The sequence below is a fragment of the Lynx rufus genome, unplaced genomic scaffold (assembly GCF_022079265.1).
Source record: "Lynx rufus isolate CCGP_SWC_20201006 ecotype Redwood Valley unplaced genomic scaffold, mLynRuf1.p SCAF_2, whole genome shotgun sequence".
Classification (NCBI taxonomy): domain Eukaryota; kingdom Metazoa; phylum Chordata; class Mammalia; order Carnivora; family Felidae; genus Lynx; species Lynx rufus.
Window position 1 is genome coordinate 95,511,173 of NW_025814834.1, and position 1,153,433 is coordinate 96,664,605.

Consider the following 1,153,433-nt stretch of genomic DNA (forward strand, 5'->3'; position numbering starts at 1 on the left):
ACTTTGAAGTCCCGGTGGCGTCTCGGGCTGGGAGTCTGGTGGCGTTTGAAAGGGAGAAAAGCCGTACCCTTCTCCAGGCGCACGCCGCAACTTCCACTTTCTTCGTTTTGGTCTGCGCAGTCTCGTAGGCATTTCCCCGAGTTGGAAAAGTGTCCACGACGGAAAGCCTCTGCTTTCGGGCGGCTCTGCGGAGGACGCACCTGGGAAGAGTGCATGAGTAACAGCGCTCCACCTGTGTGTTGTGCTTGAGTGCTTTTTTTCCCCCTATGTTGTCCACAGCCACTTAGACCGTGGGGTTTATTTTTGAGATTTCTGGGCCAAAGGGTATATCCAGTTAGAAAGTGTAAGAGCTGAATTTTTAAACGAGATTTCGGTAGCGTGTTTTTAAACCACGCTGTGATTGAAAACAAAGTAAAAGGAGAAACAGTACAAGGTAACATTTTTGCTTAGTGGTTAAGACTAACAGCACATGTATCAATTGATTAATCTCTTCCGCCTTTGTAAGAGACTACTGCAGTAGAGTTTCTTTCCGCGAATAGATAGGTCTCCGACTCTGAGCCATTGCATATTGGCCTGTGAATAAAATTTATCTTCTAAATTGTAACTATTTGGGGGCACCTGGGTGGCCCAGTCTTTGAGCATTGGGCTCTTGATTTCAGCTCAGGTCATGATCCTGAGGTACTTGAGATGGAGCCTCACCCTGGGCTCTGTGCTGACAGTGTAGAGCCTGCTTGGGATTTTCTCACTCCCTCTGCCTCCTCCCCACTCGCGTGTCCTCTCTTGCTCCCATAAATAAATAAATAACTTTATTTGGCAAAGACTACAGAGAACAGGCAGAAGTATTTCTAAAAAGCAACCGATAATGCTTTTAAGTGAGTTTCTTATTAATGCTCCAGGCCTTTGTCCTCGTTTGGGGGCTTAGCCTATGTGCAGTGTATTGCCATATTTTGGCTTTGGCTGTATCGGTTACATATTCAATATAGAGCTATTGATTTGGTTGCAGTAGGCAGTTTGTAACAGTTGTCTGCGTAACTTTATTTCTTACCTACATTGCTTGCTTCACACCTGTCCCTGCTTAGAGAAGTTCTGGGATAGATTGATTTAAAGCACCATTTATAAGGTGCTTACCCCCAACACTCATTATGATACAAACTTAAACTAAGAATATAAGAGAACTTCTCAACTTGTTGAAGAAAATTTGTAAAAACCCTCCTGTTAGTATCATAATTAATGGTGAGAAACTAGAAGCTTTCCTGCTAAGGCAAAGATGTCCCCTCTCATCACACCTTTCAAAATTGTACTGGAAATCCTTGCTAATACAGTAAGAAAGGTAAGTAAAAAGTGAACAGATTGAGAAGGAAAAAAAATATGTTGAGGGATAGCATACTTTTTTGTAGGAAATTTCAAAGTATTGAAAAAAAATGGAACAAGTGATTATTGCAAGATTTTAAGATACACAGTTATTACCCAGGAGTCATTTGCTTTCCTATATACCAGCAATGTCCAATTGGTATTTGAAATTTAAAACACAATACCATTTATAAAAATTAATAGGTATGAATCTAAAATATGTTACAGGATCTGTGTGTAGAACTGCAAAACTCTAAGGCAATCAAAGAAGATATAAAAAGAATATTTTGGGTTTATGGATTGGAAGACACTATCATTTGATGTCAATTCTTCCCAACTTGATCTATAGATTCAGTGCAATCTCAATCAAAATTTTAGCAAGTTATTTTGTAGGTATCAACAAATTGATTCTGCGGTTTATACAGAAAGGCAAAAGACTATCCAAAACCAGCACAATCTGAAGAAGTTGGACTGACGCTACCTGATCTCAAAGCTACAGTAAGACAGCATATATTGGCAAAAGAATAGATCAATGAAACAGGATAGAGAACCCAGAAATAGACCCACAAAAATGGTCAACTGATTTTTGAAAAAGGAGCAAAAGCAATATAATTGAGAAAGGATAGTCTTTTCAACAAATGATGCTAGAAAAACTGGATATTCGTATGCAAAAAGAAAAAAAAGCTACACACAGACCTCACACTGTTCACAATAATTAATTCTAAATAGATCATATCCCTAAATGTAAAATGCAAAACTATAAAGCTTCTAGAAGATGGCACAAGAGAAGACTAGGTGACCTTTTTTTTGTTTGACAATTGTTTTCACATACAACACCAAAAGCATGATCCATGAAAGAAAAGATTAAGTTGGATTTCACTAGAATTAAAGACCTTTGCTCTGCAAATGACCCCGCAAAGAAAGTAAAAATATGAAAAAATCTGCAAACACGTATCTGATAAAATACTTATATCCAAAATATAAAAGAACTCTTAGAATTCAACAGTAATACATCCCAATTTTTAAAAAATTGAAACATAACATATATCGGTTTTAGGCATAGAATATGTAGATTCAACAATTCTATACATTACTCAGTGCTCACTGCAATATATTTTTTTCATCTGTTACCATATGTTATTGCAATATTATTCACTATATTTCCTATGCTGTACTCTATCTCACTGACTTATTTTATAACTGGAAAATTGTATCTCTTAATCCCCTTTATATATTTCACCCATCCCCCTACCAACCTCCCCTCTGGAAACCACCAGTTTGTTCTCTGTATTTAAGAGTTTTGTTTGTTTTTTTAGATTCCAAATATGAGTGAAATTGTATTTGTCTTAGTCTATTTCACTTAGCATAACACCCTTTATGTCCATCTCTGTTGTTGCAAATGGCAAGGTCTCACTCTTTTTTATGGCTGAGTAATATATCATTGTGTGTGTGTGCACACACACACTTGATGTCTTTATTCATCCATAGATGCGTGATTGGATTGCTTCCATATCTTGGCTATTGTAAATAATGCTGCAATTAACATAGGGGTGCATGTATCTTTTCAAATTAGTGTTTTCATTTTCTTTGGGTAAATACCTAGTAGTGGAATTACTAGATCATGGGGTACTTTTATTTTTAACTTTTTAAAAATGTTTTATTTATTTTTGAAAGAGAGAGAGAGCATGGGCAGGGAGGGAGCGGAGAGAGAGGGAGACACAGAATCTGAAACAGGCTCCAGGTTCTGAGCTGTCAGCAAGGAGCCCGATGCGAGGCTCTAACTCACAAACTGTGAGATCATAACCTGAGCTGAAGTCGGATGCTTACCAACTCAGCCACCCAGGTGCCCCATCTAACTTTTTTTTTTTTTTTTAAGTTTAGCTTGAGAGAGAGGGTGCATGCCAGAGAGCAGGAGAGGGGCAGAGAGAGAGCGAGAGAGACTACCAAGCAGGCTCCTCACTGTCAGCATGGAGCCCTGAAGATCTTGAACTCACAAACCATGAGATCATGACCTGAGCCAAAATCAAGAGTCGGATGCTCAAATGACTGAGCCACCCAGGCACCCTCTATTTTTAGCTTTTTTTTTTAATTTTATTTTTAATTTTTTTAAATTTATGTCCAAATTAGTTAGCATACAGTGCAACAATGATTTCAGCAGTAGATTCCTTAGCGCCCCTTATCCATTTAGCCCATCCCCCCCTCCCACAACCCCTCCAGTAACCCTCAGTTTGTTCTCCAGATTTATGAGTCTCTTCTGTTTTGTCCCCCTCCCTGTTTTTATATTATTTTTGTTTCCCTTTTTTCATCTGTCTTGTCTCTTAAAGTCCTCATATGAGTGAAGTCATATGATTTTTGTCTTTCTCTGACTAATTTCACTTAGCATAATACCCTCCAGTTCCATCCACGTAGTTACAAATGGCAAGATTTCATTCTTTTTGATTGCCGAGTAACACTCCATTTTATGTATATACCACATCTTCTTTATCCATTCATCCATCGATGGACATTTGGGCTCTTTCCATACTTTGGCTATTGTTGATAGTGCGGCTATAAACATGGGGGTGCATGTGTCCCTTTGAAACAGCACACCTGTATCCCTTGGGTAAATGCCTAGTGGTGCAATTTCTGGGTCATAGGGTAGTTCTGTTTTTAGTTTTTTGGGGAACTGCCATACTGTTTTCCAGAGTGGCTGCACCAGCTTGCATTCCCATATTTTTAGCTTTTTGAGGAACCTCTGTACCAGTGTCTGTACCAATTTACATGCCCACCAATACTACATAAGGGTACCTTTTTCTCCACATCCTCACCAACACTTGTTCTTTCTTTTTTTTTTTTTTTAATTATTTTTTATTTTTAGAGAGAGCACATGTGCAAGGAGGGGAGAGGCAGAGAAAGGGAGAGAGAATCCTAAGCAGGCTCTTTGCTGATAGTGCGGAACCTAATGCGGGGCTTGATCTCATGAACCGTGAGATCATGACCTGAGATGAAATAAAAAGTTGGACGCAACAGAGCCATCCAGACACCCCTATTTCTTGTGGTTTTAATTTTAGCCATTATGACAGGTATGAGTTGATGTCTCATTGTGGCTTTGGTTTGCATTTTCTCGATGATTAGTGATGTTGAGCATCTTTTCATGTGTCTGTTGGCCATCTGTCTTTTTTGGAAAAATGACTATTTAGGTCCTTTGCCCATTTTTAATTTTTTTAAATGTTTTTATTTATTCTCGAGACAGAGAGAGACAGAGCATGAGCAGGGGAGGGGCAGAGAGAGAGGGAGACACAGAATCTGAAGCAGGCTCCAGGCTCTGAGCTGTCAACACAGAGCCCAACACGGGGCTTGAACTCACGGACTGAGATCATGACTTGAGCTGAAGTTGGACACTTAACTGATTGAGCCATCCAGGAGCCCCTTAGCATTTAAAAAAAAATGTTTTTAATGTTTTTTCCTTTGGCTATTTTTAATTGGAATTTCATTATTATTATTATATTATTATTATTATTATTATTATTGGTGTAAACTTGTATAAGTTCTTAATTTATTTTGGATATTAACCGCTTATTGGATATATCATTTGCAAATATCTTCATTTTGTTTTTTTGGTGGTTTCCTTCACAATGCAAAAGCTTTTTATTTTGATGTGGTCCCAGTAGTTTATTTTTGCTTTTGTTTCCTCTACCTGAGAAGACATACATACAAAGATGCTGCTGAGATTGATGTCCAAGAGATTAGTGCCTATATTTTCTTCTAGGAGTTTTATGATCTCGGATCTTGAATCCAGTTTGAGTTCACTTTTGTGTCTGGTGTGAGAAAGTTGTCCACTTTCATTCTTTGGCATGTAGCTGTCCAGTTTCCCCAGAACTGTTTATTGAAGAGATTGTCTTTTCCTCATTGTATATTTTTGCCTCATGCCTTGTAAGCATGAGTTTATTTCTGGGTTCTATTCTGTTCCATTGATCTATGTGTCCATTTTTTATACTGTTTTGATTACTACAGCTTTGTAGTATATCTTGAAATTTGGGATTGTGATACCTCCAGCAAGTTCGGCTGCCCATTGCTTGAAAAGCCATTACTCAAGAGCAAATTTTTTCGTTTGTTTTTTAAAAGTTTATTGATTTATTTTGAGAGAGAGAGAGCGCATGTGCATGACCAGGGGAGGAGCAGAGAGAGAGAGGGAGAGAGAGAATCTCAAGCATGCTCCCCACTGTCAATGCAGCTCTGGTCATAGGGCTGGATCCCATGAACTGTGAGATCATTACCTGAGCTGAAATCAAGAGTTGGACACTCAACTGATTGAGCCACTCAGGTGCCACTCAAGAGACAAATTTTGATTAGAAAGGAATTTGAGCTTTAATCTGAAGGCTGGCAACCTGAGGAGAAGGTGAACTCTTGTCCAAAAGCTGACTCCAAGGGGCCTCTGGGTGGCTCAGTTGATTAAGTGTCCAACTTAGGCTCAGGTCATCATCTCGTGGTCAGTGAGATCGAGCCCTGCGTTGGGCTCTGTGTTGACAGTGTGGAGCCTGCTTGGGATTCTCTGTCTTCCTCTCTCTGCCCCTCCCCCACTCACACTCTATCTCTTCCTCTCAAAATTAATAAATAAATCTTTATTTTATTTTTTAAATGTTTATTTTTTGAGAGTGTGCACATGCAAGAGATAGAGATAGATAGAGTGAGAGAAAATCTGAAGCAGGCTTCCGGCTCTGAGCTGTCAGCACAGAGCCTGATACAAGGACCACAAACCATGAGATCGTGACTTAACCAACTCAGCCACCCAAGCATCCCACTAAATAAAACTTTAAATTAAAAAAAACGAAACAAAAGCCAACTCCGAGGTTTCTGCCTGGTGCAGGAGTTTTTAAAGAAGTTTAGGGTGGTTAATCAGCAAACAGTGCAGTGGCCTGCAACCTTTCTTGATTATGTGAAGACTTGATGCTAGCTACAAAAGTTATCTCAGTGTTTGTGGGTTGTGCAACAGAGTCTGGTTCTTGTTTCATGATATGCAGTAGTACTCTGTTCTTTCTGCAGAGAAGGGCTGGGTTTACAGATAACAATGAGAGGTCAGTAAAATCATTTGAGTGGCATAAAAAAAAAAACACTTTGCTAAAAAAATTTTAGGCTAATGAGAAAGCCTAGGTGGCTTCAAACAGAATTGCTGGCTTCTGTGACCTGGGAAAGTTCTGGTCCTTATTCCTCAAGATCAGTGGTCTGCAAATCTCGAAGAAAGTAAATTAGTTCTGTTACAGATCAAGGGACTCAGGTCAGCAAGTAAGGAATGTTTTATCTTGAGGCAAGTTAACACATAAGATCATCTGGAGTGCTGTTACCTTTGATGGGGATTGCATTAAATCTATAGATTGCTTTGGGTAGTATGCACATTTTAACAATGTTGATTCTTCAAATCTATCAGTATGTAATAGCTTTCCTTTTGTTTGTGTCAGTGTTTTGTAGTTTTCACAGTGCAGGTCTTTTACCTCTTGGTTAAGTTTATTCTTGGATATTTTATTTTTTATCAGTTTCTAATAGTTTTTTGGTGGAGTCTTTAGGATTTTCTATATATAAGATCTGCAAATAGTGAGTTTTACTTCTTCCTTACCAATTTGCATGGCTTTTACTTCTTTTTGTTGTCTGAGCTGTGGCTAGGACTTTGAGGACTATGTTGAATAAAAGTAGTGAGAGTGGGTATCCTCTTGATACTGACCTTAGAGGAAATGCTTTCAGTTTTTCACCATTGAGTATGATGTTGGTTGTGGGTTTTTCATATATGGCTCTTACTAGATTGAGGTATGTTTCCTCTAAACCCACTTTGTTGAGAGGAAAACGTCCCACTTTTAAACTGGGTAAAAGATCTGAACACACATCTCACAAAGAAGATATACAGATGGCAAATAAGCATACGAAAAGATTTTCAACATTTTTATGTCATAAGGGTGTTCTTAGTAGTAGTTTATCACTGCAAAAGAGTGGAAGCATGACTGTCCTTGAATTGAATTGCAATGTAATACTGTTCAGCTAGTAAAAGGAAGAAGGCATCCAAGTGTTGAAAGGGAAACAAAACAAAACTGTCAACTAAGAATGCCTGGCAAAGTTGTCCTTCAGAATTGAAAGATAAAGAAATTTCCGGACAAAGACAATCTCAAGGAGCTCCTCACCACTAGACTGGCCTTACACGAAATGTTAAAGGGACTTCTTTAAGCTGAAATTAAAGGGTACTAATTAGTAACAGAAAACATATGAAAATATAAATCTCACCGATAAAGGTAAGTATGTAGTAAAAAATCATAATAATCTAATGTTGCAAAGGTGTTGGGTTAATCACTTCTAAATCTTGTGTGAAGGTTAAAAGAAAAGCATTATTAACTGTAACTATAATAATTTGTTAATGGATACATAAGATAAAAAAATGTAAACTGTGGTATGAAAGACATAAAACGTGGGGGCTGAGTTTAATTGTAGAGCTTTAGAATGCATCCAAACTTAAGTTATCAACGAAGATAGACTGTTATAAAAAGAAGGCAGCTTAAATGTGGAATGGTCACCAAGGTATTCAGTAGAAAAAACAAGCAAGATGCCACTGTCTGGGTAAAATGAACAAAGGAATCTGCACATGTAAGTACTTGTATTGTCCTAGATGATCTCTGCAAGAATATCCAAAAGAACAGTTAAAATGGGTTCCTTTTAGGATAGGTTGAATTTGATCTTTTTGAGCTCTTCTAATATATTCATGTATTGACTTTTCAAAAAAACTTAAAAATTACATGCCAATACTGAACTCTTGGTTTTCTGAACTAATGGAAGGGAAAAGAACTATGAATGAATACAAGGCAAGAGGGTAATTTTGAAAAATTATATTTGGTTTTTAGAATTCAGCCAGAGGTACATGAACCACAGATGTTCATCACCCCCTCCAAGACCAAGTTCATTTTCAGGAGCCCAGATGAGACCACCATAAATGAAGTAAGTAGAATAAGGCTACACTGGTATCACTCTGCTCAATCTCCATAACTATCTTTACACATTTTGCTCAGTATTTTAAATTAAAAGAGCTTCTGGTAAAGGTAAATTATAGACTGGAACTGTTTTCCAGAATAGGTAAGTTCTCATTCAGTTTGAAACCCCTGTTCTTATAGTTTTGCCCCTTTGTCTATTTCCTATCCTCCAACTCTGAACAAGCCTTTCTATCCTTAGAGACTCAGCCCAACTTCTGTGCAGATCTGCTCCAGTTTGAACCCAAATGAATTTTTCTTACTGAAACTTCTATAACTCCTAATATATTGTTTAGTAATTATTCCATGAACATGTGTCTTGCCTCTTTAATTGGACTATAAACTCTCTAGGGATTATGGGATATATTATATATATGTATGTATATATGTGTATATATATGTATGTATATGTGTGTGTGTGTGTGTGTGTACATATCACTTATTTTTTTGGACTCTAAAGCATTCCCAGTCCAGTTGTGGACCAATGGAAGGTGTTAAAAGTGAATGAAAACAGGTTATTTGGGCCCCATTCACATATACTTGCTCAAAGTGGAGAACCTACCTCAGCCCTCCAGGATGAGTCTGGTTTTGGTCTTTCTCCATATAAATCATGAATGACATTTGGTTTTTATTTCTGCCATTAATTTAAAAAGCGCTGGGAAAATCATTTTTGATTTGCACATGAAATAATATATTGCTTTTCAGAATGAAAACAAATTCTGTGACTCATTTTTGTTATGAATAATTTAGAACATTTGTGTATATCCTATTTCTGGATAAAATAGTTCAAAATAAGATTTTAGTAATGCATGTGTGATACATATTTAAAAACAAAAATAAAATATCTTCTTGAATGTTTGTCTTTGTAGTAAATGCAAGTCATTCAAATTGTTTTCTCTCAAGACCCAAAAATGCTAGGGCATTGCCAGCTTTGAGTCTATCCTGCAAAAGAAAAAAAAGTTTTATTTTATTTTATTTTGTTTTGTTTTTGAGGGGGGTGGGGCAGAGAGAGAGAGAGAGAGAGAGGGAGGGAGAATCTTAAGCAGGCTCCACACTCAGCCAGAAGCCCAGTGTGGGCCTCAATCCCATGACCCTGGAATCATGACCTGTGCTGAAGTCAAGAGTGGGATGCTCAACCAACTGAGCCACCCAGGTGCCCCAAGGTTTTTTTTTAAAGCATTATTTAATGGTTGTTTTAAAATACTTATTGAGTGTCTTTATCAGGTTTTTAAAAGATGAATTTCCCAATGTGAGAGAAAAATATTAGCAAGTTAAACAATGAATCTCTTGACCCCTGTTTTGCCCCACTATTTGAAATCTGTTTCAAACTTGGTCATGGGAACAAAGGAGAATTATAAGGGGGGAGAGCTCTCTTAGGAAAAAACGCCTTTCTTTGGAAACCTCTGCAGGACCCTCTAGTGGGTTTCAAGGACTATTTAGAGGCAAATACAGTTGACCCTTCAACAACAGGAGTTTGAACTGTGTAAGTTCACTTACATTTGGATTTTTTTGAATAAATATATTGGAAAAATTTTTTGAGATTTGTGACAATTTGGAAAAACTCGCAAACTGTGTAACCTAAAAGTAGTGAAAAGTTTTTTAAAAAGTTAGGTGTTATTGTAACATTACGGTGCATAATACATGTAATATACAAAATATGTGTCAATTGACTGTGTTATTGGTAAGGCTTGTGGTCAACAGCAGGCTATTTGTAGTTAAGTTTTTGGGGGGGTCAAAGGTTATACATGAATTTCGATGTAGGAGTTAGCATCCCTAACTCAGTGTTGTTCAAACGTCAACTGCATAGAGAAAAGGTACACTGTAGGTCTGTGGGACAGGAGAGCTGGAAACAGTGCCCAGAAATCTTGTAGCCATCCTCCAGTTTCTAGGCATATGTGTTATCTCTTCACATGGCCCTGAATAAAAGGTAAGCTCTTTTGGTGCAAGAAAAGTGACAGATGAAGCACCTCAGAATATGGTACAAGTATGTATATTTATAGATTTCAGATGAGAAAAGGACTCTGAAATTTTTCTTCACTTTCTTCCCAGTTATAGACTCGGTCGGCTCCACAAAGAAACTCCTGTGACTTAAGGGGTAACTTTTGTGATACCCTAATTGATATATGTCCAGCTTGCAAAGGGCAGGCAAGAATGGAAGGAAATGTATGGAGTTGTGTAACATTTGTGGATATTAATGCATTTCAGTGTATCTTAACGGCTTCAGAGTTCTCAAACAGCCTTGGAGAGTGGGTGATTTGAGCAGGGACCTCTTATTCAGGGTTCTTCCTTGATCCACACTTGGACCATTCCCTCTAAAGAAAGCTTTTAGAAGTGACTCCTGCTGCTCTGAGAAACTGTGTGCTTTACCTTTACAAATAGGTTGGTACCAACTACCGTTTGAAGAAGATACATTTTGGCGTGTTGGATTTGGGATTGGGTCCATGTGCTGTAATCCAACGGTTAATATTGCCTTTGGTAAATCACCCAGCATCCAAATCTTGTATTCCTCCTCTGCATCTGCATGCTGGAATGCAACTACCTGTCTACCTCCCAGTGTTGTTATGGTCATCAAATGGGTTTGTTTATTTCATTTAAAAAATGTTTTAGTGAGATTTACCTTCATATGGCTCAAAATTCGAAAGATACAAAATGGATGCTTCCTTTCACTACTGCCACCCAACCAGTACTTTTTCTTCCCAGAGTTATTAGTTTCTTGTCTGTTTTTTCCAAACGTATTTATGCATATATAAGCAAATACTTGTATTTAGGTATATAGGTTTTTTCATAAATGGTTAGTATATTATACACAAATGGAAGTACACAATATGTGTTGTTTTGTACCTTGCTTTTTAAACTTAATATATCTTGGAAATTGATTTTTAATTTTTTTATACATTCCATTGTATGGATATATTATTGTTTAACTATTCCCCTATAGATTCTTTTCAGTCTTTTATTGTAAACAGTGTTACAGTGAGCAGTCTTTTAAGGAATGTCATGAATTTGTGACAGTGTAAAATTTTCATGCAAGAGTTTTTAAAAACTTTGACCTTAAAAGTCATAAGCATGGGGGCGCCTGGGTGGCTCAGTTGGTTAAGTGACTGACTCTTGATTTTGGCTTAGGTCATGATCTTGAACCCATGGTGGGTTCCATGCTAACAGTGCAGAGCCTGCTTGAGATTCTCTCCACTCTGTCTGCCCCTACCCCTGCTCATACTTTCTCTCTCAAAATAAATAAAGAAATATTATCATCATAGCACATAAAATTAAAAAACTAGAGGTATAAAATAATAGTAATTATTATTCCATTAAAGTTTTGTAAGTTCTTTTTTTTTTTTTTTTTAACTTTTTTTGAGAGAGTGAGAGAGCACAAGCAGGGGAGAGGCAGAGAGAGAAGGAGACAGAATCCCACGCAGTCTCCACACTGTCAGTGCAGAGCCAGGTGTGGGGCTTGAACCCACGAACTGTGAGATCATGACCTGAGCCAAAATCAAGAGTCAGATGCTTAACAGATTGAGCCACCCAGGCGCCCCTCCATTAAAGTTTTAATCGGGATACTTAGGATAATTTGATTTCAGTTTAATTTTGGTTACCTTTATAGAAAGTTTTTCATTTTCAATGTTTGTTGCAAAAAGAAAAATAAAAAAAAAAAACCTTACTACATACAGCTTCCTACTTTATTTGTTTATGTTTAAGCTAACTTAAATGTTTATTCTGAGAGAGAGAGTGGATGTGCATGAGTCGGGGAGGGGCAGAGAGAGAGGGAGAGCGAGAATCCCAAGCAGGCTCCACACTGTCAGCATAGAGCCCAATGTGGGGCTCAGACCCACCAAGCGCGAGATCATGAGCTAAGCCAAAATCAAGAGTTAGACACTTAGCCAACTGAGCCACCTAGGCACCATGCTTCCTACTTTAAATAAGTGAATATTTAACAATCCAAGACTTTCAGTGCTTTACGATGGGTAAGTGGCAAAGGGGAGACTTTCTGTAGAAAGCAGTCTGAAGTTTCCCAGTTAATAATTGTCCCTGTCTTCATCTTTGGCCACCCTTGACCCCAGTTGTGATTAATGGTGAGGCCCTTAGGAAGAACTTGTTCTGTTGAGGGGTATTGGTGAGGAAGGGAAGAGGATGACAAAGGAGAGGGGATCTGGGGACACAGCATCTCATTATAAACTCATTTGACTTCATAAGCCTAAAGGGCAGAATAGGCAGTGGCAGCATTATAGCACATTTTAGTATCATTTACCCACCCTAAAAGTCAAATGCCGAAAGAAGAAAATTGTTACTTGAGAGTTCTGGTTCTTTGAGTTCTGTTAATCAAGACTTTAGTCTTAAGATCCAAATAATGGGAATCATTACAATTTTTGAGATTGGTAGATTTGTTACAGAAATATTAAAGGAAAAACTTAGGCATTTTTCCTATTCATCTAACATGTAAACATAAATGTGTTATTGTGATATGCTTCTTGACAGTTTTCTTTCTCTGCTTTATGAATTTAGTTGTACTAGGTTGGCTTTCAGCTTTTTAAAAAAGTAGTTAAAAAAATTTGAATTCCAGTTAGTTAACGTACACTGTTGTATTAGTTTCAGGTGTATAATATAGCGATTCAGTAGTTTTACTTGGTCCTCATCAAGATGTTGTACTCTTAATCCCCTTTACCTGTTTTACCCATCCCCCAACCTACCTCACTGTGGTAACCATCTGTTTGTTCTCTATAGTTAAGAGTCTGTTTTTTGGTTTGTTTCTTTTTTTTCTGCTTTGTTCATTTGTTTTGTTTCTTAAATTCCATATATGACTAAAAATCATATGGTGTTTGTCTTTGACTGACTCATTTCATTTAGCATTATACTCTAACTCCATCCATGTTATTGCAAAAGGCAAGATTTCATTCTTTTTTTATGGCTGAGTAATATAGATATGTGTGTGTGTGTGTACACACACACACACACACATATATAAACCACATCTTCCTTTGCTCTTTAATAGTTTTGCTATTTCCAGTAACAGTTCTAGGAATATTAGGTGTAATGTTTCCCTTGTTCTTTGTTGTCACGTATCAAAGTACATACTCTGAAACCAAAGAATTAGAGCAGGAAAACTCAGGAAGGAGACCATGAAGTAAAAGGCATATACCTTTGTTTCTGCATCAAATTCTTCTATGGACTCTATTAATTTTCCAGGTTCCAGCTCCCCTAGTGGAAAGGGGTAATCAGTTCCCAAAATGACTTTATCCTGAAAAAAATTTTTTATAGAGCATCAAAGAACCTCCTCTAAATACAATTATATTAACTTATTACAAGCACTCCTATGATAAAATAACAAATTCCTTCCAGTTAATAGAAACAAACTGATCTAAAATGTTAAAGATTTAATGAATTCAAAACGTATTCTGACATTTTCTCCAGCAGGTGTCGCTATTGGGTTTCTTAAAGTTGCAAATCAACCTCCATCCTCCCTTTTTAAAATAATATATAATTCTCAAATATAAGAAGCAAGTATTTATTCAATAAAGCATGCTGATATCTTTAGATAAAATAAAGATTCTGTATTTCTTAGAATGACATGTTGCAATTGATCCTATATATATATATACGTATATATATATATATATATATATATATATATATATATATATGGGATATCCCATATCCCATATATATGGGATATATCCCATATATATATCCCATATGTATATATTTTAAAGACTTTATTTTTAAGTAATCTCTACACTCATTGTGGGGCTTGAACTCACAACCCTGAGACCAAGAGTTCCATGCTCCATGGACAGAACTAGCCAGGCACCCCTGGTCCCATGATTTTTGAAAACATACTAGAGTTAGGAGGGAGAAAATAAGAAACAACTGGATAAAAAGTAAAGACAAACAAAAACCAATGCCCAAATAATTCCTATCTCTATAAACTGAACCATTGTCTTTTTTTTTTTAATTTTTTTTTTCAACGTTTATTTTTGGGACAGAGAGAGACAGAGCATGAACGGGGGAGGGGCAGAGAGAGAGGGAGACACAGAATCAGAAACAGGCTCCAGGCTCTGAGCCATCAGCCCAGAGCCTGACGCGGGGCTCGAACTCACGGACTGCGAGATCGTGACCTGGCTGAAGTCGGACGCTTAACCGACTGCGCCACCCAGGCGCCCCTGTCTGTTTTTTTTTTTTTTTTTTTTAATGATGTAGCTTGAATCTCTATTTGATACTTTGTACAACAAAGTACAAAGGCTTGTCCATCTACAAATACATAAAGTGGTATGTCAAGCAATGTGTTAGAATCTGGATTATCCTGGCCAGCAAACAGAAACGTTCTCTGTCTTCAGAGAACTTGTAATTCGGTAAAAAAGAGTGACATTAAATCAATAATGGAAGTCTATGAAAATAAAATAAGAAAAACACATTTTCAACCAGAAATTTTACTTCTAGAAATGTGTTCCACTAATACACTTGTAATGGAAATATATGTGAGAAAATTAATTGCAACATTATTTGTAGCATCAAAAGACTAGCAAACTAAATTATAGCGTATCTAAGAAATAAAGAGGAATGAGGAATACTTACCTATGTTGAAATGGAATAATCACTGAGTTATATTGTAAGGTAGAATGATATTGAAGTTAAATTGTAAAGAGAAAAAAGTCTAGGACAATGTATCTGCTATGCTCATATTTCTGTTTTTAATAAGGAATATATAGATACGCAAATGAATGTTTGTATGTATGCAGTCTATTTAAGGAATTGTACTCAAGAAACAAGTAACATTAGTTGCCTCTGGAAAAGAACATTAGGGTTTGGGGATGGAGCAGATCCCTTCGCCCCCTTTTGGAATGTAATTAGCTTAATACAAATATACCTTTTAAAAATATATAATTCAGTGGGTTTTAATATATTTTTGAATTTGTGTAATCATTTCCATCATCTAATTCCAGAACATTTTTATCATACCAAATTTAATCCCATACCTGTTAGCAGGCACTTTCCATTCCCTCTTTCTTCCCTTCCTAGGGTAAACTAATTTACCCTAGGAATTGCCTGCTCTGGACATTTTATGTAAACAGAATAATGTATTATGTTGCCATCTTTTGTTTAGTGTACTATTTTCAAGGTCATCCATGTTGTAGCCTAAATCAGTACTTCTTTCCTTTTTATGTGGAATAATATTCCATTGTATAGATGTACCATGTTTATCTGCTTACCAGATAATGGACATTGGGTTGTTTCTACTTTTTGGCTATTATGATAATGCTGCTCTGAATACTTTTTAAAAAAATTTTTATTTATTTTGAAAGTGAGAGAAAGCATGAGTGGAGGAGGGGCAGAAAGCGAGCAGGTGAGAGAGAATCCCAAGCAGGCTCTGTGCTGTGTGCAGATTTCATGACTGAGAGATCATGACCTGAATAGAAATCAAGAGCCAGATGCTTAACTGGCCGAACCACCCAGGCACCCCTCCTCTGAACATTTTTGTGCAAGTTTTTACATCAACATGCTTTCATTTCTCCTAGATATACACTTATCAGTGGGGTTGCTGGGTCATGTGGTAAGTCCATGTTTAACATTTTGAGGAGCTACTTTTCACAGTGGATGCAGCATTCTGCATTCTGACCAGGAATGTCTGAGGATTCTAATTTCTCCAAGTCCTCATCAACACTTGCTATTGTCTGTCTTTTTAATTATAGCCATCATAGATATAAAATAATATCTCACTGTGGTTTTAATTTACATTTCTCTAATGAATAATTATCTTGAATATCTTTTCATGTGTTCATTGGTCATTTTATGTCATTGGAGAGATATCTATTCAGAACATTGTGTCTATTCAAGCCCATTTATTTTTTTATAGTTGAGTTGTAAGAGTTTTAAAATATTTTCTGAATGTTAGAGGTTTATCAGATATATATCTACAGATATTTTGTTAATTCTGTGGGTTATCTTTTCATTTTATTAGAAGTATATATGAAGTACAAAAGTTTTTAATTTTGATGAAGTCTAATTTATCTAAAAACTTTGGTTCCTTATGCTTTTGGTGTCGTATTTAAGAAACTGTTGCCTAATCCAAGGTCACAAAGATTTACAACTATATTTTCTTCTAAGTGTTTGTAGTTTTCATTTGTCCATTTAGGTCTCTGATCTATTGGGGTTCATTTTTATGTGGGATATAAATAAGCGGTACAACTTAATTTTTATTTTTGTTTTTTTGCATGTGGATACCCAGTTATTTTCCTGCTATAAGTTGAAAAGACTATTCTTTCCTCATTTAATTCCATTGGCACCTCTGTTCAAAATCAGTTGATCTTTGTGTCTGCCCTATGCTAGTACTACACAGTTTTGACTACTGTAGCTGTGTAAAAAGTTGTGAAATTAGAAGTGTGAGTCCTTCAACTTTGTTCTTCTTTTTACATTGGTTTTGGCTATTTTGGGTCTGTTGCTTTTACATATGAATTTTAGGATCAGCTTGTCAATTCTGCAACAGAAAAAAAAGGCACCTGGATTTTTGATAGGGATTGCATTGAATCTGTAGGTCAATGTGGGGACTATTGCCATTTCACAGTATGGAGTTTTCCAATCAGTGAACATGAGATGTCTTTCTTTTAAGTTTTTATTTAAATTCCAGTTAGTTAACATACAGTGTAATATTAGTTTCAGGTGTCCAGTATAGTGATTTAACATTTCCATGCATCACCCACTGCTCATCACAACAAGTTCACTCTTTAATGAACATGGGATGGCTTTTCATATTTTTTTAATGTTTATTTATTTTTGAGAGAGAGAGAGAAGAGAGAGAGAGAGAGAGTGAGCAGAGGAGAGGCAAAGAGAGAGGGAGACACAGAATCTGAAGCAGGCTCTAGGCTCTGAGCTGTCAGCACAGAACCAGATGTGGGGTTCAAACTCACGAACTGCGAGATCATGACATGAGCCAAAGTCAGTCGCTTAACTGACTGAGCCACCCAGGCACCCTGGAATGTCTTTTCATTTATGTAGGTCTTTAATTTTCTTTAGCAATGTTTTATAGTTTAGTGCCCAAGTCTTGCACTTCTTTAGTTGGATTTATTCCTACGTATTTCATTCTTTTGAATGCTATTATAGATGAAATTTATAATATGGATTATTTTTATGGATTTTTCATTGCTAGTATATAGAAATATGATCAAGTTTTATATATTTATTTTGTTACCTACAGTCTTGCCGAATCTGTTTATTAGCCCTAATGGTTTATTTGTAGATTCTTTAGAATTTTCTTTTTTTTTTTTTAATTTTTTAATGTTTATTTATTTTGGAGAGAGAGAGACAGAGTGTGAGTGGGGAAGGGGCAGAGAGAGAGAGAGAGAGAGAGAGAGGGAGACAAAGAACCAGATGCAGGCTCCAGGCTCCACGCTGTCAGCGCAGAGCCTGACCCAGGACTCAAACTCACCAGCCATGAGATCATGGCCTGAACCAAAGTCAAACGCTCAACTGACTGAGCCACCCAGATGCCCCCCATTTCTTTTTTTAATTTTGTAATATTTATTTATTTTGGGAGAGAGAGAGACAGTGTGTGAGCAGGGGAAGGGCAGAGAGAGAGCATAGGATTTTCTATGTATAAGGTCATGTCATCTGAAATATTTATGCTTCTTCCCTCCCAATCTGGATGCCTTTTATTTATTTTCCTTCCCTAATTTCCCTGGCCAGAATCTCCAGTGCATCATTAAATAGAAGTGGTGAGAGCAGAACCTTTCAGTTCACCATTAAGTGTGTTAATGTTAGTTAGTTGCGGATTTTTTTTTTTTTAATTTTTTTTTCAACGTTTTTATTTATTTTTGGGACAGAGAGAGACAGAGCATGAACGGGGGAGGGGCAGAGAGAGAGGGAGACACAGAATCGGAAACAGGCTCCAGGCTCTGAGCCATCAGCCCAGAGCCTGACGCGGGGCTCGAACTCACGGACGGCGAGATCGTGACCTGGCTGAAGTCGGACGCTTAACCGACTGCACCACCCAGGCGCCCCAGTTGCGGATTTTTAATAGATGCTCTTTATCAGGTTGAGGAAGCTCTCTTCTAGTTGTTGAGTGTTTTTATCATTAAAGGCTGTTGGATCTTGCTTAGTACTTTTCCTGCGTCTATTGAGATGATTTTGTAGTTTTTGTTCTTTATTAATATGCTATTGATTGGTGTGTGTGTGTGTGTGTGTGTGTGTGTGTGTGTCTGTTGAAAAACCTTGTGTTCCTGGGATAAATCCCAGTAGGTCATAGTGTATAATTCTTTTTATCTGTTGCTAGATTGAGTTTAATAAATATCATTGGGGAAATTTGCATCTGTATTCATAAAGGATATTAGCCTGTAGTTTTCTTGTGATTACTTGGTCTGGTTTTGGTATCAGTGTGATGCTGGCTTCATAGAATAAGTTAGGAAGTGTTTCCTTCATTTGTATTTTTTCAAACGATTTGTGATGGATTGAAGTGGTTGTAATTCTTTTTAAATTTTTCGGTAAAATTCACCAGTGAAGCCATCTGGTCCTGGGCTTTTCTTTGTGAGACATTTTAAAATTACGAGTTTAACCTCTTTACTTGTTATGGGTCTGTTCAGATGTCCTTTTTCTTCTTGAGTCAGTTTCTGTCATCTTTCTAGGAATTTCTCCATTTCATTTAGGTTATCTGATTTGTTAGCATATATTTGCTCATAGTTTTTTCCTATAATTCTTTTTATTTCTGTAAGATCTGTAGTAATGGCCTCTCTTTCATGTCCAATTTTAAGGTTATTTTTAAGTCTTTTTTTTTTTTTCAGTTTATTCATTGTTGAGAGAGAGAACAGGGGAGTGTCAGAGAGAGAGTGGAAGAGAGAAAACCCATGCAGGCTTCACTGTCAGTGCAGAGCTTGATGTGGGGCTCGAACTCATGAACTATGAGATCATGACCTGAGCCAAAATCAAGTGTCAGATGCTCAACCGACTGAGCTACGCAAACACCCTCGTTACAGCCTTTCTAGGAGAAGGATCCCATCATTGTCCCCTGTGGGAGGCCGGGCCCCGGTGCCAGGCTGAGACCAGGTCGAGCAACGGCTCCCTGTTGACTCAGCCAACCCGGTGGTTCCCCCTCCCATTCCCCCACTTTCAAGGGCATACAAAAGCCTTGTCAAGGCTGAGAAAGTTAATTCCTGAAGCCTGTGGTCTGCAGGTGTTGGCAGTAATGTTTCCCCCCTTTTTTCTACCCCCGGTCAAATAGAAACAAACATGGGGACTGTGTTTTGCTAGCAATCTATCAACAAGGTCTTGTGACCCGTTCAGAAAGTTCACAAGGTACACAGAACTAAATGTTTTGGCTGGCAGTGATCATGTGAAACCTGTTTATTCTTAGAATGACCTGATCCATAAGAGTCTTACATTATAAAAGATTGTGTACAGCAACAATAAAGCCATCACTTGGGCCATCAGCCCAGGGGACCCTCCTGTTCCCAAACTGTCTTCTCTTCTCTCTTTTTTTCTTACATTCCCCTACCCTCAGGACCCTGATCTCGGTGTTTGTTATGCCGGTCGCGACAGTCCCCATTCAACAGACGAGGAAACAGAGATGAAAACTAACTTGCTTAGAGTTGCACAGCTAGTATGTGGTAGAGCCAGGCTTGTGTCTCCATTTCTTCCACTCAGCTAAGAAGTGGGATAGAAATTATCTCTAGCTCTGAGCCAAAGGCCTGGTACAGAGTAGATGTTTATTGAATTAAATTGGACCACTACTATAATTTTATAACTGATTCCGGTCTCATCCATTTTAATCAATATCTAACAGTGGAGAGAGTGCTGATTTGAATATAAATCTGATCATGCCACATCCCTGCTCAAGCTCTTTCAATAATTTCCTCTTGTCCAGAAGGTGCAACCCAAATTACTTAGCAAGGAACAAAATGCCCCCAGTAAATGTGAGAAAAAAAGTTGTCCCAAATCTAAACTGGGGCAGAGCTTAGTGGCCTGATATGGCTATCTATTCTGCCTGGTGAATAATGAGCATTCTTTTTTTAAAAATTGAGGCATAATTGATGTATAACATTATGTTAGTTTCAGCTGTCTTGCATAATGGTTCGATACTTGCATATATTATGAAAACGATCACCGCAATAAGTTTAGTTAACATTTGTCACCAAACATAGATTAGCATTCTTGGTAAAATACTTGGGTAATTTTTTTTGGTAGACTTTAATGAGTTTAAGAGCTCCTAGGACATACCCTACATTGACTATTAGTCTTCAAACTAGACTAAGAATTGTAACCAATAATGTAAACAGGCTAATTGTCCTTAACTAGATAGTTATCTTCTTTCTTAAAATCCAGTCTAAAAATAACTAACCATCTTTTCCCCTATAAAATATCTCTGCCAGGATTCTTTGAATTGGACTTTTCAGAAAGCCTGTTTTTGAAACATGTTTGAAATAAAACTCTGACATGCATATAATCAATCTGAGAGTGGCTTTGTGTGTTGAAGGAGTGAATACTTGAATGTATGAAAGAGGGAAGTTTGATTGTTACTAGGCCTGAAATATTAAATATATTTTAAGTTTGTTTGTTTGTTTACTTATTTTGAGAGAGAGAGAGAGAGAGCGCAAGCATGAGTGTGGTAGGGGCAGAGAGAGAGAATCCCAAGCAGTCTCCTCACTGCCAGTGCAGAGCCTGATGTGAGCCTCAGACTCACAACCCATGAGATAATGACCTGTGCTGAAATCAAGAATCAGATGTTTGACTGAGCCACCCAGGTGCCCCTTAAATATATTTTGAATATGCTAAATTTGACCTCTTGTAAGAATAAACGACACTTTACCAGAAAAAAAAAACAAAAAGATTTTCCTAGGTTTTATGAATGCATTTACATGAAATAATATGGGAAAGTGTATAAGAAAGTTAGAGGAAGGCCATGATGGACTAACAACTCTATTTCTAGATTCTTGTATTCATTACTGTAAAAAACCAAGCAAATACACCTGCTGATGGAAGCCCTAAAGACCCGAAGTTATGTCTACTCACATCTGTGCCAACAGCTGATCTCCTTCTGCACTGCCTGTTTTATATTCACTGGAGCTTCATTTGTCCTTATTTCTGCTCCTCTTGCTAAAGCTGTTTACAATTCTAAAACACAACATAATTTTAAAAAGTCCCATGCTATATTACATTTGTTAACTACATTACATGAAATTGAAATTTAGAAATTTATTTTGCTTTCTAGTCAAGAATTCTTCCATTTTCAGTATTATGGCCTTCCTGGATACAAATACATTTGGTGGTGGGGGGGGGGGGGTTGTCCCATTTTAATATGGAGAGAGCAAAGAATTTTAAAGCAGAAATAAAAACCACTTCTCTGCATTTTAATCCTTCTTGGTTAGGATACTTCCCTGCTCTCCTAGCTAACTTGATTATGTATGCCTTTTGCCAAACTCCAAACTCATGGCTTGGCAGTATTCAATTATTATTTAGTAGCTATTGATCACAGTTCCTCTCTATAGGAGGTTACCCACTTATGATAATCTGGTTTGTTAATTTTTCATGCCCTTTATCTGTACAACTTTTATTGATACTGTCTGGTAAATTTTCAACCATTACTAACTTGGTAGGAATTTCATAAGGGAGAATGAAGTGGGCATAGAAGAACTGGAAATGAAGTTCTAATTAATGGAATTTCTTGTTCAGAGGAAGAAGAGAGAGTAGCAGGGAAGAGGTGGGAAGAAGAAATTCCTCAGTGTAGCCTGAATGATGAAGGTCACATACTCTATTGCTTAATAGCAACCTCCACGTGATAGATGCTTAATAAATACTTCTTGAGTTAAAAATACTTTTTATATTGCTATTTTTACCACCTGTTATCTCATAACTACAAATTGATTGTGTTTTAGAGGGATTACCTGGAGAATCCTGGTTAAGGAGGCATAAAGTATGGACTTGGATGACTGTTGCCCCATTTCCAAGCTCTTGGGGAAACCCAAGCTCTCATGACATCTCAGGTTCCTAAGTAACATACCAGATTCTGACTTCCCCAAAGCTGGAACCTTCTTCTGTCTTCTTTGGTCTAGGATTCTATTCCCCTGGGATCCACCATGCTCATGAACCAATTTTTAAGGATATCTGTGCTAATGTAACATTTGACAACATCTACATTTTAGAGGACTTTTCTAAAGAGTCTGTAAACCCAAAGGAATAATTCTAATGGTGGGCCTTTTAGTTACCACGGCTGCTTCTTCTGGGATCCTGAAATTATACTGTCTACATAGACAATGGCTTTCTTTATTAGGCAATAGATAATCCTGATTGATTTCTCAGCACCAACACTACCCCAACATACGTTTCCCTCCTGAAAGCTGGTAACACACATTCCCTATGAGGTCAAAAACTTACTGAGAGGATAGTAGTAATGATTAATATTCCTGCCAGGGAAAAGAAATAAACTGCTCACCTGCTGGGATGTACTAACTTCTCACATTTTCAGGGAATGCTGCAAACACTGAAAGATGTGGCTTGCTAAATAAATTCAAACAGTAGAAGAGAGTGCATTTGTCTTCTAGATAAGGAACAATTAGCTATCATCTCATTAGCCTATTCCATTAGTAGCATATGCAGTAAATACAACATAACTCTATTATAATGTAGCTTATTACAAAAATTCTACCTTACCAAGGATTCAGTTTCCCTGAGACATAATTTCCTAGAGGAGGAGCCTGGTTAATTTAATCAATGCAAAGTAAGATTAGCCTTACATCTGCAAAACCATTATACAAACTCAATTAAACAGACATTAACTTAACACCTCCTATTTGTAAAGCACTAGAGTAGGTGATACAAACTGCTGACATTTGTATAGTCTTTTGGCATAGTATTATATCAGCTCCTCGCATCAACTCTGCATGGTTTTATCATTTCCATTTTACATTTGAGGAACCTGAGGGTGAGAGGGATAAATGACTTAATATGAAATGTCACTTGAGCATCAGAGGCAAGGAAGAGGGTGGTGGAATAGGAGGATACTAGGCTTGCCTTATCCCATGAACACAGCTAGATAACTGTTAAATTATACTAAATACCCCAGAAATGGACCTGAAAACTGACAGAACAAACCCCACAATTAAAGGGAAAGAAGAGCCACCCTGAAGAAGATAAGAAGTGAGGAGACGTGGGTTAGGGGAGAAGCAGTTCATGGCTGCTGTGGAGGGGAGGGAGCTGCTGTCATGGAGACGGGAGAGAGAGAGGAGCACACAGGGGAACACACAAAGAGAATGTTACCCCAAAACCATTGGCTTGGAAAATGAGAGGGACTGAATTTTAGTTCAACAACAATCAAGACTTAAAGCCTGGAGTTTTAAAGGTCAGAAGCCTTGGCTGGGATAGAGCTGGGAGAGCACTGTACTGCTCCTGGAGAGAAGTCAGGCAAACAACCCAGGGCAGACAGCATGGAAGCAGTGATCTGAAGAGCTCCAGGGACACACAGAGGGGAGGTTATTTGCTTTTCTTGGAGCACATCCGTGAGAGGCAGTGTTCATGGAGACACCTCTCTGGGAACAAAGGAGCAAGCCCATGCTATTTTCCTCCCTTGCCCCTCAGCATAAGCACAGAGCCATCTGTGGGAAGCAGCACAATGCAGACACTGGCTGCCTAACTTGCTTACACCAAGCCCCACTCCCACACATTCTGGAAGAACCACCCTTCTTAGTCAACGCTTGCCTCAGTCACAACATAGTGGCCCCTCCTTCATAAGACCAGCACAAACTCCAGCCTATACCACATCTCCCAACCAGAGAGTTTTGCATGGCTTCAGTTCTAGTGGAGGTGGTTAACAGATTTCATTTCACAAGCAGGCCAGAGAACACATAGCTAAAACTCGCCACATTCCGGTCAGGGACCAAACACTGCCCACAGCTGGCAAGTAGAACCTCTGCAGATGGCTGGCATGAAGGATAGAGCAGCCATAACACAATAGCAGAGTGCATGTAGCACACACCAGAGACACTCCCTGAAGTGCCAGGCTCTGGGCACTACATGACCTCTTTTTCATAAGCTATTAATTTTAGGAGCAGTAGACATAACTGGCTTTTCTAACAGAGAGGAGGCAGAGACTTACACAAAATGCGAAGATGGAGGAATGTATCACAAATGAAAGAACAAGATAAGGCCACAGCCAGAGATCTAAGTGAAACATATATAAGTAACATGCCTGAAGGACAATTTGAAGCAATGATAATAAGGATACTTACTGGGTTTGAGAAAAGAAGACATTAGTGAGACCCTTACCACAGAGATAAGAGTTAAAAAAGAATCAGAGATCAAGAGAGCAGTAAACGAGATTAGAAACACACTTAACACAGTGAACAGCAGACTGGAAGAAGCAGAGGAACAAATTAATGACCTAGAAGACAAAGTGTTGGGAAGCAATGGAGCTGAACAAAAGAAAGAACTATGCAAAAATGAAAATAGACTTAGGGAACTCAGTGACTCCTTCAAATGTAATAACATTCATATTGTAGGAGTCCCAGAAGAAGAGAGAAAAGGGGGCAGATAATTTATCTGAAGAAATAATAGCTGAAAATTTCCCTAATCTGTGGAAGGAAGCAGACCTTCAGATCCAGAAAGCAGAGAGAACTCCCAATAAAATCAACAAAACCAGGGGCACCTGGGTGGCTCAGTCAGCATCTGACTTCGGCTCAGGTCATGATCTCCCGATTCATGAGTTCAAGCCCTGCATTAGGCTTTCTGCTGTCAGTGCAGAGCCTGCTTCAGATCCTCTGTCTCCTCTCTCTCTCTGTCCCTCCCCTGCTCATGTGTTCACTCTCTCTCTCTCTCTCTCTCTCTCTCTCTCTCAAAAAATAAACATTAAAAAAAAACAACAAAACCAGGCCAACACCGAGACATATAATTAAATTTGCACAATATAGTGATAAAGAAAAATCTGGGGCGCCTGGGTGGCGCAGTCGGTTAAGCGTCCGACTTCAGCCAGGTCACGATCTCGCAGTCCGGGAGTTCGAGCCCCGCATCAGGCTCTGGGCTGATGGCTCAGAGCCTGGAGCCTGTTTCCGATTCTGTGTCTCCCTCTCTCTCTGCCCCTCCCCCGTTCATGCTCTGTCTCTCTCTGTCCCAAAAATAAATAAAAAAAACAAAACAAAACAAAACAAAAAAACGTTGAAAAAAAATAATTACTTTGAGTGTAAATGGACTAAATGCATAGGGTGTCAGAATGGATAAAAAAACATCTATATGCTGCCTTGAGACTCATTTTGGACCTAATGACAACTGCAGATTGAAAGTGAGAGGATGGAGAAACATTTATCATGCAAATGGATGTCAAAGGAAAGCCATAGTACCCATATTTATATTGGAGAAACTAGACTTCAAAACAAAGACTGTAACAAGAGACAAAGAAGGGCATTATAAAATAATGAAAGAGACAATCCAACAAGAAGATAGAACAATTGTAAATACTTATGCACCCAAATATGGGACATGATAATGGGGCCACCAATTATATAAAACAATAACAAACATAAAGGAGCTAATTGATAATAAATAGTAGTGGATTTTAACACACCACTTAAGCCAATGGACAGTTCATCTAAACAGAAAGTCAACACATAAACAATGGCTTTGGATGACACATTGGACAAGATGGACTTATCAGATATATTCAGAATATTCCATCTTTGAACAGCAGAATACATATTCTTTTAAAAAATGTTTCCTTTTTTTTTTTAAGTTTATTTATTTTGAGAGACAGGAAGAGAGAGAAAATCCCAAGCAGCTCCACACTGTCAGTGTTGAGCCTGATGCAGGGCTCGAACTTATAAACTATGAGATCATGACCTGCACCAAAATAAAGAGTCAGACACTTAACTGACTGAGCCACCCAGGTGACCCTGAATACACATTCTTTTCAAGTGCAGGTGGAACATTCTCTAGAATAGATCACATATTAGGTCACAAAACAGGACTCAACAAATACAAAAAGACTGAAGTCATACCATGCATCTTTTCATACAATGCTATGAAACTAGAAGTCAACCCCAAGAAGAAATCTGGAAAAAACACAAATACATGGAGGTAAAACATCATGGTAATAAACAATGGATGGATCAGCTAGGAAATCAAAGAAGAAATTAAGAAATACATGAAACCAAAGAAAATGAAAACATCAAAAGCTTTGGGATGCAGCAAAAGCTGTCCTAAGGTGGAAGTATAGAGTAACACAGGCCTACCTCAAGAAGCAAGAAAAATCTCAAACAACCTAATCTTACACCTAGAGGGGCTAGAAAAAGAACAAAAAATGAATCCTAAAGCCCGCAGAAGGAAAGAAATAATAAAGATTAGAGCAGAAATAAATGAAATAGAAACCTAAAAAAAAGCTATAGAACAGGTCAATGAAACCAGGAGCTGGTTTTTTGAAAAAAAAAAAATCAATAAAATCAATAAACTTCTAACCAGACTTATCAAAAAAAAAAAAAAAAAAAAGAGTGAGTGAGAGAACAAGAGAAAGGACCAAATAAATAAAATCACAAATAAGAGGAGAAATAACAACCAACACCACAGAAATACAAACAATTATAAGAGAATATTATGAAAAAGTATATGCTAACAAACTGGACAACCTAGAAGAAATGGATAAATTCTTAAAAACATATAACTTACCAAAAGTTAAATAGGAAGAAATAGAAAACCTGAACAGACTGATAACCAGCAAAGAAATGGAATCAGTAATCAAAAGACTCTCAAAGAACAAAAGCCCATGGCTAGATGGCTTCAAAGGTGAATTCTACCAAACATTTAAAGAATTAATGCCTATTCTTCTCAAACTATTCCAAAAAAATAGAAAAGGAAGAAAAACTTCCAAATTCATCTTATAAGACCAGCATTACCCTGATACCAAAACCAGATAAGGACTCTGCTAAAAAAGAGAACTATAAGTCAATATTTCTGATGAACATGGATGCAAAAATTCTCAATAAAATATATAGCAAACCATATCAAATAATACATTAAAAAATTTATGCACCCCAATCAAGTGGGATTTATTCCTGGTTGCAAGGGTGGTTCAATATTCACAAATCAATCAATGTGATTCATCACATGAATAAGAGGAAGGAAAAGAACTATATGATCATTTCAATAGATGCAGAAAAAGCATTCGACAAAGTACAACATCCATTTATGATAAAAACCCTCACTCAACAAAGTAGATTTAGAGGGAACACACCTCAACATAGTAAAAGCCATATATGAAAAACCCACACAAGCATCATCCTCAGGATGAAAAACAGAGCTTTTCCTCTTTTGTCAGGAACAGGACAGGAATGTTCACTCTCACCACTTTCATTCAACATAGTACTGGAAGCCCTAGCCTCAGCAATTAAACAACACAAAGAAATAAAAGGAATCCAAATTGGCAAGAAAGAAATAAAACTTTCTCTATTTGCAGATGACATGATACTCTATATAGAGAATCCAAAAGACTCTGCCAAAAAACCACATTAATTCAGTAAAGTCACAGGATACAAAATCAATGTACAGAAATCTGTTGCATTTCTATACACCGATAATGAAGTAGCAGGAAGAGAAATTAAGGAATCAATCTCCTTTACAATTACACCAAAAACAATAAGATACCTAGGAATAAACCTAACCAAAGAGGTGAAAGACCTGTATTCTGAAAACTATAAAAAAAAATGATGAAAGAAATTGAAGATGACACAAAGAAATGGGAAGACATTCCATGCTCATGGATTGGAAGAACAAATATTGTTAAAATGTCTATACTACCCAAAGCAATCTACACATTTAATGCAATTTCTATCAAAATACCAACAACATTTTTCACAGAACTGGTATGAACCATCCTAAAATTTGTATGGAACCACAAAAGACCTTAAATAGCCAAATCAACCTTGAAAAAGAAAAAGCTGGAGGCATCATAATACCAGACTTCAAGTTATATTACAAAGCTAGAGTGATCAGAACAATTTTATGCCAGTACCACAAAAATAGACACATAGATCAATTGAACAGGATAGAAAAACCAGAAATGAACCCACAACTATATGGTCTATTAAAAAGCAGGAAAGAATATCCAGTGGGAAAAAGATAGTCTCTTCAACAAATGGTGTTGGGAAAACTGGACAGCAACATGCAAAAGAATGAAACTGGACCACTTTCTTAAAATCAAACACAAAAATAAGTTAAAAATGGATGAAAGACGTAAATGTGAGACCTGAAACCACAAAAATCCTAGAAGAGAGCACAAGCAGTAACTTCTTTGACATCGACTATAACAACATGTTTCTAGATATATCTCCTGAGGCAAGGGAAACAGAAGCAAAAATAAACTATTGGTACTACATCAAAACGAAAAGCTGCACAGTGAAGTAAACAATTGACAAAACTCAAAGGCAACCTACGGAATGGGAGAAGATATTTGCAAATGATATATCTGAATTATACATAATTATCTGTATCTCTGTTATCTAAAATATTTAATGAACTTATAAAACTCAACACCTCAAAAATGAATAACCCAATTAAAAAATAGGCAGAATATATGAATAGACATTTTTCCAAAGAAGACATTAAGATGGCTAAACAGACACATGAAAATATGCTCAATATCTCTCATCATCAGGGAAATACAAATCAAAACCACAATGAGACATCACCTCACACCTGTCAGAGATTATGTAATTTAAGTCCTCCATTTAGCACAGTGTTTTAGGAATAGTAGGGACTCAATAAGTAGTGTTGGTATATATATATACATATATATACATATATATATGTATACATATATATTAGATATGTATATATACATATCTAAATATTTATTATTCTATTTATTCTTCCCTATTTCTATTTATTTGCTCTTAGGGTATTATGTAAAATTTTGTTTTATCAAAGTAATTCCTATACATAAATAATCAAATATCATTGAAGTATCTTTCTCATTAAAAGCAGTCTTGTGCCTACTTTCCTAACTCTTACCTCCAAAGCAGCCACATTTACTATGTAACTTGCATCTTCTGATAATCACCTTCATTGTTCTCTAATTAGCTTATTCTATTCTCTATTTATTAGCTTTAGAGAGTATTTACTGACTTCTCATTATGACCTTTGAGAATTGCTTTGTTATCCCAACTTCTCCCCTCCATTTCCCAGTAGAATTAGAATTTTCACTTAAACTAGTACATCGTATTTATACTATTACAACCATAAATATTGTTCACTGCTGAGTCAAGTAACTCACAATGATTACCTGCCCTCATATAGGTGTTTGTTTTCTTGGAGTAAATTATTTCCTTTTCTTTCATTTGCTTAATTTTCTATGTACATACAGCTTGTTTGTTCTTTTTTTTTTTTTAACGTTTATTTATTTTTGAGACAGAGAGAGACAGAGCATGAACAGGGGAGGAGCAGAGAGAGGGGGAGACACAGAATCCGAAACAGGCTCCAGGCTCTGAGCTGTCAGCACAGAGCCCGACGCGGGGCTCGAACTCACAGACCGTGAGATCATGACCTGAGCCGAAGTCGGATGCTTAACCGACCGAGCCACCCAGGCGCCCCGGCTTGTTTGTTCTTAATACATCAACAGATCTGTTGAATGCCTGGTAATCATTGTTTCAAACTCAAAAGCCCATGAAATAATCTATCAGTTCCATTTTTTCTGTCGTGGAGACCTCCCTTCACAGGATTCTGTCCTTGTGCTCTAATGTGGACAGGTTGCTCTCTTGTCTAAATGTCATGCTAGGACTTTCCTTAGCATTTTAGTTTGGGGCTTGTTTTTTGAGAGAGTTTGCTAATGTGAATATAACTAGAATGAGGAAGCATTAATATTTTGGATTCAAATTATTAATCTATACTGCTTCTATGTCCTGGATTCACCAGCCAGTGAGGTCACATAAAATGAGGTCACATTTGCTTTTGATGCCCAAGTTATAATGGCTCAAGCCTTCACAGTTTGAATGCAAGATCTGCACACCACTAACTGCAAAGTTCCCGCTGAGTTTTTCTGGGGATCCCTAATAGGACTATGCTCATGTGTGCTCACTAGCTAGTCCATCTGCTGGTCACCACAAGGCATTTGCCATGTTCTTCCTCTTTTGCTGTGACTCCCCGGCAATATGTTTTGCCCCGAATATTGTTTGAAGGTGCTGATAGTATCCCTCATAAAACGGATGTTGTATTTGCCAGGGGCATTTTCTCCTGATGTTACTATTTCCAAGAATGCCAGGGGTACTAGGTTTGATGGGAGATCATCAATGACTCTTTCCCCAAGTCCACGCACTTCCCTACACCCCCTCCTCCACTGCTGTACTGTGGAACTCACAGTCTCTTTCAGTTTTTCCTTTTTGTAATTTCCTCTCTCCAAACCAATAATCATCAGCATTCACAACCCATTCAGTACCCTTTTTGTCAGGAACAACATAAAAGCTAGAAGGTTCAGAAGCACAGCTCAACTATGTAATTTATTACCAAACCAGAATGTTTAACATTTATATTCTAGTGAGTTTCTTAAGCCAGAGAAACAGCTTTAAAGTAAGATAGGTCCCCATTCTGGAGATAGAGAACTTCTTGCAACTTTGAAATGATGGACCTCTTTTTCTGCTAGGAAAGATTTTAAAAACCTTAGAGTCTACTTTCAATCCAAGTACCATATTGAAAATCTTTAAATATGCCCATATTTAAAAAAAATTTTTAATGTTTATTTTGAGAGAGAGAGAGACAGACACAGAGCGTGAGCAGGGGAAGGGCAGAGAAAGAGGGAGACACAGAATCCGAAGCAAGCTCCAGGCTCCAAGCTGTCAGCACTGAGCCTGATGTGGAGCTCGAACCCATGAACTATGAAATCATGATCTGGGCTGAAGTCAGATGCTTAACTGACTGAGCCACCCAGGTGCCCCAAAATATGTCCATATTTTTAAAGAAATCCTCAAAAATTTTTTCCTTAGGAGAATTTGGAAACTGTCTATAGATATTTAGAAATAATATTGAATTGAAATAGTAAATATTTCAGACTTCACTAGTTCAAACTGGACTTTGTCTTAAAAATGATGTTATTTGCTGAATTAGCATTTTCAAAAAATACTTAAAAGTGGAAATGTCACCAACAGAGAGATCTGCAGATGACAACAAAGGAAAGACTTTTTCTTGTGAAGTTTAAAGTAATACATGTTGGTCTTTGGGGCCAAATGAGAGAATTGTTTTCAAAATGAAGGCCATATTATTCCAGAAAGAAATTTAAGATAGTACAGAGACCCTTTATCACCTTCCCCTGCCTCCCTGTGAAGTGTCATTTCCTCCTTCTTTAATGTTCCAATTTTCATTTAGTGGAAGAAGACACTACAATTTACCAAATCAGTAAGAGGCAGAGCCTGGATTTTAACCCAGGTCAATTTGACTTCAAAACTGGTAGCTATTTCCTGCCTACCATATTGTGACATGTCATTTTGGATGGGTACAAAGATGTCCCTAAGGCGCAGGAGTTGTTCTAAGGGAACTACCCAGCTGTGTGGATTATGTGGGATTTCTCTGGCATATATAATGGTTCCCTGGTGATCCACACTCTATGTTGAAGGAGACTCTGGAGAAGATCTTCTGTGCAAGTAAATTTAATTCTAAATCTCACTGTCCCTCCCCTTTCTCCTAATGCCTTTTCTTCCATCCCTTTTTTAGAGAGAGGCCAAGTAACTGGTTGCTGATCCTACACTCTGCTCCCATAAGCCATCCACATGGCAGACCTGACTTACCTTTCCTATGACATCTGTTAACAGTTTAAGTGCCAGAGGATCATGAACCAAGGAGTCTGTGTAAAAGGAACCAAGGTATTTCTTTGGGTTGGTCGGATTGTCCTGGGCACACAGATCTGGGCGCATGTTGAATCCATGGGAAATTCTTCCTACTGTGAAAGGGAAGGCACCACCTGCAAGTAAACCCGTTAGTGAGAGGTTAGTGTCATTGGAAAAGATATTTTTCAATCCTCATATTGTATGCAAAGAGGAGTTACTGTAGTCTATTATTTACAAAGAATGTACTGGAACCTAAATGCTGGGAGATGACCCAAAACAAATGATATGAACTCATCTATGAATTCATGCTCAAGGAATTTATTCTAAAGAAAGAAGACAAGTGTGTGAAGTTATGTGGTCAAGGTTTTCAAATGTAGCATGCTTAAAATAGCAGAATACAGAGGCAACCTATCAGCTGGGAAATATCCAAATAATGATGGCCTATCCATAAATGTACTGCCACGCATGCAACCATCAAAAGTGGTGGTTATGGGGGTATGTGTGTGTGTGCCCAAGAGTCACAAACTCCAGTTCCCATAAGGATCAAGCAGGAAATGTAAATGACTGAAATAGGCCTATTTGTAAATAATGGTGAATGGTAGGGACTCTTGCAAACTGGAGAGCTTATAGTCTGACTAGAGGAATTTAAACAAAATAAAACAAAAGCTATGCCAACCAAACTAACCTTGACTGCAAAAATGGAATTTGGCTCCCAAACCATCATATACTTTATGACTAGAATGATGGCTGCAAGCCTGTTATGGGCTGAATTATGTCCCTCCAAATTAATATGTTGAAGCCCTAACCCCCAATATAACTCTATTTGGACACAGGGCTTTTAAGGAGGTAATTAAGGTTAAATGAAGTCATAAGGTGGGACTTTAATCTGATAGGATTGGTGTTCTTATAAGAAGAGACTCCAGAGATCTTTGTCTCTCTGTGCATGCACAGATTAAATTAAAGGCCATGTGAGGACACAGTGAGTAAGTGGCCTCGTGTAATCCCGGCAGACAGGTCTCACCAGAAACCAACCCCACTGGCACTTTGATCTTGGACTTCTGTCCTCCAGGACTATGAGAAAATAAGGTTCTGTTGTTTAAGCCACCGAGTCTGTGGTATTTTGTTATGGTAGATCAAGCTGAGTAATGCAGATAAGGTCTTACCTCCATGTGCAAAACACACTTTCAGTTTAGGAAATTTCTCGAACACTCCTCCCATGATCATGGAGCAAATGGCTGTGGTGGTCTCTGCTGGCATTCCTGAAAGAGGAAGCAGTCACAGGGCACAGAGCTGGTCACCTCCAGCAAGAAGCTCAGTGATGCTAGTGGTTGGGGAACGTCAGCTTGCTGTGATTGTGACAAACATGAGGTTGCTGCCTCAGCATGGCTTGGTTGTAGACAACCTTTACTTTGGCAAGCAGACCATCTGAAGTTTCCTATGTGCCACTTGCAGGTGGAGTCATTTAATGGCCAACATAGTCAAGGAGCCAGAGGACCTAGCTTTTGTCCTGATTCCTCCAGCTTCACTTTAGGATGTTGTAGGGCAAGCAGAGTACAATGAGTCTGGGTTGAACCCTAATTCTTCCAATCTTCTGCTTCCTGGCCTTTGACAAATTATTTAACACCCCCAGGCCTGTGCTTCTTCACCTGTAAAATGGGGACACTGTTGCCCATCTTGCAAGACTATTATGGAACCTTGCAAATGATAATGTTGAGAAAGTTCCTGGCCACTGGCCAGAGCTTCACATTAGAGGTGTTCAACAAATATTAGTTGCTTCTGTGCTTCAGTTTCTTCATCTGTACAGTGGGTTTGTTCTTGCCACTAGTCCTCAATAAATATCAACTAAAATTATAATTCCTGCCAAATCTTTGCTGCATCTTAGAGATGAGGTTGAAAATAACTGGGTTAAAATGAATTATTTCAAGTGCTTTGTGCTCCTAGAAGTAACTGTTCCATGCTGACCCCTTTACCTCCTCAGAGTTAGTCTGGGTTACATTTCCAGGCTACTGCTTTTCAGACTATGACTAAAAAATCTCTGGGGGAATCCATATGCAAGCCTGTACCTTCTGGGGAAGACTGACTCTCTGGCTGCCAAGTGGGGATTTACTAGATGCTCATCCTGCTCCAAATCTCTCATTGCTCTGTGGACAGAGATACCTCTGGCTCCCTGACCTTTTGGGAATTCTGGAAGCACAATGATTCATATCCACCTGGGAGAAGTTTGTGGGCAGAACTTCCTGAAGGCAGGGAGATGGAGATGGACAGCATCACTTCTTTTTGGTCTTGTGATTCTGCTCTCCATCAATTACTTGGACCATGATTGCATAATCCATTCTCCATACAGGAGCCAAAGTGGAATATTTTCAGTGTCTGTTGCATCATGGCCCTCCCCTGCTGGGAATTGTCTAATCTGCTAATGATCACTTTTCCAGAATTCACAATAGAATTCTGAAATTAGCCTGTTTGTTTGTTTATGGTCTGTATATTTGCTTGTTACCTATTTCTTCTAACCAGAACATAGGCTTCAGAAAGGCAGAGGTTTTTTGTCCATGTCAATATCCAAAGTGCTAGGTACAGGGCCCAGCATGCTGGAGAGGATCAACATATATTTGTTGCATAAATGAATAATGAAATGACTCTTTATGCATATGTTCTCCTCTATTTTTCATGTGGGAGGCTGTAATGTAAATAAGTTTGTGGGACTTGTCAAAGTGTTATGTGAGTTAGGATGAGATTTTTCTTTGGAGCTGGACAGCATTGGTCGCCCTTAGGTTATCTCTTCTTGCTATTGTTGCTCGAGAATTTGGTGGGGGATGGGTAGGAAGCTGCCTTACTAAATACATTGGTCTAAAAAAGAAATCACAGAGGCATAAAATGTCAGAGCAGAAAGATAATCCAGACCAGCTCTCCCATTTTAACATGAGAAATGAGCCTAAGAACGTAAAGTGATTTGCCACATGTTATAGAAATAGAGACTGGCTGGAACTGAAATTCAATTTTCTTAATTTCAATATATGGCTCCATTTAATTCTTCATTGTGGTTCCTTTATAATTACTTGTACTAATTAGGCTGAGGGGAGAATGGATAATGGCTTCCCTAAAGAAAATCCTGGGCTGTTCATCTGGGAACCCCACTATTCATTGGGTTTATAGATGAGCTGCACTTTTTACTTGTGGCCACAGTTACACCTGTCTCCATTTCTTGTTATCAGGGGTAATAAGGAGAAATTGGATAGGCCAAGCAGAGGTCTCTCCTCTTTTCCTCTCCCTTACTCTCATGTGGAACCGTGAATGAATAGTGCAGGAACAAAGAGCAGAAGAGAGAAGCAGATAATAGGAAAATTAAAAGCCTGGGTTATCTCCTCAGATCCTTCGGTGTTGGAAATCCTACTTGTAACTCCAGTGTTCTCATTTGCAAGACCTGATGCTATTATTGGCTCCTTAAAAAAATCTATTAGATAGGCATGGTTAGTTATTTTGGGGACCTTTTTGGGAGTCTGTTTAATGAGGTAGCTTTGGAGCCAGACAGATTTGTGTAAATTCCATTTTCACTTATTAACGACATGACTTGGACAACTTATTTAACCACTGCAAGACTCAGTTTCTCTACCTATAAAATGGTTATTATGATGTCAACATCAAAGAGTTTTGTGTGGATATGACTAAAATTAAATAAGATAATATATACAGCATTTATCTAAAAGCTCAGGAACTCACAATCCTGTTCATTATTCATACTTTCTCTTTTTGACATAGTAGTGTTCCAGAGATAATTGGAAAAAAACTCAAAGGCTTGGTCCTCTTTTCCAGACTCTGAGCTGACACAAACCTACAAGCCAAGGGAGCCAGTATTTGGCCATTCGTCCATCCATCTGCATGTCCCAGGGGTGGACAAATAGGGAACAGTTCAACTTTTCAGCCACCTTTAAAGAAGCAGTGAGAGAGAGAGAAAGTGAGAGTTATTTGGATGAGCCAGCAAATATAGTGGACTATTTTAGGAAAACTATTTTTCTCTGGGTCTATATTGATCTGAGTAAATAGGCTAAAATACTTAAAAAATTTTTAAATATTCATTTAGTTTTGAGAGAGCGAGAGAGAGACAGAGCACGAGCAGGGAAGAGGCAGAGAGACAGGAGACACAGAATCTGAAGCAGGCTCCAGGCTCTGAGCTGTCAGCACAGAGCCCAACACAGTGCTCAAAACCACGAATTGTGAGATCAGGACCTGAGCTGAAGTCAGAAGCTCAACTGATGGAGCCACCCAGGTGCCCCAATAAGTTAAAATATTTTTGAAGTTGTTTCTTGATCTATGTAAAAGAGTCATTGAGAAATTCTGCTCCTGCTTAGAAAATAAAAATGTCACTTAGAATTAATAAGGGGGTTGGTGGATTTACCATTGAGGTTGATGAATTTAATATGTTGTTTGGCAAAACAAGTCACAGGAAGTATCCATCATTCAACTGTTTTGGCTGAGAGCAAAATGCTTAAGGACTGATCCCACACATCAGATGCAGGTGAAATTCTCCCTGCTGGTTCCGACTTGATCCATTCTTTGAAAAGGATTGTTCAGATTGTATCCATACAGTCAGGGCTAGCGTGTTCCCTTATTTCCCCCCACTTAGAAACCTGAGGATGTAGAAAGTGAAGAAGTGATGCATTGGTGGCCAGGGGCTCATGACTGGCCTGGAGCAGGCTGGCCTGACCCAAGCCATCAGCCATTCAGAGCGTGACACCAGATAGAAATTTCCGGGGATCTCTGGGTACTCATGAAGCCTTAGGAGCTAGCTGAGTCCCTGAACAGTCTGTTGAGAATGAGATGACTTTAGAACATCAAGAGCCGTCAGTGCCTCAGCTGGGCAGGTACTGAGATGAATGTCATGGGCAAACCTTCCAGGGCCTTCTGGGAAATGGAAATCCTATCTGGATGGAATGACTTTTGTGCAACAAAATGTTTAGTTTAAAAAAGTTCCCTCAATAGGCATTGAGTATGAGTGCTTAACAAGGTTCAAAACAGATTTTCCTTAGCGCATCTTTCCCAAATAATATTGAGGTGCTGGAGTGATTCATCCTACCTTTGCATATAAATATGTGGGCTAAACGGGCTGATGCAATGCAAACTCTGGGCTTAAGCATTTTTAAAATGAAGAAGCAGGGTGCCTGGATGGCTCGGTTGTTAAGTGTCTGACTCTTGATTTCCGCTCAGGTCATGATCTCACAGTCATGAGATTGAGCCCTGTATTGGGTTCTGTGCTGAGAGCGCAGAGCCTGCTTGGGATTCTCTCTCTTTTCTCTCTCTCTCTCTGTCCCTCCTCTGCTCATGCATGTGTTTTCTCTCCTTCACAATAAATAAATAAACATGAAACAAATAAAAAAATAAAATGGAAAAGCAATTCTTGGACAGTAAGGGATTCTGGAAGTGGTAGGTAAAGAGTAGGTTGGAGAGAAAGGGCTTCTAATTCATCAGGTTCTGAAGGAAGAGAAGCTAATTAGTTTCTGATAATTAGTCTGGGTCATCTTTTTTGGATGGATTGATTTGACAAAGTTACAAAATAATGGTATCTCAGTGAGATTTGACTCCTCATTAGGATGTAACTTTATTCTATGTGACTGTTACAGTACAATTCTATTCAATTCAAATTAGTAAATACTTTTGATCCCTTCTGTATGTGAGGCATTGTAGAGAACACAAAAAGGCACTTAAACTCTCAAAATCATATCTCATATTAATTGAGAACTTGCCATGTGCCAAAGCTGTTATAAGAATTTTACAGTTGTTAACTAGTTTAATCCTTTATAAGATGAGTACTTTTAAAAATTGAAATACAGTTGACACACATGTTACATTACTTTCAGGTGTACAATATGGCAGTGTGACAACTCTGTATGTTATGCTGTGCTCACACAACTCAGCTACCTTCTGTCACCATACAACTCTATTATAATATCGTTGACAATATTCCCTGTGCTGTACCTTTCATCCTCGTGACTTATTCATTCCATAACTGGAAACCTGTACCCCCCCTCCCCTTCACCCAGTTTGCCCATCCCACAGCTTCTTCCCCTCTGTTACTGTTCTTATTTGTTCGTTTGTCTTTTAGATTCCACATAAAAGTGAAATCGTATGGTATTTGTCTTCCTCTGACTTATTTCACTTAGCATAACACCTTCTGGGATGAGCACTGTTATTACTCTCATTTTACAGAGAAAGAAACTAAGGCAAATAGAGGCTAGGTAACTCACTCAGGTCTTACGGCTGATAAATGGGAGAGGCAGGCAATCTGCCACTATCAGTCTGTCTGCCTCATACTTGTAACAAGATCATTTTTGTGCCTGAAAACTGACCTGAGCATGTATGGTTGGGTTCACCCACTAAGAATGGTAGTCTCGGAGATAAAGGGGATGGTTAGACACTTTGGAACTCCAGGATCCCCTTGAAATGACAAAGTCAGCTTGGCTCATGGTAACTCCTCTCATTTGCTTCAGCCATGTGATTGACACAAGTTAGAGACTAGTGAAGCTGCCAAGTCTTGCTAACCAAACAATTGTGCTGCCATCCCCAAGATACCACAAGTCAGCCAGGGCCTGGATGCTCTCCTGAATCCCCCAAGAGACCAGCCCCCAAAACAGCTTATTTAGAATGAGTGATGGGTTGAGCTAGTTATATGGAAAATATCCATTTGGGATGGCAACTGGTAGCTCTTGCTTTTTGAGCTCCTTAGTAATTCATAAACCCAATCCCAGTGAATAATAAAATGACTTGCAGTCGAAGGCTTCTTACATTGTGTTGAAAACAACTTGGATGCACAAGTAAATAATTCCTCTTTCAGAGCCCATTAAAGTTTCTAGAAAACATTTATTGCATCAGTCAGCCACTGCAGCCAGTAATCTCCAGGGAGTTCAATATTTAGAGGAACATTAAATCTTTCAGGTTGTTTAGGAGGCAATTTAATAGGTAACCCCCCACCCTCAACTAGTAGGCAGTGTCCACAGATAACAGACATGGAAAAATTTTTGCATGTAGTCAGAGCTCAATAAATATTAAAGGAATACATAAATGATCAGTGATTACAGTGTCTAATGAGTCCACCTACATCTATTTAATGCATTATTGAAGATTTTCCATTTGCAATGAAAAGAATAGAAAACAATACTGTTATAATTCTAGGAGGGAAGAAATAAAAAAGTGCAATTGAAAGTAGAATTATGCATCTTGATTCCTGATACTAAGAAAAGCAGATTTAGTTGCAGAAAGAACAGCAGGGTGGAGGAAGACTGGTAGAGAGGATCATGGGACTGTGGACACTTTAGGGGGATACTTAAGAGATGAAAATGGCACTGAGTTCCTAAAAGTATACTTTGTAATGCAATATTTCAAATATAGAAAGTTCTAAACAATAGTACCATGAACTTCCATATATACTCACCAGTTTAGTTTCATCAAATGTTAGCATTTTGTGGCTTTGTTTTGTGTTACATATTTTAATTATACATTTTCAAAATATATGGCTTAGAAAGTATCTTAATTGAGGACTGGTTAAATAAATGAAAATATATCCATATGTTGGAATATTATGCAGTTATTTAAAAATCACACATTAAAAGAATTTTGATATATATTGGAAATTCTTGATTATGATATGAAATCACATATGTAGTAGAATTCAGATTTCTTTAAAATATAGATACAAGCAGAAACACACAAGCAAAAAGTCAAATGAAATATATAATAACAGTGGTTATTTACCTTTGGGTAGTGGGATTATGGTTTATTTTTGTTTTTCTCTTTGGGCTTTTCTGTATTTTCCAGAATTTCTTCAAAATCACTTCATAATTTGAAAAAGTATTTTTTTTCTAAAGCAAAATAATTTTTTTTTTTTTGCATGTCACTAGCATGGTCTTTTACACCATGGCTGCGATGAGGGTAATATTTCAGCTTCCAAATGAAAGAGTAGGAAGATAGCATGAGGGATGGAAAGTAAGAGATTTTCCTGAGCCAACTCTGGGCTGATCAGGGAAGCATTTCTACCTGTCCCTCTTCTAGTGGAATGGCCCATTCCTTTTGGGGGACTCTGTCCATGTTTCCTGCTGTGTGTAGCATGTCATCAGGCATCTTTCTCTCCCCCTGCCAGGGGAGTGGCACACTGATATTCTGTCCTCCAGCACCGAGCACAGTGCCTGGCCCAGTTGCACGTTGGCTGAGCGAGCGCTGCATACTCACTGCATAGATGGGGAAGAGTTCCTGCGCGTTCAGGTCCCATTCATTGATGTGGGAGCCAATCTGGACCCCTGGAAAACCCAGCTCCTTCACACAGCGCTCCATTTCCTTGACGGCCAGCTCAGGGGCCTGCATGGGCAATGTCCCCAGACCCACAAACCTCCTGGGGTGCTTTGCAACAGTGGCAGCTAGGTCGTTGTTTAAAAGCTGGCACAGGTCTAGAGTGTCCTGAGGTTTGGCCTGGTAGAAACAGGTAAGGGAGAACCATAATGTTCAAAACCTATACTTCTTTAGATATTTGCTCTGAACAACACCTCCCTTGGGCTGAACCATTTGTCATTCTCTATGGCTTTACCCTTCAACAAGCTGGGGCGCATTCAAATAGGCACTGGCTGCAGGGGACCCTGAAGCAGATCACTGTAAATGCAAAGAAAACTGCTAGTATATTGCTGATTGATTAGAAAATTGAAGCTATCATTGGAAGAGATAGACACAGTTACTGGACCTGCTGTCATTCTGTAGAAGAGATGGAATGAGGATGGGCCACACTCCCCCGCCACCCCAGCTCAGACAAGGGCCTGAAAGGCTGAACACAGAGCACCACAGCTCCTCCAGGCAGGAGGCAAGGCCTGGTGAGTGCCCCACACCACCAGCAGCACACCTCCTTGTCATACCTCATCATGGGACCCCCTCCTGTCCCTGTCTGTGTTCCTCTGCATCCTTCCCATTGGCGGTGACACTCAAGAGTTACCTTAGCAAAATGTTGAATGCAGATGGTTGGCTCTCTGTTCCCCTAACTTTCCCTTCTTTATTGTTCTCTTTCCTTTTAACCTCATCCCACCCCACTGCCAGGAATTTGGTACTCTTTTGAAATTCCAGTGGTCCAGTCAAAATGGTATGCAATCTTATAAGTTTGACCGTATTGAAATCTTAGGGCATTTTTATTTTAAAGAATGAGTCTAATCACAGGAACGGGTAAAGACTAAAACACTAATGCTGGACTATGAGCACAGGTGGGGGGAACTATGTGGGAGCAGGTGCTATTTCCATTACTCCTTAAATCACAACACAAATGAATATTTACTTGGTTGAATGGATACTTAGTGCACCCCCAGCTATGTACAAAAATGACCTTCCACAGGCTTGCGATCATGCCTGAAACTCAGCATGTGAGACTTGATCACTTGGGGAAAGGCATCCAACTGCAGGAATCCCATTTTGAACAGTGTGTTTCCCTGGGAGAGGCAACATATGAGGCCATTATTATCGCTCTCACTCTGTAATCATTGTCGTCTCAGAATAAACTTGCTTGTCATTTACTCATTAAGGCAGTGCAGGAATGAATCATGAGACAGGCAAGTTCTGATGGGATTAAGGTTGAGTCTAGAACTGACCCATTCAGTGGAAATGTAATGTAAGTCACTTACTGACACGTGGCTCCTGGCTACCATTCTGGACCGTGCGGGTCTAGAGCAAGAACATGACTAGGAAAAAGGCTGGGGAAGCGACACTGCAGTGTGAGAAGCTGGGGGTGACTGCTGGTCTCTAAAGAGAAGGGGAATTGGTGTGTGGGGGGGTGATGTCAAGACTTGAGGTATCTGTCTACTCTCTTGTGAGCCTGACATGGGCTTCCATCCACCAAGGAGATGATTTCAGGTTCACACTTACCCAGTAACTAAACATGACAGGAACTGTGGAAAGAGCTTGCACGGTCACCCCTAGACACAGACACAAAGAAAGACAAAGACAATGACATGAATAGTCCAGTCACTCTTCCGGCATTTCCCCAGACCCAGGAAGTCTCCATCTCAATCTCCCCTCCCCTGCTGTTCCTCCCTGTCTCTCTTTTCTCAGGCTCTCTGCCGCAGGCCTCCCTTATCCCTCAGCCCCAAGTCTAGGGGGAGGGATGAAGGCTGGACAAAAATGACATCATTCAAGAAAAAATTAATTTGCCCCATTTGTCAAGAGCTATTTCTACCCTCCTTCCTGTGAAGTTTTATTTAAGCAAGTCATTTTTCCATTAATTCTTTCAGAGCTTTTCATTTTAGTTCATGGGTGACAGTTTCTTAGCCACCTCCCTTTTAATTCATCTCCTAAGGGACTCTGGGTGGAGTCCCACTGTCTGGAATGGAATGCCCAGAATGGGTCTCTGGGTTTGGTCCCAGAATCCAGCAACCAGGATGCCTAAAATCTCTTGTCTTCAAGCTCCTGGAGCTGGGGTATTAGGAGAGATGCTGCCCAACCGAGCTGGTTCCTCCTTCTGCCTTACCCACATCCAACCCACTAGCAAGTCCTGTTAGCTCTACTCCAGTTCCTTTCATTGCCCATCTTTCCCATTTCCTGCTACTACCTGGTCCAAGCCACAGGCGTATGTGGACCACTACAGAAGCTCCAAACTGGTCTCCTACCCTCATTCTTGTTCTCGTACAATTTGTTCTCTATTCGGAAATCAGAATAAGAGGTAAAACTCAGATCAAGTCACTTCCTTGCTTAAAGCTTCCAAGGACTTGGGGCGCCTGGGTGGCGCAGTCGGTTAAGCGTCCGACTTCAGCCAGGTCACGATCTTGCGGTCCGTGAGTTCGAGGCCCGCGTCGGGCTCTGGGCTGATGGCTCAGAGCCTGGAGCCTGTTTCCGATTCTGTGTCTCCCTCTCTCTCTGCCCCTCCCCCGTTCATGCTCTGTCTCTCTCTGTCCCAAAAATAAATAAACGTTGGAAAAAAAAAAAAAAAGCTTCCAAGGACTTTTCATCACACTTAGAGTAAAATCTAGACTTGAACATGGTGTAGGAGGCCCCACACAGTCTCTCCCAGGGCTCCCATTGCTCTTTGTTGGCCTCCTGCCTGTTCTTTGGAGCACTTTACTGTCCTGCTGTTCCACCTGCCTGGAATGCTCTTGTTTTGGCTCATCATAGGATAGGCTCCTTTTCACCTTTAGTTCTTGGTTGAAATGTCAGCTCCTCAGAGAGGTCTTCCCCAACTCCAGCCACTCTCTCACCCATTGTTCCATTCCTTTCCTTTTCTATGCAGTCTGTCACTACTGTGTTTAGTGGCTCACTCTGTGGTTTCCCCTCCTTGAAGGTAAAAACCACGTGAGCCTGTCTATATCTCTAGTGTCCAGAGAGGTATCTGGCATGTAGACCAGACCCAATGAATGAAAGAATAAACCATTATTTAGTGAGGACTAGAGATGACAGTGTTTGATTAGAGAGCACTGTCAAAACATTGTTACAAGATAATATTTACGTTAATTGATTAGTAGAAAACAGATAAGCTCCTTTCAATTGTAAAATCTTTACGTTTTACCTGAATATTTTTGCTTACGTTGCTCTATTTCATTTCTACAGTTTGTGGATTAGGTGTGAGGTCACATGGCTTAAAAGTGGTGGAATGAGGCTCCTGTCCAGCGTTGCTCTTTCCCTATACCCCAGTGGCCATTGCATGTCATAGATCTCATGTTAGCATGGTAAATTGCACAATTTGTGAGTTGGTTGGTTTGGATACATATTCTTTGGTCTCTGGGAGCTGAAAGGGAAAAAAACCAAATCTAATCCAGTTGGAGCTTATATGTTTTAAAACAGGGGTCTTGGACCCTATGACATAGCACGATATTCCCCAAATTTACCTGTTGATTAAAATGGTAAGGGATGTTGTTATAAAAAAAAAGTGCCTAGGCCCTCCTTTGGACATTCTGATTCAGTGGATGGGGCCCAAAAAAGAATTTTAGCAAGCACCACAGGTGATCCTTATCCTGAGAGAGGTTTGGGGAAAGCTTTTGTGGTGGAATGAGGGAAGCGGCCCTAGGTACAATCCTAGCTCTGCCATTTACTAGCTGTGTGATCCTGAGCAAATTACTTAACCTCCTTGCATTCCTTAGGTAATAATAGGTACTGTTGAGGGAGGATTAAATGTGAGCAGGTATGTGCTCACATCCCTCTGACTTCTCTGGGACTTTTAGCTTCCTTCATGTAGAGAGGACTGAGCTCCCACTCCATCCCTCACCAATTCTAACCTTCCTGGGTTGGTTCCAGAACCAGCTTCAAGAAGAATTCAACCTAGTTGAGGGCTTTGGAGACACAAAAATGTCATCTCATTGATATCTTATTTTGGTCTTTCTCAGCTCTGTGTTGGATCTTGTAGTGAAGAGACCCAGCGGCTGCCAGTTACATTTCCCTCCCGGTGAAGATGGCATGGATTTCTGGAATCTTCTATGCTGGGCCTTCATCATTTTATTTTCCTACCTCCATGGAGGTGGTAGGATATAGTTGTTAAGCCTTTGGGTCAGACTGCCTGGGTTCAAATCCTGTTTCTGCTCTCTACAAGCTGTGTGATATTGGACAAATTGCTTAACCTCCATCCCTCAGTTTCTTCATCTATAAAATTGGCATAATAATAGATACTATCTCCTAGTGTTGTTATAGTGAGTTAATTTATAGTGAGTTAATTGAGTTAATACATGGTAGGTGCTGAGAGCTGTGCCTAGCACAAAGTAAATGCTCAGCAAAGGTTAGTCACAATGGTTCTCTCAAGGATAGCCATGGAATTAAACACAAAACAAAAACTGAAGGAAGCACACTTCATCTAAACTGCAGTCATAGGCAGTGGTTCTGACACCAGTTATCTGAGTGTCATTTCCACTAAGTTTTCTTTGAAAGGGTGGGTCCTTGCTCAAGCTTCACATTTAAATTATTTTTTAACATTTTAAATTTATTTTTGGAGATAGAGCACAAGCCAGGAGGGGCAGAGAGAGAGAAGGAAGACACAGAATCTGAAGCAGGCTCCAGGTTCTGAGCTGTCAGCACAGAGCCCAATGCGGGGCTCGAACCCATGGACCGCGAGATCATGACCTGAGCCCAAGTCAGACACTTAACCAACCGATCCATGCAGAGGCCCCTCAAGCTTCACATTTAGAGCAAAACCTTGCTCTTTGCTCTAGGTCTGGGAAGCTTGTTCTGTCTTGCTCCCCTCCCACCCCATGTGGCATATACTCTTGTGTTCTGTGGAATAGTCTACAGAAATGCTTCAGACTTTCTGCAATGTTCAATTTGAATGCCAGTTATTTTTTTTATTTTTTAAACTTTATTTATTTATTTTGAGAGAGAGAGAGAGAGCATATGCGTGTGGGGTGGGGCAGAGAGAGAGAGAGAGAGAAGGAATTCTAAGCAGGCTCTGCACTGTCAGCTTGGAGCCCAGTGTGGGTCTCTAACTCACGAACCTGTGAGATCATGACCTGAGCCAAAACCAACAGTTGGATGCTTACCCAACTGAGTCACCCAAGTGCCCCTGAATGCCATTTAAATATACTTTTAATTGTTTCAAAAATATATGTAAAGCAGTACCTGACCAAAAGTATCCTAGACCAAATTCTTTAAAAAAAAATTTTTTTTAATGTTTATTCATTTTTTGATAGAGAGAGACAGAGCATGAGTGGGGGTGGGGCAGAGAGAGAGGGAGACACAGAATCCGAAGCAGGCTCCAGGCTCCAAATTGATAGCACAAAGCCTGACGTGGGGCTCGAACACACGTGAGATCATGACCTGAGCCGAAGTCAGATGCCCAACTGACTGAGCCACCCAGGTGCCCCTAGACCAAATTCTTAAAAAAAGAATTTTTTTTAAATGTTTATTCCTGAAAGAGAAAGAGAGAGAGAGTGCCTAAAAGCATGAGCAGGGGAGGGGCAGAATGAAAGAGGGACACAGAATTGGAGGCAGGCTCTAGGCTCTGAGCTCTGAGCTGTCAGCACAGAGCCCAGTGCGGGGCTCGAACTCACAAGCCATGAGATCATGACCTGAGCTGAAGTTGGATGCTTAACTTCCATCCAGGCACCCCATCCAGGCGCCCCAATCCTAGAACAAATTCTAACATGTTAGAGACTACCTCCTCATTTGGGGCTGGCAGGTTACTCATTTTGTGCAGACTTTGGAATAAAACATCTTCTGCTGTCTCTGTATATATTTGAAAATCTCATAAATTGGTCTTTGATAAAGAAGCTGCTAATTCTAAACTGCTCTTTCATTTATGTATATGCATTATTTGTTTTCCATTTTAAATCTAGACCACTAATGTCAAATTTTAGGCCTGATGGTGTTGCAGTGGTGAGTTCCCCGTCATAGCACATGGGCACAGCTCTTGCATGTCCAGAAGGCTCAGTGTAGCTTCTTGGAGCATATGTTCCTCAGGTGGCACAGTCAACCAGGTAGTAATAAGTGAAAGCACAACGTGGCCACCATACCTTATTTTAGATAGTCTTTGAAATTCTTTTTTCTTTAAAGTTTATTTATTTTGAGAGAGAGAGAGAGAGAGACTGAGAGAGAGTGGGGGAGGGGCAGAGACAGAGGGAGAGACAGAGAGTCCTAAGCAGGCTCCACGCTGTCAGCATAGAGCCTGACATGCAGCCTGATCTCACTAACTGTGAGACCATGAGCTGATCCAAAATCAAGAGTTGGACACTTAACTGACTGAGCCACCCAGGTGGTCCTGAAATTCTTTTAAATTCTAATTCTAATTTTAAATTATAAATCCTTTATATCTTAAATATAAGATAAGGAAAACCAAGCAGTTCTTAGAAATTGTTAGTGATTCAGCTTTGAAACAAGACGTTCCTAATTCTCCTCTTTCAGAGTTCTGGATTAGTTTCATTGTAGAGTATTCTGAGATTATATGATTAACTTTCTTTTTAACTATTACCCTTCCCACCCCTTATATGTCAATGGGGATGTTCTGTGTACTGTGCACTGAGACAAACCATAGAAAGAAAATGGATTCCCAAGCAATTGGCATCCTTAATCTGTGAATTCTAATTTTTACTGTTTTAGTTGACTTTATAGTAAGTAAAGACATTTGAAGTTAAAAAGTTTAAAGTAATAAAATACCACTTTTATCTTTTTTGATGACATAGCATTCTACTTTAAAATAGGGTATACCTAATAAAAAGAAATTTAAATCCACACTCTAAAAACATTGTAAGTGGAAGGTCCCATCCCTCCCCCAGCAAAGCTGTAATAGGCTGGCCTGTGGTAAAAAGGCAATCAGAAGCTATTTATCACACAAATCACATAAAGTGGTGGTCAACAGATTTTAGACACAGACATTCCTTTTACATTAGATGCAAACATTGGTAGCATTTCTTGTCGTAAGTACCTGTTTGGTCCATTTCTCTAATACGAACTTCTGGATCCCAGCAGTTCTCTTGGACCACTCTGAAGACCCTCCCATCTTTCAGCATCTTTGCTTCCCCCTAGGAGACAAAACTCACATCAGCAAAAGGTGGCCTAAGCTTACTTATTCTTCATTGTATGCTTTGGAACATGGTTCTCCCCTAATGTTTTTAGGGGTTTTTACTTAGTCGTCAAAGAAGTAGAAGTTTGTTCATTTAACAGGCCTCAGCTTTTTATCCTCATGCCTTAATGTTGACTTTGAATCAAAGGGGTGTGCTCTGTGAGTGCCTGTGGCTGGACATAGAGAGAATAAGTTCATGGCCATAGCCCTTTGGGGCTGCATACTGAGGATGGCTGGTCACCTTGCTGATCTGAACTGCTCGCTGCAAGACCTGAGAGGATGGCCCAGTGTCTGGAAAAATCCAGATCCATAACATTTTAGATTTGGAAAGGGCCTCTAAGATAGACATCTAGTCCAACCTTTTTGTTTTATAGAGGAGCAACAGATGGATAGTGACAGTAAATGATTTATCTAACAGAGCAAGTCTCACTGATGTCAACACCTGCAGTAGGAGGCAGGCAATGAAGTGAATCACTTTAGTAGCATGTATGAAATTTGGTGCTGAGCTGCTGGCTTCCACCAGACATCATGTCTGCCTGTATACACCATGTTTAATACTCAGTGCAGGGATCCTCTAAATTGGACTTCCATTTGGTGATCCTTAGAGAAAAGGGAAAGGTCTTATCCAGGTCTTTGATATCAGAGTGATCAGGTACAAATCGCCATTCTACCACTTACTGTGTAGCCTTGAGCAAGTTAAAAAAACACCTCTGAGACTCAGTTTTCTCATCTTTAAAATAGGAATAATAATGTTACTTACCTTGAAGGGATGTTGTAAGCATGGAATGGGTAATCCATATAAGGATTACCATATAAGGTAATCCATATAAGTGGAGTATCTGACACATGTTAAGTGTTGGTTATTGTAAGTATTTGCTATTCATGATGTATGGCTAATTAGGGACTAGACTATCCCCTGATATTCCCCTGCTTTGAGGGCACACTACCTCTGTGGTGCTTCAGGGGCTCAGACTTGCCTTTGGCCCTATACGATTTGGCCTAGTGGGTATGTGGTGATCAAAGGCCTTGTGCTCTGCTTGGTGGAGTCCTCTGCCCTTCTGCTCGTCCTCTTGGCTTGATCATGAGTTGCACACAGGCCTGCCACAGCTTCCTTCTCCATCCTTCTATTCCATGGATAAGACCTTCCCTGCCTCCTACATGGAGAAAGCCAGCTACTTTTTACCTTCACGTGTGGCAGACCGTTCATATTTGGCATGCATAAGTAAGACCTCAGATTCATGTTTCATTTCTTTGTAAAAAATTTTTTTAATGTATATTTATTTTTGAGACAGAGAGAGAGAGACAGAGAGTGAACAGGGGAGGGACCGAAAGAGAGAGGGAGACACAGAATCTGAAATAGGTTCCAGGCTCTGAGCTGTCAGCACAGAACCTGATGTAGGGCTTGAACTCATGAGCTGTGAGATCATGATCTGAGCCAAAGACAGACACTTATCCGACTGAGGCACCGAGGCGACCCTATGTTTTCATTTCTGATGGCTATGGAAAAGGTCAGCAAGCAAGTGACTTGTGTAACTGAGACAGATGTCTACAACTCAGCAGACTTGAGTCTCTGGACATCAGGATTGATTTCAGTTCCCATCCTTTTCTGACCTTGGCAGCATCTGAACAACCTTCCCAGATTGGGGAATCTCCTATGAGAGTCTTGGTGGAGGCAGGTCCCAGACTCCCTTTGATAAAGCCCCAAAGCTCCAATACTTGCTCTCCTTGCCCCAAGCTTGACCAGTCAATGCTTGGGTTTTAATCAAGATCAAGGGATGCAAAAAGACAGGATCAGTGAATTTATTCTCCCAGCGATGCCAGCAGTGGCTACATGCTGTGTCCATTGGCAGTGGTACCAGTGGCAGTGTCCAGTGTCCAGCTAGGAGGCAGCAGTGCCCTAGCCAGGCTAGTCCTGTGGTGTGGCATTGGCTGTGGCATTGGCATTGGCTGTGGCTTCAATCACCTGCACATCTTATGATTGTGGTTCCCTAGGCATGTGTAATTCTTGAGGGGCTTAAAATACTTGCAACTAATTCCTTTTCTGCTTAAACTAACCATTGTTGGTTTTTGTTATTTGCCACCAAGAATCTTGAATGATACTGATTGCACGAAGAGAATATAGGAACACATGTCTTTCCATTTGGTGAAGAAGGGAGGGAAGAGGAATGACAGTAAAAGAAAAAATCAAGAAATAAACTTTTATTTGCCAAATTAGAGGCTTTATGTTTCTTTTACTCCTAAGTAGGGAAGCTTAAACGCCATAAAATAATCAGAATAGCAGAGTGCTGAAGAGCATGTATTCTGACAAACCTGGGTTTAAATTTCATGAAAATACTTACTACAGTAGAATTGGCCAAGTTAGGGAATTTCTGGGCTGAAGCCTCACTTTTTCTATCTGCAAAATGTAGATGATTATATTTGTCATGCTTGTGGCCACCCAGCATCCTTGGAACACTTCTGTGTGTAAGGGAAGTTTATGAGGGAGATTCCCGACTTCACTTTCCCAGCCTCCCTTGTAGTGAGAGTACTAACATGCGTGTAAAAGCCACCTTCTGGTATGGGTGCTGTCTGAGGTATCAGACGTGTCTAGAGCAGAAATGGTAGCACTTTGGTCTCCAGTCTCAGCCTGAGTGTGAGGTTCCTGTCTCTGGCTAGAAGAGGCAGCACTTGCATCTTTGCTGATGCAGCCCCCCCCCGCCCAGGTATGATTGGACATTGTGCATGTTAGCACAGCCTCATGGATTGATCTTTTGTCCTCCCAGGAGGTCTGTGAGCTGCCTTTCCACTTAAGCAAGCTAGAGTGGGTTCTTTTGTTTGCATCTTAGAACACTGAGTGAAACAGGAGATTCAGTAATAGAATGTTTAAAAAAATTTTTTTAATGTTTATTTAGTTTTGAGAGAAAGAGAGAGAGTGTGTGTGCGGGTGAGGGGCAAAGACAGAGGAGACAGAGGATCTGAAGCAGTCTCTGTGCTGACAGCAGAGAACCCAATGCGGAGCTCAAACTCATGAACTGTGAGATCACAACCTGAGCCTTAATTGACTGAGCCACCCAGGTGTCCCAATAGTAGAATGTTTGTAAAGAATTTAGCACCAGGTCAGAGAATATGCTCAATCATTTTGGACCAAATTTTACCATATATTATCAATGGCAAGGGAGGAAGTTGGGTTTTTCTGGGAGATAGATGAGTAAGTTTTGGTTTCAGACAAAGAAGAGCACATTAAAGAAGAAATGAGTCATTTAGTTCAACTCTTGCATCTTATGGATGCAGTGACTTGTCCAAAGTCATACACTAAGTTGGTTTAGGGCGGGGATAAGACCCAAGTTTATGGAGCCATTTTCCACACCACCACACTGATATTGGTAATTGGGGGCTATCTAGTAGGCAAAGGTTAGTTACTATCATTTCCTAAACATTCTGATCTTTTGAGGGGATTGTACTCATTGCATGGCAGGAGAATCAGACTCACTAAACCTCTCTCTCCACATCCTTCCTGTTGGATCCATGGTAAGGCTAATGAATGACAGTAACTGTCAGTAGAACTCTTTCTGTCAAGTTACCACAGAGAAGCGGCTGTGTCCCATAATAGGCTCCCAATTCTCATTGTTTCTTCAGCCAGAATTTTGGGACCTGACAGCCATTGTTAAGAATCAATTCTTGATCCCTCTCACTTTACATTTGGGGACCCAGTGTCTTTTCAGGGCTGCAAATGTGCCTCAGAGGGCAGCACTTGGTGCTGGGGGTAGGACAGAGGAGTCTCTTGGGTTATGCTTTTAACGTTAACATCAGTGTCAACCAAGATCTTAAACTAAACTAATAACCAAATAATTGGAGTAAGCTGCTCTAATCAACCCACAAACAAATTTCATTTTTCTAAACTCTCTAAGGAAAACCAAGTTCTTTTTTTAAAAGCTTCCCAACCAACGATTGCCACCCAGAAAAACCATTTCAAATATACCTCTAATATTTTTAAAGCCAGAACACCATGACATAATAGAAATCATGGTATTGAAGAAGTCAGGAGACCAGGATCCTATGTGTAAACACTTAACCTCCCAGAACCTCAGATACTAACTATAAAATAAGAGTTTAGAGTAAGTGATGTGTAAGGTCTCTTCCCAGGATGGTGTAATATGCTGCTCCAATCCTCCTGCAGGAATAAAAGACCTTTTCTCCCAGCTTCTGGGAGTGTTGCCGACAGCTCTGGGCTATCAGCCCCTATGGGGAGATAGGAAGACTGCCTCAGTTGAGAAGAGTCACCTCCCTCCCTCCAGGTCCTGCTTCATTTCCAGGGCAGCCCACTTCCAATGACTGGTTGACACAGAGTTATAAAGGCCCCTCTCTTTGTCCTCCCGCACCCCCAACTTGGGACAGTTCTGAAGGTTAGCTTTAGAGCTCCAGGTAGGGTTGGCTGAGGCTCCATTGAAACATCACAGCTCAACATTGCCTTCTGTTCTATCCTGCTTCGTTCTCTTCACTTCCCACTGGTGTCCATTGTCCGACACTTCCTGATAAGCCTCCTGCATGCTAATTTCTGTCTCAGAGTCTGATTTCCAGGGACCCTAATCTGTGACACTTCTGGTTTTCACATTCTAATTCTTTTTTTTTAATTAAAAAAATGCTTATTTATTTTTGAAAGAGAGAGAGAGGGAGACACCAGGCTGTCAGCACAGAGCTCAACGTGGGGCTCGAACTCAAGAAACTTGTGACCTGAGCCAAAGTCAGGCGCTTGACTGCTTGAGTCACTCAGGCGCTCTTCACATTCTAATTCTAATACTATCCACAAATAAGTTTCAATATGTCTGGTATTCAAATGACCGTTACTGCATGTGTCATTAAAAGTGTGTGTGTGTGTGTGTGTGTGTGTGTGTGTGTGTGTGTGTGTTTAAGTTTATTTTTTTATTCTTGAGACAGAGAGAGAGAGAGAGAGAGCATGAGCTGGGGAGGGACAGAGACAGAGAGAGGGAGACAGAATCTGAAGCAGGGTGAGCTGTGTGTTCTTTATCCACTTGAGTGGCTTCCTGGCTCCCCAGTGACGGAATGAGAGATAATAGAAAAAATATTTATTGGTCTCTGCCCCTGGTTCCTGGCACAAAGCTCCCGAAACCCTTGTAATTTCTTAAGTAATAAGAACCCTAGGAGCATCTCTTACTTTAACATTTGGTCTTTGAACCCCTGACTTAGGGCTGCTAAAACCCTCATAAATTCCTAAGTGGTAGAGCACCAGGAGCATCTTTTGTTCTATTGATGTGACTCTGAGTAGACTCCTGGATGGCTCCTGGATGGCAGCTGGTCATCAGAAAGACCAAGCCATGATGAGAAGCTTAGAATTTCCAGTCCTCCACCACTTCTAGAAATGGAGTTAATAATTGAACATGTCTACATGAGAAAGCCTCCAAAGAATCCCAATAGCATGGGGTTCTGGGAGCTTCCAGAATGGAGAACACATCCACAGCAGGAGGATGAATGCATCTCAACTCTATAGGGATGGAAGGTCCTGAGCTTGGGACCCAGGTGAAAAACTGGGTAGGTCTTTCTTTCTTTCTTTCCTTCTTTCTTTCTTTCTTTCTTTCTTTCTTTCTTTCTTTCTTTCTTTCTTTTTAATGTTTATTTATTTTGAAATAGAGCATGGGCAGGGGAGGGGCAGAGAGACTGAGAGACAGGATCTGAAGTGGGCTCTGTACTGACAGCAGAGCCCAATGTGGGGCTCAAAATCAAGAACCACAAGATCACAACCTGAGCCAAAGTCACTCAACTGACTGAACCACACAGGTGCTCCAGGTTTTTCTTTATGGGGGAAATAATCTTGAGAGCAGGAACATAATGAGATCACGCAGAATAGTATGTGTGAAAATGCTAAACAGATAGAAATAATGTGTATGTGTGTATGTGCATGTGCATGCATGTCTGTATTGTATTCCCAAGGGCCTGAAAAGCACTCAGTGGATGTTCTTGATGCTTCTGACCCAAGGATTTGTAAAGGACCCCATGCCTACCCTCTGAAATGCCCCCAGGTGTTCTCCTCCCACCGGCTCTGAAAGGAGGTCATACAAACTGACTTGCTACCTATACTTTTATAAATACTCAGCCAAATGACAAATGGTGTGTTTCAGTTGTGAACAAAGCTCGATTCATTCCAAAAGCAATGAAAAACCAAAGGTTAAGAAGACAAACACATGGGGAAGATCAGAGAAATGTTTTGGAAAGATTTTTCAGAGGACAAGAGTCTCCGAGGTAAATCAGTCATGGGGGCTACAAAATATTTGTTCAAAAGAATGTGGGAGAACAGAAAGAAATTTCAACTACCAAATACTGGATTTTCTCATTGCTTAGCCTAATTTCCATATTTATTTACATTTGCAAGTTGTTTTTCCAGTGACTGTAATCCCTGACCACTATAATTATGAAAAATACAGATCCGGTTCTGTTGTGTTTTGATTTGTTTTTGAGAGGGAAGAAGAGTGTTACTGTTTGTTCTATTTAATTGTATCCAATTTTGCTGGAAATATGTAGGTGGTAGATATGAAATGTTTTCGTTCCTGTTTTCTTTAGGAGATTTACTGTTTATGAATCTCTCTTTTTTTTTTTAAAAAAAAATTTTTTTTTCAACGTTTATTTATTTTTGGGACAGAGAGAGACAGAGCATGAACGGGGGAGGGGCAGAGAGAGAGGGAGACACAGAATCGAAAGCAGGCTCCAGGCTCTGAGCCATCAGCCCAGAGCCCGACGCGGGGCTCGAACTCACGGACCGCGAGATCGTGACCTGGCTGAAGTCGGACGCTTAACCGACTGCGCCACCCAGGTGCCCCGTGAATCTCTCTTTTTTTAAAATTTTTTAATGTTTTATTTAGTTTTGACAGAGAGAGAGAGAGAGAGAGAGAGAGAGAGAGAGAGAGACAGAGCATGAGCGGGGGAGGGGCCGAGAAAGAGGGAGGCATAGAATCCGAAACAGGCTCCAGGCTCTGAGCTGTCAGCACAGAGCCTGATGCGGGGCTCGAACTCACAGGCCGCAAGATAATGACCTGAGCCGAAGTCAGACACTCAACCGACTGGGCCACCCAGGCGCCCCTGTTTATGAATCTCTTGACATAAAAACAAAATGAAATGAAAGTCATTCAAATGCAGTACCAAGGTTACAAACTGGACTTCAAAACCAATCACAGACTTCCCAGTCCTGCATTTGGGGCTTCTCAGTAGTCTCGTAATCAGCTCCACCCAGACTGTTCTCTTCCTTAGGCAGATTTGAGGCCAGCTGAGATCATCAGCTCCTGGGGTAGAACTAGCACTTTTAATGGAAGGAGTGTAGCACAGTGTCTAAACCAGCACTTAGTGGGCATTCTTTAATGAAGGTGAAAACGAGCCACCCCAGAGATTCTGATGTTCAAAACTCTTTATTCTCCACTGCCTTCAGGATCAAGTACAAAGGCCTACACCTGTTCTTCAAGACCCCGTCTGATGAGGCTTCTGCCCACCTTTCTGGCTTCTTCACACCCCTTGGCTCCCTAAACTCTGCCTGTCTCTGTTCATTTTCCACAGAGCCATCAAGGTGGTCTTTTTAAGCCATTAAGACCCTCCAGATGGGGCGCCTGGGTGGCGCAGTCGGTTGAGCGTCCGACTTCAGCCAGGTCACGATCTCGCGGTCCGTGAGTTCGAGCCCCGCGTCGGGCTCTGGGCTGATGGCTCAGAGCCTGGAGCCTGTTTCCGATTCTGTGTCTCCCTCTCTCTCTGCCCCTCCCCCGTTCATGCTCTGTCTCTCTCTGTCCCAAAAATAAATAAAAAGCGTTGAAAAAAAAAAATTAAAAAAAAAAAAAGACCCTCCAGAGCATCTGTGCATTGAGAATAAATCCAGACTCTGCAGCATGTCCCCAGCGTCCCTCCATGACCTGGCCCCTGCCTACCTCACCAATCTCATTTTCTATCGTCTCCCTCTTTCACTACATTTCAGCCATATTCCCTTCCTTTCTGTTCCTTGAACACAGCTCTTTCTCATTTGGTGGGCTTTGCAACTGCTATTCCTCATCCAGGGACACTTGCCCAGGCTTTTCCTTCCTGTCTTCTAAGTCTTAGCTGGCTCCCTGAGCAGCCAGCCCAGTGAATCTTCCCCAGTCACTCGCAACCACAGCACTGTTTTTCATTCCATTCTCTGTAGTGATCATATTTGTCATCCCCTAGAATTTGAGCACCATGAGGGCAGCAAGTGTCTCAGACTGGTTCACCAGCATATTCCTGGTGTCTAGACTGGTGGGCCTAACACAAAATAGGAGTCAATATAAATCAGTGAGTAAGTGAATGAATGTCTAAGCCAGTGGTTCTCAGAATCCCCAGAGGCTTGTCAAAACACGGATTGCCATCCTGACCCTCAGAGTCCCTGAGTTGGTAGATCTGGGGTGAGACCCCCAAATTTACATTCCTCCCAAGTTACCTCTGCACATGGTAACTGCGTCCTCCCAGACCACAATTCCTCCAGGGCCTGCTCCCAGGGCCTGTCTATGTCTAGCAGGAAGCTCAGGAATGTTCCCTCTGAGCTCCACCAGAGCAGAAGATGCCTCTGAAAGTGAAGTCAGTCCTGACCTGTGTGCAGGGCTAGACTTCAGCTCACTTTTAGGTGGGCCTCGTTATTTGCAGAATGCTTTGCCCCAGCCCTTCCTCCTCTTGCTTTTCCTCTTACCAAACTCAACCCTTAATAGTGATGGCTTTTTTTCTTCCTTGTCTCCGGTGTTTAATTTCTCCAGCTTGTGCTCAAACTTAAACTGTGCCATTTATTTGGTTGGCCTTAATATAATGTAATAACCTATGGAAGGAGCCCACCTCTCTTCCTTGAGGCAGAGCAATAAATGCTAAAATTGATTCTAGGGCGGAGGGAAAAAAAAAGAAAGAAAAAAAAAAAGATTTCTTAATGGCTTCTCAAATTGCAATTTTAGTTTCCTAAATCCTGCTCTTTGAATTCACCCTCATTTTTCCTAGTCATTTTGAGAAACTCAGTGCTGCTCCCTTGCCTACTACAAAGTCAGTAAGAGGACCTGAGTTGAGCTCCATGGAGGCCTGCCTGCAAGAACATCTCAGGCTCAGGATGTCCCTGGTCCAAGGTACATACACACTTTGGAGAAACTCACCTTGCTGTGATGTTGGAGCTGCACCCAGCCTCCATAGCCGAATCTCTGTGGAGGAGAAGCACAGTCAGGCTGGAGGAACAAAATAAGGATGACTGCAATAAAGGGGTATCCCTGTGGCAGAGGGTCCTGAGCTCCAATCTTTCAGGTTATGACCTTCCCATTTTCTGCCCTGACACCCCATGTATCACTTTTTCGATATTGATATTTAAGTCAATTTACTTTTTTCCCTCAAATATATTTATTCAGGAAGAAAATTGTGTATCATAGAAATGCTAGTTTTATCTAGGTTGCAGTTTTTATTTTTTTTTTATTTTTTATTAAAAAAAATTTTTTTTTAATGTTTATTTATTTTTGAGACAGAGAGAGACAGAGCATGAACAGGGGAGGGTCAGAGAGAGAGGGAGACACAGAATCTAAAACAGGCTCCAGTCTCTGAGCCATCAGCACAGAGCCTGAGGAGAGGCTGAAACTCATGGACTGTGAAATCATGACCTGAGCCGAAGTCGGAGGCTCAACCGACTGAGCCACCCAGGTGCCCCTAGGTTGCAGTTTTTATTTATTTATTTATTTATTTTAACGTTTTATTTATCTTTGAGACAGAGAGAGACAGAGCATGAATGGGGGAGGGGCAGAGAGAGAGGGAGACACAGAATCGGAAGCAGGCTCCAGGCTCTGAGCCATCAGCCCAGAGCCCGATGCGGGGCTCAAACTCACGGACCGCGAGATCGTGACCTGAGCTGAAGTCGGACGCTTAACCGACTGAGCCACCCAGGCGCCCCTAGGTTGCAGTTTTTAAATGAGGATTAACATCAGGGCACCTGGGTGCTTCAGTCAGTTGAGTGTCCAACTTAGGCTCCAGTCATGATCTCGAGGTTCCTGGGTTTGAGCCCTGCGTCAGGCTCTGTGCTGACATCTCAGAGCCTGGAGCCTGCTTCAGGCTCCTTCTCTCTCTGCCCCTCCCCTGCTTGCACACTCTCTCTCTCTCTCTCTCTCTCTCTCTGTCTCTCAAATATAAACATTTTTAAAAAATTAAAAAATAAATACATGAGGATTAACCTTAAAAGATACTTGTTCATGGAATGCCTGGGTGGCTCAGTTGGTTGAACTCTTGATTTCAGCTCAGGTCATGATCTCGGCAGTTGATGGGTTTGAACCCCGCATCGGGCTCTGTGCTGATAGTGTGGAGTCTGCTTGGGATTCTCTCTCTCCCTTTCTCTCTGCCCCCTCCCACTTGTGCTCTCTCTCTTTCTCTCTCTCAAAATAAATGAATAAACTTTTAAAAATCCCCTATTCTAAAACAAACAAATAAATAAAATCTCATTTTGTTCATTCATTCTTCAAACCCTCAAGGAACCCCCACACTTAACCAGCCTTACTAAGGCAGAGAAAATAAAAGGACACTTCCAGCCTGTGTGGAACACAGGCTTGAACATGTGGGGCTGGGCTGGCAAGTATTAAAGGGTAATGGTGTGTGAGACCTGCTGTGGTTGAGTAACACACAAGGTCTTTGGGAGTTGGGAAAAGCACAACTTGGGTTAGGTGGTGTCTAAGGAGGGAGGTTGAAAAGATAGTCTGGGATCATATTGGAGAGTAACTTCCAATGTTCTGTATTTCCATGCTTCAGATGAGTGCCTCTTGATGGAGGAAGAGAAGGTATTGGGCCAGAAACAATGGCGTGAGAAGCTCATCAACACTCTGGTCAGTAGTTATGGGTAGGGAACTTGAACATTAGCTCAACTTCTTGCTTGTTGTAGTTGGATGAGACCAGATAACAGTGGTTGGTTCTTATGCTATGCTACAGGGAAGTTGTCTTCAGGAAGTCAGGTCTTGGCAGGTCCTCTTCCTAGCAGCCCTCTCACCTCCAGACTGAGAGGGGAGGTCTGCCCCTACAGCACAAGGGTGTTTGTATGTCTCTGTGTCTGTGACCAGGGACTGCCAGTCAGATTTAAGATTTGGTCAATTCTGTACCAGCTTTATTCTACCTTGGCATAAGGTCTGTTCTTGAGTTCTAACTCCAAATAATCATATTAGCTCTGAAAGTCTACCTGCCTCCTTCCTAAGTGACAATAGGGGACCTGGAGTAGTAGGGTGGGCATGCAGAAGAAACTATTCACCAGGGGCCTTAGCTTCTCCTCCATACCCAGTTTCTCCTTTGCCTGCACCCCTCCACCCCACTCTCCTCCTTTCATGCATTTGATACCATAGTGCTTCCCCCATTGTCTTCTCCTGGCTAAAGCTGCTGAGAGATGTATATTGGAGGAGGGGGTGGAATAAAGCCTCAACCAGTTACATTTTAGAGTAAACAAACTTTCTCTCAAATTAAAATTTGCCATTGAAATTTTACTTTACTGTAGAAGAAAAGTTTTGTTTTCTTATTTCCTTCTTTCCTTTTCTTCTTTCCTTCTCTGTTCCCTCTTTCCTCAGTCTTTTTCTTACATTTTGTTAATTTGCTAAGGAACTTTAACCCGTAAGCTAGCAGGCTAAAGTATTCGATTGGAGGAAGAACAGAAAGGCAGAGGGAGGCAGAACAAAGGGATCTTGTCACACGTGACAAACCACTTCTATTATCATTGGCTTTGTTGGGGTAACTTAGCATCTCAAAGTCACTGTTTCCTTATGTGTAAAATGAGGCTGATAGCTGTAGCTGTGACATAGGGTTTTATGGGAATTCATTAAGATAAAATTCATAGAAAGCTATTGACTCCAGACCCTGCTTATAGAAAGGGCCTCATCAATGCAAACAGTGATCATGATGGTGGTGACAGTGGCATTGGTGGTGCTGGAGGTGGAAGAGGTGGTGACAAAGGTGGTGATGGCGATGGTTGTGGCGTTTGTAGGGATGGCAGTGGCGGTATTGGCAATGGGAGAGGTTGTGAGGTGGTAGTGGTGATGGTTGTGCTGGTGAGCTTGGCGGTGGTGGGGGTGGCAGATGGACAGCACTGGGGGTAGCATAGTGGTGACAGTCTATTTTATCCTTAGGTGTGTCACCCTGTGTTCCTCCTTCCCCTTTCTTGGGAAGCACAAAATTTGAATACTCTGTGCTTCTCCTAAGCCCCCTGCAAAGGCCTAACCTATTTAGGGCAGCTGCTCCAAGTCCAGGCTCTACATAGTTCCACAGCTGTCATCCTAGGTTGAACCAAGCTTGGGGTCTGAAATTTATGACCTTGAGAGTTGTGATGAGAGCATATGCCTAGAAGCATTTACTGTCTGAAAATGTTTGACTGACAATGACCAGTATCCCATAGGCATTTAAGGGCATGACAATAAAAGACCAAACTAAAAAATTCAAGGGAATTCAGTTCTGTATACAAAAGATGTGTTTCTGAAATTGGTTTGTATGAATCAGAGGTGGATGAACTGAATGGAATTTTTACTGTCTTGGGGACCTCATACTTCCATGAGGTGAATAAGGAACCTCCTGTGTGATAAAAACAGGTATCTATTTCCTCAGAGGGGTTGTTTGAAAGTCAGGCTATGTCTGGGATTTTGACTCCTATAACCTTACAATGATCAAGTGTAATTAAATCATTGCTAATGAAAAAAAAGATGTAAGTATATAATTTTTTTAAAGTAAAGGCCAGAACTTTTGACCCCATTTAAAACTAGGAGAATCTTGGGGCGCCTGGGTGGCGCAGTCGGTTAAGCGTCCGACTTCAGCCAGGTCACGATCTCGCGGTCTGTGAGTTCGAGCCCCGCGTCAGGCTCTGGGCTGATGGCTCAGAGCCTGGAGCCTGCTTTCGATTCTGTGTCTCCCTCTCTCTCTGCCCCTCCCCCGTTCATGCTCTGTCTCTCTGTCCCAAAAATAAATAAACGTTGAAAAAAAAAATTAAAAAAAATAAAAACAACTAGGAGAATCTTTGCAAATCCTACTATTGGGCACATAGTAGGTGGTCCATAAAGTCTTGCTGAAGGAGAAAGCCATGACCTTATCATCATCGTTGTTGCTGTGAATAATCTCATTGTGGATCAACCTGAAACAACATTCACCATGGTTCCTTGGTCCACCATCCTCCTGTTTATGACAGCAGAGAGTGGGTCTCTTGATTCATCAGAAACAATTTAATCAAGAACCTCCTGAATATGCTCTTTCCACCTCAGATAGATTTTGCCCCCTAAGGATCTTAACTGTAAGTCTGAGTAAAGTCATCATTAGCAAGTGAAAATGGAAACATTTCTCAAATCCTAATCCTTTGTAATCATTAGTTAATTATCAATCCAGGAATGTTGATTCTGCTTTTCTGTTTCTTCACTGGAGTAAGAGGCCAAGGTTATTGAGGTGTGTCCATTAATGTTTAATGAGGAAAGGCAAGTTGGAAAACAGATACTAGTTCTTCCAAAGAGGCTTCATCTTCTAAAATAAAACTAGTACTGGCTTCTTTTCATTCTTTTATTGGGAAGTTTGAAAACGTGATGAGAAAAGATCAGAGACTGATGTATTGAAATAATATTTTACCCATTAAGAAACAATTTGAAGACAAAGGAAAATCTACTGTAATTATTGAACTGCCTGAATACCAAGGAAATTGTGCTCTTGCCTAACATCACTTTAATACTCACTTTACTGTGACAATATAGACTGGGAGAGAGGGAGAAGGATACTAGCACTATTTATATGTCTATTTATTTATCTCACTCCTCCCAGTTTGAAAGCATAGAACTGTTTTCTGCTGGTTATTTCATCACTGGCCTACCTGCAATCAAATGAAAACTTCTATCACATGTCAGATCCACTTGCTTGACCTGTGGGTTGAAGTCAGGTTCCAATGACCCTTTGACAAGGCCCTCCATGGGTTTATTGAGTGTGGGGAATTGGGGAACAGTCTGGTGTCGAGAAAGGCACTGGGGGAAAGAGGGACCACCATGGTTCCATATAGCTCTGGGATTCTAGGCTCATTTCTGAGTCTCAGTTACCTGATTGGTCCAGTGAGGTTAATAATATAAATTTTATCTGCAATTCACATGATTTTATTTGAATCAAATATATATATTGCTCCCTGGAAGTATAAGAGTATAATGGTTATTATTACTATCATTATGTCATCAATGTTATTAAGTGTATCAGTTATCTGCTTACAGCATGTGAGACTACTAGCCTGGTTTATTGGGACAAATGCCCCTCCCCTCTTTTGAGGGGACAGGTAGACGTTAAGAAGGGGAAGGGGGAAAAAGAGCCAGCAGCAAGTGTGCTTGGGAAGTCTCCAGGGCACATATTTATGGTTATAGCCTCCCTGAGCTCTGTATCTTTCAGCTTCCTAAGCAGATTTAACATTGCCTTTAGGGCCCTGCATTAGGTGAGGGCACCTAGAAATTATCAGCTTTTGGTGAGAACTTCTTTGCTCAAACTGGAGGCAGGCTTCCAGGTGGGAGGCAGATAACAGGAGGTGGAATTGTGGCACAGGATACTCGGTAGGAAGTTTTCCCCCTTCAGCAAAGAAGTACCTTTTAAGGCTGCTATGGGTCTTCATCACTAATCTTGATGAAGTGGTGTTTACACTTTAATAAAACATGATGAGGACAGTAGCATTCAGAGTAGCAAGTTCCCAAGTAGGCACTTAGACCCCTTCTGGAGGGTCAGTTGGTGCAGTTAGTTTTCACTACCTGCTATAGCAGAAAACCCTTTCAAAGATGGTTCAGCATCATTTGTATTTTTCAGTCTAAAATGTCTACCATCTATCTTACTTAAAATGCCAAAGGACAAAGATATAAGATTAACATTCTCCCAGGAGACAACTAGGAGAAAAAAATAGTTTCACTCGCTTGCACAATAAACCATATTTTAATTAGAGTTTGGGTTAATTCATTTTCCTCCACTTGGGACAAAAAAGATGAAACATTATCAGTGGCATGAAAATACTAGAGAAGGCTGAAGATTGAATAAAACCTGATACTTAGCCTGAATAAAACTCAAGCCAATTGTAAATTTCTTTCATGTTTCCACCTCCTTCTTTTAGTATTCATTCAAAAGTTCTTAATGACAAAAGGAAATTTCCCTCTTTTGAGAAATACAGAGAAAGAGACACTCATTGTACAAAGGCTTCATGTCATTTTCTCTAGGGTTTTTTTGATGTTCCTACTCTCTAGTTCATAACAAGGATTTACAGCTTAAAGAACATCAAAAGGAAAGGTTTCAGACAGTGTCCTAAAATAGACTTTAAAAAAAAATTCCACAAAGCTATGTCTTGGTGCTTCTAAAACTTATTTTAAACATTTTGGAAAGGAGATGTGTTTTAGAAGTCCTGGAAGCCTATCACATTCCATTTTTTAATAGTCTTTTACTTGAAACTGTAACTTTAAATTCTGTAGTTGGCACGTATCTTCCAAGCAGCTGAATATGTGATTTAAATGGAAGTAAAACTGCCTGACTTAAATTGGCCAGAAATTTTAAAGAATGCTTCATTTGAGGGGAAAAGGGGATTTTGAGAAGGCACTTATTTCTTTGATCAGTGTTCTTTCAAAACAAATGTAAAAGTCATTTTTAAAAACTAAGAAATCAGAGATAGCAAATAAGTTTACATCACTCCTAGAGCAGAGAAACTTAACATCTAATTCCCCAAAGAAGAGATAGATCTGTAGTAGAAGCAGTAAGAAACCCTGGAAAAGTTCCAGAAATAATTCAGTAAATTAACCACCATTACCTTTTTTAGATCTGGCCATTCTTTTGGTAGAATATGACTATGGATGTCAATTTTCATCTCCACAGGATCAGAGGAGAAGCACGTAAAGAAGAAAGAAGTTTCGGTATCAAGAGATCTCCATAAAAACCATGGAGTTAATTGATTTACGTTGCCCCTTCTGGCACCAGTCAGTAGGCCTACTTGGCTCTGTCTAGGTCCACTGGAGCTGCCCTATTAAAGTTCAGAATTCTGTTTATTTGTCAACTTGTCTTTGAGTCATCAACTCTTTGGTAATCGGGACTCTGGGTACTAAATTTAAAAATAAAATAAAGGACTGTACTAAACCTCATAAGGTCAAATGTACTGCTGGATGCTTTTTTTTCCAACAGGTCCAAAATTGGCTAATACTTGTTTTTAAATATTTCAATTATTTTCAAGATATACATAGTAAAAAATAAAGTAGGGCATGGTTAAAAATCAAATAGTACAGAGGGTTTTTAAAAAACAATAGATCACTGACTCACTTTTCATTGGTTTCATTTCTCAGAAGCAACCAATTTTAATGCTTTTGCTTTTTGTTCAGCTATTTACCTTTATGTCTTTAAACAATATTGATCAATTGGCTTGTTCATGAAGATTTAGCATGTTGAAAAGTTGTGGGTGAAGTTTCACCTTTACTTTTACCTTTTTATTATTATTTTTAAAAGTTTTATTTGTTTAAGTAATCTCTACACCTAATGTGGGGCTTGAACTCAAGATTGCAAGAGTCGCATGCTGTTCTGACTGAGCCAGCCAGATGTCTCTACCTTTACTGTTAAATCAGAGAAAGAGCCCATCCTTCATACATGTTATTTCTTCCATTGTCTTTTTCTTTCATATGTTCACGCATGCATTTAACATTTATTGAGAACTGCTATGTGCTAAGGATATAAGGTTGAATGAGGTAAAATAATGCACATGTTGTAATAGATGATTGTATGCTGCCTAAGTACAGGGGAAAGAACGAAGTAGCCATTCCCCTGGGAGTTGTCAAAGCAGTTGGGAGAGGGTTTCCACTGGAACAGAAAGTGGGGCTCATGGTCATGCCTCTAAAGAGAACCTAGAACAAAGCAGCCCTTTGTTATTCTATGTTAACCTTTCCTATTCCTGGAAAGCTCGAAATATTCAGGGACCTGGGGTCCCTGGCACAGCCTTGAAACTCCTTTGGGATGCTCCCTTCATTTCAGTCTCCACAGCACAGGGACTAAGTCATGGCCTTCCTACTAGGCTATTCAACTAGATTCCAGATAAACTGTAACAAATACTCTTTTCAACTAGAATCTGGGTAAATTATAACAAGTTAAACTAGATTCTGGATAAATTATAACAAACATTCTTTTCAGTGCTGCTCAGTTTGAAAAAAAAATACAGGAATCCTCAAGATCATTTTTAAAAAGTTCAATGAGCTAAAACTGAGTAAGTGAACCTTAAATCAACCTGGAGGCACATGCTAATACCCAAAGGAAGCACTTTTTGAGCACTATGGCTCAGGCACTGTTCCAAGCATTTTACTCATATCAGTTCATTTATTCCTTGTAACAGTCCTATGAAAGAGGAACTATTATCAATATCCATTTTATAGAAGAGGAAACTGAAGCACAGAGAAGTTAGGTAACTTGTCCATGGTCACACCATAAGTGATAGAGACAGAACTTGAACCCTGGAAGTGTAGAGTCAGAGTTCTAGAACTTTGAGGATAAATATACCACAGATTAATAGGATATTATACCATGAGTTGTACAAAACTGAGACCCTTTGATTAAACTAGAATTCTTGAAGGGGCTAGACCCCTAGCAAATAAATATACTAGAAGTAAAAAATCCACTGGTCAACAAAGGGAGTCTGTAAGGACATCTATTTCCATGATGAGAAAAAAAGGAAGAAAAAGAAGAGAATAACAGTTTTCTTTGAGAATTTCTTTGAGAAGTATTATCCAAACACAGGTACTGAAGGTTTATTTTTATTTTTATTTTTTATGTTTATTCATCTTGAGAGAGAGTGAGAGAGCAAAAGCATAAACCAGGGAGAGGCAGAGGGAGAGGGAGAGGGAGAATCCTGAGCAGGCTCTGGGCTGTCAGTGCAGAGCCTGATGCAGGGCTTAAGCTCACAAACTATGAGATCATGACCTGAGCCAAAATCAAGAGTTGGGTGCTCAACCAAGGCACCCCTGAAGGTTTTAATTAAAGTGGTACCAGGTTGGTAATCCTTGACTACTCTATTTCTACTCATGCCCAGAAAGAGAAAATGAAGATCTTTCCTGAAGGAGAGCATATCAACTTAGTCCCTTCAGTATTGCCACAGAATAAGGCCAAGAATATACTGGCTCATAGTATAAAATTCTATACATGTGAGGAAAAAAGCCACCGTAAGGGAATGTCCACAGAAATAATAAATAATAGATTTAAGCCTCCAAGGACATATATATTGGAATTGTTAAGCATAGGATATGTTTATTATATATGAAATGTTTTTAAAAAAATGAGAGACTATCAAATGATTGACCAAATTTGAAAACGGACAAAATAGGGACACCTTGTGGTTCAGTCAGTTACTCTGACTCTTGATTTCGGCTCAGGTCATGATCTCATGGTTTGTGGGTTCAAGCCCCACATCAGGCTCTGTGCTGCCAGTGCAGAGCCTGCTTGGGATTCTCTCTCTCCCTCTCTCCCTCTCTCTGCCCCTCCCCTGCTCCTGCTCTCTCTCTCTCTCTCTCAAAATAAATACATAAATAAACATTAAAAAAGGGACAAAATAAAACTTCTGTAAATTAAAACATAATAATTTCAGTAAAAAACTCAATGGGTGGATTAAACAGCAAAATAGACATAATTGAATGGAGAATTAATGAACGGGAAAAGAGACTTGTGCAGAGACATGAGGGGACTGAGCATATTTAAGAATATCACAGAGTACAAAGGATAGAGTAAGAAAGTCTAAAAGGAGTCTGACAAAAGTGCTAAAAGAGAGGAGAGAGACGTTGGAGGATGTGGGTTTGGCTTTTGGCTTTGTCCAGCAAGGCTGAGAATGGCAGAAAGGACTCCATGCAAATCAAGAGAGGTGAAAGAGGGGCTAAGGGAAGTCTTCCCAAGCTAGTCACAAGCTCCCGTATTTATTGAGCATACCTTTAGGGAAACAATGAGCAATACAATGGTGGGCTACGTGCCAGTAAGAACGTATAGAAAATGTGCAGAAAAACAAGTTAAGACAGGATAAAATATTCCATGTGATAACATGGCCTAAGGAATTTATGAGTATAGGCAGGACCTAACACGTAGATATATATTACTAGTTAAGCGAAGTGAGTGCCACCTGGAAATACATTAACTAGATAAGCAAAGCATGGCCTCTGTTTTCAGCAAGACCAGAGGCTGTTTTCTGCTGTTTTTGCAATGCATTCCCTATAATCTCCTAACCCAGGACATGTCTACTTGATTTCCCACAGGAGGAGAGATAACACAAGAGATAATAGCTGAGAATTTTCCAGAACTGATGAGCCAACAGATCCAAGAACCAAAAATTATCAAAAACTAATCAAGAAAGATAGAAAGAATTTCATTTCTAGAAACCTTGTAGTGAAACTACAAAACAATAATAATAAAGGTTAGATCCTATGAACTGCTATAGAGAGAATTAACGCCTTAAAAACTCAGCAATTAGACTGACAACCAACTGACAGCCAACTTCTTGCAATGATGGGAACCATAAGACAATAGAAAATATAGTCAAAAGGCTGATATACATGAACTGTCAACCTGGAATCATCTACTTTGTAAAATTTAATTTTAGCGGTGAGGGAGAAATAAAGATATCTTCAGGTTAAAACTGAGTTTGCTATCAACAGACCTTCTCTTAAGGAATTCTGAATGATGTACTTTGGAAGGAGGGAAAAAGACTCTGGCAATATAAGAATAAGTGGGAAGGTGAGAAACTTGTAATCATATAAGTAAATCTAAATAATATTAAATATTTAAAATAATGCCAGTAATAACAATGATAATGTCTTCATTTCAGAGTTCTATTACTTGCAAAAGGTTGTCCAATCATACTTTTGGCTTTCTCTCCAAGGTATGCTTTCCTGCCAGCAAATCTCCTAATTTTAACATCTTTTGCAATATGGATAGGCTGAAAATTTCCTAAATCACCCAGTCCTGATTCCTTTTTTCTTACTAGTTTGTTTTTTGGTTTTTTTGTTTTTGTTTTTGCTTTTTTTTTTTAGAGAAAGAGAGAACGTGAGTGGCAGAGCATGAGAAAATCTTAAGCAGCCTCCATGCTCAGCATGGAACCCAACATAGGGTTTGATCCCACAACCCTGGATCCCACAACCCTGGAATCATGATCTGAGCCAAAGTCAAGAGTCAGATGCTCAACTGAAAGCCATCCAGGTGCCCCTCTTACTAGTTTTTCAATCTGTCTTTTTCTTCTTGCATTTTACCATAAGTACCAAGAAGGAACCAGGTAGAACCTTTAACATGCTTGGAAATTTCCTCAGCCGAATATCTCCTTTATAAATCATAACTTATGAATTCTTATTTCTACACAACTGTAGAACACACAATTGACTTACGTTTTCTGCCACTGTATAACAAGGATCACCTTTTCTTCACTTTCTACGATGCTCCTCATTTCCCTCTGAGCCCTCACCATATTTCTATCAATGATCTATTTATGATGGTTTACATATTATCTTACATAATATAGGCTTTCTCTACCATAGTCCTCATTTCTTTCTGGGATTCACTGGCAGAATCATTTACATTCACATTTCTATTAACAGTCCATTCAAGACAATTTAGGATTTTTTTCTATTGCATACCTCAAATCTCTTCCAGTGTCTACCCCTTACTCAGTTCCAAAGCCACTTTCACATTTTGTTGTATTTGTTACCCTCTTTTTGAAAACTATATCAGTTTTCAGTTGCTGCTGTAACAAAGATTACATCCTTTGTGGTTTAAACCAACACAAATTTATTCTCTTATAGTTTTGGAAGTCAGATGTCTAAAAGGGCTGTGTTCCTGCTGAGGGTTCTAGAAAAGAATCTGTTTCCTTGCTTTATCTGCCTTCTAGACATTGTCTGTATCCTTGGTTCAGATCCCCTCCTCCATCTTCAAAGCCAGCCAGGTAGCATCTTGCAGTCCTTTTCTCAGTTTCTGTCATCACAGTTTTTGACTCTAACCCTTTTATCTCCCTCGTATAAAGATTCATGTGGGCTCTGATGGGTAATCCGGGGTAATCCACTACGGGCTGCCTGCTGTGCGCTCACCTGCATCCCTTGTGACCACGCCTCGCAAAATTGAAGAAATCAAGGAGTTTCTTCTCACAGCCAGGCAAAAGGATGCCAAGTCCGTCAAGATCAAGAGAAATAAGGATAATGTGAAGTTTAAAGTCCGATGCAGAGGACACCTTTACGCTTTGGTCATCACAGACAAAGAGTAGGCAGAGAAACTGAAACAGTCCCTGCCCCCAGGTTTGGCAGTAAAGAAGCTGAAATGAACCCTGCATACTGATTTGAACTGTATTAAAATTTTAAAAATTCTTAAAAAAAAATCACATAATTACATTGGACTCACCCAAATAACCTAGGATGATTTCCCCATCTTAAAATCCTTAACACCATCACATTTTCAAAGTCCTTTTAGCCATATAAAGTAGCATTTTCACAGGTTCTGGGAATAGGACATGGAAACCTTTGAGTGGGGAGCATTATTCAGCCTACCACAATCAGGCATGCTAAAATTTCAAAAGTAACTGCTAAAAGAATATACACAGAGTATACAACTTTCAACCCCATTAAGTGGAAACCGGAATAAGAAAAAAAATCAATTTAAAGACACTTTATTTCTTTAAACATTTTTTTTAATGTTTATTTTTGAGAGAGAGGGAGACAGAGCACAAGTAGGGGAGGGGCAGAGAAAGAGGGAGATACAGAATCTGAAGTAGGCTCCAGGCTCTGAGCTGTCAGCACAGAGCCTGATGTCTGGCTCAAACCCATGAACCGCAAGATCATGACCTGAGCTAAAGTCAGGCGCTTAACTGACTGAGCCATCCAGGTACCTCCCCACAACCCCAAATCAATTTAAAAGAAGGCAATAGAGAGGAAAAAAGAAACAAAGGAAAAGTAGGAAAATAGAAAGCACAAAATAAATTTCAGAAATAACCAAATCCAGCTAAGTGTTGTTTATTAGAAACATATTTAAATTACAAGGATAGAGACAGTTTGAAAGTAAAAAGGAAAGAGAAAATAAGCAAATTCTAACCAAAAGAAAATCATGATAGCCATGTCTGTTATAAATACTTCGCGTTAGTCTAAATCAAAGAGACTACAATACAATACAAAAAGCATTGTTAAGGCAAAGGAGGATCACTATAATAAAAGGCTCAGCTAATACAAAGCCATAATAATTCTAAATTTGGCATACCAGATTGCCTCAAAATATGCAATGCCTACAACATGTATTGCAAATGTATATTTATTTGAAAAATCTTCCAACACATGTCTCTCAATTATTGGTAAGTCAAATAAAAATTATCTACAGGGAGCTGCAGAGAAAGAGCCAATGCTGGGAAGCCACTAAAGAAACTCAAAAGCTTTTCACAAGAGAAAGAGAAAGAGAACATGTTAAGCTCCCGCCTGCCCATAGAACTTGAAGCCATTTTACCACAGGGTCATTTAATTAGCATTTGTCCTGTAGTCCTAACATTTCTTCTCCCTCTCTGCTTTGGTCCTACTGGGGAAGGAGATCAAGCTCAGGGAGGAGGAGAAATGCCTGCCTTCAGGGGGAGAAGCCTAACCTTTCAATGAGGGTTGAAGCGATTATCAGTATATTTCAGTATTTTAACCTTTCCAGCTAAGACTGGGTTTGCAATTTAAAATGATCTTAAGAATGTTCATTACCTAAAAGTGAGTAAGTTGCATAGGTTTTCATCCAGAGGGAGGAGGAAGACTGTTTTCACCAAGCAGTATTAAAGGGAAAGTGGAAATGTAAAAATGATGCATATGTAACGACATCCAGTGAGTCCTGTGTGTTTGGTGTACCTATAACAGAAGAAGAGGGCAGTGCTTTTATTTTTGCTTATAAAGACAGGCAAGCTTTTTGGATAAATGGGCAAGAGGTTGTAGGGTCCTCAAGCAAACACATTTTCATTTCCTTTCATTTCCCACTACGGTACTGAGGAAAGTAACAACAAAAAGGAAAATTGTATAAGATCTCGTCTTCACATTTAAGAAAATGAATTATAAATCAGATGAGCTTTATACTCATTTATATTGGCATTCCTTCGTGGAAAGAGGCAAAAGATCCTTAAATTATTCACTACTGGATTATATACAAATTTAAAAAAATGGCTTAGACTAAGTCTAGGTAACTCCTTTCTCCTGGCCCTAATCTGATGGCTGTGAATCAGCTTAAATACCAAGGTTTGACTCCTGACTACTGCTTATCAGTTGGATGGTCTTGGGGAAGTTACAAGGTCTCTGTCATATAAGGGTGATAACAGAATTGATCTCATAGAGTTATTGTAAGTGTTAACTTGAGTAATATAAAACTACCAGCTATGAATTACACCATGACACCTAATCCAATTATTTTTTAGTTTGCCATATGCAAAGACTGGCAGTAAGTCTGATATTAGTCAATTTGAGGGAGCTTACTCCCCCTTTTCTAGATTATATAAGAACCTTGGGTTTATGTGATCCATTACTATGGGATAGGGGTGTGCCCTCTACTGTGGTCACCATGATTATGTTTCTCCTTGGGCAGGCCTGTGCGTTCCACTTGAAGGTGGGCAGCTCCACTGGTTGAAAGGACCACTCCTCTCCCCCACTCCCCGCCCCCCGCCATCAATAAACCAACAAGTCTTTTTATTCTAATCCCATTGCATCTTCCAACCTTGTTCTCTTCTCTCCAGTCTCACTTTGAGGCTCTCACAATTTCTCTCAGGATTGTTTAATTGCCCACTAATGGTTATGGCTCCAGTCTTGGCCCACTGTTATCCATCCCCAGCACTCTTGACCAGCATGATCTTTCTAAAACACAAAACAATCACTTCTCCTTCAGTGTAACACTTGTCATGGTTTATCACTGCTAAGTCCAAGCATGCATGGGAAACAAAGCCCCTGGGTAATTCTCCACCTCTTCTGTCTCTGTGCTTGGCCACTGTGCCCTGTGTTCCAGCCACAGAAAATATCCGTGCCTCCCTAAATATGAAATATTTCCCTTTTGCTCTTTTTTTACAGCTTCTTTGACCTCTAATGCTTGGAATAACCTTTCCCTGTCCTTCCTGCAAAATGTACATCTATCCATCACTGAACATTTAGCTGAAACATCACCTCCTCTGTGAAGCCTTTCCTGACAATACCCATCTCCAAATGGCAAAAGGGGACTACCTCCTCCTGGAAGAGTTAGCTGGGGGAATGAGTAGGAATGACCCTGACAAAGCTGTGAATGATTTTAAGCTCATCTTCAAGGATACCAGAATCCCCTTCTACTACCTTTTCCCTGGCTTCTAGCTTTTGGCACCGAGAGACCTCTTTATCTCTTTCTCTTCCTTATCAATCTTGCTACTTGGAAAAGAGCTAGTTTCAATCTTTTGCACTTGAGTTTGAATTTGTTTACATCCAAGCACTGTTGAATTAATGAATTTCTGAATAAACATCATGGGGCCAGGGACCATGTTTGTCTTGTCTGTTACATCCCTAGTGAAAAACAGCTGAGAAGGTGCTTGTGATGCTTAATTTTATCTGTCACCTTGGCTAGGCCACAGTCTCTAGATATTTGGTTGAACACTATTCTAGATGTTTCTGTGAAGGTTTTTTTTTGGGGGGGAGTATAGGATTAACATTTGAATGAATAGACTTTGAGAAAAGCAGATCTGCAATATGGATAGGCCTCCTCCACTCATTTGAAGGTCTTAATCTAAAAACTCTGACCTCTCCACATGAAGAGGGAATTCTGCCAGCCTTCAGTTTCTAATTGCAGTGTCAACTCTACCCTGGGTCTCCAACCTGTCAGCTGCCTTACAGATTTGCAGCTTGTCATCCTCCACAATTGCATGAAGTAATTCCTTAAAATAAGTCTTTCTATCTATACATATTTTATTGGTTCTATTTGTCTGGAAACTTTGACTAATATAGTGTTTTATAAATGTTTCATAAATACTCAACAACAAACTAAATAATAAATAAGTAAATAAGCATGAATATGTGGATAAAATATCTTTTTCAGGAACATTTCTATCTAAACCTCATATGAAACTTTTATGTGAAAAAATTAACCTTTACTCAATACCATGCAGCAACAGGTGCCTTTCTTAGTATTTCTGTGAGTGCTGTGGTCCTTTTTGTATTTGGAAGACTAGGTATTCAAGAGTGAAAACAGAAGCCAACTCTTGGATATTGAGTTTTAAAAGCCTTGGTTACCTCCAGTGATTGATAGAAAGATTGAGCCATAAACTTTGGAAATTTAGAGAATCCAGGGTTGAGATCAAATTTCCTTCTGACTAAGTAAAGACCTCCCAGACAAGAAAGAGGGGAGTCAGGAAGGAGAGACAAGTGTTACGGTGGGTCCCTGAGGAGGACATACTTATGTCCTGCCTTCCATGGCCAAGCCTGGGGGTTGAGTGGTAGAAGAAACTCTAGATAGGTCACAGAGATCTTCATCTGTAGTAGAAGGGACCTGTGACTTCATTCCCAAGCATTGCCTAGGAGGATGGCAAAGGTACATGGTTGAAATGTACCCAGACAGAGGCAGCTTCAGAGCCCTTACAGACTAAGGGGGGCCTTGGGTGATGGTTTAGAGTATGGACTATAGCATGACTTATAAAACTTTGTTTCCTTAAGGGGCGTCTGGGTGGCTCAGTTGGCTAAGCATCCGACTTCAACTCAGGTCACGATCTCATGGTTCGTGAGTTCAAGACCTGCATCGGGCTCTGTGCTGACAGCTCAAAGCCTGGAGCCTGCTTCAGATTCTGTGTCTCCCTCTCTCTCTGCTCTTCCCTCACTCATGTTCTCTCTCTCTCTCTCTCTCTCTCTCTTTCTCTCTCAAAAATACATAAACATTTTTTAAAAATTTTAAAAAAGGTTTGTTTCCTTGAACAAATAACTAATTTCCTATGTACTCATCTTCCCATACATAAAATAGGAGATTAACAGATCCTACCTTGGGCTGTTGTAAGAATCAAATGAGGTAAGACATGGAAGGCATATAAAGCAATGCTTAGCACAGAATAAGTGGCACGTAGGGTTAGTCATTGTTTTTCGTAGTATTGTTATCACACAGGCCTGCCAGAATTTAGACAAAACCTCAAAGAAAGTGTGTGAGCAAGAGAAATCCTGACATAATTGAGATTGTTTCTGCCATCTGATGGCATAAAGACCTGTATTAACAGTTGAGAGGTATTACAGAAAATTAGAGATAATTACATTTTATATACATTTGTACAATGAGACACCTGAAATTCTTGCAAGCTCAACTAGGAATTCCAGGTATTATTATATGGTAGGGAGATTTTTGGGGGGGATGTTAGGATTGATAATCCCACCATGTATAAGTCATATTATCAATGAATGTGAGCCACTTGAGGAAACATGGAGCAATGGAGATCAGAGTATAGGTGGAGGGTTCATTTACTGCAGGGGAGGGAGCATGGAGTGTTGAGGACCAGGGAACAGGTGGAGGGTTAACTCAGGGGACAGGAAGTGATGGAGACTAGGAAGAATGTTAGCTTAGGAGAGAAGGGATTGTCTCTCTTTAGAGGGTGAAGGGGAAGATGTGAGGGGACCATGATGTGCTGAACTGAAGGTAATCAACTCTCAAGAGTTACTAGTATCTATGGTCTTTTTGAGTAGGAAGTAAGGTCATCCACTGAGATAGGGTTAGAGACTTAAAAAGAAAGGAAAGAAAGGAATAGTTTTAAAATGGCATTTGAGTTGCTTGCTAGGTAGTGAAGAGCAGCATTGGGGCTACAGTGTAGTTGGATTTTAAGAATGCTTGATGAACAACCATTTGAAAACACACAAAGGAATTTCTAGTCTGGACAAAAATGCAGCTGGGGCTGCTGGGTGGCTCAGGCAGTTAAGCTAAGTGTCAGACTCTTGACTTCAGCTCAGGTCATGATCTCATGGTTTGTGAGTTTGAGCCTTGCATCAGCCTCTGCGCTGACAGCACAGAGCCTGCTTGGGATTCTGTCTCTCTCACTCTCTGCCCCTCCCCTGCTTGCTCTCTCTGTCTCTCAAAATAAATAAAAATAAACTTAAAAAAAAACAGAAGAAAAGACAGCCAAGTTCACATTATGATTCTGTTAGAATAGTGATATTCTGAATAACTTATGTCTACATTTTCAAATATTTTATAGTGAAGTTATAATATTCTGGTTATTGGAAATGTGTATAAAAATATATTTAGGGGCACCTGGGCGTCTCAGTCCATTGAGCATCCGACTTCTGCTCAGGTCATGATTTAAACAGTTCATGGGTTCAAGCCCCACGTCAGACTTGGCACTGACAGCTCAGAGCCTGGAGCCTGCTTCAGATTCTCTGTCTCCCTCTTTCTCTGCCCCTTCCCTGCTCCAGCTCTTTTTCTTTCAAATAAATAAATAAATAAATAAATAAATCAATGTCATAAACTCTGGGTCTGGAGTTCTCTCTTGTCCAGCAAGAGAGCAGATACAGGATTGAAATGTGAGAGAGGCTAATGTCCTGGAGGAGATAAGAACCCCGATTAAGGGTTCTTGCTCCGTTTTTATTAGGATCAGAAGGCTTACAAGCATGATGGACTTGCACAAAGAGACAATAAAATCAGGAACATTAAGTCTTGGGCATGAAAGAAAGGGGGTTTTGAAGATATAAGGTGTTAAGCGTTTGGGTCAATACAAAACCAAGTCCTGGTGCCAGGCAGATGGTTGTTTACTGCAGGCGTGAGGCACCACATCTGTTTATCTTAGCTAGCCTAGGGGACAAGACAGACAGAGCATGCTACCTCAAGGTCAACAAGGCACTTTCTTTTGCTAATTAGCTCCTTTCTGGGCAACTTTGCCCTGCTGAGGTCTATAGCCCTGTTTACCTGTTTACCAATTTTGGTCCTTCGTTCCTGTGAAAGCAGCTTTCTGTAATTGTACTAAGTTGGGTGGCTTTTCTGCCCTGAATACCTAATCTTGTTTACCTAATTTTGGATGCTTCCATCCTGAGATTTCCTATTTCTAGACCTTTGTCCTGTTTACCTAATATGTTTTACCCTATCTTGGAGGAGTACATCCTGTGACTTTCTATTTCTTTACGCCTTGTTAACCCATCAGTGCAAGCTCAGGGAATTCCTAAGCTTATTCCCCACAAATAAACATATATATATATATATATACACACACACACACACACACACATACATACATATATATATTTATTTATATATATATATATATGTATTTATTTAAAAAGAATGTATGAAGTGTCACATTGTCAGTGTTCTCAAAAGTCACTATATCTGGTGTCATCTTTGGCTATGAATAATAATGGTTTGTCTTCTCCAAGCAATTTTCTTTTCTAATGCAGTATACACTTGACAGATATTATATTGTTTTCAGACTACAGCATAGTGCTTTGACAATTCTATATGTTACATAGTGCTCACCACAATAAGAGTAGTTACCATTTGTCACCATACAAAGTTATTACAATGCTATTGATGACATTCAGTAATATTTAATATATAATATACAAGTCAATGTATAATATTATTGACTATACTGTGCCTTTCATCCTCATGATTTATTTATCTTATAACTGGAAGTTTGTATCTCTTAATTCCCTTTACCTATTTTATCATGGGTTAATCTGATATTCTTGTTTCACTATGATAACCTAGATATGATACAGCCTACTTGTTTGTTCCAATGATTGAGTCAGTAATCCCATAGCAATATACATTCTACTCTGATTTCCCCCTGAACTATTTTTTTCAATCAACTGCAGGAACCATGAATTATAATCCAATCCAGGATCTCCTCTGATTACGTTAGCTTTTGCCAGATCAGAATAACCTGATACCATTCTATATTCCTGGAAAGAGCTATGGCTACTGGAACTCAGGAAAATGAATTGCTCACACTAAATGAGCTTTATGGGTGGCAACCTAAAAGCTAGTTGTACACTTGAATTTTATTCATCTTCTTTTTCCCTGCGACTTTGAGTCAGAGATCAGCTCTTGCTCTCTCTCTCTCTCTCTCTAAATCCCTTCACTTGCTATTGCAATAATTGATACTTAATTCAGAAATGAGGTGGTAGGTATTTGCATAACAGGGGATTATGTGCTGTTCACTCATAATAGCAATGGTAGGGTTGTCAATCATTGCACATTCTTACAGTGCTATGGAGGGAGAAGCAAAAATAAATGAATATGAAATCCGTCACCTGAAGTGTGTTTAGAAAAGAATGAATTCCACTCTATACTTACTCAAAACTCTGATGATAGAGAATAATAATATTTATCCCGTGGGGTTAAGTATGGTCTGAACAAAATTAGAGATTCATAATCTTAAACTGCAAATGGTAATCACTTGAGGAACTTTAAAAATACTGATCTGCCTGCCCCCTCCTTCTGTCCCTGTTCCTGTTCCCCCTGTCCAGAGTGGCCTGATTAAATTTAAACTCATAAGCAATGAATAATATTTTTTAGTATAAGTATATCTCAACTATTGCATGGGACACCCTTATACTAAAAAAAATCATTATTTATCCAAAATTCAAATTTCACCATGCATCCTATATTAAAATTTTTTTTTAATGTTTATTCATTTTTGAGAGAGAGAGAGCATGAGCAGGGGAGGGACAGAGAGAGAGAGAGAGAGAGAGAGAGAGAGACAGAATCTGAAGCAGGCTCCAGGCTCCAAGCCATCAGCACAGAGCCTGACGCGGAGCTCAAACCCATGAACTGCGAGATCATGACCTGAGCGGAAGTCTGATGCTTAACTGACTGAGCCACCCAGGCGCCCCCATCCTGTATTTTTAGTTGCTAAATCTGGCAGCTTCCTGCCACTGCATCCCACCCAGATTCAGAATGAACAGTTTAGGTATTTTTTAAAGTTCCTCAGGTGTTTCCAATGTGCACCAAGATTCAGAAACAGTGGCTAAAGCTTCAGAGGTCTCCTCTGTAGACTAACATTGACAGAAACAGGAAAAAAGAAGGATGGGAAATGATTCTTGACAGATCAGTAGAACCTATTGCAACTCCTTTAGAGTGTTCTATTTTGTTGTCCTATATTCTGTATATTATTCTGTGTTTGTTATAACTATGAGGTGTTTGTTATGGCCTATGAGGTGCTGTGGTACAAGAGTTCCACCCAATGGGTTGATGATAATTAAATTAGACCAGATTCTTCCTTTGGGAATTTTATTTTTGGGTACAGAATGTCAGTTTATAGGTAATGGAAGCAGAATCATTCAGGATAGGTAGGTCAGTGGCTCTCAAACTTTAATGAGCTTAGAATATTCTGCAGGGCTTATTAAAAGACAGAATTCCAGGGGTGCCTGGATGGCTCAGTCAGTTAAGTGTCTGACTCTTGGTTTTGGCTCAGGTTATGATCTCATGGTTTGTGGGTTTGAGCCCTACATCGGGCTCTGTGCTGACAGCACGGAGACTGCTTGGGATTCTGTCTCCCTCTCTCTCTGCCCCTCCCCTGCTTGCTCTCTCTCTTTCTCAAAAATAAATAAATAAACATTTAAAAAAAACAGAATTCTGGGCCCCTTCCCCAGAGTTTCTGATTCAGTAGGTCTGGGCTGCAGCCCCCAAATTTGCGTTTCTAACAAGTTTCCAGGTGATGCGGCTACTTTAGATTCAGGGACCACATTTTGAGAATTACTGGGTTAGTTTATGTGGTAGTAACAAACAAATTCCAAATCTCAGGGGATGAAGGAAACAAAGGTTTATTTCTTGTTTGGGCCACATGTTTGTAATAAGTTTTCTGGGTGCCCTGCTCTGTAATGTCAGCCTTCTCATAGAGACCCAGACTGATGGAGCAGCCTCTATCTGGACCATTCTGGCCATGGTGAAGCATTCCCTGGCTCTTAGGTTTTCTCCCAAAAGTGACACGTGTCACTTCTATTCAGTTTTACTGGCTAAAGACAATCATATGGCCACACATAACTTCTAGTGGAACAGATGAATAAAATCTGAGCATTTGCTTAGGAGAGGGAGCCAAAAGATTCGCAGACTGCTTTCTAATGACCACATGAGACTGCCACTAAAAACGACACACAGAAAGAGAATAGCATGCACAGGGTGTGATGCCATCAGAGCCATGAACTGAGGAAACCCCCGTCTGCTTGGTTGGTAGTGGCAGGAGTAATTGGAGATAGAGTGATGTAATGGTTGGCAATGGCCAAAGCTGCTTTTGGTCCTGACCCACATTTAGTTGTTGGATTATGTTCTGGTCACCATGAAATGTGTTAACAGGGCTGTTCCCCCATCTCTATGAGATTCCCAAGATCCTTGTTCCCACATCCACCTGTAAGCTCCTAAAGCCTTCCCCTATGGGATCTAGTCACATTACCAAGTCACCACCAACAGAGGGTATCCCGGCAATTAAAAGTAACTGCAAAGTAATTTGCAACTTATATTGCCCAAACATTATGAAGGGGACACATAGACCAAAATAAGACATCTTAAAATTTCTTTATATGTGTTATTTTCCACAGAAAGCTCCATGCCCCCAATTCTTATCTAGTCCTGGCCTTTGGATTTTTAGTTTTTCTTCTCCTTTCCCTTTACTCTGAGTTGTGCATTACAAATCCCAAAGGTCTGATTTAGCAAAAAGGGTAGGACCAGCCTGAGCAGCCCCAGCAGACTTCTCTGTGGTGGTGGGAGGAGGAAAGTCTAAAGATATGAGTAGGTTAATAATCTGACCCACTGTATGCTAACAACTAACCCCCATAACTTCCTGAGGGTCCTGAGGGACATTCAGTTCTTTGTAATCAACAGAGTCCAAACTTAGATAGGGACTTTCATACCAAGAGTGGATGATTTCTAAGGTAAAAACTGTGTGTGTGGAGCTTAAATATTCTGACAACATTAGCAAGGAAAATGGTAAATTTTCATCATTGCTCAACTGCTTATCTTTTATTTATTTATTTTCCCTAAGTACTGATGCTTATTGTTTGCTAAGTAGAGAGTACAGGTTTAAAATTGATAAGATATGGGAATGCAAGCTTGTGCAGCCACTCTGGAAAACAGTATGGAGATTCCTCAAAAAATTAAAAATAGAACTACCCTACGACCCAGCAATTGCACTACTAGGTATTTATCCAAGGGATAGAGGGGTGTGCTGTTTCGAAGGGACACATGCACCCTCATGTTTATAGCAGCACTATCAACAATAGCCAAAGTATGGAAACAGCCCAAATGGCCATTGATGGATGAATGGATAAAGAAGATGTGGTATACACACACACACACACACACACACACACACACACACACACACAATGGAGTATTACTCAGCAGTCAAAAAGAATGAAATCTTACCATTTGCAACTACGTGGATGTAACTGGAGGGTATTATGCTAAGTGAAATTAGAGAAAGACGAAAATCATATGACTTCACTCATATGAGGACTTTAAGAGACAAAACAGATGAACATAAGGGAAGGGAAACAAAAATAATATAAAAACAGGGAGGGGGACAAAACAGAAGAGACTCATAAATATGGAGAACAAACAGAGGGTTACTGGAGGGGGTGAGGGAGGAGGGATGGGCTAAATGGGTAAGGGGCATTAAGGAATCTACTCCTGAAATCATTGTTGCACTATATGCTAACTAATTTGGATGTAAATTTAAATAAAATTTAAAATAAAATAAAATTGATAAGATAATTTCTTTAAAGTAAGTTATTTGGGTATTTTTTGGGGGTAATTTACTTAAATTTTTTTTTAGTGAAGTATAGTTGACAGACAATGTTACATTACTTTCAGGTGTACAACATGGTGACTTGATAAGTCTGTACATTATGCTGTGCTCACCACAAGTGTGGCTTCCATCTGTCACCATACAACACTGTTAAAATACTATTGACTATATTCCATATATTAGCCCTGTAACTTACTCATTCCATAACTGGAAGCCTGCATCTCTCTCCCCTTCATCTGTTATGCCCCTCTCCCCATCCCTCCCCTCTGGCAACCACCAGTGTGTTCTCTGTGTTTATGGATCTGTTTCTGATTTTTGTTGTTTGTTTTGTTTTTAGATTCCATATATACATGAAATTATATGATATCTGTCTTTCTCTGATTTATTTCACTTAGCATAATACCCTCCAGGTGTGGGAGGCCGGACCCCGGTGCCAGGCTGAGACCGGGTCGAGCAACGGCTCCCTGTTGACTCAGCCAACCCGGTGGTTCCCCCTCCCATTCCCCCACTTGCAAAGGCATACGAAAGCCTTGTCAAGGCTGAGAAATCTAATTCCTGAAGCCTGTGGTCTGTGGGTGTTGGCAGTAATGTTACCCCCCTTTCTACCCCGGGTCAAAGAGAAACAAACATGGGAACTGTGTTTTGCTAGCAATCTATCAACAAGGTCTTGTTGTGACCCGTTTAGAAAGTTCACAAGGTACACAGAACTAAATGTTTTGATTGGCAGTGATCATGTGAAACCTGTTTATTCTTAGAATGGCCTAACCCATAACAGTCTTGATATAAAAGATTGTGTACAGCAACAATAAAGCCGTCACTTGGGCCATCAGCCCAGGGGACCCTCCTGTTCCCAAACTGGCTTCTCTTCTCTTTTTTTTCTTACATCCCCCTACCCTCAGGACCCTGATCTCGGTGTTTGTTGCACCGGTCGCAACATCCAGGTCCATCCATGTTGTTGCAAATGGCAAGATCTCATTATTTTTTATGGCTGAATAGTATTCCACTATATGTATATATCACCTCTCCCTTATCCATTCATCTATTGATGGACACTTACGTGGCTTCCATATCTTGGATGTTGTAAATAATGCTGCAATAAACATAGGGGTGCACATATCTTTTTGAATTAGTGTTTTTGTCTTCTCTGGATAAATACCCAACAGTGGGATTACTGGATCATATGGTAATTCTATTTTTAATTTTTTGAGGAACCTTCATACTGGTTTCCACAGTAGCTGTACCAGTTTACATTCCTACCAACAGTGCATGAGGGTTCCTTTTTATCCATATCCTCTCCAACACTTGTTATTTCTTGTCTTTTTTATTTTAGTCATTATGACAGATAATCTCACTGTCATTACGACAGGTATCTCACTGTGGTTTTGACTTGCGTTTCCTGATGATGAGTGATGTTGAACATATTTTCATGTGTCTGTTGGCCATCTGTATGTCTTCTTTGGAAACATGTGTATTAAGGTCCTCTGCCTGCTTTTTAATTGGATTATTGTTTTCCCAGTGATGAGTTGCATAAGTTCTTTGTATATTTTGGATACTAACTCTTTATCAGATATATCATTTGCAAATATCTTCTCCCATTCAATCGGTTGTCTTTTCATTTTGTTGATAGCTTCTTTTACTGTGCAAAAACATTTTATTTTGATGTAGTTCCAATAGTTTGTTTTTGCCTTTGTTTCCTTTGCCTCAGGAGACATATCTAGAAAAATGTTGCTATAGCTGATATCAGAGAATTTTCTGACTGTGCTCTCCTAGCATTTTTATGGTTTCAGGTCTCGCATTTATTCTTTAATCCATTTTAAGTTTATTTTTGTGTATGGTGTAAGAAAGTGGTCCAGTTTCATTCTTTTGCATGTTGCTGTCGGTTTTCTCAGTACTCTTTATTGAAGAGACTATCTTTTCCTCATTGTATATTCTTGCCTCCTTTGTCGAAGATTAATTGACCATATAAGCATGCGCTTATTTGTGGACTATTTTCTTCTCTTGATCTATGTGTCTATTTTTGTGCCAGTACCATACTGTTTTCATCACTACATATTTGTAGTATATCTTGAAACCTGGGATTGCAATACGTCCAGCTTTGTTCTTCTTTCTCAAGATTGCTTTAGCTATGTGGGAGTCTTTTGTGGTTTCACAGAAATTTTAGTATTATTTGTTCCAGTTCAGTGAAAAGTGCTGTTGATGGTTTGGTGGGGATCACATTGAATCTGTAGATTGCTTTCAGTAGTATAGACATTTTAACAATATAGATTCTTCCAGTTCATCAGCATGGAATATTTTTCCATTTTTTTGTGTCATCTGTAATTCATTTTATCAAAATTGTTTCATTTTTAGAAAACAGATTTCACCTCCTTGGTTAAATTTATTCCTCGGTATTTTATTCTTTTTGGTGCATTTGTAAATGGAACTGTTTTCTTAATTTCTCTTTCTGTTGCTTTGTTATTAGTATATGAAACACAACTGATTTCTGTGTATTAATTTTGTATTTTGCAACTTTGCTGAATTCATTACATCTAACAGTTTTTTTTTTGGTAGAGTGTTTAGAGTTTTCTATGTATAGTATCATGTCATCTGCACATAGTGACAGTTAACTTCTTTACCAATTTGGGTGCCTGTTATTTCTTTTTCTTGTATGATTGCTATTACTAGGACTTCCAGTACTGCGTGAATAAAAGTGGCAAGAGTGGACATCTTGTCTTGTTCCTGGTCTTAGAGGAAATGCTCAATGTTTCTCACTATTGAGTACAATGTTAGTTCTGGGGTTTTCATATATGGCCTTTATTATGTTGAGATATGTTCCCTCTAAACTCACTTTGTTGAAAGTTTTTTTTTTTTATCATGAATGGATGTTATACTTTGTCAAATGCCTTTTCTGCATCTATTCAGATGATCATATGATTTTTATTATTTGCTTTGTTAGTGTGGTTTATCATGTGATTGATTTGCAAATATTGAACTATCCTTACATCCCTGGAATAAGTCCTACTTGATCGTGGTGAATTATCCTTTTGGTGTATTTTTGAATGTGGTTTGCTAATATTTTGAATGTGGTTTGCAGGTATGTTTACCATGGATAGTGGCCTGTTGTGTTTTTTTTTTTTTTTTTTTTTTGTAATGTCTTTGTCTGGTTTTGGTATCAAGGTATTCAGCCTCATAGAATGTATTTGGAAGCTTTCTTCTCCTTTCTGGCTTTTGAAATAGTCTGAAAAGAGGTGCTAATTCTTTAAATGTTTTGTACAATTCACCTGTGCATCCATCTGGTCCTGGACTTTTATTTGTTGGGACATTTTTGTTTTTGTTTTTTTATTACTGATTTGATATTGTTACTAGTATTTGTACTGTTCAGGTTTTCTATTTCTTCCTGATTTAGTTTTGGAAGATTGTGTGTTTCTAGGAATTTATCCATTTCTCCTAGGCTGTCCAGTTTTTTGGCATGTAATTTTTCATAGTAATCTCTTATAACCCTTTGTGTTTCTCTGGTCTTGGCTATTACTTTTCCTTTTTTGTTTCCAATTTTATTTATTTGAGCTCTCATTCTCTTTTTCTTGATGAGTCAATCTAGCTGAAGTTTTATCAATTTTGTTTATCTCTTCAAAAACCAGGTTTCATTGTCTTCATTGGTCTTTTGTATAGTTTTTTTTTTTTTTTTTTAGAAACTGCTCCTCTTTTAAAATAAAGCTTAGACATTTCCAAAACATCACTGCACCAGAGTTTTGAGTCTACTCTAGTTGCTTTTCCCCAATATTTGCTTGTGTAACACATTGATTTACCATGAACCATGTGATTTTTTTCCTCCTCACTCTTTTCTCCTGTTCACTAAGTGATTGATTGAGCTTGAGCCTGTATTTTGTCCACCTCGTAAGATCACTTTTGTGAACACTTATAGGGGCAGGCAGTATTTCTATCGGGCTTGAGAAAGAAGACCACTTTCTCTGGGCCCCATAACCTAGTGGACTTTGGCCCTGCCTGTCCTCTGGCTTCCCTCTCCCCATTGGGTGAGAAGTCTGAGAGGCCATGGACTCATGTAGCCCTTCCTCTAACCATTTAGACCATTGTCTTGGAATTGGAATTCCCAATGGCCCTGAGCCTGCTTCTAGGGTCTATGTGGGCTTTGTCTCTGGGTCCATTTTCCCAAAGACAGAATGTGAATACATACCCCTAGGTCCAAAGGATGGCCTAAGGGTGGCTGTTTGTGGGTGTGTAAATGGAGTTTGGACAAGTAGGCTGGGATTTTGAGGCTGATTCTGGCATGGAGAGGGATATAGGGATGGGAAAAGAGGGAGCACAGTTCATGGGCCAGAGATTGGAGCTCTCTGCAATAGCATTTTTGGGCTCAGAACTTTTAGGAGCCCAAGAATTTTAACTTCAAACATGGCCTTTCACATGGTTCTGCAAGTGTGTTTGTTAAGGTGGGTGGATAGAATATATTCTTTTTGACAGTTTCTTAGCTTGGCTTATAACTTATAATAATGTCATAAATATGGTACACAGATCTCCATTTATATCCTGGCCCCAGACCCCGTAAATTTTAGAGTCTGGTCTGTGGGGCAGGGCAGGTGGAGGACTCAAAAGATTAGCACCCAGATATTGGCCTGGAAGAGTAAGGAAGAACCTGTCAATTTAATCCCATAAAGTAACCACTAAAGATACCAATTTGACCATCTAATTTTACAGATTTACAATGGATTGTTCCCAAATCAAGCTCTCCAAAGCCTCACAGAAAAGCCTGGCCATCCCCTGGTCCCCACTCCCTCAAAAAAAGCCCTCATGCTTCACTTAGCCAACTTGGTTCTCACCTTAGCCCATCAACAACTTGTATGTAAGAAGCTGAGTTGTGATATTGAAAACACTAACACTGGAAATCAATGACATGGTTTCTAGGCACTATAACCTGGTGACCAGGAGCATGAGCTTTGGAGTCAGAGAGACCTAAGCTAGGAGGTCAACTCCTCTGCCCATAAGCTGAGTGACCTCAGGAAGTCTCACCTTCTCTGAGCCTCAGTTTCTTCATCTGTAGTAAATAAGAGTGATCCCTGCCTTGCTGAGGTATTGTAAGGATTTAATGTGAAAGACCTGAAAGAGCCTGGTACACAGCATGCTCGACAAGAGGTAGCTACTGCCAGTACTGCTCTTCTTACTACTGTTATCATTGATTGTGCAGCCTTAGGCCAGTAAGTTACCTAAACTCATTTTAAAATTAATTAGAAAAAAATAGTTGGTGCATTCACATAGTTAAAAAATCAGACAAGGAAAGATGTACATTGAAAAATCTTTCCACCACCCCTATTTCAATCCACCTCATCCCACATGGTTATGTCTTCTATAGGTAAGAACCACTTTTGTTAGCTTTTGGTGTATCCTTTCAATATTTCTTTATTCAAGTGTAAGTAAGTATGTATACATGTTCTGATTTTTTTCCTCTTCATACGCAAAAAATAGCACACTATATGTTTTTTTCACTTAAGAATAAATCTTGGAGATCTTTCCATATCAGTGTATAGAGAGCTTCCTCATTATTTTTCACAGCTGCATAGTATCCCACTGTGAAGTTTATTTCCTTACTTACCTGGAGATAAACAGTTGGATTGTTTACAATATTTTGCTGTAATGAACAATGCTGCTGTGAATGAACTTGAGCATGTGTATCTGTAGCTTTGGGATAAGTGGAGTAAATGCATTGGTAATTTCAATACATAATGCCAAAGTGTCCTCCATGTTGTTATGCCATTTTGTACTCCCTCCAGAATACATGAGTTTTAAGTCATGTGAACTTTTCAATCATTTTTTTCTTTTTAAATAGGGCCAATAATGGTATCCAACTGTATTAATTTCCTGTTGCTGGTATAATAAATCATCACATTTTTTAAATTGAAGTATAGTTGACACACAATGTTACGCATTAGTTTCAGGTGTACAACATAGTGATTTGCCAAGTCTGTACATTTTGCTATGCTTACCACAAGCGTAGCTGCCATCTGTCCCCATACAACACTTTTACAATACCATTGACTGTATTCCCTATGCTGTTACTTTCATTCCCGTGACTCATTCCATAACTGGAAACTTACACTTCCTACTCCCTTTTACCCATTTTGCCCAACCCTCCCACCCTCTGCCCTCTGGCTACTAAAACACCACAAATTTATTATCCAGAGGCCAGAAGTCCAAGATGGGTCTCAGTTGGCTAAAATGGAGGTATTTTCAGGGTTACATTCCTTCTGGAGGTATGGAAGATAACTTGCTTCCCTGCCTTTTTCAACATTTTGAGGTTCCCAAATTTCTTGATTGTGGCCCTGCATCAATCCAACCTCTGCTTCCATTGTCACATCTTCTTCCAATGTCACATCTTCTGACTCTCCTGTCTTCCTCTTAGAGGACCTTTGTGATTACTTTGGGTTACACCCAGATAATCCAGGATGGTTTCCCTATTTCCAGATGATGAACTTAATCACATCTGTAAAGTTGCTTTTGCCATGTAAAGTAACATATTCACAGGTGTTGGGGATGAGGATGTGGACTTCTGTGGAGAGCCATTATTCTGCCTACTGCAACTACCTACTGGGAAGGATGTTGGGAGGGTTGAGATAGAGAAATTACCTGTAGAAAATTATATAGTTTGCTGTTTCCTTTAACATATTCCCAACTAGACTATAATAATAGAAGTGTGTATTTGGTTTAGCTCTTTACTCTGTGTTTAAGCCTGGTACCATTTGGTCACAGAATAGACCTTCTATATAATTGTTTTTTATTTTATATATTTATATTTAAGTTTTAACATATGAAAGAATGAAATTTTTGGAAAAAATATAAAGCATTATGCAAAAAAGCCATTATTATTTTTTTCTCAAAAGTGGATCTGTTATCCCAGTTGGAAAAAAACTTGTCTCATTAGATAGAGAATCGTGGTAAAGACAACTGTGAACTCTTGAGCCATTATTTTGTCAACTTCTGCAAATCAGTAATACAATCTGTTCTTATTCAAAACATATGTTGTATATCTCAATGAAGAAAATGCATCTGCCCATATATAAAAAAAGATTTTCAATTTCAAATTAACATGCAAATAGTGTGTCCCACTTTTTCTAGACTCATGGCACTGAGTCACATGTCCACGGACTAAGGAACAGACTATAATAAAGGTTCAAATACACAAGCAGGGAAGAACTCAGTTTCTGTGCATTGAATGGAAGCAACTATTGCAGGAAAAAATAGAGGTAATGTCACCTTTAAGAAAAACACCATGTGTTCTTATTTGTCTGTTTGGGTCTTCACCATGGTGTTTTATTAATTCTCATCACCTCACACATACAAATATTCTTTCATTATAATGGCAAAAGCTGACCAAGCCTGACTTCCAAATGTCTGAGCTTTCTTGGGGATAGGAAACTATTGCATTTTGATGAAAAAGATGGGCTCTGGGTCAGCAGACCTGGGCTTGAAACCCAGTTCCAATACAAAATGATCTTGAGTAGAGAATATGACTTCCCTAATCCCACCATTTTTTTTTGTCCAGCAAAATGTGGGTAATGATAGCACCTCTCTTACAGAACTGACATAAAGATTAAATGATACAACCTTTATAAAGTACTTTGCATAGTTCCTCAGTAAATGCAAGCTATTGTTGTTATTTTAAATGTTTATTTATTTTGAGAGAGAGACAGAGAGAGAGAGCCAGTGGGAGGGGCGGGGCGGGCAGAGAGACAGAGGGAGAGAGAGAATCCCAAGCAGGCTCTGCACTGTCAACGCAGAGCCCAACGTGGGGCTCAATCCCACAAACTGAGCTGATATCAAGAGTCGGATGCTTAACCAACTGAGCCACCCAGGCGCCACATAACAACTACTGTTGTTATTATCAATCATTTTTACTTTCTGTCAAGAGTAAAACCTGAGGCTTGAAACCATCAGTAACTATAGTACTTGTACATCTCAATGGCCACCATCCCATTTGGAACATCACCTCTGTCCTTCCATTGATCATACCACTTTCTTACTGCCCATCACCCTCTTAGTTTTCAGCTACTTTTTGTCTCAATTCAGATTCCAAATACATACTATACACCTCCCCTTTAAAAGACCCTTAACTTGGGGCACCTGGGTGACTCAGTCAGTTGAGCATCCAACTCTTGATTTTAGTTCAAGTCATGATCCCAGGGTTGTGGGATCATGGGCACTGTCCTGAGTGTGGAGGCTGCTTAAGGTTCTCTCCCTCTTTCTCTCTCTCTCTCTCTCTCAATGAAAAACAATTTATTAAAAAATGTTTTTAATAATAAATGAATAATAAACAAACAAACAAATAAAAGACTCTTAGCTTACCTGGTCTTCTCTGTCTCTCTTGTACCTGCCTGCTAGAATCCTAGCCTCGCTTATATCCAGCAGCTGACAAGAACTGGAGAAAGGTCACACAGCAGTGCACATCAAAACTATTTTGTTAATCTTACCAAAATGTTATTTGCCTTTTTCACTGTGTTGGCATTTGCATTGAAGTGCCGAAGCAATGATGGATAAGACTGCTGATGCCTTAGCTGGAATCAAGGCAATGGCGTGGAACTGTACTAGCAGTGATTGTATTATTACCACTACACACTAGCATTCTAAAGAAAAAGCCAGTTTAACTTAAGAATGTCCTTGATGAGGCAGTAGAAATTATTCATTTCATGAAATCTCAAGTCGTGATTCTGTGTCTTTTTAATACCCTGTGTGGCAAAATAGGATGTTTGCATAAAGAACTTATGCTGCATACTGAAGAATTCATATCTTGAGGAAAGTACTTCAGTGATTATTTGAGTTATGAGCTGAATTAGCCACCTTTTTCATGAAATACCATTTTTACTTAAAAGAATGAGTAGCAGATAAACTGTAGCCATTGAGACTTGGATGGCTGACATTTTCTTGAAAATTGACAAAATGAATCTGTTGTTTTAAGGAAAACAACTAGCAACATCTTTTTTTTTTTTTTTTAACCAATGATAAAATTCTAGCAAGCTTTCCAAAATTCTAATTTTGGAAAACTTCCATCTACATCCATGCAGTTAATAGTTTCCCAATACTTAAAAGAATTTTCTGATGAGATGGATAGTAATATAAATGAATGTGACTTAAAAAAATTTTTTTTAATGTTTATTTATTTTTGAGAGACAGAGTGAGACAGAGCATGAGCTGGGGAGGGGCAGAGAGACAGGGAGACACAGAATCCAAAGCAGGCTCCAGGCTCTGAGCTGTCAGTGCAGAGCCCCACGGGGGGCTCAAATTCACAATCTGTGAGATCATGACCTGAACTGAAGTCAGACGTTGAACCAACTGAGCCACTAAGGCGTCCCTAAATGCATGTGACTTTAAAAATGCTATATAATGAAATGTGTCGGTGTTTGGGAGATCTGCATAATTCAGAGAAACAATATTTTCCCAGTGTTGGAATACATGCATTATAAAATCATTCCAAATGCAAGATAGACCAGTGAATTTTAATCACAAAAAATTCATTGACATGGTTTCAGTTTCCACACTGCAACTAACTTTTACGAAACTACCACTTGTTGGGGTAATTGTTGTGGCTCAGTCAGTTAAGCATCAGACTTGGTTTCGGCTCAGGTCATGATCTCATGGTTTGTGGCATTGAGCCCTGTGTTATGCTCTGCGCTGGTAGCATGGAGCCTGCTTGGAATTTTCTCTCTCCCTTTCTCTCTGCCCCTCCCCTCCTCTCTCTCTCTCTCAAAATAAATAAATAAACAAATAAATAAATAAATAAGCAACAAAAAAAGAAACTACCACTTGTCAAGTTTCAGTCTACTATTGAAGAATATCCAAAATTATCTGAAAAAGCTATTGCAATAGTCTTCTCTTTTCCCACTATATGTGCCCTGATAATCTTCATATCCTTCACCCAGAACTACATATCATAACAAACTGAGTGTGCAAACAGATATAAGAATCCAGGAGTGTTTCACTATGCCACATATTAAGGAGATTTGAAAAATGAAAAGACACTGCCATACTTCTTTCCCTACCACTTTATAATGGCTATTTTTCATAAAATGTTATGTTAACATAGAAATAAAATGTGACTTAAGTATTTAAATTAATATATTAATAACATATATATTAGAGTTAAATTAATAAAATATTAAATATTTTTAAAACATCTTAGTTTCTATACCTGAATAATATAACACTGTATGTTAATTATCCTGGGATTAAAATTTAAAAATCTTAGTTTCAGTTGCTAATATAGTAAATATTCATAGATATAATGCACATAAACAAAAGTAGTTTGGGGCCCTTAACAATTTTTAAGTATGAAAAGAGGTGCTAAGACCAAAATTTTTGAGAACCACTGCAAGACAGGTAATATAACCCTTACCCAGAAAGTCAGAGCAGAGTTAAAGCAATGAAGAGTGGTTGTAGTAAAGGTCATTTTCCTTACTGGTGGCCAGGATTTCAGAGATAAATACATGTAAATAACATGTAGTTAACGGCCCTGGTAACTAAGCAGATAATCAATTTAACCAGAAACCAGCAGGCAAGTAATTGTCTAAATACTCTTGTTCTGATCATCCCTTGATTTTATTACCCTTTTGGGAAAAACCAGATTGGAAATATTAAGGCCAGATCTTCTGCTTTCCATGCCCAGGCTCTAACTCCAGATCACCCAATGAGACCCCAAGGTCTCAGTGGGGTCTGTCCCGATTGAAGTATAGTGGTTGTATTTCTATAGAAAAGGAAGCAGTGAGATTAATGGATATTTAGCTTCAGTAGCAAATGGAATTCAATTGGTGCCTAAACGGTTCAAATGAATATCAAGGTCTTTACATACTTTTGACAGACTGAAATTCCAAATTCTGCCCATCATTGATATTGGTGTGCAGCTTCCCACTATAAACTTACTCCTTCTCAACTTTGATTTGGCACTATCAGTGGTCATCTGACCAATGAGACAGCCCTGCCCTCAAACCAAAGACAGTGATCCAAGGATCCAAGGGTCGAAGGATCCTTTCCTGATTGGTGTGATGGACATTTGTGGTGTTTTCCTATTTAGGATTTTTTCCTCTACCTAACAGCATCAATTCTGTTCTTTTGGTTTCAGTGGGACCAACTACAGCCCTTGGTTCCAGCCTGGATAGTGGTCAAGATGATTGGTAGAGATATGAACATGTGACCTAAATCTGGCCAATCAGATTCAGTCTCAGGTCTTCGTTGCTATGGAGAAGGATGGTGACTATTTGGTCGAATGTAATATTGTAGGTATTTATATTCATTTTGCCACCACTTGGGAAAAACCTGACCCAGAAGCAAACCAACTCTGAGGAAATCAGAGCTGAGAAAGAAAGAGAGAAAAGCAGCGAGTGGGGTGAACAATGGGGAGGGAGAAAGGGAGACAGGGAGAGGAGAGGGAGAGAGAGAAAGAGAAGGAGAGATGGAGAGAAGAAGGGAGGGACTGAGATTTCTGATGACACTTTGTGCATCTGAATCCCGCTGCATTTGAAGAAAAATCTATCCCTGGACTTTTTCTGTGACATGAGTCAATACATTTCTTTTTGTCTTAAGGCACTTCAAGTTGATATGTATCACTTGCTATTGAAACTTGGTTTCTTAAAGAAAAAAAAAAAGGAGAGAGAGAGAGGGAGAGAGAGAGAGAAACTAGGTTTCTTTGGTATGCTAAAATCCTGCTTATTGACTAAAGTTTGGAGCTCCAGGATGACTCTAGTATTCATTCTACTTGCTACCTCTTTTGGCACATTGAAAAAGTGCTAGTTGCTGGGGGTGATGTGGTCTGTGGGGCATCCTGCTGAAACTTGTTGATGAACTGTGTTTGCTTGAAGCAAAGATCTCACACATTTGCTCCCTAAGCAGCCCAGGCCCCTGAACTATAGGTGATGTCGGTTGCCACCAAGTCCCTATATGACTTTGGGGCAATGGTGTATATACTCATAATAATGACAATCATGTAGAATATGGGGTACATAACACAAAATATGGGGTGCATATAATGTAATAATACTTAGACACCACTTACTCATGGGCCAAAAAAATGAACACATTTTATCTTCTATATCAAACAAGGGTCCTGGCAGAAATGGATAGCATTTCAAATTAGAAAATTTGAGAGTCTTTAATTAAGGAACTATTTACAAAGTAGGGAACAGGGAGTAGGGAAGCTACTTGGATAGTGCAGTACTCCAAAGTTGGAAACAGTGGGTATAGCTACTTATTTTAAGCCTGAAGGGATAGAGGAGGGAGTAGTTACCAGAACCCAGAGGCAGAGAGAGAGCTGTGTGGAGCTATGATCTTCAGTGGAGAAGCAGGGAGAGGAGGGAATACTCCATCAGAAGTGAATTTATCCTGAACCTCTTGAAATTGAAGCCTGAAGGCCCCTCATTCACATCGGCCCCTGGGGGCTGATTGCTGCTGAAAGGTGTAGAGTACGCTGTGTGGGGAAGCAAAACCAGCTAGCAAACGGAATGCTGTATAAGCATTTTTGATGAATTGTTTAAAGGGACCTCATATTAAAGGGAAAGTAGTTTATTCTGATTTCTTTTCTCATTCTAAATACATATTCATCCTTATATCTAATTATGTATTTGTAATTCTGTATTTTATTAAAGAGAGCCTCCAAATGATGTAAGTTTTGGGCCCCACTAACCTGGATTTGCCTCAGAATTACTCTTGCCCCATCCTTCCTTGGACCTGAGGAAATTTAAGATGAAAACACATACATCCCTGCCCTCAAAGGACTTAGAGTCTGGGGGGTGGGGGCAGATACAGACAGGTAAATACTGGCAGCCCCCCACAGCCTCCACACAACACTTTCTGTGTCCCATATCACCTCATGCAAGAATTATATATCATGGCCTTATTGTGTTGTCTTGTCAATGTCTGGGTTCTTTGTCTCTCTCCAGTGATCTAAGAACTTCTCAGGCACAGGAAGTGGTGTCTTTGATCACTGTATGCCTCACACCAAGTAGAGAGTAAAAGGGGAATAAATGAATGAATGCAGTTGGAGCCAGTACAGTGTCTTTTTGACATAGGCTAACTTGAGTAATTACTTACAAACAAAACAGTCCTAACAATTCACATTTAGTTCTTTTTATCTGTAGATTTGGTTAAAACTCCTGGTAAAAACGGATGGGAACAAATCTTATAATGATATAATAGCTAACATTTACTGAGCATTTAATGTGTGCCAGGCACTGTTCTAGGAGTTTTAAATACACTCTCTCATTTCATCCTCACAGTAACCTACAAGGGATTATATCCCTGTTTCACAGATGGGTAAACTGAGGCACTTAGTGAGCCCCATTTCCATCAACTCCATGTTCAACACACTTTCGGCTCCTAAGAAAATATTACAAAGACCTTGCCTCCTATTTATGAAGTCACCATTTAAGTGAACTATTGTTATTTTTAAGGGTTCAGAGTGTATTTCTGCTTCCAGATGTGTGTCACTGAGGCCTTGCGAGAGGATAAGAAAGAATGATGGCAGCTACAGCACATGATCACAAAAGAAAAGTCAGTAGTAGGCTGCTACCACATGAAGAGGTCTCTGTGAAGAAGGGAGGTTAGAAGTGTTGGTTTCTGTCTGCAGCGCTAACTAATCAAGGGTAGCATACTACTCTCAGAGATCTAGACTCAAGCAGAAAGAAGCCGGATTAGGAAATAAGGGCGCGTTGCCATGGCAGAGGAAGTGGGGAGTTGGCTCTTATGCTATCTCCTGGCAACCATTTGACAAGGAGCCGCACTTGACTTTGAATAACAGGCAAGGAAGCTACCACTCCAGGATCATTTCAAAGGGAACTTTAATCAAGCTTACCTTGGTACCCTGAGAAAAGCCCAGATTTATTAATAGAGAATAAATACAATGCTTTCTCAGTCAGACTAGTCCTGAAATTAACGGAGGTTTTACTCATGAAGGAGCCTTCCACTTTAGTTTTCTGAAAGCAGTATGTCCCGGGTCCAGGGAAGATTAGTTTTTGTTTGTAAATTCCTCCACCCAGGGGCCAGATCATGGGGGTGATGGAATCTGGGATAACTTCTGGTGCACAGTTGACAACAATTCTGCCTGTGTCCAATAAAGGGAGAAAAACTTCATGTGGAAAGGGGAGTGTTGTATATAGTGACTGGGGTGACCAACTCGTACTGGCTTGCTTGGAATTTCCTGGTGTTAGCACTGAACATGCAAGTCCCAGGGAACTTCTCAGTGTCAAGCAATCTGGAATGGTTGGCCAGGACTGTCTGTGTTTTAAAAGTGAAAGTCTTGCATCCTGGGTGTCTCTTAGGCAGCTCAGCTGCTGTAGCAAAGTACCATAGACTGAGTGGCTTAAACCATAGACACTTGTTTCTGACAGTTCTAGAGGCTGGGGAGTCAAAGATAAAGTTGCCAGGAAGGTTCAGTTCCAGTGAGCACCCTCTTCTCGGCTTATAGACTACCTGCCTTCTTGTTGAGTCCTCTCTTGGTGGAGCACATGAGAGAGTTCAAGATGCCTGATCTCTTATAAGGGCACTAGTCCCTTCACAAAGACCACACCCTCATGACCTCCTCTAAACCTAATTCCCTCTCAGAGGGTTAGGGCTTTGACATATGCCTTTTGGGGTACACAAACATTCAATCCATAGCACCAGGCAAACAGGGACAGTGGTCACCCATGGGTGACCCACCTTCCCCATCTTCAGATTTCTTAGAATAGAGAGCATACAGATGTTAGTTTCACTTTTGAATTTCCAACAGACTCAGCCCACTTTGACTTAACCTCAAATGGACATTTAACTGCTTGCATATAAAATTAAAATCATTGGAGCTAAAAACCTTAAGTTCTTGCTTTATGCCCATTAATATGAAGTGCCAGCAATAAGAAAGCAACAAAGGATCAGAGCTAAAATAAATATCTTGTCCACCCTGTAAACACAGTCTCAAACACACCTGAAGCTTCCTTTGCTCTAAGAAATATCTGTTGATACTCTCACCTCTCATTGAGCATAGAATCTGTGTTCTGTTCTAAAGGACCTAGAACATAGTAAGTGCTCAGTAAATAACTACGAGTAAAGGCATCTGTCATTATATTTGTCTTCGAAGCTATTTCTTGCCTGTGCATCTTTTGCAATCTTATGGAGGTCAGTGGTAGATTCTCAACTCTACCGCCAAGGTGTGTGCCTTCTGGCTTCAATAGTAACTCATAGTGTTGGGTGATGTCAGCTTTAGCAATACCCTTTTCAGCCACTAGGTGGTGCAAGAGAGTGCTAATTACAAGGTGACTAAACCTCTCTCAGACAGATTTTGATTCTAAGAACCCATAGGATAAAGATGTCATAGAGCAGGTTTTCTCAGCCTTGGCTGCACATTGGAATCACTTGAGGAGCTTTAAGAAATCCTCATGCTCTCTGGGTATTGTATGGAAACCAATTTGACAATAAATTTCATACTTAAAAAAAAAGAAAAAAAAAAAGAAATCCCCATGCTCAGCCCCAACCCTGACCAGTTAACTCAGAATCTCTGGATATGGGTCTGAGCATCAGAATTTATAAGAAGCTCACTGGATTAGGGGGCACCTGGGTGGCTCAGTCAATTGTGTCTGACTCTGGATTTCAGCTCAGGTCATGATCTTGCAGTTCGTGAGATGGAGTCCTGTGTTGGGCTCCGGGCTGACAGTTTAGGCACCGAGCTGACAGTGTGGAGCTTAAGATTCTCTCTTTCTCCGCTTCTCTCTTTGCCCTTCCCCGTGTGCTTCCCCAGCCCCCAAATAAAAATAAACTTTAAAAAGAAAAACAAAAAATTTTTCTTTCTTGCCCCCACTCCAGAGATAATCCCCTTGTTGGTATGGTATATATCCATTCAGACTTTCCCATTGTGATTATATTTGTATATGTATTATAAATATAGATTTATTTTTACATAAATGTGATTATGCTATTTATATTGTTTTCAAATTTTGTGGTTTTTTTCTTAGTCATTAAGTCTTCTAGATATTTCCAAACTATCATATCGTATTCTACTTCACTTCTCTTAATTGTTGTTTGGTGTTTCATAAGATGGAAGTTCTATAGTTTATTTCACCATTTCCTTACTCATGGGCACTTAAGGTGTTTCCAGAGTTTTGTTATGATAAAGTCTGTGGTCCTCAACATCAAATTAAATGCTATTCTGTGCCTATGTGCAACTGGTTCTTCTCTGATAGAAACCTAAATGAGACTTGCTGGGTTGAAGAGTATGCACATTAAAAAATTTATAGCAATTGCCAAATTACCCCTCAGAAATCTATTGATTTTACATCTTACCAACAGCTCCCTGTGAGCACCCTGCTCCCTGTCTTCTAAGGGCATTTGCACATGCTGTTCCTTGTACTAAGATGCTTGTTCCTTACTCATCTTTCAGATCTCAGCTCAAATGCTACTAAGCTTTATTTTGGGAAGTCTCCCCTCACTCCCTGTCTGGGTCATGCTCCTGCCTCCTAAGCTGTCAGAACACCAAGTTCTTTTTGTTCAGAGCACTTAGTATGTATCTATACATTAGTAATAGGATTGCCTGATTAATATCTGGCTCCCCGTGCTAGTTTAATTCTCCACTTACCCCTCCCCCAGACCCATTCTTTGTCCTTCTTTTTGCTTTAGAGGTCAACCCCAGGTTCCTTTGTCAGCTTGTTTCCAGTTGGGTTTGGTCAATGGGAAGGCCCTGGCAAGAGATCTGAGAGCTGTCTCCACAGTATATTAGGAGGTGGGGGCTCTGACTGGTATGTCTCCCATTCTAGAAAGCATTCCAGTATGTTAAGTGATATTATTAGAGAAAGAACCTCAAGTTTTGCTTAATAATTAAAAAATCATACACAAACTCTAGGACTTGATTATGAGTCCCAGGTGATAACCTACCATACTCTAGAAGTCCCATGACTGAGAACTCTGAGAATGTTGAGCACCAGGATAAGGTCATGGAATAGGAGCTCCCAAACTGACAGCTGAGTGAACAGCTCTTGCGTACAGATGATACTGGTTATTATTGGCGGTTACATTCTATAAAGTTGTAGCAGGAACTGAACCAGTGCTCTCAGGGGAAATACAGGTTTCGGTTCCTGCGAGCCTCTGATGACAGCATTTTCATCAACTAGTCAATACATAACCTTGTTTAATGTGTGCTTCTTGTTTAAAGACCCTTTATTTAATATATATTGTTGATTCATTAGCCTTGAACTCACAGCCAGCAGCACTGTAACTTATGCCTGAATGAAGCTTATCTAACACATGTGTTTCCTCCATAACATGCATCACAGCATTTTTGCACTTAGGAACAGTAGACAGCTTTTCGGCACTACACTGGGGGCCATTTTAAGCAGCAAAACACCAACAAAAAAACCATAAAAATGAGAAAACTGTGGCACTAAATTGACCAGGGAGATGAACACTTGTTAACAGTATGAGAGCTGAGACAGAAGGCACAGAGCATTGGCCTGTTCAGTGTCAGCTGGTAACATGTGCCCCAGGAGCTGTGCATGTCCACAAATGACTATAAAAATGCTACAAGTATTGATTCTAGGGTTATAAATATATTTTGGTGAGTAGGCAAATTTGCAAATTCAGAATCCCCAAGTAATGAGGATTGACTGTATTTTGTTTGACCAGCATGGTGATTCAAAGAAAAAAAATTGAACTGGAATGATTAGGCTTGCAGAAACGTATTCTTGATCTTGCCACGTTTTCCACTTCCAGTTTATAGCTGACCGCTTCACACATTTCCCTTACGTACCTGGCCAGTGAGGCATCGGAGTCTGGAACTTTCAGTGCGGTTTGCCAAAGATTTGCCTGTCAAGAGAAGGTCTGAGAAACCACCCACTGGGTTATATTTGTCCAAGGGAAATGGGTTAAATGAGACTTGGAGGGGAAGGAAATCACAGGAAACAGGGGTAGCCTAAGGGAGGGGATGGCAGAGATGTTCTTTTGGCTACCCTGGTGGGGTCAGGTTGTGATTCAGATCCTGAACTTCAGTTTTCTCAAGTAACCCACTGTGGAAGGTTCTGCCTGCCACGCTCTGCTCCAGAACTCCCGCCCCTCCTCTACAGGCCATTGAGGTGGGGCCGAAGCCAGGTGACCTTCTTGTTCCACCCTAAGGACATTTCCCTGTAGTTTCAGATGAGTGGTCTGTCCCTGGGCCATCCAAACTGGGGCGGGGGGGGGGGGGGGCGGTGGTGGGGAAGATAATGAGTCAGACAAGTTCCCATTATCTATTCACAGCCATGAGGAGTAAGTTTTCCAAGGACCTGAAATGTATCCTTTGTGCACACAAATTTAAATTTCTAGCCATCTGAAGGGATTTTTTTAAATAAATATTTTGCTTTACCACCAGGGAAAATGATGATATTGTACATAAATGACTATAGCATTACCCTTCATATAATATAGTTTTGCACTGCAGTGATTTTCTTAGGGTGCAGACTCCTATACTGAATACCCCCAGTTATTTTCCTTTTGTAGATCACTTTGTATATCGTTTGTTGGATTTTCAGATCTTTCAGCTGATCAGTGGTTACCATAAGTGATATCAGTATTCTCATGGAGTCCAGAAAACTGTCAGGGTCAGACTTAGCAGGGTAGACCTGAGTTGTTTAAGCCTACAAAAACAGGGGGGAAAAAAGTCTGGAAACCCCAGAGTAGATATTGTAGTAGATCTGCTTGCTGACTCTGAGTTCTAGAGAGTACTGAAGGATTAGTACTTTAGTGGCCCTCCTTGAGTCAGTATGTCCTGTGGTTTGGTCAGGACTTTGGACTCTGAGGCAAAGACCTCTTACTCCTGTTTGCCCTGGTCTAGGCCTCCCTAGGGCAAGACCACTCAGGTTTTTCACACAGTGGTCTTTATAAGCTGATTGACAAACTTTACAACATAGCTTTCATTCAGCATGGGCTCTGTGGCCACTCTTTTCTTCACTACTCACTCACCTTACAGTCTAGCCATTGAGGTTGGTGCCGCTGGACAGAGAGATGGGTTGTTACTGTGTGCAGCTGGTAAACCGTATCCCAGAATTAAGTTCGTTGCTCAGAGGTAGAGAAATTGGCAGGAAAGGAAAACTCAACAGGTGGAAAATTACAGGAGTGGCAGACTTTTCCCTGAGTGGCTAGAGAAGGAAGGCACCAGGAAAGTAACTTCAGAATGCCTGAACCATCGGAAGCAATCTTTTACAACTTTTAATGAGATGTTACTTTGAGGAAAGGAAATTTCCTAGCAGCTCCACAACCAGGATAACAAAGACAATTTTTTTTCTACCTAGAACAGATGTTGGAATTTGACCACGCATCAGTTTCTGGCAACAAGCAAACTCCTCATGGGGAAAAAGTTTCCTCCCTACCTCTGGGGATGGTACCTGTGCCCACCCTCCAGTCACCCAGGCCAGAAGCCAGGGACGCATGACAGACATGTCCTATTCCCTCAATCCCCATGACAGATCTGTCATCAAGTCTATCACTCTGTCCACTAGTATCATGAATATTTGTCAATCCTTTCCACTACCTCATTCCAAGTTGTGGTTTCTGATCTACTCTCCACACTGTCACCAGAAAGACCTTCCTAAAAGTCCAGTAGGCTCATGTCCCCCACCTTGTGCATCACCAATGGGAAGGGCCCAGTTACATCAGCATGGCATGTGCAGCCCTTCTGATTTTGCCGATGGAGCACATGCTAGTTGTTGCTGGGGGGCTCTGCTCCAGACCCCCTAGTTTGCTTGGTAGATCCCTTACAGTTGCTAGAGCTAGATGGATTTGGTTCTGAATTCCAGTTTTCCACCTACTAACTGTGTGACAACAGGAAAATCACTTAACATGCCTGAGACTCACTTTTCTCATCTGTAAAATGGAGTTAATAAGATTTAGCTTCAAAACTCACCAATAATACTGGAAATGGAATAAAGAGAAGTGTGGAAACTGACATTTTATATAATTTTGAGTTGTTGACTTCTTTAGTAAGAATAATTACTTTTACTAATAAAATATTGAGGGGGTGATAAAATAGTCTGGTAGAGGTCCCTTAGTGTGGTGGTTTCTGAGCACAGACTCTGAAGCAAGACCTCCTGGTTTAAATCCAGCCCACCCACTTAGTTGCTGAGTGACTGTGGGAACTGTACTTATTCTCCTGATTTGTAAAATCAGGGTAGCCACAATATTTACCTTGCAGGATTGTTGTAATGATCAAAGGGGTAATGCACATGAAGTATTTGGATAGTGCTGGCATATAAGAAGTGCTACATTGGACTTTGCTGCTACTAGTCATGGATGGTGAAATGCAGCGGTACCTGTCTGGTTTCCTCTGCCCTCCCCACCTATTTCCCAGGCTTGCTGTAAGGATTAAATCAGGTGATATATGAATGGCACCTGGTCCATATTGAGCACAGCGTGCATGCTGAATAAATGCAAATCCCCCTCGCTTCTACTTTCCTGCCTTTTCCGCAGTTTGAGGACCTTTCCTTTGGAAAGGTTTTCCCCATCTCTAGGCTGTCTGTGCCACCCCCTGTGTTTTCCTATATTAGGACGCTTTTCACACCCAGTGTCCTTCTTTGTTCTGCACCAGACTCTAACAACTTTACAGGTAAGGATTATCTTACTTTATCCTTACATTTCTAGCACTTGGCACAGTGCCTGGCAAAGAGTGGGACCTCCATCTATGTTCACTGTACTTGGCATGAATGAATGTGATCTCCACCTTGAAGCAGTTCCTAATGTGTCTAGGGACAAGATACAAATATTTGAAAGCTTAATCCCATCATCAAATGTAAACACCTGTTTTTGGCAAGTTAGTGGGCCCAAGAGGTGGCATAGGGTAGTGACTCAAGCCCTGGGAAAGGGTCAGGAGACCTGTATGGAGCACCCAGGCTGCTGCTGAGTGTCCTGTGAGACTCTGGGACAGCTATCTAACCTCTCCAAGGTGAGGCCCCTTAGCCTAAGAGATGAGGAAACTAATGCCGGGTTGCATGCAAGTGCGGGGTAAACACATTAGTGATTAAGTGTCAGATGTGGGGTAGGGTGTCAGTTCTAGAGAACCTCTGAGAGGAGGAAATCAGCTTTGGCTCGTGTTCTCTCAGGCTTTATGGAAGAGGCAGTGTTTGAACTGAGCTCTGAGAGGGTGGGGAGAAATTAGGCAAGCAGGGATGAAGCTGGAATATTTTAGGCAGGATGATATCTTGAGGAGAAAAAGCTTAAAGGAAATGAAGAGACAGACAGGAAAGAATCAAATTTCTTTATTTTCCATAGTGAAGAATTAAAAGAAAATTCTCATTGGCTGGTGAATGCTGACATTTTATTTTATTTATCAAGCTTTGATGAAAAGCAGGGAAAACACTAACTGGAATCTATAAAAGAAGAGCTGCAGGACAGAGGGGTCTGCTCAGACATGGATAATTCCATGACTCTACATTAATTAATTTCAGTGAAGTTAATTAAAAAATTTTTAAAAATCTTTATTTATTTTTGAGAGAGAGAGAGAGACAGAGCATGGGCAGGGGAGGAACAGAGAGAGAAGGAGACACAGAATCTGAAGCAGGTTCCAGGCTCCAAGCTGTCAGCACAGAGCCCAATGCGGGGCTCAAACCCACGAACTACGAGATCATGACCTGAGCCGAAGTTGGACGCCCAACCGACTGAGCCACCCAGGCGCCCCAGTGAAGTTAATTTTTTTTAAAATAGTGTGCTATTGAGTTTAAGACAATCCAAAAACAGTAGGTGTGAAGATAGGCCAATAACCAACTGTTCTTATTGCTTTGAAGTTTAATTTAGTTGTTTAAATGGATTTTAATCCTCTAAGTCTACAACTCAGTAAAACGTCTTTAAAAAATAAAACGCCAACACTTAGTTGTTTTGTATCCAGCTTTGAAGAGCCAAAAGAGACATAAAAACAATACTTTTCTTATTGCTTAACTGTATTTTCCAATTTTTTTTACAATGTGGTATTTCTTAAAGAGCTTAAGTTCTAAAATAAAAACAAAAGCAAGTTAGAATAACTTAGGAGTTTTTTTGACCCCTCCATCTCCTTCCTCTGGTTCATTTGCCTTCTACACAGCAATAGCCTGAGAGGTAACGATAGAAAGGGATTGTGATTGCAGCTGCATGCGCTCTAGCATCTGTTTGTGCACACCTGTGCACCTTGATGCTGTGGACTTGCATCGTTAACAGGAAAGCTAGAAACCATCGCTTCTTTGGTTGTTAACCTTTGGCCAATGCCAATGACTTATTGAAGACCCTGTTCCTATTGGATGTTGCCCTCTAGTGGAAAATCACAAGGCCATACACATTTGGGACCCCTAACTGGGCACAGTGCAGTTTTCAGACCAGGCTGTCTGCAATGCAAAAGAAATGAACTCCCAGTTTCAAGCTGCTCTGTGAAGCCTGGTTGTGGCGGTAATGGTCCTCCTAAAGATGTCCATGTCCTCATCCCCATAGCCTGTGAATATGTTACTTACATGGCGAAAGGGACTTTGTAGATGTCATTAATTAATTTAAGGATATCGAGATGGGGAGTTAGCCTGGATTATCCAGGTAGACTCAGTGTATCTCAAGGGTTCTTATTAAGAGGGGGACAGCAAGGGTAGAGTCAGGGAAGGAGATGTGAAAATGGAAGCAGACAGAGTGGTCAAGATGCCAAGCTGTTGGCTTTGAAGATGGAGGGAAGGCCATAATTGTAGGTGGCCTCTAGAGGCTGGAAAAGGCAAGAAAACAGATTCTCTTCTAGAGTCTTCAGAAGGACCTTAGGCTTGGTGATACCTCAGTTTTAGCCCTGGGAGAACCATCTTGGGTTCCTGTCCTCCAGAACTGTAAGATAAATGTGTATTGTTTTATGCTGCCAGGTTAGTGGTAGTTTGTTATAGTAGGGGTAAGAAGCTAACACACTGGTCTTGAGGAAAGAAAAAGAGCACCTGTGGGGCACTCTGCTTGGGAGGCCTGAGACCCTGCCCTGGTACTATTGATTTGGTGTGAATCAGCCAGGAAGAATGTGAAACAGATCCTTGAAGATCATCACATTGTGAAAATGAATTGAAAGGAAGGGAAATCTTCTCTCTGGCCCAACAGGGGAGTCAATAAAGGTGGCATCCTTGCAAAAGCAAACTGTGACGAACACCACATTATTACCTGGCTAATCAGAATACAATACAAACTATCCTGGTGACAGGGAACTTGTTTTTTTTTTTTTTTTTTAAAGAAATACTCTTTACCCTAGACGATAGTATGTCACATGTGAATTGTAAAAAAACTTGAAAAATATAGAAAAACAGATCAAAAATCATAACTCAGTCTCTCAGAAAACCACTCCTTTAGCATTTTTCTTCTAACAAGTTTTTGCAGTTGAGATTCTAGAGTGTTAACAATTTTGAATCCTTTCTATTTAATATTATCTCATGATCATTTTCTTCATCGTTATAAATCTCCTGAAAATATTGCTTTTAATGATGACACAGTGCTCAATTAATTTCATGTTCTAAAATGGACTTAATGTTGCTATATTATTGAGTATTTCAACTGTTTGGGGTTTCCGGTACAATGAGTAACAGTGTGGCAAATATTCTTATGTAAAAATCTTTGTCTGAAATTTGAATTATTTCCTTAAAGTATATAGTTGAAAGTGGAATAACTGGTTTAGAGATTGTGGATAATTTCAAGGTCTATGAAACTTTCTGAAATGTTAGTTTCCATCAGGTTTGAACTAATTTCCTCTTATTAGTAATTTATATTGGCTGGGAAACATGCATATAGTCATATCATATCTGTGGCTTTCAAATATTTTTGAAATATTTGTTGACTCACCCCAAAAAACACATTTTGTATCATAACCCAATACACACACACACACACACACACACACACACTGACTCACTGAAACAAAGCTTCCTTTTTTGACATAGATTACATGCGTATGATACTGTTTTTCTATTATCTTCTATTTTTAAAAAAATTTTTTAAATGTTTATTTATTTTTGATAGAGACGGAGACAGAATGCGACTGGGTTAGGGGCAGAGAGAGAGGGAGACACAGAAGCAGAAGCAGGCTCCAGGCTCTGAGCTGTCAGCACAGAGCCTGATGTGGGGCTCCATGTGGGGCTCGAACTCACAAACTGTGAGATCATGACCTGAGCCGAAGTCGGACGCTCAACTGACTGAGCCACCCAGGCACCTCTCTTCTATTTTTTTTAAATGTTGGCTTTGATTCACATGGTGGTTTCAACACCTATGACTGGGTCATGACCCTGTTTGAAAAGCACTGTTTTAGAGCATGGGAGTGGACCCAGCTGAGTGTAATTCATATGTGCATCCAGGAGGATCATAGGAACTACCTCTTCTAAAAATGTCTCAAACCCCAAGTTTCCTGTCACTTCAAGAAACCTGCTTATATGATGAAATGATCATAACACTAGATAAAAACAACATCTGCATGGAGCAGCTGACCAACCTTTCAGAAATCTGAATTTAGCTCTGCCTCAAAACCTAAATGTCATTCCCATTAGTACTACATTTTGGATGTTTGTTAATTATGAAATTCTCACAGGTACATACCTTGTGATTTCTATGCATGGAATAATGGAAGATGAAGTGGCAACAACAGATACTTAAATTTTTTAATTCCGTGAGATTTTGATGTAAGTTGCACCTTTGGTGTTATCAACACTTTTGTGTATCTATGAGCTCTTCTAGCGAGGCTGCAAAAAAAAAAAAAAAAAAAAAGAGAGAGAGAGAGATTTAGATTTCCCAGCTAACGTCTGGGAAAGGCGAATGAATAAGTAGCGGGCTTTTAAAAATAGAGAAAAAGATATAGAAGAAAAACTGTCTCTATTTTTAGATAGACATCAGATTAATTTTCTGGCTTCAGGTCTAAGAAAAATCCCTTCTTATGTGCTAAATGCTACCATTGTGATAAAATACATATTTTCAAAAATCTACCAGCATATGTATCAAAACTGTAGGCCATTCAGTTCTAAATTGTATAAGAGACTTAAATGCCAAACATCATGAAACATAAATGTGTTTCTGATTGCTATTGCCTCTCTTTTTTATCTGGGAAATAAATGGAGAATGCTAGAAGAACGACAACAATGATGAAACACTTGAATGTTCAAGATTGTGAAAAAAATGCCTCAAAAGTTATATTGCCCTTTCCTTATTTTTTTGTGGTAATATACTATACATTCCTTAATTTTTTTCAAGTTTTTATTGTAATCACCTGGTGCTCATTAGAAGTATACTCCTTAATCCGCATCACCCATTTCATCTATCCCCCACACTCTCCCCTCTGGTAACCATGAGTGAAATCATATGGTATTTGTCTTTCTCTGATGTATTTTACTTAGCATTATACTCTCTAGTTCAATTCATGTCATTGGAAATAGCAATATTTCATCCCTTTTTATTGCTGAGTAATATTCCATAGTATGTACATATACTGTACATATATGTATATACTATACATAGTATACACACACACACACACACACACACATTTTCCTTATCCATTCATCAGTTGATGGACACTTGGGCTGCTTCCATATATTGGCTATTGTAGATAATACTGCTATAAACATCAAGGTGCATGTATCCCTTTGAACTAGTGTTTTTGTATCCTTTGGCTAAAAGTCCAGTAAGGCAATGGCTGGATCATAGGGTAGTTCTATTTGTAATTCTTAGAGGACCTCTATACTGTTTTCCATAGTGACTACACCAGTTTGCATTCCCACCAACAGTGTAAGAGGGTCCCCTTTCTCCACATCCTCGTCAACACTTGTTTCTTGTGTTATTGATTTTAGCCCTTCTGACAGGTGTGTGGTGATAATCTCATTGTAGTTTTGATTTGCATTTCCCTGATGATGAGTGTTGTTGAGCACCTTTTCATGTGTCTGTTGGCCATCTGTATGTCTTTGTTGGAGAAATGTCTGTTCATGTCTTCTTCCCATTTTTAAATTGCATTATTTGTTTTTTTGGGTGTTGAGTTTTATAAGTTCTTTTTATATTTTGGATAATAACCCTTTATCAGATATGTCATTTGCAAATATCTTCTCCCTTTCTATAGGTTGCCTTTTTTAAAATTTTTTTTCAACGTTTTATTTATTCTTGGGACAGAGAGAGACAGAGCATGAACGGGGGAGGGGCAGAGAGAGAGGGAGACACAGAATCAGAAACAGGCTCCAGGCTCTGAGCCATCAGCCCAGAGCCCGACGCGGGGCTCGAACTCCCGGACCGCGAGATCGTGACCTGGCTGAAGTCGGACGCCTAACCGACTGCGCCACCAAGGCGCCCCACTATAGGTTGCCTTTTAGTTTTATTGATGGTTTCCTTCGCTGTGCAGAAACTTTTTATTTTGATGTAGTCTCAATAGTTTATTTTTGCTTTTGCTTCCCTTGCCTCAGGGTACCTATATAGAAAAAAGTTGTTAGAGCTGATGTCAGAGAAATTACTGCCTGTGCTTCTTCCAGAGTTTTTATGGCTTTAGGTCTCACGTTTGTGTCCTTAATCTATTTTGAGTTTATTTTTGTGTATGATATAAGAAAGTGGTCCAGTTTCATTCTTTTCCATGTTGCCGTCCAGTTTTACCAACACCATTTGTTGAAGAGACTGTCTTTTCCACATTGGATATTCTTCCCTGCTTTCTCGAAGATTAATTGAGCATTTAATTGCGGGTTCATTTCTGGATTTTCTTTTCTGTTCTGTTGATCTATGCAGCTATTTTTGTGTCAGTATCATAGTGTTTTCATTACTACAGCTTTGTAATATAACTTGAAGTCCAGAATTGTGATGCCTCCAGATTTGCTTTTCTTTTTCAAGATTGCTTTGGCTATTCAGGGACTTCTGTGGTTCCATACAAATTTTATGATTGTTCTAGTTCTATTCATATTTTGATAGGGATTGGATGAAGTGTGTAGATTGCTTTGTAGTATAGACATTTTAACAGTATTTGTTCTTCCAATCCATGAGCATGGAATGCCTTTCTGTTTCTTTGGGTCATCTTCAATTTTTATCATTAATCTTTTGTAGTTTTCAGAGTACACATTTTTTACCTCTTTGGTTAGGTTTATTCCTAAGTGTCTTATTATTTTTGGTGCACTTTTAAATGGGATTGTTTTCTTAATTTCTTTCTGCTGCTTTACTACTGGCATATAGAAATGCAACAGATTTCTGTACATTGATTTCGTATCCTGTGACTTCCTGAATTTATCAGTTCTTGCAGGGTTTTTTTGGTGTCGTCTTTTCGGTTTTCTAAATATTGTATCATGACATCTGCAAATAGTGAAAGTTTTACTTGCTCTTTACTGATTGGATGCCTTTGATTTCTTTTTGTTGTCTGATTGCTGTGGCTAGGACTTCCAGTACTATAGTGAATAACAGTGTTCCTGTTCCTGACTTTTAGGGAAAGGCTCTCAGTTTTTCCCCATTGAGGATAATGTTCACTGTGGGCTTCTTATACATGGCCTTTATTATGTTGAGGTATGTTCACTCTAAACCTACTTTGTTGAGGGTTTCTATCATGAATGGATGCTGTACTTTGTTAAACGCTTTTTCTGCACAAATGAAATGATCTTATACTTCCCCTTATTAATGTGATGTATCACATTGTATCTATGTTCATCAGATGTATTGGCCTCTTGTTCTCTTTTTTAGTGGTGTCATTTCTGATTTTGGTGTCAGGGTAATGTTGGTCTCAAAGAATGAATTTGGAAGTTTTCTTTCCTTTTCTATATTTTGGAAAAGTTTGAGAAGAATAGGTACTAACTTCTTTAAATATTTGGTAGAATTTTCCTGTGCAGCTATCTGGTCCTGCACTTTTGTTTGTTGGGAGTTTTTGATTACTGATTCAATTTCTTTGCTGGTTTTCAGTCTGTTCAAATTTTCTATTTCTTCCTATTACAGTTTTGGTAGCTTATATGTTTCTAGGCATTTACCCACTTCTAGATTGTCCAGTTTGTTGGCATATAGTTTTTCATAATATTCTCTTATAATTGTATTTCTGTGGTATTTGTTGTTATTTTTCCTCTCTCATTTGTGATTTTATTTACTTGGGTCCTTTCTCTTTTTTTCTTGGTAAGTCTGGCTAGGTTTATCAATTTTATTAATTTTTCAAAGAACCAGATCCTTGTTTCATTGATCTGTTTTATTTATTTTTTTTTAGCTTTCTATTTTATTTATTTCTGCTCCAATCTTTATTTTTCCTTCCTTTTGTTAGATGATCTATTGATGTAAGTGGGGTGTTAAAGTCCTCTACTATTATTGTATTATTATTGATTAGTTCCTTTATGTTTGTTATTAATTGTTTTATGTATTTGGGTGCTCCCAAGTTGGATGCATAAATAAATATTAAAATTATTTTATCTTCTTGTTGGATTGTCCCCTTTACTATTATATAGTGTCCTTATTTGTCTTTTGTTACAGTCTTTGTTTTAAAGTCTATTTGGTCCAATATAAGTAAGGCTGCTATGGCTTCTGTTGACATCCATTTGCATGATAAATAGTTCTGGATACCCTCACTTTCAATCTGCAGGTGACTTTAGGTCTAAAATAAGTCTCCTGTAGGCAGTGTATGGATGGGTCTTATTTTTTATCCATTCTGTCACCCTATGTCTTTTGATTGGGGCATTTAGTCCATTTAGATTCAAATAAATTATTGATAGGTATGTATGTATTGTCATTTTATTACTTGTTTTGTAATTGCTTCTGAATATTTTCTCTGATCATTTCTTGTCTTTCTCTATTTTCTTTAACTATATATTGGGATGTCTTTCTCTTTATTCTTTGCATATTTATTGGTGGTTTTGATTTGTGGTTTCCATTAGGTTTGTATATAACCTCTTCTGCATATAGTGGTCTATATTGAGTTGAGAGTCTATTCTTTACTCCTCTCCTCCCCACATTTTAGGTATACAGTGTCATATTTTTCCATCCTTTTATTTTGTGAGTTCCTTGACTGATTTTTTTACAGAAATACTCATTTTTACTGCTTCTGCGTTTCCTACCTTCATACTGCCATTGTTGGTCTTTCCTTCCAAGGAAAGAAGGAAGGAGGAGTCTTTCCGTGAATGGTGCCTCTCTGGGACACACTCCGAGAAGAGCAACTAACATCCCCACGTGGGCCCCAGGCCCTCTTCAGATTGCTGTTTCCACAGCAGCCCCAATATCCTCTGAGCTCTCCCAGAGCCAAGCATGCTGACCTTTAAAACTCCAGGCTTTAAAGCTCCACTGGTTGCAAAAACTCATGAAATTTGGGCCCTCTCCCTTTCCAAGTCAGTTGCTCTGGGGATTGTCTTCTCAGTGCTCTCCTGTGTGCTTGTCTGTCTCCTGCCCTTCTCTGCAACTGCAGCTCCCTCCCCAGCACAGTGGCTGTAGATCCGTTTCTCCCTCAAACCATGTGTCCACACTTCATACCTTCTTTGATGTGGCCTCTTCTCTACCTTTAGTTGTGAAATTTGTTCTTCCAGTCTTCAGATCAATTTCTTGGGTATTCAGGATTATTTGATAGTTATCTCTTGGTATTCATGGGACGAGGCAAGTCTAGGTTCCTCCTGCTCTGCTGCCATCTTTCCCTTTTACCTTTTCCTTATGATTCACTTTTCCTTTAAGGAATCCAAAGCACTTTACAGACATCTTCCTCATTAATACTCACAGTCCTTCAGTGTCTGAAACAGACAAAATAATCTTCTATCCACTGTATAGCACTGTATAGACAGAGAGACTTATGGGAAAGGAAGGACTATGGCCAAAAGAACTGCCCACTTTCACAAGAAGTATGGACAAAAAAACTTATGGTTCTTAATCTAAATCACCATTTTATACATGACCCTGCCTTCAATCACAAGTCCCTCAGGCATAGGAGGTTCTGAGACCAAAGTTAGTTTGTTAAACATTTACATGGCACCACTTATATGCCAGGAGCTATTCGAGGTGCTTTCCAGATATGAACTCAGTATTCATAACAAGTCTATGAGGGTGGTATGATTATTATTTTCATTTTGCTGATGAAGAAACTGAGGCACTGAGATAAAAATGACTTGCCGAAGGTCACAGCTAATAAGTGTCAGAACCAAGGTTTGAATACAACACTTCAGGCTCCATGGTCTTAATTAATACACTCTGTTGCCTCCTGATGAGTAAATGAGTCCTCAGCCTTTCCATTTGAAAGCCAGCCTTCCCCAGGATCTTGAGTTGTCTGACATTTTGGATCATATTTTTGGACATGATGATTTTTGTTGGAGAAAGCATCCAAAAGCCTGTGTGTGTGTGTGTGTGTGTGTGTGTGTGTGTGTGTGTGGTATGTAGATAAAGCAGAGTAGAAGTTTGCCCACCACAACTCAAATTTTTTTTAAAAAGTTACTTTATATCCTGGAACTGAGCCCCTTCTGCTAGAGACTGCCCCTGCCTTTTTTTTAAACCTATGCTAATGAAGACACTTAAAATTGTTCATTATATTGAACTCTGTATTCCAGTTTAAAACTGTCAATTTGGAGTAAATAGTGGATCCTAATTCACATTCTTCCTCAGGGCTCTATCTCCCCTCTCCCTGGATACTTGGAAGCAAAGAGGGGGTCTCTGGGTCTCCCTTGCCTTTCATGAGATGACCCCCAACCTGCAGGGTCTCTGGGGCATCTCTACCCATGATTCTGAGGAGTACTGCGTCCTGGCTGGAATTTTGATGCCACTGATGAAGTTGAGAGCCCCTGCTACAGCCTTTAGTCACAAAATCCTATGATAGGTGGCCTCCTCTTCTTCTTGTCTAGGCTTCCACTGGTCTACCAGTTCTCTTTGCACCCCCACATCCACCATTGGCACTTGTGGGTTCTCCTGGGGCCCTACATGTGGTATGTAGGTTGTGGTCTACTGGGGTCACTAACTGCACTTGAATGAAGCTGCCCCATCACTCCTTGTGAGGCTTCAGATGCAGGGCTGAATTGTCCACTGTGGATCTTCTTTGAATGTCCTGCAGTCTCCTCTGGCACAGAGTTTCTGAAAACATAACACTTGGCTCCTTACACATATTTGGAAGTTTCCACCCCACAAGACAATGGCATTAGCATCTGGACAGGTCAGGACATTAGCATCTGACCTTTTGCTCTTTCTTCCTTTCCCTTTTCAAATGTTGTGCTTTATCTAAGTTATTGCCTTTATGATCCAAGCTTTGCTTCTTGTTATTTAAAGGGAAATTTTCAGAATTTGGAAAAAAAAAACAACACTTTCGTCACTCCACAAAACCTAGCTCTTAAGACTATTATCTTCACTGTGGACTTCAAATTGATTTGAAACTTAAAGCTGAGCTATGATTTCTTTGATTGTCTCTAAAGCAAGGAAGCATTGAAGAACTGCTGAAGCAACAGGTGACAACATGATTTATCAGAAATGATGAATAGTATTCTTTGATGCAAATACCAGTATTAGAGAGTAATGAGATGTCAACTTAAAAATCTTATTTATAGACTGCCTATGGGAGTAGACTGATATGGGTAAATACACCTGAAAGGGCTCATAAAAGAATTACAGTATAAACCACTGCCATGGCATTGTCTGTATCTTTGTTTTCTAGTCTGTCTTCCTCCATCATCAAAAAATTTTTTGTTCTTTCTTTGTTTTAAATCCTTGACTTTCTAGCACATCAGGATTAAGTTGAATTTCCTCTTTGATCTGGGCTTGGCCTAAAGCTTTGGTTTTCTCTGATGCCACCCCTCTCCTCGCATTCCTCTTCCCCCAGTGCATCCTGTACCCCAGCTGTCCCCCCTCAGCCTCCCATAGTCATAACGACAAATCTTGCACATGCTGCCAAACTACTCGAGTGTCTTTCATCCTGGTCATTTGCCCTGGCCACTTGGCTTGTCCTTCAAGACTCGGCTCAAGTGGTATCACCACCAAGGAGATTGTCAACATATTTTCTGAGTTTGATGCATCTCCTCTGAGATTTCTGTGGCCCCACTATTCTCACTGTGTTTTTCAAGCAGTATTTTTATTGTTTTATCAAGCTATTTTTTTTAATCACAGTCTTCCCATAGACACACACACAAGATTATGACTTCCAAAAGGCCATAACTTGTGTTTTCATCTCTGTATCATCAGAATCATAAGATGCTCAAAACTCTTCCATTACTAGAAGAAAGGAAGGGAGGAGAAGAGAATCTAGAGTGCTGCACATCAAGGCTCAGGTGAAATAAGTTTTATCCCTAAAGAGGTTCTACTTATTGGTGCTAACAAATCAACTAGAATGGCAATCCCTGGCTCCTAAAGGCATAGGTTTTTTTTCCTTACTTGATTTGCAACTACTGACATGTTTTATTAACAAGACTATTCATAGCAGGACTGGGTCACAGTCCCCAGCACGGGGCTTGACACATAACAAGAGCACAAAACCTATTTGCTAATGAACTAGTTCAACTTTCCATTTTGTTTTCCTGGACACAGTTGACTAAGGTCAGCTGAGTCCTGTTAACCTGTGGTAGTGAAGTACCCATTTTAAAACCCCATCTAAATTTTCTCTTTCTGTGGGGTGCCTATGCTCCTGAATAGTCATCCCATCAAAATGTTCCCTTGAGGTGAAATGAAAATCCAAGACACCCGCAAATCTCCCAATTGTCTCAGTAATTGTTTTTTGGTACTGTCAACTAGAAGGTTCCCATGACAAGCCTTTGGCAGAATGTTTACCACCCACTCCACTCCTCAACCCTTCCTAGGAATATACATGTAAAATTATTGGAAGCAGTTGATAAGAATTCTTTATAAGTCTAGTAGAGTAAAGGGACTATGTCCCCATTAAACCTTGTAGAAGCCATAGCTTGAATCAAAGCTTCCAGTCTTGGATTGTCTCAGCTGTTTTTTTCCAGGATAGCTTATAACCAAAACCACTGTATGTTTAAAATGATTTATTGTAGGGGCGCCTGGGTGGCTCAGCCGGTTGAGCATCCGACTTCAGCTCAAGTCATGATCTCATGGCTTGTGGGTTAGACCCCCACGTCCAGCTCTCTGCTGATAGCTCAGAGCCTGAAGTCTGCTTCAGATTCTGTGTCTTCCTCTCTCTCTGCCCCTCCCCCATTCACACTCTGTCTCTCCCTCTCTCAAAAATAAATAAACATTAAAAAATTTTTTAAATGATTTATTGTATATAACTATGGTTAATTTCACTGGATGTAACTAATATTTCAGGTTTTTCCAGTACAGTTTTTTTTTTTTCAACGTTTATTTATTTTTGGGACAGAGAGAGACAGAGCATGAACGGGGGAGGGGCAGAGAGAGAGGGAGACACAGAATCGGAAACAGGCTCCAGGCTCTGGGCTGGCCCAGAGCCTGACGCGGGGCTCGAACTCGTGGACCGCCAGATCGTGACCTGGCTGAAGTCGGACGCTTAACCGACTGCGCCACCCAGGCGCCCCTCCAGTACAGTTTTTAAATGTAGGTAGGTATATTTGAAGTTAACATTTGGATCAAACTAAAATGGATCAACTAAAATGGATCAAACTAAAATGGATCAAACCTCAACCAGCTGTACTCTGAAATTTCAGCAGCCTCTTATCAAGAACCTCCTATTTATTTCTGGAAGTCTCTAAAGGGATGTCTCACAAGTGCTTACAAACCTATTTGTCCACTAGTTACCATGCAGCGTCACCGTATTCTTTCTCTCTCTCTCCTTTTTTTGAAGTTTATTTATTTATTTTGAGAGAGAGAGACAGAGAGAGAGAGAGAGACAGAGAGAGAGAGAGACAGAGAGAGAGAGAGAGAGAGACAGAGAGCCAGAGACAGAGAGAGAATCCCAAGCGTAGAGCCTGACAACAGAGGCTTGATTCCATGAACTGTGAGATCATGACCTGAGCGGAAACCAAGAGTTGGACACTTAACCGACTGAGCCACCCAGGTGCCCCGTTCCTTCTCTTTTATCTACCACATTCTGTCATGTTTTGGCTCAATATCCATTGATCTAGAAACTTCCTAAAGTAACCTCACTGCATATTGCCATTGATGATGGTTCTCTATTGCAAACTAACCTAGGGATGGCTATGGGAAATTTCAGTGGACCTCCACAATATTGTTGTAATAAAAACAAACCTCAGACCAAACTCTGCCACCCCCGGAGACATTTATTACACAAACTTTTATTAGCAAGCAACAGGGACCAAAAAGGCCCCTAAAACCTCTTGTGTAATTTCAGTGAAGCTCCAGCTCTCTGCCTTGTAGGTTACTCTGACCACATCCTTACCCAAAAGTTCAATCAAGAAAGTCACTCCAACATTCTAGAGGCTAAATTCAGCTTGGGTTAGAGTTGGCTTTGGCAACCAGACACTCTCTGAAACAATGACTGGATATGATACCAATTAGGCACAATTCTTCCTCAGGGTGCAGGATTCTTACATCTTGATTATGAAAGATGGGAAGTGTCACTGAAATATTTTATCAGCCTGCATATCTTAAATATCATTTTTTTCACTAATGAGAATGTGTTTCTAACCATGAATCATGTTAATTAAAAAGTCACTAAAAAAAGTTGCTAATTTCATCATTGAAAAGCAACTTCTTTTTTAATTGAAATATGATCGACATACAATATCCTATTAAATTCAGAATTCAATATTTTAAAAATTTTTGTTTATTTTCAAAGAGAGAAGAGATAGAGAGCAAGCAGGGGAGGGTCAGAGAGAGAAGAAGAAAGAGAATCCTAAGCAGACCCTGCACTGTCAACACAGAGTCTGATATGGGGCTTGATCCCACAAACCACGAGATCATGACCTGAGCCAAAATCAAGAATTGGATGCTCAACTGACTGAACCACCCAGGCACCCCAGGATTCAATATTTTTACACATTAAGAAATTATCCCCACAATAAATCTAGTTATCATTTGTCACCATACAAAGTTATTATAATGTTATTGACTTATTCTCTATGTTGTACCTTATACCCCCATGAGTTATTTGGTTTATAGTTAGAAGATTATACCTCTTAATCCATTTCTCCTATTTCACTCCCCACAACCTGTCCTGCTCTGATAACCAACATTTTTCCCCCCTGGATCTGTGAGTCAATTTTTGTTTTGTTTTGTTCATTTGTTTGTTTTATTTTTCAGGTTCCACATATAAGTGAAATTGTATGAAATTTGTCTTTCTCTGTCTGACTTAGTCTAATACGCTCTAGGCCTATCCATACTGTCATGAATACCAAGATTTCATTTGGATGTTTTTATGGCTGAGTAATATTCCAGTGTGTGTGTGTGTGTGTATCACATCTTCTTTTTCCATTCATGTATTGGTAGGCACTTAAGTTGCTTCTATTTGTTAGCTATTGTAAATAATGCTTCAGTCAACATAGGGGTGCATGTATCTCTTCAAATTGTTTTCGTTTTTTTTCAAATACATGCCCAGAATTGGAATTGCTGGCTCATATGGTATTTCCATTTTTCATTTTTTGAGTAACCTCTACACTATTTTCAACAGTGGCTGCATGATTTTACATCCCCACCAACAGTGCGTGAGAGTTCTGTTTTCTGCTCATCCTTGTCAACACTTGTTATTTCTTGTCTTTTTTGAGCCTGGTCATTCTGGACAGGTGTGAGATAATGTCTTATTGTGGCTTTGATTTGCATTTCTGCAATGATTTGTGGTGTTGAGCATATTATTAGTGCCTGTTGGCCATCTGTCATTTTTGGAAAAATGTCTATTCAAGTTCATTTTTTAATTGGGTAGTTTTGTGCTTTTTAAATATTTAGTTGTGTAAGTTCTTTACATATTTTGGATATTAACCCCTTATTGGATGTGTAATTTGCAAATATCCTTTCTAATTCAGTAGGTTGCCTTTTTGTTTTGTTGATGGTTTCCCTCCCTGTGCAAAAGCTTTTTAGTTTGATGTAAGTCCATTTGTTTATTTTAACTTTTGTTACTCTCGCCTGAGAAGACTCGTCCAAAAAAAATATCGATAAGACCAATGTCAAAGGGTGCCTGGCTGGCTCAGAAATTAATCATCAGACTTTTGGTTTTGGCTCTGGTTTGTGAGTTCAAGTCCCACATCAGGCTCTGTGTTACAATGCACAGCCTGCTTGGGATTCTCTCTATCCCTCTCTCTCTCTGCCCCTCCCCCACTTGCACTTTCTCTCTCTCTCTCTCTCTCTCTCTCTCTCTCTTTCTCTCTCTCTCTCAAAATAAATAAGTAAACCTAAAAAAGACCAATTTTGGAGTAGCTGGTGGCTCAGTCAGTCCAGCGTCTGACTTTGGCTCAGGTCATGGTCTCGCAGTTCATGAGTTTCCGCCCTGTGTCAGGATCTGTGCTGACAGTTTGGAGCCTGGAACCTGCTTCGTATTCAGTGTCTCCCTCTCTCTGCCTCTCCCCTTCTTTGTGCTCTATCTCTCTCTCTCTCTCTCTCCAAAATAAAAACTTTAAAAAAATAAAAAGACCAATGTCAAAACTTACCGCCTATGTTCTCTTCTAGGAGTTTTATGGTTTCAGGTCTTATGTTCAAGTCTTTAATTCTTTTTGTGCTGATTTTTGTGTATGGTGTAAGATAGGAGTCCAGTTTCATTCTTTTGCATGTGGCTGTCCAGTTTCCCCAACACTACCGATTGAAGTGACTGTCCTTTCTCCATTGTATATTCTTGGCCCCTTTGTTGTGAAGTAATATGCATGGGTTTATTTCTGGGTTCTCTATTCTGTTCTATTGATCTAGGTGTCTGTTTTTGATTAGTATAGCTTTGTAGTATAGTGTGAATTCAGGGAGTGTGATATCTCCAGCTTTGTTCTTTTTTTCTCAAGATTGCTTTGTTCTTCAGGGTCTTTTGAGCTTCCATACAAATTTTAGTATTATTTTTTCTGGTTCTTCAAAAAATGTTGTTAGTGTTTTGATAGGGACTGCATCAAATCTGTGGCTTGCTTTGGGTAATAATGGCATTTTAACAATTTTAATTCTTTCAGTCATGAGAACAGCATATCTTTCCATTCATTTGTGTCTTCTTCAATCTCTTTCCTTAGTGTCTTATAGTTTCCAACATACAATTCTTTCATCTCCTTTATTAAATTTACTCCTAGGTGTTTTATTCTTTTTGATGCAATTGTAAGTGGTATTGTTTTCTTTATTTCTTTTGCTGATGGTTCTTAGTGTATAGAAATGGAACAGATTTCTGTATATTGATTTTGTATCCTGCAATTTTACTGAACTCATTTATTAGTTCTAACAGTTTTTTGATGGAGTCTTTAGAATTTTCTACATATAATATGATGTCATTTGCAAATAGTGACAGTTTTATTTTTTCCTTTCAAATGTGGGTGGCTTTTTAAATTTTTCTTGCCTAATTGCTCTGGCTAGGATTTCCAATATGATGTTGAATTAAAGTGGCAAGAGTGGGCATACTTATCTTTTTCCTGATCTTAGAGAAAAAAGCTTGCAGCTTTTTACCATTGAGTATGATGCTTGCTGTGGGCTTGTCATATATGGCCTTTACTATAGTAAGGTACATTCCCTCAAATTCACTTTGTTGAATTTGTATTGCAAATGGATGTTGAATTTTTCATATGCTTTTTCTGCATCTATTGATGATTATATGATTAAAAAAATTTTTTTAATGTTTATGTTTATTTTTGAAACAGAGAGAAACAGAGCATGAGCAGAGGGGCAGAGAGAGAGGGAGACACAGAATCTGAAGCAGGCTCCAGGCTCTGAGCTGTCAAGCACAGAGCCTGACGTCAGGCTCAAACTCATTAACTGGGTAGATCATGACCTGAGCCGAAGTCAGACACTCAACCGACTGAGCCACCCAGGCGTCCCATGATGATCATATGATTTTTTAAAAACATTTTAAAAAAATTTTTTTGAGAGCTAGAGTGTGAGAGTGGGGAAGGGGCAGAGAGAGAAGGAGACAGAAGATACAAAGTGGGCTCTGCACTGACACCAGAGAACCTGACATGGCTGGAACACACAAGCCGTGAGATCAGGTCATGATCTGAGCTGAAGTTGTACACTTAACTGACTGAGCTACCCAGGAACCCTGATTATATGATCTTTATTGTTTGTTTTGTTAATGTGATATATTATATTGATTGATTCGCAGATGTTGAATCATCCCTGCATTCCTCAAATAAATCCCATTTGATTGTGGTGTATGATCCTTTTAATGGATTGTTGAATTCAGTTTGTTTTGTGGAGGATTTTTACATCTATGTTCATCAGGGATATTGGCCTGTAATTTCCTTCTCTTGTGGTGTCTTTGTCTGATTTTAGTATTAGAATAATGCTGGTTTCTTAAAATGAGTTTGGAAGCATTTCTTCTTTTTCAATTTTTTGAAATAATTTGAGAATAGGTACTAACTTTTAAAAAAATGTTTGGTAAAATTCACCTACAAAGCTGTCATGTCCTGGACTTCTGTTTGTTGGGAATTTTTCAATTACTGATTCAATTTCATTTCTAGTAGTTGGTCTATTCAGATTTTCTATTTCTTCGTGATTCATTCTTATAGAGTTGTATGGTTCTAGGAATTTACTCATTTTTTTCTAGGTTGTTCAATTTGTTAGCTTATTAATATTTGTAATAAATTCTTTTTTTAACCTACTTATTTATTTATTTTGAGAGGAGGGGATGTGCAGAGAGAGGAGAGAGGATCTCAAGCAGGCTCTGCGCTGTCAGTGTTAATTGAGCCTGATGTGGGGCTCAAACTCACAAACCATGAGATCATGACCTAAGCCAAAATCAAGAGTTGGATGCTTAACTGACTGAGCCACCCAGAAGCCCCTTTAGTGAATTCTTATGATGCTTTGTATTTCAAAGGTGTCAGTTGTAACTTCTCTCATTTCTGATTTTATGTGTTTGGGCCTTCTTTTTTTGTTGTTGTTTGGACGAGTCCTGCTAGAGGTTTATTGATTTTGTTTATCTTTGCAAAGAATCAGTTTTTAGTTTCATTGATCTTTTCTATTTTTAAAAGTCTCTAATGTATTTCTGCTCTGATCTTTATTATTTTCTTCCTTCTACTAGCTATAGGCTCTTTTTTTCCTTTTTTCTAAATTTTTAGATGCAAAGCTTGATCATTTATTTGGGATTTTTCTTGTTTGTTGAGATAGGCCTGTATCAATATGAACTTTCCTCTTAGAACTACTTTTGCTGCATTCCACAGATTCTGGAACATTGTGTTTCCAATTTCATTTGTCTCAATGTATTTTTTAATTTCCTCTATGATTTCTTTGTTGAGCTATTGATTGTTTAGTTACATGTTCCTCAGACTCTATGTTTGTGTTTTTCCAGTTTTCTTCTTTTAATTAATTTCTAGTTTTTATTCTTTTGGTTGGAAAAGGTGCTTGATAGGATTTCAGTCTTCTGAATTTATTGAGACTGATTTTGTGGCCTAACGTGATATATCCTGAGGAATGCTCCATATGAACTTGATAAAAATGTGTAGTCTGCAGTTTTTGGATGAAATGTTCTCTTTATATCTATTAAATTCATTTGGTCTAATGTGTCACTTAAGGTCAGTGTTTCCTTATGGATTTTCTGTCTGGATGATCTGTCCATTGATAAAGTCCCCTATTATTATTGAATTGCTGTCAATTTCTCACTTTATGTCTGTTAATATTTGCTTTATATATTTAGGCACTCCTAAATTGGGATTGTAAATATTTATGAATGTTATATCCTCTTCTTGGAATTGACCCCTATGTCATTACATAATTCCCTTTGTCTTTGGGTAATGTCTCTGTTTTAAAGTCTATTTTTGTCTGATATGAATATATTGCTACTCCAGATTTGTTTTTGTTTCCATTTTCATTGAATATCTTTTTCTATTGCTTTACTTTCAATCTATGTGCATCTTTAAATTTTTTTTTAATGTTTATTTATTATTGAGAGAGACAGAGAGAGTGTGAGCAGGGGAGGAGCAGAGAGAGAGGGAGACACAGAGTCCGAAACAGGCTCCAGGCTCTGAGCTGTCAGCACAGAGCCTGACACGGGGTTCAAACCCACAAACCGGGAGATCATGACCTGAGCCAAAGTCGGATGATTAACCGATTGAGCCACCCAGGTGCCCCACATATGATGTAATTATTGAGAGGTATCACCACTTTATTAACTGTTTTCTGCTTGTTTTTTGGTTCTTCTCTGTTCCCTTCTTCTTCTCTTGGTCTCTTCCCTTGTGGTTTGATGGCTTTCTTTGATGTTATGTTTGGGTTTCTTTCTCTTTATTTTCTGAGTGTCTTGTGGGGTTTTGGCTTATGGTTATCATGAAGTTCATATATATTGACCTATATATGTAGCAGTCTGTTTTAAGCTGATGGTTGCATAAGTTCAAATGCTTTCTAAAAGCACTACATCTTTACTCCCCTAACCTTTTGTTTTTCACATCATATTTTATATCTTTTTATTTCATATATCCCTTAACTACTTATTATAGTTGTAATTGATATTACTATTTTCACCTTCACTACCTTTTTAAGTGGGCTGATCCACTGCCTTACTATATATTTGCCTTTTACAAATTAGAATTGTTTCCTTTCATATATTTTCTTATTTCTAGCTATGTCCTTTTCTTTTCTGCTTAAAGAAGATACCTAAGGGGTGCCTGGGTGGCTCAGTTGGTTATGCATCTGCCTTCAGCTCAGGTCATGATCTCATGGTTCATGAGTTTGAGCCCTGCATCGGGCTCTGTTCTGACAGCTCAGAGCCTGAAGCCTGCTTCGGATTCTGTGTGTCCCTCTCTCTGCCCCTCCCCCACTCACACTGTCTCTCTTATTTGCAAAAATAAATAAACATTAAAAAATTTATTTAAAAAACATTAGAAGATATCTTAACATTTCTTGTAAGGCCAGTTTATTGGTGATGAGTCTCTTTAGTTTTTGCTTTCTTGGAAGCTCTTTGTCTCTTTTTCATTTCTTTTTTAAATTTTTTTTCAACGTTTTTTTTTATTTTTTTTATTTTTGGGACAGAGAGAGACAAAGCATGAACGGGGGAGGGGCAGAGAGAGAGGGAGACACAGAATCGGAAACAGGCTCCAGGCTCCGAGCCATCAGCCCAGAGCCTGACGCGGGGCTCGAACTCACGGACCGCGAGATCGTGACCTGGCTGAATTCGGACACTTAACCAACTGCGCCACCCAGGCGCCCCTCTTTTTCATTTCTGAAAGATAATCTGGCAGAGTAGAGTAATCTTGGTTTTAAGTTTTTCCTTTTCAGCATTTTACATATATTTTACCAGTTTATTCTGGCCTGCAAAATTTCTGCTGAAAAATCAGCTGATAGTCTGATGAAGGTTCTTTTGTATGTGACCTTCTTTTTCTCTTGCTGCCTTTAAGATTCTCTATTTTTAATTTTTGCCATTTTAATTATAGCATGTCTTGGTGTGGATCTCTTTTGGTTCATCTTGTTTGTGACTCTGTACTTTCTGGACCTAGATGTCTGTTCCCTTCCCCAGATTAGGGAAATTTTCAGCTGTTTATTTCTTCAAATAAGTTTTCTGCCCCTTTCTTTCTCTTCTCCTTCTGGGACCCCTATAATACAAATGTTATTACACTCGATGGTGTCCCAGAGGTTCCTTAAACTACCCTCATTTTTAAAAATTCCTTTTTCCTTTTGCTGTTCTGATTAGGTAATTGGATAATTTCCACTATTTTGTCTTTAAGATCACTGATCCATTCTTCTGTGTCATCTAATCTGCTGTTGATTCCCTCTAGTGTATTTATTTTTATTTCACTTATTGTATTTTTCAGCTCTGATTGGTTCTTTCTTATATTTTTTAACTATTGATGTTCTCACTATATTGTTCTCCCAACATTGTTCTCCCAACGTTGGTGAGCATCTTTATGACCATTGCTTTGAACTCTTTACAGATAAATTATGTATCTTAATTTCATTGGGTTTTTTCCCCTTGGGTTTTTTTAAATTTAAATTTATTTTTTTTAATATGAAATTTATTGTCAAATTGGTTTCCATACAACACCCAGTGCTCATCCCAACAGGTGCCCTCCTCAATACCCATCACCCAACCTCCCCTCCCTCCCACCCCTCATCAACCCTCAGTTTGTTCTAAGTTTTTAAGAGTTTCTTATGTTTTGGCTCCCTGCCTCTCTAACCTCTTTTTTTTGTTCCTTCCCCTCCCCCATGGTCTTCTGTTAAGTTTCTCAGGATCCCCTGGGGTTTTATCTTGTTCTTTCATGTGGAACACATTCCTTTGTCTCCTCATTTTGTTTGGCTTCCTGTTTTTGTTTCTATGGATTAGGTAGAACAGCTAGTTCTCTTGGTTTTGAAGGAGTGGCAGTGTGTAGGAGCATTCCCTGTGTAGATTGTGTGTACCTGAAAGCTTTGGCTGGATGACTAGAGCTGGAGTGGGTGCAGGCCAGTGGAGTTTCAGTATATGTAGTGTTGGGGCCTTGTTGACAGGATGACAGGAGCTAGAACAGGCTTAGGCTAGGGTGTACTATGTTAGGGCTACCTTGGCAGAATTGCTGGAACTAAAGCATGTGTGGGCAATGGCACCCCAGGGTATGCTTTGCTGGGACCAACTGGGCAGGTAAGCAGGTAAGCTGTTGGGGCATGTGTAGTTCAGGGAGTCTTGGAGTGCTTCACACCAGGGCCATCCTGATGGGATGGCTTGAGCTAGGGTGGGCATGTGATGGAGGGGCTGTCGCAGATCTTGCAATGCTGGCGCTACATGGGACAGCTGTAGCTGAATTGGGCATGGATGGAGGTGGGAGGAGTCCTGGGGTATGCCATGCCTGGGCCATCATGACAGGATGGTTGGAGCTGGTGTAGGTGTGATCCAGGAGTTCCTAATGTGCTCCACACCAGGGAAGCCCGGAGGGATAGCTGGAGCTGGAGTAAGAATGTGATAGGGTGGGGGTCCCAGAGTTTGCCATCCTGGACCACCTTGACAGGATGGCTGGAGCTGAAGGTGGCAAAGGCTGGGGTGGGAGGGGTTCTAGGGTACCATCCTGGGTCACCTTGGTTGGGCATAGGCCAGGAGAGTTCTGATGTATGTTGCATTGAGGCTGCTTTGGCAGGATGGTTGGGGTTGGGGAAGGCCAGGCAGGGGGGCTTAGGGTATGCCATGCCCAGGCTACCTTGAGGGACTAGCTGGTATATGCTAGGGGCTTGAAGCTCACTGGGGTGGCCTGAGCAGGCCAGCTAGGGTGCCTGGGCCTAGTCCTATTCACACTATCAAGATGAGGGGGAAATGTAAAAAATGGTTCTCACTGGCATTTCTGACCTTGGAGAGAGTTCCAGCATTTTCCTGCCCATTTCTGTCACTTATGGTCTAGTTGTCTTTTAAAATGCTATTTTGGGGCACCTGGGTATTTCAGTCCATTAAGCGTCCAGCTCTTGATTTTGGCGAAGTAATGATCTCAGTTTGTGAGATTGAGCCCCGTGTCGGGCTCTGTGCTGACAGTGCAGAGCCTGGTTGGGATTCTTTCTCCCTCTCTGCCCCCTCCCTGCCTCCGCTCTCTCTCTCTCTCTCTTTCAAAATTAATAAATAAACATTAAAAATGCTAATTTTTTTTTAACTTTTCTGTTGTGTCCCAGGGTGGGTGAGTCTACATGCAGGCCCCTCAGTGATATCCCTTCTTACTGCAGGTAACCATGTCAGGGGTGGGATTCTTGTTTTTACTGTGTTTCAGTCTCTCATACCTTTGTCTGTGTGGTCTCTCTGTCATTTGTTGTTCAGAAGCTGTTCATTCAGCCCACAGGTCTTCTTCAGGAGTAATTGCTCTGTATGTAGGTGTGGATTTGGTGTGTTCATAGAAGGTGAGGTCAGGGTCTTTCTATGCTGCCAACTTGAACTATATGGAGGCAGTTGGAGGAAGAGCCAGTCACTCTTGGGAGCATGTTCCCTTCTTTTGTGAAAACAATTTCTGACATTTACTATTCTAACAATTGAAGCATTGATGGAAATACTGATTTAAGAAGCACTTGTTGTGGTCCTTCTGACAGAACTGATCATCCTTAGAACACATATTCTTGGTTTGGACAGCTGACAGGCTTAGAGATGATGCTTGAACTAACTAGCACGTGTATAATTACATCTAGTCTATGATGAAATATTTATTATTTTATTTTTATTTTTATGGTTTTTTTAATGAACATAATTTATTGTCAAATTGGCTTACATACAACACCCAGTGCTCATCCCAACAAGTGCCCTCCTCAATGCCCTATGATGAAATATTTAAAGCTATTTATTTATTTATTTATTTATTTATTTATTTTTTCAACGTTTATTTGTTTTTGGGACAGAGAGAGACAGAGCATGAACGGGGGAGGGGCAGAGAGAGAGGGAGACACAGAATCGGAAACAGGCTCCAGGCTCCGAGCCATCAGCCCAGAGCCCGACGAGGGGCTCGAACTCACGGACCGCGAGATCGTGACCTGGCTGAAGTCGGACGCTTAACGACTGCGCCACCCAGGTGCCCCTATTTAAAGCTATTTAAAGAAACATTAGCATGTTCCTGAAGTTATCAAGAACATCCCTTTCAAGGATCTCTCTTCTGCTATTGCTAAATTCCCTACTTCTGGACTTCTAGAACATTCTTGGGTAAAATATGGACATAGATCCTCTTTCCTGTTCTATGACCTCTATGCCACACTTAGTTACTGGCCTTGAAACAATATTTCCCATTAGGCTACCACTAGCCCTTATAGTCTTTTTGTGAAGATTAGAAAAACATGCCCCTTCCTCCAGGTGGATGCAGCCTGTGTCAAGGCACTTGACTCAGTGAACAGAGTGGGCTAGACTTTTGTGCCCATTCACTCCTTTGGTCAGGTGGAGGGAGAGTCTTGACCATTCAAGTGTAGACTCCCATAAAACCTCTCACCAAAAAAGCCCATTTTCCCTTTATCCTCAGCTTCTCATCTTTTATAAATGATTGTCAAAGTGTATCTCATCTTAAAGCACACACATACACACACCCTAATACAATGTAGAAAAGTAACTGTTCATCTCCGCAGGAGCAAACGTTCAGGCAAAGGCGAGCACTAGTTTATAGACAGACAAGAAAGATTTTGCTTTCTCTCCCTCACTGTGGCCTCAATTTCCCTTAACCCCTCAAAAAGCAAACTAGAAAATTCAGAGAGAGACAATTAAGCCTTGCAACTATTTATATGACTAAAATTTATGTGATTAAAAATTGACCTCAAGTCATATATCAGTTAGGATTCTTTTGGTAGCAATGAATAGAGAATCCAAAATGGCTACAACTGTAAGGAAAATGTTTTATCTTACTTAGCAAGAAGTCCTGAGATAGGGCAACTGCTGGGCTTATTAGTACAGTGACTCAAAGAATGTCAAAGCCCCAGATTCTTTCCATCTTCCAACTTTGCAGTCCTCATCATATCTGCTTATCACCCTCCCTGTCGCAAAATGACTGCCATGCTTCCAGGCTTCACACACACATGTGACAATGTCTGGCAGAATAAGAACTTTTTGTTTAATGCGCTGTTTTGTTTAATCAGTGAATAAAATTCTTTCCTGAATCCTCTCTCCCCTTTAGCACATTTCCCTTCCATCTCTTTGCCACAACTGTGTTTCCAGGTGACACCCAAACCAGTGACTTGTGTGAGAAATGGATCCACCAAGACTGGCCTTGGACGCAACCTCTATTCACCGCTGGAGCTGAGATAGGAAGAATGAAGGGTTTTTGTGCAAGTGCACAAGTGTGTGAGACACATGTGTTTGAGGAAGTGAATGGAGTTCAGGACAACTGGTAGGGAGCATGTAAAGGAAGGATGCAGGGGCATAGCCTGCCAAGTTGAGGAGTTGGCCTTTGTCTTACCTGTCACACCCTACTCATTTAATACTCATTTGTATGAATTATCTTACAACTAGATCTTTACTTCAAATCAAAATTGTTGGGGCGCCTGGGTGGCGCAGTCGGTTAAGCGTCCGACTTCAGCCAGGTCACGATCTCACGGTCCGTGAGTTCGAGCCCCGCGTCAGGCTCTGGGCTGATGGCTCAGAGCCTGGAGCCTGTTTCCGATGCTGTGTCTCCCTCTCTCTCTGCCCCTCCCCCGTTCATGCTCTGTATCTCTCTGTCCCAAAAATAAAATAAACGTTGAAAAAAAAAATCAAAATTGTTTTTTATTCACCACTGCTGTCCTCTGTGTGTCTTCTAACGATGCCTAAGTAGGAAAGGATGAGATCGCTTATCTCATGCTTTTCCATCTGTGAGGTGTCGGCGAGATTATCTGAGGAAACGATTCATACTAGCAGGGCTCAGGCATTTCTCTCAAGACCCACATGCACAATTATTCTGACAACCTCACCTGGACTAGAGCAGCAGTTCTAATCCTAGGACATCCCTCAGACCACAGGACAGGAACTTCTTTTCTATATGAAGGCCACCCCCACGCCTCCCTCCTATTGACTTTTGCTGTTGAGGCAACTTTGGAGAGCATCTATATACTCCCCCAAAGAAAGTTACTCACATTCTCCCAAATTGAATGTCTTGCCCCAGGTCATTTTTATTTTGAACCCTTTTTAGGCCCTGAACTGTGACTTTGAGTCTTTGCACTTCATATCACATCTATTTTAGTATTGACTGCAAATGTCGAGGTAATGACGTGTGATTCCTTTTCTGGAGCACCATTGGAGATGCTAAAGGAGAAGTGTGTCACCAGATGACCTTCTAAGGTCTCCAAAAGGAACATACAGAGGGGGAATCTATATCTACAAGGCTGGCCTCAGTGAAGGGGAGGGAAGGTATGTTTGCTGTCACCATATAAGAGCCAGGGGCTTTACAGACATCTTATTTAGTCTTGCCCCACAGACATAAAAGGTGGGTATTATCATCCCCATTTTTCAGGTGTGGACACTGAGTCAGAGAGAGACTGAGTAACTTGTTCAAGGTGGGGTTTGAGCACAGTTGTGTTGCCTCTACAATTTATGCTTGTACAAGTGCAACATGCTGGGCTCTTGGCAGGGGTGAGTGACAGTTAATGTCCTAAAGTTGCTGTGATAAGAGAGGAAAACTCTGACTGTGGGGCTCCAGTGGTCGTGGCACAGTTTTGCCTTGTCCTGGTGGTAGCAGCTGGGAGGATGGGGCGGGGAGTATGTGAGGGGGTGCAGGAGGTGGAGCTAACAGATTTTGCTCCACACCCTTTGTTCCTTTTGCCATTCAGTATTTGGAACAGATGCTCCCCAGGGACTCTCTTTGGGCCTCACATTTTCAAAGAAATTCAGGAGAAAGGCAGGCAGGCCATTAGTTCTGAGCGTCATACCAGGTCTGAAATAGAAAGGTGACAGTTCCCGTCTGAATTAGATGTTCTGGGAGCTGAAAAGACAAAATGAATTCCCAAGGGTTTTTTCCCCCCTGTTGTCTGAGACAATTCTCTTTCCACTGTGAAACCACTGCTCAATAACCTTTCCTGAACCTCACAGTTTGGGTAAAGAAATAAATTTCCTGCTGCCACAGAAACAGCCTCTGACTTACTCAACTATGATGTAGGGTAGGAGCTCCGTGGTGGTGAGGCATATTATATAAAAGACAGTCATACCAGCCCAGTGTTCATTTATGTATTTATCACCAGGTGCCAGGGGTGCATGTGAGGAAACCAGGCTCCCTTGTCTACTCAACAGATGGCAGGGCTGAGTGGCCGTATACCATAGGATGAGGCACTGGCCATCCTGCAAAATGAAGCATCCTGGGTAGAAAGCCTGCATTTGGGATGGTGATGACAATTTCATGGATGGATATTCACCAGGTGAGCTTCCCAAGGGGCCCTTCATTTCCTTTTTCATATTTCTTTACAAGGTAAACAAAACAAAACACCTAAATCAATGAATCCCTTTTGGGCATTTTGTAACATGCAAAAATGTATATTTTACATGGGCAAGAGTCCGAAAGGGAGATATGTCAAATGGTTAATAGCGATTATTTATAGTAAGTGGGATTATAGGTCTTTTGCATTTTTGACATTTATTATCTGGCTTTCAGTCTATAAACTGAACATGAAATACTTTCCTATTAAAAAAGAGAAATTAGTTCTTTTATAAATGGAAGAATAAGGAATAATAGTCAGTCTCTACCTCATATCACCAATGCAGAAGGGCAGGAGCAAGGGGATCTGGGGTCAAGCTTTGGCTTAGCCAACAGATGGCCTGTTGTTCAAACTCATGTTCTTAAATGCCATTTCTCTGACGCCCATTTTCATCTGTGATTGGCCCTCTTTTCTGAATTTGAGATTTGAATTTACAGCTACCCATTCAGCAACTCCACTTCGACATCCGATAGAATCTCCAAATTCACATTTCCAAAACTGAGCTAATAATCCCCCTCAAGTCCACTACTCTTGAAAACCTGCTTCTCTAATAATGGCAGTACCATCCTTCCAACTGCTCAGGCCAAAATCCTTAGATCAGTCTTGACTTACCAATTTCTCTCACATCCTACAAACAATCTGTCTGTAAATCTGGCTAGCATATATGTCACATCCTGTCATATCATAAAAGCAAATCACTTCTCTTCACCTCCACCGGTAGTGCCATGAACACAATACCAACTGTCTGATGCCCAGATTCCCACAGTAGTCTCCTGGGCTCCTCACTTGCCTTTGAACAGAATTTTAGTTAAGACGGATCCTGTCACTATTTTGGGGTGCCTGGGTGGCTCAATTGGTTGAGCCTCTGACTCTTGATTTCAGCTCAGTTCATGGGATTGAGGCCCACATGGGGCTCTGTGCTGACAGATTCTCTCTCTCTCCCACTCTCTCTTCCCGTCCTCCACTCATGAACGCATGCTCTCTCTCTCTCAAAATAAATAAATAAACATTTTGAAAAGATGGATTTTTTTTACTGTTTCTGCTCAAATTCCTCTAGAAGCTCTCACTCCAAGTAAAAGGCAGGCTCACAGTGGGCTGGAAGACCCTGCACCATGTGCCCCCTTGTGACTCTCTAGCCTCTTCTCCTAACATCTCCCTTACCTTCTCCAGCCACATGTATCACCTTCTCCATGAACATGGCAGATGCACTCTAGCCACAGGGTCTTTGCATCTGCTGTCTCTTCTACCTGGAACACTCTTCCTGCAGATGACTGCATAGCCTCTCCCTCACCTCCTCTACATCTTCTCACCAATATCTTTTTCCCAGGGAGGGCTTCCTAGTTTAAAAATGCCCCCTCCCCCAGTCCCAACTATCCTTTTCCTACTCTCTCTCTCTCTCTCTCTCTCTCAAAAGCACCAGTCACCATCTAACGTTATTTATTTTACTTGTATTGCTTCTATATCTCCCCTGACCCCAGTGAAACGTGAACTCCATGAGGCAGGAATTGTGTATCTTGTTTTCATTGCTGTATCCTCAGTGGACAGCAGCTCACAGAAGGAACTTGTGGTAGGTAGAACAAGGGCCCCCAAAGATGTCTAAGTGCTAATCTCCAAAACCTGGGAATATGTTACTTTACCTGGCCTTTTGCCCTTTGGGCGTGGTGATGTGATTAAGGGTTTTGAGATCAGGAAATTGTCCTGGATTATCTGGATTAACATAATCATGAGGGACGTCATAAGCAAGGGAACAGGAGGGCAAAGTCAGAGAAGGAGGTCCAATGAGGGAAGCAGAGGCTGGAATGATGCAGTTGCTAGAAAGGTCCATGAGCCAAGGAATGTGAGCAGCCTCTTGAAGCTGGGTAAAGCCAGGAAATAGATCCTCCTCTAGATGCTCCAGAAGGAATACAGACCTGGCACTGGGTTTTAGATTTCTGATCACAAGAAATATGAGAATAAATCTGTGTTGTTGTCAGCCAATGAGTTTGTGGTAATTTGCTAGGCAGCAATAGGAACCTATTATGGCACTCAAAAACATCCGTTGAGGAAATGTGTGAATGGGCTGGGTTTCCTTTTCTTTGTGGAATGGAAGGCTTGGACTTAGTTAATGATCTCTCAGGCTGTACTTTAAAACATATTTTGTTTGTTTAACTGAAAATGAATGAATGTGCTTGGGAAACAATTTAAATACTCTGAATAAAGTGTAAGAACAATAAGTCTCCTATACCCCAAACTTGTAGTCCTTGGTCTCTCTCCCCAGATGCAAACACTGTAACCACTTTCTTATACATGCTTCCAGAGATTCCATGAATACAGATATCATTTCCCCCTTTGTCCACAAATTACAGTATATTACACACACTGCTTTGCCCACTGCTTTTCCACTAAAGAATATAGTGAAGATTGTTCCATATCTACATACATAAAACTCCCTTATTCTTTTCCAGAGCTGCATAATGTTTCATTCCCTGACGTGGGTGCACCGCAGTCTATTTAACCAGTTTCCCTAGTGATTGTAGGTTAGTTGTGTCTAGTCTTTGCTCCTATAGTCTTTGAATATACATCTTTACACACATGCATAGCTATAAAGGATGAACTTTTAGAAGTGGAACGCAGTATCAAGGGATGGGTGCCCATTTTATTCTGGTATCACCAAGTGCCTTTCCAAAGAGGATGTTCCCCTTCACACTGACATTGTAGGGGTCTCTGCTTTTTCATGGCCTTACTAAAACTTTATTACTAAACTTAAAAAAAAATCTTTATCAAGCTAATAGGTGAAAAATGATACTGTGATGTTTTATGCAAGGTTGACCATCTTTTATGTGGTCATGAGCCCTTTGTGTGTGTGTATAGTTTATTTTTGAGAGAGAGGGAGAGCATGTGCTTGAGAGAGCATGTGGGGAAGGGGCATAAAGAGAGGGAGAAAGAACCCCAAACATGGGGCTTGATTTCGTGAACCGTGAGCTGAAATCAAGAGTTGGATGCTGGTTGGTGCCCCAGTATTTATATTTACGTGAATTTCCTATTCATGGTTCTGCTCATCTTCTACTGGTTCATTGAACTCTTAAAATTTTAATTTAGAAGGCATATATATATTAAGGAAGTTAGCCTCCTGACATTTATTATACAGGTGTTTTTTTCAGGCTGTGGTTTGTCTGTTTTTGCTTTGCTCATGATATTTGTCATGTAGAAAAATTTTAATTTTATCAAGTCAAATACATCAGTGATTTTTTTCTATGGCTTCTGGGTTTTGCATATTGCTTGGAAGTATACTCTCCATTCCTATAGTGTAAAATATTCTCATAGTCTCTCACACTTTATTCTAATACTTTTATAGGTTTTATCTTTAATGTCATATCTAGATTTACCTGGAACTTATTAGGTGTAGGGATCAGATGAAGGATTCAGTTCTTTTCTCCCCCAAAGCTGGCAACCTAGTTGTCCCGATACCATTTAATGAAGGCGTTGTTGTCCTCATTGGTTTGAAGTGCCATCTTTACCCATTAACAAATTTTCATAAACATTTGTGTCTATTTCTGGGCTCTTTTCTATTGAATTGAGCTGCCTGTTGAATCACAGGTCACTACCCAGGTAATTCTATTAATTATTGTGGCTTTGATAGTGCATTTTTAAAATATATATCTTTTCAGGGGCTTCTGGGTGGCTCAGTCAGTTAAGCAACGACTCTTGGTTTCATCATGATCTTGTGGCTTGTGAATTTGAGCCCTGCATCAGGCTCTGTGCTGACAGTGTGGAGCCTGCTTGGGATTCTTTCTCTCTCCTTTTCTCTTCCCCTCCCCCACTCATGTGCTCTGTCTCTCTCTCTCTCTCTCTCTCTCTCTCTCAAAATGAATAAATTAAAAAAATATATTTTTTAATGTTTATTTTGAGAGAGAGAAAGAGAGAGAGGGAGCATGGAAGGGGTCGGGGGCAGAGAGGGAGGGAGAGAAAGAATCCCAAGCAGGCTCTGAGCTGACAGGGTGGAGCCCCATGCGGGGCTCAATCTCATGATTCTAGAGATCATGACCTGGGCCGAAATTAAGAGTCAGACACTTCACAGATTGAACCACCCAGAAGCCCCTGATAGTGCATTTTAATGCATAGGTTTTGTCTCCTCTGATTTCTCTTGTTTTTCAGAAAATTTCTGGTTATTCCAGTATGTTTATTTTTCCATATGAACTTTAGAATCAGCTGGTTATATTCCCAAAAAAGCCCTTGTGACATTTTCATTGGGAAAACATTCTATTTATAGATTAATTTATGGTGCACTGATACATTTACAATGTCTAATATTCTTTAAAAATCAGTCCAAATGCTGTTTTTATCATAGAAATAATACAGGTTCATTGTAAAAAAGTTCTGGCAATTCTATAATGTATGAAGTAGAGTATGGAAGTTCCATTTCTCCTCCAGCCCCTCACTTCAATCTTTCCCCTAGAGGTAACCACTGTTAGTGATGAGGTGTTCATCCTAGAAGGTGTTTTTTAATAAGTACATTTGTAGTCATGCATATACATACACATTTTAACCTGTGTATATTCTGTTATAAAGCTATATCTCATTTGACATAACACATATCGTTTATAATCCACTTTTTAAAATCAATTCTGTATCATGAATATATCAGTCATATACTATGTTAATACTTGTGGATCTACCATATCCTTTTAAAGGTCACATTCTCCCCCAGACGAATGTTTGCATTGTTTCCACCTTTTTAAAATTACAGACAATGCTACAGTGAACAGCTTTGAGCATTATTTTTGCACCTTTGTGCAGGTATTTCAACCAGATATATTCCTAGAAATAGATCTGCTGGGTCAAAGTCTAGAGGTCCTTTCCGTGGTGAAGTGTTATGACTTAGGAATGACCACTCCATCAAAGGAAGACTTGTCTGAGAATGTGCCCTTCCCTAACACGACCCTCCCCCAAGCCCAAATGGTGGCACTGCCAGCAGTGTGGAATTTGGAATTCCTAGGGGAGCTCTCAGTCCCTTTACAAATGCATATGGGTCCAGTGCCTGATTCAGTGAATGAAGCTAACAAGGGTGTATAGAGTTTTGCAACTAACAATAGTGTATAGAGGTTTGGTCCCACTGATGAGGCTAGCTCTGAACTCTCACCACTTGTTGGACTGACAAGCAAGGTGAGAGCCTCAGAGATGGATGGTGGTAGGGAGAGGTGTTCCTGGTCTACTGAACTGTAACCTGGAATACATTTTCCCACAGAAAGGTTATAATTAGTAATAGTGGGAGATGACATTGAAGGCTTAATACAACATTAGTTCATGACTTCACAGACTCTGAAGAATAAATGGGTTTTGACAGACTGCTGGCTGGAGAATCAAACCATTGTAAACTGTAGTTCCAATAGGAATATACTTCCTGTGTCTAGACAACTTAACGAGTTTTGCAAACATTTGTCAATTAGAGGCTGTGCATAGAAGACAGTTCTCCAGTCTTGACTGCTCCCCACCACTGTATTTCCCAGCCTTCTCTTCTTTCTCTTGGGTGATCCCAGATCTCCAGTTCTTGTATTGGTGCCAGAATAGATCTGTGATCCCTAGAACGTTCCTTGTGGTTTAGTTACATCCTTTTACTTGTCTTTAGTCCGCTCTCCCTTCTCTTCCAAACCCTCATTAATTTCCTTAAGCCCTTCACACAACCCCAGTTCTCTCATAGTTGGATGGCTTTATCTCCTACATGACCAAAAAAATGGCTTACATCAGGGAAGAACTGCCCTAATTTCCTCCCTCCCACTTTACCCCTGTCCAGTCTCAAAGGATGAACACTCTAATTAAGGCCATCCTATGCTCTCTATCCCCGCCCTGTCTTCTTCTTCATCAGTTATTACATAACTGGACCATCTTACATAAATGGACCACTGCATTGCACAACTGTAGGGGGTGCCAATCACATGCAATGCAATGCAATGCAAATTATGCCACCCAGAGTTGGCAGTGGACAGTGCTTATCTGAAAGTCCTACTTCCCTACATCCCCTTCTTCTCAGTCTGCCATTAACAACAATCTCCCTTCTCTCTGTGCCCCTATTTACCACCCATTATCTTTTTCTCTTTTCTTAAAAGAATTATTTGCACTCATCTCCACTTCCTTCCTCTTTTCACCCTCCCTTGTGCTTCAGTTCATTTATTCTTTCCATCTAGATTTATTAAATACCTATTAAATGTCAAGTGCCATCCTAGATGCCCAGACTCCAGTAGCAAGTAAAAAAAATAAGGCCTCTCACATTTGTAAAGCTCACAGAATATGAGAAAGAAAAACAGATAATAATAAGTCACATTTAAAAAGTACAGAGTTTCAAACAGAGATGGGTTTTATGTCCACATAAATGGAGGCAACGTGTGAGAGTCTTATGTATAGCAAGGGAGATGATGTGCTATCCCTGCTAAGCAAAATATTTGTTTTGCAAAAGATACACTCTGGAAATGCTCTATTTCCTAGGACTGACTAAGCGTAGGAATTTCTCACCCTGGAGCAGGTTAGTGGGAGAGACATTTGAAGGTAGCCCAACCTTTTGACATCTCTTGGAACTATTTGCTTGAACATCTATAGGTCAAATTATTCTGGTACAGGGTTAGACCAGGAGTGGGGAGAGAGAACATTCCAATTACAGCCCCCCCACCAAGCTCTCTGAGTCCAGTAAAATAATGAGTGGCTTGATTTCTGAGGCCTCTGATGAGAACATGCTCATTTGAGGGAAGGATCTACCTTAACTCCTGAAAACAGGCCAAATGGAGTCAATCAAGCTCCAGACATAAGCGCAGTCAAATGAAGGGGATGCCCTGAAGGCAGATGAGTGAGGATGCCAGTGACTTCCTATGAGTTTCATTGGGTATTATGATGGCATCTGACAACTGTCTCCACAATGCTGAGGGGGGAACCTGGCTCCTACGGGGGCGACATTCAGGAAGGCCCCACTGAGAAGGGTGAGGAGTGCAGCTGTGTTCAGATCAGGATCCAGTACCAGCTGTGGCAGAGGATAAATGCTAGCATACTTGTTTAAACCCATGCCATTCCAGTGGTGTAGAGTTCAAATGAAACTAGGGGTGGGGCAGAAGCAAGAGCCTGTCCACTCTGGCTCTACAGACAGACAGGTGGCTTCACAGCCTTGTGTTGACCGTTTCTGGCTGCATGTCCTCAAGTGAGTTGTTTCTGTTTAAGAATGCTTTGGTTTCCATGTAACAGGATTCTCAGCTAGCCTGGCTTAATTCAGAAGGACATTATGGTTTACTTGAGAAGAAGCTCAGAGGTAGGCAGTACCAGGCTCAATGAGACCACTGAGGACCAAACTTTTCTCATCCTTTCCTTCATCCATCCCCAGGCACATCCCATCCCCCCACTTCATGACTGTCACAAGACTGACAAAGCTGTCAGCCACACCTCCTCTCCTGATAATATCCAAAGCATGAAGCAACAGGGACACGGCATAAAGGGCTTTCTCTTCCCTCATCAGGGAGAAAACACCTTCCCATGAATTCCCAGCAGACTTTCCCTTATATGTCTTGTGTCCATGTCTGTAGCAATCATGAATAAAGTGGAGTATGGTTACCCAAACTGGCTTTGACTAATTCTGACTCGCTGATTCACTGTGAACTGGGCTCATTGTCACTGCTCAACAAAATCAGGCTCTGGTAACAAGGAGGCAAGGGAGAATGGTCCTGGGTGGGCAGCCATCAATGTCTGAGTCTCCTTCAAAGGGGGAGAATAGTACCTGCCTCATTAGGTTGCTATGAGGATGAAATAAAATAACAAAAGTAGATCACCTGGGCCATAGTGAGCTCAGTTTACTCCCTTCTCTAAGTTAGACCAGACTCTTAGTACTAACCGGGACCTCAGAGGTTAGCTAGCCAATGCCTCCTATTTTGGGTCACAGAGCAAGTGGGTGCTAGAGCCAGACACAGGGAAGAGATGACAGTGGTTTAGAAAATAGTGGGGGAGAAAGGTCAGACTAGGAATATAGCATGAAGGTTTCACCAACAGGATTTGCTGATGGCATAGGCATATAGGTGTGAGAAACCCAAATCAGGATGCTTCAGGGTTTTTAGATGTTGCTGAGATGGGAAACCTGGAGCGGGGGTGGTGACGGTTAGAATTACCATGGCTAAAATGGGAAGAAAGAAGTATGAAGTTTTCAAACATTCTTTTTTTTTAATTTAAGTTTTTATTTTAAAGGAATCTCTACCCCCAACGTGGGGCTCAAACCCACAACCCTGAGATCAAGAGTTGCACACTTCACTGACCAACCCAGCCAGGTGCCCCTCAAATATTCTTACCTTCAAATTCTTCATTTTACAGGTTTAGGAATACTTTATGTCATATAGAACAATGGGAAATGTCTAATCCATAGATATAAAAGATGTCTAGAGATTTCCATGCAATTTAGCTTCTTACAAATTTCCCGGGACTCTGCTACCTAATGTTTATATCTGATCAATCTTTTTTTTTTAAGTTTATTTATTTATCTTGAGAGAGAGAGAAAGAGCAGGCACATACATGTGTGCATCAGTGAGGAAGGGGCAGAAAGGATCCCAAGCAGGCTCTCTGCATTGCCAGCATGGAGACCAATGCGGGGCTTGAACGCACAAACCATGAGATCATGACCTGAGCTGAAACCAAGAGTTGGATGCTTACTTGACTGAGCCACCCAGGTGCCCCACATCTGATCAATCTTTTTTTTAAAAAAAAAATTTAATGTTTATTTTATTTTTGAGAAAGAGAGAGAGAAAGAGAGAGAAAAAGAGAGAGCAGGGGAGGGGCAGAGAAGAAGGGAGGCACAGAATCTGAAGCAGGCTCCAGGCTCTGAGCTGTCAGCCCAGAGCCCAAGTGCAGGGCTAGAACTCATGAACAGCGAGGTCATGACCTGAGCCAAAGTTGGCGCTTAACCGACTGAGCCACCCAGGTACCCCTTGATCAATCTTTTAAAAAGTCACATTGAAGTTTAAAAGTAGTCTTTGCTTGGGGCGCCTGGCTCAATCGGTTAAGTGTCTAACTTTGGCTCAGGTCATGATCTCGCTGTTCATGAGTTCTAGCCTCACACTTGGGGCTATGCTGACAGCTCAGAGCCTGGAGCCTGCTTCAGATTCTGTACTTCCCTGTCTATCTCTGCCCATCCCCTGCTTGCACTCTCTCTCTCTCTCTCTCTCTCTCTCAAAAATAAATAAACATTAAAAAATAAATAAATAAAAATAGTCTCTTTGTGAAGTGAACATGCCCTCTCTTTGACTCACTCCACTTGATACAAACAAAGGATGAAAATCAACCCATCTTTGCCTTTCTGTAGACCCTGGAGACTTCTGGGAAATGTCTTTAAAATCTACATCTCCTGTTCCCCATAAAATGGTAGTTTTTCTTAATTTAGGGGACACCAAAAGCAGGGTTTCAAATGCAACCCAGAGAGGTTGGTTTCGCTTACCTGCTCAAAAGCACACCTTCAAATACTGGTTCTTCAGCAGCCAGACAAGATGTGGTCCTTATCAAATTGAGTAGATGCACCCTCTGAAGTACTGGCCAGATACCCAGCCATAAAAAAGTGTCCTTAATCACCCTGGCCATAGAGTGGTAGCCATGGGTGGGGTCATGGGAGTCAAGGAAAAGATAAATCAGCAAAAAAATTTTGATAATTCTTAATGATCACTTAGATCAATGGTCCTGAGCCTTGGCTATAATTGGAATCAACTTGGGGGATCTTCCAAGAATACTGGGTTCCACTACCCAGAAATTATGATGTAATCACTTGGGATGTGGCCAGGGCACCAATAATTTTCAACTCTCCCCCAGTGATTCTAGCATGCAGCCAGGATTAAGCACAGGCTTTGTTCCATTTTCCCTTTATAGATAAACTCATTGTGTCCCAGAACTACAATAAGACCACATGGCTCATTAGATTCTATATGAGGATTCAAAGTCAGGTTTTATAAATCTTCTGTCAGTGGTTTTAAGAAAAGGAAAGCATTGCCAGAGAGAAAAGAGGGGAAGACCAATTTAAAGGGTTGGTGGAAATGCTTGTAAATTCACTGAATTCTAAATAGTGTATTGTGGTTCATCCAGGAGTTGTGTTTGGATCACATTAAAATGTTCCCTAGTGAGAGGGCATGGCATGGGGAACTGTAGACACCAGCTCTGCTCACCCTTTCTCTTCCAAAGCCATGCCCTCCCATGGGAGTGGTGCTCCCCACTCTGGGTGAAGAGAACATAAGTGTGAAAGAACAGAGTTTACAGAGAATGCTGGGCTTTTGATCTTGGTGTTTTTAGGGCTAAAGAAATGTGAATGAGAACAGAACACCCATGCTCATGACACTGAAGAGACACTAGACAACTTTATAGGAACCAATTAACAGGAGTCAAGCATTGTAACATTTTATGTCTGGAGGTTCAAGATGGTGATGTAGGAAGATCCTGCACTCACCTCCTCCCATGGATACAGTAAGTCTATGGCTACATATGGAACAATTTCTTCATTAAAAAACCTAAAGGCGGGCTGAGTAAAGACTATAGGTAGGGCAAACAGGAAGAAAACCATACTGAAGCAGGTAGGAGAGAGTAGGACATAATATCACATAAACCCCACCCTCCACTGCAGCAATGCACAACCAGGAGAAAACTCAGAGATTCTCCCCAAGGAGAAAAGGGTCTAAACTCCACATAGGATACCTCTACCTTCAGGACATGTACCTGAAAGACAAGCCTCCCAAACATCTAACTTTGAAAACCAATGGGGCTCATGTCCCAAGACCCACAAGATTATGATTATGAGAAATGGCTCTTAAAGGGCTCAAGAACTCAGACTTAGCTGCCCCATGGCCCAGCTGAGAGGTGGTCAATCATGCCCACAATTTGTGAAGTGAAGGAGGCCACCATGCTTATATTAAAGTGCTAGCCTGAGGGGTAGACATCTTTTAAAAACCTACACCTAGGAGCCTGCTGGAATACTCTTTAGGGTTGGAGTCTGGTGGGCACATCTTTGAGCTCTCCCTTTGCTGTGCTCCAGAGCATGGGTATCTCCTGGAAGGGAGCTCTTTCATGTGTCTGGTGACCCAATCTTTGTGGCTTCCACCCAGAGGATGCCTCTTGACCACCTGGCTCTGGAGGCCAGGGTAACTTACTTTTCAGGTCCTATGGGACTGTAATAATCAGTGTCACCTAGAAAGGAGCTTGTACCCTGTCTGGCACCGATTTTTGTAGCTGCTACTAGGGGATATCTCTGTATCACCTGGCCAGTGCAGCTTATGCTTGTGGGTCCCACAGGACTGTAACCAATGGAGAAAGACTTCTTAAATAGCTACCATCCCAGGGCACACCAAAAAGCAATATACCCAAGAACTTAGTCTTTCTGTGAAAGATGACTATTAGCTCATTATCATGGCTGTGGCTTGAGAGGTATGCCCCCTATTTAAAACACATCTATGAGCTAATCATCACCCTTTCCAGACCCCACAAGGATGGAAACTGTATGCTCTCCCTCTACTGTGCTCCAGAACACTAGTGTCTTCTGGAGGGGATCTTTACATGTGGCTGGTGCCCTGATATTTGCAGCTGCCACCCAAGGGATGCCCCTTGGTTGCCTTGATCTGGTGGTGAGGGGGGCTTGCATTCCTGAGTCCCACAGGACTATGGCAATCAGAGAGACAGTTCTTGGAAAAACTGTATAGATGGCAGACTGAGGCACACCTCCCCTTCCAGTTTTCTGTGAAGGAAACCACTTGGCTTGTCTAGGAGCTTTGGCTTGAAGGGCAGGCTTCCGGTTTAGCACACATTTAGTGGGCAATGGGGTTGCACTCAGGGAATGTAGAATGTGGATGTCAATTTGGTGCTTGCCCTCTGTCTTGCTCCAGCTTTCTAGTATCTCCCAGAAAAGAGCTTATACACTCTTCTGAAGCTTCAATTTTTGTGACTGCCACTCAGGGAATACATTCAGGTGACCTGGCCAGCAGGGCTTATGCTTGCAGTCCCATAGGACTATATATATTTGTATACTTAAAAAAATATTTTTAGTGTTTATTTCTGAGAGACAGAGAGAGACAGAGCACAAGTACGGGAGGGGCACAGAGAGAGAGAGGGAGACACAGAATCTGAAGCAGGCTCCAGGCTCTGAGCTGTCTGTACAGAGCCTGACGCAGGGCTCGAACCCATGAATCATGGGATCATGACCTGAGCCGAAGTCAGTCACTTAACCGACTGAGCCACCCAGGTGCCCCTATACTTGCATACTTTTAAAAGGTGCTGCTTGAGGGTCTGGCTTCCCAATAGCATGAATCTAGGTGCTAAGATCCTCCCCTTAGGGACAGGGACAGGGACAGGGACAGGTCTTGGTATATCCTCAACTACTGGGAGTCATTAAAACATAATAGACTGCTTGGACATGCACATAGATTGGAGAGATGACGAAGACCTGGGGCAGGGTTGAACGGCAAGATTCATCTGCTACACAAGGCCACCCCTTCAAGACTGAGAGAGGTAGTTGTTTCATCTACTGTATAGTACCAATACAGAGAGTCAAACAAAATGAAGAAACAGAAGAATATGTTCCAAATGAAAGAACAAGATAAAACCACAGGAAAAAAAAAAAACCTTAATGAAGGAGAGATAAGTAATTTACTTGGCAAAAAGTTCAAAGTGCTTGCCATAAAGATCTCACCAAACTGGGGAGTAGAATGGATAAACACAATGAGAATTTCAGTGAAGAGATGGAGAATAGAATAAAATACCAAATAGAATCCAGAGAGTTGAAGAACACAATAACTGAACTAAAAAGTAGTCTAGAGGGTTCCACAGCAGCCTGGATGAAGTGGAAGAAAGGATCAGTCAACTCAAGAACACCTAATCAGAACAGCAAAAAGAAAATAAGAATGAAAAAAGTGAAGGTAGCTTCAGTTGCTTATGGGACAACATTGAACAGACTAACACTCACATTATAGGGCTCCTAGAAGGAGAAGAGAGAGAAAGGAACAGAAATTTTGTTTTAAGAAATAATGACTGAAAATTTCCCTAACTTGGAGAAGAAAACAGATATCCAGATTCAGGAGGCACAGAGAGTTCCACATAAGATGAACCCAAAGAGACCCACACTGGGGCACATTATAATTAAAATGTCAAAAGTTAAAGACAAGGAGAAACTCTTAAAGGCAGCAAGAGAAAAATAGCTTATTACATACAAAAGAACTGCCATAAGACTATCAGCAGATTTTTCACCAAAAACGTTGCAGGCCAGGAGTGACATGAGATATTCAAAGTGCTTAGAGAAAAAAAGTTCCAAGAATACTCTACCCAGAAAATTTATCATTCAGAATTGAAGGAAAAATGTTTTCCAGACAAGCAAATGCTAAAGTAGTTCATCACTACTGAATTGGTTTTTCAAGAAATGTTAAAGGGACACCTTTAAGCTGAACAGAAAAGGCACTAATTGGTAACTTGAAATATATTGAAGACTAAATCTCGCTGGAAAGGTAAATATATAGCAAAGGTAGTGTTAGTCACTCATATAGCTAGTATGGAGTTTAAAAGACAAGAGTAGTAAAAGTTAGAATAAGATCAAACTTAAGTTATTATCAACTTAAAATAGACTATTATAGTTATAAGTGGTGATATGTAAGCCTCATCATAACCACAAAGCAAAAAACCTATAGTAAAAACACAAAAGATAAAGGAATATAAGCATACCACTAACAAAAATCATCAAACTACAAAGGAAGAGAGCAAGATAAAGAGAAAGGAACAGAGAAGAGCTACAAAAATAGCCAGTAAATAATTACCAAAATGGCAATACACACATAACTATTAACAATTACTTTATGTGTAGATGGACTAAATTCTCCAGTCAAAAGACATGGAGTGGCTGAATGGATAAAAAAGAGAAAGACCCATCTGTATGCTGCCTATGAGAGACTCACTTCAGGTGTTAAGATCCACACACTTAAAGTGAAGAGATGGAAAAAGATATTTCATGAAAATGGAAACCAAAAGAAAGCTGGAGTAGACTTTAAAACACAGGCTGTAATAAGAGACAAAGATGGGCATTACATAATGATAAAGGTGTCAGTCCAGCAAGAGAATATAACATTTGTAAATATTTATGTATCCAACATAGGATAACCTAAATATAGAAAACAAATATTAACAGACATAAAGGGAGAAATTGAGAGAAATACAATAATATTAGGGGATTTTAATACTTCACATGCATCAATGTCATCTAGACATAAATCAATGAGGAAACATTTATATTAAAATATACATTAACCAGATGGACTTAGTAGGTATATACAGTACATTCCATCCAAAAGCAACAGAATACACATTCTTCTCAAGTGCACTCAGAACGTACTCCAGGATAGATCACATGTTAGGCCACAAAACAAGTCTCAATAAATTTAAGAGGACTGAAACTGTATTAACCATCTTTTCTGACCACAATGGTATCCAACTAGAAATTAATTGCATGAAGAAAACTGTAAAATTCATAAATATATGGAGATTAAACAACATACTCCTGACCAACCAATGAATCAAATCAAAAGAGAAAACAAAAAATATCTTGAGACAAAGGAAAATGGAAATATAACAAAATGTGTGGAATGCAGCAAAAGCAATTCCAAGAGGGAGGTTTATAGCAATACATGCCTACTCCAAGAACAAGAAAAGTCCCAAACAACCTAACTCTATACCTAAGGGAACTAGAAAAAGAAGAACACAGAAAGCCCAAAGTTAGTATAAGGAAGGAAATAACAAATATTAGAGCAAAAATAAATGAAATAGAGACTAAAAAGACAATAGAGAAGATCAGTGAAACTAAGAGCTGGTTTTTTGAAAAGATAAACAAAATTGACAAGCCTTTAACTAGACTCACCAAGAAAAAAAAGAGAACTCAAATAAATAAAATCAGAAATGAAAGAGAAGTTACAACCTGATACCACGAAATACAAAGGATCATGAGACTACTATGAACAATTATATGCCAACAAATTGGACAATCTAGAAGAAATGGATATATTCCTAGAGACATATAACCTACCAAGATTTAATCATAACAAAATAGAAAATCTGAACAGACCAATCACTAGTGAGAAGATTGAATCAGTGATCAAAAACTTCCCAGCCAAAGTCCAGGACCAGATGGCTTCACTTGTGAATCCTACCAAACATTCAAAGAAGTATTAATACTTATCCTTCTCAAACTCTTGTGAGAAATAAAAGGGAGGGCACTCTTTTGAATTCATTTTATGAACCCAAAATTACCCTGGCCACAGACAAGGGGGCCACAAGAAAAGAAAATTACAGGTCAATATTCCTGATGAATATAGATGCAAAAATCCTCCACAAAATATTAGCAAAATGAATTTAATAATCCATTAAAAGGGTCATACACCATGATCAAGTGGGATTTATTTCATGAATGCAAGAATGGATTCAACATCCAAAATCAATGAATATGATACACCACATTAACAAAATGAAGGATAAAAAGTCATATGATCACTTCAATAGATGCAGAAAAAGCTTTTGACAAATTTCAACATTCATTTATGATAAAAACTCTCAAAGTGGATGTAGAGAGAGCATACTTTAATGTAATAAAAGCCATATATGACAAGCCCAGAGCAAACAGCATACTCAGTCTTGAAAAGCTGAGGACATTTCCTCTAAGATCAACAAAACAAGGATGCCCACTTTCACCACTTCTATTTAACGTGGTATTGGTAGTCCTAGCCAGAGCAGTTAGTGGGGGAAAGGCATCCAAATTAGAAAGGAAGAAGTAAAAGTGTCACTATTTGGAAATCACATGATATTATATAAAGAAAACCCTAAAGACTCTATCAAAAAAACCTTTTAGAAATAATAATTTGGTAAAATTGCAGGAAACAAAATCAATATACAGAAACCTGTTGCATTTCTCTCCACTAATAAGCAACTATCAGAAAGAGAAATAAAGAAAACAATCCCATTTGTAATTGCATCGAAAATAATAAAGCACCTAGGGATAAATTTAACCAAGGAGGTGAAAGACCTGTATATTGAAAACTACAAGACACTAAGGAAAGAAATTGAAGAAGCCCCAAATAAACAGATATGACATAGGTATGCTATATATAACATATATAAAACAAACAGAACAATAAATTAAAATAATGTCTGTAACAGAGTAGTTTACAAATCTTGCAGCACTTCTGAATCATCTGAGGGAATTTGCAAAAATGCAGATAACATGACACGATCTTTAGCAATTGTGATTTGGTAGAATCGGACCGCAGGATCTGCACTTAAACAAAAAGTGCTTTCTCCCAGCATCCCATCTCTCCACTCACATACAGGCTAAAGCCCTCAGCATTGGGTGCTGGGGATCCATCAGAATTTAACTGCAAAATATAACACAACTATCATTACAGCACAATTCCTCTCTACCCTTCTCTTTCCTCATTGAATGTTTAAATCATGAGCAGTCTTGTCAACTCTATGAGGCCAATGTGTCTAGAATCCCACCAGTTCTTATCATATCTGCTGCTACTGTGCTGGTTTAAGCCACGATCCCCTTCAACTTGGACCAATGCAACAGACTGCTAACTGATCGTTCTTTTACTCTGATCCTCTGCAGTCTTATGCTGAAATACACCACATTTTGATGATCTCTTCACTAGTTAATAGACATTTTGATTATTTTCAGTTTTTAGCTGTTATGAGTAATACTATAAAAATAATACCATACACAAAAAAATTACAGGTCTTCATGTGGACATGTTTTCATTTATTTTAGGTAAATATCTAGGAGTAGAATTCTGGTTGTATGATGAGTACATTATTAGCTTTTATGAAACCGCCAAAATATTTTCCAAAGTGACTGTGCTATCCGACATTCCCACTTGCGGTGTATGAGCGTTCCAGTTTCTGCATATCTTTGCCAACACTTGATATTGTCAATCTTTTTGACAGCTCTAGTAGGTATCTAGTGATATCTCTTTTTAGTTTTTTTCCCCAAGTTTTTAGTTAAATTTCAGTTAGTTAACATATAGTGTAATATTAGTTTCAGGTATAGAATTTAGTGATTCAACACTTACGTACAACACTTGGTGCTTATCACAACAAGTGCCCTCCTTAATCTCCATGTTCTCTATAGTTAAGAGTCTGTTTCTTGGTTTGCCTCTCTTCCCCAGCCCACCCCCCACCCACATTCATTTGTTTTGTTTGTTAAGTTCCACACATGAGTGAAATCCTATGGTATTTGTCGTTCTCTGACTGACTTATTTCACTTAGCATAATACACTCTAGCTCCATTCATGTCATTGCAAATGGTAAGATTTCATTCTTTTTGATAGTTGAGTAATATTCCATTGTATATATATACCACTTCTTTATCCATTTATCAGTCGATGAACACTTGGTCTGTTTCCATAATTTGGCTGTCGTAAATAATGCTGCTATAAACATTGGAGTGCAATTTTGAATCAATATTTTCATATCCTTTGGGTAAATACCAGGTAGTACAATTGCTGAGTGATGGGGTGGTGCTATTTTTAACTTGTTGAGGAACTTCCATACTATTTCCCAGATTGGCTGCACCAGTTTGCTCATTTTAGTTTTAATTTGCATTTCTTTAATGACTTGGGATGTTCAGCATATTTTCATGTGCTTATTAGCTATTCAAATATCCTTTTTTAGTGAAATGTTTATTCATATCCTTTGTTCATTTTAAAGTTGGATTGTTTGTCATTGAATTTATTAATTGAAGTGGTTTGGGTTTGTTTGTTGGTATGTTTGTTTTTTGATAGGTCCCTTAGGATTGTCTGCATAAGAATCATGTCATTTGTAAATAAAGACAGTTTTACTTTGTCCTTTCCAATCTGGGTGTGTTTTCTTTCTTTTTGTTGCCTCATTGCAGTGGCTAGAACCTCTAGTAGAGTGGTAAATGAGAGGGGTGAGAGGGAACATTCTTGCCTTATTCCTGGTCTCAAAGGTAAACCAAGCAATTTCATATCAAGTATGAAGTTAGTTGCAGGTTTTTTACAGATATTCTTTTTCAGATTGAGGAAGTCCTATCAATTTTATTGAAAGTTGTTTTGTTTTTTTTTTTTTTTTTACCATGAATGGGTGTTGCATTTTGTCAAATGCATTTTTTTTTTACAAGATTAGTGATTTAATAGTCTCAATATTGGACTTAGACCATGAGTGGAGCTAGGAGAGGGAGTTCTGGAAGGTTGCTGCTGAAGGGTCAAAGTCATTAATGATATGCTGCTAGATTCAGACTGCTAATATTTTGTTAAGGATTTTTGCATCTGTATTTTTGTAGATATTATGAAGTCTGTCTGGCTTTGTTGTTAGGATAATACCAGCCTTATAGAATAAATTGAGAAGCGTTCCTGTGTCCTTAATTTTCTGAAAGATAAAGTAGTATGGTATTGTTACTTCTTTAAAAATTTTATGAATTATCTGGGTGAACTTTTAAAAGCTTATGTCAGATTATATATCTCTTTAGCTTAAAATCCTTCTATTGCTTTCTATCCCATTTACTTTTTTTAAAGTTTATTTCTTTATTTTGGGAGAGAGAGCATGAGTGCATGTATGCACATGCATGAGTTGGGAAGGGGCAGAGAGAGAGAGAGAGAGAGAGAGAGAGAATCCCAAGCAGGCTCCACCCTGTCAGAGTGGAGCTGGACACAGGGCTCGAACCCATGAACCATGAGATCATGACCTGAGCCAAAACCAAGAGTTGGGTGCTTAACCCAGTGAGCTACCCAGGAGCCCCTCTATCCCATTTTGATTAAGATCCAAACTTCTCATTTTGCGTACAAAAATCCTACAGGTCTCTTCTCTGTACTATTCCAAACTCATCTCTTATCTGTCCACCATGGTCTCCACTGGACTTGCACCATCTCAGTCTTTTGTGTGTCCCTCAAACATATGGTCCTTGCTCTGACTGTGCCCAATCCACTTGTACTTCTGGGCCTTTGCAGTAGCTGCTTCCTCTGCCTGCCTGTAGGTTGCCCAGGACATTTTGTCATTGGCGCCATCCCGTTTTTCACATCTCAGCCTGAAGCTCCCCTCCTTTCTAAAGAAGTGGCCGACTAAAGTATCTATCCCATCACTCTATCACATCACACTATTTTAATTCTCTGCAGAACAGTTAACCATGCCCTGGTGTGTTTCTTGTTTATTTACTATCTCTTTTCACTTGAATGGAAGCTCCTTAAGAGCAGGAACCTTCTGTTTTTTCTTGCCAATGTCTTCCCACTACCAGAGACGGTGCTGATACATAGTAGGTGATCAGGAATACTGGTTACACACATTAACATCAATAACAACAATAATTGCTGTTCATTGTGACCAGGCACTGATTTAAAAGCACTGATTTAAGAACCAGCGATTGAAGTGTTTACAAATATCATTGAATTTAATTCTCTGTAATAACCCTAAATGCAGATATTATCTCCCCCTATTAACCGAGAAGGAAATGAAACTCAGAGAGGCTAAACGATATGTTTATGGCCGTGTAGCTGTTAGAGCGCAAAGCCAGGGCACGCCCTGGGTTTGTCAGATGGTAGAGCCCATGCTAATCTGTACCTGGACATACATCCTCTTTGGCTATAGGCAGGAAGAGCTGATCCACGAAATTACGGGGAGTGACCTGGGGCTGACACATCTTTGTGGAAGGCAGGGGCGAGGCCTCTGTGTTGTGAACAGCGATCCATGCGGACCCGAGGAGTGGCTGCACAGGCTCCCGGACTCCACACCAGCTTGATGCATTGCAGACATCTTCAGAGCGCACTCAGGCTGGGTTTTCACATCCCTTTTTCTGAAGCTGGATTCGCTCTCTTAAACACAGTTGGCTTCATCTCTTACATGATGCAAATTCTTATTCCTATCTTTGTGAGACCAGTCAGTGTCCACATGACCTTCACATGTCTGTGAGCTAAAGTGCTGGCTATTTTAGATAGTCCAGCCACAGAAGCTAATAATAACTAAGAATCACTTGAGAGCTTCCTCTTCTCCAAGCACTGCCCCAAGAGCTTCTGAGAGGTGATGTCATGTCATTCTCACAACAGCCCCAGGAAGCAGCTCTGGTGATTAGCCCATTTTGTGGATTACAACTCTGAGACTCAAAGGGGTTAAATTGCATACCCTGAATCACAGAACTCGTTGACGGCAGGGCTGGCACAGGATATGAAGCTAGGTTTGTCTAGATTCCTACCATCTGTTCATGCCTATGTTGGGTGGTGTGGGGCAGAGAATCATGCATTATTTTGATGTTTACTATTACTTTTGCATAACAGGGATAAAATAATAATGATGATGATGATAGCTCCCAGCATTGGGATGGGTACTTTAATAGGGGATGCTGTCAGGGCACACCAGATACCCTTTACTTTGCTCTATGCCCTGCCTCCAGCAGCTTTGAGTTTGGGCGGCTCCCGGCTCTCATACGCTTCCTTCTGAGCTCCAGACTGCTTAGAAATGACTGCTTTCCCTCTGGAGGTGACCTTCAGCCAATGACTGACAGATCTGGGGTGCAAAAGCCTGGTCCCTTGTCTCAAGGCAGGATAACTCTGTGGTGCCATTGGTGCTACTGAGCCCCCTGTGGGATCAAGATGAAGTTAGAATTCAGTGAACCTGCATCATTCTTGGCTGCTTCCTTCCTTCTCCTCCTGAGGGCACTCATACCAGGAATCCCCATCTCAGATCTTGCTTCTGTAGAATCTTGGGCAAACCTGAGGAGTCCAGAACTACCATCTGCATGTTACAGAGGGAGAATATGAAGCTGGAGGTACCGTCTCCACTTTTAAAGACACTCCATCTCATTTCTGGAGGTGTGACATCACCCCGGGCTCCCTGCTCACCAGGGAGTGCTTTCCTCAGCTTCCCTTTTTGAATCCACTGCCTTTGAAAGCTAAGAGGAGTAATTTTACCTTCACAGCCTCTACACCCTCTGCACTCACTCTCTCTCATCCTCATTCTCTCCCTGGCTTCTGTGTTATTCTTTCTCACCATCCACCATGGACCATGGCTATGAGACACACATAGACAAGCTAGGGGCTAAGGTAGCCATGGATTGTGGCTGCTGAGCCTGGACTTTCTCTTGTCTCACTGATAGCACACCTTGCCCCCCTACTTCAGTCACAGTGTGGGCAGGTGACCCAGGCTGGACCAGTGAACCATCCTCTGCTGGTTGCAGAGGTTGGTTCACAAATGAGTACATGCCTGAGCCAGGCCAATCGGAGCCCTTCTTTGGGACTATTTTGTAGACACCAAGGAGAAAGATAGCCTTCTGCCTTTGAGATGCTGGAAAGACTTAAATCTGAGGCTGTCAGCAGTCATCTTCCCTGATGCATGGAAAAAGCCCTTACGAGGTCATGGAGAAAAGCTAACACCCAGGTACAAAAAGCACCAAGAGGTAGAGAAAAATCTTGACCACACCGAAGCAGTTGTAGGTCTCTCACACTTGATGTACCCTTTCCTTCCTGCTTACACAAGCCAGGGTGAGACTTCCATTGAGTTCAGTTTGTGGCACCTGAAAAAGTTATGACCAACAGAGAACACAGCTAGATGCCACTTCCAGGTGCAAGAATTCTTGGGAACAGTCTAGATTTACCCCAGCAGCTCAGAGGGTGCGGATTAGGACCAGAAATAAGGTCTCCTACAACAGGTCCTGTTCTTTTTATTCCAACCCCCCAGCTTTTACAGGGAGATAGTTACCAAACCTTGCACCTGGTAGTGAATGGCCAGGATGTGAATCAGCTGGAAGGGCCCTCTGAGTTGAGGAATCTGATCCAGTCAGAATCCCCTAGGCAGAACCGTCTGTCTCAGCTCTTTTCGGCAGTGAAAGATCTGGAAATGAAGTTGGAAGAAGGGGCTAATACTCAGGGTGAGGCTGGGAGTTCTTCTTTTTTAATGTTTATTTATTTTGAGAGAGTGCATGCAGGTGGGGGAGGGGCAGAGAGAGAGAGTGAGAGCGAGGGGGAGAGAGAGAGAGAGAGAAAGAGAGGGAGAACCCCAAGCAGGCTCTGCACTGTCAGCCTGATGTGGGACTTGATGTCAAGAAATGTGAGATCATGACTTGAGTTGAAATCAAAAGTCAGATGCTTAACCGACTGAGCCACCCAGGCGTCCCGAGGCTGGGAGTTCTGACCAGAGTTTGTGCAGGTGGGATCTAGCCACAGCTCTGGTGGTGGGTGAAGCAGGAAGTGCTAGTCAGTTTCTCTCTCTGTCCTCCTGCATCACATGGCCTGCATTTTCTGTGCCCATACTCATCCCTGCATTGAAGTCTCTTCTCAAGAGAGGATTGGGTATCAGTCAACTACACCTTCATGTGAATTTAGAATGTTGCATGCTTTTCTCCAGGAGAATATGGAAGCTAGGTGTATATTTGGATAATAAAACAGGACTTTAAGAGACTTTAAAGACTTTAGGGAGTAATGATTATAAGAGATATTTCTTGATGGAGTGGAAAAAACCATCCTTCCAGAACCTCTTGTTTATGTATATGAAGATATCTCTGGCTAAAAGTGCTGTGGAGGCTTTATTCCCTTCCTGGAAGTACAAGTACGTGATCATGGGTGCCTTTTGGAGACTCTGTCTTCCCTGAAGTTGCTAACTAATGCTAGTGGACTGATTTTGCATGCTGCCTTGGATTGAGTTGCTCCTGAGGCCAACTCTGAGACAAGAATTCAGATACAAGTAATTTATTTGGGAAGTAATCTTAAGAAGTGCTGATAGTGGGGTAGGAAAGTGAGGCAGAGAAGGGTAACAAATTTGGGATGTGTTATCAAGTCAGTTACCCCAGTGTGTAACTGAACCTCAGTCCACCTGGAGAACTCTGAATGAATGAATGAATGAATGAACATATGCATGAATGATGGTAATTGCCAATGTGAGTGGTTTGAGGTAAATCAAGGAAAGGGGCTGAGTCCCATGCCTGGATCAGCACAGAATGAGGGACAGCAAGGAACCCAGAGAAAAGAGCTGCCACATGGGTTGAGATGCAGTAAAATCAGGAGTTCAATGGTGGCAGGAGCTCAGAGGATGTCAGGGAGAGGTGACCTTGAAAAGACACAGTAGGGGTGTTAGCCCAATCTATAGAGCTCAATAACTCACAGAATGTAGGATGGGGGCTGGATCTAGTTTTACTTAATCTTGAATGACAGAGAGGCCACTGTTGATACCCAGGTGGTAAATAAACAGAAGCAGCTGAGAGACCTCTGCCCTAGGCCTGGCTCTTTCTTCCTGGTGTTAACTTAAGCAAATATCTTTACTCTATGGGGTAGGTTGAAAATGGCCCCCAGTGATGTCCATATCCTAAACTCCAGAACCTGTGATGTTACTTTATAAGGCAAAAGGGACTTTGCTGCTGTGATTAAACTAAGAATCTTGAGATAAGGAGATCATTTCAGAGTATTTAGGTGGTAATCACAAAGGTCCTTGTAAGAGGTAGGCAGGAGGATCAAAGAGAGAAGAAGGTGATGTGACCACGGAAGCAGAGAGATGGGAGTGATGCGGCCAGAATTCAAGGAGAGCTGGCACCTGTAGAAGCTGGAAGAGGCAAGGAATGGATTCTCCTGCCAGCCCTACTGACACCTTGATTTTAGCCCTGTAAGACTCATCTCTGACTTCTGACCCCGTGCTGTGTGAGAAGACATTTGTATTTCTTTAAGCCACCCTGTCTGTGATTATTTGTTATGGCAGCAATAGCAAAATAATGTTCCCCACTATGCCTCAAAGTTCCTCATCTATATAGGGGGGACTTGGCCAAACTTAGGTGATGTCTGAGGCCTCCTCTAACTCTCATTCTCATATTTGCATTTTACAGTTATTATCTTGGCTTTCCTTTGGGCTAGATAGAATACGTGTCCATGTCTCTTTTGGACATTAAGAAATCAAGGTCCAGTGAGATATAATGAGGACACATTGCTGTGGCAGAGATGAACTAGAGAACCCAGTCACGTGTCTCTTTGTTCTCATTAGATTAAAAAGTCATAGAAGAGGTCCTTCTTGCCTGTATTTTGTGTGGATATACAACAATCTGAGCCTATTTCAGTGGTGTTAGTATCAGGAGATGAGAGCTCAAGGTCAGACTCAGAGAGGACTTGAAAGTCAGAGTCAAGGTGATGAGCAATATAGCTCATGGTGATGAATTACAACCAATTCTCAAGTTTATAAACAGCTACAAAGCACTCACGAGGTTGTGTCACCCAGGATTACTATTTTGGAATTAAAGTAACATCAGGACATTTTTTCACCTATTAGGGGGCTTTTCATCAGAAGATCTTAAGGTGTATTTCTACCACTGAGTACTTAAAAATTTCAGTCTCTGCGTGAGGAAAAGGGGAAGAATACATCACAGAGGAGAGAAAAGAACATATTTTCAACCCTTATCTGTGGGTTCACGGAGAATTGGGTTCTAAAAGCCTGCACAGTACTGAGGAGGAGTACACTGAGTACTTTCAATAGGATGATTGTTGTTAAGTCACTCTTGTTTTCCCATTAAACCAAAAAATATTTATTACATTTACCTAATACCAGGCACCATTCTAGGCACTTTGGAGGCATCAGTGAACAAAATAGGCAAAAGCCCTTGTTTGTATGGGCCACACATTCTAAACATATTTGATGAAGGGTGGCATTATGGATAGGTCGCTTGGATACAATGTGACCAATGAGAGAAGCTCTGAAGGCTGTAGAATTGGGGGACTGCCCCAGGGCCATTCATGGGAATGGAATCACTTTGTCAGCTTGAGTCTTGGGTGGCTATTCCTCCTTCCCACCCACCTAGCTGCATCTCCTTTCGGTGGATGTCCATGTGGCCCAGCAGGAAGGGCTGGAACTCACAGAGCCAGATTCTTGGTTCCAGTTCTGTCAGCCACCCCCAGCTTTGTGACCCTGGAAAAGTCACTTTCAAACTCCCTGAGCTCCTGTTTCCAATGGAGATGATAATGATTACTTTGTATTGCTGTTGTGAGTGTTAAAGACTGGAAAGTGCCTAGTCCAGATTAGCTATGATTCTATGACCTGTTCTCATTCCTAGTTCTCGGCTGGATGAGCCCCAGTGCAGACACTTTTTAAAGTAGGTGTGGGACACAGCAGTAAAGAGGAGTGTTGGGACTGTGGAAGCCAAGCCCATGTGTGGATGGTCATGACAGCAGGCACTTGGCAGTGGGCACAGCGGGAGAGGGCAGGGAAGCCACTGAGTCATTCATTCACTTATTCAACAAATGTTCACCAAGCCCTTCTGCATAAACACACACTGTTTGGGACCCAGAGATGCTAAGAGGAAAGAAGGGGAAGTCAGGTGAGACAGACATGCAGCAGTGACAATACAGAGAGGTCATGAGTGCTCTGAGAGAGGCGTGCACTGGTGGGCTTCTAGGAAAGCAGTGGCTCGTCTCCTCACCTGGGCATGGGGAGGGCATCAGAGAAGTTTGCCCAGACCATGCCACCACAGAACTGAAGGCATTAGTCAGGGAGAAGGGCGTTTCAGGCAGGGGGAAAGCAAGAGTGATGACGGAAGTGTGAGGGAGCTTGGGGACTTGGGGGAGCCCAGGGGGGATATATAAAGGTGCAGAGACCCTCAGAGGCCCAACACAGAGGGCCTTGGATATCAGGCTTAGGAGGCTGTGTACACCAACCTGAAGTAATGAGTTGTTGATGCATTTGTAGCTGGGGAAAGACATGACTAACTCATGTTTTAGAACTGTAATTCTGACTGCATCAGGGAGTGTGAGTGGGGTGGGGAGAGCAGGAGAGCTGGAAGCCCAGTGAGACATTAGGGAGGCTCTTGCTCTTGCTCAAGTCTGGTGACTATGAGGATGGCCTGGCTTTAGGGAACATGGCAGTGGGGCTGCACCAGCGGTTCCCTCTTTGGCTACACGTAGGAATCACCTGGAAAACTTAAAGAAATACCAATATCCAGGCCCCAACCCAGGTTAATTAACTCAGAGTCTCTTGGAAGGGCTTGGGCATGAGTTTTAGAAAGCTCCCCAGGTGACTCTAATGTGTGGTCAGCATGGAAGACGACTGAGTCAGAGAGACAGGAAGGAGGAAGTATCGCCGATGGGGTTTCTCAGAATTACCCAGGAGTGTTTATTTAAAGTGCAGGTTCCCCAGGCCCATTACCGCACTAGTGATTCTGAATCTCTGGAGCCCTGGTCTGCGTAGCTGAATTCTCAAAGCAGTGATTCTTAGCTCTCCAAGACTGGAAAACCACTGCTCTGTAGGAATGATGAAAGAGGTAATGAGCAGAACCAGGGAGGAGCAGGGCTACAGAGACCATCCATCAGGATGGATTAGGATCCCCCCTAATGACCTCATTTTACCCTAATCACCTCTTTAAAGGTCAGATCTACAAACACAATCACATTCTGAGGTACTGGGGGTTAGAAAGGGTCAGAGCTGGAAAGGGATAATAGGGCAGACAGGTTTTGACACCCACAAGAAAAGAGAGCACATAAATGGAGTCTTTCTATCAAGGACAGGATGAGAGAACACAGGCCTGAACAGACGAGGGGGATTTTAGACTAGATATCAGAAAGGAGCGTGCAAAGACTAGAACCCTCATTCAGAGACTGAATCAACTCTCTGTCAAGGAGATGGATAAAAGGGACAAGAGTTATGATGAAAACTAGAAAAATATTACGGAGGGGAGAAAATAAAGAATTGTGCTCATGGTTGAATGCAATGGGAAGGTTGCTTCATGAACGTTCTTTGAGTCACATATTTTGTATTACAGCTCCAAATTGCTCCCAGGAGGCTTTCTAGCTAAGTTTCTGGGTGTTTGAATGAATTCCAGGGTGAAGGCAAGGGAACAGCTGGGTGGCCGCTGCGCTTCATTTCAATCCTCTGATTCCATCAATTTCAGGTTTCTCCTTGGCCAAATAACATTTCCACATCTCCAAATCTGAATTCTGTTTCTGCAACTAGCTTTTATTTCCTTTCAATCTAAAGCAATAATGAAATATTTACTACCCCCTTGACAGAGGAAGTATAGTATGTGTATGCATATATATATATATATATGCATGTGTGTGTGTGAGTGTGTATACACATATATATTAAACAAAATGGTAAAAGGAAAGGGAATCATTCTTTGGATAATGACCAATAGAAATGTCCTTACCTAACTTTTAGAGAATATTCTGTCCTCTTGTGTTCATGAATTTTAGGGTATAATAAAATCATTTGAAAATATCTTTTTCAAAAATTATATTGTCTGTTTAAGATGTTCAGAAAGAAATGATCATCATAGAATTTTTGTAGGAGAAATGTTTACTTTTTTTAAACTTTATTTTGAGAGAGACAGAGAGAGAGTGCACATGCATGAGTGGGGGAAGGGCAGAGAGCGAGAGGGAGAGAGAGAATCCCAAGCAGTCTCCATGGTCTCATCACAGAGGCCAACGCACTGGGCTCGATCTCACAAATGGTGAGTCATGACCTGAGTTGAAATCAAGAGTCAAAAACTTAACCAACTGAGCCCCCCAGGTGCTCCCAAGGCTGAGAGTTCTGATCAGAGTTTGTGTATCTAGCCACAGTGCTGGCTCTCCATGAACTGAGCCACCCAGGTGCCCCTGTAAGAGAAATATTTAAAACACCTTAAATGTTTGTCAGGGGAATGGTTACATAGATTATTATTTACCCATATGATGGAAGACTCTACAATTTTAAAAGCCAAGGTAGATTTATATGTAAATAAAATTGCAGAATAGTGTGAATTACAGGATAACGTGATCTAATTTTAGTTAAAACTTGAATCTATCGATCTATCTATGTTTAGACAAAAAAAAAAAAAGTCTCAAAGAATATTCACTGTAGTGAATAAAATGGTGGCCTTCCCAGCATCCATTCCAACCATAGCCTATTGTGTAGTAGCTATTTACTCACTTTGGGTAGAAATGACTCCATGCCCAACTCCAGAGGTTGGCCCTGTTCAAGAAGTAAATAGGATAATTCCTGCCACACAGATCGATTCAGGAATGGGAACTGATTTAATCAATACATGGCATTCCCCAAGCCTCAATAGTTGGTTCATAAATCAGCACATGGCCATATTTGGTCCAATCAGAATGAAAACTAGGATGTTCACTCCATGGTTGTTGAGTTTCTCTCTCTCTTCTCTCTTTCCTTTCCCTCACTACTTCCCTCTGATGAAGCATGTGTCCCTGTTGGCAGTTATGTTTCAATCATGAAGGGAGATAGGCATAGGATGAAGCTGGTATCTTGGAAGGCAGAGCAAGGAGATAGAAACCGAGTCTTTGGTGACATATTTTTATGGCTGAAAACAAATCCTAAAGCCTCCCTACCTCTGGACTTTCAGAATAACTTTACATTTCAAAATGAAATGGTGGATATGGCATTATTTGTAGCAGCAAAACATTGCAAACAACCTAAATATTCATTCATTCAGAAAATGATTAAATAAATTATGAGTCAATATGTTATACTATTGTTCTATCCATTTTGAGTAGAATTATCTCTTTTTTTTAGTCTTTATTTTTCAGAGAGAGAGACAGTGTGAGCAGGGGAGGAAGAGAGATGGAGACACAGAATCCGAAACAGGCTCCAGGCTCCGAGCTATCAGCACAGAGCCTGACGCAGGGCTTGAACTCACAAACTATGAGATCACGACCTGAGCTGAAGTCGGCCACTTAACCAACTGAGGCATCCAGGTGCCCCTAGAATTATCTCTTATTTGTTAAATAGTCTTCACTGATACATGCACCAAACCGTTATAAGTGTTAAACCTTGGGAATGGGGTATTTGTACATGTATGTATTTGGCCAGAGGGTTAATGTGGGGAAATTCTTGCTAACTCTTTCTACATTTTTGCGCTTCTGTTTAGTTTCAAATTTTTACCATGAACATATTTTACTTTTTTTGGTATATAAAACATAAAAATGCATAAACTTTTCACAAAATAGTTTTGTATCAAAGCAATGTTGGGATTGTTTCAGTCTACCCTTGATGTGGGGGTTCAGTGATTGAATGGGACAGTAGGGGAGCTTTTGGGTGACTGATAGTATTCTGTTTATTGAAGTGGTTCCATGTTCACTTTGTGAAAATTGAGCTTTAACCTTAAGATTTGTGTACTCTTCTACATGTATGTGAAACCTCAACAAAATATTTACATAAAATAGTGCAGGCTTTGGGAAGAGGAACCACCAAGTTTAAAACCATGTAATCTCAACAGCATCTGCCATTGAGAGCTAGATGGGAGGGGTTGTCAGCCGTCTTTAAGAGGGTGGTACAAATTATATATTTTTTTCCTGTCTAGTTCTCCCATTTTAGCAATTTAAAAAGGTAGAACATGGATTTCTCTTTCTTTTCCTGTTGATGCAGGGGCATTGGAGGGAGATGAAATTTTTGGGAACTGCCTCATTGGCTGGCTGTGAAATCAATCACAAACAATCTGGTCAACTCAGTTATCTAAGGCATGATATGGCAGTAACTAAGAGTTTATTTTTTTTTAAGTTTATTTATCTATTTTGAGAGAGACTGAGACAGCCCAAGTTGGGGAGAGCAGAGAGAGAGGGAGAGAGAAAGAGAATCCTAAGCAGGCTCTGTGTTGCCAACACAGAGCCCAACATGGAGCTTACGAAACTTCAAGATCATGACCTGAGCTGAAACCAAGAGTTGGACACTTGAACTGATTGAGTCATCCAGGTGCCCCAAGAGTTATTTCATGTATTCATTCAACACTCCCCATGCCTCTTTAACTCTCTGCATGCATGGTGATAAATGCCTGAAATACTAGGATAAATATACTGTGTTCTTGCCTTGAGAAATTTCCCATAAGGCAGAAAGAAGTTGATATATAAACACATTTAGAGAAATAAAGTGTTATTAGGATATAAATAGTAGGAGAGAAGCAGAGAGACCAATCAGAACCCCTTAGTAGATAGATATATCAGCAAAGACTTGTAAAGAACTCAACTCTTGAAAGACCAGAAGGTACTGGGGTGTACCTGCATTAGGCTGGGGTTGAGAGAGAGCCCACAAGATACTTCCAGGAAGAGGTAATAGCAAGGGCAGAAGCATAGAGGCATAAATGAATTATCCAGGAAAACTTGGGGAGCTAAAGAAAATTTGCCCATTTGGAGAGATAGGGGCTAGAAGGAAGGGGAGAGGTCAGTACAGTAGGAGAGAGAGGTGACAGGATATAGGTTCCCTACTAACCCGAAAGATTTAAGGCTTCACTCCTGAAGAATGAAGAGCAGCATGGCTAAAGTGATTTCTGGATGAAAGCACTGTCACTGGAGTGTGGAGGATGCTGGGGGAGCTGGACCAGAGGAAGACAGACTGGCCAGGAGATGACTGCCATAATACAGGCGAGAGTGCGTGGGTTCTGCCATAAAATAATAGCAACATAGTTGAGAGGTGGGATGATATAACAGGGGTGTTGAGAAGGTAGAATCAACAGAAGTTACTCACCTGCTGCTTGGAAGGGATGAGGAAGAGTGAAGAGGAAGTATTGCTAGGATTCTGTCCCAAAATGACAGGGTGGATGGTGCTGCAATTTGCTAGTACTGGGAGATCGAAGATGCACATGTTTGGCGGGGGAAAGATAATGAATTCTGCTTTTGGACACGTTGAATTAGGGGGGCTTACTCAGTTGGAGAATGTCAGGGACAGTTGGATTCATGGGTCCACGGTGCTGAAAAGGTCAGAAGGGTAGGAGGAGAATCAGGGGAGAGTAGATACCATAACTTTATTTTTCACATGAGCAAAGAAAATATAACAGTATTTTAAAGCTTATATAACTCCCTTTCCCCCTATCAGGTTCAGCTAACTTTATTCTTCTTAATGCTCCACTACTCTTCATATCTTTGACATTCCATTGAGCTGAGTGAGATGACTCATTAGCCCTGCACATGCAGTCTCCCCTAGCAACCTCTGACTGGGTTCTGTACAAACTGCTTTAGCCAGGGAAGACCTCGCCCTCGCAATTTATGTGGCTGTTCTGGATAGAATTTCTTATCAACACTTTTATTGTAAAATAAAACATGGACACTGAAAACCACACCAATCAAATGTGTGGCTTAATAAATTATTATAGAGTAAATGCTGCCCAAGTCAAGAACTAGGAGCAGGCACCCAGAAGCCCTTTCAACATGCCCCAACCCAATCCCAATCCCCTTCTTCCCCCAGGAGTAACCATTTTGTGGATTTGTGCATTTATACAAAGTTTTAGCTAATGTTCTCACGGAATATTCATGCTCACCATTGGCCTTTCCTGGAATGCTCTCCCAGCCCTGCAAACCACTGTTATCACTCACCCCCACGACACATTTCCAGTTACCCTTTTCTATGTGTTGAATGCCCACTGTTTATGTTGAGCATTGAGAAATTCAGAAGAGGAGTATTATCTTAGAACCTGCTCACTCTCTGTATTGTATATCATGAGTTACTTATATTTTATGCGATTTTTCCTTTTTGTTAATTTTGCCCCCACATTCCCCCCTTCTCGACAATATTGGAGTTTCTTTCAAAGTAGAAATGCTAGTGCATGCCAGACCCTTGCCATCCAGAGGGTGGTCTGTGCACCAGCAACACTGGTGTCACCTGGGAGATTGTTAGAAATGCAGAAAATCACGCCCTACCCCAGACCTACTTAGCTGAAATCTGCTTTTTACCAAGATCCCCAGGTGGTTCTTGTGCACATTCAAGTGGAGAAGCACTGTCTTTGAGCAGTGCTTTCTCACCCTTGGCTGCACAATGGAATCACCTTCCTGTGGGCTTGTGGGGGTGGGGTGGGGTGGGGTGGGGTGAGGGAGTTCCTTCCAAAACCTTCCTGGCCATGGTGGCTGCCAACCAGAAAAAGCGGGCCATCACCGCCTTGGTGATATTCTCCATCGTGGTTCTGGCTGTCCTCACCATCACATGTGTGCTGACGCACTGCTACCAGGTCCGGAAACACTGTGAGTGGTGCTGGGCCCCATCTGCCAGCATGTGAAGCCCAGCGCCCCCCTGAAGGGAAGGATTGCTTGCTGCCACTCAGCGGTCTGAAGAGCCCAGAGGATTTGGGCCAGGCGGACTTTGGCAGTCGGGATCCTACAATGAGGGCTGGATGTGCCAGGGAAGCCCGACAGCCTGATTCAACTGGGCAGGGGATTGGTTTGGGCAGCAGGATATTTAGAAGCATCCCAGTAAGGTGACCCACTGAGGGAGTTTCCCAGGACTCAGATTTTTCAGTGCTAAAACCAGGAATTATCCCCTACAAAGCAGGACAAATTGGTGATTGTAACATGCAGACTGAGTGGAGTCACACTTGGAGAAAGCACATGGCTAAGGTGGGCGGGGTGCAGGACTGTACCATCCTGTTTAGAATGTGAGTCCCTTTAAGGCGGAACTAGCACTTGACAATTCTTTTGTATGTCTTAATATTACAATATTTTGCACACCAAGCCTCTTCATAATGCTTCCTACTGATACGGTGTTTCTCCAAATGTTCCATACTAATGCCCTCATTTATAATTTTTGTATGGGGAAGGTAGTTTATAGTTTAACAGTCACACCTACAGGCAAGCATACATACAGACACTTCTCACTTTCCAAGAAAACATCTTAGGGTCCTTCTATACAAATGCTGTTCTGGGTTGACTCTGACACTCAGTTTAGATACTCTGTCACTGGGCAGTTTACTGTAAGGCGCAGTAAGTAGCTCTAAATGTCATGTTCGTTTCTCCAAGACTTCAAAAAGGTGAATAATATGTTTGTAGTTGGGTTTCCAAAGTCTACATGCAAACGAAATAAAAACAGTATACTTTAATTTAAAATATGATGTAGGGTAATCAGGTATAGAAGCCATCCTCTTGGTCATCTTTGGATTCTTCCATAGTGGCCTTGTAGCACAGTGGTTAGGGGCACTTTCCTCCGAGCTCCACTGCTGGGTCCGCTGGCAATGGTATGTAACCTGAGCTTCAGTTTCCTTATCTTCAACATGGGGATGCTGCTAATACCTGCTTTATAGGGTTGTGGTGACTAAGTGGACTCTTGGAGAATTTTAGGACTCATGACCCTCAGCAGGTGGCTCCAGCAAGATTAACTGTGACTTCCGTGCCAGCTGAGGCCCTTCCTGTCTCATTGGTTTCCTTCAGCTTCTTGGCTTTTCTTCTCTGTGTGTATTTCTAGGATTAGGGATCTAAAGACATTTACTGAAATTACAAAAAAGAATAGATAAGAATAAAAAAGAAGCCATCACTCAACTTCTCATCTTTCAACAGTCAAGTTATATGTCTATAAGCTCTTACCCAAATGTGCCTTTCCCAAATGTCCTGGTGGAAGCCTGGTGATTTGAAAATTTGAGATTTCACAAAATTTGTAAAATTTCTTAAATCCTTAAAGATACTAAGAATACATTCTGGTAAAAGCCAGTGGAAGAGGCTTAATATTACAAATATTAGTTTAATTCTTGTCCTGTTCTATCTTTCTTGCCATTGTTGGTGAACATTTCTCTTTGGATGACCGTATTAGAGTTTCCAAGTACCTCATACACTTTGTTTTTCCATGGTCTCTCTTCTGTAATGGGCATTCATAGTTCAAGTTTAGGATGTCTACCTTCTAGACTCAAGCCTTCCGATCTCCCTCTATCCCCTTGCCACTTTACCTTTTTTTTTTTTAAGTAGAATTTATTTTTTAGGACAGTTTTAGATTTGCAGAAAAATTGAGAGGATGGTACAGAGACTTCCTATACATGCTGCACCCAGCTTCCCCTATTGTTGACATCTTACATTAGTATGATAAATTTGCTACAACTAACGAACCATAATTGATATATCATTACTAACTAAAGCCCATGCTTTAGTTAGATACTCCTGGTTTTTACTTAATGTTTTTTCCTGTTCTGGGATCCTTTCCAGAATACCGTGTTACATTTAATTGTGTCTTCTTAGGCTCCTCTTGGCTGTGATACTTAGGGCTCCCTTTTGAGAACGGTTATTTTGTATTATTCACTAGGTGGTCAAGAAATGGATTTCATAGCTAACACTTACACGCTCAAACATCAATATAATGACATAATCATAACAAAGGAGGGTTAAAAATAAAGCCAAAAAAGTCTAATATGTATTTGCTTTTATAGATGCTTAGTCAGAATTGCTTCACAAGTCAAAGGGAAGTAGTGAGGTATTTGCACCTACTTATAATTTAAGACAAGACTCTGGAATATTATTGACACCTTTTTTTGACATTTTGAAATAAGAACTAAACAAAAATATTCATGTACACACATGGAATTACTGGGCCCGTGTGGCAGTTATACATTCGACTGGCACAGATGTATTGATTGCTGACTCAGAGGCCATGAGTGGAACTGGCTTCAGTGTCCTGCTTTTCCAAAACAGTGAGCAAAGTGCGATTTTCCCTGGACGTGTACAGTTGCATTTACAGAAAATTCAGTGTGGTGCAAAATATTTTGTGTTTATATGTAAAACAGAGTTAGGATTCTAATGTAATTAGAAGCACATTTTAACGAACCCAAATGTCCAGCCTGACATATAAAAGCCATGTGGGACACTAATAATCTTCATTGTGCTGCAACGTTCTGTGCAAGGCAGGACCCCAGTATCCCTGACCCTCCTCTACTAAATGCCACAGCCTAGCTCTGCCCCTTATTGGGGTAACAAATTAAAGCACCTGCAAGTTTCCAAAATATCCCCTAGGGGGCGGTACCACTGTGGGCTGTGGTTCTAGAGTTTAAACAGGAGACTTACCTTGATTTCTTCCTTTGTAAAGGATAGTAGTAGTTGAGTAACGGAGACAATGCACGTAAAACACTTAGCAAGGTGCCTGAAACGCGGTGTCCTCCAAGAATGTAAGCTAATATTATCTCCCAATCAGTAGAGATTGGGGGAACACTGTGTCCTTGGCATCCAGGTAGATGTGGGTGGGTGAGTGGAAACGAGGATCAGACAAGCACCACATTTCCTGCCTCACACTTGAAATAAGCAGTGAATTATTAAACAGTTATAGTTCACAAAAAGGAGCACCCAGGGGGAGCTGGAGTCAGAGAAATCTTTCCGGAGGAGACAAGAATGGCTTAGTGAACTAGGGCAGCTGGAACTTGAAGGAAAATATATTTATTCCATGAATAATAAATAACTCCTAGATTCTTACTTCTCAAAGTGTGGTCTTCAGATCAGCAACTCAGCAGCACCTGGAGGTTTGCAAGGAATCTCAGCCTCCATCCTAAACCAACTGTTAGAATCTGCCTTTTAACACGAAGCCCGGGTATGCACCTGCATATTCACATTTCAGAGGTGCTGAAGTAGAGAATCAATTGAGGAACCAGAAGAAAGAACAATGCTACATGCTCCTTTGAGAGAACACAAACCTTGTGGGGGGAGGGGGGAGAGAGAGAGCGCGAGAGAGCGCGAGCAAGCGAGCGAGCGAGCGAGCGAGCAGGGGTGTGTGCATGCATGCAGGGGCAGAGCTACAGTCCACATTGTAGAGGGTGGTAAGGTAATGAGAATTACAATGTGGTCCCCGAACAATCTACACCAGGATATGTATGTGTGTATGTGTGTGTGATATGCAAACGAAGATTCCTAGCCAGACCCCAGAATCCATTAAGTCAGAATCTTGAGGAGCTGTACAGAATTAGCATTTAAACAAATAAATAACTTCCCAAGTGATTCTTAGAATGGGAAAGGAGCTTAAAAAATACCCAAGCTAAGATCCCAGACCAGACCAATTTCATCACCTATGATCTCAGATTTCCAGCAGCAGCAGCAGAGCCCTGCGTATTTTTGTTCTTAAAGTCTCCTCTCCGTGATTCTACTGTTTGAGAGCCACTGACAAGAGGGATCAAGTGGGGATAACCTAGAGGGAAAAAGTCTAGGTGAGCACGAGCAACGAACGAGGTGGGGGAAGGTGTCTGCAGTATCTGAAGGCTTGTCTGTCTCCAGGACAGGACCAGGACTGGTGGGTATAAGTATTCATGGTTTTTTAAATCCAAGCAGTGATTTTCCTTCTTTTCATTTTTTCTTACTTCCCTTGCTCCCTCTTTCCCTATCAAGAAAGGACATTTGAAATGACCTAGTCCAACCCTTTCAGTCTGTAAAGAAATTAGTGGTTAAAAAGGTAAAGTGAGTAGGGGCGCCTGGGTGCCTCAGTAGGTTAAGGCTCCGACTTTGGCTCAAGTCATGATCCAGCTGTTGGTGAGTTCGAGCCCAGGGTCTGGCCCTGTGCTGAGGGCTCAGAGCCTGGAGCCTGCTTCAGATTCTGTTTCCCTCTCTCTCTGCCCAATCCCCGCTAGCGCTCGGTCTCTCTCTCTCTCTCTCTCAAAAATAAATAAACATTAAAAAAAAAGTTAAAAAAGGTAAAGTGAGTTGGCCAAGGTCAGCTAAGATTTTCTCACCCCAACCCGACAACACAAAGTAAAACGAGACATTCTTCCCGTTTCTAGTGTCCAATGCACCACAAAGACATTTAAATTCCACTCTGATTTCGGTTGTAGGCAAAATGAAAATGAGAAAGGAAACTGGTTACTCTTCAAAAAAGCGTGCTTCTTCAAAAAAGTAGGCAGGCTTTAAGTGAGGAACTGGCATTTTAAGGGACTCATTAAATTTGAAGTCTGATGTTCATCTACAGATGAAATCTAGACTCTGGAGTTTTGATGTTGATACCGTTCAATTCAAGCTTAATCTAATAAACGGCCGGTCCCCAACAGCTCCCCGCTCCCCGCCCCCTGCCCCCTGCACCTCCCGGAGCTCCAAGAGAGCTGGCGTGGGCCTTGGCGTGGGCAAGGTGGTTGCCTCGTTGGGCAGACTAGCCCGACCGCTCGAGGGTGCGGGCTCCGCGCGGTCGGCTGCTCCAGGACAGTCGGGGGAGGCTTCTTGCAGGAGGGAGGCTTCCGTCCGAGTCTTGAAGAAATGGCAAGATTTGGATACCGCGAGAGGAAATAGCGAGCTGGCAGGGGACTAGCCAGGACAAAGGCCCAGGGATAGTCGCAGTGGGGGAGCCTTGGCATCGAAATATCTTCTAGAGCTCGAGTGGTTCCAAGGTTGCCCGGTTCCCTTAAGTAGCTGGAGAGAAAAATTGGGAGGGCAATCAAAGCTCCTTAGAGGAAAGCCAGAGCCCGGAGGGCTTGGCGGCAGGTGAATCTCGTTTTCCCGCGATGGGCGGTGATGATGGTAACCCAGGTGGAGACCCTGCACAGCCTCGGAAGCTAGTGCAGCTCAGGAGGAGAAAGGACGTCAAATTAGGGCGCTGCCCGCTCTCCTGCGCGAATGCGGCCGCCACCTTCCCGGACGGCTGGGGAACCGGGTCCGAGCGCGTCCCCTCCGGGCACCATCCCGCGGCGCGGGTGGGGCCGGTCTCCCGTCACACCCTCGTCAGCCCCCCTCCTCCCCCCCTCCCAGCAGTTCCCGCGAGCCTCCGGGCGCCGGGCTCGGCAGGATCCCTCCCTCCTCACCGGCCTCGGGGCTCGGGCTCGGGCGCCGGGGCCTTGGGGCGGGTCCCTGCAGCCCGCACCTGCCCCCGTGGGCGGAGCGCGGCGGCGACGCGCTGCCCCAGCCTCTGCCACCCGCCGCGCTAGCCGCGCGGCTCTCCAACACCCCCGCCCCGCCTGCTGCCGGCGCACCTCCGCTCCTCGGCGCCCGTCCTCCCTCCGCTAGCGGTCGGTCCGTCCCTCTGCCGGTCCTGAGCCGCGGCGCCTCGCACTTCTGACTCGAGTCCCCGCCGCCTCGCGCCATGGAGCCGGCCGCGGGCAGCGAGCGCCGCAGCCCCCCGGGCCCCGCGGTCCCAGCGCCGCCCCGGGGCCACGAGCCCTCGGCCGCCGCCCCCGGCCCGGGCCCGCAGAACTACCCAGCGCGAGAGCCGCCCAAGCCCGATGAGGAGCGGCAGCTGCGGATCAGCGAGAGCGGCCAATTCAGCGACGGGCTGGAGGATCGAGGTGAGCGCACGCCGGCACGGCCCCTTTCTCCCGGCCGGCCGGCGAGGCGAGGCGAGGCGCGGAGCCTCTGCTCCGGGCGCGCCTCTCCCGACTCGCAGGTTGGCGGGGCGCGGTGCTCGGCGCCTCGGGGCGCTCGGGGGCGCGGGGCCGGGACTTCCCCGCGAGGGCGCGGGGCGCGACAGCCCCACCTCCCGGGGCCGGCGCCGCCCGGGCAGCCGCTCCTTCTCCGGAGCCCCAGAACCGGGCAGCCTCCGGGCCGACCTCGCGCGGGCCCGTGCTCTCCTCTCGGCCAGCCCGCTGGAAAAGTTTGCGGGGGGCGTTTTTTTGCTTGTGGAGCCCCGTGCTCCTGGGGGACTGCGGGCCCGGCTCAGCTCGGAGGGTCCTCAGCTCGGTGCATCCTCCTTCCAAGCCCCCTTCGACCCCCGGCGGCTCCCCGGGAGAACTTCCGTCTGCGGGGTTAGCCTCGGGGAGCTGGTCCATAGAGCCTAGCTGGATGCCCTGGCGAGGCAAGTCCGGCGGCCCCCGGCCCTCACTCACAGGGGATCCAGTTTACCACGGGTCGCTGCCCCGGTGATGGGAGCAGAGGACCGGGGCACTTGTGCTTGGACCACCAACTTCCTCTGGATGGATGCCACTGAAACCTGGTGCTTTCTGGAGCGCACGTCCCCAGCCCCTCCTGAGACACTGGCCTGGAATCCCGAGAACGTCCCTTTCCTGGGAGGCCAACCTTAACTTCCCGACACACAGCCGATGCCCCCTTTGAGTTGCCCGCACGAAACCGGAGAGACTCCGTTGTTCATTCCCGTGCCTCTTCTCCTCCATCCCTCTTTCCCTCCCTGCTTCGTTTCCTTTCCGCCTGGAGGGAGCCGTTTTCTTGGCCACGTCTATATTCTCTGCTTCTTAATCCAAATTCAGCTCGGCCCCCTCAAAAAAGACTCAGTGCTTGGGCTAAAACCGGTTAGTGGCCGAAGCGGCATTCTTGCAGCCAGGCCCTTTTCAGGGGGAGCCGGCTCATCGCCACTCCACCCCCTTTTCTTGGAAGCCTCTTATTTTGTTGGCTGTGGCGGATTTTTATATTTTCGTCTTAGCAGGTTTTCCGTCCTATTCTTAGTATCTCCTGTACATTTTTATTCCGGTTTAGTGTTCGGATGCACGATCTTTTTCCTCTTAGAAATTTTAAACTGTGGCATGTGAGATAGAATGACATGGAAACAGCAATCCCAGAGAACCGGCCGGGATTGCTCCGGGAGAGCTGGGGCTGTTCCAGTCATAACGTGTGTTGCGGTTCCTCTCCCCCCTGTTCCGAGACAACTAGTTACTGTGACAGAGCCGAAGGTGGGTGACATCACCAGCACCCGACAAAACCCATCGGTTTTATTATGGGGCACGTTACTTACCTTTCCCTCTCTGCAACTAATATTGTAGGATTTAAACATTTTGTGTGGAAGAGCAACAGAAGAAGTCTGGGCTGAGCTTATTTTTGTTGCATTGCAGGTCATTTGTAAAAGCTGGCCTATTTCTCCCCACCCCACAAAACGGCAGGAGGAGAAAAAAGTGCCAGGGCGAGTTAATATTTAGCATCATTTTGTAGCTCGTGCTCAAGTGTAACAAGCCCTTGTGAATTAAATCTTAGGGTTCTTTTTCACTGGTCAAGTGAATTTCATTTTCCATTATATTATAGCATGAAAGCATTCACTGTTTATAAACTGTCACTGTGTGAAAGCACTGTATATCACACACAGCCTCTCTGTTAGGATAGACCCTGTCCTCCAAAGAACCCAGTGCCGTGTGGCATTGAAAGCTGAAAGTCAGTGTGACATTCTTTTGTTTGACCTATTGCTGACAGGAAAGAGTTAATGATGGATGAATCATTTTTATTAAATAGACCAAGTTACCTGGGGAGGCTTATTGTAATTTTTTGTGTTTGTGTTATTTTTTTCTTAAGGGGCTGCATCTTTCCCATATCGATTTTTGTATCCCTTGGGAACAGTTCGATTGCAGCTACCTTTTCCCTAATGGTGAGAGGGTTCGGGGAGGAGGAAGCCGAAGCACTCGCCTGCTGTGCATCTCTCCATCATGCCTGGCTTGCTTTTTTCTAGGCCTAAATATCTATAGGGTGTGTGTGGGGGGGGAGGGGGTGGGTACCCTGGACATGTTACCTGTATTTGTCCTTGTCCTAACTTCCTTTGGAGCTATTAGACCTGGTTTCAGACTGTGTCTAACTCCCATCAAAAGCTTGCTTTGTTAGCCAGTATTTTAGGACTTTAGAGGTATTTTCCCCTTAGAAGTGATGTGGGCTGCTTCCCAGAAACCCAGCTAGCTGATAGTGCAGTGCCATTTGGTTGAGCCTTGCAGTCAGGGAGCAAGAGTTCTGTGGTCTAAGACTTATAGGGGTTAGACACCCCACAAATAGGCTAAGTTTATCTTGGGATTTCCACCCCCATTCTTTTAATATCCACTCTTCTTAACACAAGTATTTTCCCTTCATTCTGCTCCAAATCCTAAGTAGGCTTAGAGTGTTACATCCTTCTGCATTTCTTACTACCTTTCTATATAATAAAAATTCCCCATTTTTCCAGAAAATCCAAGTGTGACTATTATGAGAAAGCAATTGGGACTAATTCATACTAGCATGGAAATGACTAATGGCTTCAACCTAACCACATATATTTGCATTTCCCTCTCAAATCCTAAGTTATCAGTCTTTCATTCATACAATGCTTACGCTTACTAATGTCAGGCCCAGATTACAAATATATGGAATCCGAGTGAGATTGGAGATCTGCATGTGGAGGCCAACTATGTTTAGCAAGGGACATAGCCCTGCATGCAATAAGCGGCCTGCCTTAGCTTCTCTAGGCTGGGCTGCCTTTTACTTGTGAAGCACAGCGTCCTGAAAACTTTAGGAATCCTCCTCACTGCTTGTGAGTTCGCGTGCAGCCAGTGTGGGGGCAGAGGTAGAGGCACCTGTATGTAGACAGGTCATTAATGGGTCTTTCTAGGTCATCATACTCCCCTTGGAGGAGGAGAAGTTTTTCCATTCTACGGGGAAAACCAGTAGGAGGAGATGATAAACAAAGGTTGGAAATGGGGAAGTACCTGCCTTCTTGGACAGTCTTCGCATTACAATTATTCCAATTTTTATTTTTTTATTAAAATGTTTTTTAATGTTAATTTTTTTATTTTTGAGAGACAGAGTACGAGTGTGTGTGTGGGGGGAACAGAGAGAGAGAGAGAGAGAGAGACAGACAGACACAAAATCTGAAGCAGGCTCCAGGCGCTGAGCTCTCAGCACAGAGCCCCATATGGGGCTCAGACCCACGGGCTGCAGGCTCATGACCTGAACTGAAGTCAGTTGCTTAACCAACTGAGCCACCCAGGCACCCCTAATTTTTAAAATGGAAAATCTCTCGTGGGGGACACACACAGGATCAGATCTGGGGAAGGATCTCCAGTCCTGCTGCTTTGAGGACTCAGGTGCCCTCTTAGGGCAGTGCAGCCCACGTGCGCCGACCCCTGAGACTCCTTGAGCAGAGTGCTGACTCCTTCAGCAGAGTGCTGGTTCGCTGTGGGGTGAAGCATGTGGCAGGTGTGTGTGGTCAGGACCAGTCCTATTGTTGCAAACAGCTGGCTTTGGAAGGAAAAATAAATGTTATACGGCAGAATGGAAAACCCAGATCATTGTCCTTTATCTTAGAAAATTAAATCCTCTAAAAGGAACCTTGTTTTTACCCCCAGTGGATAAGCCTCTTAAGATTGTTGGTGTCAGAATACATAGCAAATGAACTGCTTATTTGAGTCAGTACGTGAGTGTTACAGCTTCACTTCTCCTCAAAATGTCCAGAATGAAAGGAAAATTTTTATGTCCTTCTGGAAAAGGAAAATAAATGATTGGGAGGCTGTAGGACTCGCTTGATCTAGGTTGACTAGAACAGGAGACTGGGGTGATTGTCGTTGAAAATTAGAATAAGGTGTTGTATGGTAGCTAGGGGAAAAGTAGACAAAGGGAGAAAAATAGACAAGGGATTTTAATTTGAAATCATTTGTACCTAAGGCAGAATTTGAGAAGAGAGGTTTTTTCTTTTTTCATTCAAGTACATGTATTAAAGAAGGTTTGGGGAGATTTTTACAGTGAGGTAATAGAGATGTGTTTATATCTACCTTTTGCAACCTCTTCTACCTTTTGCTCTGATGTAAATCTACAGGTTTTGATTATTTAAAAATCTCTGGGCTGTAGGCTGGGTTCATTGGGCGGTCTCCTTGACATTTCCTCTTGCTTTGTTTAAGGACTTGTTCAAGGTGCTTGAGTCTGGGTAGTAAATGGAATTGAGAAGTTTTAACAGGGTCTTTGTTGTAATTTTTGAAGAGGGTGCAGTATTCAGGAGCCAGAAGCTGAGTGTGGCGCCCCACTGGTCAAATGGGATGATGTCTTTTACGTGGTGTGCCAGGTGTGATCTGTTGCATGCCATGAGACACTGTACAAATGGGTGCCTAAGCTTTGACCACCTCTTTCTTCATTGTTTGGAGCTGGTAGGATGAAGCTTCACCTCTGAAAGGTGTATTGTGGGCTATTCAGCCAGAGATGTTGTTCTAAGCTCCTATTGATACGGAATGTGTCACTGAATTTGGTTCTTCATGCAACTAAGAGATGCCATATACGATCTATTTCCAAAGAAGAAGAAAAAGTATAAATCAGGATCATGCTCAAGATGTTTTAGTCCTCAACCCAAGGCAAATGAAGCTTGAGCCTTGCCTCTTAAGACATCATGAATTTCTGTTGGTGTCAAGGACCCTCAACATTGAAAGCATCGGAGACAAAATCAAATCTTTCTTACACATGGCCTGCCCAGAAAGTGACCTCCAGTTTTAGCTTTCTTTAATAATCTGAAAGTTGTTTGACATAGCTTTGGTACAAAGCAATACATACTATAGAGCAGAAAAAGAAGAGAAGAAAACATGGCCTATAATGTAGGCCTGATGACTGTTGTTGGTTGTGATCAAAGAGAAATCCTCCTTCTCTTCCTGTTAATTGTTGAAGGAAGCAATGAAGGTATTTGGGGTCCGTGACTCTTTGGGAAAAGTTTCTTTACCGAGTTGGGGCGAGTTGGGGCGGTGCTGGTGGATCAATGCAAATCAATGCCTACAGCTGAGAGCCTGAATGCCCAGTTGAATGTGGACTAATTGTGCTGTTTTCTTAACTGAAGGGCCTTGTTAGGGCAACACTTACATAGCTGAGTTAATATGAGGGCAGGGATGACCGATATGGTGAGTGGGTCTGTGGGCTCCTTCTAAAGTGTACAAGTGCTGTCACACTGCAAGAATCCATGTCCCGTATTGCTAGAGCCTATGATTTTTCAAGAGATGCCAGAGAGCCTGATTTCCATGTGAACTCTCCTAATTGTTAAAACACAGCGTGGGCCAAACAAAACACATCTTGGCCCACAGGCTGTCAGTTTGCAATCCTTGGATAAGAAAGTGTAGCTCTGGCTGTGGGTTTCTTAATAAGGAAATGTCTAACTTCCTTTTCTCCTTGTTTTTGTCAGGCTTACTAGAAAGCAGCACTCGACTCAAACCTCACGAAGCCCAGAACTACCGAAAGAAGGCGTTGTGGGTCTCCTGGTTCTCCATTATTGTCACCCTGGCCCTGGCGGTGGCTGCCTTTAGTAAGTAGCCCGAGTCCTGCTGATCGATCCGTGCTGCTGTTGTGTGTTTTATTCTCTGACTCCTGTGGGATGTGCTTTTGCTTTTAGTTGACTATTATTGACGAGTAAATTTTTGTAGATGGTAAGAGAGTCAGGGTACTTATAAATTAGTAAAATGGCTTCTGTGCGGAGGGAAGAGGTGGTTAAGAAGAAATGGAGAGGGACACTGGGAGCCTTGGCTCTCATCAGTATGCCGGTTTGTGGCAGTGAATTCTGGCTGCCAGCTTGAATAGGGAAAATACTCTCTTGGTGGATGCCTTCAGCTTGGGCTGACATGTGACAAATCTATATCCTTGAGATTTGTATTTTGAGCCTAATGCAACCAGATGAGTACAATATTACAGTACATCCTCTCTCTGCCCCTTATATCTGTGTAAGGTTTGGATGAAAATCATGTGCACATTTTAATGAAAGAGAAATGGAGGTCCTTTGTCAAGTTTTCACTGGCAATGCAAGCAAAAACATTTATTACGATCAAGAAAAACTAAGATAATTGAACACTTTCTGCTTATGGATAATCTACTTTCTGTCTGTGGATAATCCTGTTTGGGTGTTAGGAAGCCCTCTGACATGCATTTTCTCAGCTAACATTTGCAGCCTGAAGAAATGCGCATGTGCTATTAATTCTTATTAATTGTGCAGTGGTTTATAAGCTTAAGCAATGACATTAAGCTTCATCTCAACCTTGGTAGAAACCACCATGTTTTTTAATGCTGGGGTGAGAGGAATGTACTTTGTGCATTTTGTGATTAATTCATTACCTTAACAGGAAGATCTATATTCTTAGTGATAAGTGTCATGCAAGATGTCTCATGTGACATTCCTCAGTGGGAGAAGAAAGGGCTGTGTCTGCTGGAAGGGCTGTGTCTGCTCTGTGTGTGTTTAAAATTCTATTCTGCACAGATTGGCTGCTGGAAGTTGGTGTTGGCTCCCAAGAGGCAATATTAGAATTTGACCAAATGCTCCCTGCAAAACTAGGCATATATTACTTGACGCAATTTATATTGGAAACACTGTACCTTATCTTGGCTCTAGAAAAAGCCAAACATTTAGAAGCAGAGGGTAATGCATTTCAGAGTATAAACATTTACAGTGAGCCAGAAATCTAATCAAGAGAAATTCTGATTCCTGAAAATAGCTCTTCCTTCCTTCCTCTTGCCTCCTTTTTTTTTTTTTTTTTTTTTTTTTCAAATGCTAAAGCAAGAATAACAAGTCCCTTTGAGGTCCCTGGAGGGTAATTTGGTTGTGGTGGCTGGTGGTGGGTTCTGGATCCACACCATCATTTACATATGTAAAGAAAGAGATGGTAGGAGGGGTGGTGATTTCCCAATAGAATAATAGTTATTCAGACTTGTCCATGTGCCTAATAGAGCTGTTTTGATTTTATCATATGGGTGTTTGAATGGGGACGTGACTGTGAAGAAATACTGAACGAGCCTTTCCTTTGGGAGAATACTACATTTGATATCCTTAATCTCATAACCAGGAAAAACTATGAGGAAATTCTGGTTTCATATGTCATGCCTGATCAGTTGGGTTATCTTGAAAATTTTGTTCCATTTCCTTGAATAGGAAGAGACTGTTGCATAATGCATATGGAATTAGAATGTTGCTTTTGAAAAGGGTTTTCTTTTTTTTCTAAAACGATTTTAACTCTTTAGCAAGTATTTCATTTAAATCCTCTAAATTCTTGCCTATAAAATGTTGGCATTGGCCTATCATATCATGATCTGTGTTAATTTCTGTAATACATTCAGTTTATTCCCAAGTTGGTTTCAAGTTAAATGAAAAAATGTAGGAGTTCTATTTTTCCCCACTTTAACTATGAAGAGTAGCTTTATTGTGTGTGTGTGTGCGTGTGCACGCACGTGTGCATTTATATTTCATATTTTATTTTTATTTATTTATTTATCTTTCTTAACATTTATTTATTATTAAGAGAAAGATACAGACAAAGCATGAGCATGGGAGGGGCAGAGAGAGGAGGAGACACAAAATCTGAAGCAGGCTCCAGGCTCTGAGCTGTCAGCACAGATCCGGACGCAGGGCTCGAACCCACAAACCGCGAGATCATGACCTGAGTCAAAGTCGGACACCCAACCAACTGAGCCACCCAGGAGCCCCTATAGTTCATATTTTAAAGCTTTGTGCTCCTCTCTGGTTGTATTGTTTAGGGTTGTTCCTTTTACCCTTTAGGTTCCTAAATGTATTTGTAATATTAAATATTTAAAACACTTTTTAAAGCAACATTTACATGTTGGTAGACTTAAAAAAATTTCATTTATTTATTTATTTTTTTCTTTTGAGAGCACACAAGAGAGAGTGCATTCACGTGAGCAGGAGAGGGGCAGAAAGAGGGAGACACAGAATCCGAAGCAGGATTATTTATTTTGAGAGCACACAAGCAGGTGAAGGGCTGAGAAGGAGAGACAGAGAAGCCCAAGCGGTCTCTGCACTGTTAGCTGGGAGCCTGTTGCAGGGCTTGAACTCTCAAACCATGAGATCCTGACCTGAGTTGAAGTCGGACACCCAACTGACTGAGCCCTCCAGGTGCCCCATTATATTAAAAAAAAAAATTGTCACAAGAACGCTGATCCCCTCCCCACTCTTATTTTCCAGGGAGGCTGTTGACAGAGATGTGGGATGAAATGGGGTAGGTTAGCTTGGTGAACTCCTGCGTTATCCAACGAAATGGTTAGGTTGGACCAGTTAGTCTTTATATTTATTTATTTATTTATTTATTATTTTTTTAATGTTTACTTATTTTTGAGAGTGAGACAGAGTGTAAGCTGGGGAGGAGCAGAGAGAGAGGGAGACACATAATCCCAAGCAGGCTCCAGGCTCTGAACTGTAGGCACAGAGCCCGATACGGGGCTCGAACTCACTCACTGCGAGATCATGACCTGAGTTGAAGTCAGATGTTTAACCAACTGAGCCACCCAGGTGCCCCTATTGAACAGTTAGGCTTTTTAAAGAGAATTGCTGTTGAATAACTAACTACCTGTGATGCTTTGAGATGGCAGAGAAGTCTTTGCATTTGTGTGTGTGTGTGTGTGTGTGTGTGTGTGTGTGTGTGTGTGTGTGTGTGTTGACAGGGGCTGATAATCATGGCAATGAGAAGAAGGCTAGTAATCATTATGTCTTGCCACTCTGGGAGAAGGAGGAACATCCATCCTTGTATGGAATCAGTACGCAAGATTGTTGAATGAATGACCTGAGAGAGATTTAAAAAAAAACAAAACACTTTTCTTTCTTTCTTTTTTTTAATTAAAAAAAATTTTTTAAATTTATTTTTGAGAGACAGAGACAAAGCATGAGCTGGGAGGCAGAGAGAGAGGGAGACACAGAATCCGAAGCAGGCCCCAGGCTCCGAGCTGTCAGCACAGAGCCTGACGCAGGGCCTGAACCCACGAAACATGAGATCATGACCTGAGCCGAAGTCGGACGCCCAACTGAGTGGGCCACCCAGGCGCCCCATTTTCTTTTTGTTTTTAAAATCAGGTGGAAGGAAAATATTTATTAGAAAAAGACAAATGTGATCTAAAGGTTTATTTAAATACCAGGTTTAGATCTCATTTATTTTACAAACTGTTGACATGTTTTTGGGACAGTCCGTTCCTCATCATGGCCATTCTCTTGCTAAGGGCAGTGTCTTGGAGTGGCATCTACCATAGTCACTTGGAATTCCCATCTTGATCTCCTTACCTGCCATTTTCTATTTTATCCTGGATGCTGATTTTTGCTAAGCATCTTCTAAAGAAATGCTCTTGTCTTTTTTGTGTTTGGAAGTGATGATGGATTGTGTAAGTTTTAGGGATGCTTCTTTTCTCAGCCTGTTGGAAAGGTTCATATCTTTTACATAGGATGTACATTGCAAATAAAGACCCTTCACCTCCTGTTAAGCTTCCAGGTACTCAGGTATGCTGGTATGCTGTGTTTTCTCAGGTTAGTAATTCCTGAAAGACTAGCTTTGGTCAGCATTACCAAGTTATATCTGTGATAAATCAGTTGTGTACGTAACTATGGTTGACATTCTCATGTCTGATATAGCTTGAAAAATTAAGTGAGCTTTCAAAGTTTGTGACTTGAAAGTGTCTTGAAAAGAATGTGTGCTTTGAAAGGGATATGGATCATTTGTGATAATACTTCGTAATAAAGAGATTTTGGACCCGTTAAAAATGCCGATATAAGACCAGATGGTAATACATCTTGAATATTGCAGAAAGAGCCCTAGTTTGGTTTTAAAATTGGTTCTGTTTATAATCGGTAGGCAGCACGGAAAATGCCAATCGTGTTAGGGACAAAATGAAAAAAGTCTATTTTAATAGTAAGGCTAGAAAGAGAACAGAAGTTGTGTTTCAAAACTCAGGGTTTTGACATCATTGATGTCTTTGTCGGAATGATTTAGGAAGATGCATTCTGACTCTTTTTTGAGGTTTGAATGAGTGCAAGTTAATTTTGAGTCACTCAATACACGTTCTGTGGGGAATGAAGATATATTTGAAACATTCTCAGGGGAAAAACTTTCCTAAGATACCTAGCTCCATTAAATAAAAAAAAGTACTCCAAACTAAGATCCCAGAAAAAGCTCACTCAAAAATTTAGTGAATCAATAGATTTAAGAATTAGAAAAAATTTTTTGAAAGGGATGGTTTTCTTTTTATATGTGGGGATTTAGAAAAGAATGTATCTGATTTTAGTGTGAACTCTTGTCCCTTAAAAGTGATTGGATAAATGGACTTACTTCTCTTTATTTGTAAATTGTGAGGCCTCGAGTGGATTACACACGTCTTCTATAAACCCAGCAAAGCAGGTCTGAGAATTTTCTTAGTTAATCTCAATCTGTCATTTGACATATTGTGAGATGGGGAAGGCATGACACCCTCCAGTGGTTTCTGAGAGTAACATCTGAATAGTGACAGTGGCCTGCAAGGTCAGGCCTGACCTGGCCTTTGCCCCCCTTTCTCAGACAGCCCAACCTTTCCTTAGGACTGGAGAGCATGTCTTTGAGGCAAGCTCATCTTCCCACCGATCTCTACGTGGTTGACCCCTCAAAGAAGCCTCACCAGGCACACAGACTGGACCCATCCCCCACAGGCATGTGATCCATCACACTGTGTATTTTCCTCATTGCAGTTTTTCTCATTGTGCCCCACCTCCGTTAGATAATGTCATATGTGAGGCCCAAGTCTTTTGTGCCATGTCCTGTAAACACGCACTTCACATTCTGCTTGAAGAATGATCTTTTGTGTAGCTTGTTGATCTTTTTATTGATAAAAACAGTATATGCACATGATAAAAGTTCCTGAGACCAAAGACACAGAGTGCAAATCTCTGTCCCATCCTAAATTCTTTCTTCCCCAGATCCTGCTGCTTGTGGACTAGCTTTGTTGCCAGTGCCTCATATCTTCTTCAAGAATATGTGTGAGTTTATAAGCCTAGAGACACCCAGCTTATGGTTGCTACTTATGTTAGATAGGGTGTCTTATCCCTGCTGGTCTTAGAGTTAGCACGGGCCTCTTCACAGGCTGCTGTTTTCACAGTTTAGTTGAAGTGGATTTGATGTGGAGAACCTTCAGGAACAACTTCCCAACCACCGTCTGGCTGCCACTTCTGAGGCGGGTGACGTGGTGAGGGGGATGTGGGCAGGAAGCTTGTGAGCCACATCCTGGGGGTGTTCAGTGGGATAACTTGCTCCTGTCAGTGTGCCGGGTGAATGATAACTACGGGTGCTTCTGAGAGGTGGAAGCCAGGAGGGGAGAACAGGCCGAAGTGCGGAAATGTGGTGGGGAACCTCATCCTGACAAAGCTCCCTGCCCCCAGGTTCCTCCCTCATACCCTCAGGGCCATATCGTCAAGGATTCTCTGAGGGCACTAGCTCACTGAGGGCACATGGAATATGGAGTGGCATTTTAGTCAGATCCCTTTGCCTTGCTTTCCATGAGGCCCCCGGTGGTCTTGACCCTCCCTCCTGGCTGGACTCCTCTTCTCGTCTCCCATCTTCCTGCCACTCCAGCCCACAAATGTTCTTTCTTTTTTTTTTTTTTTATTTTTTTTTTATTTTTTTTTTATTTTTTTTTTTCAACGTTTATTTATTTTTGGGACAGAGAGAGACAGAGCATGAACGGGGGAGGGGCAGAGAGAGAGGGAGACACAGAATTGGAAGCAGGCTCCAGGCTCTGAGCTGTCAGCCCAGAGCCTGACGCGGGGCTCGAACTCCCGGACCGCGAGATCGTGACCTGGCTGAAGTCGGACGCTTAACCGACTGCGCCACCCAGGCGCCCCCCACAAATGTTCTTGTAGTACCCCAAACCTTGTGTCCTGCCCTTGGCCCCAACACCATGCACCCTCAGATGCTCTTTGTTCTTGACCCCACCCTTTGTTTCCTAGTTAAATTTTAAATTGTGATCAAAGATCACCTCTTCCAGGAAGCCTTCCCTTGCCCTCCATGCTGATTTAAATTATCTTTGGTTCCTGTAGCCCATTGGACACCTGTCAGTCAGAAACTTGACATAATACTTGAAACATTGAATTACTGCTCTTTGCACACTCCTCAAAGGTAGGGGCCCTGTCTTCTCCAGTCTGTATTCTTAGCCCCTGATACAGTTCATACTCAGATATCTGGTGACCTGCACTAATTTTTGATCTCTCCCTGCTGAGGCCTCCATGGCTGCAGCAGGTTCAGGATGTATGTTTGCAGGTAAAGATCCCAGAAAAAGGAATAGTGACTTTTTCAAGTGAATGAAAATAGGGGGAAACTGCAACTTCGTAAATAGTTGGGATGCCAGAGCCCCTTGTCTCCCCCTCTTCCTCCCCCCACCCTCCGCTTCTTCTTGGATAGAAGGGTCCAGGGTTCTATGGAAAGGGCCTCCTTTGCTGCTGTTCGGAGAGTACATCTTCCCCAGATGACGTACTCGTAGCTGCTGTTTCTACCTGCATGTTCTGCCCCCCTTTCTCTCTGTGTGCTGCATACAGCATTTAATTAAAAACGTGTCCAGAGTCATCAGCACAGGGGTGTCCTCGTCACACAGCCGTGGCAGTGGCCCGGGAGCTGGGTGGTGAGCCCCAGCTGGACTCCTCTCAATAGGCCCAGCAGGTCCTTGCCTCTCCTTGCTTGAGCCCTGGGCACAAATTTTCCCTGTGGGAAATTTGTGAGGGCTTTCCCTACTGCCTCTCAGTCACTTTTGAGTCATCTTGGTTGGCCAGTTGGAGAGGAAGGGGTTTTTCGGGTCTGCTTGTATTCCAGGGCTGTGATTTCATCCTCTGGGAGTTGTCTCTTGAAGGTGAATTTCGGTGTAGCTGCTCCTGGACAAGAGGTTATTTTCTGGTACTCTGTTCCCAGGGGTCAAAGTGTAGGCATAGTGAGATTTGGAAATGATTGATGAAGCCAGAGGGAGGCAGAGAACCTCTGTCCCCAGGAAAGGAAGCTGTTCCTCACTTGACACCATCTTCCATACCCAACTGCCCATCCTTCTTCCCAGCTAGTGAATGTGTTCATCCAGTCCTTACTGAGTACCTGTTGGCAAAGCACAGTCTGCTGTGCCAGGTGACACAGAGGACGTTGGGAAGTGGGACAGTCCTTCAGGCCCCTGGAAGAGCTCAGGTCTCCTGGGAAGATGAGTCTTATAGTTGTCAGGGCAAATGATAGGGCAGTGGGGTAGGATAGATAAACTGGAACCTGCTCATCCTCCTCTGTTAGACACATAGAATACTCAAGAAAAGACATCACTGATCTGTTAGAGGCAGGACAGTCTCCAGCCCCCAGGAGCCCTCTGCTGCCCACAAAGGATGAGTTGAAAATCAGAGCTATTGATACAGAATATGGGATATTCCCTGGGGTGAGAATTCGTGAAGATTGCAGGGCTCAGTAGGAGGGGCTTGGGTTGTGATGTCCATACAGGGCTGAAACGTAGTGGCAGAAGTTTTTTGGGGATGCTTTAACAAAGCATTACACACAAAGAGGCTTATACAACAGGCATTTATTTTCTTTCAGTGCTGGAGGCTGGAGTCCACGATCAGGGTGTCGGCACTGTTGGTTTCTCCTAGGGCTTCTCCCCTTGGCTTGTAGAGGGTGGTCTCCCCACTGTGTCTTCACCTGATCTTCCCTTTGTGTGTATCTATGTCCTAATTTCCTGTTCATAAAAGGACACTGTTGGATTAGGGCTCACCCTGGTGACCTCATTTTAACTTCATTCACTCTTTAATGACCCCATATCTAAACACAGTCACATTCTGAGGTATTGGGGGTTAGGTCTTCAACATATGAAATTGGTGGGGGGTTGGGGGAAGCCACAATTCAGTCCATAACAATGGCCTTGGCCAGCACCAGACAGGTGGAAGAAACTAAGTTCTCAGAATAAAGTAAGTACACTAGAGGACTTGACCTTCAGTAAAAGGGTGGACCACAATAAACCTATCCACCACCAAGACAATGAGGAAGGTTGTCTGTCGCAGCATAGCTCTGTGTGGAGTGAGGGTAGGGGAGCCTTCCACTAGAATTTATAACCATGAGACTGACTTCATCTATATTTGTGTTTGGAGTTTTCATAGATCAATATACTAGGAAATAGACTCTGAGATTTACTGCAGGAAGTGCATTAAATTGCCAGTGCTGGAGGGGTGCGGGGCTGGAGGAGGTTGTCAGGAATAATACATGAAAGGGAGCAAGGGCAGCAGGATTGGGCAGAGTGAGAATTTGAACTTCAGTGCTGTTGCCTTGTAGTTTTTCCCCAGAGGGACTTAGGAGCTGGGATGGCCCTGCAGTTGTCCAACTGAGCAAGAAGGCCAGACGAGTGTGGAGGGGCTGCCCCAGGGAGAGGTATAACCTTGGGAGAAGTGTAACACCGGGAGAGGCAGTTTCTTTCTGTAGAGAGTATAGGGCAGTTCAGGAGAAGGATGCAGCTATGGGCCATCAGCAGCCCTCACCTCTGGCAACCAGGAGAACTGAGTGCCCAGATCTTGAGGGAGGATCCGAGAGATACACCATGGCATCCACTATAAGAGTTTATACTACCCACTTAGCCTAAGAACTCTCAAGCTGAGATACAACATGGATGTGGTCTGAGGTTGGAAATGCTCTGGAGTGTCTGAAAGAAGCATATGGAGAGCCTCAACTAAGGCCCAGCAGTGTCTCATGGATGAAGCTCTACCGAAGATGAACTCACAATCTAACATTGATTAGCTCCTGGAGAAAAGGTCCATAGGACTGAGAAACATTCAAGCAGCATGATTAGAACTTAAATTCGAGATAAGAGAATTACTGACAAATTCTCTCTCCCCTGTCTTCCTCTCGCCAACCATTTTACTTCTTCTAATGGATTCTTTTATTTACGTATACAGTTGATCCTTGAACAGCATGGGTTTGAACTGCATGGGTCCACTTTTATGCAGATTTTTAAACATAAATACAGTACTGTAAGTGCATTTTCTCTTCTTTATGAGTTTTTAAATAACATTTTTTCTCTAGCTTATTTTATTAGAAGATGACAATATAAAATACATATAACATACAAAATACGTGTTTTTGTTAGTGGTAAAGCTTCTGGTCCACAGTAGGCTATTAGTAGTTAAATTTGGGGGGAATCAAAAGTTATATCTGGATTTTTGACTATACGGTGGGTCAGTGCCCCAACCACTGAGTTGTCCCAGGGTCAACTGTATATGTATAAATAACAGGCTTCGTGATTGTGTGTGTGTCTTTAGCCATTATTTGTTGACTTCTCACCATGAAAGATAATTTACTCTTATACCCTCTTCCTGGCCCCATACAAACATGCTGACTTCTGAGTTTTTATCCTTGCATAATAGCCATACTTGGCATTATTATGACTATATAAATCCTGCTCACAGAGACATATGGTGAAGAACGATTACTTCTTGCCTGCCCTATTTTTTATTCTCTCTGATTTTAATATCTGTTTTGTTTATTCCTGTGTTTGCTTTTCTCTGAATCTGTTTCTTATTGAAGTTGAACTCAGCATTTCTCTTCCAACCTCAACTTCCTTGTGGCATTTTCAGATGCATAGATAATTCTATCAGCCTCTTCTTGAAGAAATCCCTCAGAGCCGATTGACATTCTCGGATTCGTTCTGGTTGCCCTTTTGATTTGGTGCATAGCTGTGCCCTGGGATCACCTGCGATTCACCACCTCTTGGGGTATTCCCTTTATTTCTCTCCTCTGTTGAATTTCCTGTCTCCTGGATGCCATGTTTTTCTCTTCTCTGGTTGGTATAAACCCATTTGGAGGAAACGCAACTTCTCCTAGCTCCCTGGGAAAGTGGCATGCAGGGGGTGAAGCTTTCAAGCCTGAAATGTTGTTAATATATCTTGACACTTGATTGATGGCTAAATAGAAACTTCTCATTAGGAAACAGTGTTCCTTAAGAGTTTTGAAGATTTTGCTCCATTCTATTCTTTTTCTTGGTGTTGGTATTAAAGTCCTAAACTAGCAAAAATCCTAATCCTTTGCATGAGACTCATTGTGGTGGGGTCTTTTTCAACCAGGTACCCCCTACTTTTGTTTTCTATTTGCTCTACTTCTGGGAAATTGACTCAACTTTATGTTCCTACCTTTCTATTGAACTTGTCATTGCTACTGTCAAGTTTTGCTTTAAATTGTCTGAGTGTTCCTTTTAAAAGTCATCCAACTCTTATTGATCTTTCTAATAGATCTTATCTTTTTGAGAAACTATTAGTGATAGTTAAAAAAAAACATCTTTTTTGTTTCTTGTCTTCTCCCAAGATTCCTGTCCCCCCCCCCCACTTCTGCCTTGGGTTCATCATTCATGTTAGGGGAGGGATCCTGTGAGAGGTGATCTTTGATACTTTGCTCATAGTGACAGTGAGTGTTAAACTGACCAGAGCTCCAAGCTTGTGCTGGCTTTTACTGTAGAGACACAGACTGTTTCATTGGAGTTTCTGGTTTAACATTTCTAGATCTGTCCCCTTGGGTTGCACATGTTCCCCAGAGGAGGGCCTTCTGATCTGGCTGGAGTTTGAGCACCTGACTGCCTGAATTCTGGAAGCTGAGTTGAGGAGGAAGATTTTGATCTCTCAGTATTCTACTTGGAATTCTTAACTTTGCTATTTTCAGTTTGGTTTTCCCACCTTGAGCTGAGCCTGGTGTCCCTGACACCGGAGGCTGTTGTACCTCATCCAGAAGATAAACCTCCAGTCATCTGATGGCAGAGTTTGGGGTGGGGGCAGGGTATTGCCTTTTGGTGCAGAACTGGGGAGGGAATCCAGAGAACTGCTTGTCCACCAGGCCTTGTACCAAACACACTATTTTCAGTCTTGTCTTTGTTACATCTTGCTACCAGTTTTCTGTTTCCTGGTGTCCTGAGGTGTAAATTGGGTTGCCTTTTTGCTTTCGCAGGGCTGTCTTAGGAATTTGCTTTCTGGAGTCTGTTAAATAAATTACTACTTGCCCATATGTTTTCTACCTTCTAAAAATAGTTCTTGTTGCCTCCTCTATCTTCTTTTTCTAATGAGTTTTCTTAAAAAAAAAAATCCCTCTACTCTTAGTTTAGCGGGTATTTTAGAGGAAGCAAAAGTAAACGTGAGGAACTATGCTGCCACATTTCTCTGGAAATGTTAAACAGAGCAATTTGTAATGAAATATATAGTAAGTGAATCAGAAACCATTGAGACATAGTTAGTGAACCAAAATATAGTCTGAGGAACTTACCCAGAATATAGCACAAAGTGATACTTCCCTTTCATATTTTCTATTCAAGAGACGTGGAAGATAGGAAAAGTTCCAATGGAAACAAGTAAGAATTCTGATAGCAAAGAAGAGAGGAAATAGAGACTAGTGTTTTTACGAGTGTCGGAGACTGGGAATTGATGGGAGGGATGGAGTACTTCTCAAACCATTGGAGGGAAAAATAAATGAGGAAACAGACTTTCTTCTATAGACAGCTGAAGTGAAAAAAATGGCACAAAAAAAGGAAAACAAAATGTAGAAATCAACCCAAACATTTCAGTAATTAAAAAAGTATAAATGGAGGGGCCCCTGTATGGCTCATTCGGTTGAGCATCTGACTCTTGATTTTAGCTCAGGTCATGATCTCGTGATCCGTGGGATTGAACCCCATGTCAGGCTTTGCACTGACAGCATGGAACCTGTTTGGGATTCTCTCTTTCTCCCTCTTTCTGCTCCTACCCCACTTGCATTCTCTTTCTCTCTCTCTCTCTCTCTCAAAAAAATAAAAAATAAAAAAAAAAGTATACGCGGATTAAATCCATCAGGTTAAAATAAGACATAGATTGGATTTTAAAAATCTATGGCTCTACTGTTAATAGGAGACAAATTAAAAACAGAAGGTCACAGAATGGCTTAACTAGAGGGACAGAAAAAGATCTATCTGGCAAATACCAATAGAATCAAGTTGGTGTAAAAAAAATCAAGTTAGCATAGCTATATTAATCAGGGAAAATAGACTTAAAGACAAAAACATTATTAGGCATTAAAGGGTGTAACTATATAAACAAAAGGGTCAATCCATCGTGGAGAGAAAACATTTGTGAGTTTGTATACATCAGAAACACTCCAAGGCACCTAACTGAAAATTGGTGGAGTTACAGGTAGAAACGAACAAATCATAATCATAATGGTAGCCTTTATTGTAGATCTTCTAGTAGTCAGTAAATGAAAGATAAAAAATTAGCCAAGACATTAAAGATTTAATTTTTTATTTTGAGAGAAAGGGAAGGTGCGAGTAAGGGGCAGTGAGACAGAGAATCCCATAAGGGACAGAGAGAAACTGAGAGAAGTGGGGCTCACCCAGGGCTTGTGCTTTTACCTGACACGGGGCTAGTGTTCACGTGATGCACAGCTGGAGCTCACCTGATGTGGGACTTGAACTCACAAACTGTGAGATCATGACCTGAGCTGAAGTCAGATCCTTAATGACTGAACCCACCCAGGCACCCGAAGATTTGACTTACATAACTGAACATTTTTCAAACATTTTTGACTGCTGTCCTTAGTGAGATAAGCATATGTGGCCTCGTATAAATGAACTTACGTGTATATATACTACATGTCATCATATGTAAGGCTTTTTTTTTTTTTTTAAGTTTATTTAGTTTGAGAGAAAGACAGCACAGGCCCAGGAGGGAAAGAGAGAGGGAGGAGAAAGAGAGAATTCCAGGCAGTCTCCTCACTGTCAGCTCAGAGCCCGACTTGGGGCTCGAACCCATGAACTGTCAGATCAAAATCTGAGCTGAAACCAAGAGTCCGACATTTAACACACTGAGCCACCTAGGCATCCCCCCGCTTTATTTTAAAGTTTATTTGTTTTGAGTCAGCAATAGAGAGAGAGAGAGAGAGAGAGAGAGAGAGAGAGAGAGAGCGTGAGCGAGCGCATGCAGGGGAGGGGCAGAGAGAGGGAGAGAGAGAATATCCCAAGCAGGTTCCTCACTGTCTGTACAGAGCCCGATGCAGGGCTTGAATTCACAAACTGTGAGATCATGATCTGAGCTGAAATCAGGAGTCCGATGCTTAACCAACTGAGCCACTCAGGTGCCCTTATGTGTAAGCTTTTGATTATAATATGCAACATGATTTTTTGTGCTACTAGGAAATTTTTAAAAAGTGCGGCCATTGAGCTATATCATGTAATTCATTGTGTGAGTGACCTGATGTCAGATATATTAAAATTAGGAAAGAAAAGTGATGTGCGCTATGATCATTTCTCTTTTCCCTCATTTAAAAAAGTGCTAGTCACAACCTATTTGATTGATCTTATGCCCCACTAGTGAGTTTTAACGTTTAGTTTAAAAAGCCCTGGTCCGGGGCGCCTGGGTGGCTCAGTCGGTTAAGCGTCTGACTGCAGCTCAGGTCATGATCTCGCGGATCTCGCGGTCTGTGAGTTCAAGCCCCGCGTCGGGCTCTGTGCTGACTGCTCAGAGCCTGGAGCCTGTTTCAGATTCTGTGTCTCCCTCTCTCTCTGACCCTCCCCGGTTCATGCTCTGTCTCTCTCTGTCTCAAAAATAAACGTTAAAAAAAAAAAATTAAAAAAAAAAAAAAAAAGCCCTGGTCCAATAGGTCAATATAGAAGCATGCATTCTACAGTATGTTTTAACGTCATGTAACATGTATAAAAGGTGACCACTTCCATAGTGAGAAAGAAAGGTTCATCAAATTACTAAGATGGGTATTTTATAGATTGTATTCTCTGCCTACAATGCAATGATCATTTGAAATCAAATATAGCTAAAATACCCCTATAGATTATGATTTATGTTGGGAAATTGAACACATTTCTGAGCATTTCAAGGAGAAAAGTTTTATTAAATATTAAAAAGTACTTTGAACTTAAAGTAAGAAACTGAAATTGGTGAACAAAACTGCCTAAAACAGAGGCTAGGAAACAGAAAAACAATCATCCGCAGTAAGTGGAAAAAAAAGAAAATAATGCATTTAAAAGTACAAACTAATGAAAGAAAATGATAACAGTAGAATCCACAAAACTAAAAGCTAATCAAGAATAATAAAACATGCTGAACTCTGGTAAGATTGATCACAGAAGAATAGCAATGAATAAAAAGTAATGAGAAAAAAGAATTTAGAAAATGAGACTATTGTTATATGTTTTATGTCTATAACTTTGAAAGTTGAGGTGAAATGCAGAGTGTCATAGAATAATAATCTGCCAAGATGTCTCAAGGAAAAAAATGCCCAAGTACACCTGATTTAAATTTAAACAGTTACTGTAGGCCAGTGGTTTTGCATCCCCTTCCATTCCCGTTCCATTCTGTCAATATCAGGACACATTTTTGATCATCACAACTTGGAGTAGAGATACTCCTGACATCTGGTTGGCAGAGGCTGGGGTTGCTGCTACAAATCCTATAATATACAGGACAGGCCCCCATGACAAAGAATTATCTGGCCTCAAATGTCAGTAGTGCCGAGGTTGAGAAGCTGATCTAGGCTAACATGTTTTTTTTTTTTTTATTGGTGCTTTTATGAATATTCTAGCGTCAGATAATCCTAACCTCATGTACTCTGTTCCTACAGCAAAAGAAGGAAAGCTTCTATATCATTCTGAGATTAGTACTAACTTGATACCCAAACCAAAGACCATAGGGAAGAATTTATAGATCAGTATCCCTCATGAATACAGATGCAAACATCTTAAGATATTAGCAAACCGAATCTCTTCATGTTTATGTAACGAAATAATAAATAACCATCAATAGCAATGCTGTTTATTTTAGGAATGCAAGAATGGTGTAATTGAAGTATTACATTATTCACCATGATTGTAAGCGAAGAGGAAAAATATACAATTAGTAAGTATACAAAATGCATTTGATAGAATTCAAGGCAAGATAAAAACTTGAAGCAAACTAAGAAGGGGGAATTGTTTGAATGTGATAAAGAATTTCTAACCTAAAACAACAACAATTGTTAAGTGGTAAATATTAGAAGCAGCCCCTTAAAATCTGGAATGAAGATAAGAATGCCTGCTATTACCAGTTACTCTCAACATTATTCTCGATGCCCTAGCCAGTATAGAAAAGAAGTAAAAGTATATAGAATGGAGAGGGAAGAAAAGTAACCACTACTCATGGAATTATAGTCTATGTAGAAAAGCCAAGGGAGCCTGCAGACACTACTAGAAGAAATAAGAAACTTTAGCAAGGCTAGTGTGGATGGATAGAAGTTTAATATACAAAAATCAATTGTGTTCTTCTATAATGGCAACACAGAAGTAGAACTTTGAACTGTCATAAGAAACTATTCCTTAAAAAAAATTTTTTTTAATGATTATTCATTTTTTGAGAGAGCATGCAAGAGCGAGTGGGGGAGGGGCAGAGAGAGAGGGAGACAGACTCTGAAGCAGGCTCCAGGCTCTGAGCTGTCAGCACAGAGCCGGACAGGAGGCTCCAAACCAATAACTGTGAGATCATGACCTAAGTCAAAGTTGGACGCTTAACCGACTGAGACACCCCAGTGCTCCTGTCCTTTTTTTAATGTTAAAATTTTCTTTTAGTGTTTATTCATTTTTTGAGGTGGGGGGAGGGGCAGAGGGAGAGAGGGAGACACAGACATAAGGAACTATTTCCTAGAGTTAAAAACCAAACAGAATCTAATATATGTACAACTCCTTAGTGGAGAAAACTTGTCAAAACTTTAAAAACTAGGGCAGATTGTGATATTTTTTAGGGACCAAGGAAGTTGGTTCCAATAGACCAATGAAGTCGAATAGGGAGTTCAGAAATAGTACCACACATACATGGGAATTCGATATGTGAGAGAGGCATCATTGCTCATCACACATTAGGGAGCACAGTGATGATACTGGGACAATTGATGGTGTAGAAAACCTGAAGATCTCTCGCATGGTACCCAAATATAAATTCCAGGTGGATTAAAAGACTTAACCTGAGAAGCAAGAATTTGAAACTTTTTTTTTTCCAATATATGAAGTTTATTGTCAAATTGGTTTCCATACAACACCCAGTGCTCATCCCAAAAGGTGCCCTCCTCAATACCCATCACCCACCCTCCCCTCTCCCACCCCCCCATCAACCCTCAGTTTGTTCTCAGTTTTTAAGAGTCTCTTATGCTTTCGCTCTCTCCCACTCTAACCTCTTTTTTTTTTTCCTTCCCCTCCCCCATGGGTTTCTGTTAAGTTTCTCAGGATCCACATAAGAGTGAAACCATATGGTATCTGTCTTTCTTTGTATGGCTTATTTCACTTAGCATAACACTCTCCAGTTCCATCCATGTTGCTACAAAGGGCCATATTTCATTCTTTCTCATTGCCACGTAGTACTCCATTGTGTATATAAACCACAATTTTTTTAATCCATTCATCAGTTGATGGACATTTAGGCTCTTTCCATAATTTGGCTATTGTTGAGAGTGCTGCTATAAACATTGGGGTACAAGTGCCCCTATGCATCAGTACTCCTGTATCCCTTGGGTAAATTCCTAGCAGTGCTACTGCTGGGTCATAGGGTAAGTCTATTTTTAATTTTTTGAGGAACCTCCACACTGTTTTCCAGAGTGGCTGCACCAATTTGCACTCCCCCCAACAGTGCAAGAGGGTTCCTGTTTCTCCACATCCTCTCCAGCATCTATAGTCTCCTGATATGTTCATTTTGGCCACTCTGACTGGTGTGAGGTGATATCTGAGTGTGGTTTTGATTTGTATTTCCCTGATGAGGAGCGACGTTGAGCATCTTTTCATGTGCCTGTTGGCCATCTGGATGTCTTCTTTAGAGAAGTGTCTATTCATGTTTTCTGCCCATTTCTTCACTGGGTTATTTGTTTTTCGGGTAAGAATTTGAAACTTTTAGATGAAAATGGGAGAATATCCCTATGACCTGGACATAAAGATTTTTAGAATTTAAGACACAGAAAGCACAAACATTAACAAATTTAACTATAGCCTAAATAAATAAATAAACAAACTATAGCAAGTTTATGCAAATTTAACACAGTGGTAGATTTCACATCAGTAAAGAGACATCCATAAAGTAAACATCATTCAGTTTAACTGCAAGCAGACTAAGAACACTGGGCATGAGAAAAACCACATAAAACAAAAGATGACCTTCTGACTGGGGGAAGATATTTATAAACATGTAACTTTTATATGTGTTTCAGGAGGTGCGTGGACTATTGATAGCACTTTTGTTTGAAACAGCAAAAAACTGGGAGGGAGACAGATGTCAATTAACAGGGCATTTGATAAACAAACTGCAGTGTCTTAGTGTCTTCATATAGTGTCTTAATATAGTTGGTCTACGTATAAAATTTTCTGCTTTATCAGACCCAATGTACCCTTTTTAAAACTAATATTTTATGCCCATTTTTCTATCTTATAATTCCTTAAAAAATTTTTTTAATTTTTTTTGAGAGAGAGAGAGAGAGGCAGAGTGTGAGCGGGAGAGGGGCAGAGAGGGGGACACAGAATCTGAAGCAGGCTCCAGGCTCTGAGCTGTCAGCACAGAGCCTGATGCAGGGCTCGAACCCATGAACCGTGAGATCATGACCTGAGCCGAAGTGAGACGCTTAACTGATTGAGCCACCCAGGCACCCCACTTCTAATTAATTCTTATCAATACGTACCCTTTATAAAAGTAGGTATTCTATCCTAAATGCAATATAGTAGAGACATCAAAGGAAGGTAATTGTGAAGAAAATCGTGTATTTTTGAATCTATAAATATTTGTTTTGATGTTAATAGATACCACCAAGTATGTAGTTGCTTACATGTGCATATAATGAGAAAGTTGGACTCTAAGAAAAGACTCATGTATATTGTGACCTTTTTTTTTTTTGTATGACATTTGAAATAAGGGCTAAATAGGTGTACTGGTTATACATGTGTAGTATCATCATGAATGTGACTGCTGTGAGAACAGATTGATACAAGTTTTTAGTATTATGTGTTGAGTACCTGGAATGCAGTTGCCATTGGTGACATTGGTCAATTGGTTCATCACTCTCTGTAAAGGCCTGAGTAAAACCAAATACACTCTGCTCTTGACTTACACTCCAGTTACTTTCCTGGACAGAATCAGTATACGCTGATGAACAAACTCTCCCTATACAAACTCTCCTAAATAGAGTTGAGTTCTAGACTTAGATATTTTTTCACCTAAATGTGTATCTTGTGGGTTTTCTGAAAGCCTGTGGGACTAGAGAAAATTCTTCATAGTGGAGGACTCTTGAATATTTTAGGATACTAAGATCCCTGGCTCCCACCCACCTGCTAAATACAGTGATCACCCCAGTCCAGTGACAGTCCTACAGATTTCCAACATGCCCCTTAGGCCGCAGTACTGCCCTATTGAGAACTGATGAACAAGAATCTCTAACTCAGGGTGCGGGTGGGGGTGGGGGATCTGAAAGACAATGTTGAGGGATAAAAAAATTGCAAGACTCAATCAATTATGTAATCTTAACGAACACAACATATTGCTTGTGGATACATAAGTAGAGAATAACATCCATCATAGGAATGATAAGCTAAACTTAGGATGGTGAATGTCTTGGGGTGGGCAAGACAAGGGAGCAAGGAAGGATATGCAGAAGGCTACAACCATAGCTGTGATGTCTGTAAAAAAAAAAAAACAACAAAACCAGCAAACCTCCAGCCACTTCTGGAACAAATGTATAAAGTGTTAGCATTTGTCACAACTGGGTGGAGAATATGCTCGTGTTGGTTCTCATCTTTTTTATATCATTATATGCTGAAAACACCTTACAGAATAATCTGGAGACAACAAAGCAAAAGAATGAGTAAGACAAAGGTCAAAAGGTCAAATAAATGGTTACCATGTATCTAAAGCTTTATGGGATTCCTTTTGTTCTCCCCATCCCAACAGTTTTGGCTGCTGTCTGTTAATTCCTTGCTATGAATCTGTAACCTTTTCTCACACACCCCTGTTTCCCACAGCATTTAATTTGAAATAATAACCTTTTACTCAGAGTCTGTATCCATAAGGCTATCAGTGAACCTATTCTTTTCATGTACTCTTTCCAGTGCTTTCCCCTCCTTTAAAACAGTGTATAGCATCTATGTTGTCAGATCATACAGATCTTATGTACTCTACTGTTTTCCTTATAACCATCATTTAGTTTTAGTTCTATGGGTTAACATATTTTTAATAGTCACTGCCTTTCTTATAGTGATGCTTCATTTCAGCTCTTTATCCCCTGGATTCCTCAGGGAGAATTCATGGGAACAATATTTCTTTTTTTTTTTTTTTTTTTTTTAAATTTTTTTTTTCAACATTTATTTATTTTTGGGACAGAGAGAGACAGAGCATGAACGGGGGAGGGGCAGAGAGAGAGGGAGACACAGAATCGGAAACAGGCTCCAGGCTCTGAGCCATCAGCCCAGAGCCCGACGCGGGGCTCGAACTCACGGACCACGAGATCGTGACCTGGCTGAAGTCGGACACTTAACCGACTGCGCCACCCAGGCGCCCCGGGAACAATATTTCTTGAGCTTCTTGCATGTTTATAATTTTTTTTTTTTCTGTGGCATTTATATTGAAAGGACATGTTGGTAATGTAAAATGCTTGGTTCACATTTTCTCCCCTAAATATCTTAGGTATAATACACCGTTGCCTTGTGCTTTAAGCATTGCTATCAATGTTTGCTGACAGTCTGATCTTTTTTCTCTTAAAAGTGACTTGATCTTTTTCTTGGATGCCCAAATAATTACCTTTTTTTCTTTTCTTCTTCTGTTTTTAATGTCTGAGAGTTTTACCAAACTGTGTCTTGGTGATGACTATTTCTCTGACTTTTCCTAAGTATAGGGTGTAGTTGCTTGTCTTTCTGTTTCGGAAAAGTTTTATTGCTTGCTTTATGATTTTTAGAATTTGGTTCTCTTGCTTTGGTTTTACATCTTAGGAATTTCTGGTATATGTATGTTGGATCTTCCTTATCTGTCATCTATATCTGTTCATTTCCCTCAAATCTTTCATTTCTTTTTGAGTGTAAAGATTTTTCTCCTTTCCATCTTTAGCTCTTTAAAAGTAGTACTGTTCTTGCTTCTCTGTTTTTTCTAGTGTTCTGTTTATTGCTGAAATGGGTTTTAAGCCTTTCTGAGTTCTCGTATCTTTTTTCCCCACACGTGCTTTATTTCTCTAATCACACGTATCTGAAATTTAAATTCAGATTTATGTGTACATTTCCATCCATGTATCATTTTCATTTCTTTTTGCTTGTTTTAAGAAACTATGAGTTTGCATCAGTGTTGTAAGCATGTTTTTTCTTGGTGTGTGCTAATCACATATCGGGACATTTTCCTGCTTTTGTATTTATTTGTATAATATCTGAGTTTGAAACTTCTTCTGTTAGTCCTATTAAGGAGAAATGAGTCTTGTACTTTTACAAGAAGAGTTAAGTCTGGAGAACTTTCTGAGCATCATGGCCCTAGAACTCTTCTCTTTCCTTTTTTCACAGAGTAATGAAAAAATATGGCCTCCCCTGTTGGTTCTGCCTTATGTTCGTTGATTTTGCTCCTTTTCCTCATTTTCCATTATGATTCAGCTTTCCTTTGCTCTTGTTGTCTCTGGCCTATTCAATTTGGATTCTACTTGTAGTAATTTCTTCTCAGTGAGGGGATTTGTTCCAAAAGGGAGCTTTGACTTGTTAATTCAGAGCGTGCAGACAGCGTCTGCACCATCGGACTTTGCTGCTGTTCCTGTGGACTTCACTACAAATTGGAGCTTGTAAAATTTTCATTCATCTTTGGCTACCTTTCTTAGATTGACCTATTCATTCCAGTAATTATCTATTGATTTTGGGGTTCTTTCCTTCCTCTGCTGCTTTTTGATCATTGCCGATAGTATATAGGTCAGTGTTCATATTTTATGTCTTGTGGCAAGCCTTTCACTTAAATGTTATAGATTTTTGAGGTTTTTGTTTTGCTTTGTTTTAAAGTAGGCTTCACCCCCAGCATGGAGCCTGAGAGAAAGGCTTCTTCCCCCTTCCTCATGACCCTGAGATCAAGACGTAAGCTGAGATCAAGAGTTGGTGGGTTAACTGAGCCACCTAGGTACCCCGAGGTTTTGTTTTTTCTATCCTAGTTTCTCTAATGTTTTAAAATTTTTTTTTCCAATGTTTATTTATTTTTGGGGCAGAGAGAGGCAGAGCATGAACGGGGGAGGGGCAGAGAGAGAGAGGGAGACACAGAATCGGAAACGGGCTCCAGGCTCTGAGCCATCAGCCCAGAGCCTGACGCGGGGCTCGAACTCACGGACCGCGAGATCGTGACCTGGCTGAAGTCGGACGCTTAACCAACTGCGCCACCCAGGCGCCCCTCTCTAATGTTTTTAGCAGGGTACTTGGGGAGATTTAAAAAGACCATTCACCACCATTTCTATCTTTACAGAAAATCTTGGGTTTTGTCTTTCCTACGTAGGTACCTTTTCCAGGATGACTTTATTTATCCAGGGAGTTTCCTGGCATTCCTGTTAACTGCAATTAGAAACACTGTAGCATTTTTAGATGACAAGTGAACTTGGTTTATCAGTGGTGAAGTACGTTTTCAAAACGGAGACTTCTTGCTATTTTTTTTTTTTTAAAGAGTATGTACATATGTAGTCATTGTGTGACAGTTTGGATCTGATGCCAGGTTGTTAATTAGTGCAAATGAGGAGATATGGTATCAGAACTGAACAGATGTTTATCGTGGAGCTATTGATGTACCAGTCTCTTGAAAGCAGAAGCTTAGACTTTACATGACCCATAAAGAGAGCAATCTTAGGGAATGATTTTTAAATGACAAGAGGTGGCTATATTTTGTTCTGAGCAAGGAGAGGTGCAATTTATCTCTGGTGAAAATAAGAATAATTTCTTAGTTGTAAATAAATCTCATTACCTTTATTTTTTTTACTTTTTTAAAGTTTACTTATTTATTTTGAGAAAGGGTGCAAGTCCTGGAGGGGCAGAGAGAGAGAGAGAATCACAAGCAGGCTCTGCACTGCTAGTGCAGAGCCCAATGGGGGGTCGAACCCACGAACCGTGAGATCACAACCTGAGTTGAATGAAGTTGGATGGTCAACTGACTGAGCCACCCAGGCTCCCCAATCTCATTACCTTTAAATGGCAAAGTCACCATGCTAATGGCATTTGTCCTCCAGTTGTCCAATGCTGTGATTGTCATAGGGCAGTGGGAAAATTGCTTCTTTCCAGATACCAGCATGTCTAAATCATCATCACTGAGATTCTTAACTCTGTTCAGGTAAATTCTAAGAGTCCTTGAATACTTCTTTGGTTTGAATACTTCTAGTCATGCAAATTCTAGTAATTTCCTGAGACGCAGTTTATGTTATCCAGTCCTAAGTTAGAATATTTTTTAATTGTCAGCAGAAGAACTGCTTCTTAGTAATTATTATTTTTTTTTTAGCTAACACTTACCAAGCACATGCATGTCAGGCACCGTGCTAAGTACTTTATGTGTGTGATTATACTTAAGTCTCTCAGTGCTCTGAGATAGCATTTTCGTCTCCACTTTGTGGATGGAAACTTTAAGGCTTAGCAGAGTCATGGAACTCTGTGGAGGTCCCATAGCTAGTAAGAGGTAGAGACTGGATCCACATCTTGATCTACCTGACAGTCTGTGCTCTGAACCACAGGATGGTTCTCACTTTTCATGAGGCAGATCTTGGGTGTGTTTACCCTTCCCTCTTGTCACCTCTTCTAAAACCTCAGCATCTCGGATTCCTCAGTTTTTTCCACGTGAGATGGTTTTTGGAGACTACCCTCTTGGCCAACAGTGTCTGGACCTAGAGGTGTCCTGTTTAAAGTGATCCTCAGAGGTGAATACTGTCCTGTGTTATGTACTCAACATGGAATGTTTTATCAGCCATTACCTCTGAAGTGCAGAAGTCACACAAAGTCACATGAACATGGGGAAAGTTGGCATTTGTTTTAGACGCCTCATGCTGGAGGCTCTGGTTCAATTTTTGTCACCTAAAATGTTGGAGTTAAAATTTATTTTTTAATTTTTAATTTTTTTTTTTTTACATTTTGTTCTTCAGGCAGGGTTCATACCAATAACTGCTGATGCTCATGGTTTTTTGATGATTTGAGAAAAATAGCTGGTTTTGGTGGCAATGATGAGGGCGAGGCCAAGCCAGGGCAGGGGGTGGCTTCAGTTGTTGATACTGAGTTGAGGTCCTGCTGGTACTTGGAGAAGAAACATCTGGTGGCCATTTGGAAACCTGTTCCTGGAGACTGAGATAGGTAGGGCAGAGAGAGAGACAGTGGGGGTGTTGTGCTTTAGAGAAGTGGGGTGGGTAAGACAGTGGTGTAGGATCATGCTGAGAGACAAGGTGCCAGGAATTGAATTGTGTAGCCAAAAATGCATATGTTGAAGCCCTACCCCCCAACGTGATGGTACTTGAGAATGGGACATTTGGGAGGTAATTAGGTTTCCATGAGGTCATGAGGGTGGGGCCCTCATGATGGGATCAGTGTCCTTAAAAAAAGACGAAGCGGGGCGCCTGGGTGGCGCAGTCGGTTAAGCGTCCGACTTCAGCCAGGTCACGATCTCGCGGTCCGTGAGTTCGAGCCCCGCGTCAGGCTCTGGGCTGATGGCTCAGAGCCTGGAGCCTGTTTCCGATTCTGTGTCTCCCTCTCTCTCTGCCCCTCCCCCGTTCATGCTCTGTCTCTCTCTGTCCCAAAAATAAATAAACGTTCAAAAAAAAGAAAATTAAAAAAATAAAAATAAAAAAAGACGAAGAGGCACCAGAGAGCATTTTCTCTTTTTTTCTCTCCCTGCCTGCACATACCAAGGAAAGGCCATGTGAGGACTCCGGATGTTGACAGTCTACAACTTAGAGAGCCTTCACCATAACCCAACCATGTTGGTGCCTTGATTTTGGATTTTCAGTGACCAGATGGTGGGAAATAAATTCTTCTTGTTTAAGCCGCCAGCCTGTGGTGTTGCTTATGACAGCGTGAGCTAAGCCAGGAGGGGATAGGGTAGAAGACAGAATTTGGAGAATGACTGACCCCTTTTGGGAAGACAACAAGGAACTAGCAGAAGACTCAGAGATCAGAACAGTTGGGGTGGAATGTATTAGCTTCCTGTGGCTGTGGTAACAAACTGGGGCAGGGGACTTGAAACAACGAGAGTGTATTCTCTCTGAGTTCTGGAGGCCAGAAGTCCAAAATCAGTACCAGTGGTTGAAGTCGGTGATCAACAGGGCAGTGCTCCTCCAGACACTCTAGGAAAGAACCTGTTCGTTGCCCCTTCTGGTTTTTGTTGGCTTCTTCACTCCATTCTTCAGGCATTTCCAAATCTCTCTGCTCTCTCTTCACATCACCTTCTCCTCTGTGTGTGTCCAGTCTCCCTGTGTCTCTCTTTTATAGGGACACTTCTGATGGCATTTAGGACTCACCCGGGTAATCCAGGATTATTTCTTCGTCTAAGGTTCTTCATTTACTCACATCTGCGGAGACTACCCTCCCTCCCCCTGCCAACTTTTTTTCCCTATTTAAGGTAATATTCACAGGCTCCAGGCAACAGGATGCAGATATCTTTCAGGGACCATTTTTCAGCCTACCACAGGGAATAAAAACTGTACAGGGATATGGGTGCTGAATAAAACACTTGAAGAAGTAAAAGTGTGTCCAGCAGCATGATGGGCTGCGTGGGGTCAAGCTTGAGGAGTCTGTCCAGTACCTTTGGTGTTGAGGAAGTCACTAGTGACTTTGCAGACAACATAATGTCAGAGTGCTAAGGCAGGAGAGCAGGCTGCCAGGAGATAGGAGTGGGCCCTGGAGAAGGAGAGGCACTGTCAGCACAGTGTTACCTGTTGGAGAAACTTGAGGATGCCTCAAGGTGGTGTAAAAAGGGTGTGGGTGTGTGGGTGTTGTTTATGTTAAAATTTTTCTTGGTGACCCAGCAACTGACATCCATTTTCTCTTCTGAAGTTCAGAGCCAGTTGAGAGAAGGATAGAGAGAAGTCAGACAGACGGAGAGCAAACTATCAGTTGCATTGCTGATAAACCCAGGTTGGAGAATGGGGCTTTCGATGGAGTCTCAACAACTTCTTTGCATTTGGTGCCTAACCTAGACAGATGTAGTGACTTGATTGCTGCCTGCTCCAGGGAGGCACACTGCCTCTCCACACTGCCCTGGAATGAAGGTGCTGACTCCGAGGCTTTTCCGCCGGAGGCCAGCTGCAGAGGGCCGAGGAGGGGGCGCTACTCTGCCTTTTCGTGACACTCACCAGGCGTTTGAGTTGCTCTCCTGTTCTCCCGGAAGTCTCACCCTGCTCTGGGTCCCTGCTGCCCTCTGTATTGACCACCACCTGATGTGTCCCCCTTGGTTATCAGCGTGTCTCCCCCTGAACCCCCCCATTGCACTGTGAGCATCTCAACAGCAGTTCTCTGTTCCCTTGGCCAGCACCTCGGATGCTGTCTGTCTGGAGGAGGGTAGACGGGCAGTCAGAGGTTGCTGAATAAATTAGTGAGTAAGGTGTCTCAGAATTGTTATTAGGGCTCTATCTTTATTTTAGTAGTGTGTTTGGGTTTCATTGGCATTTGCGTTTTGCTAGTATTTGGCTTTACACTGGTGGGAACAGCCACAACTTTGAATGTTCACGGTCTGATTAGACAGTGGTGGGAACAGCCACAATTTTGATTGTTCAGGGTCTGATTAGGTAGCCTGGAGAACAGCAGAGTAAAGAGAGCCAAGGTCAGGAAGTTTTTAATTGTACTGAGCTGAAGTCAAAGGGAAGCATTGTGTTTTCTGATAGTTGGTTCAGGGCTCTGAAGAATTTAGTGGTTTCTCCTCTGATGAAATTAAATCCACCCTTCAACTTGATTAGTGACTTTTCTCTTGTATGAATTGCTGATGTAGCTAAAGTTTGATAAATCAGTGGTTATTTAGTTCACATAAAAGCAAAGGGCAGTGTGAACTGTTTTCTTGGGCTGTACATGCAGTTCTTGGGAGAGACTTTTGAGGGGGGCTTATACTTGCTTGGTCATTTGTTTGAAATAAAGTCCACATGTAACTTTACAGTGTGTGTGTGTGTGTGTGTATGTTTGTGTGTGTTGTTGTTGTTGTTGTTGTTGTTGTTGTTGTTGAAGTTAGGAAGCCAGAGTATTTGGTCAGAAAACCTCAAGCTATTAATTTTTCAGACCGCATCATTCATATGTGCCATAGAAAGAGGAAGGGCAAACATTCTCCTGCCTCTTTCTTCTAGTCCTGGAGCAGGGTGCCCCCCATTCCCCAAAAGCCTCTGGGTCCATGTTCCCCTGAGTTGTGACAGGTCTCTTGGGAGAGACAGCTTGGAGGGGATGTTACAGCACTGATCACTTTGGGGTGTGCTGGATGAACTGTGTGTCTAGAGCAGTGCCCTCTAATAGAAATAAAATAGAATGAAGCCACAAATGTGAGCCATATATGTAATTATAATTTGTCCTGGTGCTACCTTACACAAAGTAAAAAGGAAACAGGTGAAATTCGTTTTATAGATCTTTTTTTTTTATTTGCCCCAACATATCCAGAATAGTATCTCAGTATTTAGTAATAAAGCATAAGAATTATTAAAGAGAAGGGCACTTGGGTGGCTCAGTCCGTTGAGCATCCAACTTCGGCTCAGGTCATGATCTCGAGGTCCATGAGTTCGAGCCCTGCATCGGGCTCTGTGCTGACAGCTCAGGGCCTGGAGCCTGCTTGGGATTCTGTGTCTCCCTCTCTCTCTGCCCCTCCACTGCTCTCTCTCTCTCGCTCTCTCTCTCTCTCTCTCTCTCTCTCTCAAGAATAAACAAACATTAAAAGAAATTAAAAAGAATTATGGATGAGATGTTTTGTTTTCATGCTAAATCTTGGAAATCCAATGTGTGTTTTACACCTGAAGCACGTTTCAGTGTGGAGTAGCCATGGTTCGTGTGGTCAGTAGTTCCATGTGGCTAGTGGTTACCATGTTGGACTTCATGGTTCTAGAGAGTGTGCGTATTTGTGTCCTGGGAGGAAGATGCTCCATTGCTCAGTATTATGACATATGTGAGTAGGATCAAACTTTGATGAAAACTGAGGGTCATTTTTTCCATTTCTGCCAGATGTCTTTTGTTTCCCTGGAAATACGTAAAGAAGAGCGTGTATAAATGTGTCTATTGGAGACACAGTGATGGCTGATGGGAGGCCGAAAATTATTTTCTACCTAAATGCCCAAGTGAAATGTGGCTGATTATTCTTACCTGTTTAAGCAAATTTTGAGGATTAACATCTACATCTAGTAGAGATTTGTATGAAGAGGAAATTTGTAGGGGCTATGGATTTTTTACCTTCTCCTTGGTCACTGGCTAATTGCTAGCTTTTCATGGTGTGTTCTGTACACCCACTGTGATGACGCTTTTGTTTTGTTTTATTTTCTGTCTGCCAGCCTCTGAACCCCTCTCTCCTTTTTGAGGACACTCACCATTTGTGTGTTGGTGAGAGGGAAGGCAGGGCTCTGGGAAGTTGGAAGAAACTTGTGTTCCCAGGATGCTTGCAGCTAGGGCTAAGGCACATAAGTGAAGCCATCTCAATATGGAAATTCCCACTTGGGGTTTTGGGTGTGGCAGGAGTGCCTTGTAAGAGTCCCTCCAGCTTTGGGGACGACTGCAGCACCCCGGGCTCCATGGCGGAGAGAGCAGCCCAGCCGGGAGTCAGGTACTTGGGGCTGAGCAACCATTGGAGGCTTTGCAACCCACACTCTCCACGATGTTGTCAGCACTTGGCCTCCCTCAGTTTCCCCCAGCTTCGAGAGCTAGTTTTGTCAATCTTTGCATCAGTTCTCTGAACTCTGAACTCCTTCCAGGGCAAGCCCCTTCTCTGTTTGTTAACCAGAGTTGGTGGATGGTGTTGGCAGTCTAGATTGAAGCTTCTTGAGTTTGGGAATCATTTGAATACTTCCTTGGACCACCTCATTGTACTTGGCACACAGTTTGGTGTTTCATTATTTGGCTGATAAATTAGGTTCTGCTTTTTGCCAAAGATCCATTTTTTCTGATGAAAATAACATGGGATACATAAATGTTGATCGTGGCATGTGTGATTTATAAAGACCTGACCTCCCCTTGTAATAGCTTTACTTAAATGTCAGCTGGGTCACGCATCTCACAGTTAGATGTCATGTAAGAATGAGTATGGCCACCTCTGCTGGTTGTACTTCATCGCAGCCACCCTGTGTCCTTCATAGAGAGGTCTCTCGTTTTCAGAGTTTGCATAATGTTATCAGAATTGGTTTTTTTTTAATGTTTTTATTTTTGAGAGAGAGAGAGAGACAGAGCACAACTGGGGGAGGGGCAGAGAGAGAGGAAGACACAGAATCTGAAGCAGTTCCAGGCTCCGAGCTGTCAGCACAGAGCCCGAACATTGTCGGAATTGTATTTGAAGGTTAAGTTTACTTATCATAATGATGCATGTTGATGATTTCAGTCAAATAGTGCTAAAGTTGATAACAAAAAACCTGTTCCCTTTGTGTCCCCTTCCCTCCTGTCATTTCACACAGCTACTTCTTACACCAGAGGCCACCACTTCTCAATGGTTCTTTGTGCTTTTGTATAAACCCTGTGTTTCTAAAGGTCATCACTTTTTGGCATTTCTACTAACTTATTTTCGTAGGTAGAGATTTTAAGTCTCTTCCCTGTTGGGAGATAATTCTTCCTGGGTCTCTCATGTAACTCCTTTGTTTCAGATTTTCTTTTCAAAGATACTTTTATAGTGACCAGCCTTGGAAGGTAGATACAGTATCTCCTCCAGAGCAGAGGGCCGGCTGGTTTACAGCCTCGGAAGGCAGAGATGATGTCTCACGCCAGAGCAAAAGCAGGCCTGCCTACTGCCCATGATGAAAGACTCAGCTTCTCTAAACGTGGGGTTCCTCTCCTGTAACACAGCCCACTGTGTGTTCAGGTATCACCAGGACCTCGGTGCATGGCCAGGGGGAACGGGGACCTGGGGAATCAAGGCAAACATGTCATCCCCTGGCTGCTGCTATTGCTGTGAGTAATACATTGTCCTTTGTCTCTGACCCAAATCTCATGCCTTCTGCCAGGATCTGTGAAGCTGGCAAGCTAACTTGTTCGCTTGGAGTCAGGGAAAATCTTAGACCTTTCATGCTTTTTCATTTCCACATCCCCAATTTTCCCAGTTAGGTCTTTGGGTTACATCTGTATCAGGTATATTTATAATTTTGACTATATACAAGCTGTACACTGAGGAGCTGAGTAGCATGCTCTGATTATATCTCCTTTTCTGTAGTTCTTTTGTTGCTCCTGAAGTCATTAGTTGCCTCTTAAAAATATTCATGTGAGGGGCACCTGGGTGGCTTGGTGGGTTAAGCGTCCGACTTCGGCTCAGGTCATGATCTCACGGTCATGAGTTCGAGCTCCGCGTTGGGCTCTGTGCTGACAGCTCAGAGCCTGGAGCCTATTTCAGATTCTGTGTCTCCCTCTCTCTCTGACCCTCCCCCATCATGCTCTGTCTCTCTCTGTCTCAAAAATAAATAAACGTTAAAAAAAAATTAAAAAAAATATTCATGTGATGATTTTTCTTGAACTTCTAGTCAAGTCTTCCCTTACTCTCTAACAACTTGTTAATATGTAAAAAAAAACAACGCATGGCTAAAGTGTCAGATCTTCCTTTGTACTGGAGACCTACTTCTCGGAGCAGTAACTGTCCCCCACTATGTCCTGAGTTTGGAGCTGTACACCTGCTTTTGCTGAGCCTGGTGGCAGGGTCCCAACCCCCATTCACAACCTCTTCTCCGTTCTTCTATCTGCTTCAGAGACTGGATAAGGTATATTTCCTATTTTCCAGCTTCCTGTGCCATCGACGGTAGGTGTGCAAGTTTTCTGGCAATGACACATGAGCAGAGGTTTGTCATTATGGTGCTGGGTTCAGGGAAAGTTTTTGCTTTTCTGATATATAAAAAAAAAAAAAAAAGAACAGGGGGCGCCTGGGTGGCTCAGTCGGTTAAGCGGCCAACTTCGGCTCAGGTCATGATCTCGCGGTCCGTGAGTTCGAGCCCCGCGTCGGGCTCTGTGCTGACAGCTCAGAGCCTGGAGCCTGTTTCAAATTCTGTGTCTCCCTCTCTCTGACCCTCCCCCGTTCATGCTCTGTCTCTCTCTGTCTCAAAAATAAATAAACGTTAAAAAGAAAATTAAAAAAAAATGAAGCTTATAAAAAAAAAAAAAAAAGAACAGGAAGGACCCATATAGTATTCCTTTTCTACTGGCTTCATTGTAGGCATAGTACCTGGCAGGCGTTTCTTTGATCATGTGTGACGGGTCCACAGAATGGCAGAGCCTTGTGCTGAAGCCATACCTAAAGCCAGTCTTGCTTTAGACTTTTCCTCTTTGTGACACGAGTCAGTCAATACATTTCCATTTTGCTGAGGCCCGTTTGGTTTGGGTTTTCCACTTCTTGTGCTGAAAAAGTCCAAATGAATATGAAACCTGGTTGCCTTCCCTGAATAGGTAACAAAGAGCATGATTATGTTCCAAGAATCTCTAAGGTGATCGTTTCAGAAACCAGGTTTAATGATACGTGATTGATTTGTAGACAGAGAATCTTTTCCTTGTTTTGACTGTGTTTCCTTCTACATGTTCCTTTCGTAATAGTTTTGTAGTGATTGCATGAAATGCTGATGGAGATGCGTGGTGTGTAGAGGCCATGGTGGGGGGATTCGGATCTAATTAAGCTCCTACCACACCTTACAGTGACTTTTCTGGGAAACTCCTTACTTTGTAACTCATATAGGTGTAATATGATGCCAAATTCTGCTTTTGTACTCATAAATAATTCATTTCCATAATTTGATATTCCTAGCCTTCTGAACTGCTATTTTTAGCAAAGAGCAAATTGTTCCGCCCCAAATTGCTCATGATAGAAACTTAGAGTTACTGATTGGGTTGTTGGTTGTTTTCTATCTATGCATAGATCTTCCTGGATTAGGAATTCTTGTGTTACTCAAGAGGTAACACATCCTTGGAAGACTTGTTTAGAGGGAGAAAGTCCTGAGGCCTGGGGTTATGGTGGAAGTCTAGGGCAGCTCAATGGGACTTCTGGAAACAGTTATTTTTGAGGATCAGACATCTCGGAGATGTGATGACTGATTTTAGGAGCCGGCTCAGCCAGGATCTTTTTTTTTTTTTTTTTTAATTTTTACATTTATTTATTTTTGAGAGACAGAGAGGGACAGAGCACAAATGAGGGGGCAGAGGGAGAGGGAGACACAGAATCAGAAGCAGGCTCCAGGATCTGAGCTGTCAGCACAGAGCCCGATGTGGGGCTCGCACCCACGAGAACTGCGAGATCATGACCTGAGCCAAAGTCGGACGCTTAACCGACTGAGCCACCCAGGTACCCCTCAGCCAGGATCTTTAAACGTGATACCATGTGTGACCCCTCACTAGGCACACCTTCAGCTAACTTGCCAGCTGAATCTCCAAGGGCAGATTTGGAGAAGCAGACCTGGCTTTATTTTAGTTCTAACACCAACATGGTGAGGCCATGAAGGCTGAGAGCTAGGTTGGAGGGTGTGGGAATTGTTGGAGCGTCTGGCTTTGTGTGGACTTTGTTCTTGGGAGCTGATGCATTCTTGGCTCTTAGGATGTCTCTCTGTGTTTCCAGAACACTGGGGTTGTAGGGCTCCATCTGTTTCTGTGCCCTTTCATTTGGTACCCCTGGAGTCCAGCCCCACCAGCTTGTGGCTCCACCATACTCAGGGGTTTCCCTCAGGAGAAAACCCCCTTCCCATGGTCCCTGGCCTTGGGAGAATCTTCCACCCATCCCCAGGCTCTGAGCCTTTGCTCATGCTCAGTGTCAGAATTACTTACGTTTCCCCTGCACTCGTGCTCTTAAAGCACTGCTACTCAGGGTTTTAGTTGGTGTTCATTTCATTTTGGCTGGTGGGTGATAGTTGGATATGTCTGTAACCCTCATAAGAGAAGCCCCTTAATGGTAAGATAGATGTTGACAAATTTTTTCAAGTGCTGGTTGATAGAAGTTACTCAGTTCAACATTTGTTAAGAGAGTGAATGAATGGGGCAGGGGAGGTGTATAGTTTGTGGTAAAGACCAAGTACTGCTTGTTCTCTCTGTGGCCTTGGACAACTTACTGAACTTTTCTATAGGTTTCGCTTGCCTCATCTGTAAAGCTAGAGAACAGTACTGACCCCAGGGCTATGGTGAGTACTGGGGCCAATGTATGCCACTGCTTAGGTTGTTACAGTACAAACAAGCAGCCACAATTGTCATCAGTCAATGTTAATAAATTGCCTGTTTGGGGCGCCTGGGTGGCGCAGTCGGTTAAGCGTCCGACTTCAGCCAGGTCACGATCTCGTGGTCCGTGAGTTCGAGCCCCGCGTCAGGCTCTGGGCTGATGGCTCGGAGCCTGGAGCCTGTTTCCGATTCTGCGTCTCCCTCTCTCTCTGCCCCTCCCCCGTTCATGCTCTGTCTCTCTCTGTCCCAAAAATAAATAAACGTTGGAAAAAAAAAATTAAAAAAAAAAAAAGAGTGCTCCCCAGAAAGTGTCACCTACCTATTCCTCCAGATATTTAAAAAAAAATAAAAAATAAAAAAAAAAATAAATTGCCTGTTTTGCTGCTTTGGATTCAAATGATCTGATCCCCTTTAGAGACCAGTAGAAGCTGAGGGCATAGAGATACCTGGGTGGTGTAGTCGGTTAAGCAACCAACTTTGGATCTTGGCTCAGGTCATGAACACATGGGGCTCTGCCCTGATGCACGGAGCCTGCTTGAGATGCTGTCTCTCCTTCTCTCTGCCCTTCCCCTGTTTGTGTGCTCTGTGCTCTGTCTCTGTCACTCTCAAAATAAATAACAACAAAAAAGGGGGGTGTGTGGGTGTCTCAGACAGTTAGGCTTCTGACTTCGGCTCAGGGCATGATCTCATGGTCGTGGGTTCAGGTCCTGTGTTGGGCTCTGTGCTGACAGCTTGAGGCCTGGAGCCTGCTTCAGATTCTGTCTCTCTCTCTCTCTCTCTCTCTCTCTGCTCCTCTTCCTGCTCATACTCTGTATCTCTCTCTTTCAAAAAAATAAATAAACATAAAAAAAAAAAAAGAAACTAAGGGCATAGTGTTAAATAAGTGTTTGTCCTGTGTTTCCCACTGGTGGGGATCTTAGTGTTGACACATCAGGTTTAGGGAATTGCTGAAGCAAGTCATTCTAGTGCCCTCATTGTCCTTCACCTGTCACTGGCCGTATTTGTTTTCATAGCAAAATCTGATAAGCTCCCCCACCTCTCTCCCCACCCCCACATGTCTACCAAACACCTGCCTTTAAGCAGAGGCTGTGTGGGGGACACAGGAGTCATTAAGACCTGCCACCTGCCATTCAGCATGCCCGGAAATGAGCATGACTTATTACAGGTTTAATGAATACATTTGCAGAACCTTTACTACACAGAAATTTAGGTTCTCGTGTCAGGTGAGTCAGACTTTGAAATCGCCATGTTGTTTACTCTATTAGAAAGTTATTTTAATCGTTTATAGCTTAACAGATGCATTTGTTTAAAAAATTTTTAACATTTATTTATTTTTGAAAGACAGAGCATGAGCAGGGGAGGGGCAGAGAGAGAGGGAGACACAGAACCTGAAGGAGGCTCTGGACTCTGAGCTGTCAGCACAGAGCCTGATGCCGGGCTCGAACTCACAAACCGTGAGATCATGACCTGAGCCGAAGTTGGATGCTTTACCACTGAGCCACCCAGGCACCCCAGATACATTTGGTTTTAGATTAAGGAGTTGGATGCAGTGGAGCGAGTATGAAACCGGAGGCCCCAGCTCTGACAGCTCTGAGGTTCAGGGATTGTAGATCCTGGAGCTGTGGCTTCCATATTCTTTTGCAAGGTATGAGGTTGAAGGACTCTATCAAGTATGCTCCAGCTTTAACAGCCGGTGGTTCTGCGAGTCTGGGCCCACATTCTCCCTGATTTTCTTTCCATATGTCTCTTATAAAGGGATGGGCCCCATTTGCCTTGGTTTACTGTGGATGATGCTGAGGCACAAAATGCTAACTGAGACACAGTTTTGGCCCCCAAAATAAATGAGGCTTGATATGGTGCGTGTTCTTGGCCTCCACAGACATAAAGACACATTTTCATTTTTGTAAAGTGATAAAGAAAATAAAAAATTGCAGGAAGGTCCTCTTTCCCCAGCCTTTCTTAACCTCAGTTGTGCAAGAGAAGTAAGTCCCAATGCCCTAGAGTGTTGTATGCAATGAATTCACTGTTTCATGCATCTAGAATTGGAGTAGCCACGCACCATGAATCAGGGAGCTGAGAAAACTCACTGCAATCATTTTCTGTGGTCTGTGGCTCAGATGAGGACTCCTGGTTGAGAAGGGCTTGTAAGGCTAAGTGGTATCCTTTGGGTTCATTGCATACAGATTCTGTATTTTTTCCTCAGACATCTCTTAAATAGGTATGTAATGAAAAAAAGTTGTTTGTCATGTGTAATGTGCATCCCCGTCTCTTCACGCCATTATTTAAAAAAAAAAAAAAATCCCTTTGTGTCTGAGTTCCAAATTTACACTTAGGAAAATATGCCTTCTATGAGGGTGCTTTTGGACATAGGAAAACTAACTTGTTCATATAAGGACATCAGGATCTTTTGTTACTGGAGGAAAAAGGTGCTTATTGGTGACCTGTCCATTCTGCAGACCCTGACGGAGGTCTCTGCATGCCTGGGACCAGGGTGTTGTCCTGGGGCAGGCAGGCAGGGATGATGTGTAAACCCCAGAGTATACCCTGTGCTGCGGCGATGCTCTGCTAGGGGAAGGCATGATGCCTGAGCCCAGTTATGGAAGCTGAAGAGTGGGACTTCCAGACTTCATTCCTGTTAGGGTTGGGGTGGGGGGGGGGGAGAGGGGAGAGAGAGAGAGAGAGAGAGAGAGAGAGAGCGCGTGCATGTGTGTTGGGATAGGGTTCCTCAAAAGCCTTGTGCCTTTGGGGAATGGCAGGAGGGTAGATCAGTTTGGGAGGGGCACAGGGTCGGGTCTGTGCAAGAGGAGGTAGGAGAAGCTAAGCAGGAGGAGGCTGGGGGCAGGGGATGCAGGGCTGCGTAGCTGAGGTTCTCGTTCGGAGCAGGTGTGCCATGGTTGGTGAGTTGAGAGCGTGGCCCGAGCCGGTCCAGTGGCGTGGAGCAGGGTGCCACGCCAGCAGGCTGTGGCCGATATTTTCGTGCAGAAGAACCACCTTGGATACGAGTCCCATGTGAATTGCGTGGAGATGGGCGAGGGACTGAGGAAATTCCAGTAGCTGTTAAGGTGCCCTTAAACTGCCCCAGCATCTCAGGCAGTTGATCGAAGTGGTGATGGAGCTGGGAGAAGGTATGCTTTTACTACTCCATTTCCCTCCCAGATTATCAAACGTGCCTGTTTCACTGTGTTGCATTCCAGTAGTCCACAGTGGTTGTAGCCGTAATAACTATAAAGCGAATCTTTATTGAGCACGTAATGTGTGCCATGCGGTGTTCTGAGTCCTCCACGTATTTCTGTGTGATTCTCACAGCAACTATGATGAAACACAAGCATGGAGAGGTTAACAATATGTGCAACACACTGCAGCCCACACATGGTGGCGTGGATTCAAACCCAGGCCCGGGACGGTGGTCATTGGACATCTCCATGCACCAGGGAGAAGCCGTGCCTGCCTGCAGCCTTCTCTGACTCTCCTTGCGAAGAGATTGGCCTTCACGAGGCTGATAGGAAGCTTGCACTGCGATCTGGTCCCTGACCAGCATTTGAGAATACAGCACTGGAAGGGAATATCCAGATTTGGTGATTTATGTAATGAAAAAGTGAAGGATTTGCAGGAGGTAGATGTTTGGCTAAATTTGATCAGTGGCTTTTTATTTTATCTATTTATGTATTTATCTATTTATTAAAAAAAAGTTTTTTAAATGTTTATTTATTTTTGAGAGAGCATGGGCAGGGGAGGGGTAGAGATAGAGGGAGACACAGAATCAGAAGCAGGCACCAGGCTCTGAGCTGTCATCACAGAGCCTGATGCAGGGCTTGAACTCATGAACCATGAGATCATGACCTGAGCCAAAGTTGGACCCTTAACCGACTGAGCCACCCAGGTACCCTGACCAGTGACTTTTTAAAGGCTAGTTGGGGGCGCCTGGGTGGCGCAGTCGGTTAAGCGTCCGACTTCAGCCAGGTCACGATCTCGCGGTCCGCGAGTTCGAGCCCCGCGTCAGGCTCTGGGCTGATGGCTCAGAGCCTGGAGCCTGTTTCCGATTCTGTGTCTCCCTCTCTCTCTGCCCCTCCCCTGTTCATGCTCTGTCTCTCTCTGTCCCAAAAATAAATAAATGTTGAAAAAAAAAATTTTTAAAGGCTAGTTGGGTTTCTTCTTGGTGTGTTAAATCCCTCTTTGATTTAGTCTTCTTATTTAATCCTTTCACCTATCCCTTGAGGGTAAATGTCCATTTAAAATGAAGACTCTGTTGGGGCGCCTGGGTGGCGCAGTCGGTTACGCGTCCGACTTCAGCCAGGTCACGATCTCGCGGTCCGCGAGTTCGAGCCCCGCGTCAGGCTCTGGGCTGATGGCTCAGAGCCTGGAGCCTGTTTCCGATTCTGTGTCTCCCTCTCTCTCTGCCCCTCCCCTGTTCATGCTCTGTCTCTCTCTGTCCCAAAAATAAATAAATGTTGAAAAAAAAAATTAAAAAATAAAATGAAGACTCCGTGAAAAGACAACAGGATTGAATTATTTAGAAAATGATTAAAAATTCTTTTAAGGCCTCATTTTAAATGGTTTATTCCAGAAAGTTTTGTAGGAAACCTGATTTTCTCATGAAACTGTTTCCGAGGTTAAGAGACTTCTTAACAGTTCCGAAGTGTTGCCTCAGCAATGTCCCTTTTGCAGCCATTGTGCCCTAGGGCACAGAACCACATAACCTGAGGTATTTCCTGCATGTTTTGTGGTTTGTTGGTTGCTTTGTATTTTTGTAGGAATTGGTGATAAAGGAACGTGTCAGAATAGGTTTATTCTGGCAGGCACAGGGTGGCGTGGTTAGGGGAACGGGAAACAGATGTGGTTGCGGAAGGACACAGCAGGCTAGTAGGGGCAGGGGCAGTGAGGGCCCTGTGGCTGAGCCCCTCACCTCTGCATCAGTCAGTTGTGGGGTGGTGGTGGGAGCTGGGGAGCAGTATCCAGAGTTAGGAAGCTTGTTTCTAGCCAGGACACCCCTTACTATGTCTGTGACCTTGTGCAATCTACTGAGTCTCTCAGAGCCTCTTTAATCATTTGTAGAATGTGGAAGTGATAATCACCGTTGGTCCTTTCCAACATAGGTGTACGAATCAAATAAAATGCTTTCGAAAGCCCCGATAAGTTCCAGAACCAGTTTGTGCTTCAGGTTGTGCTCTTCGTTTGAACCCAGAGCACTGTGTCGTTCACTCTCACTCTGGGTGAAATTGTTCTTTGCAAATGTGAATTCTCACAGGGGCCAGGCGGGTATGGAACTAAGAGAAGTGGGTGGGGTGGGTGATGGCACACACCTGTCACCTACGTGAAATGCCTGTCTTGCCCGAAGTGAGGAAAACCTCTGCTAAGGTTAGGATATGTGACCTGAAGTGAGTGAACTTGTCCAAAAGCTGATGGAACAGATAAATGCGGTCAGACAACATACACCAACTGTTAAGGCTGGCGGTCAGTGGGTACCTACCAGGATGACTGGCTGGTAAAACAGCAGAGTGGCTTGGTAATCGGCCACTGCCCCAAGCCTCCTGCCTCCACCCTTGCATCCACCCCCACTTCTTCAATCCTTGGGTCATACCAAAAACCTGGCAGCCCGAAGGGCTGATGCCTGGGAGTGGGCCCCTGGGGCCTACCCCAGCCAGGGAGCAGATGCTGTCCCTTACGGCTGATGGGGGCCAGAGCTCTGCTAGTTGTTAAATATTCTGATTGTGACCCCTGTGTGCAAATCCATTATTATCATGTACATAGATGGATCTTGGAAAGTTTTTTTTTCTTTAACCCGGTGAAAGACAGTAGCAGCAGTTGAATTAACAGTTGTTCACAAATACAGTACCCTCATTAAATGTGGCTTATCTACTTGAAGTTCAAGTAGAACAAAACAACTCAATAAAAAATCATTTTGAAGCAATTAAAACCCAATAAGTTGCAAGGATTAATTTATTTAGCAGACATTTATTGATCACCTGCTTTGTGCTTGGAAAAATAATAACTTCTCTAAAACGGTTACCATTGGATTGCCTAACATGAATATGCCAGGCTTATGGTGCATGTGGCCCAGTGAATCTGCTGGGGTTCCTGTTGTACAGGTTCAGGGATGAGAAGGAACTTTGCAGGGTGACACATTTTGGGAGGAGCAAAGCCTGGGTTTGAACCCAGATGTGAAGGTTCCAGACCCGCCGCTCTAACTTCGATACCCTTTAGCCTCTCTCCTGCTAGATGACATGAAGGAAAAGTTGTTAAGATAGAGACACCCTTGTCCCTTCCCATAGGATCTCATTCTAGTGAGAAGGATCTTGATAGAAAAATGAATAGTCCCCATACGCCATGTTACTTACCAAAAGACAAGACTCTTTTTCCTTTCTTTTTTTTTCCCTCCAGAGCCACTGGTAACCCATAAAATCTAAGAACATACCCAGATCAACAAATTCATGTGCTGACCTGAGTGGGCATGCCTTTTGCACTGTTTTGACCTTGAGCCTCACAAGACGTTTGCTCATTCTAGAGCATGAAGATTCCTCCCTGCTCTGGTGTAGTTCTCGGATGTGACCTTCAGAGCTTCTGAGGGCCTGTCTCAGCTCTCTTTACCTGTGGGTGTTGGCTAGTAGACCGGGGAAGCAGATGTGTTAAAAATGATTTTAAGTTAGCTCAGTGCAGTTCTTGAAAATGTGCATTCTGGAACTTGAACAGTAGAATCACTTAGCTAGGATCCAGCTGCTTTCCTGGGACCAGAAAGAAACCCTGATAGTGCAGGTCAGGGTGGGGCAGGAGGGCCCTCACTCGTTTGCTGCATCTGGTTGTAGGCAGGTTTCCTGGAAGGTGGAGGAACTTTTCACAGCTGGAGTGCTCGCCTTGCTGTCCAACTACGTGGAGTGACCTCATTCATTCAGCCCCATGTGTCCAGCGATATTGGAGGAACAGCTGTCCATTATTACATTATGAGTGGGTGATATATGGGTGTGTTTCTTAGAAAGATAAAGCTTACTTAGGTATTTATTGCAAAGTAATATTATAAAAATAACACTCATTTTGAAGAAAACTGAGAAAATAATTTGCCACTCTCTTGTTTCCCAGGGATAGTCATTTTACTATTTTTGGTTCATCCCTATGACTTTCTTTAAAAAAAATTTTTTTTAGTGTATGTTTATTTTTGAGAGAGAGAGAGAGAGAGAGAGAGAGACAGAGCATGAGCAGGGGAGGGGCAGAGAGAGGGAGACAGACCCGAAACAGGCTCCAGGCTTTCAGCTGTCAGCACAGAGCCTGACACGGGGCTTGAACTCACAAACAGCAAGATCATGACCAGAGCTGAAGTCGGATGCTTAACCATCCCTGAGCCACCCAGGCGCCCCCATCCCCATGACTTTCTTAATCCATTTTCAGAAACATAGCTGTGGTCGTGTTATAAATAGAGTTTGGTATTCTGGTTTTGGGTGACTTTCTATAAAAAGACTTTTCAGAGACTGAAACTATCTCCCTTTCCCCCAAATACAAAATTTGCCCTTTGCTTACAAAAGTAATAATGGATGGTATAGTTAAAAAAAAAAAAAAAGGTGGTTTGTTTCAAAAGGCGTCTTTATTTTCAGTCTTCCCTGTGCCTTATCCTGCTTTGATTTTGCAGTAAGCCTTTGCCTGTAGTGTGTCTCTTACAAGGAGTGGCATTTTGTTCTGAGGGAGGTTTGTGGCAAGATCAGCAGCTAACACCCTTAAAAATAGCTCCACGTGGTGGTCCACCGGGGCCACACCCAGCCTCTACAGCCTCTGTCTGGATGTGGGATCCTGGAACATCTTCAAAGCTGTCATTCTGTTTGCAAGGTCAAAGCCACAGTGTTTGTGGGAGGAAGCTGGCAGAGCAAGATCACCAGAAGTGGACCTGCTTTGATTTTGGAGCATCACACATCACCCTAATGGGGTGTGACCTTTTAATACTTTTTATCTCTTTCTCCTAGGCACCCGTGTCTGGTTAAAATACCTTCTTCAGAGAACTGTGGGAGACCAGTTGCTGACAGAAACGTGAATGTGTCACATTCTCTTGGATTTTTCCCCACTCTACTTTTGGTGTTTTATCAGTTGGTTCTACAAGATAACAGTGAGGGTGGTTATTTTTCATGACCACTGCCTCATACAGTACCAATTAAGTATGGTCTGTTCACCTCAAATATATGTATGATACGATATGATTCCACGTACGTGAAATATACAGAAGAGGCAAATATGTGGAGTTAGAAGGTAGATGAATGGTTGCCTTTGGCTGGGGGTGTTGGGGGACAGTGAGAGGTGACCCTCAAAGGTAAGGAGCTTTTGGGGTGATGGAAAATGTCCTAAAATTAAATGTAATGGCTGTACAGCTCTGAATATACTAAAAACTATTGAATTATACATTTTAAGTCAGTGAATATGGTGTGTAAATTATGTTTCAATAAACTGAAAAAAATATGAATTATGTATGTCTACTGCAGTACTAAACAATGCAGTTAATACATAACCCATTGGAAGGACATGTCCCTTAAAGAGAGAATTCCTTATGCATAACAATGCATCTAGTTGTGAGAGATTTACATTTCTTTTTTCTTTTTATTAATTTTTAAAAAATGTTCATTTATTTTTGAGAGACAGGGAGAGAGTACAAGCAGGGGAGGGACAGAGAACAAGGGAGACACAGAATCTGAAGCAGGCTCTAAGCTCCGAGCTGTCAGGACAGAGCCCAAGGTGGGTCTTGAACCCGTGAACTACAAGATCATGACCTGAGCCAAAGTCAGCCGCTGAACTGAAGGAGCACCAGGTGCCCCTGTTTATTTGAAGCATAAGTAGAGAGCTACTCAGTGGAGTTGGCTGGCTTGTGAAAGGCAACTGTTAAATTTTCAGGATTTTTGTAAACTGGTGACATCAGGTTGATAGCTTGAAAACAGCAGCTCTGTGGACTGTCTGCTGGTAAGTGGTGATTGCGTTGGCATGGTCTCTTGCTTTTGAGAAAGAAGACAATTTGATTTCCCAGATCCTGAGAGCAGATATTTTCATGAGCATCATTCTCTCACTTAGAGGCTGCCCTACCTGCTGTGAGCTCTCCGTGAAATTTGTAACTGGAACTTGTGAAGGCGTAGAATCCACTTTGTTTGTTATTCATCTTCTTTAATTAATTCAATCTGATTTAGGCTTATATACCTAAAAGTCATTTTTTTTCCAGACAGGAAATAGCTGAATTATTCATATTTTTCCCATTATGAACCGTGCATATTGGTCCCTTGAGAAATCAGTGCAATATATCTTACTGCTGTTCCTATGTGTGAGTTTGTCAACAGCTCTCAGTGAGATTAGTAATTAGACAGCCAGCCACACTGGAAACTGTGCAGATAATAGAGGGTTTGGGGAAATCTCAGGTGATACAGGCAGCCAAAGTTTAAATCCAGATAGAATTCTCTGCACACCTACATGGTTCAGATTTTTTTCAATGGTTATTTTTTTTATTAAGAGTAGCAGGATGATATGTTTCATAAATTTTACTAAAATTTGTATGACTTTTTTCTTTGTGCAACGACCAAAATGAAATTTTGACATGAAATTTTTCTGAGAGTCTTTTCTTCAAATGGAAATGTATTCATGTATTTATTTTTGATAATGCATATTATAATTTTTTTAATGTTTATTTCTGAGAGAGAGAGAGAGAGAGAGAGGGAGAGAGAGAGAGACTGAGTGTGAGCAGGGGAGGGGCAGAGACAGAGGGAGACACAGAATCTGAAGCAGGTTCCAGGCTCTGAGCTGTCAGCACAGAGCCTGACACGGGGCTTGAACTCACGGACTGTGAAATCATGACCTGAGCCGAAGTCAGACGCTTAACTGACTGAGCCACCCAGGCACTCCTGATAATACATATTATAAAATACAGTTAGCACATGGAAAGTAAAAGCTGATGCTTAATCCTGTCCTCAGAGATGAAGAAGAGATACTTTTGAATGAATTGTGATGATCCCTGTGATGTGTAGTGTATTAAGTGAAAAAGGCAGATTAGAGAACATTGTACACAGTATCATGTGATTGTGCAGAAAGTATACCCCCAAATATGGAAGAATTTCTGCCCTTGACAAAAGTGTGTGTAAGCGTGTGTGTGTTCATATGCACATGCACATAAATAAGCAAATAGAGCAATCTTTTCCTTCCTCATAGATGTGAAGTACTTCATTATATGTAGGGACCATAATATATTTAACCAGGCTCCTATGGATGGATGCTGAGAATATCACAGCTTTAGAATTCTAACATTATGTAACTAGAATACACAACAACATTGGTTTGTATAGTAGTTTGTATTAGTTTGCAATTGCTGCTGTAACAAATGACCACAAATGTGGTGGCTTAGGAATACAAAGTTACTATCTTAAATTTCTGGAGGTCAGCGGTTCCAAACCTGCTTCAGTGGGCTAAAATCAAGTTGTTGACAGGACTGTGTTCCTTCTGGTGGCCCTGGGGAGAATGTTTTCTTGCCTTTTCCAGTTTTTACTGGCTGTCTAGATTTCTTTTCTTTCTTTTTTTAAACATTAAAAAAAATTTTTTTAATGTTTATTTTTGAGACAGAGAGAGACAGAGCATGAACAGGGGAGAGTCAGAGAGAGAGGGAGACACAGAATCTGAAGCAGGCTCCAGGCTCTGAGCTGTCAGCACAGAGCCCGACGTAGGGCTCGAACCCATGGACCGTGAGATCATGACCTGAGCCGAAGTTGGACACTTAACCGACTGAACTACCCAGGTGCCCCTAAACATTTTTTAAAAATGTTTATTTTTGAGAGATACAGAGCGTGAGCAGTGGAGGGGCAGAGAGAGAGAGAGAGAAAGAGAGAGAATGAATGAATGAATGAATGAATGAATGAATGAATGAATGAATGAATCTGAGTCAGGCTCCAGGCTCTGAGCTGTCAGCACAGAGTCCAATGCAAGGCTCAAACCCATGATCCACAAAATCATTACCTGAGCTGAAGTCGGACACTTAACCGACTGAGCCACCCAGGTGCTCTTCTGGTGGCTGTCTAGATTTCTTGACTTGGGGCCTGCATCCAGCCTGCAATCCCATCACTGCAATCTGCTTGCAATGTGATCCCTTTCGATGACTCTCCTACCTCCCTGTTTGCCTAGTGGGGACTCCTGTGATGACCCTGGGCCCAAGTGAATTATCCAGGATAATCTCCCCATTTGAAGATCCTTCGTTTAATCACATCTACAAGATCCACTAAGGCCACTAAGGTAACATCCTCTCAGGTTCTGGAGTTTAGGGCATCATCTTTGAGGGGCTTGATTCTGTCAACCACAAAATTTAAGACAAACTGCTAGCTTAGAGTAAGCTTGCTTATTTTCTAGCACCCATTTCCATGTCTGAACTCTTGGTCCTAGGGAGACAGAAATTAATGGTGTAGTTTTTTGCTTTTCAGCAGGTTTCAGAGCTTTGAAAGGAGAAGGGGACTCATGAAAGAATGGGGGATGCTAGAGGGTCATTCTAGTACAAGGCAAAAAAGAGCTAGAAATGAAGGTAGTGGGTAGTTGGAGGCAGACCAAGTGCTTGTGTGAGCTCATGCGTGCATTTTCCCGTGGAGAGGGTCTATGATGTTTATCAGATTTGCAGTGGGGTCTGTGAACGCAGAGTTCAATGCCACAGCTGTGGTCGATGAAACCTCAAAGGACTTTACTTAGGGAAATGACATGATTAAATTTGCATTTTGGAAAACCAGCCTGGGGTGGAAGAGGGGAGAGGCTGAGACATCCTTAAGAGATCCCTGCAGTGGAGTCAGGGATGATGAGGTTGGACAGGTGACGGAACAGAGCAGCAGTACTGGTCTGCAGGAGATAAGGGAGGTAGAACTGACAGAACTTCAATGACATTGACCGAGGAGGGTGGAGTTGTGGGCGAATGAAGGCCCTGTTCATGGCCTTAGGGAATATAGGATGATGATCAGGAGTGGGGGTCATTGTGGGGTGAGAGAGAGATGATAAATTGAATTTTGTGTATGTTCATGTCATATGGGCTATAGGACATCCACATGGAGGTGAGTAGTATATAATAAAAAGGCATAGAGATTTCTAGAATATACAGGTATAGATATTCCTGAACTGTATTTCTGTATTTTAAATTCTTCCTACTGATACCCATCACTTTGCCCCTCTACAGTAGCATTTAACCTTTAAAATGAGCAGGACCTAGGTTAGGAATTTAAAAAAAATGTTTATTCATTTATTTTGAGAGAGAGAGAGAGAGAGCGCACGAGTGAGCATGAGTGGAGGAGGGGCAGAGAGAGAGACAGAGGGAGAGGGAGAGAATTCCAAGCAGGGATTCTTCGCATTGATAGTACAGAGCCTGATCCCATGAACCTCGAGACCATGACCTGAGCTGATCATGACCAGATTCACACATTCAGCTAACAGCCACCCAGGTGCCCCAGGAAGTTTTTTCAGACAGTAGCCACAGCTAACAAATTTTGTGTGCTTTTGTAATTTGGTTTTGTACTTTTCACAAACCAAATTTCATTTTATCCTTAGAGCAGTCATGTGAAGGGTGGTGCTGGGTGAACTGTAACTGCCTTGTGACAGTAATGATAATAAATAATGATTATAGATAATATATATTGAGCATTTACCATGCCAAAATAGGTTCTGAGATTATCATTATTTATTAGCTTGATTCATTCTCACAATAGCCCTATAAGATAGTTCATTATCCCATTGTGCAGATGAGGCAGTGAAGGTTCAGAGTGGGCTTGAGTAACTTGCCCTAAGTCACACAGTTAGTGAGGTATGGAGCTAGGCTTTGAACTCAGAGAATCAATGTGACTACTAAAGCCTGTGTGAGGCCCATCAGTGGTGGGGCTCAGGCTGTATTCATGATTATCAGCCCATTTCCTGTGCCCCTTCTACTCTGCCATGCTGTCTCTCCAAGGAAGTGAGAGTTAAGTGAGCTATGTGGGGAAAGGTAACAACATTTCTGTTAGATAGCCAGTTCTGGGGAGAAGAGACCTCTGGGAGAGGGTGGGAGGGGAGTGTCAGCAAGGAGCAGAGAGCAGCCACATTCCTGGGGTCTGCAGCATGAGGGAGGGGGTCTCAGTCACCAGCTATGGGCAGAGGGGTTGATTTGGAGCTTTAGCCCAGGGTGGTCAGTCAGTGTTCTCAGGTTTAGGCTGGGGAGAGAGAGATGTCAGGCACAAGGGAGGGAGTGCAGCTCTTTGGGTATCTGTGACTGGATCCAAAATAGTTTTGGAAGAATTGGTGATAGATCCTAGGACCAGGAGTCAGGGAGGGTTGGGTCTCTTTGCTACTTGGGCTGGCCTCAGACAGTGTCTGGGCTCTTGGGAATCAACTTAAGTTTCTCTGGCCCTGTTTTATTGGCTTTGCTAGTTGTGAGGATTCTGAACAGCAGGTGGGACTTGGAGCCTTTGGGAATCTGAGCGCTGTGGGTCTGATGCCAGTCTTTGCATTATTTGCTATTGCCCTTTGTTATGGGTCCACAGACTGCTGGTGAGGAAGGATGGGGACACCATCTCAGTCAAAGGGCTGCACACAGGGCTTGACAAGACAGAAATCATCCCCAGAGGGAAGCCTTTGCAAATAATGTGGTGTTCAGAGGGAAGATCTTTCACAGGACAAGGCACTGAGTTCCTAGATTTGTGTCAAGATGCATAAACTATTAGGAAGAAGGGATCAGTGATGGAAAGAAAAAAAGGAACCATTCTGTTTTGTTTTCTCCCCTTCCTCTATGTTAATCTGTTCTGTTCCTTCAGTTCCACATATGGGTAACATATGGTATTTGTCCTTCTCTGACTGACTTATTTCACTTAGCACAATGCATTCTGACTCTGTCCACACCATTGCAAATAGCAAGATTTCATTCTTTTTCATGGCTAAGTAATATTCCACTGTATATATAGACCACATCTTCTTGATCCATTCATCCATTGATGGACATGTGGGCTATTTCCATAATTTGGCTGTTGTTGATAGTGCTGCTATTAACATTGGGGTTCTTGTGGCTCTTTGAATCTGTATTTTTGTATCCTTTGGGTAAATACCTAGTAGTGCAATTGCTGGGTTGTAGGGTAGTTCTATTTTTTAACTTTCTGAGGAACCTCCATACTGTTCTCTGGAGTGGCTGTACCAGTTTGCCTTCCCACCAACAGTGTAAGAGGGTTCCTCTTTCTCCACATCCTCACCAACATCTGTCTTTTCTTGTGTTGTTAATTTTAGCCATTCTGACCGGTGTGAGGTGGTGTCTCATTGTGGTTTTGATTTGTATTTACCTGATGATGAGTGATGTTGAACATCTTTTCATGTGTCTGTTAGCCATCTGGATGTCTTCTCTGGAGAAATATCTATTTATGTCTTCTGCCCATTAGAGACTCTTAATCATAGAGAACAAACTGAGGATTGATGGAAAGAGGTGGATGGGGGGTGGGCTAAAATGGCTGACGGGTATTAAAGGAAGGCTTTTGTTAGGATGAGCACTGGGTGTTACATGTAAGTGATGAGTCACTAAATTCTACTCCTGAAACCATTATTACACCATGTGTTGACTAACTAGAATTTAAATAAAAACTTGAAACAAACAAAAAAAAAGGGAAGAAAAGAATCAGAATCTCACAGACAGATATTTTGTTAATGCAAGCACTTAGGTGGTGTTGGTTTCAAAGTCCTTTAAAATCGGGGACTTTAATGTCAAGTAATTGACTCTTTATGGAAAGGTTTCCAGTTACAAATAGGGAGCAGGTGATCTCAGATTCCAGCCAAACTCAGTTAAAAGGGCTTTGGTTTTCTGAAATGGAACCTCCCTACTCCCATGACACACCCCTTTCTCTTCCCAGCTTTGGCCTCAGCTCATTTTAATAATAAGCCTTTCTTCCCCTTACATGTCATTTGCCATTGTTATCCACAGCCATTGGATTCCAGCAACTGTAGCCGATTCAGTGAATGTCACCAGTCCTGTTCTGTTGTTCTTTATTAATAAGTGAGCCTTGGTTTTTAGAAGTCTGCTCCATCAGTGTGGTGTCACGGGAGAAGAAGGGTGGTGTAAGGGCAAGAATATTCAAGAGGCAGTGGGAAGGTCCAAATTTTGCCCAGCTCTACCCTTCCCCCCACTCCTCCCTGGCTCTGGGTCGCCCTTGGGAAACACCGTAGGGTCATATGCTTTTAGCTACGGGGATTGCCTAACTCCAGTTGGAGATGCTTCAAGGTCTATCAAGAAATCTTGAAAGAGGTATTGTGAAATTCTCAACATGTTGAAGTAAAAATTTAAACACTTAGGTATGAAGATAGAAGTGCCATTATTTTACTAGGAGATTGAGTTGTGAAATGAAACACTGACAAGATGTTCTAAACCTACCACAGAGGAGGTAAATTGCCATCTTGGGAAAAGGGGCCATGTCTTCTAAAGGTCCTGTGTTCCAGTCACTGTGGCTGCATAAAAGCATAGTGGCTTAAAAACAATTCACAAGGTTTCTGTGGGTCAGGAATTTGGGAGCAGCTCAGCTGGTTTTAGCCCAGGGTCCTTGGTGAGGCTGTATTCAGAGAATTGCTAGGGTTTGGGTCATCTTGAAGCCTTCTTTACTCACATGTTGAGGGTCTGGTCAGGGAACCCTTGAAAAACAGGGAGCTGGAACAAACGGGGCTCCTTGGACATCTCTCTCCATCCTTTCATTGTCTGTCTGTGTCTTCTCTCTAGCATGGTGGCTTCAGGGTCACCAGACTTCATCTGTGTTGGCTCAAGACTCTAAAGGTATGTGTCCCAAGAGAGAACCAGGTGTAAGCTGATTTGCCCTGGACGCCCCTGCTTCAAAAGTTGTGCTGCATCTCTTTTGCATTCTTTTGGTTGAAGGAGTTACAAAGATCTGCCCAACTTCCAGGGAGGAGATTTAGACCCACCTGTCAATGAGGAGTGTCAGGGTTACATTGTGGGATGTCCACACAGAAGGGGAAAGAAAGTGGTGTAGCCGTCTTTGGAGACTACAATCTGCCACACCCTAGGATAGGGAATTTTGTTCAAAGCTGACTTACTAAAGCTGACGGGCTTTGGGACAGTAGTATTAGAGTCTTCTTTAGTTGCTTCCCTTTGGAGGCGGTCAGAAGCTAGAGCAAGAAGAAAAGGACATGGAGGTGGCCAGAGCTTATGACTCTTGACACTTCTTTGCCCGGTGATTGGAGGACAGAGCTAGACTTTGGAAGTCCCTAGTGGCCATTGACCAAGCAAAGACTTTCTGAAGGGAAGAAGCAGCTTAGAACACAGGAACAGCCTTCAAAAGGGGTTAGTATTAGCTCTGGGGAGGGACTTTTGGTCCTTACAGTGCCAATATATCCTGAAAGTGATCAAAAGACTTTTCATTCATTGCCACCATCCCGTTCTTCAGAAGTGAGGGAGAGTAGCCTGAGGCTCTGCTCTCACAGGATACTGCTGTGGTTAGGAAGTGGCCACGGGTGCCCTGGCCTCTTGTTTGATTCCCTCCTTGGTCATGGTCTCTTTGATGTAGAACACCCTGGAGGTTGTGAGCCAGTGTGTTTCTCGGTGTAAGAGTTTCTTTAGGAAATGTAGTTCGGTAAGTGAAGTGGAGAAATGGCAGTAGGTGGTAGATTTTGGTCTTGCCTGTGTGAAGCAGACATGGGCTCATCCTGCCTCCAAAGGAAAATGATGTATACATTTAACCCCCTTTGTAGGCTATTTTGTGGTTGGCTTCTTTGGGGATCAGTCATTTCTTTGAAACAAATTAACTATGTACTTACCAGGTGGTAAGACCACATTATGATGTGAAAAAGAGAAAGGGCTCCTGAAGGCCCATATTTTACAACTATGTTCTTTAATCCTAGTGAAAGAGGAACCAGAAATGGCCAAAAGGACTCCCCCCAAATGAGTGAGGATCTGCTCTCTGGGCTTTGAGGACTTGAATTTTGGGTCTGAGTATTTGGAAGAATGTTAATGGCAATGAGCAAGAGATGGGGCTCTGTAGACCCCATCTCTACATTCTCTTCCCCCCTGAATTATGTGGCCAAGAGGAAGACGTGTCCAATAGTGAACACAGATGGAAACTCTGGGCTTGTTCCAGGAGAGGGTTGTGTGCTGACTGGGGATGGGTGGTACTATGGCCATGGCTTACAGGTTTGATGGGCTATTGTGGGGAATAAGCTTAGGAATTCCCTGAGCTTAGTCCCCAAGTTCCCCACTTTGAAGCTTATTCCCACAGGCTATTCTTTTTGGTTCAGGTTTTTCATTTTTTGTGCTTACTAGTTTTGTTTCTCCTGCCAGTTGCTACTTTTGGGCCACGTCTTTCTTTGGTTGTGGAGGTTTGGTTCCTCCTCCCTTCTGAGTCTCTCAGCCTCATTGCTTTTATAGATAGAGAAAATGAAGCCTGGAAGGGCTGCGTCCACAGCCCAAACCTTCCAGCAGCTACTCCAGAGCTTTGTCCATTAGAACAGCCTACATTCTTCCAACTCTGTGGTCCAAAAATTTGCTAGAAGAAAACTTTGTAGATGTCACTGGATGTGTTTGGGACATATTGGTGGATTTAGACCACTGGATAGGTTTTTCTTCCCATCTCAGGAGATGTAATGATTAACTGTACATAGTGTGACTCATTAAACAAAGAATACTCTAACACTGTAGCTGAACAAGTGTTACCTTCCAAGTAGCCACTTTGGGAAATGTCACACAATGTTATCTTTGCTTAAAATATATTTTAAACTTTTGCAGATACCTTAAGAAGCTATTAAATGTTTGAATTAGTTGAAATACAGGTTCAGTTGCTGTAAGAGATGCCAGGTAGTTGTGGCTTAAACCTGTAGCCTGGCCTTAAGCACTCTGAGGTTGCTATGATAGCTCCATGATATCAAAGACACTGTTTCCTTTCTTTTTGCTCTGTTTACTCATGGACATGTTGATCATGTCCATGTGGTTAGAAGAGGTTTCCACATTTCACATTCCATGGCTACCACATCCACATGCATACCTGTTTGAAGGGAAACAGGGGAGCAGAAGGATTATCCTTTTCTGTTTCAGAAACACCTGGAAGATGTGGTTCTCCCTCAGATCTCATTGGCCAAAACTTCTTCACATGGCCATCCCCAACTGCAGGGAAAGCTGGAAATGAAATCCTTCTTGATACCATGTGCCCAGCTAAAAACTGGAGTTGTTACTGTAAAAGAAGGAGGCAATAAATATCTGAGGATAACCAACAGTCTCTGTCCCAATATTATTTTTGATGATTCTCAGAAGGAGCACATCATTGGGTGTGGGTTTGACTTTTGAGTATCATTTGGCCCTTTGAGCCAAGTCTGATGAATAAGGATGTTCCAGCACTGGTTGTGCTCCTCCTAGTATAAACAAGGGACAATCATCAGTGATGAATGGCTTTTTCTAGCGTGGCTCATATACTGATTCTGAGAGGTACAATATCACCGAGGGGTGTTGGTGATATTCAGAAGAGTGGCAGCTTTGACAGAAGACCGCATCCCAGGATGACGTCTCTGAGGGAGAACGCTCAGAGGTGTGAGTCCTGGTTAACAGTTAACTTTTACTAGGTACTTACTTACTGTATGGTAGACATCCTTTGTTACATAGGCTATCTCATTTAATCCACATAAAATCCTTATGTGGGAGGCTAATGCTATTTTAATCTCCTTTTCATAGATTAGGAACTGGAATAAGTTGCCCAAGGTTACAAAATGAGGAAGTGGTGGAATAGGGTTTTAAACCCAGGCACACTGGCCCCAGAGTTCCTGTTCTTAGTCTTGAGTGAAACTCTCCCCACTGGACAGTAAAACTTTGTAGTAGTGTTCACCTCCTTGTTCCAGAACAGTAATAGCCCAACTTTTATCATCCCTTGCCCCGTAACCTGGCAGGAGCACAGAGGACTCCTTGCTGAAGACGGTCAATGCATCATGGCTGTGCTGAAGGTGGAGACCAGGAAAACTCTTTCAGGGCAGCAGAAGAGGTGTAGGTGAAAGCAGAAACAAGAGTGGATTTTGAAGAAGTAGTTTAGTAAGTTTGGAAGTATATAGTCTATGTGGGAGTGGGTATGGGTGAGGAGTGAGAAATTAGGCTTCAGAGACTAGGTCCCGTGACAGAAAAAAACTTAATGTCTGATAATTTATAGATGATCCAGTGAGATCTCAGAGGAAGCTACTCATTAATTTTTGTCAATAAAGGCACCTCATCAAGGAGAAGGCTTCTGTTGATCAGAGCAGGGCATATGTGTTCAGCTACTTTAAGTAAAATAATAATATTAGTAGCAGATGTTTGGTGAGTGCTTTCTATGAACCAGGCAGAACATAAACACATCATCTCACTTAATGCTGTCTATAGGGCTTTGAGGCTGGCAGTGTTCTTCCCAAGTTGTAGACGCAGAAACTGGGGCACAGGGAGGTTATGAGACTGGCCAGACCACAGGACCAGAGAATGGCAGAGCCAGGTTTTGAACTCAGTTCTGTAACCACTTCGCTGTGCTCTTTCCTGCTCAAGGAGTTAAAGAGAAGGGAAGGAGCTGGTGTGGTGTGTACTCTCCTTGTAGTGTGCTGTTTAGAATTGTCATCAGATCTTCCAGGGTGCTGTTTCCACAGACCTTGATCTTCCAAGTGGCATTAGATATGGTCAGGGATAGATGGAGTGCAGGGTTCCCAAAGTGTGAACCCCAGCCAGCAGTTCATCACTGGCTGAATTAGTTTCCTGTAACTGCTGTTATCAGTATCAAAACTTAGTGGCTTCAGTTGTATTTTCTTACAGTTCTGAAGGCCAGGAGTCTGAGCCGGTTCTGAGGGTGCTAAAATCAAGGTAGCAAGGCTGGCTCCTTCTGGAAGCTCCAGTAGAGAGTCCATTCTTGACTCTCCAGCGTCTGGTGGCTGCCAGACTTCTTTGGCTTGAGACTGCCTTATGGCAGTCTCTGTTCCTGGTTGTCACATTGCCTTCTCATCTGTCATTGAACCTTCTTCTGCTTGCCTTTCATTAGGGCCCTTGAGATTGTATTTATGACCACCAGAGAATCTGGAGTAATCTCCCCAACTCAGGATGCTTAACTGAACCACATCAGCAAGGTAACAAATATGGGTTCCAGGGATAAGGACCTAGATATCTTTGGGGGGGCATTATGCAGCTTGCCACACCTGGGAATTTGTTAGAAACATAAATTCTTACACCCCACCCCAGATTACTGAATCTAGAAACTCTAGGTATGGGGCCAACAATCTGAGTTTTAATGAGCCCCTTAGATCACACTGTGGATGCTGAAGTTGGCATTGAGCCCACGCAGCTCAGCTTTTACTTGGAAACTGTCCACTGAGTCATGGGCTGAGAAATGGTAGTTAAAGCTTTGTGCATCTTGTGTTGTCCTTGATTCATTTCTCCTCAAGGATATAAAGTGGTAACAAGAACCAGGATGCATTAGCCATGATGAGAACCTGTCTTTGCTGCTCACAAGGAAAGCTAGTCTGAAAACTCCAGACCTGGTTTTGGGAAGGCATAAGGGCACATGGGTCTAGATGAAAATGCCACGGGACAGGTGGGGGAAGAGAAGATCTATGGAACAAAAATGGGAGAGATGACATTGTTTGGTCCTTCAGACAAGACCATGCCTGCAGGGTCACTGAAGGTCAGCAGATGGTCCAGGTTGGGAGTGCACCTGTTGGGGTGGCCTTGAGGTAGGAATTCCTCACTGGTAGCTTCCAGAGCATTGCGTGGTGGAAAGGGCGAGAATCAGATGTTGAGAGTCCTAGTGTTGTCACCTACTAGCTGGGCATCCTAGACATGTTGCCTAACGTCCCAGCACCCCCCCACCCCCCACCTCCAGCCGTGGGATGGAGGTGATTCCTGCCTTGCAAGGTGGGGGAGGGTGTGTGCAGAGCATTCAGTGTCTGTGCCAAACAGAAGGAAGATCGGCACGTTGCTCCTGGTGATGCTTCAAACTGAGGCTGCAGCAGGGACATCAGGCTGAAAGGGCTCATGGTGCACTAATTTAGAGCACTTGACCACAGCTTCTAAGATGTTTCTCTCCAGATCCATCCCAGAACATAATGCAGTACTGGTCTGAAGAGCCAAAGCCAGAGCCTCCCATAGGGGTTTATTAGCTTTGAATTTTTAGGAAGTAGCAAGAAGTTAATGAGGAATTTTGAATTTGATGAGCTTCTGGGACCTCTGCTGAATTCTGTCCTGCATGTTTGCCTCACTAACCAGACCAAGAATCTTGGGGGCCACCCAGCAGGCTTTGGAATATTAGGACTAACACATTTCTAAGTAACGGAAACCAGCCTGAGCTATCTTAGGTGAAAATCAGGGCTTAATCGTAAAGCTTGTTCCTATAAGAAGAGGATCTAGAAGCTCAGAGCCAGAACCCTAGACCCCTTCAGGCCCTGGAAAGCTCTGGCCATCATCTCCCACCTCTCTCAGGGCTCTGCACTGGGCTTCCTTCACTCTCCAGGCCACAGGGTGAAGTATGGCTGCCTACGAGAGAGGGTCAGTCACACCAAAAGATGAAACAGTCCTGCAGATGTGGTTTGGGGTTTCCAGTCCAGAGAGTCTGACTGGCCCACCGTCGGTGGCTGGTTTGAGCTGTGGTGTCAGCGGTGGCTGGGAGGATACTGTCACCACCAGGCACCTACTGGAGTGGGCTTGGTGCATGCTGGTTCCCAGAGAAAGGAGGGTTTTCTCAGCTGGGCAGACAGCCCCAGGGTCTGCCAGGCCTGGCACAGAGAAACCGTAATTCGGTTATTATGTATAAAGTGTCACTGAAGGTCTTGGAAAGCTTCTCGTTCTCCCTCACTCCTGACAAGGCCGTGATCTGTTAAGTCTTGGTGCATTTCAGGTCAGCAAGGCTAAGAGATTACAACAAAGAAATTATGCCCTTTCTCCCTTCGTTTTTTTTCTTTCCTAGGAAATAAATATAAAGGGGAGAATGATGACTCATCTCTCAAATCCCAGAGTGAATCAGTATTAACATTTTAGTCATATTTGTAGCTGGTCTTTTTTTCTGTATGCATACAGGAATTGAAATTAGATGAAAAATTATCTCATGAACAGAACATTACAGATAAATCTAAAGTTTTTGATTACCATTTCCGTTTTGGCCTTGTCTCCTCCATATCTAAAGATATCCACTTTTATGAGTTTGGCATTTATCTTTCTTGTACTTTTATTAAACCTTTCCTTACATCTTTGTATATGAAGAGCTCACATCCTAGCCAGTTCAAATACCCATGTTAAAGAAGGAGGAACTATATAATATGATGCACAGTGGTTCCAAGAGTGGAGATTGAATGGATGAAAAGTAATAAACCCAAGAATACTTTTTTGAAATACCTGAACATTTTATTTCCAACTCTGAGGTCCATTAAAAACAACAACAACAACCCTTTTTAAAAATCATGTAATTCTCCAAAACATGTATCCCCGCACCCCCTAAAACTGGGGATCCTAGCTGGCAAAATAGTTTTTCAAGAGTGTGTAAGTGTGTGAATTGTGCACACATTTGCTTAATGTCTGAATGAAAAAAGTTAAATTTGTTGTGTAGAATTTAAATGGGTTATGTATTATAAACGACTCCCTGAGGGCATCATAAGCCTCTTGAAACTTTACAAATGTTGCTGTGTCCCACCTGAAAGATTCAGGAGCCATAACATTGAACCTTGTTTGGATTTGGTTGCATGAACTTCATCTAGATCTGCTGTAAAAAACCCTTAGGAATGATGCTGTGTGCCTGCCTGCGTGAAGTCATTGTTAGGGAAGAGGAATCTGGTGGCAGATTTTATTCACCGGCCTAATGAAGTAAGTTCTGTGAATAAGCACATGGTGAAAATGATCCATTTGTACGTGAAGGTCTTTTTAACAAGGTCTTTTTTTAAATTTCTGAACTGTCAGTAAAAAACTACTCTCTCTCTTTTTTAAAGCGAGTGGGCAGTTGTTTTAGAGATCTCCAGCAATACCCCTGGGGATGCCTGTGCCCACTTGGTTCAACTGTTCTAAGTGCAAAGCTAGTGAGAGTCTGACTTAGATTTCTCTGATGGACTGGTTTCTCTTGCTTGTCTCTGTCATGAACTGGCTCCACAGTAGACCTCAGGCCTGGCTTTCTAATGCTGGCTATGTGTTAGCAGGTAGGCCCCTTTGGAAGACCAGGCAAATCAGTACGCCTACAGAGAGACATCATATAGCATGCACTGCTGATTTGGGCATTAGGAAGATAATTGCTTTTTAAATAAAAACAATTACTTTCAAAATCATCTTTGAGATTTTGATATTACCTCCCTCCCCCCCTTTTTTTTTTTTACCTCTGCATCCAGTCTGTCTGTGGATTCTGTTAGCAGTTGTCCAAAACGTGTCCTTCATCCACCCATTCCTTGCCATCTCTGCTGCTTCAGGCCACTGTCATCTCTTGACTGAACATTCCCGTGACCTCCCACAAGCCCTGTTTCCAGTCCCTTCCAAGCTGGCTTCCCCCTCCCCTGCCGTAATAGCTAGATCATCTCTTTGAATTATAAATGAAATCTTCCTACTCTGTTCCTTTATCATCTTTCAGTGGTCCACCATTGCCCTTAAACAAAAATCTAAACTTTTCACCATGGTTAGTGGTCTGACCCCTGCCAGCCCTCTGGGCCGATAGGAGCATTTGGCCTCACTCATTCCCCTCCAACTGCAGTCACCTTCCGTTCCGTCCCTGCACCCGACCCCTCCCATGTGCTCAGATCACTCATTCATGTCTTGACTCTGGTATCTCCTCTGCAGAGAGGACTGTCTTGACCCACATCTAAAGTAGCACCTCCCTGCCCATATTATTCGATTAAATCACCTTGTTCTGTTTCTTCATAAACTTGATATTATGTGAAGTTTTTTTTTTTTTTCCTTTGTCGACTTAACTATTTGTTTCCCTTTGCTTGAATGTAAGCTCCCTGAGAACAGTGGCAGGGACTTGTCTTTCTCTTGCACCTCAAAGCTTAGAACAAATAGAAGGCGCTTGGCAAATATTTGTGGAGTAAATAAGCCAACATGCCAGCAGGAGATGGTGTGTCCCTGCTGAGAAGCAAGTGAGTTCGCTGCCGTCTCCAGCTATTTATGAAGTGTCTTGGATAGTGGCATCCTAAGAGCTGCTTCAGAGTCACCCCATGCTATAGTCTGAGAGTCATTATAGAGTGCATGCTCAGTATGGGGGTCGGTGGGGGGGGGTGGTCTCAGTTGTCTTCCGGGATCTTCAGACTTCAAAGCCTGTTATCCCCATTCTTTCTGAAGTATTTTGAGTTTCTTTGCAAGCCCAAGTGTCATAAAAACATGAAGGATTTTTATATTATCTCCTGCTTTGGACTGGGCACTTCGCTTTTCCTCCATTAGCATGATAGTTGTTTTGCTCATACTAATACTCAAAACAAGACCAGGATGTTTGTTCTGGAAACTTACTAACAATACATAATTTTTCGGGGTGCCTGGTGGCTCAGTTGGTTAAGCATCTGACTTCAGCTCAGGTTATGATCTCACGGTTGGTGAGTTTGAGCCCCACATCAGGCTGTCTATTGTCAGCACAAAACCTGCTTTGGATCTTCTGTACCCTTTTCTCCGCCTCTCCCCTGCTCTCTCCCTCCCTCTCTCTCTCTCTCAAAAACAAACATTAAAAATCTTAAAAAAAAAAAAAAATAGGGTGCCTGGATGGCTTAGTTGGTTAAGCATCTGGCTCTTGGTTTCGGCTCAGGTCATGATCTCATAGTTTATGACTTTGAGCCCCACATCAAGCTCTGTGCTGTCAGTGTGGAGCCTGCTTGGGATTCTCTTGCTCCCTCTCTCTCTCTGCCCCTCCCCGCTCACACGCCATCTTTCTCTCTCTCTCTCTCTCTCAAAATAAATAAACTTAAAAAAATCTTAAATATATATGTATAATTTTTCCATTTTATACACTGACTACCTTTCAGCATAATGCCACCATGAGAACTAACCCTTTAAACCAAACTGCACAAAGGCCCTTTCGCATGTTGCTTTTGTCCTTGGAAGCAAACAGAATCCTGAATTGAACACTAGATTTTTGTGACCTTAGAGCTGTTAAGTTGTGAGAGTGAACATTGCTGAATTTTTTCTTAGCTGCTTTTCTCCTGCAAGTTCTGCTGATCTTTGGCGGGTGTTGCCTTGTGCCTTCACAGGCTTTCACTCACACATCTCAGAAGTTCTCTGACTTTTCTGGGAGTCTGCAGGTGAATGGCTGTGCCCAGCCTGCCACTGAATGATGAAATAGTTGATTCTCAATCCTGCATGTTAGAGCAACTGCAAAAACGGACTTTTATTTAGAAATACACCTTTGAAGCTTGTTTTCTATCATCATCTGTAATATCACTGCTTCAGCATTACTATTTTAATTTTTTGTTGATTTCAGTTTGATAGTTGAATATACAATTGGCCTTTTTTTGAAGTTGAAAGTACTTAAGTTGTTAATATATATATGATAGAGCAGGGAATAAAGTTAAAAATTTAAGTTTTGGGGCACATTTTTAAAGTGTTAATGATTTGATGTAATTCTAACTTGTTGACGCACATACACATACATAATAAGATATGGTAGAGTGTAGTTTTTTCTTTTTTTAATTAATTTTTTTAAATGTTTATTAATTTTTTTTTTAATTTTTTTTTCAACGTTTTTATTTATTTTTGGGACAGAGAGAGACAGAGCATGAACGGGGGAGGGGCAGAGAGAGAGGGAGACACAGAATCAGAAACAGGCTCCAGGCTCTGAGCCATCCGCCCAGAGCCTGACGCAGGGCTCGAACTCACGGACCGCGAGATCGTGACCTGGCTGAAGTCGGACGCTTAACCGACTGCGCCACCCAGGCGCCCCAAAATGTTTATTAATTTTTGAGAGAGAGAGAACAGGGAGGAGCAGAGAGATAGGGAGACAGAATCAGAAGCAGGCTCAGGCTCCGAGCTGTCAGCACAGAGCCTGATGTGGGCCTCGAATTCACAAGCTGCGAGATCATGACCTGAGCTGAAGGTGGACGCTCAACCGACTGAGCCACCCAGGTGCCCCGAGTGTAATTTTTTCTATACAAAAATATGGTCATGTTGTACATATTGCCCTAACACCCTCCTTTTCTCTCTCAAAAATATACTGTGGACATCTTTGCATGCCAAAACACACAGACCTGCTGTGTTCTTTATCATGGCTTTATGTTCTATGGATGTACCTTATGTTATTTTACCCATTTCAATACTGGTTGACATTTAAGTGTTTTCAAATCTTGAGTTGTTAAAATACGCATTCATATTTTTTTTAAGTTTATTTATTTAGAGCACGCATGCGCATGAGCAGGGGAGGGGCAGAGAGAGAGAGAATCCCAAGCAGGCTCTGCACTGGCAGCACAGAACCCCACGTGGGGCTCAAACTCACAAACCTGAGCCAAAATCAGGTGTCAGATATTTAACCGACTGAACCACCCAGGCACCCCTATTCATTCATGTTTTAATGGAATTTCAGTGTACTTGCAGGTTTTTAGCAATTATAAACATTTATTCACGTTTCTGTTTGTTATTAAGATTACAGTTTTTAGCCCTAAAGTCCCTAAACATTGCCCAATTGTTATGCTCCTAATCCCACCTTTTTATTAGTATAGAGAATGCCTCAATGGGTTACATTGCACTATTGTTTGCAGAGGATTGTAAACATTTCCAGTGCAGCTAGCACTTTGAGGATGCATTGGTCACGTGTGCTGGTTCTGAGCACTGGGGCATGAGAGGGTAAAGAGTGAGAATGAGTATCTGTGTTCTGCTAAGCAGGAGGATCCCTTAAGTTTTGTTTGGTTATTAATTGAGAAAGAATGTTTCAAGTATTTCCTTGCATTTCTGTTAATTTTACATACGTTTTGTTCATTTATTTCTTGAAGTTTTGACTTCTTTATGAGATTGAAAATTTTATGCATTATAGATGTCAGGCTTTGTTATATTTTATGTAAATAGTTTCTTCAACCCTTTTGCCTTGTATTTTGTTGCACACACTTTTTTACTTTGATACATTCAAAAATGTTAAAGTTTTCTTTTGATATGCCATGGGACAGAGAATTATGTCTTGAGAATTCTGCCATTCAACTCTGCCATTCAATTCTGACATGTCAGTTCTGATACTCATTTTTTCTATTTTGTCTTTTCCTACTACAAATAAATGGATATATAGCAATTCCTTAGTCGTCAAAATGATTCTTCAGCATCGTGGAAGTTTTTGCCATGAGCCATCAACTCTTGTACCTGAGGAAGTGTTTACTAATGGTTGAAGTGCATCATGTATGTCCCATATTGGCAAGGGCTAAAAAGATATGAGAAATATTACAATTTAATACTATTGGCAGGAAGCAAATTCTTAGCACCACGAATCTTGCTACCCATTTCAGAAAGCCTATTATAATTAGAAGTGATAATACTTACACAGATTGACAACTTATGAGTTTGTGTGGAGTTGTTGTCTTTTGCTTTTATGTCTTCGAGCATGCGATTCAAATAGAAATGTAAATATAATAATTTGTGGTTGTTGCCAGCTTGATGGTATTCTTCTTCATATCCATAATAGGAGTCTTGTCTACTCCTCAGCAAGGTTTTCTGAGTACTCAAAACTGGTGGTGGGTGATGTGTCTTTCATCTGTTAGCTATTAACATCTGTGGGGCATAGAGAACATAAATTCCTCTATCAGTTGTGCCAGGAGACTCAGTCTACAGTCTCTACAATTTACATTGAACTTGACTGCCTAATGTACAGTCAAATACAGATGGAATGAGGGTCTAGAGGGTCTATGAGTGCTTGGGAATTATTGAAGAGAATCCTCTGTAGGTTATTTTAGATGTGGGTAGGACACTGAAAAATCATTAGATTCTAGCTCCTTTTGAGAGGTGTGGGCTGCTGTTAAAATTGCATAACAAGACAGACTATTCTTTTTATGACTTTCTTTGGGGCATAAATGCTTCCTCAGTTTTTAATGCTTCATAGACATTTTGGTTAATGAGTTAATGAATAATATGAACTCCATTTGAGCTGGAAGGGAATGTGGAGGATATTGCCATGGAGAAGTTGGATGACTTGGCCAAGAACACATAACTGATTAATGGCAGATTAATCCAGTGTTTTTCTCTGCCTTCTCAAGACGAAACCTCACACTTTGGTGCTTTGTTTCTTTTTCTTCTCTCTCTCTTTTTTTAAATTAAGTTTTGAAATGTTTATTTATTTATTTATTTATTTATTTATTTTTAATTTTTTTTTCAACGTTTATTTATTTTTGACAGAGAGAGACAGCAAGCAGGGGAGGGGCAGAGAGAGAGGGAGACACAGAATCTCAAGCAGGCTGCAGGCTCTGAGCTGTCAGTCCAGAGCCTGACCCAGGGCGCAACCCACGAACCGTGAGATCATGACCTAAGCTGAAGATGGATACTTAACCAACTGAGCCACCCAGACGCCCCTGAAACTTTACTTTCTAAATTAACATAGAGTAACGGGCCCTTGGTGGTTCAGGCAGTTAAGCATCCCACTTCGACTCAGGTCGTGATGTCATGGTTTGTGAGTTCGAGCTCTCTGTTGGGCTCTGTACTGACAGTGTGGAGCCTGCTTGGAATTCTCTCTCCCTTTCCCACTCACTCTCTCTCCCTGTCTTTCTGCCCCTCCCCCACTCACTCGTGAACTCTCTCTCAAAATAAATAAATAAAAACTGACAAAACCCAGAGAGTAAAATTGACTTTGTTTTTTGATGTATATAGTACTGTGACTTTTAGTACATGTTTGAGTTTGTGTAACTATCACTTATAATTAGGATGCAGAATAGTTTCAATACCTCCCTCAAAATCCCTTTGTACCAACTCCCCACACCTATACCCTAGCAATCACCAGTTTGTGTCTCTTAGTTTTGTCTTTTTGAGCATGTCCTACAATAGCATCGTACACCATGTAACCTTTTGACACTGGTTTCTTTCACTCAGCTTAGTAAATAATTTTTATAAATAATTTTATAATATAAAATAATTATAAATAAGTAATTTGATAAATAATCTACTTTTATTATATGATTGCATTTATCTGTGAAATATTCTTCTTTCATAATTTTCTGACTCCTGATTACGGCATTTTATTTCCACTCAAAGAATTCCCTTTAACATTTCTTGTAAGGCTGATTTAGTGGTCATGAATTCCTTTAACTTTTCTTTGTCTGGAAAACTCCTTCTCCTTCTCTTTTGAATGATAGTCTTGCTGAATAGAGTAATCTTGGTTGCAGTTTTTTTTTCCTTTCAGCACTTTGAGTATATCATGTCAGTCTCTTCTGGTTTGCAAAGTTTCTGTTGAAAAGTCAGCTGATAGCTCTAAGGGGGTCTCCCTTGCATGTAACTGTTTACTTTTGCTGTTTTTAAAATTTTCTCTGTATCACTACTTTATGCCATTTTTTGTTATTTGTCTTTGTGGGCCTTCTTGGGTTGATTTTGTTGGAGGATGTCTGTGCCTCATGGTTCTAGATTTCTGTTTCCTTCCCAGATTTGGGAAGTTTGCAGCTATTATTTCCTCAAATAAATTTTCTGTCCCCTTTTTTCTGTCTTCTCCTTCTAGGAAATCTGTAATGCCAATGTTACTACATTTGATGGTGTTGCTGAGTTCTCTTAATGTATTCAAATTTTTTATTCATTTTTTTCTTGTTCAGCTCAATTGTTTTCCATTACTCCATCTTCCAGCTTACAGATCCATTCTTCTGCTTCCTCTAGTCTACTACTCATTCCCTCTAGTGTATTTTTTATTTCAGTTATTGAATTCTTCATATGACTGGTTCCTTTTTGTTAAAGTTCTCACTGAGGTCTTCCACTCTTTTCTCAAGTCCAGTGACTATCTTTATGACCATTAATTTGAATTCTTTATCAGGCATATTGCTTACCTCCATTTCACTTAGCTCTTTGTGATTTCATTTTGTTCTTTCATTTGAGACGTAATCCTCTGTCTCCTCATTTTGACTAACTCTCTTTTTATGTTTCTATGTTTTAGGAAAGTCAGCTACCTCTCTTGATCTTGAAGGTAGTGGCCTTATAAGGAAGAGGTCCTATGGTACCCTGCAATGCAATGCCCCCTGTTCATCAGAACCAGGTGCTTAAGGGGTGTTTCCTATGTGGGCTGTGTGCACTTTACTGTCGTGGCTGAGCTACATTTGCCTACAGTCCAGTTGGCTGTAATGGCCCACTTTGCCTATTGTACGCTCACTGGGCAGAGTTTGGTCTCTCTGCTGTTAGAGGGTCTGCCTAGGGCTACTGCAGGCTTATGGTTGGGCAGTGTCACCAGTTAGACCATATGACTGTTCTTAGTCTATCTGCTAGGGCTGCTGTCACACCAAACTGCAGGGTGCTCTCCCTGTGAGGCCCCCTGAGAGGTTACATATATGTATAATAAAAGTAATAGATTAATCACTTATAAAACCAGCATGAAGGTTAAAGCACACAAGCAATAAAATCAGTCTACAAAATATGTAAAAATCAGTCAAGAGATTCACAAAATAAAATGATGAAAGGGGTGCATAGGTGACTCAGTCAGTTAAGTGTCCTACTCTTGATTTCAACTCATGTCATGATCTCATGGTTCATGGGAGTGAGCCCTGTGTTAGGCTTTGTGCTGACAGCATGGAGCCTGCTTGGTATTCTTCCCACCCACCCCCCAACCCCAGATCCTCCCTCACTCATGCACATGCTCCCTCTCTCAAAATAAATAAAACAAAAAATAAAAACAAGATATAAAACATGACTCAAATACATAATAGATACGTGTGGTCAGGGGGAGTAAAAATTTAGTGCTTTTAGAATGGGTTTGAACTTAAATGGCTATCAATATAAACTGGTATATGTGTAAGATGTTGCATATGAACCTAATGGTAACCATAAATTAAAAACCTATAATCAATACATAAAAAATAGAGAAAGGAATCCAAGCATAATACTAAAGAAAGCCATCAAACCACAAAGAGCAGAAGAAAAGATTAGAGAACTATAAAAGCAGCCATACAAGAAGTAACAAAATGGCAGTAAGTACATACCTGTCAATAATTACTTCAAATGTAAAGGGACTAAATGCTCCAATCAATTTCTTCCTTTATGTCTGTGACTGAATGGAAAGAAATGGAAGACCCATCTATATGCTGTCTATAAGAGATTCATTTCAGACCTAAAGACGCCTGCAGATTGAAAGTGAAGGGATAGAAAAACATTTATCTCACAAATGGAAGGGAAAAGAAAGCTAGGGTAACAATACTTATATAGGACAAAATAGACTTTGAAACAAAGACTACAACAAGAGACAAAGAAGGACGCTACATAATGATAAAGGGGACAATCTCACAAAAGGATATAATAGTTATAAATATCTATGTATGCAACATGGGACCACCTAAATACATAAAGCAACTATTAATGGATATAAAGGAAGAAACTGATACTAATACAACAATAGTAGGGGATCTTTACACCCCATTTACATCAATGGGTAGGTCATCCAGACAGAAAATCAGCAAAGAAACAGTCTTTGAATGACACATTAGTCTAGATAGACCTAACATATATTCAGAACATTCCATCCAAAAACAGTAGATTAGATTTTCTACTTAGGTGCACAGAGAACATTCTTCAGAACAGATCACATATTAGGCCACAAATCAAGCCTCAGTAAATTCAAAAGATTGAAATCATATCATGCATCTTTGCCAAGCACAATGGTATGCAAGTAAAAACCAGTCACAAGAAAAAATGTAAGAACACAATCTGGCAAGAATACATGGAAGCTAAGTAATGTGCTACTAAACAATGAATAGGTTAACCAAGAAATCAAAGAGGAAATAAAAAAATACATGGAGACAGATGACAATGAAAACACAATGGTCTAAAATCTTTGGGATGCAGCAAAAGCTATTCTAAGAGGGAAGTTTATAGCAATACAAGGCTACCTCAAGAAACAAGAAAAATCTCAAATAATCTAACCTTATAGCTAAAGGAACTAAAAAAGAAAAACAAGACATGCTTCGGGTAACATTTATTTTAAATTAAAATACTGTTGTTGTCTTCAGCCTAAGTCCCAATGCATGCTAGTTCATTGTGTTGGAATACAAAGAATGAAGGAGTAGCTTCACTGGCATGTACCTTGTCTTGGCTGCTAATTCAGTTCTATGACATTGGACCTGCCTCTTGGCCATTCTGGGCTTTAGTTTTCTCATCTGTAAAGTGGATATGGATAATGACCCTTTTCAGGTAGAGCAGCAGTACCAGGGGGTGGTTTTGCTCCCCTAGAGGACATTTGGCAATGTCTGGAGACATTTTTGTCTCTACCCAGGGCTGCAGCTAAATACTCTCATTACACAGGGTAACCCTCACAACAAAGCAATAGCATTGAGGTTGAAAAATCTTAAAGTAGAGCAGAGAGTGACTCAAAGTCTTATTTTAATTAATTGAATGAGCATTATAAACCTGCTATTTTAATTTTAATTTAATAGGAGACATTTCTTTTTCAAGAGGTGTACTAAGATGCAAAATTGTTTTCATTTTCGTAGTGTTTAAGCTAATGGGGATAATTAACATCATTATGGAGGCTTAAAATGTGTGTAATATAAAATAATACCCACCTTCATCACATCGGGTCAGTAATTCTCCGGGTTTCTCTCTCATTATTAGAACATTTGAAAGAATTTGTGGGGAGGAAGTTCAAAAGAAATGGAAACCATGTGTAAGTGGGCTGAACACGCATGGGCTTTAAATAACCAGAAGAAATAAAAGTGAAACTTTTTTTTCCCCCTTAATCCCCTAAGTACCATGTTTAAAGGTATTATCTGGGGAAGTTCCTGAAGGCCTGATGAGGGTGCAGTCTGGGAAGCTGGAAGGTGGGAATATTTGCCATTCCTTGGGACCTGCAAATGTACCTAGTTGAGTGGTACTTTACAGTTTAGAGGGTTTGTTTTGTTAAAAACACCAAAGAAAATAAAGAAAAAAACAAAAGAAAGCTTGTTTCCTCCAGGCACAGTGCTTGTTCCTTTAGGATGCTGACAACCTAGTCTGCTCCCCTTGCCAATGGCAGACACCAAGGGGGATTACCTTTCACCATGTAAGGGTTTGGGGCAAAGTGGGCAAACAAGATCATATATTTGTCCTTCCTCCCTTCTTCCAGTCTTTTCCCCACAGGTGAGCTTTGGAATGCCACCAGGAGCAAAAAGAGAAAAGCATAATTTAATTTATGGAGGATCACTCTTTTGGAATGAGCTCAGTCCACTGAAGGCAGTCCATAATGCTGTTAGGGGTCCAGGCCCTCTACCTTTCGCTTCTCTAGCCTTAACGTATGGGAGTTTTATTGTCATGCTCATAGGATAGTTGTTTTACCTCCATGCATGGCAGCCCTAGCCCTGGCAGAAGGTCAGAGCATGTACAACTGGCATCTCATGGGCTGGTTCTGATTTGTGTGGCCACCTCTAGTTGCAAGGGAGGCTGGGAATCAGGCAGCCTAACCTGGCATATTGCTGTCCCATCAGAACTGGAGTTCGTGGGTGCCTGGGTGGCTCAGTCACTAAATATCTGACTTTAGTTCAGGTCATAGTCTTATGGTTCCTGAGTTTGAGCCCTGCTTCAGGTGAACTCGTGCCCCGTTTCAGGTGAGCCCTGCTTTTCTCTCTCTCTCTCTCTCTCTCTTGTCCTAGCTCACTTGTGCCCTCCCTCTGTCTCTCTCTGCTGTCTCAAAAAAAAAAAAAAAAAAAAAGTTCTCGGAGTGCCTGGGTGGCTCAGTCTCTAGAGTGTCCAATTCATGCTTTGGTTCAGGTCATGATCCCAGCGTTGTTGGATCAAGTTGATCCGTGTGTGTTGCGCTCTGTGCTGAGTGTGGAGCCTGCTTGGGATTCTCTCTTTCACTCTCCCTCTGCCCCCTCCCCAACTCGTGTGCTCTCTAAGAAAAAAAAAAAGAAAAAGAAAAACTGTGTTAAAGACTGTAAAGAACAGGAGCTCTCATGGCAAGAGATAAAGGAAAATGGATCTTGGGGAGGCACTAGGAGTGTCTGCCCATTGATGTTCTCGCCCATCATCCAGCAGACCCAGGCAGGGATTGCAAACTCATTCCTTTGTTGGCCTTGGAGAAATCAGGAAAAATTTTTTTTTCCCTGTGTTTCTCTGCTACTTTTTTGTTTCGCTGGCTGGACCGAAAGTGGTTGTCTTATATCAGGATTCCTTTTTGTTACCAGAAAAACTTTAAAACTGTCTTTTGTTGTGTGCAGCATCATTGCACTATTTGAGTTCTCTACCAGGACTAAAATTTTAACTCCCCTCTTTGGGGCATCAATCTAGCTAAAAGGCCTTTGAAGGCTGCTCCAGTGAGAGAGGCTATATAATGGGGGCACTTTTTAATTCAGAGGAGCAAGAAAACCCCCTTCTACTGTCATGTTGGTTAAGTGTGAGGTGAGATGTTTTTTGAGAGAAGGATGACCCAGCTGTACAGGTTACCTATGTTTCTGGAATTTTCTACTCATGAACGGGTGGCAGTTTTGTGGAAACTGTAAGTGGTGACGGCCACATAGGTATAGGCTTAAGTGCTGTGTCTGTAAGGTGTGTGTATACATGCCTGCCCACATTTTATTGTTCTTTATTATTTGCTGTGAGTACTGAACAAGCTATGTTTATTTTGACCCTTCTCACCTGCCTGTGAAGTTAGAACCTCTCTGTGCACCTTCATTTATCTCCATCCACCCCCAGCAAAGATCTGGTAAGTCTGTTTTGGGTCTGCTTTTTCCTTTTTATTGGGACATCCTTCTCTATGACTGGAAGAGAGGCTCTGGGCTGCCTTTTCATCCATTCCTTTTAGGCTCGCTCTTGTACTTGGTTGCTGATTTTCTTTTTTAAACCAATTTCTCTTTTTCTCAAGTGTTTGACACTTAGCTGAGTGAGGCTGTCAAAATGTTTTACTTCTATCATTAGCATACTGTGTCTTAGCTCTGCATTGTGTGTGTTTGTGGTGGTTTTTGTTTAATCTGCTGAGCCACGCATTAACAGCCAGAACTCCCCCCTCCTCTCACACATCTCCACACAGATCACAGATAGAAAAAAATTAGTCTCAAAAAGCATTCTAGACATTTCACAGTGCCGAAGAGAACAGGCTGCGTGCTTCAGACTGGAGGTGGTATGTCTTCTCAGGGAGGGTTGCCATGGTGACTGTGTGACAGCTAACTCAACCTGGAGGGGGGGAGGGGTAGAGGGGCCAGGCTGTCAGACCCCTGTTTGGTCCCACAGAAATGTCTTACTTCTTACTTCACTCTCGGGATTAGTGTGTGACTCTCTAAGAACACAATGGAAGTGCCTGTGTGGAGGTGGCTTTGTTGGCTGGGCCCTTATGTATGTTATTTGCTGGTGCTGTTCTGTCACATTCCAGTATCAGGTGTTTTCCCTTTCTTTCTGCATCTCTTATTCTCTGCACAGTGCTACATTGGAGATGAGGGACTTAATAAAGGACATTCAGGTAGAGCTGGACATCACTGATTAGAAAATGCTAGAAATAAAAAGAGTATTATTTAGAGGTCTTTTTTTTTTTTTGGTGTTTCTGGAAATAAGCTATGACTTGGCAATAGGCTAGTTGTGTGGCAGGGGCATTAGGAGTGATGAAACTTTCCATTTCTTAGGTACCTACCATGTTCTAGAAACTTATTATGTGCTGCCTAATTTGATCTTCATAGTAATTTCAAAGGTGTGTTGTTAAGATTCTCATTTTACACATGAAAAAAATTAGGATCAGGGAAGTTAGGTAACTTGCCTAAGATCACACAGCTACTACGTAACAGAAGTTCTAACTAACACCCATGCTGTTACTCAGTCATGCCCTGTGAACAGTCTTTTTTTTTTTTTTTTTTTTTAATTTATTTTTGGGACAGAGAGAGACAGAGCATGAACGGGGGAGGGGCAGAGAGAGAGGGAGACACAGAATCGGAAACAAGCCCCAGGCTCCGAGCCATCAGCCCAGAGCCCGACGCGGGGCTCGAACTCACGGACCGCGAGATCGTGACCTGGCTGATGTCGGACGCTTAACCGACTGCGCCACCCAGGCGCCCCTGAACAGTCTTGATAGACGGCAGGCATGTAGCATGCATGTTGCACCAATGAGAATGCATCACTACTGACGAGGTCCTCGGAGGACCTGTGAATATTGATATTGAGGCACAGTTCAACATATCCTCAGATTAGAAAAGTGGATCATCAGTGTTAGATATAGATCTTCCCATTAGTTTATACCTCTATCTGGAATGCCTGGTCAGCACCCATCAGTTTGTCCACCCAATGCTGTCTTCACAAACAGCAGATGTCAACCTTGAGCCAGCCCTCTTGAATTGACAAGTTCTGAATTGGTGTTCTGTTTATTAATAAGGCTGTTACCCCTGTGTGAAACTTGTGCAAATAACTCTGATTAATATAGTAATGAAGTTTTACTGCAGAACTTGACAGAGCAATACTGAAATTTATTTAGAAAAATATGCAGGGGTGCCTGGGTGGCTCAGTCAGTTAAGAGTCCAACTTTGGCTCAGGTCATGATCTCGCGGTTCATGGGTTCGAGCCCTACATCGGGCTCTGTGCTGACAGCTCAGAGCCTGGAGCCTGCTTTGGATTCTGTGTCTCCCTCTCTGCCCCTCCCCCATTTGCACTTGGTTAGTCTCCCTCAAAAATAAATAAACATTGAGACAAATTTAAAAAAAAAGAAAAAGAAATATGCAAAAATAACCCACAATTTGGACAGAGATTGGTAAGGAAGGACAAGTATAATCAGAATCACAGTGAAGTTGAGGGCATTAAAATAAAACACAGTGGTGTAAGGTGTGATCACTGAAAGAGAACACCAAAACAGGCCTGTGCCAATGTGTCAATAAAACTGGGCATATGATAGGCAGATCTCATAACCTATAAATAATTATTATAACATTAATATGTGCTTATGCATCAAAAACAATACATATGAATGTTCAAAGAAGTCCTATCTTCCTGTAATCTTACCCCCAACAAGAAACTGTTACTGATATTTTTTGAGGTATATTACAAATATACCTAGAGATATGTACACATGTTGAAAGAGAGGCAGCATGGGCTATTCATTAAAAATGTTGCCCCTGATGTAAGACAGCTTGATTTCAAATCCTGGATGTATTACCTTGGATGTGTTATTTAATCTCTGTGTGCCTCAGTTTTTCTCATCTTTGAAGTGATGATGATAGCAGTACATACAGGATCATTGTGAGGATCAAATGGAGTAATAATATATATAAAACACTTGTATAAAGCCTGGTGCACATCACGAACGTTCAATAAATGTTAGCTTTTTTTAAAGTTTATTTTTAGCGAGAGAGAGAGCGAGAGCGAGAGAGCATGAACATGAGCAGGGGAGACAGAGAGAGAGAGGGAGGGAAACCCAAGCAGAGCCTAATGTGAGGCTCAAACTCATGAACCTGGAGATCATGATCTGAGCCGAAATCAGGAGTCCAATGCTTAACTGACAGAGCCACCCAGGCACCCCAATAAATTTTAGCTTTAAAAAATGCCAGGCCTGGGGTGCCTGGGTGGCTCAGTCAGCTAAGTATCAGACTCTTGATTTCGGCTCAGGTCATGATCTCAAGGTTTGTGGGATAAAGCCTCATATCAGGCTCTGTGCTGAGAGTGCAGAGCCTGCTTGGGATTCATTCATTCATTCATTCTCTGTCTCTCTCTCTCAAAATAAATCAACATTAAGAAAAATAAACATGTCAGGCCATACGGAATTAACTGGTCATTTAACAACATACTGTAGGCATCTACGGTGAGTGTATACTTACCCACATATATCTCTTCCATTCCTTTTAATGGTTGTGTATTATTGCATTGTATCAGTTTATTGAAATTCTTGTTGTAGTGTGGTCTCCAAGACCACCCTTAGCCTTGATGGTTTGCTAGGACGACTCGAAAGACTCAAAAGCTGTTATATATATATACGTAGTGATGGTTTATTACAGTGACATGACACAATTTCCAGTCAGCAAAGGGAAAAGGCACATGGTGCATGGGGTGAATTAGGAGAAACCAGGCGCAAGCTTCCAGTTGTCCTCCCAGTGTAGTTGCATGGATGCGTTAAAGTCTCCCAGCAATGGTGTGTGATAATATACACCAAGTGTTGCCATGTAGGGAAGCTCACCAAGCCTTGGTGTCCAGGATTTTTATTGAGAGCCATTATGTAGGTATGTGGTGCCTGTGTGACTGGCCTCAGCACATCACTCTCCAGCCCTTCAGAAAAAAAAAAATGGTGTCAGCCGCATATCATATTGTTAGCATAAACCGTCTGATGAAACCAGTATTGCATGGCTCACAGCCTCAGGCATACAGAAGCAATCTTAATCAGGAAGAATATTCTAAGAGTTCAGAGCTCCCAGAGCTAGCCAAGAGCCATTCCTGAGATAATTCTTTCTTGGGAATCTGCAGAGTTTGATGAATCCAGATTTGGTGATTAACCAGCACAAGTAGGCATTTAGAACATTTATAGTAATTTGCTAGTGTTGTTTGTAAATAATACTAAAGAGGTAGCTGCACGCACATTGTCTTATAAATTCCTGTGAGAGTTTTTGTGGTTAAAAGTGAATACAATTTAAATTCTAGGGTCAAAGAGCCAATTAAATTCAACTTTTGATAATTTTATAATATTGTCCCTAAGAAGGTTGCTCTCACACTCCCACCAAGAAAATCGGGGTTGATATTGCCCCACATCCTCTCCAATGTTATTTATATATTATAGATCTTTATGCTCTTTTCTAGTCTGATAGTGACATCATGTAAATTTAATTTGTGATTCATTGTAGTTAGGGCATTTTAGGTGCATTTTTTTTAATGTGTACTGGCCATTTTGATAGCTTTTTTGAATTTAAGTGGCATTTGAGTTAGAAGAATGGAAAGGTATAATACATAAGTATTGGGGCAGTTGCAAATTTCTTTGAAAGAAAAAGGTTTATATTTTTCCCCATTTCCCCACCCCCCCCCCACTCCTGGACATTTCCAATGAGTTACTTTTTCTATAAGGGACCAGGTAGTAAATACTTGAGGCTTTGTGGGCCAAACTATCTCTGTTGCACATCCCTCTTTGTCCCCTCACAAACAACTCATAGGCCATAAAAAATAAGTAACACAGAAAGTTTGCTGATCCTTCATTTAAATAACTTAATGTAAAAAATAAGTCCTTCTGTTTTTACATGGTTTTTATCTGATTTTAATATGAGAATATTTTTGTGTTAAAACTCAAATATGCGACGTTTGCTGCTTGCAGTTCAGCGTTCGGTTACACTCCAGTTTAGGCTTATAAACAATAAAGGAAGTCAACATAAGGGAAAATACATACTAAAGGGAAAAGCCTGACAATCAAACAAATTTTTTTTATGAGGATTCAACTATTTAGTCCTAAACTTCCATATGTATCATATGGAAGATAATGCAAAAAGAAAATGAAGAACTGGATATTTGAAGAATATGCCTGTAAGAGATGAACCCAACAACAGAAATTTATTTCCCACAGCTCTGGAGGCTGAAAGTCTGACATGAGAGTGCCAGCATGGTTGGGTTCTGGTAGACCCTCTTTCTGGTTGGGGATAGCCAACTTCTCATTGAGCCTTCACATGGCAGAGAATAGTGAGGTGGAGCAAGCTTTTGTATCTCTTCTCATAAGGGCACTGATTCCATTCAAGCCCTCGTGACTTAATTAGCCCCAAAGGCTCCACCCCTTAATACTACCATCTCATGGTAGGTTAGGATTTCAACATATGAATTTTGGGGGGACACAGACATGCATTCTTTTTTATGGTATCTATTTTGGCATTATTGAGAATAGCAAAAATTTTAGAAACAACCTAACCAAAACAATAAGAGAATATCGGACTTATTTACAAAATGGATTACTAAACGTGCGTTAAAATCAATATTCCTGAGGGGCGCCTGGGTGGCGCAGTCGGTTAAGCGTCCGACTTCAGCCAGGTCACGATCTCGCAGTCCGTGAGTTCGAGCCCCGCGTCAGGCTCTGGGCTGACGGCTCGGAGCCTGGAGCCTGTTTCCGATTCTGTGTCTCCCTCTCTCTCTGCCCCTCCCCCGTTCATGCTCTGTTTCTCTCTGTCCCAAAAATAAATAAACGTTAAAAAAAAAAAATTAAAAAAAAAAATCAATATTCCTGAAGAATGTTTCAATACTAAAGTGTGTTGGGTAGAATAATGGCTCCCATAGATGTCCATGTATCCTCCCTAGCACCTGTAAATAAGTTACCTTACATGGCAAAATGAACTTTGCAGAACTGGGTGTGATTAAGTTCAGAATATTGAGATGGGAAGATTATTCTGGATTTTCTGGGTGGCTCTAATGGAATCACAGAGCTCCTGAGAAGGAGAGAAGAGGGTCAAGGTCAGAGCAGGCAATTTAATGATGGAAGCAGAGGTCAGAGTGATGTGGGGTCGTGAGACAAGGAATGCAGGTAGCCTTTAGAAGCTGGAAAAGGCAAGAAAATAGACTGTAGGGTCTCTGAATGGAATTCAGCTCTGTCAACTCCTTGATTTTTGCTCAGTGAGACTGATTATGAACTTCTGATCTCAGGTATTGTCAAATAATAAATTTGTGCTGCTTTAAGCTACTCAGCCTGTGGTTATTTGTTACAGCAGCAGTAGGAAACCAGTACACTAGGGAAAAGCTCACAGGCTGGAAATGGGTCTGGCAGGCAGGATGTCATCACAGGAGATGATTGGTGGGCTGAGGTGCTCCCCCTTGCAACAGACTCGTGGATAAGCTGTTGACCCTGTCTGCCAAAAGTAGAAGCTTGCTGGATTAGAAAAGCTCAGGCTTAATTTTGTCCTATGTCATAGTCCCTTTCTTGTTGCTGTTCAGGAATGATCTATGAAAGGATCTTTTTTTTCAATAGGTAATATTTTCAGCTATTCAGGACCTAATTTGGGTTTTGAGGCTAAAGTTAGTATCAGCAAGGCGACATCTCACAGAAGAGTCAGAGCCACTCTCCAGGTATCCCTGCTTCCAACTTCCTGATATCCCCAAATCCTCATTTCCCCATAGTGACTCTGGGAACTGCATGTGATGTGTAATCACGAACCCACCACTCTCCCACTGAAGGGAAATGTGTCTGTGTGGCGTTGTTCCATTAAGAGATGGCTCTGTGTAGGCAGAAAAAAGGCTGGTGACTGATTCTAGGTGGGGGTGGTGGTGGTTAGGGGTGATTTCTATTTTCTTGTCGATGCTCCTTTGTTGAGTCTACTTCTGACAATGAATGTGTATTGATTTCTTTAAATATAGCAGTACTTTTTTTTTTAAAGGAAGAGAAACTTCTAGGTACACTTGATGCTGCTTTCTATGTAACTCTACTACCTGACTGTAGTTTTAAGCACTCTTAGTGTTAGCAGGTATTTATTTTAAGACTTAGATTTATATCAAAGAAGTGGTAGATGGTGGTGCCTGGGGATTCTTGTTTCTGATCATTGATGAAATAACCTATAGACCAGAGATTGTCTGCTGTCTTCATTCAGTGATTTCCTTACTATAATGTCTTGATGTTGATTAAGAAACTCTAGTTGTGGAGTGAGATGTTTGTATGTGTGCACTGGCAAGAGCAAGCAGTTCTGTTACTGTCTGCTGTCTTTGGTCTTGGATGATTTTTGTGTTGTATAAGTGACACCTGGAATTATGGAAGGAGCACTAAACTCAGTCAGAAGGCCAGAGTTCTTGCTCTAGCCTGTTGCTAAGAGCACCTTGTAAAACTCAGTTCACCCCTTTTGGCCTTTTAATAACGTAGGGGAATTTGGATGTTGTGAACTTTGTGGTCCTTTCCATGTCTAATGTTCTAGAATTCTTAATTGAATCTAGTCCTCAGGTATGAGTGCTACTTGGCAAAGTGTAAATGGAGGTTATAGATAAATTTAAGTGCAGTCCTGGGTATGTAGACTTAGTTGGTGGCTTTCATCAGACTTTGTGATCTGCATTGGTATGGAGGAAGAAATACACGAAGCCAGTGTGGATGAGAACATGAAGTTTCTATTCCTTTATATTCTCTTTTGCACCACCATCAGAAATCTTCAGGAGAGAGAGAGAACAGGAGGGGAGGGAAGAATTGGAGCAGTCCACTGAAAATCTTTCTTAAGAACTTGGTGGCACTTGGGTCTGAGGTTAGGGAACATTTCTTGGTCATTTGTGTGTTTTAGATACCACCTCTGTTCTTCTGCCTTCCTCTTTTCTACTTGTGGTGGGCAAAGGAGATTTGTTTAATACTAAAATAAGGGCCTGCCCTTTGCTTCCAGACAATCAGTGCCTCGTTCAGCAAGTAGCCTGATAGTTTCTCAGGACTTGAGGGAACTACTTAATATAATGAAAATCAATGCACACCACAACTTAAATGGTCTTATCTGTGCTGCATTTGTAGTTTTCTTCTAGTACTTTTTAAAAAATGTTTTACTTATTTTTGAGATGGGGGTGGGCAGAGAGAGGGAGACAGAATGCAAAACAGGTTCCATGCTATTAAGTGCAAAGTGCGAGATGGGGCTCAAACTCACAAACCGTGAGATCATGACCTGAGCCGAAATCGGACGCTCAACTGGATGAGCCACCCACTGCCTCTCCTAGTACTTTCTACTGGGAATTTGCTTTTAAGTCAGTGGGATAAGCAGTAACCACTATCATTTGCCCCAGTAAGCATATCAGACTATCAGTCTTGGTGCCTTTTGCACTCTGAAGCCAGATGCTTCACTGCGACTCACTTTTACCCATCTGTTGGTGATGCAAAGACATAGCCTTTGCTGTAATTTAGCAAAATGATCTTCTTGGCATGTTCCATCACACAATTAGCACCTTCCCTGTAAGGAAGTGAAGCCATTGATTCTCTGCTGTGGAAGTGACAGCGGCAATGTGGGGATGGAAAACAAACATATTTGCCATACCATCCACGCTATGATTTTTATTGAAGTACAATTTACATATGAAATTTGCCAGTTGTAAAATTTATAAAGTGATGTAACCGTGATCTGGTTATAAAACATTTTATCACCCCACAAAAGTTCCCTCATGTCATTTGGGTTCATTACTTGCCCCCAGACCCAAGGAATCACAGGTCTGCTTTCTGTCTCTCTAGTGTTGCCTTTTCTGCAACTTTCATATCACTGGAACCATGCAGTGTGAATGTTTTGTGTTTTGCTTCTTTCATCTACCATAATGTCTTTGAGTTTCATGTTGTAGCAAGTGCTGGTAGCTAATTCTTTTAAATAAATTGACATATAATTGACATAACTATTGCGTAAGAAATATAATTGACATTTTGTGTATCAAAACATGCTGATTTGATATATACACATGGATAGATGTGGCAATATGATTACTGTCATAGTGTTAGCTAACACCTCAATCACATCCCATAGTTATTATTTCTTTTTTATGCTGAGAATGGTTACAGTCTAGTCTCTTAGCAACTTAGAAGTCTGTAGCACAATATTGTCTGTAATTCCCCTGCTGTGCGTTAGACCTCCAGGACTTATTTATCTACTTGTTGCAAGTTTGTATCTTGAAAACTACATTTAAAAAAATGTTTATTTACTTATTTTCGTGAGAGTGAAACAGAGAGAGCAGGAGACAGAGAATCCCAAGGAGGCTTCACACTGGGCTTGAACTCACAAAGTATGAGATCAGGACCTGAACCAAAATCCAGAGTCAGACGCTTGACTGAACTGCCCAGGTTCCCCTCAAGTTTGTATCCTTAAACAGCATTTCTCCTACTCCCCCGTTACCTAGTCCCTGGGAACCACACTTCTACTCTCTGTTTTTACTTATTTGGCTTTTTTTAGATTCTGCATGTTAATGATATCTTAAAGTATTTGTCTTTCACCATCTGACTCATCTCACTTAGCACAATGTGCTCCAACCATGTTGTCCCATTTAAATGTCAGGATTTCCTTCTCATCGCTGAATTATATTCCATTGTATGTATGTACCACATCTTCTTCAACTATTAATCCATTGATGGACAATTAGTTTTTTTTCCATATTTTGGTTATTGTGAATAATGCTCCAATAAACAGAGGAGTGCATGTATCTTTTTGATACATTTGTGTGTGTGTGTGTGTGTGTGTGTGTGTGTGTAGTGTATTTTTGAGTGAGAGAAAGAGTGCACAAGCAGGGGAGGGGCAGAGAGAGAGGGAGAGGGAGAATCACAAGCAGGCTCTGCACCATCAGCCCAGAGCCTGATGCAAGGCTCCAGCCCACAAACTATGAGATCATGACCTGAGCCAAAATCCAGACTCAGAAGCTTAACTGACTGAGCCACAAAGGTGTCCCTATCTTTAATTATTTGAGGAACCTCTATACTGTTTTCCATAGTGGCTCACCTGATTTACTTTCCCATGAACAGTGCACTAGGGTCCTCTTTTCCCCACATCCTCACCAACAGTTGTTATGTCTTGTCTTCTAACAGGAATGAGGTGATATCTCATTGTGATTTTGATTTATATTTTTCTGATGGTTAATGATGTTGAGCATATTTTCATTTATCTGTTGGCTTTTTGGATGTCTCTGGAAAAGCATCTATATAGTTCCTCTACCCATTTTTAAAATTGGTATTTGTTGCTGTTGAGTTGTAGGAGTTCCTTGTATATTTTGGGTATTAACCCCTTATTCCCTATTTGTTCTGCATATATATTCTTCCCTCCTCATTTTGTTAATTGTTTCTTTTGCTGTGCAGAAGCTTTTTAGTGTTATGTAGTTGATTTTTGCTTTTGTTGCCTGTGCTTTGTATCTAAAAAATCATTGCTAAGACCAATGTCAAGGAGCTTCTTCCCTATGTTTTCTTCTAGGAGTTTTATGGTATCAGGGCTTATATCTAAGTCTTTAATCCATTTTAAGTTAATTTTTGTGACTGGTGTAAGACAGGTGTCTGGTTTCATTTCTCTGCATGTGGCTGCCCAGTTTTCCCAGCACCGTTTGTTGAAGAGACTTACCTTTCTCCATGGAGTGTTCTTGGCTCCCTTGCCCCACATTAGTTGACTGTATGTGGGGGGTAGTGTGTTCTTTCTAATGATTGACAAGTATTCCATTGTATGAGTACACTACATTTTATTTATTCATTCAGTGAATGGACATTCAGATTGCTTCTAGCTCAGGGCTTTTATGAATAATGTGGCTGTGGATATTTCCATACAAGGCTTTGCATGGATATATGTTTTCATTTCTTTTGTGTATATACTGAGGAATAGAATTGCTGGGTTATATGGTAACTTTTATGTTTAACCTTTTAGGATACTGTCAAACTGGTTTCCAAAGTGGCTGTAGCATTTTACGTCCCCACCAGTAATGTATGAGAGTTCCAGTTTTCCTAAATCTTATGCCTTCACTTATTACTGTTTTTCTTTTGATTATGGCCATTCTAATGGGTATGTAGCAGCATCTCATTGTTTTTTAATTTGTATTTTCCCTATGACTCATGTTGCTGAGCATAGTTTCATGTGCTTATTAGCCATTTGTATGTTTTCTTTGGTAGATGTCTATTCCAATTATTTGCCTGCTTTTTATTTATTTTTTTTTAATTTTTTTCCCAACGTTTATTTATTTTTGGGACAGAGAGAGACAGAGCATGAACGGGGGAGGGGCAGAGAGAGAGGGAGACACAGAATCGGAAACAGGCTCCAGGCTCTGAGCCATCAGTCTAGAGCCCGACGCAGGGCTCGAACTCACGGACCGTGAGATCGTGACCTGGCTGAAGTCGGACGCTTAACCGACTGCGCCACCCAGGCGCCCCTGCCTGCTTTTTAAAAAAATAGATGTGTATTTATTTTTTTAAAGTTTATTTATTTATTTAGAGAGAAAGAGAGCACAAGCAAGGGAGGGCCAGAGAGAGGGAGAGACAGAATTCCAAGCAGGCTCTGCACTGACAGCCCAGAACCTGATATGGGGCTCAAACCCCATGACTGTGAGACCATGACTTGAGCCGAAACTGAGTCGGATGCTTAACTGACTGAGCTACCCAGAACCCCCATTTGCTTGTTGTTTAATTGAGTTGTTTGACTTATTGAATGATATGAGATACATATACATGTATATATATTTTTTCTAGATACAGGTCACTTATCACAAAAATGATTTACAAGATTTTTCCCAGTATTGGCTAATCTTTTCATTTTCTTAATGTTATCTGTTTAAAAAAATGTTTATTTATTTTTTTTGAGACAGAAAGAGAGAGTGTGAGCATGCGCATGAGAGAGGAAGAGACAGAATTCCCAGTGCAGAGCCTGCCGTGGGGCTTGATCTCACCACTGGTGAGATCATGATCTGAGCCAAAATCAAGAGTCAGATGCTTATCCAACTGAGCCACTCAGGGGCCACTTAATGACTTTGAAGCACAGATTTTAATTTTTATCATGTCCAATTTATCAACTTTTTCTTTTGTGGATTCTGCTTTTGGTGTCATATCTAAAAAACCTTGACACTTAGTCTGAGGTCACTTAGATTTTCTCCTATGTTTCCTTTCACAAGATTTATAGTTTTGGCTCTCACATTTAGGTTTATTATCCATTTTAGTTAATTTTTGTATACGGTATGAAAAAAAGGTCTGAGTTCATTTTTCTGCTTTTGCATTTCGATATTTAGTTTTCCCTGTGATGTTTGTTGATAAAGATTAGTATTTCCTTTATCAAATTGCATTGGCACTTTTGTCAAAAATTAATGTACCATAAATGTAAGGTTTGTTTTTCCTAGATGCTCAATTCTGTTTCAATTAATTTTTTTAATCAAAATATATTTATTTATTTTTTTCAGGAATAGAATTTAGTGATTCATCACTTACATATAACCCCCAGTGCTCATCATAATAAGTGTCCTCCTTACTGCCCCTCATCCCTTTAGTACTTCCCCCCCACCTAACACCCTATAAGCAATCCTCAGTGTGTTCTCTGTATTTAGGAGTCTCTTATGGTTTGCCTCCCTATTTTTATATTATTTTTGCTTCCCTTCCCTTATGTTCATCTGTTTTGTATCTTACACTTCACATATGAATAAAATCCTTTGTCTTTCTCTGACATATTTTGCTTAGCATAATACACTCTAGTTCCATCCACACCATTGCAAATGGCAAGATTTCATTCTTTTCGATTGCTGAGTAACACTCCATTGTATGTATATACCACATCTTCTTTATCCATTCATCATCGATGGACACTTGAGCTCATTCCATACTTTGGCTATTATTGATAGTGCTGCTATAAACATTGGAGTGCGTGTGTCCCTTTGAAACAGCACACCTGTATCCCTTGGATAAATACCTAGTAGTGCAATTGCTGGGTTGTAGGGTAGTTCTATTTTTAATTTTTTGAGGAGCCTCCATACTGTTTTCCAGAGTGGCTGTACCAGTTTGCATTCCCATCAGCAGTCCAAAAGGGGTCCCTTTTCTCTGCATCCTTGCCAACATCTGTTGTTGCCTGAGTTGTTAATTTTAGCCATTGTGACAGGTGTGAGGTGGTATCTCATCGTGGTTTTGATTTGTATTTCCCTGATGATGAGTGACGTTGAGCATTTTTTCATGTGTCTGTTAGCTATCTGGATATCTTCTTTGGAAAAGTGTCAATTCATGTCTTCTGCCCATTTCTTCACTGGATTATTTGTGTTTTAAGTATTGAGTGTGATAAGTTCTTTATCAGTTTTGGATACTAACCCTTTACCTGATACGTCATTTGCATATATCTTCTCCCATTTTGTCAGTTGCCTTTTAGTTTTGCTAATTGTTTCATTTGCTGTGCGGAAGCACTTTATCTTGATGAGGTCTGTCTTTATGTCAGTACCGCATTGTTTTGATTGCTGTAGTTTATCCTGCTGAAATAAGGTAATGTAGTCTTTCAACTTTGTTCTTTTAAACAATTGTTTAGACTTTTGTAGGTCCTTTTTATTTCTATATAAACTTTATAATCAGCTTGTCCATTTCTTAAAAAAATGGCTTGGATTTTAATAATGTTTATAAAATAAAAATAATATTTAATAAAAAAAATAATGTTTGTACTAGATCTATAGATCAATTTTTGGACAACTGCCATCTTGATATTACCAGCTGCCACCATGGAATATCTCTCCTCTTATTGAAATCTTTACTTTTGGTAAAACTTGTAGTTTCTAGTGTACAAGTCTTGAAATTCTTTGGTTAATTTTGTTCTTTTTTTTTTAAGCTCTTTTGAGTGAGAATAGTTTTTTAATGTCATTTTCAGATTGTTCACTATTAGAATACAGGATATAGAAATACAGTAGTTTCCCCCCCGCCCCCTATCCCCACCACCACAGGGAATATGTTCTAAGACCAACAGTGGATTCCTGGAATTATAGATGATACTGAGATATATATATATATATATATATATATATATATATATATATATATATATGCCATGTTTTCTTCTGTACATACATGTCTGTAATAAGGCTTAATTTATAAATTAGGCACAGTAAGAGATTAACTTCTTATTGTTTAATTTATAATAAAACAACAATTATAACAATATACTATAATAAAAACTGATGTGAATGTGGTCTCTCTTTTACAATATCTTCTTGTACTGTACTCTTTTTTGTGTGATGATGTGAGATAATGTAGCAGGATTCTCACACAGAGAGTCTTGACCCCGGTGCTGGGGATATGATGACTCATGAGACAAAGGTCAGAAAGAGGCAGTACTGTGGGGATGGGCTTTTTAGGGAGACCCAAGCCCAGTTTGCTCCCTCTGGTGGCCGCAAAGCTACTGCTTTTCGGTCATTGTGGTTGCAGGGCTGCTGGATGTTAAGGCTACTGTGGAGCCGGAGAGAGAAGGATGGGAGTAAGCTGAGTTAAGATGCCCTGAGCCAACTATACTTTCTGAGGTTCAACATATTAATAAATTGTAAATGCTGATTGAAGTATTCTAAGTCTTTGGTTAATACCCAGACTTCTTAAGAAGTTGATTTTGACCATTTTTTTTTTTTTTTGATAATATTGTTGGTCCTTTTTAACCTAGATCTTTGGTCCATCATTCTGCAAGTCCCACACAGACAGTTTCTGTTAAATATCTGGCTTATCTTTCAGTCAGCATACCCCAATAAGAATTACAACTTCAGGCTAGGATAGGTGGGCTTTTCATATTACTCACCGGGCATGGAACCCCCCTGGGGTCCAAATCAAGTCAGCCCCTTCCTAGCAGCAGAGCTACTGGTTTTTGTAGCTAGCTCTGCCTTTGTGTAACTGTTCTGTTTATTGAGCTGGGCTTGGGGGTGATGGTAGCTCTAGGCAAGAGTCTAACAGACTCCCACTCAATATATTGTATGTCTTTTGGTTGATTTCCAGAGACCTAAAATTATTGGGTTTTTTTTTTTTTGACAGTTTTATCTACTTACAGTGTTGTATTTTAGAGAAAGGATTTAGTGACCTCTTCCCTCCTTCATTGCCTGCAGTCTTGCCTATGATTTAAAATGTCTGGAATATGTGGAGCATTTGAAAACAGCTTGGTGGAGGATATGTTAGTGCTTAGTAGAAGAAAAACAAGTTTATAATGAACATGGATGTGACATTCTCAGTTAAATACTTTATTATCATTTAGTAAGGTGAACTCAGACTGAGTCTACTGATCTAGGTTGATGGGATCCTGCATCATGATTATTCTGCTGTTGTAGTATACCTCTTGTTTAGAGAAATAAAGAAAAATATTTTTGTGCTCATCTTTCTCTGTGATAATCCATAAAGATAGGACAGTTAATGGAAGTTATATAAGAGAAACTAAAATACTATTAAAACTGGGCTTGGTTAATTTGTTACAGACATTAATACTGGAATATTCAAGCCTGCTATACTTTGAGCTTCACTGGAATTTACAGAAGAAAATACAGTTTATAATCCAACTTAACAATGCCCTTTCAATCATATAATTAATACTGTTTTAGTCATTTCTTGGTTGGTCATTGAAGATTACTGTGAGCTTTAAAAGTCTCAGGTATTACACTAATCACCTAACACATGCAATATTATTTTAAAAAAATTTTAATGTTTGTTTACTTTTGGGAGAAAGAGAGAGAGAGAGAGAGAGAGCAAGAAGGGGAGGGGCAGAGAGAGAGAGAGAGGGAGACAAAGAATCCGAAGCAAGCTTCAGGCTCTGAGCTGTCAGCACAGAGCCTGATGCGGGGCTTGAACCCATGAACTGTGAGATTATGACCTGAGCCGAAGTCAGATGCTTAACTGACTGAGACACCCAGGCACCCCCATGCAATATTATTTTAAATTCCTAAGACCAGTGCTCATTCTTCAATGCGCTATTCCATTTTTGACAGAGATACCAAAGGTCATTTTTCAAAAAGGCAAAATTATTTTATTTGCAAAGTTAAAATATAGGCTATATACTATTAAGCTGAATCCTTCAGGTTGTAAAAACATTATACACAATAACCAGGAGTGCAAGGTTAGTTTAACATCTGGAAATCAATTAATGCAATACCACATATTAATAGAATATGACAAAAAACAATAATCTGAGTTGACAGAGAAAAAGCATTTTACAAAGTTTACCCTTTCTGGATCAAAACACTCCACAAACTAGCAGTAAAGGGAACTTTCTCAGTCTGATAAAGAATGTCTATGAAAATCAAGCAGCTAATATCATATTTAATGGTGAAACATTGGATACTTTCCCCCTAAGATCAGGATATCTTCTCTTGCCATTTCTATTCAATATCATGGTGAAAGTTTTAGTCAGGATGATTAGGGGGGAAAAAAAGAAACAAAATATGTGTGTGTGTGTGTATGTATGTGTATATATGTGTGTGTGTGTGTGTGTGTGTGTGTGTGTGTATATATGTATATATATAAAATAGGAAAGGAAGAAATAAAAGTATCTCTACTTGCAGGTCACATAGTATATTGTATTTGGAAAATACTAAGAATCTACTAAAAAGCTATTAGAACTAATAAATGAGTTTAGCAAGGTTGTAGGATACAAACAAGATAAATATACAAAATCAAGTATATTTGTATCAGTAATGATGAAAGTTTGGAAATGAAGTTAAGAAAACAATTCCATTTATAGTATCAAAAAGAATAGGGGTGTCTGGGTGGCTCAGTCAGTTAATTGTCCAACTTTGGCTCAGGTCATGATCTCATGGCTTGTGATTTCGCACTTCATGTCAGACTCTGTGCTGACATCTCAGAGCCTGGAGCCTGTTTGAGATTCTGTGTCTCCCTCCCTCTGCCTCTCCCCCATTTGCTCTATGTTTCTCTTTCTTTATCAAAAATGAGTAAACATTAACAACAAAAAAAGAATAAAATACTTAGGAATAAATTTAACAAACAAGTGCACACTTGATCTTACAAGTACAAACCACTGATGAAAGAAAATAAAACACAAATAAATGGAACTACCTCCCATGTTTGTGGATTTGAAAACTTAATATTTTTAAGATGGCATTACTTCTTAAATAGATCTATAGATTTAATGCAATCCCTATTGGAATTTCAGCTTCTTATTTTGCAGGAATTGACAGGCTCATCCTGAAATTCATATGGAAATGCAAGGGACATGGAATTGATAAAATGGTCTTGAAAGGAAGAAAGTTATTGGACTAACCCTTAATTCCAAGACTTACTAGAAAACTACAGTAATCAAGGCAGTGTGATATTGGCATAAGGGTAGATACATATGGAACAGAACTGAGAAATAGACCAGCAAGTTGTGAAGACAGTTCAATGAGGGAAAGAATAGACTTTTCAACAAATGGTTTTGGAACAACTGGATATCCACCTGAGAAATAGTGGATTGATGCTGGACCTCCTTAATCACACCATACACAAAAATTACCTCCAAATCGTAGACTTTAACGTAAGAGCTAAAATTACAAAACTGTTAGAAAAAAAATACAGTTAAGTCTTTGTGACCATGGGTTAGGGAAATCCTTCATAGATATGACTACAAAAGCACAAGGGACAAAATTAAAAGTAGATAAATTAAACTTTATTAAAATTAGAACTTTTTTGCCATCAATAAAGTGACAAGATAAATAATGGGAGAAAATATTTGTAAATCGTGTCTCTGATAAGGCAATAGTATCCAGGATACATAAAGAGCTCTTACAAGTGAAGGGAAAAAAAATAATTTAAAAAGAGGCAAAGGGGGCACCTGGGTGGCTTGGTCAGTTGAGCGTCTGACTCTTGATTTGGGCTCAGGTCTTGACCTCATGGTCCTTGAGCTTTTGCCCCACATGGGGCTGTGCACTGAGAGCACAAAGCCTGCGTGGGATTCTTTCTCTCTCCTTCCCCACCCCTCCATCTCTCTCTCGCTTGCATGTGTGTTTGCTCTTTTTCTCTCTCTAAATAAATAAATAAATAAATAAATAAATAAATAAATAGAAGAGTCAAAGAACATGAATAGACATTTTCCTCAAAGATGATATACAAATGTTCAAAAAAGAACCATGAAAAGTTGTTCATCATTAGTTATTAGGGAAATGGAAATCAAAGCTACAATGAGATAATACTTCACATTCACCAAGATGGCCATAATTAATAAGAAAGACAATAACAAATGTTGGCAAAGATGTGGAGAAATTGGAATCTGCTGGTGGGAATGTATCGTGGTGCAACTGCTTGGAAAACAGTTTGGCAATTGCAGTACGATCCAGCAATTACACTTCTAGGTGTATACCCAAGAGAAATGGAAACACACATTCACTACAAAAACTTGAATGATCTCAGTAGCATGTTCATAAAAGCTAATAAGTAGAAATGATGCAAATGTTGATCATCCAATGAATGGATAAATAAAATGTGCTGTATGTATATAATGGGATATTATTTGGCATTAAAAAGGAATGGAGTACTGGTATAGGCAACAACATGGCTGAAACTTGAAAACATTATGCCAAGTGAAAGACCATATGTTGTATGATGTCATTTATATGAAATGGAATATATACAGAAAGTTCATTTGTAGATTAGGATGGTGGGCTTGGGAAGAATGGGGCATGACTTAATGGGTACAGGGTTTCTTTTTAGGGTGATGAAAATCTTCTAATGTTGATTGTGGTAATGGTTGCAAAATTTTTTTTGGTACACTAAAAACTACTGAAACACACTGTTAAAATAAGTGAATTATGCTATATGAATAATAACTCAATAAAGCTATTAAAAACAGCTTTATTTCTCATGGGAATTCCATAGGGGTCATTTATTCTTGAATTTATCAAAACATGTCTTTCCATATTAATTGTTTTATTGTCTTCTCTGTTCATGAATTGTTAGGTTTTCACTGGGCTTCTAGTGAAGGAGATTATATTTAGTGCAAGGCAGTGCATCATCTTCTAGAACTTTTTATTGTTGCATATTCCCTGAGGGGTTTTGAGAGACATAGAACAATGTTTACTTATTATCAGCTTATTATTTTAACATACTGATTACCATCAACATTTCTAACTAATTGCTGGGAATCATGCAAAAGCCCTTGAGATACATATCCTCATTTAGTCATTTTGAAAATTCTATGAAGAAGGTGGCATATCCATTTTTCAGTTAAGGCACTTGAGTCTTGGATATGAAGCAGTTCTAGATTACAATTGCTGAGGGAAATGCTAAAACTAGCACTTAGTTTTCGTTGATGTTAGTGATTTTGTATCGTTCCTTGAGCTACATTGTGCCTTAAGTGATATAAGGATTCAGTATATTTTCTGTTCGTACCAGGTGGGCCAATGTTTTTGGGCAAACTTCTGGGTTCACTTATGAACCTGTCATTATGGCTATTGTTTGGATTACTTTTCTGCAAGTGCCCATTGTTTATACCTGTTCACTCCAGTATGATGCTGTGCTGTTTGCTCTCTGCTCTTGTAGTCGGATGTGAGGTCTGCAGGTGGTTTCTGGTGGGTCAGCGTCTCTTTCTGAAAAGTCTTGGTGTAAACTCAAAGTGCGAAGAGTCCACTGTGGCAGGTCTCCTTCGACTTACAAAAAATGTGTTAAATGGGTTGAGTCCAGCACTATTTTCAGGAAAATAATGGGATGTATATTGGCCTGTCTTTAATCTTTTGCTTTTCACTCCCTGAAATGCCCTTCCTTTTTATTATCCCAACTCCACCCTAGTAAACGCCTCTCAGTATTTCAAGACTTAGTCGATTGTCTGTATCTCTGTGGAATCATACTTACCAATCCCCGCTCCCCTAGATAAATACAATGCACTGACTCTTATGGCTGCACTGTACTCCATAGAAATAGCTGTCATGGTGCCTTTAACACTTCATTATACTTTTTGTTTGTTTGTTTAGATACTTGTCTCTTCTCTCTAGCCTGTGCATCTCGATGATTCATAGGGAGTGTATTTCTCTGTTTTATTAATTTTTGCATCACTAGTACTGTGCCTGGGGACCTACTAGATTTTCAGTAAAAGTTTGAATGGGTGTGAAAATTGGGTGAGGCCCAAGTATAGGTAAGTGATCATGATTTTTGCCATTCTGAGATATTTTGTTTGCTGTTCGGTGGAAATCATAGGTTTGTTTGTTTGTATGTTTTAAATGTTTATTTACTTTGAGAGTGAGAGCGAGAGCACACACACATTCATGCCTGAGAGCAAGGGAGGGGCAGAGGAAGGGAAAGAGAGAATCTCAAGCAGGTTCCTTGCTCTCAGTGTAGAGCCCAATGTGGGGCTTGTTCTCATAAATGGTGACATCATGACCTGAGCTGAAATCAAGAGTCAGATGCTTAACTGACTGAACCACCCAGGTGCCCCTGTTTGTTTTTTAATGGAGATAAATAGTGACTGACTTTTGGCCACAGGTAGATTTTTTGGGTAATAGTCCTTAAATTTTGTGCTAGTTATGCAGACACCACTGACCTGCCTCTTTCATAAGACAGTTTGGCAGTAGAAATTACTGTCTTGGTAAAGAAGCTCTTTGGATTTAAGGATTCTTCATAATCTTTACTCTCCTCCCACTGATGCCCTAAGGCTGTGGTTTTCATTCGTGACTATTCATTGCCCGTACCAGGGGAGCTTAAAAAAATACTCTTGGGCCTCTCCCCCAGACAAACTGCATTAGGATTTCTGGGGGGAGACCCAGGGATGGATCTCTCATAAAACTTCCCAGGTGACTGAGGTGCAGGCACGGTTGAGACTCAAACCTTGCATGCATCCTGGAGATCTTTTAAACGTGGTGCTGCCAACACATGGGTGAACTTTTGGATGCAGATACCTTCTTTGGGCAGAAAAATTAAAGCATCAAATTCATAGGCAATGCTAATGCTAAGTGGGAATTCATTTGAAATATACGTCCGTGGGTCTCTGTCCATGATTCTGGGATCGATCAAAAACTCAGGTGGAGCCCAGCAGTCTGTTTTCATAAGCACTGTGGGTGACTGATGGTCCCAGAGGAAGAAGGGGAGAGTCCTTATCCCAGGGACAGTTAAGAGTTACAGCTGTCACGTGCCAGGTAGGACCTGGCCTATGCTGAAATCATGGGTGTGGGCATGCTTGTGGGCTTGTGTGTGCATGTATGTGTTGTGTGCATGTGCATGCACATGTGGTCTCACCTGGAGTCCTGAGGAGTGTTATATGGCATGTATGTGTATATGTATGTGTGTGTGTGTGTATATATATATATATATGTGTGTGTGTGTGTGTGTGTGTGTATATATATATATATATATATATATATATATATATCAGAGAAGGGACAGAAATTCTACTAGTGGTTTCCAGAAGATGCCACAGTAGTCACCTCACCTTACCCTGGGAAGAAGGCCGGAAGATCCCTTCTTTATGGACTTCTTTTACTAGAACATCCAGGAGTTCATGGGTCACATTTACTTACCATCTTAAATGACTTTACTAAAATCTTTGGTGCTCTTCAGTTCAAATGTAGCCTTTATGGCCACATCCACACTATTTTAGTAAAATGAAATTCTAGCATCTTTTAAAATAGCATTTAGAGCCTTTGAACTTGAACTAATTTAGGGGAGAGTCTAGTAACCAACAGGAAGAAGCCTTGTTAAAAGGTAATATCTGGCGGCACCTGGGTGGCGCAATCATTTGAGACTTTGGATCTCAGCGTTCGTGAGTTCAAGCCCTGCGTCAGGGTCTGTGCTGACAGCTCAGAGCCTGGAGCCTGCTTGGGATTCTGTGTCTCCCTCTATCTCTGCCTCTCCCTCTCCCCCGCTCATACTCTGTCTCTCTCTTTCTCAAAAATAAATAAACATTAAAAAAAAGTTTTTAAAAAGGTAACATCTGCACATGCTTCTTGAAGATTTCTTGGGTGATCTCTTCCTGCAGAAAGAGATAAGGGGGCGATGATCTGTGGTTGGTTAGGGGCCTGGGCAAGAAAATTAAGAGTCATGAGAACCTCTGAGTTTGTAATTCAGGGGGTCAGAAGGGTAATGGTATTGCTGATCCAGCTGACTGTAGATGGGACAGCATGTTCTGTAGCCAAGATAAATCTGTGTTGAAATACAGTTTTATGTTTACAGTGCCCATGTACCATGCATTAGGGTTCTCCAGAGAAACAGAACGAATAGGATATGCATACATATATATATATATATATATATATATATATATATATATATATGTGTGTGTGTGTGTGTGTGTGTATGTGTGTGTGTATGTATGTATACACACACATACAAGGTTTGTTTTCAGGAATTGGCTCTTATAGTTATGAAAACTGGGACTTCCCCTGATCCCATGATCTGCCGTCTGCAAGCTGGAAGCCCAGGAAAGCAAATGGTATAGTTCAGTCTGAGTCTGAAGGCCTGAGAATGAGAGGAGTCATTGGGATAAGTCTCCATGTAAGGGCAAGAAAAGGCATTGTCCCAGCTCTATAGTCAGGCAGAGATGCAAGTTCTCCTTTTCTCTGCCTTTTTGTTCTTTTCATCCAACCCCTCAATGAATTGGATGATGTCCACCTACTTTGGGGACAGCAATCTTCTTTACTCAGTCTACTGATTCAAATGCTAATCTCATCCAGAAATGTCCTTACAGACACGCCTAGAAATAATATTAGCCAAATATGTGATCACCTTGTGACCCAGTAAAGTTGATACATAGAATTAACTGTCACACCCTGTCAGACAGATGTGTTCAAATAGGGGTTATAGCCCAAGAGATAGGTAAGGACTATAGATAAGGTGGAAAACTCTTGACTGTACAAGAGGGAATTGAAGCTTTCAGAGCAAGTAGGATCCCCAGGAGAAAGTATGTTAGCCATCCCAGGGATAGGCAGGACAAAAAATGGAATGGCCAATAAGACAAGCAGAAAACCAGGGAAGGACTTGGTTCTAGAAGCCTAAGGAAGACAGTTTTAACCAGGAAAAGATGAAATAATGTAGACATATTGAGTAGGATAAAGGTTTAATGAGTGTCCTTTGTCCTCAGAAATAAGGAGATCTTCATTCATGCTTTTCTGGGCAGTTTCAAGAGAGGCATAAAACCTCAGTGATGTTGGTCCTTTCCACTTTAAGTATCTGCTCCATAGAGATGTCTACTGCATTAGTCAGGGCAATTCAAGCCAGCTGCTTTAATAACAACCCTGGAAATCTCAGGGCTTAACCAAATGAACTCCTGGTTCCTTGCTCATACCATGTCCTGTGTGGGCAGCCCTCCTGGACAGCAGTCCTCCCAGAAGTGACTTGGGAATCTGAGAGCCTTTTATCTTAGGATGCTGCCATCTTTGATTGATTAGATTGATTGAGACAGAGTGAGCAGGAGAGGGGCAGATGGAGAGAGAGAGAGAGAGAGACAGACAGACAGACAGACCCAAGCAGGCTCTGCACCTGCACTGATCTCACAAACAGTGAGACCATGACCTGAGCCAAAATCAAGAGTCAGATGCTCAGCTGACTGAGCCACCCAGGTGCCCCTGATGCTACCATTAAAAATGAGCTCACTGCAGGGACCCCTGGGTGGCTCAGTCAGTTGGGCATCTGACTTGAGCTCGGGTCATGATCTCATGGTTTGTGGATTCAAACCCTGCATCATGCTCTGTGCTGACATCTCAGAGCCTGGAGCCTGTTTCAGATCCTGTGTCTCCATCTCTCTCTGCCCCTCCCCCACTCATGCTCTGTCTCTCTCTCTCAAAAATAAACATTAAAAAAAAAAAAAAGAGCTCACTGCAGTTGCTGTGGAAGGGGCAAGACGAAGCACAGACCAGCATGCATGCAGGGGGTGTATGGCCAGGTCTGGAAGCAGCATAATTAACTTCCACTCACATCCTGTTGACCAGAACTACATCACATGATCTCAACGTAATTGTACAGGAAAGCCAAGACTAAGAAACAGAATTGGTGAGCATTTAACTCTTCTCTGCCAAAATACCAAAGGCATACCTACAGTCCTCCCCTCTCTCTCCAGTTATTGAGTCCACATGTCTAATTTCTTAGTGGACATTTCAGACTCAACTCGCTCGAATTAGATCTTAACTCCCTAGCTCCATCTAAAGTAGAAATTGCTAGGGGCGCGCCTGGGTGGCTCAGTCGGTTAAGCGTCTGACTTTGGCTCAGGTCATGATCTCACAGTCCGTGAGTTCGAGCCCCGCATTGGGCTCTGTGCTGACAGCTCAGAGCCTGGAGCCTGTTTCCGATTCTGTGTCTCCCTCTCTCTCTGACCCTCCCCTGTTCATGCTCTCTCTCTGTCTCAAAAATAAATAAACATTAAAAAAAAGATAAAGTAGAGATTGCTTTCAGCTTCTGGTAACAGATTTTAATTTTCTCCTTCAGGGAGTAGTCCAAGAGGTACATTTTTATCTCCAACCTTTGTTCAAGCTGTCCCCTCTTTCTGGAATGCTTTTCCCCCAGGTCTTTATCTCCCTGCACTTATGTCTTTGATGAAACCTCATTTTCATGGTGAAGAAGGGCTTGTCCCCTGTGTTCAGCACCCAACCCCACTAAGAATTGCTGATCCTCCTTCACTGCCCCACCTCTTTCTCCATATCTCCTACTACTTTTGGATGTACAATATCGTTACTTGTTAGGCTTATTTGTTTATTAGCTATTGTCCCAGAATATCAGCCCAGGGCAGGGATGTTTGTTTTATTTCCTGATCAACTGTCTTGAACAGTGTCTGGCCTAGAGTAGTCACTCTATAATTTTTGTTGAGTGAACTGAATTTGAAGCACTTAGACCAGAAAATCTTGGAGCCAGTTGAGGACGTAGGAGGACAGGAAGAATATGGTTGGCGGTCGAGTCAACAGAGTTGTCTTTGCAGTTAGCTGCCTTGGCATCTGTTCCTCGGCACATTCCTCGTTGAGTGACTGCAACACCGTTGGGTTGTTTTCTGCCTCACTGGTCTTCTTGCCCCCAGGACTCCAGCCTGGCCTTCTCTGGTACCTGTTGGACATGTAGCCAGACAGGTGTTCCTGTGGTGCTCCCCTGATCCCATGACCATGTGCTGTATGAACCAGCTCTGTGCATGGTCTGGTTTGAGGTGGGGAGGAGGGCTGGCTTCCATGTTCATGTGGAATACGTTTAGGTTGAGGCACTCTCTTGTCTCCACAGACATTTTCTAGAGTCTGTGATGCCTTCATATGGTGCCTATGAAGTATTTTAGTTTCTCTAAAAATCAATAGAAAATGTTTAGGTCAAAGAAAATGTTTTAATACATGATATTACAGTACTTACCTATACAGTGGTAAAATACACTGTGTAATTAATGTGTTTGCTATGTAATTTATATGTAATTGCTGGACAAAGGGGCAAAAGTGCCCAGAGCACACAAAAATCATAATGTAGCCCTGGTTATGAACTTGCCTGGGGTCAGAATCTGGTGGACTTGGGTCTAAAATTGTCTTCAAGTTCTTGGGGAAAATGTAGCCCCTTTCACGGATGAGGGAACTGGGGACTGAGAGGCTGTGCTTGGTTGAAAACCATATTGGTGAGCTGTTAATGTCATATTCAGTTCTTTTGAGCCACTGGCTAATGCTTCTTGGAAAAACCTTCCAAAGAAGTAGCTTAGATGAGTGTTGTCTCTAAGTGTATTTCATTTATTTTAATTATTCAGAAGTTGCTTATTGATGCTGCATCCCCTAGTCATTTGTAAAGAGGTCACCTGTCAGTGGCTGTGTTCATTCCATTCTGTCGTTCTGTGAGGCACACAATTTACTGTGTTGCTAATCAGCCAAGTCTGAAAGGGAGGGAGGGACTTATTAGGTAAGCCGTTAAGACTCAGAAAGGGGTTAAGACCTCCTTTACAGATTTTTGTGTTTAAAGTGAAGATGTATCTGGAGGCATCTGGTACTTAGTAGGCCCTCAGGTATTATATATTCCCTTTCTTTTAAACATTTTTTTAAAACATTTATTCATTTTTGAGAGACAGACAGTGTGTGAGTGAGGGAGGGGCAGAGAGAGAGAGGGAGACACGGAATCGGAAGCAGGCTCCAGGCTCTGAGCTGTCAGCACAGAGCCTGATACGGAGCTTGAACTCATGGACCCCGAGATCATGACCTGAACTGAAGTTGGATGCTTAACCGACTGAGCCACACAGTCGCCCCTATGTATTCCCTTCCTTTCCTTCCACTAGATAGCATTTTGAGTCCTCTGCACACATTATACTTTTTGCCATTGTTTGCTCATTACACTCTTGGATCAGAGACAGCTGAAGAATTAGACCATTAAATAATTAAGACAGATAAAAACCATATTCACCTTCATTATCTGTGAGGGTCTTTTCCAATTTCTTGTATGATTTTGCTTATCCAGACCTTATTTCACCTAGCAAATATTACAGTTGTGCATAATTCTCGTTCATTCAGTTATAAAGTCATTCATTCAGCAAAGATCAGTGGATTGCCTTTTATGTGGCTGGTGTTTTTCTAGGGTATATAGAAGTGAACAGAGCAGGCAAACCCAGCTCTTAAGGAGCTTGGTTTACATTTGGGGCAACACTAGACTTATTTAGACAGAATTTTCTGTTTTGAGATACTTGATAGCTCTGGATGTGTGTGGGATGTGTACATATCAACATACCTACACACAGTGGAAGCCTCTTTACCAGAGGTGATTAGGAATAGGTGTTGGGTTTATTAAAAAGTAGGGTAAAGCTGGGGACATACATGTCTTTACTGTCATATTTTTACTTTATATGTATAAAATTTACACGTCTATACCTACAACATGTAGACCCTTTCTTTGAATATAGATACAGTGGCCGGAGTTCTGAATTCAACTTGTTATAAGCCGTATCTAGAACATACTGCCTCTGATTTCCATTTGCTTGCAGTTTAAGCAGAATGAGTAAGTACATACTTGTCATCTGAGCCCAGAATTACACATTTTTAATGATTTCCCCCCAATCTTTTAAAGTTATTTTGCCACACCTGGTAAACCTGGTATGAGGTCAACTGTTTTTCCACAAAATAGTTTCAGTGAGTCTTTTTAAGTGTTAAGTCTAATTTCTAAAATCTATTTCTTTTTTTTTTTTAATTTGAGAGAAAGAGGGCATGAGCAGGGGAGGGGCAGAGAGAGGGAGGGAGACAGAAAGAGAGAGGAGAGAGGAGTGAGAATCTTAAGCAGGTTCCACAGTTAGCACAGAGCCCAACACAGGGCTCAATCCCATGACCCCAGGATCATGACCTGAGTTGAAATCAAGAGTTGGATACTCAACTTACTGAGCTACCTAGGTACCCCTAAAAACTACTATTTCTTTTTGCTTTATGAATAGCAATTTACCTAATATTTGTGCAGCAAAGGATAGTCATTAAAAACATTGGCTGTGGATGGGGTGCCTGGGTGGATCAGTCGGTTAAGCATCTGACTTCAGCCCAGGTCATGATCCCATGGTTTGTGAGTTCGAGCCCCGTGTCAGGCTCTGTGTTGACAGCTCGGAGCCTGGAGCCTGCTTCAGATTCTGTGTCTCCCTCTCTCTCTGCCCCTCCCTAGCTCACGCTTGCACAGATCTCTCTCTCTCTCTCTCTCTGTCAGAAATAAATAAACTTAAATAATTTAAAAAAAAAAAAAAAAGCATTGGCTGTGGAGCCGGACTCTCTGAGCTTTGCTACTTTTAGCTTAAACTCGGGCTATGGCCTCAGATTTTTTTATTGGTAAAATAGGCCTAATGATCAGACATACCTCATAGGACTGCTGTGAGAATTATAACCATCAATATAAATAAAGTCCTTAGAACAATGGTACTACTAGTACATGTTAGCTATCATTGTTACTATAAATATTTAGTATTATGTACTTGTACTAACAAATACAATGGCAGAAGCAGGTTTGAGAACAGATGACATGATTTCTTGGCTAAAAACTCAAGATGTAAAACTGAAACAGCGTCCAGACAGGGTAGCCTAGATAGGTCAGTATTCTGGAGTGGCCGCTACTCTGGCAAGTGCTCAAGTGGAGGTCAGTTAAGAGAGGTTTTCCTCTTTATATAATTGATCATCCACTTGTACATACTGGAATTCAGAACATGCATGAAGCTGCCTGGAAATATATTTTCCATCTTTTTTGTTGTTGTTCATTGAAACTCATTACCTCGCTCCTTTGCCGCAACTTCTCCTTGCCATTCTGAGAGAGAGTGAGAGCACAGGAGTGTGCACAAGTGAGCGACCTTGACCCCATGCTGCATGTTGCATTGTAGAGTCCATATTCTGCAGATTCCATGGGATGCAGAGGATTTGCCAGCATGCTTGTGTGTGTGCTCCATGAAATAGTATTTACTTGCTGATCATCTAAACTAGTAGATGGTAACGGATCTAAATTAACAAACTCAGCAAGCAGGATTTCTGCCAATGGGTGCGCCTCCCGGATTTACAGTTCTGCTACATCCTGGCTCTCAGGGAACGGGAGAGTAACTTTTTGTGTCACATATGTCTTTGTTTTTATCCTGCTGTGTGTGTGAGAGGGCACTGTGACAGGCAGCATATAAATAGCTAGCTTCCATTTTTATTTTTAGTGGTAATGATTTAAAAAAAATGGAATCTCTTATTTAATAAGTTATGGGATGTAATTACCACTTCTGCAGAAATCAGGCAGCATCACACTCATTAAAAATCTCGGTAATGTTAAGGTCCACATATAATGGAAGAAAATAAACCTGGTGACAAAATAGACAACCTTTAGGCTACCTTAATGTCCAGCATGTCCCCCCTCTCCCTCCTTTTTCTTCAATCCCCCCCCCCCACCTCTCTCCTTCCTTCATTTCTTGCAAATTGGAATGAGGAAGATTAAAAGTGTGTCTGGAGTGAGCTAGATGGCACATGCTTTTAGTTGCTGGGTAGCATGGGGGAAGCTCTTCCCAGCACTCCCATTGTTGTACTTATAACTGGACTTTTTTTCTTTCATCTTTGTTTAAGAAGTTACCCCTGACCTTCAAATTCTCCACCTAGAGAACCTGAACACTTCATTAGATGACCCTCCTGTTTGTCTCCAGTGTTGGTTTCCACACTTCCCCCTGGAAGGAATGCTCCAGAAAGACTGCATGGCAGCTGAGCAACCTTTGTAGGGGTTAATCGCTACAAGGCAGCCAGCATCTTCCTGAGTTAAACCTCTGCATGTAAAAAAATCCTAGATTCAGAGTCATGTTCAATTTTTTATGAATCAAGCTTTTAGGCACTAGAAACTATTAACCCTGCAGTAGTGCATGTTCTGAACTGCCTAGACCCAGACTGATTGATTTGGAGAAGCAATCGCAGTCAGTTCTGGGCTTGGCTTACCTTCCACCCCTCCCCTCCTTTCCTGCCCCCTCCATCCTGCACATCCTGCCCTTCTCAGCACCTGAATTTCAACAAGGATGTTGAACAGAGTAGTTTCTGAGGATATCTCTTTCAAATAGAATAGCACTGGGTATGTGCCTTCTGAAGAGCCTGGTGGTGACCAGTCCTGCTCAGATCCTGGGAGATGTTCATGGTGGGGGAGTGGGACCTGTCAGCTTGAGCAGCTCTTTTCCCAGTCAGACCCAGGGGGATGGTGTGGTGTTGGTCTGGTTTTATTGTCAGCTCTCAGGCTCTGTGTTACAGAAAGGGGGTTCCTAATGAAATCTGAAACGAATGCGTTTAGAATCACAGTGGAATTTTGAGGGAATTTGCATGTTTTCTGAGAAGCTGAGAGTGTCTGTTGGTCTCTTCTTCATATGTCTTAATTCTGCCCTCAGTTTTAAAGCCAGCCCAAGAGCTCATCCATCTTCGTTGCTGGGTCGTGCCAGCTCACATGGATTTCTCCCTTCTCTGAGCTCACAGGAGCTTAATCTCTCCCACACAACCCAGGTATCGATCACTTACTGTCTTGTCTTCCTAAAAGCTTCATATTTTGTATTCCCAATGAAACAGAAGCTCCTGGAGCCTGAGGATGCTATGTAACTTGGGGAAAAAGCCGGGCAGAGCATGATAATTATGACACTGCTTTTCTCTCATATATATGTATATGTATATATACATATTCTCTCGTATATATGTATATGTATATGTGTATATATATGTATATATGTGTGTATATATATGTATGTATGTATATATATATATGTATGTATATATATGTGTATATATATATATATATATATATATATATATATATAATCAGAATGACTGCCTTATATGTGCACATTTATGGGCTGTGAAGGCTGCAGAAAAACTTCAAATGGTTGTTGCTCCTAAAAGCCAAATGGGAGGTAGCAACATATTGTAAGTGGTGGCATTTGACCAGTGGTGGGAGTCCCTGAATGTCAGACTATGGAATTTGAGCTTTGTTTGGCAGAGCTATGAACGTTTGTAAATGGAAGTGGTGTGATACGAATCTGGTTTTAGGCAGATTTCTGTGGGAGCACTGGGCAAGAACTGGGAGAAACCAGATCAGCGGTGTATTGTTAAGAGTAGTCACAGTAGCTCAGATGGCAAGTGACAGTGATCAGGCTGAGTTGAGGGCTCTGAGAGTGAGTGGGCTGGGTGGGAAGTTTCATGGAGGGGACACAAGTGAGAACAAGAGGTGAGACACACACCAGCTGGTTTGGCTACTGAATGTGTGACCTTGGGCAAGTTACTTAACCTTTCTGAACCTCCACTAGATCCTTGTCTGAAAATGGGGACTTCATATTACTGGTTTGGGTGTAGGTTGTCAATACTCTTAGAAAAAATAAGAATCATAGGCTTGGACTGGATGGTAGGAGAAGGCCTGGAAGATGATGGGAAGTTTAAGTCTAAGTGACAAATAAAAGCAAGTCTATTTGTCCTTAAACCCCAATCGTACAGCTGTTGCATTATAGTGTGGTTGTTGATTTTCTGCCTCTCTTAGGTTTCTGGAGGGTTAAGGTGTGTCTTAATCATATATTTGCATTGCCAGTGCAGTGTACACAGTAGGCACTCAGAGAGGGCTAAATGGACCATTTTCCCCTAAGCATTGCTTTCTCTTTGATTCTTGCCTTCTCTTGTCCCCCTTTCAGTGCCTGGATCCTGTGTATTCTGTGTATCAGAGCTCATCCACATCCCTGATGTCTTTATGCTGCCTCTCAGTTTTGCATATCATGACCTTGTGCATGCACTGTTGTGATAGCCTCATAATTACACTCCCTGCCTTTTGCCTTGGTCTCATCCAGTCCATCCTAGGGGTTACTGGATAATGGGGTAAACTTTTGAAAGCACATCTTGTATTCCCTGTGACATTAAACGGCCCCTGTTACCTGCTAAATACAGCCCATCCTGTTCTTGAGGACCCTTGATGAACCCCACACTTCAGTCTGCTTCTCTGCCCTCCACTGGGAATGGAGTCTCCTCTACAAAGTTTTGCATATCTCTCTCATATTTTGCAATATTTGCTGATTGCCACCCTTCATTATTGGCTGGTATGTCACCTGTTCCATGCAGCCCTTCTTGATTCAGCCATCATCAAGTGATAAATCATATGGCCCTTTGTATACTTTGATAGAAAACTTTACATTGTGATACATTTGCTTTATTGAGTGAGTTTCTAGGCATTCAGGTCCATGTGTATATTCTGGGGTATACACATAAGTAGGTTCTCCTCTACCCTATTTACATATGGCCTTTGCACACAGTAGGCATTTAATGACTGTCTGAATGGAAGATTATCCTTCTGAGAGGAGCTGTGGTGTTGCCTTGGTTGATGGCATGTGCTAGTTGAGTGTCATCTCCCTACACCCTGGGATGGCCTTGTCTTCCTTCTCAGATGCAGCGCCTATCCATTTTCATCTGATTTAGGAGCTGTAGAGTGGACCCCAAGGTGATAATTGTCTTCTTTGTTTGGCTTTGCTTCTCTGGCCAAATGATGATGTGACGAGATGTGACTGGCATAATTTAGATATGGTGGCAGATGTCTCTTTTGCAGGATCACAGTTATTCCCCGCCCCCCGCCCCCCTTTCTTGTTCTCTGACTCACTCTTTTCTCTTGGAGTTGTCAGAGAAAGGAAATTCCATTGACAAGTTACCAACTTTCTAGCCTGTGGCTGGACTGTTTGTCCAGGTTCCTCTTGAGCTCTGTATGTGGTAGGTGTTTTGGAAAGACAACAGTCCTCATATTTACCTGGTGAATTCTTTGTTCCAGAAGTGTTCATGTAGGGCCCAAAGGGAAGTGGACTTTGGCTTAGGGAAATATTACAAGCGGGATACAAATCTACATGACGTTGAAGGCATTCACATCCAATTTTTTTTCTGGGCTTCTGTAATGTGTTATTTGGATGTGGTGATTCACAGAGACTGTACAGGACAGAATGATTTTTCATGTAACACAAGAGAATACTATGAGTCGATTTCCTTCTGAAAATAAATTAAATGTACACGCTCTGTAGTAATTGGATTTGGAGTGCATCCCTTCTTGTTATGTGTTTGAATACCTCTTCATCAGTCAGTGCCTAGGAGGTCTCTGGAGCCTTCCAGGTTTTTGATATCATGTGGCGAAACTGAATTTGTTACCAAAGAAAGGAGTCCAACCAGCCAGAAACCCTGACGTAGCATTTAGGGCTCTTTGGTTAAGGAACTACTTTCTTATTTAAGATTTTAGTACTCCAGAATTAGAATAGTGAGGAAACAGAGTTCCTCGGTGCCCTTGCTGTGTGATTAGCCTGCGTGTTCTGGTTTCTTCTGTGTCTGCAGTGGCCTTTGGCACAAACATCTACACCTGGACATGTGGGAAGGCTGGTATCAGGGACTGAGAGTTATGCAGAGGTTCAGTTTGCTGTACATAGTACCCTTAACCCAGCTTCCTGCATGATGGTGGGGGGCAGGGTACTTTGGTTCAAGGTCAAGGGTAGATCTTTTTGGATTCTGTTTTTAGGACTTTAAAGGCCATAGTTTTTCAGGTCTCTGGGACTAGATAATAAATCAGAATTGCCCTTTCTTAGACCCCAGTTTTCCCACCTTTTTTATTTTGCCCAGATCTCATGAGAAAGGAAGTGCCACTTTGTCTACTGTTTCTAGGTGTGGAAAGGAGAAAAGGATCCTTTTGAATTTTTCTGGTGGATTAAATGACCAAATATAGGTGATTCTTGACTTAAGATGGCTTGCTCTATTAACCCCTGCCAGTATATTACATTTCTGTGGTTAATTACATAAAGCCTTCAGGAATAGCCAGCACTGGTACTTATGGCCCTCTCATGGTGGGCTTCGAGTTCTGTTGGGGTGGCTCACCAATCCAATTGGTAGAAGCCTACTAGACTCCGTCAACAGCTGTTGTGGGTTGAATTGTGTCTCCCCAGGTTCATGTGTTGAAGTCCCAACCCCCATTACTGCACAGTGTGACCTTATTTGGAAATAGGATTGTGCAGATGTAATTGGTTAAGATGAGGTCATACTGGAGTAGGCTGGACCCATGATCCGATGTGACTGGTGTCCTTCTCAAAAGAAGAAATTTGGACACAGACACACATACGGTGAAACGCAGGATGAAGATGAAGGCAGAGAATTGGGGTGATAGAACAGAAGCCAAAGAAAGACGAAGAGAGCCAGCAGACCCCATAAACTAGGAGAGAGGCATGGAGCCCTTTCCCTCTTGTAGCCCTCAGAAGGAACCACCCCTGCTGACGCCTTGATCTCAGATGTCCAGCCACCACAATGGTGAGACAATATATTTCTATTGTTTAAGCCGCCTAGTCTGTGGTGCTTTGTCACGGCAGCCCTAGCCGACTAATACAAGCTTGGCTGAGATTAAGGGATTCCCAAAGAAAAGCAAGTTGCCCTGGAAACAGCCCTTTCTGTAACAAGTATCATCCAAAGACTTTGAATGGCATTTATGTACTTGGACTCAACTGTAAACTTGTTACAACCGACGACCCAAATTTTGAACACTGTGTAGAGGTCCTTAGAGCCTCGCTCGCTCTTCATTACAGACTTCATTGAGCTCTTATTTCAAAAAGCATGTGTGCAAAAATCCTCCCTGGGAGGAACATTTATGATAAGGCTTTGATACTAAAATTTTGGCTTTATTTATATTTAATAAAAAGGCAGCTAGCTCTTCCTTTCTTTTCATGGTTACTTTGCCTTAATAAAATATCCCAGTTTTGTCTTACATTTATGTGAAATAATAATAGCTAACTCTTACTGAGCATCACTTATGCTGGGTACCATTCTAAGCACTTTACTGCATTAACTCATTTGCTCCTTATTACATCAGTGCTCTAAGAGGAAATAGAGGAGAACAGAGAGAGTAAGTAATTCGCCCAAAGTCACCCAGCTAGAAAGTGGAGATGAGATTATATGGGCTTTTCAGATGATTCAATTTGCAGCCATTACCTGGGAAGTGATTAGGTTTAGAGAATGAGGCTGTGAACTCTTTATACTCCTATTTCTAGAAGTAGAAATTGAATGTATACATTTAATAAACACCTCTACATGTGATGTGGTTATGATAGAATGAAAATGTCTGCAGGCAGAGCATGGAGGCTTGGGGACTGTCTCTAAAGTTCCTAGCCAAAGATCATTGAAGTGTCCTGGAACTGTCTTGGCCGTGAAGCTCTGTGAGGTAGTGAGCTGATCTCACCATGTGCAGTGGGGGTCCAGCTCTGGGCCTTGAACCGGGTTCTACAGCCTACCTGCTCTTTGCTTCTGGACAAATCACAGCTGACGGTGGGCCTCAGCTTCCATAAGTTTACGTGCCAGGTGCATTGCTCAGGCATGTTGTTGATAGTTCCACATTGTAGATAATTTGGACAAACTGTCACATATGAATCCAGTACAAGTTCTGCCCATACTTCCTTTTTTTCGTTAGCAAGAATATGGGTCTTCATCCTGTGTTTTTGGACTTTTATTTTTTTACAAGCAGTTTCAGACAGGTCTTCTAAAATGAAATGGTGTTCAAACTCCTGGTTGGGGTTACTTTGCCTTTCAAATAAATGTTGAGGTTTGAAACCAAGTTTCTGGGAGGGATTTTCTACCTGGGATTTTCACATGGGCAACAGTGAGGTGGTTGTACAGATCACCTGGCAACCTTTCTAAACACTCTCTGGGTGTTTGTTGCATGACTTTGTGGGAGCTCCATGAATACACGCTTTTGTGGATGTTGCTTTGAATACCATGGCTGGGCAGTGGGTTGAGGTGATGCCCTTCTCTGATCCAGCCCTTTCTTGGCAGTGTGATATGTTTGTTATTCATTTCAGGAGTTTGTGTTGTTTCTAAGCTCTGCTCCTGGCAACAGTTGAGAAACTTTACATGGTATTACTTAGGGCATCCAAAAATGTGATTTCATCCTAGAAGAGTGAGGGCTGTTAGTGATGTGTTTGCTGTCTTGTTTCCCCCTGCCTTTTTTTTTTAATTTGAGAGAGAGAGAGAGAGAGAGAGAGAAAGAAAGAGAGAGAGCGAGCACATGCAAGCTGGGGACAGGGGCAGAGGGGGAGAGAGGAGAATAGAGAGAAAGCAGAGTGACAGCAACGGAGAGAGAGAATCATAAGCAGGCACCACACTCAGCACGGATCCCATGACCCTGGAATCATGATCTGTGCTGAATTAAGAGTCGGACATTCAACCAAGTGAGCCACCCAGGCACCCTCTTCTCCGTGGAATTTTGAGTAAGAGGCTTCATTAGCCCTGGGTTTAGCTTGATTGATTTTTCCCCCTTTAATCTATAGGAACCTCTTAGCAGATTTTTGTCTTCTGAAAGTTTTATCACATGCATGACAAATATTAGAATCCAGAGGTACGCCTGAGGAGAGCTGATGAGTTAAAGTTTGCATGCCAGTAGGTGTTTACTGTGTGCTGTGAATGCTTTGCCTGTGTCAATACCTTCAGTACACAGCAACTCCATCAGTTAGAGATTATTATTTCCCTTTTGCAGGTAGAGAAACCAATGCATAAAGATATTAAAGAAATATCTTTACGTGCTTATCGAGGGTGGGATGAGGATCCAAGTATAGGCAGCTGGCTCACAAAGCTGGCCCTCTAAGTAACTGCTATGCCAATACTAATGTTCTTTAGAAGCTCCAAGTTCTCTCTTTTCCACAGGAGTGAGCAAAAATGAGTATATCATTTTCTCCAAGGAACCATTACACAGAGATTCCTTCCCAAATGGAGAAGTGTGTTTTGGTGCCATTTTTAGTGGAAGTGGAAGTAGAGATGTCTTAGGAAGCCTTTGGTGTATGTTCCAGCAGGTGGATTCTTTTCCACTGCTTCCAGCTAAGAGAGTACTTAGGCCTCTTGAGTCCCAGAAGCAGTTTTTCTGCCCCTGCTTCCCCTCTTCTCAAGGTGGAGTTTGCCCCTAATCACTCCCACCTGACAAAGCTCCATCACCTCCTCTTCTTCAGCCGCCAGTGACTTAATGTTGCCATAAAAGAAGACATGAGTTGGATTTTCTTCCTCCTTCCAGCATTTCTTATGACTAATTGATAGGATGCAAGTCATTGTGCACCAAGACCAGCTTGTGGGTTAGGCTTTCTGATTAGTCCAAGTGCATACATTTGCAAAATTTAGACATGCCTTTGCAAAACTTACCCTTGCCTGCCCCAACTTCTGCCCCCTTTTTAGTTCCTTTCTGTCTCAGCAGGCAGCTTTCTATAGCATACAGCTGTCTTTCCCCACTTTTTGAAATGATCACCCTTTGTAGGAAACCCATTGAAAGCTTCCTCAAATTCTTGTATTTCTTGTGCTCTGTCACGACCCTCTGCTGTTTGGGGTGTGCGTGTGTCTGTGTCTGTGTAAACCTGAGAAGTTCTGATAGAAGTATCTCTTGATATTTCCACTAAAACTCAGGGTTGCAGAGATACCCCTCAAGCTTCATGACATCTTTAGGAAGGACAAAGTCCTCAAATGCAGGTAGTCATATGACAAGCCACTGAATATTTGAAACAGAGAACCAGTGGTCCAAAGGTAGGAGGGATAGTTGCCTTTTTGATTCTACTGCTTCATGTAAAGTTGGAATTCTTTATGGCCAACATGGAATAATCAGTTACATGTGCTGATGTGTATAATAGGAAAGGATGAGGAAACTAAAAGTAAAATATTTCTTCATGACCTTCATAAAAAGCTCTTCCCACCTCCAAAGAATGTTTTAAGCTCCTGTAGGGAAGGGATTGTTGGAGGATGGGATTGGGGAGGATCAGATGGTAGCTGCTATCTTATATTTGGGTGAAAATGGACCCAGTTCTGAAATGAATGTGAATGTTGACATTCACTTTTCCTCACCAAAGTGGAGAATTTCAGAGATTTTCTGAAAGAGGCAAGTATGACATGTTGTTGAGGCTATTTGCATGTAGACACTTACAAAGAGAGTGTGAAAACTGTTTCTGTGATATGTATTTCCTAGTTATTTTTTAAGAAGTAATTGACTTTTTAAAAGGTTTTTTAAAAGTTTATTTATTTTGAGAGAGGGAAAGAGAAGGGGCAGAGAGAGAGAGAGAGAGAGACCTTAGGCACAGGAGGGGCAGAGAGAGAATCCCAAGCAGGTTCCCCTCTGTCAGAGCAGAGCCAGATGGGAGGCTCGATCTCACAAACCGTGAGATCATGACCTGAGTGAAACTAAGAGTTGGACGCTTAACCAACTGAGCCACCCAGGCACCCTGGAAGTAATTGATTTTAATGGGAAGAAGACTGTTGAGTTATTTTTCAAGTAGCTATGTTTGGTGATAGAAGCTTGGTTTAAAAAAACAAAAGGAAGATGAGGGCCAACTGAGATGGTGTCTCAGGATGCTATGACACATTCTGGACTCAGTGCTCTTGTCTACCTGATTTGCCTCATGTGTCTCTGACCCTTATTGCAGACTTCTCCCTGGCACCAGCATCAGTAATGGTCAGGAGGTTTGTCTTCTTTACGGGATCTCGGAACTGAATTGAGCCTTGGTGGTCATCTCATGAAACCCCTCCTGGGGAGGGAAGTTGACCACAGCTGGACTGAGCCAGATCCACCATCTACTTCTTGCCTCTGTCCCAGGGTTGTGTGGTGACTTATAAAAGCATTGATCTTGGGCCCAGTTCCAGATTAATTTCTTCTGTTCCCAAAACTGACATCCTTTGCACAATGAATGAATGAATTATTGAATGATATTATGTATATATTATTATATATTTTGGAGCGAAGCTGGTGAGCCCTGAACAAGGATTTTATTTTACTCTTCTTTTGCAAAAAGAACACATTGTAGCATTACATTGTATGTTCTATCAACCTGCTTAATTGGGCTTGACAGTTAAGTTTTGGTTCTTAAACAGTTTTATAACCCTCCTAATTAAAATCCAGAGTATGGTGTTATGTCTCTTAAATTGATGGCTGTGACTTGTGGGGTTGATAGAGACTAATTAATTTTCGACCCTGAATGAATTCTCTTTTCACCTTTGTTTCCTTCCCTGTAAAAAGTCCTTGAGGTCTAGGGAGGAGCTTTTAATATGCCACGAAAATGCATCTTCTCAATTTAAGAAAATTCCTTTACTACTGAGTAATTGGACACATATAATACTTCTGCTGTTTACTGAAGTTCTTGATTAAACCCTGGGGTTGAGATTTCTTTTAGGTACCAAATCTTCTGGCTTAATAGTTAATCTTTGATACATATGGTATTTCTTGTTTCTTGTTATTTTATTTTACTTTATTTTATGACTAGATTTCCCAATTTGGTATCTTGAGATCTTTCATGTCATATGTAATAAATCATTACTATTTTTTATAGGATTAAAAAAAAATTTTAATGTTTATTTCAGAGAGAGAGAGCAAGTGGGGGGGGGAGCAGAGAGAGAGGGAGACACAGGGAGCCAAAGCAGGCTCCAGGCTCCGAGCCGGCAGCACAGAGCCCGACGCAGGGCTCGAACTCTCGAACGGTGAGATCATGACCTGACCTGAAGTCAGATGCTTAACCAACTGAACCACCCAGGAGCCCCAAGAAATCATTACTATTGACCAAGGGCCAAAAATTTGTTTCTTTAGCAAGAAGTACTTGAGAAAGAAATTAGCAAGAAATACTCATGCAGTAAGAGGTAAGTGGTTCACTGTGTGACTCATACTCCTTCTAATTTTCACAAGTTCTCAAGTCATTATATCACTTTGCAGATAAGAAAGCTGAGGTTTGGGGACATTGAATGATTTGTCCTGTCGCATGGCTGATACAGGGTCGTGACTGGATTCAAATCCACGAGTGTCTGTCTCAAGGCCGTGTGCAGCCAACCTGACCACGCTATTCCTGAAAGAGTATTTGCCCTTCCCATTGGGTCCCTCTTAAAGGGGAGATTAGGGGGTAAAGGGATGAATGTGATTCAGCGATGACAGCAGGAATATTGAGAACTCAGATGAATCCAGAACTTTGTAATTCAGTGGCTGTCCATTTTTCTTAACCCCTCAAAAAGTACTTTGTGGAAGAAACTTCAGATTTACTTGCAAAGAAAATATCCTGGAGGAATCATCCTGAAAAATTACCAGAGGTAATTATAGGGTCTGAGTCTTGTAGGTAAATAGGTTTATGGTGGAGTGGTTTTAAGTCCATTTTATATTATAGTATGAGCAAAACAAATGGAGTTTTGAAAAAGAATTCTGTGTCCATATTGTATGTGTTTTGGAAAAACTGGAAAACTTAGTGATAGTTCTTGCATTGAAAGCTCTTATGGGACTAGTTGCCCCTTGAATGGACCTGAGTTGAGCTGGGAGCTGTGGGGAAGCTGTCACAGGGCAGCTGAGGTTGCTGTAGTAAAGTGGGGTGGGGGTGATACACCAGACCCCCCTCTAGTTCTAGGAGGGTTTGATGCCATCCTACTGTTTGGGGTTCCTTCCAAGCACTGTATCTGCTGGAGACGTCTATCCCTTCTTTTGATCTCCTGTTAGAATAATTGAACCATTTTATTTCCTTTTCTGATTGTCTATTTAAATACTGGATGGGTTCAGGATAGAGGTTTGTATCTCTGTGGTGGGGAATTTGGGGATGGAAGAAGCTCTTGGGGAATAGAGCACTCAGTCTCTTTTTACCCCTCTCTTTCTTTAGAACACGGTAGGCTCCACTTGCCTGAGCTGTCGAGAAATTATTGCTTTGTATGTGCACATTCACACAGACTTAGTTATTTATAATCCACTTAGGCTGTGAGGTTTTACATGATCAGAATTACCATGTCCAGGCTGTGTTTCAGATTACTGGGACAAGATAGATGGAGAGTAGTCACAGCTGCATATTAATATTATTTTGGATGTGTACACTATTTTTTATATTAGCTCTACCATGGGAAAGTGTTGTCTGATGCCTTTTGCAATTCATTATCAAATTAATCTTCTCCAAATGGATGCACACGACATTACACATGCAAAATCTAGCCACGTGGTAAATGCTTCACAACTCGTGTGTGTAGCAAGATGTAAATATAATTGGTGGATATGAATGTCACCCATTACATTTCTGGTTCCAGAAAGGCTGTACCAGTGCAGTGGAGCCATGAACATAACCAAAACGTCTGCTCTTCCCTGAGGTGGGTGAGTCTGGGTTCTCCTCTTTGGCTTTGATGAGAGTAATCGTTTTTGAAATGGGCAAATCCACAACCCAAAATAGTGTGAGAAAAATCTATATGTGGACTTTGCTTTTTCTAGCTAAATCCTGTGATCAAGACTTTAAATGGAAGACTGCCAAAATAGTGCACATCTCATCTGAAAACTATCCTTTCTCTTCCTCTTACTTTGAAATTATGAGACAAATATAACTGTATTATCAAAGGTAGGAACATTGGAGAGGTAAAAGAGTCAGTCAGCCATAACTTCCCCTTGTTTAGGACAGAAGTAAATACCCTGTGGGCACAGCTGCTCACAGTGACAGGTGGGGGAGAGCTGGGGAAATGACTCCCAGCTGGTGTGGGTGTGGCCTGAGTACCTTGGGGACACCTGGAGGAGATAGCAGGGAGTAGGGAGAGTGGTCCAGACACTTCCCTATACTCTCTCAGTCTGGGCTCTGAGCCTCTGGCATATATGGTAACTTTTTTCTGGGGTATCACCCCTTGCAGAGATCCAGTTCCTGCTGGCTCTGGGGACACTGTCTCCTCCCCTTGTCACTCCAGCCCTAGTGTGGAACTGCTTCTGACTCACTGGGTCCAGTTTTGACCTTTAACCCTACAAGGTAAAGTCTCTTCTTTTGTGGCATCTAGGGTGACTTCTGTTCCCTGCCAGGACCTTGGTTAATAGAGGGGACTTTTGGGGGAAGGAAAGGACCATCTAGAAGAGAGATGATGTGATTCCCATAAAGAACATAGGTTTTGGCTCTTGAGAGAAGTTGATTTAGAGTTGATGCTTATCTCTCTCTCTGTGTGCGGGGTGGGGGGGTATGTGTGGGTGTGTTACAGTGTGTAGTGTATATATGTGCGTGTATGTGACCTGTATATGTCTATCTAAAATGCTAAAAAAAAAATGGCAGCTGCCTTCAGTTCAGGAAATACCTATTGGATGCTGTTTTGTGTCAGCCTCTTTGCTTAGCACTGGGGCAAGCTTGGAGGAGGGGTCTGCAAATAAGAATAAGGTAGTTGTGGACCCTAGTAGTGTGGATGGGATGGCTGAAGGGATTTACAAGTTTTAGAAATAGCTGGCTGTGCAGCATTTCAGCAGGGAGCACATATTAGTGTCTTTGTTTAACGATACTTCAGTTGAGGGGATTTTAAGGGGTTCTTCCTACCTCTCATCTTGAGGCAGCGTTTATAGCAGGGGAAGGAAGGAAGGACCCCATGTGCATCGGAAGCATGGAGGTGGACCTGTCTGCAAGCGCACAGTTGCCCTTTCTGTTGGGGACTTGAAACGTTTGCAGATGCATTAGATTTTCAGAAGGTTTGTCCCCTGCAGGCCCTAAACCCTCAGCTTTGTAAGCCGAGTGGTTCAGGAGAGGCTAGGCCATTATCTGCCTCTCCTGCTGGTTTGTGTGGGAGACCTTTCTCTCCTAAAAAGAAAATCTTGGCCTCTGAAAGGCATTCAGCTTGATTGGTAAGGAGTCCTGCTGGGCCATTTGTTCAAGGTTAAAATTCTTACTTCCACTTAATGGGTAGCCTTTTATATTGAGAAAGCCTACCTTGCAAGCTAAAATTAGGCTCATCTGGGATCAAGCCCTTAAACTAGGGTTGCAGCTTTCCCAAAAACATGACTTCAAAAGGCCTTATCGGCATTTTTGATATCCTGATTTAGGGCTTAGTGAGAAATATTTCAGTAACAGGCTCGTGGATGACTAAAACCACTTCATAGACTTTCACAGCCAGGTCATAATCCCCTACCTAATACTTCATGACTTTCTCCTTCAGATCACCAAGAGATCTCAAAATCCTCATATCCCCTCTATTCTCACTTTGTGTCCCTCTGCCCCCCTCAACTGACCAGTCAAGTGTCCTTTCCTCAGGGGCTTATCCACTCGTGGACGCTGTTGATCAACCTCTGAAAACCCTTCCCTCAACCACTAAGGTACTAAACCTTCCAGCTCTCATTTGTCCACTCACATGGTTCCTTTTGTTTTCTCCCTGACTCTTCCATCTTTGCTCACCTCTTAAGCGTAGGCGTTGCCCAAGGTCCTTCTTCATTCTTTTTGACATGGAGAACTATCCCTCCATGTCTCTGGACCTGACTCTTGGGGGGCAAGTCCCAGGACCCTCCCTAAGCTTAGTGATTGTCCTGAGGCTCAGCACTAGTTGGAAGCCTGTCTCCCCAAAACTTGCCTTGTTTTAACATAGGATGTTCTCTTCTGCTTACCTGGTGAAATCCTACCCAACTGGAAATAGAACTAGGCTCCCTGGTGAAATCTTCTCTGTTCCCTCCCAGCCAAACTAGACAGACCAGCAAATTTATTGTGTCTTCCTAGGGGTTGAGCAATGGCCAACCTCTTGAGGCGAGAGAGTGTTATTGCAGGAATGTGACACATGGGTGGCATGGCATGAAATAATCCCATGAATCCTGCCTGTGTGTCTGTCTCCCCCAGCAAATATGAGCTGAGGGGCAGGGATTGTTGTGTTCACTTCAGCCCTGCAACCCTGCCCACACCGCAGGCCCTCGGTAATGAGTGTGTAGAGCTAAAATGAAGGCAGGTGTGAGCATGACCCGGGAAATTGTCTGACAAGGGAGGGGGCAGTTTCTTAGTCTTGCCTCCTGGATGAACAGAGGCAGGAATGGTAGGGATTGAGGGTGGGGGACCTCTGACTGTGGTTGAGGTGGATTTATTTCCAGATTGCTTTAACCAGGTCCCATTTTGTAGGTGAAAAATCAAGGCCAAGCATCTTTTTTTTTTTTAAGTTTATTTTGAGAGGGAGAGAGGGAGAGCGAGCAAGCACAAGCAAGGGAGAGGCAGAGAGTGAGAGAGTCACGGAGCCTGACATGGGACTCGATTCCATGAACTGTGAGATCATGGCCTGAGCTGAAATCAAGAGTCGGATGCTTAACTGACTGAGCCACCCAGGTCCCCCTAGGGCAAGCATCTTTGTAAAGTTATCCCCAAATATCTGTACTTGTGCTTTGTGATCATTTCCTTCTTGATTCTTCTCACTCACGCCATGCTGAAAAAAAGTCCAAGGGCAAGTAGGTGATTTTCCCTCCCCCACCCTCCATCTGGCCCCTCATTCTGCATGCTCAGGAACCCTATGTTGCCCCTTTTTCTCCCCACATTCCCACATGTTTGGGCTGCCTTTCTTGGCAAGTGGTTCCTGCCTCTTTGTCTCTACTATGCACTCTAATTGCTGTGAGGTACCTTTGAGCGTATTAGAAAAATAAAAGTCTTTCCTGAGTGTGGATATGCTTCTCTCATCAGGGTGCTCAGCTTGGCTGGCCCACTGGCCTGGGTTTCTGCTCTCAGTGACAGGAAGCCCTTGGGCAGTGAACAGCCTGCACAGCTGTATGTGGGGCTTTGTATCACATGTAGCCATCATGCAATCAGCTGGGAAACCTGCAAGCATATCAGCTCCCAGTAATGAGTTTACCCTCCCATTTGGTTTTCAGATAATTTCTTCATCTAAATAGGTGTTTTCTGGGTGCAAATTAGTTTTTTTTATATTTTTTTATTATTTTATTTTATTTTATTTTTTATTTTTTAAATTTTTTTCTGGGAGCAAATTTGAAGAACAACAAAAGTCCTTGGCAGGTAGTAAATAATTCTGGAGAAGGTGATATTTGAACACACCTCCCCCGGTCTCTGGTACAGCCTGCACTGGCTGTGTTTTGCTGTCTTCATGCTTGGCTGTTTTTCTTTTTCTGTAAACATACCATGTACAGATCTTATTTATCTTTATTGTATTCACCTACTCGGTTTCCTGAGTTACCAGGATCTGCTGCTTTTTTACTGTTTGGCAATATGGGTTTTATTTCTCAATCCTAATTGCTCCCTTGGTTTACCAGTGTTTTCATAGTGGTTTTGAAAATTTTACTCGAAACCCTTAGAAATGTAATTAAAGATACAAACTGCTGTGCGGTAGCTAGAGGCTCTGGCCTGAAGGCTGTGTAATGGTTGCTGGCTGTCTCAGCAAGCTCTGCTCTGTGGGTCCCTCTCCAGGTTTACAGAGGGTCCTTCAGTCCCTGGGAGCTCTAATAATAGAGGCAGATCTGCACCTGCTGTCCCAAGAATAATGACCAAATTCCAGCCAAAAGGCATTGGAGGTTTTGCAGAATGAAGGGACACGAGCCTTAAAGCACTGAATTAAACAAACTAAAACTCTGTCTAAAATTTATGTCATCTGGACTCCTCCGGTTAATTGAATTATGCCTTTAATGCTATTTTATCGTTTGAATTGAATTTACCTTTATCCTCGTATTCGACACTTAAAACAGCACAAAAATATCAGAATTAATTTATCCAGATACTGTCGAGAACTGTGAATTGGCCTTTATCTCTTGAAAGCTGGGCTTCACAACCTTGGTACTTTGGATACTTGGGGCTAGATCATTTTTGTGGAGGGGGTTTTCCTGTGCATTATAGGGTGTTGAGTGACAGTCCTGGCCTCTACTCACAAGATGCCTGGAGTATCTGCCCCCTTCCTCAGCTGTGACGACAAACAGTGGTCCCCAGAGGTTGCTAAATGTCCCCCGGGGGGCCAACATGCCCCCAGTTGAGAAGCAGTGGGTTTACACTTTTCTCATACAGCTTGAATGTCACTGTCTAGACTGAGTTCCTTCAATCCATCAGTTTTTAAATTTGACCTGTATTTCATACTAGACTATGGAAACATCCTCATCATTTTGGTTTTCCCAGTTGGTAGATTGCACACAATAAGAATCTGTGCTGAAGAGAAATGACTGGTCTTGATGTGCCTTTATGGCTGGCTGTCTTTTTGTGGTATGCAATGATAATGTGCATGGAAGCCTAAAATCTCTGTTTCCTCTGACCATGTAAATAAGCCCCATATTGTTCTCTCCTGTATACATGCACAGCTTGCTCAGCAGGTCCACAGAGTGTGGAAGGCCCCTTGATGGTCAACCCAGTGGCTTCATCTGTGGGTCATAGATGTCTCCGGCATGTTGAATCTTTGCAGATTCAGCACTGTGTTTTACATCTGGGTAATTGTGAATATTTAAAAGGGAATGCATACAAATAGCATGTAAATGTCCTATGAAGTCTCCTCCAGTATAGCATTTTTATTAGCTCTCTTATATGAAGAATATTGGCTTTTTACGGAACTGTAGACACTTCCCTGCACAGGTCATGAGCAGGAACACATTTCCGATCATTATGCACTTAGGGGCCTGTAATAAGCACGTGGTCTTCTGCGCTCCGAGCTTGGACTGATAGGACAGCAAGACGCACTAGGAGGGCACGTGACTTAACGTCAGGAGAGCAGTACTGTGGCACGTGTTGATGCAGTCTCCGTCAAGTTGTTTCCCTGTCTGGAGCCCAGTGCTTTTTCTGTTAAATAGAGATATAGTACTAGATAGACCACCTCTGAGGACTCTTCTAGCTTAAGTGAAAATGTATGATTTTAATTAAAGTGATAATGAGCTTGGAGTTTTCAAATTAAATTGAGTCAGAAAGGTGTCTTTTTCTAAGAGGAAGGATAGTGGTAGGAGCTTAAATGTTATATTTATTCCATCAGTGAAACTTTCAACCGATGGATGTAATTAATGTTGCCATGGAGAATTTGTGGACTGAGAATCACAGCTGCCTTTGTGTCTTCTTCATTTACAGCCTTAGAAGCGAACTTCACTGGAAAATATGTGTGCATGTGTCTGGAAGCTGAGGGTGAGGGTGGCCGTATTTTCCCCTCTCTGCAAATTCGGAGACCTGGGTGCTAGTTTTAGCTGTGCTATGTGATTTTGGGCAAGCCACTCCATGTCTCAGGGCTCAGCTGTCACCCTAATGTGAGGAATTGGGCTTTGGTCTTGTGCAGAAAAGGTGTGCACATAGCACATGTGCCTGTTTGTCCTTAGAAAAGCCTGCTTGCAAGGTTTGTCTTTGGGTGGCATGTTGGGCACCTGGCAAATAAACACTTTTCTACACTGATTTTAAACTTTCTCTCAGCGGTAAGAGTGGCTCACTGAGCCTGAACGTTCTGTGCAAGCAGTGTAGTTTATGCTGAACACCTGTGTGCCTTCTGGGACTCTGGAATTTTGGTATGTGCTAGACAGAAGGTTCTTACGTGGTGAGCCCCTGAGAAAATCCCTGGGTGCTGACTCTAACAAGCTTTCCTGGTAGACGACACTTTGCACGTGTTGTCACAACTTGGTGGGGGAATTAAACACACCCTTCCTGAATTCTCTGGGAGAGGCCTCTTGGAATCTTCTGCCTTGTCTTCTCTGCATTTTACTTCATGCACTTTTTCCCTCCCCTGATTTGGCTTTGTATCCTTTTGCTGTAATAAATCTCAGCCATGGGTAGAATTACATGTTGAATCCTGTGAGCCCTTCTGGTGGATCACCAAACCTGGGGTCTTGAGGACCTCTGGTAAAAATATTCTAAAACTCTCTAAAAATCTATAAAGTAGAATTCTTGGGATTTTTTTTTTTCCTGAATAAAAATTACTTCCGTATCTTAGGCTTTATTCCCCCTCTTACCTTGGTAGTGAGACAAGGTCATGGTAGAGAGTGAGCTGGCAGAAATCCCCCTGTTCTGTGGTCAAGCCATAGCTTGGTTGGCCATTAGAAGTGTGCTTTCGACTGTAAGAAAATAAATACAAGTGAGAAAAGGTCAGTGCAAAGTGAGACGGTAACCAGGCAATATCATTTTAGCCATTATCCTATTAGTTCTATATTTTACCCATTGTGTGTCCTTCTATGTTGTTGAATTGAATATAATTGGAGTCTTAAGACTGAGGCTATTTATAATTTGAGGGGAGCTTATTGTTTGAAGAAATCCTCCTGTGAATTGATTCCTAATTTATCTTTGAAGTGAAGCCAAATTGAGTGGGGGAGGAGTGTGAGCCTTAGCATTGAGTGATCTGATTGAAAGAGGCGTACGTATGTTGTAGCAGTCAAGAGTGTTCCAGACACAGACAATAGAAAGCCCTCTTATTAGTTTAAGCAAAATAAAGGAGAACATATTACAGAATGCATTTGGCTGGATCCATGGCCTCAAGTGATATTGTCAGAATTCTGTTTGTTTCCTTCTTTCCTGCCTCCTTCCTTTTCTGTCCTCTCACCTTTCTTCTGTGTCAGCTCTTCATTCTCAGGCCAGCTCTCCAATATGTGGTGGCCTTGCATTGTCCCTGAAGGCAAGGTACCCCTCCTGGGAAGGAAAGGAGTCCAAAAAAGAAAAGAGGATTTCTTTTACCAAAAGAAAAAAGAAAGCAGAATGAGCAAAAACAGCTATCTAGTGTATATGTCTGTGTGGATCCCAGGAAAAGTTTCCATGGTATCCACAAAGTTGAGTGTTGTGGGTCCCATTGATTGGTGGTAGCTGATGGACATCTTTGAGGACCATCTCTGAGTATGGAACCAGAATATGGCCTTACTTTGCTGATGGGCAGTAACTGTATCAGAGGCTTGATCTGGGCTAGGGACTGGGGATGCGATTGTGGTTAGAGCACTAGTCCTACCTACAAAGGATGGTATGCAGTGTGAAGACCATCCCCCTTATTGATATGGATAGGAAGTCTTCATTTATATAAGTGTTTTTCAAGTGTTCTTTTTAAATGAATCCATGCAGTTAAATTAAAAAAAATTTTTTTTAACGTTTATTTATTTTTGAGACAGAGAGAGACAGAGCATGAATGGGGGAGGGTCAGAGAGAGGGAGACACAGAATCTGAAACAGGCTCTAGGCTCTGAGCTGTCAGCACAGAGCCCGACGCGGGGCTCGAACTCTCGGACCGTGAGATCATGACCTGAGCCGAAGTTGGCCGCTTAACCGACTGAGCCACCCAGGCGCCCCAACCATGCAGTTAAATTTTGACAGATCCCCCTTTTTAAAAATTTAAATTTAAGTTAGTTAACATATAGTGTAGTTTTGGTTTCAGGAGTAGAATTTAGTGATTCATCACTTACATGTAATACCCCGCGCTCATCCCAACAAGTGCCTTCCTTAATGCACGTCACCCATTTAGCCCATCCCTCCCCACCTCTCCTCCAGCAACCCTCAGTTTGTTCTCTGTGTTTAAGAGTCCCTTATGGTTTGCCTCCCTCTCTGTTTTTATCTTATTTTTCCTTCCTTTCCCCTATGTTCATCTGTTGTGTTTCTCAAATTCCACATATGATTGAAATCATAAGATATTTTTCTTTCTCTGACTGCCTTATTTCATTTAGCATAATACCCTCCAGTTCCATCCACCTTGTTGGAAATGGCAGGATTTCATTCTTTTTGATTGCCAGTATTCCACTGTATATGACACACCATCTTTATCCATTCATCAGTTGATGGACATTTGGGCTCTTTCCATACTTTGGCTATTGTTGATAGCACTGCTATAAACGTTGGGTCCATGTGCTCCTTCAAATCAGCATTTTTGTATCCTTTGGATAAATACCTAGTAGTGCAATTGCTGGGTCATAAGGTAGCTCTATTCTTAATTCTTTGAAGAATGTCCATACTGTGCCATCCATACAGCCTAAGCGGCTGCACCAGTTTGCATTGCCACCAACAGTGTAAGAGGGTTCCCCTTGCTCTACATCCTAACCAACATCTATTGTTTCCTGTGTGGTTAATTTTAGCCATTGTGACAGGTGCTAGGTGATATCTCATCATGGTTTTGATTTGTATTTCCCTGATGATGAGTGATGTTGAGCATCTTTTTTCATGTGTCTGTTAGCCATCTGGAGGTCTTCTTTGGAAAAGTGTTATTTATGGAGAGACCTCTAATTTTTAACAGAGGTGAGAAGGAAGTTGCTCTGATTGAAATGAGGGTGTGTGTGTGTGTGTGTGTGTGTGTGTGTGTGTGTGTGTCAGAGAGAGAGAGAGAGAGAGAGAGAGAGAGAGAGAGAGAGAGAAGAAATCACTGTGTGATCCCTCAGGGCTTAAACCTATAGTGTTCTGAGAAATTATTTTGAAGAACTCTGTGTTGGATGGGCCAACCATGCCAGAGAGTATTGAAATGTTTACTTCACTGTCCTGATGCCTAGTTATGAATTATTTGTCAGCACTGAGTAGAAATAAAGTTGATCCTATCCAGGGAAGAATTATTGTCATAGGATCAAGAAAAATCTTGATTTCTTACTCTTATGTTCTTTTGGGGGCATCAGCACTGATTCATCTTTGATTTATAGCTCAGTCTCACTGGGAGATTGTCCCCATTCATGTAAAATGCCAAAAACACAGCTTTCCATCTATAACATCCTATCAGAGCTCAGTTCAGGTTATTTGTATCAGGGTAACTAGCTGCTCTATGGGTCTTTGGCTTAGTGACATCGTGGTGTCTCTGTAAATCACTTTAGAGGGCTGTATCTTCCATGTTTCTTCATGTGACTCATCCCTAGCCTTCTCTTGTGAAGTTGTATTGATTGTATGATGGATCTGATGATGTCTTTATTTGCTGTTGTATATTCTTCTCCCTTCAGAATGCTCACATGGCACCTGTTATGGCTAATGCATTTGTTGACTTAGAACCTAGCCTTAAAATTTCTTTGCTTTTGTTCTTGTTTCTATCATTTTGTAGGCCATAACAACTCATGCTCAAGGTTAATGAAAGCTGGTGATACTTTATTGGAATGTAACAGACCTTGGTTATCCCAAAATACATCAGTTAACACAAGCTTTCCTATTTGTTGAGTAAATTACCGTATTCTATAACAAATCTTATTTGGGTCTAGTTTTATTATTTTAAGTGATGAGAATGCTAAGGTTTTGCAATTAACTACTTCAGGTATGACAGCAGTGTTTAAAAAAGAGAACCTAGAAGTTTTCAGGCCCTAACAAATGAGGCAGTGTAGTTGAGTACCTGACCCACAAAACCAGTGCAAGATAAGTTTCCTGACCTTTGTGTCTACCCAGTGAATGTCCAGGACAGTTGTGTCTTCGAGAATATTCACATTTGTTCCTCCTCCTCTTGATTCTCCATTAGTGTCATACTCAGCTGGAAAGAAAACAGTTTGCTGCAAATGGAGAAAGGTGCTATTTGGGGGGCTTTGATTTTGGGAGATCTCTTATTTTATTTTGTGGGTGTTGACAAATAGTAGATATATTTGATCTCTCACTGGAGAGCAGGCCCAGGTAGTCTAAAATGCCAGTCACTGCTCAAATCTCTATCTGCACAAGTCCTTTTTTGGCTAAATCCAGTTTAAGTCCAAGACAGCAAGCAACCACATAATAACTCATCCACAGCGGCCATGTCACAAGGCATTAGGCTTCTTTCTTTGGTTGTGGCACATGAACCTCTATCTCCACTTTGGGAATACATGAAGGCACATGCACAGAGTAAGAAAACCAAAGCACACAAAAGGATATGCAGTGGAATGAAGGCGTTCTTCCCACCTCCACTGCCAGTCACTCCTGAGGCGATCACCATCCACAGGCTGTTACATAACTTCTCTGACATTTTTTTTTTTAATTTTTTTTTTTTCAACGTTTATTTATTTTTGGGACAGAGAGAGACAGAGCATGAACGGGGGAGGGGCAGAGAGAGAGGGAGACACAGAATCGGAAACAGGCTCCAGGCTCTGAGCCATCAGCCCAGAGCCCGACGCGGGGCTCGAACTCACGGACCGCAAGATCGTGACCTGGCTGAAGTCGGACGCTTAACCTACTGCGCCACCCAGGCGCCCCAACTTCTCTGACATTTTATCTGCATACGTGTGTTCTTAATTATGTGTATACACACACACACACACACACTTTAATAATCACTCTATTAATTGACTTCCTTTCATCACTCATTACATTCTGCATCATTACAAATCTTTTGAAAAGCTTATGGTATCATTACATAGTATGAATGTACAATGACTTATTAAATTACTCTCTTATGAATGGCTATGTGGTTAATGATTTGCCGTTATGCGTTTGTAATAAACACTTTTGTGTGTATTCTTTCTGCACCTGTGCCAGTACAAGTACAGAATACATTTCTCAAAGTAGAACTGCTGGGTTCGCTGGATTTGTGTTATAAATTTTGCTAAACATTTCCAAGTGTCCCTCCAAAGAGGTTTTCCCATTGGCACCGCAGGAGGGAATTTGTATCCCCATACCCTCACCAACACTTGGCACTTAAAAAAGTTCTTTTATTCTTGCCATTCTGACAGATGAAATAAAACTGATGTTTTCTTTTATCCAATTTTGCCATCTTAAGTTTATTGGCTGTTTAAAGTCTTTTTGTGAAATTGCTAGCTCTTATCCTTTAGGCTCTTGGGGTATTTTTATTTTATTTTATTTTATTTTATTTTATTTTATTTTATTTTATTTTATTTATTTTATTTTATTTTATTTTATTTTATTTTATTCTATTCTATTCTATTCTATTCTATTCTATTCTAATTTAATTTAATTTTTTGAAAAAAAGAGAGAGTGTGTGTACATGAACGGGAGAAGGGCAAAGAGAGAATGTTAAGTAGGTTCTATGTTGGGCACGGAGCCCAACATGGGGATCCAACTCAGAACTGTGAGATCATGACCTGAGCTGAAATCAAGAGTTGGCCACTCAACTAACTGAGCCACCCAGCACCCCCTCTTGCTTTTTTTAAATGCTGATTTGTAAGTGTTCCTTTCTTAAGAACTAAAGTATAATACACGTACAGAAGAATGCACAGATCAAAATGAGAGTTTGATGAATTTTCACAAAATGAATGTACCTGTGTAATGACCACTCACACTTACTCATCTTTTTACTTGAGAAGACCTTCTTCTGTCCCCTACCACTCACTACTCCCTATGCCAGAGGTAATCACATCTTGAATTCTACCACCATACGTTGCTTTGCCTGTTTTTTGAATGTTATACAAACAGAACCATAAATAGATCATCTGCTCAGTGAATGCTTTATTTTCCTTCCTTTCCCCTTGTCATTATTTGTCGGGATTCATACATGTAATTACAAGTAGCTGTATTTCATTTATTGTCACAATTGTCTACTATTCCATAGGATGAATATACCACCAGTTTATCCATTCTACGGTTGAACATTTGGATTGTTTCCAGTTTTGACAATTAGGAAATGTGCTGTGTGAACTATGCTGCTGTGAATGGTTTTGTAAGTGTCTTTTCATATCCATATATATATATTTCTTTTGGGTATATATCTAGGAGTGGAATGGCTGCATCGTAGAGTGTGATAATTTTTTATAGATACTGGCAGCCAGTTTTCTAAAGCATTCATACCAATTTACATTTCCACCAGCAGTTTTTAAGAGTTCCAGTTGGAACACATCCTTGCTAGCATTTGAAATGGTCAGCCATTTTTCTTCTGTAGGGGTATCTCTTTGTGATTTTAATTTTCTTTTCCCTGGTTGCTAACGAAGTTGAGTATATTTTCATGTGTTTATTTTTTTCATAAGAAGCCTGTTAAATCTTTTGCCCATTTTCCTTTTGGTTTGTTTTTCTTTTATTGATTTGTAAGGCTTCTTTACAATGGATACAGTCCATTGTTAGTTACTAGTATGTAAATATCTTCTTCCACTCTTTGGCTTGCTGTTTTGCTCTTTTAATGGGATCTTATAATGTAGTTTAATTTACTGATCTTTCCCTTTATGATTAATGTGTTTATGTCCTGTTTAAGAAATCTTGTCCTTCCCCCAAAGTTATGAAAATGTTCTCCTGTGTTATGAAATACATGTCTCAAATAGATATCTACTGTATTATTTTGTACTTATCATATATACCCACAGAACGTCTCCAGTTGTTTTTTGTGTATGGTGAGGTAGAGTCAATGTCTCAGTACCATTTGTTGAAAAGACCTTTCTTATCCCCAGTATACTTCAGCAGTGCCTTTGTTATAAATCAAGTGACCACATATATGTGGGTCTTATTTTGTTCTGTGGTCTTTTGGTTTATCCTTTTGCCAATACTGCTCTGTCTCAATTAGCAGAAGATTTTGAAATAAATCTTGATATCTGGTCGTGACTGTCTTCCAGGTTTTTTGGTTGTTGAGTATTATCTTAGCTATTCTTGACTCTTCAAGTTCCACTTAAACTTGAGAATCATCTTATTCTCTCACAAAAAACGTGCTAGGAGTTTGGTTGCTAATATCGAATTTTGTAGTCTATGAACATTGTATATCCCTCCATATATTTAGTCTTCCTTAACTTCTGTCTGTAATGTTTTATTATTTTTCTAGGCAGAGGTATTACACCATTTTCATTAGTTTCTCTCTAGATATTTGACTTTTTCTGTTCATTTTTTTTCTTTTCTTTTTTTTTTAAACGTTTATTTATTTTTGAGACAGAGAGAGACAGAGCATGAGCAGGGGAGGGGCAGAGAGAGAGGGAGACACATAATCGGAATCAGGCCCCAGGCTCTGAGCCATCAGCCCAGAGCCCGACGCGGGGCTTGAACTCACGGACAGCGAGATCGTGACCTGAGCGGAAGTCGGACGCTCAACCGACTGAGCCACCCAGGTGCCCCTGACTTTTTCTGTTCAAAATAGTATCTTTTTAGACTTGCATTTTCTCACTGTTGGTGACTAATATAGAAATAACTGGTTCTTGTGTGTTGATTTAGTGCCTGGTGGTTTTATGTATGCTGAATGCACATCTTAATCCTCTTTGCTTCTCTGATTCTGTCTGCCAGTTTGCCAGTACCTCACTGTTCAAAAACTGGGGCTTTATGGAGAGGTGGGCATGAAAGGAGCAGCATGCAGTTTTAATTTGAGTATCTTTTCCCAGGGTGCTTTACCTCTAATCTTGATAATCTACCTTGACAAGCATCTTGCTTCCTTGTGAGCAAGAGAAGACTGCGTGGTCTGCTGTGCAACCTCTGCTCTTCTCTTTGAAAATGCCATTGGTTTTCCAGCTGCTTGATACTTACACCAGTGGCTGTCTGAGCCCTTACTCCTTTAGTTTCACTTCCCTTTCTCTCTAGTGTGTGGATTATGGGGAAAAGGTTAAGGAGTGGCTCTGGATCAGGAGCCCCATCTAGTTACAACCAAACTTGTTATGCCTGTAAGTGGTAATTGTTTGGGCTATAGATAAGCTATAGCATCAAATTGTGGAAAACTCTGAGCTCTGCCTAAGATTAGATTCAGGTATATTATCAGCTCTCAACATCTTCCTCAGTATAATGTAAATTTTAATGTATTTGTAGATTTTCTTTGTAATTCGGGCTTCAAGGTTGACCATTGGCTAGTTTCTTTGATCATTATATTTTTTCTCTAGCATTCCATGCTTTGGTGGGTTTTGTAGAGGAGAGCGGTAGGAAGGGAGGAGACAGAAGGTCTTTATTCTATCAGGTTTGACTTTTTTTCTCCAAGTGATAATGCTGATGATCTTCTAATGGCTTTGATTTAGTGCCATTGAGTAAATATTTATTCAGCACCATTTCATTAAGCCAAATTTTTGAAGTCTTATTTAGTGTACTCCTTTTCCCCATAATATGTTCTCTTTTTTTTTTTTTAATTTCTTTAGTAACTCTTTAAACCAAAGGGGTCCATTGTGTGGTTTTATGTGTCAGATGAAGGGCCGTCTTAGTGATCCTACAAGGATGACCTTAAGTGACAACATCTATGCTATTGCTAGCTCTCATTGCCCAGGACATTAGCTTTTGGTTCTGGTATGAATTAATCATTGCATGTTAAATAAAAACCAGACATTACTATTAGGTTTAGGGATTACTCAAGCATTTTTTTTTTTTAGTAAGAAATTACTATTTTTAAAAAATGCTAATTTGTTTTGAGGGGGAGAGAGAAAGACAGACAGTGTGAGCGAACGCATGTGCATGAGTGGTGGGGAGAGGCAGAGAGGGGAGAGAGAATCCCAAGCAAGTTCTGTGCTGTCAGTGTGCAGCCGGACATGGGGCTTGATCTCACAGACTTTGAGATCATGACCTGAGCTGAAGTCAAGAGTCAGATGCTTAAGTGATTGAGCCACCTAGGTACCCTGCTCAGTAAACAATTATTGAGCACCAACTAGGTACTAGTGCTTTCACAGGCCCTGGGTATAGAGAGTTGAATACTATATAACCCCTGACTTAGGTTTTCATAAGCTGGTTGGGGAAGACAAGGATCATTTCTGTGTGGTACAAGATGAGGGCAGTAGAAGTGGGAGCCTTGGGTGGCAGAGGAGGAGTCCTGGGCCAAGTTAGATTCATTCTTCTACATGTTGGTGTCCAGTTTTCCAAGCACCATTTGCTAAAGAGACTGTCTTTTTTTCCACTGGATACTGTTTCCTGCTTTGTCAAAGATTAGTTGGCCATACATTTGTGGGTCCAATTTGGGTTCTTTATTCTATTCCATTGGTCTATGTGTCTGTTTTTGTGCCAGTACCATACACTCTTGATGATTACGGCTTTGTGGTAGAGGCTTAAGTCTGGGATTGTGATGCCTCCTGTTTTGGTTTTCTTCTTCAGTATTATTTTGGCTATTTGGGGTCTTTTGTGTTTCCACACAAATTTTAGGATTGTGTGTTCTAGCTTTGAGAAGAATGCTAGTGCAATTTTGATTGGCAATGCATTGAATGTGTAGATTGCTTTGGGTACTATTGACATTTTAACAATATTTGTGCTTCTAATCCATGAGCAAGGGATACAGGAGTGCTGATGCATAGGGACACATGTACACCTAAGTTTATAGCAGCACTTTCAGCAATAGTCAAATTATGGAAAGAGCCTAAATGTCCATCAACTGATGAATGGATAAAGAAGATGTGGTTTATATATACAATGGAATACTACTTGGCAATGAGAAAGAATAAAATCGTGCTATTCGCAGCAATGTGGATGGAACTGGAGGGTGTCATGCTAAGTGAAATAAGTCAGTCAGAGAAAGACAGATGGCATGCTTTTTCAGTCATATGTGGATCTTGAGAAACTTAACAGAAGACCATGGGGGAAGGGAGGGGGAAAAATAGTTACAAACAGGGAGGAAGGGTGGCAAACCATAAGAGACTCTTGAAGAGAACAAATGGAGGGTTGATGGGGGGTGGGGGAGAGGGGAAAGTGGGTGATGGGCATTGAGGAGGGCACTCGTTGGGATGAGCACTGGGGGTGTTGTATGGAAGCCAATTTGACAATTACATTAAAAAATAAAAAAAAAATTAAAAATAAATAATGGGCTGTGAGTGAGCATTCAGGCTTGCATTTCCCAGCAACTGCACTCAGAACAGAAGGCTAGAGAAGACCCAACTGTGAGGGTTCTGTTTTGTAAAAATTTCCCCATCTCTGTTTTCTATTGAATGAATGCTTTATTTACTAGGTGAAAATAGCAGTGTTCTGTGATGAAGGGCTAGTTAGTGCATTCAGAGGCATATTTCATCAAATCGTTCAGCAAGTCACCACGATATCCCCAGCTCATCGCAACAGTAGGCAGCATGTAGTAGATACTCAGTAAACATTTGTTTGTTAAATGAAAGAATAATTGGTGAACTCAGGCTGTCCGTGTTGGTCTGGACAGGGTGGGTCGCAGGACAAGGTCTGAGTGTAGTCTGAGGATGCCCAAGCACACCCAGTGCTCACAGGCAACAGACTACTTTCTTGAAAGCCATGCTGGGATCACAGGGAACCACAGCACAGAGAGGAGTCAAATCACATGTAGTGGAAAATATGTAATTGACATTCAACAAGAACCCTGCTCCTATTATTTGTTCTGGTCAGTGAGGTCTTTGGAGTCCGTGTTCCAACGAGTGAGGGAAGATGGTTCACTTGATTGAAGATAGTCCATAAATATTCATAAAAGTTAGGTAGCCAGGGCTTCAAGCAGCTTTCCCTCCTCTTCATTCCCTCTTCTTTGTAGAAGAAGCAAAGTGAAGGTGTGTGTGGTTGAGAAAACCAGCATGGCTCTTGGTTTTTTGTACCTGAGCTGGTGCCTCCTGTGTGTGTGGTACTTCTGAGAACCTGTCTAAACTAGGTGTCTTCTGTTGAGTGGCGGTTGTCCTGCCTACATTCTGGTAACACTGACTCTAGTTCTGGAATGGGGGTCAGGTGTGTTTCATGTTACGCTAACTGAAGCAGGGTGAATATATTGTGTGTGTCGGAGGCAGTCAGGGTGCCCTGCTCTCCTTGGGGGGAAGACTCTCCTTGGGCTGTTTTCATTCTAATTTTTTTCATTTGTACTATTCTGTGCTAGTTCTTAGCTTTCTGGTTTTAGGGCTGTTCTTGCCCTTCCCATAGTCCTAGGTCTTTGCTATTTGCAAATGCTCCAAGTTCTCCTTGAAAGAATGGTCCTTATAGAGGCCAGTTTCTCCATTGTGCCCCATAAAGTGCTAACTGTCAATCCAATTGCTGATGGAATGGCTGCCTGGTAACACAGATGGGCCTCAATGTATTGAATCTGTGTTCCTGTCCGCCTTCTCTCTGAAGACTCAGTTCACAGCAAGCTGGAGCTAAGGAGAAGTTGTTGTTTCAATCAGTCAATCAATCAAGGAATCAATCTGAATGCTTTCATGTGTTTACGCACTGATATAGGTATGTAGGAGACATCAGGAAACAAAGCAGAAAAGCTTATGGACTTTGTAGTGCTTACATTCTAATGGGTCAAGGGGGGCATAATGGTATGCAATATTTATGAATAAGAAATCAGATAGTGGGGTAGAAGATAATATGTGCTCTGGTTAAAGAAAATGTAGAGCAAGATCAGGGGGAACTAAGATGTGGGAACTGGGGCAGGCTTCAATATTAAATAGGGGGGCCAGGACAGGCCCAGGTGAGCTTTGGCCAGAGACCTGAAGGAATGGAGTGGGCCATTTGCATCCTGGGGTAGGAATGCTCTCTGCTAGAGCCCAGACCTGGCAGGAGGCCAGTGAGGAGGCCCCTGGGCTAGAAAGCAGTGAGCTGGTGTGGCTGTTGGGGGGGGGGGGGGGAGGTCAGTGCATGGGGATTTTGGCCTTTACATGGAGTACAACAAGCAGAACCACTCTGGCTGCATGTCATGGATGCAGGGGCAGAGGTACAGGCAGGGGGGATGGCTAGGAGAATATGAGGAGTCTAGGCAAGACATTTTTGCCGTTGCCCCCTCTTACAAACCTGAATGCAAATGTATCTTTCATTGTAAAGTGGCCCAGGCCACTATTAAATGACACTTGGACCTCCACAGCACTAGCACAAAGGCAATATTCTCCAACCTCTTCAAATCCTCTCTTGCTGTGGGTTATAGATGGTCTTGTGGGTATGTAATTGGGAGAGGGAACATCTGGCCACTTTCTATACATGACCACATACCTCTAGGTCATGTCAAAGAGAGAAGGAGAGTCTCACGGTTATCCCTGGGGTCTTGGCAAGGCTTTGCTTGTCTACAGGCTGACAGAGCCCAGGAACATAGGGGGAAGTGTCCATAGCAGGCCTGGGACTAACTAATGGGTCTCCATTCTGGGGAAGCTCTACAAAAATGATAAAGGCTTTAGAACCTAGTCCATGGTAGAGCTTGTTGTAAATTCCTACTGTAATTTACAGTAGGAAACACCAGAGGCTACTGTCCAAGCAGCACAATGACTGGCAGGCATTTTGCTGAGGACTGCAGATATGGAGATGATTCTACTGTCCTTTCCCTTAAGCTGCTCGTGGGCTGCATCTAAAGTCCCATAATCAAGCCTGCTGGGTCAGCTAGATAGCAGAGGTGGCCAGGCAGGTAAGGGAGGCCACCTGGGTCTGATGCTGTGGGAGAGGCAGGTGACCAAGAGCACATGCCCTGTCCAGCAATGCCCTCGCTGGGAGAAAGGGATAGATCACCCACACTGGCTGATCTCAGGTTTTCCAGAGAAGCCAAAAATCCAGGTCTTCTTCTTCTTTGTTTTAATTGGTGAAGTCTCCTGATTTAATTTTTTTTAAGGTTTATTTATTTTTGAGATAGAGAGATGGAGTACAAGTGGGAGAGGGGCAGAGAGAGAGGGAGACACAGAATCTGAAGCAGGCTCCAGGCTCCAAGCTGTCAGCACAGAACCCAATGTGGGGCTCGAACCCACAGACAGTGAGATCATGACCTGAGCTAAAGTTGGACCCCCAACCAACTGAGCCACTCAGGCGCCCCATGAAGTCTCCTGATTTTAAAATGGCAGTAGCCAACTCTAATATTTGAAGAGTACTATATAGGTCAAACAAAAACTTTCAAATTTCATCCTCAGGTGGCCCTTTTGCCAACTCTGGTCTAAACAGATAAAATACAAAGTCAAGTTGCTATGCTGCGACTGAGGAGGAGTAGTCTAATGGGCAAAGCAGTTTTGAGTTTTCAAACCACTTCTCCCTCTTTTCCGCCAGTGATAACTGAATTCAGCATCCTATCGCAGATGACTGTAGTCTAATCTGTGCATGAGAGAGTCTGGAAGTTATTGGACGCTCTGTGGAAGTGAGTTGGAACGTAGATCAGTTAATTTTGACTCCTCTCAGCTCCACCTCTTCTGCCGTCTAGGCAGTAGCAAGCACGATGAAGGTGGTGATGGAAAGAATTCTCAAGTTGGGTTAATTATGAAGCTGTGGGTGAGGCGGTTGCCAGGTGTCTGAGTGACAGAGATGGTTTAATTAAAGTGGGATTGATTTATTAGCGCTTTACTGGCCACATAATTTAGCAACTCGGAGGTGTTACGGGGCCTGGGGTATTGCTAAAGAGTGCTAAGGCTCAAGATAATTATTGCCTTACTTAGGAGAGAATGACAGATGGGACCTCATTGTTGCCGTAAATCTAGCCTGCAATGGAAATGGCATTCTTTGTGTAACGTTGTTGAGGGGCTCTCTGGCTCAGACCACAGTTGCCTTGCTGGTGCTCCCACCTCTCTGTGCATTTCCAAGGCACTTTGAACCTCCACACCCCTCTCTCAAGCTTGGGGCTTATTCAACTGCGTGATTTGCATTTGGCTTTGCCCTAACAATGGGTTGTCTGGGTCTGCTCCGTTTCCCAGCTGTCTTTCTGTTTGAATTTTGAGTTTTCAGTCTGATGGACTTTCTGGCCCATGTGTGACTTAGTCGAGGAAGGTCTTTAACCAGACCTGTATAAATATTTATTTAAGACTTCTGTTGTCTGTGTGCTTCTGGGAGTGTAGCTGTTATTACCCCTTCGACACAGAAATGAAAGTAGAGTGTAGGACAAGAGAAAACCTGGGAGACAGGAGGTTCCATGGACAGAGAGGGACATTTTACTTATGTGCCACACCCTGGCTCACCTGACCCTGATGTGTGCTTCTGCAAACTCTCGGGGGCATTAGCAGTCCACTCAGGTAGGTGATTTAGCTCAGAGAAATGGATTTCAGAAACTGAGCTGTAATGAAGACATGTATGATAGTACGTTTTCCTGTTAGCCAGAAGCCCTGCAGCCTGCCCCCCAGTGTACATCATAAATCTGATTTCTGCTCTTCTGTTTTAGATCTTTGGCTATATTGTTAGGCGTTGGGTAATTTCCCCCCCCCCAATAAAATGGATTTCCTTTTTCTAATTTGAATGGCCATGTATGATGGTTGTAGAAAAATGTGGAAAATACAAAAAAAAATTGATAGGAAAGAAATCCATTCAAATATCCCCACCCACCAAAGACTGACCACTATCACCATTTGAGCTTTTTTTTTCTAGTTGTTTGCAATGCATCTTAAAAACATGGTTGTACTGTAAAGCTAGTTATACACATGTATTACCCTTTTCTACCTCATATTTTTGCTCAAACAATAAGGAAATCTATTATTTCACATAACTTTCCTCCACTCCTTCTTGCATCAGGCAAAACAGCCTCACACATATCAGACATTCTATTTCAGGGCCTTTGCACTGACCCTTCTTGTTATCTGGAAGGTTCTTCTTCTAGGTGATTGCATAGCTCACTCCCTCACCTCCTCCACGTCTTTGCTCAAATGTCATCTTTGCAGTGAAGCCTCTTCCGACCTCCCCATTAAGTTTTCACCTGTGCTAGCCAGATGCCTCCTGACATAGGCCCATCCTTTTTCATGGCACCCAGTGTTGATGACACCTATCATGCCACCTATGTGTTTATTATCAATATCATTATTCTAACTAATGTGCTCATAGAAGCATTAACTAAATGTACTTTTTGTCAACATTTTGAAATACCTTACATGTAGCTTAATTTTTTAATGGACTGTACTTTAATCATCACCCTGTTACTGGACTTTTAAATTGCATCCAGTGTTTTGATCTTATAAATTACATAAACCTATGATGAACCTTTTGTGTATAAAGTGTTTTTCCATATCTTTTTTTAAAATATGTTTTTATTTTTGAGAGAGAGAGGAAGAGAGTGCACGAGTTGGGGAGGGGCAAAGAGAGAGGGAGACACAGAATATGAAGTAGGCTCCAGGCTCTCCACTGTCAGTACAGAGCCCAATGTGGGGCTTGAACTTGTGAACCACGAGATCATGACCTGAGCTGAAGTCGGATGCTTAACCGACTGAACCACCCAGGGACCCCATAACGTGTTTTTCCATTTCTTAGTCATTAACAGAGATTCTTGGACATGGGATTACTGAACAAGGTAAATTGTATTCAGACTCATGGCTGCAAGTGGTACAAACTCAACTCAAGCTGGCTCAAGCAAATTAAAGGAAATTACCAGCTGACATATTTGAAAAATACAGGGGTAGACTTCAGTTGGGGCTGATTCCAGAGGTTCAGTGCATGTTATCAGGGATCTGATATCCTTCATATCTGCTTTCCTTTGTGTTGGCTTCATTCTAAGTCAGCTTCTCCCCATTTAGGACAAAATTGCTACCTGTTGCCCCTGTTTTCGTGCTGCCAACTATACAGTCCCATATTGGAAAGACATCCCCTTCCCAGTATTTTTGGCACAAACTCTGGACAGGTTCTCGCTGGCTCACATTGAATTGTGCCCCTCTTGAATCTTTACCTTTGGCTGTGGGACAAGGGTATATGAGAGTGGAGCTGATGATGTCATCCAACACAAACCACACACACTGAGGATAAGGATGTAGCTCTCCCCAGGGGAGACTCAGGGTGCTCTTACCTCAATGGGGAATGGATGTGGGGAAGGTCCCAAAACTATAGATTTTCATTTTACTTAGGAACATTTTAGGAACTTTGTGCCTTCATAGGGGAGGAAAAAAAGGCACGGAAAATGAAGGGAGTCCAGTCACATCCTAAGCATGCGTGTTTGGATGTGCGAGGCCAGCCCAATCAGATGGTGGTCTACTGCTGCTCTCTCCAGGGAAAGGGAGGCAGGAGTGAAGGGGGAAACACAGGCCTCGGCTCCCTGGGGAATGAGGCTCCAGTGGCCTGTGATTGCATGCCTCGTCGGCTGTTGGCGGCCACTGGCTCCCAGAGTGCATGTTTAAATTATGAGCAGTGGAGACAAGTTCTAAATGTGAGGAGCAGAAGTGTTCTGGAAAATTTCCCTAGGGTGTTCTGATAGCAATGCTCTCCGGATGAATTTAGAGGCTCCTGACAGTAGGGCACTCCATTCCAGAGCAGCAGTGGTGTTTGTCATGCAGGCCCCGCACTGCCAGCTGACAGCCTCAGCAGCTTCTGTGGCCCTTGCCTTGACCCAGAGCAATCTTCGTAAGAGAGCTCTGCTTCACGGCAGCCCCACTGCCTTCTCTCTGTGCCTCTTGCCAGCTGGCAGCATAATTTTGAGGTCGAAAGGGTCCTTATCTGTCATCCACTGTTGATTGTGCACCTACCTTCAAGGTATTGCTAGACTTTTGTTGGACCTGTGGTGGCTTTCAGCTACCCTCAGCTAAGTATGATTGTGGCTCCGGGGGCACCTGCTTTGTAATCCCTACCTTGGTGGTCAGTCATCTTGGCTTTGGTCTGCTGTTCTCCAAGTGGGAACTGCCCACAAAGGGAAGCTGTCAGAGCCAAGGCCCTGTGGAGGGCCCCTCAGTGTACCCCAGATTCCCCACACAATTTAGCATTATCTCCCTTTGCAGCTTATCAGGGAGATCAGATGGAGCCAATTTATAAGTAAATGATACATATTAGTCCTTCCCTTCTGTGAAGGACTCTGGTTAACCTGGAGCTCTTAGTCAAACTTTCCTTGGTGCACGGAGGATAGAATAATAGAATAATATTAATATTCGACTTGTGCTCTAAGTTATTCATCCCCTGGGCAGGCTTGAAGTACTCACCCAGTCAGAACTTTCCATATGATTCTGAGAAGGTTTGAAATCATAGACACTGACTCCAGCTGAATCAGGGAAACCCCTCATCAAGGGCCATCTCCTTTGTGGGATTCCAGAGTCTCTAAGGTAAAGTTCCTTTAGTTTGTCAACATAATCAACTGGCTGTACACCTCTTTGAAATCTGTAATCCACTGTGTAAATGTGTGGTCTTACTGAATAGCTGATTAAAGCTTTTTACAGTAACCAGTAACAGTTTACCTCTTGGGAAAGCAGGCAGTCTTCTGGGATGGCAAATGTGGTACTTTATCCATTGTGCCCTCCATTCCATGGTGCCCAGGGCAGACAGTGATGGGTGGGGACAGTGCGGGAGCTCTTCTTTATCTGCTGTGTATATTGAGCATCTGGGCAAGATGTTAGTAGGAGCTAAAAAGGTTTCCACTGCTGATGAACAAGTAATCCACAAAAAGCACAGAGCCAAGATACTGTAAAAACAGGCTGTAAAGTAAACAAAACAAAACAAAACAAAACAACAACAACCCAATACTTGTTTCTGTGAAATTTTATGAAGCTTAACAAGTTACCGAGAACTTGGTGCAAGTCAGGCTTAGCGTCCTCTAGTGTATCTTGGTGCTCAGTGCAATTCCTCAAGGGATCTCCTGCTGTATTTGCTCATGTCAATGTGGCCTGTGAGTTGAGTTCTTTGGGAAGAGCCAGAGCCCCTTTGCATCACCACGGCTGTGTTGCCCACAAAAGCTACACCCCATCACTGCTCACAGCTGGCTCTTCCCTTCTCCTTATGCCCAGGAACAATGCAGGGATAATGACGCAGCTCATTGCAAGAGCCAGAGATGGTTGGGAATTGATTGAATTGCATTGGTCTTACACAGCCTGAGGGCTGGAGTGTAGCTGACTCCCTGGAAGGGCTTGGAAATGTGAAGAAGCCAGTGGTTCTCTTGCCCCAGAATTGTATTTACCCTATGCTTGTCTCTCCACTCCTTGGTGTTTATAGCAAACGATGGCCAACTCCACTTCTGTGTTCTTAGGTTTCAATTCTCACAACATTAATCAATCATCTAGATTCTCTCTTGGTCTCAATTCTTAATTCACAGAAAATGAAGTATGCTTGGTTCACATTGGGTCAGATGACCCCATAAAAGCTGGGGGCAGGGGCACAAAGCACAATATGGCTGTCCAGGGCCCATTCCTGGATGTTATGGGGAAGACAGAGAATGGGGCCATGTGGTGAGCTGAGTTGGGGCTCAAAGGGTATGGACCTCCATGCCCCACACCTACGCCTCACTTACTCCATGAGTCAATGTTTTTCATACCTGTGCCTGGGACAATCTACTTCAAACCTTTGCTGACCCACTGGGTAGGGTTTTATTCTTTGTTGGAGGGTGGACATATGCTTGATAATATGGCTTTAAGTCAAACTGAGAACAACAGTCTTTGAAGCTGGACATGGGCACAGAACAGATCACAGAATTAGACACACCACTCAGTTGACTTTCCCCCCAAAAAGGTAGATAGATTTTTGAACATGGAGAAATGTCCTTATTACAACTTGTAGACATCTCTTATTTGTAGACGTCTCTTATTTAAGATCATTTGCTATGGTTTTTCCAAACTGTTTTCTTGACGCCTACAATGGATTTTCAGCTCTGATGGGAAAGAGATTTCTCTGAACTGTGTTAGCAGTGGCATGTGTGTGTAGATACCTCAACTAATTACCTGATGATGGGAACATTGTGGATGGTGGCACTTTTACCCTGGCAGTTTCATGTGGTTCCCAGCTCTCTGTTCCCAAGTGCTAAAGTCTCAAAGTCTCAGCAGCCATTTGATTGACAGGTGCTTGGGCATTTTCATTCTGAAGCCAGCCCTTTGGTGCTAGAGGACTGTTGCCAGTGGAGTCCACAATCTTTTCATCTTCACTTTACTTTTTTCAGTTCATAGGGTTGACAAGTACAGTTAATTTTTAACTTAATGCTCTTGGAACTTTTCCACTGATGTTTAAAAGGCCCTATCAACTATATTAATATACTCATAAATGAGAGAAAATATCCATGAGGTCTTAAAATATGCTGAATAATATTTTCTTTCTTTTTAGCTGTCTCCGTTATGAGGTACAGCGCCTCTGCTTTTGGGTTTGCAGTAAGTAACCTGAAATGTACTTTTATGAAGTTTTGCACGTTTTTCCTGAGCCCACAAATCTCACTCTGGGCTGGCAGTTCAGAGGGTGGTTAGCTGAAGAGAGCTTAGCGTGACAAACCTTTTATGGAAATAGCTTCTATAAAAAAAAAACCAACTACAATTTTGAAGGAAACAACAATGATACTCTACACGTCTCCAGAACAGATGAGGGGACCTCATTTTCCACACCTGGTTGAGAGGATGGTTTTAGCCTGTTTTTCTCCCTCAAGGTTGTAGGTTTGAAAGTGGGTACATACTGGAGTGAAGCATTTACTGGTACAGGCAGAGGTGTTGGGGTTAGGATTGGGGCTGCTGGCACTAGACAAGTCAGTCTGTAGCCCCATTAGGAGTAACCTGGGTCCTGAACCTGTTTCCTGATGGGAATTGGTCAGAGAAAACAGGTCTCAGATGTTTTATAGGCTAGGCATGTTGCAAGCTTGGGTGTAGTTTCCCCACATTCCTTCAAGACAGTGCTAGTGCTTGGAGTTTTCCAGCTGAAAAGTGAGATGTGGTGCAGTGACTCATCTGGAGAGCTCCAACATCCTCCTATGTAGCTTTAGGGTTTCCTGTACCTGAGGGCATGTGTTCCTGTTCCCAAACCCACTTCTGCCCTTTGATGTGAGAACTTAAAGTTTTGGAGGTTGTAGATTGTTTTCAGAATCTTTTGAAAGGTATGGACAGTCTCTCCAAAAAAATGCCCCCCCCACACCCACCCCTCCCTTTTATCCCCTTTCTTCTGTCTCTGTCCCTCACACGTTCACTCATTCATTCAAACAAGAGCATTGAATTTTGTATACAATTCTGAAATGTTAGATTTCCCAGAATCCTTGGGGTATCTCACCCTGAACCTTACTCTCAGTCTCACCCTTGAACCTTATGTAGAACAATCGCATCGAGAGCCGGAAACATAGAATCCTTATCCTGAATCTTTTACTTGGGATGTAGGGGAAAGTGCTGCAATTATTTGTCTGCTGGGGGATATGGGTCAGAACAGTACAACTCTCCCCATATCTCCCTGTATCTCCAGAGCGCTAGAAGCTGGGGCCCAGGAAGCAGAGCCCACTGCACCACAGAGTGTGCTTTCTCAGTCCGTGGGAGCAGTGGGAGGTCTGAGGAGAAGCTATGGCACTGCCACCAGGCCGGCATGTTGGGTGACCTCAGCTCCATATTCCCAGGACCCAACATGAGGATGATGAGTAGCTTATATCATGATGATGTGAAGCTTCTTTGCTCTGAGATCACTGGCTCAGATTCCAAGCCTTTGTGTCTTGTGTCTTCACCGTCATGCCTTTTTCACGCTGGAAAACACTAATGCCATGTCTCCTTCTCCTAGTTTGATGCCATCCTCGACGTCCTGTCATCGGCGATTGTCCTGTGGCGTTACAGCAATGCTGCCGCTGTACACTCTGCCCATAGGGAGTACATGTAAGTGGATTTTTATCTTGTCCCAGGCTGCCGAACCCTTGCAAAGGAAGGCCATGTAATTAGGCTGTCAGCATAACTCACCTTGCAACTTTGGTTCCAGGGATGAGAATGAGGACCCAAGTTTACTTTGAGCGTGCCTGCTGTGATATCAGCCGTATGATAGGCACCTTCTGGGATGGTCACAGAGATGGGACATCCTTTTATAATTCTCCCTGTCCTCTGCTCTAGAGTCTGGAGTGAATGTATGCTCATTTGTCTGTCCTTCTGTCCATCTATCCATCGATCTACCTATGCTTCAATCCATCCATTCTTCCATCCTCTTTCTCTATGTGTTTTTGGAATCTTTGTTCTCTGGAATTTTCATGCTTTTTTTTTCTTTATAAGTAAGATGACTTTTCCACTGTAATTTATGGGAGATATCTTGAGGGTGTTCTAGATTACCCTACTGGTCTTACATTCCTCTATTAGAGGGTGTGGCTTCTCCCAGTCTCTACATCCTGTGCGTGATGGTTTTGTCTTTGAGGAATTTGAGTTTGTGACCATAAAACACATCTTTTCCAACTTGCATCTCTTTATTCCATTTTAAATCTCCAGGCTGATAGCACAGGTTCCAGAGTTAGATATCTTGGCTTTGAATCTTAGCTTACCACTTGCTAGCTCTGTGACCATAGGAAGTTGCTAACTGTTCTATGCCTTGTTTCCTCATCTAGAAAAGCAGAAAAACAACAATAACTCCTTCACAGAGATATTGTATATATTATATATGTATAATATAATGTAATATATGTTATATATATATTAGAACAGTGTGTATATGTGTATATGTATGTATATATAATGTCTGTATATATCTCTATATATAATAGATATATATCTTATATCAATTATATATATAGATATATATCTTATATCTATCTATCTATATATATATATATAGATAGATAGATAGATATCTTATATCTATATATATAAGTTTGGCATGTAGTTCAGGAAACCTTAGCTGCCATCTTTATTATTAGGTAATTATTAAGGGGGCTCCCCTGAGACTGAGCCACCACTAGTCATTTACCCCACCTCTGTACTTTTGGAAAATTTAATACAAATGAGTAAATGTTATCCACAGTGTGATTTGTGTGGTGCCCAGACAGAAGGTTCTCTTGATGAGGATGCTGTGTCATACTTAAATGTATGAATGTTGAGATACAAACGTTAGGTGTTAGGGGACTCTGGTAGTAATATATCTAGGGTTGCATATGCCAAATGGAAAGCTTTTGAAAGATGATGCTATAGCTGATTCACAAATGAGAACGCATTTTATTTCATTGTTGGCTTTAGGTAGAGCATAGAAACTTCTTTTAAGTATTACATATTTATTTAAATGTACATTAGCTCTTTTAACAAATATGAAGTATCGAATGTGTGATGCCCCAGATGATATTGTTCAGGATAAAGTTGATTTTTTTGAGTCAACTTATGGTTGAAAAACTTAAGAGAACAATTGTAGTAAATTGATTTTGTGAAATTTCAAATTATGGTACTATAATGATCAAAGTTGAATTAACAGTGGTCCAGCCAAAGGAGCAGCCAATGCAACAACCCAAGTGGTTGCTGGCTATGATTTGAGGAATACAGTGAGAACAATCTAGAAATATGCTCACGTTTTAAGAGTTAGTCCTGTCTCTCTCCGAGGATGATATGTTCTTTGGTTCTATAGTTGTACTGTCTGGTGCAACAGCTGCTGGTGGCTATTCTGGCACTTAGGTGTAGCTGGTCTGAACTAAGAGGTGTTGTAAGTATAAAATACACACTACATCCCAAAGACTTAGTAAAAAAAATTAAACATTTTATTCATAACTTTAAAAATATTGATTATATGTTGATATAAGAATATTTTGGATATGGGGCTCCTGGCTGCCTCAGTTGGTAGAGCGTTCAACTCTTGAGCTTGGGGTGGAGGGGCGGGTGTGAGTTCAGGTTCCATGTTGGGTGTAGAGGTTACTTAAAAGTTAAAAATTAAAAAAAATTTTTTTTTTTTTAAATTTTTTTTTTCAACGTTTTTAATTTATTTTTGGGACAGAGAGAGACAGAGCATGAACGGGGGAGGGGCAGAGAGAGAGGGAGACACAGAATCGGAAACAGGCTCCAGGCTCCGAGCCATCAGCCCAGAGCCTGATGCGGGGCTGGAACTCACGGACCGCGAGATCGTGACCTGGCTGAAGTCGGACGCTTAACCGACTGCGCCACCCAGGCGCCCCTAAAAAAAATTTTTTTTAATGATGTTTATTTATTTTTGAGAGAGACAGAGCACAAGCAGGGGAGGGGCAGAGAGAGAGGGAGACACAGAATCTGAAATAGGCTGTAGGTTCTGACCTGTCAGCACAGAGCTGGATGCGGACCTTGAACCCATGAACTGTGAGAGCATGGCCTGAGCCGAAGTTGGATGCTCAACTGACTGAGCCACGCAGGCGCCCCCAAATCTTTTTTTTTTTAAAGAATATTTTGGATATATTGGATTAAACTATTATAATTAATTTTACTTGCTTCTGTTTCTTTTTTCTAATGTGGCTTTTAAAAAATTTTAATTACTTATGTGGCTTATATTATAATTCTTTTGGGCCTTGACCTCAAAAGAGAAAGCTCTTCCCTCTCTGTCTTTTCTTACTTTAGAAATAATAATCCAGAATTTGATTTGCGATTCCAGAAGGAATTGAGTTCAGTGTTACTCAATTTCTCTCTTCTAATTTGCTCTTTTAAATCTGATTTCCTTTATGCTGAAATGAGTTTCTTACGTATTAGTCACAAATCTACAAATTATTGTAGCTTTTCCATAGAGTCAGGATCTCTTTGAGCATTTGCCAGGTGGCCTTGAGTTTTCCAAGATGAAAAGACTGATGACAAGAAATGTGTTTTGGTTTTCAGTGATTGCAAAATAGGTACCATTACAAAAATGTATATCTCTCATGATACCCCAAAGGCAAAAATTCCGAGTAGTTGCTTTGATAATTCCCAGATGATAGTTCATGCAATGATGCCAGTGAATTTATTTGGAGATTCTTAAATGTAGGGATTAAAACAATATCCCACAATCCATTGTATTGTTGGCTTTAGTTTAAAGTTTTAATCTCTGCCTCATCCCATGTAAATTAAAAATTCATGGAATCACTGCCAGATGAGAAACTGATGTTTGCGTATTAATGGGCATGAATGAATTATGAGAGGCATAGCTAGAAAAACCACTGGTTTTCAGTTGCTGGAGGATAATAAATGAGGAAATACCCAACTGGTCCTTAGTTAATTCCTCTAATTTGTCCTACTTTGACTCTAAGCTTCAGAGAGAATCTTGAGCTTGGAATTGCCAGTACAAGGAGCAGTGGGACCTTTGTCAGCCTTGCTGCCTGATACTGTGTGTGCTGGCTGGGTGCTTGATGCCCAGCGGAAGAGAGGATGCCTTTAGCATCACCATAGGGTGTAGCCTTCAATCGTTTTGTTTTGCACTTCTTTTTTATTGTGGTAAAAAACACTACCACTGGATTTACCATCTTAAACATTTTAAGTGTATGGTTTAGTAGTATTAAATATATTCATTTTACGGTTGTGAGCTCCTTCATCATGCAAAGCTGAAGCTTCATACTTACTAAACAGCTTCCCTTTTCCCTCTCCCCCAGCCCTTTGCAGCCATAATTCTACTTTGTTTCTATGCATTTGATTACTGTAGGTACCTCACATAAGTACAATCATAAGCTATTTGTTTTGTGACTGGCTTCTTTCACTAAATGTAATGGCCATGGCAAGATTAACAAATGGCCCTCATGGTTGAGAAATCTTACTTAGGTAGACAGTCCTAGGTGTGGGGCACTGATCTGAGAATGAGATGCTCAAACCCAGCATTTCACAGGCGGTTTGCCTACTGGTGTGAATTTAGGCTGGGAATGGGTGGCTGATGTCAGGCAAGAACAAAAGGTCAGGGACGTATGTTCCACCAGGTGTTGGCCAGATGCTCCATCTGGGATTGAAGCAATGGTTGCAGAGTTGGGGAGGAGATGAAGGCGGTAAGGCAGGTGTTGTTTCCATCAGCTGGGAAAGGAGAGGGACCAGGTGGTTGGGGCTAATGGCAAGGAGGCATCCTGGGTGGTTTAGCCTGAGACTGACTGGGAGCATGGAAGGGAAAAAGCCGGAGGACTGGTTTGTAATTCACCGTGAGGCACATAGGCTGCGAGTATGTGGATGAGAGAGAACACACTGCCTCTGCTTCCAAGGTGGGGGAGGCAGCTTCCTCAGGGAGCAACCAGGTTTTTCTTAGGCCAGCTGGTGAGAGCAAGAGTCGGAAAAGAGTCTGAGGATGTGGAGAGTGGGATAGGATGAACGTGTTTTGGGGAAGGAAGGGTGCAGGGCCACACAGGGGGACACAGAGGAGCGTGGCTAGAAGAGTAGGGTGGTGACGGTTGTCCTGGTGACAGTAGATTGCTCTGAGGCCACTAAAAGAATGAAGCACTATGTGTACATGTGCATTGTGATGTCCAAGTGTCATTAAGTGAAGAAAGCATAGAGCAAAACAGCGTTTAGGGTCTCTTCTCATTTGTTTTAACAAAAGAGGTTTGCATCCACACACACTGTTTAGGCATATAAAAAAAAATCTCTACAAGGATATAAAGGAGACTGGCAGCAAGATCTCCTCAGGGAGGGGGACTGGGGACAGAAGAAAGAGAGGAGATGCTCTTTATATCCTTTAGACCAGAGCTGTCCAGCAGAAGTCTCTACAATAACGGACATGTTCTATAGCTGCACTGTGCAGTATCATCAAGCCATTGACCATTTGCTATGTGGCTACATTTTTAACTTTATTTAATTTAAATTAATTGAACCATAAATAGTCACATGTGGCTGGTGGCTGCTGTATTGGACAGTACCTCTTTAGGTAGCTTGATCATTTTTAATCCATTTTTTTATTAAAAATTTTTTTTTAACTTTTAAAATTTACTTTGAGAGGGACAGAGAGACTGCGTGCAAGCTGGGAAGGGACAGAGAGAGGGAGAGAGGGAATCCCAATCCTGATAGTGCAGAGCTCAATGCAGGGCTCAAATTCATGAATATCATGACCTGAGCCGAAATCAAGAGTCAGATGCTTAACCGACTGAGCCAACCAGGCGCCCCTAATCCATTTTTTAAAAACAAAGTTGTTACTAAATCAAAGTCCAGGGGACTTGGAAATGAGAGAAAGGTAGGGGAGGAAGGAGGTGCTGGAGGAGGTGGGTGTGGGAGAAATTAGTGTAGGAGGAACCTGGCATGGCCAAATGACACAGGGCATTTCGCGCCTGTCTCAGCCATTGTCAGCCTTGTGTACTATGTAAGGCCGTAGGAAGTACAGCTTCCTGCTGCCATCAGCTGTGGAGGGCCATCAGGATGCTTGCCATGGAAGGTACAGCTTGACGCTCATTGGAGGCCTCTGACATTTTGCATGATTTCAACACAGGTGGGAGGCCCGTGAACACTCCCCAGTCCCAGCTGTCTCCTTGGGCCATTCGTCAGCTTGCTGAGATGGAGAGGTGGAGGCAGATGGGAGGCTGTTCACCTTTACAGGCTTGAACTTCTGCAACACTGAGGCAAAAACACAACCTGGGAGGCTATTCACTTGTTCCAAATGTACCTCCACATGGCATGATGCTCAGCAGCATATTGGAAAGCAAATTTGAGAGCTCTGGGGTAGATATTCTTAGAGAGGCATAAATCCTGGTGAGTCTCTTCATGTGAAATAAATGGGGCACGCCGGTTCTCACCCATGCAGGGTCCTTGCTCTGTCTTCCCCCCCGCCCCCAATCTGCTGAGCCAAATGCCTTGGCCTGAAAACTACCAGTCGACAGGATAGCTTTTGATGACTGGTTTCAGCAACATTCTTGCTGCTTTTGGAAACAGCTCTGGAAACTGAAAAAGAAAAGAAACTGATTCAGTCAAGAAATAGCATATCGGCAATTTGCTTTTGGTGTCTGATCTAAGAGGACTGCAAAGGCCAGGAGTTATACCAGGAACATAGTGAAGTAGTACCGTGCCTCCCTCCCCCTCTTTGCACAGAGCATTCGGTCTGTGCCTAAATCAGCGGCTTTGGGAGAGTGAACCATCTTTCCTCCACACTTTTCTAGTGCTCTTAACATTACCAAGCTCTTGAGTGTATTTTGAGTTAAAATACACTCAGGAGCAGAACGTGAACTGGAAGAATAAATAATTTCAGAGAGTCCCTCAACAGCTGATGAGAGCCAGTGTAGAAGGTAGAGAGCCTTGATAGTGGGACCTGAGCTCACATGCCTTGACCAGTTTGGATTTAGTCTTGCCTGAAGGCAAAGAGAGTTGCCATGGGAAGTTCCACAGTCGTGGGAAGTTCTCTGAAACCTGCCATGACACAGGCATGATATTAATGGGTTGTGGTGCTGTGGGCAGGATGTGTTAGAGAAAGAAGTGTAGGCTTCCTTAGTCTACTATGGGTAGAAATGTGTCCCCCAAAAGATACTGAAATCCTAATCCCCACTGCTACAGAATGTGACGTTTTGGGAAATAGGGTCTTTGCAGATACAACTAAGTGAGATGAGGTCCTAATCCCATTTGACTGGAGTCCTTATAGGAAGAGGAGAAGATACACCAAGACAGAAGCACATGTGACAGCAGGGGCAGTGTTCAGAGTCCTGTATCTACAAGCCAAGGAACTCCAAGGATGGTTGGCAAACGCCAGTAGCTCAAGGAAGCAAGGAGGGATTCTGCCCTACAGGTTTCAGAGGGAGCGTGGGCCCACTGCCAACACCTTGATTTTGAACTTCCAGCTTCCAGAACTGTGAGAGAGTAAATTTCTTTTATTTAAGCCCCTAAGTTTGTGGTGCTTGGTTACAGCAGCCACTGGAAAACTGCTGCTGTCCCCGAGAAGAGTCTTCTATCAGACCTGCACTCAACTGCTCTGTGACCTTGAGTGACGCACGAATTTTTCGAAACCTCAGTTACCTCCTCTGTGAAAGGGGGTGGGCTGTGACAACTACCAAATGGTGTTGTGGTGAAGATAAGACACGATACTGAATGTGACATGAGTATGTGCTCAAAAAATGTTAGATCACTTATTTTCCATCCTTGGAGTTTTGAAAATGTTTTTTCAATAGTCATACTGGGATACTTTGAAATTACACTTTTGTTTTAATTTCCTTTGAACAGTATAGAACAAAGGACTGCAAGGAAAAAAAATCTAAAAACCCAGACATATACTCGCATATTGAGAAAGTTGCTTTTGACCTAGGGACATGGGGTAATAGTGTAGTGAGGTAAAAAAAAAAAAGATTATTATTGCTTGATTTCCTGATTTCATTTCTTTTTTTTTTTTTTAATTTTTTTTTTCAACGTTTATTTATTTTCGGGACAGAGAGAGACAGAGCATGAACGGGGGAGGGGCAGAGAGAGAGGGAGACACAGAATCGGAAACAGGCTCCAGGCTCTGAGCCATCAGCCCAGAGCCTGACGTGGGGCTCGAACCCACGGGCCGCGAGATCGTGACCTGGCTGAAGTCGAACGCTTAACCGACTGCGCCACCCAGGCGCCCCGCCTGATTTCATTTCTTCATCCCACCCCTAAAACAAATCTCATCTGTGTGGAGCACAACAAAGTAATATATGATTTTTGTAAAAAGTTAAGGTGATTCATACAGGTACAAAGGACATAGCAATTGTCAGAGAGCCTTCCAGGGAGAACCATAGCTAAAGTTTAGTTGTGTATTGTGTTGGTGTGTGCGCATACATCTTTTTTTTTTCCTACATACATAGAGATAATCTATATATACCCTTATGCAAACTGGTTTTTCTCTACTTACCACCATGTTTTGGACATTTTCCCATCTTTGGATAAATAGAGGTATGTTATTTTTTGAAAGCTATTCAGTATTCTGTGCATGGATTTAACATATTTTGTTAAGTACTTTTCTACTGAAGATGCAGGTTGTTTCCAGCTTCTTGGGGCTAGAAGCAACCTGAAATAACTGTCCTTACACGTTCGTATTGTAATGCTTGTCTTCTTATTTCTTGAGGATAAATTACTAGAAGTCTGGGTCGAAGAATATGCTTATAGTTCTGATGCCCAGTGTGAAACTGTTCTCCAAGTAGGTCATACGAATTTACATTTGCACCAGTATGGGTGAGGATGTCTGTTGACTCACCTTTACCAGCACTAAGTGTTACCATTCTTTTTGAGCTGAGCTACTTGTCCAGGTGAGAAATCGAATTCTCCACGTTAAGGTGCACATGTTTAGTTATCAGGCTGAGCATATTCTCAGATTTGTTTTGGCATTTGTATTTCTTTTGGGAACTGGGTTGCCAGAATTTCAGATGGGAATGAGGATCCTTTTGTTTCCTTTTTGAACCATTTCCCAGACACAGGCTATAGAACTTAGGTGACAAAGAAAGTACAACTTAATAACTGATCAGATCCTTCCTGCCTTGCCCCTCCCAACCCCACCCCCACCATATTCTTTTTTTGCAGTGCCATGGTTTTTTTTTTTCTTTCACAGATCTAAATACCTGCATTAATTTATGTATTGGTATATTTGTTGAGTGTCTATTGCCCTCAGAAGACTTTAAGCTCACAAGGGCAAGGGTATTCCTTAAGTGTCTTAATCTTTTAACCTTCTTCCACCTGGCATTTACTAGTTGCTCATTTAAAGAGATGCAGAATGAAAGATTGAATCATGGGAGCTCTTCATCTTATGTAAAGTTTCAATAACTTTTATTAAGATGGTAAGTATTTATTCAACACCTCCTGTGTGTTGGGTATCATGCTGGGCTTTGCGTTAGGCAGAGGTATTATTTGACACCTGGTAGAGAAGGGAAATAGTGTTTCTGAAGGCTCATGGCTGGTAATGGATACAACTGGGGTTTGAACCTACCTTCTGCTTGCTCTGAAATTTCCTTGTAATCATTATGCAACACTGCCTCTTCAAATGATCGTTTGTGTGTCTTTGTTTTACCAGTTTTTCATTCCAGCTCCTTCCCCCGCCCTGCCCCCCAACCCTTCCTCCTGGAAATGCCCTTTCTTAGCAATTTGCTGCAAGCCAGATTTAATTGTAAGGGAGAAGAAAAGTGGTACGGATGCAGAAGGATTAAGAGCTATAAAAAAATACAACTGAAAATTCAGTCCTGGGCTTGGGTTCTAACTCTGGTAGGTAGGGAAATGGTTGGCTGCTGGCCAGACATAGATAAACTGCTAGGGCAGTCTAGGGGCAGGATGCCATGCCCAGGAGCAGCTGTCGTGTCTTGGTCCCTTGGCAAATGGCTGCTGTGACAAGTACCATGGCCCTCCTGTGTCTCAAAGGTCTTAGAAATGAAGATCATTTGTCTTAGCTGCAGCCTGGACTTCTTGCATGCTCTTTGAAGCTTTGGTTCTTATTTTCACGCCAAGTTGGCAGCTGCGTAGGGCCTACTGGATCCTGGGCCAAGGGCTCTGTGGGTTTGTTATGAAGGAGCAGGAACACACCTTTGTCCGTGGCTGTGGCCTCTCCTTTGGCACCCACTGTTGGAACAAGGCATTTGTTGAGTGGAGAGGGTTCCATCCCCAAGGACACCAGGGCCCAACACTGTGAATGGGCCCGGCCCCTTCACCTGAGGATGGTCACTGTTTGGAAACCTGAGCCTGGAAGTCACCATATTTGTCATTTCTCCATCTTCCACTCTGGTCCCTGTGCTTTGTGGTGAACAGATTTAATTCAGGAACCTTCCTTGAAGTGGGGAGGTTTAAGATAGACAGGTGAGAAAGGGGTCATTCTCTTTTTGTGACCACTTTTGGTGGTGGGAGATTTCGGCAGGCTCTTTGCCTTCTCTCAGTGGTCCTATTTTCAGAGGACAGGTCTGTGGACTTGGTTTCTCCATAGTCATCTTTGAAGTTTCAGGGTCAGAGTTTTTCAGGGCACATTTCTTCTCCCTTTGGTCTCCAGATCTTTTCCTGTGTGTTAGCTGTTGAACATTATAATTCAATTTAACTGTGTGTAGTACCACTGACTACTGATGAACACCAACTCTTGGTGCTGGTTATGGCTTGATGACTACTTTCTTCTTTATTACAGCTTGCATTTTCTGAAAAATATTTTATAAGGTACATATGCTATTTTTGTAATCCTATCAAAGATACTTTTTCCTTTTGGGGGAATATAAAAAGCAAGCCAGTCTGGGAACAAGGAATAAAACTCTCACTCATCTCCTTGATGTTTATGCTGCCTTCCTTTGATTATCCTACTGGGTGCTATTGTACTCAACATCAGCACCACCGGGTGCTTTTACATATGATTACTCCTCTTCTGAAGGGACCTGCCACAGTGTATGCAGCCTTCCTTGGGCAAGGATGTCTATGAAATGATGGAATTTTTCATATGGAATTTTCCATTTTCATGGAATTATGGTGATTTTTTTCTCCCCATCTCCTGCCTTTCTCTAAATAGTTGCACCCTTTGAGTTTTTAGTCATCTGGGTTTTACCAGCATCTCCCTGTATCAGGATTCAGCCTACTCATATCACTAAGTAGAAGGCATCTACAGGAATATTTGAGTTGTTTGGTTTTTTTTAGTTTGTTTGTTTTTTGCCTACCTCATAAAATTGTTAGGAGAAACAAATGAGATAATATAAGTAAGTTGCCTGGCACAGCATTTGACAAATAGTAGGTATCTCATAAACGGGGGTTATTTTTAATAGTAGATTGGCCAGGAAAAATAGAGATAAGGGTGTTTTGATTTTAAATGTTTATTTAGTTATTTTGAGAGGGGGGGAGGGGCAGAGGGAGGGAGAGAAAGAATCTTAAGCAGGCTCTCTACTCAGTGTAGAACCTGATGCAGGACTTGATCTCATGACCCTGGGATCATGATCTGAACCAAAATTAAGAGACACTCAACCGACTGAGCAACCCAGGCGCCCCTAGCCATGTTTTTTAAAAATAACTTTATTAAAATATAATTCACACAGCCTGCAACTCATGCATTTAAAGTGTATAAGTCAATGGTTTTTAATATTCATAGCATTGATCAAAACATTTTCATTGCCATGAAAAGAAGCCCCACTCCTTTTAGCTTCCTCTACTTCCAACTTGCCTTTCCCCTGCTCCTAGTCCTAGGCAATCACTAATCTTTTGGTCTGTATAGTTTAGCCTAATCCTGAGCTTTCACATAAGTGGATTTATACGCTCTGTGGTCCTTCGTGGCTCCACATGTTTTCTTCCTTCCCTTAGTCTTTCACTTTGCATAATGTTTCCAGCCTTCCTCCACTTTGTAGCATGTATCAGTATTTTCTTTCTTTTTATTGTTATATCATATTCCATTATATGGATGTCCCACATTTGGTTTATCCATTCATCAGTTGATGGACATTTATTTGGGTTGTTTCATTTTGGCTATTATGAATAATGCTGCTGTAAACATTTGTATACATGTGTTTGTATGGAAATAATGTTCTTATTTCTTTTGGCTTTGTACTTAAAAGTGAAACTTGCTGGGCTATATCATAACTCTATATCTAACATTTGAAGAATTGTCAAACTTTTCCAAAGTAGCTGCATCATTTTAAATTGCCATCAGCAGTGTATGAGGGTTCCAATTTCTCCACATCCTCATCGGCACTTGTTATTATCTGCTTTTTTAATTCTAGCCATCCTGGTGGGTATGAGTGGTGTCTTATCGTGGTTTTGATTTATACTTGAAGGTTCTTATGCATTTGAAAAGTCACCATACTTTCCCCCTGTTTGTTTCTTCCTCTTGATGCCATAGAACCTTTAGAAGCTATGTTACCCCTGCCAGTAAAGTAGTTTGTCTGGAAGAAGTTTCCTTCAAGAGGCCCACCACCCTATTGATAATGTCCTCTGGCCTCCTTATGGCTCTGCAGAGTCTGGCTTATGGCCTTATAGACTGAGTTTTGGTTTTAATGACACAAATACAGGAGACTCAGATTAATTAGGCTCATAGAACTGATGTATAAAAACAGGATGCCAATTTATTAGTGGATGTGTAGTATGGTCATCATAAGAATCTTGTCTGGATATCCATGTGGTTTTCTTAATTTTTCTCCCTGTTGGGAGAAATACTATCAGCATCTGCTGGCAATGGAAGATTCCTTTTCCTTTTCCTTTTCCTTTTCCTTTTCCTTTTCCTTTTCCTTTTCCTTTTCTTTTTCCTTTTCTATTGCATATTTTCAGAGTGCCTGTAGGCCCTAAACATATAGCTGTGGGTTTTATGGTCTGGTAGGGAGTCAAGGGGTTTTTGTGGAATTTTTGTTCTGATCTGATAGGTTTTGATCTAGAAGTTAAACTTTTAGGCCAGTCTTAACCATTGATTTTCTTGCCATGGTTTGGGGACTGTGCTAAGTACTTTCTCTGATTTGTCTCATTTAATCCTCAGAACAGTCCTATGAGGTACAGGTATCACTACCCCAATTATATAGATGAGGAAATGGATATGGAGAGGTACAGTGACTTGCCCAGAGTTGTAGAGCTGGGATTAATGCTGGTGATTTGCACCAAGCCCTGCTGGACTCCAAAGCCTGGTGCTGCCTTCATTTCGGGGCAGTACTGTGTTTGTCCTGCTCAGGTGAGAAGCCCCATGGATTCCCTGTGTGCTGATGACAGGTGTGACCGTGGGCTCAGAAGTAAGAAGACTTAGCAGAAAATAGCTGTGAATAGCCCCAAACTTTAGCCCCAACTTGAGAGGCAAAAAAAAAAAAAAAAAAAAAAAAAAAAAAAAAAAAATCTGTGTTTTAAGTCTATTTCTGCTACACATAGTGTAACTATCCTTTGCTTTCATTTCCTTATCTGTTATGTTAATATTAAGATTACTGTCTTAACTGCCCAGCAGGAGATATCAGAAAAGAACCAAAAAGAACATGTTTTGAAGGATTGAAAAAGGTGTGTATACACACATACAGATATCTATGGTATATAGTAAATAAATATTAAATTTTGTGTATAAAAGTAATATACTTCTTTTTTGAATTAAAATTTTTTTTTTTTATTTTTGAGAGAGAGAGAGAGAGAGAGAGAGTGAGAGAGAGAGAGAGACAAAGCATGAGCAGGGGAGGGGCAGAGAGAGAGGGAGACACAGGATCCGAAACAGGCTCCAGGCTCTGAGCTGTCAGCACAGAGCCAGATGCGGACCTTGAACCCATGAACTGCAAGACCATGACCTGAGCCAAAGTTGGATGCTCAACAGACTGAGCCACCCAGGCACCCCAAAAGTAATATATTTCTTAAATGCAATTAAATTAATAAACTTAAATTCTTTAAATTTTAAAAAATTTTATTGTAGTAAAAACTCCTAATGTAAGATCCACCCTAAGGGAATGTTTAAGTGTGTATATACAACATTATTACTAGGGGCACAGTGTGGTCTAGCTGACTTCTAGAACTCGTTCATCTTGTACGACTGAAAATTTATGCCTTTTGGTAGGGCAGCTCCCTGTTTATCCCTTCCTTTTAACTTCTTAAACACAGGTCACCAGAGGGGAAGATCCCCAAGAGGACTTGAGTATTGGGCAGGAAGGCTGCTCTAAGTTTTAAACGGGAGGGTTAAACTCCCGTCCTCCGTAGCCTTCCTAGGGCGACAGGGAGGCCAGGTGTCTCTATTTGCTCTTGTGTTTGTTGCTACAATGTGATTGTTTAGTGTGAGTCTTAGCACCCAACAGGATTTGTTCCTTGGCATTTTCAGCCAAGAAATCTTTGTCTTTTTCTGTGCATGCATTTTCAATGAGAAAACCTATGCAAAAGATAGGTCAGTGGCATGGAAGTACCCTAAAAACAAGCGATACACTGACCTTACCTGCTCTTAAAGTTTGGATTCTCCCTCTCTCCCAAAATGACTAAGAGATCATGGGAACACCAGGTTATCACAGGTGAAATTCTTCCAGAATATTAAGGTACATGCTGGCATCTGAAATTGAGTATCCTTAAAAAATAGCAGTGATATGAAGAATTGTTTGGTAAGTCCTGTCTGAGAGAACAGATGGAAGTTTGAAAAAATGACATATTTAGGCCCCTGTATCTCAATACCCTCCTTTACCCGTTTTTTGAGCAAGCTATTTTGCTGGCTCCAGTTAAGACCAACCTGGCTAAACACCTTCCTCAAGGTTCATTTGGTCATTTGGATTGACAACTCAGGAAAGGTGGTCATGGAGAAACTTGCTTTCCTGCCTTTCCCAAGCATAGTAAGGATTCACGGATAAATAAATCTTGATGGACTTCCCGGAATCTCAACTTCATCCTGATTTTGAATTCTCCAGGTAATCTGCATTTCTGAGTGGGGAATGATGATCTAGGCATCCAGTTTGTGGTCATGTAGCTGTTCTGTCAAGGTGGTGTCCATTTTGTTTCATATGTGAGAAGGTGAAATGTATTTTGAAAAGGTCCAGTTGTGCTGATCAGATTCCTATCAGGAGATGCATTATCTAACACCCAACAACGAGTTGCTGAGAGCCCACAATGTGCCGGTACTTCCTGAGGTACCAGGAAACAAGAAATCCACCAGGTCCCGCTCTCATGGGCCTGAAAGGAGAGGATGGACAGTAATGTAATTGCAGAGACAAGTGAGAGCTGTGAAGAAAATCTTCCAGGCAAATGTAACCGGGATTATGGGGAGGGGTCCTCTGAAGCCAGGTGTCAAGGAAGGTCCTTGAACTGATACTTCAGATGGTGTGAAGAAGCCTGGAGAAAAGGTATCCCTGGGCAGTCGGGTTGGCAAAACAAAGGCTTAAGGGTGGGATCCCGCTTGGTGTGTCTGGAGGGTTGAAAAAATAGGTTCCTGTAGCTGGACTCAGTTAGTGAGGGAGATGATGCTTTGAGGCGGCCAGGGCTTGGGGACCCTCGGGAGGGATCTTGATTATATGAACAGTGGGAAGCCATGGGCAAGTCATTAAGCTGGGGGTGAAGTGATCTGATTATGTAATTAATGTCAGAGAGCTCAGGTGGTTGGTCACAAGGGAATTCTGCCATTCTTGTTCATATATGAGGCCCTATGTCATTTCTTTAAAAAATGAAAATATTGTTATTCATGTCACTGACTGTGGTACATATTTGTAGAACAATACGTTTAAATTAACAAAATTTAAAGTGAACGTTTTCTCTCTTTCATACTTACCCTCATCCTTTCCTCCCTCCCCCATGAAATATAATCACAATGAACAGTTTGATGTGTGTGCTTCCAGAATATTTTGTGTGTAAATAAAATATGGTACACACCCATATGCTTTATATACATACACGACTAAGTGTAAATGACAATAGGGTTGTCTTTGTCGACAGTGCTTTTGCAACATGCTTTTTTCCTCCTAATACAAAACCAAGGACATTTAAAAATTTCCTGCCTGTATATCTCACTCATTCTTTGTAATGGCCTCATGGAATTCTGCTGTTGGCTGTACCATAATTTATTTTGCAGTGTCGTATTAGGAGATCTGAGTTGTTTCAGCTTTGGCTGTTTTATTTTTTTATTTTTTTATTTTTTTTAAATTTTTTTTTCAATATATGAAATTTATTGTCAAATTGGTTTCCATACAACACCCAGTGCTCATCCCAAAAGGTGCCCTCCTCAAGCTTTGGCTGTTTTAAGCTGTGTTGCTGTTACTGCTTCTGCTTGAATCTATGCACACCTCTTTGTGTGTTCCTCTAGGCCCTGTGTTTGAAATATGGGGTACTTTTTTCAGTAATGAGAGAAAACTAAACTGTGAGTTTAACAATCCCCTGGTGCATCCTAGCCCAATCTGTATTCCGAATGAGGGTGAAGGCTGGTCTGTTGGCAAGAACGTGCCTTACACAGGAGACCTGTCGGTCCCCAAGTATGGTGGGGTTGTTGTTTGCCACTGATCTGTAATCTTGGTTATTCATGGGGTGGGTGGTCACTGTGATTGGAAATGCCGCCAGCCACAAATGGACGGGAGAAGGAGGAACACATGCAGGGAAGGGTAGGCTCACCTCTTTTATATGCACGTCAAGCCAGCACTATTCCCCAAGCCCCTGTCACTGTGTGGGCACAGCTGCAGGTCTGTATGAGATTGCTTTCCCGAATATCATGAGTAACTAAAGCCCGGGACAGGCTTACAAACAATAGGCTATGCAAAGCTGGGTCTGCCCTTTGCATAATTAACCTGCGACTCTGTGTTTCCAGCAACGTGATTGTTGGAGGCAGTGGCAAGCATGGTCAGGACCAAATACACATTTCCTTATTATTGAATTGATGCTTTGCAAATATCATATCTTATTAAAAGCAAAGGAGCTGTGGGAGGAGGGTTTGTCTGATGAAAGGTTTGGGAGAAAGAAATGACTTGAGAGTTATTTTCTGCATGTGTTGTTACGCCTGATCTCTGTGGCAGTCCAAGAAGTCTGGCCTTATTGAAAGGTTTGGGGAGGAATTGCACAGTGCTTGAGACTAGCTGTGTGTTGTTTGGACCTGAGGTTCAGGTCTACCTCACCATACTGTGGTCAATCTCTGTCCACTGCTTCTTTCTACCTGTTCCAGGGCAGGGGAGGTAGGCACCTCCATGAGATACTATTTGGGGATAGGTTTAGCATATAAGCCAACATATGTATCCCCTGTTTTAAAGGAGGAATTTTGATGGCAAAGCAGAATAAATGTAAACCTCCTTACTCCCTCTTCTGCATCAAAACCAGATTATGATAGAAGCTGATAAAAGTTGGAGTTCAGGCTGGAAAGAATCAAGGCATAGTTGAGGAAATATAGAAAAGAATGTAAATCAGTTTCTTTTTGCACTTTAAGCTTTAAAATATTTGATTGACTCATTTCAGAGGAAGTGTGTGTGTGTTGGGAAAATTTTATTGTGAGAGAAAATCTATTTGCACATTAGCTACTTTCCAGAAATAATTACTTTGATTTATTCCACTCCCCTCCCATCCCAGTGGGGGGCCCAGGTTATTAGATTTTGTTCCAAAGACGGCATATGTTATTGAGTTAAAAGCCTTAAACTAGTAATTCAGGGCTTTTTTCTGAATGCATAAGAATGATTTGTGTAGATTTATTGAGGAAGACTTTTTGGGGCATTTCACTGGACCCATTACATGTTGGGAACTCCATTTTTTTCCTCCTAACTGCCTCTTTAAAGAGTAAAGTCATAGGGTGTCCATGGTGAAGTTATTCCTTGGGCATCTAAAGAAATGGGAACTTCTGTAAGATGAACTTGAAAGGAGAAGGAGACTGCCCCTCCTTCAGCCCCCTACATATTTCTTACTTTTGGTTTCAGACTCAAATGAGGATATGGGGCTTCCTAACCTGCATGATTATAATTTTCCTGTGAAGGCCTGGACTAGTCTCTAAATTGGATGTGGCGTTGGGGCCCTCAGGTGCTCTGTTTCCCTCGCCCTGTGTAGAAACTCTCCCTGTTGGGGCACCTTGGTGGTTTAGTCCTATAAGTATCTGATTCTTGACTTAGGCTCAGGTCATGATCTCATATTTCATGAGTTTGAGCCCCACATTGGGCTCCACACCGACAGTGAGGAGCCTGCTTGGGATTGTCTCTCTTCCCCTCCATGGCTCATGCTGTCTTTCTGTCTCAAAATAAATAAACTTAAAAAAAAAAGAAAAAGAAACCCTCCCTGTTGCATTGCTGTTACAACCTGAGTGCTGGCCCATCAGCCCTCACTTGGAAACCCGAAACATTCTTTTTTATGATTTTTGAAAACCAAGTAGAAAAAAAAAAATCTGAGTAACAGTTAATGATTTTACATTAATGCATATTCATTATTTAAATTTTTTTAAATCTTTATTTATTTTTGAGAAAGAGACAGAGCGTGAGCAGGAGAGGAGCAGAGAAAGAGGGAGACACAGAATCCGAAGCAGGCTCCAGGCCCTGAGCTGTCAGCACAGAGCCCGACATGGGGCTTAAACCCATGAACCGTGAGATCATGACCTGAGCCAAAGTCGGACACTCAACTGACTGGGTCACCCAGGTGCCCCTAACATTTTTTTTAATGTTTATTTTTGAGAAGAGAGAGATGGAGTGTGAGCAGTGGAGCGGCAGAGAGAGAGGGAGACACAGAATCTGAAGCAGGCTCCAGGCTGTGAGCTGTCAGACAGAGCCAGACATGGGGCTCGAACTTACAAACCATGAGATCATGACCTGAGCTGAAATCAGATGCTTAATTGAATGAGCTACTCAGGTGCCCCTTTATTCATTATTTTAAAATTGGAAAATCTCAAAGTATACAAATCAGAATCACCTCTCATCCCACTACCCAGAGACAGTGGTTAATTCTCTTTCCATTTTGGCATTGAGGAGGGCACCTGTTGGGATGAGCAGTGGGTGTTGTATGGAAACCAATTTGACAATAAATTGTATTTAATATAAAAATATAAAATAAAATAAAAAGGAAAAAACAAAACAAAAATTAAAAAAAATCTTTCCATCTCTTTAATGCATGTGCACAGGTTTAAGTGCATTTTTACAAAATTGAGTTAATATTAATATTAAGTGTTTTGTTGTACATCCTACATTTTCCTCACTTAACTTTCTAGAGTATGAGCATCTCTGTCATAAAGAATCTTAATAGACTTCACTTTAAGTGTTTCTTAATATTGCATCTTCTGGATGCACCATTATTAATCATTCTCCTTTCGTTAAATACTTGTTTTTCTTCATTATAATACAGCAAGGAAGAGCCTTGTACATTCTTGCATGTGTCTGATTACTTTTTAGGAAGAAAATTCATTGAGATGGGATTGCTAGTCAGAGTTGTGATCCATATTATTAAATTATTCTGAGAAGTTTATGGCAATTTATATTCCATCTAATAAGTGGCTATTTTCATTAAAAATTTGTTTGAAGAGGCAAAGTGATGTCCATTACAACTCTGTTTACTTGTTAAAATAATTTTTTAATGACACTAGAGGCCTCACTCCAAATTGATTGTGTGTAACTAATCAAAATTTCTGGAAATGTTGTGTTAAATTAAGAGTTTAGTTCACCTAACTGTACCCTCATTTCTCTGTCTTGTTCATGAGAATGTTATGATAAACTTTTGACAGATGGCTTCATAAAATCAAAGTGTACAAGCTAAGGCAATATCCTGGTTTACTAGGGTAGTAAAGCCATCTATAAAGGAAACTAAGTTAGGCCAGTGTGATTTATTCTTGGTGAACCTTGGTTACTTTGATGAAATCTTTTCATTTTGGAATGTTTGTAATAAATCTAATAAATCTGCTGAATTAAGTCATCTAAGTGTTTGAAGTCAAGTTCTTATTAATCTTTAATTTCTAAGATCTACTTAAAAATATGGAAACCCATTTCCAGACTTGAAGAATTGTTTCTTCCTTGCGCTGATTCCTTTTCAAAGACTCCTGACAGATTCTCTTCAATAACATTGAATGATCTTTTGTATTTGGGTTAATGGGTTTTGGGACCTGGATCTTGTTAGAGACCAGGGGCTTCTACACAAGTCTGTCCTGTTGCACTTCTGTGTCCTCTTCAGCAGTTTTATTTTCTGTCCCTTGACTGGTTGGAAGGCCAGGAGAAAGAAATGAAGAGGAAGTGGTACTTTTTTGGCTTTTCTTTGTCTTCTAACATGGACCATTTGTCTTGAGTTGCAGCCTACCTGAGAATTTTGCTCTGAATGGCACTTGAAAAGATTTCCTGCTTTTGCCTTAAATATCAAAAAGATGTTTTTCAAAGCTCAGCCTATTTTGGACCTATGTCTAACATAGACTTTTACACTATTCTTTTGATTGTGACTCTAAGTTGACTGAGTATTTTCTTAAATCTCACTTAATCTGAGTTTCCCCCACTGTCATGATGATTTATTTCTGAGCATCCTTTCTTTCAGTCTTGACATTTTTCAAGCTGGTGTTCTTGGTTTCAACTGGGACCAGAATGAGTCCCGAGGTTAGGAGAGGTAACAGTGGTGATCTTGCCCAGGACACTGGAAGAGCAGGAACAGGAAGGCCTATCAGAGGGTGGTCTCATTGCCACATACTTCTCTGGAAATTATAAAGCCTTTATACTTTGAAAACTTCCTTTCATACATGCTCCTCCCCTTCACCCCCTAGCCTTAAGCTATAATAGAGTAGGATTTGTGACTCTGGGACTTTTTTTGGCAAATATCCTTTGCAAGTGTTAATAATTTGCTGTTTCTCTCTGGAGCATTTTCTCTGACTTTTCTGAAGCCTTCTGAAGTGTCTTGACATGCTTTTGAAAGTTCTTTCCCCTTCGTTTTTTCCTTCCTCCTCCTTCCCTCCCTCCTGTCTATCTCTGTCTTTCTGTATAGTACATGTATATATATACATACACAGTTGCTCACACACATATAAACATGTACACACATATGTAGACATACACTTGCACATGTGTGCATACCTGTATAGAGATTTGTGGAGGAACCAGGGGAAGTGAGAGTGAAGGAACAGAGGTGAAGTGATGAAGAATTAATTACCAAGAAGGTGAGATTTTTCCTAGTTATGGCCAATAAAGATAGTGGCTGACTTAGGATCTTTTTGACTTTATAATGGTGGGGAAGCAGTACTCACTGAATAGAAACCATACTTTGAATTGTGAATTTGGACCTTTTCTAGGGCTAGTGATATGCACTATAGTGCTCTCTCATGATGCTGGGCAGTGGCAGCTTCCAGTCAGCCACATGATCATGAGAACAAGCACCCGATATAGTCAAAACCACCCCGTACTCTCAGAGCCATTCTGATTTTCACATTCAGTACGTTATTCAGTAAATTACATGTACAGCATTCAGTAAGTTACATGAGATAGTCAACACTTTACTATAAAATGGGCTTTACATTAGATGTTTTTGCCCTGATGTAGGCTAATGTAAGTGTTGTCAGCATTCTTAAAGTAGGCTATGATGTTCAGTAGGTTAGATGTATTAAATGCATTTTCCACTTAAGATATTTTTGACTTATAATGGGTTAACAGGACATACCCCATCATAAGTCAAGGAAGATCTGTAGTCATGTCTGAAAAATAGTCTATGATTGGAAAGGAGGTGAGGAACACAGGCGATAGAGTTGCTTGCTAGAAAACTAGTTATTCGCCACTGCTTAGTTTTGAGGTGAGAATTTTTATAGGATGTAACGTAGTTCAGGGGTCAGGGCTTAGACAATGGATGATGGGAGATTTCGTTTGTGTCTACCAGTATACCCACTGCACCTTGCTGTCTCATAGTGATATTTTATATAAGCTTTTATTATTAGCTTTCCCAGTGAAAGTTTGATTGGGGTTGGTAAAAGACAAGGCATGGAAGATGAGTCTTAACCATGTCCTTCTTAAAATAAATTATAATGGCCCAATTAGGACAAAGCCAGACATAGAGTTTTAGAAACGGTAACATTTGGAATTGATTTCCTAAAGGACCTATTAGCCCACTGCATTGCTGGAGTGTTTTCACTGCCATGTCCAAAGTAATGTTAGCTCTGGTTTTAGGTACAGCAATTTTATTAACTGCATAAAGGCTGATGTCAGGCAGTTGATTTGTCTAACATAGTCGTACAGTAGGTCTTAATAAAGCTTCTCTCTGAGAGATGGTTGACATGGATAATTTACTTAAAATCTTTTACAAAGTTGGTGGTTTTATGAAATTCTATCGTTAGGCTAAATGATCCCTGAAGTGTCCCTTTTTCTTTGATTAAACCACAGAAAAATGCCTTTCTTTCTCCCTACTGGCATCAGAAAAGATAGTGTTAAATGTGAAGAGTGAAAGTAGCCATGGTTTTTGACCAGTTGTAGGGTGAGCATATCTAGCTTTGAAACAGCTATGAAAGTTTTATGCCCAGGCCTGTGGTTGGCACCAGAGGCAGTCACACCCAGGGGATATCCCAGACCTGGTCCAAACTATTTCTCCAGCTTTCTCTCTTCAGAAATCCTTTTCTATAGCCTGGCAGATGAATTTGTTGTGCTATATGCAGGCCTGTGGCATTCCTATCTTCTTCTTCTCATGAAGTTCTCCTTCCTGTTGGCTCTTCACTCCACTTACTTTAACCTTAGTGCCCTGAGAGAGACACCCCCCTCCGGAAAGCTTTTCTGGATTCCACACCTGGTCTTCTGGTCTGGAAGGCTGATTGGATGAGATGCCCCATGAAGTCCAAACAGGTGCTAGGGCAGGCTCTCTGTAGTGTTTTGCACGTGGTGCCCATCTTCCTTTCTGGTATGTTGGGCAGGAGTAGGGGGCAAATTTGGTTTCAGTGAGTCTCTAAATATAGGCTTAGAGGTCAAAGCTCCTTTGAGTGGTTCCAAACTGTGTACACTTGCACCTTTAACCCAGAGGTCAGTCTGAAAAACACACCATCTGTTCTATTGGGCACACCTTCATACAATATTTACGGGGTCACAACAAAGGAAACTAAAGCCCTCATAATGCTCCTCATTGACTGATTTTATGATGAGTGGAAGAACACAGTGATATAATTCAAAATGATCAGTAACTGCTAGGTGCCTGGGAACATATTATTTGGTGCAGTGCTGCTCAGACTCAGGGCCCCAGAATCCCATGAGGACTTGTCAGAGCACACACTGTTGGCCCCACCCCAGAGTGTCTGATCAGGAGGGATGGAATAAAGCCAAGAATTTGCATTTCTAACTAGTTACCAGGTGGTGCTGGTGTTGCTTGTCCAGGGACCACACTTTGAGTAGCAGTAACGTAATTTTTTGAAGACCATGGTTCTTACATTTGCTACATATTAGAATCATCTGAGGAGCTTTTAAAATGCTTGATGCTTATCAGGCTATCCCGGTAATTCCAGTGAGCAGGCAACTTGGAGAACCATTGTTCTGAGTGTGTATCAAATTTTAATGACTTACATATCACTCTGGGAGGTTGAAATGCAGATTCTGGTTCAGGGGATCTGGATAAGGACTTGAGAGTCTAATGAGCTCCCAAGTGATGTCAATATTTTTGGTCTATGAGCCACACTGGGTTATGAAGCTCTAAAATACTGGAGTAGAACAGCATGTGTCAACCTCAGCTCTATTGACATGTTGAGCTGGATAATTATTTGCTGTAGAGATGTCCTATGCATCACTGGCCTCTACTCACTAGATACTACTTGGACCTTCCACCTGCTTGTGACAACCAAGTATGTCTCCAGACAGTGCCAAATGTCTCCCAGGGGTGATGGTGGGATAGATATCTCCCCTGGGTGAAAATCAATGGAGGTACATGACTTATTGAGGCTGGACTCAAGAGTCCTTCCCCACTTCTTCACATTTCTCTGTTAATGGAAGTTTTATTCCTTTGATCATGGGAAGAACTACTTATTCATACTGATCCTAAGTGCCTGGAAGAGACTGGAGTAATTCAAACCAAGACGAGTTACATATCTGCTCCTTTGCCTAAGGCAGAGGAAGGTGGCAGGATAGTGATGAAATAGTAGATGCCTGGGAAGTTGAAAGGTTTGAGATGGGGCACAGAAGTGCCCTAGTAGTTTTCTGAATAATGGGTTTTGAAAGACGTTAGTGATAGCTTTATTTCTAAGTGAGATTTTGCTTGTCCCCATTGCAGTGATCTCTGAGTTAAAAAAAAAAAAATTGAATGCCACACCTCAGCTCCTTTCTGTTAAATAAAGTTTTTGGCATGTGACCTTTTAACAAGTCCATGAATAATTCTCTTAATTGACTGACTGGTGATGTTTTTATTCTGTGATGTAGCAGTTCAGTGACAGTGCACACAATCCAGCCCCCACCTCCACACCCACCGACAAGCTATTAAGTCAGTGAAGGGTGCAAATTGCTGATGTCTTTCATGATTTTGAGCTGGAAACCTTTTTACACAAAGCATGTTAATGGTTAATAAAATTACTGTGTACACATGTGTCAGTCTTTATCCACAGACCCTAATTCTCTAATTTGGCTGAACCACCTCTGGCATTAATGGGGAGATTGAATGTTGAGTTGTGATTACCCAGGGCCTCATTATATAAGCTCTGTGAGGGGCAGTGTCATTCTTTTCCATCTGTCAGGAAGCCAATGGGCTGGTAATTAGGAAGGCAATGGGCATTGCAAGGGCTGCTCAGAGCCACATGGCATTTCTCTTTCAACATGTATGGAATCTGATCTTTCATTCCCCTTTGTTTAAAAAAAAGCAATGGCAGGTTACTTTAATTCAAAATTATTGGGCAGAGAAATTAGAGCAAAATAGGGTACTTATAGCAGTAGGGCAAATTGTAATGAGCCTTAGATAAGCCAGTAGAATATTATGGTGGGAATAATAAATGACTCTCCTTTTTATTGTTCCCATAATCATTCGTCCCATGTGGCTGGCAACCTGTCCCTACAAGACTGCTTCTGTTGTTGGCAAAATAACAGTCCCAGTTGATAAAGTCTCTGTTAGATCTGAGGCCCCCACACAGGCACAGTGGATTATTTATAAATGCACCCCCACTGTAAGACTTTTGGGGGGCAAATTATCCAATCCATGGACCCACAAAGCCCCAACATGCTGGCCCTTCAGACACTGTTAGTGCCAGAATAGTTTAAGAGACCAACCTGCGTGGTGACACTCTTTTCTTTTCGTTGGAGCTAGCTTCCCCAAATAAAGGGGTGCAAATTCAGATATTTTCTTCTCTCTGATCATTTGAGCCAACATCTTTTTTTGTTTTGTTTTGTTTTGTCTTCAGGGGATTTGGGTGTTGGGCTTATCAGCAGAATCGGACTCTGCCTCTTGTAGGAAAAAAACCCCGGTAACCAGCCCCAGTAAGATGCTCAAACAAAGGCCATCAAAGGACAGTGTCTGGTTCTCAGAAATTTTTCTCTCTTCCACAGATCCAGGGTGGGGCCATGGTGTGCAAGGTATAATATGTGCTTCAGATCATGCTTTGGAGAAACAGAGATGTGGAGCAAGATGACAAGCACACTGCTTGGTGACTGTAGGATGCTAGGTGGCCATGGTATGGGCTTCTGGTGATACATATGGAGGAGGTCCACAGCCCAGCTTGGCAGGCTTAAACACGCTCCTTAAATCCTTTGAACCTTGGTTTCCTCAACTGCTCCAGGCGGTCGATAATATCTGTCTTAAGGGACAGTTGTGAGGAGTGAATGGGGTAGTGTAGACAAAGCCTCTCCCCAGTGCCCGCCACTTAGTAGGTGTTCTTCATCATGCAGGGCTGGAACTCACTGGTCTAAAGGAACAGCTCTGTCATCTGACATGTCTCCAGTGTTGGAATTACCGGTGAGCTCTTCCTACATGAAGTTTATGTTTACCCGTTGTGCACAGAGGTTATGGTGGTTTTGTGTGAACTCATCAGTGCTCTTTCAAAACTATTCTTCATCAGTCCAACATGTGTTACCCAATTTGGTTCTCGTGGCTCTGTGAGTTGGCCCCCATTGATGAAATGGGGAACCTGGTATCCATTCTCTGGGCACCCCCAAAAGGATCCTACACTCTAAAAAGGGCATAGAGTAAGATTCATATGCTGGCATGTCATGGGCATGGTTGGCATGATTAACATTTTGGACCAGATAATTCTTTGTTGTGTGGGGCTATCCTGTGTATATTAGGATGCTTATCAGCATCCCTGGGCTCTAGCCACTAGATGCCAGTAGCACCCCTATCCCAAGTTAATTCAGTAGAAAATGTTTCCGAACATTGCTGATGTCCTCTTATCCACTGGGGAACAGAATCACTCTGGTTGAGAACCACTAACTTGCTGATGCCTTAGAACAAAAGTTCTCTGGCCTCTTGCTTCATAAAATACCTGGAGAGCTTTGTAAAAAATAAACACAAGCAGGGCGCCTGGGTGGCTCAGTTCGTTAAGTGTCCAACTTCGGCTCAGGTCATGAACTTGTGTTTCATGAGTTCGAGCCCCGTGGGCTCTGTGCTGACAGCTCAGAACCTGGAACCTGCTTCAGATTCTGTGTTTCCCTCTTTCTCTGCCCTTCCCCTGCTCACATTCTGTCTCTCTCTTTCTTTCTCAAAATTAAATAAAGATTAAAATAAACAAACAAACAAACAAACACAAAAAAATGAAAAATAACAACGCCTGCCTAGGCCCTACTACAGACTATAGTGTCAGAAATATCAAGGTGGAGTCCAGAGTCTGAATTTTTAAAGGGCCCACAGCTGATTCTGATGAGCAGTCAGTTGGGGACCAGAGGCTTCCTGTCATGGTTCTTTTGCCAGAGGCTCTGGGTAGACCTGCTTGTTACAGTTGTCTTCTGCATGTAAGTTTACTATCTGCCCTACTGGCCCACGGGGTGAGTAATGGGAAAGTGAGGTTGTTGAGGAAGAGGCATTTTGGACTTCAGAGGGTGAGCTGTGGGCCCTCTATCACAGATACATGGGAGTATGGGCCAGGAACATGAGAGGAGTTGGCGTTTGGATCACTTACATCCTGTGCATGATCCAAATAGCTCCTTTTTTATGCCTTAAACCCTGTGCCAGGCACTGTGCTAAATAAGCTCTATTCATGAGTTAACTCACAACATTCCTACCGCCATCCCATTACACAGACAACAAGAGAGTGGCAGAAAGAGAAGTTAAATAAGCTCTCCTAAGGTCTCGATTGCCACTAAGTGCTGACACTGCAGTGTGGCCAGACACCAGTTCTGGAGCCCGCACTTTGAGCACTGCTCTGCTGCCTCGGATGGCTCAGCTGAGCTTTCATGGTTGCTGCCAATAATCAGGGCATTACGATGGATGTCACAGAAATTGTGTATGATAATTCCTGATGGGAGGTGTCCACATCCTTAATTAACGAGTTGACAATTCAGTCATTTTTAGGACATTGACCTAGTTCTTTTTGGGGGGGAATGTATGGCTGTGTTAACTACAGAGTGACAGGTTGTCTTTTTAAAACGATTCCTTCCTCTCTTCTTCTCTAAGGTGGTAGTGTGTACAGTTAGATAAATTATAACAAGGTTTCTTCCCTCTGTCATTCTGCATCCTGCCTGCCCCCTCCCCCCCGCCTGTTGGCATAAGAGTTTGGTTTTCAGATGAGTATGTCGATGGTGGACTGGTCATGTGACCTGTCTTTGCCTCTACTTTGTGTTAAAAATGTGGCCCTGAATGCATTTGGCATGTAGTTATGTAGTTATGCATACCCGCCTCTCCCTGTAGTCGCCCATCACAGTGGACATTCATGTGTTTTAGAGATTGCTCACATCACTTTCCTTTTCTGACTCTCTGAGCTTTTCCAGATGACAGAGCCCTCAGGCTCTCCCCGCCATTTTGGACAGTGCCAGCCATCAGGAGGACTGGGGGCCAGACTCTCAGTGTTCATCTGGCCACAGGAAGCCCATATCTCTTTCTGCCTCCTTGCCCCTTGTAATGATTTGAAGGGTGAAAGTCTCACTTTTTTAAAAAAAAATTTTTAACGTTTATTATTGAGAGACAGAGACAGAGCGTGAGTAGGGGAGGGGTAGAGAGAGAGGGAGACACAGAATCTGAAATAGGCTCCAGGCTCTGAGCTGTCGGCACAGAGCCTGCCGCGGTGCTCGAACTCACAAACTGCGAGATCAGGACCTGAGCCGAAGTTGGTCACTTAACCGGCTGAGCCACCCAGGCGCCCCTGAAAGTCTCACTTCTATTGGTTCTCCAATCCCGTTTATTTGCCTTGCTCTTAGATCTGTGAGTTTCTTGTAAGATAACAGGGAATTATAAATTCCTATGACGGTTGTGCCCAATTGGTTGGAGACTTGAGTCTGGGTGAATGACCCAGTTCTGAGAGCCGTGGACAGATTTAATCTGCAAAAACAGGAGAATGTTGAAGCTGCTGTCCTGGATCCACATTTGGTTTGCTCATGTGGATGTTGGTGGTCAGACTCTGAGTTTGTCCTTCATGGTCTTTTTTTTTTAAGAGTGTGATTGGGGGAGAGGGGCAGAAGGAGAGTGAGAGAGAATCTTAAGCCGGCTCCATGCTCAGTGCAGAGCCCAAAGCAGGGCTTGATCCTTTGAACCTGGGATCATGACTTGAGCTGAAATCAAGAGTCAGATGTTCAACTGACTGAGCCACCCAGGCACCCCTGTCTTTCAAATTCTTTCCAAGGACCTGGCTGCAAGTAGTTGATGGGGCAGTGATTCTGAGAGTGATCCCAGGAAGCAGGATCCTAGGAGAGGGAAGGGAGGAGAGGGGAGAGGGAAATAGACAGGAAGAGAGACAAAGACTGAAGATGTGCTATTGTGGTGGCTTCTGTAGTGGGGGCTTAATGCCACCAGCCTCTGAGAAGTATACCTCATGGCATCCTGGGCTGGGACTCTGTTGCAGAACATGGAGTCACCCACTGGGTTGACAATTGCAGTCTGAACTGGCCCAGGGGATGTTGTGTGACTTCAAAACCGTCTGCTATACCTCCCAGCCCCCTGCGATATTTCAGGTGATCCCCAGGGGGTAAAAATATCTGGCCCCAAGTTTACTTTGACATGTCTTTGTATTTATTTAGCACTATGGCAGGTTATGTTTAAATTCCTTAATTTCTGCAGTCCTAAGATAGGCAGAATGATAATGGATGTGTAAACACTAACGTTTATCTCTTAAGATGGTGTGATGGGTGGTGATTTTAGCTTGTGCTACTGATTTAGGGACCAAATCAATGGCCTATGTAAACTCAGTTCTGTGTATTAAAGAGAAGACTTAGCCTTTCGCGAATCTAGTAAGAGATAGCAATGTAGCTTAAAGTTCCAGAATTTTTAGGAACTAGCTCTTTGAGGCAAAGGCTTTAGGATTAATCATTCCTGTGCTTTTCCTAAGTTATAATAGAGTGAGGGTAGAGTATATTGATATTCAAACAATTTAAAATCATTTTTCTGTTTAGAAAACCAGTTTCCCAACTCAGTGGATGAATAACATTTTCTTTTAAAATACTCTCTTTTTGTATTATCTATTTTTTCTCTCTTACTCTGAGAAATGTCAGCCCTTCAAAATAGTAGAGCGTATAGGTCACAAGGAAGTTGCAGAAATAAGTAAGATTCAGCCAAAAACATGGTGGATCTTTTTTGCCATCTGACAGCTCTGTAGTAATATATTAAAGGAAGCCCATAATTCACACATTGCTCAGTGTGAAACTTGTATTTTCTTTTTCTTCTAGCTTGCCAGTAGGTAAATGATACCTACTGTTCACTTATATTTTGGTTATGCAAATAAATCTGTGCCTCAAACCTATTGATTTAAAATAAAAATCTTTAGTGAGCCAGAATTCCCATTGCTACATTTAGACTAGAATTTGAGAGTGTCAGGACCTTGATGATTAAGTCAAAGTTGCTCATTTTCAAAGGAGGAGACCGAGGTCTAGAGAAGTTGGACTATTTTCTTATTCTTCCCTAAATTAAAGGCAGTGATAGATCTAGAACTCAGAACTCCTAAGCCCCACCCCAACTCAGTGAGTCCAGCAATCCAACAGTTTGGACATAAACTCTGTGCAACAATTTGTATGTTCAAATTGATAAAGATAAAGAAAATTCCAACTTATCTGTGTTTCAAGGCTCACATTTGGATTTGAGTCCAATTCAGCTGTTGACTAGCCTTACAATCCTGGTCAGGCCCGGACTTTTCTGAGGCCTTTCTCCGCTCTTGCCTGGAATCCCCTTCTCTCGGCCTAACTTGTCAGAAGCATCACTGATGAGAAGTCCACAAGTCTGTGAAAGTTCTCTGGAAGTCACAGACTCTTGCCCACATGCCAGGGCATGTCTGCCTCGAGGAATTCATATCCATATAGCACTTGGTCCTAAGATTCTCTCTCGGATAGGGCATGCTAAGTGATAGGTTTTACCAGAAGTCCCAGGACTGGAAGAAAATGCTATAGGATTAAATTAGAAATGTTTTCTTTACCTACATATTACCAATGTTCAATATTATCTTACTGACATGTGGCATTTTATTCATCATCTTACTTACGTTCACAATTTTCGGAGGGAAGTAGTGTTTTTTGTTTTTGTTATTTTATCATTCCTTTCTTACTTATAATTGAAAAATTCCGTGTCTTGGAAGAGGAAACATGAACAGTTGAGCTTGAATAGAAGCTTACTATACTGTCCCCACAACTGTGCTGTAACTGACCCAAGAGCACAGCTTCCACCTGTGCCGCCACCCTGTGCAGGACACACAGGAGATGCTCCGTTAAAACCTGATTAATTTGCACCAAGTTTGAAACTTGATAGTGAGCAGCATTTGATGTCTTATGAGGATACGATAAAAGGAAATGTTAAAAGTGAGGTAGCTGGAGAAGGCATTTTTAGAAACTTTCTTTGCATTATAAAAGTAGGACATACAGAAAAGTAAAAGAGAAAGAAGTCTATCTTCTCCCTCTTTGTTACTTTTTAGTGTATTTTCTGCCAAAAATTTTCCCCTAGTTTAGGTTAGGCTTATTTGTATTATGTATTTAAAAAAATTTTTTTTTTTTATTTTTTTTTATTTTTTTTTTTATTTTTTTTTTTTTTTATAAAAAAATTTTTTTTTTCAACGTTTATTTATTTTTGGGACAGAGAGAGACAGAGCATGAACGGGGGAGGGGCAGAGAGAGAGGGAGACACAGAATCGGAAACAGGCTCCAGGCTCCGAGCCATCCGCCCAGAGCCCGACGCGGGGCTCGAACTCACGGACCGCGAGATCGTGACCTGGCTGAAGTCGGACGCCCAACCGACTGCGCCACCCAGGCGCCCCTAAAAAAATTTTTTTAATGTTTATTTTTGAGAGAGACAGAGTGTGAACAGTGGAGGAGCAGAGAGAGAGGGAGACACAGACTCCGAAGCAGGATCCAGGCTCTGAGCTGTGTCAGCACAGAGCCCGATGCGAGGCTTGAACCCACGAACTGCGAGATCATGACCTGAGCTGATGTTGGACACTCAACTGACTGAGTCATCCAGGCACCTCTGTATTATATATTTCTAATTTGTATATATGAAATTTTATATCCTGACTTCTCAGTTAATATTTTATCATTTGGACACTTTGTTATCGTCAAAAGCACTCTTAAATAGCACTTAATGGTCTCCTGAATTAGTGTATCACAGTAACTTCAATATTCCTTTTGTGGCACATTTAACTTCTCCACTTTTCAACGTAAATAATGCTGCTATGAACATTCTTCTCCAAAAAGCTTTTTCTTTAGGGATAGATTCCCAGGAGTGGATCAAAGGGAGTGTACAGTTTAACCCAATTACTTTAAATACCACAATCAAGTAGGCTAGGAACACTGGAGAATATGTTACTGAGCAAATGATAAGAGTATTTTTTAGGGATGAAGAGAAAGAAAAGATTCAATTAACCAAATCCTGCTGATAAGCATGTGTCCTGAAGGTGCATGTGTCCTGAAGCTTTTCAGGTCCCAGAGAGACAGGACAGGAGGGTTGGTGCCTGGTGCCTCCTGGGTGGTCCAGGGGTCATAAGGAGGCTTCTGTTCTTGTATATATTTTTTTGATTCAGTAAAAATAATCATTCAAGGAGTGGTTTTTGTACATATCTGTGACAATGGGATTGCCTGCTTTTCAGGGTGGACTAAACCTTGAGTGGACTCCTGCCTGCAGAAACAAAGCTGCCATCGGACAGGTGTTCTCTCACGGCTTTTAACTGGCAGCCATGTGCTCCGGTCCAGGGGCTGCTTTTTTGAGATAGCTTTTTGCTGCTGCTGCTGCTGCTGCTGCTGCTGCTACCACCGTAAGACTTTTCCAGGAACTTCCTATCTGTCAGTTTTGCTGCAGTAACATACAACTTCCAGATCTCAGTGACTTACTTAAACCACGCACGTGAATTTCTCCATCATTTCCCACTTAAGCCAAGTTTTGATGATAGCCCCGTTCATACGAATGGAGTTTGTATTTCAAGTCTTGGGCTGGGGAAATAACTCCTTTTGGAGGATTTCTGTGCTTATTTCACAGGACAGAAGTAAGGCCAAACCAGCCATGCAGAGCTTCTGCTCAGGTGTGGTGTATGGCATCCCTACTCACATTCGATTGGCCAACGCAAGTCCCCCGTCCAAGACTGACAGTGGGTGGGATGCACAGTTCCCCTGCACAGAGTTGCTGAGAAGCACGTGGCAAGAGAAGGAATGTGGAGGATCAAGTTGTTATGAACAGTGATGCAATCTGCCACAGGCCTCCTGGGAACTGACCTCCCCAGTTTCTTCTGACATGCATTCATCCTCTTGTCCACTGCCGTGCAGAACCTGGCTCTCAGCATGAACTACCTTTGCCCTAGTGCAAGGAAGTCTCCAGAAGCAAAGGATTTACTAACCTAGTATGTGGCCTTCCCAATATTCCCTTGTCATTTTCCCATCAACAGGTGGTATCTCTCTCTCTTCCCTTTAATTTCAGCGGGTCTGTGACTCACTTGTAACCTGCGGAACACTCTGGAACGATGCTGCATGACTTCCAAGGAAGGCCTGGCAGCTTCTACCTGATTCTCAAGGAACACTTGCTTTGGGGGAGTTGGCCATTCTATAGGAAGCCTGACTACCTGGAGAGACATTGGTTAACCCCTCTGGTTGAGTCCCAGCTGAGCTTGACCTTCCGGTCATCCCTACAGTGGGATGAAGCATCTCTGTTTTTCCTTCCTTGTTATCATTTATCATGGATTCAGAGTCCATGGAAGAATATCTGATCAGGCCAAGCTTGGGTTGGGTGGCTTGGTTCAAGGCAGGCTGTAGTGGCTATCAGTTCCCCCTTTGAGAACAGTGGGGATGACAAGGAGGATTGAGGCCTGCTACCACTGAAAGGGGAATGGATGTGGAGCAGAGAAGCCCCAGCAGATGTTCCTAAGAGGTGCTGCCCACATCAGCTGTTGAAAATGCAAATCTAGGGGCACCTGGGTGGCTCAGTTGGTTAAGCCTCTGACTTTGGCTCAGGTCATGATCTCACAGTTAATGAGTTCCAGCTCTGCATTGGGCTGTGTGCTGACAGCTCAGAGCCTGGATCCTGCTTCAGATTCTGTGTCTCCCTCTCTCTCTGCCCCTCCCCTGCTCACACGCTGTGTCTCTCTATCTCAAAAATAAATAAACATTAAAAAAAAAAGAAAATGCAATTCTAATCCTCTTACTCCATCATTTTCAAAGTGGTCAGAGGCTCTGCATGGTTTTCATAAGAAAGATATACACCTTAGCTTAGTACATGATGTTCTTCACTGTTGACCCTTGTCTACCTCTCTGCCTGGCTTCCTGGCCAGGATCCCTTTTGGAGAATTCACTCCAGTCTTACTCAAGCACTGTGATTCTTAAAAAATGGTCGTGTCCACTTTCAAGGATATAAATACAATCTTTTGACTCCAGTTTATGTCCCCAGTTGAACTTTTCTCCAAAACTAAACTTTTATCTCCATCTGCTTTCTCAGCACCTCCACTTGGCTGCCTAGCAGACATCCCAAACATAGTGTGTCCCAAACTGAACTCCTGATCCCCCTCTCCCGCCACCCCTCAAAGAAACCTGCCTCTCTTGTGGTCTTCCCTAGCTCAGGAAGTGGTATCGCCATCCTTCAAGGTCACAAACCTCCAATCATTGAATCTTATTTATTTCAGGCTACATGTCAGCAAAACTTGTCAACTGTACCCTCAGAATATATCCCTGATCAGACCAAAATCTGAAATCAGAAGATATCCAGTGGCTCACCCCTTGCACGTTGCATTCGTGGTCCAGAACCCATTGGTTGCCCCTCTGTGGCCTGTGTCACTGCGGCAGCATTCTGACTGTCCTCCCTGGTTGTCTTTGGCAGGCAGCAGTGATCCTGTTAGAACATGTGACATCCCAGCGTCTCCAAGTCACAGCTTCCAGTGGCTTCCTATCTTTATAAAGGCCTAGATCCTTTGAGTAGATCTAAGAGTTTACATGACCCCTACCCTCTGACCTCACTTTCATCCTTTTCCCCCTCCCTCGCTCCTCTTTAGCCCACCAGCTGCCTTGGTGTTCTTCCATCATGGCATGCAGTCTTCTGCCTCAGACCCTTGCTCTTCCTTCTGCCTGGAAGCTTCTTCCCCCTGTATCTGCATGACTCCCTCCCTAGAGCAGTGCCTGTGGCACAAAGTAGGTTTGTCATGAAAGCATGCTGAACAAGTGAATTCTAATACACCTTTGCACATACTTTCCCTTTTCCAACCTAGCTGTTTTGGGTTGTTTCAAAGTCACCTCCAATCTCAACTTCTCTAGAAGATTCCTGTGTGGTTTAAATTTTTTTGTTTTACATTTATTTTTGAGAGACAGAGAGAGAGAGACAGAGCAAGTGGGGAAGGGTCAGAGAGAGAAGGAGACACAGAATCTGAAGCAGGCTCCAGGCTCTGAACTGTCAGCACAGAACCCGATGCAGGGCTTGAATTCGCAAACCGTGAGATCATGACCTGAGCTGAAGTTGGACACTTAACCAACTGAGCCACCCAGGTGCCCCTAGAAGATTCCTGTGTGGTTTAGATACCCTCTTTCTCTACTCTTTGAGGAAAAGGACTCTTGTGTCATTGTATCTAGTACATGGCAGGCTTTTTGGCATCTGGTAGACCGTCAGGAAATAACCTTAGTCTCAAGATTGATGCGGTGTTTTTTTTTTTTTTTTAATTTTAATAGGTGGTACCTGCACATTGTTTTAAAAAAACACAAAAAGCATGATACGGTATGAAGGGAAAAGCAAGCCTCTCCTTCTCCCTCTGTTCTCTGCAGAGGCTATTATCATGTACTATGCATAGACAAAATTGAAATTGATACAGATAACTGAGCTGACACTGAAAAAAATTTTTTCCTGAAAATTCCTAAATGGTTCACTTCGAATAACCGGTTTGCCTAAGTAGTGATTTCTGGATATTCTTATTCTCCTGAGAAACAAAGGTTCATCCTGAAAATTCTTTTCAAATCTTTCTAAAAACCACCAGTCCCCTTCTTTCTTCACTAGGTGGCAAATAGTGAACTATCAGCAAACGTGCCTTGGATCTCACAGGAACTGCCCCTCCCCGCCTTCACTTTTGCCCTCTGCTAGCATCATTTCTTTTGAGGTTCACTGAAGTTACCTTCCCTTTGGTCTTCCTGCTTCCACTGGCCTGTTCCCAGCAGAGTGGCCATAGCCACCCTGTTTAAACGGAAATCATTTCTCTGATCAATCCTTTGTTGGTTTCCCATCCCACCTGGAGTAAAGGCCCACGTTCTCGGTATGACCTTGAGGCCCTGAGCGGATGCTGCGTTCCAGCCATGCTGTCCTCCTAGCTCTTCACTGAATAAGCTGAGTTCCCTTCTGTGCACAAGCCCTTGCCCTCTGTTCCCCCTGCCCAGAGTGTTCTTCCCAGGTAGTTAGCTGCATAGCTTACTCTCCTATCTTCTAGGTCTTCGGCTGAGTGTCTTATCATCAGAGAGAACACTCTTGGGGTGCTTGGCTGGCTTGAGTGGGTAGAGCAGGTGATGCTTGATCTCGGGATTGCGAGTTCGAGCCCCACCTTGGGTGTAGGGATTACTTAAAAATAAAATCTTAAAAAAAAATAATACTCTCCTCATTTTCCTCCTCTATGTTGTTTATGTTTCTGTACAGCATATGCTCATTTGTTTACCTTCTCATTGTCTGACTCTCCCTGGGTAAGCTCTGGGAGAGCAAGTGTTTATTCACTTTGTTGTTTGTGGCTGAATCCTTGCATCAGAACACAGTAGGTGTCAAATCAGTATTGATGGGTTCAAAGAGCCTGGGTCCTGGGTCTAGACATGCATTTCCCTTGTAGTGTATATTGGAAGTAGAGGTGTTAGGTAGGGTTTGTCCACTCTTAGGATGGCTGTTCCCTTTTTATTTTCTCTCCTTCCTTCTCTCCACACCACAGAAACAACAATGTGAGACCTGGGGGCCCCAGGAAAATGGCCCTGGGAGGCCAGCCTTAAGAGATGCCTCTTTGACTAAGCTCATCTGGCTGTCTGGGTATTCCTCCTCAAGCTTAGCAAGTCCCAAACTAGACTCCCTGCCAGCTCCCCACTTCAGCCTCATGATGCCTGCTCATCAATGGGCACCACTTCTCTTTCAGCCAGTCTCAAAATCGAGGTTGTCCTGGTGTCCACTGTCCATATCTAGTCAGTTCCCAAGTTTGATCAATTTAGGTTCCTTAGTGTCTTTCCTTGTTGATCCCTCTCAGCTGTCCTGGCCCCCTGGTAGGGAGTCATCACTTTGTGTTCATGGCCACTAGCACTGTCTCCCAGCTGATCCCCTCTTAGTTTCCCTTCAACCCTGTCAAACCCCACCCCCAGTCAGAGGGTCTTTATAAAGCTCTGATGACAGACACCATGGGTCTTCCTTGCTTAAAATCCTCCAGTGACTTCCTGTCATTACTCAGACATGTGTGTTTCACCTTGATCATCTTTGTCCTATCTGCATACCACCTATGCTGTTATTTACTGAATATTTATCTAAATATAATCTTAATTTTTCCCAATAGAGTCTTTGAAGGCATGGGATGATAACCAAGTTTTTTCCTTCTGTATGTTGAAATACATAACTATTAAATACGACACTCTGGTCCATGTAACCATCTAAGAGCCATTGTATGTGCCATGGATTTTGCATCTGCCATCTTGAGGGGACTTTCAGGACACAGAAGGACATTTTTCATGTGGTCCTCGCATGGCTGCTCTCCTTAGGCAAATGCTCTAGGAATAGCATCTTCACTTTTTTTTAAATCAAAACATTTTTTAAAAATTAAAGTACAGTTGACAGACAATTATTAGTTTCAGGTGTACAATGCAGTGATATGACAATTATACACATTACAAAATGCTCACTATGGTTAAGTGTGGTTATCATCTGTTGCCACACAAAGTTATTAAAATATTATTGACTATATTCCCTATGGTGTATTTTTCATTCCCTGTGACTTTTTTATTTTATACAGTATTGGGAAGTTTATACCTCTTAGTCCCCTTTGCCTATTTCATCCATGCCCTTCCCCCTGGCCCTCAACAGCCTCTACCAGTTCACTGTACTTATGGATCTGTTTCTGCTTTTTTGTTTTTAGATTCCACATGTAAGTGAAAGCATATGTTACTTGCCTTAGAGTGACTCATTTCACTTAGCATTATACCCTCTAGGTCCATATGTGTTGTTGCAAATTGCAAGATTTCATTCTTTTTTAATTTTTTAAATATTTATTTAATTTTTGAGAGAGAAAGCATGAGCAGGGGAGGGGCAGAGAGAGGGAGAACAGAGGATCTGAAGCAGACTCTGTTCTGTCAGCAGCAAGTTTCATGTGGAGCTCGAACCCGCAAACCAAGATCATGACCTGCACTGAAGATGGAGGCTCAACTGATTGAGCCATCTGGGTGCCCTGAGTTCATTCTTTTGTTTATGACTAATACTCCATTGTGTGTCTCTCTCTGTGTATGTTTGTCTGTGCGTGTATGTATATGTATGTGTGTATATCTATAGATCTATATCTATCACATCTTATTTTTTTAAATTTTTGTTTAATGTTTTTATTTATTTTTGAGACAGAGAGAGACATAGCATGAGCAGGGGAGAGGCAGAGAGAGAGGGAGACACAAAATCTGAAACAGGCTCCAGGCTCTGAGCTGTCAGTACAGAGCCCAACGCAGGGCTCGAACTCATGGACTGTGAGATCATGACCTAAGCCGAAGTTGGACGCTCAACCGACTGAGCCACCCAGGCGCCCCAATATCACATCTTATTTATCCTTTCAGTTGTTGTTAGGTATTCAGGTGCTTCTATTCCATATCTTGCATAATGTAAGTAAACATAGGGGTGCATATATCTTTTAAAATTAGTATTTCCATTTTCTTTGGTAAATACCTAGAGGTGGAATTGCTGGATCATATGGTATCTCTATTTTTAATTTTTTGATGAAACCCCCATACCGTTTTCCACAGTGGCTGCACCAGTTTACATTGTCACCAACAGTGTACAAGAATTCTTTTTTCTTCATATCCTCACCAACTCTTGTTTTCTGTTGTCTTTTTGATACTAGCCATTCTGACAAGTATGAAGTGATAGCTCACTGTGGTTTTGATATGCATTTCCCTGATAGTTAGTGATGTTGAGCATCTTTTCACATGTCTGTTGGCCATCTATAGGTCTTCTTTGGAAAAATAATCTATTCAGTTCCTCTGCCCATTTTTATTTGGAGTATGGTTTTTTTTTGGTATAGAGTTGTGTAAGTTCTTTGTGTATTTTGAATAACAGCCCCTTATTGGATATATCATTTGCAAATATCTTCTCCTATTCAATAGATTCCCCTTTTGTTGATGGTTTCCCTCACTGTGCAAAAGATTTTTGGGTTTGATGTAGTCCCACTTATTTTTGGTTTTGTTTCTCCTGCTTGAGGAAACAGATCCAGAAAAATATTACTAAGGCCGATGTTCCAGAGTTTACTGCTTGTGTTTTCATTTAGTGATTTTATGGTTTCAGGTCTTACATTTAGGTCTTTAATTTATTTTGATTTTATTTTTGTGTATGATGTAAGAAAGTAGTCCAGTTTCAGTCTTTCTCATTTAGCCATCCAGTTTCCCCAACACCATCTATCAAAAGAGACTTTCTTTTTCCCCATTGTGTATTTTTACCTCCTTTGTTGTAGGTTAATTTGACCATATAAACATAGATTTATTTCTGGGCTTTCTGTTCTTTTCCACTGATCTGTGTGTCTAATTTTGTGCCAGTACCATATTCTTTCGATTGCTACAGCTTTGTAGTATATTTTGAAATCCGGGATTGTGATACCTCCATCTTTTTTCTTCTTTCTAAAGATTGTTTGGCTATTTGAGGTGTTTGTGGTTTGATAACAAATTTTAGGATTATGTGTTCTAACTCTCTTAAAAAAGCTATCACCATTTTGATAGGGATTGCATTGAATCTGTAGATTGCTTTTGGAAGTATGGGCATTTTAATAGTATTGTTCCGATTCATGACCATGGTATATCTTTCCATTTATTTATCTTGTTTTAATTTCTTTCATCATTGTCATATGGTTCTCAGAATACAGGTCTTTCACCTCCTTGGTTAAATTTATTCCTAGCTGTTTTATTCTTTTTTGATGCAACTGTAAATGGGATTTTTTTCTTAATTTCTCTTTCTGCCACCTCATTATTAGTGTATAGAAATGCAACTGGGGTGCCTGAGTGGCTCAATCAGTTAAGTGTCCAACTTCAGCTCAAGTCATGATGTCACGGTTTGAGCCCCGCGTTGGGCTCTGTACTGATAGCTCAGAGCCTGGAGCCTACTTCGGATTCTGTGTCTTTCTCTCTCTCTGTCCCGCTCCTGCTCATAATCTGCCTGTCTCTCAGAAATAAACATTGGGACACCTGGGTGGCTCAGTTGGTTAAGCACTGAACTTTGGCTCAGGTCATGATCTCATGGTTCTTGGGTTTGCGCCCCACATTGGGCTCTGTGCTGACAGCTTGGAGCTTGGAGCCTGCTTTGGTTTCTGTGTCTCCCTCTCTCTCTCTCCCTCCCACACTTGTACTCTGTGTCTCTCTCTGTCTCTCAAAAATAAATAAATGTTAAAGAAAATAAACATTAAAAAACGTTTTTAAAAAATGCAACATATTTCTCTATTAATTTTGTATCCTACAACTTTACTGAACTCATTTCTAAGAGGTTTTGTTTGTTTTCTGGTGGAGTCTTTTAGGATTTCTTTATATAATATCGTGTGATCTGCAAATAATGATAGTTTCATTTTTCTTACCAGTTTGGATGCCTTTTATTTCTTGTCTGATTGCTATGGATAGGACTTCTAGTACTATGTCGAATAAAAGTTGTGAGAATGGGCATCCTTGTCTTGCTTCTGATCTTAGAGGAAATGCTTTCAGCATTTCACCATTGAGTATGTTAGCTGTAGGTTTGTTATATGTGGCTTTTATCATGTTGTGGTATATTCCCTCTAAATCCACTTTATTGAATGTTTTTATCATGAATGGATATTGCATCTTGTCAGATGCTTTTTCTATATCTATTGAGATAGTCATATGATTTTTATCCTTCACTTTCTTAATGTGGTATACCATACTGATTGATTTGTGTATACTGAATCACACTTGCATTCCTAGAATAAATCTCACTTGGTCATGGTGAATAATCCTTTTAATGCGTTGTGGAATTCAGTTTGCTAATATGTTGTTGAGGATTTTTGCATGTATGTTCATCAGAGATATTGACCTATAACTATTTATTTATTTATTTATTTATTTATTTATTTATTTATTTATTTATTGTGTCTTTATCTGGTTTTGTTATCAGGGCAATGCTGACCTTGTAGAATGAATTTGAAAGCACTTCTTCCTCTTCTATTTTTTGGAATAGTTTGAGAAGGATAAGTATTAACTCTTCTTTTTTCACCCCTACTTCTTCAAAGCCTCTGTTCCTAATTCTTTTTTTTAAATTTTACTAAGTTTTTAATTTTAATTTCAGTATAGTTAACATACAGTGTTACATTAGTTTCAGGTGTACAAGCTATTAACTCTTCTTTAAATGTTTGGTAGCATTCACTTAGGAAGCCATCTGGTCCTGGACTTTTGTTTGTTGGGAATTTTTGATTACTGATTCAATTTTGTTATTAGTAATTCATCTGTTTATGTTTTATGTGTCTTCATGAATCTAATTTGCAAGATTGTATGTTTCTAGGAATTTATCCATTTCTTCTGGTTGTCCAATTTATTGGCCTATATTTTTTCATAGTATTGTATATAATCTTTTGTATCTCTGTAGTTTGGATTTTGAGTTCTCTTTGATTTCTGATTTTATTTATTTGAATCTTTTTTTTTTCTTTCTTTTTTTAAATTTATTTTTGAGGCAGAGAGTGTGAGAGTGGGGTAGGGGCAGAGAGAGGAAGACAGAGGATCCAAAGTGGACCCTGCGCTGACAGCAGAGAGCCTGACACGAGACTCAAATTAATACACCACGAGATCATGACCTGAGCCGAAGTTGGACACTCAACTGACTGAGCCATCCCAGCACCCCTTCTTTCTCTTTTTCTTTTCTTTTCTTTTTAATGTTTATTTATTTTTGAGACAGAGAGAGACAGAACATGAGCAGGGAAGGGGCAGAGAGAGAGGGAGACACAGAATCTGAAGCAGGCTCCAGGCTCTGAGCTGTCAGCACACAGCCCTACACGGGGATTGAACTCACAAACTGTGAGATCATGACCTGAGCCAAAGTCGGACGCTTAACTGACTGAGCCACCCAGGTGCCCCTCTTTTTTTCTTGATGAATCTGGCTAAAGGTTTATCAATTTTGTTTATCTTTTCAAATAACTAGCTCTTAGTTTCATTTATTACTTTTTTTTTTAGTTTTTATTTCTTTTATTTCCATTCTGATCTTTATTATTTCCTTCTTTTTACTAACTTTGGGCTTTTCTAGTTTCTTTAGGTATAAAGTTCAATTGTTTATTTGAGACTTTTCTTGTTTTTTGGGGTAGGTCTGTATTGTTATAAACTTTCCTCTTAGAACTGCTTTTGCTGTGTCCCAAAGATTTTGAACCATTGTGTTTCTATTTTCAGTTGTCTCTGGGTGTACTTTAAATTTCCCTTTTGATTTCTTTGTTGACCCATTGGTTTCTTGGTAGCATGTTTAGCCTCCTATGTTTGTGGTTTTCTCCACTTGTTTTCTTGTAATTGATTTCTAGTTTTATAACGTTTTGGCCAGAAAAGATGCTTGATATGATTTCAGTTTTCCTTAATTTATTGAGACTTGTTTTGTGGCCTAACATGTGACCTGTCCTGAATAGGGGCATGAACATATCCATGTGCAGCATCTCCACTTTTCCCTGAAGCAGGGCCCCATAGGGCTATGTCTTCACACTTTTGCTCATTAAGTCCACTCTGCATTGAGTGTCCTCCCTAGCCTTCCATTTTTTCCTGCTTGATGATTCTTGTCCATTCTTCTAGACCCAGCTCAAATGTCTCACTGCAGAGCCACCCTTCCTTCCCACTCTGTCCCCAGGTTGTATTTCACCACCTTACTCCATTTGTTCATTTTGTTCCTTGCCCATTTTCACATTCATAAGTAATGACTTCCTTTGATGATTTTCCTACATTTGTGCTCTCCGGTGGCTGTGAATAGATGACATTTTCCTTAGCCTCAGGACTTGGCATGTAGACCTTAAAATGTGAACGACTGAAGTACAAATCCCCTTCTAAAATGCAGTTACCTCTGGTGGAACAGTAGCTATAGCTGCGATTGGCTGACATTAGATGAGAACAAGAGTGAGACTTGGCATGTAAACCTGGGGAGTTGGAGGGCTTTACTGGATAGAGAAATGATGCATTCGTTTGTGGAGGATACTAAAGGCATGATGCATCTTTGCAAAATTTCCTACAGCGGACCCTGCTAGCCCACATAAATTTACCTGATCCTGATAAGTAGCTTCTGGGCTTGCCTTCCTCCCTTCCTCCCTTCCTTTCATCAAGAAAATATAGAGGATGGATGGATGGATGGATAGATATAAAGAGAATATATACAGACAGCATGCATATATACATACATTGATGAACCTCTGTATTTTCAGTGCAGCCTTTAGAGATGTACTACCTGATGTGGTAGTCACTAACCATATGTGGCCATTTAAATTGTAATTAATAGAAAGTAATTGAAATGAAAATTTCATTTCTTCAGTTATTCTAGCAACATTTGAAGCACTCAATAGACACATATGGCTAGTGCAGAATAGAACACTCCACCATCAGAGAAAATTCTACTGGACTGCGTTGCTATAGAATCTAATTCTTTTATAAATCCCTTGTGTTGACTTTTGTCCCTAACATTGAAGCTAGGAAAAAAAGTCCTGTGTAAATGAGATTTTACTTGGGTGGGTTCTAGTCAGCTTGTATATTCATACGGATATGAACAAAGGGTTGTTTGTTGAGGGAGGTGGTTATGTGTGAGTTGGTGGTTACATGCTGAGGCTGATCTTACAGGGGAAGGTAAGGACCATTTGCCTAGAGAGCTCTGGTTTGAGGGAACATTCCTCATCCAAGCCACTTCCCTTCACATCACAACCTATTCACAGTGCAGCAAATGTATGGAAGGTAGAGAAGAGAGATGAGAATGTGGGTAGGAAAGGAGATGGGGTCTAGAATTTTAGGAGAATCAAGGGTAAGAGGAAGATGGTGATCTTGAGGCAAATGTTTGGCATAGCCATTATAGAGAATGAGAAATGGCTGATAAGCATTCATTGCTCACTTTCTCCTTCCCTTTATCCTGCCTCTAAATGGACTTTGTGGCTTTATTTAAAATGGAAGAATACATGGAGTGAGAGAGGACCTAGAATAAAATAACACAGATATTGTGCCTCTCTAAGTACTTGTGTGTATGCTCATCACTTGACAGTCTTTTATTTTTCATTACTTTAAATTTGAATGATGGCCCAGATTGCAAGTGCTTTGGGCACCAGGGTGAAAGATGATAAATAAAACATTGACACTTTAAGCTGTGGACTGAACTGATTAATTACCAGGGCTACTGTGTTTTAGGGCTTTTGTAAATTAGGGGATGACTAGACAAAACTTCTTCCGTTCGGCTGTTTGGGTCTCATGGAAAATGACTTAGAATTGGTATAAGACTTATGCTTTATTAATGTGAACCACAGACCTTCAAACCAACAATTGATAAGGGACAAGACTTTCAACCTGACATCTTTTTGGATGTGAGGGTATCTGTCAGTAGGTTTTGCCGTTATGATTTCAGAGGCAAGAAAATGAATGCTTACTGCAAGGTTATTCATAGAATTACAGTGCCGTGCACAGTGAGCAGTTTGTCGCCTTTAGCAGAAGAAAAAGAGATGGCCAGTGGCTTTAATCATTTCTCTAGATTTTACTCATCTTCTTTCAGACATTAAATGTGTCATGGGTAAGACTAATACAGACTCTGTCTTGACTGTGCATCAGAAACACCAGAAGGGCTTAAAACACAGATCACTGGATGCCATCCCCAGAGTTTCTGATTCAGCAGATCTGGGGTGGACTCAAGAATTTGCTGTCCTAACAAGTTTCCAGGTGATGCTGGTGCTGCTGATCTGTAGACCACTCTTTGACACCCAGTGGTCCTGGTTAAATTCAACTTCAGTATGTGTTCATTTGGGGAATTATGTTGATGGGCACAATGCCTTTGCCTCTTTCTGAATCATTATGTTTTTCACCTCTGGGGTTTGGGCAGGAGGGAGAAGGAATCTGTGTTCATTCCAGTGACCTGGCTGCCCAGTGCTATCAGGCCCATGGACACATTGCCCTTTACTTGCCAGGCCAGCCTCTCCAGGTAAAGGCCAGGATGTGCTGATGGGGCAGTTACCCACCATTGCTCCCCCTTCTGCCTCCTCCCAAAGCAGGAAGCAGCATACACTTGCAGAAAGAAGCAGCCATATAGTGTTGGCTCCTGACCCAAATCTTCCCTGCATCCTGGAGGCCACTGCTCCCCCAGGGTAGTGGAGTTGTGAGGATGTGACATAGATGCCAAGAACCTTCTAGTGGCCAGGTGGTTGACTGGGGCTGGCCTCTGGGAGGGAGTCAGGAGACTGGGTTGTATTTGAGTGGACTTCAAACTCCTTGGGTGATACTGGGCAAGCCCCCTAATCCTTGACTTTCCCATTTTGACCACTTGTGTTTATGAAACACACTTCTTTCCTTCTCAGACTGAAAAATAGCAGAATAACAGAAACTCAGATCTGGTGAGTGGACTCCAGGGAATTTATGAGCTGATGTGCAGAACTCTGAGTGCCTGAGGACAAAGCTGCTATGTAAACACAATATATTATTAATAAAATGTTAAAAAATAGCATCACACTCTCTGCTGATAATAGCTGGTTTAGGCTGTGAGAGCAACTTTGACACGCAAGCTCCTAGCACTGTTTAAGGAAGGGTGACTGTGGTTTTTGAATTTGCAACACATTTAAAACAGGATTAATATAGGGCTTTAAAACATTTTTAAGTGTATTCACAGGTATGTTTGTGTAGAAAATATGATTATACTTTGGTAAAATTCAACATTAATAAACCAAACCATCAATTTCTTTTGATTTTCATTACATTTCAGAGTGGGTTTACAATGTGGGCTATTCCATAAGCATTTTGGCTAAGGTATTAAGAGTGTCTTTCCCCTTCACGTATGTGTAAGTAGTTGATGTCCCTTAAACTCCGTGTGGGAACACTTAGAAATCAGTTCCTGATTACTTAATCGGTTAGTGACTACATCCATTCTACAGATGCATATGGGGCACCTGCTATGTGCTCCTGTAGACACTGAGCTATAAAAATATGGTTCTTGGAAAAACAGAATATGACATCGGAAGATGGCAGCTTAGGAGGATGCTGGGCTCACCGCGTCCTGTGGATCACTTAGATTCCACCCACACCTGCCTAAATAACCCAGAAGACCACCAGAAGACTAGCAGAACAGATTCTCCAGAGCCAAGCGTAGACGAGAGGCCCACAGAAGAGGGTAGGAAGGGCGGAGAGGCGGTGCGCGCTGCACGGACTGGCGGGAGGGAGCCGGGGTGGAGGGGCAGCCCGCAGGCAAAGCAGAGCCCTGAATCTGGCTTGCAAAAGTGGAGGGGCCGGAGGGAGTGTGTTCTGACAGCAAGCGGGACTTAACATCTGGAAGGTTATAAGTTAACAGCTCTGTTCAGAGAGCCGGTGGGCTGGAGGACACTGAGACAGAGAGTTATGAGCCCTGGACAACAGTGCGCAGCTTGGCTGGGAACAAAGGTGCTCGCCAGCACCATCTCCCTCTCCCATCCCCCAGCCAAAATCCCAAAGGGAACCAGTTCCTGTCAGGGAACTTGCTTGCACCTTGCAAACACCCAACGCTGTGCTTCTGCGGAGCCATCCCTCTGGCGGGTCTGACTCCCTCCTGGTGCTGCAGGGCCCCTCCCAAAGCAGATCTCCGAAGGAAAAGCGAGCTGAGCCTGCCCCTCCCAACCCGGTGCGCCTTGCCGATCCACCCCAGCTAATACGCCAGATCCCCAGCACCACAAGCCTGGCAGCGTGCAAGTAGCCCAGACGGGCCACCCCACCCCACAGTGAATCCCGCCCCTAGGAGAGGGGAAGACAAGGCACACACCAGTCTGAGTGTGGCCCCAGCGGTGGGCTGGGGGCAGACATCAGGTCTGACTGCAGCCCCGCCCACCAACGCAAGTTATTCAAGACAGCACAGGGGAAGTGCCCTGCAGTTCTGCACTACTCCAGGGACTATCCAAAATGACGAAATGGAAGAATTCCCCTCAAAAAAACCTCTAGGAAATAACGACAGCTAACAAACTGATCAAAAACGATTTAAACAATATAACAGAAAGTGAATTTAGAATAATAGTCATAAAATTAATCACTGGGCTTGGAAACAGTATAAAGGACAGCAGAGAATCTATTGCTACAGAGATCAAGGGACTAAGGAACAGCCAGGAGGAGCTAAAAAATGCTATTAATGAGCTGCAAAATAAAATGGAGATGACCACAGCTCGGATTGAGGAGGCAGAGGAGAGAATAGGTGAACTAGAAGATAAAATTATGGAAAAAGAAGAAGCTGAGAAAAAGAGAGATAAAAAAAAAAAATCCAGGAGTATGAGGGGAAAATTAGAGAACTAAGTGATGCACTAAAGAGAAATAATATACGCATAATTGGTATTCCAGAGGAGGAAGAGACAGGGAAAGGTGCTGAAGGGGTACTTGAAGAAATAATAGCTGAGAACTTCCCTGATCTGGGGAAGGAAAAAGGCATTGAAATCCAAGAGGCACAGAGAACTCCCTTCAGACATAACTTGAATTGATCTTCTGCACAACATATCATAGTGAAACTGGGAAAATACAAAGATAAAGAGAAAATTCTGAAAGCAGCTAGGGATAAACGTGCTCTAATATATAAGGGAGACAAATAAGACTAGTGACGGATCTCTCTACTGAAACTTGGCAGGCCAGAATGGAATGGCAGGAAATCTTCAATGTGATGAACAGAAAAAATATGTAGCCGAGAATCCTCTATCCAGCAAATCTGTCATTGGGATAGAAGGAACATACTTAAACATCATAAAAGCCATTTATGAAAAGTCCATGGCTAATATCATCCTCAATGGGGAAAAACTGAGAGCTTTCCAGGAACACGACAGGGATGTCCACTCTCACCGCTGTTGTTTAACACAGTGTTGGAAGTGCTATCATCAGCAATCAGACAACAAAAGGAAATCAAAGGCATCAAAATTGGCAAAGATGAAGTCAAGCTTTCACTTTTTGCAGATGACATATTATACATGGAAAATCTGATAGACTCCACCAAAAGTCTGCTAGAACTGATACATGAATTCAGCAAAGTTGCAGGATACAAAATCAATGTACAGAAATCAGTTGCATTCTTATACACTAATACTGAAGCAACAGAAAGACAAATAAAGAAACTGATCCCATTCACAATCGCACGAAGAAACATAAAATACCTAGGAATAAATCTAACCAAAGATGTAAAAGATCTGTATGCTGAGAACTATAGAAAGCTTATGAAGGAAATTGAAGAAGATATAAAGAAATGGAAAAACATTCCGTGCTCATGGATTGGAAGAATAAATATTGTTAAAATGTCAATACTACCCAAAGCTATCTACACATTCAAGGCAATCCCAATCAAAATTGCACCAGCATTCTTCTCGAAGCTAGAACAAGCAATCCTAAAATTCATATGGAACCACTAAAGGCCCCAAATAGCCAAAGTAATTTTGAAGAAGACGACCAAAGCAGGAGGCATCACAATCCCAGACTTTAGCCTCTACTACAAAGCTGTCCTCATCAAGACAGCATGGTATTGGCACAAAAACAGACACATAGACCAATGGAATAGAATAGAAACCCCAGAATTAGATCCACAAAAGTATGGCCAACTCATCTTTGACAAAGCAGGAAAGAATATCCAATGGAAAAAAGACAATCTCTTTAACAAATGGTGCTGGCAGAACTGGACAGCAACATGCAGAAGAATGACTCTAGACCACTTTCTTACACCATTCACAAAAATAAACTCAAAATGGATAAAGGACCTGAATGTGAGACAGGAAACCATCAAAACCCTAGAGGAGAAAGCAGGAAAAGACCTCTCTGCCCTCAGCCACAGCAATTTCTTACTTGACACATCCCCAAAGGCAAGGGAATTAAAAGCAAAAATGAACTATTGGGACCTCATGAAGATAAAAAGCTTCTGCACAGCAAAGGAAACAATCAACAAAACTAAAAGGCAACCAACGGAATGGGAAAAGATATTTACAAATGACATATCGGACAAAGGGCTAGTATCCAAATCTATAAAGAGCTCACCAAACTCCACACCCAAAAAACAAATAATCCAGTGAAGAAATGGGCAGAAAACATGAATAGACACTTCTGTAAAGAAGACATCCAGATGGCCAACAGGCACATGAAAAGATGCTCAATGTCGCTCCTCATCAGGGAAATACAAATCAAAACCACACTCAGATACCACCTCACGCCAGTCAGAGTGGCTAAAATGAACAAATCAGAAGACTATAGATGCTGGAGAGGATGTGGAGAAATGGGAACCCTCTTGCACTGTTGGTGGGAATGCAAACTGGTGCAGCCACTCTGGAAAACAGTGTGGAGGTTCCTCAGAAAATTAAAAATAGACCTACCCTATGACCCAGCAGTAGCACTGCTAGGAATTTACCCAAGGGATACAGGAGTACTGATGCATAGGGGCACTTGTACCCCAATGTTTATAGCAGCACTCTCAACAATAGCCAAATTGTGGAAACAGCCTAAGTGTCCATCAACTGATGAATGGATGAAGAAATTGTGGTTTATATACACAGTGGAATACTACGTGGCAATGAGAAAGAATGAAATATGGCCCTTTGTAGCAACGTGGATGGAACTGGAGAGTGTTATGCTAAGTGAAATAAGCCATACAGAGAAAGACAGATACCATATGTTTTCACTCTTTTGTGGATTCTGAGAAACTTAACAGAAAACCATGGCGGGGGGGGGGGGAAAGGAAAAAAAAAAGAGGTTAGAGTGGGAGAGAGCGAAAGCATAAGAGACTCTTAAAAACTGAGAACAAATTGAGGGTTGATGGGGGGTGGGAGGCGGGGAGGGTAGGTGATGGGTATTGAAGAGGGCATCTTTTGGGATGAGCATTGGGTGGTGTATGGAAACCAATTTGACAATAAATTTCATATATTAAAAAAAAATAAAAATATGGTTTTTGCCCTTAGGGGATTTGTAGTGTAATTTTGATTAAAGATATATAAGCAAGATATTATGTAAGGCGACCATCACATCCTTTACATCTTGTCTCCTTAAGAAATGTAAACAAAATTCAAATCCACTTTTTTGTGCATTGCAGTCATGTGTCTGCAGTCATCTGGAGAAAATAGGTTCCTGTAGCATTACTGTTGGCTGTCAGCTAGAAGCTCAGACATTTGTTTCTTCTCCCACCCCCTACTCCAGAGAAGTATGGAGATGAAAACTTCCTGAAGATGTTGTAAGAAACTGTCTGTAGAAGTTCTAGCACCCAAGTGGTGGCTGGCCTATTTGTGCCTCAGGGAGAGAAAGCTGCTCAGTAAAAAGATACACTACACATCCCTTAGGGATCATTAGACCTGTTCCCTCCTCACCTGGGATGACAGCTCCCTCCTTGCCTTCTGTCCAGGGAGTTGTGGTTTTCTACACCACAGTGGAAGCTCCCTAAGGACAGGGCCTCTCCTGGGTTTAAGTGCAGGACTCTCAGCCCCAGTGCATGTGGGAATTACTAGGGAGCTTTCAAAAAAACGTAGATGTCTGGGTTCACCCCCAGAGATTCTGGTACAGTTGGAGTGGTCTCTGAGCAGCTGTTGAAAAAACAAACAAATAAACAAACAAACAAACCATCCCAGACAAGTACAGCATGCCCTTGGGTTGAGAAGCACTGAGTTGGTGGTTAAATTTATCTGAAAGGGTGAATCACAGAGAGTCTCTCTTGTAGACACTCAGGAATTTTTTTGAATGGAGAAAAGCACATCACAAAATTTATATCGGAGGCCTACCCTGACTTTAGGCTCTTTTCCTATAATGGGACTGCTCACAGTCTTTGCAGAGAGGAGTGGTTATTTCAAGTGCTGGTCACAGCTGGCCTATAGCAGTCTTCCCTGTGGGCATAGCTAGGTCTCAGGGGCCAGAGCATTGGGGGCATTGATTCCCCGAGCCCTGGGAATCGTTGGTCTTGCTCCACTATCGTGTCACTAAAGACCCTCTATTAAATGGGCCTCATTCCCTCACGATATCTCTCTTGGCTGCAGCCTCTTTTGCCCCATAGTCCTGCCAGGACTGGTTTACCAGCTCCAGGCTCAATGCCTCAAATCAGTGTTCTTCCCTCCTGCCACTGCATCAGTGAATACTTATTGCCTGAAGTATCTTTTCTCTATCTTGAGCATGTGTTCTCTCCTCCAGGCTCATTATGAGGATGTATGGCACCGGGGGCAGCTCACCCATTTGATTCATAGGGCCAGATCCTCTTTTGCTCGAGTCTGTACCAGGATCCCCAACCCATTCATTGCTTTTCCTACAATCTCTATATTTTGTGTTTTGCACCAGTCTGCAATGATCCCTTCTTCCTGTCTGTGTTTTTGAAAGACTAAAACCTACAACTAGAGTGTGCATTAGAAGCCTACTGAGTGAGCTCCAAGCAACCTTGTTTACCTGCTTATTTCTGACTTTTAGGTTTTGGGGACCATGTCTGTCCACAGGCTCATTAGGATTCTAAGCAAGTGTTACTTCAATGTTAGGTGGGCAATTTGAGGCCGTTCTGTTAATTCAGAGAAGGGACTCTAAGATGGACGAAGAAAAACGGTTTTATTTGATAGCTCAGGGGAAAGGGTTGAGGAGGCTGCCAAGTGATGGAGGCATCAGGTTGGGATAGAAATGATTTAAGGCTAACTGTAGTCATTCACTTTTTCCTCTTTTTTTCGTTTTCATTTCATGTTTTGACTCTTGTATTACTATCATGTCCTCCTGTTTACTTTCCATTTTCATCTTTGTTTCTCTTGCAAGTTGTTGTGTCTGATTTGCCAGAGAGAGCTCCTATGTCCTGAGCCCTCACAGACTTCTTACCAGCCCCCACCCCATTCCCCTGGCTGTACATCCTCTGGTTTTCCCCTTGACCTCATCCCTAACTTGCTCCTGCCTCCTCCTGTGGTGCTTTGGTTGATCTCATCCTGCCTTCTCTCCTCTCCTCTCCTTTTTAAAGAGTTCTACTCCCCTTTGGCATAAACACTCTATATTTTGTTGTTACTAATAATTCTTCTTTTTTATCTTTGGGAAAATACAATAGTGTCTGTCATGCCACATCAGAAAGAGATAGCCAGAGTAGACTTTGCCTTTGTTTAAGCCAACATCGATGGGTTATTTTTTGATGCTCATTTCATCTTCAGGTGGGAAATTTTATTCCCATTTTACAGGTGAGGATATAAAGACTAAAAGAAGTTCAGTAGGTTAGCCAAGAGCAAGCATGGTAAATGGTAAAACTTGGGATGTCTCATGCCAGAGCCTTCACTCTGCTGTTAAACACCGAACCTTCCAGCTGGAAGAGGACCGACGTGTTGTGTTGCTGGGCCTGAGGGATGGATTTAATGGTCTTGAAGTTCCTCCCATGTTGGCACTCATGGGATGCTCTGCGATTATGTAGGATAGTGAGCCCTTTTTCCATGGGGTTGATTTTGCTGATAACACTCTAAATTATATTCTCCTAGAGATGATTCAGTATCAATTCTGAGACTATGGACAGTCATGGTGGGAGTGTGGCAAGTTATGGTTGGGTACCAGTGCCTTTTGTGTTGTGTTATTGCATGAATCAGCAGAGTGGACTTCTCACAGTTAAGATTCTCGATGTTTTGTTTCTTTACAGAGCCTGTGTCATCTTGGGGGTGATCTTCCTTCTGTCATCCATATGCATAGTGGTCAAAGCCATCCATGACCTCTCAACTAGGCTGCTCCCAGAAGTGGTAAGGTCCTTCTTCCTTAACAATTTTTCCTGGAGGTACCAGCCTCCTATGTTACCTCTTACAAAGGATTTACTGGGGAAAGTTGGGCAGGTGGAGAGAGAATAAACAATGTTTTAGGAGTGTAGAAGAATTCATTGAAGAATGTGAATGATTTGGCAGAGAGAAGCCCTGGGCAAGACAAAAAAAAACTTCACATAGTTGAGGTGGTTCTGGGTTCTGTGTCTCTCTCCTTAGATTTTTTGACCATTTTTAGAGCAATACGTCTTTTATGTAGGAAGAAATGGGATGATGCTTGTATAGCAGAGTGATCCAATCTGTGCCCTTTGTCTATTCAGTGGTTATTGTAATAAGAATTATTTTTCTCTTTTGCATCTCACACAAATCCATTCACATTGGATTTTTCTGGCGCAACTGACATTTGGATGCAGAAACTGGAGGATGCAATTTCATATTAAAGTCTCTTTGCTTTGTTCTTTGGGTGAGAGTCATTACCTGCAGTCTGATTCTCGCCCCCCTCTCTTAGTAATGCTGAAAAAAAAATCTTTTATAGTCTCCTATCGGGTTATCTTCATAGAGAGCAGCTGGCTTACTTACCAAGAGACGAATATGCTGCCATTACAGTGATTCTCTCTTTAAAAGTCACATAGTGATTTAAATGCAAAAATATGGGCTTTTCTCTTAAGATGGAGTTTGATTTGAGTTTGGCTACATGCACCATCTTAGACAAGGCCTAAATTCTTAGAACTTTCGTTTCACTTTTAGAAAAATATAGGTTAATTCTTTCTGGAGTGAGGTATTGCTTGTGTTTATGGGGAGGATTAAAATGAATGGGGCATCTCACTGCATTTAGGAGAGAAATGACACTGGCTGCCTGAACTTGCTACCCCCCTCCCACAACTGAAAGTGAGATCAGAGCCATCCTTCGGTAACTCACCAGGATCTTCACTGTTATTTGTTGTTGTCACAGGGGCCAGAAGCTTGTTCTTTAATATCTCAGCAATGGCAGAGGAAAGATGGATACCCGCCCATGGCTTTCAGGCTGTGTTGGGAGCAGAGCTAGCTGACGGGAATATTCCTATTTACTCCTCTGTGTTCTTAGTCTCACGATTGATTGTATTCCCTAACTCTGATCTCCCCGTGGGCTGGCATCCTGGACTTTTCCATCCTTTTTCTCCATCAAACTTGCTATCCTATGTTCCGTTCTGTCAGAACCCGGACATTAGGTAAAATTTACAGCTGAAAGCATTAAGTATGATTAGTTAAGATGTCTGTCAGATAACATCTTTGCGTTTTACAGGGGATGGAAATATGCCTCCACTCTAATGTTTATTGGTGAGAATTTTCAGCACTAAGCTAGTTGAGACATTCATTTATTTAGGCATTAACCATTAATTTGAAGCTGGGCTAACTTGATAAGGAATGGGTAGCTGTGCTCAGGGACCTTTGCAAGGACCCTCCTTGTCTTTCTCTTGCTAGTGGAACTCTCTTTACCTGGCAACAGTCTCATATCATGTAGTGAAAATACTCCTAAGGGAAGAAGGTCACCAACTGAAACTACACACCAAGATATAAATGTCTGATGCCCTGTCCCATGTGGGCTTCAGAGAGGGCAAAGAGGTCCATGATTTTGCACAAGACTGGACCTGTCCTTGGAGAAGTCACACCCACTGCATCTTTTATCAGTTCTGGTGTGGGATTTAAGAATCAGACTCATTTATGGGCATCTCATCAGAACTCTAAGAAAAGAATAAGGTGGTTTTATTGTTTTGTTTTACGAGTTCAGCATTATGGAAAGATAACAGAGGCAGCAAGAAGGCCTTCTTGTCATCAGCTGAGTGGCACATGGTGGGGTGGGGGGCCAGGTGGTAGGTGACACTGTTTCAGTCCCAAGTCTTTGGGTTCCCACTTACTGCTCTGGAAGTTTGGGGAAGCCAGCAGGCCATGGCCAGACCCCTGACCCCTGGCCTGCAGTAATTCAGCATGAGTATTTGTCTACATCTGAATTAGGAGGTGTAATCAGATGCTCACAGAAGCCAGTCCTGAACGCAGGAGAAGCTCTAGTGTAACCAGTGGTCCATGGGGACAAAAGTGTGCCTGGAGGAAAGGCCTGCCCTCTAGCGGTGCTGTGCAGATTTGCTGTGCAGGTGTGTGGCCCCGGGGATGTCAAGCCTTCCAAGTCTTCCAGACAGTGGAAGCCTGTGTTTAATGTGAAATAAATGGACAACTCATTAAATGTTTTTGAAAACCCTGGTTGGGAGTGGGTGGACAATTTCATGAAGGCCAAATAAAGTATGCCTGTGGCGGTTGAAACCAGGAAACTGGTCTTCAGGGCCATGATGTCATGAATTTAGGTCCAAGTTACAGCCTCATCCTTGCCCTCAACTGCATATCTGCCTTTTTTTCCCTTAGGGTGGTGGGGGGGAGGGAGGGAGAGGGCACAAGTGAATGAGGGGCAGAGAGAGGGGTGGGAGAGAGAGAAGTGGCACTCACCCGAAGCGGGGTTCCAGTTCACCCGAAGCAGGCCTCGAGCTCACCTGGTGCAGGGCTTGAACTCACAGACCATGAGATCATGACCTGAGCTGAAGTCAGATGATTGACTGAGCCACCCAGGCACCCCAGAACAGCCTTTTAAAAAAAAATTAGGGGCATCTGGGTGGTTCAGTCAGTTGAGTGTCTGACTTTGACTCAGGTCATGATCTCACAGTTTGTAGGTTTGAGCCCCACATGGGACTCTGTGCTGACACTCTGTGTCTCCCTCTCTCTGCCCATGCCCTGTTCATGCTCTGTCTCTCAAAAATGAATACACATTAAAAAAATTGAATTCCAGTGTAGTTAATATACCGTGTTAGTTTCAGGTGTACAATGTAGTAATTTAATAATCCTATACATTTCTCAGTGCTCATCATAAGTGTATTCTTTAATCCCTTTCTCATTTCATCCATTCCCCCACCCACCTCCCTTCTGGTAACCATGAATGTGTTCTCTATAGTTAAGAGTCTGTTTTTGGGTTTGTCTCTTCTTTTGTCTCTTTTTTTCCCTTTTTCCATTTGTTTTGTTTCTTAAATTCCACATATGAGTGAAATCATACGGTATTTGTCTTTCTCGTACTGGCTTATTTCACTTAGCATTATGCTCTCTAGCTCCATCCATGTTGTTGCAAATGACAAGACTTCATTCTTTTCTATGGATAAATAATATTCCATTGTATATATATACCACATCTTCTCTATCCATTCATCTATTAAAATTTTTTTAATGCTTTTATTTATTTTTTTGAGAGAGAGCACGCACGAGCGAGCACAAGCAGGTGAGGGGAAGAGAGAGAGGGAGACACAGAATTAGAAGCAGGCTCCAGGCTCTGAGCTGTCAGTACAGAGCCCAACATGGGGCTTGAACTAGTGAACCGCGAGATCATGACCTGAGCTGAAGTCGGACGCTTAACTGACTGAGCCACCCAGGCACCCCTGTATCCATTCATCTATTGATGGACACTTGGAGGAAATCTTCTGCGCTGTGGGTAGAAATGCAAACTGGTGCAGCCCCTGATGAAAAGAGTATGGAGGTTCCTCAAAATATTAAAAAAAAAATACCCTACTATGCAGTAATAACACTGCTGGGTTTTTACCCGAAGAATACAAAAACACTCATCCGAATGGATATATGTACCCCTCTGTTTATTGTAGCATTATTTATAATAGCCAATCAATGGAAGCAGAACTACCTTTTTAGGTGTGATTTCTATCAGGTTGTTTTGACTGTGGGTTTGTCAGAAGCAGCATTTTCCCTACCCCAGGCCTGATCCCTGGTGGCTATTTTTCTTTCTTTCTTTTTTTTCCTAATGTTTATTTATTTTTTGAGAGAGATACATATACACATGTGTGTGCATACATGTGTGTGTGTGCATACATGTATATGTGCACAGAAGAGGGGCAGAGGGGGACAGAGAGAGAGAATCTTTTTTTTTTTAATATAACTTATTGTCAACTAACATACAGTGTGTACGGTGTGCTCTTGGCTTCAAGAGTAGGTTCCCATGATTCATCGCTTCCATACAACACCCAGTACTCATCCCAACAAGTGCCCTCCTCATTGCCCATCACCCATTTCCCCCTCTCCTCCACTTCCCTCAATTTGTTCTCTGTATTTGTCTCTTTTGGTTTGCCTCCCTCTCTGTTTGAAACTATTTTTCCCCTCCTTCCCTTCCCCCTTGGTCTTCTGTTAAGTTTCTCAAATTCGACCCTGAGTGACAACATATGATACCTGTCTTGCTCTGACTGACTTATTTCACTTAGCATAGTACCCTCCTGCTCCATACACATTGTTACAAATGGCAAGATTTCATTCTTTCTCATTGCCAAGTATTATTCCATTCTATATATAAACCTCATCTTCTTTAGTTGCTGGACTTAAGTTATTTAGTTGATGGACATTTGGGTTCTTTCCATAACTTGGCTATTGTTGATAGTACTGCTATAAACATTGGGGTACATGTGCCCCTACGAATCAGCACTCCTGTATCCTTTGGATAAATTTCTAGTAGTGCGACTGCCAGGTTGTAGGGTAATTCTATTTTTAACTCTTTGAGGAACCTCCACACTGTTTTCCAGAGCAGCTGCACCAGTTTGCATTCCCACCAACCATGCACGAAGGTTCCCGTTTCTCCACATCCTTGCCAACATCTGTTGTTTCCTGAGTTGTTAATTTTAGCCACTCTGACCAGTGTGAGGTGGTATCTCAGTGTGGTTTTGAATTGTATTTCCATGATGATGAGTGCTATTGAGCATCTTTTCATGTGTCTGTTGGCCATCAGGATGTCTTCTTTGGAAAAGTGTCCATTCATGTCTTCTGACCATTTCTTCATTAGATTGTTTTTCAGGTGTTGAGATTGTAAGTTCTTTATAGATTTTGGATACTAACCCTTTATCCGATATGTCATTTGCAAATATCTTCTCTCATTCTGCTGGTTGCCTTTTAGTTTTGTTGATTGTTTCCTTTGCAGTGTAGAAGGTTTTTATCTTGATGAGGTCCCAGTAGTTCATTTTTGCTTTTATTTCCCTTGCCTTCAGAGACATGTCAGGTAAGAAGTTGCTGCAGCTTAGGTCAAAGAGGTTGTTGCCTGCTTTCTACTCTAGGTTTTTGGTGGTTTCCTGTCTCACATTTAAGTCTTTCATCCATTTTGAGTTTATTTTTGTGTATGGTGTAAGAGAGTGGTCCAGTTTCATTCTTCTGCATGTTGCTGTCCAGTTCTCCCAGCACAATTTGCTAAAGAGACTGTCTTTATTCCATTGGATATTCTTTTTTTGCTTTGTCAAAGATTAGTTGGCCATGCATTTGTGGTCCAATACTGAGTATTCTATTCCATTGGTATATGTGTCTGTTTTTGTACCAATACCATACTGTCTTGATGATTACATCTTTGTAGTAGAGGCTAAATTCTGGGATTGTGATGCCTCCTGCTTTCGTTTTCTTTTTCAACATTACTTTGGCTGTTTGGGGTCTTTTGTATTTCCATACAAATTTTAGGATTGTTTGTTCCAGCTCTGAGAAGAATGCTGGTGCAATTTTTATTGGGATTGCATTGAATGTGTAGATTGCTTTGGGTAGTATTAACAATATTTATTCTTCCAATCCATGAACATGGAATGTTTTTTCCATTTCTTTGTGCCTTCTTCAATTTCTTTTGTAAGTTTTCTGTAGTTTTCAGCATATAGATCTTTTACATCTTTGGTTAGGTTTATTCCTAGGCATTTTATGGTTCGTGGTGCAGTTATAAGTGAGGTCGCTTTCTTGACTTCTCTTTCTGTTCATTATAGGTGTGTAGAAATGCAACAAATTTCTGTACATTGATTTTGTACCCTGCGACTTTGGTGATCATATATCAGTTCTAGCAGTTGTTTGGTAGAGGCCATGTAGAGTATGTCATCTGCAAAAAGTGAAAGTTTGATTTCTTCTTTGCTAGTTTGGATGCCTTTTATTTCATTTTGTTGTCTGAATGCTGATGCTAGGACTTCCAACGCTGTGTTAAACAACAGTGGTGAGAGTGGACACCCCTGTCATGTTCCTGATCCCAGGGAAACCTCTCAGTTTTTGCCCATTGAGGATATTAGCTGTGGGCCTTTCATATATGATTTTTATATGATTTTTACCATACGTTCCTTCTATCCCGACTTTCCTGAGAGTTTTTATTTAGAAAGGATGCTGTATTTTGTCAAAGACTTTTTCTGCATCTATTGACAGGATCATATGGTTCTTATCCTTTCTTCTATTAATGTGATGTATCACATTGATTGATTTGCGAATATTGAATCAGCCCTGCAGCCCACAAATGAATCCCACTTGATCATGGTGAATAATTCTTTTAATATACTGTTGAATTTGATTTGCTAGTATCTTGTTGAGAATTTTTGCATCTGTGTTCATCAGGGATATTGGCCTATAATTCTCCTTTTTTTGTGGGGTCTCTGTCTGGTTTGGGAATCAAGGTAATGCTGGCTTTATAGATTGAGTCCAGAAGCTTTCCTTCCATTTCTGTTTTTTGGAACAGCTTGAGAAGGATAGGTATTAACTCTGCTTTAAATGTCTGGTAGAATTACCCTGGGAAGCCATCTGGCCCAGGACTCTTATTTATTTGGAGATTTTTGGTAACTGATTCAATTTCTTCACTAGTTATGGGTCTTTTCAGATTTTCTATTTCTTCCCATTTGAGTTTTGGTAGTGTGTGGATGTTTAGGAATTTGTCCATTTCTTCTAGGTTGTCCAGCTTGTTGGCATATAATTTTTCATAGTATCCTCTAATAATTGTTTATATTTCTGTGGTGTAGGTTGTGAGCTCTCCTCTTTCATTTCATGATTTAGCTATTTGGGTTCTGTCTATTTTCTTTTTGAGAAGTCTGGCTAGGGGTGTATCAATTTTGTTTATTCTTTCAAAAAACCAGCTGTTAGATCCATTGATGGGTTACACTGGTGTTTGTTTTTGTTTTTTGGATTCTATATTGTTTATTTCTGCTCTAATCTTTATTATTTCTCTTCTTCTGCTGGCTTTGGGGTTTCTTTGCTGTTCTTCTTCTAGTTCCTTTATGTGTGTGGTTAGGTTTTGTATTTGGTATTTTTCTTGTTTCTTGAGATAGGCCTGGATTGCAATGTATTTTACTCTTTAGACTGCCTTTGTTGCATCCCACCGAGTTTGGACTGTTCTGTTTTCATTTTCATTTGCTTCCATATATTTTTTAATTGCTTCATTAATTACCTGGTTGACATATTCATTCTTTAGTAGGATGTTCTCTAACCTCCATGCATTTGGAGGCTTTCCAAATTTTTCCTTGTGGTTGATTTCAAGTTTCATAGGATTGTGACCTGAAAATATGCACGATATTATCTCAATTCTTTTATATTTATTGAGGGCTGTTTGTGATCCAGTATATGATCTGTCTAGGAGAATATTCCATGTGCACTCAAGAAGAATGTGTATTCTGCTGCTTTTGGATGAAAAGTTCTGAATATATCTGTCAAGTCCATCTGGTTTAGTGTATCATCAAGGCCATTGTTTCCTTGTTGATTTTTCTGGCTAGATGATCTGTCCGTTGTTGTAAGTGGGGCATTAAAGTCCCCTGCAGTTACCATATTCTTAAATTTTTTTTTTCTTTTTTTTTTTCTTTTTTTTTTCAACGTTTATTTATTTTGGGACAGAGAGAGACAGAGCATGAATGGGGGAGGGGCAGAGAGAGAGGGAGACACAGAATCGGAAACAGGCTCCAGGCTCCGAGCCATCAGCCCAGAGCCTGACGCGGGGCTCGAACTCACGGACCGCGAGATCGTGACCTGGCTGAAGTCGGACGCTTAACCGACTGCGCCACCCAGGCGCCCCACCATATTCTTATCAATAAGATTGCTTATATTTGTGATTACTTGATTTATATTTTTGGGTGTTCCAAATTGGATGCATAAACATTTACAATTGTTAGCTCTTCTTGATGGTTAGATCCCCAATTATATCATCATGACCTTCGTCTCTTGTTACAGTGTTTAGTTTAAAATTTAGTTTATCTGATGTAAGTATGGCTACTCCAGCTTTCTTTTGAGTTCCAGTAGCATGATAGATAGTTCTCCATTCCCTCACTTTAAATCTGAGGGTGTCCTCAGGTCTAAAATGCTTTCAACAATGTCTAAGTCAAGGAAAGAGCCCAAATATCCATCAAAAGATGAATGGATAAAGAAGATGTGGTTTGTATATAGAATGGAATACTACTTGGAAATGAGAAAATGAAATCCTGCCATTTGCAACAATGTGGATGGAGCTGGAGGGTATTATGCTAAGTGAAATAAGCCAGTCAGTGAAAGACAGATATTATATGTTTTCACTCATGTGTGTAACTTGAGAAACTTAACAGAAGACCTTGGGAGAAGGGAAGGGGGAAACATAGCTTCAAACACAGAAGGAGGCAAACCCATAAGAGACTCTTAAACACTGAGAGCAAACTGAGGGTTAATGGCGGGGACAGGGGAGAGGGGGAAAATGGGTGATGGGCATTGAGGAGGGTACTTGCTGGGATGAGCACTGGCTGTTGTATGTAAGCGATAAATCACGGGAATCTACCCCCAAAACCAAGAGCACACTGTACACACTGTCTGTTAGCCAATTTGACAATAAATTATGTTTAAAAAAAACTGTAAATGTAAAATGAAAATGTAAAATGTAAAAAGAAAACAGAAAAAAAATGAGTCTCTTGTAGACAGCATATAATGGATCTTAATTTTTTATCCATTCTGATACCCTATGTCTTTTTATAGGGGCATTTAGTCCATTTCCTTTCGGAGTTATTATTGAAAGTTATGGATTTAGTGTCATTGTGTTATCTGTAGGTTTTACACTTGTGGTGATATCTCTGGTCCTTTGTAATCTTTGCAGCATTCCACTCACACAGTCCCCTTTAGGATCTCCTGCAGGGCTGGTTTAGTGGTCATGAACTCCTTCAGTTTTTGTTTGTCTGGGAAAGCCTTTATCTCTCCTTCTATTCTGAATGACAGCCTTGTGGATAAAGGATTCTTGGCTGCATATTTTTCCTATTCAGTGCATTGAATGTGTCCTGCCACTTCCTACTGGCCTGCCAAGTTTGAGTGGACAGGTCTGCTACTACCCTTATGTAGTAAGGTAATACTCTTGTAGGTTAAGGCCCATTTGTCTCTAGCTGCTTCAGAATTCTCTCTTTATCTCTGTATTTTGCCAGTTTCACTATGACATGCCGTGGTGAAGACCTATTTTTGTTGAGTCTGAAGGGAGTTCTGTGTGCCTCCTGGATTTGGATGTCTGCTTCCTCCCCCAGATTAGGGAAGTTCTCAGCTATAATTTGTTCAAGTAAACCTTCTGCCCCTGTCTCTCTCTCTCTTTCTCTCTCTTTCTCTCTCTCTTTCTCTCTCTCTCTCTCTCCCTCCCTCTCGCTCTCTCTCCCCCTCTCTCCCTCTCCCTCCCTCCCCTTTCCCCCACCTCTCTCTTTCTCATCTTAAGCAGGCTCCATGCTCAGTGCAGAGCCTGACCCATGACTCAGTCCAACCACCATGGGACTATGACCTGATCCAAAATCGAGAGTCGGACAGTCAACCAACTGAGCCACCCAGGCACATCAATGACTTTCTTTTTAATGTAGCTGCACAATTCTCAGAGTGAGAATAATTGCAAGAATGTGTAAGCTTTGACTAAGAAAGCTATGCAATTAAGAATTTCCCAACTATGAAGTGTAGTGACTGAACTGTGGCTGTGTCTCTGGGCCCTTGGCGTCGTGCTGGAGAAGCCAGACCAGTGGGCTCTCCAGGGGCCCCAGCACAGGAATCTGTGCCTTCTAGTGCAAGGGCTTCATGACTAAATGGTGCAGTCTGTCCTGCACAACCTGCACATGACCACATAGGATCCTTAATGAAACAGATTCCAAAATAACCTTCTCAGACACTCTATCTGAACTGTGCTTCTAGAAGTCAGGAGAATGGGCAGTGCCTCAAGTGTAGTGGTTGCCTTGTGTCTTCGGGTTGCTTTGAAAAGAACATCACCTTCTTACCGTTTTTACCCCCAGCATGCCCTGCTTATGTTGAGAAGGGACAGGTGGTGTGTTTCTCCTTTTTGGTAGACGTGGGGGCTCTGAAGTTGAAGTGATCTCCTTGAGGTGGTCAGCGGCAGAGCCTAGGCTTGAACCTTTGTCTCCTAGTTCATAGCTGTCTTGGCTGCTGGTACTCTGGGGCTACTATGGTCCTGTTGTTCTTTGGCTTTTCAGGTCTGGCCCTCCTGAGCTCTTGTACTGAGAGGGGCTTCTGCTAGGGCTGTCTTGGAAGGGGAGGTCCAGGCCCCCAGCAAGTCCCATCTCTAGCCTTTCTGGCTACTCCTGCTACCTCCACTCCTTACCATTCTCTGTCCAGATTATTTGCCTCTTGAAAACCCCATAGGCAGGTGAGCCAAGAAGCAATGCAGAATGCTGTGGGACAAGTATGGAATGAGGGAGCCATGGGATGCATGGAACCACATGGAAGGAAGCGCTTTAGGGGAGCTGCTTAGCATGGCAGAAGGTATGTGGGTGTGGCAGGCTGACCTGTTGGAGGTGTGGGCCCCTCTTGGCCTGTCCTTACCCGTGAGACCAGTTGCTTAGCCTCCCTGACCCTTTCTCATTTGTAAACTGGAGATAATACTCATGTCAGAGGTTTAGGATAAGATCAAATGAGCCATTTATTTAAAACAACAGTCATTAGAAGACAGTGCTACTGTTGAGGCTGCTGCTCCCAACATTCTGATTTTTGGTGTTTCCGAATCACTGATCAAAGTCACCCTGAGTTGTGACCTGAGATAACCACAGACTTGGTCCCTCAGTCTCCTGGCTGGCTGGAGCTGGTGGTGTTTTCTCTGAGATTAGGGGGCCATAGCTAATCTTGGGCCAGTCTTTGGGAGAACACTCAACACATTGTGGGAAGACCTGGCCTCCAAGCCTTCCTCCCAACTGATCAGATTTGTGACTGTTAGTAAATCATGTCTCTTCTATGAGCAAGACTCTCATCTGTGTAGATGGGCGTCAGGTCACCTACTCCACCAGAAAGAAATGTTACAATGAATGTGAAAATGCTCTCTAAGCTGTTGTGCTTCACAAAAGAAAGAGTGTATCTTGGTTCTGATTCTAAGGCCATAGCAGTCCCATCCTTGCTCATGAGCTTCTCAGTGTCCTGTTTAGTTGGACTGGCTCATTGCTTCTTCTGCCTGTAGTGGACCAAGACTTCTTCACCCTGAGCTCCTAGCTATTGTCTGGGTCCAGTCTCCTTAAGTGGTCATGTGGCAGTAATAGTGATTACAATTGTAATTAAAATAGATACAGATTGGTGATAAATAATATATGGCTATGTGTTGATAATAATAATCATACCATTTGAATGTCTGCTAGTCCCCAGACCTTCTGTCTAGGCACTGAGGATTCAAAGTCAAGTAGCACTAGTGGCTAGAGTTTTTTCATTGCTCTGCAAAGCCCTTGACTTCTTATAGGAGCTGGATTTTGCTCCCAGGGAATTCACAGTTGGAGAAAGCCCCATCTACTGATACATTCAGTTTATGGTGATAAGGGTTGCGATAGAAACAATCATGTGAGAATACAGTGAATGCTTCCATATTAAGCCTAGAGGTGGAGGAGGTGTGTTGGGGCTTTCTTGGAGGAGCAGACCCTCCATATAACATCTGAGGAAGAGTGGGAATTGGCAAGGTGGGCTTTTGCAGAGAAGGGGGTAGGGTGAAGTCTAGGAGGAGCAGGCTGTTATAGGCATAGCAGTGGCAGCAGGAGCCTGTGTTCATGTTTCTCCCCCACCCCCCTCTGTCTCTTCTCTGTTTCCTTTGTGCACCAGTGTCTCTGGGTAGGAGGAAGGAATTGAGAGAGAAAAATGCAAAGAAGGAGGAGGCAAAGGAAGAAGGGAAAAATAACTTTGTGTTATAAGTCAGAAATGTTTGCTTAGCATAATTTTGATTCTTCCTTTAGTAGCAAGGTTGTCCTTCAAGTCTCCCTTGACTATCTGTCTACTAAGTTCTTGTCTCAGATGCCAGCTTACCCACCAGAACAAAGGAACTTCTAGCAATGAAAGTGAACCCCTTTCAGCTGCTCATTTTCTTGCTCTGTTTCATCTCCAGTCCTTGCTGAATGTGAAGGCAGCCCCTGGCATAGTGGCCATCTTCTTGCATTGGTGTATCTGTTCAACAAGTATCTCCCACACTTGAAGGTTGGGCTGGCTCTGCAGAAGGTCCGTGGTGTTCCCGCAGGAGCCGCAGGTGGGATTCCACTCTTAGGAGCAAAACCAGAGATAAACCTCTCGTAAAGGACATTTCAGGATTGTACTTGCAAGGTTACAGCCAAGAACGTGCCCAAGGATTTTCCTACTTGTGGAAGTGACTGATTCTTGAATTCATAGGCTTTTGATTTGTAGGATTTGATACTGTTCCCAGCTCAGGTTGTGTAATGCTGTAGGCTCCTCCTTGTGCAGTAATCTGTACTGACTGTGAAGTGTTTAGCATTCAGCACTGCACTATAGCTTGGCTTGGTAGGAGTTATTTCTAGGCTCTTAAGCTGCAATTACTATGCTCTCAGAGAGTCTCTACCTTATGCAGAGGGTGGAGACAAGTTGACAAGTCTCCTTCCCACACCTCTGTTGTCAGTTTCCTTTCTTCCTACCCTTCCTCTCAGGACCTCTCCCCTTCCCACACTTAACCCTTTGAGCTCCCTCCTTGCCCACCTCCTTGGAAATCTCATTTCTACCCTCATTCCTTCTCTTTCTGGCCTCTTTAGTCACTCCCTGCCTTCTTACCCAGGCATTTTCTCTCTAGCCCTTTTTCCCCCCACCTCCCTTCAGCCTGTGCTGTTCTTGAAAGTGCTTTATCTGAAAACACTCACCCCTCCCTTCCCATTCTTCTTGTCACCTCAGTTTCAAACCCTGCCTCCCCTCAGCCTGCACTTGGCATCTTACAAGCCCATTTGTTATGGTGTCCTTTTTGAGAAAAAAAAAAACCCTGTTGGACAGAAGGAAATGAGGAAGAAAGGTGGGGCAAGCATAAAGGTTTGGGGCCAGGTAAGTGGCTTCACAGAGGTGCTGCCCACCAGTCAGCTTGCCAGCCTCAGGTTGCCTGAGGCAAGTGCCTCATTTGTGGGAGTGAGTTTTTAACGGTTCCTTCAGCTGTGAGTGAGTACTCTGGGGCAGTGTAGTCTTGTGGCTAAGGATGTGGGAACTAAAGTCAGGGACATAGGTCCCAACTCTGCCACCTTTTAACTAGAACTATCTGGGCAGGTTGTTTAGCCTTTCTCTGCCTCAGTTTCTTTCTTTATTTTTTAATGTTTATTTATTTTTGAGAGAGAATCAACGGGGGAGGGGCAAAGAGAGGAGAACAGAGGATTTGAAGCAGGCTCTGTGCTGACAGCAGAGAGCCCGATATGGGGCTTGAACTCACGAACTGTGAGATCATGACCTGAGCTGAAGTTGGATGCTTAACCGACTGAGCCACCCATTCATCCCTGTTTCTTTGTTTTTAAAATAGAATTAATAATGGTACTCTCTTTGTAAGACTGTTAAGAAAACAAAAAGATGTAGGTAATGTACTTAGCATATAACTATTGAATAAATGTTGGCTGATACTGCTGTTGGACCAGAGAAGAAGTTTCTAAGGAAGCTGGTGGACCTTTAGTTCTATAATTTCTGGATCTGCCATCAGCAATAGACAGATCATCTTCAGTATGACATGCTCTCAAGCATAACTCTGATTTGTATTATCTCATACTTAAAACACACACACACACACACACACACACACACACACACACACACACACACATTCAAGGTCTTTGAGATCCCCTCTGCCAATATCTCCTCAGCACTGCAAAAAGAAAGGCAGAAATTTGTGGTGTCAGACATCACTATTGTCCCAGGCTTGTTACCTCAAACAGAATAATTCCATTACCTCAGCAAGACTGACCTCTTCATTCATCATATAGCCAGGGGCCTACAGACTTCTACACAGAAGAAACTAAGCACGGATGAAAGCAGATTCTTATTGGCTTGAATGAGTTCAAGGAGAATAAAGAGTCCAAAAATAGATCCACACATATCTGGTTAACTGGTTTTCGACAAAGGTGTTAAGGCAATTCAATGGAGGAAAGGAAAGTTTTGTCAGTAAATGTTTCTGGAGCAACTAGGTAGCCATATGGACAAAAATGGACACCAGCCTTTATATAGAAATTAACTCAAAATGGATCATAATCCTCAATGTAAAATCTAAAACTCCAAAGCTTCCAAAAGAAAACAAAGGAGGACATCTTTGCAGTCTTGGGACAGGCAAGTTTCTTAGGTATGGCATGAAGAGCATGAACCATTAAAATAAAAAAAAAATTGAAAATTGGAATTTATCAAAATAAAAAACCTTGGCTCTTCCAAGATGCCATTAAGAAAATGACCAGACAGCATAGATAACACCCATGTATATCAGACAAAAGACTTCTATCCGGAATATATAAAGAAGAGCTGATGATAATAAGATCAACAACCCAGTAAGGGAATCCTCCCTTCCATTTCGTCTTTCTCCATAAAGTCTTTATGTCCGGTAGTGAAAGTTTGTTCTCCATAAGGACTTTATACATTTTTATTAAGATTATTCCTTGATATTTTGTGAGCTTTGTTGCTATTTTAAGGGTTAATACTTCTTTCACTTCTATATTATTACTGAATTAACACTAATGATATTTGGATATTGATCTTGTTAACCTATAACCTTGCTAGGTTTTGTTTTGTTTTATCAGTTGATTATTTTGGATGTTTTATTTGAACAACAGCTCCTCTCTCCTTTCCAATTCTAATATTTCTCTTTTTTTCTTATTTATTAGCCAAGGTCTTCAATACAATATTAAATAGTTTGCTGCTGATTTTGGAGTGACTATTCAATTTCTTGTTTGCTAAGAGTACTTTTTTTTTTTAAATCACAAATAGATGCTGAATTTTGAGTGCGATTTCTGTATGTACTGAGATAATTATTTTCCATTAAGAGGTTAATATTTTTAATTAATCAATATTCTAATATTGAGGCATCCTTGAATTCTTGAGACAAACCCTATTCATCCAGAAAGTATTATTCTTTTAATTCATTGCTCATTTTTGCTTACTATTTCATTTAGGATTTTTTCATCTTTGCTCATAAGTGACATTAGTCTAAAGACCCTGTCCTTGTGTACCACATATAATGAGTTCTGTAGCTTTTCTGTTCTTTTTCTGTGCTTTGGAGTACTGGTTATACTGTAGAAATTATTTGTTCCTTAAGTTTTAGTAGAACTTACCTGCCAAGTGGAGCCTATTGCCTTTTGGAGAGGCAGTAAAGTACATCCTCTGTTAAGATAGTGATTTCTAGAGCCAGACTGCCTCTGTGCATTAGCTGTGAGACGTGGACAAGTTATCTCACTGCTTTGGCTCCAGTTTTCTCCTCTGTAAAATATGTATAATAAACACAATATTAGTACCTATCCCATAGAGTTGTAAGAATCAGCCCAGTTAATTCATGTAAAAAGCATTTTAAAAAGTATTCAGCACTTTGTTCTATTATTATTATCACCACTATTCCTGATTTTTTTCCCCCTGCTGCCTCAAACATTTTTATAGTTTATAGTTTTGGAACAATTTTCAAAATTCATTTTTCTAGAAAATTCCCCATTTTATCTAAGCTTTCAAATTTATTGCATTGAATTTGCTCATATTATTTGCAAAAGATTTTTTTAAAAACCTTAAATCCATCTGTACTTATGTGTCTTATTTTATTGCTAATGTTTATTTGTGCTGTTGCTTTTTGTTTTTTAAGCCAGCTTACCAAAAGTTTATTCATCTTTTTAGAAAACCTGCATTTGATTTCATGGATCACGCTGATTTGCTTTCTACTTCATTAAGCTCTCATCTTTAGTAGTTCCTGCTATTTTGTTCACACTTGGTTTTTGGGGGCGGGTAAGTAAGTTTTATGTTTTTTATTTTTCCTTTTTAATTTTTGCTGTTGGCGTTTCATTTTCCCCCGTTTTGTTTTCAGACTAAGAGAGGGACAAAATAGACATTTATGGAAGGTGCAGCAAAAACACTTTGCACAGAAGTGTGTTCTGCACATTGTATCTTTTAGGTGCTGGGCAAGTTTTAGATTCTGACCTCACCTACACTCTGCCAGATAAGGACCTCTGATGGACCCCTGATATATATATTATATATTACATATTACATATTATATATTATGCATTATGCATTATGTATTATATATTATGTATTATATAATATGTATATTAAAGCTTTTGTTTCTTTTTGAGAGACAGCGAGGGTAGGAGAGGGGCAGAGAGAGAGAGAATCCCAAGCAGGCTCAGTGCTGTTAATGTAGAGCCTGATGTGGGACTCGAACTCACAAACCACAAGATAACGACCTGAGCCAAAATCAAGAATCAGATGCTTAACCGATTGAGCCACCCAGGTGTCCTGAAGGCCTGATATTTATACATGTGAAAAACAATTCAGATTCTCTGGTGACTGAACCACAGTGAGAGCTCTTAGGGTAACTGAATAACAGAGCAGGGCAGGAGTGTAAGTGTGTTACCCAGTGTGATGTCAGGTTTCCGTGTTGAACATCGTGTACAGCTGCTAGGCTGTAGTCTCCAGTTATTCAGTCAAACACTACTCAGGTGTTGCTGGGAAGGAATTTCATGGAAGTGATTAATGTCTGTAATCAGTTGACTTTAAGTAAAGGAGATGATCCTCAGTAATCTGGGTGGGCTTGATGCAGTCAGTTGAAAGACTTTAAGAGCAGAGAGGAGGCTTCCCTGAGGAAGAAGCAACTCTTCCTGTGGAGAGCAGCTTCAGCTGGTGCCTGTGTTCCAGCCTGCCCTTCTGGCCAGTTGGCCCCCTGGATCTTGGACTTGCCTTGCCTGTCCCCACAGTCATACAAGTCATCTCCTTGCAGTACATCTCTTAATATGGGTACCCTGCTGGTTCTCTTTCTCTGACTAATATACTCACAAATTACTGCCCTGAAGTATTTTCTTTATATTGAGTTTTGATTTTTATCCAAGTAGTGCATGTTTATAATTTAAATTACCATTTATTCTACAAGAGTCATTAAAAAAAATCACCCCCTTTCTAGAAGCAGCCATTTATAACTTTCAATCTCCACTTCTCTAAGCAGCATGCATATGTTGCTACTTTTTGCTTTGTCATTTACAGGCATGCTTTCTTGACTTCTTACTCTGGTGGGCTCTTTAAGCATCCCTCATTACCTCCCAGTGTATTTGCATTGGCATTTTGATTAGATCAACACTCCATATTATTATGAGGATTGTAAATATTATTTGTAGTTGAGCCTACCTGGCTTTACTTTTTTCTTTTATTTTTTTCTTTCTTGCATTACACTGTGTGTTCCCTGATGCTAGCAAATGACATGTAATATAAATTACACACACACACACATATGTGCACATTCTAGGTCAGCTCCACAGTTGTTATCTTGGGATCTCATTCACTGTAATCCTGGGTTGTAGCTTACTGGATCCCATGTTGTTGTCTTTCATGGCATGCTCCACTGTTGGGGAGGAGCTTATCCTTAAGTAGCTTTCTAAGAACAGATAGAAGGAAGGCAACATTTTTTGAGACTTAAAATGTCTGAAACTGTTGCTGTTCTAGCCTCACACTATTTGGTAGGTTCCCTGGATGGAAGTGAGTTTCTGAAGCTCCACTGTCTTCTAGTATTTCTAGTGTTGCTTTTTAGAAATTTAATGCTATTTAATAACCTGCTTTTGTTGTTGTTTTTGTTGTTTAAAGCCCTTTGGTCCCTCTAGAAGGCAAGATCTTCCATTCGTCCTCAGTGTTCTGGCTTTCCCAAAGGCTGACTACCTGATTATATTTAAGAAAAATGTATTTATGATTGTATGGGGGTGAGACTTCTCAAATATGATCTTAATGCTAGAGCGGGAGATTTTAACCTAGTTGTTGGGTTCATGGATGGTATTTAGAGGATCCATGAACTTCGGTTGGGAAGAAATCATGTCTTCTTTTGCATTTACCCTTTATCTGAAATTTAGCCTTTTCTTCCATCATAAAATTAGGCAATAAACCACAGCTGTTAATATTAGAGTCCTTGTAACTTTGTCACCAATGAAAATCAGATCTTGTTTGTCTAAGACTAGTTTTGGCAGATATCTCAAAATATTTTTTGTGCTTATCACAAGATAACTGTTCTTAATTGATCTGCTTTTATATTTTGCGATTTAATACATTAATTTAGAAGCACCTATTAAAGCACAGTTTTTTATATCTTACTAGATGTATGCTACTATAATTTGTTTCTAAGTCTACATATTTTATTATTTTATTCTATGCACTTGAAGTCATTTTCTCTATTCTGTGGGTTACTCAACTTTGTGGGGTAGTAGGTAAATTACCTTAACATCTCTTTTCAATGCAGTAATAACCCCTGCCTCCAGCGGAACCTGGCGTGCCCAGTGTGAAGAGCCTTTGTTTTGCTCTCTGCATTGCATATGCTTTATTGGCTGTTGGGGAACTGTACCAACACACTCAGCAGTGGGGGAGGGGGCCCAGGCCTCTTAGGGACATTGTCAGTTAATCTCACCCCCCCACCCCCGCCTTTTAGTCCTACCTCTTTCACTGCTGTTGCAGTAACACCTAGTGGCATTGATTCCTGAGCTTTCAGGAGTTCTGATATGTTCTCGCCCTTACCGCCTACTCTAAGATTCCACCATTTTTTGCACCTTCTGGCAGGTACAACTCTTTTGTCTACTTTCCCAACTGACATAGTTTTGTGGCTATTGTCCTTGGGGTTTATGCTTAAAAAAAAAAAAAGAAAAGAAAAAAAGAAAAAAGAAAAGAAAAATCCCTGTGCTTCCATTTAGTAGTTCTTGGAAAACCTGTATGTTTGTGACTATTTCAGTATCTTCAGGTGGAATCTCTTCTGATTTTTAAGGCATTGTCAATGTTCTTAGCATTGTGAATTGTTTGCTCTTTTCCTTTTATTTCATCAACCTTGAAAGTCAGGGCCATCAGGCAACTTTAGAGGAAGACTGTCCTATATATCTACGTGTAGTAGAATTTAGGTCAGACAGCTAGGGGTTTGAATATCTTCTGTATTACTGACCAGCTGTGTGACGCGACCCTAGGCGGGTTACTTAGCCTTTTTGTTTGTAGTCATAATTTCTACATAGCAGGAATCTTGAAATGTTTATGTTTAAAATGAGATTAAATTGTCTATTAAGGCTTTGGAAAAAAGCCTTGTCTGTAATGGGCATTAATAGTAGTATGGCTTGCATTGTTAGGATTGTTACATAAGGAAATCTCTAGTTTGATATAGGGGATTGGCATGTTATTCATACCAACAAAGGTAGGTAGAAAAGCAGGCAGCCAGAAGATCGTGCTTCCTTTGTGAAACAGAGCTGTTCAAACGCAGCAGTAGCTCTGTGTCATGAGGGTTTAGCTGACGCGTTTTCATGCTTTGTTCAGGTTTTAGGGACCCCCAGAGGGATCACTTCCTTTAAATGTCCCATGGTTACAGGGGGAGAAAGTGTGTGATTGCCTCCAGAATGGCTCATCTCCAATTCTGTGGCAGTCAGCGTTCAGGGGTTAGGATGCTTGCTCCCCGTGAGCCTGGCTTTCCTATCTTACATCAGAAAACAGCAATCAGACTGCCGCCTCGTGTGACAGAAGCCAGGCTGCCTCTTGGCATGGCAGCCAAGCACTTGAAAGTGCCCCCCTTGTCCCTGACGCTGTCACAGTGCCTCGGCTGACGCCATCTTGTCCTCCTCTGAAGCACCTCGTGACCCTGGCAGTGTCAGCTCTGTGGTGCCCATGGAGCTGGGCATCTGTTCCCTTCACACGACTGCAGGTCCTCCACTGTCAGGTTGGCCAGTCTGGCCAGAAATCCCAAGGGACTGGGATCCCAAGCCCCACCAGTGGCCCAGGTCCAGTGGCTGCACAACCTTTGTTTGCATGAGTGTGTGAACACCAACTCTTGACCGCCTGACATCAAAGTGGTCTGATGCTAATTTAAAAATTGTGAAGTCATTTAATGTGAATCGTGGCAATTTGTCAATATAATTTAATAACCGGGGGGAAATTGAGGGCTCATGCTTGGTGTAATTTCCTCCACATCTGCCATTTTTCTCATTGGCTGGGGAAGGGGGGTGTGATGAAAAGATCTGAGGATGAGAGTGACTTTTAATTTCACCTGGGGCCATAAATCGATACACATTTATTATTCAGCCAGCACTAGCATTTCCCTGGATAATTCTGTAACACATGTAGTGTCAGGATGATTTGAAATTTGTCCTCATTAGGAAAGCAAAGGACGCCTTTTTTTTTGCAAGCATAAGCAAGCGAGCCTCCCTATCCCCCCACGTGCTGTCACACATCTTATGAAAAGGGAAAGTGTTGTTCTTGGGGGAAAGGGTGAGTTGGATTTTCAGACACAGCCCCTGTCTGGTGTTAGTGGCCACAGTTCACTGTGACCTCAAATTGCGACTGCTGATGTCAACAATGATGAGGAATAAGCTTAAAGTAGGAGGTGACAAGTGAAACTGCAAAAAAAAAAAAAAATCATTTGTACGAAAGGTTTTCCTGTGAGCAGCACCATGAATAAAATTGCTTTGAGATGAGGCTGTATGGAAAGATGGGGGTGGTTGCAGGAAGGATGCAGAAACTCAGTGCTTTGGTGTTAGAAACTGCCTGTGGCTGCTGATCAGCCAGAGACACGGGTTGTCCATTTTATGTGATGGTGTGAATCAGTCACAAGAGGACTATGGCTGGCAGGTGTTCGCTTACCTCTGTTTTGGGGCAAGGGTTACTGGTGGGAGTGATGGGCAGTGTGGTAGCGTGTCTTGCTGCAGTGACAAAATATCATAGATGGGGTGATTTGACCAGTAAACCTTTATTTCTCCCAACTCTGGATGCAGGCAAGTCTGAGATTGAGCTGCCAGCAGATGTGGTGTCTGGTGAGAGGCACTCTTCCTGGCTTACAGATGGCTGCCTTTTTTTTTAAATGTTTTATTTATTTTTGAGAGAGAGACAGAGTGCGAGTGGGGGAGGGGCAGAGAAAAAGGGAGACACAGAATCTGAAGCAGGCTCTAGGCTCTGAGCTGTCAGCATAGACCTGACACGGGGCTTGAACTCGCAAACTGTGAGATTATGATCTGAGCTAAAATCGGACACTTAGCTGACTGAGCCACCCAAGTACCCCTGGCTTTTTTTTTTAAAGTTTATTTTATTTATTTTGGGGGGGGGGGATGAGGGAAGAGAGAGGAGGGGCAGAGAGAGGGAGAGAGAATCTCAAGCAGGCTTTGCACTCTCAGTGTGTAGTCCAATGAGGGGCTTGAACTCATGAACCATGAGATCGTGACCTGAGCCGAAGTTGGAAGCTGAACCGACTGGGCCCCCTAGGTGCCCTCAGATGGCTCCCTTCTTACTGTTGTCCTCACATGACAGAGAGTGAGATCCTTGTGAGGACACTAATCCCATTCGTGAGGACGCCACCCTCTTGACCCAGTTACCTCCTAAAGGCCCCACTCCTCAATGCCATCACAGTGTGGATTAGGGCTACAACAGATGATTTGGGGTGGGGGGAGGGGGACACGTCCCTAGCAGGAAGAGCAGGTGGAGTTGTGTGAGCCTAGCAAGTCAAAGGGGTTAGAAGGTTTCCCTGAGACAGCCTGACAGCCAAGACCTTGGTCAATGACTAGGCTGGACTTTTTAGAGGCTGCTGGGAGAGATTGTTCTAGCAGCTTGTCCACTGGAGTTCATTTCACCCTGGTATTTTGACCTGTAGGTACAGCTACCGACAGCAGGTGGTCTCCTGTGTTAGGTGTGGGGACCAGACCCCACCAGCTTCCTTCCTGTTTCTTCACCTGTTCCGTACATTGTCAACCCCCCATCTCCTTAGGGAAGCTGACTAGAAAAACCTGGTGTCAACAGGAGGTGTTTAGATTGAATTATAAAAAAGCCTTTCATGTGGAGGGCTGTGAAACTAATCACTAGAGTAAGACACAATGACAATACAGAACACACTTGGTGCCTGCAGCACATGGCTACATCTCAACCACATTATATTGACAAGAAAGAAGCCAGACAGAACAATACATACAGTGTGGTTTCTTGTATGTAAAATCCAGAAAATAGACGAAATTACTCTCAGGTGATTGTAGTCAGAAAGTGGTCGCAGGGGGTGGAGAAAGGGACACATAGGAATCTTCTATGGTAATGGAAATGTTCTATATTTTGTTTTGTGAGTGGTTAAATGGGTGTTACTATTGACATAATGCGTCAAATCAAATGTCTAAAAGCTGCGCCTTTTATTGTATGTTAATTACACCTCAATAAAAAGGTATATCATATTTAAAACAAACAAAACTAATCCCTAGATGCCCCTTTGAGGCTGGGTGTTAGTCAGCTGTGATGAATGTTAGCTCTGTGTTTGTTTGCTGAACTCAAGGCTGATTGCCTTGCCTAACTGCTTCCTTTGACCATTTGCCAGGTCGTAATGTTTATCGGCACCTCTCCTGCACTTGTCTCGACCACCTCCTAGCCTAGCTTTATCCCAGTTCAGAGACAATAACCTGCTTGTTTCCAAATCAGTACTATCCAAGAAAGCTTTCTGTGATGATGGAAATGTTCTAAATCTGCACTCTCCAACATGATAACCAAGAGCCATATGTGGCTACTGAGCATTTGAAATGTGGCTAGTCAAATGAGGAACTGAGTTTTCACTTTTGTTACTTATAAATTTAAATGGCCACACATATGTTTAAATGTGAAAAATACTATTTTTAAAAAAAAGATCAGGGGATGGGGAGGGATCACCTCACTGAGCAGGTGATATTTGAGCACAAGTATGATGCAAGTGAGGGAATGAGGGAGCGCAGCGTGAGCGAAAGTCCTGAGGTAGGAGCATGTTCCATGTGCTAGAGAAGAAGGGCAGAGACTGGAGCAAAGTGAGAAAAGGGGAGAGTGGTAAAGGTGAGGGCAGAGGAGTCTGCTTCATCCACTTGGTTTGGTTCAGTTTGGCTGGCTGGGAAGAGGTGGAAAAGATCTTCCTCTTATCAGTGCACATCAGGTCGTGGTGGCTCTCATCTGCCAGGTCAGCAGGCAGTGTAAGGCAGTGCAGGGTCCCTGTGTTCTCCTAGAGAAGAGCTACCCAAAGTCCAGATCCGGCAGACCAAGTTCTCCTGAGCTAATATGTGATAACTATCACACATCTGACAAAGGTCCTCCCCCAGATCAGGATTTATTGCCTCCCCTAATTGCCTTTGAATCCTAAAACTAATCCTGTGGCTTTCACCACATTCCAACCTGGGCTTAGAGAATTAGAAGGGGTTTGGTAGTGTCAGGCTGCCCCAGGAGAGGTGGAGCATGGCTGGGAACACTGAGCTCTGCTACTATTTCTCTGATGTCTTTGGGGGGAATCACCTGCTCTTTCCTAGCCTCAGTTTTCCCATCTGCAGCCCAGATCAGATGGTCTTTAAGTCCTCTTCCAGCTTTAATGCTCTTTCATTTTAAGAGTATGTTATACTGTGTGCTCTCCCTTGTCGGGTGGTGGTCCAGATTTGGGGGGTTGGCTGTGGTGATGCTGGGGTGTGTCTCAATGACTCAGTCTCTTAGATAAGATGGGATTAGTCTTGGTGTAGACTAATGAGTGGGGTGGAAAGCTTTTTGTATCACTGAAGTCTGTCAGATTCTTGGAATTCATCCTGAAGAGATTTATTCCATTGAGTTAAAGCATTGCTTTTCACATTTGGACATCAAGGAAGTAGGAAAATTACAGAGGCATTACTAGCTCTTGGAAAAACTATCTATTTATTTATTCTAATAGGCCGATGGACTATTGGCCTTTGTCACATGTGGTCTGAAAGACAGAGTCTGTGTTGAAAGCAGGCTAAGGTAGCTTCTGCTAAGCTGTCCTGAAGTTTGGGTTGGGAGATCATGGGCAAGAGGAGCTCAGCAACCATGGTGATGGGCATGGGGAGTGTTCTTGCCATCAAGCCTCTATGTCCCACAGTCCTGGCTGGCAGGGAACAGAGGGATATGTTCAGGTCCATCCCATGTCTGTCTGATATCTTGGAGCGTGAGTGTGAGGGTCAGGCCTTCCAGAATTTCAGCCTTGTTCTCACCGACATCCTGCTTCCCTCCAACAGTCCAGGTAAACAGCTGGTGCTCAAGAACACTCCCTGGGTGGTACATCTTCCCACTCCAAGGTACATCCCAGCATCCTGTTTGACCATTAGAGAACCAGTCAGCCTAGCCTCTTTATGCATCCCCTCCACCCCCAAAATGCCTTTCCTAAGTTAGGTTTTTAACACCACGCTCTTGGCTTTCCCTGAGGGTTAAGATGCAGTAGCTATGTGGATAAACATTTCTGTGTCTTCCATAAAATGGCTTGTAAAAGACTGCTGAGTATGATTTTGACATCCCTCTGTATACTACAGTATGTTTTTAAGAATTTTTAATTGAATGGGAGCGCCTGGGTGGCTCAGTCGGTTAAGCACCCGACTTCAGGTCATGATCTCACGGTCCGTGAGTTCTAGCCCCATGTTGGGCTCTGTGCTGTCAGTTCCGAGCCTGGAGCCTGCTTCAGATTCTGCGTCTCCCTCTCTCTCTGCCCCTCCCCTGCTCACGCTCTGTCTCTCTCTATCAAAAAATGAATAAACGTTAAAAAAATTTTTTAAATTTTTAATTGAAGTGTACTCCGTATATAATAATTTCAGGTGTACAAAATAGTGATTCAACAATTAAATATATTACAAATGCTCATCACAGTAAGTGTAGTTACCATCTGTCACCATACAAAATTATTACGATATTAGTGACTATATTCCATATGCTGGTCTTTTCATTCTTATGACTTATTTATTTTATAACTGGAAGTTTGTACCTCTTAATCCCCTTTACCTATTTGGCCCATTTCTCCCCATCCCTCTTCCCGCTGGCAGCCACCAATTTGTTTTCTGTATTTATGAATTGGTTTCTTTTTGTTATTGTTGGTTTGATCATTTATTTTGTAGATTTCACATGTAAGTGAAATCATATAGTATTTGTATTTCTTTGCCTTATTTCACTTAACATAATGCCCCCCTCTACGTTCATCTGTATAGTTGCAAATGGAACAATTTCATTATTTTTTATGGTTGAGTAATATTCCATTATATTCCAGTATATATACCACCTTCTTTGGCCACCCGTCTGTTGATGGACATTTGTGTTGCTTCCATACCTTGGCTATTGTAAATCGTGCTGAAATAAACATGGGGAGCATGTCTCTTTTTAAGTTAGTGTTTTTGTTTTCTTTGGGTAAATGCCCAGTAGTAGAAGTACTCGATCATATGGTAGTTCTATTTTTCATCTGGGGTGGGGGGGAACTTCTGTACTATTTTCCATGGTGGCTGCACCAGTTTACATTCCCACCAACAGTGCATGAGGATTCTTTTTCTTTACATCCTCACCTGCATTTACTTTCTTGTGGTTTTGAAACTAGTCATTCTGATTGGTCTGGGGTCATATCACAAAAACTTTTTCTTACATTGGAGTAGACACTGAGGTAGATGAGAAAGGATCTCTCCTCTTAGTGAGCTTGTAGGAGGGAGAGACATTGTCGGAAGTAAGTGCAAGGCCGTGTCACGGGACCCATGTGAACCTGGTCCAGAGGGAGGGGCGTGGAGTACAAGTGTTAGTTCTTAGAATGTGAGTTGTCAGGAAACACTTACTAGAGGAGGAAACACTTGAGATAAGTCTATAAAAAGGAGTGTTGACTCATTCAGACAGTGCAAATACATCATTCGGAAATTCATGAGACTGGAAGTCAGACCCTTTGGGCCCATGTTCTACTACTGACCTCTCTAAGCCTCTGATTTAATCTTCATAATAACTGTGCTTTGATCTCTGTCTTTAGACTCACATTATGATAATGAACATTATGTACATTATGATAATCTTCATAAGCTAAATTATGTAAATATTAGTAAGGATCACCTAAAAGGATCCCTGAGATAAATTGCTTTTTAATTTTTTTAATGTTTAAAATTTGTTTAAAGTTTATTTATTTATTTTGAGAGAGACATGGCATGAGCACAGGAGGAGCAGAGAGAAAGAGGGGGAGAGAGAATCCCAAGCAGGCTCCACACTGTCAGTGCAGATCCTGATGCAGGGCTTGAACTCATGAAACTGTGAGATTATGACCCGAGCCGAAATCAAGTCAGATGATCAAGAGACTGAGCCACCCAGATGCCCTGATGAATTGCTTTTTAAAAAAATATAGTTGTATTGAAATATAATGTACATACAGTAAAATTCACCCATAGGATTTGATGGGTTTTGATGCATATAAGTCACAGAACTACCAACACCATGAAAATATAGAATATTTTTGCCATTCCAAAAGTTCCATTATGCATTTCTGAGGTTATTAATTACCCCCCTCTCCTTAACCATTGAACTGCTTTCTGTCAGCATAGTTTTCCTTTTCTAGAATGTGATAGAAGTGAAATAATAAATTTAGTCCCTCATGCCTGCTTTCTTTCACTTAGCATAATGCTTTTGCAGTGCAGCCATGTTCTTGCTGAATGTGTTAGTTCACTGCTGACTAGTATGCCATTGTAGGCACACATCCCAGTTTATCCATTCACCAGTTGTTGGACATCTGAGTTGCTTTCAGTTTTTTGACACTACGAAAATAGTAGCTAAGGACACTGGTGTACAGGCTTTTGTGTGGACATAAGCTTTTGTTTCTCTTGGTAAATACCAATGAATTTCTGAGTCCTATGGTAAGTCTCCATTTATAAGGAAGGAATGGCCAGTCTGTTTATACAAAGTGATATATATTCCTACCAGCAGCATATGAGAATTCCATTCACCCCACATCTTCACCATTGAGGGTATTACCTCTTTTTAATTTTACTGCTTCTAATGCGTGTGTATGTAGTCATATCTCAGTGCTTTCAATTTACATTTCCGCGTTGACTGATGATCTTGGCTATCTTTTCATGTGCTTATTGGCTAGTCATATATCTTGTTTGATGAAATGTTTATCCATATCTTTTGCTCGTTTAAGAAAAAACTGAGTCATCTGTTTTCTTAGGGAGTTGTAGAAATTCTTAATATATTCTGGATACAAGTCCTTTAACAAATATGTTTGCAAATATTTTTTCCTTCATTTTCTCAATAGTGTCTTTCAAGCAGCAAAAGTTGTTAATATTTTTGGTTAGGTAAAAATATCTCAGTATAGATTTGGTTTTGTTGCTTTTAGGAGTAAGTTTAAGTGTCTTTCATGGGTTTAAAATTAATTGTTGTTTCTAATTGTCCTTTGCCCACTTTTCTTTTAGTTTTTTGGGCTTTTTTTTTAGAGATTTCTAAGAACTGTTTATATATTAGGGAGGTTAACCCTTTGTGATAATATTTTTTTCCTACTGTGTATTTGTATATAACATATCCCCTGCATATGTTTTACTTTTTATGTAGTAAAGTATATCAATTTTTTGTAGCTTTGAGATGGTTATAAAAGGCTTGCAGCATGACAAGGTCATAAAGAGGCTTGCCAGCATGGACATAATCCAGGTATCATTTACCTTTAATATATTTTTGTCCATGGCTTCTGAGTGAGTAGCTATTTTTTTTTTAACCTTTTTGCCCTGATCTTCTATTAATTAAATAAAGATTCAGCTGTGAGAAACCATGGGGCCCACTGCCTTTAACAGTGAAAACTGAATACCTAACCAGGAGAAGGCTATCACCCTGTTTAACAGAGTCCACAGTTCAGTAAAACATGAGAGAGATTGACGAGACCATAGAGGAGACACTCTGGTACATGTTACAGCTGGGAACAAATCCAGGTCCCGCCATTAGCTGAGTGACCCTGAGCAAGTCATTTAGCCTCTGTGCATCTGTTTCTCCACGTCAGATTCCCACGTGGCTGGGCTATGAGAATTAAATGCGACATGACTGGTATGGCTATGCTTTGAAAGAAGTCAGTGGCGGCACATACCTGCGCGGGTTGCAGTTTCTCATCATTAGCCATATCTGCTCTGGCTTCCTGACCTTTGGGAAGGAATCCTCTCAGAAACTCCTTTTTATATACATTCAGGACTTTCTCAGTCAGCGTGGGAGATGCTGTAACAAAATACCATAGATTTGGGGGCTTGAACAACAGGAATTTATTTCTCATGATTTCGGAGCCTGGAACTCCAAGGTCAAGGTGCCAACAGGAGCAGAGTTTGGTGAGGGATCTCTCCTTAGATGACAAACAGCTTGCCTTCTCACAAGGGGCTCACCTGGCCCTTCCTCAGGGCATGCAGGTAGAGCAAGAGAGATGTCCTCCTCTTTTTAGAAGGGGACAGATCCCATCATGAGGTCCTCATTTTCATGGCCTCATCTAACTCTAATTACCTCCCAAAGGTCTAATCTCACAACCATTGCATTGAAGTTAGGGGCTCAACATACACATTTTGGGGGAACACAGTCCATAACAGGGACTGATGTGTCAAGCAGACTGATGACTACTTCTCTGTGACATTATGTGGAGAGAGGAGAGCCAGGTGGGCTTGGGTGGGGAAATTACAGAGGATTTCTAGGATGTTGAAAGCTGGTTTTGGGAAAGGGAGGTTGGCAGGTCTATGCTAGCCTAGGTCCTAGGGTTTACTTTTTTCTGAGGCAGAGCAGTGCAGCAGTGGTGAACAAATCTCCTAGTTCTGGAGGAGGCTTTGAGATGGCCACAGTCTCTGTTCTCCCAGACTTTAGGAAAGCGGTTTTTCCTTCAGAGCTGATCCTGGAAGCAGAGGGTGGTTGGTAGAAATAATCCACGGACAGGAAAAGCCTGAGTTTTACATATTGGCTTCTCCGCATTTAAATATAGCATTTACTCTGTGACAGCATTAGTTTGCAGTCTCCTTGGAAGCTTCCCGGGTGTAATCTGAAACCGTCCCCCATAAGTGGAGGGCAGAGACAAACCAAAGAGAGACAGCCCACTCCAGATAGGTAGGTGGCAGGTGTGATAAGCAAGGGGACTTAAAAGGCTTGTCTTGGGCGGCTGCAAGACGAGTAATTTCTGCTTGCCAGAATCTTAAAAGTTTATATAGAGGTTATAACTGCATTCAGTCACATACGTTGTCCAGACAGCATCAACACCACATTTCTGTCTCAAGGCTGTATCCCTGGAGCACCTTTTAGGAATGGGAGGGTGGGGTGGCGGAGACAAGTGGAACTCACATTCCAAGGACAGAGGAAGGGGTGGGGAACCTCCAAGTGTTCAGGTCCAGTTTACAGGCCAGCTGGTGGTCATGTGTTCTTGATGACCTCCTCCAACATTTCAGCCCTCATGACCGGCTTTTACAATCTTACATGCCCCTGTTCCACCATTCTCTCTGATTGGTCAAGCAAGGGGGCCCATTGGCTTGGAAGTGGCTCATTTGGCAGCTATTTGGCAGATGTCACAGCAACCATGCAGGCATGTGCAAGAGAAAAAACAAGTAAGACAGTGATTCCCATAATCAGGTGACAGCTTTTTCCACCAAGAGCCCCATGATTCAAACAATTTAGTAAGTCCCCTAGGCTGGGGATCACATCACTCGGTATTCACTTGTACCATCATGTGATTTAATAAAGATGACACACTAGCAGACTCATCAGATACGAACAGAGAACCTTCTGTTCAGATAATCGTGCAGTAATAATGTCCAAGGCTATCCAATTTTGGAGGATAGCTTTCTCATTACTGACATTTCAATAAGGACAGGACTTTTGGCTATCATTTAAGGATTGCTGGGTGGCTATAACCTATCCCCAGGCCAGTAGAAGGAACAAAGATGGCAGTCAAATGATTGTACCAGTGGGAAAGAAAAAAATGCCCACCTAGCTTTGAGGATGGGGAGGTTGGCAGCTTTAGAAACTTGACCTGGTGGTGTATGCCCTATGTGTTTGCTGGGGGATGCAGCACTGTCAGGTATGAGGATGATGGATTGGGGGTGAGATGTGACACACCAGACCCCCATCTTTGCCCCTCTTTCAGTGGTGCATGCATCAGGGCAACAGGATCTTGGTGGAGATTAATTCCACCTTACCCCAGGGTTTGAAGTAACTCACCCGCCTTGGCAGACATCCCACTGCAAATTCCAGTAGGTAACTCCTTTTCCCTGACGTGAGAGGGCTTGGTGTTCTCTCGGTGTTGATCCACAGTGAGAGTCAGGGCAGTGGCTCTTTACGGCAGCTTCCATACCTTTATGGTATTGGGGGCCTCGGCAGGGGTCCCTGGTCTGGCATATGGCGTTACAGACCCTCCTGATTGCTCATTTAAATGTATTAAGACCTGAGACAGTACTTTAGTCCACCCGGTTGCGGTGGTTTTACTTGTTAGTAATTTAGTCTGCTGCTTTAATACTCTCTTTTCCTTTATACCAACCCTGCTACTTATGGGTTATAGGGGAGGTGGAACCTGCATTCAGTGTCATGTTCTTTTGCCTGGTCTTGCTTGTTATGACGTTTGAAATGTGACCCCTCCTGATCACTGTCTGTTCAACAAGGGTGTCCATACATGGTACTTAGCTTTTTAAATCCCCTAAAGGGGCAGTCTGATTTGCACAGTGACATGGGAAGGCTTAGGGCAGGTTCAGTGTCTGCCCAAACCAGGGCATATTTAGAACCCTCACTCAGAGGGAGGGGACCCGTTTAATCAATTTGCCACCCTCACCGGTTGAGAGCTGTGGTAGTTGGCCTTGGACTCCTTTGGCAGTTGCCTTGGGTGTTTAGAATACACATGACACGCTGTTACAGCAATATCCAAGTCACTGTGTTTCAAGTGTCGTTTGGCATCCTTGGCAATATGCCATCTCATGACATTGTGTTGGCCACTCTCTATGTACCCAGTGTTCTTTTGGTATCTATTGAAGGGTCCATTTCTGGGGCTCGTTCTGGGATAGGGCATCAGCTTCTTTTTTTTTTTCTTTTTTTAAAATTTTTTAGGGCATCAGCTTCTTGATTGTCAGAGGTATCCAATGCCTTATTAGCCAGGATGTAGAAAATAGCAAGGACTGCCTAGGGCTCTTGCAGGCAGACCTAATGCCCCTCCATACATACTGATCCCACAAGGGTCTACTTATGATTCATCCATCCCTTGGTTTCTCACTGTCTAAGCCATAGGTTAATTTCTTTAGGACAGCCCAACTGTCAGTGCCAAGGGTTAATAGCTAGGTTTCACAGATAGCTCTGGGCAGCCAAGTGGCTGTTGCAGTTGATTCCTTCTGGAGAGGCTCCATCTGGAGGAATGCTATACACAGTGCTAGGAGCAATTGCTCTGTGGGGGTATATCAGGGATTGTCCCCTTCCAGATCTGGGACCCAAAATCCTAGGGGCACTTTCTCCTTTGTTGTCTCTGCCACATGTTGTTGTATGACTCATACCTTCTGGAGTCATAGACACATCTTACTCAAATGGTAGCTCTCGATGGGAGATGCCCAGAGCTTTCATCTGTGTCATTAATATCCTTGCCTTCTCAAACATGACCTGCTGCTCTAATCTCCAGTCCCATATGTGCCCTTTCTTTACCAGGTGGCATGAGAGAGAGGGGCACTGTGCCAGGTGGGGAATATAAATCATCTAAAAACTCCAGATCCCTACCAAGGCTTGTATCTTTTTCACACTCCTAGGGGATGAACAGGCTGGTGTCTTATCAGTCATAGCTTCTGAGACAATGAGAATCTTACTTGACCAAACAACTCCTTGAGCCTTATTGCGGCACCTTGGCCTTGAGTTTTCTGTGGGTTCACTGCCCATTTTCCCCCTTGCAGATACTCCAGCGAAGCCTGCACAGTGCCTGCAGCAAAGGCAGTCTTCACATGTTAACGTTAGATCATCAGTGTCATGGGCCTGTTTTACCGATAGGGGGAAAGGAGACACAGGGACAGGTCTTAAGTTACCATCCCATGACATATTGTGGGGCTATGTGGGTAGCCTTGAGGGAGTACTTGAAAAGTTCATTATTGTCCCTTCCACATGAGGGAAAATGGATCTTAGTTATCGGAAACTGTTACTAGTCAGAATCTTTTCTATGAATCTCCTTGACGATGAAGTACTTTTGCAGGAACACTTTTTGTCAAAGCATCAGAATAAAATCTGAAAATGACAAAAGAATTAAAAATGTCCAAGGTTAAAGATTTGAAGAGAATTCATTAAAACATAATTAAGAGAATGTGGTTATTTTTATGACATACATTTTGAAATTATGACTGACAGTGTTTTACCAGGACGTACCAGATTTTTAGAAATTTCAAACAAATATGCCTAAAGGAAGTTTAGCAGCATTCATATTTGACAATGCTTCCCAAGAAATTTAACATACCAAATAAGCCTAATTAGTTCAACATCTTCCTTTCATAAGGAGAACATACATCTTTTTTTTTTTTATAAAATTTATTGTCAAATTGGTTTCCATACAACACCCAGTGCTCATCCAAACAGGTGCCCTCCTCAATGCCCATCACCCACTTTCCCCTCCCCGTTTCCCCCCATCAACCCTCAGTTTGTTCTCAGTATTTAAGAGTCTCTTATGGTTTGCCTCCTTCCCTCTCTGTAACTGTTTGTTTCCTCCTTTCCCTCCCCTCCTGGTCTTCTGTTGAGTTTCTCAGGATTTACATAGGTGTGAAAACATGGTATCTGTCTTTCTTTGCCTGACTTATTTCACTTAGCATAACACTCTCCAGTTCCATCCACATTGCTACAAATGGCCAGATTTCATTCAAGAACATGTATCTTTTGAAATATTCTGGGGACCCTCTGGAATATTCCAAAGTTTTTTCATAGTTAAGATTTCATTGAGAATTTGATTTTGGGGAAGCTTGTAAAAAATACCCAAAGGTTTAAAAACACTTGATTAAATACGATCACAGGTCACGGTGAAATAATATTTAGTTATCTATTTAACCAAAGTGACAAAGACTTCAAAGGCAAATACAGAAAGTTACACAGTTGTAAAAAACACACTCCCTTTTTGTCAGAAACGCAGTTTTGTTAAGTAATCAAAGACATGATAGAGATAACATGAAGCACAGTAAATTATTTTGACAAAACAATCTTTTTTTTTTTTTTCCTGGATAGATTACTTAAAAGGTAAATAAAAACTTCATAATCTCATCAAAAGAAGACCAATAGTGCAAGAAAACTGTCCTTTTAGCAGTTGAAAGAAAACTATGTATTAGTTTTATGTTATTTCGTTCTATGTTATTTAGTTCATGTTTGTTATTAAAGCTTATTTTTCTTGAAGCCAATTAAATAGGGCTCCTTTACAGAATAATTTTGTCAGTACCCTCTGGAGGTATAAAAACAACACACACACATAACATAGATCCATAGACATACATAAACATACAGATATAAATAGAGACCCCATCACTTTCATTCTGAAACCTGATGGAGGCTGATGACTAGATTTGGGACAAAGAAATTCCTCTAGCAGTCTGTACTTAAAAATCCTCTTTCCCCCTTTTCCTCCTCAGTTTCTGTGAGGATTCTTGTGGTTATCTCCTGGGGTGCTTACATTTCAAAGGCAAGATAAGATTTACAACTTAAAGGGACTGAGAAAGAATGCATGTTTTCTCCTAGGAGTGTTTTAATTGCCATTTAAAATTTTCCTTTGTATTAAAGGGTGATGGCATGGGGCTCTTTGGTCTGTTTCCTCACCAGTTACCACCACATCCTCCTCTTCATTCTCCTCACTTTACCAGAGATTCCACCGCTTAGCATCCTAACAAGGCTTTGTCACAAGAGCCTTGATCTTCACTCAAGGTCCTTGCACCCTTCTAGCTTTGCCAAAGGGCATACTAAGGTCTCTGGCTGTTTATCCTGCTCTCCCACCTTGTTGGCCAGCCCTGAAGCCAGCAGAATATCGGACCACTGCATGTCCTTCTCTAACCTCAGCTGTTCCTCCAACTCCAACCTGAACTCCAGCCTCTAGTTGGGCATCAGTGTCCAGCCGAACTGCCCACGGTCGAGGCCAGCACACTGTGGCACCGTTTGTTTCTCTTTGCTCGGTGTCTTTTGTGCGGTTCCTCAGATGAGTGCATTGAAACAACTGGTATTTCTGGGCCACCTCCGCTCTCACATAGTGGTCCACAAGCATCTAATATATGGGCCATCTCTCCCCACATAGAAGTTGATGGCCAATTTAGGATTTACCCTGCAGATGCCTCATTCCTGGCTGGCTCACCAGCTGTTAGTTCACAAGCTCCTCAGGGCTTCCCAGGTGTAATCTGAAACTGGCCCCCATGCATTGAGGGCAGGGAGAGATAGAAGAAAGAGGAAGACCACTTCAGATTGGTAGGTGGCAGGTTTTATTAGCAAGTGAACTTACATATGAGGCTTGTCTTGGGTGGCCACAAGATAAGCAGATCTCCATAAACCTGTACACCAGATCTCAAACGTTTATATATAGAGGTTTTAACTGGGTTCAGACACATACCCCATCCAGACAGCCCCAACACCACATTTCTGTTTCAAGGCTGTATCCTTGGGACAGCTTCTGGCAGTGGGGAAGGCAAGTGACTCACATTCTAAGGACAGAGTGGGGGCTGGGGAGCTTCCAGTTGCCCGGTCCAGCTTGCAGGTCACCTGGCAGTACGTCTTCTTGATGACCTTCTTCAGCAGCCAGGCACCGTTTTAAGCACTTTGAAGCATCCTTCTGAAGTAGTATTTCGGGTTCAATCGGAGAACTGGAACCACTCTGAATAGTACAGAATAGGGTTTTATTGCAGGGATGAGACTTTGCAGGGTGGTTGGGGGCTGCAGAAAAAGCATCTGTCAGGCTGTTGTCCTTGAAGTCAGCAGGGCTGCCTGGAAGGAAGGAAATGTGGGTGTAGAGCAAAGCAGAGCAAGGACAACTGGTACTGGAAGATGGACTGGAACTGCATTTGACCCCTACTGGCCTAGCCTCAGAGACATGGGTGATCTGTAGCAGAAACTTTGACAAGCCACTGTGGGTCCCACTAATAGTTTTTCCTCTATTTATTTACATTTCATTGTGCATACTTTTTTTCTGGGTAACAAGTTCCCTACGTTTCTTTTACAGCAATGCTTAGCATAGTTTGGGGCTCGTCATTAGCACTTAGTGTGGCTGTTTGGTGGAATCAGTTACTGCATGGATAATGTGCTTGGGCCCTTTAACACCAATTGCTACCTTTTATTGCACATTATCTGCTACCCCATGGAAGAGAGAATTGAGATTTGAGAGTTCGGGCTTGTTTCCCCAGTAAGCAGTGGAGTCCAGATTTGAGCAAAGGTCTGCTGGTGCATCACTGCCCTTCAGCCAAGGCCCTGTTCAGCAGTGAGCCCCCTGGGCTTAGCAGACCCAGGAGAGGACTGCCAAAGCCATAGTGGCTCTTCTAAAGATGCACCTGGGGGGGCACCCCAGCTCTTTGGGACTCAGATGGGGTGAATGCAGACTTTCTCTCCTTCTGGGAATTTAGAGATGAGGGCTTTGTCAACAGAGAGATTGAATGGAATCAGAAAGGCTTCAGATATGAGGAGAACAAAGTGAGAATTCAGCCTCTGAATTTGGGGTCTCAGTGTGCTTGACTGTGTCATTCTCACAACTTAGGCTTTCTGAAGCCTGTCAGCAGCTGGGTCTACGTTGATATGTGATTCCTTAATCACAGTTGCATTATGTCCTGTGGGTGCCAACACCCATGATTAGAATGAGTCCCTGCACAAAGGGTGATGGGATTTGGAGATCCTTGCCCCACCCTTATCCTCATCCCCTGTTGACCCTGCTTTGTCACCTCATCCACAGCAGGGACTTGGGATCTGCCAAGAGGCTAAGTTTGATAATTTGAGGAGGTAAAATAATAATAATTCAGTGAGGTGATTATTTTAAAGAAATTTAAAATTTGAAATAACTTTAGATATATAGAAGAGTCACAAAGATATTACAGAGAGTTCCTGTATACCCTTCATCCAGCCTCCCTGGAGGTTAATATCTCACATAGATTACTAGGGCATATTTGCCCAAACTATGATATTACCGAAACTGTTAACAAAATTCCAGGCTCCATTCCATTTTCCCCAGCTTTTCCACTTAATATCCTTTTTCTTTTCAGGGATCCCATCCAGGATGCCATGTTGGATTTAGTCCTCCTTCTCTCCCTAGTCTCCAATTAGTTTCTCTCGGTTGTTCTTTGTCTTTCAAGACCTTGACATGTGTGAAGAGTAGTGGTCAGGCATTTTGTAGACTGTCCCTCAGTTTGTTTGGTGTTTTTCAAGATTCAGCTGAGGTTATGGATTTTTGGGTAGAACACTAAGACGTGTTCTCATCATGTCACATCAGGAAGTACATGGTATTGGCATAACTTATTAATGGGTTTATTAATGCCAGGCTTCTCCACTGAAAGGTTACTATTTTCCCCTTTTCATGCCCTATTTGTTAGATACCCATCATGAGCCCAGCCCACACTCAGGGAGGAGGGAATTAAGCTGCACCTCCCAGAAGTATTCACAAAGGATCTGGGCACCTAAGTTAAAATCAACCACTGTCGATTAGTATTGTGGGGGAGATGCTTTCATGCCTTGCAGATATCATGTTTCCAGGGAGGTGACTTTTCAAATGACTTTATTTAGTTTCAAAACTGGGAAAACAGGCTGTCTTCCTTCTTCCCAGCTTTCTGTTGCTAGGTTAGTGAATTTAGATAATAAGATGCTTAAGGAATCCTATTTCTTTGTGTATATGTAATGCTTTATCACATTTCTGCTGGAAGTTGCATTTTAATATTGGAGAGAGTCTGGAGGCTGAGTCTCATGGCAGTGACGCATGGGAGCTCCAGGCTGAGGAGCTCGGTGGACCGTAATGTCATGAGATAGTGGTGCCTGCCTTTGTGTGTGTGACTCATTCATTTGCTTGCAAAGCGAAGGTAAAAACTTATAGGAAGTGCTAAGATAACGTCAATAGCAGACTATATTTTTAGATGCCTTTTCCCCACCTTGACGGCTATATTTGAGCTTCTAATTGCATTGTGTGAATGTAAGGCTAAAACATGGTTCTAGGTAGCTTCAGCCATAATTGACCCTGTGGCCAATTCAGTCGGCTCTGTGTTGAAGTGTTCTTAGTCCAGTAGTGTACTTACATGTTTCCCTATTCTCCAGCTGCTTTTTGAATTATTTGTGAAAAACCCCACATAGCACATGCTGATTTTCGCATTTTGACCAATTCTGTTATTGATCAGTGATTGCCAAACACTTTGGCAGAATAGCATGAAGGGGAATATCCTGAAGGAAAAGAAATACTTAATGTCTAAGGAAATATAAATCTGGATTGTTTTTGATCATCTTTTCCAATTCCCAGTGACACAGGTAACTGAGGTATGAGAATAAGCAACATACTCCCACCTGGTGGCAGCATACTCACCTGATTATTTGTTCTGGGAACAAAGCTGATCTTTAAGGCAAGTGGTTTGCAGATAATCTGCTTTAGCAGGAGGTGAACTGTTGAAATCTGGAACTTTTCTCTTCTAGGATGACTTCCTATTCAGCGTCTCCATTTTAAGTGGGATCCTTTGCAGCATCTTGGCTGTGTTGAAGTTTATGCTGGGGAAGGTTCTGACCAGCAGAGCACTCATAACAGATGGTGAGTAAGGCCAGTGTACCTGATTTCTTGGGGCTGAGCTCCCAGTGAGGGAAGATACTATTCAGTTGCTTGGCCTGTACAAGAGCTCAACAATTTGGAATCTATTCCTCACCATCCTCCCCTCCCCAGGCTGTTTAATGACTCTCAGAGTTCCCATGTTAGGGCAGATATCTGGTACCCTGGGAATTTAATAAACTTCATGAGTCACCTCCACTCGGACTTCTTAACAGGGTAGATTGGGGCTTGCCAGTCTGTGGTGTTTGTTAAAAATACAGATTCCAGAGCCAGACCCCTGGAAGTCATAATTACACCAGCGCCCCAGCCCGTTCAATGCACACTGAGATTTGGTGCTGCCTCCATGGCCAGTCCAAGGGGCCAGGATCCCACGTCACACCAGGGAAGATGGACCCTGTCGTGTCTAGCGCTCCTACATGACATTTTGACCACCAGCTTTCCAGTCTTTCTCAAGTGCCACTTCCTTCAGGGCCTGGTGTTTGCTTCTGGACTTGGAATGTGCCACCTTTCTCCTAGGCTGCGGAGGCCGTTTGCCCATATGAAACCCAAGCTTTTTAAGCAGTAAAAGCGGTTTAAAATAGCAGAAGGATCAGCGACTGGCACTGAGCCCTCCTCTTTGCTGTTCTGTGTTCAGCAATGTGAGGGACGCTGTGTGTGCAACCCAGGTGGCCCAACCTGGCTTCTCAAGCTCCCAGGTGAATCCCAGGGCAGGCTGGGGGCGGGCAGGATTTGGCCCACATCAGGCCCTGTGTTTGCTGTTAGAACATGATGCTGCAGTAGCAAGGGACCACCTGGGTTTTACAGAGTTCTTTTGTGCCTGGTACTGCGCTAAGTGCCACGGTAGCTGTGGAAACTACCTCCTAACACAGGATCAGAATCACCTCTTTCAGATTTCTGTCCCATTGTTGTGAAGGGTCCTGGCTCCCAGAAGTGGAGTTGCAAATTAGTAACCTCTCTGAGATACATGAATTGCTTTCTCCCAGAGCCGGATCTGAAGAACTTGTGGTTCAGTCACATGAGAATGTCTGAGGCCACAGCCTGGACCAGTCTTCTGAGGTCTCTGTCACCCACTAAGACACTGTGGCTTTATAGGCAGTTTGCATTAAGCTGAGCCTAGTATATGGTCCCATAAGACTCTGGCCCATATGGGTGTCCTTCTCTCTCTGGGGGCACACCCAGAATCTGAGCAGTAGTGGTCTTTCTCTGTGATCTTTGTGGTCTGGTGTTTTGTAACCTGAGAAAGAAAATGCCTTGTGTAGACACAGAGTCTTTCTCTACTCCGGGATGAACAGCACAGGGTGTGCTTGGCTGAGAGCTAAAGGCTGTATGGGCATCAGGCAGGGGTTTGGGTGTGGGTTCTCCAGCCACCTTTGAGATTCCTTTATGTTGCTCTGAGGGACACCACTCTGACAGGGCCCTGTAGGCCCAAACAGGGCAGAGGCCTGACTGGACCTGGCTGGACCCTGGCTTCTCCAGTGGCGGTTCTGTGCCTCCTTCTCTGTGTCTCTTTACCTGGAAAATGAGGGGCAAAGGAGGCAGATGTGGGGCAGGCTGGGCCGGTCAGCACAGCTTTCCAGGCTCCCAGTGGTACGTCCTCACCTGGGGCTCTTCTTCCAGTCTTGAGCTGGGCCCCTAAGTCACAAAGCCCCCTGGCTTGCAGAGCATCAGCATTTTATCTGTTTACTTGACTGCAGTGGAGACACAGGCAGTGTTTCCCCAGAAGCCTGAGTGTGGACCCAGCAGTCAGACCCGCCCTCCCACCCCCACCCCCCACCATGATCCTGGAGCTTGACCCCTTCTTCTCAGAATAAGGGGCCCTCTGCCTTGAGTGATAGTTTTACTTAAAGTTAGATATTCCAGATACTGAGTTTCTGTTTAGGCTTCATTGTCCTTCTAAACTCCCACCATTTTATAAGGTGTATCAAGAAGACCACAATGATAAGTATGTTGTTTTTTTTTAAGTTTATTTTTATTTATTTTGCAAGCAAGCAGGGGAAGGGCAGAGAAAGAATCCCAAGCAGACTCTGCACTGTCAGCACAGAGCCCAATGAGGTGCTCGAACTCAGGAACCATGAGACCATAACCTGAGCCGGAAGCAGGAGTCAGATGCTTAACCAACTGAGCCACCCAGGTGCCCCCATAAGTATGTTTTTTAAAATTTTCACTTCTGACTCTTTAATTTTTACACACAAAACCAACTACACACAAGCAGTCTTGCACCAGGGAGGGGTCATGGCAAAGAGAAGTGGACAGTTTGAGTGATAACTGTTCCACCAACAGGTAGAAGTTGGGGGGGGCATTCCTGGGCAGAGGGGATGGTATGGGGAGAGAGCCTGGGGTACCTGAAGGGTGCAGGGGGAAGGGGCACAGGGCAGATCCTGCAGGACCTCAGATCCACAGTAGGATTCTGGATGTTTTGTTAAATATTTATCAGAGGAGGTGACATGATGCATGTTTTCTAAAGAGCCCTCTGGCTGTCAGGGTGGAGGACAGAGTGAAGGGAAGGAGATCTGCAGCAGGGAGAAGTCTCTGGGGGAGCCAAGGGGGTGGCAGCAGCTGGGGACGGAGGAGGGCAGAGGGCTGGAGGATGGGGGGAATTGAAATGGTGATAGTATTTGTAAAATGGGCTGGGCTCCGAGTTGACTTGTCCATGGGGTTGATGAGAGACACACACACAGAAGGACAGAGAGCACTGTTGCAAAGTGCAGAGTGGCCAGTTCCCCATCCCAGGCCTGTTACCCATAAGTGGCCCCTGGGGGGTCCGCGAGCTCTACAGTCCCTTGCTTGGTGGGAGCACCAGCCGACTGTGCAGCAGTAATTACAGCCTCCTGCTAACTGGATCATCTGGGGTCCCAGTTTTGCTCATTCATTGATTAGCAGATCTTAGGGAACTGTGTGTAACTATCTCCTTTCTGTTCTTCCATCCCTTTGGGAGGCAGGGGCAGAGTGGGGTTCAGGAGCCATGCCTATCTTTACTGTCAGGGGCTTTTCCGAGGGGCTGGTTCTGGAGGGCATCCTTTGTGGCTGCCTGGGAGTGCCCCTCCCATGGTCTGGCCAAAAGCTGGGGGCAAGCCCGGAGCTTCTCTCCCAAGTTCTGGTGCAGGAAGGGTGGGCAGGCCTCCTTTGTCACCTGGAGTGGTGGCCCTTCCCACGTTGGAGCTGTGTGTGAACTGGGTCGGGCTGACTCCACCAGATCCTTTGTTGCTGGGTTGTGTCCTTACAGCCAGAGAGCGGATCTTTAGGAAAAGGGGGACAACAGAGTATGGGCAAATTCTGGAATTTCCCACTCTTGCCACACAGTGCAATAAATCTTATTTGGTTTTCTTGCTTTGAATATTCAGTCAACATGAGATTGTTCCTGTCAGCACTAGGCTGAAGTTGGCTTTGTGTTATTTAAGGGGGCGCCTGGGTGGCTCAGTTGGTTAAGTGTCCAACTTCAGCTCAGGTCATGATCTCACAGTTTGTGGGTTCGATCCCTGTATCAGGCTCTGTGCTGATAGCTCAGAGCCTGGAGCCTGCTTCAGAATCTGTGTCTCCCTCTCTCTCAAAATAAACATTAAGGTAGAATGACTTTGTGCAGCAAGTTAATAGTACAAATCAAACAGAGGAAGATTGTGGAAAGGTGCCTGGGGGAGGTTCCGAGCTAGGGGCCAGCAGGTACAGATGGAAACCTGAGTTGGGCCTGGGCCAACTGTCCTCATCCCCTCAAGATCTAGAACACCAAGAGGCTATGATGGCTTTCAAACACATGAAAAACTTTAATTAGAATTTTCTGCATAAAATTAATGTGTTTAATTATGCAGATTCTTACCTAGTCATTAAGGTCAGAGCTTCTTAATATTTTTTTAAAGATAGAGACAGCGAGCAGGGGAGTGGCAGAGGGAGAGGGAGACACAGAACCTAAAGCAGGCTCTGAGCTGTCAGCACAGAGTCCGACGTGGGGCTCAAACTCATGAACCATGCCTGAGCTGAAGTCAGACACTCAACCGACTAAGCCACCCAGCTGCCCCAGAGCCTCTACTTAAAGCCTCTGATGTTATTTTGCATTCTTAATGTGATAATAGCACTTACGCTTCACAACAGCTCTGGTTTTAACCAAGGGGTCAGGAACAAGCTGTGAGCCTGGGTGGGGGGACCCAGCAGTGAGTGACCACCGGGCCTTGTGTGCTGCATGCACCTGGCCAGCATTACTGTGAGCTCTGGATTCATGTGAAATGATTGGCTGCAAAGGCTCTCAATTCAGAAGGATGTGGCAGGGCAAAGAGGGGATTGTCCCTTAGTCCCTGGTGCTTGTCCCAGTGTTCTTGCGCAGGCTTACGGAGGTGGGGCTGAACTGCGTCAGGCTCCGCCCTAAGCAAAGGTGAGCAGAGCCAAGCAAGTCGGAAGCTGCTCCCAGAAGGTGTAAGTGAGGGGAGACTCAGTGAATTCACTAGCTGTGTACTAGCTGCTTGCGTGGGTTGGGCCCCCCGCAGAGCAAGGTGACTTGGTGGAGCTGAGCGGACACCTAGTGGCTGACTGGGGGACTCTCACTGTTCTCTGCATCTTCTCTGAGCTCGACCTGCTTCTCTGAGGGCTCCAGGGGCTCACCTGTGCCCCTGATAAAGATGGAGCGGGGAGCAAATGAATCCAGTGTGCCCTGGGGCAGTGGTCAGCTCCTCCCTGTCTCCCCCTTTCTTCTAGCCACCCTGAAACAAAATTCCCCCAACTTTGAGAAAGCCCAAGATGTTAACTGCAGCCCAGGTAGCCCGTGTCCTTGTATTAAAAAGGACAGGAAGATTCAAGGGACAGCTGGAAGCAAGAGGGTCAATGCGTGCTTCTCATAATAGGAAGGGGAAATGGGATCTTGATGGATCAGTGGACAGGAAGGAAATTCTGCTTCTCCGGACCTGCTGTTTGCCTACTTCGCGAGGGGTGGAGGCACCACTGAGGATGTGACTGCAGAGGGCAACATCATGGGCTAACCAAAGAGGGAGGGAGGGCCCGGGTGCTCCACACGCCAGGGCCCGGGATGGACTCAGCTGGCACAAAGCTTCCCACTGCCGTGACAAAGGGCTACAGGTGGGCTGTGATGCTTTTAAAACATAGGGTTTAGAAGTGTCTGCTACAGGCGCTGCATGGACAGTGGAGATGGAAAGGATGGTGAGCCCATTTCTTCATGGTCTAGAGGTAGGTGAGCACAGAGAAGCCATAGATAACAACCACACTGGGGCCACACTGACGTGGGGAAGCCAGGAGGCAAAATGGGGTGGGGCCTGCTCTCTCTAGGGCACCTAGAGGTAGCTCTTGGGCTGGCTGGCCATCAGAGGAGACCTCTGGTGAAGGGTGGAGGTGCTCACTGTGGGTGGCAGGCAGGGATGGCCTGGCTAGACATGGGAGTGCAGGCAGAGCCCTCCCTAGCTCCAGGCTCCCAGCAAGTCCTGGCCTCTGTGTCCTCATAGTTCCCTGGCCTGGCCTTTGGAGGATGTGGCCCCCGGATGGGAGGAAGGTGGAGGTGTTTGCCTTTTCCAGTCCCCATCACCTTTATTCAGGTGAAATTGAGTTGGCATCATTCTCCAGGCATGACCCTTGAGCAAGCTTGGAAGGGAGTGGGGAAGCTGAGTCTCCAGGGAGCCTCTGACTATCCCTCTGCCTTGCGGGAACAAAATCTCTGCCTGAGCTCCCAACCTCCCCTCTCAGGTGGGGAGCGAGGGCGTCTCTCCAGCACTCTAACCACAGGCCCTGCCTTGGATGTCTTCCTCTCTCAGGACAGCTGAGTCCAGCTGCTGCTAAGTAGGAGCCCTCTTGGCACAGCCCAGGCCATGTTCCATGCCTTCCTACCCTCCTCTCCTCCATCTATTAACTCATTAATTAATGCAGTAATCACTTCAGCCTCTGTTCTTGGACTTGGAATATATCAAGAGAGAAAACCCCTGTCCTTAAGCTTATGTCTGTAACAAGAAAAACAGTACAAATACCGTCTTCGGAAGGGAAGAGCTCTGCAGAAGGATGATAACAGCACAAATGAGAAAGTAGGAGAGGAGGGATGGGTACGGAGGAATCACTTTCAGGCACTGAGAGTTCAGGCTGGGAAGGAGGCAGCATGAGACACCCCAGAAAGAGGGGTACAGGCTGACGGTGATGAGTCTAGAGGCTCTGGGGGATGCCAGGGTTAGCTGATGCAGGTGTTAGTGTGGTTGGAGCACAACGCACTGGGAGGTCCGTGTGTGTGATGGGGGATTGGTGGCTGGGGTTGCTCATGTCAGCCTTGCAGAGTTTGGATGCTATTCAGAATTGGGCAGCTTTTCGATTGGAGGCCTTCAGCTGCTATGTGGGGAGGAGGGAAGCAGGGAAGATGCTGAAAGGCTATTGCAGGGGTGCAGTCAAAGGGCAGGTGTGCAGGGGTGGTGAGAGGTAGACTTTGGGAGGTAACAGCTGGAAAGAATCACTTGACTGGTCAGACTTGATATTTTGGGTGTGAGCGATGTTAAGGACGGGTCCTAGATTTTTGGACTAGGTGGATGGTGGCACCATATACAGAGAAGGTAGCAAGAGGGCCAGGTGTTTGGGTGCAAAAATTGAGATTTTCGCTTCAACCATATTCAGTTGGAGATGCTTAGGGGTGGGTTTCCAGCTCAGCAGAAGGTCAGAACAAAGAGAGCATGTGGGGAGGACACAGGCAGAGGAGGGGTTCCCACAACTGCACCGGGGAAAGGGGCGCCCCCAGGGGAGAGGAGAAGGATCCAGCAGCAGGATGGGGAAGGGATGGGTGGAGGGCAGAGAGGAGAGCCAGCCCTGTGAAGCAGAGCACAGGTTATGATCCCTGGCAGGTGGCAGCCTGGTCACTGATGACCTCGCCACGGTGGAGCCGGAGGAGGAAGGGTGACTGGAGCAGGAGCCGTGGCAGGGAGACAGCTCTTCCAGGAGTTGTGTGAAGGGCAGTAGAGCTGAGGTTGTGGTGGAGGTGGCATGGGATTCAGGAAGGAGTCTGAGAAGGGGGATGTGAGGTTTCTCCCAGGAAGGATGCTTCAGGAGCGGGGACAGAGATGAAGTTGGCTCTATGCAGGGACAGCAGCTGCGGACAGTGGGTGGTGGGTTGGTGTTGGGAAAATGATGTAGTGTTGTCTGGACCAACGTGCTCTAAGCAGTCCGTGGTCATGGCAGCAGCAGAGAGCTGGAGTGGGGAGAAGGCAGACTTGAGGGGAGAGAGGGAGGGTCCCATGCAGTGACCATCATTCCTTGCCCGCTAGGTCCAGCTGTTCCCATCACTGGGGAGTGGCCTGCCCAAGTCCACTCCCTGGGTCCTGAGAAAGGGGTTGGATGTAGGCGTTGCTCAGCTCCTCTCTCCCCTGCTCTTTATCTAGAACCTCTCTCCACATGTATGGCCCCCTGTGTATGCACATGAGGTGGTTCAGTCCCGATCTTCGTGCTTGAACCTGATGCCAACGCTTTTGAGTTGAGCAGGTGGAGCTGTCCCAGACACGCAGGGGCGCCTGTTGTGGGGGAGGTGCGTGGGCCTAGAGCTTCTCTCGGGGTTACTGTCAGGCTGAGACAGGTGTGACCCCCGGCGGCCACTCCAAGCTGTTCATTCCCATGTGGCTTTTGAAAATTCACAGGTCAAATGAAGTGGGGATCAAATGAGGCACCATCTGTGAAAGGAGACTCTGGTCAGTATCTGTTAGCGCCAGTTCTGTTTTGATTGCCATCTCTGCAACCCTGTCACAAATTCTAGACTTTGCATTTCCTTTCTTGGAGAGTGAAAATCCCCAGCTGATGTGAGGCTCTGGAGGGAAAGGACATGGGTTCAGGTAGAGTCCCAGCCCTGCCTTTCTCAATCTGTGTAACCTTCGGTCAACGGGTTGAACCTCACTCTGTTCAGCTTAGCTCTCTCGCTGGTTAAGTGGGATAAAAATCTGACTTGATACGATGCAGAAGATTCCAGGTTGGTCTTTGGTCCAGCAGACATTTGAGCCACCAAGGATTTGAGTGTCTCCTGTGTGCAGATGCTGTCTTGGACCCTACAAGTTCAACAGGGATAGAAGCCCCTGCTCCTCCTGAGGTCTGCATTCTCATGTGTGGGACAGTGACGACAAACGTGTCACATGGGCCGCGGTGCCTGGCGGGGCCTGGACACTTGCCAAGGCACCATGTGGGTGTCTGAGGTGGTGGCTGTCACTCTCGAGTGCTTCTGGGCAACGTTCCTTGCGGCACATGCTCCGGGATGTGGAGGCACGACTGGCCTTTGGGTGGTTTCATTGGTGGCTAAGAAAGTTTACTTGGCACTGCTGTCAGCCTCTCTTTGCTGTCTCTCCAGGGTTTAACTCCCTTGTGGGTGGCGTGATGGGCTTCTCCATCCTTCTGAGCGCGGAGGTGTTCAAGCATAACGCGGCCGTCTGGTACCTGGACGGCAGCATAGGTGTCCTCATCGGCCTCACCATATTTGCCTACGGGGTCAAGTAAGTTCTCCTTTTGTCTTTGCTTTCCCAGTGGCCAGGAGTGCCATATTTTTCACTCCTGACAGTCACCCCTTGCACCTGTGACACTCCTGAGCCTGGGAGAGATTAGGTGACTGGAAAAGCCCCCAGCAGGGGTCAGAGGTTTTTGTGGCTGGCACAGAAAGGAGCCAAGGGCTTTTAGGAGTTAAAGCCTAGGCCACTTGTCAGAGGCTTACTTCTATCTGTGGTCTTGAGAGCTTGCTCCATGGTCTTCCTCTTCACTCTTTGTGCTTGAGGATGTGTGTCCTTCCCTTTCTCTGTAATGACACACTGGGTAAGCACCTCCTGCTTCTGTGGAATGCTTAGGGGGCAGGGCCCAGCAGCATCACCCGGACAGACCCCACCTAAGGAAACTTTTTACAAAAGGGACTTGTCAGTGCAAAAGGACCACTTGTGAGGATAAACCCACCCTAAGTCCTCTCATTGAAGAAATGCTGCCCAGCCATCACTGACTCGGTGTTCACACATCCAGGCTAGAGCCGGGCTTTTAGAGAACGGTTTCTAAAAGGTGTTGTGTTTCTAATTGTTGACACACTTCCTGGCTCCCGTGAGGATAGCTATAATAAAGATGGGCCGTAAGCGTTGGCCAAGATGAGGAGACACTAGAGCATCACCCATTGCTGGTTTCAATGTCAAACAGGAGTCGTTCCCGCAAATGTTCAGCATCGGAGTTCCCACTTCTTGCTGTCTACTCTGGAGCCATGAAAACACGCAGTGACTTGCACATCAACCATCACAGCAAAGTTATTGATAGTAGGCACAACCCAAAAGTCTGTGAGTGGATGAGTATGGTAGAGCCGCACGGTATTCCTCAGCCCCAGAAAGAACGAAGTATTGCCCCACGCCAAAACATGGAGGAACCTCAAAGACATGGTGTCAGCAGCCAGTCACGGAAGGCCACGTTATGTGATCATGTATGTGATTCCACACATACGAAATGTCCAGAATAGGTCCAAGCATAAAGACCAAGAGTACATGAGCAGGTTCCAGAGGAGGGGACCACCGGGGCCTGACTGCAGGGGCGCTGGGGCGATAGAAATGTTCTGGAATTCGACAGTGGCTAATTAGGGTTTGTGCAATCTATGAATATACCAAAACACACTGAATTGCTTATAAAAAGGTTGAATGTTACTGTATGTGATTTATAGCTTTAAAAAAGCCTTCTGTTTGCTTCCCCAAGTGCTTAAGCTCCAGGGCTGTTGGGATGACCTGCGTGTTTGCTTTTTGCAGACTCCTCATTGACATGGTGCCCAGGGTGAGGCAGACCCGCCACTACGAGATGTTTGAGTGACAGCGGCCAGCGGGGCCAGAGCGGGCTGCTCGGCATCCGCAGGAAGACAGTCAAGAGGACCAGGTTTCCACGCAGGCAGATGGTGCCAATATCCAATATTTAACTGAACGTCCAGTTACTTTTTAGGAGGTTTTTGTGTTCCTGGGAACAAGGTCTGCCCAGCTGGTCGGTCCACACCGCTCCCCCTTGCTCCACTGCCCCTGTCAAATATGTTAGGACAACACGCACAGGGGTGAGGACAGGCTTCCCCACCTCCAGAGAGAACTGACCTTTTTTACTTCCTGGAGTAAAAATGTTTTTGTGGGTAGGATACAATCTCTACGTGGCAGAAAGCTCCTCTGTGGTGCTTGAAGCCTGATCTGGATAGCACCTGCCCAGACCCACCTCCACTTCCAGACTCTCGTATCTCCTGGCAGATTTTAAGGGAAGACCGTACCTTCTGTCCCTCACCCCTTTACATACCCAGAACCATCAGTATAGATCACTTCCTAATTTCTATCAAGGTATTTCATTAGTTTCATACTGTTTTACTAATCCCCAATCTAAACAGAGTTCAAAAGGAGACCATTCTATTTTTAAAAGTACTTAGTGATACACGTATGAGCTTTGCATGGTTGAACTAAGCACATGACCCTTTCTTGTACATTCAGAACCTGAACATACATGTAAAAACAGGATCCATTTTTGAGAGATGTGAAACTACAGTTTATTTGTAATAAATAATTATATAATCTATCCATTTATGCATATATCTATATGCTGTGTTAAGTGGTAATGGTACATTACAGTCTGTTAGAGATGGCTTGCCCCTCTGTAAGGAACAAGATGTTCTCCGTTGATGTAACGTTAGGTATACATTCTGTAAAAATGTTCCCCCGACACACAACATTCTGTACCTCTGGCACTGCAGCTTGTCCAAGCAACAGTGTCTGACCAATAAAGACCTTTACCTGTTTTGTATGGTACGGGGAGGTTATCTTGGAGCGTCACCGTGTTGGGTAGGTACTCCGGTGTGAAGGATGATGTGGAGGTGGTGAGTGGGGAGACCCTGAAGGACGGTCCTAATGGGCTCTGCAGACCCTGTGAGGTAGGGTGGTTGCACATGCATGTGGGCGTGCCTGGGACTGCCGGGTTCTGCTCCCCAGCCCTCACCCCTGCCCGCCATGCCCCATCTCCCATGGGGCTGTCTCAGGCCGGCTGAGGGGAGGTGGTTCGTTCTGAGGGGTCACTGACCTTGAGTCAATCTGACGCTTCCCGCGTAGCTTCCCTCCTCCAACAGCATTTTGAGGAGGTTCTATGGGATGTTAAAATGTCACATGGGAAAAAGGGTTGACTGTATGAGTGGGTCTGGGAAATGCAAGATTCGATAGGTTTCTTTTTTGCACGTTTTCTCGCCGTAGCTCATCTACATTGTGGAAGCTCAGGGAGGGGAAGCTATGATGTAGTACCCCCCCCAAACTTAAGCATTCAAGTTTTTGCTGGCACTCTTGGGGACCTGAGTCCCATAGATGCATGATGAGAACGGCATGGTGTCTGCGTTCCAGGCAGTAGCCAGGAATACCGCCGGCTGCAGAAAGGCTGGCCGTGACCTTTGTTGTTTCCAGGGCATCTCAAAAAGAAAACAAAACCCACGAATCCTCTTGCCAATTCTGTTCCCTTGTAGGTGAATGTAAAGCAGGGGGCGTGCTCTGACATCAGTATTGGGGGATGTGATAGAACACTCCATAGTAAAACCGTTCCCTCCCCACCCCTTAAACATACCTTCTCATTAGCATTTTCCACAGGGTGTTTGCAGATGGTGGGATGTCCTCAGTCACAGCTGGATTTGTTCCATCGGTGACCCTGCACCCCCCACCACCGACCCCCAAAAACCACTGCCACCTGTCACACAACAAAAGTTTATTGAAAAATAAAGTTCTCCCTAGTTTTCTCTACAACAGTGGAAAACAAAGCAGTGTTCTCTATGCCGGTACAGTACACTTGGACAGCAACACCTTATTTGTAGAATCCTGCACTACGTCACCCCAGAAGTGAACAGTAAAAAATGGTACCAGGAGCTGTTTGGGGACACAGACGCAAACGGCCGTTAGCTTAAGGACATCAAGGTTATGACAGCAACTACAGTAGAAGGGGTATCACCATCTCCTTTGGCATCGATTATCCTGCTCTTGTCCTGTTAATACTTGGGCATGACAGCAAAATGCTTCCCAGGTCTGTCCCACCTTGGCATTGGAGGAGGTGGTGGACTCTGCTAAGTTCCCATCCTCCGATGCCAGCAAGGCTTTCAAGGCCCGTGGCACTGCCCACCTGAGTGCCCGCTACCACCCCTGCCACCCCCCCCCCCCCAGACATGGGCCCCCCCACCACAGGAGCACACAGCTGCCCTTTGCTGTGCCTCAACACACGGGGAGGGTGGGAATGGTCCTAAGGCGCCAAAGAATCTGGGGTAAAGGGAACGATGCTTTTAAGAAGGTAAATTCCAATCTTATACCCAAAGATGTACAGGACTGCTGATTCAGTAAAGCATCCAAAGGAACCTAGAAAAACCCTACACTCCAGCAAATTCCTCCATATTCCCAATTGCAGTCTATCCAGAATAGTGCCAAGAAAGACAAAACTCTAATAAATCAAGGAAGAGAGACTAAAAACCCAATAAAACAAAAAGCAAACTGACAGAGGTGTATTGGGAAAACACCACTGAAACGCAGTAGCCCTCAGGAGTGATTCTAACCCCCCCTCCCCCGCCACCCCTTCACGCCCCATGACTCCATTTTTGGTCAGTCTTGGGGGTCCCCAGGCTGAGCTGGCCTGGAGGGGAGGTGAGTCTTCTCGGGGACTAGGGCCAGAACAAACACATGGCAGCTAACCAGCCCAGGGTCTGATCCCTGTGGGTTGGACTGTGGAGGAGCCACCCTGGCCGGCAGGGAACAGCAAAGGGACTTCCTGGGGGATGAGAACGTGTTCAATTGGTCATTCCTTTCTCCGTAAATAACACAGAAAGTCTTTATTATTTCATTTCAGAGGAATGTAGTTAAGCTTGATTTAAGGGGTAGAGTCTGTTAGAGAACTTTTTAATTTCTAGCTCAAAAAGTTCTGCAGAGAAGAACCCTGGAATGGTCCAGAAGACACCAGAGGGGTGAAGTCCAGCATGTGGGTCACCCTTCTCATCTCCAGTTTACACATTCCTACAGCCTAGTTTCATCTGGGGCTGAAGTCAGGCATAGTTGCAAATCAGTGCATTCACTAACATTTCAACCAGCAGGACGGGCACGCAAGGGGCTTGGATAACCTATACCAGTAATTCCTACCACATTCCATCAACTGGGAATAGTATTTTCCTGTAGGTATTAGTTCCTTATTTCTCAAATTTTATGAAATGCTAATAACAATACTTAACATTTACGAGGGCTTACTACGTGCCAGACACTGCTAAACACTGAATCCTCACAAAAACCCTAGGTGCTACAAAAGCTAGGGTAATTTTTTTCTGCCTCTGAAACTGTACAGCTAATTTGGCCTTTTGCTATAAAAACTTGAGTTTCCGGTTTTTGTTGAAGCCAACAAGAATGAAAGGAACTCACCCTCGGCTTTAGGAAATTCCCACCTTCCTAAAGAAGTCTGGATCTACTTATGTCCATCCATCTCTTGCCCTTGGGGGGCGCGCTGCAGCCCTACGGGATGGATGGGATTAGAACGAAGCCAATATGGAAAATAAAATACTTTCAAATAAATAAAGCAATCCAGGCTTGGAACAGTAACACAACAGAGCCTGTCGTTAACAAAATAGACTTTTTTTTTTTTTAATCAAGGATTGGGGGTCATGGAAGAGGCTAGTACTGTCCCAATTATATACACAATCTAGGTAAACCATCTTGGAGAAATGGGGTGGCCTCCCTCAGTCTGGTCTAAAAAGCACAAATGCACCTGTACATAGCATACGGTTTCATCACCTTTACTAAACCCTGTGTTCCCTAAGGAAACAAAAAGGGTGCCTATTCTTTTCCCTTTATGATGATCAGAAAAAGTGTTTTGGGGCTAGTGCTGCTCATGAACTCAGACCTCACCCAGGGCATGGCTGGCAGGCAGCACGGGCCCACTAGCACACTGGCAACCAGCTGTCCTCGGAGCCAAAGACCCGGAGCGGCCAGGGAGGCACAGACTGGTCTGGAGGAAGCCAGTCCTTCTCCTGAGGGTTCCTGTGGCCTCGTACGGGTGTGTGGGCATTTATGCTGTGGCCCAGGGGGCTTGGAGGGCATTTCTGGAGCCCAGCCTGCGCATCTGCAGTGATAGAAGGATGTGTCTTCTAAGCTGGAGGAGTCTGTGATCTTTCTTAAATGGTACCCAGATTCTAAAAACCAATCCCAAAGAAAAGTGAAAAGGCACATCAAAAGTGAAAACAATAAATATCAAAGAAACAGATTTCTAATATTTCGAAACATAGAGCAAACACACACAAAAAAAGCCAACTAAAGCAGTGACAAAAACCCAATCCAGGCAAAAATGCAAAAAGTATCTCCATTTGTACATGTGCAAATCAAACTATATACATGAGATACATGAGGTGTTTACTGGCATTAAAGTAAGTGTGTTTCCCCTTTCAGGAGTTTTACTTCTCAAAGTGTTTATGTTTCAAAGGAAAGCTTTCTCTCTTTTAATAAATTAGATAAATTTCCCTCATTTTTTTTTTTTTTTAAGAATTTAGGATAACATTGCGGGGTGGGGGGGGGGGGGGTGGGGAGCAGGAAGCCAAATTTCACTTAGAAAAAAAAAATACAAAAACTTACAGACCAGGCAAGGTGTGCCTAGGACACAGGAAGACACTGATCCTGACTCGGGATTTCTGTCCCTGTGGAAATCATCAATTAAAAATGGGTTTAGGGTTCCATTCAGTTTGGCAGTAGCAGAACCACCAAAGGCTCCCAGCTCCTACTCTGAGAAGCACCCTTCTCTCCCAGGGCAGCCAGGGACCGTGCCCCTTTCACACAGTGCAGATGGAGATGCCCTCTCCAATTTCCTCCTGTGGGTCACAGACCAGACTTGGGCCACACTTCTGGTGGCCTGGGAGCTGCTGTACATTTGGGTGTTGCCGCCTCTGTTCATAAAGCCCTGGACAGCTGGGGTATGGGTTTGCCCGGGAAGCAGCAGCTCCCACCTGCAGAACTCTTCTTACTTCCGGCCACTACTGGGCTGGGGGGTGGGCAGCTGGGATCTTCAAGTGCAGGAAATAAAGTGCTCTGCTGGACTGCTTGACCTGAGTCCTGATACAGAGGAGAGGAATGGGGAGGTGGAGAGGCCCTGAGCTCAGCAAACGGGACAGCCATAAATCCCTGCAGCTTTTGGAATACCATGCAGGCACAGCATCTTTCTGGGAATGTTGCCTTCCAACTTCCTTGTTTTCTGAGTCCCTGTGCCTATTTAAACAGCTCTGCAAAATGGGTTAATCTGGCTGAGCTAGAGAAATCGGTCTCAGCCCATAGGCTCCCCCTGCTGGTCCAATGCCTGCATGATATCTTCACTTTTGGAAGCTCCCACAAAAGCCCAGGAGAGGGCGGCACTGGCCCAGGAATTGCAGCCCTGGGAACTCAAGCAAATTCCTACAACCTAGGGTGAAACCAAGAGACCCATTCCTAGGGAAGAGCTGCTCCTAACAACACAGAAGGCCGTTGCTTCTCTCACAGCAGGCATTGCCCTTGCAAAACTTCAGGAACACACACACACGTATGCACGCACACTCACAGACACACACACACACACACACTCACACCCTATAACCAAGACTCCCTTTGGACTTATACCCTTGCTGCTGGGCCCAGGTAGAGGCTGTTCTCTGCTAGTTCCTGAGGGGCCCCTGCACCGATGCTCAGGGCAGAGGTCTCCCTATCAGAAGTCTGTCACACGTGCTCGGGCCGCCTGAGAGGTGGGGAAGACCCTGGCTGCTCCGCCTCACCCCCTTCACTCTCTGGGATCAGAGGTACAATTCAGACCCACCGATAGACTAAGAAAAGAAAGGCTGGCTGTGCATTTGATATTACTTCTGCACTAGGGAAGAATCGAGAAGCAGGCACAATCTAACTTCCGCTACCTAAAGGCTCCACCTGCCGTGTGATCCTCGTGATTTAGCTCACTTCCCGAAGGCCCACCCAGCCATCGGCCCTGCCGAACAGTTCTGTCTGGCCAAGGCTGGGCTGGCTGTCTCAGATGGCAGGGAGTGGGCTAGGAAGCACAGGACTGCTGTGGGAGGTGGGGAGCACGGTGCTAGGTGACCAAGGCACTCAAAACCACCAGTGAGGGCTAGATGGATGACACCACAGCTCATAACTGGGATGTTCTGTAAGAGGGAGAAAAGGACTCATTGTTATCAGCATGGAGATGCCAGGGGCTTCACAGGAAACACACACACTTCTAGCCGGAGCACTGAAACAGTGCTGGGTGGGGGCGGGGAACTCACACCAAGGCAGAGACTGGGGACTCCAGGGTTTGGAAGAGGCATCCAATGACTGACGGGGCCAACCTGCCAACTCAGAATATGCCCCTCAGAATAGTCATGCCTTGAGGAAGAGCCAGCATCAGACTCCAACCCCATGCAAGACACACACACCCACACCCAAGGGTGAGCGGCCAGCACTGCCCACCACATTCGTCCTGGCCTGCCCTATTCCCCTGGCCAACATCAGGTCCACTGAGAGCCTCATTTCTGGGACGTCGGTGACATGAGACATGAGAAGGACTAGACACCAGTGCATGTGTCTGGAGCACAGCTCTGGTGGTGGAACTGGTTCTCAGGGGCCAGCTTCACGGGTGTCCACACCCCAGCTCAGATAAGCCTCTTTAGGGGTAAATAAGCATGACCTTTAGTCCCCCTTTTGTACTTTACACCTTCCAGTGGCATTTAAGGGAGGGTAGATTTACCACAAAGTAGCAAATGTCAATTCCTCAGTCGTGTTCTTTCTTTCCCAAAGAGATCCTCATCAGAAATTAGGGCCAAGGGGTGTGTGTGTGTGTGTGTGTGATGGGCAAGTGGGAGGGTCAAGGAAAGGAGCTCTCACTGCAAAGCAGCCCCATCTTTGGTCCCTGGCTGGGCTCTCAGAACAACACAGGCACGTCCCCTCACCCAGGAGGTGCACGTCTTCTAGCTGCCATCTGTCAAGCACACACAAGATTTTCTTTTGTTCTGCCACCATCCACTTTGAGGAGCCAGATCCCCGCAGCTGCCCTCAAGCGAGCCACCAGCCCCACAGTGCACCCTGTCTCCCTCCTGCTTCCTTCCGGAAGCAGACGGGAATAATAATACAGTGAAGGTGGACAGTAAACAGTGGGAAATCAAAGAAACAAGACATGTGATCAATCCCTCTTTGCCCTCCCCTGTTCCCCCTCCCACCCACCCAAATAAATAAGTTAATGGGTTTAGGAATGTTCCCGTATCAAGTTCTTTCCGACAAGCTCCATTCCTCCTCTGGTTCTGTTTTAAATGCATCTTGAGACTCTCCTTCTACCTCGGAGCAGCCTCATAGACACAGTCTCCTCAAGAAATAAAAAATGAAGTTGTGCCAGCGAGAAGCCAGGCTCCCCACTTGACATCTGCTCTTGTTTCACTTTGGGGAAAACTCTGCCATGGTGCTCTGACCGCAGAAGGAGCAATACCAAATTGAAACCTTCCACCATCAAGTTCAGGCTCTGGCAAGAGTCCCTGAATGACGTCTGCCCCCTGGCCCTGCCCCGATGGTGTTGGGGCCACCGTTTCCCCAGCAGAGTGCGTGTGGGGCCGAGTCAGTGGCCGCTATAGACAGTCTTTACAGAGAGCCACCTGGCCCTTGATGAAGTCCCGGCAGGGGCAGACCCTCTGGTGCCTGGGGTGGGCGCCCGCACAGCTGAACAGCAGGAGGTCACCTTGAAACACACAGTGCTTGTTCTTGGGGTCGAAGGAGGGCACCAAGATGTCCTTGGCCAGCTCTGAGCTTTGGCAGATCACCTCATATCTGGAGAGGAAGAGAAAGGCATGAGGGTTGGAGATGCGGGCACTGTCCTAGTCATTGGCACCTCCATCCCACTTCAGGTGTGGGGAGCGCGCTTGGTTCATCTGCTGTAGAAAGGACAGGGTAGCTACCCTCTGACCTAGCAATTCCCCCACCACTAGGAATCCAGGCTGGACAAAGGTGTGTGTGTGTGTGTGTGTGTGTGTGTGTGTGTGTGTGTGAATGTGTATTCAAGGCTACTTACAGAAGCACTGTCTGTAATGTAACCTGAGGAAGGTTAAGTAACAGAATGAGATGGAGACTGGGATCAGCTTGTGCTTAAAAAGGTAAGAGGGCTACACCCTAAAGCCTTAACAATGGTTACTTCAGAGGACTGAGACTGGGGCAAAGATGGACATTATTTAATTATTTCCAAAAACGATGTTTAATGTTTTTATTGATGGTTTAAAAAAATTCATGGGACATGGCTTTAGTCTTCCACTGGAGGGCAATCAGATGGTCTCCCAGGGGAGGGTGCTGTCCCAGGGCATCAATTCACTGGACCTCCACAGTCACCTTGGTGTGTGGCAATAGCAGCCTCCCTCCTGCCCACTTCTGAGACATGAGCGCCTGAGGCTTCTGGACATGTGGAGCATGAGTCCGAATCCAAGCCCTGACTGCAAACCCTTGTGGCTTTGCTTCCTCGGGTTGGGGATAACCAACCGTGTTGGCCTGTTACCTCAAAGAAGAGCTGCATCCTTTTTCTTCTGGCCTGAGGTACACCGGTCCCACCCACACGGTCTCCCCCTTGAACAAGGAGGCCTCAGCAGGCGCCCAGCACCGTGTCCTATATGCCAGGTGGGGACTAGTTCAGAGAAGAAAGTATAGGGGGGCCAGACAGATCTGAGTATGAGTCCTGAATTTATCCCTTATGAGCTGTGAGACCATGGAGAAATGACCAAGCCTCTCTGTGTAGAGGGGGGACAAATAATCCTTAACTCACAGGGGAGATGCAGAAATTAAATTAGTGCTTCCAGAGCACTGGGCAGAGGGTAGCTCTGGGTTAAGTATTTAATAAACAGCAGCCGTTATCATTACTACAACCACCGCCACTGTCACCATGATCACCCTGGCCTGGCAGACACTGGCTCTGTCACCTGCCTCCCTTGCCGGAGGGTGTGAATTTACACACAGGCCAACCATCTCTGTTCTGCTTTGTTCACATAAATCTTGATTCTTGCTGGCAAGATGGGGACCCAGATGGGGCACTCTAGGCTTCCTGCTGCCTCTGGGAAGCTTCCAAATGTCAGGGGAAAAGCATCGTACTCACTGTTATTCCTGCCCCCTCTCGTCTTCCTCCAGCTGATAAACTGTCTGGCCCGTGCCTGCCCTTGCCAATGTGAACTGGGCAATTCCCAGCACATCTGCTGGGGCTTCTGAAGAGTTCTCTGGGGGGCGCCTGGGTGGCTCAGTCGGTTGAGCGGCCGACTTCGGCTCAGGTCATGATCTCGCGGTCAGTGAGTTCAAGCCCCGCGTCGGGCTCTGTGCTGACATCTCAGAGCCTGGAGCCTGCTTCCGATTCTGTGTCTCCCTCTCTCTCTGACCCTCCCCCGTTCATGCTCTGTCTCTCTCTGTCTCAAAAATAAATAAACATTAAAAAAAAAAATTAAGAGTTCTCTGGGCCTGCCTGCCTGGTCCCTGGTGCTCAGGAGGGCTTCACCCACTGTCATGTTGTTCCTGTAGTCACCAGGGAGCTCTGTGACTTCTCTAAATGCCCTAACACCTCTGGTCTTGGTGTACCAGCTGGGGGGTGTGGGTGCCCAGACAGTGACGGCACAGACAGGAAGTGGGGATTTATGGATTTCCTTGAGAAAAAGGGAGTCAGAGATTTGGGGCTATCAGGTCCTTCTCACAGGACCCCTCCACTGGCCTACGCACAGAAAGGGTTCTCCAAAACTCAACTGCGCATTAGAAATGTCCAGATGGAATGTAGCTTTAGAATACAGATTTATGCTTAGGTTATTTCTTTATTTAGGTGAATTCTAGCAGCTGCTAAGTCTTAGCTCCAGCCATCTGCCTAGTAGATGCTGACCCGAGTTGGAAATCTCTACAACCAGTCTGAGACCCCACGGGAGGGGTATAATTGGGAGAAGCCATGAAGAAAGCCTCCTGGCTCCTGCCCCCGGTCACCTAACTCAGACCCTAGGCACATGCTCCTGGGATGTGAGCACACACGTGTGCCTGTTCTGTGAACACGTCTCAGCTGAGGCTGCAGCAGAAGCGGCCTGCCTGGGGATGGGGTCCAAATACCACCACACAATGCTCAAGCAGCTGGTATTCCCCAGAACTCCATGTGACCTGCCACGAGGCAGCTCCCTGAGGGTTCGGCTAATATGGGGCCCCACACACTTGTGGATGCCATCCAACCGCCTGGCCCCCAGGGAGCTTTCCCTTCTATTAGCATGTAGGCCCCTGTCCCACAGCACTGGGCAGGCAGGAAGAGCACTCCACCATCCTTGCTGAATTAGTTGCTAGAGTGCATCTGGAAACCAGCCTCCATGCCCCAGCAGTCCTCACTCCTCACCGGTGGATCCCCTGCCTTTTCAGAGCATGTGTGTTGTTTCAGTTTTCCTGTTCCTGTGATGTCTGTCTGTCTCTGTCTCTGTCTCTGTCTCTGTCTCTGTCTCTGTCTCTCACACACACACACACACACACACACACACACACACACACACTCCCTCTCTCTCTCTCTCTCTCTCTCTCACTCAGAGGCCCTTAGCACACTGTTTCCTCTCTGTAGGACCCTGTGGTGATGACCTCTCCCCAAATGGCCTCTTACAGGATGGCAGTGGGATTCTGAGGCCCATCAGCTCTTGCTTTACATTTTATAGCTCTTGACCAAGAATAAAAAGGCAAAGCCCCAACTTTGGGGATAGAAACAACCCATTCCTCCTGACATACAGACACACACAGGGTGAAGGGATGCAAACAGGGTCCCATCTGCTGGTCTCTTCCCCGCTCCTGAGTTCCTCCCCTCTCTCACCCCCCTCCCCCTGCCTATTCCAACCCTGAATCCACCAAGTCCCCCAAACTCACTTGTGAACACTCGGACTCAGGCACCAAAATAGGTAGCAAACTTACAAATGAGGTGTCCCATGAACACATGCTCCTGTTTATGGAACTGAGGTCCTCCCTACAGGGCCACACCAGCATGGACTTTGGTTCTAGCTGGGGCCTCTGCCTCTGGACCCCCGCCCCTGGTCTGTCTGTGTCAGGTCAGGCCACACCTGAATCATGCATGTTCTGTGCACAAGACTTTGTGGTCGCCTCTCCAGCACTTACGACAGGCTCTGCATGAACAGGAGCTCCAGCATCAGCTCTCTGATTCCCCCTGATTCAAGACAAGAGCACAGAACATTCCAAAGGCCTTGATCTATGTGATATGAGGATAGATGGACCTTCAAGGTCACGGACACCCAAAGACTAAAAGGAGATTACGCTCAGACCAGGCCCCAAGTTGGAGAAGAAAAAGTAGCATGGGCTTGTGGGAGCCACTCATTGCTAATCGGCCATGAATATGGATGAGCCAGGATTGTGTCATAGTGAGGAGGTACTCAGTAGACCACCAGATAGCTGGGGTTCTACAACATTATCGGTATTTACAAGTGCAGGAACAAGGTATTCAATAGGGCTCTTACATTCAGAGAATTTCACGCAGCTTTATTGCAAAACTAGCATTCACTGCAGCCTCCTTGGGAGAAAACCCACGTAGCTATAATGGGGTTTGGGAGAGGGTTGTTAAGCAATCCCATGGCACAGGGCCTGGCCATGGGACAGCCCCACAAGGCCTTCCACTCTAATGGGCTCTGCATGGTATGGGGAGGTGCAGAGGAAGGCTGGGGAGGCGACTGGTTTTCTGGTCTCAGCGTGGCAGCCTCAAGCCTGCTCCACTGCCCAAGGCTCTTTGGATAAAGGGGCTGTTCTGCTCTGTCTTGGGCACCAGCTACACATTATCTCACCCTCACACAGGATACCCCCATTTTACAGGTAAGAAAATGGGTGGAGCAGAGGAAATTAACCCATTGGCTCTCCTTCCTGTCCCTCCACTGGATCTAGACCTTTGTCCCAGAGACAGGCCTGCTGTGTGGGGCTCTGTCCTATCTGAACCAGGTCGTGATCATCATACATAGGTGGGAGCCAGGATTCCTGCCTGGCCGGGAATCAAGGACCATGCAGTAGAGGAGTCTCACTTGGGTTCCATTCCCAGGATGCAGCTCCTTATGTTTCCTCTTCCAGAGGTGGAGACAAGGAATGTACACGGACAGCTCTGTATGCACACTCCCTAGTCTATCCCCAGCGAAACCACACTTCCAATATAACCAGAGAGAGATACTCAGGGTTCTCAAAAAGCAACCTTGCTACAGAAGTTATCTGCAAAAGGAGCCAATAGGAAGCCCCTCCTGGAACCCGAGAATTCAGGATACGTACTTTGGAAATGGAAGCTTCTAGTACCATGAGTCTTTCCTTAAATATCAGACCACCACCCCCCCGTCACAAAGTTTCACTGGTCGCGGAGTAGGGTGCCACACTGCCTCTCTTCTGGCATTTGTTTTGATAGTGGAATCAAGGTAGCCTCTGAACTCGGCCTTCACATAAAAAGAATGGTAAAAAAAAATAGCATGCTCCACATCCTTGCTTGAGAGCTTTCTTGCAGGTGAGATGCTACAGGCCAAACTCTCTAAGAAGGGTTTTATACCACATTTGAGAATAAGAAGACATACACACAGGACCAGGCCAGCTCAGACCTCTGTACACAGACAACCACAGTGGCCAACCGCTGTAATAGGGCAGGAAGCCAGAATGGGAGACAGGCAAGCCATGGGCAGTGAGTGCACTATTCCTGAAACATCCTGCTCGAGACTGGACGGTACCACTGGATGGTACCACGGCTCTCCTCAGTACCTAGGGTTGGGACATAGCAAGTCTCTTAAGGGAAAGTGCTTAATCAGGGAAACTAAGGGGGGAGGGGGAGTGGCTAGGTAATTAAGTAATATGTGGCCCAGGGTGGGTGTAATAGAAATTGGGAGCACAGATTTAGCACGGACAGAGGTCATGACTCAGAGGCCAGAAGAATCCTCATGTAGAAATTTGGGATCTGCAAATGCCAAAATCAAAATGCCAAGCAAAGGGAAATGAATGGGATCACTAAAAGTAATGCAGGCAAGAGGAGAAAAAACTCAAGCGATACAGAAGGCCTCTTCTGGGCACAGCTCTGGCCTGTGCTGCACCCGCCTCCCTGCCAAGGGGCTGGGAAGTCAGGCCTGCTCAGGCCCCTGTAATGTACCGAATTCCAAGGGTGTTGCAATCAAGTGCAAAAGGGGATGGGAGCCACAGCAGGGGAATGTGGCAAGGGATGTGCCGTGGGCAGTTCTAAGCCAGCTCCTTACGCTGATTTTTCATTCCTCTCGGGCTTCACGCTTCAGCATGGACCATGAACTGCCACCTGCACGGATCAAGCTCTGCAGACCTGGCTTCTGCCAGGGGAGCCCAGGGGCAGGACCCTCCATGTTTGTGGTTCTGCGCCCATCTCCATTCCCACAGATCTTGGGTGTAACATGAGCCAAATGAACACATCCCACAATATCCAATTCCAAACACCGTGTTATTTATGCAAATACAACACCCCCATATGGATTCCAAATATATCAGCATGCCAGGTGATCTCATTTAACACCAGAACTGCTGGCCTAACGTTCTGTGGGGCAGGGCGGGGAGGGGGACCGTGCTGCCACCTGCTCCCCAAACCCTATCCCTCTCGGCACAATGGCAGCCCGGAGGTGAGCTGGAGTCTGGGCTGGCCCTCCCCACCCCTGCACTTACTTCAGCATGTCTTTGTCCTTGTTGAGATGCTGGAAGAAGGAAGGTTCGCAGATGAGCTGGTTCTCCTGGCACACCTGTTTGCAGGACTGTCCGGGCTCGGCGAGCTTCACCTGCAGGGCACTGAGGGGCGGCCACATCACCTGCCCATGGCAGAAATCCTAAAATGACAATGAAACCATCAGTCCAGGGACCAAGGACTCAGGTGGGGATGCCTGTCACGCCAAGCTGCCCACACAAGGTGAAGCATACCGCCGAGAGAGCAGCGAAGGCCAGGAGGTGGGAGCCACACACACTTGGGTTGCAACTGGGCTCAGCCGGAACGCATCCTTAGGCCAGGCCTTTACCTCTCTCTACCCACCAGCTGCCTGAGCCACAAAGGGGGACAACAGTATCTCCCACGCAGGGCTTGAGGATGAATGGGAGCACAAGGCATGTACACAGCATCGTGCCTGCCAGTAGCTGCTGTTAATCCTCATCGTTCCCATCCATCCACCATGAGAAGTCACTGCCCCTGAAGGTGTACCTCTGGGCCCACCTTCACCAGCTGTTCTGTTCTGGCTCTGATTCCCAAGGCTTTGACCGTGTCTACCTAATTTGGCAGTTACCTCATATGAGTGCTAGTTCAGACTTCATGAAGAAAGGGAGCGTGCATGTGTGGCTGAGAGAGCCTACTGTGGGGCCACGGCCTTTGTGGCGCTCAGGGCTCGTTAGGTGACAATAATAACGGGGCACAAATGTCACAGCTAGAGAAATAGTCAGAAGATGTAGGATAGGACGTGAAGGGACCTGCCCCCCCAACTCCCTCCCCTCCGGCCCCCCCCCCTCCCCCCACAGAGAGGCACCTGCAGCATAGAAGCTACAGTGGGTATGCAGAATGAGGCAGGGCCAGTCATTCTGGGATCTAGAGGGAGTGCAGGAATCTAGCGTGTCCCAGGAAGTCACAGTGTGGGTAGAGGGATGTGACGTGGGTGGGAGGGCCACTGTGTGGCACGATCGGGTGCCCTGGGTGACGAGCAGACCAGGAGGAGCTGGAGAAAGGGCTGATGAGGAGCAGGAAGCTCTCTGTGACCTGGAACCCCAGGCTTGCACTTGGGCTGTGCTGAGGCAACCCTGAACAGGTACCAGTGGTGGGAACTCATGCATGTCTGGCTCCCAGAGCTTGCTTGGCTTGCACAGTGTAGTTGGAAATCTTGGGAAACTGCGGAGTCCCTGGGCTGTCCAGGCTGCAGAAGGTGGCGTCTGGGCAGGACACCTGAGCAGCCACGTGTGCTTAACTTGTTCTTGGGGCAGACTAGCTCTCGGGAGTACTCAGAGGGGTTCAGGACCCTGGGCTCTGAATTCCACTGATAGGAATGCACCCTACAGACATACGGGGACACATGGGGTTCAAAGAAACCCACACAGGGTATCACAGCGGCACTGCCAGAGTAGAAGCAAAAGACTACAGCTAACTGTTTAAACACAAACTATACTCCAAAATGCAACAGATTCCCATGTCCTGACATGCAGACCTCTTCAGGACATACTAAGGGCTGAAAGAAGCAGGGTGAAGGCTGGTGTACAGGGTGTCTCCATTTGTGTCAAGCAGTGGGGGAGGAGCTGGAAAGGTTCTTCCAAACACTCATCAGCTCCTTACAAGAATCTGTCTGGTGTGGGTGGTGCTGAGAAGGGAACTAAGTAACATGGTCTGGAGTGGTAAGGAAATTTACTTTTCAGTGTACGTCCTCCTGGAATATTTTGTGTCCTCATGTTTCCTTTCCTTGCTCTGTGTACATACATGAGCTGATTTGTAATCTCAGGACCCTGGGCTCCCAGAACTGGCACCAGCAGAGGAAATGTTTCATACCCCCCCGGCCCCTGGGCTGGTCACTTGGAGCATTGCAGGCAGGGCCTGCCACTGTCCTGTCCCTTAGCAATGAAGTGGGTGCAGCCCCAGGGAGTGGGCCGGAGCTACACCCAGGAGGGCCCTTTTGTACTGCTTGCATTTTTTTTTAAGTTTGGGCTTGTACGACTTTTAGTGAGCCAAAGAAAACAGAAAAGAGCAAAGGGGACACTCCCCAGGCCCTGCAGGCAGCCAGTTCTGAGGGTACATCCTGACTCATTAGGAAAGTGAAGATGATGACACTGAGACTTCTTAAGGCTCCTGCTTCTCTTCGCCTCCTCCCTGAAAGACGTGATACTGTTACATGGTGAGAAAGTTGACTGGCAGGTAGTGAGTAGTCAGTGCTGGGTTCTATTCTAGTTTCCTCAAATCAGTGACACAGACCCCAACAAGTAGGGCAAACCCACTGTGGCCCTCCATATCACACAATTCTATCATGAGGGGACTGGACTGCTGGAGGCTGAGTGAGTTTGGTGGCTAACGAAGACAAATCCTTTACTGCATGTGGTTGAGACACCTTGAACACCGAATCACATCAGCTGAAGACAGAAGATTCCAGAGAGCCTAACAATGCAGAGATGACAGAAATACACTGGATTGTTTAGAGATATTAGGATCCAGGCTAACCTGCTGAAAGTGATGCATGGTGGGAGGGGGAGCAGAGTGTCTGGGCTTACCACAGACAGCGCAGTAAGCAGACCCTACTTGACTCCTCAGATTCACGATGATCTTGAACACAATCCATGTGCCTGCTAAGCCATGGGCAGCACAATAACTGGGTGACTGCACAGACCCACGGCACCCCACAGAAGATCACTGTTCACTGGTGGCTGTCCCTCCCTTCCCTGGGAGCATATGGAAATTCATGGCTGGCCTTTGGTACTCTGTCCATCCAATGAAGATGGCTGTCACCAAACAGGAAGAAGGAAAGCACGTGATGATCACTGGAGTTACTGGTCAGCACTGAGTAGGTGCACAGATATTTGGAAAACGTTAAGTGTTGCTTTTTGGCTCTTTTTCTGGCTCACTAATGCAAGCAACTTTGCTTATGATTCTTTACAAGCCATCTTAGAACTTCTACAGCCTTTAAATATTATAATAAAGAGATTTTAAATCCAACACCAAAGCCTGCTGTGTGACTAGACAGGATGGACAAACACACAGGAAATCAAATCAGATTATACTGTCTATACTAGGAGCCAAGTGAGAATTTTTCTTCGCTTCCAGAATTTAGCTTGGCCCAACCCTGGATTAGGCTGGGGAACTGGAAACCCAAGAGAGCTAATGGCTCAAATTCTGGCTTTTATACCTTGTAAGAAAACACAGAATGTCTTTTCTCAGATGACACCTACAGGCAGTTAGAGTGGAGGGTAGTATCCCTACACTTGTTGAGTCTGGTGGACTCTTTTTTTTCTTTTTTAAAGTTATTTATTTATTTTGAGAGAGAGAGAAAGAGCGCAAGCAGGGGAGAGGCAGAGACAGATGGCGAGAGAGAGAGAGAGAGAGAGAGAGAGAGAGAGAGAGAGAGAGAGAATCCCAAGTAGGCTCCACATTGCCAATGCAGAGCCGGATGTGGGGCCTAAACCCATGAACTGTGTGAGGCCTGAGCAGAAATCAAGAGCTGGACACTTAGCTGACTGAGCCGCCTACACATCCCTGAATCTGGTAGACTCTTTTTTTTTTTTTTTTTTCAACGTTTTTTTTTTATTTATTTTTGGGACAGAGAGAGACAGAGCATGAACGGGGGAGGGGCAGAGAGAGAGGGAGACACAGAATCGGAAACAGGCTCCAGGATCCGAGCCATCAGCCCAGAGCCTGACGCGGGGCTCGAACTCACGGACCGCGAGATCGTGACCTGGCTGAAGTCGGACGCTTAACCGACTGCGCCACCCAGGCGCCCCTCTGGTAGACTCTTAAGACACTGTTTCTCATTAGTTCTCAGCCTTGTGAAGAATGTGAAGCAGTCCAAGGAGTAAAACCAGAACAAGCAGAAATACTCTGTCTGCTGTGTTAGGCCAGGAGGTGATGTGCCAAGGAAAGTGCTTCGACTTAAGAGAGAGCAGATGTGAGCTGTGCCCCCGTTCTGGCTCGGGCAGGTTACCCGCTCTGCTCCTGCCTGCACTGCTTGTCCGCGGAGCGATGCTGACAGACTGTAAGGGACAGAGGTGACAGAAGGCTGGCCAACAGCCAGGTGCTGCACTGACACTCATCTCCTGACTCTTGCCCCTCCACGGAGGGGTCGCCTCTGCCCTGTACAGGGGTTGGGGGCACAGCAGCGCTGGCGTCTGCGGAAGCCAGGGCGGCCCTGGATACGTGGAGCCCAGCACATCCTATGAAGGGCAGGTTGGCACTGTGAGGTCTGCGTGAAGGGATGTGCCCTCAAAGCTATGCTGCAGGGTGGACCTGCCCCATTTGCTCATTTCTTAGTCAACCACTCTAGCCGGCCTCTTCCAGGCTCCCTTCAACAGGCAAGCTGAGCTCAAGAGCACGTGAACTTTTGAGCCCCAGTCATGCTTGCTTAATGGCTCATGGGGGCTGCTCTGGGGGCCAGTAGGATAAAAATTAGTAAAAATAGCAGCGGGACCTTTTGAAGGTTTGGTGAGCCATCTGGAAACTCTGAAGATGTCCTGGTAAGCATGACACCAGGTGAGGCAGGAGGGAGTGTGGGGACCAGGGTTACGATTCTGGCCACCAGGTACGGTACACCCACAGATGGCCCTCGAGCTCTCTGCCTGCTTTCACAGCTACAATGGAGAAAATATCATTTGTCCTTCAGTCCTTATATAGTTCCGGTGAGATAAAATGAGGGGACTCTCAAGAAGGCACCTAGAGATGGTAGAGATAATATTGCAAGGTAGAACATTATTTGCTACCAGATCCAGAGGTAAATGTTGAATAGGACAGGACAGGACAATTCACCTGTGAAAGCCACCTCTTTGCCCAGGTGCCTGCAGAGCACAACCAAACTGGCAGCCCGGTAACAGGTCTCGCCTCACCTCTGAGTGCAAGCCCTCACTGTTTCCTCCAACCTTGGAACAGGCAAATATGTCAATGCCGACCTGCCTCGTCTTCTGGCTGGAAGCACTCATTCTCTCTTACCCATTCACAGATGCATCCAGTCAACAAAACACTTGCTAAGAAGCAGGAAAGCCCACGGGTTCAGAACTCTGGACTGTCTGGGTTTGAATCTTAGCTCCTCCATTTATTAGCTAAGTAATCTTGGCTAGTTGCATAATCTTTCTCTGCCTCAGTTTCCACAACTTTAAGATAAAGTATCATTTGGTACCTCACAGAGCTGCAGAGGGGATTCAATTAACTACACAGTAGTCCTCCATCCCCCCACAAACCTACTGCCATTTGCAGTTTCCTGTGGTCAACCATAGTCCCAAAGCTGATGATCCTCTGAGGGTTTGTCAGAAGGTCAACAGTAAGCCTGATGCTACCTCACAGTGCCTGAGTGATTCACCTACTTGGATCTCCTGACATAGGTGTTTCATCATCTCATAGCATCACAGGAAGGGTGAACACGAGACAATAAGCTGTTCTGAGAGAAACCACATTCACCTAACTTTTATGACGCTATATTGTTAAAACTGTTTTATTATTGCTGTGAATCTCTTTCTGTGCCGATATATAAACTAAACTTTATCATAGGTATGTGTGCACAGGAAAAAACATATTATATATATTTGATACTACCCGAGGTTTTCAGGCATCCACTGGGGGTCTTGGAACACATACCCCGCAGATCAGGGGTAGCTACTATAATGTTTAAGTGTTCAGAAAAGTGCCTGATACAAATACTGCCATCTACAGGTTGGCTCTTACTATTACTCTCTGTGCAAGTGACTTTTCTAGGCCCTTGGGTACTGGTGACTCAGAAAAAAGGAATGAAACCCCTGCCTCCTTATAGTCAATGAGAAAGACAGAAATATATATATATATATATATATATATATATATATATATATATACACATACACACATATATATCATATATATGTATATATGTATATATATGTGTGTATACATATATATGTACATGCATACATTATAAATACATGTATACATACATTTATATATACACACACATACACACGTATATATATATATATGTTCAAAGGTGGTAAGGGCTCTAGGAAAGAATGAGTGAGGAAAAACGGATTAAGATTTGTTAGGGGAGAGGGTGTCTAGATAAGGCACCACTGACAAAGGGGACATTTCAGAAAAGTCTCAAGGAGTAAAGGAATAAGCCCTGCAAGCATGTGGGAAGAACATTCCAGGCAGAGGCAAACCAAGATCACAGGCTGTGACAAGGGAGTGCTTAGCAGGTTTCCAGGGGACCACAGAGTTACACGTAGTAGGAGCAGAGTGTGTGTGTGTGTGTGTTGGGGGACAAAAGCAGCAGGAGATGGGGTCCAGGAGGTCCGAGGGAATCACCCCACACAGCTTTGGCTTTTCCTTAAGAGTAAGATGAAAGCCACTGGAAAGTTCTGGGCAGGAGTGAGAGGATGTGCTTTGCTCAGACAAGACAGCAAGAGCAGGAGCAGAGGCAGGATAGAGAGGCTGGGCTTGGACTGACCCAGGCATTGGAGTTCAAACACACCTCTGTGAAACCTTCATATCATGTGGTGGCTTTGAAGGTTCTCATTCATCCATTCTAAACTTCACCAAAACCTATTCAAATCTATGCTGGGTGCTGGAAACATGAACATACGTGAAACACAGTCTCTAGGCTCAAAGCCTCAGCGCACAGTCTGGCAAGAGAGGCCAACATTTAAAGAATTACAGAAGAGTAGAAAGTAGAGGTCCAAACAGGATGTAAAGGCCACCTAGAGGAGGTAAATGACTAACTCTCAGGGGATGGCAAGTGTGGTGGTGGGAGCACTCAGTCAAGGGTCCCAGGAAATAGAGATTTCTGGGTTGGGTTTTGTAGGCTGAACAGGAGGAAGTACCATAAACATGGTGCTTTGCAGATAACTGGTGCTCAATAAAGAGCTGTTGAACTGAAATGAATGGTTTTGTCCTCCTGAGGCTTTGAGAGTAGAAGGAGAAACGGACAATATCTTCCTAACTCAGAGCGGCTTTATACAGCCAGAATGAGACACAGTCGTTTCCAATCTGGTTAATAAGCCCATTTCGAACACAGAACACTTGCATTCCTCTCTAACAACTATTCCAACCAGCTACCAAATTCCCTTAAATCTGCATGACTATTCTGAAATTTTCCTGCAGTGACTCTAATAAGGAAGGTTTACTGTCAACAAATTTATGAGAAAAAGCAATGTTTGAATGAGTGAAGACAACTTACTGTGGAAAAGAAGTAAGGGTGCTTGCCTTTGCAGTGAAGGCTTAGTCCAAGCATGGAGAAAAAGTGACTCCCAGAAATAGCCAAAGAGCTAGAGAAGATGATGGAATGCTGCCTCTCTGCCCCTCCCCCATGAAGTGGAGGGGCCTGCCTGTTCCTCTCTCTCCTTGTTTGTGATAGGATCTCCTCCACAAGCCCTCTAGCCCCATCCATCCTGGCCAAACCATTACTACATCCATGACAGATTAGGTCCAAGTGGATTTCTGTAAAAATTCGCTGTGTGAAGCCAAGAAGATGGGTTCAGATTCAGGTCTGGGGGCAGGATCTAGAGGAATTAAGGCCAGGAATTTGTGGCAGGGGGAGGGAAAGGGACAGGTTTTAGGCCTTGAAATTGGGGTCTGGGCCAAATTCGGCCAGCTCTCAGAAAGGTAAGGATCACATTTGTTATTTAGGTTATAGCTGGGAGATACAGGGTCTGGCACAAAAACGGTGTTTAATAAAGACTGGATTAAAGACTTCTGTTACCCATTGGTACCCAGCATTCTTGACCTGTGCTGTCCTCAAAAGAGTCAATTTTGTCCACAGGTGGTCCCTGGACTGATTCTTAGCAGTGGGCGTGGATGTGTGTCTCCACAGGTACAACAGAAGGTGGGTGTGATGCTGAAGTGTAGCGACTGGTCTCCATGGATGACCTCTACGCGTGCAAATCAACGAGCCAACAAGCTCACTCTTAAAGGAGTTAGACACAGATGTCCCACATCCTCTACTTATCTTGTATTGAGACACTACCCGGGAGAAAGGAAAATGTGCATCCGCATGCATGTGACTGTTCATAGCCACACTCTTCACATTAGCCACAGGAAATAACACACATGTCCGTCAACTGGTGAATGGATAAACAGTGATGTATCCATACAGTGGAACACTATTCGGCAATAAATAAAAGAATGAAGCACTGCTACACGACTCTGCATCAACCTCACAAACATTATGATGAGTCAAAGAAGCCAGCTGTCTCTAGAAAAGGCAAATCTACAGAGACAGAACACAGACCAGTGTGTCACTGGGAGCTGGGGCGAGGACTGACTGCAAAGAGGCACAGAGGCAAAGAGCTTTTTGGGGTGATGGGAATGTTGTAAAACTAGATGGTGGTGGTAAGTGCACACCTCTATCAATGTGATTAAAAAATCATTGAATTGTATCCTTTCACAGAGAAGTTTATGATCTGTAACTTACATGTCAATGAAGCTGTTTAAAAAGCATACCTCAGTTGGGTGCTGGGTTTCTGCAGCAGCAAGTAGCTGAGGCTTTCTGAGAACCTGCTCTGTGTCAGGCATTGTTCTCAGCCCTACATGATTCCTCCATCCACCTTATGGGGTAGGTAGTGTTATCCCCACTGCACAGAAGCAGCAATAGGACAGGGAGGTTAGGAACTCGCCCAAGGCTACAGAGAGTGGGGCAAGAGCCAGACTCCAGGCTCCAGCGCTTAATCATTACTCAGTCTCTCTGAGATGGAGAATGGCTAGGCAAACAGCAACCATCCATTTTTCCAAAGAGCAAACATTCCCCAAATTAAAGGCAACCCTCTCCCCTCTTTAGTTCCTTTTCATCTTTCCCTGCATCCTCTGTCCACCATTCCTTGCTACCCTGGACTATTCAGATTCACTACCAGGCTTGTCTCTGCATCTAGAACACTCCCCAGGGAGGTTTAAGATGGTCCCCGATAAGCCATATTTCCCAGGAGCTGAAGCTGATTTCACAGTGACTCTTGGGAATTAACTCATTTTTCCCTCTGTATCTTCAGAATGCTTTTCCCATGAATTATACAGCTCTTTAATATGAGCATAGTCATTCTGTGTATTTACAGGGTCTTTACAGGAAGTAGAAAACAAGACTGAGGAACAAATGCATGGTTTTCAGAAATCAACCTGAACATTGCCGTTCCTTCCGAAGGACCCGCTCTATACTCTCTGGCCTGAGGCAAATACCTAAATCCTTCCCAAGAAATGCGTAATGAGAGCCTTAACAGGCCTGGATGCTCAGGTTAGCGAAGAAAAATGCTCTTGGTTTTAGATTACAAGGGATTTTTGCCTTGCCACCACCCTCTGGCTTTTCCCCCATGGCTAGAGAGAGCACCTCTTGAAGAGATCTGCTTTAGAAGAGCACGCAACCCAAATCAACATTTCCAGTCCAGTAAAGCAGGGGTGGTGTGTAGAGGGGGACATTAGGAGAAAAAAGCAAGTGGTTTTCCTCAAGTCAGGACTCTTTCCCACTGGGTGAGTGAGCCCAGGGTTGGCTGGGTATGAGGTAGGTTTCCAGCTGTCAACCGCTCACGGTACATTGAAGCCTGGGGCTTTCTCAGTTGCGGTCAATTGGCTTCCTCTGGCTCTTGCTGCCTTGTGTGAGCATGACGGACAACCTTGAAAAGGTTCTGAGATAAAAGCTTCCCTGTTCCCCTCGCAGATCACACAGAAGACTCTGAAGGCAGAGATCAGCCTAATTAGGGCTGCAGCACTACTACAGTTCGAGGGACCAGAAGCTTGGGCGGCCAGCACCTCTTCAGAGCTTGAGGCTTTCCTGTTCACACCAGCAACACCCCTCTCTCCAGTCTCACTGCTCTTTGATAATATTCTCGCTGCAGAAATAACAAACACTCTAAAATCCTGAGGCCTGGAGATATTTGTCAGAGGTAGAAGACCCAACCTGTGAGTCAATGGGGTCTTGACTTCCCATCTCCACTCTGAAGTTGGGGCAACATTACGGCTTCAACAAAACTCTCCCATAGAGGCTTGGGATGAACTTGAAACAGGTTTCCTGAGGGATTGTGGGCAGCACTGAAAGAATGTTTAGTAGGAAATGCCCCAAACCAAGATTCCTATAAGGATTTTCCTAAAATACCAATGTGACAGTCCCCCTGCCCTCATCCTCTTGTGCCAGAATCAAATCTGCATTCTTCAGCTGAACCTGAGTGTCGTCTTACTATGTGTTTCCTCCTCCAGCCTGTCCAACCTCACCTCTCTTCAGTCACAGCTAAACTTCTGAAAATTCACCACAATTTCTCTTTTATTCCCCAGGCGCCTTTGCACAGTGACCTGCAGAGTCCTCCCTGTACCCATCGCCCCTCCCCAACCCCAGTTTGCCGTCAGGACTCCTCTCCTGCAAAATGCTTCTGGATAGACTCTCCCCATCTCTCCCCCTGAGTGATGTGATCCCTAAGCATCCCAGTTACATGGTGGCATTGCCTATGGACTTGACCAGCGTCTCTGTGAGACCCAAAGCTACCTGAGGATGGGAATTCGTCCCTTGACATCTTCCCTGCCTCCCAGCACAGTCCAGAGGGAACTCCAGCTGACAACCATTCACCCAGTGGATGGGTGAATCAACAACAGCAGGCAAAAAAGAGGCCTTTGGATTTCTGCGAACTGCAGAGCTCTGCACAAGTCTGGGCCAAGGAGCTAGAGTGAAAGCAGTTGTATTAGCGTGTATTCCAAATCCTAAGGTCCAAGATGAGCTTCTTAGCTCCTGGGACACAGGAATAAAAAGCATAAGCACGTGCACATGCTCTCTTTCATTTATTCTTTCCTTCCAATGGGTGTTACTGTGCCCCTACTGTGTGCTGGGTGGGGCACTTCGGACATAGAGGTGAATGGACCAGGTGTGCTCCTGCATTATGTAGCATTTAGCAAGGCCAATGTGGGGAATACCAGCTTCCTGTGTGAAGGGAAAGCTAGTAATAGATTTACAGAGAACAGCCCACATGAGAACTTTTAAGGACTGGCTGAGATTCAACGGTCTTCAAGCCTCCAAATGAACTTGATAAAGAGTCTTTTTATACGTGGTGGTGAATAACCATCTTCCCTGGGAGGAAGTGGAGACAGGAAAGGAGGAAGTGGTTTCAGAAGCTGCTGCAGGGATTCTAGTAAAATCTCTGCTTGATTCCTGTAATGGTGGTAAGAGCTGTGATAGCTTAAAACTCTTTGCCAGGGGAGAACCCACTGCTCCTCTCTGCACCTTCGGGAAGGGCCAGCAGCTGGCTCCGTGAGGTAAAAGAAGATGGTAAGAAAAGCTCCAGGGCATCTGCCACCACAGACCTGGGCTCAGACCAAACCAGCAACAAACTTGGAGCCCACAACTGCAGATCTTGGTCCCCATTATGCAGACAGCAGTTATTCCTACCACCTCCCAGGATATTGCGAGGATTAAATGAGACGGTGTGCCCGTGACATGTTTGGTACTCACGGCATGACATCTGTAGGTAAATGGCTTTTCCAGTTTAGGATGCTGATGTCGTCATTCTTTTTTTTTTTTTTAATTTTTTTTAATGTTTATTTATTTTTGAGAGAGAGAGACAGACAGACAGAGTGTGAGCAGGGGAGGTGCAGAGAGAGAGGGGGACACAGAATCTGAAGCAGGCTCCAGGCTCTGAGCTGTCAGCACAGAGCCCGACGTAGGGCTCGAACCCACAAACTATGGGATCATGACCTGAGCTAAAGTCAGACACTCAAGGGACTGAGCCACCCAGGTGCTCCTGATGTGGTCATTCTTAATGGAGGCATTATATAAAGATTGAATGAGGGGTGCTTGAGTGGCTCAGTTGGTTAAGCATCTGACTTTGGCTCCTGTCATGATGTCATCATTTGTGGGTTCAAGCTCCACATCGGGCTCTGTGCTGACAGTGTGGAGCCTGGAGCCTGTTTTGGATTCTGTGTCTCCTCGCTCTCTCTCTCTCTGCCCCTCCTTCACTCATGCTCTCTCTCAAAAATAAATAAACATTAAAAAAAAATTTAAAGACTGAATAAGATGATGATTCAGATGCTTAGCTCTTGGGGTGAAGTCCAATGAGTTGTATCGTATTGCATTATATTGTATCACAATATAATTATAGACTATGATAGGATATATAGCACCATATTATGTAAGCAACAGTACTAGTTTGCATGTATGGAGCACTATGTGCTAGCTGTGTTCTAACCACTTCGTGCCTACAAATTCTATTATTGTCCTTATTCTATAGGAGAGGAAACTAAGACCCAGAAAGGTGAGTAACGTGTCCAAGTCATACAATCAAACAGTTGTGGGGGCTGCAGAGCATGCCCTCTGGCCACTAACAAGCACCCAGAACAGCACACATGCCACCCTGGAGCCTGTGCCTCCTGCTCTCCCCCTCCAACAGCAGCATCCAGTGCATCACCTCAAACCTTTCCTTGGAAACCCACCCTGGAACTCCAGTCTATGCCTACTTACACTTTCAACAAGCCATTTCTATTTTAGCCTGCACAGTCCCCATCCCCTATTGTGTAAAGATCTCTTTATCGCTCCAAGACATTCTGCTTTGCCCTTGAAGAGGAGACCCCCATTTCTGAAATGTGGTCAAGGAGTTCATACTGCTCTGCCCACAGGGGTTCTGAATCTATTTGTAGCTCTGAGCTGCTTTTGAAGACTAAGGAATTGAGATTTTATAGAAGGATGCCAATGGTGCTCTTGGCCTTTACTGCCCCGAGCACAAGCCACAGTGTGCAAGCTCTGTTGGGGGTGATGGGACTCATGGAACCCTCCCCCTACTTTAGAACCGAAGCCCTCCTTTGATCTGTTTTAGATACTTAGGTTTTGTGTAAAGTTTCATTTGAAAAGGGGTCGTGTTTTAAAAGATGTTTGAAAACCACTGAAAAGTCCTAACATATTTGGAATTTTTGAACATGTATTAAGGGAATGCTTAGAACCCCCTGGTTTTAATCCTTGCCTTTTTTAGGGTAATAAATGAAGATCTAGCAAGATCAGAAAACCATTTCTCTCTCTCCCTCATCACCCAAGTCTTTGTGATGCCCCTCAGAACCCATTCTGGGCACAAGTCTGATAGTTATGGAGGTCTTCACCTTGATCATCCAGTCTCTCCCATCCTAAGTTTCCGTTATGACTTTCTACCATCATAAAAAACATTCTTAACCCAAGGACAGGCTAAGTCCCCTGCATGACCATGACAGTGTGTGCTTCAAATTTTCACCAAGCATTTATCCAGCTTCTGGAGTCTTCCAAAGCAGGAAAATAACCACAGAAACATGGTGAGCTCTTAGCTATTCATGAGAGCTCCCTGGGGTCATGGGCCAAAAGAACATCTGAAGAGCCTTACCTGTTTTTCAATGAAAGCATTGATTCTCTGCAACATCCCCTCACATGTGAATTCATATGGCATGTATGGCTCAATCTGTGGAAACAGAACATGGTATCATGAAAGAGGAGGACACAGAACCTAGGACACTTACCCAATCCTCCCCTGATTCACTCACACTCAGGTGCCTCATGAGGGGATAAGACTATGAACTTAGATGTCAACAGCCCTGGGTTTACAACCTCACTCTGCTCCACACTAGCTGTGGGACCCTGACCAAATTACCTACCATCTCTGAGCTTCAGGTTCTTCATGTGTAAAATGGTGATAAGAAAAATCTACCTCTTTTAAGCTGAAGGTTATATAAATAAAAAAAAAAAGAAGAGTAAAGTGCTTAGTTCAGGGTCTAGAACACAGTAGGCATTCAAGAAAAGGTGGAGCGTATCATTTGTTAGAAGTAAAAGCCCCACAGGGCAGGCTCCATGGCTGCTGGGCTGTCTTTGTATCCCAGTGTTGAGCTGGGCGGCACACGTAGGAATTCAGCAAACACCTGTTGAATACATGAATGCTCAATGGTGTAAGAAAAGCACATGATGGTTACTTTAAGGACCCATTATGGTGACTAAGGCATTGGTCTGCATTAGCAGGTGAGGTGAGCACATACGTAAAGAACTTGTGGGGCAGAAAGAGTAATTAAGTGCCGCCAAGGGTTCAGCCACAGGTCTTGGGAGGCCAGAAGGTCAAAGCAGACTTCTGCTTATGCTGGGCTTTTAAAGCCATTTATGATTCTAGCAAGCCAAAATGGGGAAGGCATTTCAGGTAGAGCAAGTAGTGGGTTAGACATTCAAGAAGAACAGCAGGTGGGTAGAGCTTGGGATCAGGAAGGCTGGTGAAACAAGGCTGGGAAGAGGTTCACTGCATTTCCACAAAAGGATTTTTCTTTTCTTTTAATTTTCTTTTCTTTTTTCTTTCCTTTTTTCTTTTCTTTCTTTCTTTCTTTCTTTCTTTCTTTCTTTCTTTCTTTCTTTCTTTCAAGAGAGGGAGAGGGAGGGAGAGAGAGAGAGAGAGGGAGGGAGGGAGAGAGGGAGACAGAGGGAGAGACGGAGAGGGAGACAGAACGCATGTAACAAGTGCAGGAGGGGTGGAGGGAAACAGAGAGAAAATCCCAAGAGGGCTCCACACCTAGCTCAGAGTCTGATGTGGGGCTCGATCTCACCACTGAGAGATCATGACCTGCAATCAAGGGCTGGATGCTCTACTGACTGAGCCACCCAGGCAACCCTTCCACAAAGGGATTTTTATACTAAGGAGCCTAAGCTTTATTTGATGGTATATACCAGAATTATACACTGTCAACTTCACCATTAAAGCCCTGCTCCTAACAATTGCCTTCTTATGAATTTGAGCATCTTACCAGATTCTGGGATATCCCAGAAGGTGCTTCTCTGGGGTTGGGGAGACAATATGATCAATATACTGACACCTGGGAAAGGGGAAGAATGTAGGTTTTATCTCTGCTGCGCAGTATAATATGCCAACGTTACAAGGCTTGTGTTTTGGGGGCAGCCAGCAAACATCACCAACTGAAATGGAAATTTCACTTGGCACAAAATCACTAGCAATCTAGTCTGTTACAGCTTCAGAGAACCCAACAGTACTTGCCAGCAACGGGATGGAGGGCCACCTTCACTATCTCCCACTTAGGTCTATCTACACTTGCTTATCTCAAATTTATAGGGTGGAGAACTGGATAAAACACTTAAGAGTTGAAGCCTGAGTAAAACGGAACAGTTGACAGAGAAGACATCCTTCCACGGGCAGCCAAACAGCTGGTATCAAGGCACTTTTTCCCCTTTTGTGTGTGTGTTGATTCACACATTATTTGTGAAATCTTCTTTAACCATGACTGTTAATTTCATATCTTCACATCAGCAATCATAAAATCACACAGGTTTTATCTCAGCCTTTCCTGCCCACAACCATCCAGATAGAGCTAAAAGAGGCTGAGCCATAAGTATTATACTATCAAGGCAGAGCTATTCTGCAGGAACACAGGTCATTTTGTTCCTTAATAGATCACCTCAAAAGAGCTCAAAATACCTAGAAAACTGACTTCCATGTTGCAAGCCTGCCACTTCTCATCTCAAGCTTTTACACTTGCTCTGCCCTCTCTGACCCAGATATAGACCTTCATAGCCCTTTCTTTTAAAGGATATTTATTTACTCAATTTATGAGTGGTTCTAGAAGCTTTCTATGACTGGCCTACAGCTATGTCTCCTCTTAAAGGCTCACAGAAGGAATGGAAAGAAACTACAGCAGAAGACTTGGCATTTCAAGCTCATTTATATGGTGACAAGTTGAATTTCTAGAGTGAAATAAACATGAGTGGCCATCTGCCATGACATCAACAGATCCAATTATGTGATGGGAAACAGGCTGAATACTCTGGGGCCATTCCTACAACTTATTCCAAAGGTCATTTATTAGAAATAGAAGTGAATTAATTCAAAGGGCTCAATGCAATAAATACAGAAAAATGGCTCTTTCTGTATCCTCCTACAAATCTAACCCAATTTAACCAAAGGGATGCTGACTCATTAATTGCTTTGTGGCCCATTCACTATTTTAAATAATATGAAGCCAAATAATTTTCCTCTACAGGAAAAGCAAAGCAAAAAAAAAAAAAAAAGTGGGTAATTGTATTCTTAAACCAGCCCTACCAGTGAGTTCCATTAGCCATCCTGCTGTGGACAGGAACAGGGAGGGCCCTCTGTGTGGGAAAGTTCTCCAGACTCCTGGCTTTTGATATAAAGAACACTGCTAAGCCTTTGATGTGGGAGCTATTGTGTGGATTTGAGTAGGGGGCGTGTGATAATTTTCTGCATGATAATCCTTCAGCAAGTCAAGGCCTCCTTGGGGAATAGAATGTAAGGGAATGCTCAGTCCACATCCCTACTTGGAGAAACCCAAGTAGGGCCAGTTGTGGAGAAACAGGGGAAGTGTTCTTGGCCATCCTGCTTTGTGGGAAAAGGACTGCTTTTCATATGGCCACAGGATGGATGCCTGCAGGCTGCACTGTGTAGTTCCTGCTACAAACTTCCCAATAACTTCCCACCTTCTCCTTCCTTTTTTCCTCTTTACTTCCCTTCTTCTGAGATGTACTGTCTCTTTAGTACCCACTCATTAAGTCAGAGTACAGTTCCTACTGGGAAATGCTCTCAGAGATCAGCTGACCCCACCATGGTCCCACCTGACAGACGCAGGTTGGCATCACTCAATGAGAGATGGTCTCAGAAGGTACCAGAAGACCAGGAGTTGAGTCCTAATGATCTCCTCTATCTACTAACTTTAGGATTTTACACCAGACATATTCTGCAATTTCTGTTGATGATTTCAAATGGCAACTAGGTCATGCCATTCCCCTGCTCAAAACTTCCCATCATACTTAAAATAAAGCTCAGAATCCTTGTCATGGCCTGTTTTAAAGGCCCTACACGTTCTGCCTCCAAGGGATCTTTTTATGGTCTCCATTACTTCTGATGAGAAATTGGTGGTCTTTCATATTTTTATCTCCCTAAATGTAATACATTTTCCTCTGGCTGCTTTCACATTTTTTCTCTGGCTGCTTTCAGGATTTTTTCCCCTAACTTTTTGTTTTCTGCAGTTTGGCAACGATGTATACTTAAGTGTTTTTCTTAAAATTTATCCTGCTTGGGGTTCATAGAGCTCCCAGGGTCTGCAGGGTGATGTCATTCATTAATTCTTAGCCATTATCTTTTCAAGTATTTCTTCTGGCCATTCTCTCCTCCTTCTGCGATCCCAATTACACATAAACTGGGCTGTCTGAAATTGTCCTACAGGTTTCATATGTTCTTTTTAAATTTCATTCTCCCCACCCCACCCCCTTTTTGTTTCAATTTGCATAGTTTCTATTGATAAGTCTATTGAATAGTTCACTGGTAGTTTCCTCTGCTGATAAGACCACTGAAAGAGTTGTTCATTTCTGATGTATTTTTCAGTTCTAGCATTTTTTCCTTTGGCTTTGAGAAAAAGTTTCCATCTTTCTGCTGAAATTCCCCATCTGCTCACATATACTGTCCACCTTTTTTAACAAATCTTTTAATACTTTATCTTAGCACTTCTAAGTTGCTTTTGAATAAATTCCAACATCTGGGTCATCTCTAGGTGGGTCATGCTACCTTGACTTTTTGAATGTCATGAAATTTAAAGTCTTGTAATTAAATACGAGAAAGCTTGGCACTAAATTTCTGACCCATTTCTAACAAGCATAAGGATTTTTGTGGCAATAAGTTTTTGTATTAATTTCATTACTGACTTCAGCCTTCATTTAAAAGATATTTATTTACTCAACTTACTTAGTTATCCTTCCCTTTACTTCATTCCATGTTTCTTCTCCTTTTTAAATTTTATATTATCTTAACACACTAGTCAAAAAGACCTAGGTTTCAATCCAGGTGTTTTACTACTTACTAGCTATGTGATCTGGGATAAATTACTTAATTTCTTTATTTCTTTATTGTTTAAAATTTTTTTTAATGTTTATTTATTTTTGAGAGAGAGAGAAAGAGAGAGAGACAGAGTGTGAGTGGGGGAGGGGCAGAGAGAGAGGGAGACACACAATCTGAAGCAGGCTTCAGGCTCTGAGCTGTCAGCACAGAGCCCAGTGTGGGGCTTTAACCCACCAACCATGAGATCATGACCTGAGTCAAAGTTGGATGCTTAACCTGACTGAACCACCCAGATGCCCATAGTTAATTTTTTTTTCATAGTTATTTTTTTTAAACCTCAATCTTTTCATCTGTACAAGAATTAAGTGAGATTAAATGAGACTAGGCTCATATAGATATAGATAGATTCTAGATGTGTAGAAGGTTCTCTCTACATAAGAGCTACTATTATAATTACTCTTTTTTTTTTCCCTTATGTGATCTTAAATAGTTTTTGGAATAAGATGGAAAAAGATTGATCAGTGTTTTAAAATGTAGAGCACCAGAGGTTCCATGGGGTGAAGTAGGAATGATCAAGTACAACTCCGTGTGCCTCATTCTCTGTGCTTTGTATCAGGCATTCCCATTTGGTGGACAAAAGGGATCTAGTACCTAAAAAGTTTGTACACAATGATCCAATATTTTCTGCCTTTATATTAGCTTTTAAATTACTCATCTTCAAGGGCATGTGCACTTAAGCAAGTGCTGTGGGTTGAATTATGTCCCTCAGAAAGATAATGCTGAATTCCAAACTCCCAGGAGCTGTAAACGTGACCATATTTGAGAATATGGTCTTTGCATAGGTAACCAAGTTAAGATGAGGTCGTACTGAATTAGAGTGGGCCCTAGTCCAGTATGACCAATGTCCTTCCAAGAATGGGAAAGTCAGGCGCGCACACACACACACAGATTGAGGTGCTATAGCTGCAAGTTAAGGAGTGCCTGGGGCCACCAGAAGGTGGGAGAGGCAAGGAAGAACTCCCCCACTATAGGCTTTGTTTGGAGGGAACATGACCTTGCTGACATCTTAATTTTGGATGTCTAGCCTCTAGAACTGTGAGAGAATAAATTTCTGTTGTTAAAGCCACCAAGTTTGTGGTTCTTTCCTATGGTAGCCCTAAGAAGCTAATCCTCTGAGGGACTCAGGGACTCAAGAAAGAAAGAAAGAACCATCGATCTCCACAGGAATGACTCCCTGGTGGTGGAGCCATGGATGTGTGGCAGATATTCTGAGGTAGCCGAGTGGGGGCACACTCCACTCAACCTCTTCCCCTTTATTCACACTGCGCCTTGGACCCATGCCCATCTGGGTCCACTTCTCGGTTTAGCTTTGCAAATTCCTACTCATCCTAAAAGACTTAACTCAGTGCTGCATTTTCCTGAAACTTCCCCCTACTTCTGCTTCTTGATCTTTTGCATATTATTTTTGGCACTGAACATAGTCTGCAAACACCTATTCCTCTCTCTCTTAATCCACAGGGTAAATCACTATACTGGGTACAGAGTACAGCAGTGAGAGAGAATTCCTGTCCTCATGTTGCTGACAGTCTAGCGCAAATCCAGACTGTTGGTAACAAAAATAAGATGATTATATATGTATTAGTAATAGTGACTTAGTAATGTCAACTAAACACTTATTATGTGGTAGATGGTATGCTTAAGGGCTTTACATTATCTCACTGAATCCTTACCAATACCTATATAGTAGGTAATACAAGCCTACTTAGAGATGAAGAAACTAAGGCTCAGAGATTAAGTAACTGCCCTAGGGGATGCTACAAGTAGGTGGTAGAGCTGGAACCTCAACTCAAGCGTTCCAGCCTGTCTTCAGTACAGCCATGTCTATATGCTTCTCTGTGACAGAGTGTAAGCAGTGTCTGGAAGGAGGAGTCCAGATAGCAGGGTGCACCCGAAGAGCGTCCAAGGCAGTCTAGGGGTTGTGAGAGGCTAATTTGGCCCATTGCTACTGGGTGGTGAGCTTCTACAGGCAGGGAGCTAGCCTCAATTGTCTACAGAAGTGAGTGTCCCCTATAGGGACTCCAGGGGTGCTCTGCATATGGTAGGTACTTAATTGGGGGCACCTGGGTGGTTCAGTCAGTTAAGCTTCTGACTCTTGGTTTCTTTTTTTTTTTTTTTAATTTTTTTTTTTTTTTCAACGTTTATTTATTTTTGGGACAGAGAGTGACAGAGCATGAACGGGGGAGGGGCAGAGAGAGAGGGAGACACAGAATCGGAAACAGGCTCCAGGCTCTGAGCCATCAGCCCAGAGCCCGACGCGGGGCTCGAACTCCCGGACCGCGAGATCGTGACCTGGCTGAAGTCGGACGCTTAACCGACTGCGCCACCCAGGCGCCCCACTGACTCTTGGTTTCAGTTCAGGTCATGATCTCATGGTTGGTAAGATCCAACCCGGCATCGGGCTGAACAAGGAGCTTGCTTGGGATTCTCTCTCCCTCCCCCTTTCTCTCTGCTCCTCCCTGACTTGCATATACACATGTGCTCTTTCTCTCTCTCAAAATAAAAAAATAAACTTAAACAAAAAGATGTGTAGGTTAAAAAAACCAAATAAATAAATGTTATATAAAAACACTTCCCAGTATTTCCTTAATAGTTCCTATCATTCTTACTTTTTGTAGGGGAGCATGTTTGTGTTTTCCAATCTCGGTGAGAAGTACACAAGTAGGCACTAAAACAAGTGTAATTCAAACTCCTACTACTGTATCTGGGACCCAGCAGTCATGCCAAAAGGGTCTGTAGAATCCACACTGGAGTACCAGCTCTGCTCCTGTCTGCCAGAGCACTCATGAACCCTCCCCCGGCCACATCCTACACCATGGCCCTTTTCTCATCCCAGAGGGAAGCTGGCGAGGAAAACTTCTAATTACTCAACCAGAGGGACTGTGAGGCCCACACATTTCAGTTCACAGTACAGATGGGGGAAAATGGAATAAAAGAGACAACCTTTTGACTTAAAATTGCTTTCACGGCATCCTCCACTTCCTCCTGATTGCTGAGGTCAACCGTCCAAACATGGGGCCGGCCAATGAACACTTCAGCATACGGATGCTGGGATGTCAGCTGGAAAAGAAAGAGCACCTCAGTCTCACAGATACTTTTTGTTTCTTCCACCTTCTGTGCTAGATGAAGTGTTATGCTTTTTATGGCATTGTGCTTGCATAGGTAACAAGACATTTTTGTCCTTCCGTGATGATCAAAACCTCCTGAGGACCTATAAGTGGAGACCAACAAAACTGTCAGAGCTCCACAGCTTGAATCCCACTTGGAAAAAGGTCAAAACCAGGGAACACGGCAGTTGGTACAGGTGGCTTCAACCCCCAAAGTCACACCAAGATCTAATGAACATTTCACTCTTGGTCACAACCCAGCCCTGAAAATCACCTAGATCAAACTAGTATCTGTTATAAAACACCAATTGGGACAGGTAAGCATAAATAAATTACAATACAGTCAAAAGCTTTAAAGTCATAGGAGGGCGAGTAATTGTATATATGAAATGTGACAGAAAGAAATAAGGCTACAGAAACACAGAGAATTTTGACTTGCTTTCAGGAGTGATCATTAGCATAACACTGGACCCTCAATACTTCTAAAGATAATATGGATTCAGCAAAGTTCTAAATTCAGAGGTTTTATTTTAAGAACAAAGGTGGCCAAAGAAACCCAGTATGAAAGCTGGTGATTCTCAGTTCTTGAAGAGTCCATTCGTTGACAGCTAAATTTACCCCTCCAACTGCCTTCCACCTTTTTCTTGTATCCTTTCAGGCAGTGGTGAAGGGAGCTTTCTGGACATTTGTGAGAGCATTCTCAGCTTGCACAAATACTGGGGGTGCTACCCTTGATCTGTGAATCCATGGGTGAGGACCAGGGAGTGTAGATGATGCCTCACTATGGGTTACAGTCCGGCCAAAGGCAGGCCATCCACTTCCCGTACAGCTTCCATGTGCCCTGCTGGCTTTCATGTGGGTTCACAGAATCTAACTCTTTGGCACGGTTTTAATATAGATTGAATTTCCCAGGAACATAATTACCATGTAAATCAAGGGATGTTTGTACTCTGTTTTCGTTGGAACTTCACCAATAAGCTGTTACCAACTTTGGAAAAACTAGGGCAGTAAAGTCAATGTCACTCAGATTACCTGAGTCTCCATTACAACATACCCAAAACCAGTCTGTGTTTGTAGCTCTCACATAAACGGCAATTACATATATACTTATGTATGTATAGACACTTTTTAACTTGGCTTCTCCTTTATAATATCACTTATAAGCAAAAAGGGCTAATCATGTTCAGCTGTATGTTTTATTCTTCTCAGACACAAACTTACTCATTCTAAGGAGGGATGAGACATGTTTTCTACTATAGTTCTTGGGAATGGTATACTTCTTAACTACTTACAGACTGAAATATGTATTTCCTTATTGTGAATGATTTTCCTTTATATTAGAGTTAATGGAATCATTCTTTTTTGAAATTACATAAGTAGGCAGGGCATATTATTTATTAATTTTGTTTCAGGACACAAGAGTGGATGTTATAATATATTTGTAGTAGAAACAGGTGCTGGGTCTGGTAGGGACCAGGTGCTGGGTCTCTTTCTTTCTTCCGTCTCTGGTATCCTCAGAGGATGGGGTGATTTAACTGGCCTCTCTCCATCTCACTCCTAGCCGCCATTCTTCGTATCCCACCTCACCACTTGTGTGCCCACACTACTTAGGGCAGGGAACTCAGAATATAGGTCACCAGGCCTCAGCCCCCAGCCGTCAGCAGCATCCTCTCAAGAAAAGCATGATTCTGAAGAGAAGATATCCTAGACTCTGCTCCTGCCTCCTCTGTCAGAATCATGCCCCTTGCTGGCCTGTTACGTTCCCCTTTCTTCTGACCTGTACCCTCTTCTTTTGCTCAGCCACATGGTCAGTGATAGAACCTACAAGATGACCGTGGCCTCATAGGCCTGGAAGCACCCATTTTTCTTTTCTTCCCTCAGCTCACATTTTAGATTCAACACCTATCAATGAAGCCCCTGGCTGGCCCAGGCACTGTGCTAATCACCTGCATCTGCATAATTTACCAGGTTTCCGGGGTATCAATGAGGATTTTGAGATTTACAGCGGTTTACAATTCTGCAAGACCACAGTGCCAGGAAGGAGCAGAGCAAATTCAAATCTAGATCCTTCAACAACGTATTAGCTTTTGACAGAAAGGAAGATGACAAAATTAAAGTATTTATTGGGTTCTTAAGCAAAGACCACATGAAGCTCAAAGTAAGCTCCAGGCTTTTAATCTGCTCTTACAACTTGCCAACCTGAAAAAAACACCTCAGGACTGAATTTATGCCTGAATTAGACCTTTCCTGAAGATGAGCAAAACGTCACACCATTTTGCTTGGTGGCCTTGAGAACAAACTGATGACTTCTTCCAATGGAATCAGGGTAAATTAAAGTTGCTGTCAATGTCCCTATGCAGCCATTTACATATTGGCAGTCTCTCGCCCCCTCCCCTTGATAAGGTCCCTGTTTTTTTTTTTTTTTCCCAAGGTTGCTCCAAGCACTTGGAAAATACAAAATGCCGAGGCTTTATTATTTTATTCATTTACATTTATTGAGAGTTACTTAATTTTATGAGTAAGGCGTTTTGTGATTCATTATTCCCCTCTGAATGTTATGCTCCTCCCCATTAATTTATTGAGAACCGTCTGATCTGAGCTACATCAATCAGTAAATTTACTGGAGTATAGTTTGTAAAAGTAATGAAAATCTTATTAAATATGAGACATTACTTCAGAGCGGCTATTAAATTTCTAAGGAGAACATGAGTTCTCTTTATGGAAAAAAATCCTGAAGCCAGAGAATTTCTAATGGTTTACAAAATGTCCAAATAATGATTAAGAACCTACTAATGTGTTTCCCAGTATAAAGATAAAAATCCAATTTATATCACATTGAAAGTATGGCTTGAACCAACAACATTACTTAAGGTGTTATGGAACTTTTTCCCTCGAGTGTACATCGTAGTTTTAAAAATTGATCCAATGTAAAAGACAAAAATAAAATGAAACTCTCATTTAGAAACTTAGACTTTTTTTCTCTTCAAAGCAAAGGAGGGACATATATGCAATTTATATGGATTGATTTATACGGATCAATTTTTGCTTAACTGGAAAGACTAGCAAGGGAGCCAAAAAATTGCTTTGTAATTATGTCTACTTGGGTTAAAATTTTTCCATTTGCAGAGTAAAAAAAAACAAAAATAATAATTTCTAGAGATTTTTGACCCTTCAACATCTATAGAACTCTCGATAGCTCTCTCCCTGTGAAAAGTAGCTTTGGCCAGGGGGTTTTTGTGGCTTTTGTGGGCTGAAAGAGCAGAGTGGGTGGCCCACCAGGCCTTGAGGTCAACTTCACTGAGTCCTCCCAAAACTGTGTGATGTTGCTGGCTCCCAGCCTGCTCTCTGCACTGTCTCTAGCAGAGAAGGAGACAGACATCGGATGGAACCTGCCCTCCTGCATAAAGCAAAGTGACCTTCTTGGGATTTCCCCGCAGCTCATCAACATTCATGCGTCTTTTTTTTTTTTTTTTTTTTAAATTTTTTTTTTTTTTTTCAACGTTTATTTATTTTTGGAACAGAGAGAGACAGAGCATGAACGGGGGAGGGTCAGAGAGAGAGGGAGACACAGAATCGGAAACAGGCTCCAGGCTCTGAGCCATCAGCCCAGAGCCCGACGCGGGGCTCGAACTCCCGGACCGCGAGATCGTGACCTGGCTGAAGTCGGACGCCCAACCGACTGCGCCACCCAGGCGCCCCAACATTCATGCGTCTTAAGCGTGAAACCCCCTTTCCTCCTTTGCCTTTATAGCACAGTTCCTGCACCACCTCCTTTTCAGTTAACCCAGCACACTCTCCACTTGGCAGAACTCCCAGGAGACACCCTCTCAGTGACTGACTTAGCTGTTTCTTTCCATATCAAAATTTGAGCTCCTGGAAAACAGGAAATGGGTCTTGATAAATTTCCCCAATGCAGCAACTAGTACCATGGACCCTGTGGGGACACAACGAGCATCTGTCAACTGACCTTCTGTATCCCGGCTCTCCTGCGGAAGCCCAGGACTGATGGAGTCATCTGTGTGAAGTCACTTGCTGAGCAATGGCTGAGGATCCCAGAGAGCCATTCTAACTCGAGTCTCATTTACGTACTGGTGGAATTATCTAAAGGGATGGGAGGGACCAAGCGCCTGGTGGGGGCAGCTCTTACGCCTATTCTCTTTAAGCCATGAAAAATCAAAGCCCTTCACGATCTCAATGAAAAGCAAATTACTAAATGATGACAACTGATAGGAAATGATGAACATTCGTTCTTCAATAATTTTATACTGGCTGCTCTGATCTATGTGACATTACATCATTCACTGGGAAACAGATTGTGCTTGAGTGTCCTAAATTTTTTTCAGGAAAAAATACTCATTTTGTACCAAAGAGTCATCAAAATCTTTAGAATCACCAATAACAAAAAGGTGCCAGTTGTCAATATAGTCGTAAAGATGCTTTTGATTTATCACTGTCCAAAGGCTCATATATAGAAACAGCAGTAAAAAGAGACAGGTTTCTTTGCTGCTCATGTATTCAAAAAAAAATCACAATGAGGGAAAAAGAAAATCACTACAGAACCACCAGAATAACTGTTGTAGGCAAGACCAACCAACATATTGTAAAAATAAATGGGCAAAAGGTTGAAGAAAACCAGAATATTTGCATACTTTCAAAATATTTTTTCCATTATAGAGAGAACCAGTAACTTCATAGTAAAGACACCTAGCAGACCCTACCTTAACCAAGAGATCAAGGTTAACACCATCAGGAATGAGACATATTGGTATCACACACCTCCTGATATGATACACTGAGAAGACCACATCACTTCTGTGATATTCTTGCCAAAAATGCGTCATCTCAAACTAACCATGAGACAACATCAGTCAAATCCAAAGGGAGCAACAGTATACAAAAAGCCCAACGAGTACTCTTTCAAAGTGTTAAAACTGAATGACAATTAAGTTACTGAACAATTGTCCAGATTGGAAGAGGTTAGGAGCCGCGGCAATTAAATGCAACGTAGGTCCTGGATTGGATCCCAGAAGAGCAAAGGGATATTAGTGGAAAAAATGGTGAAGTCCAAATCGAGTTTGTAGTTTAGGTAACACTGGTTAATGTCTTAGCTTTGATTACCATAGTTTTGTAATGTGTTGCCATTAGGGGAAGCTGGATGAAGGATATACCCAAACTCTGTACTATTTTTGAAACTTTTCCATAAGACTAAAATTATTTCAAAACAAAAAGTAAATTCCAACAATTCCACTTGTAGGTATATGCCCCAAAGAATTAAAAGAACCTCGGCAGATACCTGTACACAAATGTTCGCAGCAGCATTATTCACAACAGACAAAAAGTGTAAACAACCCAAGTGTTCATTAACAGATGAACAGACAAATAATTAAATGTGGTATATCTACACAATGGAATATCATCTGGCCGCTAAAAGGAATGGTATTCTGACACATGCTATGAACTCTAAAAACCTTAAGCTAAGTGAAACAAGCCAGTCACAAGAGAACAAATACTATATGATTTCACTTGGTAAGTTTAGAGAGACAGAAAATAGAAGAGAAGTTACCAGGGGCTGTGGGGAGGGGAGAATGGGGAGTTGTGCTTAATGAACACAGTTTCTGTTTAGAATGATGAGTAAGTTCTGCAGGTAGGTGGTGGCAATGCTGCACAAGACTTTGAACATACTTAACACGAGTGAACTGTACACTTAAAATGGTTAAAATGCTAAGTTTTAAATTATGTATGTTTAATCCCCAAAAAAGGGGAAAAAGAAACAAAATTACAAATAATTATTACAAGGTGGGCAGAAGAACTTCAGAGATTTCTTACACTTAAATTAAAATGTGGGCATGATTTATCAGCCCAAATTTTCTTTTTTTTTTTTTTTAATTTTTTCACATCTATTTATTTTTGAGAGAGAGAGAGAGAGAGCACGAGCAGGGGAAGGGCGGGGAGAGAGAGAGACAGAGAGAGAGAGAGAGAGTGAAAACATGAATCCGAAGAAAGCTCCAGCCTCTGAGCTGTCAGCACAGACTCCCAGGCAGGGCTTGAAACCATGAATCATGAGATCATGACCTGAGCTGAAGTTATCAGCCTAAGTTTTCTATCCCAAACTCCAAAGGTTCCAGAGAAGTCAGTTACATCTCTGTCAGTTACAGAGATTCCTAGATTGAGATGTTCTCACTGCCGCGGAACATCTTCTTGAATCTTTCCAAGAATCAGCTCTTCAGTGCCAGGTTGAACGCTCCTGGTCTGTGCCCTGGCCCCTCCCACAACACCTGGCACACAGGTGTGCAGTAGGTATTGCTGAGAAATGACTTCCCCAACAGGAACAACTCCTCAATGTGAAGAATTCAAATTTATTTTATTAGCAGAAGGAAAAGCAAGTATGCAAGACGACACACACACAGTTAACCCTTTTCAGAGGTTGTGTGGGCAACAGGTTCTTTTTGAGGATAATCTGTAGATCGCAAAAACCTATGGATCTCTTCCTCCATCCCCTTTGGGACTGTCACCCTGACTGACAGGGAGGGTCAGAAAAGAGAACTCTCAAAATAATCAGCTCGGTGAATTGGTAAGATCTCTGATCAAAAACAATAAGCATGGAAAATGCATTTCATGTTCTTTCTTTTTTTTTTTGGTGTGTGTGGTGGGGGAGGTGTCAGAAGAATCTACCCGGAAAGGTTTAAAAGTAGCAGAAGTGAAAAACGCATGCTTTAATAACAGCGCTGCTGGGGTGCCTGGGTGGCTCAGTCGGTTAAACGTCTGACTTCGGCTCAGGTCACCATCTCATGGTTCACGGGTTCAAGCCCTGCACCTTTGTACTGACAGCTCAGAGCCTGAATCCTGCTTTGGATTCTTTGTCTCCTTCTCTCTCTACCCCTCTCCCGATCACGCTCTGTTTCCTTCTCTCAAAAATAAGTAAACATATAAAAAAATTTAAAAATCTTAAAAAAAATAATAGTGCTGCTATATTGCATCTATGTCATGGGTTTCCACCTGTGTCGTCCCCCAGTAGAAAGCCCCAAATGACAGGGGAAATCCAAGGACTCTAGCTCATAGAGGTTTCCTCCTCGTGAGCAGCCCACAAAGCCACAGAAATAATAAGAAAATCAATCTTACGGTTTCTTGCACACACCTGTTTCTGACTAGATACAGAAACACCCAGCTTGATAACTCACATGCTCTAAATGACTTGTTTATTGCCCCAAATCGAATCCAACTGCCTTCAGTGGTGATTCATCACCCACTATGGATTTTCAAGAGGATCTCTGAAAGCAATTCAAATAAGGCTTCTGCAAACAGTTCAAGCATCAGAACGGTGCCTCCTGATGGTGGCCTAAAATACCAGGCACATGACTTCAGTCTCTCAAGGTTGACAGTTAAGGACTCCACTGCCCACCCTTTATTCCCCACAGCCTATCGTGGGAGCTGGTTCTTCAAAAATACACATTAGCCAGTTGATTTCTTTATTCAAAAAATTCTAAACATTCAGAAAGTCAGAGCTCAGTTACTTAGAAGGCTGGAGATGTCTGCGTGCCTTAGGAGAGGGCTGAGGCAGAGTGGAAAGATGCCACAGTTCACAGAGGGACAGAATTGGATGCAAGTCCTGGCTGTGCCACCACCAAGTTAGGAGACAGCATCGGCCATTCCTCCCTGAGCCCCTGCCCATCCTCCGCCTCCTCCTTCCATCCAACTATGTCCAGTGAGGTTGATGATACCAACAGCCCAACGTTAGGGGATCTGAATGGGCTCCTAGCACTCAGTAAGTAGCTGGTATTCATATTGTTGAAAGTAGAATGATTGTTTTGATAGATGCTTACCTCTCTCAGTGTTGGCTTGCCAATGAAAAAGTCTGTGTTTTTGCTGCTTTTGGGTGGGCTGAACTTGGGATTCAGAAAAGCACATCCATTTGCGATGGCCTCCAGGGGAGCTGGGCCCTCATAAGGGAACCCGAGTCCAACAAACAACTGTAACACAGAAAAGCACACCACATATAAACACATCAGTCAGGACTGGCGTCCCTGGCTCACAGGGGGCTCTTCTGTGCTTCATTCCCATGTGGAAGGCCCAGAGACTCTGGAAGGTTCCCAGACCCTGGGCGGGGATGGGGGGTAGTGGTGGTGAAGAGAAGGCAGCTCACATCAGGAACTGCAAAACAGTACCAGAGTCCTTTACAGGATCATGAAGCTGCTCAGCTCATTATGTTCTCCTCCTTTGTAAAAACAAAAACAAAAACAAAAAAAACAAAAACAAAAGTGAAGAAATACGCGTGGAGGGGGCTGCGGGGGAGGTGGGCGGTTGAGGAGGTACGGAGGTGGGGGTATTAAAAGAATAAAAAACAACAACAAAAACCAAGACCCAACAATAATCTTTCTGTAACTCACCAGGAGACATGACTGGAAAAACACTTGCTTAACTAAACAGAAGGTTTCTTCATTGAAGCAAAGGAACAACAGGCCCTTTCAGTGATGCTGGGTGGAGGGACAGAAAGGTCACTTGGTGGTTTGATTACAGTTCAAACGGAGCTGCTTTAAAATGATGGTAGGTCAGTAAACACAGGTTTTCATAATGGGGTTTTCACTGGGGGACACCAACAACTTTGTTTTTATCTCCCCCCTCAGTCGAGGGGAGAGGGTGCTGAGTGGCTAAATGGGCAGCCAGCAGTCTGCTTTCCCAATGGCAGACAATAGATGGCGGCAAAAACACACTCTTCAAGTCCTCGCGCAAACTAGCTCAGAGCTGCTGGGACAAAGGGGCCTTGCTGCAGCTCCCTGGCAATGGTTCCTGGGTCCAAAAATGAAACGGCATCTCAGGGAAATGCCTCACTGCATCTCCCCCTCTCGGGACCTTTTACACTGCTGGAGGGCTGTAAGCTATCGACGGCAGGGTCCAAGTCTGGGCTTGGTGAGATTTGAGATCTCCCTACCACACCAAGGAGCCAATGCTGAGATCACTCCAGCCTCCAAGGGCATATCAATCGCCAAAGGATAACTGGGCCCCAGGGTATCGTTCCTTCTGCCATCACTGAGGAACACCCACACAGCCAGGCCCCCCCGAGAGGGAAGGATATTGGTGAACTGGATATATCGCATGCCTGATTCTCCTTTCCTGGGGCCCTCTCCCCAACAATTCTATCTTTTGCAGCTGCTAAAATCAACTGTTACTTAGAATGGTTCTGTCTGGGGAGACTGGAGTCCAAGCTGCCAGGTTCCCTGGGCACCACTGAGAGATGCAGAAAGTATGTGCTGGGCACTCAATTCCAGGACTGAACACTGAGCTGGCACCTGCTGGGCATACAGGAGAATCACGGAGCCCCCACAGGAGTTTTTCTGGGACAAGAAACAAAATCCCAGGTTTTGTGGCTAGACTCCCTATCCTATGACTGTATGGTTTTTTGCACGAAACGGGGTAGTTAACTTTTTTTTTTTTTTGCTTGTTTTATCCTTTTGTTTCTTGTAAACCTTGACATGAACAAATATACCATCAGGGACATCCACTGGGTAAACTGGGGAGAGAGGCTCTGAGTGGCCAGCAGAGCTCCCACTATTGGCTGGGGGCATTTCCCCTTGGGCAGATCCACTGGAGACATGGGGGTGAGGAACACTTTGTTAGCAGGAGCCTGGAAGATAGAGGATTTAAGGGGCATTTCCACCACCATCTGGAGGCCCTTTTTCTGGATGTTCTTTATTCTTACTAAGTAGCTGAAAGGAGTGAGATTATCAAAGAGAACTTAAGCATACAGGGTGTGGCCTGAGCATGTGGCTCAGGGGTGGGAACGGGGGGCGGACGCCTGACAGCAGCAGGAGAAATGGAAGGCAAGAGTGGGAAGGACTAGTCCCAAGAGATCACAGCTTTGTTAAATATGAAGAATCCAGGGTTACCATCCTTCAGGCTTTTGAGCTCTGTGATCTGCTCCCTATCAGAATTTGGGAAAGATCTCCCCAGGGGAAAGATGACCTCTCTCAGGTGGTGGTTGGGTACAGGAAAGCACAGGGTTTCCAGATCCTTTTGACTCTGAGAAGAAAGGTGCTGGAACATGCAGACAGGGGTCTCTGTGGGTTTAGCCAGAGACCTGAGCCTACAGTGAGTCCTGACCTCTGAAAATCAGGGCCTGCCATAAAGTGCTGATACCTTCATCAACTCTAAATTGCAAAGAACTTTGGAGGAAATGCAGGAAGCACAATGATTGTCTATTTAAATAGAAAATCCTGGGAAAAAAATGTAATTAGCTCCTTCAGACCAATCTGAACCCATTAATTAAAAGGATTTGAAGCTGTTGTTTAATGGACTTGAATGTGACCTAGGTTTAATGATATCTGAATAAATTTGCACCATCTTTGTTGCCGTGCTGGCATCAAAATATCTCAGGACACATAAAGTAAACATTTTGAGCTAACTCTCCAAAGCCTCACAATTTTAGAATGAAGCTTAAGCAAATACCATACAATTTCTTGGCAACGAGTTTTCTCGTCACACTAATTAGGATTGCAGGAAATGCAAGACTTGGAAACACCAAAGTAACAGTTCTTTGTCACTTCTGTCAATAAGCAATTTTTTCTTGCTTCCCGTGTACTCATTACCTGTGACGTTATAATGGAGCAGATGTATTAAGGTCAAATAACACACTTGAGGTTTGAATCACAAAAGCATAGGCAGAGAGAGTTCATCACCACCAAAGAACATCCCGTAAACTTCTGAATGCCATGGCCTTGCCACACTGGTGCCTTTACCACAGTAAATTTCCTTTCCCCTAGTCCCCAGCTTCCATTGTGCTCCCTACAGATATCTTTAGCATGGGGGCAACAGACACACCATTAAGAATGCATTCAAGCACAGAGGCTTAACTTTTCAGGAAGAAACTGGGCATATTTTATTTATACTTCATCTGGCCTGCAGAAGCCCAGAATCTAATGAGGATATTCCAGATGACAGAACATCTTCACGGCTGCAACTCTGTCCCATCCGTAAGCATTTTTTTTTTTTTTTACATTTTTTAATGTTTACTTTTTTACATTTGAGATAGAGACAGAGAGACAGAGAGATCAAGCAGGGGAGGGGCAGAGAGAGAGAAGGAGACAGAATCTGAAGCAGGCTCCAGGCTCTGAGCTGTCAGCACAGAGCCCGACACAGGGCTCAACTCACGAGCCATGAGATCGTGACCTGAGTTGAAGTTGGACGCTCAATCGACTGAGCCGCCCAGGTGCCCTCAATAAGCAGTTCTAAATCCAGGGATTAAATGCTCTGAAATTAAGTTTTTGAAGTACTATTAAAAGAGAATGGATGGAGCACCACAGATTTTATTCACAGCATAGGATTGGGACATTCCTACATGTTGACAAACGGTTCAGTAAAACCACTCAGTCTTATTACTCTGTGTGAAAGGAGAAACAATTGTTTTAAACCCTTAACTGGAGTAGTTAACATGGACTCCTTTCAACACGGATAAAGGTGGCTCACAGGAAGACTCTACATGGGTTTAGCCAGTTTCCAGTCACTCTTGATGGGGAACAGCAGGATAATCCAAAATAGAAGACACACTCTCAACATAAGCTTTTCTGACTAGTTTGAACTAGCTAAATTGGCGGAGTGGCTCGGGAGGGAGTTTGAGCAACGAATCAATCTCAGCTTATCCAATAAACTGAATATTGGCCCAGTGATCGGGACAATGCGGTAACTAACTGTACGGGGTCTAACTGCAGACCAAAGTTCAAATCCTGACCAGCTCACTTCCTAGTTCTGTAACTGAGGGAAAGCGTTACCTGCCACTTCCTATAGATTATCGGAGGTCCATTTATAACATTCTCTCCAGCTATGGGACTGGAGTCAAGGTCACGCAAGCTCTCTACACTGTTCATTCATATGTAAAATGGTGAAAATAATAGTTACTTCACGGGCAGGTGTGAGGCTTAAATGAGGTATTTCATGCACATGATGTATTTCAAGGTTTGGAACTGAAGTAAACGTTCACTGAACAGTAGTCCAAATTCAAAACCAGATTCAACTTCATGCAGCTGCATGTACATGACCTTGTATTGTTTAGCTGGGGTTTAGGTGTGCCCGAGTTGTGGTTGTGGGTTTTACACAATGTTCAGCACTGCATGCGTATTTACGAATTCTCACTGTTTCATAAAGTAGCTGGACTTTTTAGAAAAAAAGGGAGAGACGGCCATTAGAAGAGGAAGCAGACATGGTTTACAGTGACTGCCTCATGGAAAGGCCAGTCCCATGAGCATGTATGACTGCTAAGCCTTACTTGTTTATTCTTCATATAATGATTGGAAATCCCCGGATTTTTGGTAATAGGTATACATTTTATATCTTTAAAAAGAATCCATACAATGGCTGATTGTGGAGGAAATGTATTCTCCTGAGAGGTTATGCCTTCAAGTGGCCTGAAGGGTCCTTTTCTGGACATGTGTCTTCTCTTTTGTACTTGATGATGAAGAAACAGAACAGTGGCCAAAATCTCTTCCATACAGGTTTGGTTACACCCTCTCATGGGCTGCCCAAGCCGCTAACCTAAACTACAAGAAGATTCTCTTGTGAAGAGGTAGAAAGGCAAAGGAGACAAGACAATGATATGTGTCAAGTATGTTTAAGTGCCCAAAGTTTGTCAGAGTCAGCTGCTATGTCAGAGGCTATTTCCTGGAGACCAGCTCACTGGGTAGACACCCAGATTATCCTTGTTTTCTAAAGGTAGCCTTTCAGAAATAAAACAAAACACAACCAAACACAAACCACAATATCAAACCCAAAAGTTCATACACTTCAGTCATTTGGAAACCCCAGTTCATAATCCAATGTGCTACAATTCACTATACATGCACTGACTTGGAGATGGAGATGATGGGGGGGGGGTAAGCAAATATTTGGGTAAATTGATAACTGTGGATGTTGGCCATTTTCCACCATGACAGCATGAAATGTTTACCATTAGAAGGTGTGAGGCAGCACAACAGGCCTATTCACGTCACATTAAGGATGGGCTCTCATAGTACTGAGCACAGAGGACTTTCACGATAAGAGATAATTCATGGAGAAGGCACAGGTGAGGGTGAGAGAAAATGGCTGTCACTGCCATAATAAATCCCCACGGTCATGTGCACCATGATGACACAGATGCGCTGTGTTAAAATGTGGCTGATAATCAGTTCCTGTCCTCCAGGAGCAGGCTCATCCTCTTATATGAGTGGCTTCACAAGTCACAGTGCAACATTTTACACAACTAAATGGTTGAGCCTGCTTATAATATCCCAGAAGTTCTACATCGGTATTACTATTTTTTATTATTACTACCTCTACCTGTGCACTTTTTGCATTGCTATAGTCCCCAGTTTCCGTGCTGGTCTCCTCTACCATGCCTGTACACTCGTCTTGGGCAAAACTCCTTAGTCATCCCTGTAGCAAGAATGCCTGGAATGAGGCCTGGAATGTATTCAGTAGGGAAAATGAGCAAAAGAATAAATACTAATAGATGAGATCTTTCCAGCAGTCATGTGTCTTCATGAGGATGAAGAGATGTTGAATGTTTTCGTGTGTATTTGAGTGTGTGGATGCACTTTTGTCCTTGAAGTCAGAGCAAGTACTGAATCATCTCGCTACAACTGTGCAATTGTACATACATACATAGATGGGAGGAAGAGGGAGAGAGGATTACATGTGTATACAAAATGTTTTCCCCATCTGGCTGGAATAGGAATAACCTTAGATACTGGCCATAAGATGAAGCCTCCTTGACTGTCTGAGGGTGAATATTTCAGCATCTGAGACAGAATGTGGACTGCTCTGTCGGTAAGTAAGCCCTTGGGCTCTCCCTCACAGGCGACACCTGTGTGATGTGTAGGCAATACCACGGAGAGGCAGGCGTGCAGTGTCAGAAGGACAGCGTCGCTTGCTGTGGAAGTCTTGGAGATTTAGGTGCGTGATTCATGAGCAAAGCAAGAACTCAGTTTTTCAGGCATGGTCCCAAGATCCCAGATGGCTAATGGATTTCATCTTGACTCTTTCTTTCATTCTTTATATAATTATCTGAAAGCCTTCTACAAGCTAGGCACTGTTCTAGACATTGAAGATGTACTTATAAACAGAACAAGCAAAGCCCCTCTGCCATCATGGAACTGCATGAGAGTCTGGTTCCAGGGGTGGTAGCCCTGGATTCTTGAGAGACTGGACAACTATATCCAAGCTCATGGGAAAAGTCATGGTTGATGGGGGTGGGGGAGGTGGGTGCCAGAGCTGGGGATGGGATGCAAAAGGGACAGCATATACTGCATATCCTCCAATCCTGCCCAGGCTTCTAAGTGAGTTCCACAGCTAAGCTGATGAGCTGATAGATTAGGGAAACAGGTCATGACCCACCCAAGTGCTGGAGGGTGAATGGCCAGAGGTCTGGGTACCAAGGGTAACACCACAGACAGCAGTGGCTTTCCCTGCTTGTTTGCCACAGCCAGAATTTGCTCTCGGCTTTTACTGTAGAAAAATACGTTCTCTTGCGGCTCACTCCAAATGTGCCTCCAATCTAATACAGGATAGGAATGCTCCATGCTATCAGGAGCTTCCCATGCTAAGACTGGGGAGGAGGTGGACATGAAGAGGCTAAAATTAGGGAGAAGAAAGAAATCACATCAAAAGCGATGAGGACTTACCCCAAAATAAAAACATGCCACCCTGTGCTGGCTTCAACTGCACTCCCGGAGTCTGCTGGACTGAAAGCCTTGTCTATAGTCTGCTGATAAATAATTAATGCATCCAAATTTATATGCCTGTTAGAAGAGTCTTTTAGATTCAACAACTCCCTGGCTCTTTTAGCCCCTTTTTAGTGTCACACCAAATTCCTCCATCTTCATAGGCTCCCGGCAGCCGGACTCTGCTGATGACACATGGGCCCCTGTGGCATGCCAGGGCTAAATACTGCTGAGCAAAGGGTTTCCTGGGCCTGGGTGCAGGGCTTCAAAGACGTCTCATAAAGAAAAATAATAAGTGAGGAGCTGATTAAACATCAGTCAGTTCAGCCCGTCTCCAAACCTGAAGCAGCACCAGACTCGCTTTCCTCTCCAGTGAGCCCGAGGAGCGTGTGAATCCCATTCGTTCTACCGACATTTACTTCTCTGTGTCTCCAGTTCTCCACTTTCAACGTGGATTGGAATAAATCGCTTTTAAATTGCTCAGAGACACAGAGGAAGGAGTTAGAGGCAGAAAGGGTTATAAATGCAAAGCCTGACTGGTCTTTAGTGTCATTATTTCAAAGCCCAAGATCCATTCATTTTAGTGCCTGCTGCTGTGTTCTGGGTATAAGGGGAGTCTCGGCGACACAGCGCCTCATTTCCATCATATTTGCCAACTGTTTTAGCCATAATTCCACTCGGAGGGCTTTAATATATTCTAGTCAGACGAACAGGCAATACAAAATGGGATCAGTGACATCCTGTGAAGGCACCCGTTTTTCAAGGATAAATATATGCCCCTCACACTCAAAATTCGGTCTGCAGTCCTTGGCTGTTAGGCAGTCTCTGACATCACGGCCCGGATATTCCAAGCCTCTTCTCTTTTCCTCCCTAGGATATCAGCGGCCTCTGCTTCGGCCTATTCCCCATTCTCTGACAGGGTAAATGGATGGTAGGTAAGTCAGGGTTCTTTTAAAACTTCCAAGGCTGAGTAAGACATTCACGAGGCTGGGTTAATAGGAGTGCGCGAGACAGTAATGACACGCTGTTGAGAGCCAGCGTTGCCAAATGTAATTTTAAAGAGGCTCGAGCTTTCTCCACCAGCTGATGTGGGGAGAAGTAAAATGAGGCAAATGGCAAAAATAGCATTGCCACTAAAGGGCCCGGACATCCTCACGATTCTAAAATGTCATCCTGAGACAGAAAAAGAACAGAAAGCCAAGAGTGCAAAGTGGGGAACACACTTCACTCCGGGGTTGCCACACACGGGCATCAGACTACAGATGACCTTGTAAGGAAATGAAATCTTAATAAATACAAACCAGATCTTTGGCCAAGGAGATAAATAATTCATCCATCTATTTTATTCATGGCACCACACAAATGACTTAGAGATAGAAAGGATCAAATGCAGTTACATATGGAGAAACTGAGGCAGGAGGGAGATGCTTATTCTGTTGGGAAGGGAGTGTCCAATAAATGTTCTCCAGTTTGGGTGTTTATTCAGGAGGATGGTGCCTTGAGGGCCTAACAGACCTTTAATTTGCAATAAAAAAAAAAAAAAAATCATGTGTAAGGGTCACCCCGCCCAGGCAAAGTCAGTGACTGTGAGCAAGCCAAATGCTCTAGCCTACTTTCTGCTGTTTAAAATGAAGTTAACAGTACCTTCCCCATCTACGGCTTTGTTTGTGAGAATCAAACAAGGCAGCATATGTGAATATGCTCTCCCAAATCCAAGTATCATAAAATGATAAAAAGTCGCTATTAAGCCACAGAGCCTCTCACCCACTCAGCCTCCCTGCTACCTTAAAAATGAAAACACAGCCAGTCAGGGCCCAGAACTGAGAAAATCACTGTTGGTAATAAGCTGTCCTATGCTTCAAGGCAGGGCTCACACTGGCTTTCTTACTCTTACATCCTTTGCACTAGGTCTGGCCCTTTAAGGACAAACTCTGGTTTATTTGCAAGTCCCTAACATAATTTGGTACTTTCATGGCAGAATTACAGGCACCGGTTCAAAACAACGCATTCAGCATGTCATTAAAATAGACCTCGCTCAGTGGCTCCCCCCGCTGCCTGCATCATGGTGTCTGAAGCTGCCTACACCCTGGGGTCTATGCTTGGGACAACCAGCCCCTCAGCTCCTTACCAAAAGTTACCTTCCACTATTTCCCAGCATTAGAGCAGCTGGGTTGCTTTGTGGCTCTCTCCTGAATGTGTCATCTCTGTCTCCACCACTTGACTCTCCTTCTTGTGTGTCCTGGGTATCACCTGCCCCCCACCCGCCAATTGTTCATCTCCCACATCTTTCACAGTGTCTTCCCTGCTCCCAGAGCCTGAAGGGACTCTTCCCCCATCTGAACTTCTTCAGGGTCCAGTACAAATCTGTGAATGAAGAGGTGCAAGAAAAGCCACTTGGTGGCCCGATTCCTTGAGCAATGTTGATTAAAGAGGTAGGGGAGCTGAGCACCCCAGGCTTGCTGTGAAAGCTGCTTCTTTATTGCAAGGTCTGACCCTCAAGACAGGACCTTACCTTTTCTGTTTGCCACTGTATCCCCAGCCCCTCGCTTGACGCCTGGCACGGAGTAGGTCCTGGGTAAGCAGGCTTTCAAATGTAGCAACCTCTTTCCACAATTCACGAACTTTTAAGCTATAGCTGATCTAGAAAACCACTGCCCAGAAATGACTTCGTAAGTTACTACAGCATTGAAAAGACAGCACGAGAGATTCTGATCCCGTTTTCAACACCAACAGAAACAACCAGTAAACATCACTGATGGATGTTTTAAAAATTCCTATAAACCTACCTTGGTTTCTCGGAGAAGAAACTGTAGGTCCCGCCCACTTAGGATGCCATGGTTTTTCACATAACTGGGAATATTCTTCGTGCTGGAGCCATAAACGGTCGCATGAACTTCCATGTACGTGTGAATAATGTCCAAGTAGATTTTCTTATTCTAAAGAGGGGACACAAGGGGAAGGCATTTTTTTCTTTCATCCTTTTAACAACCTGTCTCATAGCTGGAGGCCACAGAGATGGAGTTCTTCATATGGAAATTGTGGGAATTTGGCAATCTGACCCCCAATATTTCTTTTAAAAGTGATATGCCTGGATTTTGAGGGCAAACATAGTCATATTGCTGCTGTACAATTCTGTAAGGAAGAACAGAAAATATAGCAGTATATTACTGAATACCAATGATAGCTCAAGGCCAACTTTTTTTTTTATCTTTTTAAAGTTTATTTATTTTGAGAGGGGGAAAGAGAGAGAGAGAGAGAGAGCGAGCATGAGTGGGGATGTGCAGAGAGAGGGAGAGAGAATCTTAGCAGGCTCCATGCTGTCAGTGCCTGATGCAGGATTCGAACCCGCAAACTGTGAGATCATGACCTGAGTTGAAACCAAGAATTGGAGGCTTAGCCAACTGAGCCACCCAGGTGCCTCTCAAGGCCAAGAATTTTAAAGTATTATCCTCACTTTGTAAATTATTAGGGACCCAACACTTTGCATTTGGCTCCTCTGCCTTACGGAGGAGGATGTTTGGGGAAGGAAAGCCCAGCGAAGGCAGTCAGTTGGGCTGAAATATTTAGCTGGAGATGCTAAGCTGTCCCTGAGGAATGCAAACATCCCCAGCTCTTGCCAGCATTTCTAGTTATGATTAACGCGTCTTGTCAGAACTGGATCCCACCTACTTCGGATTGGGGGGAAGATGAGAGTTTCCCACAATATACATTGATTGGCTCAGTAGCTGGAGAGATCATGAGAATAGCCAGGTAGACAAAAATGTAAAAAAGACTAAATGTACACTTTGATGAACCCTGAAACATTCAAAAGTAGTTTTATTTTTATTAGAAGCAAAACAAAACCTCTTTTCTGTACTGAATTTCGAGGCACATTTTCTAAATCAAAACCACCTGTGAGGCAGAAGTGACTTTCCCTTCCTCTTCACATTTCCGTGTGACTAAGAAGCACAGGCTGGATTTGGTAGGTTGCTTTTTTTTTTTTTTTAATTTGAAAAATTCAAGTTCTGTAATGTTTTCCAGTTGTATAAAAGTGGGACAAGTTTTTTTTCCCCCATTCTAAGCCCGTTTTCACACACTCCAGGAAAATGTATTAATAGCCAGTTTTATGAGTAAAGACTGCAAGGGATGTAGGCATGTGGCATCAGCAGCCACAGAGCTTGGAGACAGGCAAGGGGCTCTCATGGGGGGAGGGCAGCAGCACGTTTCTGCCTCCTCACAAAGTTCTGAGCTGGATTCAGGGTCTGCCCTCTGCCAGGCACTGCCCTGGTAGAGAAGATCACAAAGGATGCTCAATTTTGTGAGACGCATGTCTCAAACCCCATTATCAAAAGTCTTCATGGCTGGAAAAACAAGTCTAGTTCCCATTCTCCATTTTATGCACCAAGATGATTTTGTTCAGAATCAACCAAGTCCATGCCTGCCCCCTAATGTACAAAGAAAATGAACACGTGGACTGAAAGTTTAATTTTCATGCCATGTTTAGTATGGCTGGAAGATACTAAATTTATCACTTCAGAGATGTACACCCTTGAATTAATGCAGAGGTGACTAGAAACAGTTTTATAAACTATGGCTTCCTATTTGTAGGCTGAAACAAATTTAAGATCACCTCGCTGATATAAATTACTTTGAGGGGTTCTATCATACAGTTCTTGTGCCACATGTACCTGGTAAATCCTGTCCCCACAAAACCCCTTCTCAGGGATCCCAACCTCATCCACAGCCCCTGGTAGGTGGGGACGAAATCTGGTGGCCCTGCCCCCTGACACTGCTGACCAGCCCAGGGTGGGGTGTGCCTGACCCAAGGGGGACCCATCTCTAGGCTAGGCAGGAGCCTGGGCAGTGTGGCCAGGCTCAGGAGGAGAAGCTGAGCCAATAGGAGCCTCTCTCAGGAGCTCAGAGTCTTGTACACAGAGAGATCACTGCCAGATGGCTGTGGGCTATAGAGCCAAAAGGTCACTCAGTGCTGGAATCTGGGTAATTATGATCCAGATACAAGTTCTGAGGAAGCCAGCTGCCAGTTTTGGGGGGTGGAAGTAGAAAGAGAACCAGATGAGAGCTGAAAGGAGGAAAGGGGAAGACTGAGCCAGACAGTTGGTAATAATAGGGACCTAGACATCACCCCTCTAAGCATGACACAGAGAGAGAGCAAGAAAGGGATAGGAGGAGGAAAGGAGATGATAAGATAGAGTGAGAAAAGAAAACAGAGAGACCCAGAAGAGAGAAAACCCGGTCCCACTCCATCCACAGCTGTTCCCTATCCTAAATTTCCCAGATCTTTCTGGATTCTTCCAGTAATAATAACAGCAGCTGCCCAAATGTTTCCCCACCCCACAATTTGCTTGAGCTACTCTGGGTGGATTCTTATCATCCAAAAGGAGGCCGGTCAGGACATCTTGCTGGGCTTTTGTTCAGGGATTGGGCAGGCCAGGCCTCTCTCCTTTAAGCAAAAAGAGACATTTCCTTGTGAAAAGCCAGCTGCTAACTAGTGAAGATAGACCAAAGGCCCATGAACTAGGTCTGGCCAGCGGGTGACAAAGAAGAGTGAATGGCCCACTTGGTTCCTGTCCTGGAGAATCCTCACTGCAGACAGACACTCGCAAGACTGGGATTCCTGGACCGAATGCCTGGGGAGTGAACAATATATAGGATACAACACATGTATCACCATCAATCCCAGAAGAGGTTGGGCCTCCTTGAAACACAACAAGGGGGCAAGCTCAGAAGCATGTGCAGGGGCTAATAATAAAGTCTGTGAATTTATTAACATTAAGGCCGGGTCAAATCAGAAAGGAGAAATTACCTTCAGAGAGGTAATTTCAGGAATGAGAACAAAATCAAACAGGTTATCAGAGGAAAACAAATGTTTCCAACAGAACTCTAAGCTTGGAAGCTGACCTGACAGCTAGGTGATTCACCTCAGGCCTCTTGTTGCCGCCTGTCAAGAGTTGCGCAGAAATGTGCTGAGGGTGAATCACGCCATGGGCTCCAGGTAAAGGTGCAGGGGAGCCGCTCACACACACCGCTCACTGCCTACTCTACTTTCTCACTCAGTCGGTGCTCATGCTACCGACGCTGCCCTGTGCATTCAGACAGGACAGAAGCTACACTGTGAGATGCGGTGGGGGATCGTGGGGCCTGCTATGCTGAAGAGCATCCCAGAAGGACAGGGCCACTAGTTTCCTGGGAGGTGAGCCAGGGACAATGAGAATACAGAAGGGAGCAGGGCAAATAAAACTCCCCTCTTTCTCTCTTCTGCAGACTATACCAAAGTAGAGTTCTTCCCTGCAAACCTTCCAGGAGCGCAGAGCGCCCAGGGACCACGCTGCAATGTCTGTTCAGCAGGAGCCAACATGGCTGTCCGCTCCATCTTGTCACCATGAGCTTCTCCTGGCCTCGCTTCCCTCCTCCTCCACTCCTACAGCCTCTGGCCTTGCACCTCCTTCCCCAGTAAGGAATAATACTTGCATCTGCCTCAGGCCTTTTTTCTAGAGGCCCTGGGCTAAGACCTTAAGCCCCTAACCCTTCAATTTACTGTCCTCAGGGCTAGTTTCCAAAAATGAAGATTTAGTTCCCCTATATGAAGTTTTCAAAGGCTCTTCATGGCAGTGAAAGATCAGCTTCTCAGCTATGCACACAGGCCCTTCACAATGTGGGCTTCTCCAAGCTTTCTAGCTTCATCTCCTGTTATTTCTTTTCCTTTGTGTCAGGTCTACCTACGTTTGGCTCAGTCTTTGCTCCCAAACCTCTTCTGCTCTCCTGCATACATATCACCTGCCACTGCCTCGGCCTGAAACCCCCTTTCTTCTGGCCTCCTTTTCTCTCCTGGACTCCTCCCCATTCATCCTCTGCAAGATGCCAATCCCTGGGCTCACCCAGGTGAAGTTAGCTGCCACCTCCTCTGTGTCTTTAGTACTATTAAATTAATGAAACAAGGAGGCCATTAGACTGAGGTGGCTCGAATGCCACGGTGGCCTACATAAGCTGAGCTGGCAAATGCCTCAAGGTTATGAAATAAAAACGCTGGAGACAACCAATCACAAACAGCCAACAAGGCTGTAAGCCATAGCCAATGAGATAATTTCCTTTCTCTGCTTCGCACCTCCTCTACGTAAGTCTTTCCCCAGCTACTGTCAGGGAAGTGCTCCTAACTGCATCAGGTTTAGAGCTGCCTGACTTTGATTTTTCTTCCAATAAACTCTTAACCTTTTTAATGTGCCTCAGTTTATCTTTTTAACAGTCACTTCCTGCTTGGCCTCTTTGGGCTGCTTTATCATTGTCTTCCCACCCAACAGGACTGTGAACTTCTCAAGGGCAGACACTGAAGACTCAGTGTGCAGGGGCCTGGCACAGAGCAGGAGCTCAGGAAGCAAGTACTGGCTGTATGAGAACACAGAGAGGACACACCGAGCACAATATTATTAATGGATCTCAGACTTAACTCTGCCACTGGGTCCTGCCCACCTTCCCACCCTGCCTCAGAAGCCAGATTCTTCTTTCTGCAACAAAACCTTCTCCCAGCAAATGAGCTTAAGGTCCATGACTTTACCTAAGGGTGTATTTTAATGAAAATAAAATGAGAGGTACAAACCACACAAGCTGTATTTTAGAGACGAGCTGTCTTCCTTATAACCTAGCTCTCTCAGGAGTTTTGAGGTAGAAAGACAGGAGGGAGGAAGAGACGGAGACATTAAATAAAATAAAATAAAATAAAATAAAATAAAATAAAATAAAATAAAATAAAATAAAAACACAGAACCCTACACCTCATCAGCCTGTTCTGAAGTCTAAAATTCAACAAGGATGAACAATTCTTTTATTCCAAGATTAGAAGTTCTAAAATGCAAATCTGTGAATTTCAGCAGTGAAGTAGGAACAATTTGCATTATAGAATAATTAGATGTTACAGTCCTTGGCTCATTTATTGCAAGTAACCACCCAAGGTTAAGGTGTGTATTGGGTGTGTGTGTTGGGGAGGGGTGGTCCTTGCTAAGTCTCAGTCAGGCCTCCTAGAAGTCTGGAAGTCTCTGGGAAGCTAAGATTCTACAAACCTACCACCCTTGACCCCTTCTCTCTAAATCCTTACCTTTCCAGGAGAAAGGATGATGTTTAATAATTATAGTGGGAATAATAAGGGGAACCTTGCACTCTTGTCTCCAGCCTGGACTGTGGCCCACCTACGAGCCCATGGGCAAAACAAAAAGAAGGGAATTTTCTTCCTTTCACTGTGCCAGGCTCACACTTATTCTTGACTGGACCTCACGTGGCATAAATTACAACTCATCCAGGGCAATGGGCGAGTAGTTGCATGTAAGCTGCACTCTGTAAGTATGATACCAGTGGTTCTAGAATCTACCTACCTCAGAGTTTTGGGTGGAGAGGATAAAGAATGGATGTGGAATGAGAGAAAGGGAAGACTATATTCACCAGTCCTTGACTTACTCTCTACTGTCTGGTTAGGTGAACATTTTGGTGTTTGGCCTAAAGAGGTGCTGAAATTTCGGAGATTTCTCAGAAGAAATTTAGACTTCTGTGGCTGAATGGGTAATGTGCAAAGAGCCATCAGCCCTGTTTTTGCTGACGGAACGAGGAATATGGGATAATATCATTTCCCAATTATATTAGACACCTTTTATATGTGCTGAGCTAGAATTGGGAATACAATGTACATGAAAGCTGTTTAAATATACACCTTTATTTAAAAATATATAGTGCTCACACTACCCCCACACCATAAAAAGGGACAAGCTAGAAATGAGTCCCAAGATGGCTAAAGCCTTCGCCTCCCAGCCCAACTGGAACCCAAGCCCGCCCCACCCCCGGACCTTTCTGTCTGAACCCAATGATTTGCTGGCACACTTCCCCATTTTCCCAGCACTTTCAGGTTTCAGGGATCTCTGCCTCAGCACGAGAGCTTTCTGCAATTTAACAAATGCCTCTTAAAGGGCTCTGGGGACCTGCCAGCCAGTTTGTGAAAACAATCAACTCTCCTTTCTACTATGGGAAGGGCAGGAGGTCTTCAAATTGTAAAGCTGGCTTCCCTCACATCCCCTCCCCCCATGCAAATGCAGTCACTAAGGGATAATGATGCCCCTTACTCTGCTCTGATTGCTAAGGCCAAGAGCAACAAAGCCCACCAGCTATGCTACTGTGCTCAGAAAACAGGCTGATGGGTTGAAAACAGACCCTGCCACCCCTCCAGGTGTCATAATGGAGGGAAAAGAAAACCAAGAGGCAGCCTTGGCAAAACTGAACTTGCATTTTTTTTTTTTTTTTTTTTTTTTTTTTTTTTTTTTTTATAGAGCGTGCATGGGGTCAGTGAATTGGAGACTGAACGGAGGTGACCCAGGAGTCTCATCCACTGCTGACAGAGTGGAGGAGATGCGGTCCTGGTGGGTTTAGACCAGAGCCCAACAACCAGATGTGGTCTAAAAGCAGAGGACAAGTGGCCACTTGGTGGGACTGTCCTGTGTGTCTTCAGGGAAGGATTCAAAGAATTACGTTCACACCGGTAGGCGGTGTAACAGGTGTGAACCTGGGCCTTCTCCTGCCAATTAAGTTGAGGTCCCAAAGGCCAGCAACCAAACAACAGGTACCAAGTACTCAAAGTACCACCACCCTGAAGGGGAGGAGGGAGGTCATCCCTGGGAAGCTGTTGGCTGGTTTCCCTTCTCTACCTAAGCAGGTGAGCAAGGTTCTAGAGGACCACTCAGAGAGCCTCACATGCATCCCTGGGCACTTCTGGGGTACACAGATTAGTGCCAGACCCAAGCTTTGAAACGCCTCATGGTTGGGGCCTGGAGCTGGGAGGATGCCCTCCAGGAGGAGTCAGCAATGGCCAGAGCTCCCAGGGTTTCTCAAAGGAATGGAAAATGGTTTCCTTTGGTGCAGGTGTGGACCACACAGAATGGTGCCCAGCTGGATCCTACGGGGAAGGGCTCTGTTCCAGGAGGAGGCACTGGGAGGATGGGCTGCTGGAAACAGCCTTGGGAGGGTGCCATAAGTCCATCTCAGGCTTCTCAGGCAAAGCAGCACTTAGAAGCAGAAGGAAAGGAGCTTAACTTGAGATGATGTTCAAAGTTTCCACTACTAAATCAGAGTAGGTATTTTAATTACTGCACTTGGATGTTCTTAGAACTAAAAGTAACAGAGTTGTTTTTTTTTTTTTTAATTATTAATTGCAAGTTTTATAGGACTTGCCCAAAACTGCATCCAAGGGGCAAAAAAGACTTGTACAATTCAAGAGAGAAAAAAAGTTGTTTCATGTTTGAATTCAACAGAATCCCACTCTTTCAACTTAATGTTTACATATACGAGATGATCTTAGGTAGAGCACAGATAAAAATTCTTAATTTTAATAGTTGTAAGCCTATTAAATATGGCTTAGAAAAACACACCCATGGCGTTTCATGTTCATTAACCCTTTAGGAAAAAGCTAAAATAACTATTTTCAAAATGAGTCCATTAAAAATACTAAGTAATTAATAGTCCAGGTGGGGTATGCATGTAACAAGTCTGGATTTGGTGTGGATGACTTTAGTTTGGAATGCTTAAAAGAAGTGTGTGATAGAGAGCCTCACTTCACTAAGAGGTGAGGAAAGGCCACATTCTGTCATCCTTCCAACCACACTGGTGGCAAGATCATGGCAGGGGACTCAGGTCACTCCCTTTATCAGACAGCAGGACAGAGAAGGGCAAGAGGCACCAGGCAAAATCTGAGCAATAAGGGTGCAGAGAGAGAGAAGAGGTGGGTGGATGGATGGGTCAGAGAGTCTAAAGGAAAAGGTGGTAAACTCCCCTCCCTTAATGTCATCTCACTTTGCAAAAAAATCCAGGGATGGAAAGCTTCCTCATAAACCACACTTTTGCCCCGTGGGAGCTGCCAACTGCATACTCCTCGGCAAACACCGTGCCTGAGGTTCACTCCCCGGGTCTGACCTGGAACGACCTTTTCCCTGGTGAACTTCTCACACTATTTGAAGAAAGTCTTTTTCTTGGGTAAATGTGTGCAAGGCTATTCAGAGTGAAGTGTGTAGGAGACAGCGGACCGGGCTACAACCTGCAGGTTACCCAGTACTGCTTAGATAAGCCTGGACAACCTGCTTTATCTTTTGCAAGTTCAAGTTCCTCAGCTGTAAAATGAGGGGCTTGTTGATTTGAAGGTCCTTTGAGCCCTAAAGTCCACAATTTTTAAAAGATATTTATTTATTTTTGAGGGAGGGAGGGAAGGAGGGAGAGATAGGAAGTCAAGGAGGGAGGGAGGGAGGGGGAGAGAGAGAGAGAGAGAACAAGTGGGGGAAGGACAGAGAGAGAGAGAGAGAGAGAGAGAGAGAGAGGAAGACACAGAGTCTGAAGCAGGCTCCAGGCTCCAAGCTATCAGCACACATCCTGACCTGAGCCGAAGTCGGAGGCATAACCAACTGACCAACTGAGCCAACCAGGCACCCTGTCCATGATTTTTAAATTGTGACTTAAAGCACCTTCCTCCATGCCTTCCCAGAGGCTACACAGCTAATAGTCTGCAAAGGAAATGAGGCGCAGAGACTGCTGATGGCCACCCAGGTTCCCTCTCCTACCAGCAAACCTGTTCCTGATTGTTTAGTGCTTATTGTTAAGGTGAATAGAAAACTGCCCTCCACTGAAGACAGCCAATGACCTGGGGGGTGGGGGGCAGTTCCAACTCTGGAACCATCCACCTTCCACCTCCGCTTCCCTCAGAATCAGACCCAGGCGGGTCTCCAAGTGAAAATGCGTGAAGTACCTGCACCTGGAGCCTTTGCTGCCCAAAGGGGATCATTTGTTAACACTCCTCCTTTAGGTCAAAGATTATTTTCAGTAGTAACCATAGAATAAAGTGAATAATGACCGGAAAAGTGGACACCTTGTTTTCTGAACTTTGGATATGTCAATAAAGAATTAAAAAGGATTACCATGTGAAAACAAAAAAGTAATAGATTATAATACTTTTTAGTAACTTCAATATACTCTTTTATAAAAGGGGAAAAACCTATCTCTATTTTCATCTCTTCCATCACGTTTTCTATTTTCATTCATGTGTTAATAAATTCTGTACATCTGTCACTGACTGTCAGAATCCATTCTTCATATATTCATGCTAATGGACAGTACAGCTGTACTTGTCCATCTACCTTATAGTTCATCGCAAAACACTTTTACCAATTTCAAACAATTTCTTTCATATGATGCAAGACACATATACAACACACAAAGTGACAGGCAGGACACATATCTAACCTGGTTATCACTGCATGCTGGGATGAAAAGTAATTGCTTTCCTGCAATTTCTAGCTTTTCCACAAGTAATTACCTTACAAACAGGAAAAAAAAAATAACACTTATGTCCAAAATCACAGTTGGCAGTCCTGAAGGGACACATTTCACATGTAGTGACTAAGGTAGAAATCTAGGAAGTGAGGGGGCAACTAGGAAGAGAAAAGTCATTATGAGCCAGAACCCACCTCCCTGGGGAAGTGCATACTGCGTGCATTCTAGAGAGAGGGCCCCCCACAGGCCTCACCCTCCTGCGAGGCTCTCCCACCCCAGAATGAGAAGGAAAGCTACAGTCTGCTGAACCCCACACAAAGGACAGGGGTTTATACTCCAGTGAAGTGTTTCTCTGTGGACTGTGCAAAAGCATCGGCGGGGGGGAGGGGGTGGGTGACTGTGACCAGTTCTATTAATGTGATTCTAAATTAAAAAAAAAAAAATACAAAAACAGGATACCATGTTGTAGAGAAACACAGCAACACATAGTCAGGGACTGAAAAACGTTTCATTTTCTACTTAATTTCCTCTAAGAGAATACAATGATTTGATGCTATGGTAGTATTTGTTCTTCTCTTCGGAGCCCTAATGAGTATAAAAAGCACCTCTTTGGGGGTAATCAGGACAACTGAACAGATTCATACAGATCACAAACGTGCCCTCTGATGCCATCCCAGATCATGAGTGCAAAGTCTGCACGGGAGGGTGACATCTCCGAGGAAGACATAATTTAGTGTGCCAGGAAGTTCTCCTTGTTGGAATGGATATAGCCAGGGTGAACAGCACTGCTTCAAAAAGACGCAGGACTTTTTGGAGATCCTTTTGCTTGGTGGCTCTTACCAGCAGTAGGCATTCAGGGTAAAAACGGTCTTCGAGAATGGATGGCAGGGTTGGGTCACCTGTCACCAGTCCTGCTTCATTATTCAGAGTCAGAGAGGAGAGAACTGGTCTCTGCCTGTGGCTGCCTTTCCACCAGCAGGCCAGGCCTCCACCCCTCACCCCCTATCCCTGCATTAATCTGAAGTAATTTGGCTGTTTCTGGGCATCCATCCACATCTGTGTAAATTTCAGTAGGCAGTATGGGTCAAGAATGAAAAGATGTAGGGTTTTATTCTTATACCTGCCCTATTATCTCATTGGAGCATCCACAAAAACAAATGAGATTTTTTTTTATTGTTATGTGAAGGGGTCACAATTCCCACCACATTGTCTGATACACACACACACACACACACACACACACAAAATCACACACCCCACTCTCCACTGTGCCTCTCCAAGCTCCACCCAGCACTCTGTTATGTCAGAGACAAGGCACAGATCTCAGAGCGTGCAATGTCTCCATGTGCTGTAGGGCAGGCCCTTCACTCCCCAAGGGGTCTTCTGACCTCGACACTGGGCCTCTGACCAAGGGGAGCTCCACCTGTGAGTGAGACAGCACAAGCTCGCTTCTGGTGCTCCTCATCTCTGTCAAGCTAGAGTGCATAAGGGCTGTGCTTGGTAAATTTCCTCTCCAAGGCATTCAGCCCAGTGCCATACCCATTAATACCCACGACTTCATCATGATGGATGTGTCACTTTGTAATAATGTGCATAATCTCTCTCCTCAGAATAGGAAGTGTCAACACATCTTTGTTGTAAAGGCGAGGACCTGACATGTGATAAACCAGGCCATTTAAAACACAAGTTTCTCTTGGGCCCCTTCCTTCCTCTGCTCCAATCAAATGGAGAGCAATGTTCTAAATTCCAGGCATAATCTCTCTGCATTTTTTGAGGAAGCCACAGTGTCCAGACTGAAATTCTGATTTTGGCACAGCAGTGAAGGTTCCCTTCAAAGGACAGCTAACCACTGGCCTTTACATGAAAGATTGTTTTTTAAGAAGGAAGTGAAAAATACCTCCTTGAAATAAATCACATCTCTTGAAATTTCTTCCCTTCATTCCTGACTTTTTGAAAACATAAAGAGAGCAAAGTAAAAGTGATCAGCTTAATTCATACACATTTGAATCTAAAATGCTGCAAATAAGTGTTTTTAGAAGGAAAAGCAGCTACAGTATCTAATTTAGAAACAGGAGCTTGAAAACAGACACAACTATGATACACGCGGAAGCAAAGCTGAGGTCTCATAATCAACTATCATTTTGGAAAATCTCTTTCGTACTTTCCATACTCTTCTCTCCCATGCAATCAGTACCTTTCCTCCATCTCCTCACATTTCTCAGGCACTGAGCTCTGAAGGTCTTTCCCCAACTCAAATGTCCACCATAACTTGTCCTAGGGACGTAGGTACAGGGAAAAGGACCAGAGTCAGATCTGGATTTCAGCTTGAGCTCTCCCTCTGTGCCCTTGGGTGAGTGGTTTCACCCACCTGCACCCAGATTCTTCAGGTAATAACCACTCTCCCTTCCAGAGAGGCCCCAAAGATCATAGGAGATGATGTGCATAAGTGGTTCTGGAACTACAAAAGGCTGTGCCATGGTTTGGATGTTCTCAGGACTTCACTTTCTAAACTTTGTGTTCTGTACTAGTCAAGCCTTTCTTCTCTATGCCATGTTCATGGCTAACTGTTGCTTCCAGTCTTTGTTTTAGAGACTCCTTCCTCCTTAAATGCTGCCTGCCATTGACCATCCCAGGCAATCCTCCTTTTGAAGTACTCAGAGTGACACTTCTTCTTGACATTTTCCTCAAGCAAATCACGAATAGCATGACCTGTACCCTCCCCCTGCCCTGTCTGCCAAAAGACCCCTAATTCCCCCCTCTGTACTGTCTCCTACCTTGCTCAACACGGATTGAGCTGGGTGTGTGTCCTTACTGTCCTTCATTTCCAAGCTCCTGGGGTGTGTGTGTGTGGGGGGCAAGGACCTAGTCCATACACCTCTGATCATTAGTCTAGAAACTAAATGAAACAGGAGTCCAAGAGCAGAGACCTCTAAGGTCTGAAACAAGGCAAAGAGCACAGAAGTCTGAGAGTTAGCCTGATACTGAAGATGTGACATTTGTTCAGTAAGACAAACCATGCAGTGGGTAAGAAGGGGTCCACTCCTGGGGAAGATCTGGGCCCAAATCATTTCATGTTTGAAAGGAACTCTGCAGTGACTGTTTAGCAAAATTCAGTTACCATGGTCCCAGATTCCGGGGTTGAGGGGTTTAATTCTCATAGACTAGAATATACATCATGTGACTTAAATGTGTCCTCTGTGATGGCACAGGCAACTCCAGACAGATACTAGTGGAAACAGAGTACAGTCTTTGGAGAAGTCCTCCCTCTGAAATGGGTATGGGGCCCTGCCATGCGATTCAAAATAAAATTCCATTTCTGCAAACAATAGAAACTTTTATGTTGAAGGTAATTAACTTCTTTCCACCTTTTCTGACTATAAAAATTAGCTGAAGCTGAATTTTGCTTTTGGGGTCTGGTTTGTTTGGAGGGTACCAAGTGTTTGCTGGAACCTCACACTCTCCCTGATCTAACTAATCAAGTGGACTGCACAAAGTAACATGCACTGGAAGATTCACCGGGATGGCAGAAAAAAAAATGAAAATCTTTGCTTACGGTTTTCAACGTTATTATAATATACATAGTATTATTACAGCACTATACATTTTTTTAATAAATTAATACCCATGGATTGGGAGGTCCTGATCCCCCCCCTTTTTTTTGCACTGACATGGTTGCCACAATCAAAAACAAACTGAAGACCAAGTGGCAGTCTAATCCTGAAGAGAAGCTTGCAAATAACCACTTGTCAACAAAATGGAGTGAACAAATAAAATTCTGTCTGCATCTATTTTTCCTAGAAGGAAGGCTGGGAAAAACCTGATGAAACCACACCAATGCCCCTGTCTTGGTCACCTGTAGTTCCCAATGAGAAAGAGTAATTATAAAAGGGGAGTGACAATTAGCTTTAAAATTCCAGTAGAATGTGGTAAAGGGACAGTGAACATCCTCATTAAAAAGGTTCAGAAGAGGAGGCATTTGGTCTCCTGTGTCTTTGACAGAATTTCTGAGCTCAGGGCTATGTACTTTCTCCCCCACAGTCACCTAACACCCACTTAGGCAGAAACACAAGTACTCCACATTTATTATCAGAGCAGCTTGCCATATTCCACATTAGTTCTGATCTCAAATTTATTCAGGTCACCTTCACACACCATTAACTAAGTTACCCACCAAGCCATTAGGTACCATATGTGCATGACTGCAGGCCTCAGAGTCTCCAGGAAAAAAAAAAAAATTAATCATGGGGGAACCCATCTAGCTGGTAGGTCTTCTAGTTCAGCTGGTAAAGCATATGGAGGTAGTGCAGAGGCCAAGGCTTTACTCTACTTGAAAAAAAAAAATCACAGTAAGAAAGCTTTCCTTTAAAAAAAGGAGGGACTCTGGAAAAGGCAGGGGGTGCTATCTCAGTGCAGATGTTAGCTAGGTCTTTTCCCCTCAGATGGCTTTTCAGACATTCCCAAACTTAGCATTTATGAAATTTAAATGGGCTAAATTTAAAAGTCAATAAAACATCAGTAAGAATAACTTCAGCAGACTGAGAAACATCAAATATATTTAAATTAAGTGAGTTCATAAAGACACTTAATTAGGCTATCACCATTTGCGAGCACTAATGAACTAATGGATGTAGGCAATGAGTCATAATGGCTGAGAACATCAAGGGAAGGAAGAAAAACAGACTTCAGTGTCTCCCAACGTTACTACCCAGCCACACCTATGAAGTGGCCTTGCACAATTACACCTTAATCTGATCAAGCTGTAATATCTTATCTACCCATTAAAGAAAGAGGGGAGAGGAGGAGAGTAAACCACACCACGGGTGTGCATTGAGTAAAATTCAGGCTGGGGGAAACTCTATGGGATAAATTGGTTCCTTTAACAGACTCCCATTAAAAGGGAGTTCAGGAACACCCCCAAGCACAGTGTGTGGCTCCTGTTGGCAACCTGATTGAAGAAAATGAACAGAAATTATGAGGCAATCTATGAAATCTGAACACGGGCTGTGTATTCAACATAAAGAACTATCAATTATTTTTAGGTGTGATAATGGTATTGCGGTTAATTTTTTTTAAGAGTCCTTGTATTTTAGAGGTACAGGCTGAAATACGTGGGGGTGAAATGATGTCTTGGATTTGCTTTAAAATAGTCTGAGGGTGAGGGATACAGAGGAGACAGGAAGAGCTGGGAGCTGATAATTGGTGAAGCTGGATGGGTGCATGGAAGCTCATTATGTTATACTTTCATTACAAATTTTCTATGATAGGGACGACTGGGGGGCTCAGTTGATTAAGCATCCAACTTCAGCTCAGGTCATGATTTCACGGTTTGTGGGTCTGAGCCCCGCGTCCGGCTCTGTGCTGACAGCACAGAGCCTGCTTGGGATTCTCTCTCTCCCTCTCTGCCCCTCCCCCACTTACTTTCTCTCTCTCTCTCTCTCTCTCTCTCTCTCTCTCTCTCTCTCTTTCAAATAAACTTAAATTTTTTTCTGTGATAAATGGATAAAATTTCCACCTAAATAAGAGTCACTATAATTTATTCTGAGAAAAGCTTTCAAACTCTCAAAAGTGAGAACGCTTTTTTGTTGTTGTCCTTGACTTTTGGGGTAAGAGGTGGCAACTTCTAAGCTTTAGACAGCTCTAACCTTATGTTTTAGTTCTCTGCCTCTCCTTAATTCATTTTTTTTTGTGCATCCTTCTAAAACCCCAGCTCTGACCCCCATGAAATCAAACTGGTGATTCTGTTGTCTCCTGTGTCTGCTGTGATCACAGAATTCTGTGTGGCAAGTGTCCTGATTCTCTCACAATCACCCAACCATTCATCTTCTGTTGGGGCCTTCTGCTGACAGTCTCCCATTCACAGACACATTTTTCTTCTGGCTTTGGAGCTCTTGGGGACGTAACTGAATATCCAACCCTTCACAGCTATGGGACGACTGCTTTCCCCTACTATTTTCTGCTCTTTCTTGTTCCCCTTCAACAAAAAACTCTGTGTTGTTCAGGACTGGCCGTGAGGATGGGTGTGATTCCTCCCTCCCCCTCCAGCATAAGTGGACATGACGCAAGAGCTCGCCAGGTGACTTACCGGCAGGTGACTTACTCTTGGCTAGAGAGGACTTCCAGCTGCACAGACACAGCCAGACTAGTGGGTGTGGTGCCCCTGCGTGCTGAGCTCACAACTCTACTACAACTTTCTATGCAGGATTTCAGTTAATCCTCACAACCATCTTAGGAGGAAAGAACTAACTGCTATTTACACCTTACAAATGGACAAATTGAGGCCCACAGACATCAAAACACTTGCAGCAGTAAGGTCATCTAATAAGTTATATGGCAGAATCAGGATTGGAATGAAGCTCTTTGCCACCGTTCTACAAAAGCCAGTCTTTGTGCCAGCTTGTTAAAGAGAACACAATATATGTATCTTATATCTGGTCAAGTGGCCTCTGACATAAACCTACTCTGATAAGGTTTTTGTTGTATTTTTATTTTCATCTTCACCCTAACTGTTGCTTATGCTGAGATGTCCCTTGCACACGTATTACCTGGGTATATACTACTACCCTCCCCCTACCCTTTCATTCAATACAAAGACTGGCTTAGCACATATCCACTTTGTGGTAGAGACAGCTGTTGGCTACCCTCTTCTTCCTTCAACAGAACCACACTTTGATCTGGGGCAGCAACAGTCCCCACTGAGAGATCATTTTTCCCAATGTTATTAGGAAGTGAGGTAAAGACTGGGTACAACTTCCATGAGGGCTCTTTAAGTGGCTTGCCTTAGCAGGGAAGTACACCCTTTCTATCCTTCCCTTCATTCTCTTGCATCCTAAGTGGATTGAGGACATAACAGCTGGAGCTCCAGCAGGCATCTTGGACCAAGAGGTAACTTTGAAGATAGGCATCATTACTAAGATGGCAGAGTAGAAGGACAGAAGCAGCCTGGGTCCCTGATAATAGGCCACTAAAATAGCCCTAAATTGCCTTTTTTAAATTCCTAATTTAATTGATATACTTACCCATTGCAACATTCTAGTTTTGGGAAACTACTACTACCATTTTATCTAGTTAGTCCCTCATTTGAATGGCATTTCTTCTAACACCTCTGAGGTTATTTCACCTTTCTGCAGTTTCCATCAATAGCTTGTTCAAACATTTCTTATTTTGCCTCTGACAGCTGCTCATATTCTGACACTGAACTGATTCTCCATAGTCCACTCACAAGCTAATTTTGCACATTTAAAAATAACCCATTACTATACTTTGCAACAAATTTTTGCTTTGACATTCTTTTAAGGATTTCTGTCAGCATACCAAAATGCTCTCAGAGCTTACTGTGATGTGATTCTGGCTGATAACAAGGTGCTACTCACACCTTATCTCACCTTCCAAGGCTTTAGTGTTGCTTAGCATGGCTGTTGCTTAGCTGTTCCATATTTTCTCCATCCATTAGGAACAATAGGACCTCACTTTATAAGCCCTGTGTAAAAAATGTTAGATATATCTTCCTTCTAACAAGCATTTATCAAAGTCTCATTTTTTTGTATTTCTTCCTCCTCCAGAGAATGCTCAATATTCTATACCATCAGTGGTTTTATTATCTTTCTCTAGCGTCATATTAACAACGATTTTTCATTTTCTGCTGTCATGCCCCATACATGTATTGAAACATATTTTTAAGTAAGTACCCAACCTTACATGTCTTTAAAATTTTTCATATGTATGTTTATAACCTGCTCTTTGGGGCTTACCTTGCTACCTTGCATTTTAGTGGCATTACAAACACTATTGCCCTCCACATTCACCCCAGTTTGTCTGATGTGTATTTGTACATAATGGAGCCCATGTGAACAGGCTATTCAATCAGCAGCTGAGAGTTTCCCAAACTGGGAGCCAGAAGTGAGGGGCTTTAAATGGCAGGAGAAGGATTAAGTGATTAATGGCATTCCAGTCCCCCTTTTATTCTTCATTCTCTGTAGATTTAATATACCTTGTGGTGTATACATGCTGTCTTGACGGGACTGCTGCCCTGAGATTTTTAACGCTTACTTGAAATCTACTTGGTTTTGGGGCGAGTCACTGGATTCAGTTTCTCTTGCCAATCCTGCTGTTTCATGAGTAATATTATTTAGAGAAAGAAAAGAAGTGAGAGAGAATAAAGGAGGAGGTGCAGGCAGTTCTGTTAAAATGCATGTTTCTTCAAGGTCAATAAGCTCATACAGGAAGGATAAAGTAGGGAAGGATGTCGGTGAAGCACGTAAGTCACTGTGGTTCACGTTCTATCTTTCCCCAGCACATTAGTATTCTGTAGACTCAGTAACAGCAGCTTCATGCAAAATACATCACTTAGATGCATGCAAGAAGCCACACAGGGACATGGTAGTACACAACACGCCTGTTTTGTGGCCACAGGCTCCGTCATGGAAGTGCTCCTGTGGGGTTCTTGTCCCTCACTGTGCACACTACCCTGTTTCATATAGTAAAAGTAGCCTCAAATCATCCCAATGTCCCCCACTACCCAAGCATGCTAATTGGATTTGTTTAAGGGTAAAGTTGTGTATTTACTCTAGTATATAACTTTTTAGGCTTTAAATGTGTCTTTTGAAACTCTGATACCATTTTTACTAGGCTTGTTATGTTTTATAGTGGCTGTGCGTTAAAGGTGTTTAGATTTGCATTAGCCTTGCTCAACTCTGCTTTTCTCATAAATTCTATTATTAGTCTGTGACTTCATAATTTGAGATTTCTCAGGAATGCAAATACCATGATCTATCAGAAGTGCTCATACATTGAACTTCAAAAATGTAATGGTGACACCAAAATAAATTTCCAGAACTTAAAATAAATGTGTATTCGTAAAAAATCAAATAGTTATGAAACCATTTGCATTTTTAAAAGCTGGGGTTTGATTTTATAAATATTTTATGGTTTAGAGAACTAGGAGCTTGGTTCTCACACACCAGAGGATTGGCCAGAATTAAGTAGGTGAACAAAGAACCCCTGAAAAACTGACCCAGTTACATTCAACACATTTCCTTTAAAGGCAGGCTACAAGCAAGCCCTCAAGGACAGTGGAACAATGTAGGACTAGGAACAGTGGCCGCCTGGAAGGACAGCTGAAAAAGCAAGAGTCTCAAGCAGAGCTGGCATTTAGGTCAGGGGTCCACCACTTTTTTCTTAAAGGGCCAGATAAGAAAAAACCTTAGGCTTTGTGAATTAAGAAATTCAATAAGCTGCAGGATATAAAATCAATATACAAAAATCTGATGCATTTCTATATAATAATGAACTATCAGACAGAGAAATTAAGAAAAACAATCCCACTTAAGGTTCCATCAAAAAGAATAAAATACCCAGGAATAAATGTGACCAAGGAGGTGAAAGACCTGTATGTTGAAAATTACAAGACATTAATGAAAGAAATGGAAGAAGTCACAAATTAATGAAAACATATTCGGTGCTCATGAATTGGAGAAAGTTATATTGTTAAAATGTCCATACTATCCAAAGCAATATATAGATTCAATACAATCTCTATCAAAATTCCAGTGACATTTTTCATAGAAATAAAACAAACAGTCCTAAAATTTCTATGGAACCATAAAAGACCCCAAATAGTCAAAGCAATCTTGAGAAAGAAGATTTCAAACTCCCATTACAAAGCTATAATAATTGCAACAGTATATGTTATTGGCATAGAAACAGACATTAGATCCATGGGACAGACCAGAGAGCTCACGCATATATGGCTCATTAATTTATGCAAAAAGAGCCAAGAATATACAACGAGTGAAGGATGGTTTCTTTAATAAATAGTGTTGAAAAAACTGACAACTACTTCTTACATCAATCACAAAAATTAACTCAAAATGTATTGTAGACTTGGTAAGATCAGAGACCATAAAACTCCAGAAGAAAACATAGGTGGTAAGCCCTTAGGTGATAAGCCCTTGGCATGGGTATTGGTAATGATGTTTTTAATCTGACACCAAAAGCAAAAGTAATAAGAGCAAAAATAAACAAGTGGGAATATATCGAACTAAAAAGCTTCTACAGAAAAGAAAACCATCAAAAAATGAAAAGGCAACTTAGAGAATGGGAAGAAATATATGCAAGTCATTTATCTGATAGGGGTTTAATATCACACACACACACACACACACACACACACACACACCTCATAAAACTCAAAAGCAAAAAAATAATCTAATTAAATAATGGGCAGGGGATCTGAATAGCCATTTTCCCAAAGACATGTAGAAGGCCAACAGGTACATGAAAAGGTGCTCAATATCCTTAATCAGGGAAATGTAAATCACAACCTCAAAGAGATATTACCTCACACCTACTGGAATGGGTATTATCAAAAAGACAAGAAGTAATGGTGAAGTATGAAGAAAAAGGAACCCTTATGCACTGCTCGTGGGAATTTAAATTGGTGCAACCATTATGGAAAACAATATGGAGTTTCCTTAAAAAGTTAAAAATCGAATTACTCTATGACCCGGCCATTCCACTCCTGGGTATTTATCCAAGGAAAACAAAAACACTAATTCAAAAAATATAGGTACCCCCATGTTCGTGGCAGTATTATGTAAAAATAGTCAAGATATGGAAATAACCTAAGTGTCCATCAATGGATAAATGGATAAAGATGTATAGACATACAATGGAATATTACTTGGCAATAAAAAAAAGAATGAAATCTTGCCATTTGTGACAACACTGTGAGAAGACAGACCTTAAGGGCATTATCCTAAGTGAGATAAGTCAGAAGGACAAGTCAGAAAGAGATGGACTGATGCCATATGATCTCACTTCTGTGTGAATATATATATATATACATATATATACATATATGTATATATACATATATACATATATATACATATACATATATATATATATATATAAATGGCTCATAGATAAAGAGAACAGACTGCTGGTTACCAGAGGTGGGGGGTCGAGGAGGTGGAAGCAATAGGTGAATTTTATTTTTTGAAGTTTAAATTGAATTAAAAAAAATATTTTAGGCTTTGCGGACCATGAAGTCTCTGTTCCAACTACTGGCCTCTGACACTGTGGGTGAGAGCACCCACTGACAGTAGTAAAAAAAAAAAATGGGTGTGGATGTGTTCCAATAAAACTTTATGAAACAATGAAATTTGAATCACATGTATTTTTCCACATATCGCAATTATTCTTTGATTTTTTTATTTTTTAAGCCATTTAAAAACATAAAAACTATGCTTAGCTCATGGTCCATACAAAAACAGATGGTGAGCCTCTGGGTCACTTTGCCAACCCCTGATTCAAAGGTTTGAGATCTGTTAAGGATGCAATCAACCACGTATAAGTAACAATTGGATACCAGCTGGTAAAAGTGAACAACAGTACCAAAAGTAGCCGAGGGTGGCCAGCAAGAGGAAAATTTCAAAGCAAATCTTTTTATTTTTATTTTTTAAAGTTTATTTACTTTGAGAGACATAGAAAGTGCAAGTGGGGGAGGGGCAGAGAGAGGGGAAGAGAGAATCCCAAGTGGGCTCCATACTGTCAGTGCAGAGCCTGATGCAGGGCTTGAACTCACAAACCATGAGATCATGACCTGAGCCAAAGTTGGATGCTCAACCAACTGAGCCATCCAGGAGCCTCTCAAAAGCTGGGTGATGGGCATTGAGGAGGGCACTCGTTGGGATGAACACTGGGTGTTGTATGGAAACCAATTTGTTAAAGAACTATTTAATAAATAAATAAATAACATACATACATACATACCACCCCCCCCCCCCCCGCCAAAAGCAAATCTTTTAAAGAAGTACACAGTTCACTAGCTAGATAAATAATGGGTCCTTGGATAATTTCTCTTTTCAGTGTTTAATTTAAATTAGAGGTGCTTTGTTTTATAAGAAAACTAGAAAATTCAGTAAGTTATGTACTGTTGTTTAAATAAACAAGTAGAGGGGCATCTGGGTGGCTCAGTCAGTTGAGCGTCCGACTTGGGCTCAGGGCATGATCTCATTGCTCATGAGTTCCAGCCCTGTGTGGACTCTGTGCTGACAGCTCAGAGCCAGGAACCTGCTTCAGAGTCTGTCTCACTCTCTCTCTCTGCCCTTACCCCACTCGTACTCTCTCTCTCTCTCTCTCTCTCTCTCAAAAATAAACAAACATTAAATAATCAAGTAGAGGGGCACCTGGGTGGCTCAGTTGAGTATCTGATTTCAACTCAGGTCATGATCTCACGTTCGTGGGTTCAAGCCCTGTGTCAGGCTCTGTGTAGACAGCTCAGAGCCTGAAGCCTGCTTTGGATTCTGTGTCTCCCTCTCTCTCTCTCTGCCCCTCTTCCGCTCATGCTCTGTCTCTCTCTCTCAAAAATAAACATTAAAAATTTTTAAAAAATAATAACAATCAAGTAGAAAGTTGATGCTGTATTAGTATGTTAGTTGCTAACCACAGCTTCTCTCACCCACAACAGACATCACTACTGTTTCTTAGTCAACATAAGAGGGAGAAGTAGTTATCAGCTAACAGAAACCTTTAAAGCAGAGAAAAATGGTAAAAGATACCTATATGTCATGAATGTTTTATTTTAACCTAAAACTACAATGTGATCATTCAAGTTTCCTTAAAATGTCATGTAAACTTAAAGGTATTTGCGGAACAATGTAAATGGAGCCTCGAAATTTTTATTTTCCCATTATTTTACTGGTTTCTAAACCACCCATAATTTAGCAGCAAATCTGTTTTCTTGGAGGACTAACCTTCATCAAATCCGTTCAAAGCTACAACCATGTTGGTACATAAATGACTGTTCTTTATTTTCACGTTACATCGCATTGGTTTACGTAAATAGATAATAGTTAATGGGACTATGTAATTCCAAACAGGTATGTGGCATGAACAGGTTTTGTAGCAGACACACCTGATGCTTGCTGTGCAGACAACTCAAAACATGGGTGCAGAAGGTCATGGCCACTGGCCGGGGGTGGGGGAGACTGCGGTAGCTCCAACTTTCTGAGGGCTGCTGGCCTAGGGATGTTTGACAAAGGCAGCAGCAGAGACAGATTAACCAGATCTTTGAGAAGTGGAGGTTGGTCAAGAGACCCTTATCTCTACCCTCACCTCTCCAGTACAGTAGTTCTCAACCCTGGAATCATGGTGGGGGTGGTGCAGAGGATGAAAAGCTCTAAGTTTGGTTCACCCACTACCTATACCAAAATCATCTCAAACATCTGTGATCCTGAGGTCCCATTCAGTCTTACTGCATCCAAATCTTGGGATGATCCCTGCTTCTGCTGAGCTCCCAGTGATCCTGATGCATGCTCTATTTGAAAACCACCCTTTGAAATAGCTTGCCTGGCAGCCTAAAACTTCCCACAAGTTGCTACAACAGTGGTGGTTAGCCTTGGGTGCCCACTAATCACCTGGGGAGCTTTCACCTGGGTGACAGAGATTGGGATCCAACTGGTCGGGGGAGGAGCCTGGCCACTGGTATTTTTAACAGCTCTCCAAGAAACCTAAGAGTGGCAGGTAGGGCTGGGGACCTCCACAACACTCCAGGGCTGACATTATAAAGGGGCAGCTCCTATAGGCTCTTCCACATTCCTGAGAACTCAAACCAGTCTCACATCACTGGAGTTTATTAGGCAAGTAACAGTTTTCATTAAAAAATACACATTTTGAATATATTTTTCCCATAAAAGACCTACATCCATACTTAGGAAGGGCCCAGGGAATGTAGGCAGCTAAAATCAACTTCTAAAGAACTGCTCATTGAAATGACTGAGAGAACAGACCTCTAAAGGCCAAGTTCACAACAGCTGAATGCAAGTTTTGAAACTGCTAAGACCATGAAATTCATTAGGGAGTCTGGGCAGGATTTCCGAAAAATGTTGCCATTTCTGGAAACAACCACTCTTACCAGGAATTTATCTGGATACCTGGAACCACAACTATTCTATAAAGTCAAGATAATCAGGTCAAAGACAGAAATTCAACTTTCCCATGATTCAGAAAGAAATCAGAACTCTTTTCAACACAAAATGCACAGCCTCTTCTATTTTTAAGGGCTTTACTAGAATTTGGGGAGAGGGTAGAGGTACATTAAAAAGAGTACCCCACTCAAAAAAGAGGGGCTTCCATCATTCTCCATGTCCTTACTTTGTTCTACTATTGCTTATTCAACATTTCCCTGTACTATATAATTATTTAGTGATCTATTGCCCTCTTTTCCCTTATTCAAATACAAGCTCCTTGAAGACAAGTTTACAACCTATTTACTCTTACAGTACCAGACCTTAGAACAATGTCTGGCACCCAAGACACATGTATTTTGAATAAATGAAGCAAGGTTCTTGCCCTGTGGAAAGTTAGAAATTGAATATAACCCACTTGGCTGGGGCAGAGCAAATACACAAATAGCTAAATATGGCAACAGCTAACCACATGGATGGCAGCGAAATAACACGGAATTAAGACAGAATCTTAAGAACAACGGCTCCCATTCTGGTATGGCCCCAACATTTACACCCTTCTCCTTTGACATCTCCATAGCAAACCTGCTGGCAGTAGATAAGGAACTCGAAGCTCAGAGAGAACAGGTGGCTTGTTGAAAGCTACAGGTGCTGGGTGGTGAGGGGGCAGGGGAGTGGTCTGCCCCTCATCAGAGCCCCCCCACTTCCACACTACCTGCAGCACAGCAAGCCTGGGAAAAGTTCACCTACTTTGTAATGGCATAAAGCTGTTTTCTAACTGAAGTGCAATCACAGACAATAAGGATTTGGTGCTGAATAATAAGATGTAGTAAGATAATAGCTACCATTTATTGCACATTTACCATATGCCAGGAACCACACTGCATGTATATTTCTAGCTTACTCCTGCCCCAAAGCCCGTGAGATGTGTACTATGATCCCTATTTCCTGATGAAGTTTAAAAAAGTTGGTGGGTAAAGAGGTTTGAGAAACAGCGGACCAGAAAATGATCTCTTAATCCCTTTCTTAGCTCTAAGAATCTGAGTGACACCTTCCTTGACTTAAGGGAGAGGAAGCTGCCACAAACCTTCCTTGAGAACTTACTATGTGGCAGACACTAAATTAAGCCCTCTTTGACCTTCCTTATTTCATCTCTACAGCCCTATGACCCAAGCACTGTCAATGTCATTCTTGTTTTTCCAGAGGACAAAGCTGGGTCCGTGGAGGTTAAAATGTATCCAGGGCCAGGGGGCAACTGATGGAGTCAGGAGCAACTCCAGAACCCATGGCCTAATCCCTTTGCCATGGGAACACGGCTCCAGGATGCCAACCACTCTTTTTTTTTTCTTTTTCTTTCCCTGAAAAAGGCTAGAGCTGCTATTATTAACGGAATCAACAGCACACTTCTCTGGGTCCACCGGTCCACATGTTCACATTTCACTCTCTTCAAATATTATTTTGTTACTCCTGTGGCCAGGGCCTGGCCAGGCAGTGAGGATTCACCATGTGAATGGGACCTCTGGGTGCCTGCCATCAGGAAGCCACAGCGTGGCCCCAGCCGCTGGCTTGTGGAAGTCCCAGCCACATCAGAGGCAGCACTCGCCTACACAGCCACTTTTTCTGGGTTCCAGGTGCCAGGGGACTGTCGCTGTCTGCTGGTTTGCCTGCATGAAATTTAATTCTTTGAACTCCATATCCAGCTGGTGAAGGGGAGCCCTCGAAAGTTACAGATGTTTCCCCACAAGGACAAGAAACCGCTTACACCGGGACCTTTGTGTCTCTTCCTGAGCCGTGACTCATCTGTCTTCTGGGTCACGGCCAGAATCATGCTTCCTTCTTATCTCATTTCTGAAAGAACAAAACTAGAAGGGAACACGGGACCCTGGAGACAAGTAATACTAGCGCGTCATCACAAGAGAATAAAATATTCAGAACAAACGCACATGTGTTTCTGCAAAGCCCTAAGCAAATATTTCTAAATTGTTTCATCCAACATTGTTAATTCATTACAGCAGAAGCTTAAATATAGGGAGAAAGAACTGAGAGAAGCATTAGAACAAAGAAGAGCAGGAGAGAGAGGTAAGAACAGAGAAGAGAAAGAGGGGACAGCAGATACGTGGATGAGGCAAGGCAGAGGGCCTGCAGCCAGGTGCCCATCCACTACAGCCAGGATGCAAAGTGGTGAGCACTAAGGAATTATCCAGGCCAACCACCCACTGAGAGCCAGGGTGCCTCCACAATAGCCACGGCTATTGAGTATCTATGGAGAGATTACTATGTGCCCAGCCCTATAGTACATATGTTCATTGGTGACAATGACCTCAAGCATTCCAGATAACCCTGTGGGTCAGTACCTACTACCCCCATTTTACAGCTGGGAACACTAAGGCTCAGATTAGTGAGGTGTTGGGTAGAAGAGCACATAGAGAGTAAGTGGTAGAGCCTGGAAATGAATCCTGATCTGTCTCTAAAGCCCATGCTCTTAATTGCTACATCCTGCCTCTAGGGTTTTCTATACTTATATGACTGGACAGCCTGTTAAATCTGACTGTGGTAGGGGTAAATTAGAGAGAGACAGAGATGATACATTAAAAAAATTTTTTTTGCAACCTTGCCACAGGCTCTGTGTCCCAGCTGATAAGCTCTGAGCTCACACACTCTGGCCCATCCTCATGGTCCCCATGTCCCCTCCATGGCTGCAGGACTTGGGGGCTGTAGGGGCCACTAGAGAACCAGGCACAAAAATCCTTTTCTTTCTGCAATGTCTTTCCAGCACCCTCTACTGCCAGCTGCAAAGGAAAAATATTTCTAGGGCCCAGATTCGTTTTCACAGAGCAGTTAGAAAGGATGAATTTGGAGGTGAGCAGCACTAAGCCAGCAGCTGGCAGAGAGTGGAGGGCTAGGAAAAGTGGCTAGGCACATGCTGGGTGTAGAAACCACATGGATTTTGTTGAAGACTGCTAGAATTAAGCCTGAGGAACCTGCGTGGACACACACCTGGTGATAGGGCCAGTGTGAGCATTAGCTTGTTCTCTGTACAAGAGAAGTTGGCAGCAGGTCTGATCTAGAAAGAGGTGCAGAGAAACCAGTTGTGGAGAAAGGACCAACCTATGAAAAAAGTTACCAGTTTTGATGGTAGGATCCCTTGAAAAACCAAGTCACGTCAGCTAAGGAAGCCAGAGTCCTGGGAGGACACAGGCTTTTGACTTTGTCTCTACCAATACTGTCTCTGATGTGCTCTGCTATCCCAACTGTTGGTTTTGATGAAAGAGAAAGGGGTAAGCGAATGTGCCATACACACAAAATCCATTTTCCTTCCCTTCTACCTTGTTATATGAATCTGAACACTCTTGAGGAACAATGAATCTGATTGATAAGCCAATCACAATTGTACCCTCCTCCACTTTCCCTGCCTCCCCTGTGACCAAGGATGGCCATGTGACCCAGGATGAATGATGAGAAATATACTGGAAAGATGACCAGGGCAAGCTTCTGTGTCTTTTTTTTTTTGTTTGTTTATTTATTTTTGAGAGAGAGAGAGAGAGAAAGGGAGAGAGCATGAGTGTACACACAAATGGGGGAGGGGAAGATAGAGAGGGAGACAGTGAATCCCAAGCAGGCTCTGCTTTGTTAGCACAGAGCCTGACGTGGGGCTTGAACTCATGAACTGTGAGATCATGATGGGAGCAAGTCGGACACTCAACCGACTGAGCCACACAGGTGCCCCGGGAAGCTTCTGTTTCTTAATAAAAGGAACAGACATAGCCAGCTCCGGCCCCTTCACCCTTTGTTCTGCTCTGACCACAGATACGATACCTGCTTGGAGCTGCAGCAGTCTCTGTGAGCAGAAGGCAGTAGGCCAATGTGCTAATAAGGATGACAAAGCAGAAGGACAGAAGAGGCCTGGGTCTTTAGTGATTCTAATGTGGACAAGCTGCCCCTACCCCAGGCTGCTGACATCAAGACCTTGTTATGTGAGAGGGGTAAGCCCTGTTTGATCCCTGTTGGTGAGGCATTTTGCTCATTTCAGCTGAATGCACTTCTGGTGGATCCAAGGGAGAAGTTCATGGGCATGCTGTCCAGCTTGGGATAGTTTAATAAGTATTTTCACAAGTATCTCTTGTCTGACTCTTATTTCAGGCATAACAGGTGCTCTGAGCCCATCTGAAGGGTAAGCACATGGTTGAGGCACTGATGTGATTTGGTCAGAGCTGGGATCTGTCCAGGTCTACGGAGGTCGTCACACGTTGGATGGCATCGGTAGAAACACCTACCCTGTGGGCCAACTGAGTTTCAGGTTGGGAGGCGCAACCCTTGCATTATGATCCTCCAAGAGCTAGTACATTCTCACAAGATGTAAGTAAGCAAAACTCATGTATTGTTTTGGATCCTGGCCTCAGGTGAAGAATGGAAGAAGGCCTGGCAGTTCCAGCTGCATCCAATAGGGTACTGGGTAAGGAGGAGGGATCCTTTGCCTCCTACCCATGGCTCACCAACAAGGTTCTTCCAGATTAGGTGGCACTCTGTGCTTAGAGGTGCCTGAGGAGGAATTACCCTGTGGTCCAAGTGGTGAGGGATTTGTCTGCAAAAGCAGCCACACCTTTGCCTCTCCGAGTTATTACTCAAACTGCCAGTGTTTTGTTTTTTTTTTTTTTTAATTTTTTTAAATGTTTATTTTTTAGAGAGAGAGACAGAGTGTAAGTGGGAGAGGGGCAGAGAGCGAGGGAGACACAGAATCCGAAGCAGGCTCCAGGCTCTGAGCTGTCAGCATAGAGCCTGATGCGGGGCTGGAACTCACGAGCTGAGGGATCATGACCTGAGCTGAAGTCAGGATGCTTAACCGACTGAGCCACCCAGGCACCCCTCAAACTGCCACTGGTTTAAATGACCCAAATGCCAACTCCACAAAAATATCATCGTGGAGTTCTGAGGAACAAAAAACAGAGACATTAATTTAGGACAATTCTTTCCATCAACTGCAGCCAATGATCTACATCACTTCTAGCCAATGAAACAAATTTTATTTTAAATGGGAAGAGAAAAGGGAAGGGAGAAGGAAAAGAGAGAAGAAGGGAGGGGGAGGAGAGGAAAGAAGGGAAAAGTAAAAAGGAGGGGGAAGGGAGGAAATAGAGGAAAAAAGGAAAAAGGAGGCCTTTAGACTAGGCACAGCTTCTCTTTGGCAGGGGGCGCGAAATCCGTGTCTCCCAGACCCTGATTTCCTCCTGGGAAAATGCAGTAGCTGTGCTGTCCCATAGGGCTGCTGGGAAGCTCCTGCCTGTCTGGCATTACTCCCGGCAAGTATGCTAGCACCATCTGGAGGACTGGCCAAATCTTAGCAGGCTCTGACGACCTGGAATGATCACTAATTGGTCTGGAATGACAGGGGTGTACCCTGTTTTACTCCATTCTGTGCAATGGGAATGGTGTCCTCTGGGCTTTTACGGTGGACAAGTCTATGGGGTAGCTCTACACACTCCTATTCTGCAGTCAACACCCCTCAGCAGCCTGGATGGAGAAGGACAGAGGTCAAGGCTTCATAGGCCCTTTGCCTCCCACCAACCATAACCACTGGCCCTCTCTTCCCTCTTCCACTAGGAGATGCCTGTTGGAACTTAATTAAGGAAATGAGGTGGATTCCCCCAAACCAAGAGCACGTGGACCAGAACTTATGTCTTGTGAGTTTTGTCTGCAGACTCTTGACTTATCCTTCAAAATCACATGGTACTCTACCACCTAGTGTTTGATTTAATTTTTCAAATTCCCCTATTTTTCACATGGCCAGATCAGTACTTCTGTCTCTGACCAAGCTCCCAGAGGGCAGACATGTCTCTGCAAGTCCTGATATACAAGTAGGTTCCTAACTGGTCCTAGATGACAAGAGTCATTACAACAAATCGTTACAAATAATAAAAATGGCCAGATTTTTATTATTGTATTATATTATTATAAAAGTCTTTAGATTTGAGACAAAGGCAAAGAAGTCTCACCCATTCAGTTTCACTAGCTCTTCCACTAAGAATCCTACAGAACTATTTATCGAAATGTGTCCTATGCCATCATGGATTTAATTCGGCCTCTTGAGATTTGAGGAGACATGTACGAGAAAGAAGTTGCCACAGAGAGACAGAGCCCATTCCTTAGGAGGCCATAGAGAGGACTGGCTACAGTATATGCCACTTCAACTCAAAGCTTGACTCAGCCATTTACTGCCTGGGAGACCTTCACCTCCACCTGCCTCCGTGCCTCACTTGAAAATGGGGTTAATACCAGTGTTGACTTGACCGCGTTGTTTCGAGGATCATGCCTGGCACACAGGAAGTGCTCAAATATTGGCAGTTACCATCGTCACTTCCCCAAGGGGCTCTATCCAGTCAGAAATAGAATCAGGGAAGGGAGAAGCAAAGGCCAGCCAGCTGTAAACATTCCAAATGAGCAGAGATAACTCCAGTGTTCCCTGGAGCTCCACAGTCCCTAGAGGCTGGACCAGGATTCCTGAGGGGGAGTCCTGACTTATCTTGAGTACAGATGGACTCTCAGTACTTGGGGCTGCATAGCCAGATTTTATGAGCATATGCTGCTTATATGATTTTTATTTAAGTATGAAATTGTATATAGACACTAAATATGATTTTAGAAGCACACACAGTACATTTATAATTTTTTTCTAAATTGGTTTATCACTGTGTCTCAATGTTATATTACCTCTTTGTATAATACAATGGTGGATGATGTTTCCAACAAACACCCCACAAGGTGAAATATGCTCCCACTCTGTATTTTTCAGATAAAACTCTATCGACAAGCTCTGTCCTTGCAGGACCTGTTTTAAGGTCTCAATGACAGGACTCTTCAGTGAGGTAGCAGGTTCCACAGTGTAAATTCCATGGTTTAAGCTTCTACCAAAAATTATTTCTCAAGAATTCCAGTGGGAATGGGAAACTACCTGGGGGCCATCTCACACTAGCAGCCACATACCTTTTCTCCATGGCAGTGCAGACAGCAGCAGAAAGAGGTCAAACTGCCTTCAACTGGACTATTTGAATCCACATTCCCAGATTTTTCAGTTGCTTCTCTATTTCCTTCTAAAACAATACTGCTACTTTGCTTTTCTCTCCCAAGAACAACCAGAAATCCAATTTCTGATTTCTTTCTACAGCCACGAGTTTGCTCTCTATGCTAAGCTTCCAAACAAGGGTTGATGTAAAGACCACAGGGAACTCATTTAAAAGCATCCTTTTCTCAGGTATGTCTGAACTGCTCCCCAGCAGTGCTCATGGGGAATGAACTTTATTCTCCCAGGACGAAGCTGGGACAGCCCCGGGACTTTCAATCCTGAACCAAAGAAAGAATGAAGACATCCAAGTTCCTCTCCTCCCCAGGCAGCCTTCCTTGAGTTGGGAGGGTGGCAGCGTCCTTGGCAATCTCTAAGTCCCCTGGGACTGAACAACTTCAGTCGGGCTGAGAAGCTGCAAGGAGGTGTGTGGGAACCCCACCTGCCCCTACCCACCCCCCCCCATAGTTTTGCCCTGGTCCTCAGTATCTCAGGATCCAACAATGCATCTCTGCCCCCCTGGCCCAACCACTGCTGCCTGGAATGGCTGGGTATAGGTATGTCCCCTCAAGCTGCAACTCTGCCTTTGGAAGAGTTCAGACTATACCTAGAATTCTCATCCGAAACAGTTTTCCTATACGCTGTGCTTTAACAGTGTCCAATAGGGGGAAAATAACATCATCGATACATCATTTCAGTTATTCTTACACATCTGTGCCCAATCACATTCAGAAAGCTGGGACTCTCAGACTGTCCTAAGTTCACAGGATTAGGTCTCTCCTTCCAAGCACAGTGTTAATTAACCCTTTCTTGTTTGAATGAACAATATTGCCATGCTGCACGGGTTCTTGGACTTCTCCCCATGCTATTCACCATTTGGCCACCTAAGGCCCTTTGGTCACCACCTGGATGCTGTCCCCCTGTCCACAGTGTGCGCTTTCACACACTTGGACTCGCTTAGTGGCTTCTGTCCACGGACAGCCATTGCTCTTCTCCCTCTGGTTCTCAGACAGCAACTTCTTTCCCCATCCCCTAATCACCATTGTTCCCAGATCGGCTGCCAAACTGTTAGGGTTGGAGTAATAGTAAAAAGCCTCGAGGCAAATTACAACCACAACAGCTGTGTTTACTAAGAGTTACAAATGAACTCATCCCAGCACAATTAGAGCAGGCAGGCAGTGCTTTGGAACCTTCCAGAAGCACCCCGCCCTCAGGATGTTCGCTGGCTGCCTCAGCCTCCTGCTACCCAAGCCAGTCCTGGCTTTTGGAGGAGACCCTCTGCTGAGCACAAGGGGCCTCTTTTCACCCATGATACTTTTATATGTTTTCTTCTCACAGCTGCACTCATTCGCACTCAGCTGTTTATGCCTCTGGGAGGATTGCCAGTCTCTGACAGAGTAGGCAACTGCTGGCGGTTCTCACGAAGGGCACCAAGGAAACTACTCTCCACCCTGAGGCCCCTCAAACGCCTCCCCAGCCACCTGAGACAAGGCCTAAAATTCTCCCATTCATCATCCAAACCTTTGGACCATCAGTGACTTTTCTAAAGTATAAATGTTGCGGTCCAAGGAATGACATCAAGACTATCACTCCTCCATACCTTAAGGTGGGTTTGGTTCTCCCAACCATCTCTCAGACTTTATCACCTGTGAAACTGATACGTGCTTCTATGTGCAAGTGCTCTGTAGCCACTCCCATTTCTGCAAAGTGTCATAGGAGTGACTGAGCTAAAAGGCAAGCATTCCTGAGAACCTCTGTCAGCTGACTGTACCCTTGCATGGATTTATTTAGGGGACTTGCTATTACCATGGAAATAAAAAGGCGGATCTGTGGGGGACGGGCCATGAGGCTGGTGTGCTGCCCTGGGAATCAAGGGCCCAGACTCAGGATTCAGCCTCGTAAAACAAGGGCGTAAGCATTGCTCACAGTGTGAGGTGGTTGTTGACCACACGGCAGCCGTGCACCGTGTGTGGAAAGGAAGCAAGTAGAATTTTTCTGTTGTAGGAAAATGGGTGACTAGCTGGCACAGTGTTTCCCAAACTTGCCTTCTTAAAGAAATCACCTGGAACATTTGTTGAACATACAATTCCCCGGAGATTCTGATTAGACTAGCTGGAGGGGAGTCCCTGGCATCTGGGTATTTAACAAATTCCCAGGTGGAATTTAACATAGGGCAAATTTGTTTACCATTGACCTAGATTATGAGAACCAACTTAAGCTTTTGGGCCATTCCCTGGAACATAGATTGGAAATCATTCCAGTAGGAAAAAAAAACAAAACAAAATACCCAATAAATCAATGCTATGCCAAAGAACACACCAGGTGTCTGCATGGACTTAACACAGAGTTATGGTTTCCAACTGCAGCTATGGGGGGATCTGTCAGTGGAGTTCTAAAGAGAGGTCTCCATTCATAGGTGGAAAGAAACCTGAAGACTTTATTACATTATGCAAGAGCAATGACCCAACAGGTTCCAGGTACTAGGTACAGAGTTTCCAGCCATGCATTTTCCCTAAACAATGCCAACCCCCACCCCCTCACTGCCAACCCAAAGAAAAAACTTAAGAAAAAACTTAGTTTCAACCACAAGGTAGCCTGTCAGAGGCAGCTCTGGAAGCTCCTATTAGAGCTGGGCTGCTGACTGGAAAGTGCTCATGGGATGGGCTCTGAAAAAGAAAGAAAAGTCTCTGAGTCTAACAAAGATTTTAAGAACCTATGGTTCCTGCTGGAGCTGTGTGAGGGGAAAAAGGAACTTGGTCTTCTGCTTGGCCCACCCTCATGCCTCAAAAAGTGCCAGACTTCTGAACAGGCCATTCAAGAGATGATTTGGCCTGGATGAAACATGGAATTCAGGATTGCATTCAAAGTTCCTTCTTGAACTTTACCTTCTTCAGAGGAAACCTATTCTCTGAGAGAACTAGACAAAAGTATCTTCTCCCTTGCCTCCCCAGTACAAGGTCAAATATTTAAATACCTCTGAGGGCCAAACACAGGGGTTAGAGAAGGCCCTGGAAGGACTGTCATCCCCATAACAACCCCTAACCTATATGTTGGTGCAGCCACCACTAAGCTCCAGCCAATGTTTGGCATGTGAGGAATTAAGAGTCCAATTTGCCACACCATCTGCATTGTCAAGAGAAGCTGGGACTTCTGGCTTTTCAGATGAACTCTCCCAAGTGGAAAACTTCCCCAATTTAAAAAATATTATACTGGTTAAAGAAAAAATGTCTGTGAGTTAAAACTGGTCTGTGGGGTCTGAGGCTGTATCTGTTACTTTAGGCATACAGCTGGGCCTTCACAAAAGAGCAGTCAACTGACCAACATGTTTTCTTTCTTTCCTTTTTTTTTTTTTAATGTTTATTTATTTATTTTGAGAGAGAGAAAGAGATAGAGAGCGAGCAGGGGAGAGGCAAAGAGAGAATCCCAAGCAGGCTCCACACTGTCAGCACAGAGCCCAATGCAGGGCTCAAACTCATGAACTGAGACCATGACCTGAGTCGAAACCAAGAGTTGGACGATTAACAGACTGAGCCCCCCAGATGCCCCCCTCCCCAGCATGTTTTCTTGATAGTGTCAGCCCATGAATAAATTCTTCCTCCTTGGAGTGTTCCTTCCTGTCCCTTGTCTTCCTACCCTTTTCCACCTGAATTCTACAAACACAGAACCTCTGAGTCACTGGTACAATTTCGGCAGTCCAATGTCCTACTGGAATTAGGGATACCTCTCTCAAAGCCTTGCCAGTGTCCCTTCAGCTTACAATGACAGTGGGTTATGGCTTCTCAGGTGGCTCACCTCATCTTTGGATGGAGCTGGCAGTTGAGTTAAGCTTCCTACGTTATTCTCTGAAAGCTCAGAAGGTTCCCTAGCAGTCCACCTCCCACCCTTCAGAAGGTCATTCAGGACAATCTGATTCCTAATTTGTTTGCCATCCCTTTGGAGTCCTCACCCACCCACCCGCCTCAGTGAAGCCTTTTTTTCTTGGCCAGACATGTCATTTCTTCCATCAGCCTACATAAAGTAGGCTCTGAGTCCCCCCACATTTTACTCCTTTCAACCCAAAAGTTCTAATTTGCCTAGATAATAATATTAGTAACAGCAAAAACTAACAGACATTAATGAATACCAAGCATTATAGAACTATAAAACTAACAGTTCTACATTTATTAACTCATGTGATCTTCATAGGGACCCTCCAGTAGGTGCTATTATTACCACTCATTTTATAGATTAGACAACAGAAGCATAGGAAGATTAAGGCACTTGCCTGCAATCACAAGCTCATCAGTGTAGAGCCAGGATGGAGCCCCACCAGTCTAGCCCTGCAGTCCATGCTTGTAGCACTGCCAGCCTCACCCAGCAGAGGAAAGAAGTGCCCCAACATACCCTGAGCATTACCAGGAACTGGAGTATGCTAGGTGCCCTCAAATGGATGGGAACTACTGGCCCTTCATTCTACATGTTATGCCTCAACTGAAGGTCCATTATCAATTCTTGGCAGCTTCCCACACTGTTGACTCACATGAGCTTACTGTCAACTAATCCCTTAAATCTCTTTTACACACATGGACGCTAAGTCACAGCAACCTCATCCTTTTCTTGGACAGTTGGTTTTATGGACTCTGTGCCTGGCCTGGCCCAATTATCATCCCTGTGCCCTATTTCTGATGGCCCATAAAGTTGTCCTGTAGGCCATCTTCTCTGTGCCCTTGCTCTTGAAGGAATTAGAGAAGGCCAAGAAAGAGTTTAGATTATAGAATCACAAGAACTCTAGGGAGCAAAACAAGAGAACATTCAGTCCTCTGCCTCATTTTACAGATGAGGAAAGCAAGACCCAAGGGCTAATGAACTGCAAGGAGGCACGGCCAGGGAGTGGTGTGGCTGAAATTAGAATCTGGGTGCCTGCTCTTCCATCCAGGGCTCCTCCAACTGCTCTAGACTGTCTCTAATCAGTGTTTCTGGGCTGAAACAGAAGTACAACAAGGAGAATATGTTCTCTCTGCCAGTGGACAAGGAAACCTCAATGGGTTTAAGATGAGAGCAAAAAGCTTGCTGAAACAGGCAACAGAAACAACAGACCACAAAGCTGATGAGACAGGAAAAAAGGCTGCCCATGGTTTCTCTGAGTTCCCAATGTGATGTTCAAACCTGCACTCATTTGCTTACCGCACAATGATGTGCTTACAGCGGATAGCACCCGGGGTTCGGTTACAGTTAGCACGCAATCAACACTGTTTTTGAACAATCCTTAAGTCACCTACACCATAGTCCTTAGAACTTAAAAGCCAATGGTTTGTTTCAGATATTTCTCTTTGCATTTGGTTTCTCTTTTCTGTTCCCTTCCCCCCAACTCCAAGCTTGTACTTCAACTTGGCAGAAAGGCTATGTGATTTGACTGCACTTTAACATGTGCCAGAAACTGAGCCAGAGAGGAAACGATGCACAAGTGAATGAGGATGGCTGAGTGTCTGCCCTAGAGAGGCTTATACCCCCAGAGGATCTTTCCTACCTAAGCTTGGGGAATAAAACTGGGGAGAGAGAAGGATGTTTTGGAATACCTTTTTAGCAAGAACCATGATTGCATTAATTTTCAAGCAAACTCAATAGAACTGATTCCAATTTCATTACTTCAAAACGTATACCCATTTAACTCAAGGTAGGTTTAAATTTATCTGGTTTATCTCTGCATTATCTGGGAAGAAAAGTCTAGCCAAAAAAAAAAAAAAATTCAGAAAAAACAAACAGGACAAGGTTTAACCTACCTATAAAACTGTGTTCGCTTCAAGGATTCCAATACATTCTTTAATTACAAAGGTCCCTGGGGGTTCATTAAAACAATATACTAAGAGCAGCTAATTCCTATTGCAAAATAAGATGGCGTTTTTCCAAACTACTCCCATTTCCAATTTTGCATGAATTTAAACTGAGCCCAAGTCAACCAAATTAGTAAGCTAGATAATTATATAGTTTTTAGAATGGGATTCTATCTCAGACTCAGAAGTTGGCTAGTCTAGAGACTTTCAACATGTTTGGCTGTTTAAAGCAGTTAAACCCTTTCCCCAGTGAAGTCTTACTGGGAATCCAAACCTATGCCACAGGTAAATCAGAGCTGCTGTGATAGGTGGGGCCACTGTGAGGCTGCCCCCTGACTTCCCATAGTAGCTAGTCCCCAGGGCTCCAAAGAACATAGGGGAATAATTATTATTCTCACTCAGGGGTTAGCAAACTTGCTCTGCAAAGGGACAGCCAGTAAACATTTTATACTTTGTGGGAACATACAAGATCTGTCACATATTCTTTTGCTTTTTTGGTTTTTCTTTTTATGACTTTCAAAATGTAAAAACACCATTTTTAGTTTGCAGGCCAGAGGCCAGGTTTGTCCCACAGGTCACTGTTGGCCAACATGGATTTATTTTTAACAGCCCTACGGAGGTATAATGGGCATATAAGAAACCACGCATGTTTAAAGCATACGATTTGATACGTGCTGACATAAAGATCTACCGTGAGCCCATCACACCATCATCAACCACAGTGGACATGAGCCCGCCTGTCTCTCACCCCTCCCCAGGCAACTACCCATCTGCTTTCTGTCGCTATAGGTCAATCTGCATTTTCCAGAGTTTTATATAGGCAGAATCAACCTTGTAGATTCTTTTGATGTTTAGTTCTTGCCCTCAGCACTAATTTGTGGTACACACATGTTGTGTGGATCAGTAATTCATTCCTCTTCCCTAAGACTTCCATGCATACGTTTGGGGGTGCCTGCCCCCAAATCACAGAGATGCCGGCCGAGCTGGCCCCGAGCCGGGCCCCCAGCCTCCCTGCGCAATGTCCTCCTTCCAGGCCATTTCACTGCTCACGTCACCAGGGTTTTTGAAAACCTCCTGACACATCTGTGGGGGCTGCAGAGTCGGCACCCATGTAGCTCCACTCCGTTTCCTCAAATCCCTTCTTCCTGTGTCCCTGGGACCAGAGAGCATAGGGCAATGCCCAGAGCGAAACACATTCCAAGTCGTATGTGAAGATTCCCAGATAAATCAGATAAATTAGATGAAATTGAGAGGAGATGGATTCATTCATCCAGTAGTTAGTAAGCACCTACTATGTGCCAGGCACTGTGCTGGGTAAAGCACCATCAGTGAGCTCTGCCCTCAAGGAGTTTAGAGTCTAACCAGGAGAGGCTGACAGAAAAAGAAATACATGATCACAAAATGATTAAAATTGTTTAAAAGGAAGGAAGAGGATGCTGTGATAGAGGTGGGGGGGATGACATCTGGTTGAGGGTGCATGTGACAGGGTGGCCCCTGGAGGCTAGGGCTGGGGCAAGCCAGAGCCGGCAGCAGCCAGCCCTTCCAGCCGGCAGCTGTGCCCCTCGGGGGGAAGGGAGCGGTGTGTGGGACTCCATGTAGCCAGAACCTAGGGGAGCTGAGGGAGAGGGTGGGTGCAGAGCAGACACGGCTTGCTTGCAGAGAACCTCACTAAACCATTTGACGGAGACGGCATTTCACCATAAATGTAAGGTGCTCTAAGTTTAAAATGAAGCCACTGGAGGGTTTTGAGAAGAGGAGTAATACAATGCCATTTATATTTTTAAAACAATCACTCTTGGAACGCCTGGGTGGCTCAGTCGGTTAAGCATCCGACTTTGTCTCAGGTTATGATCTCACGGTCATGAGTTCGAGCCCCGGGTCGGGCTCTGTGCTTTCAGCTCAAAGCCTGGAGCCTGCTTTGGATTCTGTGTCTTCCTCTCTCTCTGCCCCTCCCCCACTTCCTATCTGTCTCTCAAAAATATACATTAAAAAAAAAATATATATATATATATAAAATAATCACTCTGGCAGCTGCTGCTGCACAGAAAACAAAGTTAGAAAGCTAGGAAGTTAGGGACAGAGAAGGCAAAGCTTGCATCACATTTCTAGATGGCCTAGTGCCCAATTTCTTAGGCCTCTGGCTATGGGCCTACGTGTTGTCTTAGACCATGCTTTAGAACTACATGGTCGTTGATGTTTAGATAAAAAGAAGCTTTTCAAATTCAGTGGGGACTAGATGAATTTGGCTGCTGCTGAGCAGGCTAGGGCTCAGATAAGCCAGGCCCTGGGGGTCCAGAGCTAGTAATAATTTGAATTGCTCACAAAGGTCTATCACTTATTCTTTGCAAAACTGGCTGAAGGGCCGTCGCAGGCCTCCCCGTTTGTGTAGTGAGCAACCAGGAGCAGTGTTTTACCTGTTACACCAGCCTCTGCCCAGGACGCCTGCTGTGCATGTTAGCCACTCATGCGGACCTTGCTTCCTGGCTTCTGAATCCTGCTCTCAACATGGAACCACCTTCCAGGGGAGGGACACAGGACAGCTCCTCAAGCAAAGGAGGCATGTGCCCAAGAGGGGAGGTGAGAGACAGAGAGAGCCCTGATCTTGGTTCTGGACTTGTCACATCATGTGCTGCAGGACCTTAGCCAAGTCCCTCCTCCTCCTTGAATCAGTTCCTCATCTATAAACCAAGATGGTGAAAGAGGGTTGCCGCTGTCTCACCATCTCATGAGGAATCGGGGAGTGCCTCCTTAAGTGATGGCTATGGAGGGCTCAGAGAAATGTTAACCCTGCACTAAGCTGAGATCCTCTTTCACCACCAAGGCGACAGTTATCCAATAAGCGGCAGACTGTGTGAAATGCCTGTTAAGAAATGCCGGGCTCAGGGACTGAGGCTTTGTCATGGAGTAACAGGGAATTTGGTAAATTGACACTTTGTTTTTCCATGTGCTGCTTACCCATCAGCCTCAGTCATACAGAACATGATCAAGAGCCCCTGGAATAAGCTAAAAAGACATCTGATGAGATCCATGCCTAGGACGGTTAGCCAAATGTGTCCTCCAAGAGAGACTTGGTTTACATGGGACATGGTGTAGTTTCAGGGTTGGAAAACTTCCTGTAATGTGTCAGATAATAAGTATTTTAGGCTTTGCTGGTCATAGAGTCTCTGTCACAGCTATACCACTCTGCCATTTGGGTGCAAAAGCAGCCATAGACAACAAACAGGTGTAGCTGTGCTCCAGTAAGACTTTATTTACAGAAATAGGTAGAGGCCCAGATTTGGCTACAGAGCCAGAGGTTGCCAACCACTGACATAGTTTAAAAAAACTGGAAAGTGGGGGCTCAGTCAGTTAAGTGTCTGGCTCTTGAATTCAGCTCCGGTCGTGACCACACAGCTCAGGAGATCGCGCCACACGTTGGGCTCTGCACTGACAGTATGGAGCCTGCTTCGGATTCTCCCTCTCTCTCTCTCTCTGTTTGCCCCTCCCATGCTTGTGCCCTCTCTCTTTCTCTCTCTCAAAAGAAATAAATAAACATGAGAAAGTATTTATAAAAAATGGAATCTGAGTATCTTTGGACAGGCTTGTATTTACCTGTTCCTCACAGGCTCTATTCTCCATCTTATACTCCCATCAATTCCCTCTATGTCTTCTATCTGGCCCAGTAGTGCTATTCATAATATCACTGTGTGGACTCACTGTGTGCCAAGCCCTCTTCCAAGCATTTTGCAAATATGAAGTCATTTAATCGCTATAGAAACCCTGTTATCATCCCTCTGAGAAAAGAGGCCAAGTGAAGTTAAGAACTTGCTCCTGATCAAGCAGCTGATGCAAGAGGCAGAACTTGAACCCAGCGATCCGGCTCGAGCCTGTGTCCTTGACCACTATGCAATACGGCCCAGCAGGCACAGATGCTACAAAGCAGGACAGCAGATGACACCACGCCTCTCACTTCCTCTCAGGGCCCACAGCCTACCACAGGTTTACCCCATTCTAAGGGGCCAGGTTCCACAAATGTGCTAGTGGGAAATGAGACTGGGTGGGTTGGGTGGGTGGGGGGGTGAGTAGGTCACTGTAATCAGGTGCTAACAGTAGTGAGAAGTAGTGTGACAGCTGGCAGCCTGACAAATATAGCAGGAAAGCTAAAGGAAAGAGGAAAAAGGAATTATTTATTCACTGGTTGGCCAGCTAGTCAGGGCCAGGGACCTCACACAATCCCCAACACCCCCAAGGCCATGCTATCTGAAATGCATTTTCATCAACAGCACCTGGGTGCTTGTGAGAAACACCCCTGGGGGTCTCAGCCCCAGCCCTGAAGGTCTGAGTCTGAATCAGCATTTTAACAAGATGTTGGGTGATTCATATGCAAGAGTACATCCCAGAAGCCCTGCTCTATGTGGGAGTGTTATCATACCCATTTCACAGACCAGGACCCTAAGGCTCAAAGCAGTTAATTACCTCACAAGCTGCCCTGGCTGGTTGTTCAGAGGCTGTGCTTATTTCCCTGAGGTGCTCAAAGCAAGACCTTTAAGACATTTACTTTCACAGCAATGATACATCGGTAAGTAATGAGAACACGAAGGTGGGATCACAACTATGTAAAATGCTGACCCTGCATCATCAATACAAGATTCAGTTAGGCTCAGGATACTATTTTTATTTATTTTTTATTTTTTTAGTTTTTTTTAATGTTTATTCATTTTTGAGACAGAGAGAGACAGAGCATGAACGGGGGAGGGTCAGAGAGAGAGGGAGACACAGAATCCGAAGCAGGCTCCAGGCTCTGAGCTGTCAGCACAGAGCCCGAAGCGGGGCTCGAACTCACGGACTGTGAGATCATGACCTGAGCTGAAGTCGACGCTTAACCGACTGAGCCACCCAGGCGCCCCTCAGGATAGGATTTTTAAAGAAATATGGAAATAAATAATACAGCTAAGCAAGACAGCAATTAATATTACTTTCCACAATGTTTTAAATGTCTTATTTTTACAAAATCAACCAATTTTTCATTTCCTAATGACTTTGGTAATAGGATGTTGAGGGGCCTTGAATCTGGCCACCACACTGGGTAGACTTCTCTTCTAGGCACGTGTTAGTGGATGCCAGTGATCAGATTGATCAGTGGATGCCCCAGAGGAAGACATCAAGAACTCAGACCCATAGGTTCCTGGGCTAAGACAGACATCTGTACTTGGGATTAAGCTGTTAGCAGTCTCATGTGGTGCTAAGGGTCTTGGCTGCTTAGTGATGCTTCCTAAGTGGGTGCCTTTGGCATTCTGGCAGCAAGGTCCCCTCCCACCTCTCTACTATGTACTGTAACATCAGGGTAAGACCACAGGTCCGTCTGCCATCAATTTCAGGCAGAATTGGGGGGAGCTTAAGAGGTAGCCCACTCCTTCTTAGCCTCTATATTTAACAAATTATGTTTCTTCATAAGCATTTGCAACGCAGGGACGACAAATATTTAGTAGCTATCCTACATATGACTCTAAGGAACAGAAACCCCTTAGGATACTGCAAGGGAACAGAGTGTGATAAAGGGATATATGATCTACAAAAAAAAAAAAAAAAAGCTTTGAGGAACTCTGGCAGCTACTTTCTCTGCACATTGCATGGGTGGTTTCTGTCTGTTCTTCTTCCTTCCTGGCTCCTCCAGAGCACCCCACCTCTCTCAGGGTGGTACCTCTCTTCCCTGGGGTTCTGTTCCATCATTCTCTCAACAGCATCCTGTTTCCAAATCGGTCCCACTTCCTCATTACTGCACTCTTGGGAAGCTTCTGCCTCAGCCTGATCACAACTCTGGACATGTCCTTTTGATTCCTGTCTGTGCGGCTCATGGTCCCCTCTTTTTTCCAATGCTAAGGGAAGAATCTCCTGGGTCCAGCTTGGCTTTCTGAGCCAGAATCATGGCTGCCAAACACCAGTGTGCTGGGCTGCCTTGGGTCAGAGGACAACCCACTGAGCCATTGAGGCAAGGGCGGAGGAGGCATGTGGTGGCATCCCCCACTCAAGTGCCCCAGCAGCTAGGCAGATTCCCTCAAAAGAAGGGAGGACATACAACAGGATTGAAGGCACAGCAGATATATTCAGAATTTCAGTGAGTCTTAGAAACTGAGGGAGAAGGAGGACATCCCGAGATGGTCGACTTCAAACATGTACCTGCCCACATGCCCCCCCTAAAATCCTCAGCCTCCCAGGACAGAGGTCACCCCTCTGCCCAAAGAGATTAGAAACAAAGGAGATTGGGGGGGGGGAGAGACTGGGCATGGATTAGGAAAAACAATATATAATACTTCCTGCGGGCTAAAGGCAGTGATGAATGCAACCCTGGAAATGTGGATGCACTAACATCACACTTAAGGTACATCTGTTTTCTGTGCACACTCACTAGCCACTATGAGGACGGGGATGTCTTGTTAAAAGTAACAATTCTCACACACTGTATTGTGTTCAAAAGTTTGAGATGTCCTGAATTGATGTAAAAACCTCACCACATTTTTCATCTTTTGGGCCTTTTCTCATCCAAGAATTCTGGGCAATAGGGGTGCCTCGGTGGCCTTCGATGGTTGAGCATTTGATTCTTGATTTTGGCTCAGGTCATAATCTCATAGTTCATGAGATCAAGTCCTGTGACAGGTTCTGCACTGACAGCATAGACCTGCTTGGGATTCTCTCTCCACCGCTCCCCGCTCCCACCCACCCACCCACCCGCCTCCCTCCCTCCTCGCCCCCCTTCAAAATAAACATTAAAAAGAAAGAGTATTGGGCAATAATCTATAAAAGTGAAGTTAACACCCCAGATTTGAGGTATTCGAAGACTAATTTAGACACACTGCCACTCACCCATTTTTAATACTTGGATGACTCATAGTAAGAGGAAGGTTGGGTCATTTGTGGAGTTTCAGAAGGATTTACAAATCATGCCACAAATACCTTGGGCCAACACAGCTAACACTTCTGGGATTCTGACTGGCATCAACAAAATCATTCTTTCAGAGTCAAATATTCCTTTATCCCAAAAAAAGGTGATCAAAAAGCTTTCAGAACCAATGTATTATCTTGTTTTTCTAGGGAAACTGAAAAACTGCCAGAGGCACCTAAAAGGAAGCTGCACTTGGTTCCAAAACAGAAGTGATATAATTGCAAGGTCAAGTTCACACAGACATGCAAACTATTTCCTTTGAGCAGGTGTGGAGGAGAGAAAGGAGTGACGCTTTTTTTAAAGAGCCCATGTCTTCCTAAACCCAGTGCCATGATTCACTCACTTCACAACTGAGCTGAGAATGACAACACCCAAAGTGTCCTTTTTAACCTCTTTGGCAGAAAGTCAGCTGAAAACTGCTGACACAGGGCAGGTTTTGATGCAAAGGAAGCAAAGATGTCTAAGTGCATGGGAACGTCTTAAATAACCATTTAGTCTTGCATGATTTTATTTTACTCAAGAGGAGAAAATGAGAAATAATGGATGTAAGAAATAAATCTTATTTACCAGCTCAGGTTTCTTAGCCTCAGCACTGCTGATATTTTGTGCCGGGTAATTCTGTTGTGGGGCTGTCCTGTGCCCTGTCAGCAGGATCCCTGACCTCTACCTCCTAGAAGCCAATGGCACCTCCCTCAGTCATGGCAACCAAAATGGTCTCCAGACACTGCCAAATGTCCCTTGGGGGTGAAAGTGTCCCCCGATGAGGATCACAGCACTAAACTAAGGGAGAATTCTAGTTGTTTATAGCAAAGACAGTTACCTGGAATTAAATCAGTTTCCCTGGAAATAGGCTGATTTAACTGTCCCTTTGGTATCATTAGCATCACAGAACTGAAGAGAGGACAGCAAGGCTTTTCCTTTTCTGAACACGGGGTCAGAAAATCAACAGCAGGGAGTTCTTTACCCCATACACCACTTGTGCTCACTCAGTGGTCAGATTTCCAACTTCCTCAATACAAGAGACACAACAAGAGACCACAGTCCCTGATCATCCTGGAAAGTGATAGCTTTTATGTTTAGGAAGAGTCATGTTTTGAAGTTCTGGAGACTGTTGTGTCCTATACAAACATGTCCTCAATCAAAATTATGGCAGTGGCATACACAGGCAGACTTTGCATATAAAAAGGTTTGGAAGTCATGTCAACAGATCACACTCTCGTCCAGCTCCTCTCCTATTGTACCTCTCCCAGATGGACTCTGGAAATCATCCAGGAGCTCCCCAAGTCCAGTGATTTTGGAAAACTTGGCTCAGGCTACAGCCAATGATGTGGCCTCACCCGAGATCCCTCAGAGGAAAGTGCCTGTAGTCAGCCCTGGCAGGTGTTTTCCCTTCCCGGGTAGTTGGTGCTGCCCACAGCTAAGAAGGCATAAGAAGACCACTGCGCTCCCCCAGGCAGAGAGCACTGCTCTAGCTTCACACACCATGTCCCAAAAGGCACAGGCAGAGTCACCTGGTACGGGAGCTCTCCATGCAATGCCTTGCTCCAGAAAGATATCCAGCCCTTGAAGGGCCCTCGCTTTCAGAAGCAAGTACAGGATGTGAAAGAAGCTGTAACATGTCACTTCCAACAAAGAGTGGAGGGGTTTTCTGTGCAGCCACTGTGCAAACGAGCAGATACAGCCTTTATTAGATACCCACATGCTGAACCGCCAAATCCTTGCATAGTCTTGTTCACTTCTAAGCAGATCCCATTAAGCCCTGGGCACTTGGCTTGATTACTCCCTGGATCAAAGTTAAATTAAATTACCCAACAAGCTTCTTTTCAGAGGCAGAGAGAGAGACACACACACACAGACTGACTCACCTTCCAGAAGCTATCCACTTTGCCATACACAAGGGACTGGTTCTGCCTTTTGATTTCGTTAATATGGTAGATATCGCTGGAGTTTAGATGCTGCTCAACCACAAATCCCAGAAAGCTGTTGTCTGGGGTATGAGCTGATGTGGAAAGGAAAGGACAGGGAAGTTAGGATTTAATCAGCAAGAAGAAGCAACGATCACAAATTTGAGATAAACCACCTTGCACATAATTAGATGTTTTCATTTTACGCTGTTCTATTTCTTAACCTGGGAAGGGGGAGGCAGGGGATTACCTACTCCCACATATTCCTAGCAGAACCTTCACATAAGAATTCTCTCCAGGATGGATTAACCTGAACCAAATCCTGCCTTTTTCTCCCGCCACCCCCGCCTATAAAATACATCTGTCTGAAAAGCATTCTGCTGTGTGCTCTCCTCCTTCCTATTTCCTTAGCACAAGGCCCGCTATCTCCCGACAGAAATGTTGCCTTCCTGGCTTTACCGACAAATGGCCAGAGCAGGGTTGAATCAAGGGTTCTCATAGGGGTGAGGCCGCTGTTGGCAGCCCCATGCCATGTGATCTCATGCCAGCTGGGTAAAAAGGGAGCTGGGGGCCAAACCAATCAATGCCTCCCCTAAGAATTACTCACTAACGGGAGATGTCCTTATGGAACTACACTGAACAGATGGAGGGAATGAAGACAGAAAGAAAGGTGAAACTCACTGGGATGTAAGCCACCCTGAGAAGCCAACCACCACAAGGAGCAGTGTCTCGTCTACAAGACAGACTATCTTGGAAGAGCAAGGCATCTTCCTCTGGATCACTTTTCACATGAGTTCTCAAACTTCTCTAGTTCAACACTTGATCCAGTGGGGAAGCAACCCCACACCTCCCTCCAACACTGGTCTCTTGTGCCTATCATTTTAAGAGGAATTTCACTGGAAGGCAACAATCAGAAAACAATTCTCTGTAGTCGAAACAGAGACCCTCCTCTGCTACACATTCTGCCCAGAGAAATGTGTTTTTCAGGAAATGACCCTGCAGAGGCCCCATAATATTAAATAAAGCAACTGCTCTGCTTGATTCTGACCTGAATAGAGCGGCTATAAATACCCTAAATGGAGAGACACTTAATATTCAGACAAATCCACACAATGCGGGGTACGTATGGCTTTGATCACACTCCTTCCCCAGGGAGGTGGTAAGCACACGGAGCAGGTTGGCCCCCTTGTCTTACTCTGGTTTCCTCAGGCTACAGGAGCTCTTTCCCAGGCAGGGGACCTGCACAGGAACCCTTTACAATGGGCAGGGGGAGGCCTGTGCAAAGACCTAGGAACCTAAAGCCCCAGGCCTCACTCTCCTCTGCCCCGCACACAGACGAATGAGGGAACGCCAGCGGAAAGCCGTGAACTGTGGACATGAACGAGCTGCGTAAATACTGTGTTATCACCATCTAGTCTCCCAGGCTTCTGCCTAATGGGGGTGACAGAATGAGGAGATAATAGGGTTGTGACTGGGGAGTTGTGTTCGGTCTGGCCAATCTGTTATTTCATTTCTGTGTTCTTGAACAAGTGCCCAGAGGCGACGGCAACGGCTGCAGTTGGCTGGAAAGTAAATGAGTGAATAAATTCTACTGTCAACAAGGGGCAATGGTTGCCTTTTCTTTCTCTTTGAGGAGCTGCTGGTGAGGGGCTTTGAAGGAGGATGAGGGAGGGGAAGAGAGCGCAGCACATTCAAAAGGTCAGTAATGCAGCTTAAAACATCTCTTTGTGAAACTTCTAGCTGTCAAAATTCTGAAATAAAAACTGTCTAAACTTTGAGTCTGTCTTTTTTACCTTCAGAAAATGTATACGGTGACTAAACCTCCATGCTTTATGTAATCTTCTCTGAAATTCAGTTATCCAGTCCCTATATGGGCACTTCATTAAAGGGTGAATTTTGAATCTATCATCTGAAACAACTTAAAAGGTGAAAAAATATAACATACTAAGGTAGAGTCAAAAAATAAAATCATCAAAGCCCAAAAAAGAAAAGAATAACTCATACATGTATGTACTTTTGCGTCAAAAACTCCCATAGCTTATGGCTTAAACAGTGAGGGTGAGAGAGCCAACAACCTATTTAAAAAACTTGTGAGGGGCGCCTGGGTGGCGCAGTCGATTAAGCGTCCGACTTCAGCCAGGTCACGATCTCACAGTCCGCGAGTTCGAGCCCCTCGTCAGGCTCTGGGCTGATGGCTCGGAGCCTGGAGCCTGTTTCCGATTCTGTGTCTCCCTCTCTCTCTGCCCCTCCCCCGTTCATGCTCTGTCTCTCTCTGTCCCAAAAATAAATAAAAAACGTTGGAAAAAAATTAAAAAAAAATAAAAATAAAAAACTTGTGAGAAACGGTGGGCTCTTTACGACTGCTTTACAACTGTCATCTGGTACTAAATCAATTTTGACATTGTATGAACAATTACAGAGACATGCTCTTCTCTGAGTTTTCATGCCAACACTTTATTTCGACTCCCCTCCCTGGTCTGGAGGTGTTAGCTGGGGATGGGCAGCCTGTAAGCGCTGGTAAGGACCGTGGAGAAGACTCAAGGCTGCACCTATCAATGGCATGGCCACATTTCACTGGCGCTGGTCAGACCTCCCATGAATCTTCCCAGGGAATGCCGAATCTGCCACAGGACACCGGGCAAGGGGGACAGGAGGGGTCATGCAGCCGCAACCTGCCCAGCCAGTGATTCAGAAGTAGCCACAGGCCCTGATGTGGCTCCCTTCCAAGGAGCTGGCCAGCAGCTGGGTACCTGCCTGGTGACATCGTCCCTGAGGGCCATGGTCTCAACACACATATTCCTAAAATCAGTTAATAATAAGTCAAAAGTCATCAAGAGAGACTGAAGCTCTCCGAAATGACCTTTCTGTGGAGATCCAACTTCATCCCAAGCTTTGTCTTTTGCTCTGCCTGAAGATGGGGATAGAGAATTTAGCTGTGGTGGGAGGGTTTCAAAGAGAAAGTATTTACATGTCAAGGTAAATTTTAAAAATTTCATCATAGGGGCACCGGGGTGGCTCAGTTGGTTGAGCATCCGACTTCAGCTCAGGTCATGATCTGGTCCGTGGGTTCGAGCCCCGCACTGGGCTCTGTGCTGTCAGCTCAGAGCCTGGAGCCTGTTTCAGATTCTGTGTCTCCCTCTCTCTCCGCCCCTCCCCTCCTCGCACTCTATCTCTCTCACACCCTCTCTCTCTCACACACACAAATAAATAAATGTTAAAAAAACTTTTCGTCATAAGTGGGATACAGGAAATCCTGCACTTTTGGAAATTACTCATCCCAGGTGGTGAACAAATGTGACTTTGTTTTAAATGGCTAAGATTTGAGTACTGTCTATGTGTGGTGTCCTGTGCTAAGTGCTTTACAGTGACTGTTTCATTTCATCTTCATGACAATCTTTTAACTTGTTTGTACACATGAGAAAATGGGGGGAGATACTTCAACTACCCAAGTCTGAACGCGAGGAAATTACACATTGGGATTCAGAGCCACACCAGCTGGTCTCAGAGCTCAAGCTCCTTAAAACATTTTAACATACAGCCTCGTGGTCCAAGTATTTTATTTTCTGGACTCTGTCTACAGTGGTAAACACGCTTCTGAGGAAAATAATACTACAAGGTAGACCAAAGTACACACGAAAAGACCCAAGGGGGAAAAATGTGTCTAAGATTACCCCAGTTTCTTGAGTGACTTATGCTACATATTTGTGGGACCAAGCTGATTTTTTACATGTGACAAACAGAAGGGGATTTGCTAAACATTAACAGTGGCCTTAAAATAACTCAGAACAAGTATTTTCTTTTTTTAAGAAAAGCATTATTTTAAGTACTTTGGAAGCACCTATTTACAAATGATTACAAATCAGCCTGATGGGCTTCCTAAGCAGATCACAGCGATGATTTCTTCTAAGAACTATGGGGGAGGTTAGCTTGATAATTCATTCAACAACAACCATTTTAGAGCACTCTAAAAAACCAGGTTAAATGTGAGGTGTTGAGAGACGACAACACCAAGAGGAGTCTCTGCCCTCACAGTTTGCCAACTACTTAATAAATGAGGCATTTATTCCTACTAAGCAATAATAAATAACATCCTCATTTCAAATTTAATTCAAGAATTTTATTTGGTCAGGGGCTCAGTCGGTTAAAGCACCCAACTCTTGATTTCAGCTCAAGTCATGATCTCCTGGTCTGTTAGTTTGAGCCCCACATTGGGCTTGGTGCTGAATCTGTTTGGGGAATCTGTTTGGGATTCTCTCTCTCTCCGCCCTTAGCCCACTTATGTGTGTGCGTGAGCACACTCTCTTGCAAATAAATAAGCTTAAAAAAATTGCATTCAGTCAAATCGACCCTTCCTTCAGTGCCTACATCTCTGAAGTCTGTCTTTCCACCACTAAGTCCTAAGCACTTGCACTAAAATGTGCAAATATTCGTTTTAAAAGTTGCTGTGCTGGCCTTTAACCACAGCTGGTGCTTCCGCGTTGAGGACTCCCACACCAGCAGGTCGCCAAGGGCAGAAACTGCAGACCCACCCTGGGCTCCTCCCTCAGCCCTTACCAAGTCCTGATGATGTTCACTTGCTCGAAAATCTCAACCCTCTTCCTCCTCTGCACCACTCTTAGTTTTGACCTTGATTCTTGTCAGGACTTCTGTAATAGGGAAGTTTTTGTTTTGTTTTGTTTTGGCCTCATCAAAATGACTATTTAGGTTTTCCTGATTATAACAGAGACATAGCCTCTGTGTAACACTTTCTACTGTAAACCATAGAAAAAGATGTAAGAAAAAAAGATACCATCCATCACCTTACCACCTAGAAATAACTACCAGTGGTGGATTTTTCCCCTATACTTATGACTTTTTTTATCCTAAAATCAAAACTGGATCTTACTATACCTACTCTTACTCACTTACAAATGCACCATAGGCATCTTTGTGGGTTAATACCCACAGCTCACCACTGACTGCTAAATTAGTATAGTATTTCAAGGCATGAACTCTTTCCATCAGCTGGGATGCCCCATGGTTCTGGTCTGCCAGATCGCTTTACAGAACCACACTTACCCCAAGTCATGCAATTCTGTTTTATTTAGGTGGTTGGAGTGCCGCCAGTCCTGACCCCTTGGCTGTCTCCATGCCCCTTGTCTCCAAGGATAGACACATAATACAGAAGACTCTACGTGACTATGGCTCATTTTGAAAGATAGGTGTGTGATCCAAGTCCCACGTATCACAGCTGCTCCAAGACAAGTCAGTTACTTCAATCACCAAGCAGACACGGTGGAAGTCTAGAGCTGCAGATGTTATCTGTGTGCCCATGTGAGAATGAAGCCAGCGAATCCAGAGAAAGGCAAAGCCAAGAGAGGGAGAAAATAAAGATATCCTCCAAGCCCAAATCCAGCTCAACCTAAAGCTGGTTTCAACAATTCCCAGGGACAAGAGCCAATGAACCCTTGTGACCAAGTTGACAAGACAGAAATCCAGACTAATACATCCTACAAGATGTTTAGGATCTACAAGATGTTAGGATCCTACAAGATGTTTCCAACTCGAAATCAACTAGTATTGTAGATGATCACACTCTTGTAGCTCTTTATTTCTTTTTAGAGAGAGAGAGAGCACACACAAGCAAGCAGGACAGAGGGGGCAGAGCAGGAGAGAGGGAGAGAGGAATTTTAAGCAGGCTCTGCGCTCAGCATGGAGCCCAATGCGGGGCTCGATCCCACAACCCTGGGACCATGACCTGAGCTGAAATCAAGAGTTGGACACTCAACTGACTGAGCCACCCAGGCGTCCCTCACTCTTCTAACTTCTGCAGTGGATTTCTGAGTGGTCTCTGTACCATCAGCCTTGCCCTTCCTCCTTCCCTGCTCCCTGTTCCAATACATCATCTGTGATAACACAGTATTCTTTGCAACAATCATGTAACTGTGGCAGTTTCTGGCTGAAAATCTTCATTGCCTTCCGGATGAAGCACGGGCCAGTCTACCTGTCATCCCAGCTTCATTTCAGGTCACCCTCTGATACTTCTGCTCTCTGATGACCTAGTCGGGGTTTGCAATGCATGTTCTCCATCTTGTCTTGTGCTGGCACATGTCTGGTGTATCTTTCACCTCCTCCTCCCTTGAAGGCTCAGCTCCCTCCACCTCCTAGTTGAGGGATTCCCTAACTTCCTGACACTGAGGTAAGTAGCCCTCCTCTTAGTCCAGGAAGACTTACAGCCCCGTTCACACGTTAATATCTCCCATGACAGATTGCATGCTCTGAGGCTGAACCATGTCTTATGCTGACTCCCAGAGCATAGTAGGAATTGAGCAAGTATCTTTAGCACACACGACTAAGTCAACGGGGAATGCTTAATTAACTGGTGTGACAGACTCTTGTAGGTTGATCTACATTAACAAGCATCAGAGGTCATGCCTAAACTATTCCCAGCACCAGGCTCTTTGCACAAAAGTTCCACAACTAAAGCCTGTTCTTCGTGGAATTAACCATTTGCCAAGGTGGCTTATCACTCTATTCCAGAACCTAGTTCATGCCTCCTGACAGGTGTTCAATAAATATTTTTTTAATTGATAAACTAACCTATCTTTGAATCTAGGTCACAAAGTTGAAGGTGGGAAGAAAGGAAACAAATGAGTGATGCCGAGTTGTAAAATTTTAACATCACAGGTTTCTAAGTACTATCAACTCATTCATCAGCAGCACATTTGTTGAGTACTCACTATGAGCCAGAAAACAACTTAGGCAGAATTGAGCATAGACCAGTGAATAAAACCAGCATAAATGAAGCTCCCTTTACTGAGCTTACATTCATTTGGGGACACAAAGAGTAAAATAATGCAATGTTTTATATAAACAGATAAAAAAAGAAAAACAATTGGTTTGGTGACCAGTATTGGAATCTAGTTAATGATATGCTGAACACCTATGGATTTTCTTTTACGCATCAAAAAAAAAAAAAATGCGGACTGATGAATAGAGAGAAGGGAGACATATGGATTGATAGGTCACAGAACAAGTAAAGAAAACTGTTAATTGTGGAGTCTAGGCTATGGGTTTCTTTTGTACACTTCTTTCACCCTTTTTGTATATTTGAAGACTTTGTTAACAAAGAGGGTAAGAAGAATACTGACTGCCATTCAGGATGTTGGTGCGGATTCTGATGATGTAACTGGCATCAGAGAAAAAACTTTACTGAAAAATGCAGTCACATCACCCCAGAAGTTACCTGCTTTTAAAAAAACTACACAGCTAGTGATGTTATACTTCAAATTTTACCAAAACTGAATTTTTTCAAATGGTGGTGATGATGAGCTCAGAGAGAGAAAGAAAGAGAGGGAGAGGGAGAGAGAGGAGAGTTCAGGATGCAAGCTAGGGAAACTATCATGTACAGCTGGGCCGAAATGATGGGCACCTGAACTGTTGACAAAGGCACAGGAGAGCAAATTTTTCAAGTGTCAAAAAGCAATTTAGGAGGGAATGGACTCCTCAGAAGAACATCGCTCCTGAAGGCTGAGACTCAGACAAAGGAACTGTAAGCCTGATGCTATCACTCACCGGTCTGCACAGAAATAAAAGGCAAGAGTCCTCCTGATCGAAGTCAAAGGCCAAAAGGCAGTTTGAATCACAAACAACTCCTTGGCTTGTCAGGCCCTAAAAATAAAATTGTGTATGGAAGCAACTGATCTCAGCTGAAGCCCAACAGGTTTATCATTTGCATTAAGGGAAAGTGGCTCATTTCTTTAAGTCCTGTTTTGTCAGGCAGAATTTTTTGGTCTACAAGCCACTATTTCAACCGGATCATGCAAATAAACGTGACCGTGAGCCCCAAATTCTGGGAGAAATTCAGAGTTAGAATGTCAACGACAAGAAGAGTATGAAATGAACTCTGGAAATCCCAACCACATGAACAAATTCCATGGGAAGAAAAGAGAGCAACTCGAAGCCACTGGCCCTAAGAAACTTTTGTAAGGTTTTTTTGTTTTTTTTTTTTTTAACCTATTTTGGAGGGGGAGGTATCACTGGCATGCAATGTTACATTAGTTTCAGGTGTACAATGCAGTTTCAACAGAGAAGCTTCTGTAATTTTAAGTTTGTATAACACATCTCACTCTTCCTTACCTTGTTGCATGGACTAAAACAGAACAGGCAATATTGTTCAATTTAATTTAACTCAATTACTATTTTATAAATGCCTACCAGAAGCCAGGAATTCTTCAAGGTGTTGGGAGTTTCAGCAATGAACCAAACAGACAAAAGCTCTATTATATGTCTCAGATTCCAGGGCAGGGGAAAAAAAAAAAAAGTGAAGCATAAATGTTGCCTGGTAATACATGGAAAATAAAGCAGGGAAGGGGCACAGGAAATGGGGCAAAAAAGAAGTTGTATTTAAAAGAGGGGGACTCATGGTTGGTCTTACTACAGTGACATTTGAGTTAAAAACCTCAAGAAAGAGACATAGAAGTCTAAGGGAAGAATGTTCGGAAGATGGAATAGCTAATCCAAGGGTCCAGGGGTAGAAGCGTGCCTGGCCCACCTAAGGCACAGGGCAGGGGCTACAGAGCAGTGAGGAAGAAGACATGGAGTAAGAGACAAGGCCAGACAGGTACTGGTGCCTTGAGGCCACTGGGATGACTGGTCTTTCCCTACAGTAAGATTCCATGTCTTTGTGAGCATCTTGGTGTCATGATCTAACTTATGTTTTCATTAGTGCCATTCTGTAGTTGGGGAAAATGGAGTCTTTTTATTCTTCATTCAACAATTATTTATCACCAGTGATGTTTACCACTTTAGGTATGGAGGACTGAGCAGTGAGTACGCTTATGGGGCTCACAAGGTAGGAATTGGGGCTGGAACACAGGTGCAAGAATCGTAGAGCAGCAGTGCCTGGCTCAAGGAGAGAAGGTTTTCTGGGGGACAGGACGCTTCCCTGAAGGATAAGCAAGGGTATATGTGTTGGGGGTAAGGGCTAGGGGCTTCCAGACCCAGGAACACACACGCAATGTGCATGTCAGAGAAAACGTGACATCCTGGAAGATGCATAAAAGCCAAGAGGAGGTGAACAGCATGAGACAGACCAGATGGTGTAAAGAAAGGAGAGGGGTGGAGGTGAAATGGGAAGGCTCTCAACTAATGCCTCCAGAATCCCAGCCTGCTCTTCTCTTAACTCCATGACACCTCCCTGTCTTTTCTGCCCCAAACTTCTACATGTATGGAGAAATGCTGAATACTCCCCAGCCCTGACTGCAAGTGCACAATGTGAGCACCCAGAAGCCAAATTGGTGTCTTCAGATTGTGAATGACAGCCGAAATGTTGCAGGCTCTCAAAACATTAATTCAATAATTAATTAAAAATAAACCAATACAAACGGATTTTGTGTAGGGAACAGAAAATGTTCTCTGATGGTGACATGAACGGTGAGGTTGTTCAGCGGATAGTTGGATGTTACTGAAATTTTCCAATGATGGGATGTCTGGGACAAACTTGCCTGAGACCGGGGGTGAGGAATCTGGTCATCACTGCTATTTCTACTTTCAGCTATCGTATCCAGGGAAGGGGAGGAAGAAACACAACTCAGATAAAGACGTTTCACCACTGATGATGTTTTTACATAAGCCAGATGAAGCTGTGGAAGAGGGTGTCATGCAGGTAATGACAGCTATCCAAGTACGGGTAACTCCAGGTATAAGTCGTCAACTTCAGGGCTTTATTTTCTCTTGGAAATGGGACGGGAAAATGGCTTGCATTCATTTATTGAGGTACAATACACCTTGTTGGGAACTGAGAAAAATAAAAGACAGCCTTTAGGAGTTCACAAAAAGCAGTATGTACCTTAGAGCACAGACTGCCGACTGAAATAATGCCTAAATATAAGGTCAAGCCAAGTCCCTGTCAAGCCCAGAGAAAGCAGTTAATTTTCAACAAGAAACAACAAAAGTTTCCCCAAATAGGTACAAATTAGGAGCTAGTCACTTGATGGACTATAAAACAGCCTTGGAAATTGTGATTTTAAAAGCAGAACCTCGAAAAATATTTTGATCTCTTAAGTGAAGGGGGACAAAAGGAGATACAGAATTTCATTATGTATTTACAACTACGTAAAAATATACCCACGAAAAATAAAAATAATGCTTATATTAGGGTATGGGGGGCCTTTTTCCATCAGGGGAGGCTTTTTCTGTTTTTGAAACTGGATTACCTTTGTCTTCAATTTAACTGGGATGATAGGGGAAGTCTTTTAAATAGACTCTTCAAGGAAAAAAAAATACAGTTTTGCTCTCAGAGTGATTTGAAGGAAGCAAGAGTGGGGAGGCATCTGGGGGGGGCATCTTCAGAGACCAGCGGGCTGTCAGGGGGACTGGGGCCAGCATCCAGGGAGGGTTACGGAGGTGGAGAGAGAAGGGCAAAGGGAGGGCACTGTGGTCTCTGATCAGGGATAGCCCAAACCAAGTTGAGCTCTCAAGATCTCACTGTGGGGCAAGAGATGGCCTTAGTGCCTAGCCCACAGGCCACCTGGAGCGTGGACAAGAGGTGAGTGCAAGCACGAGGGGCCCGCCGTGAGGGAGGAACCACCAGACTTTGCAGCTTCTTGGAAAAAATCATCACTCAGTACATGTCGCCGAAAGGACTCAGTGTTGTCTGACCACTCAGTTGGTCCGTGTAGGAGCCACTCAGGGAGGCGTCCAGAATGGTCTTTGATGACACGCACAAGAATGCCCTAATGCAAACCGAATACACAAAGAGAACAGTTTCCATGAAATTCTGAGATCTGGGGCAAACAGTAAAGAAAAATCAGGTTTTTCAACTTGTAAAAACTCCACCAATTTAGGGAGGAGATGAGTTAGAGCAGAAATAGAAGCTGCTTTAAAGCAAGAAGTGTGCTCTGAATGTTTAAAAGCAAAAGCGCTCTGGTCAGGACAACCTCAGGTCACTGATCCTCCAGATGTGTCAGCAATGGTGCCTTTTCTTTTTTTATCCTCCTCTGGGTCCTTTCTGACCAGCTTCCCCAGCCTCCCTCTGCACTCCACACGTGCCCGAACACTGCTAAATCTGGTCACACAACAGCCGGACTGGAAAGACAACAGACTTCTACAAGTGCAACACTATTTCTGCGGAGCCACACTTTCCATTTTGCAATTTACCAGCAGAGCACCATCTAGTGCACCTGTAATACATGTGCAGATTTATACCTCAACTACACAGTGCCTACTATCAACCCACACAGTAAACGCTAGTAAATTTGTCACATTAAAAAAAATTAACAATACACAAATATAACGTGACACTTCCTCATGTTCAAAGCAACAGTCTTCCCCTTCAGACCACTAGAATAGCCACATTTATCCGGAAGGTGAGGGAATGGATTCTGTGGGGATGACTATGGTAGACCGGATCCACCCTTTTGACACATGGAAAGAATGGGACCCCCTCTTGAGGAGGCACTCGAGTTCTCTGTGGGCAGGCTTTGGGAGTCACTGTTTTGCGTCACTTCTCCAGCCCAGACACATCACAACATGATAAAGGTCTCAAACTGCTTAATTTCCTTCTTCATGTCCCTATTTCCTCCATTTAAGACAGTGTCATCCATGAGAAAGCTTGCCATCAACCTGTGATGTGATGGCTGAAGCAACCACAGACGACCACTTGCCTTGCTCAACTGTCTCTTCAGGACTACCAAAATGATTATATTTTTAAGTTTATTAAAAAAAATTTTAATGTTTATTTTTGAGAGAGAGACAGACAGACAGAGCATGAGTGGGGGAGGGGCAGAGAGAAAGGGAGACAGAATTTGAAGCAGGCTCCAGGCTCTGAGCTGTGAGTCCAACATGGGGCTCAAACTTGTGAACCATGAGATCATGACCTGAGCTAAAGTCGGACACTTAACCGACTAAGCCACCCAAACACCCCGCTGATTGTTTTTTTTTTAATTTATTTTTTTATTTTTTCAACGTTTATTTATTTTTGGGACAGAGAGAGACAGAGCATGAACGGGCGAGGGGCAGAGAGAGAGGGAGACACAGAATCGGAAACAGGCTCCAGGCTCTGAGCCATCAGCCCAGAGCCCGACGCGGGGCTAGAACTCACGGACCGTGAGATTGTGACCTGGCTGAAGTCGGACGCTTAACCGACTGTGCCACCCAGGCGCCCCCCTGCTGATTGTTTTTAAAGTTTATTTATTTTGAGAGAAATAGAGAGAGTACAGGCAGGGGAAGGGCAGAAGGAGAGGCAGAGAGAGAATCCAAGCAGGCTCTGTGCTCTCAGTGCAGAGCTGGATACAGGGCTCAACCTGAGCTGAAATCAAGAGTCAGACACTTAACTGACTTGACTGAGCCACCCAGGTGCCCCCAAAATGCTGATTTTCTAATTCTTTATTCCTTTGGCATTTATTAGCTGTGATTTCTTCATGATTAACAATTTTCTTTCATCAGCTCTTTGATTATCTTCAAGTACAATTTGTCCTAGAAAGGCAGCATCAAAGTTGGATTCTTTCCCTTTATTTTACAGAGTACTGAAGTGGTGCCCTGGCAACTTTGAAAGGGAGACAGATTGATTTTGTGGGTTTTCTTGTTTGGAGGATCATCCTGGACTCATGGAGTATCTGTCACCGGTTTGACTGCAGTCCTCTGTAGCTGTTCTTTGTGATTCTCAAACTACCCCATCTTTGACTCGGGCATCCTTCTGACTCCACCCCCGTTTCCTTGCTTTCTGGCATGTCAACACGTCCCATTATGAAGGTTTCCCGCGCTAGACCTGGGGTCAGCTATTTATCTGAGTACGAGGTTCCCTGTAGTGGGAAAGGTATGTAAGGGTTCCCAGTCTGAGCACCAAGGATATTCCTTACAACTGGGTTGTCTTTACTCTTGATCCTTTTCAAAGTACAGAGCTAGGAAACGTTTCCTTCTTAAAGATAAAGAATGAGTTTATATTGATACTTCCTACTTAAGCTGAAGATTATACAGTCTTTACTTAAATTCTTTAAATATTTCCCCTGATCTCATATCCTGAAAATTGTGGCTCTTAGAGTATACCTGTAAAGGTTTCAAATATCAATTTAAGTATTTCCCATTATGAATGTATGGACCAAAGACTGAGCTTTAAAAGTCACTCCCGAAGTAACTGTTTTCTCTGTGTGGGACACTCACACTCATCTGATAGATAGAACACTGGGCCTGTTTCATGTTTTCAATCTGTTTTCAGTTTTTAGTGATGATTTTTTTTTAATTACATAAAACATTTACATGGTTGCAAAGTCAAAATAAGGTACATTAAAAAAACATCTACTTTCTATCCCTGATCCTGCACACCTTTCCTCCAAGGGAGGTCACTTTCATCGGCTTGTTATTTATGCTTGCATAATTTCTTTCAAAAGTACAGGCAAATCCATACACACTAATGTACGCACACACTGCCTTCTTAGACAGAAGGGAACAGGTTGAGAAGCTGCCTTGCATTTTGGTTTTATCACATAATGTATCCCAGTCATCTCCACAGACAGTGGGGACTGCCCTCACTGCTTTTTTTTTTTTTTTAAGTTTATTTATTTATTTTGAGAGAGAGGGTGAGAGTGTAAGCAGGGGTGGGGCAGAGAGAGAGAGAGGGAGAGAGGGGATCCCAAGCAGGTTCTTCACTGTCAGTGCAGAGTTGGATGCAGGGCTCAAAATCATGAACCGTGAGATCATGACCTGAGTCAAAATCAAGAATCAGATGCTTGACCGACTGAGCCACCCTGGCGCCCCATCTGCCCTCACTGCTCTTTACAGTTCCACATTGCTTCCCTCTATCAGTGGACCATGTCATTCACTCAGTCCCCTATTAAAAACATCTGGGTTATTTCCAGTCTTTGCCTATTACAAATAGTGCCACAATAAATGACCTGTGCACACACCATTTTTAATTTTTGCTCACTTATCTCTGGGATAGACTCTTAGATATGACCTGCTCAGTCAAAGGAAAGATGTATTGGTAGTTTTGCTAAATTGTGACAACTACAGTCCCCCAGTTAGTACCATGCTCACTAGCAGGGCGGGAAAAGACGGACCCTCACCACTGGAATAGCTATGCTGCCAACTTTTGGATTCTGGACAACCTGATCCTTGGGACATGGTGTCTTGGTGAAGTTAAAATATGCATTTCTCTTTATGATGAGTGAGGGTAATGTGTTTTCAAATGTTTGGAGCAATAAGCTTCTTTTTCCTCTAAACAAGTAATGGCCTTTGTCCATTTTCCTATTGCATCACACCACTTTTTCTTCAGTTTTTAGAAGCTCTTTATATATTAAAGAATACAACCCTCCAAGATAGAATTTGCTTATGTTTTTGCCCCATAGGTTCTTTTTACTTTTTTTTCAAAGGTCATCAAATGTATCCGTTTTCCCCGATTCCTGCTGAATTCTGAGTCACTTAGGAAATTCATCCCCTTCCCAGGTAAATGCGAATTAATCTATGTTTTCATTTTAATTTTAAGCAGTGAATTTCTTTCAACTCAGTCAACCAACATTGCTGAAATCCTCCATTCACAGAGAATAAAACAGGTAGTTAGGACTCTGAATTTCAACATTGTAAAAGAGAACTTTATACTTTCTGGAACACTTCCTATTTCTATTTCCTGGATACGGGCAACACCATCTTGTGGATGGCATACACATAGCATATCATTCAGACAAGTCTGGCCATTTTAGACACAACTAACATTTGATTTGATGAAAATCACTGGATCGCATCTTATGTTATTTTGTACCACCTCATCCCAGCCCCTCAAAGTTACACAACAAAGTCAAACCAAAGGCTAACTCCAATCATGCCTTACTGTACTGGCCAGCCATCTGACACCCAACATGCCATATATTAGTTTATCCCCTAAACTGTGCTCCAGGACAGGCTGCAATAGCAGGATGATCTAACTCCAGGGACAATAATCATGTTCACCATGCATGTAACATGCTCTCACAAATCCTTCTGGGCTAAAGAAAATGCTTGGCCATGAGCTGATTTTTAAATCACCATCTCCCAATTGCCATAACCCTTCTTAACTCTTCGGTCTCATACCTCACATTGCAAGCATGAGTCCAATGTGTTCTTCGTGATGTTTAGTGAAACTGAGAAAAAGGTCATCTTCAGGTGACTGCAGACAAAGGGGAGGGGCAACCACATCGGGAAAAACTAGGCCACAGGTCCCTTGGGTCTTAGCAAAGCAAAGAGATTCACAGCTCAGATGCTAACTCCAGGATGAAAATCTCTGGATTAAAATCATTCTGATAATTTTGGAAAATGTGAATTCTCCACTCTGAGCATCCAAATGAACTGATGTTTCACTCACGTGACTTTCATTTCCAGAATAGGACTTCATCTCATCACCAAGGTATGCGGACTTCAACCATAAATTTATTTTTGGCATGATCACTATCAAATTTGGGATTTTCCTCCACAGTCCTCAGCTAATTATAAATGTAATGAGGCTAGAGGTGATAAATTGATAGCAGCAGTAAGAAATGGTAAAAGTGGGAAAGGAACAATACGGAAACAGAAAAACGCAGATACCTACTGCTGGGGTCAGTTAGGACATCATTTTTTAGGTGTCCATTTAACACCTCCTAAAATTATCACCGCTCTTGGCAACAATGACACCTTGTGAGCAAGAGAAAGTGAGATTTCATTGTGGGGCCTGTACTTAAGAAGCTGATTAAGTATGAAACTGAGCTTAAAACAGTTTCACTTAAAAAAAAAAAAAAGCTGACTTTTTTTTCTTTACGAGGTTTGATGCTTAAATAATTAAGACTTATTTTTTTGGAAAGTGTATCTACACGAAAGACCTCATTCCTCATCAGTAATTAAGGGGATCCTATGCAGCACCAAGTGGAATGAACTGTGTTTAGTGGCTGCCAGTCCAGAGTCCACGCGAAGTACTTGCCCAAATGGTTTCCAGTGATACTTCGTGTTGAACATTTTTTTCCTCTAGAAAATTTCTAAGCCTTTTCGCAAAATGCTCACATGGCCTTTCAATTCCAATTAAACAAACAAACAAAAAAACAAAAAAAAAAAACAGTTACTCCCAAGGGAAAGACTCCACAGCACACATTCCTACAGCTAAGAGCCCTGGGAAATCATAACCCAAAATACATGGCCATCTAGTTTCTTTTCCCATTTGTCTTCGGTGGCATTCTGAAAAGCCGAGGTAAGGCATGGATACTCACGGAACATGGTATAAAACTGCTGTGGGTTCAGATTCCATTTGCCCCAGGGCGTCTTGTGGCCTTTAGACTGGGCATAGTTAGCATGGTTGAACTCTGGCTCCGTGCCAAATGAGTCCAGGACTCGGAGCATGCACCTAAAAGGAAAAAGCAATGTGGATAAAACTACAACCTTGACCCCGAAGTTCCGAAGTTAAAAGTTCTAACCCTCCTGCAGGGACAGCCAAAAATGGACAAACACTTTTTAATTGTTTTTAATGTTTATTTATTTTTGAGAAAGAGAAATAGTGCCTGTGTGTGGGTGGGGGAGAGGCAGAGAGAAAGAGAGGAGACAGGGTCTCAAGTAGGTTTCACAACGACAGCAGAGAGCCCAATGTGGGGCTGGAACTCACAAACCATGAGATCGTGACCTGAGCTGAAATTGGGAGCTTAACTGACTGAGCCCATGGGGTGGCCTAATAAATACTTTTAATCAGAAACCCTACTGGGCAGGCAGTGAGAGACTCCAGAATACATATACCAAACATCGCCATGTGTGACTTCTGAGCCCAAACCATTACAAGCAGATCCCATCTGCTTCAGGTTAGCGGACTAGTTACAGAAGATTGCTCAGATACCAGCAAAATAAAAAGTCCCATGATAGCTGGCATTGTAGACTGCCATGGTCCCTACTGTACCCCTAGCTAAGGCTGAGCATATCATGGTACCTATGAGCAGTTGTTGAAGAAACAAAGAATTACCATTTTTAGAAGTGGCTTTGGTCTGAATATTTGTGTCCCTCCACCCAAATTCTTATGTTGAAATCCTAGTCCCCAAAGGTGATGGTACTGGTAGGTAGGGCTCTGGGGGTGATTAGGTCATGAAGGTGGAGCCCTCATGAATGGGCTCAGTGTTCTTAAAAGAGATCCCAAAGAGTTCCCCTGTCCCTTCCAGCAGGTGAGGACACAGGAAGAAGTCTGAGATGTGGATGAAGGAGAGCCTCACTCAACTATGCCAGCACCCTGATCTTGGACTTCAGCTTCCAGAACCGGGAGCAATAAATGTTATTTCTAAGCCACTCAGACTGTGGCATTTTGTTACGACAGCCCAGACAGACTAAGAGAGAGGTTTTAGTCTCCAGAAAGCACGAGGCATACCTTATCTCTTTCAACAGTCACTTATCATTTTCATCAATTAATAAGAGTATTTAATTTTAGGTAGAATTTAGAATCTCACTCAATAGGCAGTGTTGATTACAAGTATTTAACGGTAACAGAACATTACCCTTTTCTTCCAGAGCCTGAAGAAGTGAAATTGAAGATGTTTCATTGGCTTTTTCAGCAAAGTGTTCAAATTTGGTCAGCCCAATCTTCTCTACCACTTATTTTAAGATCTTTATGTCAAAATTTTTTTTAAAGCAGTATTTTGTGACATGAAAATTAGATGAAATTCAATTTTCAGTGTTCAAAAATGAAGTTTTCTTTGAACATGGCCATGCCTAATTGTTTACCTATGGTCTATGACTACTTTTACTCACTAACAGTTAACTTCAGTAGTTGCCACAGAGACCATGTGGCCAGCAAAGCCTAAAATATTTACTACATGGCCCTTTACAGAAAGGGCCTGCTGATCACTGCTTTAGAGTACTCAGAGAGTGACCAATCCCAATCCCAAGAAAGGAATCGATGCTGAAACAGAATTTACTGAATTTGCTTACATTCATTTCATTACTGATTCTCAAAACATTAATGTAAATTTAGCTTGTGCCTGGCCAATAAAAATAGCTCTGTTTTCTGTGGTTATACATCCTCAAAACTTCTGGGTGGCTGTTAATGGACCAATAAGCATAAAAGCAAATATATTTTAAAACCCACATTTTAGAATCAGATAATAGCAAGTGAGTTCTAAGTATCAGATTCCGTTTATTTCTTCCTTTTCTCACTATTATGAAGGCATTCTCTCAACTTTTTTTTTCTTTTACATCACTGTGTGATTCAGAAAAATAAAATGCAAACATCAGATTGGATTTTCCAGAAACATCAAGAGTAGACTGCCACTTTAGTGTGAGGATTTTCTCATCAGAGATCACCACCATTTGTTTAGACAAGGAAGGGAGGAAAAGGAAGAGGGCAAAGGAAATACAAGCCGACCATACAAAATGTTTCCTTATTTTTGATTCCTGTGTGGCTCTCAAGGAACATGCTACCATTACACTGACAATTTTCACAATATCACAAAGAACACATCTTCAGCCTGGCAGCCAAGAAGTGGACAGAAATGGAAGCCCACAGTACAGGAAAAAGAAAGCTAGGGACCCAAGAACTGACCAGTGTGTGTTTTCCCCATTCTCTGAATAGCTCGGGAACTTCCTTTACTCTTAATAAAAGATTCCCATTCCTTAACTTATATACTCTTTAATATAAAAACTTTTATGTAAAAAACAAGAAAAAAAAGAAAGAAAAGAAAGGACACTTGGGTGGCTCAGTTGGTTAAGCATCCAACTATTGATTTCAGCTCCAATCATGATCTTATGGTTTATGAGATCAAGCCCTGCATTGGGCTCTGCACTGACAGCATGGAGCCTACTTGGGATTCTCTCTCTCCCCCTCCCACAAGCTCCATCACACATGCTCGCTTTCTCTCTCTCTCTCTCAAAATAAACATTAAAAAATTTATATAAAAATCCCTTTTTAAAATTTAAACTTCTAACATTAATTAACCCTTTAACTTATATTTTTAAATAAGATACAGAAGCCACTGGTTGAAACCAGTGCATTTTCTTCTGCGAAAGATGGCATCGTTCAGAAAACAGCAGGGATGACAGTGCTTGCTCTGTAGAAGATCGTTGGAGAAGAGTAGGACACAGAGGGACACACACTGACAGATGGAGCTGCTCAGCTCCTGTCGAAGGGCCAGGGCTGGGACTCAAAGATTACAGTGCTCTGTGCAGGCACAGTGGGGAGGAACAGGTCACTCTTATCATGAGAAACCTTTGTCTTGAAGGCTTTGGCTACTTCTACTCATTTGCAATCGACTCTAGCAGGGTATATTCCTCTCTAGCTTTGGCTTGTTATTTTAACTTTGTGTTTTATTGGTTTTATTGTGAATTTGGATCATTAAGATGAACCCTGATGACTAAAGAGGACTGGTAGGAGCCTAATGCCTGCAAGCCCAGACTTAGACACAGTGCTATTGATGTTTGGCTTCTTCCCAGCAGAAAGCCATAGAATGAATGACTGAATGTCTGAGAAACTGGTAATTCTACATCCTTATACTTAAGCTTTGGTTTGGGAATCATCCATTTTTTTTTAGCTGACCTGGGTTTGTTTTATAAACCAGAGGCAGGGGAATGATCTCTGTGTACAGCAGAGAAGCTTTAACATTATAGTTTTGCTTCTTTGATCACATTCTACAGCTGTGTGTTTGGAACTGGGTTTGTGCTATTAATATTTATGTAGTTCCTCTAATGCCTTTTGTGTGTTTGAAGCATCAGGAACAGCCCGATGACTTAAAAAGATATTTGCCTTGCTGCCCGAGGCAGCTGGCCTCCTTCTAACAGGAATCGCTGCAGTAATGCCAAATGACTCCTGGAACATTCTCTTAGCTGCAAGCCACACTACTATAAGATGGACGCTCACAACTTCCTTGGCAGGACCTACTTTCTACTTTGGAGTTTGATGTAAAATATGGTTTATCTTGGGGCGCCTGGCTGGCTCAGTCAGTTGAATGTGCAAGTCTTGATTTCAGCTTAGGTCATGATCCCAGGGTCATGGGATCGAGCCTCACTGAGCTCTTCACTGAGCGTGGAGCCTGCTTGGGATTCTTTCTCTCTTTCCCTCTGCCCCTCTCCCCCACTCACATTCTCTGTCTAAAATAAAGCAAAAAAAACCCCATGGTATATCTTGTACTATTTGTGTTTTACTTTCCTGTGTGTCCTCAATGTCAGCTAAAAACTCATACGAAGCAAAATAGTTATGAGTTTTGCAGTCCCTAGGTATACTAGTTGCATGTAGGCATTGGGTTTAACTGAATTTCCTGGGTCCCCACATAAACTGGACAGAATTTACAAATATTTTTCTGAACGCCTGGGTGGCTCAGTCGGTTGAGCGTCCAACTTTGGCTCAGGTCATGATCTCACAGCTCGTGGGCTCAAGCCCCGCATCGGGCTCTGTGCTGACAGCTCAGAGCCTGGAGCCTGCTTCTGCTTCTGTGTCTCCCTCTCTCTCTGTCTGCCCCTAACCCACTCACATTCTGTCTCTGTCTCTCTCAAAAATAAACATTAAAAAATTAAAAAATTTAAAAAAAGTATTCTTCCAAGATCAACAGGACTCAAGGTTTGCTCCTAAATGAAAGATCAGAGTTAATGGATTTAAGGGAATTCATACCATCTACCATCCACAAAGATGAATTCAGACAGTCTTGAAAATGTCTAATCTTCAAAAGGGAAAGAAATGGGCAAGTAACTTTCTAGAGGACCTGTTTGGTCTTTGGATGAAATCTTACCTTCATCACATAGCAAAGACCGCAGGGCCAAAGTCCTAACAGACCTCCTGCCAGCTAGTATCACTGATGTGGATAATTAATTAAAGAAAGGGAAGATAAATATTACATCCTTCCATAAAACCCCTCTGAGATGGTCCCTTTTCATCCAACAAGTTTCAAATACCCATCAGTGGTAACCATTTTAATAATGAAACAGTCCTTTTTAATTGACCTAAACACTACCACTGAGGACACTTTTCCATCCCAACAGCCCTTCTTAATGGTGAGGATATGTGAGTCTAGAGATGCCCGTAAGGCCTTGTTCCTTTTGCACATCTACCAGATGCCTGCCATTTGCTAAATGCCAGAGAACAAGAGCTCTGCTTTTCTTTCTTTCTTTTTTTTTTTTAATACTGAAGCTAAAAAGGGGGAAAAATGATTATTTACTTACATGGCTTATTAACCAGAAAGAAAGATGGTTATTTCCACATAACTGAGAACAAATGTGATGAGAACATAACTGAGATGTATGAAGGTTTCAAGGAAAAAACCAAAAAGAACAGGAAAAAAGGGGTGCAGAAGGTAGAGTGTTATCCTGGCCCAAACCAAGATTCTGCTTTTGCTTTCTCATGAAACTATATCCAAAACAAAATGAAAAATACACAATCTCTTCTCACTGAATCCCTTTCCTCTGTCACTGAGTATTTCACTGCCCAGTGAGAAAAATTACAGCTACTGACAAGAAAATTCTACAGAAAATGGGTGTTTTCTCTACTGTGTTTTGGAGAAGATTCCTACTATTTTGACTTTTTATTTCCTTTGAATTTCTAAAGGACTTGCAATCTGACATAAGCTTAAAGTTAATAAATAATGTTAAACTAGAAACTAACCTGAAACAGACCTAGTTCAAGTCGTTAAGGATTCAATTACTGGTTAAGTTAGAAGAACACATCAAAACATCTCTTTACCCAAAAACAATAAAAAAGAAACACATGGAGGAATTTCTAAGTCATGCTAATTGAAAGATTTTCCAAATGTTTTCTTAGGAATTTGGTTTAAACTGTAGATCAACATTGACTATCAGTCAAGTGGTACTAACATCATGCTTTTTAACCAAATTTAGGTACCACTGACACCATTAAATAAAATATGATGTTTATTTACATTTATTGTAAACTTTGAAAGACCATAAATAAAAGTCAGTACCAGCTGTAGTAAGTGGAAGCTAACAAAAAAAAGCATGCTTCTTCAAAAATTATTATTAAATTCAAACTGGATACTTTGCCTAAGGCTGAAACTTACAGCTACACTCATTTTGTTAAAAATGCACGTAAGTGTTACAAGACATGCTGGAGGTATGGTAGCATCAAACTAAACCTTTTTTAGAAAGATTGGAAGAAAATGGAAAAATTGGTAAACTTCATTATGTAATTCACTGTTATTTAGTGCCATGCTTGTGCACAATGTAAAATCATTTCAAACAAAAAAACATGGCCCCACTCCCACACTGCAGAGAACAATGGGTTCTTCTCTGAAGTGATAAAGACGTGCACTCAAGTCATGCTCAGCAGGGGTCTTGTCCTAAAAAGCGCAAGACCCCAGCATTCAGACAACGTATTCACAGCTTTCTCTTCCAAAAATGACAACTGATGAGGGAAAGGCGAAGAGAAATGAGTCATCCTCTCAAATCTGAGGAGCACAAGAAGTGACATTTTCCACGTTTTATCCGAATTGTTACTTAAACAAATGAGAATGGCGTAGGCACACTGAGAGAGGTAAGCTGAGCATCAGGGAAGGTAAAGAGGAAGTTGGACCCTTTCTGTTCTCTAAAAGAAATCAGTGAAAAGAATGAATAGCCTTTGAAAGTATAAAGTCACCGTGGAAAATCTGAATTTCAATTAGGAATGAGAAACCCACTCCACACTATCCAAAAGATAATATTTGATAAGCTTTTTCTGTCTGTAACCATGTTGCCCTTGTTAAAAAAATAAAAAATAAAATAGCTCTATAAACTTTAGGACAGCATGTAGCACTTACTGGTAGTGAACCCAGGATGGTCCAAGAGTTTTCTTGAATTGAGCAAGTCCCACAATATCAATATAAATGAGCTCAACGATTCTGTCTCCTACAGTTGGGCAGCCAGATCGGTTTCCTACAACCTTCTTCATTATTCTAGGAAAAGGGCACAAGAGAGGAAACATAAAAAAAATAATTTATTTCAAGCTAACTACACTTAGCAACATTAATACCCAAATATACCTCCCAAGAATTTTGTCGGGGAGGATGGCATAGCCTGTCCCAATCTGCTGCCTATCCAAATTCTACCCACTCATCAAGGCCTATCCAGAGCCCAGATTCTGACTCTGGCAAAAGCAAATGGTGAGGCACGCGCGCACACACACACACACACACACACACACGCACACACACACACACTTTGAAACTAAGGAAGAGCTGGCTCTGAATCTGTCTCTACTATCTAAATCCACTAGCAGCTGTGAGATTTCAGACAAGTCACTAACTTCTCTGGGTCTTTCCTTCTCATCAAAAACAAACAAACAAAAAAATCCCAACCTACCACAAAACAGGATTTGTTACAGAAAAGACAGTAAGATAGCAACCTGTCAGAGATTCTGTGGGTGGTTACATGAGGCATTAAGTAGAAAGTGCCTAATGTATATCAGATACTTGTTGAGTTGTGACTCTCACTTTCCCCCACATAATCTGTTCTCATTACTCCAGACCATACTGACCTCCTAAATGTCCATTTCTAGCTGCTACAATATAAACTTCTATACTGTCTTATATTGTTTCCTATTTTTTTTCTGTGTCAAATTTTCCTTCCAAGTAGACTGTATTACATACCTGGCACCATGGTTTATGGTTTTTCACTACCCTTTCTTCCATCCACCCATCTCCTCACCCATCCATAGAAACCCACCCTTGCATTGAGAGCACCCACGTACCTGATCGTATGCCAACTTCAGATGCGGGAGAAAAAAGTGCTAACCAAACTACACTGCCATTCACCCAAACATCAGTCATCACTGGTGCCTTTTATCCCTGCCCACACCCCATAACTGTCCTTCACCGAATTATGGCAGTCCTACTTCAAAGGAGGGCTCTGCTCTGCAGCTCCACACTGACACTGCTTCAGACACCCTTCGCCTGTCATCTGGCCTACTGACCTTACGAGGCTGTGTATTTCTTCCCGAGAATTTGAAAATACTTCCGTACACAGCCAGGTAGTGAATCCTCTCATCTTTGCAGACCACATGTTCTCTGCCTCAACTACGCAACTCGGCCCTCATAGAATAAAAGCAGTCTTAGGCAATACATAAACAAACAATCTGTGTGGCTGTGTTCCCATGGAAACTTAGTAACAAAAACAGGCAGAGGACTGCATTTGGCCCGCTGAGCCAGAGGTGGTAGACTCCTGGTCCACCTTGTCTCTTTAGGGGTTCCCAAACTTGTCTGCACATTGGCATTACCTGTAGACATCAAGATACTCATGCCTGTGTCCTATCCCCAAAGATTGTGATTTAATTAGTCTGGGACATAGTCTGGGCTCTGGGAGTCTATAAAGATCCCCAGGTGATTCTAATGTGCAGGCATATTCAGGAACCGCTGCTCTATGTTGCGCCCATAATTCTCTTCTTAAATAAAACACATCTGGTCCCATCACCAATGCTTAAAGACCTCTATAGACTTCTTGACCAACAAATTAAGTCTCTGCCTGGTAGGCCCTTATTAAGCCTTTTCTGATCTCCCTAGGAAGCAATTGTCCCTAGGGATCCCACATTCTCCATTTATTCACCCATTCATTCATTCATTCATTCACCCCATCTCTCATTTGCTCAGTAAATAGTCACGAGCATCTAATGGGTGCCAGGCACTATTCTAGGTGCCACATACACCATAGTGAGCAATATTCAGTTTCTGCACTCCCTTGGCTTACATTCTAGCATTCATGCCTCAATTAGTACTAATCATAGTGCAATTAGTGTAATTATTATATAATATATTAGCTGTGATTACCAAAAGATTGGCATTTCCTTGAACACATGCTGGTCATCTCCTTACATCCCAGAGCAAGAACTAGTGCACAGAGAGCACTAATGAACGACTACTGAATGTACGAATGCATCTACTTCATGGGTCATGTACACAACATGTTTTAAAGTAAGCAGGAGGCAGCACGTGGAAGGGACAAGGGTGGTGTTTAGGGGTTCAGAAGATCTCAGGTTGATCTAGATCCGAAAGAAGCATTGTAGTACAGTGGTCAAGAACACAGTCATAGGATAAAACTCAAATCCTAGCTCTCTCACATGTTTTCCACGTGACCTTGAAAACCTCAGTTTCCTCATCTTTGAAATGCAGAAAGCAATGGCACTTATTTCCAAAAGTTTGTGCTAAGGGCTGAGTAATATAGAATACATGAAATGCTCAGTATCTGATGCACAGTAGGTGCTTGACAAATGTTGGCTGTTACCAGTCATCATCAATATTCCAGTTGTCATAACTGTTGACACTACACTAACTAATGCCCTTATCATGGTTTTAGCATATAGAACTCATTTAAAATATGACACTGTATCATCTTGCTGATATTACTGCTTTCACCTCAACACTGCCATGTATCAGGTGTGTGGACTTTGGACCTAACACATGTGGCCTCTCCGGGCATCAGTACCCTGGACAATAAAGTAGACGCAGGGTGGGATATATTTTAACACCCTTCCAGCTCTAGAATGTTCTCTCAAGGCATTTCATCTGGAACATTTGACACTGCAACACAATCACTTGGCTGCTGGGTAGAAAGTCTCCCAGCTATCCAAAAGGAGTGAAGGGGGCTATAAGCATTCCTGCCTAGCCAGCTGTGTCAATCTAAAAAGAGATTAAGAGAGGGCTAAAGCCAGAAGTAGGTTTCATTGAAACAGAAAATCCAGGTAGAGTGAACAGAGTCAGACTAGAAAGTTGGCTTTACTGAAAAAAAGGATGGAATCAGAGCTTTCAAGAAACTCATTCTACCCAAATTAAATTATAAAAAAGGAACCTGCTCTGTTTTAAGATTTAGAAAGCTTGAAGTTGAGTAGGGAGTGGTATGAATTTCAGCAAGAGACAGGGAATTAGGAAAGTCAATAATGTTTTCTGGTGCACATGTTGGAAGCACCTGTAATAGCAAAGAATAAGCTCCTTAGTTTGAATTTTCTGGCATTCATTTATGAAGCCTCTGGAGCCTGCAGCTACAATGAAAACATATTATCTTTTTCACAGTGTATGTATTTAGCTCCTGAAAATAATCTTCTTATCTCCTGTTTAGTGAATTATCACTTTCATTTTCCTCCACAAGAAATTACACACTAATAGAGGGCTTTAAGAGTTTACAATTTCTTTTTTGTATTCTGATTTTAAAATTGAAAAGTAATCTCCTTACTCCTTGAGCTCAGCCAGTGAAGCTGAAATCCTAATGTCATGGCCCAGTAAGTACAGAGATGTAATTAAATCACTCCACTGAACTAATTCACCAAGAGGGCCACCACTGAAAGCTGTCTCTGCTATCTTAAATCCAGATTCCTTAGTCAGGAGTCCCAGGTGAACAAGGACCTGAAAAAAACAAAACAAAGGAGAGGCATATATTGATTCCTACTGAACCGAGTACAAACTCCATAGTAACACACCAAAAGCAATCAACCAATTCTAAAGTATTGTTTACGTTCTAATGAAATAATGTGCCGTAACATTTTTCTAGAAAGTACCCCAAAAATGGAAGGAAATAAAGTCACTACTGCCCTTTCTATGGCTATGAATAGGAGATATGGACAATCTGTTTTGAAAAATAAGGATATATTTGGAGAATCAGAATTAATGGAGAGTAAGCCAGAGCAATAAAATATCGTTTTAACAATATTGGTTTTTTTTTTTTTCCCCACAGCTGGGATATTTTTAAGGTTTTAACATAAAAAATTTCAAACATATCCCAAATCAGACATGACAATGTAGTCAATTCCAACATACTCATCACATAAATTTCACAGTTATTAACTTATGGCAAATCTTATTTAATGTATACCCTTCATTTTCTCCCAACCACTATAGCTTATGGTGAAGCAAATCCTAGAGAAGATACCCTTTCATCTGCAAATATTTCAGTTTGTATCTCTAGAAGGAAAAAATCTTCAGTTAAAAATATAACGGTAACATCACTATCACCCCTAAAAAACTATTAATTCCTTGATATCATTCATTTTCCGGCTAATGTTTATACTTCCTCAACTGTTCCTTTTTTTTTTTTTTTTTCTCCCAAGGGCAGTTTTTAGAGTCAGAAGTCAAATAAAGTACATAAACTGTTAATTGTCTCATTTACGTCTTAGGCTTCTTTAACCCCATCCTTTGGGGGTGGGGAGAGTTGTCATTTATTTGTCCAAGAGACTGGGTAGTATTTCCAGTAGAGTCTCTTACACTTTGGATTTTGCTGATTATACACCAGACTCTTCCATCCCTTGTATTTATAGTAAATTAGTAATTAGATCTGCAGGCCTGATCAAACTCACATTGGATGCTTCTGGCAATACTACTGCATTGGTAGTGTTGTGTACTTCCGCCAGTGGGGACATCGCGTGTCTCTGGTGATGTTAGCAGCTACTGATGATCACTAACTAGATGCATTAATCCACAGGGGTCGCAAAATGGTCATATTCTATCACTCCTTCTGTACTTACTAGCTAAAACATCCCCCTCTCCATCAACTATTTGGTTCTGTTGAAGTACAGTTTACATAGAAAAAGCCTGGTAAATACTTGACTCTTGCCCTTCACTTACCGGTTTTTAAATTACCAATTTGCTCTTTAGCATACTCTAAAGACCATCAGTGAAATTTTTTAAAGGTGTCATTATCAAATCATGGATAGAAGTATATTTGGTGTGTTTCAATAAACCGTAGTTATAATCCTTATGGATTATCACATTGTCCCTTCTTGCCAATGGGAGGCTGTTCAAGTTGGCTTCTAAGTTCTTCTGACATAGTTCTAGTAGGCTTGGAGAGTTACTTTGCTCTCTGGTATGACAGGTGTCCCAAGCTCATCATGTACAACTTCTATCTCAGACCTTCACCAACAATTTTTCCAAGAACCTCTTGGAACCTCCATCCAGTGGAGATGATATCCAAAGTTCAAGGTCCAGAGACTAGGGGACTCTGGTTGATCAGTGTCCACAGCCTTTTTCGATGGACATAGCTGGAAATTTATGTCTCCTCCAGGATAAAACAAATCATAAATTCATTCTGGTACTTCCCCTTCAAACTCAGGATTATAGGATCTTTACACAACATTACCTTACATATGTTATTTCCTCTCTCCCACACTGAAAATCCCACTTCTCAAGGATACTAACATAAGTATTTTGCTTTATTCTAATATGCTCAAGGGATTCACAATGAGAATATCTACACCATCACCAATTACACAATTAGTAAAACTCTTAAAATATTTTGCAGTTTTTTGGTCCTTTGTGATACTCCTTCAGAAATGCTGACTGACTGTGCTCTAGTCACTAAGAACAGCCCTTCTCCGTGTGTTTACTGCAAAACTGAGTATGTAGTCAGTTCATGTTTTCTTTTCCTAGTAATTTTTTAGGTACGGTTTTCTTGTAGTGAAATTTTGTTTTACACCATGTAAAATGCTTCTAGCACCAAATCTACAAAGTAAGATGTGTTTAGATAAGTCTAGTTTCTATGCCTCCATGCTAGTCCCTCTTTCCCCATATTTGACCCTTTTTATTGTGGTACAACATATGCTAACACAAAATTTAACGTTTTAATAATTTTTAAGTGTATAGGTGAGTGGCATTGAATACATCTACAATGTTGTGTAACCAACACCATTATCCATCTCCTTTATTTTTAATTTCATTAAAATTAAAGGATAAAAAGTTTATCCTTCTATTTTTAACAAGATGAGGAAGCATAAATGTAATACTATATATAGGTCATGTGTGCGTATGTACAAAACTTTACATATACTTGTAGGTATACAGATATATACAATTCTTCCTTTTAAAAATAATGTTCACATTTCTCCACCTAATATTTATTCCTCCAACAATATATCCTAGAGATTATTGCATAGGATTATATAAAAATACTCTATTTCTCACAGCTCACCTGGAATTTGGACCTCATACTCTTCTACAGAGGACTATTTGGTACCTGAACATTTGGAACTGCTGTCTCATAAACTCAAGGAATCTAAACTAAATGGAAGCAATAAAGTATGACTTGGGGTTCCGCAAGTTCATCTGTATTTCCTTTTCTTGAGGATATCAAATTAGTCAAATTAGGAATACCAAAGTCATTTTTAATTAATTTTTATATGCGGATACTAAAGACTGTTTAATTTGCTCTGCTGTTTGTCATCTGAACAGTTAATCTAAAGCCAAGGCCACTGAACCTATAACTAACAGGGTATAAAATCTTTCACGCTCAGGGTTATTCCAGAGGTTTTCGAATCAAGTCCTCATGAACTTCAAACAAACTGCCTCTAGTTTAATTGACAGCATCTCTCTCTCTCAGGAAGATAAGCCCAAGTACCAACCCAACGTAGCAGCAGTGGAACTTACCAGTTGCCCAAACCCCAGAACTGACAAATACCCCAAACAGGAGACTGCCATTATAATGGAACAGCCCGCTCTCCAAGGCTGTACCTGGGTAGAGCCAAGAGGGTTAAGTCTCCTGATGCCACAGGAGGAGACAGTCAGGATGGTTCAGAGGGAAATCTTACAGGCAGAGATTCCTGCTTGGCTTCACCCAAGGAACATGTGTGCCGGTCCCTGGTAAGCAGGATTATTTTAACTGGGGAGAGGAAAGCCCAAAAATGGCTGTACAAGACACTGAGCAGATTCGCCCTGAGGGAATATCACTGGAGACATGACATTCCTCTTAGTCTTGTTTCCAAGCAAAATCCGATTTTAAAAGAAAACTGGCATCTAACTGAACTGAATTAATCAGAAGCTCACTTTCTTCCGCTTTCTCTTTTCAAGATTCTGCTTTTCTGCCAGGGACTTGATTGCTTGGATCCATGCATCAGCCATTCGCCGGATCCGGAGTCTCATCCACCGGAATTCTTCATGCTTTTTCATCATGCTGTAGAGAATATTAAAATCTGTACGGATTTCCGCCTAGAAACAGAAATTTAATAAAAAATGAACAGAAGATAAAAAGTCAGAAAGCATAATAGTTGTCATGATGTGACATTTGAAAACTTGAAAGAGATAGTCAATTAAATATAGGGCTTCAAAAGTGAGGCTTGTCTGCTGCACAGCTTTGCTTTAAGGCCCCAGGATTACAAATTAAAGGCCCCTGACTGCTGATATGCTGTAAGGGACATCATTAAAGAATTAGAAATTGAGAAAGGCAGCACAGTCATTGCAAAGCCCTGAGTTATATTAAAATGCCTTTTTATTTTATTTTTTTTTTACAAATGGTATGCTTGATGTACCCTGAAATTCTCCACACCCGAATTTATCACCCCTTGGATCAACTGAGAGGCAGCAGACTCCAGGAAAAAGTAAAATCAATTCATAACAGGCTTGTTGGCATTATGGGGGTGCCAAAAAGCCTTCTTGTGTCCACAAAGTTAAGCAGGGGACAAATGCTCATCTTACAGTTTTGTCCCAGTCCCAAACAAACAAAAGTTCATTATTTTCTAAGGACTTTAAAGCCAGGAATACCATTTTCCTACCACAGCTAAATAAAATTTAAAATTCAGGGGGCACCTGGGTGGCTCAGTCGGTTAAGCATCCGACTTCGGCTCAGGTCATAATCTTGCAGTGTGTGAGTTCAAGCCCCGCTTCTGGCTGTGTGCTGACAGCTCAGAGCCTGGAGCCTGCTTCGGATTCTGTGTCTCCCTCTCTCTCTGCCCCTCCCCCACTCATACTCTGTCTCTGTCTCTCTCTCTCAAAAATAAATAAACATTTAAAAAAATTTAAAAATAAATAAATAAAATTTAAAATTCAGGACAGAATAATTTAAAAGCCAGGAAGAACATTTTTCTAATGTAGTTGGATACAACCAGTGACTGAAACAACAGAAAAACAGTAACACTTGTATTTATTTCATCTAACATGTAGAACATGCTAACTCCCTCTCTCAAGAGTCATCACATTTCATTCTCAAAACTCACCTGATCCCTCCTTGACCCAGCCATCTCCCAAGATTCTCACGGTCTACAGCATGGGTCAGCAAACTGTGGCTTGGGGGCCAGATCCTCATCCTTCTTGCTGCCTATTTTGGTAACCTAAAGTTCCACTGGAACATGGCCATGCCTGCTCATTTATATCCTGTCTATGCTGCCCTCTGCACTCAAGGTCAGAACTAAGCCATTCCAACAGAGACCTTACAGCCTGGTAAGATGAACATATTTACCATCTGGTCTTTTTAAAAAAAATTTTTTTTAACGTTTATTTATTTTTGAGATAGGGAGAGACACAGCTTGAACAGGGGAGGGAGAGAGAGAGGGAGACACAGAATCCGAAGCAGGCTCCAGGCTCTGAGCTGTCAGCACAGAGCCCGACGCGGGGCTAGAACTCACGGACCGCGAGATCGTGACCTGAGCCGAAGTCGGCCGCTTAACCGACTGAGCCACCCAGGCGCCCCTACCATCTGGTCTTTTACCGAAAAACTCCGCTGATCCCTGGTTTAAAGAATAAAGACTTAAGCTTTTGGGGTGGCACAGAAAACCTTTCACAGTCACTCGTGATCTTTTCAATCTCATCTTCCCCCAAACCATCTTCATCCAAACCCCTATGGCCTCGTCCACTGAACCATGCTCTACTCCCTGAAAACCAACTCTTGCACGTGCACCTTTCTGCTGCACATCAGATACACCTTCCTCTCCCTGATCTGCTATGAACTCACTCATCATTTGGAATTCAGCTCTAAAGACACTGTCTCTTTGTGGACCCGTCCTAAGCCCTGAAGGCTAAGATCATCACTTCCACATTCATTTCCACCGGACTGTCATTCAGCATTCGTACAGGTGCGGACATTGTTTTCAACCATCACCTTCATTAGGTCACACAGCGCCCCCACATCTGGCACCAGGTCTTATTCCTATGGGTAGCATATCACTCAGGAACCCTCAGAGAATTGCTCAATAAACAGACACTACGGCTTAACTGATTTGACCATCCAAATTTGCACAGGCCTGCGGCTACAAGTTCTTCAGTTTACCATTATTTCAGGTTACAGTTGGCATTTCTAGAAGAGTTCACACATATTACTTAGCATCAGAACCACATTGTAAGCCTAGTTCCCAACATCCCAACTCACCAATGAATTATGATCAGCTTCTTCATAGGGATTTTTTGCTCTCCAAGGTAAATGAGGACACCAGTTTTCAACCTGAAAAATACATCAGAGACATTAAGTATGCTGGTTCACCTGGAAATGATTTCATGTATGAACAAAGCACCACGCACCCTTCCTGGCACATGGTGAGCACTACATTTAAGTGGTTATTACTACTATCAGTCAGACTTTCATGATTTCAGCTAGTAGTACAGAGACAGGTGCCCCTCAGACGAAACAATAATAGCAAAGGTCTTGTGGAGCCCACAGTCCACACTTTACATCTGTCCTTCAAAGTACTTCACAGTGACTGATTCCTTCACCGGGTAACCCTCAAGTGTCTCCACCAGAAGGAGAGGGGGTCTTACGGCAGAAAGGGACAAGACTGAGATTGCAGGGGAATGAGAATGAAAGGCAGGAATGATTCATTATCTGCTGTGGCATGTCTGGAAAGGAAACAGCAGGGCATTTTAGGCACGGAGCTCAATCTTTTATCTCAGAATTAGGAAAGCAGCTGATCGTTTAAGGCTAATTGATCAAGGCTTTCCCTCATTTTCTGGCTGTTCACTGCACACTATCTCATCTCAAGGAAGAAGATGGTAAAAACTATTGGAGAAAGAGATCAAAGGAGAAAGGATTAAAAAAAAAAAACACCTCAGTAATCTTGTGAGAGCCATTCTAGAAGATGGACTGCTCTGTCAAATGCACAAAAGTTGAGAGAGTTGGGGGAAAGAGGAAAAGGTTTTACAGAAATTACTTCAAAAAGGTTATGGAAGAAAAGTAGGCAAAAATCACCATTTCTAATAAAAGAAAAAAGAGAACTGCACTGACTAATCTTGCTGGCCATACAATTCCAAGGTGGCACATTACCCACATACAAATATGCAGTGAGATTATTAAAGATGGCTAAGAAAGAGCCATGTAAAGTATTTTTTTCTACAATTTTTCTCTGGTGAGATGGACTTGTAGGAACAGAGCAAGTGGGCAGGGGGCACTCGGAGGGCCAGCGAGCAGGCAGGTACACGTACGGCCACTGCCTTGGAGGTCAGTGACACAGGCTCGGTCGGGATGGTCTGCCCTCCAGCCCTGGGTATGTTTTCAAATAAACACAGCAGTTTCCCTAATCTAGAAATTGCTCTTAATGCAAGGTGATTTTTACTATGACCAAAATAACTGGGTGATTTGCATAAAGCCATCTGCCGCTGCAAATGAAGTGAAAGCAGTAAGTGGAGGGGAACAAAGCTTGGGGGAGGGTGGAATCCCTGGATAGGAAAAGAGCAATATTCTCTTTTTTTTCTTGTGGCATAAAATTAGACTCTACCATATTTGTGAATGACTTCAGAGACTCAAAAGGACTCCCCAGGAGGAAAGCTGAAATGGCTTCTACTCATAAAATACGAAAATACTAGCTTGCCTTGGATGCCCGTGTCTAATTACGGAGACCTTACAGCAATATCACCAGGAGAAGCAATATCTGGAGCTCCACAAATGTGAAAAATGAGGCAAAATCAGCTGAAAAGCAGCCTGCAAGCAGATGAAGCCTCAGCTGGTCCCAGCAGCAGTGCAAACATCTGTACCTTGTATTCTTAGAGCAGAATGAATTATTTAATTCAAATTAAATTTTTGTAAATGCACTAAATAAAACATTGCTATGAAGCATATCTGCAATGTGAAGGCTTCGAATGGACCACAGCTAGCATTTTCCATTGTGAGAGCTTCGTCCTCACACAAGAAGGATGACGAGCAACCAGAGCACAGGTCTGAAGTCAGCCTCACACTAAGTCAGTCACAAAATGTTCACGGCAACACGTCAGGATAAAAAATTTCCCCACAAATAGCATAATAGGGAAAGATGAAACAAGACGATGAAAAAAGAAAGTCAACCGAAAGGAGAGGGATTAGCGAGACGAGATACTGATAAAGGAGAACACATTCCCTCCTCACTCTTCCGTCCTAAAAAGAACCTTCCAAAACTCCCTCTGATGAAAATACTGTCCAAGGTGATCTTCTGAAATATGACTTCGCTACAGAATATTCAAAACTTTAATTCCTCTTTGAAACTGATCACCCATCTCACTTCTTGTTACTCTAAATCACTGGGTAATATTTTGCAAGGCTTCAAGGGCATCCCTGAAAGTGCAGAATATGGAGTCAGTGTATTGTAGCTTTTAGCAAGGCATCTTTCTGCTACATGTTCACTCGTAATGGAGGACAAACCAATCATGAACATCTTGACACCTAATGAAGATAGTGGGGTTTTAAGGTTGCTGTTTTTGTACACAGTGATAGGGTGACTGGCCAACAAAATAATTAAATTATACATAAACCTATTTCTCCATGGGGAGAAAAAAACACTTTCTTTTCCCCCTGAAACCTCAGAGGATTACCAAGATTGGAAGCAAGCCAGTACTGGCAATAACTCTAAGTACTGAAACAAACAGCCTTCAAATGAGCAACATTTTCCTAAATAAGAGTGTCATTAATAACACTCAGGGAAAATCTTGCTCAAGGCTAATAACTCAACCTCCTAATCCCTAATTTTGTTTTCTGCCTGATTTACCTGGGGCCGTTTAAGGAGTCTAACCCCCTAGCAGGGCATCCTACCAAGAAAGCTGGACCCCAGCATGAGCCCACCGCTTTCCTGCTGTGGATGATTTCTAGTCCAAATCATTCTTACCAACTCTTCTGTTCTCAGAACCCTCAGGGCCTGCATCGGCCTGCTCCCTTTTCCCACCCATTCCTTTGGCCATACCTTTCTAACTGTGACCCTGGGGGCCCTCCCTGGGACAGGATTTTGTATTTGCCCTGGGAGCAGGAACGCAGGATGTGGCACTGTCCACTCCCACCCCTGCCTGGCTCCTGGGCACTGGGGGAGCTCTTCCTCACGCCCACTTCCAAGGATAGTCCGCAAATCACCACAGCACGTCTAAGAACTGAAAACCACCTGAGTTCATGGCAATAGGCACACAAAAATCAATAGAGGAGCCAAACCATTACTCAAATAACCTTCAATTTGAAGGCAAACTCCTTTCACAGAACCAATCTTTTTAGCACACTATCTTCAGGCCACAAAATGAAGAGGAAGGAAAAACAGAAAAAGACCAACCACGCTAGAAATTTGGAATGTTAAAATGTATTCCACAGAGAGGGACCTATATATCACCTTTCTGGAATGAGGAGATACAAAATTAACTGATTTGATTTTTGACATGCCCCCTCCCAATGATGTAAAATTCTTTGACCTGAGAAGGTTTTGCAGCTTAATCACACACAATGTGAATAAAAACAAAGGCCCTCAACGGCTCAAGTAGGTCACGCTTACTTTCAAGGTCTGTAGTAGAATGGACAATTCATTATACTTAAGAAAAAAAGAAATTGCTGGTAGATACATTTACAACTCAAATTAGATTTTATATGTTTATTTTTTTAATGGTTACTTTTGAGAGAGAGAGAGATAGAGAAAATGAGCGGGGGAGGGGCAGAGAGAGAGAGGGAGAAACCAATCAGAAGCAGGCTCCAGGCTCTGAGCCGTCAACACAGAACCGGACCTGGGGCTCGAACTCACAGACTGCCAGATCATGACCTGAGCCAAAGTTGGATGCTTAACCGACTGAGCCACCCAGGTGCCCCTTGAGTTAGATCTTGCAAGAGAGAAAAGAAGTAATAAGATTACAGCAAAAACTAATAGGAGATTTAACACACAGATGCATGTATTTATGCATAACTGGTATAACTCTTTATAGTAACGTTCTACTCTTCTGAAAGAATAATGATGAGGCACTGTTACAGCCTCTTCTCTTGTGATTAATGTGAAGTGTTTTGCTCTAATGGATCACTGACATATAGAATTTCATGCTGTATTTTTCAGATAGTAAGTGCAATCAAAATTAAATGAGAAAAGTGCATAAGAAAGGTGAGCTTATCTCTGGATGATGGTGTTATGGGTGCTTTTCATTTTCTTCTTTATGCTAATCTGCACACGATGATTTTTTATAATGAATGTTTATTAATAGAATAATTTTTAAAGGAATGACATTACACAAGCATACATTTACTGAAGGTTTATAATAAGTGAAGGTCTCTGGGGAAAGAAACAAATAAGCTAGCATGCATTACATCATTTGAACCCCTGAAGAGCCCTGTGACACAGGCACCATCACCAGGTTACATGTGAGGAAATCAAGGCTCCAAGGGGTTGGGGACTTCCAGAGGTAAGCTCACCAGTGAGCTGCAGGGGTGGGTGACGAATGCGGCCTGCCTCTCCCCTGACCGGGACACATTACAGCCATCCTTAAAGGTCAACCTTCATGGAGAACAGATAGCTGCTGAGTAGGGAAAGAGCCCTGAATGTGGAATTAGCCAAAATGAATTCTGCTCCCAGCTCTACCAACAACTAGCATATAACCTTAAACCACTTGGCTTCTAAGTGTTCTCAACTACAAAATCAAGGAGCTGGCTCCACTCACCTCTTGTAATCCGACTGATTAAACTCTAAGATCTAGAAAAGATAATTTTACATCATCCTATGGGGCCAGTTGATTATATATCCAAAGGATATAGTTGACTATGTATCTATTCATTTAATACACTGACTATACATATATAGGCACACACATATACATACATGCATTTGTCATACTGATGACATATCAAATCAAGTTACTCATTCAGATATATACTTAAAAAAAAAAAAAAGACTTCTCTATCCCACTCCCTACCCCACTCATTCCCCTTTCTCAAGTTTCAAAATGCCAATGAAAATGGTCAAAGATGTCTACACATCAGTAAGTGGTTTAGCTCTCCAGACTGGTCCTCTGCATGAAACACCTGAGCTGATTAATATTTTGGCCATACTGTTTGTTCAAAATGGTTGTGTATGGGGGACAGGCGAGGGAATAAAGGATAAAAACAAAAGCTATACTGTCCTGGGAGCCAAGCACTAGGATAAGCACCTGATTACCTCATTTGGTCTTCAAATAATCCCTTGGGAAAGGCCGCTTATCATGCCAGATGAAGACACAGAACAGGAAGGACCCACAGCTGAGGACTGAGACGCCATCTGTCCTGCCCCAGAGCCTATATGCTTCATCCCCACGTGATGTGCACAGAAACCAGACCTCTGTGTCCTACACTCCCGCAAGCACGGTCTTCAATGTTAAAATATTATTGCCTAAATCTTTTATATAAAATCCTTCAAAACAAGTTTGCTCTGCTCCTACTGTGTGGCAAGTGCTATAAAAGCAATGAAAGCAGGAATGGCTCCCTGCTGGCAACTCTTGCCCCCAACGTCTGTTCTGTACAGCAAGAGTGATTGTTTTAAAGCCTAAATTGGATCACATCCTACGCTAACTCAAACCCTTCAGTGGCTTTCTCCTTGCACTTAGAATAAAACACAGAATTCATACTGAGATCCTATAGAATTTCACCTCAATCCTTACGTTGCCTGCCTCACTCCCCCTTCTCTACACATGAGACCATCCTGGCAAGTCCAAACAGAACATTCCTACCTCACACAGAGGTAGGAATCTTGCCAGATTCATGTGTATATATTGGGGGTGGGGGTGGGGGAAGGATACCCAGTTAAATCAGAATTTCAGATAATGATTTTTTTAAAATACAAGTATGTCCCATGTAGTCTTTGTCACCTACTTAGAGTTTTAAAAAAATTACTCTTTACCCAAAATTCAACTATCATTGAGTACCCTGTATTTTACCTGGTAACCCTCAGGACTTGGGCATTTGCTATTCTTTCCATCTGAAACACTCTTCCTTCCAGAGAGTTCCGTGTGTCAGTCCTTTACTTCCACACTATGCTCTAACTTCTCTTCAGAGAAGCCTTCCTGACCCACATACTTGGCCACTCTGTGTCCTTACTCTACTTTTTTTTTTTCCCCTTGGAACACTCACTACTTGTGCAAATTATATTCACAGTTTGAGTGAATAATTCAAAGACATGACTTGAGCACTAAAGATATTCATGAGGATATGCTTTTCCACATATGTGGCATTTCCCCATTTTCATCACTTCATGAGAACCTTCCAACAATACAACCAAGGCAGGTGAGACAGGCTTTCCCTTGATCTCAGTGAAGAAGAACGAGATGGAAAGCTATAGGCAACATAGGTAGTTGTATCCAGGCAGGCAATGGAGCCTCATGTGTTTTCTAGAATACGGTACTATTGCCCCCTATCAAGGGAGGCAGGAATGTTTTCAGCAAAAAGTTCCAATGTGCAAGAGGGAGCCAAGGGCTGAGCAATCCAACATAGTTCTCTGGTGGTTAGGGAAGGGTAAGAACTTAAACCAAAGCTACAGTAAGTATTCCACGTGCCCAAAACTAGTAAGGTGCTAAAGACAGCATGTCATAGAGTTTCAAAAATCCACCCCAAATCACTGCAGGAGAAGCAGCGTCAATCTTCCTTCACACAGGAGAGGCAGCAAATGAATTCCTCTGCAGCCAACCACACGGAGATGCACTGACATGCTTCCTATGACCAACCAGCTGTCCCCAGGCATGCTTCCTGCTGTGCAAGGCCCAGTGGCAAACTGGACCCACTGGGCTGCATCACACTTTGATAGCCAAAGGCACCCAATTTACACAAGTAGTCACATTCTAAACGCGGGGAGAGTTCCTCTTCTCGGTTCATGGGCAATTTTGCCTGAGGCATAGTTCCAGGCAAATAATGCTAAAGTGACAGTGAGAATAAAACATGGGCAAAAAAGCTGTGTCTTCTAATAAAACTGGTCCATTCCATTCTAACCATCCAATCTGAACCCCTGCAACGCCTCATACGTCTAATATGAAAGAGTATTATCTTCAATTGTTAATAAGTGCTTGAAATATCCCTGGCTTCACATCTCAAACTTATTGTTTTAACAGATTTTCAATGCTACAAATTTCACATTTTTCTCAAGGTTAGAAAGGTGATAGCTGGGAGAAGTTAGAACAAATAAAACTTCTATTGCCTTTTTTTTAAAAAGCCTTTAAATAAAATATTTCATTCAATAAATATGTATGCCAGACACCATTATTTCTGTGAACAAGAGACAAAAATCTCCCCAGAGATTAATTTCCACGCACTTGTTTTTAATAATGGATGTTAGGGGCGCCTGGGTGGCTCAGTCCGTTAAGCATCCGACTCCGGCTCAGGTCATGATCTTGCGGTTGGTGAGTTCAAGCTCCACGTCGGGCTCTGTGCTGACAGCTCAGAGCCTGGAGCTGGCTTCAGAATCTGTGTGTGTCTCTCTCTGTCTCTCTGCCCCTCCCCTGCTCATGCTCTGTCTCTGTCTCTCAAAAAGTAAATAAATGTTAAAAAAAATTAAAAAATAAATAAATAATGGATGTTGATGGTCACCCCAGGACCTTTGAACTTATTGTTGCCATTGCCCACTTAACACCTCTGCCAGACATGTGCACCTCTTACTCTCTCATCTCCTTCAAATTGGTCCTCAAATATCATCCTGTCATCTTCTCAGTAGGGCATTTCCCTACTGGTCTATCTAAAACTGACACCATCAGAGCACCTGGCTCGTGTCAGTCGGTAGAGCATGTGACTCTTGATCTTGGCGTTGTAAGTTCGAGCCCCACGATGGGTGTAGAGATTACTTAAAAATAAAACCTTAAAAAAATAAAATAAAACTGACACCATCATTCCTCGTAAGCACTTCTTAGTACCCTCTCCTGTCTTATTTTTCTCTACGTCACTTATTGCAATCTAAAAGATATATATTTTACTTTTGCTTTTGGCTGTCTTCCCCTATAAAACATAACCTTAATGAGGAATGTTCACCTTTCTGTTCATTGTTATATCCGCCAGCACCCAGCAAAACCCGAGAGCAATGAAGGCTTCTGGCACCCAAACTGTGCTCTCCTACTAACAGGAACGAGTGATTCTTGAAGAAGTAGCCAATTTCAGGTCTAGGGTAGAAATTGTGTAGGGTGAATCTGGAAGATTTTGTCATACTAGATAAATAAAAACTATTAGAAACCATCAGAGTCATGTCAAAAGGATTCAGAAGACAATATTAATTGGCTCCCGTTGGCCAAAGAAAGGGCAGTTTGAGAACCAGTAAGAAAATAATTGGAATAGATTGAACATATCAAGTATGTTTCAATCAATGACTTCATAATGATAAAACCAAAAAGCATACAAACAAAATACTGGCCCAATGGAAGATGTTAGTAAACCAAGAGAGACACAATGGTTCCTATGTGAGCTGCCTCTCCTGGCAACTACATACTAGAGGAGGGGTCACCTCTCCTCATCAAGTATTCCTGGTATATTAAGAAGGAACCCCTAATGAATTAATGAACCCAGGTGCCAATCATCAACAGGTGCTAACATCATAAAAACAGAGACACTGGGCACTGCGTGCCTCCTGAGAGAAGTAGACAATACCATCCATGGAGAAGTTTTGCAAAAAAAAAAAAAAAATTAAGTCTGACTCTGATCAGGTCTCAGACCTACCTATCAATTTACAGGAAATAAAATGGGGAAGGAACCTGATTATACAATGACACAAGGATGTAATCATCAGAATTCAGAGTATAACAAACTAAGACAAATGAAGAAGTTTCTTAAAAACAAAACAAACAAACAGAAAAAAAAGGGGATGGGGAAAGAGATGGAAGGAAACCTAAAATTAAAAAGAGACTTTAGAGACACCAACAATTCTAATGTATGCTCACTGCTTGAAACCCAGTTCAAATAAATAACCTTTAATTTACAAGACTGCCTAGAAAATGCAAACACTAACCTGGGACTATATGATATTAAGGAATTATGTTAATTTTAGATATAAGATGGTATTATTATCAGTTACACTGGGAGTAGATTCAGGATTTCAAGGAGTCTTAAAGATGCATTTTGAAACATTCACAGATCCTAAGACCTTTGGATTTGCTTCAAAATAATGGAACCAGCGGAGGGAGTAAATGAAATTGCCCATGAATTGACAACTGCTGAACTGACTCATAGGTACATGGGACTTTGTTATACTCTTCTCTTTGGTATGTTTGAAATTTTCCACATTAAAAAAGTTCAAAACATAAAAATTTTACAGTGATTTTATTGGCATGCAATAGAAATGGCAAGAGACAGTATTGAAAAGTTGGCAAAACACAAATTGGAGGCGACTGCACTGAAGCCCTGTCTGACACATGGGTTTCAAGGAAGGAGCCAAGGGGTGTTGTTGTGGGGTTTGCCAGTCTTGGAATTTTCCCTTCTAATTTTTGTTAAGGCGGCAGGCAGAGCAAGAATTCTAAGCACAAATGATGTCGTATGTGAAACTTACCAACAGGAGGCGTCACCAAGAAGATAAGCCTGGAGGAGTGTGGGGGAGTCTGAGCCCACAGAACCAACAGATCCGTTAGGGTGACTGACAAACACTGAGCTGTAGACTCAGGAACTGTTTTAAAAAAATCAATTTTCTAAGGATGCATTAGAATTCAGGTAATAAGAGCAGCGAAAACACACGGATGAAAAAGGTACCAGTAAAGGCTGAGCTCAAAAAGTAGAAAGAAGATCATAAATTTCTGCCACCTGCTTTACTGCCAAGAAATATTATCTCACAGAAAGGGGATTCCCCATCTCAAATGGTTACACGTTTAAAAGGTATGTGTTGGTATTCTCAGGCAAGAGTCTAGTGATATTTTTAAAGAACTCCCTGACCTGTCCCAAAATGTTACTTATGTTTTTTCATTCAGGTTTTCTCCCGCAACCGAAACAGTCAATTCTTCATCGCTGCCCACTCTGACAAATTAGTCTATGCAACACCATTTCTAAGTTATCTCTAGCAGCCAACACAGCCCATAAATCCAAATCATTGTACTGGTTATTAGGATTTCATTTCATGCTCGCATTCACAAACATTTAAGCTTTCAACCTTTGCTGTTGGGCATTAATCTTGGCATTAATCAAGGGATTAAGTACGCTGAATTTAAACTCAAGGTTAATAGCATACTCAGCCAATATTAGTTTTACATATTGCCAAGGGAAAACAGAAAGAGGCAAAGACCTTTCTGCCTGTTGTTCGTGAAATAGAAGACACAGATTGATGAGTAAGGCATGAAATTGCTTCTTTTGTTCCTTCATGAAGGAGTCTCACACACCTACATACACACACATACACACACACTCATTAGTCCAGCCCAAATTGGCATTTGAAGCAACAGGCTTCTATAAATCCTAAGATCCAGCCATCGATCGCTGGGTAATTTGCTTATTTCCGAGCCACTATACATGCAAAGGCAACATAAGTGTTTAAAAAAAACCAGCACAAACAAATTAAGAAGTCTAGAAGGGTATGATAGTTGCTAGTTGCTAGAATAACTGTGTAAAGAGAAGAAGAAAACTGTGTGGGTGTCAGGTATATCAGCATCATCTATCAATGTAATATCAAGAGAGGTAAAGAAATTCATTCTAAATTTCCTAAAATCTGTTAGCAGTAAAAGGCCCTGCAGAGAGCTAAGTTAATATACCTGAAACAATGACAGAGTAATTACTTTATAGAGCCTTGTCTCTATGAGGGGAATAGTTACATGGCTCGCAAAAACAGATACAGAGAATAAACTGCCCGATGATCTGGAAATGCAAGGCTGCCTAATGAATCATTCATTCACTGTCACCACTAGGAATGGCTGAGCACCTGGTTTTCATGAGTTACATCCTCAGGAGAATCAGTGCTGTTTCTCCTTTTGAGGGAGGGTATCAAAATTTTGAGTATTCAAAAACTAGCAATGAAGATTCATTAATTCAAATTAGCTCAAATAGAGAGCCATATTTCAAACACAACAGGCTTGGAACATAGAAGTGAATGCAAAGTCAAAGGTAGTAAATCACTTATTTACCTGAGTTCAGTCTTCCTTTGACATGAAGGGGCAACAGTAACATCAAGTGCAGAAACACTAAGCACTTGACCTCTCTGAGCTGCTCTGATTTGGCTATTACTCTGAGAGGGGGAGAGGTTTAAGTGAGGTTGTACATTTGAGGTGTCTGGCCTACAGTGGGGCTCAGTAATGTTTCATTCTTCTCCTAACGTCTTCCATCAAACAAGGGCAACACCAAACTCCTTACCACCACATCCAGTCCCTAGTCCAGTGTCAGACACATAGCAAGCATCTGTGGGAATAATGTGGGGAAATATTGATGGTTGCACTTTCTGGGATTTACTAAGAAAGACGTGTAGACTGCAAGTTGGTGAGGGTACAAGCACAAGTTTACAGCCCCATAATTCAGTGGAAGTTGGCACATGGAGACGACCCAGGGGAAGAAAAATGAAGGCAGAGTGCCACCTCCTAGGACCGGGCTGAACCTCAAAGCCTCAATTCAACTGGTGACTGACCGTTGTTACTTCAAGTCCTTTTTTTATCTGTCAAAGCTCTGAGGTTAAACACAGAGATAGAAGCCAGAACTGGCTCTTCAAGAAGGATTCAGAGGAAAAGTCACTGGTACATCTGTTGATCAAGTAAACAAATCAAATGAAGATGTCTCTCTTAATTGTCCTTCCAATTCCAAGAGAAACCTGGCATATGATATGTGGTTAAATGAAGTAACAAAAAAAAGAAGGAAGGTTTCAAGAAAGCAAGAGGGAAAACAAAACAAAAGCCGAGACCAGAAACCAGATGCTGTCCAGGATTTTTAAAATACTAGCACAGAATTAACTGGCTTTAAAAACCACCTCTAGTCATTTCAGATTAACGACGGCAGGGACGCAATGTTCTTCCACAGGGCCAGCTCACAGCTCCAATGCAAACACAAGGGCCATATGCAGAGAGAAGAAGTCACAGGGAATGGCTGAATTTCTACATTACCAGAAGTCAAAGGATCTAAAATTAAATTAGAATGATGAATTAGAACCAGAAATTGGTTCTAATTATAAAACAAAATCGAGCTCCCACATAAAATGTCCCCATAACTGAACGTAAATAATGACAATATCAAAACCCATAAAAGTGCCGACCATGTTTACTGAACGTCATCCATCTGCCCGGCTCTATTCTAACCATGTTACCATATACACTCAGGAATTCTCACGGTAGGATCCTTTAAAGACAAAGTTAAAATTACTACTTTTGAAAGGCAGTATTTGCCATCCAAGAGGCCACAGTGGTGAAATTCTTCTCCAGCTCTTAAAGAGTACCTATTAAGATGCTATGATAAAACGCATTTTTTTTTTAAAGGCCAGAGTTCCAAGGTTATTTTCAGATTTAAACTAAAAGGGTTTCCTGGTTCTCTCCTCAGGGAAATTCTCTCCACCCTGTCCTGGCTCCACCACCTGCCTCCATTCTTCCTCTTCCATTAGACTCTTAATGAATGCATACCATGGTGCCAAGAAAACTCCTTCTCACCAATTGCTGACATTCATTGAATATAAGGGAGGTTCAGTAAGTGCTCACTGAGCTGAATTCAGCTGAACAAAAACAAAAGCCTGATCATCTGCATAAGAAGAGTGAGGTAAAGGTTAATAAAGCACCATTCCACACCTTGGAAAGGGAAAAAATAGTTACAGGTTCTGCAATGAAACACCTGGGCTCCAGTATTAAGACTACATTGGGGCGCCTGGGTGGCTCAGTCGGTTGAGCTCCGATCATGATCCCTCGGTGCTTAAGTTCAAGCCCCACATCAGGTGTGCCACGGTCAGTGCAGAGCCCACTCCTGATCCTCTGTCCCCCTGTCTCTGCCCCTCCCCTACTTACACTCTCTCAAAAAAAACCCAAAAAACCCAAAACAAAAAAACATTAAAAAAAGAATATATGATTCATCACATCTTTGCACAGCCCAGTCTGTCCCACACTCATCAGAACCTCACTTTTCTCTCACCTTATCGACATCCTTCCTTCACTGTGAGTTGGGTTGCATGGCAGTTTCAACGGAAGGGAACTGGGTCACCAATCATCTCAGTCCCTTTCCATCTGGACTGTTCTCCCACACCTTCCCAGCTCTGGCTCAGGAGATGGAGGGAAGGCTGACATGGGAGGTAATGCTCTACCTGTAACTCAGTAGCACACCCAACATGCAAACTCTCAGAAAGGCATGAAATTAGCCTCACCTGTCAATCAGGGAGCACAGTTGGACTCTGGCTGAATTCCATCAAGTGGAAAGAGGAAGGCAACTTTTGAAAATTAAACTGAATGAGGAACCTTTTCCTGAGGGCTAGAAAGGTGCTTCTAAATTGACTTCTCACTGGAGTACAGGTTCACCCAAGACCCCAGGCCTTACTCCTCTGGAGAAGGAGATGAGAAGGTGGGGCACAGGCCACCTCAGCCAAAAACATGCTCAAATGCTACAGAATTAATTTGCCGGCAGTCTGCTAATAGGAGCATCACACAACCAACTCTCTGGGCTTTTAATTTCCGAGAGGTATTTTAACTATCATTAGCTCTGAGGCTTCTTATGATGGCCATGGGGTGGCCATGGTGTGACCATGTTAAAAAAAAGTCTCATGGGGTGGCCATGGTGTGACCATGTAAAAAAAAAGAAAAAAGGTCTCAGTGGATCTTAAAAAGGAAAGGGACATAAAGTAAAGAGACACATTGCACAGAATTCAGGGCCATAGGCCCTGTGGCAATACTGGTTTGGCCTCCATCCCCCAAAGCTGTTCCCTGTCACCCTGTGACACAGAAGAGAGGTGCCTGAGTCCCACATGAAAGACTATGTCATTTAGGCTCAAAACAGAGGCATTCTCCTAACTGTGTGGTAGCATCATGGAGCCGTTATTATGGCAATAGCACACGCAAGGGCACATCCTCTGAAATTAGCACCCAGTTCACAAGCCCCTCGGGCTGCCTTTGTCCATGAACTGTGGAGGGGAAGCCAGCTTTTGATCCCCTACTCAGTTCTTCCCCTGTACTTGTCCCCATATGGTCCTGAATCTACCCCACCTCCACCATTTTCTCCAGGGTGACATGAGAATCATCAAAGCCTGGGACAAATTTCAGATGGTCTGTAAAATGTCCTGCAACACTTAAAAAAAAGAAAATAAGCTGCAATTTAAATTCAAGGGTAGAAATGGAAAAGAAGCTCAGATAAAAAGGTAAAAGGAAATAACTCAGCCTGTAAGCAAATTGCTAACTCAGCCAAAAAGCCCAGGAAAGGATGCTCAACATCACTGATCATCAATGAAATACAAACCAGGGGCACCTGGATGGCTTAGTCGGTTGAGCATCCCTTTCAGCTCAGGTCATGATTTCATGATTCATGGGATCGAGCCCTGCATCAGTGTCTATGCTGACAGCATGGAGCCTGCTTGAGATGGTCTCTCTCCCTCTTTCTTTGCCCCTTCCCTGCACACACACTCACACACATACACACACTCTCGCGTGCACACACTCTCAAAACAAATAAATAAACTTTAAAAATTTTTAAAAGAAAATGCAAACCAAAGCCACAATGAGTTACCACTTCACATCCATTAGCACGGTTACTTCAAAAAACAAAAAACAACAAGGGCTGGAAAGGATGTGAAGACACTAGAAGCCTCATGCCTTGCTGGTGGGAATGTAAATGGAGCAACCACTTTGGAGAAGTGTCGTGGCTCCTCAATAAAATAAAAACAGAATTACCATATGATTCAGCCATTCCACTTCTGGATATACACCCCAAGAAACCGAAAGCAGGGTCTCAAAGACTGAGATGTACAGCCATGTTCATAGCAGCATTATTCACAATTGCTAGAAGGTAGAAGCAACCCAAATATCCATCAATGGATAAATGGATAAGCAAAATGTGGTATATAATATAATGTGGTATTATTCAGCTTTAAAAAAAGAAGGAAAGCCTAACATATGCTATAATATGACACGGATGAATCTTGAGTTCATGATGCGTAGATAAGGCACTCACAGAAAGGCAAATGCTGTATAATTATATGAATAATGAGAGTAGTCACAAGCAGAGTAGTCACAAGTCAAATTAGAATGGTTGTTTCCAGGGACAGGAGGAAGAGGGAATGGGGAGTCATTGTTTAATGGGTAGAGTTGCAGGTTTGCAAGATGACGTGTTCAGAAGGTGGATGGTGGTGATAGTTGCATCGTAATATGAATATACTTAATTCCACTGACCTATACACTTAATGGTCAAGATGGCAAATTTTATGTTACATGTATTAGACTAGATTGTTTGTTTGTTTTTTTTTACTTTGAGAGAGAGAGAGGGAGGAAGGGAGAGGGGCAGGGGGAGAGGGGGAGAATCTCAAGCAGGCTCAGCCTGGAGCCCCACATGGGGCTTGATCCCATGACCCTGGGATCATGACCTGAGACAAAACCAAGAGTCAGATGCTCAATCAGCTGAGCCATCCAGGTGCCCCTATTTTACTAGATTGTTTTTAACTGAGGAAAGAAAATGTAAATAGCTACATTAGCCCGGGTTTTTTTTTTTTTTTTTCCCCTCAAGGGAAAAAAAATCACCCTATTAAAGAGGAGAGAACCTATTAAAGAAGGAAAAGACAGGTCCACCATGTAAAAACAATACACAAATTTCAGGCTGTACAATAGGCTCACCACTTACTTCCACACCCTGAAGCCAAAGAAGCAACTCACCTCACTGAGGTAAATAAAGAAAGAGCAGGTGGACCCATCCACTCCGTAGTCTGCGTAGCAGGGATCCGAGCGCCACATATCTTTCATCCACTGAAACAACAAGAGCCAGGTAAGGACATCTACAAGCAGACCGTGTTCGGTGGCCCTGTACATCCCATGACAGAGAAGGCTATGAAGGGCAAGGAGAAGTGAATGGTCAGACTGGGGCCTGAGGTTCATTGTCAGTGAGCTGAGGTCAGGACAACAGATGCCCAGTTTCCAGATGATTCACAGGTAGACGCTGGCTTGAGCTGGGCCTTAGCAGAGGTGCTCACGGTGGAGGAAGGCCGTGAGACCACCAGGCAGTAAAGCCCAGGACAGGCAGTGGCCAGGCGAGTTTTATCAAGAGCAACTGCCTAATCAAAACCCCTTTCGCCCAGAGAGCTACAGTTGCATAAGCCACAGGACAGGTCCTGGAACAGACAGTGTGAATGAGAGCAGGCATGCAAGGTGTGCATGGCATGTGTGAGTCCCACAGAGGAACCATGTTAATGCTTCTGGGGTTTGCGCTCACCATCCTAAGCATACACTGGAACCAAGACTTTTCTCTGAAAACTAGTGAGTAGGGTTGTGGTCTCCCTCAGGGCAGGCCATATAAAAAGAACTTTTAAAAAAAAAATCCTAAGAGTGAAAGAGTGTCCAAATGTCTCAGGTTACTCTGCTGCAAATGCAAATGTGACATTTAAATCACAATCTGGAGACCTCGTGGCAGGGGGGCCTGGGGACTGGGGGAGAGGGAAGTTGGGCTCTATATAATGGCAGCTCCTTGTCAATGGCCCTTGAAGGATCACCTGCTGGAGGCTGGGAAAGCCAGGGGGAGGCAGCTTCAAAGACACAGCAGGAGCCCGAAGTGGCCCCGGCTCTTTCACTCTGACCAGTTAGAGCCATTGTGGACTGACCCCATGAAGTTGGCATAAGCACACAAGGGTTGTCATGGCCACAGCCCCAAACTGGCAGAATTGAGGCATCCCTTCGATAACTCCCTTAAAGGGCTTGCTTGCCATCTGTATTGCTGGGGAGTTAGAGAGAGGGGAGGGGAGGAGAGGAAGAGGGTGTTAGTGAAGACAAAAGGTGAAGGGAATGAATAGACATTACTTGGCCTTACCTTGATTTTCCCCTCGCAGTGGGGGTAGCCATCCATAGGAGGCAATACACATTTTTCTTGAGCTCCATTAATGATATCTGTAAAGATGAAACAGAACAAAGGATACCATGAAGTTTATGAAACACAAACCTACCATCTTTGTAAGCAATGGGCAGGGAAAGAAACAGAAACAGGAAGTCTATACTGGGAGCCATGCTCTGACCTGTGGAAGCTCTCCAGCTGCCAATAGGTCCAGCTGGCCTGCAGTGAGGACCTGGCCCAAGAACAGCCCACCTGTAGGATGGCCAGAGACCTATGATGCATGTGGCCCAGCCTGAATGGGTGAGCTACACCAATCAGAGGGTTTGCTTGGAAATTTGCAACTTGGTAAGAGAAACCAAACAAGTGGAGAGCAGGAGATGAAGCCATGAGATTGGGAGGGACCACCAGGGCCATGTCAGGCTGTGCAGACAAACTGAGGTCAGGAATACCTTCGTGACATGTGCTTGAGCTGAGAAGCTGGCAAAAAATAGGCAAATAGAACAGTAGTATAGAGGAGGAGAAAGCCACCAGACACATCAGCAAGGTACAGCATCTTCTGGACGTGGTTCTTACATTTCTGCAAAGATCTCCTTATGCTTCAAATATTTCCTCACAGTAAACTCCCTTTCTATTAGCTAGCTCTAGGGGATTCCTATTCCTTTTGATGACAAGAGTCAGAACAAAAAAGAATGCCTTTAAAAAGCTTACTGTTTAGTGGTGGACCACAGACAAACAAGTAAACCACTGAACAACAGTGTAATAGACATTATGTTGGGGCGGGCCAAGGAAGGACACCCACCCCAGTCTCTAGGGTCAAAGACGACTTCCTGGATCTAGTGACATCTTAGTGGAGATAAGAAGATGAAGCAGGAGTATGCCAGGTGAAGGGGCAAGGTAGAGATGGTGTTCAAGGAACAGGCTCCAAATGCAAGGACGCGCACTGAGTCGAATGCAGAAATGGGAGGTACTGAGTGGTCAGAAAGGAAATCAGGCAGGGCCCAAACCAGAAAGACTTCAAGCAAGCACCCTGATAAAGACTTTATTTATTTTTCAAGTGTTTATTTTTGAGAGAAAGAGAGAGATTGAGCGAGCGAGCAGGGGGAGGGGCAAAAAGAGAGGGGGGCAGAGGATCCAAAGTGGGCTCTGTGCTGACAGCAGACAGCCCATTGTGGGGCTGGAACTCATGAACCACAAGATCATAATATGAGCCAAAGTCAGATGCTTAGTGGACAGAGCCGCCCAGGCGTTCCTGCCCTGATAAAGACTTTAAGCTGAGGGAAGGGAAGGGCAGGGCACTGAAGGCTTCTAAGAAAGGAATAGTTAAGATCAGACTTATGTTTAGGAATGATCATTTTAGCTGGAAACTGGGACAGCTCTAAAACTACATGTTTCTCTTTGAAGACCAACTGTATTTTCCAGACACGTTTGGAAAATGTCACGATTACTTATGGCTGACAATTTTCTGTTCAAAGTACTAATGAGAAATTAGATCCCAAACTATAGTATTGTTTGACTGTGCTATTGAAACAATGTTGGTGGCTGCTGGGGCTAAAACAGAAATTGTACCTGTCCCTTGAAAATTAGTTCCTCTGACAGTCTGAAACAGATTCTTCACCTCTTGATTCAGTGTTCTCATCACCATTCCACCCGCCACCTGGATAACTACAGCATAAAATCAATACCCTCCTTCTCATGGACTGGAGGCAGCGTCATTTAGTAGTGAACATGGACGATACTTAGCTTGTCAGAGACTCTGTTTCTCCGTCTGTAGCACTGAAATAACTGTACCATTATTTCATCCAGCTCTTATTAAGTAAGTTAATATTTGTGCAAAGTCTAGTCTGGCACTCCCAACAGCTGACTCTCGCCACAGACCACAGTGAGTGCTTAAAAAGTTGGCATTCGCTACATAATTCCATGCCACTTATACTCTATCTAAGAAAGCAGTATTTCAAAAGCACAGATCTTCTAGAAACGCATTCTCTGCGTTTTTGAGATAAATGCAGGCTTGAGGTGGTACATCTCCTTATAGCTCTCCTCCTTTCTCACTTGTAAGGGGACAGCCAGCCTCAGAATCCACTAACAAATGCCTCACCAAAGGACAGAGGCACTTTTCAGTGACTACTTATCCTATTTTTGTCTCTGATTTTGCTTGGTAACATTTACCAAGCAAATAAATAGCACAGGATCCAAGACAGCAGAGTCTGAAACAGCTGGGGGTCAGGGCAATCAGACATTTAGAGGGATGATTACGGAGAAACTCCCCCCTTCTTTCACACACTATAAGCACTACACCAGTTCCAGACATCCAGAGCCAGAAATTATGGAAACTAGAGACTATAGAGTTAGAGGTATGGTACCATGGAGTGAACAGAAATCACCAGATGGTAACATAAACCAATAAGTCCACAAAGGCCTGCAAGGAAAGCCTGGTTGCTGACAGCGTGGGTCCTTTCCATAAAGAGTTTCAAGGAATAACAATATGTTATGCCAAGGGTTGGCAAACCTTTTCTCCAAAGGACCAGAGAGTAAATATTTGAGGCTTGGCAGGCCACACTGTCTCTGCCACAACTATGCCACTGTGGATTATAACAGGAAAGCAACCACATATAATAGGAAAATGAATGGGCGTGGCTGTATTCCAATAAAACTTTGTTTTCAAAAACAGGCACAGACCCCTATATTTGCTGCGCCAAGACAGTCACAAAATGAGGATCCTAGTTGCTGCAAAGATCTGATGAAATGACTTTTTTGAGGACTCCTGCAGACACTCCTCTGCCCCTACTCTTTCGCCACCTGGTTAAAGCCCCGCCCTTGAAGACCCAGCTCAAGATTCACCCAAGGAAGAATTAGGCCCAATCCCTCCTTCCCATGCCAAACCAGAATTTAGTTAGGATTTAGTGCTGCCTCCCTCTCAAGTCTCTCTCACAGCAGTGAGTGATCCCGTTCTTTCTTCCACATGTGCCCACTTGCCTCCTAGGATATAAGGCGGTGATGGGAGGGTTATGTCTCCATGCCCCATCACCAGGCACTCAGTAAGTGCTGGCTGACTGAATAAACACACCTGTTGCACCTGCTTCGCCTCTCCCCGCTGACTCTTCAGCTCACGGACAACCAGACTGAGCAGAGAGACCTGTGCTGGAGCAGAGTTTTTCCTTCTCTTCCACCTGGCAGTTCGTCAACTAATCCATGAGGGTTTTCTTTGCAATTCCATTAATTTATGACGGGTTTTCTATTTAGTTACAGAGTGACAAGTTTGCATAAGCAATGCTGTCCAGAAGTGGAGTTAAATGGCTTGAGGCTCTGGGGTTGGAGGGATCCATGAAAGGAAGAAATAGAAAGTGCTGGCCTTCCCAGGGAGGGATGGAGCTACTCCCTAAATCCAACCACCAGTAACCTGACTCCCAGGAAACTGAGCACAACTCCCCATCACCTCCCAGGTCCTAAGGGGTCTCAGCACATCTAAGAGGAAAGCTCCCCGTTTTGTTTCCATCACAAAGACGAAAACTCATTCAATGACGTTTTATTAGTCTGTACACAGAAGACACTGCTACCTAGAGAAAGACCCTGCAATATAAGGTTGGTTAAAAAACAAAAATTCAGGTCAAAAAAGGTTCCACTTTTCAGGGGATATTTAGCTTACTATATATTAAGCACTTTCAAAAAAGGGACTGGATTCTGCCACAGTATGTTACCGGAAGCTTCTTCTCTCTGACATTCACCTGATGTTCTTTCTCCCAGTGTCAAATTTTTTCATGGTAAAAGGGCAAGGGGAAAAGAAAGATGATCACGTAAGCAAAGAAGCTCAGCTCTTACTACTGTTCAGGATTCAGTTTCATCCCTTACCCTCCCAAACCAGCCCAAGAGTGTCTTTCACCAAAGACTTCACCTCTGCACTGACCGTATAGCATTGTCAACCAGGTATTACACAAAAGGCAGACAGCCTAGGCGTGAAAATTGTGTTATTTTATCAGTCACCTGGACCCACACAGTACAGCAGGGGCTTGGATATTGGGTTTAACCTAAGAAAACACTTTTCTTGGGGCACCTGGGTGGCTCAGTCAGTTAAGTATCCAACTTCGGCTCAGGTCATGATCTTACAGCTCGTTGAGTTCCAACCCCACAATGAGCTCTGGGCTGACACCTGGGAGCCTGGAGCCTGCTTCAGATTCTGTGTCTCCTTCCCTCTCTGCCCCTCCCTGGTTCACACTCTGTCTCTCTCAAAAATAAACAAACATTAAGAAAAAAAGAAAACCCTGGGTGCCTGGGTGGCTCAGTCAGTTAAGCGTCCGACTTCGGCTCAGGTCATGATCTCACAGTTTGTGAGTCAGAGCCTCGTGTCGGGCTCTGTGCTGACAGCTCAGAACCTGGAGCCTGCTTCGGATACTGTGTTTCCTTCTATCTCTGCCCCTCCCTAACTTGTGCTCTCTGTCTCTCAAAAAGAAATAAATGTAAAAAACAATTTTTTTAAAAAAAGAAAAGAAAAAAAACCCTTTTCTTATGCTCAAAGATGCTCACCACTCAGGAACAACACGTGTGCAGGAGGAACAGAAGTGGCAAAAGAGGTCATAAACACACACAGAGCAGGTGTCCCTGTCAAATGTGGAGTCAAGTTCTCCGTGACAGTCCCCACATAGGCATATACGCTGAGGGAGAGATGTGCTGAAACAGTGGCACTTTCAATAAATACATGGAAGCAACAGAGACAAAGAGATGGAATCAGACACACTGAGGATTTTTACTCCTGCTTGCCTGCCTCTGAGGAAGGAAGGAGGGCACAGACAGGCTCAGAGACAGTTGAGGACAGAAATAGGTGATGTAGGAAATGAAAATGGGTGCTAACTTCCCCGGAGGTATCACCTGCCTTCCTAAGGTGCTGGCACATACATGGTTACATTTTATACTAACCACAGCCTCCTGAAAAGGAAGGCAGTGACCTCATCTTATAGCTTGGAAAGGGGAAACTTTAAAATCCTCATCACGTACCTCCAAACTCAGCCCACAGTCACCAGGACTGTCTCTCAAACGCCTGCTGCCTGCCACGTGCTGAAATGTCAAAGCTGTATCCCTACAAGACATGGGCTGCGCCCTCACGGTGTGGGGGTGGAGGGTCCTCATATGACAGAGCAAGATACACGTTACCTGAGCCAGCCCCCTGGAAAGCAAGACAGGCCCCTCGGTGCTTTGGCCCAGTGCCCAACACAGCACCTGGCACACTGCCAGATGCACAGAACTCTTCTCAACAAACAGATGGACGCATATAACAAAGGAGTGAAAAGCTCAAGTTCCAGAGAAGGGAGTAAGAGAGACAGAAGAAAGGGGGTAGGAGATCCTCATGTCTAGTAACTGTACCAAGCATTTCAAGTTCTGGATTACACATCAATAGAGGCAAAGGAATTTGGGTTTGACATAAGGAAAAATGGCAGGAAGGTGCAGCAATCAAAGAAGAGTCATTTCGGACGCATGGAGTAGGACATGGCCTATCCCCCATGTGAATTAATTCACACCTTACTGGATTTTAAAAAGAGAGGCTTATAGTTTTGTGAGAAATACAGCATGTATGTCATCACATTTTACATCCGATGCAAGACTCACTGGGTACCGTACAAGGATCCCTCTATGTTTTAGCTGCCCACTTCAACACACATACACGGAGAGACTGTCGTGTGCTTATTCAAAGCATCGTCAACTACTAACCATGCTGCCTCATGAAACACTCACCGATGCTAACTTCAAGTTAATAATAATTGCTCTTTACTGCTGAACAAGAGAGAAATCAAGAGATATACATATATATATTTAAAAAAAAAAAAAAGAGGAGGCTGTAATCAGGTGTCATCCTTAATCCTGATTCTATCAAGGCTCCTAGGTGGTGTTGTATATAAGAAACCTGAGTCCATAATCCTAGGCAATGATGATAAAGTGAGGACGTGGAGGGGACAGAGAAGGGGAGGGGGAGGTGGTCATAAGTGAGTCCCACACAGAACAGTTACTTCAGAGTGAAAGCTGACCTTACCAAGAAGACAGCTTCCTCTGTCAACACTCAGTTTTCTGTATATTAATTATAACAAGGATGACTAGTGTTTGAAATGGCACTTTTTCAAGTGTGGAACACTGGAGAACATATTTATACAACAGTACCATTAACTCTGGATCTAGAACTGAATATGCATCTGAGAGGTTAAGGATGTCTGATTCCCTCAGAGCTATTTTATAGGGAGGGGGAAGGAAAGTAAAGAAAAAAGTAGGTTAAAAAAAAAAATCTCAGAAACCTCACCCCAGGAAGTTTTAGGGAACTGAGTTTAGTCTCCCCGTCCACTTCCTTTGCCAAAAGCTTAGATAACCATCTACACGAGTGAGGGCTCGATTCCGCCAAAAGGCACCCCACATATATTTCCTCTGAAAAGATAAAGGGTCTCCAGTGATTGCATTTTGTGTGTAGGACAAGGCAGTGTTTCTCTCAGAACACCTGATAGGAACATGCAGCCCCCGTTATCAGATGGCCCCTGCTGAGCACCCACGTGTGCACGCCACTGGCCCAGCTGTTCCTCGCCATCTGGGAACGGACTCCATCTCTGCGCTCAGCCTGGAGACGAAACTCCTGCCAGCACTTCCATCAGCTGGCCTGGCTTCAGGAGCTAATAGCAATAAATCGGACAGAAATCAGCCATGGTGAAATATAATCTCCCATTAAAAATGACCTCACCGGTCATTCTCAGCTTGGCAAATATTCATTAAGGGCCATTTTACATTGGCATTATAAAAAAAGTGATTTAATTTCTATAACTGAGTCACTCCAGCCCCAGGGTTCACAGGAACAGGAAGCTCTCTGCCCACCAAAAGGAACCGGGGACAACAGTGGGTAACATACACAACTCACTCACAGACCCTGAGGGATATATATACTGGGCACCTTGAAAAGAATGGTGTGTATTTTGTTTTTTAACTTGGGAAGCTAGAAATACAATCATTGTGCCAGAAATTTTTACAGTTGCAAAGGACTTCTGAAGCCCTCTCAGAAAATTGCTGATGTTTCCTGATGCGTTTTAGAGGTTTACAGAGATGAAGTGCTTTATTCATCCAGTGATTAAGGAAAACTCATTAAGCATCTCCCATATGCAAGGTATGCTACATGTTCAAGCCAGGCCTCTATCATCTAGTCAAGATTATTACCACCACACTGTTCCCAGCTATTGAAAGGCCCACCACTACCATCACCACCACCTTCACGTTCAGCACAGGGAATCTCAAAAGTCAATAATGAAGACTGAAATGACAAATTCTTACTCCTTGCTACACCTCCAAGGGCCTTATGGACTTGCTCAACACTGAGAGCCTCAGGACTGCCCACACACCAATGCTGTGGGCGTCATGCAAGTCAACGAGAAAATCATATTCAATGTACAGCTTCTCCAGGTACCTTTCAAGAATGGAACCAATATGGAAAAAGAAGGCAGTTGTGAGGACCATGAAAACACAGTAACAGCCAAATAATCCTAGAGTATTTATGCTGCCCTTTGTCATACCCTCTTGCAATATTGTTGTGGTTTTTTTCGGGGTTATCTGCCAAACAAACTTTTAAGTCAGCATTAATAACGTTTTCCATGTTGTTGGTGAAACATAATTAAAAAGAGGACCTTAGCATAAGATTTCCAGTGTGAGAGGCCAAGTCTAAAAGAATGTCTCACACACACACACACACACACACACACACACACACACACACACACCACCCCTCCATTCTGATAACACTCCAGGCACTTTCTATTGATAAAAACATGTCAGATTCCTAGGAATATCCAGGCAAAAACAGGGTGGTTATCACACACCTAGGAGCACATATGTGTAGTGGGCAGAAAATCTGCCACTGACAAGAAAAAGAAAGTTTACCATCATTAGTCATCAGGGAAACGCAAATCAAAACCACAGTGGGATAGCATGTCAGCCAGTAAAAGAGCTATAATTAAAGACTCAGATAGTAACAAGTGTTGGCAAGGATGTGCAGAAATCAGAATCCTCAAACACTGCTGGTGGTAATCTAAAACGGTGCAGCTATTCGGGAAAACAGTCTAGAAGTTCCTTAAAAAGCTAAAAATAAGAGTTACCATCTGATCCAGCAATTCCGCTCATAGGTACACACCCAAGAGAAATGAAAATGTTCTGTCCACACAAAAACTTATACACAAATGTTCACAGTAGCATTATTCTTAAGAGCCAAAAGTGGCAACAAACCCAAATGTTCATCAAGTGACAAATGGATAGACAAAATGTGTCACAGCCATGTGACTATTATTCAGTCATAAAAAAGAATGACATATTGCTTCATGTGACAACATGGATGAACCTTAAAAACATTAAGCTGAGTCTAAGAAGGCAGTCACAAAAGACAAATAATTTCATACATATGAAATGTCTAGAATAGGGAGATCTATAGAGAGAGAAGTAAATTGGTGGTGGCTTAGAACTGGGGGAAGTAGAGGTTGGGAGGGGGTAGTGAAAATTCACAGTACAGGATCTCTTTCTGGGGTGATAAACATGTTCTAAAATTGTGGTGATGTGGTAGCACAACTCTGAATATACTGAAAGCCACTGAAATGTATACTTTAAATGGATGAATTGTATGGTACGCAAATTATCTCAATAAAGCTGTTACAAAAAATCATAAAAAAACCAAAAATCTGCCACTGGTTCTTTCAACAAAGACTGCACCTACATGAGCATCTGTAATGCTTTTAGCACCCTCCTAAGAAGTGTGTCTGCAGGAATACAAAGCCATCTTTACCTCGAGGGAGTCTAGAATGTAACTAAAACTCACACAACAGAAAGGGTAGTTAACATACTGTGCAATACAGAATATGATCTGGCAACAACAGACCACAGATGTGCAGGCAAGAAGAGGAAGAAGCTGAGTGCAGTGGCCTAGACTTCTCAGGCCCCCTGCCCTTCTCTCAGTTCTCATCTCCCTTCATGCCACCGTTTGGCTGAACACCTGGCCACCCAGTTAGGGCCTCTCTTGTAGCTCAGTGGGACTTTGTTTAGGTCAAAGAGATGGGATGGGAGAGGAAATTGTCAGCAACCTCCAACTTCAGGCCAATCCATGTGGCTGAATCTATAGTTCTTGCCCACTTCCTGTGGGCTGGAAGATGGACACGCAACGGCCCGGCAACATGGGGGTCAGGAGTCCTGAAGGGCCGGTGCGGAGCAGCACCGTCAGGCCTGGACTGCTTGTTACTGGGTTATCACATGAAACAGAAACCACCCCGACTCATTTGAACACTCATTTTTAGGTCTCGGTGTTACAGGAGCTTAATTTGTATGTGTGGTCATCAGCAAACAAGTGAGGTTTCTGTTGAGCTTTAAAGTACAAGTAGGAATAGTCAGGAGGGAATGTGAGAACTGAGCACACAGACGAACAGCAATAGCAACGGCCAACATGGACAGAACGCTGACTACGCCCTCCTAGAATTCATTCCCGTGCATTATCTCACATCCTCCTCCCAGGAAGCCCAAGCAATAAATGCATGTAATCCCCATTTCATAGAAGACACTGAGGCCCAGAGAGATTAAGTAACTTGGCCAAGATCACAGAATCAATCAGCCCTTCTTAACCCTCTCTGCACATTAAAATCACTTGGGGAGCTTTTAATAAGATACCCCACCCTCCCAAGGTTCTGATTTAAATAGTCTGGGGAATGCTTCAGCCACTGTCCCTTTTTATGCTCCCCTCACCTCAGATGATTCTAATGGGCAGCCACCGTTAGGAACCAGTCGACTAAATGGTAAAATAAGGCAGGGAAACTCAAGAAGAGGAAAGGCCAGAAATGGAAAACAGATTTTTATCTCACATTCCAACTCCCAGAGTGTTCTACCAAAAAAGCAAGTCCATCCCCAGTGGATAAGCATTACCAATCAATCATCAATGTCTGAGAGGGTGGGGAGGGTGAAGGGGGACCAAGTTGGCTAAAGCAGAGGACGCAGGACAAGAAATAAGGTTGGAAAGGGCAAGCTTTTGTAGCACGTCACGCTACAAAATCGTGAATTCCAGCTTAGGAGAACACAATTCGCGTCCACAGGAAACAGGAGGATGGCTGCACACACTTGCAAAGTTGGGTAGAATGGTGTGGGGCAGTAATTCAGAGTCAGTCTCTGAGTAGAGAAGCAACATGCTGAAAAACACGAAATAAAAAAAAAAGTTTTAAGGGGGCACCAGCCATAGTTTAAGAATAAGATTTTGACCATAGCACTCTAAAAGATACTACTGTATGAAGTCTTCAGGAAAAGAGTTTATATCTAAAGTGAGTTGTCATCAAGGAGTCAAAATGTGTCTTTTGCTGGTCAGGAAACTCAAGATATTCTCCAACACAGGGTCTATAAAGACAGTAGTCAAGGTTCAACCCCTCCTTTTCATTGATAGCAGTTTCTAATGCCTTTCTTAAATTGCCCTTGAAAACGTCATTTTCACTTAATTAAACTCTCACCAGTGCCTACTTTGTAAGTAAGTAGTAAATCCTTTGCAAATTTTCACAGGTATTTTTAAGAGGACAAGACATCAGCCTCTCAAGTTATAAAGCCATAAAAACCTGTGCTCTCTAATCTTCAAACGGTAGATTAATCCGCTCAAAAAATGCCATCATGGCCACCATGCTGGATGTCTTCTCACTAGGAAGCAACTTGTTCCTGGAGGAGGCATGGTAAAACATCCTAAGACAGAGCAGCACTCCTGTACGCTGTTATTTTCAAGTACTTGACCACATCCCAGCCTCAGCCATGGAAATGGTAGAAAAGGTGAGCAAAGAATTTGTACTGTAAAGGGCAGGACTGGAAGGGTCATCTAAGAGACCTCAGCAGGGAATATCTCTCTACAACTGACCAGCTGGACAACCTAGGCAAGTTAGTGAACCATCACGAGTCTACATTTCCTCATGCAATAAATAAAGTCAGCAAAACCTTCTACATCTGAGTTACCACTTCCGTGCCAGGTACTATGCCTGGTGTTCATTCTACTGCTTCACGTCACCCTCAGGACAACCTTCAAAGTCAAATGTGGAATGCCGAGGGAGATAAGACCATGAGGAAGAGAGACTGCCTCCAACACACAGAAACGTCCCCACACCAGCTCTCATTCACTCAATTCATCTATTTGCTCAATACCCTTGTCCTACTGTCTGCATACACTTTATGTCTGTGTTGCCCATCTCTGATTCATTTTATGTCACAATGTTTGGGAGAGTGTGAGATACAGGCAGTGATTAAAATGCTGTGGATTTATGGAAGGAAAAAAAGTTCAAGTCTTTTGAAATAAATAGCACAACAGCATGTACTATATATTCTAATAGCTCTGGGATTAGAAAATAAAACTGAGTTTGCAATATGATTTGGATAATCAGAGTTCTCTTTATGCATAAATCTACATGTATTCATTTCTATGCAAATGCCATATTCTGTAAGTTTATACTTAATTTCTGCTATCATTTCTTCTGCAACAAAATGTTCTTTAGCATTTTAAGTAATAATATAAGGGACATAAAATATTCCACATGGGTACTATACGCACACACACACACAAACACACACACACAGTTACAATAAATGAGCACAGCAGTCATTAAATTGGGAGAATACATGAAAAGCAAAAGAAAGAAAAAGGAAAACAACAAAAGAAAAAATTATACTGATGTCATATTTCCAGGAAATAAAGTTTCAGTAGGTAATATTTTTCAAAATAACATACCATACTGACAGATTTGGGTGCATCCCCGATCGTCAATTTATGTTTAAGAAAATATGCTGGAAAGTAGGTAACAGTCATTAAAAATTCAACACTATGCTTGCAAAACTACATCAAATACTCAGGCTGGGGACCCAAAGTGATTTTTACACCTATTTTTTTTCCAATAAGCCAGGTAGCACACAGCCCTTGCTTATTGGAAAAAAAAATAACTTGCCCTTCTCACATGAAGTTGACTGGTAGAGGAAAGAAAGCATAATGCCCCGGTTGGAACAGCAGCATGCCCCTGGAGCGTGGAGTGTATGCCCCTTTCTTCATCTCCTCCAAATACAAGTGATTCCATTTTTCATCTAAAACAGGTGACTTAAGCAAAGCTCACACGTTTCTGACTGTTCTCTCAAATTGCAAAAGGTGCTTGGAGTTTGGGTTTTCTTAGGAAACTAGAGAAATGTTTACACTGTGTGTGTGTGTGTGTGTGTGTGTGTGTGTGTGTGTGTGTGTGTGTGTTTGCGCGCGCGCGCGTGTGCACATGTGTGTTTATTTCTTTGAAATTGAAGAAGAAAGGGAAGAAATACAGGGTTAGTAACTGTGGGAGATGGGCTAGGCTATTTTAATTGTACCAACTGTCAAAAATAGGTGTGTTCTTTCCACATTACACAATGACCCTTTTTTGAATTGCCTGTCACAAGCCTTTATGGCAGCTGCTATAAAGGACAGAGATTCTAATTGGACACCCAAGACATCTACAGGCAACAAGGAAGTATTTTGATTATTCTTTACATAGGCGATCAAGATAAATTTTTATTTTCACTCTCTCATAGGAACTGAGGTTTTCATTTTGTTTTGGTTGCTTGGTTATAGCTTCCCTTCTCCCTTTTTAGCATGGAAAAATAAATTATAAGTTAATTTAGAATTAAGATGACACCCTGATAGTAAGTTTGGGCTACTGGAAAAAGAAACTGAAAATCAAAAAAAGAAGCTAACGTCCCAGAATACTGAGGATGTAAGTTTGAAGAAAGGCTGAGAGCTGCTTAATTTTTAGGTCTCATTTGACTTACCCAGAGTTGAATGAAATCTGCTAGGCCATTGGCATGAAACCTACACACTATGCCTGTTAGAAAGGTGCTTGGCTAGGTAGGTCTCTTAAAAATGAGGCTGTCTTACAACTTAATTCCTTTTACCTCTCCTAGCCCTTAGCAGGTTTTTCTTCCTGTGGAAAGAAATCATGCCTGGTATTTAGACCATGTAAATTTGGACAGGGATACTCAGCTTATCAAGTTGTAAGAGTAATGTGCACATTCTTACATACTGTGTTACCCTGAAATCCTATTCATTTACTCAATAGAAAAGGCTAGTAAATGAAACTCAAAGGTTTTCAAATGCCTGGGAATTTGTTTCAGGAAGTGGTCTATCCTTAGACTGGAATTTTCATTTTTAATTCAGTCAGTTCTTGGAGGGTTCTCATCTTCTAGTGGGGGGATTATTACTTGAAGATCTCCTTCAGAAGACCTGTCTCACCATGCCAGTATCCAAAACAAACTGCACTCACTCACTCCCTAGCCAAGGTGTCCAGGGCAGAGGGAGGGGCACACTCTCCTTGCCAACCTAGAAATGGTGGTTATTGTACCAAAAGCAAAAAAGACCTGACATACATACCAAGGGGCAGGAGAACTTCAGAGCAGTGATAGGAAAACAACTAAAACTGTTTGCTGGCCATGGCAGACTGCTAAACTGCCCTACTAGGGCAGTAACTAGGTGATCAATTTAATTTGGGATTTTTTATAAAAGAAAGCTGAGAAATTATATACTGGCAATTGTAGAGAAGCTTACCCTGGCATAATCTTCCCACAGGTAATACTTACAATAAGACAATGAAGAGTAAGGAAAAGGGGTAGACAGAAGGAATTTGATCCTTAAAAGAAGTGAACTGCACTGCCCTGGATAAGATCCACATTTATATCACTTTGCCCCTGAGGGGGACCTCTCAGTCTGGGTGGTGAGAGATGACTAGGAGGTAAGTAAAAGGCTACAGTCTTAGGATTATGTTTGGGCAATCAGGGTAGCCAGAAATTGAGATAGGATATTCCCAAAAAGAGGGAACCAAAGAAGGGGAGCCCTAAAATCCGCACATAAACTACCCTGAAATCTTTGAATTGCCCCATAAGAGAGCATTTGTAGGAGAGACTCCATGGAAAGCTCTAAAGGTATTCAAAGGCTGAGCTGCTATTTACTGAAGGGGAGTCTGAATTTGAATCCTCACAATACAGAGAGGTTTGGTTAACATTTCAGGCCTTCCACTGGAACCCCAGAAAGTCCTTGCATCAGCTCCAGGACTTAATACTTCCTAAGGAAAAAAAACTGAAACAGGCATACCCAACCAACTATAAAATCAAGTCTTGGTAAGTTCAAGGTAGTAAGTCAGTAATTTAACTGCCTGCTAGAACAAAAATCAACACTCTTCTGAGGACAATAACAGAATACAGACACACTACAATGTGTCATTATTATGTCCAATATATAATAAAGAATTAGTATACAGGCAGAGACAGGAAAAAAGTGAACCAAAGTCAAGAAAAGAAGTAAACAAAAATATATTCCAAGATGATGTAAGTGTGGCAGTTGACAAAGAAACTAAAGCAGCTATTATAAATATGACTAAAGACAAAGAAAGGAACACTTAAAAAAATAGACTGACAAAAATAGAACTGAGAAGTTCATCACCTAAAATGAAAAATTCACAAAACGGAATTAACAACAGTTTGGAGATGCAAAAGAAAGGATCAATCAACTGGAAACAAATGGAAATTATTCAATCTGAAAGACAGAAGACAATAAAAACTAAGGAGAAAACACTTACAGAAAAGAGACAAAATGGGGAAGAAAAATACTTAAAAAAATAATGGTTGAACACTTTCCAAATGTGGTGAAAAACATTAACTTTAGATCCAATATCTCAATGGAACACAAGCAACATAAAGACAAAAACAATGACATTTCTCAGCACCACACTGCTAAAAGCCAAAAATAAAATGGTGAAAGCAGCAGAGAAAAATGAGACACATTACATAAAAGGGTACAGAGATAGAAATGTGACCTGACTTCTCATCAGAAAAAGATGGAGGCTAGAAAATAAAGAAACAGTATTTCCGAAGTGCTGAAAGAAAACTACCATCACCCTAGAATTTTCTACCAGCATTCTTTATCTCTGCCCTTGAAAAATGCTGGCCCCGCAACAGCCATTTTCAGGTAAGTAAATGATGAGAGAATTCACCCCAGCAAACCTGCATGGCAAGCAAGAAAGAAAAAAGTTCTCTGTGCTGAAAGGAAAATAGCATCAAATGGAAATTAGAATCGTAGAAAGGAATGAAAAGCGTCATAAATGCTACTACTGGGGGAAATATCAAAGACTATCATTTTTTCCTTCCCTTAATTTCTTTATCAGTTGACCGTCTAATACAAAAGTCATAATAGGGTATAGTGAGGTTTAAAACATTTGTAGATGTAGGGGCGCCTGGGGGTCTCGGTTAAGCGTCCGACTTCAGCTCAGGTCATGATCTCGCCGTCCTTGAGTTCGGCCCGGGTCGTCCGGCTCTGTGCTGACAGCTCAGAGCCTGGAGCCTGCTTCCGATTCTGTGTCTCCCTCTCTCTCTGCCCCTCCCCCACTCACGCTCTGTCTCTCTGCCTCTGAAAAACGAATAAACCTTAAAAAAAAAATTAAAAACATCTGTAGATGTAAAATATTTAACAATAGAACCAAGGGTGCAGGATTAATGGAACTAAACACAAAGTTAATAAATATTAACCCTAGGCCGACTGTGCTAAGTTGAAAAGGTATATCAAAATCTCTAGAACAGGGGACAGCAAACTACAGCTTAGAGGCCAAATCTGGTCCATGGTTCACGGTCCACTGTTTGTTTTTTGTGGATTTTTTTTGGTAAATAAACTTTAATGAAATACAACCACACCATTCATTTACACATTGTCTATGGCTGCTTCTGCACTACAATGGCAGGGTCAAACACCTGTAACAGAGATCATCGGTCCACGAAGCTAAAATATTTATTATTATCTCGTGTTTTATGAAAACGTTTGTCAACCCCTTTCCTACACAGTCCTTTTGTCAGTGTGACTATTTACAGATTTTTTTTTTTTTTTTTTTTTTGGTATCTAGGAGCTAGAGCAGTGATGATTTACTTCCACCCAAATCTCTTTCATTTCAAGGCAAAGGGCCCCAGTTTCTATAGAACATCCACATCCCAAGGTGAGAGGCAAAAAATAAAAACAAGAGGTATTACTATTGTCATTATGGACTCCAGTTTAGTCTTCTGGGTTCCAGCAGGTTCTTACTTAACTCTAGTTAACATATATCCTCACTTCTTGGCTGCCTAGCCTGCATTTCAAGCTCCAGGGTCAGACACAAAGACTTAGAGAAACTGTTAAACCAGGTCCCACTACTCTGTAAGGTCAAAGCCCTTCAACAAATTCCTTAACATACACACTTGTGTGGGCATGTACCTGCACACACACACCCACACACATCCGCTCTGAGTGTTCTACGTTTCTATTTAATCCCAACTGAGAGACAAATTAGCAAAGCCAAAATCGGTTCCTTGAAAAGATGAATAAGATGTATAACCCTTAGCAAAAGTGATCACAAAAAAGAGAAAACATACATGAGCAATATAAGCAATTAAAAAAAGGATGTTACTACAAGTCATGCAAACGTTAAAAGAATAAGAGAAAATTATTAACAACTTACAGGAATACAGTCTACTACTTAGAAGAAATGATGAGCTTGTGTATTTCTGGCAGCATTATTCCTATTAGTCCAAAACTGGAAATGACTCACAGGTACATTATCAGGAAAACAGATAAATCAATTATGCTATATTCATAAAGCAGAAAACTACTTTGTAATTAAAAAAAAAAAAACCCTACTGATATAGGCAGCACCATGGATGATTTCTAAAAAAATATTTTGTTGAAAGAAGCCAGACACAACAAAATGTTTATACTGTATGATTCATTTTTATGAAGCCCAAGAACAGATACAATTAATCTATGGTGATAGAAATCAGAAAAATGACTGCCTATGGGGGAGGGAGACTGAATGGAAGGAGGCAGGAGAGAACATTTTGGGGTGATGAATATGTTCTGTATCTTGCCCTGCAGGGCTGGTTTTGTGGATGTACACATTTATCAAAACTCATCAAATGGTGCCACTTAAGATCTGTGCCTTGCATTCTATGTAATTTTGCTCTGACATAAAAATTAAGCTAAGTTGCTTTAAAAATGTATGCTTTCTCTGTGATTGAGGAGTACAGATGAAGGAACACTATTTTCCTTTGCTAATCTCCACTAACCCTTTGCCAAGCACCTTCAGAAGGCAAGGCTTATTCTCCAATAAACTCATACAGGTCTTAAAGCATCTCAAATAATTGTACTTTCCAGGGCCTCCAATATCACCTGTTTTACTGTGGAGTGACTGTGCTAGGGGCTCCCTTAGTTTACACTGGTTAAAAAAGCACAGAGAGAGCTGACATTTAATCTTTGTTCTGGAAATTATAATCTCAGAGCCAAGTACAATCTGTTGGTAATGTGTTTTTCTCGATTACTGACTGCATCTAGGTGCCCCTTATTTGGAGTGGACTAGTTAATGGAGTATTTACAGTCCTCAGCCTGAAGCTCAAGAGGGGTTTAAATAATGGCCTTTGCTCTAAAATGTAGCCACGTGTGTGCACAAAGAGTCAGCAGTCCTGAAACATAATCATCCAAAAGACACTTACAGAGGAAAGCCTGTGATTTCACTCCTCCCTGTCTGTAGCCTTTGACAGAAATCACTTGAATTCAGTTTACAACATGCAACCTGATTTCTCACCCTGTGATATGTGGCTTGCTTCCTCTCAAACTAAGTACTGAAAAGGGAAAAGAGTCTAAGTGAGGGAAACAGGAGTAATTAGGAATTTTTCATTTTTCTGCAATCATACAGTAATTAACTGAAGGGTCAGAGAACAGTTGCTCCTGCAAAAGTTACAGTGAACAACCAATACTGGGAGGAATTAATCTCACTTTACTTCCATTCTGTTCACTAGAACACAGACATTAATTTAATCATAACTTCTGCCACCTACTTGCAGATCAAAAGGCAATCACTATACATCACATCAACGAGAAAGAATAAATACCATATGATCATTTCAATAGATGCAGAAAAAGCATCTGACAAAGTACAACATCCATTCATGATAAAAACTCTCAACCAAGTAGGTTTAGAGGGAGCACACCTCAACACATATATATATTTTTAAAAAAATGGCTAACATCATCCTCAGCAGTAAAAAACTAAGAACTTTTCCCTTAACATCAGGAATAAGACAAGAATGTCCACTCTCACCACCTTTATTCAACATAGTACTGAAAGTCCTAACCACAGCAATCACACAACAAAAAGAAATACAAGGCATCCAAATTGGTAAGAAAAATGTAAAACTCACTATTTGCAGATGACAGGACACTACATGAAGAAAACCCCAAAGACTCCACCAAAAAACTACTAGAACTGATCAATGAATTCAGTAAGGTTGCAGGATACAAAATCAACATACAGAAATCCATTGCGTTTGTATACATTAACAGAAGTAACAGAAAAAGAAATGAAGAAAAAAAATCCCATTTATAACTGCACCAAAAAGAATAAAATATCTAGGAATAAACTTAAGGAAAAGAAAGACCTGTACTCTGAAAACTATATAGCACTGATGAAAGAAACTGAATACTAATGCAAAGATAGTCCACGCTCATGGCCTAAAACAACAAATATTGTTAAAATGTCCATACTACCCATAGAGATGTACAGATTTAATGCAATTTCTATCAAAGTATCAGTAGCATTTTCCACAGAACCAGAACAAATAATCGTAAAGTTTGTATGGAACCACAAGACACCCCAAATAGCTAAAGCAATCTTGAAAAAGATGAGCAAAACTGGAGGTATCACAATCCCCGATCCCAAGATATACTACGAAGCTGTAGTAATCAAAACAGTATGGTACTGGCACAAAAACAGACACCGATGAATGGAACTGAATAGAGAGCCCCAAAATGAACCCATGATTATATGGCCAATTAATCAATGACTAAGGACACAAGAATATGCAATGGGAAAAGACCATCTTTTCAACAAATGGTGTTGAGAAAACTGGACAGCTACACGCAAAAGAATGAAACTGGACCGCTTTCTTACAACCTATGTAAAAATAAACTCAAGATGGATTAAGGACCTAAATGTGAGACCTGAAATCATAAAATTCCTAGAAGAAAACACAGAACACAGAGAAATTTCTCTGACATCAGCCATAGCAAGATTTTTCTAGATAGGTCTCCTCAGGCAAGGGAAAAAAAGCAGAAATAAACCTTTGGGACTACATCAAAATAAAAAGATTTTGCATAGTGAAGGAAACCATCAATAAAACAAAAAAACAATCTACTGAATAGGAGAAGGTATCTGTAAATGATATATCCAATAAGGGGTTAATATCCAAAACATACAAAAAACTTTTACAACTCAACAACAAAAAAGCAATCCAATTTAAAAATGGGCAGAAGACATGAACAGACATTTCTCCAATGAAGACATCCAGATGGCCAACAGATGCATGAAAAGATGCTCAACATCACTCATCATCAGGGAAATGCAAACCAAAACCACAGTAAGACATCACCTCATACCTGTCAGAATGGCTAGAATAAAAAAGACAAGAAATACAAAGTGCTGTTGAGGATGTGGAGGTAAAAGAACTCTCAGGCACTGTTGGTGTGAATGCAGACTCATATAGCAATTGTGAATAACAGTATGGAGGTTCCTCAAAACATTAAAAATGGAACTGCCATACGATCCAGTAATTCCACTACTATTTACTCAAAGAATACAAAACCACTAATTCAAAAAGATACATGCACCCCTATGTTTACTGCAGCTTCACAATGGCTAAATTATGGAAGCAACCCAAGTGTTCTCATCAATGAACGAACATATAAAAAAGATGTGGGGTGTGTATATAGCATTGAATATTACTCAGCCATAAAAAAGAATGAAATCTTGCCAATACAACACAGCTGGATCCAGGGAGTATTATGTGAAGGGAAATAAATCAGAGAAAGACAAATACCATATGATTTCAGGTGGGGGGATGGGAGAAATAGGTGATGGGGATTAAGAGTACACTTATCATGATGAGCACTGTGTAATGTGTAGAATTGTTGAATCTCTATATTATACACCTGAAAGTAACAGAACACTGTATGTTAAGTATACTAAATTTTTTTTTAAAATAATACAAATAATAATAAAATATAAAAGTAAAAAGCAAGGATTCTAGCAACATAAAAAATAAATGTCTCATTTCTTGGAATGAAAACTCCCTAGAATCACAAGAGTAGAACAAGGATATTATTAAAGATAATAAAAAAATTTTATAAAGTAATCACTAATGAGTTTGATAACTATATGACAAAAACTGAATGATACCAAATGAGAGATATTCACAGAGTTCCATGAATGGCAAAGGGAAAGCCAGGGAGGTGGAAGCTGGGAAGAGGCAAGGTTTATATGTTCCAGGGATGAGTGCTTCCTATAGGAAGGGAACATTGCCCAAGGAGGTTTTTGGACACACATTATGGGGTTAAAGACAGCTTTGAAGAGGAAACTTCCTTTTTTTTTTTTTTTTTTTTTTTTTGGATGGAGCCTATCCATACCCATTTTGAAACTGTTAAGGAATAAAAGACGAGAGAGGGGGTAAATATTAAATGTTTATCTAAATATTATGTTAATCCTAGATAAGAGAGGGAAAGAATTTCTCCAAGTTCTTTTAGCTTTTCCTCCCATTTGGCTTGGACCTACCACTATGGAATCAGAACAGACAGTGCAACCACCCTCATCAATACTAGTAGTTCATCATGCTGAAACAAGATCCTGATGCAGATGCGTCCCATTTTAAAAAATATTTTGTTTTTGGGGCGCCTGGGTGGCGCAGTCGGTTAAGCGTCCGACTTCAGTCAGGTCACGATCTCGCGGTCCGTGAGTTCGAGCCCCGCGTCGGGCTCTGGGCTGATGGCTCAGAGCCTGGAGCCTGTTTCCGATTCTGTGTCTCCCTCTCTCTCTGCCCCTCCCCCGTTCATGCTCTGTCTCTCTCTGTCCCAAAAATAAATAAATGTTGAAAAAAAAATTTTTTTAAAAAATAAAAAAAAAAAATATTTTGTTTTTGAGAGAGCACGAGTGGGAGAGGGGCAGAGAGAGGTGGGGGGGGGCGGGGACAGAGGATCTGAAGCGGACTCCGCACAGACAGCACAGACAGCAGTGAGACCAATGCGGGACTCAAACTCACAAACAGGGAGATCATGCCCTGAGCCAACGTCAGACACTCAACCAACTGAGCCACCCAGGTGCCCCCTATTTTCAAAAATAAAGCAAAATCAAAGAGTTACAGAAGTTTACATAGAAATCTTGTTTCCATTTATTCAACTTATTGAAGGTCATTCAAGTAACTTTCAATATCCAACACAGCCTGCAGGTGTAGCTCAAATTCTCCCTTTTGCATGAAATTTTGCAAGAATACTTCAGCTCAAGTAGATACCCACAGGCTGCCTGTGAACTTCTGTAAAATTTTTCATCTGTACTGCACCCTCTAGAGCTTGTCTTGTGTTCACTTTGTCCTCTAATTGGGGTATGTTTGCATGTGCACAATAGCATAACCCAAAAATAATTGCAAAGTCAATAAAGACTAAATTCTGCAGGGTCAGTGGCCATGTACCAGTCTATTTTTGTATTCCCCAGAATAACAGAACAACAACGGCTCCCACAATTGATACAGGTTCTGTGAATTAAATATGGTGATGGTGGTGGGGAAGGTCAAATATGACCCCTAGGGAGAAGGAGAAATGACAAGCTCATGTGTTTCTGGTCAAGATGGAAAAGTGCTGTCAAAAAGACCTGGGCAAAAATATTATTCTCAAATGGGGACATCTCTCTTTTCAGAGGAAAGGGGAAGAATCATTTTTTAAATGTCACTTTCTTACTCCATTCTTCTTTCACCCTCCTCATTCAGAGCAAGTTAGAGTTTGAACCTGCATTCATGCTTGTTGCCTTGCAATCATCTCAGCTTTTACACATTATACCTAACCAGCCCAATTCCAACCCATGGCCCCTATGAGCCAAACACAAATAGCCCCCAACCAAACATCAACACTCAACCACCATAGAAAACCACCCCTTCCCCTGTTCCCAGCCCAGATTTGGTTCTTTGAGGTACTTCGGGTAACATCTAACGGAAACAGACTTCAAGGGACCATACAAATTCATCTGTGGTCTTGAATTTATCACAATGAAAATAGTTTCCAAGAACTGGAAACTGAGAAATTTATTTTGTTGGTGTTAAATTTTGATAAGCAAAGATTTGTACCAACAGAATTTGACTTGAATGATGTCCAGTTCCCTTAAAAATAGCTCTGCAATTCTCTGGGCATTATTAGAGATGGTGAAAAAAATATGGACAAGACTTATGGAGTGGAAAATGGAAATAATATTCTAATGCTAAATTTTTAATATTATTTATTCAGAGAATTCAACATTAACATATAAAGAGATACACATTTATACTCTAAAAGAAAATAACTGACCTTAAACAATTTAGCTAAAAAGAAAACACAATATTCTTATGGACTTAGTTTTTTTAATAATCTAGGTTATTTTTTCTAAGTCTTTATGGAAATAATTTGCTAATGTTGCCTTTTTCCTGATATTAGGAGAAAAGCATTCAGTTCTTCTCTATTCAATATGATACTACCTGTAGATTTTTCCTATGATGTTGAGAATTTTTTTCATGAGTCAATGTTGAACTTTCTCAAATGCTTTTTCTCAATCTATTAAGGTGATGTGTGATTTCTAACCTTTGTTCTATTACTATGGCATTATGTGAATAATTACTGAATGTTAAACCAAACTTGCATTGTTGGGATAAATTTCAATTAGTCATGATGTGTAATCCTTTTTATATGTTGCTGGACTTGGTATTTTTGGATTTTAAGAATTTTTGTGTTTGTGTTCATAGGAGTCCATAGTCTGTAGATTTCTTTGTGAGGTTTTTGTTCAACTAAGTAATAGTGGATGCATAGAAAGAGTGGGGAGGGAATGCCTCCTACAGTTTATGAAAGTTTGTGAAAGATTGGGATTACATCCTGTTTAAATATTTGATAAAGCTCACAAGTAAAGCCAAGTAAGCCTGGAGTTTTCTTTGTAGGAAGAGTTTTCAGGACTAATTCAATTTCATTATTTGTTATCAAGTTATTCAGACATTTTTGAGTCAGTATGGATTATTTGTGTCTTTCTAGAAATCTGTCCATTTCATCAAAATTATCTACTATGATGGCATAAACTTATTCATAGTATTCCCTTATAATCTTTTAAATTTCTGTAAGGTCATTAGTAATGTTCCCTTTTCAATCATGATTTTGGTAGCTTTATCTCCTGTTCCCTTTTTCATCAATCTACCTAAGAGTTTGTCAATTTTCTTGATCTTTCCAAAAAACCAACTTTTGGTTGCACTGATTTCCTCTATCGTTTTTAAATTTTGTTTTAATGTTTATTTATTTTTGAGAGAGACAGTGAAAGAGTGAGCAGGGGAGGGCCAGATAGAAGGAGAAACAGAATCTGAAGCAGGCTCCAGGCTCTGAACTGTCAGCACTGAGCCCGACACAGGGCTTGAAACATGAACCATAGGAACACAACCTGAGCCGAAGTCGGACGCCCAACTGACTGAGCCACCCAGGCGCCCCAGATTTCCTCTATTGTTTTGATTTCTATTTCATTGATTTTCACCTTATATTATTTTCTGAATCCTGTTTGCTTTGAGTTGGTTTTGCTCCTCGTTTTCTTGTTTCTTAGTGTAGAGGCTTAAGTTATTGATTGAAACCTTTCTTCTAATATTAATGTTTAAACTTCTAAATCACAATGTGTTATCAACTCAACGTTATAGTTATTTTTATACAATCTTAAACAAGAAAAAAAAAACATACCCACCTCTATCTATAATCTTGTATCTTTATCCATACATTTGTCTTATATTGTGTTCTTTACTTCTTTGTGTGGATTCAAAGTTAGCATCTAGTGACATCTTTTAGCATAAGAGATCATTTAGTTTTTCATGTAAGGCAGGTCTACTTAGCAACATATCTGAGTCTTCATTTGTCTGAACAGGTTTTCATCTTGCCTTCGCTATTGAAGGATAGTTTTGCTGGAAGTGGAATTACTTGCTGTTTTTTTCTCTTACACCACTTTGTACAACACTGCTTTCTAGTTACCACTGTCTTTGATGGGATAAGTTGTTTTTCTCTTATTGCTTTCAAAATTTTCTCTTTCAATAGTTTGACTATGATGTGTTTATGTGTTAATCTCTGTGTTTTTTACTCTGGATTCATTGAATATATTGGTCTTTATCAATTTTTTTTAGGTTTTCAGCCATTATTTCTTCAAATGTCTTTTCTGATCTTTTTTTTTTCCTCTTCTTCTTCAGCTCCTGGTGTGTGTGTGTATGTGTGTGTGTGTGTATGCTATATATATATATATATATAGCATACTAATATGCTTGAATACACACAGGTCTCTGAGACTTTACTATTCATCATTCTTTTTATACTCTATTCTTCAGATTGGATCATTTGTAATTATCTTTAGGCCCACTAATTATTTCTTTTGACATCTCAAATATCACCATGGGTCCCTTTGGTGAACGTTTTCATTTCAGTTATTTTACTGTTGAACTCTTGAATTTCCATTTGGCTCTTTTTTATAGTTTCTCCCTAATTGTGTCATTGTCATCATATTTTCCTTGAATTTTTAAAACATGGTTTCCTGACATTCTTCTAAAAGGTGTTTTGAAGTCTTTGCTAAGTTCGTGATCTGAGCCCACTCAGTTTCTAGTAACTACTTTTCCCCCACAAGTATACATCACCTGCTGTTTCTTTGCATGTTTCATAAATTTTTGCTAACAATAGACATCTTGGATATATATTATAGCAGCTCTGGACTCTGATCCTCACTCCACCTCCAGAGCTGTTGTTGCTATTTTTTTGTATGTTTAGCAATTTACTGAGACTAAATCTGTGGAATGCATTTCCTCCATTGTATCTGGCTGTTAAGATGTCTGTGCTTAAGTTTGCGAGTTTTTTTAAATTTTTTTAATGTTTATTTTATTTATTTTGAGAGAGAGACAGAGCCTGAGCAGGGAGAGGCAGAGAGTGAGGGAGACACAGAATCTGAAGCAGGCTCCAGGCTCTGAACTGTCAGCACAGAGCCCGTCATGGGGCTCAAAGCTACGAGCCTTGAGATCATGACCTGAGCCAAAGTCGGCTGCCTAATTGACTGAGCCACCCAGGTGCCCCTGGTTTGTGTTTTAATTCTAAGTTTTTAAAGTGTTTAAGCTTACAGTCCTAGGGATCACCCTTATGTCTGTGCAGCTTAGTAGCCAGCCAATATTGGTCTGAGATCGGTTTGTCAGTAGCATATTCAATATTCAGCAGTATTTAAATCTCTCCAGGCTCTTATTTTATGCTATGTCCTCTTGTGTTGCCTCTGTACGTACACACAAGTTCATAGTCAGCTAAGGAGGAGAAGACAGTGTGGCCCTCTCTGTTCTCTCCTGAACAGATTTGTGAAGAGCTTAGAAAAGCTACTTATGCCAGTCTTCTTTCCTAGATCTCCATACTAAACATGTGGCTAGTCTTCTGGTTCACTGCTTGCCCCAAACCAGAAGGCAACCTTAATCTAGCTCCGCCAGTTGTGCTCCCCTTTGTCTCTGAAGATCACTACTGTTACTGACTGGACATGGGATTTTGCTATACTCCGCTCCAAATCACATCAGCCTCCCCCTCTATGTCAATGAAGCTGCTGGTTTTCTCAGCCTGCCCTGCCCTGCTAGAAAGTACCCTGCTGAGCTGGGGTCAAGAACAGCAGCAACTCCAGGCATAAGGCTATCAACTCCGCTATTTTAGCAAGGTAAGGTAAGTAATGGAAAAAAGAGAGGTTACATGACATAGATTACAACATGTACAAAACTCAGCTGTATAAAAAGATTCTCTATTTTTGTCTGTCTTTCATATATGCTGTAAAGAATAACTGGTTTTTCTTCCAAGGATTAAAATTAATTTCAAAAAGTGAAAGGGAGAAACAAAAGAGGGTCAAAAAGAAAGAGGAAGGAAAAGAACCTTAAATTCTAGTCATATGCTACAAAGGGAAAAAAAAAAAGAATATTTAACAACCTTCTACCAATGTAAACTTGATGCCAAGGATATTAAGAACAGGAAATCAGACAAACTGAATGCGCCAGCCACTCCCTCAATAACAAACCAAGAAATTTAACATTTAGTGTTTAGTGCCCACAAATTCCAGAAACTGATGTCCAGGTTCACCTAGCTATATAAGGTAGTAGTGGACTTTTAAATTGTGTGAGGTTTTTCTTTTTGTTTTTTGTATTTTTGGAGTACTAGGTGTCCACCCCAATTTGCTGGTACACAGCCATGTAGAAAACTACAGCAGCTCAAATATAATTGGCTCTGCCTCCATGCTAGATGAAATTTAATGCATTTAGTCTGTTGCCTACTCCCTTCTCCCTCCACCTCCCCTCTTGGCCTAAATGGCAAATCTAAAGAGTCAAAATTCAAATATGAACAAACAAACATGTGCTTGAAGCTGCCAAATGCTACTAGATGAACAACCCTTCACCTCCGAAGGCTTTCACCTTGCTTTCTACCTCTCAAATAAAGCCGCAGTCATTCTGAGGTCCCACCACAAATCCTAAACCCAGAGATTCCCATGCTTTGGAAGGAAAGCTGTGAAACCAGAGCACTCATGCCCCTTATCCTCAAGGAGAACCCGGATGAAGATGGGGGAGTATTTGTCATGAGAAGGTTTAAGAAACTGAAATACAAACTGCAGCTTGGTGCCACTCAAGCTTCCTGAACCCGGTCCTGCTGGGTATCAACACTGCCCCACAGTACTCCTGATGCTTCCTACAGAAACTCTCAATAGCCCTTGCCCGTTTGGTTGAAGCCAGCAACATCACTGACAGGTCGCCAGCAAGGCCACTACTTTTGCTCTTGTAATACTTAGGGAGAATCTGTGTGCTGTTCAAAATGGAATGAATATCCGTCATAATGATAATAAAGCCACCTACTAAAATAAAGACCGAGACGAGAGAAAGAGAACAAAAGAGAAGGCCAATCACAGGGAAATCCATTATCGACACCATGAAGATTACTTTCCTATTACATTCTATTTCATAGCTCTAATGTCTGGGCATGACTGAAAGAGGACCCCAGAATGACTGCATTTTCCTTGCCTGACTGAGGAGAGCCACATAGCTGATATGGGTCTCTATTCCAGCCTCAGCACATCCTTCTAGCACAGTCTGGCTCTACTATGACTGTATTCAACTTAACCGTAATTTCTAGATTTTTCTGCCCACTCCAAGTCTCCAGTTTTTTTTTTTTTCTGGCATCTTCAAACCCCTTCAGAGCCACCAAATGTAAATCGATGTATATGGCATCGAAAACCATGTATCTGGATCTGCCTTTTATAAAACCACAGCCCTCACCATGCAGAACCACCATGCCCTCTGACAGAACTTGACCTGCACTGGGAAGAACTTGGGATAAAAACCCTTTGTTAGACTCTGTTACTTTGTTGTCTATATTTGTCCCAGAAGTATGAATCTCATACCCTGACTACTAAATCCCAGTGGTTTCTGAAGCAAAATCACGTAACATCCCAATAAAATTCTTATGTAGGGACTCTAGGTTAATACTTGGAAATAGAGGAAAATAAAAATGAAAACATGAAAATGTAGACACTTACTTTAATGCTGGCATGAAGGTCTTCCCACTGCTTAAAAGGTCCATGAAGCCACACAACAGGTGGTGCTATTTGTAATGAATATCAGGAACAGTGCAGGTCAGCCACCATGAAAGAATGTGGAGTACAATTTCATTTCTCTCCTTTATTTGTCCCTCACTCAGGCAGCAGAAAAGTGGACAGGCCCTCTCTACTGAATTGGAAATGCTGTGTGAAGCAGTTCAAACACTACTCCCTGCATGATTCACCTGCTTGGACACTCCAACATCCAGAGAACAAGCAGGCAGGAAACTGGAAGGGGAGCCAAGGGATCAAGTTGCCTTCCAGAGCATGTGGTCCAGCCCTCCCATCTCCCCAGTGTGTTTTACACCTGCCATAGTGCTCTGTGCAAGAAGGGACCTAGAGTAAGGACAGAAGAGTTTCTCACCTCATTCTAGCAAAGCCACAGACTCAGCCCTGGGAGCTGCTGTATAGCCCCATGTCAGTCAATCTAGCTTCAAGGGGCTTGGCCGTTATCAATACAGACAGTTTTCCAGCTTGGCTTTTCTTCAATTTACAGGAAGAGGAATAAACAGAGGCAGGGAAGGAGAAAGACGGAGGTAGATACGTGGAAGAAAAAAAAAAAGCAGCAAAGCATTTATTCATATTAACACCTGCAGGCATGCATTAATTTCCCTTCACACTTTTTATACTAAAATCACAGCATGAGTAACCATCCTTGTGCTTAGAACCAAGTGCCCACTGATAATGCATTTGTTTGCAATTTAATGAATCCACCATTCATTTTTCAATCTGCATATTTTCCACTCACTGAATAGTAACACTTATTATCATATACATGTTATAAAAGCATGCAGAAGGGGCCAGGGTGCACAGTGGTACCCAAAACAAATTGTCATTAAACAAGAATACACTACCTCTCATGTGTGAAGGTCTATTAAGGACCTATACTCACCTAGAGGCATGACTGCTTGCTAGTTTTACCAGTGACAACAGTGGATTTGCCCTGAGCCAGGCACATTATCTGGGAAGGGAGGAGTGGAGGCCCATAACCTTTTTCATCGGGAAGCTATCTGGAGGCCCCACCTTGAAACTCAGCCTTCCAGGTACCTACCAGTTCTTATCAACTTAGGTATCTGGCTCAACTACTGTGACTCTTTAAAATGCTGTATAAGCAGGAAGTCACGTGCTTTGATAGATTCCCTGTGTGTCATGGAAAGTCTATAGGAGGTAAACCAATGGTTCCAAGAGTTGTTCATGGAACAGAGAACTTCAAATGGAAATTCAGCCACCAGCTATGGCCCAAGTCAAAGAAGAAGAAAACCCACTCAGTGATATTTGGGACCCTGGACTGGCTGGGGTGTGGCAGGGCAGGGCGGGGAATAAATCTAAATCCTATTAAAGTTGTAGAAGTCTGGGTTGGAACCCAAATCCTCTAATTTCATAATTAAAGAAATGAGAACTGAATGTATCCTTAATGAAAACTACTGATTAGTGGGGTGCCTGGGTGGCTTGGTCAGCTGAGTGACTGACTTGATTTCAGCTCAGTCACAATCTCAGAGGTGAAATGAAGTGCCGCATCAGGCTCTGGGCTGATGGTGCAGAGCTTGCTTGGGATTCTCTCTCTCCCTCTCTCTCTGCACCCCCCCCCATCAAAATAAATGAATAAACTTTTTTTAAAAAAGATATTGATTATGGCTGGCAACAGAAGCAGACCCTCCTGTTACCAGATACCACACGACGGACTAGAAAGAGCATGGGGCCAGCTCTCCTGCTTAAGGGCAGGACCATTTGAGCACATGACATTCCTCACTGTTCTCCAAGACAGACCACTGGCGAACATTCTAGTACTGCTTCCTGTTCTACCTCTCCTGGTAGACACTTCATTCCAAAGACACAGACACAACCTAAAAAGGACTCACTAAATGAGGCACTGTTTATCTGCCAACGTGAAGGAAAGCTTCCGTTTTACTCATTCATTCTAAGTGAGCCTGACACTTCCACAAATTAAAAATGTCAAATGCCAAACAAAGAAAAGATGATATTATCACATATGTCATCCCATCCTGGCCTGACACAACCTCCGTGTGAAAAAATTTGTGAGGGGAACCCTGTAGATACATAATCATGGAAGGTCCCAAGAGGACCAGTTTTTGTCTGATACAAGGGGGAGACGAAGCAACGCTTGATGCTGCCTGAGTGACCACCAAATAAAGAACATCATATTATTCTAGCAGGGCCCAAGTTTTATAAGCTTCTAGGAAAAACTGACTCTACAAGTAATCTTGGCAGCTGCTCCATAGTTAGCATAAAAATATCCTCACACCAGCCAATGAATGACCCTAACTTGGCCTACAAAGCTTCCTACCTCAGCTCCAATCCCTCCTGCCCTCACTTGCTGCACTGGGGCATTGGGGCCTCACTCTGGACTATGGACATGCCAAGGAATGGACTCCTGGACCATCTGTCTCCCAGTTGGCCATCTCCTCAGTCTTCAGTGTCTTTCCAGGTAGTGGCTCCCTCAGTTCATTGAGATTTTGGCTCACACTGCACTTTCTCTGAGGCCTTCCCCAACCATGCAAAATGCACTCTCACCCTGTCTGAGGTAATTTTTTCTCCCTCTTAACCTTGCTGGTTTTTATTTTTCTTATTGCTACTTGACATTATTATCATACACAAACCTGTTTGTCTACTGCCTGTATCCCCAACTAGAATGTAAGCTCCCTGAAAGTGATGTCTTTGTCGCCTTCATCTTACATTATGGCCCCAGCAGCTAATAGAGGCTCAATTAATTTTCAGACTCCGTGTATCCTATGTAATCACCAAGTGATTGCTTTAGCTCTACTTGGCTCCACCAAACAGAAGTGTTTTCTGCTATGCTTTCTTATCACTATGGTAAATTGCTAACGAGTTGGGTCTTGCTTTGCATTTCGGTCCCTCTGGTGTGTTCTTTCTCTGCTGACAGCAGACACCAAATAGAGACAAAGCCACAGAATTGGCAAGCCCCTCCATCACAGTGATTAGTTATGCCTGGACAACCTGATGGTGGCCATTTTCAGGCGGGGGTGGGGGGTGGGGGGGCATGGGAAGGGAGGGAACGCCCCTTTTAAAACCAGCCATGGAAGCCACATGTCCAATGGGGAACTGAAGGAATATCCGGAGAGGTTTCAGAGGGACCATTATGGGGTTGGAGTTCAGTACAAACCAAAGTGTTAAGACACAATACGAGGTGGGAAGGAATGCAGGTTTGCATGTGAAGACAAAACAAGAAGGAAGAAGGCAAGCAAACCACCAGCCCCCAATTTATTGCACTGTTAAGTGGAAATGGTCGCTATCACTTGCTTTAATTTCCCACAAAACCCCCTCTGGCCACATAACCAGAGAAAGAACAAACACACAGCTCCCACTAGAAATGGTCAAAGAGTCAAAGAGAAGAACACACCACCGGGCATCAACTGGCCACGAGAAACCTGGTGGGGGTGGCTCTTCTGGATATCGCTCCACTGGTTTCAAGTGTACGCTTTCTGAAACACAGGATGGACGTAAGAATACGTGTGTAGAACGATCAGACACTAACTGGTCTGTCTCGAATTCACATAGCCTGGAGACGTCTGGACATTCTGAGAGCCAGCCCTGAGAATAAGGCCTTTTACCAGAGGGAGGTGTCTAGGACCCCTCCCAACTTTGGTGGAGGACTCAGAGCTAAGAGTTATCACAGCATAGGGATGCCAGACGAGGTCAGGAAAGGGAAAGGCACAGGGGGTGCAGTCCAGAGGTCACCAGGCCTAAGCTTTAGAGTCCTCTCCTAGTGGACTCACAAATGACAAGCGTAATGACTTCCAGGAGGAAAGCACATGTTTGGCATAAACATATTACTTGCACAGTTTAGGCAGAGTGAGCCACTCTTACTGGGGAATGGCAGGAACGCTCCCAATATCCCACTTCCCAGATGCCAGCCATGGGGCCAACCTTGCCAGCAGGGCTTTCCAAGGACAGCACCCTCAGACCTGCTGTGCTGACCCTTTCTGCATATACAGCTGTACACCATACCTGAGTCTGTCACATCCCTATCCGTTAATACACAGTGTGCTGCCGTCAGCACACCCTGCCTCACACAGCGCGTGTGAGCACGCGAGAAGCAGTCGCTGACAGCTCTGGGTCCAGGCCACGAACGACGGGCATTGTGTTGGCATATACTCAGGAAGAGCCACAGAGGGGATGTGAGCACACAGCAAGAGAGAGGCAGTCTCCGAGAGCATGGCGCCCAGCAGTCATTCTCCTCCTAAAGTCCGCGAGGCAGGGCCAGGTCTACACGGCAGAAAAGCAGCCCCATCGAGCAATGACCATGCAACAGGCGACAGCCAAGCCAGGGTGCTCCACCCCGGCAGAAATACAGCCCTTGAGAATTCTGGATTCCAAGGAAATGGAGGTGATGGCCCCAATGGTGAAGCCACAGGAGGAAGCCTGGGGCCCTACAGACAAGTGAGCTGAAGGATGTCTAAAAACCACTGGTGGTTTAAACATGTGAAGAGTCTTTCATCTTCCACATGCTAACCACTGGCATCTGTCTACTGCTTGTTATTTTTTAAGTTCATTTGTTTTGAGAAGGGGCTGCAGAGAGAAGAGAGAGAGAGAATCCCAAGCAGGCTTAGCATGGTTAGTGCAGAGCCCGATGTGGGGCTGGAACTCAAAAATCGTGAGATCATCACCTGAGCTGAAATCAAGATTCAGATGCTTACTGAGCCACCCAAGGGCCCCTACTGCTTATTATTGTTTAAACACAATTTCTTTCTGCAGTGCTGTGAAAACAGCAACAACGAGAGGTTTGAGCACATTAAGCCCCTTTTGTGTATCTGGTATTTCTAGAAGGTGTGGGGAATGGAGAAAGAGAGGGAAAATGCAAGTGGGATGGCTTTGGGGTACCATTTGGCTACAAAAGCAATATTCCTGGAAACCAAGTACTTGGGAAATTTACAGAAGGGTAGGATTTCACTCACATATACAGTCTGAAGAAAAAGAACTGCCAGTGTCAGCTTAGTTATTAGTTTTTGCAGCAGGCCTGACAATCACACTTATTAGTTTTTATTCATGAGAATAAGGAACCATCAATTTTCACAAGCCTTTGCAAATACTTACATGGTGTTAAGCAACAAACAAATGTCTAGTTCAAGGGTTGGTGAACTTTTTTTAAAGGGCCAGACCATAAATGTTGTAGATTTTTTTTTTTTCAAAGTTTTTTATTTATTTTTGCGACAGAGAGAGACAGAGCATGAACGGGGGAGGGGCAGAGAGAGAGGGAGACACAGAATCGGAAACAGGCTCCAGGCTCTGAGCCATCAGCCCAGAGCCTGACGCGGGGCTCGAACTCACGGACCGCGAGATCGTGACCTGGCTGAAGTCGGACGCTTAACCGACTGCGCCACCCAGGCGCCCCTAAATGTTGTAGATTTTAATGATCTTTATCACAAGTATTCAACCTCTGCCACTGTCATGTAAAAGCAGCCATAGGCAATACCTAAACCAATAAGCATGGCTGTGTTCGAGTAAAACTTTATTTACACAAATAGGCTGTGGGGTCCATTTTGGCCTATGGGCCATCTGGTCTAACTCATATATAGCACTTGAAGAGGCAGAAACAGGTCTAGAATGGCCACTGAGGCTTTTAGCTGAATTGATGTTGACCTCTCTGATAAGAAATGCCTATCATGTGCCAGATAAAGCATTTCAGTGCCTCTATCCTCAAAGGAGGCTGCTAATGCCATGTCGGGGAGATAATCACACAAAACCAACAAAATAAAGGAGGCCTTCATTTCCAGACAGCAGCAACAGAATCCAAACTTCAGTGGGTGCTCAGGAGAATAAAAACAAAGACAAGAACAGGACATTCATATAATATACAAGTCCCATGAAACAGGGAAAACATTCCACTTCTCTAGTAATCACAGAAACACTTGTAAAATATCATTTTCTATATATTATATCAGCAAAGTTTTTTTTTTTTTAAGAAAATACCAAGTATTTAGAGAATGTAAAACAGGAATACTCATTTAATTGGTGACAGTGTAACGTGTAATGTCGATCAAGTCTTAACACGTTAACAAGAGAGACTTCAGGTCACAAAGAGCAAAGGTTCGCTCTCTGGAGATGCTGGAACAAAAAAGGTTCTAGACCTAGAGTAGCACAGAGACTAGAGAAGTGCAAGTGAGGTCTCTACTCCCTATTTTCAAAGGCCCCTGCCTCCAGCTGTGCAGCAGAGTTTTAGCAGTGACACTTTTGGTCCCCTGGGCACTTGCGAACTCATCTCTGAGGAAACTAACCAGAGACAGAAAAGACAAGTACAAACATCTGGGGTCTTCTCATGCCATCTTTGGTTCCCTGTGAGAAGACCCAGTAGCTGTCAACCCTCATCCACGGCAAACCACAGCACTGCATACGGCCTTCCCTCAAATATGAATTAACACCGATAGGTTACCATTCAAGAAAACACTCTAACATGAAAGAAATCAAAATGAACTCCTTAAGAGAAAGAGAGAGAAAAAGAACAAAACTTAGAGGAAACAGCAATAATGCAGAAAACAAAATTATTTAATGATACGGTAATCCTGGAATAAATATCTAACAGATAAGCAAAAAATATATTGATTCATAAAACCAGAACAAGAAAAGGATGCTATTGAAAGAAAGAAAGAAAGAAAGAAAGAAAGAAAGAAAGAAAGAAAGAAAGAAAGAAAAAGAAAAAGAAGGATGGGGCTCCTGGGTGGCTCAGTAGGTTAAACATCCGACTTCAGCTCAGGTAATGATCTCATGGTTCATGAGTCTGAGCCCAGCATCAAGGCTCTGTGCTGGCTGACAGCTCAGAGCCTGCTTTGAATCCTCTGTTTCCCTCTCTCTCTGCCCCTCTGCTGCTCTCTCTCACTCTCTCTCAAAAATAAACAAACTTAAAAAAAAAAAAAAAGGAACCTTGAGAGAACAAGCACTCTGGTAAATGAAGACTAAAATAGAAGAATTAACACATTCAGGAGAAAAGCTGCATACAAAGTTGTGAAAATAGTGCAAAAAGATGAACAGAAGGGTAAGAGGAGAGCAAAGTTAAGCATAAAGAGAGGGGAAATCAATCATGTATGTGCAAATTCCAATTACTGTTCTAAAAGGAAACGTGAGGTAGGGTAAGGAGCAAGGACGATTAAATAAATAGTTCAAGAAAACTTTCCACACAAGGAAGACCCAAACATCTCAATGGCAGGAGTCCATGAAGGGGTCAGAATCATGATGAAATATGGCCCACACCAGCTCAAGAAATGTCAGAACACAGGGCAGAGAGTAAATTCCAGAAGTTTTCAGAAGGGCCACAGGTCACACCCAGGTAGGAAAATGCCACTGGACTTCCCAAAAACAACACCAAAAACCAGTCAAAAAAACAGGTTTTCAGGTTTTTAAGGAAAATAATTCCTACACCTAGAATTTTACATTCAACTAATTTTACATTTAACCAATGTATCATTCAAGATAGAATAAAAATATTTTCCATTAACTAGACTTATTACAAATATCAAATCAATGTATTGTTTATCAGAAACTAATATAATGTGCCAGTTATGCCTCAATTTTTTAAAATCTTATTTTCCAATACTCAAGAAACTTCAAAAATTTTCTCCCCTTGTACTGAGGAAACTACTAGAAGATGAGCTTTATCCAGTTGAGGGAATAAACCAAAAAAGAGGAAGACATGAATCCAGGAACTAGGAGATCCAACAACACAGGAGAAGGGAAAGGTTCTTCCCAAGGCACAGGAACAGACAATCCCAGGACAACTGAACAGCAGGTCCAGAAAGCCACCAGGTCAGACTACAGCAGGGTAAAAGGCTCTGGGAAGAAAGGTGTTCAATAAAAAATGTATCTAATGGACTCTTTGATCTGCTGGCCATATGAAGAGCAATTCTGATGGAAAAACTCAGAGCTGAATTTTGGTAAGGCCAAGAATTTTTGTCTGTTTTGTTCACACTGATGTACTTCCAGCATCCTGAAAGTAATTAGCAAATATTTATTGCTCTAATTAATTAAAACTAAGAAATTTAAGAATTATTAACTCTGAGAGAAACAAAAAGATGTACCAAAAAGGCAATTCATTATCATACCATTTAACTGGATGGCTAAGCAGTGTCTTTATAGAGTAAGCACTGACCCCTCATTCAACAACAGCATCAGGATATCAGGGTTCTGGAGGATGAGGGAGAATGTGTGGGCAATGTTGTAGAACCACAAAATACAATGTACGTTTGTAAGTAGTGTCAAAAAGCTAAGTTCCCATCCCCTGTTACAGAAAATCAGTAGATAATGTTGAAAATTGCAAGATAAGGAAAAGCAGGATAAACATGTTAATGAGAAGTATGAAAACATATATTAGAAGAAATAACTCAAAAAGTTAAAGGTATATTTGTATTTGAGGAACTGAAGTCAGCAATGGGGGCAGAAACAGAAGTATAGGACAGGGGACTGTGACTGTTATAAGCCCATGGTATTTGAGGTTTAAAATTATGTACATGTCCTAATTTGATAAAAAATTAAAATTAAACCTAAAAAATGCTTATACTTCAGGCCTAGTCATTCTATATCTAAGAATTTCTCCCAAGACAATAATCAGAGATAGGGATATGGGTTCACTACAATCATCTTTGTAACAGGAAAAAAGGGAGGAGAGATTTAAAAATAGGAACCTAGTTAAGGAAATAAGATTATATTACATAGTTACTTTAAAAATAAAGCTTTTAGGGGCACCTGGGTGGCTCAGTCGGTTAAGTGTCCGACTTCAGGTCATGATCTCATGGTTCCTGAGTCCAAGCCCAGCATCGAGCTTGGCACTGACAGTGTGGAGCCTGCTTGGGATTCTCTCTTTCTACTCTCGTTCTGCCCTTCCTCCCCATTTCATCCCCCAAAATACATGAACTTAAGAAAAAATTAAAGCTGAGGCACGTGGGTGGCTCAGTCAGTTGGGCAGCTGACTTTGGCTCAGGTCATGATCTCACGGTCTGTGAGTTTGAGCCCTGCGTCGGGCTCTGTGCTGACAGCTCAGAGCCTGGAGCCTGCTTCCAGTTCTGTGTCTCACTCTCTCTCTGACCCTCCCCTCCTTGCTCTCTCTCAAAAATAATAAACATTAAAAAAAAATTTTTAAGAAAAATTAAAGCTTTTAAAGAATAAAAAAAAATGACAGAATGCTCCCTTAAAAATCAGGACTTAAAAATTACACGGAGCACAACTGTCGTTTTTATGCATAGGAAAAAGAGTAGAAAATAATCATATGTTAACAGTCATGTGCTCTACATAATAGGATTGCAAGTCCTTTTTATTTCTTACTTATTCTTTTCTCTATTTTCCAAATTTCCTACAATGACTTTGCATCACTCTATCAAGCATTTTTACAGTGTTTCCAATTTTTAAGGCAGGAAAAAAAATGAAAATTGGAAAACAGTTCTTAGTATTTCTCGAGAGAAAATGATCTCATTTGGAATATTTAATGGCAAGAAGAAAATTCAACGGCAATTAATACATGACATCAAAAAACAAAAACAACAACAACAACAAAAAGAAGACCAAAAAAATCAAAACTCAGAAAACAAAGTATGCTTAGCACTGGAAACATTTACCATCACATCCAAATCACAAAAAGGTCCTGGCTCTTAGATTGTCTTCCCTCCTGAGCTTAAACTATTCTTGTCTTTAAAAACACCCCATGTGTCATCTTTCTGCATGATGTTCAGTGAAATTCTATCATCCCAGCTGTGGGCAGCATTTCTGAACACAGACTCAGGTTCAATCCAACTGGGGTCTGAATCCCGCTCAGGCTTTCACCAGCTTGGGCAGATTTGACACCATGTCCTACCCTGCTTTGCTTTTGAAATTGGAGTAATTATTTTGTAGGTCTGCTCTAAGAAAAATAAAGTATTTTAAAATGATTATTTGTGTCTGTTACACAATAAGCCATCGATAAACAGTGGTCCTATCTTTTTTGGTTCTGTTTTGTAAACACCCACAGATCTGATCTGTTCAGCTACATTCAAGAATAAACACCGTGTACTCAGCCCTCCATGGACTCCTCAGAATCGATGTGCTGCAAGTGCCAGGTTTGAGAATGGGTGAGAGGAGAATGGCTACAAAGACCAGTACTGGGCAGTGACTTGCCCACCGTGTGAAATGTTTACAACTGCAGCTTTTACTAAGAAAGGGGCTGTTTCAAAGGGAACTTGATCAACTTGGAAAGGATGTGTGAGCTCTCTTCTGCAAATAACGAAGGTTCAAGAGACACAAGAGATGTTTAGCAGCAAAGTAACAAGCTATTCGGTTAGAAAGCAAATGAATCAGAGCTCTATTAGTTGGATTGGCATTTACCGAGGTCAATGTGTTAGAGCCACACGAGGCATACCTAGGTGATTATTTTCACCATAATTTCATATAATGCTTTAAGTATTTTCTGTATCACCTTCAATAACTCTGCCTTGAATTTCTACTGTCAAAATCTATAGAACGGCAAAGTATGATGAGATTTGAAGGATGAGGAAGGTTCGCACCATGATTAAGGAAGTGTTGAGAAGACCAGAGATAGTAAAATGTTTCCTTCATACTCAAACATGGTAAAGCATACGATTATGCTTTCTGGCAAAATTCTAGAGAAGGTTATTAAACAGATGACTTAACAGTACTGAGAATACCAATTAAACTAACAGTATCCACAGCTCCCTCCCTGCCCCCTTTTAAAAGGGTACTAAGACCAGGAATGGGGAAAAAAGGGAAATGTCCCATGACAGGACATCTTGACTTTAACCCCTTCACACTACGATGGGAGAGTGACAGACTAGCTAGCTATATTTGTACGGGGTGAGCAATTATACTAAAACAATGTTCACCTATGGAACCATGTCAACTTGGAAGCTATCTCAAGTGTGGACTGAAAGCCAAATGAAATACTGAAGACCCATCTGGAAGAAAAAACTAACAATTCAGCAGACAACAAAAACGTTCAAGAGTCAATATAACATTTAAATATTTACAAAATAAGTAAAAATAATACTTAATAGGGATCAAGGCAAAATTCCATATTCCGGGAATATAAATAAGTTTTGACATGAGTGTGACAGGGGGGCCAAAGAAGAACAGGGATAGGGAGACAACTTGGCTTAACAAGAGCCCATACAAAACACGCTGGAAGCTTTGGTCCTGGAGTCACAGCTGCAGCATGCTGTGGTTGCTGTGCGTTCAGGTTACACAGAGGCCCAGGGCACAGAACCAGAGGGCAAGGCCCCTCTTTTCCTCTGAGCTCTGGATCCCTCCTTTTCTGGAGGAACGAACACAGTTCTGGCTTCCCACTGTAAGTGGAGAGTACAGGCAAACTGGAGTGTGCTCAAACGAGGGCAACCGGAGGGGAAGGGATCAAGACTCTGTACCAGCAATGGCCCGGTGGCAGACCCGAGGATGGTGAGTACGTATGCCTGAAAAGAAATATGCCACAGGACACATCACCCAAGTCTGCCAAGATGAGTAGGACTTTGTCTGGAAGGCGAAGCCAGGATCAGCAAGTGGAAGCACCCACCAAGAGCTGCCCGGAGAACCTAGGCAGTTATCTTTTACAGTGGCTGAGCCCTCCCAGGGCCCCAGGGCACAGGCTGGTGCTGCACTCCAGGGAGCACCATTCATTTGGACCAAGGGCCACAGAACTTTTTCTATGAAGAGCAAGATCATAAGTATTTTCAGCTTTGGGGGCCATAAGGTCTCCATGACAGCTTCCACAACTTCTCGATTCTGGAGCACAAGCACAGAAGCAGCCATGTAAGGAAGGCAAACAGGCAAGACTGTATTTTAAATCTGTGTTTACAAAAATAGGCGGTGGACCAGATTTGGCCCATGGGCCACAGTCAGCTACTCTTTGACGGAGACTATGATGCAAATGTGGTCCACAGAATTCGTGTGACATCTAGAATTGTTCAGATAAGGCTGGAGGATCATGCATCAAGGATTTTGGAAGGTCACAGTTCCTCATTTCAGAGGGAAGATTAGGTCATGCTAATCTCTTTCACTTCTAAAAGGCCATGAGGGGGCACCTCGGTTAAGTGTCTGACTTTGGCTCAGGTCATGATCTCGTGGTTCTTGAGTTTGAGCCCCACATCCAGCTCTGTGCTGACAGCTCAGAGCCTGGAGCCTGCTTTGGATTCTGTGTGTCCCTCTGCTTGTGTGTGTCTGTCTGTCTGTCTCTCTCTCTAAAAATAAACTTAAAAAAATAAAAAATATAAAAGGCCATGAAAGCCTGGCTCTGAAAAAAGAAATAGACAAAATGGATGATCTCACAGTCAGTTCTGACAGCAGCAGGCCCAAAACCCAGACCTCCTGGGTCCTGGTCCTATATTCCTTCAACAGAGCTCACAGCTCCTAGCCTGGTATCCTTCAGCTTGTGGCTGGCTGATGTTCTGAAATCTTCTTAATGCCACCTAGCCAAGCCAGCCACCAAGCCAGTCTTTGCTGCCCTGGCAACACACAGAGAGAACCCAGTGGGCAGGGGAATCTGTGAGTCTCCCCACCGGGAGACTAAGACCAGAGTTGTCAGAGACTGAATGTCATCTACAGAAGGGAGCTTTGTGCAGACTGGGAGGTAGGGCCAGACCTTCACCCCATGACTCCCAAGATTTTAACCCAAGTCAAAGGGAGCAGGGTAGTTGAACTCAAACAGTAAGAAAATTTGGACCCTGGATCTAGACATACCATTATGACTTACTTATCCAAGTACCATCTTTCAGGACACATTAAACCATGACCAAAAACCCAGTGTAGGTAAAGCCTCACAAATACCACATACAACTAATGACAACTTCACTGTGGCTTTCTGAGGACTCAAGGTCACACACTAACACTCCCAAACCAGAGGATGGTTTCTGTAAAAAATGAACACTACATTCTTCAATAATGATTTTTTATTTGAATAGACAGGAACATATATACAAGAAATTGATCTCCACAAACTATGCCCACCTCATGACCAAAAGCCCAAATCCCACCCAAAATGTGTGATCCTTCTGTTAAAGTCTTGACTATATTTAGCTTATTCCTTGAAATAAATAGAACTTTCCCCCACTTTGGTGCCTCTCATACAATTTTAAAGCTCCTTAACGTTGGTTAAAAGGTCTATGGAACAAAGTCACACAGAGAGCCTTTTAAAACCATTTGCCAAAACCATTTTGATCATTATAATGATGACCATTATTTTCTGAGCACTGTGTGCCAGCCCTTCTTCATATGCACTTTTTCATGTGGCCTCCCAATGTCCTGGGAGCTAGCTTCTACAGTAGAGATGAAGGGATAGAGATGTTACTTCCCTCCACATGCTGGCCCAAGTCACACCACTGTTGGAACTCAGATTCAAACCCCAGCAGCCCGAGCATGGAGCCTGTACTCCTGTCGCTGCAAACACCTGGGTCTCATCATGTTCCGTCTACATGGAACAACCTCCCTCAGGGATCCTCATGGCTCCCTCCCTCACTCATTTCAGTGTCTGTTCAGTGTCATTTCAGAGGTTTGCCCTGACAACCTACCCAATGTGAAACGGTACCCCCTTCCCCACTCTCTCCTCACCTGATTTACTGCTTGATTTGCAAATTTTTAGCAGAACTTTATCTTTTTTTTATAATAAAAAATTGCATAAAGTCTTTCCTTTTGAAAACACCACCCTATTATTACATAAAGTCAAAGATAGAGATTGTGGCTACTTTTCGTCACTGGTAGCCTAGAAGCATGAAAACCACAGCTAAGGGAACCCCTCGGCACACTTAGATGACAGGTCAGCATGTCCAGCCACAAGCAAGCACTCATCATGGGCTTTCTTGGCCAACTCACCTGCTACTAACAGCCCTCTACTTTAAGGGAATAACAGTCCTCCCTACATGGCATAGCCATGGGCCAAAACCCACCTTGTTAATCCTCACAACATTGCTGGAAGTAGAGGGACGGCAGTTTCTCACCATGTTATTCTGTTTGATAGGGGCCAAAATGTAAGGAGAGAACATAGCTCAAACCATCACCTATAAGACACCTGGTTGGGATCAAGAGAGCCACTGAGGAGAAACCACTGGAACTTCAGTCAAGTGGTCTATTATGTTTCGTTGGCAGACACCATTAGATTAAGCTTTTACTAATCTTCTCTTTGCCCCAACCCCAATGAACCCTGAAATAAAGTCCTAAATATTTACTTTGTTCTCCTGCTAATCTTGCCATAACTTGTACTGCTCATATTAACCATACTTAATGAAAGCAATTATTGAGAAAGTTCTATTAGCATAAAGTTTAGACAGGTTAATGACTGTCTTCCCTTGAGAGCTGAGCTCTACAGTACAGGAATTATCCTCCCTACTATGGAGTGAGAAGACAGGGAGGGGTCAGGCACAGTTTCCAGACTTCTGCAGTTTGCTGTCACCAGGACTGCATGACTTCTACCATAGGATTATGAAAACTCCTCTGTGCCAATTCCTGTCAGTCACTCCTATCCCTATCCTTGTCCTTAGGATGGCTACAGAGTTTAAAGGTCATTCCCAAGGCCAAAAGGTCAGGAAAAGCCAACAGGTCCTCTTGAACTAGGGTGAAAGAAGCTCTAGGCTGAGGGTCAAGAAAGGTATTGTGAGCACTGCCAAATACTCGCTCCTTCCTCCTCCAGTATGCGGTGTGGTCCTCCATTCACAACAGAAGCCCTAGTTTCTCACCTGGCTGCATTTCCGCTGTCTGACTCAAGGCCTGGCACCATCCAGGCAGTGTTGGTTGTATAAAACATACGGCAGTATTTGCCAGATTATGTTTGTGCCCCCTCCCTCTTACTGAGGTTATTAACCCCAAAGGGCAGTGTCTGTGAGTAAGTGGGGTTAAGACACCATGCCAGGCTCTCAGATACATGATCTCACTGCATCCTCACGGGCATGTGAGGATAAGCGTTGGCATCACTATCTCCATTGTACAGAGAGTGAGGCTGAGGCTCAGTGGAAACTAGATGCCAACAAGGAGTAAAAAAAGGGGGCCAGGAGTTCTGTTCAAGAGTGTCTAACGCCAAAGACTAGGTCTAGCCTGTGACTGCCAAGCAGCTCCCAAAAATCCCTTTCCCCAGGTTGTCTATACTATTTTCCCTACAAAATACAGCATTAGGACTGGATAGTTTACACACTCAATAAGCAATGACCATGTACACTCTGGCTCACAGGTCAAATTCTCAGTCCGGTTAAGAAGTGCATGTCCCAATGGCCAAAAGTTACCAAGCTCTTAATTTGTGCCTGGCCTTGAGTGGTTCCCATTTATGAATTCATAATCCTCAAAACAATCCCCTGGTACAGGTACTTTATCACTATTTTACTGATGAGGAAACTGACTGGGTCTACAAAGACACACAGATAGGCAGCACAGCTAGAACTGGATCCAGGCTGTCAGCGTCCAGTCTGTGTCTAAACCACAATCCTATAGCTGCCATTCAATCTTATCACCAACAAGGGGGTGTAGGGAGAGCATTAGCACAAATCCTTCATTTGACGCTCATTGTAGCCCTTCTGTAATGACTGTTTTAAGAGCCCATCTCTAGCTGCATGGAGGTAGAAAGTTCCCACTGTGAATGTTGACTTAAAAAGCTCACCAACATGAAAGGTCAAGACAGTTTGAAACCAGCTAACAGTGTCATCGGCCAGCTCTCACAAGGCCAATCAAAATGCAGTTTCAACTTTCTGTCGACCCCAGACACATAGTCCCCCTGCTGGCTCTGTCAATGCTACAGGTCCTCAGCTTGACATAAATGGACTTGGGTGCTGTGATCCTGAGCATGAGGTCTGCTGAATGTGCAAAGGTAAAGGAGACATAGAAAAAGGAGACCATTGTGGCCAGTAATGAAGATGACATCTGCTGCCCAGAACTGTGGGGCAGCTGTGTCCTTCTGAGTGACACATCTAACTATATACCTCTTTGCTTCCTTTTTAAACTCAGCAAAAAATTTCAGGCCACCTTCACCACATCGGCCTTCTCTCTTCCTTTTCTGAGATACACTGAGAAGGAAAAAACATCAACAAAAACTAGTAACTGATTTTCATTTAGATCGTCTAATTTTAGAAGCTATGGGTATGCAAAGCCAAAAAGCACAGCTTAAAAGAAAATCCATCAAAACCCCACAAGCTTCTGTACCTAAGAAACTGTTTTAACTACCCAGAAACAGATACAGTCCCCCACCCTCATTGAAACAACTTTAATTCTACAATTTTTCCCAATTTTTAAATCTCAGGCTTTGGAATGCCTCTACTAAAATATGTGTCAATAAAAACAGGTAAAGGATGGGGGTGCCTGTTTGGCTCAGTCATTTAAGCTTCCAACTTTGGCTCAGGCCATGATCTCATGGTTCAGGAGTTTGAGCCCCAGGTCAGGTTCTGTGCCAACAGCTCAGAGCCTGGAGCCTGCCTTGGATTCTATGTCTCCCTCTCCCTCTCTCTCTCTCTGTCCCTCCCCTGCTCATGCTGTGTCTCTCTCTCTCTGTCAAAAATAAATAAACATTAAAAAAACAAACAAACAAACAAACAAACAAACAGGTAAAGGATGGAGTGCCCAAGACAAGGGAGTATCTGTGAGAAACCACATGCTATGCTGTGGCTGCAGAATGTCTACTAAATCAATACCATATGTAGACTGATAGCACAACTGTATATACATACCTCATTTAGCCAAATTAGACTAAGTGGGATCGGTTGCCTTCTGATTAAAACAAACAAATCTATTTCAGTATGTCCCATCTCTGATCCACTCAACAGCCCTGTGTGGGGACATTTTTATAAACAAAAGTAAAGCCTACACAAGTGTCAAGGTCAGTCCCACAGTGCACGTTCCTAAGGGCTCCTGTTCTTCACCCTCAAGTGGCTGGGAATAACAGGATTCTCCACAGGAATACATACTCTGATGTTTTAAAATGAAGAAAAGCCACGTACTCTTTGAAAGGTCAGTAAGAAGTCCAAAGGCATTAAGATTGGTAGGTTCCTGTATTTCTGCAAGGACTATTCATTCGGGGCAATCTCTTGTAGTATAGCTAGTTGGAACTGTTGAAATCCTACTTAATAACTAGCCACCAAAAGTTACAAAACAGATTATCTTATTACAACACCTTAGTTTTCAGAAAGTGTAGTAGAGCAAAAGCATTTTCCCCTTTGAACAAGTTAGCAGTCAGCTTTCCAGGTGCTTCTGGGACTTACTAAACTATTCAGGAAACTGTCAAAGCAGGTCGTGGCAGACACAGTGATTTAGAACTGACCACGTGGTCATCACCGTCCTGATAAAAGTTCTAAGACAGTGGTTGACCTGGCACATGTCCCAGAGAGGGAGAAGGGCATTCAGCTGGACACCTATTCAGAATCTGCTATCTTGCCAGACTCCCAGCTAGGTACTGGGTCCAAAAGAAAAATGTAGGGTATTTTGCCCATGCCTTTAAGGAGCTTAGAGCCTGACTGTGGAGACAGGCAAAGCATGGGAAAGTCCAAGGATGTACACAGCACTCATGCGAATACACAGCAAGGGCACCAGAAGGCTTGGAAGGATCTCAGGAAGACTTTTTATGGGGAACAGTGCTTCAGATGAGTCTTGGAAAAGATGGTAAATTAGAGCCAGGAAAACAGAAGGTCATTCCAGGCTGAGGACAAAAACATGTAAATGTATAAGAGCATAAACAAACAGCATGGCATGGGTGTGGCTGGCTCGAGCACAGCTGGTGCACTCAGCCACAGCAGCCTTTAACACAGGAGAGGATGTCTGGCTGGCTCAGTTGGTTAAGCGTCCGACTTCGGCTCAGGTCATGTTCTCACAGTTTATGAGTTTCAGTACCACATCAGGCTCTGTGCTGACAGTTCGGAGCCTGGAGCCTGCTTCGGATTCTTTCTTTCTCTCTTTGTCTCTCTCTCTGTCTGCCCCTCCCCTGCTCATGCTCCCTCCCTCCCTCCCTCCCTCCCTCTCTCTCTCAAAAATAAACATTTTTTTTTAATATATGAAATTTATTGTCAAATTGGTTTCCATACAACACCCAGTGCTCATCCCAAAAGATGCCCTCTTCAATGCCCATCACCTACCCTACCCTCCCTCCCACCCCCCCATCAACCCTCAGTTTGTTCTCAGTTTCAAAAATAAACATTTAAAAAAATAAAATAAAATGGGAGATGAAAGGTCAGCATTCTAGAAGCTTTGTCCTCTGAACCCTCAAGAAAAGTTGGAGTCAGCCTTAGGACAACTGTGGGAATCCAAACCACAGTGTGGTAAGGGTCTCTGGTAGTCATTCCTATTTTATCTGCTTGCTGCCTGCAATCTGTTTAGGGACCCTGTCCCCAGTTTGAAACCCCAGGGTGACCTGCATGATCCAGTCACATCCAATCAAGATGTCACTGAGCACTGTGACTAGGTCATGGATAGGCAAGATGATCAGAATCTTCTCCAAGAATGTTGCCAGAAACCTAGAAGCTTCTGTGACCCTTTCTGCCACCACCCTGGGAAGATGGACTTAGAATGAAGCCAACTCAGAAGGCGGTACAGCTGAGTTTCTTAAAGATGGTCCCCACGTCTGTAGCCAGCAGTGCTGAGTTTGGCACCATCTCTGGAACTAGCTAACTGCATGGGCCCTAAACTCCCTTTCTGTTTATGGTTTTTTGCTTCTTGCAAAGAAATTATTGATAAACAGGTGGGTTTCCTACTAAGCCTTTCATAAAGGTCAGGAAGGATTGACAAAAAAAGGTCTATTTGGAAACTGAAAGTTTAAAGCACTCAAATGAAGAAACATGTATGAAAATATTTTCTAATCTATACAGCACTACACAAATATTAGTCATTTCATTCACTATCAGTGGTGATATTCTAATACAACAAACACTCATTTAGTGCTGACTTTCTATGAGGCATGGTCTAAGTAGTTTATTTATCTCACTTAATCCTCACAAATAATCCCCATGAAATGGGTAACTACTATTTTTCCCCCAATTGTACAGCCATAGAAAGGTTAAGAAAGATGCCTAAAGTCACAAAGGAATGAACTGACGGAGCCGAGAGCTGAACCAGGGCAGCCTGGCTGCAAAACACTGCCCTCCGATAAGTCTTTCATGTCCTGAGCACTGAAATCAATGTCCCAACTTCCTTTACGCTGATATTCCTAAACAAGTGGCTCGCAACAAAGCAATCCACATTGACATATGGGTACTGTCTTCACAAGATCCCGCCTTTGCTGGCTTGTTTCATCAATAAAGGCATCACCCAGTCATGACACCAGCTCCTCCCTCATCCTCGCTCATGGTCCACCAGGTCCTGCTCACATCAGCTCCACCAGACATGGGTTTCCAACACCCCCTTCCCCTGGGCATCACGCACATGCCTCATTTTAGGCCTTCCCCTGCCCAGTGCACTAAACTCGCTCACCTGGCTTCCCAGAGGACCCCCTTTAAAGCACCCCACTTCCACATGGCCACCAATTCTTCTCTGAAAATACAGGTGTCATCTTATTATCCTCCTGCTTTATTTAAACCCTCCTCAGCTGTCACTGCCTACAGAACAAATACAAACTCCTGAGTTTTACAAGGAAAACTCTTCATATATTCCCTCAACCTACCTTTTCAGGATGGTCTCCTTTTCTACTGCTCCAAACACGCTGTGTAGGGTGTTCCGTGCTGTAAAGTAGATATTGGGGGACCTGTCTTATTTTCCTTAACTAATTTAATTTACTCTCTCATGTCTTGATAATAATATACTCTGCTTAAAACTAATAAAATAGAATTTCCTCTAAAACATTTTTTGTAATTTAAATCCACTCTCTCAGACTACTTTGCCATCATTATTCTGAATTAGCAGCTCTTTCATGAAAAGAAATAATTACCTTCTATATAAGCAGGAGTAAAATGTGTGTTGCCAAAAATTTACTGGTTTGGGTCCAGGAAAGGAGTTTCTTAAGGTCAGGAGCCCAAAAGTGCCTTCTGGGAATTTATGGAAATCTCTTTCTTGGAGGTCTCAAAGATCGGTTGCAAAGCTAACAGTTGTTGGGGCTGAGGACTTGCAACAACAACAACAACAACAACAACAACAACAACAACAAACCTTGCTAGGAAGAGAGGAGGAGACTTTAGGTCTCAGCTGGCTCATCAGGAAAGTACAACATCTCCAGCATGTTTCTGCAATGGTAATAAGTGGAACACCTCCAACAATATCCTGTAGATATGAGTTTCTCAACCACAGTAGAAGTGATATTTTGGGCTAGATAGTTCTCTGTAGTGGCAGCTAGTCTGTGCACTGTAGAATGTTCAGCAGCATCCCTGGCCTCTATCTACTGGACGTCAATAACACTTCCTCAGTTTGACAACTGAAATGTCTGCAGACACTGCCAAGTATGGCCAGGGGGGCAAAATCGCCTGCAGCTGAGAATGAGAGCTATAAATACCACGCTCAAAGGTCAGCATCACTTCTTCTGAACTATAGTTTTCTTTGTCTTCCTCTTCCTGCCCTCCTCCTTCTTCATGATAAAAACCAATACACACCATGACCACACACAATGTGAAAACCACACCAACAATGACAGATTTTTCTAGGAAGATACCATAAGAATTGTTCCTGACAGGTAGCCACATATTTATTCCTGCCCCTACAAAGAATTAAACAGAAAGAGACATGCAGGAGAAAGACACAGTTGTCTCTTGCTCTCTGCCCCGTTTCTTGGCAGCATTTGGGGGGGGGGGGTGCCACTGCCCGGCTGTTACCTGATCCTGAGAAAGCCACCTGTTAAGCTGAGCACAGGGTTGGGGCACTTCAGGTGCTACCCAACCCACAAATGACAGTGTGGGTAACCCAAACAAGGAAACAACACAGGTGCAACTTAATTTCAAGGTCCATTAGCAGCACGAAAGGGGGAAAATTGCACTTCCAAATGCAAGTCCTGAAACTCAGCAGGGACATTTTTAATTTTCAACTTTTAAGTGGCAGAATAATAATTATGGTTCTATTATTATTATTATTATTATTATTATTATTGAGAACAGCATTCAGGCTCAAATATGTTGCACTTCACCTGCAATACATTGCATGTGGCTACTGATGTTTGGAAAATGCTGGGCTAGCTAACATTCAGTTTAGACTCAATATTAGAAAACAGCCACTGGAGTTGTGCCTGCATCTTCAATTTTGTGGCTGTGTTTCCCAAATGACCTTGTAATTGTAAGTGATCGTAACAGGAAAGAAATGTTATCATTAAGTTGTGCCTTCTAGCTAACCCTGAATGCTGGCCAGTTATTCAGCTTATGTTGAATGACAACAACTAGTTTTTTAAAGTATAAATAAATAAATAAATAAATAAATGCAGAGGGACACATGCACTTACTGCTTCAACTGATGGAGAGAGAGGCACAATGCACCCATTACCCAAAATATTATAATCTAGAGTTGTACCCATCACATTCTATAAAAGCTCCACAGCACAGAAGTATCTGTAAAAAGCTCCGACATGACAGACCCCCCCCCAAAAAAAAAACAAAAAATTCGACTTCATTGATGATGTCTTCTAAGGTCTGAGAAAGGGAAATAAGATATCAAGCACCACTTCCAAGCAATTCCCCACGAGCAGAAATGGAAAAGAGAAACCAGAAGGAGAAACTTCTTTTAGCAGTGAAACCAAATGCCATCCCCTCCAGCATAATCCAATCAATGTGGGCATTTACTGAGCACTCCCAACAGGGAGGCTTTGAATAAGACGTTAGAGACAAAACAGATTAAGTGGACACTGTCAGTCCCCAGAAGGCCAGCATTGTCATTGTCACGTATTTTTTTACCTTCTCCCTATGTTAGCACATGGCAAAGATGCTATTCCAGTTCCAATGCCATTCCCTCCACTTCATCATTTAAGATAATAAAAGTAGAGAAAAGAGGAATTGGTCTTTCCAAAAACAAAAATGTCATTCTGAAAGTGGATAATTTTGGCAAAGAAACATTTAAGTTCTTTCAGGGAATATATCTAGAGAAACTGATTTACTATGCAATTGGTTGAAGGGTGTGAATTTTTCTTAAATCTGGGTTTTCATTTCTTCAATTCACCTTCATCTTCAACAAGATAAACCAAGCTCGAAAATGCAGTTCAATCTAATTCTTGATTTCAATCAAGTTCATTTCCAGCTAAACTTCTCTAGGGGAACATCACTTGCACATAATAAAAAAGCCCAGGAGTGATAAATTCGGCAAGAAAAGCCATTTTGGATAAAAGGTACAGAGAACACAGCTAAACAGAAAGGGAGCACTCACGCATGCGTGCGCACGCGCACGTGCACACATGCATACGTGTACGCGCACACACACACAGAGCTACCCCTAAAAAGAAAATAAATTTAAGGAACCCTTCTTCAACTGCTATGGTACCCAATTTAGAAGCAGTTTATAGCCAACCAGAAGATATATCAGCAAGCAATAAGACACAACAGTAAGCAATCAGAAACATCAGCAAGCAATAAGACACCAGAGTAAGCAGTAAAGACACACCAGGGAGAACATTTCTGAGCAATTACCACATGTCTTAATGCAAAAAGAGAAAAAGAAAAACTTCACTCAATCAGCATTGGAACCCTATAAAAATGAACCCTCTCACAGCTCAAGTGCCATTTCTGCTACGACAAGAGAGGTAATGAGGACCGTATGGCCACAGATCAGAGAGAGGGCAAAAGCAGCAATAAATGGTTGTTTTTTTTTTTTTTTTTTTTTTCCTGAACAAGGGTTATAAATTTAAGTTTTTGTCCTTCTTTTTGGCACCACAATCTACAGGTATGGCAAATAGTTTAGAAATATGTTGTTTGACTGACAAAATATAAAGGCCCCACCACCCTCTGGGAGAAATAAAGTAGGATGCCTCCATTCTTTCTTTCACTTCTATATCCATTGTGGCCATCACAGTGGCTAAGGGAGGAAAGCACATGCACACATAGGGACAAGCTTGCTTTTGCAAAGGTTGGTCAAAGAAACAGACAATTAGACACAGAGAACTTTTTTTTTTATCAGACAGGTTATTAAATATCCCAGAAAACTGTCAGCTCTCCAGGAACCTCTAAGAAAATAGTAACCTATTTTTCTAAACTCACCCATTTGTGATGATTTACAAGATGATTTATAAGAAAGATGGAGCACACACTCTATATGGTGCTAGGTCTTAAGCTGAGCTCAGGGGGTTCCAGGTCCCTATCAAAGGTCCCCCCTTGCCCAAACACTTAAACTCCATGAAACCAGTGAAACCACTAGTTTCTTGTAGATGTTGAGAAGACAGAGTACAATCATGTGCCTCCAAGAGTTCCAAACAGTAACTGGTTATTTACTGGGAAGTTGCTAGATGTTAGTTTCCTCCCCTTCCTTCCAATTATTTTCTGGGTCACGATGCATTTCTAGTCTGTAACTCTTCCATGAGGCCCCTATGCCTCAATCCTACCCACCTTCAAAATTTACCTTCCTGTGTGAGAAGCCTTCACAGCTACCTCCACTTACAGGATCACCATTTGTGTGATTTTATGCATATATATTATTTTCCTAAGTGTCCATTAAAAATCTCAAAGCGTATCACACACAAAATATACCAAGGAGTGACAATGAGGTTAATTAATTATTAGACACAACTCTAAATTTTCTCCCTCCTCCCCCCTAAAAGAACACATGAAATACTTTGGTTCTTTAATTATTCGTAAACACAGAACCAGTGGCACATCAAAAGGAGACCCACTCAGAGCCAACAACTTAGAGAATGTGTTCAAGAGGTTTGTGTTACCTGAGTAAGCTAGCTCCATACGTGGGGCTGGAACCCCATGTGAAAGAAGGAGCCACCAACTCCCTCCCTCCCCTATTTCATTCCTGGACGTCTACCCACAATTCTGTACCCTGGGGCTTGGAGCCCAGGCAGCGAAGTCTCCCTGTAAGCCTGGCACACAAACAGGACAGTCAGCGGCAGCAAGATCCCTTACCAGGGCCGAGAATGACAACAGGTATGTTTACGTGGGCCTCATAGAACAGAGGCAGTGGGAGGCAGCAAAGCTAAAGGCAGAACACCCCACTCCACGTCTGGAAACAGGATAATGCAGAATGCCATGAACTCAGAAAGGACCTCTTCAATAGCATTTCCTACTGGGGACAGGAATGGGGGAGTAGAGACCGGAGAGGCATGGCTTCCATTTATTAATAAGCAGCTCAACACAGTGGGAGGTTTTCTTGTCTAATTACAGAAGCTGTTGGAAACTGCAGGGAAGATAGGATTTATGGCCCAGATGACACTGTCTCTGTGTTGTAATTAAAAGTTATTTTTAATACCTTTGTTTGGTTGGATACTTCGGATTATTAGAAATATATTTTGTAATTTAACACTTGCTAAAGGGCAGAACAGAACAAAAAGGTAATACAACAAGCTTGCATAATGTGAAACAATTAAATGTTTTGACACTGGGAGGTAGGAAAGGAAAAGAATTGCTCCCACTTGAGTCCATGCACTTCTACAAGTCAGGGGTAGAGGTAAACCAGAAAGTACTAAGTTAGATTTTCAGAGTACCAAAAAATAACCCAGCTACTTATTTTATCCACTAACTAGAATTTGGATACCACCACCACGAGTGTAGACAACTCACAACTGTTCACACAAAGCACCTCATCCTAACCTTGAGCTCTTCGCTCTGTCCTGGGTTTCTAAGAAATGACAGTGGTCACCCTAAGAAGACCAAGTCCTGGCTCAACCACAAAGACCCAGAGGCCAACCCCAGGCAGTGTAATGGGGAATCTGATGTAAGCGATGGACAATACGTGCTGTGTGTGACTTGGGCATTGTTTTTAATCCATTTTTCTTCTCTCATCCAATTTTAAGAAGGGACTAGACAAAATGCATCCCAGTGAAAACTGCAGGGTTTTGTCCATGAGCGGCTACAGAATCAGGCCAAGATCAGGCAGGGGCCATTTATTTCCTAAGTGCCATTTCTAGAATTTACATTTCCCCATATACACATAGGAGGCATTTTCTACAACGGTGGCTCTTCTTGATCAACAGGAAGGAGACAGTCTATTATATGGAACAGACTTTTGAAACTGATAAAAATGGGAAGGAGAAAGAACCTCTAACCTGTTTCATTTCATCTTTATCCATGCTACAAATCTCCTCATTAAATGTGAATTCCAGGAGCTCATTTCATGAAATGTGTCACAGAAACCACCAGATATTACACATCATGATGAGACTTAAAACGTGTTTTAACATGTTCATCAAAAATAAATTTAAAATGAGCTTTTCCAGGGCCATACCACGTTTATGGGATTTATACCAGTAAGAACCACTGTACTGCTTTACTCTTTTCCCAGTTGTAAGCGGGGTCTGACTCCATGTCAGGGACAATTGCTCTTACCTGCCACATTAATTTTCTCAAGTGCTACCAAGCTGGGAACAGCCGTGGTGGAGTTGGTCGAGTTTGTTCCCGTGCCATTGATTACAAGATTGTCCACCTTTGACTCTAACTTGCCAATGCGCTGCAAGATATTATCCAAAAGCACAGCAAGTGTTTTCTTCAGATCTGTGAAAGAAAATGCAAAGAGTTGAAAAGTTCTTTGGCCCTTGTATGTTTGTCTGGCTCATGCGCTCGCTCGCTCTTTCTCTTCTCCCCCCCACCACCTCTCTGTCTCTGACATGAAGAACAAACGGTGGCACAATCAAAAAGTACTGCTTAAACATCTGCCCTAACAAACCATATCTGTTTTTTTTTTTTATTTTTTTAATGTTTATTTTACTTTTGAGAGAGTCACAGCACAAGCAGGGGAGAGGGACAGACACAGAATCCAAAGCAGGCTCCAGGCTCCGAGCTGTCAGCACAGAGCCCAACACAGAGCTGGAACTCACGAACTGTGAGACCATGACTTGAGCTGAAGTCAAATGCTTAAGTCAAATGCTTATCTGACTGAGCCATCCAGATGCCCCTTTAACAAACCATACCTTAAAGATGACAGTGGCCCAGAGAGCACAAATCAGTCTGTTCTGCAGTTCATGTAAGGCAGTAAGTGACATAAAATTAATTCCAGCTACTAAGTTGATAGAGAAAACTCTGGGTTACTTAGCATCCTATCAAAGCACTCTATTAAATTCCTCCTTATAGCATGAAGGTCTGACCCATAGAATCCCAACTCCAAAGTGTAGATAACATCTTGAAGTAACTTCTGGATCAATTTCATTGTTATTTTTAGTGCTATATACTCTAGTATGTCCTAATTTTTTTTTTTTTTTTTTTTGCAAAGTCTTTATTTCGGTTGGTTACTTACAGAAATAATAGAAACTACAGTTCTAGATTCTAGGCATGCTGGGTAACTCAAAGGTATCTGTAGTGAATTTTAGAAAGATACTTAAATTAAGACCAGATTCATTCATGCAAGAAATTTTTACGAAACAAGTGCTACGTGCCAGGCACTGTTCCAGATGCTGGGGCTATTTTCCAGTGATGCTTACATTTAAGAGCTGATTCCCTTTGGGGAGTCTGGATGGCTTTGTTGGTTAAGTGTCCAATTCTGGGTTTCAACTCAGGTCATTCATTCACTACCTCATGGTTCATGAGTTCGAGACCCACATCAGGCTCTGTGCTGACAGCACGGAGACTGCTTGGGATTCTCTCTTTCCCTCTCTCTGCGCCTCCCCTGCTCATGCTCTCACTCTCTCAAAATAAACATAAGTAAAAAATAGAGTTGGATTCCTTTCCTACACATCTGACTGGGTTAAATGCTGCACTTCTCTCTGGACAAACTACAGACACTTTATCCTCATGTATACGTAAATGTTTACTAAGTTTGTACACAAGGTATTCCACATGTACAAGATTAATTTAGCTTCTCTTCTCTGGAAACTCATAATTAAAGAAAGATATTGACTTGTACATGTGAGGAAGTCAGAAGGACAACAGGCCAGCCACCCATGTGAATAGAATCGGGCCTCATTAATGAATTGGGAGCCGTCCAGGGGAGAAGTGCATGATGTGTGTAGTAGGGTGTGCAAAGTCCTAAACAGGGACAAACTCAAGGATGCCACTTCCCCTCCTACTAGGAACAGGGTGAACTTGAGCCGAGCAGGTCATCTCACCTGGCCAGGAAAGAAGTATACACCAGATCAATTCACCAACCCCAGAACACAGCCAACTGACGTTGAACCCCGGCCGCGAGGCACTCGGGCAGTCCCATTTTGCCAAGGGGACAGGAAAGTCATCAGAATGGAAGCAAAGGCATATCATTAGAATGGAAGTTTGTGTTTCTTAGTGGTTTACAGATGGGAGGCATGGCTGGAGCGGATTAAAAATTACCAGCAGAAACCAAGCCTACACCTTCGTCCTGGAAGCCAGGTGTTCTGTGCTGGGCAGAAGCATGGTCTCCCCACCACCCTCCCCAAACCGAACATTAGACTTGTTCACCCTGTTAACTTCTGGAGTGATTCGTCGGTTCATTCTAACAAACACCAGAGCGGGCCTATTTTTTTGCGCTTCAGCACGTATACTTCCTACAGGTAAGAAGAAGCTGGCCACAACATTAAAGCAACAGAGCTAAAAATATCATTATAACCGAGAAGGGCAGAAGGGAACTAATGTTTCCCCAATGCCCATTGCAAGCCACACGCAAATCTAAGAAACCCCCCTCTCCGTGAGGTAGGTGAGGTAAAATGACTTCATTTTACAGATAAGAACATGAAATAACATGCTCACAGCTATAGAAATAATAAACCAGAATGGGGACTTGAGTCAGGCTGGCCTAATTCCCGGCTGCCTCACTGGCCCAGCCAAAAGTCAAGCGCGAGAGCAGAAGAAGAAACCAAGTGTGAAATTCAGTGTCTTTCACCCATACCATTGTGATTAAGGGCCCAGACTCTGGAGCCAAGGTTTCTGAGTTTACGCCCTCATTCTCCACTCCTATTTCCTTATCTGTAAAAGAGTGGTAAGAACCCTTGCCTCTTTGGGGTTGTTACATGGGCATAACGAGTTACTATGTATAAAATGTCCTTAATAATCACTACGTAACAGCCTGCGATACACATAGACACAAAAATGAAACCTTCCTCTGGGAAATGCTCTCATCTTTCCTCAAGAAATCTCTTCCTGAGTGATGCAGAGAGCTTTGCCACTTTATCCAAAGGGTCATGAGCTTGCTCTCCTCCAAGAGCTGCAGTCCCACGGTCTGCATGACTCACAGTCTGCCCCTGGCACATCCTTAGCTGGCAGAAACAGCAGGGGTCAGCCACAAGCTCTGCTCTTACAGTGAACCTAAAGCATCAACTGCTTTTCCAGAATTCTGAAGATTGCCAGGGGCCAGCCAGGCAGATGGGGGCAATGGTACCACGAGGAAGCAGTCACAGTGTTAAGAAACCACCCCTCAGATAAAGGACAGCAACGTCCTCCACCTCCAGCCTCTTTGCCTGCAGGCTCTCACACCAGCCAGAGTCCACACAGGTAAAAATGGTATTTAACTACTACCAGCAATTGAGATTAGCTAGACACAGAAGCCCTGAACCTCTAGAACAGGTTAAATCAGGGTTTCTCAGCTTTCACACTATTGACACTTTGGGCCGGGTAATTATTTGTTGTGGAGGGCTGGCCAGTGCACCGTTAGAAGGATGGCTTCTAACCAGTGAATAACAGTAGCAATCCTTTCATGTGACAATAGAAAATGTCTCTGGACATTGCCAATGTCCCAGGGGGTGGGGGGGAAACAACTGCTCCCATTTGAGAACCACAGAATTAAGCATATTCTCCCAACCCTCATCTTCCTCACTGCCCCTTTGTAGAGAGGAAATGGAAGTATGAGAACAGTCACTGAACTTGCATTATGTGTGACTTCAATTCACTGATGCCCCTGAGGCATTGCAGGCATTGCTACAAATACAATGGGAAAAACAATGAAAGAATCGGCCCTCCTCCCTACAGGGGCTTCCCGAAGCCTAGCCCAAGGTGATGGTCTCTCAAGGGCTGGTAATCTTTTGCAACTTTTTGCCTTTTTGTTAAAAGGCAACAAGGACTACTGGACAGAGCCCCCTAACCCAAAGTTACTGGTGGAGCACCCTCTTAGGTAGATTACACAACTGTCACGTCAACATTAAGATTATACAAACAAATGGAAAGACAGATTCCATGCTCATGGATTGGAAGAATATTGTTAAAAGGTCTAGACTACCCAAAGCAATGTACAGATTTAATGCAATCACTATCAAAACACCGACAACATTTTTCACAGAACTAGAACAAATAATCCTAATATTTGTACAGAACTGCAAAAGACCCTGAATAGCCAAAGCAATCTTGAAAAAGGAGAGCAAAACTGGAGGTATCACAATTTCAGATTTCAGGATATACTACAAAGCTGTAGTACTAAAAACAGTATGGTACTGGCCCAGAAATAGGCACACGTATCGATGGAACAGAATGCAGAGCCCAGAAATCAACCCATGACCGTATGGTCAATTAATCTATGACAAAGGAGGCAAGAATATTCAATGGGAAAAAGGCTCTTCAACAAATTGTGTTGGGAAAACTGGACACATAAAAGGATGAAAGTGGATCCCCTTCTAACACCGTACACAAAAATAAACTCAAAACGGATTAAAGACCTAAATGTGAGACCTGAAATCATAAAAATCCTAGAAGAGAAAGAGAGCACAGATATTAATTTCTCTGACATTGGCCATAGTATTATTTTTCTAGATATGTCTCCTGAGGCAAGGCAAAGAAAAGCAAAAATGAATTACTGGGACTACATCAAAATAAAATGCTTTCACACAGCAAAGGAAACAAACCATCCACAAAACAAAAAGACAACCTACTGAATGGGAGAAGATATTTGCAAATGATATATCCAATAAGAGGTTAATCTCCAAAACATATAAAGAACTTACACAACTCAACACAAAAAAGCAAATAAGCCAATTAAAAAATGGGAAGAAGGGGTGCCTGGGTGGCGCAGTCGGTTAAGCGTCGACTTCAGCCAGGTCACGATCTCGCGGTCCGGGAGTTCGAGCCCCGCGTCGGGCTCTGGGCTGGTGGCTCAGAGCCTGGAGCCTGTTTCCGATTCTGTGTCTCCCTCTCTCTCTGCCCCTCCCCTGTTCATGCTCTGTCTCTCTCTGTCCCAAAAATAGATAAACGTTGAAAATTAAAAAAAAAAAAAAAAAACAATGGGCAGAAGACACGAATGGACATTTCTCTGAAGAAGACATGCATATGGCCAACAAACACATGAGAAGATGCTCAACATAGCTCATCATCAGGGAAATGTACATCAAAACCACAATGAGGTATCATCACCTCACACCTGTCAAAATGGCTAAAATGAAAAACACAACAAACAGTAAGTGTTGGCAAGGATGTGGAGAAAAATATTCGTGCACTACTGCTAAGAATGCAAACTGCTTCACCCCTCTAGAAAACAGTATGGAGGTTCCTCAAAAAATTAAAAATAGAACTACCCTATGATCCAGTAATCACACTACTAGTTTTTACCCAAATAATACAAAAACACTAATTCAAAAAATATATGCACCCCTATGTTTATTGCAGCATTATTTACAGTAACCATATTATGAAGCAATCTAAGTGCCCATCAATAGACAAATGGGTAAGGATGTGGTACACACATACACACAAACACACACATACAGGAATATTACACAGCCATAACAAAGGATGAGATCATGCCATCTGAGACAGCATGGATGGACCTAGAGGGCATTATGCTAAATGAAATAAGTTAGACTAAGAAAGACAAATACCATATAGTTCCACTCATAAGTGGAATCTGAAAAAAGAAAAACAAAATGGCAGAATCAGACCTATAAATACAAAGAACAGATACCTGCCACAGAGGAGAGGGTGAGGTATGGGCAAAATGGGTGAAGGGAAGTGGGAGGCACAGGCTTCCACATATGGAACGTGTAAGTCACAGGAATAAGAGGCACAGCATAAGGAATAGAGTCAATGATATTGTAACAGCAACGTAATGGGACAGATGGTAGGTACACTAGTGGTGCACATAGCATAACGAATAAGCTCATTAAATCACTAAGTCATAGACCTGAAACTAACATAACATCATGCATCAACTATACTTATAAAAAAAAAGTCAAAATAAATAGAAGATAGTCTTTCTTGATTCCTAAAATACAGTCCCCAATGAGGGTGACCCACCATCTCTTGTTGACGCCACCTACCAGAGAGTGACCATTTTGACTGTGTGAGATGGTACAACTAAAGGAAGTCACAATGATGAGAAGGATGCCGACGGTCACTATCACAACTACGACCCTGTACCACCACCACCACCACCGCCACTGCCCTGCCACCGCTGCTGCCATCGATTGAGCTCTTTCTGTGTGTCAGCTACTGTCCTCAGCACTTCTCACGGATTAACACATGCAGTCCTGCCATGAGAGTATGAGGAATGTATCACTGTTACCATCTCCACTTCATAGATGATAAAACATAGCAGAGAAGTTAAGTAATTTGTTCCAGGTGACTGCAGCTTGAGGGTTCAATCTCAAACAGTCTGGTTCCAGACCCAATAGCTCTTCCCTACCATGCCACACTGCCTCTTAAGAACCACTATGGACCTGCCAGCCAGCAAGCATCTCTGACCTGCTGCTTCTGAACACACTTCTCGGGACTAACCTCTGGGCTTCTGCCATGTGTTTTTGTTAAATCATATGCCAACCATCCTCAAGATTCACTGATGCCACTCTTCCGTGAGCAACTCCCCAACACCAAAAATAATCAAGAGTCTCCATTTCCAAACCTGCAGCCTTGAAATGAAAATGGAATATAAAGCAATCAGAAAAGTTGGACTGTCTAGGCACTTTACCTGGACAGGGATGTTTTCTTTCTCAATATGAAAGAAGGTCATTTTCAACAAGCAGCTATTTGAGTTACTATTTTAAGATAGCTGGACACAAGATAAAAAATAGTGTCAATAAAACACACAGGGCTTCAAGCCCATCTTTGTATCCTTACCAACTGGCACATGATAATCCTCAGTTATGTGTGTGTTACATAAGTAAATGAACAAATGAATGAATGAACCAACAAGTAAGTGGACTATGGTCTTCCCACCAATAAAGCTAAAGAAATTATACCTCTGTAGGTGATGAAATTATTTCTCACCTTTGCATTTTACAGTTAAACCTGCAAAAAATACAAGTCTTATTGCAATTTTAAATTAATACTAGAACATTTTGTGTTTTAGTCTTAATGATAATCCATTTATCCAATAAGACTGTTCACCCAAGAATAATTTCTACAGAGCTTAGCAAAGAAATTAGGGCAAATATATTCCTCCAAATTCTAGTGTAACATTTTTATATTTATCATTGTGTTTTACAGTTATTATAGCAGTAAAATGTGTCCTCAGCAGGATTACAATTTTCAATTACTAAAAGGCTTTTAAAATTTTGTTTGTGCTTCAAAGCCTTAGCCATAAAAATTTAATCCCAACATCACTACCGCAATTCTGTATTCCTAAAACTTACTGTACATGATAAAGATGAGATCAAAGCAATTGAAAACATATAAAATGTCCTTCTGGGGAAAGTAAGCTTTGCTTTCTATCATGCCAGAAGTGCTTTGATCAAGGGCAAGATCGACAAAAATTTCAGAACAGGTGCCCTGACAGCTTCTTTAAGTTTTCACGTTCAGATAGCCATGACTTTAGGGGGTGAGTAGGAGCTGGAAGATGCTACCACATTCCTGAACAGGACAGCCAAGGAGAGTGCACTGTCAGCTAGACTTGCTGCCTGAGCTGGAGCCCAAGGAGATGGGATTTCAGTAGAAAGGGAGTCCTACTGGTAGGAAGAAGGTCTATCAGTATATAGGTCTATTGGCTAAAGCTGTTGAGACAGGACAGCAAACCCCGACTGCCCAGATCACCCAGGCAATCAGTAATTGAGGAATGATCAAGAAAGGCAGCACTTGGGGCCGATGCTATCCTACTCCATTCCCTTGGCTCATGCTTCCAAAGCAGTGGCTCTCCAGCCTGCTGTCCTCCAGGCCAACCTTTACCAGGCTCTGTCCTCAAGGCACTCCATCAGAATCTATAGAACCCCACGAATCAAGGACTCTGGGCACAGCCACGATTGGCTATGTTTAAGGTGTGGCCACCATGATTCGCTGACACAGAACCAACTGTGCAATGAACAAGGATTTACATATGAACTTCAAAAAATAATTTGCATCTGTGCTTGCTCCTCATCCAAGTCCCTCTTCACCAAGGCTGCCCTGAGAGGCAGAGTGCCAACGAGAAACGGCTTCACTTGCTGCTTGGGAGAAACTAGCAAAGACAGGGCGCTAATGAGAAAGGAAGGTGCTAATGAAAAAAGAATTAGCCCCAACCTCTCATTTCCACTCACTGCCAGGAATGTCAACTTTCATCAGTTATGTATTTTTTATTTTAAAATGACCTTTCCACAGAAAGATAATACAGTTTTAGTAATACGCAAAATACAGTCCATTCATCGCATACAAGGACACTGTAGTGTTGTTTATTATAGACACATCGGGACACTACCCAAATGCCCAAGAAAAAAATTAAGTTATCTATGTCCATCCATTCATAAGAGAATAAATCACTGGATTGGAACTCAGGGAGGGCAGAGCAGGTGTCTTGTCATCTCTGTTTATCACCACTGGCTATTAACATCAGGAGCTCACTGATTATTTTTTGAATGGATGGATGAAAAACACATGTATGGCCATTAAAAATACCTGATGGCATAAGGAAATACAACAAAGAAGAGTTTTAAAAGCTGCACATAAAGTATTCCAATTTTTTTTAGAAATGAACAGATGTGCATGTATCTCTCCACATTTTAAAAAAGGACAGGAGGGAAATCAAAATTTATCTGGATTTGGAGGTGAGAAGTATTTTACATTATATTCTTCTTTATTTCTAAGAATGGTAAGGGCACCTGGATGGCTCAGTCAGCTGAGTGTCTGACTTTGGCTCAGGTGACGATCTCTAGGTTAGCGGTTGGCAAGTTTCAGACCCGAGTTGGGGCTCGCTGCTGTCGATGAAGAGCCTGCTTCAGACCCTCTGTCCCTCTTTCTCTGCCCCTCCCCTGCTCATGTTCTCTCGGTTTCAAAAATAAACAAACATTTAAAAAAATGGGCTTGGATCATCCTTGCCCTTGTGTGTTTTATTGACAGCATCTTCTATCTTGTGCTGAATCGTTTGGAAATGGTGACTCAAACAGCTGCATAAGCTGAAAATGAACTTTTCTTCTTTCATGTTAGGAGAGAAAACAAGCCTACCCAGGTTAAGTGCCGAAAAGAGTCCAAGGTTTTTCATTACCTCCAGTCTACGTGTCCTCTGTTTTATATGAATATTCACTGTACTCTAACAATCATGAAGGCATTAAAAAAAAAAAAAAAACGCTATTTGAAAATACATATAGTGCAGTGAGTTCTACCCTTACAACTCAAAGATAGTGGCCCCAAGACCTGATGTCAGGTAAGAAGACACCTCCAGAAACATTTCAGTGACTGACCCTCACTGCCTTCTATTTGAATTCTTTTTTATTTTTATTTTTTAACATTTATTCATTTTTGAGAGGCAGAGAGAGACACAGAGTGTGAGTGGGGGAGGGGCAGAGACAGAGGGAGACAGAGAATCTGAAGCAGGCTCCAGGCTCAGAGCCTGACGCAGGGCTCAAACCCATGAAGGGAGAGATCATGACCTGAGCCAAAGTCCAAAGCTTAACGGACTGAGCCACCCAGGAGCCCCTCCCATTTGAATTCTTAAAGCCACCTGGTGGGTAACCCACCTGTACTTAAAGTCACAAACATGCCTTCTTCCCGTAGCTGTCACAGGCACCCACACCATGTCTCAGATGCTCAGTATTGCTGACTACTGCTCTCTCCCGGGTTAGGCTGCAAGGACACACTTTAAGCTTTGAGTCCAGTGCATACCAGAAGCAAATGCTATTCCTGAGGTGCTACAGGGGGTGTCGCTAGTATTTTAAGGAACTTTCTAGGCAGCGGAATCTGAGAAAAGATCTTATCTAAGCCTGTTGATGATATCAAGTGCTTTATGGAATCTACAGATATCCAGAATGGAACTCTTGGGCTGTTGTGTCAATTTTCCTACACCTAGCCAGCTGCACGTAATAGGAGTCAAGCATTTCAGCCCTTTCTACAGAAGAGAAATGAACTCGGGCTCTGGGAGGTCAAGCCCACTGTTATGGAGGGTCCCGATCTGACCTGTGGGCCCACACCTCCCTGTCAGGGAAGGGCAGCCACCGCCCACTACTCCCTCTCCCTCACCTCCTGTACCAGGAACAGGACCCATAGCAATGCCTTCTTCAGAGACAAAGTGAGCTCACCAAATCCAGCTCATCTCACAGCCCGCAAGGGAAAGCCTTCTCTTTTGAACAGGGTAACGACCATCACATCTCCCACTTCCAAAATGCTCAAGTCACTCCGTGGAGCAAACACGCTTTAAAAGGGGATCCAGGGAGGAGCCAAACAGCATGTGTCTGGAGACCAGGGCAGCTGTCCTCGAGCCTGGCCAGCATGGGACCCAGCAAGGGTGCTGCCAAGGCAAGCCTGCCTGGTGATTCTGGCAGACAAGCATCACCCAGTCTTGTGAAGGAGGGTAGTGGCAAGCCTGCCTTCCTCCCTCCGGGGGAGAGCTCACTTCCGCTCAGGTCATCCCCTGTAAATGCCGAGGACAGCTACAGGAACACGTTCCTGAAGCCCTGTGTTCAAACACAGAAACAGTGTCCGGTTCACATGAAGAATTTTGGTTGGGTGGTAACAGATGTAGGTACATGCAGGCCAAGGTTAGTGATAATTCGCCACGCTGAATGCATTTCACTAATCTAAGTGTTTAAATAAGCTTTGTAACATGTAATCCTTACAACAAGCCTATGAAGTAAGTGATATTATTATATCTCTATTTTTAAAAAGAGGAAGCAGGCTTTTAAAACTTCATTTACCGGGGCGCCTGGGTGGCTCAGTCAGTTAAGCATCCGACTTCAGCTCAGGTCATGATCTGGCAGTTTGTAGGCTGGAGCCCCACATCAGGCTCTGTGCTGACAGCTCAGAGCCTGGAGCCTGCTTCAGATTCTATGTCTCCCTCTCTCTCTCTGCCCCACCTCTGCTCACACTCTGTCTCCTTCTCTCTCCCAAAAATAAACAAGCATTAAAAATTAAAAAACAAACAAACAAAACACTACATCAGTGTCCTGCCCAAGATCACACACCTGGTAAGGAATCCTTCTATAGCCACCTATAAATGCTATCTAACTACCTTCCAGAATAAATGCCCCCAGGTCAGAATCATGTATAACAGCTACTTGGAGGCACCTGGACAGACAGTCCACAGGCAATCTCTTTCTGTTTCCCAGTCTTACTAAAAACACTACTTTCAAATTAGCCCCAGCTGTAACTGTTCCACACAGGTAGAGTGAGGACAAGGGGGCTGCTGCTAATCACTTCTGGCTACTAGAAAGTGCCAGGTACGCACTAAGCCCTGGGCTACAGCGGGAAAAGAGAGGCAAAAACCCCTGCCCTCTGGGGGCTTGCATGCTACGTGGGGGAGAGAGACGATGAACAAATCCAATGAATATGTGCCGATAGGAGATTTAGGCGTTATGAAGACTGAGAATGAAAGAGAGAAAGAACAGAAGGAGAGGAGGAGCTATGGGGGGAGGGAAGGCACACACATGGAAGAGCAAAGGCAGATTCTCAGGGACCAGCATCGCTCAGCCACCACCACGCAGCCGGTCCCAGAAGACAGCTGTGGCTTCTAGGCAGATGGGGAAGGGTCAACAGCTCTTGAGGGTGGCCACACTGGCATGCCATTGTGACAGGCCGCCAGTCAAGGGGAGCAACCTCACTTCAGGGCCCAGGACATCCTGAGTCCAAGAGGCACACCCCACCACGCACATTCTCTCCTCAAGCTGGGACTTGAAGCAACAGTGAAGCAGGAAACAACAGGCCTCATCAACCAGGGGAGCAGAAGAGGCTCCAGTCCCTTCCGGAGACACACACTCTGACTGTCACCCCTGAGGCGCTCCTCAGACGTGAGGCCTCGCTGGGTGTGCTTGGGAACCGGGCCTGGCTCTGCAGAGGTGGGGAGCCTGGAGGGGAGAGCCACGTGGGGGGACAGCCACCACACACCCCTGGAGAAGCCCCAAGCCCAGAGAGCCCTGGTTTAGGTCCTAAGCTTTTTAAAGCAGAAAAGGCCTTTATTTAATCACACCAGCCACATCCCTGTAATCACGTCCTCCTCAGACACACCAAACAGCCCAGCTCTTTTTTTTTTTTTTTCCTGCCTACCAGTGTCCCTCCAAATCAGTGTGTTTCCCTCAAGGGTGAGCATCGTTGCTTCAACAGTGGTGGTGTTCCCCATCACCCCAGCCCTCCAACACAACAGGCCCTTGATCCTATTTGTAGGAACAGAGGCAAAAAGGAAAAAGCAAATAAGTAAAATTTTAAAACACCATTCACAGGCTTTTTAAAATTTTTCTTTTTAATGTTTATATTTGACAGAGAGAGACAGCGCACGTTGGGGAGGGGCAGAGAGCGAGGGAGACACAGAATCTGAAGCAGGCCTCAGGCTCCGAGCTGTCAGCACAGAGCCCACGAACCGTGAGATCATGACCTGAGCCAAAGTCAGATGCTTAATTGACCGAGCCACCCAGGTGTCCCCACAGGCTTTTTTATCTCCAGTGAAATCCAACCTAAGTTTTCTTCATCTTCTTTTTCATAGCAGAGGTGGAATGAAACACATGTAAAGACTCTTCTGACTCTCCAAACGTTACCCCGGTCTGTAATACAGGGCAGGGGCTACCTTTTATGAGCTACTTCAGGCAGCCACACTGGCATCACCGTGGGGGTCTCCCGTTAGCCTATGAGCAGAACCCCAAGTGATGTTAACATCTCAGAAATGGGAATCCCCAGGTCAATGAGGGCCACCTAAAGCCCAAAGGAGTTACTGCTCCGCTGCACCTTGATCTGCAACCAAAAACCCTACCATGTTTCTCCAGGGCTTGCGGTATGCAAGCCCCACCTCGTTAAGGTAACAGGAAGCACTTCCTTTCTACTTACCTCCCTTCCCATGGTGGAGGTAACAGTGGATAACAGTGCAGGGTCAAAGCCCCCAAGAAGGGGCAGGCCAGGCTCACTCACAAGAACATCCATCCCCCTTCACCTCCCTCCCTCTCCCATCACACTGAGGTCCACAGCCCACAGGGCCCACTTTCCACATGGTTCCTGGCTTACTTCGTTCAGCTACAGCAAGTCTGTTGGGTCCCTAGAGGGTGCATGCAGGCCTTAGGCACACACCCTGCCGTCTGCCTCACTAACTGAGCTCTGCCCCCACCTCTGCACCCTACCCGGCAACCTCTGGTGTCAGTAGGGCTAATAGACACCTCCCGAGAGAAGCCTTCTTTGACCTTGTCATCCCAAGTAGCTCCTCAAGTGCTTTTTTTTAAAAATCACATATCCCGGGGCGCCTGGGTGACTCAGTCGGTTAAGCATCCAACTCTTGATTTCGGCTCAGGTCATGAGCTCACAGTTCCTGGGACTGAGCCCCACGCTGGGCTCTGTGCTGAAAGCTCAGAGCCTGCTTGGGATTCTCTCTCCCTCTCCCTCTCTGCCCCTCCCCTGCTCATTCTCTACCTCGCTCTCTCAAAAATAAACAAACGTTAAAAAAATAATAGAATCACATATCCCTGTGTCATTTTTCTTCCTGGAATTTATTACTATCTGATGGTTATGTCAGTTAGTGTTTCTCCCTTCCATAATGAGCACAGACTCCATGAGAGCAAGGACCTTGTTCATCTTTTCCTAGCTGTATGCACAAAGCTTATACAGCACTGCTATATATCTGTGAAAGGCATTTCCCAAAGCGCTAGGCTTGAAGGCTAACAGCCAATCAAGGGGACAGCAGAGGCTCAAGAAGTCAGGGGGGACCAGGAGACAGGAGCTAAGGCAGAGCAGGAGATCAAGCAGGGAAGCCGGCAGCAGGGAAACAGAATACTGGGCATAGGGGAAGGGGGTGGCAGAAAAGCTGGTGACCAGTCCAGAGCCATGTCCCGGCATCCAGAGCAGCAAACAGGCGAGAAAGGTCAGCGTGAATAAGATGTGGATGGGCCACAAAGGGAGGTAGTCTCTCACTGCCCCGGGTTCCATTCCTGTTAACTTAGAGAACACAGGTGGACCGGGCCTGTATCATAGCTAAGAGGTGATCACTGAGCATCAGAATTTGGGTCAGGCCACCAGAGACAGAGATCAATTCACCTCAGAAATAAGAAGGGCATTGACTAGGGTGGGTAACAGAATTCATGACACAATCCCCGCGACAGGCATGGCCCTGCCACACGGGCCTGGGAGAGGCAGTTCAGGCTGCACAGAAGGCCCTGGCTGTGCACATTCCCCCAAGAATGGACTGACAGACGAGCACACGAGAAACGCCCTCCATCCCCCACGGACGAATGTTCCAACTGTTCTACACGGGCTACCCGGGACGTGTTCCAGGCACTACTTCTGAATTACCAAACCCCAAAAGAAGTTGAGAAGTCTCTTTTCAAGTCAGAACAAGGATGGGGGATGAGAAGTTTGAAAGTCCTGCTACCATTTGAGGACTAATCAAACTAACTCCCCCTGACATGCAGCACCTTGTTCACACGGTAAAATCACACGGTAAGATAGGAACGGATACCCACTCTCAAAGTAGTATGGGTCCCTAGGGCCCTGGCCATGCAGCCAGGATGTGGCAAAGCCAAACTGGCTGGCTCCCCCTAACCACTAACCTTATACCTGCCACTCAGAAGCACTTTCAGAGGACAGAGAAATAAGACATGTTGACGTACATCTTATAAGGATGTCTTCAGTGAATTCAAACGCAGAGATGAAAGAGTCTTAGCATACCAAACAAAATCCCTTAGATAGACTCCCCTGGGGATAGATCAGGACTTAACAAACATTTGGGGGGGGGGGGGGCGCCTGGGTGGCTCAGTCAGTAGGTTGGACTGTGGACTGACTCTTGGCTTTGGCTTGGGTTGTCGTCTCATGGTTCTTGGGTTTGAGCCTTGAGTGGGGCTCTGTGTTTGTGGTAAGGAGCCTGCTTGGGATTTTCCCACTCCTCTCTCTCTGCTCCTCCCCTACTCCCTCTCTCACAAAATAAATAAACTTTAAAAAAAAAAAAGAAAGAAAAAACATTTTTGGTAAAGGAGCAGACAGTAAACCTTTTAGGCTTTAGTCCCTGTGGCAACTACTCAACTCTGCCATTGTAATGCAAAAACCCCTAGAGGACAAACCAAGACACAAGGAGGACTCCAAAGGCTTTACAAATAAGAACAGGATGCTATGACCCACAGTGAGCTTGCTGACCATAGCTTAGACCCCGGAAGTCCTGGGAAACTGTGGAGTCAAGGAGGGACACTCCAATGAGCGTTTCAGACTGAATCATGGGGACTACTGAAAGATGGAGTCAGCAGGTTTTAGGTGTCCCGTAAAATAAATCCTGTTTTACCATGTTTCTCTGTTACTACAGTTGTTATCAATAATTGGGAGTGGTTCTGTTTCAGTAAAAGTTGATTTACTCAAACTGACAGAAGTCCGAATTTGACCCACAGGGAATAGTTTGCTGAACTCTTCAGCTCTAGGACCTCAAGCCAGGGATTCTAAAAAATCAGTAATAATCTAAAGTTAGCTATTACGATTCCTCAAATACCTTCCAGGGCTACTGAAGACACGTTTGTAGCATACTGAGAGCCTCTGATGATGCCAATATGGGGATGGGAGAAAGAGGGTGGTTTTCTTTTCTGGTCTATTAATGGGATTACTTCGTAGTGGGCACAGATCCCAGCCATAAAGGATCAGTTCTTCATTCTCTCAGAGCAGACGTCTAGCCAGCGCTCTGTACACGGGCTGCATCTGTGGCCGAAAAAGAGACTGCAAACCCATGTCTCATGCGTCTTCATCCCCACTCCACCAATCCAACTAAACCACTGAACATCCTGCAGTCCCTGCATCTTTTTTCATGTGTTTTTTTTTTAAGTTTATTTATTTATTTTTAGAGAGAGAGAGAGAGAGAGAGAGAGACAGACAAACAAGGAGCAATCAAGGGAAGGGCAGAGAGAGGAGAGAGAGAGAATACCAAGCAGGCTCCACGCTGTCAGTGCAGAACCCTATGGGGGGCTCGAAGTCATGAACCGTGAGATCATGACCTGGGCCAAAATGAAGAGTCACACGCTTAACTGACTGAGCCACCCAGGCGCCCCGGCATCATCTTCTGACATCAACCACCAGAGCTGCCTGGCTGTTGATGTGCCCACAACTGGTACTGATGGATTCCAGGGGAAGCACACATCAGCAGAATGGCTCTCCAGCTTTCTATGACTGGCCCTGGACTATATCACCTTGCTCAATCCCAGTTGTTGATGCCCAGAACTGAGAAATGGAGAAAGCTAAGCTGTTCAATTTTAAGTGACAGGAACAGGTATCTGCTTGAAAACTTCCATAAGATGCTGTTAGTGTTTGTTGTTTCACTCTTAGTGCAGTGATTCTCCAAGGTGGGGAGGGAGGCAATTTTGCCCCCAATGTCTACACACATTTTTGGTGGTTACAACCAGGGGGGGTGCTACTGGCATCTAGTGGGTAGGGCCACCCGAGATGCTGCTCAACATCCTGCATGAACGAACAATCCCCACAACAAAGAATTATCTAGCTCCACATGCCACAAGTGCCCAGGTGACAAACTGTTTTAGTGGGATTTTGCCACATGATGATCCAATGCCTCAAGCGCACAGGCACAGTCCAATTAAATTCCACAAACTCAGCTCCAAAGACCACTTTGATTGACATGCCTAGCTGATGAAATGAAAAGAGAAAAACAGCAGTGTGTGTTGCATTTGCCGACAGGGCCTGTTTGTTTGTTTCTTTGTTGTTTTTGAGAAAAAGAAAAATTACTTTGCTAAGGTTTATCTGTGAAAGGAAATTGGAATCAATTTTCATAGTATCTTTGAGCTCCAAACTCCTATGTTTATAAGCATATAATGTGGGGCTGAAGTTCTAACAGACTACTCTGGGGTTCTGGTAACTTTCTACAACACATGAGGTCTGTGAGGTCGAAAGCTAAGACCAGATCACTACCCTTTAGAAAACCGAGGAAGCCTAGCCTAGGAAGATGTTCAGCAGCAAACAAGAAATAAAAACATTCAAAACAACTAGGAAAATTTTAATTCTATAAATTTATCATTTATGGGTTTTCTTCTTTCCCACGGAAAAAGTGTGACAGACTGAGATAAACAGAAGGAGGAAATTACAAAGGAACTACTCCCCTATTCCCCAAAATATTTAACACGGAATGTACCGAACCAGAAACCTGAAAGAGGCGTCTTTTTTACTTGTTATATTGACTTGTTACACATGAGTGACACTAATGGTGACGATTTGCTTTATTTATTCGTTCTGATGGCTTACCTACAATATTTGGGAAATACAGAAGACTGAAGTCCATGATTTATTTAAAAATCCACTCTGAAAAACTACCTAGTTGTTTTTCAGTGCGGACTCTCAAAATGGAGTCTCATTTTTTAATCCATCAGATCAAAAAAAGGTGGCATTTATTCAGGCATATTGAGAGCCCATGCCTATTGACATTGCCAAATCCAACAGATTAAAAGCAGACAGCGTGATTATTCCAACAGTAGGCACTACTGACAGTGTTCAGTAGGCACTGAAAAAGAAATTTCCACATTCTACGTTAAAAACAACCATTTTCTCCTTACCAAAACATATAGCTGAAATTTAAAAGTAACCACATTTCCTGGATCCTTTCAAAAAGAAAAACAAATTATGTCAAATTAAGTATAACTTCCTGTGTTTGAATTCAAGCTTCAAAATGCTGCTATACATTTTCAGGAAATCACCATTTGAACTTCATATACTTTAGAGTCCATAACTGCGGTGTCACAGTGTATAACAGCAAACCTTTCCACCTCAGCCAAATCCATTCTTGCATCTCATTTATATTACACCTCTGGGTCCCAAACCCTGAGGCCACTAAAGTCTGCATTCAGTGACTAGACTTGTTAATGAGCAAGAATGACAGGACATCTTCTATGGAGTAAGTCCATTCTCATCCTTGGTGATCATAGGAGAGCTGGGAGATAGGTGCCCCACGACGTCCTACGATCCAAATTTCATCTACAATTTTTATTTGTATTGTGTATGTATGCTTTTTTTCAAGTATTTTGCATATATCCATATACACATATTTTTGTGCATATACCTAAAATATCAGAAAAATATACAGTGACATGTTAATTGTGGTTAGTTCCTAGAGTAGGTTTATATGTGATTTTCTTTATTCTTGGGTTTCTCTTTTGCATGTCTACAGCTTCCAAAGTTTTCTATATTAAGCATAACTTTTGCCAAAAGAAAAATAAATAATATTCTGTATGTATTTTTTTCCCCTCAACCTCATTTCTACAAGAGTTTTTAGATACCCAACAAAAAAAGCAACGTGTACAAAAAGACTTCTTTCGAAATAAGGGCAATGAGAGGCAAGGGCAAGAAACAAGAGCAGGCAACACTGAAGAAGCTGAAGACTAAAGCTATTAGCCAGCACATAAGACCAAGTGTCCTACATACCAGCCAGAGGGAGGCACACGTTGGACTCTAAGTTTCTCATCCCCCCGCCCTCGCACCCGCCCTGTCCTTACCTCACCCTCCTCCCCTAGTCCTCCTTCGACCCTGCATTCCTCCCCACCCTCTGTACCTTACCACCACACAGCCTTAATTAAGTTTTGTTTAGGGAAAGATAACAAGAATATTTTTCTACATTCCCTGATCATACTCCCGGATGAGATCGTGCAATCCAGAAATGTGCTGCGGGAAAGGGAGCTAGCTGCACATACAACCAACTGAGTGCTACTGCTCTGCCCCCACTGGTCCTGGGACTGAGTGTCAGTGTGCACAAGAACTCAGTCTCCCCAAGGACATGGCTTTAACTTTCTAAAAGTGTCCCTCTGTGTGCAACTCCCTGCCACGAAGGCAGTGGCAAGGGAGGCACTCAATCCATGATAAAAACCAAGGCTGCGAGCCTCTGGAGTCACTTTGAGGCAAAGCCACATCCCATCGAGAAGCCCCAGAAGCACTGTGCTTACCGTAAGCTGTCATGACACCGGCATATGGCCCATCCACCACATTCCGGTTTTCTTCTGCCAGCGCCTTGATGTACCTCTTGCTGAGGTCCAAGATCTGCTCACGCAGCATGGAGCTGCTCTCAGGCTGAGTTCGCTGCTGGATGGTAAAATGCAGGAGCATCATACCCCAGATAAAGCCAAAAGTCACAAGGAAAAAGCCCAGCTTCTGAGAGGACAACTTCCACGGAGTAAAGAAAGCCATTGCTCTCCAGCAACTTCACCTGCCCTTGGCTCTTAAAGCGCAGAAGGGAGACACAAGTTCATGGTGCAGGCTGGGTTTGTGGGCACGTCGGTCTCACTCCGGCTCCTGCGTCAGCTGATTTCCTTTCCTCATTTCCATTCTGCTGTGAAGAAGGGGGAAAGTTAGTAGAGTGGTCGTGGCCAAACACAGTGAAACAAACCAGAAGCCACGTTTTCACTCAATTGGCTCCAAAATGCAAACTTCCTTTTTTCTTCATTTGCTGGTTCAATATCTTATGTTATGATTCCAGATCTGTAAGCTGAGAGGGGAAATCTGGCTAGGCGACAAAAGCTGCACAAATACAGAGGAGGAAATGTGTGTCTGACTATGTTAACAGGTGTAGCAGGGCTGTTCCAGTCTGGACCAAGTTCAAAAACAGGAAGCCTGTTTTACAAGGTGGGGAGGAGATGGAAGGGTATTCTACTGAATGTCAGCAAAAACCCAAGTGGAGGGCAGAGCCCTATCAACATGGGGTAGTCGTGTGCATCTGTAAATTGAGCTTACAAAGTCATTAGTATGTGCTCTGGCAAAGATTTGAGCATGCTGCTGGAGAGGTGAGCAGAAAGTGGGCGCCTCCTTAGGGGGCTAGACCAGGAAAGGGGAGAAAGTCCCCGTATTACGTAAGTGTGGCCAGCTCTCATTAGCAGTGTCCAGAGAGAGAGGAGTTGAATCTCTCAGGAACCACCAGGTGGCCTCTCCCCGGGCACCAGCGCAGAGAAGCTATGCCAGGGTACCCAGTGATCTTCCTGTTCTAGCTACCATGAGTGAAAGAGGCACCTCGGCACTCATTTGCATACTTCAACTCAGAAAATATGGAGCACGTGATTAAGACTCCTTTCCTGTAACTCTCACTTTCACTCACACCATGCAGCAAAATGTGAGGTACAAAGGCACAGTTTCGATCCTGATCAGGCAGATCCTATTTGGTGCCCTATTCGGGCCAAGGTCTTAAATCAGTCTTCCTAAAAAAATGAGGCTCAAGTAGAGGTTGTAAATAAGTTATAAGTAGGCCAAACTCTCCAACCCCTCAATCAGAGTCTTGGGCCCAAGGACTAGCCAGCTTACAAAGGCACCATTTTCAAAAAAAAAAAAAAAAAAAAAAAAGGGGGGGGGCGCCTGGGTGGCGCAGTCGGTTAAGCGTCCTACTTCAGCCAGGTCACGATCTCGCGGTCCGTGAGTTCGAGCCCCGCGTCGGGCTCTGGGCTGATGGCTCAGAGCCTGGAGCCTGTTTCCGATTCTGTGTCTCCCTCTCTCTCTGCCCCTCGCCCGTTCATGCTCTGTCTCTCTCTGTCCCAAAAATAAATAAACGTTGAAAAAAAAAAAAATTAAAAAAAATAAATAAATAAAAAAAAAAACAAATGGCACCATTTTCTAAGTGTGCCAAGGGAAAAGCTGAGCGGTGACCTCCTATGGGGTACTAACCCAGGATATATTCAGAGTGTGCGTTATGTTTTAGTTCAAAGCATTCTTCTTTGTAAGCATCTAAGAAGAAATGATGGTGAGCTCTTGGAGCATTTGGCTTTCAGGATCTATAATACGGTGGATCTATGTTGGTCTTCCTTTTCACTGTTTCCTCACCTGCGAACAGCCATTAGTAGCTTGTAGTATCACTGCCAACAGCAACTGATAAATAAATTCTAGGTATGTCCCAGGGAGTGGGATAAATGCTTTTCGTGCCTTAGTTCACTAAATTGTTAGAAGAGTCCTACATGGTAAAAATTACTAATATCATCTGTTTTAGAGATGAAGAAACAAAGGCACAGAGAGATGGACTTGCCAAAGGTCACCAGCTATGAGGCAGAAGGATAAGCTAGGGACAGCCTAGGATAGTACAGCCTGTCCCACCATGCCCTGTCTCCCTTATGCCACCCCTCTTTCCCCACCAGCCTGTTTATCTGTGGCCAACATCTGTTTGTACACACACTTAAAGGGTTGTAAAAAGCAACAAAGAAGAAAATGTGACAGAAATCCTATGTAGCTCAGAAGCCTAAAACACTTACTACTGGCCCTTAACAGACCAAGATTACCACCCTCTGAATTCTAGGCAACTGGCTCTGCAAAGCATGGTCCCTAACTCCACAGCAGAAGCACCAGTGAGAAATGCAAATGCCCAGGCCCCAACGCACACCTACTTAATCAGCAACTCTGGAGGGTGGGTGAGGGGCAGGCAGCAATCAGTGCTTCGACAAGTCTCCCAGGCGACTTTGATGCCTACTCAAGTCTGAGAGCCTCTGACCCAGGCAGATGGATGTCACCTCTATGCTATACCACTGCACTGTCTATACAGTGTGGCTCAAACTCCCTTTTGCAATACTGTAACACTTCAATTCTTCCATCCCAGGCACACCCCCTGCACCTGCTGGTCAGTTATCACCATAACCCCACACCATAACTCCTTCTCCAGGGTCTCCCCGTATTCACTCAAGCTGCTCTCCCTACCTGGCTGTCCCTCTGCAGATCACATTGATAAATCCAAACCTGGTCTGTTCCCCAAGCTCCAACTCTGGTCACAATGGCTTCAGACAGCCCTTCAGACAGCCCAAAAGGTCCCTTGCTAGTCTTCAGTTTAAACACTTGTCTGTTAGGGCGCTTGGGTGGCTTAGTTAAGCATCTCTTTTTTTAAATTTTTTAATGTTTATTTATTTTTGAGAGAGAGAGAGAGAAAGAGACAGAGCATGAGCAGGGGAGGGACAGAGAGAGAGGGGAAGACACAGAATCTGAAGCAGGCTCCAGGCTCTGAGCTGTCAGCACAGAGCCTGAAGAAGCATCTGACTCTTAGATCATGACTCAGGTCATGATCTCAGGGTCATGAGACTGAGCTCCGCATTGGGCTCTGTGCTGACTGTGGAGTCTGCTTAAGATTCTCTCTACCCCTCCATGTGTGTAGTCTCTCTCTTAAATAAAAAGTAAAATAAAACACTTGTCTATATAGATTATTTGCCAGTTTCACCTGAGTGGGATCCTATGACATCCTCTAAGGGACCCTCCCTCCATGTGCATTCTCAGAGAAAGACACCAGCCCCAGGGGCACAATACACCACCTGCTGCCCAGCGAACTTATTGTCCTCCAGGCACTTTATTTAGCCCTTCCTTTTCTTTTTTTTTTTTTGAATATATTTATTTTGAGAGAGTGAGCAAGTAAGCGTGAGTAGAGAAGGGGAAGAGAAAGAGGGAAAGAGAGTTCCAAGCAGGCTCTGCACTGTTAGCCCGACATGAGGCTCAAACTCACCAACTGTGAGATCACCACCTGAGTCGAAACCAAGGGTCGGACGCCTAACTGACTGAGCCACCCAGACGCCCCTATTCAGCCCTTCTAAATAAAGGTGAGCAGCACCTGCCTTTCTTTCCTCCACTCCTTCTATGGTGGCTCCTGAGCACTTCCTGCCACCGGTCCCCAGGGACTGAACAAGCAACACAAGAGAGATCTCAGCCTCATGGGGCTTCTGTTTTAAAGCCACCACTCGAACTGGGGGCTGCCCCTGGGTCCTTAGGAAGTGACTGCACTTCCTGTTTGATAACTCACAGCAGTGAGTCAACTGTACCCCAGGGCTGAAGGGATTTTCCTAGGGCAAGTACGCTAGATGCTATACTAAAATGACAGTCATCTGGCAATCTTCTTTACTATTTTAAGGGGGAACCCCTAATGTATGAAAGAATTACCTGTTAACTTTTAGACACACAACTCCACTCCACTTCCTCAGTGAATCCCCTGAAGAAGCTGCTAAAGGCTGCAAAGTGGAAGCAAGGGCAAGGCCAGGTCCAAAAACTGAATAAGGGCCCCCAGTAGAAGGTGGCGTGCTTCTCTGCCTTGACCTTGGGAAGAGTCACAACTGCCCAGGTGGCACATTTGCAGGGCAAAAAAGGTGGTCGAGAAAGCCAGCCAAGGTTAAATGACACCATCTCAGAGACATACAAATTGGGAGTGAAAATCCCCAATCCCAAACTCAGAGAATAGCTCTGATTATTGAGGGCCCAGATTTCAAGTAACCACAGAGCTGTCAGAATAGTGTCTTCTCCAGTGGAATCTACAGTGTGAAATAACAGCACCTATTCTAGCACAGCAACAGCACATGCAGAGAAGTGGATTAGAACTCATCTGTACAATTCCTACCAACATAGAATTTTAAAAACCTCTTCCAAATCATTATCTGGAAGACACCCCTAACTTCCACAGTAAAGGGAGGACAACAGGACAGCAATCCTCACCAGAAGGTGCTGGAGCCATGAAAGGACTTAATGATCACCATCAGTAATGGCCACAAAATTCATCAAGAGGCTGCAGAATAGTGATCGAAAAGCAGTCAATCCAGCAGAGAATCTGCCTGTCTCCAGACTTTCTAATGTAGGTAGAATCCTCTGGCAAAATGGAGCCAATAGACACTAAAAGGGCAGACAGTCTATCTCAGAAGCCCTTGTTGCCAACCTGAGTAATGCCAGCCCAAGGTCACGACTCCATGAAGAAGTCTGCACCAAGTGTGTTTGCAATGAGCTAAGCTTCTAGGTCCATCACTGCCACTCAATGCCCTAAGACCCATTTCTTCCATTCCTGTGCTTCAAAAATAGCAGCATTCATTTCCTTCCTTCCCATTCACTCCTCCACACAAGAAAATCTGGCTTCCACCTTTCCAAAACTGATCAAAGATCTTTGGCAAGGAAATATGTCAGTTCTCTTCATTTAAAAAGTAAAAGCATATGAAAAGATGAGCAAAATCATTAGCCATTAGGGAAATGTAAATTAAAACCACAATGAGATACCAATTCATACCCACTAGAATGGCTATAATCCAAAAAGATAGACAAGAACGAGTACTGGTGAAGATGTACAGAAATTGGAACCTTTATATATTACGAGTGGGAATGTACAACCGTGTAGCTGGTGTGGAAAATATTCTGGCACTTCCTCAAAGGGTTAAGGGCATAACTGCGCTCCTAAAATTCTCCCTGAAGAAATTAAAGTATATGCCCACACATAAAAACTTGTACACAAACATTCACAACAACCTTGTTCATAATAGACCAGAAAACCCCCCAAAACTCAAAAAGTCCCTCAACCAACAAATAGATGAGAAAAATACATATAATGGAATACTACTAAATCAGTAAGAATAAGTTAGGTTGCAATATGTGCTACAACATGGATGATCCCTGAAAACACTATGCAAAGCGATAAAAAGCAGTCACACACACACAAAACTACATATTGTATCATTCTACTTTTATAACATGTCTAGAGGATGCAAATATACAGACCCAGGAAATATAGCAGTCATTGTTCAGGGCTTACAAAAATGGAGGAATTGGGAGGTGACGACCAAAGGTTTATCTGGGGGATAATGAAAACGTTCCAAACTTAATTGTGATAGTTGCACAATCCTGTGCATGTATTCACTGCATTATAGACTTTTAATGAGAGAATTTTAGGATATATAAATCATATCTCAATAAAGCTGTTACTGTAAAAAGCAAACTCACCTCCAAAGTTGGGGGCACGAAGAGGAGCTGTACTTAGGAGAAAGGCAAATGAAAGGCAGTGGCATGGGCCACTGCAGACCCAGCAAGGACCCACCTCTCCCCGCCTCCCCATTCCCCACAGCCCAGTCAAGGCCAGTGGTACCATTACTAAGGGCTGACCACAGGCCTACTAAGAGAAGGAAATTACATGGAGAAATCTGCCACCAGCTCACCAGACATGGCTGCTCTTACAAGCTCCCAATCAACCTCACACGCTGCCCTACAAGGCAAGGCCTGCTTTGCCTGCCAGATGCCAATTTCTCAAACCACGTGCGAACACAGAGAACAACAGCCCAGCTCCAATGGAGACCGAGGAAGCAGTTCCTTCAGAAACCCATCCAATATCCTTGGGGGGCCCATTTCTTACATCAGGAGCATTCTCTTTAGAAAATGAAGGAGGCTGGGATTGCCTGTCCCTTCAGCAGCAATGCCAACCCCAACCACAGAGATTTCATCTTTTCCTACGGCCCCACAGGACAATCCCTTCACAGCTGGCTGGTCCAACATTCACATGGGCCAGGTGTGCTCAAACCAAGTCATCCACATCCCTCTTCTGTCCTAGCCATGCACCACGTACCACTTCAACTACTTCCTATCTTCCTTCCTACTGTGCAGTAACATTCAAGAAATCCTAAGTCAACCATGCTCATCCATGTCACCTTGGGGAATCCTGCCCATATCTCACAACTGAACCCCACCTTCTGCATAAAGCCTCCCATGACTCCCTAAACTGAAGAGAGCTTATCCTCCCTGGGACACTCAGAGCAGTCTGTGCTTCTTCTGAGGGGCTTCTTACCTACTACTGTATAGGATAATCCTTTCTTACATCTCTGCTACAGGGTGTATAGGCACCCTAAAGACAGGAAACGCAAGGAATAGTGGTATCTTGCACACAGTGGATGGTCATTAAGTGTCTGCTAGATGAAAGGGCAGGATGGTGGAAATGAGATGAAGAAACACAAGTGAGCAATGACCTCCAAGACCTCCTTCTGGTGCGAACCACAAAGAACCCGGGCACTCTGAGTCTATATTTGTACCTTACCTGTCAGAAGTTTTTACCCCAAGATCTTGTCACATCGCAGTGGGAAATGACTGTGCCCTGATTAGATGGGGTTAAACTACAGAGGATATGGTGGCAGATAGGTAATAAAAGAGAAAGAAAAAAAAAAAAACAAAACAAAAAAACACAAACCTCTAGAAAAAAAATTCCAGAAGGGACAATGACTGTGGGAACAAAAAGGTATCTAAGACAAGAGACGTGAAGGGGAAAAAGTAGGGGGGGTGGGGTGCTTGTTTCATAACCGGTTATCCAAGATGGTATGATCACAGAAAGATGCCAGAAGGGGTGGTGAGGAGGAGGCAAAAGAATACGTGCTCCCAGGCCTGGAAACCTTGGGTCTACAGCTTGCTCCACTCACTGGCGCCATGTTATCCTAGATGAGTCCATCTCAGTTTCTACATGTATGAAAGGGGGAAAGTCACAGAAGCACAGAACACTGTCAGAGCTGGATGAGTAGGGGGTAAAGGATCCTAGTTACTGGTTTTCAAACTGTGGCTTAAAGGACTTCAGGGTTCCCAGAGAGGTTTCCATCGAAACGAAATGTTTTCGTTTGAATTTTGGTTAAAGTATGTTCGTTTGGGGGCGCCTTGGTGTCTCAGTCAATTAGGCTTCCAACTTTGGCTGAGGTCAGGACCTTGCAGTTCACGAGTTTGAGCCCTGTGTCGGGCTCTGTCCTGACAGCTCAGAGCCTGGAACCTGCTTTGGATTCTGTGGCTCCCTTTCTCTCTCTCTCTTTGTGCCCCTCCCCTGCTCATGCTCTCTCTCTCTCAAAAATAAAAACATAAAAAATAAAAAAACTAAAATGTGTGTGTTTTTTTTTTTTTAAGTTTATTTATTTATTTATTTCAGAGAGACAGAGACAGCACAAGTAGGGTAAGGGCAGACAGAGAGTAGAGAGAGAGAATCCCAAGCAGGTTCCATGCTGCCAGTGCAAAGCCTGACATGGGGCTCGAACTCATGACACGGTGAGATCATGACCTGAGCAGGAACCAAGAGTTGGATGCTTAACTGACTGAGTCACCCAGGCATCCCTAAAATATGTTCTTTAAAAAAATCTGTTAGAAAAATTTTTACACAAAACTTCCTTAGCTATCTTTGTACATGTGGAGTTTGAACTTTGAACTTCTATGTTATTTGGTCAGAATGTTGATGCTTGGCAGTGGTTTTGTTTGCTTATTTGTTCTATAAAATTCAAAACTACATATCTATTCATATAAAACTATATGACAAAGAACTGTCTGATACCCTAATTAAATGCTAGATGTGGGTCAGTCATAAATTTTAAGTTTCAGAGACTTCTTTGTCTGATTCCCCAGAGAGGGAGAGAGAAAATCCCAAGCAGGCTCCATGCTGTCAGCACAGAGCCCGATGCAGGCTTGATCCCATGAACCATGAGATCATGACCTGAGCTCAAATCAAGAGTCAGGTGCTTAACTGAGCCACCCAGGTGCTCCTGGGAAACTACTTTTAAAAAATAACAGGCATCATTACCATTTGCCATCGAGATGAATCTGTGTTTCCACAAGTCTGCAACCAAAATGTTATACAGAAATCAAGTGGGTCCTAACCTTGTAGAGACCATACACCATCTTACCAAACAACCCACTGCACTCCCCAGAGCAACTCACTGGCCTAATCGACTTTTAAAGGAAATATGATAAATTAAAATATGTAAAATACCTTCAGACAGACTGGGACACTATGTTAGGTCTTTCTTAGGAAAACAGTAACTAGGTACAGACCCTCAACTTACAAAAGAGGACACTGAGGGCCAGAAAACGTTATGTCTTCCAGTTAGAGTCAGAATCAAGCCAGGTCCTGCTTCCTAACGCGATGTGGTCTCCAGCATACCTAGCCACATCTAACCAGCTGCCTGCAGAAACTCAAAATGGAAGAGACTTACCAATATGAAACACAAATCAGAAATCACACCCCAGGGGCGCCTGGGTGGCGCAGTCGGTTAAGCGTCCGACTTCAGCCAGGTCACGATCTCACGGTCCGTGAGTTCGAGCCCCGCGTCAGGCTCTGGGCTGACGGCTCAGAGCCTGGAGCCTGTTTCCGATTCTGTGTCTCCCTCTCTCTCTGCCCCTCGCCCGTTCATGCTCTGTCTCTCTCTGTCCCCAAAATAAATAAACGTTGAAAAAAAAAATTTTTAAAAAAAAAAAAGAAATCACACCCCAGTGATATGCAGGAACTCTAAGTCTAATGCCATGTCCCACCAACCTCAAGGGGTTGGAAGAATCAACAGATAGGAAGAAAAATACACATTAACGGCATTACTAGTATAGGGAATAGAGACGGTCTGGGGGGAGATTCTTGCTCTAAATAGGGTGGCCTCGTGCCATTAAACGTAGAGGCTGAGGAGAACAGAAGGAAACAGAAGGCATGTTTTCCCTCCAAAGTAAGTCCAAAGTCCTGGGGAGTGGCTCTGAGGTTATTCACTAACCTGGAGGGCCCTGACACATAGGCCCAGTACCACCATCTTGAAACCAGTTGTAGGGCCCCCCCAGCAAGAGCCCCAAATCTCAAGTGGGAATCCTTGACAGCTGTGAGGATCACTGAGCTCACCTCCCATCCTGGGGAGCAAAGGATCTCAGGAACTAACTGCAGTGCTGGCTCCAACAGGTGTGAACAGGAGCCCTTCCTTTCCACTTTCAGGACTTGGCCCTCTGACCCATTCTAGTACTTTTCTTTATAAACAGGAAAAACACATTCTCAGTGAAAACAGCCTGCTCCCTTTAGACCTGGTTAAATAAGTCCTATTTTGAGTCACTAACTGAAAGACACCCATTAAAACAACACACCTTTAGGATACTTGGGGAAGCTTTTTTCATGTCTGGGTTTCAGTGTTGTTCTTCTCTTATGTCTGGGTTTTAAATGGCCCAGTCCCTTTTACATGTGAAGCAATCAAACCAAGACAGTCCTGTGCCCAGTGTTTTCATTTCTTATGCTGCACCTGCATCCTCAGTGGGTGGGGAAAGAGAAACTTCCAACCCCACCCATCTGAAGTAGGTATTTTGCCTTGCACTTACATTGCCTCCCGAATGCAGTTCAGGGCTCCATATCCAGCATCAATAGCAAACTTAATTTTCGAATACAGTAAGAACGTTAATGACTTTGCATCTAGAACAGGCCCTCCTTCCTGCCGGCCCTATTCTAACTCCGCCCTCATTCTCACTCCCAACCGTCCTCTGGCCATTTCACAGAGGGCCATCTCCACCAGAGGGCGTGGTAGGGAAGGCAAACAGTTGGAAACCAACACTTGATCTCATTCTGGCTTAGCCTCTTTGGGTGTGCACACTACTGGACAGGTGGACAAAGTGGAAGGTGGACAAAGGAGTAAGAATGAAGCTGTCGCTGGTGGATCAGATAAGATCGTCACATGTTCTGTGAGTTTCACTCACCACGCCCATAGGTTATTCACAGTTCACAGAATTTCCCATCCAAAAAAAGTGAAACCACAGCAACTCCAAGAATTCAGAAAACATCTATTAAAACAAAGCAAAAAGCACAGCTTTTTGAAAAATACAATAAGTTCCTTTAATCCAGGGGCTTCTCAATCCTTGGCATAACTGACATTTGGGGCTAGATAATTCTTTGTCATGGGGCACTGTCCTGCGTACTGTAGGATGTGTAGCACCATCTCTGAACTTCCGCCACTAGATGACATTAGAACCCTCCACTCCCAACTGTGACCATAAAAAATGCCTCCTGACACGGCCAAACGTTCCCTAAAGGAAAAAAGCATCCTGGTTAAGAACTACTGTCTTAACCAATTAGGAGGACCTTACCCACTCAGTAGGAAGAGACTCCAAAAAGGTCAGCCCCAAGGACGAGGTTGCAAGGTGAGGAGAAGCAAACCAAGGTAAATTCAGGAATCAATCACCAGCCCTGAAGATGAGCAGGCACAGACCCTGTGCTAAGGTTGAAGGCCACAGGGAGGAGGGCTGATTCCTGATGCTGCCCCTAGCTGCCTGACAGACAGAGGAGTCTCTCTTTCACATCCTTTACTGCCAAAACTATCTTGGTGCCAGATGGGAAGCTCATTCCAAGGCTGGCTGTGCCACCGTTTACTAATTAGTATATGGCACTGGGGCTCTACCCCACCAAGACCCTAGTCTATAAATCAACAGACACAGGGAAGAAATCTTGGAGAAGGCAAAAACGAGCTGCATCAGTTTTTAAAAATCCAGCAGGACTGTCACCTGGCTTCTAGCCCAAGAAACCAGGAACTCACATTATCACAGGTTGATGACTAAGGAGAAAGAAAGGAATGGTCTGTGAAAAGATCACAGTGTGTAAATTTGTTAGGTAGGTCTCCTCAATGTTAAAATGCTCAAAAGATTCACTTTCACTGAAAGCCAAAGGACAGAAAAGCTACAAAATAATTTTATGGTAAGTATACAATACACTTTTTTCTCTGAGGATCAGACTCTGGCAACTTCCTGTATCTAGAAAGCACCCGTGAAAACAACAGGCCCCAAATGGCATCACTAATTTTAAAAAGTCAAAAATACCATCAAAATCATTTCCAAAAAGGGGGGCAATGCCTTCGAGATAGCAGCTCATTATTCTTTAAGTGCTCCCTGAACCCTAGAAACCAATCATCCCACCCATAAGACCCCTCCTTCTCCAGCTGGCGGACATAGGCTGGGTGCTGGCCTATCCCATGAGTGTTTCAGCTGTACTGTCTGCAGAAATGGGATGGCCTTCCAAGCACTTGATTTGATAAAAAACAACCAAGTTAAATTGTTTGTTTTTTAAACTAGCTGGTAAGCGAGAAGGTGCAAACACATGCATATGTGCAAACACACACAATGTGATGTGGCCAGAGTCTTATCCAATTTAAAACTTATAATGAACTTCTCATCACTTCTAAAATGGGGCTACAGTAAATCCACATGGAGCGCAGACCCCTAAGCTTTGGCCGATCCAAGTTATAAATGCTTCAGGACTGGAGTTTTTTTTAAGTTCATTTATTCATTTTGAGAGAGAGAGAGAGAGAAAGAGAGTGAGGGAGAGGCAGAGAGAGAGAGCAGGAGAGGGGGGGAGAGAGAGAGAGGGAGAGAGGGAGAGAGGGAGGGGGAGAGAGAGAGAGAGAGAGAGAGAGAGAGAGAGAGAGAGAGAGAGAATATGAGAATATGAGAATATCCCAAGCAGGCTCCGCGCTGTCAGCTTACTTAGAGCCCCATTCAGGGCTCAAACTCATGAACCGTGAGATCATGACCTGAACCAAAATCAAAAGTCAGATGCTTCACCAACTGAGCCACCCAGGTGCCCCCAAAACTGGATTCTCTTAGGGAAAAATTCAATCATCAGGTGCTAATTGATAAGCTGACTTGTCCCCCAATTATTAAATTTAAGTTAACTCTCCTAAAAAACTAAGTATCTTGGGTCAACCTGACTGTGACCTGGTTATAAACCCTCAGATTACACAAAATGATAAATTAACTCAAGCTAGAATGAAGCATCTCAGTAGAGTTTTCTGCTCTCCAAGTTACAGACTGCCTAAACCTGGGACTCTCTCAACTTTGATGCCATCTGTAATCACCTGGGCTCTTTTTTAAAAAACATAGATGTCCAGGTCTCACACCAAAAGATTCTGATTCACTTTGTCCGAGGTGTGGCCCAAGCAGGGGTATTCTTATTTTAAAGCTTCTTTAATGATGTTAATACCAGGCCAGACATGAGAACTGTGACATCCTTGGAAAGATGCTCCTTTTATCAACTCTGTGGTTCCTATCCAGTGGGACCCAAAATGTGACCTTATCTGAACATTTCAAAAGAGTTTATCTTGTGATAAACTCTCTGCTCCCAAATGTAAATCCACTGGCTTACTATACAATCCTCTGCAAGGTACACTGATTTTCTCCTTAAAGAACTGCAAGCAGCTCTTACCAGGCCAATGAACAAGGAACCCTGTCCAAGGAGGCAGCCTTTCAGGAAGAGGTAGTCCACTACAGAGCCCTGTTAGATCACCACCAGACCGTGGAAGGACTTACTGAGAATAAAACTGGACTGTTAGGGCTTTTATCAACCTCTCCTTGGCATCTGGCTCCAAAGATGAGAAGTTATTTGAGGTTATTCTAACACCCTCAATGTCTACCAATGTTTGTAGTTACCAGCACTTCTATTAACCTTACTACTCAAAATCTGGTCTGTGGACCAGCAGCATTGAGAGGACTATAGTTAGAAATGCAAAATCTGGGGCACCTGGATGGCTCAGTTGGTTGAGCATCAGACTCCTGATTTTGGCTCATGTCACGACCCCAGGGTCACTTAAGATTCTCTTTCTCTCTCCCTCTGCCCTCCTCCCCTGGCTCTTGCATTCTCTCTCAAAAGAAAAAGAAAAAGAAAAAAGAAATGCAAAATCTGAGAACCAACTTCAGACTGAATGAATCAGAAATGGTATTTACAACAAGATGCACATTAAAGTCTGACATGCATTGCTCTTTCTCTCATCTGGTATAGTACGAATGGGGGCAAATCAGACACTAGTTTTCAGGAGGGGATGATGAATATGGTGCAATTTCCCTTTTTTTGTAATGTACACAGAACTCAGTGATTTGATATTACTTTTGAATAAGCTGGAGTCATGTCACTAAGACTAGCTGTCTTACGCTCTTATTACTGTAAAAAACATCCAGCTGAAGTGAGACTTATAAATACAGAGGGCATGGTTTTATCACTGTGAACTACAAGGACATGTAAGACAATTGGTCATGCTTTCTGACCGTGGGGTGTTGACCCACTATGCTAAAATCAAAGACAGCTTATATACATGTCTTCCAACTTTTAACTCTGTTATAGCAAATAATTCCATACAGTGAGTCACCCCAGGTAGCCTCTCAACATATACCTTGCTCTGCTCAAAGCTCAACATCACTGGGGCTGAGTTGTTGTTTTAAAATTGCTGACGGGCTCACTTTAGAACACCCACTTACCAGTCACTAGTACTTTCCCAGCTGAATTCAAGTGAACAGCCTTCAAATAAGGTAACCATATTCATAAGCTGCCTTAATTTGGCATAGACGATCTCAACCAATATTGAGTTTCTGGAAATGCCTCTATATCTGATATTTTCCAGGGCACATAAATGACTTTAGAGCCACTGAAAGCCTTGCAAAGCTTTGTTGAAAGAAACTGTATCTGAAGGATGACTTAAGGGATACACAATCCATCCACTGTTCCAGATTGACTTAGCTCAACTTTTTGTGACAATGATCTCCTTTAACATTCTCTCTCCCTCCCCCCGCCTCACACACATACACACACACCCCTTAGAACTTTTTAGTCATGTCTTAATTTTTACATATATATGGCCAAGATGGAACATTAAAATAAAAGCACATTTCGTTTTTAAAACAAGACAGTGAGGTTTATGAAGTTCAGTCATCTTGATATCATCTTTGTTAATGTTCAAAATGATTAATGACAAATCACCTTTTGCCCATTTAGTCTGTAACACACAGCACTTAATTCAGTAAGAAAAAAGTATGATTTGTCTATAAAATCAATTCCAGGAGTATATATTTTTTTTAATTTTTTTAAAATGCTTATTTTTGAGAGATGGAGTGCAAGCAGGGGAGGGGCAGAGAGAGGGGGAGACACAGAATCTGACACAGGCTCCAGGCTCCGGTGTGTCAGTACGGAGCCCGATGCGGGGCTTGAACTCATGAGCCATGAGATAATGACCTGAGCTGAAGTCAGATGCTTAACTGACTGAGCCACCCAGCCACCCCCAGAATTATGTCTTTTTTTTTTTAATGTTTATTTTTGAGAGAGAGACAGAGTCAGAGTGAGAGTGGGGAAGGGACAGAGTGAGAGGGAGACACAGAATCCAAAGCAGGCTCCAGGCTCTGAGCTGTCAGCACAAAGCCAGACATGGGGCTCGAACTCATGAACCATGAGATCATGACCTGAGCCAAAGTCAGACACTTAACAGACTGAGCCACCCAGGAGCCCCAAAAGTATATCTTATTAGTATGCATTTGGTGTGGGAACCAATGTATATTCAAAACTAGATAGCAATCTAATTAATAGCCCCAGCATCAAAACAAGACAAGCATCAAAACAAGACTGTCCGATGTTTGGATTTCTTACATCTGAGTTTAAAAACAAACCAAATGGTTTATAAAGGAAGGACTCTTCACTTCCTCTGGACATGTCTTCCTGCAGAATGTGCACTCCATTTTGCAGAAGAAGCCACAAAGGGGACTATTCCTGCTCCTACATCAGCACAATCATAGGCCCCTGGGGAGGGGAGGAAGGACAGCATCTAAGCTGGAGTGGCAGGGGGTGCTGCTGGGTTTCCTGCCCTGGTGGGGGGGGGAGGGGCACTCTCACTCTCTTCTGGCCTCCAAGGGTCAAAAGGACAGGGCTTCCCCACCCAGCAGAGCCCACTCTTGGCTACCAGGCCATCACCTGGGCACAAGTGTGGATTCCATCTCGGGCAGATCAGAAAGTTTTGCAACCTAGACGTATCTTCCAACTCAGCTTTACTCTAATGTACCTGGCACTGTACTTTCATCTTTGTCTGGCTTCTTCTATTTCCTCTAGTTCAGAACCCAGAAGGGATGGTGTGATTAACTGGCATCTTCAAACCCCCAGAAGCTTATTTTTATATTTTTTTCTGTTTGGTTTCCAAATATCAGGGTAAGACAGGTGGTTTCCAGTAGAAATATGAAAGCATTTCTCCAAAATAACACATTGCAGGTGTATGAATCTTTAATCCTAATAAATTAAAAGATGAAATGACTATCACAGTCATAATATTTTCTCTTTCTAAATATTGATTTTTAAGAAATACTGTAAGATATGCCAAAAAAGAATTCTGATCAGATGAATGCAACGTTTGGCGAGAGGGAAGATAATCCGGAGGAAAATCGGCAGAATTATCAGCTCAATGCTCAATAATTCATACTTTGACCTGAGGGTTCCTAATGCATCCTGCCTTTAACCAACAGTCCATTAGGGATATAAATAAACATTTTTTTTTTATTATAACATATCATTTCAAACACCTCCCAGCCTCCTAGTGCAGAATACTCCTCTGAAAGCTACTAACCATGATCTAAGCTCTCGGTAAATGCTGGTGGGTCTTCCAACTCTCCCATCTTAAAAAGGGATCAAGATTGTGTATGTAAAAACATGTTTTATTTAATGGCCTTCAAAACAAACAAACAAAAGGTACAACAGACAGACATCACTGTCATTTGGAATGAAAGCTCAGGCAAGGTACCCTCAAGAATCCCCAGGGCCTGAGAACTACCAGATGGGAACCACTGGCTTTGGAGATTTCTAATCTTCCTGGATTTGCCCTGGTGCTGACCACAGATCTCGAAAGAAATCTTCAAAGCAATGCATATTTGACCTAAAATAGAAAGCAGTTAAAAGCAGGGAGGGTAAAACCAATCACTAGGTTTTCACTATAAACCTGGCAAAGGCTGGAGCGCCTGGGTGGCTCAGTTGGATAAACGTCCAACTTTGGCTCAGGTCATGATTTCACGGTTCATAGGTTCGAGCCTTGCATCGGGCTCTGTGCTGACAGCTCAGCAGTTCTGATTCTGTGTCTCCCTCTCTCTCTGCCCCTCTCCCACTCACACTCTGTCTCTTTCTCAAAAATAAATAAACATTAATTTTTTTTTTTAACTTGGCAAAGGCTTTGCTGATTATACTGCATGCACCCAGGAGGACCTAGAGAAGGAAGTTCTCTTTCATCTTGATGGGAAGAATATCCATCCAGGCATCTGAACAACTGGTCAGATTTTATTCCATCACACAGTACACTCTTAACTGGCATTGCTTCCCTCTTCATGAGAGCTTCTAGGGAAAGCTCAGAGCCAAAATCACAGTCCCCTTCCAGAAGGTAAACTGGTGTCTATCTTGGATTTAAACCTTATTCCTGACTCTTATTTTCCCATCCTTCTTTTCTCCTGGCCTCATTTTTTTTTTCCTGACTAAATTTTAAATGTATTTTTATCTTCCTGTATTATTTGTTTATCCTCTTTGGAACATATCATGATACCACATAATTAAACAAGGAAGAGCAAGACAGCTGTGGTAGGTAGAATAATGTACACACCCGCATCCCCAGAACCTGTTATATTACATGGCAGAGGGGAATTAAGGGTGTAGATGGAACTGAGGTTGCTAAGCAGCTGACCATAACACAGGTTTATCCTGGATTATCCTAGGGGGGTTCCATGTAATCACAGAGCCCTTCAAAGTGGAAAAAGGAAGAAGATAGATCACAAAGACAGAATAATCTCTCCTCAAGAAATCTATTTACTAAGTTGTTTGTATAAAACCAAGGACCCTGACATAACAAGTCTGGTCATTTAGTTTCTACTGCTAACCTCTAGTTCTACTCCTGTAGTAACAGATTAGGAATCTTCAAAGTATGGAGGGTTCCCTAATGAAGACTACAGCACAAAAGGTAGCTGCAGGAAAGGACAGCCATTGAGAGCCAGTTAGCATAAGGGCAAGAGAGATCTCAGGAGTGCCTGGGAGCACCACTCTAAGTAGGTTCCAAAGAAAGCCAATTTTCATAACAATGACACCACAACACTCATTAACAGGATGTAAATACAGAGTTCTGGAAGATTTCTAGAAAAATTCATATAGGTGAGCTCTTCATCTATAGATAAATAAGGCACTGAAGGGGGACAGGGCGCGAAAGGAGAGAAGACTGTATGATAAGACAGGAAAAGCACTGATGGGGTCAAAAGCCCCCCGTATGTCACATATGCTGACCATGCGTCTTCTCTTCTGAACCCTGACTGCGACCAAACGATCTGCTCCATGAAGGTGGGGCTGTCCTAATTATCACTGTTGTAAAAGCTGGCAGTTATCACCTTTATATATCCTCTTAGCTTATGAGGTAGGTGGTACAACAGCCCCCATTCACAGTGGGGGAAACTGAGGCACAGACTACTCAGTCTATTCAGGGTCAGCCAGCTACCAAGTGGTAGAGCTGTTAGAGACTCTAGCTGTCCAGCCTCCTGACCAGTGCTCTAGGATGCATTAGCCAGATAGCCTGATGTCCAGAAGGTATCCAAATTGTTGAAATAAATACATGGAGCAACCTTGAAAAAAAACCAAAGGGATTAAATCACGTGACTGGGCATATAACAATAAACACTTCATCAACATGACCTGCTTTCCACTGAGGATTGGGCTTTTGCCCCCGCTTCTTCAAGGAAACCCTGTATGCCAAATATTTTCAAATGAGGAACCGGAAAGGTATGGAACAATCACCTGGAATTTTTTTCAAAACCTGGAATTTTTTTTAAAAACTACAGCTCTGAGCAGAGGCCTCGCTTATTCTCCTCTCCAAATTCAGTTTTTCTCATTCTGGGTTGGGTTTCTCTCTGGGGATTTTAAATGAAAACAACTTCCCAAGTGATCCCACAAACACCCCCTCATTTCCCCCTAACCCCCAGCCCAGTCAGGGAAGCATCTCTGCTACAAGGTGTCTTGGCTCCCATGACAGAGAGAAGAACCCAGAACAAATTGAGTATGGAACCTCATGGTGGGAACTTAATTTTAAAGAGATGAGGAGGAACAAGTAAAATTTAAGCAGTGAGCAAAAGCAGATATGCTCCTAGGACTAGCCAGCCAGGTACAGAGCAAGAGGGCACATCCCTTCAACTGCAGAAGCTATCCTGGGGAAAATGAGAGATTACTAACACATGTCACCAGTTTAGAAAGAGAAATCAATCTATTTTTCTTTTGCAATTTCATCAAAGTGACATCAGAGTGGCATTTTAGAGTATTTTCCAGAACACTGGACAAAAGGGCAATGAGAGGCCAACTAGAGAACTGAGACCCCATCAGACAAACATTTATGAAAGGGCTCGATGTGTGCTCTCCAGGGTCCTACAGATCATGGAGAAAACACTGAAGGTTCAAGAGATAGTCCCTGCCCTTGGAGAAAACTCCCACTCCCCCCAACACACACAGGGCAGCACAGAACGCTGCCAACTGGGACCTCTAGCCAGGGCTCACTACCAGTGGGTCTCAAAGATTCAGGGACTGGAGAGAAGCCCCAGGAGGTTTCATGGAGACCCATGAACTGAACTGAGTTTCTTTCTTCATTATCCATCATTTCCAGAACTCCAGCTACTGCCAGGCCCCAGGTTAGACACCAGGAGATAAAAGGTGAATAAAACAAAGTTCTTGAAGTCACTGAGTGCAAGTGACAAGCTTAGGGAAAGGTACACAGCGCTGGAGATAGCTGGATTCTTTGCAGGTAACAGACCTGGGGGGAACCACCCTGGACTAAAGGGAGGGAACAATGAGGCAAAGAGTTCAAGGACAAGGGGCAGAGCTTTGAACCAGCCACTTAACATTTTGAAGACTTCGTTTTGTCTGTCCTTAAAATCAAGCAGCAGAAATAGGTGCTAAGTCCCTACCATTTTAAGTATCAAATGAGAAGAACAAAATTTTATATGCTAGCTATTTTAATAATTCAGGATGACCAGAATATGATAGTGGAAGGAGGGGGGGGGAGGGGCAACAGATTATAGAAATTGATCTACAGTGAGAGAATCATAGACAAATGAAGCCATTATGCAAACAGAAAACCACCAAAGTTCATTTTAACTGTGCCCCCTCCATTTTATCCCTTGTTTCAAATACACTAAATTCATGTCACTTGCCTCTCATAACCACTAGATTTACAAGCCCATTAAAAATACTTTTATAATCACTCCATGCAAAAAACCGTGGTCATTACTATAATGATTTAAATGCCTACAGCAGTACAGCAGCAGCTGGGGGGAATTTATTAATACCTTAGCAAAACGTGCTGTGAATACGCTATTGGGATATTTACTTTTTAAAAGTTCCTAGTTTTTTCCCCAGTGAGTTAACATTTAACTGACACTGTGACTGCCCCCAAATCAATGGGATCAGGTAAACTGCTTCCTCATTTCCTCCAAGAGCATTCTCCCCATCAAAAACCACACCCCAGGGTCAAGCTAAGGCACTGGATCAAGCTAAGGCACTTTCTCAATCCTTATTGGGCATCAAAATCACCAGGACAGACTTTTAAAATGTACCTATCAGCCCAGCCCCCTCCTCCAGATTACAATTCGATTGGTCTGAGAAGGTCAGGAAACCATTATAAATGTTAAGCACCCCAAAACTCTAAGGTGCAGCTAGAGTTGAGAATTACTGACTTAAAGTATACATCTTACCAGATGGATAATTAAGTAAGCAGGGAGAAAAGAGGAGGAATGCGTCTAAAGGAGGGGGTGAAGGAGGGGGGCCTGGGATGAGCCAGAGACCACATGCCCCATCTATAAAGGGAACCACCTCTCAGCTCCAGCCCCTGGGTAACTTAAGGGAACATAGTCTGGGGTGACCAGATTGTCCACACTTTCCAGAGAATCCAGAAACCCAGCGTTTTGGGTCAGATCTGTTTATAAATGGTAACACTAATTTAGTTTTTTTGTTTTTTTTTTTTTTCATTTTTTTTCTTTGAATTCTAGGTGGGCCAAAGTTTAAGGGAGTTTTACAATCTTGCTCATCTGCTCAGTCCACATCATAACAAGTGTGTTACTTTATCCTATTTGTCTAACCATTCTTAACATTCTCAACAGCAGACAGTACTGTTCTTAAAACGATTTCTGATCATCACTGTCAGTGGCTACAGAGCACTAGCTTTTAGTCCACATGCTCTACCCAGTGCAACTTTGTGAATGAGTCACATCTAACTGCCAATCCTAAGAAACTGGAAAGACGACTGATTCTAAATCATCTAGAGAAAAAGAGAGATGCAGGCCCCAGTATTCAGAAAGTCTAAGTGACAGGCCCAGGACCACCAAAGACTGAAGTTAAGGATGACCAATGCTGTCCAGTGTTTGCACTGGAAATGCCCCCCCCAGGGGAAAACCTCCCATCACAGGCAGGGTAAGATGGTCGGTCACCCTAGATGAAACACAGAACCACACTGCTGTCCCTTGTGCATGCCCGCCCATCCCCTATAATCTGATAATTCTTTATATGAACATACATGTTGGTTTCACAGTTTGCTCCCTGTTAAGATTCATACTCCTTGAATGAAGAGATTCATGTCCTTCTGCAAATGGACTCCATATACGGTGGGAAAAGTCCTTGAAGTCCCTTGGTCAATAAAGATGCCTGCTGGTGTTGTCCTTGGAAAATATAGGCATTCTCCTACTTCACTAACACGAAGTAGGAGAAACAGAGAAATGAATCAAATGAGTAACTAACTTTAAGCTGGATGCCTCTTTGTCTCCTTGGGCCATGAAGTCTCCTTCTCCTCTAATGAGGTCATTACCCACCAACAAGGGAAATGGCACCTAGTGTGTTCCCAATTCTCCATTCAGAGATATACCTCGGAAGGCAGCTTCTCACCCATGAAAGAAGTTTGCCTTTGTGTTCCTCTCAGAAGCCCGCGTTAGAATTACTCAAAAGGATCAGAACTGAATGCAGAGTATCTTGCTTGGACAGGGAAGAAATCGGAAGTGGTACAAAGATTTGAGAATTCGATCTAGATTCAAATCTCAGCACTGGCATGAATTGGCCCTGTTCTCCTTTGGAAAGTTATAGAAATGGAGATCCTGTCTACTTTGCAAAGGGTCTAGTCCATTGCTTAGCCCTTGATAACAGATGGGTATTCCTGAAGAAGTCTCAGGACTCCTGTAAGGAGCCGCAAAGGCTTCTGAGATTCAGATGGGAGAATTCATTTAAAAACCTACTATCTGCTTTCTCTGACCCAGTTTTATTCTGAAGCAGATAGTGGTTTTCCTATTGCTCTTTATTTCCCTTTCTCAGAAGATGCAAGCACATCTGTGTGAAACACAAAAAATGCAGGCAAGTGTCAGCAAAATGTCACCACAACTGATACAAAGGATGCTTCTATCTGGTCCATCAGTTTTGATAAGGAAGCCAAGCTGAACTCAGTCACCAAAACGAATTCCCAGTATTAATAAAGATGGCTACTTCAAACCATCTCCTAGGTTAGCACCTACAAGTCTGAGATGCATTCCACTGAATTCATTATAACCTATAGTAATATTCCATCTCTCGCAGCAAAACTACTCTTTATGATTCACTGTATGGAGCCATACATTGGTGGATGCTGTATTTTAGAATTATGACCAAAACAAGACCAAAAAAACAACAATAAAATAAGCCCTGTGCCTTTATGTTTTACAATCTAAACAAGATAAAACAAAACAAGATTTACACATGCCTGGGAAACAACTCACACTGACATAATTTTAAGAGAACTGCATCTTAGATTCAAGAAGAATAAATGTCTGTACTATTCTTCTAGCACAAATCCTGTTGTGGCAGTTCGACTTGTCACGTAAGAAAGTTATGACCTTAGGTCACCAGATAGAATTACGCTGCTCAAATTTATTCTTGGCAAGCTCTTTGGGATATAATCCACTTTATAAGGATAAACAAGTAGTAGCTGTCAAAATCTTACACACACTACCACCACTCCCAGAATCAAGTTTGTCCATGCTATTCCTAAAGTGTTTGCCAATGAAGTCAAGAAATAATCCAATAGTTCATGAAACAGGAAGTGCTACATTCCAACCTGGCAAGAGAAATAGGCGTTAAAATGCATTACTGAGGTCTGTGGTCTACTTAACAGCAAGATCTCCACGTCAACTTCCTGGTTTTAACATTGTATTAGAGCATATCAGATGACACCATCGGGGAAAAACTAGGTTCATGGGACACTCTTCTCACAAGTTCTCATGAAATAATTATTTATAAATATAGCTTTTTTTTTAAAAGCATTAATTATTGCCTATTTACCTATTTGGGAAGATTTTTCATGACACAGAAGCCCAAACCCCTTTCCCTGTGCTCCCTTTCTACTTATGGGTCCAGCATGGGACCTATCCCTAAATACTTTGAAAAGGGTCTACAGAGGATTCTGAAAAACCTCCGCTGTTCAGTGAGAACCACTACCCCAACAACGTAAGTCACTGGAGACTTTTAAGAATGGAGAGAACTCCATATCTGATCTTGGCTGCTGTGTAGGGAATTTGAAGAAGAAACTCGGCTGGAGCCCAGGAGCCCAGGGAGGCAGTTCGTGCAACTCTGGGTGACAAATGAGTCAAATAAAGACCTCGACAGAGTAGTGGTGGGCATAATAGGTAGAAACCAGGAGCCAGAAACATTTAAGAGGTCAAATCAGCAGAACAATGGGCAGTGACCAGTGGAGGGAATGGGGGAGAAGGAAGCTTGGATGACCACTAGACCTAGAGCTTGGTCAGCTGAGAAAAAGTAGTGTGTCATTCACCAAGACAGGAAATGGGAGGAGCCAGTCTGTGAGGGAGGATTAAGAAACCTGCCTGAAGGTTCTACAGCACTCTATGATATATTGCTGACAGAACAGTCTTCTTCCTGAGTGTAAAAATTCCCCCTCCCTCAGCTGACTGGGCATAAAGTACCAGGAGATGCACAATTTGGCACAGCAGGTGCCAAGGGCGATCACTGCTCTGCCACAGCAGCCGTGGTCAGTTCATTCTCCCATCCAACCACATATGCAGTCACATGACCCCACAGACCTCCAGTTAGAAAAGGGCTATCCAACTACCCAACTGAGATGCCCCACAGGATCTAGAGGTTCTTGGATTCTAGTATTCCTATAAAAGGAACTAAATGCCACGGGGAATCAGAGGTAAAAAAGACTCTCCCCCCCCCCCCCTTCGAAACTGAACTGCTTACAACCAATGTTTTCACATTTTTCTTTCTGGTAGGAGTCCAGTTATGGAGGACGGGAAGAGGGTCCTGCACAAACACTTCCCAGGCAGAGCACCACAGCTCAAGTTTCACTTAGAAATGCATTTCTTTGAGAAGAGAATCAAAACTCCAGGAACCCCTTCAATAAAGAAACATTCCTAAAGGTAGAAGGGGGCTGAGAAATAGCCAGCCCCTATTACCTTCTCTAAAAGGATCCTTTCTACAATGTCACTGATTATCAGAAATTAGCCTCTTCACCATGTTCTTCATCTTCTACCCCCCTTATCTTCATCGACAGAGAGGCCATTTTCAAATGAAGCACTGCCACCTCAAGTCCTCAACAGACACAATCTGTCCCTTCTCCAAATCCCAGAGCACTCTGTATTGCTCTCCTGACCTTCATTAAATGTCTGTGCCACGGCTGTTTCTGTATTTGTCTTATTTCTCTGATTATTTTACTGGGGATGCTGTATATAAAGTACTATTTCTTGGGGCACCTGGGTGGCTCAGTAGGTTGAGCATCAGACTTTGGGTCAGGTCAATGATCTTGCAGTTCGTGAGTTCAAGCCCTGCATTGAGCTCTCTACTGTCAGCAGAGAGCTGGCTTCAGATCCTCTATCTCCCTCTCTCTGCTCCTCCCCAACTTGTACTCTCACAAAAATAAACAAACATTAAAAAAAAAAAAAAGGAGGTACTATTTCTTGAGCACTTGCTATGTACCACCTAGGTGCTTCATGTATATCTGAATTAATCCTCACAGCCAGTATAATATCCACTTCATGGATGAGAAACCCAAGGCTGAGACACTACTACAGGGCACAGCCCCTACCCTCTGTGCTAACCCAGACTGCCATTCTGGTAGGCCCTAGTTTACTCCACATCACATATGTGATGTGTGAGGTTTTTGTGCCCATGTCCTCTAACACAAAAGTTCTTTCCTACAAAAGATAGTAATTATTTGCTTAAACTGCATTCACATCTCCCAGCCCCTCCCCCATGAGGGCCACCCTCCACCCATACGCTCTTTAAATCAATGATCCCATTAACCAGATCCCAGTGTTCCCAGTGGGGCCTGAGTCTTGCCAAGTACTGGTACTGGCACTGTCACATCCCTTAATCTGGATCCCTTACTTCTGTAACTTTTCTATCATTTCCATCATCATCATATAGCGCCTACTACATGTCGTGTACAACCTTAAGGCTTCACAAATATTAACCTGGCTTAAAGTCTCAATAATCTTTTAAGGCTAATACTCTTACCCCATTTGACGGATGAGGAAATGGAAATACAGTAAGGTTAAGTAGCCTGCCCTAGGCCATTCAGTTACTAAGTGGTTGAACAAAACGGAGTTAACTTTTCTGAAAGCCACAGCAAACTTTGGCTCTTATTCAACCTTCCTCCTCACCATACCCCAGTTAAAAATCAACATGGCTTTATTTATCATTGGAATTGTCGTTAAGCCAGGTTTATCCATTCCGGATTGGTATAATTGATTATTCCGAATGTAGGTGCAAAACTTCCTATTTATTCCCAATACATTTCATATGGTTACTGTGGTCCATTGTTCTAGCCCACTGGTTTTCTTTGAATATTTTGTAGATCCAAATTCTAGATGTCATTTTTACCTATCACTTGTAACTTAGATAATTTTAAATTAGATTCCTTCAGCAATCACTATCACAAGATCCTGAGAGAAGAGGATATAAAATAAAACAAACAACTAAGTAGTGATAGAAAACGAGGAAAAGTAACAGTTCAGACAAACCATCAATTCTCCAAAGTGCTCCCCATGGAGGCTGAAGGGGGTGGGAAGTCCACCCATCAAGAAATCGTGCAACTGTTCATTTCACTGTGCAGTAATCTCCCCTGAAAGAATGGTGTCCCCAGTTAAAAAGAAAAGTTCCAGGGCACCTGGGTGGCTCAATCAGTTGTGCGTCTGACTCTTGATTTCTGCTCAGATTGAGCAGATCTGCATAGACCGAGCCCTGCATGGGGTTCTGCATGGACTATGGATCCTGCTTAAGATTTTCTCTGTCTCTGTCTCTCTGTCCCCCGCTCTGTCCCTCTCCTCTACTTGCTCTCTCTAAAAAAATAAAAATAAACTTTAAAATATTAAAAAAACAAAATCTCCTTATGACAGGACATCTTAAAAGGAAAATCTATGGTGATCTTCTGACATGTGGACAATACATCTGTACACTCATGTACAAGCAGCATTTACCCACCCCCCACCACTGAGGTATGTGGCCTATTTGATGTTTATTTATCTTTCTTTGGTAATTCTATCACTTTATTGAGATACAATTCACATACCATACGACTCACCAAGTCAAAGGATACAATTCACCAGGTTTTAGTATATTCACAGAGTTGGGCAATGATGGGAACAGTTTTAGAACATATCCATCACCCCAGAAGATATCCCATACCCTTTAGTTATCACCTCCATCCTTACCCCAAGCCATAGGCAGTCACTAGGCTACTTCCTGTCTCTAAAAGTCCCTCCTGTGGATGTTTCATATAAATGGAACCATAGAATATGTGGTCTTTTGTGACTGGCTCCTCTCACTGAGCATAATGTTTTTAAGGTGCATCCTTCTTCTAGCACGGATGGATACTTCATTCTGTTTATAACCAAATAACAGTCCACTGTACACATAGATCACATTTTGTTTATTCATCAGTTGATGGCTCTTATGACTAAATATGCTATATAAACATTCATGTCCAAGTTTTTGTATGGACATATTTTCATTTCTCTTGTTTTTATACCATATGACCTATCATAGGTCATATGGTGACTCCACGTTTAACCTTTTAAAGAACTATGAAAACGTTTTCTAAACAGGCTCCAACATTCTGCATTCCCACCAGCAGTGTATGAAGGTTCTCATTTCTGCACACCCTCAACAACATTTATCTCTTTGTGACCACAGTCATCCTAGTGGGTATATAGTGGTATCTCTCTGGTTTTGATTTGCACACCCCTGATGACTCATGATGGTGAGCGCCTTTTCATGCACTAATTGACTATTTGTGTCTCTTTAGGGGGATTATCTATTATTTGCCCAATTTTTAATTCGATTACTTGTCTTTTTATTATCGAGTTTTAAGAGTTTTTAATATATTCTTAATACAAGTTCCTTATCAGGTATGTAATTTGCAAATATTTTCTCCCATTCTGTGGATATGTTATGAGTCTTACCTTCCATCTTCAAAACTGATTGTAATTATTTCTCTTTATAAATAAAATGATGTTATTTATTCATTTGTGTCCAGTTATAAAGAATTAAAAATGCATTTAAATCTGTTTTCTAGCTATTTTTATCACCATTTGCTGTGGTATTTTTTAAATCTAAGTGGGCATATCTCATGAGCTTCTTAACACATCACACTGTTATAAGATTCTTTTTAAAGATAAAATCATGACTCTTACAAATATAAAATGAACATCTATCAAAGATTTTATTTAGCTCATTAATTAAAAGGGAATCAGAAGGCTATCACAACAGATTCAAAGAGAATACCAAGAACACACACATATGTAGGCAATCAGGAAAGTTAAAATAAATTTGTTCATATAAAACTGGTTTCTTGGGAGGGATCAGCAGTCCCTTCACTGAACAGAATTAACTTCAATTTCTCTGAACAAGAATCATTTCCATTACTATCACTTGCATCCATTACTATAACTCATCCTTTTCTATAACTTGCCAAACTAAACACAGTTCAAAGAAAATGAAAGGCACAGATAATCCTGAAAGGTGCACTGGATACTAAGTGATCTTTTTTGCCTATTTCAGAGTCTTTCACAGTTTTTCCTGACAATTCTTTTCTTTTTTTTTTTTTTTAAGGTGTGTTACATCATTCAGCATTCAATCATGCAATGGAAATCACACAGCATCTGAACAAGAAAGTTGAACAAGAAAATCTTAACATAAACGATCATGAACTCCAACCAGGGACTGGGCTGACAAGAGGCTGACTAGCACCAAGTAATACAAGGAATTCTAAAGCATAGACAAAGACTGGCTATTACTCCAGGCATGAGACAGAACACATAAGGAAGAAGTACCCACCACAGGGTAGAGATACTGATTTTGTAAGAAAGGGTACAGCTAGGACTTGCTATATGACACAGAAGCCATTGTGGTGCCAGTTGGCCATCTGGAAACGTGTTGTTTAGGGTACTAAAGAAACGTGTTTAACCTTTAGAACAGTTTTGGAACAAAGAGGTATCTCAATGGGGGCACTGTGCTACAATATCACCCAAAGGCATTCCAGGGGAAACTGCTGGTCAGTATGTGCTCTTGGCTGCCACAGGCCACTAGAACAGGGCACTGGAGAAGACACATACTCTGGAAGAGCCCTTCCAGAGAGCAGAATCAGACTCTAAAACTCCTGCCTCCTGCAATGCTTCTCCAGTGCCCTCTACTGGCAAAGCTTAACGTGGTGCCAGCTGCAAAGGAAAACTATCTCAGGGCCCAGATCAAGTTTCACAGAACAGACAAAGCAACAAATTTGAAGTTGAGAGGCCACAAGTCAGTAATGACACATTTCTCAAATACAGTTAGGAAATGGCAGACATGTATCTAGGGAAGGTCACTTGTGTATTACCCTCTGGCTGGGGCCTATTTTGCCCTGTCGTCTGCCACAGGCTTACCTTCTAATACTAAGAATCCTTCTCAAGTCTCTTTCAAAGGAACACCCTTCTTCACTTCCACTTGACTCTTTTGTCCCTGCCCTCCTAAACACACACACACACACACACACACACACACACACACACACACACACACACAATCACACACATACATGATAATGACAGGTGCTACTGTTGTAACTGATCCCATGCTAATTCTGTGCTATTCTCATTACCATGCCCTGAAACAGTGACCAAGAGATCTCTGACCTTTCATCTTTTATCAGAAAGCTTACTCTTTTTGTATAAATCCTTCCAATTTTGTACTGTTATTCTCACTTGGAAACCACTGCCACGAGCCTGGTATTCTCTGGATCCAATTCTTCCCTGCTGGAGCCTTTAAACCAGGCTGTGCCTGATCTCTCTAACGGGTAGCAGGTGAGCGGAAATCTATGCTGGGGCCCTGGTCTAGGTAAAAGGAACATGGCTCCTTCCCACTTGCAATCTCCAGAGCTACTGACCAGACAACCTGTTAGCACCAGCAGCTGCCATTCCAGAATGCATGCACTGACAGAAGCATGTGCAGTTCCCACCCACCATAAGCTCACCAAACATTCTGAGGCCATGTGAGATGCTATCCCAGAGTAAGCCAAGAGCCTTGTCTCATTGAAGAAGCCCTCCCTGCCCAGTTCACCCTCAGAAACCATGCAGTGAAATTCAAAGGTAAGAAAGTATGTGTTAAGAGTTGAACTTTTCCAGAATACAGCCTATTAAAAACATCCTACTAATAGGCTGGTGCCAACTTTTGGAGGGGGGTGGCATTTTTATTTAAGGCAAAAGCTGTACCTCAGAACTTGAGGGCTCATAAATGCAAGACCCTATGGAGAATGAATGCAGGTCCTGCCAAGATGAGCTCGTCTCTAAAACTCACCATTTCAGGTTTTAATTTTGGGGTTCAAGCATAAACAGCTATTAGAAGAGAGTCATAAAGGGGCACCTGGGTGGCTCAGTCAGTTAAGTGTCCAACTTTGGCTCAGGTCATGATCTCACAGTTCCATGAGTTTGAGCCCTGCATCGGGCTCTGTGTTGACAAGCTCAGACCCTGGAGCCTGCTTTGGATTCTGTGTCTCCCTCTCTCTCTCTGTCCCCTCCCCTGCTGTGCTCTATCTCTCGCACTCTCAATAATAAACATAAAAAAAATTGTAAAAAAAAAAAAAAAAAAGATCATAAAAAGACAACACCCAGAGCTCAATCCACTATACGCCCTTTAAACTGTTTTGATTCACAGACTATGACAATTCCACGGTCAAGTCTCTTACTGTTACACCCATGATTCCCAAGAAGGAGAGAAGAGACCATGCCCTGGGACCCAGACCCTGGGTACATATCCTTTTGGCAGGAGAGAGGATGGAAGAAAAGATGGGAGGGAGATAAGGGCTGTGCTTTGTGGTGAAGCAATGAATCAGAGAGGGCAGAACATCAAAAATACTTTTGTTCATAAGGATACACCCTCGTTATCTGATGCTAGACTAGAAATCAGGTCAGGAAGACTCTTTATTTTTTAATTAGTTACCAACAAGTGAAAAACAGGGAGATTTCACATAAAAATCTGGGTTTCTGGCGTCTCCTGAAAAATGGGACTAGCCACTAAGACTGGACTCATTCCTATGAGGGGACCCTGGCAGGAATGGAGTACTGGGTCGTGGTTCTCCAACCTCCCACGGAACCTAACGCAGGCTACTTCACACCTCTGTGCTCCCTGACTCACATGCTGGTTTAGTTGGACAGTAAAGCACTGTAAGATCTAACAATGGCAGGTCGTGTTTGCTGCTTTCGTTCAAAGTATATTTCAATGTAGTGCTTAGCACATAGTTCCAGCAACTGCTAAATACTAGGCGCTCAGTATCAAATAAATGATTGCTTAAATTCTATTGGACCCTCTGCATACACCATCACATTTCATTCTTAATTATCATTGTTAAAATATTTGCTCCCCACTTTACATATGACATTCAGAGAGTCAGCTAACTGTACTCCCAAAGCATATCCAGCAAGTAAGTGATTCCAGAATTTGATCCCAAGTTTACTGGACTCTAAAGCAAAGGAAGAGGTGTGGAAAATTAAGTCAGGGTACAGAAAAAGAGATCCTACTTCAAAAAGAAGAGGAAAAAAAAAATGAAAGGCTGATTTACAAACAAGAGACTTGTTTCCCAGATAGTCTTTGTTCCGTAACTATAACCAGAAAGTAAATATAAGGTAGGGTCATTTGCAAACCTCTTAACAATCTTGCATCAAGAGAGCCAAAATCTACCTCCACAATCTTCAAATGGGGTTTATTCTGCCACAGAGATTAGTGACCATGTTTCCGCTAGGCAATTCAGAAGGAAAAGCATTAAATTTAAACGTGACATGCCTTTAATTGGAGATCACGTAACATGCCTTCAACTGGAGATCATGAAGACACAAAGTCTTAGCAGGGGAAGTCATTCCCCTTAATGGGAAGCAGGAATTCTTAGCCAAGGGGTAAAGCAGTGGAACAAGTACTCAACACACAGTTGTCTCCCAAGCCACACACCAGCAGGCTGGTAAGCAAACAAATGATTACTTAAGCTACTTACGTGAACACACAAAAGGTGCTATTCATTCAGTTTGAGGAGGCAGGAGGGCAGCTCCCTCAAGAGGTCAGAAGTCTGGAAAAGCTCTAGAAATGTCTTAATCATCCCTACCAATGTATATTGGTGTTAGCGACTACAGGGCAGTAGGGCTAAGAGCCACCTTCTCTTCTGTGTTGTCCCTTATGCCATCACAAGACACAATACAAGGAGATGAAACTACCCTCTTCTATGTTTATCTCCTTGGAGCAGACTTCTCACAAGCACAACCAGTGTCTTAGTGCTTGAATCCTCCAGACCTTCTATGGTGATTGCACCTGGCAGGCATGATGTTATTTTTCTATCCCCACCTCAAGGAGATAGTCAAAAAAGGATTATTTTTCTGATCTAATGCATTTGCCTGTGAACGCTCACAGAAAGGTACAAAACCAAAGGTACAAAATCAGACACAGGCATATAGACAGGTGTCTAAATCAGTTTGCATGAAAATTCATCATCAACATGACAGGCAATCAGAACTTCATCTGAAACACCGAGGGGACAGACCCATGACAGTACGCCTCAGAGAGATCTGGCTGCTGCCCAAGGAACAGGCTGCAAGAGAACTTGACTCCTTGAAGTTTACTGTGCCTGCGAATCACCTCGGAATCTGGTTACTCGGTGGGTTGTGAATCACTAGGCCTTCCAAGTCTGCCTATCTAATATGGCCCCGGGTGTTGCTGACACTGCCATTCTATGCGCCCCACTTTGAGGAGCAAAGGCCAAGGAGCTCCAGCAGGGGTCACTGCCATCTTTGCTCCCTGCAGCTGCACCCTGCTCTAACTTGGGGGCCGGAGCAAAACTTGCCACAGAGGACAGAGCTTGGTGCGGTGTGCTTTAGAATGGAAATTCCTAAGGCAACAACATTTTTCTTTTTAATCAATCTATCAGAAGCCACCCCTTAAGGGGTAAGGGATTAGTACAGAGGGTGGGGGTGGGGGGGACACATTCTCAAAAATTCATCTCAAGCTCCTTTAGTACCACTTTGTTTAAATGTCATAGTTCTGGATCCTGGACTTGTGCCTTGCCAGATGCCCCAAAAGGGCTTCATCCTCCCTAGAAACAGGTTTCTGTGTGCTCCTGCAGCCTCTATCCTTTGCTTCCAGATCACGTATTATAATTTCAAGTCTCTGTAGGCTTTCTAAATAACCCAGGCAGGGCGTCCTAATATCTGGAGGCCACAGGCTCCTATGGGAATCTGATAAAAGCTATGAACACTCTTCTCCCCAAAAACACACAGACACTAAAGGTTATTTAACATCTCAGGAGTTTCCTAGACTGTGCCTGAATCTATACAATAAAGCCTGGCTTCTGCAAGGCTTGTTTTAAAGATACAGGTTAACACTCAGAGCACTTCATTTTTAAAATGCAAATCATTTCCAACAAATACTCCATGGGAGATACCAAGTCCCTGTCTCTGGAAACTTACTGCAGATCACGAAATGCCTGCAAACAGGTCGCATACCTTGTTCCAGAGCAAGATGACAAACGAACTGAAAATTTCAAGACAAAGCCACAAGCCTGGAAACAATAACTATGATTGGCATTGCTCCGACCCACATTTTCTTCAAAGCGTGCAAGAAATCGTGGGATGTGTGCTGGTTATCCACAGAAGGACGGCGGGATGGAGGTATGGAGAGGAGAAGCAGGAGAGGAAAACTAATTAAAAAGCAAATGGGGAAAAATTAGCTTGGAAAGGGCTCACTGAACTGCTGACAGAATAGAGTGCCGAGGTGAAAAACAAATGCAGAAGAGATTTGGCAGAATCCGAAAGGAACACGATCAGAATGAGAAATGAGGCCACAGCCAACTCCCAGCTACGAGCTGGAGACAGAAGCAGTCAGAGCGACATTTGTGGGACAAGGCAAGAAAAAAGTTCCCTGGACAAAAGGGGACTGACTGTCGGAGACAGAGGGATGAGGAGGAAAGTGGGTAGATCCCTGCTACAGAAAACAAAACACAACAGCATCCCACAGGCTCACACGTGTGTGCGCCTGCGTGTGCACACACACACAGCCCACGAATCTACCCCATCGCAAGCTGATGCTCTCATCAGAAAAAAAGAGGAGACCAACTGCAAATGGGGGACAATGAGCCGCCTGAGCTGCCACAAATCAGCTTATACCTACAGACAAAAGCCTACCTGATGTGCAGAGAGGATGTGCCCGCACTTGCAGGAGCCCTTCCCGCCTGCCCGCGCCCCCACGTCATCGGGCTGTCCTGCTCCTTTCCATTAATGCACAACCTGACAAGGCAGAGACATCATCTCATGCTCCTTTCATCTGAGCCTTTTTCTAAAGAGACGGGTCATTTGACTTGGGGTGGGGGAAGTGGTACATAGGAAAGGGACAAAATATGAATGCATGTGCCTGAGTACATCACTTTGAAACCAGAGCTGTGTTTAGAAAGTAAGTTTCCTGAAATGAGAGCCTGGGGGGGTGGGGGGAGGGAGATCCTCTGGATGAGGATAACGATGTGCAGCAGTGTCCCATTTCAGCTCCAATCTCAGGCACAATTTCAAGTCCTATTTGCTGCTCAAAGGGTCATGAACTTCTCTGCAGACTTTCCTTTCCCCAACAGGGGTACCTGTGCTGTGTTTGCCCTGCCTTCAAGAAAAGACAACTGACCTAGGAAGAGTCCAGTTACGGTGGCAATGCTGAATTAACAAGGGTAGTAAGGTAGCCACTGTTACTAGTGCTTACACTGTGCCAGGCTCCATTTAAAGCTCTTTGCTTCTGTGAACTCATTTATTCCTTCCAAATAACCTGGCGAGGGGAGGGGGTGGGGGAGGGGGGAGAGTGCCATCTCCACTCTTCACAGATGAGGAAACAGGTCAGAGAAAATCATGCACGGCCCAAGGTCACACCTCTAATAAAAGAACAGGGCAGGATTCCAGCCAAGTACTCTTAATGACTTCACCAGAGGTACCCAAGCTCAAACTTGCTCACTTTACGGCGCTGTTACTGATGCAGTAGTTTTTCATGATACCCTTAGGCTCAAAAGTAATAGTAAAAGCTCCATTTCCTATGCAGTTAGGTCCAAACAACTCAATGCTAATAGTTGAGTAGTGTCTGGCAGATGTAGCTGTGTTTTCCTCAAAACTTGGGAATATCCCATGGCACCCTTGTGACTCTCCTGTGATCCCCACAGAGCCCCTCAGCACATGATCTGGAATCCAGAGAACTACATTTCCCTGCCTTCTTCTTTTTGATCAGGAAAGAGCATTAGGATACAACAATCATAGTCTTGTCTCTTCTTTAAATTTAGTGCATGAGTCACTGGGATGGAGAAAAAAATTGTGCTAACAAGGGCCTTTTGGCCATCAATTATGTCTCAGCCCTTGATGGCAAGCTTTTCCACCTGGCCCAAGGACACTCTTCAACCTTAATTCCCGCCATTCCCCCCCTACAGGAAACCAAGCATTCCGGAAGCAGCTCCTGAGGTTCTTTTGCCTCCCCTACCCACGCAGGCACTGCTCCACCTGCTGGACACCCTCTCTTTCAGCCCTTCTCTTCAGTCATGTCCTGCTCCCAGTTCCTGGGTGACTCAGTTCCTCTTCTGGAAGCTGCACCACTCAGATCTGGGGCACTCCGTCTGGGTTCCCAGCCATTCTGGACACAGACTTCCAGACTTCCTCTAATTCTCTCGTTCTTGGTCGCCTTCATGTCCATCTCTCCCATCCCTTTGGTTATGACCTTCTGCAGGGCAAGGCTGGTATCTTACTAGTCTTGGTGGCTTCCTTAGAGACTATGCACAATAAATTGTACATAGTCCCTCCTGAGTTTTTCTTTTTTTTAATGTTTATTTTTAAGAGAGAGAGACAGAGCATGAGTGGGGGAGGGCAGAGAGGGAGGGAGGGAGACACAGAATCTGAAGCAGGCTCTAGGCTATGAGCTGTCAGCACAGAGCCCAACGCAGGGCTCAAACCCACCAACCACAAGATTGTGACCTGAGCTGAAGTTGGACCCTTAATGGACTGAGCCACCCATGTGCCCCCGACTCCTGAGTTTTAATGACTAAGGAATGGAACAAGACAATGAAGGATTGCTCAGGAATCCCAAGGATTATGGGATAAATAATAAAAGAATGAATGGCAGAAGGCCCCAATTAAGGGTCTCCCTATACCCATGGCCTGTGCAATGAGACTCTATAGCAGCTCACATCAAAAAGGGTCTCTACCCTATGCATCTGGCCTGGTCTTGCACTTTGCTTTGAATGATAATGCAGCAGAAGTTGAGGTATGCCAGTTCTGGACCTGGGTATCAAAAGTTTTTCATTGCATGGTTCTGTTTACCTCTTAAAACCACAAATATATGTTGTGGTTTGTTATAAGCTTATGGTTTGTTACAAGCTTATAACATATATGTGCTTATATGTTATAAGCATAACAAAAATGACTTGGGCTAGCCTGTTGCAAGAGGGAAGACCATGTGGAAGGCAGTCCATCTATCCCAGGTGAGACCATCCTAGACCAGACTCAGCCAGCCAATGCCCCAAATATGTAAGAAAGCCCAGCTAAGACCAGCAAACTGACCCCCAGTCATGTGAGTGAATCCAGCTGCAACAAGAAGAACCACTTAACCCCACACCCAGGAACACCAATAAAAGTCTTCCTGTTTCCAACCACTAAGTGCTGGGGTAGCTTGTCATGTGGCAATAGCTAACTGACAATGAATTAACAGTCTCACTTCTAGGCAGCGATGTCTGTAGAATGAAGGGCTAGGAGTTTTTTGTTCTGTGCCGCACTGAGAAGCACAGTTCTTGGGCGGCATGGCCACATGTCAAGAGGTGTTCAGGACGTGCTCTGTTGGAAGGTATCTGAACAAGCGATTTCTAAACTGTACGAGGGATTTACTTGAAGTTAGCTTCCTCAGTGCCCTCATCTGTAACACTACCACTCTGCATTCTGATCAGCTTTCTTGAGGAAAGGAAGTATAAAAGGACCATCAAGAACGCACTTCCCATTACCCTTCCTGGCAGCCAATAATAACAGTGGTTCACATGTACTGGTGGCCGATCTAGTCCACCCTCTACACACACCACCTGCCCGTGAGCCAGCTCTCAGTGAACCTACCCAACAGTCTCTGGTGATGCCATCAAATCCTTCTGGAAAGGGCAATGTATAAAAACATTTTTCTAGTCAGGTTCCCTTTTTGTCCTTCAGTTCCCTCCCTGTTTCCCCCCTTTAGTCAGTAAAATGCCTAGTTTTGTGCTCCACATGTCTCAGTACAGACAGGTCTTCGGCACTCGGCAAACTCACTCCGGTGGACCTCTTCTCTCAGCAAGAGGTTAGATAAGAGCCCCGCTTTATTCTTTTCTGATTGTAAAAGTCAGAAATGCCCAGCAGGTCAGGAACCCCAGGGCTTGCCTTCAAAATTGAAAAAGTCCTAGTGACCAAACCTGCCTTGGCTGTAGCTGCAGTGGTGCAGCAAGCCTCTGAACTCCACCAAATTTCTGAAATAAAATACGTTAACAAACGGCCTTGCTGAGGGCACACAATGCATTGGGGGCTGACAGTGTCTTTCCTTGATGTATTTCCTCTTGAGGGTGGCTTTCAGTTCAGTTTCAGCTATTAGCCACACCTATTTCCCAACACTCTCCCAAGAGACTCTAGCAAATTAGGAAGCCTTGCAAGCCTCAGTTTCACATAATGCAAAGTGGAGAATCAAATGAGATTGAATGAGAGAATATGAAAATCCAAAGCCTTGGTACAGTCCTTGGCAGCTATCAGTACTCAAAAAAAAGTTTCTTTCCTTCATTTCAGCTACAAAAACACACTTGCTATAGTGCACTACACACACCCCAACACACACACTCCTTCAGGCCACACTCATCCCCTTCCACCCAATATTAATGACACATTTGCAATGACAGTAATAACCAAGTCCTGAAAGTCATATCCCGAAAACATAGATATTCATTCAATTTCTCCCCAACGCCATGCTGGGTATGACAGACATGGAGCCCCTAAGGATCCTACCAACCTCCGGGGACTTTTCTCTTCCTAGAAAGGCTAACAACCTCCTTACACAATCCAAAGAGTAGCTAATGAGGAAACAAGTCATCAGGGTCCTAGGAAACAGCATCCCATTGCCCTACTGAAGGCAGTCTCTCTGCCAAGCCCACAGTGGCTTTATTTTCTGGCAGAAGCATCCCTATGCTAAGCAAGACTCCTGTCTTATGCAGACCAGACCTGCAATCTATTCAGCCAGCTGGCCCCCAACTCAAGGGATGTCAAACACAGGAATCACATCTCTAGAGACCTCACCCCAACTCCCACCACCCTCTTTCACAGAGCACCTAAGACAGTGCCTAGATGAAGAGCAGACATGGGAAAGCAGCCTAAAAACAATGCCAGATCTGTCTTCATTAATCACCTTCCTATGCTGGGTGTGAAACTCTCAGGAAAATAGCCGGAAAATGACTCATTACCTGCTTACTTAAGGAGACCTGGGTCTCTCCAGCAGGCTTCACGTACCAGCACTGTTTTCTAGCTAAGCTTCAATTTGCGTCCAGAATCTTCACGTTAAAGTCTTTAGATCATTAAACTGCCTTGACCAACAGCAACAACAACTACAACAAAAAGCCTGGACTAAGAAGCAGCTCTATGGTAGTGTTTTCAATTGTCAAGTGGTTCTGAGTTACTTCATCTTCATTTTCCGTCTTTGCAACCCCTCTGGCATGGTTAAGACAGGGGAAATTTCCCACTCAAAAGCTGCAAATCGAGTTTAGTCTCAGGACTTGGATGTGAACAAGCTTCAGACTTAGCCATCTTTCACCTGCCGAGTCCCCCATGTAGAACTGAAAGTGTCCAGGTTTGGTGCTAACAAATTCAACCAGACCAAACTGAGCCAGCCTGATCTGGACCTTGTTCCTTATTCCTGCTGATCTCACTGCAACAGACCAAACATATGGTGAGAGCAGAATGTTATTTCGTCAAAGCCACCAACTCCACAAGCTTCTCTCTGGCTGAACAGCTGAAATATCATGAAGTCTGTTACAACACATCAGCCTCTTTGGAAACTTAATAATGTCTTTCTAAGGTCAGGATCTAAAAACAGTGAAGATTACAAAGGTCATTATAAGCACAAAACAAAAGCCCATAAGCAACTCCTTCAGAATCAAATATAAAGGGTCAGCTGAAAATCCCCAACATTGGAACAATGCAAACCCACCAACATGGCCAAGGTGAAAAGGACAGCAAATGCTACGCGTACTGAGGATATAAGGGACAGAGGTGCTCAGACACTGCTGGCAAAAGTCTAAGTTGGTACAATCTTTGAGGAAAACCAGCAATATCTCAAAAGCTGAACATGCACATGCCCTGTGACCCAGAAGCTCCACCAGTCAGGGTATCCTCAACCATAATGTGGACCTATGTTCACCAAGAGAAATATACTGGTGTTTCGAGAAGCACTGTTCCTAATTGTGGAAAACTGGAAATCATCCAATTGCCTATCTGTGGTAGAATGGACAGGTCAATAAATGGACCAATAAATGTGCATATTCACACAATGGAATACTCTACAGCAATGAGGTAAGAATGGTCTGCAACTATACACAATAGTATGGATGAATCTCACAAACGCTTAGCCGAAATAAAACATACAATAGTACATACTGCATGAGTTCATTTACAGAAGGAACACAGACACAGAACAAAGTAGCATGTGCTGTTAAACATCAGGACAGTGGTTGCAGGCATAGGACAAGGAGTGACCAAAAAGGAACACGAGGGGGTGTTGGAAGTGCCGGCAAAAGTCCTGTTGATCTGGGTGGTGAGGGGGAGTGTGTGTGCAGTCCGTGGAATTTCATCGATGAGGCTACACACCTGTGGGGCGCCCTTCTCTGCACATAGATGGTATCTCAATAAAAAGTTAAAAATAAAATCAAGGGTACTAGATTCTTAGTTATATGACTATTTGCCTCAGTGACTCTCCATCAAAATGCGGATTAGTTAGGTGGGTCCAAGGTTCTTGATGATGGCTACTCTAGAAAAAGTACCTAGTCAGCTGAGGCACTCCCTGGTGCTGTGGCCTGGGGTCAATTCTTTCACTCTTTGAACCTCCCTCATTTGGTTAAAAAAAAAAAAAAAAAAAAAGCATGAATATTGGCTTGGGTATGCTCCCAGCTTTAGTTTTTCAAGACTCTAAGATTCTCTGGGGCGCCTGGGTGGCTCAGTTGGTTGAGCGTCCGACTTCAGCTCAGGTCATGATCTTGTGGTTGGGGAGTTCGAGCCCCACGTCGGGCTCTGGTGCTGACAGCTCAGAGCTTGGAGCCTGCTTCAGATTCTGTATCCCCCTTTCTCTCCGCACCACTCCTGCTTGTGCTCTGTCTCTTTCAAAAATGAATAAACATTAAAAAAAAAAAAAGACTCTAAGATTCTCATTCATTCCCCCAATCCTGGATTTCATGATGTGCATCAGAATCACAGGTGGAAGCAGGCCAAGGGTTTGGGGTCCAGCTGGGACCTAAAACCATCTGACAATGACTCTCCTTATCTCAGAATGCAAGATTTCAAAGGAGAGACTCCCAAGTCTCACTACCTGGATGTGTTTAACGTTTGTAAAGCCAGCCAATATCTGATTAGACAAAATGGCACTTCAGCCACCAAGCCACCTATTTATGGCCCTGCAATTTCCCTCCGGTACTCCAATTTGCTGCCAGCCTGTCACTTGGCTGCCTTTCTTTCCTCCAGGAAAATTAAGTGAGAGGGTATGCAACATGAGGCCCTTATCCAAGTCAGCAGCATAGGCTCTATGGAAATAACATGCAAATATTCAAAAGGCCTGTCCAGACGGAGCGTTTCCAAAAAGCAAAACAGTATCTCAATGTCAAGGAGCAGAGGAGTCAAACATTTCACTTAAGCATCAGCTTCAGCAAATCAGCAACTATGCCACGTGGAGCTCAGCATCCCAGAAGGTCCATTTACTACGGTCACTCAACAGACACGCACGTCTCAAGGTCTTATTGACATCTCCTTAAAAAATAATACGTCACAACTGAATCATAAAGGAGTATTTCTGGAGAAGAACAGGAAGACGATGGAGAGGAGGGAAACACACTGCAAGCATGGGAAATCCAAGTCTTGCTCATAATTTTCCAAGTAAAAGGAGGTCCTTAATTTTTAAGGAAGTTGGGCATGCTCCCCAATTCCAGAGAAATCTGATTTTACATTCTCTCAAAGCTGGCCCAAAAGAGGCCCAGAAATCAAGTTCATCATTTTAAGGTGTTCTAGGATGTTGTTCAAAGAAGCCAATCCCATGCACAATTTCCCTGCCCCTAAAGAAGACCCCAAAGCAACAGAAAGAAGAAGACAGATAAATGCTGGTGACACAGGGTACCAGGACAGGTCATGGTCTTTCCATGGACGTAGCTTCCTCTATGCTGAGAGAACAGTGACCAATAGGCAACACCTGGAAAAACTGACATTGATCACACCAATGGGGCCTTTCCTTTCCTGATTCTCTTTGTTATTTAATTATTTTATTCTCACCAGAGGCTGAGAGTCAGATAAAGTCTTATTTAAACAAAGAACATGATATAAAAAAAATTTTTTTAAGTTTATTTATTTTGAGAGAGTGAGAGAGTGACAGCAGGGGAAGGGCAAAGAGAGACAGAGACAGAGAGAGAGAGAGAGAGAGAGAGAGAGAGAGAGAGAGAGAAGCCTAAGCAAACTCCTTACTATCAGTGCAGAGCCCAATGTGGGGCTCAAACTCACGAACCATGAGATCACGACCTGAGCTGAAATCAAGAGTAGGATGTCTGACTGAGCCACCCAGGTGCCCCATAATAATTTTTTTTAAAAGCCCAGCCAACAAGACCAAGTAGATACAGCAAGTTACGTTTATTAAATTTTAACATCCCTTGGATATTGAGTTTCACGGCTTACCATGGCTCAGGCAAAGGCTCTATTTTGACCCTATTTCCTTTAACATTTCATACAGAAGTAATGTAAGTTCTCCCTTAGCTCTATCCCCAAATGAGATAGAGATAAAGGTTTTTCATGTATGTACATATGCGTGTTATTTATACTGCAAATACTAGAACAAGAAGCTGCACCCCTTTGCTTGCTGGGAATAAAGGTAGGTCCACTCCCTGCTTGACAGGTACTCTGCTTGAAAAGCTCCTAACTGGCTAGGCTGCCACCTGCTTAGCTGCTGAAGCTAAAACAAGTCTGTCTGATGACTCAGTCATCAAAGACTATCTTCCCTGGCCACTGGACTCCTGAGAAAGTCAGCATGGTCTAATACAGTTTTTTCTGAGTGTGGTACATTTAAACTGTGGTACACACAATATATACACTCTACTCTAACAGTGAAGTATTTATTTTAGCATGCCCAAGCACATCAAATCCCCAAGTGTGCATAGGCTGTCAATGAGAATGAGATAAAACAAAATAAATGACTTAGAATAAATGTGAAAACAAGTATTTTAAGGAACTAACACAGGGAGTAACACAGACATAATAAAAACTGTGGCTGAAGTTTGGAAAATAATGGTTCACTTAAAAAAAAAAAAATCAGTCAAGATTCAGAAACCACTGGTTCTAAGGGCTGACTGGCCGTGTCCTTAGGGATCCTTCACTTATCTTCCCCAGGCAGGCCTCACTAGAATGACAGCAACAAAACTGATGGGGTTAGGAGACAGTGTGACAAATAGGAAATCTTTGAAAAATAGAACACAAGGTCTTTTCACCTTCAAACAAGGTGTGGCTGCTGTCCAGCTAAGATTCATGAACCTTTACTGAGTTTTGACCACAAAGTAACAAGCCAATAGAGTAAAAGTGGATCCCTCTCCTGGCAGCTTCCCTGAGCTGTGGAAAGCCATTCCGCCAAGCCTGCAGGCACTGACCTCCTGGGGTCGGCTTGGTAGCAGCAGGGGACGGTACCAAGCAAAGCACAAACAAGACCTATCATTTCAGCCTGGTGTCTCATCTCAGTGACACTTGTGCAAGGCAGGGCCTTCCAAGCTCATTCATTGCTAGGCTCTTAAAATCACTTTTGAGCTTGGCAGGAGCAAATGATTAGAGTCTCCAGAAGGCAACTATCTTTTTTTTTTGTCCTGTTAGGATCATCATGGGGTTTGCCCTGTGCCTTAAGAAAGCTTGATCTGGAAGGCCAAAACGTGAAAGTGTGTCAGCCTCAGGTGGAGGAGGAGAAAACATGCCGTGTAACCACAGATGAGTGAGTTAGATTTCTCAGAAAGATCTAGTTCTTCACCTGACATACCAGTGTTGAATACCTGCCACCCTGTGGTAAGTCAAATAATGACCCCTCAAAACGTCCCTGTCCTTACTCCAGAACCTGTGAATGGAGGGTCTTCCATGGCAAAGAAGAATTACAAGTGCACACGGAATGAAGGCTGCTAAGCACATGACCTTAAGAAGATTATAGTGGATTATCCAGGTGGGTCCCATGTAATTGTAAGGGACATGTGGATGAAAGAAGCACAAGAGTCAATGTCTAAAAAGTGTCAACAAGGGGCACCTGGTGGCTCAGTCGGTTAAGCCTCTGACTTCGGCTCAGGTCATGATCTCGAGGCTCATGAGTTTGAGCCCCCTGTCGGGGTCTGGGCTGACAGCTCAGAGCCTGGAGCCTGCTTTGGATTCTGTTTCCCCCTCTATCTCTGTTCCTCCCCTGCTCACACTCTGTCTCTCTCTCAAAAATAAATGAACATTTAAAAAATAAATACATATAATAATAATAAAAAGTGTCAACAAATGTTTGACCCAGATTTCAGCATCAATCAATAAAAAGTGTCAAGAAAGACTGGCTTTGAAGATGAAAGGGGGTCACGGGGTAAAGAAGGGGGCAGCCCGTGCAAGCTTGAAAAGGTTAGGTAACTTTCTCTGCTAGAGCCTCCAGAAAAGATCACGGTGCGACTCTGTATTAGTTTCCCCACTGCTGCCGTTAACACATTACCACAAACTTAGTGGCTTAATACAACAGAAATTTTTCTTTCTCAGTTCTAGAATTCAGAAGTCCCAAATCTATTTTAGTGGGTTGAAATGAAGTGTCAGAAGGGTCATGCTCCCACCAGAGGCCTGTGGGGACATTACATTCGCTGCTCTCCCAGCTTCTGATGGCTGCTAGCATTCCTTGGCTTGTGATTCCGTCATTGTAATCTCTGCCTCCATGACCACACTTCTCCTGTTCTGTGTCTCTACAGCCCTCCTCTCTCTGCTGCTCTGTTGTGATGCCATTCAGGGTCCATCTCTATAATCCAGGATACTCTCTCCATCTCAAGATGCTTCATTTACTCATATCTGCAAAGCCTCTTTCCATCTAGTGAACCCTTACAGGGTCCAGGAGTTGGAGCCTAACATCTTTGGAAGGCATTGTTCAGCCTATTACAGACCCACTTCAGACCTGTGACATCTACAACCTTAAAATAAATTTGTGTTGTTTTAAGCCGTTAAGCGTGGTAATTTCTTACAGCAGCAATAGGAAACTAGTACACCCCCCCTTTCTCCCAAATATGCTACAGATCAAGAGAGGGCCCGGGTGAGTTGAGGGAGTTAGCCCGTCCCTACTATTCCCAGCAGCACCCTGGGGGCCCTTTGTATCTACAGATGACATCCCTCTTCCCCATCCGCTGTGAAAGAATGCCAAGATTTGGCAGGAAATGGCCATTAGAAGCTTCAGAAATCACCCTTCCCTCTTTCCTCTCACCAATCACAAGCTCCTTAAATAAACTTTATGGTAATTCAGACAGCAAAGCTTAGGGGAAAAAAAGAACTGACATTCGTTTCAGGGAATTCCTGTTAATAATAATGAATATACTCCCATCCACAAATGTCAAAGGGCTTTGCTCAGAAAGCCAATAATCCCTACCACAAATATAAGACAATGTAACACTCTACAGGATCATATTCCTCAATTAGGAAGAGCCTCTTCAGGTAGCTCTTGAGCATTCCAGGGCTAGAACATCCTCGCTTTAAGCACCTATTAATCACTAATCTTTCTCAGGGCACATTATACTGCTGGTTTTTTGTCATCTGTAGTTATTTCTATTTTTAGAACTGCTCCTTTTCACTCATCTGCCCTCTCAGGACACTACAGCAGTTCCCTGGCTGACTTCTTTCCCAGAACTCATCACGTTGGGACACCCCCAGGTTCTGTCCTCAGACCTCTGCTCTATTCTCTCCTCTAGTGTGTGCACCCTGTCCCATGACATCAAATTCATCTATCCAGCCTGGACCCCTCACATGGGTGAGCACCAGAGCCAAATATCCAAGTGCCTGCTCATCAGCTCCACTGGAACATTTAGGAACATCTTCAACACAGCCGGCCCCAAACAGATCTGCTGATTTCATGCGGAGGCACACGTCAGCTCAATAAATGGTACCCACTGCTCAAACAAAACCCCATCCTCCCTCACATCCTCCTCATTCCATCCCACCTTTCATATTTACTCCATCAGTAATTCCTTCAGCTTGCCTCCGATATTTCCCCCAGATCTGATTGTTTTCTACCATCTGCACCCCCTCAATCCCAATCCCAGCTACCTCACCACCCACCCAGGTCACAGCAACAGGTCCCACCCACCAGCCTTCACTCTGCACACAGCAGGTGGTCACCATTCTCAAGTATAAATCAGAGGTCACTCCCAAGTGTGAACTATCCAGGGGCTTCCAGATACACTCAGAGTCCACACTGGGCCACGATGTATGTGGTCTGGCCACGGACTAGCCCTCAATCTCTCCTTCCTTTCCCTGTTTACCAGCAGGCACATGCACTGGCCACCTGTCATCTCCTGGAACATGCTGAGGCTTGTTCCCGATTCAGGCCCTTTGAACTTGCTGCCCCTTCTGCCATGGATACCCTTCCTCCAGATCTAGGCACTACTGTCCTCTTCCCTCCCTAAAGCCTGGTCTCAAATGTGTTTCACTCTAGCCTAGTGAGAGCAACCCCTCAGTCACATGCTTTCATACTGCCCTACTCTGCCACTTTCAGAACACACAGGGATACCTGAAATGGTCTTAGTTTACTGATGCAGGGTGTCATTTCCTTCCAGTACAATACACACTCATTGAGGGCAGATCCCTTTGTGCCACAGTATCCCCAGCGCCTGGCACCTGTCGAGAGCTCCATAAATACTTGCTCATGAGCTGCTGAGTGGACTTACGACCCAAGGGCACTATCAGATTAGCTTAAAAGGTACTGTTTTAGTCCGTGTCTTTGGTTTTAAGGAAGAATGATTTCCTGGGCTACTACAAGAAGGCACCAAGCTCTCCATCCTGGGGTCATGCCCTTCATCCTGACTCCCTCTTTTGGCTTCTCTGCCCCACATGTGCCCTGTTCTCTCCTTTCCAACAGCCAGCTGGCTCCCTAATGTTCCATTTTGTATTGTTTCTGTTCCTTCACAGAGTTCTGGCTTGCCCAGGTTCTCAACCCCAGGGCACCACACCACTTGCAAACACTCAAGTTTTCTTTCGAGTCTCTCAATTCACCTTCCCAAGAGCTCACGTCAGCGGCCTGGGAAGGAGGAGACACGGTACAGCACAAGTGCGTTCAGGCGGAAATTAGAATTTCTAGTACCGGGATGAAAAACACTCCCACCAGTAGTAAGAGCAAATGCATTTTGGTTCACTCTCCCTTAAAAGATTTGTACGTGACCGCAGGATCCTCTCAAAGGGGTGGGAGGGGTGTCAAACCTAACAGATGGTGGGAATCACGAGGATACATGCAATGAATATTGGCGTGAATGAGAAGGAAGATAAGGAAAAGGATCTCCATGCAAACATGATTAAGTAAGAAAAATTAAGCAGTGAAAGGACAAGTTTGATCCTTTTATAAGTGCCTGTACAAAAGCTCGTTCTTACATACAATGCTTCCTCTTGGCCCTTGTACAACCCTCCCATTTGTGCCAGGTAGTAGCTATGTTGGAGGTTGTGCTCAAATACTATCTAATGCTTACAACATACCAGCCAAGTAACTACTATCTCATTTCTTCAGGTGCAGAAATCAATGTTCAGAAAGGTACAAGGCCCGGTCACCCGCAGAGCTTAGCATGCACAGTACCTAGGGCCCATGACACTTTCACAGGCCCACGAAAATGCTTTCGTTCTTCTAAAATCAGACTATAGGGGCACCTGGGGGGCTCAGTTGGTTAAGCATGTGACTTTGGCTCAGGTCATGATCTCACCGTTCATGAGTTCAAGCCCCACGTCGGGTTCTGTGCTAACAGCTCAGAGCCTGGAGCCTGCTTCAGATTCTATGCATCCCTCTCTGCCCCTCCCCCCCTCAAAAAATGAACAAACATTTAAAAAAAAGAAGAAATGGATTTTTTAAATGCAAGAATCATGGAGCTAGAAATGTACTTTACAGGAATCACCAAAATTGTGATCATTCCTCCTATGACTGACCCAAGGCTTACTTGGAAGACAACTGTTCTTTTTTTTTTTTTTAACGTTTATTTATTTTTGAGAGAGAGACACAGAGTGCGAGTGGGGAGGGTCAGAAAGAAAGGGAGACACAGAATCTGAAGCAGGCTCCAGGCTCTGAGCTGTCAGCACAGAGCCCAACACAGGGCTTGAACTCAAGAATGGTGAGATCAGACCTGAGCCCAAGTCGGACACTTAAACGACTAAGCCACCCAGGCACCCCGGAAGACAACTGTTCCTAACAAATATTAAGCCCTCAGTAGCCCCTTTCCCTAGAACATCTCTCAGAGAGCACTCAAGGTGAGTCAAGACTGACGGTTTCACATAGTGTGTCAAATCGTGTCCCTGGACCCAGTAACTACACAGGAATGACTTAGGATGCTCCCTAAAAATGCGGATTCCAGAGTCCCAGCCCATTGCTGCACAATCACCAGGGGTAGAGCCCAGGCATCTGCATTATAATGAGAAGCAGTGCCAGGGATTCTGACCTGCTGTGGAAATTAGGACCTACTAGACAGGTGCATGTATGGGGACAAACTACTTTTTTGCACAGTTTTAACATAATCTCAATTTTCCCAGAATGCAACTATCATGTACAGTGAGCCAAGAATATACTTTATTTGTTCTGAAGTTTACCCCAAGCTATTAACCATTAAAATAAAATTGCATCACTGATGGCAATGACACTTCTGGAATATGAGTCACCAAATTGACCCCATATTCAGAGTTGTTACATTTATAGGTGATTTTACCAGTAAGTACCGGGATCTGACTACCTCCTTTCGTCTTCTCAGTGTAGCAGGGGACGGGAGGGGCAAGCATTTAGATAAAGAACTACCTATATGATTACACATTACTTTCATTTCTCTTTTATATTAGTCAGGAACTTGCACTGGTGTTTTTAACTGTGCATGCTAGTAGGTTATATTATTTATCACCTGCATTTGGGATGGCACAGAGAGCATTACAAAGTAACTGTTGTAAAAGCAAACAATGGGCCTTACAGGATTAAGGATTTTAAAAGGTCCTGGCTCAGGACACCTGGGTGGCTCAGTCAGGTGAGCGTCTGACTCTGGGGGGGTTCTGGGGTCCATGATCTCATGGTTCATAGGTTCAAGCTCCACATTAGGCTCCACACTGATAGTGCAGAGCCCGCTTGGGATTCTCTCTCTCCCCTTCCCTCTCTGCTCTTCCCCTGCTCATGCTCTCTCAAAATAAACTTAAACAAATTTTTTTAAGTGAAAAAAAAAAAAAAGTTCGTGGCTCAAATCTATTCTTTGAGATGCTGTTGTTAATTTCACTATCAGGGGAAGTCCCAAGACACTCCCCACCTACCGACTCACCAAAAAAGAAAGAAAAAGTGAGCCGGCCGTACAGGCTGGCAGCAAGAGGCGGACACCCACAGCTGCACTCCTATCAGGGTCCAGACCCTGGGCCAGCCACAGGGTGGACAGGCTGGGCAAGAGCACAATCAACTTCAAATTCTCATCAGCAGTTGCTGGGGCAGAAGGCAGGGGTTGGGAGAGAACAGGAACACACAGATGTGGGTTACTGGCAAGTCCAAGGTCTTAGATTAGGTGGGTTCAAGGCTGTTCAGTAATAATAATAATAATAATGTTATAAAACTATTTGCATGTGTTCATTAGTATCACTCAACTATTATATTAATAATCATAGAAAGGAAAATAGTTTAACAACCATACCCAATGCTGACAGCTTGTATTACAAACAGCAAACTACATATTAGCCTGGAGCAGTTTAAGCCTGAGTGTTAATCAGCAGCTTCTGGAGGGATGGGTAGTTGCTGTTCTCATATTAATAACAATAAAAAAAGAAAAAGCAGCAGGCACTTGGCATGGGGAACGTGGACTCCTGAGCCATGTGTCAAGCAGATAAAGATGCTGGCGCCTGGCGGCCACCAAGGCCACCTCAAACCACCATTCAGTTTTCTCATTAGCATTGTGCAGCTGTTACCTCACTCGACAATAACACACGCCTCCGGGGATCTGACAGGCACAGGTCACCCTGAAGGCAAAAAGAGAAAAGGATCCGAAGACAAATCATAAAAACTGTTCCACCCTGACTCTGAGCTGTCATAGGTTGACTGGGTGTGGCAGAAGACAGTGGCTTCTTTTCCGAGGGGCCTCCTGGGGCTTTGAAGGGGCATGTGGCTGCGTACTCTCCTCCAACCCTCCCCATCATCCCATCTTTTTCTCCTACTCACTGGTTCCCAGAGAGAAAATATGAAAGCAAAGAAGCTCGTTAATACAAAGGGCAGGGCAAAAACAATTTACTTACTATGGCCAAAGCCTAAGAGAGGATTCTAACATCCCACCTCCCAATTCTACCAGTTCAAAGACATCAGACCAAAGAGCACCTCTTTGGTGCTCCCACAGACCCCACCTTTATACTATCACTTAACACTTGATTCCACCAGTTGGTTCACAGGTCAACCTGCATCAGGCCATGCCCATACCCATTTAGGAAACGGCACCAAGACTAAGAGCAAACACAAATAGGGCCTTTAATAAAGGCAGTTGAACAAATAAATACCACAGGTAAATAAGCACCCCCACACACACACAAATTGAAGGGTAAATCCATTTTTCTTTCCATCTGTATTCAAAATCCAAAGTAGATTATATAAAACCCAGGCAGTGTTGTAACTTGAAAGTCCATGGACGTGTGTTTTATTATGCTATACAGCCCTTTCAGTCTTTATGAGCCCTGATAATATTTTATAGGCAACATAGAGGAGGAGATGAAAACTAGGCAGAGCCCCAAATGCGGAAGGAAAAGGAAGAGGAGAACACACAAAGAGAGCCACAGCCCTGGGAATGTGGGGAACAGTGACTGGCCCTAGACATCCTTGATTCACCTTCCCTTTCCTGTCACCACACCAGTGGGAGTTAAGAAGGAGCACAGCAACATGGGGATAGGCAGGCAGGCAGAGTGGCCCAAACTTTCCTTCCACAGCACCTCTACTAGTCAAGATGATCACAAAGTACAGCTTCTGCTGTGGCAGATCAAGGCCTTGATTGTGTGGGATCAATCTATTAAGGCAGTGATGATGGCAGGCCATGTCACTTCCAGGAAGGAAACAGAATTTGTAACCGACCCGTGGGTCTCCAATGTCCACACACAAGCAGCTAACCAAGAACACTGGCACTGACGGAGACGTGAGGCCACGTACACGGCTTCCCTAAGGCTGTCCTCTTTGTTCCGTGGACTTCCCACTGCCCCTGAGGGAAATTCAAAACTCCTTCCTCTGGCCACAGGCAGACTGTGGAGATCTGGCCTTCTGCTACCTCACCAACCTCACTCCATCCTACTCTCTTACCCCCGACACAAAGCAGCACTTCGCTCCCACCTCACAAGGTCTCTGTGCATGTTTTCTCCTCTGACGGCAAGTCCCTTCCACGCTGACTCCTCTTGGACTCGTAATTCCAGTGTTGGGGATCAGGTTTTCCCTGACCATTGTATGAAATGCCTATTCCTCTTTAACTTTCCCTTTCCTTCACAGGTGGATATTTATCTGAAACTACCCTGTTTACTTTGCATACCAGAATATAAGCTCCATGAGAACAGAGAACTCATCTGTTTTGTTCACCACGGCATCCTTGGTGTTGAGAACAGGGCCTCGTGCACAGTATGATCAACTATTCCTTAAGTGAGTGAGTGAATGAATGGAGAAGAGCTAATAGCTATCAGAGGTGACATCTTGAAGGACACTTGACCTGAACCAAATTACATTTAAGGACAGAAGCACAGAGTGTGAAGGTGAAGGACAGAGCATCTAAATAGTGGGAAAAAAAGAGAGACCAGAGTAACTGCCAACACCTGCCATGGTCCAGAAGAACAATTGTGCCCCTCCCTGCCAAGGCAGCATCACTTCAGGTATCAGAGAAGTTTCCAGAAGAACTCACAAAGGACGATGACATCAAAGGACTTCCAAGCAGCCCTGTCTGGAGCATTCAGGCCAAAGGCTCCACTCCCTTGGCACAAAAACTGTTAACACCCTTCAAGCCTGACTATTAGTAATGCCCTTACCAAGGTCAGTCATCCACATATTTCTGGAATACTTCCCCAAACTTGTGACTTCCTCAGCCCTTATTGTGGAGCAGGAGGGCCAGGTAAAATAGTCCTGACTGTCCAAAAAAAAGACACTGCTGTCTGCACAGGACTACGTAACCAATTCTTAATCTCAAAGGCATGGACCTGAGACAGAAAATAAATCCTCAAGTATTCCACAACATACTTTCTGTCAATGACTTTAAGACCTTGTGTATGGGGCGCTATTTTTGTCAGGCCACTGAAGTCCTTTGCGATCAAGGACCATGTTCAATACTGCCATAAGCTCTACCTCCACATACAGAGACCCAGTCGGTACCCAATTAATACCTGTTTCCCTCAATCACCAACATTGATGAGCAACAATGGATACTAACCATTATGCAGAGACATTTCCCAAGGGAAGGATTTCTGGGTAACCTTCCCCAAAGTTAAAGGTTCTAATAACGAGGGGGGGTGGGGGAAGGCAAAGGAATCCAGGTCAGCCCTCAAAAGAAAATCCTGACTGGGGAGAGGAACAAAACCACAGGATGAGTATTTGAATGATCAGTTACAAAAAAAAAAAAAAAATCACACAATGTGATTTGTGAGTTGTTGGACCAGCATGCAGAACAGGGTAAAAATCATTATGTTTTTCTAAACAGAGATTTAATGCTCCATCCCCACAGAGCGAATGGAAGAACGAGGTACTGGCTACTGCTTTTAGAAAAAAAAAAATGGAGCAAGCACATGAAATACAGCTGCAGCCAGCAACCAGCCCTGAAAAGCCAGCTTCCAGAAGAGAACAGCCTGACGGTCCACAGGTGGCACAAAAAAGAAAGTGGCTTTCAATCAACAGCTGGTCCCAAAGCTTTTACCACTTTGCCTGACTGGCAGCAAGACTCCCCAGCCCCATCCTAGGAGATTCTGTCTTACAGGATACACAAGCGTCAGAGTCCTCGGAGCAAACCAGAAAACATACTGCCCTCCTGTGAGCAGTGACGGAAGGGAGGCACAAACACACCGTTCAGAAAGGAAGGGAATTCAGTACTCGAAGAATGTAGTCAAATGATGTGGCAAAGATTTCCCTAAGAAACACTGGCTTCGCAGAAAAACTCCAGAATGGAATTTAATGTTTACTTTCAGAGCTATCACCAATTTTGGAAGATATGATAAGTATTTAATTTCTCTGAAATGATACACATGCAACATTTCCTGGTGTGCTAATTTCTACCTTCTGTTAACCAAAATGTTTTAAGACAACTTAGTATGCCATGAGAATACATTTCAAGGGAACCAGGGAGCTACACGCAAATACCATTCATTCAGAAAATCAACTTTTGTCTCTTTCATACTTACTGAGGGTCAGAAACAGCCCAGTGCCTAACACAAGTTGAGCTGTAATATACACTCTTCAGTGGGAGGGAAAATGTGATATATACAGTTACTAAGAGTTTCAAGTAGTAAGAGAAAGGTTACAACAAAGCGGTGGCCGGCAAATCTGGCCCACCACCAAACCCACATGGCAGAGGATGTTACTGATTCCTTTACACCCCTGAGAACCTGCTTAATTGGTTGGCTATGGTGGATGACAGGAAGCCACAAATTTAACCCGCCCCTCCTCCAGGTGATTTGATCATGAGACAGGTTTGTGAGCAGCTGCTTTAAGAAGTATGCCAAGAGTGGGTTGACTGTGTCCACCCACACTAACAGAACTCAGGTTCACAGGCTGCTTTCCACCCAAATGCCCCCAAAGATCTCAGCCACCTTGGAGGGAGTCCAGATGGCCCAAGACAGCCATGCCTCACGTCCAGTTGGACTCAAGAGCAAAAGACATCCTCCAGTAAACTTCCTGGACACTGCTACCAGTTGCTTGACAGGTCTGCAGAATGCTGCATCAGAAAGCTGGAAATCTTCAGACGTTGAGAGCAAGAAATATGCATGCCCAGCACTGCATTTGCATGGCCCAGGATGGTGAAGCTCATGGAGGGTTGCCTGACGATGGCTAATAGACTCAGTGAGTCTGAAGAGGGAGAGATAATAAAATCTATTTCGTTCTTTAATACAAGGAACTCCAAGAAACTAGGCTATGGCTACCCTTCTTGGTTACTCAAGGTTTAAAGAACCTTTTATTTCTAGTTACCAACAGATTCGGCTATGGATAACAAGGTTCAAAAAGAGCTGTGTTAGACAGCTACCATTCCCCCAAATTCTTCTTCTATAGAATCACAAAGTGAGCAGAGCACAAGTATCTCCTGCAGTGGGTGGCAACAAGATCAAATTCTGCCCAGTGTAATAGGGGTAAAGGAAATATGTGCAACTTCTGGGTCATATTCCCCCCCTTCTCCTGTCTACCCATCCTTTCTCCTCCCTTATCCTGGGCCATACAAAGAGCAGTACTGGAGACAGGACAGCAACCTGATAGAAGAAGCCTGGGCCGGAGACTTCAGCAGAACACCAGAATGCCACCCTAGGTGACTTTAGTGTAACTGTATCTTGTATAAGTCACTGCTGTCTTGGGTTTCTGTTAAAGCAGCTACACAAGAATCCTATAAAAGGGCTTTCGTTTCTACAGGGAATATGGTAAGAATAACTGATATCAAGAAACGGTCCCTCCATACTCACTTCTTCCTCCTTCACCTAACAATATGGCGGACACTATCGTCCTTGACTCCAAAGGATAGCAAGTTAATCAGGAGACCTCAAAACCTCTCTAAAATCCAAAATCTCAAATTTTAAGTGTTAGACCCACCTGAAAATACAAGCTTTCCTCTTTTGGCCAATGAATGCCTCCATCTACCTTTTGAAGTGAATTTTCTTCCAATAATTACCATGTAAATTATTCACAATTTCTGGAACAAGTCTAGCATGGCTTTGCCAATGCTAATGCTGTTCCCTCTGCCTAGAAGGCCCTTCCTGACCTAGAAAATTCCTCAACATCACAGCCAAGTTAAAATGTAAATATGTCCCAACTCCTAAGGGCTTAGAGGACTTTTAAAAAATGTACTGAAGTATACTGTGGGGTATTTTCCTGTTAACCCTTGAGTCTGCTAGGTTCTCGATGGTAGGAACTACTTATTCATCCTTATATCCTTGACCACACCCCCCGACCTCCACCACTACATGCCAGTACCTGGGAGAGCAGGAACACCATCAATGTTCAGTCAACTAATGAATGAAACTGTTGAATTAACTGTGTTATCTGGAGAGGAATTTTGAAAATTCAAAGGCACAGCCTATGACTTAAGGAAATCTTGCAAATCCAATAAATACAAGTATCCCCCAGAAACTATTACACCTTAGTCTGTTTAGAAAACACAGCCTTTAAGGATAAACATGGAGCTAAAGATCCATGAGACTTATGAGCATCAACTATTATTTATTAGAAGCTGCACTTAATGGAAAAGCAATTTTACATCTAACAGAAAAACAATTTGCTAGAACACTACGAAATCTGAGCTGTCATTTTGTTATCATTTTGCTTTGAAAATAAATCCTACATTGAATCAAAAAGAAAACACTTATATATACATTAAACACTGTTTTAAGAAGCTTTCTTAGATATATCCATTTTTTTAACACTAAGATCTGGGAAACAAAAATCTTACATACATCCCATGCTAGTACCTGAGCAACAGCCTAAAATCTTTTCAAAGAAAAGAAAAGAAACTATTATTTCAGACATTAAGGATAGGTCATAGGTCCTAATTCCCAAGCACAGGGAAGTCTGTCTGGACCAAGTCTAGGCTCAGAAATTTTCCACTTCTGTTATTTGCATATGGCTTGGCAGAGGGACTAAACAAATTTCCAACAAAGGTTAGAGAACAATACAGCCACTGAGAAAATTCAACTATTAAAAAATACCATGTTGAGGGTACTAAACAGAGGCCTAAGAGGAGCTACCTCAAATGATAAACTGGAATAAAGTTATTTTTTATTCTGCGAGGATCATCTTAACCTTTTACCCTGGAATTCCCAAAAGTAAAACAGATCTTCCTTATTCTTAAAATCATAGCATTTAAAGGTGGATCTTAACTTTCAAGATCACTTGTTTTAGATGCCCAGGTATATTAAGTGACTTGCTGGAGAACACACACCAGTGGTAAACACAGCAAAGCCTAGACCACACCCCCCAACCCCAGGTGCTCACAGATCTAACCCGGGATCTTCTCCGACACAGCACTGATTAATAGGCTCCCACAATACCATCTTCACAAACAAAACCAATTCTGGTAAAGGTGATCACAGAGCCCATTATGAAGATCTTTCCAAAACACAGGCAGGTGCACACACACATCCCAGCAATAAAGATTACAGACATTTAAAAGAGCAACCTTGCAATGGGATTCACTTAATGCAGCAGGTACTAAGAATTCAAAGATCAAGGAGACCAAAGCAAATGCATTCCACAAGGAGCTCACAGTAAGTGAAGGGGAAAAGAGCCTACATGAATTACAAAACCACATGCTATGGCCAATACTGGAGATAAAAACAGGGTATTACGGGACATTTCTGACTCCATGATTAAAACGTTTGGATCTTTCTTCCCTCTAATTTCTAGGGTAGCTCCTAGAAAATTATACTCTAACTTAAGTGAATTAAAAAGTAACAACTGTTACACACAAGGCCCAGAATGAAATCAAAAGACTCTTTCATAACGTTTGAAAAGATAAATCATTCTCCAAAAAAGGAAATTCATACTTGAAAATTTTTTCTAAGTCAAGTTCAAAAACGAATTCGAATGAAATACAATACCTGCTAATTGAGAACCAAGTACCTTCTTGGGCAGGTGAGGAATGAACCGCTGGTTTGGGAACCTGAACAAATCCCAAATGTGGACAGGAATATTCCAAAGTCCTGGAGGTTGACAGTCTCCATTCAGCACACCACCAATGGCAACTGTGTTCTGGGGAGATCAAAGACCATGGAAGTAAAATGGACACTTGACCGCCACAGCCACAGCCACTAATAAAATACTGCTGGACCTAAAGAGCCTGGGCAACTCACACAGACCACGGAGAAGAGACTCCTGTACATCAGTACACAATAGCCCTCAACTTCAGCTCTGTACTGGCTTCCTAGGGCAGCATGGACCCTGAGAACCACAAAATACCAATTACAAGGAGAGATACAAACACTCACAGAAGGTATTTCACCAGGGCCTTAACCAGTACAGAAAATGAGGGCCATATTGAGGAAGATTCTAGAAAGGTGGGGGGGGGGGGAGAAAGAGGCAGGATTTCAGAACCCACTTGAACGAATGGAGCAAAACCGTAATTCCATATGTAGTCTGAGGAGTCTATACCTCCAGGAGCAGGAACTGAATTCATGTTGGGAAGACCAAAACTCTTAATTCTAAACATCCTCCCCATTGTTATTTTACAACTTTGTGAGCCAAAGACTAGACTGATTCAAACGTTTTTTATTACTGCAAGACACCTCATCTTCGTTCAAGCTGCTGGCCAACTACTGGGTAGACTCAAGAGGTCATATTCTACCACTTGCCTCCTTGTCACTGCCCAAGGTTTTATTGAGAATGAATGATCCCAAAAGCAGGTGGGGCATCCTAACAGAGGTGATATTACAGCCACAAGCACCACTTTTTCTGGCCCCCTTCATGCACACCTAATGCATCCTGTTCCACCTAATGCAGAAGTACAAGTATGTGTTAAAGCTTCCGTTGCAGAATGCTCAGAGAAGAAATTTACTTTTCCCAGAAGCTGGCACAGCATATGTTTATTTAGGAAGACTTATCTACACAACACCAGCAATAAAACTAATTCAACTCATAGGAAATCATTCCAGAGAGACAATGTCACCTCTTTCTCCTTCCTAAAATCAAGACGGGGAGAGGAAAAAAAAAAAAAAAAAAACAGAAACAAATGCAAATTGCCACTGGCAGAGTTTCACATTTAAGGTGCACAGAACGATTCAAGAGCAATTCAAGGTTCTCGGCAAATGCCTATTCATTAAACCAGTAGGAGGTGCAACACCATCTGGCGCCCGTGTCCAGCAGAAGATATATTGCTCAGGATCAATGCTGAGCAGCAAGCAAGTTTATTTTTACCCTTTTATGCACAAAACTACAAGGACATAAGTGTCTGCGTTAGGCATGCCAGGAAGACTTAACGAGACTGGAAAATGAGATCCAAAAATGGGATCCCGCAAAAACCAGTTTTCATCGTGCTTGATTAAACAACGTCCTTCCAACGTTCAGGAATCCCAGCAAACACCACAGTGTCTCCGCTAGAAACTCTTTAAGAAACCACGAAGACGTTGGGCATGTAAAGGAGAGATTGCTCTGTATTCACGGAAGCCAAAAGACTTGGTGAGGGGGACGGTTTGCTCACGCTGAAGCCGAGACTCAGGAGTCTGGTTGGGCAGAAGGGCCAGAGGGGCAAGGACAGCACAGCCTGGGCACAAAGCCAGCCAATCGCTGGGTGCCAGGAACCCACTTGGCAGTGCTCTCCCTCTGGGGCTTGCTGTCTTTGAACCTCAACTTAACCAACAAGAATCTTCTTTTTCCCAAGTGAAGTTACTGCCTTTTTCTCTAATGGAAACATAACACTTACTCAATGCCAAAAAACCAGAAAATCACAAAAAAAATTTAAAAACCATTTATCATCCCACCACCTGCAGATATCACTAGTAAGATTCTGGGATAGTTCTTACTTCCTCTCCACCCCTCCACCTCCTCTCTCTCTCACTCTCGCTTTCGCTCGCTCTCTCTCTCTCTCTCTCTCGCGCGCGCACACACACACACACACACACACACACAGTGTGTACATACACGTATATATGTATCACGTTATTATACTTGCTTTTTTATAGCCTGCTTTTATGTCTTAACACATTTTAAACACTGCCATGATAATATTTTTCAACCACAATTTAAAAACTAAATAGTACTCTGCTACACATAACATGTTTTACTTAAATAATCCCACAGTATTAGGCATTTATTCTTCTATATTAAAAAATAATAAATTTTCAGTCCTACCTTTACAATTTCAGATATTTCCTTAAAGTAAAGAAATTGCAAAGTCAACTAACAAGATTTTTAGGCTTTTAATGTCATAATATTCCCACATTTTCTTTCAGAAAAGTTATATCAATTTACACGCCTCAGAAATAAAGTGTAAGAATGCCCGTATCCCATATGCTTTTACCAAAGCTTCTATTATCTATATTCTACTGTCCCTTAAATTTGACAATTTTTTGCCCACCAGATAGGTGCCAATTAAATTATTTGCCAACTAAATAGGTACAAATGACTATTGCTAATAAAAACCACAACAACATTTACTAGGCACTTATGTGCCAGGTACTATTTATGGGTTTTACACGTTTGAGGTATATTAATTCCATCATACGAATGGCAAAAATGAGGCACAGGAGGGTGAGGTAATGTGTCCACCTGCAAACTGGAGTTGAAGTCTGTACCCACACAAACAATGGTTCCAGAGTCTAGACTCTTAACCATGACACCATACAATCACACGGGCAACTATCAAAAAGAATGAGAGGAAAGGACAAGATTAACACATGGTAGAGGGATCAATGAAAATGTAGCGTGCCAATCGCTCCCTAATCTTTATTCAACATATTCAACATGATTATTTGTGTGGTAGTCCTCTAAGTGATGGACACCGTCCTCTGACCCAGCAAACTAAATCGGAAGTAGACTATTAACTTTTCATTGGCTCACTCACCAAAAAGTCACCTGGGTTTACTCCTTTGGCATGTAACAATATACCTGTTCACACTAATCACACAAAAGAGAATGGGCTTGTTTTCTTGTGTAAAAAAGGATTTGGGATCCAGCAGTTCCACTTGTAAGTACATATCCTCAACAACTGAAAAGACCGTAACAGATACTTGCACACTCATGTTCACAGCAGCATTATCCACAATAACCAAAAGACGAAAGAAATCCAAGTGTCCGGTGACAGATAAGTGGATAAACAAAATGTGGTATATATATGCAGTAGAATATTATTCAGCCTTGAAAGGAAGAAAACTGTGACACAGGCTACAACACGGATGAACCCTGAAGACAGGCTAAGTGAAAGAAGCCAGACACAAAAGGACAAATACTGTAGGATTCTATGTTACGTTACATACCTAGAATAGGCATAGTCATAGACAGGAAAAGGAACAGTGGTTGCCAGGGGTTGGAGTGGGAAGTACAGGGAGCTGTTTAACGGGTACAGAGTTTCAGCTGGGAAGATGAAGAAGTTCAAGAGATGAATGGTAGCGGTGATGGTTGCACAGCAAGGTGAATGTATTTAATGCCACTGACCACTACAAAATGATTATACGATTTACATTATATATATTTTACCACAATAAAAACAAAACAGGATTTGGAAACAAAGGGCCTCCTATGAGTTTTGTATCTATTTAGGGTGCCTCAGCCACTTGGGCCCTAATCAGATCCTCATAAGCCCTTCTGGAAAGTGCTATCAAACAGAAGTTGGGGAGCATGGTATAAATGCTTCATAAAAGGTAAAAAAAAAAAAGTCTCTGGAAACACTAAATCTTTAATTGCAGGGACCAGCTTATACTGTGATGCTCACATTAAGTGAGTTCACATTTTCTTTGCAATACCAAAGGAAAAACAGAATCAAATAGACTGTAAAAACCGCATTTGCTACAGGAATCAAAGAATAAATGGGAAAATCAGGTGAGCCTTCAGGAATGACTACTGAGAATAACAAAGAAGCCCCAGGAAAAGGTCTTATCACAAGCCTATAGATCAACAGAGCTGAGGTCATCAGTGGTTTAGAACATCTGATGCAGAAAGACTGCCCATCCAAATGCTAGCACCCCATGTCCAATCAGATTTGGGGTGAACTTATTGAGAAGGCTACCTCTGGGGTTCAAAAAGACAACTCGGTCAGCAGCTTCCTCTATTCACACAGCACCACAGAATAGTTTCAAAGCTCTATTTTTTAAAGACTCAAATTCAAAAAAAGCTGTCTTAGTGACTTATTTAATAGAAGGTCATTCTAAAATCCCAAAAGACCACTTCATCACCATGAGACTAAATAAAGTCGTTCCAAAGAAAGGAAAGCTAGAGCTATCAAAGCTAATATATGTTACTACTACCTCATCATCAGCCCAACCTGACACAGGAAGTCCAATCTGACATTGCATTAGAGCAGTTAACAAAGAGACAAGCAAAGAGCTGGGCTCCCTTCCCAGGCCACCATCTTGTGCCTTGCTCTCTCAAATATCCCCTATTGTACAATAAAGAATTTGGCCTTTGTCCCTGGTTCCTAAAAGGGATACTAACTCCTTGGAATTTCCTGAGTAACAAAAGTGTCTGTTATTGACAAGCCCCTTGGATCACACCTGAGTTTATGCTAAGAGATGAGAAGACTCAGACTGGAAGCTTATCATCAGGAAGACCAACCATGCGATTAGAATGCTGGATCTTGAGCCTGCCCAATCTTGGGAAGTAGAGGGGGGCTCAGATTGATTAAATCATTGGCCACGTGGATGAACTCAATCATGCCTATGCAACGAAAAGCCCGATAAAAGCTCTGGACACCAAGCTCAGTGAGGCTTCCTAGTTGATGAATATGTTGATGTGCCAGGAAGGTGACCCTAACCCCAGAAGGAGAGGGCATGAAGGCTCGGCTTTGGAATCCTCTCAGACCTCACCCTTTGTGTCTCTTCATTTGGATGGCCTGGATTTACATCCTTTAGATTAAAACTGTAATCCTAAATGCAGTGCTTCCCTGAGTTCTGTGAGTCACTCTAGTGACTTATCAAACTTGAGGGAGTCATGAACTCCTAGATTAGTAGCCAGCTGGTTAGAAGCGTTAGTGTTTTGGGGACCCTACCTGCAGCTGGCATCTGAAGTAGAAGCTGTCTTGTTGGGGACTGTACCTTTTAATTTATGGGATCTGCACTAATTCCAGGTGGTTAGCATCAGAAATTTATTGCAGTATATCATTTGGTATCAGAGTCCATCCCCACCTTGCACACACACACACACACACACACACACACACACACACAGACAAACACACACATTTCCAGTTGATTCAGGTGCTGTACAGGGATCCAATACCCAGGTTCAAATGACAGAACCTTTAACCGCTAAAATTTATGCCAACTATTAATGATCATAAAGTTTCCCCCATTTAATAAAAACTGAAATGTTTCGAGTAACTGCTATCCCAGACATAATTCTAAGAATTTCTACATGTATTAACTCACTCACTCCTCATAGTAAACTCATAGGGTCTGTGCTGTTGTTACTCCTGTTTTATAGACGATGGTGCTGAGGCACAGAGAGGTTGAGGAACTTATTCAAAGTCACATGGTAGAGGGGCCAGCATTCAAAACAAGTCCCTCTGTCTCTAGAAGCTGACCCCTAGTCACAAGCCTGGTGGAAAACTCATAAATGCTGGCCACCCGCCCCTCTGAGGGGCCCCAAGTCACCGCTCTTCTCTACCCCCACTTTCTCCCATTCTCTGTCCTTAGGACAGGCACAAGCTGATCTCCTTGTACAATGTGTGCATTCTGGTGACAGAATTATCCAGCTTCAACTGTAGCTCAAGAAAACTAACTGAGAACACAGGTAACACTGGGGGAGATTAATTATATCCCCGAAAGTCTTTTCCAATGACAACAAACAGCTAGACAGTACTAGATGTAAATGAAACTGGCAAATTTCACTGCAGTAGATGAACAGATTCAAAGTTAGTTGCTCCTTGGTTATTTCCCCTACCATAGGCAGAACCTTCCCATGATCAACAAACCCCCTCCCCCCTCTTTTTTCCCTATTACTTATATTCTTCAGTGTGCCTCCCCTTTTTGATTAAATTGGTATTACACTTTGATGTTTTCGGTTTCTTTAGCATTGCAATTAGAACCTCGGGCAGTCATGGTGCTGATTTTTCAAGCAGAAATTATACAGAAAAGACCACAGCTGGCTGTCCTTCCACCTGATGCACACCTTCAGTAAATATTTTGAGCATCTACGACGTGCTGGGCAGCATTCTAAGGCACTCAGGCTCCACAATAAATATGACAAAAAGTACTGCCTGACACCATGGCACTCACATGTCCGCAGGAGACACAAAGAAGCAATGAGTGAGTGCGAGCACATATGTGTACATGCATACATGTGTAGAATTCGAGGCTATGACAAGTGACATTTTTGGGTTTTTTTTTTTTTTTTTTAGTTTTATTTTTATTTTTGAGAGAGCAAGAAGGGGAAGGGCAGAGAGAGAAGAGGACAGAGGATCCAAAGCAGGCTCCGTGCTGACAGCAGTGAGCCCGATACGGGGTCTCAAATTCACAAACCATGAGATCATGACCGGAGGAGAAGACAGATGCTCAACGACTGAGCCACCCAAGTGCCCCGATAAGTGATGTTTCTGAGACACAGAATGAGTATAGATGTGGGGGAAGTACAAGAAGATGTATATGGCTGCAGTAAAATCAATCATGGGAAAGGTAGTGGGAGATAAAGACAGAGAGGGGTCACATCCTTCTGACCTGAGGTACCCAACCCCTTGTCACCATCTCCCTCCCCTCCTGAGTCTATGCCACCAACACCTTACACTGGACAACTGTCATTCCTACCTGAGCTCTATGCCCCTTGCCCCTTACAGCCAGTTTTCCACACAAGCCAAATGACCTTTATAAATACAAATCAGATCAGGTCACCCTGACCCCCAGGCTCAAAACTCTGTACATATACATCACAGAATGAAACCCAAACTCTGTACCTTGGCCAGCAAGGCTCTGCATGTTCTATCCCTACTCACCTCTAGACTTAGCACCTTGTTCCCTTCACTCTACCCACATGCCTCCATGATGGGTCCAGTCTGTTCCTGCCTCAAGCACCTATACATACTGTGTCCGCCACCTGGAACTCCTTTCACCCAGGACACTGCCTGGATTCTGTTGCCATGCAGGTGTCTGCACAAACATCACTCCCTGAAGCAGCCTCCTGGGCCACAACATCTAACACGGCACCCAACACTCGCTCTCTACCCCTTGTCTTATTTGATTCTTCTTCTCCCACCTCTCCACCTGACAGGTGACTCGCCAGTTTCTCTACTTCCTCTGTTTTTGTTCACCTCTGCATCCCCACTGCCTAGAACAGAGCCAGGTACAAAGTAGGAGCTCAATAAATACATGTCAAATGAAGGAATGAATGACTTTGATGATGCGGTCAAACACATGATCTTCAATCCTGTGCATCCAAGCTGTCCACACCACCTGTTCAGGGACAACCCACTCTTGGATCAGTTTTTATTGGCTGCAAACCCAGAAGGCAACGTCTTCCCTTCCACAGAGCCAGCTGTTCCAATCACCCTATGATTCCAATACTAAGAGGACAAGGTCACCCTACAAAACCACTTGACAGCCCAACATTTACACAAAGACCCCAAAGAGCCACTCGGTTGATAAACTCACCCATAATGTGAAGTAAGGAGTAGACATTTCAAATCCTTTCCATGAGTAAATGGAAAGACAGAATTTCCAAGTGGGCAGAAAATGTCTCCAGTGCCCACCTTTCATGCACAGACTCAGCCACCTCTCACTGAGCTCTTTCCATGTGGTGACTGTGGGCCCAGACCTGGGAACATGATAAGCCCCAACAGGCCCTAGGTCAGAGGGCTTCTTGAAGTCTAGTAGGGGAGACAGACAAGACTGGTGATATTTCAGCTCACCGCTTATATACCTCAATGCTTTGTACTTTAAAACTGCTGTTGGGGAAAACATGTATCTGTCCCTACACCTTACTGTGAGGAATCAGTGACTGACAGGTGTTCTGGTCTGGGAGGGCATGTCCTAGACCCCCTCAGTGGAACACAGGCCTGAGTGAAAAGTGGGGATCTCATCACAGACTGGGGAAGGGGAAGAAAGACGGGGAGGAAAACCTCACCGCTGCCTGAAATTTCACCCCTAAAGCTGCCTTCGATACTTTCAAGGTGGTCAAAGCCAACTTTTCCCTGGACAATGGTAGTGACGCAGCAGACAGGCTCACCCTGACTAACAGAGCCTTCCCAGCTCAGGCCTGGGAAAGGAAATGTCCTTTTGATATTTGTTTGTAATCCAGGGGTCCTCAAACTTGTGAAGGCAGCAGAGCCCCTACCACAGTGGGCTCTCGAGACACCAGGGAAAATCCTGCAACATGGAATCCCTTCTTCTGAACCAGGAACAATCCAACCGACAGGACAGGGCACATATGGGCAGGGGCCTCTGCATCTTCAAAGAATGCATTCAATATTAAAAGTCACCTCTCTCTGCTTTTCTACAGAATTTGTTTTTTCCTTAGTTTTTCATCCCACTCCCCACTGGCACTCACTGGCAAGTAAGTGAATGCCAAAGATCTGAGCAGGTTAGGGAAAGAAAGACTCAAATATATAGGAAAGCTCTACCCCATCACTTACTGTCTTTTTCTGGAATGAAAAAAGAACACCTTTATAATGAACTGGGGACACAACACCAAAATTACTATAGCAACAAAATAAGACATGCCACACACAAAGCCTTTATGGGGCTGCACAGTAATTATATCGAAAATGACAACCATTTCTTCTAAAGGATGATAATTAATATTGCCTTTACATAACTCACTTTTTCTTTACCTCCCTCCTCCTTTTTTTAGTTTTTCTTTTTTACTGATTATTTTCCTGCATTGGCAATCAGCAAGTTAATCAACATCATCACTGTCAAGCATTTTCTCTGGGAGATCAACACTCTCATCAACACTTTTCCATACGCAGAGACATTCCCATTTGAAAAACAAGGGGTGGGGATGCGGTTGGGGTGGGACGAATATTAGAGTTCTTACCCCACAGCATTCTGGGATTCTGATACACCTGACCACAAAGCCACAGGAGTAGGTTCTGTGCATACACTCATGACTTAATACAGATGACTATAATACAGGGAAAACTCTCCCTTGCCTCTCCAATGCTCTCCCCTGCCTTCCATTCAAACACTTCTGAGTACCTTCGTCAGGCATATAGTATGTGACAATGAACAGGCACAAGCCCTGCTCTCACACTGTCATGAGGGGACAGACACATCCATTGATCATTAGAACATAAAAAGTGAAGTCCATTCACTTCAACAAGTGATTTGAGCACCTACTATGTGCAGGGTACTGCTCTAGATGCGGGACGCACAGCAGAACTTGTATGCACGAAAGAGTACATGATATATGCAGGATATCACAAGAACACAGAAGAAATGCCTCTCATCCTATCCAGGAGGATCAAGGAAGGCTTCTTTGAAAAAAGAAAGCCCTGGAAGGAACCCTGAAAGATGAAATGTGGATGGCAGAGCAAGGCATCCCCAACAGGGAAAAAAACCTGTGCATGGAACAGAGGAACCAATCAACAGTCACACTCAAGGGCATATTCCCCTACCTGCCTGGGATGCAGGGGGTAACGGGGGTGCCAGGTCGAGGCTTGAGCAGCAAGACAAGGTGACCAGGGACCTTGAATGCCACAGCAGGACCTGCGGCTCCCCTGTAGCTGAAGAATGGGTGGAGCCTGAAGGCCAGGAGTGACATGATCCAATTCCCCTCTCAGATACAATTTCCTGAACTGGTTTTTATTCACAAGCACTGCCTCTCCTGCATCTGAGGCTTGAAGATGCAAAAAAACCAACCTACCAACCAACACACAAAAAACCCGTATTTCGCAAGGGGATATAAAGAAGTTTCAAAGAATAAGGCATATAGGATTCTTCCCTGTTTTAATTTGAGATGGCTAGACACCCCTAAGCAGGGAAGAAAGAATGTTTTTTTATAGACCAAAAAATTAAGTGAGCAAAAAGCAGCTTCCCAGAGACAAACATCCCTGACTTAGCAATTTCGCTAGAGCTGTTCCTTTTCATCTCTGCTGGGACTAAGAGAAGCTGTGCGGCAAACACTTTTCACATCTTGTGTGGCCCGCTGCCACGTAACACCTCAGTCGGAGCCACACCAACCTCCCGAATTGGCCGCCACAGCTCATGGTGAATGAGCCAGCCTCTGACAGATCCAGAAACGGGTGAGAAGACAGATTCTCACCATGGATGACGGTTGCAGACAAGGCTATTTTTTTCTAAATAATACTTTTATGTTAATTGAAGAGTTCAACATTCCCAGGGGCCTTCAAATTGAGTGCTGAATTCCTCCCATTACGTGAAGGGCAATTTCAGACCCTCGCGGCCCAAACTGTTCAACAGCCCATCCATTCTGTCTCCATGGACAAGATATGCTTACTCCTCAGAAAACGTTAGTGTGAAACTAATACACTGATGCAATACATTTCCACTGCCATGTTATGGTTTCCAATCTAAATCCAATTACAAGCTTCTAGACGGTGTATGCAACTTACTGACCACACTATAAGCCCGTAAGCTACTCTAGCTTCCAATGAACTGGATTACTTCAACACACAAATTCCGACTTAATGTCCATACAATTCTCTGCCTTCCGCATAAAACTCCAAAGCCCAGCAAGTCACATCATAATTAAGTTGCTTATGTTCTTCATTACAGAAACAAGCATATTAAATGGTACTACCCTGAAGGCCAGCGCTTCTACTGGTCAAGCCACACACGAACTAGACTGGAAATTTTTGTTAATCTACCACTGAAAGTCGTCAAGATGTTTAACTGGCACATTTTGAAATATTTCAAATGTCTCTAGTCACAATCAAATTTGAGAGAGATGGGTTAAAATTAGTCTTCTCTTTATGTACGTATGATGAATTCCATTTATGTAACATCCAAAAACAGCACAACTGATCTGTGCTGTTAGAAGTCAGGCCAGTGGTTATGCTTGAGATGGGGGTCACTGGAAATCTCAACTACAAAGGGGCACCAGGGGGCCTCCAGGTATTGTTCACGTTTTGTTTCTTGATCTGGGTACACTGACACAGCAGTGTTTAGGTGTGACAATTAATCACACGGCACACAATTAACTTGTACACTGTTCTCTATGTATAAATCAACAAAGTTTTAAAACATTAGGGTGGGCGTATCTGGGTAGCTTAACCAGTTAAGCATCCGACTGGGTTTCGGCTAAGGTCATGATCTCACAGTTTGGCTCCGGAGTTTGAGCCCTACACTGGGCTCCACGCTGACAGCACAAAGCCTGCTTGGCATTCTGTCTCTCTCCCCCTCTGTCTCTGTCCCTCCCCTGCTCGTGTGCTCTGTCTCTCAAAATAAATAAACTTTAAAAAATAAAAATAAAACATTAGGATGGAGGGCAAGATGTCTACTTTCACAAAGACCTTAATGGGTCCGAACTTCAATCCTGTGTGGCGTTTCAAAGAGCACTGATTTTACACAAACAGAAACCAGATCAACAGAAGCAACCAAGTGTTTTCCTGGCCCACTTTCATTTCAATTATTTTTCTTTTTAATGATTTTTTTTAATGTTTATTTTTGTGAGAGAGAGACAGACAGACAGCAAGCAGGGGAAGGGCAGAGAGAGAGAGAGAGAGAGAGACAGAATGTTTTGATTCTGAGCTATCAGCTCAGAGCCCGATGGGGGCTCAAATTCACAAACTGCGAGACCATGACCTGAGCTGAAGTTGGGCATTAAACTGAATGAGCCACCCAGGTAGGTGTGCCTCTATTTTTCTTAAAGATCTCAATCTTCCTCACAGCATACCTAGTATAGGGGATATTCAGGGTAGATCACTATTTAACAGTCCCACTTCCATTTGACATTATTTCCAGCAATGTGCATACAACAATCCATCATCGTTACGTTCTTGAGTCTTTCTTTAGTTTTTAAACCAACATTTTTTTTTAACCTGTCACTTTTTAAAGTGACTTCTAAAATTCAGTACAATGTTTCTTCTATGAAGTGAAATATACACTTACCAAACAACATTACACTTAGGAGTTCTCAATCTTTCACGGTTAAATTTCCATCACACGTAAAAACTCCAAATGGTCACACAGAGTGACAGAACTGAAGAAACTCAAGTTCCATTTTTTTCTTCTTAAACTGCGCTACCATTTATTGTAAAGCTCTCTGGAAACACAGGGATATGTTGTACCACAAGGGCTGGAGGCAGCAAGTGCACCTAAAGTGAGTTCCAACAGCTCTGAACTGTTAGGAAGTTACTATCAAAGCAACGTTTGTAGCTCAGTCCGCGAGTGTCAGGAATGCCAGGACAGGGAATTCTCTCAATTAATTTTCATATAGAATACAACGTTTATTAAATGGTAAGTAGTAGCATATACTAATCTTAAGTGTGTACGTACAAATAAATATTAACATATATTTACATAACATTATTAGCAGCAATTATTTAGAACTTAGACGAACCAGAGTCCTCCCCTCCCCCAAGTATTTTATGAGTATTTTATCACTGGCTTTGTTTAGAACCGACCACGCACTGTGATAACAAAAAAGCAGACCAGGTGAGCGGAAGTCAGTTTCATTGCTTTTAGTCTCTATAGCTGACACACCCCTTGGTGCACACCTGGAGAGGACCACACCCAAGTGACCCACCAGGGAGCAGCAGCTGCGGCACAACCAGAAGCAAAAAAAACCTGGGCGGCTCAGTTGCTTAAGCTTCCAGCTCTTTATTTTAGCTCAGATCATGATCTCAGTTTGTGGATTCGAGCCCCGTGTCAGGCTCCATGCTGTCAGCAAGGCACCTGCTTGGGAATCTCTCTCTCCCTCTCTCTCTGCCCCCCTGCTTATGCACACAGGGTGGGGACGCTCATGCTCTCTCCCAAAATAAATAAACTTAAAAAAAAAAAAGCAAACAAAAGCCTTCTGAAGACACAAAATACATGTCAGAGTTCAAACATAAAAGCTTTTGTATTTCACACGTTAAGAAGGCCCTTGTAGTTTACTTTGAAGGTGGGGAAGGGTTCTTCAACCTCAGCACTATTGAGTATAGGGGCTGATACTCTGCTGTAGGGCTGTCCTGAACACTGTAGGGTGTGCATGGGCACCCCCGCGCTCTACCTACCTCAGGGCCAGTAACACTCTCCCATCTTCCACCCACTATGTGCCAATGTTCCCTGATCACCACCAGCTGAGAATCACTGTGTTGGACGTTAGAACACCTTTGGAAAAATACACAAGAAATCAGGCACAGCGCTTGCCCCTGGGAAGGGGCACTTTGGTTTGCTTTTTTTTTTTCCACAGTACCTTTTTAACTCTTCACAAGCACATCTATTTCTTATTGAAACATAAACTTAAATACAAAAAGAAAACTAAAGAGACAAGGCAGGAACAATATTTAGGCAAGAGTATGCCACTGTGGAAATGCCCGCAGCCCTCTCAAATTATTTTTCCTTTATTTGTTATTTATTTTCAAATATTTCCCTCACGAACAGAAAAAACAAATGAACATCTTTGCGAAACGTTCATTCTAGCCCATGAAAGACTTTCTATATACATGGAAATAAACAGTCATTTTATTTCTTTTTAAGTTTTATTTTTATTTATTCTGAGAGAGAGCATGCACGCATGCGCCCAAGTTGGGGACAGGCAGAAAGAGAGAAAGAGAATCCCGAGCAGCCTCTGCATAGACAGGGCATAGCCCAATGCCAGGCTCAAACTCACAAACTGAACCATGAGATCATGACCTGAGCCGTAATCAAGAGTCAGACACAACCGAATGAGCCACCCAGGTGCCCCTACGCAGTCATTTTAAAGAAAATATTTCTGGTCCGTCCTTGGAATCACTTATTTTACACACAATTCTACGCTTGCTCCAGATCAGGGTGGAATGAAAACAGAAAAGGAGAGTATCCGTGGCCAGGCAGGCATCCAGTCCCCAGGGCCTCAGTGAGAGCCCTAATCAATTTTGCAAAAGGAGCAAAGGATTTGAAGCCAGGAAGCCTGGGTTTCTGAAACTCTGTTCTACACCTTCTCACCCTGGGGCCCTGCCCAAATCACAACCTCCCCAGACGCCAGTTTTTATTTATGAAACGGAGGCTGACGTGTACTTCATAGCGCCTCTGTGAGAACTAACTCACATGAAACATGCAGAGGTTTTTATGCACATGTCAAATATTATTACCTTTATTGCAGAGTTATACACATCATGATTCCCAACCAGAGATAACCCTTGGCTTTACCACAAGGAGTTGTATCATTGAAAACAGCTCTAGGGTTGGACTCACCAGCAGCAACAGCAGATCCATAAGGGTGGAAACAAGTATGAAACAGGTAACACAGCCAGTAGAGCACAGAGCTGCAAAGTGACGGGCGCCAGACTGCCTGGGTTCTGATCTTACTGGGTGACACTGGGCCACTTCCTTCACTTCTACATGCCCCACAGTCTGTCTAGAAATTGGGGATAACACTAGTACAGCTGATGGTCATTAGTTGCCACAGTTACGTTCTACAAAGTCACAGTGAACCCTGAATTAGGGAATGCTGAACCAATGCTCCCACGGGAAACATAGCATTAGGTTATTGTGAGCCTCTAGCCACATTTCTGTCAACTGATCAATTCATAATCATGTTTTGTGTTTCTGTTTTAAGACACCTATTTCATATTGTTGACTCATTAACACAGCCAGTATTGTAACTCATGCCTCATGATGCTTACCTAACACACATCAATTGTCTGTAAGGTACATCACAGCCTTCCTGCACCTAGGAACACGAAACAGCACTTTAACACTATGTTCAGGGGCCATTTTAAACCATAAAATCACCCAAGAAAAGTTCAAAAGTTCCCCCAAAGGAGGGGTACTAATTAGACCACAAGGAGAATACTTAGGCACAGTGTGAGACATGAAACAAGAAAGTAGAGTGTTGCATTGGTCAGTGTCAGCTAGGAATGTGCACATCAGGCAACTCAAATCTCCCTGCACTCTGGGTGTGTCTGTGAATGGCCACAAAAGCACCGCAACTATTGATTTTGCCGTTACAGATACGTTATAACAAGGAGGCAAATATCTCACAGAATCTTCAAACAACAAGGACTGACTGAACCTGCCTCACAGAGTTGCTCGGATGATTCAATGAATTAAGACAGATACAGCACTGAGAACTCTACCATCATGGCACACGGTGAGTATTCAATAGATGTTAGCCATTACTGGGGAGACAAAAGGCTCCAAAAAACATTACATGGTGTAAAAAGCCTAACAAAATGATGAAAGGGGGACATAGGTGGTAAAAGAGAAACACAGAGGGATATGGCATGGAGGAAAGGTCCCAAAACTCCTATTTCTTTCCCTCAATCTCTCACTGTATCTATTTATTTCCCTTCCTTTCCACCAAGAGGTACATACCTTGTGGCAACCATCCACCTTTTTGTTCTTAGATCCATTCTCTGCATGCCATGCCCTTTTTGCAACATATGCTAGGAAACCACATCTCCCAAAGCCCACTGCCATCTGGTTTCCATGCAGGGTTGGCCTACGGGAGGCACCAGCAGAAGCCAGGAGGGCAGCACAGGGAGGAAGCCAGGGTCTCTGCCCAGCGGCATCTCCTCCATGGATGCAGCTCTTCCCACAAGGCCCCGCGTTACCTTTGTGATTCCACCACCAGCTCCCACCATGCTGCAGCCCCAGGGGTGTGACAACCTCCTGGCTGCTAATCTCTGGATTGCCACAGATAGCCTTTTTGGTATCTCACCACTTCCATCCCCTCCATACTCACTTTTCTAGTCGAGTTCTCCCGCCACTCAAGTACACACAGGCTCCCGAAGGATGCTATGCCCTGCAACTCTGCCCAGACTCTCCCCCCATACTCACCTGCACCCCGCACCCTCCCACAATCTCACCTCCCTTACTTTGACTCTCTGGCTTCCCTGGATTGAGAGCAAATAAAAGTGTTCAGGGTTTGGGGGTTTCTTGCATGTGTGTGCGCTTTTCAATTCACTGTTGCGGGAAGAAAAAGCGTACGTATGGAAACATTAGAGCTACTTCAGCTTTTTATCAAATTACATCACCACGGCCACCTTTCAACATGGGCTACTGGCTGCCCCTGCACCAATGGTTTCCTTCTGCTTAAGTGCTATTTACTTTTTAAATACTAAGCATTACTCTCAACTCATAAATACCTGGATTGAAAAAAACCCAAATGCGGCCTATGGCACATAGCCAATGTTCTCTCATAGTCAGCACTGGTCATTCCTGGCTGCTGACAGCAGCCTGTGTAATCACTGTCCGTGAATTGAGGCAACTTCCATTCTCTTTGCTTTCCATTGTTTCTCACCCCACTGCATAAAAATGTAATGCCTGACCATCATCATGAGCAGGCATAAAAGGGGGAATAAATGAGTTCACGTGGATAAAAGAATGTAACAGCGAACACGGTTCTGCTAAGTGAATCAGAGAATCGGGAGAAGGGAGGCTATGGACAACATTCGCTACTCAGTGAATCCACGTTCTCTTCTCCCCCAACACACAGCTAGACTATGTTTTCTGGCAAGGTGGGCCAGGTGACGGTACCCTGAGTTCTGGGTAATGGAATATGAATGGCAAGGGGCTATGTGCTACCAAGCCTGGCTGAAATATTCTACCTGGCTGGCTGCTGCATGCTCCCCACAAACCACAGACTACAACAGACATCCCTGCAGAGTGCATCTGGAAGGGCCTGTCTTCAATGTCAGGACCGATTTGGTCTTGGTCACCAAATGACTTCTAAAAGGATCATTACCCCACACCACCACCACTAGCCTAAAACTACGAACTAGAAAAAACTTAACACTGGGTGCAAACTGACCACACACACAGCCACACACATACATGAAGGGAGATCCATTTGTTACAGAAGGTCCCTCATGCAGGACACATACCTTCCAAAAGAAATGGTCAGACATCTGCTTGAGATGACCAAAGTAGCATATGAAATAATCCCCGGCATGTTCCTTCTATAAAGATTTCTACAAGGAAACCCATTTGGGCGGGAGACTCAGGAATAAGCACCTGTTCCTGGTCCCCTATTTCCCGTCGGGGAGAACAGTGCTGTGCTAACCAATTTTCAACTTCTAGCATAAAAACCAAGAGGCAGAGATGCAAAGGTGGGCCTCCCAGCATATGAGGTACAGAGCTAAGACTCACGTCTCCTAAACCAGTGCTACTCAAAGTTGGGGGTGGGGGGCTCACAGAGCAGGGCCAGTCTACAAAGTACTTAGTGTGTAAAGAATAAGCACCAAACTTGAGGGTAAGTGTTTTGGAAGCTTTTATGGCAATGTGACAGGATAATTTTCTGGCTTTGAATCCACTAATAAAACTGAAGTCTTGTATTCTGGACTTCTTTTTTCTTTTTCTTTTAATTTCACTTCCTAATCATTTATTTTTGTTGTACCAATCCATGATGATTTAGAAGTTTTAAAAACCGTTGTTTCTCCAGTCACCAAGAACCCCCAAACTCTTCAGCCCAATTCCCAGGGTTCCTACATGGCCTTCCCCAATCCTCCCTGCCTCACCTGGGTTGTCCTCCAACCTCCTGGCTGGGCAACTCGCTCACCCACCCCCTCTCAAGATGGTATCTCATTAGATAAGTGGCGGCAAACTTCCCAGAAGCCTTTTTGATACACGAGCTGTGGGGACTGATTCCTGTAAGCTATCAGGAGGCTCTGATCAAAATGAAGAGTTAAGTGAATGATCAATCAACACAGCTAAAATAACACAGGACTCTGGTCCCAGAAAATGGTCACGGTAAGAGAATAAATGACTAGAAACCTGTCCATGGGCCTTACCCATGTTAATTAACCTGAGGGAGAGCCTCAGTCTGCCCCACAGATGCTGTCTATCCATCACTCCAAGCCTGAAGGGACAAAATAAAATGGCCATCACCTCTCTCCTCCAGGGAGGCTGACATACATGGGAAATTACATACTGGCTTTGGGAGACATAAGAGGCTCTCAACAGAGTGAGTCGTCTCTGTGCGTGGCACCAGGTATGATGAAGTGAACAGCCTTCGTCATTGCAAGGCCATAGGACGTGGAGACAGCATTAGCTGTGCCAAGCAGCAAACTGAATTGCCTGTTACAAGGGAGTGCTAAACTAGGGGCGCCTGGGTGGCTCAGTCGGTTAAGCATCTGACTTCAGCTCAGGTCATGATCTCACAGTTCATGGGTTTGAGCCCTGCATTGGGCTCTGTGCTGAGAGCTTGGAACCTGGAGCCTGCTTTGGATTCTGTGCCTCCCTCTCTCTTTCCGCCCCTCCCCTACTCACACTGTCTCTCTCAAAAAACAAACTTTCAAAAAAAAAAAAAAAACAAAAAACAAGGAAGTCCTGAACTAGCTGGAGAGGGATTTAAACACATACACATCTTCTTGAAACTCAACAGAGAGAAAAGCAAATTGATAGCAAGGACATAAGGAAAGAATGAACAAAGGAAACCACAGGTAAGGGTAGATCCAGATAGCACCAACCATCCTCAGAGTGTGGGTATGCTGGGGGGTGCTACAGGTCTAGGTTCCAGGCAGACCCCATTTTTAAAAATGTCCAGGGACTTGGGGTACCCGGGTGGCTCAGTTGGTTAAGTGTCCAACTTTAGTTCGGGTCATGATCTCACTGCTGATGAGTTCGAGCTCTGCATCAGGCTCTGTGGTGACAGCTCAGAGCCTGGAGCCTGCTTCGGATTCTGTGTCTCTCTTTCTGTCCCTCTTCTGCTCACGCTCTCACCCTCTCAAAAATAAGTAAACGTTAAAAAAAAAAATTTTTTTTTAATGTCCAAGGACAGAAGTATGGTAATTTTAACAGAAGCACCTTTCACAGTTAAGACATGTGTCATCAGGAGATCAGAAAGGGAGCCACCAGATACGGTGAGGAAGGGGTGGAGGGGGTACCTGAGTGTTTTAGTTAAGTCTCCGCACTTCTCTGGATACTTGAAATATTTAAACATTTTATTTTTTTTCAGGTAAAATCAGAGAAAGATACATGACATTGTTTTGAAAGCTCTTGCCAGGGACCAAGAATTGTGATTAGGTCCAGTCAAAGCCAGGCATGTCTTATGAAGACAACTGCTCTATCCTTACACATGCGCCCTGGCGATGACACATCTTCTACCCCCGCAGCCACATTTGTCCCTTCCCTCGGGCAAGGAGAGAAGCAGGGTTTCATCCACCATGCCCGTCCATCAGTACTGGGCGGGGGCTACCCGGCATGCAGTCCTACCGTCTCTGGGGCACTCGCTGGGCTCTGAAAGAGAGGAATGAGATGCCAATGTGCACCACAGGCAAAGGGCCAGGATGGTGACAGATATTCCTCAGGTACCAGTCTTCCCAAAGCCTGTGGTCACTATCAAGCTGGCTCAAGAGTCTCTTCCTACCCCACTGCAGGCAGGCTAGCCACCTACACACTGGACTTGGCTGCACAGCACACAGCCAAGGTCAGGCACTGACATTTCCTAAGACATGACTAATGTCCTGAGAACCGCAGAAAGAAATCTGAGCACAGGCAGAGAAGGGGTTTCATTTCAATCACATCTCAGGCCTGCCATCTAAGCCCCCACCTCTTCCAAGATTACTCATCTTTGACGCCAACAGGAAAACATCATTAACTTGAAATCCCATAATCTTCATGTGATGAACATATTTCAATGTCTATACTACCGGAATAATAAAACACACACCTTTTTCTACCAAAAACCTTTCCCGCTTTAGACTCATTCTTTCAGCTCGCTGTGCTGCCATGGGCCAGGAGCTGTGCCAGCCACTAGTGCTGAGAAGAACAGTTAAGGCCAATCCTAGCCCTCAAGGAATTTACAGTCTACTAGACCCACAGTAAGTAAAAGGCATTCTGATTCCACTTCACACCTTCTTCACTTTCTTTGGCTGTATGTGTTCACAAGATCTCCCGGTGTGGCTCTGGTTTTTATTTTTACCACAAACACTGCATCTTTCTCTTCAGGTCAGTTCTTAAGAAATGAAAGTTAGAAGGTGGTTCTTTGAAAAACTGGGGCATTAAAAAAACCAGGTATGGGATCTACAAGGCCCATCTGAAGAGCCTTTAAGTTTGTTTGTTGTTGTTGTTGTTTAATGTTTTCTTATTTTTGAGAGATAAAGAGAACATGCGACCAGGGCAGGGACAGAGATGGGGCTGGGGGGGGGGGGGGGGGGGCGGACAGACACAGGATCCCAGGAGGGCTCTGCACTGACAGCAGTGAGCCCGATGTGGGACTCGAACTCACCAACCATCAGAACATAACCTGAGCTGAAGTCAGACGATTAACTGACTGCGCCACCCAGGTACCCCTGAAAAGCCTTATCTGACATCTATTTTCCTCTCTTTTCACAGGCTCTGTGGTAATCAGAGTTAAACAGTTATTTGTTCTTAAGAGCCTGACCTAAACTGATTCATATGGTTACGCATCAACATAAAGATAAAGCCAGGGCAACTACTTCCTAAGTGAGAATGGAGATGGTGTGGGAAGAATGGTGATCTGTTTCTCTGCCTTCAGGAAGACCCAACAATGTCCACACTCTTGGGAGGTGCCTAAGTGTGTGAAAGTTACCTGCTTCCTATTCTGAAGGCTACTTAAAAGGATTATAAGAAATGCAAACTCAGGCACCTGGGTGGCTCAGTCGGTTAAGAGTCAGTCTCTTGGTTTCCGCTCAGGCCATGATTTCACAGTTCGTGAGTTTGAGCCCACCTCAGGCTCGGCACTTACACTGCAGAGCCTCTTGGGATTCTCTCTCTCTCACCCTGTCTCTCTGTCCCTCCCCTGATTATGCACGCTCTCTCTTTCCCTAAATAAATGAATAAATAAATTTTAAGAAAAAAAAAGAAATGCAAACTCATCTGTGATATGGCTTCCCAGTTACAAATGTCAATGCCAGCCAAGTCTGCTGTGTTGGGAACCCTTCCAACAACAGGTTGACAATAGCCCAATTCGACGGCTCTGGAGGAGGCTGACAGACAGCTGCTCTTTCAGTAGTCATTCCCAAAGGAGCCAACAGGCCTCCTTCAAAGGCAGCTAGATATGGCAGGCTCAAAAGGGAAGGTGACAACATATTTGGTGGCAGATAGACAAAGCCCAGGGGTGCCACACAATGCCAACACGTCTGCCTGCTCCATGAAGGCTGTCAACCCCACAGAGTGCACAGCTGAGAGCAGGAGGTAAGGGCAGACACAGACACGGGGTGGTGGGAGGAGGGGATCACAGCACAGGATAGGCAGAAAGATCTTCATTGTTCCCACAGCATAAGCCCCAGCAGCTGGGGATCAGGGACCTCAGACCCACCTCCAGGTCTCCAGGACGTCAGCCACTACCCCCAGCTGCCATGCCTGCCAAGCCTCAGAGGGCAGTAAACAAACTGCTCTGTCAGCAGTAAACTCACTTCCAAACAGACTCCTGAAGATACACTGTTCAGTTGTCCAGCCCCTGAAATGAAGTCCCATTACAATTAAGTCATGTGTGTACGTGGTGGGGTGGGGGAGATGGATTAAATGTGCCTATTTAATCTTAGACAAAATTCCACATCTTCAGAAATTCAGAATCCCTTTGAGGTTCCAAAAGAGACACTTCTTGTTTCTCTGGTTCCTCCCAGCAGGACAAACTCTGAAGGTGACAGCTAGAGAGAAGCCTCTGATAAAAGTCACATGGTCATATGATTTTCTAGCTCTAACATTAAGGCTTTTATTCCTATCAGACATTCGTCTGCTTGTGAGTTGCTGGGGTGTTTTTCCCCCCACTGTGGTATTTTTTTCCCCTGTGATGTTGTTAGAGACAAAGTGTGTTCAAAGACCCACATACATCAAAGAAACAGGAATTAAGTATGTTTAATGTTTCATTTTGTTAGCCCCATAACCTTGACACCCAAATCCTATCAGACTGTCAAATCTAAATACTCTGCTCCCAAGTCGAACATCTCATTCATCAAGGTAACCCTCAAGGGTGGCCTGGACACTAATTTTAATTGCTACGGGCTATTCAGACAGTTCAAATAATAAAGTACTTAGCACATTTCCTCCCCCATAAAATATGTTCGTAACTGAGGACTTAGTACATGTACTTCTTGAGCAATGGCTCCTTGATATAGACAGTTCGGAGACTGTGCAGTCTTTAGGAATCATTCTGTCCGATTCATCGGTTTGACTTCTATTCCCACCATGACCCTCTGTGTCAGGTTTGGGATGACTGGCTCTGAAGGAGCCAGCCATTCCATGTCAGGGTAACCGGCCATGATCAAGCTAAATCAAGTTGTGTTTGATAATGACTAAATAAAATAATCAATGGACTTCTGCTCTAGTCACTTGACTAATTCTAAGCAGCTAAAATATCCTTACCCAATTATCCCAAAAGATTAAGCTCCACCAGGCCTTAACCAGGTAGGTTAAGGCCTCAGGATTGTCCCCTCAGGATTGGAGCGGCACTAGCAAAGCCACCTCTCAGCCCTTTGGGACTAGGTGTCTATATTCTCACAGTTCCAAATGCTAACATCTGACTCAACTATTTGCACTTCTCCCTCCCAACGGCAAATATCCTGGGTCTGTAATCGGCCACATGAATATCTGCTTACTTCAGTACTTACATGGCCTAATGGATCCTCCTCCAATGCTCACTTCAGAACAGTAATCACTCCTGAAATCACAAAGACAAAGACACTGTTAAGTTTCTCCTCTTTAACTTCTTGACCTATCGCCAACAGGTTGACAAAGACCTTCTATGGACTTTATTTCTCCCATTTTGGAACCCAGTTGCCTTTCAACACAGTCTCCCAAAAAGAGATAGCCTAAAAATAGCCAGCTGGGAAGCCCGATCACTTCAACACCCAAAGGCATTCACCTAAAAAAAAAAAAAAAAATGTATGATCGCACGTGTTAAGACCCCAAATCATCCATTATTAGCTCAGTAGGAGCAAGACTATGTTTGGCAATGATGGGGCTTCTCCAAATCTCGGGAGGCATTAAACCCAAGCTTTTACCAATTCTAATGCTTTTCGGACTAGACTGCATTAATATACACACACAGTCCCAAATATATGTATGCACACATTTTTAAAAACAGATAGCTCTATTACCAAAAACTAAAGAGTTTGCAATAGAAGATAAACCCAATTGAATTACATGCCTGTTCATTCAAATGGAACAGATTACTTGTAGCCACTTCACCTTCAAGAAGAAGAAAAAAAAAAGAGTGAAAAGCATTTTAGAAATAGATCTATGTGCTTCTGATAAAGCTAGTATTTTCCCTCTATAATATTCCTTTATAAAATAAAAGGGGGGGTACATGTCCTTTAACAGATATATACTGCATGTTTCTGATATTCCTGGAATTTGTCAGCAGAGAATTAGAAAACTGAAATAGTTCAACAGTGAGGGAGGGAAGGAGACAGGGGGAATGGAGGAGGGAGGAAAAAATAAAAACCATGCTGCACAGACCCATCTTCAAGCGGACTGCCCAGAAGTATTCTAAGACTAACCAACTGCTTCACCACTGAAGAACCTCATGGAAGAACATGATGCATCATTTTCTGCTACAAAATGTCTGAATTAGGCTATTTTTTTAAGTTTATTTATTTATTTTGAGAGAGAGAGAGTACAATCAGGGGAGGGCCAGAGACAGGGTGAGAGAGAGAATCCCAAGCAGGCTCTGCACTGACAATGCAGAACCCAATGCGGGGGCTTGAACTCACAAACAGTGAGACCATGACCTGAGCCAAAACGCAGAGTCAGATGCTTAACCAAGTGAGCTACCCAGGCGCCCCTGAGTTTGGTTATTTTTTAAATCAAAATCTTTTACATCAAAATTGTTATATGGTCTACAGCATACAACTAACTACCCCTCGCAGCATTAACACCTGTGTGTCAATGATCTCTGAGCAATACCAGACAGCTGTGTGCCAGGGCACTTGGAAGAGGCTCGACCAGCGGTCATTCCAAACCACCAACTCCAGCCATCAGTCCTACCTCAGAAATGTTTACTGAAGAAGGACAGAAGGTCAAGGGCACCTGGGTGGCTCAGTCGGTTAAGCAGCCGACTTCGGCTCAAGTCATAATCTCATGGTTAGGAGTTTGAGCCCCACATCTCTGTGCTCAGAGCAGAGAGCCTGCTTCAGATCCTCTGTCTTCTCTCTCTCTCTCTGCCCCTCCCCCACTTGCATGCACTCTCTCAAATAAACATTAAAAAAACTTTTTTAAGTGGACTTCATTTAAGAAAAAAAAGGAAGGATGGAAGGTTAGAAAGCACTCCGTCAATGTCAGTGATTGTGTGGCCCCCTTTTTATATCAGCCTCCATTTGGACACAGCTCTGAGGTGAAAGAACAGTTTATAGGGATGCAATACTGTGAAACCAAAGAAGCTGCTAATTCCACCAAGTCCAGTCATCAAGATGTATTTTAAGAAAACAATCCTGAGCATTTTGGTCAATACCAAAACCCCTTCAATCATGTGTAGTGGCATAAGCTAGCAAAATGAATATCTATGTGCCTTAGACCTAAATGATAAAGGCCTACTTTCTGTGTTTTTGCTCTTTTCTGTCTGTTTTCATCAACATCTCAACTGGTGCATTACAGGGCAATTTTCCGAGTAAGGGCTGGGATCGAGCAGTTAAGATTGTATGATTTTTTAAATGTGCATGATGTGCCTCCTCCCCCCACAAAAAGTTCAATGCTCTCAAATCTGAATTTTTCTTTGATAATACATTAACTAAAAACTCAACCTTGATTTCCCCTTAAGCATCAGACAAGCTATTCCTCAAGTCCTATGAAAACGAGTGCATTACCCTTGGCTCTATCATTAGCAAAATTCATGGTCACTATGAAACCAAAGGGCCATTCAATTCCTATCCTCAGCAAACTTTCATGTTCATCTCATCTTAAATTATCATTTGCTGAGGAGCTAAATAAGTAAAACATTAATGAGAACTTAGTCACTTCTAGTTAGGTCTCTAGATCAAGAAAACATGGAAGTCCTTTCTCCTTCCTCATTTTGTTTTTTAGTTTATTTATTTACTTTGAGAAAGAGAGACAGAATGGGCAGTGGGGAGGCAGAGAGAGAAGGAGAGAGAATCCCAAGCAGGCTCTGCACTGTCAGCACAGAGCCTGATGCAGGGTTCAAACTCACAAACCATGAGATCATGACCTGAGCTGAAACCAAGTGTCTGATGCTTAACCCATTGAGCCACCCAGGCACCCCTCTCCTTCCACATTTTCAGAACAGCAGCACTTTACAGCTTCATCAAGATTTCACCCACACGTTTGTTTTCTGGGCATTAATAGCCTCCCTTACTCTCTTCTTGGGCTCACGCTTTGATTTTCCTCCCTTTCTTAATTACACCTAAATTAGGAGAGCATTTGTAAAGCATCATGGGAATTCAATTCAATCTAAAAAGAAAAAGGTGGTGAACACAGGAGACAAAGTCAGTGAAAAAGTAGCCAGGAAAAGCTGGAATCCCATTTTCAACCAACATTTAACCCCATGATTTGTTATTTTGGATAAAAGAGATTACAAATGGGTAGCAAAATACCCTACCTGACCAGCTCTGCACTCTAGGGTGGTATTCTATAAGGAATCTGCCCTGGAGTTTCTTGCCTCCCACCCCCTTCCCTTGCATGTTTGAGAATCACCACCACAGAACCTCCTTTGGATCCAGTAACACATGATGATGGTGGCCAATTCCAGACCTAGGGGTCTCACACCTCCTCGCCCCTCATGTCCTTCTGCACCAGAATCTTCTGGGTTGATCCCCTTCTCAAGTTTACACTCAAGTTTTTCACTGTCTTATTCCCTATGAAACATGTCTCTCCATGTCTCAGAATCATGATGCCAAACAACCGTGGACATAGCTCAAAACAGTCTTTCCCTGTCTCCTTTCCTGGAGGTTAATAAGCCAAGGTGGCTCACGGACAGCACCAACGCTGTTCCATACATGTATTCATGTGAGAAAATAGTTGAAGGGAGCGTATGGCTCTGTCCAAAGTATCTTCATGCCTACAGAAATCATTTCAAATGATAAGATGTACTTACTGGTACCTACGAGAGAATCATAAGCATGTTTATAAGCTTTTATCATTCAATCTTCCTGATCAAATATCAGATAATATCAGATAGTCACATAGCAAAAAAACAAAACAAAACAAAACCACAATGGCAATGCTGGCTTCAAATGGCTTTCATCTTATGTGGGGCAGGGCAGCTAAATTCACCACACAGTGAAATTTTGCACAGTTACAAAGATCTAAAGCGATCCTTGACATCAGAACTTACACAACTTAACCTTAAATACTTTTGGTTGCAACATACTTCAAAACTTTCTAGCACCTTTCCATTTCAGGGAGACCTCTCATCGCAATGCCACTGAAACTTTCCCCCCAAATACAGTCCAATCTAAATCTGCCCCACATTGCTCGTGCTGCCTGGACTCAAAGAGAGAAGTCCAATGCTCACAAGCTGTGTGAGGACCACCAAGTGGCTCTCTCAGTCTCCATCTTCTTGTGTCTGAACAGAGGTGATCATGGTGTCTCATTCACAGAATGGCAGTGGGATTCATCTGAGCTAACACAACACAGCCAGAACCACAGCTACCACCTCAGACAGGGAACCCTCCACAAATATTAGGGATTCTTACCGCTGTGGCTGCTACTGCTGAACGATCATTCATAGGATAAAAAAAGGCAGCTCTAGAACCAGTCAGAAGCCTGGAACCACAGCCTCTCGTAATGCTGGTTACATCAGATTTTCATTTTGCTAACAGCTATTTTGCACGGCAGGTGTGACAGTAACAATGATTCAGTGACCGGGGACTTGCAATACCCTTAGTTAAAATGACTGTTCTCCTCCAGATGGTCCCCAGGTAAAATGTGTTTGATGGACAAGTAAAAAAAATTCAAACCTTGCAACTTGAGAATTCATAGGTAACTTGAATTCTAGAGGTATTTGTATCCATCAAAGTTTATCCAAGATTCAGGGGCACGCGGGTGGCTTAGCTGGTTTAAGCATCCAACTTCTGCTCAGGTCATGATCTCATGGTTTGTGAGTTTGAGCCCTGTGTCCAGCTCCGAGCTGACAGTGCAGAGCCTGCTTTGGATTCTGTTTCTCTCTCTCTCTCTCAGAAATAAACATTAAAAAATTTTTTTAATAAAATAATGTTAAAAAAAACACATTTATCCAAGATTTTACCAAGACATGAGGACAGTGGGCTGGGAGAGCCAGGGACACCATTTATCTAGGTTTGCCCCTGTTTTTTATGGTTCACTCACAACGTCAGGAAGAGCAGAATCCCTTGACAAAGCTTGCACACCATCCCCAAGGGTGATTAGTATTTTCATCAAGATTATTTTAACAGGCACTAAGGAATTAATCTTGGAATTCAGTTGCTTGAACCTTCCCCAAATTACACCTGTTTCTGTCCTTTGGCCCAAAGGTTCTCAACACGCAGTCTCAAATCAACAATATCAACATCATCTGTGAAGCTAGCAATGCAAAATCTCAGACCTCACCACACCCCTACTGAATTAGAGACACTAAGCTGGGGCCCAGGAGAGTCGGATGCTGGCTCAAGTTTAAGAACAACTTCCAATAGGCTATTAACACATGGGCTGGGGCATCAGAACATACAGCTCTTTTCCTTCAACTATCTGGCATTTCTCGGATCCATAAAACCTGCTATAGGATGATGTCAGCTGTTCCGTTTATTTTTAATTCTTCATGATGAGGCTGATGATGATTCATTCAGCACCTTATGTGATCACTTAAATAGTAAGGATCCTTCTTGCCCACCCCTAATGGAAGGTGACTGCTGCCTGTTATTTCTGCTGTAATTACAGGAACAATTCAGTAACAAAAGCTTGTCCTTTATCAACCTCAGCAAAAGCTGTAATAGAGAGTTAAATTATAACACTCCATTCTTTCCCATAATGTGTTCACAATAATGTATCCTTTGAAAGTGATCATACCACATGTCATAACAAGGAAACACAGAACCCAGGATCAAATTTAGCTTATTGTAAATAGAAATCAAAACTCCAAGTGTTTGGGCACACCTTTTCCAATTGACATCAAACAAGTACACGTTAGCCATCCGGCTGTATCTCATTTATTTAAGTGAAATATGGGGGCTGGGGGAGGTGATTTAATGCATTCTGTGGTCCTAAGGTAACCTCACAATACTCAACAGCTATCACCAGACAACACCCATCATCTAACTAATTATCAAAGCAGGAAGCATTAAGGAGCATTTCCTAAATAATAAATAATCCTTTTCCCTACCTTTAATTTGTTGATATGTGTATTAATTTGGAGAAGTTAATTTCATACTTGTTGTGAGGTCTCCCGATGAATTGTGAATACCAGCATATTATTAGTTTCCCTTTCCTTTTTGATTAATTTCACACTTATGCTGGATAAGAAAGGTTAGATTAATGATGTCTGCAAGACAGTGTTCAGTTCTTGTAAGATACTAAATCAACCTCATGTTCAAGTAAACACAGAATGCAGATAAGGAAATGATAATGGAATTGTCTCCAGGATGTGTTTAAGGTGCCATGCAAATAAATGCCCAGAAACCCAGAGTGTTTAAGCTGTAAACTCCACTGACTACTCCTCCAGAAGGGGAGGAAAATAAAGGCCAGAGTTCTGAAGACTGCAATATGCACCAATAAACCTGTGCCCTTACCACTGACCCCAGAGATGAATTGATTTATCACACTACAATTCTCAATTTTCCAAGGGTCCCTCTGTATATTACTTGTCTCTTCCCATCCTTGTGTTTTCTAGACTCTCTACAACAGTCTCAGGACTCCTAGCTCAATAGGTATTGAATAGGCAGGTCGCCTTCTACAGAGGATAAAAAGGAGCATAAACTCAGGCTCAACATGCAGCTTCAGTATGCACATACATGCTACTCCTATTTTCTAGGATAATGTCTACATTAACTGAGAACCTGCCACGTACCAAGACACCAGGTACCTTGTATAAGTTAACATAACCACAGCTCTTTGAGGTACAATTATACACAGTTTGCAGATGAAGAAACTGAAGCTCAGAAAGCTACCTAGCTTGCTTAAGTGACCACTATCTTCACACAGATCTGTCAAGCTCCCAAGCCTGGAATCTTCCATTCCACACCACTTCCCCAGAGCATGAGTAAATAGAACACTTATGGCTGCCTAGACATTATTCCAGAAGACCTGAAAACTACAGGCATGCCATCTTCCTCTAAGAAACTTCCCTGCCTACTTTAGCTCCAACTGACCTAAGTCTTGTTTGCATCTCAACATTTAAATACAATGTCACAGTTCTGTGCTATTAGACTAATGTCCACTACACTATGCAGTGTCTTAACCCTCCCTGCACAGACAAGCCTGCCCAACTGAGACCTATATCCAAGTCCTAACACAGGGATCGGTCATCTCTGGTCTGGTCATGGTCTCAAGCAGTCCTGTCCAGTATGGTAGCCACTTACTACATGTGGCTCAATTCAATCACAACAAAATAAAATTAAAAATGCAGTTCCTCAGACACACCAGCCACATTTCAAAGGTCCAATGTCCACACGTGGCTAGTGGCTATCATATTGGACAGTTCAGCTACACAACATCTCCGTCATGGCAGAAAGTACTACTGGGTGGTGCTGGTGCAGAGATATTCTAAGAAGGCATGCTCTCATTTAATATCCTACCAACAGTGTGCAGGAGGACTGAGTCTGTTTGCCATAGAACTCATCAAGGGCACCATCAGACCAACTGTGGCCATACCTATGGGTCTTTGGAGCTCATCCTTTAAGGAATAACATTCCGTGACAAGTTAGGTCATTTGTAGACTTAGAAATAAAGGACGGGCCTCGCAGAAGAGAAATGAGAAGACACAATCATCATAAGCCCTTCCATTTGAGAATAACCATGCTAACCAACTGTAGGTCAGGAAAGACTCAGCAGCAACCACAGCCGCATGCACAAGGGCGTCCCTGAGGCATACCCTCACTGAAACACTTTCTCAAGAAGTTAATCTCCCCTATTCCTCCTTGGTAAGACAAAATCCCCAAATTTGGTCTCTTGTTTCTAATGATTAAAGAAATCAATGCAAGGACACCACTTCTCAAATCACTCTCACCCAACTGCTTCACTAAAAGTTGGATAATTAACAATGAGACAAGCCTTTGGTGACAATCAAAGTCTGACAGAAGGTTAGAAAAGAGAGCCTCTGTCCCTGTGGTGACATCTGACCTGGAAGGAGTTACTTCAAAGATTTCCAGGAATTAAAAACTTGAGAAACTCTGGGTACAGCTCCCATCTAGGCCAAGATCCTAGAACATACTGTTGGTTACTATTAGATTAGAAAGCCTGGGGTACAGCACACAGAGTGTTAAACATCAAGGTCACTGACCTGACCTTTGAGGATTACAACCTCCTCAGTGCACTGAGCATAGCAGCTCTTCCCTTGGTCAGTTCTTCATTGCTTTCCTCTCCCATGCTCCCTCTTATCTGCACAATATGCCCAAGACAAGTCAGTCTCCATGGCTGCCAACATGGGTTATAAAGTGGTGGACCCAAGTCCACGTGCCACCTTCAATGCCAACTCCTTCAGGTAATTGCCCTTATCAGTCCCAGACTCCAGATCACACCTGGGCCTCTCTCACCACGATGAGAAAGTAATGAATGGGAACTCTGTAGAGCTAGGAAAAGAGATCCAGGTGGAGAGTTTTCTAATAAAAATGCAAATCAATTCTTTCCTGTGGAGTGAAAGGGAGATAAACTAACACATTCCTCTCTTAGAGCCTATGAAAATCATCTGATCCTGGATAAATGTTCCTCTCTCGCCTCAGTCATATCAGTAAGGCCCACCCTTGCCTGTCTTCAGGGCATTACTCACCTTTGCCCATGGAATTACAAGACCTAATGAACGTTCCAGCATTAACCCTTCCTGCTCAGTGGCTCACAACAATAGCTTTGTGACCTGGTGGACCTTCTCCAGCCTCATCCCCCTCCCTCCCAATCCATTCCTGATAACCTGCCAGATGCACCTCAGGAACACCCACCCCCCCCCCACACACACACACACACACGCACGCACACCGTCTCACAAGGTGGCTTAGGCCACCATTTCTAAGATCAAACCCTGGCCTTGTCCACCCTCCTCAATCAGGGCAGATAAGGCACTAGTCTTTCTTCTCCCTGTCACCATGTCTTCCCCGCCCCCAACACATCCAACTTACCCCTCCCACATCACAAACATCTACTCTGGGAAACTTTCCCAAACCTGAAGTGCTGTTCCCTCCTGTGTGTGGTAACATTCAAAACCAGAATGTCAGCTCCTCAAGAACAGGGCAGGTCATACTTTTCCAGATCTCTGAGGAGCATGTTAGACTCAGAATCTTACACAAAACCGATGTTTCTCAAATATTTGATAATCCACTGAAAAGAGCCCCAATCCATGCTTGTAAGCCCATTAGTCTGACTGGATTCTCAGACCACTAAGACCCCTTCAATACACAGTTTATTCACCATAAGCCCATGGAGGCTCCATGCTGCAGGATGGAGCCTAGACTCTGGGCTGCCTCTGCCTCATGAATTCCAGCTCCACCACTTGCTTGGCAAGGCACTTAATACCTCTACACCTCCCTTTTACCTTCTGTGAAACCCAGGTAATAATAGTACCTACCCCCAGGAGCGCGGAGGGTTCGAGACAATGGTAAAGCACGTAGCCAAGCACCTAGCACCCAGTAGACATTCAACAAATGTTACTCTACCCTTCTTTCTCCTATTATTAGTAAGCCTCCTTCAGAGGACAGGAGGGGCACCTGGGTGCTCAGTCGGTTAGGCATTCGACTTTGGCTCAGGTCATGATCTCACGGTTTGTGAGTTCAAGCCACTCATTGGGCTCTCTGCTATCAGCACACAGCCTGCTTCAGACCCTCTGTCCGCGCCCCTCTGCCCTTTTCCCTGCTTAGGCTCTCTCTCTCAAAAATAAACATTTAAAAGGGCGGGGGGGGGGGGGGGGGGGGGGGGGAACATGTAGCATAGAAACAACATGGTTACAAGGATTAAAATCACCTGTGTTCAAATCCCAACTCTATTCTGATCCTGGCCTGGGACCTCGGGGGAAATTATTCAACCACTAAGCTACAGTATCTTTATCTCTAAAATGTGATAAATAATCAACCTCAAAGAGTCAGTCTAAGGATTAAGTGAGGGACTATATCTGAAATTCCCAGTACATGGTGAGCAGCTCAATTAATGGCATTTACTAAAGAGGATTTTAATTCAAAACAAAACACAACTGGAAAAGGAAACAAAAAACAAAAAACAAACAAAAAAAAAACCGTCGTGCTCCTTGCTCACATCTGTCATCTCCTTCCGGTCACATTCTTTAAGCTCGTAAACCAGGCCGGCCTTTCGGCTGACAACCCCCACCTCCTGGGTCATGAGCCAGAGTCCTCACACAGGGAATGCATAAAAATTACATTGAGAGCTGCAAGGAGACTCATTTCCTCAAGGCAAATATGTGCCTCCTCATTTTTATAGCTTTGTCAATCTCTAAATATTCATAGCTGCTCATATTTACACATAACACTAGCAAGGCCATTCCTGAATGGAAAACACACTGCTACTATTGGTTACTTTTTGAAAAATGAATCTGTGATTGAAACCAGTCTAACAAAAAAGAGCCCCAAGTGCAGAGAGAAAAAATATTCACACATATGGAATGAACATTCCGGTGGATAAGATGTTACAAACTTCACTAAAGACAGTCCCAGCCAGGAGGATACCCTTTAACGGGAAGAAACATAAAACTCTTTCAGATACATTTTGCAAGGTTTTGCAAACTCAGAGGGGCAGTCAGAGCACAGGGAGGCCTGGAACTCCCACTCTCTGCCTACCTAGGGCCCCGGGGGTTACTTAGTTTCTTTCTACTCTTCCAAGGTCCTGTCCTGGGGCCCACGGGGCATCGCGGGTGGGAGGTGGTGGAATCCTTGACCCAGATCTCAACTGCTGGAGGGTAGAGGAAGGGCACGAGGCCAGCGCTCAGAAGTTATAGGAGTTACCAGGTAACCAGGTTCGCGCTAGAAATACGTGTCCTCTGGGCCACAGCCTTACTGCACAGAACTGGAAAATGACTTTTCTTCTGGGGGCTCCCAGGCCCAGCCCCAGCCACCAGAGCAGGGCCCAGCAGGCTCACCACACTGGGCTTGCTGGGGCACACGAGCTCTTACCTTACCAAGTCATCTGGTGCAGAGAGAAGCTTCCCCTCTGATGCAGGCCCTAGGCGGGAGAGCTTGTCAGAATCCAAGGGGCGTGAGCTAACCAGGCTGCTTCACAAGGGCCTCCATCTCTCTGAAGACCCGCCAACTCACTGCGCATCTGTGAGTACTGCAGGCAGCTCTCTGCCCCGGGCCGCCTCACCTGCTCCAGCTGCCCGGTTCTCCCTGTTCTCCCCCGGCCCACACCCACCTCGGGGCTCGAAGGTGGGGCTCTCTCACATGGCCAAGTCAGCTGCACCCTCCGGGCCGGTGGAAGCCTGACGCTCCCAACAAGTATCGGAGAACATCAGTGAAAGCTGCGGGGCAGCAGAGCAGCGGCCAGCGTTGCTGGACGCTCACCTACCCGCCAAGGCCCCCGTGCAGTTTCCAGGACAGCCCCATTTGGGAGCTACAACCACGTGCCGAAGCAGGAACTGCGACACAGAGTCAGAACAACCTCAAAGTCGCACAGCTGACAGGTGGCCGAGCCAAGCACGTGCACCCCAACTGTCTCACCACAGAGCTCTCTCTCATCACCTCGGGACTGGCCCCTCTTGACCGTGTGCCCTTTCACTGACCTCTCACTTGAGTGCTAATGAAGAATGACGTCTCAGGTTTGACAAGCCATCTTCAGGTGCTGGGTGCTAGGGAGCAGGGATGGTCACCTGTGTCCCCAGGACACTGGCCGACCCCTCCCCCCAACCCCATCCCCAGGGACAGCTGGTGCCCCTCCTCATCAGTATTTCCCACCAGCGGCTCTGGCAAACCAGTGGGCACTTTGCAGGAGTGGAAACTGAGGCACACCACGCTAGCCTGGGCTGTACGGCCACACCAGTCGGACACATGTGCTTACCGAATTGTTGGGTGTAAATCCAGCCTCATTTTGGGCAAAACTCAGCAGCACAGAGCTCAGGAATCTGCATTTTCGCTCCCCAGATGATTCTGCGGCCCTTTTGCGAGCACGAGACCACTGCCCTTCTCCAGAGCAGCTATTTTCAAGGCACAGTTGAGAGAAGGAGGGAGCTCTTAAGAAAAAAAAAAAAAAAAAAATGCTACCACCCCCAACTAAAACAAAACAGACAAACAAAAAACCCAGAATCTTCTAGGGAGGAAAGAGGAAGAATCGTGAGCTGCAAATAGTGATTAACTTCCTGACATCGCGAGCCAGCGTAAAGCACCAGCCACCTTTCTCTCTGAGCAACCTTGTCATGATTCAAATGATTTAACACTCCCAACTCCACGAATTCATTTAGCAGGCTCCTTGCAAGCCAACAGAAAAGGAGTGTGGAGTGAGAAAGAGAAGGAAGAGAAAAGACAAAAAGAAGGGTGGAAGGAGGGGGGAAGGGAAGAAAGAAAGAAGTTCTGGGGAAGGCTTTTACATGACACGGACAGAAATAACGGGGACCCTTCATACACAGACCATAGATTAGCAGAATTTAGGCTAGCACTGTCCAAAAAATATATATAATAGGAGCCACATATGTAAGTCTACATGTTCTCCAAGCCACATTACAAAGTAACAAGGAACAGGTGACATTAATTTTGATAACGTATTTTATTTAACCCAACGTAGACAAAGTATTGTAAAACATGTAATTGATATTAATCATTAATGAACTCATTCACATTCCTTTCTCCACACTGTCTTCAAAATTCAATGTGTATTCTTGTGTCCCTAGTATAGTGGTTAGCACATTCACCTCACAAAATTCGATGTGTATTCTATATTTTCAGCGTATCTCAATTCAGATGAGTTGCATTTCAAGTACTCAACAGCCAAACACACGGTGCTAAGTGGCTTCCATGCTAGACAGCCCGGACAGACAGAGGGGCAGGTAAAGAGAAAGAGAAGCAGTAGGAAAAGGGACTTGAACAAGGAACTAAGGGAGTGTGGCATCCAGTCTCATCTATGACCCACAACCCATGCTTATAAGGGGTTTGGGGTTATCAGCTTTCAGACTCAACAGAACATACATTAGCATGATCTGCTAAGACATACCTGGCATCCCCGTTTCTGTGCCCAAAAGTATCAAGCCCACAAGTCAAGAATACGGACCGTATGGACACTCAGTAACATTACGCTCAGCTGTGCATCACACACATCTACAGACATTAAACAGTGGCCTGAACCCTTGGCACCCACCCACACAGAGCTCACACCTCCAAGGTAAACAGCTGGAGAGCAAAGCTCCTTTCTCTGCCCCCTGCGCATAAACTTCACCCAAGGAAATCAAAGAACAGGTACCACTTGCGGTGGGCAGAATGCTCCCCCACAGACATCTCTGTCCTGGACCTATGAACATGTTACCTGACAAGGTAAAAGGGCCTTTGCTGATATGATTAAGTTAAGGATTTTAAAAGCAGATTATCCTGGATTATCCAAATGGGCCAGATGTAATCACAAGATCCTTAAAAAAGGGAGGCAGGAGGGGTCAGAGTCAGAAGCAGATATAACGATGAAGGCAGAAGTCAAAGTGATTTGATTACTAGCTTCGAAGACGGAGCCATGGGGCATAGAATACAAGGCTGCCTCTGGAAGCTGGAAAAAACAGTCTCCCCAGAGCCTCCAGGAAACATGCAGCCCTGCTGACACCCTCATTTTAGCTCCATGAGACCTATTTTGGACTTCTGACCTCCAGAACCCTAAGTTAACAAATCTGTGTTATTTAAAGCTAATTTAGCAATTTATTATAGCAGCAGTAGAAAACTAATATACCATTTGTGTTTTGTTTTGGAGGGAGGGAGGGAGGGAGGGGGAGAAAGAGAGAGAGAGAGAGAGAGGGGGAGAGAGAGAGAGAGGGGGAGGGAGAGAGAGAGGGGGAGGGAGAGAGAGAGAGGGGGGGAGGGAGAGAGAGAGAGAGAGGGAGGGAGAGAGAGAGAGGGGGAGGGAGAGAGAGAGAGGGGGAGGGAGAGAGAGAGAGGGGGAGGGAGAGAGAGAGAGAGGGGGAGGGAGAGAGAGAGAGAGGGGGAGGGAGAGAGAGAGAGGGGGAGGGAGAGAGAGAGAGAGGGGGAGGGAGAGAGAGAGAGAGGGGGAGGGAGAGAGAGAGAGAGGGGGAGGGAGAGAGAGAGAGAGGGGGAGGGAGAGAGAGAGAGAGGGGGAGGGAGAGAGAGAGAGAGGGGGAGGGAGAGAGAGAGAGAGGGGGAGGGAGAGAGAGAGAGAGGGGGAGGGAGAGAGAGAGAGGGGGAGGGAGAGAGAGAGGGGGAGGGAGAGAGAGAGAGGGGGAGGGAGAGAGAGAGGGGGAGGGAGAGAGAGAGAGGGGGAGGGAGAGAGAGAGAGGGGGAGGGAGAGAGAGAGAGGGGGAGGGAGAGAGAGAGAGGGGGAGGGAGAGAGAGAGAGGGGGAGGGAGAGAGAGAGAGAGAGAGGGAGGGAGAGACAGAGAGGGAGGGAGAGACAGAGAGGGAGGGAGAGACAGAGAGGGAGGGAGAGACAGAGAGGGAGGGAGAGACAGAGAGGGAGGGAGAGACAGAGAGGGAGGGAGAGACAGAGAGCATGCAAATGAGTGAGGGTGGAGACAGAGAAGTGGGGCTTGCCCAAAGCGGGGCTCGAGCTCACAAACCGAAACTGAGCCGAAGTCAGATGCTTAACTGACTGCACCACCCAGGTGCCCCCTAATATATCATTTGTAAAGTAGTCAGCCAGACAATACACTTTGGTTAAAATGACCCTTTGAGTTACCGTTTACTGAGATCTTATTAAATCCCAAGCACTTTGCTGGATGCTTCACACTTTTTAAAATATACTTTTCCTTGGGGCACCTGGGTGACTCAGTTGGTTAAGCATCCAACTTCAGCTCAGGTCATGATCTCACGGCTCGTGGGTTCGAGCCCCGCGTGGGGCTCTGTGCTGACAGCTCGGAGCCTAGAGCCTGCTTCGGATTCTGTGTCTCCCTCGCTCTCTGCCCCTCCCCCGTTCACACGCTCTCTCAAAAATGAATAAATGTTAAGATAAAATACACTTTTCCTCTGGGAATAATTCCCCATTTCCCGAAAAGTTGCCAAGACGGTACAGATTCCCTGTATACTGTCCAGAGTCCCTAACGTGAACATCTTACACAACCACAATGCGTTTCTCAAAACCAAGCATTCAACGTCGGCACAACACCATTATCTCAACTACAGATTGCCCTGGATCCCACCAGCTCTCCCAAGTATGTCATCTTCCCAAGAACCCCAAGAGGCAAGTACCATTCTAATCCCCACACGATGAAGGGTGATGCGGAGACTACAGAACATTCAACCTTGCTCGGGGTCACAGCAGTGAAGAAGTGGCAAGCCTTTTCAACTTGATTGCTTTCACCCCTACACCATAAGCTGCCCTGTGTAGCATCATCCCCATCTTATAAGCCAGGAAAGACCGAGACGCTAGTTACCTGAAGGCATATCCACAGGAGCGACGTCAAACCTGGACGTACTGGATGCCAAAGGCCTGGCTGCGGCAACACCAGTCCCCCGCTCCCACACGGGGGGGAGAAGTTGCCGCTGGGGCCCATGAAAGCCCCTGAAAGCCATGAACACAGCATGGCGGCTGTGATGATGAGGAAGGAGATCACGCTTCTGGAAAGTGCCTACCTATTCTAGGACCACTGCAAACTAAGAGCTTTCTTGTCGCTCTCAGTCAGTGAAGAGGAGCCCGAGAGGGCCCACTCAAGTGTCCTTCACAAGGCGCGTTTCTGCAAGAACACGCCGCAGAAGGAGCTGCCATCAAGAACTATGCTAAATCTAGCTTCAATCAAACCCCTGGGGTCCTAGCTCTGGGGTCTTAACAGCATGATTACAACAAGCTCCTTTAAAACATTCTTCTCCTGAGGGATCCCAGACCTCAAACCCGTATGGCCCCTGCATTTGACCACCCGAGCAATAAAAGAAGTAGGAAGAGCAGGTGTTCCCACTCTGAGGTTGTTAACCTCACAGAGAATTATGCTCAGTGAGGACGGCAGGAAGTAGGGCAAACTTACCTGAAGCACCCATAACAAGCCAGCTTGTTTATTTTTCTCCTAGCCCTTTATTCCCTCCATGACCTTCCATGACCTAGCATGCCTCTGGGCACTGTTGGAGCTCCCCTAGCAGTGGTTTTCAAAGAGTGGCCACCAGACCAGCAGCGCCAGCATCACCTGGAAACCTGTCAGATGTGCAAATTCTAGGGCTGCCTGGGTGGCTCAGTCAGTTCAGTGTCTGACTCTTGATTTGGGCTCAGCTCATGATCTCACAGTTCATGAGTTCTAACCCCATGGTTGGGCTCTGCGCTGACAGTGTGGAGCCTCTTTGGGATTCTCTCTACCCTTCCTCCCCTGGCATTTTCTCTGTCTCCCTCTCCCTCTCTCTCAAAATAAATAAATAAACTTCAAAAAATAAAAAAATTAAAAAAAAAGGAATGCAACTTCTAGAGCCTCACACCATGCTTACAAAATCAGAAACTATGGGGGTGGGCTCAGCAATCTGCTTTAACAAGCCCTCCAGGTGTTTCTAATGCATGCTACAGTTTGAGAACCACTAAGCTCTATCTCCTGGCCTCACGGCTGACCTATGACCTAGAAATGTTATTTGGAAAGGTCTCTGCAAATAAACACCATGTCATACAACAACAGAGGGTCCAGGAAAGAAGCTCACAATTCCAGCTAGGGTAGGAGCATTCATTCATCACAAGTTAGGGAGTAGTGCAGGCCCTAAGCCAGGCTTGTGCTGGGTGCTGTAGGCCCATCCTTGGCTTCATGGAGCTTAAAGCACAGGAGAGCTTGAAGATCAAGCAACCCTACATACAAATGAATACAGAATTACCAACTGTGGCAGATACTATGAAAGAAAAGAATGGGGGTGGGGAAGGATACCACAGAGAATGATGTGGACCTATTTTCACCTCAGTCATCCAGGGAGGCCTCCCTGAGGAAGAAGCAATTACGTTGGCATAGGAAGGAGGAGCAGGAGTTGACCAAGAAAAGAGGAAAGGAAGCAAACATTCTTGGCAGAGGTCAAGCTTGTGCAAAGGCCCTGGGGAAGAAGAGAGCCTGGTGCTTTAGAGAAGCCAGCGTGGGTAGAAAACTCGGAAGGAAGCAGGAGTAACTGGCCTAGAGAAGCTGCCTGGCCTTGGATCTTGCTGTACCCCATAGGCTTCATCAAGAGCATGAGATGGAGTCTAAGCTTGTAAGGATGCTGTGAATTTTAGGCAGAATCCTAACAATAAACCTAACTAACATTCAGCACTGGTCTAAACACTCCAATAAACATGTAATCCTTATAACCACTCATGCAGGTTCTAATAGCATCATCATCTCCACAGATGAGGACAGAGGTTAATTAAGTTGCCCTATGTCACCCAGCTGGTGAAAATTAGAACAGAGCTGAACCAACTTCAGCACTCAAGCCCTCAACCGCCTCGACAGGCTGCCTCTCAGAGGGAGAGAGGAGCTGTGGGCTGATGGCAGTGATCTGGTTTGCATTTCCAAAAGCTCTCTGTGGATGCTGTGTACACAGATGGAGGCAGAGACCACTGCATCCTCCAGGCAAGAAGTGGTAGTGGCCTGGGCCAGTGTGGTGGTGGAGACAGCTGTCCAGGCAAGAGAAATGCCCAGGTGGCAGAGAAAGAAGGGATTCTCCCAGAGGCTGCCTGCCAATTTCTAAAAGTCCCGAACAAAGTCAGTACGCGTCCTAACCCACCCCTGCATCTCCCATCACAGAATTAGAATAAGGGCTAAAAAGAGGGCTCCCATCCTGTGGGACTAACCCAAAACACAGGGCTGTCATTGTGACAGAAATATCACACTCGGCCTCTTCAATCTGAGCCACTGTTATCCCTAAACTTTAGCATTTTGAGGAAAAAGTCCTTCCCTGTTTAGAATGGATGCGGTTACTCACCAGGAAAAGCCACACATGGCCAAGATAGCCTCACACAGGACCCTCATAAACAATGATCAGAATCAAACTTAGATGTAGAAAGAGGCTTCTCGGTCATACTTGAGCAAGGAGTTTCATTTGCCTGGATTGCCTCACCCCTCATTAGTGAGGGTATGACAGCACATTTGTCAGAGTGGCTTGCAAAAGATCTACCTCTGACTTGGTAAAATGTACAGGTCTTGGAGACAGCTCGTATTCGGCCATTTTCTTGGGTTAGATTTAGAGTCTGAGGAGAGCTGGGGCACCAGGGTGGCTCAGTTGGTTCAGCATCCGACTTCGACTCAGGTCATGATCTCAGAGTTCGTGAGTTCGAGCCCACATCAGTCTCTGTGCTGACAGCTTGGAGGCTGGTTTGGATTCTGTGCCTCCCTATTTGCCCCTCCCCCACTCATGCTGCCTCTGTCTCCAAAATGAATAAATAATAAAAAAAAATATTTTTTTTTAGAGTCTGAGGGGTGTGATCACTGTTAGCCGACTTCAGATGAAAGGGTCATCTTACAGAGCCTGAGAATCAGAGCCACTGACTGAGATCTGTGCCAGCTGCGGGGACACGCCAACCAACCAGTGGAGCCACTGGGTTTCCTGTCTCCCATGACAGGTGGAATGGGGGTTCTGCTGGGCTTCCAGTCTCCCCAGATGAGACTTGCTTTCGCCCTCTGCCTGGCACGTCCGGTCGCAGCACGGACTGGTCAAGCACGGAGCCTGGGGAAAGGGCGGGCAATGATAGCACGAGTTCCTTAGGTAAATCAGTCACAGCCTCCCTACTTCAGTTCTGAAAGGGCCACATGGATTTCAGAGCTTGGAAGGGTTGTGTCTTAAAACACTACAGAAGTGGGCAAACTGCCCCTCGGAAGCTCTCTTGCATATCTGTCCATCCCCCCACCATTCATGTGTCCCATATTCTTCCTCCTTACCCTCACTGCCTTAATTAGCCAGCAGGTCTCTCTGTCTTCTAGGTTGAAACTTTAACACGGAGTGGAAAATGCTGTGTCTTCCTCTTATTTACAAAAGTACTGAGATAACCACCTCTTGTTTTTTTAAAGGTTTCCCGTATTTTTTCCCCTATGGGATAAGAGACCTTAAAAACAAAGCCACAGTCCTGCCCCTGCCCCACAAAGAAGCTTCTAATGATGTAGGAAAGATAAAGGGATAGGATCAGAAGGAGAGCCCCATCTTTCTGGGCCTCAACCCCCAAAGCATTAGGCCCCGAGGACACTCCCTTCCCAAGGAGCCATAACCACCAGTGAATGTGCCACTCAGCAAACGCTCCAAGAAGTGCGGTAGTCTGCCATAAGCAAATAGTCCTCGAGTGGCCTGTAAGATGCCGAGTGAGTGGCTTAATCACCCAGCAGGGTCTAGTATGCAATACATAAAACTCCTCTGAGACAGCAAGCCTGTAAATGGAAAGCATTATCATTTGTAACAGGATTAATAACAACACAGGCTTGAAACAAACACACGCCACTGGATTACTTTTCAGACCTCTTCAGGGAGACCACTGAGTTCAATGGAGGGTTTTATTTCTCTGTTTTTAAACAAGACAGCATCTCCCACCATGTGACAGCAGGATCCCTCTCCAGGGAAATTAGCCCTTGAGCATCTGTCCTGCCAATGACAGGCTGTGTGAAGTTCAGGGGGTCAAAATGAAACTCAACAAAAAAGTGTAGTCTGGAGGAAGGTGCAGAGTAATTTTACAATGCTGAGATGACCAAAAAAAAAAAAAAAGACCAAAGATCTGATCAAGCATCAGCACCTTTAAAAAGGCTAAAGGGGGTCGACGTCCTATGTTGCAGTGTTTCTGTTTCTTGAACCACCTGAGATGGGGCACCACCGTGCCTTGGGACTGGAATGGGGGACCGGCTTGAGACCTACCTGCCTTTTTAACAAGCTCCTTCAGTCCTTATGTTACTGATGCTGCAAACCCCTTCCCTATTTCATTAACGCACTGATGATCTACAGCTGGAGTCAGAGAACCATTCTACTTTTAAAAGAGGGTCTCAGTCACACCTGCATGTAACTTGGAGACAAAACAGTTCACAAAAAAACAAAAAACAAAAAACAGTTCTCCATGTTCATCAGCCAAGACTCGGGCCCCACATCTTTCAACAGTAGTTAATTATTTAAAAAAAATAAATAAAAAGACATTGATTTTACATTTACCTCATTTCTTTTCCTTCACTAAGGTCTCTGTGGACTAGCAGTGATCTAAAAAAGTCAACATCTGGAGACAAAAGGGAGAGCTGTCCCCATGGAAGGGAAGTTCCTGCAAGGTTCACTTCCTCATGCTCTGTCAGCCGGATAATTATGCAAAATGCAGACACACTCCAACCTTGACTCTTTCCAAGCCTGAGTCAGAGAAGGCACAGAGGCAACGAGAATCAAAGGACACCGAACATGGAGAGACAGGGTGTAGATTTGGCAAGAGCCCAATTCACAGCAGCCTCAAATCCAGACTTGTAACACTTAGAAGTCACAGAGCCTCACAGAGATACAATGGAGTTGAAACAGAAGGCATTTTGTCATTAACTTTGAACTAGTACCTCATTACCAGACCACACCGCCTATAGCATGCTGTCTCCATATATTTGTAACTCCTATAATTAACTTGCGAGAAGCATGATTAAGTTGTATTATGTTGCCCTGTGTTAAAAAGCGTTCCGTTCTTCTATGCAAACATTTAAGATTCCCTATGGTGTTTCTAATCTTAATATGAATTTGCTCACTTTTCAAATACATTGGAAGGCTCAACTTACGGAAGCAGCCCAGTGTCTTGAGCACTGAGATGCAACCTGTAGAGTGAAAGGGAGGCCACTCCAGCACCAGTGTGATTTCCTAGCTACCAGAGATGACTACCAGAAACCTCCAGGCATGGGTGTCACGAGGAGCAAGAGAGGGAATTTCCAAATTAACATCTCCTCGACTGGACCTTCATGTCTTTGGGATATTGCCTGCCCTGTGGCAGCCATGAACTGGGGGACAACTTACATGGACAGCTTCTCTGAGCTCAGAAAAACATGACAAATCTTGATTCAAGGGTTTGCTTTTTAGTAAGTGAAGCTTTTCCTCCTTTGCTCTCTGCCTCAATGGCCTTGTGCTCTTTTAAGAAAAGTGTAAATACGCTGCCATCCAAATCCTACAAGGCAAGGAGAAGGAAATTTTACTGTGCACCATCTACGTACTCCGTTCTCTGGAAGGCACTTCACACAGTTTCAACATCTAACGGCTCTGTGCCGGTTACGTGCTTATTGTTTGTCCAGCCCCGACCCATTCTCAGACCTATTCTGTGCCCTGACCACCAACAGTTGCAGACTACATCACCTGGGCTCCCCTGCCTGCTGGCCTTCCCACTGGAACAGCTAACCAAAGGCCCAGTAGGGGACTGCAGAAAGGGTGAAAGAGGTGAGGGCATTCCTTCCAAGCTCCCTCTCTCCTTGGATGCCACATCTTTGGGCACCATTCTTCTAGATCACAGCTCTTTCTGGGAAGCCCCTTTCCAATCCTAGATCTCATTGGGCTCTGGTGAACCTACTTCCTCCTCTTGCCTCCTTGGCCCTAGTGGTGATACTGGTTCTCCCCTACTGGCAGTCCCTGGGTGCCTTATCATGTCTGGCCAGCACCTCTGTGACTGACTGTCCCTTTCATTAGTCTTCATTCAAACCATGTGGGGTGAATTCTGTTTCCTGCCAGGAGCTCTGATACTGGCTCTCACTCTGAACACAAATTGCAAGTGAGATGAAATGCAAAGATGTGGGTCAATAAGCATGTGGAGGCCTTTGTATGAGTTTGTTAACCAGGTATATGCACTAAGCTAAGAAGAGCTGATAAGGCGAAATCATCATCAGTGTGGCCTTGAACCTAACTCCTAATCCAACCAGAGGATAGCAACCCCAAGATATAGGGGTAGGGTCTGTAGAGTCTCTATAGTAGGTACGCAAGGATTTTTTTTTTTTTTTTTAATTTCCCTTGTGCTTTCCACTACCTGCACACTAATAGGAAAAGGAACTCTGAGGCACCCAAGGAACATTTCAACCTCCTTTGGGGAACACAATCAGCAAGGAGGATAATGATAATACCTACCTGTCACAGACCTTGTACACCTTTCACAACAGCCCTGTGAGGAGGCATTCTTTGTCTCCAACTGACAGATAAGCACACAGATTCAAAGAAGTTTACACGGATAAGCAATATGCCCCCCAAGAGTCCCACACCCCAGATGGGCCAATGGTGTTCTTTCCTCTCTACTGCACCAGTTCTTAAAAGAAGGAAATAAGGATACACAGTCTCCAAATTACTCCTGAACTGGGCCTACAGGGATCAGGCTCCCTACTTTTAGGCAAATCAAAAAGACCAAAGTCTGAAAGAGAATTTCTAATCTCAAGGACCAATCTAGCTCAGAAATTGTAATGAGAGCTCTCTATGATAGAAGCGAAAACAATGTGTAAAATATGTCTGTATGGTGTATACAATACATACAATCCCACTGTATATATACCGTGTATCCCACATGCATACAATCCCACTGTAGATATACCGTGTGGATGTGTGGGTCTCTAATGACTTTATGCACAAAAATTGTTAGCAACAGTTATCTCTAGAAAAGTGGAAGAGCTCTGCTCTTCTGTGCTGTTGGAATTTTCTGCCAATTTATGAGCATAAAACTTAATTTATTATTTAAACAATAAGGAAGGAAGGGAAAGAGAAGTAGAATGGTTGATCTGAACATACAGACCAATGGTTCTCAACTTGGGCTGCACACCTGGGTTCACCTGTAATCACTAAGGTCCCACCTCCAGGAGTTCAAATTAATTGGTGTGGGGTATGGCTTGGGCACTGGGAATCACCAGGCAATTCTAATGGGCAGGTAGAGCTGAGAGCCACTCCACCAGTCCTAGTCTGTTAGGGTAAAATTTAAACCCCAGGAGAAGAGGAGGGTCTTAACTTTTTGTATGCCATGGACCCCACTGGCAAACGAGTGCGACCCCTGGACGTTTGAATAATTCTTTTCAAAGGCATCAAATGAAATTCAAAGAATTTCAGAGTAAACAAACTATACTCAGATTTAGTTATCACACTAGTTTTTAACTGTGATACAAAAATGGGTGCTCTTTATCAAGACACCAAGTAACAAGATCTAATAGCAGCTGTTATCTACAATCATTTTGAAGTAGTGAGGAGTGTAATAATATTTGGGGATATCTGCAACCACCAAAATGTGACATGAACTTACTGATGACGAAATCAGGATACTTCCATAAATTTTTTTAAGTATTTATTTATTTATTTATTTATTTTATTTATTTATTTAGAGATTGCACGAGCAGGGGAGGGGCAGAGACAGAAGGAGAGAGAGAGAGAATCCCAAACAGGCTCCACATTGGCAGCACGGAGCCCCCCATGTGGGGCTAGAACTCTGGAAGCGTGAGATGGTGACCTGAGCCGAAATCAAGAGTTGGATGCCTAACCGACTGAGCCACCCAGGCACACCATGTCAGGATACTTCTAATACTACTGTGGTCTGTTGCCTATGTTCACAAATGAATAAAATGCCGAATTCCAGTTAGCATTCATTATGCATAAAGATGGAATGTGTTTCCCTCTCAACCTCACAGATTCCCAGGAATAGAGGGGGAAGGGGAGGCACTGTTACAACAGAGTTCCAGGAGCCATTCATCCCAACATCAGTTCTATCACCAGGTGAAAGATCTCAAACAGGAGAGAAGGGGGGGAAAATGCTAATTTCCAGGAGAGGCTGTTCCTTTCTTTCTTTTTTTTTCCTAACTCTGTTAGGCTCCTTCAAGCCATGAAAACGGTACATTTCCTGGAAACTAACTCCACTGTATATTTTAATTACAGCAATATTTTTCGAGTACCACTTCCTGTGAAAGGATCTGTTTCTTCCACTAAAAAGATTCAACTGTTTTATCTTCCTCAAGACATCCATCACATGAATGCCAATATCTTGGGATTTAAAAGGAGGTTTTCGAAACTTTCTAAGTGTTTAATCAATTGGTTCCTTTTCACACACTGCTACGCTGCCTGCATAGAATCGGAGTGCTTTTTTTCTTTAAACTGAAATTAGAATACCACTTATTATGTCTTGAGTGACCATTATACTTCAGGGACAGTGCTAGGCTCTCTTCCTGAGTTAGTTCTGATGCTCACGACTGGGTTGTACTACTACTAGCCCACTTACTAATACAGAAGTAAAGTGATCAGGAATTTCAAAACAGAGCCTGATGTTATCATAACTCTCTTGGGGCGGGGGCGGGGGGGGAAGCCCCAAATACATTAATATCTGTGTTGAAATTCCAGTTATAAATGAAAAGGTAGTCATTTTTAACTAAACAACAAAATATTTTCCTGGGGTAGGAAGGGACCTTCACACCCAATTATCCTAGCAACAGGCAGGTCACCTATCCCATTTGTAAGAAGTGAGCATGCACTCCTAAGATATGTTCATTCATTTTAAAATAATAAACATAAATATATTACTAACACCCAGGCGCTTGGTTTTAATGAAAAAAATATATGTTAAACTTTTCACATTTTTTCCCCATACCCTAAGGGTTATCCTGAGTCCCAGATTTTGGAAATCACTGGCCACCTGGAGCTCACAGGCCTATTCTTCTTCACAACGTTTCTAAAGACTCCAGAATGATGTTTAAACTTCTGCCATTCTTCCTCCGTTCTTGAAGGAGTAACAATACTCCAAATAAATGCAGAGAGAAGCACAGTCAGATCCAGCAAGCAACCACATGTCTTCATGCAGAGGTAAAGACCTGGCTTTGGGGACAGGCACCCAGCACTCCCCAGGGCCTGGCTACAGGATGTCGCAAACAGGCTGGGGAGGGTCTCCTGGCCACGGACAACATGATGATCTTCAAACAGGAAGCTGCCTATTCCAAAACCACGCCAGGGCTTTTGAAATGACCCGACTCAAACATGTTAATTCAAAATATTCTCAGAACTCATTTCCTTTGATTTAATATCTGAAATGGGGTTAGGGGTAGGGGTTAACATTACTTTCTCTTCTGCCCCCTATGAAATCGGTTCCTTATGAACACATTTAATGACACAGGGGCAGGTTCATAATTAACGAGTTGTTTCGGGGCGCCTGGGTGGCGCAGTCGGTTAAGCGTCCGACTTCAGCCAGGTCACGATCTCGCGGTCCGTGAGTTCGAGCCCCGCGTCAGGCTCCGGGCTGATGGCTCGGAGCCTGGAGCCTGTTTCCGATTCTGTGTCTCCCTCTCTCTCTGCCCCTCCCCCGTTCATGCTCTGTCTCTCTCTGTCCCAAAAATAAATAAACATTGAAAAAAAAAAAATTTTATAATTAACGAGTTGTTTCAACATTAACACCGTAAAAGAACTTGGGATGATGCCCCAAACTGTCCTTAAATCAGAATAAAGGCTGGGGCAAGGAACACACCAAAGATCACGAGGAAAACATGGGCTGGCCCACATCATGGACACCTTTAATCCAGCCCCAGAGGAAGTCTCAGAGATAATGCCCTTTGTTCTTTCTTATCCGTCTCTTCCGTCAGAGTGGCAGTCCACTAGAGGCGAGCCTAAGAGGAAACTGGAGGTGGGGTGGGAAGTGTCAAGGAGAAAGAACTAGCATATGGAGTCCTAGCACATTTAAGGGACTTTTGCATGTATCATTAATTCCTTTAATTTCCCCCCAAACCTATCAAATAATCACCCCTCCAGTTTTAAGATGCAACAGATGTCAGAGAGGTGAAGCAACTTGCCCAGAAGCACAGAACAGCAGAGTCAGAATTAGAAGCCAGGTCACCTTGGCTCAGGGCCAGTCTCTTCCTCCATGCCCACCCCCTCCCCTCCTCAGATCTTGTGAGCCAGTCTCAGCTCAAATTTCAATTGCAAGGAAAAAGGTATCCCAGGTTCAAAAGGAAACAAAACAAAACTTCCCTAAGTCATAATCTCTTGGGGAGAGGGGAGAACATCAGTGAATATCCAGAAAGTCAGAAAAAAAAATGGGAAAAAAGATCCAATTTAAGAAAACAAAAACAAAAACCCAACCCCCCAAAAACAGGTTTCAGGGGTGGAAATGAATTCTAGAAACTAGTGATGTTGGTGGGTATTCAAGTTCTACGAGGAATGTTGAACACATAGTTTGTAGTCACTTAAAAAAGGTGGTCTGTAGCGCATAAGGGGTTTGCAAAGAGCCACTCACTCCAGGGAAACCTTATGCCCTTCTTATGCCCAACCAGAAAATGGTGACAGAGACACAGGAGACACAGAACTTCTGTTTCAGCAAGCCATGTGACCTGCTCTTCTACATGACTTCACCTCCAAACATGACTATCCAAGGACCTGTCCAACTGACCAAACCAGTAGTCCTCACCACTACTTTGGTCACCTATCCCATTCGTAAGAAGTAAGCATCCACCCCTAAGATTTGTTCATTCTTTTTAAAATAATAAACATGTATATATTGCTAACACATAGGCCCTTGATTTTAATGGAAATAAATGTAAGTTAAACTGTTCACATTTTTTTCCCATACCCCACGGGTTATCCTGAGTCCCAAATTTTGGAAATCACTGGTCTGGGCTTGCAACGCAGTAGCCACCTGGAGGTCACTGGTGACCTTCACCTTCATTCCACCTGAGCCACATCCCTGATACCTTATCCAGGTCAGCTGTCTTGGTCTCCACTCCCAACACTGATGGCCTGCCCCCACACCTAAGAGTTCTGTTTCCATTTTCTAGGGCTCAGAGCCGACTCCTCCCAGATTCCCCTACCTCCCTGAGCCATTTATTACCAAAGCCCTCTCTTCCCAAGTCCTTGTCTTCCCACTCTCATCATCCAGCAAAATGCCCAACAAACCTGATCTCATGCAAGAGTCTACCTTCTCTTCTGCACTCAGGCAGTTGAGCAGTACCAGAAAAAGGAGATGAATACACAGAAAGCACATGAACAGTGTTACCAGGTGACTTCACACTCCCATCCTCCTCAGCTCTTCTGACACCAGAAAGTCGGGCTTTTTCTTGTCCTCAGGGCGCTCCAATTTCCCTTTATCCTCAGCCAAAGATTCCAAACCGGCACCCTCTTCCCCGGGTCTATTTCCAGAAGCCTGCCTGACTTGCTTCATCCATCCCTCAACATTCCTTCATTCATTCCAACAGTGCTCAGTACTGAGCACTCCCTGTGTGTCGTGCTGTTCCCATGCTGTTCCTGTAGGAGAGAGAACTGAATCTCACAGTGCTAGCATTCTGTCAGTTGTTGGGAGGTGATGAAAATAAAACTGTTACATAACAGGGAGCAGGCAGAGGCCAGAAAAATCTGGTCGTCGGATGTGACCCACTTTGCTTCCTTCCCACCTCTCCCCTTTCCAATTTTTTTTTTGAGACAGAAATCACTTATCATTGAATTAATCCTTAAAATGTATAATTCAGTCGCATTTAGTACATTCACAATAAAATGCAACCTCCACCTCTGTCTAGTTCCAAAACATTTTAATCATCTCAAAAAGAAACCCATTAAGTAGTTACTCCCCATTTTTCCCTTCATCCCAACTCCTGAAAACCACTAACCTGCCTTCAGTCTGTCTAGGGGGATTTATCTTTCTGGATACTTCCTGGCTGACCACAGATCTGCTCCTCCAGATTTCTTCCCTCCAGGCTTCCCCCTTCTTATTCCTTCCCCTCCCCCTTTCCTCTTTCTCCCCCTTCCCACAGGCCTCTTCCCTCCTCCTGCATGTAATGATCCTTCACCTAATGCGGTGGTCCTGAGACCCCAGACCAGCTCCTGACTACATCTTCAAAATCCCCTTTTGAGCTGGCTCTTTCATTCTTTAAAACCACCTTGACCCTAAGTCCTCCTGCCCTCAAGACAGCTCCAATACCCTCCCTTCTCTTCTCAGCCTCTGATTCATTTGGTGGAATTTGCAAAGGTCTTCAGAGATTTCCACATTAAAAACTTAGGCAGCCTCATCTCACCAGAGCCCTTTGGTCATGTAATGCATGTGGACTTTGGTAACTGTGACTTCTCTGTGCCTCACTTTGCTCAGCTGTGAAATGGGGATCAGAACACTTACCTCATAGGGCTTCTATGAAGAAGAAGTAAAAGTACCCAAAGTGCTCATAAATATGCCCGACACCCCGGAAGGGCTCAAAAAAATGTGATCACTACAATGAGGATTATCCATCTCATAAAACCCATGTTCTGCTCTGGCAGGACTAGGCCTCTCTAGATATTCCCACAGGGTTTCCTTCTGGCTTAGCCTCCAGGGACTGTCTCTCCCAGGGTAACACTGTTTTCAGGGTGATGTCATACACTCTCTAGGCTTTAACCACCACCTGATATGAGCAATGCCTAACCCACACTGACCCCGGTCCTTAGCCTCCCAGACCCAGCCCAGCTTTGCACTCCTGTGGAAGTACCTAGGATGCCTTGAATTTACCATGTCCAAAGATAAGAGTCACCCTCCCCTCTCACCCCTCCAGCCTCCTTTCTTTCCCTGCACCTCCACTTCAAGTTGCCATGATCCCTTGCTGAGACCACCACAGGAGCTGTTCCCCTGCCCCAACCTCATTCCTGTCCCTTCCACCCCTCACACTGCAACCAGAACACCCCATCTGAAAATCAAAATTGCCCACGTCACTCCCTTGGTTAAACCCTTTCAGGAGCTCTCCACAGTTCTCAGGAGCAAGCCCAATCACCTTCCTAGGGAAAGCCCCATCTCCAACAGCCTCTCTGCCTTGCCCTCTAGAGGTGCTCCAGGAACAGCTGACCACTGAAGCAATGCCGGAGTTATCCCACATTATCTCTGAGAGTTATCTCCCTGCCTGGCATGCCTTTCCCACCTGATGTCCCCAAATTCGGCAGCACATTTTTCAAGGCTCAGTTGAGGCATCATCTGCAAGGAAGTTTTCCCTGATGCCCCAGATTAGACAAAGCACTCTTTCCACCTGACAATGCCCACCATTAGGTGTTTATGGATCTGTCTTCCTCTTCAGACTACAAGCTCCCCGGAAGACCCTATTGATTCTCATCCATCCATCCATCCATCCATCCATCCACCCACCCACCCATTCAACAAAAACACCCCAGAGCCTACACTAATCCAGACACTAGGAATACAAGTTAACAAGGCAAACATGGTTGCTGCCCTCAAGCAGCTGACAGTCCAGCAAAGGTGACAACAAGAAGGTGTGACGCCCCACCCCCACCCCCACCACATACACAAACACACCACAGGAGCTACAGTGTGGGTTCTAAAGCCAGGTTCCCGGGGTTCAAATCCTGATTCCACCACATGTTAACTGTAAAACCTGGACAAGTTACTTCACTTCTCGGAGTCACGGTTTCCTAATCTCTAAAACTAGGACAATTGTACCTACCTTACAGGGTTTTTGGGGAGATTAAAAGAGCTAACAGATATAAATCAAAGGGAAGTATCCATAACTCCCGGGCACATAACAAACACTGATAAGACTCAGCTGTTCTTATTACTATGGGAACAAGGGGAGGGTTTATGAGAGGCCCCCACTGTAGACACAGGGTCAGACACTGCACTCACCTTTGTGTCCCTATGCCTGACCTCTAAGTACTCAGTAAATGTTTGCTGAGCCCTACAAAGACGGTTTGGTGGCTCAGCATCAAAGACTTATAGAGCTGGAAGTCACGCTGGAGAGCATCTGACCCAACTTGCCCACTTTTGCAGAAGAGACAGGGGCTCACAGAGCTAGTTAGTGGCAGGGAAAGCATGAGTCCTCAGACCTCTGACTTCCCAGCTGATCTTTCCTCCTCCATTTCCAGAAGACCCTCGTTACCCAAGCCAGCACAGCTGTTCTGCAGCTTCCACGATCTGTCACTTCCCACAGTAGAAAGGCTGCTGTTTGCTACCTAGGCCACTTCATTTATCCCCTGCTTCCCCTTCTCACACTTCTCCTCCAGCCCTGTTTTCTTGTTCGTCTTGTGATCTGTAGTTTTTACAGTCTGGATGTTAGAAAGACAACAACCAGAGATTGTTGTATTCTTCAGGGAGCAGCTTAAACAAATCACAGGAGCAGGTGCAAATTGCAAATCCCTGAGCCCCCTGCCCCCCAATGTCCATCTCTCCTGGCCCACTGGTCACTCCTGATGGCGGAAGGCTTCATCACCGAAGGTTTCATTTGTTCACTCGGGGACTGTCTTTTAGGGGTGTTCCAAGGTTCAGAAGGCAGAGCCCCAAGGCACTTGGGTGTAGAAGGAAGGCCAAGTAACAGCTCTCAATTGAAAGTCAAGTCCCAAATTTCCAACCACATACCTCTTACCCATCCGCCTGCAGGGTCTAGGTTTCCAGCAGTGCCTTTGAATGGCATGTCATTCTTTGACACCGCTGACTTGATGAATGGCAATCCGGCAGGACTTTTTTAGGGGCCTGGTGTTTACAGAACTGCTGTTAGGAAACTTTTGCTTTCACACCTCAATGGGCCTAGAAGGCAGCAAGAGAATATGACATAGGGAATAAATAATCCTGGGAAGCTATGTGATGTTCTCTATTACTTTTCATGGTTGGGCTGTAATGTCAGTTATAAGTACCTTGAGCTTCATTTATCTTTGTGTCTGCACCTCTGCTGAGTGTGTTCACATGTGTGTGTCTGAGGCTCACAGAGGCACAGAGGCTCATCACAAGCCGGAATGTCCAATACTGGCAGTGCTATATATTCAAGTGCTGGGATTTCATTTTAACATCCCACAGTAATGATTATCCCACACAAATCTGCCTTGATAATAACAGTCACGGACAGAGTGCTAAAAACAGGGGTAGTAAATTTCATCTACACACCTCACTATGGAAGAATCTACTATATCACTCTGTATCATCACAGCTACTGGCTATGAAGATGTTTGCCTGGATATGAGAGTTTATGAGTCTCACTTTATCTTTCTTATAAATGCTAAAGCAGACCCCTTCTTTTAAACAAATAATGGAAAACCACTTTTGAGGAAGAGAAAAACCATCTGCCTTCCCAAGAAAACCCTTTCTACATTTTTATATGAAAGAACATCCCTAGGAGACATTTCTCTTGCCAAAGGGAACTTTTACCTAGCCTCAGAGGCATTTCTCTTTGGCTCTATACCTAGCGTAAAACTCCTCTTTAGAAGGTTATTCAGTGTATGCCTGACCAACTCATCTGTAGATGAGGCAACCTGATCTAATACATCTCATGGAGAATAGGCAGGCCTTGGAACCAGAGCCCTGAATTAAACTCCCAATCTGCACTTTATTAGCAAGGGGGCCATAACTACCATGGATGCCTATAATCCCAGCATAATCATTACTAGCATCCTCTTTTACACTCAAAAGTGTTCAGATTTGGATGATAAAATAATATGGCCACCTGACAATCATGTGAGTCACTGCAGATGAGACATTTAACTTCTCCGAACCTCGTTTCACATTTGTTAAATGAAAAAAAAGGGAATCTAATTTACAGGACTGTCATCAGCATGAAATTAGACAATATGCTCCAGGCTTCGTTCCCAGGAGTGCCTGGTATTTCCCCTGAACACCAGATAAATGCTCAAGAGGTCCACTTTTAGAGGTATTACTCTGTATGGGAGGTCCTCACCTTCCGATTGTCTGTTTGAAGACGGCACATAGATGTTCCACTTTTCATTGTGATAAGATCTATGAAATGGTAACAGGATCTATCTGAACCCAGCAGCTGCACATTTAACTCTGTCATTCACCTGACCAGGAGATGAATCACTCATGGATATTTAAGTTCCTGTCCTCCAGGTCTTTTGCATGCTTTTGATTCTTTCCACAAAGTCAGGATTAAGATCAAAATTCATACTACACTAGACCAAGTGAATGGGGCTCAAAATGGGAGGGGAGAGGTAAGAGAGCCTTCAAAATGAGCAAAAATCACCACTCCTCAGCCAATGAAGTTGGTGAATTTCCTGCTTTCTCAAACTTTTCCCCAAAAGAATCCTGGCCTATGGATCCAATGTAGGGCAGTTTCCTTGATAAAAGGATCTGAGGTATCTCACTTTAAAAATCAGGCCGGGAGCGCCTAGGTGGATCAGTTGGTTAAGCATCCAACTTCAGCTCAGGTCATGATCTCACAGTTTGTGGGCTTGAGCCCCCATCGGGCTCTCTGCAGTCAGCTCAGAGCCTGGAGCCTGCTTCAGATTCTGAGTCTCCTTCTCTCTCTGCCCCTCCCTCACTCATGCTCTCGCACTCTGTCTCTCTCAAAAATAAACATTAAAAAATAAAATAAAATAAAATAAAATAAAATAAAATAAAAATCAGGCCAAATGATGGATCTAGAGGGTATATATGCCAAGCAAAATAAGTCAGTCAGAGAAAGACAAATAACGTATTTCATTTACTCGTATGTGGAATTTAAGAAACAAACGAAGAAAAAAAAAGAAAGAAACCAAAAACAGACTCTAAACTACAGAGAACAAACTGATGGTTACCAGAGGGGAGGTGGGTGGGGGCACAGGTGTAATAGGTGAAAGGGACTAACAGCATACACATCATGCTGAGCACTGAATACCGTAGAATTGTTGGCCACCATATTGTACACCTGACTCTAATAGAACATTGTATGTTAAGTATATTGGAATTAAAATAAAAAATAATAAGCAGGCTATGCATAAAAACTTACTTAAAACTTAAAAAAAACAAAATTAGGCCAAGTGGTACCCCCAATTTTGCATATAAATCTACAGCAGTTGGTAGCTCACGATCAATAGAATGTTATTGTTCCCTTTTCCAAAGAGACGGAGAGAGTGAGAGAGACTCTGTCACTTCATTAATAAGTTTGTTACATACACATATGTTCTCCTCAGTCCGACACGACAGAAACGTTATCAGGTAATGGCGGGGGGCAGGGGTAGGCAGCTCCATGAGAAATGTGAGCAATCACTAAACCCACAGGAAAAAGGAGGTTAAAAATTTGAAACTACTCAGTTCCAATCTACAGCATATGTTTTTCAAACAAAGAATAAAAAAATGTTATTCCCATTACTATGTAATATGGCTGTCCAGGATATTAATGTTGTATGCGTGAAGATTCCTCCCGACGCTCAACTTCTAAAAAATTAGAAAGGAAATGTTCAGCATTTTCATGCTCTAAATATAGACTTAGAAGCTGTGAGAGGAAAAAGATGCACATGGCAGCACAATGACTCTGTGTCTGGAGGACAGCAAAGAACAGTGCAGTGGGCTCTTCCATGGCAAAGTCATTTCCTACTGAGAAGTTTCCAGAAACAGAAAAAGGTTGAGGCCATTCCCAGAAATCCAGTTACAGCTACAGCACAGCACCCTCTAAGGCTGGGCTCACTGGGTGGCAAGGCAGCAATGAGACCATCCATGGAGCTTCTACCTGGACCCCAAACCCTAACTTCTAGGAAATGTCCCTCCCCCACAAGCCATACAGTAACAGAAGAACACCCCTGACAGCCATTTGTGCAACACATTTCTTAGGCAAGGGGCATTTCTTAGAGTTGTGTCGTGATTATGTAACTCTGAAGCAGACAAAGAGGAAGACAGAAGTTCTTATGTACATAGGGAATTTTCTTGCGGAATGTCTGTGGTTTTTCTCTACTTGAAAAACTGAACCAGAAATCACACTTCTGTTTAGGATTCAGATAACCAGTATGTTCTGGCTTTAAATGCATCACGTACCTTGTACTGATCAATACAGCCTTGCCAGAGGAATGTTCTGACAAACTTGTCTCCTCATGTCTGATAAAAGAATGAGCCAAGGGTGAATCAAGCTCATTCCTTTGACCAGGTCTGGTCTAAGAAGAAAATAAGCCAATTGGAGATAAACCCACATCCCTTCCACACCCATATCTGGCAGTCCTGGGGAAAGGCCATGTTAAGAGGCCTTGTCAACTACCAAGATACAGAAGAGAGAGGACAGCGACAGCACCATCCAGAGCACTCTACCATTCTACACTGGGATTTCCACACCATCAATCCCCTTGGCAGACTGAGGAGATCTACGGACCCCTTCTCAGGACTTTTTATTATTTTTTTTTTTTTAATTTTTTTTTTCAACGTTTATTTATTTTTGGGACAGAGAGAGACAGAGCATGAACGGGGGAGGGGCAGAGAGAGAGGGAGACACAGAATCGGAAACAGGCTCCAGGCTCTGAGCCATCAGCCCAGAGCCCGACGCGGGGCTCGAACTCACGGAGCGCGAGATCGTGACCTGGCTGAAGTCGGACGCTTAACCGACTGCGCCACCCAGGCGCCCCAGGACTTTTTAAATGCATAAAATTAAACACACAGGATTAAGGAGGAAGTCAATTATATTTAAATACAGTTACCAAAATATTTTTTCAGTTGTGATATAATAACACATATGCTCCTTTATTCATTCATTAAATAACACTATCTAGCAGCAGGTGTAATAGCCACCATAGTTTTAAAGTCATAATGAGTACTGATATTTTCAGATATCTGTCAGACATCTATGATATGAAAATATTGAATTTCTACGGGTGACAAAATCATAGACAATACCAGTATTACTGCAATTTATAGCCAATATTCAAGAGCTAAGGACTGCTCCATTTTGGTTAGAGGTTAGTGAAAATCAAGATGTGAATATTTTCCCATGAAAGTTCACAGCTTGAGCTTGAAACCTGACAGAGTGGACTGCAGTAGTTCATATGAAACTTATGTGATAATCTGATTTCATTCTCTATTCCTATGGCTCTTCCACAGGAGAGGATGATGAGGAGACCCACAAGCAAGCCCTGGCCCAGCAGGAGCCAGAAACCACAAACAGAGCAGGTGGAGGTGGGGGCGGGGGGAGGGTCTGTACCATGGAGAGTCCACCATCCACAGACAGAAGCAGTATGGGGCCAACATCTCTATTCCTTTTTTCACAGTCAGCTACACAAAAGGCAGGAGACACATTTTTTTTTTCTAAATGGTTAGTGGTGCCAAGAGTATTTAATTCAGTTGAATCATTAGGCTACAGGAAAAAATGACTTTACAAATGACTTCTCCTAGTGCTGTGTTCTAAACTCTATCAGCCTTAAAGTCCCCAGCTTATACAAACTTCTAATATCCCTTTACTAACTGAAATCAAATTCTTAGATAACCCTCCTAAACACAATTTCTAACATATATACTTGTTGCCCTAAGAGTAACATAAATGAGAATAAAAGGAAAATAACTGATAACAAACCTAACATGTATTTCCATATGCAATTAGTTGGGCAAGACAAATCTAGAAGGCATAATGGGGTCATTAGATGCTTGTGTATTAATGTCAAATAAAAAAAACAAATGGGTCAGCTACAAATGTGGACTGACACGGGTAACATGGTGATGCCATGGGTGGTATGTTTTTCCAAAATGGAAAACACCTCTTGGTAAATTTCCCAACAAAACAAAGCACAATCCTTCTTCTTCAGCTGAGAAAGTCAATGCTAAGTAAAAAATACAAAATGTTCTTTGTTTTCTTTTAAAATAGGTTTCTAGGTTCTGGTAGTAAACAGGCTTTGTTGTCCATGACTGTCTCACAGTGGGACATGGGATACATTTTGGAGTGCAAGACTGTCCTACCCATCATAGATGGTTAGCATCCTGGGTCCCCACCAATAAATGCTAGTAGCACTCCTCAATCATTAACAACCAAAACTACCCCCAGAAATTTCTAAAAAGCCCCCCATAAGACTCCCTGGAGCTAGCCCAAATCCACAATGCAATTTCCAGTTCTGGCCACTTCTGGGTGATGTCAAGCTGGGCCATTGAAGAGATACTGCCCAGGAAACTGGAATTTGTGTTACAAGGGAAAGACTAGTCTTGCTGGGTGGCTTCCCCTGTAGCTAATGAATGCTATTACCAAGAGTCCTACAGAACAAAACAAAACAAAACAAAACACAAAGCAGGGGGAGAATTAAGATGGACTGTGGCCTCCTGCTCCTGAAGCCCTAATGTGAATTCTCCACTTTTATTGAAGCAAGCTCCATCAGGTTTCTGTTGCCAGAAGGGTCTTACTAATAACAACTGTCCAACCACCCACCTGAACTAAGGGAGGCATCTAGGATCAAAAATACTCAGGAGAGGGGTGCCTGGGTGGCTCAGTCTGTTAAGCATCTGACTTCGGCTCAGGACGTGATCTCACGGTTTGTGAGTGTGAGCCCCGTGTCCAGCTCTGTGCTGACAGCTTGGAGCCTGGAGCCTGGAGCCGGCTTTGGATTCTGTGTCTCCTGTGCTCTCCCATGTGTTCTCTCTGTCTCTCCCAAAAATAAATATTAAAAATTAAAAAAATTCTCAGGAGAATCTATTCTAATGTCAAAGAAGCTACCTCATTTGGGGGACATTTCTCAGATTTTACGTAAACTCTCCATGGTATAGTTGAAGCTCATTTGTTTTGATTTCTTTTTTACTGCCAATAAATAAGTGAGCCAGTGACCATTCTTCACCTGGCATTTCAGATTCTAGAAAGATATATCCAGATCATTCTGAAACGCTTCCTGCCTCAGCTCCTTCTCATCAATCACGTTAGCCCTACAACATAAATAACACTTTTGTCCTTCCTTGACAGAGTTGGAAAATTTAAGTGTGAGAAAAATTTGGCCTTTAAGGGCCCAATGGGGGGGTCTGAATGAAAAAAAACACTTTTTTCCCCAAAGTGTTTCCAACCCCAAAAGTCCATGATTTAATGTGTTTAAATTGTATTATGCTCAGGAATAATAGCACCCTAATTCAGAAATGTGGCAATAAGGACCAGTTGCCAGAAAGGTGTGGTGAAAGAGGCCAGGATCACTGTTTCTCTACCTCTTCCACTAATGGACTCCATTATATTACAAAAAAAAAAGCACTGCTGCAATCTAATGAATAAATAACTAGCACTTGAATGGAATTTGTGTCCATTTTAATTCCAGCTAGTTTCCACAAGAAAGCCTCATTTACATTTGAAAAGGGGGTAGGGGGTGGATAATATTTCTTAAAATGAAACATTTTATTTATTTATTTATTTAAAATTTCTAATGTTTATTTATTTTTGAGAGAGAGAGAGGGGAGAGAGAGAGAGAGACAGAGCTCCAGCAGGGGAGGGGAGAGAGAGAGGGGGAAACAGCATCCGAAGCAGGCTCCGGGCTCTGAGCCATCAGCACAGAGCTCAACGCGGGGCTCGAACTCACAGACCGCGAGATCATGACCCGAGCAGAAGTCAGACGCGCTCAACCGACTGAGCCACCCAGGCGCCCCATAAATGAAACATTTTAGAAATGGTTAAAAAGTTTCCTATATAACCCAGTTGGGTATAATGTTAAATCACAAAAACTTAATTGTTGAATCTAAGTTAATAGAACAGAAAGTCTGAGTATGACCCAGGAAAAGAAGTAGTTTTCACATGTGCCAGATTTGTTTAGTGTAACCTGCAGAAGAGTATCAGGAGAGCTAAAGGTCACCTGAACAGTGTCTTCTAAATGGAGGTTTGCAACTAACTGATGGGTTATGAAATCAATTCAGTGCAAGGGTCAGAAAACATTTTCTTCAAGAGCCAGGTAGTAAATACTTTAGGCTGTGCAGGCCAGATGATCTCTGTCACAATTACTCAACTCTGCCATTGGAGCTTGAAAGCAGCAACAAAAAATACATGAACAAATAGGAGTAGCTGTGTTCTAATAAAACTTTATTTACAAAATAAGCAGCAGGCCATAGTGCTGTCTCCTGACCAGCACTTTTTAAGTGAATGGAATGGAATGGAATGGAATGGAATGGAATGGAATGGAATGGAATGGAATGGAATGGAATAGATCTTTTTTAAGTTTATTTATTTATTTTGAGAGAGAGAGAGACAGACAGTGCAGGAGGGGCAGAGAATGAGGGAGAGAGAGAGAATCCCAAGCAGTCTCTGTGTTGTCAGTTCACAGCCCGATAACAGGACTCAAACCCACAAACTGTGATATCATAATCTAAGCCAAAATCAAGACACCAGGCCCCCCTGGAATAGAAAACATCTGAGGACATCAGTGGCAGGGGAGTAGCTACTGTTTCTTGAAACTCTTCCTACTGTTATATACATGTATATGTGAGTTAAGAGTTAACATGTTTATTACTGTAGGTTGGGGTCAAACCCACTGTACTAGAAATAACAAATACTTTGAAGAGGAAAAGCAAGTCTGCTTCGGACTTAAACTGATAAGAATTTAAAGGACATTCAGGTGAGAAAGGAAAGAAAGAAAGAAAGAAAAGAAAGAAAGAAAGAAAGAAAGAAAGAAAGAAAGAAAGAAAGAAAGAGAAAGGAAGGAAGAGAAAGAAAGAAAAAGAAAAGAAAAGAAAAAAGAAAAAAAAGAAAAAGGGTAGATACAATGGGCAAGTTCTCCAGCCTAAACTATAACCTTAAAAGAATATTTTAAAATGTATTAAATGTGTTACAAGAATATTAATTAGGGGTGCCTGGGTGGCTCAGTCGGTTAAGCGTCACACTTCAGCTCAGGTCATGATCTCGCAGTCTGTGAGTTCAAGCCTCACATCAGGCTCTTGGGCCGGGCAGCTCAAATCCTGGAACCTGCTTCAAATTCTGTGTCTCCCTCTTTCTCTGCCCCTCCCCCCCAAATAAACATTAAAAAATAAAAATATTAATTAGTTATGAGTAGTCCAAAATGATATTCAAACAGACATCAAAAACACTTCTTATGCTATTCAAACATCTGAGATGAGGGGTGTATCAGTTAGCAGTTGCTGTGTAACAAAGCTCCCTAGAACTCAGTGGCTTGAAACAACAATCATCGAATATTTCTACAGCTCTACAGGTCAGCTGAATGGTTCTGGTGATCTAGGACAGATTCACCTGACCTTGCCAAGGCATGTTCAGGAGACTCTAAGCACCCAACAGTTCAGCTGGAGGCTGGCTGGTCCAGGATGGCCTCAGCTGACACAGTTTGGCTCATCCCGTGTGTCTCTCAGAACTCTCCATTAGGCTAGCCTAGGCATGTTTGCCAGGCGGTGGCAGGGATCTAAGAGAGCAAGTCCAGCTGTGTAAAAGGCAATCAGAAACATGCAGGCTCTTTTAAACTTGTTCACAGGATATTTGCTAACATCCCACTAGCCAAAGCATCACATGGCCAATCCCAGTGGTGGGGGAGGGAAGAAAAGGGGACTGTAGAGTTATAAGGCAAAAAGTGTAGAGACAGGGAGGCCATTAACTGGGGCCATCAGTGCAATTAATCTACCACAGGCAATATTTATTGTCTGTTATCATGTTGGCAGAAGCAGAGAAATTTGACATTATTTTACATTTCCCTTACCATTTCTCATTTTGTTTTTCCATTATCACTTCTGAGGCAGAAAGAGTGAAAAGAACACAGACTTCACAATCAATGAGATCCACTTTTGCATTCTGGCTTCATGACCCGGGGCAAGTTTCCTTAGTACCTCAGTTTCCTCACAGAAGTAGGACTGGTGATAATTACACAAGGCTGGACACATAAATGTGCATAGCTCAATGTCCAACCAAAGCAGGACTCAAATCCTAAATACAGTGTTTTGCAAATAGCTGACTTTAATATATTCAAAAAGATGAGGGGAACTTGCCTAAATTTCCTATGACAGTAAAGTTCCTCAACAGAAAGAAGGAGATCTACATAAACAGTAAAACAAACAAACAAACAAACAACAACAAAAAAAAAACACAATTCTTTACAAAGAGTTTAGAGCACTGTGGGAGGCAGAAAAATGGCCCCAGAGATGTTCACGTCCTAATCCCTGGAACCTGTGAACACACTACCTTACAGGACACACAGGATTACCTTAAGGACCTTGAGATGAGATTATCCTGGATTATCCAGGAGGGCCCAATCTAATCACATAGATCCTTAATATCAGAGAACCTTTCCCAGCTATCATCAGAGAGCCAGGTTGATGGCAGAGGGACAAGGACTCAGCTCAGCATCACTGGTTCTGACCGAGGAGGAAGGGGGCACAAGCCTACGAATGTGGGTGGCCTTTACAAGCTGAAAGAGGCAAGGAAGTGGATTCTTCCCTAGAGTTTCCAGAAGAAGTGGACACTTGGTCTTAGCCGAAGGGGCCTGTGTTGTCTCTCTGACCTACTGAAATATAAAACAATAAATTTGTGTGGCTTTAAGCCACTAAATTTGTGGTTATATATAGAAAGATTGCGTAATCTTATAATCTTCATACTAAAGGCTGACAATGAGGAAACAGAAAAGTCTCTCTCAAAGTCACTGGAGTGGGAGGAAGAAACCGGAACTCGGAGAACACTAACCAGGCACAGCATCAAAAATGGAAAGCTGTATCTGATTCTGTTTTAGGGGCAATTAGAGAAAAGGCACTAATGATAGAATAAGCAACTCATTATCATGGAAAACACTTTACTGCAGTCTATAGGAGAGTGTAATAAAATCATTAGCCATACAATCTCCAAAGACATCCTAGCTACAGCTGATAAGCCTGTGCTAGGAGAAAAACAGTATTAACAAAATCCTTCCACACCAACTTTCTGGAGACTTCTTTTAACTGAGGGCTACTCCAGATCTGCAGCTCCAATCTGACCACTCCTACTTCTTGTTGTAGATAACAGAACAATGAGGCAAAGAGTGCTAACAGCGTAGACATGAATACACACACAATTTCACACAGTAGTACCAGTTTGTTGGGTTTCATGAGCCCAAGAATTGTGCTCTCACTATGGAAAAAATGTCCACAAAAAGTCCTCTGATTGATTTAAACAACAGAACTGTAAACAAGCACAACCAAAAAGGCCCTCAAAACTAGGAAAACACCTAGAATATTAAGAACAGATTAAGGAAAGAAGAGTTAGATAAGCATGCTGAACCCAGCCAAGAAGGCATACTAGAAGAATCCCACGTATGTAGGAGAAGCTAAGAGATGCCTCGTATGACACATGAAGAACCAGAATCACAGAACGTTGAACTGACCTGCATGGAGACAGCCGGCTAACTGCAGACAGGCCCGCCTGTCACGGTGGAAGTTTACCCAGGATGCCAGGATGCCCAGCTGATTATGTGAGCGGCCAGGGGCACAGGCCCTGTGGGAGGGTGCCTTCTAGAGCTCTGTACTCCTTTCTGAGAAGTCCTTGGGGCTAGATGCATTGTTTTTCTTAGCCAACCTAGGAAACAACTTTCCCTTTCTGAAGCTTATTGGACCTCAGAAAAGCAAATAAGAAACAAAAAAAGGAATGGTGAAACTATAGAAGAAAAATGGTAACATTCACCTAAGAGAATTACATCTGTATGTCCTAAATGATGGCTAGTGAAAGATCACCCACATAATGTCCCCTTGGGAGGCCCTTCCCCTCCAAATCCCCACTTAGTTCTGCCTCTAACCCCAGTGGCTCTGAAAAATTACAGGAGAGGGGGTGCGGGAAATCCCACAGAAATAGGAAAGAAATATCAAGAAATGCACCGAAGGAACACAGAAAGATCCTACTTAGCATGAGGCAGAGGTGGAGCTCTCCTAAAAAAACATGCATAAGAGAAAGAGTCAGTCATGTAGAAAACTCACTGGCAGGAGCACTAGTAAATTAAAAAAATCGGAAGTGAAAATAACAGATGGTTAAAAAAAAGGACCTACAAGGAGATTGATATCAAACTGCCTGTTCTTTTAATGTAGTTGTTTGGTGGGGAAGCTGTAATGAACGTATGTACACAGAATTTGGCCCAGCTTGTGGCAGGGTAAATCCTTAGCCTCGTTCCCCAGGGCACTGTGCCACATAACCACAGAACTCCGCGAGCCTGGTCATCTTCTGCTCTTTGAATCTCAAGTTCCCAAAGGAAAAAACAGCTTCACTAGGGGAAACAGGTTATTTCTAGGCGGAGTAGTAAGGACCAAGGCTTTTTATTTCTAAATATACAAAAATAAACATCCCAGAAGAATAGTGATAATAGAGGGTTGGTTCCTCTTAGGTAAGCATTTCAACTGTCTACTACAGGGAGTCTACCAGCAAGAGCAAAAACAACTTGAGTTTTCCTCAATCTTTTTTTATTCAGTAAGGGAATTTTCTTTCCTCATGCCACACCTCCTTTGCCATATGTATGGGATTATACAACGTTAGGACTGAACAGAACTTTGGAGCTCATTCAATCCCCTCTTACTTTTCCACAGAAGAACTGAGGCCCAAAGTGGTCACAAGGGCTGACTTAATGTGTTCTTCATTTGCATACTGCCTCCTAACTGAACTTAACTCTTCTGTGTGGCCCTGACCAGGCCTAGACTTTAAACTCCTTGAGCACCTAGGGACTACTTATTAACCAGAAACACTCAGAATCTGGAACAGGCAGGAGCCCCAGGATGCCCAATGCAATGCTAGTCATACGCAAGGAATAAAATGAAAGGAAATGGTGCTTGCTGTTGCGTCCAACTGGAAGATTCCACCAAGTACGGTAATTCCAGTGGTCAGAGGAATATTCTTCAGGGCCTCAGCAATCCTTCCAGGAATCCACAGACACTGTGGGATTGTCCTCATGGGCCCTTTATTAGAAGCCCTGAGGCCTCTGCCAGGTCACCCCTTGCCTACCCCATGCTCCTATAGAATGGAAATCAATGCTGAGTGGGGCCAGAAGCCCTGAGACACACATAGACAGAGAGACAGAAACAGACACACACACACACACACACACACACACACACACACACACACACAGAAAAGGAGAGAGAGAGAATTTAAGAGTGAAATGTAAAATCGATTCCAGACTGTATTCTTAAAATGTCAAACTTAACATTCAGAAGGGAATACCTCACTTAAAGGTATAATATAAGTTGCTCAGATTCTCCCACATGGGGATGGTAAAAAGATGTGGACATACCACCTGCTCTCCACCAGATTCCAAGGTGAAGTCGGATGTGTGCCTACAGGGGGTTCCAGGAGTGGGAGAGACAGATGTCAAATGACAAACTATCACATTTGCTTCCTGAATCATTTCTGAAGACAAAGCAGGTACACATCTGTTATCAGTTGTTATCAATTGCTCCTATAGACCAAGGGTCAGAAGTGAAACCCAGCTTTGTCACTACTGCCCACTGGCTGATAAGCCCTTCTCCCTCTGCACCTCTATGCCCTCAGCTAGAAAGAGAAGGAATCAGGAGGGATCTCCCTGAGCTGCTTTTCAACCCCTGAGTGTCTAAGCTTCCTCTTGGCTTTGGTTGGAAAGGAAGGGCTGGCTGGAACAGGGTGAGCTTGCTAGCCTTAACTAAGCATAGTGCAGCTAATATGGACTCCGGACCTAGACCACCTGGGTTCTAATCCTGGCCCAGCCACTTGCCAGCTGTACGTGACCTGGGCCAGGTTTCACGACCTTGCAAAGGTCTCAGTCTCCCAATATATAAAATGGGAATAACAAGAGTATCCACCTTACTGTCGTAGCAAAGAGTAAAGGAAATACAAAAGAAACATTTGCAACCATGTCAATTACAGAAGGTAATTTTTTTTCATCCCATCTCTTTTTTCTTGCTCACCTCTTCTTGACACTTCTCCACTAAGACACATAATATCTGTGATGATCACCAACACAACACACTTCCATGGGTGGACTGAGACATGAAAGACTATTATACTTCCAAAACTATTATAGTGGAAGACTGTTCTGTGTAGGATACTTATGAAAAGCATCTCACCAGCATGACAGGACTTAGAAGCCGTCTGTGCTCAGAACTACAACACTAAGGACTGCAGCTTAGACAGGAGTGGGTGGGTGGCACACGTTCCCTCCAGGGCCAGCCACAAAAATCACAGAGGGATGCAAAAGTGACGCTGTTATTCTATTCTAGGGGTAAAAAGTGAATCAAATGCAAACACCAGTATTTAACTCCTGCAAGTAATAAAGTACTTAGATACACCTCACTCCTAAATTCATGCCATGGCCAACAGGGTTGAGAAATACTCCTTAGCCATCGTATATAACCTCCCCAGCTGGGGCCAAGGTCCAGCAGGCCTTAACACAAGCATCGCAGGGTGGGGGCGGTTTACAGGGAAAACCCCACCAAACCCAGCCATGAAAGCTGATCCCCATGGCCTGTCCAGATTTTTCAGACCTGACAAACGGCCTCGACAGAAAGGCTCCTGTTCTCTTTGCAGAAAGTTATGTGTTCAGACAAGACAGCTCCGGGATTTTGAAGAAATAAAGTGATTCTTCCAACCCCTCTCCTGCACACATACAGCTTTCCAGATGCGACAAAGTCAGGGAAACATGAATTTAAGCAATGAAAGAATAAATAAATAACACAGCCCAAGTGGGCAAACACAGCTCAAGTCCCCATGCTTCCAGCCAACAGAGAACATGGTTAAAAGCACTAAGGCTCCTGGGACCCAACTTGGCGACCTTCCAAGAGCTATTAGTTTGCATTAACACACTGAAAGAGAAGGTCAGATAAATTAAAAGTGAGAAGGTAATTTTGAAGAAGGACGTCTTTATACTCAGCACCGGCACAGGGCATGGCTCATGGCAGCTGCCATATAAACACTCAATGAACACACCTGCAGCTGGCAGAGGTCACACCATGCTCAGATTTTTGATGTTGACACAAGATGCAAGATACCACAGAGACAAGACTTAGATTAGAAACTCTAAGGGGCACTGGGGGGCTCAGTCAGTTAAGTGTCCGACTTTGGCTCAGGTCATGATCTCACGGCTCGTGAGTTCAAGCCCCATGTTGGGCTCTGTGCTGACTATTCAGAGCCTGGAGTCTGCTTTGGATTCTGTGTCTCCCTCTCTCTCTGTCCTACCCCCACTAGTTCTCTCCCTCTCTCTCTTTCTCTCTCAAAAAAAAAAAAAAAAGCATTTAAAAAAATCTTTAAAGAAAGAAACTTTAACAAGGGTCGGGAGATCTTTACTCAATTTCAAACAAATTAGAAAGTACAATTATCCTTTGGTTATTAGGAGTGACTCTATACTTCAAAGCACTTGAGAACTTTCAAGGCAGCCTAGTAAAACTTGCATTGACAAGTACCAGATTTATTTGTGACCCAAACCTCTCAACTGTCACCCACAATGGCATCCTCCCCCAATATAAAATTATTCCCTTTCTTTTTTAAAAAGTACCTGGATTCTGGAACACATACATCTTCCTTCAGCCAAAACTATCAATTAACTGATCACCTGACACAAGGACCCTTTCTCAAACTTTGACACTCATCACAATAAACCCTCTGAGACAAAGCTCCTGGCAGTATATGCTTTCCTGATATTTACTACAATAATATCAACAAAGAAAGCCACCCCCCACCACCACCCCTCCTTTCTGGACCCAGAGGGCCGAAAGACACAAGGAGGAGGGAATAAAATGAGTACCCACTACTTTTTACATCTCTTGGCAAGGAGCAGGGCAACTACCCACCTGGACGATCACAAGTGTGAGAGAGGACATGAACCTCCCAACCCAAGTCTTATGATGACCGCTCTATGCAGTTTTCTGGACATCTCTGCTGCACATACCGGTCACTGTCTGTCCCCTGCCAAAATCAATCTGAGGGTGACTCTGCAATGACTTAGATCCCAAGCCACATGGAGCATTTGGAAAGGTGGTGTTAAGTGAGGGACATCTACAATGGACCCTGAGGAGCCACACTTCTAAGGGAGGAACCAAAGGCCTCCCCTTGGGCTAGAATCACAGGGGGACTAGCATTTCAATGCTTTTGGAGGCCAGCTGGGCAGAAGGCTGGCTTAGTTATTTTTAAACTGAGAAACTGAATGGGAAGGGAGAAAATTTGAATTCCTGTGCTCTCCTGAAATGAGGTCCCTTCCAGCTCCAAGATGCTACTGAAGAACATTGCATAGGCACATACTTCTTTATGAGAATGTACATATACATACATACGTGTGAGTGTATATGTCTGCTCTATTCACACTTGGAACACAAAGCGCTTGAAATGTACACTGCTGGGATCACAAAGTCCCTGAGCTGCTTTGCAACACGGCTGGAGCACCCAGATGCCACTGACAGATATGGGCAGAGTCTGAGCCCCCAGTCTCCCGCCATCGCAGTCCGCCTTAACACCAGCCGGCAACTGCTCCTGTAGGTGCAAACCCCCAAAGCCCCAACCCAGGCCTGCAGATTCCTTTCTCCTAGTGATTCTGGTCACAAGTGTCCCAAACCCAGGCAAACTGGAACAAAGGTGGAGACCAAAGGAAAAGCCAGCACCCAGCTCTGCAGAGTGTGGGTGTCAGGCAGAGGCACTCGCTTCTCCTCTTCTCGCAGCACCTAGAAGGGGGAGAAGGGTCACCCTCTTCACCCTCCTCTATCATGGCCTTTTTCAGAACCTCTCCACTTCACTCCGACTACACTGGGTTAGTAACTGGAGAAAACTAAAAAGGCCTCTAGAAAATGGAGCGTCACTCTAATCCTGACAAAGTTAAGGTTGCTTACCTCAGCCCTGAACAAGAACAAGAAGAATTTGTAGGAAAGCAGAAGTGGGGGTGGTGGTGAAAACTCATTTATTAAGTCAGATCTGTGATGGGCTTGCCCATCGCGAAAAACTTTGATTTCTTGAATCAAAACAAGGCAGGTCTGATCCTGCGACAAGGATCAGGATAAGGGTGATGCAGTAGCTAACATGGTGGTGGGTGGGGAGGGGGTGCTCGAGGAGTAAAACCCAGCCAAGTTGCTCAGGTCCTGATAATGAACACAGGCAGGGGCACCAGCCCCCCACTTGCCTCTCTTTACAATGAGATCCTGCTGCTCATGCTCGAATCTGAATTGTGTTTCCAGGTGCACCGGGCCATCCCACCGAGCCCGGTACAAACCTTAGCCTTCCCCTCCCCAACTTCACAGCTCCATAAATGCCCAACCTTCCCTAAACAGGCGGCCACAGCCAGGTGCAAACAAACTGTGCCCTCCCCTGCGCCGGGCTTGGCAGTCAGAACCAGGAGCACCGGGCTCTAGACCCCGACCCCGGCATCTGAGAACCTCAAGCATCGCCTGGTTCCCGCAGAGCACCCCGCTGGCGCTCGCAACGCGGCTGGACAATGCAAGCGCCACCTCTTCCCTCTTGCGCGCGGTAGCTACGAAACCACGGCTTTGTGTGTGACAGCAAGTGTGTGCGCGAACGTCCCCGGCTCACACACCCCCTTCCACCCAGTCTGCTCCCTGCGCGAGGTCCGCGCGCTCAGCGAGTGCATAGAGAGCGGGTCCGACCGCACCGCCAGGCCTCTGGCCTCCCAGCCTCGGACCTGGCCTCGGAGAGCGAGGGATGACATCCACACCCCCGTTCCCAGCCGCGGGGGCGGTCGGCGCGAGTAGCGTCGGGAGCTGAGCAAAGGCTAGGCAGGGGCCAGGGGCACCAAAGGGCTACAGGCGGGCGCCGCGCCCCCCACCCACGCGCTCGGTCTCCCCCAACTTAGCTCGCAGCCGACTCGGAGGGGGCCGGGGCGGCTCGCGACTCGGCAGGAAGTTCCCAGGGCCGCACTGAGCATGCTCTCGGGGAGTGTGTGCGCGGGTGTGGGCTCTGCGCTCCCCGCAGCCTCTTCGGCCAGGCAGCCTGGCGGAGCGCGCGGGTGGGATCGCGGGGCCGGCGGCCGGCCCCTAGGGGTGGGGGTTTCCTCGGGCTTCCTTGGTCCCCCAGCCCTGAGGAGCTCCGGCCGCCGCATCCTTTCTCTTCTGGGCCTGGGGCCAACCTCCCTTCTTCCTCTCCCCTGGCCGGTGGCGGAGCCCGCCCTGTGCGCCCGGGTCCCGGGGACCCCAGCTCGGCCCACACCCGCAGCGCGACCCCACCAGCCTCCTCCGAGGTCCGAGCGCCCATCTGCCATCCCCGGCAGCTCGCCTCCGGTCCGCGCCACCAAAGCCTCCTCTGGTCAGTCCTTTTCCCAAAGGGCCCTGGGGGGCCTCCTGTCTCCCCTGGGGAGGGCTGCCCCGGGCAGGTGGGCGCCTCAAGGCGCGTCCCCAGCTGCACTCCCGGGTCCCGCAGAGCGGCTGCAGCCAGGGCACCCACGCAGGCGGCGGGCGGAAGCCCCTGGCCGCGCCGCCCTCGGTGCAGGCTCTCGCCGCCCGCGCTCAGCTCCCCGCGCCCTCCGTGGTCCCCTCTGCGTGCATCTCTCCGCGGGGATGGCAAGCCCGACGCGATCTCCGCGACCCAGTAGCTCTCACCTCCTTGTTGAGCAGCAGCAGTAGCAGCAGGGAGCGCCCGCCAGCCGCTGTCCCCGCGGGGCCCACGACACGGCGGGGCACGGGGTCGCGGCGCCCCGAGCCTGCGGCGCGGCTACCTGGGTTGGATCGCGCCCGGGGCCGCCGCGGCTGCCGCCGGAGCCGCAGGGCCGCCGCCGAGCGGGCCGCGGCAGGGACGGTCTACAAACTCCCAGCCCTGGCGGGGCCGCGCGCGGCGCGTCCACACACGGCCCGGACGCGGCAGAAACACTCCTCGGGGGCTTAGCCTACCAGGGCGAGGGTCTGTCCGCAGTTTCTTCCAACACCCCCCTGCCTAACCTCTCCAACTTCTCCCCGCTTCTGGGCTCTCGGCTCCTGAAGGCAAGGATTCTGGTCAGAGACGTTGGGCAAACTCCCCGCCCTCCCAGGCAGAGCGCTCAGCCAATTCGGAACGCCCCAGCTTTTCAGGGGCCGTCTGCAAACTCTCAACTCTGTGGGAGAGGACTTCTAGCAACCTTTCAATTCCGCAGCCCAAAGGGAGAAAGGAGCGAGGGAGACAGGTTAATCGTGGCCATAAATAATATTCTAGCAAGGTCAGGGTTAGTGTGCAAATGTTCATATGACGAAGCATCCTCCCGAGTGGTGCAGTCCAGGGGCTTTTAAGCACTAGGGGCATTCCAGCAGTGAAGCCCAGTGAGGGAAGACTGGGGGCTCACCCATTTACAGGTGCATGCAACTTTAATACATGTCCTGAGTCTCAGTGTCCTTTGCAGAATGGGTTATAGGTAGCCTTCTGAGTCTACCACTTGGTTTTTTTTTTTACTTTGGACAAGTCACTTAGCCATTTGAATTCAGCCTCTTTATGAGCATGATGCTGCCTCAGGAGTCTATTTTGGAGATGAAATAAAACATGTGAAAAGTATTTAGGTATACTTGGCATATAGTAGGCGCTCAATAAATGAATCCCATCTCTCTTTCTTTTTCTTCCTTCTCTCCCTGGATTCTACAAACACTCCGGATGAGCTAGCTGAACATTGTACTATTGTAAATTCAAAACGAAATAAAACACATCCCATGCCCTGAAGGTACCACAAACATTGACTGAGAAGACATATTAAATCCAACCAAACCCTGGGAGAGACAATGTTGTACAGTTGCATCGCTGAGCATTATAGATCATTGTTAAGGAGGATCTAGAATGGAAGACGAGCGGCCTGGTGGATCACCTAGGGGTCAAAATGACAGGATTCATAACCGCAGCAAGTTTCAGGCCCTGTAACTAGTCACTACATCAGGTTCAACTTCCCTTTACCTTCCCTGTGGGATTTCTCCATCTCTACTTCACTGTCCTCCTTAGGGTCTTCTGTCCTGAATTTAGATCACCCCACTCTACTGTCCACAATCCTCAACAGAGGCATTTAAAAACTGATCATGGAATTTTTAGACCCTAGAAATGACTTAGCCCCACTTTCTCATTTTGTAAGTGAGCTCTCAGGGCCACCCAAGTGGTTAGGGAAATCTTCTGACCCCAGGATCTTAGTAGAACACACCTCATGGCCTCTCTTACATTTAGCTAGCTCTCATCTCAAGGCACATTAGGTCAGTCCTACCTTTTACTTCAAGCTCAAGTAAACAGCTCTCACATTTTTTGAACGGATGAGCCCCCAATTCTCAGCTGTCTGAAACTGTCCAGGTGATACTCAAGAGCCACAAGGAAATCTGTAAGGGCAGGACTATTCCTCTTAATAAGACCTTTTGGTGAAATCCCAGGAACCTTGCGAGGCACGTATTTTTCTCAGTCCCTTGTTAGAAAATAAGGTCTCACAGTGCTTAGGGCACTAGAAGCGAAATAGAAGAAGAGTGACATCTGGTGGCCAAGACTTTCTGGGCTTTGAATATGGATGGTACAAATTCTAAATCTAGTAGATTTGCTTCAAAGCCAAGTTCCTGCGTGTGGTTAATAACTGTACCACCGGGTTGCCTAGAGATTTCTGAAAGATATCAGTCATTTAAACATCACAGACCCACTGCTATAGAGGATATTACATACAGTGATTATTTCAGGACCTTTTAAAAAATATATGTATATATAGAGAGATAAAGTTTAAGGGTGTAATATTCATATGTACACACATTATATGTATTTATATGATACAAATATATTTGTATTATATATATATAGATTCTATTTATTTATATAAATAATATACTTGCAATGTCTTTGAAGGAAATTAATACTATCTCAAGTATTTTTCTTATAGAATTAACATTATAATTTATATTAATAATTACTAAAGGATACTGCTTATGAACATAAAGATACTCACTAGGATGGAGTTGTGTATTTCATCACGTCCTCTCAAGAGAGAATTCATTATAAACTTAGAGAGGAAGAAAATAACACAGTGCGATTTCAATAGTGAAAGCCCTGGCTGCTGATGGTCAAGGTCATGCTTACCGGATGAACTGTGGTTGGTTTTTGGCATTTCCACCACTTGTGAACAATGGATGTTAGGTTAAAAGAAGGAAGATGTTTGGAATTACTTCACAACAATGCAACAGTGTCTGTTGGTATTGCTAAGTCTGCTCTACTTCTTTCCATATATTCGTCCCATGTAACATACTTTAGATAATTGCTCAATTATAAATGTAGAAAACACAATTCTGTCTACACAATCAAGCCCATTGTTTCTCAGCATCTCTTACTAAGCTCTGTGTGAATTACCCTGATCTCATAACAACTCATGGAGCAGATTTACTATACCCATTTTATAGAAGAAGCAGCCAAGACTTTGAAAAATTAAGTAATATGCCCACCAACAGGCACTGCTGATTAGGGCCAGAGTCAGGATTGAATCCAAAGTTTTCCAAACTCCAGAACTCAAATCTTTCCATTACACTATGATGCCCACCTCCAGGAAACTAAGAAGAAATGAAGATCAGGGCAGAAATCACTCTGAAGAGTACACTAAAATCTAAAGGGGATATTTAAGGTAAGAAACATAAATCACATTTCTTAACCTATTCAAGTTGTATGAAAGTTATAAGCAACAAATAACAATTGTGTACATAACCTTATAAAGCTGGGACTATGTGCTTCAGTCTTAAAGCAGGTCTCTGTGAAATAAAAATATGTTTTGGTTGTTTGTTTGTTTTTTTTTTTTTTTTTTTTTCCTGCTCAGGACCTGAACTATCTTTAAAAGCTTGGGATTTATGTACTATGTAATCCCTGTGGAAGTTAAAGACTCCAATGGCAAAGGTGATCAAGTTTTTGAGATGGCGCTGCTGACAGTGGTAACAATGACCAGTGCCATGGTATTGATAGTGGAAGCCGGCATGGCTCGTATACAGTGGTAGAGAAAGCAGTGTCTTCACCTTACCAGTTCTATGAAAAGATCTGAGCCGTTGTTTCTAAATGCATGTGCCTCTGAGCCCAACTCTAAGCTTTCCTTTAAATAAATTCCTCTTCTCATTAAATCAGGTAGAGTACGTTTCTGTTCCTTGTGGTTAAGTAGCCTGACTGATACAGACATTAGAATCGACAGACACAAACCCTCAGGAAAACAGAAGAAGTTAAGGCTGGGTTATCTAGTTTGAATAAGATGGGGGATTGAAAGTCCAGCTGGTTGACAGGGTTTTCATGCAGGCAGTTTAGGGCATGGAGTAGCAAAATGCTTTATTCAGTTAACACTGTGCTCACCTAGAATGAAGCACCCTTTGAAAACAGTTCTGGGGAAACCAAGTAGCAGCTTAGGAACACAAGAACTAAAGTGGGAGTAAAGTGGCTGTCGCTGTTGTTTTTTTTCCTGGAGTTAGCTTAGAGAAAGAGAACAATGAGCTCTGACTCCTAATTTCTCAGCTCAAACTCCTAAGTTTTCAGCTCAAAGGACATATACATGAGGGACTTCTCTGTGATTTCTAATACAGTTAAACAACCAAACAACAACAATAACAATAAAGTTTCTTTTTTCTAGCAACTAGAAGTCAAGATAGGTGAAAACTAAAAACAAAAATTGATCTTGTGGGTCACTGAATTACAAAATCACTTAAATTCACAGCCTAAACACTCTTTATCTGAAACCAAGGACATTGATTAGAACAGAGTAGAACTCTGATGACTGAATGGAGAGACACGAGAAAATTCAGATGATTTAATGTACATCACACCCCTCTATGTGTTGGCTTCCCTTGCCAAATAAATGAAGGCAATGATGAGGTTCCTAGCATACCTCAAGAGACCAAATGAAAAGATAAACCCTGAAGAAAACTTAACCATCACATGGAGTTTTGACAGTCTGCTAACTTGTAAGAGCAAAGTCCGGGAAATACATGTGGCAAGAGATTCTGAAAATTCTAGACCAAAAAAGGAAGAAGGCAGCTTTAGATTGGGCTGACTCTATTGATATGGAAGCAGTTATCAAAATTCTAGACCCAAAGTGCTTATGTGAGCAGTTGGGGATAATATTAATCATCTGCTCAGTTGGTGCTGAAATCCAGACTTCATGGGGAACATAAATAATAATGCTAGCTGACACACATGTAGCTTTTGCTAGGTACCAAGCACTATTTAAAATGCTTTCACATATTGGGACACCTGGGTGGCTCAGTCAGTTAAGCATCCGACTTTGGCTCAGGTCATGTCACGGTTCATGAGTTCAAGCCCTGCACTGGGCTCTGTGCTGTCAGCTTAGAGCCCATTTCAGATCCCTCTCTGTGCCCCTCCACCACCCTCTCTCTCAAAAATAAATAAACACTTAAAAAATTTTAAGAAGAAAAGTTATAAAAAAGGCAATACTTTCATATATTGTTATTCAATCCTAAGAATAAGTTTGAGATATGTATTATCATGTCTACTTATAAAAGAGGAAACTGAGGCATTTGGAGCTTCAACTGTAAGGGTTAAATTGTAGTGTAGGGCTAACCTGTAGCCTTGAGAAATAACAGCTTTGTTTTGACACTGTAGGTTAAGAGATAACAGCCTTGTCCTATCAATCAAGGGAACAAAAGTTCAAGGAAAATCAACTGGATTAGTGTTTGATTGGATTGGGGCAAGGGCATGCCTGAACTGTTTCTACCCCCATCTGGGAACTGTTTCTTTGTTCTGTTCCCAGTAGATGATAAGACGATGTGGTTGGCTATAAAAACTCTGTACCCCGGCTGTTCGAAGCCGCACTCTGGTCAAGAGTGTCTGTCCCGATCAGTAGGCCTTGCCTCTCATTGCAATAAACTTTGTTGTGACTGTCACTGGTGCCCGTAGCGTTCTGTTTCAGGAGTCGTGTGGATGCAACACAACAATTTCCCATATGCAGCTTGTAAGTGGTGAAGCTGAGATTCAAATCAGTTAGCCTGGTTCTAGAGTCTTGGTTTTTAAGATCTATGCTGAAGTTCTTATGAAGGCAACATGCCAGAAATACCTTGATACTATGTAGGGAAAGCAATCCAACAATTTAGGGAAAATGACATAAAAGATTCAGCAGGTGTCACCTACTTATCTATTCCACTAGTATGTTCTCCAAGATGCCCCAGAAGACATATTTGTCTCAGCACTGAGAAGCCCACTGGGGAAGGGAATGCCAGCATTTTTGAAAAGCACTGCTATGGCTTTTCTCTGGAGGCCAGACCTCACAACAGAGTTGTAGCCCTCACTCAGTTCCCAAATCTGCTGACCACCAACCAGGAGCCCCTTGAAAATAAGAGAGACTGCTCATTTCCTCAAACCCCAATGGAGAACCATCCAAAAGCCATTCCCAGTCCCATTTTCTTTACTACATGCTACTACAGAGTCTGGAAAGCCAGATTCTTGCATTCTCCTGTCTACAAGTACTGGGTGTTGGGGCAACCAGTGACCCAGTTCTGGCCAATGAGATCTAAGGAAAAGTGTGCTGAGGGATGCTGAAAACAATGATTTGTTTCCTTTTAATAGAGATGTAGGAGGAGATAGGTGCTCACCTTGGCCACCCTTGTACTTCTTGCCTTTGAATGAGGTCATGATGCCTGGAACTGTAGCAGCCATCATTCAAATATAGGATATAAGTCTAAATGTAAAAGCCACTCAGGTGATCAGTACTTATGATGAAAAGAACCTGAGCTCTTGAAGAACCACGCCCAAAACCATGTGCCTCCAGGCTTCTTGTTATGTGAGGGAAACAAATCCCTCCCTACTTGTTAAGATATAATCTATCTCCCTTTTCTAACACTTGCAAACCAAAGTACTCCTCAATGATAAAGTAACTCTTGAGAAAGGATCCAAAATAACAATACAGTTATGTACTATGTATCTTCATTCCAACACACAGAAGAAATCCAAAACTTGTATATATTGCTATTCTGTCTTGCCTGAAAACTTTAAAGAGGATCCATTTATATCATTTACAGCAATATATTTTTAAAAATTACCTTTCTCGATATTCTATCCACTTTGATCACAGCCTACAAAGCTCCAGGGCATCTTGCTCCAACTCTTTTTCTCTCTCTTTTCTCCTTGCTCCTTTCCTACTGCTTCCACCTTTATGATGTAGATTTCCTGGCTTCCAACAAGCAACAATGAAAAGGGAGGAAGGGGCCTTGTAACTGCAAAATTCCTTTCAGTGATGCCCAGCGCTCCTACATCAATAATTTTTGTTCCATCACATATAATTTTTTACTTTAACTTTTTAATTGTGTTTACAGTTGCTTATAGATTTCTGTATTTCAGATCCTATTACTGACTTTTATTTTATTTATTTATTTATTTATTTATTGAGAGAGAGAGAGAGAGAGAGAGACCACAAGTGGAGGAGGGGCAGAGAGGGAGAGGGAGAGAGAGTGAGTCCCAAGCAGGCTCCGTGCTGTCAGCACAGAGCCCAACACAGGCCTTGAACACACAAACCCTGAGATCATGACCTGAGCCAAAACCAACAGTTGGAAGCTTAACCAGCTCTGAGCCACCCAGGCACCCTATCATTGACTTTCATTTTTAAAGTAAAGATGCCTTCTCTTGGAAAATGAGCTGGTTCCAGTAGAAGACCAAGTCACATTTGAGAATGTCAAATGTCCACAAAGTGCATATCTTTGAATGCACAGCCTATATTAACAGCCTATATTTACATTTTTTTTAACATTTATTTATTTTTGAGACAGAGAGAGACAGAGCATGAACGGGGGAGGGGCAGAGAGAGAGGGAGACACAGAATCAGAAGTAGGCTCCAGGCTCTGAGCCATTGGCCCAGAGCCCGATGCGGGGCTCGAACTCACAGACCACGAGATGGTGACCTGAGCTGAAGTCGGACGCTCAACCAACTAAGCCACCCAGGCGCCCCATTAACAGCCTATATTTAAATATATTTCTATATTTAGAAATAACAGCCTATATTTAAAAAATAATTCTAATGCTTAAGATGGCATTACAGTAAAACCTTGGATTGTGAGTAATTTGTTCTGTGAGTGTTCCACAAGATGAGCAAACATTTCTAATAAACTTTAACTTGATAAATAAGCAATGTCTTGCAATAAGAGTAGTACTTGATACTGAATATCACATGATCACAACTGAGCCAATGGTTCTTGAAATTCTCTTTTTTTTTTTTTTTAATTTTTTTTTCAACGTTTATTTATTTTTGGGACAGAGAGAGACAGAGCACGAATGGGGGAGGGGCAGAGAGAGAGGGAGACACAGAACCGGAAACAGGCTCCAGGCTCTGAGCCATCAGCCCAGAGCCCGACGCGGGGCTCGAACTCACGGACCCTGAGATCGTGACCTGGCTGAAGTCAGACGCTTAACCGACTGCGCCACCCAGGCGCCCCCTTGAAATTCTCTTTGATGTACGAGTGCTTTGGATTACAAGCATGTTTCCAGAATGAATTATGCTCACAAACCAAAGTTTTACTGTGTATGTAAAAATGGGGGAGCTAGGCTTATTTCTACATAAGATTGTGTTAATGGTCCTATATTGGTCCTATATATATATTCGTTGCTGTTGTAACAAATTACCACAAACATAGTGGCCTAAAATAACACAAATGTATTATCTTACAGCGCAGACCAGAAGTCCAGAATGAGTATTAATGGGCTAAAATCAAGGTGCCAACAGGAGTTGGTTCCTTCTGGATGGTCCAAGGGAGAATCTGCCCCTTGCTTCTTGTAGCTTCTAGAAGCTCTGGCACTCCTTGGCTCCTCATCGCATCACTCCAATCCCGGTTTCTGTTATCCTATCACCTTCTCCCTGCTTTGACCTTCTTGCCTCTTTTTCATAAGGACCCTTGTGATTATATTTAGGGCCCACATGGAAAAAACAGGATAATCTATTCATCTAAATAGTCTAACAATCATAGGTGCAAATTCCCTTTTGCCATTTAGAGGGTCATCCACAGGTTCCAGAGATTAAGATGTGAACATATTTAAAGGATCCTTATTCAGCTTACCACATTCTACCTTCTGGCCCCCAAAGATTCACATCCATCCCACAGCAAAATAGATTTACCCCTTTCCATTATGTCCCAAATTCTCAACCTGTCACAGCATCAAACCAAAGCTCAAAATCTCTCTGAATATTATCCGTTCAAGAGTCCCAAATCACTTCATCTAAATCAAGAATGAGTAAGACTCTGGGTACGATTCATCCTGGAGCAAAATTCCTCTCCATCCATAGATTTGTGAAACCAGCAAACAGGTTATTGGCTCCCCCAAATACAATGGTAAGACAGACCTAGGACAATAGTTATAGACATTCCCATTCAAAAAGGAATAAAATAGAGGGAAAGAAGAAGTCATTCATCCCAAACAATTTTGAAATCCACCTGTGAAAACTATTTCAAGGGCTGTGATTAAAAACCTCTGTGGCTTTTGGTTCAAATCCCTGAGGATGGGAGTTTATCCTGAGTCATTCTTTCTTTTTCATGAAGAGTAGAACATGTTTTCACTTAAGTAGTTTGATCCACCTGTTTCCTGCCTATGGAACTTGGGGAGTCCAAGAGTGTTTTTTTTTTTACTTTGTCCCCTCTGTGTCCCCTTTGGTTCAAAGTGACAACATTTCTTATATAACATCATCAAGAACCTTGTGGGTCTCCCATGTATGTTACAGAGATTCCCACCATTAGACAAAAGTCTCCTCTATAGGTTCTTCCTGGATAGGCCCATGAGATGGCTGAGGAAATCCATAAGTCACATGCTTTATCTCTTCAAGGAGCCCTCTGTGAGACAGAATATAGTGACATTTTATTTCTTCCCAGTACTTCCAGAAGATTGCCCACCCACACACTCAGCTTCCTCTCCAGGCTTTCTTTCCTGATTGTAAGTCTCCTAATTTTGGTCTTTTTTGTAATCTGGATAGGCTGAGAATTTCCAAAATTATTAATTCCTGGTTCCATTTGCTTAACATTTCTTTTCTCAATTTATCTCTTTCCTCTTGTATTTTACTACAAACAATAAGAATCAGGTAGTTTGCATCTTCAACACTTTATTTAGAAATCTCCTCAGCTGGGGTGCCTGGGTGGCTCAGTTTGTTACGTGTCTGACTCTTGGTTTCAGCTCAGGTCAGCATCTCATGGCTCATGAGTTTGAGCCCTTTGTCAGGGTCTGTGCAAATACACAGAGCTTTCTTGGGATCCTCTCTCTCCCACTCTCTCTGCCCCTTGCCTGCTCACACATGCTCTCTCTCTCTCAAAATAAACTTAAAAAAAAAAATTTCTTCAGTGAAATATGCAAGTTCATCACTAACAAATTCTTTCCACATAAATATAGGACACAATTTAGCTAACCTTTCTACCACAAGAATCTCCTTTCTTCCATATTCCCACAACATATTTCTCATTTCCTCCTGAGCCTTTACAAGCAGTTTTTAACATCCATATCTCTACTAACAGTCTGTTCAAGGCAATCTAGTCTTTTTCAAACTTTAAATCATGCTCTCAATTCCAAAGCTACATCCACATTTTTAGGTATTTGTGACAGCAGCACCTCACATTCAGATACCAAAATCTGTACTGCTTTTCATTTGCCACTATACAAAAAAAACCCCACAAATTTAGTGCCTTAAAAAAACATAAAAGTATTCTCTTATAGTTTGGAGGTCAGAAGTCTAAAATCAAGATGTTGGCAGGGCTACATTGCTTCTGGAGACTTTGGAGGACATTCTGTCTCCTTGCCTTTTCCAGCTTCTGGAGGCTGTCCTCAGTCCTTGGCTCGTGGCCCTGCATCACATCACCTTTTCTCCTTCTGTTTCCCATATCCTTCTTCTCTCTCTCTTTTTTTTAATGTTTATTTATTTTTGAGAGAAAAAGAGAGCGTTAGAAGGGGAGGGGCAGAGATAGACGGAGACACAGACTCCGAAACAAGCTCCAAGCTCTGAACTGTCAGCACAGTGCCCGATGTGGGGCTTAAACTCACAAACCGCAAGATTGTGATCTGAGACAAAGACACTCAACAGACTGAGCAACTCAGGTGCACCCCCGTCTTCTTCTTCTAATTCTGATCTTACTTCCCTCTTAGAAGGATCCGTGGTTACATTGGGTTCACCCAAAAATCCAAGATAATCTCTCCATCTTAAAACCCTTACTTTAATCACATCTGAAAAGTCCTTTTGCTATATGAGGTCATATTTTCAGGTTCCAGGGATTAGGATGTGCCATTCTGGCATGCATTATTCAGCCTACCACTGGCCCTAATTCTTCACCCCTCCTTGGAACCATGTCCTTTGTGGTGTCATTTTGTAGCACCCTCTCTCTGTGGGTGGGGTGTCCTCCCCACCCTTGAACTCTGGGCCTAGCCCTGTGACTTGATTTAGCTAATAGACAGGAGGCAAAAGTGATGTTTTCAATGGGTCTTTCAAATCTCCTCCTGTCTTTTGAGCTATTTCCATTGCCCCGAGGAGTGTTTCTATGAGTCTAGTCCAGTGATCCCACGAGCTGGATGAGGGACTTTGTGGAGAAAAGCCGCCCCATGCAAACATAGCTTAGGAGCCCCCAGCTGCTCCACAAACACAAGAGTAAGCCCAGGTAAGAGCAGATAGTCTCCACAGCTAACACTCAGATCTGAGATATGGATGCTTATTGTTGAATGCCACTGAGTTTTAGGGTAGTTTATTAAACAGCAATATAATTCTTTTATTTGCACAATAATTTTAAGGCCTAAGGAAGAGCTACCAATGGCCACATTTGTTCAGAATACCTAGAGTCATGTGAATTTAGCACACACATACACACTCTTCATTTTATAGCTTATTAAACTTAATTTGTCAGGGCTTTGCTAAAACTGCTTCCAAAGAAAATGTCTGGGCTGAATCAAAGTGGGACCAGAGAAAAATTGGAGAAGGCAATGATGTAAAAGAGAGGGATCATCTTTCTTGGAATGTCCTCAACAGAAGTTAAAATAATGAGGGAGACTTTCAGCCTTACTGAAAAAGACTTCCAAAGACCAGAAAATTATCTAAAGAACGCTTTCAGGCATTTTGTGTTGATGCTCTTCTTTGTTTTACAAATTTTGGAAATTAGAAAGGGTTTCTGAAAGTGTTTTTTGCAATACTGTTCAGCTGTCTTTTTAAAAAAGTTATTTATTTATTTTAATGTTCATTTTTGAGAGAGAGACAGAGCATGAGTGGGGGAGAGGCAGAGAGAGAGGGAGACACAGAATCCAAAGCAGGCTTCAGGCTCTGAGCTGTCAGCACAGAGACCCACATGGGGCTTGAACCCACGAGTCATGAGATCATGACCTGAGCCGAAGTCAGATGCTTAACCGACTGAGCCACCCAGGCGCCCCTCAGCTGTCTTAATTATGCTGTTACTGTTGTGGGTGTGTAGCAGTTGTGTGCCAACAGCCGATTGTGTGCATCTCTCACTGACTCCGTGTTCTGTGGTTTGGTGACATCAGGATGATAGCTAGCAATGAGCCATGGTGGGAGTTTTTAGATCATGGAAATCTTGCTTCAGTTATGGATGTGCGCATTGGGTCCTAATAGGAAGTGTATTTCTTACTCTGGGTCATGGTCAAAAGCTTGGAAGGCCATGGCCCTCATAGTGATTGAGTAAACTTCAACTCCCTGCAGTACTAACAATCTATTTGTGTACAACATTTCTGCCCCTGGACACAGAGCTTGACACGGCAGTAAAGCAAATGGTGACACTACCCAAATTAATTTGGAAATAGGCATTTTTCTATGGATGTTTCTGCTGTGGGTGTTCAGTTTCTGTATTGCTCTTTGTCCTCCATGCAGCTGCAGGAGCTGGGGGATAGGGTGTGTGTGTGTGTGTGTGTGTGTGTGTGTGTGCGTGTGTGAATATTTCACCCTAATGTTTTCAGGCTACAAATTACAGTTTATGTCAGTAATGGGCAAAGAATGGGGATTTTGCTTGCATGACTTCCAAAGACAGTGGTGGTCCCTGCTGACCTTCTCTCAGTCCATGCTCCATGCCCCAGCAGTGCCATTCTTGAGTGAGACGGGACAGAGCTGGCTTTGAACCATGCTGGTGGCTCTTGTCTGCAGCCAGCAGGCACTTGCACAGTGATCTAAGAAACCTCAGGCTCCAGAATAATTCACCAGCTCTCTTGGACTGGGAACTAGATGCAAATCAAGTTTGCATTTGTAATGAAGTCTGGAACAATCTCTGTGTCAGACAAGAATCTTCAAATCTACTTTTGTGTGTCTACCCTTAGGAGAAGGGTGAGATGCTGCTTTTCTTTGAATTTCTATATTTTGATGAAACACACTATGTATTTCGATAAACAAACTGAACGCTTTCATTTTTTAAATATATATATATGTACATATATATATATAATTTTTATTTTAGAAAGAGAGAGTGTGTGCAAGCGAGGGAGAGGGGCAAAGGGAAAGAGAGAGAGAGAGAAAGCATCTCAAGCAGCCTCCTCACTCAGTGCCGGAGCCCAAGGTGGGACTTGATCCCATGACCTGAGCCAAAATCAGGAGTCAAACACTTACCCGACTGAGCCATCCAGGCGCACCCTGAACGTTTTGCTTTTGCTTCATGACTTTCTGTGCATTCCAAGCCTCAGGCATATTTAGGCCCTTGGTGCTTCTTCCTGTCCATTTCACTTGAATTCCCCATTTTCACTGTAACAGAAGTTTAGACAAGGGCACTGGGTAGATACTGATGTCAAAGGAAGCTTCCTGGAGCCATATAGTGCAAACCCTTATTAACACTTTGTTTCACAAAAACAGGACTTAACCTATACCCCAATCTCCAAAACCTCACTCTTTGACTTGATCAATTACTCTAGTCACTGTTGCCTAAATAGCTATGCAGAGGCAGTATCAAGTGGAGCCCTTACCCACCCCACAACTCCAAATCCAGCCCGACTGGGTCAATGAGCCGCACCTATAGGGGAATATCAGCATTGTGACAGTGCTCCCAGAGAGCAACACTTAACCAAGAAAAGTAGAAAAGAGTGACAACAACAATCAAATTTCTGGTAGTCGTTGTGGCTAACAGTACATTGCAGACACAGTTCTGGGTGTTTTATTTGTGTTAAATCACAAAAGTCCTTGGAAGGAGATGCTGTTAGTATCATTTTACAACTAAAGACAACTGAGGTTAAGTAACTCGCTCAAGATCACAGAGGCAGTAAGAGGCAAAATCTGGTTCCAAACCCAGAGAGGTTGGCCCCAAGTCTCAGGCTTTTAGCAAGATGGCATCATGCCCCTTATTCTGTAGCCTGGGTTGTTAACTAGTCAAGGGGCCCAAAGGGCTCTCCTCACCCTGTCCTTAGCTGTCTCTCCAGCCTCACCTTTTCTCACCTAACCCTCAAGGCCCCGAAGCTCCAGCACAGTTTGTGGAGGCTTTTGCACAAGCTATGTGCTTCCATGGGGACTGTTTCAAAAGATAAATCACCTTTAAATGTTAGTGTTTGAATTATAGACAGTAAAAGAAAAAATCTGATGCTGCATCTTATAATGGATTACAATGATTGTTGTGGTATGATGCCAAAGTCAAAGCCACTAAAGTAACAATAATAACCATCAGCTTACGTGTATTTGCTTGATGAGCCCTTACAATGTTAAATTTTACCTGAGCCCAAGGAAAACAACAATGGTTAAGAAATCCTCCTATCCTTTGGTTTTCTGAAATCCCCCACCCTTTGGAGTTTCAGAAAACAGCCGAAGGCAAAGAACCCTTCCCTCTTCCTTTATGACTTAGATCACAACAGCCTCCACTGCTCCTCACAATTCCCTTACCTACATGGCTCTATAAACCCCAGATCTTCTTCCTTTTCTTTGGGATTCCCCATTAATAGACTTTCTCTTTATTGCAACAGCCTGAATCAACCCACCTCCTCCATCATCCAGTGCATTTTGTCTTTGACAGTTTGGTGCCATGATGCAGATAGGGTTGGGTTTCTCCTTCAGATGCTCACTTACTCCACCCAAGTAACCAGACCCCTGTGTTGACCCCTTGTGCTCCATTTGTGACTGGCGACTGGGGGACCCATTGGTGCGTCTGACTTCAAGTCCTGTTGCAGACTCTTGCCCGTTGCCAATACAGTAAGGAGTTTATTTTGATTCTTTTTGAGGACAGTTTCCCCCCACTATTTGAAAGTAGAGCGCTCCTATGAAATCTTTTGTAAACTGAAATGGTATAAAACAAAGAACATGTCCACTTTCCCAAAATTTGAGTTATGCCATTTTGCTTTTATGAAAGACTTACATTAGTACCTGTTTTTAGTAATGGGAAGAAATCTGAAAAGGATTTTCAGTTTTATGGAAAAAGCCGGTACTGTTCTCATGTAGGTCTTTCCTGACAGTGGAGTGGTAGAAGACAAACTTGTGGGAACCAGAGGTACCTTTACTTGCTTGAATCCCAGCTTCATCCAGTTTTATGATCTGACCATTTGTGATTTCTGCAAATAGATTGATGGTTTATAGAGCTCTTGTCTCTGATGGGTGAGCGATGACAGATAATCTATCGTGTTACTCTTTTCCATTGTCAATTGGTCTGTTTTTAGCTCAAATCGATTAAGAATTTATACCCAATAAGAGAACAGCTCTTTGATATGAAGTTTTCTATATCTGTGTTTATGTGAAATTTAAAATTGAATCTATACACTATCTGGATTCATGTGTATATGTGTCTGTGAGTTTATAATATATTTTAAAATTCAGATGGTATTATCAAATTAGATTATAAAATCTCTTAAAAGAACTCTATTCTGATTGGCTTAAAGATAAATAAGCACTTACATGAAATGAATATTTCTAAAGTTCTCATAGGATACAGAGAGGCTATATCTTTGGGTTTGTTAACAAACTTGTTTACTTTTTGCCACTTTGAGAAATTGTACTAAAGGGGGTGTGTTTTTGTTTTTGTTTAAAAAAAAAAAAAAAGGTGGGGGAGAGAGAGAAAGAGACAGCAGTTTTGTCCTAAAGTAAAATGATTGGTTGTTCCAAAATGAGAAATAGGAACTTTTAGGATAAACCTCAATAAGTATAAAAGCTTATAGAAAGCTTGAAGGAAGGGAATTTTACTTGACATGATCAAAGTGGGCTAAGGTTTATAATTTACTTACAAGATTTTTTAAAATTTAATTGTTTTTAAATGTTTATTCATTTTTTAGAGAGAGTGAGAGAGGGTGGAGGAGGGGCAGAGAGAGAGGGAGACAATCCGAAGCAGGCTCCAGGTTCTGAGCTGTCAGCACAGAGCCTGATGCAGGGCTCAAACTCATGAACCCAGTAAGGTCACGAGATCATGACCTGAGCCAAAGCCCAACCGACCAAGCCTCGACTTTGGCTCAGGTCATGATCTCACGGTTCCTGAGTTTGAGCTCCATATCCAGCTCTGTGCTGACAGTGTGGAGCCTGGAACCTGCTGCAGATTCTGTATCTTCCTATCTCTCTCTCTGCTCCTCCCCTGCTCACACTCTGTCTCTCTCAAAAATAAACATTAAAATTTTTTTTTCTAAATCTTTGGCGCCAATTGTACTGATGAAAACTAGAATTTGCTTTTTTCTCAATTAAAATTGTTCCGGAAACTGGTCTGGATCATCCAGCAGAAGAACCAGCACACGGAGATCTTGGAAGGCAAGAGGTTTATTTTACACTGGTGGGCCCAGAGGAGATCATTCTCCAGAGATCTGAGCCCAGAGCATCAACAGAGGGGACAATTTATAGTCTGCCATTTCCGCATTCCTCATTAGTAGTAATTTGGTGCCTGAAGCAAGCAGGGTGGGAACAAGAACCGGGCGGGAAGGGGAAGGGACGTCTTGAGGCAAGGACTGAAATTCCCTTATCAGTCCTGTCGGCCATGATACAACAGATTTTTCCCTAACAAAACGACAAGGTTTTCTGAGATTATTGGTTGCTTTATCAAAGTTTATTGGTACCTTCTGTGTAATCTGCCCAGATGACAAAGATTCTGTGTATTATAAGAATAATTTCCTGTGCTTTATGTTGACTTTGTCATGTCTGTGATTATTTGAGAACAAAGTCTTTCACTTCTGAAAGAGCTATTTTAGGTTGTTTATCATCACAGTATCTCCTATGTTTGCTTTTTAATTCTGTTACTGTCACTTCGATTACATTGGTAGCCATGTATTATTCTCAGCAACCCATGACCTAATCTTTTTTTTTTTAATTTTTTTAACGTTCATTTATTATTGAGAGACAGAGAGACCCAGAGCATGAGCAGGGGAGGGGCCAAGAGATGGAGAGACACGGAATCCAAAGCAGGCTCCAGACTCCGAGCTGTCAGCACAGAGATCGACGCCGGGCTCGAACTCACAAGCCGCGAGATCATGACCTGAGCTGAAGTCGGACACTCTACCAACTGAGCCACCCAGGTGCCCCCCCCCCCAACTCCCACCATGACCTAATTTTAACCAGTGTTCAAATTCTCCTGACAAGTTTTGGTATTTTGCACTTCATAAATTGAATACTAAATGGTGTCTTTAAGTCTGTCTTTAAGATTTCCCAGAGGGTCCCCAGAAAAATCGCAAGCAATTTGTTCTTTTCCCTTATGAGGAGAGAGGTGCTGGAAATAATTAGGCTTATTTGATATGTTACCATAGATGAGTTGTATGGAAAACATTGTCAAATCAGAAAAGATAGCTAACCTTCCCTAGGTTAAATCTGTATGGGTAAAATGTTACTAATATAAATGTTTAGAAATGATATGATGTATGGGAAGCTCCCTCATTGTCTGTGATATGCTTCTTTATTTTATTTTTTTTTTAATGTTTATTTGTTTTTGAGAGAGAGAGTGAGCAGGGGAGGGGCAGAGAGAGAAGGAGACAGAGGATCTGAAGCAGGCTCTGCTGACAGCAGACAGCCTGATGCAGGGCTCAGACTCACAAATCCTGAGATCATGACCTGAGCTCAAGTCAGCTGCTTAACGGACTGAGCCACCCAGCTCCCCATCTGTGATATGCTTCTATTAACGAAAGTCTTAGTGCTACTTTGCATAATATTAAACAACAGTACACTGTTGTCATAATTTATTTTTTTAATGTTAATTTGGTAACAACTTTACTTCTTTAATTTGAATCTAGCATCCAGGCCAGTGGTTTTCAAGTGAGGATTCACATTACTTACCTACAGAATTTTATTAATATACAGATACTTAGGACCTACTCCACACTTACTGAATCTCTTTACTTGATGCTATCAGTATATTCCTGGTATATTTTAACTATGCACTTAATATTCATTGTATATTATGTCCCAGGATTATTACATGCTATATCTGATGATATTTTTCTCTTAAAGATTATGTTCATTCATTTTTAAAAGTTAGATGAAGGGGAGCCTGGGTGGCTCAGTCAGTTAAACATCTAACTCTTGATTTGGGCTCAGGTCATGGTCTCACCATTCAAGAGACTGAGCCCCGTGTCAAGCTCTGGGCTGACAGCGTGGAGCCTGCTTGAGATTCTCAATCTCTCTCTCTCTCGGTCTCTCTCTCTCAAAATGAATAAATAAAGATTGAAAAACAACAAAAGATGCAATATCTACTGTTCTTTGAAAATAGGACGAATCATCATGTTTATAGTTTATCTAAAACATGTCTTAGATTCACTTTGTTTTGCACACCACAGAAACATCTCAATTTACTTTTCAGCTACATTATTCTTATAATGAACTTTCATCAGATCTTTAATTTTTTGAATTTTTTTTAAAGTAAGCTCTGTGCCCAACATGGGACTTGAACTCACAGCCCTGAGATCAAGGGTCACATGCTCTACCAACTGAACAAGCTACATGCCCCCAGATCTTTCACTTTTGAACATGATCGGTAATAAATTAACTACAATCATTTTGAGTCTTTTCTCACCTACAGATAAGTTTTGCTTTACTCTGATGCTTGCATGAGTGGTCTTGCCTGTACCACTTAGGTACATGCCCAAGTGGATTTTCTTCAACAGGAGACCCGAGGAAAGGGACTTTGCCAGGTACTTTTGGGCACAGACTTCTGAAAGCCTCACTGAAACAACTTAGAGACAAATGGACTGAATCAGAATTTCCAAGACATTAGTCAAAAAACAGATGGGTTCATGAGATTGCTGACTCAAGTTGCAGTGGAAAGAGAATTTATTATATAGTACTGACTGATGAAGGATGAATGTGGCTTGTGTTAGAAATAGTGTTCATATTTTAATATCCTATTTTCTGGATATAAAGAAGCCACTAAAGTATCTTTTCTCTTAAGCTGTCTATAACTCATAACAATTTAATAGATTATGCTTTTAAAAACAGAAATGACAGGGGTGCCTGGGTGGCTCTGTTGGTTAAGCGTCTGACTTTAGCTCAAGTCATGATCTCACGGTTTGCAGGTTTGAGCCCCGCATCGGACTCTGTGCTGACAGCTCAGAGCCTGGAGCCTGCTTCAGATTCTGTGTCTCCGTTTCTCTCTCTGCCCCCCCCTGATCACACTCAGCCTCTCTCTCCTTCAAAAGTAAATAAACATTAAAAAAAACCCCAAAAACCAGAAATAACACATTTAACTTTTTCTCCCTGCCTGAGCTCTCCAGCATTCAGGAACTATTAAATATTCTCTCTTCATGGCAATATACTTATTTGAATAGTTTCAATCCTTACCAGTCTTCCATGTTAGCAACACAATTGGAAACATTAGTCATGCAACCATGGCCTTACTTGGAATGACATATTTGAGACTGATGCTCATTTAACCATATATGACCAAACACTTTTTTTTACTGTTTATTTATTTTTGAGAGAGAGAGAGATACAGAGCACGAGTCGGGGAGGGGCAGAGAGACTGAGACACAGAATCCGAAGCAGGCTCAGATTGACATGGGGCTTGAACTCACTAACTGTGAGATCATGACCTGAGTCGAAGTTGGACACTCAATTGACTAAATCACCTTGATGCTCTAAGGCCAAACACTTATAAGAAACAAAGGTTGACTTTAGGGAGCCAATGCTTACAAAGCTGTCTTGGAAAAACTGTCCTTATATCTGCCTTATACTAAGAGTTTCTAGTGTAACAGGTGAGTATAAAAGTCACATATTTGGGAAGACCAGCAAATTAGGATTTTTTTTTTGGAACCCCAAGAAGAGTGGATTTCACTGAAATCTATAGGTACTACAGACGAGATCTGTGGTAAGTTCTTGCCTTGACTTCCTAGCTTCCTAAGGTTTTTAAAAGTCCAATCTGAGATTCTTTTTGAAAGCTTCCAGAAGAGCAAACCTGAGAAGACCTATATAATGGTAAATTATGATTCTTGCTTCATTTATATAAATCATCAGGCCATATCTGATGAGACTATCCTTATTTGCAGATCAGGAATAGCCTTTCTTTGAGATTATTTTTGAATAAGAGGAGGGTGAGTGTAAAGGGAAATTTTGTGTCAGTAGAAAACTGCATGGCCCAGAGCACTTTTTTCCCAGTTATCAGATTCTGGCCCTGTTGTTCATTGCCTTTGAGCTATTTTGTGCTCCTACATAAAGAGCAGATAATTTGATAAACAAATTCTGTCACTATGTGATAGAAATTTAGTTGACTTTCTTCTTTCTCCATCCCTTGGAAAAACCACTTGTGGTATCTATCTGAAAATTGGATTGGATCCTGTCACTTTGCTCACATTGTCAATAATACCAAATTTTCAATTCTTTTCATTTCCTTAGGTATCTAGCTACAACACTCCACACTAAGTTTTTCAATTTTTCTCCCTCGTACCTGACCTGGTGTCATGGAGAACTAAAACCGGACCAGCCAGATTCTTGTCTATTGGAACTCTAAGTTGCCTTGCTCTGGGCCTTTGAAGAAGCTCTGAGAGCCAAAGTCCAATGGCTTGATATAAGCCTTGGAGGAGTCATCACTGTAGCAGACCATAAGCCAGATGTCTTTTTGGACAAGCTGCTGTCGGGGCCACTAAGGAAGCAGGTCCAGTTGAAATGCTCAGGTCATGCATGTCCAAATATGAGAGGTAACCAATGTCATGCACATCCCCAGAGCACTGACATTCTAGCTTTAAGAAACCCAATGAGTGGTGTTACATAACTGAAAGATTTTCCTCCACTGACCTGGATTCCACTAGACTGGTTACCCTCAAGTTTCAACTCCTGACTACTTAATACAACCTTCTATATTAATATTTCTCTTTTTCATGTAAGATGCCTGATATCCATAACTTCAAAAAAACTGATCTTGGGGGCACCTGGGTGACTCGGTTGAGTATCTAGCTCTTGATTTTGATCAGGTCATGATCCCAGATTCATGGAATCAGGCCCCATGTCAAGCTCTGTGCTGAGCATAGAGCCTGCTTGGGATTTTCTCTCTCGCCCCCTCTGCCCCTCTCCCTGGATCTCACACACAGATTCTCTCTCTCTCTCTCAAAAAACAAGTAAAAAAAAAACCCTGATTTTTGCCATCACCCCTAACAAATGGTTCAACTGATTTTTATAGGAACAATGCCAACAACAATCCTTGATAGACTATTTCTTTTTTTTTCTTTTTTTAAAGTTTTTATTTAAATTTCAGTTAGTTAACATACAGTTTATTAGTTTCAGTTGCACAATATAGTGAATCAACACTTCCATACAACACCTGGTGCTCATCACAGGATGTGCACTCCTTTTTAATTTTTCAATTTTTAATTAATTAATTTATTTTATACAAATGACTTTTTTTTTTAATTTCATTTTTTATTTTTTAAAATTTACATCCAAATTAGTTAGCATATAGTGCAACAATGATTTCAGGAGTAGATTCCTTAGTGCCCCTTACCCATCTAGCCCATCCCCCCTCCCAGAACCCCTCCAGTCACCCCCAGTTTGTTCTCCATATTTGTGAGTCTCTTCTGTTTTGTCCCCCTCCCTGTTTTTATATTATTTTTATTTCCCTTCCCTTATGTTCATCTGTTTTGTCTCTTAAAGTCCTCATATGAGTGAAGTCATATGATTTTTGTCTTTCTCTGACTAATTTCACTTCTCATAATAGCCTCCAGTTCCATCTACGTAGTTGCAAATGGCAAGATTTCATTCTTTTTGATTGCCGAGTAATACTCCATTGTATATATATACACCACATCTTCTTTTTTTTTTTTTTTAATTTTTTTTTTCAACGTTTATTTATTTTTGGGACAGAGAGAGACAGAGCATGAACGGGGGAGGGGCAGAGAGAGAGGGAGACACAGAATGGGAAACAGGCTCCAGGCTCTGAGCCATCAGCCCAGAGCCTGACGCGGGGCTCGAACTCATGGACCGCGAGATCGTGACCTGGCTGAAGTCAGATGCTTAACCGACTGCGCCACCCAGGCGCCCCTACACCACATCTTCTTTATCCATTCATCCATCGATGGACATTTGGGCTCTTTCTATACTTTGGCTATTGTTGATAGTGCTGCTATAAACATGGGGGTGCATGTGTCTCTTCGAAACAGCACACCTGTATCCCGTGGATAAATGTCTGGTAGTGCAATTGCTGGGTCGTAGGGTAGTTCTATTTTTAGTTTTTTAAGGAACCTCCATACTCTTTTCCAGAGTGGCTGCACCAGCTTGCATTCCCACTTGATAGACTATTTCTTAGATTTTGCTTTGTCCCACTCAGGAGGCTTATGATTGCTTCCGAGATGTTCAGGAATGAATAATACGCATTCATCTTGAATGACAGAGGAATCAACAATATTGAACTTCATCTGAGGTCTATGCTCAAGTTACAGTCAAGAAATTCTCCCATCCTTCTGTATTCAGGGAAATGACTGACCACAAAAAATCACCCTTTCCCATATGATGTAGGTAAGACCCATCTCCACTCTTCTTCACAATTCCCCTATTTACTTGCTTCTACAAAACCCAGACCCCTTTCCTGTTATTTGAGTCATTGCTCATTATGAATGTTTTCTCTATTGCAATAGCCTGCATATCATCTTTTTAATTGGTGCATTTTGTCTTTCATACCCTGCAAAGTAGATTCTAGGTGTGTCAATGGACTCTAGCTTCTGGTTAAGTTAGGGCCTACAGATAAGACTTGGCAGAAGACTGGAGGGAAAAGGGAGATGGTGTTTGGGGGATTTATTCTACTGGTTGCACTCTACACATCTTTCTTCTACATGACTCTCCCCTTCTGAGGTCCAAGACTTACACCTTCCCCTCATCCCTTCAGCCTGATGGTGATGACAGCTCCTTTGCCACTGGCCTCCTGGACACTGAACTTTCCCTGTGGCTATTCTATACCATGCCCCTCCCAATGGTCCCTTTGTAAATAAACATATAATGTGAGAGTGCTGTTTTCTCCTGGGACTCTGCTTGACAATCAAAATGTATTTTAGGACCTCAGGAGACATTTTGGTCTTTGGGAACCCATTCTCCAAACACTCTTGGGAAGGACGGTTTAAATCATTTTCAAAGAACAAGGTCCACCATGATCTGGCCCCTTTCTCACTTCTGTACTTCTTCTCACTCATGCTTGAGTGAATTCATGCTTGAGCCAACTGAAATTATTTGAAGTTCCTCAAGCATGGAATGTTATTTTACCCCATCACACTTTGTCCCAGACACATACCCTTCCACATCTGCTAAACTCTTACCTATCTTTCAGGACCCGGATCAAGTATCTCTAGAAATCTGTCTCACCTGTACCTCTTGGGCAGGGTTGCCCACTCCCTCCTCCCCAACCCTCCTCTTGGACTGATCTCTAGTTCTGCACCTGCCACACTCTCCTGGAGAAGTTTGTCTCCATGTATGGCTCCCCTGTACAAGCCTTCCTTAATTTAAGATGGAATTATGTCCTGATAAACCCATCCTAAAGTGAAAATATCTTAAGTGGAAATGCATTTAATATACTTCACCTACCAAACATTATAGTTTAGTTTAGCTTACCTTAAATGTGCTCAGAACATTTATATTAGCCTACAGTTGGGCAAAATCATCTAACACAAAGCCTATTTTATAATGAAGTGTTGGCTATCTCATCATTAATTGAATAGTGTACTGAAAGAGAAAAAGAGAATGGTTGCATGGGTGCAGAATGGTTGTAAGTGTATTGGTTGTTTGCCTTTCTGATCACATGGCTGACTGGGAGCTGTGGTATCACAAGAGAATATCATACTGTATAACATATAGCCAGGATAAGATAAAAATTCAAAATTCAAAGCACAGTTTCTACTGAATTCTTATTGCTTTCATACCATCCTACAGTCAAAAAATCATAAGTTGAACTATTGTCAGGGACTGTCTGTCCATTCCTAGGCCCTCGAAGGCAGGGACTGGGTCTCATTTAATTCACACTAACATAAGACTTGCATATATTTAGCACTCAAGAAATATCAGGTTTGTTAACTTACAATGGAATGAACTAAATCCAGAGTCCAATTCATATTGGTACAGCGAAGCAAGAAAGGGGCACTTGAAAGGGGAAGGGAGAGGTGTTGGATCTTGAATGTTGCCTAGAGTGGGCCCCACATTCCTATTACAGACATAATAAGAAAGGAGAGGAAATAAAAAGCTTCAGCATTAATATCTCAGCAACAAACCTGGTCATAATGAAGCTGAGGGTATTCAAATCGGTCTTTTCTCTAGGGAGGCAAACTACATAAATTAATACACTGAACCATGGCCTGAGGAGACCTGAGGCTTTAATAAATAAAGAGCTGTACTGGGCCAAACAAGAATATAACACTGCCAGATGTCCTGGCGTCTCAGTTACAATAACATTCTTTCCTGGGCCAGGGCCAGAGAGCAGCTCAGAGAACGTTAAAGAATTTTTGTGCTCCTCTTAAAATCCTCTTTGATTGAAGAGACAACTTTGGCATCTCCCCAAAGCAAAGTGGATGTCTCCAGTCTGCTCAAGGCTCCTGCTTGACTCCAGCTTGAAAGGAAAGGCTATTTCTGGATCCTTTCTTTCTGCACTGTTCTCTCCTCTGTAGTTTCCCATTTATTTTGGACAAAAAAACAACTGGTGTTCAAGATATAATTCTGTCCAGTGTGGCTGGGCCTTTGTTAACAAGATCTCTTTTATAGATAAAAGGAGGGCAATCTGGGAGATAAATGCCCCTACTACACCATAGAATATTAGAATATTTGAGCAAGAAAGGATCTTAGAAGTAATGTTATCCACTCTCTTGTCTTACAGACTAAAAAAAAAACTAGGATCCAGAGTGGTGATCAAACTTGCCCAAGGTCAGAGAGAACACTCTCTGTTCTTGGAAATACCTCTAACTTTCAATTTATTCATTAGTCAAGTTACCCTAAGCATTTAATAAGGGTATAATGTCCTCATTCCATTATTAGAAATAAAGCTTAATTTTTACAGACTCACAGTATGGTAGAGACTTACAGAATTTACCTACACCTGATTTTCCTTCTCTTTTGGTCACATGAGATGGTTAGGCTCCTCTGCCCCCCTCCCCAGCTCCGCAGTTGGGAAAGACCACACAACTGGTTCTAACCAACAGGCTTTGAGCAGAAGTAGCTTGTGTCACTTCTGGGTCAAGACAGGAGATGCTGAATGTGAGACCCTAGCACTCTTCCCAGCTATAGTGACCGAGGAGGTTACTGGTCAAGCCTTCCATGAGCTTAGATCTTGAATGACTGTATGGAGCAGAGTTCTCTGCTGACCCACGTGAGACCTGTAACACATGTGAGGAACTTTTATTGGTTTAGATCACTGTGATCTTGGGGCCGTTTGTTACTGCAACATAAATTTAATCTGCTTGGGTTAATATGGGATGAGAAATGATGAACATTAATTTACAGTAATGTGTAAATGATTATAGGAGCTCTTTCCCTGGGATCAAGTTTTGGTACCAATTTATAGGGATGGATGAGACAAAGATCTTTTCTTTTAGGATTTTGTAATCTAGTACTGGAAAAAGAATGTGTATAAATAGTTATATGGGAGGTTATGAAAACTACCATTGAAGAGCACAGAAAATGTATTTTGGGGGGAAGGAGATGGTCTCTCACTGATAGGAAAAATTATGGAAGATTCAATGCTCAGTGAGTATTAACTGAGCTCCTCTTATATGTAGGCATTGAAAGAAGAGGTCTTGAGAGGGAGGTTAGATTTAGAACTTCAGAGAAGTTAGGATCATTCAAAATTTGACTGGAAAGTAGATGAAATCTACTTCATTTATGTTTTTCACAAACTTCGCATTGAAATTTCTTGAGAATTTGAGAATCTGGAATTTGACGTTGAAAACCACTTTGGAACAAAATCAGAAGCCTCAGGCCTTTATTTTCTGAGAGTTGAAGAAGAGAATGGCATTAGTATGGTTGTTTGGAAAAATCCAGGCAGGACTCAGACCTTGCATTGGCTGTGTCAATTGGGTAAGTTATTTAATATCTTAAGTTATTTACAGACATGGATATAACATAAAATATATATGTTATATCCATGAGAGCTAGCCTGAATCAATGTTTTCCACCATGTGTTTTGAAAGTGTGTACAGTGAAACACTTGTTTCCCAAGACCCTTGATGGAAAAGTGTTCTAAAGTCAGATAGCTTTAGGAAATTCTGTCCCCTTGATGAATCTGAGATCCCCTCCTAGAAATTCATGGTGCTGATTAGCTTATTAAAGTCTCTGAAAAGTCATCCCACAAAGGAACTTGTTTAGATTTGTTTAATCTAGTATTTCTCAAATTTATTTCACTATAGATCCACTCTCCCACCCCAAACTAAAAAGCAGAAAACATTTGTTAGTATCATCTGGAACAATGATTTGACATACTCCTTGGAAAATGCTGATCACCGACCAGCATGATTTTGTAACCTGAAGATGTTCCCTGCATTTTCTAGCTTCTTAGAGCCTCAGCAAATTTATTTCTCACTTAACATTTTCTGTAACTTTTCTGTGAAGAGCAGTATGCAAATAATCATAGGTTAGTCCAGTGACCCTTGTTCCAGATTCATTAAAAAAAAAGTGGGTAAGGAAAATAAATCTTTTACAGTTGATGATTGTTCTATACTTTTCATACATTCATTATCTCCTGATGGCTTTCCATTATGGTAGCAGAAGAAAGCGAGAAACTCTATTATCCTTATTTGAGGTGCAAAGCCTCAAATCAAAGACATGTTGCTATCCTCACAGAGCTTACCATTCAGTGAGGTAAAGGGAGAAGTAAATAATAATCATAATGGCCATCACTATGAAACTGCTTATTAATTGCTAAGCCCTATTCTAAGTGCTTTACGTGTACAGGCCTACCTCTGAGGTATAGTGGGTTCAGTTCAGAACACTGCAATAAAGTGAATATTGCAGTAAAGTGAGTGAAATAAATTTTTTTGGTTTCCCAGTACATATAAATCTTGTGTTTACACAAGAGTCTATTAAGTATGCAACAGTATTATCTCCAAAGAACCCAAATGTATAGACCTTAATTAAAAAACACTTTATTGCTAAAAAAAAAAATGCTAACCAACATCTGAGCTTTCAGATGTCGTAATCAGAGTTGTAATCTTTTTACTGGTGGAAGGCCTTGCCTAGATGTTGATGGCTGCTGACTGATGAGGATGGTGGAAGGTTGGGGTGGCAATGGCCATTTCCTAAAACAAGACAACAATGAAGTTTGCTGCATGGATTTGCTGTTTTTATGAATGATTTCTCTGTAGCATGTGAGACTGTTCAACAGCATTTTACACACAGTAGAACTTCTTCCAAAACTGAAGTCAGTTTTCTCACACCCTGCTGATGCTTTATCATATAAGTATATGCAATAGTCTAAATTCTTTATGGTCATTTCAACAACCTTCACAGCATTTTCACTAGGAGTAGATTCCATCTCAAGAAACCACTTTCTTCATTCATCCATAAGAAGAACTCTTCATCTGTTCAAGTTTTTCACGAGATTGTAGCAATTCATCACATCTTCAGGCTCAACTCCTGATTCTAGTTCTCTTCCTATTTTTGCCACACCTGTTGTTACTTCCTCTACTGAAGTCTGGAACCCCTCAAAGTCATCCATAAGGATTGGTGTCAACTTCTTTGAAACTCCTGTGAATGCTGATATAGTGACCCCTTCCCATGAATCACAAATGTCGTTAATGGCATCTGGAATGGTGAATCCTCTCCACAGCTTTTCAATTTACTTTTCCCAGATCCACCAGAGGAATCACTCTCTATGGTAGCTATAGTCTTATGAAATGTGTTTCTTAATAATAAGACTTGAAAGTTGAAATGACTTTTTGATTCATCGGCTGCAGAATGGATGTTGTTTTAGCAGTCAAGAAAACAACATTCATCTCATGTGCATCTCCATCAGGGCTCTTGGGAGACCAGGTGCATTGTCAGTGAGCAGTAATATTTGGAAAGGATCTTTTTTCTGAGTAGTAGGTCTCAACAGTGGGCTGAAAGTATTCAGTAAACCATATGGCAAACAGATGTGCTGTCATCCAGGCTTTGTTGTTCCATTTATAGGACACAGGCAGAATAGATTTAGCATAGTTTTTAAACATTCTAGGATTTTCAGAATGGTAAATAAACATTGGCTTCAACTTCAAGTCACCAGCTGCATTAGTTCCTAGCATGAGAGTCATCCTATGATTTGAAGCTTTGAAGCCAGGCATTGACTTCTCTTCTCTTGCTATGAAAATCCAAGATGGTGTCTTCTTCCAATAGAAGTCTGTTTCATCTACATTGAAAATCTGTTGTTCAGTGTAGCCACCTTTGTTAATTATCTTAGCTAGATCTTCTGGATAGCTTCTACGTCAATACTCGCTGCTTCATATTGCACTTTTATGTTATGGATACAGTCTTCCTTAAACCTCATGAGCCAACATCTGCTAACTTCCAACTTTTCTTCTGAAGCTTCCTCACTTCTCTCAGCCTTCAGACAATTGAATATAGTTAGGACATTTCTCTGGATTAGGCTTTGGCTTAAGGGAATGACGTGGCTGGCTAGATTTTCTAAACAGAGCACCAAAACTTTCTCCATATCAGCAATAAGTCTGTTTTGCTTTCTTACCATTCATATGTTCCATGGAGTACCACTTTTAATTTCTTTCAAGGATTTTTCCCTGGCATTCAAAACTTGGCCAACTGTTTGGCACAAGAGGCCTCACTTTTGGCCTATCTTGGCTTTTGATGTGCCTTTCTCACTGAGCTTAATCATTCCAACTTTTGATTTAAGAAATTAGAAATGAGTGACTTTTCCTTTCACATGAACACTTAGAGACCATTAGAGGGTTATGAATTACCCTAATTTCAATACTGTTGTGTCTCAGGGAATAGGGAGGTCCAAAGAGAGGGAGAGAGATGGGGAATAGCTATTTCATGGAGTAACCAGAACACATGCAACATTTATTGAGTTTGCCATCTTATATGGGTGTGGTTCACTGCGCCCCAAAACAAATACAATAGAAACATCAAAGATCACTGATTACATATCACCATAACAAATGTAATAATAATGAAAATGTTTGAAAGATAGAGAGAATTACCAAAATGTGACAAAGCGATATGACCTGAACAAATGGTGTTAGAAAAATGTCACCAATGGACTTGCGTGACACAAAGTTGCTGCAAACCTTTAAATTGCAATATCTGAGAAGCACAATAAAGTGAATCACAATAAAACAAGGTATGCCTGCATATTAACTCAGTTGATTCTCACAACAACCTGATGAGGTAGGTACCATATCACTGCCATTTCACAGACAAAACAGTTGATACACAGACAGTTGAGTAGATTATTCAAGATCACGCAGCTAGTGAGCATCAGAACTGGGATTTAAGTCGTGGCAATTCAGGTCAGAGGTATAGTGTTGAATACTGTGCTATGTTGCCCCTTCCATGAGATTCATATTAGGATAGATGAGCACAGATATAACTCCAAACTCAGCCAGTGAGTAGGCTCAGAAAATGTTCTTTGGAGGATGTGGCACTTAGAGTTGAGTCTTAAAGGTTGGAAAAGAATTAGCCAAGCAGAGATTAATAAAGAGTCTTCTAGAAAGAAGGAACAGAATATGTACCTGGAGATGAGGCAGCAAGTGGCATCTTTGGGCAACTGTGTTTAGCTTTGCAGGGCAGAAACATGGTGTGTGGGGAAGGGGCAGAACAGACTCATGAGGCTGGCAGGAGTCAGCATATTCCAAGGTCCTGACATCTCCTCATTGAGGCACTGATGGGGAAGGGAGGCATTGATAGCGTTTAATTAGGGATGCCACATGCTCAGAATTTGTATCAATTTGGAAGGGATGACCTTATTGTCAAAAAGTCCTCGAAGAAGCTACTGCAGTAAGTAATCCATATGGGAGATGATGAAATCTTAAATAAGGAGGGATAGTGACATGAAAAATTAGAGACGAATAAGACATATACACGAAGAGGAACAAAGGGCAATAGGGATCGAGTGGATAAACAGAGAGCAGGTGACCAGAGACCAGCCAGCCTGGGACAGAATCTCTAGAGGAGGGTTTCTCAAGGGTTCTTTAGTAACACTAACCGTTTTGGCCATGTAATTCTTTATTGGGGGTAAGTGTGTGACTGTTCCACACATTTTAGGATGTTTAGCATCATCCCTGGTCTTTGCCCACTAGATCCCAGTACCACTCACCCACCCAAGTTGTGACTACCAAAAAATGTCTCAAGATACTTCCAAATGTTTGAAGGTCAGGGCACTGCAAACAGGAGAGTAGACAAAATTATTCCCCATAATGCTTCTCAGTGTGTGGCCCGAAGACCAGAAGCTTTGGCATCTCCAGGGAACTTGTTAGGAACGTATGTGCTAGACCAGGTATACTAAGTTAGAAACTCTCAGATGGATCCCAGAAATCTTTGTCTGAACGAGCCCTCCCAGGGAAATCTGAGAACCAGTAGTATCAGAGAAGAGAGAGGCAGATGAGGCTGAGGTCAGATGCTATGGACATCTGACCATAGGGTCGGATACATCAGCCCTGAAGAGGGTATGTTCTAGATGGAGGTTAGTAAGTCCTAGTAACCCTGGTTAAAACAAGTTCAGACCACTCTTTCCTGAAGCTTGGGTGTATGGGGTGGAGGGAGAACTACGGGATCGTGTAGGGACCAAGGAAGATGGTTTATCTTTTGGATAAGGCTTAAATACGCATACAAGTTTCGGCAAAGAACCAGTTGGGATGGGGTCTAAAACCTGAAAAAGAGAGTAGAAGGTCTAGGAGAGAGTAGTTCAGGGAAAAAAAGGTGAAATTTGTGAGTAAACAATCCAAAATATCAAAGAAGGCAATGACAGAGACCATCGTGTGGTTTTGAGCAAAGTGTCATGGGAAAGGTAGGGAAAAATTAATTATTTGGGTTCAAAGTTGGCCTTGGGAATAAACCTGGGCCCTGGGAAGGTCTCACTGAAGGTTCAGACCTGCCCTAAACCCATGCAAAATATCTGCTGATTTAGGCCAAGGACAAAGAACTGAGTCCTCAATTATCTGGACATACCAATTAAAAAGAGTTTCCTTTATTTAATGAATTTCATCACTCACATTAAGAACAAGTTCTTTTTGCACGTGATTGGTCCATTTGTCTTGCACATAAATTCTGCTCTAGTGGTTTGGAAACTCTAAGTTCATAAATCACTGTACAATCCTGGATTCTTGGAGTGAGTGTACCTTCAGAGGTGAACTGGTAGCTGCCTTCGCTTTGGGCAGATAGAGCATATTTATACTCACCTTCACAGGTAATTCAACTGAGCACCCAAGGGAGGAAGAGCCTTGCTCAGAGGAACAGAAAGTCACCTTGTTAGTATGTTAAATGTTAAATGATGTTCTTTTTGGGGGAAGAAAGTCCACCTGATCCATGATTGGTCTCTGTGCTTGCAGTACAGATGATGCAGGAGAGGTTGGGGATAATAGGATTGTCTGTGTAGGAGAGGGTAAGAGGCAGCATCTAGCCAGCAGAATTTTCAATTAAGCTTCCAGTAACAGGCTTACCCCCTATCCTTTTGTCAGCCAATGCTGGGTACACCAAGGCGAACATGATCTGTTCTTCACTCTCAAGAAGCTCGCTGCCTAGTGGGAGCAAGCAAATAAATGCAACACGATGTGATAGGTGCTATTATAGTTGCAAATACAGGTGTTATGAGAGGGTACAGCAAGGAAAAGAAAAGAGCCATTCCCAACAGAGAGGAGGGCATGCGTGAAATCCTAGAGGCAAAGAGACATGGTGAGTGCGAGGAACAGAGCCCGGTGCTCTACGTATGACAAGGCATAGGATGCAGAGGACAGGGGAATATAGAGATGGATGGGGTGAGGCCAGGGCACAACAGGTCACAAGAGAGATTCCTAAACTTTCTCAGTTCACTGCTCTCTTAGTATGTCAGTTATTTTTCCCCAGTGCCCTGAGGCCCAAAGAAATACCACGTGGTAAGTAGGTGGGTCGAAGCAGCTTAATAGGTATTTATGTCCTAACAATCATTGCCATGTGAAAAAAACTCACATAAATTAAAGAAAAAAACTAATATCATGATTCCGTTCTTAAAAGATCACAATTCCTTATGAATGGGGCATATGTAGCTGTTGGATACTATATAATTTCTCAAACCTTGGAATCAGATTGGGGACTGCCATTTTCATTTTCTGTTCCACATTGAATTTGGGGTGACATTTCCTTTTTATCATCATGCCCACGAAAACCCCAGCTTTTCAAATACATAATGTTCTCAAAAAGAATCTATTTGGGTCTAATGTGAAACTGTGAACTATCTCAGACTACTGTCCCCCCATGCGGAGTCTTGCTGCATTTCCATCAAAAGAGGGAAAATATCCTGTGTTCCCCTGTGAGTTCCCTACAGTGCTCTTTGAGGACTCAATATGGGAAACCTGGGGTCACAACGTAGTTCTTGGTTTCTAAAAGAGGATTAGCAATGAAAGCACGAAACTCAAAACCTGGAGTTAGGATACCGAGCAATTGTTTATACTGTTAGGGAAAGACAGAAAATTTATGAACATATGCAAAGTAGATGGAGAAATGAAACACTGGAAGGTACAGATTATGGAGAAGGAGATATTATAGGCTTGAGAGATTATTTTTAATTCTTTAGGAATAGTTTTGTTTTTTGTTATACAGTGACAATCCTCAGCCTCAGTGTGAGGAGGAAGGCCTGTCAACGGCGAAGTTTGAGCCATTACGCTCCCCTTTTTGCTGTTTTTGTGATGGTGTGCTGTGTGCGTGCGTGTGCTCATCTTTTCTGTTTCAGCCAAGCATAAAAACCTCTGAAGTAATTGCTATGGTCTCCGGGGCTCTTATACCCCAATCCCCAGCTTTGGGTAAATTAGCAGAATTCTAGGATTTCCAGAGGACTGTAGCAGAAACAAATGTCAAAGGAGACAGAGGGAATGAAAAAAAAAGAAAAAAGAAAAAGTCAGCAGGCAGCAAAGACATAATTTACTTGCGATAGAAAGACCCCCTCAGTGAAGGAGATAAAGGAGAGAATGACTGACCTTTATTCATGGGAGATGAGATAAAGTGAAGGGAGCTGGTGCCATGAAAAAAAGCAAGGGGAATGAGAGCCTGCAGAGAGAGGAGCATTCTCCTGTCACTTGGACAGTGGTGACATTATTGAGTCTCTGCCCATGTTGCCTCTGACAGGAATTGTCTCTCTGGGATGCCTGAGGAATGGGCAGGGACACTCCTACTAAGAACAGGCAGCTGGCTGCATGGAGTGATTAGAAGTCACATAAACTTCCCAGCCCTGGACCAAAAATAACCTCCCAACAGATCTGCCACCAAGCTTGAAATGCTCACCATTGTCACGGTGCTTCTGAATTGGGGCACTGTGTCTCCAGGGTCCCTCTGTTAAAATAGAAAGGTGTTATTCTGGAAGGATAAAACAGTAACCCAACATTTGTCCACATTGTTAGCCAATAAAATCTAATGAACCACCTAATGTGTATTTTACTGTATCTAAAGTTATCTCTTCCTGTGTAATAGATTGTCCCAAAACTTAGTGGCTTAAGTCAGTAAAAATTTATATCTCACAGTTTGTGTGGGTCAGGAATTTGGGAGCAGCTTAGCTGGCAGTTCGGGTACAGGGTCTCTCATGAGGATGTGGTTAGGAGGCTGGCGGGGGCTGCAGTCTGCATGTGATGCCTTGAGTGCTTCCAAGATGGCTCACTCATATGGTTCTTGGCAAGAAGCTTCAGTTCCTCATCACGTGTACCTCTCTGGGGGGCTGTCTGAGTATCCTCACACATGGCTGTGGGCTCTCCTCAAGAGTGAGTGATCTGAGAGGGAGAGAGAGAAGTAGGGAAGATGCTACAAATGTCATCCATGTCCTAGTCTTGGAAATCACACTCTCTCACTGCTGGCATACGCCATTCCTTGGGATGAAGTAACTAAGTCCAGCCCATACTCAAGGGGAAGGTAATTAAATGCCATCTGTCGAATGGAAGAGTATCAAAGATTTGTAGACATATTTAAAACTCACCACACCTGATCACCCATCAGCCATGAAAAGATGGGGAATGGGGCAGCTAAGGATTTTTTTTTTTCTCAATAGCTTTATTGTGGTATATTTGACATACCATACAATTGATCAATTCAGCAATTTTTAGTACACAGTGCTGCACAGCCATCACCACTATCTAATTCCAGAACATTTTCATCACCTCAATAAGGAACGCCATTACCCATTAGTGGTCATGCCCCATTCCCCCACTCACCTGGCCTTGGGCAACAACTAAACTACTTTTGGAATAGGTAAGCTTTGATTGAAGAAGAAAAGACTGGAATAGATTTCTATTCTGTCTTCCATCTTGCTAAGGCTGGTCAGTGGAGGGCAGACAGAGGCACGGATCCGCATGGGACAGCAACACAGATAGGGCCAGGCCTCCCTCCATGCTGCAAGCTGCAGTCAGAGGTTACACGGAACTTCTCACCACCAGGAGCCAGAACACGGGCACTGTGTAGGAAACTGGCTCTGCCTAGCGGTCTAGTGGGATCCCTGAGGAGCAGATCAGCAATCTGACAGTTCCGGTGACTTGTAGGGAGAGACATGGGCCTGAATGGAGTGCTCCAGGTAGACAGATGCTGAATTCACAATCAGATAGGTCTGTGTAGGGATCCCAGCTCTGCCACTGACTAGCTTGTGTCTTTAGTCAAGTTATATAATTTAAATCAAGCCCTCCTTGGAGAATGGCACAGATTCTCCTTTTGATTTCTCCCCTGCCTACAAGTTCCTAAGACCCACCTCAGAAGTAATAATCTTGGAGTTTTGTTGTAAGAATTAGACATATATGGACTATACTTAGCCTGAGGACTTTGTGTACAGCATGCTTCAATAAAGGATGGTTATTACTACTACTACTATTTACAAGGTTGCTAGGGAATGACTTGGATTTGGGCTGGGAGCCTCTCAGTAATCTCTGGGGTATTTGGGGATAGGAGTCCAGGCGAGTCCTCTGCGGATTAGTTTACTGCCATTTAAGACACACCAGCCCTCTCTCACCTCCCCTGGGGCTGCTCCAGTCCTTCTTTTGAATGGAGGGTGAATCAGAAGTTGTTTTGTTCTCAATGTACTTCAAAAGTACACAAGAGCTTAGAAATACTGCGACATATGTGTATACATTTATATATGTGTTGGTTTCTCCCCTTTTAGATACACACCATTTTACAAGCACAGATATACGCAAATGCACGGCTTTGCAGTGTTAGCAGGAAAAAAAAAAAAAAAGCGCCTTACAACGCAAACAAAACAACAAGCAGCTTGTCCCAGCTGCAGAGGCAGCACTGAAGATGCATTCGCTGGGGGAGCTCACCCCCTGGTCTCCTGTTCCAGATCTGTTCCAGAGAAGTATTACACAGGCCCATGGCCTCTGTTGCCCTGCTTCGTGCCCTCAGCCCCAGACATGCCTATGGCAGAGAAAGTATTAGGAAGAGAAGATTCTGTTGGAAAAAAAAAAGGTACCAACCTTCCTTCCCGAGGGTGGCATTCCCTGGGCACTGAGTGGGCACGGAGAATTTGCTCACAGCCTCGACACCCTTCCTTCCTTGCAGGGGTGGGGTGCCAGCCCTGCAGGGAGCTCTTGAGCAGGCCACTTTTACGACCTCCCCGTCCAACCACTCACTACTGGGTCCCCGTGTTTTATTTCCTTCATAGCTCCCCATCTCGAAATCTTTTGTTTGCTTATATGTTCAGTCTCCCCATACCAGGAGAGCAGAAGCTTCACCGGCATGAGGGAATTTGCCATCTTTTTACCCAGCATCCCAGTTCCTGGAACTCTGTGTGATGTACAGCCAGCGTTTGGCAAATGTTGCTGCAAGAATAAACAGAGCGAGCCATTTGGTGCTATCTCCTTTGGTTCTTTCAAAACCTCAGAGATATCCACTTTTATTGGCTTTTTTTACAGATGAGGAAACGGAGGGTCCTTATTCATGAATGACCCATCTAAAGCCACACAGCTAGTAAGAGAGGAAGCCAGACTCTCAATCAGCTTCAGTCTCCAGATCCTTTGTTCTTTTTTTCAAATCCTGCTACCATCCTGTGTACCCCATGGTGATGTCCCTATTTCCAGAAAGTAATCCCCTGCCCAACTGTTTAAGGCTGATGAACTACTTGTACCATGTTTTTCTTCCTCAACAGGAAATTTCATCTTCCAGATTATGTCTCATAAGAAAGCCACCAAAGGAAAAGCTGTCCTGGTTATTATAGGCTTAGATTCGTGATCCTTTCCATGTATTTTTTTTAACTGCCATTAAGAATTAAGCAGAACTGATATGGAGTGATCTCCAAAACATAAATTTAAAAAGCAAGATGCAGAACATTGTGCATGGAAAGCTACTGTTTTGATAAAAAGAGACGGGAGACTGTTCAACACCTCAATTATACTCCTTGGTTTTTTACCCAAATGAGGTGAAACTTAATGTCCACATGAGAACCTGGATATAGATGTTTATAGCAGCTTTATTCATAATTGCCAAAGCTTTGAAGCAACCAAGATGTCCTTCAGTAGGTGAATAGATAAATAAACTGTGGTAAATCCAAACCATGGCATACTATTGAGTGCTAAAAAGAAATGAGCTATCAAGCCGTGGAAAGACACGGAAGAATTTTAATTGCTTATTACCAAGTGAAAGAAGCCAATCTGGAAAGGCTACATACTGTATGGTTCCAACTATATGACATCTTGGAAAAGGCCAAACTATGGAGACAGTAAAAAAAAAAAAATCTGTGGTTGCCAGGGGGTCAGTGGGAATAGGGGGAGTACAGGGGATTTTTAAGTCAGTGAAACTATTCTGTCTGATACTATAAAGATGGATACACAACAGGCATTTGTCGAAACCCCTAGAATGTGCAACACCAAGAGGGAACCCTAATATAGACTATGGGCTTTGAATGATAATGATGTGTCCATGTAGGCTTATCAATTATAGTGAATGTACCACACTGGTGGGGGGTATTGCTAATGGGGAAGGCCCTGCATGTGTGGGGGCAGGAGGTATATAGGAAATCTCTGTACCTACCTCCCAATTTTTCTCTGAACCTAAAATTGTTCTAAGCTTCTAGTTATAAAATAAATAGGTCACAGGGATGAAAAGTGCAGCATAGGGAATACAGTCAATAATATTGCAGTAACACTGTATGGTGACAGTGACTATACTTACCATGGTGAATTTGGGTAATGTGTAGAATTGTTGAATCACTGTGCTGTATACCTGAAACTAATATAACATTGTATGTTAATATATTTTGATTTTTTTTAAAAAAGTCTATTTTTAAAAATTTAAAAATAAGATTAAAAAGGGAGGGGAGAGAATACTTATACACATTTACTTGTGCATGCATTTCATTTTTCTGGCAGGATATGCAAGAAATTAATTGCATTAGCTATTTTCAGTGAAGTAATTATGTACCTGGAGCCAGGGGTTGGGTGGGGGAAGGATTTTTCACCGTGTATCCTTTTGTTCCTTTTAAATTTAATAGCATGTGACTATGTCATATACTCAAAAAGAAAAGATCTCACCTATAGACACTATGTTCACACCCAGAATTTGCTTTAGCTAAAGTCTTATGATACAGGTGAGTTCTGAATACTCATTTGGGGCTTTCTGTGCCTTTCCAACAAAAAAAATGGCAACAGAATCCTGGCTGGGGACTAGGGCAGGTCCCAGGTCAACTCTCCCCAGCACACACACTCAGACAAGATGTCCATCCTTGTAGGATGTGTGGTTCCTTGCACCGCAAGAGCATGTGCCTCTGGGAGAGCCACAGACTACGTGCTCTGACTCTCTTGCCTTCCAGTCTTCCAGTCCTCCTAATTGGGAATGAAGACCTCTTATCCTGCCATCTTGCTGAGGTAGTCTTCTTTTCAGCAAAAAAGATGGAGCATGGATGAACTGGCTGTGGTGTGGGTTAGCAGGGGAGGAGGGGGCAGTCAGGTGGATGCTGGCTGAGGGTGATGGTGTGAGACAGTGGGGGGCGGGCAGTTGGAGGCTGGATGCTGTGGTGGTGTAGGTTAGTGGCGTGGGCAGGTGGAGAATGATGAGGGGTGGTCACATGGGCAGGTGGACACATGAGCGCACGTGAGCAGATGGGTGGATGGGTGGGTAGGTGGAATGGACTAGAGATGTAGAGATGCGGCTGGGGCCGGTGCTCAGGGCAGCAGTTACTTTCTCTGAGCACATTCTCTAAAAGGAAAGCTCTTTCAATAATTTCTCCCACCAGGTAATTTGTTGATTTGCTGGTTGTTAGTATTATGTTGAAATCATAACAAGAGCACGTGACACCAGACAAAGTTGGCAGAGGAAGTTGCTGCTCTTTTTCTAACCTGTTCACTCTCCGATCACCTATGAAGCCATTGCCATCACTGTCCCTGCCTCTAAGGTTGGGGACACAGGGGACAATCTGTCCACTCCTCTGCTTGGCTCTCATCCCAGTATTTTTCTCTTTGCTGACAAAGTGGTGAGATGTACCACGCTCAGCTTACCATCCCCTTCCCCCCTCCCTCCTAGTCTCTCCTGCTCTAGATGCCCAGCAGCCCTTCCATGCTGTCCTGGGTTATAAAGCAGAATGGCTCGCACAATGCTAACAACTGATGGCAGATGATTTCCTGTTTACTGCAACTCCTCCTTCCCGGGAAGCGAGAGCATGCTTATGGCTTCCCTGCCACTCGAGGACTCCAAACATCCCCCAGAGATTCCTTATACAGCCAGTGCCATAGCCGCTTGGGCACCCACTAAGCTCAGTGCCCTCTCTTGGGCACTGAAGGGGCAGAGGCTTAGAATCAAAGTGAAAATCTGTGCCATCGTCTGAGGAAGTCTGAATTCAGAAAAGGGAGGCACACGTCATACTTTAAAAGCCCAAAACATAATAACATAGTGCACTAGGAGCAGAAGCACAAGTGTGCAAGTAATTACAGACAGGGAGGCAGATGGCCTAATCCTCTTGGAATATGTGAGGAACACCTCCGCAGAACAATGTTAAGTAACCCCTAGCAGATGGAAGAAGGGCAGGCTTTAGCTCCTGTCTCATCTGCCCTCTCCACTCTTTGAAGGCTTAGAGAAGTTCTCCATCATTAGCATGTCAGAGCAACAGCTTTAAACAAAGGGAAAGCCCACCCCCACCCCTCACCCCGCCACAGCTTTTTTGGCAGCTTGAAATACTGAGGATAAGACAAGTTTGAGGGGAGGAAATGCTTTACTGTATTTCCTCTGCCCTTCCGATTTGGAAGCATTCTACCCTGTGGCTGTCTCCGGTTGTGTCTGTCCCACTAACCAGGCTTGGGAAATGTCTGTCCTGCACCTCTCCTTGATTAGTGTGCTTTATAGGACCATGATTCCCCAGACATGTCCCTGTCCTAAGCCCAGGAACCTGTGCACATGGTAGGTTACCTGGCAAGGGGGTATTAAAGGAGCAAAAGGAATTAAGCTTGTTAATCAACTGACTGATTAAAGCAGATTATCCTGGATTGTCGAGGGGGCCCAGTGTAATCTCAGGGTCCTTAATGTGGAAGAGGGAGGCAGAAGAACCAGCATTGGAGTGATGCAGAGGGAAAAGACTCAATCCACCATTGCTAGCTCTGACAATGAAGGAAGGGGCCACCAGCCAAGGGCTGCCTGTGGCCTCCGTAAGCTGTAAAGGGCAAGGAAAGGATTCCTAGAGTCTCCAGAAGAGAATGCAGCCTTACTGACACCATGGTATTAGCCCAGTGAGATCCACTTCAGAGTTTTGATCTCCAGAACTGTAAAATAATCCCTTTGGACAATTTTCAACCACCACGCGTGTGGTAAGTTGTTACAGCTGCAGCAGGGAATGAACAGAATTGGAAAATTGGATCCTGCTTGACTCAGGTCAAGGCAAGGCCTGCTTCCAATGTCTTCCTAGTGGGGGTCAGTTCCATCAACATCATCCATAAAAGAGGGTGAATCCTATCCACTGGCCTAGAAGGAGCTCCAGATGTCAGGAGCTGATCTTTGGCTCCAGATGTCTTGAGGTGAGATGAAATAAAATGGCACCCAATATTCATAAGAGGAGATGACAAGACCATTTTCTTAGAGGTCCAGGCATTAAGGGTTGGGGCCAGTTATGGTGAGAAAGAAGGGCATGAACTCAGGTGGCTGAAGCAGAGTGTGTTTTGGCCTAAAGGTTGATGAGGATCTAGGGAGGTGGATCCTGCAGGAGGATGCTGCAGCATGAGGGGTCCCCAGGGACTAGAGCACTCTAGATGGGGAGGTATAGATCCACTGTTAGAAAGAGCAATCATGGGGGCTTCTGGGTGGCCCAGTTGGTTGAAGATCCGACTCTTGATTTCGGCTCAGGTTATGATCCCAGGGTTATGGGATCGAGCCCTGTGTTGGGCTCTGGGCTGAGCATGGAGCCTGCTTAAGATTCTCTCTCTCTCTCTCTCTCTCTCTCTCTCTCTCTCTCTCTTCTCTCTCTCCCCCTCTCCCTCTCCCTCTGCCCCTCTCCCCTGCTCACACACTCTCTCTCCAAAAACAGAACAATAAATAAATAAATAAATAAAAATCATGGCCTGAGGGATTCACTAGCATACAATACAGAGTCTCTCTTGAAGCTCAGAATTTCTTGGGAATTACAAAGCTAAACCTTGTGGATTCATCAAAAAGGGGTAATGACCACTGAATGGTGTGACAGCTAAAACTTAAAAATTCAGCAGAAACTCATTACTGATTCATTCCTAAAATCTGTGTCTTCAATGCTCATGAGGTACAGAATTGGGATTTACAAGCAGTTTATCTTTCCAAAGTAGAGGCAACATATCCTGTGTCCAAGCCTCTCCTATTCCTCAACCTTCCCCCTGCTGACTCCATCTTCTTTCCTCAGGATAACAGTGGGGAGTGTGGAGAGGAGAGGAAAGGTCAGCATTGGGTGGAACCCAGGAAAGCATTTCTCACCCATCCTGCCCAGTGGAGGTGATCCCCACTTACTGATGCAGGAAGTGTAACCCCCAAGGTGAATGGAGCTTGTTGGAGGCTGAAGGAATAGGGCACATGTGACCGCTGCAGCAATTCTATGGGACATACTGTGGGTTTCCTATAGCTAGAACCCAACCCTTAGGTTTGGAATTTCTGGAAGCGGAGCTCATGTCTGGTCCCATTTTTTCACCCCACCCCAATCCCCCATCCCACGTGCCAAGGAGAGTGCTTGGCACAAAAGGACACTCCATTAAACCCTTGCTGAATTTCATAGAATTGAAGGTGCAGCCAAGTTCCTGTCTCTCTTCTAGCAACTATAACTGAAGATCTCTTTTCCAACAGACTCCAAACTTCTCTCTGTACCAGGTCATAGGAGTTTAAATGGGATGATGTAGCATTGATGCAAATTGGAGAAGATGTCATTAAGTAAATAGTTCCAGTCTGACCACAACTGGAGGGCTAATGGACTTGGGAATATAATCTAACTTCTTAGTAAAGTAAACTTCTGATGACTGAACTTGTCCCCAGTCCCAACCATACTTCAGTTTCTCTCCTTTCTTCTTACATATCCACTGAATGACTCTGTCATCTGAGCTATTTGCCTGTTCCTCTGCCTGAAATGCCCTCTCTGAATCCCCTTCTTCACCTATCTGGCAAATTTCTATTCAATTTCTAAGACTCTATGTGTCATCTCTACCAGGAGTCTTTTCCCGATGCTTCAGGTACCTCTTCCCTTCCCCATACATTTCTATCCTAGTGACTGCTACCTGTTTCAAACATAATACTCTTCATCTTCAGGAACTGTATCATTTATCTTTCTATCACCACACACTAGCAAAATGCCTAGCATGTAGTAAATTCTCAATAAATGTCTATTGAATAACCCTATACCAGCAGCTACTATCAACTGAGCCCATTTTACTATGGACATCACATTATTCTAAGCTTTATATATATACTGACTCATTCAGTTGCTTGAATAGTCATATAAAGTTATTTACTCTCCCATTCTACAGATTCAGGAACTGGGCCTGGAAAAAATGAATAATCTCCTATAGTTTTCCTAGTCAGTCAGTGGAAAAGCCAACATTCAAATCCAGGGTGTCTATCAGATTGTATGAGTCTTCTAAGGTTCCTAAAAGGGTTATAGTCTGCTGCTTTAGTTAAAGTAGAAAAGATTAAACACCCTAAAAGCACAAAATCCAATTTAAAAATGGGCAGAAGGCACAAACAGGCATTTCTCCAAAGAAGACATCCAGACCTCCAACAGACACATGAAAAAATGCTCAACATCACTTATCAGCAGGGAAATGTGAATCAAAACCACAGTGAGATATCACCTTACACCTGTTGGAATGGCTAAAATAAAAAACACAAGAAACAACTGGCATTGGTGAGGATGTGGAGAAAAAGGAATCCTCTTGCATTGTTGGTGGAAATGCTAACTGGTACAACCATTCTGAAAAACAGTAAAGAGGTTCCTCAAAAAGTTAAAAATAGAACTATCTTAATATCCAGTAATCACACTATTGGATATTTGCCCAAAGAATATAAAAACACTAATTCAAAGGGATACATGCACCCTTATGTTATAGCAGTATTATTTATAATAGCCAACTTACAGAAGCAGCCCAAGTGTCTGTCAATTGATAAATGGATAAGGGAGATGGGATGTGTGTGTGTGTGTGTGTGTGTGTGTGTGTGTATTTATATATATAAAATGGAATATCATTCAGCCATAAAAAAGAACGAAATATTGACATTTGCAATGACATGGATGGAGGTGGGGCTAGAGAGTATAATGCTAAATGAAATAAATCAGTCAGCAAAAGATAAATATCATATGATTTCACTCATATGTGGAATTTAAGAAACAAAACAAATGAACAAAGGGGAAAAAAGAGAGAGAGAGAGAGAGAAAGCAAGAAACAAACTCTTAGAGAACTGATGGTTAGAGAGGGGAGGTGGGTGGGAGAGATGGGTGAAATGGGTGATGGGGAATAAAGAGTGCATTTATTGTGATGAGCACCAGGTGATTAAAATAAAAACTTAAAGGGGCACCTGGGTGGCTCAGTTGGTTGAATGGTTGGACGTCTGACCCTTGATTTCAGCTCAGGTCATGATCCCAGACTTGTGGGATCAAGTCCTGAAATGGGCTCCATGCTGAGTGTGGAGGCTGCTTAAGATCCTCTCTCTCTCCCTCTCTCTCTGTCTCTCTCTTTCTCTACCTCTCTGCCCCTCTTTTCTGCTTGTGCTCGCTCTAAAAATTTTTTTGTTAATTTAAAAAATAAACTAGAAAACATTAGAGTGATAGATCACATTATTTACCCCACTTGTTCTTCAATCCATACCCTCTGACTTGTGAGTATACAGTTCCCTCCATGAGAAGTGGAGTTTATTTTTTTACTCCACTGATGTTGGGTTTAGCCATGTGATTTGCTTTGGCCAAAGAAATGTTTATATTTGGAAAGTGAGCATAGACTTTATTTTATTTTTTAATTTAAAATAAGTATTTCATTTAAACTAAAAATACCACCCCCCACAAAAGAAACAAAAACAATTCACCCACAGAGCGAGCACAAACTTTAAATCTATCGGTAGGCATGGACTCATTCTTTGTGTTCTTGCATTTCCCCACCAGGAGATCATCTGAAACCACTGATCTGAGGAGAATGAGGGACAAATGGAGTAGCCCAAGTCCCAACCCACAGCCTGATGCCAACCTAGCTGAGGTCAATCTAACCACCCACACAGATGCCTGAGCAAGAAATCAATACTTCCGTTACATCACTGAGTTTTGGGATTCTTTATTAGGCCACATATTTTGGGCAATAGTTGATGAATGTATTTAAGATTGTAACTTTATAGACATTAATTAGAATAATGTATTTCCTTTCAGTGAAAGCTATAAAAGGGCCTCTATCTTTTAGACACATAGAAGTAAGAGTGTTGATGATAACTGCGTTGTCCTGGATTGGTTAATTGGGGGACACTGGAAGGTTTTATTCCAGGATAGTTTAATGAGGAGTCATTTTTCTGGAATAATTTCTTGCAGACTCAGACATGGTAAGAGAATATGCTATAGGTTTTTCTTTCTTTTTTTTTTTTTTTTAATCCCTTAAAGCCCTGCAGATTTTGCTGGCCTGTTACGATTTAGAAAAAGGAATTTAAACGTTTTTGAAGACACAGATATGTAACCTTAAAAAAAAAATTTAACTGACAAACTTTGGATCAGGTGGCAAAACTATACTACTTACTTTCTGGCAAGGTTGCTCTTGGGAACAATTGTACCGCTCCACAGTTAAGGTAGAAGTATAAGATAGGGGCCAAAGAAAAGAAAGGATTTGGATTCAGGAAAAATATGCACACAGAGAATATCAAAGCGTTTAGCGTGTTCACATCACTCACACACACCTCCATTAAATTCTATGCTTTCTAGCAAGCTTCTGCCGAATCCTTAGTTGGAAAAGCCCTTCTCTGGGCTTTCTGGGTAGGAACATCAAGCTCAGAATGGTGAAGGTTCATTATAGGTTCCCCTTGTAGGAGCTCAGTCTTGCCCTTTCTCCGGAGCTGGGTCAGCCTCCTTCTTAGACACCAGGAGGGAGATTGAATGTTTGCGGTCTGAAGCATCCATTGTATAACTGCCTCAGCACCAGTGATTCTTACGATAATAAATTTCACGTTGATGAACTCATTGGGGGTGGAGATGAAGACCTTCAACACTTGAGGAGCCTTTCTTTTTCTACTGTGATTTTTCTTTAATTAATTGGACAAGTTCCCCCTTCCTCCAAGCCCCCAAGTGTAGCAGTGAAAGAATTAAAGAGAATTGTTAAGATTTATAACACCACAGTCTGACCTACTTTGGAGCAAGCACATTCTGGGGAGGAAAGGAACCCAAATTTTAACTGTTTTCTTTGTGTCTAAACCCTTCTCTCTTTTAGTTAAAGAGGGCCAAAGGCAAACATTGTTTCACTGAGATTTAGAGAATTTCATTTACTTTGAGGGATGGTTGACTAATAAGCTTGATTCTCATGTGAGTGAAGGCCATTACATAAAGGAAGGGCCTTTGTAGCTGGGTCAAGAGAGCAGTTTTAATTTTAGCTTCATTAAAAACTCCAAACTCAGGGCAAAAATCTGAGCACTTGCTATAGCAGACTAAATTGGAATAATAAATGTTTAACTTTTTCTGAGAATCTTGAAAACAGAATAGAGGGATGGGTGTAGGGCTGGGTGAGGTAAGTGGTGGGGGTTGAGGAATGACTGGTGGTGATGAGCACTGGATGATGTAGGGAAGTGTTGATTCACTGTACTGTACACCTGAAACTAATATTACACTGTACGTTAATTACACTGGAATAAAAACAAAACAAAACAAAAACCAGAGGGTGATGGATGTAGAACTTCAGACGAATAAACATCAGGTTACAGGGTTACTTGAAGTTTTCTGGAGCATGCATTCTCTTAAAAAATAGCCATGCCAAGAGGCCTCTGGGTGGCTCAGTGGCTTAAGCCTCCAACTTCAGCTCAGGTCGTGATCTCATGGTTTGTGGGTTCAAGCCCCGCGTTGGGCTCTGTGCTGACTGCTCAGAGCCTGGAGCTTGCTTTGGATTCTGTGTCTCCCTCTCTCTCTGCCCCTCCCCCACTTGCTTGCTCATGCACACACTCTCTTTCTCTCTCTCTCAAAAATGAATAAACATTAAAACAATTTTTTTTTTTAAAATAGCTATTCCAAAAAATTCAGAGACAGTGGTGGAAAAAAGTTTCAGATCCAGGTAATTAGTCAAAGATTTCAGAAGAACTTTCACATTCATGGCATTTTTAATTTAATGATCAACAAAATCAGAGTCAGACTGAACCCTTTCTAACCAGTAAATACTGATGTATGACCCTACATCTCTTAGAGGCCTCAGAGCTCCTCCAGGAGAGGAGTTTAGGAATTGATCAGGGGTGGGGTGGGGTACACACTTTTTCCTGGAGCTTCTTTTCCCCATTCCACTTAAAAAAAGTTATTTATTTTTTAATTTACATCCAAGTTAGTTAGCATATAGTGCAACAATGATTTCAGGGGTAGATTCCTTAATGTCCCTTAACCATTTAGCCCATCCCCCCTCCCACAACCCCTCCAGTAATGCTCTGTTTGTTCTCCATATTTAAGAGTCTCTTATGTTTTGTCACCCTCCCTATTTTTTATATTATTTTTGCTTCCCTTCCCTTGTGTTCATCTGTTCTGTGTCTTAGAGTCCTCATATGAGTAAAGTCATAAGATATTTGTCTTTCTCTGACTAATTTCGCTTAGCATAATACCAGTTCCATCTACATTGTTGCAAATGGCAAGATTTCATTCTTTTTGATTGCTGAGTAATACTCCATTGTGTGTGTGTGTGTGTGTGTGTGTGTGTGTGTATACACACACCACATCTTTTTTATCCATTCATCCATCGATGGACACTTAGGCTCTCTCCATGCTTTGGTTCTTGTCAATACACTGCTGTAAACATCCTCATTCCACTTTTTAGCAGGGTTTTTCTTACATGTAGTTCTACCTGCCATGTTGTTCTGGGTCCAGCTCATCCATTCCACTGGTGCTCTGTTCCCTCTCCACTCTCTCCAGTATGGCACAACACACATTTACTGACAGCATGTATGTAACTAGAATCTACACATATTTATGGAGTCACTACTATCATCACAGGCTGTGTAGCCTAGTGGAAAGCACTAGAAGTATCAGGAGACCTGTGCAAGAATATTCATTTTCACCATATTCATGGTGAAAATATCCTAAATGTTCACAATCTGACAATAGGTAAAAATACTATGAAATATCCCAAATATAGAATACTACAGGTGTTAAGACATGGGTAAATTGTTTTTAAAATGTTGAATGAAAAAAAGAAAGTTGCAGAAGCCCAAAGTATGACAGTAAGTATATAAACTAAAGCATGCAGAATATATATTATCTAATATGTACAGGTGTAGTAAAGATAATGAAATCCTTGTGGGCATGAAGAATGACATTCAGGACAGTGGTCACCACTTGGGGGTCAGGTGAGGAGGAAGAGCAGGATGGGAGAAAAGGAACATGGGAGGCTTTGTTTATATTTTTATTTCTGAAATTGAGTGGTGGCCACAAAGTACTTGCCTTATTTTACTGTGCTTTTTTCTATGCCTGAAAAAGTCTTCATTATAATAAAAAATGAGAAAGAGGGTACTATTGATTGAATGTGACCCCAAATCTATGTTACATATGTTAGAACCTAACCCCCAAAGTGATGGTATTGGGAGGTGGCACTTTTGGGACATGATTAGGTCATGAGGGCTCCTAATGGAACTAATCCATAATGGGGTTAGTGCTCATAAAAGGGGCCCCACAGAGCTCCCTGTCCCCTTCCACCATGTGAGGACACAGTGAGGAGACAGCCATCTATGAACCAGGAAGTGGGCCTTCGCCAGACACCACACCTGTTGGCACCTTGATCTTGGACGTAGACCCTCCAGAACTGTGAGATATAATTGTCTGTTATCTATATGCCACCCAGTGTGTGGCATTTTTGTTACAGCTGCTGGAATAGACCAAGACAGGAAGTCAGCATCAAGGGCAAGGGCTGAGCTCTCAGCGTTGCCCCCACACGTGCTCACCCTTGGCTCTGTTGGCCTCATTTTCTGACCCATGAGATGAAGGGTTGGCCTCGTCAATCTAGGATCTTGGGTGTCAGGCTGCAGGAAGACCGATGCCCCTGCCTGTCTGTCAGCATCCTCCTAATGCTGTGTCTGGACAACAGGAAAAAAGTAAAAAACTAAGTGACTAAGTAGAACCCAAATGCCTAGCATGCCTGGATATTTTTAAAAAATTGTCCTGATCTGCTACTGCAGCACCTGCTGAAGCCACTTCAGCTGGGTGGAACTCTTCCTGTGGTAGGGTCCCCTCCCTAAGGAAAGAAAAAAAAAACAACCCTCAAGGCAACCTGGCTATATGCATATGTGACAATATCCCTCATGACCTTGTAACATGAGACCACTTATCAGACTGCATGTTTGTGTGTTACCATATATGGGAGACAAAGAAGTAGAAAATATATAAAAAACCATGCAACATGGTGTTCGGGGCTCAGTTCTTCGGATACAAACCCAACTGAGCCGTGCCATGCCGGCAAGAGTAAAGTTGCTTCCTGGAAAGAAAAGCCTCAGTGTCACGACTCTCTGTGCAAGAATCCTGCTACATTCTGTTCTCAAACTCTTCTAGAGAAAGAACATTATACAGTTTCTTTTGGTAGCCAATTCTAGTAACTGGCGGTCACTACTAAGGAGTGCTAAACATGGGGAAATTCAGCTACAATCATCCCCTTTCCCTTTACCCTTAGTGTTTTTTATAAATTTTAAAAACTGTTTATTTTGAGAGAGGGAGAGAGAGTGAGCAGGGGAGGGTCAGAGAAAGAGGGAGAGAATCCCAAACAGACTCCGCATTGTCAGCACAGAGCCTGACTTGGGGCTCAATCCCACAAACCATGAGATCATGACATGAGCTGAAATCAAGAGTTGGATGCTTAACCGACTGAGCCATCCAGGTACCCGTTCATGTTTTTATATTAGTAAATATAGAGAGTTAGGTAAAAATCACATGACATTATTAAATGTCACTAAAATACTATCTTTTTTTTTTCCCAGAGAAGACTTAATGGCTTGATAAAATGCTTATAATACATAACATGAAATGACAAAGGAGGATATATTACTTTATATAGTATGATCCCAATTCTTCTCAAAAAAGTACATACACACATACACATACACATAAGACTAGAAGGAAATGCATCTAGGCAGTGGAATTATGGGCAATTTAAAATTTCTTCATGCTTAAATGAATTTTTCAATTTTTCTACAATGAGCATTTTTACAGTCATAACCAGCCTCATCTATGTGGATGCATTGCTATTTACTTTACAATGTGGTTTGTTTTGAACTGGAAGCATGTTTCTACCACCATCCACCAGGGCCCACTCTGAGTTCGTTAGCAGTGATGCTGCACAAACCCAAACCCTCCCCGAGAGTCATTTATACTCTAAGCCAGGTTTTCAAAAACCTGGTCTCACAGAGGCTTTTGAAGCTCTATTTGCCACATTGCAAAGGAACAAATGCCTTGCCAGAGAGGATTTGAATGCTTCCAGAGAGTTATAAAGAGTGGAATGGAGTCAGCTCTGATTGCCAGCATAAAGTCTCTGTCTAGGGAATGATAAAACGCCCCGATACATTTCCTCAGCCAGCTCAGCAGCCCAAGCCTTATGCGAGACATTCCCTTAAACCATACAAACGTCTCTGTCTTAGTCAGCTTGGGCTGCCATAACAAAATACCAGACTGCGTGGCTTGAAATTTATCTTCTCACAGTTATGGAGGCTGGAAAGTCCAAGATCAAGGTGTCAGCAGGGTTTGACTTCTGGTGAGACTTCTCTTTGTGGTGATGTAGATGGCAGCTCTCTCTGTGTCCCCACTTGTCCTCTCTTGGCCTTTGCTCCAAGCATGTGTGCAGAGAGAGCAAGAGAGGGAACTCTCTGGTATCTCTTCTTCCAAGGCCACCAACTGTATCAGATTAGAACCCCACCCTTATGACCTGATCTAATCCTAATTACTTCCTCAAGACCCTATTTCCAATATAGTCACATGAGAGGTTAGGGATTCAATATATGAATTTGGGGGAGGGGGACACCATTCACTCCCTAGCAGTGTCCTAAAACTGAATTTTGGAGAGCCCAATCTCTCTGTGGGGTCAGCCTGCCAATGCCCTCACCCCACCTGCCTCTTCATGGACCAGTTCTTTAAAGAGATGGGAAGGGCACAGACCAATGTAGAAATAGGTGGAAAACACACAGCTTTTGTGTGTCACATAGGGTGATACATAGTAAAGGGCAGCATCTGTGAGGAGACCTCCCTGGTTTCCTTAATAAACTGCCATCCCATCCTACACGGTTGCAAGTGAGGGGAGAAACTCCACATGTGCAGTGATCACTGGAAACTGGGCCCCAAAGATTTATCCTTCTCTCCAGAAGCCTCTCCTTACTAATGGTGGCCACGAAGGGACTTCTACTCCCTCCTAAGGATGTCCTTCCCAAAGGTGTCATTGCTTTTCTCTTCTCTTCCCTGGTATATACAAGCAACCAGATGGGACCACTTCCCCACTGTTGACTTATTTGCACACTGAGTCATCTAGGAATTTCCTGGGTTGACAACTCAGGCTGTTTCCTCAGTGTTACCTCCTGCAAAGCTATTCCTAAAAAAGGAAATGACTAGTTGGCAGAGACTGGTTTTGCTTTTGAACAATTAGTAAAGTGACTGTGGAATGCACCTAGAATCGGCACCGGTCCCTACAGATGCCCATCACTGTGTTAGATCCTTTATGACTTATGACTGAGACTGGGCCATAGAGAGAATTTACCACCCTCATGGTAGAAAGACGACGTGCCTCAAATGACCCAACTCTCTGAAAAATATTTGTTGAAAGTGTGCATGAATAAATGGCCAGTCAGGATGCCAAGCACAGCAGTGCTTCCCTTGTCATCATCCACAACCAACCACAACGATAATAGTTTATATTTATTGAGTATTAACTATGTGGCCAGAACTTCTGAGGTGCCCAGAGGGATCTCGGAGGGTTTGGGCAGGGATAGCTGGAAGGTAGCAACAGCATTATTCTGTTTTCTGTATCGGCAATTCCATAAAAGGTATCATCAGAGGGGCGCCTGGGTGGCTCAGTAGGTTAAGTGCCTGACTCTTGATTTTGGCTCAGATCATGATCTCACAAACCGTGAGATCGAGCCCTGCATCAGGCTCCATGCTGACAGTGTGGAGCCTGCCTGGGATTCTTTCTCTCTGCCTTTCCCCCACTCATGTTCTCTCTCTCTCTCTTAAAATAAATGAACGTTAAAAAAAAAAAAAGGTATCATTAGAAAAAGGGTTCCACTGCTAAAATTTGAATAGCATTGCTTCTTGCAATACTCTCAATGAGAAAACCAGGCAGAGTTAGGGAAGGGCTTAGCAAATGTCACACAGTAAGTGGCAGAGTGACACTGGAAATTAGGTCTCCAACACAGTGTTCTTTCAACCAAGCTCCATTGCCCTCTGCCTGTGATAATACCATCCAGGTAACAATAAAGTGATCTCTGGATTATCAGTTGAATGCTGTATAATTAATGCCCTTTTGATTCCCCAGTATGTGCCGGGCATTAGGCTAAGTACTTTACAGGTATTAATTAATTAATTAATTAAATTCTCATGAAAATCCAGAGAAATAGATGCTGTTACTACCATTATTTAACAGATCCAGAAAATGAGTCACTGAGCTATTAAATAACTTGCTTGAGGTCTCACAGGAAGTGGGTGATGACACCAGGATATGAGCTCAAACAATACAGCTTCAGAGATTCAATCCCTGAATACAGCTTCTCCTGACTAGTATATTATTTTATATCCCAAGACTGAAAAGAATTTACACAGAAGCAAAGATACACAGAGTTCACCCTCAACTTCTCCCTCTGCTCAAAGCTTCTTTTTTTCTAGTCACCCTACGTTCCAAACTTTGAGAAATGAAAATCATAGAATCCTCGATGGATTCGTTGAAATCCCTGCAGGGAAGAATTAGCAGTGAGAGAAGTATTTCTGCTTTACAGATGAAGTGCCTTACAGAGGCTTATTAGACCCAAGTCACCACTTGTCATTCGGCAGGCACAGATAAGGTGGGAAATGGCATGTGTCTGAATCCCCAAACTCTGTTCATCCAACAGCATGAGTGGTCTAAGTGCATGTGGAACAAAAAGGTTGTGTGTATGTGTGTGTGGTGGGAGGAGGCACAGCAGGGCATCAATGTTGACAGATGAGGATAGAGAAGTGTGCATGGGGTGGGTACTCAGTGGCCTTAAAATTCTTCAGCTGCTGTGCATCACACAGAGGCCACTGGAAGCTTTAAGAGAATGAGTAAACAGCAGCTATATTCATGTTTTTGAAATATTATTTTGCATGGTGAAGATTGGATTAGAGTTGGATAGTCTCCTTGAAGACTATACAGGAGAGAGAGGGGTTCAAGGAACTGCATTAGGAAGCTGTTGCTATTTTCCAAGAGAGAGAGGCTGGTGCTCTGTTTAAGCAATGTCACAGATGCCTGAACAATATTTGTAGGCAATTCACATACCTGGAACACTACACATTTCAGAGATGAAAAAAAACTTTCTAGCATCCCTTAGGCTCTCAGGAAACCCTCTAGTGTTGACTGGATATAACAGTGGTTAAAGGTTCATGGTGTGTGGATGCCTGATTAGAAATTTCAAACTAACTAACCCCTGTCCTTGGGGGTGGTAGAGGATGAAAATTAATGTGTGTATTTATTACACTGTTGATGCTGCAGAATTTAAAAGTAAAGTACAGAGCTGACAGCATTAACCAAGTGATGTGCTAGCAATTGACAGCTCAAAGGAAAGGTGAATTGAAAGATATCCTTAGCCTCCAGGATCCTCTGTCTACAAGGAAGACAAGAAGACAAAATGTGCAACAGTTGCCTGATCAGATGAGGCAATGTACCATGAAGGATCTAAGTGCAGGTGGTAAGAGGGAAAGATGTTCTCGTAGTTGGTGGGTGGTGAGATGGACTGAGTCAGGAGTAGACTTAGCTTTTCACTCATTTAGCAAATGTATTTATTTAACAGCTACTATGTGTCAGGCACCGTGGGGAAGGATCTGTAAATGAATTAGGCTGAAAAGTCCCTCCCTGTGGGGAGCTAACATTCTTGGAAACATTCTTGAAGGGAGTGGGGCTTGAGTTGGATTCTAAAGGAAGGGGAGCCTGATGGATAGAGAGAAGACATCAGAGGGGGGACAAAGAGTATGAAATCCAGACAGAAGAAATATTTACAGTGGGAAGCAATGAGAGACTTGAGGAGTGGTCAAGACAAGTTTTTGCTTAGGGAGGGGAGCAGCAGGAAATCAAATTGAAAGGTGAGTTCTGGGGGTGGCCTTGAAAACCTGGTAGGGGAGACTGAATGTTATCCTGCAAGCATCACAGAGCCCTGGGGATAGGATTCAAGCTTCTAGTTGAAAGGGGAAGGCAGCAAAGATAGCAATGAGCAGGTAGTAGGGCAGGAAATCTGTGGCCATTTCAGAAATTAATTATTTTTTCCTTTCTTGCTCTGCCTTGTCTTTTTCTCTACCCTCTAAGTTTTAAAGATATCTAAAATGTTGTAATTATGTTTGAATGCATAGGAAGAGTAGAATCATGTGAAGACAGCACAGAGATCCATGGAAATTATTATGTAAATGACTTAGCAGTTACACAGACTGTTCCCAGAGTGAACACTTGACCATTCTTCTACTGGCTACTTAAGTACACTGTGAGCTTAAGGATAAACCCAGGTGACTGATAAACGTGAATGGAGTGGGTCCCCGGGCAGGGTCTTCCGGACATAGTTCCTCCATTGGAAGTCCTTCATGGAGAATTTAATTTAAAAGGATGATAATAAAATGGAGAATTAAGAGCCAACAAGAGGGAGGGAAAATGGATAACGTGTCCAAATTCTCTCTCTCTCTTATTCATACCACACACTTTATGGAATCTTTTATCATTCTGACACTTGCCATTTATATTCCCAGCATCCTCGCCTGCCAGATTTATTTTACTCTTACTATTGAGGAGAAACAAAGCTGCTTAGGCAATTCTCTAGATTGCTCTGCAAAATGAAGAACCCCTGTGATGATTTCAAGTGTCTAAAATCCCTTGAATTTTTCAAAACAGAGATGTGAACCATGGCTACTTTGAAAAGGAACATGGGGGCCATTCCTGTTTAACCCAGATGTCCCCAAGCTGCTGCAACCCAATGGTACAAATGCTCATGGAGCAACTGTGGAAATGCAAGGTTTGGGCACAGTCTCCCTGGTGATTTCTGGGAGTCTCCAGGAGTGCTTCACTTATGCTCAGAAACACGTCTGCTATGGGGCGCCTGGGTCGCACAGTCGCTTGAGTGTCCGACTTCGGCTCAGGTCATGATCTCATGGTCTGTGAGTTTGAGCCCTGCATGGGGCTCTGTGCTGACAGCTCAGAGCCTGGAGCCTGCTTCCGATTCTGTGTCTCCCTCTCTCTCTGCCCCTCCCCCGCTCATGCTTGCTCGCGCTCTCTCTCTCTCTCTCTCTCTCAAAAATAAATAAAAAACATCAAAAGGAAAGAAAGAAGAAAGAAAGAAAGAAAGAAAGAAAGAAAGAAAGAAAGAAAGAAAGAAAGAAAAAGAAACACATCTGCTCCTGTCCTGCCTGCTGCCGATGTCCCTGAGAGAACACTCTCTTCTTGACCCACTGTTCCTTAAACCCTTGGGCTATTTGTGTCCTCCAATGATGAGACTTCTGGATGGTCTATGGTGGGCTCTTGTGCTTTATCATTGAGGTCCTGAAGCATCAGTGCTTGTATCTAGTCTCAATATGTCCTTATGACTTTCAGCCTTGAATCCCTCTCTCCATAGAGCTTAACACTATGCACATAGAGCTTAACTCTGACTATGCACATGTCAGAAATGTGCATAAGAATGTATGTTGCAGATGTGTTTTAATATTAAAGAACTGGAAATTATGTGGATCCTGAGAAACTTAACAGAAGACCATGGAGCAGGGAAAGGAAAAAAAAAGTTGGAGAGGGAGGGAGCCAAACCATAATAGACTCTTAAAAACTGAGAATAAACTGAGGGTTGATGGGGTGGGAGGGGAAAGTGGGTGATGGGCATTGAGGAGGGCACCTGTTGGGATGAGCACTGTGTGTTGTATGTAAACCAACTTGACAATAAATTTCACATAAAAAAAAAAGGAACCAGAAATAAATTCATTTTCCATCAGGAGAAGAAATTGGTGGAATAAATGGTGATATATCTGTACTGTGAAATAATATGCAGACATCAGAATGAATTAGAAATCTTTTGGATGATTTGGAGGGATTTGAGTTGCAAATAAAAGCTGTAGAAATGTATATGAAATGTGGTCCCATTTTTGCACAATTCAACCCAACATATGTTTTAGTATATGTGTATATGTAAAGGAGTTGTTTACTTTTGTCTTTATGTAAGATTCTATTAGTATAAAGAACCAAATGGAAGGACATAACTGCCCATTGGAGTGGGCACAGTGGTAAGATTTTTGGGTCTCATGTTAATTCTCACCAGAGAGCATCTCCCATGGAGAATGTCCACCTTGTGTGAATAACAGCCAGCCTCTCTCCTTGGCCACCCCAGGGCTTCTTCAATAGTTCCCTGAATGCCAGAGTAACAGAGATCAAGGCTATACATCTGGCCCAACAGCATGAGCTTCTTTTTATGAAGGCTGATCTGGCTACTGCCACTGATGAATGCCAGATTTCCAGCCAAATAAATTGTAGACAAGCCCTTGATGTGATAACATTACTCAAGGAGATCAGCCAGCTCTCTGGTGGCAGGTAGATCTCTTCAGATGCCTTCACCCTGGTGGGAGTAGCAATTGGTTCTTATAAGAATTGACACCTACTCAGGATATGAGATCCCCTTCCCGGCTGTCAGCATCACCATCCAAGGGCCTACAGAATGCCCGATTTACAAGCATAGAGCATATACAGCATTGCTTCAGATAAGTAAAGGAGGTGTGCCATTGAATGCATAACTGTAGGAGTCACTGATTCTATTATAATGCACATCACCTTGAAGTTTACAGCTTAATAGAAGGATGAAAACTTGCTAAAGACTCCATTAAGATGTAATCTTGGGCACAACACTCAGTGGTGTTGGAGTGTAGCTTTCAGGATGTGTTATATGCACTGAACCAATGGTCAGGATAGCAATGGTCAGGATACCAGTGGTTTGTGTCTTGATAGCTAGATACATGGATCCTAGAACCAAGGGGTAAAAGAAGGATTAGCCACTCTTGCCATTACTCCCAGTGATCCACTTGAGGAATTTATACTTCCCACTTTTAACTTTATATTCTATTAGATTAGAAGTTTCCCAGGTTGAAGGTAAGTGGTTTTGAGGCATGCTTACACCAGAGGGTTCTGATGAACTCGAAATTACAACTGTTGCCTAGTCATTTTAGATTCCTTGAGTCAGTGGATCATAAAGAACTCTATTGTTAGGGATAATTGACTCTGAATACTATGAAGACCTAGGGTTGCCACTCCCAATGGGGTAAGAAAGGAGCATGTCTGGAAGCTATGAAATGTTTATGCTTCAATCCAAGTGCTATGTATAAATGGTCCATCCCAGTAACCATGACCCAATAGGGGTAAGGGAACTAAGGCCCAACTCTGCAAAGATGAAGGTCTGGCTGAAGGTAAGGGAAGTCTGGAATGGGTGTGGGGGAGACATGACACTCAACACCAATGGTATTGGAACCATCTGTAGCTGGGAGGACTGAAGCTTAGTCCACTAACTGTCCTGCATGATGCCTTCTGTAGAAATTTCTGTTGGCTACCACATTAAGGACCCTGTGACTGACCAGACTCCAAGGAGGGCATGAGTGTTTCTGAGTGGTATAAGAAGTAAACCACATTTGACATCTCTCATGCCTCATGCCTTACATCTCTCCAGCCTATCTTTAACTGTGTCTATTGTTGCAGTGACCAGCTTTGTGCAGATATATAACCTTCCAGCATCTTCCCTCAGCTGCATCTTATTTCTCAATGTCTACATGGGGGCCTCTCTGAAGCCACCCTATAGGTAATTTCTGAACCAGTCTGGCATCTGCTCACTCATGAACAATCTCTAAGAGAGCATTAATACTCCATGTGGCAATCCTTAACCAATGAGAGATAGAAGCTAGTGAATGAATATGTGCTTCCACCTTCTTTCCCACAGGTGGACAACTCTGAGGCGTATTCTACACAACTCCTTAGAGGGAGCCCTGGTCGCTCATGGAGTGACCAGCTCAATAAAGCACCCTTGCATTCGCTTTTTTTCCTACCCTGCTTTATACTCTTTCCACTTCCTCATTCCTGTTCCCTGGGTCACTTCCCCTCATTCCTATTCCCTGGGCCACTTCCCCAAGTAAACTTGTATGCAAACCCTTGCCAAAGGCTCTGCTTTCTGGCTAAGACACATGAATTACTTGTGGAAAATGGGGGTGGCCTGCTGATATGGGTCAGGATAGAGAGAGGTGGGGAAAGGTATCCTCAGGAAAAATCATCATTTGTGCTAGGTCCAATTTTTGCAAAATGACATTGTTGTGTGTAGGTAGACATAAAGAGATGCTTACAAGATGGCCACCCAAACATTCGTGTTGGTTATCTTAGAATAGTGTGATATATTTTATTATATTTTATACTTTAAAAGTACAGTAAAACCTTGGATTGTGAGTAACTTGTTCTGTGAGTGTTCTGCAAGATGAGCAAACATTTCTAATAAATTTTAACTTGATAAATGAGGGATGTCTTGCAATACGATTATTACGTGATCCTGAATGTCACATGATCACAACTGAGCCAATCGCTTCTCTCTCTCTCTCTCCCTCTCTGTCTCTCTCACTGAAAGATTGTGGGTGATCATCTCCCATGCTCAGATGTTCAGTCTCAGGCCATGGTGTTTGGAAGAAATCAGTGATTTTTCAGAACATTGGAAGGTGCCCACAACTGGCACTATGTATATTTTGTCATTCAAAGCACCTATGGACAGTCCTTTGCTTTCCCATACAAGAGTAAGCTTAGGGACGCTTTGCTTCATTCTAGGTCAGGCTGCCTGCAGACACAGATCCTTTTCTCTGCTGTCTTATTACCAGTTACAGTGTATGACAAAAGTTGACTGTAGTCAACATCTGTGCAAGCGTATACAATGGCTCCCATGCAGAAGGAGGTTGAACAGAAAGGCAGTAAGCAGAAGGAGATGATTATCATGGAAGTTAAGAAAGGAAATCATTGAGAAGTATGAACGAGGTATGCAAGTGGCTGAAATTGCAAGATTTTATAAGAAGTCTATGTTGGCCATTTGCAAAATATTAAAGAAGAGAGAAGAAATAAGGGGCCTAGATGTAGCAAAAGAAGTCACAAGAATATCAAAGCAATGACCACATATTCTGGAAAATGTAGAAAAGTTGCTTCTGGTTTGGATAAACGAGAAGCAACTAGCAGGTGATACTGTGACTGAGAACTTTATCTGCAAGAAGGCAGAGGCCTTGTATACCGACCTTGTAAATAAACCGCCAGGTATGTCAACAGAAAACAAAGAAGGCTTCAAGGCAAGCAGGGGATGGTTTGATAACTTTAAGAGGAGAAGTGGCATCCGTAGAGTAGTGAGGCATGGAGAGGCTGCAAGTTCAGACGCTAAGGCAGCTGAGGCATTCGCTACAAGTTCCAGAAACTCATGGTTTCCAACTGTTACCTGCAGGAGCAAGTTCTTAACTGAGATGAGATGGGGCTTTTTTGGAAAACGATGACAAAGAGGACCTACATTACTGAAGAAGGGAACATAATGCCCGGTCACAAGCCCATGAAAGACCATCTCACTCTCTTGTTTTGTACTAATGCAAGCGGGGATTTTAAAGTCAAGCCCTGCTCATATATCATCCCGAGAATCCACAAGCCTTCAAGAAATGCAAGGTGCAGAAGAGCCAGTTAAATGGTCTGTGGAGGTCCAACAGATAGGCTTGGGTCACTCGTAGCTTGTTCACTGAGTGGTTCAACCAGGTCTTCAGTCCTGCAGTGAAGAAATACCTTTTGGAAATTAATCTGCCACTCAAAGCCTTGCTGGTTACAGATGATGCTTCTGCTCATCCTCCAGGCTCTTAGAACGATTTACTGGAGGAACCTGAGTTCATGAAGGTCAAGTTCCTTCCTCCAAACACCACTCCAATCCTCCAGTTCATGGATCACCAAGTTATTTTGAGCTTTAAAAAGCTTTACACCAAAGCACTATTTCAGTGATGCTTCGAGGGACCAAAGGAACAGACCTTACCCTCCAAGAGTTTTGGAAAAATCCTTTCCATGTTGTGAACTGCCTCAAGATCATCGATGAAGCTTGGGATGGGGTCACAAAGAGAACTCTCAACTCTGCTAGGAGAAAACTGTGGCTTGATTGCATTCTTGGACGTGGCTTAGAGGGGCTTGCTGTGAATGGGAGCCACCAGGTGTTGATGAAATTGTGCCCTTGGGGAAGCCCATGGGACTGGAAGTGAATGAGGATGACATTCAAGAGATAGTGGAGGAACATGGCCAGGATTGGACCACTGACGAACTGATGGATCTGCATCACGAGCAACAGCAAGAGGTTATGGAGGAGATCTCGTCTGCAGAGGAGGAGGAGGAAAAGGCAGAGGAATCCCTCACTTAAAATGAGATTAAGGAGATGTGTAAAATGTGGGAAACCGTGCAAAATTTTGTAGAAAATCACCACCCAAATAAGGCTGTAGCAGTGTGATCAATGAATCTGTTTAACGACCATGCAATGTCACATTTCTGTGAAATCCTCAAAAGGAGGCAAAAGCAAGTGTCATTGGATAGGTTCCTTTTTAAAGCTGCATGGAAAAGAAAAAAGATTCCAGTGAGCCAATAGGCTAGCAGTGATTCAGTTAGTGACAGTGAAAGTCGTCCTACAATAACCTTCCTCTCTTGTCTCCCTCACACCAGCCACAAAGGTTTTCAAAGCGAACTGCAGGTTAATTTGTTTCTTTTTCTTTATATCTGTTTTTTTTTATTATCTTGTATTGTATTACAGTATTGTAATCATTTTTATATAAATATTTTTGGGGTATGGAATGAATCATCTGAGTTTCCATTATTGCTCATGGGGAAATTCAGTTTGATATGCAAGTGCTTTGGATTACAAGCATGTTTCTGGAATGAATTATGCTCGCAAACCAAGGTTTTGCTGTATTGTATTTTTATAAATTGTTTGAAATATTTATAATAAACGTGTGATATTTATGTATACTGATCAGAAAAACATTGTAAGAAATAACTGGTGGGAAAGAAAGTAAGACTTCAGGCCAAGGTGGGATTTCTCTCTCTAAACATCTGTGCACAAAACACTTCCTCCTTCCTGAAGCCAGAAATCAGATCTCTCTGTATATATCGGTTCAATGTAAATACAAATTCCAAGGCATGACCAGAGCCCTCTAGCTCCATAGTAGGGGCAAGACTTCAATTTGAACTCAACTGGGATCCCTTGTTCTGCATGTGCATAGTCTTCCATCCCTATTGAAACAGGAATGACTCAAACCCCAACTTTTGGGAAAGAAAAAGAAAATTCTGAGCTCCTAGGGATGTGGTATTTCCTCAAAATTCTCACTTAAAGTAGATTGCAAGGGAAGCTAAGTGGGCTTACAGATTGTAAGAATGAATGGGCTCCTCTGAGAAATGCTGTCTTCTTATTGTCTTCTTTCCTTTGCTGGTCAGGGGTCACCTAATGGGGTAATAATCCCACCTGATATGAAAGGCCTCCCTCCAGTCCACAGTGTCAGATGTCTTATTTAAAATTGTCCTTATAGATGTCATATATTTTCACTCATATGTGGATCTTGAGAAACTTAAAAGACCACGGGGGAAGGGAAGGGGAAAAAATAGCTACAAACAGAGAGGGAGGGAGGCAAACCATAAGAGACTCTTAAATACAGAAAACAAACTGAAGGTGGATGGAGGGGGGAGAGGGGAAAATGGGTGATGGGCATTCAAGAGGGCATTTGTTGGGATGAGCACTGGGTGTTGTTCTGTAAGCGATGAATCATGGGAATCTACCGTCAAAACCAAGAGCACACTATACACACTGTATGTTAGCCAATTTGACAATAAATCATATTTTAAAAAGTTTTAAAAACTAAAAAAAAAAAATTGTCCTTAATATGGGGAACCTGAGTGACTCAGTTGCTTAAGTCTCTGACTCTTGATCTCAGCTCAGGTCTTGATTTCAGGGTTTTGAGTTCAAACTCTGTGTTGGGCTCCACACTGGGCGTGAAGTCTTAAAAAAAAAAAAAAAAGTCCTTAATACAGCTTGGCTCAATTCATCAGCTAACCAGGCCTGAATGGGAAACATGTGAGGCTGTGCTTTTGGGAGGTGGGGAAAGCTATTAAACCTCTGTTTTGAACTAGGATTTGAATTTTGGAAGATAGAGATAAGTTTTTAAATTTGAGGAGTATATAGTTGTGCCTCCCATAGAGGAAACCTTCCAGGGAGAAGATTCTAATTATGAAGGATTTTTAAATGTGTCCTAAAATGAAGAAGGTTGGCAAAGTCAGATCCAAAATCCTGGGTTGACAGGGGCTTTGTGTGCTTTTCAATCTTCACCTCAGAGTTTAAGAAAATTTCCCACTGGAAAAAACAAAAATGAAGACTGATGCATAGTCATTGATTCAACAATCAAAAAGAGAGATAAGGCAGCTGAATGCAAACGCCAATTCAGGGATTTAAAAATACCAAGACGGATGTTTCTACCACACAGTAGCTATTAAACAAACTTATAAACATTATTATTCTTAATTGGAAACCGTAATTTACACACTGAGACTCTCAGTTTTCACTGTTACCTTTCCGCCGTCGCCCAAGTTTGGGTTTTCCTTAAATTTCACATTCATTACCATCCTCACTCAACCCCTTTTTCCTTGCCTTAAAGCTTCTTTTACTTGGTCAAGAAAATGTCCTCAAGGGCATGGGTGGGGAGTGCTGGAGTAGTGTGCCTTTAGGATAAATCTTTCCTCCCATCTCAGCTGGCTACCTTGGGGGGGGGCGGGGTCTATCCCAGGTCTCAGATGAAATGGCCAACCAGATGGCGAAGGATGGTGGCCTCAATTTACATAATATTTACATATTATGTAAACATTTGTGCACTCTAGGAACCTTCTGGGGTGCTGGAAATGTTCTCTATCTTGGCCAGAGAGACTGTTGGTAGGTATATAATATGTATAATCAGTTCTGTACACTTGGGTGTATAGAGGCTATACTTCAATGAAAAAGTAGTTAAAAATATATATGCCATATGTAAATTAACTATAAATCTATAATTGATAAACTTCCAACAACAACAACAACAACAAATATATATGCCTTGGGGCGCCTGGGTGGCTCAGTCAGTTAAGCGTCAACTTCAGCTCAGGTCATGATCTCCCAGTTCCTGGTTCAAGCCCGGAGTTGAGCTCTGTGCTGAAAGCTCAGAGCCTGGAGCCAGCTTCAGATTCTGTGTCTCCCTCTCTCTTTCTGCATCTCCCCTGCCTTCTTTCTCTCTCTCTCTCTTTCCCAAAAATAAATAAACATTTAAAAAAATGTTTTTTTAAAGAAAGAAAAATGTATATGCCTTCAGGGTACCTGGATGGCTCAGTTGGTGGTTACATGGCCAACTCTTGATTTTGGCTCAGGTCATGATTTCACAGCTTGTGAGATCAAGCCCTGTGTCGGGCTCTGCACTGACAGCACGGAGCCTGCTTGGGATTATCTCTCCCTCTCTCTTTGCCCCTCCCCTGCTTGTGCATGTGCATATGCTCTCCCTCAACATAAATAAACATTAAATATATATATATATATATATATATGTGTGTGTGTGTGTGTGTGTGTGTGTATGTGTGTTATGTGTGTATGTGTATATATATGTATTTAAAAGCATATATATATATATATATATATATGCTTTTATATGTGCATGGATAAAACCTCAAACCCTTCTTCTTAGGACTTCTGACTTTGAAACACAAAATAGAGGCCATTGTTATTTTATTGAATGTTAAATACTGCCGAGGTAACTTATATTTTGACTCAAAAGCAGTTTTGTTTAGTACTGCAAAAATTAACTGCAGTTAGTAACTGCAAAAACATGCCTTTTCCTAGGAGGAAATTAGAGCTAGGGAAGAAATGGACCTTTTATTGCATGGCATTGTAATAGGAGGCAGCGGTCTCCATTCAGTTGATTAGGTTCTTTTTCTTCTCAAAGTGACATTTGATTTATAGTTGACAGTACGCTGGAATGCGGTTCGGTTTTGAAACTGAAAATGCTCAGTTCTTGAGTGATTCGTGAACAGCTCCTGCTTTCAGGTTGCTTTCCCAGGAGACTGCCCTGGACACCCTGCCTGACTGTGCTGTTGGTGGTGCTCACTGGAGACTGTGGCTGGAGGGGACAATCCCTCATGCCATTGCACAGGCCAGCGGTCCCAGCTGTGCGTGGCTCCCGCTGCCCCCACTAGGCTCTTGAAACATGACAAGATGCTCTCCGAACCATTGGCTGGGTGTCTGTTTACAACTTGGAATTGTCTGCTTTTATTATATTAAATCAGCCACTCTCTGGGCAACCTGAACAAGCTGTTTACCTCTCAGGGCTTCAGGTTTTCACCTGGAAAATGAGGAAGCCTGTCAGACACAGTGGAGGGGAGTCCTGGTTGCAGGGGAGACTCACTTGGAGATTCAACTCAAATAGGATAGCATATGCTACATTAGACACTTTTCAAGCCTTTGACTTAAAGAATGTCAGTCATTAGATTTTTCAGACACGAAGGACATATTTTGAAAAAATTTTTTAATTAAGGTTTTATTTTTAAGCAATCTTTATACCCGATGTGGGGTTTGAACTGACAACCCTGAGATCAAGAATCATATACTCCACTGATTGAGCCAGCCAGGCGTCCAGCGAAGGACATACTTTTAAAAATACATGCCTGATGGTACAATCTTCTTTACTCCCCATCTCTCTGAGTGGCATTTAGAATATACTAGGCCTGCAACAAAGGAATCTGAATATGTTCTGTTACCCGCCCACCTTTCCCCTTCACCCACCTTAAGTTATCCACTCCTTGTTGGAATAAATGAAATCATTGGTTACTATTATCTTAAAGCTATTTTCTTTTGAAATAATTGTGACTATAAGAAATTGCAAAAATAACACAGAAAGTTCCTATGTACCCTTCACCCGGCTTCCCCCAATGACATCTTACATAATCATCATCACTGGTTATTACTTGACAGCATGATTAACCACCTCCCCAGCCCCCTCTCCCCCAGAAGTCTGCCTTGGAATCTGAAAAAGCCTAATATCAAACAGCAGCATGTTTGCAATGCAAGCGTGAGGAGCTGAGACCAAACTTCATTTCCTGGTTCCTAATCCAGAGCTCATTGTGATTACGTGATCTGGCTTCTTAAGAAGGTTAAAAAAAATTCCCAAATGAAAACTGATGGTTTATTTATTTAAAGTAAAGGCAGGGAATAACTCATGAATTCATGCATTTGCTTATTATTCTTCCTTGCCGTGGAGATGGATGGATGAATTGATTCATCTCTCTGCCTACACATCTCTCTCCACTGCTCAGGGAAAATGAGATGGGTTGGGGAGGGCAGTGGGTTATGATGGAAAGGTGACAGGACCAAGACTAAAGATGTAGCCCTAGTTCTGCCAATGGAATGAATTTGGTGAGTCACTCTCTGAGTCTTCATTTCCTCATTTGTACAATGAAGGAGAAGGACTGGGTAGGGGTGAAGTCAGAGGCTCAGATTGCACGCTTCTATGGAAATGGCATGGCAGGCTGGGCTCCCTAGAAGTGACTCTGAGAAGGGGTTAGCATGCAGGCTGCTTGTTAAGAAGGAGTTGTAGGAGCACCATTGTGGAAGCAAGGGGCTGGAGCATGACTGACAGAAGGAGAAGTTGAGACCAAATGAAGGCCTTGGCCAATTGCGTGGAGAGCTCTGGAGCTAGAATGCCTCTTGGTGTAGCGTCATTAGGGGGGGAGAGGCCTTTATACCCCACATCCATCCACGTGAGATGTCTCAGGACTAGCTGGGACTCTGGCAAGGCAGCTCTCTCTGCAGGGTCAAATCTTCTCACTCATGTTCTTGACTGCTAGGAAATTAAAGGTTTCATTGAAGGGTCATCTAGGAGGCTCATCACGGTGTCTCCACAATGTGAAAGCACAAGGTGCTGTTAATTAACAGGATAATAAGAATAATAGGATATTAACATTTACAAGGATATTAAAGATCATTCTGGGCAACTTCATTGAATGGGAGAGGAAAATGAAAGGTTCAATGGCTCGCCTCAGGTCACACGGCCAGGTCAGGGCAGACAAAATTCTTGTCCTGGTCTCCATCCATTCTTTCCAGGACAGGGTAGCTCACATGCTCTGCATGTGAGGGACTCTCTGCAGAAGTGTAGAAAGGTACCAGGCAGGCCACCAGCAGTCCTGAGGGTGCCACCAGCCAGTCTCCGCCCTGGCCAGGGAGGCCTGAAGCCCTTATTGGTACTTTCTAAAAACTCTTCTACCCCCAGTCCATTAGCCTTTCCAAGAAAGTGGCGCTTATCCTGCTGGCTTCCGTTGAGCTTGTCTGGGGAATTTTTTTCAAGTCAATCTTTTCTCCTTGGTGCCTGGTTAAAAGGGCATTAGGATAAAGTCCAGTGACGATGGTGCTTTGCTGCCTTGATGCCTCTGGCCACATGGGAAATTCATCTATTCATCATCCAAAGCTGGATTGACAGAGCGCAGAGCCAAGCCTGAGACACTCAGGAGCTGGCATTTTCCCTGGATTTGCACAATTCATCAGCAGGGGTCGCAGGGGCCCTGGTTGGGGAGGCCCACCGGGCTGGATAATGAACTCTCTGGGTCTTGCTGAGAGCAGGCCACTGTGCTTGGCAGCACTTACCAGGGGGGTGGGAATCTGGGAGAAAGCATGCCAGAAATGGTTACATTTTGTAAGAAATGTGTCTTATCTTGTTCCATTCACAGAGGAAAAGAAAACATCGGCTCCAGAGCCAAACCTATTTCTCAGGGTAATCCATCTCTGTTCAGCTGCTCCCTGCAAATCTCTCTTGCATTAGGTTTCCTGGGCTTCAGACTAATGCACACGCTACATTCCTCAGAAATTTAGTAGGAGTCCTACGTATCTTTTGAAATTCGTGTTTCTGTGTCTTATCTCCACACAATGCATTAATATGGAAATTAATTTAGTGCTCATCAGATAGAGTGAATCCTCAAGGTATGGGTTTCTTTGAGCCTTGTTGAAAGTTCTCCCCGCCCCCCCTCTCTGGCAGCTGAATACTTACTATTATCCAAATAGGGGAAAACAAGTTTGCTGCAAACACATAGGAAATACTTGAGAGCTGCATGGATTCTCCAGCTTTTCAAGCCTGGATCTGATCAGGTTCTCCCTGCTCAGGCTCGCTTCTCATCGCTCCCACCTGCCACCCATCTGGGCACCCTTCAGTCAGACTGACCTCTAGAAGTTTCCTAAATGCTCACATTTTTTCCAAGGGTCTGTACATATTCTGGTCCCGTTGCCTGAGTCACAGCCTTCCTTGCCTTCTTTACCTGAGAAACATTTCCTTCACTTCAAGACTGCTAAAATGTCACTTCCTCTGAAGGACTGGGGATGGAGCTCCTTCAGTACTGGGAACAAGGGGTTCTCAACCTGGGAACAAGGCTCCTGCAGGTAGGCATACCAGATTCCCTTCAGAGCTGAGATTCTGATTCACTGCTCCTTCCCTCCATGGAGAGAATTCCTGTGAGGGACACATGCTCTTTTTTATGAGAGGCTGACATTGGCCACTGATTGCTTTTATTTGGCTTCAAAGGGACGGACATCAGCAATTCCTATGTTAGGACCTGGTCTGCCATTATTGGTTTCTTGCACTTAGCAGGCCTAGCAAGGGGGCAACTTATTAAGAGTCTTCCTCTGGGTGTCTGGGTGGCTCAGTCGGTTAAGTGGCTGACTCTTCATTTCGGTTCAGGTAGTGATCTCACTGTTTGTGGGATCAAACCCTGCACTGACAGTGAGGAGCCTACTTAGGATTCTCTCTCTCCCTCTCTTTCTCTGCTCCACCCCCCTCCCCCCACTTGCGTGTGCATGCTCTCTCTCTCAAAATAAATAAATAAATCAACTTAAAAAAAGTCTTGGGGTGCCTTGGTGGCCCTGACAGTTAAGCGTCCAGCTCTCGGTTTCAGCTCAGGTCATGATCTAGCTATTCATGGGTTGTTGGGCTCTGCACTGACAGGGCGGAGCCTGCTTGGGATTCTCTCTCTCTCCTCTCTCTCTCTTTGCCCCTCCCCCATTTGCCTGCAGCCCGCACTCTCTCTCTCTCTCAAGAAAAAATAAAATAAAAAAGGGTTTTCCTCAATGGATACATCAATGGAAGATTGAAGGAATGAAGTGTGAACAGGAAATTTGTTTCCAAGAGAAAATAGCTGGAAAAAATATTTTTCCTCTGATTTGTAAGATCATAGCTTTTTATTTTTTTAATTTTTTTTATGCCATTCTCTTAAAAAGAGAAAAAATAAAAAAGGTAAAAGATTCTCCAGGTCAAAAGTCAGACAACATTCCACAGTTCTGAAAAATTGAGAACAGTGAATTCATTCCCCTTGGACCCAAAAGGCATGTGCAACCCAAGTGTCTGCCTTTCCCTTTGAGGGGTGCTTCCTCTGAAATATTTGCAGGGGGAAGAAGCTTTTATCAAATGTGCATCCCTGAGGTATTCCTCTGTGAGTCAGGCTCCTCTCCCCTCCCTCAGCACAGCCATGTGCCTCCTCCTATACCACACACCAGCCAGCTTCAGTAGCCCTGGACTCCTGCTCCTGGCCCCACAGTGTCACTGCCTCCACCCGGAGGACAGGAACCTGGGCAGAGCCTCTGACCTGTCACCCTATCCCTTTATTTTTCCCAGCAACCTCTCCTAAGGCCATCTGGGGAAGTGTGATTTCACTGAGGGGTGGGGAGGGGTAAGGAAGGAAATGGCGACATGGGAGGAAAACAGTTATTACACTGTACTTTATATTATCGTCTGTGGTAACTGTGAGAAAAGCCCACTAGCTCTTCCTAGAGTGACACATGCCCCAGGTCCTAGCCTTGTTCCCTCCCCTCAGGTCAGCTTCCTTTGAAAGAGGACCAGAGGCTACTGGTATATTCGCTACTCACTTTCAAGAGGTGCCATTTACTTCGAGTGTAGTGGAAACAGTGCCCCTGGAGTTGTGCAGTGCAGCAGCCTGAAGAGGAGTCCCTTCAGACCTCCAGGGCTTCAGGAAAGGCCCACTGCCTTGGCCCAGAGGGCTGGGCTTACCTAAGTTCCGCTTCCCTCTCCTCCATCCAACCCCTCTGGAGACAGCCATCTCCAGCACTAAGCAGAGCAGGACTGTCTTCTGTGGGCCTTGGCACTCGAGGTGGGTCGCTTTTGAGCTCTTGCTGTCAATGTGAAGTTTACTCACACAGATTGTTCTTTCTGCTTTCCTGGGGGTAATTACGGACTCAACTCCCAAAGACATACACTAATTCTCTCAGATATCACAATTTCTCTAGTCCATATTAATAAAGTAAAATATCTCCCTACATAGAACATTTATTCATGCACTGGCCCCATCCCACAATAGGTTATATTATTTTCTAGTACTATTTATGGTCATGTGAGAACACTCTTCCTGCCCACCCCACCTCAATCCTTCTAGGCTTGTCTGGGCCTTTGCGAAGGAATAGTGTCACTGAGAGACCACTAATCCATTAGCGACAATACAAAGAATACTGCTCTCCAGGGAGGGACACTCATTCTCTGATTTCACGTGGTTGTAGTTTCCATGAGGAAACATAGGCACAGCCTTTATGCCCATTCTCAGCTCTGCAGGCAGGAAGGCAGTCACTGGGGACCTGTCCTGGGAGGAATTAAGGCATCAGCTTTTCAGGGGGCTCTCCACACCCAGGGAAGCCATGCCTTCCCCTGGCAGGGACAGCATGAACTCTTGAGAAGCACAAGCAGCTAACACTGTCCAGTACACAGCCGGGATACTGAGGGCTGTATGGAAGGATCCCCATTCAAAGAGGAAACAGATTACCTACCATAATGCAATGCAGGGCACATAGAGGACCAGAGAACTGTTTTCCATTCATATACCTCACCCTTGGTTTCCCCATTTTCCTACCCCAGTATTTGCTGTCAGAGACAGTTGTGGCAGCTGTAACTATGGGAGGGAGAGAGCATGGATTATTCACAATGGGCCACTGAAGCACATTCATGATAAGTGACGTACTCAATTCAAGGGACATTTAATGAGCTTACTCTGAGCTGTGCTAGGTGTATGTTGCTTAGAATAAAAGAGAAATCACACATGTTCTAAGCCCTAAAATGATTTCAGTCTAGTAGAACAACATTTCTCAAAATTTTAGGACCTTGATATATATAGCAAGAAATACCTTTTAAAAATTTTATATGTAATTGTGGTAAAAAACACCTAATACAAAATTTGCCATCTTCACTGTTTTTTTTTTTTTTTAACTTTTTTTTCAACGTTTATTTATTTTCGGGACAGAGAGAGACAGAGCATGAACGGGGGAGGGGCAGAGAGAGAGGGAGACACAGAATCGGAAACAGGCTCCAGGCTCTGAGCCATCAGCCCAGAGCCCGACGCGGGGCTCGAACTCCCGGACCGCGAGATCGTGACCTGGCTGAAGTCGGACGCTCAACCGACTGCGCCACCCAGGCGCCCCTTCACTGTTTTTAAGTATACACTTCAGTAGTGTTAAGTACTTCCCATTGTTGTGTAACAGATCTCCAGAACTCTCCATCTTGCAAAGGTGAAACTCCATACCCATTAAACAACAACTCCAGCAGAAGTCTATTTTACGTTGCAACACAGCATGTGCACACACACATACATACAGCTCACTGATATAAAAATCTCATGAAATGATACTTGCTCTCACTGCATGGGACACACTCTGATATTTTCTTTTATTCTATTCTATTCTCTATTCTTATTCTTATTCTTACTCTTACTCTATTCTAATTAATTTTGAAAATGCTGATCACGACCTCACAACTCATTTCAGTACACATTAGTTGGTTTCACACCTGTGCTTTGACAAACTCTACTATAGAATATAGACAAAATCACAAATAGCTATGTTATAAGGCAGTGTCAGGTTTGGGGCGTGAGGTGGAGAAAGAAAAGAAAGTTCCGGAGGATTCACAAAAGGGAAGGAACCCACTGAGTTAGCAAGATCATGAAAGGTCACTTGGGAGGAGGTTGCTGTCAGAAATCTACCTCCAAATCTCAGTGAGATTTCAACTGTGAGTAGGGGATAAAGGGGGAGAAAGCATGAGGAAAAAGGAGAATGCTCCAGGCGGATGAAGTATGAAGTGTGATCCTGACAGCAAAACTTAGTAAATGAATAAACTTGTGCCTTCATTTCCTTATCTGTAAAATGAGGATAATAATACCATCTCCCTCTTTGTGATATGAGGATTAAATGAATTAACCTATGTAGAACTCACTTTGAAAAGCGCCTAGTCACATAGGAAGTATGTGGTGCTGGCACATTGCTTACATTATACTTTCTTACACACATCACTTATAAGGCCATTTGTCCAGATTTTCTACCCATTCACAACATCACTGCAAGACACAAAATGGAAGATACTTTCTACTGAGAAGCTCCCCGAAAGCTGTGGAGTGATTGGCATGGATTTAATAGACTGATCTCTACGGAATAGTAAGTAGTAAAATAATAGAAGCAGCAATAGTAACTGGAGTTGACTGAATGTTCAAGTATGGTTTGAAGCCGTTGATGTGCATACTTTCATCTCACCTGTACAATAGTTACAACCCCTAACACAATCATTCAAACCTGAGCCCTGGGCTATATGGATTCCATGTCAGTTCTTCTTGGGGAGACCTCTGCCTCCATCAGAATCATGTTGGTGGTGAAGGAGGGAGTTTTTCAGGTAGAGATGTCTCTTTAAATCTAGACAGGCTGGGGGGACAGACAGTGGCAGATGGCAGGAGTCCTAGGTTCTTTAGGACAAAGGAGATGGAAATCTGCTGCTCCCACAGCTACCCAAGACTATAGAGAGCATTTCCTAGATGAATCTCTGACTCAGACTTGAGAGCTGGCCTGAACATTTCCCACCTCTGAGACCAATTTTATCCTCTAGAAAGCCCAGGCTAAAACTGTTTAGTGGCCTGTTTCCTGATGGCCACCTTATGAAGCTCTACCAAACCCCATGCTCCTGACCCAGCATGCAGATTATCGAGTTTGTTGTCCTTATCCTGCATACTCAGCTACATGACAACTAATTGAAGACCAGGCACGAAAGCTCTTACTCCTTCTTTTTTTTCCCCCTTTATTTATTTATTTTGAGAGAAAGAGTGCATGTGCAGGGGAGGGGCAGAGAGAGAGGGAGAAAGAGAATCCCAAGTAGGCTCCACACTGTCAGTGCAGAGCCCCATGTGGGGCTTGATCTCATGAACTGTGAGATCATGAACTGAGCTGAGATCAAGAGTTGGGTGCTCAACTGACTGAGCCACCCAGGCGCTTTCAAAGCTCCTACTTCTTACTCAAAAGACCACCTCCCAGGCCTTCACTCAAACCTGGGTGACTTTGACCCAGTCCACATAGCTTTGATCAGTCCACATAGCTGGCTTTCTATCTTGAAGCAGGTTAGAAGCATCATGTTAGAAGGGATTGGGATATGTGATGGCTAATTTTACATGTCAACTGGACTGGGCCAAGGGATGCCCAGATTAAACATTATCTCTAGGTATGTCTGTATGGGTGTTTCCAAAGGAGATTAACATTCAAATCTGTGGATCAGTAATGTTAGATGGACCTTCCCAGTGTGGGTGGGCATCATGTGATCCCTTGAGGGCCTGAATAAAACAAAAAGCCAAGGAAGGAGGGATTTGCCTCTTGTTTCCTGCTTGCTTGACAGATATCCCTTAATCCTGGGATATCCGTCTTCTCCTGCCCTTGGGCTAGGATTCATGCCATTGGCCCCTCTGGTTCTCATGTCTCAGGGCACAGAGTAGAATTACACCCCTGGCTCTCCTGGGCCTCCAGCTTGCAGAAGACAGGTCATGGGGCTTCTCAGCCTCCATAATCACATGAGCCAGTTGCTCACAATAAATCTCTTCCTACATACGTATCCTGTTTGTTCTGTTTCTCTGGAGAACCCTGGCCAATATAGGGTGTGTGTGTGTGGGGGGGGTGCTGTAGATGGGCATGCTGACTGAAAGACTGAGGGAAGAAGAACCTGTATTATTATATACATAATAAATGCACATGCACAGAAAACACAGTACCTGGAACTGTTTGGGGCATAACCACTTGCCATGTAGCCCAGTGGATCCTGCATATGGCAACCCACGGGCAGAAGGAGACCCTGAATTCTCAAGGCAGAGTTATCTGATGGGAGGCAGAAGCAGGCCTAAGTGAAGAGAAAATGAGGAAATGACTCAGAAGACATGGCAGTCAGTCCCAGGTCCACCATCTACTGGCTGTGTGACCTTCAGCAAGTCACTGTCCCTCTCAGAGCCCCAGTTTCACATTTGCCAAATGGGGGTGAGGTGTATAATAATAGTAGAACACCTGCTACAGTGTTCTTGTGAAGACAAGATAATATAGATAGAAAGTCCTCTGTGAGTTTAAAAGCACTAAGTAAATGTTTGAGTTTAATTATTCAGCTCAATGTTTAAGGCGAAGAAATGTGTGCAGTAAGATTTAAAAATAGCTCTCGCCAAAACTGGAGGAAAAGGGTTTTGGAAGGGAAAGAGGTGATTTTTAGTTCAGTGAAGAATCTACTTATGTGGATATCTATCTATCTATCTATCTATCATCTATCTATCTATCTATCATTTTACCTACCTATCTGTTGACAAAAAGAGGGAAATGGAAAGTTCCACTGATGGTAAAAGAAGAGGTTCTGAAGTCACCTGTGTTTAAAGTATATGTTCGTTCATTCATTCATTCATTCATTCACCAACTATCTACCCTGGAGCAGGCCCTGGGCTAAGTAGTGGGGATACAATGGTAAGAAGAGAATGGTAAGAATATGGTCCAAGCCCCTTTGAGTCTAGGGGAAGAATAAAATAATCTCACCAACTAATGCATAGTTACCAACTTCAGTTGTGATTCTGAAGTATAGCATGGGGAAGCCAGTTTTCCTGGGTGTAAATTCAGTTTGCTGGCTGGGTGACATTGGGCATGTTGCTTAACTTCTCCATACCTCAGTTTCCTCATCTGTTGAATGGGGAATAACAATGGCACTTATCTCTTAGGGTTATGCTGAAGATTAAATGAGATAATATATCTAAGGTAGGATTTCCTAGCCTCAGTCTGATAGGCATTTTGGGCTTGATTCCTTGTCATGAAGGGCTGTTCTGTACATTACAGGATGTTTACATCCCTGGCCCCTACCTGCTACATGCAAGTAAACACCTTTTCCCCACAATGTGACAACTGACAAGGCTTCTAGACATTGCCAAATGTCCCTCTCCCGAGGGGCAAAAGTGTCTCTGGTTAAGAAGCACTGTTCCAATGCACTTAGAGCAGTGTTTGGCACATGCTGAATACTCAATATATATTAGCTTTTATAATTTTCATTAAGAAAAGTTACACAGAAAGACCTAGGATCCTTACATTGTCATTGACAATTAGGTTGTGGGACCTAATCTGGGGGAGATTAATGAATCTATGTATACCTTGTTTTTGTTCGTTTCTAAAACAATATTGATTATCACACATAGCTTACTTAGTAGATCTTACATAAAATAATGTATTAAGTATTAATCTAGTTCTGCATAAAGGTATCTAAAATAACATTTGTATCTTTAAGGCAGGAGTTGACAAACAGTAGCCCATTGGCAAAAACTAGCCAGTTGTCTGTTTCTGTAGAGCACGTAAGCTAAAATAGCTTTAATTATTTTTTTTAAATTGAGTTGAAGTTCTTGTAACATAAAAATGAACCATTAACCTGGGAATGCAAACTGGCACAGCCCCTCTGGGAAACAGTATGGAGATACCTCAAAAAGTTAAAAAAATAGAACTACCCTATGATCCAGCAATCACACTACTGGGTCTTTACCCAAAGAACACACACACACACACACACACACACACACACACACACCAAAATCAAAAACAAAAAAACACCTAATTCAAAGGGATGCATGTACCCCTTTATACATGTTTATAGCTATGCTGTGTTTATAGCATATGTGCTATATATATATGCTATATTTATAGCAGCATTATTTACAATAGCCACATTATGGAAGTAGTCATTGATCCATCGTCCCATTGATGAATGGATAAAGAAACTGTGGTATATATACACAATGGAATATTACTCATCCATAAAAAGAATGAAATCTTGCCTTCTGCAATGACACGGAAGGAGCTAGACAGTATTACGCTAAGTGAAATAAGTCAGTCCGAGAAAGACAAATACCATATGATTTCACTCATATGAGGAATTTAAAAAAGAAAATGAACAAAGAAAAAAAAGTGAGAGAGAGACAAAGCAAGAAACAAACTCTTAACTATAGAAAACAAACTAATGGCTACCAGAGGGGATGTGGGTGGGGATGGGTGAAATAGATTATGGGGATGAAAGAGTGTACTTGTGATGAGCACAGGGTGATTAAAATAAAAACTTAAAAAAAAAAAAGAACCATTAACCACTTTAAATTGCATAATTTAATGAAATGGCTTTTAAACTTTTTAAAAATTTATTTGAGAGAGAGAGAGAGAGAGAGACCCAGTAGGGGAGGGGCAGAGAGAGAAGGAGAGAGAGACAATCCCAAGCAGGCTCCACACTGTCAGTGCAGAGGGCTTGAACTCATGAACCATGAAATTATGACCTGCCAAAACCAAGAGCTGGACACTCAATTGACTGAGCCACCCAGGCACCTCGCTTTGAAACTTTTTAATTCTTTTGAAAAAAATCGAAAGAATAATATCTCCTGACATCTGAAAATTATATGAAATTCAGATTTTAGCGTCCACAAATAAAGTTTTGTTGGAACACAACCCCACTCATTCAGTGGCTGCTTTCCACTACAACAGCAGGGTTAAGCAGCCATGATGGAGACCATATGGCCTGGAAAGGCTAACATATTTACTCTCCTTCTGGCCCTTTATAAAGAAGGCTTGCTGACCCCCAAATTTAAGGTAGTAATAAGACCGGGGAAATGAGATACTTGCTTTTGGGAAATAATGTGCTCCTCCTTCCTTGTCCTGTTTGCTGATTTTAGTGAATAACAGAATTTACTAAAAAATATGAGGCACTGGCATTTTTTTCCAATCTGAGGTAGTCAGCAGGAACTATGACCCTGTGGCCCCGGAGGCCAGTGAAGAGGACAGCACCGTGGGGACCAAGGGCAGACACTGTAGCCTTCCACTGCTGGACTTTCAGTTCTTACTCTTGACTTCCCTTTACTATCTGAGGTCCACGCTGCTGTCACCGAACCCACACAGTTTCAGTTTGGAAGGCTTGGTCATTTCTTTTCTTTTCTTTTTTTTTTTTTTTAACGTTTATTTATTTTGAGACAGAGAGAGACAGAGCATGAACAGGGGAGGGTCAGAGAAAGGGAGACACAGAATCCGAAACAGGCTCCAGGCTCTGAGCTGTCAGCACAGAGCCGACGCGGGGCTCAAACTCCCGGACCGTGAGATCATGACCTGAGCCCAAGTTGGACGCTTAACCGACTGAGCCACCCAGGCGCCCCAAGGCTTGGTCATTTCAATTCTGGTCATAAACAGAGGCTGTCCTTGATTTTATTCTTTGTTACCCATTTCTACCTATGATAGCTTTTCTGTAAAAACCTGGGAGGAAGCAAAATTTGCCACCACAAAATGTGTCCTTTGGGCATGTGGGTTATTTTAGCCAGATTATTTTAGTTGATTATTATTATTATTTTTATAAAATTAAAAAAAAAAGTTTTTATATTTTTGAGAGCAAGAGAACAGAGGAGGGGCAGAGAGAGGGGGACAGAGGATCCAAAACAGGCTCTGTGCTGACAGCAGAGAGCCCAATGTGGAGCCCAAACTTACAAACCATGAGATCATGACCTGAACCAAAGTTGGACATTTAACCCTCTGAGACACCCAGGGTTCCCTAGTCTGATGATTTTTATGAAATAAAGGGAAGAATCTGTCTCCGTCCCCTAACTGCCTGAAAGAATTTAGAGATGCTGTCCCAGGAAGGAACCAACACCATAGATAGCTACATTATAATATGAACTAAGAGTTGGTAGACAGGGGGCAACTTTGCAAAGTGTGTTTGTTAAAATTCCTCTCTGTCCTATTGTTTCTGGATGGCCCAGCAAACATTTGTTTACTAAACATTTACTCTTTTCCATCTTCCTATGAATTGGCTTCCTCCCCTTGAAGCCGCAGTTCCCTACCCTCTTCTCCTTAACTCTGGATGGCTGCAAGCCTCAGTTGCCTGCCTGCCTACCCATGGGCCTCGTATTCTTATGGAGACCCTGTCAGTAGATAACTAAATCCTATTTTCTCCTGTTAATCTGTCTCATATCAATTTTATTCTTAGACCAGCCACAATTACCTTGACAGGTAAAGAAAAATTTGTCCTCCCCAATAACTCCATAAAACATTTGAGTGTGCAATTTTTATCCCTGGTCAAAATCAGTTGACCACACATAGGGCACTGCTGCGTCCAAGGATTTGAAAAAGATTCCCATAACTACTTAGCTCATGTGAAGCCACTAGATTACTTGGTCTATAAAGTTGGTTAAAATATGGAAAGGGAGGACTTGAAATTATGCTTTCCTTCTGATGGGTCATAATGTAGGAAAAACCTGTGGAGTATTTATCTTGAGCAGATGGAGTTAAGATGGAAGCAGGAAGAGATGCTTACATGAGATACATTTTGGAGTGCTTCCCACACAAATACCCTAGAAAGTGTGTAAAACTTGACTCAACACTCAAAAAAAAAAAAAAAAAAAAAAAAAAAAAAAAAAAAAAGGCCTTCTTAGGTACCCAGAAAAGACTTCCTGAGTGCTTTTCCCACAGCCCCACCAGAATATGGCCCTGGGACTGTTTCCTGGCCTCTGCATCTTGATAAGAGCTGAGAATTCCCTTAGAGAACATTATCTAGATAAAATGAATAAAAAATACTGAGCTTTTTACCCTAGGGTAGCAAGCCCTCTTACTCATCTATAGACCCCAACAGCTAAAACCAGAAATAGACAAGATTGCTTAACTCATGCTCTAATCAAAACCCACTGTTCTTATTTTTCAATGTGCTTTCTTGAGGCACTGATGAAGGTGTTTTGCAATGATTAAATCATTCCAACTGCCAAGCCAGAAAAGCCCTGATTGCAAAGGAATGCCCACAAGACGACTCCCCACACATCCCCTTCCCTGATCATGAATGTGAGCTGAACACATACCAACCCCCGCCCATGACCACAAGCTCTAGGCCTGCTCTCTTGTACACACTGCCTGTCCTTCCCACCCTCACCCCCAAATCTCTCTCTATAAAACTCTAGTATCCATCTTGCAGGCGGAGAGGTGGGTTACAACCACCTCTCCCTGCTGCTGGGACCTGAAATAAATTTCTCCTTTTCTGTTTTCCAAATCTTCAACTCTTGAAGATTGGCTTCTCTGTCGAGGAGTTTATCCAAATTTGCTTGGCGACAGTGTTGGCAAACCCAGCCAGGAGCTGTGCTTCCGATTTGTCCGGCCCCCTTGGGATTCCCTGGGTCAGAGCAGTTGGCTGGGGAAGTGCCAGGGCTCGCAAGTTCCTTTCCTGAGTTAGCAGCTGGCATAGATCATTTGGTAACACTAGGAAGTTCTATTTTTCATGGTAAATGAGAAAGAGTCCTTGAATGCATATTATATAGATATGGAGGCCTCCACTGAATGAATATTATACTAATGTTGATAATTCTACAATTATCTATAATTCTATATATTATCTATAATATTCTATAATTCTATAATATATAATATTCTATAATTATCTATAATTCTAAATACCCTAAGAACCCCTTTGTCAAAATCCATCTATTGTCCTGTCCCTCAGGATCCTGTGTCTCCTGGGCTGGGTTTAAAGTAGTAGCCATGTCCACAATGTTCGCAAAACTTAGAGAGGAACTGGGAAGACTCACTACAAAGCTTGAAAGTGTTTTTGATATAGCAGATCTTACAGAGGAGGAGGTTAAAACGGTTCTGGCAGGAGCTTTGAGCCTCAACAAGGGTGAGTGTTAATTCTTCCTGAGGTCAACCAGCCACATCTTTGTCCCCCCATCTGAAGAACTTTTAGATCCCTTTAGAACTCCTTATCTCTGTGTTAGGCTAGCTTGAAATAGAAAAAAATTAATACATGACATAAGGAAAGTGTACCTATGAGTTCTATATTAGAGATAATTATCCAAAAGTTAGTGGGGTATAAACAGAAGTCAGACAAATGCCCTCAAGTTTCTTAAAATCACATTAGGAAAGTCTTCCTCTTTTTTTTTTTTTTTTTTTTGGTGGGGGTGGGCCAGGGGAAAAATGAGACAGTGATTGTGGAAGATGGATAATCTATACCATATTCATTTGACACTAAAAACAGTGTTGCTTTCAGCTTCTATTTTGAAGGCTGGCCTATGGATATTGAATTTGTCTTTAATCTTTTGATGTAACATTGAAAAGTGAGACTTTTAGCATCTGGCTGAAGTGTTTCCCAGGAAAGAGGACTTTCAGAGCTAAAAGCAAGTCAGGCAGATCCAGACAAACCAGTTCGGTCCCCCTAATTTCCTCCAGGAGCCCACGCCACCTCCACCACTATCATCTTTTAGATCATGCTCTGGGTGCTTGGGTACCCAGAATTCCTTGTACAAATAGGTCCCAGACTGCTTTTGGAACTTGCACAGTGCTCTCTCTTGAGTTTGTTTTTGATTGTACCATTGGTATCCACTTGCGTAGGCCCACAGTGTGTGGGGAAAAGGAATCTTTGCAGGTATCTGGATGGAGCTTAGCCAGATGGCTGGGTGTCTATGCATATGGAGCAGTCCCTGGGACTGTGCAACAGAGCATGGCTGGGAAGAGTAAGGCCAGACCTGAGCCTGACTCTGTCCATGTCCCCATGTTTGATATGGAATTTTCAGGAGCCTGAGAATTTTAACCTGAATATGGACTTCCAGGTCACTATAAAAGTATCTTTTTTCTACATAGGATGATAGAACATCTTTTATTTAAAAATTTGCAACTTTGATTTATAACTTTTAAGTGTTTGTAGAAATGATATGTGGATATCCATTTGTACTTTTATCCCAGGTCGTGGTAAATATCATGGATGGGAATTGCCTATCTCAGTCTTATGCTTGAAATTCTACAGGCAATTTTCCATGGTGGAGAATATTGAAGGCCTTGTGGGGGACATTCTCCAAATTTTAGTATATGGACAGTTTCCCCAAGTTTCTGAGAGAATTCAAAATGAAGCCTTCAATAAGCCAAGACTGACTATTGAATTCATCTGAGCAGCCATCCTGCTTTAAAACTTAAAGAAAGGGAGGAAGCTAATTTTAAGTTCCTCCAAGTTAAAAGTTTACAAGAGCAATGGATCATAACCTCACACTCTGAAGGTAACTCTTCTCTAAACCCCATCCATAAATTGCTACTATTTTAAAACTCAGGGCATTGGCAAAATCAATGTCCTAGGAGACCTCAGAAACTACCACATGTTGGCCCTATATTTAAACAGGATATAAGACGTCCTTCCAACTTGCTTCAACCACTCCTGCTAACATTTCTCTCGCCTTTCACCTACCAATCCTACATCCCATCACAGATAGAAATACACAGTTTTCTTACACTTGGGCTTCTTTTTCAATATTGTCGTTTGTGTATGCTGTCCACTATATGGTTATATGATTATTGCTATAAGAACAAAAGGAAAGCAGTAAGCCATCATCTCACTAGATGACTTCAAACTATCTCTGAACTCTTCATGAAGGAACACACCTTACTCCTTGGCTTTTATGTATACTGAATTTATACTTACTTTGTAAATTAAATATAGCTATGTTCTGCACTTTGAACATGGAATATATGGACCAGATTCTCCTATCTGGACAAACTACAGTGGAAAACTAACAATGACTAAGGCACAAGCACTATACAGCTTGGATTTAACCCTTGCAGAAGTCTCATTTGTTTGTGGGCAGCTACCTGAATGAGATAAGAAATCAGCTTAGAGCACCCTCTGCTCTAACCGAAGTCAAATTGTCTATGTGGCCACTTTGATGCCCTAACACCTGTGTTCAAAGTGAGCAGAGGAGTCTGCTGCTTTTTTGAGAACCTACAGCACATTATTGCATATGTCACCCTGTTCATGCCATCGTTCCTAACTCAGGATCCCAACTCAGGTCTCTGGTGTTTCACTTTACCAATGCATTATTTCTCCTCTCCAGGATATTCTCATTCCCAATACCTTTTAACTCTTCTCCCATGGCCAATATCTCATATCACTTACACAGATGAGATTAGTCAGGAAATTGTGTGGGCTGTTGCAACCACTAAAGCTGCTTTTCTTAAGGATTATCTATTTCCTCTTGCCACTTACCAACCATGATACAACTATATGACTTAAAGAATGGGGCCCTGATGAGAAACAGTCCATCAGGAAGCCAGCAGTGTGTCTCCTTTACCCTGTTTACAACTTGTTTACACCCATACAGTCATCCCTTAACTTCCATGCCCCTTCTAATAGTCAATATTATCAGCTGGAGGGGACACCTGGGAAAGGAGATGGGCCAGAACAAATCAGGACCACCAGTGTGCCTGGATTATCCAGTATAGCAGCTTGTCATCATGTGTGCTCTCTGCTTGTAGTGCAGGAAGGTTGGTCCAGAACCATCCCAGACTTGATCAGAAATTGGATGCCTTTCACCCACCAGCAGGTCAAACACATTCAACCTTCTCTTATGAAATGGTAATCCCAAGTCTTACTTATAATATGCTTATTTTCTGGAGGGTCCAAAAATTTTCCTAGGAGAGTAGTTTCCAAACTATAGCATATATGATGACCACTTGAAGGGGTTGTTAAAACACAAATTTCTGGGCCTCATCTTCAATTTCTCATTTAATAGGCCTAAAGTGGGACGAAGGATCTACATGTCTAAATTCCCAGGTGATGCTGATGCTATAGATCTGGTGACCACACTTTGAGAATGATTGCCCTAGAGGAAAACAGATGTTTTACTTTGCTAAGACATTGCTCTATTTTTTTAAACATTTTTTATTTTTGAGAGACAGGGGGAGACAGAGCACAAGTGGGGGAGGGGCAGAGTGAGAGAGAGAGAGAGAGAGAGAGAGAGAGAGAGAGAGGAAGACGCAGAATCTGAGACAGGCTCCAGGCTCTGATCTGTCAGCACAGAGCCCAATGTGGGGCTCAAACTCGTGACCTGCGAGATCATGACCTGAGCCAAAGTCAGATGGCTAACTGACTCAGCCACCCAGAGACCCCTACCAAGACATTGTTCTAAAAACACATACCTCAACATAGACTCAGATTAAATTTACAATTTTATGGTATAAGTTTTCCAATTTTTGTGTAAAGCTTTAAACATTAAATTCTAACCCCAAGATCCATAAGCTTGAATTGCTTTGGGTAAGACAGAGAGCAAAAATTATGACATTAAGCAAGAATTAGGTAGACTTTTTGATGAAGATCTTAAAGTTTTCTCAGACTTTTAATGGTCTGAGGCCTTACCAATTATCATAATGAACATGTGGTTCTGCAGTCAGAGAGCTCAGCCCATGTAACATTGTAAGGGGATGGCCCAGGATGGTTCCAACTTATACTCTACCTGTTTTCCCGCTAACAGCAGTTTGCACACAATGAATGGCCCACAGATCATATCTGGCCTGCCACCTGTTTCTGTATGGCCTGCAAGCTAAGAATGGTTTTTACATTTTAAATGGTTGAGAGAAAAAAAAAAAAAACAACTATTTCATTAAATGTGAAGACTATATGAAATTCGAATTTCACTGTCCATAAAGTTTTATTGGAACACAGCCATGTCCATTGTCTTTGTGTTGTCTTTGGCAGAGTTGAGAAGTTGCAATTGAGTTACTATGACCCACGAAGGCTAAAATATTTACTATCTGGCTTTTTTGATGTTTTTAAAATTTATTTATTTATTTTGAGTGAGAGAGAGAAACAGCACGAGTGGGAGAGGGGCAGAGAGAGAGGGAGACAGAGAATCCCAAGCAGACCCCATGCTACCAGTGCAGAACCTGACACAGGGCTTGAACCCACGAAACCACGATATCATGTCCTAAGCCGAAACCAAGACCAGATGCTTAACCAACTGAGCAACCCAGGGTCCCGTGGTTCCATAGAAAAGACATTTGCTGACCCCTACTTTAGAGGGAAAAGGGGTCACCTTGTAGCATCCACTGAGTGGAGACTATGTGAAGCTGGCAAAGAAGTAGTAGAGAACTCTTTGGAGATGCAGGTCATATGACCTCGGGACTTGAGACATAGACTGGAAAGTGTTGAATTTCCATATTCCCATAGAATTGTTAACCATCTTTACTTCGCTTGCTTTAGCCATTAGCTGTGTCTATTAGAAAGACATTTCCTCCTGCCCTCTTGTCACATTCCTCATATCTCAGTGTCTCTGAGCTCCTACTCATCTTGATCATCTGTGCCCAATATCCCCAGCAGATAGTTTAGTAATCAGTTTCCTAACCTCAGCAGATATGCACTAGAAAACAAGTCAGTAATGGGCTTGAGTGTATGGCCTCCTTGGTGATGTGAGTCTTCTCTTCATGGCCTTACTATAAATATTTCATTTTGGAATAGTTCCATTGGTTGGGTGAAGCCCTCTAGATAGAAATACAGGTGGAACAATGCCAGGGAAGTTACTGCACACCCATCAGCGTGGTCACATACAGGCCCAGCAAGCTTCACAGGAGTGATGCATAACCATTAGGTCTCAAAATTTCATATGACTGGTCACAATGGAACATACTGGATCATGGCAAATTCCCCAAAGATAGAATCATTCAGAAAAACAAACACAGATTTGTTTGAGTACTGAATTAAAATGCTATTTCGTGATTGCAGAGTCTCAAGGATGACTGACAAGTTGGAACACTCTTTCCAACTAAATAGTTCAAAAATACTTGATTGAAAATATGAAGCTTCTATTGATAAAGCTATAAGTGCTTCTGTTGAAATATTTTCCTAAAATATGTGTAATTTCATGGCTAGGAAAAGTGTGGGAATTTATTTGTATAAAACTAAAAATTATGAATTAAACTCCTTGAAAAACAAGAATTTTATTTTCCACCATAGTGTTAAGCTCAAAAACCTTTAACTTGTTACTAAAAGAACACAAGCCAAGGAATAAAAATTTCTGGTTCTAGAAATAGCAAGAATGTGGAGGTATTTTTTGTTTTGTTTTGTTTTAAAGATTTTTGTGACTTTCAGAATCTTGTTATTCTAAAACATGTTTTTTTTTTTAACATAGAGAACTTTGTGTAATATCCTTTAAACTTTAGAAGGTAGTTAAAAAACAAGTATATAATGAGAATGGGAAATTTAACATTTTACTTTAATATAGAGGATGTGATTTGTTGTTTTTTCTCCATAGAGAGGAGTAATTGCTTTATGCAAATGTAACACAATGTGGGATTTCAGTTGAAACGAATTGAAATTGTGTTATGCTAGTTACAATTATAAAAAATGGCGCCTTTTGTGAATTGGTGCTAATAAAACTTTTAGTAGAGTCTAAAAAAAATATATGCATCTAGAGAAATGTTCCTGCCTGAACATTTTGGATAAATTTTATTTTATTTGAATAGGTAATACAGTTTCAATCAAATCAAAACAACACAAAAAAGTATGTAAGAGATGTTCACTCTTAGTTTTTTTCCATCCATTCCACCCAGCTTGTTCCCCATAGGTAACTATTTACATTAATTGTTGGTTTATTATCCAGTTGTTTTTTTTTGCAATAGAAGCAAGTATGAATATTTCTGATTTCCCTGCTTTCTCTCATAAAAAAGTAGCATAGTAAAGGCACTGTTAAACATTTTGCTTTCTTCACTTACTGTACAACCTGTACATCTTTCTTTTCTTGTACATAGAAAGTCTCTGCATTCCTTTTTGTCTAGCTGTAGAGTACTCCACTGCATGGTTTTGCCATGCTCTATTCACCTGATCTCTTACTGCTGGAATCCTACTTGTTTCTAATCTTTTGCTCCTATTACCTTCAGGAATGTTTTAGAGGTTTCCTTTATAGGTTTCGTACATTCCATTTTAAGCAATTATATGTAGTTCTTTCTCTTGTTCTGAGTAAAATTTCACAGTGTAATATCTGTTGCATTTTTCTAATATTTGTTTATCATACAACGTATTTTATCTTGTTAAACTCAGTTATATTTTCTATTATTCTTTTTTAAAAATTAAGATGCAATTGACATATAACATTGTTTTCATTTCTGGTATACAACGTGATGATTCAATATATGTATATACTGTGAAATGAAGTAAGAAGTAAGAAGTTTGGTTAACATCTGTCAACAAATCTGTTATGATTTTTTTTGTGATGAGAACTTTTAAGATCTACTCTCTTAGCAACTTTCAAATACACAGTATGATATTATTAATTATAGTCACCATGATGTACATTATATCCCCATGACTTATTTATTTTATAACTGGAAGTTTGTAGCTTTTTACCCCCTTCATCCATTTCTCTCATCCTCCACCCCCCACCTCTAGTGACTACTAATCTGCTCTGTATTTATGAGCTTGGTATTTTTTTCCCTTAGATTCCACATATAAGTAAGATCATATGGTATTTGTCTTTCTCTGTTTGCCTTATTTCACTTAGCATAATGCCCTTCAGGTCTACCCATGTTATCACAAATGGCAAGATTTCTTTCTTTTTTATGGCTGAATAATACTCCATTGTGTGTATGTATTTATCCATTCATCCATCAATGGACACTTAGGTTATTTTCATATCTTGGTTAATATAAATAACACTGCAATAAACATGGGGGTATATATATCTTTTTTTTTTTTAATTTTTTTTTCAACGTTTATTTATTTTTGGGACAGAGGGAGACAGAGCATGAGTGGGGGAGGGGCAGAGAGAGAGGGAGACCAGAATCGGAAACAGGCTCCAGGCTCTGAGCCATCAGCCCAGAGCCCGACGCGGGGCTCGAACTCCCGGACCGCGAGATCATGACCTGGCTGAAGTCGGACGTTTAACCGACTGCGCCACCCGGGCGCCCCTGTATATATCTTTTTAAGTTCATGGTTTTTTTTTTCAGATAAATACGCCAAACTGGAATTGCTGAATCATATGGTAGTTTTATTTTTATTATTTTTTTTTGAGGAACCTCCTCCATACTGTTTCCAAAGTGGCTGTACGACTTTACATTCCTACTAACAGTGCACAAGTGCTCCCTTTTCTCCACATCCTCACTAATACTTGCTATTTCTTGGCTTCTTGATGGTTGCCATTCCAACAGGTGTGAGGTGATATCTCATTATGGTTTGGTTAGCATTTCCCTGCTGATTAGTGATGTTGAGAACTTTTTCATGTACTTGTTGGTCATCTGTATGCCTTCTTTGGAAAAAAAATAATTGTTCAAATCTTCTGACCTTTTAAAAAATCAGATTATCTGATTTTCTGCTATGAGTTGTATGAGTTCCTTATGTATTTTGGACATTAACCTCTTATGAGATATATGATTTGCAAGTATTTTCTTCCATTTGGAAGATTGCCTTTCTTTTTTCTTATAGTTTCCTTTGTTATGCAGAAGCTTTTTAGTTCGATGTAGTCTTAGTTATTTATTTTAATTTTTATTGTCTTTGTAACAAAGCCAGGTCTATAGACCTGAATGATGGATGTGGAACCTGAAATGGCCTAGGGGCTTTGTTCCAGCCCTTTACAGCTGTAGTACAGGGCCATTCCTTCCTACTCAGGAACCTATCCAGTAACCAGTCAGCAGCCCTCCCAGGAGCCTGGTGGGAGCCATACCCACCATGCCCATGGGAATAGGCTTGCTGACTGAGGACACTATCTTGGAAATTCTTGTTCTAGAGCCATCAACTGAACAAAGTACTGGAAGCAGTGCCATCCATCTGGGGACTAGATAGGATCCAAGCCTGCTTGAACCCTTCATAACAAGCTGGCCAATTGTGGACTCCAATGCAGATCAAACAACAGCCTCATATCTGGCTTCAACCAAGCACAACTATGATTCAAGAGGTGATCCCATCAGCCCAGGGAACGGACAGGAGAAGGTCTTTACCTGGTAAAATCAGCCTAATAAAGAATGGAAGAGATGTTTGTTCCTTTAAAGGCACAGACTCCAATGCAAAGCTACATGGATCACAAAGAACCATTAAATATAATACCACCAAATGAAAGTAATAAATCTTCAATAACTGACCCCAAAGGAGTAGACATCTATGGTTCACCTGACAATTCAAAATAATTATCTTAGCAAAACTGAATGAAATTCAAGAGAACACAGACAACTAAACAAAATTTAAAAAAATGCATGATGAAAATGAGAAGTTTAATAAAGAAAATGGAATTCATACAAAAGACCCAAACAGAAATCCTAGAGCTGAAGAATAAATAACAGAACTGAAAAATTCAGTGATGAACTCTAACCACAGATAATCAGGAGAAGAAAGAAAATCAGTGAATTCAAAAACAGATCATTTGAAAATAATCAGTTAGAAGAACAACAACAACAAAAAAGGATGAAATAAAGTGAAGAAAGCTTATGTAAATTATAGGACACATCAAGAAAATGAACATGTACATCATGGAAGTCCCAGATGAAGAAGAGAGAGAAAAGAGGGAAGAAAGTTTATTTAAAGAAATAGTAGCTGGAAACTTCCTAAATCTTGGGAAAGATATGGCCATTAAAGTATAGGAAGTTCAAAGGACCCCAGATGTGATCATCACAAAGATTACTATGAGACCCATCACAATCAAATGTTAAATGTCAAAGACAAGACAAGAATTCTGGAAGTGGCAAGAGAAAAACAATTCAGCATATAGGGAACTCCTGCCCCTAGCAGGACTATTAGAGGATTTTTCTGTGAAACCCTGCAGGCCAGGAGGGAGCGGGATGATCAAAGTTCTGAAAGAAAGAAGAAAAAACCCTGCCAACCAAGAATACTATATGCAGAAAAATTATCCCTCATAAATGGAGAGATAGACATTCCCAGACAAACAAAAGCTAAGGGAGTTCATTGCCATGAGTCCTGCCTTACAAGAAATGCTAAAGGGAGTTCTTTTGCCTTACAAGAAATGCTAAAGGGAGTTCTTTAGGTTGAAATAAAAGGACACTAGTAACAACATGAAAACATAATAGTAAAAAATTCACTGATGGGGTGCCTGGGTGGCTTTGTTACTTAAGCATCTGACTCTTGATTTTGGCTCAGGTCATGCTCTTACAGTTGTGAGATCAAGTTCTGCATCAGGCTCTATGCTGACCATATGGAGCCTGCTTTGGATTCTCTCTCTTCCTCTCTCTCTGCCTCTCTCTCTCTCTCTCAAAAATAAATAAATAAACTTCAAAAAAAAAAAAACCCTCACTAGTAAACATAAATATGTAGTCAAATTCAGAATACCCTAATACTGTATTTACCCATAGATAAACTGGCTAAAAGGTCTTCTATGAAAATGTAACCAATACAGAATAGGAGTAGTTACATCAAACAAAATAAACTTTTAGCTAAAATTGATCACAAGAGACAAAGAAGGCCACTACGTAGAGGTGAAGGGATCAATTTATCAAGAAGATGTAACAATTGTAAATATATATGCACCCAACATTGGAGCATCTACTTAAAGCAAATATTAACAGAATTGAAAAGAAAACTAGACAGCAATACACTAATGACAGGGGACTTCGATAGTCTACTGCCAACACTGAATAGATCATTCATACAGAAAGTTATTCAGGAAATAGTAGTCTTGAATAGTATTACAGACCAAATGGACCTAGCAGACATATAGAACATTCCATCCAACAGCACCAGAATACATATTCTTCTCAAGCACAAATGGAATATTTGACAGCATAGATCATATGTTAGGCCACAAAGGAACCCTAAACAAATTTAAGAATACTGAAACAATATCCAGCATCTTTTCCAAGCACAATGGTATGAAACTAGGAATTAATAGCACAAGGAAAACTGAAAAGTTCACAAAGACATGGAAATTAAACAGCACACTACTGAATAACCAATGAGTCAAAGAAGAAGAAATCAAAGGGAAACCAGAAAGTATCTTCAGACAAAGGAAAATGAAAATCCAACATACCAAAACTTATGGGATATAGCCAAAAGCAGTTTTAATAGGAACATTTATAATAATAAATGCCTACATTAAAGAAAAAGAAAGATGTCAAATAAACAACCTAATTTTACACCTCAAGGACCTGGAAAAAGAAGAGCAAAGTAAACCCAAAGTTAGCAGGAGGAAGGAAATAATTAAAGAAACTAGAAAGAAAATAGAAAAAAAAGTGAAACTAAGAGTTGTTTTTTGAAAAGATAAACAAATATGACATACCATTAGTGAGACTCAACAAGAAAAACAAAGAGAGGAGTCAAATAAACAAAATTATAAATGAAAGAATAAACATAACTGATACCACAAAACTACAAAAACGTCACCTGGCAAAGACTGGATAACCTAGCAGAAATGGAAAAATTTGTAGAAACACACAGCCTGCCAAGAATTAATCAGGAAGACATAAAAAATATGAAGAGACAAATAACAAGTAAGGCGTTTGGATCAATAATCAAACATTTCTCAACAAAAAAAGCCCATGACAAGACGATTTCACTGGTGAATTCTACCAAATTTTAAAGAAGAATGAATGTAAGTCCTTTTCAAACTCTTCCAAAAAATTGAAGAGGACAGAACCCACCCAAATTCATTTTATGAGGCCAGCATTACCATGATACCAAATTGAAATTAAGGGCACTGTAAGAAAAGAAAACTATAGGCCAGTATCCCTGATGAATATAGATGCAAAAGTTCTGAACAAAATTCTAGCAAACCACATTCAACTCCACATTAAAAATATCATACACCATAATCAATTGGGATTTATCCTTGGGATGCAAGGATGTTTTAACATATCTGAATCAATAAATATGATATACCATGTTAATAGAATAAAGGATAAAATCATATTATCCTCTCAGTAAATGCAGAAAATTGTTTGACAAAATTCAGCTCCACTTCATGATAAAAAAGTTTTCAACATTGGGTATAGAAGGAATATAACACAACATAATAAAGGCCTAAGTGACAAACCCATAGTCAACATCATACTCAACTCTAGCCTAGTCCCAATTAGGCAAGAAGAAATACAAGGCATCCAAATTGGAAGGAAGAAGTAAAGCTATCTGTGTTTACAGATGACATGATCTTATATAGAGATAATTTTAAAGATTACACACACACACACACACACACACACACACACACACACACACAATGTTAGGATAAAATAATTCAGTAAAGTTGCAGGATAGAAAATCAACATACAGAAATCAGTTGCATTTCTATATACTAACAATAAAATATTTGATAGGAAAACAAAGAAAACAATTCTATTTGCAACAGCATCAAAAACATTGAGATACTTAGGAATAAATTTCATCGAGGAGGTGAGAAATCTGTACACTGAAAGCTCCAAGACATTGATAACAGAAATGGAATAGACACAAAAAATTAGAAAGATATTCCATGTTCATCAATTGGAAGAACTAATATTATTAAATATCACTAAATAGACTGAAAGCCATCTATAGATTCAATGCAAATGCTATCAAAATTCCAATGGCATTTTTCAAAGAAAAAGGAAAAACAGCCCCCAAATTTGTATGCAACCATAAAAGACCCAAGATAGACTAAGCAATCTTGAGAAAGAAGAACAAAGCTGGAGGCATCACACTTCCTGATCTCAAGCTCTAATACAGAGCTATAGTGATCAAAACAGTATGGTACTGGCATAAAAACACACATAGATCAATGAAATACAATACAGCGCCCAGAAATAAACACATGCATGTGGTCAAAAATGTTTACATATTTTAGGTTCCCTACAAATCACCTAGACCAGGTTCCTCCCATTTAATGGGACAAATTTTCTAACACCTAAGTATAGCTTCAATCATCAGATTCCAACCACAGACATTAGCCTCTGAGAATATGGTGACCTAAGGATACAAACTAACCGTACTAATGAAAACTACCAGAAATGCTGTACAAAATATAGTTTTAAAATCTTCTCAAAAGCATTGAAGAGATGACAAGAGTGCCTGTAATTTTCAGGCCAAAATCTGAGTGAGAGGAAAATTACAGATAGCCACACGGAGACACAGACAGGTGGACAATATGAAAAAGCAATGAAGAGACAAGGAGAATATAGTGAGAAGTTCTAACATACATGCTATTGGAATTTCAGAAATAGAGGAGATGGAAAATGGGATAGAGGCAATGTTATTAGATTTTTTTTTTTTTTTAGAACATTGCCCAAATCGTCAGATTTAGGAGTATAAGAAACCCTAAGGAAGAGTACAAAGAAAAGAAAGAAATCCACAACTACAGAAAACTAATGGCAAAGATCTTAAGAGAAGACCAAAAGAAAAGACAGGTCACAACCAAAGGAGTTGCAATTAGATTGTCACCTGACTTCCCAACACCAAACATGGATGCCAGAAAATCATATCCTCAATCTGGTTCAAAACAACAACTGCCAACTTACAACTCAATGTACCCATTGAAAATATCTTTCAAGGATGAGGTCAAAATCACGAAGTGTTGTTTTCTGGCATCCACTATAGAGGTCGTGAAGATTTTAAGGAAGTCTCAATGAATCATATGGAGGCCCAAATGGTAGGCTCATTTGGGTTTTAATGTGGCCTGTGTGATTCTCAACATTCTTTGCTTGCTTTTGTAGCTTGCCACTGCTTGCCAGGAAAAATTGTTCTTTCCCTGCCCTGCAACTCCTTGACTTGATAGTTACCATGTGACATTTCCCTGTGTCATTCATACAAAAAACTATAAACTCGGTATAGTAAGATGGAGACACGACATTCTGCAGAAGAAATCTATCCTCTTTTCATCCCCCAGCAATAAAACTGCATGTCACATACTGCTGGTTTAGACCTTGGAAAACAAACAACAACAAACCCCTGAAGTTCTAGTTCTCCTGAACAAATAGAGTGACCTGTTTTAAAAGTCAATTATAATTGGGGTGCCTGGGGTGGCTCAGTTGGTGGAGTATCCGACTCTTGATTTCAGCTCAGGTCATGATCCCAGAGTCTTGGGATCAAATCCCGAGTTGGGCTCTGCACTGGGCGTGAGGCCTGCTTAAGATTTTCTCTCTTCCTTTCTCTCTGCCCTTCCCCCACTCTCTCTTTCTCTCTCTTTCAGGGAAAGGAAAGGGAAGGGAAGGGAAGGGAAGGGAAGGGAAGGGAAGGGAAGGGAAGGGAAGGGAAGGGAAGGGAAGGGAAGGGAAGGAAAATAAAATAAAATAACCACAGAGTTTATCTTGCCATGTTAGCACATTTAGCCATGATCAGTTTGGTTTATTTTTTTTAATGTTATTTATTTTTGAGAGAGAGAGACAGAGACAGAGTGTGAGCAGAGGAAGGGCAGAGAGAGAGAGGGAGACACAGAATCAGAAGCAGGCTCCAGGCTCTGAGCTGTCAGCACAGAGCCTGACCTGGGGCTTGAATTCATGAACTGTGAGATCATGACCTGAGCTGAAGTCAGATGCTTAACTGACTGAGACACCCAGACGCCCCAAGGCTTTTGGGTAAATAATAAAGATTTCCTCAAAACCTGGAATTTGAGGTCTTATTTTCTTCAATAATGTATTAAAATTACTCTTGAGCAGAGTAGTTTAATAAGCTAATGATGTAGTAACTAAGACCTCAAGGTCTTCTTCAAGGGAAAAAAAATACCCATAATCTGTCAACCATCTTCAAAGGAAGGGACCCTCATTTTGTTGAGCAACCTGACAAGGTTGCTGAGGTGAATGCTCTCTGTAGTTGAGTGGGGTGAGGAATTTATAGTTGGGATGAGTGCATATAAGAATCTGGGAGTTAAAGAGCACACCCAGTGAGGATGAAGATATATACTGAAAAACAAAAATAACAAAACATCTTTGGAGAACATATCTATTTTCCATATCTTAACCTTCTATATGCCCTGTACTCCTTGGCAGTCTGGTGAAGACTATAGGTCTCCTTAAATGCATAACATGAAATATATATTATTATAAAGGAAACCAATTATATTGAAATTTAATTACCAAAATACATAAAAAACCCAAATTTAAGATATTGTAACATATGTGCTTTGTAGTAACATTTTACCCAAAAGAAGCAGTGGGTTTAATAACCGTCCTGGATTTCAAAGCAATGGTGAGCATAGGATATATTTCCAGATATAACAATTGTAATGTGATGTGAAAATGCCCGTGATTTCTGTTAGTGCAGGAATAAGGTCACAGGTACTGCCAACACTGTTACCTATATTAGAATGAAAGGAAATGCTTTACTTCAGTATTTTTGTTCAACCAAGGACACAGACCCTAGACAAGAACTCTGCTCTAGGGTGTAATGTAACTTTCCTCCTTCCCCAGATGTTCCCTGGCAAAGAATACCCTGGAATGCAAAGCTTCCATGAGAGGGGATTCTCTTAGGGGCCATCACAGACAAAGAAGTAGGATGCAGGCCCTATCACCTACCAACTCTTAATCCCAAGGCATTTTTTTTACTAAGTGCTCAGTGACCCATGGCTCTGCTCTGCTGAGGGTGGACACATGGCCCCTGCCTGCCACATCTTGTGCACACATAACGCAGGTGACTAGGAAGAACACACAAGGAATATCCGCTCATACAAGAAATGCACTTAAAAACCAGAAAATAAGTAGATTAAGTATTTCCCTAAGGTACATTAAGAGCCGCTATTAGGAAGGCTGAAAAGGTTTTGTGTTTCCTTCTACCTCCTCATATCTGTGCAGCACTCTTAACTTCTCAAAGCTTTTTGTCCATCTATTATCTAATTGGTTTTTCACAACCACCCTGAGGTTGACAGGGCAGATTTTTTTTAACTTCTTCCTCTCCTAAAAATATATATTTCAAACACAATTTGCCAAAATCTGAGCAAAAATTCACAATGGAATAAGCAGCGATACTTCTGAGAATATAACTGTTTCATCCTCAGAGGGAAAATTTAAATGAAATGAAGTATGTAGCACAAATAATCTCCCTCTGCTGTGAAAGCAGACAAACGGCAGTACTAAGTGCTTATTAAAGGCAAACACATTTTTAGGTCTAATTTTTCCAAAAAAGAATATGCTTATAAAAAATTCAAACAATCCAGTAGTGTTGAAGAGAATACGTTAAATTTTTCTCCCTACTTAATATAAAATATATCAGGCTGAGTCCAGTTAGCAGACAGAAATCACAATAGTTATTTGAACAGTAAGAATTTAATATAAAGAATTGATAACTAGGTATAAAGTTGTTAACTAGGTAACTGAGTGGATAAAAAGAGAGTATGGCAGGGGTGTGCAAACTACAATCTGTGGGCTACATCTGGCTTACTGCCTGTGTTTGTTAATAAAGGTTTTCTCCCCCTTCTTTTTATTTGAGAGAGAGAGAGAATGCATGAGCCGGTGGGAAGAGGGGTAGAATCTTAAGTGCACCACGCCCAGTGCAGAGCCCAACTTGGGGCTCCATCCCATGACCCTGGGTTCATGACCTGAGCCAAAACCAAGAGTCAGACACTTAACTGACTGAGTCACCGAGGTGCCCCTTTGTTAATAAAGTTTTACTGGAACACAGCCATGCTCATTTACTTGCATATTGTTTATGGCTGCTTTGTGCTATAATGACAAAATTAAATAGTCTCAAAAGAGACCATGTAGTATGCAAAGTGTAATATAATTGCCATATGCTCCTTTGCCAGGGAAAGATTTGCTTACTCCTGCTCAGTATTACTGTATCAAGGAGGTAGCATTGTAGGAAGCAGCTTATATCTCTAGAACTGGGGAACAAAGAGAAGGGGATGGAATTATTAACACTTGGAGGAGCCAAAACTCAGACTGCTGAGGGGAGGGCTGCACTCTGGCTGTTTCTGACATCTCAGGGAGGGGACACCTTGAAGCTGACCCTACAGTGTTGGAAGACTTGCCTTAAGACCACGCAGCCTTAACAGCAGAACTGGAAATTCCTCCAGGAAATGGGATCTCAGAATTGGCTTAAAAGATGGAAAGGAGATGGGGCGCCTGGATGGCTCAGTCAGTGAAGCGTAAGATTTCACCCCAGGTCATGATCTCACGCTTTGTGTGTTTAAGCCCCATGTCGGGCTCTGTGCTGACAGCTGAGCCTGAAGCCTGCTTTGGATTCTGTGTCTCCCTCTCTCTCTGCCCTTCCCCTGTTCACAGGTGTGTGCTCTCTCTCTCTTAAAAAAAAAAAAAAGATGGAAAGGAGAGATTGACGGCAGTATGCCACATGGGAAGGGCATTCCTGTTCAGGGAACAGCTCAACAGGGAAAATGCAACGAAAGCTTAAAGGGAAGGTGAAAAGGGCATCAGATCCCCAGGCTTAGGTCACATCTCCGCTGAATTTGGTCAGGACCTCTAGGTGTGGCTCTCAGGCTTTAGTAGTTTGGAAAACTCTCCAAGGGATTCCCACTGTGGGGCAAGGGTGAGAGCAAATGCTTGGAAACAAGACTTGCATGCATACATATTCAGGAGCGTCCACCCACCCCATTCCTGCCTTGCTCATGGGATCTTCCCATCTTGGAAGGAGTCCATTGTTTGCAGGCAGAGGGACTCCCCTGCTGCATCGGGTGGGGAGGTGGTGATGGGTGCCAGAGAGGCAGCAGCCTGTAATCGCTCAGCGGAGACTCAGGCCTACTTGCTCCTGGTGCTGTGTTCACAGGGGCGAGCCCTTGTCATCAGACTGCTCACTAGGAGCAGCTTGGCTCCATCTCCTGTGTTCCTCCTGCCGTCAAGCCCCTCAGTAAAGCTCCTTTAATTGAGCCAGGTCACTTTCAGAGCATTGACACTCATACAGTGAAGGTAAAACAACCTGCATGAGGGAGAAAATGCCTGCATATCAGGAGGCTGGAACAGGATCGGCACAACCCCCGGTAACCCTGAGTGAAGGCTCCCATGGAATGTGGCACCACAGGGACCCCAGGGATGCAGATTTGCTGTGTGGCACAGCCCGGCCTGCTAGCTGAGCCATCAGCCTGGCCTGCGTTAGGCATACTGGTGCTCTGCACAGGGGAGAACACACTGAGAGAGGGAGCAAGAAAGCAAGACTGATTCTTCTTTAACATTTTTTTCTGCAACAAAAGTAGTATCTGTTCATTTGAAAATTTTTTGAAAAATACTGGAAAGCACAAAGTAGAAAATTGTCACTTGGATTCCACTACTCAGATACTATAGGTAGAGTTGTGGGATGATCAGCCTATACGTGCAATGCACACATACAATAAAATTGAGATAGAGCAAAATTTTGATCATATTGATTGTATACCCTTGTACTTAAAAAATTGTTTTTGTTAATGTTTATTTATTTTGAGAGAGAGAGAGAGAGTGAGCAGTGGAGGGGCAGAGAGAGAAAGAGACAGAATCCCAAGCACACTCCGCACTTTCAGGAAAGAACCTGATGTGGGGCTGAACCCATGAACCGTGAGGTCATGACTTGAGCCGAAATCAAGAGTCAGACGCTTAACCGACTGAGTCATCCAGGCACCCCACCTTGCACTTTTTTAAAACTTAATGTATCTTGTCATCTGTAGAGTTGTTGTTGTTGTTTTTATGTTTATTTTGAGAGAGAGGGCATGAGCAGGGGAGGGGTAAAGAAAGGGAGAGAGAATCTGGAGCAGGCTCTGCACTGTCAGCACAGAGCTCCATGTGGGGCTTGATCCTATAAACCATGAAATCATGACCTAAGCCGAAATCAAGAGCTGGATGCTCAACTGACTGAGCCACCCAGGCACCTCACCTGTAGTCTTGTTTTTAATGCTTTGTTGGATTCTTTTGTATAGATAGCATGGCTTATTTATGTATTTTAAGGTTTTTTATTTAAGACATTTTAATTTATTTTAAGACTTTTTTTAAAGAGAAGTTTTAGGTTCACTGCAAAATTAAGGGGAAGGTACAGAAATTTCCTCCATACCCTCTGATCCCACACATGCATAGCCTCCCTCAGTATCAAAATCTCCCACCAGAGTGGAATGTTTGTTACACTTGGTGGGCCTACATTGACACATGTAATCACTACAAGTCCATAGTTTATATTTGGGCTGACTCTTGTACTTTTTACGGATTTGGACAAATATATAATGACATGTATCCATGACTTTCACTGCCCTAAAAATTCTCTACAGCACAGTTTATTGACTCATTCCCTTGTTGTTTTTATTTTTCAGTCCTATAAATGAGACTATAATGGTCATTCTTATTGATAACTCTTGATTCACATAGCTGGCTATTTTTCAGCTCTCTTAAGTGCCAAGCTGTGGGTTTTCATACCCTTTACCTGACACACTTCCCTGTCTCCAGGATCTCTAATTTGTTAAGTTCTGTCTATCCCTTCAAGTTTGAGCTTAAAATGTCACTTCCTCTAGGGAACCTTCCTGACCCAAGGCTAGGTTAGATTTATCTCTCTGTTGTATACCTTGCTAGCATATTTACTGTTCTTTCACAGCACTATCACATCTACTTCTGTCTGGTTCTCTACCAGGCCCCCAGACGTTGAATAGGATCTGGTCCACAGTAGGTATCCAAGAGTTTGCTAATTGAGGGGCACCTGGGTGGCTCAGTTGGTTAAAGCCCTTATCAGGCTCTGCACTGATAGTGTGGAGCCTGCTTGGGATTCTCTTTCTTTCCCTCTCTCTCTCTGCCCCTCCCCTACTCAAGTTCTCTCTCCTTCTACTTCTGTCTCAAAATAAATAAATAAGCTTAAAAATATACATATTAAAAAAAGAGTTTGCTAATTGAATTCATACATATATCAAGTGTTCTATGCTTGAGTTTTTAGATATCTTTTCATCTTTCATAGAGAGAGTTTTTGAAGACTGATTTAGCTTCCAATTCACCCACAGTCCTAAGGCTGCAATGCATAGGTAGCTGATGATGAAGTCAAGAGTGGAGCCTAATCTTTCCAATGCTAATTAACTGTGCTTGCCTGGTGGCCACAATTAGCTCCACCATCCCAGGACTAGGAAGCATACCTTGGTTTCCCCAGAGGATATCTTCTTTACCAGAAGAATACCCATATTTCCATCCATCCACCCATCCATCCATCCATCCACCCACCCACCCATCCACCCACCCATCCATCTTATATAGATTGAGTATATATTATTCTTTTGTCAACAAATATTTATTGTCTACCGTGCTCCAGACACAGTTCAAGTTTCAGTGAAAATGGTGGAAAACATCTCTCTCCTCTTATAGCTTGTAATTTATCTGTTATATGGAAAACATTATGCCATCAGTTTAGAGAATATCTGTGAAGAAAAAGACATAGTCCCTACCCTAATAAACTTACAGTCTACTGATGAGTTATGGGAAACACACAAATAGCATAACACAAATGGAAGATCTGAGAGCTAGAAACTAAGAATTATGGGAGAGTGTTATTGTATTATCTCCTTTTATGTCTTCTGAAAGAGTTTCCAACTCTGTACATAATTTCAACTCTTGGTCTAATGGTGGGACATCACAAAAGCTGATCCATACCTCCGATTTCGTAGTTGATTGATCCAGGGAAGGAACTCAACAAAGCTTGACCTATCTACTTCCTTCCCTAAAATATTTCAAACTAAAATTGAGAGTTACCGTTTTTTTCTAAGAGTGTACATTATAAGAGGGAAAGTTCCAATGCGCTGTAGGCAGCATATTTCTTGCCATTTGGAGAAAAATGGGCTGCAGTGAAAGAATGGGCTTAAATGAAGAGAGATTCAGAAAATGGAGAGTCTGGTGGCCTTTTATCCCATGGTTCCCATTGTTCAGACAGCCCAACCATAACTTCTTCCTTCCTTGTATTATTTGTTCAAGCCTTCCTTGTATTTCAACAGCCAACATACTCACCACTGGTATCTATTAGTTTGGGTTGGGTGTGTGTGACTTATAATCTAAAAGAATCCTTTCTGAAGGCTTTGCAAAAGAGGTGGAATATGAGCTGAGTCTTAAATGATGAAACAGACTTAGGTGTTTTAAGTTTTGGTTTTTGCTCCAAGCCTGAGCTACCAGAGAAAATGTGTCAACGCACATTTCAATGATCATTTTTTACTTAAAAAAAAAAAAAAAAAAAAAAAAAAAAACCAAAAAACCCAACCTTTTACCTGAAAGGCTGAAATAACCTTTTCACTGATAATATTAAAAACAGAAAATTTCAATTAATAGGGAAAAATTTAATGTTTATCCCCTATCTCTACAAAAACCCACCTTTGAGAAACAACAACTGTTAACAATCTGGGATGATCATCTAACACATATCCAACATAACCTGTTCTTTTCTTACTATGGACCTCTTTTATTTATTTATTTATTTTTAAATGTTAATTTATTTTTGAGAGTGAGAGAGAGAGAAAGAGAGAGTGAGAGAGAGAATGAGCGGGGGTGGGGGGGTGGGGCAAAGAGAGAGGGAGACAGGATCTGAAGCGGGCTCCGTGCTGACAGCAGAGAGCCCAATGTGGGGCTTGAACTCATGAACAGAGAGATCATGACCTGAGTGGAAGTCAGATACTTAACCAACTGAACCACCCAGGCACTCTATGGGCATCTTTTAAAATTTTCTTGTTTTAAAAACCTTTTTGCTTGGAAATAATTTCATATCAACAAGAATTTGAAAAGTTAAAACAATACTATGAAAAGTAAACTCACCTAGATTTATCTTAATCTTGTTAGCTTTATCATTTGCTCTGTCTCTGTATCATTTGAAGGCAAGTTATGTATATCATGACCCTTTATCTATAAATTCTTGAGGGTGTATATTCTAAGAATAAGGCTCTTCTCTTCCATCACTATGATACAGTTGTCAACTTCACAGATGTATACTGATACAATGCTTTAACCTACTGTCTACATCCCAGTTTGCCAGTTGTTCTAATAACTGTCTTTTATAGCACTCTTTCCTTCCAATTCAGGATTCCATCTAGGGTCAGGCATTGCATTTAGTTATCATGTCTTTATAGCTTTCTTTAATCTTGGACTTCTCCACAGGCTTTCTTTATATTTTATGACATTAACTTTTTATTAAAAAATAGAAATGTCCTCCTTTTGTGTTCATCTGATATTTCCTTGAGATTAGATTGAGGCTATGTATTCTCTGCCAGAATACTGCATAGGTAAAATTATAGTCTTTTCAAAGTATTATATCTAGACATATATAATTTACTTGCAGGAAAATGCATGAATCATAAATGTACAGTTTGATGACTTTTTTTGCATATTCGTATATTACATAACCAACAAAATAAAAATCTAGAATATTTCATGGGGTACCTGGGTGGCTCACTCAGTTGAACATCTGAATTCGGCTCAGGTCATGATATCACGGTTTGTGAGTTCGAGCCCTGCATTGGGCTCCATTAAAAAAAAAACAAAACACCTAGATTATTTCTATCCACTCAAGAAGCTTTCTTGTGCCCTTTCCCAGTCAATGCCTATTCCCACCCCCCATGCCAAGAAAACATTATTTTTCCTTCTATCACTGTATATTACTTTTCCATGTCCTTGGATTACATATAAATAACATCATGCAGTTGATGCTCTTTTATGTTTTATTTCCTTCATTTAACACAATGTTTTGAAATTCTTCTATGTTGTATACATCACTGGTTCATTCTTTGTTTTTTTTAATTGTCTGTTAGTATTCCATTGTATGAAAATCTCACAATTTGTTTATCCATTTTCTTGTTGATGGGTAATATTTGTAGTTTTTGGCCATTACGAATAAAATTGTTATGAAAAACCTTTTGTAAGACTTTTGTGGATATATAGTTTTATAATATCCTGGATAATTAGCTTGGAGTGGAATTGCTAGGCCATAGAGAAAGCTTATGCTTACATGTTTTAGAAAGTGCTAGTTTTCTAAAGTGGTTTACATTTTACATTCATACCAGCCATTTCTGAGAATTCTAATCGCCCACATCCTCACCATGCTTGCAGTTGTCACCTTTTTGTTTTAGCTCATTCTGGTGGTTGTATTGTGGTATTTCCATGGTTTTCTTTTGCATTTCCCTGATGACTAATTATTTTAAGCACCTTTTCACATGCTTTATGGTCATCCAGATATCTTCCTTTTTGAAATGCCTTCTCAACTCTTTTGTCTTTTTTTTTTTAATTGGGTAGCTTCACTTATTGATTTCCAAGGCATTCTTTACATATTCTAGATACAAGTTATGTCAGGTATAGATGGTGACTATTTTTTCCCAGGCTGTGTCTTACTTTTTAATTTTCTTAATGGTGTTTTATCAGGTTTTCATTTTGACCAAGTCCAATTTGACAATTTTAAAAAATAATTTCAGCCTTCGCATTTCACATATCCACATCATGTTAATTTTTGCACATGGTGAGAGATAGAGGTTAAGGTACTGTCCTGTATATGTTATGAGACATTGCTTCCAGCAGGACTCTGGATGCCAAGCATTGTATGACTGTGGATGTCTCTCTCTGCTCTCCAGCCCAGCTCTAGCTTCCTTTGCTGCTGTGACTGCAGACCCAGCAAAAGTGACACAGGCAGAATCGGTGCACAGGGGACTAGTTCAGCATTTAAAGCTCTTACAGATTGCAATTTTCTTGCCAGCCACAAAGTTTTTCTAAGCTCCACTGGTTTCTCCTTATCCCTGTAAAGTTCTTCTACCTATCATAGACTAGATTCTCCACGGATTTGGGTCAAGACTCACAGAGAGACATGCTGGTCTCTTCTCACTCAGGGAGGTCTCACCCTTTGTTGATACTTTGGTCTTTTAGACTTCTTTCCTTCTGCAACTCTCTAATGTTATCTAAAAATACAGTTTGGGGAAGTCATAGCCACTTTTTTTCTGGTTGTTACAGAGAGTGTGATGATCCACTGCAATTGTCTACATCAGAACCGAAAGCTGGAAACCTAACTACATGACTTTCAACTGCTACTGACATGATAATTCCCAATTCTTTATTTTGAGTCAGGACCTTGCTAATGAATCCCAAACCTCTCTAGTTATCCTAATGTTCTGTAAGCCTCTTAAATTTACATATCTTACATGGAACTCATCATCTTTTCCTGCAACTGGGCTCCTACCTGGAATTTCTTGTCTTGCTGAATACCATTCCCACGCACCCAGTCACCCAATCCCTGGGTGTGTTGACTCCCCCTTTTCTCTTACCACCGCATCAGTGGGTCACTGATTTCACCGGAGTCCATCTTGAAAAGTCTCATGTATCCCATTCCTTTGATTCTCCTGCCACTGCTCTAGTCAAGGCCCTTGTGATCACTGGCCAAAACTATTATAATCACCTCCTCAATGAGTTCTAGTCTCTGCTTCTTTCTTTCCCCACCTCCCTCTCTCTCTCTACACACACACACACACACACACACACACACACACACACACATTTCTGCCTCCTTTAAGAATGATCTTTCAAGAAATATATCTTTTTGAACACTCAAACATGATCAAGTCACTCCAAGACTTACCAATTCCCTATAGCTCTCTTAATTTCTGCAGAACACAGTATAAATTGCTTAGAATTTCAAGTCTCTCATAACCTCGTCTAAACCTATCTTTTTAGGCACATGTACAGTTATTCTCACTTGGATGCTTAGGGGCCACTGATGCTGCACAGCTTCATGGGGCACCATTCACATGGTATTTCATACAAATGGCCTCCCATTGAATGTGATGTCATCGATATCCTTGTGTTTTGTAGAAACAGCCTTGCTATACTTTACTATCTCTGGATTGCTCTCTGTCTCCCCCCTCCCCAAATGTACATTCACACCTTTGTACTTTTTTCTCATCCTGCCTGGAATAACCTTTTTTAGCTTACCTACCAGCAAATTTCCCCTCTTACTCCAAGACCCAGCTCAGATGACACCTATCCACTTCAGGTTCTCTATCAGCCCCTTCACCTTACAGAGAGGAATAAACTATTCTACCATTACATTGTATTATTGGCATTTTTATACTTATCTCTCCTGTGAAGCAATCAGATTTTAGGGAGCAGCTTATGCATTATACACCCCCATCTATCAGTCTAATTTAGTTTTTGCTAATTGAGTTGGAAATAATTTAGTTGGATGGGGTGTGACTGATTGTTGAGAGCTTTAAATATCAGTTTGCAGAAGTTGTATTTTATCCTGTAGACAGTGTGGGGAGGCATTAGGATTGGGGCTGGGTAGGCGGTAGGTGATGAAATGGACTCTGCCATGCTTAACAAAAATGAGGCAGCATCAAACAAGAGAAGAGTCTAGGTATGTGTGCCTGGGAAGGGCAGCTGGGTTGCTCATCCAACCCACATACCTAGATAATAATCTACCTCAAACATTACAGTCATGTGAAGGCGTTATTCCTACAGCGGAGAATAATTAGCCATTTTCCAAAACTGTTTCCATGTTAGCTTTCAGTTTTAGTGTCCTATTTAATGTTCCAAATGTTGATTTGTTTGAATCGTCCTGTAAGCACATTCCTCTATGTTTCTTGATGGCACTGGCTGGGCTGCCTCTGGGCGTAAAGAGCAGCTTCTTTATTGAAGACATGGCTACATATTGTAATTTCTGCTGGGATATATGGGCAAATAACCTCCAGCTCCAGGGCAGAGGTAGGTTCAGTCTCCGCTTCATCCCCTTGCATGACTCCCCTTTCCTAAGTGGATCCCACTGACTAACCAACACAGCCTCTGGCCCCTCCAGGCCAGAGATGGTAGCACCTTATTTCACGACAGAATTATAGCACCCTTGCAGCTCCTTTCCTCCTCCCCCTTTTCTTATTTGCTTTCTTTGTTTTTCCCTGGGTCCTGATTTTCTATTTCATTAATCTCATTGTATGTTTCTTCTGCTGAAAACCCTGTAAAATACATTTTGGAAAAAGACAGGCTATAAATAAAATCAAGAACAAAAGGAAACAATACATGTCTCATAAAAAAAAAAAGCAATGCAAAAAAAAGCAATGTGCATTGTAGAGATTTTATGAAATGTAGTAAGGGAAAAAGAAGAAAGTGAAAACTATTCACTTAGGGAATACCAATATTAACATTTTGGTATATATCTTGTCAAATTTATATGTAAGATTTATTCAATATAAGTTTATATAAAAATAATATGTATAAATTGTAGTTATGTGTATCTATATATATTGATACATATACAGTCTATATCTCTATATCTATATCTAGACACATCAATATAGATAGAGATACGTGCACACCTAAATTGATCAAATGTTTCAAGAACAAAATAATTGCAAATACTATTTTATAACCTGCTTTTTTTTTTTTTAACGTTTATTTTATTTTTGGGACAGAGAGAGACAGAGCATGAACGGGAGAGGGGCAGAGAGAGAGGGAGACACAGAATCGGAAACAGGCTCCAGGCTCTGAGCCATCAGCCCAGAGCCCGACGCGGGGCTCGAACTCACGGACCGCGAGATCGTGACCTGGCTGAAGTCGGACGCCTAACCGACTGCGCCACCCAGGCGCCCCTATAACCTGCTTTTTTATTCAACAACTTATATATTATCTCTCTATGTCAGTATGTATTCATCTAGCTTCCACATAGATGTAGTGGAATGAAGTTGGGGCATAGGATTTATTTCCCTCTATGTCTAAAGAGATAAAAGCAAAAAAACAAAACCAAATACAAATATAAAACTAACAGCAACCAAATTAAAACACACACACACACACACACACACACACACACACAACACCATCATAAAGTGGTGATTGAGAAGCTGAATACTTCTCTTTCCAACTCCAAGAAGTAAGACATGAGAAAAGAAGACTAATCAACAAAATCCTGAGAATGTTTGAAAATATCCACAAATTGGTAAGGAAAAAGAATAAGAGCTGAAGAGGAAGCTTAGGATCATTTCCATGTGGGGAAGTAAGAGGAGCTGCTGGGAAGACATGGGTGCAAAGAGGAAGCAACTGGAGCCAACAGTCTCCTATGACATGTAGTCTCTAAGGAGTCACGCTGCATTAAGAGTATAATCCAGAGCTGATGTGTAGCACTAACGTTGCCCACTTTATTAAGTGGAATGAACACTTTACAAGACATTTAGCTGAAGCTAACATGAGAGAGGTCAGAGACACATTTTCCAACAAAGTCTTCCAACCAAGACACAGTTTCCAATTTCCCTACAGAGATCAAACTAATTCCTTCCTCTGTCTTCACGTAGATAGAGTTTCATACTTAGCCCTTCAATTAAAGTTTGGAGTGATGGGAAACAGATTTCAGGAGGGAAGGAAGTCAGTGAGAATTCATTCCTCTTCCATCAGAGGAGAAATCATCCCTGGTAAGCATAAGCAAGATAAGAAGAAACCAAATAACACTAAGTCAACGTCCTATAGCAATAAAAAATAATAGTAATAATATAAATAATAACAATAAGAGAAAGGAGCATAGAATGTAGTTGACAGCTGAAGATTCTATTCTGGGGAAAAGTAATCCAAGAAACAGGAAAATCCTCTGCAAATATTTATATTAATAGCATTTAACAAGAATTTGAATTCAGTTTTTAGAAGAGCCCAGAAATTACATGATAATAACATGTGAAAGAGCTAAAAATGAAGGTTGCAAAGCTAAGGAACAAAAACGAAGACTCAAGAAAGCACTATCACTATAGAAGTAATAACTAAATTAGAAATAGAGAGGGATATAATAATTATGCCTGGAAATGTAATCACTGAGATCCAGGAAAAGCTAGAGATAATTTCAATAAATTTAAATGATTTTGAAAGAAACTAAAGGAATTAGAAAAAGAAAAGATAACAACTATGAAAGAAAGGTGGTAATAATCAGGTGGTGAAAAATATGAAGTAGAATACCCAACAAATGGAATAAAAAAATTATTAAAAGATTGAATAGAAGAAAAATTTCCCTGAAAGGAATGCCTGAGTTGGATGTAAAAGACCACTGTGCTGTAGAAAAACATTAGCCTGGATGGTAGACCCTGAGATATATCCTTTTAAATTTATTGGAGAAGAAAAAAGAATCATTTTTTTTTTTTTTTTAGGTTGCCATGAAGGATAAGAAAGTCTTTTTAACAAGAGTCAGGTTATCCTTAGACCTTCCATAGCAACACTCAGTGAAACAGTATCTACAATCATATCAGGGAAGGTATGATGAAAAAACACTTATATCAGAAATTAACAAACATTAAAGAATAGAGAATAAGTACATGTGAGCCATTCTGGAAGCAAAGAAGTCAACAACTACTTCGTAATAAAATCGAGTCAACCAACAGGTGAATGGAGAGGCCGTGGGAAAAAGAACTGGTGGAACAAGACGTGAAAGAACACAGTGAGATAACACGTACAAAGTTCTGCGGCAAAGATAGAATTACTCCAAGATTTTACAGCTAAGTTGATCATAGAGTAGAAAGGTGCAGACTCCCCTCTGTGCCCTGCCCCCACCACACACACGCTAAAGTTGGGTTTGGTGCTGAGACCCAGAACTCTTGTAAAACAGGGAGCTGAAGTCCTCTAGTGATGAGCAGGGGCTATGGGTGCCTTCTTCCTTGGTCTGATGCCGCCTTTATGCCATCCCCTATTCTGGCCTCGGTATCTCTACCACTCTTTCTTGCTCTTCTAATAGAGCATAATGTTAAAAAGAAATTTTTAAAAAATCTTTATTTACTTTTGAGAGAGAGAGAGAGCAGGGGAGGGGCAGAGAGAGAGGGAGACAAAAAGTCTGAAGCTAACAGCACAGAGCCCAACATGGGGCTCAAACTCACAGACAGTGCAATCATGATCTGAGCTGAAGTCAGAGGATCAACTGACTGAGCCACCCAGGTGCCCCTAGAGCATAATGTTTACTGTAGAGCTTTTGGATTTGTGCTCATCAGTGGGGTTGGACTGTAATGTTACTTTCTCATAGCATCTTGCTTGGTTTCCAAATCAAGATTATGTTCACCTCATAATGAGTTGGAGTGTGCTATTCTTATTTATTTTATAACCTCTTGGTAGCTTAGGTAAGATTGGAATTGATTTTCTTTAGATGTTATAATGTAATATGCATTTTTAGTTGTGAATTTCTATATTAATAGCAGAGTAGTAATGAAGCATAGTCTGATGCTACTAGTTGTTTGGAATTTATTGAGATGTATTTTATGGCCTGGTACAAAGTCAATTCTCACAAATGCTAATGTGTGCTTCACATGCTCTCTCTTATCATTGGGTCTGGAATTACATGTATGGATATTAGGTCAAGATAGTTTATGTTGTTCAAATCTTTTAAATCCTCACTTATTTTTTTGTTTGCTTAAAACCATACCTTTCCAAGTATATTAAAATCTCTCACTATGATTGTGAGATACATATCTATATATCTTAGCAGTTCTGTCAAATTTTGCCTTATATTTTTTGAGGTTATGCTATTAGATGCATATTATAGCAATTAAAGCAATCTTTTTTAAAATAGATATTAGAGACAGAGTGTGAGTTGGGGAGAGGGGTAGGGGGAGGGAGGGAGGGAGGGAGGGAGAGAGAGAGAGAGAGAGAGAGAGAGAGAGAGAGAATCTTAAGCAGGTTCCATGCTCAGCACAGAGCCTAATGTGGGGCTTGATCCCATGACCCTGGAATCACGACCTGAGCCAAAATCAAGAGTTGAATGCTCAACAAACTGAGCCACCCAGGCAGCCCTCAATTAAATAAATCTTATATCAAATGTTGAATAAGTTAAACTTTATTTCAAGAAATGCTTTATGCCTTAAAATTGATATATTCTGGTATTAGTATAACTTCCATAGTTTTATTTTGGTTAATATTTACCCGGCATAGATTTTCCATTCTATTATTTTTGGTTTTTTTCAAGCTTCCTGTATCTGCACTTTTTATTTACATACTCTCATATATAGCACATAATTAAAAAATTCTGGCAGTCTGTTTATTAATGAACATTCAATCTATTTACATATATTGTTATTACTTATATTTTTAGATTTATTTCCATCATCTTATGTTGTGTGTTGTATTTGTTGTGCCTTTTCCATTGTGGTTTTTTTCTCTTCTTTTGGAAGAGTTGAATATTTTTTTCTTATTCTATTTTTTTTCTCTTATGGATTCAGGAGTTAATTAATACCATATCTATTCTTCTGGTAAAAGCCTATGAACATGAATGAAAATCCTTAATACTTAACTTATTATGAATGTAATAAGTTAACCAAAGTTAACCAACATGTTTGCTCAATATCTCAAATAATGGATATCAATTCCAGTCATGCTCTACTTTCTTTCCTTATACGTTCTTGTCATATATTTTCATTGTAATCTTGTTTTACTTTTTCCCACATTATTATTCTTTGATATTTATTCATTTCATTTTTATAATATAGTCCCATGGTTCAAAAATTCAAAACACGGTATAAAAGGGGAAGGTCAATAAAAAACTCTTTCTCCTATCACTGCCTACAATCCACCTCCTCACACATTTTCCCACAAAGATGGATTTTTGTAATCTTCTGGTGTTTCTTAGTATTCACATACAAATAGCTGTGAATATAAATTCTTATTTTTCTACTTTCTTACACAACAGCCAGCATACTGTAAATATATGTTCTATACTTTGATTTTTAAAATTTAACAGTATATTTTAGAAATCTCTCATATCAATACATAAAGATTGTCATTATTTATTTCAATGTAGCTGTACAATATTCCACTGTATGGATGTACAATGATTTATTTAATGAGGACTGCATTGTTAAAAACTTGGGTTGTCTCCAATTTTTTTCTAATACAAACAATGATGCAATGAATACTGTAGTGAACACTGTCATTTTATATGAGGGCAGTTAAACCTATAGACCAAACTCCCAGAACTGTGATTGCCTGATCATAGAATGAATCCATTTTTAACTGAACAGATTTTTCCAAATGTCCTAGTGGATTTGGCTTGCTAATGCTTAGGTTAAAAATTTTACATCTATGTTCATGAGTGAGACTGACTTATAATTTTGCTTGCTTAGAATGTTCTTGCTACATTTGGGTATCAGTATTATGTTTGCTTCAAAAAATGAATTTGGGATGTTCCCTAGTTTCTTTAGTTGGGTAGAGTTTGGGTAATATTGGCTTCATTTTTTATTAAATATTTGTTAGAATTTGTGAGGGAAGCCAGATGGGCCTGGGATTTTCCTTGTGGGAAAGCTTTTAATTACAGATTCAAGATTTTAATTGAATTATGTAGCCTGCCATTACCAGAGGAGGAAACTACCTATGGCCTCATTATAGAAAGATACTTTCACAGGTAAAAAATTGAATTATTTTTCTCAATATAGAAAATTAATTTAGTAGTCAACAGCATAGTCTCAGAAACAAGGCTAACTTAATTTGAATTCTGATCCTGACACTTAATAGCTGTATAAATGTGGAAAAATTATTTAAGGTTTTTGCTCCAGTTTTCTTGTGTGCAAAATGAGAGTAATAATAGTGCCTACCTCATTGTGAGTTTGGAGATTAAATGGGTTAATGCAAGTTAAGCTCTTAGAACTTTTCTAGGCACATTACAGATACCACATAATTGCTTATTTCTACTATTGAAGATCTCATCCCACTACATTCTGGTTTATGTTGTAAAGAGGTTTGTAGTTTAATATTTATTCCTTTGAAATTAATTTGTCTTTTCTCTCTGGCTACTTCTATGATAGTTTTTTTGTTTGTTTGTTTGTTTGTTTGTTTGTTTTGGGTATTTTCCAGTTTGACTATGATGCATCCCAGGCTGTATTTCTCTTTATCTATTCTCCTTTTAAAATTTGTGGACAAGACTAATTTATCACCTTTAGAAAGTGTTAGCTCTTATTTCTTCAGATTGCTTCTGCCTCATTCTCCATTCTGGAATTCTAAGTATACATATGTTGTACCTTCCTAATTCATCCTTGATACTTTTTAACTTTGTTTATTTATTTTTTTGTTATTCTTTAATTTTCCCATCTCCTTGTCTGTGCTTAATTTCTAGTCTACCATATCTCTCTTCAGTAGTGACTAATCTGCTTTGTAGCCATTGAAGTTTTAAGTTCAATTATTAGGTTATTTTTTATTTTTTATTTCTGGAATTTCTCTTCAGCTCTTCTTATTTGGGTATACTCTATGTTTCTAGTTCTTGCTGATTTTCAAGTGCCCCCTCTATTCCTTTAAACATATTAAACATAATTATAAATTATACATCTGACAATTCTAATACCTAAAATATTTCATATTGTTTCAGACCTTTTTTCTTTTGGCTTACTCTCAAACATGATGCCTTGTTTTCCTCTGTTTTGTGACATTAAATTCTAAGCTGCTTGTATTCCTTGGAATTTGTTCTGGAGTAATTCTCAGGGACCCAGGATAAAGGTAGATCCTCCAAAGAAGAAACACATTTTGCTTCTGCTCAGTGCCTTAAGGCAATATCACAGTCTGGTATGATTTGAAAACACATTTTGGGCTTAAGATTTTTCAACCCATGAGGAAGTAGGAATTTGGGATGCAAATTTAAGTAAAATTTAAGTAAAATCAAGTAAAATGAATTTTAATATTCTGAAAGTAACAATTGTTAAATATCTACCTATCCAAGTTTCCATAAGTGAGTCCATCCATCTATTTAGTTATGTTTCTCTGTGTATATGTGCTTAGAAAGCTGTCTGAAATGAAATCTATCTAACAGTAACAAGGTTTACTCCTAGGCAATGCAATGTAAAGAGTTTTATTTTGTGACCTTTGTTCTACTTGATCTTTGTTCTATTTTGTATTGCTTAATTTTATTTTATCATGATCACATTCCCCACCCCACCCAAGGAAGCCCTTACTTTAAAAACAAATAGGTGAACAGTTTGCTGTAATATATTAACTATCTCTCCTTAGTGTCTGATGAGACATCTTGCCTGGTCTCTGTAAGGGTAGGGCTAACCTGTAGCCTTAAGAGATAACAGCTTTGTTTTAACACTATAGGTTAAGAGATAACAGCCTTATCCTATCAATCAAGGGACGGATTAGCGCTTGATTGGATTGGGGCAAGGGCCTGTTTGAACTGTTTCCACCCGGGAACTATTCCTTTGTTCTGTTCCCAGGTGATAATAAGATGATGTAGTCAGCTATAAAAACTCTGTATCCCGGCTGTTAGAGACCGCACTCTGGTCAAGAGTGTCCGTCCCGATCATTAGGCCTTGCTTCTCATTGCAATAAACTTTGTTGTGACTGTCACTGGTGCCCGTAGCATTGTTTCAGGAGTCGTGTGGATGCAACAGTCTCCCCTTGTGCTTCTGTCTTGTAATTGGATTCTTGCCTCTCTGTTTGTAACGTTGGATTAGAGTGTGGGCTCTTGTTCCTAATCCAGCATGTCCGGCTTCACTACTTGCTGACAGACTTGTACTGAGCCTGCCTGCTCGGTTTTCAAATCTGGCCAGCAGGGAGAATCCTTTGGCCGGAGCCCACTGTCCAGCAGGTCACTCTTGTCAGACCCTTGGTGCTGACTGCTGTCTTGGTGTTGCACCAGGCTCCTCTGGTCAACCCTCCAGATGGTGCACTCTGCTGGTGCAGCTAGAATCTCCAGTGTCTTGTGCTGGACCAGGGCTTCCCTTTGGGCAAAGCTTCTTGCACATGCCAGCTGTTGTCTCTCTAAATCTTTCCCTCCCTCCGTCTCTCCCTCTCTCATTCTAATCCCTTTCTTTTTCACCTCTCCTCACTGCTTCCCTCCTTGTGCTTTCCTCCCTATCCACCCTACCCCTTTTTCCTTCCCTCTCCCCTCAGCCTTTCTTTCCTTCCCTCCCTTCATCTTTCTTCCCTCTTTTTTTCTTTTCCTATTTAATTCTTTCCTACCCCCACTCATTTTTTTTATCCATATAATGATTTGTTAGGAGGATTACATGGAATTACAAAAGTAAGTTGTTTAACATACTCTCAGATACATAGTAAATGCTGTCTCTATGGGAGCCATTATAATTATTATGTATTTCTGAATTGTACTTTCCTTCAACACACATTGATCAATCTGCCATGCACCAGGCTCAGGGCTAAGCACTCACTGTTACAGTGAAGATTCAGACATGATTTCTACCCTGTCCTGGAGAAGCTCACAGACAAGTAGGGAGAATAGCAGGGAATGGACAAATGCTGTATAGCTAGCTGGCCGTCCGTGTCCCTGTGTGCAATGTATGCGTCACCCTGTATACAGAAGTCATGGATCGTCAGCTCAGGGGCAGAATTCAATAGAACCACTCCACAGCTTGTTAATGTTGTCTGTTGAAGGATTTGTTCCCTGAGCAGGGAGGGCAATAACATCAACAGACTGTTAGAGCCAAACAGGATGGATTCTAATGCCTTAAGTAAATGGCTCCTTTTGGTGTGCTCAGAGCCATACATCAGCCTGCTCAGCCTCTAAGCCAGGGATGCCCCTGAAGCAGAGTTGAAGAAATCTATATTTGAGCTGTTTTTATAAACAAAGGCAACAGACTGGAAATAAGGTGGGACGGTGGTGCTGGTGGGAGGCAGGTTGGGTCTCTGTAAGATTGGAAGTTTCTCTTAAAAAAGAATCCCCACACACTCTGGTTTTCATTTTGAGCCAGGTTTGAGCCTCCAGCACCACTTCGTGTGTGGACAATTTTGCCTTAGGAAAATGAGATATCCCAATGCATTCAAAGGACAAACACTCCCACTGCTTTTAAAAGTTAAGCGTGTGCGAAATGCACTACTTGCACCTGTGTTGGCCGTTTGGCTTTTGCAGCAAGTCTTCCGCCAAACCCCTGTGCACATTAGCTGTCCTGAGGCAGCGTGGGTCCGGCTGGGAACTGCAGCACATCCCAAGTTGCCCCGTTGCCAAGCCAGGGGCACGAGCTTCTCAGTCTTAACATTGTTTGTGCAAGTCCATCGTTAGACCCTCTCTCCAGGTCCACTTTCCCTGGACTGAGCTCTGGATGTCCACAGCTGTCCACCTCAGGCTGGGTTGTGTGCACTGAACTTTTGGTACTGAACCTGCCAGAAAAACCATTCTGTCACCTGTCCCAGGCCCCTAGACCCGTGCTGTCTCCTACTAACCTGTGGTCAATCCAGATGTTCTATTATATGACAGCTTTCCTGTCTGGAAAGCGAGCAATGATCCTTACCAGGTAACACAGAGGCCAAGTCAGGGACTGGACATCTCCAACAGTTCTTTAGGGCTTAGTCTACTGAATAATTTCTGGTACCACAGCAGGCAGGTGAAGGAGATATTTAAGGGTCTGTGGGATTTGCTTCATCACTTAAATAACACCTAATTTGTGACTGCTTTATCTATACAAGAGACCGGTCTTTCCTGTAAAGTATCCACAGAACAAGGTTCAGATAAGGGAAGGACCAGCCCAGGCCTGGAAGGAAGAGTGAGAGTCTGACCCCTTGATCAGTCTCATTTTCTTGGACTGTGTAAGATGGTTCCCAACCACCAACTCTTTTTATCTTTAGAATAACAATTTTGAGATATATATATATATATATATATATATATATATATTTTTTTTTTTTTTTTTTTTTCAGATTTTAAAAGTAGTGCATGTACATTTTAGGTCATTAGAAAAGTTCAGAATATACAAATTGTCTATAATCCTACACCTTTGTTATAGCCACACCACCATTTAGTATATGTACTTCTGGTCATAGACAGGTAGGACAGTAGGTAGATAGACAAGCCTAACATCATTACATTTAGTTTTGCCAAGAAAATGGAGCTTCTTGACTCTCCATAAGAGTGGTTCTCAGGGTGTCATCCTCAGGCTAACAACATAGACATTATTTGGGAACTCCTTAAAAATATAACTCTTCAGGCCCCACCTCAGACCTCTCAGGAGTCAGTGACTCTGGGGGTGGGCCTAGAGATGGTCTGATTTAACCAGCCTTCCAGGTGACTGTAATGTACACTGAAGTCTGAGAACTACTGCTCTATAATCTGACCCTGTGAACCACTGTGCCCCACTCTGACTCCTACTCCATCTGCTACATGGGACTGCTAGAAAAGATGTTCAGTTTAGCTCATTGGAGTTTCAGCTTAGTCCATGCCAATAATTTATATAGTCCCTTCAGGTTTAATGCATCTTCTTGGGACAATTGCTCAGTCTTTCAGATTCTTTCCTTGTCTGCCTCATCCAGGTCCTCTCAAAATGGCATTTGGGAATATGGGCCTTGGATGTCCTTGTCCACATGGCCAGAGGGACCCCTGGCCTTGTGCTGGTGTTCCTCCCTGGTGCTGAGAGACAGCTGGCATGGTCTCATCTTTGGACATTCTGCTGGCATGTGCTCCTGACATCTGTGACTGCTGATGTGTGCCCTGTTCTTTCTCAGATTGGCTAGGGGCCAGAGACCTTCCCCTGCTTGCTAGGTCTTTCCATAGCTCCCAGAGGTACTATAGACCCCTTAGTTTCTGCTGTATCTTGTATTTATTCTTGACGGGCTTGGTCCCCTCATGCTGTCACCTGTCCCTGTCCTAACTAGGAGTCCATGACCTTAGGGGATGCTAGCTGGACTCAGTTGTGTCTCTTTGCCTTACTGGTCATGTGCCTTGAGCTTGCCTTGCACAGTGGTCTCTGCCCCAAGTTTCCAGAGGGACTAGGGTAAGGTTCTGTCTGCCCTCGGTCCCTTGAGCTCAGGGGACACAGCTTCTTCTCCCTGATATCTCCCCAACTGTCTCCATTTCTCTTCCCTCTTATCCCTCATGCAAAGCCACTGATATATTGAATGACCCTCTTTTACTAGTTCCCAGCTTTCAAGCTCATCTCAGGTGGAAATTCCTATTTTGAATGTCAAAAGCTGAAGAGTAATTCTTTCTCTTGGCATCTGTAACAATGCCTGGCCCAGAGGCAGATGGATGTAGGAAGGCAAAATAGAAAAACACAACAATATGTTTCCAAATCCTACCCTCTCATCATAATCAAATATATACACAACGTTCACATAATTTGGATTCTGCTGCACGTAGTTTGTGATGGGTCTTTTTTTTTGTGTCACTTATCCATATGCCATGAACACTGTTTCCATGTCATTAAATACTTTTCTACAACATGACTTTTAATGGCTCTGAGGAATTCAATTAAATGTCTGGTGGGAAGGAAAATACATTGCTATTTTCAAAGCTATTGGCAGTTTTTCTTGGTTTCTCTAGGGTGTGGCAGCACAATTTATGTAAGGGAGAAATTATTATTATTGTTTAATTGGGATAAAAGAAACACTTTAATGAGCCTTTAGATTACACAAAGGCAAGAACTAATGCCTTCACTGGAGCCAAAGTTTTAGATGAAGAAGGGAGATATGGGGTGCCTGGGTGGCTCAATCATTTGAGCACCTGACTCTTGATTTCAGCTCAGGTCATGATCTCATGGTTTGTGAGTTTGAGTCCCACATCAGGCCCCACGCTGACAGTGAGGAACCTGCTTAGGATTCTCTCTCTCTCTTTCTCTCAAAATAAATAAATAAACTTAAAAAAGATTAAAAAAAATTTTTTTAAGAAGGGAGATGAATGTCAGCAAAAATGTTGTCTCCTTGAGTTGTTCTGAGAGTTGTAGAGTTTTGACTTTCTTTGGGAGTTTGGAGTCAGGGATTTGTGGCCTAGGACCCAGGAAAGGGAGAAGGATTTGGATAGAAAATAAGAAGATGGGCCAGGACAAAGGTGAGATTGTCAGCAAGAAGCTCATTGTACTGAAGCACAAAAGATAGATGTAGGGATGCTGATGTCTGACTTTGACACTTAAGCTTTATTTTTATCTTATATTATTTTATCATAAAAATCAAGGAAAAATTATTGCCCACACAGTTGTACACCCCATTGATTCCTTGAGAAAGGAAGGAAGGGGGGCTGTTTCCATATTTTCAGTAAGGTAGAAGGAGGGTAAAAATACGGCCAAAAACATTAGACGTTAAGAGCAGCATAAGTCAGGAGGTGACAGCTGCCTCCAACTACTACAGTTACTCCCATGGATTGTGAGACACATTCAGGAATCCTTGTGTCATAAAGAATAAGAAGTCCAGTTACTTTACTTGAGTATTAAATAACAGGGTAACTACACAAGACTGGGTTACCTTAACCGTAAGTGTATATTAATTTATTTAAACATTTCTTATTTGGGATATTCCCCTCCCCACCCCCCATTTTCTGCTATCATTGGTAACATGGCTAGAAGCAGCCTAATAGATCAAGTTTGCATGTACTATCTGTCGTGTCCTTGGGGCAAATTCCCAGAAGTGGACTTGCTTGGGTCATGGAACGCCCATTTCAAAGGCTTGTGATATAGAGCAAATTTGTTTTCAGTCTTTGAATTTCCCAGAAGAACAGTCAGCTGTAGCGTCATGAATCTATCAGAATTCCTAGTTTCTTTGGGTCTGTGAACCAGATGGAGGGTGTTCGGAGGAAGGCCTACATCCTGGGTTCAGATCCTGACACCACGCTTAAGGCCACACTGGGCCAGTCAGATATCTCTCTGAGACTTCCTCATTTCAGTATCAACCTCATAGGTTTGATTTCATGGAAATTACATTTAGAAAGCTCACGGAATTTTGTAGGTACTAAAAAATCCGTAGATATTAAACATACTGAGTTATCTGCCATTTCTTTATTTCACAGTGAGAGAGACTTGAAAATTTTGGTGTTTTTGCCTCCGCAACTCCGGAAAGAAAAACAAACCATGTGGAAGCTGCACGCTCTGGTGTCCGCTGCCAGCCATTAGCCCCAGTAATTTGATTCAAGGATATTTATGACCTACTTTTTGAATCACTGCAACCCAGGCGGTGCTATTTCTTATGTTCCCTTGCTGAGAAACCAACGGACAAGTAGAAATTGTGAGTTCTGTAAAAGGGTGGGTAGGCTTCTCTGGAAATTCTGGTAAGTCTGCTGTGCAAACACAGGTCTGTTTTCCTAGGGTTCCTTGCAGGGCTGGAGCCTTGGGGAGGGTTCTTCTTGTCTTCATTCTCTCAGACTTATTCTCTCAGACCCTCACTGGCAATAATTAGATCTCATCTGACAGGGAGCATGGGCCCCGCCTCTCTCCAAAATGCCTGCCTTTCATTAGGAATGGATCTTGTGAGTATGGACAACTGGCAGCAGAGGGAAAAGAAGTATTTGCAACACTGCCTGTGTTCCCTGACACCTGAGAGGTCAAATCCCAGAAACAGACAGCAGTTCCTCAGGAGAAGGTATACAGAGCAAATTGGTAGAAGAAACCCATGATTATAGTGTCTTTCTATCTCCCCGACACTGTTGTGGAGGCTTTTTCCATCAGGGCTGGGCGTGTGGGGAGGTGAATGAAGTGCGTCATGCTGGTGCAGGGGCGGATCCTATCTTTAGAATTTTAAGGGATGCCTGGGCGGCTCAGTCGCTTAGGCATCCAACTTCGGCTCAGGTCATGATCTCGCGGTTCATGAGTTCGAGCCCCGCGTTAGGCTCTGTGCTGACAGCTCAGAGCCTGGAGCCGGCTTCAGATTCTGTGTCTCCCTCTCTCTTTGCCTCTCCCCTGCTCATACTCGGTCTCTCTTCAAAACTTAAAAAAAAAAAAGTCAAAAAAATTATTTAGAATTTAAAAATTTTCCTCTTCATGGATTTTTTTTCACTAACTTTGATTAAAAAATATTGCTCTACTGGCTTGAATAATGCCCCCTCAAATTTAGAACCTCAGAATGTGACCTTATTTGGAAACAGGGTGTTTGTGTGTGTAATTAGTTAAGATGAGGTCATGCTGGGGCAGGACAGTCTCTAAGTCCAGTGCCTGGTGCCTTTGTAAGAGGGTCACATGAGACACAGAGACACAAAAAGAAGACCAGAAGGCCTGCACATGAAGACAGAGTCAGAGAGTAGAGTGACACAGTGACAGGCTGAGGAACACCAGAGACTTGTTCAACCAGCAGAAGCTAGGAAGAGGCGAGGAGTGATTCATCCTTAGAGCTGTTGAGGGAAGCACAGCTCTGCTGACACCTTGGCTTCTGACCTCTAGCCTCCGGAACTGCGACCGAGTACAATTCTGTTGTCTGGAGCTATCCACTTGTGGTACTTTATAACGGTGGTCCTAGGAAACTAACACAGGTGCGATAAAATATTATTTTATCTTTTCAAAAATTTTTAACTTTTTTTTTGAGGGACAGAGAGAGACAAAGCATGAGTGGGGGAGGAGCAGAGGGGGAGACCCAGAATCTGAAGCAGGCTCCAGGCTATGAGCTGTCAGCACAGAGCCTGATGTGAGATCAAATTCATGAACCACGAGATCATGACCTGAGCCAAAGTTGGACGCTTAAGTGACTGAGCCACCCAGGCGCCCCACAATACTATTTATCTTGATCACCAAGTTTTTGGTATCCTCTTAAATTTTGTACCCAAGTTGACTGCCTTTCTCTCCTCACCCTAGTGTTCTCTGTCCTCTCCTTTATCCATTTGTTACAACCAGTGAGGAACACACAGAGGAAAACTGTCTATAGGCTTCTTCCAATATGACATATATGATACATGAATGATATTAATGTGACTTATTTTCAATCTTCGGTTGGTGAGGTCTGAGCATATCCAGGTTGTAGAAGTGCCCAATGGTATTTGTTCATTTAGCAAATACTTACTAGGGACAGACAGGGTCAGAAACTGTCCCAGCTGACGACAGCAAAATACACAATCTCTGCCTTTAAGGAGTTCATGGTATAGAAGGGGAGATACGAGATAGACTCAAGCATCACAGAAAGAGATGGTGCAACCAAGGGTCAGGCCCCTCCCCCTCCCCAGAGGCTTTTGTCTGCCCCAGAAGTCTTCTAGGCCCTTCACAAGAAATTCTCTAGACCTGCTCCTTCTCATCCATGGGGCAAGACATGAAAGCTGCAGGGTCTCCTTTGCCTTGTTCCCTTCCTCCTGATTCCCAGTAAGTGTGGGCCTCCTGGTGTTCTGCCAACACCTCCTCTCTCTTGGCAAAGGTTGTGAGAGAGGAGATCAGCCTTGTGGTGATGTCAGAAAAATGCCTGGAGCCAGGAGACCCACGCCAGAGTTCAGAAAGAGCGTTGTCAAAATAAAACTAGGAATACACATTCTTTGGGAATGTTGGGGTAAGGATAGGGCCCCTGAGTGGGGCTCAGAGTTCAAGAGACACTGGGTATCCACTGGTGGTAATAGGATAAATCAGATCTCTGCTGGTTTGGAGAGCCAGCTGGGAAGGAAGAGCAAGAAGGAAGAAACAGGTTGATGGTCCCATGAGCCTGGGACTTGTGGGTGATGCCATACTAGAATAAGAACATCAGAGAAAAGAGGGATGGGCTGTAACTCTGGTACATGACTTTCCCAGCTGGAGAAAACTCAGCCCTCTTGGAACCAGCTGTACATAAAACCATTTGCCTTAGTGATGCAAGTTAAAAATAGTGGTAATTTCCAGCTCCCTGAGTGTGGCCAATTATTACCATTATTATAATTGGACTGGAAATTAACCCACTGTATATGGAAGCCACAACATATCCAAACTTGTTTTCGGCCAGCTGGTATAGAAATGCTAGTGTTAGTGTGGTTGGTGTGTTCTTGGAAGAACTTGAAACAGAGGTGGGAGGTGGGGGGGCGGGGCGGGAAACAATGCCAGCCGCAGCCCTTGCTTCTTTCCAAGCCTTCTGCAGCAGTTCTGAAATCCAAAGCAAAGAGAAGCTGTGCCATGGGGCTGACTGGCTTTGCCCATCCTGGCAAGGTAGCATCCACACATGTTCATCTGCTCTCTGGGGGGGCATGAGTATGTGGCTATGAGGGTGAGACCTCTGTGTTCTAGAGGGTCAGAAGAGGTCCAAGATCTCCGAGAACTCTAAGCTAACCTAAATTCTGAGGTTCACATAGGTTTGTTTATTGTGGAAAACCAGATGGAATGGAAAGAAGTTTCTCTGCATAATAAGAAGAAAGAAGGGATGAGATTCCCGCCCCCCCTCCCCCCAACAGGTGCCTTAGATGCAAAATTTAAGGAGGATCTCACTCTCAGGTTCACGCAAGTATAATGTCAGCACTGGCACAAACCTGAGAGTGACAGCCTCCTTACATTTTGTGACCTAGCCCCAGTCCTGCCCTGGAAGCCTGCCCCTGGTCCTAGCCAGTGGAGGAAGTGAGCAGGACAGCTGTAATGGGGTCACCTAAAAGGGGACTCATGAGGATAGAGGCTTTGTGGCAACTGTTTGTTGCCTCCCTGGACATTCATTTCTCCTACCTCCTTAGTAACAGGAGCCTGATTTTATTTGGAGGTGGTGAGCAATAAACCTAATTCAACAAATCCCATAAAAGCATATTTCCCAGGTGCCCCTGTACCTTATAGCTTGGTCATGAGACCAGGCCCCCTCTTTGAAAGAGAAGCATAAATATATGTCACATGAGCAGGATAGGCTGCTTAAAAATAAACTGGAAGAGGTCTCTCTCTCTCTCTTTTTTTTTTTTTTTTTTTTTGCCATTTGACTTTCCTCCTCCTAGCCTGCCATTTGGAAGCTCCAAGGCTTTCTTAGGTCATTAGTAACCTTGAGAATGGAAGCCACATGCTAGGGAGACACAGTAGAAAGAGAAATCTAGGTCCCTAATGACACTGTGGAGCTGTTCAAGATGCTGGCATTAAATTTCACATGAGACAGGTCTTTATAGATATGTAATCATAACTCAGAGATGAAATGGCTTCATATCTTCTTCCTACGAAGGGCCAAGCAGGAATTGAGACCAAGAGCTGGCCGATTCCAAACTTGTGCTCTTAGCTGCTACCCTGTGCTGCGAGCCGAGTACTCATGGCTCACCCTTGGGAAACAAGCTGTACAGGTGCCTGTCTGGGGCAGATTGAAAGTCAGCCCCTTCCTTGACCCGGTTGGAAGGTTTCTGTTAAGGGCCCCTGAGTAGCTTGTGCTCCCTGAACCTGAAACCTGCTCAATGGCCCTGCTGTCGCCTACCTCTGTGGGCCAGGCCCAAGAAGTCAGCCACCTTCTGGGGGGCCTCTGAGCTCTAGCTTTCAGGGCACCACCTGCACTGTGCTGATCCTGCTTGCCCACCCCCGAGGGCTTTCTTATCCAACCTCCACACGCTCAACTAGATTATGTTTCCATGAAATATTTATGCTTTTTTCCTATGGTCTTGGGAAATCTGTATCTGTCCAGATCAGCTGGGCTGACTGATAAGCCAGGCTGAGGAGAGCCACTCTTGTTCAGCTGCTTTGCCCTTCACTGTCAGGGGAGGGAGATGAGTCCTGAGGGCATATGCTCAGGTTTCCAGGGTGGCTCAAGACCAGCAAGGCTGCCGGAGGCCGGATTCTGTGGGGGGTGGCTGGTAAACCGGATTGTTCTTAGAAAAACTGTTCAGCCAGCAGACAGGACAGGGCCTATCTGGTATAACTTGAGGCCCCCAGTCTTATCCCAATGCCTCCCAACTTCCCACTTCTTCTCCACCCCCAGATACTTAGGGCACTGCTGACATCAAAGACTAATTCTTTTCCTTTCAAAGACTTTGAGATCTTCAGCAGGCTCCCCAATCTGGTTGAAATTGTGGATTGTTTTTATCTTTCGATTCAGGCTTGCTGATCACATGGATACCTGATGGTGGGGGAGGAGGTAAGAGAGGCAAGGGAAGAGAAAGTTCAAGGGCGTAGTTTGGTTCAAAGAGTAAGGAAGGAGATGAAGTGAGGTGGGCCATGTTGCGTGCCTCTGCTGGGAGCAGGGGCCCCAATAAGGGGTTGATGCAAACAACACTGGTTATGTTATTGCCTTCTTTGTGGGACCTCAGGCTGCCTGCAGCAGCCCACTGGTGTCGACTATGCTGATAGGCGATAGTATTGGGGGCCTCTGGGCACCCCCAGTGCAGACCAGTGGGTACCAGTGACTGTGTCAGTGCTTGGTGACACCCATGCCAGCAGGGCTCAGTGGGGCCTGAGCAGGACATCTGCCACCTCTGTCACAGAAACTGTGTGATGGTTAATTTGAGGCATCAACTTGCCTGGTCCACGAAGTGCCCAGATATCTGATCAAACATGATTCTGGGTGTTTCTTTCAGAGTGTTTTTGGATGAGATTAATATTTAAATTGGCAGACTGAGTAAAACAGATGGACTTCCCTAATGTGGGTGGGCTTCATCCAGTCAGTTGAAGGCCCAAATAAAACAAAAAGGCTGACTCTCCCTGAGTAAGAGAGAATTCTCCTTCTTGGTACCTTTCAAACTGGAACATCGGCTCTTCCTGGTTCTATGGCAGGTCTTGGCCTTTGGACTCAAACTGGGCTCTGTAGATTTTGGACTTGTTGGATTCCATAATTGTGTGATCCAATGTTTAATAACAAATCTCTATCTGTATTCTAATCGATTCCGTTTCTCTGGGAAACCCCTGACACACACTGTCAAGAAGCATCACCATGGTGATCCATATTAAAGGGTCACCATTAACCTAATTATATCTGCCATGGGACAGCCAAACTGCCACAGGGTAGCCCACAGGGCTAAGGAACACATGTGGAAATTTCTAGAATTATCTGACATAAATCTTTAGGAAGGGTGGCTTGTTTCCCTAGAGTGAGAGCAGAGAGAACATAGCTAACAAAATACTTTTCAGACCTTCTGGTAGGGTGAATAATGCCCCCCTAAGGATGTCCATGTTCTAATCCTCAGAACCTATGGCTGTTTTAACTTACATGGCAAAAGGGACTTTGCAGATGACATTAAGGATCTTGAGATCGGGAGACTGACTGTTCTGGATGGCCCAGGTGGGCTCAATGTAACCACAAGGGACCTTATAAAGAAGTAGGCAAGAAGGTCAGAAGAGGGGGCAAGAGATGTGACCTTGGAAACAGGTTGCGGTGACGTGCTTTGAAGATGGACAAAGGGGCCATAAGCTGAGGAATGCAAGTTGCCTCCAGAAGACACAGAAGGCCAGAGAGACTAGCACAGGTCATAGCTGGGAAACGTGTTGTCACCCCCTAGGAAGAGGAGGGTGTTAAGAAGTCAGCCTGAGCAGACTGTGAGCCTTCCTCTAACTCAGGTGGCAGACACTGAGGATGCCCCCCGGCCCCCACTACACTGAGGCACTGACAATGCAGGATGAATATATATATGGGTGAAGTCACTGTTTGGGAGGGTTTTCTGATGTGGCAGCCAAATGCATCCTAACTGACCCAAAACTTAGCTGAGTCTCCTGTGGGCACCTCAAAATGTTTCATGTAAGGACCAAGGGCCTGGGCACTTTTTTAGGTTTAATTAGCACCCTTGCATGTAAGGCGGGTCCATCCCACCGATGGGAGAGAATGGTGTTGAAACCCTTTCCCATCCCAGGATTTTGTTCGACGCCAGCACAGGACTAGACAAGGTGGGCTGCCAAGGTGAATGCCTTGGTGTACACTGAGGGTGACCTGAGAGTTTGCACCAACGAGGAGCGGTGGAGAGAGCACAGCTAAGCAAAGAGACAACAGCCAAGGGTGTAATTGTCACTGCGGAGGGAGGCTGCCCTTCTGTTTTCTTGCCCCCCCACCCCCATCTTGTAGTTTTCCTAAGTTTGGCTCGGCTTCCCAAATAATCTGATTTTCACATTCTGTCTTTGTGTTTTCTTTAACTATTTTTAGATCTTTTGATTCAGCTTAGTTGGCAGCTGCTCTTCCCCCAAATACTTGAAGAACTTCCAATTCGGCATTTTGGATGAGGCGAGGACTCCGGGCTGGGAAGCGGCCTTCCTCCCACCGCAGCTCCCGCTCTACCAGACGAGGCCGGCTGCTCAGCAGGCGCCTGCTGCCCACGGTCGGCCTTCCCCATGGGAACGCGCCAGCCCCGGCTTTCTCACAGGCCGTGGGGGCTGCAGATCTGCGCCCCGCAGCGCTGAAGGTGGCCCGGAAGTCTTTCCTCCAGAGAACGTGCCACAGCCCTTCTCAGCCTTCTCCGTGTAGAAGAGGGTCAAACAGGACTTCTGATGGGCTCCATGGCACAGAGGTGCTTTTTAAAGTCGTCTGAGGTTTCAATACCACTTTATGATCTTTCGGTCATCCTGGGAGTACTCCTTCACTAAAGCCTGACACCAGTTGGTGACTGCCTGGGTTCAAATCCTGCCTTGGGCTCTTACCACCTGTATGGTTGTAACCTCTCTGTGCCTCAGTTTTCTATAAAATGGGTATGAGAGGGGCGCCTGAGTGTCTCAGTCAGTTAAGCTTCCGACTCTTGATTTCGGCTCAGGTCATGATTGCACAGTTTGTGGATTTGAGCCCCACATCGGGCTCCATACTGGCAGCGTGAAGCCTGCTTTGGATTCTCATTCTCTCTCTCTGCCTCTCCCCAGCTCTCTCTCTCTATCAAAGTAAATAAACTTTACATTAAAAAATGTTTAAAAAAATAAAACGGGTGTGATAATAATAGTGTCTACCTCCTGATTTTGTTGTGAGGATTAAATGAATTGATACACATAAGACACTTAGCACTGTGCCTGATGCATAACACACACCACAGGGGGTGTTGCTGGCTGTTAGTTGTTCCAGATCTTTGCTGCTCCCCTCCAGCTCCCACCTCCAGCCCTGGCCCTGGATTCTCGGGCGATGATCCTGCTGTTTTCATTGCTGAGGAAACAGAGCACTCTGGCAGAAATGATCTCAACTCTACTCCACTTCCAAAAATTTGTATTTCATGAATTTTTATCCCCTTCTTTCTGATCTCAAAGGACAAGTGGCCCCTCCTCTTTGCCAGTGCTAACGCTCCACTTGTGGCCCTGATCCCTGCTCTTCTCAGCTCCTAAGTCTAGGTGGCTCTCCTGGGCGTCTGTGTCCTCTGTCACTTCTCTTCAAGGCTGCACTTCTTTTAAAAAAAAAAAAAATTTTTTTTAACGTTTTATTTATTTTTGAGACAGAGAGAGACAGAGCATGAGCAGGGGAGGGTCAGAGAGAGAGGGAGACACAGAATCCGAAACAGGCTCCAGGCTCTGAGCTGTCAGCCCAGAGCTCAATGCAGGGCTAGAACTCACGGACCACGAGATCATGACCTGAGCCGAAGTCAGATGCCCAACCGACTGAGCCACCCAGGCGCCCCAAGACTGCACTTCTTAATTACAAAGGAAGTGGTCGTTAAAATACATTCGTGATGGAAAAAAAATACAAAGAACTAACAATAATAATCACCCAGCATCTCATTTAACTGGCCCCTCTACAACCCATTTTCTCCTGTACCAAATGATCTATTTGTCTATTTCATCGCCCCATTTCTCTGCTTCATATCCTTCCAAGGTCTCCACTTTATGCAGAGGCAAGTTTATCTTCCTTGGCCCGGTCCTGGGCTCTTCCTAATGTGGCCCAAGGATACCTTTCTATCCTTCTCGCCCACCCAGAGCCCTTTGAGATGTCCCTGACCTTTGCTCCTGATCTTTTCTCTACCTGGTAAAATTCTACCAGTTATTGAAGCTCCATATTAAATGTCATCTGCTGGTAAAGCCTTCTTTTAATTGTCTCCAGGCAGCAGTGATTGCTTCCTGTGTGCTCTGTTGCATTGTGTTCAAATTTCTAATAAAGCACTTATCACATCCCACCACCTGTGCAGGCTTGAATTTACATGATTTTCTAGATTCATGGACTTTGGCTGTTGTTGAGCTCAGCACTCCTGGGAAGGGCTGAAATACAGGCGATAGAGTACTTCCTCAGAGTTGTTCCAATAGACATTGAACTCACCTTTGGAACTAGCATATCATAAATGGTCCCAGATCTCAATTTGCAATTGGAATGGGGCATTTTGGTAGCTTATCTTGAGAGAGCCTTTATCAGGGGCACCTTTTCTGGTCTTTCCAGGAGGCGCAGGTGACTCATCTGTGCCAGGTTTTTTCTGCTGTGGTTTTGCATCCCTGAGTTTAGAATCTGCCACTCACTAAATTTGAGATGAGTGGTCCTCAAGCTTCAGCAGGTGTCAGAATAACACCATGGTGACGGTGGGGGCTGGGCTGAGGGGACAGAAGGGGGGAAGGAGGAGGATGTGTTAAAGTGCAGATGGCTGGGTCCCACCTCCAGAGTTTCTGATTTCTAGGATGATGGGGTGGGGCCCAGTAATATGCATTTCTAACAAGGTCCCAGGGGATGCTGCTGCTGTTGATTCTGGGACCACACCTCTTAGAAAATGGATAAGCTTGAGCTCTGCTTTCCTCCACTGCCCTATCCTACGTTTTCTCTCTATTTCTATGGCAATGACTATGGTCTTCCTTTGCTCATTAGCATTACTACTAGTGATTCCCATTAGTTTTTTTTTTATTTTTTTTTAACGTTTATTTATTTTTGAGACAGAGAGAGACAGAGCATGAACAGGGGAGGGGCAGAGAGAGAGGGAGGCACAGAATCTGAAACAGGCTCCAGGCTCTGAGCAGTCAGCACAGAGCCCGACGCGGGGCTTGAACTCACGGACTGTGAGATCATGACCTGAGCCGAAGTCGGACGCTTAACCAACCGAGCCACCCAGGCGCCCCTCCCATTAGTTTTAAACCTGTTTCTTGCTCCTCCCTGGCTCCCTTCCCTGTCTACTTATTATGAACACCCAAAGGACAAGGATTATGCCAGTGTAAGTTTTAAATCCTTAGCATCAGCAATGGCTGGCACATACTAGGAGCTTGAATAAATGGTGGAATAATTGAGTTGCATGTCTGGTTTTGGCCCTGCTATGAAAGAGCTTTTTTGGCAATGAGGTAAATACTGTCCACTCAATATATATTATGGGTAAAATACAGGGAGTGATGCTTGAAAGCAGAAATGAATTAGAGAATTGGATAAAAAGAGTCTGCATAAGAGGAAGGCTAATTAACAACTAGTTAATTGATAAGGTGGAGGCAATAGCTGCCCTTGACAATGGGAGTGCCTGACCAGGCAGCCAACAGTCCAGGTGGCCCATGGAGCTGACTCCCGGGGCAAGATGGTCCCAAGTTTTCTTCCTTAACTTTCTCCACAAGCACACAGCCACTGCAGTATCCATGAGAAAAACTGTCCCCAAAGAATTTTGTTTTGGAGGAAAAACATAAAGAAATGTGAGCTCCACACAGCTGCCCTGGCCCTAGTGCTTTGCTTTATATTAATAGAAAACCTGACTATAAAAATAAATAATGTCTATCGTCTCTGATTTAAAAAGTAATTTACGTTTTAGAAATTTTGAGAATACAGGGGTGCCTGGGTGGCTCAGTCAGTCAAGCATCTGACTTTGGCTCAGGGCATAAGCTCATGGTTTGTGAGTTCGAGCCCCACATTGGGATCTCTGCTGTCAGCAATCAGCTGTCCGTCCCCTCTCTCTCTGCCTCCCATCACCCACCTCATGCTTTTTTTCTCTCTCAAAAATAAACATTAAAAAAATAAATTTTGAAAATACAAAAAGTATCCTGGAGGACATAAGTCACATATAATATTAATACCCAGAAATGATCTGCATTTACGTGTTGAATTATTTCGTTCTTTTCAATACATTTCTCTCCACCCCCCACCACCTTTTCTTAGTGATATTTTGTGGGTTTTTAGCCTTTATGTATTCCGTGTCCTACTTTTAAAAACTAACCTGTCCTAAACATTTTGTGTCATTTTCCAGTCTTCAAAACCATGATAATTAAAACCATTCTTCCAGTCTTCAAAACCATTGTAATTTAAAAATATACAATAATAATAATTATTGATAAGTAAACCCAAGGATTCAGAATTGCATATAATGAGAAAGACAAATTTTTGCCTTTCCAAATGTACTCCCCAAAGGAAACACTGCTAAAAGCTTGAGACTTTTGGGGGGTGCAGAGACACATAGTAATTTAAAATTTGAAGCAAATAAAATAATGGGCTTATATCATTCTTTCACTTACTGTTAAAAAGGATTTAGAATTTTGTGGTCACTTCTTTTTTACTAAAAATAGTGAAAACATGATTTTTCATAGCTTCTCAATATTCTATTATTGAACACTCACCTTGTTTGGCATTTTTGAGTATTCTACAGAGTGCTTGAGATAAACACCCTATATATACTTTTTTGTTTATAGGATGTAAGGGTATTTTTAATGACTCCTGCATGCTAAGCGAGTCAGTATCAAGGATTCACTCTCCAAATAGGGCTCTTGACTTTGGTGTTACCTTACTCCGGACTTCACCCCTCACTCTGGCCAGTCTCTCAAGCCCCTTTGGGTGCACCCTGCAGTGTAGCTGAGACACAGGGCTCCCTGGTTATGACTCGGGTGATATTGTCCCAGAGGAAGGAGAAGTGTGAGGGAGTCAGAGGGGGTAGAGATGTCCTGGAGAGAGAGGGGGCTCCTATCGCACCCCTCTGACACCCAGAGTGAGGGGGGAGAGTTGGGGAGTCCTGCCTTCCTCTTCACTCCTGAGTGGAAAATTCTGTCTCCTTCCCTGCTCCTGATCCATACTAGAAAAATAGCTTTGGGAGACTACACACCTGATACTATCAGGATGATTAAAGGTGGAAGATGATGTTATCGGCCCTCCAGGAATGGTCAGGTCAACTGCTAGTGTGGGGGAGTGGTGGAGTTTACTGAGAAGACACTAGAGATAGTGGGTGGCAGGACAGAAGTCTTTTAGAATGGGAACTCACAGCCTTTTATCACACAAGAGCAGGAATATGTGCAGTTTCACATGACAGGAATATGTGCTTCTTAGTCAAAGGCTGGAGGAGGCTCATGGTTCACTGGGAAGGAGCAGGAAATCATATTCTCTCAAGATGGTCAGGGATAAGGAAGGAAATTTGGGTTCTCGAAAAGCACAGCTGATGTGTGATTTTTCTAGTCCTGGGACATAATTCAAGGGTCGTGGCAGTCATTTCTCATTTACTCAGCTTTTCTTGCTCTGGAATCATCCCTATCATAAACCACTCCCTGAGACAGTGCAATGGGAAAAAGAATCAGGCTAGAAGAAGAGGCCGTGAAGGTGTGAAGTCTTCTCCTTTAGACACAGAGCTGGGAGTTTTTCGCTGGCAGTTGCCCAGGATGGGAACTCTCCAAAGTCTCATGGGATGTGTACCTGGTGGTCACGAGTCTCTAGCCCTTTGAGCTAGACCTATGTACCTGAAGCAGGTAGAATAGGGAAATGCTGGGCAATTGCCTGAGGAACAAAAAACAGGGAACTGAGTCTGACACCTAACATAGTTTGTGGCCATTAGGCAACCTTGCAATACACCTGCAGTTTTTCAGTGTCACGAGAATCCTGCTGTTGCTCAAGCCCAAGGCATGCACAGGCACAAGGCCCATATAGTTTGCAAGTGGCCGTGAATGACCCCTCCACTGGGGACACTACAGGGACAATAGCACATTCAGAGTATATTTGGTGTATATGCCAGAAAAATCAGACTGCACCTACACATAGTAGCTAACATAGAACATGCGCAATGATACACAGTGTTCTTGGAAATCCCCCCCACTATTCCCAGAACTCTAGGTGAATGTTCTGTATACATAAGAATCAGAGTTCCACATCCACCAGACCCACAAGACTCAGATCTTTTCTCTGAGTGTACCCAAACTTTCTCTTCTCTACCATGTACTTTTGCTTTGCAGTAAAACTTCTTTTGTTATACTTGAATCTTTTTCTCGCAAAGTCAAGAACCTGACACCAGCGTGGTTGAGGTCTCTGTCACCAAGAGCTCCCCCAGTATCCCGTATCAGACCAGTCAGGATTCAATCAGAGAAGCAGAACCACCAGGGGAATATATGTCTAGGTATATCTATATATCTGTATCTCCTTACCAATAAATAGTGGGGAATGTCCTGTTCTACACAGTCAAGTATATGTAATACATTATATATACATATAAACTTATGTGAAGTATGAGTAAGGGCAAATTGGAGCCCTTGAGCATGAGCATGAACTGAAACCCCTGTCAGTTCTCATTGCCTCTGTCCTTGGTGTTATGGGCATCCCGCAAAAGCTCAGGCTCTTCATCTGGGAGTGAAACACACACCAGGCCCAGGAGTTGCTGAAGTTGAAGAAGGATTTAGGGGAAGTTAGAGCAGTTGCAGGCCTGAGCACTCCCTCACACCAATGAGATGAGCCAGCAGATAAGTGAGAACATGTGTGAGCTACAAAGCACCTGCTGCTTTTCTTTCTTTGCCAGCACCCACCCCAGTCTCCCACAAGAATAGCTGTTGTGGCTCATCCTGACCAGAAACACACAGGAAAGGGAATTCCAGAAAATGTAGCTCAGCCTAACTCATGTTGACACATTGCAAAGTTACCACAGTCCACTTCTTGACCATTTGGTACTCATACACACTCCTGAAACCATACTTAATCTCCAAATAAAGACAATGAAGCCAAGTTCCCTTGTAACACAACTAACCTGTGTGCAAACAGAAATACCTTTCTCTTAAAGAGGACATAAAGTTCTTTTTTATTTTTTTTTTTTTTGGCTCTGGATAATGTTCATTCTTCCCCTAGGAGAGCCATACTCCCTCTTGTATATCTTCTACTTTAAATACTCAAAAATAAAGTTAATATCTATGAATACAGCTGATGTAGGATGATAAGGGGAAGACAGGAAGGAACATATTCAGTCAGTAAGCATATGAACATTCATACTGACATAAGGACTATTCATAAATATTACAGTTTTTATGCAACTAGTCACAGAGTTGTAGCTGGTTTTTATAACTATTTTCTTCTACTGCTCATTCCATATTTTTGCCTTCAACAAGCATCTCATCTTATTGAGCTTCCTTGCTTGATGGTGGGTTACCCAAACCTTCATTGCTGAAGGGTCTGGGCCATTAGTAGTCCTACCTGAATATAATCTCAAAGCATGGGAATACTAAGAAGTGGCTCAGAGGGTCATCTGTAATCCATATACATTCCTCTTGACTGTTCTTGTGTAGTAGCAACCCAATTTTCCCTTGATAGGCAGGATCAATGACTCCAGCCTAGAAATTAACTCCCCCTTCCCCACATTTTCTGGCCTGTTGATTAACTTGAACAGGAGCTTAAAATCGCCAGATGGCAGTCCAGTTCAATGGAGTCGTTGTTGTGCTGCTAGTGGAAGCATTGCTCCCTTTAGAACCAAGACCTCTAGCCCAGCAGAATCTAAAGCCAAGGGGACAGACAGCAAAAGTTTTTAGTGGATCACTAAGGGTCATGGTAAGTGGTACCACTTCCATTTGATTCCCAAACCTGTGAATCCTGGCTACGGAGAAATAGCATCACATGCTGATTCGGAGCACTTTCTGTCTCCTAGAGGACACTGTGCCACCCCTTCAATATTTTGCCACCTACCCAGAGCTGTAACTGAGTCTTCAAAAGGCCATTTCATCATCTTGACCAGGTGGTATATCCTTATAGACTAAATTATAAGATAGGACTAGAGAGTTTCTATAGCCCTGAGGTAGAACAGTGAAGATGAATTGCTGGCATTGTTCTGATGGTCTTATTAATAGAGAAAAGAGTTTTGACCAATAGCTGCATATGCCAGGTCCCATGAGGTGTGTTGGTTTCCTTCAACCAACAAAACCACATCAAAAGAGTGGCTACAATAGAAGTCACCACCTTATTATGTTTAAGACAGCCATACCCCAGCTGTTTTCCTTATAGGCAAACTATTACAGGCTAGTTATACAAAGTTATACAAAAATGTGTACATCTCTCAAGTTCTTAATGGTGACACTAATCTCTTCTGTCTCTCCATAAATGTGGTGTTGCTTTTGGTTTACTATTTTCCTAGGTATAGAGAGCTAGTGGCTCCCACTTGGCCTATCCTACCATAATAGCCCCCACTCTACAGACTAAGGAACCAATGTGGGGATTCTGCTGTGTATGTACATTACAATGATGTACCCCAGAACTGGAGAAATAACAACAGGATAGTTTCAGGGACCCCCTGGTCCCACTATGTAATGGACCTGAACCAAAGGCCACTAGACATTTGACCTTCATAAACCCCTACTCTGGCAGGTAGACTACAGTGACACTGCAGACTTTCAGGGATTAGTGCCATTCAGACTGTGTGTCCCACTAATACCTGATAAGTCTTATTGTTTCTCCTTCCTTAATGCATAGCCACCCTGGTAAATAGTCACAGATCCTTTTGGAGAAAGCAGGGAGGGAGGTAAACAACATAAACAGTGTAGTAGACCTTTTCTTTAAGGGCCCACAGACTCTGTGTTGGTAAACTGGCTCAAGCCTGGGAATTGATTGAGAGGCTGTAGACTCTATAGACTGTATAGTTCGGTGACTTAAACCAGATTTCTGTTCACTAGACGTAGAGTTTTTCTGCCTATACAGTTAAAATAAGACTTCAATAGACTCCCTATTTTAGTATTAAGGACAGCATGATCAACCAGTCAATACCAAAGAGCTTGTGAGCCAGACTATTTTGATTACTGTGTTGACTCTTCTGTCACTTGGCCCCACAGAATCCTGTAATCCCCAATGCGTTTAGGAATCACAATTCACACTTTAATATCTGACCTACAGAGAACGGCAGCCACCGACTCTTTTAAGGATGCTGGGGGAGAAGGTCCCTTCATGATTATTACAGACTTAGCGAAGGGTGTGTCCTCTGGGTCCTTCCAGAATGGATGAGGAGGTCTTATGCGATTAATCCATTCTAGCATTCTAATCTCCTTGGGCCCTTGAATACCTTCCTGTACAGTACACCAAGGATATTATAGCATTTCATCATTTATTGGAGACCACCTTTGGATGCATATTTCTGTTAACCAACCAAGCAGAATGTTAATACCTATTCCCATATTCCCATCTCCTTGAGCTAAATCATCAGATATCGATTCTCTGCTCATTGAGCCTGTATTAGAGTTCTCAAGAGAATCAATGAGATGTGTGTGTGTGTGTGTGCATGTGCATGCACACACACACACACACACACACACACACACACACAAAGTTATTATAAGGAACTGGCTCATGCAGTTATGAAGGTTAGCCAGTCCCCAAGATCTGTAAGGTGAATTGGCAAGTTGGAGACCCAGGAGAGGTGATGGTTTTGTCCCAGTCTGAAGGTGGGCAGGCTTGATACCCAGAAGAATTGAGGTGTCATTTCAAGTATGAAGACAGGAAAAAGTTGATATTTTCACTTGAAGGCTCTCCGGGAGGAGAACTCTCCCCCACTGAGGGTAAGCTTAGCTCTTCTGATCTATTCATTCCTTCAACTGATTAGAGGAGGTACACTTACATTAGGAAGGGAGGTCTGATTTACTCAGTCTACAGACTTAAACGATAATCTTATCCAGAAACATCATCACAGGATAATTTTTGACCAAGTATCTTGGCACCTTGTGGCCCAGTCAAGTTGACCCATAAAATTAACCATTAGAGAGGCCTTACAGTAAATTTTGCCTGGTTCAAGTTTACATTTCTTCCAGCTGAACTAAGGCAGGAGTGGAGAAGGAGTGGAGGAGGAATTTAGGAGAGAGAATCAACATAATTTAATGACCTCATTGGTCAACATTTATATCATGACATACATTCTACTGGGTCCCAAGGAGATTAGTAAGGCACCTCTCCAAACTAACAAGGCAGCTCATTTTTCTCTTAATTAGTTTATCTTTGCATCATTAACCTTCAGTATTGAGGTGAATTGATGACAGAATTGGGAAAGGATGCTATTGTCACTTGGATTCTATTCCTATTTCTTCCTTTTTTGTAAGAAACGTAACTTGGATTCCAATTTCTTCCTCTTTGAATGGGGTATGGCTTCATGGAAATTGTAAGGATTAGAGACACTGTAAAGAGCTTGGTATATAGCAGGCATTTAGTAAATACTTAGTATCTATTCTTATCATTAGACCTAACCATGAGAGAAAAATTTCTTCTCATCCTTTTACATAAATACTCTTAAGTATTTGCTTTACCTTGTTAATTTGTCCCTATATATCCTGAAATTTGTATAATCAGTAAATTATATCTTTAATACCTATATACAATTCCTTATGATAACTACATGAAGGATTTGAAATCATAGAGCAAACCAGAATGTACTCTTCCCAGAGTATTAAGACATATACATGATTGGTTTATTTTATTCAGCACTAAACAAGTCATGAGTAATATTAGGTATAATCATTATTATCCAGGGATGAAATTAATTGATACTCTGCCTTCCTTCACCTAAATGCCTTCCCAGCCCTAACAGTCTGCATGTATATCAATATTTTCAGTCCTATCATGGGATCTCACATAAATGCCTGGTCATGTTCCAGGTATACATTTGTTTTATGTAATAAGCAATATCAATCAAATAGAACCTGGATTAGGAAGACATAGACATCTAATTTGTAATTCAGTGACTGGTCAGGATGGAATCTGAGTTATAGCAGCACTATCAACAATAGCCAAACTATGGAAAGAGCCCAAATGTCCATTGACTGATGAATGGATAAAGAAGATGTGGTATGTATGCATGTATGTGTACACACACACACACACACACACACACACACACACACACACACACACTGGAATATTACTTGGCAGTCAAAAAGAATGAAATCTTGCCATTTGTGGCAATGGGGATGGAAGTAGAGTATATTATGCTAAGTGAAATAAGTCAATCAGAGAAAGACAAATACATGATTTCACTCATATATGGAATTTAAGAAACAAAACAGATGAACACAGGGGAAGGGAAGGAAAAATAAAATAAGATGAAAACAGGGAGGGAGGCAAACCATAAGAGACTCTTAAATATAGAAAAGCAGCTGAGGGTTGCTGGAGGGAAGGTTGGTGGCGGGATGGGCTAAATGGGTGATGTGCATTTGTTGGGATGAGCACTGAGTGTTATATGTAAATGATGAAGCACTAAATTCTACTCCTAAAACCAATACTACACTAAATGTTAACTAACTTGAATATAAATAAATAAATAAATAAATAAATAAATAAATAAATAAATAAATAAAGGCTGGATTCCAGATGTCTCAATCTGAGGCATCTCTCTGGGTAGGAGAGATAATAAGAAGACCAAGTAATAATAATAATCCTTAACCTTGTCTGCTAGCTCCTTAAATTCTAACTTTTATCTTTGCCAGGCTTTCTAATAGGGGCCCTGAAACACCCCTGGTTTTACAAAATGGGACTCCTGCTGCCCACCTCTCTTTCAGGTAAGTTTGCTTCCATTTTGTAAGAACTCAAGAGTCAGGTGACAGATGGTTGGTTTCTCTGGTGCCTAAGTCTTATGTGCTCCCTGAATACCCAGCTTGCATTCAGCTCTGTGTCTCCTTTCAGTGAGCTCAGCCTCTCTTGAGTCGAAGCCAACTGAATTTTGCGAAAATGCACTTAGGGCTACTCACATTTAAATTTCCAACTTTTTTTCTCTTTGGTATTTTGTTTCTATTTTTTGTGCTCCTTTTTTGTATTTTATGTAGCTTTGTAAGCCATCTGCCATCCTTTCTGGAATGAGATGGCATATAAATATGTACATATATGCATACATAAAATGTATACTGATATTTGAGAAAGACGTATCAAATACAAATGCATCAGTCTAGGTCATTGGTATTCAAGACAGTGAGGGGAAAAGGAGGGGGAGAAGTGGGGAAAGGGAGCTGTGTTTTTCAAAATATATATGCCAGTGTTCTTTCTGATCTTTCCCTACCCCTACTTTCAGGGACCCAGGCAATATTAGAATCACAGTGTTTGGGGGCAGGGGAGGAAGATTTACATTTTGAAAAATTCTCCCAGATGATTCTGATTTATCTCTCTGTCTCCCGGTCCTCCACCCATAGCTCAGTACCACATATCCAGGTTTTCTCAGCTTTCTTCCTGCCTTTGGTCAGAAAGCAGCCCACTTCACCACATTAGCTCATCTCTCCATGGAAATGCCATCCCGAAGTTATGATGTAGCGTTATGCCCTTGGCTTTTAGAGAAGGATAATATAAGAAACAGACAGTTGAAGGGCACTTCTAAATCTTTTGCAAAGCTTTAGATGAAGCCATTGTCCATTATGTGACCAAATGTCACCCAAATAAAGATTTATCTTCATAATTCCTTACAGTACTCAGTGCTAGAGAAAAATTCACCTCTCCAGGAAAACTTGAATTCTGGCTGTCAATAGATGAGGAGAATTGCAGGGCTCGTGATTCTGTCATTTCCCACCCCCTCCCCCACATTATTTTCTAGAGGATTCTATTAAATCCAACAAATACTGGATGCTAGGTACCAGGTTACATACTATATTATAAATATCAGTAGGGACAGTTATGGGCTCTGGAACTCTTACAGTCTATGAGATGCAGAAAAAATATGTATTTCATTATACTTATGCTTTCCTCAGATTTTTCTTGTAATGCTCCCTTTCTCCTCAGTAGTTTCTACAAAGCCATGTTCTTTAAATTGTTAAATGCCTTATATTCATATTTTTTTTTGGTGGAAGACAGAATTTTGGAGTGGTTTTCTGTTTTGTTTTTGGCTATTTGCTACCCTATATTTTCTTCTCCGTTTTTCTTCCCCGTCCTTAATTTTTAATTGCCTGACACCATCTTTTCAGAGCAAGGTCTCTTTCTAAGAGTCTCATGTGCAATGTAACTCCTCTTCCATGGCCACAGCTGATTGGACTGGAGGTGCACTTGATCCACACTTGACCCAAGCTGGACTAATCAGGTTTTCCTACTGGGAGTCAGGTGGTCTTGGAAGTTACCATTACCTATTTGAGGTGGCTATAGTGGAATTCATGGTAGTGAAAAAGTGAGATGGGAATGATGATCTTCAGAAGGAAGAGATTGAACTAAACACCCAGAGAAAAGTTGAAATGAAAGATCACATAGAATAATAATAAAAAAGTATGAGTATAAGAGGGTGAGAAAACCATATGGAGGCATATGAAAGTTCTCTCTTGATTATTTCTATTTTCTCCATGAAATAACAGGCAAGATCTTCAGCTTAGAGTAGGAATGGGAAGAGGGTGGGCAAGTTGAGAAGAGAAAAGAAGGTGTGAATTACTCACCATTGAGTGGGAGTGAGCTGACTAAGGAATGTGGTAGGAGTGACAAATGGCACTATAGGCTCACTGGAGTGACTAAACAGAGACAAGTCATCCTAGTTTTATGCCTTTTCTCTGACCACTTTCAGCTCTGCGGGTATGGAGCAGGCAGAAAGTTGGATTTAACCAGGACTGAGTTTTCTGCCAGGTGAGTATGACAGAAGAAGAATGGAGCAAATGAGTTGATTATATCTGTGAAGGAATGTTTATGATAATAGAGCATGAAATCTAATGAAGGAAGTTGGGGTACAACTGGACAGTCAAATGATGGCAGGGTTAGAGATCTCAATGTGGTCTAAAAATCAGTACAATTGCAGTACAGAGGGAAGAAGCTTGAGAGACTGTGTTTGGAGAATGGGATATTCAAAATACAGATTATGGAAGGGTTCAGTAAATGGTAATGACAAGAATAACGTGAGGGTAAGTAGAGGTTGGGTGGGCAAAGCAGGTGGAGATGAGATCGAGAAATTGAGAAGTAAAGGTCCTGGAGTTATCATCTGTAGCAAACTCATCAAGTTGTGTAGGGGCAGTAAGAGGGAGAGAAAGGGAAATGAAGAGGAGTAACCCAAAGATCTTTAAATGACTCCAATAAGGAGGAGCAATAGATGCTGTAGTATGGGGCATAAGTTTCAAAGAAGTTGTGTGTGTATGTGTATGTGTGTGTTTATACAGGAAAAATGAAAGTCTGAAAATGGCAGTGAGGAGTAAGGACATTTTCTGCTCTCAGGCTTAGTGGTATGAGTGGGGTGAGATAAATCTATGACTTGAGAGGACTATGGGAGTGAGGGAAGGGGTCCTCAGGAAGAGCATACCTTCACCAGAATAAGGAGAAGGAAACATTCAATGCTTAAGAGTTGAGAGAATTTGCTGATGGTGTACTGTAAGTTTCAGAGGGAACAGTAAGAGAGTTTGAAGGAATAGGAAATTGGGTTTGATTAGGGGATATTTTGAACTTTATGGGGATGAGAGGCCAGGTGGAGAAGAGAGACCTGAGATTGTGGACATCTTATGACAATCTAGGGAAACAGGAATGTAGGGCCATATGGAGGTGGCACTGATGATCTTCTGATAGGAGACAGACAATCCATTGTAAGTGTCACCTCTTTTTTGAAAGTAGGTTGTTGTCAGATGGTAGCAGTAAGGCAGGGAATATTGGGGAAGGGGTGCTTTGTAGTGTTCCTGATAGTGGAGCCATGGTGTGGTAGGATAGGGATGTGGGACACAGGCATAAGCACGTGACACAAGTTCAATTGATCACAGACTCAAGATCCATCAGAGATCGTCTTTAACACTGGGAACCAATAGTCCAGATATTAGTTATCACTTTCCACATTCCTTATAGACCCACAATCTCTTATCCCTTATTTTGAAATCCTCAATTTCTGAAAACCAAAAGGTTTTACATTATGCATTTAGTAACAAAGGCTGACCTTTGCTAAGAAGAGGATCCATATAGGGGCGCCTGGGTGGCGCAGTCGGTTAAGCGTCCGACTTCAGCCAGGTCACGACCTCGCGGTCCGTGAGTTCGAGCCCCGCGTCAGGCTCTGGGCTGATGGCTCAGAGCCTGGAACCTGTTCCAGATTCTGTGTCTCCCTCTCTCTCTGCCCCTCCCCCGTTCATGCTCTGTCTCTCTCTGTCCCAAAAATAAATAAACGTTGAAAAAAAAATTAAAAAAAAAAAAAAGAAGAGGATCCATATAAACATCATTTATCCTAGAAGTGTGAATATTCATACGTTCTATCATAGAACAGTTAATGAGTTTGATTATGGAATGTGGCTTCACACCCCACTGGGGGTGATATATAATACATGGTATGTACTCTATACATTGTGTTTCTAAAATCAGGGAAGTTCTAAAACTCATCTGACTCTAAAGGTCTTGGCTAAGGGTTTTTGGATTTATATACCCAGCCAAGTGTGTAAAAGCCTTTCCTTAGCCACCCTAAGGAGGGGAAGCTTCATGGGTCTTGGACCCACCTGGTTGCCATGGGGACTCTTAGGACCTGAGAGACCTATGGACTTGAGCTGCTTATTCTCCATTCTCCTACTTCTTGTCTCCCTTCCATATACAGGTCATAACAGGGTGGGAAAAGAAGTAAAAATAAACACTTTAAAAGAAGATATAAACCTGTCTTTCGTCTCTATTGCTAACTAGCTTTGGCATAAAATCATCTGCTCTGAGAGAAAGCTAAAGAATCTTATTCTGAGTGTTGTAGAGACTCCAGGACTCCTGATGGCCACAGTTCCTGACATTAGAGAAAGCTGCCTTTAGAAAGTGAAGGTGAAGCCAACATTTGGAGACATCATGGTGAGAGGTGGAACTAGAAAGCAGGTCCAGACTATGCTCCAGTCCTCACATCCATTATTTCTGGAGCTGGTTCCACCGTCACATGGTTTCATTATGTGAGCCCATAAATCCCCATCTCCTGCCTAAGCTGGTTTGAGTGTCCTGTTCATAATGAAGCAGCAGGGATTTCCTCCCAGGCAGACAGTATATAAAGGGATCCCTGGACCTGGGGATGTTGGACATCTTAAAAGATAGGTAACTCTTTTTACCATGGAGAAGTCTCAGCCAACAGCAAAATCTCCACATCTGGGATGGGCTTCTCCTGTGGGGAGAACAGGGGTAGCTGAGTCCTAGAGGAACATGGTCTGAAATAAATTCCAAGTCAAGGGCTCAGGATCATGAGGCAAACACAGACATCTGAGTGCTTTCCTCAGCCATGCAGAGTCTAAAGTGCTGGACCCAGAAGCCCAGGCAGAACCCTGGGATGAGCATCACATCCAGTAGACTCTGGTGCATGTAAATAAGGAGATAGTCTAAGAGGCAGAATCTGGGTTGAAGCCCAGACTCAAACAGCTTGTCCTATGTAGTAGTTGTCATTTGAAAGATGCTAGGAAGAGAGGGTGGATATAGTATCATTCATAGATAGAAAAGATGGATAAGCAGATGAGAGAGAAGAGGTTCAAAGGGGAGTGAAAAAGGTAGAGTCTGGAAAAATTTCTGAGGTGCAGAGGAGAAAGGTGTTGCTGTATTTTTATAGATTACCTGTGACTTAGATTGTGGGTATAGAGAAAGCTGCTAAAGGTAGACGTTCACTGGAGACAACAGAAGCACAATCATCAGAACTGGGACACAGGATCAGGGCTGGATAGGACTCAGGATGAACCAGACTGTTGATGTGATAACTGTTGTATTCATGGCCCCAGTAAGCCATGTCTGTCAGTATTTACACTTGTATATTCCCTCCCATATTGACTCTCGGCTCAGCCAGATAACTTGCTTTGGCCAATGAGATATTGGGCAATGTGATAAACTAGAGGTCTGTTAAACACTTGCACACTGGAACTATGCTCTTTGAACTCTGAGATCACCATGCTGTGAGGAAGCTCAAGTTAACCATATGAGCTCTCAACATGGAGGACAACCAAGAAACTCAGCCAAGAACCAAACTCTAGGTCCCGGATATATAGCCCTGATTGAACAGTCTTATCCAATTGTCCAAAGAAACAGTTATCATGGAATAGAAATGAGTCTTCTCCACTGGGTCCAACCAAATTCCTGACTCATAGCATTGTGAGCAAATAAAATAATAGTTTCTTTTTTAAAAAATGTTTTTATTATTTACTTTTGAGAGAGAGATAGAGCATGAGCAGGGGAGGGGCAGAGAGAGAGGGAGACACAGAATTGGAAGCAGCTCCAGACTCTGAGCTGTCATCACAGAGCCTGATGTGCGGCTCAAACCCTCGAACCTGGAGATTATGACCTGAGCCGAAGTCGGACACCTAACCGACTGAACCACCCAGGCACCCCAATAACAGTTTCTTTAAGCCGTTTGTTCTGCAACAATGGTTAACTGCCTGTTATCCTGTTAAGCAGGGGCAGTTTGTTATGCAACAATGGATAACTGAAACACGTGGCCTCCTACTTACAAGGTTCCCATCTCAGTCAGAATTGGCCCTTGAGCCATTGGCCTATGAAGCATGAAGGTGATCCTGCAGGGAGGCATCTAGGGTTTCTTGATTCCAACAAAGGACTGCAAGGTAGAGACCTTTTCCTTTCAACACTGTTACTGTCCAGATGCCTTGACCAGCTATAACCATCTAGCTACTAGTCTATTGATGACGACAGCACAAGAGGAATGTGTGAGTAAGAAGTTGCAGAGATACAGAGATGAACTCTGATACAATGCTCCTGGTCCCCTCCCTGCCTCTGGTCTTCATATTATGTGATCTAATAACTTGTGGTATAAGCTTCTTAGTAAGTTCAGTTACTTGGCAGCAGCAAGTGTCCTAATGACATAGCCTTGTGTTTTGTTGTTTTTGATTTATGGAAGTAAAATTCACACAATGATGTGGGTTTTTATTGCAACCTAGAAATTCTGTAAGTAAAAATGTTTGCAAACCACTTCACGTCTTCAATGGGGAGGCTCTATCCTCATGTCCACAACTTATCCCAGCCTGGTACCCTCAGTAACAATTTCTGAAATGCCTGCCATTAGGATGCAACAAGGAGCCAGGCTGGTAATTTCAGAGCATCGCAGCCATGCAGAATTGTTATGAGTTATGTGTGCTCGTGTTGAACAAAGACAGATCTTTGATTCCAATTGTTAGCTTGTGACCAAGTTGGCAATACCCATTTATCCTTGTTCCCATGTGCCTTTGAGGAGACACCAGACAGAGATACTTCTCTTGTCCCTTCTAGCTCAATGCTAATGCATCTGCTAACTTTTCCCTCTGGTATCCAAAACTTAAAAAGATAATAAAAGACACACAGATCAATATGTTGAATATGTTGAATACCTATATCTTCTAAATATCATATTCTGTTTTTTCTTGACATAACAAACATGCAAATTAGCCCTGTGCAAAAACAGAAGCACAGCCTTATAGCACCATTTCTGACATGTTCTGTGACATAGAAGATTCCTTAATACATTCCTTAATTTTTCCCCCAACATGTTCTCTACTTGAATAGCAAACAACTCTAAGGTGGTGTTATAGAGGTTGGTTTTTATCCTTAATTATCTTAGTGGTATCTACAATAAGCCACTGTACTGAGGTCACTAAGTTCTAAGTAGATCAGAGGGAGAGGGTGACCATCCCTGCCACTGGCAGACAGCTCAGAGCTTGTTCTTATTGCTCACTCTGTGGTGTCTTCCCAAAGGGAGAACACCAGGGCTATGTTATTTGGAGAGAGCTGAGCCCTATGAATGCAGAGGAACAGAAATGATCAATGGAACATCCTCATCACTCATCACTGGGAAAACCCAGGGAGGGAAAATGCGCCCTATTTTCTCTCACTGCCCTTAAAGGAACACAACCCTACTGCTCCATCTCTCTTCTTAGCCCGTGCTGGAGCAAAGAGTCTGGGGACATGCACAGTTTGAAACAACCTCATTAAGTCAGGATGGCAAATGTAATGCATTTACCCTCCTTCCTCCTTGGAGATATTGGATAAATGTTGCAAGTGGGCTTCCTGGGTAAAGACTGTAACACAGCCTTAGCTGGATTTATAAAAATGGGTCAAAGTCTTTCTTGGGGGAGAAACACAGACTCTATTTCCACTTGGTGTGATAGACATGCTAGAGATGCATGGGTCTGCACTAAATTGTACCTCTAGGCAGACATCTAGACCAGAGCTATTTCCTCTGACCAGTACTGTTGCTCTAGGTAGGAACGCTGTAGATGGCAGCAACTCAAGTGTTAAGTGGGTTTCCTGTTTAATTTTCATCACTTGGTTGGTACTTGCTTTTATCCTATTTCCATCCCTTTCCTTTCAATCTAAGGCCAGCTGTCTGCAGGTTGCAGTGCTCCTTCCACAGCCAACCAGGGGACAGCTGGTTGTTATATCCCCACGTGTTTCCAGAGAGCAAGAGGAATAAGAAATACTAGCAACTCCTTATGTTCAGGGAAGGAAAATGGTGCAAGGGCATTCTCGTTCAGTTCAAGTAGTTATATACTGAGCACACCCTACTCACTCAGGGGACCTAGAAATGAATAAAGCATAGCCTCTGCCTCAAAGACTTCACCATCTAGAGTAAGGGTTGGCAACTACATCTGTGGGTTGATGACTGCTGCCTGTTTTGGTAAATAATAGCTGTGTTCTACTAGAACACAACCACACCCATTCACTTACACATGACCTATGGTTGCTTTTGCTCTACAATGACAGAGTTGAGTAGTTATGACAAAGACTGTATGGCCCACAAGACCTACAATATTTAATATCTAGCTCTTACGGAAATGGTTTGCCCACCTCTGTATAACTCAGTGGTTTTTGGTGTATTTGCAGAATTATACAACCATTACATTGCCAAATTTCAGAATATTGTAATCACTCCAGGAGACACCTCCATTAGCAGTCAGCTCCCAGGCCCCAGCAACCACTAATCTACTATATACTTCTATATACCCATTTCTGAAATTTCATATAAATGGAATAATGCAATATGTGGCCTTTTGTGACTGGTTTCTTTTACTTAGCATATTGTTTTCAAGGTTCATCCATATTGTAGCATGTATCAGACTTCATTTCTTTTTATTGCCAAATAATATTCCATTGTGTAGATATAGCACATTTTGTTTATTTATTAGGTGTCGAATATTTGTGTTGTTTCCACTTTGGGGCTATTATGGGTAATGCTGCTATGAGCATTTGTGTACAGGTTTTGTGTGGACATAAGTTTTTAATTTTCTTGGGTATATACTTAGGTGTGGAATTTCCAGGTCATACAATAACTATACACTTAACATTTTGAGGAACTGGTGAACTGTTTTAGAAAGCTTGTCCACCTTCTTAATAACATTTATTATTGCATGTTTTTCTAAATTCTAGTCATCCCAGTGGGTGTAAAGTGGTATTTCATTATGGCTTTGATTTGAATTTCCCTCATGATAAATGATACTGATTTTTTCATGTGTTTATTTTCAATTTGTACATTTTCTCTGGAGAAATGTCTCTTAAATCCTTTGCTCATTTTTAAATTGGGTTATTTGACTTTTTATTGTTGACTTGTAAGAATTCCTTGCATATTATAGATTGTAGTCTCTTATCAGATTGGCAAATATGTTCTCCCATTCTGTGGGTTGTCTTTTCACTTCTTGATGGCATTCCTGGAAGTAGAAAAAGCTTTTAATTTTGATGATGTCCTATTTATCTGTTTTTTCTTTTGTCACTTGTACTTTTGGTGCCATATCAAAGAACCAAAGTAATCCAAAGATTTACTCCCATTTTTTTTTTTTTCTCAGAGTGTTAAAGTTTTAACTTTTGCATTGAGGTCCATCATCCATTTTGAGTTAATTTTTGTACATAGTGTGAGGTTGGGATCCACCTTCATTCTTTTGCATGTGACACTATTTGTTGAAAAGACTACTATTTCCCCATTGAATTGTCTTTACCCCCTCATTGAAAAATCAGTCAGCTGTAAATGTTAGGCTTTATTAATTGATTCTGAGTTCTATTCTGTTTATCTATTTGCCTATTCTTATACCAGTACCACACTGTCTTGATAACTGTAGTTTTGTAGGAGGTTTTGTCACTGGGAAATGTGAGTCCTTCAACTTTGTTCTTCCTTTTTCTCTTCTTTAAAAAAAAATTTTTTTTACATGGATTTATTTTTGAGAGAGCATGAGCAGAGGAGGGGCAGAGAGAGAGGGAGACGCAGAATCTGAAGCAGGCTCCAGGCTCTGAGCAATCATTCAGCACAGAGCCCAATGTGGGGCTTGATCGAACCCATGAACCGTGAGGTCATGACCTGAGCTGAAGTTGGACACTTCACCAACTGAGCCACCCAGGCACCCCTGTTCTTTCTTTTTCAGCACTGTTTTGGCTATTTTAGGTTCCTTATGTTTCCATATGAATTTTAGGTTGACCTTGTTAATTTCTGCAAAAATTGGGATTTTGATAGAGATTGCATTAATCCAGGATCAGTTTCAATTATTTTGCTTCCAGAATGTGTGAGCATGGATCCTTTGGGTAACTTGCATCAGTGATTCCCAACCATTTAAAGCATCAAGATCCCTTTATAACACAAAACATTATTGTTGACTCCTCAAAGGATAAAAATTGTACTTTTCAATAATAGTAACCTTTTGTTATCTTAGTACACAAAGACAAAATCTATTATGAATTAAAAAATGCTTTTTATGAGAATGTGTGCTTTATCAATTCATAATGGTATCTATATATAATTGAGAAATCATAAAGGATAATGTGGAGAAATGTTAAATGCTCTGTCTTCAGAAAACATGTGGTTTATTCGGGGCTGTTGTACCAGTTGCAAAATCATTGCTAGCTCCTACTTTGAGAACCTTTGGTCAGCATTAAAGTCCTTTTTTTTTTTTTTAAGTTTATTATTTTGAGAGAGAGAGAGCGAGCGAGTGAGCATGAGCAGGGGAGGGGCAGAGAGAGAGGGAGAGAGAGAATCCCAAGCAGGTCCTGCACTGTCAGTGCAGAGCCCAATGTGGGGCTTGAACTCAGGAGCTGTGAGATCATGACCTGAGCCGAAATCAAGAGTCAGACGCTTAAAGTACTGAGCCACCCAGGTGCCCCATAAAAGTCCTTCTGTGGTAGCAGTTCCATCTTTCTATACAGAATTCCTCAGGCACAGAAGGAGGCTTGGCCAGAACTGGCCCCTGAGAACTAAATAACAATATGAATTATCCCATGATTAACCCAATACTTGTGATGAGTTGATTTTTTTTTTTTTTTATGGGAGAAGGAATTTCTATACTGAGCTGCTCCCCTGCTGTCTTGGGTGGACCGTGCTGATCGCCTCACCTGGATTTTGAATACTTGCTCTCAAGATACCCTAACAATTGAGCTAATTGACAATAATTCTCAGATGAACAAATCAGCCACAAAAATACCTTAAATTTTTTTCTGATACCTCCAGCTACCATTCTTTGTAAAAGCAGAAAGCAAGCAAACAGAAATCACATGAGAACATTCTAATCTTCCTGCTGCTACCACCTTTCTTAATATTTGGAACAAAGTGCAGAAAATGAATGTCTATCAATTAAGTACATTGATTGCTTATACTAGTCCAAAAAATTGCTCAGCTCCTTACTATTTTTTACTTGCCAAGGTTCATTTTGCCATATTTTAATGGAAAGATCACTGATTTTAGCATGAGACTATCTGAGTTCACATCTTGAATCCCAGTCTTGCTGGTCTCAGTTTCTTTATCAGTGATACAATTATTAATAGCTAACTTTTGGATGTGAGAATTGGGAGAAGCTTAAAGGCAGTAAGGTAGTTTAGTAATTTAAATGCTGCTTTAAACATTTTTAGTATAGTATTTCCTTAGTAATAATGTGCCTGCCACCTCGTGAGATTCCAAGATTCTTCTAGAGGGCCATCTATTTCCAGAGGGGCATGGGTCTATGTGGACAAGTGGAGGCTGTGCATCTTTTCAGGAGTGTGCCCACATCATGAAAATCTCAGGAGACACCAGGAGTGTCTGCTTGCAGCAGTGGTTAAAGGCAGTGGACCAGAGGCCCATGTATAGTGAGACCAAGGGAGCCAGCAGAGAGAGGACAGAAAGTGTCATCTGTCAGAGAGACGAGCAGAGGAGTTTTTGTTCTTCCAGTCTCCCATCTGTCTGTGTAACTAACATCACTTTTACCCTTATGTGCCCTTTGGCTCCCTGAGCTTGCTCTTTTCTTTTTGCAGAGTGTCAACCAACACTTTCGAGGTCTCCAACATGGTGCAAACTATTTGCCTTTGTGGAAAATGATCTGTTTTTAAAAAGAATCACAGAAAGAAAGAAAGAAAGAAAGAAAGAAAGAAAGAAAGAAAGAAAGAAAGAAGGGAAGGAAGGAAGGAAGGAAGGAAGGAAGGAAGGAAGGAAGGAAGGAAGAGCCCCTCTGATTTCCCTTCTCCTCTCTCTTTCTGACTTCCTGTGCAAATAAGATTCCATTCTGTGTTCAGTGCCTCAGGTAAGGGCTTTGAAGGGCAGGAGGTAGCCTGCCAGGCACTGGCTTTATGTTTCTGAAGCCTGACCCATGAGGAAGAAGGGGTGAAATGCCCTGGATAGGGCAGGGGCATAATGGGAAAGTGTGAAGATAGAGGAAGTGAAAGTGCCTCTGAGGGAAAATGTCCAAGGTCAACACAGAATCGGGTCTTCTGTTTTCCTATCCAGTGCATAGTAAAGTGTCCTCTGGGCTAAGGGTTGGGCTGAGAGGGAAGAGGAGAGAGAAAGAGGGGTGGCAATGAGAGCAGAGAAGCTAGCAGGTCTGAGAGGACCATTGTGCACCCTACTTCAAAGGCAGGGCCTGGGAGCCTGTGCAGCTGCAGAGAATTTGGAGGCACTGGAGAGCAGAGGGTTCTGCAAACTTTCTCTGTGACCATAGTCCTGGGAGGCCACAAGAGCCTAGATGAGTGGTGTCTAAGCAAGATATCTCACAAGATGGACCAGAGAGAGAATTCTGTGTCCCATTCTGGCTCAGAAAATTCACAGTGGGTCATAAGTGGAACGGACAAGAGTGGCCCCTAAAGGCACACATCTCAGGTTGTGCCCGGGTGACTGAGGAGCAAATGGGGTGAGACATAATTCCTCCAACACCTGTGACTTAAGGACCAGGAGATGCCCTCTCACCACTCTCTTCCCTCATGGTCTTGCCACTAAATAATCTCTTTTGAAATGAAAAACTACAAATGGGACTACAAATTTGTGCCCAGGACAAATGGGAAGTGGATTCCCATGGACTGAGAGTACATTTTTGCCATCCAGGCAGGATGAGGACTCAAATAAAAATTAGGCTGAGATATAGAAGATTTAATTCTTGCACACTTGAGTTGGCAGAATAAAATTCATACCTACAACACCATTGTTTATTCCTTGTATCCTATTCTGCTTTGTATGAGTCCTTTGGACTGGATTAATTGTGGTGTAGCAAGTATTGTTGAGCTGACCATTTGCCTGGCTCCCTATTAGGTTTGAGGCATATCACATGACTGGATAGAGGGTAGGAACCCTCTAAGAAGGCCCCAGTGATCCCAACCTCCTGGTATTTATGACCATGTCCTCTCCATTTGGATAGGGCTTTTAGCAAAAAAAAAAAAAGAAAAAAAAAAGGCAGAAGTGATGGTGTGCCACTTCCAACATTAGAATCCAATATTAGGTGACTTTCATCTTGTTCACTCTGTCTCATTCTCTTTTGGCTTGTTCTGAGGAAGGCCAGCTGCCATGTTGTGAGGTGCCCCATAAATAGGTCAACGTGGAAAGGAACTCATGTCCCTGGCCAACAGCCATGTAGGGGAGCTTGGCTTCTTCCCATGTTAGAGCTTGAGATGATTCAGTGCTTGTTGACAACTTGATTGCAGCCTTAGGAGAGACACCCAGCTCAGCAACCTTGATTCCTAACCCTCAGAAACTACAGATTACAAATGTCTTCTGTTTTAAAGTGGTAAGCTCTGGAATTATTAGTTACATAGCAATAAATAAGTAGTACATGCTCCTTGCCCTCCAGTAACTCTTTCTCTATGATGAAATTTCTTTGGAAAGAGCATCCCCGAGAATGAAGATGGAAGAGCTGGGCATAATGACATGGGTTCTGTTAGTTAGGCTTCAGGAGGTGGGAAAGGAAGGAGGGGAGACTCAGAATGTTGAATAGGCAATAATGGCTTTTGAGGTCTGTGATGCGTTTCCTCTAGCCAACACATTCTCTTTACAGAAGTTTTCTTGAAATGACAATATTTGCATTTTCACTTGATGGCTTGGCAGGAGTTGGAGAAGTAGCACTGCATGGTAGAGAGGAGAAAGCCAGGCTGTTCTACTATTGAATTTAGCTCAAACTACCAACTTTTTTTTTTTTTTGGCTCCCATTCTATACTCAGGTGCATCTCATATACTCATATACTTGTCTGCCCTGTTATCTGTTCTATATTCCACTGAATAGCCCTTTATTGAGGACATCTTTGCCAGGAGGGACTGTACCTGTGAGAGACATCTTTAGTCCTTATCCCTTCTGTGAGGTGGGAAGCTCTGAGTGAGTGGCTCTCATCTGGCATCACTACATTTATAACAAATTTAGGTGCTACTTTATTGAAAACAGAAAGGGGTGGTGATGATAGTGGTAGCTATAAAGGAGAAATTGGACAAATCTCCATTGGAAAATTATCATTCCTCCTTAAGAGCCTGAACCTAGCCCATGCATTGGGAGTGATGCAATCTTTTTGACTCTGCTACTTTTAGCTAAGGATACTTAAGCCACTATAAGGGTATGCTCCCTACTCACCCAAAATATTGTGTTCTAACAAAAGCAATCCTGGGTATTTAGATAATTTTTCCCTTGGGCATGATTGTATTTGAATATTATTTATTCCTGGTTCTTCATTGTAGGGGGAATTGAGAAGAAAGAACGCATGAGACTGAAGGAGAGCACTGGAATCAATTATAAACTAATTAGCTTGGAATTGTTTCATTCTTTTTTTCTTCCTCCTTTTTGTATTGGCAAATCCCCATGCACACTGCATTTGGTGCAGTCAAGCTGCTACAACCTTCTGATAATTGCCTCAAATATCGAAAGTCATGGGGCGCACCAGTAGTTGGGAACCATTTCTGCATAAGTACCCCTGAGATATGTGGAATTTTGCAAATCTTATCAGAATACCTTACATTTCATCTTGTCAGTTCAACTAGCTTACTGTCTGCTATGTGTGATGTTTTAGAGACAGCCCATTCCTGGACACAGCGTGTATTTTGTCTGTGGAGCGTCCACACCTTTGTCTTCTGTTAACAGCACTCTGATTTTCTGTAGGGAAAATCCCACCATCAGTACAGATGATTAGGGTGGGACGGACCCCACCATTGGCTCTAGAAGTGGGTAAGGGACCCAGGAAGGGACCCAGAGCACTGTTTCACCTGGTCCCAGCAACTGGTTTAGGATGGACATGGGACCCAATGCAGATCAAACATAGCCACTGAGACTTAACTCCAGGACTTCTATTAGAAGGGCTGGAACAAGTCATGTTCCGGTTTGGGATTGTTGTTACAGGCAGCCCTCCTATGATATTAAGGAGAATGCTTATCAGTGAGTGGGGACAATGTAGAAGAAAGGAGATGAAAGAAAAAGAGAGAAATAGGAGTTTTAAGTCAATTCATTTTTCTTCATCCTTTGTTTTGTTTCAACAAATTTGAGCTGGATTTCTAGAATTTGCAGCTCAAAGAGTCTTGGTTATATGTTGGGGAGCAACCTTCCATGGGCCCTGCACCTTCTTGTTAGATATGCAAGGCACTGAGTGATCTTTTCTTGAGATATTTCTCAGCACTGTGTTTGCAACAAGCAACTTGAAAAATGGGATAATCTCTTAGACAAAAAGCAGGTTGCTTCCACTTGCTGTGAAGGTGGTGGATCCTCCAGTGTTCCTTTCTTGCCGCACTGTCCACTGCGTGTGCAGGCATTCATCAAGGTCCGCCTGTGTCACCCTCTGGTACTTGAGGGGCATGAGGAATGGATACAAATCAACAGAATGTTCATGCTTTATTGGTTGTGACTGCCAAAGGCTTTTGTCTCTGACCCATGAGTCTTGTGTCTTCTGCCAATATCCATGAAAAAGCAACAGGGTAGCTTATTAGCTTGAAATGTAAGGTGAAATCCTAGACCCTTAACATTTTTTGGCATTGTATAGCTCCTTCGGGCTTCTGTTGGCCAGTGAGTGTTGCATGACAGTTTGGCCAGGAGCACATGCTTGACAGGAAGACAGGCTGAGTTGGGTTCTGCCCCTGCCACTGACTATCTATGAGTCTGTTAGCAAGTTACTCAACCTGTCAGGCCTTCTGTTTTGTCCTTAGTGGAATGGGAATATTGCTGCCAATTACCCCAACTTTTCATGAAGACTGAATAAGAAAATGTTTGTAATGCCCTTGACACAGAACCTGGCATAGAGTGAGCTTGGTTACATGTTAGGTGTTATTAAATACTTGGTAGTGGTACTTGGCACATTTTAAAAATATTTCAAAATACGTTATTACAAAAAATGGTATGTATGTTGAAAACAATACATATCAGAAATACATATCAGAAAAATAAGAGAAGTCTTAAAAAATTATAATTCCACCACTCAAATCCCATTATTATCACTGTGGTCAATATCTATCTAGAATTTGTGTGTGTACGCATGTATGTCTGTGTGTGTTTGTGTCTAGTTTGAGGAAGGATCATGATGTACACATTATTTTGTTGTCTGATTTCCCTTAATATGTCATGATCTTCTTTCTAGTTTATATTTCTGTAGCTTTCCATTAAAATTATGAAAGTTACACATACAAAAGGATGTAAGTAGCATAGAAATTATTAAGAAGAGGAACAAAATGAATATCCAGAAACCCACCATGCAAATTAGGCAAAAGAATATCACTGACACTGGGGTGCCTGGGTGGCTCAGTCGGTTAAGGGTCTGACTTCGGCTCAGGTCATGATCTTGTTGTTTGTGAGCTTGAGCCCTGCATCAGGTTGTCTGCTGTCAGCACAGAGCCTGCTTCTGATCTTCTGTAACCCTCCTTTTCTCTGCCTCTACCCCGCTCATGCTTTCAATCTCTCTCTTAAAAACAAATAAAACACTTAAAAAAGAGAGAGAGAGAGAGAATATCATCAACAGTGTTGACGCTCCTGGTCAGATCATCCTGCCTGCTCCTCTTGCCGCCAGAATACCATGATCCCGAATTTTGCATTTTTTGTTCTCTTACGATTTATATAGTTTTACCATACATGTTTACATTAGTAAACATTACATCATTTGGTTTGCTCATTTTAGTACTTAATAGACACAGTATTATGCAGCATGTATTTTATGTGGCTTGCTTTTATGCTTGTCATACATCCCTGTGATCTATCTGTGTTGATTCATGCAGTTGTTCATTCATTTTTCAGGGATGTCTGGTATTCCCATGTAGATAGATGCCATGATTTAGTCAATGGCATCTGGCCAAATCAACAAGGATATATATTTGGTGAAGGCCATCCTGCACCTCCCTTGGCAGGTGCTTCAGACTCAGGGTGGGAGATAGGAACCTCACTCTAAGCCATTTGCTCCCAGGCCTGTTAGAGGTCTCCCAGCCCCAACTGGGCTAACCCAGATCGTGCATCATGGAGGAGATCCTCATAAGCACAGAGGGGGAAGAGGAGGATCAAGGGTCTGGGGCTATGGACAGAAGATAGCCTCGATGCCACAGGTACATTGCAAAGGAATGTAGGAAAATGCAGAAGAGACAAAAACATTTTTTTATAAGAACATATCACCAGAGATACACAGTATTGAATAAGTTGAGATTACTCTGCTTAAAGAAAAGCACGGAAAAGCTCATACAATTGAACACAACCTATACAGGTAGAGTGTGTGGAGAAAGTGACACTCTATTACATTACTAGTGGGATTACAAATTAGCAAAACCTTCACAGAGGGTAATTTGGCCAAATCTACAAAAATTAAAATGCATCTACACTTTGATCTAAATATTCCATTTCTAGGAGTTTATCTCACAGATGTACAAGATTACATATGTACATAGTAACTTATTGCAGCATTATTTATAATAAAATATTGAAGCAAATTTATAATTTATGATAATAAAATATTTAAACAATGTATTTAAACATTATATGTACATAGTTATTTATTGCAGCATTATTTATGATAATAAAATATTGAAACAATCTTTAGGGTATTGGATAAATAAATTATGGTATATCTACCCCATGGAAAATAATACAGCTGTTACAGAGAATGAGGCGATTTTTAAGGCACTAGCATGGTATAATCTCTAAGTTTTATTAAATAAGTGCAGGGGTTTCAAAGTGCGGGGGTTTCAAAAAGAAAATACACATGTACGTATTTGCTATCTATGCATAGAATATCCCCTGTGACAGTGGTTGTCTCGGGGATCTGGATATAGAAGACAGAGATGGGAGAAAGATACATTAGTATTACCTTTTCATGTCTTTAAAATTTTGTACCATATGGAGGTATCAGTGAGCCACAGTTTAAGTCTAAACTTAAAAGAAACTAAAAAGAGCTGGGAGACTGGAGCCAAAGAGAGGAAGGTAGAGGAGAGAAGATGCTTGCTGGTGCGGGTGAGGCCCTTCCCGAGGTGGGGAGGGATTGGTTCTGAAGCAGCGGGACTACCACAAGATACACCAGAGAAGAGAACTTCTGAGAAGTGGTGCAGATAGTTGGCATAGTATATGGTTTTCTGCAAGGACGCCCTTTGCCCAAGCACATCTTTACCCAATACCACTTTTTTTTTTTATTTTTGCTCTTTTCTTTTTTTTTTTAAATTTTTTTTTTCAACGTTTATTTATTTTGGGGACAGAGAGAGACAGAGCATGAACGGGGGAGGGGCAGAGAGAGAGGGAGACACAGAATCGGAAACAGGCTCCAGGCTCTGAGCCATCAGCCCAGAGCCTGACGCGGGGCTCGAACTCCCGGACCGCGAGATCGTGACCTGGCTGAAGTCGGACGCTTAACCGACTGCGCCACCCAGGCGCCCCTATTTTTGCTCTTTTCAAGCAAAGGTTGGAACAGCAATAACACTAATAATAAAATGATGACAATAATAGCAACACCAATATTTAAAAATGGCTTTTGCTTTAGCAGTTACAGTGTGACAAACATTAACCAAGCACTTTACATGCATGATCCCATTCAATTCCTTTATCAGCTGTGTGAAGTTGGAGGTATTATTATTCCCATTTTATAGATGAGGATACTGAGGCACAAAAATATTTAAGTAACGTGTTCAAGATTACATATATAGTAAGTGATAGCACTGAAATTTGAACTCAGTTTTGCTTTCAAAGATTGTGCTTTAAACTGCTCTGATACATTCTTTTCCTTATGAATAAGGAATACGTTAGAGAGTTGTAGTAGCTTGAGTGCGTGCGTGCCCACACACACTTTGCATCTAACGTCACATATTAACTGTGTGCAAATATTTATGGGACAATTGTCCCAGATGGAGCTGGGATAAGAAAGTGGCAGAGAAGTTGTAATCTTGTTCACACAGGAAAAATCTAGAGATATTAGGACAATAGGCAGGGTGATCATTTGGGGGATATTAGGAAGAAAGATGCCTGCAACCCGACAGCCAAGCAGGTGTTGTTGCCATTGCTATTAGGCTGCTGGGAATTTCCAGAATGTGAAACTGAGGAGGAAATCAAATAAATAATTTGCTGACTTCACTAACTTGTAGAAGTATTCTCAAAACTCCAAGGAAATTACTCACTATTCAGAGGCCCTCAGACTCTGTGGTATTTCAGAGATAATGTGTTAACCCAACGCGCTTACAAATCGCTCTGCCGCCCAGATGAGCCAAGCTGCTTCAGCTCACGTGGGGGACTAAGGAGCCAGTATTTTCCCTGGAAGACTCGTTCTTTCTTCTTCCTCCCCCCATCCCTGCCCCATATTATTCCAACAAGACTGATTCCAATGAGTTTATGAGAACAATTCAAGACTTATTTTCTCAGCCTTTCTTCCAGAGGGAGCTGATGTAATGACCGTGCCTTTGTTACCACTGAGGGAGAAAGTATATCTCTTTATTGTTGCCCATATTAAACTTTGATTTGTTTGGACAGTGAGTTTCTAGTCAGTTACTTGTATTCCGACCAGCACAAACACTTTTCCACTCTGGCTTGAAAAGGAAGAATACTCTAGACTCGAGTAGTCAAATAGCTACCAGCCTATGTGGCTATTGAGCACCTGTAACGTGGCTAGTCTGAGTGGAGATGCTCTGAAAGTGTAAAACACACATTGTGGTTTGAAGACTTAGTATGAAAAAGAGAATGCAATCTATTTCAAAATTTTATGTTATTTGTTGAAATGATAATATAGGCAGTCCTTGCTCTGCATGACTGAGCAGAACCATAAAAGGGACTGCACAAACTGAAACCATACAAACGATCATTAACTAATCAATGGGGGGAAATTATGATTATTATGTGACTTTTAAAAAATTTTGTCAAAATATGAAAATTCTTTTTCTTAAATGTTTATTTATTTATTTTTGAAACAGAGAGAGCGCATTAAGTGGGGAGGTGCAGGGAGAGAGGGAGACAGAGAATCCCAAGTGATGTGGGGCTCAAACTCACAAGTCATGAGATCATGACCTGAGCCAAACCAAGAGTCAGATGCATAATCAACTGAACCACCCAGGCACCCCAAAATATGAAAAATTCTTACTGTCCATTATCAACCTTTGCAGCAGTGAAAATCATAGAATTAGTTTATTTGGTACATAGTAATTTACAAATATAGAAGCATGAGAATTAAAGTGGCTTTTTTTTCTTTGTAATAAACTTACCAAAGTTTGAACTTTGGTTTGAACAATGCTTGCTGCTTTCCTGTTACATAACTTCTAGTCTAGAGCAAGTAAGTGTCTTTCCTGAGCCTTAGTGAACTGTCATAGTCTTTTCTGAGATCAGGTCCCGACATTTTATCCTTTGCATTCCCAATGTCGTGAGAAATCTCTGAAAATTTCTTTAAACGCGGGGTTTCTTTTTGCTGGTGTCCTCTCCTCTGGAACATCTGCACCCTTTCATCACAACCCGTTCCTTACTGCGTTGACAAGTTTGCCTTCACTAGGTTCTTCCAGCAGAACCTCGAGAGGGTTTTGGACAGTGAAGTGTCATCTTGCCCCAGTCATCTGTCTTCTTATCACACCTACTTTCAATTCCGGCAGTACCATTTTTGTTTGTTTCTTCACTGCCCTTTCACCTTTGTTGGCCAATTTTCTCTTTTGATGACTCATTCTTGTAAAACGTTACCTGGCTTTACCACTGAGATACAAGAAGGCAACACAACTACACACTTTGCTGTCTCTTCGTGAACTGAATAGCAGATCTGTAGTCACCCATCACCAACAGACTTTGAGAGAAATGAGATGACTGGTCACTGATAAATATGCTAATTGGTTATGTAGTCATCTGTGGACTGAAGTCTAGCAGCAAAATTTGCAGTTTATGCAAGTACTCATAGTTAATATGCCATAGTAACTAAAATTTGGACTGTGTTATTGCAGAACTAATATTACTTAACTAAATAGTAGTAACTGAAATTCATGCCTATTGACAGGCAAAGCAAAATCTGCTCATATTTTGGATACTGGATTAAATAAAGTATATGATTAAAATTAATGGCACCCATTTTTTTTCCCTTTTCAGTCTGTGGCTAATAGAAAGTTTTCAATCCTCTATGTGGCTCATATTATATTCTTATTGGACAGTGTTGCTCTATACAATACATTAACAGAAACTTTTGGAGAAGAAGAAAAAAGAAATATTCAGTTGGGACAGAATCAAACATTGTCACAGTTTTGAAGTGATAAGAGTAGTCATAAACAAATGAATAGATTCAAATCGACACAAAATGAACATGATTGGTGGAAAAACAGCAAAGCGAAAATACAAAAGATAATAGATTGGAAAAACATTCACACCAAATTTGTAAGCCAAGGGCAAACTGATGATATTATAAAATTACTCATCAAATTTATTCCAAAACTATCAAGTTCCCAGGAGATTGTAAAAGAGATGCATTGCAATTTATATGAGAGGAAATTGAAATAGTAAATGAACACTTGGAAAAGTTTATCTTGTCTAGTTAACAGGGACATTAAAGTTACCATCAACTTTAAATTACAACTTAGTATCCACATGATTAACAAAACAATTACAACACCTAACACTGTGGGGTATTTGGTGATTTCATGCATCATAACTCACACTGTAATTAGATACAATACTTTTAGCAAGCAATGTTGTATAAAGAAAAAAAAAGCCATATAGATATTCCTAAGCCTTGACCTAGTAATACCACTCCTGAGAATTTACTCTAAGGACATAATTCAACAAGAACAAAAAGTTACATATATAGAAAGATGTATATTGTATAATTACCTATAAGAGCAAAAACCTGAAAGTATCTTATTATATTAGGATATATATGTCTAATACATATACCTGATATTTTATAAATATATACATATCAGATGTATATAGATATAGATATCTAATGCAGTATATATCACTGCATTCAACAATGACAGAATACACAGTGCTTTTCAAATGCACATGGAACTCTGCTAGAATTTACCATATGCTGTGTCATAAAGCAACCTAAAGCATATTTCAAAGGAATGAAATCATGAAGAATATGCTGAGTATACTGGAATAACTTTTGAAACACACAACAAAAGCTAACTAAGAAAGCACCAACTGTTTTAAAATTAAGCAATAAGGGAAGCTTAAGTGGCTCAGTCACTTAAGTGTCCAGCTCTTGGTTTGTATCAGGTCATGATTTCACGGTTAGGTTCATGAGTTCAAGCCCCATGTTGAGCTCTGCACTCATAGCTGTGGAGCCTGCTTGGGATTTGTTGTCGCCCTCTCTCTGCCCCTCCCTTACTCCCTCCCTCCCTCTCTCTCCTTTCTCAAAATAAATAAATAAACCTTTAAAAAATTAAAATTAAGTGATAAAATTATAATGAATCCATGAATCAAAGAAGGGAACAGAATGGAAATTAGAAAATATTTTAAACTAAATGACAGTGAATATATGGTATATCCAAATGTGGAAAACAGCTAAATCATGATCAAGGAAATAACTGCCAACCCAGAATTCTATATTGATCAAAAAAAATGTCCTTCAGATATAAAGTTGAGATAAACATATAGTCAGATTAACAAAAACTGAAAGAAATTCATGCAATGCCTAGAGGAAGATTTATACAAATATATATATAAATCTATATATAAATCTATATATATGTATATATATATAAATTTTTAAAAATTTAGTAGGCTCCACACCTCATGTGGCATGTGAACCCATGACCCAGAGATCAAGAGTTCCATGCTGAACTGACTGAGACAGTCAGATGCCCCAGGAAAATTTATATTCTTAAATATGTGTATATTAGAAAGAAAATAAGATTCCATATGTCATTGATTCAAGTTTCCATCTTTAAAAACAGGAAAAAACAAAATATCACACATACAAAATTAGTCCAAAGAGACAGGAAATAATAAAAAATAAAAGCACAAATAAAAAGTAGGAAAAAAATAAAGAAAATCAATAAAATCAAAAGTATGTTCCTGAAAAAGATGAGTCAAATTAATAAAACTCTGACAATACTGATTTAAAAAAAATTAACTAATATAGTAATGAATAAAGAGACATTAGTATAGACCCCTATACATATTTAAAAGAACACATTTTAAATAACTTTATGCCAATTTATATACATTCCTTGAAAAATATAACTTACTAAAACCAGCACAATAAGAGAGTAATAGGAATAGTATATATCTGCCAAAGAAATTAAACATTTTATTTTAAACCTCTCCACAAAGTATGTGCCTAGCCCAGATGGTTTCTTTGGTGAATTTTAGTAAATATTAAAGGAAATAATAACTCCAATGTTATGTATACTCTTTCAAAAAAGAAGATACCCTTCCCAGTATTTCTATGGGCCCAGCATAACCTTGATAACCAAATTAGTTACAAAAATTATAAGAAAGGAAAAGTACAGACCAATATGTAGCATGAACCTATATGTAAAAATATAGTATATAGTAGCAAATGGAATTCAGTGACATATAAAATAGGTAATGCATCACAACCAGATGAAGTTTATTCTAAGAAAGCTAACAATAGTTTATTAATACAGTGGGGATAAATAAACTTCTCTTAATAGCTACAGAAAAAAAAAAACTTCTGATAAAACACAATATTGCTTTATGATTAAAAACTCTTACCAGACCAGGAAGATAAATCAATTTAATGGTGATTTAAAACTTTCTTTTTGAGATTACTAGCATCTGCTATAATTACTTTTATTAAAAGAAAAATGGAGATCTTAACCAATGCAACAGGCAATGAAAAAAAAAGTTCATAAAGTTTCAAAAAAGACAAAATAAAGTTGTCATTATACAGAGACATGATTGTGTACATAAAAAATATTTTTAAAAATCTAGAGACAGGGGCGCCTGGGTGGTGCAGTCAGTTAAGCGTCCGACTTCAGCCAGGTCACGATCTCGCGGTCCGTGAGTTCGAGCCCCGCGTCAGGCTCTGGGCTGACGGCTCAGAGCCTGGAGCCTGTTTCCGATTCTGTGTCTCCCTCTCTCTCTGTCCCTCCCCCGTTCATGCTCTGTCTCTCTCTGTCCCAAAAATAAAATAAACGTTGAAAAAAAAATTTAAAAAAAAATAAAAATCTAAAGACAAACTACCAGAATTGACAAGTGAATTATCCAGGCTGCTGGAACCAGTTCAGTATATGAAATCAATTGTATTTTTACTAACCAGCAATAATATATATATATATATATATATATATATATATATATATATATATAAATAAAATTAAAATTAAAAAGATATAATTTACATTAGCATAAGCCCCATCAAATCTAGAATGCATTTAATGGTAGATGATCAAAACCTCTACATTTAAAATGTATAAAACTTTGCCAAATGATACATTCAAAGTATGTATCAAAGTATGTATCATCAAAATGATGCTGAAAGGAAAAAAAAACCTACAACTGAAGTTACTCTACTTAGCAAGACTATCATTCAGAATTGAAGAAGAGATAAAGAATTTCCCAGACAAACAAAAGTTAAAGAAGTTCATTACCACTAAACCAGCCTTATGAGAAATGTTAAAAAAACTTCTTTGAGTGGAAGAGAAATGGCCATAATCAGACATGACAAGATTATAAATAAAAAGATGTAAAATTGACAGCATACACATAAAATGTGGAGAAGGGAGTTCAAAAATAAACTTTTTTGGATTTTTTCTTAGAATGGGTTTGAACTTAAATGACCACCAACTTAATAGAGACTGCTATGTACTTAAGATATTATATATGATCCTCATGGTAACCACAAACCCAAGATCTATAATAGATACACAAGAAATAAATAGAAAGAAAGCCAAACATAACACTACAGGAACTCATCAATCACAAAGAAGGAGAGCAAGAGGAGAAGGGGGTAGAGTAGAACTACAAAAACAACCAGACAACAAATAACAGAATGGCACAAAGTACATACACATCAATAATTACTTTAAATATAAATGACCTAAGGGCTCCAATCAAAAGACATAGGTGGCAGAATGGGTAAAAAATAATGCTCTACATGCTGCCTACAAGAGACTCACCTCAGACCTAAAAACACATACAGAATTAAAGGGAAGGGAGAGAAGAGCATTTATCATGCAAAGGGAGAAAAATAAAAAAGCCAAGGTAGCAATACTTTTATCAGACAAAATAGACTTCAAGAGGAGATAGCAATTACAAATATCTATGTATCCAACATCGGAGCACCTAAATTCATAAAAAGAGTATTAAAAGACATAAAAAGAAAAACTGAGAGTAGCACAATAGTAGTAGGAGATTTTAACACACCATTTATCAGTGGATCAATCATTCAGGTAGAAAATCAATAAGGAAACTGCTTTGAATGATGTTAGACAAGAAGAACATAACAGATATATGCAGAACATTCCATCCACAAACAACAGAACATTCTTTTCAAGTACACAGTACATTCTCCAGAATAGATTACATACTAGGACACGAAACAAGTCTCAATAATTTGAAAAGTCTGAAATCGTATCATGTTATTTTTCTGACCACAATAATATGAATCTAGAAATCAACCACAAGAAAAAAAAATACAAATACCTGGAGGTTAAACAACATGCTATTGAACAACCAATGGGTCAATGAAGAAATAAAAAAAGAAATTAAAAAATACAGAGACAAATGAAAATAAAAAAACAATCATCCAAAATCTATGGGATGCAGCAAAAATAATTCTAAGAGGGAAATAGTATAGTGATATAGGCCTAGCCCAAGAAATAAGAAAAAGCTCAAATAAACAATCTTATCTTACACCTAAAGGAACTAGAAAAAGAAGAACAAACAAAGCCCAAGGTGAGTATAAGGAATGAAATAATAAAGATCAGAGCAGAAATAAATAACAGAGAGACTAAAAAACAATAGAAAAGATCAATGAAACCAAGAGCTGGATCTTTGAAAAGATAAACAAAGTTGATAAATCTTTAGCCAGATTCACCAAGAAAAAAAGAGAAAGGAACAAAATAAATAAAATCAGAATAAAAGAGAAGTAACAATTTGTACCACAGAAATACAAATAATTATAAGAGAATACAACAAAAAATTATATGCCAACAAACTGGAAAACCCAGAAGAAATGGATAAATTCCTAGAAACATACAATCTTCCAAAACTGAATTGGAAAGAAAGAGAAAATCTGGACAGACTGATCACTAGTAATAAAATTGAATTGGTAATCAAAAAACTACCAAAAAATACATGTCCAGGACCAGAGAGATTCACAGGTAAATTCTACCAAACATTTAAGGAAGAGTTAATACCTATTCTTCTCAAACTATTTGAAAAAGTAGAAGAAGGAAAGCTTCCAAATATATTCTATGAGACCAGAATTACCCTGATTCCAAAACCAGACAAAGACACTACAAAAAAAGAAAACCACAGGCCAATATCCCTAATGAGCATAGGTACAAAAATCCTCAACAAAATATTAGCTGCATTCAACAAAACATTAAAATATTAGCTGCATTCAACAAAATATTAGCTGCATTCAACCAAACATTAAAATGACCATTCACCACAATCAAATGGGCTTTATTCTGGCAACACAAGGATGGTTCAATATTTGCAAATCAACCAATGTGATACAGCACGTCAACAAAATGAAAGATAAAAATCATATGATCATCATAATAGATGCAGAAAAGGCATTTGACCAAGTACAACATCCATTGATGACAAAAAATTCTCAACAAAGTGGGTTTAGAGGGAACATACCTCAGCATAATAAAGGCCATGTTACCCACAGCTTACATCATAATGGTGAAAAACAGCTTTTCCTCTAAGGTCAGGAAGAAGACAAAGATGTCCACTTAGTCATTTTTATTTAACATAGTATTGGAAGTCCCAGCCATAGCAGTTAGCAAGAAATAGGAATAAGAGGCATCCATATTTGTAAGGAAGAAGGTAAACTGTCACTATTTGAAGATACTAGAACACTATACACAAACCCCTAAAGACTCTGCTAAAAAATGCATTAGAAGTAATAAATGAGTTCAGTAAAGTTGCAGGATACAAAATTAATACTCAGAAATTGATAGTGTTTCTATACACTAATAATGAAGTAGCAGAAAGAGAAATTAAGAGAACAATCCCACTTATAACTGCACAAAAAAGAATAAAATGGCTAGAAGTAAACTTGACTAAGGATGTGAAAGACCTGTACTCTGAAAACGATAAAACATTGATGAAAGAAAGTGAAGACAACACAAGCAAATGGGAAGACATCCCATGCCCATGAATTCGAAGAATTAATATTGTTAAGTTGTGTGTATTGCCCAAAGCAGTATACAGATTCAATGCAATACTCTCAAAATACCAACAGTATTTTTCACAGAACTAGAACCAACAATACTAAAATTTGCATGGAACCATAAAAGAACCCAAGAGACAAAAAAAAAAAAAAATCTTGAAAAAGAAAAAACTGGAGATATACAATTCCAGATATCAAGATAAACTATAAAGCTGCAGTAAACAAAGCAGTATGCTCCTGGCCCAAAAATAGACACATAGATCAGTAGAGAACAGAGAGGCCAGAAATCCACACTTATAGGGTCCATTAATCTATGACAAAGGAGACAAGAAATACAATAGGGAAAAGGCAGTCTCTTCAACAAGTGGTGCTGGGAAAACTGGACAGCTACATTCTACAGAATGAAACTGGACCACTTTATTACACCATACACAAAAATAAACTCAAAATGGATTAAAGACCTAAATGTGAGACATGCCACCATAAAAATCCTAAAGAGAACACAGGTATTAATGTCTCTGATATCAGCTATAGCAACATTGTTTTAGATATGTTTTCTAAGGCAAGAAAAACAAAAAGAAAAATTACTGGGACTATATCAAAATCAAAAGCTTTTGCACCGTGAAGGAAAGCATCCACAAAACAACAAGGCAACCTACTGAATGGGAAAGATATATGCAAATGATGTATGTGATAAGGGGTTAATATTAAAAATATATAAAGAACTTATATAACTAAACACTGAAAGAACAAAACAAATCTGATTAAAAAAATGGGCAGAGGACCTGAGCAGACATTTTTCCAAAGATGACATACAGATGGCCAACACACACACGAGAAGATGCTCAACATCACTAATCATCAGGGAAATAGGAATCAAAACCACAGAGATATCATCTTATGCCAGTTAGAATGGCTACAATCAAAAACACAAGAAATAACAAGTGTTGGCACCAATGTGGAGAAAAAGGAACCCTTATGCACTGCTGGTGGAAATGCAAATTGGTGCAGCCACTGTGAAGAACATTATGGAGGTTCCTCAAAAATTAAAAGCAGAAATACCCTATGATCCAGTAATTCTATTGCCAGGTATTTATCCAAAGAAAGCAATCTTTGGATCACTAATTGGAATACGTATATGCACTTCTATTTTATTGTAGCATTATTTGTAACATCAACATATAAAAGTAACCTAAGAGTCCATCAATGGATGGATGTATAAGAAAGATGTGATACACACACATACGCGCGCACACACACACACGCACAGGGATATTATACAAGCATAAAAAAGATGAGGGTTTTCTTTTTGGTGGTGGTGGGTTTTTTTGGGGGTTTTTTTGTTTTTGTGGTTTTTTTTTTTTTCATTTTTGGAACGTGAATGAATCTAGAGGATATTAGGTTAAGTGAAATAAGTAAGACTAAGAAAGACAAATACCATATTATGACACTTATGTGTGGAATCTAAAAAACAAAACAAGTAAACAAACACACAAAAAGCACTATCAGACCTATAAATATAAAGAGCTCATGGTTGCCAGAGGGAATGGGGACGAAGGGCAAAATGGGTGAAGGAGAATGGCAGATACAGACTTCTGGTTGTGGAATGAATAAGCCACAGTAATAAAAGGCACAGAATGGGGAATATGGTCAATGGTATTGCAATAGCATTGTAGGGGGACAGATGGTAGGTACACTTTTGGTGAGCACAGCATAACACATAGAGTTGTTGAATCACTATGTTGTACACCTGAAACTAATGTAACATTATGCATAATTATACTCAAATAAAGAATTAAAAAATAAAAAGATTTAAAAATGGGAAAAAAAACCTGTGCTAAGATAAATTTAAAATACCTAAATCAAGAGTCCTCCCCCACTCTCTTCATGGGTCAGGAGAGTTAAAACTGTTAGGATGTAAATTCTCTCTAAATTAATCTTTACACTCAACAATCCTAATTAAAATCTCAGTAGATTAAAAAAAAAATTTAATGTTTATTTTTGAGAGAGAGAGAGACAGGGTGCAAGCAGGGGAGGGCAGAGAGAGAGGGAGACACAGAATCTGAAGCAGGCTCCAGGCTCCCAGCTGTCAGCACAGAGCCCAATGTGGGGCTCGAACTCACAAGCCATGAGATCATGAGCTGAGCTGAAGTTGGACGCTCAGCCGACTGAGCCACCCAGGCGCCCCAAAATCTCAGTATATTTTGTGTAGAAATTGACAAGCCAATTCTAAATCCATGCAAGGATGTAAAGAGGTCAAAAATTGTTAAGGGCTTCATTAGTAAAAAGAAAGAAGTTGGAGGACTTAACACTATCTGATGTCAAGACAGTCATGAAGTGATTAAAATTAAGACAGATTGAAGTTTGCACAAAGATAGATTAAAAATCAATGGAATAGAACAGAGTCCCACATTTGTAGAGTTACCTGATATTTGCTAACAGTGATACTGTTGTGTAGTATAGAATGAATGCTCTTCCTAATAAATAGTGCTGGGTTGTTGGGCTACCCACATGGAAAAAAACTAATCTTTACTTACCGAAATAATTTTAGGTGGATTACAGATTTATATATACAAAAGTTAAACAAAAGAGAAGCTTTTGGGGAAAAAATGAGGATGTCCTTATTATCTCAGGTAAACAAAGTTTTCTAAATATAATATAAAATGTACCAACCATAAAATGTTAACTTGGACTACATTAAAATTAGGAAGTTCTTATTCATCAAAAGACACCATTAAGAAAATGAAAACACAAGCAAACAACATTGAATATATTGGTAACACATATAAAAAGACTCATACCAGGAAGAATGAAAAATCATTATGAAATAGTTAATCCAATATAAAAACAGGCAAATGACTGAAACAGTCATTTCATCAAAGAGGATATCCAAATGGCTGATAATCATATGCAAACATGTTTGGCCTCATCAATCACCAGGGAATGCAAATTAAAATCACCATGAGATTCCATTATACTGTCACTGGGCTAGTCAAAAAAAGACAGAAAATACTAAATCTCAGCACGGGAATGGAGCAACTGAACTCTCATCCATTGCTGGCCAATTGAGTGTAAATTAATGCAACTACTTTGGAAAAGTGTTTTGTGGTCTTTACTAATGCTGAACATATGCATATTCTATGAGCCAGTAATTCTACTCATAGGTATTAACCAATAGAAATACATACACAGTGTACACAAACGTGTACAAGAATGTTCATTGTATTATTTGAAATAGCTCCAAACCAGAACAACATGTGTTCACCAACAGCAGATTGGATGAGTTTTGTTATATTCATATAATAAATAGCACAGACGAACAAAAAGAATGAGCCACTGCTACATGCAATGAAGAGTGAATCTCCAGATTTAATGTTGAGTAAAATAAGCCTGAATGCACATAAGAATTCATATTGTATGATTCTATTTATATTAAGCACAAAAACACAGGCAAGATTAATCTTTGGTTATGGAAGTCAGAATAGTGGTTAACTTTGAGTGGGTGGGATATGAGGTTGAAGCTTCCAAGTTGTTGGTAATGTTTGTGAGTTGAGCGGGTGACTGCTTATGAACTCTGTAAAAATTCATCAAGCTATGTTAACATTTGTGCACTTATTGCATATTGTATATTGTATTTTATTTAACAATTTATAAAATACAATATGAACAGTCATGTGTGTGTGCATTCACCAGTCAGGATTGCTGACTGTTTCTGTGTGCTGTAGGAAAAGGGGAGGTAGAGGAGAAAATCAGGAGATGGGTTCACTGCCCCAATTGGGCTGACAACAGTTACACTTGGGAAACCTTCATAATAGTCACCAAGACAAAATCTGTCATGTGTGGTGTGCTTTTTAGCTCATGCAGGATTTTTCTATCCATTCCTTCAATTCCTTTTCATGATAACCTTATGAAGAATTCTTATCCCAATTTTTCCTCCCAGGAAACTGAGACTCACAGATATTGGGTGATATTTCCAAGGGAGCAAAAGCCAAGAAGTGTAGAGGCACTCATGCTCTAGCTCCAGATACTATTCTCTTTTCTCTACACCACTGCCAGACAACTACATGTTTGGATTTAAAGAAAGGCCATGTGGAATAAATGATTTCTTACAGCTTCTCTATGAAACTGGCATTACCCTTCTCTTTACAGATGTGGTTCAGATAGTAAAGAATCCATGAATATACAATCTAGTAAGTCAATGAGGTAGGTTCTAAACATGGATCTGTTCCACTCAAAAGCTAATTTCTTTTTACCAAATGTAACGCTGTCCATGAGTATATAAGCAATTCAGTTACAAGAACTCAGCAGAAGGAGCACGGTAGACTGGGTTATTTGGGGAGTCTTGTGAAAGAGCCATCTTTGAGATGGATTTAAACAGGAGACCCTGGAGTGGAGGATTGGGGGATTGGTCAGGAAAGTGTTAGAAGTTTCAGTGGTCAGTGAGCAGACTAGTTTGGTTGAAGCAGAGAGTTAATTTTTGTTTAAAAAATTTTTTTTAATTTTTTCTTTTAACGTTTATTTATTTATTTATTTATTTTAATTTTTTTTTCAACGTTTATTTATTTTGGGGACAGAGAGAGACAGAGCATGAATGGGGGAGGGGCAGAGAGAGAGGGAGACACAGAATCGGAAACAGGCTCCAGGCTCTGAGCCATCAGCCCAGAGCCCGATGCGGGGCTCGAACTCACAGACCGCGAGATCGTGACCTGGCTGAAGTCGGACGCTTAACCGACTGAGCCACCCAGGCGCCCCTGTTTATTTATTTTTGAGACAGAGAGAGACAGAGCATGAACAGGGGAGGGGCAGAGAGAGAGGGAGACACAGAATCTGAAACAGGCTCCAGGCTCTGAGCGGTCAGCACAGAGCCTGACGCGGGGCTCGAACTCACGGACCATGAGATCATGACCTGAGCCGAAGTCGGACGCTTAACCGACTGAGCCACCCAGGCGACCCTAAAAAATTTTTTTTAATGTTTATTCATTTTTGGGAGACAGAGACAGTGTGTGAGTGGGGGAGGTGCAGAGAAAGAGGGAGACAAGAATCCGAAACATGCTCCAGGCTCTGAGCTGTCAGCACAGAGCCCAATGTGGCACTCAAATCCACTAAATGTGAGATCATGACCTGAGCTGAAGTCGAATACTTAACCGACTGAGCCATCCAGGTGCCCCGAGAGTTAATTTTTAAATTCCATCAAGTCAGGAACTATATCTGTTTTGTGAACCAAATTCTCCCCAGAGCTTGACCCATTTTGTTTTATTATTATTTTTTTTGTACCTTTTAAGTTTTTATTTAAATTCCAGTTGGTTAACATACAGTGTAATATTAGTTTCAGGTATACAATGTAGTAATTCAGCGCTTCCATACAACACCTGGTGCTCATCACATGTGCAACTCCTTAATCCCCATCACCTGTTTCACCCATCCACCCCTACTCACCTCCCTTCTGGTAACCAGAGCTTAACCCATTTTGTTTTTTAATTTTTTTAATGTTTACTTTGGAGAGAGTGCGAGAGGAGAAGAGGCAGAGAGAAAGGGAGACACAGAACCTGAAGAGGCTCTAGACTCTGAGCTGACAGCACAGAGCCCAATGCAAGACTCAATACCACGAACTGCAAGGTCATGACCTGAGCTGGAGTCCGATGCTTAACTGACTGAGCCACCCAGGCGCCCTGAGTTTGACCCATTTTAAATGCTTGGTTAATACTTGCTGAATGAATGAAGGGGTAGATTAATAGACTGAATATTTAGCACCAATGTACCTAACAGTTTATGGATGGCATAGGTTCATTCATGCCAATGACAACACAATTTGACACACCAGTTAAAAACTAAGTACCTAGAACATAAGATGTTATCAAGCGAAGTCTGCTGAGAAAATATTCAGGGAAATCAGAGCTTTCCAAGCATGACTTTGCATTGAGTTCTGCGAGTTTCTCAGAACACAGGACAGAGGTAGCCTAGATTACTGGCCTTTGGGCCAGCACCTGGATGTCATACTGAAGGCACTGTCCCAACTCCTTCTACCTGGGTCTTTAGACCCTTTGTCCTTCCCGTCAGGACTGGCATTTCTTGGAAACTTCTGAGTTCTTATCACAAGAAAAATGACTTGTTGAGAAAGGGATCTGCACAGTGCTACAGGGTATTTCAAAAACCACTTCCTCTGTGAGGGGGAAATCAGCACTTCGGGTCACTGTTTCAGAATTTGTCTCTCTTGATACTGCAGGAACGCTACCCCTTAAATAGCTTTCACCCGTGGGATGAGAGGATGAATCTTCCAACCTCAGTTTCTCTGACATTTACATTTATGTGCTTCTAGAAAGACTCATCTCCAAGACATCATGGTTGGTTGAATGATTGTACCCAAAAGGTGTTGATTAATGGATCCAGGTCAACCCTGAAAGAAGTTTCTAATAGACTGCAACAAGGTTGTCCATGACTCTGTCCATTTTATCACACACTCATGAAGATGTGAAAGCCAGACTTCAGACAATTGGAATATGTTAATAATACATGTTGGATGAGAAATTATTATACAAAATTTCAATAGGTTACAAAGACCTACTGAACTTCTATGAGCATAAATGATGTCATAGGTTCAGGTAGCCAATGTCACAAGTACAGAATGGGACACATCAGACTACATTGCAGTTTAAATATAAATGACATAGGAGGGTTAAAGTCCAGTCAAAAAACAAAAACTAAAATAATTTATTTTCTGGTAACACATGCAGCACTATCTGTCCTGTTTTAGAAAATTTCTATTTCCTGGACATTGCCCCTTCACCTAACCCAAATGATTACAACCAAAGCAGTTAAATCATAACACGACCTTGTCTCCTGGCCACATTTGGTGGGTTTAGGATTGGACATTTAGATTCAAGAGCAAGAGTCCATCTATGAGGATTTTGAGATAGGAAATTTCTAAAGTTCTGATTTAATGATTGTTTAGTTCATATAACTTTAAAATATGACAGTCGTAGAATCAAAGAGTGGTAAGCTGTTTTCTTTTGGGAAGGATGGGTTCTAAGAGGTAAAGCTCTGCATTTGTAGGTGGCCTTGTCTCCACCATTGGGGCAGCAGAGGAATGTGGTCTGTGGAGAGCAGAACAGATGAGAGCTGGGAAGAGAGACCTCCGTCTAAATCTAGGTTCTTTGGTCAGTTATTTCTGTAGCTCAGCTGCATTCTTCCTCTGTCCTTATCATTCTATTCTAATAACCTATTGGAACCTAATGACTTCCCTTTTAACCCAAGCTAATTATGTGTTCATCATCTGCAATGCAAAATGACCTAATAACATACAAACTTAAGCTCCAATTAATAGTGCCAGGAATAAGGGTTTGATAATTATGAAATACTAAATCTGAGGTAACCCTAGTCTAAACTGTCCTGGCTGCACTCGTATGGACTACTGTGGTCATTCCCAGGTTCAGCTTTCTAAAGAGAACTATCAAGAGGGAGAAGACTTAGAGGAAGAGGATGTAGCTGCATATAAATGTTTAACGTGTGGCCACGTAGAAGACAGAGTACATGTTCTGTGCTGCTCCAATGAACAAAAACCGATACAGATTCTGACTCTATATAAAAATTGTCTTTCTAAACATTAGAGTGATCCAACAATGGAATGGATGTCCTAATGAAATGACAAGGTCTCCATCAAGGGAAAGTTGGGTTGGAACTTAGATATCCACTTATTTGGGAGTCTGACGAACAGGTAGCAACTAATAGCTATAATTTATTAGAAAGCTTTCTAAGAGTGAAGGTCTGTGCTTGACATGTGCTTTATGCAAATTTACACTTAATCTTCAGAAAAATCATATGAAATAGGTATTAACCATATCCATTAAGATATTTAGCAAATGTTGGACAAAGGGGCAATATTTTAGTATTTTTTAAATGCAAAGGATAATTTGTGGAATTACACTACAGTCAGTTTCAATCTGTGTCCCAAGTATTTACACTTTTATCATTTCATGGCATATTTTAAGTTAACAAATAGTTCTCAATTTTGACTCAGTTCTACGGCAAACAGTGACCTATTGGATTTTCAGATAAGTACAAGCTATAGCACTTTCATTTCCATTAGGATTAATTCAGTTGTTATTTACACAGAAAGCTCCTGGTAATGTTTTCAGGACCTAGTGGATAATGTCCTCTCATTTATTATACAGTAGGAAAACTGACTTTTGTTGTCTTAATGTTCCCCAGTTGTGAAGCTCAGCTACTTATTTTACACAGATGGGTAACACAAGTAGTTACACTTTCTACCTTCTTGTTGCTCATCATCCCCAAATCTTTAATATTATCTGCCCCATAAAGGTTCTAAAACCACCACTTCACGGTATGCGCAACATCAGACTGAATGGATCATTCCTTTTGGAAGATAATCCAAATTTGACAACCAGTCTAATTTACCATACTCTATAAAATAAGGAAATCTTACCTATCACAATAAATTCTAAAACATTTTTTTGAGATTTAAAACTTTCTATAATCATCTATTTAATTTTACATTTTTCTTACCAGATGTTATAAAGATTCTCCTACATCATATCATTGTTGCTTTACTTTTACTCGTTCTCATTTCCTAGTTTGTCTCACATTCCTTTTTCTTTATAAAATGTCAGTGAAAAGACTAAACATAAATATACAAAGATCACAGCTAAACCAGATGCAGAAAGACTGACAGTTAATGCCAGATGCTGGAGATTTTCTTTAAATATTCAGCACCAGGTGGTTGAATTGGCTTAACAAAGGAACACGTGCTTATGGGGATACAAAGAAGGAGTTAGAGGGACTAGTTCTCATTTGGAGAAAATTAAGTTATTTAATGAAAAAAATATAAGAAGGATTTGAAATCAAAGTAAAAATGAAATTAACTTAAATCACTCATTCACATCTATACATGGGAATGTTATCACAATTTGTAAAATTTCTATTCAAAATTAATACTTAGGACAAATGCTAGCATTTATAATATCAGCTAAAGGAAAAAATCCTTTAATTATGCTTTAGTGACAGCATAATATTAAGTCTGTTTATAACTCCCTACAGACTGGTAATAATTAAAATAATCAACTTTTCTTCACATGGGTTAAAGTACAAATAGAATAGCTTGTATAAATATACCATACTTCTTGTACTAAAAACTCTTAGAGCTGAAATTTGGGTTGATGCCTTTACAGCTGACTGCAGAAATGAACTGACCATGTAGTATAAGTCTACACAGAAACTAATGATGTCAGGGGCATTTTAACATATTTTCTCAACACAAGTGTAACAAGTCATTAGAGATATGCTGTGATATAAGTTTGAGATAGGTGTTCACAGCCATCACTTGAATTTACTTTTTTTTAGTTTATTTATGTATTAATTGAGAGAGAGAGAGAAGGGGGGGAAAGCATGCACATAAGCCAAGAAGGGGGAGGGGCAGAGAGAGAGGGAGAGTGAGAGAATCCCAAGCAGGCTCTGCACCAGCAACACGGAGCCCAATGTGGAGCTTGAACACATGAACCATTAGATCATGACTTGAGCCAAAACCAAGAACCAGACACTCAACCAACTGAGCCATCCAGGTGCTTCTTTCTTTTTTTTTTTTTTTCTTTGAGAAACAGAGAGAGACAGCGCAAGCAAAGGAGAGGGGCAGAGAGAGAGAGAAAAATCTTAATACCATATTTCTTGTGCTGAAAGCTCTCAGAGCCGAAATTTGGGTTGGTGCTTTTACAGCTGGCTGCAGTAAATGAACTGACCATGTAGTATAAGTCTACACAGGGCCCCACAACCCTGGAATCGTGACCTGAGCTGAAATGAAGAGTTGGACACTCAACCAACTGAGCCACCCAGGCACCCCACATTCACTTTTTAAGTGTACAATAGAGATTAATGAAAAATTAGCCTCTTAAAAATGTTTTAGACAATATTAAAAATGTAGCAAATGGGGCACCTGGGTGGCTCAGTCAGTTAAGTGTGGGACTTCAGCTCAGTTCACGATCTCGGGTTCATCACGTTAGATCCCCGCATCAGGCTCTGGCTGACCACTCAGAGCCTGGAGCCTGCTTTGGATTCTGTGTCTCCCTCTCTCTCTCTGCTCCCCCCCCCTCTCAAATAAATAAACATTAAAAAAACAATTTAAGAAAATATAGCAAATGAAGAGCTGTGGTAGTCAATACACTGGCGTCTCCTGCATGCCCCTTCCACATTCCCAACACGACCTTGGAGAAATAATCATGCTTCTGAATTTCAGTTTATCATTCTGGAAGGGCTTCAAGTCCTAATAGCAAATTATTTTTATAATAATAATAGGATAGAAATAAAGACTATTTCTATTGTGGATACTTTGTTAGAGTGTCTGTAGTTTAAGACAAGAAATACTTCAATACAGTAATGTCTTACTCTAAGCAGCCATCTTTTATACCCCAAATCTTCAGAATGCTGAAGACCGCATGTCAATAGTGATCATAAGAAGCTGAACATGGCAGGAACTAAGAGATTATAGGATGTCTCGTTGGTCAAATGATAAAACTGTAAAGGACATATTGTTGCATGCACATAGACATGATTTTTTTCATGGTTTCATAAATATGATAATGTAAAGTGTTTATGCTTTAGGCACATAAAACTGAATATCTCCATTATAAGAGATAGGTTTAAAATATAATGAAAAATAGGGGCACCTGGGCGGTTTAGTCAGTTAAGCATCTGACTTTGGCTCAGCTCATGATATCACCGTTCATGAGTTCGTGCCCCATGTGAGGCTCTGTGCTGATAGCTGAGAGCCTGGAGCCTGCTTCAGATTCTGTGTCTCCCTCTCTTTGCCCCTCCCCCCGCTCTCAAAAATAAAGGTTAAAAATTTTTAAATGTAATGAAAAATAAATTTAAAAAAATTCCATGTAATGGAATAGTGTAATACAGAACACACTTGCTTGTTGTAGGGTGGTTGGGCAGTAAGTGGTTAGCTCAGTTGTTCAGAGCATGGTTCCCAAGTTGACCATATAAAAATCTTTTTTAGTTGTATCTTTTTTACCATAATATTGTAACATTATTTTAAAGGTTACGTGGTTTTACAGGATCTATGATAAGAAAGTGCATACCCCTTATCTACTCTCTCCCACTACCAATTCCCTCTCCCCAGGAGCAGCTATGTTCAATTCTCCCAGCTATTTATTCTAAAATTTACTCCATATTTCTAACTCACATGCTTGCAGTAAATTAATGCTTTCTCAGGGGATGTATAAATTTTCTGTTGCTTCTGTAGCAAATTACCACAAACTTGGTGGCTTAAACAACACAGAGCCGGGGCGCCTGGGTGGCGCAGTCGGTTAAGCGTCCGACTTCAGCCAGGTCACGATCTCACCGTCCGTGAGTTCGAGCCCCGCGTCAGGCTCTGGGCTGATGGCTCAGAGCCTGGAGCCTGTTTCCGATTCTGTGTCTCCTTCTCTCTCTGCCCCTCCCCCGTTCTTGCTCTGTCTCTCTCTGTCCCAAAATAAATAAAAAACGTTGAAAAAAAAAATTAAAAAAAAAAAAAAAACAACAACACAGAGCCTACCATCACATGATCCTGCAGGATAGATGTCTGATACGGGTCATCCTGGGCTACAGTCAAGGTTCCCGTTGTCTTCCTTCCTGGAGGCCCTAGAACAGAATCTATTTCCTTGTCTCTTCTAGCTTCTAGAAGCCACCCACATTCCTTGGCTCATGGCCCTCTTTACCCATCTTCAAAGCCAGCAAACTGCTTTTCTTCTGCAATTTCATCTTCCTTCGAACCACTCTGCCTCTGCCTCCTTCTTTCATTTGTAAGGACCCCTGTGATTACATTGGGCCAACTAGATAATTGAGTGTAATTTCCTTATTATAATGCCATCTTGTTAGCAAACTTAATTCCTTCTAGTTTCTTATTTTCTCTTTGCCACACAATATAACACATTCACAGGTTCTGAGGATTAGGATGTAGGCATTTCAGAGGCTGTTTAATTGACCCAACACAGGGGGCTTGGGACCTCTTAATCCAAAATGTAGGCTTTTGCTCAATCCTCTTGTTCTTGGGCTGTTTTGTGTAGCAGCCCAGTCCTTGTTATTCCTGGTGTTTCCTAGTCGTTGGTCCTATTTTTCCTTCAGTCTTGTGTTGCTGTGAAGGAAGGTCACAGTGTGACTGCATGTGGCTGGAGCAGGAACCCAGAGGTTTCTGTTTTTTAACCAATACTTTTGTTTTCTGTCCCATTATACTCTCCCACATTTAGGAATGCCATGTCCCCCTCTCAATTCTTGAATTGTTGTGACTTGGCTGGTTTCCAGACTTGGTTTCAGAAAGAAGTTAGCTTCTTTCTGCCTACAGGCATTTTTCTCATGATTCTTTTCTCTTCCATTCTCTTGATGCTTTTGGCTAAAAAAAAATCTTTTTTATTTTTTAAATTTTATTTAAATCCAAGTTAGTTAACATATAGTGTAATAATGGTTTCAAGAGTAGAATTTAGTGATTCATCACTTACATATGACACCCAGTGCTCATCCCAACAAGTGCCCTCCTTGATACCCATCACCCATTTAACCCATCCCCCACCCACCTCCCCTCCAGCAACCCCTTGTTTGTTCTCTGTATTTAAGAGTCTCTTATGGCTTGCCTCCCTGTTTTTGTCATTTTTCCTTCCCTTCCTTTCTTCATCTGCTTTGTTTCTTAAATTCCACACATGAGTGAAATCATATGGTATTTGTCTTTCTCTGACTGACTTCACTTAGCATACTACATTCTAAATCTATCCACATTGTTGCAAATGGCAAGATTTCATTCTCTTTTATCACTGAGTAATATTCCACTGTGTATATATACCACATCTTCTTTATCCATTCAGTAGTCAGTGGACACTTGGACTCTACCCATAGTTTGGCTGTTGTTGATAAAGCCGCTATAAACACTGGGGTGCATGTGCCCCTTTGAATCAGCATTTTTGTATACTTTGGATAAATACCTAGTATTGCAATTGCTGGGTTATAGAGTAGCTCTATTTTTAATGTTTTGAGGAAGCTCCATACTGTTTTCCAGAGTGGCTGCATCAACTGTGAAAGTGTTCTCCTTTCTCCATGATATCTGTTGTTTCCTAAGTTGTTAATTTTAGCCATTCTGGCAGGTGTGAGGTGGTATCTTTGTATTTTCCTGATGATGAGTGATGTTGAGCTTCTTTTCATGTGCCCATTAGCCATCTGGATGTCTTCTTTGGAAAAGTGTCTGTTCATGTCTTTTGTCCATTTCTTCACTGGATTTTTTTTGCTTTTGGGGTGCTGAGTTTTGATAAGTTCTTTACGGATTTTGGACACTAACCCTTTGTCCAATATGTCATTTGCAAATATCTTCTCCCATTCCATAGGCTGCTTTTTAGTTTTGTTGATTGTTTCCTTTGCTGTGCAGAAGATTTTTATCTTGATGAGGTCCCAATCATTCATTTTTGTTTCCTTTGCCTCCAGAGACATGTCTAGTAAGAAGTTGCTACAGTTGAGGTCAAAGAGGTTGCTGCCTATTTTCTCCTCTAGAATTTTGATAGTTTTCTGTCTTACATTTAGGTCTTTCATCCATTTTGAGGTGTGTGTGTGTGTGTGTGTGTGTGTGTGTGTGTGAATGGTGTAATAAAGTGGTCTAGGTTCATTCTTCTGCATGTTGCTGTCCAGTTTTCCCAACACTATTTGCTGAAGACACTTTTTTCCATTGGATACTATTCCCTGCTTTGTCAAAAATCAGTTGGCCATACATTTGTGGGTCCATTTCTGGGTTCTTTATTCTGGTTCAATTGATCTATGTGTCTGTTTTGTGCCAAACAAAACCGTCTTGATGATTACAACTTTGTAATACAGCTTGAAGTCCAGAATTGTGATGCCTCCAGCTTTGGTTTTCTTTTTCAATATGGCTTTGGCTATTCAGGATCTTTTCTTGTTTCATAAACAATTTAGAATTGTTTGTTCTAGTTCTATGAAGAACAGTGGTGTTATTTTGATAGGGATTGCATTGAGTGTGTAGATTGCTTTGGGTAGTATAGACCATTTTAAGAATATTTGTTTTAACTGAGGGTTGCTGGGTGGTGGGAGGGAGGGGAGGGTGGGTGATGGGTATTGAGGAGGGCACCTTTTGGGATGAGCACTGGGTGTTGTATGGAAACCAATTTGTCAATAAATTTCATATATATAAAAAAAAAAGAATATTTGTTTTTCCAACCCATAAGCATGGAATGTTTTTCCATTTATTTGTGTCTTCTTCAATTTCTTTCATAAGCTTTTCTACAGTTTTCAGTGTATAGATCTTTTACCTCTTTGGTTAGGTTTATTCCTAGGTATTTTATGGTTCTTGGTGCAACTGTAAATGGGATAAATTCCTTGATTTCTCTTTCTGCTTCATTATTGGTGTATAGAAATGCAGCTGTGGCACCTGGGTGGCTCAGTTGGTTGAGTGTCCAACTTTGGATCAGGTTATGACCTCATGGTTTGTGAGAATGAGGCCCACATCAGGCGCTCTGCTGTCAGAGCAGAGCTTGCTTCAGATCCTCTGTCCACCCCCCCTCTCTAACTGTCCCCTGCTCTCACATTCTCTTTCTCAAAAATACACATTAAAAAGAAATGCAGCTGATTTCTGTACATTGATTTTATATTCTGCGACTTTGCTAAATTCATGTATCACTTCTAGCAGTTTTTTTGGTGGAGGCTTTTGGGTTTTCCACACAGAATATCATGTTGTCTAAGAAGAGTGAAAGTTTGACTTCTTCCTTGCCAGTTTGTATGCCTATTCTTTTTTTTTTTTTTTTGTCTGATTGCTGAGATTAGGACTTCCAACACTATGTTGAACAACAGTGGTGAAAGTGGAGATCCCTGTCATGTTCCCGACCTGAAAACTGAGAGTTTTCCCCCATTGAGGATGATATTAGCTGTGGGTCTTTTATATATGGCCTTTATGATGTTGAGGTATGTTTTTATATCCCTACTTTCTTGCGGGCTTTTATCAAGAAAGGATGCTGTACTTTGTCAAATGCTTTTTCTGCATCTATTGAGATGATCATGTGGTTCTTATCCTTTCTTTTATTAATGTGATGTATCATGTTGACTGATTTGCTTGACTAAAAAAATTCTTTGCTGTAATTTTAAAAGGGTTTCAGGAGAGAGTTGAAGCAAATAGTTTTGTTCTATCAACTGTTCTAACCAGTAATCTAGTGTACTTATTAGACAGAAGAGAAGGCAAAGTCCTAAGGATATCTAATAACTTGCCTATGAAACCAGAACTCCTATCTAGACTTTCCTGATTCTTATATTAGGAGGAGAGTAGATGAGATGAACTTTAAGTTTTCTTCCTAACCTAAGATTTTATGGATATGGTACACCAGTTATTCTCAAGATTTATTGTCTCTTTTACCTGAAAGCCAATCTGTAGCCATAAACATGTCCTGTAGTGCCTATAAGATTGTAATTACCTTGAGAAATTTATGTCTTTATAATTTATTTGTGTCATAAACACAATGGTCACCTGACAGATATTAGAATGAGAGTAATGAATGCTTATTTGCCAAACGGACTTGATCTTCAGGGTCTACCAACTTGTAATTCTAGCAACAGCCACTGTCAGAGCAAAGGCTCAGGTTAAGCTCCTGATATAGTGCAGTGTGGATTCTGTAGCAGGATTCTGTGCTTTCTGAGTCAGCAGTGTGCATGTATGATATTCCCAATGCTCTTTCATAAAAACCTTTGAGAAAAGTTGGCCATGGTCATTTGTGCAGATCACTATCACTTGGTAATATTGACATAAGATCTAAATTTCAGGTAATTTATCTTGATAACATTTTTGGTATTTGGGAGTAGGAGGCATCAGTGTTAGTGATATATTCCTTAAAGTTTCCCAGCCTCAGACAGAGTGGAGAAGGTGTTAAGCCAGGGCTATAACCTTAACAGCTTTAAGTATTAAAATGTTTATAGTGTCAAGAGCATGAGAAGATAAGCCACAGACTGGGAGAAAATATTTTGCTAAAGACACATCTGATAAAGGACTGTTACCAAAGTATACAAAGAACCCTTCAAACTTAATGATAGGAAAATAAACAACCCAACTTAAAAAGTGGGTAAAAGACTCAAACGTTCACCCCACCAAAGATATATAGATGGCAAATGAGCACATGAAAAGATGTTCCACATCCTATGTCATTAAAGAAATGAAAATTAAAACGAGATACCACTACACATCTATTAGAACGGCCCAAATCCAGAACACTGACAACACCAAATGCTGGTGAGAATGTGGAGCAACAGGAACCCTCATTTACTACTCTTAGGAACGCAAAATGGCATAGCCTCTTTGGAAGATACTTTGGCAGTTTCTTACAAAACTAAATATACCCTTACCATAAGATGTGGCACTCATTCTCCTGGGGTATTTACCCAAAGGAGCTAAAAACATGTCCGCATCAAAACTGGCACACAGATGTTTATTCATAATTGCCAAAACTTGGCACCAACCAAGATAGTCTTCAGTAGGTGAACAGATAAAGAGTGGTACATCCAGACAATAAAATATTATCCGACACTAAAGAGAAATGAGTTGTTGTCCAGGCTAAGGGCATTCCACCCAAACGCACCACAATGGCAACTGATTATTTTGAGTTGAAGCTACTTGGGAAACAACAGGTTCAAGGACACTCACATCCTCCTCTGTCCCCCTGAAAGTAGGAAATAAATCACCCATATGAAGGTAACCTCTCTGTACTAAGTAAAAAAAAATATCCTTATCACCAGAGATAGGAAATTTAAAGCTGAGAAAGCTGTAGAAACAAACTTTGTTACTTTTTATTAGTCTATTAGCTCAACCCAAATTCTTGTTAGAATTCCTTGCTACAGCTCCCAAACACCTGTTTTTCCTTATCTTGTAAATTCCCCATAATTTATTGTCTCTTTGTTTATGAAGTATAAAAACCGCCTGTCTTAATCATTTCTTTGGGTCTCAATTTCATTATTGGGCCTCTATGCACGTGCAATAAAATTTCATTTTTTCCCTGCTGTTAATCTGTGTCATGTAAATTTAATTCTTTCTCCTACCTAAAAGAACCTTGGACAAAGGAAAATTTCTTCCTCCTCTTCACTATCAAGCAATAAAAAGACATGGAGGAATCTTAAATGTAAATTACTAAGTGAAGGAAGCCAATCTGTAAAGGGTACTGCATGAGTCTAGTTATTGGACATTGTGGGAAAGGCAAAACTGTGGAGACAGTAAAAAGATCAGTAGGTGCCAGAGGTTGGGAGCAGGGAGGAATAAATAGGTGGAGAACAGGGTTTTTAGGGCAGAGAAACTCCTCTGTATGATACTATAATAGTGGGTATATGTTATTCTATATTTATCTAAACCAACAGAATGTCCAAGTGTGAATCCTAATGTAAGCTATAGACTTTGGCTGATAATGTATCAGTGTAGGTCCACTGATTGTAACAAGGGTACCATTCAGGTGCAGATGCTGATAATGGAGAGGTCATGTGAGTATAGGGGCAAAGTCTACACTGGAACTCTTTGTACCTTCTGTGGGCTTTTGCTGTGGGCTTAATTGGTTTAAAAAATATTCAAAAATCTCAGAGTCTTCCATTTCAATATTTTAAATTACAAATTAAAAAAATTATGCTATCCCCATTATAAGTCAACACTGAAACAGTATAAATTATAAATTAATTTTTTCTTTAAATGACAATCTCTCTACTTTTGTTGGGAGGGGGATAGCAAATTCTTTCAAACAAAATTTTTGCTCTCATTTTTGTGTGGGTGTTCCTGTATGCTGGAGCATGTGGTGTGTATTTTAGTTACCTAGTGATAGGTCGGGGTGCCTCTAATTATGTCCCTTTCCCTTCCCCAGTGGTTCTCTTGATCCCCATGGCTGAGATCTATGGAAAGGTGTAATCCTGAAAATTGCTGCCATGGTGAGGTCACTGTTGCAGCCACAGGTAAACAATTCCCTTTGGTTCCTGAAGTCCCTGATAAGCTTGGTGAATCTTCAGAGGCCACTTTCAAGACTGAATATGGGGTAAGACAGATAGATGTAAATTTGGAAGCTATCTCCTCTTGTTTAACTGCCCTAACTTAGGCAAGTCATTTTATCTTTTTGAACTTCAGATTATTCTGTAATATTTGTTTTAAAATACTGGCACCTTAGGAGGCAGGTGAGAAAGAAATGGAATAGCACACATAAAGCAGTCAAGAGGTGTCATTCTACTCTTCTCTCTCCCACCTCTATAATAAATAAAAAAAAAGTGATCATGGCAATAACAATATGGTACATTCTATAGTAATTTCTAGATTACAAAGCAGTTTCATGCACATTCATAGAATTATCAAATATTAGCATTTAAAGGTAACTTAGAACTCATCTAGCCCTTTGTTCTTTTCTTATCTGTGAGTAAATTGAGTTCAAGAAAACTATGTAATATATCCAAGGTCATCCAGCTAGATAATAGCAAGGTTATGATTAAAAACAAAGGTAATATTTCCCCCCACATATGTCTTTCCCCCACATAGACATATGTATATCTTTACTGGGTATGTTTTATAACAATAGCTATTGTTTACAAACATCTACCAAATGCCAAGATTTTCCCAACACTTTCTCATCTAATCCCTACAACAATCTTCCCAGGTGGGCACTATTATTTTTCCATTTAAGGTATCAGGAATGGAATCTCAGAGGGGTTGAATAACATCTACAAGACCATCCATCCAATAGAAGGCAGAGTAGGAATGGGTCTGACAAAGTCCACGTGTATGCTCCCAACACTGAAGGGTGTTGTTTAGGTTAGGTTATTACAGGACAGACCAATTAAATTAGTTGAATTGTTTAAATCATCCCTGTGAGTGGCTTCCTGTGGTTGGTGTCTCTTACTAGGAAATATGGCAGTACAAAGTATATTCGGGTTGGAATCCAAATTCTAGAGAAGGTAGCCTATCTAGTGGAGTGGTTGAGTGTGAACTTAGGTGTCAATCTGACCTGTGTTCTACTCCCAGCTTTGCCACTCACCAATGACATGACTTTGGACAAGTGACTTGTTCTCTCTTTCTTTCCCATCTGTGAAATGGAGATAATGATAGTAATAATCTTGCTGAGCTGTTTTGAAGAGAAAATGAGAAATAAATACTATTTGTTAAGTCTGTACATGGTACTTTGCATAGCTCTTGTTACCTAGTGGGTGCTTCCTAAATTTTATTATCTCTATTATTTTCATCATGATTTAAACTCTCTGAGTCTTTGCTCTTTTAAGGGGAATACAATGGTGAGTGTTTAATGGTCAAATGGGAAAATTATATCTATGTTATAATGTAATCATTAGAGAAATGCATGTAAAGTGCCTGACACTCAACAGATGGTCACTCAAAAGTCAAGTGTGTCCTAGAAGCTTCTATAATTAAGTCTCAGATAACTGCAGATAAACAGTAACCTGTTGGAAACATATAGATAAGTAGTCTTAATGTCAATAACATTACTCTAAGTGGGATGTTGTTTCCAAATCCCTGTTTCCACTTTATTTTGTTTTTGTTTTTTTTTTCCAACGTTTTTTATTTATTTTTGGGACAGAGAGAGACAGAGCATGAACGGGGGAGGGGCAGAGAGAGAGGGAGACACAGACTCGGAAACAGGCTCCAGGCTCCGAGCCATCAGCCCAGAGCCCGACGCGGGGCTCGAACTCACAGACCGCGAGATCGTGACCTGGCTGAAGTTGGACGCTTAACCGACTGTGCCACCCAGGCGCCCCATCACTTTATAAAACCAATATGGGGCAAATGAAAAGCTACAGGTTAATAAAGATGTGAGCTTCACCTGGGACAAAATGGATGGATGCCCAAGGTAACTCCAAGGTAAAAAAGCAAAATCTGTTGGCCTTTTGCCTTCCTCAGGAGTCATTTTAACCAAGTTCACCAATTCCTGAGTTAGCTGAGATATTAGACTTAGCTAAGAAAAGTCACCTAAACTTGTTAAAACAGAAACAGTTCAAAGAGGCCCTTAAAAAGGGAATACAATGCTGTTTCATGCCTTTGCAACAGACAGTTATCAGTGATATCTTTTCTCAAGGGTGCCTTTTGTGCCACTTGAATCATGCAAGGTGGTTAGGTACTGCTTATGCTTACACGCTAGTGGCCCATTCCCCCCTCAGTCCTTGGCAGGCAGGGAAATGTGTGGTTGTCTGCACCTAGGATCTACTTGGGAAGGTGGTGCTGAACGTGGTATGGGGGGTGGGAGGCAGGGATCCTAGGCCAGAAGTTCTTTTAAGTGCATACAAGTGAGAAAAAGCAAACATCACCAAAACTCTTTGTGGGGTGGGCAGAGACACCACCCAGCAGGGCCCTGATAGGATCCTATGTCTGCTGGGTGCCTCTGCTCTTGACCACATTGCTCTGAGGTCTCCCTGCCTGGCAGGTGCTCCGCAAAAGGCAGAGGGGTTCTTAACATCATAGTGGTGTCTCTCCTTCAGACTCACTCATGGAGCGTGGGGTGCACAGGGACAGGTGGTGTTTCAGAAACCACTAGGAAATAGGGACAGTGTGACACTTAAACCTGCAGCTCCATTTTCTATAAACTCTGAACCCTAGGTAAACAAACCAACCACCCTTGTTGTCCCCTGACAGTGCCATCTGTAAAAGGGGAGGAGGAGGAGGTGAGAATCAAATTCAGGAATGTGTGTGACACAGCATATTGTGGGTGTCCCATAAATGTTTTCCAAAATTAAAAAAATAAAAGTTAAATGTTGGAGAAATATGTAATACGTCACAGCCAAAAAGAAACCTAGCTTTCCATGCCTTCTCTTCCTAGCATGAAATAACACCCAGAGATACTTACCCCAACTCTAAAACAATAGTACCATGTAAAAAAAACTCTTGGGGCGCCTGGGTGGCTCAGTTGGTTGAGTGTCCGACTTTGGCTCAGGTCATGATCTCACAGCTTGTGAGTTCAAGCCCTCCGTCAGTCTCTGTGCTGACAGCTCAGAGCCTGGAGCCTGCTTTGGATTCTGTGTCTCCCCCTCTCTGCCTCTCCCCTGGTCATGCTCTGTCTCTCTCTCAAAAAATAAATAAACATTAAAAAAACATAATAACTCTTTATTTACATTTTACTGGCTCAAAACTGCCTTAAGAGACATTTTCATCAAACAGTGACATATTCTTCCTATATTAATTTGAGATTAAGTCATAAGGACTGTTTGAAGAAACTTTTTTAATTCTTCTTGAACACTAGGTATGCCAATAAATAAATGAATTTCTAACTTTGATATTTTAAATAAGTGTTTGGCTATTGTCTAGAAAAACAGTCTTTTTATATTTCTGAAAAGCTCCCTACTGTCATCTTAATTTTGACAAAGTAATTAGTTTTGTAGGAACTCTGTCCTTTTCACAACTCACATGATTGCGCAAAGACCAATTAATGAATTCTGACTTCCTTATTTGCATATACTTGAAGACCATAACTACGAAGACTCAGAATATTCTTTATTTTTCTTTCGTTCTTTTCTTTTTTTTTTTTTCCACATAGCTCATTTCTTTTTTTTTTTTTTTTAAAATTTTTTTTTTCAACGTTTATTTATTTTTGGGACAGAGAGAGACAGAGCATGAACGGGCAAGGGGCAGAGTGAGAGGGAGACACAGAATCGGAAACAGGCTCCAGGCTCTGAGCCATCAGCCCAGAGCCCGACGCGGGGCTCGAACTCACAGACCGCAAGATCGTGACCTGGCTGAAGTCGGACGCTTAACCGACTGCGCCACCCAGGCGCCCCTCCACATAGCTCATTTCTGAAGAGCAGCCCAAACTGGATCCCTTGACTGTTTCAACCTCGTTTAATAGGAAAATAAAGGTATGAAAAAAAATTTCCCTAAATACAACCTGTAGGTTTCCATATAGAGAGACCAGATCCACACTTCCAAAATAATAGTGCCCAAAAGGGAGAGGAAATAGTATTTACTGAGTACTTACTACGGAACCAGGAATTGTGCCGGGAACTTCTGATGCATAATCCCATTACGTCTTCACAGACTCCACTTCATTTTAATCCTTACAAGAACCCCATAACATAGACATCCCTTCACATTTTTGTGCATCCTGTTTCCCAAATAGGTCTCTCTCTTCCCAGTCTCCTCCCTGCCTCCCTTTTCACTCCCAGGTGGAGCAGAGCTTCTCAGCATTTTCAGATTGTGGCACATGTGGAAAAGCCTAACATTTGCTTGTCACACTAAAAAACAGCAGAACATTCTGGAGTATGTAGGTAAGGCTTGGTGAAAGAATGTAAGAGATTAGGAGAAAATATACATATGTTATAGAAGATATTATTATATACTGAGTTTGTACTACACTTATAGACAAAAGTATTTTAAACTGTTTAGTGAGAAACTTAACCCTACTTTTCTAAACAAAGCTTTATAATTTATTAGAAATGGATATCGAGGCTTAACTTACATCCAATGAAATACATAGATTTTAAGTGTATGCTTTTGATCATTTTTGACCAGTGAACACATCTTCCCCAACCAAGATATACTAGCACATTTTTATCACCCTAAAAAGTTCCTTTTTGCCTGCTGTCAGTGAATGTCTGTACCTTAGACGCAGTTACTTGATCTGGTATCTATCACTGTAGAAAGCTTTGCCTATTCTAGAACTTGATATAAATGGAATAATACAGTATATACTCTTTTGTGTCTTGCTCCTTTTATGAAGCAGACTCATTCAGCCTATTGCATGTATTGATAATTTTTTACTTTTAATTGCTAATATTCCATTTCATGAATATACCATAGTTTGCTTATCCAGTCTCCTGTTGATAGATACCTGGGTTTTTTTCAATTTGGGGCTACTATAAGCTACTATAAACATTCTTGCACCAGGTTTTTTGTGCACATATATTTTAATTTTCCATGGATACCCAGCGGAAAGTGGCTGGGTGATACAGCAGATGCGTGTTTAGCTTTTCACAAAATTCTCAGTTTTCCAAAGTAATCGTATCATTGTATACTTCTGCTATCAATGCAGGAGAGTTCTGTTGCTTTCACATCTATGTCAGTGGTTAGTGGTGTTCTTGTTTGTACTCCCACCCATTCTGGTTGGTTTGTGATGATACCTAATTATTGTTTTAATTTGCATTTCCTTGATTGATTATGTTGAGCACTTTTTTCATGTGTTATCAGCCATTTATAAATCTTCTTTTGTGAAGTGTTTAAGACTTTACTCAGTTTTTATTTAGGTTATTTGTTTTTCTCAGTTTAAGAGTTCTTTATATTCTGAATATTTATATTCTATTCAATGTCGTTTTACAAATATTTTCTCCTCACCTGGGACCTATGCTTTTCTTTTCTTAACGGTATTTTTTTAAGTTTATTCATTTACTTTGAGAGAGAGAGTGTGTTTGAGCAGGGGAAGAGCAGAGAGGGAGGGAGGGAGGGAGAGAAAGAGAGAGAGAGAATTCATACTGTCAGCATGGAGCCCACAAACTATGAGATCATGACCTGAGCTGAAATCAAGAGTCAGACACTTAATTGAAGGAGCTACTCAGGTGCCACATCTTAATGATACTCTTTTGCATGCTGAAATTTTTAGTATAAATGAAGTTCAATTAGTCAATATTTTATTTTATGGCTACTGCTTTCTCAATGTTTTTTGCTTGTTTGTTTGTTTGTTTGAGAGGGAGAGAGAAAGTGCAAAAGAGGGGGAGGGGCAGAGAGAAGGAGAGAGAAAATTCCAAGCAGGCTCAGCGTCATCAGCATGGAGCCAGATGCAGGGCTCAAACTCCTGAACCATGAGGTTAAGACCTGAGCCAAGACCAAGAGCTGAACACTTAACCCATTGAGCCACCCAGGTGCCCCTCTCTATGAGTTTTTCACTCATATCAAAGTCATGAAAATATTCTCTTAGGCTTTATACTACAAACTTTATAGTTTTAGCTTTTACTTTTGGATCTGTGATTCACCTGAAATCTTTTTTGGTGTGTGATATATATTTGGAGATTTTCTCGATTTCTACTATGCAATACGGTAGTCACTGGCCATATGTGGATATTTAAATTTAAATTAATTAAAATGAAAAACTCAGTTGCTCACTCTAGCCAAATTTCAAGTACCCAATAGTCACACATGGACAGTAACTATCATTGGGCAATACAGATACAGAGCATTTTTATCACTGCAGAAAGTTCTACTGGAATATTTTAATGTCACTGATTTATAATTTAATATTGTTGCAGCTAGAGAATAAACTCTGAATGGTTTTGACTTTTAAAATTTATTGAGACTTGTTTTATGTCCCAGAAAATAGTCTACCTTGGTGAATTTTTCATGTGCACTGGAGATTACATGATCCTTTTCTATTGTTGGGTGTAGTGTTCCCTAGCTGTCAATTAAGTCGAGTTAGATCTTCCATGTCTTTGATATGTATGTATGTAATTATTTTTTGTCAGTTGTCCTATCCATTGCAGACAGAAAGGTGCTGAATTCTTCAACAACTATTGTAGGTCTATCTGTTCTTTAGTTCTGTCACACTGAAGATTGTTATTTTTCTTGATCACTTAATCCTTTTATCATTATGACAAACCCATTTTGGTAATACTTGTCTTGAAGTCTAGTTTGGTTATAAAATACAATAATGGTAGATTTTTAATGGTTAGTATTTGCATGTTATATCCATTCCCCCTTTCCATTCTTTTACTTCCAACTTTTCTGTGTCTTTCTGTGTGAAGTGTGTTTTTGTCTCTCTCTCTCTCTCTCTATATATATATATATATTAATAGCCAGAGATTGTCAAACTGGCTACAACAACATATATATATGTATATACATATATATATATATATATATACACACACATATATATATACACACATATATATGTTGTATATATATACACATATATATATATGTTGTTGTAGCCAGTTTGACAATCTCTGGCTATCAATTTGGCTCTTTAGTCCACATGTAATTACTGGTACACATGGGTTTTAATCTACTGTAGTGATACTCAATTTATGTTGTTCCATCTGCTCTATGGTTTTTGTTCCTCTGCCTTTTTGTGTGTGTAAATTAAGTATTTTTACTTTTGTTTTCTGTGTTAGTTATTATCATTTATGTCTCTTTATGCACTTTTAATTTGTAGTGGTTGATCTAGAGATTACAACATGCATCTCTAACTTGCCTCATCTGCAATGAAAAATTATTCTACTATTGTACAATGTAAGAATCTTAAAATAATGTGCTTTACTTACTACTTTCTCATCCTTTGTGCTCTTACCATATATTCTATTTCTAAATATGCCGGAACCTCACATAGCATGGTTATTACTTTACTTTAAAAGGCCAAGAGCCTTTAAAATGTGTGTATGTGTGTGTGTGCATGTGCATGTGTGTGTTTAATGCCGTTTATCTTTACTAACATGTTTTCTCTTTCTGGTGTTCATTTCTTCCTCAAGAACTGGGTCTCTATCTGGCATTGTTTCCTTTTAGCCTAAATCATTTATTTAATATTCATTATGGTAGAGTTCTGCCTGAGATACTTTCCTTCACTTTTACCTTATTGAACATATCTTTATTTTGCCTGCCTTTATTTTTGGAAAATAATCCACTAGAACTAGAATTCCAGATTGATTTTTTTTCCCTATCGCAACACTTTAAAGATGTTATTCCTCTGTTTTCTGGGCTCCATTGTTTCCAGGGAGAAGCTGCAATTTCTATTGTCATTCCCTTTATATAATGTGTCTTATTTTCACTGGCAGCTTTTAAGATTTTTTTATGTTTGCTTTCAGCAGTTTGATTATGATGTGTCTAAAAGTGCTTTTATTGGTAATTGTGTTTGTCCTTCTTTCGGTTTGCTGTGTTTATTCAATCTTCAGTTAATGTTTTTCACATATTTCACATTTCAATGTATCCATTCAATTCTTTCTTCTGGGAATCAAATTAAGTGTTTATTTGAATATTATATATTCTATATTATCTATATCTACGTATATATTTTGAATATGAATAGAGTTCAAAAACAAACTGTCTGATTGTCTTCAATTTCACAGATTCCTTCCTCCAATGTGTCATCTGTTAATAAACTCATTGAAAGGATCCTTTATCTATAATCCATTTTTCATTTCTAGAAATTCCATTTGGCTCTGAAATTGTCCATCTGTTCAAACATGCTGTTTATTTTTTCCACTCTATCATTTTATATGTTTATTATTATTATTTTAAAGTGCTTGTCTGAGAACTCCAACAGTTGTTTTATTCTACAGGTCTGGTTTTATTTACTGTTTTCTCTTTGAAGAAAAGTAATTTTTGCTTCCTTTTTCATGTGCCTTTTAATTTGATTTTGGTTGAATTTAGACATTATGACTTATACATAAATGGTAGAACCTGTAGGATTTTTTTTTTTTTTTTTTTTTTTTTTTTTTTTTGTCTGGCAGGCCATTACTGGGAAGGTTTGAGACACTCTTGTCTGTAATTGATCTTGGTCCTAAGGTTTTGCTGCTTTAGTTAGATTCAGTTTGCTAGAGGCTTCACATTATTTAATAGAGGAATGACAGCCTCCCTTTAGCAAGACTTGTGATATGAATGGTTGGGGAGATTTGATCAGTTCTTCCTCTCAGACTTTCACAGACCCTGTGTGCCTTTGCCTTATGCCTGTCCCTAACCTCCCGCCCTCTCCCAACTACACATGGCCCCTGCCTGGTCCTCAGTGCAAGGCTTGGAGTTTCTGTCAATATCCCTGTTCTACCCTAGAAGTTCAGCAGGGGCCGAGGTGTCTTCCTCAGCTCTCCAGTCCTTCCCCAAATATGAAAAAGGACCTACCCTAGTAAGGTGAGGCTGTAAGTGTCAGGGGGAATTTCTCACTTCTTCTTAGACACCAGCACCTGGGAAAAGAGGAGGGATTTTCCTCAACTCTCCAGATCCTTCCCCAGAGGCAGGTTTCTGCCTCATAATCAGCCACGCTCTGAGTGCTGGGGGGGTTCCCTTCACTTCTGCTCAGATGTCAGCAGCCTCCCCACACCTGTGCCTCGGGGGCTCTCTCTTTCCCTATCCTCAGAGTGTCCCGTGAGCTCTCTGTGAAGGTCCAAGGGAGTCAGTGGGTGGGTGCAGACTCCTGTGTCCGAGCTCTTGGGGATTTTAAATCCCCTTAATATTGTGCTAAATGTTCAGCTGTTGGTTCCTGATCAGTCTCCTCTTTCCATTCATTGTACTGCCAAGCATAAAAGCAGCTCTCGTAGGAGGTCATTGCCACTTTTTGGATTTGGGTTCAGCAGGCCTCTTTACAACCTGAATGCTCCTACAGCCTTTAAAGAATTATGATTTTGTAGATTATCTGGCTCATTCTTGTTGTTAGGGTGGGAGCAATGTTCTCTTGTGGCTTTCTACATCCTAAGTGGGAGTGGAAGCCAACAAAGCTTTTTCTATCAAGTTTTATGTTGAAATGGTTACAAGCAAAACCTAATTGCCTTTTTAATGTGTTCTCTTCAAATTCTCATCATCACCATTGAAAACAGTTTCACACAGAGGTGATAAAAAATTTGAAACCTTTTTTTTTTTTTACAACCACTCAAATGCTTACAGGAATTAAAGTTATATTTAAAGATTTTAATAGCCTTCCTTTTATTGACAAATGGTATGTTAAATTTTATTTTATAACAATGCAAACAGGGTTCAAATGCAACTATCTTCTGCATATCAAGTATTTGAAAATAACAGTGACGCTCCAATTTACAGAACATGCATGACTAACCAGGAAGCTAGCCAGCATGTTAGTGTGAGCAATCAGCCACAAATATATATGGAACAGAGATTTGGGGCCACACTGCCTAGAGCTGCACCTGCCAGGAGCCCCTGGCCACCTTTACCCCAACAAGTTGCACACGGGGCTGTGTGCCCTGCTCCGTGGGCATGTGGAATGTGAACTCTAGCAGGCCCATGAGTCCCTTGTTCATGACTAGCAGCTGAGTGCTTTGCAGCTGGCTGCTGACATAGAGGTCTAGATGGAAATATTCTGGATGCCACCTGAGAGAAGCATGGGCCCACCACTGAACCTCACCACACTTGGGGCATCCTTCAGGGAGCCCTGGAAGAGACTCCTGTGGGGAGTGGTGCCTGACCATGTGTTCCTGCCATCCCAGGCTTGCTTGGCTGTACCTAAAGCTAAGAGAATCATTATCTCATGGTCCATCTTAATCCACTGGCACACACTAGTCGCTCAGAGACAACACAGACACACTGCTTCTTGGCCCCTCACTGGGGACCCCTGCCCTGTCTCTGTCCCAGTCCCCCTGTCCTTCTCTCAATCCTATGTTCTGAGTTTTATTCTCACTTGTAAGGTTGCCAGATAAAATGCAGGTAAAAATTACAGATAAATAATGGGCAGTATTTTAGAAGTATATCTCAAATATTGCTCAGGACCTATTTACATTAAAGAATTATCAATGAAAGAGTTATTCATTCTTTATCTGAAATTCTAATGTAACTGAGAGTCTTATGTTTTTATTTGCTAAATCTGGAAACTGAACGCCTGTGGATATAGCCAGTAATAAGGCAAACTCCTGATTATTTTTGTCCTTGGTTAGCTATGTTGAATTGGCCAGAACACTCAACTTCTATAAACGTATCGGCTCCACCTGTGTGACAAGGTTGGGTGAGACTCAAATGAGATAATGAAAGTAAATCCTGTTGGTGTATTATAACTTGTTCTATAGAGGTAAGAGCCAGTATAATGATCACAGAAATCTAGTTAAAATGACTAAGCTCTTTTAAAAGCACTTTTGCATTTCAGGCAGTGTGGCAGCCATGAGGGAGCTAGGATAGAGAAGTTAGGGCATTCTAAACCTGAGGCCTCAGTTTGAATCTTGATTCTGCCACTGAACTAGCTGCGGGATGCTGGACAAACTATTCAGCATTGCTACACCTCAGTCCTTCTCTTGGTAAAATGGAGATGCTATTAGGACAGAGCTCATGGGCTGTAATGTGCTAGTGCTTACTGTAACACTGGCAGGTAGCAGGTGCTTGGTGTGTGAGCAGTTCACTCCTGTTTTGCTAAAAGGAGATTTTGGTGCTCCTCCTACCACATGAAACAGGAGACTGCCTCCTCTACCTTTTCACAAACATCTCCCTAAGATATTAATAGATGTCCCATAGAAAAAAAGTTCCTATGATAGGATCAGAAGTTTGAGAAATTCTGCACATCACATGCCCTTTTGAAGCTTTATATCACACATTTGCACATCAAAGCTTCTGAGATGACCCATTATAGAGAAACTTACTCTATTTTCCTGGGATTTCTTAAACATATTTATACACAAAACACCTCTTTTATGGTCCATGTATTAACATCCTATGTAACTCTTGTCACTTGCCAACATCCTTGTTAAACCATTCCAACACAAGAGAGAAAGTCAAGAGGTACTACTATTAATGGAAAATGCAACAAGAAATAAAGGTTGTAGAATATTATGAAAGTTATAACAATAATCACTACAGGAAACACAAATAGTGGTAAAGCTTCAAGGAAGTTTTAGTGGAAGTTAGGGGTTGGTATGATGTTACAGGTGAGATAAACCTTGATCTACTAAACAGAGTCAGGAGATTTCTCCTCGAATTAGTACACAAAGCTAGAGTGACATAAATACAGCATGTGTAGGCAATGCAGGAACTACTCAGCTGAAAACAGGGATGGGGAAGCATCCACAGAGACTACTGCTTTTCTTCACATATCCCTCTGTAAACCTGATTTTATAAACTTGCTCACAGGCTACTTGAAATAACATTCTCTCTCTCTCTCTCTCTCTCTCTCTCTCTCTCACACACACACACACACACACACACACACACACACACAACTGACACACCTTTGAATTCTCCAAGTTTTTGGGCTTGCTTAACTCCAGGCTGGGCCAACCCTAGACCTGATGAAAAAGAAATGTCTAGGGAATAAGGACCCCCACGTCCCCTCCACCATCCAGTGGTGCAGTGATCAATCACTGGTAGTCAGCTGGAACTTCATGCACTGCTTCCCACTTGCTCCCTTTCATTTCTGTGCTTGCTTTAATAATCTTCCCTCCCTCCCTTCTTTTCTTTTTCACATTTCACGCCGTCCTGCAGTTCTATATTGCAATGTAAGATTAAAATGGAACTAATAAGCCCAGGGCAACTGGCTGATTGGCGAATTCAACTACCATACTATCTAGACAATACCATGACTATTTTTCCTCCCAGTAACTCCACATGTGCCTCCTCCTTTATGGCTTTTTTTTTTTTTTAAGCAAAGAGATTCTGAAAATTCACCAGTAATCCTAAAATAAGAAGAATTTCAAGATGCAGCAAGCTTTAGAAATGAGCTCCAGATGTGTTGTCTAAGCTCTCTTAAATTGCCAAAGCAAGTCAGAGTGGCCTGACTGGCTGATTAGGTGATTAATTCTGCCTAGATTTAATTTCTGGGATTTTTGGAATCAGCAATGTTCTAGATTAAATTAGTCTTTTATCAAGAAATCTGAATTTGGTTCCCCCTTGGTTTATATGGGCAGCTCACATTAGAGACCAAATTTTATCCATCAAAACTCAGTTCAGAATTTGCTTCCTTTCTGAACTCCAATTTCTCTCTTCCTGCTCCAGACACTTTGACTTTTTTGCCCATAAATTCTCATACATGCTTTTGTGCCAACATCTCCTATCCTATACTACAATCTGTTTACCTGTCTATCCTCACTTTGCTAGAAGGTACATTTTATTTGTTTGTTTGTTTATTTATTTATAGGCAGAGAGGGTGGGGGAGGGACAAAGAGAGGGAGAGAGAGAATCCCAAGCAGGTTTCACCCTGCCAGCACAGAGCTCGATGCAAAGCTCAATCCCACAAACTGTGAAATCATGACCTGAGCCGAAATCAAAAGTCAGATCCTCAACCAACTCAGCCACCCAGGCACCCCTAGAAGGTACCTTTTAGACGTTATACACAGATGGTGTGTATAATCCCCTCCTGTTGAGTGTGGGCAGGACCTCTGAATATGAGGGGACAGAACTCCATTGATCAGGTTAGAGTACATGGCATAGGTGATGGCATAGCCCAAGATTACCTTATTTACATAAGACTGTGGGAGCAGACTGCAGGGACAGGGCACTGCTGACATCTCGGTGTTAGCCCACTGAGACAGATTTTGACTTCCGATCTCTAGAACTGTAAAATCATAAGTGTACGTATTATTTTAAGCCACTAAGTGTGTGGCAATTCATTTCAGCAGCAATAGGAAACTGATGGGGATTTCAACCCCTGCCCCATTCTCTGTGACCTTGGTGACTATCAGTTACCATGCTTACCCTCCTTGCTCCCCAAAGAGAAGAGGTAACCTGACCCAGATTTTCTGACCTGAATTTCTTTTGTCTTTTTTTTTTTTTAACGTTTATTTATTTTCAAGAGAGCATGAGTGGGGTTGGGGCAGACAGAGAGGGAGACACAGAATCTGAAGCAGGCTCCAGGATCTGAGCTGTCAGCACAGAGCTTGACACAGGGCTCAAACTCACAAACTGTGAGATCATGACCTGAGCTGAAGCCGGACACTTAACCGACTGAACCACCCAGGTGCCCCCTGTCCTGGATTTCAAATGTTAAGTGCACTGAGGTGAGAATTAGAATGGAAGGCAACTGGAGCTAAATCATCTTAGTGTGATACCTAGAATCAGGCTGTTAAATGAATTTCAACAGTCAAGATCCCTACAGACCCATCCTTCCCAAGGCTGACCATTCTGATTACCCTTCAAGTCGGTTAGCACCACAGTATCTTCATAAATTCCTTTTTTTTTTGTTCAAGTTAGCCAAATGCAATTTCTTTTGCTCGCAACAACAAATCCCACCCGCTATCATGTGGTCAGCACTTAACTATCTTCTCCCCAAAATATTCTCTCCAGCTTGACTTTCCCTTCTAGGTACTGCATTTTGTCTTTCATCACATTTTAAGTTCTTGTGACAGCACTTTACACTTTAACTCTCTACAATAACTCTTAGATAATTCTAGGACTAGCTATTCTTAGAACTATTTCCCTTTAGAGAAACAGACACAAAGGGTTAATTTGCCCAATGTCATCACACGGCTATTTCATGGCAGCACTTGAATTCAAACATGGTCTCTTATTTTCAAACATCCATTATCCATTTCCCCAGCCACTACACACATACACACATACATACACATACACACACATATGTACATATACACATATATATCACTATATATGTGTGTGTGTGTGTGTGTATATATATATATATATACACATACATACAAGAGAGAGAGAGAATTGACATGACGTTATATAACTATATATATATATATATATATAATGATTCAATATTTATATATATATTACAAAATTACCACAGTAAGTCTAGTTAATATCCATCACCACACATGGTTACACTATTTTCTCATGATGAGAAATTCAAAATCCACTCTCTTAGCAACTTTCAAATATACAATATAGTATTATTAACTGTTGCCACCATGGTGTATGTTACATCTCCAGGACTTATTTTATAACAGGAATTTTGTGCTTTTTTACTACCTCACCCATCCACCAGGCTATATTGCTTTAAGATACGTGATGTCTGGGGTGCCTGGGTGGCTCAGTCAGTTGGGCGTCTGGCTTTGACTTAGGTCATTATCTGGAAGTTTGTGGGTTCGAGCCCCGCATCTGGCTCTGTGCTGACAGCTCAGAGCCTGGAGCCCATTTCAGATTCTGTGTCTCGCCCTCTCTCTGCCCCTCCCCAACTTGTGCATTCTCTTTCTCAAAAATAAACTTTAAAAAATGTATAAAATAAAATAAAAAGTGATGTCTGTCAAAGAAAGATGAAAGAGGTATTCCTCACAGATGAAAGAGAAGAAGGGCAATACAGCTGTTGTACAAAGAGAAGCCAAGGGAGGAGATTATTTAAGAAGAGAGATTATTTAAGAAGGGAGGAAGGAACCCCCGGGCTAGAGGAATCAACTCACCAATGTTGATTGTTCCTCCCAGTATTGTCTTCTGTGCTGTGATGTTTGGACAAACTATTAAGCAAAAAGAATTATGAGAAACAGAAGATATGCTTCCTGTTCCCATTCATGATAAGGCCAACGGTAGCAAAGAAAAGGCTGTTGGGGAGATTACAGGAGATAATGCCAGGAAATCTCTCAGCAAGGTACTTGGCAAGTAATGAAGGTAAATAAACATTTACCTAATTCTAGGACTGACCAACTTCTTTGTCAGAGACAGATTCTTCCTTTAGAAGGATTGGCCCCAGCTTGCAGCCTTGATCCTATGTTGGTGGGTTTTCTGCTTATTTCTCTGAAGATAGTCTTATTTTAGTCCTCTGGAGCCCTTTCCACTCTGAGCTCACACATATCCCCACCAATGCCTGACAGACAATGTGGCAGGATAGAGTTTTCTCCCTCCACCTCCCCATTCCTTCCCTTCCTGGACTGAGTGGCCAGAAGTCCATCTTTGATGAGGAGAAAGTGTGGGCAAAATAATGCTTCAGAGACATATTGTTAGCAGCGTTAGCTGGAGAAATGTTGACTGTCTTCGATGATTCCCTCTGAGGCTAGATATCAAACCAATACCCTGGATGGAATGGAAGGGCCCCAAATCTTCCCATCCAGCACCATCTGGGGGAAACTTTGATAGTCCAAAGAGGAACAGGTGGGGCTTGGGGGAAGGGCAGAGATAAAAAGATCAAAAGAGACAAAGGAGAGAATTGAAAGTGGAACAGAGAGGAGGTGGACTTCGAGGCAACAAGAGGGGGACAAGTAACTTGTTCATTCATTCTCTGGATATGTGTGGGCATCTTTTCAGGGAATGTGCTTGTGGGAAAAGTCTCCTGCCCTCAAGGAACTCATATGCCAGTGAAGGTGTAGACAATAAACCTGTGAACAAATGGATAAACTAGATGATTTCAGAGCATGCCAAGTCCTAAAACAAAGATAGAAGAGGATGCTGTAACAGAGTGCCTGGAGGATGGAGAGGGGAATTGGGGAATAATATTGACAGAGGAGGCCTGGAAGGTCTCTCTGAGGAGGTGACAGTTATGCTGAGGTCTGAATGATAAGAAGGCAGCATGTGGAGATGAAAGAATGTTCCAGGATGAAAAAAGAACCACAAGCCAACATGGAGGCAAGGAGAAACTCTTCAGGAAGAAAGAAGAGAAAGTTCAAAGTATTGGTGGCCAGGGGTCTGCTGTGGTCAAGCAACTGTAAGTAAATGCTGGAGACTGAGGGCACACCTGTTCCTGCCCCATCTTGCAGAGTATAGGCATGAATGACCAAGGTGAGAATTTTCTCTCAGTAGACTCCACCAGTCCACTTTTCCAAAGGTCGAGGGGAAGGGCAGAGATAACTGTGCACCCTTTAGAGATGAGGAACCCGAGGCAAAGATCATGTGATGGTTCTCCCAGAAGGACAGAGCAAATGCGTGGCTGAGCCAGGCACGAACCAGAGGTGTCTCCACCACAGCTATATATTCTTTCCCTTAAGCCACAGAGATTTTCTCTGGATCCAGCTCATGGGCTGCTTTCCAAGGAGTTTCTGTTTTCTTTAATGTTTCCACTATGTCTTAAAGAAACCTTAAGTGACATCATTCTTAGTATTAACCTTTATATTTGGCAATTCTATTTTCCTTTTGTTCTCTCTCCCTCCACCCTAGCTTTTTTTTTTTTTTTTTTTAATTAAGTCAAGCCTGCCTGTTACCATTTGGTTTATTTAGCCACCTCAGCAGGCCTCTAGAGACAGAGTCTTCTGGGCCAGGAGAGAATAGCCTTTTCTATGTCTAAAAGAAAGGGAGGTAGGCTTTTAATCACAGGGTTCGTCACCAAGTGCTCAGGAGCACGGGGGTGGCCTAGCTCTTATCCCTTCCTCTCACTCACCTGAGGGCAAAATGTCACAAGGATTTTCAAACTTTATAGAAGGTGCTAGAATTTTGTGTGGAGCCTGATAAGAATGCAAATTCCAGGGCCCTGCCACCAGAGGCTCAGGCTCAGTGAAACTGGGTTGGAGTCCAGGATCCGTATTTAAAAGACATCTCCATCAATTTTTCTCTACATCAAATTAAATCTGATTCTGGTCACAGAAATACTCTCACTTTATCTTTTAACTCAAATATGTATATTAATAGGAGTTTCAAAAGCATTAATATTTCTTGAATATAATTTGCATTTAACACCGAGTAAATATTAGATATCAACACTACTGAGAAATAAATTAAAGAATGCATATTATAACAAGGTTAAAATGATGTAGATATAATTAATTTACCCAAAGCGAGTTATAAAAATAACTAAAATACCAAGTTGCTACTGCTGATTTATTTATTGAAAAAGAATTTGACTCTAAGCATTAATCTCAGTGGGTATTGAGGACCTTCCCTTCCCAGAGGTCAGAGAATCAAGAAGGGTTAGGGTGTGAAAAGTGGTGAGGGCCCTCTAATGTCTGTCTACCATGGGTGCCCCCTGATAGCTATCTTTTTTTAAGTTCACAGGTATCCCTTAAATCTGACAGTTCTGCTGTTTCCTGGATGGGCTTGGGGTCTGGCAACCTGGCAGAGAGGGCAGGGCTGGGACCCTGGGGCCAAGGCCCAGGCTCTCTGGGTAGCCAAGCAGATATTCCTTGTATTACTGACCTTGCACCTTCTTCTGGAGGCCTCTGCACAGCTGTACGGGAGGTAACACTCCCAAGGGAACCCTCAGCATTCCTCTCCTTTCCAGTCAGGGAATGACTCAAGAATCTGCATTTATAATACATTTCCCCAGGGAATTCTGGCTACCAGTAATGCTGTCTTAGGCAATATGTTCTAGGGATTCATGTGTTCATGTATTCATTCAGCAAGTGTTTATTGACTTGTACTCTGAACCAGTGTTCTAGACAACTGAAGAAACAGTGATCAAAGCAGGCAGAGAAGTCCGTGACCTCATAGAGCTTACATTTCTCTGTCATGAGGCACACAATAAACAAGTTAACAAAGGAATACATATACTACAAAACCAGGAGAGGAGAAGATGGTAGTGTAGGAGGACGCTGGGCTCACAGCGTCCTGCTGATTGCTTAGATTCCACCCACATCTGCCTAAATAACCCAGAAAACCGCCAGAAGACTAGCAGAACGGACTCTCCAGGGCCAAGTGTAGATGAGATGCCCACAGAAGAGGGTAGGAAGGGTGGAGAGGTCGTACGTGCTACACAGACTGGCAGGAGGGAGCCTGGGCAGTGGAAGGGCAGCCCGCCCGGCAAGGCAGAGCCCTCGAGTCTGGCTTGCAAAAGTGGAGGGGGCAGACTGTGTGAGTTCTGACAGCCAGCGGGACTTAACATCTGGAATGTTAAAAGTGAACAGCTCTGCTCCCGGAGAGCAGGGAGGGTGAGAGGACACCGGGAGGGAAAGGTGTTGAGCCCCGGAAGACAGCTCAGCTCGAAGGGGAACAAAGGGGCTGGCAAGTGCCATCCCTCGCTCATCCCCCAGCAGAAATCCCAAAGGGAACCAGTTCTGGTCACCCAACTTGCTTGCACCGCACAAGCGCCCAATGCTGTGCTTCTGTGGATCTATCCCTCCGACAGGTCGGCCTCCCTCCCAGTTCTGCAGGGCCCCTCCCGCAGGGGACCACCTACGACAAAGCAAGCTGAGCCTGCCCCTCCTGCCCCTGTGCACCTTGCGGATCCACCCGGCTAATATGCCAGATCCCATCAAAGCAGCACCATAAGTCTGGCAGTGTTCAAGTAGCCCAGACAGGGTCCACACCACTCCACAGTGAGTCCTGCCCCTGGGAGAGGTGAAGATAAGGTACACACCAGTCTGGTTCTGGCCCCAGTGGTGGGCTGGGGACAGACATCGGGTCTGACTGTGGCCCCGCCCACCAACACAAGTTAGTCCAGACAGCACAGGGGAAGTGCCCTGCAGTTCCACGCCACCCCAGGGACTATTCAAAATGATGAAATGGAAGAATTCTTCTCAAAAGAAACTCCAGGAAGTAGCGACAGCTAACAAATTGATCAAAAACGATTTAAGCAATATAACGGAACAAGAATTTAGACTAATAGTCATAAAATTAATTGCTGGGCTTGAAAAAAGTATAGAGGACAGCAAAGAATCTATTGCTACAGAGATTAAGGGACTAAGAAATAGTCAGGAGGAGCTAAAAAATGCTATAAATGAGGTGAAAAATAAAATGGGGGTGACCACAGCTTGGATTGAACAGGCAGAGGAGAGAATAGGTGAATTAGAAGATAAAATTGTGGAAAAAGAGGAAGCTGAGAAAAAGATAAAAAAATCCAGGAGTATGAGGGGAGAATTAGAGAACTAAGTGATGCAATCAAACACAACAATTACCTTATAATAGGAATTCCAGAAGAGGAAGAGAGAGAGAAAGGGGCTGAAGGTGTACTTGAAGAAATCATAGCTGAGAACTTCCCTGATCTGGGGAAGGAAAAAGGCATTGAAATCCAAGAGGCACAGAGAACTCCCTTCAGACGTAACTTGAATCGACCTTCTGCGTAACATATCATAGTGAAACTGGCAAAATACAAGGATAAAGAGAAAATTCTGAAAGCAGCTGGGGATAAACATGCTCTAACATATAAAGGGAGACCAATAAGACTAGTGATATACCTATCTACTGAAACTTGGCAGGCCAGAAAGGAATGGCAGGAAATCTTCAATGTGATGAACAGAAAAAAAAATATGCAGCCGAGAATCCTTTATCCAGCAAGTCTGTCATTCAGAATAGAAGGAGAGATAAAGGTCTTCCCAAACAAAAACTGAAGGAATTCATTACCACTAAACCAGCCCTACAAGAGATCCTAAGGGGATTCTGTGAGTAAAATGTTGCAAGGACCACAAAGTACCAGAGACATCACTACAAGCATGAAATCTACAGACATCACAATGACTCTAAACCCATATCTTTCTATAACAACACTGAAAGTAAATGGACTAAATGCTCCATCCAAAAGACACAGGGTATCAGAATGGATAAAAAAAACAAGACCCATCTATTTGCTGTCTACAAGAGACTCATTTTAGACCTGAAGACACCTTCAGATTGAAAGTGAGGGGATGGAGAACTATCTATCATGCTACTGGAAGTCAAAAGAAAGCTGGAGTAGCCACGCTTATATCAGACAAACTAGACTTTAAATTAAAGGCTATAACAAGAGATGAAGAAGGACATTATGTAATAATTACAGGGTCTATCCATCAGGAAGAGCTAACAATTATAAATGTCTTTGTGCCAAACATGGGAGCCCCCAAATATATAAAACAATCACAAACATAAGCAACCTTATTGATAAGAATGTGGTAATTGCAGGGGACTTTAATACTCCACTTACAGTAATGGATAGATCATCTAGACACAGGATCAATAAAGAAACAAAGGGCCCTGAATGATACATACAATATATCATTGACAGATATATTTAGAACTCTGCATCCCAAAGCAACAGAATATACTTTCTTCTCGAGTGCACATGGAACATTCTCCAAGATAGATCATCTACTGGGTCACAAAACAGCCCTTCATAAGTATAAAAGAATTGAGATCATACCACACACACTTTCAGACCACAATGCTATGAAGCTTGAAATCAACCACAGGAAAAAGTCTGGAAAACCTCCAAAAGCATGGAGGTTAAAGAACACCCTACTAAAGAATGAATGGGTCAACCAGGCAATTAGAGAAGACATTAAAAAATATATGGAAACAAATGAAAATGAAAATACAACAACCCAAATGCTTTGGGATGCAGCGAAGGCAGTCCTGAGAGGAAAATACATTGCAATCCAGGCCTATCTCAAGAAACAAGAAAAATCCCAAATACAAAATTTAACAGAACACCTAAAGGAAATAGAAGCAGAACAGCAAAGACACCCCAAACCCAGCAGAAGAAGAGAAATAATAAAGATGAGAGCAGAAATAAACAATATAGAATCTAAAAAAAACTGTAGAGCAGATCCATGAAACCAAGAGTTGGTTTTTTGAAAAAATAAACAAAACCGATAAACCTCTAGCAAGGCTTCTCAAAAAGAAAAGGGAGATGACCCAAAGAGAAAATCATGAATGAAAATGGAATTATTACAACCGATCCCTCAGAAATACAAGCAATTATCAGGGAATACTATGAAAAATTATGTGCCAACAAACTGGACAACCTAGAAGAAATGGACAAATTCCTAAGCACTCACACACTTCCAAAACTCAAGAAATAGAAAACTTGAACAGATCCATAACCAGCAAAGAAATGGAATCAGTTATCAAAAATCTCTCAACAAATAAGAGTCCAGGACCAGATGGCTTCCCAGGAGAATTCTACCAGACATTTAAAGCAGAGATAATACCTATCCTTCTCAAGCTGTTCCGAAAAATAGAAAGGGAAGGAAAAGTTCCAAACTCATTCTATGAAGCCAGCATTACTTTGATTCCTAAATCAGAGACCCAGCAAAAAAAAAAAAAAAAAAAAAAAGAGAGAGAGAGAACTACAGGCCAATATCCCTGATGAATATGGATGCAAAAATTCTCAACAAGATACTAGCAAATCGAATTCAACAGCATATAAAAAGAATTATTCACCATGATCAAGTGGGATTCATTCCTGGGCTGCAGGGCTGGTTCAACAATCACAAATCAATCAGTGGGATACATCACATTAATAAAAGAAAAGATAAGAACCATATGATACTGTCAATTGATGCAGAAAAAGCATTTGACAAAATTCAACATCCTTTCTTAACAAAAACCCCTGAGAAAGTCGAGATAGAAGGAGCATACTTAAACATCATAAAAGCCATTTATGAAAAGCCCACAGCTAATATCATCCTTAATGGGGAAAAACTGAGAGCTTTCCTCCTGAGATCAGGAACACGACAGGGATGTCCACTCTCAACGTTGTTGTTTAACATAGTGTTGGAAGTGCTAGCATCGGCAATCAGACAACAAAAGGAAATCAAAGGCACCAAAATTGGCAAAGATGAAGCCAAGCTTTCACTTTTTGCAGATGACATGATATTACACATGGAAAACCCGACAGACTCCACCAAAAGTCTGCTAGAACTGATACATGAATTCAGCAAAGTCGCAGGATACAAAATCAATGTACAGAAATCAGTTGTATTCCTATACACTAATAATGAAGCAACAGAAAGACAAATAAAGAAACTGATCCCATTCACAATTGCACCAAGAAGCATAAAATACCTAGGAATAAACCTAACCAAAGATATAAAAAATTTGTATGCTGAAAACTATAGAAAGCTTATGAAGGAAATTGAAGAAGATACATTGGAGAAGAAAATGGAGAAATGGAAAAACATTCCGCGCTCATGGATTGGAAGAATAAATGTTGTTAAAATGTCGATACTACCCAAAGCAATCTACACATTCAATGCAATCCCAACCAAAATTGCACCAGCATTCTTCTTGAAGCTAGAACAAGCAATCCTAAAATTTGTATGGAACCACAAAAGACTTCAAATAGGGAGGTCAAAGTAATATTGAAGAAATAGACCAAAGCAGGAGACATCATCAAGACAGCATGGTATTGGCACAAAAACAGACACATAGACCAATGGAATAGAATAGGGACTCCAGAATTGGACACACAAAAGTATGGACAACTCATCTTTGACAAAGCAGGAAAGAATATCCAACGGAAAAAAGACAGTCTCTTTAACAAATGGTGCTGGCAGAACTGGACAGCAACATGCAGAAGATTGAAACTAGACCACTTTCTTACACCATTCACAAAAATAAACTCAAAATGGATAAAGGACCTGAATGTGAGACAGGAAACCATCAAACCCCTAGAGGAGAAAGCAGGAAAAAACCTCTCTGACCTCAGACGCAGCAATTTCTTTCTGGACACATCTCTAAAGGCAAGGAAATTAAAAGCAAACATGAACTATTGAGACCTCATGAAGATAAAAAGCTTCTGCACTGCAAAGGAAACAATCAACAAAACTAAAAGGCAACCAACGGAATGGGAAAAGATATTTGCAAATGACATATCAGACAAAGGGCTAGTATCCAAAATCTATAAAGAACTCACCAAACTCCACACCCAAAAAACAAATAATCCAGTGAAGAAATGGGCAGAAGACATGAATAGACAGACACGTCTCTAATGAATACATCCAGATGGCCAACAGGCACATGAAAAGATGCTCAACGTCACTCCTCATCAGGGAAATACAAATCAAAACCACACTGAGATGTCACCTCACACCAGTCAGAGCGGCTAAAATGAACAAATCAGGAGACTATAGATGCTGGAGAGGATGTGGAGAAACAGGAATCCTCTTGTACTGTTGGTGGGAATGCAAATTGGTGCAGCCACTCTGGAAAACAGTGTGAAGGTTCCTCAGAAAATTAAAAATAGATCTACCCTATGACCCAGCAATAGCACTGCTAGGAATTTACCCAAGGGATACAGGAGTACTGATGCATAGGGGCATTTGTACCCCAATGTTTATAGCAGTATTTTCAACAATAGCCAAATTATGGAAAGAGCCTAAATGTCTATCAACTGATGAATAAAGAAATTGTGGTTTATACACACAATAGAATACTATTTGTCAATGAGAAAGAATGAAATATGGCCCTTTGTAGCAACGTGGATGGAACTGGAGGTGTTATGCTAAGTGAAATAAGTCAGAGAAAGACAGATACCATATGTTTTCACTCTTATGTGGATCCTGAGCAACTTAACAGAAGACCATGGGGGAGGGGAAGGGAAAAAAAAGTTAGGGAGGGAGGCAAACCATAAGAGACTCTTAAAAACTGAGAATAAACTGAGGGTTGATGGGGAGTGGGAGGGAGGGGAAAGTGGGTGATGGGCATTGAGGAGGGCACTTGTTGGGATGAGCACCAAGTGTTGTATGGAAACCAATTTGACAATGAATTTCATATTTAAAAAAAATACAAAATCAGGTGGTGATGGGGAAAAGGCACACAGGGTAAAGGAAAGAGTGGCAGGGGCCCAACTTTTAGAAGGGTGATGGGGCAAGATGATGTCCTCTGAGGCAAGCCCTGGAAAAAGTGAGAATTCTCCAGGAAGAGTGCCCTGAGCAGAGACTAGCAACTGCACAGGCTGAAGCTGGGGTGTGCTTCGTGTCTCTGAAGGACTGTGGGGAGGCCAGTGTGGCTGGAGCAGAACAAGGGAGGCAAGAGCAGGAGGACTGAGTTACATGTCTAGGCAGGGTCAGCCAGGAGACCAGCAGGGTCAGGGGAAGGACTTGGATTTTACTGGATGTTGAAGGATAAATCCCTTTGGATCCTGGCCATGACCTGGCAATGACCACCACGCTGCTGGTGCCCTGCCCAGAGCCCAGGGACTCCTTTTATTTGCTGTGTGTCGGTCCCCCCACCTCTGTGTGCCTTCAGAGGACTGCCCAAGTTCATTGGAGCAATCACTCCAGGGTTAACTGAAGAGCCAGAATAGCTTGAAGAGCTCAAGGGCTGCCTAAGAGCCATGGCCCCACCCTGATGCCGAGTGGTGTGGTTGTACAAAAGTCTGCCCTCTCCCCTTCCCCAGCCTGCTGCCTGCCCCTACTCTCTGTTTTGTGACCTGCACCAAATCTTTGGTTCAAGTTCTGCTTCTGAGAGAACCCACCCCATGACAACCTCCAAGAAGTGAATACCCTGTTAGCTCTCCATCTATCACACCATGTCCCCTGGTCTCCCACGGAAATCTTGGCTGGCAGCCTCCAGCAGTGATTCTGTGTAATTCCCACTTGCCTCCTACTCCTCCAGCTTTATCTTCCTGATACTTCTGAGTCTGAATATCTCCCTATCACTGAGAGTTCACAGCACACTCTGGGGAGGCGGCAGAGGCTACTACAGACTTTCCCATCCAAGAGAGTTTCAGTCTTGGCTCTGGCACCTACCGGCTGTGTGGGCGAGGTGCCTGTGCCATCTGAGCTTCAGCTTCCTCATATGGGGATTGGTGATAATCAAGCCACCTGGCCAGGTAGTTGTGCCAGTTAAATGCCACAAAGCGTGTGAAGTGGGTAGCTTCACGGTAGCTGCTCAAAAAATGCCACAGCCTTTCTTTCCTACACCACTCTCAGATATTAAAACTGTCCTTCCTTTCTTCAAGGAGCTGGAGGAGGGGCTTTTAAAATGATTATGGTTAAGTGGTGCCTGGGTGGCTCAGTCGATTAAGCGTCCAACTCTTGGTTTCCGCTCAGGTCATGATCTCATGGTTTATGAGTTCAAGTCCCGCATCTGGTTTTGCGTTGCCAATACGGACTCTGCTTGGGATTCTCTCTCTCTCTCCCTTTCTCACTGCTCCTCCCCTACTAGCCCTCCTTCTTTCTCTCTCAAAATAAATAAATAAACTTAAAAAATTAAACATGATCACATTAATATCAAACATATATTGTATATTTACTAATATTCCAGGAAGAGTGCTAAATGCTTTATACATGTGATCTCTCTAAGCTCTGTTATGTTGTCGGGATTTAGTTTAGACAATATATTTGTGTGTGTGTGTGTGTGTGTGCGCGCGCGCCCCCCCCCCCCCCCCCCCCCGCGCGCATGGTGGGGAGGGGGAGGGAGAGAGAGAGGGCTTTCAGTTAAGCTAATGCAAACAGATCTTCAAGATATTTGGGCTGGATAAAATATTTTAGAAATGTTTTCTATCCTAGCATGAGTTGGGTATAAAGATTCAGAGAAACCTCCAGCCTGAATTTTTAGAAATAACTCAGGAGAGCTAAGGCCCTGATCTGTCTGGTGTCTAGCCATGAGCAAGGAGGAAGATTTGGTGGCTGATTAACATTAATAGACTCCTGCCTCCTCCTCAGTGTGTATCTGCCTTGGGGGAAAGAGGGGTGGACCATTAGGGACTGAAAGCTGGGACTTCGTGGGCCTTACAGACAGGCACTAGAAGTACTTCTGGGTGGCTTGCTCACAAACGTCTTCATGCGTGGTAGAATTTTGAAATTTCCTTTCTTTTTGTCTTGACGGCTGGCTTGTAGAGAAAGAGCTGGCCAGCTCTCCCTTACCTCAACCCCCTTAGGTTACTGGTATGTGCCTTAAGGAACCTAAGAAATCTAGGAGATGTAATTGGCTTAGATCAGTTCACAATAAATCCTATCAGAGAGGTACCACTAATAGAGAAGTTAAGCAACTTGTCTGGAGTCTCCAGCAAGTGGCAAGCACAGGTTCCAAGCCACCTTCTCAATGCAGAGTCCTCTCTCTTGATCACTATGCTGACCTGTCACCAGAACACCCCTCTGTTAGCCACACTTTCTCCATTTTTCTCCATGGACAGGCAGCCTCAGCGTGACTGACTTTGGGACTGGATAATTCTTTGCTGTGGATCTGTCCTGTGTATTGAAGGATGTCTGGCAGCAACCCTGGCCTCTACCCACTAGACGCTAATAGCATCTTTTACCCCCACCTTGTGACGATCAGAAATGTCTTCATTCACTGCCAAATGTTCCCTGGGGAGCTCCTGGTTGAGATGTACTGGCATAGATCCTAACTCCTTAGCAAAATGCTACCTCTTCTTGAGAGAGAGAGAGAAGCTCTACTTTCTTAAGTTCTTAGTGTCAGGGACTGTGTCCAGATCTTTACCTATGGATTGGGTATCATTAACCACATCACAACATCAGGGGATAAGACATATTTACTATGGCTGTTCCAAGTAAAAATATGAGACATTGGCTCAACATTACCCTACAAGGTATTCAAGACCATTACTGGGCTGGAGATGTCAGTGTGCATATGTACCTGCTGTCAACAGACCTAAGCAGAATAGGCCTTTCATAGCCATGAGGTTGATTTTGGCGGACATCCCTTGTATGTCACTGCTAGAGGTAGGTGAGCTCTATAGGCCCTGACAGATGGAAGAGCCAATGCACAGTGACCAGACCATATATGGCAATACAACTCTGTTCCACACCCTCTTTGGCAACTAGTCCAGGAAGCCAAACCACAGCCTCTGCAGCAACAAGTCCAGAAAGATCAGGACATGGTCAACGACCGCCAACTTCCCCATTTTGTTTTGTTTTGTTTGGGTCCTCACTTCCAACTCAGGACCAACCAGAGAATGCAAAAAATACTCCCCAAACTAATCACATGAGATCCTCTGCTTCTAATTAGTCTGTCTCCAACTTCCTCATACCAATAACCAGCAATGAGAGCATACCCGAAACCTTCCCTTTGCCCACGCAACACCTTCCCACTCCTCTGCCTGCCTCTGAGTCTCTGCCTAATGCAAGTGGTGGTGGCTAACCACTTGTGTCCTCATATAGCTTGTGTTCTCTAAATAGCTTGTGTTCTCATTGGGTGGTCTCCATTTCTCTCCAAGTCTCCTTCCCACCACCTTACTTCCAGGTAGTATGGCACAAGGGAAGCAGGTCTTCAGGATTCTGCCACTCATACAAATAACGTAGCAAGCAAGCACAGTCATACAACGTTGTCGTGTAGACTTGTGGAAGCCTCAGCCCTCAGTTCCCCAGGTCCTTCTACAGCACCTTGCACAAAGCTTTGGCTGAAGGTCAAGATAATATTCCAGACAAGACAGGCAGATGGCTTAACTATGCTCTTGCAATGTCTTCTAGGTATCTCAGCACAAGATCAAATGGGAGTCCCAGTTCAGGTGTCCCAACTCAGAGGGTTTAGGCCTCTGGGTTCACTAGATTCTTATATTCCTCTTCATAGAGGTTCATGCATGCCTAGCAGTATTTGCCTTCATTCTACATATATTGAACACCACTATTGGACCAATGAAAAATGGCTTTTAATATTCCAGATGCTAATTTAGAAACCTTCTAGCACTGATCAAAATAGCCAGATTGGGAAGCTTCCTCAGAATAAAACAAATGAACATAGGGGAAGGGAAGGAAAAATAAGATAAAAACAGATAGGCAAACCATAAGAGACTCTTAAATACAGAGAACAAACTGAGGGTTACTGGAGGGGAGGTGGGTGGGGTAAGGGGTTAGATGGGTGATGTGCATTAGGCGGGTACTTATTGGGATGAGCCCCAGGTGTTACATGTAAGTGATGAATCACTGGGTTCTACTCCTGAAACCATCACTACACTATATGTTAACTAACTTGGATTTAAATAAAATTTAAAAATTAAAGAAAAAAAGGAACTGTAGGGTGTGCATGACTAATTGGGATTGTTAATGGGGGGCTAACTGGAAGGTGTGGGTTCCTGATAAGGGTCCTTCAAATGTTAAGGAACAGCAGACCCTAGAGCATAGGTTCTTAATCCTTTCTGTGCCTTGGACCTTTTTGATGAGGTAGTAAAACCCAGGGATCCCTTCCCACACTAATGTTTACAAGTAATGCTTATAAATGAAGAAAACCAGGTATATTGAATACAGTCATCAAAACTGAAAATCAGATATATGTAATATAATAATATATGTGCTTCTTTATTAATGTGTTAAATATTAAAGTCTGGTGGCAGGTCTCAGAACTGCCAGGATTGGGGGAGCAGTGATGAGCATAAATGACATTTCAAAACACCTGCAACAGTAATGGAAAGTGCAAATACCTGTAATTTCTACTAGTTGCAAAGTCACAGGAACTTCTACGGTTTTCTGCATTCGTGCTTAAAGGGAATGCTAAATTCTAGCTAGAGGTAATGAAAATAAAGATGTAATTTTTTTTTTCCCATCCAAGTTCATGAACTTCCCTGAACTCGATCTGTGGGCCTCAGCAGGAAAATCCCTGCCCAGAGTGTAAAATTAAATACTCACAGAGCACACTGTCTATGCTGAAGCAAGTGACAGGGGAGGACTGTCATTTATTTGACATTTCTTGGTCTTCTTCCCACCATGCGGGGAAAATGAGTTCCAGGACAGAAGGAACTGTGTTGCGTTGACTGCTGAGTGTCCAGTGTCAGAACAGTGCCTGGCACTTAGCAGGTGTTCAGATATTATTTACTGGATGAGAGGATAACAGGAAGCCGCAAGGTGATGTGTCCTGGAATGGCCTCACCTGCCCAGGTGGTCACTGGATGAGGTGCTGGGGGCAAAGTTAAGATCTCCCTGGGGATAGGGCTATACAGGGCCTGAGACAAGAGAGGGGCGCTGGGCTCACCTGTGTACTGGGATACTCAGAACCCAGTTGTCCTGAGACCAGGACCAGACCATCCTGGGAGTTCTAGGCCCCATGAACCCTTTCCACTCTTCCAGGATTGTGGGCCCTCTCTTCTGGAACCTTCCTGTAGAATCAGCATTGAGCTCTTGCTCCATGGCCTTCTTCACCCTTTACTTCTTCTGTATCAGGTCTTAAGATTTTCTTTGGAAGGAAGAGAATGCTTCCTTCCCCTTTACACTATTCCTTACCCCCTTGTCCTTCACTTTTCTCTATAATACTCTCCTCTCTTCCCAGAAGAATTTGGTAACTGATTGAATCCAGAGCTTTGGTTCTAATGAACCTTCAAGATGGCAGGAATAACAATGTTCTCGTGAGGACCAAGAGGAGTTCATTTTCAAAAACTCTCCAAACAGATCAAGAGCACCGTTTACAGAGAGAGACTGAGAAAGAGGTGAAAACCATCAGAGTGTTCACAATCTCACCACATCTCTCTCTTTCCACGCCCTCCCAATGCTCGGTAAAGTATATAATATTAGCCCCATTTCAGGACTAAGGAAACGAAAGATCCAAAAGATCCAAAGATAACGTGCCTAACACCACACAGCTGGTAACTAGAGGCAGTGGGGTCTAGTTCTCCCTGACTTCAAAGGAACCCTACACGGCCTTGATCACTACCCAGCTAGCAACCTTAGCCTCCCAAGCAAGGCTGGGGCCCTGGGCAGGCAGAGCTGGAGAAATCTGCCTCGGGACAGTGCTTCTCAAGTTTATTGCCATTGTGTTTCAGATGGGCAAGTGGGTTTATCGCACAGGGCTGGTTCCTATCTCCTGACACCCATGACTCACCAGCACATTTGTAGTACTTCAACTGGTCCGACCCTGTTGAACTGATCACAGCCCCAATGTCATGGCAAGGTCTGATTGCTATCCAAATTTCCAGGGCTCGCTCTCACATCCTGGGCTTATCTCCTTGTATATCGGCAGACAATTCACAGCTGGGAAGTGCTTTGTGAACCACGTTCAAGCAGCAGGGGTGTGGGACACAGCACGTACCCAGGACTCCAGCAGGACCCTGAGGTCAGGGATGTGGGCCAGTGGGCCGTCCTTCCTACTAAACACAGCAATCTCTAGGTGTTTTCTCACTCAGACAATGCACAGCTGGCTCTAGCTAAATAATTTGACAATGCCCTCATTCATGGGGAATATCTAGGACTCCTTGGAGATACTAAATGAAATATTTTCAAAGTTTCCTTTGCTCCGAGTGTGATCTTAATTACAGTGTATTTATGGCTGTTGCTATGTGTTTTGGCTAAGAGGCAGTTGAATCATTTAAGAGCTGCTGTTTCAACAGGGACTTTTAAGGTGTTTGGACATCCTTGCTGTCAGTGATTGTGCCTATAATTCTCCTTTCTTTGGAGCACTCATGGGGATTTCTGTGTGCTTCTGGTAAACAGATGTATTTAAATAGTCTGCATTTCTCAGGATTAGGATTTTCACAGAAATACGAGCGTGCAGATTTACTGCTATCTTTTTCTATCAGCAATCACCACCTCAGGAAATATGTTTTCCAGTCCATTTCTTTGACCCTTGGCTTATTTCCTTCTGGGCAGCTTTGCCTCCCTGTTTGCACAGCTCATCTCTAGGAACCCCTTAAAGCCAGAAACACCCTGGCTTGCTGGCTTTTGTGTCTCAGACACACTTTTTCAGTGCCACCTAGTGGCTGGTTTCAGGTCCTAGAATAGAGACGGATGTCTAGCTGGCAAACTGGGACTCACACTCTTTAAGGAACACGCCAAATATTTGAGAAACTGAAGCACTTTAAGACAGCAGCCAAGGATATGGCCATCTAAAAACAGTCTGGGTTCCCCCCAACCCCACCTTTAAAAGGCTGCTTGTAGTTTTGAGATCCTGTCAGGTTTGGATTTGAACTCTGGCTCTGAAGATTGCTAGCTGGGTGACACTGAACAAGTTACTTAACCTGGCCTGGCATGGCCTGGCTTACCTATCTGTGCAAGAGAGACAACAATACTATGGCGATGGGATTAAATAATATATTTCTAGTGCCTATCACAGTAGCTGGCACATGGTAACAGCTCATTTATTATGATGGTTGTTACTATTCTTCTCATTACTTAGTACCTAGAACTCCAGAGGCACTTCATAAATAGTTGTAGTACGAATAACCAAGGCATTTACCAGTCAATTGGCAAATATTTATTAATTACCTCTTAAGCACTCAAATCTGTGTATTGAGTCTGGTGCTGAACAAAGAACTCAGGGTTGGTTATAGGTTCTCTGTCTCCAAGAGCCTAGAATCCCTCTGAGTGGAGAACATGGCCAACAACATGGCAGTTCTGTCCTGACAGGGGAGGAGGGGGGGGGGTGGAATGGATGCCTGAGGAGGAGAAAAGGAGGAAGGGGACATCTGGGTTGGGATCTGAAGGGAAGGAAATGCGAACACGTGAGGTAGGAAAGTGCAAGAAATACTTGCTGGCTACATAGGAGGAAAGGATGAATACAACTCAACTCGGTTCCTGCCCTCAAGCACTCATAGTCTAATGGGAAAGACGAATTCATAAAAAGCAATTTGGCTTTTTTTCTTTTTTTGCTTCGTGACCAGTGGAGTTTGGCAAGCAGCTCTGTTCAATATCTTTTAGGGACCCAGGCTGACAGCAGCTTTACCTCAGTGCTTCTAAAGCTGGCTCCTAAAGTTTCTGCCTAACAAATGACACGTGATACCTCTGCTTACATCTTACCGACTGAAGCAGCCCCATGTCCAGGCCCATCTTTAAAGGGGCTGGGAAGTACAATCCTAACTGTGCTCAGGAGGAGACCGTGAAACATTTGGTGGATGACACAGAGGACCAGCACAAAAGATGAGCTTGCTGTAGAGTTTAAATCCAAGCGAAGAGGACAGCATCTGCCCAGACTCGGTCCATGAGGGTATATGGGGACTTACATGAGCTTCCTCATAAATTCACGACAGACGCAGCAAGGGGGAGGGTGTTTACACAGCTGTCCCATGCTTGCCATCCAATTCACCAACTTGATGACAAGGTGGGTGGAGTAAGGGAAGGACAAACTTGCCTAGAGACTTAAATTAAGCTTAGGCAGAGGAGTCAGTTCCCCAGATACATTCAAGCGATGCAGTCAAGTCTCCCAGAGCCTCTCTCTGCTTGAGAGGTCCACCTGACCAGAAGGTAGGGGCAGATCTGCGCTGAGCCAGGTTCTGCGCACCTCCCCGGAACTCCCAAGAATGTGCAGAAACAAAAGTCTGCAATGACCTGAGAGAGTGGGGCTCAGGAGGCGGCCCTGGGCTCTGGCTGGCTCCTCAGGACAGAGAAACTGCCTGCAGAGAACAGATCAGAACAGTGGGGTGTCCCTCCAGGGGCCACTGTGAGAGCTCCCCGGCTCTGCTTCCTGGCTCTCACTGAAAACAAAGTGAGACTCTGGATTTGGTGTTTTAAGGTGTACGGTTTCTTTAGTGGCAGAGGTGAGCTCCACTTTAAGGAAACTTGACACACGAAACTGGAGATAAATTAGGGAATGGCTCTTTGCTCTCAGAAAGTGTTGTTTTATGTAGAAAGAGGATTTGTCACGAAACTTAGGATACTTGAAATAGGACCTGGGCTACAAAAATTCAGTTTGCATACAACATTGCAGGGACACATGTCTTTATCCCAGGCTCATCTGCATATTGGAATCTGAGGAATGCAAAAATAAGGGGTACTTGGGTGGCTCAGGCAGTTAAGTGGTTAAGCATCCAACTTTTTTGATTTTGTCTCAGGTCATGATCTCAGGGGTTCTTGAGTTCGAGCCCCACATCGGGCTCCCTGCTGATGTGGAATTCTGTCTGTCTCTCTCCCTGACCCTCCCCTGCTTATGTGCTCTCTCTCAAAAATAAATAAAGTATAAAAAAAAGTCTACAAATTACAAAAATAATAGAAACTATAGAGGGAAAAATTCTCGACTTTGGAACATGCAGACATGGTATCAAACCCTGTCTCTGCCATTCACTAATAGTGAAATGGTCTTAGGGAGGATGCCCAGCTGAGTTTCGGCAACAGGCAGGAAAGCACATACTTCAGCGGCTATGTAATGAGCTACCAGACATGTAGCTCAAACCTGGTGCCTGGCCCTGAGTAGACTCTTGGTAAAATTATGTTTTCCCCCTGTTCCCTAAGTTGACTGGGATGGTGTCTTCGCCATGTTCATAGATTCTTTGTGGGGGGTCCTTAAACAGATCCATCCACCTTCAGACTGCAGAGCAAGCAGGCCACTGCTGGGCCGCCGGCTGCACGAAGCTTCTGCTGGTAGCTCACAGCCCGTGGCAGAGTGGAATCAAAGGGAAAGCAATTGCTCAGGCTTCTCCTCAGCTGCCTCTGGGAGGGCCTCAGGTTTTTTTCTCATGAAGTCAGATGGAGGAAGAGGACTACTCGTGAGGGAGGTTGAAACGTTCCTAAAATTTAGTTGCTGGAAACCTCCATTTGAGAATGCACTTGCTGTACAAAATGACCAAGAAAGCTCCCCCACTCAAGGCCAGGTAGATGGAGGAGGATGGGTGGCTAGAAGCAGCTCAGGCTTCTGCTGCTCCCTCCTCCAGTCCTTGCATACATAGGCCTCATCTGTCCACATCCCCCCTTCCCCAGAGAAATGGCAGAGAAAACTAGCAGCAGAGTTCTGGGACACTTAGAGATCATTCTCTGCCAATGATGCATGGATGTGTCTCCTCCTCTTCTTCCTTCTTCTCATCTCCTTTCCTCTTTTCTTCTTTTAGTTTTTTAAAAGCTTATTCATTTATTATTTCTGAGAGAGAGAGCACAAGTAGGGAAGGGGCAGAGAGGGAGACACAGAATCCGAAGCAGCCTCCAGTCTCTGAGCTGTCAGCACAAAACCTGATGCAGGGCTCGAACTTGCAAGCCATGAGATCATGACCTGAGCCAAAATCGGACACTCAACCCACTGAGCCACCCAGGCGCCCCTCTAAAAAAATTTTTTTTAACAGAGACCATGATTCACTTTGAGGAATTTTTTCACCTTTGGATACAAATGGACTGTTTTTTCTTGTCTCCCCTTCTACCTCTGATTGTTGTTGCTCAGTCTCCTTTGTGGACTGCTTCCCTCATTCCTGAATGGAGGAGGCCCCTCTAGTGTCCCTTCACACTTTTTCTTCTCTCCTCAGGCAATTTGACCCTCCTTTGTATCTTCGGGAGATGCCACCTCACGCCTCCTAGTTTGTATTTTGGGAAGATACCTATGCTGAGTTGCTAAATATGAGCCCTCCCTGGCTTGTCCGATGACACCTTGGGTTCAGCGTGCTTTGGGTTGACCTCACTTCCAGCATACGCCTACCTAGTTGCTCAAACCAGAGGTCTACGTGGCATATTTTACTGCTTTTTTCCACCAAGCCTCATAGACAGTGCCTGTTTTCTTGTTTTTTCTTACTGTCACTTTGCTAGTTCCAACATCGATCATCTTCACCATCCTTTTAATGGGCCTTCCAACTGACCTGATCCGGTGTGTTCACCATAGATGTAAATTGGGACGTTTCTTTGCTTAAAAACTTTCATGACTCCCGTGATCCCCAGGATAAGCTTCACTCTCCCTAACAAGGCAAGAAAGGTGTTCTGAGGTCTAGTCCCATCTCCCTGCTCTGGTTTTATTGCCTTCCACGGCCACACTGTTATCAACATCAGTTGTCTTGCAGTTCGCAGGTCACGCTGCTTCAAACCTCTGCTCAGTTTCTGGAAAATCCTTTCTTCTGCTGTATACGTGATAAACTCAAAAGCATCCTGTGATTTTTGTTTTTTCTCTATAGAGTTGTCTCTGCCTTTTGAAAGTGAATTAATCACCACCCCCTCTGGGCAGCTGCTGTAGCTCACGCCCTTGCACCTCCATTGTTACGCTCAAAATTGCATTTTATGAGTTCATCTTTCCCATTAGACTATGAGTGCTTGAGGGCAGGAACCTAGTCGTATTCATCCTTGTATCATCAACTTCTGGCCCAAGGCCATATTGTCAATATTAAATAGATACTGTGGTTCAGATCTCGAATGTTCCACAAGAGGCTTTCTGTGCATTTGGAAGGGAGAGATACAGGAAAACCATCTGTCCAGAGCTCATGTGCCTATCCCACATGGCTCTTTGCTATCTGAGAGCTGCTCAGGACCCCTCCAGGCCTCCCCCAACCACAACATCCCTTTCAGTTCTATCAACTTTCCAAACTCTTCTTTCTTCCCAAACTGTGCTCTGTTTTGCTTTCTAATATGACAGATAAACCAAGCTGGGCTAATTAGGACCAAGATATTGGTGGCTGGTAATGACATAAAAAATAACTATGGACAGTTTACATTTATTTAATATAACCACTCCTGGGGATATTTATATTTGAGTAAAAATAACTACCCCTTATGAGTTCTTTTTGTTTTTAGAAATTAAGGATTATAGCATGCATATTTGTAAAATAAAAAAATATTGTTATTGATATGAAGAAAAGAATCCCAAATAAGTGCTAACTTTAGCCAAATGTTTCTTCCAGTGTGAGATATCAGTTTCTTAAAAAAAACACACACACACACTTCCTAAAATTCATTTAAAAACTATGAAAAATGGGAATGCTTGGGTGGCTCAGTCGATTGAGCATCCAGCTCTTGATACTGGCTCAGATCCCAGGGGTCATGGGATCGAGTCCCGTGTCAGGCTCCATGCTGAGTGTGGAGTCTGCTTGAGATTCTCTCTCTCTCTTTCTCCCTATGCCCTTCTCCCTCACTTGTGCTCTCTCTCTCTAAAATAAAATAAATACAAAATTATGAAAAGCTGTCAGGAATTAGAGTTACATTTGTTTAACTACATTTTAAACAGCAGGCAGAATTTATTGGGTGCCTTCTTTCTTGTTATAACTTTGGTTGGGTTTCATCATCTTCTGTGTGTCCTCATTATGCATTGTTAGAGACTGTACTGGGGATGAGCATGTGATTCAGTTCTGTCAATGAAACACAGGGGAGGATCTGCAGGAAAGTCTTGAAAATACTTCGTTGTTTTTTACTTCTCTACTGGACGCTATCAGGTCTGCATAGATACCTGCAGAGTGGCAGCCATGAGGAGGGGCAAACGGGCCAAGCCAACATGAGAATCACAGGGCAGACAGACAGAAGTGACGTGGATGTTCCATGACATTCAGCTGCTGAATGCTGAAATGGAGCCTATCTACATGGGGAATTCTTACAATGAACGTAAATAAATACTGCTTTTTGTTTACTCCAGTGGTCCTTTGAAAAGACCAACAAAATTAACAAACGTTTAGCTAGGCATATGAGGAAATAAAAGAGAGAAGACTCAAATTAATAAAATCAGGGATGAAAGAGGGGAGCTTCACTCTTGACCTTACAGAAATAAAAATGATCATATGGCCATGAATAATTGCATGCCAACAAATTAGAAAACTGATGGAATGGACAAACTTCTAGAAAGAAACAAAAAACTACCCAAACTGACTCAAGAAGAAAGAGAACACCTGAAGAGATCTCTAACAAATAATGAGATTGAATTAGTAATCAAAAACATTCCCCAAAAACAGCCTAGGACCAGATGGCTTCATTGTGAATTCCACCAATCATTTATTTTGTTTTCTTTTATTTCTTTTTAAAGTTTTTAAAAGTTTATTTTTGAGAGAGAGAGAGAGAAAGCGCGTGTGCAAACAGGGCAGGGGCAGAGAGGAAGATGGAGTATTGGAAGTAGGCTCTGCACTGAGAGCAGTGCCTGGTGTGGGGCTCAATTGCGAGATCATGACCTGAGCTGAAATCAAGAGTTGGACACTTAACTGACTGAGTCACCCAGGTGCCCCTCCACCAGTCAGTTAGAGAATCAACACCTATTTTTATATAGTCTTCCAAAAAATAGAGGAAGAAGGAACACTTCTCAATTCATTTTAAAACAAGACAAAGACAACGTAATAAAACTATAGGTTAATATCCCTTATGAATATAGACTAAAAAATTCTTTACAAAATACTGTCAAACTAATCTAGCAATGTAAAAAAAAAAAAAAGACATGTTCCAATTCAAGATGGTGACATAGAAGGATCCTGAAATTACCTCCTTTCATGGAAACACTGTATCTAAAGCTATATATGGAAAATTTTTCACTGAAAAAAATCCAAGCACTAACTGAGCAACTCCGACACATTGGGTAAATGAGAAAAAAACCCACATCCAAGCTGGTAGAAGAGGCTGAGACACAATCTTGCCATAAACCACATGCCTCGATGTGGTGACCCATAACCAGGAGAGAACTCACAGGCTCAAGCTTCTCCATAACTATAAAAGGGCTCTGACCCCACATCAGGCATCACAACTTTAATCACCAGCACCAGTGATTACCAAAATATCTATCTTTGAAAGCCAATTGAGGCCAGTGGGTTTGTGATTTCCCTCTGCCTCACTTCAGGTCACCAGTATCTCTCCTGAAAGGGAGCTCGTATACATGTTTGGCATGCTGAATTTTGTGACTGCCACCCATGGAATACCTCTAGATCATCTGGCTGTGATGGCCATCCAGGCTTATCATTTGTAGGTCTCACAAGACTGAAACAAATGGAGAAAGAGCTCTTACCTAGCTACCATCCCCAGAGCACTACAGAGAAACTACAGATGAAGCACCCAGTCTTTCTGTGAAAGAGACCTATTAGGTTACCTTCACAGAAGCACCATGAAAGGCACACAAGTATAGGTAGACTGTAATCCTCTCTAGGGATATAGGAGAGTGGGTGTTATCTTTGCATCTTCTTTTTAACAGAATCAACAGCACTGATATCTCCTGGAGGGGAGCTTACACACACTGGTTTTCATGTCTGGAACTCCAGTTCTATGGATGCTGCTACAATCAGGGGCTATCTCCTGATTACCTGGCTCTGGTGGCTAGTGGGGCTCATGCTCATGGTCCCAAAGGAATGTATATATTTGCATATTTTTAAAAGATGCTCCCAGAGGGTCTGGCTTCCAAACAGGCTGAATCTGGGTGCTGAGATCCTACCTTTAGGGGACAGTGACAGATCTTGGCACATGTTCAACCATTGGGAGCCATTAAAAAAATAATAGACTGCTTGGACAAGCACAAGGATTGGAGAGATGACAAAGAGCCAAGTCAGGGTTGAATGACAAGTTTCATCTCCTACATGAGACCATTCCTTCAACACTGGGAGAGGTGGTTGTTTCATTTACTATATAGAAATGAACACAGAGAGTCAAGCAAAGAAGAAACAGAGGAATATGTTCTAAATGAAAGAACAAGATAAAAACCTCAGGAAAAAAACTTTAATGTAATAAAACTTTAATGAAAAAACTTTAATAAAATTTGTTAAATAGCTTATTTAATAAATTTTATTAAATAGCTTATTTAATAAATTTTATTAAGTAGTTTATTTAATAAAATAAAGTTTTAATAAAACTTTAATACAATAATAAAAAAGTAATTTGCCTGAAAAAGAGCTCAAAGTAATGGTCATAAAGATGCTCACTAAACTGGGTAGAATACATGAACACAGTGAGAACTTCAACAAAGACTTGGAGAATGAATAAAGAACCAAACAGAAGTCACAGAGCTGAAGATTACAATAAAAAAACTAAAAAGCACCCTAGAAGAGTCTAGCAGGAGATTAGATGAAACAGAAGAAAGAATTAGACAACTTGAAGACAAGGAAGTAGAATTTACCCATCCAAGCAGGAGGAAAAAAAAGGTAGATAGCATAAGGGACTTATGGGACACTACCAAATGGGATAACATTCACATTATAGGGCTCTCAGAAGAAGAGAGAGAAGAAATGGCAGAAATCTTATTGAGAAAATAATCATTCAAAACTTCCTTAATCTGGGGAAGGAAACAGAAGCTGAGAGTTCAAATAAGATGAACCCAAAGAGATCCACACCAAAACACAATATAATGAAAATTTCAAAAGTTAAAGACAAGGTGAGAATCTTAAAAGCAGCAAGAGAAAAACAAGGAAACCTGCATAAGACAATCAGCAGATTTTTCAGCAGAAACTCGGTAGGCCAGAAAGGAGTAGCACAATATATTCAAAGTGCTCAAAGAAAAAAAGAAAACAAACAAAACCCAGCTGACAATACTCTATCCTACAAAGTTATCAGGATTGAAGGAAGGAGAAAGAGTTTTCCAGATAAGCAAAAGCTAAAGAAAGGAGTTCACCAGCCGTAAATCAACCTTACAAGGATGTTATAGGGACTTCTTTAAGCTGGAAAGAAAGAGTGCTAATTAGTAACAAGAAACACTTATGGAAGAGTAAATCTTACTGGGAAGGTAAATATATAGTAAAAGTAGTGGATTAATCACTTATAAGGCCAGTATGAAGTTTAAAAGACAAAAGTGGTAACAATAGCTATAATTAATTAGTTAAGGGATACACAAGATAAAAAGATGTAAAATCTGACATCAAAAAACATAAAACAGAATATTATAGATATAGGTTATATGTAAACCTCATGGTAACCACAAACCTATAATAAATACACAAAAAATAAAGAGAAAGGAATATAAGCATAACACTAAAGAAAGGCATAAAGCCACAAGGAAGAGAACAAGACAGGGACAGAGAGGAACTATAAAAAGAACCAGAAAACAATCAGCAGAATAGGATAAATACACAACTGTCAATAATTACTGTAAATGTATATGCACTAAATTCTCAAATCAAAAGACATAGAGTGACTGAATGGATTAAAAAACAAAAAAAACCCAAGGCCCATCTATATGCTACTGACAAAAGATTCACGTTAGATGTAAGGACACACACGGGGTAAAAATGAAAGGATGGAAAAAGATGTTCCATGCATATGGAAAGCAAAAGAAAGCTGGAGTAGCTATACTTACATCTGACAAAATAAACTTTAAAACAAAGACTGTAGTAAGAGACAAAGAGGAGTATTACATAATAATAAAGGGGTCCATCCAACAAGAGGACATAACATTTGTAAATATTTATGCACCCAACATGCAAGCATCCAAATATATAAAGCAGATATTAAAAAGCCTAAAAGGAAAAGTAGACAGAAATCCAATAATAGTAAGGGACTTTTATACTTCATGTACATTGATGGGTAAATCAACCAGATAGAAAATCAATAAGGAAACATTGACCATATATGACACGCTGGAACAGATGGACTTTACCGATATTTATAGAAAACTTCCATCCAAAAGCAACAGATTCTTTTCAAGTGTACATGGACTATTTTCCAAGATAGATCATATATTAGACAAAAAACAAGTCTTAACACATTTAAAAATATTTAAATAACATCAAACAACTTTTTCAACTCCGATGGTATGAAACCAGAAATTAATTACATGAAGAAAACTGGAAAATTCCAGCTACTAAATATCTAATGGGCCAAAGGAGAACTCCAAAGAGAAATTTAAAAGTACCTTGAGATAAACATAAACGGAACATACCAAAACTTATGGGATGTAGCAAAAGCACTTGTAGAATTAGCCCGTCACAGTGATTGAAAACATTTGTTTTCAATGTCAGATTTTACATCTTTTTCTCTTGTGTATCTCTTAACTATTGTAATTATAGCTATTTTTACTTTTGTCTTCTAAACTTCATATTAGTCTTATAAGTGATTAATCCACTACCTTTACTATATGCTTAGCTTTCCAGTAAGATTTACTCTGCCTCAAGAAATAAGAAAAATCTCAAATAAACAATCTAACATTATACCACAAAAAAAACTAAGAAAAGAAGAAACAAAGCCCAAAGTTAGTTGAAGGAAGAAAATAACAAAGATTTGGAGCAGAAATAAATGAAACAGAGACTAAAAAGACAATAGAAAGAAGTCAATGAAACTCAAAGATGGTTCTTTGAAAAGATAAACAAAATTCACAAATATTTAACTAGACTCACCAAGGAAACAAAATCAAATGGAAGAGAAGACATCAAACTGATGATAACACAGTAATCCAAAACATCACAAGAAACTACTATGAATAATTATGTACCAACACATTGGACAACCTGGAAGAAATAGCTAAATTCCCAGAAACATACAACTTACCAAGACTAAATCATGAAGAAATAGAAATCTGAACAATCCAATTACTAGTAGGGAAATTGATTAACCAAAAACCTTCAAACAGAGGCACCTGGATGGCTCAGTCGGTTAAGCGTCCGACTTTGGCTCAGGTCATGATCTCACCACTCATGGGTTCAAGCTCCTTATTGGGCTCCGTGCTGACAGCTCAGAGCCTGGAGTCTGCTTTGGATTCTGTGTCTCCCTCTGTCTCTGCCCCTCCCCTGCTCATGCTTTGTCCCTCTCTGTCTCTCAAAAATAAATAAATGTTAAAATAAATTAAAAATACCTTCAAACAAAAGTTCAGGACCAGACAATTTCACTTGCAAATTCTACCAAACATTTAAAGAGGAATTAGTACCAATCTTTCTCAAACTCTTGTAAAAAATATAAGATGAGGGCTCTTCCAAACACATTTTTTTTTATTTTTTTCCAAACTCATTTTTGAAAGCCACCATTATCCTGAAAACAAATCCAGACAAAAATGATACAAGATAAGAAAATTAGAGGCCAACATTCCTGACAAACATAGATACAAAAATCGTCAACAAAACATTAACAAACTAAGTTCAATAATCTATTAAAAGGATCATACGTTGTGATCAAATGGGATTTATTCTAGGGATGCTAGGATGGTGAACATCAGAAAATAAATGTAATACTACAGCACAGTAACAAGATGAAGAATAAGAATCCTATGATCATCTAAATAGATACAGAAAAAGCATTTGACAAAATTCAACAACGATTTACCATGAAAAAAAACTCTCAACAAAATTAATTTAGAGGGAATATACCTTAACATAATGAAGGCCATATATGACAAACCCATAGCTAACAACATCCTCAATGGTAAAAAGCTGAAAGCTTTCCCTATAAGGTCAGGAACAAGACAAAGATGCTGATTCTTGTCACTTTCATCAGCATTGTGCTGGAAGTCTTAGAGCAATTAGGCAAGAAAAAGAAATACAAGTCATCCAAATTGGAAAGGTAGAATTAAAAATGTCACTATTTGCAGATGACGTGATGTTATATTTAGAAACCCTAAGAACTATCAAAAACTGTTAGATCTAAGAAATCAATTCAGTAAAACTGCAGGGTATAAAATCAATATAAAAAATCAGTTGCATTTATATATACTAATAATAAACTCTCATAAAGAGAAGTTAAGGAAACAATCCCATTTCCAATGCATCACAAAGAATAAAATGCCTAGGAATAAATTTAATGAAGGAAGTAAAGAACCTGTACTCTGAAAACTATAAGAACTTGGTGAAACAAATTGAAGAAAATACAAATAAATGGAAAAAACATTCTGTATTCATAGACTAGAAGAATTAATGTTTTTATAATGTCCATACTACCCATAATGATCTACAGATTCAATGCAATCCCAATCAAAATTCCAATGGCATTTTTCACAAAAAAATCCTACAATTTGTATGGAACCACAAAAGATCCCAAATAGCCAAAGAAATCTTGGCAAAGTAAAACAAACCTGGAGGCCTACTTCCCGATTTCAAACTATATTACAAACCTACAGTAATCAAAACAGTATGATATTGTCATAAAATCAGACGCATGGATTGATAGAATAGAATGGAGAACCCAGAAATAGACTCATGCATATATGATCAATTTATTAATGACAAATGAATCAAGAATATACAATGGGGGAAAGGATAGTCTTTTCATTAAATGGTGCTGAGAAAACTGGATAGCCATACACAAAATGATGAATCTGGACCATTATTTTAAGCCATACAGAGAAACTAACTTGAAAGAGTTTAAAGATTTGAAAGTAAACATCAAACTCCTAGAGGAAAATATAGGCATTAGGCTCCTTGACATGTGTCTTGGAGATGATTTTTTTAGATTTGTCACCAAAGCAAAGACAATAAAAACAAACAAGTGGGACATTAAACTTAAAAACTTCTGCACAGCAAAGGACACCATCAATAAAATGAAAAGGCAACCTACTGAGTGGGGAAAAATATGTGCAAAACCTACAGAATTTATATTAAAAAGGTGAATTTTATGGCTATATCAATTACATCTAAATAAAGAATTTAATCAAAAAATTAAAAAAAAAACAGGAATAGTTTATTGGCAGTGTTTCTCCTTCAGATTCCTCTCTCCTAGCCCTTCTGAAGAACTGAGCTCTGGAGATGTGTCAAGTAAGGAATTGCTGCAGCTGAGGTCAGAGAGGTTTTTTTCCTGCTTTCTCCTCCAGGGTTTTGATGGTTTCCTGTCTCACATTCAGGTCCTTCATCCATTTTGAGTTTATTTTTGTGAATGGGGTAAGAAAGTGGTCTAGTTTCATTCTTCTGCATGTTGCTGTCCAGTTCTCCCAGCACAATTTGTTAGAGACTGTCTTGTTTCCACTGGATATTCTTTCCTGCTTTGTCAAAGATTAGTTGGACGTACTTTTGTGGGTCCAATTTTGGAGTCTGTATTCTATCCCACTGGTCTATGTGTCTGTTTTTGTGCCAATACCATGCTGTCTGGATGATTACAACTTTGTAGTAGAGGCTAAAGTCTGGGATTGTGATGCCTCCTGCTTTGGTCTACTTCTTCAATATTATTTTGGCTATTTGAGGTCTTTTGTGGTTCCATACAAATTTTAGGATTGCTTGTTCTAGCTTCGAGAAGAATGCTGGTGCAATTTTCATTGGGATTGCATTGAATGTGTAGATAGCTTTGGGTAGTATTGATATTTTAACAACATTTTTTCTTCCAATCCATGAGCACGAAATGTTTTTCCATTTCTTTGTATCTTATTCAATTTCCTTCATAAGCTTTCTACAGTTTTCAGTATACAGATCTTTTACATCTTTGGTTAGGTTTATTACTAGGAATTTTATGCTTCTTGGTGCAATTGTGAATGGGATCAGTTTCTTTTTCTGTTGCTTCATTATTAGTGTATAGGAATGCAACTGATTTCTGTACATTGATTTTGTATTCTGCAACTTTGCTGAATTCATGTATCAGTTCTAGCAGACTTTTGGTGGAGTCTGTCGGGTTTTCCATGTGTAATATCATGTCATCTGCAAAAAGTGAAAGCTTGACTTCATCTTTGTCAATTTTGATGCCTTTGATTTCCCTTTGTTGTCTGATTTCTGATGCTAGCACTTCCAACACTATGTTAAACAACAACGTTGAGAGTGGACATCCCTGTCATGTTCCTGATCTCAGGGGTAAGTCTCTCAGTTTTTCCCCATTGAGGATGATATTAGCTGTGGGCTTTTCATAAATGGCTTTTATGACGTTTAAGTATGTTCCTTCTATCTCGACTTTCTGGAGGGTTTTTATTAAGAAATGATGCTGAATTTTGTCAAATGCTTTTTCTGCATCGATTGACAGGATCATATGTTTCTTTTCTTTTCTTTTATTAATGTGATGGATCACACTGACTGATTTGTGAATACTGAACCAGCCCTGCAGCCCAGGAATGAATCCCATTTGATCATGGTGAATAATTCTTTTTATATGCTGTTGAATTCAATTTGCTAGTATCTTGTTGAGAATTTTTGCATCCATATTCATGAGGGACTATTTGGACCTCATGAAGATAAAAAGCTTCTGCACTGCAAAGGAAACAATCAACAAAACTAAAAGGCAACCAATGGAATGAGAAAAGATATTTGAAAATGACACATTGGATACAGGGCTACTATCCAAAATCTATAAAGAACTCACCAAACTACACACCTGAAAAACAAATAATCCAGGGAAGAAATAGGCAGAAGACATGAATAGACACTTCTTTAAAGAAGACATCCAGATGGCCAACAGGCACATGAAAAGATGCTCAATGTCACTCCTCATCAGGGAAATACAAATCAAAACCACACTGAGCTATCACCTCACGCCAGTCAGAGTGGCTAAAATGAACAAATCAGAAGACTATAGATGCTGGCAAGGATGTGGAGAAACCGGAACCCTCTTGCACTGTTGGTGGGAATGCAAACTGGTGCAGCTGCCAGTTTGGAAAACAGTGTGGAGTTTCCTCAGAAAAGTAAAAATAGATCTACCCTATGACCCAGCAATAACACTGCTAGGAATTTACCCAAGGGATACAGGAGTGCTGATGCATAGGGGCAAATGCACCCCAACGTTTATAGCAGCACTTTCAACGATAGCCAAATTATGGAAAGAGTCTAAATGTCTATCAACTGATGAATGGATAAAGAAGTTGTGGTTTATATATACAGTGGAATACTACTTGGCAATGAGAAAGAATGAAATATGGCCTTTTGTAGCAACATGGATGGAACTGGAGAGTGTTATGCTAAGTGAAAAAAGTCATACAGAGAAAGACATATACCATATATTTTCACTCCTGTGTGGATCCTGAGAAACTTAACAGAAGACCATGGGGGAGGGGAAGGGGAAAAAAGTTACAGAGAGGGAAGGAGGCAAACCATAAGAGACTCTTAAAAACTGAGAATAAACTGAGGGTTGATGGGGGAGTGGTGAGAGGGAGGGGAAAGTGGGTGATAGGCATTAAAGAGGGCACATGTTGGGATGAGCACTGGATGTTTATGGAAACCAATTTAACAATAAATTTCATATTTTAAAAAAATGAAGAACTGAACTCTGTAGAGTTAAATTGATATAGGTGTTCAGTTAATAGAACTGTCCTCTATCTTTTCTATGACTATCTTTGACACTGGATCTTTAATGGTAAGATCGTTGGCTTTAATGTAATGATCATTGACTATGACTTTTGTGGCAATAAAATGTATTTCTTTCTACTTAAGTATAATACTCCTAAAAGTACACCAACCTTAAGTATACAAAGTAAACATACTTATTTAACCATTGACCAGGTAAAGAATGTTTCCAGAATCCTAAAAGTGCTCTTTGTGTACCTGTCCATTCAATACATACTGTATTCTCCTAAATCTAACTACAGCCCCAACTTCTGGAACACCCTTGTCTGAGGTAGGTGGGGTAGCTCTCACCATATTCCCTCAGACTCAGATCTTGTAGTATGTGCAAGGTGTACTTCATTATGTTTTGGCTATGTGCTTGCTTCCTTATTTAAAATGGTGTTATTTGGGCACCTGGGTGGCTCAGTTGGTTGAGGGTCCAACTCTTAACTTCAGCTCAATCATGATCTCATGGTTTGTGGGTCTGAGCCTTGAGTCAGGCTGCATGTTGACAGTGGAACCTGCTTGGGATTCTCTCTCTTCTCTCTGCCTCTCCCCTGCTTGCGCTTGCTTGCTCACTCGCTCTCTCTCTCTCAAAATAAATAAACTTAAAAAAATTAAATGGTGTTATTTCTCTGTTCTTTTTTCTTTCTATAGTTTTAATGGAATGTAAGGGGAAAACACAGCAAAAATATTTCTATTCTTCCCTTAGTGAAAATCTTTCTCTATTTCAATATGTGAATCCTTGCTTTAAGCCAAAGTAATGAACTTTTCTCTTCAGAAATTACAGACTGGTTCCAACTGTCTTTGGAGGAGCATTATCCTTAAGAGAGGTACCATGGTATACTGGAGGAACACTGGATTGGGAGTTAGTCCTGGGTGTTTGACTACATTCCTGCTCTGTCTGTGTGAGGCTCTTAACTTGTTAAAGCTTTAGTTTCTTTTCACGTAAAATAAAGAGAGTAACACCAGCCTTACCAAATTCATAGAATTAGTGGGAGGATCAAATGGGACAAACAATATTATCCTATTTGTAAAATGCTATTGAAATACAGTATGGTAATTTTTTGCCTCCACATTGGATGCCCTGGAAAGCTGTTGGGGAATACAGAACAAAAAGATGTCATGGCTACTGTTGCCTCTTTATTCCATCTTAATATCCCCCCAGCTAATCTGCAGTCACTGAGGAGTCACATTAACATGGAACTTATATAATTCATAAACCGCTACAGCAGCCTGGAAAGGCTTTAATCAGTTGCTTTCACTCTTAATTATTTTAAAACCTCAATAATGGTCAAATGAGCTGCATGGCAGTTTAATTAATTTGCATTAAGCCCGAAGGTCCTGAAAGAGTGGTGAGTTTATGAACATGATGACTAAAGGCTCGGCAGGAGCATGTCAAGCCTGAATGGGTATCTGGGCTGGTTCCCATGGGATTTTCCCAAGTCAAGCTGTGTGTGTGTGTGTGTGTGTGTGTGTGTGTGTGTGTGTGTGTGTTGCATTCACAACATTTCCATCTCTGTTTATTACATTAGAATCAGTTTTGAAGCCTCTGAAAATGAGCTCACTTGCTAAAGAAAAGCTTTGGACTTGTCTATAACTCTAATTGCCTATGTTCTCCTTGCTCCAGTTTCTGTGTTTAATAGAGAGCTGGCTGCATGTTATTTTTATTTCTGTGGAGGAGAATTGGTGCTTCTTACTCCCTGCCCATCATACTGATTTGTAATTAGCATATTTCATCACAAAAATCCCAGTGGGTGATGATGGCATTCCTGAACTGTTTCAACTTGAGCCATATGGTACCCCACATTGGCCCTGCTCTGAGCGGTGGCTGCTCATTCCCCACCTGGGAGGCTTCCCTTTCAGGCAGGGCTCTGGGAAGGATTTATTACTAACATTACTGTCTCTCTCGGTTTGGACTTATAACCCATCTCATCACGACACATTTATGCCCAAATGGTCAGAGGGCAAAGAGGAAGAAAGGGGAAGTGAGTAAGTAGAGCCATTCATCTGGCTCATTGTACTGGTCTTCTGTTTTCCATCACACACAGCCATGCTGTCTGTGATATTTTGCAATGGCAGTGCTAGAAAATGAGTTTAGAAGAGTAGGAATATACCACTTATCTGCCAGGTTGTGAATATATAATGATATGCTGTGTGTGAAGCAGGTACAACAGAATCTGGCACATAGAAAAGAAGGTGGTTCTTTATTGAACATTTCCTATTTCAATGCAAGTCCTCTTGCAGAGATGAGTTTTCAACTTGGTGTGTGCTCAAGGCATCTTGAGTGGTGCCGTTCCATAGAACTTTCTGTACTGAAATATGATAGAACACTGTTCAATGTGGTAGCCACCAGCCACATGTGACTACTGAGCACTTGGTATGTGATTAGTGAGACTGAGAAATGTAATTTAAAAAAATTTTTTTAACGTTTATTCATTTTTGTGTGAGAGACACAGTGTGAATGGGGGAGGGGCGGGGGGGGGGGGACAGAATCCGAAGCAGGCTCCAGGTTCTGAGTTGTCAGCACAGAGCCTAACATAGAGCCTGATGCGGGACTCAAACTCATGAACCGTGACATCATGACCTGAGCCGAAGTCGGATGCTTAATCGACTGAGCCACCCAGATGCCCTAAGAGAAATTTAATTTTTAATTGAAATTTAAATAGCCACAGATGACTAATACCTACTATGTGGGAAAGTACAGATCTAGACCCTAGATTTATTTTTTTTAGAAGAGGTCCATTTAAACTTTAAGTAACTAAGATCTTTTCCATGAGTACTGAGAAACTAGGGTCCTCACAGATCCCTAGACTAGTCTAAAATGAGATCAATGTCATTCACACAACTGTTAGTTTTCAAGTGTCCAGAACATTAATTGAATTCTTTGCTATTTTCAAACATGTTAAAATCCCTATTGCTACACATGCTAGTGGTAGAAAATAGTAGAGAATGACCTGAATGACCCCTAAAGGGCTTTTTATACGGAAATGTGAGCGAACTGTCATTCCTACTCAAGCTTGCATGCACCTCTCTTGGAATCAGAAAAAGTTGAAAGGGGTATGGAGTTTTCCTAACAGGAAAGAGACATGAAGGTGAGGCGGAGATGGTGCAATGTGGCTTAGAGCTGGATGAAGATCTGGATGCTCTGCTTTTTGAGGAAGGTCCTGGAGTGGGAGGAGCCTCTTCTTTTACCTTAGGGGAGAACTATTACCCCACGGCTTTGGACCTATCAGAAACCAAAAGCGTGGCTGGAAGAGAAATACCTTGACGGTAGGGGGACGAGACCTTTATTATTTAAGTCATTATTTGAATGGCCACTGGATATCAGACCTCTAGACAGGGAATACAGAGAGCAAAAATAGATGTCACTTCTACCCCTATGGAGCTTGCTGCCTAGTGGCACAAAGAAACATGATTATGTAATGGCGCAAATAGCTACGATGACAGGTAAGAAATTTACTGGGGCTATGTCAGTGGCTGACAGGGGAGTTTTGGGGCTGAATTATACACTACAGGTTGTATGCTCCAGAAAGCATCTCTTGAGATTGAAGAGGAAAGAACAGAAGATGATTAACTATTCATTCAATACCTTAAATTTGAGGCACTACATTAGCTACTAGCAGGAGATAAAAATGTGACTAAGGTGATTTCTTCCTTTCAGGATTAGAGGTGGGCCTTGCTGGAGGGAGTAAGTACATATAAAATAGATGCCAAGGCAGATGCTAGAACACAGTCAATGTCAAAGAGGGTGAAGGACATGGGGTTCAGAAGAGACCAAGATTTGCCTTGTCGAGAGTAGCTTTAGCCTAGACTTGGGATATGAACATGAGGTGGTGGGGCCACTTCATTCAAACTGTGCATGTGGGCTTAGAAAGGGAGCACCAAGGCTGGTATTACTCTATTAAAAGGAGAAGCCCCTTGTCCATGTTACCTAGTTCCATGTAAACCCAATATCATTGTATAGTCTCATGATGGTGGAAGGATGACAGAGGAAGGCAGATGTGAGGAGGTAGCCCCCCAAAGACTGAACTTTAACACTTCTCCAGTCAGGTGGCAAAGCTTAGAACTAATTTAATTTGGTTTAGAGAAAGAATGATTTCTGTTGTATCCTAAAGTTCTGGAGTAAAAGTCATACTTGTTGTGGATGATTACCCTCAAGGAACTTACATGAGGGTGGGTGGATAAAAATGTGTTAATATTTGCCACAGTGCAATTTGAGCCATAGGTGAGGCATCTTATAGGGCATTCAGAAGAAAGGTCACTTATAGTTAGAACCAAGAAAGTCAAAGTATGCAGTGATGTTTGTAATACCTCACTGAGCACATAGTGATTTCATAGTGATTTCACTGAGAACTCACTGATTTCATAGTGGAGAGGGAAGGGAATTCCAAGGAAAGAGTTAGAACAAAGGCGTATGAAACATGGAACATATTCTGGTGGCAGAGATGAACCCAGTACTTCTAGGGCAAACAGAGAGAAAAACCTTGCCTCCCTGGCTCAGGGTCTGGTCATTCCCTAGAGTGACATGTCCCCACTGAGAATTATTATATTTTCTTTATATTCCCATAGCTCAGGGATATTTTATCAAACTACACTTCAAACTATAGCTTGTTTTGCAAAAATCAATACAAATATTATTTGAAATATAGTAAAATATAGTAAATATAGTATATATTTAGTATAAATATATATTTAGTATAAATATAGTAAATATAGTAAAATACTGGATATGCTTTTTATAAACTACAAAGGACCTTTGAGGACCCTCTTTTTAGACTGATTCACTGCTAATTCTCCTCCTTGAAAATCTGTGGACATGAATACAGCTTAATGGTATGTGAGGAAGCCATGGGTGTTAGAATTGGGAGTTTGGTAATAACCAGATGAAGCAGTTTGCTTCAGACTAAGCTGTTAATAGTGAGTAGGCACAGAAGAAATCAATCCGATCAGAGAGCCCTCATCGGAATAAGATGGACTTAATCAAGGAAGGTTTTTTGGGAAAGGTGCTATGAAGAAGGCACTGAATAACATAAAGGTTTGCAGAAGAATAGTAGGGGGGGGATGAACATTCACTTAGTGCTATGTTGCTGAATGAATAAGCAGATAATGAATGAATGGTAGCATGAAATTGTGCAGGTTGAAGTTCACATGATTAGAATAAGTCACCGAGGAACAAGTTCTCAAAAAAATGAGAAAGTGACAAAAATGCAGCACTCATGTTTGGAACTCTGTAGGTTGATAGCAGGTAAACAAAAAATGTTCTTATTGCTACCATCACATGAGAAAGAAAAATTTCCTTGGAGCTAATGGAAATTGAGTACCATCACCAGACTGGTTAACCAGAGTCAGAAAGAGCAGTTATTTGAGTGAGGTGTACCCTGGTAATTTTATCTCAGTTGAAAATAAGAGTTCTTCCTTTTATGTGGAATAACCCCAGAAAATTCCCTGGGCCTTCAGCAGATTAACTCTGAGAAAAATCCAGGCAGAAAATAGAGCCCATGGTCAAGCTGTGGTATCAGCTGTTCAATCCAGGGTATGAAATTGGATTTAATTTAGCAGAAAGCGATTTTTGGGTGAGATGCCTACCTGCTAGGACTGAGAGAGTCACTAACCTTGGTGGTCTGGTTGCCCAGTGATGACAGGCTGGATTCCTCCCTGCAAAGGCACCCAGCAGTGGGAGGGAGGAGAGGAGAAGCAAGCTCATTAGTATTTGGAGAGAGGAGAAGGCTATTTTTTCTAAGATGCAGGACTTCCTGCCTGGAAACCTAGCACATAGAGGCCAGCCTGGAGGGGGGTTTTCATCCCGTGAACGCGGTCATGAAACTTTGAAGGTGGCTCTCGCACAAGAATTCCACTGCCATTTTTAAAAAGGCGACAAAGCAGAGCAATTTTCTAGGTGGTCAGAAATCTCGTCAGCTCCCTTTCCCAGCCAGGTTCTGAATGATTTGGAAACTAAGACAAAGGAGAGGAAGGTCTAAGCCAAATGTCACCTTTATTAGCTGTAAAAACCAGGATGGAGGGTATGGTTTACATTTGTTAGTGCCCCCAGAATTCGGCTCACTCATCCTTCCCCCCCAAAAAATCGGTGGCACCTGAAAAGGCAGCCTCCTCCCTCACATGCTGCAGAGACCCTCCCCTAAAGATGTACCAGAAACCACCTGCTCCCCAAGAGCAGCTATTCCTTACAGGGAGAAGGGGGAGCTAAGATAAACACATCCAGTTGTTCTCAAATTTGTAATTCTACCCCTTAATAGGAAAAGAAGCCAGAAATGTAGCAACCAGCAGAGTGGGGAAACAATGCTCCTCCTAGTATCTGACTGGACCAAGTGGTTTTGCTGGTTCATCCAGGAACCTTTTCAGGGCCCAGAGGGTAACAGCTCCCTCCATGACGCCCCCCACCCCCCACTTCTTGTTGACCCACTGTGGGATTTAACATCAACTGACTTCTCTGGGACTTTATAGTGAAGGCAGTTGCAGTTATGGTTACCCAGAAAAGCTATCCCAAAGTGCTCTTGGAGATTGAATCTCTTCAATTCAGTGACCTGTTCTCAGATCGACTAGATATACTGGGAACTGGCAAGAAACCTGTACTCAGAATTGGCTAGGAAATCAGCAGGGCTCAGGGTGAGAAAAAAAATACAGGTTTAAAAGTTGTAAGAGTTGTAAGACAGCAACAGTAGAGCACTGAACCGAGTTCAGGACCCTATCCGTGTGGGGTCTTCTGCCAATGCACAGATTCCACGCCCATGAAGCCAGCGCTCCGTGCTTACAGATGCTATTCATGCTCTCTGGACTATTTCCTCCTTTGCCTGTGCTCCGGCGGGGTCTGGGTCTGGGTCAGTAGGTCTCTCACACATATACACACACCTTAGTATAAGTTATTTGTAACATGTGTAAGAGAAATTCTTATCAGAGTGCAGTTTCATCAGTTTCCACAAAACAAACACGTCCATGTAACCAACGTCCAGTTCATTTAACAGAACATTATCGGAATCTCAAAAGCCCCTTCATGTTCTTTCTAACCTTTACCCCATTTTCTTGTTGTGATTGGCTTCTTTCATCCAATTATCTTTATGAGATTTACCTATGTTGTAGTATGGGCTAACTTCACTTGTTTACATTGCTGTATTTTACATCATTTTACTTACGCAAGTTATGTATTCCTTCTACAGTTGATGCACATTTGCATTGTTTCTAGGATTTGGCTATTACAGTTAATGCAGCTGTGAACATACCAGTGTGTCTCCCCTGGTGCATTTGTGCATTTGCTTTATAGGAATTGCCAGCTCATGGAGCAAGCGTATGCTAAACTTTAGTTGTTTTCTCAAAAAGATTGAGGAATTTACTCTCCTACTAGCAGTATATGAGAGTTCCATTTGCTTAATCCTCTTGCCAACATTAGTTTTGTCTTCTGTTAAAACTGTTTTTATTTTTTATTTTAGCTATTGTGGTTGGAGGGGTGCATAAAAATGATCAATTTGCCTAATTTCAGAAAGGAGTGAAAGATCCTTAGATTCATACATAAAAACCACTTCCTATTTCAGCTTCTCTCTGTGCACTGGCTTTACTCTTCTGCACAATTTTTTTCCTTCTGCATGGTGGCAAATAGAGCCATGGCAAATTCTATCGCTATTAGAAGTTGGAAAAGGAGAGCCCTTTAGACTAGAGGAGTCAAGAACTGGAATTTAAGGAACTTGGAGAAAGTCAGGAGAAGGTGGCCAGGTATTCTCAGGTGGATGAAGGCAGATAGAACAGTCACATCAAAACTGTTCTAGGTGCAGTGGCAGATTTTGCTAGGGAGCAATGGTTGGTATGGCTGAGAGGTAGCAGGGCCAGAGTGTGCAAATGGGGCACTCCCTGGGGCAGAGGAGCTTGGCTGCTACCACTGGTTTACCCATGTCTGGTTTAGGAAAATTAATCTGGCCAAGGTCTGTTCAAGGCAAAGAGAAAGGCTGGAGGCTGGTCAGGGCAGGAGAAAGGGATGATGGAGGGCCTGGATCAGTGCTTAGTGTGATATCTGAAGACCAAGAAGAATTACACTTATTTGGAAAGAATTGATGGTCCTTGGCCATCCTCCTGTTCTCATGCCATCATGTGGTGCAACTGGATGCCTGATTGGACTGCTTATAGAGAGGCACTGTGTGGTCTCAGTGGGTCCTTCCCTGGCTGCAGTGGAGAAGCACCAATATCAAGTTATACATACTAGGCACCTCTTGTTAAATTGTTGTCTAATTGCCTAACAAAATAGTGTTGGTGCTCACTGGCCTAAATTTAGAAGAGTGTTACACAATAAAAGTACTTTGGTGTCTTAGTTGATTTCATGACTTCACATAATGGAAAGGTTTAATTTGCTTATTCACTTTTGTAAAGAAATAGAGCTTACTTTGGTAGATTGGAGCCCCAAAATATATTAATACAGTTGTACATTTGTACTTTGTATAGTTCATTTTCTCCTTGATTGTGGTATCTTCCTGCCCTTGTCTGCTTTGAAAAGCTGCACAGTACATTAACTCCTTTCTCGTTTTAATACTTGCATATTGTCCTGTTTGTATACGAAGTTGACTTACTCCAGAAAAATGTGTAGTTCCTTTAAATATTAAAAAAATTCATTCTTCCACATTCTCAAATGCCTATTTTAGGAGACAGAAGATATAATAAACCTAACTCTCTCTTTTGTCACCAGAGGTATGAGAACATGTGTAGAAGCAGCATTCAATGGTTGGTGTGGAAGGGAGGTAGTGGTGAGAGAATGGCTAGGGATCTTCAGTCTTTGCTAGAATTAGTCACTCTGCTCCTTGCCTGAGGCCACATGTTTACTGATGATGTGTGTGGAGGTCTGTGCCTATGGGGTACCTTCAACCCAATCTGTGGTAGGTGAGTGTTTGGGAAAGTAATATACTGAAAGAGGGATCCAACTGGTTGGTGAAGAGGAAGGGCTATACATTTTGAGATCGATGGGTTCATACACATTGTCCCCCACTGGAAATGGTCATAAGCATCAAGACAAAACTACACTCACACAGCCTTGATTTCCAATTGTCTAGTATGAGGGTTAAGTCCACCTGTCCTAATCTCTTCTTAGCTGTATTGTGAACATTGCACATATGTGAAAGATCTACATAATGTAAAGAATTTCAGTTATTAACCAAATAAAAACAAGCTCATTTCCCCATGAGACCTTTAGACTTGGAGCATTTGACTTTAAAGAAGTAGAAAACAGGAAAAGAGAGTATTTATTACCAGTTCTCATTTAGGCCAAGTTTGCTTATCCTGTTTATCTAAAATAAGAGCCAACAATCTGGAGTGGTTTCAATTGGATCTAAATATTTCTCCACATTTGAATGGGCTCCAAGAGCCTGTTCCAGCACTTGGGCCAAAACATCTGCATGTTCTGGAGGACAGCAAAGTTGTCTGCATGTGCAGGGGCTCTGTTTTGGCTGGAGATAGGCAATGGTGTCATCATTCCCACCATGTGGCCATCCAGCTACCTCCTGCTGCTCTCAGTTGATTGTGGGTGTTGAGCCCTGGAATTAAGTCACTATGGGAAGCAAGTTTCTGCTTTTAGCAACTCAGGCCACTCTGTCTGGACATCTTAACTCTGGGAAAGCTGGACTTTGCTCAGGCACTATTTCTGCTTTGGGAGAAAAGAATTATGATGGCTAATGTTCATTAAGAACTTATGCACTGGGCACTGTTCTAAGCACAGTTCTTATGTTAACTCATTTATTCCTCATAATTTTTGAAGTAGATACTGTTATTGTTCCTGCTTTATAGATAAGGAAAGAGGCAGAAGACACTTAACCCATTAAGTACACTCCATGAGTAAGAAACATCATGGATGATAATCACAAGCTATAACAACTAGGATGATCCAGGCACTGGGCAACCAGAGGCAAGACTGTGACCACTAAGATGAGATGCTACCATACACAGAGCAAGCAAGGCTATGTAGCTACTACTGGATGAACATCACCTTACGTGGCAATAAAAAGCCAGGCCATCTGGCTACAGGGTCTACATTCTTACCACTCCTCAGCATTCCATCTTTGCTTTCATAGTGCCTGGCACAGAGTAGATGTTCAGCAAACAGTGTGCTAAATTGAAGTGCTCTGTTGTCCAACGGCTTCCCTGTTGGAGTTCCTATATTTTCTGTCTCCTGCTTTTAGCACCTAGGACAAGGCCTTAAGCATGACTGTCCTCTTGTCAAATAACTCAAAAGTAGTTTCCAGTAGTAGTCCAGAAGTCTTAGGTCTCTTCTCTTTGCCTCTCCTTTGAAGACCCAGTCCCATTCAATTCCTTCTAGCTTCTCCAAGCAAACAACCCATCATGCCACATGTCGATACACCCAACAGTTCCTTTGTTCGTTCTCAAATTGTTCTAGGTCATGTAATGACTTTCCAGAAGCCAATGAGAATGTGTGGCTCTTAAGAAGTGGCCCTAGTTGCTCTGACCTCAACCGTAGCAATCTCTTACTCGACACATCCCCAAAGGCAAGGGAATTAAAAGCAAAAATGAATTATTGGGACCTTATGAAGATAAAAAGCTTCTGCACAGCAAAGGAAACAACCAACAAGACTAAAAGGCAACCAACGGAATGGGAAAAGATATTTGCAAATCACATATTGGACAAAGGGCTAGTATCCAAAATCTATAAAGAGCTCACCAAACTCCACACCCAAAAAACAAATAACCCAGTGAAGAAATGGGCAGAAAACATGAATAGACACTTCTCTAAAGAAGACATCTGGATGGCCAAAAGTCACATGAAAAGATGCTCAACGTCGCTCCTCATCAGGGAAATACAAATCAAAACCACACTCAGGTATCACCTCACGCCAGTCAGAGTGGCCAAAATGAACAAATCAGGAGACTATAGATGCTGGAGAGGACGTGGAGAAACGGGAACCCTCTTGCACTGTTGGTGGGAATGCAAATTGGTGCAGCCACTCTGGAAAAGTGTGGAGGTGCCTCAGAAAATTAAAAATAGACCTACCCTATGACCCAGCAATAACACTGCTAGGAATTTACCCAAGGGATACAGGAGTACTGATGCATGGGGGCACTTGTACCCCAATGTTTATAGCAGCACTCTCAACAATAACCAAATTCTGGAAAGAGCCTAAATGTCCATCAACTGATGAATGGATAAAGAAATTGTGGTTTATATACACAATGGAGTACTACAGGGCATTGAGAAAGGACAAAATATGGCCCTTTGTAGCAACATGGATGGAGCTGGAGAGTGTGATGCTAAGTGAAATAAGCCATACAGAGAAAGACAGATACCATATGTTTTCACTCTTATGTGGATCCTGAGAAACTTAACAGAAACCCATGGAGGAGGGGAAGGAAAAAAAAAAAAAAAGAGGTTAGAGTGGGAGAGAGCCAAAGCATAAGAGACTCTTAAAAACTGAGAACAAACTGAGGGTTTATGGGGGGGTGGGAGGGAGGGGAGGGTGGGTGATGGGTATTGGGGAGGGCACCTTTTGGGATGAGCACTGGGTGTTGTATGGAAACCATTTTGACAATAAATTTCATATATTGGAAAAAAAAAAAAAGAAGTGGCCCTAGTTGGTCCTAGAGAAGGAGAGCAGGAGGCATCGGCCCACGGAAGGGTTGAATGAACAACCCTAGGAGGCCTCTGAAGCTCCTGTGTCTTTGGGGAGAGAAAAAAAATTCTTGGAGTGGATTATCACCACAGAGTAAGAATGGACACAGCGTTTCCCATTTAGCAGGTCTAGGATAGAGCTTGAGAATTTGTACTTCTTGGGGCGCCTGGGTGGCTCAATCGGTTGAGCCGCGACTTCAGCTCAGGTCATGATCTCGCGGTCCGTGAGTTCGAGCCCCGCGTCGGGCTCTGTGCTGACAGCTCAGAGCCTGGAGCCTGTTTCGGATTCTTTGTCACCCTCTCTCTGACCCTCCCCCATTCATGCTCTGTCTTTCTCGGTCTCAAAAAATAAACGTTAAAAAAAAATTAAAAAAAAAAAAGAGAATTTGTACTTCTAACCAATTTCCAGGTAGTATTTCTGCTGCTCTGGGCACTGCAGCTTCAGACCACTACACTACACCCCTCCCTCTCTAGGGCCAGTCTTCCTCTACTTCAGAGAAAACTCTTATAGATGAATTTCACCTGGGAGTTTGGAAGGACTCCTGGCCCAAGGCCAAGGTTCTAGTTCTTTTTCAGCAGGCTTGGCTGCATCCTCACTCTGGGCACTTGAATAAAGTTTAATCCTAAGCAAAGTCCCGACACTTGGCCTTGCTGGCCTTAAACCAAGGGCTATTCCAAGTGTGGTGTGGTGTTGTGGTAGCCATGGCTAGCCAGGAGTATGTGTGATCTATGTGTCCCCGCTAGGAACCTGTTAACCACCAATTCCACATGTCAGCTATTGTCCCATTGGGATCCTGATTTTGAAGGCACGAAGAGTGCCTAGTGACAATCTTCTCTCCTATCCCTCCCAAGCCAGGTTTTGCTCTTCAGAACAGCTCTATCCCCTCTTTGAATCTTCTCCATCCTCTCCAGGTAGATTACAGCTTTTGCCTCAGGGATCCCCAAAGATTGTAAGCACATCTTTTACCACATTTGTGGCATTGATTTAAACTGTTAACAACTGGAGGGCATAGCTCTCTGCCTTGTCGATACTCACGAAAGTGCAGGAACAATGTGGGCACTCACTCTCTAAATGTTTGACAAATGTTTACAAAAGCAACAATTAGGAAAACAATGCAATGCAACAGATATAACAGTCTGACTTCGCAGTCATCTGACCTGAGTGTAGGTTCTAGCTTTACCACCTGTTAATTGTGTACACTTGTATAGGAATTACTTAACGTAGTTCATTCTCTGTTTCCTAATCTGTAAAATAAGTACAGCCTCTTCCTCATAGGGCTGTTGTGGTAATGAATAAGACAATACATATAAAGCTTCTATCACCATGCTTGGCACACAGTAGGTGCTCAGGCAATGGTATTTATGAAAGAACCATGTTTTAGACAGCGAGGAGTGGGTGGGAAGAGGATTGGCGCAAGAAAGAGGAGTCCTGGAACTTCTGTCTTTCAGGGTCTTATTCAGTATCATCTTTTAGTCTGAGATATTGAAGTGGGATACAGGAGATTCTCAAGGGTAGATGTGCCATATTTGAGCAACAGAGCCAATGAGAGTGGAAAGACTCAAGACAGATTGATCTTCACTTCCATTTCTGTGTTTGGTTTTAGTGGTTTGAATTTGCTGGCCGCCCTCTTTCACAGACACCCTTTCTGTCTGTATTCCTCAGCTGATCTGAATCCTACAAAGGGTAGAGGCAATCATAATAAAACCCGAATAGGCCTGTGCAAAGAACTGGGACATCAGGGACCTGTGTTTAATAGGTGTTTGGGAATGACAGTGTTTATTATGTATGCACAGTATGTCAGGGCTATTGGGAAACACTCCTTGTAAATAGAAATACTGTATGATCCAGTAATTCCACTACTGGATATTCACCCCAAAACAATGAAAACACCCGTTTGAAAACCATATGCACCCCTATGTATACTGCCTTATTTACAATAGCCACATTATAGGAGCAACCCAAATGTCCATCCATAGATTGGATAACGAAGATGTGGTGTGTGTGTGTGTGTGTGTGTGTGTATACTGGGCTATTACTCAACCGTAGAAAATAAGCAATGATTTCTTGCCATTTGTGACAATATGGATGGACATAGAGGGCATTATACCGAGATGACAAATACCATATGATTTCACATATTATATGTGGAATCTAAAATACAAAATAAACAATAGGAGCACCCAAATACATCAAATAGTTAATAACAAACATAAAGGAACACATAGATAGTAATATAATAATAGTAGGGGATTTTAACACCCCATTTTTATCAATGGGCACATCATCTAAACAGAAAATCAACAAGGAAACAATGGCTTTGAGTGACACACTGGACCAGATGCACTTAAGATATACACTCAGAACATTCCATCCTAAAACAATATACATTCTTTGCAAGTGCAAATGGAACATTCTCCAGAATAGACCACTTATTAGCCCACAAAGCAAACCTGAACAAATTTAAGAACATCAAAATCATACCATGCATATTTTCTGACCACAATGCTATGAAACTAGAAGTCAACTATAAGAAAAAATCTGGAAAGACCACAAATACATGGAGGTTAAAAAATATGCTACTAAACAATGAATGAGTCAACCAAGAAATCAAAGAATAAATAAAAAAATACATGGAAACAAATGAAAATGAAAACCAATGGTCCAAAACGTTTGAGATATAGCAAAAGTGGTTCTAAGAGAGAAGTTTATAGCAATGCAGGCCTACTTCAAGAAGTAACAAAAATCTCAAATGAACAACCTAACTTTTCACCTAAAGGAGCTACAAAAAGAACAAATGAAGTCCAAAACCAGAAGAATGAAGGAAACAGTAAGGATTAGAGCAGAAATAAATGATAAAGTGGGGAAAAAAACACAATAGAACAGATCAGTGAAACCAGGATCTGGGTCTTTGCAGGGGGTGGGGAATCAATAAAATTGATAAACCTCTAGCCATACTTATCAAAAAGAAAAGAAATGGCTCAAATAAATAAGTCATAAATAAGAACAGAAATAACCAATACCACAGAATTACAATCATAAGAGAATACTATGAAAAACTATATTCCAACAACCTGAATAACCTAGAAGAATGGATAAATTCCTAGAAGTATATAAACTACCAAAATTAGATCAGGAGGAAATAGAAAATTTAAACAGACTGATAATCGGCAAATAAATTGAGTCAGTAATCAAAATACTTCCAACAACCAAAAGTCCAGAGCCAGATGGCTTCACAGGCAAACCCTACTGAACTATTTGTATTATTGGGGGGAGGGGAGCGAGGGGGAGCGAGGGGGAGCGAGGGGGAGCGAGGGGGAGCGAGGGGGAGCGAGGGGGAGCGAGGGGGAGCGAGGGGGAGCGAGTCTCAAGCATGTTCCATGTTCAGCGTGGAGCCTGACATGGGGCTGGATTCCACAACTTTGTGATCATGACCTGAGCTGAAATTAAGACTCAGATGCTCCCCCCTTTTTATATCTACTTAAAATTTACAGAAGAGTTGGAACCTATTCTTCTTAAACTATCCCAAAAAATAGAAAAGGAAGGAAAACTTCCAAATTCATTCCATTAGGTTAGCATTACCCTGATACCAAAACCAGAAAAGACACCACTAAAAAAGAGAGCTATAGGCTAATATCCCTAATGAACATAGATGCAAAAACTCTCAATAAAATCCTAGGAAACCAAATTCAGCAATACATCAAAAAATATTCACCACGTAGGATTTATTCTTGGGTTGCAAGGGTGGTTCAATATTCATAAATTAATCAATGTGATATATCACATCACTAAGAGAAGGGATAAGAACCATATGATTATTTCAATGGTTGCAAAAAAAAAAAAGCATTTGACAAAGTACAACATCCATTCATGATGAATACCTCAACAAAATAGGTTTAAAGGGAATATACCTTGACATAATAGAGGCTATCTAAAAAAAATAAATAAATAAATGCCACCTATGAAAAACCCACAGTTAATATCATCCTTAATGGGGAAAAACTGAGAGCTTTCCCCCTAAAGTCAGGAACAATACCAGGATGTCCGCTTTTACCACTTTTATATGACACAGTACTGGAAGTCCTAGCCACAGCAATCATACAACAAAAAGAAATAAAAGGCATCCAAATCTGTAATGGAGAGATAAAACTTTCACTATTTGCAGATGACATGGCACTATATATAGAAAACCCTGAAGATTCCACAAAAACTGCTAGAACTGATACACAAATTCAGTGAAGTCACAGGATACAAAATTAATCTACAGAAATTTCTACACACCAATAATGCATTTCTATGCACCAAAAATGAAGCGGCAAAAAGAGAAACTAAGGAAACATTTCCATTTACAATTGCACCCAAAACACTACCTAGCAATAAACTAACCAAAGAGATGAAAGGTATGTATTCTGAAAACTATAAAACAATGATGAAAGAATTTCAAGATGACACAATAAAAAGACATTCCATGTTTATGGATCAGAATAAGTATTCTTAAAATGTCTATGCTATCCAAAGCAATCTACACATTTCATGCAATCCCTATCAAAATACCAACAGCATTTTTCACAGAACAATCCTAAAATTGTATGGAACCACAAAAGACCCTGAATAGTCCAAGCCATCTTGAAAAAGAAAAGCAAAGCCGGAGGCATCGCAGTTTTGAACTTCCAGTTATATTACAAAGCTGTAGTAATCAAAACAGTACAGTACTGGCACAAAAATAAACACATCGATTAATGCACCATAATAGGAAACCCAGAAATAAACCCACAATGATATGGTCAATTAATGCTTGACAAAGCAAGAAAGGGTACCCAATGGGAAAAAGACAGACTCTTCAACAAATGGTGTTGGGAAAACTGGACAACATACAAAAGAATGAAATTGCACCACTTCCTTACACCATATGCAAAAATAAATTCAAAATGGATGAAAGACCTAAACATGAGACCTGAAACCACAAAAATCCTAGAGGAGAACACAGGCAGTAACTTCTTGGACATTGGCTGTAACAACTTCTTTTCAGATAAGTCTCCTGAGGCAAGAGAAAGAAAAGCAAAAATAAACTCTTTGGACTACATCAAAATAAAAAGCTTCTGCATAGTGAAAGAAACCATCAGGAAGACTAAACATCAACCTGTGGAATGGGAGAAGGTATTTGTAAATGATATATCTAAGAAAGGGTTAGTATGCAAATATATAAAGAACTTATAGAACTCAACACCCCCAACACAAATGATCCAATTAAAAACCGGGCAGAAGACATGAACAGACATTTCTCCAAAGAAAATATCCAGATAGCCAAAGATGATATTCAACATCACTTATCATCAGGGAAATGCAAGAAGATATCACTTCACACCTGTCAGAATGGGTCAAATCAACAATACAAGAAATAACAGGTATTGGCATGGATGTGAAAAAAGGGCTACCCTCTTGCACTGTTGGTGGGAATGCAAACTGGTGTAGCCACTCTGGAGAACAGTATGGAGGTTCCTCAAAAAGTTAAAAATAGAGCTACCCTATGATCCAGGATTCATGCTCCTGGGTTTTTATCCAAAGACTGTAAGAACAGTAGTTCAAAGGGATGTATGCCCCCCTATGTTTATAGCAGTATTGTTTAAAATAACCAAGATATGGAAGCAGTCCAAGGGTCCATCAACTGATAAGTGGATAAAGATGTGGCATATATACACAATGGGATATTATTCAGGCATAAAAAAGAATGAAATCTTGCCATTTGCAATGACATGGATGGAGCTAGAGAGTATAATGTTAAACAAAATAAGTCAAAGACAGATACCATATGTGGAATTTAAGAAACAAAACAAGCAAAGGGGAAGAAATAGCAGACAAACAAAGCAAGAAATAGACTCTTAAGGGGTACCTGGGTGGCTCAGTTAGTCAAGCGTCTGACTTCTACTCAAGTCATGTTCTTGCAGTCTGTGAGTTTGAGCTCGCATTGGGCTCTGTGCTGACAGCTCAGAGCCTCGAGCCGGCTTCAGATTCTGTGTCTCCCTCTTTCTCTCTCTGCCCCTTCCCCGCTTGCATTCTCTCTCTCTCAAAAAATAAATAGACATTAAAGCAATAAAAAAAACCAGACTCTTAATTATAGAGAACAATCTGATTGTTACCAGAGGGTAGGTGAGTGGGGAGACAGGTTAAATAAGTGATGGGAATTAAAGACTGCACTTTTCATGATGAGCATCAGGTAGTGTATTTAACTGTTGAATCACTATATTGTACACCTGAAACTAATATTACACTGTATGCTAACCGGAGTTAAAGTAAAAACTTAAAAAAAAAAACACACACAAAAAAAACAAAACCCAGACTCTTAAATATGGAGAACTGGTGAGGGGATAGGTGTAATAGTTAAAGGGGATTAAGAAGTACAAACTTCTGGTTATAAAGTAAGTCATAAAAATGAAGAGTACAGTATAGGGAGTAAGCTCAAGTCAGCAATATTGTAATTACATTGCATTGTAACAGATGGTGGCTACATTTATTCTGGTGAACACCAAGTAATGTATACAATCGTCCAGTATGTTGTGCACCTGAAACTAATGTAACATTGTGTGCTGTACTTCAGTTAAATAACACTCCTTGTTCAATCCTTCTCTAAGCTGTGGTTGGCTTAGATATCAGCAGACCTCCCTTTGGTGCTATGGAAAGATACATGAGATAATGTGTTTGAAATTATGAGTTCCAGTAGTGCTGGATTCACATCTAGCTCTCCTTCTCTTCCACACATAAGGAAGACAGGCCTCCTTGCAACTAGACAGAGCCATGTGCCTAGTTCTGGGCCACCTGCAGGCAGAGGTGGTAGTCATCCCACACACCCCTCTGTCTTTTCCTGGGCATGCGATCCTGCCCAAGGCTTTGTGTTTTTAGGGACAGAGCTCCAAGATTAAAACCACCTGATTCCGGAGTTGCAACAGGAGGAAAGCTTCCTTAAAGAAGCAATTGCATCACCCCAAATCCCTTGTTGCATTAAGCCACTGAATTTGGTTTGTTACTCTAAGATAACATAGCTTATACCAATTCAAAAGGCAATGAGAAAATGCTACACATATTTTCACACTTTTTCCATCACCAATAGTTAATACGTGGTATTCCACTCATGTGTTTAGTGAAGTAGCCCAGGCACATTAGTCTCTCATTTTCTTGATAATTTTGTTTTTGGATGGAAGGCTTCATCCCAACCCTCCCCCCGACCTTGGAGGAATTACATTAGCCCAAACTCTTCAGTTGAGAACTATCCCTATCCTGTTGAAAAATGTTTATACTTTACTAATGGTGAGAAAAGAGTACCAGCTGCTCTGTAAACAGAATAGGATCTCCAGATAGATCATTGGTTGATAAAATCTAGGGAAATACATAAGCCAATAATTAACTACTTTGTCTATTTTTATTATTTCTTGGTTGGTGCTCCCCGCCCCCCAGTAGACGAGGTAGCATAGTATGAATTATCTAGATCATGGAAAGTGAAACTTGTTTCCTGGGGAAAGTTTGATTAGGATGAGCAGCGTGATTGAATGTAATTACAAGTCCTGGATTACTGTCACACTCCACTAGACACTGTTTCTATCATGTTTTGCAGAAATGGAGCCTTTTGTGCTCAAGGAACACACTTAACTGTGCAGCGTGGCAAGCCCCAATTAAGTCCTGTGCCTCAGTTTCCTCATGGTACAATGGGGCTATCGCATCCTTCCCAGGCCTTTGGAAAAGATATGATTTGTACTCAATAGTTACACTTTATTGTGGGTAAATATAATTTCCAAAGAACACACACAAAGAATACAAGCTTCAAAAGAACCCAGGATCAGCGACAGGCTGTAATAAAGGTTCTGATTGATGAAACACCACATAAAATGCTCAGAGGTTGGCAAACTACCTCCCTGGGACCAGATGTGTCCTCCTGTTTATTTCTGTAAATAAAATTTCATTAAAACACAGTCAAGCTCATTCATCTTACATAATGTTTATGGCTGTTTTCACAGTACAACAGCGGAGTTGAGTAGCTGTGGCCCACGAAGGCCATGAATCTGTGTTTCTGGCAAGTCCCACCCAGCTGATGCTGATGTTGCTTTCCTGGAGACCACAGCTGAGAACCATAAGACTAGGGATTACAGTTGGCAAGACATGTTGATGAGACAAATTCCAATGGAAATACAACAGAATGGGCACCAGCTGTGCATGGAGCTGTTCTCCAACTTCCAGAACAGGGATAGGGGAGATAGGCGCTTCAGAGACTTTTCTCTAGGACTCTGCCTCAGTTTAAAAACAAACAGGGGCCCCTGGGTGGCTCAGTCGGCTGAGTGTCCAACTTCGGCTCAGGTCATAATCTCGCGGTTTGTGAGTTCAAGCCCTGCGTGGGCCTCTGTGCTGACAGCTCAGAGCCTGGAGCCTGCTTCGGATTCTCTGTCTCCCTCTCTCTCTGCCCCTCCCCTGCTCATGCTCTGTCTCTCCCTCTCTCTCTGCCCCTCCCCTGCTCACTCTCTGTCTCTCTCTCTCTCTCTCAAAAATAAACATTTAAAAAAATTTTAAAACAAACCAAAAAAAGTGAGCGGGGAGCCTAGGTGGCTCAGTAGGTTGAGCGCTGGACTATCGATTTTGGCCCAGGTCATGATCTCACAGTTGTGAGATTGAGCCCCATGTTGGGCTCTGTGCTGACAGTGCAGAGCCTGCATGAGATTCTCGCTCTCTCCCTCTCGCTCTCTCAAAATAAATAAACTTTAAAAAAAAAAAGTGGATATCCCAGGGCTACACAGAACCAAGCTACTAATGCTATAGTCATTAATTTGTGCTGCACACATACTTGAGGAACTCAGTAAATAGTTGGTATAAAAGAACCCCTCCCCTTGTAGGGGTATGGGAATCCTATAAATCTATAGCACCCAAGGCCAAACATTCCTTAAGTATAGTCAGCAGGTACTAACATGCAGCTATATAACTGATAAATTCTAGATGAACATTAATCTGGTATTACTTCTTCTTGATGGCTGCCCACTACTTGAGCTCTGGGAACTGGTCTCTTGGAGATAAAGCCAAGCAGTGATAGGCAGGCTTTTCTGTTTGTTTTGTTTTTACTTACCCACCTGTCCCCCTATATCTGCTGCCTTGGGACATCAGTTAACTTGTGTAGAGATTGTTACAACAGAAGCCACTTGGCATAAATGGGGAAATATGGTAGGTGGAAGAGTCACACCCAGATAGGGAATGGAACGGAGATTGCCCACAGGCCTTGTTAAAATATTCTGCTGCAGGGGCTCCTGGGTGGCTCAGTCGGTTAAGTGTGTGACTCTGGATTTCGGCTCAGGTCATGACCTCACAGTTGTGAGATCGAGCCCCATGTTGGGCTCCACGCTGACAATATCAAGCCTGAGATTCTCTCTCTCCCTCTCTCTCTCTCTCTCTCTCTCTCTCTCTCTCAATAAAAGCTCAAAAAAATTTGGGGGGGGCGGGGCTGGGTGGCTCAGTTGGTTAGCATCTGACTTCAGCTCATGTTATGATCTCTTGGTTCATAAGTTCAAACCCCATATTGGGCTCTCTGCTGCCAGCAGAGCACACTTTGGATCCTCTTTCTCCCTCTCTCTCTCCCTGCCCCTTCTCTGCTCTCTCTCTCAAAAATAAATAAACATTAACAAAATTCTGCAAAGAAGAAAAGCCAGAGTCTTCTTACCTGTGAGGCTTCAGAATAGGAAGATCCTGCTGTTGTTGCTTAGTCTGGAAAATTCTCTTCACACGGGCACACAGCCAGGAGGATTAGGGTGAAAGAGGAGGTTTCTGATCCCACTGTCCTGTATCCATCAGACCTGGTGTTTCAGGCTGGGCTTCGGTTCTTTGGAAGAAAGCTCTTCAGGGACAGCCAAAGAAGGCTAGAATTCACGGAGGGCTCCCCTTCCTCCACCCTCCAGACACTGCTCTACTTTTCACTCCTACAGCGTGGGGCTCTTCAGACTTAGAGCAAACAGCTGTTCTGTAGGCTCTGTGGGGATCACCGATGCAGCACGCCTCTGGTTGAAATTGGCCCAGTCACACTGGTCACATGTGAAACATGATGGCAATTAGGGGGCGGCTGACCAGTTGTCTGAGGACTGACCAGTCAGGGAGGAGGTTTTGAAAGTAAAACTCCAGAGCTTTCCTCTTTCAGCCCAGCTGAGAGTACTTCTTGCTTCGGGGTTTGTCTCTTTCCCGGGCCTGAGAGGACCTAGAAGGTGGAGATACCAGATAAACTAAGAAGGGAAACTTAGAGGCCTGGATATTAGAGTCTCTGCTTCCTCTTTGTTCTCTCCAGAGGATTTCTGCTTATCCTGCAGAATTCAGGTTAAGACCATCTTCCTCCTCATCTCTGAGGAGTGTTTCCTGACCTTCCCTTCAGGGCTTGTCTTTTCCCTCTTTGGCTTCTAGAACACACCTCGATCACAGCACTTTTCGCATTGCTCAAATTGCTTGGTTACGTGTCTCTTTTTGCCCCTTAACCGTATGTGCTTTTATTTTACTTATTTAAAAACACTTAATACATTTTAACTCTTGAGTACTTAACAATACTAACTCAGTGAATCTTCATTCCTTGTTATTTCCAGCTTTATTGAAATGTAATCAAGATATAACATTCTGTAAGTTTAAGGTGTACAACATGATTTGATACACATACTTTGTAAAACAATTACCACAGTAGGGTTAGTTAACATTTCCTTCACCTGTGTGTATGTGTGTGTGTGTGTGTGTGTGTTGAGCACATGTGAGATTTACTGTTAGCAACTTTCATGTATATAATACAGTATTATTAACTGTAGTCAGTCACGTTGGTATACTTTAGATCCCCAGAACTTCATCTTCTAATGGCAAGATTGTACTCTTTGACCAACATTTCCCCATTTCCTTCACCCCTCAGACTCTGTCAACCACCCTTCTGTTTTTCTATGAGTTCAGCTTTTTTTTTTCTTGATTCCACAGATAAATGAGATCATTCAGTGTTTTTCTCTGACATTTCACTTAGAATTAACACCTTCAGCATCCATCCATGTTGTTGCCAATAGCAGGTTTCCTTCTTTCTAAGGCTGAATAACATTCCCTGGTAAATATATACCACATCTTATTTATCCCTTTATTCATTGTCAGACTCTTAGTTTGTCTCCATGTCTTAGCTACTGTAAATACTGTGCAATGAACTGGAAATGCAGATGCCTTTTTGAGTTACTGCTTTTTTTCTTCAGTTAAATATCCAGAAGTGGAATTGCAGGATCCTATAGTAGTACTGTATTTTATTTTATTTCATTTCATTTCATTTTTTAATTTTTATTTTGTTGTATGTAATTTTTAAGGAACCACCATATTATTTTTTGATAGTGACTGTACCAATTTACATTCCCACCAAGAAGAATTGTGCACAAGAATTCCCTTTACTCCACATCCTTCTCAGCATTTCTTATCATTTTTTTGATAGTAGATATTCTAACAGGTGTGAGATGATATTGTGGTTTTGATGTGTGTTTTCCTGATGATGAGTGATGTTGAACACTTCTTCATGTACCCCTTGGCCATCCATATTCTTCTTTGGAAAAATGTCTATTTGAGTCCTTTGGTGATTTTTAATCAGATTACAAATATTTTTTGTTATTGGGTTGTATGAGTCCCATATATATTTTGAATATTAATCTCCTATAAGATGAATGGTATGCAAATATTTTCTCCTGTTCTAACAGATTGCCTTTCCATTTTGTGGGTTGTTTCTTTTGCTTTGCAGAAGTTTTTTATTTGATGTAGTCCCATTCATTTATTTTTGCTTTCATTGTGCTTTTGGTGATATATCCAAAGTCGTTGTCAAGACCCATGTGAAGGAACTTTTCCACTATATTTTCTTCTAAGAGTTTTACAGTTTTAAGATTTTACATTCAAGCTTTAATCCATTTCAAGTTAATGTTTGTGAGTGGTGTAACAATGAAGTCCAATTAAATTCTTTTGCATGTGAACATGTTTTCCCAGTACCACTTTTTTTTTCATATTTATTTATTTTTGAGAGAGAGAGAGAGAGAGCACGAGCGGGGGAGGGACAGAGAGAGGGAGACACACAATCCGAAGGAGACCCCAGGCTCTGAGCTGTCAGCACCAAACCCATCACAGGGCTGGAACCCACAAACTGTGAGATCATGACCTGAGCTGAAGTTGGACGCTTAACTGAGCCACCCAGGCACCCTTTCCCAGTACCACTTATTGAAGATACTATCTTTTCTCCATTGAGTATTTCTGGCTCCTCTGTCAAATATTAGTTGAATGTATGATGGAAGGTTTTATTTCTGAACTCTTGATTCTGTTCATTAGTCTGTGTGTCTGTTTTTATGCCCGTACCATAAAGTTTTATTATTAAAGTTTTGTAATATAGTTCAAAATGAGGAAGTATTATACTTCAAGCTTTGTTCTTTCTCAAGATTGCTTTGGCTATTTGGACTCTTTTGTGGTTCCATACAAATTTTAGGATTTTTTTTCTTTTTCTATGAAAAATGTCATTGGAATTTTTAAAAGCTGTTATTTATATTCCAGCTAGTCAACATACAGTGTAATATTAGTTTCAAGTGTACAAGGTAGTGATTCAATAGTTCTGTACATCACTCTGTGCTCATCACAAGTGCATTCTTCATCCCCATCACCTATTTAATCCATCCCCACACCATCCTCCCTTCTGGTAATGTTCTCTATAATTAAGAGTCTGTTTCTTGGTTTTCCTCCCTTTCTCTCTCTTTTTTTCCCCTTTGCTTGTTTGTTTTGTTTCTTAAATTCCACTTATGAATGAAATCATATGGCATTTGTCTTTTTCTGACTGATTTATTTTGCTTAACATGATATTCTCTAGTTCTATCCATGTCCTTGGAAATGGAGAGATTTCATTCTTATGGCTGAGTAATAGTTCATTATGTATATATATATATATATATATATATATATATATATGCCACATCTTCTTTATCCATTCTTCAGTTGATGGATATTTGGACTGTTTCCATAATTTGGCTATTATAGATAATGTTGCTTTAAACATCAGGGTGCATGTATCCCTTTGAATTAGTATTTTTGTAGTCTTTGGGCAGATACCTAGTAGTGTGATTATTGGATTATAGGGTAGTTCTATTTTTAAGTTTTTGAAGAAACTCTGTGCTGTTTTCCAGAGTGGCTGTACCAGTTTGCATTCCCACCAACAGTGCATGAGTGTTCCTTTTTCTCCATGTCCTTACCAAAACCTGTTATTTCTTGTGTTATTGGTTTTAGCCATTCTGACAAGTATAAGATGATATCTTATTTGTGGTTTTCATTTGCCTGATGATAATTGATGTCAAACATCTTTTCATGTGTCTGTTGGTCATCTGGATATCTTCTTTGGAAAAACGTCTGTTCATGTCTTCTGCCCATTTTTAAATTGAATTACTCATTGTTTGCATGTTGAGTTTTATAAGTTCTTTATACATTTTGGATACTAGCCCTTTATCAGATATGTCATTTGCAAATATCTTCTCCCATTCCATAGGTTGACTTTTAGTTTTGTTGATTGTTTCCTTCACTGTGCAGAAGCTTTTTATTTTTATGTAGTCCTAAGAGTTTATTTTTTATTTTGTTTCCCTTGCCTCAGGAGACATATCTGGCTGATGTCAAAGAAGTTACTGCCTCTAAATTCTCCTCTAGGATTTCTATGGCTTCAGTTCTCATGTTCAGGGCTTTCATCCATTTTGAATTTATTTTTGTGTTTGGTGTAAGGAAGCGGTCCAGTTTCATTCTTTTACGTGATGCTGTCCAGTATCCCAACACCATTTGTTGAAAAGACTTGTTTTTTTTCCCATTGGATAGTCTTTCTTGCTTTGTTGAAGATTAATTGACTGGGGCGCCTGGGTGGCTCAGTTAGTTGGGCATCTGACTTCGGCTGAGGTCATGATCTCATGGTTTGTGGGTTCAAGCCCCATGTCGAGCTCTGTGTTGACAGCTCAGAGCCTGGAGCCTGCTTCAGATTCTGTGTCTCCTTCACTCTGTGCTCCTCCCCCCACTCTTGCTCTGTGTCTCTCTGTCTCAAAAAAAAAATTAATTGACCATATCATTATGGGTTTATTTCTGGGTTTCCTATTATGTTCCTTTGATCTATGTGTTTATTTTTGTGCCACTACCATATTGTTTTGATTCCTATAGCTTTGTAATATAACTTGAAGTTCAGAACTGTGATGTCTCCAGCTTTGCTTTTCTTTTTCAAGATGGTTTTGGCTATTCAGGGTCTTTTGCAGTTCCATGAAAATTTTAGGATTGCTTGTTCTAGTTCGGTGAAAAATGCTAGTGGTATTTTGATAGGGAGTGCATGAAATGTGTAGATTACTTTGTATAGCACAGACATTTTGACAATATTTGTTCTTCCAATCCATGAACATGGAATGTCTTTTTATTTCCTTGTGTCATGTTGAAACTTATCAGTGTTTTACAGTTTTCAGAACACAGGTCTTTCATCTCTGGTTAGGTTTATTCCTAGGTATCTTATTGTTTTTGTTGTAATTGTAAATGGGATTGATTCCTTAATTTCTCTTTATGCTGCTTCATTACTGGTGTATAGAAATGCAACAGATTTCTGTATGTTGATTTTATATCCTGCGACTTTACTTAATTCATGTTTCAGTTCTGTAATCTTTTTTGTGGAGTCTTTGTGTTTTTCTACATATAGTGTCATATCATCTGTAAATAGTGAAAGTTTTACTTTTTCCTTACTGATTTGAATGTCTTCTATTTCTTTTTATTGTGTGATTATTGTGGCTAGGATTTCCAGTACTATGTTGAATAAAAGTGGTGAGAGTGGATATCCTTGTCTTGTTCCTGATGTTAGTTAGGGTAAAATTCTCAGTTTTTCTCCACTCAAAATGATATTAGCTGTGAGTGCCATTGTAGATAGAGAGTGCATTAAATCTGTAGAAGACTTTGGGTAGACTTTGAGTGTGGACATTCTGCTAACTTTGGCCTTAGCTTGTTCTTCTTTTAATACTTTTCGAGGTGTAAAGTTTGGTTGTTTATTTGAGCTCTTTCTTTTTTCTTAATGTAGGCATTTATCACTATAAACTTTGCTCTTAGAAATGCTTTTGCTGTATCTCATAGATTTTGGTATATTGTATTTTCATTTTCATGTGTTTCAAGATATTTTTTTAATTTCTCTTTGATTTCTTCTTTGACTCATTGGTTGTTTCAGAGTGTATTGTTTAATTTCCACATATTTGTGAATTTTTCAATGTTCCTCTTGTTATTGATTTCTAGTTTCATACCATTGTGGTCAGAAAAGATGCTAAGACTTAAGTCTTCTTAAATTTGCTGTGATTTGTTTTATGACCTAACATAGGATTTAGTCTGGAAATGTTCTGGGCACACTTGAGAAGACTGTGTTCTGCTGCTGTTATATGGAATGTTCTGTGTATATCTATTACATTCATTCAGTTAAAGTCTAAAGTATATTTCAAATCCAATGTTTCCTTTGTTGATTTTCTGTCTGGTGATCTATCCATTATTTAACTTGGGGTACTGATATCTCTTACTATTATTGGACTATTGTCTTTTTCTCCCTTTAGATCTCTTAGTATTTGTTTAATATGTTTTGGTACTCTGATATTGGGTGCATGTATACTTACAATTATTGTATCTGCTTGATGAATTGACTCCTTTATCATTATATAATCATCATCTTTGTGTTTTTTTAATGACTTTTGATTTAAAGGCTATTTTGTCTAGTATAAGTGTAGCTCCCCCTACTTTGTTTTGGTTTCCATTTTCATGGAATATCTTTTTCCCATCCCTTCATTTTGAGCCTATGTGTCTCTTCAAAGCTGAAATGAATCTCTTGCAGACATTATATAGTTGGGTCCTATTTTTTCTTCCCCATTCAGCCAACTCTCTGCCTTTTGATTGGAGAGTTTAATCCATTTAAATTTGAAGTAATTATTGATAAGTAAGAACATACTAATGCCATTTTATTCATTGTTTTCTGGCTGTTTTGTAGTTCCTTTGTGAACTTTTGTGAATCAGTGGTTTTCCATAGTGGTGTTCTTTGATCCCCCTCTCACTGTCTTTTGTGTATCAATAGATTTTTGCTTTGTGATTCCAATGAGAATTACATAAATAATCTCATAAATAGAAGAGTCTATTTTAAGGGGTGCCTGGGTGGTTCATTTGGTTAAGTGTCTAACTCAGGTCATGATCTCACAGTTTATGGATTTGAGCCCCACATCGGACTCTGTGCTGACAGCTCAGAGCCTGGAGCCTGCTTCAGATTCTGTATCTCCCCCTCTCTGCCTCTGCCTCTGCTTGTGCTCTGTATATATCTCTCAACAATAAATAAATATTAAAAAAAAATTAAGTCTATTTTAAGCTGACAATTACATACAAAAACTCTACCTTTTTACTCCTCTTCTTACATTTTGTTTTTTAATGTCATATTTTTCCTCTTTTAAAATTATGTATCCAGTAACAAATTATTAGTAGCTATAGTTGTTTTGAATACCTTTGTCCTTTAACCTTTACATGATAGTTAAGTGATTAATGCCCCAGCATATTACAGTTTAGAGTATTCTGAGTTGATTATATTGTTTTATATTGTCATATGTTTACATTTACATTTACTATTTAGTGTCCTTTCATTTTAGCTGGGAAATGAAACACTTGCAGCATTTCTCATGAGGCAGGTCTAGTGGAGGTAAACTCCTCCAGCTTTTTGTTGTTTGAATAGTCTTTTTGTCTCCATTTCCGAAGGACAGCCTTCCTGGTTAAAATATTCTCGTTTGGTACTTTTTTGTTTTAGCACTTTAACTATATCATTTTATTTCCTCCTGGACTGTAAGATTTCTGCTGAGAAATCTGTTAATAACTTTATGTAGTTTCCTTTGTGAGAAGTTCTTTTTTTTCTCACTGCTTTCAAAACTCTTTGTCTTTGATTTTAGACAGTTTATTATAATGTGTCTTGGAGAAGATTGTTTTGAGTTAAAATTATGGCGGTATATATAAGTTATCTGGATGAATTTCGATGTCCAAATCTCTCTTCAGAGTTGGGAAATTCTAAGTTATTTATTATGTCTTTAAGTATTCTTTGTTCTCCTTTCTACCTCACTTTTCCTGAGACTCTACTAATGTGTAGATTGTTTCTCTCCATAGTAATCCACAGGTCACATAGGCTTTCTTTATTCTTTTTCATTTAGTGTTTCTTCTGACTTCGTAATTTCGAATGACCTGTCTTCTATTCCACAGAGTCTTTCTTCCATATCAGTCTGCTGTCAATACGTTCTGTTGCATTTTTCACTCCATTCATTGTATCTTCAGCTGCAGAATTTGTGTTTCGTTCTTTTTAAAAATGATTTCTACATTTCTGTAAATTTATCATTTTGTCCTTGTTTTGTTTTCCTGACTTCACTAAATTTTCTTTTTGGGTTTGCTTGTGGCTCATTGATCTTCCTTAAAATAGGTATTTTGAATTCCTCATCAGGCCAGTCATAGATCTACATTTCTTTAGGGACAGTACTAGAGAATTATTGTGTTCCTATGGTGGTGCCTTTTGTTTCCTTGATTTTTTAGTTTCCTTGCAGTTTTACATTGCTATCTTTGCATTTGAAGAAGCAGTTACCTCCTCCAGTCTTTACTGACTGGCGTTGGAAGAGAAATACCTTCTTTCAGTTCTGTTAGGAATTCTGAGGCTTTTTCAGATCTTTTCTGTGGATACACCTACTCCACATTTCTTGTTCCCTTTGAAGGGTAATTCTTTTTCTTTTTTAATTTAAAAAAAATTTTTTTTTTTTTTTTGAGAAAGAGAAAGAGACACAGAGTGTGGAGTACAAGCAGAGGAGGGGCAGAGAGAGATGGGGACAAAGAATCCAAAGCAGGCTCCAGGCTCTGAGCTGTCAACACAGAGCCCAACACAGGGCTCAAACTTATGAGCTGTGAGATCATGACCTCAGTTGAAGTTAGACGCTTAACTGCTTAACTGACTGAGCCACCCAGGTGCCCTGAGGGGCAATTCTTACCAATTACTTTAAATTTTTTTTAATGTCTTTATTTTTGAGACAGAGAGAGACAGAGCATGATCAGGGGAGGGGCGGAGAGAGAGGTAGACACAGAATCCAAAGCAGGCTCCAGGCTCTGGGCTGTCAGCACAGAGCCCGACACAGGGCTTGAACTCACTAACCGTGAGATCATGACCTGGGCTGAAGTCGGATGCTTAAACAACTGAACCACCCAGGTGCCCCATCTTACCAATTACTTTAAATTTGAGATTGTATGCCTGCAAGGGAAGGCTGATTGTTGACAGCCTCCCTTTGCTTGCTTTCCTTAGGGGGATGCTATATTCTCAGGTCTGTGTGATTTTTCTCAGTCCTGTAGAGTCAGGCTGGCTTTTTGCACATGCTCACTAGCCACCTGCAAAGGCTCCCTCTTACCACCATTGGTAAGGCAGGACACACTGAAATAGGGTGGGGGGTTGTGGGTGAGGTGTTCAAAATGTTGGGGATGACTGTGGGCCAGCTGGAGGGATCCACAGGTGAAGCTTCCCAAGGAGTCACTGATGGTTAGTGGGATCTGCATCCACTTGATATGTTTCATTCTGAGTCCTGGCTGCTGTCCTCTCAGCCACTCATTGTCCCCCAGTTATGCAGCTCACAACTCAGTGTTCTGATAGGGGTGAGAGACAAAGGGACCTCTTTAGCAATGTCTCACAGAGCGAGGGAAGCTGGGCACTTATTTATGATGTATATGCTCTTGCTTTTTCCTGTGGGAGGTATCACATGCCAAGAAGTTCTCTCTTAGCACTGTGCTGTGCTACCTGGTGGCAGGGGAAACACGGAGAAAGTGAAACCGTACCTCTTATCCTCATCAGTGTATCCAATCTTGGGTTGTTTTTGTTCTAACAGTGTGCTGGAACTTCTCAGATGAACTTCCAAACATCCACAAAGGCCATTTTGTCCATTAGTGATGGGTGAAATCAGTGTTCTTTGTGGGGAATATTGTAGGACACTTTATTTTGCCATGTTGACGATGTCACTTTCCTCATCTACTCTTCATAACGATACTATGAGGTAGGTATTTTTGTTATGCCCATTTTTTGGAGGAGAACCCTGAATCACAAAGAGGTTGTATAATTGCCCATACTACACTTCTCATAAATAGTGGAGCTGGTATTCACAATTAGGCAGTTTGGCTCCAAGGTCTTAACCACTGTACTATGTCACTTCCCCTTAAGGGCAGCTTTTATGTTTATCCTTCTTTTATCTCTAATTTCTAACACTGGGCCTGACACAAGGCAAAACATTAACACCAGTTTTTGAAAGGAAGGGTATAGGGTTTATCTGTTAGGAAGGGAGAGGAATGAATAACTTTTTTCAGAGCCAATACATATATATTCCATTTAATTGATCTATGTTGTACTAATTTATTACATTATTTGTCTTTGAACTTATTTCTCTAGCGAAAAGATGTATGTGTATGTGTGTGTATATAAAAGGTTCTTTGTAGTTTACCATTAAAAAGTTCCATTATTGTTCTGAGTACTCTTGTATACTTCCATTCAAAAGGTGTGAGGGCAGAAACTGTCCTGCATGCTCTTCAGGAATGAGGGTTGGTGTCCTTTAATGCAAACCCTCCATGCTAAGGAGCCCTCTACTCTCACTCTCTTGAATTAAGTATGTTTCACAATGAGGATAATTAATTCCTCTGTAACCTTTCTGCCAATTATTTTGTGTTTTAGTAAATAATTTCTATCCACAATTACTGACCAAAGAAATGTGTAACTTAAGGGCCTGAGCCTATCTTAAAGAAACATAGGCAGACGATCCAGCTGGATCTTAAAAGGCTGGCAATGTCATTCTCCACATCTAGCAATGCCAACCACCAGCCCACCTCTGAAGCGTCTTATATATTTTTTAATGTATTTATTTATTTTGAGAGAGAGAGAGAGAGCAGGAAAGGATCATAGAGAGATGAAGAGAGAGAGACCGAGAGAGAGACAGAGAGAGAGAGAGAGAGAGAGAGAATCCCAAGCAGGGTCTGTGCTAGCAGCACAGAACCTGATGTGGGGCTTGAACTCACGAACAGTGAGATCATGACCTGAGCTGAAATCCAGTCAGATATTTAACTGACTGAGTCACTCAGGTGCCCCTGAAATGTTATATTTCATAAGCAGCTCTTCACCCAGAAGATATCAGAGGGCTTCTTCATCCCCCTCCAAGAACAAAGAAAAGGACCATGAGCAAAAATATCTGAGGCCAGACCTGGTTGGTTTGACAGATTCAAACACTGCACAGAGTAGAAGAGGCAGGGAGGGAGACTGTACTGACCAGCTAGCTGTGTTTGGATTCCCTAGTGTTCCCAGGACTCTACAAGCCTGCTGTCCACCTGCGTGGCTTGTCTGCATTGTAGATAAATGTGGCCTTCATTGGGAGGATGTACCACTTGAACTCTTGAGAAAAGAACTGTGCATTAGGGTGTATAGTCCCCAGGGACAGCTTCACACTCTTGCTGAGGACCATGCTTTGGCAGAGTCTAACCTGAGCCACACGATTATCTCCTCCTGAATGACTCTTGAACTTTCTCCCCATGTGGCTTTTCTTGCCATTGTGGCACTGTGCAGTTCCCCTTAGAAGTATACAACTCTGAATTTCATTTTCTTTCACTCATATGTAAAATGAGTGAATTATTTTAATTAATCTGCCTATTATTTGTACCGTAGTTTATACAATTAGATAAACCCATCATTCTTTGTAATATATGATAAATTAGTATTTCAGGAACATATCTCCATTGGGATTATCATATAATATCCCTTTACTGTACAGATTTAGTTAACTCTCTAGTTTTCTGAATGCATTCACAGCATTAAATGCTATGTGCCATGCATCGTGCTAAGCTTTTTACATATTTTGTCTCACTCCATTGTTGAGATACAAACTTAGGGAGGGGGTGCCTAGCTTGCTCAGCTGGAGCCACATTGAGTGTAGGGATTACTTAAAAATAAAATTTAAAAAAATGATTCAAATTTAGAAATTTCAAGGTTGAAATGGCAACTGGAAGTAAAATTTAGGTGTTAGGTAAATAAGGCATGAATTCCTCTGTGTGGATTTGGAATTGATAGCCAAATAACAAGTGCCTATTTAGTGCCAGACTTACTGTGTACCTGTAATAATATTGATTATGAAAAGGCAAAAAACCTTCCTTTTTTCCGTGACTGACTAGGTAGTTGTTTATTTAATAATAACTGTTTATTTAAGCATCAAATATCAGATATTCAAAATATAATGATTTATTCCAATAAAGGGCTTTATTTTTGTCACATAGTGTGAAGTCTGGACATAGTCAGTCCAAGATTGGAAGGGCAGCTCTATGCTGTCATCAGAGACCCAGGCTTCTACAATCTTTCTGCTCCATCATCCTTTGTACATGCTTGTCTCATGGCCACAAGATGGCTGCCATTCTCCAGCCATGTCATTCACATTTGTGACAGGAAGAAGAGAATGGGTAAGAGGTGAAAGAACATGCCAGCTGAGTCACCTCCCTTTTAATGGATCTTCTCATCTATTAACATCGTCTAGCTTTCCATTGGCCAGATCTGTGTCACATATTCACCTACAAATACAAAGGCAGCTGAGAAAATTAGTTATGCTTTTCAAGGAACACATGAGCCTGCCATGCATTTTTGAGTTTTGGTTTACTGTTTCCAGCATATGTAGTCACTCCAGTAACTCTTAGAGAGGGGTCAGGGCTGGTATGGGCATAGACAGATTCATCACTGCCTACGTGGTATGGATTTAGGAACAATTGGAGGTCTCAGAGGCCAGGTCATACAGCCAGATAGTTGTAGAGCTAGAAATAGCATCTTTGTGCCTCTCATGACCTTTCACACTTCATCTGAGAGCTCAAGTCCTATAAACTGACAGCTCACTGAGCATCTGAGGGGGTGGCTCCACTAAAGGACCACTGTTCTTTCTAGAACCCTAAGACCTTCAAGTGGCAAGTAGGACATTTATATCCATGGGGTGCTGGGTAAGAATAGACAAATGGAAAATGTTCAGAGAGTGCGTTTTACTTCCCACCCTCTGGACAAATGCAAAACAAGATCAATCATTCTAGAGACCATGGAGTCATTATCTACCCATATGACAATCATAGATTGGGGTTAGAATATGGGTTAAGAGAAAGTCCTTTTTACTGTAAACAGATCATTTTAGGACCAAATTTTAGGAATTTTAGGACATTTGACCCAAGTAACAGCCCTTCAAGTCAGCTGGTACAGCTGAGAATGGTAAAGTTGAACAGGTGGGCAAACTGCCCAGGGACACGCAGGGTGGCTGGCCAGAGTTAGAGACAGCTCCTGATGCTGTGTTCTTCCCACTTTACTATACAAACCTGATAACTGGTACTGGTAACCTTTTTAGTGCAAATAGGAATGGGTCTCTTTTTTTCAAGTATTACAATGTTTATTGATAGATAAAAGTATATAAAATCAGAGCATTAATGCACATGACTTGATAAATTAAGTAGAATTAATTCCAATACTATAATGGAGGACCAATTAAATTTCCCACCATTTGTTTTGTATCCACAAAGACTGCTTCAAGGGCATTAATGATCTCTCGAAACTAATCCGTTTTGTGCCAGTAAACCATGCTTCTTTTGAAAAGTCTTGTGCGCTTGCTCAGGCTCAAGGACATTAAAATCTAGCACATAAAGCCCAATACTAGAGGTAGAAATACAGGCAATATACTATTATGGCAACAACCATAAAATGAGCTGAAGTATTCTCTCTTCCTTTACTGGGACTCATGTGGGAAATCTGCCCTTTTGCCATGTTTGCAATTTTCCAGGAGGTGGCGCCAGATAGCTTAGAATCTGTTTCAGAGAGCATTAATCTGCATTCAAAAGAAGGGAGGGGAACAAAACAAGAGACTCTTAAATATAGGGAACAAACTGACAGTTACTGGAGGGGTTGTGGGAGGGGGGATGGGCTAAATGGGTAAGGGCCTTAAGGAATCTACTCCTGAAATCATTGTTGCACCATGTGCTAACTAACCTGGATGTAAATTATACAAAATCAATAAATTATAGGAAAGAAGAAGAAGAAGAAAAAAAAAAAGAACAGCTCAGGTGCCCTCAGCAGGGACGAATCTCAGCACAGACCTCCTACCACCAGCACCTAAGCTTTGTCCGTTCATTAAGGGCCCGTTGTGAGGTTCCGAGACACAGCTCTCTGAGAATCAAGTTGAGGTGTGATGGGAGAGGTATTTGGGAAGGGGGCAGACCATTTAAAGGCAAGACTTCCTTCTGAAAATGGAAAGGTTGGGGGATGAACAGTTGGAAAAAAACAAAACAAAACAAAAAAAAAAACAAAGAGCTTCATTTTGTTGGGATATGGACCCCACTGTGACATCTCCCCAGTGATCTCATCTTGTATTATCTAAATATTTAGTCTGTACAAAGGGAGTAGGATGTCTACGGCACAGCTTATGAAAGCCACAGGACAATGAACAAATATCAACTCCAAGTGAGGCAAAACTAGAAAAAAAAAGAGAAGTAAAATAAAAAAGCATCCAACTCCAAAACATTTTGGGTTTTTTTTTTGTCAAATTACCCTAAGATTTGTCCTCTAAAATGGCTATGAACAAAAATGCAGGTGGGCACGTCAGCGTTATCTCCCCTTGCCGCAGCACAAGGCAGGACTGGTGTCAGCCTGACCTGGGCCCTCCCCTGAGCCACCAGGAGATGTCAGCTACCAGCTGTTATTTCTGGAGTCCTTTCCAGTTCAATTTCCACATCCACAAATCAGTGATTTCACCTGGGGCACTGAGTCACTGGGGATTTACCCAGCATCCAAAGGTGTGTTCCTTTCTCAGCTGTTTCTATTTCTCCCTGTCAAATTTTGAAACTGGGTTGGGTGCAAGAAGTTTTTTAGAAGATGTGGTTATAAATGTTATCAAAATGATAGCACCTTGAAGCCATAAGGAGAATTTAGAGATCTTTAAAGCAGTCCAATTCAGAAAGAGGCAAACAGATCATTGTTGCAGTGTCCCCTTTTAAGTTGCAGATATTTGCCTTAGTAAGCACATGTTTATATACATGCATTGTTGCTCAGAGCTGTGTTTCCTATGCCCTTGCCACTCAAAGTGTGGTTCATAGATCAGCAGTATCAATATCACCAGGGAGCTTGTGAGACAAAATACCATGTTAGGTCCACCCCAGGCCTAAGGCATCAAATCTTCATTTTAATAAGATTCCCATAGGATTTGTAGGTTCTTCAGAGTCTGAGAAATGCAGACTTATGAGACCTTTTTAAAAGTTAACTCCAATAGCTAATAGTCCGACAGGGTGGGGACCATCACAGAGCTGGGCCCTGCCTCCCAGGGTGGGTGTATCATTATTAATCATCAGGAACTGTGTTTTCTGTTCCATTGTTCTACTGGAGGGGAGAAAAGGGCTAGTTGGTGGGTGTTGGCATGTTTCATTAGACAATCACAAACTGGGGCTACATATCTGTGCCATTTTAGGGCTCAGGGTATAGATTAGTGACTTGCTTATCTTTTGATAAGCAAGTAGTAAGAGCGGAGCGTCCTGGAGGGAGAGGGGGCAGGAAAGGGCAAGAAAACAGTGAGGGCTCATCATGGATAAGTTAATTCAGGCAGCCAAATACCACCTGGGATCATAAGGCATCTCCTTAAATGAAAGTAGGGTGGGCAGTTCAAGCTGGGACCTTTTCAGGAAAAATCCAGGGATATCAAGGAATTTCTCATAGCCAAGGGGCTTCCAAAGTTGCCTCAGACTGTGCTATGGGGATTCGAGGTACTAAGTGAGACAATATGGCCGGCCGGGTTCCGTGGCAGATGGAGACAGCATACATGTAAGTACGCAGCTCTCACAGTTAAGAGAATTTCCATTAGTTATAGATATTGGTGGCCCAGAGGGGCCATTCCCATTCTTTTCCTGACCATCTCATATGCCAGTCATGTAGGAGAGGCAGATAGCTGCCTCTATGCAAGTACTATAAGCACTTTGAAACGAGATCCAGCTTTTGGCTGAAATGAAGACAAAACTTCTCTCTATTAAATTTTCAGACGAATCCAATATTAACTGTCACTGTTAAGTAAGTAACTGGAGTGAGTGAGGCGGTACTACCCACCGGAAGGCACGGTCCACCTAGGTTGGGCAGGGAGGGAGTGCACGTGAGCGGGTTTGGGTGGAAACGCTAACTCATTCCTTTCTCGGATACACACGCATCATTAGAAGGCAGACGTCCTATTCAGAGCATGCTTCATTTCCTGACCTACCCTAGAGTCTCCAAGACCGCCCAAGTCCTTGTAATTTAGGCTTGGGGCAAAGAGAGGAAAGAATATCTCTCTCCACTAGTGCCTCCTTTATTCCCCTGGGGGCTTCAGGCTCCAGTTTCTCTCTGCAGGTTATTGCCCCGAGAGAAATGTAACCCTGAGAGAAAATAGCAGCAGTCACACTGGGCCTTTGCCTGGCATGTTGGGTCTTGAAATTAGGTCATAATCCCAAATTTAGACATCAAGGTTCTCTCCCCTTGCATACTGGTCCCTATAGGATGGGGACTTTTCTATGATTCTGTCTGCAGCTTGATTAGTTGGCTCACCTAGCTTTCTGGACTCTAGTGGAGGATTTGAACCAGTGGATGGTGGAAGCTGTCTAGCCGAATTAAGCATGTCTTTTTTATTCTGATGTTTTGATATCTGGGACCTTACTAACCCTCCCAGGGTTAGCCAATTCCTAGAGGCAGTAAGGGACCTACCTGGGAGTGCACCTGTCATATGCAAACCAAGCAATCCAAAGCCCATACCCCACCACCTCCTCTGTCAGACTTTTATCTTTTTAAAATTTTTTTTAATGTTTATTTATTTTTTGATATGTATAGAGAGACAGAGTGCAAACGAAGGAGGAGCAGAGAGAGAGGGAGACGCTCCAGGCTCCCAGCTGTCAGCACAGAGCCTGACGCGGGGCTCGAACTCACGGACCCTGAGATCATGACCTGAGCTGAAGTCAGACGCCCAACCGACTGAGCCACCCAGGTGCCCCATTCTCTCTCAGACTTTTATACTCTGGGAACACTACACTCTGGCCCTAATCACACCAGAGCCAGCTTCTAACACCTAGGGACAGCCTCTACACCCCAGAGCCTGCTGAAAGTACTCAGACTGGCCAATCCTAGGCCGTTCACTTTGCCTCAATGGTTACTCCCCGTGAAAACCACAGGGAAGGCTCATGCCCATATTTTCTCCTCCCTCCCTCTGCCTCCTGACTGACTTTGCTACTACCCTGTGACACCCCATGTGGCATGCTGTGCCTTCTGTTTCTAGAGAACTATGAGTATAAAGGCGTTTTCCTTCATGACAGACATTCCCTGTCTGTGTGTCTTACAATGCCTAACTGAAATACATCTGAGATACATTTAAAACACCAGCCCTCCTACCCCTGGAGTGACATTGGATCATGCTCCTGGCCTCCACAGTTCATGGTGCTTCCTGTCCTGTGTGGGGATGCCTCCTGCCTCCCTGACTTTCAACTTGGAATTTCCTTCCCCCCGCCTCTCACTTTGGAATCTTTTCTTGTCACCTGATTAGATATCCCCATACCAGCAACATCTGGAAATTAGGAATGTCACTGTAGAACACACTTTAAACACTGTACCTGACCTATGGAGATGCGTTTTCCTGAACTGGTACTGTTATTTCTGTGGGATGGATTCCAGGAGTAAAACTACTGGATATGTATGCAGCTAATTTCGATGGGTGTTTCCAGACAGTTTTACAAAAAGGCTGTCACAATTCCCATGTCTACAAGGAAGGTATGAAACGACCCCATTCCCTGCAAGCCTCTGGGGATCTTGGCATTCTTGGAGTTGAATCCCCCAGCATCACAGGAAGTGAGCGCTTTCTGCTGCAAAAGCATGGGGCTCCCAAAGAGATGGGGTGGGGCTGTTGGCAGTTAATGGGGATCAAGGTCACCCCAGAACCTGGGCTGCTTCCTAGTGGTCTGCCCATGCTGGGTGCTGGTTCTCTGACCTGAGCTCATGAAATTGTTCATGATTCCCTTCCCTGTCAGCTGGGCCTCCCAGGTTCGGGTCTCTCTGCTGGAGGGGCAGTTACTGCATTAGAATCAATTTACAGGGGAAAGAAAAAAGCTCCCTCTCAAATAATTTCTGCTACATCTGCTTTCATGATTGGCTAATACCTAGAATTTTTTGGTTCTTGGTTGATACGTTCTTTTATTTCTTTCTCACCCATTTTGACCTCCATGCCAGGGTGACTCTTGGTTCGTTGCTGTTCAGTATGGGATTTCTTATGGGACTCAGGACACAAGGCTTGCTGTGTACTCCTCAGGACCATTCCCGTGACTTCCTTTTTCTATCCTCTATGGCTCCCTTTTTTGTTGTTGTTGTTGTTTGTTTGTTTTAAGTTTATTTATTTATTTTGAGAGAGAGAAAGAGAGAGAGAGCATGAGCAGGGGAGGGGCAGAGAGAGAGAGGGAGACAGAGAATCCCAAGCAGTCTCCCCACTGTCAGCGCAGAGCCCAGTTCAGGGCTCGAACTCACGAACCGTGAGATCGTGACCCGAGCTGAGGTCAAGAGTTGGACGCTTAACTGACTGAACCACTCGGGCACCTCTCTAGGGCTCCCTTTTAAAAATATTTTTTATTTTTGGGAAAATTGCATGATTATTATTTTATAGGGGAAAATACAGCTAATCAAGAGGAAAAAATGTTACTTAAAATCTCACTAATCAGAAATAACCATTACTAACACCGTGGGTGGGTTGATCTGCAGAATTTTTCATGGAAAAGTTATCTTTGGTTTGTAACCTGCATACGTCAACCTAAATAAATCATGTGTGTCATTCCTTGTCAGTATATCGGTTTACAGCAGCACTTTCCCTGGATGCCTAAGTATTTTGTCACGCCTTCCATCGTTTAAATAGTTGCCTATTGTTGTTTGATTTTCCCAGATTTTTGCTATTGTAATAACTTCTACAGTAAAAAGCTTGGCACATGTGTCTCTATAATTGTCCAATTACATTCTTAGGCAAAATGCCTAGAAATGAGATTACAGAATTAAAGCATAGTCACTTTTAAGGGCTTTTGTGTTGAATTGCACTCCAGAAAATGTGTACCAGTTTACTCTCTCCCAAGAGGTATCTTAGTAGCTATTTCCCCAAACTCTCCCCCACAGTTAAAATTGTTATTATTTTTCATTATCACCAATTTGATAAGTGCATTTATTGTATTTACCAATAAGGACAATAAACCACTATCCTCACTTCAAATAAGCCCTTACCCTTTACCACCTCAGCATTTAATGTGAAAGGCTAAAAACTGGGGGTCTGCAGTTAGACCATGTTTATAGGATCCTGGGCAAATCACTTAATCCCTCTAAGACTCAGTTTCCTCAACTTGAAAATGGGCGCAATAAAGAAACTTGACATCACTGGGGTGATAAGCGTTCAGAATGAAGTAATGTAGGGGAAATGATGGGCATGGTGCTTGGCATACCAGGCACTATCAAGACATATCTTTTTAGAGAGTCCTCAAGATATCACCTGGTTTGTTTTCTACTTTAAGCACAAACCCCTACTCAAGCCACAGAGACCTGTCTTTAAAGAGAAGCTGTATGCAAAAACTAAGTTCTGCTTGTAATAATGTAGGAGCAGTTATATACACCCCACACATGGGTTCTCTCTCTCTTTTATCACACACACACAGACACACACACACAATCAGTAAGATTTCAGTTTGATCCATAACTAATGAGGACCTATAGCATGTAAACTTTGGCTTTGGGGGAAATTTGGGTAAATCACTCTTTGTGTCTATGTTTCTGCATCTGTGAATAGGAATAATAATAGTACTACCTCAGTGACTTATTACAAAGGTGAAATGAGTTAGTATTTGTGAAGTACTAAGGCCAGGGCCTGGCACATGGTAAGTGCAGTATGTTTCCTAATTCAGTAGATGAAATGCTGGCCGAGGAGGCCCCTGTACCAGCTGTGTTCTCCCTGAAGGGGTGGCTCCTACTCCTGAGCAGGGAACAGCCATGCAATGACCATATGGGAAGTGAGACTAGGGGACAGGGCCCACAGCATGGGGTGTCTGTGTAGTGCAGGTGCAGGGTGCTGGAGAGGGCACTCCGGTTGGCCCAGCTGTGCAAACAAAGCAGTGAATGAAGGCTGTTGTCTCTGTGCTACTTTTCCAAGGAGCAAAGGGGCCGGAAAGAGGGTGATTTAATACCGTTTCTTTGAAGAGAATTCTGCCAGTCTGATGAGGGTCAGAGACTTGATCAAATGTCTGTCTCACCTTATCTCTCTCCTTGTCACTTCAAGTTCAATGTCACCTCAGGAAGATGGTTCTTCCAAAGAAACCCAAAACGTCCTGGTGAGATCCCATTCACAGGTTGGCCTCCTGAGTCACCAGGTGAGACTGATCAAAAAAGCCTTGGGGCTTGCTGCTGTCAACACCCTCATCATTCAGGGGACAGATGCAGCGTCCTTAGCCCAGGTCTGTCATCCAGCAAGGGAGAGAGGTTGGGTCCCTGGAGAACTTTAACCCTTGTCACTGAAGTCAGCCTTGGGATGGGCATTTGGCCTGGAGCTGAGGCCACAAAAGTGATCAAAGGAAGGCCTGAGGCAGGGCTTTGGGGGTCTCCTGTACAGCTGAGGCCTCTGTCAGAGCTCTTGTAACTTCAACCTGTCTTGGGTGCTCACTGGGGGCCTCTCCTATCTGAAATCTGTCTCCCTGGTTGTGCTGACCCTGAGAGGGGCTGTGGTTGTCTAGCAGAGTGGGTTTCAAAACTTCAAGTTGGGAGAAGGAATTGCCCTCTCTGTCAGCTATCCCTTGTCAATGGGTCCATGGCCTGGTTCCGAAGGAACTTGCCTTGTTCTGGGGTCCTTTGGGATCACCACTTTCCTGTGCAGGAGACCCTGAATCTTGAGTGATTCTCATGGAGGGGCAGTAGAGCTGGCCCAAACCACAAAATGCGGCCTCTGTCTTTCCTGTTCAGTCTCTGCGCACCCTGCATGGTCCAGGTCTCTGTTCCTGCCACCAGTGTGGGGCAGGAGTATCCCTCACCTCAGTCTCCAACTGTAGGTGGACTCTGAGTTCTTGCTCACTGGGAAGCTGCTGTACTCACAAACAGACCTCTGGGAATTCTCTACTGTTTGGATTGTCTTCCTGCTGAGCCCCACTTCCCCGGGGAAGCTGAGCCCCACTGCCCGGGGAAGGAACGTCTCCTAGAGGAGCTGCCTGAACTAAGACCAATATCAGAACACCCCTTTGGGTGACTGCTAATGGGCAACCCCCTCAGGGTCCAGCCTGAAAACAAGGTGGGCTCTCCTGGCCCCTGGTCCATAATCCCATCCTCTCCCTACCCAGTGACCACACTGTGAAGCCTGAGCAAGTCCAGAACCCTCCTCATAACCTCAGACCTTTATTCAGAACTGTTTGATTCACAGTTTACACTCCATTCTAGCATATTTGGTTACCTGACTCAGTCCGCAGCAGATGAAAAACAACGCATTGTAAAGTAGGGCAAAAGGTATCCGGGAGAAAATGGGATAGTTGACAAGGTGGCAGGAGTCAAAACCACTGAAAAAATGTTGGTTGAATCGTAAGCTGTGTGGTCACTGCTGAGCGGCTGCCTGGAGCCCCATGGATGGGCTGTTGGCACGCGTCTGCCCGTCGGTGAAGGCTGAGAGGTCTGTTCTAGAGGAGCATCTGCCGGGGGTGGTTCTTGCTATCTAGGTAGGTGTATGCCAGACTAAGCAGGGAGCTTAGACTTTCACCCTGTGTCTGGCACTGATAGATCATATAAAACTCTAAATTCCTTATGGTGCTATGAGATCAGTTCCTCTGATCTATCAGTTGCTCATTTATGGTAGAAGCTACTTGGAAAACTAAGCTCCATGCCGGGCACATCGTAGGCCTTTGAGTTGCCATTGAGCTTGTTGAGGATGGACTTGGACTTGGGGCATGAGAAGCTGTACATGAAAAATGTTTAGTTTTGTAGCCACTCAACCCAATTTCATAAGATCCATGAAAGATGCATCAGATTTCAGAGATGTTAAAATGAGGGGGAAATGTGTATCTTAGAATTCAGGGTGTACATTATTGGTTTGGGAAATTCTTGCCTTTGGGAGATACATACTGCCCAGCAGCACAGTAACAGTTCTGGGAAGGCCGGTAGTAAATGCACCTACTTAACTTGCAGTGGGTTCTCTTCTCCCAGACTTTGTCGGTCAGACAACCCTGTTTGCGTGTCTCCTACAGCATTATTTGGAACTTGTATTCTATGGGACATATTTTAGGTCACCTTAAATCATTTAGAAAAGTACAAATAATATTTGGTCTACTTTCTTCATTGACCTCAGTTCTGGGAAGTGATACATTTTAGAAAGATAACTGTTAACAATGCTTCAGGACATGTCACTTTTAGCTCCAGATTTGCATAAGTGCTTCAGGGAGGTTGAGGACACTCCTGGCTTGCCCCAGGGACTGATTTGCATAAAGGGCCCTAGGCTTTGGTGAAATTGCTGTCAGTCCTTTCCACATTTAAGACTGCACCCTTCAGAAGGGATGATGTAGACCATGTCACCATCCCAGACTGACCAAAAGCCAGACAGCCTTTTATCCCGCTCTTCTCTCACGCCAGTGGCTGGCCCCTGGCCCTGAACACCAGCTCCTTCACTTCATGGTGGGACAAACCCTGTAGTGTGATTTCCCCTCCAGAATTCCCTACAGGGTCAGGCTGAGGCTGGGACTTTGCCTCAAATTGTATCCTTGCCTGATTTCTTCTTTTTCCCTCTTTCCCTCCCCCCACTCCCTTACCAATTTTTCCTGGGAGAAAAAAAATTTAATGAAGCACTGGGATGTGGATTCTTGGCTCCTGTCTGCAGGGACCCTAACCCCAGCAGGGGTTTTGGGTGCCAAAAACATTAATAGCACTTCTTAAGTATTTTAAACATTTAGTTTGTGTTAAAATGTCTCCAGCGTTCACTATTTCTTTTAACAACTTGCTTCTTTAGTCAGGATCCAGGTGTGGCTCACACATACCATTGGGTAACTTTTTAAAATTCCTTTTAATTTTTAGGTTTCCATGCTTTTTGTTCTTATTACAGATTTTTGTTTTGTTTTTGAGAAACTGGGCTTTGTCTTCAGAGTTTTCCACAGTTTTGATTTGAATGCTGGCATTTCCTTGGTGCTATTTAACATATTCCTTTGTCTCAATTTTTCCTGTAGGTTGGTTGTTGCTCTGGAGGTGGGATCAGATTCAGACTTGATTTTTTTTTTTTTTTTGCAGGACTCCTTCGTAGGAGATGTTGTACTCTTCTGTAAGCAGGTGCCTAATTTCTTGTTTTTGTTTTTATGACGCTGACATCCACTGATGCTTAGTAGTCAGACACATTAATTCACTGGGGGTTGCCAAATGATGCTATCCAAATTCTGCTATTTCTTTTTTATTAGCTGGAATATTCTGGGAAACTTCCCCTTATCAACTATTTGATTAGCCTGAAGTGCAGTTTGTATAGGGAATTTAAAAAGAAATCTTCAATTTAATCCTTTATTTGCTTAGTTTCAAAATAATGAATTGGTTCCTTAGTATCCTTGAAAATTTCTTCTCTTACTAGGTTTCTTTTTCTATAATGATGAGCTCAGAGATTTACCTATACATCATGTTCTTCAATCCACTGCAGTTACTTGGGCTTTTGAATGTAAATGTTATCCTACTATATATTTTACTTTGTAATTTCCTGTTCTAAAAACTCAGAAGTATGGGGGCACCTGGGTAGCTCAGCTGGTTGAGTGTCTGACTTTGGCTCAGGTCATGATCTCACGGTTCATGGGTTTGAGGCCTGTGTCAGGCTTTGCATTGATAGCACGGAGCCTGCTTAGGATTCTCTGTGCCCACCCCCCCCCCCCTTTCCTGCTTGTGCTCTCTCTCTCTCAAAAATAAATAAAAATGACCCTCAGAAGTATGTCTTGCAGATCTTGTCATACTTGCGTGTAAATATCTGCCTTATTCTTTTTTGTTGCTACTATGTCTTAGAGTTCACATTAGACCCTTCCCTAGTAGGCCAGCCTTTTGGGTACATTACTTCATATAGTCTTTAAGGTAACTATATGATAGAAGTATAAAATTCTTATTTTTTTAGATGAATAAGTGGAGCCCAAGTTTACCCAGCTTTAGAAGTGGGGACCTGGGATGTGAGCCTAGCTCTGCTTGACTTTGGAATTTCTGCTCTTGACCATGGAGTCTCCGGCCAGGCCAGCTGGAGCTGCTTTCCTGTTCCAAGAGAGTTACTCACACTTCTCCTCCGCAGCCTGAAGCCCAGCCTCCTCTGTCTCTGAGAGCCCTCCTGCTTCCTCAGGAATCCTGCTCTAAAAATTTTCCCTCTTGGGTATGCAAGTCTGCCTCTCAAACAGAATCTTTTCCTCAGCAGGGAAACACACTCAGGTGTCCTCTATCCTAAGAAAACAAAGCGCCCTCCCTTGATCCCCCGTGCCCTGTAAGTAGGGCTCACCTCTCTCCTGCAGCTGCTGCTTGATCACATTAGGTGAGAGTGGGCTGGCCTGTGGACCAGCTCTGTGTGTGCTCCTGGGACCTCTAGGACTCTGTACCTGCTCAGAGGCACCATCTCAGCCCACCCACTGCACTCAGCTCTGTCTCTGCAGAGTCCTCGTGGATCACCTCTGCCTGCCCTTCTTGGGTTAGTCCTGAGGAATAGGTAAATTTTGGAAAGGGGGCGCCTGGGTGGCTCAGTCAGTTAAGCGTTGGCTTTGGCTCATGATCTCACAGTTTGTGAGCTCGAGCCCCATGTTGGTCTCTGTGCCGACAGCTCAGAGCCTGGAGCCTACTTCAGATTCTGTGTCTCCCTCTCTCTCTGTCCCTCCCTCTCTCTAGCTCTCAAAAATATATAAAACATTAATTTTTTTTTTATTTTGGAAAGTCAAACGTGGCCTTTGTACTGCTGGTTTGGAGATGTTGGGAACGTAGAAGCAGCAAGAGAAAAGTCCTGATTTGTAAGAAGGCTATTCTTTTCATAACAAGGGTATATCTCTTTTGACATCCTAAATTCTCATTCTTTCCTTGTGGATTCTTCCTTGTCATGTTCAGCATTCATTAATATTTCTTTTTCTGCACAACTAGTATCAGTTCTCTGCATGTTCTGCTTTGCATTATTTGCTATGCTTGAATGAAGATATTTGTAAAATCCGTTAGGACTGGCATGTTTTCTAGTATTCGATTTGCCAATAATTTCTGAGCCCACTAACTATCCTGCACATGGCAGCACTCAGCAGTTGTCAGATGATGGTCTAATTCATTATTCTTACTAGCCTTTGGGAATAATAATAATAATAATAAAATTGTAGTAATACACAGCCCAGGTAGCCCACGGTTCAGACTCTACCTTCTGATATAGGACATCAGAGTCTAGTAATATCTCTAGGTGATATCTTAGATGTTCTCCCCCCAGAAGCCCATTCCTTATACCATTACTATCTGAGGTCTCTTTCTTGAAATTGTCTGATTTTTTTTTTAATACAGGGAGGAGCGATATTCCCACCACACCTGAATTGTGGGGTTTTCTGGTACCCAGCCTTTTTAGTATTAAGTAATAGAGCTGAGAAGAGCATCTCAACAGTGATGGCATTGCTTTTCCCTGCCAAGAATTCCTTATACCTTTTGGGAGTATATTTTCCTTGGGAAACCACCTTGTACCCATAATCTGTCCATGTAATTTGGGTAGACCTGATTCTTCTACTTCTTGCATCAGTTCTGGGGGTGGCACATGACCTAAATCAGGCAAATGAAGCTCAACTTTTTTTGTGGCAGTACCAGGAGAGAGACAGGTGTTCCCTGTCTGCTAGATTTGCAGTTTTGAGAATGTAAGACCAGAGCTAGTGGGGTGCAGTGAAGAGAGAGACTTTCCAAGAGAGATGCTAACGTAAAGTGCAGCAGAGAAATTGGGACACATCCAGGCCTGATGATGTTTGAGCCCCCAGATCCGGTGTGCCTGAAGCCTGACCACTCCCTGGATTGACAGTATGTGAGCTAATTGGTTCCTCATTTTGCTTGAATCAATCTGTGTACCTTTTCTATCACTTTGAACCTAAAGAGCTGTAACTCATACCACATCTCCCTGTTTGAAATTAAATTGTTAGAGGGGTAAAGTCTTTTCAGCCAAGGAGCTCTGTTAACTTTTATTTTGTCCATGAGCCCCCTACTTTCCTCAGTACTTTGACAATGGTCCAGTGTGCAAAGGGAAAGGGAGACAAAGCAATAGATCCATGTTGAATGAGAACCTCCTTCCCAAACCAAGGAAGGCTTTAATGCTGTGTAGATCAGTTAGGAATATGTTTGATCTTAAGTAATAGAAAAATCCAAAAACAGTGCTTAAATCAACAGTTGATTTTGTCATGCAAAAAGGAATCTGGAGGTCAGTGTTGGTGCAGATGAGGAGAGTAATAATATCAGGCAAGTTCTCTGCCAACCTTTTGGTCTTTTTCCTTCATACTGTTGTGTCATGGTCATAAGGTAGCTGCTGCCATTGCAGATATCCATATTTAAGGCAGAATAAAGACAGAAAAGAAAAGTGTGGTACCACCTTCATTTCTCTCCTTTTTTTCGTAAGTGGAAGTTCCCTGAATTTCCTTGCAGATTTCTGTTCATGTCTTATTGGCCAGAACTCAGTAATGCAGTCACTTTTACCTTCAAGGAAGTCTAGAGAAACAAATGTCCAATTATGCATATTGATATTCCTACCAATATTTAGGTTCTTTTAATAAGAAAGAGGTCAGGAATAGATCTTAGCTACCCAACAAACATATGCCTGTTCTCCTTCACCTCCCTTGGTATGAGTTCTCTGCAGGAGGCCCCTCCGTATTATTGCAGAAATGTTCTGGGAGGCCTCCTTTGCCAGGTTGTCAGACCTGCCTGAATCCCAGCTAAATGTCATTCTGAGCTCCCTTCATATTTGGCAAAAGCAGACTCACTTGACAAGATTAAAGGCCAAGTTACAAATACCAGTATTTTAAATTACTCACCGTGTAAAAAGGGTGTAATAAAAATTACTGTAGATGGTGCCAAAAAATTTAAAGATACAAAGCGCCTCATGCAGTGCCTAGCACATGGTTGGCATCAAATGAATGCTAACTCCCTTCTCTTTCTCTCTTCCTTGTCATTATCTCCCACCCTCTCTATGTTCCCCTTGTGTTAGTAGAAGAGGTCATTGCTGTGTGCACTGGGCATTTTGGCTCTTTGACTCATGACCCCAAATGCCCAGAGAAGGCTCTCAAAAAAACACAACAATGCCCAGGACTTGAGGAAGTCAGAAATGTCACATGTTTTTAGCTTAATTCAATTCACAAGTTGCTCAGCCAGAAAACTTGAATCTATAGCAAACCAGGCCCAATTAGTTCTGGTGCTTACCTCATGGATTTGCATGTTATCCTGTAATAACATAATCGATACTGCCCACTTGGCCTGGCACAGAGGTTCTGGGGAATGCAGGGACACTTGAGAGGTCATCGGGTCTGTAGTGTCACAGAAGGGAATGTACCCTAGTTTTTTACCATAGAATTTGTACTCCCTGGAGGTAGAGCAGAGGGCCGCTATGTGGCCTAGTTTGATGAAATCAAATGAGGCCTCTCCCTCATCATTACTGTTTCGCTTTTGAGAGACCATCTGCTAAAGTAGAAGGAAAACTCCACTATAAGTCAAAATACAGGTTTGAATTTGGGTTCTACCACTGACTGACTATGTAAACCTGGGCAAATTACTTAACTTCTCTAATCCTCTATCCTTCCTTAAAATGGAAGATTGTTGTGAAAACTAGAGAATTTCCATGAAAGAATGTCACCCGTAGTAGGGCTGCAATCAATGCATGTTTCCTCTGCCCCCATCAGAACACCTACCATGGACCAGGCATTTTCAATATGTTGGGTCATTAGTTCTCACAGTAAAATGATGTTGTGTGGCTAGAGTCCCCAGTTAGAGAGGAGAACCCTGAAGCCCCCAAAGACTACATGACCTGCCTCAAATATCACATTGGTTAAGGGGTGGAGCCAAAATCTGTATCCAGGTTTCTTTGATTTCTTTCTAGTTACTGATAGACTGTTTACCAGATAGCCCTTTTGCTATTCCTGCCCTAAAATCTTATTACTCTATCTGTCATGTTTTCATTTTAATAGTATGTCTTGAACTAAATGGAGTTCTTTTAGTTCAAGACTTAAAATTTGTGGGATAATCCTTTAGGTTAATTATTTAGTAATGTAAATCATCTTAAAGTGATTTAAACTTTAAGATTTTTTATATTAAAATTATATACTTTCATATTTTCCCAACCCAGTTTCCATATACTCTGAGGCCACACTGATATTACTGACTTACTATTGACCCTCTAACATTGTTTTGGACCAGTTCCGTCTAATAGAACTTTCTGTGATGCATTTCAGACATCATTAAGGTGGGTAAGGAGATTAATCGATCAACCAAAGTTAATTTGATCATAAGATACTGGCAGTATTGTAAACCTGCTCTGCCCAGAGACGTACCCTGGGGAAGTATATGGGCCTGCACAATTTCCCTTCCCCCTGTGGCCCTGCTGAGAGACTTGCTCCTCCTTCCTCCTGCGTGGTCCTGGCTCACCCTCTCCTTATGAAGTCTCAGCAGAGAATGCAACCACTTTCTCTCCCATCCTCTTGCCTTTAAAATGATACAAAATTGCTTTTGATTTCTTTATGAGACAAAGAAATAGAAAAAAGTTAAACAAAAGGTGAGCCACTTGATAAATTATGTAATTATAGGAACTCCCTCAATGTCCTTACTACACTGTCCTTACTATAAGGTAAAAGGGTGCCCGTCTCAATTCTCCAGCCTCCTCCTCAAGCACATACATTCACAGGCATCTCCTTGGAAGCATCCAACTTGGTTTATATTCTTTTTATTCTCTTCCCCTTACTATTTTCTGGGGACAGATTATCTCCCAGCTTCATGGAGATCAGTGTAGTTGGGTGGGCAAGAGCCCTGGCGTGACACCTGACAGACCTGGGTTGAGTCTTAGCTCTGCCACTCGTATGACTTGGGGTGCCTCATCTCTCTGTCTCAGACTCTCACCCCCACCCCACCACATGTGGATAATAATGGCATCTCCCATGGGGCTGTTATGAAGATCAAATAAGACACATGAGTGCTCAGCATAGTGCCAGGAACATGGTAATCAATTAAGTATTAACTAGCAATAATAACCACCAACCACTATCCAAGTGGGTGTCTCCAATAATGCAAGTGAATATCTCCAACTTTTCTTTCTTTCTTTCTTTCTTTCTTTCTTTCTTTCTTTCTTTCTTTCCTTCTTTCTTTCTTTCTTTCTTTCTTTCTTTCTTTCTTTCTTTCTTTCTTTCAAGCTACAACAAAAAGAGAACCAGCCAACCCAGAGTTCAAAATCAATCACTATTCTGCATCTTTATGACAAGGGAAAAGAATCATATTCAAAAAGATAAACCATTTCATTCATGAAAGAAACACACACCAGTCCAAGATCTAATGATTGAAGGAGAGTTCTGTAAAGAGACTGAGGACATAATATATTGCCACAATGTCATTGGGTATATTATTATTGTTTGTTTGTTTGTTTGTTTTCAGGAAGTCAGCAGACAATGAAGTGAAAGATTTGTCTGGATTTTTTCCTTCACTTTTTCCCTTTGATCTGAGATCAGGGGTTGCTCTTTGAAGAGCTGGTTTCTAATTCTGCTGATGAGCTGCAGGTGGCTTTCTGAACAGTTATGTGATTATTTATCATTCTCCATTACATATTTTGCCAACTCCAAGGTGGAAGTTTTGAAACCTTTTTGGCTGGATTGTGAATGCGAAATGTGACAGGTACATTCTAGGTCTTTATTTGGGGTCATGGAATGGCCTTGCCTGCTTTAAGCATGAGCCTACTCAGATATCTTTCAAAACATTTAGGATTGCTAATGGGCACGATGTCTGCAGAGCACCCCAAAAGTTGCCCAAACACCACAAAACATTTACAAATGAACAGCCGTGTTCTTTACATGAAGTGACTGTGTGGATGAAGAAAAAATAAATAAAAAAATAAATAACCATACATTTTCAAAATTTCCCTGGTCAGTGGGATGCAATTTTTGTTATTCCTGTTAACCAGTCAGGCCGCTGTCCCCCTAAGGTCTGAGCCAGGACCAGATCCTGCAAGGTGCCTGGGCTCTGGGATTGTCTGCCTCCTCCATTAGGTATAGGGGCCCATAAATACTTATTGATTGCTTAATATTTACAAAAAAACAATTTTAAAAAGACATTTCTGTTTTGTTTTGTTTTGAATTGCTTCTCAACTGTAAAACACACACTGCTACTTTTTGAAAAAGCAAAGCAAAAACAAGTAACCTGGGGATCTCACCTGTCCATTCAATATGTTTTCCCCTTTCTGTTATTTTTGACCTGTAGTGAGGATCGTGAGCCATCACATCTCTGTATCCTGCAGTAGTAGCATTTTGTGGGAGAGGTAAACCGTAAGATAAATGATCCCACTCATCAGTCTTCAGTGGATAGACACTGTGGTCCCCAGGAAGTGAGATTTCCCACTGTGAAGGGGCAGGAAGATGGATCCTGGAAATAAGAAATGCAGCCAGCTTTGCTGGAATGGAAGGGTAAGTGGATTGGAAGGGTCATACTGTATCAGGACATGTGACCTTTGGCCATAGACAGAAAGTGCTATCAGAGGCTTCTCGGGTGGGTGCTAAATCAGGGAGAATTTTTTTCTAAAATTTAGGCTGCATTCAATCCTTGCTTTGAATGTAGTGCTCTGTTGTAACACACTTGAAGGTCTTTTACAAAATATACGTATGTACGCATACATATAGATGTATGTACTCATAAAAATATCTACGGACTAATAGATTACTCTTAACCACAAGTAGATGTGCAGAAAAATGTGTTTTCCTTATCTTGCCTATTACTAATATGATTTCCCTTATGAGGTCCCTTCCTGTGAAAAAGGTAAGAAGTCCCAGAAGAGACTTAGTTTAGTCCAATCTGGTAATCTGAGTCTGAATCAGTAGTTTGAACAGTCTCTCCAGGTAATTTTCCTTCTGGGATAAATGCTGCCTTTCCCATTTTTGTACCCTCCTCCATCCCCCATCTTCTCTTGGACAGCTAGGTCCTTTGGTGAATGGAGGGAGGGGTCCAGCATAGGTGACCAAGGGCAGTGGAGGGAAGACCATCCACAGGGTATGCTCTGGTTGCTCCCTGGCCTCAGGCAAGATGGGGATGTGCAGGACTGGTGCCCCTGACTAGGAACCATGACATTGTCCAGATGACTTGATGTGTTGTTGTTCACGCAGCAGATACTCCTCCTACCTTTTGTATCCGGTTTCAAAGTTCCCACCCATCTTTAGCAACCCCAGGCTTCTTCTGGGCCACCTGGGCTTGCAGCACCTCCAGGACCCCACTAGACCTCTGAAGCCCTACCAGGGGACACACAAAGCCAACTCATGATGATAGTGCTGGGACATCACACTTGACAGTGGCACAAGAGGTGATTGAGATGTGTCTTAGCTAAGGTTGCCCTAATAAAATTCTATAGACTAGGTGGCTTAAACAACAGAAATTTCTTTCTTTTAAAAAGAATTTCATGCTTGTTTATTTAGAGACAGAAAGAGAAAGAGAGAGAGCTTGAGTGGGGAGGGGAGGAGAGACAGAAAGACAGAATCCCAAGCAGGCTCGACTCCATCAGCACAGAACCATGAGATGACCTGAGCTGAAATCAAGAGCCTGACACTTAACTGACTGAGCCACCCAGGCACCCCAGGAATTTATTTCTTCATAGTTCTGGAGGCTAGAAATCCAAGATCAAGGTGCTGGTAGGGTTGGTTTCTGCAAAGACCTTTCTTTGGTTTACAGATGGCTGCCTTCCCACTGTGTCCTCATGGGACCTCTTCTCTGTGCATGCACATTCCTGAAGTCTCTTGCTCTTATTTTAAAGACACCAATTTTACTGGATTAGGGTCCCTCCATATAACCTCATTTAACCTTAATCACTCCCTTAGAGACCCTAACTCCAAATACTGTTGCATTAAACATTAGGGCTTCAACATACAAATGTTGCAGGGTACACAGTTCAGTCTGTGACAGGGGACTTCTTTGGGAAGCTTGGGGGTTTCTTGTTCTGCCCCTGTGGGAGCTGCCACTGGCTGCCATGTCTTATTCCTTGCCTCCTTTATACCTGTCTGGATGTTTCCCATCTGCCTGCACCTTCCAAAGAAATGCAAAAAAGGAAGTCCTCTCCGTTCTCATCTCTTTCCTCCTCCTTCCCACAACCACCAAAGAAATGCCATCATCTGGTTCTTTAGGCTTCATTCCTGATGGACTAAAAAAATCTAGATGTTCCTTTCTTTTTGAAGAGTGCTTGGATTTCAAGCTGCTTTTAATTTTTTTATTTTATTTGAGAGAGAGAAAGAGAAAGAGAGAGCAAGTAGGAAAGGGCCAGAGTGCGTAAGGGGGAAAAGAGAGGGGGGTGGATCTTAAGCAGGCTCCAAGCTTAGCATGGAGCCCAATGTAGGGCTCAATCCCAAAACCCTGAGATCATCACCTGAGCCAAAATCAAGAGTCAGGCATTCAACTGACTGAGCCACCCAGGTACCCCTCAAGCTTTTTTTTTTAAACCAAAATCTTTTGTGACTGTTTGCTGTGGGGAGCTGACTCCCCCTTAAAGCACCAAGACCATGGCCTGGAAGCCCTAAGGGCAAGGAGTCACAGGGTGAGAAATATATTTGAAATTATCTGAAAAGATCTTCACATAACCCCACTGTATTTCTGCACAAACACACAATACTTTCAGTGCTATCTCTTTTGCTTCCCTCACATTCAATGGAATCACTTATGTGAATGTTAACATTTGGTCAGCATATGTAAATAATCAGTTATATTTTAAAAATTATAAGAATGTCACTTTCTGTCACTGAACTATTCCAAATCTTGAATACCATGAGCATCCTAAAGAAGTTTGTTAAGTTTGCTTCTGGGCCTTCACCTTTCTTTAGGTACCTCCAGGGAATGGGTGCCATGTGCCAGAGCAGGAACCTAGCTTCTGTGGCTCTTACAGACCTCAAGAGAACAGTGTGGCACTGTATTGCCAGGTGAAGGTGCTCCCTCATCTCTAGCCATGCTGTTCTTGACACGCAGGCCCACTGATGCCTCCACCTCCCAATCTGACATTCAAAAAGAAATGCACTTGTGTGTCAAAAGGTAACATGTCCACATAGTTCAAAAGGCAAAACAATAAAGGGGTCATTGAAAAGGATTTCTCCCACCCAGCCTCTACCCCCCTCCCATCTGTCTCATCCTCCTGCACTGCCCCAAATAGGTAACCATTCTTTTTATTTTTGAGGGTGTGTATGTAAAGTGTGAAAGGCAAATATGAATATAGACTTTTATCTTTTGTGCTTTATGTAGAAAAGGTAATATATTATAGGTGTTATAGGTATTATAAGGTATTATATTATAGGTATACTATTCTATACCTTGCTTTTTTATATTATATTATAAGGTAGTATATTATTAGGTATTATATATATGTATATTATATATATTATTATATATATAATATTATAAGGTATTATAGGTATACTATTCTATATCTTGCTTTTTTCATTTCAGTTCTCGGAAATTTTATTAGTACATAGAGAGTCTCACATTTTTTAATGGCTGTGTAGTATTCCATTCTTTGGCTGTACCATAAACTGTGTAAGTAATCTTCTCTTGAGAAGCATTGGATTATTTCCAATTTTTCTCTCATGTAAACAAAACTACATGTAAATAAACTTATATACATGTCATTTTGTGCCTGTGCACGTGTATCTAGAAGATGAATTCCAAGAAGTAGGTTTGATGCGTTGTAAGTGAAAGCCAGTCTTCTGGTGGTTTTACTAGCTATAGCCAAATTGCCCTCCCTAGAGTTTGTACCAGTGGCCCTCCCACCAGCAGCCTCTGAGATGCAGACTTGATCCAATCATTCATTTCTTAAATAACTTTGATTGTGGTCTTTAGTGTGACAAGCATGGAGCTGAACCTGATGGAAGCCTTACCCCCCACCCCCAGCCTCCTCTTGCCCAGTGGCACTGGTTTCAGAAACAACCATTTTTGGTCTTATGGATGAAATGCCCCCATGAGAGTGGCATGCAGAGTCTTCAAAAGGCATGCTGGTGAGAATCACCTGAATTGAGGGGATCTCTTCCACACCTCCTTCTGCTGAGCCCTTGTAGCTGCTGCTTGTCTGTTTATTTGCCCCCAATGGCTTTTGACCCTGAACCCATCCATTCTACTCTTGGTCTCCTGGTAAACATTCCAGGTGTGCTCCCGCACCAGTGCTCAGCCATGATTTCCACTTCTTAGGGAGGGACACAGTCAACTTTTAAGTCTGGACACCTCAGGCAGGTGGGAATTGAGAAAACAGAGTATGAACCGCACAAGACAGAGTAAGTTTCCTGGCTGCCTGGGTCCTGGGAGTTGCCTCGTGCCTACCTGGGCTTGCCGTCCAAACTTTTGCTTGAGCTCTAGAGCAGGGGTCCTGAACTCAACTGTGTACAGGGCCATCCAGATAAGGTATGTGAAGACCCTCAGCTGGGGGTGTCTGGGGAGGTGCAGAGAATGTTGTAGCAAATTGCCCCCATGCAGGTGTCCTGAGCCTAGGAAGTCAGAACATTTGATATCTTCAAGAAAAGCTAGAGACCTAGATTTTTGTGTTAAATCCAACCATAGTAAAATGTTGGCAACTGATTCATGTGAAAATGACACCAGCACCTGTGATAATAGCTTTGGGAACTCCAACTGGTATACCCAAGAGTTCGGTTTGATCTGTGGGCCACCAGTTTGCATCTCCACCCTGCTGTCCCCAAGGCACTGCTTTTTGGTATTAGCTTACAGCAGCTCTTCTCGGACAATTTTCTCTTCTATAAGACCTCGACCAATTTCCAAGTCATCAAATTACAAGAAACATTTTGTGACTGCCACACGTCCCAGTGCTCCCAGTCCCCCTACCATGTCTGTGTGCGCTGGGGTTTGTATCCTACTCTGAGGGGAGGAAGGATTTCTTGGCTCATTTGCCAAGAAATTCATGAAAATACAAGGCTGGTTTCTCACAGGCAAGATCAACACTGTCTTACATGTGTTTGGCCATCTTTACCACTTTTTCAGAGCCTTAGTCTCATCTTGAGCCACAGCCTCACCTTGCCTCTTTCTAGAATGGTCCTTCAAGCAAACCTCTGCTTGTTTGTACCTCTCTTAGTTCCTCCCTGAAGCAGTGTCTCCTTTTCTTCTGGGAAGTAGAGCCCAAGAATGGAAAGAATGTATAGATTCTTCAGCCCGTCCAAGCCTCAGTTTCCTCAGCTGTAAAACGGGGTCAGTAACAGTGCCCCCTCGACATCATGGAACAGTAGTGAGAATCCAATTGCTCTGTGTGAAAATGCTCTGTGACTGCAAGGTGTTGCCAAGTGCATGTCAGGGGTTTTTTTCTTCCTTGTTTTTATTATTGCATAAGAGCATTGCAGCTATAAAAAAGGAAGCATTTAAAACATAAAACGGGTGTTCAATCTCACTATGCTAACCTATGCAGTTATTATTTTCTAGTATTTTGTATTCTCTTCCAGTTTTTACCTGTATAAAAACAATCAGAGGGTGATCCTGAGCTGAATCACTTTCCCTCCAGGCTGCCTCCTGCCCTTCTGTTCTCCAGAACATGGGAGGGGGGCAGAACCACAACCACTCCCCTCCCCCTGGAGGATGCCTGGTGAATGATTTATCACTGAGTATTTTTTTTAACTTTTTTAAATGTTTATTTATTTCTGAGACAGAGAGAGACAGAGCATGAGCAGGGGAGGGGCAGAGAGAGAGGGGGAGACACAGAATCAGAAGCAGGCTCCGGCCTCTGAGCTGTCAGCACAGAGCCTGACGTGGGGTTCGAACTCACAAGCTGTGAGATCATGACCTGAGCTGAAGTCGGACGCTCAACCGACTGAGCCACCCAGGTGCCCCTCACTGAGTATTTTTAAAGAGGTCAGATATTTTATGCAGCGTGAGCAGGCTAATGCAGAGTTCATCTAATACCAAAATGCCTAGAAAGCAAACCCTCAAAACAAAACCCTCAAACCCTCAAAAACAGACTTCTTCACAGTGATGCCTTCTTTTTCAGAGGACTTCATAGTTAAAGGGTTTTCATATGTGGTATGTTATCCTATCCTTTTAACGGTGCTGAGCGGTAGATAGGACAGCAGACATATTCATTGCCATTTTACAGCTGAGAACAGAGAAGCTGAGTGGTTTGTTCAAGGTTACGATTAGTTTGTGCTTAGGCTGGGCTTAGAACTCAGATTTGACAGATGCTTTGCCTGCTAAGTTTCTGTCAGTTTTTTTTTCTTCTTTTTCTTTATAATCTCTGGGCTCAGTGACCATAAATAGCACTTCTTCTCTGTGAATCCATCCATAGACAGCATCTCTCACATAATTCTCTATAAATACTGTTATTTTATTAATAAAGTATGCTTTGAAGCTACACATATGGTTATCTGAATATTATAACAACTTCAAGATATAACTTATTATCACCCTTTCTTTTTCTTTTCCTTTTTTTTTTTATTGAGGGAGGGTGCAAATGAGCAAGGTAGGAGAGGGGTGGGGAGAGAGTGAGAGAATCCCACGAAGGGCAGAGAGAGGGAGAGAGAGAGAGAAAAGGAGGGAGAGAGAAAGAGCGAGAGAGAAAGAGAATGATGGGCAGAGAGACAGAGAGAGAGAGAAGCAGGGCTCACCTGAAGTGGGGCTCTTGCTCACCCGAAGCCGGGGTCCTTATGAACCCTTTCTAATGAACCCCAGTGAGCTACAAATCTTATTGCTTGGTGAGTGCTTGGAAGAAGTGGGTCACAAACTCAAATGTAATAGTGAATTTTAATTATATTAGTATCCTGCATTGTATGTTATTAAAACTGCTTGTAAAAATTATTTTCTCCACAATAGCTATTTTACTTTGTGAAAGTAGCTTTTTTGTGTAGCTCCTTTCACATCTATTATTTCCAGCCAATCCTCACTGCATCTCTATGAGGTGGTCAGGACAGCTATGAAACCTAAGAGCATCTGGGCGCTCAGCCTTTTGGGGTCCCCTTCCACTTGAGTATCCAAATAAAAGGGCTCCAGTCTCCCTTCTGTCTGGGGCCAGCAGGAATTCATGGTTCCATGAATTTCCAGGGGATGCAAGCTTGAGGCAGAGGATGGAGCGATGATGAGCCCCCCTTGGGGCCCCGGTGAGGGAGGTTTTACAGCCCCGGGTAAGCCCACACTGCCGGTGTGTGTGCTTCAGAGAGCTGCCTGACCCGTGGGGGTGCTGCCCTTCAGCAGCCTTTCTTCACCCTGACCATTCACCGCTCATTCCAGATTGCCGTGTGTTGCAGACTTTATTGAAGTTTGGGGGGAAATGGAAGGTAATTACACCACAGGCAAAAAACCACTTCAAATTCCATTCAGATGTTCTTGTTCATCTGAATGAAATATAGTGCTCAGAAATATACTGAGCACTTTTCACCACAGGGAAATTCCTTATTCAGCCGCTGCATATTGTCAGAACCTTCTTGCTGCCTCTGTGGACTCCATCTTTCCTTTCTCTCACTTCTGATGACTCTCTGCCCCTTTGCTCTGGGCTTAAATTTTCTCTAACTTTGATTTTCTTCAACCTTTTTTTTTTTTTTTTCAGACCATGCTTTGGAGGGGCCTGGCTTTATTCTCAAAGAAGCTTATAAGGTATTTTCCTTAATAAGGAACTAACTATCTTCCCAGATTTGAATTCCTAATTTCACAAAAGTGTCTGTAGGGGTGCCTAGGTGGCTCAGTCGGTTGAGCATCTGACTCTGGCTCAGGTCATGATCTCACGGTTTGTGGGTTCAAGCCCCACATCGGGCTCTGTGTTGACAGGTCAGAGCCTGGAGCCTGCTTCGGATTCTGTGTCTCCCTCTCTCTCTGCCCCTCCCCTGCTTGCCCTCTGTCTCTCTGTCTCTCTGTCTCTCTCTCTCTCTCTCAAAAATAAATATTAAAAAAAAGTGGCTGCAGCTGGTTCTTACACTAATTTTTTAAATGTTTATTTATTTTTGAAAGAGAGACAGAGCATGAACAGGGGAGGGGCAGAGAGACAGGGAGACAGAGAATCCGAAGCAGGCTCCAGGCTCTGAGCTGTCAGCACAGAGCCCGATGCGGGGCTCGAACTCACAGACCGCGAGACCATGAACTGAGCCAGAGTCGGATGCTCAACCGACTGAGCCACCCAGGCATCCCAGCCATTTCTTATATTAATTCTGATTTTTCCTTTCCTTTTCATGGGTAATTATTTCCGTTTTAAAGATGAGCAAACTGAGACTGAGTCTTTAGATGGCTTGTATGAGTGCCAGAGTTAGTGACGGGTGGTACCAAGACCTTGTTCTGAGGCTTTTCCCTCTATCCTTGTATTTTTAAAGAGACTTCAGTGTTAATAGTGTTTGTTTTAATGATATCAAGCCGTATCTTAATTTACTTTTCTCCATTATAAGTGATTACCTCAAAGCACACTTTGCATTGACTTTCCACTGCTCAGAATTCAAGGAACTAAATCTTGATGCTAAGGAGCAACACATATCAGGGCTGCTGTTAACACAGCCAAGTCAGGCTGTTTATATTCTTGTAAAAATAATTGTCTCATTAATCTTCACCGTAACCACCTTGTCCTGTTGCCAAGGTCAAGTTAAAGAAGTGGGTGAATTGCAAATATGTCACCAGGCACACAACACTTGATCCCTACGCCAGGGCCATTTGAAGTGGCAATGAGTGTTGAGGGGTCAGAAGCTGGATGGAGATGAGAGAGATAGAGAGAGGTCCACCCTCAGTGAACATGCAAAGTGGACCAATTCTCAGCAACACCAGAAACATGTCATATATGTTAACCAGGCACAGAAAAGCCTTCCCAGCAAGGGAGGTCTAATTTCCTGTAGAATTCAGTTCTACCAAATCAGCTCACTTGTGAATTAAATGGTAAACTTTTACGCCCCTTGTAGGCAAACATTTCTCTTTTAGTGCACAGCCTGCTGTCATGAAGACAGTGACTTAAACACAGGAGAATCCATGCAGACAACAGCTTTTGCTCCGATGCACAAATTACATCACTGGATAGTAACTGCAAAAGAATGTATCATGGCAGGTCATTGATTTATGAGCTAAGCTTAGGAGAAAGAAATGAAGAAAAGGACCCTTAGAGGTTGATTATACATTTTTAGGAGCGAGGAACACTGTGTCTTTAATTTGATTGTCTTATTCAGTAGTTATTTACTGGGCAAGTATGGTGCTAGATACAGTAGAAGCAATGGTAAACAAGGCACTGAGCCTGTTTTTAGGAGCTGACAGTAAATGGGAGAATAAAGCAGGACTGCCCAGATGTGACAGGTGCTGTGAGAGAGGTAATAATCCAGGGAGCTGTGAGAACACAGAGAAGCAGTCTTGTGGTTAGAGAGAGTTTGCGTGAGGAAGTAAGCTGGTACCTGCAGGATGAGAAAGAGTGCTTCAGGCAGAGAAAGGAGTAGGGGTTAGTCCAAGCAAATGGAAGATCAGCTAAGTTCAGAGGTTGGAAAGAGAGAGGTATGTGAGGGCAGCTAGGGGTGGTGTTCTAGAGAAGGGAGGAGAGAAAATGCGGGGTACACTTCAGACATGTTGAGGCTGTGGTATTTGGGAGAATCTAAGTAGAGATGCTCAGGAGAAAAACGGAGCAGCTTAGAGATGAAAATGTAGTCTGGGGAGTCATGAGCACTCAGCCTGGAAAGCACTGGGTATTGAAGCAAGCACCCAGGGCATTTTGTGTAGACTGGCATGTGGAGGACCCCGAGAAAGCCCAAAATTTATGAAATGGGCAGAAGAAGTGCAGCCCCCCAAGGAGCCTGGGCAAACAGGTCACAGAGGTGGGAAGGAATGTGGCATGATGGTAGCCTGTTTTTCCCTTGGGGGAATGTGTGCTGCATCACCATAGTGAAGACCTTCAGACTGGCTAACCTGGGAGAATGCCCTCAGACTCACAGGCTGGGCAGCCTAGGGGAAAGTCTGGGGACACAGCAGCTGCCACAGTCAGCATGTCTGCTAGTCAGATCCAGCTTCAGGTCTGCTGGTTTGAGACCCCTAAACTAAATCAGTTTGTCAGGTTTACATGAAGAAGTCAACAATGTGTTGTTTGGTGACTTGCTGGATGACTTCTCTTTGGTTATTGTCAAAATGGAAGGAGAATACGCCAGTCCAGGGCTCTTTCCCATACACCATACAGCTTCAAGTTTGAGTAGACATCTGCAACCTGCAAATTCTGTGCTAGGTTTTAGGTGTTGTGGGGGAGTACCAGATGTTCATTTATCTGTAGGGATAAAGTCATGAAAACTCTCCGTGCTCTACTTAAAAAATGAGAGTTTTCATGCACCCCCTTTTATTTCTTTTGTAAACAGAGGACAGTGGTTTCCACAGCTGGAATCCTTTGATCACACAAGATCTTAAAAGTAGAAAGAGAGTAGCATTCCATTCAAGCCCACTAGCATCTTATCTGCTATGGCCTAACACCAGGCAAAAAGTGTTTGTAGTGTGTGTTTTCCATTCCTTTTCACATAAATCCTAGAGATAGAAGTTGGCGACGTGCTCAATACTAGGGCAGGAATGATACCAACTTATCTTTGACATCCTTAAAACTTTCTTTAGAAGCCACCACAGCTCTGGAATAAATAGTATTTCTCTCCAAGCTTGTGCAGCGCAGCTGGGCCGCAGGCACCCGGTGAGGGAGGGGAAGCAAGCAGAGCATTCAGCACCTGGGAAACATGAGTGGATGTAGTCAGTTCCTTCACTCTTTCATGCTTTGGATAACAAAGATTTCACGGTAGGGAGTTGCTAAACCTGGCTCACATGACAAAAATCTTTCATTAACTGCATTTCCCTTTGGCTCAGGCAGCACAAGCCCATTCCTCATGCTGCCCTGGGTACATTAAGCAAAGGGCGTTTGTCATTCCTTGTGTTTTCTCATCCTTTCTGAGTTCTGTCTGGTTCTTGTGCAGTTGGGCTTGGCCAAGAGGAACTAGGGGCATGAGGGTTCTAGGGAGAACCCTCACCTAGAATTGAGTATGTACATGGAAGCCATTACTTACTTTTCTTATGTGTATTTGAAAATAGCTTTTCTTCCCCTCTCTCTCTCCCTCTCTCCCTCTCTCTCCCTCCCTCTTCTCCTCTCTCCCCCCTCCCTCCCTCCCTTTTTCCCATCCTCCTGTCCTATCCTTGCTTCCCTCTCATCACTTCCATTTCTACCTTCCCTTTCTTCTCACTACCCCTTTTCTCACTTCCTGTTCTCACTTCTCTATTACTGCTTCCATTTTCTTGCCTCCCTTCCTTCGCAATTTTTCTTACTTCTCTTTTCATTCTTGCCTTTTCTTGCTAAACTTTCCTATGTCCTTCCTTCTTTCCCTTTTTCCATTTTTTCTACATTTTCCTTTTCCTTTGACCTCTTTTTTTCTTCTCCATTTCCCCTCTCTTTGCCTCCATTTTCATTGATTTTCTGTCTTTCTTTTCCTTTTCTTGCTGTTTGTCCTTTATTTTTATCTCTTTTCTTTCCTTCCTTTCTTTTCCTTATTTGTTTACTTCCTTCTCTCTCAGTCTTCCCTCTTCCTCTCTTTCCCCATCCTTTTTCCTTCTCCTCCTCTTCCTCCCCTTCTTCTTCATCTTTGTCTTTTTCAAGTTTACAATTGTGATAAATACAGGATTCCTAGCTACTGAAAGGGCATACACTTCCCAGTAAGCTAAACCAAACTTCACCTCCTATCTCTACCTCCTTTTTAAATTTTAAAAAATTTTTATTTTATATTTAGTTATTTTTGAGAGACAGAGAGAGACGGAACACAAGCGGGAGAGGGGCAGAGAGGGAAGAAGACACAGAATCTGAAGCAGGCTCCAGGCCCCGAGCTGTCAGCCTAGAGCTGGACGCAGGGCTCAAAACCAACAACCATGAGATCATGATCTGAGGCCAAGTCGGACGCCCAACCAACTGAGCCACCAGGGCACCCCTTCCTTTTTTTTTTTTTAATATCTACTTATTTTTGAGAGACAGAGAGTGTGTGCAAGTGGGGGAGGGGCAGAGAGAGAGGGGGACAGAAGTTCCCAAGCCGGCTTTATGCTGACAGCAGAGAGCCAAATGTGGGGCTTGAACTCACGAATCGTGAGATCATGACCTGAGCTGAAGGCAGCGGCTCAACCGATTGAGCCACCCAGATGCCGGGTCTCTACCACCTTTTAACCATGTGAGCATGGGCAGATCACTCCATCCCTCTGAGCACAGTGTCCTCATCTTTAGGTCATCTAGTTGCCAGTTGAGTCACTCTGTGTAGGAGTACTGACAGCACTCCATCTTGTTCATGCCCACACAATGACCTCCCTCAAGGCTATGTGTTCCAGGCCCCTTGGAGGTTAATTATGCCCTGAATGAAATGTGGAAGGGCTTGTTCTGATCTTCCCTAATGTGGCACACAAGGGCCTTACTTTAGATAACTACACTGTGACCTCACCATCATGCTCCCTCACTCTACAGACGCTGTGGGTTAAGGTCTAGGCTGGGTGGAGAATGGCTGCATGGTGGCTGGGTCATTGTCTACACTATTCCCCCACTGTCAGCAAGTTACCTTGAATAAAGCTGTGTGAAGGGTATGGAGTGTCTTGCTTCATTTATCCATCTTAAAGTGACTTCTCAGTCTGGAAGCTACTTTACTGACCCTCCTCCGGTTCTAATACCTTGTCTTCCAAATAAAATTGGCTGGAACCTTGGGGCGCCTGGGTGGCTCAGTCAGTTAAGCGGCTGACTTTGGCTCAGGTCATGATCTTGCAGTCCGTGAGTTCGAGCCCCGTGTCAGGCTCTGTGCTGACAGCTCAGAGCCTGGAGCCTGTTTCAGATGCTGTGTCTCCCTTTCTCTGACGCTCCCCCATTCATGCTCTGTCTCTGTCTGTCTCAAATAAACGTTAAAAAAATAAAAAAAAAAAAAATTGGCTGGAACCTCATCTGAAGGGCAGTGGGGGGGGGGCACATCTCTCCAGATTTTAGAGGAGACAGTTGCTTTGGCTTTCCCAGTGGATTCTGAGCTCCTGTGCCTGCCACACAGTTCAAGAGAGGATTCTTACAGTCCCACACTCTCTATTTATTCTGCAAGTGTTTCTTCTGCTTTCTTCTGCAAACATCTCTCACACACAGTGTTTGTTTGTAGCAGTGCTTGTTTGTGCGGGTGGATTGTGGCCAATGAGGGGTTTTGCATCTCCTTGTTGCTGTTTGCATTTGGTCTCTCTCTGAAGTGGAGGTGGCAAGTTTGTGGCCAACAAGCTGAATCTGGCCAGAAAACAAAGGCAATCCATAGAAGTACTGTTTAGCTGGCCCAGTGTTGTACACAAACCTTTCATTTGTTGCTAGCATTTGAAAATCAGGATTTCATGTGAAGATTTAGCTTTCTGGCCGCTCTTGAAAAATGGAAGATCAGGTCATGCTGGGTCCTCACTTCTGCATGACTGGGTGCAATGGTATTGTTTGTTTCCTTAGAGGAGCCTAGCCATCCAGTCCCCCTCACCACCCTGGTCTCTTCACTCAGGATGGTACCTGCCTGGTGCCTGGAGGCATTGTGGAGACAGAGGCTGTTCTCTTTACTAATGCTTCTTCGAAACATCTTGTTTACGATCCAAATCCTCTCAGATCCACTAAATACTTCCTTCCTGACATTATCGCCCTTGCAGCAATGAACCCATGACAGGCTATATCTCCTTAAATGGAGAGGAGGGAATCAGTTTATCAGGATTAAAAAATTATTAGGAAAAAAACCATTTTTCCCTGAATTATTCTTCGAAATAACAATTTAATTTTTTCATTTTTTTTAAGGGGGATAAAATTTCCTTTTATTCTCATATCTTGTCAGGACAAAGTGATGTTTTGGGTATGATACAAAGTCAGGTTAGATACAGTTCTTAAAGTACTTAATTTTTTTGTTAAAATGTTTAGCTTTGCCAACTTTGATATACTTTGGATTCTCTCTAAATATTATGGCATGTTAAATAAAGACTTGCTTGCTGCCTTCATCCAGTTAGTCAAAATTTTTCTCCATGAATTTCCTGACATTTTTTTGATTTGGGGATTTTCCTTTTTCCTGTTATAGCCTGATGGTCACACCCTGCAGAAAGAAAACCAGTCCTTCCTTGGCCATGTTATATCAGATTGAACCCCTGGCATTCTCTGTTCTCCTCTCCTTCACCTTTGTCCCTTTCTCTATAGCACTTGTTGTGTATCTTTTATTGTCTATCTCCCTTCATTGGATGCAAAACCCGTGAATGCAGTATGTTTTGCTGTTTTGTTTACCACCACATCCTGGTGTTGTCCTCTGTAGGCTCCCAGTAGAATTGTAGGATTGTTGTAGAATTGTAGAAATCTTGTAGAATTGTTGGCTCCTGGGCCAGGAAGGGAGGTGGCCTCTCCCTGTCTCTAGAAGAACACCGAGATCTGTCAGGCAGAGTCCCATCAGGAAGCCTCCAGCACTTCAGTCTGGGTGATGTGTGGAAAGTTTAAATGAAGGGGGCCTGTGGGCAGGGCTGAAGGAGATTAACAAGGTATAATGTGAAACTAGCAACAGCCATACGACCCCTATACCTGAAGGGACCGGGGGATAGGAGCCACTCCCAGAATCCTAAAGGATAGCTACCCACAGATGTCTGCTTGACACGAGTGTGACCTGTTGACAAGGGCCTCACATGGCTGAGGAAAGGCTCTGGTCTCCTGCCCTCCCTGCCAAGTTGATCAAACCTAATGGAATCAGAAGACAAAACTGCCCATCAATGTGGTCCATCAAGTCAGCCCCTGGGACACCTGGTCTGGTGCAGAGTATGGAGGGTAACCCTGGAAGGACCAATGGAGCATCCAGCATAAAAGCCCTCCTGCTGTGCTTCTTGATCAAGCATAACTATAATTAGCAACTAGCAGAGGAATTGTTGGGATGCTAGAAGGGGGGCCTCTTGCATCTAGATGGCAGGCAGTCTGGAGACAGTAAAGTAACCAAAAGTCAGAGTGCATAACTAGATGGCTGTCCAAAGACTATGTAAATAGCAAATTCGGGGGGCAGTCTATAGAAGCCTAGTAAAAGTAGGAATAAAAGTAGGAAAAAGGTAAACTGAGGAACTTAGAACCTATAAACCGTCTGCAACATGGGGTTCAGGGCACAGGACTCCATGGGCTTTTCCAGCCACAGGCCTGCCCACGAGCTGATGGCCAGGCAGCTTCCCTGCTTTTACCTGGTGCTTCTTGCTCCTCAGCCTGAGATTTTCTGATGTGTTGCAGCTAAAAGGTGGAGCTGTGAATGTGGATGTGGGTGGGGCTGGCAAATATGTTTTTGACTGGAAATCTATTGAGAAAAAAGGATGTTCTCTTTTGTGGAAAGGAGGCTGGGGATTCACATCAAAGAACCCTCCTTTGATTTGGAAGTGAGTTTGGTCCTCTTGGTCCACTGCTCCTACCGTCTCAACTCTTAAGTCACTTTTTCTCTGAATAACATTCTCAGACCTGGTCCTATTTCCTCTTCTTAAGTTTGAATCAATGGTTCCTTTATCTGTGATGCCTTTGCTCTTGGAGTATTCTTATGTTAGGGCACTTTTTTCTTTTTTTAACGTTTCTTTATATTTTATTTATTTTGAGAGAGAGAGAGAGGGAACTCAAGTGGGAGAGGGGCAGAGAGACAGGGAGAGAGAGAATTTCAAGCAGGATCTGTGTGGTCAGTACAGAGCCCAATGAGGGACTCAATCTCACAAACCATGAGATCATGACCTGAGCTGAGATCAAGAGTCAGATGCTTAACCAACTGAGCCACCCAGGCACCACTAGAGCACTTTCACTTTGTAATATATCTGGTTGTTAGTTGATTTGTTTCCTCTCCTACACAGTCACACACGTGCGTGTTCACACACACACACACACACACACAGGCCACACCTTCTTTGAGGGCTTTGTTCATCTCCATATTCCCATACATAGTGCCTTAAACATGGTAAAAATGTCAATAATGTTTTTTGCATGAATAAATTACTAAATGAGAGTTGACCTACGTAGGATTGCCTTCCTCTGTGTTCACAGTGTTCTAGTTCCTACCTGTCTCCTCTCTGTCATGAAAGTTTACCCCCATGTTCCATTGTTTCTTCAAAGCCCTGCTAGATGACCGGCTAATTTGAAATTCCAAACCATGACAATGCAAGAGTGTGTATAACTGGGTTATATGTTACCTTCTACTGGAAATTTTGTAGACAAGTGTCTTCATTTCTTGATCCAAATGGAATGATTTCCCCCATGTGTGCCCTTTTAGCAATCTAGTTGTTGAGTAATGTTTCTGGTTGAGGGCACTCATAGCAGTCTCTTGAGTGACATGCCCATAATTAGCTGCCTACTTTGTATGATTATGGTATCTCCCTGATTTTACCTCCTACTGTGTATGTCTATTCATCTCTCCTTTTATTCCACCTTTCTTAACACTGCCCCATTTCCCAAACCATAGCAGATGCCTGGGACATGGTAGTTTTGTACTGAGCTTCCTTTCTTGTGTTTGCGTGAATGGAGGCTGAAGTTTCAACACCCCTGAAAACATTGGAAAGGGCCTTCTGGCATCTCTGAAGGTGGTGTGGGAGAGATGAATGTGTTTTTGTGCTTGTGTATTAAACCTAAGCAACCTGTGTTCTAAAATTTTGAATGTGACCAAAGGAGCGAGCTCAGCATATGGAGAACAAAATAAATGAAGTTAATGATTTCCTTTCTGAAATGATATCAACTTCAGAGTTCATCTGAATCAGATTCATTTTGCAGATGTCTGTGCTCACCCAGTTAACCAGAATTCTAACACCTATAGCTGGTAATTCAGAATCTGCTGATTTGGAGACGGCTTGTGGCTACAGACATTTTAACCCACTCACTGTGGGTAGCTGGTAGCTCCTCTGCTCAGGTATAATCTCCCACAGGAGCCATCAGCCCTACAAGTGCTACGTTTTTGACAAGCCATTTTTGTGCATACAGGATTAAATTATTTCACAGGGGAAAGGAAGGAGCTAAGGATGGGAACATTGAATGCTGCAGGAAAGGGGAAAACAATGTCATAGCAGCCGCTTTTTCTCTCCAGGATGCTACGGGAATCCCTATAAATTTGCTGGTTTATAAAAATGACTCTGGTGTATCCGATCATTTTCCTACTGTCTTGTTCAAAGATCACAAGCCTGAAGGTTTGAACCAAAAGGAGAGCAATACAGTGTTTGCTGGAAAATTCTGAGATATTTGAAATCCTCCTCTGGTTCTCATAGCACCTTATGGGTCAAAGCACTTAGCCTGTTTACTTCTTGTTTGGGTTATGAGTTGTAGATTTTTTGAAGACAGTGATTTGATTCCCTTCATTACTGTGATGGACTGTGGTTAACCATATCTGCTACATAGCAAGTACTCAACGTTCCTTAGCTATAAGTGCAGTGATGAAATGTGTAGGTCAGGGTACTGACATACTTGCATTTTTAAGATGCTCTTCTAATACAAAGAAAATAGGGGTAAAATACACAGTGCCAGCATGGAGAAGAACAACACAAGAGGAGAACCTGGACTGCCTAAGGGTTTACATGTAGGGGAAATAGTGTGTGGCTGAGGCAAGTAGACACTGGCAGGACATGCCCTGCTTTAGAAGCTTGTTGAGCACGGGAGGATACAGCAAAGCAAGTTATAACCTAACCTATGCTGAGAATACCACTCTGGTGTACAGTACATGGTCTGGGTGTTCAAGAGCATTGTCAAGGTAAATCACCACTGATCTGTGTGGGACCAGTGTTCATTCATTGACTATATTCAAAATGGTGGTGGTGGTGGACAAATGGAACCTTATAGCTATCTCACTATTTGGCATTGGACGTCACATTGACCCTTGGGGTCTAGACATAGACCTCATACTTTTTGCCAAAAAATCTAAGTGACTCTGGGTTTGGAAACACATTTTTAGATATGATATAAAAAAAAATCCACGAAAAAAACATGTTAGGCTTTGTGAAAAGAACGTTTTCACTGAGACATTTGTTAAGAGAATGAGGAGGCCAAATCACAAATTGGGAGAAAATATTTGCAAAACATTTATCTGAGAATGGACTTGTACTGAAAGCATACAAAAAACCCCTCTGCTCAACAATATTTCTCATAAGGGAAGTGCAAATTAAAACAATGAGATGCCACCATATAACTACTGGCATGACAAAAATCCAGAAAACTGTCAATACCAAATGCTGGTGAGGATGTGGAACAACAAGAACTCCTATTCATTGCTGGTGGGAATTCAAAATGATGCAGTCACTTCAGAAGATAGTTTTGCATCTTCTTACAAAACTAAACCTAGTTTCACCATATGATCTAGCAATCACACCTCTAGATATTTATGCAATTGAGTTGGAAACTGCATGCAAATATTTATGGCATCTTTATTTACAACTTCCAAAAACTGAAAGCAGCCAAGAGGTTCTCCAACAATTGAATGGAGAGATAAACTGTGGTACATCCCTAAAATGGAATATTATTCAGGGATAGGAAATGAGCTAGGGGTACATGAATGGCTCTGCCGGTTGAGTGTCTGAGTCTTGGTTTTGACTCAGGTCATGATCTCGCAGTTGAGTTCAAGCCCCGCATCTGGCTCTGTGCTGACAGTGCAGAGCCTGCTTGGAATTTTCTCTCTCCCTCTCTCTCTGCCCCTCCTCTGCTCGTTCTCTCTCTCTCAAAATAAGTGAATAAACTTAAAAAAAAAAAAAAGAAAAAAGAAATGAGCTATCAAATGACAAAAAGACATGGGGAAGTCTTTAAATGAATATCGCTAAGTGAAAGAAGCCAGTCTGGAAGGGTTACAAACTGTATGATTCCAACTGTAGAAAGTCTGGAAAAGGCAAATAAAGAAGGTAAAAAGATCAGTGATTGCCCAGAGTGAAAGGGGAGAGGTGAAGTATAGGAGATTTTTAGGAGGATTGAAAAATTCTGTATGATTTTGTAATTTTGTACATGACATTATGCATGTGCCAGAACCCATAGAAATTATAGCACAAAGAATGAACCTTAGTGCACACCAATTAAAAACTAGTTTAGGAAGTTCGCAGATTCTAATAAAGAATGTATACTGTAACAAAAGAATATAATTGCATTAGAAATGTACAAAATAATCCACTGAAAGGGATGGGGGAAAAGATGCTGACCTAAATAACTTTGGAAATTAATGTGGTTTGTAGATCAAAGGCAAAGGAACCACACATAAGAGATATAATCTAGTTGATAAAGTTGTTTTTCACAAGGAAACAGGTTGACATTCTGATACTACTATACAAATATACTGGAATTGAACAATTAAGCAAATGGATGGTGAATAGTGAGATCAAGGTTTCTCACTGTTGTAGTGGAAGTTTACAGACATGCAAGGGCAAAGGTTAGAATGACCTATGTGGGTGGTCAAAAGACGCAAACTTCTAGTTGGAAAATAAATAAGTCCTTGGATGTGATGTACAGCATGGGGACTATAGTTAATAGTTATATTGTTAATACTCTATTGTATATTTGAAAGTTGCTAAGAGAGTTGTCTTAAAAGTTTCATTACAAGAGAAAAAATGTAAATGTATGTTGTGATAGATGTTAACCAGATTTATTGTGGCATTTCGCAATACTCAGAAATATCGAATTGTTATGTTGTACACATGAAGCTATGATAGTGTTAAATGTCAATTATGTCTCAAAAAATTAAAAGAATAATCCATGTAAACTAGATTTGAAGATGGCAGTGGGAACTAATGTTTAACTTAATGTAGACATAAGTGGCTACATATAGAAAAGTTTACAGATAGTAGTATGCATACATATATTTCTTTTTTTAATTTAATTTAATTTTAATTTCATTTTGAAATATACATCCAAATTAGTTAGCATACAGTGCAACAATGTTTCAGGAGTAGATTCCTTAATGCCCCTTAACCATTTAGCGCATCCCCCCTCCCACATCCCCTCTAGTAACCCTCTGTTCTAAATATTTAAGAGTCTCTTATGTTTTTCCCCCTCCTTGTTTTTATATTATTTTTGCTTCCCTTCCCTTGTGTTCACCTATTCTGTGTCTTAAAGTACTCATATGAGTGAAGTCATATGATATTTGTCTTTCTCTGACTGACTAATTTCACTTAGCATAATACCTTCTAGTTCCATCCACGTAGTTGCAAATGGCAAGATTTCTTTCTTTTTGGTTGCCAAGTAATACTCCGTTGCAAATATATACCACATCTTCTTTATCCATTCATCCATCAATGGACATTTGGGCTCTTTCCATACTTTGGCTATTGTTGATAGGGCTGCTATAAACATTGGGGTGCATGTGCCCCTTTGGAACAGCATACCTGTATCTGTTGGATAAATACCTAGTAGTGCAATTGCTGTGTCATAGGGCAGTTCTATTTTTAATTTTTTGAGGAACCTCCATACTGTTTTCCAGAATGGCTGCACCAGTTTGCATTCCCACCAGCAGTGCAAAAGAGTTCCTCTTTCTTCGTACCCTCACCAACATCTGTGGTTGCCTGAGTTGTTAATGTTAGACATTCTGACAGAGGTGAGGGGGTATCTCTTTGTAGTTTTGATTTGTATTTCTCTGATGATGAGTGATGTTGAGCATTTTTTCATGTGTCAGTTGGCCATCTGGATGTCTTCCTTGAAGTGTCTATTCATGTCTTTGCCCATTTCTTCAATGGATTATTTGTTTTGGGGGTGTTGAGTTTGAGTTGTTCTTTATAGATTTTGGATACTAACCCTTTATCTGATATGTCATTTGCAAATATCTTCTCCCATTCTGTCAGTTGCCTTTTAGTTTTGCTGATTATTTCCCTCGCTGTGCAGAAGTTTTTATTTTGATGAGGTCCCAATAGTTCATTTTTGTTTTTGTTTCCCTTGTCTCTGGAGATGTGTTGAGTAAGAAGTTGCTATGGCCAAGGTCAAAGAGGTTTTTGCCTGCTTTCTCCTTGAGGATTTTGATGGCTTCCTGTCTTACATTTAAGTCTTTCATCCATTTTGAGTGTCTTTTTGTGTATGCTGTGAGAAAGTGGTCTGGGCTCATTCTTATGCATGTCGCTGTCCGGTTTTCCCAGCATCACTTGCTGAGAAGACTGTCTTTATTTCATTGGATATTCTTTCCTGCTTTGTCAAAGGTTAGTTGGCCATATGTTTATGGGTCCATTTCTGGGTTCTCTGTTCTGTCCCATTGATCTGAGTGTCTGTTCTTGTGCCAGTACCACACAGTGTTGATGATTACATCTTTGTAATACAGCTTGAAATCGGGTATTGTGATGCCTCCTGCTTTGGTTTTCTTTTTCAAGATTGCTTTGGCTATTCGGGGTCTTTTCTGGTTCCATACACATCGTAGGATTATTTGTTCTAGCTCTGTGAAGAATGCTCGTGTTATTTTGATAGGGATTGCATTGAATATATAGATTGCTTTGGGTAGTATTGACATTTTAACAAGATTTGTTCTTCCTATCCAGGAGCATGAAATATATTTCATTTTTTGTGTGTCATCTTCAATTTCTTTCATGAGCTTTCTATAGTTTTCAGTGTATAGATTTTTCACCTCTTTGGTTAGATTTATTCCTAGGTATTTTATAGGTTTCGGTGCAATTGTAAATGGGACCGATTCCTTGATTTCTCTTTCTATTGCTTCATTGCTGGTGTATAGGTATGGAACCGATTTCTGTGCATTGATTTTATATCCTGCCACTTTGCTGAATTCAAGGATAAATTCTAGCGGTTTTTTTGTGGAATCTTTTGGGTTTTCCATATAGAGTTTCATGCCTTCCGCAAAGAGTGAAAGTTTGACCTCTTCCTGGCTGATTTGGATGCCTTTTATTTCTTTGTGTTGTCTGATTGCTGAGGCCAAGACTTCCAATACTATGTTGAATAACAGCGGTGACAGTGGACATCCCTGTCTTGTTCCTGACCTTAGGGAGAAAGCTCTCAGTTTTTCCCCATTGAGGAGGATATTAGCGTTGGGTCTTTTGCATATGGCTTTTATGACCTTGAGGTATGATCCTTCTATTCCTACTTTTTGAGGATTTTTAACAAGAAAGGATGCTGTATTTTGTCAAATGCTTTCTCTGCATCTATTGAGAGGATCATATGGTTCTTGTCCTTTCTTTTGTTGATGTGATGAATCACATTGATTGTTTTGCAGATATTGAACCAGCCCTGCATCCCAGGTATAAATCCCACTTGGTCATGGTGAATACTTTTTTTTAATGTATTGTTGGGTCCGGTTGGCTAATATCTTGTTGAGGATTTTTGCATCCATGTTCATCAGGGAAATTGGTCTATAGTTCTCATTTTTACTAGGGTCTTTGTCTGGTTTTGGCATCAAGGTAATGCTGGCCTCATAGAAAGTGTTTGGAAGTATTCCTTCAATTTCTATTTTTTGGAAGAGCTTCAAGAGAATAGCTGTTAACTCCTCCTTAAATGTTTGGTATAATTCCCCCTAGAAAGCCATCTGGCCCTGGACTCTTGTTTTTTTTTTTTTTTTACATATTGTTGATTACTAATTTGATTTCCTTACTGGTTATGGGTCTGTTCAAATTTTCTATTTCTTCCTGTTTCAGTTTTGGTAGCGTATATGTTTCTAGGAATTTGTCCATTTCTTCCAGATTGCCCATTTTATTGGTGTATAATTGCTCATAATATTTTCTTATTATTGTTTTTATTTCTGCTGTGTTGGTTGTGATCGCTCCTCTTTCATTCTTGATTTTATTTATTTGGGTCCTTTCCTTTTTCTTTTTGATCAAACTGGCTAGTGGTTTATCAATTTTGTTAATTCTTTCAAAGAACCAGCTTCTGGCTTCATCAAACATATATTTTGCTGTATCCACTGAGAAGGCCTAGAAGTAATGACGCACCAGTAACAGGGAACACACCTAGTACTGAGATCTTGGTTTCCAATATCATTCTCCAATGAGGTGCCAGGACTCTCACTGGAGAAAAGGCTAATTCTATGACTGGGACAGAAAATTTACAAGATGAAGTTGGAGCGTCTTGTTCCAAAAAGTAAGGTAATGTACAAACAAAAAACAAAAAAAAAAATTGATGGGGTAAGTCAAAGAGACACAGGAGTGAACTGAAAAAGCTCCCAATGGCCAAACCTGGAAAAATTTGAGTAACAAAATAAAGTAATATTGGATTATAACTCAAAGTATTTCATGTATCCTCAAACTCAAAATTAATCAAATGCATTAATAAATTAAAAGAAGAAACTATTCTCCTATGTATACTTCCAGATAAATTATGTAGCTATTCCAGCTTCTAGGAGCATAATTCCCAACTCTTTAAATGTGGGTTATGCATTGTAAGTTCCTTCCAAAGAGTACAATATGGAAAGAGAAATAAAGGAGTAACTTTACTGTGTAAAAACCTGACAAACACCATCTCAGCCAGGTGATCAGGGTAAACATCAACAGTCATAAATTGTGTTGAGAATATATACCCTTGCAATGGCCCTTTACTTCTGTGGTCTTCCTCCCCCCAAATCCGTGACCTTAGTCTAACATGAGAAAACATCAGATAGATCCCAATAGAGTGACTACAAAATCCTACAAAATCCCTGACTGTACTTCTGAAACTGCCAAAGTCATCAAAAAGAAAAGAAAAGAAAAGAAAAGAAAAGAAAAGAAAAGAAAAGAAAGAAAACAAAAGAAAAAAGAAAAAAAAGAAAAAAGAAAAGGAAAGGAAATTCTGAGAAACTCTAATAACCAAACGGAGCCTGAGGAGATATTACCACTAATGTAATGTGGTATCCTAGGTGGGATCCAGGAATAGAAAAAGAATATCAAGTAAAACTAAAGTTTGGAGGAAAAAAAAGAAATCTGGATCAAGTGTGGAATTTAGGTAATAATAACACATCATTAGTTCATTATTTTTACCAAATATTAATAAAAGGGGGAAACTAAGTACAGGATTATATGGAAACTCTGTACTATCTGCTCAGTCTCTCTGTAAATCTGTAACTATTCTAAAAAGTAATAGCTATTACTAAAAAATAAAGCTATCAATTCTGTATGAATTGATGATCTTATCCCAAATGTGGGGAAGAACAAGTTAATATATCTTCAAGTTAGAAGACCCATATTTAACACCTTCCTTGCCATTAACTCTCGAGTGCTTTTATGGTGGTTATGAAATCTCTCTAAATCTCAGTTTATTTATTTATAAAATCATGGTAATACTATTATATTCATCAAGGTTCTTCAGAGAAAGACAACCAAAAGGATGTATTATATATATATCATATATATTAAGTATAGTATATAATATTATAGTGTATATACATATACATGTATATATACATATATATATAAATATAATACATATAAATAATACATCCTATTGGTTGTATATATGTATGTCGATTGTATAATATGTCATAAGAGATTAGCTCACAGAATTATGGAGGCCAGCAAGTCACAAGGTCTGCAAGGGTAAGTAGTTGGCAAGCTAGAGATCCAGAAAAGCTGATAGTATATTCCATTCTAAAGACTAACAGGCTTAAGATCCGGGAAGAACCAAAGGTTCGATCCAAAGGCATGAAAAAGCCAATGTCTCAGTTTGAAAGCAGCCAGGCAAGAGAAACTCTCTCTTATTCAAGGTATGACTCATCTTTTTGTTCAATTCAGGCCTTCCCACCCACATTAATGAGGCCCACCCACATTAGGGAGAGCAATCTACTTTACTCAATCTACCCAGTTAAATGTTAATCATATCCAAAAATGCCCTGAAATTGAAAGAAACATCAAGAATAATGTTTGATCAAATATCTTTGCAGCCTTTAGCCCAGTCAAGTTGACACACAACTATCTTCTCATGAACAGCTTTGTTATGACTAGTAAATAGGATAATGTATGTTGTAGCACTTTGTAAAAACATGAAGTGATTAGCTATTGGTTTTGAATGACTATTCAGAATAATGGACAACTACTTAATTTGTTATCCCAAACTTTTTCCACTGATGTGTTTTAGGGATTTTAGATATTTCTCTATAATCATCCTTTTTTGTTGTTGTTGCTATCTCATATTATTTTCCCATATCTGTGTAAAAAGCAACCTGATGAACCCATGAATTCCAGGGCCTTTGGGCTCCCCTGCCCTGTGTGATTGTCTAGGTCTCTCCTGTCCAAGCAGTTGATGGCCTTGGTTCCTAGTCACCCTCTGGTTCCCCTTGAGCCCCATCCATTTCATATTTATTTCCTGTGGGCCTATTTGTAACAAGTGCCCTCCTAGCCAATGTTTTGGTAGGCTCCTCCTGCCTTGAATACCCACATTGTTCTTTTATTTTAACAGATCAATTCTGCCATTTTCCTTCTAGAGGGAAGAAAGAAAAAAAAAGGAAGAAAAGAGAATATTTGATCACTTGACCTCCCAGTAATTATGCTGCTGTGATGCTGGGTGTACCGGGCTCCCCATGCCCTCAGGCTTTCTCACACACCCCCCACCCCTGCATACATGGGAATCACCCTGAGGTCATGAATGAACACATGAGTAAGGGGGCTGCTCTGCTTCCAGGTCAGAAGTCTGCACATATCAGATACTGTTACAAAATAATTTCCTTCCCACTGACTGCTCTGGTTTTCAGGTAGGAAAAAGTTGTCACCCAAAGCAACTGACATTTGTGACTCTTCTTCTCAGACTGCATCTTTAAGAATGTTCCCATTCTAGCCTCAATTGGGTCTCAGCAGAATCCTGGAACTAATGGTCTGATACTGAAGACTAACAGCATAACTAATGTTGGTGTCTAATCAGTGGCCAGCTTCCCCAGTAGCTGTGCCTCCAAGTCTTTCTTTTAAGCTTAGGAGTCAGGCTCACTTTAGACCTCAGCTGGCTGCTCACATCTCTCGTAGCAGCTGCTAAGGGTGCAAATGAGACCCTTTCACGAAAATAGTTCTATGGCTATTATAGGCCCCTGCTCTTATCGCAGAGAGGAAATACTTATCTCTGAGTCTTATATAATTCAAATGAGAGAGCTGCATAATGTGGCTCTCTCCTTTAAACTACAGGGGATCAGTGGTCTGCTCCTCAGAAAGGTCCTCTCCCTCTGCCTGAATGAAAATGATCCAAAGTGGGGAATGTCTACTGATGCTTGTCACTAACAGGACTTTCAGCTCCTTACCAGGCAGGGTGGCCAGCAGGAGCCTCAGAAATTTCAGATATTTTTGCCGCTTGAGATCTCCTTCAGGTTCCTACATTAATTAGTCTATTCCTAACATTCATATCAGACAGATATTAGGGAGAAACACTTTGGTAAAAGGAGGGTTTTGGAATTGTCTCCAGTGAACAAGAAATTAGACTGAAATGCCCACCTGTTACCATTTGAGGATGAACCAGACTCTTTATGCAAAGAATATTACAAGAATGGCTGCTTTTCCACAGTATTTCCCAGCCTGAAGGCTACATATCAATTTGCAGGGATTTTAAAAATCTATGATTTTGGCTAGTTTGCTGATTTGTTTTTTTCTGCTGTGGCTTCCAGAAGGATCATGACTTGGCTATACTTGTAAAACAGTTGTTAGGAACCTCAACATTGCTCAAGTGTTTTATGTCTGAATGCTGCTTAAAAAGCCAGTTACTAGTTATGTTTGTCTGGGGGGGGTAATTTTATTAATTTTCAAGTCACTACTGCAAGTCTATTGAATGTCACTGTTGGTGAACTACCCATTTCTAGGAACATCTTTATGGAAAGGCACTCTGATATAAGTTAAGGGTAATCCATGCTTGGGATCTATATGAGGCTATCTCTCTAGGGGAAGAGCTTTGGGAAGGAGGAAGAAAAAAGAAAATCTATATGAAACTATGAGGGGCAGATGCTTTTTTTAAAAAAAAAACTGAGATATAATTGATATATTTGATATATAATTTTGTATTTGTTTCAGGTGTACGACATAACAATTCCATATTTGCATGTCATGAAATGATCACGACAATAAGTCTAGTTAACATACATTACCACACATAGTTACTTTTTTTTTATATTTTCTTGTGATGAGAACTTTTAAGATCTACTCTCTTAAACAAATGCTTTCTTGCAGTTCTCTTCTCAGGGTGCATTCTGGTATAGTTGGTAATATAATCCTGCTCTTGGAAAGGTGAACAAGAGCTGGTATGAGGTATGGGTAAGCAGGCCCTGAGTAGATTACTAATGTTGTGTCCACTCTAGGTAAACTGGTCACACCTCATGCTTCACATGCCTAGACAACTTACCAGGTAGATGAGCTTTGGTCCCAAAGCCCCGGCTAGTGTTTACAGAGCAGGGCTTTTCCTGGGATACTTTAGGTTTTTAGAGACAAGTTGTCTCTGACCATGGCAGAAAGCTTAGCAATAACAGGATTGTGGGCCTCAACCAGTAAAGGCTTACTATTTAATACCTCCTAATAAAGTGCCATATATTTACTAAGCTATGGGATAAGGTTTTGATGCTGAGGTGTAAAGTATGGGTTGAAATTCACATTCGCTGCTCCTCACTTTACCATGTGATCTTCTTGCTTGCCCTCCTTTCTGAATATTTACACAACCTTTTGATACTCATATTGGATAGAAATACTTGGTCTATATACCTCAACATGTTGATGGGGATAGTTTTCATACTTAAAACTCATGACAATTACATACTTTGTCTAAGTGCCATGTTTAGGAGCTCATCTATTTCAAATGAAGGGTATTCTTAGTTGCAAGCTGAAACACATAGTCTACCCTGTGGAGTGGCTACAAGTTCTTAATGTTGTAATGGGTTCCACTAGTAGATTAACTACCCTACACTATTAATTAACCTAATCCCAAGTTTCATGTGATTAAACAATCTGTGGAACTAATTATTCAAAAGGTGTACATGTTGAATACAATTTACTGAAAACAAAATTGAAAAAAAGGTTTGAAGATAGTAAATAGAGATCTTAGATAATTGACCCACAGCATCACGCAAGACCATTCAGAAGGATACTTTACAGGAGGGGAAGGAGTTAAGATAGAGGAATAGTAGGGGGACCCTGGGCTTTCCTCATCCCTCAAACACAGCTAGATCAACATCAAATCATTTTGAACACCTAGGAAATCCATCTGAGGATTAAGAGAACAATCTGCATAATTTGAGAGAGAGAGAACCTGACAGGTCTGAGGTGCAGAGACATGAATTGGGGAGAAAAGCCTTGGAGCAGTGGAGGGTAGGGGGCCCTTTCATGGAGAGAAGAGAGGGGGAGAGGGAACATCACCTCCAGTTCATGCAAGAAAAGCACTCCCCCAAAACCGTTAACTGGGGAATTGGGAGGTGTGGAGTATCACAAATTTTTGCAAATAGTAGAGCTCAAATTACAAGATTTTGGAAGTCTTCTCCATTCGCTAGAGTCAATCTGAGCATGTGGTGGTGCTTCTGGAAGGAAGGAACACAGAGGCCCTGGAGTGGACACTGTGGTGGGGAATCCCCTGGGTCAAACTGAGAGAGAATATTCCTTTTCCTAAATTGAATTTAGAAGAGAATATATTGCCTCTCCAAGGACAAAAGACCTGGATGGTACCTTTGAGAAGCCCTTCAACAGAGGTGTGTGCAGAGGGCAGATAAAGTGGTCACTGATTTTCATTGTGCTTCCCCATAAATTCCAAGCACATGTGTGGCTGTCCGACTGCTTTTCTGGGGCAAAATAGCACCAGAGACAGCCTACTGAAGAGGGGAATGGTTCTGTGCCATGCCAGCTCCTTTAAGATGTGAAGTTTTGAATCCCAGCTATGTGCCAGAGATGAAACACAGGAGAGATATGGTGCCTGGCAGGCCAAAAGCCTGGACACAGGGTGAAGGCAGTGATTTGATAGAAGCCTGGGACACCAGAGGGAAGATTGTTTACTTTTATGTGAGGGATTCTTAAACAGTGCTGGGCACGAGCTCCCCTGTTCAGGGATGATAGACCATGGTGATGCCTTTTCCCCCTGTCCTCCTAGGTTTGTGGGACCTCAGTGTGCAACACAGCACCCCTAATGCAGGCTAAAGGTATTTACACCAGCACCCCTCTTCCCAGTGCCCTACAGGTGCATCCTTATTAGGGCAGATCTGGTTATGAGCCAGCACGTGGGCCTCTCCCCCAGAAGGACCAGCAGAGCCCCAACCCCCACCGCATGCAGCAAGTCTACTGATCATATAATGCTTCAAAATGTCAGCTTCAGTTCTTTAGTTCTGGTGGAAATAAGACCAGGCTTTTGTTTTCTTTTTGAATCAGGCCTGTAATTTTTTGTTCATTCATTAGTTTGTTTTTTTTTTTCCTTTCCTGTTTTGTTTTTTGGATCTGGCTTCTTTTCTTTTCTTTTTTTCCCCCCTGTTTGGAATCAGGCTTATAGGTTTTTTGTTTTTGTTTTTTGTTTTTGGGGTTTTTTTTTTTTTTTGGTTCCTTTTCCTTTTCTCTTTTTTGGATCAGACTTTGTTTTTTTAATCAGGTTTATTTTAACAAACAAATTCAAGCACACCTAGTTAAAGGTCCAAATACACCCCACTGCAAACAAGGAGGAATTCTGCAGAGGACTAACCTGTAGGAAGGAGCAGCCAAATCACAACAGCAGGATGCACACAGCATCCACCAGAAAGCACTTCCTGAAGCACCAGGTCCTGGATAGCATATGACCTCTTCTTAATTTAGCCATTAGCCTCAGGAACAATAAACATGACAAGCTTTCATAACACACATAGGACAGAAACCTAGACAAAATAACAAGAGAGAGGAATTCTCCCCCAAAATAAAGATCAAGAAGAAACCATAGGGATTTGCTCAAAACAGATTTAAGCAATATATCTGAACAAGAATTTAGAACAACAGTCATAAGAATACTAGCTGGGCTTGAAAAAAGCATAGAAGACACCAGAGAAATCCTTGCTGCAGATCTAAAAACTAAAAACTAATCAGGCTGAAATAAAAATGCTACAACTGAGTTGCAAAACTGACTGTAATCACAATGAGGATGGAAGAAGCAGAGGAATGAATAGGAGATATAGAAGATAAAATTATGGAAAATAATAAAGCTGAAAAGAAGAGGGAAAGAAAAATGTTAGATCAAGAATATGGACTTAGGGAACTCAGCGATTCCATAAAGCACAGAAGGAAACATTATATGGGGTGTCTGGGTGGCTCAGTGTCTTACTCTTGATTTTGGCTCAGGTCATAATCTCACAGTTTGTGGGTTTGAGCCCCACATTGGGCTCTGTGGTAATGCCATGGAGCCTGCTTAAGATTCTGTCTCCTTCTCTCTTTGCCCCTCCACTGCTTGCTCTCTCTCTTAAAATATATAAATATTAGAAAATATTTTAAGAAGGAAAGCCTATAAATAGGGCATCTCCCATGTTCCTTTGCAACCTCCATGAATCCTTTCTCAGACAGAATGGACTATGGGTCTGGATATCAATATCCATCTGGTTAAGCGACATCCAGATGGCCAACAGGCACATGAAAAGATGCTCAATGTCGCTCCTCATCAGGGAAATACAAATCAAAACCACACTCAGATATCACCTCATGCCAGTCAGAGTGGCCAAAATGAACAAATCAGGAGACTATAGATGCTGGAGAGGATGTGGAGAAACGGGAACCCTCTTGCACTGTTGGTGGGAATGCAAATTGGTGCAGCCACTCTGGAAAACAGTGTGGAGGTTCCTCAAAAAATTAAAAATAGACCTACCCTATGACCCAGCAGTAGCACTTCTAGGAATTTACCCAAGGGATACAGGAGTACTGATGCATAGGGGCACTTTTACCCCAATGTTTATAGCAGCACTCTCAACAATAGCCAAATTGTGGAAAGAGCCTAAATGTCCATCAACTGATGAATGGATAGAGAAATTGTGGTTTATATACACAATGGAGTACTAGGTGGCAATGAGAAAGAATGAAATATGGCCCTTTGTAGCAACGTGGATGGAACTGGAGAGTGTTATGCTAAGTGAAATAAGCCATACAGAGAAAGACAGACACCATATGTTTTCACTCTTATGTGGATCCTGAGAAACTTAATAGAAACCCATGGGGGAGGGGAAGGAAAAAAAGAAAAAAAAGAGGTTAGAGTGGGGGAGAGAGCCAAAGCATAAGAGACTCTTAAAAACTGAGAACAAACTGAGGGTTGATGGGGGGTGGGAGGGAGGGTAGGGTAGGTGATGGGCATTGAAGAGTGCATCTTTTGGGATGAGCACTGGGTGTTGTATGGAAACTAATTTGACAAATTTCATATAATAAAAAAAATTGTAAAAATTAGTTCATATATGCTAACCTATTATATATGTTTATATACAAATATACATATATAGTGTTTATAATTGTGTCATGGCATATGATATTTGCTAATATTATTCAGTATTTATCTTTGTTTCATTTTGACAATATAGTAATCTTTTTTACACATTTTTAAAAAGTTTTGCTAAAATTCATGTGCTATTTAAAGTGATTTCTTCCAACTTAACAGAAACCCATGGGGCAAGGGAAGGAAAAAAAAAAGAGGTTAGAGTGGGAGAGAGCCAAAGCATAAGAGACTCTTAAAAACTGAGAACGAACTGAGGGTTGATGGGGGGGGTGGGTGATGGGTATTGAGGAGGGCACCTTTTGGGATGAGCACTGGGAGTTGTATAGAAATCAGTTTGACAATAAATTTCATATATTGAAAAAAAAATAAAGTGACTTCCTCCAGGGTGCCTCAGGGTGGCTTAGTTGGTTAAGCTACCGACTCTTGATTTCAGCTCAGGTCATGATCTCACGGTTTGTGGGTTCGAGCCCTGCATCAGGCTCCACACTATCAGTGCTTGATATTCTCTCTCTCTCTCCTTCTCTCTGCCCCCTCAGCGTGCACACACACACTCTCTCTCAAAATAAATAAATAAATATATAAAATTTAAAAGTAAAGTGGCTTCTTACCAAACACAGTTTATTCTGCCAGATCACTTTCGTGCTGTGTTATTTAAGAGTTCCCCACACTGCATTTAGTATTCCTCTACATTTAGTGGACATGTTTTTTATTCTTACCTTCCAAGTTAAAGGTGAAAATGTTCAGCAGGACCAGGCTTTTGCTATACATATCTTGTACTTTATCAAGTGGAAAAGTACTTTGATTAAGTGGAAAGTAAGTAACTGAAAAAACAGTGAAATAAAATATCAAGCAGTTGAGGACATCCCAATATTGGAAATTGGGAATACATAATGGAGAAAGAGATGCTGATAGTTAATAAAACTATGGGCACCTGCTGAAAACCAATAAAGCAAAACAAAGAATCAACCATATATTTTCATCTTGGAGAATGATTAAGAGCTCTGAAAGTAAGTTCCGTCACTACAAAAAGTTGTTTTCTCTTTCTTGCTCATTGGTGATGCCTATCCATTTAAGCTTGTATTATATAATATAAACTTTTTTGTATGGCTCCCTGTATCTCAGTTAAGCTTTAGCAGCCCACATAAAGCCTAAAGCAAGCTGAAAGTTTTCCTTTTATTCCTTTATCTTTACTGGGCACCAACCTAAGCCATCTATCAGCGCTTTATACTCAGTTCCTGAATAGACATGTGTTACCTACAACATCTTCCTCAATCTCCCAGAGTTTTCAAAACATTCACTGCCCCCTTGAAATACTTTTAAGTCCAAAAATATAGACCTTTCAGCCCAACCTGATACTGCTACAATGGAACTATTGATTGCCTGGGTTTTTATTTCTGAAATATCATCAGACAATGGATTTGAACAGAAATGGGAAATTCATCCAACTTATCAGGTTTAGCTTCATGATGTATTGTTATTTAATAGGTATGTGTAGCAGCACAGAATCAAAAGGCATCAGAAGCCCTGAGACTAGAGGGAGAGTCACTGCTGAGATTTTATTGCTTTAGATCAACTTTGGGTGAGTTGATGATAATAGAGAAATAATAATAAAGCTAGAAATAAAACTTGAAGTTATTTGGAGATAGGATGATAGACGGGGATTTGAAAAACAGGTTATCTGTGCTCTGGTGCCATGTCTTTACATAAGTATTCCAGTGTCTGTTGAGCCAAAAGGGGGAAAAAAAAAAGTTTTTCCCATGTAGGATCCAATTCAGGATCACCCTTTTCAGTTTGTTATCACATTTCTTTGGACTCATTTAACATGGAACACTTATTCCATCTTTCCTTGTCTTTGATGATCTTAACAGTTTGAGGAATAAAGGGAATTTGTTTTATGGGTACTTTTCAATTTGTTCCTAATGTTTCCTCATGATTAGACTCAGGTTTTGCATATTTCCACAAATCTGCCTCATGACCTCTGTAAATTAGTTGCCACAGCTGTTGCTGTTGTCTGTGTCAGGCCTCCATTCCTAAAGAAGAATCTGATTGGCTGAGCTTATCTGTTGGAATCAGACCTTACAAGTCATAGGTAACTGTCCAGCCTGCTATGGAAGGTTTTGTCAGATGACCACACTTGGTCCAGTCAGCTGTGGCTGGGGTGGGCAGAAAACTTCACACAGTACAACACATGGTTTGGGGGGGAGTAGGGTTTTAGAGCAGTTTCTCCTGGAGGGGTATGGAGCTGATGAGCAGACAAGTAATGGCCATCATGTCAGTCAGGGCCCCAGCAAGACAAAATGGTCCCAGCTGAGGAGAGTTTCATAAAGGGATTATTTCAAAGGTGTGAACAGGGTATAGGGAAACCGTGGGGGAAGAGTAATCCCTGGGGCTGGAAAGGCTGAAGGAGTGAGGCAGTGAGCAGTTACCAGAACTCAGAGACAGTGAGAGCTCCCAGAGCTGTTACTCTCTGCAGGTGGAGGGAGGAATCTGCTTGCAATGACTCTGCTAGGCAAGGACAGAGGAATATATAGATTCCCTGGTCTTTCTTTCCTTCTTTGCTCTCCTGATACGGCTCTCAATAGCTAAACACAGCTGCAGCAAGGAAACCATTGGTTCCTTGCATGTGATCAGACTGCCAGGACAGGGAAGAAGATCGAGACATGGAGCGTGGCTGTGATGGGCAAATTGAGACATGTAGCACAAAAGGCCTCCCCAGTTTGAGAGGACAGTTAAAGGTAAGGATGCTGAGGCAAAGGACTTTCACAGTGACTCAGAGGCAGGACTCACAGCAGAACTCAAGTCTCTTATTATGCAGGGATTTTTTGAAAAGTGTAGGAGGAGTATTTTGTTGAAAACAGTCTCTGAAATATGTATGTGTTAATAACTTATCCTCAGATTATTGTAGATGTAACTGGAGTATCCTTAAATATATATAGTAAAATGTGAAATAGGTTTTCAAAGGCCACTGTCTCCCAACAGCATGCTGTTAACACTTGGAGTTGCTACCTTTATAGTCACACTTTTGATTTCAGGGAAAAAAAATTCTACTTAAAAAAAAAAGTGTGTGTGTACATATATATGTTTGCATATATGTGAAAATACATGCATACATATGTGGGTTTGTATATATATGTGGATTTGTATATATGTACATGTATACATATATGGGTGGATTAGCCATGGAAACCTTAGTAAGAGTTAATTTAACATTCCTATTACATGAAAAGCCCTCAAGAAATTTGAACATGAGGCTGGGCAAGCAGAGCACTGGTGGAGGGATGTAACAGGAATCATCTGAGGCACTGCACATGGAGAAAAGACATAGCAGAGAAGAGGAGAGCCTACCAGAGGAAGGGAGGCAGTGACAACATGGGGCTCCTTAGTATTTTGCTTGGGGCTTACTCTTGAACAAACCTTTACATAATCAGTTGGATACCAAGCCGCCCTAACAATTGTCTTCAGATTGTCCTTCTCACCTAAAAATGGTTTATTTTTCCTTTACTTGTCCAAAGCCCACTCACCCTGTGGGCATAGCTCAAACCCATGCTAGGAACCCCCCCCCACCACCACCACCACTCATCTCCCTCAGATTCATGTAAATCCCCTTGTATTCTCAACAGTGGCCATGCCTCACCGGGCAGTTACTTTGTGCCATGCACTGTGCTGAATACATGAATGATTATTGCCGTTTATCCTCATAATACTCCTATGAGGAAGGGATTCATAGTTCTGTGTCCCAAATAAGGAAAGTGAGGCTAGCCCCAGGCAGCTGGTGGTGGAGCGATACATATTCCTGGGCTTTGTGGTTCCACCCCTGGGTTCCCAACTCCATGCTTCCTGACTTAGTAGTGTGCGTTGAAGGTAAATACTCATCACTATTATTGTAGTTATGTTGCTAGTGTCTAGTTGCTTTGAGGATAAGAATGTCTTACTCTCACACCATGTATCATGTTGCTAAGCACAGACCAGGTACCAAATAAAGATGAACTGACCAAAGGACTCTCTACCCTTTGCACCCACATGCATCTCTCCACCCATTACCACTCTTGCCAGCACCAGATTTGAAAACATGGGGTTTGAATGCAACATTCCCTGCCCATTTCACAAAGGGGAAGAGGTTGCTCCACCCAGAAATGATCAATGACATGTCATTTGGTAATGGACTTGGAGCTCTCTGGCTTTCCTGGTAAAGGGTGTTGATGATGGCTGTTCTCGGAAGCTGGAGATCTGTACCAGGAGGAGGGAGGGTGTTCACGCATGGGCAGAGCCCCACACAGTGGAGAAGGTTGTTCACGCATGCACACAGTGCCCACTCACCGAGGGAGGGCGTTCACGCATGCGCGCTGCTCCTCTCGGCGCGGGAGAATTTCACTCCTGCGCCCTGTCCCCTCTTTGGCACGAGACGGTGTTCACTCATGTGCCCCGGCCCCCTTCTGCGAGGGAGGGCGTTTCTGCATGCGCCCTATACCCCTCGGCGCAGGAGGGTGTTCAGGGATATGCACAGCACCCCACGGCGCGTGTGGGTTTCACGCATGCGTCCCACCCCTCTCGGCGCTGGAGGGTGTTCACGCATGTGCACAACCCCCCCACCCCCGTTCGCGCAAGCGCCCCCTCCCCCCAGCCCCCCCCCCCCCCCCCCGGCGCAGGAGGTGGTTCACCCATGCACCCCGCCCCCCTCGGCACCAGAGAAAGTTCATGCTTGCGCCCTGGCCTTCTTTGGCACAGGAGGGAGTTCATGCACACGCCTCGCCACCCCTCGGGATGGGAGGGGGGTCACCCATGGGCTACGCCACCCCTCAGCGAGGGAGTAATGCCACTATTAAACCTGACATTTCATGAATGGCTCTTTCCACTTTCACAGCTGAAGAAGCAGGCATCTCTTAAGGTAAGGGTTATGGTTAAGATTACAGCAAGTGGCTAGGGTAAGGGTTAGGTCACACTTGCAACCCCTCAGGGAGATGGTTCACGCAAGTGTCTTGCCCCTGCCTTTAGCGCCGGAGGGTTTTACGCAAGCGCCCCACCCACCCTAGGCCCAGGAGGGGGTTCACGCATGCGCCCCACCCGCCTCCGCCTCCCCCTCCCCTCCGCCTCCCGCCCCGCAATGTAGGATTTCACGCATGCCCACCCCCCAGGTGAGGGGGGCGGTCACCGTTGCACCATCGCTTTCGCGAGAGAGGGGTGGCACTCATGTGCTCTGCCCCACCTCTGGGCGGGAGGAGGTCACGCATGTGCCCCATCTGCGCCCCTTCATTGGGGATGTAATGGTGATGTTTCTTTTTAAGTCAGACATTTTTTGTGGCGCCTGGGTGTCTCAGTGGGTTAAGCGTCCCCTTTGGCTCAGCTCATGGTCTCACGGGTTGTGGGTTCGAACCCTGGGACGGCCTCTGTGCTGATGGCTTTGAACCTGGAGCCTGCTTCAGATACTGTGTCTCCCTCTCTGCCCCTTCCCCACTTGTGTTCTTTCTCTCTCTCTCTCTCTCTCAAAAAAAAAATGAAGCTAAAAACATTTTAAACCAGCTCCTTAGGGTCTTCTTGTCTTCTTGTCCTATTCCCGCATCTTCACAGGAAGGTCCATTTCACCCATTGGAAGAGACAGTAAAACCCTCGTGTGGCCATTCCTATGAGTCACTATTTAGGGAACAAGTGATTATGCTACCTTTGCATGATCAGGATACCACTGCCGTTTCACGATTGTCCCTGGGCAGGCAGGGCCTCTAATACTAGAAATGCTAGACGTGATGTTACTGGTAAACAGGCAGGGCTTCTGTTTGCTGAGTTCCTTTTAGTTTTAATCTTTCCTTGATTGCCTGTATGTGTTGGGTCAACAATTGGTTTGATATTGATTTTATAGTTAGGTTATTTTTATCTTATTGTTAACTATCCGTGGTCATCTGCTCTGATAGAAGCTTATGCAAGGACAAATGTTGCACATACTAGCATTATTGCTTGTATTGTGAAATTCACCCGGTCATAACGTAGGAGTTGGTTGTCTATTTTTGGTATTCAGATCTTAAGATCATATACCAATGCCTGAGCCCTACTGTGAATGCTCATGGCCGCATCCCTAACAGCCGCCTACAGAACGCAAATCATATTTTTCACCCTTCTAGGACAGCCTTGATACACCTACATTGCGTTGGAGAGGTGTCACACTTGCACCCCTTCTGTGCCCCTTCATCGGCCATGTAGATATGTCATGCCTGGACCCCTTCTTCAGCCATGTAGGGGCATCATGCCTGCACCCCTTCTTGGGCCACGTAGGGGTGAGCCGCCTGTGCCTCTTCATGGTCCATGTATGGATGCGTCACCTGTGCCCCTTCATGGGCCATTTCAGGTGTGCCGCCAGCACCCTTTCCTGGGCCATGTAGGAGTGAGCTGCCCGCGCCTTTTTATGGGCCAGGTAGGGGTGAGCCGCCTGCACCCTTTCCATGTAGGGGTGTGCTACCAGCACCCCTTCTTGGTCCATGTAGGGGTGTGCCGCCAGCACCCCTTCATAGGCCATGGAGGGGTGAACCACCTGCACCCTTGCATCGGCGTCCTGTACCCTTTCATTGCCATTGTGGGGTGTGCCGCCTGCAAACACACATGGGCGTCTTGCAACCTTTCATCATAGATTTGCGGGTGTGCCGCTTGCCCCCCTTCATCAGCGACTTGCACCCCTTCATTGGTGTTGTGGCGGTGTGCCACCAGCACCCCTTCATGGCCACTATAGTATTTGTACTGTCTGTGGTTTCAGGGATCCACCTGGGGTCTCCAGACATATCCCCATGGATAACGGGGGGGGGGGGGGCTTCTGTAGTCGTGTTCTTCTGTATCACATCTCCCCACATGACCCTCATCTCCTGATAAATCTCACAGGGTCAGGAACCACTTTTCCTTGCACTTTCTTTTTAGTGGAAACATCTTGCCTTTGGTAAGCATGGCCGCTTTGCCCTCTCCGCTGTCTGTTGGAGGCTCCCTTACCCTTGCAGCACTCTTCACTCACTGCTTTTGGGTGTGCGGTCTGTCTCCTGTTGCAGTCCTGCACAAATGGTAATTTGTACTGCGAGTGGCCACAGAAAACCGCCTGGAACTGGGACTCTGGGACTGGACTGCTCTTCTCTCTGGGGGACATACAAGTAGCTTCCTTGTTGGCAGAAGTGGATACTGGTCATTGGTGGCAGGAGGTGACTTCATATTTGTTCACATTACCACTAGTGCTGGTTCAGAGTGATGGAGGACAGCATGCTGAAGGATCGCAAGTGGAGTCCTCACTGTGGCCATGGGGGGCAGTTACAGAGACTGTCCAGGGTCAGTTTTGGGTGTCTGGGGTATACACAGGAAATAGGAGAGGTTAAAAGCAAGGGCGAAACATCAGAAAACGTATGGCCTCATGAGGGGAGTATCTTGTGTTTTGTTGCCAAGAGAAGTAGCTCCCCCTGCCCCTGTCCAAGGGAAATAGTTTTACCCCACCCCCAGGACCCCTAGAGAAAAGGTTTCGATGGCTTCACCTAAGACAATTCTGTCGTGACAGAGAGCAGTGATCTTCAGTCTCCATGTCTAGTATTCGTGTTTACTTCCTGGAAAATAACCGGATGCCAGTGTACTCCAAACGGAGGTACAGAATCAGGTCCACACGGGATCAGGTGCCCACGCAAGGGAGTTACCACTTCGCAATGGTAGGAGACTGGGGAGCGAGTATGGGAGTGGATTCAAAGAGTATTAAACCAAAGAGGGTGATGTACGATAGGCCAGACATAGAGACACAGTTCCTCCCGCAGGAAATGTAATTTAATGTGTTGCCTTGAGAACTGGGAATGGTGATAATAATGACTCAATGGCTGCCTGTAGTCAACTAGGTTGAAATGCCAGAGCTTCCCTGACTTTCTCATGGAAGGAAGATTCCAAGGTCGGAGGGAGATGGGAATGGGGACCTGTTGTGCACACACCTGCTTGCTCTTATACCACAAACTTGGTGGCTTATGAGAACAAAATAGTGTTCTCTCACAGTTCTGGAGGCCAGGAACCCGAAATTCGCTTCACTGAGACTAAGGTGTCAGCAGGGCTGTACTTGTCTGGAGACCCCAGGGCTCCGGGGGACAGTGTATCCCTTCCCTCTGGTAGCTCCCGGTAGCCACCAACCTCCCTTGGCTTGTGTCCACATCACCCCAGTCTGTCTCCATGGACACAGTCCCTCCTCTTTTGTCAAGTCTCCCTTTGCCTCTCTAAGGATGCTCATGATTCCATCTAGGGCTCACTCAGACAACCCAGTCCTCAAGATCCTTAACTAGATCCCATCGATGGGAGTTAGATTCCAGGTATTAGGACTTGATTTCTTTGAGGGCCATTGTCCAGCCTAGTACAATGTGTCCTTCCATAGGGAGGCAGCAAAACCATGCTAGCCCCGTGCAGTGGGGTGCTCACCGGTGAGCAGTGCCAGGACACATACTGCTGATAGGCACTGCAGCAGGACCGAATCTCCGGAGAATTATGCCCAGAGGGGAAAAAGCGAATCCTAAAAAGGTCACGTGCTTTTCGATTCCACTTGTAAAATATTCTCGAGGCAACAAAATCATAGAAATGGAGAGCAGATGAGGGCTTGCCAGACACCGCGGAGGTGATGGGGGCAGGAAGGAGGTGGGAATGTCTGCTGTAAGAGGACAAAACTGGGGTTCCTGTGGAGGGCTTGATGGCTCTGTTTCTCATGTGCATCACTTTCGAAATCCTGGCCGTGATCCCGTTCTAGAGGCAGAGAGAACATAGGGCATCTTCACGGTGTTTCCCAGTCACACACAGTCCCAGCAACCTCACGGCCACCCACCTTGTTACGTCTGTCCCCATGGCTCTGGCTGGTGCCCCTTTGCCACAGTTGAGCAGTGTTCCTAAGGGAGGAAGCCATCTTGCTAACGCGGCTCCTGCACCGCTTCACTCTCTCCTGCGCACCTGGGGTTTCCTCGGACCGGCCATCCTGTGCACCTGCAGCTGTTTCTCCCAGCCCACGGGGAGCAATCACTTCCCATTCACCACCACCTGTTTTGTCTTCCTGAGTCCTAGCGTTGCAGTTGTCGGCACCTGCAGACCTTACCTCTGTCAGCTGAGTCTGAGTGGGCTTCCTCTCCCACTTGTCCCTAGTTCTCATCTCATTAATGAACGACACTCACATTGCTGAAGCTCACAGTGAAGTCTCAACCCCCAGTTTGCGGACTACGTGGCACCGTTTTTCAGATACACGTGATTACTCCCTTTCTGTAAAAATTACTTCCATCCTCCTCCCACTGCCCGGGCCGCTGCTCACCAGTGTCTGTGTTGGTTTGTCCTCATCTTCTTCCCACCTCCCATCAGCTTTCCACCCGTCCTTACTCTGGGGTGATCTCAGCCAGCCTCAGGCTTCTATCTACCAGCAGCTGGGGCCTCCAGGTCTTTATGCTCTGCCCCCAGCTTTTCCTGTCTCCAGATGCCTGACTCCAATTACACACCACACAGGTGCTATTCTCCCCAGCCTCTGGCCCCTCCCTGAAGGCATCTCCTCTTCCCCTCCCTCCCCTGGTTTACTGGCCACACCGGCCCCTCCCTGTTCCCTGAGCATGTCAGGCACACACTCCTGCTTCAGGTCTTTGCACTTGCTTTGCCTCTCTCTGTCCGGAATGTCCTCCCACATACCCACATGACACACTCCCTCATTTCTGTCATATCTTTGCTCTGACGTCACCTGCTCAGTGGGGTCTCTGCTAGCTCTCTATCTAAACCTGAAAACTGCTCCTTCTCCGACCCAAACACCCGATCTGCCTTCCCCGCCTTCTTTTGCTTCCCAGTCCTTGGCATCATCTGTTTTTCTTACTTGCTTGCTGTCTGTCACCTGCTGCAGTCCCTGCCAGAATGTCAGCTCCATGGGGTTCAAAGACCAAACTAGCTTTGTTTAGGGCTGTTTCCTTAGGGCCCTAGAACAGTGCCTAACTCCTACAAAAGCTCAAACACCATTCGCTGCATGAGTAAGTGTTGGGATTTCATATCAGTTTGCTGGGTCTGCCATCACAAAGTAGCACAGACTGGGTGGCTTAAGCAACAGAAATTTATTTATTTATTTTCTCACACTTTAGATCAAGGTGTGGCTAGGGTGGGTCTCCTCTCTCCGTGACTGGTGGATGACCTCATTCCCACCGCCTTCACGTGGTCTTCCTTCTGTGTGTGTAGGTGCCCACTCTCTTCTTATAAGACACCAGTTATCAGATTACGGTCCCTCCCCTCAAATGAGCTCATTCAGCCTCCACTTTACCTTTCAAGATCTGGTATCCAAGTACAGTTACATGGGGTAGTTAGGACTTCAGCATATGGATTTTGGGGGCAAATTCATTCCATGACAGGTTTGTGTCTGTAGTACCTAGTCACTACCCACATGGGTTTGTTTGTTTTTTTTTTTCTGTATGCCCTTGTGCCATTATTTGCTCACCCAGTGCTAATCCCAGTTTGCCCTTACCCCAAGTTATAACTCTGTTTATTTATTTGTATAGGTTTGCATCTTCCTTCTGCCTCTGTACTCCAAGTTCCTGGCTGGCACTGGAATTACATCCTTAGCATGCACATCATAACCTCCAGGTGAGGTAAGTATGATTACTCTCATTTCGAAAATCTACAATCTGAGGCTCAAAAGAGAGTAGGTCATGTTTCTGAAATCACAGTACTAGTAAGTGCTGTCATTTTGATCACTTTGTTCTCATGGGCCCCAAAGCCCACATTCTTTCATCTACCAACTGTCCCCAAGATGAATGGGGAAAAGCCATACTTCAGCCTGATATATTATAAGCAATGGTACCTGTAAAGCTGGTGTCACATTTCAGGAAATGGGATTAAGTTTAGAATCTGAGTAATTATACCTACAGGTTGTTTGAATTTGAATCTCATATCCTTTTTTTTTTCTGCTGCTGCAATTTCTGTTATCCTCAATGATTATCTAAATGTATTCTTCCCTTGGCAAAATTTAGCCACTAAGAATACCAAGAGAGTTTGTTTCCTTTTTAAGAGGTCGGAATTATACAATGAATTCATAATGTCAAGGTAATAGCTGTTATTTTATCCTAAAATATACAGGAAAAGGTCATTGCCTTTGTTGTAAGAGTTTACCATGTGTTCTTGATAACATGCCTGAGCTCTATTGGTGAAAAACCATCATAGACTTTGAAAGTCAGTTATTTATAGTTAGGAGAGTATCGTTCTCTCTTTGGGTGCAGCTGATTGTTTAAAATAGAACTTTGGGTTTTTCTCCATAGATTTTATATTTTAGAGTGAGCTTTGCATTAAAAAGTATGTTATATTTGCATTCATACAAGTTGGGCAATCATGAAATTGACAGGAAAGCAGCTGTTAATAGTTGTCATTTGGACATGTAGATGGAAATACTATAGGTCATGGTGTGACTCCTTATACCTGTTGAGCTCTGGTTTCATTTGGCATTTCCAAACCATTGCCCTGAGCTTATGGATGTTGATCAAGTGGCCATGTAAAGGTTGTTTTCAATTGGCATCAGGGGTGTAGAGATGGCTCTTAAGTTGTGTATGAAGAAGCTGTTGGTTCTCTGCTTCTATTGTCTGTGTAGCTCCTAAAAATAGAAGACTAGATCATTTTATAGAAATACATTTTGTTCAAAGTAAATGCACCTTGTGAATGGGCTAAAGGCTTAGATAATAATCAATACTTTTGGAGTCTGATATTAATTTGCGAATTTAAAATAGGTCTAGGGGCATCTGGGTGGCTCAGTTGGTTAAGCGTCTGACTTCGGCTCAGGTCATGATCTCACTGCTCGTGACTTCGAGCCCCATGTCAGGCTCTGTGCTGACAGCTGGGAGCCTGGAGCCTGCTTCAGATTAGATTCTGTGTCTCCCTCTCTCTGCCCCTCCCCCGCTCGTGCTCTGTGTCTCTCTCTCTCAAATATGAACTAAAACATAGAAAATAGGTCTAGAATAAATCTGTAGACAGTAACATACTTATAATGACTGCTGATTAAAACAAAGAAATAGCCTGAATCTCCAAGCATAAATTACTGTTGTTTCCTGAGGCACCCATCATATATCAGGTTGACCATTAAGCTGAATGAAAGCATCAATCTTTTAGTAACTTGGAAGAGATAGGCATACTATCTTAGCTAGTAAGGTTTGGTATGTATCATTGTTGTAGACCTGTTTTCTTTAATGATCAAAGAATTAATTTGAGGTCCCTTTTATTTGGGTATTCAGAATTAAGATAACTAACCCAAGGCAAATGAGTTAAGACCATTTTAGAACTGAGCTGGACTTAAAAAGCCAGATCCTGGAGTCATGATAAAGATAGTTTGAACATTCAATTTCATCAGTAAAAAAAAAAATATATATATATATATATATATAGAGAGAGAGAGAGAGAGAGAGCGCGCGCGCGCGCGCTCCTGGATGACAGTCATCATGTTGGAGGAGAGTTTCTGGGGTTCCCAACACAAATGGTACATGATTTTGAGTCAAGGATACAGCCTCACTGACTGTGCTTTTACTGAAATGATGGTTCGGATATCAACAATGTTGTCTGTTGGAATTGTCTTTTGCAAAACTGATATCCTTTCTGTTTTCAACATGATTAATTTACTAAAGAGAAAAAAATGTTTCCCTCTTTCTGAACCATAATCACATTTGTATTTAGAGTTATCATTGAAAATAGTATTTCTAAAAATGGTTAGTAAATTAGAAGCAAACCTAAATTTGCTTGTGAAGTTATGAAATGGAAAACTGTTCCCAAAGCAGTTATTTTACATTTTATTTATTTATTTTTTCAACATTTATTTATTTTTGGGACAGAGAGAGACAGAGCATGAACGGGGGAGGGGCAGAGAGAGAGGGAGACACAGAATCGGAAACAGGCTCCAGGCTCTGAGCCATCAGCCCAGAGCCCGACGCGGGGCTCGAACTCACGGACCGCGAGATCGTGACCTGGCTGAAGTCGGACGCTTAACCGACTGCGCCACCCAGGCGCCCCGTTATTTTACATTTTATAGGAAAACTAATCTTTTATGTTCTTACTGCATTTATGTTATATCCTATTCACTTTTCTTTCATGCTGTTCATGTGTGTGTGTGTGTGTATGTGTGTGAAATGTGCAATATTTGGTCATTTAAAAAGCGTCACTAACTTACGCAAAGTCAGCCAGAAATAAATGCAATACATTATGTCCAAGGTAATCATGCAGATTTTCCATCATGAGAAATAGTTGGTTTATCTCAAATGAATTTTTTCCCTCTTTCTTTTCTTTTTAACAAGCCAAGTAATAGGAGAATATTTTCTTTTTGCTAACCTTGAGGCAGGGCAAGAGCAGATTTGTGTCAGAGCACATGGTCCGTATTTGTGAGAAACTAGGGAAATTAAGAAAGCCACTTAGTTACAAAACTTAGTGGGGACTCATGACTGACTTGGAGTTTTCAACAATATTCTGTGGGGAAATCTTTGATTTACTGGGTTACTATTTTTTTTTAAATTTTTACTTAATTTGTTTTTTAAATTTACATCAAAAGTTAGTTACCATAACGTGCAACAGTGATTTCAGGAGTAGATTCCTTAATGCCCCTTACCCATTTAGCACATCACCCCTCCCACAATTCCTCCAGTAACCCTGTTTGTTCTCCACACTTAAGAGTTTCTTATGTTTTTGTCCCCCTCCCTTTTTTTATATTATTTTTGCTTCCCTTCCCTTATGTTCATCTGTTTTGTGTCTTAAAGTCCTCATATGAGTGAAGTCCTATGATATTTGTCTTTCTCTAATTTCCCTTAGCATAATACTCTCTAGTTCCATCTATGTAGTTGCAAATGGCATGATATCATTCTTTTTGATTGCCAAAAAATATTCCATTGTGTATGTGTGTTTATGTATGTATGTATGTGTATATATATATACACATGTGTGTATGAGTATGTATGTGTGTGTATATATATATGTGTGTATGTGTGTATATGTACACACACACATATATACACACACACACACACACACACACATACATACCACATCTTCTTTATCCATTCATCCATCAATGGAATTTGGGCTTTTCCCATACTTTGGCTGTTGTTAATAGGGCTGCTATAAACATTGGGGTGCACATGCCCCTTCGAAACAGCATACCTGTATCCCTTGGATAAATACCTAGTAGTACACTTGCTGGGTTGTAGGGTAGTCCTCTTTTGAATTTTTTGAGGAACCTCCGTACTGTTTTCCAGAGTAGCTGCACCAGTTTGCATTCCCACCAGCAGTACAAAGAGTTCCTCTTTCTTCACATCTTCACCAATATCTGTTGTTGCCTGAGTTGTTAATGTTAGCCATTCTGACAGGGGCGTGGGGATATCTCATTGTGGTTTTGATTTGTATTTCCCTGATGATGAGTGATGTTGGGCATTTTTTCACGTGTCAGTTGGCCATCTGGATGTCTTCCTTGGAGAAGTGCCTATTCATGTCTTTGCCCATTTCTTCAATGGATTATTTGTTTTGGGGGTGTTGAGTTTGAGTTGTTCTTTATAGATTTTGGATACTAACCCTTTATCTGATATGTCATTTGCAAATATCTTCTCCCATTCTGTCAGTTGCCTTTTAGTTTTGCTGATTGTTTCCTTCGCTATGCAGAAGCTTTTTTTTTTTTTTTTTTGATGAGGTCCCAGTAGTTCATTTTTGTTTTTGTTTCCCTTGCCTCTGGAGACATGTTGAGTAAGAAGTTGCTGCGGCCAAGGTCAAAGAGGTTTTTGCCTGCTTTGTCCTTGAGGATTTTGATGGCTTCCTATCTTACATTTAGGTCTTTCATCCATTTTGAGTGTTTTTTTGCGTATGGTGTGAGAAAGTGGTCCGGGCTCATTCTTCTGCGTGTCGCTGTCCAATTTTCCCAGTACCACTTGCTGAGAAGACTGTCTTTACTCCATTGGATATTCTTTCCTGCTTTGTCAAAGGTTAGTTGGCCATATGTTTGTGGGTCCATTTCTGGGTTCTCTATTCTGTTCCATTGATCTGAGTGTCTGTTCTCGTGCCAGTACTACACTGTGTTGATGATTACATCTTTGTAATACAGCTTGAAATCGGGGATTGTGATGCCTCTTGCTTTGGTTTTCTTTTTCAAGATTGCTTTGGCTATTCGGGGTCTTTTCTGGTTCCATACACATTGTAGGATTGTTTATTGTAGCTCTGTGAAGAATGCTGGTGTTATTTTGATAGGGATTGCATTGAATATGTAGATGCTTTGGGTAGTATTGACATTTTAACAATATTTGTTCTTCCTATCCAGGAGCATGGAATATTTTTCATTCTTTGTGTGTCATCTTCAATTTCTTTCATAAGCTTTCCATAGTTTTCAGTGTATAGATTTTTCACCTCTTTGGTTAGATTTATTCCTAGGTATTTTATGGTTTTTGGTGCAATTGTAAATGGGATCGATTCCTTGATTTCTCTTTCTGTTGCTTCATTGTTGGCATGTAGGAATGCAACCGATTTCTGTGCATTGATTTTATATCCTGCCACTTTGCTGAATTCATGGATCAGTTCTAGCAGTTTTTTGGTGGAATCTTTTGGGTTTTCCATATAGAGTTTCATGCCTTCTGCAAAGAGTGAAAGTTTGACCTCTTCCTGGCCGATTTGGATGCCTTTTATTTCTTTGTGTTGTCTGATTGCTGAGGCTAAGACTTCCAATACTATGTTGAATAACAGTGGCTAGAGTGGACATCCCTGTCTTGTTCCTGACCTTAGGTAGAAAGCTCTCAGTTTTTCCCCATTGAGGAGAATATTAGCATTGGGTCTTTTGTATATGGCTTTTATGATATCGAGGTATGATCCTTCTATTCCTACTTTCTTGAGGGTTTTTATCAAGAAAGGATGCTGTGTTTTGTCAAATGCTTTCTCTGCATCTATTGAGAGGATCATATGGTTCTTGTCCTTTCTTTTGTTGATGTGATGAATCACATAGATTGTTTGGTAGACATTGAACCAGCCCTGCATCCCAGGTATAAATCCCACATGGTCATGGTGAATAATTTTTTAATGTACTGTTGGATTTGGTTGGCTCATATCTTGTGAAAGATTTTTGCGTCCATGTTCATCAGGGAAATTGATCTATAGTTCTCCTTTTTAGTGGGCTCTCTGGTTTTGAATCAAGGTAATGCTGGCTTCATAGAAAGAGGTTGGAAGTTTTCCTTCTATTTCTATTTTTTGGGACAGCTTCAAGAAAATAGGTGTTACTCTTCCTTAAATGTCTGGTAGAGTTCCCCCTAGAAAGCCATCTGGACCTGGGCTCTTGGTTTTTGGGAGATTTTTGATTACTAATTTGATTTCCTTACTGGTTATGGGTCTGTTCAAATTTTCTATTGCTTCCTGTTTCAGTTTGGGTAGTTTATATATTTCTAGGGATTTGTCCATTTCTTCCAGATTGCCCATTTTATTGGAGTACAATTTCTCATAATATTCTCTTACTATTGGTTTTATTTCTGCTGTGTTGGTTGTGATCTCTCCTCTTTCATTTTTGATTTTATTTATTTGGTTCCTTTCCTTTTTCTTTTCGATCAAACTGGCTAGTGGTTTATCAATTTTGTTAATTCTTTCAAAGAACCAGCTTCTGGTTTCCTTGATCTGTTCTACTGTTTTTTTGTTTTTTGTTTTTTGCTTTTTGTTTTGGTTTTTGGTTTTGTGTGTGTGTGTGTGTGTGTGTGTGTGTGTGTGTGTGTGTGTGCGTTTAGTTTCAATAGCATTGATTTTTGCTCTAATCTTTATCACTTCTTGTCTTCTGCTGGTTTGGGGTTTTATCTGCTGTTCTTTTTCCAGCTCTTTAAGGTGTAAGGTTGGGTTGTGTATCTGAGACCTTTCTTCCTTCTTTAGGAAGACCTGGATTGCTATATACTTCCCTTGTGTTACTACCTTTGCTGCTTTGCAGAGGTTTTGGCTGTAGTGTTACCATTTTCATTGGCTTCTATGGACCTTTTAATTTCCTCTTCAACTTCTTGGTTAGCCCATTCATTCTTTAGTAGAATGTTCTTTAGTCTCCAAGTACTTGCCATCTTTCCAATTTTTTTTCTGTGGTTGATTTCGAGTTTCACAGCATTGTGGTCTGAAAATATGCACGGTATGATCCGATATTTCTGTACTTGTTGAGGGCTGATTTGTGTCCCAGTATGTGATCTATTCTGCACAACATTCCATGTGCACTGGAGAAGAATGTATATTCTGCTGCTTTAGGATGAAATGTTCCAATATATCTGTTAAGTCCATCTGGTCCAGTGTGTCATTCAAAGCCATTGTTTCCTTGTTGATTTTATGTTTTGATGATCTTTCCATTGCTATAAGTGGGGTGTTGAAGTCCCCCACTATTATGGTATTATTATCAATGAGTTTCTGTATATTTGTGATTAATTGATTTATATATTTGGGTGCTTCAACATTTGGAGCATAATCGTTTACAATTGTTAAGTCTTCTTGGTGGATAGACCCCCTTAATTATGATATAACACCCTTCTTCATCTCTTGTTACAGTCTTTATTTTAAAGTCTAGATTGTCTGATATGAGTATGGCTACTCCGGCTTTCTTTTGGTGACCATTAGCATGATAGATGGTTTTCCATCCCCTTACTTTCAATCTGAAGGTGTCTTTCAGTCTAATGTGGGTCTCTTATAAACAGCATATAGATGGGTCTTGTTTTCTTTTCCATTCTATTACCTATGTCTTTTGATTGCAGCATTTAGTCCATTGATGTTTACAGTGAGTACTGAAAGATAGTAGTTTATTGCCATTATGTTTCTTTTAGAGTTGGAGTTTCTGGTGGTGTTTTCTGGTGCTTTCTAGTCTTTATTGCTTTTGGTATTTTTTTTTCTTTTTTTCATCTTTTCTCCCCTCAGAGAGTCCCCCTGAAAATCTCTTGAGGGCTCGTTTAGTGGTCACGAACTCCTTTAAGTTTTGTTTGGGAAACTTTTAATCTCTCCTTCTATTTTGAATGACAGCCTTGGTGGATAAGGAATTCTTGGCTGCATATTTTTCTGATTCAGCACATTGCATGTATCTTGCCACTCCTTTCTGGCCTGCCAAATTTCTTTGGATAGGTCTGCTGTGAAACTGTCCTGCCTTCCCTTGTAGGTTAAGGACTTTTTTCCCTTGTTGCTTTCATGATTCTTTCCTTGCCTGAGTATTTTGTGAATTTGACTATGATATTCCTTGTTGATGGTCAGCTTTTTTTTGAATCTTATGGGAGTCCTCTATGCTTCCTGGATTTTGATGTCTGTGTCTTACCCCAGGTTAGGAAAGTTATCTGCAATGATTTGCTCACAGAACCCTACTACCCCTTTTCTCTCTCTTCATCTTCTGGGACCCCCATGATTCTGATGTTGTTCCTTTTTAATGAGTCACTGATTTCTCTAATGCCTAAACTGTGCTCTTTTGCCTTAGTCTCCCTCTTTTTTTCTGCTTCAGTATTCTCCATAAGTTTGTCCTCTCTATTGCTGATTTCCTGCTCTGCCTTATCCATGGCATACATTCGAGATGCAGCTCAGTTACAGCATTTTTTATTTCATCCTGACTAGCTTTTTTCTTTTAACTCCACAGAGAGGGATTCTAACCTATTTTCAGCCCCAGCTAGTATTCTTATTATTGTGATTTTAAATTCTGGTTCAGACATCTTGCTTGTATCTGTGTTGATTATGTCCCTGACTGTTGTTGGTTCCTGCTGTTTCTTTTGGGGTGAATTCCTGTTTCATCATTTTTAAGGAAAAAAAGGTATTAATAAGGTAAAAAAAATTAAAATTAAAAAATTAAAAGCAACACACACACACAAATCAAATAAATGATTTTTAGATCCTGGTGTGTTTTGGTCTAGCTGTTGAAAGGAGCTTGATAGATTAGATAAAAAAGGGGGGGAAAAAAGGAAAATGTTTGAAAATTTGAGAAAATGAATACAATGAAATAGAATAAAATGAAATAATGGAAGTAAAATAGAATTTGAAAACATTACAAAAAAGTAAAAAATTTAGAAGAAAAAAAATAAAGAAAAATATTTTTAATAAAAATTGACAGTAAAAATAGATTTTTCTCTTTCTGTATTCAAGAAAAAAAAGAAATAAAAAAATTGAATACATGGACCAGCGAACAGACTGAAATACGATTGAAATTACATTGCTTTCCCCTAGAAGTCAAACTATGAAGCACTTTGTAGTCCGTAAACTAAGCAGGCAGAGAGATTTGTGGTGTTCCTGAAGAGTGAGTTTGGCCCAGTCAGGTGGGGCTTAATGTAAGGGCTCTGTTCTCCACTAGATGGCGTTGCTTAGCTTACTAAGGTTGAATGTTGTGGCGCTTGTTGGTGTGTATGCGCGTGCACGGGAATGGTGAAAATGGCATCACCCAGCCTCCCAGTCTCTAGTATAGGAACTCTGTGCTCTCCCAGACCAGCAATTGCACACCCATCCTTTGTCTCTGGTTTCTGTCCATTCCCCGCTTTAACACTGTCCATGACCAAGCCATCAAGTTGCCAGGCTCCACTTCCCTCCTGAGTTTTATATTAGATGCGGCTGTGTTTCCCGACCCCTCACTTCTGAGGGACTGCAGCTTTGACCTACTCAGATCCTCTGGGGTTGGGTCTCAATGAGCCGTGGCTGGGTGCCAGCCTCACCCAGGACCATGCTGCTTTTGATGCCCAGAGACTGCAGCTGGGTGCCACAGAAAAAGTTCACACGATCCTGTAGGAGCAGCATTTCAGGGATTATGGCAAATCACAACCCACATCTGGCACCAGACTTCACCTTCAATGACCCTATTCCAGCACCAGCGAATGTGGTTGTTCTCTGGGGTCTGCTGGGACCAGGTGGCCGTACAGCCTCTACCAAATGTCCTTCTAGCAGTGAAACTGCTTCTCCCTGGGTGGCCTGAGGACCTTCCAGACCCCACTCTGCTCCTGGGGATTCACCCTTCCCACCAGAGCACCACCAGGTATTGAGGGTTGGAGTTTCAGACTCTGCACTCCCCCTGTTTATAGAGTCTTAATGGAATTTAAACCTTCTCCTTTCTCCCTTTTTAGTTCAGTCTCTGCGACTGTTTCCACTATTCCAATTTCTTTCTGGCTGCTTTTGAGGGGGCTGCTTTCCCCATACTCTCCTCCCCGTCTCTGTCCTCTCTCTGCAAGCAAAAACAGCTCCCAGCCCTCTGCAGCTTCTGTCCCCTGTTTACCTCTTTGCGCTGTGTACCTGCTGAGTTCTGTGGTTCAGGTTATGCAGATTGTTGTGTTAATCTTCAAATAAGTTTTCTAGATGTATAGGATGGTTTAGGGTTGATCTCGCTGTATTTCATGGATGTGAGATGCAAAAACAACTTCCATGCTGTTCCGCCATCTTGGCTCCCCCACCTACTGGGTTAGTTTTATAGAGCAAACTCTATTTTTTTTTTTTTTGGTTATAAGAAGAAGTTTTAGATACCACAAAGACCATATCTCCACTAAAAACTTTTAGCCCATCATGTTCTTGCTGACCAGAATTTTCTCTCTGGCAAGCCCTCTTAAATTATGCCATTGCCCTGCTTGACAAGCAGGATTAGCTTCCCTTTGTCTTGTAGGTTGGAGTATAAAATCCTTAATAGGGTTTTTATGCTGTTTACCAAACCCTCCAACTCTTCACTCTCACCTCTTCTGTCTCTGCCTTTTCCAGCTGCTTGGTCTCATTGAAATTCCTAAGTGCTAATATTAAACGGGTGGTAGTGCCACCCTGCCATCCTACTGCATTTCTCTGGTCCACTCACCTACATGACTGCTCCATAGCTTTCCTTCACTCCTCCAATCTCTAATACATCAGTCTTTTTTTTTTTTAATTTTTAAATGTTGATTTGTTATTTTTTAGAGAGAGAGAGAGAGAGAGAGCGCGTGAGCACAAGCAGGAGAGGGGCAGAGAGAGAGGAAGACACAGAATTTGAAGCGGGCTCCAGGCTCTGGGCTTTACCCACGGACCATGAGCTCATGACTTAAGCTGAAGTTGGACGCTTAACCTACTGAGCCACCCAGGCGCCCCTCTAATACATCAGTCTTGATCATTCATCGCAGCTGATTGCTTTGTTCTCTATTCCACTGAAAAAGCGGAATTAGTTAGGAGATATATCTTTCTGCTCCTAGAGAGGAATTGTCCATGCTCCTGCCTGAAGCCAGCCCCTCCAGCCTTACATTAGATCCAATTAGATTCACTACATTCAGTTCCTTCCCCCTTACTTAGGATGTTGGCAACTCTCACCTCCTTGGCATGTCAATTTCCCCCTCTTGACTGCATCATCCCCCAAAGTATATAAACATGTTGCTTTCCCCTAAGAAAAATATTCCTCTCCTGATCCCATTGGTCAGTCTTAGATACCATTACATGTTTCTGTTCCCCTTTTGCTGCTGACACCAGAAATACATTAATTTTTTCCAGTTTCTCTCATCCATGACCTCTAGAAGCTACTCAAATCAGGCTTCTTTTTTTCAAGGTCACCAAAGACCTCCATACTGCTAAGTCCCTTGGGCAATACTAGACTTCTTTCTTTATTCTTAGTCTTCATATTACTTGACCTATCAATAATATTTAGATTAATGCAAATATTCACTGTTAGGGACTGAATGTTTATGTCCTACCCTAAATTTATATGTTAAAACTCTACTCCTCAATATGATGGTATTAGGAGGTGGGACATTCAAGAAGTAATTACATTAGATGCGGTCATGAGGATGATGTCCTTAGGGAAGGGATTAGTGCCCTTGTAATGAGTCATGAGAGAGCCTGCCTCCTTTCTCTGCTTCTGCCACATGAGGATACAAAGAGAAATCTGCACCCCAGAAGAGAGCTCTCACCAGAACCTGACCATGATGCTCCTTGATCTTGGACTTCTAGACTCCAGAACTTTGAGAAATAAGTTTGTATTGTTTATAAGCCGACCATGTGTGGTATTCTGTTATGTTAATCAGAACTAAAACACTCTCCTTGATACAGCTTCATCACTTGGCTTGCAATATACCACATCGCTCAAGTCTCTTCTTCCTCAGTGTTTTCTTTGCTGGTTCCTGTTGTCTCCCCAAACCCTAAATATTGGAGGCTCCACATCTCAATCCTTACATCTCTTCCTTTCACTGTTATCACTCTCCTAAATACCTTTTCCCCTGATGATCCTCAAATTTAAATCACCAGCCCAGACCTCCCCCAAACTCCCGTCTCCTATTTCTCCACTTGATGCCCTTGCTTGTATGTCTAACAAACGCCTCAAACACATTATATTCAAAACTAAAATTTTTGAATATAAACTAAAAATTGAATATAAACTAAAATTGTGACCCTCTTACAACCTTCTCATTCCACAGTCCTCTTCCCATAGTAAATATAAATTCTGGGGCACCTGAGTGGCTCACTTGGTTAGGCGTCTGACTTCAGCTCAGGTCATGATCTCATGGTCCGTGAGTTCAAGCCCCACATTGGGCTCTGTGCTGACAGCTCAGAGCCTGGAACCTGCTTTGGAGTCTGTGTCTCCATCTCTCTGCATCTCCCCCACTTGCACTCTGTCTCTCTTTCTGTCTCTCTCTCAAAAATAAATAAATATTAAATTTTTTTTAAATATATAATTTCTATTTTTCTAGGTGTTGGGTTTTAATTTCTTGGAGTTTTTTTTTGACTCCCCACTTTATTTTATACCCTACCCTCATATCCAGTCTGTCAGCAGGTACTGTTGGCCTTACCTTTAAATATATCTAAACCAGACTACTTTTCATCCTCTCTGATATTACCACCCTGGTCCAAGCTACCATGATTCTTCATCTAGAACATTGTAGCCACCTTCTCATTGGTATCCTTCTTTCTCCCTCTTTGACTCATAATTTTATTATTATTTTTTTAACACAGAAGCCAAAATGGTCCTTTAAAAACTGAAGTGTGACTATATGACTCTTCCACTCACAATTCTGCATTATCTTCCAGCTCTCTCAGAGTAAAACCCACAGTCATTACCCTGTGGCTTACGAGATCTTATATTATCTGCCCCTATCCTTGCTAGTGTTTGACCTTATCTTCTACCAGTCTCTCCTTCCCTTACTCTGCTCCACCTATATTGACTTCTTTGCTGTTTTTCAAACACACCAAGTTTTTATCTCAGAAACTTTGCAAGAAACATGGAAAGGATTTCCTCAACTATACACATGGATTGCAGCCTTCCCTCCTTCTGGCCCTAAAGCAAATGCTATCTTGTCAATAAAGCTTTCCCAACCACCCTAACTAAATTACACCATCTTTTCCAACTTTGAATTCTCATACCCATTTATTTTTTTCTGTAATACTCATCCTGAGCTCGTATATTATATCATTTTGCCTATGTTTTTGGTAAATTATCTGTTCCCCAACCCCCCCCCATTGAGTATTAGCTCCATGAGGACAGAGAGTGGGGTCTTTTTTGTGAATGCCTATATCACTGGTGCTTTGAACAAGACTTCAATAAATACATGTTCAAAGATCAAATACCTTCGTATCTTTATATGAATTCTTTCCTCTGAGATGTCCTGAATGCTGTTTATTTGGCAATTTTTTAATCTTTTTGTAATACAGCATCCTGTCAGATTTTCCTCTCTCATGAAAACAGTTTCTAGTTGCATTTACTAAAATAATAATAATCACTAGTGTTTATATTATGCTGACTCTGATCTAAATGCTTTATCTATTTTATAGGTACCATAACAACCCCATGAAGTAGGAGCTATTGTAATGTCTATTTTACAAATGAGTTGACACAAGACATTTAAATTTACACAGGTAGTAAGTAGTGGAGCCAGGATATTTTAAACCCAAGGAATATGGCTCTAAAGGCTGTGCTTTCAACCATTGTGTTACGCTGCTTACAGATAGAAGTTGTTTTAAGGAGGTCTGCAGAAAAGGTGAATAGAGACTCTCATTTGTCTTATGGAAGCCAGCCAGTTCCTCTTAGTGATGGCATCTGAGTGTTCTCGAAAAGGATTGGATAAATTTGCATAAAGGAGTCTGTGGATATTTTAGGAAGTTATGACTTCATTTCTGGTACGTTACAGTGTTAGAGAAGGTGACAACTCTTATTATCATGGTGAGACATGGGATCAGAAATAGTTCTGAGTTGTGGCAAGAAGCAAAGAGAGTACTCTGTTTCTATGATGTGGCAAACCCTGGAACTAGTCCTAACCCAGCCAGCTAGCTCTCCTGTAAGCAATTGGGCAAGTGAACTGAAAAACTGAGTCAGGGAAGCCTTGAAAACTGGGCCCATTAGGGCAAGACATCATCTCAACCAAACCCTATAGCTGTCCTCATAGGGCCTTTGGGAAAAGTTTCCTCTGCAGGAGCACAGCCCCCTACAGTCTTCTGTTCAGTTCTTGCCATTATTCCTAAAAAAAAGTTTGTCTCACAGCCTGAACTCCATACTCACTAACCCTTGAGGTGACAGGCACTCTATAATCACCTGACTTGACCTCACCACTCTGGGGCTGCCTTATGCCTTGCAAATATGCATAGGCGAGGGAATGACAGAGCATTGATCCTCAGAGTCCTGGCCCCTTCTCTGAGCATAATGCTGGGGAGTGTGTGTTCTTCCATCCTCAGAATCTTTATGGCTGTGAATAGATGCTGCCTTACTCCTTGAGATAACTTCTGAACCCCCAGTACCATGCTTCCAACACAGCCTGCTGATGCCAGGTTTTAAATCTCCACTTAGCAAACTGGGTTAGGGCAAAACTGAATCCCACTGCTGTTTTGATGTATGAAAGAGAAGAGAATTTGAGAGATTCCGAATGAGTGAACTTTCTGTTACAGTACGTGATGGTTGGTAACTCCAAGCATAGCAGAGTAGCATTCCATTAATTGCACTCAAACCTTAAAGAAAGATGACCAGGTGTACTTCCAAATCCATCACAAATGGATTGACTTCCTTATTGACTTCCTTCAAGCTAAATGTTAAACTGCTGTTTCAGCATTTCCTTGCCTTGGTCATAATGCTATTAGTCATTAGTTGATATTTCTGTCTCTCCCCACTAGCCAGTAAATTCCTCAAGGGTAGGAACCATGTCTGGTTGATCTACTTACCCTTAGACTTAGTTGTGCCTGACATGGTAAGACTCTTACTATATCCTTGATAATTGACTGGACAAATGAATGAGTCATGGGTGGACAAAGAATTTCTCTTTTCAGATTGTTATTGTATACAGGGTATACATTTTAACAAAAACTTTATCAAGAGACCATGTCATAGCGAAGGAGGGATTTGCGGCAGATACTTTGGGACAGCTGTGTTTTTACAAACATTATGCTTCAAAAGATGTTTCCTTTATACAAAGTTGGTATCTAATATACATATGTTAAATCACCTGAACTGAATTTATGGAACAGTAGAAAGAGCAGATCTGGTTATAGTCCCATTTTTGCCACTGACCTTGAACAAGGAGGTTGACTTCTTAAGTCCCTTCTGGCTCTTTTGTTCTACAGCTTTGTGAATTTATATGTGGAAGTAAACTATGCATTTGTTTCCTAGTAAAATTAGTGAACAGGCAGATAAAAACACCCAGCCCCCCTCAAAGCAGAGCCTACTTCTCTGATAAGAAAAGAATGTAAGGAATTCTCTCTGTTAGGCTCCATTGGGTATGGATTATTTTGCATTTGTGGCACTAATCTCAGAAAAAGCTATTGTTTGAACATTCGACTCATGATAGATATAAATATAAACCCATATACTTTCTGTTGTTCGAATGGATGTAATTCTAACACTTTCAGAAAACCTTATAGATTGTTGGAAAAGTTCCATGAGACCAACAATGAAATTATAACATAATCTGTTGTGTGATTTGGAGGGCTTTATAGCTCCATTGCTAAGAGAATAGAATAATATCTTGGTAAACTGGCATCTGTGAGGATCACTGATTGTTAATTAACCTCTACATTGTTATAAATTTACTGAAAATACCATAATAATATTGCTTTGATTGATCAGAAAAATTCTACCACATATGTTCAATAGGTACTGCATATAACTTACTACCACAAAATCTTATATTGATTCACTTACCGATATTAATGACCACATAATGACATATATGTATATTTTCTGCAGCTCTGCTGTTAGGTTTAAACAGATTCAAGCTGTTAACAGCTCTGCTGTTAGGTTTAAACAGATTCAGACCTGTGCTCTGAAGCAAATTGGATACTGCTAGTGCAGAGGGAAGAGGACAGGTGTGATGTAATCAGAAGGGCTTAGAGTCTTAATCAAATAAACCAGTGAATGTTTGGGTTATCTCCACTTTGAAGTGATTTTCAAAGCAAAAATGTGCTTTGCAATAATAAGATTTGGGGTTAAAAAGTCATGTATAATTGGGCCATTAGGTTTGCGTCAGAGAAAAAATCTCCAGTTCTAAGAACTGTCAGGAAAGAGGGGAAAATAGCCCTAGCCCCCAGGAGTAGAATCTGGGACTTTGACAATAAACCGGGGGTAGAGAAGCCATGGTCAAACGTCAGGAAACATCTGGGAACCTTGCAAAAGTTGCACCTACTTAGAGACTCAGATTTAATAGGGCTTGTTTGGCATGGGCTTTAGGAATCTGAGTTTTTAACAAGCACCCTACCAAATAGGAAATTCCTTACAAGTGAGGAGTATTCCCATGTAAAACATATCAGTCATTTGCGTAAAGAGTTATTTTTTCCAGAAGAATAAACAGATTTTTTTTTATTGTGTTCATTGCCTCAGACTTTAGGGCATAATGTATGTAGGCATAGCGACCTCAGGATATGTTACAACCTCTTGTTTCCCTCTTGGTTTTTAAAAAAGTTATACCTTGTCAGCTCAAATAGAATTTAAAATTTTTTTTAATGTTTATTTATTTTTGAGACACAGAGCACAAGCAGGGGAGGGGCAGGGAGAGAGAGGGAGACACAGAATCTGAAGCAGGCTCCAGGCTCTGAGCTGTCAGCACAGAGCCCCACACAGGGCTCGGTCCAAGAACTGCGACATCACCACGCGAGCCGAAGTTGGACGCCTAACCGACAGAGCCACCCAGGCGCCCCTCAAATAGAATTTTTAAAGCATGCTTAAGAAGTTTGAGCCAAATTTCCCACATCTATTTTTTTCCAGTTTGAATTTTTATTGGAGAAGCAAAGTTTATTTATTAATTTCCCATTGATAATTTAATTTTTCCCATTTACAATCTAATTATGTCAAGCTGTATTTTAGTCATGAAAGGTATAAAGATGAATAAAATTGTCCCTGTCCTCAAAGAGCTTATAATCTTTTAGTGGGTGATAGGCGTATAGGTAAATAAGTGTAATAAAATGTGATTAGTGTTATTATCAGAACATATTCCATAGTATGGTTGGAACAGAAGAACTGAGTCAACTCTCACTAGATGGGAAAAGGGTCCCAGAAAGGCTGTATAAGGAAGTAGATGCTTGACCTGATTTTTTTTCTTGCTTTATTGAGATATAATTAACAAATAACATTATGTAAGTTCAAGATGTACAATGTGATGATTTGGTACACATGTATATTGTGAAATTATTACCACAGTAAGGTTGGTCAACACATCCAACACCTCACATTGTTACCTGTTTGTGTATGTGGGGTTGGGGGTGGCAAAAATACTTACTCTGTTAGCAACTCTCAAGTATACAATACAGTAAGTATTGTTAACCATTGTCACCATCCTGCACAATCCCCAGAACTTACTTATCTTATACTTGAAGGTTTGTGTACTTTGACCAGCATCTTTCCATCCCTAGCCCTTGGCAGTCACCAATTTGCTCTTGGTTTCTATGAGTGAATTTGACTTTCTTAGATTCATAAATAAGTGGTATTATGTAAGATTTGTCTTTCTCTTTCTGACTTATTTCACTTAGCATAATCCTCTCAAGGTCCATCCATGTTGTCACATATGGGAGGATTTCCTTTGTTATGGCTGAATAATATTTCATTATGTGTATTATATTCATATGATATATCATATATCCATCTATATCTATATATATAAATCACATCTTCTTTATCCATTTATTTGTCAGTGGATACTTTGGTTGTTTCCATGTCTTGGCTATTTTGAATAATGCTGCAATGAACATGTAGGGGCAGATATCTCTTTGAGGTAGTAATTTGGTTTCCTTTGGTTGTATATCCAGAGTGGGTTTGCTGGATCATATGGTAGTTCTATTTTTTTTAAGTTTGTTTGTTTGTTTGTTTGTTACACCCAGTGTGGGACTCAAACTCATGACCCTGAGATCAAGAGTTGGATGCTCCACTGGCCTAGTCAGCCAAGTGCCCTGGTAGTTCTATTTTCAATATTTTGAGGATCATCCATACTGTTTGCCATAGTGGGCATACTAATTTATATTCTTACCAGCAGTGCACAAAGATTGCCTTTTCTGTACATTCTCACCAACACTTCTTATCACTTGTCTTTTTTATAATAAGAATTCTAACAGGTGTGAGACAGTTATCTCATTATGATTTTGATTTGCACTTCCCTGGTGTTAGTGATATTAAGCACCTTTCGTGTACCTGTAGGCCATTGTGTGTCTTTGGAAAAATCTTTGGGAAAATGTCTATTTAAGTTCTTTGCCCATTTTTAAATTGGATTATTTGTGGGTTCTGCTATTGAGTGATATGAGTTCTTTAAATATTTTGGATATTAACCCTGTATCGGATATATGATTTGCAAATATTTTCTCTCGTTCTGTAGGTTCACATTTGATTTTATTGACAATTTCCTTTGCTGTGAGATGCTTCTTAGTTTCATGTAGTTCCATTTGTTTATTTAATTTTTATTGCTTGTGCTTTTAGTATCACATCCAAAAAATGTTGTCAAGACCAATATTAAGGGGCTTTTCCTGTTGGTTTTCTTCTAGGAGTTTCACAGTTTCATGTACAACATTTAAGTATGTTGAGTTAATTTGTGTGACTAGTATAAAATATGATTTCAATTTCATTCTTCTGCATGTAGCTACTCAGTTTTTCCAGCACCATTTATGGAAGAGACTGTCCTTTACCCATTGTATATTCTTGCCTTCTTGGTTATAAATTAAATGACCACATATGCATGGATTTATTTTGGGGATCTTTATTCTATTGGCCTATGTGTCTTTTTTTATGCCAGTGCCATAATGTTTTGATTGCTGTAACCTTGTGATGCAATTTCAGTCAGGAAGTATGATGCCTCTAGCTTTATATACTTCCTCAGATTGCTTTGGCTATTTGAAATCTTTTGTGGTTCCATACAAATTTTAGGGTTGTTTTTTTTTCCACTTCTGTGAAAATGCCATTAGAATCTTGATAGAGATTTCATTGACCTATAGATGGTTTTAGGTAATATGGACATTTCAATGGTATTAATTCTTGTGATCCATGAACATAGGATATCTTTTCATTTGTTTCTGTTTTCTTTAATTTTTCATATAAGTTTTATAATTTTCCGTGTACAGCCCACTGTCTCCAGAAATGTAGGTGCTACTGGGTCGTATAGAATATGTAGATTCTTCAAATGCCCAAACTCTTATTCGTGTTGTGGCCTCTGTGGCCTATAGAGGAAATGGAAGAAATTCCCTCTGATGCCTAATATACAGACAGGTCTACTTGGGGAAACCCACACAGAGGAACTCAAGTTGCTATTCAACCCAATACTGACACCATCTGGGTGGAAACAGGAACAAGCTAAGCAGTCACTGGGCTGAACTCAGAAAGGTTTCACTGGTGAGCACTCATGAGCTATAGCCATTAACCCTGTGCACTGACAGGTGGGCTATTCTAAAGAGATAAGGCTAGAATTTAGACACTGGGAAGCCAAAGGGCAGATTATCATAACTAAGCCCTATGGTATCAGGACATTTGGCTCACCTGCAAGAGCCTGAGGTGATCCTCACTGTTTTCCATGTCCTGGCTCATAAAGCATTGGTTGGTAGAAAGGAAAAATGGAATATTAAAGCAGCAGATTGAATTATTAACAGGGAAAACCACCTTGGCCCAGTGACTAATGTGCTGTCACAGGCTTTAATGCATTTGAACGATCAAACAGTAGGGTCTGTGGCCCCATATGCCAGACTGGGGACCCCTGCTGAGGCACCCAATACTATAAAGGTATAGAAGTCTAGGGAGACAGTTATGGCCCCAACTCTCACTGTGGATTCATATGCTGTGCTGCTGAGAACACCAAAAGGTGTTGTCTACTGGAATTTGCACTGGGATGTCCTATAGGTTAGGTGAGTTACTCTGTACCCCTGGGTGAGAGGATCTACTCAATCTCCATTGTGATTCTGTTGTTCTGCTGAAAGTATACCTGTGGAAATGCACTATACCTGGAATGGAGCACACCCCATCGAAAGAGGAGAGAACATGGGGGTCCTGGTATGGCATTCTGCCCCAATCTATCGCCTCATGCCTGACAGTGCTGCTTCCCCCTGCCAACATGCATGGCATGCACAATCAGGTTAAGTTACTAAAGCTGCTGGTCTCCCTCTCCTTCAAGGCCATAAGGCACTGACACACCCCTGGCAATCAGGCTGATCCCTAGCCTGAGTATAAGCCCTAGCAACTGACTTTGCAGTACATACAGCAGATTAAGTACAGTTACTGTAGAGCCTTGGAATGGATGGAATGGCATATTGCCAGGATTTGCCCTTAAAATACAGTGACTTGGTAAATGTAGTGACAACATGTACTATGTTCGTTTGTTTGCTTCTTTCTTTCTTTCTTTTTTGGTGGAGGTTTTGGGTTTTCTCTATATAATAAGATCATGTTATTTGCAAATGGGTGACTTTACAACTTCCTTCCTGATTTGGAAGCTTTTTATTTCTTTTTCTTGCCTGATTGCTGTGGTAGGACTTCCAATACTACGTTGAATAGAAGTTGAGAGAGTGGACACCCTTGTCTTGCTCCGGATATTATAGCAAAAACTTTCAACTTTGACTACTGAATGTGATATTCACTGTGGGCTTGTCATATATGGCCTTTAATTATGTTGAAGTAAATTCCTTTTATACCAAATTTATTGAGAGTTTTGAATTTTAAGTTCTTTTGCATCTAAGTCCTCCAAATCCCTGCATAAGTGCTCAAATGTGGCCTGGGCAAGAAAACACTGACAGCAGCAGCTAAGGTGACCTCGTGTTGTGCTTTTATTCTGTGAATGAACTGGAATTAAATGCTGTCCCTGCATAATTCTCCCCAAGTCCCATAAGAGAAGTTTCCAGGGCTAGATTCTCCCTCCTGGTTCCAGGGGCCCTGGGTGACTCCTTATGCCCGTTCAACAACTAGGACACAGAGGTCAGGGGGACACTCCTGTGGCCTCAGGTGTCCGTCTCTGCCTGGCTTGCCCATGCCCTGCTAGAGGTGATGCCAGGGCAAGAGCTAGTGAGGTGTCTGGGGAAGGGAGAAGGGGCCGAGGGCAGCCCAGCGTGGTGACCCCACTTGCTTGTAAGACCATGGCTCACTGCTCCATCCACCATCCCATGGATCTGCTGCCTCTGCTGCCTCTGAATGCTGCTGCTGCTTCCCGGCCCCAGCCTGTGCCAGTACAGGTGAGTGAGGGATCTGCCCCTTGGGGACTCATGAGTCCTGCAGGACTCCTCCAGCTCTTTCCCGGGGTGCCCAATCCTGCCTTCCTTCCGTGGGTCCCAGGAGCTCTGTTTCCCCAGCCCTCCCTTGGGGCCTCCATTCACTCACCCTTCCCAGGGTCCAGGAATAGTATTCTCAGCCTCACCAGGGGCCCAGAGCCCCCACTCCACCCCCACTTTATCACCTCCTCCTGCCATCTGCAGCTCTCCCAGCTGCTGGCCTGTGATCCTGAGCTGACCCTTCACTCTGTCCATCCTTGGGGACTAAGATGGCACCACAAGGGTGGGGGGTGAGGGGAACACCGGAGGATGAGAGAAAAATGGGCAGAGGGAGCTGAGCCTGAGGGTGGGGAAAGCACATATTGTCTCTTGCTCATCCACCCCAGGAGTCACCCTTGAAGGGCCCCCTCTGCAGCTGCTTATTTCTGAGCTGCACAGACACACATGTGCAGAGGAAGAAACAGACACCACAAACACAGAGACACACAGGCATGGAACCACCCACAGCCTCCTCTGGGGACTCAGGCATGGGGCTCATGGACAGGCTCACACACAGACCCACACAGCAGATTTAGACACCCTGAGGGGAACACACACACACACACACTCACACACACACACACACACCAGGCATAGCCAATGACATCCTGAGGGGAATACACACACATACACACACACAAACACACACTCAGGGCTACATGAATCAGCCCCATAAAGCAAACTCTACACATACTAGACATACACACAGAAAACACACACACATACCCACAGGTATGTTCAAGAACACTCAAAGGGGCCTCAAATTCACACATAGGACCAATACACACACAGACATGAAAGAGATACACACAGATACTCCCACAGGGACACACATACCCGAGAGATACAGATAATACAGTCACGGACACAGAGATTTGCACAGTGGATATATGCTCATTCACAGACACAGATACACATGCACACAGATAAACATGAGTAAAACATGAAAACAACCAAAAAGAGGAAACTCATGTCCATAGTCAATATACTCACAGAAACAGAACTCAGGCTCACAGGGGCATACTGTAGATTCACACACACACACACACACACACACACACACACACACACACACCACATTCCACATAACTCTGGCACTCCATTGAAGGCCAGCATGGGCAGATGGAATGCACAGACCCTGGCATGACGTGTTCCATCTAAGTTGTCATGGAAGAGGATATTTTCTTGGTTCCAACCCTGTGCTGGGCATCTGTCCCATGCCAGTGGCTTATGGAGGGTTTTGCCCAGACCTGGATTCCAGAAAGGGTAGAATGGCCATGAGGACAGGGGTACACGGTAGGGACAGGGTACACTTAGAGCGGGGGTGTTTCACAGGGCCAGGTCAAGTGCGGGAGACAGGCGAGCCTCCCCAGGATCCCTCCTCCTGTTTCTCTACCACCTGGGGTGCGGCCTCCATGTTAGGCTCACATACCATCCTCGGTGCCTCTGGCAGCACTGGCTTCTTCTATCCTCGTCATCAAGGAGCAAAGAATACCCCCCTTAGACTTACACCACTTACTTCAGATTTGCAGCTGTGGCCCCAGGTAAAAATTGACCATGGGGAACAAACTGACTGACTTTTTAGTGGCCCCAGGTGGAATATATATGGTATTTAAGCTACATTTGTTGGTTTAAAGAAGATGGAAGTGTCTTTGGAGTTGTCAGCATTACATATAAAACTTTTATTCTACCAAGGTGTGCAGAAAGTCAAATAAGCTTGTGTTATTTCTGTTGCAGTTTGTTAGCAAAAAGATGACTTAAAATGATTCTTAATTTTGTCTGTCTCAGAGTTTTCTTGGATAATTGTTAAGATAGCTTTCAAAGTCTTTAACTTGAAAGTTTTGCTTGAATGATGAATAGAATTGAATTCATTGGCCATCTATGCCTTTTCCAAATAGGACTGAGTGCTGTAGCATTGATTACTGAACATAGATTTGTGCTTTTGGCTTCTTCAGAGAAGCTGAGGGTATTTGGGTCTATTGGTAAATATGCATTGTGATTTATTAAAAGATTGTACTATGGAAAAATATGGTTTTTTAATTATAAGATATAATTATAAATTTTAGATCTAGAAAAATTCTGGTATAACAGTTCACAATTGATTACTACTTAGTTTTCACTGGAGACGTAGGTTTCTAACAGTTAAAATTTTTCTGCTAAATGTAATTAGGACTGACGGAAATAAGGAAAGTAACTGCATGTAAAAAAGGAAGAGATGTGTAAGAAAGACGTGAGGAATAAGAATACATTCTGTTGAGGTAGAAGAAAGTAATTTTCTCCTAAAATGAGATTGGTTGTTTGGAAAGAAAGGGCTTGGGAGAAAATCTGAATGCTAAAGAAAGTTGTAGAAGGTTTGTGAAGGAAAGACTTTGGACAGCAATTTTATATGTGGTCAAGACAGAATAAGATTGAAATGAATGGATTTTATTTATTTTGTATTTGAGTGTGTGTGTGTGTGTGTGTGTGTATGTGTGTGTACATGTGGGGGAGGGGCAGAGAGAGAGAATCTCAAGCAGGCTCCATGCCCAGTGCATAGCCTGACTTAGGGTTTGATTCCATGACCTGAGCCAAAATCAAGAGTGGGACGCTCAACCAAGTGAGCTACCCAGGCACCCCCAAATGAATGGATTTTAAAAGTTCACTGTTAGAAGATTGAAATTCTGCTCTCTCTCTTCTAAAAAAAGACAAAGTTTTCTTGGATTGCTAGTTTGCACTTGATAAGAAAATGTAAACAAAGTTTTTTTCTCTTTTCTTTTCCTTGCCCAGAAAAATCAGTTTCTGTGTTTTGTCTTTATCAGGTCTTTGGTTTGTTAAGAAAGTTAAAACTTCTCAATGTTAAAGGAGCTAAGTTTTACTAACAAGTATATTACCCTATCTATTCACCTTTGTAACGTTGGTTAAATAAATAATTAAATTTCAAGTTTTATAATGATCCATAATCCTTTTTAGGCATGAACTTTAAAATTTTACCATGATTTGAATTGTAAATGAAGTCTTTTTGACCAACCAGGCTTGTTTATTTGGTATGTTAAGTTACATGGAAAGTACAAGCAAATAATGATAAACCTTAGGTTGTATTGCTTGGGTAAATGCTAGAACTGTTCATATAAGGAGAAGGATAGATATAGATATGGATATAGATAGATATGAAATTCCTGACATTTTAATATCATTTGATATTCTGATTATTGAAGTGTTCTGTGTCACAGAAATAACTGAATTTTATTATCAATTGGATTATGGTCTTTTGTCATTTACAAAATGAGTTTCATCTTAAACCAGATTCATAAAAAGGACTTTTTTTTTTTTTAACAAATGCAGGTTTTTGATATCTTTAAAATCATAAAACTGGGGTGCGTAGGTGACTCAGTCAATTAAGCGTCTGACTCTTGGTTTGACTCAGGTCGCGATCTGATGCTTCATGAGATTGAACACTGTGTGGGGCTCTGCACTGACAGTGTGGAGTCTGCTTGGGATTCTTCCTTTCCCTCTCTCTGCCCCTTCCCCACTCGTGCTTTCTCTATCTCTCTCAAACAAATAAACTTAAAAAAAATCATAAAGCTGAAATGGGGAAGAATTTCCAGAACTAACGAAAAGCTACATTCAAACTGAACAAGAATTAGTAACATGGAACTAAATGAACTGAAGAAGATGATTATAGTTTTTGTGACTCTTATTTGAAACACTGCTTGTTCTCTGATATTCGCTTTTCCAGATTAAGAAACTTTCTCTTAAGATGACTCTCTCTGACTTACGGAAACATGGTAAAATATTCATTTCTGAACAAATTGAAGCATCTAGCTTTCCTCCCTAGCTGAACCCTTTGAAATTCAAAAGCTCTCAGTGAATATCCTTTCTTTCAAGGCAGTTACAGTTGTTTGCATAAGTTCAATAAGAATCTGTTCTCAGGGGTGCCTGGGTGGCTCAGTCAGTTGAGCATCCGACTTCAGCTCAGGTCATGATCTCACAGTTCGTGGGTTCGAGCCCCGTGTCGGGCTCTGTGCTGACAGCTCAGAGTCTGGAGCCTGCTTCTGATTCTGTCTCTCCTCCTCTCTCTGCCCCTCCCCTGCTCATGCTCTATTTCTCTCTCTCCTTCAAAAATAAATAAAAACATTTTAAAAAATTAAAAAAAAAAGAATCTGTTCTCCTTGTAACAGGACACCATTGGAAATATTGGTTATTTTACCAAAGCTTTGACTGGAATGTCATGTTTCAGAGAGACATACATAGATGTCAGATATGACCATACAACTTTAAGGAACCAAGGTTGCTTTTATGAAACAAAAAGCCAGTGGACCCCTGGGTGGCTCAGTCAGTTAAGCATCCAACTTCAGCTCAGGTCATGATCTCACAGTTTGTGAGTTCAAGCCCCACATCAGACTCTGCCCTGTCAGTACAGAGCCTTCAAGGATCTTCTCTCTCCCTCTCTCTCTGACCCTCTCCTACTCATTCCCCCGCCCTCTTTCTCTCAAAAATAAACATTTTAAAAAATGAAACTTAAGCCAGCAAAGCCCCTTTGAACTGTTGGCCTGATACCTTGCTTACAGATTTCCCAGCAGCCTTACCAGGTGAGTAAAGAATATCACTTCCTGGCTGGTGTAGGAACCTCAGGATATTTGGGGAACCTTAAGAAGAAGAATTCACCCACATCTACAGGTACTGCAGGCATGTCTGATGGCAAGTATTTGGCTTGGACTTTGGTTTAGAGCAGCTACTAAAAGTTCAATCAACATTCTTTATAAAAAGTTCCAGCAAAGCAAATTTGTCTAGCAAAGATCTGTATGACCAGTCACTATTCTTGCTGAGCCTATGTAAATAATTTGGCCAAGTTTGTTAAAACCAAAATTGTTTTTCAAATGAATTAGTTTTGATTTGGCTACCTCTGGAAATAGGGTGATTTTGGAGAGAAAATTATGTTTCAGTAACATATCTTTGCAGGTGTTAAACTCTAGTTCTGATTGTCTTTGAATGTCTGTTGTTTGCCTAAGCTAGACAACTTGAGGTAAACTTCAGAGAAATTGCCACAGTAGCTCATGTATAGAGAATCTTCTTGCTTGCTATTATCTGGGCATAATAATAGGACTCCATGGGCATATGATTATTTGAACAGCTGGAAAATGGGATGGATTCCCCGCAGTGGTAAACTCAGCTATCACCTTGACCAATTCTGTGTGGCTGGGATGACAAAACCAGAGTGTGTCCCAGTCCTTGGGGTCTACCATGCTTGTGGATATAATGGATCGCCCCACTTCCTTATACCTGGATTGGATGATACACTTGGGGATGCCCTTATCTAGTTTTCTCCCACTTGCCAGTGATTCCTCATAATTAGGATATTGTTAAATTTAGACATCAAACAAACAGGACTTCTTGGTGGTTTTATCCCTTAGCCATATTCGCCCCAGGGGCCACCTCTTTTGATGTAAAATTGCAAATAGAGGCTTTAGCCAGGCATACAGTAGCCATCTTAAAAGACCCAGCTCAGTTTAAAAAGTGGCCCTCCAAAACTGAATGGCCCTTGATATCCTGACTGCAACCTAAGGAGGCACCTATGCTTCATTAAAGCAAAGTGGTAGGTTTGTACTCCAGATTTTCACAAAAATAAGACAGGATTACCACCTGACACTTATGCTCAAATTAAGGGTCTACAAAATTCTTCCCTCTCTTTCAAGGACTGGTTAAGTTCCTGGTTCACAGGAGGACTATGGTCAACTATTATGGGTCTCTTTGTTGGACTTCTCACTCTTATAGCCATACTAATCCTCATATGTTGCCTTTTCCAAAGTTTCTCTGCTTAGTGCCAAGACTCCATCACTACAATAACTTCAGGTTGACAGATGGTCCTTACCACCCACAGAGATACTTCTTTGATGTCCACATTGGACTTGTCTGCCTCCACTTTTCCTAATTCCCCTATACGTTCCTGACTAATCAATGTTGACCCAATTAGGTAGGCACATCTCTAGGTCTCTATTCAGCAGGAAGATGCTACAGAAGATGAAGCCTTCCACCTGCCTTCAACAATCTTAAAGATTTAAGGGTCAGAATTGTTCAGAGGACGGGGGGGGGGGGCACCTTGGTGGCTCAGTCAGTTAAGGCTCTGATTCTTGATTTCAGCTTGGGCCATGATCTCATGGTGTGAGTTCAACCCTGCATTGGGCTCAGCAATATGAGAGTGGATGCTGCTTGGGATTCTCTCTTTCCCGCTCTCTCTGCCCGTCTCCTGCTCACTCTCTGTGTCTTTCTCTCAAAATAAAGAAACTTAAAAAATTGTTTGGGGTGGGGGAATGAGGAGAACAAAGGGAAGAGAATAATAATCAAAATTATATTTTCTCACAACTTGCAGCCCACTGATAAATCCCTGAGACATGCAGAGCATGACCCTGCTCAAGGCGCTCGTGTCTGCCTTAATGGTGATGTTTTGCTAGAGACTGAAAGCAACCCTGTCTTCACAACAGCCAGAACTCCAGGATCCCATGACTCTTCTTTAACATGCACAAATCGCTTTAGAGACTTAGATTATCTTTACCCTCCACACACCCCCAAACTTAAAAGTATACAATCATTCCTCACCTTTCAAGTACAACTCTTTCTGCCAATGGGTCCTGTCCCTGTGGTATAATTAAAACACCCTTTTGCACGATACGATATCCCAATTCATTTATGACCATTGGGCTCCATAATCCTGCATCACATGGAGATGGTGATGCTAATGTGCACAGGTGCTCAAGACGTGGCTTCCTCCTGTCCACAGCACAGTTATAGACACAGGCATGGACACAGAAGGACACCATTTTACTGAAAGAAACCAGCCCAGGGTCACACAGCTGGTAAGCAGCACAGCTGGATCTCAAACTCTAGGCTCCTGGCCCTGTCCCCAGGGGCCACAAAGGGCTCTCCAGATGGGAAGCTGATACTGGCTTTGGGGACACTACTTTACCTCCATGAATGATCTCACCTGTGTGAGGCCCCCAGTCTCTGTTCACTGCTGCTTCTTTCCCTGATCCCTGCTCCAGTTATAATTGGGGTGACCCTGGCCACCTGCTAGGCCCTCCCTGCCCAGCACACCTAGTGCTGCCAACAATATGGGTGTTGTCCCAGGGCTCCCAGGAGATAAGCTGATGAAGTATTTCTCTTAAAATGCTCTCATTCCTGCAGATCCCAGGAGATCCCATGAGAGTCACCTTGGATTATTCCTCCTCTGGGATTCATAATGTAAAGTCCATCCTAATGGGTAGGAGGGTCATATAGACAAGTGACAGATCGACCACTATTTGGGGTATTAAAAGGTCTAGGTCAGTTAGAGATGATTTGGGGACCAGACAGTCTTCTCACACCAATATTTCAGGATATTCCAGGTCTGGAGACATATTTGATTATAATTTTATCATGCTCATACCATTCAGTCAAATATAGCTCTTTTTCTTTGGGATTTCTTTATTCATATTTATGAAGGTACTTCTCAATTACCAAACAAACGGGAATTTCTAGTTAGGGTTTTAGCAGCTATTTCTAGCACATTAAATTACCAAAAGATATTCTGTGTGTTTCATTCCTCTGGAATATATTGAAATTTCACGGATGGCCAAAATAGTGTGAATTTTTGTATCTGCATCCTATGTGCTTAAAGTTAATGTGTCCTCAACAGTGTTATATGTAGATGTGGACACATAAATGGATATTGCTGTAGGATTTAGATGGTTGCTATCAAGATCTATATCTTATGTATGTTCTATCTTCTTTGGGTTATTTAGAGAGGGTTGAAAATGCTCACTCTGCTTATGTATTTCATTGGAGTTCTGAAAGGAAGGAGAGAGCTCCAAGAAGAGGGGAAAGGGACCTGGGTTGGGAGGGACCAGAAACCAGAAGGTCTGCCAGTGTTCCAGAGAGCAACAGTCATTGGGATGGCACATGGTGATGTGGCAGGTGAGAAGTGGCTTTTTAAAAAATTAAGTCACGCTCGGTGTCTGTGTTGATCTACCAGGGGTGAAGGCAGCTGATTGGTCGAGAGAGAGAGTGTATAAATGTTACAGGCTGTTAAAGCAATGCTCAGGGAGTTGAAGGCTTGAAGATAGATGGATCCTCCTCTGCTCCAGCTGCTAGTTGTGTCCTGCTCACCTAGTGATTTGTTGACCTGCTGACCAACTAACCTGTCTGAACCCCCCTTCCTCCACTCAAGAACTTGATCTGATCTTGGTACTGTCCCTCACCCCCTTCTTCTCCTGACACACACACCCTCCCCAATCCCACCCTTACTGAAACACCACCTCCAGCCCCAATTATCACCCCACTCCATTCCCACCCCCACTTCCTCCCTGGTGCCCCAGTGCCTCCTGATAACAACCAGGACACGAAGGTGCAGAGGGTGTTTTTCTGTCTACTCATGCTCTGGTGTCCCAGTTACTCAAACCCAAATGTGAGTAAACATGGGACATAGGTGGATTCTTCCTTCCTATTGGGTTCATTCATACTGTGGTTAAACAACAGCTTTTTCATGGGGTTCTTGATGGGAACTTCAGAAGAACTTCAGTTCTTCCTGAAGACTGAAGACCACAGGCCAGGTTTCTCCACAGCCGTCCACATCCAGTTCTGGGTTCGGTTTGTGCTGCTTTGTCCAAAAAGATCAGCATTGACAGGATGGAAACCTAAAAACAGTATATTTATAGTGTCAACAGGAAGGATTTATGAAGATACTAAAAGCCACTGAGATCTTAGTCTTCAATAGGGGCTTATATGATATGTGAATTATATCTCATTAAAATTGTTTTCAAAAATGTAAGAAACTTATTTAATAGCATCTATGGATATTAGATTGACTCCTGGAAGCCCTGTCAAGATCCTGATTCAAGCCTTGTAAGTTTAGGGTCCATCTTAGATGTGATTTGTTTTCCTGTCAGCACACTGTTCATATTTGTGAAGTTTGCTAGCCCTGGGAACAGTGGTATCTGAAGCATTGGTGTTCACACTAGAGGGTTAAAAAGTGAAATGTCCTTTGTGCTCTGTGCTTCCTTGTTTGTTGACTTTTAAGAATTTCTGATCAGCCCATTCTTTGTGGTTTTGGAGGCTGCCCCTAGGGACTCTGTCCCATAACATTGATGGGAGTTCTGAGCAGCCCAGCAGAAACTAGCTGCATCCTGCTGGGACATGTACAATAGGAAAATCACTAGGAGCCACATGATCAGGAAGTGAAGGAATTTGTCCTTTCTTTAACCATGTATGTGCAGAGGGTTGATTTACCCAAAGCAAAAAGTTCCCAAATGTCTTTAGGATTATTCGAATATAAAGATATACCTAGATCCCGATGTGAATGTTTCACTTACTTATGAAAAGGCAAACCTATAGGGTACCTGGGTGGCTCAATCAGTTAAGTGTGTGACTCTTGATTTTGGCTCATGTCATGATCTCACGGTTTGTGAGATTGAGCCCCATGTTGGGCTTTTCAATGACAGCTCAGAGCCTGCTCGGGACTCTTTATGTCCCTCTCTCTCTGCTCCTCCCCCACTTGCATGGTCCCTCTTTCTCAAAAAATACATAAACATTTTTAAACATCAAAATCTGTACCCCCCAGGGGAGAGAGACAGGGAATACCTATAGAAATAAGTAGATTTCTTTAGATTGGCAGGCACCAGATTCATAGAGCTGGATCTGGAAAGCCCCAGTAATCTGGAACAACCCTTGTATTGAGGCAGAATCATCCCCCATGAATAACTCTAGTCAAAATAGAATCTATTCTGTTTCTTTTGAGACTACAAAGGAGGAAACTTCTTGGTTGTCTTTATTAGAATTTTCCTTCTCTACCTGGGTTGCATCTCATAGATCAGTTCAGCTCTCTCTCCTACCTCATCTCTGAGTTTTGCATAAACTAACTTTTGTTGTATTTCCCACCTGCCCCTGTTAATGGCCATTGTCTGTAGAACGTAGTGAAGAGACTATACAGCAACATGCAGAAGAATGAAACTGGACCACTTTCTTACACCATACTCAAAAATAAACTCAAAATGAATGAAATACCTAAATGTGAGACAGGAAACCATCAAAACCGTAGAGGAGAAAACAGGCAACAACCTCTTTGACCTCAGCCACAGCAATTTCTTGCTCCACACATCTCTGAAGGCAAGGGAAATAGGAGCAAAAATGAACAATTGGGACCTCATGAAGATAAAAAACTTCTGCACTGCAAAGGAAACAATCAACAAAACTAAAAGGCAACTGACACAATGGGAGAAAGAAGATATTTGCAAATGACAGATAAAGAGTTAGTATCCAAAATCTATAAAAGACTTACCAAACTCAACACCCAAAAAGAAATAATCTAGTGAAGAAATGGGCAGAAGACATGAATAGACACTTCTCCAAAGAAGACATCCGGATGGCTGACAGACACTGCTCAATATCACTCATCATCAGGGAAATACAAATCAAAACCACACTGAGATACCACCCACCAGTCAGAGTGGCTAAAACTGACAACTCAGGAAACAGATGTTGGCGAGAATGTGGAGAAACAGGAACCCTCTTGCATTGTCAGTGGGAATGCAAACTGGTGCAGCCACTCTGGAAGACAGTGTGGAGGTTCCTCAAAAAATTAAAAATAGAACCACCCTATGACCCAGCAATAGCGCTACTAGGAATTTATCCAAATGATACAGGAGAGCTGATTCATAGGGGCACATATACCCTTTATACCATTTACAGCAATGCTTTCAACAATAGCCAAATTATGGAAAGAGCCCAAATGTCCATCAACTGATGAATGCATAAAGATGTGGATTATACATACAAGAGAAAACTACTTGGCAATGAGAAAGAATGAAATCCTGCCATTTGCAACAACATGGATGGAATTGGAGGGTATAGTCAGAGACAGATTATCATGTTTTCACTCACATGCAGAACTTGAGAAACTTAATGGAAAACCATGGGGTAAGAGAAGAGGAAAAAATAGTTTCAGAGAGGGTGGCAAACCATAAGAGATTCTTGAATATGGAAAACAAACAGCGTTGATGCGGGGGGGGGGGGATGGGAGAGGGAGGAAATGGATGATGGGCATTGAGGAGGGCCCTTGTTGGGATGAGCACTGGGTGTTGTATATATGCTATGAATCACGGAATCTACCCCCAAAACCAAGAGCACACTGTATACACTGTATGTTAGCTAACTTGACAATTTTTTTTTTAAAAAGGAGTCAATTACTAATATTAGCAGCTAGACAGCTGCCAGATGTTTCAAGAGTACCCAAGACTGAGGATGGTTTACATTCATATCAATATGGCCCATTTTTGGTGCATTTGATCCCCATGATCATTGTGCTGACAGCCCCTGCTCTCTTTCAGACAGTGGCCACTCAAAGACGGTGTACATTTCCAACCAGCACACATTTTAGTGACCTCAGTTCTGAGAGCTGAAGAAACAAATGGTACACATTGTGGAGGCTACTTTCTAGAAAGGTTCAGTTGCACAAAATTACAGCTTCGTATGTGAATTCGTGTGAATTGCATTGTGTGTGTGTTTGCTCCTAAAATACTGGTAAGTCTAGTTTTTGTAAAATGATATGTGTTCTTTTGTTTTGATGACCATATCGAGGACTTTTGTATTCTTTTAGAAATTAATTTTCATAGTTGTTATTGATTGATTTAGGTACAATACTGTGAAATAGGAATGTGAATTCCTTTCATTGGCTATTTGACGGGTGTATTCAGAGGAACTTAAAATCTCATAGATATCATCAGAATATACAAGATCATCTGATTATGCAAATCTTTATTTACTTCAGAAATCTGACATTTTGGGCTATGATTTGGTATCAAACATTAAAAGAAAATGTCAATGGGTTTAGGAAGTGAAAAAGAAGTATAATTTGCTTGGAATAATAATCTCATATTTATAATAGCAACTACCCATCTCTCTCAGTTATATCCCTATCTGTAAACATCTATCTGTCTGACATTCTCATTTGTATCTCTAGTACATTTTTTATTGTTACTTTCTCCCATTCTTCCAAAAATTTGGGGCATATTTTTGGGGATATTTCAAAGGAGTTTATTTAGGTACTTTAAGAATGTACAATAGAAGTCACTGACTTCTTATCTACCATATGTTTGCATTACATATTTTTCTATTTTAAGTTTGTTTATAAATTCTTAAGTTAACTATTTAGAAAGTATTTGGAATGTGTTTGTCAGCAAAATAAAATCCCTAAGTGTTGCCTGTTAGAGTTTTCCTATAGCTTCAGTGTGGTGTAATTTATGTATAGTAACACCTTTTTAAAGGAAATGATTTGTTGATATTTGACATATGTAAGGAGTAATGAAGCTATCACCACAGTAAGAGAGTAAACACACTCCATCACTCCCAAAAGTTTGCTCTTGCTGCTTTCTAAGCCGTCTGTCCTCCTCCTTTGAGGAGGCATTTGAAAGTCTCCTGGAGATTGGTTGAGAGTTTGTAAAGATGATTCTTTGTGACAGATATATTGTAAATGTCTTTGATGGATTCCTTGTTGTCTCCAATATTATTTCAGCTTCTCCATATTTTAGCATACCATTTCTCTCTTGGCTCTGATGTGGTTGGAATTCTGTGGAATCATAACATTATTACTGCCTCCCTGGGAATTTGTGCATTTCTAATTTACCTCTTCAGAACTGTACTTGCTGTGAGTATACTAAAGTACCGTATATTTTTTAAATCATAAATAAGCAGAAAATTTTATACTCACTGTGCCTTTATATGCACTCAGTATTACAAATTTCCCTCTAATCTGTTCAATTGTCACTATCATTTAGATTGAACTATTTAAAAATTTCTGTAGAAATGTCTTCTTTGACACATATATATTTTTTTAAGTTCAAGTATAATGTACATACAATGTAATATTAGATTCAGGTGTACATTATGATTCTGCAATTCTTTACATTTCTCAGTGCTCATCACCATAAATGTACTCTTGATCCCCTTGACTCTTTTGCCCATCCCCCCACAAACATCCCCTCTAACAGACCATGTGTTCTTTAGAAGCTTATTTAATCTACAATGTTTTTATCATTTTCCAGATATCTTTCTGTTTGTGAGGTTTAATTTGACTCATTTGTGGTCTCAGAACATAGTTCCTATGATTTCTGTTATTGTGGCTGTTCAGGTGTATCTTATGGCCGCAAATATGGCCTATCTCAGTGAATGTTCTGTGAGCTTGACAGGAATATATAATTTTCTGTTGGATGAAGTGTTCTACAGATGGTAATGGATCCAGTTGATTGGTGATACTGTTCAGGTCATCTGTGATCTTACTGAATATCTGTATGCTGGATCTGTCAGTGACTGATAGAGGGTATTGAATTCTCCAGCTGTAGTAATGGATTCAGCTCTTTCTACCAGCAGTTCTGTCAATGTTGGCCTTATGTATCTTGACACATCTCTTGCTAATGCATGCACATTAGAAACTGTTGTGCCTTTTTGGAGAACTGACTTCTTTACCATTGAAGTAATGCCAGTCATTATCCCTGACAATTTTCCTTACTCTGTAATGTGTTTGAAGGATAATTTCACTGGTTAGATAGTTTGATGTTTCTTTTAACACTTGAAATCTTCCATTCTTCTTGATTGCATGGTTTATGAAAAGAAATCTCAGGTATTTCTTATCCTTGTTCCTCTTGGGTAAGGTGTTCTTACCCCTCTCTCCTCACACCCACAACCCCTGCTCCAGATTTCCAAGGCTGTTTTAATTATCCATAGTTGAATATATTAAGCATAGTTGGTGGGCTTTTTGTTCTTGTTATTAGTCATTTGTATGTTTGTCTTGGGTATTTGTCCTGCTTTTGATTTTTTGAGCATCCTGGATATGTGATTTGGTGACTATTTATTTGGGAAAATCCTCAGTCATTATTGCTTCAAATAACTCTCTTCTCCATTGTCCTGGTATTCCTAACGTGTGTATTACACATTTTGCAATTGTCCCACTGGTCTTGGGTTTTCTGTGCCATATTTTTTATTTTTTTCTTTGTGTTTCCTTTTTGGAAGGTGCTACTGGCATTTCTTTAGGCTTAATGATTCTTTCCTCAGCCATGTTGAGTCTGTTAACCCATCAAAGGCATTTTTTTTTTCTGTTATGGTGCTCTTGATATCTCGAATCACTTTAAAATCTTAGGGGTTCATGGTTACTAAGACTATTATGGTAATTAGGAATATAAGGAGATATTTAAAAAAATTGGTTAATGTATGGATCTGCGTGTATGTATCATATTGAAAATTCTACAATTGACCATGTAACGAAGAGTGCTACAGGTACAAAAATAATTGAGAAATAGTCTAGTTTAAAGCTTATTAGTGATAGTTTAAGAGTTTGGATCGATAGTCAATGTCAGTTTGAGATGATTGCTTCTTGTCTGGAGGAAATAAATATTATGGTCAGGACCATGCTAATAGCAAAGGCATAGGAAATTGTGGTTTTTACATAGTGTGGATATAGATTATTTTTGTATAGCTGAGTATTAGATATGATAATGGGTAGTAGTATGATGAATATTGCAGTTAGTATAGATGAGGCAAATAAGTTTATTACTTTTATTTGGAGTTCCACCAATTTTTTGGTTCCTAAGACCAATGGTTACTTCTATCCTATAAAAGTTGAAAAAGCCACGTTTTTATACGCGGAGGCATGAATTAGCAGTTCTTGCATACTTTTTCAGTAAATAGGAAGGTTTACACTTCTATTATTAGATTCACAATCTAATGTTTTTGTTAAACTATATATACAGTAAATAGGACCCAGTATGATTTTAGGATTAAGCGATAGGAGAAAGAGTGGGAGGGAGTAGGTGGAAAGTTATTAGAGCATTTTCTCATGTAAATGATGGGTTGTTTTTAATATGGTGTGTATACTTACCTTGTTGGGTTGTAATAAGTATGTAAGGAGAGTATAGGGCTGTGGTGATAATATTTGTACCTATGAGAATAATGGTAATGTTAGATCATGAGAAGGAGGCTATTACTACAAATAGCTCTCTGATTAAGTTAATTGTAGGGGGCAGGGCTAGGTTTGCAAGACTAGCTAGTAGTCATCAGACAGCTATTAGGGGAAGAATAGTTTGTAAGCCTCATGCTAGGATTATTGTTCAGCTATATACTTGTTCATAGTTTGAGTTTGCGAGGCAGAATAGTATTGATGAAGTTAGTCTGTGGGCGATTATGAGAGCTGTTGCTCCTATATAGCTTCATGGTGTTTGGATTAGTACTGCTACAATTACTAGAGCTATGTGACTTACAGATGAGTATGCAATTAGAGATTTTAGGTCTGTTTGGCGTAGGCAGATAGAGCTTGTTATAACTATTCCTCATAGGGATAGTATTATGAAGGGGTATGCTATTTGGTTTGTTACAGGGTTAAGTAAGACTGTAATACGTATCATTCCCTATCCGCCTAGTTTCAATAATATGGCGGCAAGAACTATTGATCCGGCAATAGGAGCTTCAACGTGTGCTGTTGGTAGTCAGAGATGGAGTCCATACAGAGGTATTTTTACTATAAATGCTATTATGCATGCTAATCAGAGAAAAATATTGGATCAAGTGGTTGAAATTGGCTTGGCTCAGTATTGAATAATTAGGAAATTTAAGAATCCTGTTGTATTTTGGATATATAATAGTGCGACCAGTAGAGGCAGTGAGAATAAGAAATATAGGCCGGCATTTAATCATTCTGTTTGGTTACTCCATCGGGTAATGATGATTAGGGTAGGGATTAATGTGGCTTCAAATAGAATGTAGAATATAATTAATTCTGTGGCAGTAAATGTTATAATTAAGAGAAGCTGCAGGAGAATGAGTATTGTAATATATAGTTTTTTTCGGGTTAGGGGTTTTTTTGATAGGTGTGATTGGCTGGCTATAAGTATTAATTGTAGGAGTCATGTTGTTAGTACCAATAGGGGTGCAGAGAGTGAGTCTGAGAAAAATAATAGTGAGAAGTTAAGACTGTTCTCGCCTAGTTGGTTGAGGTAAGTAAGGCTAATAAGGCTAACTAACAGGCTGTAGGCTGTTGAGTTGATTCAGATTATGTTGGGTTTTGATAGTCATGTTAGTGGTATGAGTATTGCAGTAGGGATAATAATTTTTAGCATTGTAGGAGGTTTGAGTTTTGTACATAGTCAGTACCGTATGTGTTTGATACTATTACTAGTAAGGATAGGCCCAATGCTGCTTCGCAGGCTGCGAATACTAGTAAGATAATAGGGGTTATGCTAGCTAGTGTGAAATGGCTATTTAGGATTCCTACAGTTATTATAATGAATAGAGATAGCATTATACCTTCTAGGCATAAGAGGGAGGATAGTAGATGGGACTGATATATTAGTCCTATAAATAACATAATGAAAGCTAGAAAGATATTAATATAGATTATAGACATTTGATAATTATAAGGCAAACTAAAATCTAATGAGTCGAAATCATTTGTTTTAATTTAAACTTATTATCATATTCAGTTCACTCTAGTCCTTTCGGGGTTCATTCATAGGCTAGGCTTGCGGCTAATAGTGAGATTAGTAGAAGAGCCATGGTGAGCATAGTCGATAGGTTATTTGTGAGGCTCAAGGGAGGGATAGTAATAATGCAATTTCTAGGTCGAACAACAGAAATGTGATGGCTACTAAGAAAAATTTCATGGAGGAGGGTAAACGAGCAGACCCTATAGGGTCAGATCCACACTCATATGGGCTTGCTTTTTCTGCATAGATATTTAGTTGAGGTCATCAGAATGCGATCAATACAAGTAGTGTGGATAGGAGTGTGTTGGTGAGTAGAGTAAGTATTACGTTTATTATTCCTTTTCGGACTATACCGAAACTGGTTGATTGGAAGTCAGCTGTACTTGTTAATACTAAAGGAATAGGATCCTCATCAATAAACAGAAACATATAGGAATAGTCAGACCATGTCTACGAAATGTCAGTATCAAGCAGCGGCTTCAAATCTGAAGTGATGATTTGATGTGAAATGATATTTCAGTTGATGCAAGAAGCATACAATTAGGAAAGTAGAGCCAATGATTACATGTAGTCCGTGGAATCCTGTGGCTATAAAGAAAGTGGATCCATAAACTCCATCTGAGATTGTGAATGATGTTTCATAGTATTCTGAGGCTTGAAGGAGTGTGAAGTACACTCCCAGGGAAATTGTAATAAATAGGGCCTGGAGTATGTGTTTTCGATTACCTTCTATTAGGCTATGGTTAGCTCAAGTAATTGATACTCCGGAGGCTAGAAGTACTGAGGTATTAAGTAATGGGGCCTCTAGGGGGTTAAGAGGGGTAATACCTGTAGGTGGTCAGCAGCCTCCTAATTCGGGAGTTGGGGCTAGGCTTGAGTGGTAGAAAGCTCAGAAGAAGCCTGCAAAAAAGAACACTTCTGAGACAATGAAGAGAATTATTCTGTATCGCAGACCTTTTTGAACAATAGGTGTGTGGTGACCTTGGAATGTATTCTCGGATAATGTCTCACCATCATTGGTATATGGTTAATATGTTGGTAGTTATTCCTAAAGTTAGTAGTAATGTTGAGTTATAGTGAAATCATATGGCTAGACCTTTAAGTTATTAGGAGGGCTGAAAGGGCTCCCATAAGTGGTCATGGGCTAGGGTTGACTATGTGATATGCATGGGTTTGGTGGGTCATTAGGTATTGTCATGTAGGTATAGGCTTACTAGTAGGGTAAAAACATAAGCTTGAATTAGGGCTAGGGCAAATTCAAGGATTGTTAGTAAAATAAGAATAATAAAGGTAACTAGAGCAACAGAGGTGCTAATGTTTGTTAGCTTACATTCACCATCTCTTTTTGCATGTTGTTCACTTTTGTCATTGTCTGCATTATCATAGGAATGGAAGTGGTTTTAAGTTCCCAGACTGATAATCCCTACATCTCTGCCATAGGAAGTGTGATTCTAATGCTTCCTGTCTGTGTTCAAACTGTGTGGTTTTTACTTTACTATGCCTTATAAGTTGTGTTGAAAGGTAAATGTTATGTGCTGGTAAAGAAACTGAGGTAAATAGGACATGAGTGTGAGGTTTTTATATTTATCTGGCTAGGAGTTAGGCTGAATTTACTCCCAGGTGAGACAGGAAGGAGAGAGCCCTGGAGTTGAGTATTTTCCCTCACCTGTATTGCTTACTCTTTGGGAAATCCCCAGTTAGGCTCTTAGTTCCTTTTGAGGGCAGATCTTTTCTGGAAGAACAGAATACTTTGGAATTTATTTCTAAATGAGTATTTGCCCCTCTCCCTGCCACTGTAGAAAACTTGCCTTCACAAAGAAACACACATATTAAGTATTTGGTGTGTTCATATTCCTTTTCATTTCCTCTGCCCATGGGGCTGGGTGACACAGGGAAGCTCAGAGTTTCCTAAGTGGCTTTTTGATAGCATGATGATATTCCAATATCCTGGCAGGAGTTTAGGGCTGGCCTCAGCCTTTCATCATCCTTTAAAACTTTAGAATGGGGAAATACGTTAATGGTGTCAAAACTGGGTCATGCCTAGATTTGATTGAGCTAGAATTTGTCAGGGGTGACTGACGTCTGAGAGCACTTTTTGCTCTTTTTTTAAACATCAGCTGTCAGGAAGAGAGAGATCGTGGAAGATGGTGGTGTAGGAGGACACTGGGCTCACTGTGTCCTGCTGATTGCTTAGATTCCACCCACATCTGCCTAAATAACCCAGAAAAATGCCAGGAGACTAGCAGAACAGACTCTCCAGAGCCAAGTGTAGACAAGAGGCCCACAGAAGAGGGTAGGAAGGGCGGAGAGGTCGTGCGTGCTACACAGACTGGTGGGAGGGAGCCGGGGCGGTGGAGGGGCAGCCTGCCTGGTAAGGCAGAGCCCCCGAGTCTGGCTTGCAAAAGCGGAGGGGCCAGACTGCATGAGTTCTGACAGCCAGCGGGACTTAACCTGGAATGTTATAAGTCAGCAGCTCTGCTTGGAAGCAGGAGGGCTAAAGGACAATGGAAGGGAGAGTTGTTGAGCCCCAGAGGCCAGAGCTCAGCTTGGCGTCCCCGCCAGCGCCATCTCCCTCGCCCATCCCCTAGCCAAAATCCCAAAGAGAACCAGTTCCCATCATGGAACTTGCTTGCACTGCGCAAACACCCAACACTGTGCTTCTTGTGGATCCATCCCTCCAATGGGTCTGCCTCCCTCCCGGTGCCACAGGGCCCCTCCAGAAGCAGACCACCAAAGGCAAAGCGAGCTGAGTCTGCCCCTCCCGCCCCTGTGCACCTTGTGGATCCACCCCGGCTAAAATGCCAGATCCCATCGAAGCAGCACCAAAAGCCTGGCAGTGTGCAAGTAGCCCAGACAGGGGCCACACCACTCCACAGTGAGTCCTGCCCCTGGGAGAAGGAAAGATAAGGTACACACCAGTCTGACTGTGGCCCCAGTGGTGAGCTGGGGGCAGACATCAGGTATGACTGCGGTCCCACCCATCAACACAAGCTACTCTGGACAACACAGGGGAAGTGCCCTGCAGTTTGGAGCAACCGCAGGGACCACCCAAAATGACGAAACGGAAGAATTCTCCTCAAAAGAAACTCCAGGAAGTAGCAACAGCTAATGAATTTATCAAAAACGATTTAAGCAATATAACAGAACAAGAATTTAGAATAATAGTCATAAAATTAATCGCTGGGCTTGGAAAAAGCATAGGGGACAGCAGAGAAAGACCCTGAATAGCCAAAGTAATGTTGAAAAAGAAAAACAAAGCTGGAGACATCACAATTCTGGACTTCATGGTATATTACAAAGCTGCAATCATCAAGACAGTGTGGTATGGGCACAAAAACAGACACATGGATCAGTGGAACAGAATAGGGAACCCAGAAGCGGACCCTCAAACATATGGCCGACTAATCTTTGACAAAGCAAGAAAGAATATCTAATGGAAAAAAAGTCTCTTCAGCAAGTGGTACTGGGAAAACTGGACAGTGAGAAGAATGAACGTGGACCATGTTCTGAAACCATACACACACACACACACACACACACACACACACACACTCAAAATGGATGAAAGATCTAATGTAAGACAGGAAACCATCAAAATCCTAGAGGAGAAAACAGGCAACCTACCTCTTTGAAGAAGTTGGCTGCAGCAACTTCTTGCTGTAAATTAATTATGCAAAATAAAATTATTGTAATTTCATTGGATTACTTACTATTTTGCTATTTATCAGGAACTATAGGTTTTTACTAATATGTTTTGACAACAAATTTAATTTTGTTTTTTCCCCTCTTAGAGCCTCAAGAATATCATGGTAAGAATTTAAGCTTTAGTTTTCTTTGCAATATTTTCTCAGTACTGGTGTTTGATGGTGTTTTTTTTTTTAATGTTTGAGTGAGAGAGACAGAGTGTGAGTGGGGGAGGGAGACACAGAGGCCAAAGTGGGCTCCAGGCTCCTACTTATCACCACAGAGGCCGATGGGATGGTAGAACCCATGAACCGTGAGATCATGACCTGAGCCAAGGTCAGACATGCAACCAGCTGAGCCACCCAGGTGCCCCTTGATGTGTGTTTTAATTCACCTAAGGATAAATATGGTGACTTCTGATGTCTAATTGACTTGTTAACTCTTGAAATTTATCTTTCTCTTCCCTGTTTGGAGCCTACGTGATAATGTGGAGGGAGTTGCCATCTCTTAAGACATCAGGAGGAGGAACATGTCACCAGAGTAGAGGGAATGAAATGAGTGTAATTTTACATAGAAATGGTTAGGAAACAAGTGATGATATGAGCCTGAGGTTTGGAGTGAGTACTTTGCTATGACCTGGTTCTTGGTGAAATGTGAGAATGAGAAAACACTCTATCTACAAGCCTATCAAGAAGCCTAAGCTTAGAGACGAAGCCAGATATTGCCAGGCAGGGTGTGTGTCACAAGAGAGGTTTAAACTATGGTTTTGAGTCTGAGGTGGAGGGAGCCATTCATGCCAGGGGAGAATGAGTGGAAATGAATTTGTTGCAAATGGGAGTAATGTATTCTACATGGGCTTAATAGACTGTGGTGATTATGTGGTGCTGTCTGTTGACAGCCAGGGTGAATGCCTGACACTTAGCAAGCCCTCAAAGGCTGGTGTTCATCCCTTTGAATGCAGCAGTGGTGGCGGGGAAGAGTGATCTCAGAGCATGAGAGCTCTCACACTGGGCCAACAGAAGAGAAGTTTGCACTTTATGGTCAGATGACAGAAATAATCCCTGTTAGAGGAGTCTGTTCTAGAGCTTACATGTGTTGCCTGTAATTGGGTCCTTCATGTGTGTTGAATGATATTCCTGTAAGGTTGGAGGGTAACATTCTCACGTTGGGATGAAAAAAGTTTGTCTTCTAGGAATTGCCATTAATCCAGATCCTCCAGCCACTAATTGTAAAGCTGAGATGGTACCCGTATGTTTGATTACAAAGACCTTGTCCTTCAGGGCCCCCAGCCTCGGGTTCATGAACGGCAATCTGTGAGCAGCAGGAAGTCATCCAAGGCCTTTGAGTAGTCAATCAGCGGTTTGAGCTTTCCTTGTGTGGAATTCCAAATAGCACCTGGGGGTGTAAGTGGCTCAAATCAAGACTAAATGATGGTTTTTTGTTTTTGTTTGTTCCTTTATTTGCAGGGACCTATCTATGTACCTTAATACTTGGAAGAGAGAAATGTAAGTTGATAGGATTTGATTTTTCTGTTTCATCTCTGGGGGTGACATAAGTATTTGAAGTGACTGAATTTTCCAAGAAGGATGCTTCCAGATGGGAGAGAAATTAGAAGATATTTTATTGTGTTTCTCCATTTTGGACAGTATTTTAAATAGGAATCTCATTGAAATAAGGTTTTCTTAGGTTTAGAATGTGCTAAAACTTGATTTCTTCAGGCACAACAGGAAAGCTAAAATGTTAGTTACACCCACCTGTCAGATCATGTATCTGTGCTGCTAATACACTGGGATTATTCGATGTCACTGGTTTGGTAACAACCTTAGAAAATGTGTTATCTCCTTTTAGTTAGTTTACAGCAAATAACTGAGAAGGTCAATACTTTTAAGAAAGAAAACAGAGAACTTCACTTGCTGAAGAAATATCCATTTGGGAACAGCAGGTAGCATTGCCCTTTCAAATATTTTTTTGTGATTTCATTGTGGTTACTTCCACTCTGGTAGATCATCCTACTGACCTATTTCATGTGTTCTATAAACAGTACCAATTCAAGACAAGCTTCACAAATGTAAAGAGCTACCTCTTTATTTGTGAAAGGAGCCACACATTAGAAGATAGGTTTATCTAGCATTGTGCTTTTTTTTTTAAATTCTGATTCCTTTTTCGTGTTTTACACAACAATGAATTAAGGAAGTGTCTTCAGGAAACTAAGAGAGAAAGTAAATTTCTCTCTGATGAAGCTCTTAAATTGATGGTAAGAATCCCTTCTTTGCCTGGATTGCATTCTAAAAACACAAGTAAAAGTAATGAACTGTTATTACTCATTAAACATGTTTTGTTGAAGGAGAACATCAAAATAGTGGAGCACTTTAATGAAATTTTAAAAAAAATAGTGTTTATTAATTTTTTGAGAGATAGAGACAGAGCACAAGCAGGGGAGGGTGTAGAGAGAGAGGGAAACACAGAATCCAAAACAGGCTCCAGGCTCTGAATTGTCAGCACAGAGTCCGACACAGGGCTCAAACTCCCAAACCATGAGATGACAACCTGAGCTGAAGTCAGATGCTTAACTGACTGAGCCACCCAGGGACCCACCTTAATGAAAATTAAATGATACCCTTCAAAGTGCACTTGCTACCTTGCAAACTCAGAGAGAGAGGAATGTGAAGAATCAGGAAGTGGTAAGAGTTGGCTGCTGAGTTTTACTGTAATTTGGCTTTGGAGGCTTTTTGTTCATTGGGTGAAGTGAGCACAGCATATTTGCTTGCCGTTTACCACAGTAGAGAGTGGGCCTCTGGGAGCCAAACCTCTTTGTGAACAATGAGCTGGAATTTCACTAGGACCACCAAGATGAGTTTTGCTATTTCAAGGACTAGGTGTTATCTTTTATTTTCACAACTAGGTAATTATCACATCATTCAATTCTGCCCTCCAAGATATGTAGAAAATACCCAAATATAGTTGGGAGAGAAAGGGTGATAGCCACAGTGTATAATCCTTTCCTTTAAAAAATATTTTTAAATAATTCTTTATGAATTTTTTTTTTAAATTTTAGTGAAAGAGGGCATGTGAGTTGGGGAGAGGGGCAGAGGGAAAGAGAGAATCTTAAGCAGGATCCACACTCAGTGTGTGTGCAGCCCAACCCAGGTCTGGATTGCATGATCCTAGAATCATGACCTGACCCAAAATCAAGAGTCTTATGCTCAGCTGACTGAGCCACCCAGGTGCTCCATAGTCTCTTTCTCTCTTAATGTTGAACAGTGAATTTTCAACATGAATGGGGGAGGGGGATACACACACACACACATTTGTATACCACTAAGAAAGCCATTTATGAGTTTTTAGACATGAACTATTTTCCACCATCTTTGTCTTCTAGTTATATTTATGCCTCAAGGTCTTTGTTTATTGTAATGCACAATCCTGCTGTGTGAGGTACACTCAAATTGTGCAATCAGTTTTCCATGAAAGTCTTTTCTCATATCTGTCTTAACTACAAGATGCAAATGTTGAATTCGAGGATGTAGAGCTAAGAGCCTTGAGGTCCAATAACTGTCAACTGGAAGGTATATTTTCTGTTGGGGAGAAATCCCCATATGGTGGCAATGACTTTGCATTGGAAAGGGAAAGAATACCTTCATACCTTCATGGTTCTTGCCCTTTTTCTGTCTCACCAAAATCAAAACTCAGGTCATGTGCACATTTATAAAGAAAACACCTTTTTTGTTTGTTTGTTTGTTTGTTTGTTTACAGAAAATAAAAAGACCCTGGAAGACAAGTGTCATGCATTGAGGTCTGTGAAAGCCACAAAGGAAGCAAAAGTCAAACAGCTGAAGGAAAAAGCACATAACCTGGAAGAATTCTATGAACAAAGAAAAGTGGCTACAGAAAAGTAAGATGTTCATGTGAGAACTGTCACAAGGACTGCATTGTATGAAAGAGTGTGGCAGCCAGTAGAGATAATTCTATTTCTTTTGGAACTGGGTCCAGAGTATTTTTGCCAAATGCACTCAGTAGAATTGGGCCTGCCCTTCATACCTTGCTTTCTGTAACATAACCTGCATTTTGCTTTCTGTCCTAAGTGCTTGTCACACATTGCGTCATGTATTTGGGGGTGGAAGAGGGAAGGTACCATCATTAATTACGTTGATACCTGGATCCACTCTGGATTGTCCTGTAGGTTTCAATCCCATCACACTGTTTTGTCATCCAGCAATTAGGTCATTTTTGTTCAGGACCAGACATGGGTCAAACATGTGTGGGGAAAAAACTGAATTATCTTGCTGCAGAAACAATAGATGTTGCTTTCTGGAAAGTGGGTAGGGATGCCAGCAGTACTGGATCCCTGCATCCATTCTGCCAGTGAGATTATTCACTGTAGGCCCAATCCCTAAGAAAGTGAAGTTGTTTCCTGTCCCCCGAGTTTTTAAGTGTAACTCTTCTGAGTCTTGATCAAAGTCTGCAGCTTCACTAGGGCTCATCTTTGCTGGCCGCCCCTGAACTACACTTGTTTACTTCTAAGTCTGTGCCCATAAAGTTGTTCAGCTTCTTTGCCATTCAGATGTATGCCACCCCCCCCCCCCAAATCAATGATGAGTCCTAGGGAGATTGGGTCCAACTGCCAGGCTGGCTTTGTCCTGGGCTTCCTTCTTCTCCTTCTTGGTCTTGTGTGTCTTTGTGGAGTTGTTAGATATTTGGTGCATTCACTCACATGCTTCCTCCTTTGTACAGATTTCCTTTTGTTCTCAAGAGGAGATCAGGGACTTTAGAGTCCCTCATTCATGTTGGAAAGTGAAGTCTTCCTTCTCTTCCCTGGAGACTCAGCTTTATGTTAGTCCTTCCCACACCTGGGGTTAGGGCCTGCTCTGTGTCGCATCTTGTTTTTGTTAATTCATAAGCTCTTTCTGTGAGTGGGTGCAGCACCCTGACCACCTCTCTCTCTCTCCAGCCCCTTACAACAGAGCCACTACATGACAACCACTCCAGAAAACATTTGCTGAAGGACTCCCTGAGAGGCCAGAAGTAAATGCATGTGCCTTTCTCTGTCTAGTGCTTTTGTGTCCGTTTCTAAGAGATTTTCAATTTTGCATGTGATTCTTGAGTACATCAAGTGTCAAGTTGAAACCAGATCAACACCACAAACAAAATAGTCTGAGGGCAACACAGCAAACCAGCCTTGCCAAGCATTGCCTGTTGCTGCTTTCACTATCAATGGAATCAGTCTTTTTAAAGTAGATTTGGTTCTATGAAGTTGAGAGTTTTCCATCTGAAATCTGTTTCCAGGAAGTAAACGCACACTGTGTGACCATTCATATCAGGTTGTACTTCAGGAGATGTTACTGCAAAGATTGGCCTTTTTCTCCACCAGGATAGGTGAAGGTGGAGGCAGGGATTGTAGTCCTGAACTCTAGCGATGTCTGGGAGTGAGCTGCAATGTTGTTGAAGCCATATCCTGGAAGGTCATCTTTCAGGGTGATTGTGTCACGGTACAACTTTTGGACTGAGAATCAGGTCTCCCTATGGAGGTGTAAGACTAGTGATGATCCCCTGCTTCATCCTAATGGGTACAGTTGGTCAGACATGGTTTTTCACATTGATGAAATGAGTCTTCACCATCTCAAACAAAAGACCAACTCTGGGAAGGGACAAAGTGCAATGTTCTTTAATGACTTTATGATAAAGGAGAGGAAACAGAACTAGAAAGACAGTTCTGATAGCAGAGTCGTGGCAGCAGACAGAAGTTGAATTTTCTTTAACTTAAACAGGGTGTTCACTTCATTTCTCTGATTGTGTTGTCAGTCTGTGCATTTATGGGAGATGTGGGGGAAGGGATATTTGCATAGGCCTTCAAGAGTGCTGGGAGGTACAAAGGGAGAATTTCTGGACGTTGGTCCTGACTGTGTATACATCTTTCCCATCTTAGGAAGCTGAAAATGACACTGTGAACTGGTGGCAAAGAAGAATCAGCTGGCAGCTGCAGGTAAAATTTGAAAATAGCTACAGAAGGGGTGCCTGGGTGGCTCAGTCGTTTAAGTGTCCAACTTTAGCTCAGGTCATAATTTCACAGTCCGTGAGTTCGAGCCCTGTGTCAGGCTCTGTGCTGACAGCTCAGAGCCTGGAGCCTGCTTTTGATTCTGTTACCTCTCTCTCTGTCCCTCTCCCGCTCATGGACGCGCTCACTCTCTCTCTCTCTGTCTCAAAAATAAACAAACATTAAAAAAAAAGAAAATAGCTACAGAAGAAATAAACAAGTACAAGTGAGTTCAGCTACTGATTACCAGCAGCTCATGAAACCTCTGTTCATTTTTTTGTTTTTAACCTTTTTACAGTGTTTAGACTCAACATAGTAATATAAGCAAAAATTCAGAGGACATATGCATAGAGTATTAACAGATAAAAAAAAGGTAAGTTTTAGAACAAAACAATTAAGTCTCTAAACATTTGTGGATCTCAAGCAATGGCCAGACTGTGTGGAAACTTCATCCATGCCAACATTCCTTGGGGGTGGTGTCAATTGTCATAATCTATAGGAGAGCAGTGTGTCATATGATGAATCATACCCATCAACATGGTAGTGCCATTTCATGGCCCTTGTCTTTGCAACCCTGGGAAACATGGTGAGGATATAAGTTAAAGGAGAATAGAGCTTTATGATGAAAGACACTTGTCACATGATGAATTAGGCCAAGATTGAAAATGGGAAGGAATTCTATGAACTCTGATCCCTACAAGCATGGAATAATAAGGAAAGGATGTAATAGCTTTGATCCTACAGTACATTTATAATCATGTAAGAATAAATTGTATCGGGGACAGATACGAGGTTGATGGGAATGTGGGCAGATTATTTAAAATCATACCCAATATTGGGCCTTATCTGACAAAAGCAATTGTGACTCACAGGCAACAAATTGAACAAAGACAAGAACAGCTGCAGCAGGCAGAGCTCACCTTCAGACACCAGGTAATCTGAGTTCTGCCTGACATACTGAACCCTAAGCCCCTCATGCAGGTGAGTGTAGTGGCCCTTGGAATCCCTAAACACGGGCTTTTCATTATTGGCTTTTTCAGATTGCAGTTCATGAGAAGAATGCTCAGCACAACTGGGTGCTTTCTTGTTTCCTCCTCTTTCTTTGGTGCACCGTCTGGCAAGACTGAAGGTGGATGTGTTTTTTCTCCCCCAGATCAAGACTCAGATCTGGGACAGGGAGATGGCAGAGCAGAGCAGGGAGGTCGCCTACTTGAAATACGGGTGTGGCCATTTGACTGGCATTTTTATGGATGTTTCGAGGGATGACACCTGCACTGTTTGTTGTCTAGTAGAGGACGTGGTGTTGCAACTCTTACAGAAGTCCATTCTTTTTCTGTATCCAAGAGTGGATTGGATGGAAGGAAAGAGGCTGCCTGAGGGATACATGTGGCAGAAACCAATGCCTGGAAGACCAGAGACGCAGAACCCTCCAAGGAGAGGTAAGGAGCACGTTGTGACATACAGTGGCCTAATTTCTGCTGCGCAGCCTGTTCCTGTGGGTGATCATCGTGTGGTCTGGAAAGAATCACGGGCACTAAGGACAGCAGGTGGTCTGAAGGGGTGATAGGAGGGTGTTCTCCTCTGGTGCCGCAGGCAGTGGGGCACTTGTCCCTGTGACTGGTGGACACATGCCCCTCCTCTGTGACCCTCCCACCTCCTCTAGCATCCCCCTGTCTGAAGAGCCTGGAAAGGATGACAGGACATGGGCCTCATCCTTCTTCCCACCTGGACTCAATGTGAAGACTTTAGTTTATTTGAGGAGAAGGTCATTTATTTACTATTTTTAATGTTCTTTATTTTTGTTTGGTTTTGTAAACTGTAGCCCTACATGCCTAAATTCAAGTTCCATATAGCTTAGTCCTCTGATGTTATCAGTTCAACTCTGCAGTTTAACTGCTAAATTCTCATAGTTTTCATTTTCTCAATAGTGTAAAATTAGTCTTTACTTATATAATAACTTCTCACATGTGGAAGGCAGCTTATAGATAAGCTGAAAGATTGAACAATTCGCCTTAAGTCTGAAGAAACGCACCCTTCTTAAGGATTCATCAAGGATATACACCAAACCGGTATTCTCAATTTTATTCTTTTTTTAAAGTTTATTCATTTTGAGAGAGACAGAGTATGTCTGGGAGGCATACAGTGAGAGGCAGAGACAGAATCCCCAGCAGGCTCCACACTGTCATTGAGGACCCAATGCTGGGCTCGAATTCACAAGCTGTGAGATCATGACCTGAGCCAAAGTCAAGAGTCAGATGCTTAACCCAAGCGTAGCATTGAGCCACCCAAGTGTCCTCATATTTATTCTTAATCTGTAATGAAATGGTGATTTCCCATGATGTATACTGAGAAACCTCTGTTTTATTGATGAATTCTAAATTGCTAGTTGAGCCTGACCTGTCCACAGTTATTTAATTATGAAACAACATGGACTAGGGCACCCATGAGGCCTTTATCAAAGTGAGGGGATGGTTCTCCCCCTTATCCTTGGGGGTCACCTGAGGCATGTGGGATACCCTCTGCCTCTGGTCAGGGACCTGAGTGTAGGGAAAAGTTTAAGATACTTGAGCAATCAGAAGAGGGATTGTTTTCATTCCGCACAGTCCTCTAAAAGCAGAATAAACCTCTGTCCCTTCTAGGGTCTTTAGTAGATCCAGAAACTCTGAAACCTCTGTGAGTTACAGCAGCTCTGTACCAAGAATTCAGACAAGGACAAGGTAAATGCTGGGGCCATTCTCAGTTATAAGTCTTTCGGGAAAACCTCCTCTTTTCTGTACAGCACACTCTCCTGGCCTTGTCTCATTTTGCATGTTGTATGGTATGTCTGTTTAATTCTTTGTTTTCCAAACGCACACTCATAACCCAGGAGCCCACAGGCTTGTCAATTTGTAGTGTGTCAGCTTTCTGTGGTAAGTTTAGAAGCCAAAAGTGCTTAGAGACTGAGTACCTTAAGGTCTTTCCATGTGTTTCGGGAAATAACGAGAGGAGGATGACCCCACACTCCAAACAGAAGTCTCCTGGCCTGGGTGACCCCTTCCAACCTCACCTCTGTGGGAACAGTGTGGCTGCTGTGTCTTCCTTTCTTGATTCTGGCTAGGAGATTAACCTGTTAGAAAGTCTGCCATATTGTTTAAAATTCAAAAGTGCAAAAAGACATCATGACTCCAACTTTATATGTTGTGCCCTGTGCTATTTAGAGTGGTCTTTGATAAAGTCAATGTCACCAGTCATCACCTTCCCGTTTTTGTTGGTAAATGAGTTGTCTGGAATCCTTCCAGCTATACCTGAGGTATAAATAGTTTGAATACCGTGTCCTTCAGTTATGTTTACATGAGCAGTTTCTGGTTGTGTCCCCAGTCACTGTTAGAGCTGATACAGTCTCATGACACATACCAGGAGTTTTATACCAAAACACTTGCATTAAATCTGTTATGTGAATTTCTACCTCTTTTTTCTGTTGGACATAATTACTGTGTCCTGTAATATGCTTAAAGTCGGAATTCCCTATGAATTAAGATGAACACATCTGAGCTTTGTAGACATTTACAAGTAACTTGTTCTTCACAGAAGACTCTCATTCCCCTGCAAGATTCCAGGCATCCTCCACTCTCCAGAGGTCTCAGAGGCCTTTGACAACACTTCAAGAGGGAAGACTCCTTTGTAAGGGAGAGGAGCAGAGGAGGCAAAGTGAGGGTCCGGCTGCAGAACTTTTCGCCAGGAGTGGCTGTGATTCCATGAGCAGAATATGAGCTGTTTATTCCCATTTTTTTGTGTTCTTAATATACCAAAAACAGAGCATCTGGAGTCGTTGTAGAGGAGAGATGCAGGGTGAACCTGGACATCGATGTCTGCCTGTCTGGGGAATGCTACTTCATTAGTCTGTAATTACTTCTGTTAACCCTGTAGGACAGGACCCTTGTCACTTTACTTCTGCAGACATGGGCAGTGATGTGTGATGACAGTAGTTTCACCTCTGGCATCTACTACTCCAAGCTGTAGGTGTTATCCAGTGGCAGGGACAGAGTTTTCAGGTACTGATGCTACTCTCTTGGATCCTGGTGGCAGAGAAGGTGGCAGGTGCTGACACGTTCTTCTCTGAGTTACAGCTGCTTTTGGTATTGGTTCTCTTGTCTGGCATATGAATGTAGCTGTCACTTCTGTTCTGCAGGGCAGTCTGGATTCTGGGGACCTCCTCCATTAATGGACGATTCTACCTGCCCTACCCTAGAGGCACCCTGCCACCATGGACTATTAGGCACATCCACCTCCTGAATCTTGGTGGCCCTGGGGCCACCCCGAACCTCTCCACCTGCAACACTTGGTAAGATGATGTGAGCACTAGAAGTTGACTTGTAAAACACACTCATATTTTTGTTGCTGTTAGGTCTTTGGCCAAGGTGCAGAGGCAGTACCACAGACCATTGTGATGCAAGGGGAATGTGTCTGCTGCCATTACCACATTCCTCAAGTTTCTCATGATCTCATCTTTGTCATTTCCCCCACCATGTGTTGGTACAGGTGTCTCTTGTGGAGAAGGAATGGGGCTGTGTGCAGAAAAGCAGACATAGCGCTTCAGCAGAAATGCCCTGTACACATTCCACATGCTGGGATCTGTGAGGCATAAGGCACAGCCTAACGTATGTCCATCTAGTCGGGCCCCAGCCATCCATAGTTGTTCGATGACCGATGAATAGATCTGAATCAGGGCTTTTAGGAGTCTTCATCAAGTTATAAGGGATGGTTCTTCAAGTTCTTCTTGGGGATCACCTGGGGCATGTGGGATACCCTCTGCATGTGATTTGAGATCTGACTGGGGCAAATAGTTTAAGTTGTTGGAAGAATGAGGGGAGGGTGTTTTTGTTTTTGATCTCCAGTCTACTCAAATCAGAATAAACCTCCATCCCTTCTAGGGCTCTTTGCAGATCCAGAAGCAGGTGTCACTCCCAAGAGTAACATCAACACTGGCTCTGCCAAAACTGCCAAGAAGCACAAGGTAAATGCTGTGGCCATTTTCAGTTCTATGTCTTTACGGACAGCCGCATCTTTCTGTACAGCACACTCTCCTGCCATCGTCTCTGGTTTGTGTGTCGTATGGTATGCCTGCTGTTCTTGTTTTTTTTGTTTTTTTTCCAAATGCAGAACCTTTACCCCTGAGTCTACGGGCTTCCCTGTTTTCCACCTGGCATCTCTTTGTGGTAACTTTAGAAGCTAAGCGTGCTTAAGGGTGAGGACCATAGGGCTTTTCCAATGTGTTCCTGGAGTAAATCAAGGAGGATGACACCACACTCCACTTGGAAGTCTCCTACCTTGCCTCATTCTTCCTGGATCTCCTCAGTGTGTAATCGTTGCTCTTGCTGTTTCTTCCTCTCCTATTTCTATCAAGGGTTTTAATGTGTTCAGAAAAATCTGTGGGTATCCTTACAATTTGAAAATGCAAAATGCCTTCACTCCAACTTCTATTTTTGTATGTGTCATTTAGAATGGTCTTAGACAAAGTAAATTTCATACCCATCAGCATTTTGGTAAACTTGCTGTCCAGAATCCCTTTAGATGTGCCCTGGGTGTAAATACTCTGAACTATAAGAGGTGACATATTTGTCATAGAAAACATGCACTGAAATTTAAGTTGTGAAGAGAAAAAAATCCAAGATTACCTGTGTGGCAAGTCCCCACCGTGTCCTTCACTTGTGTTCACATGAGCACGTTCTCTTGTGTCCTGTGTCACAGGTACAGCTAAAACATGGAAACTTACACCAGAAATCAAAGTGCATTTGTGTTAATTTTGTCTGTTAGAATTTCAGCTCATTTTTCCAGAGGACACAATTACCTTGCAAATTGTACTGTACTTAAACTGAGAAGTACCTCTGAATTAAAATAAATTAGCTGAACCCAACTAACATGTATAGGTTACCTGTTTCTCTAAGAGCATGCTTTTCCAGGTCCTCTGCAGGACCTCAGGATCCCCATCTCCCCATTGTCGGGAGAGAAGTAGATTGGGCACAGGCAGGGGCTTAGAGGCAGAGCTTTGAGCCACGAGGGCTATGATTCCATGTGTGGACACTGGCATTGTCATTCCTTCTCATTCTATAGTTCTTCACATACACATAAGCAGCCTCTGTGGTGGAGGGGGATGAAGGATGGAGGTTGATTCTGGACATAGATACCTTCCTATCTGAAATATGCTACTTTGCTAATTTGGTATTCAGTCTATAAATCTAGGAAAAGAGCCCTTACTGTTTCTACATTTCCAGACACAAGGAGATGCTAGTTTATCCCAATAACATCCATTCCCCACCCAAAGCTGTAAGTGGAACCCAAAGTATGGGTAGAGTTCTTTTGATGTCGATGCTGCCTGCTTGGAACCCGGTGGTAGGAAACCTAGTAGGATATGAGCACTACTCCTTTAGGTTTTTGCTTTTTGCCAGTGTCGGTGCTTGGTTCTGTCCTATGAACACAGCTTTCGTTTCTGTTCCACAGGCCATTATGTATGCAAGAGGGCCTGGCCCTTTCCTAGGTTCGCCTTGCAGGCTGTACCCCATGGATCACCCTTCATAACCAGTCATGGGCTATGGGCCACTTCCCCTCCTCCACCAGCTCCTCCACATACTCAGTTTGGTAAGACGACCTGAACGGGATGAGTGACTGACAAAGCGTATTCATCTTCTTCATGATTGACTTTGTGGGAATGATGTAGAGATGGTTGTGAGTTTTGGCAATCCAACTGCAACCTGCCTGAGGACACAGTAGCATATCTCAAGTTTCTCAGGACATACATACAGTGGGCAGTGTCATTTCCCTGTAATACAGTGAGCTATAGGTTTCTCTTGTCAAAATGAAAGAGGATTTTTTTTACACAAAAGCAGACATATCAGCAGTACTGTTGTATATTTTGGAGACACAATGTTTTGGGTTCTGTGAAGAATGAGGCTCACCCCTAACTTTTAGAGCATCAGGTGTCCTGTGTGAAAGAGGGACATGCATTAAATGACACAGACCTTGTGATCACCATAATGGAAACACCAGTGAAGGATCCGGTGCAGAAATGGGGGAAACTTGAACCACATAGGAATAGTAGGGAAGTTGAGGATGGTACACAGAGTTTGAGGAGGTGCAGAGGGGAGGGTGTTGGGATCAGTGAGATGCAGTTGGAGATCATTCCTGGCCACAGCCTGAGCAGGGAGTGTGAAGTCCACACAGAGCTGCTATGTGGGATCACTCTCAGTGCACAATGCAGTGTTCATCTCCAAAATGTCAGTGTGTTGCCAAAGTGTATGTAGGTAATCATCTAAAAGGATTGTTGTCTCCCTGGGTTTTCCTGAAGGTTCTGGAAATTTGTGGGGGAGAAAATGCCCTGGATATATGGGGAATTTAACTTGGTCTTATGGAAATGCTTGCATGCCCAAGTTCATATCCCTCAGTGAGACTAAAAGTGGAGACAGGATCTAGATCAGCTCAGTGCCTACATTGGCCTTCAGCCTAAGTCTGACTCAGACCCACTTAGTGGGTCAACCTACAATCTAGGGTTGGCCAGAAGCCGCCCCCACTGGACCCCTGTCATCACCCTGACTACAGCTTTGCATATCCTCAGACTTCTCTCACAATATCCTGAGGCTTTGCCTGTGTTCCTGCTGTCTCAGCCCTAATACCAGTTCTCAGTGGGACCTACACGGAGCCTCAGCTGTGTTATCGGTGAAAACGGGTAATATTTGTTTCTAAGAACATTATAAGAAGAAGACATTAAATACATAAAGCATCTGCAAAATCTCTGGGAAGTGTCCACTCACCCTTCTCACAGTTTCAATTAAGATATTTCCACACAATGATCATCCAAAAAAGATGGTCACAGGAGTTCATTAAACTAAGACCATTAACAACTCAGCCCAGGGATTGGGAATCACTGTTTTAAACAGTAAGACAGGGTCCCTCATTTTTCTATTAAAATTCAGGCCCTACCAGACAAAGAAAGAAAAGATAATTATGAGAATGTGTACCTTCAGAGATCTAGATCTGAAGACAATCATTTTCCATTACATATAGACCCACAGATGCAGCCACACACTAAAGTGTTCATCTATGGCCACAGCCACAGATAAACTACAGAACACAGAATGCATGTAGGAAAACATAAGATCAGAGGGAAATAAACCAAAATCTCTTTGCATTATAGGACAACTATTTTGAAATTTGAAGAGGACTGTGCGCAGTGACAGACTATGGTGAATATATATATATATATATATATATATATATATATATATATATATTTAAGAAGGTGTCGGATCTGCCAGAATGCTTTCCCTGGCCATCCTGTCCCCTCCACTTTGTCTTTCCTACTCTCCCCTAATAGACCTTTCATCGTTCTCTCTCTGTGTCAGCGTCTGCTTCTAGGACCATCTACCCTCACTCCCCATTGAGTGTACACAAGTGGGGTTCCTGTACACACAGGTAACAAACTGGCAGAAATGGTGGTGATGGAAGAGAGAAGCCCGAGGGAGTTTTCTGGGGTGATGGTAACTTCCTATATCTAGATTTATGGGGTGCTTGTTTTAGAAATATTCACTGACTCCCTGGTGCCTTGGGTCAGATAGACAGGTATCTGTCCCTAGGAAATGGCTGAGTTCTAATGGTGGGGAAGGATGAGGGACCAGCAGTGACTGTGGGAGAGGAGTGAGGAGGCCACACATGGAGTCAGACCCTCGCCCAGGATGCCAGGTCTCCACAGACAGCACCATGTGTAGGAGGTCTCTGAGGAGCAGAGATTTCTTGATCAGACCCGTGAACTACAGAATCCTCCTTCAGTTTCCTCACTGAGGGATGGCCAGAGCAGAGGCCAGCAGCTAGCAGACACCCTGATCATGGCTGGAGTGGAGCAGTGGACCTGGGGGATTGAGTCAGAGAAAGGGACAGGCAGAAGGTAGCGACAGGGAGTTTGAGAGACAAAGGGAAGAGAAGAGAAGGGACCTTTCTAAGCTGACTTCACCTACATTTCTGTGTGAACAAAAGGAGATTCTTGTCTCCAAGGGTAGGGAAGAGGGCTGGCAAAAAGAAAGAGTGACATTCTCAGCTCAAGTGCCCAGGGTATCAGCCTTGCTCTTGAGTACCTAACACAGGAAGCCCGTGCTTTCTGTCATAATTGGAACTGCAGCTCATACCATTTAGTGAAAATCAATCCAATTATGAATCCCTCAACATTAAAGTACTGCAACAAAATTAAGTGAACAGACTGAAAGATACAACACAGGATAAAGTCCAAAGGTAGACCCATTGCAATACTTATGGGAATACAGTCTATCAGAAAAGGAAGTACCTCAGTGCAGGCATTCAGACACCTGGGAAATATCCGAAAACGTGTAAAAAAAAATGTAGTCCTTACTTCAAAAGCAACATTAGTACTAGACACAAAGGGATCGTGATGTAAGGTTTAGAGAGAAACCATGTGACTTCATGGTGCTATACCCATGAGATCAAGTCTCATCAAATTATACCCTTTAACTTGAGGCTATTTGTTATATGTAAATTGCACCTCATTAAAGAGAGTTTCAAACATAAAATACTGAAGAAAATGTTGGAAAGTTCCTTTCTAATCCTGAAGTGCATGGGTGATAGGAGTCTGTCTGACCATATCTCAACAATCCAGAAGATGAAGACATTTAAAAAATTAATAATAGAGTTAGGAGGACCCTGAGCTCATCCTGTCCCATGTTTTCAACTACAAAACATCCACATCCAACTCCATAAACCACAGAGAGATCCAAAGAGTGGCAGAACAAACTCCACAACTAAATAGAAGCTGTATCTGAAAGGTGAGGAAGGTCAGAAAGGTGGAGGGCGGCTGCCTGCAGGAAGGGCAGAGAAAGTGAGCCCTCACACCAAGGAGCTCACACAGGGAAGACTAATCCCCAGAACATTTGGCTTTAAAACCAGAGGGGCTGAATTCCCTTGAATTTGGATTCTGGAGCTTTGGAGGTCAGTTGGCCCAGCACTGGGTGATCCAGGAGGATGAGAGATAATCAGGTCCCTGCCTGTGTAGAGAGGCAATGTAAACATGGCATTTTACACAATGCCAAGGCAACAGGAGACAGATCTGTTCATGCTGACTTCTGGGTGGTTGGGGGACTTTTCCAACAATGAGGGAGCTCACAGTCACCATTTTTCTCCCCCACCCCCAGATTAAGCACGGAGGCACCTACCAGGGAGTGGACCTGCAGACACTTGCTACCTAACGTGCTAGCTGTGTGCCAGTCCCAAGAGTTCTCTGGGGGACTCACCCACTCCAAGCCTGCTGGCCTCAGGGCAAACTTTGTTAAAACTGCATGGACACCCTGTCTGGCCAGCTGCAGGCAAAGCTGCCACTGCACACTGTGCCCATCTGCACCGCACCCAGCTGTGCACCCCCAGCTACCCTCATCTGTCTCACCCAGCCACATGTCCCCAGCCACTGACATACTCTGTGCACAGCCTTGAGCCCCTAGTTGCCCTGGTACATAACCCCCAGCCACCAAAGGACAGCTACAGATTTGTCAACAGAATCTTGGCAAGCCAGAAGGAAGTGACATGACATATTCAAAGTGCTGAATAGAAAAATCAGCAGCCAAGAATATTCTATCCAGTAAGGCTGTCATTCAGAATAGAAGGGAGACATAGAGCTTCCCAAACAAAAACTAAAGGAGTTTGCACCACTAAGTCAGTCCAGCAAGAAATACTAAGAGGGACTCTTTGAGTGGAAAGGAGAGACCAAAAGTGACAATAGAGAGGTAGAAAACACAAATCCAGTAGAAATGAATATTTCTGTAAAAAATCAATTGAGGAACTCACAAAAATGGATATAAAATATAATAACATGTACCAAAACATAAGGAGGAGAAAATAATGGGTTCAAAGGTAAATGACCATCAACTTACTACAAATAGCTAAAAGCAAAGAAATTCTGTAAAAACCTAATGGTCACCATATATCAAAAGCCACTTATAAATATGCAAAGAATAAGGAGAAAGAAATCAAAATATATCACTAAAGTAAATCAGCAAAACATGAAAGAGAGAAAGACAAGAAACGATCGAGAAAATCATTAGACACCACAACAAAACAGGTAATAAAATGGCAATACATACATACAAATCAATAATTCCTTTGAAGGTAAATGGAATGAATGCTCCAATAAAAAGACATAGGGTGTAAAATGGATGAGAAAACAAAACAGATTTATATGCTGTCTACAAGTGACCCATTTTAGACCTCAAGCCACCTACAGAATGAAAATCAGAGGATGTCAAGAAACATCACATAAATGAATGTCAAAAGAAAGCCAGGGTAGCAATGCTTGTATCAGATAGAAAAAAAAGAGAAAGGACTCAAAATCACAAATTAGGAGAAATCACAACCAACACCTCAGAAATACAAAGAATCATAAGATAGTATTATGAAAACTTGTAAGTCAAAATTTGGACGATTTACAAGAAACAGAAAAATTCCTAGAACATATAAGTTGCATAAACTGAAACAGAAAGAAAGAAAACATGAACAGAACAATAGCCAGCAAACAAATTGAGTCAGTAATCAAAAAACTCTCAACAATCAAAAGTCTAGGACCAGATGACTTCACAAGTGAATTCCACCAAACAGTTAAAACAGGGTTAAGACCTCATATTCTTAAGCTATTCCAAAATATGAAAAATGATGGAAAACTTCCAAATTCATTCTATGAGGCCAGCATTACCCTGATACCAAAACCAGATAAAGAGTCCACTAACAAAGAGAACCCCAGGCCAATATCCCTGATGAACATGGATGCAAAAAATTCTCAATCAAACACTACCAACCAAATTCAAAAATACCTTAAAAAATCATTCACCACAATTAAGTGGATTTGTTCCAAAGCTGCAAGGTGGTTACATATTCACAAATCAATCACTGTAATGCATTACATCACTGGGAAAAAGGGTAAGAACCATATGATCGGGGCTCCTGGGTGGCTCATTCCTTCAAGCGTCCGACCTTGGCTCAAGTCATGACCATATGGTTCATGACTCAAGCCTTTCATTGGGCTCTCTGCTAACAGCTCAAAGCCTGGAGCCTGCTTCAAATTCGGTGTCTCCCTCTCTCTCTGCCCCTACCCCACTCACCTTCTGTCTCTGTGTTTCAAAAATGAATGTTTCAAAAAAAAAAACCCACAGTCATATCAATACATGCAGAAAAAAGCATTTGACAAAGGACAACATCCATTCATAATTATAACCCCCTAAAGTAGGTTTATAGGGAACATACATCAATATAATGAAGGTTATCTGTGAAAACCCCGCAGTTAGCATAATCCTTAGTGGGGAAAATCTGAGAACTTTTCCTCTAAGGTCAGGAAGAAGACAAGGATATTTACTCTCACCACTTTTAATAAACATAGTACTGAAAGTCCAAGCCAGAGCATTCAGACAAAACATAACAAATCCAAATCTGGAAGAAGTGAAACTTTCATACTTTGCAGATTACATGACAGTATATATAGAAAACCCTAAAGAGTCCACCCAATAACTGCTAGAACTGATAAATGAATTCAGCAATGTCACAGGATACAAAATCATACAGAAATCTGTAGCATTTCTAGACAACAATAATGAAGCAGTAGAAAGAAATTAAGAAGACCATCCCATTTACAGTTGCACACCAAATAAGATATCTATGAATAAATCTGACCAAAGTGGTGAGTGACCTATACTCTGAAAACTATAAAACAGTGATGAAAGAAATTCAAGATGACACAAAGAAATGGAAGGACATTCCATGCTCATGGATCGGAAGTAGAAATATTGTGAAAATGTCTATACTTCCCAAAGCAATTGGCACAATTAATGCAATCTCCATCAAAATACCAACAGCATTTTTCACAGAACTAGAACAGCCCTAAAATTTGTATGGAACCACAAAAGACCCCAGTCTTCAGAGTAAACATCCTTTATGTGAAGTGATAATTATGGATGGCATGATGCCTCTGGATCTTCTGCTCCAAAACACATTAACTCTGGCCTAAGCATATGAACAAACGTTAGACATATCCCAACCAAGGATCATTCTACAAAATACATTCTACGGATGTACCCTCAAAACTTTGCAGATTATGAAAAATATGGAAAATCTAAAAATAGTCATAACCAGGTGGAGCCTAAGGAGACAGGATGATTGAATGTAATGTGCCAGCTGGGATGAGTCTAGAACAGAAGAGGTTAAAACCAAAGAAAGCTGAGTAAACATATAAACTTTAGTTAATAATACCGTATCTCTTTGGGATATTGATTGTGATAATGTACCAACTCATATAACATCAATATTCAGAAAACAGTCTGATGTATGTGGAGATCTCAGTACTATCTTCTCATTTTTTTTTGTAACTAGAAACCCATCATGAATGAAAAGATTATTAGTAATCATGGTTTTACTTTTTCAACACATAATATTATATAACTAGTTCTAGTATTAGTTGCTAGTGATTGACATTCACCTATTCTTGTTGTTCTTACTATTGTTTAATTTAAGTAATAGCACTCATGTTACGGAAAACCGAATGCACAATGAGATACAATTCAAAGAAACATCTACTTTACATATTTTAAGGTAATAACATATGTATATACCACTGTATTATGTGGTATGTAAATTAAGTGTTTTTTCTGATCTTGAATGAGCATGTCATTGAATGGCTTTCTGTAAAGGTGGTTATCCTAGATAATGAATGATACCCAGATTTTACAGGATGTACTTCACATCATGCCTGAACATTAAAAAAAAAAAATGTACAAACGGCCAGATGAATCATTGTGACTGGCTCACTTATTCTAAAGAATCCTTGCTTTAATATTTTCATGCATATTTTTAGCAGGAATACAACAGAATCAAATATTTCCAAATCAAAGAGATATTCAAAGACTAGAAGAATGATAGGAAGTTCAAGGGGTTTCAGAAGGAAAAGATGTGACCATGAAGTGGCAGTCACAGGCAAGCAGCTTTCTCTGGGCCACTTTGACAGGTTTGCATGAGGATATGTGACTTGCCAAAGGGTAAGACCCACAAGTACAAGAGGGAAAGGCAATGCTTCAGGGAGAGGTGACATGGAAAGGGTGCTTCTGTGCCTAAGTGATGGCTCAGCAACCTGGCTGTGGTCCCTGTGTCAAAGATTTCAAAAGTCCATCAGTAACTTAGACTCACAAAGATCTTAGTAACATAGATCAAAGTAACTTAGACCCACAATGATCTTAGAGCCACAGAGTTGATCTTCATCTATGATTAGCAAATGGTCACAGTTTCACAGGATATGAAAATCGGGCTGGCAGTAGATGGCTAAAATATTATTTAGGGCTATCTTTCTAATAAAAAATGGATGTGTAAAAATTTGGGTTTGGAATGTTAAGAAAAATCACAGGCCCATCATGGAGTTACTTATGTTAAGGTTCCATGTCACCAAACCTATTTTCATTCCTGCAGGAATGTAACCTTTAACCAGTCAACAAAGAATTTCCTAGTCAGTGTTGGAAATTTAACTGATAGACCCCCTGCCATTCCCCTCAGGGAAGCAATATTGCCTAAATAAGGTATTTCGTACCACTAATTTTTTTTTAAGTTTATTTATTTTGAGAGAGACAGAAAGAGAGCACATGCAAGGGATGGGCAGGAAGAGAGGGAGAGAGAGAACCCCACAACCACGAGGTCATGATCTGAGCCAGGATCAAGAGTCAGACACTGAGGGCCTGAGGGCCCTGAGGGCACTGGCCTACTTCTGGAGAGAAGGCAGCAAACTACTTGCAGGCAGATGGCATAGAAACTAATCTGTACAATGGCTGGTGCACACAGTGGGGAGATTATATGCTCATCTTGGAGAGCATCCCTGAGAGGCAGTGTTCACAAAGAGGGGACAAAGGAGCTAGGACAGAGGAGCTGGGTGGTGCCATTTCCCTCCTCTGCCCCCCACTGTACACACAGAGCCACTTGCTGGAAACAAGGCAATTCCCACACTGGCTGCCGCCAGGCCCTGGACACTAGATGACCTCCTCTTCATAAAGCCATTCATCTCACAGGCAGGTAACATAATGAGCTTTTGTAACACAGAGAAGGCAAATACTCAGCCAAAATGCCAAGACAAGAGGAATGCATCCCAAATGAAAGAACAAGATAAGGTCATGGCCAGAGAAATGGAAGGAACACTTCCAAACTCATTCTATGAAGCCAGCATGGCCTTGAGTCCAAACTGCACAAAGACCCCACTAAAAAGGAAAACTACAGACCAATTTCCCTGATGAAACTGGATGCAAAAATTCTCAACAAAAATCAGCAAACTGGATCCAACAATACATAAAAAGAATTAATCCCCACAATGACGTGGGGTTTATTCCTGGGATGCACAAATGATTCAATGTCTGCAAATCAACGGATGTGATACATCACATTGATAAAAGAAAGGATAAGAACCACATGATCCTCTCAATAGATGCAGAAAAACCATTTGACAAAATACAGCATCCTTTCTTGATGAAAAAAACCCTCATGAAAGGAGGGATAGAAGGATTGTGCCTCAACATCATAATGTCCAGATATGAAAGTCCCACAGCTAATATCATCTTCAATGGGGAAAAACTGAGAGCTTTCCCCTTAAGGTTAGGAACATGACAGGGATGTCCACTCTCACCACTGTTATGCAACATACTGTTGGAAGTCCTAGCCTCAGCAATCAGACAACAAAAAGAAACACAAGGTGTACAAATTGGCAAGGAGGAGTCAAACTTTCCCTCCTTGCAGACATGAACTCTCCATGGAAAATCCAAAAGACTCCACCAAAAAACCTCTAGGACTCATACAGGAATTCAGGAAAGCCTCAGGATATAAAATCAATATACAGAATTTGATTGCATTTCTATATGGCAATAATGAGGCAGCAGAAAGAGAAATCAAGGAATTGATCTCATTTACAGTTGCACTGAAAACCATAAAATACCTAGGGATAAACCTAACCAAAGAGGTAAAATACAGTACACTGAAAAAAACAGGGGGGCGCCTGGGTGGCTCAGTCGGTTAAGCACCAACTTCAGCTCAGGTCATGATCCCCCCAGTTTGTGGGTTCTAGCCCCACGCCGGGCTTTGTGCTGACAGCTCGGAGCCTGGAGCCTGTTTCAGGTTCTGTGTCTCCCTCTCTCTCTGCCCCTCCCCTGCTCATGCACGCTCTCTCTCTCAAAAATAAACATTAAAAAAATTAACAGAACATCTATGAAAGAAAGTGAAGAAGACCCAAAGAAATGGAAAAACATCCCATGCTCATGGATTGGAAGAACAAATATTCATGAAATGTCAATACTACCCAAAGCAATCAACACATTCAATGCAATCCCTATGAGAATAACACCAGCAATCTTCACAGAGCTAGAAAAAACAATCCTAAAATTTGTATGGAACCAGAAAAGACCCCGAATAGCCAAAGTAATGTTGAAAAAGAAAAACAAAGCTGGAGACATCACAATTCTGGACTTCATGGTGTATTACAAAGCTGCAATCATCAAGACAGTGTGGTATGGGCACAAAAACAGACACATGAATCAATGGAACAGAATAGGGAACCCAGAAGCGGACCCTCAAACATATGGCCAACTAATCTTTGACAAAACAGGAAAGAATATCCAATAGAAAAAAAGAGTCTCTTCAGCAAGTGGTACTGGGAAAACTGGACAGTGAGAAGAATGAACGTGGACCATGTTCTGAAACCATACACACACACACACACACACACACACACTCAAAAAGGATGAAAGATCTAATGTAAGACAGGAAACCATCAAAATCCTAGAGGAGAAAACAGGCAACCTACCTCTTTGATCCTGGCTGCAGCAACTTCTTGCTTGTCATGTCTCCAGAAGCAAGGGAAACAAAAACAAAAATGAACTATTGGGACTTCAAGATAAAAAGCTTCTGCACAGCAGAGGACACAATCAGCAAAACTAAAAGGCAACTGAATGGAATGGGATAAGATATTTGCAAGTGACATATCAGATAAAGGGTTAGTATCCAAAATCTATAAAGAACTTATCAAACTCAACACCCAAAAACCAAATAATCCAGTGAAGAAATGGGCAAAAGACATGAAGAGACACTTTAACAAAGATAACATCCAGATTGGTCACACATGAAAAAATGCTCAACCTCACTCGTCATCACTGGCCACAATGAGATATCCCCTCACACCTATCAGAATGTCTAAAATTAACATCTCAGGAAAAAAAAGGTGTTGGCAAGGATGCAGAGAAAGGGAACCCTTTTGCAATGCTGGTGGGAATGCAAACTGGTGTAGCCACTCTGGAAAATAGTATGGAGATTTATCACAAAGACTAAAAATAGAACTACACAATGACCCAGCAATTACACTACCAGGTATTTATCCAAAGGATACACAAACGCTGACTCGAAGTGGCACATGCACTCCAATGTTTAAAGCAGCATTATCAAAAATAGCTAAGTTATGCAAAGAGCCCAAATGACCATTGATGAATGGATAAAGAAGATGAGGTATATTTATACAATGGAATATTACTTGGCGATCAAAAAGAATGAACTCTTGCTATTTGCAACAGTGTGGATGGAACCGGATTCTATTATGCTAACTAAGCAAAGTATGTCAGAGAAAGACACACATCATATGATTTCTCTTGTCTGTGGAATTTAAGAAATAAAACTGATGAACATAGTGAAATGAAAGCAAAAATAAGATACAAACAGAGAGGGAGTCAAACAATAAGAGACTCTTAAATACAGAGAACAAACTCAGGGTTCCTGTTGGGTTACTGAATAGGGGAATGGGTTAAATGGGTGACGGGCACTGGCCGGGGGGGTGGGGTACTTGGGATGAGTACTGGGTATTTTTTGTACTTGATGGATCACTAAATTCTTCTCTGGAAACTGTATTCCACTATAAGATAACTAACTTAAGCTTAAATTAAAAAAAAAAAAGAAATTAAAAATAAATAAGTGTAATACCAGTCAAAAGAAAAGAATATTTAAATCGGACTCTTTGAGTGGAAATGAAAGACCAAAAGTGATACAGACAACAAAGGATCAGAGAAAACATCAAGAAACAATGGCAAAACAACTAATAAAATGGCATTAAGTGTATATCTATAAATAGTTACTCTGAATGTAAATGGACTAAATGCTCCAATCAAAAGACATTGGGTAGGGTGTCAGAATGGACAAAAGAAAAAAAAGAAAAACAAACAAACAAAGCAAGACCCATCTAGATGCTGTGTACAAAGCCTTATTTGGACCTAAAGTCACCTGCAGATTTAAAGTGAGGGAATGAAGAAACATTTCTCATGCCAATAATGTCAAAAGAAAGCCAGGAGCAATACTTATATCAGGCAAAATAAACTTTAAAACCAAGACTGTATTTTTGTACCCTTTGGGTAAATACCTAATAGTGAAATTACATGCACCCAATATTTATACCAGCATTATCAACAATAGCCAAACTATGGAGAAAGCCCAAATATCCATCAACTGATGAAGGTATAAAGAAAGTGCAGGGTATGTGTGTGTGTGTATGTATACACATACATACATATATATGTATATACATACATAAAATGGATTACTGAGCCATCAAAAAGAATGAAATCTTGCCAATTGCAGTGGTGTGGATAGAGCTAGAATGTATTATGTTAAGTGAAATATGTCAATCAGAGAAAGAAAAATATATTATTTCACTCATGTGGAATTTAAGAAACAAAATAGATGAAAACACGGGAAGAGGGCAGGAAAAGAGAAGAGTGGTAACAAACCATATGAGTCTCTTAATTATAGAGAAAAAACAGGGTTGATGGAGGGAGATGGGTGGGAGATGGGTATTAAGGAGGGCACTTGTGATGAGCACTGGGTGTTGTATGTACCTCATGAATCCCTGAATTCTGTTCCCGAACCCAATAATGCACTGTATGTCAACTAAAACTTAAATTAAAAAAAATAAATAAAGCTGTAATAAGAGATGAAGATGGACATGATCTCATAATAAAGGGGACAACCAAACAAGAAGGTCCAACGATTGTAAATTTTTATGCACCCAACATGGCAATCACCAAATATATAAAACAATTAACAACATAAAGGAACTCATTTCTAATAATGTAAGGATAGTAGAGGACTTTAACACATCACTCACATCAATGGAAAGAACCTCTGAACAGAAAATCAATAAGAAAACAATGGCTTTGAATGACACACTGGACCAGATGGGCTTAACAGATATATTCAGAACACTCCATACTAAAATGACAGAATGCACATTCTTTTCAAGTGCACATGGGACATTCTCCAGAATCAGTCACATTCTAGGTCACAAATCAGGCCTCAACAGGTACCCAAAGACAGAGATTAGACCAGGCATCTTTTCTGACCACAAATCTAGGAAACTTGAAGTCAACCACAAAAAAAAAAAAAAAAGAAAGAAAGAAAGAAAGAAAGAAAGAAAGACAGACAGACAGGCAGGCTACAAATAAAGGGAGGTTAAGCAAAATGCTACTAAATGAATGGGCCAACCAGGAAATCAATGAGAAAATACACTGAAACAAATAAAAATGAAAACCAAAACTGAAACGAAGATACATAAAATCTGAAACCAGAAAGAAATTGAATCAGTAATAAAAAAATATCTCCCCAACACAAGAAGAGTTCAGGGCCAGCTGGCTTCACTGATGAATTCTACCAAACATTTAAAGAAGAGGTAATATCTATTCTTCTTGAATTATTACGAAAAATAAAAAAGAAGGAAAACTTACAAATTCATGCTATCAGGCCATCATTACCCTGATACCAAAACCAGATAAAAACTCCACTAAAACTGAAAACTGCAGGGGCACCTGGGTGGCTCAGTCGGTTGACTGTCCAACTCTTAGCTTTGGATTAGGTCATTATCCTGGGTCCAAGCCCCACATTGGACCCTGTGATGACAGTGTGGAGCATGCTCAGGAATCTCTCTCTCCCATCCCTCTGCCCTCCCTCACCTTTATGTACTCTAAGTAAATGAATAAACATTTAAAAATATATTAAAAAAATTTTTAAATAAAACTGCAGACCAATAGCTCGATGACTATGTATGTAGAAATTCTCATTAAAATACATTCAAATTAAAGTCAACAATACATTAATAGAATCATTTACCATAATCAAGTGGGATATATTCCTGGGCTGCAAGGGTGGTTCCACATTCACAGATCAATCAACATGATGCACCACAGTAATAGAAGAAAGGATAAGAACAATATGATGCTTTCAACAGATGCAGGAAAAGCATTTGACAAAATGTCACATTCATTCATGATAAAAATCCTCAGCAAAGTAGATTGAGACTCAACATACCTGCACATAATAAAGGCCATCTATGAAAAACCCACAGCTAATCTCATCTTCAATGGGGAAAAACTGAAAGCTTTTCCTCTAAGGTCAGGAACAAGGCAGGGATGACCCCTCTCACCACTGTTACTCCACACAGTACTGGAATTCCTAGCCACAGCAATCAGACAACAAAAAGAAATAAGAGGCATCCAAATCAGCAAGGAAGAAATAGAACTCTCACTATTAGTAACTGACATGATTCTCTCTATAGAAAACATGAAAGATTCCCATAAAAATCGCTAGAAGTGATATATGAATTCGACAAGTCACAATATACAGAAATCAATGTACAGAAATTGATTGTGTTTCTATAGACGAATCATGAATTAAAAGAAAGTAAAGAATCAATCCCATTGACAGGTGCACCAAATACCACAACCTACCAGGAAGAAACCTAACCAAAGAGGTGAAAGACCTATACTCTAAAGGCTATGAAACACTGATGAAAGAAATGGAAGAGGACACAGATGAAAATACATTTCATGTTCATGGATGGGAAGAACAAATGCTGTTAAAATGTCTACACTCCTCAAAACAATCTACACATGTAATGAAATCCCTATCACACTAACAAAACATTTGTCACAGAACTAGAACAAGTAATCCCAAAATTTGTATGGAACGACAAAAGAGCCCAACCAGCCAAAACAAACTTGAAGAAGAAAAGCAAAACTGGAGACATCACAATTCCAGACTTGAGATTATATTATTATAAAGCTGTAGTGATCAGAACAGTATGGTACTGGCAAAAGAAAAAGAAAAAATCACACAGACACATTGATCAATAGAATGGAAACCCAGAAATGAACTCACACCTATATGGTCAGTTAATCCTCAACAAAGCAGGAAAGAATATCCAATGGAAAAAAAGATAGTCTTGGGGCACATGGGTGTCTCAGTCACTGAAGCACCTAATCGTGGATTCAGCTCAGGTCATGATCTCAGGGTTCATCAGTTTGAAACCCATGTAGGCCTCTGCACTGACAATGTAGAGCCTGCATGGGATTCTCTCTCTCCATTTCTCTCTGCCCCTCTTCTGCATGCTCTGTCTCTCTCTCAAAAATAAATAAATACACTTAAAGTCTCCTCAATACATGGTTTTGGAAAAACTAGACAGCAACCTGCAAAACAAAACAACACAACAACAGACCACTTTCTTACAACATACACAAAAATAAATCCAACATGGATAAAGACCTATGTGGGAAACCTGAAACCATAAAAGTCCCAGAGGATAACACAGGCAGTATCTTATTTGACATTGGCTGTACAAACGTCTTTGTAGATCTATCTCCTGAGGTAAGGGAAACACAAGCAAAAATAACGGGACTTCGTAAAAATAAAAAGCTTCTGTCACCAAAGAAATAATCAACAAAACTAAAACACAACCTACAGCATGATATTTGCAAATGACATCTGATAAAGGGTTAGTGTCCAAAATATATAAAGTTATACACACCCCAAAAATGAGAAATCCAATTAAAAATGGGCAGAGGACACGAATAGATATTTTCCCAAAGAAGACATACAGATAGCCAAGAGACACATGAAAAGATGCTCAGCAATACTGATCTTCAGGGAAATACAATTCAAAAGTACAATAAGATAACTCATCACATCTGTCAGAATGACTCAAATCAATGGATGATGAAACAGCAGGTGTTGCCAAGGATGTGGGGAAAAAGGAAACCTCCTGCACTATTGGTAGGAATGCAAACTGGTGCAGCCACTCTGGAAAACATCATGGAGATTCCTAAAAAAATTGAAAATAGAACTACCTTATGATCCAGCAATTTCACTACAAGGTATTTACACAGAGAATACAAAAATAATATTTCAAAGGGATACATGCACCCTGATGTTTACAGCATCATTTTCTACAACAGCCAAGTTACGGAAACTGCCTAAGTTTCCATCAACTGATGAATAAACTGAGATGTCGTATATGGAATGGAATATTATTTGGCCATAAAAACATGAAATCTTGTCATTTGCCATGAGGTGGATGGAGCGAGAGAATGTTATGCTGGGTGAAATAAGCCTGTCAGAGAAAGACAAATACCAGATGATTTTACTAACACATGGAAATGAAACAAAACAAAAGGGGGTGGGGAGGGAAAGGAGACAGTGACAAACAGACTTTTTTTTTTTTAAACTGAGTTGAATCCTCAGCAGCTTTTTTTTTTTTAAGTTTATTTATTTTTGAGACAGAGCATGAATGGGGGAGGGGCAGAGAGAGAGGGAGACACAGAATCTGAAGCAGGCTCCAGGCTCTGAGCCATCAGCCCAGAGCCCGACGCAGGGCTCGAACTCACGGACCGTGACATCGTGACCTGAGCTGAAGTCCGAGGCTTAACCGACTGAGCCACCCAGGCACCCCAAACAGACTCTTAACTAGGAAACAAACTGAGGGTTTCCACAGTGGGGTGGGGGATGGGTGAAACAGGTGATGGGGATTAAGACATGCACCTGGGGTAAGTACCGGGTGATGTGTGAAAGTGTTGCTCTATATTGTACACCTGAAACTAATATTACACTCTATCTTTACTAACCGGAATTTAAATTAAAAAATAACATAAGGTGAATGACACCTACCTACCAGGTTTTCTGTAGTTTCCAATCACTTCACTAGGTTGGGGAAAAAAACATGAAATTTTTTAAAAGCATGTATGATTTTGTGCCCTTACCTCGGTCTCTGGTTCCAGCAGGACTCGGAAAGTGGCTACCAGCTCATTCTTCTAGAAGGTCCTGAAACAAACGGGCATTTCATGTCTTCACGTCCTAACTGAATGCAGCTCCGTTCTTCTGAATTTCTGTCAGGATTTCTCCCCGGAAACAAGCCTGAATCTGGAACAAACCATCCACGGCATCTATGATGTGATGTCATGAGACCCCTCAATCCACGGGTCCTTTACTTGCTCAAATACTGTCTGGGAAAGTGAGGAATGAAACACGGGAACAGCCCAGAAAATGCAAGGGCCTGTGCTGCTGACTGACCAGCGCACCCAGGGAAGCCACCCAGCGCCCCCTCCTCAACACTCAGTGCAACAAGGCAGCTTCTCTCTGGCGACTCAGGAGACACCAAGTTGCTGCAAGGCTCCCAAGGTCTCCCCTGGGTCGGGTTTCAGAACCTGCTGGAAACGCAGCTCTGGTCTCTGTCCTGAGGCAGCGGCAGAGGCCCTGAGTCCTCTGGGGGCGACAGAAGCCCTTCCTGCTCTGAGGTGCCCTGGGTCAGAAGAGCTGATGGGGCGCCCTCTGCTGGCCATCACCGCACACCCAGAGGAACCGGCCCCTCCTAGTTTGTGGTGCTCGAGCACTCTCTGCTGGCCACCTTGGGAATTCCTGCAATGTTGAGGCCCTGGTCGCTCAGCTGAGGGATAGAAGGTGTTCTGGGCAACTAAGCCTGTTCTCCACATTGGGAAGGGTCTTGGTGACAGGGCCTGGGAAACTAAGAAATCTTTTCCTTCTTTCTAGTGAGTGAAAAATGAAACCACATTTATTTATGTAATGACATCATTTGTAATGCTTTAAGCAATGTTCACAGAAAAATAGCCTGCCAATTTACACATACTGAACAAGAGGTAATTGTGTTTACCACCAAAATACTTAGGTTAGATAAAGAATTGACAACTTTGAGAGAGAGATACCGGCTTCCAGCTATGGAGTGAATAAGTCCAAGGGATACAAGGTACAGCCAATGGAATAGAGTCAATCCTGTAAAAATAATGTTGCATGCTTTCACATGATAGCTACACTTGTGGTTAGGTACAACATAATTTATAGACATATGGAATAATACGATGTATGCCTAAAACTAATACAACAAATGTGTGAACAATATTTCAATTAAAAATCGACATCCTTTACACTATTTTTAGTTTCTCCTTCTTTGCCATTAAAAAATCATTCCTGGGGTGCCTGGGTGGCTTAGTCGGTTAAGCGTCCAACCTCGGCTCAGGTCATGGACTTGCAGTCCGTGAGTTTGAGCCCCACGTCACGCTCTGTGCTGACAGCTCAGAGCCTGGAGCCTGCCTCAGATTCGGTGTCTCCCTCTCTCTCCCCGCTCCCCAGCTCGGGCTCTCTCGAAAAAAGAAAAAAGTAAACATTAAAAATTAAAAAAAAAATCATTCTGGGGCACCTGGGTGGCTCAGTCGGGTGAGCGTCTGACTTCAGCTTGGGTTGTGATCTCACAGTTCATGAGTTCTGGCCCTGCATTGGGCTCCGTGCTGTCAGCTCAGAGCCTGGAGCCTGCTTTGGATTCTATGTCACCCTCTCTCTCTGCCCCTCCCTCACTCGTGCTCTGTCTCTGCCTCTCAAAAATAAGTAAAACTAATAAAAAATCATTCCTTATTTAGAATCTATGAAATTCCATTTATACCAGATTCTCTAACATCACCATCTTGATGTTGAGTGCTTGTCTGAAAAGTCACTAATAATGTCTTTGATGGACACAGATGACAAGGCCAGAATGCAACTTACAGGGAGCTATACATCTGTTATGAATTACTGTAAATATCCTTGGCTAATATTTTCAATGAAATGGGCTTTAGGGATATAGATGAATCAAACAATTTCCATCAGTCATATAGGTCAATTTCCTATAGGGCCATTATGCCTTCAATTACTAATCGCCATCTCTTCAGAATTAAAAAGCTAGGGGAAGAAAATGTCTTTGAATTTGATGTAAGAGAAGACTATGGTGTTTTGAAGGGTTCACCTAGCATCTGGCATCCTCAGATTGGCAGTGGACAGGAGGATAGCAACCCACTATCTTGATGCACGTTGCTAGTTCCAGAGGGAGAATATGGACCTTATTGTCAAATACTTTTTATCAATATCAGCAGTCCACCTCTGCCAGGTCCAGCCTGCAGGACTTGGGGGCAACACAATGCCTGATACCTGGGCTCAGAACATGAGGAAGGCCGGCTGGGGGTGGGGGTGGGACTGCAGCAGGGCCTGGGGCAGTGAGGGAGATGGCTCAGGGTCACCTCCCCACAGGGCAGGCTCTGGAGTTTACCTGCCAAAGAGCAGCACATTCTCCCTCAAGACATTTCTCTCCATGACAGAACATGGGCTGAGCCCCACAATTCCAGGAGAAATGAGGGACACCCATCTTTTCAAATGCAATGGCCTCTGCAGAGCTTGGCCCCTGAGAAGTTGGAGTCTTGGAGTCATGGAACTCTGATGCCCATGATACCAGCCTTTTCTGCCCCAGCACTCAGAGCCACTTTATACATCCCCTCTCCCCTGGCCCATGTCACCCCGTCCATGTACCTGGACCAGGTCCCTAATTTCCTCCTTGTACTTCTCTTTGTTTCTCTCTAACCCCATCTCTCTCTGTTTCTTCCTTTTACTCCCTAGGACTTTCCCAATTCCCCCATTACTCATCCAGTGTCTCTCTCCCTATCTCTTTCTCCACCTTTCCCCAGGCTTCAGGCTATCTGCTCTGTGCATGCAGCCCTCTCCAGGAGCACAGGGCACTCCTGTCTCTCCCTCTCTCCTGTCATGTTTGGTCCCATGCCCTGATCACAATAGAGGAGAATCTCCCCCCACCCCCCATACAGCAGCTGCTTATGTTGACATTTGCTATAGCAATGCTGGCAGCATGTGGACAACCAGACATCTACCCTTGGTGGCCCAGCCATAACCCAAAAGCTGCTGGAAGTCTGGCTGCTTCCCTAAGCTGGGAGGAAAAAGGGGCTCACCGGGTTCAAGGTCCCTGGGGGCAAAGTGGATTGGATTGGCCGATGCAGAAGGAGCCATATCTTACACCCAACTCTCCTGGGTTGTGTTGAAGGAACCTATCTCATACCATTGACCTCTGCCCTCCCCATGCCTCAATAAGGCAACAGGGGGAGGTTTATGGGACATCCTGTGACTCACCACAAAAATTGCTGCCATTTGCCCCTTGGAGGCCACCTGGATTGGTGCTACTGGGGGCAGCTGGTAAGGTGCACAAGGGCACAAGAGCTGGATTAATGCAGGGCTTCCTTACTGGTCTCCTGAATCCATTCCTCACCATCAGAATAGACCCTTTCCTGGAAACAGATACCTGCCCTGCTCATCAGCACAAACCCCATAAACTAGCAGGTGCCGTATGCTCATGAGTATCTATCTACAAAATTCACCACCACCACCAGAGCTCCCTAAAGTATGTGTCCAACTCCTCAGATGGAACTACAGGTCCTTTCCAGGCAATACAACCCCAAAGAACGGTCTGTCTTCTTCCACCAATACTATACATTCTATCTGTTGGTTAACTGTGTGTACAGGAACCCCAAAGGGTACACCTGATGGGGAATGAGTGTCGATTTTCCTGGAAGCAGATGCTGACACAGAGACACAACTGTGACAAGTGCATTAGGGGACACTAGGAAGGACAAAGTGGAGGGGATGGGGTGGGCAGGGAAAGCATTCAGACCAAGGGGCAGATTAGATACCTTCTCTAAATATATAATAACCACAGCTGGTTTGTAATGGTTCACTGTCCATTTCAAATTTCAGACTGATTGTCCTCTATGTCAAAGTGATTTTGAGTTATTGCAATGGGATCTTCTGTTCTCCTCTATGCATTTTGTCTTCTATGATATATGTGTGGCCTGGGACGAGCACTTAATTGTGTGGCTGCATTTGTGTGTCTACCTGTAATGGAAGATTACCTTCAGATCTTAGAGGTAGATCCCTGGATGTACACATTCTCATACTTATCTTTTCCTTCTTTGTAAAGTAGGACCTGAATTTTCATAGAAAACACACAGGCGTCTTTGTTGGATCTTTTGAAACAGGAATTGCCAATCTCCCAGCCTCAGGCATTATATGAAATTGAATGAACATCCGTTGATGATCTTCTGCGTGCAGATACATTCATTTCCACCCTGAGAAGGGTGAATGCCCATTCGTCCTATACATTGTACAAATTCCTTATGTGCTTAACCACCTCTTTATCACACTGACCTCAGAGACCAACAATGTCCCTGCTTCTCAGATTACAAAGCTGAGGCTCTGAGATGGCCCCATTGAGAGTGGGTATTAGGGCTGAGACAGCAGGAACACAGGCAAAGTCTCAGGAAATTGTGAGGGAAGTTTCGGAGATGCAAACCTTCAGGCAGGGTGGTGACAGCAGTGCAGGGGTGAGATAACAGGAGTCCAGCAGGGGCGGTTCCTTGGTCAACCCTGAATTTCCCGCTAACAGTCTGACTCAGGCTGAAGGCCAAGGAAGCCGCACAGCTGATCTACAACCTTCCATCGCATTTAGTCCCACAGAGGCACACAAACTTAGGCAGACAAGCATCCCATAAGAACCAATTTAAACTACAAATCTCCAGGGCATTCTTTCACACAGAACCAAGGGAAACAACAGTCTAGGTGCACTTTGGCCACAATGACATTTCAGAGATGACACCTGCATGAACTGTGCTTGAATCCATGCAGCAGCTCTGTGTGGACCTCACGCTGCACTCACTCTCCCTGCCCAGGTTGTGGGCCCTGCCAGAAATGGCCTCCAGCTCCATCTCACTGAGTCCAACACCCTCCCCTCTGCACCATCTCAGCTCTTCCTTCTCGCCCACAGCCTCCAATTCATTCTCATGAGATTCACATCTCTGTCTCTTGTACTTGAGGACCCATTACTGGAGCTTCCACTATTGTAAATCAGAAGCTCCATGTCATTTAATGCATGTGACTCTCTCCCTGTTAGGACACCTGAAGCCCTTGATGGTAGGGGTGTGCCTCATCTCTCATAGACCCAGGAACATGGACTCTGTACGAGGAACATCGGCAGAACTGATATGCCTGCTTTTCTACGAAAAGACCCTTTCCTTCTCCACAAGAGACACCTGCAGCCAAGCTCAGTAAGGGAAAATGACATAGCCTAACATACATATGTCCCGAGAAACCTGAGGAATCTTAACAGTGTCCTCAGCCAGCAGCACCCTTGCATTGCAAAGCCTGTGAGGCCATCTCTACGTCTTCCCAAAGACTCAACAAGGCAGAAGCTGAATGTGCTGAACACGTCCACTCATACTGTTCAGATTATCTTACAAATAGTCGAGGTGGAGGTGGTGGGTCCTGTCCCTGAGGACATCCAGGAGCTGGAGGCAGCTCACAGAGCCTATGAACAGTGATAAAAGGGGGTCTGTGGGGAAGGGCCTGCAGGGTGGACCTGGTAAAGGAGGAGGTCTTCTTGCATCCACAGGGACCTACACAACAGAAGTGACAGGTATGTTGGTATGACAGACAGAAGCGCAATGCCCACAGGAGCTGAAACCCAGTGGAAGCAGGTGTCAGCACCTGGCCTCTTGTTCATTCACAGGTTCTAGAACAGAGCATCAGTGCCAGAAAACTCTACCTTCCCACAAGATCCCACCTACAGCCTGAAGGTACCGGATGCTACAAGGAGAAACTACTGTTGCCACACGTCACTGCCCGTGTTTATAAATGCAGAAAGCCAAGGCTTCCTATTCTAGAAGACTGATGGCAGTAATGCCAGTCTAATAAAGGAGAATATTCCAGAGAGGCAGACATCTGTGTCCAGGACCCCTCTGGTGTCCTCTTCCACCGCATCTGCAGGCTTTTTATTTGCACGTTGAGAATAGACAGAACATGAAGGAATGAAAGAAAAGCCCAGCACCACTCAGAAATTCAGGGCCACCCCAGGGTCAAAGCTCAGCCGGCCAGCCCGTGCCTGTCCTCACTCTGCTTCCCTCCCTGACAAAGGCATCTTCTCTGCACGGCCACAGAGACCTATGAGGAGATGGGGATTCCTGGAGTCGTGCAGGGGGCCTGGAAATGTGTTTTCTGAGAGAAACACGTTACCTGTGCACATTCATTGGTCTCAGATAAGTTTATGTTAATCCACAGATAATTCAGCTTTTAAGTACAATATGAGGTGCAGAGCTATTTTGTCCCATTGTAAAAGGGAGGTAGAAATTCTACATAAAAGAATGAAGAGAAACAGGTCTCAATTTCGGCTGTGAAACTCCCATAAGGTATCATGAGACAAAGTACCAGTTACAACTGCTCCTGGGACACAAGAGAACCTGCTCATATAAACACAACTGAAGGACTCTGTGAGGTACTGGCCCTACAGGTAATCACTGATTCTCTCCCCTCACGACTGCAGTTCCACGTACATTTTTGAGTACACGTGCTGCTTCTGATAATTCAGAGTATTTCCACCTAGGGGACAACTGGAGAAATTCTCTATCACACATTTACCAACACAGAAGGATCAGTAATGAATTCTGAAATTTATCTAAGAACACTCAGGACTGCACAAAGCACAGAATATAAAGTTGGAAAGAGTTTTCATCTTTTCCAGTCATGAGGCTCATCGCAGACATTCTGAACAAGTTCATCGCCTACGCTGAAATAGGAAAAAATGAAAATAATAACAAAATCCCATGTAAAGAAGGTGCGGAAGGAGTCAGCTGCTCCAGAAGACTTGAGGGTGCGGTGAAGTGTCATCCTCCTCAAGCTATTTCCACAAACACAAAGTGAGAGCCACGTGGTCCTCAGCCTCCACGCACTTGTGGCTTCCAGAGGCGCCCGCTAACATGAAGATCTTAAACTGGAGAAGCCTGGAGGCTTGTGAGGAAGTAAATAAAGACAGTAAAGACACCAGAGGACACAGAAAACCAGACAAGGCCAAATAAAAGTTTCCAGAAATCATTGCAACTGAAATGGGCAACAGAATTTACCTTGTCTTACTCTGCATCCTTGGTAGAGACACAACTGATGTTCCCCCTTGGGAGCTGCGCCACGTCCTGGGTCTCATAAAGGCTGGAGGTGGATGGAAGTTGACTCTGACTTGCATAGACTGTGCAGAAGAAAAACAAACCCTCCGCACCATGTCTCATTATATTCAACTCTTTCCCACTCTCTGGTCCTTTACCAGGGGCAGCGGGTTTTTCAGGTGCCTCGGGTGACCGTTGAGAACAAGAGGGAGATCTGATCCTGTCCCTTGAGGATGGTTCACAGGGCCCTGGTTCAGGTGTTTTTATAACTGATCAAGCAGCTGTGAGCAGCTCAGGTCTCAGGTAGCTAGAAATAAAGTTAAGGTGTGTCTCATCCTTTGGAGAGCCCAGCACATGGTCTCTGTACAAGCTACATCCTAAGGAGTGCTATGTCTGTCGGCCTGTATAAGGCCTCTTTCCTTCTCTGTAAGAGACATGTGTTGCCCAGCTCACTATGTGGAAATGACAGCCTGTTTCATGCATGTCCTGAGAAACTTGAAGAACTTTGTAACATCCTCAGTCAGGCCGACCTGAAAGCCCTGTGGTGCCATCACTGCATCTTTTCCAAACACACAAGTAAAAAGACAAAACATGTTTTATAAGTCAACTCATACTGTTCAGATCATCTTTCCAGATGGTGGAGGTGGAGGGTGAGGTCCCAGAGGCCACCGGGTTGGAGAAGGTAGGGGTGGCCCAAAGCCCATGAATGGTGATAAAGGGCAGCCCACGGGGTACGACATGGAGGGCACTTCTGGGAAAGGAGGAAACGCTCTGGCAGCCATGTTGACCTGTAGGATAGAAATTAAACTTTTGAGCTGTGTTAGGGTAAAAGGTGAAAAATCCAACAACAACACCAACACTAACATAGCTGAACTGCAGTGAAGCAGGAACAGTGCCTGTCTCCTTCCCCTCCACCTGGTTTCAACAGGGCAGCAGCAGTGCCACAAAACTCCACCCTTCCCACCAGGTCCCACCTAGAGCTTCTAGGAGTTTGAGGCGACAATGCAGTGCATTGCTTGCAGCATCCATGGTACTAGCATGGTCTGCAAATGTAGGGAAGAAAGTAGCTAGTCTTAAAGGATCAGAGGGATAATTCCAGACTACTAAAGAAAGTCTGTTCCACACACACAGAGGCTTCTATTTCCAGGACTACTCTCCACCCAGCCCTTCACCACCTCAACAGCTCCGTCTTGGCACAATAAGAGCTGAAATGATAAGGAAGAATTATGTTTTCATATCATACATTTATATCTTTAATGCATTTCAAGTTCATACTTGTCAGTGGTGTAACATAAGGATGTAAGCTTTATTCTTATGCATGTAAATATCCAATTTTCCCAGCACCAGTTATTCAAGAGACTACTTTTCTCCACTGTGTATTCTGGACACCCTTGTCAAATACTAGTTGACTGTGCATGCATGGGTTTAGTTTGGGCTCTCAATTTCTGTTCCATTGTCTTGTGTGTGTGCTTATGCCAGTGACATAACTGATTTCTTTTGTGTCAGAATGCAGCTTGAAATCAAGAAGTGTGATGCCTCCTATCTTGTTCTTTCTTGCTTTGGCTACTTGGGGTGTTTTTGTGGTTCCAAATATATTTTAGGATATGTTTTTCTAATTGCGTAAAAATTGCATTGGAGTATTGGTAGAGATTGCATTGAGTCTCTAGATGGCTTTGGGTAGTATGGATATTGTATCTATATTAATTCCTCCAAAAGATGGACATGGATGGCTTTTCACTGACGTGTGTGTTCTTCATTTCTTTCATCCAAATTGAATTTCTTCCATTTCTCCACACAGGTTTTATAGTTTTCTGTAGAGAGATCTTTCACTTCCTTGGCTAAATTTATTCCTCTATATTTTATTGTTTTTGATGCTATTGTAAATGGGATTCTTTTCTTTACTTCTTTTTAGATAATGTGGTTAGTGGATAGGAATGCTACAGAATTTGGTATGGTGACTTTCTATTTTGCAACTTTACTGCATTTCTTGATTAGATATTAACAGGCTCTTTTACATTAAACTTTTTATTTCATTCCTTCACCTTACTTAAAAAAATCATTTTATTTGGGAATAGCTGACACACTATGTTACATTAGTTTCAGAGGAACAACATAGTGATTGGGCAAGTGTATACATTCTGCTACACTAACACAGGTGTAGCTATCATGTGTCACCATGCATCTATTCCAGTACCATTCAGTATGTTCCCTATGCTGTATCTTCTATCTGTGATTTATTCATTACATAACCAGAAGCCTGCATCACCCAATCCCCTTCACATATCTAGGGCATCCTTGTCTTGTGCCTGATCTTAAAGGAAAATCTTTCACAATATCACTATTGAGTATGATGTTAGCTGCGGGCTTCACATACATGGCCTTTCTTAAGTTGAGATATGTTCCTTCTACACTGAATTTTTAAAGAGTTTTTTTAGCACAAATGGATACCAAATTTTCTCAAATCTTTTTTCTGTGTCTATTGACATCGTCATATGAGTTTTCTTTTTAATTTTTAAAATTTATTTATTTTTACTTTAAATTTTTAACAATTTATTTATTTATGTATTTATTTAGTATGTATTTTTCAAGTTTTTACTTAAATTCCAGTTGGTTAACATACAGTGCAATACTAGTTTTGGGTATAGAATTTAGTCATCCATCTGGCCAACAGGCACATGGAAAGATGCTCAATGTCGCTCCTCATCAGGGAAATACAAATCAAAACCACACTCAGATATCACCTCACGCCAGTAAGAGTGGCCAAAATGAACAAATCAGGAGACTATAGATGCTGGAGAGGATGTGGAGAAACGGGAACCCTCTTACACTGTTGGTGGGAATGCAAATTGGTGCAGCCACTCTGGAAAACAGTGTGGAGGTTCCCCCCAAAATTAAAAATAGACCTACCCTATGACCCAGCAACAGCACTGCTAGGAATTTACCCAAGGGATACAGGAGTACTGATGCATAGGGGCACTTGTACCCCAATGTTTATAGCAGCACTCTCAACAATAGCCAAATTATGGAAAGAGCCTAAATGTCCATCAACTGATGAATGGATAAAAAAAATTGTGGTTTATATACACAATGGAGTACTACTACATGGCAATGAGAAAGAATGAAATATGGCCCTTTGTAGCAACGTGGATGGAACTGGAGAGTGTTATGCTAAGTGAAATAAGCCATATGGAGAAAGACAGATACCATATGGTTTCACTCTTATGTGGATCCTGAGAAACTTAACAGAAACCCATGGGGGAGGGGAAGAAGAAAAAAAAGAGGTGAGAGTGGAAGAGAGCCAAAGCATAAGAGACTCTTAAAAACTGAGAACAAACTGAGGGTTGATGGGGCACGGGAGGGAGGGGAGGGTGGGTGATGGGTATTGAGGAGGGAACCTTTTGGGATGAGCACTGGGTGTTTTATGGAAACCAATTTGACAATAAACTTCATATATTGAAAAAAAAAAGAATTTAGTCATCCATCACTTACATACAACACCCAGTGTTCCTCAATACTCGTGTCCTCCTTAGCCCATCACCCATTTAACCCATCCCCCTGCCCACCTCCCTTCTAGTAACCCTCAGTTTGCTATTTATAGTTAAGAGTCTGGTTTCTGCTTGATTTTTCTTTCCTTCAAGTATGTGAGGGGTCACATTTATTGATTTGCATTGCTGAACATCCTTCCTTTACAGGGAAAAAAAGACCCTTCATCATGGTCAATGATCCTTTTAATGTGCTGCTGAATTTGGTTTGCCTGTGTATTATGGAAATTTTTCATCTATATTGATCACGGGGATACTGGCCTATAGTCTTCTGTTCAGGTAGTATCCTTTTCTGGCTTCCTAACAGGGTAATTCCAATCTCATGAAATGAGTTTGGTGGTGTTCATTCCTCTTTAATCGGTGAGAGGGCTGCTGTTAGGTTTCTTCTACAAACTTTTGCTCAAATTCACCAGTGAATCCACCTGGTCCTGGGCTTTTCTTCACTGGAAGATTTTCAATTACTGATTCAAATTACTTGCATTGGTTATCTTCTGGTATTGATACAGTCTTCCTTTAATTGGTCTGTAAAAACCTTCTATTCCTTTCTGATACAGTCTTGGTAGGTTGTGTGTTTCTCAGAACCTATCCATTTCTTCTAGGTAGTCAGTTTGTTGGCATCTAATTTGGCCATAGTTGCCTTTTTGTCTCCTCTATGTTTCTGTGCTATCAGATGTAATGTCTTCTCTCTTACTTATAATTCTTTTGATTTGGGTCCTCTCTCTGTCTTAGCATAGTCTATGTACAGGCTTGTCAATTTTGTTTAACTTTTCAGAAAACCGACTGTTGGTCTTCTTCATATTTTCTACTGATTTCATGGTCTCAGTTTCATTTGTTTCCACTCTCATATGTATTACTTTCTCCCTTCTGAGAACATTGGACTTAGATTGTTGTTTTCTTCTAGTTCTTTGACGTTAGTTAGGTTGTTCATTTGAGTCCCAAATCTATCCTCCATGCATGCAAATCCAGTGACTCATCAGAGAACCTTCAACAGGTCTTTCCTGTCCTATCTCTGATTCTCAGAACTCTGAGAAAAAGAACCAGAAAATTTACTTGAAGACACAACAGATGGAAAACTTCCCTATGCAGGGAAGGAAACAGATTCAGAAGCAGGAGGCACAAAGAACCCCCAATATATTCAACAGAAGCAGATCCACACCAAGTCATATAATAATTAAAACCCAAAATGTCATTATAAAGAAAAATTTTAACAGCAGGAAAACAAAAGATGACAGTTACCTACAAGGGAAACCCTATAAGATTATCACTGGATTTTTTTTCAGAAGAAACTTTGAAACCGTAAGTGAGCAGCATGGTATGTTAAAGGTGCTGAATGGAAAACATCTGCAGCCAAAAAGAGTCTATCCAGCACACTATCATTCAGATGGAAGGAGAGATCAAGAAGTTCCCAAATAAAAACTAAGCGAGTTCACAACCAACAAACCACCCTGGCAAGAAATGTTAAAGGGGAATCTTTGAGTGGAAAAGAAACACCTAAAGTGACAGTATTAAAGTGCAAAACGCTAAAGCAATAAAAACGAGTATTTCTGTAAAACATCAGTCAAGGTATTCATGATATAAAAGGTTTTGAAATATGACACTACATATCTACAACACAGGGAGGAGAGGAGTAAAGAACTGGTTCAAACTTAAACAACTATCAACTGAATATATAGACCTCTATATGCAGAAGTGGTTAGGTACGAACCTAATAATAACCACAAACCAAACACCAGTAATACATGTGGAGAGAATAAAGACAAGCAATTTCAAATGTGCTACTAAAGAAACCCAGCAAACCATAAAAAAGAGAAATAGAAGAAAGGATCAGAAAGATTAAGAAACAACCAAAATCAAGTAATAAAATGACAAGTACATGTCTATCAATTACTTTGAGTGGAAACAGAATAAATGCTCAAATCAAAGGCACTGGGTGACAGATAGGGGCACCTGGATGGCTCAATTGCTTGAGATTTCGCCTCTTGATTTGGGTTCAGGCTGTGATCCCAGGATCATGGGACTGAGCCCCATGTTGGGTTCTGCACTGAGCATGGAACTTGCTTAAGATTCATTCTCATTCTCATTCTCTTTCTCTCTCTCTCTCCCCACTCCCCCCACCCCACCCTCCCATGCCTGTGCTCTCTCTCTCTTAATAATAAAAGGCACTGGGTGATAGAATGGATAAAAATATAGGACCTATCTATCTTCTACCAACAAGAGACTAATTATAGAACTAAAGTATCAAAAGAAAACTGCAGTAGCAATACCCATATCAGACAAAATAGATTTAAAAATAAAACTGTAGGGGCGCCTGGGTGGCGCAGTCGGTTAAGCGTCCGACTTCAGCCAGGTCACGATCTCGTGGTCCGTGAGTTCGAGCCCTGCGTCAGGCTCTGGGCTGACGGCTCAGAGCCTGGAGCCTGTTTCCGATTCTGTGTCTCCCTCTCTCTCTGCCCCTCGCCCGTTCATGCTCTGTCTCTCTCTGTCCCAAAAAATAAATAAATGTTGAAAAAAAATTAAAAAAATAAAATAAAATAAAACTATAACAAGAGACAAAGGACACTTAATAATAAAAAGTACAATCCAACAAAAAGAACAATTGTAAACATATATGCACTCAACCTGAGAGCATCCAAATACACAAAACAGTCAAAAACAAAAGTAAAGGAATTGATAGTCATACAATCCTAGTAGGGCACTTTTACACCCCAATGGCATCAATGGAGAGATCATTCAATCATAAAATCAACAAGGAAGTGGTGATGTTGAATGATAGAGTAGACCAGATGGACTTAACCGATATATTTAGGACATTTCATCCTAAAACAGCACAATACACTTTCTTTTCAGGTGCACATGGAACATTCTCCACACTAGATAAAATATTAGGTCATAAAACAAGCCGAAACAAAATCAAACAGATCGAAGTCATACCATGTGTCTTTTCAGACCACAGTGCTATGAAAGTAGAAGTCTACAACAAGAAAAAAATCTGGAAAAAGCACAAAAACATGGAAGTTAAATAACATGCTCCTAAACAATCAATGGGTCAGCCAAGAAATCAAAGAAGAAATCCAAAAGGACATGGAAACAAATGAAGATGAAAACACAACAATCCAAACTTTTGTAAAGCAGGAAAAGTGGTTCTAACAGGGAAGTTTATAGCAATATAGGTCTGCCACAGGGGGAAAACAACAACAACAAAAACCTGAAGTAAATTCCAAAACCTTATGACAATAAAAGCTAGACAAAGGACAACAAGCAAAACCCCCAAATAGCAGAATGAAGAAAATAATTAAAAGCAGAGGAGAAATAAATGATACAGAAATTAAAACTACAGTAGAACAAGGTAAATGAAATTAGGAGGTGCTTCCATGAAAAGATCAATAAAATTGATAACCCCTAGCCGCACTAATCAGAAAACAGAAACAACACGTATAAAGAACAATGACGGAGAAGAACAACCAACACCAGAGAAATACAAAGAATTGTAACAGAATATTATGAAAAACTATATGCCAACAAGCTGGACAAACTGGAATATACAGATCAATTCCTAGAAACATGGAACCTACCAAAACTGAAGCAGGATGAAATAGAAAATTTGAACAGATTGTTTACTAGCAAGAAGACAGACTCAGTAATCAAAAATCACCTAACAGACAACAGTCCAGGACCAGGGGACTTCACAAGCACATTCTACCAACCATCTGAAGAAAAGTTGATGCCTGTACTTGTCAAACTATACCAGAAAACAGAACAGGAAACAAAATACCCAAATTACTTACATGAGACCAGCATTACCCTGATACTAAAACCAAATAAAGACACCATGGAAAAACAAAACTACAGGTCCATATCATTCATGCACACAGATGCAGAAGTCCTCAACCAAGATTTAGCAAACAGAATCCAACAACACATTCAAAAAATAGTCCACCAGCATAAAGTGGGATATCTTCCAGAATGCAAGGATAGTTCCATATTCAAAAATCAATCAACCTGTAATATCACAGTAATAATTGAAAGGATAAAATATATATCATTTCTACAGACACAGAAAAAATTATTTGACAAAGTAAACCTCTCATCCATGATAAACACCCTCTAAAAACAGGTTTAGAGGGAACATACCTCAGCTTAATATAGTCTATCTATGTAAGCCCACAGCAGACATCGTACTCAGTGGAGAAAACAGAAAGCTTTCCTCCAAGGTCAGTAAAAAGTAAAGATCTCCACTCTTACCACTTATATTCAACATAGTACTGGCAGTCCTAGTCACAGCACTTAGCCAACAAAAAGAAATGAAAGGCATTTCACATAGTGAAAGTACAATTTCACTATGTACACATGATGTGATACTCTATATAGAAAATCCAATAGACTCCACCAAAAATCTACCAGAACTGAAACTTGAATTTAGTAATGTCACAGGATGGAAAATCAATGTGCAGAAATCAGTAGCATTTCTATTATAATAAAGCAATAAAAGGGAAATTAAGGAAACAATCCCAATTACATTTACACACACACACACAAAATAATAAGATACCTAGGAATAAACCTAAGCAAATAAGTGCAAGACCTTTACTCTGACCACTGTGAAACACTGATGAAAGAAACTGAAGACAACACAAATAAATAGAAAGGCATTTCATGCTTATACACAGAAAGAACCAGGGGTGCCTGGGTGTCTCAGTCGATTAAGCGTCCGACTTCAGCTCAGTTCATGATCTCATGTTTGTGGGTTTGAGGTCTGCGTCGGGCTCTGTACGGATAGCTCAGAACATGGAATCTGCTTGGGATTCTGTGTCTCCCTCTCTCTCTGCCCCTCCCCCACTCATGCTCTGTCTCAGTCTCTCGAAAATAAATAAAACATTAAAAAAAATTTTTTTAGGGGCACCTGGGTGGCTCAGTCGGTTAAGCGTCTGACTTTGGATCAGGTCATGATCTTGCAGTCCGTGAGTTCGAGCCCCACATCAGGCTCTGTGCTGACAGCTCAGACCCTGGAGCCTGTTTCAGATTCTGTGTCTCTCTCTCTCTCTCTGACCCTCCCCTGTTCATGCTCTGTCTCTCTCTATCTCAAAAATAAAAATAAATGTTAAAAAAAATTTTTTTTAAAGAAAAGCACCTGGCTGGCTCAGTTGGTTAAGTGTCCGACTTCAGTTTGGGTCATGATCTCACAGTTCGTGCATTTGAGCCCCACGTTGGGCCATATGCTGAATGACAGCCCAGAGTGTGGAGGCTGGAGGATTCTATGCTTCCATCTCTTCCTGCCCCTCCCCCACTCACGCTCTATTTCTCTCTCTCTCTCAAAAATAAACAAACATAAAAAATTTTTTCAGTAAATAAATAAAAAAGAACCAATATTTTTGAAATGTCTACACTACCCAAAGCAATCCACAGATTTAATGTAATCTCTATCAAAGTACCAACAGCATTTTTTCACACAACTAAAACAAAAATCCTAAGTATATATGGAACCAGCAAAGATCCCAAATTACCAAAGAAGCTTTGGAAAACAAAAGCAAAGCTGGAGGGATCACAATTCACGACTTCAAGTTCTAGTCCAAGGCAGTAGGCAGTAAAACAGTATGGTCCTGGCACAAAAATAAATACATACATTGAGGAGACAGAATAAAATATTCAGAAATAAACCTACAATTTTATGTTCAATTAATCCTCAACAAAGCAGGAAGGAATATCCAATGGGAAAAATCAGACTCTTCAACAAATGGTGCTGGAAAAACTAGTCAGCTATAAGCAAAAGAATAAAATTGGACCACTTTCTTATACTATACACAAAAATAAATTCAAAATGGATTAAGGACCTAATGTGAGACATGAATCCATAAACATCCCAGAACAGAGAACAGGCAGTAATGTCTCTAGTAACTACCATAGCAACATTTTTCTAGATATGTCCCCTGAGGCAAGGGAAATAAAAGCAAAAATAAACTATTGAGACTTCATCAAAATAAAAAGCTTCTGCATAGCAAAAGAAACAATCAGCAAAGCTAAAAGGCAACCTACAGAATGGGAGAAGATATTTGCAAATGACATATCCGAAACAGGGTTAGTATCCCAAATATATAAAGAATTTGTGCAAATAAACCCACACAAAAATATCCAATTAAAAAATGAGAAGAAATGAACAGATCTCTCTCCAAAGAAGATACAGAGATGGCCAACACACACATGAAAAGATGGTCAACATCTCCCCTCAGCAGGGAAATGCAAATCAAAAGTACAAGGAGACATCAATTCATACCTGTCAGAATGGCTACAATGAACAACAGAAGAAACAAGGGTAGAATGGGTTGCGCAGGAAAAGGAGCTCTTGTGCACTGTTGGTGGGAATGCCAACTGCTGCCACACTGTGGAAACAGTATGGAGGTTCCTCAACAAGGTTAAAAATGGAACTACCCGATGATCCAGCAATAGCACTACTATTTACCCCCAAAATACAAAAACACTCTTTCAAAGTGATACATGCACCCCATGTTTAGGCAGCAATATTTACAAGACAAATTATGGAAGAGCACAAGTGTCCCTAGATAGATGAATACATACAGACCTGGAAAATACACACACACACACACACACACACACACACACACGTATACATGTATGTATACATGTGCAGACATACATACATGTATATATATATACATACATATATATATATATACACACACACAATGGAATCATATCAGCCATAAAAAAGAATGAAATATTCCCATTTGCAATAACATGGATGGAGCTACAGAGTATACTTCTACGTGAAATAAATCAGTCAGAAAAAGACAAATACCCTATGACTTCACTCACATGTGGCATTTAAGAAACAAACGACCAAAGGAAAAAGAGAGAGAGAAGAGAGATGAGCCATGAAACAGACTCTTAACTATTGAGAACGGTTACCAGAGGGGGTGGGGTGGGGTGGGGGATGGGTGGAATCACTGATGGGGATTAAGGAGTAGACTTATTGTGATGTGCATTGGTGATGTAGAAAATTGTTGAAACTAACAGAACACTGCATGTTAACTATTCAGCAAGTAAAATATACTACAATAAATAATAGCTTTGAATATAAATGGACTAAATGCTCCAATCAAAACACACAGGGTGCCTTAATGGATAAAAAAGCAAGACCCACCTATGTGCTACCTACAAGAGTCTCATTCCAGAACTAGAGACACA

At 42.2% G+C, this 1,153,433-nt stretch overlaps 3 protein-coding genes, 1 long non-coding RNA gene and 1 pseudogene across 9 annotated transcripts; 2 read left to right on the forward strand and 3 right to left on the reverse strand.

The window, feature by feature from the left end:
• Positions 1-9,209: 9,209 nt before the first annotated feature.
• ACMSD (aminocarboxymuconate semialdehyde decarboxylase) lies at positions 9,210-63,384 on the reverse strand. Of its 2 annotated transcripts, XM_047083947.1 has the most exons (10): positions 63,328-63,384; positions 56,693-56,737; positions 47,442-47,538; positions 41,975-42,024; positions 40,310-40,546; positions 35,922-36,015; positions 33,256-33,351; positions 32,054-32,226; positions 13,465-13,563; positions 9,210-9,272 (listed from the first exon to the last, which is right to left on the reverse strand). In XM_047083947.1, exons 1-10 carry the CDS (start codon positions 63,382-63,384, stop codon positions 9,210-9,212), a joined length of 1,011 nt encoding a protein of 336 aa, XP_046939903.1. The 2 variants fall into 2 exon arrangements, with proteins under 2 accessions (XP_046939903.1, XP_046939904.1); XM_047083948.1 differs by lacking the exons at positions 41,975-42,024; positions 56,693-56,737; positions 63,328-63,384 and having other exon boundaries at positions 47,442-47,614.
• Positions 63,385-68,583: 5,199 nt separating this feature from the next.
• LOC124514221 (60S ribosomal protein L38-like) lies at positions 68,584-68,835 on the forward strand (annotated as a pseudogene).
• A 96,750-nt stretch (positions 68,836-165,585) lies between these two features.
• TMEM163 (transmembrane protein 163) lies at positions 165,586-405,797 on the forward strand. Its single transcript, XM_047084132.1, has 8 exons — positions 165,586-165,787; positions 171,331-171,450; positions 304,094-304,137; positions 305,510-305,601; positions 357,322-357,418; positions 394,949-395,060; positions 403,366-403,507; positions 404,777-405,797. Exons 1-8 carry the CDS (start codon positions 165,586-165,588, stop codon positions 404,835-404,837), a joined length of 870 nt encoding a protein of 289 aa, XP_046940088.1. The 3' UTR covers positions 404,838-405,797.
• A 924-nt stretch (positions 405,798-406,721) lies between these two features.
• On the reverse strand, positions 406,722-748,179 carry MGAT5 (alpha-1,6-mannosylglycoprotein 6-beta-N-acetylglucosaminyltransferase). Of its 5 annotated transcripts, none has more exons than XM_047084129.1 (18): positions 748,071-748,179; positions 700,484-700,533; positions 622,712-623,091; positions 603,942-604,106; positions 550,889-550,965; positions 549,745-549,834; positions 534,191-534,262; positions 531,877-532,038; positions 528,302-528,471; positions 524,902-525,036; positions 518,407-518,540; positions 502,181-502,314; positions 457,070-457,219; positions 447,420-447,566; positions 439,436-439,552; positions 431,987-432,061; positions 418,670-418,827; positions 412,237-412,813 (listed from the first exon to the last, which is right to left on the reverse strand). In XM_047084129.1, exons 3-18 carry the CDS (start codon positions 622,950-622,952, stop codon positions 412,615-412,617), a joined length of 2,226 nt encoding a protein of 741 aa, XP_046940085.1. In that variant the 5' UTR covers positions 622,953-623,091; positions 700,484-700,533; positions 748,071-748,179; the 3' UTR covers positions 412,237-412,614. The 5 variants fall into 5 exon arrangements, with proteins under 5 accessions (XP_046940087.1, XP_046940085.1, XP_046940084.1 ...); XM_047084128.1 differs by having other exon boundaries at positions 622,712-623,094; XM_047084130.1 differs by lacking the exons at positions 700,484-700,533; positions 748,071-748,179 and adding an exon at positions 677,787-677,926.
• Positions 748,180-1,094,686: 346,507 nt separating this feature from the next.
• Positions 1,094,687-1,136,137, reverse strand: LOC124516545 (uncharacterized). The gene is made up of 3 exons (XR_006963064.1): positions 1,136,089-1,136,137; positions 1,135,645-1,135,804; positions 1,094,687-1,095,003 (listed from the first exon to the last, which is right to left on the reverse strand). It is a non-coding gene; the product is annotated as an uncharacterized LOC124516545 (long non-coding RNA).
• Between the last annotated feature and the right edge of the window lie 17,296 nt (positions 1,136,138-1,153,433).

Coding starts and splice junctions, on each gene's coding strand:
- TMEM163 (XM_047084132.1), top strand. CDS start 165,586: ATGGAGCCGGCCGCGGGCAGCGAGCGCCGCAGCCCCCCGGGCCCCGCG. Junction 165,788..171,330: donor CGACGGGCTGGAGGATCGAG/GTGAGCGCACGC, acceptor TGTTTTTGTCAG/GCTTACTAGAAAGCAGCACT. Junction 305,602..357,321: donor TCTGCCCATAGGGAGTACAT/GTAAGTGGATTT, acceptor GTTTCTTTACAG/AGCCTGTGTCATCTTGGGGG.
- ACMSD (XM_047083947.1), bottom strand. CDS start 63,384: ATGAAAATTGACATCCATAGTCATATTCTACCAAAAGAATGGCCAGAT. Junction 47,539..56,692: donor AGCTCCAACATCACAGCAAG/GTGAGTTTCTCC, acceptor TTTGTCTCCTAG/GGGGAAGCAAAGATGCTGAA. Junction 40,547..41,974: donor CTGTCATGTTTAGTTACTGG/GTAAGTGTGAAC, acceptor TGTTTCTACCAG/GCCAAACCTCAGGACACTCT.
- MGAT5 (XM_047084129.1), bottom strand. CDS start 622,952: ATGGCTTTCTTTACTCCGTGGAAGTTGTCCTCTCAGAAGCTGGGCTTT. Junction 549,835..550,888: donor ACTGCGAGGGGAAAATCAAG/GTAAGGCCAAGT, acceptor TTGTTGTTTCAG/TGGATGAAAGATATGTGGCG. Junction 525,037..528,301: donor TCACTGGCTGAGCTCAAGGA/GTAAGGAGATTA, acceptor CCCTTTTCCTAG/AATAATGAAGAAGGTTGTAG.